The sequence below is a fragment of the Rhinolophus sinicus genome, linkage group LG01 (genome assembly GCF_036562045.2).
Source record: "Rhinolophus sinicus isolate RSC01 linkage group LG01, ASM3656204v1, whole genome shotgun sequence".
Lineage (NCBI taxonomy): Eukaryota > Metazoa > Chordata > Mammalia > Chiroptera > Rhinolophidae > Rhinolophus > Rhinolophus sinicus.
In genome coordinates this window covers 29,744,871-30,892,727 of record NC_133751.1, presented here as the reverse complement: position 1 = coordinate 30,892,727, position 1,147,857 = coordinate 29,744,871, and the positions used below count along the sequence as shown (strand labels likewise).

At 38.2% G+C, this 1,147,857-nt stretch overlaps 6 protein-coding genes, 9 long non-coding RNA genes, 2 other non-coding genes and 1 pseudogene across 46 annotated transcripts; 8 read left to right on the top strand and 10 right to left on the bottom strand.

The window, feature by feature from the left end:
• The first annotated feature begins 274,797 nt into the window (after positions 1–274,797).
• Positions 274,798–322,921, top strand: LOC141572192 (uncharacterized). Of its 2 annotated transcripts, none has more exons than XR_012497415.1 (3): positions 274,798–274,901; positions 302,218–302,288; positions 322,588–322,921. It is a non-coding gene; the product is annotated as an uncharacterized LOC141572192 (long non-coding RNA). The 2 variants fall into 2 exon arrangements; XR_012497412.1 differs by lacking the exons at positions 274,798–274,901; positions 302,218–302,288 and adding exons at positions 319,686–320,395; positions 321,537–321,657.
• A 42,666-nt stretch (positions 322,922–365,587) lies between these two features.
• Positions 365,588–386,522, bottom strand: OTOL1 (otolin 1). Its single transcript, XM_019710260.2, has 5 exons — positions 386,317–386,522; positions 373,429–373,803; positions 370,630–370,719; positions 367,786–367,857; positions 365,588–367,140 (listed from the first exon to the last, which is right to left on the bottom strand). Exons 2-5 carry the CDS (start codon positions 373,793–373,795, stop codon positions 366,242–366,244), a joined length of 1,428 nt encoding a protein of 475 aa, XP_019565819.2. The 5' UTR covers positions 373,796–373,803; positions 386,317–386,522; the 3' UTR covers positions 365,588–366,241.
• Positions 386,523–407,109: 20,587 nt separating this feature from the next.
• Positions 407,110–419,012, bottom strand: LOC141572176 (uncharacterized). Its single transcript, XR_012497385.1, has 6 exons — positions 418,942–419,012; positions 410,636–410,709; positions 410,301–410,540; positions 409,466–409,559; positions 408,691–408,824; positions 407,110–407,248 (listed from the first exon to the last, which is right to left on the bottom strand). It is a non-coding gene; the product is annotated as an uncharacterized LOC141572176 (long non-coding RNA).
• A 31,312-nt stretch (positions 419,013–450,324) lies between these two features.
• On the bottom strand, positions 450,325–503,089 carry LOC141570542 (uncharacterized). The gene is made up of 5 exons (XR_012494633.1): positions 501,154–503,089; positions 500,088–500,400; positions 498,946–499,004; positions 486,847–486,938; positions 450,325–450,671 (listed from the first exon to the last, which is right to left on the bottom strand). It is a non-coding gene; the product is annotated as an uncharacterized LOC141570542 (long non-coding RNA).
• SPTSSB (serine palmitoyltransferase small subunit B) lies at positions 463,019–492,085 on the top strand. Of its 5 annotated transcripts, XM_074327313.1 has the most exons (4): positions 463,019–463,970; positions 472,994–473,089; positions 480,160–480,291; positions 490,465–492,085. In XM_074327313.1, exons 3-4 carry the CDS (start codon positions 480,285–480,287, stop codon positions 490,725–490,727), a joined length of 270 nt encoding a protein of 89 aa, XP_074183414.1. In that variant the 5' UTR covers positions 463,019–463,970; positions 472,994–473,089; positions 480,160–480,284; the 3' UTR covers positions 490,728–492,085. The 5 variants fall into 5 exon arrangements, with proteins under 5 accessions (XP_074183414.1, XP_019587477.2, XP_074183430.1 ...); XM_019731918.2 differs by lacking the exon at positions 480,160–480,291 and having other exon boundaries at positions 490,470–492,085; XM_019731917.2 differs by lacking the exon at positions 480,160–480,291 and having other exon boundaries at positions 463,025–463,970.
• Positions 503,090–554,994: 51,905 nt separating the features above from the next.
• On the bottom strand, positions 554,995–582,705 carry NMD3 (NMD3 ribosome export adaptor). Of its 2 annotated transcripts, none has more exons than XM_019731931.2 (16): positions 582,558–582,705; positions 581,959–582,015; positions 580,933–581,067; positions 579,613–579,709; positions 575,346–575,426; positions 574,486–574,614; positions 574,118–574,208; positions 568,623–568,701; positions 567,860–567,956; positions 565,797–565,914; positions 565,063–565,208; positions 559,838–559,950; positions 558,968–559,040; positions 557,609–557,715; positions 556,813–556,883; positions 554,995–556,375 (listed from the first exon to the last, which is right to left on the bottom strand). In XM_019731931.2, exons 2-16 carry the CDS (start codon positions 582,000–582,002, stop codon positions 556,245–556,247), a joined length of 1,512 nt encoding a protein of 503 aa, XP_019587490.1. In that variant the 5' UTR covers positions 582,003–582,015; positions 582,558–582,705; the 3' UTR covers positions 554,995–556,244. The 2 variants fall into 2 exon arrangements, with proteins under 2 accessions (XP_019587490.1, XP_019587491.1); XM_019731932.2 differs by having other exon boundaries at positions 582,551–582,682.
• Positions 582,706–588,251: 5,546 nt separating this feature from the next.
• LOC109447516 (uncharacterized) lies at positions 588,252–654,216 on the bottom strand. Its single transcript, XR_012493812.1, has 5 exons — positions 654,138–654,216; positions 651,313–652,005; positions 650,531–650,782; positions 613,215–613,349; positions 588,252–589,881 (listed from the first exon to the last, which is right to left on the bottom strand). It is a non-coding gene; the product is annotated as an uncharacterized LOC109447516 (long non-coding RNA).
• LOC109447515 (large ribosomal subunit protein uL4) lies at positions 628,146–629,795 on the top strand (annotated as a pseudogene).
• Positions 651,431–668,678, top strand: B3GALNT1 (beta-1,3-N-acetylgalactosaminyltransferase 1 (Globoside blood group)). 8 transcript variants are annotated; one of them, XM_019731935.2, is made up of 6 exons: positions 651,431–651,570; positions 652,984–653,062; positions 655,184–655,270; positions 661,647–661,688; positions 663,722–663,813; positions 666,567–668,678. In XM_019731935.2, the coding sequence occupies exon 6, from the start codon at positions 666,601–666,603 to the stop codon at positions 667,594–667,596; it is 996 nt and encodes a 331-aa protein (XP_019587494.1). In that variant the 5' UTR covers positions 651,431–651,570; positions 652,984–653,062; positions 655,184–655,270; positions 661,647–661,688; positions 663,722–663,813; positions 666,567–666,600; the 3' UTR covers positions 667,597–668,678. The 8 variants fall into 8 exon arrangements, with proteins under 8 accessions (XP_019587494.1, XP_019587492.1, XP_019587498.1 ...); XM_019731933.2 differs by lacking the exon at positions 661,647–661,688; XM_019731934.2 differs by lacking the exons at positions 651,431–651,570; positions 661,647–661,688 and adding an exon at positions 651,692–651,828.
• A 7,736-nt stretch (positions 668,679–676,414) lies between these two features.
• PPM1L (protein phosphatase, Mg2+/Mn2+ dependent 1L) lies at positions 676,415–931,404 on the bottom strand. Of its 2 annotated transcripts, none has more exons than XM_019731941.2 (4): positions 930,207–931,404; positions 758,317–758,491; positions 689,345–689,506; positions 676,415–686,239 (listed from the first exon to the last, which is right to left on the bottom strand). In XM_019731941.2, the coding sequence occupies exons 1-4, from the start codon at positions 930,603–930,605 to the stop codon at positions 685,893–685,895; spliced, it is 1,083 nt and encodes a 360-aa protein (XP_019587500.1). In that variant the 5' UTR covers positions 930,606–931,404; the 3' UTR covers positions 676,415–685,892. The 2 variants fall into 2 exon arrangements, with proteins under 2 accessions (XP_019587500.1, XP_074183361.1); XM_074327260.1 differs by lacking the exon at positions 930,207–931,404 and adding an exon at positions 858,005–858,529.
• Positions 931,405–945,003: 13,599 nt separating this feature from the next.
• On the bottom strand, positions 945,004–982,204 carry LOC141570529 (uncharacterized). Its single transcript, XR_012494611.1, has 4 exons — positions 981,714–982,204; positions 971,509–971,597; positions 963,056–963,192; positions 945,004–950,326 (listed from the first exon to the last, which is right to left on the bottom strand). It is a non-coding gene; the product is annotated as an uncharacterized LOC141570529 (long non-coding RNA).
• A 6-nt stretch (positions 982,205–982,210) lies between these two features.
• LOC109447520 (uncharacterized) lies at positions 982,211–1,065,848 on the top strand. 4 transcript variants are annotated; one of them, XR_012494595.1, is made up of 7 exons: positions 982,211–982,708; positions 987,416–987,472; positions 1,048,781–1,049,484; positions 1,050,741–1,050,954; positions 1,051,179–1,051,318; positions 1,061,246–1,061,403; positions 1,065,731–1,065,848. It is a non-coding gene; the product is annotated as an uncharacterized LOC109447520 (long non-coding RNA). The 4 variants fall into 4 exon arrangements; XR_002137374.2 differs by adding an exon at positions 991,754–991,799 and having other exon boundaries at positions 1,048,781–1,050,954; XR_012494593.1 differs by having other exon boundaries at positions 1,048,781–1,050,954.
• On the top strand, positions 997,148–997,210 carry LOC141568059 (U7 small nuclear RNA). The gene has a single exon (XR_012491074.1). It is a non-coding gene; the product is annotated as a U7 small nuclear RNA (small nuclear RNA).
• Positions 1,009,154–1,026,156, bottom strand: LOC109447521 (uncharacterized). 10 transcript variants are annotated; one of them, XR_012494603.1, is made up of 7 exons: positions 1,026,022–1,026,156; positions 1,015,143–1,015,271; positions 1,014,922–1,015,010; positions 1,013,570–1,013,676; positions 1,012,683–1,012,731; positions 1,012,285–1,012,329; positions 1,009,154–1,009,511 (listed from the first exon to the last, which is right to left on the bottom strand). It is a non-coding gene; the product is annotated as an uncharacterized LOC109447521 (long non-coding RNA). The 10 variants fall into 10 exon arrangements; XR_012494599.1 differs by having other exon boundaries at positions 1,014,922–1,015,271; XR_012494601.1 differs by lacking the exon at positions 1,013,570–1,013,676.
• On the bottom strand, positions 1,040,017–1,048,831 carry LOC141570530 (uncharacterized). Of its 2 annotated transcripts, XR_012494613.1 has the most exons (3): positions 1,042,374–1,048,831; positions 1,040,970–1,041,050; positions 1,040,017–1,040,599 (listed from the first exon to the last, which is right to left on the bottom strand). It is a non-coding gene; the product is annotated as an uncharacterized LOC141570530 (long non-coding RNA). The 2 variants fall into 2 exon arrangements; XR_012494612.1 differs by lacking the exon at positions 1,042,374–1,048,831 and having other exon boundaries at positions 1,040,970–1,042,364.
• LOC141570526 (uncharacterized) lies at positions 1,063,395–1,068,243 on the bottom strand. The gene is made up of 2 exons (XR_012494596.1): positions 1,067,754–1,068,243; positions 1,063,395–1,066,589 (listed from the first exon to the last, which is right to left on the bottom strand). It is a non-coding gene; the product is annotated as an uncharacterized LOC141570526 (long non-coding RNA).
• Positions 1,068,244–1,068,427: 184 nt separating this feature from the next.
• KPNA4 (karyopherin subunit alpha 4) lies at positions 1,068,428–1,121,790 on the top strand. Of its 3 annotated transcripts, none has more exons than XM_074327200.1 (18): positions 1,068,432–1,068,785; positions 1,069,352–1,069,489; positions 1,092,551–1,092,595; positions 1,093,432–1,093,521; positions 1,093,632–1,093,661; positions 1,093,752–1,093,804; positions 1,096,912–1,097,007; positions 1,097,521–1,097,606; positions 1,099,440–1,099,526; positions 1,101,369–1,101,538; positions 1,101,641–1,101,685; positions 1,104,753–1,104,884; positions 1,108,949–1,109,077; positions 1,110,423–1,110,527; positions 1,113,934–1,114,005; positions 1,115,199–1,115,361; positions 1,117,765–1,117,859; positions 1,119,787–1,121,790. In XM_074327200.1, the coding sequence occupies exons 2-18, from the start codon at positions 1,069,406–1,069,408 to the stop codon at positions 1,119,883–1,119,885; spliced, it is 1,581 nt and encodes a 526-aa protein (XP_074183301.1). In that variant the 5' UTR covers positions 1,068,432–1,068,785; positions 1,069,352–1,069,405; the 3' UTR covers positions 1,119,886–1,121,790. The 3 variants fall into 3 exon arrangements, with proteins under 3 accessions (XP_019587501.1, XP_074183301.1, XP_074183305.1); XM_074327204.1 differs by having other exon boundaries at positions 1,068,436–1,068,785; positions 1,069,352–1,069,473; XM_019731942.2 differs by lacking the exon at positions 1,069,352–1,069,489 and having other exon boundaries at positions 1,068,428–1,068,785.
• Positions 1,109,298–1,109,638, top strand: LOC141568130 (small Cajal body-specific RNA 7). The gene has a single exon (XR_012491160.1).
• Positions 1,121,791–1,147,857: the final 26,067 nt, after the last annotated feature.

The window sequence follows — 1,147,857 nt, the reverse complement described above, 5'->3', positions numbered from 1 at the left end:
CTCCAGCCTGCTTGTCCTAAATTGTTAGTGTTTATGGTGGACACCTGCGAGATCTAAGCTGGCAAGAGGAAAGTGGCAGAGCTTACATAAATGTACAACAGACAAATATGTTGGTCTGCTCATGGTGCATAGAGAATATGAGCTTCATCCTGAACCGGAATGAATCATTCTCTTGTCCTAACCAGGCACATGCCTGAGCACGCCTCTCGTATTTTCAATCTGGAAATTTCTAAAATCGTCCAACTGGGGAAAACTTGCAGGACAGCTTAGATTGTTTGGAAGAATGAGGTAAAATAGGAAAAGCATAAGATTTGGAGTGAGAGTGAATCATGGGAATCATGGCTCTGCTACTTACCAGCAGGGTGACCTTGGGCAAGTTTTCTGACCTCAGTTTCCCTATCTGTAAAATGGAGGGAAATAATGCCTCTTTCATAGGGATGTTGGAGGAGTAAGAACTGTAAGGAATGAAATTCACTTAGAGCATGGCACACTGGAAAAATTCAGTGGGTGTTAGGGGGCATTATTATTTGATTTTGAATAATTGTTTTAATTCATTGTGGGGACAGAGCCAGGAGTGCAGTTTCCAGGCCCTCGGCCTCACATGGAAAGGTGCTGGCTCAGGTGGTAAATGGCCATCAACTGTGATTGGATGGCCATCAGCTGTGGCTAGTTGGCTGTCAGCTGTAACCAGTAAGCCATTGGCCACTAATATAACTGCTGTGGCTACGCTAGTAGAAAATGGGGGCTAGCAAGAAGATGGTGGCTGAGCCTGCAAGCGGCGCAATGAGCGTTGAGAATTGTGTGGCTCCTGTTTCCTGTTTCTCCAACCCAGCCGCCAGAGAGAATATAGCAGTATATATGACTCCCCTATCTATGGCTCTGTGGGTGTTTTTTTTTTGGCCTCACCACATCCTGCATTCTTATGTGGGGAGCGGGAGCTGACAACCCGTGTCGTGCGGGAGACCCTGATCGCTGCGCTATTTTTCAGGCGGGGCGGCCTGCGGGGTCTCTGCTCCCGCTCCCCACACAAGAACGCAGGATATGGTCAGGCCAAAAAGGAACACCCACGGAGCCATAGGTAGGGGAGTCATACCACTACAGTCTCACTGGAGGCCGGGTTCACTGGACGTGCGACCTGCTGTCCATTTTCTGCCAACCGACCGACTACTCTCCTCCACTCTCCTCCACTCTCCTCCACTCTCCTCGGCTCTCCTCGGCTCTCTTCCATAGCCACAGCAGTTATATTAGTGGCCAATGGCTCAATGGCCACAGCTGACGGCCATCTACTACCTGAGCCAGCACCCCTCCACGTGAGGCCGAGAGCCTGTAAACTACTTTCTGGGGCTCTGCCCCCACACCCCGTATGACACCCCACGTGACATTCATCTATTAAATATTTTCATTTGCCAAAATGTTCTGAGATTTATAGTCATAAAATAAAAATCCAGGCTGTTAGATCTACTTATAGCAATGTTTTCTAGAATTCTCTCTCCCCTCTCTTCTCTTTTAATGTTGATCAATTACATTAAATATTTACTCAGCTGTGAATAGATTTCAAGTCATAACTATGAGGCGTTAGGTGAGTATGTGACATTGAGCTCATACAGTCACATGAATGTAAGTTTCCCTCTTCCTTAAGTACCCCCCACCCACCCCCAGGGCCCTACCATGGCCAGTTGTGAATCTATCAGAATACAAATAAAATACATTATTGTCCAATCATGTTTTACTTCAATATTTCACTTCTGCTATTATAGTACACGTTAGTGGCTTTAGAGGGCAATTTAAAGTAATATTTTTTTTTTCCTAATTGAGCACCCAGGATGACCAAGGTACCTAATATTAGGTGCTGTAGTAGACACAGCCTTTTCCTTCCAGCAGAGTGCATTCTAGAAGGGTGAAATAACACCCAAATGGCTAACATATAAGGTGAAACAACACAAAGGCCATGTGAGAAAAATAAAACTCTAAGGAAATTTCATATACGAAGGGGACCAAGAAAAACTTCTACGAGATGGTATTGGCACAAGCCTTGATGTATGCTTAGAGTTCCTTTAAACTGGGGGTGGGGGGGAAGGATTGGGTTTAGGAAGCATAGGTACAAAAGAATGGACAACGATTCAGGCAGAGGAAAATTTATTTACAGGGAATAGTAGGTGTAGATCATAATGTAGAGGATCTGGAATGCTTAGGTAAGATTTTCCCCTTAAATTGTAAGCAATGGTTAAGCACTAAGTGTTTGAACAAGGAAATAATATGATTAAAAAACGTTGCCTTAAAAGGAGGAACCTAGTAGCAATGTGGAGGTAATATGGTAATGGGGAGAGATGAGATGTTGGGACGTCAGTAGAATCCTATTTCAGGAAATAATTAATGAGGGCCTGAACCATAAGCCTCCAGGCAGCACTACATAGTTCTCCTGGTAAAATAGCTATTACAGAACTTTGTTCAACTAGGTACTTAACAATTTTGAAGGGGATGGATGCATTCATATTAAATAATGAGGTCATCTCATCCTTTCATGCATGCCAGCATCTTAATAGATTCTCTTTCCCACATGTTCATGGAAAAGCTTACGAAGGCAACTCTGTCTTACCCTCAATGCAGCATTAGGAACAAGGCATGGTTTCCTCTGTTTTTCTACACTGTAGAGGAAATAGTAAACAGAGAGTAGGCCTGTAACTGACTCCATTCCCAGAGTGCTATTTTCTCAGATGCCATTACAGGCCATAGGCAGCCATGAAATACATCTCCTTTTCTCCGTTCCTGGGAAAATAACTGAATTTTTCTACTTTTATAAAGCATGTTTTCTTCAATGGACTCAAAATGTTCTTTTAATAATCCTTTCAATAGCCCTCAGAAGGAAAATTTTGTGCAAGAATTATCATTCTGTCCTTACAGATGGGGAAAACTGAGACGGGAATATTGAATGCCTTGCCTGAGGCCATGTTGCAAGTCAATTTTCAAGCCAGGAATAGTCATCTTCACTGCATCTCCAATGCCTTGGAACGAACGCTGTAGCATTGAGAGTATGCTCCTTATGAGCTGTGTGAGTGGCCGTAAGCATTGAAGCAATATACCAATATTATGAATGTCACAGAACACAACTATGCTCTCTAGAAAGAAGATCACTGGGCTGTACTCCCTTCACTCCCTCTTCCTCCTATATGCAATTTATTTATAAACTTCTAAGGTAATTGTCATGCAGGGTGTCATGCAGGGTCTCTGGTCCCACTCCCCACATAAGAGCGCAGGGTACGGTGAGGCCAAAAAGGAACCCCCATGGAGCCATAGATAGGGGAGTAATACCGCTATAGTCTCACTGGCGAATGGGTTGGAGACACAGGAAGCAGGAGCCACATGATCCGCAATCCACACTCCGCTTCTCTGCCAACCAACCAACCCCACTTGCTAACTGCAATCCACGCTTGCTAGCTCAGCCACCTTCATCTTGCTAACCACCTTCTTCTCCCCATTTTCTGCTAGCAGCTATGGCAATTAGTGGCCAATGGCACACTGGTTATAGCTGATGGCCAACTAGCCTCAGCTGACAGTCATCCAATCACAGTTGATGACCCTTTACTACCCGAATGAGCACCTTTTCATGTGAGGGTGAGAGCCTGGAAACTGCACTCCTGGCTCTGTCCCCACAGTAATTTATATTAACCTTTAAGTTTTAACTTACTTTATCCAGTTCCTCAACAAAGCTGAAATTACATAGTATAAGATTCTGCCCAAAGGGATAGCATGCTTCTCACAATCACATATATATATTCTACCTTTTGGTTCTCACAATAAAAAGTAAACAAAAATATTGTAAGCTCAGATATGTTATTTGATGAATTCACTACTTATATTCATTAAAGATGTTTTAGGCTAAAAGTAACAAGAGACTCAACTACAAAAGAGACTTCAACCATAAAGACAATTATTGTTTATTCAATAACAAGTCTAGAGATAGGTGGTCTCTGGATTAATTTAGCAACGTAATGATGACATCAATACTCAAGCTCCTATATTGCATACTTTCCGTAATGACTCTTCTTGTTACCTCATTGTGATAAGAGGTCTGCTGTAGATCAAACATCATTCAAGAAAGGAAGAAGCAGGAAGTGGCAGTACCAGCCAGCACCTATCAGTTGCCTTATCCCATTTATCAGGAAACAAGAATCTTTACCAGAAGCTATCTAGAAGATTTCTGTTTATATCTCATTGACTAGAAGCAACCTCTCGCTTAAAGAGAAGCTGGAAAGAGATTATCTTGTCTGTGTAAGAAAGAAGAAGAAAGGAAAATGGGGATAGGAACCAAGTGTCAGCCACAATGCTCACTTAGGTCAACCAATGAAATTTGTAAACATGTTCTTCCCTTAATTTGTAAAGCAACTCTTTGGATAAGGCAAAATAATAATTGCAAAGATATCAGAGATATGAAAGAAGTAAGGATAATGAATAAGTGTTGAAGGGAAATGATTTACAGAGAAAGAGAGCGAGAGACAGGGAATTTTGATATGATCAGATAAGCAAAAAGATGTCTTTTATAAGAAAAATCCCTATACACTTTTGAAATGTACTATGAGAATCACGCAGAGACATGGAACATGTAATTCAGCTTCTCTGAGCTCATATTTTGAGCTCTGAATTTTTTATTCCTCCTTCAACAATAATGTCATGGCTAAGATTGTTTTACATAGATTGTGTCACATGGCATTACTTTTAGTAAAACAACCCCTAATTTTCCAACTGTTCTGTAAAACATTGGAAATGAACATAGAAAAGCTCACTTAACTTTCTTACTTATTTCCAATATCTATTTCAAGTATACCTAAAGGATTCTTGATGTTTATGCATGATTGGGGCCACTGAAGATAATTGAGTTTTCTGCCTACAGACCCCAGGAGTCAGAAATTTCCCCCTTGGTGGCTCTAACCAGAGGAATAACCAATCCACCAGGATGCAACAAAACTCCAATTGACAAATATGCAAGGCATAGCAAGAACACATTTTAAATGGCACCTCAGAGCTGATAATGTAACAATTTCCTGTTGCTACTGCCACGGTACTGAATGCATTTTAAATATAGCGATTTTATTTTTCAGCCGTGCCCTGAGGCAAGTCCATGAAGAGTGGCACCAGGTTATAAAGTTAATAAATACAATAAATAATGTTGTCCATTGTGATATTTTAATGAAAAGCATATGAGAGGCTCTTTATCCTCATAATGCTAAGCTCCAGTAAGTGTTAACTGTCCTCTGTGGTAAAGAGAGAAATCGGGCTGAACTACTGGTCCTCTATACTGTTGGTTTCTCCTTCTCTGACAACACAACATAGCAGCAAACCTGCATGGAGCAATTATGTGTCAAGCCCTGTGCTAGGCATATTATGTGTCTTTCAATTTATTCCTCACTGTACTTGGTAACATAGACAACATTATCCCATTTTATGAAACAGAAAACTGAGGGTCAGAGATATGAAGTAACTTGTCTAGAATAACACATCTTAAGTCATTGGTCCAGTTATACAATCAGTCCATTTTTACTAAAGCTGCTTTGGTTCATACCAATAGTCTCTAAGAAAACTTTCTCTTTGCATTCTAGCATTTTAGGAATCTAGAAACCCCTCAACTCAAGAAATAAAGGCATTTCTAATGTAAGAGTATATTTCAGATAGTATAGGGCTTGCCATAGTACAGATTCTTAATAAGTGGCTATTAAATTGAAATGTACTCTATTGTTGCTGGGCATCTTTATTTTCCAAGGAGTATTGCTTTATCAAAATAAAAATGAATGCAACAGAATGGAGGGACAGGGGCAATTCAAGTTATTGCTACCAGGAAGCCTGTACATACCATCTGCTATGAGATGTACTCTCTAACAACGCAGACCCAGTGGATACAGGCAACCAAGCAGAGTCAAACAGTTCATAGCTTAATTGCCTTCTAAGTTTTTATAGCACCAAGAAAAGACTTGACCCTACCAAGCAAACTGGCAGGAAAATATGTCTTCTTAAAGCCTCTGACCTTGAAGCACTCATCTCAAAAAACTTCTTCTACCCATAGGCAGATACGTTTATCCATCATCCTGTGTGTGAGGGAAAATGAGTCTATAGAGACAAGTTTCACTAAAAGAATTGTAGATTAAAAAAAAAAAAAGCACTTGGGTTCATTTGCAGCCCATTTCTAAAGGAAACTCACAGGAAAAGCCCTGGAAAACGCCACAGTGATCGTATTTCCAGGACCTAACTCCCTAAATATCTATATGTTTAAGGGATATCTGGCTTCTAAAGAATATTAGAGTGCCAAACAACAACTAACATACATTTACAAAACAGTATAGAAGCTTTAACAAATTTTTGACTCAGCTTTACTGACATAATACTAATTTTTTAAAGTAACTATTTTTTATAGGACTTAGTATCTTCCTTCAACTTTAAAAAATACTTTTAAAAAATGCTATGCCCCTGAATACACATACACACACACACACACACACACACACACACACACACACATACACACACACACACACGTCTGTTGTACTTAAAAGAGCACTATTTTGGCAGTCTTAGCTATATGAATCCCAGTGAGATAATCTTTTGCCCGTCACCACTTACCAGATTTGATTCTGTGTCCTCTAGTGTAAAATTGAGGCAACAGTATCATCTATATTTAGTTGTCATTATTCATGGTAGCTATGTTCTATGAAGTTGCTGCTAGTACCGAATGAGCAAATACTGAACTATTGCTCCTGCTGAAAATACAGGGTTAGGTTCCTCCAAGTCTCTGGTCACATTTCTATCAACCTATGAGTACATAATCCTTTTATGTATGTTTCTGTTTAAAGACACCTCATTGAATATATACCAGTGATTCATTAATATTGAACTCACAGCCAACAGCACTAAAACTCATGCCTGAGTGAAGCTTTTCTAATACACGTTTCTTTCTCCATAAGGCACATCACAACCTTCTTGCAGATAGAAACATTAGACAGCACTTCAGCATGATATGTATGAACTATATTAAACAGCAAAATCACCAACAAAAAGTACAAAAGCATGAAAGACATGGCATTAAGTAGATCACGAAAGGAATATTCGTTTAGGTATGAGAGCTGAAACAAGAAGGCAGGGCACAGCTGTCTTTGACCTCAGCTGGAAGGTGAGCATAGGGCAACTCAAATTTTCCCTACTCTATACGTGTCTATAAAGGCCTTGAGAGTGCTGAGAGTATTGATTTGGGAGTTGCAAGTAAGTGTTAGCAAGTAGGTAAATGCATAAATACAGAATTTACTAATAATGAGGATTGACTGTACTTGGGAATATTAAAAACCAAATTGTGATTTTCTTAGATATAATTCTTTAGATTGCATAGAAGTCCTGAAAGTTATTTGCCATTAGCATTACCAAAGGTGTGTAGATTTTTAAATGACCCTCTATGAGAAAATAAAGAAAAAGCAGTGTTCCCACAAAGATTGATAAAGATGCTGATTTGCAAAGTTCTAAGGAGCCAAAGCCAGAAAGGAAATGCTGCTTCTGAATTATTTATGTCATGGTGGTTCCAAATGATATTCACTCATTCATTTATTCAGCAAACAACTTAATATTATAGGACTTTTGCCAGGCAGCAGGTATACATAGAAAAATGCAATACTGCCACTCCCTTTCAGGACTGTTTCCAGCTTCTTGGGGAATGTACACAGGCCAGACTTTTTAGCTTTGTCTGCTCATGCAGGAAATGGCAATGCAGGCTTGTGTTTGTTTCCATTTGTATCTTGTCAGGCTATCTGTACTCCTGGACAAATTACATTGGGACAGTGGGGTGAAGATTAAGGCAAAACAATGAACACTCCCCTTCCCGAAGGGTTACTGTAAGGATGAAATACACGTGAGAGCAAGATGCAAATTGTCAAAGAATATATACATGTTAAACTATTGTTATTATGAATGATGGGAACAAAGTTATAAGCCACCAGCTTCATCAAGCAGGGGTTTCTTTGAATGAACGACTATTTTGAGGAAGCAACACAGATTGAATTTTAGAAGGCTATGTTTTTGGACCTGCTGAAAATTGCTGGTATGTGACTTCTCCCCTTAGTTTAAGGGTTTTAGACCATCAATATAACTCTGTAACAAAGCATTTATCATGCCTCCGCTAACGGAATGTAAGTTGAAATTCAATGCTGGTACAAATAGTTCATATTTTTGGAATTGAATTTTTAATGTATAAAATTAAGAAACACCATCACAAGTTCATTTGTAGATGATCTGACTCTGAACCTGCTGCACTGAAAGTGATTCACTGAAAGTTGTCAATGGTGGTAGCCTCATTAATCATTCCAGGCAGTATGTGACAGAAAAGAGTTTTAAATCATATCTTAAAGTCAGTTTTTCATCATCCTTTTCTTAACCCTAACTTTTCAATTCTCAGGAGTTGGATATTATGCATGTTATATCCTCTTTTTACTGTACTCTATGTTAATAGGTTCTAGGATGATCATTGCAATCTATCATTAATTTCAGCTTTTCTTTTGGATTATATAAAAAAGTGAATTGGTCAGAGATGAAGTAATTGTCTTATTTTTTTTTTTTGCATATTAATAGAGTGCTAAAGTATTTCTAGGATCTTTGCAGACCTAAGGGAATAGCATTTCCCACTTCTGTAAATATTAAAATTCTGAGTGGAAGAGCTCAATATCAATAATCATGTGACTGTAACTGTATCATAGCATTACAATTAGCACATTTGTTCACCTACACATTTCTTACTAATTTACTCGTAATCATTCTGTATGATACCCAGTTGCTTCAACCACCCAGCAAATGCAGCTAAATAAGATGTGAATGAAATGAGAGTATCCAAGCCCCTTTTTTTATTTTTCTTTAGATCTCTTTCACACATTCTAATGAGCTGTTTTTCTTTATTACTTAGGGTGTTAGTCTCGATTCTTTCTGAATATGAAGTGAAGGAGAGATTACAAGGAAAAGAACCTACTTAAGGAAATATGATTCAGAAATAGAACCATGACCCAGAGCAGTAAATGACAGTCTGGGTTATCATCAATTTTTCTCAATTTTCATAAAACCAATGGGAAGGTATGGTGGAAGATGTGAACGTGACAAAAGATTGCCTAGAATGCTGTTACAGAAAAAAAAAAAAATGAGCTTCAAAACTCTAAATAATAAAAATTATCATATAGGCTATCTATGATAAATACCAAATTGTTGCATAAATCTGAAACGAATTCTTTAACTGGTCTATCTCAAAATATTATTGCAGTCTCTTCCTAACCCCTGAAGGTGGTTCCGGGTATTTACTTTTTAAAATTGACCTCTGGACAATATTTTTTTTTTTTTTAATAAACCTAACCATAGAAAGATATTTGAACAAGGTTGATGGTTTTTCTCCAGGATGTCTGTACTGAAATATAAGGTGATGTAGCATCTTGTGGATTTTGAGACTTGGGAATTGGTCATGTACAGTTATCAGATAGAAACGCTTAATCTTGAAACATGCTGCAAGGAAGGCAAGGCCAGTCATCCATTCAGTGTTTAAGGGCTTACTAAGGGTCTGCTACTTTCTAGGTACTTTGTTAAAATAATGTTGATATGGGAAAAACACTGGACATTGTTGAATTTGAATGCATAGTAGATGGGATACATCCTATGTCCAATGCTAATAATGCCACATATTATTCGCCTTTTAATGAAAGAATGGAAAAGAAAATCAGATTTTGAGTGCTTACTGTGTGTTTGTCACTATACCATAAGATTTTACAAGTGATCTCAATTAATCCTCATATTACCCTAAAAAGAAGGTCATTCAGTTTTTACAGAGGAAGAAGCTGAGTCTCAAGGAGGCCAAACACGTTTCACCAGTGACATGCAATTTGAAAGTGGTAGAGCTGGAAATAAACTCTAATGTAATCTAAACCCTGCTCCATACCACATAGCTCTTTGGTCTTTGGAGCTATGAAAACTTTTCTACCTTCAGGAAACCACTATACTAAAGCAGACACCCTTAAGGGGATTGTACACCATGTTTCTATCAGGGAGGGGAGGCCTTCATTTTTCAGTGAGTACTTCAGGATGAATCCACTGTCACCTGTATGCTAGAATAAAAGCCAAAATGGCATCATAACTGGCAGACAATCAAGGGCCTAGGGTAAAAGAAAGGGGGAAGAAAAGTTAGAGTTCTTATATTTCCAGTCTTACCAAGGACGAACCTTGCGTACATAATTCTTCTTCCTGGATATTTTGTCACAGTGGATTTATCAGAAATAGATACCTTCATGAGCTTCAGAAACCTACAAAATGCCTATGAAAAAATGAGTTTTCCCCTCTTCTGGGATACTGATATACTCAATTCCCAAAGTCCCTGGGAAATAATAGGTGATCTTTTTTCTCCCATGCTTACATTTCTTTTATTTCATTGATTACAAATGGCTTTGATTATAGACTCCACAATGTGTTCTCCAAGTGTTTTTCTTCTGTATAAAATATGAAATTGTCAAGCGTGGAGGACTATACAGTTCACTGAAGCCACCAGAAGTCATTGATTACTGCATTTATTTCTTCCAGACTTCAAATCTATTTTTTATGCTACTTGTCATATGGGGTTGACATGTGTCACAAGGTGCTGCTACATGCTGAAGTGATACATAACCATCAGACAAAATTTTCAAAGAATTATACATTTTAAATACTTCTCTATTTACTGTGATATGCTCAGACAATTGCCAAAAATCAACATTTATGGGAGTAATATAAGTACATTGAAGTTATTTCTCAATTAGATGCAGAAAAGCTAATAACAGAAATCAAAGAGAGAGGGTCTCCAGCTTCATTATTTTGCTGACTTTAAATGCATAGAATTAACAATTTGTTTTAAAATGTCATTCAAAGGTTAGTTGATACCTTTCAATTCCTTCTTGATAGCTCATAATCTTGGATTTCAGTCCCCTGGAATGCTCATTTAATTCTGGCTAATTTTCTCTGAGCAATGTCGATATCTGTTCATTCACTAAGGATCAATTTTTCTCATCTTTTAAATCTTACGTCTTCTCTGGAAATTATTATGAGCCAAAGGAAATGAGTAGCAGAAGAGGAAAGTCATTTTTATCTAGTAGCACATTTATTCAAGTATTCTTGTATAAGGTGAATATGTATACACACACATTACATTTATAGATGAAGCTATATTACTGAGCTATGTAACAACTCAGAATGTTATTATATGTTATTCATTATATGAATGTTATTCAACATTCATGTAATGTAAGTGGCAGGGTTTACCATAATCTGGAGACCCACAGTCTAGGCAGGGAATCTAGACAGATTACAGATCAAAAGAACTAAGTCGCCATATCTGCTTCACTGTGAAATGTATAAAGTAAAAATACAGAATCATCATGTCACATTGCCGTCCTTATCCTAACACACACAGATGCACACATATACTTTTATCTGGACTCATATCCCATGCAGAAGCAGAGATAAAATCCTAACACAATCTTCTCACTGCGAATATTTCTTTGTGTAAAGTGGGCACAGTGAAATAAGGCAAAGATTAGTTCAGTATTAATAAGGTGAAGAAAAAAGATAGCATCCCCTCTAACAATCTATTAGATGCTATTTTTCTATATGAATATAGTTTTACTGCTTGACTCCTAGCTTTGAGTTACTCAGAAAGAAAGCTGTAATTCATTCATTCTGCAGGGCTTACACGGCGTGTATTTGGCGACTTTTCATGTCTTCTGTCTCCACTCTTGCCACTTGTTCTCATTATTTCTGCGACACAATTACTAACCTGTTAGGTTGAGCTACATGAAATTGCCAGTATTGTACCGTTAAAACTATAAAAATGGCAAATTCATATTTCAACCCCTAAGTTTATCTCACCAGTCTCATCATAATACCTTGCTCTGGGCTCTACTCTTTGCCCAGTTAGCTCTGTTTTCCCATACCCAGCCCCTTCCTATATTTACTTGGTTAACTCTGACTCATCCTATAGGTCTCTGCTTTTATGCCTCTTTCTCTAACAAACTTTCACTGAAAAAAAAAAAAAAAAGGTTCTGTGCTCCTCCTAATCAGAAACAAGTATATAGATTTGAATCTTTGTTTTTCTCACATATAGTTATCTATAGCTTCTCCTATTTGGAACATAGTCCTGTTGAATCCCTCTGCCTACGTTCTTTATTATTCTATTTCTGACAACTTACCCCATGCTAAAAATACTTGCGTAGGTTGGGGATTTATTCATTCTTTGTGTTAATGAAAGCTTTTTTCAATAGTATTCACCTTCTTCAGTCAGATAAGCAATTGCGACTACCTGCTGCAAATATGTTAGTCTCTAAATTGGATAAATTCCCCAACCTTTACACTTTCTGCTCAAAACTAGTTTTATATACAAACCATTGTTTCTATTACAGTCAGAGGGAAAGCTATAGGTTTCACCTGATTAGACACCAGTACAATTCCGGATGCTGCCAGTCCCTAATCTGGCTCTAATCAATATGGATTGATATTTGTTCTGACATTAGGCTGCTTCAGTAAAATAGCTTCACAAGTGCTATTATAGATCCAGATATTATTCCTACTGGAGCCTGAGCTTGAATCTTTTGAAATGGATAAAACTTTTCTAACTCGGCAAAAATCCATTGCTGATTTTTAAGTGGGCATTTCTAATACATTCCTAGTAGGTCAACGACAGAATAGACGCAACATTTTTTTTTTTTCCCCAGGAAAAGCGATCATCACCAGAGTATAGCAATCATTGATATAAAAAAACAAGCTAAAAGTTTTTCCTCTAAGAAAAATATCTTGACATATCTTCTAAAGTAATTATTACCAGACTAGAGCTACGCCCTAAAGCAAAGAGAGATACAGGGCAATATTGAAATTTAGACAATAAAACAATTTGGATTATCAACCAGGTAATCACGTCAGGTTATTTAAAGTAATTTCTGAAGAATTTAATATTTAGGGCAAAAGAGCCACTAAATATATTATAGTTATTATAAACAAAGTTTAGTATGCCAATAAAAGTAAAAAAGTCTTACCTATATCAAAACACAAATCTCTCCTGAAATGTGTTCATAGACATACCAAAAATATAAAGAAATTCTCAGACTATGTTTCATATCAAAATCAACCTGTGAAACAATCTGCTGAGTAAAATGTATTCATTTATTTCATGTAACAACTATTTCTCAATATTTATGAAGTACCTAGCACTGTACTAGGCACTGAGAGGACAAAGTCAATAACAGAAGCTGAAAACATACAAACTTTCAGTCTATTCAAGAGTAAGAATAAACAAAGAAAAAGGAAAATGTAACTAACAAGTACCATGATTCACCACCCAACCTACTGTGACCCATGGCAAGAGTATAGAAAGACACATTTCTGTAGGACCTCAGCCGACCACACAAGTTTACAGCACAGTTTTAACAAATCTCCCATCATACTGAGTTGCTTCCACAACCAACATAGAGAGTTCAGGTTTTTGTTAGATGTTGTTGTTTAATGGGTTTCGATTCATTAGCCACAGAGATGCACCATGGTGAACAAATGTTACTGAGATTTATGCATATAATCATTTTTCCATGCCTGTACTCTCCAAAGGTTTGTGGCCATTTCTTTTCTGTCCAATCCCAAATCCTCCTCGACATACTCAGAGAGATTAAAATTAAAATGGTTTTCATGTAGTGGTGAGTAATAACAATAATGATCAAGATCATCTGGCTATCCAGAAGAGATAATTTAAAAGGAATATTGTACTATAACAAAATAAGCAACAGGCAGGGGAAAATGAATAGGAAACTTTAGGTATATATTTTAAACCAAAGACAAGATAGTTTTGCTTCGTGTTGTTTTTCTGGAACTAAAGCTTTTGATATAAACTTAATTCTTACCCAGAAAAACCCAGGTTAAGAAAGGGATTTCTTAAGTCCAAAGGGAAATTTTCTTTGCCAGGTGACCTTTGAACTTTTTTGGGCTGAACCTATCAATTCCATTCCACTTTCAAAGTAGATATGGATAGGTTTTCAATTTTAAATGAGCACTTACCTTAAAGACCAGGAGCCACAAATAACGTAGAATTGGATTTTCCCAAAGTATAAAAGGAGAAATTATAAATCTTATACGCTTCAAAAGTGAAAACCTACTTGTGTCAACTCCTGCATATTTTTAGGTGTGTCTTTGTATGTGTATCTCATCTTTTTCCCAAAAATAAACATACGCAAGGTCATTACTTGCAGTAGAGAAAATGCCTTTGCCAATGGTGCCAAAATAAAACAAAATTGCATATGTCAGATGATCCTCGCTAATGTATTAAGTTGTTTTATCTTGAAAATCCATGGCTTGGATTTCTTCTTCTGGCCAAAATGGAGTAATAGAAGCCACATTTACCTTCATGAATAAAACAAATTAAAACCTATAGTAAATATTTAAAATAATAGTTTTTTTAGACATTGGATATCAGGCAGTGCAGAATTACAATTCCTGAGAAAAGGAAACAAATGAAATGAGCTCTAAGCTTGCCCTGGCTTACTTCCCTGGAAAAAAAATTTTAAACTGTAGCACCTGGAGAGAGACCAGATAGCGTCTATTTCATTTAATTGAGGAGACAGAGCTGAGAGTCCATAGAGGACAAGGTGGCTCTAAAGAGACAAGGACTGAAAAGGAGAGGACCACACAAAGTGAAATCTCCAAAGATCTGCTGGGCTCCCAATCCAGTCTTAGCACTAATGACGAACCCCTAAGTGTGAGGAAACAACTTGCGGCCAGGGCAAGACACCCTTGAACAGATTAGGGGAACAATCCTCAGAGTTCACTCAGGCATGGAAATAACTTGTATTGCCACAAGCCAGTGTGACAAAGAGTCTAGTAATTCACAAAATATTAGGTAGAGTACTCAGAGTACACCACTCAGTACCTCATTACTGCAGAGAAAATCCAGACTAGACTAGATCTGGTCCCATCTAAGTAAATCTGAAAAATAAGACCCAAAAGCATCAAGGAACTTAACTGTGGTCCAAAACAAAGACCAACAATATTTATATAAATACAAAAACATCCAGCACCCTACAAGGTGAAATTTAATTTTGGTTGATGTCCAAGGGTATCTAATTAAAAATTACTAAGCATGAAAGCAAGCAGAAAACTACAACCCAAAATAAAGAGAAAAATAAATTGATAGAAACAGACACAGTAATTACACATACAACAGAATCTGCAGAAAAAAAGATTCAACAAGTTATTAAACAGGTATTCAAACTATATTACCTATGTTCCAGAAGATCGAGGGGAAGATTGAGCATGTGCACTAGAGACCTTCATCTAAATCAAACTCGTAACCATGAAAATTATAGTATCTAAGAGGAAAAACACATAGGTGGAATTAGCAGCAGATTAAACACTATAGAAGAAAAAATTAACCTAAGGGCATATCAATAGATACTATTTAAAATGAAATACAAACAGAAAAAAAAAAAGAGTATAAGAAAAAGAGGTATAAAGCATCAGTGAGCTGTGAGACAATTTCGGGCAGTCTACTATCCATGTAATGGAATCTCCAAAGGAGGAGAAAGAGAAGTGGAAGAGTAGAGTAGTATCCATAAAAGTAGTGAAAAAAAATCTACCATAGTAGAATTCGGTTCCCAAATTATTTTTTTTTAAATTAAAGAGAAATAATTACTTTTTTAGACATCAAAATGCTGAAAGAATTTATCACCTGGAGATGTTAAAGGAAATCCTTCAGATGGAAAGAAAATGATACCAAATTGAAATATGGATCTATGCAAAAGAATGAAGAACAAAAGGAGAGTAAACCCTTTAGATCATATAAAAGGATATTAAAAATTATGACACTGATACAATAGATAGATACTAAAGTGTTAGATGGATTCCCATGTGCAACATTTATAACGGAAATGGTCAAGAATTATTTTTGTGTCTCTTGCACCCTCAACCAGGTCAGATATAAAAAGTGGTTAGAGACAGAAAGGAGGATTTGCTGCAGACATTTTTGGGAGAAAATGTTGTCACATAGGCTCCCTCCACCTCCTTTGTTGGGGCATATGGAATACTTTCCACTTCACTTCGAGCCTGGGGAAAGGGACACTTCTGGGAACACTTGGAGAGTTTGTAGTTGAAGTCACAGAAGATTTGTCCCCAAATGAGAAAATTTAAGTCACCTAATGCTGCAGAATAGAAGTGAATACATAGTTTTTCCTGGATCCCAAGTGTCTAAGATGAAGGGACATGTAAATGTTGTCTAGGGTAAGCACTGACTAACAGGAGAGAGGGCCAGTATGACACGATCTTGGGTGCTGTTCTACGCAGCAACACAGAAGGGTGGTGAGGCCGCAGTGGCATATACATGTAAGTGAACACCAGATTCCAAAAAAAAGGTGTTACAAGCAATGATCTGGAATAGAGACGCATCTGCCCAGGTCAAGAGAATTAAAGAAAAGTAATCTGCACTGCGCAGTGAGAATTCATGGAAGTGCCCCAAGTGTCATCTTCAACCATCTGCTAAACTAAAACAATGCGGACAAGAATTGCCCTATCCTTTATCTCACTCACCAACTTTCTCCATCTGCTATCATTTGACCAGGGCACAAAACAATAGCTATCAAGTAGGGCAGGAGTTGTGTGGCGAGAGAAAGCAAAAACCAACCACGCTCTTTCCTGGGAGGCAGAAAGCCACTGGCTACAGGTCAAAACACAGGAATGGTAAGAAGATGTACTTTTGAATGAAAATTACGTTAAACTATCCAAATATCAACAGATACCCTGTTAAAAAAAAAAAAAAGTTAAGTTTACAGGGGAAAAATTCATGTTTCACATTACTTTGTAAAGGTTATTTTGAAATCAGTTGCATCTTAAAAGAAAACAAATATATACATATACCATTTTACAAGTATATAGATAATTTTACAGATACATACCAGGAAATGGGAAGTGGTTACTTTTGGAGAAAAAGACCTACAAAGCAATGAGTATAGAAAATAGTTCTATACTATTTGTAGCATATAAATACACTATTTACAGTGTATGATTTATACTGTCTGAACCTTTTTTCTTCCCCTACCATGTACCACCGTCTGTTACTACCCAATACCCATGCATCCTCCCTGACGGGAGAACCCTGGTTTTGTTCAGGACAGCAACGTACCCAGCCCCAAATGATCTACACTAGTCATGACAATCATGTTCCCTGATTTCCCAGCCCCCTTGAAACTGGGGGAAGCAAGTAATGCACTTGCTTAAAAAAAAAAAAAAAAAAAAAAAAAAATCAATAAATAGATTGCATAGCACTGCCTTTTTTCCCCTTTATTCTCTCCCTACAAAAAATGCAGACCCATGGCTGGATGTGAAGCAAACATTTCATGGCCTTGGGAAAGGACAAAAGAATCACAGAGACTTTGACCCTGACACTGTAGGACCTGTAAACCAAAGCCAGAACCTCCTGACCTCTTGTTACCTAAGATTGTAAGAATGCTTTTAGCAGCTTCAACATCATCACTTGATAGCTTGTTTGAAATACAATTGCTCAGGCCTCACCTTAAACCTACTAAATCTGAAACAGCATGTTCACAAGGTCCTCAGGTGATTCACACACAGACACATCAGAGTACAGTGGTACCTCAGTTCTCAAACGTAATCCCCGAGTTCTGAAACGTTCAAAAACAGCCGACAGCTAGGCCTCAGGATCTTGCACTCAGCGGAAGCCATGTGACATATTCGACTTCTGAGTCGTGTTCGAAAACCGAAGCATTTACTTCTGGTTTACAGCATTCATAAACCAAAATGTTTGTCAATGGAGACGTTCGAAAACCGACATACCCCTGTATTAGAATCACTGCTCTACAGAAAATAAACCCCTGCTTGATGAACTTGTCAGGTATTTTGTTAACTGGAGCTGAGATTATTTAAATCATACATGTATGCATTTCATTCTCAATTATAAAAATACAACTATTTAAAATATAAATGTATGGAATAATAATAAAAAATATTTACATAAACTTTTTAAAAATATTTAGGGACTGTGTGTTTATTTCCTTTTAGATAAGTATAGAAGAGCAAAAATTTAATAATGATAAATGAGGTTTTATTCCTTTGAAAATTAAAACATATTTTCAAATTAATTCCAAATGCCAGAGTTTTAATCTGTGAACCACCCTGCAAATAGCTGTGGTTTAATATTAAAAAGGCTCCAATAATGAGATGATGTAGAGACACAGAAATATATAGATGTAATCGATATTTTAAATTTTGCCAAATTGTTTTTGTTTATTCTAAATTTCAATTTTATCAAATATATGTTCTATAATAATTGTGTCAGTCAAACTAGACTCTGTGTGTACAGATGGATTTTGTTTTATTAGTTGGTATTTAAATCCTATACAATGACTAAAAAATCAGACTCAAATCACCTGTATTTGGTAAAAACAAGCTCCCAGCACTAACATTTTCCATGTCTGCTCGCTGCTCAATTGAACTGCTTATGTATCCTGGTTGTGCTGTAAAGAAATTTTGGGCTCGAATCCCAGGATTGATTTCACTGCAACAGATCTGGCAGCTAAAATTTCAGTAAATTTTCCTTCCTTCTACATTTATTTAACCGAAAGATTTGAAGTCTTGGTCACCAAAAGTTTTGCACTTAACAAAAATTTCACAGAATAACTAAGAGAAGCAGAAAGAGATGACTGAATCAATCCATTTTGTGCCCATATTCTGAATATATTTGTAGAAAAGCAAATCTACCTATTTGATAAAGCAAAAAGTTATACAGTGCATTCTGTAAATACATTTTGTAAATGTGCATGCAAGGTTGAAGTGGAACACAGCTCAGGGAAATAACTTATGCATGTATTCTCCATCGAATTGGTAACACATCACTGCCATTGAGATTTCACAACCACATTTCATATAAAGAACAGAGGAAAGGGATATTAAAATAACTATACCTTTCACATTTATACTGAAAATATCAGAATGATTAAAATTTCATAAAATCCCATCAAACTTTTTTCACTGAAATAGTGTGTTCCTTTTTATTTTAATGTATGACTACATACCTTCAGTACCCATCTTTAGTGGCTATTTCTCAATAGGCAAAGTCTGAAAGATACTGTTCATCTTACAACACTCTGTTTTTCTCTATTGTGTACATGACTATATCTGGGTCTCCTACTTAACTATGAGCCCATCCCTAGGATTTTGCCTGGCTCACAGTAAGTACTCTGCTTTTCTTGTTTGGTTTGTTTGTTTTTTATTTAGTTATATGTAGGCCTCACTCCATTTCTAGTGCTCATATAATAGAAATAGAGTTGCTCTACTATACTTGCGCTGTTCCATTTTATCCATGGATGCCCAAGAATTTTCTTGCTTGCTTCTGAGAGACTGGTTTTAAAGATGGAAATCAGGACTGAAATAATAAATTTGCCCTGGGGCTGAGTGAGATTAAAACACAGGGCCTTGGATGCCTGTCTGCCAATAATTAGCTGAAAGGTTTTAAATCATTCTCCTAACCTCTCTTGGCTTTGCGTTCTCAGTAAAGTGAGGGTTTTGCACTAAATTAGATGATTTCCAGGGTCTGCCCTGGAAATTTAACCTTCTGAGCTTTCTGCGTTTCCTCATTTTCCTACCCCATCCCCACCAGCCTTGGTTGCCATGCGCAGGACTGAGAAAAAGTTCAGGTAGCGCGCCTCAGAGTACATGTTTCCTGACATTCAAAATCCAACTGCAAAGGCCTTTTGAACATGACTATTTTTTTAAACTACAGGTAAGAGGTAGAAGCCCACGAACAACTTTTAATGAGTAGATACCAAATTGTCATCCTTTAAGCATTGCTCCAAATTCAGAAACAGCTTTCTCCTCCAAGATTAATTATCACTGTCTGACACAATTACCCATTGAAATGTTTTAGAAGCCCACAACACCAAGAGTTTCAAAAGTGTCACACACCAGCAATTCCTATTACTGCAAACATGAATATGACAACTGAATAAAATGTGAGGGGGAAGCTGCCCAGAGGCAGTTTTATCTGGCCCAGCTTGCACTTCTGCAGGGGATGATGAAAGCTGACACTGACCTTGGCAGGACTACCTGGGACATCGTTCTATTAGGTTAAGGTTTCTTTTAAAATGCTGTGGAATGTGGCAAATAAAGAATTCTGTTGTCAACAACCAAATGAGCTGCTCTCTGTCAACTTTTCTGTTTCCTGACACACATTTACATGGCAATTGCCAGAGAAAATCTCTTTTCCCTTCTAATTGGACTGAATTGCTCCTAGATCTTTCTTCTAGTCCCCAAAGCAATAATGAGGGGGTGGAATTCCTTAAGCTAAAAGGGAGAATTATTTCAAGCACTCACAAAGTGATTCTAATGCCAAAGTCGAAGTTTCCATTCTCTCTCTCCTTTCCTCCTCCTCTCCCTTCCTCTATTTTCTGTTTTTATGAGTTTCCTAGATTATATTTGTGTGCATAGACACCCTTTTTTTTTTTTTTTTCACTTCGTCTTTCGGTGTGTAACTCTGTACATATGTGCTGCTAAGTATAGGTCAGTAGGAGCCCCTACATTAGGAGAGCCTTGCTGTGTTTTTCTCTAAGAGTTCTAACCCAATTTCTTGGGCTACCACAAACCCTGGCTGTGGAGAAGACAAAGAAAGAAAACTACCTTGAGGCAAAATCTATTCTTGGCACATTTAGGAAGGCTTTCTCAGAGACCGCCATTTGCCTTTCTATACCTTTTCAACACTTTTTCTCACTCTCTCTTTCTCTTTTCCTCCAGGATTTTATCGTATGTTTCCTGTATGTGGGGAAAAGTATAGGCAAATATACATCCAGCATTCGCTTTTGTAATGCACTGTCTCTCCCAAAGATAGTAACACATATTTAAGCTACCTAAATAAATCAGTAATGGTAGAGCCTTAGATTCTGCTTTATCTGTATTTTTTTATGATTCTTGGAACCAGGATGCCTTTCTAGTCACTCTTCGATCACTCTACATAAGCAGCTATCTATTCTTCTGCCTTGCTTTGTCTAAAACTACTCAGGAGTGGTGGATGGTATGAGCCTCTATCCCATTTTCTTCAGTACCTCCTCATGGTATCCACATCCTTCATAGATACCGTAGGCATACGTATGAAGGGGAGCAGAGTTGACCACCCAAAACATGCCTTTTTGGGATATTGGTTATTTCAAACTGGTTATTTGTAAGGCCCAGAAGGCTCAGGAAGAGCCTTTGACCATCCTCCTAACTGCCAAAAGGAATTTAGATAGAGATCTGCTCCAGGAAGGGAGTTATCATATAAATAACTACAGTTTATTATGAACTAGATGTGATAGACAGAGAGGCATCTAGAAAGTCTCCTCTGGTCAGTCCTCTCTGTGTCCCATTGGTAAAGATGGCCCCACAAACATTTGTTTACCAAACATTTGCTTTTCCATCTCCACGTGAATTGCCTTCCTTAACTTTGAAATCCCTAACCACAACCCTCCTTTTTCCTTAGCTCAAAATGGCATATGAATCTTAACTGCCTGAGTTGTCCCAGGGCCCCATATTCTTATGAAACCTCCATATATACATGCATAATTAAATTTGGTTATTTTTCTCCTGTTAATCAGCCTTATGTGATTTTAATTATCCAACCACACAGAAGAACTAAGAGAAGAAGGGACATTTTCTCCTCCCCCACACTTCCATTTTCTATTTATTGACTAGTTGCTCATCATTCCTCTTACCTATGTTGGTTTTGGTTCCTCTGCCAGAGCAGGAGAGAAAAAAACAAAATAATGATACTTACAAGATTTCTTTCAAAGGACCACAGAATTCTGAATTGACAAACAGTACAGTAAAGATGTCATACCATCAGTATAATATTGCTCTTTGGTGACTTTGAAATCTTCTGTAGGTGGCATGAGTCATAAATGGTTGCATTACAGTACTTCAAACCCATGGCATCCATTTTTTTGCCACTTCATCTTTCGGTGTGTAACTCTGTACATATGTGGTGCTGAAGTATAGGTCAGTAGGAGCTCCCACATTAGGAGAGCCTTGCTGTATTTTTTCTAAGAGTTCTAACCCAATTTCCTGGGCTACCACAAACCCTGGGTGTGGAGAAGACAAAGAATGAAAACTACTTTGAGGCAAAATCTATTCTAATGGTATGAGATTATCCATCAATAAAAACAAATAAAAATAAACCTCCATGCTATGTGTTCTCTAAACCCTGTCTAAATAATGCTCTGCATGAAATCTCATAAAAGGATAAGAGGAAAATAAATAAATAAAAGAAAAGCAATTCTTCTAAAGTCTAGAGTATATTAAACCATGGTGGAGGAGGGGGGTCGATGATGGAACAATAAAATACCCCTGAATTAGAAGGGGTATTTTCTTCTACATTTAACAAATATTCATAAATTTCTACAGATAAAATGAGGCAGACAGTCCCTTCCCTCAGGGAGTCTTGTATCTGGTATCCCAAAAAGAAAGAAAACAATCACACAGATAATATGCTGTGGGAAACTGGGTAAGTGCACTGAAGGGAGATAACAAGGTACCATGAGAGCATACAAAAGAAGATTATGCCCTAGTTTACCAGGACAGGAAGATGAAAAAGAAAGATGTACGAGTAAACTGCGAGCTGAAGGATGAACAGCTTAACTAGGAGTCCGGGAGAACTCTCCCAGCAGACCTTGGTAAGGCTCTGAAGAGGAAAGACATCTGGACTATTTTAGGAAGAGAAAGAAGGTCAGAATGGCAACATTAAAGGAAGCAAGAGTGAAACAATGGGTTCTAGCTGTAAATCAAAGGAGAATGCCTTTTGCGCACACACACACACACACACACACACACACACACACACTCAGGTATGGAACATTTCAAGGGAATGTGAAGAAAATCATTGTGAATAGGGACCAGATTTTTACATTTTTTATATCTGTAATGACAAAACTGTACCATCCACAAAGTAGGAGTTCAATAAAGAAAGAAATAACAAATATAGAAGGCAACATTTCATTTAACCTAAATGTGTATCTTGTTCTCTATTTTAATAAAGAATTCTGGGGAAGAGTCTTGGGTAATATGAACTGGTATATCATCTCTAGTTAAGATAATTCATGGCTCTTTTAACTATGTGAAAGGATGTCAGGGAATAAATTAGAGGTAAAGTTGAGTTGCAAGGAAACTATTATTAATTTTAATATAGACCATGAATATATCTTATTTCCTCAGAGTAACAAAAATATGTCTCTGCCTTAGATCATTTATCAATTACTCATTTATCATAAAATATTACTGTTAGACACTTTTAAATAAAATCAAATTACTGTGTCCTTTAAGTTGAAGTTTGTATTTTAATATTCCACTAGAAATACTTTGCACTTTCACTCAAGACTGCTATTAGAGCAACAGGTAAGATAATGCCATTCCAGGGCAAGAAGACTGAATAGACTCTTTGAAAGAAATGTTGAACATAATTTTTTGAAAGGTAAAATGTGTTTACTTAGATTTTTTAAAATATTCTATTCATTCTTAAGAAGAAAAATTACTTTTTGAAAGAACACATTTCTTATCTTGGGTATACATATTTTCTGCATATTTTAATTGAAGTCCAAAATTAATATTATCCAGTGCCTACTGAAAATAAAATTAAAATACAAACATTTATGTGTAGGTCACATACGAGGTCTGGCAATTGTGTTCATGAACTCTCCACTGTGCAGTTACATTGGCAGAACTGTACAAACAGCTCAGTAAGGTTTCATAACCTTGGTATAGCCATGTCTCAAACTTTGTTCATGTCGACATGTGGCAGTGTCTTGCTCAGTGGAGTTCATTATTGTTGTTGCATGTTTTTGTGTGCCGCCGCAAGAATGTCTGAACTTGAATTAGAACAATGAATAAGTATTAAATTTCTTGTTAAATTTGACAAGAGTGGAACTGAAATCAGGGACATGTTAGTCCAAGTTCATCGGGATAATGCCATGAAGAAAATGGATTAAACATTTTTCTGAGGGAAGAGAATGTGTCACTAATGAAGAGAGGTCAGGGCAGCCAGTAATGAGCAGAACTGATGGAACAATTGCACAAATTCATCGAACTGTGCATCAAAATTGTTGGCTGACTATGAGAAGCATATCAGACCAAGTGAACATCGAAAGAGAAACAGGAAAATCTTAACCGAAAATCTGGCATGAGAAAGGTATGTGCAAAAATGGCCCCAAAGGAGCTCACCAATGGTCAAAACCAAAGGAGAATCGAAGTTTGCCAACACCTTTTGGAGAGTCAAGGCCATGTTTTGGGCCATGTTATCACTGGTGCTGAAATATGGGTGAATCAATATGACCCTGAAACAAAGCGTCAAAGTGCACAATGGAAGTCAGCCAATTCTCCACGACCAAAAATTCCATCAGTCCAAATCAAGAGTCAAAACAATGTTGCTAACCTTTTTCGATATCAGAGGGATTATTCATTATGAATTTGTACGAACTGGGCAGTTAACCAAGTTTACTATTTAGAAGTGCTGAAAACGTTGCATGAAAAAGTTAGACGACCTGAACTTTTCACCAACAATTCATGGCTCTTGCATCACAACAATGCACCAGCTCACACGGCACTGTCTGTGAGGGAGTTTTTAGCCAGTAAACAAATAACGGTATTGGAACACCCTCCCTACTCACCTGATCTGGCACCCAGTGACTTCTTTCTTTACCCAAAGATAAAGGAAATATTGAAAGGAAGATATTCAGGACATCAAGGGTAATATGACAACAGCTCTGATGGCCATTCCCGAAAAAGAGTTCCAAAATTGCTTTGAAGGATGGACTAGGTGCTAGGGTCGGTGCATAGCTTTCCAAGCGGAGTACTTTGAAGGTTATCGTAGTGATATTCAGCATTGAGGTATGTAGCACTTTTTCTGGGATGAGTTTGTGAACTTAATTGTCAAAACTCATATGCACACTGACACAGGGCAAGCTGCATAAAGTCAGACACTCTACTATCAACTACACCACCCTTTCTTCCTCTGGACTGCTCCCTGGACCACTGGCTAAGGCAAATTTGCTGCCGTTAACCATACTGCTGGGACAGAACTGGTAAATATCATCAACCAAAATTTCCGTTTTTATTTATAATCCTAAGGTCACTAATTCCATATATAACCAGCACTCAATTTTTTTTCCCCTTTCTTATTCCTTCTCCTATATTAGTTGTCCTCTCCCACTATATCCCAACCTCCTTTTTGTGTAAATTCTCTATCTCCTCTGCTTTATGAAGTTCTTAGGACAATATGTGTTCATAGTAGGTATTTGATAAATAATGCATTGTTTATCATGTATGTGTGTTTGTGTATGTTTCAATATGCACATAAGTTGAAGGTAAGTATCATATACTATATCAGGAAACTAGGACGGCAAACCTCAATATAGGGTTTCAATATCAGATTTAGAAGTTTACATTTGATGCAACATGGAGAAGGTAATGGTGTTTGGTATGAAATTCATTTTGTAAAAAAATATTTTCTTTCATGGACCATAGATGTAACTTACTTTAAAAAAATATTTTCAGAAAATCATGACAATTAAAGAGGTTTCCTCTAGTTATTTCCTTGTCCTAAGAATTAATCACCGCTCTAAAATCCTGAAAATATCAGTCTCAGGCCCAAAACTTTAACAAGAGATCACCCACAGCCAATAGATGTCGGAGCTGACTCTGTCTTAACTCCACCCATCACATTATGGCCCTCACCAAAGTTCCCATGAGACCAAGCAGAGCAAACCTACAGCCTGATTTCAGCATACTAGCTCAGCAACCTCAGTCCCCTCACCAAAAACAAATTCCCGTGGGATGCAAAATGACCAAGAAATGAGAAGTAGTAAAAGCAATCAAAGTTTGGAGGCGAAAATTCAAATGGAACTATTTGAGACAAGATTTTCTACTCTGGATTCTCGTTGCTTTTATTCATTACTTAGAAGAAAGTTTTAAGGAGAAAAGCAGCAGATGTATGCATTATATCATACCTAGAAAAAAAAGGTTTCCTTTTTATAATAACACACTTTTTTATATAAAAACTAATATATCAGAAAAGTAAGATGTTAGGAAGTATTGTACAATAAAGATTTTGTCTGGTTTTCATCCTTAGTTCCTAGAAGGGAGCATCTAAGTCTTTGGAATTTACATAGAAGTTTCACATTTGGGACTCCCTGAGACCTCACCATGTGTCTCTTCATTTGGCTGGTCCTGACTGGTACCCTTTATAATGAAACTGTAATGGAAGTATAGCACTTTCCTGAGTTTTATGAGCCCTGACTTTGTAGCCTGGGAACCCAGGAGCTCGTGGCTCCTGGGTTCCCAGGCTACAAATTCAAATGAGAGGAGAACCCAGGCTACAAAATGAAATGAGAGGAGAACCATGGAGGACTGTGACCTCACCCTATTCGGTCTGCACTAACTCTAAGCAACTAGTGCCAGAACCACATTACAAGCCAAATAGAAAATTGAGGGGGGAAAATATAGTAGGAGCTTAATTATTAATTCCCATTCATGAAGATTTATAGTAATCTCTTCAAAATCATCCTGCTAAAAAATTTTAACTGGAGCATTTAGTCCATTATCAGGTATCATGTCAAGATGTGTTATTCATACAGCTTTATAATCTAATTTTCTCCTGCATCCCCATAAAAATGGAATAAATAACTCAAACAATCTATAGTGATTTTGTGATAGGTATGTTGATAACTGTGATTGTGAGCACAGACCATTTATAATAATAATAATGATAATGGTGATGATGATGATAAATGTGAGTCTGACCTAAGCCACAGAAAAGAAAGAACAACTTTCTTTAACTCACAATTCTTGGTCTTCTCATTTCTCTGTTGAAAAAGAGCAAGCCACTGCTTGCTTGGAAAACCCTCTTCAATGCCCCATGATTATACTTAATTTACTCAGTAAACTCAGCCACCGTTATAAAGCTAAGTGAAACTAAGTTCTGCATAAGTACGCAAATGTCAGCATTTCCAGATTTTATTGAGGTCATTATGGGCATTATTTGTATCGTCTAAAATTGGGGTTAATGATACAATTTTCAAAATTCTCATTGACAGTTGAGTACAAGAATACAATTCCTTTCTCTATTGATTAATTATGATCTGAATTAACAATAACCTAAACTACAATTTCATTCTGTTTTCACTGTACGTAAACATTGTAACTTTTCATTTAATATTATATACCAATAATGACTAATCAACACATCACACAAATTTCTCCTGATAAATTTTGCTGTTTCTCTAAATATCATCTTTACTAAATTTTCTTCCTACAACAAATCTGTAACTTATAATTTTTCAAACTCACTAACTCTGTGCATATATATGTGTGTAAACACACACACACACACACACATGCCTGTGCACACATATGCCCATACCCATTCTTTTACACATTCTACAGCACTCAAATGTATGTGGGGGTTGAGGAGCTCAAAACAAATCTTCTGAGTTACTATTACGACAAAATCCCCCACACTTAATGCCAGGCCCCTATGGCAACACTGAAATAGATAGATAGATAGATAGATAGATGGCTATAAATAAATGTATTTTGCTGTCTTAATTCCCCAAATGCTGGGTATTGAAATGAAATAAACAAGTAATGCTAAAAAAATAAAAAATAAAAAATAATGCTGGATAAGAACACTGTCATCTAAGAAGTATTTCTGATGACCAACCTGATTAGCATTCCCTAGGTTGCCCTATTTCTCAGGGCAGTGGCCTTTAAAAGATAACTAATGCCTTCCTAAAAATTGTTCTCTAAACATTTTAGCTATATAGTATGTTCTTCACCAAATTACTCTATGGCTCTGATGTGCAAAGTTCTTTTGTTCCATCTCAATGGCAAGCAACGACTAGTTTATCTTAAAACTTTATGGGCACATACCATTATGGTACAGCAGAGCTATGAACACAGAGGCAAGGAAGACAGGGCGCGTGAGACCAGGGAGTGTGAGCCCACAGAGAAACAGGCCAGCTCCTGGAGAATCTGGTGGCAAGAGAGTTTAAGAAATTGTCAGTAACTGCAAAGCCACGGTGACAGACATCAAGTCCAGACAGCAGCATATTCTTTCCTTCAGCCTCACTTTAAAAATAATTTCAGTCAGTAATCAAGAGGAAAGAATAGGCACAAGCATATAAGAAACTGAAATGCTATTTTGACCTTTCTCCTTTTCACATGTTGGGATATGATTGGCCAACTCCCATTAAACGATGCACGGTACCATGTACATGAGGTAAGAGCCCTGTGTGACTAATTGCAAAGGTCTTAAAGTAAACTAGCATGCAAAGTTTTGGATATGTTCAGTTGTAGTCAGATAAACATTACACTAATTTGCAAAGAGAGGTAGCATCAAAAATTTTACCTTTATTACTATATAAAGCATCGTATACTTGTAATATGAAAATCCATAATATTGAGAAACTTCAGCAATTTGGACTGAATTATAGGCCATTTTGATTTAGGAAAAAGAATGAGATTATGAACCATCATTTTAAAGCTAGGTGGTGATAATAAACATTGGGGGGGAGGAAATGCTATCTCATCTAGATCCCTGAAAGGCCTGTGCTCAATAAATTTCCATCACAAAATTAGGGGGCAATCCCAAGACCACCCTCACTTCTGACACCAACTACAAATCTTGGTCCCCAAGACCACCCTCAGGTTTAATAATTTGCTAGAAGGACTCAAAGAAATCACTGAAAGCTATTATACTCATAGTTATGGCTTATGACAGTGAAGGGATATAGATTAGGATAAACCATGAAAAGAGACACGTAGGACAGAGCCCAGAAAAGCCACACGCAGAGCTTTCAGGTGTCCTCTTCCAGTGCAGTCATGTGCAATGCGAATTTCTCCCAGCAATGCTGGGTGACAATACACACGGAGTATTGCCAGCCAAGAAAGGTCACCTGAGCTTGGGTGTGCAGAGTTATTAGGGCTGCAGTACACAGACATGATTGACTACCCATGTGGCTGACATCTTTCACACAGTGTCTCCTGGTGACGCTGATACCATATGGCCCAAGCCCTCACCATAAATGACATCGTTAAGCTACCTGGTGTGGACCAAGGACCTCAGGTAAACAAAGGCACTCTTATTAGGCAGGACATTCTGAGGACTTAGTGATCACTCCCCAGGAGCTGAATGCAAAGACCAGACCTCTCTTTGGGTAAGGTTCATTCTTTACTACTCAACAGGAAATACATGTTTTCTGATCCAGATGTTCATCTTCCCTTTTAAATTTCAGGGGGAATTAAAATTACTGTTTACCTACATCTTAAAAAGCATCCTTCAATTGCATGTGCCTATTAATAAGAACATTTATTAAAATAAGGCATCGCCCCTGTCCCTTTCTTATTTTTCAAGTACTCTAAATTAGTGACATCAACATCAATTAAGTTTTGCTATGCTTTTAAAATAAGATTAGCATTTTTTACGTTTCGTATATAAGAAACTAATTCATATAAATCTACATTTACAATAACGGCATTAGATCAAAACAATTACATATTTTTGCTCATATACATACATATTTGATGTTTCAATATATATTCATTTTTAAAATATCCCTTTTCCAGAGAAGACTGCTATGTATATAAGAATTCCTAATACAACCCACCTAATGCTATGCAACTTCACCAAGAAAACTATTGTATGTTTATTTTCTTTTCTTTTTTATGACATGATCGGGTTTTATTTATTGCACAGCCCATTCCATTCGTTATCTTTTTACCAACTGTTATGGAAGTCTTTCTCCCCACACTAGAATATAAGCTCCTTGAGGACACATACTTGTTCATACTGTTCATTGTTGTCTCCCAGTCAGGCAGACAGAATACACATCAGGGGCTCGGGAAACACTCCTTGCATGAATCACTTAGCTCTATGCAAGTCCTCAGAGTCTTTTCCAGCTTGGTGCCACGATGATGTGTCGGCCTTACTCATCGCCATTTTAGAGCTTCTGTATGTTTATATATGCTAACAGAAAATTGACGAAATATAAAACGAAGAGCAATTCCAATCAAAAGAAATCAAGAACTAGAGACCTGAATCTACCAACTCCTTTGGCAGAATAACCCAGAGAGGAAGTATCATTATCATCGCAACACTGTGCTCTTCATACATATTTTACGAACTAAGTTTTTCACACACTTTAGAGGTTAGCAGTGCATTACTTTTTGTCTGCTGCTTGATTTACAGAATGAATTGCCCTAAAGGCATTTATTAAAGCCAGAGAAGGGAAAAACTGCAATTACTGTTAACCTCTGCCTGTAACTTTTAAAGGCTTTCATGAAACAAGTATGGAAGTGTACTCCAATCACACAGTGAAATATGAGCTGTTCTGTCACTTAACACTCACCGCTATTTAGCATTTGAACACTAGCATTAAATACGTAGGTCTGTGTCAGCTTAAACCATGGTGTCTATGCTGCACTTTCCAACTTCCAGAGCCCAAATACATTAAAAGTTTGCAACTACCAAAACGTGATGGTTTCTCTTTTAGCAGATACTGAATTGTGTGTTTTTTAACTGAACTTATGGAGCATTAGCTATAAGGTGCTGTGGAGTGGTGGCTCCCTAAGTATCACCAAAGCAACCTCTGTTAATAAGACAGTTCTGAGTTTTTTGTTCACTGTAATAAAGACTGACACAGATTTCTTGGTGTCTCAAAGGGAAAAAGGCAAAGTCGGAATTTACTAAGAATGTGAAGTTTGCTTTAGCTGGGTCTTTCAATGCAGGGGAATCAATTGTGTAAGGATTGTGTAATTATCACAGTTCATAACGGCTAGAAAGAGCAAGGTAAGGATTTCAAGGTCAGGGGTTTGAGGACTTTTAGGGCTTAAACTGTTGATGCTTTCCATTGAAGAATTGATGGGTCTTTCTGGAAGTTTCTCTTATCAAATGCCTCCTGGAATAGTACAGTTATGCTAATGAAGGCAATGGAATAGTAAAACCATGTTAAGTAGATGGTAAGCTGCATTGGGGGTAGGTGATTTGGGCTTCAGTGCCCTAATAGTTGTTGAAGAATGTAACAAAACTAATTATACTTACAAAGTCTATGTGTTCAAAGAAGTTTCTCTAAAATGGAATTAGAGCATAAAAAATTATAGCTGGGTATAACCAACTTAAACAGATATACAATATGAGAGCTACACAATAGGTAAATTAAGCAGGGTTTTCTAATTTTCATAATAAATGCCCATTTGCAAAAATGTTCGGAGTAGAATTACATTTAATTGCAAATGTCTTTGCGATTTTAAAAATAGAATCTGACTATATCACTTGGTTTCACACATATGATTAGGATTATATGAATTGCATAAAATGATGTTTGAAATACCCTGTTCTATAGAAGCAGTTGAGAAAGAGAAAGGAGAGTCAGGTAAAATTCACTGGCGATGTTTAATAAATCAATGTTAAGGATAGTTTTGAAAGTAAAGTGGGGAAGATAATGTCTTTAAAAGTACAGAGTAGCTCACGTATATGATGCAAAGGCTTCCTACTTGAAGGAAAAAGCAGGTGCCATGGTAGAGATAAATAATATATTTATATATGAGAGGGCAGCAATCAAGAAATTGATCTTTCAAAGTGGACATGGAGGAATTTTAACCTAGATAGTTATATGACTAGCAGTCATTAAAGAAGCTTAACAATATAAATGCTGTGATAAAAAGATAGCAGTCTTCTCAAACTCTACCCCCTCACCTTCTGAACAGGATTCTTTCTAAGAACCACATAGTTCCTCCGTGGTGCAGATAAAGGATGACTAAGAGAACAGAATAAGTGGGAAAATGACCCAGTTTGGGATTTATTTACATAAGAAAGGGAATGAAAATATGCACATAGGAAGAAAGAAAATACCCTGAATGCAGGAAAAAAAATATTGACAAAGACAGAGAAGGAGAGTGAAAAAGGGAAAAGGAGAAAGAGAAAAGAGAGAAGGAATGTGGAGCAGAGACGAACAGGCAAAAATAAAAGAGAAGGAGCTTGGAAACAGTGGAGTAAAAATTCAGAAGGGTTGTTAAAGATCCATGGTCATGGTTAGTGTGGTTTGGGGAGAGATGTCTAATAAGGATTTGGGGGCAACTCTGCTGTGTGATATGCAGTGCTCTTTTAACCCCAGGCATATACAATGCTCACACAGACCTTTCTCATAAGGAGAACAATTTCCATGCAACAGATCTTACAGGGCGTGGAAAATCCCAATCAACTATTATTGAAAGAAATATGGTTAAGGAAATAACTATTAAAGAAAATAACGTACCCACTAAAATAAAATACAACACTCTCCAAGGCTGGCAAAGAAGAGTTTCTGAAAAGGTATTTCTAGATGAGAAATTTGAGAGGTGAGGGGAAGAAAGTTCAGCTATTAAGAGCTATTAAGTGTACGCCACGTGCCAAACACTTAGTATCTTTTGTTCCTTTTTACTATTGTCACAGTTCCATGAAGTGAGTATTGTGGAGGTTCAGAATGAGTCACCCCACGATGTGCCTCAGTGGTATGCAGATTACTTTGAGCTAAAGGCAATTTTAGTCACAGGCTCAAGAGAAACTTCTGCCCTTCCCTTTAACTCCCTAGGGGAAGAAAGTTTGAATTAGGGGTCTCTTCCGTAAGAGATTATCAGAGACGGCTTCTATAGGGCACAGCTAATGTGTATTTACTAAACATCTGTTCTTCTTATCCCCAAGGTACATTACCTCATCTCTAGCTCAGGATGTCTTATATACCTCAGTGCTCTTTCTATCTCTGAACCTCTTGTGCATGTGGGGTCTCTGACTCTCTCTCATGTATGTGGAGTTCATATATATATATATATATATATATATATATATATATATATATATATATATATATATAAAATTTGGTTATTTTCTCTTGCTACTCTATCCCATGTCCATTGGCCTGTTAGACCAGCCAGCAGAACTCTGAGGGTAGAGGAGAGTTTGCTCTTCCCCCACAGTACTGATATTCCCATTTAGAGAAAAGTAAACTGAGACTCCTTGAGTGCTGCATTATGTTACCCCAACTTTTATCAGGATGATTAACTTCTCATAGAGACTAAACATTGCAATAAGACAGACAGAAGTGGCAGTCATTCTTCCTTTGAATCTTTAATTCACTACTCTAAACTTATGTCAATTTGTCATGAAGGGTTTCAGAACAAGCCTCCCCAAAATGTGTCCCTTTGGCACGTGGACCATTTTAAGCTGAAGGCAACCAATATCCAGCATATTAAAAAAATAAATTAAAAGACAAAAACAAAAAAAACACTTTTCCCTCTCCCTTAACTGCCTAAAAGAATTTAGATAGTGGGTCTGTTCTAAGAAGAGAGCTAGCACTAGAGATAACTACAAGTGGTTGGGTAGGTGTGGAAAGCTGGGGGAAGTTCAACAGGGCCTGTTTTTACAAAGTCCTTTCTGTGTCTCATTGTCCCTGCTTGGCATGGCAAACATTTGCTTACCAAATATTTGCCTTTCAAATCTTCCTGTGAATTGTCTTCCTTCCCTTTGAAGCCCCAGACGCCTACCTCCTCCTTCTCTTAGGATGGCATAAGTCTGAGCTTCCTGACCCCCTGGGGGTCTCGTAGTCTTATGGTGCTCCCATATATGTATGTCATTAAATTTGGTTTTTTTCTTCCTGTTAATCTGTTTTATGTTAATTTGATTATTAGAACAGGCAAAAAACCTAGAAGACTAGAAGAAAAAATTGTCTTCCCCAACAGTCAACTGCCTGAGTATAGCTGTCTTACCTTGCAGCAACTTCTGTCACTAAAAGCTACAAGTAGCAGATTAGAAGGAGGCAATCAACAGATTGAAGGAAATAAGTTTTCATTTGAAAGGGGGAAATTATTTCTGGTTTCTGTCTCCAAAGTTCTTTCAAACCCTTCCTCCTCCCCCATTTAAGCCTCCTAGTAGATGTTACACTCTGAGCTGGCAGAATACACTGCAAGGCAAGGTTCACCCAGGGCACTGATAACACATCAAAGCGAAAAAAAAGAAAAGCTCAAGAGGAAGAAAATATAGAAGTCGTGCTGAACCACAGTTTGAAGAAAGATTGTGCTGACAAGGAGTTCTAGGAAATGAAAAACTTCACTAGTGATCACAAATCAAAGGGTATTAGGATAACATAGAAAGAGCATTCAATTTTCACAATGTAATGCAGCCTTGGATAAATGTTACAGAATTCTATACATTAGTGGGATTTATAAATATACTCATTATGGAAAAAAAGTAAAGGTCATATTTTATTACATTTAGGCATAACCCAATTTATCATCTCTGTAAATAACACAAGTAAATACACAAATTAGATGCATGGCATTTTCTTAAAAAAAAAAAAATGTGCACTAGAATGATCACTAATTTCTTAAAAGTCAACTATACAGCACTGCTTCATGGTATCTTGTACTCCCTGAAGTAGGAAGAGCTGTGTGTATTTAAGGAAATGATAAGGAAAAAGAAAAAGGCACCATGGCTAAATCATAAGGAATAAAAGGAAAAATTACATTATTACTGAGGATGTAGGCAGGGATATTATGCAGGGTCTTTGGGGCCACCATAAAGATTTTGGGGCATGGTCATAAAAGCAACCGAAAAACACTGTAGAGCTTTAAGCAAAAGAGTAACAATATTAGGCTTGTATTTTCAAAGATATTTCTGAATGCTTTATGAATAATGAATTGGAAAGAGTAATAGTTTGGTCCTGTGGGAAGCATTAAGGGGACATTTGGAGAGGTGACACTGGACTGAACTAGAGATTGTTAGCAGAGATGAAGAGAAAATAAAACCTGAAAACAAAATCAATGAGAAGTTGGAATTCACTGACTATGGTGGTTTCCTGAATGTGTGGGGTTAAATGAGATGTTAAGAATAGATTTCAAACTTCTGGCATGAGCAACTGGATGGATGGTGCCACAACACACTAAGAAAATACTGGAAAAAGATCATTAGTCCAGTTTTGAGGATGAGGAGTTTGAGGTACTTGAAAGTCATCCAAGAACAGATGCAACTTATTTAAAGAAACAAGGCCCTGAATTCAGAGATAGGAACTTGGAAACCATCCTCATCTACACAGAAATTGAACTCAAGTAAATAGATGAGAAAACCCAGTAAGACAAAAAAGAATTTGAAAAAGAAAAAAAAAGAAAGAAAAAGAGAAAAAGACGCTAAGGATAAATCTGGGAAAATCAAACGTTCAGATTTCGGGTAGTGGAGATTTCAGCAAAGGTGATTATGAAAGAGGATCCAGAAGCATGAGAGAAAAACAGAAATCACTGAAACTACTGTGTGAATATATTCTGAGTACTTTTTATATGTTGATTCTTATCTTTGCATCAGCTGTAGGAGATTAAATGGAAAATGGATGAATGAATACTCAAACACATTCAGAGGAACATTTCCCTAGAGGAAAAAGAAGCCTGAGGGTCTTCTTATACGGTGGATTCACCTTTAACGTTATTCACATTATTTTAAGTTTCTCCAAAGCCCTATGACAGCATAACCCAGGAAGTTGGACTGGGCAATAGTACTAGTGATTAGTACACTTGTCGAACTATGGAACCAGTTTCTTTATTACTAAAAACATGAATTTTAATAGAGAAAATTAAATATACTAAAAATTAAACATACTGAAAAAAATACCTCAGGATAAAAGAATTTTTGCTTTTTCTTCTTTCTTTCTATTTTGACACTTCAGCTATCGAAGCTAAAGATAAACTGTTTTTTAATTAAAATTGTTGTATGTAAACATTTCAATTAATTTCCATTGATGGTTTTACTGATTTTCAAAATCTTGCTTTGAGGATGAGCATAGTGAAATCTATGAAAGCACAATAATGCAAAGAAAACAAAAAAAAAAAAAAATGCTACTGGAAGTAGGTGTTGTAAATCTCAGAGAGCAGAATGCTATCTCTGTATAATTAGAGAAGAGAGATCTTTACTTGAAGGTTTTGGACTGGATGGCAGGTAATAATAAGCCTTTATCTGAGCTCCTTACTCATAAATCAGATGTAATACCACCTACAAGATAGAGCTAGGAGGGTCAGTCAAAACAAATTATATTGGTAAAATTGCACAGTTAGTACCAGTCTCACAAAAAGTACTCAAAAATATTAATACCCTAAAAAGTAAAAACAGCAACAATAAAATTGATTCCATTGGCAAATAGAGGAAATAATAGATGAAGAGTACTTGGCCTTTTAAAATCCAAACAGTCTTCACTAGAGATTTTTGGGGAAACAATCTAATATAGTGGCTAACAGCCATAACACGGCACCACACTGCCAAGGTTCAAATTCCACCTCTGCCGTTTTAATCTGCATGAGACCTGGCTAAGAAAGTCAGCTTCTCCTTGCCTCAATTTTTGTATCCATAAATGTTAACAATAGTCTCTACTTCACTGGATTCTTTTGAAGATTAAATGAGTTAACATATGCGATGTAAATATGCAGAGTTAATAGATTTCTAGCATGAAAACAGTCCTGCACAGGGTAACAGTTCAAAGTGTGACCTTTTATTATCACCACGCATGAGCCAAAGATTCTGTGGCAGGATGTAAGATATGAATTTCTGTCTTGGTCTTGGTGTAGCAGAGAAAGTGTAACAAATCTTCTCCTTTACCTTTCTCTTAGAATAAGAACCAGGCCTTGTGTCCAAGGTCTAAGTTCCTTATTATCTATCCCTCTGAGGGAAGTTTTTAGCTGCCTCAAGTATCACAGGCATAATTGTAGGAAATAATCCACTGAGCTCTGATCCTAAAGTTAGGCATATAAAGCAAGAAAGCTAGACATCTCTAGAGCGCGACTGGGAAGTGTCTAGTGCTTAGATAGCTAGGAGATAGTGACATGACCCAATAAAGGCCGAGATTCTTAATGACCTGAGAAATAGGTAGATTCTACAAAAGCCATGATTTTTGTCTTAGATGCATGCAGCAGCCCATGTGGGGAGGGGTGCCTTGGAGATTGAACATGATAAGCCAGGTCAATAGCAGTTGTTTATGTCTAACCAAGCTTGTTGTATGTCCCACTGCTTAAGCCTACTATACGTGGATGGGTTTGATGTGAACATATCAATGCTCCACAAGTTTCAGAAGTCTGATGTTCAACTGTGGCAACGGTGATACAATAGTAATTAACACAGATGTTGCCATTTTGGAACACATAACCCCGGTGATATTCTTAAAAGCCAACAGAGATATAGAAAGAGCCAATATTGAGTAATATAGGATGTTTTATCAGCACTGCTCTGTGGGGACTTAGAACCAGCTTTAATTTGTTTTTAATTTAATGATCTTTATAATATCTGAATTTGGGGAACTCAATTCAAACAAATAAGAGTTCTGTTATACTGTTGAGTACCCTATGATATCGATCTAGTTGAGGTTGTTCTAACCTTGTTCTAAACTAATTGAACATCAACCATTTTACAATCCTTATGGAAATTGCACCTAAGGATATATTGGGTTTGATGAAAATGGTGCAATGTCATACACTTTCTGATAGGACATTTCTTTTTATCTAAGTAGGTGACATACAAAATAAGAGATAAGACATTTATTTTGTTAGTTATGTATTATGAATGGAATTTGGTATAAAAAGCAATTTACTAAGGAACAAGGCCAATATATACTCTGATGTGTATGTTGAGTTTTAAGAGATATATGGGCCTTTAAATACAAAATAAACAGATAAGCAATGATAGTGTGTGGAGAGTTTATCTTTAGGGAACAAATGCATGTATGGTCCTTATGTCAGATTTTTCCCTGTAGTAGATAGAGATGGATGTGTCAGACCAAATCAGATGATTGAACTAGTTGATAAACATATCCAAATCATTGCCCTGAATGATTCTGTTTGCAAATCAGTTTTTAATTATATTTTGCTTCCCAGGAAGATTGGTTTATATACAGTAAATATGCCAGGTTATGAATGCATCTATATTTTTGACAGTAATCTAATAAATTGAACAATCAGTGTGTGTGTGTGTGTGTGTGTGTGTGTACACTGTAAATAGGATCTCTCAAAAAGAGACCTTCACAAGAAACTAAAATTCTTTTTCTCTGATACTCAAATTCTTGGTTGTCATAATTGGTTCTTTTGGCCGTAGAAATGAAACATTCCAAAGATAGGAGTAAGACTACAGAATCATGTTTTGATTTAATATATACTTTTGCAAAAGAAGCCAATGGAAATTTCAGGTAGACATTGTTTATTCAGAGAAATCTGCAATTCTTCAATAAAAGTTAAATCTGTGCTTATGTGAGCTTCCAATGACAATGTTAAAATATGTTCAAGAAGAGAAGATGTCCAGGCAAGACGAAGAGTTTTAAGTCACTGGAGTGATACATATTAAAGCTGTATGACTACGAAACAGCAAAATTTAGTGGAAATTTTAAGAAAGACTGACTTCCATTCCCTGGAATCTTCTAAAACAGAGTGCGCTTTGCAACTTACTTAGATAGTTATACTTCAAATTTAAATGTGAAGGATACTTCAAAGTTAGAGAGCTAAAGCCAAGCATTTATTTTAATAAGCATGCATGGTTAATATTTTTAAACTGAATTTTATGCTGTATAACAGCAACAACAAAAAATTATTTACACAGAAAACTCTTTCTCAATCTCTTTAGTTATTTTTAAAGGCTTCAAGAGTTCATTAGACTGTACACTGACCTCATGCACAGTCTCAAAAGTGTTTGCTATTTTTATCCTGTTTTCATTCCCTTGGTATTACAATAATGCTAATATTTTATGTTAATTCTTCCTGAACGTCAATAATCCAAGTCTTATTTGAAAGATTAGAATACCTTCTGGAAATATTTAAATAGTTATAATCATTGACAACATTTACTCGATTTGCACTCATTATATGTCCATATGTTCATTTTAAGAGGAATATTAAGAAAAAAAAAAGGCTTGCCCAATAATTCCTCTACTCATCAAACTATTATACATAACACACATTTTTTTTTCCCCTGCTTGGAATCAAGAATTACATGGTCAGCTCCAAAATCCTACCTAAAATATTTTTCCTTCCTTTAAAGAATTTTTTAAAAAGCAAAATCCAGCAGCTTATCTCTGGCCAAGCAGAAAATAGAAAACGTTTTTAACTTGTTCTCACACTACTATCTCTGTACACTTTATCACTTAAATCACCAACTGTCACGTATGTATCTCTCAGGCTAAAATATAAAGCCATAGATTTTCTGATGTACCCCGAGCTCTGGAGGATTTCAATGGCAATCTGTGGTTGAAGAGCTCTCCACAGGATAAGACGTTCCAAATATATGCAACTTTCTTGTTGTCATTTGTATTAATGCAGCTAGTTTTAATGTAAAAGTAAAATGGTTTGGTTTCTGTGTCAAGACTATATATTTTGAAAGCTCTCTCTTCCTGTATAAACCCAGAAATGATAAATAATAAAAATGTCTTTAGATAATTTTAAATATTTTGCTGCTCTAGAAAAGAAAAAAGAAAAACCTCTGTAGTTTAAAAAGAGCAACTTCTTCCCTTAAAAAAAAAAAAAAAACAAGGAGAATGAATGGGAGGAAGGAAGGGAAAGGAAGAAAGGAACAAAGAGAAAGAATAAAAAATCAAGAGAGAAAAAGAGAAAAAAGAAAGAAGAAGAGAGAGATCCAAGAGGGCAGAGTAGATAAAGGCTGTGCTTGCCTCATCCCATGAAGACATCAAAATTACAACTAAATTATAGAACAACAAACCTGGAGAACCATCTGAAGTCTAGCTTAAGTCTAGTTTTATAACTAAGGATATAAAAAAGAGGCTACATCGAGACTGGAAGGAGGGGCGGAGACATGAAATGGGCTTGTCGCACACCCACATGGCTGTTGAAAATTGGGAAAGACATCTCAGCCACAGAGGGTCCCCATGGAGGAGCAAGGGACCCCAGCCCAGAGCACTGTTGCTGGGAAGAGGAACATCCACAACATCTGGCTATGAAAAATAGTGGGGATTCTGACCATCATGATGGGACCAAAGGCTGCAACAAAACCAGATGTCCTCTTTAAAGTGCCCACAAAGGCACTCACCCTGGACTCCAGTGGAGGGACAGTGACTTGGGGAGAGTCAGAGACATAGCAAGAGACTGAGTTGTATAACTTCGGGCAAGGACTGGAGGATAGTCACCATTTCCTTGTGAGGAGGTCTCCCTCCCATGCAGAAGGCAGGCAGGTGCCATCTTCCCTGTGTTGAGCCTGCTTTCACCACAGCCAAATCGGAATCTGACTGGTCTGGTGATCCCTGCTGCTCCACCCTGCTAACTCACTGGGACCCTGCCACACCCAACTCCATACTGCAGGAGGCTTTATTAGCAGCTGAACCTTAAGGGAGCAGGCAAGTGGCAGCAGAACTGGGAGTGTCCTGGCTTTTTGCGCAGCAACTCCAGGCCTGCTACTGGTGGTGGTTGTCCTCAGTTGCATGGCCTAGCCCATGTACCTCCAGGCCCAGCACAGGCAGCAACCAACCGTGGATCACTTTGTAGCTCCTATCAGGTAGTCACCTGCCAGTCACAGGTAGTATCTGACCTAGACCTGCACTAGAGCCCCTGCCAAGAATGAGATAGGCTTCAGACCACAGCAGAGCACCACCCAATTATCCCCATAAGTGGTACACACAACAGGTGGTCTCAACAGGTACCAGATCCCACGGCGGTGAATTCCGCTCCTTGGGGTAAGCCTTCTGCACAGCAGCCCATAAGCTGTAGACGTGGCCAAACCCCACAGCCCAACACCCTAAGGTTCAATCCCATCCACACTAATGTGCCCATAGCAATAAAGGCTCAACTGTAACAGGAGGGCACAACATCTCACACAGGGTATACTCCTGGAACACCCAGCTCAGGTGAACAGGAGATTGTACCACTGGGCGCCACAGAACACCTACTACATAAGGCCAACTAGCCAAGACTGGGAGACATAGAAAATCTACCTAATACATAGAAACAAACACAGAGAGGGAGCCAAAATAAGAAAACAAAGAAATATGTCCCAAATGAAAGAACAGGAGAAAACTCCAGAAAAAGAACTAAATGAAATGAAGGCAAGGAATCTACCAGAGAGAGAGTTTAAAATAATGGTTATAAGGATGCTCAAGAAACTTAGTGAGAACTTCAACAAAGAGAGAGCAAGCATAAAATAGGACATAGGAACCATAAAAAAGAACCAGTCAGAAGCGAAGAATACAATAATTGAAATGAAGAATGCACTAGAAGGAATCACCAGCAGACTAGATGAGGCAGAGGATTGAATCAGTGATGTGGAGGACAAGGTGGCAGAAAACACACAATTGGAACAGTAAAAGGTTTAAGAGAACTGTGGGACAACATCAAGCATAACAATATTCACATTATAGGGGTACCAGAGGAGAAGAGAGAAAGCCAGAGATTGAGAACCTATTTGAAGAAATAATGACTGAAAACTTCCCTAATCTGGCAAAGGAAATAGATAGCCAAGCCCAGGAAGTGCAGAGTCCCAAACAAGATTAATCCTGGCCCACACCAAGACACATTATAATTAGAATGGCGAAGGTTAAAGACAGAGAGAATCCTAAAAACAGCAAGGGAAAAGAAACTAGTAACTTATAGGGAGCTTCTGTAAGATTGTCAGCTGATTTCTCAACAGAAATTTTGCAAGCCAGAAGGGATTGACACAAAATATTCAAAGTGATGAAAAACAAGGACCTACAACCAAGATAATCTACGCAGCAAGGCTATTCTTTAAAATCGAAGGACAGATCAACAGTTTCCAGGACAAGAAAAAGCTAACGGAGTTTATCACCACCAAACCAGTATTACAAGGTTACAGGGGCTTCTTTAAAACGAGGGGGAAAAATCGAAAATATGAATAAATGGGTAATAACTACATATCTATCAACAATTACTTTCAATGTAAATGGATTAAATGCTCCAATTAAATTCTGGCTGAATGGAGAAGAAAACAAAACCTTTACCTATGCTGCCTACAAGAGACTCACTTCAGATTGAAAGTCACACACAGACTGAAAGTAAAGGAATGGAAAAAGGTATTCCATGAAATATAAACACACAAAAAAATTAAAAACCTGGAGTAGCAATACTTGTACCAGACAAAATAGACTTTAAGACAAGGGCTATAATCAGAGACAAAGAAGTACCCAGTAATTCCACTTCTGAATATTTATCTGAAGATCCCCAAAACGCTATTTTGAGGGGATGTGTGCATCCATATATTCATTGCAGTATTATTTACAGTGGCTAAGATGTGAAGCCGGCCTGGGTGTCTGTCGATGGAAGAATGGATAAAGAGAAGGTGGTACATATACAATGGAAGGGAATGGGTGCTTGCCATCTGAGGTGGCATGGATGGACCTGGAGGATATTGTGCTGAGTGGAGTGTGTCCAATAGAGAAAGACAGAAGCAATGTGATTTCGCTTATATGTGGAACCTAAAGACCAAAATAAACAAACAAAACAGAAACAAACTTATAGATAGAACATTTTGATGGTTGCTAGATGGGAGGGGGACTGAGGGGTGGTGAAAAAGGGAAAGGGATTAAGAAATACAAATTTGTTGTTACAAAGTAGTCATGGGGATGTAGGGCATAGCATAAGGAATATAGTCAATAATATTGTAATAACTATATATGGTGTCAGATGGGTACTAGATTTGTTGGGTGAGAGATGAGAGGGGGTTGGGTGTAGGCTGAAAAAGTTAAGGCAGTGAAGAAGTACAAACTGTTAGTTAAAAGATACTCGTGGTGATGCAAAATAACGCATAGGGAATATAGTCAATAATATGGTAATAACTGCGTATAGTGCCAGGTGAGTACTAGACTAGATAGGGGGACCACTCCTTATGCAAATGTCTAACCACTATGCTGTACACCTGAAATATAAGATAATATTGAATGTCAACTGTAATTGAAAAATTACAAAAGGGGGGGAAAGGTGAAGGGCAATAAGGAAAAATATATATATAGAGAGAGAAGAAAACCATAAGACCACTTCTCACAAAAATTGTCCCAACACAAAGCAACCAAAGGAGAAACCTTTTCTAGAAGTTGAGCTCATAAGCTATAATAACGAAGTTTATGAGAAACACCTGCACCAATGGAATTTTGTACCCAAAAATCTATAAATTAGAAAGATAAAATAAACCCATAAAGAGCTTTAAAGTATTTATCTTTGAAAAAGCCTCATAAACAAAGGTATAAACAGCAACCACAAAAAAGGGAAGTTGGAAGATATAAATAGACCATTATTAAGTAAGTACCATCAAATATTTAAAAGGCTAAATTAGAAAACTTAGGGAAAAATGCTTATTAATATTTTTAAAAGAAACTAAATATTAGAACTGACAAAACCGAAGAGGAAACTAGTAAATAGGAAAATAAAATTAATGGAATCTCAAAGAAGAGAGACCAGAATGGTAACAAACTAAAAAGCTTTAAAATTGAGAAAATGTAGGAATTGACTAATAAAACAAAATTTAAACATAATAGAATTTCAAAAGAAATGAATAAAGAGAATGGTGAGTTGAAACAGATGATGGCAGAGAATTTTTCAGAACTGAACAAAAGACATGTGTCCTTAAATTTTAAAAGCCCCCTGAGTATTGAGCAAAATAATAGAGATAAAATAAAATACACACACACACACACACACACCCCTTTAGAAAAATATTAGAGAAACTGAAAAACATTTAGGATAAAGAGAAAATCCTAAAAGTCACCAGAGAGAAAAGACAGGTTACCTACAAAGGAATAAGAATCTGATTGTTGGCAGATTTGTTATCATCAACAATATATTCAGAAAACAATGATATGATATTATCAAAAAGTTTGTGGAAAATAAATAAAAAATTAGAATCTTATACTCAGAATATAAAAGAATCAAAAACAATTATATTTTTCAAACATATGAGGTCTAAGAATGTTAATATCCATTACCCTTTTTAGAAGAACTGCTAAATACCATACTACACAAAAAGAAAACATGAACCCGGAAGGAAGTTGTGTAATGCAAGAATCAAGAAGCCCACATAGGATTTCTATTTAAGTTAACTCTTCAATACTCCATTAATATAAATCTTTTGTTGCCAATGAGAACAAAATTAGGTAGTCTGATTCACCTTGCTTTGCCACTGAGTGTTGTAAAATGCAGAATCATTTTACTTTAGAATATGGAGGTCAAATATTATTAATATTTGAAAATTTCTGATGAAGGATCCTAAGTCCAAGGACTGGCAGGCCTCCTCTTTGTTCTTATAACTTCTAACAGGATCTTATTTAGTAGTAGATATAACATGTGCTCAGTGAACAGTTCTCATTGCAATACATAGTTAATTCTGAGCAATGAGCTGTAAAAGCCCATCTCTGTTTTCTGAACCCTCTGCAAACATACGAGACTAACCCTCCTCTCAGTACAACATGCAAGGTGCTACTTGATAAAACAAGTGCTCTGAGAAGCTAGAAGCTAGAGATATCAACCTCCGTCTGGTCTGGGGACTGGCTGTGGGAGAAGTGTTGCCCTGTCATGTGGTGTCCAGTAAGTTATGCTGTGGCAGGTTCCACAACTTGTGAGATGTACAAAACTATCAGTTAGCTGGGTAAATGGAAATGTGGGAAATTGCAGGGTAATGTTTGAAATATAAGCATGATATAGAGGCTGACCAATCCTTCTACAGTGTATGTAGACTAGTATGAACATTCTGGTTATAACGGTTTTGTCGTTTATTATTTGTTGTTAATCTATAATTATTTATTTATTTCTGGTTTGCTAATTCATCATTATTTCTCAGTAAACCAATTGGAAAGCAATGAGCCAAAAGAAGTATATATTTATGAAAAACGTAAGTACCAAATTTCCATTTCTTAAGCAAGTTGATGACAAATGTATAACTTGCTTGAAATGTTTGTTTGCATTTGCCATCTACCATGAGAGTCACAAAGATATCATTTACCATGTGAAAATCAAAAGACACAATCTGCTGGAGAAATGTCAGTATCTACGTCAAAAGGTAATACTGATTTCAACAAGAGTATCTCCAAAAGCAATGATTTAACATAGGTAGCCACAGAGAGTGGACGTACATGTCACTCTGCAAAATATGACTTTTAATTTGCATCAAATGACAATTGTTTAGTGTTTATTTGGTTCATTTTTCATTCCAAGACTTTTATGAATATATAATGTGCTGTGAAAACTAAATATTTTGGTTCTCTTAGCAAAGTAGAAATTAGACAAGATTCAAAAACTGAATGACAATAAACATAAGTATCAAGATTTATAAGTTGCAACTAAAGCAGCACTTAAAGGGAAATTTATAAACTTGAATGCATATATTAGGAATTCAAAAGTGTTCAAAAATGTTAAAGTTTAAGCCAAATAAAGCAAAAGAAGAAATAATGAAGAGAGAAAATCAATAAACTAGAAAACAGACGAAAAAACAAATTCACTAGTAAAATAAACACTTCTGATAAAATTGATTAAACAAAAAGTGAGAAGGCATGCAAATAATATGTACATGTGAATATATATTCTAGATTTTAATCAATAATTTTAAGATGTTTTTATGAGTCTCTAGTTTATTTCCTGTTCCACATTTTTTTTATTAAATTTATTGGGGTGACATTGGTTAATAAAACTACATAGGTTTCAAGTGTACAATTATATAATACACTGTCTGTATATTGCATTGTGTATTCACCACCGAAAGCCAAATTTCCTTCCATCACCATATATTTGACACTTTACCCTTTCCTGCCTTCCCCTTCCCTTCTATCCTGCTGGTAACCACTAAACTGTTGTCTGTAAAATTTTGTCTTATTTGTTTGTTGCTGTCAGTTTTATATCCCACATATGAGAGAAATCATATGATTCTTGATTTTTGTTGTCTGAATTATTTCGCTTAACATAATAATCTCAAGATCCATCCATGTGGCAAATGTCAGTATTTCATCTTTTCTTATGGCTGAGTAAAATTCCATTGTGTATATATACACAACATCTTTATCCAATCATCTGTTGAAGGACATTTTGTTGTTTCCATGTCTTGGCCACTGGGGATAATGCTGTAATGAACACAGGGATACATATATCTCTACAGATAAATATTTTCAAACTTTTGGGATAGATATCCAGAAGAGCAATTGCTGGGTCATGTGGTTATTCTAATTTATTTTAGGAACCTCCATACTCTTTTCCATAGTGACTGTACCAGTTTATATTCTCACCAGCAGTGTATGAAGGTTCCTTTTTTTCTACCTCTACAACACTTGTTATTGTTTGTTTTGTTGATAATATGTAGGGAGCTGGAGCATTAAGGGTTAAGAAAATGTAACTTCAAGCAGAGTTTGGGAGGATCGCTAAGGGGAACTCCGATAAGCATAAAGAACAAACAGACACCTGCTACCCTGGGAATGGGAAAATATCTAAAGGTCTAAGAACAGTCAGGGCCAAACTTTGAGAAAACATAACTAATCTGTACTTGCTGCCTCAGCCGCTTTATGTAACCTTCTTGTTTCTGTGTGTATAAAAGAAAGCTGAAAAATAAAGTAGGCGCTGCAGTCTAATTAGAACTGCTCGCCCTCCCGATCCCATCTTTGTCTCTTGTCTATTTTTTTCTCAATCCTCACTCCCCACTTCAGGAACCGTTCGTCTCGTCGGCAGGCTCCGACAAGTGGCGCCCGAACAGGGACCTGAATACTGGGGAATCAGTGAAGGACACCGCTTGCAAATGAGACGCGTCGAATAAGGTTGGTGAAAGCGGTGAGATACCATAGTCGGGAGTAAAATAAAATGGGACAGGGGAACAGTAAAAGGCTGTTTACCCACATATTAAGGAGCATGCTAAAAACTAGAGGAATTAAAACCAGTGAAGCACAGTTGCTTCGATTCTTAGAGTTTGTAGTACAAATATGTCCCTGGTTCCCAGAAGAAGGGACTTTAAACTTAGAAACTTGGGAAAAGGTAAGAGAGCATTTGCAGGGATATTATGATGCTCATGGACCCTCTGAAGTACCAGTAGACACTTTTTCCTTATGGAATTTGGTTAGGGATGTGATCGATCCTAGACATAAAGGAATCAGATACTCTAAAAATGACCAACCCAAACTGGATCCCCCTTGGAAGCAGAGGTGCAAAGATTACAAGCTGCACTCACTTCCCTCTCTGTTCAAATGCAGTTAGTTCAGGCTCGACAGACTGGGCCTTTATTAGAAGCTCAATCAGAATAGAAGCCTAGGTTACAATGAAGCTCTCCTCCAAGTGTAGTTGCAGGGCTAGATCCACTGCCCGAGGCCCCTATCAACAGACTAGATAGGGGGACCACTCCTTATGCAAATGTCTAACCACTATGCTGTACACCTGAAATATAAGATAATATTGAATGTCAACTGTAATTGAAAAATTACAAAAGGGGGGGAAAGGTGAAGGGCAATAAGGAAAAATACATATATAGAGAGAAGAAAACCATAAGACCACTTCTCACAAAAATTGTCCCAACACAAAGCACCCAAAGGAGAAACCTTTTCTAGAAGTTGAGCTCATAAGCTATAATAACGAAGTTTATGAGAAACACCTGCACCAATGGAATTTTGTACCCAAAAATCTATAAATTAGAAAGATAAAATAAACCCATAAAGAGCTTTAAAGTATTTATCTTTGAAAAAGCCTCATAAACAAAGGTATAAACAGCAACCACAAAAAAGGGAAGTTGGAAGATATAAATAGACCATTATTAAGTAAGTACCATCAAATATTTAAAAGGCTAAATTAGAAAACTTAGGGAAAAATGCTTATTAATATTTTTAAAAGAAACTAAATATTAGAACTGACAAAACCGAAGAGGAAACTAGTAAATAGGAAAATAAAATTAATGGAATCTCAAAGAAGAGAGACCAGAATGGTAACAAACTAAAAAGCTTTAAAATTGAGAAAATGTAGGAATTGACTAATAAAACAAAATTTAAACATAATAGAATTTCAAAAGAAATGAATAAAGAGAATGGTGAGTTGAAACAGATGATGGCAGAGAATTTTTCAGAACTGAACAAAAGACATGTGTCCTTAAATTTTAAAAGCCCCCTGAGTATTGAGCAAAATAATAGAGATAAAATAAAATACACACACACACACACACACCCCTTTAGAAAAATATTAGAGAAACTGAAAAACATTTAGGATAAAGAGAAAATCCTAAAAGTCACCAGAGAGAAAAGACAGGTTACCTACAAAGGAATAAGAATCTGATTGTTGGCAGATTTGTTATCATCAACAATATATTCAGAAAACAATGATATGATATTATCAAAAAGTTTGTGGAAAATAAATAAAAAATTAGAATCTTATACTCAGAATATAAAAGAATCAAAAACAATTATATTTTTCAAACATATGAGGTCTAAGAATGTTAATATCCATTACCCTTTTAGAAGAACTGCTAAATACCATACTACACAAAAAGAAAACATGAACCCGGAAGGAAGTTGTGTAATGCAAGAATCAAGAAGCCCACATAGGATTTCTATTTAAGTTAACTCTTCAATACTCCATTAATATAAATCTTTTGTTGCCAATGAGAACAAAATTAGGTAGTCTGATTCACCTTGCTTTGCCACTGAGTGTTGTAAAATGCAGAATCATTTTACTTTAGAATATGGAGGTCAAATATTATTAATATTTGAAAATTTCTGATGAAGGATCCTAAGTCCAAGGACTGGCGGGCCTCCTCTTTGTTCTTATAACTTCTAACAGGATCTTATTTAGTAGTAGATATAACATGTGCTCAGTGAACAGTTCTCATTGCAATACATAGTTAATTCTGAGCAATGAGCTGTAAAAGCCCATCTCTGTTTTCTGAACCCTCTGCAAACATACGAGACTAACCCTCCTCTCAGTACAACATGCAAGGTGCTACTTGATAAAACAAGTGCTCTGAGAAGCTAGAAGCTAGAGATATCAACCTCCGTCTGGTCTGGGGACTGGCTGTGGGAGAAGTGTTGCCCTGTCATGTGGTGTCCAGTAAGTTATGCTGTGGCAGGTTCCACAACTTGTGAGATGTACAAAACTATCAGTTAGCTGGGTAAATGGAAATGTGGGAAATTGCAGGGTAATGTTTGAAATATAAGCATGATATAGAGGCTGACCAATCCTTCTACAGTGTATGTAGACTAGTATGAACATTCTGGTTATAGCGGTTTTGTCGTTTATTATTTGTTGTTAATCTATAATTATTTATTTATTTCTGGTTTGCTAATTCATCATTATTTCTCAGTAAACCAATTGGAAAGCAATGAGCCAAAAGAAGTACATATTTATGAAAAACGTAAGTACCAAATTTCCATTTCTTAAGCAAGTTGATGACAAATGTATAACTTGCTTGAAATGTTTGTTTGCATTTGCCATCTACCATGAGAGTCACAAAGATATCATTTACCATGTGAAAATCAAAAGACACAATCTGCTGGAGAAATGTCAGTATCTACGTCAAAAGGTAATACTGATTTCAACAAGAGTATCTCCAAAAGCAATGATTTAACATAGGTAGCCACAGAGAGTGGACGTACATGTCACTCTGCAAAATATGACTTTTAATTTGCATCAAATGACAATTGTTTAGTGTTTATTTGGTTCATTTTTCATTCCAAGACTTTTATGAATATATAATGTGCTGTGAAAACTAAATATTTTGGTTCTCTTAGCAAAGTAGAAATTAGACAAGATTCAAAAACTGAATGACAATAAACATAAGTATCAAGATTTATAAGTTGCAACTAAAGCAGCACTTAAAGGGAAATTTATAAACTTGAATGCATATATTAGGAATTCAAAAGTGTTCAAAAATGTTAAAGTTTAAGCCAAATAAAGCAAAAGAAGAAATAATGAAGAGAGAAAATCAATAAACTAGAAAACAGACGAAAAAACAAATTCACTAGTAAAATAAACACTTCTGATAAAATTGATTAAACAAAAAAGTGAGAAGGCATGCAAATAATATGTACATGTGAATATATATTCTAGATTTTAATCAATAATTTTAAGATGTTTTTATGAGTCTCTAGTTTATTTCCTGTTCCACATTTTTTTTATTAAATTTATTGGGGTGACATTGGTTAATAAAACTACATAGGTTTCAAGTGTACAATTATATAATACACTGTCTGTATATTGCATTGTGTATTCACCACCGAAAGCCAAATTTCCTTCCATCACCATATATTTGACACTTTACCCTTTCCTGCCTTCCCCTTCCCTTCTATCCTGCTGGTAACCACTAAACTGTTGTCTGTAAAATTTTGTCTTATTTGTTTGTTGCTGTCAGTTTTATATCCCACAAATGAGAGAAATCAGATGATTCTTGATTTTCTTTGCCTGAATTATTTCGCTTAACATGATAATCTCAAGATCCATCCATGTCGCAAATGGCAGTATTTCATCTTTTCTTATGGCTGAGTAAAATTCCATTGTGTATATATACACAACATCTTTATCCAATCATCTGTTGAAGGACATTTTGTTGTTTCCATGTCTTGGCCACTGGGGATAATGCTGTAATGAACACAGGGATACATATATCTCTACAGATAAATATTTTCAAACTTTTGGGATAGATATCCAGAAGAGCAATTGCTGGGTCATGTGGTTATTCTAATTTATTTTAGGAACCTCCATACTCTTTTCCATAGTGACTGTACCAGTTTATATTCTCACCAGCAGTGTATGAAGGTTCCTTTTTTTCTACCTCTACAACACTTGTTATTGTTTGTTTTGTTGATAATAGCCATTCCAACAGGTATGAAGTGGTATCTCATCACGGTTTTGTTTTGCATTTCCCTAATAGCTAGTGAAGTTGAGCATCTTTTCATATATCTGTTTGCCATTTCTATATCTTCTTGAAAGAAGTTCATCTGTCCATTTTTAAAATGGATTATTTGCTTTTTTGTTGTTGAGTTGTATGTGTTCTATATGTATTTTGGATATTAGCTCGTTATCAGAGATGCTGTTCGCAAATATCTTCTCCCACTCAGTCACTTGCCTCCTTGTATTGTTGATGGTTTCTTTTGCTATGCAGAAGTTCTTTCATTTGATATAGTCCCATTCATTTATTTTTGCTTTTAAGTTCCCTTGCCTTTGAGGTCAAATTCATAAAATCCTCTCTCAACCCAAGGTCCATAAGTTTAGTACCATGTTTTCTTCTAGGCAATTTATTGTTTCAGATCTTATATTCAGGTCTTTGATTAATTTTGAGTTAATTTTGATATATGATGACAGATAGCACCCTAGTTTCATCCTTTTGCAGGTGATTTTCCAATTTTCCAATATTTATATATAAATATAAAAATATTTATAAATGATATTATTGTGTTTCTTGAATTAACCCCCATCAACCATAACTGAATATATATTAATACTGTATGTATCATATTCTTATATATTCATAGCTGAAAGTGTGTTCATTCATATCATAATATAAATATCCATAATTGAATATATTTATAATTCATATCTTCATAATTGAATTATTCAATTATGATTAATCAGGATTAATCCAAGAAATACAATGATAATATAATTTACAAATATTTTAAACAAAGAAATTATATACATTATTTGTGGAGACATATGTATAGTAAATATAGACAAACTTACATGGGAATGATCCAGGACAATGTTAGGAAAGTGGTTAGCCCTCAGGTGAAAGAAAGGAATTGAGAGTAAAGAGATTAAGATGCTACTTTAGCAATATCTATTAATAATTTATTTTTCTTAAAGGGGATACTTTGAAACTAATACGGTGAAGCTAATATGGTCAATATTATAGCATCTTTTTTAAAACTTTGGTAATATTCATGGGTGTGTTATGCTATTTTCTCTGCTTTTCTATTTGCTTAAAATTTAAATGACAAATACACATTTATTTTTAATTTTTTTAAAAGCATACACTAAAAACTATTGGGACTGTTGAACTTCATTACTACGTGGTTAGTGAGAGAGTCCCTAATATTACTACCTGTGTATCTCTTTGAGAGGATTTATTTTTCCCAAACCTCCAGTCTTCTGCCTGGGGTATTTCTCCAGCTGCCAGTATCCTTGAAGCCAAACATCTGTTTGCAGTTCAGCACCTCAACCTCTCCTTTTGTGCCTTGTGTCCCAGAGTCCAGAGTATGATTGTTTCAGGAAATAAATAGCCAGTTTTCTTAAGGACGGGGCTGGGCTCATTTACTGTGTGGAATAGGAAAAGGTATCCACGGATTCTAATTAGTTCTTCAGTCCTTCCAAATACCCCTCCCAATTTTCATCTTATCCTTCGCCTCCATCCTTCTAGTGACCTCATGCCTTAAATTTCTGAGTTATTCTAGGATTTTGATAGATAAATCAACTGACACTGTTAACACCCCTCTGTATGTACTTAGATTTCAGCCTCTTCCCTTAGTCACTTCCCACCCAACTGTCCACTTTCTATCTTCAAAAAATGTGTTGCAATCCCACCAGCAATTACCCACTGTTACCTACTCCCCACCACCATTTCCTTGGTTCTGTTTGACATGTACTTTAAAAAATGTAATTACTCTTACTTTAAAGGGATTCACTAGGGAACAGAGATAAATATGTGTTTAACCATTTTTAAACAAAATTCACTTCTTTTTCAATTTAAAAATGGCATACAATAAATGCATCTTTCAGTTTTAATGTAATAGTTTCTCATATCATATTATTCAATGCACAGTTAAGGGAGTGTTCGGAAAGAAACCCAATAATAGGGTGTTACAGCTCCAAAGTTTAAAGCCCTTGGCTAAGAGCACACAATGCTTCTAAGTCATGAATGTACCAATTTTAAAGTAAAACAGTAATTAGCCATGGTAGGTAAATACTTAAGAAGAACTTCTTTCACACTCGAGAGATATCAGGGTGTCTTTTCAACCACTTGTTCAAACTGGTGGCTTATCCACCTAAGCAGTGGTTTGTTTAGCTTGTATGTTTAAAATAAAATTGAACATGTAATTAGGTGAAGCTGGTGTTGTCCTGTTCACATCAGATGCTATACTCCTTACTGCCTCAACCCTCTTTTTTATTTACATGTTGACATTACTTTCCTGGACCAAAAATGTCATTTGGATTTACAACCCCTGTATGATATTTCAGCAAACTGAAGGCAGAGCCTTTTAAATAAACCCAACCCTCAACAATAGAAAAATTGCTAAGCATCTTCATTACAAAGAAATCTGAAGTGATACCTTCCTTTCACAGACATAACAAAATATAAAACAAAAATATGGGATCAGGAAGTCACAACAGAGCTGCTTTTTATGAATACTTTGGACATTTTCCAAGAAACGCATAATCATTATTACCTCTATTCTTAATCCAGGTTAGTTAATGATCAGCTTTAAATATTCAGATATAAGAAAAACACTCTATTTAGTTTGAGGAAAAGCCTGAGAGTTTCAGTTAAATTGATGCTTTCACCTTGAAATGTCTGCCATCTCAACTTGCAGTAGCTGGGGGCCCAGTGCTTGGAGGAAAAGCCTGGCTAACTGAGCAAAGCCCGGCAAACACCCCATCTCAAGTTTTACGACTTCATAATGGCTTGAATCATTTGTAGGTGTTTTTAATACCTGCTGTCACTTTGGAAATGTTTCTCACTTGGCAACTGGATCAGGACAATAAACTTGTCAAGCAGGCAACTAACTATTCAATCTATTATTAAAAACATAAAATCCAAAGTAATGAAAAAGCTGTTTAGGTCTATAGCTTTTCTCACTAACACTTTTCAGCCATAATGTCTTTTTAAAGCACTTCCTGAATTTTATCTCCTTATTAAGAGAATTATCAGAGAATAAATTATCTGGTAATAACCTGGCGCTCTTTGTAAATAACAAAGAGGAGCAATAAATATGAGAAGATATTTGTATTATGTGCATTTATAACTGCTGTTAGTCAATAACACATTATTTTAATTAAGAAAAAGCTTAGCAGGAATCAGTTGTGAAAAGTAACTGCAGCTAACCCTTTGCTTTTAAAAAAAAAAAAAAAAAGCAAAGATAAATTTATATTTGTTTCGGAGGAAAAAAACTAAGTTCACTGAACATACATTTATTTCCAAACTCAGGTTTTATTTTTTTTTGTTTGCTCCTGAAATAAACTTACAACTCTCCTTTTACATATTAAAATATACATTTTCAAAATAATTGATATCCATTGAGTAATAAAATGGTAACTAGTAATGTTGTAAGAACTGTAATTATAAGACCCTCCTAGCATCATTCAGACATAGAGCTGTTTTATAAACATTAACACAGCAGAGCATATCTGTGGATATTAAATAAGACCTAAGGCTCCAAAAATCATTCGTAAGAAAATTTGCAATCTCTGGATTGTGAAAAATTTTATCAAAATCGCTCTTATGGGCATGTGGACTTAAATTTGATAAATTTAATTTTATCAAAATCACTCCTATAGGCATGTGGCTTACTTCAATATGAACAGCTTATTAATTTTGATCAGAAATCCATTCGTTATCATTTAGTTGTAACTGAGGGGTCACAATTCAGTGGATTATAAACATGAAATAATTTATTTCTTTTCCCATATCTGATCTGGAAGTTACACACGGGTAGCCTGTAGACATAAGCGGTGTTTTTGTTTTGCCTGTAATGTTTAAAATAAGTTTGAATTTGAAAATGGAAGGGAACCATGCACTGTGTTATCCTTCACAGACTCCATCCTCCCTGTGGTAAGAATGAAAATTTAAGATGGCCCCCAAATTCTCTCCCATTTGGGCACATCTTTACAAGACACCTTCCTCTTCATTGTGGCTAGGATCTATGAATATGATAGATATCATTCCCATGATTAAGTTGCAATGTATTGCAAAAGTGAAGGTAGCAGATTCAGTGAAGGCTTTCATCAGTTGCTTTAAGTTATTCAAAAGTACATTATCCTGGGTGGACTGACCTAATCAGCTGTGGTTTCAAAGGGGGTCTTTGCCATTCCTGAAGCAGCAGAGGCGCTTTCCTTGAGGAAGCAAACAGTCATGCTATGAACTGCCTATGGAGAGGCAGCTGAAGGCGTCAGTTCCACAACCATAAGCAGCCAACAACCTGACTGAGCTGGGAATAAGACCCTTGACCTCCAGATGAGAGCACAGCCTGGCTGACAGTTTTATGAGACCCTGAGCAGGGAATCCAGCTAAGTCATTCCTAGACTCCTCATCCCCCAGAAGCTGAGATTAAAAACATGTGCTTATTGTAAGTAATTACATTTGTGAAAATTTATTATTCAGCAATATACAAATAGTCTCCCCATGCCTCAACACCCATCTTGATTCACACATATCCCTTTTCCATCTTTTTACATCTTAAAGAGTTTCTATAATGTTCTCATCAGTTTTAGTGACTAAAATTTAATCCTATCCAGTTTATAATTTTAACTTCAAATCCATTTAAAGATCCTCCTCTCACCCTGTATAAGTTACAGCTGTGGCTGCTGAGAGAGGGGCCATTAGCCCTCCCTTAGCCTCCTACCAATGGACTGTACCCAAAATGCTTTCTTCAGGTTGGGACAATGACTCCTTGTAACTATACCTGTTTGGGAAGCCCAAGAGCTCCCATCCTTCCCCTAAGCTCCACACTCCCCCATGAGGGAGCCCTGGGTACTTAGAGAAAGCCCTGGGACCCATATCCGGCTTTCTCACAAAAATCAGGTTTGATCTATATATATTTTAGCTCAACATTCATCTACTGAGAGAAAAAAAATAGAATTTCCTTTTTTGGACCCAACTACTGTATATCATTGGTACCTTCCTCTATAATTTATAGTATAAGAGACTTTTATCTAATTTGAGCTTTAGCTAAACTTCCTGGACAGTAGGAAAAATCTCACAAAACATCTCATTGTATAGTGAATTTATTGAAAAACAGTAAAATCTGCTATTTGAGGAAAGCTTTAAAGGACAGCACAATCTATACTCTTTTTTTCCCTCCTCCCCATAAATAAAATATGCTTCCTCACCGTTCATAGATCAATCTGCTAAAAAATTTCCATCAGCTCTTCCCTTCAGCCAACTTTACCAGAAATAGAAGAAAATAGAAAAAACCTAGGCTCCAGGTTTGAGTTTCCATGCAGTGAATTCTTAACTAAAAACATCAACTGGGCTCAGGCCCATTCACAGAAAACAGAAGCTTACTTCAGGTAACTGTGGATATACCATCTTATTGATCTCAGGGTTCAGACCATCTTCTGTGATAACACCTAGAAAAGTCTCAGGTGCCCAAGGCATTTGCCCCAATCAGAAATTAAACAAACATCAAACCTGCAAAGCTGTGCATCCATTCAGGAAAGCATATATTTTCCATGCTAGCTCTTTTTTATAATTAATAGACTTGAGTTTTAAGAGAAATTTTAGGTTCACAGTCAAATTGAGCTTAAAGTTCCCATATACCTCCTGCCTCTACACACACAGAACCTCCAGCACTACCAATATCCCCCACTGCAGTGGTACATTTGTCACGATCAATGAAACAACACTGACACATCATTATTGCCCATAGTTCATAGTTTACCTTAGAGTTCACTCTTGGTGGTGTACATTCTGCAGATTTTATCAAATGTATAACAATATGTACATTTTAACAAATGTATAATGATATATATCCATTATAATATTAACCATAGAATAGTTTCACTGCCCTAAAAATCCTCTGTGCTCCATCTATTCATCTATCTCTTTCTGCTAACCCCTGGAAACCACTAATTTTTTACTGTCTGATAGCTGATAGTATGTAGTATGTAGCCTTTTCAGATTTGCTTCTTTCAATTAATAATCTGCATTTAAGTTTCCTCCACCTATTTTCATGGCTTGATGGCTCATTTCTTTTTAGCACTGAATACTATTCCATCGTCTGGGTATACCATGGTTTGTTTTTATCCACTCACTTACTCGAGGACATCTTGTTACATCCATGTTATGGCAATCAAAAACAAAGCTGTCATAGACAACTGTATGCAGGTTTTTATGTGGACATAAGTTTTCAATTCATTTGAGTAAATACCACAGAGTAGGATGACTGGATTGTATGGTGAGAGTATGTTCAGTTTTGTAAGAAACTGCTAAACTGTCTTCCAAAGTAGTTGTACTATTTTGCATCCCCCCCAACAATGAATGAGGGTTCCTGTTGCTTCATATCCTCTCCAGTATTTGGTGTTTGGGATTTTAGCCAATCGAAGAGGTGTGGCATCTCATAGTCATTTTAATTTGCATTTATCTGAAGAAATATGATGTGGAGCATCTTTTCATATGCTTAGTTGCCCTCTGTGTATCTTCTTTGGAGAGAAGTCTGACTTTTGCCCATGTTTTAATCAGGTTGTTTTCTTATTGTTGAGTTTTAATAGTTCTTTGTATATATTTGGATAATATCCTTTATAGATGTGTCTTTTGCAAATGTTTTCTCCCAGTATGTGGTGTTTCTTCTCATTCTCTTGACATTTATTTCACAGAGCAGATTTTAATTTTAATGAAGTCCAGGTTACAATTATTTCTTTAATTGTGTCTTTGGTGTCATATCAAAAGTCATCTCCATATCCAAGGTCATCTAGATTTTCTCTTATACTATTTTCTAGCAGTTTCATAGTTTTCCAGTTTGTCCTTAGGTCTATGATCCATTTTGAGTCAATTTGTGTGAGGGGTATAAGGTCTAGATTTATTTATTTTGTTTTATTCTTGCACATGTGGATGTTCAGTTTTTCCAGCACCATTTGTTGAAAACACTATCTTTGTTCCATTTTATTACCTTTGCTCTTTTGCCAAAGGTCAGTTGACTATTTTTACATGGATCTATTTCTTGGCTCTCTATTCTGTCCCACTGATCTCTTTTTCTATTCTTCCACCAATACCACACTGCCTTGATTACTATAGCTTTGTAGTAAGTCCTGAAATCAGGTAGCGTCAGTCATCCAATTTGTTCTTCTCCTTCAATATTGTGTTGGTTATTCTGCATCTTTTCTTCTCCATAAATCTTTAGAATTTATTTACTGAGATCCACAAAATAACTTTCTGGGACCTTCATTGAAATTGCATTAAATCTATGGATTAAATTGGGAAGAACTGAGATCTTGACAATATTGAGTCTTCATATTCATAAACATGGAATATATCTCCACTTCTTAAGTTCCTCTTTGATATCTTTCATCAGAACTTTACTCATATAGATATCACACATACTTTATTAGAATTATATCTAAGTATTTCATTTTGGGGGTAGTAATGTAAGCAATAATGTGTTTTTAATTTCAAATCCCACTGGATCATTGCTATATATATATAGGAAAGAAATGGACTTTTGTGTATTAACCTTGTATCCTACAACCTTGCTAATGAATATATATATTCATTCTTCAATGTTCTTCCTTTCTTTATGTAGATCCAAGTTTGTGATCTATAGCATTGTCTTTATTTATGAAGACCTTTTAGTGTTTCTTGCAAGACAGGTCTACTGGCAACAAATTCCCTCAATTTTTGTTTCTCTGAGAAAGTCTTTGTTTCTCTATCACTTCTGGACAGTTTTGCAGGATACAGAATTGCAGGTTGGTGAGTTTTATCTCTCAGCACTTTAAATATTTCATTCCATTCTGTTCTGGCTTGCAAGTTTTCTAAGGATAAATCAGGTATAATTCTTATCTCTTTTCCTCTAAATATAAGGTGCTTTTTTTCCTCTGACCATTTCAAAATTTTTAATTTTTGGTTCTCTGAAGTTTAAATAGGATATGCTTAGTTGTAGCAGGTTTTTTGTTTTTCGTTTTTCTCATTGGCATTCTCTGAGCTTCCTGGATCTCTATTTTGGTCCCTGACATTAATTTGGGGGAAAATTCTCAGTCATTATTATTTTAAATATTGCTTCTGTTCCTTTTTATCTTCCTTGTTCTGGTATTCCCATTAAGCATGTTGGTACACCTTTTGCAATTGTCACATAGTTTTTGAATATTCTGTTCTTTTTTTGTCTTTTTTCTCTGTACTTTTCAGTTTGGGGAGTTTCTATTGTCATATCCTCAATCCCACAGATTCCTCCCTCGGCTATATCCAGTCTAATAGGCCCATCAAAGGCAGTCTTCATTTTTGTTACCGTTTTTTCTTTTTTAATCTCTTGAATTTTTTTTGACTCTTTTTTATAATTTCCATGTTTCAGCTTACATTAACTATGTGTTTTTACATATTTTCTCCTTTTAACCATTAAAGCCCATTAGCATATTAATCATGGTTTTGTTGTTTACATTTTGGTCCATTCCAACATTCCTGCCATATCAGATGCTTGTTCAGTCTCTTAAAACTGTGTATTTTACCTTTTACTAGGCCTTGTTTTGTTGCTGTTGTTGTTGTTGTTGAAAGGTGGACACAATGCACTGGGTAAATAGAAAGCTGTAAACAGGCCTTCAATAATTAGGAGAGAAGAGTTCTATAGTCCTATAATTAATTCTCAGTCTTTTGCTGAACCTGTGCTCCTAGGCTGTGAACTTCACTAGATCTCCTCATCCCCTGCCACCCACCACCACCACCACCACCACCACCAGGGTTGGACAGCATGGCTGGAGGAGGCTGGAGCTGGGTATTTCCCCTCATCAAGGTAGGTTAGGCTCTGGTAAAATAGTTTTTCCTGAAGGCAGGCCTTGTTAAGAAGAACAGAATGTTCTGCTATGTTTCAGAATGGTTTCTTTTCCCCTCCACACACTGGCAGCATGCAAGAATTTTTCTCCAACATTCACAATAAGGACCTGGGAGAGATTCTTGGAGTAAAACTCACAAAAGTGTAGTGATTCCCTTACGACTGCCTCTGTCCCCCCCCCCCCCCCGAGTTTTTAACTCTCAGGCTTGTCCACTCTGAGCCTCCAGCAATTCAGGAATTCCTGTTCAGGTTTTCCTACCCCAGTGGCACTGGTTTCTGTGAAAGTTTTTGTTTATGAGTTTCTGCTCCAGTGAATTGTGACTCTCTGTATCCACCTGTCTTTCTCTCTAATTTTAGGGGCAGTGGGTTACCTTGTGACATCTCTTCTCTGATAGATCTAAGAAGAATTGTTGATTTTGCAGGGGTTTTTTCAGCTTTTAACTTATTATTAGGCTAAAGCAGTGATTTTAAGAATTTTACATCTGGCCTGCAAACCAGAAGTCCTTCTCCAGTCTTTTTTTATAAGCATTTAATATGTATGCATAATCTCAACACTGATGAAAATATCAGATCAAGATAAATCTATACTTTCCTTTCTCTAAATCTATGTATTTGTTCTTTTTTGTCTTTCATGTCCAGTTTGACACTAATTAACTCAGCTTTGAAACTTAATTGTGGTAGCCACCATCTTCATCCAGAAGTACATGAACTCTGAACTCTCTTCTGAGCTCTCTTTGCCTTTAGTCTCTCCTTGTTGCAATGTATCCTGTTACCAGATTTATCTCTTCAAAGCACAACTTGAATGCCATCTAAAGTTCAGTTTTCCACAATACGTAATTATTCTGTGCTTGATGTGCAGGACCCTGCACAACACTGCCCCAAACAATCTTACCAGTCATAACCTTTACAGTATCCCCAATGTCTTAAATTGTCATCTCAACGACCTAGTCATAGTTTTTCCAAATACATCTTATGTTCACTCAACTCTACCTAATCACTTATACACTCCCTAGACTTGTAAGGCTCAGCAAAACGTAATCCATTTAGCAAGGCCAATCTGAAGCCTTTCCCAATATTTCTATTCAGATGTACTTTCTCTCTCTTCTCCAGTACCCATAGGAGAATATTTGTAAGGGAGATGACACTTATTGACACCATAGTATAATCAAACATGTCCTAGTCTTATTTCCCAAATTTAATGGAAGCCTCACCAATGCATCCAATGTATTTTGATCATTTTTCCTCCCATGCACTACCTAGTACACTATCTGGCACACAGCAGGCACAAAACAAGTCTCTGCCTCATTGAAAAGTATATGAAAGAAAACTTTTACAAGAACTCTTCAAATAAAACTCTTACTTCTAAGGTTTAATAACCCAAATATGTGGTTGAATAGATACATACATATACCCCTTTAAGAAAACTGAAGTACAAAGTAACGCTTCAAACTGATGGTGACCAGCATTGACTGATTAAGTACTTCCACAATTAAGAAACAAGTCTACTATGTACACATTTACATACGTGGTGGTTAAAAAATTGAATTGCCATCAAATAATTCACTGTCACACTAGAACTCTTCTGTTTAATCTATTATCCATAATAGAAATAGCCATTATTTGAAATAAACGTACCAAAAGTAGACTTGATAATTGCAAGTATCTTTGTGAAGTATGCCTCTGATGTTGTGGTAAGAAAACTAATTCTGACTATAAAACAAATGTGATAATTTTGATAAAACATCTGAATATCTATTCTGAAAAGACTGACAACTTTTGGATCACTAACTATAGGAGATTTGAAACTCTTTAAAAGAGAAGGCCAAGTTTGAATCATTTTGGAAATCAATTTTGAACCAACCTTGAAGCCAAATAACAAAGTCAGTCATATCTTTTTTTATTTAAATACAAACAGCATTTATTATATCTGCCTCCACCCCCTTTTTAAATACATAACTCTGATTATTTTTTCCTGCTGATTTTCAAAACTTAAATTTATCCTCCAGAAATAAAAACATGCCCTTCTGACAGGTTTTCAAAAAAATGTGCATGTGCTGCAATCATGAGAGACCATTTCAAAGCAAAGTTCAAAAAATTTTCTAATTCTACTTGTTGGCCATAACTCACTCCAACGGTGACTGCTTTAAACATGCACCTTTAAACATGCGTAAATTTTGTTCAGCATATTGAAATATTAGTGATAATAGTGATGAGCCATAGTGAAATCATGTGTATTTTGTAGGAGGGTACTGTGTTGATATACTTATTGGTAGCAATGGGAAACAAATTGAATAAAAGATGGGGACACAATAAATGAATGAACTTTAACTCTATGCAAAGAGGAACTTATGGGAGGTCAAAATTCCCTGATAGTGTGAGTTCCCTCAATATTTCAATAACTCTATACACTTTATTATTCACATATGACATGCAGGGCTAGATAAAACCTGAAAATAATTTTGCACGTATTTGAGGAATATCAGCTTATTTCCACCAACTAAAAATAGTCAAAGAAATATCCAGTAAAATTGTTGTTTTCTAAAGAATAAGCTCTAAAAATGCCATAATTTAATATTATGGAAATACCTGTAGCATTTCTGATCTAACCTGTTTTTCTCACTCTCTAGAATGGATATTTAGAAAGTGATTCCCAAGTTTAACCAAGATTTGTGGCAATTATAACAATAACTTAATTTATAGGTATTTTCTTCTCAAAGCTCTTAAATCTCAGCAGTTCAATATATAAAACCATATTCAAGAGTTATTGCCATACCAAAGCAAAGACGGATAATACAAAGCCTGAATAGCTTAGAAGCCAAAGGCTTCCAAGAAAAACTTTTAAGTCTGTTATTCCTCTGTTGTCACTGATTTTAGCCTAGGTGGTTTTATGCACTGAAATAAAAGGTCTTTCTTCCTTCTATTGTTAACACTGGCATCTTCATGGTATTTTGTATCACACTGATTTTATTCTAAGTGTTTACTGTAACCTTTATACAAAGTCAGTCAACATTTTAAAAAGCTGTCTGGGATATCTGATTATTTGCTTTTACTCAAACAGTTAAGTGTGCTTTTGCCTCAGAGTCTTTCAACAGTCCACTTCCTTTGCTTGGAACAGTGTTCTCTCAAATATCCCCATACTCATTGCTGCCTTCAGGTCAAAGAAGGCTTCTCAAAGAGATCACCCTATTTGAAATAGCAGCCCCTCCCCAAGCCCTGGCACCCCCTAGTCTTCCCTATTATTAATTCTCCACAACTCTTACTATGTTCTGAAATATTCTGTTAATTATTTACTTATTTACTTATTACCTGTGCCCTCCCCACCCCCATTTCCACTAGATAATGAACTCTTTCAGGTATATTTTTTTCTTTTTTATAAAGACTTTATATTTTTACAGAAGATTTAAGTTCACAGCAAAATTTAGAGAAAGATACAAAGATTTCCCAAGTACTCCCTACCCCCACACATGCAGAACCTACCCTATTATCAAAATCCCCCACCAAAATGGTGTATTTGTTACAAGTGATAAATCTATGTTGATGCATCATAACCACACAAAGTTCATAGTTTACCTTCAGGTTCACTCTTGGTGTAATATTATACATTTGATGGATCTGGACAAATGTAGGACACATATCCTTCAGTCCCAGATTGGGGCCTTGGGGACAGTGCTCCCTGTCTGGTAAGCACTGGTGGTATAGCCCAGCAACAGTTGGCAGGGAGGGATCCACATGTGACCACAATGGGTGGAAGGCGAGCTTGGGGACACACACTGGTGAACTGTGTCCCCAGCCTCTCTGGTGGGGCTCTACTCCTGCCTATCTCCATACTGAGCTTGGTTCCACTCCTGTGTTTCCCAGCAGCAGTGTCAGGGACAGCAGCAGCACTTTCTCCAAACCAGACTCAAGGGGTGGTGTGGCTCAGCCCCTTGCCCTCTCCCACTCACTTGCCTGAAGTACCACCTTCTCCCACCACAAATAGTAACTGACGTAAAAGAGCAGGAACCAGAACTTGGAGAGTGACAGAGTGCAAATGCAAAGAAAGGCAGGAGGCAGACTTAGAGCCAGGCACCTGTGTACAATAGGTCATCAATTAGGGTTGCCCAAGAAGCTGAACTCAGCCGTACCAGATTTCCTCCTAAGAGGCCCCCGAACTAATATACCAGGTTGTGGGCTTCAGACCACAGAGAGCACCATCGGATTAGCATCACAAATGGCACACCCAAAGGGTCCTCACAGCAGGCACTAGAGCCAGCTGGGGAGAATCTCACTCTGTGAGGTGAACCCCTGCTGTGGTTGTGACCAGTCTTCACAGCCAGTCAACCTGAGGGTCAATTCCACATACTGACGTGTCAACAATAATCAAGGTTCAACTACAACAGGAGGGCACACACAATCCACACAAAGGATACTCCTGGAGCACCCAGCTCAGGTGACCAGAGAGATTGTACCACTGGACACCAAAGGACACCTACTACATAGGGCCACCTTGCCACAACTAGGAAACTAGCACATTTACCTAATACATAGGAATAAACACAGAAAAGCAGTCAAAATGAGGACACAAACAAACATGTCCCAAATGAAAGAATAAAATAAAACTGAAGAAAAATAACTAAATGAAATGGAGGCAAGCGATCTACCAGATGCAGCACTGAAAACACTGGTTATAAGGATGCTCAACAAACTTAGGGGAAGAATAGATCAACTCAGTAAGCACTTCAACAAAGAGATAGTAAACATAACAAACAAAATAGAAACCATAAAAAAGAACCAATGAGAAATGAAAAATATAATAAATGAAATAAAGAATACAATAGAAGGAATCAACAGCAGATTAGATGAAGCAGAGGCTCAAATCAGAGATTTGGAAGACAAGGTAGAAGAAAACACCCAATCAGACCAGCAGAAAGGAAAAGGAATTTTTGAAAAATGAGGACAGTTTATGGACTTCTGGGAGAACATCAAGAGTACCAACATGCAAAGGATTCAGAACCTATTTAAAGAAATAATGACAGAAACTTTGTCTAACCTGGCAAAAGGAATCGGCACACAAGTCCAGGAAGCACAGAGAGTCCCAAACAACTTGAATCCAGAGACCCACACAAAGGCACACCATAATTAAAATACCAAAGGTTAAAGACTAAGAGAGATTCTTAAAAGTAGCAAGAGAAAAGCAATTAGTTACCTACAAGGGAGCTCCCATGAGACTGTCAGCTGATTTCTCAACAGAAACTTTACAGGCCAGAAGGGATTGGCACAAAATATTCAAAGTGATGAAAAGAAAGAAGCTACAACCAACACTACTCTACCCAGCAAGGCTATCATTTAAAATTGAAGGACAGATAAAGAGTTTCCCAGACAAGAAAAGGGTAAGGAAGTTAATTGCCACAAACCTAGTATTACAAGAAATGTTAAAGGGACTCCACAGAGAAGAAAAGGGGTGGTGGGGGGGGAGAATATAAATATGAATAATACAACGGCAATAACTATATACCTATCAATAATCACTTTAAATGTAAATGGATTAAGTGCTCCAGTGAAAACACATACAGTGACTGAATGGATATGAAAACAAGACCCATAAACAGTTTATCTACAAGAGACCCATTTCAGATCGAATGACACATACAGACTAAAAGTAAAGGGATAGAAAAAGATATTTTATGCAAATGGAACAGAAAATAAAAACTGGGGTAGCAGTACTTACAGCAGACGAAATAGACTTTAAAAAAAACTTTAACAAGAGACAAAGAAGAACACTACATAAAGATAAAGGGATCAATCCAACAAGAGGATATAACCCTTGTAAATATTTATGCACCCAATGTAGGCACACCTAATTTTATAAAAAAAATATTGGTGAACATAAAGGGGAGATCAACAGTAATACAATAATTGTAGGGTACTTTGTCACTCCATTGACATCAATGTATAGATCATCCAACCAGAAAATCAACCAGGAAACAGTGGACTTAAATGACACATTAGATCAGATAGATTTGATTTATATTTTTATAGCATTTCACCCCAAAGCAGCATAATATACATTCTCTTCAAGCACACATGGAACATTTTCCAGGATAGAACACATGTTAAACCACAAAACAAGTCTCAATAAATTTAAGAAGATTGAAATCATATCAAGAATTTCCCCCTGACCACAATGGTATGAAACTATGAATCAATTACAAAAAAAACCCAAAACACAGCAAACAAAAAAACTGGGAAACACAGAAACACTTGGAAACTAAATAACATGCTACTGAATAATGAATGTGTCAAAAATGACATGAAGGAAAAAGTCAAATGACACATTGGGACAAATGATACTGAAAACACAATAACCCCAAATCTTCGGGATACAGCCATAGCAGTCCTAAGAGGGAAATTCATAGTAATACAGGTCTATGAAAACAAAAACAACAACACACAAAAAAAAAAACTCAGTCTAATCTTACACCTAAAGGAACTAGAAAAAGAAAAACAAAGCCCAAAGTGAGCAGAAGGAAGGAAATAATAAAGATCAGAGCAGAAATAAACAAAATAGTCTAAAAAAATCAATACAAAAGATCAATGAAACTGATAGCTGGAACTTTGAAAAGATAGACAAAACTGATAAACCTTTAACCAGATTCATCAAGAAAAAAAAGGGAAGGGCCGAAATAAATAAAATCATAAACGAAAGATGGGAAGTGAAAACCGACACCACAAAGGATTATAAGAAAAGACTATGAACAACTATATGCCAACAAATTGGATAATCTGGGGGAAATGGATTAATTCCTTGACACATGCAATCTTCTGAGCCTGAGTCAAGAAGATACAGAAAATCTGAACAGACTGTTAACTACTAATAAAACTAAATCAGTAATCAAAAAACACCCAAAAAACTAAAGTCCTAGACCACATGACTTCACAGGTGAATTTTACCAAACAGTTAAAAAAGAAATAATAACTGTCCTTTCTAACTATTCCAAGAAATTCAAGATGGGGGAAGATCCCCAAACTAATTTTACCATGCCAGCATTACCCTGATTCCAAAACCAGACAAAGACATTATAAAAAAAGAAAAACATAGTCAATATCCCTGATTAACATAGATGTAAAAACTCTCAACAAAATATTAGCAAACAAAATTAATACAATTAAAATACATTAAAAAGATCATACACCGCAATCAAGTGAGATTTATTCCTGGGGGTGCAAATTTGGTTCGAGATAGGCAAATCAATTAATATAATACATCACATAAACAAAATAAAGGATAAATATCATATGATCACATCAATGGATGCAGAAAAAGCATTTGACAAAATGCAGCTTCAATTTATGATAAAAACTCTCAGCAAAGTGGGAATAGAGGAAATATACCTCAATATAATAAAGGTTGTATATGACAAACCCACAGCTAGCACCATATTCAACTGTGAAAAGCTAACAGCATTTTCCTTAAGATCAAGAACAAGACAAAGAAGTCTACCTTCACCACCTTTATTGTATTCCAACATAGTATTTGAAGTCATAGCCTCAGCAATCAGACAAGAAAAAGGAATAAAATGCACCCAAATTCAAGAGAAAAAAGTAAAATTGTCATTATTTGCAGATGACATTCTATCTAGAGAGAACCCTAAAGATTCCACCAAAAAACTATTAGAACTGATAAATGAATTCAATAAAGTAGCAGGACACGAAAATAGTATTCAGAAATTGGTTGCATTTTTATACACCAATAATGAACTACTATAATAGAAAGAGAAATTAAGAAAACAATCCCATTTAAACTGCATCAGAAAAAACTAGAGATAAATTTAACCAAAGAGTAAAAGACCTGTACTCAGAAAATTATAAGACACTGAAGAAGATACAAGTAAATGGAGGCATATGCCATGCTCACAGATAGGAAGAATTAACATAGTCAAAATCTTCATACTACCTAAAGCAATCTATAGATTCAATGCAATCCCTAACAAAATATAAATGACACTTTTTACAAAACTAGAACAAATAATCTTAAAATTTATATTGAACTATGAAAGACCCCAAAGAGCCACGGCAATCTTGAGCAAGAAGAATAAAGTTGGATGTATCACGTTATCTGATATCAAGCTACACTTCAAGGCTAGAGTAATCAAAATAGCATAAAAACAAACACATATCAATGGAACAGAATGGAGAACCTAGAAACAAATCCATGACTATATGTTTAATTAATCTATGACAAAGAAGGGATGGATACATAATGGGGTAGAGACGGTCTATTCAATAAATTGTGTTGGGAAAATTGGATGCATGCAAAAAACAAAAACAAACCACTTTCTTACAATACATACAAGAATAAACTCAAAACGGATTAAAGACTTAAATGTAAGACCTGAAACCATAAAATTCCTAGAAGAAAACACTAGCAGTGATCCTCTGTGCTCTGCCTAAACCATTGTTGTTTTAATTTTCATTTCCTTGATGACATATGATGTGAAGGAAGCATCTTTTTATATGCTTACTTGTTTCTGGGCCTAGAGAAGGCTGCGGATGCCCCAAGATATCCCACAGTGGTGTATTGATTATTTTGAACTAAAATCATCTGAAAAGCAGCAAAAGCAGGGAGAGCTCTCTGACTCTCCTCTGTCCCCCTAAAAGGAGGAAATAAATCTCCGTGATAGGCACCCTCTCCACCCCTGAAGGACTGAGAGACAACCTTATCACAAGAATTATAAAATTCAGATTTGAAAAAAATTGTGCATAAACAAACCTTGTAACACCTTTACTAATTTACTACCCAAGCCCAGAGTTTGTTTAGATTCCCCACTAATGAATACCCGAACCTATTTAGATTCCTTTCTAATGAACACTAACTTTTCTTTTCCTGTCAATTTCTCCAAAATATATTATTTCTTTGTCTAAAAAAGTATAAAAATGTGCCTAGGTGGATCACTTTTTGAGCCTCATTTTATGATCTGAGCATCACATTGTGATTCTACCATGTATACTTAATATTTTTTTTCTCTTGTTAATCTAATCTTATGTCAGTTTTACTATTTTATAACTAGTCCAGTGGGAGAACTGAAGAAGGGTAGATTGGGGAATTCTCTCCCGCTCCCTAACACTTGCCATCTGTATATCTTTTTTGCTGGGGTATTTGTTAAGGTCTTTGGCCCACTTTTTAATCATGTTGTTTTCCTACTGTTGAGTTTTAAGATTGCTTTGTATATAGTTGGATAATATCCTATATTAGATGTATTTTGCAGATATTTTCTCCCAGTTTGTAGCGTGTGCTTTTATTCTTTCGACATTGTCTTTCACAGAGAAGTTTTTTATTTCAATGAAGTCTAGCTTATCAAGTCTGTTTTTCATGGATGGTGCTTTTGCTATTGTATCCAAAAATCATACCTCGAGGTCATCTAAGTTTTCTTCTATATTATCTTCTGGCAGTTTTATGGTTTTTACAGGTAGATTTGTTTGGCTTCATTTGTTGATTACTAAAATAGCATTTAGTACATAGTATGCACTCAATGGATTTTTACTGATTAGTATTTATTTACTTATTAATTTATTTAGAGTATTACTGTGTGGTGTAAAAAAGAATTTGTCTGTTTTTTGCCTTAGGTGTCTGACAAAGAGTTTCAAAATCTCTTAGAATTTCCTGATTAACAGAGTCTGTTATACTAATGAGGTGACTCATATGCATAACATAGATAACTTCAGATGAGGCTGGTCACCAGAAAGACCAAGCACATGATTATAGGGTTGGGACTTTCAGCACCCTCAACCTCCAGGGAGGAGAGGAAGGTTACGGCGGTTAGTAAAACTGTCAATGATTTACTCAATCATGCCTATGTAATGAAACTCAGGGGTACTTCCTGGTTGGTGAACACAGTGATGTGCTGGGAAGTGAAGCACCCCAACTCCACAGGTAAAGGGCATGGACACTCATTAGTCGGGCTCCTTCCAGACCTCCCCCTATGTGTATGCTGTATAATAAAACTCTAAGTACAGTGCTTTCCTGAGTTCTTTGTATTATTCCAGTGAATTATCAAACCTGTGGAGGAGGGTTGTGAGAACTCCATAATTGATGGCCAGTTGGTCAGAAATGTGATTAGGCTGGAGCCCCCCAGAACTGCGGCTGGCTTCTAAAGTAAAAGTGTCTTGTTGGGGACCATCCCCTTAAACCTGTAGAGTCTGACAATAACTCTGGTTTGTTAGCATCAGAACTGCATTGAATTGCAGTATCGCAAGTTAAGACTGAAACAGAATATGGTGGGGGAAAAAAATTTAATTGCATTTTCATAAGTGTGTACATTTTATGTGTCTGGCATCTACATCCAAGGTCCAGTCGCAATCTAATTGCAAACTCTCACAATCAATGCATAAAATAGTTCTTTAACTGTTCAATAAAATGACAAATAGGAATCCAATGAAAGCATTTCTTTCTTCCATTCTGCTGAATATTTATCCCTATTTACTTTTTAGTCAGTAACCTATGCATTTATCTGTTTCTCTGAGTAGTGTCATAGTAAATATTTATTAATATAAAAGTTGAATCAAGATGCCAGAAACTAAAACTTTGAAATGGGTTGTTTAAAGTAAATCAAGCCATTATTAACAGTTGCTGAAATATATTGTCACTGCATCAACACACAATGGGACACTCATTAATTTTACGTGTTCCATGAACAGTATTTTCTAATAGTTTCTAGGTTAGCAGATATAAGTAAAGTAAGCCAAACATAAGGCAGGCATGAGGAGAGCAGGTGCTTCCCATTATACTAGATTTTCACAAGTTAAGAATCTACAATAAAGGCAATCAATTAAAGAAAATTCAAATTCAAACTCAATAATTACCTTTCTTTGCACAGAGGGAATATCCAATAGCAGCTATTAGTAACTAGGGCAACTTCTAACCTGATACACATAGCAAAAATCACTTCAATTTCTATCTCCAACTATATTTTAGTGTTTCCCTTCCATCTTATTATTTTGAAAAAATTTCATTAGAGAGTCAACACTTTTCAGATCTAAAAGTCACCACAGAAATCATTATGAAAGAGAACATCTGTTGGAGACACCATATGAGGTTAAATTTGAATTCAAGTTTAAATATGTAATAAGGGTGACTGTGATATTACATTAATCCTTTTGCTTAATGAAAGCAAAGTGAATAATTATAGGTGTTGTGTTTCATTTGCAAGAACTCTAAGAATTTATGAGACTTTAGAAGTGTTGGGCAGATTTTACCTTTATATCATCATAATATAAACCAGATTTGTTAATAAATCAACAGTGCATAGGAAGAAAATGTTTCTTCTACTGAGGAGTAAAGGACAACCACCATTTGAATCATTACTTTAGCATCAGTGTTTGCATTCAAATAATGAACTGCTAATGACAAGTCCCGGCGATCTGTTTGTAAAAACAAGTTCTCAAAGATATATATAATCCATCTCATCCTTCCCAAATCCCATCAACACTATCTCTATGCCCTTGAATCTAACAAAACTTTGTCACATTTTTAAAAATAATCCATAAATTTTACTCTTTCTAAAGTTAGCTTACCCTCTCAGTGCAAATTAAGGAAGTTTTTTTCAGTGTTTGAAAAGAACTAACTAGCTGGAATTTCATCTTGGTTATTCTTTCAGTGGAAGAATTAATTTTACTTTCAGGAAACTGTTTTGAAAAAGATTTCAGAAATAAACCCAAAGTAATTCATTCCAGTCCTAATGTTATATTTTAAGTTCTACATCTTCTACCTTTTCAATAAAAGCCATTTAAAAAGAGTTTTGAAAATGAATATATGAAAAAACAAATGAATGAATAAATAAAAGAAATAAATGTGAGCAAATGCCAAAGATAGATGATATCTGCTAAACAGATTTTAAAATATTCTGTGTATAACACAACTTCTCAACCTCAGTACTACTGACATTTTGGGCTGGATAATTCTTTGCCATGGAGGCCTTCTTGTGCATTGCAGGATATTTAGCAACACTCCTGGCCTCTGCCCACATGCTAGTAGCACCCACCCTACCCCTTCACCCCAGTTGTGACAACCAAACTTGTCTGTAAACATTGCCAAATATCCCCTGGAGATGGGGACAAAATTGAGACCCACTGCACAGTTTGAGAGTCATTTGATACTTTGTTGAAAATACAGATTGCTGGAACCCATCCCCAGAAATTCAGCAAATCAGAAGGGATCTACATTCTTTACAAACATTCTGGCCTTTCCTTATAGGTAATCTGAAACCCATTTTGAGAAACACTACATATTTATTTGCAAGCAACTTTGATAGAAAGGGGAAAGACATTCACAAAAAAACAACTACGTATTCAGTAATCTGACCTCAAAGGTTCTTTCTGACTGCCCAAAACTAAGAGAGGCAGGAGAGCCACAAGTAGGCTCTTATTAATCAGAAAACCTTGTACCATTTTTTAGCCTCACAGTATACAAATTGTTTTCCTGGGCTCTGAATTCTCCCAATATTCCTCTGAGGGAGATAGGAAAGATATTTTACAAATAGACTTCCATAACCATTTTACCACATTAAGATTTATATTTCTAGTTTCTTAGATCATAAATAACAACACAACACAACAAAAGCTAATCAAGTCTTAGGACATCCCTAGAGGTAACAGGTTCAGGGTTGTCTTATTTAAAATTACACACCTAAAAGCATTCAGAATTCAAAGCTTAGGACTCTACACGTATAAAAGTTTTTTGTTGTTCTTTGTTTTCATGATCCACATACCCCTCTTCTTCATCAGGCATAACTAAATCAAACAGATCATTTCACTATACACAGGGCATTAAGGAGTTCTGTACTTTTACCTACACGTATCAGTAAAATTATATATGTAAACAAAGTTTAAATGAATTTTGAGATTTTTTTTCACCGAATAAATCACAAATAGAGTACTCACTTCAGTTAATGCCCCATCGTCTCTGCAGGTTGAATTATATGTCTTTGTTGTTGTTTTTTTAGCAGTCACATTACTCCTTATCTAACTTATGGTCAAATAAATTCTGCTTTTCCATGGTCTACTGTCAAACCTATCCTCACTGCACTGACGTTTATGAACTAAATACAAGAGTGTACAGTTATTCCTGTCAAATTTCTCTTCTTGGTTCAACTCAAATGTCCATTTTATATAAACCAAACAATCAAATTGGTGACAAGGCTAGATGTAAAACCCTGTACAAGCTTAATATAACTTTTATTTTTCCTTCTAATCATTTTCCCAGTCATTAAGAGATATTTATACTTGTGAGATCCTCTGCACAAGACAGAATTATAAGAACATGTCAGGTAAATGAAGCAGCATAAATAACTTCGTGGATCAAGCCAGAGTGGAGGCTTTCAACGGCCCACTAAATAATATCCAAGGTATTTCAGGTACCCCACTACCAGCTTCCAACCTTTCTTTCTAGACTCATCTCAGCTTGATCCTCATTCTCTACCCTATACTATGAGTCAACAGGACCATAGCCATTGATTAAATTTAACAGAATTTCCTACCTCAAGGCTTCCATTCACTCCTTTCATCCATTCACTTGTGAGATTCTATTTTGTCTGGTGAGAATATACTAATCCTTCAATGTCCAGCATAACCATCTCCTCCATAAAGCTTTACCTCCGTCATTAGCTCCTTCATTGCACATCCTTTTTGGAAGTAAATCTCTCTTTCTACTGAATTCCCATACTAGTATATGAATACATAACTCTTAAGGTATTCATCATTTGCTGATTCCCTATTTAATGGTCAACTCTATCCAATACCTAGCACAATGTTTCTCACTTGGGATTTTTTGTTGATTTAATTAGTGAATATTATACCTCAAACTGGAAACTTGGATGTGAAAACGAGAGAAAGGTAGCAGCTAGAGTTAGCACAAATTGAAGAATGAGCTCAACAATAAAAATAAGAGTAAATAAATAAGAAAACATTTCATAAACAATCCTATATTGGGAAAGAAAAGATATGAAAATGTGCATCTTCTAACCTAAGTCTTAAAAATAAGATTAATTAGTCTAATGGGCTTCCATAACCATTTCTAGCTCCTTAGGATTTACATTTCTAGTTTCTATGATCACAAATATCAACATAACAAAAGTTAATCAACTCTTTCAACTGTGGGCCATCACCAGAGGAAATAGTTTTCAGAAAGAGCATTTCAGAAATGATGCAAAGTCTTTAGTAGTTACAGGTGGAAAAGTAGGTTTAGGCCAAAACAGCAAATTGCTTAACCAGTCCTCAGGTCAACTAACTCATTTCAAAGCCATTTGACATAGAATAAGACTTGGGAGCCTACCTACCTACACTGAGATAAAAACTATTTAGAGGGATTAGGCAATTATTTCCCAAAGGTCTCCAATAAAAAACAATGAGTTAAGTGAGAAAAAGGAGAAAAAGAAGCTCAATTTGAGCCACAAATTATTTATACTTTTTAAAATCATGATTGCTGAAATACAATTTAAGTTGGGAAAAGCTTCCAATGAATATTTAGATTTTTCCTAGAGCCAATATAGTAAATTTACCTGAGTTCATCAGTTTAACCAAATAAAACAATACTAGCCAAATATATTTTAACAAACAATATTACTGAAAAAATACCTATGTAATAAAAATTTGCCTACATAACCTAAATAAATGCCCTCCTTAGTTTAAGCAATACTCAAATGGCAAAATTCCAGGTTGAACAACAGTTTTAAAAAATTTTCTGCATTCATTGCAATAAAATAATATTTATCAAAATCAACTGAGATAAATATGGCTTACAAAATTAATATCAAATATAAATATAGTAATAGTTCCATAGAAACATAATTCATTGCATGTATTTATATGTATGATACAATATAAAGGATACATGCTTGAAAGTTTAGAGATCTAGATTTTAAACTCATCATCTCTGACTCTAACTTATTCTATTCCTGTGGTCACTTTACCACTTTAGAATTCAGTTTCAGAGTAGAAAAGAGACACACTTGAACTACATGAATTTTGGATTACATGGGTTTCCAGAATTAATAATCTATGCCTTCATGATCTTAGATGATGATGATATATACAGCTGAGGTGATCTATACCTTAAGCACAAGGGTGTTAAATTTATTCTCCGTAGCACCAATTGTTTAATAAAATAAGGGGGGAAAATGTCCAAATACTAAGATAAAATAAGAAGACTTTCCCCCTTCCCGACCCCCTACCAGTTACCTCTGGTATTCTAGTATTTATTCTATTTCTTACCCTTCAAAGGCTTAGAAAATTAAACATTGTTGATTCATCCATTGAACACATCATTTTAGATCATCAGTTTTCTGCCAGGGACTGTTCCCAGGACTGTGTCAGGATTCAGTGATAAACAATACAGACAAGCTATCATAAATATTATGGATCTCATAACTAGTGGGGGAGACAGATAATAAGTAACAAGGTAAGATAGATATGGAGTATAGTAAGTGTGTGGAGGTGGCTATGATAAAGCAAGGGGATGAAAGAAGGCCTCTTTGAAGACTTGAGGCTTTGAGCTGAGATCTGATAATATGCCATGAGCCAACAATGGGGATGTGCATTTCTAGCAGAGGGACCAGCAGAGACCAAGGTACTGGGAGAGGAGAGGAATTGGTATATTGGTCACCAGGATCCATTTACTAAGCAAGAACATGTGAAAGCTGGTTTAAAACTTCTGTAAAGAAATGTTATGAAGTCATACCTTGGATATTACAACAACAACAAAAAATAGTCTAGGCTTTGAATAGTTCTTGGCTCTATCTGAATCCTATTGACCACATCCATTGATCACCAAGTCCTATTAATTTAAATCATGGTAACTAACATTTATCAAATGCTTAAAAGGAGCCAATTAGTTTTCTAAGAGTTTTATATTTATAAGTCATTTAATCTTCACAGCCTCCCTAGGTATTTGTAGGCACATTGCCACTATTATCTTTATTTTATATTTGACACAATGAGGGATCTACAGATTGAGTAACTTGCAAGGGGGTAAACACAGCAGTAAAGGGATAAAGGCAAGATTCTAAGCAACATGCCTTGGAAGCCATGCTTTCCTGTACCACGTTTCACCAACCCCTAAACACCTGTCAATTCTGTCTCTTCCTTACTATACCACTGCCTTCGCTTTATTTAGTTCAAGTGCTCAACTTCTCTTGACTGGACTCTTGCAAGGGTTCTAATCACTTTTGCTGCCTCCACCACCTTCCCTTTCCAGAACAATCCTTTTGTCTACACTGATGCCAGTGTGGCTCTGAACATGGAGCTGCTGAATACTTCAAATGTGTTTAGTCCAAATTGAGATGTGCTGTGATTATAACATACACACCAGATTTCAAAGACTTAATATGAAAAAAATAATGTAAAATATCTCATGAATAATTTTTCCCATTGACTACACGCTACTGTGCTACATCACCTGGGGCCCAAAAGAGCTAGCAGAATCTGTGAATTTTTCAATCTCTCTAAAGAAGATGATATTCAGCAGGATTTTGTGACACAGTCCATAAATAAAGAAGGTAGTAAGAAACTTAGGACCAAAGTGTCTAAGATTCAGTGTTTTGTTATTCTACCTGTCTTGCAATGCAAACGTCAGTGTAATTGCTCTGAAGAAATGCTGTGACCCTCGCGGCCAGGAGGGCTAGGTCTGAGGGGGATGAGTGGGAGATTAAGAGAAACACAGAGACAGGAAAGCTGGGATCAGGAGGTCCACTGTCCATGGATGGCAGAGCAGTGGCACAGTTTTTATTTCTCACACGGTTTTTATACAGTCTTAGAACAATTGTCTATACAAGCTAGTATTAGTAGAACAAGCAAGTATTAGAACATACTGTTCTGTGAATATGTAAGTTTGTATGCCTATGGCTGTAATTGTATTATCTTCTTCTTTCTGGGGGAAGATGTTAAGGCAAGGCCACCCTGGATGACCTTGCAGGCTGCAAGGACTTTATCAGCTTACATCCTGCTCTCCACATCTCCCCCTTCTCTTTTTGGTTTAAGCCACGGTTTATGAGTCTTGTATGTCATATCAGAAAATAGATTTAAACCAATCACCCTTGTCTGTTGAAAGTGTCATGAATGTAACAGTAATTGTATGTACCCTTTCAAGGGACAAAACCTTTATGTTGATAATTACCCACCTCTATCAACTCTGTAAGTATTTAGATGACCTCTGTGCAACTGTGCCTGTCTTAGGTTGTTCCTTCCTTGAGGAATCTTACCCGTCATTGACTAACCAGCCATCCTTTGGGGTCAAGTTCTCCAGATGGCCCCAATGTGGCTGTGCCTGTCTTAGGTTGTTCCTTCCTTGAGGAATCTTACCCGTCATTGACTAACCAGCCATCCTTTGGGGTCAAGTTCTCCAGATGGCCCCAATGTGGCTGTGCCTGTCTTAGGTTGTTCCTTCCTGGAGGAATCTTACCCGTCATTGACTAACCAGCCATCCTTTGGGGTCAAGTTCTCCAGATGGCCCCAATGTGGCTGTGCCTGTCTTAGGTTGTTCCTTCCTGGAGGAATCTTACCCGTCATTGACTAACCAGCCATCCTTTGGAGTTGAGTTCTCCAGATGGCCCCAATGCGGCTGTGCCTGTCTTAGGTTGTTCCTTCCTGGAGGAATCTTACCCGTCATTGACTAACCAGCCATTTTTGGGGGCCAAAGAGGGAGATATAAGGTGTAAGCACAAAGGTGAATTAAAGTCCCCAAAAGGATAAGTCTCACAGACTTTTAATTTACTTAGGAGGGCTAGGCACAAGATTCTCTGCACTGAGTATGTGTAAATATTTGTAAGGTTTTATGCCCTGTGGCTGTATTTGTGTTACCTTGTTCTTTCTGGGGGAAGATGCTGAGGCGGGTCCTCCCTGGATGACCTCGCAGGCTGCAAGGACCTTGTCAGATTACATCCTGCTCTCCACAAAGAAATAGCATACTAAGAAAAATAAGGAAGAAGCTGCAGAATATGCTAAATTTGTGGCCAAGAGAAGGAAGGCTAAAGAAAAACACTAGGAACAGATGCCAAGAAATAGGGTTGTGCTTTCTGAGAGCTTCTATCACTGAGTCAGAGTCCAGTCAAAAATGAGATTTCTAAAAGTAGAAAATAAAGTCAGATATATATATATATATATATATATATATATATATATATATATATGTATGTATATATATATATATATATATATATATATATATATATATATATATATATATATATATATATATATATATATATATATATATGTATATGTAAGCTTGGCAGCATGTGAAGAGATGGAATCCAAGAATCCAAAAATAATAATAAGCAAGGACAAGAGGGGTTGTTTTCTAGAGGAAAAAACATTTTAGAAAGGCTGCATTAAGGTGTTTCCTTGACCTTGCCACTTCCCTGGGTCTCGAATGCAGTACTAATGTGCACACGTAGGGAATGGTTTGCATGACCCCACTACCTCCTTTGACTGGCAGGAACCTTTGTCTACCCAGAGCTAACACATCTAGGGAAACACGTACATTGTTCACTCTGGCCTCTTCTGTGTCCTCTTTCACATGTGCTCTTACTAACCCAGCTAATACTCCCTCCTAGCAGCAAAATGCCTCATTGGTCCCCGTTTCCCAAAAACCAGCTCATGTGTCTGGGGAGAAAAGAAAGCTCCCTGGGTCCCCATTCCTAAAAAATTTTTACATTTTTAAATTATAATATTTTCAGTGCTCTAGTAGGTTAAATAAAATGTACTATTAAAATTGATTTTACCTGTGTGACAAGGAAGGAAGGGAAGAAGTGAGGGAGGGAAGTCTTGTTTCCTTAGGATAACTGGAACTGAGAAAGACCACTTAAAATGAATTCATAGACCACAAAATTGCATAACTATTTTTAATGCAGATTTTACATTGAACAAATGAAGCCTAAAATACTATGTTAATTTTTATCTTGTATTTAAAAATTGTATGTTAAAATTTAAACTAACCTGGATTCTTAAATGAATAAGAATGTACCAACAATAGGGTGGAGCGGATTATTTAAAAAATCATTAGCACCATAGAACTTCCCTTCGCTTTTAATTTTTATAACATAATCATAAATAACATCAGTTTCACACATATATTCAAGGGCTTCATTAATTTTCCCAAGGGCCTCTTTATAATCTTTTCAAAGTCAAATCATTCTCTTTTAAAATAATTACCTTGTTCTCATACTAACCAGTTTTTATCTTATTGTCTTCCGGTTTCACATCCACATCCTTACCTGCCAATAGCTTTGTTTTGATTTAAGTAATCTGCCAGTACCACCTTCACGTACTTTATCCTGTAACTCTTATAAAATTGTAATTTTACTTTTAAATTATTTAGTTTTCATTCACTGTTGTATTGCCCTAACTTGTAACAAGAGATTGATCCTCAAAGGTGTAGGAACAATGGGCCAGAGATGTTAGCATTGAAGCAAAGAGGAAAGCTTGAGTGAAGACTATTTTCATAAGTCATCAGTTCATACTAAATCATTTCTGGTTACAATAACCTTTGCCACTTTATAAAATGTAATTTCAAGGATGCAGAAAACAAAAACGTATTTTTTTTTTTACTAGGTAGAAGGGCAACATTAAGATTACAGCCAACACAGCATGCCATTGCATGGAAAATTATAAGAACTCAGGATGCAGAACCTTGTGTATTCGACAAAATTCTTCATTGAGTAATTAAGAAAATTATCTGTCAAACCTATGGAAAAAAAATGTCTTCTGAGAAGGAAGCCTCCAAGAAGAAGGGAAGAATGCCAGAGAGAACACTTTCATCCCTACATGAAATGAGAATTAACACTGTTGGGAAATAAAACAATAAGTTGTTCTATGCATTATCCTAGATTATTTAAGCAGTAGAGTCAAAACTGTCATTATTCCACAAAAGATTCAGAACTGCAAATCACGTATAAGGCCTGAAGCTGAGAAAAAAAAGAAAAAACAAGTTTCTATTTTAGAATTATAAAATATCCCGTGTGAGAAGGTATGTGAGGGACAACTAGGGACATGGTTCCCTGGTGTCCAGATGAACATCAAGCTCATTAATAATTTTTTTTCTCCTACAAAAGTTTCCCCTGTCACAGGCTGAGCAGACTGCTAGCCCAAGGTGACACTGAAGTGGATGGAGAAGCCAGCTATAATCAAAGAGCTGTCAAGGATTTGCTGCTGGAGTTGACATTGCCTCAATAACTAACCATCATTGTAAAGACTTGTTGATAACATTAAAAATCATACCTAAAAATTAAATTATATTTTTCTTCCAGGATACATAGTTCAACCGTATCTACTCATCATACACAAAAAGAAAAAAGAAAAAAAAAGAATTTAGGAAATACAGAGGGTGCCAAAAAAAATGTACACGCATTTTAATAAAGGAAAAAACTATATTAAAATTGTAATATGCTATATATACCAATAACAAAAGATGAATACAAGTGACGTGTATACATTTTTTTGGCACCCCTGGTATACACAAAGTATTAGCACTGAAGTATCTGAGAGTGAATCATCCCCATAAATGCGTCATATGTCCACTTCTATTTGGCAGGGTCCATCTTCATGCACATGGCAAATGCTAACTCTGAGCCTACAAAGTGTCAGAAACTGCTAAGATCTGGGCAGCATGGTGAAAAAAAGTTCTGAGTTTCCTTCATACAACTCATCAATTATAAACCCTTTTGAGCAGATTGTCTAGCTAGTAGAGCACGTAGTTTGATTATTGTCCTGTGGATTTGGGATTGGCCTTATATTGATTTGGCAGACAAATTCTGCAGCATGGTCTGCCTAGTCCCATATGCTCTATCTTTGTGTGTGCAGTCACTCAACCCCCACCTATGGACTAAACTGGGATAAATAAAGGGCTCAACTATGGGTTCTCTCAAATCCTCCATGCCATCAACTCTGCCTACCTTGGTGATTTACTGCCTCGTAAGTCTTGTTCTCCTGAGCTTCAGTTCCTTCACCCCTCCTTCAGCTCCCTATTCTGTGGTTCCCATCTCTGCACCATCACCCCCAGAATCGTTCACCCATTCCATGTCTGATAAAGTATGATTGATGAACACCCACATCAGAATTACCCGGTTGCTGGGCCCCAACCAGAGTGTGTTTTGGGGTGGAATATCAGAGTCTGAATTTTATGAAGTGCCTTCAAGGTGATTTTTACACTTTACAGTATCCAAATTCCCTTGGTTTATCTTATACCTCAACTGTTCCTTCTTTCTGCATCTTGTTTGGTGGTTCTTTCTTATCTGCTGACTGCTATGTCATTATAAATACCTTGCAAAAATATTTTCTAAAAATACTTTGTAAAAACACAGGACTCAATCCTTGGAATTATTCTCCCTTCTATCTATATTATTTTCCCAGCAGTCTCATGGTTTTAAATACCATCTGATCACTCCCAAATTTATAGCTCTCGCTTGGACATTTCCCTTGAAAGACAAATGCCTACTTGACATCTCCACTGAATGTCTACTAGGCATCCAACAAGTAACATCCAAAACTGAGTTACTGATCTTCATCCCTAAAACTATTTATCCTTTGATTGTTTCTTATCTCAGCAATGGCAACACCACAATCCAGTTTGTCAAGCCCAAATGTGGCATCATTTTTACATCTAACTTTGTCCCTCTCCTGTACTCCCTAGATCCTTTTCTGCTTTGCTTTCTCTATAGGCCTTATCAACTTACATTATACTATATAATTTACTTATTTTGCTACCTGTCTGCCACCCATAGCCCCATTAGAAGGACAAAGAATTGTCTAATTTTCTTTTCTCGCTGTTAGATCCTCAGTTCCCAGAGTAATGTTTGGTCCATAGTAGGCACTCAGGGAATATTTATTGAATAAACAGAATAGTGCCTAACACATAGGTAGGCACTGTAGACACTTGATAAATATGTCGTGTAAAAAAAAAAATTTTACCTGATAATTTAATTTTTTTTCAATCTCTCAAATTCCTGAGCAGTGCACCTACCCTGCATTTTCAGGATTACCTGCAGCCTATATTGTTTATTTTCCTTCCTATTTCCAGTTATGCTAAGTCTCAGTATGGAAGTCTATGAAAGTGAATGTGAACATGACCTCAGAGTCTACCTGCCAGGCAACAAGAGGAAGATGAACATTGTCAGCATCACCACCACCATCATTACCAAGGTATTGATAAGATAATATCTAGTTGGAAAATTTTTGTTATAACAAATCATGTGAGTATGACCCCACGGTAGAATATCTTATTAACTTCGAAAGAAGAGCTATTTGAAACAGGGGTTATTTAATCTAAGGAATAGGTTCAAAACTGGCAGACCCTAGACTGTATATATATATATTTGTTTGGTCTACACTGTCTATATTTTTTAATGCAATGCTAATATTTAAATATTAGCAGTTTGCATGTAAAAATCCAGATTTCCAGTTTATTCTGAGTGATAGATAGATCTGAAATTGCTAGGCCTGCATTTCTGCACAACAGTTATCAGCAAATCTATCCACTGCTCCCTCCTGATGGGTGATGCTCTCTCCAGGTTGCCGCAATTGCTATCCTGCTGGATTCACTAATTCACATTACTTCCCTGGTTTCTGTGGGCACTTGAGCAGGCAACTATGACTTGAGAGCCCAGTTTTTTGCAAAGAGAACTAGTACTTAAAACCCAGACTGCTTAGTGCTGTGAAACAAAGAAGGAAATATATAGGCTGAAATAGTACTCCTCCAGGGGAAGTCCTTGAGCGAAATGCTCTCTCAAGTTTGGGGCTTTTAAACCAAACCAAACAGAAACACTGTACAATATTCTAATGGTCTCTCATTGGTAACATTCTATGAGAAAAGAAACAAAATTACTTCTTTTGGTTTTAACCAAAACAATGAGTGAGGACTCAGAAGGTGGGAGAATGCATCCCACCACTTCCAAAGGAATTTGCAGTGAAAAATCCTGTTTCTCTTATATTCAGCACACAGCATGCATCTGGTGACAGATGGTCATTCCAAGGGCCGTGGTCTGTCTCAATATATAATGAAAAATATATAAACCTTCTGTTGCACAGCATAGGCGCGAGGCTTAAACACCTGTTTCAAATGACTCTGATACCATAAACATTCTTGGGAATTGGAAAGCCCTGTGTTTTAAGAAAGAGAGATGTCATGGCCAACTACACTAGATTGAGTAGGCTTGGGTCCAGTGAGTGGTAAAAAAAGAAAATTATGCCTGCAGCTACTGGCAAACAGCTGATGGTAATAATAATATCACTGAGTGGTAATGCAGTTAAAATCTATTGCTGCAGAAATCCTGTACATTCTCAAAGGTGTAGTTAAAGTAATGCTGTATATTTTATTCTTCATCTCTCTCTTCAATGTGTTACCTCTGGAATGCTCCTTGGGGAAAAATTTGTAAGGTGGTGATGTTTTGATGTTCTAACTAATAAAAAATGATTACTAACACTATTATTATTCCTTCCTATGTCCATCAAATGATTGATTACCAATATTAGACTGAAGAAACGGAACTGCTAACATTTCAGCTCACCGAGCAATTCCATCTGAAGAAGAGCTCTGAGTTCTTGTCAGTCTACAATAAAGTTGTCATCGCATTTGCCTGATTCCTTCAGGGAAACATCTGCCTACTTGAAGCCCTCATAATGAAGCACTGTCAAATTACTGAAGGGCTGCACAGCATCCAATAATTAACCTGGAAAGATCACTTGCCAATGGCATCGTGCCATGGCAAACAGATGTTGTCCCTGTTACCTATCTGCAAAAAGAGGTCAAATGTTCTGAAACAGACATATTCTGCCGTCCACCTTATGGGTGTACATTAATCATTTAATAAGCTTTTATTTTTGCACTGTATGAAAATCAAAGGTAGTTTTCAGTGTATTGATTGACTGATTAGAGCATTTTAAAAGCAGACTTATCTTTAGAGTAATTATGCAATTGCGTCTGACTTCAAGATTGGAGGGTTGCAAATAGCTTGTCGGAACGCACATCAACTGACATTTCCCTTTACATTCATGACAGTTAGTTATGTGAACACTGTAATCAGAGACCTGCCAAAATACACAAAAATAAATTCAGTATTAATAAGTGAGCATTTGAAACCCACTTTATTTCCCATCTGTGAATACTCAAGTTTGATTATCACCATGGATCACGTAGGACAAATTCTTTCAATCCTGTGCGACTGGGCAAATATTTGAAAAAAATGATGCTCGCTGGGGCAATGGCAATTTTAATGAATTAAAATAGTATTTACTAAACTCTATTAGGATTAAAACACAATACTTGATTCCTGATGGACCAAAAATACAATTTCTGCTCTTATAGACATTATTTCCAAGCACATTTAAGGATTATATTTATGAATTAAACCTGTTTAAGGCTTGTTAAAACTTCAACCCAGAGAATGAATAATTGTTTCAACATTAAAAAACAAAAACATAAAACAACAAAAAATCTTTCTCTTTTTCACTCATTTTGTTCTTTAAAAATATTTTGTGTGTGATTTTTAAAAACCAGACTATCCAAAAGATGTAAAATGAAATAACAGAGCCCCTCTCAACTCTACATTCACTCCTTAGAGACAAGCAGTGAACAGGCATTTGGTGCCTCTCTCTAGAAAGTTTCATGTCTATATTTTAAATGTTATTATATTCATTGTTGTATACTTTGCTATTTTTATTGAATATATATTTTGGACAGCTTTTCATATTATCATGTGAAGATGGATCTACTCGTTCTGTTTAATGTTTAATGATATATATATATATATATATATATATATATATATATATATATATATGTATTATTTCACTGAATGGATATACTATGTTTATCTAAACATTTTTCTACTGATGGTCATTTTGTTTATTCCCATTTTCAGCTGCTACAAAAATGCTACAATGAACAAGAGAATGATTTTCTAGTCACATTACTTTAAAATGAATGAGTTTTATTGAGAAATTGGGGAAATTATCCAAGCTTCTACAAATCAGCAGGACCAAAAGAACTTCCAGCTCCATGATTGCTTCAATTAACCTCACTCTTAACATCAAGACAGGTGCATAGAAATTAATCCCAAATGTTCATCTGTGCCTTTTCATTGAGGGTCTGATTCTAGGTGCATCTATAAAGTAGAGAATCCCATGGCTATTCAAGACTGAAATATATGAAGATTTTTATAAAGTTTCTCTTGTTGCATTTGTTTCTCTGCCTCAGTGTGTGTCTGTCTCTCTCTCGATTTTTTCACACGCTTTTGAAATAGATTTGTAGAATATTTTTATTATGACTGTACTGTATTTTTTTTTTTTTTTGTCCCCAAACCTCTTGAATGTCCCTTTGGTATTGGGAAAACCTAAAAGAAGACAAAGTAGTCTGGCTCGCAAATCTTGGGAGATGGTGAAATTCTAATGACATCAGGGACATGACAGCATGGATATACTCAGCTTAGCTACAAAATGAACATTTAAATAAAAATCAGAAAATACCTTTCTTCAATTTCCTAAGGCCCTTTCAAATTCCAAGCCTGCTTTTAACCAAAATTTTACGATGGTTATAGGAGAAATATTATAAGGCGATATTGGGGAAAACTAGCTGTTTTAATTAAGTGCTTTAATGACTTCCATCTTGAAAGGTTCTCTCTTCTCATCTCTGTATGATATTCAGGCATCTTATAACACTCAGCTTGTGCCTCTTTCCCAATTTCCAATATCAATCAATCAGACAAATTCACTGAGAGAAGGCATTCATCACTCCTGTGAGCTCTCCACCTATTAATCAAAATGCAACAGCACTGCTGCATTGTAGTAACCACCCTCTGAAGTCAATAGGTTACTATGAACCCCAGATTTAAGCTGCTTGCCAATGTGTAGATGACTTACTGAGTCATAGCTACTTTCCTTTCACAGATGCATTACGTCTAAAAGTCTTTAGGGAAAACTTATAAACTTTTTTATATGCCACTTTATTTCTATTTCTATAAAATCCATGCTGATGACTTCCTTAGACAAATACAAAATTTGGTTTATTTTTAGTAATCTCTTAAAGATGACTATGCATTCTTTTGGCTTCAGTTAATTTTCTTTATTCCCCAAGTCTCTGGTCTTGCTTCAGTATCTCCTTTCGTTATATCTGTTTAGGGGTTTTATATTTAAGAAGGCTATATAGCCTTTATTTTATCTTCCCCATGACATACTGCCTGCCCTACACATGAAATAGAGCAGATGTCTTGCGATCCTGTCAGTTCCCCCTCAACAAATACCAGGCCAATTATTTTACCCAGTGACCTTTGACCAGAGAGAAACTGAGGAGGAGATTTGGTAGAAGTTATGACTCTGCACAAGAAAAAAAATATCATGACCCTTTGGATACACAATTTTGAGATTAAAAAAAATAAAAAGAATAAGTACATCTTAGATGATAAGCAGGAGACTATAATCTTTGAGACTTCTGTTTATCAACCTGAGCTGCATTTTAGATTCATCTGGAGAGATTTTTAAAATTCTAATGTTTAGGATACATCTCAGACTGAAACTCCGTAGGTATAGCCACATTTGGGGTATAGCAAAGCATCCACCTGATATAAAAATCTCAGGTCTTTGGAGAGGAAGGTTGGATAGCCATGGTAATTAATCTGGACTTTTTAATAGGAAAGGTAGAATTTCATTAGCATTGGTTGAATGCCTGTAATGTGCCACAGTCTGAAGGTACATTGCTTCACTGGATCCTACATAAGTCCTTGAGGTAGACAGATCTCCATTTTATAGATGAAAAGGCTGAGGCTCTGATAACTTGCCCAAAACTGACAGATCTAAGATTATATGCCAGGACTACAACGCGCCGCAGTCTATGCTCTTTTCTGCTGCTTCCACTGCATTGCAAAGCAGAGGGCGAGCACCCATCACCACTGCAAATCTTATTTCATCTCAGACCTCCTAAGGATCCCTGTCATCGGGGTCTCATACCTGGCTCCTCAGAATTCCCTAAGAAGGGAAATGAAGGAGTGAAGGAGGGAAAGCATTCTAAACACACAGAGAATGCTATTTTACTCAGAAAAGCCATTCAATCAACCAGGCTCTGTGTCTCTGACATGCTGATAACAGAAAACAGTTCCTTTCTTGTGCAGGCTCCCTGGCACATCAGTACCAAGTTTCTCATGTCACGTCCACTTCAATTTCAATTTTACCCTAGGGCATATGCACCTCAGCATGGTCAGCTCAGGAGCATATCAATGATGGCAAAATTTAACAGCCTTTAAAAGAGAGCTGGATGAAAAGGATTCCTAAATGCTTTTCAGTGTATCCATGAATCACCTGCTTTCAATGGAGTGATATTTTAGAATCGCCCACTGAAGGTGACACTAATTCTGAATGGCGAGGTCTCACCCTTCTTATGAAGATAAGTTCCAGTGCCATTAGTCCCTTTAATGCAGGTTTAATACCAATGAAACTATTTCTGCTGCTGCCTGACATGGATGGATAGAAAAGTATTTTCCTTGGAAAATACTAAAAATCATTTTAAAGCTTTAACCCCAGTTAAACAAAGCCGAGTAAGCTATATACCTTGACTATATCACTCTGGCTTCTCACAGAACTGTCTTCCCAGATCTAAGACTTAAAATTGTTTTTCACTATTTAGTAATAGCTGAAGAAATCCTGCCTAGAATCCTTTATCCTTTTGTCTATACATTGTGGAGAGTACTAGTATGTACTTCGCTGATTTACTACGAAGATTAAATGAAGGGTGAGCGAAATTAAGGGTGACTCAGTAAATTATGTGACACTTAGTAAAATTCAATACATGTTAGCATTATTCCTTCAATTTGTTATAACTACTGAAGTTTCCATATTTAAAAAACCTAAGAGCAAATTTAGTTCAGGGAAAATATTTCAGCAAAATTTCCTCTCCTTGTAAATCAGATATTCACTCCTGCCAAACAATGAAAGCTACGCAATCCACTGTACTTCCCTTTTTATCCTAGCTACTAGGAATCGTAGTGTTGTTTGTGCTAAATTACTCTTTCTTGAATCAGATATAGGTTATTTTCTTTTTCCATTCATTTAAGTATGCCTACCCCTCTTTTCAAAGTAATATAAAGCAACATACTATAGAAGCATGAATGTAATCGAATGAAAATGAAAGAACCTCTATGAAATAAATGAATACAATTTATTAAGGGTAAAAAGCATTTCTTGTTCTTGAGCTCTGAGAGAATGAGGTGTTAATGTAAGAGACACTGAACCTTAACCAGTCTTTTATATAAAGGAAATGATGGATGGATTGATGATAGATGGATGGATGGATGGATGGATGGATGGATGGATGGATGGATTGATGATAGATAGATAGATAGATAGATAGATAGATAGATAGATAGATAGATAGAATGGATAGACAGAGAAACAGAGTTCCTTCTTCTTGCCTCTCCTTTTGCTACTCAGCTTCTGTCTTTCATTTGGTATTAAGGATATGACTTATAATATCAATAATTTTATTGTAAACTGCCTCAATCTTTTTGGAAATGGAACATACACACACACACACACACACACACACACACACACACAAAATGCTCCCATGTGCATTCTCTCTCTCTCTCTCTCTCTCCCTGATTTAATTTCAACATTACAGAATGAGAACACAACCCAATTCCTGCTGTTTTATCCTGGGCAGCAGGGTTAGTAGGGTTACAGTAGTGAAGAAAAAGTTCTCCTCAGGATGACGTTCTAGAGCACGTCTTTCCTTTCTAGTTGGGGTACACCAGTAAGCTAGAGTTGTGCCAGTGATTGATCCTCTCAGTCTTTTGGATGACTAAGGTGGAGTCAGGGGAAGTTGGGGCACTGAACTCTAGAATCATATATCCACTAGACAGTTCTATTTTTTTACTGTAATAGGCATACACACTACTAGTGCATTTATCTCCATATGCCATACAAACACAGTCAATTCTCATTATTCAGTAATTCTGTATTTGCAAATTTTCTTACTCACTAAGGTTTATTTGTAACACCAAAATCAGTACTCCTAGTTTTTTATGGCCATTCACAGACATGTGTGGAGAAGTAAAAATTTTGAGTTCCATGACATGAGCATTCCAGGCTAAGGTTTAACAAGGTGACAATCTGCTTTCTTATTTCAGCTCATCCTGTAAACAAATGTCCTTTCTATGATCTATTTAATGACACATCTTTCACACTTTTGTGCTTTTTATTGGTGATTTGATGTTTAATATAACCCCCAAGGACACTGTCAGTGTTGTCTAATGTTCCTAACTGCAGTGTGCTTTACAAAAGGAAAAAACAAAAAGAGATATTAGAAGAGCTTCATTCAGTCATGAGTTAAAGTGCTGTTGGCCATGAGTTCAATGTTATGAATCATCAACATACATCAAATAAGGTGACAAACAGAAACATAACTAAAACGAGGTTATGTATTGATGGGATGGGTGGATGAGAATGTTGTGACCTGAGGCTTGTAGGAACCTAACCCTGTATTTTCTGTAGGAGCAGTGGGTCAGTATTTGCTCATTCAGCATTCACGGTGACTTTATAGGACACAACTACCATGAATAACAAGAATCGACTGCACTATTTCTGCGATGTGCTATCATGTAAAAAAGTTTCTGAAGAATTGTTCTAGATGAGAAAAGGCAGACAACAAGCAAAGAACAGCATTAATAAACAGGGTGGTTTCAAATGTTAAATCGCATAAAGAAAATTAAATGCAGTAAAGAGAATGGTGACTGGGAGGAATAGGACCACTTAAGACTAAATGGTCAGAAAGGTCCTCTTGGATGAGGGATCATTTGTGATGAGCCCTGAATATGTAAAAGAAGCAGAGGATTCCAAGTAGAGATAGTAAGCACAACAACATTAAAGAATGATGAGGCCTATTCCAAGAAGAGCAAGCCCAATGTGGCTGAAGTATAGTTTGGGGGACAGTTGGGTGGCAGAAGGCAGAAGGCAGGAGACAGATTATGGAAGGACTTTTGGGCCATGGTAAGGAGTTCATATTTTAAGTATAAATGGAAACCAATTGAAAACTCTAAACAAGCAATGATATGATCTAATAACTATTTTTTAAAAGCTCCTTTTGGCAGTTGTAAGAATCAATTGTAGCCAGGCCAGGCAGAACACAGAGAGAGCTGGTAAAAGGCTTTGATGAGAGATGATGGTGGTGCAACTTGGACTACAGCACTAAGAATGAAGAGACAAGAGTGGATTCAGGATGCTGACAGCACTTGTGAGGGGTAAGCCAGAGAGAGGAATTAAGGTGACTCCTAGGTGGCTCAAGCCATTTGACAGAGAATGGTACTTAGGGAAAGAATAGTTCTGGATGAAAGAAATCATAAATTCTGCTGGAGATGTCTAGAATGCAGTTTGGGATATGACTCTATAGAGTTCAGTTATATCAGAGCTGGAAATACAAATTTGGGCATCACTGGCAAATAGGTCTCTTTTAAAGCTTTGGTACTGGATGCAATTACCTAGCAAGAGAAGCAGAGAAATAAACCACAAAATCCTGAATCAAACTAAATTAAGGGCAAGTATAGGAGAAAGAAAAGTCAGAGAGAAAAAAAGAATGACAAAACTCTAGATGAAGGAGGAATGGAATTAAGGCTTAAAAAATATTAATTCTCCCATAGGTATTGGAAGAGTCCTGGAATGATATAAATTTGTTTGGCTGTATTATGAAAGTTTTATTATAAAACAGAAGGACCACTACATTGGCATACTGTTATTCTTGTTAGCATTATCATTATTTGCTTAATCAATCACTACTTGTATTAAATATTTGTCTCCATTAATGTGATAAATTTACTCTTAGAATTTTAGACTTGGGCAATTTTCATAATTTTCTTAGGTCAACAAATATATAAAATAAATAAATGCTCTTTTGCAGCAAATTAGTCACTGCCATAAGTTCCTGGAGACCTTTACTCTGAGGCAGTAAAAGGAGCATAGCAACTCAGGTCAGTGTCCGGGATGCACAGTTATGGCCCATGTATTATGTTTTGTCTCCCTAAGCTTGACATTCTCAATTGTTTTTGGCAATTGAGGTCACCTATTTCTATATTAGCAATAAAATGGTGAACTATGGCCACAGTTTTGGCATATGTTTGGCACCTATTTTTTATATTTTTAAATTATCTTAATTATTCAACAATTCCTCAAGGATCGGCTTTTTGTGAAAGCTACTATTCCCAACTTGCCATCTCAGATAGGCAAGTACAACAAGCCCAATGGTAATTTTGTTTGTTTGTTATTCTTCTTATTATTATCATCTTACAACAGAATTTAGGGGATTTTTATTCATTTTGAATCATTTGTTACCATGAACAATGGAAAACTAGGCTTGCTGCCATCAACTGAAGGCATAGCTCAGAGCTTGATAAAGATTAATGTAATAGTTCACACAGCATCATTTTACTCCATGTTGAAATCAGCTCGAGCCTGGGATGACTACTTTTTGAAAAGAAAATGTCTCTTCCCCTCTGCCAGCACCCTGTGTGACCTCATTCTGCCACCCACCTCCACCCCACACAAACGAAGTTTCATATTCAGAAGCTTCACGTTTTCTATCTTCTCATTATTTTCATTTATATCAAGGTCTGTGTCTAATTTATCTCTCTATCCTCAGCATCCAGCAAAGTGGCCAGTAAATTGCAGATTCTCATAAAATGTTGAAATAAAATGGTACCTTCAATTTACAATGACCCTGCTGTCTAAAATCTTTTATGTTTTGATGCAGAACCTCTTACTCTTTCAGTTTAAGCAGTTAATTTATGATTTGTATCAGGGGGGAGGGAGGTTGCCTGTTTTGTTTCATTTTGTTTTTGCTTTCTAAAAAGGTCAGTGCGTATTTTGTAGCATCTACTGTAGATCAGACCCTAAATTTAGAATACTAGGTTTTACAAAAGAAACCTACCTTGAGGAATTGACCAGATAATTGTTTGTTAAATAATTAAGGTAATTTAAAAATATAAAAACTAGTGCCACCCATATAGAGTATATCAAAAATAGCAAAGCAGTATAAAGGAAAGCTCAATCAGCATGTAGGCAGTCATTGGAGAACATTTCTTCAAAAAGGCAAAATTTAAGCAAAATATCAAGGGCAGGACAGAAAAGAAGGACAGGGAGTATCTTCTTCAACAACAAATGTGAGCAAGGGTCCAGAACTGGGAATGCACCATAAATTTCAAGAACTAATGAGAACAATTTGTGGAAGTGAAAATCATTGTCCAAAAAAAAAAAAAAAAAAAGACAAGCTGGGCCCACATCCTAGAAGATAGAACTTTTCATGCTTAAGTTGAGAACTCTTGTAAAAGCAGCAGGAAGCAGATAAGAGTTGTTCTGTAATTATTAAGGAGGAGAAATACCAATTTGTAAGAAGGTTTTAAGATATTAAGGTAACTGGCAAGAAAGAAGATATTACTAAGGGCAGCAAATCCAATGAGAATACCGTTCATATAATATAGGAATTGGGAAGGGTGAAAACTAGTAGAATATATTGACTGATTAAATATGGCTGAAGCAGAGAGACATGGAAGACATCACTGGTTCAAGCTGGGGTAGCTAGAGCAATGAAGATTTATTGACAGATAAGGAAGTCAGGACAGATCAAAGAGAAGCTGTTTGGGGAAGAAAACAATTATGATTTAGACATTTTGACGCTGGGTGCTATTAAATCACCTCAACAAAGCTATTAAAAAAAGAGGGCCTGCCCAGTGGCTCAGGCAGTTAGAGCTCCATGCTCCTAACTCCGAAGGCTGCTGGTTCAATTCCCACATGGGCCAGTGGGCTGTCAACCACAAGGTTGCCAGTTCAATTTCTCGAGTCCCGCAAGGGATGGTGGGCTGCGCCCCCTGCAACTAGCAACAGCAACTGGACCTGGAGCTGAGCTGCGCCCTCCACAACTAAGATTGAAAGGACATCAACTTGACTTGAAAAAAAGTCCTGGAAGTACACACTGTTCTCCAATAAAGTCCTGTTCCCCTTCCCCAATAAAATCTTAAAAAAAAAAAAAAACACTTTGAAGAAAGATCTCCTACAAAGGTAGAGGTATAGGACTGGAGAACAGAACAGCCTCCCTGGAAGATGCAGGCAATCATTTTTACCAATATTATATGTGTGTGCTGAGTGAAGGCCTGCTTTTCAGCATGTAATACCTTTTCATAATATTTTGAACTAATCTGTAAGATGCATCCATATGGATCCCTTGGAATCAAAGAAAAATAGACAAGTTTCTTACCTCTAAAATACCATAAAGGGCAATTATTTCAATGAATGTTTACCCATAAGAAGTATTTAAAATGGCTACCAATACCGGGAGAATGTGGTTCCAGAGAGAACAGTAGACTAGAGAAGACCTGGGTGTTGCTATTGTACTAACCAGCCATGTGTTCTTGAATACAAGTAACTGTTAAGTTGCTGGGCCTCTGTTCCTCACCTATTAAATAGCTTCATTCAGTCCCGTGATGTAGAACATTCCTTCTAGTTCTAATCATTGTTTCTATCCAATTTCTTTGTACTAATGCAAAAGTATCAAAACTTATAAAGCAGGCTCTTCTTTTTGCACGTGGGTGGTCGGTTGGAGCCCCGGCCAGCTGTGTGTGTTCACACACTGCTGGGGTGGTCCCATTTCTTTTTCTTTCCCTGAATAAACAGCTCTTTCGGTGGGGAAAAAAAACAAAAAACACAAAAAACTATTTGTAATGAAAATTGTGTATAAAAGAACAAGAACACAGAGAAAAGACAGATGAGCGGCTCTTTAAGAGCTACTTGTCCATCAGGGAAAGCTGCCTACTTTGCGTTGCTTCAGGCTTGTTCAAAAAGCATTTTTTGTGTGTCTCTGATGACTAGTTAAGGTAATTAAAAGGCTGCTTAGACACGCAACAATATGGACAGAGTGAGAATTCTAATATAAATGGGTATTAACATTACATTTTAATGTGTGCATTTAATGAGTAAAAGTCCACACATGAATTTTTTTCCTTAATGTGACAGATTCTTCCAGGGAAAAGTCAATGAATTCCCTATTTTTACTGCAGTAATGAACGAATAACCAGAGGAAGGGAATCAATATCCATCCACTCTTACCATTTAATGTTTCTGGTGCCATATATGTATAGATACATATCCTCAAAACAGCCCTCTAAGATAAGTACCATTTTGCTATTAGATATTTTATACATAAAGACTCTAAGGCTAAAAAGTTCAAGTAACTTACTCAACTGTCACATGGTTAGTACATGCTAGAAGCAAGATTCAAATGCAGACTTTATTCCAAAAGCCCTTTCCTTCCTATACCTGGACCATTACCCATATTTAAAGAATCAACACTCTTCCACAAGAGGTACTATAAGGCCAACTCTGCCACCCAACTGCTTAGTATCAAATCTAAGCTGCATAACCTAGGGTAAATTACTCTACTTCACTATGCCTCCATTAAAATGGGGGTGATGATAATAATGTCTCCAGTATAATACTGTTTTGAGGGTTAAATATGTTAGTATAAGTAAAGAATTTACCTCCCTGTGCCTGGTTCACATAAACCCTAGCTATCATTATCCCAGGCATGCAGCAAGATGTTTTATATGCTTTCTTTTATCTAATATTTACAGCAACTTTATCAGATAGGCAGCATTACCATCCTCATTTTGCTGATGAGAAAATCAAACCTCAAAGAAACCAAAGAACTGGCCTAAGATCACACTGCAGTAAATGGCATAGCTTGGTCTTTATACTGTCTTAAGTCCAAAGTCTCCATTCCTTCTACTAAACCATATTTAAAAGAGGTTTACATGTCAGGGTAATTAATGGTAGGTGCCACAATAGAAAAACCCTAGAATTTCAGGGACTTAAGTAGACGCTTGTTGCCATTATATAGCCTAATGTCATAGAATAGGTGGCCCTCCTCCTCCAGCCCGGAGCACATGGACTCCAGAATCTCCATGGCAGGGGTCTAACTTCTAAATGACTCAGCCAAGAGTGACACAAACACATCTACATAAAACCCACTAGTTCAAATTAGTCACATGGGCCAATGCCTGCAAGGGAGGCTGGGAAATGCAGGGGAGCAAATGGATAATCGATGAGCTTTGTCTCTGCCAAAGTAAACTATTGCTTAAAGTAAATATTTGGATTCTTAAATGTCTTTGTTAAAGTGATGAGTTTTTATATTATCAAACACAGTATCAAAATTTTAATGGGAAATATATTATCATGGATACCTATTATTTGATCTGCACAAAAAACAAACAAGAAACAAAACAAAAACCTCCTTTCCTCCCCTGGAAATTTTTGCTAAAACATAGCAAGAAAATCAGACTCTTTTTAGTTTAATGTAGTCTCATTCATTCATTTTTGCTTTCACCTCCCTTGCCTTGGGGTCAGGTTCATGAACTCCTCTGTGAGATCAAGGTCCATAATTTTAGCACCTATGTTTTCTTTTATGTATTTTATCCTTTCAGGTTTTTTATTTAAAGAAAGCTTCTGCACAGCGAAAGAAACTATCAACAAAACAAAAAGGCAACCAACTAAGTGGGAGAAAGTATTTGCAAACAGTATCTGTGATAAGGGGCTAACATATAAAATACAGAGGTTGCCAAAACAATGTATACACATTTTAAGAAAGGAAAGACACTATTAAAATTGTAATACTTAATATATACTGATAACAAAAGATGAATACAAGTCACGTGTGACTTCTGCAATTACAAGAGGTGCTCAAAGTGGTTACCATCAGTTTCCAGACACTTTTGATTATGGTGAACCACTGCTTGAGCAACGCTGACCAAAGTGTCCACGTGTATACATTTTTTGGCACCCCAGGTATATAAAGAATTCATACAACTCAAGAACAACAAGAAACAAACAATCCAAATAAAAAATGGACAGAAGACCTGAAAGACACTTATCCCAGGAAGACATACAAATGGCCAACAGGTATATGAAAAGATGCTCAATTTCGCCAGCTATAAGGGAAATGCAAATTGAAACCACAATGAAATATCACCTCACATCTGTTAGAATGGTTATTATGAATAAGACAAGAAATAACAAGTGTTGAAGAGGCTGTGGAGAAAAATAAACACTCTCACACTGCTGGTGGGAATGTAAATTGGCACAGCCACTATGGAAAACAGTATGGAATTTCCTAAAAATAAATTAAGAATAGAGCTACCATATGACTGAGCAATTCCTCTTCTGGGTATTTACCTGAAAATTTTGAAAATGTTTATTCATAAAGATGTATGTATCCCATGTTCAATGCAGTATTATTCACATTAGCCAAGACATGGAAACAACCTAATTGTCCTTTGATGGATGACTGGATAAAGATGTCGTACATGTATGTGCAATGGAACACTACTCATCCATAAGAAAGGATGAAATACTGTATTTGTGACAACATGGATGGATCTTGAGAGTATCATGCTAAGTGAAATAAGTCAGACAGAAAAAGTTGAGAACCATATGATTTCACACATATCTGAGATATAAAACTGAAAGCAACAAATGAACAAAACAAATGAACTTATAAACACAGACAACTGTATGGTGGTGCTAGAGGGGAAGGCCAGTGGGAAAAGATAAAGAGAGGAAAGGGATTCAAGCATATGGTGACAAAAGGGGACGAGACTTTGGATGGTGTACACACAATGTGATATACAGATGATGTATTTGTAGAACTGCACACTTGAAACTTAGTGTAAGTTATTAACCAATGTTACCCCCAATAAATTTAGTTTCTGTATGTGAGCTTCTCAAGCTGTCAGTAGCTATAGGGATTAAACCAGTCTTCAGTGGGAAGGAAATAACGGGACAGAGACAAAAGAAGAGAGACAGAAACACTGTTATGAGTGTGTAAGTGTTACCAGTCATTTATAGCGCTTGGCTAATGAATATTCAATATAGCCTTATCAGGTGTTGATGGCTCAGTTCTAATCTGATTGAATCAGCCTCTATACTGATGAGTTAGTCTCTGTATTGTTCAGGTTCTTACTTATTTTTAATATTAACTCTGCTTGGGGACAAACTGCAGAATTCTTCTGTTTACTTGGTTGGATTCCTTGACCAAACTGCTTTTGCCTCTTAGTTTGAATTGGATTTATCTTATTTCCCACCAAAAATATCTGATTGTTCAATTCTAACCAAACACATATAAAGAGGTTACATTCTTTTTTTCTTAGGGGTTAATTACATAGGAAGAGTTACAAAATGTGCACTTTATTCAGTTATTCAACACTAAATTCTACTATTGAATCTCAAATACTGAGGAATAGGATGAAACCACTTTACACAGTCTAAACTGGTGGATTTATGACTATTTTCACAAAATCATGCTTTGCTATAAATTTCATAGCAGCAATCACATTTTATTTTGTGCACTACTCTACCCCATCCACCTAGAATACTGTCTAGTTCATTGTGAGTATTCAATAAATATTTATTAAACAATAATAGCCATGTATTGATTGAGTGAGACTAGGGCATGACACATAATACATATGTAATTCCTGAATGATAAAGTGAAAATGCAATAGTCCATAGTTCTCTAGAACACTGGCAGTAAAATATTTATAGTCCTTTTTAATAAGTAGCAAATATTATTGCAAATATTATTGCCAGCACTATGCTGAGGTCCCGGGGGTGGGGGGCTCAAAGAGGATCTCAGTCGTGAGCTCTTTCCTCCTGACTTTTTTTTTTTTTTAATAATGAAGCATTCAAATATTCTTTGTTTGGTCAAGATACTCAGGAATAAAGAAGCTTATAAAAAATAATTTAATAGTTTTTTCACAAGTAGAAACTTTTCTTGCATCCTTAACTGTGTATTTAATAACTACCTCATGTGTGTGCAAATATGAAGAAAGCCCCAGAAGACATGGAGATGCCAAAGCTTCCAGGTCAGCAATTGAAGGATATGTCAGTTCAATGAAAGACAAAATCATGTTTTGTCACATTTAAAATACACGTCAATATTGCTTCAAAATGTTATTTCTTTTATTATTTTCTAGAAAAATCCAAGTTTATTTTATGTTTAAGACAAAAAGCAATAGAGGATTTAAAAATAAAAGTATTTCTTGGTCAAAGTGTTTTATGCAAAATACATATTTAAATTACACAAGCCTTAATGAATAAGAAAAGATATGAATTCAATCGTTGTTAAATTATATGTCACTTCAAAAATTATAGTGATGGTGCTGGAAAAACATTTCTAAAAATAAACTATCCAATATTGACTGAATCCTGTTTATGGTTCATCTCTAGGATTAATGACAGGCCAAGATTTTTACCTTCTTTTCACTCAGCTCTAAAGGTTGAGTTTATAGTAAGATTTTTAGTTTTGTGCCAAAAGATTCACATTTACAGAATTTCTTTTCACCCTGCTGGAGCATCTTGTCTTAAACTGTCATTATACACCACTCATCACGATCAATGTCAGATTGCAAGAGCACCAGCTGCTCCTGCCTCAGAGAAAAATTCTCCAGCTTCAGAGTTTAGATGCTGACCATCCTATAATTTCTGTACTACTTACTAGGCTGTCAGTTTGAATGGCAATGAGAATATCCAGCTGGACTTAAGTAATAATATCCCTGTTATTTGATAAGTATGAGCCACAATGGCAGCTTCCTGAGTTCCTCAGCAGCTTTAATCCCTACCAGTTCTCGCTCCCTCACCCCTCAGGTAAAGCCTTCCTTCCCTTAGTCCAAAATGACTGTCAGAATTCCAGGTGTCATATCCCTATTCCAGGTCTCAGATGGCCTGCCTCCTTTCTTTTAGATTTTCCAAAAGTTACACACATTACTCTCACCTAAAACTTATGGGCAAAAACTTTGTCACAAAGCTGAGCCATGATTGCAAGGAAAAATGGGTTGTGTCCACTTTTTACTCATTGACAATATGCCCAGCTAAACCTAGTGGCTATTTCTAGAAGGAAAAAGAGAGTGGACAGTGGGAGGCAGGTAGGACATCGAACAGAGATCTGTACAAAAGTTTATGCTTTAAGAAAGTACACATTCATTATCACATGTAAAGATGAGAGAGCACATACTACTTGCATTTTATTGACAGAATTTGAACTGAGTCAGAGGAAAACTTGTGCAGTGCGGACCTGTTTGGAAAACAGGTTGGAAATCTGTGTGTACTGAATGAAATCTGGTCCACAGTCCAACAGGGAAAAAGAAAGGAGTCGAGATAAAAGAGGGGGTAACCTCACTTTTCCTTGAACTAATCTAGTGTGCTTGTGTTCTTAGTCACCGAAACAACTCTGAGTAGCGTAGGATATCAAGATCACAGTAACAGGAAGAAAGAGAGCTGCTGTCTTTTCAACACTTGCTTTGTAACAGACACAATGTCAGTAGGTTTATGCCTTAAACAATATGGACAGAGAGAGAGCATCTAATAAATCATTAATCTGCAAAGCAATGCATGTATGCAGGCAATCTAGCTCCAATGGCAATGAAACGACTTGTTTTTTCTTCATTTTGTTCTATATCAGCCCAATGAGGACAAAGCCACCTGACCCACACCAACTCCCACTAAGTATTTTGTTCTATGTAGATCAATAATGTTTGGGCTGTGTGGCAGAAGTGGTAATCTGCTCACTCAATACTTGTTTCCAACCAGTTTCTCTCTTGCAGTCCTCTCTTAGAGAGCCTGGAAAGCTAAACATTTAATTTCCCTTTCACTCAAGGGTAGTTACATGACAGTATTTGACAGCTTTCTAAGTGAATGTCTCTGGAAAGGGCTTTCCTTCCTTAAAAAAAGTAAGTCCTCTGGAGGACAGTGAGTTTGGCTTTTCGATATTCTACCTTTCCAGAACCTTAAAGCAGGATATACAGGTTCAGCAGTCATCTTGAAACCACAAGGGAAAAAGTTACCCACTAAGAATGTCTAGACAGAAAATACCTAGTTCCCTGGTGACATTTGGAACAGCTGTACCAAACTCTGACTGCCTGCTATGGAATTTTTATTAAGTGAAAGAATATTCAGCATTCAATTTACTCTTCGTCATTTTTTCTGGTGCTTGCAGCTAAATACTTTCTTAAATGAACAGGTGGGTGGCTTCAAAAACTCTTCTGGCTATTACGTTAAGCCAGGACCTACTAAAATCACTGTGTTCTATTCCAGAGGCTGCTTCTCCATGCCACCCCCTCCTTCTCAGGCTATCTTCATAGCTTCTTCTGCCTCCCCCATTGTGGCCCCCCACTGCAGTGACCACCAGCAGGGTTGCCATGGGCTCACCTGTTGTTCTGGCATCAGCAGGATTTTCACTAAGAAAAGCATTGCTCAAACAATGGTCTAGACATGTAAAAAGGAATATCTTTACTCTCCTGAAATTGTACAAATTATTGCTGCTTTTCTTTTCTGTATGGACTAAATACTATATAAAAACAGACACTTACCACAGTTTCTATGATTTCATCCATATGAGGGTCACCCTTTCCCTCCTCAGCGTTCCAAACTAGCTGCCACTCCTATGGAAATTCGCACACACACACACAACAAGATATATAGAGATGCCACTTACATCTTGATTTTGAGGTCATCTTTAAATTTATAATTGATAACTTAATCCCACAATAAACTTGTAGGTTTGAACTATTATTCTTACTCTGAAAAAAATTACATGCATAGATTCAAGCAACTGGTAATTGGAGAAAACAGGATTAAATGCTACATATGACCTAAAATGCTTTATTTCTGCAATCTACTTCATTTCCTCCACTGGTTAGCATACCTTTTCTGCTTCTAACTAAATTATAATTTAGAAGAGAAAAAAAAGGGCAGGAAAAGTTAAATGACTTTTAAAGCAGCAAATAAATGCCAAATGTGTGATACAGACAATAAGTTACTCTAGGAGCTCAGAGGAAAAATAAATGTCAAAAGGAACATTATTTCAATACTTAACAATCACCAATAAGATGAGTCATAATTACTTTCCTAAATGAGATTCAAACTGTCACAGCTCATGTTGTCTTTTGAGTAGTTCTCTAGCAAGTATTATAGTCACAGAATGAGCAAATTATTCAACCCTTTTCAGGCTTCTTGAGACTGATTTGCAGGAAAGATAATCCAAGCAGCAGAAACGCACTTGAAACAGGAAGCAGAGTTGTCGGACATGTTTGGACAATGCTCCTCAGTGACATTTTGCCTCTTGCTATTTGAGTATCATCCTTCCCAATGTGACCTGTAAAGAGCTTCTGTGGCAGCATGCTTCACAGAAGGAGTAATTGTTATTAAATAAAGGCCAATAATCAGAAATTAAATTTGCTCAGGAGAGAGTACATTGCAATGTGAAGGGTTGTGAACATGGTACTAGATTTGTTTCCTCATTCAATAAATATTAAGTGTCTTTTATATAAGACCCTTTGTTGAGATTTGGGCATTCAGAAACAATTGAGATCTTATCTTTAAAAAAAAAAGACTAAGAAAGAATAAAAGGAGTAGGGAGAGAAACAAAGGAGGAAGGGAGGCAAGGAGGAAGGAAGAAGGGAAAGAAGAAAGGAAAAGAGGGAAGAAATGCGAGAGAGTTAAATAAGAAAACATTTTATGTGGAACAAATATGAATGAATGGTCAATTCTCGCCAGATATTTTTAATGGTGGAGAGAATTGATTTGTTCATTTATTCAACATAAATTAAAAATCAGGGTGGAGGTACTATATATTTTTTTAAATGTTAAATAAGATTTCTGTCCTAGTAGAGTGTATGTTCTAGAAGCAGGAAAGTCAAAAAGGTAGTTGGTCCTTTCCTGTTATTTTCACGTTACCTTAAGTTCACGTAATTGTCTGGGCTTCAAGTTCTGATGTAAAAGAAGGAGCCCTTCCTGACTTTCCTAACTTGCCAGGTTTTTAAAACTATCAACAGAAATTGTTTTTTAATAATTTCCTCTTTTGAATTGCAAAACATTTCACAGACAGAAATGGAATTTTTTCTACTTAACCATTCTTCACCCAATGGAATTTAGTATTGAACAAGACTGTAAACTCACTGTTAACACTAAGAAAATCAGAGAGAATATGAAAATCAAGCTTTTCTAGCTTTTGGCTGGTGGCAGTTTATCTCAAAGCCCTTTCCATAAAATATCAAAACAATGCATGCCTATCATGACATCCACACAATAAACCATCTGCCCACCTGCCTATATATGACTACATAAAGATTTACCCTCAAACCTCCTAAAAACATGTCCCATTTGGCTTGAAATGTGGTAGCTGTGCCAAAGCGTCTAGAAAAGATGAGTAAATGGCACATTTCTTTGCTTAAACACACCAACTTTCTGGAAGATTTCCACCCAGACTAAAGACCATGATGTCCAGATAGAACACTATCTCCTGCAAAAAATCAACAGTATTTTCGAAATTTTGTTTTAAATTATCATTGTTTGTATCATGTAATTAATTTCTTTTTAGATTGCCTAAACTTTTGTGAGTAAAGCCTTTTTTCCTGAACTGGAGAGTTTACATTCCTGGAACATTGCCAAGAAGACATGTAGAAACTCTTATTTTGATCCGGATAATAAGACATTGACTCCTTGCCCTTGGCCTTCTTACCACACTTCTTCCCTAAGGTGGGAAGAATATGAGAAAGAAGTCAGGGTCAAGAGAATACAGGTAAGTGGGAAAAGCAGCCGTAGCAAGAAAAAGTAGAAACCTGTTTTGTAATGGTTAGTCTTCAATACACTTTTATTTATCCTCATTTTGATTATGTGCTTGGGTCTACTGTTAGATTACAAATACCCTTAAAGGCAATAGTTATATGTAGTCTTTACTATTCATTCACAAATGTTAAAAGACTATTATATTCATAGAATTGAAATAGGATCTGTTCCAAAAACACACAATAGACTGTCTTTTCCACCATGACTCTTAGACTCTAATGAGAGAGAAACTATTTATACTCAAATAACTTCAAACTAAGTTAGACTAAAAGAAAAACCAGAATGCTGTAAGAATTCAAAGGGATAGAGCGGTTATCCCAACTGAGATACTGAAATGCCGGATGGAGACAGAGCACCAGTTGAATCATAAAAGATGGGTAAGATTTCAAAAGGAGAAATGGAGAAGCTTTATATTTACACACACACACACACACACACACACACATATCTATATCTATATCTATATCTATATCTATATCTATATCTATATATATAAAAAATACACACACACGCAAAGGAATAGAAGTCAAAACCTCTAAGAGTCAATTTTTGGGAGTAATACAGAGGAAGTAAAACTTCTTAAAGAAGACATTGGCAGATGAGGCTGACAGTAAATGTACCTAATAAACTCCATTAAAATAAAAGGTCTGATTCTGATTAAGAAAATGAAGAGCTTAGCATAGGTCTAAATGTGAATTAGAGCAGATCAATTATTTAATTCCACTATAATTAGAACATTTCTGTAGAGTTTATTAAACACAAACCATGAAACGGGGCATTGAGCCAGATATTTAGAGAAACTACGTATTTCAATACAGAGGAACTTCACTGCTTGCAATAAATGATTTCACATACAAGCAAAAATTTCCCCATTCTTCAGTAATATTGCTGTTACGTTTCCAGGAGTACATTATAAATGTATCTATCACAATAAAGGGGTGCTGAAGATCTGATTTGCAAAACATGGATTGGCAACCGGTTCATTTCTCTCTGGTGTTCACACGCAGAAATTTTATAAGATGTGAACATCTAGCATTAAGTTCTTAGTCACTCAGTTTTGATGTTGCAACAAATTAAAAACTGTCATGTAAACTGGTTATGAAATGGATTTCACATAAAGATGGAATACAAAATGAAGTGTGATGGATATAGCATAAAGCAAGATGGTTTTGCAGGCAGCCTTTGGAAAGACAAAGGAAACTTAAGTCAGGTATGTCTTGGCTTCCTGTATTAGGTAAGGAAAGACATGAAAAGAGGGATGACAAAGCCAAAGGAGTCTGTTCTGCCATATTTGGATGGAATTATGAAGAACAAAGCTAAAATCAAACAACTTTGTTTTGTGGGAAGAAGCTTTGAGAGAACCTGTAGGATAAAACTGAAAAGCTTCTTTTCTAAACTGTACCAAAAGTGAAGATATATTTGCTAACATCCCTTCCAGATGCTATACTCAAATTCTGTCATTCTAAACATCAAGGCAAACCTATCGACTGTAAGAGGTTCTGCAGAAGAAGCCTTAGAAAATGAGGATAAAGTGGAGTCTGTCCATCTTCTGACGTGAGAATATGATTGCTCTCCAATATCTGGGTGATCCTCTAAAGAATCTGAAAATCTCAAATTATTCTTATTTTTGTGATAACTTTGTTTCCCCAAGTGACACATTCAACTACATTTGTATTTGAAAGTATTATAACGTATAAAGAACAAGGCAGAAAAATTACTCAAAAATTGCAAATAAGGTAGAATGAAGAGGATGATTTTTTTTAAAGTGGTAGAGTACTTTCTAATAATCCCACCTTACTAATTATTTTTACTCTTTTGAGGAAATGTAACTTTGTGTGATATACTATCCATAAGTGATTCAGGCCTAAGCAATTACCACCCTATAAAGGGGCTGGTTTATATAAAACTGATAAGGGGTGATGATAAGGGCAGAGAAAGTAACACCAAAGTTTATGGTTGCATGGTCCTTTGAACATAAACCTTATCTCATCATTCCTTTCCTCATAGCCTCTTACAATCAATTCTTGTCCTTCTGCTTGTTGCCTCATTAATGAGTTAAACAAAATCCATGCTGGTTATATCTATTTGTATGAGACTATGGTTTTAACAGTTTGAAAACTGTGCTTTCAGAAGTGGAATACTCCTAGAAAGAGTAACTTCTTCCTTTGAGGAAGCACTAACAAAGCCCCCATCTAGACCAGTTCTCTACATTTTTAAATCTCCACCTCCTTAAAACAAGTTTAACAGATGATACTGATCGCATCTCCATGCAATTTGGTTTCTCACTATTTACTTCTCTAGCTCAGAGCCTACCTATACATAAAAGCATTTTCATTTCTGTCAGAATTGGCTGTTCCTTCTCCCCTTAGCTTAAACTGGAACAAAGAGCAAATCCTGACAACTCACCCATTACAATGGTATCTCTTTTTATTTTTTGTTTAACAGAAAACAGCTTGTCTCCTTATAGTAAAGGATAAAGTGACAGAAGATAAATGAGTTTCTAAATTTAAAGCAAACATTTTGTTGCCAAAGCAACCAGAATCTACAATTATATAATGCAGATAATCTCCTATCATAAGAACACAACCAAATATATTCTAGAAACAAACTGATCTTGGAAATTATAATTATCAAAATGAAAAAATGACATTTTACAATTTAATGAAAAGTATAATAACATCTTAAAGTGATAATCTGTTCTTGTTATTTTTATCTTCATGAAAATGAAAACTTTTTTTTCTTTTTTTTTTTACAGCATGACTTTAGACATAGAGAAAATGAACATGGAAACAAAGGGGACCCCAGGAAGAAATCGCAAATACTTTTTTAAGATTAGCTACATCTATCACATGGCAAAAGTTGCTATGGTAATTCCCATATCCACTGCCAATAAAGGCGACCCTGGCTTTTATTTTATTTTAAAATTCAAACACATGAACTACAATAGCGATGATCAATTTGCTGGAAGTATGATCACGCGTGAACAAATACAATATCAAAACTGTAAAACTAATGACTCCCAATGAATTTTCAATTGAGATTGTCTAACGCTTATTAAAACTTATTTGTATAATGTGGGAGTTATTTTTATTGTCAGTTTGATTTTTAGTTACTTTTTTGTCAATATCTTTAACTCTTTTCAAGTCCTCTTATTTCCTTTCTAATTTTAATATTCAATCCAATGGACATTCTCAAGGTCACAGTTGTAGAATAACTAGGCTACGGGCTATACCTTCTGTTCTCTTATAATATTGTCAAATTATAAGGACCTAAGTGTATTACATTATTTGTTTTAACTACTTTGAAGTTTTTCTTCTTTTTTTTTCCTTTCTCAAATTTCCTTAGTACATTTGTTCGGATGGGTGGCTTGGCATTAGAACAGTTTAGAAATTGTCCAAGATCTAAAGCAAGGTTAAAGTACAAACATCTAGTTTGTACTTGATATCAATTGTGTAATATTTATACATCATGTTCAGTACAAAAGATGGTGCCTAACACTATGGAAGTCATTTTATTTAATTGGTTTCTTTCCAAATGGTTTGCTGACTATATTCAAAAGCACTAATTTCCAGCTACACAGTCAAAGGTTCCACTGCTTCATTTCTTGTAAATATTCTGAGGCTTCCACTTCACAAGTAGAACATACTAAGCATATGTAAAAAGAATAAAAACAGTGCAAATCTCTTTCTCTTCTTTCTCTTCCTTCTCTTCATGAATAATTTAAGACCAGGCCAACAGATGGGGCCAAGCAATGTAGGTCTCCACACCAGGGGGTGTAAAGGAGGGAGAGGCCACAGTGACTTGGAGTAGGGCTTAGAGCTCCAGGGTATGAGCAGGGATTTTACCTTGTCAGAGGCTAAGGGGACTTTCAGAGTCCAGAAAGGGCAAAGGAAGGCCATGCATAAGAGGGTGGCCTAACACTGGTTTTCCCAGACTAAGTAGGCTGGGGAGGGTATCCATACAAGGTGGTGTGAACCAACTTGAGATGACAGAGCCAAAACAGGCTGAGCAAGACATTCAAGTAACGTGGGCTGGGTGAACTGATGGTGAGTGTCAGAGTCAAAGCTGGTTGGGGAAGGCCTCCATAAAGAAGCACCCCTAGAGTCAGAGCTGGGTAGGGTGGGGTCCTGTCCACATGAGGGCATGGTGGTGGAAACAGGAGATGGGTTACATGCAAGGCTGATCAACTAAGTCAATATATTAAATATAGTGGAAGCAAGTTTCTCATTGCTGTAAAAGATAGTTACAAATAAGGAAAAGGAGAAACTCAGAATAAACCCAGCAGTGTTAAATTGGAATTAGATATATTGGTGGGAATTCATGGCCTTTAATATATAGTAATATATAGACAAATATAGATTTAAATGTGTGTGTGCATGTATATATTTGTATGTGTATGCATATGTATTCCCTGTTTCCCCAAAAATAAGACCTCATGGGACAATCAGCTCTAACGCATCTTTTTGAGCAAAAATAAATATAACACTGGGTCTTATAGTACAATAAAACTGGATCTTATATTAATTTTTGCTCCAAAAGACGCATTAGAGCTGATTGTCCAGCTAGGTCTTATTTTCGGGGAAACACGGTACATGTGTGTATATGTATGTGTGTGTCTTTATTTTTCCCTATATAGCTATGTGAGCAATGACACCCAAAAAGCAATAAACATCTTGGTATTTGCATACCATTTTCCACTGAAAGGAATCAGGGCTTATCAGGAAAAAAGACTGATTCCCAAGATTGGGTTATAGAAAGCACAAATTATGAGGACATGTCAATAGTATCCAAAAAAAGCCCAAAACAAAACAAAACTTAAAGGAGTTCCCACTGTCCAAATTGGGTCAATTTTTGTCTCCAAATAAATGATGATAACAGATTATAAACCACTGGATAAAATAAGAAATTATTTATTTATACTGTTACATATAAATAAATGAATAAACTGAGAATTTGATAAGAAGAGATATGGGTTTCAATGTACCTCACTACAAAATACATATGTAATTCTACAGATGAGAAGCCTGGCAGAAACCTGTGTAATCAAACGCTCAAAGTGAATATAATCAGTAATGGAACAAAATGAAATTTTGTACCTGATAGATGCAATGAAAAGAATACAGCATCAAGTCTAAAATGTTCCTGCCAAGTGTATAACCTGAATCTAATTACGAAGAAGTCAGACAAACCCAAATTTTAGGACACGACACAAAATAACTGGCTCTACACTTCAAAAGTATAAAGGTCATTAAAATCAAAGAAAGGCTGAGAGACTGTTCCAGAGATAAGGAGACAACTAAATGCAAAATTTGATTCTGGACTGCGTCATTTTGTTAAAAAAAAAAAGAAAAAAGGTATAGTTGGGAAGATTAGTGAAACTTGAACAGGATCTGAGAATTAGGTGGTATCATGTACCTATGGTATTATGCTGATATTGATGGTTTTATTGCAATATGTAGGAAAATGTTTGCAGGAAATGCACACATATGTGGAAAGGATAGGACATGTCAGCAACTTAGTCTCAAATAGTTGAGGAAAAAGAGGTTCTTGGTACAGTACTTCCAACTTTTCCAAAAGTTTCAAAGATTTTCAAAATATAAACAATGTATATTTAAAACTTCAAAATGAAAAAGAGCAATTACTCTCATCCTCCTTCCTTAAATCCTCTTCCATCTCCAAAATTATAACACTATAAAACTGTGATATCTTAGCTTCGTGATCAAAAGCATGTTTTAATTACCGTGGGGATGAGAGTGAAATTTAGAACCTTTAGTCAGTTTCCTTTATAACACCAAAAAATGAAAGGTAAACTATAATGTTATTTTCATATTGTCTCTTGAAGCTCTTAGTTTAAGAAAAATGGAAACCGTTGAAACAAAATATAGTACAGAGCTTCATGCTAGAAGATGTATAGCAATGGAATGTTATATTTTTATTGTCACAGAGAGAAATTTATCATAATTGACTTTCCCGCAATTTTTTGACAAGCCTACTTGAAAGAATAAATACTATGCTAGAACCAAAATGTTTTGAGCAGAGTTACTAGTTTCTATGGAATCAAGGCAACTATTCTGGCCATTTAGGCAAATATTGAAAGGGCTTGATTCATGCTTGTAAGGATAGATTTATAATGGTAAATTGGATTTTTTAAATAATCAAAGATAATTATAATTAAATGCCAATTCAAAAGTTACATCAATATTAATTTCTTAGAGTCAATTTAACATTAGGTTAATTAGACAATTTATTACATCAATCAGCATATGCTATATTATTTCTCACTAGAAAGTTGGTTTTTTTGTACCATGTAGTCTATATCCTGTTTTTGTGTCAATATTTCTATTTTTAACATTTAATAATTGAAAACTACTATACGTAATCTTTTAAGATGCAGGTTTCATTTAATAAATTAAGAATCTTTTTTTATACACTGGACTATGTGTTTTTAATTGTTTTAGTTTAGAGGAAAATGCTATGACATGTCAAATTTCAAATTTTATTATGAGAAATGTATATTTTCTCCATGTTTAGAAATAACACAGTTATTAAGCTCACTTCTATCAGTCAGCACAATGACAGGGTGAAAACTCCACAGAACACTGCGGTGGGTCAATTCAGTTCAATATGTGGGATTGAAAAATGTGCTCTGTCCACAGCCTTTACTTCTATTAAGGGGCACAAAACATACAAACAAAAATATAATGTATAAATAAATATTGTTGTATAAACAGGATAAGCGATGTTGTCACATATTCCAGAATTTCCTTTTGGTCTTAAGGCTGAATAGTATTCCATTGTATCTATATACCCCATTTTGGAAGAACTCTAAAGACATTACACTAAGTTAAATAAGTCAGTTACAGAAAGACAAAAACTGCAAGACTCCACTTATTGAGGTATCTGAAATAGTCAAATTTATAGCATCAAAGAGAAATGGGGTTTGCCAAGGGATGGGGGTGAGGGGAAGTAACTAATCAGCAAGCATAAAGTTTCCCAGTTACGCAAGATGAGTAAGCTCAAGAGATCTGATGTACAGCATTGTACCTATAGTCAAAAATAATCTATTGTATACTCAAAAATTTGTTAAGAGGGTAGATATCATGTTAATATTCTTATACAATGAAATAATTTTTTAAAAAGAGAGGATGAATAATGAGCACTGTGCTAATCCTATTGGTGTTTTTTCAAGCATAATATACTATTTGGTGTGAGAGTTTGTTATTCTTCCACTTAGATCATAAAAAAAATCAGATTTGTTTTAAACCATCTGAAGTTAGTATTCAGACGTGCGTGTGCGTGTGTGTGTGTGTGTATTTTAGGAGCCAAAGAGAAGGGTAATTTTTCAAACAGAGTATTTCTAAAGTTATTTTGTGTGTGAACATGTCAAGGCTTCATTTTTCTCCCTAGTGTAATCTGATACTTGATAATTCATTTGCCTATTCTGCTTTTTAAAGGGCAGTAACTGTTATCTGTTAAGAAGACAGTATCTCGACATGAGTTTGGGAGTAAAGAAGAAATTGCTGAAACCCAAAGTGTTTGTAAGTGCAGTATCACTGCACAAAAGCAGTTGTCTTCTCGGTGAGTTGAGATTAACACAAACATAAAAGAATGGACTCTTGCCAACTTTACTTGGAGAGTCCAGCCATCCGTGTGTGATGGAATAAATGTGAAAGTCCAGATGATGCAGGAAATACTTGGAAAGACAGGCCAGAGCAGTCAGTTAGCTTTCAAATTTATTTTTCACACATGAATGGCCCTTCAGTTTCAGTTTAAATGAAAGCAGAGAAGCACAGCTCATCTACAAATATATCCAGGAAATATTTGGTTGGTTTCAGAAAATATCATTTTTTTCCTTTGGCTCAACTGATTTGCCTGGCATGCTTTAACAGAAGTACTCAGTTATCTATATTTTACCGCAGCAGATCAGATATTAGATCATCTAACACTGAGTTCACATAGGACAGTACAACATCTGGATCTTAATGTTTAAATGGCAGTCATAGAAATACACACAAGGAAATAGCAAAAGAAACTACAGGTCAAATTATTCTTGAAGAGAATCCCCTTCATAAAGGGATGGTAATAAACTAAACTCTGTAGAAAATGTTTTCCTAAATCCAACTAATGGTAAAAGCTAGTCTTACATGTTGTGAAAATATATACCATAACTTCTAGACACTCCCTAGCACAACAGAGAATTCCTGTCTTTACTAAAATTTATTTGAGATTGATTTCCAGATGTGAGAAAACAAAAGAATCCAGCTTACTTAAAAAGAGCCCCCAAAACATGTTGCATTGAATAAGGATTGAAATAAAAGAGGTACAGAAAAAATATTATAGTCTCTTTGTTTAATTGGATCAATAAAGCAATCTACTAGGAATAATTCAAACCTGGGGAAAAAAACACATTTTCAAATGTGTCATTTGTTTCCTTGGTTGTTCATTTGTTGTCTATTAAAGTTTCATCCTCATGAATTGAAAAGAATAATTAAATTTTCTTTTTCCTCACCTTGATTAAAATATAGACCAGTATAAAGAAAAAACTGAAATAATTTTCAAGTGTAAAAAGAATATAGACAAAAATAATTACACAATAAAGAAAAACATCAAATAATAATGAAAACAAATACATCAATCTTCTTCTAATAACTTTAACAAAAACTCATTAATAGTATGTTATTTTGAAGTTATTTTTATATGCCTATGCTATTTAATTAAATGTACTATAGGGTACCAATTCCTTTAAGTCCTGCATCACTCAAGATTTTAAGCAAATTTTTATAACTTTATCACCAGCCTATTTAGTGACTACCTATTATTCAAGAGATGTATGTTTAATTGACCATATTCCTATCAATGGACACGTAAATTCAGGAATATATTTTAAATTATAGAAAGACTAGAGAATTTGGTTCCCCAAATAAATATTACACTGACAATTTTTAAATGTCCCACATAGGACCATATATCTAGCTAAGTGTAGTTTACATATGTAACAGGATTGATGTGAAAATATTTGACATTGATTTATTTTATAATGTTTCATTCAATCAACAAGTACTTTTTATCTGCTATACTCCATGGCATTTTTCTAATCTACGTATATCTTTGGAGTACTTAGAGAATTGACTGGACCTTACTTTCTAGGCATAAATAAGCACATGTCCATTGGATATGAAGGTGAGTTCATTATTATGAATCAAGTTCAAGATAAATAAGGTACCATCACACAAAATCACTGTGCAATGAGAACAATTAGACATAAAATACAGACATCCCTCACATTTTAATCATGTAGATTGAAGACTGAGCACTACATTAAAAATCAAGAGATCTAATATCTGCTCCCAAATTTCTACTTTTTAATGCTGTGACTATCCAGAAATCATTTGAGTTCTCTGAATCATAGCATTTGCTCCTCTAAAATAAAAACAATAATAGCTGTAAGCATAAAGAGAAACAAAATCCAAAATATATATGTGAAGCCATACAGTAATTTATTATCGTTGACTAATGAAAATATAAGTTCAACTATATTTTTCACACAGCCATATAAGATTTGTAAAAAGAATGCTTAGATTATTACATTGGACTTATGAAATTCTACTCAGAATCTAATTTTCTACAACTTTTTACATATGATCATAGCTCCAAGTTAGAAAATATGCAGATTTATCCTTCAGTTCTCTATGTTGGGACTTGGCACTTCTAATAGCTACTAATATCTCTTTTTAATCATCTCTGCTTTTAAAATCTCTCTGTCTAATTTTAATTTCACCATAGAAGTTGTGCTTTTAAAAGGTACAATTATAATCAAATGATTTTACTTTCACCCAACAAGAGCCTTCGCTTTATATTGAATATGCATGGATTATGTTTTATTTAACTATTTACCTCCTAACATTTAAGAGTACTGGGTAATTATGAATTAAATTAATAAATATTCTCTTTTCAGGTAGAGAGAATATCACATAAAAGAGCAGGAATGAATAAGCAAGTATGGCTGCTAGGTTTTACCATTAATTAGTATCTTTTGAAAACACTATCTCTTTGGCTGTAACAGTATATTATAGCTTATTTTGTGTCTCTTTCTGCTATTGATACCTTCACCTCTTACAAACCAGGTTGCTATGAAAAAAAAACACACCACTTTTAGTCCCCAATGCTTCCCTTAATAGTGACTGAAATTTTTCATTAAAATAAAAAAAAAATCAAAAGAGTAATAATAAAAATTCCACTCGTAATAGATTGCTTTATAGTGACTGTAAGATGGAAAATATGACTGACTGCCATCTCTGCTTACCCTTAAAATTATAAGCACCTTAGGTGCAGATTATTCTACTGCTAAAACAGATGTAGTTTTTGTACAACATGATCCCTAAATATAAATGATAGCTGTGAACCATTACATATTCAACAGATCATTTAAATATCTTCCTGGACAGATGGTAAGACTACATGTCCCATACTCCACTGCATGTAAGTAGGACCATGTGACTGAGTTCTGGATAATTCAATGTGAGTGGAAGGAATGAAGGCCAATTCCAAGCCTGACCCCTAAATCATCCCTTGGGCATTCTGTGCACTCTTTATTCTCCCATTCTGACAAGGGATGATGCCAGAGTGACCTAAAAGACACAAAATGGTGAGATAGTATGGCGACAAGATGAAAGCAACCTTAGTCACCTGAGTGACCACTTGAGATAGAGTCACCAGCCAACACTGGACTATAATGTAAGCAGAAAATAAACTTTTATTACATTAAGCCACTGAGATTTTAAGGTCATTTGTTATAGCCTATTCTAAGAAAAGAATAGTTAGATTTGTCTCTAACAAAAACATGGGTCAACTAAATAAACTGGAGCTCCCTGAAAGAAGCAACCAAATGTTTCAACATTGAAAGAAACTAAATCAACAGTACATTCCTTGCTATGGGATTTTAAAGGATAGCTTTTACTTTTTTCCTCACTAAACAAATTTAGAACCTAGTACTTGTGTAAGATTTGACTCCACTGTGCCAAAAGCAAGAAGATACAGGTTTTCACCTCTCCTCTGCCATGTGTGGTCTCCATTTCTCTGGGCCTCAGTTTCCTCATCTACTAAAATGAAAATGTTGTACAATCTGTAATGTTTATTCTAAGTCCATAATACAGAGCCTATAAATCTAAAATATATTATGATAATCTGCATTTTTTCTATAAGTAATAGGATATACAAAAACCAAATAAACCAAGAAATTTGCAGAAACTCATCAAGAAAAATAATCCAAGTTACAATTCATGTTTTAAAACAATTTTATGAAACTCTTAAAAATATGGAAATATGAATGTTATTAAAGATTTAAGAAAGCTTATACTACATACCAATTTTGAACAATGTATTTACTCTGGGAATAAATATAAGTTTTCTCCAAAAATAGACTGAGTATTAAAATTGGTTACACCCATTCACTATATTCTTCAATATAGTCTAAATCATAGAAATCATGTGAAATATGTTTCACAGCCAGGAAAAGGAAATAATTACATAATGGTTAAGGGGCTAGATTGTAGGCACAGACTGTCTGGGTTTGACTCTCTCAGCTCTATTCTAACCAGCGGTGTGATGTTGGCCAACGTACTTTATCACGCTGTGCCTCAGGGTCCACAACTGTAAACTGGGAAGAATAATATAACTGTTTAATAGGGTGATGATTACGTGCATTAAATAAGTGAACATATGTAACGTATTTGGAACAATGCCTGCAGATAGTTAGTGCAGTATAAATTTGCTATTATTATACACTGAATTTATATTAAAAGCAAATTCTTTCCAAATCCAATTCAAATAGTTTTGATATACAACAGTTATAAAATTTAGAAGATTTTTAAAAATTTGACTTAATGTTATTTTCTAGCGCTATCAAAAGCTGCAAATTATGCATTATGAAATACTAGTTTTAATATTTTTTACTGGCCCTTTGTAGATTTCTCTGAGTATATTAAGAACATTAGGCTAATTCAAATTAAGATTCTCTCTTTAAAACTGTTATACTTTGGCATAGAGCAAAAGAGTTACTAATATAAATATTTCTAAGAGAAAAAAAGGCAAAAACTTGAACTTATAGCTTAACACAATACAGCAATACTTTCAGGGAAGGACCAAGATATTTGTATAGTTCAAAATGTATATTTTATCAAATTATTAATTTTAAACAATTTTATGTCAAGGACTAACAACACACAACAGAAAGTCAAGAATTTTTTATACGAGATCAAACAACATATATAAATAAAAATACTGTCAAGGAATCTGGAGTTGAAAGAAAGTTGAATAAAATGAATTAAGGAGACATTAGTTAAGACTGCTTTAAAAAAAAAAAAAAAAGATGAGGCTCAAATAGAAGAAACGTAAGTCCCAGAGTCCCAGACTTAAGTAGAAGCTGCATACTGGAGTGATGTTGGCACTTAAGCATTTTGGGTGCCCTGAGAGTAAGGAAATGTTGGAGTTCTAATACTACAGAGAAAGAGAGATGACCAGATCTAAGACCTTTCAAAAGAAGGAAGTGAGGAATCAAAATGCTTACTTTATGTGCGGAACCCAGAGGGCTATATAGTCAATGAAATGGTGAAGAATAAATTTATCAACAAAGGACAAGAAAGAAGTTTATCTGTCAAGGTCAGTGTGCTCTGAGTGAAAAGGAAGGCAGAGAGAGAAAAATAGAAAGAAAAAAGAGAGGGAGAAGAAAAGAGAGAGGGGGAAGAAAAAAGAAAGGGAGAAAATAAAAAAGAGAGAGAAAGAAAAACAGGGAAGGAGGGAAAGAAAGAGACAGTGATACCATAGGGAATTAAAATTAGAGAAGTAACATCAAATAGGTTATGGTTCAAATCTGCATGACTAACCTTGTCCTAGAAACCACAAGCTGAGAAATTATCATTAAAATATTCCCCAAGAAAACATACAGATAACCAACAGCTACCTGGAGAATCCTCAAAAAATTAAAAATAGAACTACCATATGATCCAGAAATTCCACTTCAGGGTATTTATCTGCAGGAAATGAAAACAATAAGTTGAAAAAATATCTGCACTCCCATGTTCATTGCAGTACAAAAGCCAAGATATGAAAACAACCAAAGTGTCCATCAAGAAATGAATGGATAAGGTGCAGTATATATACAATGGAATATTATTCAGCCCTAAAAAGAAGGAAATCTTGCCATTTGCAACAACATGGATGGATCTTGAGGGCACTATGCTAAGTAAACTAAGCCAGAAAGAGAAAGACAAATACTGCATGATTTCACTTATGTGTGGAATCTAAAGAAACAAAACCGTAACTCACAGATACAGAGAACAAACAGACTGTGTTTGTCAGAGGTTGGGGATAGTGTGTGAGAAACATGGGTGAAGTTGATCAAAATGTACAAACTTTGTTATAAGTCCTGGGGATGTAATGTACAGTGTCGTAACTAGTTAATAATACTGTATGTGGTATATTTGGAAGTTGCTAGGTAAGAGAGTAGATCTTTCAAGTTTGCATCATAAGAAGACAATGTGATTATGTGTGGTGATGGATGTCAACTAGGCTTTACTGTGGTAACCATTTCACAGCACAAATATCAAATCATTATGTTGTACACTTGACCTAATATAATGCTATATGTCAGTTATATCTCAATAAAAGAACTCTGAAAAAAGTGTTTCCTGAATATGAACATTTTTCAGGTCCTAGAGAAAGCAAAAGCAAAATCTCTCTGGGAAATACAAAGCTAATTAAATATCAGAAACTTGATTAATATAATTCACGAAATTGACAACTTAAACAAAAACCAATATCTGATTTTCTCAACAGATGAGAAAATACATCTAATAAAAAGTCAACACTCATTCATGAAAACAAAAATCTTTCAAATTATAAATAGAAGGAAACTTTCTTAACCTGACAAAGGTTAACTTGGAAAAGGCAACTGCAAGTAGCATATTTACAATGAAGCTTTAGAAATATTTCCATTAAAGTCAGGAATAAGACATGTTTCCCTCTAAACTTTGCTTCTTCTATTCACATTGTATGAAAGGTCCTAGTCTGTACAACAAGAGAAGAAAAATGAATCAGTTTTAAGAATTAAGAGAAAAAAAATACCAATATAATTATCAATATCCCAAGAAAATCTACAAATAAATTGCAAACATGTTCCTACTCTACACAAATGTTAAAAAATAAAATTTTAAAAGGAACTGCAATTTAAAACATCAATAGTTGTAAGTTGTTTTGGAATAAATTCAACATAAAATATGGAAGTCTTAATAGAGAAAATTACAAAATCATCCACATTAAACACAAATAGAGAGATGTACTATGCTCACAGTTGTGAAGTTCTAATGTATAAAGCAGTTAATTTTCCCTAAAATTGTTATAGACTCAAAGCAAGTCTAGTGAATACCCCAAGAGGATTTTTTTATTAATTAAACTTAATAAAATTCTTCTAAAAGTTATAGGGGAAAAGCAAAGGACTAAGATGAGTAAAGACAATTATGAATAAAAATATGGTGCGGAGACTTACTATGCCTGGTAAAGAGAATAATGTTTCTAGAAATTGACCCATGTATATATGGAAACTAGGTAGCATTTTGTATCACCAAAGAAATAATAAACTGTTCAGTAAATTCTGCCGGAACAATTTATGATCTACACTGGAAAAAAAAAAAAAAAATGATTGAATCCCTACCTCACAAATATATAAAAATTAATTATTGGTTGATTAGAGATATAAATCAAATTTACAATGTTAAAAGAAAATTTGTATGACCCAATGACGGGGAATGATAAAATATTAGCTTGAAATAAAAATTAACTATATAATTCACTCCTGTGGTACAAAAACTTTACAGTACAAAACAGTAAAGTCTTGAATCAATGATTCTCAGACAAGTTACTTCCCTTTCCAAAAGCATGTAGTAAGTTGCTTTGTGTATTTTTCCACCAAGGTCATACACTTTCTTGTGTATCCTTTGAGCTTCTTTTATGTGTCCAAAGTCATGTTATCAGTTCTTGTGTACACAAACATAAACACACTATTCCTTTTGTCACATAAATTATAGCAGGATATATACATACTGTTCAGCATCTTACTCTGTTCACATATTTATTAGATAGTTTAATACTAAACATATAAAATAATTCATTTAAAAAAAAAACTGCACACTACTTCACCCAATAGCAAAAATATGGAAACATCCTAAGTCCATCAATGGATGAATGAATAAAGAAGAAAGATGTGTGAGTATGTGTACGTACACACACACACACACACACACACACACACACACCATTTCCCCGAAAATAATACCTAGCCGACAATCATCTCTAATGCATCTTTTGGAGCAAAAATTAATGTAAGACCCGGTATTATATTATATTATATTATATTATATTATATTATATTATATTATATTATATTATATTATATTATATTATACTATATTATATTAAAGACCTGGTCTTATATTATAGTAAAATAAGACCATGTCTTGTATTAATTTTTGCTCCAAAAGACGCAATACAGCTGATTGTCCGGCTAGGTCTTATTTTCGGGAAAACACGGTATATATGCATACTTACATACATACACACATAAATATACACAATGGAATTTCATTAAGCCATGAGAAAGAAGGAAACCTGCCTTTTGTGACAACATAGATGGACCTGGAGGACATTCTCCTAAGTGAAAAAAGTCAGAAAGACATCAATACTCCATGGTATCATGTAATATGTGGAATCTAAAAAAAAAAAATTTTTAAGTCAAACTCATATAAACAGAGAATAGAAAAGTGATCACCAGGAGCTGGGGAGTGCAGAAAATAAGCAGAGTTTGGTAAAATGATGCAAATTTTCAGCTATAAAATGAATACATTCTGAGGGCCTAATGTGAAACATAATGACTATAGTTGATAACACTATTATATAATTCAAATTGGCTAAGAGAGTATAATTTAAGTGATCTCAGCAAAGTTATACATACATATACATATGAGAGGGAAACAGTCATCAAATCATCACAATGTACACTTTAAATATCTTATAATTCTATTTGTCACTTCTACTTCAATAAAACTGAAAAAGATATATCTATATAATGGAGTAGTTTGTAGGGTTTATCAAAATTTAACCACTCTACTACTAATGGGATTCAGTCTGTTTCCAATCCTTTTGTACACATATGAGCATAGAAGTATAGTAATTTGTGATAATAATTTTAATAACTATTTCAAATTTCCTTTTAAACAGTCTGTATCAATTCATGCTTCCTTTAGCAAAATGTAATAGTGTTGGTTTTCCCACATTTCACCAACTGGATACTATCAAAATCTTTGATATATGCCAATGGTTCTCATTATTAATAAGGTTGAGCATCTTTTTCATTTGCTTCAGAACATTTTGTATTTTTCTTTTCTACAAAGTTTCCCTTTGTTCATTTTTCTATGGTGTTATTTTCTTATCAATGCACAGAGATTCTTTTTATTGGGAAAATTAGTATATTGTGGTGTTTATGAATTGCAAATTTTTTCCTGTTTATTCTTTGGTGTTGATTTATGGTAGATTTCTCATGCTGAATTTTCATATTTTATATTTATCACTCATATGCTTTTGGGGTTTTATGAGGTACTAGGAAAGGTATTTTCCACATATTTTTTGTTTTTGAGTCCAATGCTTTGGTCAAGTTTTAATGTAATTTTTTTTACCATTAATATTTAATTAGTATTGATTTAATTTGCTGTAAGATATGAGGTATGTTTCCAATTCTCACTTTTTGTCAAATAATCATCCAGTTGTCCCAAAACTGTACTGAATATGACATTATTCTTTCTACCCTTGTTGGTTTGAAATGGCACTTTAATTATGAAATAGTCATAGGTATTTTATTCTATTTCTGTCCTTTGTATTTGATTCCATTGGTATCTCTCTCTATTCATATGCCAATACTATATTAACAACTAGTAGAGTCAGTTCCCTCTATTGTTCTCCTTAATACCTTCTTGCAATTCTTAATTTAAAAAAAAAAAAATAACATCAGTATCAGTCTTCCTAGTTACAGTTTTGTTTTCCATTACCTTTAACTTACAGATTTCAATCTGTCTATCTTCTAATTAATTGATATTTGCCTACATAAAGAAATTTTGCATAAAAATTATGTACCCCACTATTTATTGATTTTGTTATTGCTGAAATAGTTTTCCTATTGATGTTCTTGAGCTTTCCAAACATAAAATCATACCATCTGTCAATATTACATATATCCCTTTAAATTTCATACCTTCACTTTACTTCACTTTTTTGTTATCTAGATCAATATTACATAACCATGATATTAGATAGCTTTCTTTTATTCCCAATAGATGGGAATGTCTCTAGTGATTCCTTATTTAGCATATCTATCTATAAATGTACATATTTAGTGTGTTTTCTATATATATTTAGTTATATCTATATATGTAGAGAGAGAACACTACATATAGTGCTAAAATATATATTTCAATGTAGAATTATATCTAGAAATATGTATCAGCACATATAGAATTTATAATATTGCTATTTTTTTACCATAACATTCACATTTGTATTAGTCTTAGATATATAGTAGGTAGATTTTTAATGATCCACATTAGTCTTTTCACCTCATTCTTTCATTTATCTTTTGGTTGAAGCAAGTCCTTTATCTAAATTCATCAAGAAGGACTTATAACAAGAATAGGACCTGTCTTCCTGTAAGTTCCTGAAAATATTTATCTGAACAAAATTTAATCAGAATAAATTCTGGGCTCATTCTTTCTATGGATATCTTATAGAAATTACTCCACTGTCTTCTAGAACTGAACACTGTTAAAGAAAAGTCTGAATTCAGCAAGATCTTTTTTTTCTCTAATAAGTTAATTTGACTTGCTGTCCAAATAATTCTTTATTTCTTCTTAAAGTTAAATATTTTTATTGGACTATGTCATTTTTTTTCTCAGGCATAAAAAGTCCTTTTATAATTTGTAAATCAATATCTTCATTTATTTCTGGAAACCTTTAGTAAACAGTTGTCTGTCCCAATATTTGTTTTCTTCTTTGAGAGCCAAATTGTGTGTTTCTTGGCTTTTCCTTTCTTGTCTTCAATGTCTATCATTTTCTCTTAATCCATTCTATTTCTATGATATTTTTCTTATTCTTTTATTCCTAACTTTTATGCTCTCTTCCAATTGCACTTCTTCGAATTTCTCTAATTCAGTCATTATTTAATTGCTTTCCCTTTACTTGAATTTTGCCAATTCATAGTTCATCTTTTGTTGTTTCATCATCATTTTCTTTAATATCTGCTTAAATTTTTCATTTCTAGACTCAGTTGTTCCATATAGAATTTTTTAATTCATAAAAAGTGACCACAATTTCTATCTACTCAATAGTAATATTTTTCTGCGGAATGATATTTATTTTCCATCCATCAAATGTTATTCTTTCTTTCCTGTCTTTGAATATAACTTATCCGATTCAATTTTGATTATACAACATTTTTGGAAATAAGTTTTTCCTATAAAGCTAGCTGATTTATGAAGCGGGCCAGATCCCAACTTCCTTTTCGTTGGAATTTTCATAGTGACCCAGTTTTGTATATGTTCTTTCAATCTTTACTTCTTCCTGGACTACAAAGTACCTTCTATTCCCCTTTCCATTGACAGATTATTTCCTAAAACTATAGCCAGTCTTTGTTAATTCTTCTTCGGCCACAATTAGGTATAGAGAAAGTCTCAAACACATTCTTTGCATCCAATTCCCCCCATTACACAGACAGCTTAGGATATTACATCTAGTAGGCTCCTCACTTTCTTTGCATCTTCTTTTTGAAACCACAGGTATTTTCTCTATATTTCTTTTCACACCTCCTGTTTGATAGTCACCATTCTTTGGTTCCATTTGATCTATATTTTGTTTTGTGTTTCAGTTTTGTTCTACTTTCACTGAAAGAAGCAGAGAAAGTATTTGCTTCTCTGTACCCTGCAAGTTTTTCAGGAGAAAGAGAAAAAACTAACTTATGCTCCTATCATTAAACCAGAAGTCTTGTAAATGAATTTCATAAGCTAACCATCTGGTTGAAATTTTTAAACTGGACATTAAGTACTATTTTTAAAAATAGTAAAAGGATATTCCATAGACCATGAGAAGATAGCTATAAGTCATATAGAGAGACACAAGATTAGAATACCCAAGTTTATAAAAGAAGTAAAATTTTGAAAATGATCTAAATATACATCTACAGAGGAATGAATAAATATTTACACTGTCTTCAACAATGAAATATTTTAAAACTTTAAAAATAAATTATATGTGTGTGTGTGTGTGTGTGTGTATATATATATATATTTTTTTCAAAGATAACACTGACCATAAAATTAAGCATAAAAGTATATACATAAAATGATAGTATTTAAAGTTTATGATGTATACTGTTATGCTATATATTATTTAGGATAGAATTCATTTGCATTAAAAATATTTAAAAAATCATGAGAATGGTAAGTACTAAATGTTGCATTTACCTCAGGACTCCTCATAAACTTTTGGAAAGGTGAACCAAATACCATGTTTCCCTGAAAATAAGACCTACCCCGAAAATAAGCCCCAGTTAATATCGTCAGACAGACAGACACATTTACTAGTATGTTATGATGATGTTCCAGAAGAAAATGACATGACTGTCTTTTAATAAATGTATATTGTTGCACATGAAAAAATAAGATACTCCCTGAAAATATGCCCTAATGTGTCTTTTGGAGCAAAAATTAATGTAAGACCCAGTCTTATTTTCTGGGAAAACCAGTAAAAGCTCAGATGTTATGCAATCAAGGATTCAAGCTATGATATTGAAAAGAAAATAGTAAGTCACAAGCTGATAGTATCTATGATATTTGATACTAACATACTACCCAGATTAGCCAGATAAAACTGCTCCCCTAAGAAATCCATCATTTGGATCACTCACAAACATTTCTGCCTTTTTTCTCTTTCATTTAACGCTACCAAAACAAATCATAATAAAATCTTGACCATCACATGGCACTGGTAAATATGTCTAAATATGGATAGACAGACACCTAAAGAGTATTAAAATAATTGAAAGAGCTTCCACCAGGGTGATTCCAGTTTTTAGAGGAGACGGTACAATGCAGCCATCACCATTGTCTCAGGCTGAGCGGCCACATTCGGGATTCTCAGTAAGAAGCTTCCATAGAATGACGGGTGACAGATTAATCTCTCTCCTGCAAAAATGAGGGCAGACCACACTGGATTTGGCATCACTCTTTTTCCTCTATATCTTTCTATCTTCTAAATTTCACTGTAAAGTTCCCAATTTAAGATATCAAATCAAGGATCTCAACTTTATAACCATTTATAAAAACCTCATAATCCTAGCCAATTATTTATCATTAAAATTAGTACTTGTTTCAATATAAAGAAAGAAAATCAAATTATAGATTGGTTTATTTATCTGCAGTGGAAATTTATTAAGCCTGTAGCTGCTCATCATCTTTTCATAGTAACAATGAACCTTGCCAACCTGCACAGCAATCAGAGGCAAATGATCACAAATCACATATGTTAGACTGTCTAGGGCAGCACTTTTTAAGTAAGACTCACAAAGACAGCAGTAGGAGAGCCATTGCTCCTCACCCTCTGGAGTAGTTTACTAGGATTTAGCAAGGACAGACATCAAACTTTCAAAGAAGGTTCTTAGTGCTAAAGCTATAAGCATTTAAGCTGCACCAGTAGGGAAACCAATCCAACTGCTAGAATAATGAAGGATGTAAGCCTTGTGTATACAACATTACCCAGGCCCCCAGACCCCACTCACCACCTCAGGGTTCTACCAAGGATGATTACCTTAAGCAATGAGCTTTCTTCAGTTTCCACAGAGCAATGTTTAGTTTCTAAATCATTTGCCAGGAAGGAGGTAAATTCCTTTTCTGGGAGACAAGCCTGCTGGAAATCAGCCTTAGACAATTTATCCCTACCTCTCATAACCAAAGTTAAAACCAGAACTCATTTCCCTGTACCCTTTATCGGTAGAATACTGCCATATAACTTTGGCTAGACCAATCAGATCCACATACTGAAAACTTCAATTTGGAAATGAGCAACATGAGGACACAGCCGTGATAAGAAATCCATCTTCTTCTTGGAATGCAGAGTGAATATTCAAGCTCTGGGAAGCAGCATGAACAGACCTCTGCTGTCTTATGCCTAATTGTCTACAGTGGAAGCTGCAACACTCTTCCAATGTCAGCAGCAGTTGTGTATGTGCTGAAGCAGTCTTCACAGTACTGTTTGTACCTTTTTTCTGGCCGTGCAGCTGGAAAGCCTACATCTCTAACCCTCCCAAAGATTATGTAATCTAATGAATATATTTTAACAAATTTCTTTTCTGTTTAAAAAGCTACGTAGCTTCTCGTTTCCAACCAGAATGCTGACAGATACTGAATTAGCTGTGGGCATGGCTATGGATACCACATCCTTAAGAGAACAGAAATCTGAGATTAGTTATATGGACAGATTGGGTTTGCAGATAGTAAGGATCCAGCCTCTGGCAGCCCATAAAATACAGTGATTGAACATTTAATTATCAAGTACAGTTACCTGACAGGAAGAACTAATTGAAGGTTGGTTACAGAGCACTAAGAAGCCACCGCCATAGAACAGTGTGACAGACATAAAGAATATAGAACCTGTAGGGTAAACTCTCTCCTTCTAATTATTTGAGAGAATCACACACACACACACACACACACACACACACACACACACACGATACAATAAAGCTCAAAGTAATAAATTCTCAGCTCAAAGTACAGTGGGAGAACCAGGAACTTTCTATGACTAGCCTAAGAGAATCTCTTATCTCATGTAGTCACAGGACTGAGGTAAGCAAATAAGTAAATTTTGTAAAATGACATCATCTGATTGCCATGTCTCTTAGGTAAAATTCAGACCACTGACTTTTTGAAAAAGTACAACCCTGCAATTGAAATGGGGTCACACTAGAAGATTCCAATGACTCTGAATTCCCAAACCTTACTGATGCTCCCTTACCAGTGGAAGCAGTTTATCTCCCACTTTTTGTAGACAGTGCTTCCCTACATAAACATCTGGCAATGCCCTGGACCAGAGGATCTCACTCTGGTCTTAGACCTACAGATAATGAGGGGTGGCGAAAGAAAGCCAGTTCTCATGTATCACCACCCCTCATTATCTGGAGGTCTAAGACCAAAGTGAGATCCTGCTTACTCTGTTTGGGTAGAGGTGACAGAGGGAAACATTCTATGTTCAATTCCAGGTGGAAAAACTACCCACAAAAAAAAAATTATATATATATACACACACACACACACACACACACACACACACATATACACGTATGTATATATATATATATTATAATTTTGCTAGTTTATATTAGTAAAATCTTGAAGAATATGTATGGAGGTGGATTCTTATGTTACCTTAAGATGGAAAGGAAATTATTTTAAAATAAGCAGAATTTTTCATTAGCAGCATCATTTTACACTCAGCAGAGATTTGCTATATGTACTTAAGCATCTGAAAATGGGTCGTTTGCCCTGTTGGCTGACTGAAACCTAAATTCCTAGTGGTAAATAAAGGGAAAAGAATTCTTGGTATAATGTAGAGTAAGGAACCCAACAATTTAAGGAGCTACTAATCAAAATGGATTTATCATGGGTAGCCTGTTATCCACTCTCCCGATATCTTCAGGAACCCCAAACCATGTCCCTTAGAGGGTCCAAAAGGAAAGACCTCCATGAAAGCACTGAGAGTGACATTGCCCTGGAGAGCACCAATGTATTAAAAAGGGCTACGATGACTATTCTGTGTTGGCTGGGAATATGCAACGATATATTGCTTTTGAAATGAGCTCTCTATTTCAAAAATAGTGGACACTTTGGGTGGCAAAGATAAAGCCATACTTTGTAAGCAGAAGAAGAGAGGTAGGCATGACTGTGTTAACAAACAACAGTCAGTATAGTTATCAGGGTAATCTGACCTGCAGGAATCTTTTGTGGATGTCTGGTCACTGGATTCTTAGGACCTAAGTAAATGAACAGTTCACTTGAGCCAGTTCACAGACCCAGGGTAGCTTTCTTAAGGAAAGATGTAAATTAGAGAATATCTTATGATAACATTAAAAGTATCTACCATAAAAGCTTCCCCAAAGGGACCCACAGCCGAAAATCAGGCTTACTGTGCACTGGGGAAAGGAACAAAACAAAATATTCCAGGGATTACTAAATACTAGCTTTTGGCTCAGAGTCCCAAAAAGCACAGAATATTGTCTTCTACTGGTGAGAGTGGGGCTTTTGAAAAAATAGAGTTGTGACCAGAGAATACCTCAGGTGGGTCTTATGGAACTCTCATCCCACTATTCCAATCACAAAGAATCCCAAAACTTAGTGGCTTACCACAATATTTGTATGCTCATAAATGTGCCTCTTGGGCTGGACTTGGCAATGAAAGCTCATCTCTGCTCTAATCAGCATCTGCTGGGGGCTAAAATCATCCATAGACTCCTTCATTCATATCTGGCAGTCAATGATGGCTGTTGGCAGGAACTTTAGCTGAAGCTGTTAGCCATAGTGTCTATAGGTGGCCACTGGATATAGTCTGACTTCCTTACAACACAGTGGTTGTGTTCCAACCACCACGAGCATCCCTAGAAAGAGAGCCAAGGGGAAGATGTATCTCCTTTCCTAAAATAGCCTTAGAAAAACAGCAGCATCATTTTTGCCACATTTTATTTATCGTACCGTATTTCCCCAAAAATAACACTGGGTCTTATACTAATTTTTGCTCCAAAAACCGCATTAGGGCTTATGTTCAGGGGATGTCATCCTGAAAAATCATGCTAGGGCTTCTTTTCCGGTTAGGTCTTATTTTCAGGGAAACACAGTAGAAGTCACAAAGATCTGACACAGTTCAAGGGGCAGGAATATAGACCTCTACCTCTTGATGGAGGAGTAACAGGGTTCTAGAAGAGCATGTGGAACCAGAAATATTGCAGGCATTTTGGAAAAACAATCTTTCATACCATCTTTTCATTATGTACCTGGTTCCAAAGTACATGGTTTGAATAGATATACTCAGTAACTGGAAAACATCTCACACTGGCTCCCAAATGACTGAATCTTTTAAAATAACAATTATCATACTTAACCAGGTGACTTCTCCCATTGTAGCCATTATCTGAAATTTGGACATCTGGGGAGCAAATAAACATTGTCCCTGCTTGCCTGCTGGTTCATAAATATTATTTATGACTTTCTTTTTGCAATCCCAATAAATAGAGAATATGACAAGCAATTTGTTATTCTAGGGTAGGCCAATAGTAAACCTTCACTGTCTTATCTCTGGGCTAAGTCAACTATCTGGCTATCTGTGATAATTTAGTGTAAAAAACCTTCATTTTACAATTTCACCGAGTATCATGTCATCCACTGTACTGATAACATCATATATCTAAGTCCTGATGAACAGAAAGAAGTCAATACTTTAAATGCCATGATAACATATGGTTGCTAGTGGCTGAAAACACAATCTCAGAAAATTTCAGGGGCCTGTTACCCCCATGAAATTTCATGAATATAGTAACCTGGGGGCAGTTAAAGAGTAGTTGCTTACCTTGCAACTCTAACCTCCAAGTAACAGACATACACTGACAGTTATTAAATTTTAAGGGGAAAAAAATCTTCATAAACCATGTTTTGTGCGTTGCTGGAAGCCATTTATTAAGTGATCAGGAGTATTAACTTGAGATGGGGCCATAGTTAGGGGTAGTTTTCCAGTTCGTCCAGACTTCAGTGCAAGCAGATCTTTCGCTTAGTCCCTATGACTCAACAGATCCCAGACTGCTTTGAGTGTCTACGGTAGCTCAGAGTGCTCTGTGGAAATTAACCCCAATAAGAAATTCATGACTCAGGTGTTAAAGAGAAATTATGCCCTCTTTGGCTAGAAATTAATCTCAATTGGCTTTGTATTAGTCTCCATTAGAGACTGAACACCTGACCGTAATACGCCAGGGCACACTACAGCCTGAGCTGCCTATTCCACACTAAGTATACACTAAGCATCTGAGTTATTAAGTTGGACATACCCTCCCACATTCTCTCAGCAAATATAGTTCCTGAGGTCCTGAGAACTTTACATGAATAGGTGGTTCAATTTCCACTGTGCTTATTCCTGTTGCAGTGTCATCATTTTCTCAACCCACTCCTATGGCCACATGAAAATTGTTTTTTTTTTGGTTTGTTTGTTTTTGTTTTTTGGTTTTGTTTTGTGATGACCTGATCACATAGGAAAATTTCTGATTCAAAAACAGTTCTTCCCCATATGTTGGTATTAGTTTAAATGGACTGTTGTGGCTTTACAACCCCACTTGGGGTTGCCCTGGGGGACAGAGGGAAGGATAATCCTCTCAGTGGGCAAAACTACCAGGGTACATATTGTAGCCCACTTGTCCTAGGAGGAGAGATGCAAGGACAATGACTAATGGTTTGACCAGATGGTCTGAGACAAAGAGGTTTGGATAAATCTCTCAGAATTAACTCAAAATTAAGAATATTTTTGTCCTATGTAAATGTTCAGCAGAAAGCTTCCAGTGAAGAGGAGCTTTCAATAATTAGGGGGACAAGTTGTTTTAACAAGTGGATGTCACTCAGTCTCTTTTCCCCAGTCCCAGTAGTGTTTCTTCAACAAGCTCATTTAAAAAGTGGCCATGGTAGCATAAGGAGATTTTTGAATGAGCTCAACATATGGACTTCCCCTTACCAGTGCTGACTTGGCTTTCATCATTATTGAGGGCCTAGTTTTCCAGCAGCAACAGTATCCCTGAACCCCTGATATGTTCTCATATCCTGAGGAGACCAGATAGACACTTGGCAGCAGGTTGGTTGTTTTGGACCCCTTCACCATAGTGGATGTTTCCTTATTGGAATAAACACTTATTCTGGAATTGAATTTGACTTCTCCGCTTGCCATGCTTCACCAGGTACACCATCTGTTGTCTTACTGATATCTAGTCATCAAGTTAAACCAAACACTATTACTTCTGACTAAGAAAACTCAATTTACAATGAAAGATGTAAAGCAGTTGGCTGACACTCATGGGATTCTCTAGTCTTTTGCACCAGAAACAATTGGCCTTATGGGATATTGGAATGGTTTTTTTGAAGATTCAGTAACAGTGTCAACTGAAAGACTATACATTGCTAGATTTAGATGCTATCGTACAATATACTGCCTAGTTTTTGATGTTGTTTTCTCAACCAGAATACAAGATCTGTGATCTAAGGGATAGAAATGGAAATGGTTCATTTAATCTAAGAATCTGATTAATACATTATCTATTTAAATTAAAGAGTTATACCTAAACTTTAGAATGCATTCATTGAGATCACTATATTTAATCTCATGATCATTGTTAGGAAAAGTTGTTCTCAAAACCAAAATGATTACAGTATTTTTAAATTGTTTATATTCTACCTTATGAAACTCAGACATACAAACATTTAAACATAAGATATTTACATAAGAGTAGGATTATTTTATTTACCAAGTAGTCACACAATACCTGCTACATAGTAGATTTTCAATAAATACACACTCATTCAGTGAATTTTCAATGTTCTCCATAAATAAAAATTCAGTTTGCACATAACTTAAGAACATATCCAGTATGTTAAAATACTATTACCCAACAGTTCCTGCTTTATTCCTTTTGTTGAAGTGATTTTTCTAGTCATTTCTACAACTAAGTCTCTAAATATCAACCAAAAATTGTATTACTATAAGCAATAGATTATTTTAGCCCATAGTTATTCTATAGAGGTAAAGTATATCTGATAAATATTTATTATTTCTTGTCATGACACATCTTTCTGTCTAAATCGAAACAAGTCAACTCCAACAAGAAAAATGTAATGACATGACAGAACTTCTTTGAAATGGAAAGAAATGCTATCCTAAGGAAATAAATGTATTTTATTGCCATTCTCATAGACAGTAACTTAAATGTGCTTACCCTCCTTAGAATTGTGAAAAATCTCTACCTTGTTCCTGGGTTTTATTTTTATTTTTATTTTCAATATAACCTACGAAGTAAACAAGGCTATCTTTTTTTCTTTTTGTTGTAGACATTTTTAGTCCAACTCCTATGGTAGTGAAACTGTGGGAATCTTAAACAGATATGGGCTTAGTTTTTTTAATGGGATTTTGATCTCATGAGATGAGATTTTTGATTTCCCACCTGGCTACCAGAGAGAAAAAGGGAAAAAATATTAAACAGTGGAACGAAACTCTGCATGTAAATTTATATCTACTCTTTAGAATCCATTAATTTCATGCAACAAAAATAACAGCTTGTGAATGAAATCAGTTCTTACCAGAAATGGAAATACATATTAAAATATTTGTTTTGAGATTCAAAGACCCATTTTTGAAATGGTTCAAAAAACTCCAAGTCACTGGAGTTTTACTACAAAAGTAACAAAGCAAAAGCCATGTAAAAGTTGTTAAATTACTTAAGAATGAAATATACTCTGATTTTATGTATTAGAGTAAAAATGGAAAAGACATGACACATACAACATGACCAGATATTCTAAACAAACTATTAGCTTCTTGATACAGTGTCTCAGTCATAACTCAGCAAAAATTCTATTATATTTCCATTAATAGTACAAAAAGAAAACCTCGAACTGAAGAGCCAGCCATCAAAAGCCTGCTTTCTCACTTTAAATCAGTATTTCTTTGTGATGCAAACATTCTGACATCTTCAGAATTCGTTATTCTGATGATGTGAATTAAATGTGTATATGGCGAAATTTCCAGATTTTTATCTCTCTTACTAGACAAGGATCATATTCATTTCACTCATTGTGTCTATATAATCAAAGCACTAAGAAGCACATTAAAAATGCAAATACTTCCTCAAGAAGTCTAGGAGAGTAGATGTGTAAATTACTAAGAATAATATAAGAAAAAAATGAAGTATGTCTTCAATCAAGTTACAAATCAAATGCTGTGGGAACTAATCAATATATTCTAATTTGAGTATTAAGGAATGTTCCAAACAGCTGGCAATTTTTAAATCTAAATTCTAAAGTTATTATACATTGCTATATGTCCCAAAATGGCTAATACAGTTTCATGCACATGATAATTACTCAATAAATGGTTATTGAATGTATTTTGGGGAGAAAAAATATTAATTATTGAAAACATTAATTATTGAAATAATTAATGAAAAAAAGAAATTTGGAGAATGTAAATAATGAACTTTCACAAACAAATTAGTCTGTTTGACATAGCTACTAACAATCATGGTTAATATGTGATGATAATTGATCCCACAATATTATAATTATGATGTGCAATGACTGAGAGCCTTTCCTCAAAGAAAACAAAACTTGACCCAAAATGCCAAATCACTCCAGAGCACAACAACTTAGCCTTAACATAGTGAACGGAACTGTCAAAATTGAATGTCTCCTAGTCTAAGTCCATAAGACATCTTTGCAAACATGTATTTCTATCTTATTGCTGCACCCGGAAATACTGCTTTCATATGTTTAAAAAAAATTAAAACAAGTCAAAGGAATCTACTCTGGCTTGCACCACAGGGTTTTAGCGGCTATTATAGTCTGGTAGTGTATCTCCTTCATGACAAAGACCTCTTGTCTTTAAACAAACATTTTTGTAAAAGTATGACTTAGAAATTTGGTCCAGGCAGAGACTAATGAGTAGGGCAGATAAAATATCTCTGCTTTCAAAAGCTAAATGGTCTCCACCAAGTGTATATTTTATCACCCCAGATTGTCAAAGCCTCCTCATTTGACCTTTCAAAATTTCAGAAACATGAGGGGACAAAGCTATCCCTAATAATCTACCAATCTCACTGCATCTACTGAAACATCTTGGTACCCACCATTAGTGAGATGGATGATGGAAGGTGAAAATCAGTAGCTCATCTGAGAAGGATCGTGTTCACTCCTCTGGTGATGGATGAAAGCTATTTCTTTGTTAGCAGCAATCCTCCTTTATTGTCATGCAAGTCCTGCAGTGGGAACCAACCATATTCTTTTTTCCAGTTTACCCAAGTAAAGTGACACATTCATTCCACTTGGAATAGATTGCTGCAGAAACTACTCTACGCCCCTAAAAATTGTATTTCTATGTGTGTTGTGTGTATCTCCCACATGCCACTTCTGGCTGAATTTAATGATTGACTCTCCTTGAAAATCTAGAAAGCATTTTAAATTCCTAAAGTAGGAGGTAGAAGAACTACATTCTAGTTGTGAGTTTCCAGCCAATTAGGTAGTTTTATAAAAAGTAATTTGGTCATGCTATGGTTTTGTTTCCCCATATATCTGCTTTAAGACTTTAAGAGATAAATATAAAATATATACCATATATACAGGTGTGGGAAGTAAAACAAAAATAAAAACAATTATTCAATTATGTATTAAAATAACTTTTATTTCAGCTTTTAAAAAGAAAAGACTATGTAAGCCAATTTTGGAAGATAGTCATCTGTGGCTGATATAAAACTATCAACATCAACAACTTCAAATGTGGAATGGACAATGCTCACAAACCAGATGATTTCTCAGCAGAGCTTTTGGATTTGCACTTGGCTTTATCTAATCCGTCTTTGACGTTAGATCACCCTAATATACTAAAAATGTAATTGTACCACTATGTTGTTAATAACACTCTACATAGAAAAAACTACAAAAATCTCAAAAAGAGGTGGATGTACAATCTAACCCCTACCCACTGACTATTGTTTTACACCTCCTCACTTTATCAACAAGTGACCCAACGACTGTCCCCAAGAAATCCATTCCTATCTAGAAGTTCACAAGAAATACACTTCTACTTCTCTAAGACCTACTGATAAAATCCAGATCAAGACAACACACTTTGTTCTCAGTGGCATGTGGCATTATCCCAAGTCTCAGGGACTTCTCTCTCCTCTGTAATGAATAATCTGCAGCTGGCCTGGGCACTAAAGAAATGGATACAAGAAAATGTATACATAATAAAGATAAAGGTCTTACAAATATCCTGAAACACTGTCCAAAGAGTAAAAGAACTAGAAGGCCCCCCTAATAAAGGTCCCTTAGAACTAGATATGGAAACCAAGATTTGATTAAGATTCATCATCATAAAGGGAAAGAAATATACATGGCTTTATCAACCAAGATATGAGTTTGAAATGAATAAAATCTTTTCCTCCTATAATTCTTCATTATTTACTCCTTCTCACAGTTTGCTTAACTTTTGCATGTCTGCAAAATAGAAGTAAAATAGAATATCTAAAAATATGAAGAAAAGTCTATGATGTGCCAAAAACTATGCATAGTGTAGGGGGAATACAGAATTATAAGGCATGATCTACACCAGAAGGTAATTTATAAACTAATTTTAATCCATTTAAGCAAGAAATGATCATAAATTAAATATTAAAATCAAAATGATGTGATATTGACTTCACATGTGGCTATTTCACCCACCTGCCAGGGCTCTATGCAGAAGATATGTGCAATGACTATAAAGAAGGAAGAGATTGACTGGTACCAAAGGGACAAAGAAGATAAGGAGAGGAGGATGAGAGGAAAGAGAACATTGCAAGTTCAGGAAGTCTGAAGAAAAGCCAAATCTAAATGGACGTGACATAACAGGTATGTGGAAGCTACAGCCCAAGTAGATGAGATTTCCATTTCATTTCATATCATATCCACAGGATAGGACTCCACCTAAAAGATGAGAGTTGGTCTTCTACTGGGCAAATTGCTTCTCTACTTTAATATCTTCATCTATAATTGGGGAAAATAGCATCTAGCTTTCAGATATCATGAAAATAGAAATAATGTGTTTATAGCACTAATCTCAGGGCTTTCTCATGATAGATGGCTATGAGCTTCAGAAATTATTTTCAGATCAATGGAAGCAAGAACTTTCCTACAACTTAGAGTTGTTCATCCTTACAGAACAGACCAATTCACTGACGAATTAACTCCCTATCACTGGACAAGTTTATATATAGCCTGGAAGAGTGATTCTTCCAAAATGAGTTCTGTGTACAAATGATCCATTGAGTAAGAAAGAAAATTATTTTTATGTTTATTTTTGTCTTACCCTTTTAAATTTCTACTTTTGAAAATAACGTACCTACTGCATTAGTACAGGTATGTTATTTTTAAATAAATGTACATAGGGTTCTCAAAACTTGCTTACCGAGAGGAGAAAGTGACCCCAAAATGGTTGATCTCTATCTATCAAGGATGTTAAAGAAGGAAGAGTAAACAAGGATGAGAGAGAGGGTAGAAATAAAGCTAGCTTGGTACAAAGAGTTCAGATTATGGAAGAATTTGAAAATCAAGCCAGCTGTCTACCTTGTGTGGCGTTACATATCTATAAGTTGAATCTTTATATGCCTTTCAGGATCATGCTTACAGAAATTGGTTACAAAGCATATTAATGGAAAAATGCCAGACATCTAGAGCAATTATTGAGAAACAAAAAGAAATTTCCATCTGAATCTGTATGGTCAAATATAAAAACAAGAAGATATAAAGTTACCAGATTTTTGAGACAAAAATTCCAGTTAATAATAGTAATGATAATAATAGCTAGTGTTTATTATCTTTATTTTGTTTCAGGCACCATTCTAAGTACTTTATATGAATTACCTCATTTTTTCTTGTAGGAAACTTGTGAGGTAGATCCTGATTAAGTCGCCCAAGGTCACACAGCTAGCAGGTAGGACAGTCAAAATTCAGACTCAGGAAGATTGGCTCCAGAGTCTAAATTCCTAATAACTACATGATATTGCCTCTCCTGGGAACTATAGAGAAATTGTTTGTTCCTTCCTTCTTGTCTAATATAGTGGTGTCTACTCTTTGTAGTCCTGTACTTCTGTCAAAGAATCTAATCTTTTAGCCCAAAGAAATATGTGAAAAGAGACGACTACTTCTCTAAAGATGAAAAGCTAGTGTAGCAGACTCACCACATATCTTCTCTCTATACTTCATGTCTATCTGTGCAGCTGTCTGTCTATCCCTTCCTTCTTAGTTCAAATTCATATTAGAGGAATGGAGGAGTGAGAAGCCACATGAGAAATAGAAATAAAACCTGAAGTGGGGAAACAGAGAAAATTGCAGAAAATATTCATTGAATCACTATTGTCTTAATACACCCAGTCTTTCACTTCTCAAAGCCTCTGGTCATAATGTTTCTTCTGTTAGAATTGTTTTTATCATTTACCTGACAAAACGGTACCCATAACTGCATGCAAGTTGATTATTAAACACATATCCCTCACATATTAAACTGCTTATAATCTGCAATCCCACTCAATCCTCCATGTGTATGCACATGCCTTCTGCAACTACTCCTTCACTTGCTGAATATCTATAAATATTTCAGAACCAAGCCAAGTGTAACTTCTTCTTCGGATCACTCCATAATCAATCACTTTCCTCTGTGGTAATTCTATACCTTTTATCATAGAAACTTCTATAAATTCAGCACTTTCTAGTTAATGGACTTACATATTTTTCTCTGTCATTGGATTCTGGGCCGCCTTGAGTGATCTATTTGATTCACCTACTACCAGAGCCTGGTATAGTGCTTAGCACATAATAGGCACTCAGTAAATATTTCTTAATTGATCCAGTGCTAGGCATGATACTCATAGGAGATAGATATAAAGACAAAAAAGACGTAATTGCACTATCCAGGAGGTCAGCATCCAGAGAACTAACTGAACAATGTACTATGGGCTACAATAAAGGAAAGCACTGATATACCAGGGAAGAATGCCAGGAAATGGAGCCCTGAGCAGCATCACAAGAGACTGGGAGAATTTCCAAGAGGCAGAATCATATCAAAAAGACTCATAAAATAATGTAAACTCTGGGAAAATATATGAAGCTCAAAATGGCCAGAGTAGTAGAAGCATAGCATACAGAAATAAGATTGGAAAACTAAGCAGAAGTAAATGATGGAGGGCCATCCGCAAGGAGATGGTCCATGAGGAGTCCACACCTTCCTTGAAGCAGGATCCTGTCACTTTATGTATCCCAGAGTCATATACACCTCGTCAATGTGATAATAAAGAGTATTTTACTGAGGATTGTGTGAGGAGACGGAGATGATTAAATATATCACTAACTATTTTGTAATTCTTTGAAAACACCTCTAGGTGGTAACCATATAATATGTCACCTGAATGAACATATGTGAATAATTTCCCTGGATCAATATGCATATGGCAGAACTGTCCAGGGAAACCAGGGGTGTAATCACCCTATGCCTTTAAGTACCATTCTTCCCTTAACTATCTCCCTGTCTTCTCTGTCCCCCAATCGCCCTATGACACATACCCCAAGTCCTCGTCTCTGTGAACTCTTCCTTCCACATCACCTTCCTTTCCTAACCATCTTCTCCCCTTCCTCCACCACCTGTCTCATATTTCATATCTCTCTTTGTTTTTTAAGGATGAGTCATTTAGCCCTTTATTAATTTCTCCTATTTATATCATTATACTCGACATCCTCTTAGCAAGGAAAGGGCCCTTCTTAGTATGTATTTTCCTCGGAAGATAATGAATACTAAAAAAAAGTGGAAGTGCCCTTAGATTCTTTCCCTGAAACCTATGCACAAGAAATGAAGAGGGAGCTCTCATTAGGACATATACAGATGAAAAAGAAACACATGAAAACATATTCAATGTGACTCATAATTTCAAAATGATACAAAAAAAAAAAATCAAAGTTGAAAACATTTGCTAAGGATAATATCTGGTGCTGAATAGGGCATGGAGAACCCAGCACTCAAACAGTGCTGGTGGAAGTGCAAACTAGGGAATACTTTCTACAGGATGATTTGGCAACACTTATTTTAAAATCTCAAAAGAAAAAAAGAAAAGGAATATGTAATTCAACCCAGGAATTCTACTTTTAGGAATGAAGTGAATAAGTAATTACGGATGAGTACAAATAGTACTCATAATGCTCACTGACAGTGTTTACCACAGCAATGTTTATAACAGAAAAAAGCAAGAAACTACCTAAATATTCACAATAGAGACTTGTTTTAATAATTTATGTTATAGCCACACACAGGATGCAGCTATTTAAAATGATGTTGCAGACCAGCATTTTCCTAAACCTTAGAGCAGTAAAAGCATTTTACAAAAAACACACCTATGCATAGCTGAAATATTAAAAAATGGATACAGGCAGAGCTACTCTGTTTGGAATGGGGCGAGGAGGCCAAGCAAATTGACCCCTACTCTTACGGCTTTTTGAGTCCTTGGTAAGTCTCCTTGCACATGTGAATATGATTAACATGGGAAGGTTTTCATGATAGAATCTAAGAAACAAAAGATAGCTACAAAATAAATTTGTGTACACAAATTTGCTCCAAAATGTCAGTGGGTGAAGGACAATATTGTCAGAATTCCCTGCCAGAAAAAGCACCACCCTTTTAGCAGTGGATTGGGGTCCAGAGGATGCTGCAGTGTAGTTCTTTACTTTCTCCACTAGACTGCCCTGCCGCCCAACTGGGTGGTGTTCCAGAACTCAGAATACCTTCATTCCTGGCTACAGCTAGCAGGGAAATTATTGCTCCATACAGTCCTGTTTATAGATTTTTGATTGAAAGAATCTTACTATTAGAAATGCCTTTCAAAAGAGAACTTGATGTTTTCTTAGCTAAAATAACCCCTTCTCCCACCACCCAACACACATTAGGGATAAGGATAGACTCAGTTCTGAGATTATATCTCAGCCACTTGATTCTATTTCCCCTCCAATTCTTGATACCCTTAGGCTATTCTTTCTAGAAGCCAGTATCAAAGTCACCCCCTTACATATTCCACTCCAACACTAAATCGGAACTTGTAGATGTGACCAACAGGTACAGCAGAAGTGTTGCTGGCATGCGACTTCTGAGGCTCGGGCATAGAAAGCATTGAAGCTCCACCTTGCTCTCTTGAATGGCTTGAGGGAAGCCCGTTGTCTTCCCCTGAAATCACTTGCTCATATAGAGAAGCCCACATGGAGAGGAAGAGAGGGTCCTGGACAACAGAAAGCACCAACTTGCCAGCTATGTGAGTGAGCCTCTTTGAAAGTGGATCCTCCAGCCCCAGTCAAGCCTTCAGATGACTGCAGCCGCAGCATCTATCTAACTGCAACAGCATGACTTATCTAAAGTAGGTAATGAACAGAGCCCTCACCAAATTCTGGCCCAAAGAAACTACATTCCATGGTGGCTGTTGTAACCACCAAGTTTTGTTGTGATTTTTTGTTGTGGAACAATAGATAATAAAACACTCTTCCAAATTAATCGGGACAGTGAGCACCTCCCTGAATCTCAGAGACTCCTTCAGTCTCTCAATAGTCTTGAACTTCACTGGCTTATTTGTACTCATCCATAATTTCATCCTTCCTGCCAGCACTTATTTGATACTCACCACCCTTGTCTGTTGCACAAAAAGAACGTCTGGTTCCAGTACAAAACTGAAAGATCTTTCTTTCTATGATAGATATTTAAGAGCTTAATTTTTAGTTCTTGGTCATGTCTGTTCTTCCAATTATATGAATCACCAATATTTAAAAGACATTCAAAGAAACAATTGATTTAGAAAAAAAAGGAAGCTATCATCTAGATATAGAAAAGGAACATTATTTGCTAAGCATGTTAAGTCCTGCTAAAAGGCAAAAATGAACAAATTACACTGATAGAATAGACACAGATTTATATTTTTTCATTGGACTGTAAGATTGGAAAACTCACATAGGTACTCCCTACTCAAGAAACTGGTTGTAGCTCCTCTCAGCAGGTTATCGTCTTCTGCTGCTCCTTTCCCAGTATCACATCAAAATCTACTTAAAATGTATGGCTAGATTTGGTGACCATTTTTTAATTAGGATATCAGTTCAATAGATTAAATAGAATGGCTCAAAATTAAAGTATTTTCAACAAGATAAATTATTTTTCTGTCACATAAAAGTCTGAGCTAACAAGGCTGCTCTCCTCTGCAAAGGTATAAGGATCCAGGCTCCTTCCTTTATGTTTCTGCCATCACTAGGATACTGTCCTTGTACATACAGTCCATGATAGGGCACGTGGGGTATGGGGGTGGGGGGAGGCGGAAGGGTGAGAGGGCGGGGAGAAACTGTCTATGGAATCTTTTCACACCCAATTGGCTGGAACATGGTCACATGTACATGAATACCATAAAAGGCCAGGAACTTCATCTCTCCCAGTATTTTATCTATCCCTCTGCAATATCTGTCACACCAATGTGTGAGACTCTCTAATGGCTATATACAAATTTTCAAAATCCCTCCTCATAATGTAGGACAAACTTCAATTCTTTTTGCTCTGTATCCCTTTTAATTAATATTAAAAATCTCAATCAGCCTTACTCTTCACCGCAATCAGGTACTGAGAATCACTGATTCAAGGCAACAGGTGGTACAATGCATTCCAACAACTGCTAGTACCTTTCAACAGTCAGAACTATAGATGGAATGTTGTTAGGTGATTTATTACACAAGAAGTGTTTTTTTTCTTTCCACACAAAAGCTTCATAAAATTATAATGACCATTTCATTGTCAAAGAACTTGAGTGATGATTTTCTCCATCTGTAAAATTTACATTAAACAACCTGAGTCATGTTATTTTTAACTTGCAAATGATGATGAAATGATCCAATTACCAATAGTGTAAGTCACTCATTATCTCATCTTTCTTGTTGGATCTGTAACTGTTCTTGTGATAAATACCCTTAGACATCAGTCTGTATGTATGTGTGTGTGTATATATATATATATATATATATATATATATATATATATATACATATACTACCAAACAAATTCAATGCAATAAATATGAACAGCACTTACCATGTGACAGGCACTGTGTTTGGTAGTTGGGGAATAAAATCCCCACCCTGAAGCATTTGAATGACAATTTGAATAAAGAGGATTTAACTAAGCAAATATAGACAATAAGGGCAATCTACCAAGGCAATCGTTCATCAAAGGACTAGGGGAAAGAAACTCACACATTCAAGTACACAAAGTATAGATCACAGAGAATGAAAGATGGGCAAGGCCTGAAAACAGTCACCATCTGTATCATACAGGGGCTTTGGGGATTTTATTCCAAGGTCAATTGGAAACCACTGAAGACTATCAGGTAGGAGACTGAAATAAGTAAATGTTCTGTGGAAGAAATCATTTTGTCTCACATGAGAAGAAAGCATACGGTGATAAAAACAAAAACTGGGCATGAGGACAGGCAGGACTGCACGTGAAGTAATTTACGAAGCAATTATAATCTAAGCAAGAGTTTAGAGATGGATAGCATTAGACTAGGGGTATGGAAGGAAAGACACAAAACATGAGTGGATCTGAAGATTGTTTAGCAGGTGGAATAGATATTACTTACATAGGAAAAACAAAAAGTAACTGAAAAAATATAGATGTTAATACAGTTATGTTGTGTAGTAGTATTACACGCAACTTCTGTTTTGATCCTTATTCTCAAAAATGTCTACGGTAAGCAATATTAATCAAGAAAACTGACCTAATTAGAATAAGCAATTTTGTTTATAACGCTTGATTAAAATAATGTAAATAATACAAGCAAACTATCCTTCAGGGCACACACAAAAATGATACAATGGTATGACAGAAACACTACTGTTTTTCCTTCTTCCTTTCTTTTTGGTGGAGTTTGCAAATATTCCATGATTTACCTTTCATTTATTCAATTGTTCATTCAACAAATATTTATTGATCACCGACATTATGCCAGTCACTCTGCTAGGCAATGGGGATATACTAGCAAAAACTCCTGACACCAACCCCCGCCTTCATGAAGTTCATATTCTGGTGTGTGTGTTGGGGAAGAGGGGGAAGATTACAAGACAATAAACAAGGTAAATAAAATATACAGTATACTAGATAGTTATAAAAGTGATAGGTGGGAATTCCTCTTTTTAATTGCCCAAATCAACTTTTTCAAACACAAATACGGAAGAAGTGGGGTAGGAATAGAACTAGTAGAAGTTCAAACAAAATGGACACATATGCCATCCCCTCATTTCTTCATGGTCTCCACCACCCAATAGTAAAACTTGCATCCCTACTCATTAACCTCAAAGCATTCTGCTTATACAGTTGTATATGACTTACCTGGCTAAATGTATTTGTGTCCTTCTTTTCAAGCCTAGAATTATGAAAGACAAAATTTGGAAATAATCCTTCTTATATTTTAGTAGTAAACAGATCACAAATGAAGCTGGTTTTGTGCATAAAGACTCTAGATGTGTGAGCAATATTGATTTATTATCAATTAGGAAATGTCCATTACAAACCCTATTTCTCAAATAATACATGCTTGTGAACAGAAAGTCCTATTTTGAAAATGTGCTCTCAAACATTATCTTTTGAATCTCATAAACCTAACAATACTCGCATCGGACTGGTTGCAAATTTTCTTTAGAAGTTATCTCTGGAATGGACAGAATTTATTTGTACACATAACCCACAAATAAGTCACCCTGCCACCTGTTGGCAACCAATCATATTGCAACCTCAGAGGCTGAGAAACGGTTGAAAATGCATTTGGGCTGTGAATAGTAACAACGGATGTCAGTGAAGATAATAATCACAGTCATGCTAAACTTTTTGAACGATTTGAGATTTTCAGGGGAATTATCTTGTGGTTAAGTAAAGGGAGCCATGCATATTCTCCGTCTTCTGTTTTACACTGTGAAGATGAAGCTTCTACCCTAACTACAAATTAATGTGCGTGCGTGTGTGTGCGTGCGTGTATGTGCGCGTGCATGTGTGTTTTAAAGGGTAGAACAAATGTGTTCACTTAATATTCATGACTCGTTTGGTAATGCATCTTCAAAATTAATAGCATACATACGTTGTGTTTTTAATGAAAGAAGTTGAACATTCTTATAATGTGCTACAACTGTTTATTTTGCATAATGAAAGTAATTCACCAAGTATAGTATGATTAGCTGTTAGTTGCAAAGTGTCCTCACAAATCCCTATGCTAGAGGAATTGTAATTTGGGGGTAAGCTATTTCAAACTTCAATACCTCTGTTCCCTTTGGGTTATAGTAGGAATATGGCTTATTGATTTTTCTCAAAACATCCTGTGCTTTTCAATGAGGCAAAAGTTTCAAGTATCTTCATGCAGTAATTTCAAAACTTCCCTCAAAGATTTTCTTTCATATATAGTGATTACGAAGCAACACGTATTATAATGAGGAGCAAGCTCTCTATGACAGCAACAAGGAAATGTAATTATAGATAAAAATCATCCAAAGTAATACCTTTTCCAAAGAAGCATGCTTCTACAGCACATGGTAGTTAACCCTTCCTTTCACAGAATATGCATATTTTAAACAACGTAAGCCCATACAACATTAAGGAAGATCAAAACAAATAGGATATACTTCCTTTAAGTCTAAAATCTTTACATAATAGCAATAATAATAATGACCTTATTAATTAAAATAAAAAATAAATTATGCCAAAATAGAAAATTTCTCAAGTATTTCTGAAACAAAACAGTGAATTATTTTTAAACTTCAAAGGAAATTAACTATTACACTGTTTTTGAGTATAGATTTTTTAAAAACTTCTTCAATTTAAAATAGGTAACTATTTTTAATAAGTCATCATATATAAATACTTTTTAGATATCCTGAAACATGTTCTTCTATAAACAGGGGTTAAGTGGAGAGTGAGGTTATGGGTGATTTGGTTTTGTTTTGTTATATATATATTTTTTTGGATACTGGATAGAAGTCATTTTTCTAAAAAGTATAATCCTTTAAGATACCAACATTATATCAACATTATTTAAATTATTTCTTTGCTGATCAAAATTTCTTTATAGAGGATGCAAACTCTCTCACCCACAACCAAATTATCATAAATTTCAAATTATTGGTATCCATTTTAATTTAATTGCATATTAATTGTCTTCCTTTATGCAAATATTACTTACAAATATAAAAATAATATTAATAAACTACCTTTTACCATGCATCTGTTTTGCCAGATAACATGCTAATTATTTTTAATCATCCCAGAAATCCTCTGAAGTAAGTATACTTATTTCACTTGTAAGAAAACTTGGACCCAGTTAAATCTTTTCCCTAGAGTTGCACAGTTCATAAATCATGATTTTAGTCCTTGTTTAGAAAACGCTAATCTGTTCTCTTTTAACTACACTACACTGCAAGGTAGAGAGCTGGACATCATAGGGATTTAAAATAAGTAGAAAACATATGTCATACCATGAGCAATTTTACCATCTAGTTATAGAGAAGATACAAGAATGCTAAATGATTGTTAAAAATAACTGATATTTATAATATTGCCGATCCATTTGTCATGCACTATGCGAAACACTTTGCATGGATTTTGTCCTTTACTCCCACAAGTGTCATCTGACAAGTTGCTGCATAAATGTCACATTCCCAGAAAAATGTTCTTTAGCACCCAACTCTACACTAGGTCTTCATGCTCTATGTCCATCATAAGCTATCCTCTTCCTTCATGGTCCTCCTTCCAGTTTTAGATTTTGTTGATTAGGTGAAAGGCTCGGCAGTGAAACTGGCTTCTCTTGCTCCCAATCCCCAACAAAGTGTTACCACATTTTAAAAAGTTACTGTATATACAAACGTACACACACACACACATATATGTATATGCATATGTATATATATGTATACATATATATACGTGTGTGTATATATATATGTATATTTATATATACACACACACATATACATAGTATATATCTTGCAAGTCAATCTAAAGAGTGTTAGTTTATCCTATGGATGGTGGTAGGACATTACAGGCTTCTGAGAAGTGTTGGGAAGTCAGCCATATTGTAACAAGCTTAAGAAGGCTGTACTTTGCAGAATGAATTGGAGGAAAGGGAAGGAATTTGAGGCTAGGGGCTCCATTTAGAAGGCCACTGTAAGAATATAAGAATGAGGTCCTTATTTTTGTGTGGAGGTAGTAATAATGGAAAGAAGTATATGGATAAAAATAGTGATTATAAAGGAAGGAAATTTAAAAGAACTGCTGGCTGATTGACTATCAGTGGTGAAGGAAAGAAAGAATCCAGGATGATTCCAGTTTCAAGCCTGACTTAATATAAGAATGGTACAAACTTAAAAGGAGTCTAGAATTATGATCTCCATCTAGCTTTGACTTTAGAAAATGAAGTTATTATACTTACTAAAATGTTTAAGTATAATTCAATATACTTATGCCTTGTTATAAATGCACTGCTGTGTTAATGCATTTTTATCAGTGCTATATCACTCGTTAGCAAAGTACATAATAACAAAGCAGTGCAGAAAACAATATATAGATGTATCCCAAGTAAATGAAGAAAGTAAGAATAAAAAACTAATAAAGCGTTTGTCCTTTTACCTGCAACTCTATTTAGTAAGAAGAGGAAAAACAGACTCTTACTGTTATTTATTAATCTTACCAGAGGTTTCGATCCAGTTACTATCCAGAGCACAATAAAATGTTATTACTGGGTACAATGTAATCACTGTCTTTAATACAGAGAGGAAATTTTATTCGCCCCAAGGAGGTACTGTATTTTGAAAGAAACTCTTAAAATGCCAGCTAACCTAAGCATATAGGCAAGACAAGCTCCATAGGAATTTGTCTTGTTTCAGCCCAATCTTAACTTATGTGGTGATATTTGTGAATAAAGAAATATTATGTGCAAAAATTTTATACACACCATTTAATACTGGTAGAAAGACAGGAAACCAAGGTGGAGGGGGAAAAGAGGGAGGAAGTTTTGAGATGAAACTCCCTCCTGATACCCAAGAGGACTCAATGAATTACCTGGCCACGTGAGAGGAAAAAGTACTAGATTTTCCCCATCTCCTCAACTCTGTTTTGCTTGATCGTCGAAAATGAAATATTTCATTTCTGGTAATGGATAGTACCTTCAAGACATCAGCAAAGATGTTGCATAAGTCAACATAATAAATCTGCTCAAAAAAAATCTCCTAGAGAAATAAAACAGATCCTGGAACATTAAGACCAGATTTGAACCCTGATTCAAGATATTATCTTAATAAAAAATGTGACAGTTAAGAGAGAGAGAAATGTCTATAATGGAAGAAAAAGATGAGTCAAAGAGGCCCATCTTTCATTGACCATGCAAGTGGCACTTCAAGAGCACTTAGAGTGCCTGACAGAGATGCATGCCTATGTGTGGGTGAAACTGCATGTGTCTATTAAAAGGTGCATCAATAAGACAATCAAAATCTAATAGTATTAAATATCCTGCTTATATAATATCCCTAGTTATAAACTTATGGTCATTAAGCACATTTTCAAAAATCTAACATTTGAAGGGAGAGACTAAACTGTAGTGACTTTATAATGGCCAACTTGGCTAGGCTAAACTACACTTCCCAGAATTCCCATCTCTGTATGTTACCTGTTTATTGCAGTCAATCTGATCTGAGATTCTTGTGGCAGATTTGGAGGGTGGACTTGAAGCAGCGTTTTGTTGCTCACATATATTTATCTTCTAACTCATGTTGTTGGCATGAGACCACAGCCAGGCCTGCAACTGTTCCACTTTCCCTGGTTCTCCTTCATCGTCACCCATTCCTGGCTCAGGTGTGTGTTTAACAACATGACAATGGACACCTTGATTTATGCAGGAGACCCATACCATCAATGTCAGAAGTAACAAGAACTGACACTTCAATCAGTCCTCAAGAACTCCAGTTTGTGTGTTCCAGCTTGCTCGCATTCATCTGCAATTGATACCTTCTATTCCAAACTGCTTGTCCTGTGGACTTCGCTCACATAGCAGATCAGATGGGAGGACAATGAGCTGTACAGAGACTACCTAACTAAATTCCAAAGTTGCATAAGATATATTGTGTGGTGTGGTGTGTGTGTGTGTACGTGTACGTGTGTGTGTGCGTATCCCAGCAACTCAGCTTCTCTGATTAAACCTTGACTGATCATATACTGTTCAAGTCAACTAACATGAGTCTCCAGTCTAAAAATTCATTCATTTAACCAAGAGTTAATTAGCACCTACCATGTGTCAAACACTTTTCTAAGCAGTAGATACACAGGGATATAGCAAGTCGTAAGACAGATGTCCCTTCCCTCATAGAGCTTCCATACTATTGCGAAGATGAAAATAAATTAGGATAGTAATAAGATAGCCTTAAAACTTTTTTAGATAATGTGTTAGTTTCCTATCGCCATTGTAACAAACATAGTGGCTTAAAACAATACAAATTTACAATCTTACGTTTCTGGAACCCACAATGAATCTTGGCTAAAGTCAAGGTATCAGTAGGGATTTTTTTTCTTCTGGAGAATCTATTTTCTTGTCTTTCCTAGCTTCTAGAAGCCACCTGCATTTTCTAGTTTGTGCCCCTTTCTTCATCTTCCAAGCACATCTCTCCAACCTCTGTTTCCATTGTCACATCTCCTCCTTCTGACTGAGTCCCCTGTTTCCCTCTAATAAATACCCTTGTGATGACATTGGACATTGTAATCCAGGATAATCTCCCCATGTCTAGATCCTTAACTTAACATCTGCAAAATCCCTTTTTACCATGTAAGGTACCATATTCACAGGTTTCTGGGTATTATTCAGTCTATCACAGATAATAATGTGTCTTTAGAATATGAATAAGGGAATAAAACATAATTTGTATAGTGTAGTCAGAGATATCCTTTCTTATATAATTTCCTTTGAGCGGAAACCTGAGTAATAATGAGAATAGTGCTCCAATTTAAACAGAAAGACTAGGAAGTAGTAAGACCCTGAGGTAGAAAAAGTTGGTTGTGTTCAAGGAAGAGAAAAACCACTTTGAAGAGAGCACACTGAGCAAGATGTGGTAGAAGCAACCTCAGAGAGATTTGAGGCCAGATCTTATGAGGCCTTGTGCTAAGCAACTTGAGTTTTATTCAAGGTATAATAGGAAGCCAAAGAGGTGGAGTGTTGTGAGGGGTTAGACAGGGAGATACATGATCGGATGTATTTTTTTAAAGAGATCACTCTGGCTCAGTAAAAAACAGACTAAAGGGGAGTGAAGAGCCATTATTCTCTAATCTCTGACCCTATTTCATGTTTCTCAGAGTTCAATCATTATCTGAATTGTTTATACTTGATATTAATCTTCTAGTGAGGTCCATTGACCAGCAGCACTTGTACTATCTGGGAGCTTGTTATAAATACAGAACCCCAGGCCATATCCATGGCTGACTAAACCATAATCTATATTGAATATCCCCAGGTGATTCACAAGTATAATTTTGTGATGCGCATTTTTAAGAAACATGAAGTAGTCCTAGAAAGAAAAGACAGTGGCTTGGTCAAGCATAAAGCAATATGAAAATTAATCATATTCAGGATATATTTTTTGGGTAGAGGCTGATGAGAATTGCTGTCAGATTGGCTGTAGTTGAGAAGACAAGGGAAAGGAACTCTACAGGAGAAACACAGAAATTTGGGGCCTGAGTAATTGCAGTTGATGGTCATGCTATTGACTGAGATGAAGAAGATTGAGAGAAGAATAGGTTTTGTTTTTTGGACATATTATGAGTTGTCTATTAGACATCTAGGTGGCATTTAAATCATTAGTTACCCACATTAATGTCACAAACACCTAGGGCATTTGGGAGCAAGGACAAATACTTTAAGTGACTTGGAACAGTTAACGATGAGCAATACATTTATGAGTACCTGTCAAGATAAATCTCGGAGTGACATCATCAAAATGGCAGCATGAGTGAGCCTCTGGAAATCACTCCTGGAATTTACAACAAATTGAAAAACTATAACTCCACAAAGTACTCCCTGCACAGCAGATAGGCAAGACAAAGAGTCTTACTACTAAATTCACCTAAAGGTGGGCAAATTGCGCGAGCAGGGGAGGAGGGAAAGGAGAAGTGAAGGGACAGGGCCGCGAGGGCGCAGGCCGCAGACCTAGCTCAGTGCTCTGAGCTTGCTGCATCCCAAAACTACTACAGCTGTGGGAGAGGGAAGAACTCGGACTGCTAGGACTCTGTTTATGGCCCACAGGGCTGAGGGGGCGGCATATAACACGGCTGAACCCAATGCTCACAGCAGAGACCTCAGAGCACAGACTGAGGGAAGAAGGCTGAAAACGGTGGTTTAAGCCCTCACCGCCACAGAGAACGGAAGCCTTAGGCACTGAGACTAGCCACCCCCTCCTTGCCTCCCAGAGCTCTCCCCACCCCCACCTGCCCAGTGCTAGAAGCAGAACAGTAGCAGTGTTGGATCAAAAGCACAGAATATTTGGTGTTCTGAGAACTGTAGACTGCAGACACAGATTCGCAGCCCAACTAGTTCCAGCAAAGGGGAGTTTGTTGTGGAAGCAGCAGTGGCTATGGTGGTTATTGGTGCCATTGCTCTGGGCCTATTCTCAAAACTCACCCCACTCCTGTCCCCACCTATCTGGGGGGATCCCTGCAGGAATAAACAGAACTGCTGAAACACTCGGACCCTGAATCTGGTGCAGGAAGAGCTTTGGAACTTCAAAAGCTCTCTGCATCCCCACAGGGATGCGATGCCCTATGACCCAGGCGAACTGTTAACAGAGGAGAAGCCTGCCTTCCAGGGAATACCGCCATTGTGTGAGAAGCTGGAATAGTGCAGAGGAAACACAACATTACAGTATGAGAGAGAAAAGAAGGCTGCAGTCAGAGAGAATATAAAACATTCACCAACACGTACTGGAAAACAAAAGAAAGACCTCTTCCTATCAACCTGTTGCAGAAGCCACTCCTGTAGATGTCTAAGAAGAGAAATAATAAATCAGTAATGGCCATGAATAACCAAGGCAACAAGACAGCTCAGAAAGAAAGTGAAAAGTTTCCAGAAAAGGAACTTAAAGATATGAAAATATGTGACTTTAATAATAGAGAATTCAATATTGCAGTTCTGAAAACACTCAATGAGATGCAAGAAAACACAGAAAGGCAGTTTAATGAACTCAGAAACACAATCAAAGAACAACATGAGCATTTTACGAAAGAGATTGAAATTTTAAAAAAGAACCAAATAGAATTTCTGGAGATTAAGAACTCAGTAGAAGAAATTAACAATGAAATAACCAGCTTAGGTAGTAGAGTTGACCAGATAGAGGAAAGAATCAGTGACATCGAAGATAGAAACCTGGAAATCACACAGATGGAAGAAGAAAGAGACTTGAGACTTAAAGAAATGAAACCACTCTAGAAGAACTTTCTGACTCCATCAGAAAGAGCAATATAAGAATAATGGGCATACCAGAAGGAGAAGAAACAGAGAGGGGAACAGAGAATATATTCAAACAAATTGTTGATGAGAACTTCCCAAACTTGTGGATAGAACTGGATCCTCGAATCCAAGAAGTAAATACAACACCTAATTACCTCAATCCCAACAAGCCTTCTCCAAGGTAGATTGTATTGAAGCTGTCTAAAATCAACGACAAAGAATCCTCAAGGCAGCCAGGGAACAGAAGACGGTAATCTACAAAGGAAAGCCCATTAGTTTATCATCAGATTTTTCAGCAGAAACTCTACAAGCCAGGAGGGAGTGGAACCAAATATTCAAACTATTGAAAGAGAGAAATTATGAGCAAAGAATAATATACCCAGCAAAGATATACTTTAGATAGGAAGGAGGAATAAAGACCTTTCCAGACATACAGAAGCTAAGGGAATTTTCTAACACATGACCTGCTGCACTACAAGAAATACTAAAGGAGGTTATTTGACCACTATCAACAGGGACAATTTGTGGCAACCAAAACATAAAAAGGGGGAGAGTAAAGGCCTGAACCAGAATATGGGAATGGAGAAAGTCAGCATGCTGAAGAAAATGGAATACTCTAAATATCAAACTTTCATTTACATAAACTTAAGGGTAACCACTCAAAAAAATCCAGAACTGAAATACATACTGTAATAAAAGAAGAAACAGAGGGAAACATCATAGAATGCCACCACACAGAAATAATAGACAACAACAAAAAGGCAAAGAAACAATGGAGACACAGTCTTACCAGAAAACTAAAGATAGAATGACAGGAAATCCTCACATATCAAAAATCACCCAAAATGTAAATGGACTGAACTCACCAATAAAAAGTCACAGGGTAGCAGATTAGATCAAAAAACTAAACCCAACCATATGTTGTCTCCAAGAGACACATCTCCGCTACAAGGACAAACATAGATTCAAAGTGAAAGGGTGGAAATTGACACTCCAAGCAAATGGTATCCAGAAAAAATCAGGTGTAGCCATAATGATATCAGATGAAACAGACTTCAGGGTCAAAATGGTAACAAGAGACAAAGATGGACATTCCATAATGGTAAAGGGAATTATACAACAAGAAGACATAACAGTCATCAGTATTTATGCCCCAAATCAGGGAGCACCGAAATATACCAAGCAACTACTAACAGAACTAAAGGGAGAAATTGACCAAAACACAAGTATACTAGGAGACCTAAATACATAATTAACAGCTATGGATAGATCATCCAAACAGCAAATAAATAATGAAATAGCAGCCCTAAATGACACATTAGATGACATAATTGACATTTATAGAGCACTTCATCCTAAATCAGACTATACATTTGTTTCTAGTGTACATGGGACATTTTCAAGGATAGACCACATACTGGGACATAAAACTAGCCTCAGCAAATTTAAGAAGACTGAAATCATACCAAGCATATGCTCTGATCAGAAGGCTTTGAAATTGGGTATCAACTGCAAAAAGAAAGCAGAAAAAACCACAAATACTTGGAGATTAAACCACATACTCTTAAAGAACGACCGGGTCAAAGAAGAAATTAAAGGAGAGATCAAAAGATACATAGAAACAAATGCAAATGAAAATACATACTACCAAACTTTTGGGGATGCAGCAAAAGCAGTTTTAAGAGGGAAATTTATATCATTACAGGCCTATCTCAAGAAACAAGAAAAATCCCAAATAAGTAACCTCATGTTACACCTTAAGGAACTAGAAAAAGAAGAACAAATGAAACCCAAGGACAGCAGAAGAATGGAAATAATAAAAATCAGAGCAGAACAGAATGAAATAGAGACAAAAAGACAATAGAAAAAATTAATGTGACAAAGAGCTGGTTCTTTGAAAAGATTAACAAAATTGACCAACCCTTGGCTAGACTCACTAAGATAAAAAGAGAAAAGACACTAATAAAATCAGAAATGAAAAAGGGGAAGTTATCACAGATGCCACAGAAATACGAAGGATCATCCAAGAATACTATGAAAGACTATATGCCACCAAATTCAATAACCTAGAAGAAATGGACCAGTTCTTAGAAACATATAGCTTTCCTAGGCTGAACCATGAAGAACTGGAAAATCTAAACAGACCGATCACCAGTAACAAAATTGAACCAGTCACCCAAAACCTTCCCAAAAGCAAAAGTCTGGGACCAGATGGCTTCACTAGTGAATTCTACCAAACCATAAAAGAGGATCGAATACCAATCCTGCTCAAAAATTGAAGAAGAGACAGTACTCCCTAACTCATTTTATGAGGCCAACATTACCCTGATACCAAAACATGGTAAAGACAACACAAAAAAAGAGAACTATAGACCAATATCTCTGATGAATACAGATGCAAAAATTCTGAACAAAATTCTAGCAAATCAAATGCAACAATGCATTAAAAAGATTATTCATCACGACCAAGTGGGGTTCATCCCAGGGGCACAAGGATGGTTCAATATATGCAAATCCATCAATGTGATACATCACGTAAACAAAATAACTGACAAAAACCACATGATTATATCAATTGATGAAGAAAAAGCATTTGACAAGATACAATATCCATTTGTGATTAAAACACTTAATAAAATATGTATAGAAGGAAAATACCTTAACATAATAACGACCATATATGATAGACCCTCAACTAATCTCATAATTAACGGTGACAAACTGAAGTCCTTTGCTCTACGTTCAGGAACATGACAGGGCTGTCCCCTATCACCTCTGCTTTTCAACATAGTGTTGGAAGTCCTGGCTAGAGCAATCAGGCAAGAGAAAGAAATAAAAGGCATCCAAATTGGGAATGAAGAAGTTAAACTGTCACTCTTTGCAGATGACATGATGCTATATATAGAAAACCCTAAAGACTCAACCAAAAAGCTATTAGAAACAATCAACGAATATAGTAAGTTGCCGGCTACAATATCAAAGTACAAAAGTCCATTGCTTTCCTACATACTAACAATGAAATCTCAGAAAAGGAAATACAAAAAACAATTCCTTTTGAAATTGCAGCAAAAAGAATAAAATACCTGGGAATAAATTTAACCAAGGATGTGAAAAACCTATATGCTGAAAACTATAAGACATTTTTAAAAGAAATTGAAGAAAACACAAAGAAATGGAAAGACATTCCATGCTCATGGATTGGAAGAATCAACATAGTTAACATGGTCATATTACCCAAAGAAATATACAGATTAAATGTGATCCCCATCAAAATTCCAATGACATTTTTTAAAGAAATAGAACAAGTAATCATCAGATTTGTTTGGAACCACAAAAGACCCCGAATAGCCAAAGCAATCTTAAGAAAAAAGGACAATGCTTGAGGTACCACAGTCCTTTACTGTAGCTTGTACTACAGGGCTACAATAATCACAACAGCCTGGTATTGGCAGAAAAACAGACATATAGACCAATGGAATAGAACTGAGAACTCAGAAATAAAACCACATAAATATGGACAGATAATTTTTGACAAAGAAGCAAAAAACATACAATGGAGAAAAGACAGCTTCTTCAATAAATGGTGCTGGGAGAATTGGAAAGCCACGTGCAAAAGAATGAAACTGGACTGCTATCTTTCACCATGTACCAAAATTAATTCAAAATGGCTCAAAGACTTAAGCATAAGACCTGAAACAATAAACTGCATAGAAGAAAACATGGGCACTAAACTTATGGACTCCGGGTTCAAAAAGCATTTTATGAATTTGACTCCAAAGGCAATGGAAGTAAAAGCTAAAATAAATGAATGGGACTATATGAAACTTAAAAGCTTCTGCACAGCAAAAGAAACCATCGACAAAATAAAGAGGCAACCAACTGAATGGGAGAAGATTTTTGCAAACAGTGCCTCTGATAAGGGGCTAATATCCAAAATATACAAGGAACTCACGCAACTCAACAACAAAAAAACAAATAACCCAGTTGAAAAATGGGCAGAGGACCTGAATAAACATTTCTCCAAAGAGGACATACAAATGGCAAATAGACATATGAAAAAATGTTAAATATCACTAATCATCAGAGAACTGCAAATCAAAACCACAATGAGATATCACCTCACCCCAATCAGAATGGCTATCATCAACAAGACAAATAGTAACAAATGTTGGAGAGGCTGTGGAGAAAAAGGAACCCTCATACACTGTTGGTGGGAATGCAGACTGGTGCAGCCGTTATGGAAGGCAGTGTGGAGGTTCCTCAAAAAATTACGAATAGAATTACCATATGACCCAGCAATCCCTCTGCTGGGTATCTACCCAAAAAATCTGAAAACATTTATCCATAAAGACACGTGTGCTCCAACGTCCACTGCAGCTTTGTTTACGGTGGCCAAGACATGGAAACAACCAAAATGTCCTTCGATAGATGAATGGATAAAGAAGTTGTGGTATATATAGACACAGTGGAATACTATTTGGCGGTAAGAAAAGATGAAATAGAACCATTTGTGACAACATGGATGGATCTTGAGAATATAATACTAAGCGAAATAAGTCAGACAGAAAAAGCAGAAAACCATGATTTCACTGATATGTGGTATATAAACCAAAAACAACAAAAGAACAAGACAAACAAATGAGAAACAAAAACTCATAGACACAGACAATAGTTTAGTGGTTACCAGAGGGTAAAGGGGGAGAGAGGTGATAGATGAGGGTAAAGGGGATCACATATATGGTGATGGAAGGAGAACTGACTCTGGGTGGTGAACACAATATGGGATTTATAGATGATGTAATACAGAATGGTACACCTGAAATCTATGTAACTTTACTAACAATTGTCACCTCAATAAACTTTAATTTAAAAAATAAAATAAATAAAAAGATAAATCTCAAGCAAGCAGAATACTTCCCAGGACTCTTGCCCTGTAGAGAACCAAAGTTATCAGAATCTGGAACGATCCAGTCCCATCGAGGGCAACTGGCTGGCTTAATTTAGATGTATTCAGAGGTTTCCATGTCCCATACAATATATGCCACACAAGTAAGGTAATGCTGGCTTGGTTGTGTGGGTCATTCATAATTATTTTGCTGTAGTCTGTGATATTTTAGCTCTACGAGCAATGCTGATTAATGTAATGTGTTCAAAAGAGGATGTTGGAACTGGGGATGTAAATTTGGAAGATATGAGGATATAAAGTCTTCAGTCTCCCTTTTAAAGTCATGAGAGGCTTGGAGGCCACCAAGCAGCACTCTGTAGGACAGATAACGATGGAGTAAGTTCTGAAGTGAGCTGATGAGACTAATGTTACACAAACAAGTGTCAGCTCTGTTTCATGTCTTTGAATCTTGGAAAAGATCTGCATGCATCATGAGTCACAAGAATAATACAACTATCTGCATTGCACACCATTTTCCTAAATACTTAGCAAGCTGAATCTCTGCAAGTAGCTCTTAAATGGAAGGAGCTGAGGGAAGGAATCTTGACTGAATTTCTGTTTATTTCAGCCGGGCTATTTATTGTTTAAAGAATAATGACCTTTTTACCTTCAAATGCAACTTGAAATGAGAATTGTTTTATGTAAATATATGATCCCCTTTCGGGAAGAAGACATGCTATTCGCAATGCTAAATCATTTTCTTTTCATGCTTTTCTACGCTATCTCATTCTAGTTGAGTGATAAAGGGGAGATTCTAACTGGAGCAGGCTGGATGAGGGGAAGTGGAGACAAGTATATGTTACTTCTTTGAGGAGTTTTGCTGGGAAAGGAAACAGAAATGGGGTGGTACCTGGAGGGGAATATAAGATCTGAGAGTTCTTATTAGGGTTAGGATGGGAGATATTATAGTATGCTTATTGATTATGGAAAAATAATAATGAAGGGAAACTTGTTGATGGAGAAGAAAGCAGAAAAATTGCAGAAGCCAAGTATTTGAAGTCAGTAAGAAGAAATAGGATACATGTACAAGTGAAGGCTTTGGCCTTGGATAAGAGCAAGGACAGTTAAATTGAAAATCATATTTCTCATTAACTAAAGGATTGACATTCTGTTTTTGTACCTTGGTCTCTTGTGAGTTTTGTTAGCAGAAAACAGCATCCTGAATCTGAATGCTTCAAGACACTGACAAGACTGAGTTTCTAAGTCTTTAACGCTGACAGCATTGTATGCCACTGTGGTAAATACACTAAGGAAAAGACCATCTTGTAGGGGAACTGTCTGGGAAGCCAGCTGACTTTTTCCTGATGACACACCTTCCCTCTCTGTGAGCTAAATTCATTACCTTTAGATTTCAATTCACACAAGCATATTTCTTAAATAAGTATACCTTTAGCAAATAATTATGTACAATTTTTAATTGATATACTGAACCAACTAGAATGAAAGCAGCTATTTTTCTCCACTCATATTTGTTGGGTGGGAATTCCATTAGTGTCAAGATTAACAAATTAAAACCAAATGGTAGAGAATGTGACAATCAAATGGTGTCCATGCTTCCATAGAACTGCATAGAAAGATAGTTCACTACCAAGCGTAAAGTTAGTGCTAATATATAAGACTTTTATTTGGTATTTCATTTTGTTACTGATTTCTGTGCTTAATTGGTAGTTGACATATTTTTCAAAAAGGAGTGACTAGATCTAGGCCAGCATATGTTAAGGAATTGCAAATCAAGGTTCTGTTTTAGTGGAAACTGGAAAAAAAAAAATTGTGGGTGGTATTGATGCCATTGGTTATGCAAATCAGAAAAGCACAAAAAGTGAGGGTTATATCATTTCCATAATGGATAGAAATGGGCTTAGGGTTGACAGGCAATCTAAAAATTACTATTACTTCTCATTATATCCTTCTGAGCATTTCTGTTTGTGCAGAATGGGATTTTAAACATCTTGATCAAGCAACAGGAATCTGCCTCATCTCCTGACACTGATAATCATCTAGCAGGGCAATAGTGTTGCTCTAACTGGCATCCTGATGCTGCTATGAAACTTCATGAGGCATTACCTAAGAAGTGGATTGTGACTGGAAATAGCCAGCAGGAATTTAAAGGTAACTATCATTTTGCCACTCATGAAATGATCAAAGGCTTCACACAGAGTTATGCCTATTACGGCTGGTATATGGTTTAAGATTCGCTCTGATATTCCCATCTCAAGATGTGAATTTGAATACTTTCAGCAATCTTACATTCAAAGAGGTGTAGGACTTCAGAAACTGTCTAATTTCAAATGTTCCTATAAGAAAGCAGAAGCCGACATTTGTAATACAACAGTCCCCCTATTACAAGAGGCTGGCTATGGAAATCAGTTGTCATTAGCCTAAGACCGTTGCTGTTTCTAGCTCATCATTTTAGGGCAAAACTATGAGAGGCAATTCTTTGATCAGCAAATTCAAACTCCTACAGTTTTTAAAATAATGTTGGAATAATTTATTTAAAACACTTAAGGCCTTCTGGCAATAAAATCATACCAATCACAAACTAGATCTGGGAAGAATGAGGGAGACAACAATTTTCTCAGCCTCTCCAATCTTCATTCCCCTCACCTATAAAATATGGAAAATAATGACTACCTCCCAGGTCTGGATATAAGGATTAATTGGATTATAATAGTCAGATGTTGAGTTCAGAGTTTGGCATACAGTGATCACTCAAAACACAGTGACTGTCATTGTCATCATTATTCTCTTTGTACAAAAACCAAAAGGACACATTTTATCATAGACTCAAAAGTCTGAAAGCAAGTTTTTAAAAACACCTATTCATCTCTCGTTTTATACACCGGGGTTCAAATTCTCCTTGTCTCAAATGATTCTAAGAAAGAAGAGAACAACACTTATTAGTGAATTATTATGACTATTGAGATAATGTTATTTAATTGTTATGATTATATATAATTGTTTTCCTCATAAGAGATTTCTGCAGTTCTAAACCACAGCAGCTGATAGCTTCTGGGGACAGTATTTTAATTAAAGATTATTGTGCATAAATCTTTTTTTTGACTAGGAAGCGGGAGAGAGGGTGTTGGGAGGCAGGCAGAAATGTATTAGAGATGTCCAAAGAGCAAAGGGCCTTTGTGATCTTAAGAGGTCTCCTCTTTGCCTAAGAAAGCTCTCTGATTAGACAGAAAACTGTCACAGGAACATAAAAGCCATTTTTAGCACTGCATAAAGCAGTCTCATTTTTTTGGTTAACTAGTGAAAAGAGAACGACATCTCTCCAGTTGCAGCTGCCAATTACTTAAAAAGAGGGAAAACTCAAGATGTCAGGAATAAGTCTCAAACATGAAATGATCACATTGCAATCAGAAGTGTGTATAGCTTATGGCTGATTTTATGGTTCTTCTTAAGACTAGGCTAGAAGCAGCCAGAAGAAAGTAAACTCCAACTTTACTTAGTTAGAAGTAGATGCCTCAATCTGGGTAAGATAGTTTTATTTAACTATTGCCAAGAATGCAGAAGTTAAAAGTCACTATCTCTCATACATATTAGGCATGGACAGCTTAATAAATGAAAGGTGGTGCTTTTTAAAGATAAATGAAGAATCAAACTCAGAAGACAAGAACTCCCAAAAGATCCTAAGCACAGATCAAAAAGAAATCATTTAACCAACAGATAAGACTCAAAAAGGAATCACATTCCTTGGACCACTGCTAATTAAATGGTACTACAGAATTATCCGAGAGCCCTTATCGGATTTAGGTTGTATGTTTATATTTGACATCTGGTCTAAATAGGTATAAGATACATTATTGGTATTATAAAAGCTAAAGTTTTTTCAATCAATGATATAACAAATATTTACGATATGCCCAGTGCAGGCCAGACACTGTACCAATCACCAGGGTTACAGAGGAGAGAAAAAGGTACACAATCCCTGCCTTTAAGGAAATTAAAACCCAGTGAAGGAAATGGACATGTGACAAGATACACAGCTTGTGCCATTACATACATGATGAAAGATTATGAGAAGGGAACATGGTTTTGACTGGAGAAGTAGTAGACTCTGAACTCCCACCTGAAAGACTAGTAACAAATAGCTAATGAAGAGTAGGAAAATAAACATTTGACACAAAGGGCCTGAGGTGGGAGAGAAGTTAGAACAGCTGAAGAACCAAAATAAGGCCAGCAAGGCTAGTGTTGATCAAGTCAAGAGAAGAGAAGACATATAGCTGGAGATGTAGCCAGTGACAAGATCCTACAGGCCATGGAAGGAATTTTTAATGGATCCTAAGTGCCATTGACAATACCACTGAATGGTTTTAGGCAGAGGAAAGGAAATTATTAGATTTACATTTTGGAAAGAATAACTTAGCACAGTTCTGTATAAAGCATAACAGCATATAACAGTATATGTAGTGAAAAGTTAGTAGGGAACTGCCATGAGGCATGATGGTGGCTTAGATTAAATGAGAGATGTGGAGAGAAGTGGATGCATTCAAGACCTATTCTGTAGGCCTGGTGATAGATTAGAGGTAGGATGAGTTTGAGAGTAAGGTGCTAGAATGTCTCTCTGGTTTCTGGTTAGAATTATGAAGTAGTGGATGGTAAATTTTACTGAGATGAAAAACACCATGTCACAAAGTTAGAAGAGAATGAGGGGAAGAAGAGTAAAAGTTCAGTTAGGAGCATGCTTCCTTGTAGACTAAAAAAGGGAAATAGGGAAGAATGGTTCCAGGGGAAATCAGAATCTTTGGGGTGAAAAACAGTTTGAAAAAGTATAACCAATTTTATAATTAAACATTATTGTATACAACACACAGACACACACGTGCATGCACACCTTGACCTTTTGTTTTGGTATACAAGCTACAAATTTCAGAAGTCTTTTTTGGCTAAAGGGAGCAGCATGTCCCCTGACAGGAGTAATTCTGAAATCCCAGTGACTGATGGTTATCAAAAGGGGACATAAAATTAAAAAGATTAAGAAATTCCAAGTAAGAAGGACCCTTAGAACCAAACAAATAGTCAAAAATACTTTTGAGGTTTAACAAGAAATAGAGGCAGTTAAAATTTGGACCATGTATTGAAGGAACACAGAGGCATCAAAGAAATAAATTAATAAAGATGGTAACTGAACCAGATATATAAACAGAAAGAGAACATTTTATGGTTATTAAGTCTTGAAACAAGAATATGACAACCATGCCCAGATTCATGCCAATCTGGGCATGGTTGTCATAATCACAAGGTGATGTGGGACACACTGAAGAGATGTTTATTAGACCCCCCAGGGCCAAGGCAGGACAACTGGGGTCTCCCTTGAGTACCCTGCAGATAAGGGTTTCCACCAGTCCCAGAGTGAGAAATCCTGAAAATTGTTTTTAGAAAGGACTGTTTGTCATTTTCTATTGAGGTCAAAACAAGGGAATTTATGGTAGAGACATTCAGATGAGAAGTCAGTGACATGATGCCAGGATCTCAGGAAAGGTCATCATGTGCTATCTGAATCTGGCCTTAAAATCAGTATATAAGCTACACCTGTGCACTCTTTGCAACCACCCAAATCACATACTTGAGGTTCTAAACCACCAAATACCACCTCACTCCTGCCAGGACACACACATCACCACCACCCTCTTTATGCTTGTCTAATTTCTGTAATTATAAGAATTCTCAGTTGGATGGGAGAGAGAACATCAGGAATAACTAGGGACTGGAACTTAACACGCAGAGGCCAAGGCTGAGTATACGCAGTGTAAACCAGAGAGGATTTGCCAATGGAGCGAGGAGAACCTAGCCTGATTTAAGAGCATCACTGTGGGGACAGAGCCAGGAATGCACTTTCCAGGCTCTCGCCCTCACATAGAAAGGTGCTGGCTCAGGTAGTAAATGGCCATCAACTGTGATTGGATGGCCATCAGCTGTGGCTAGTTGGCCATCAGCTGTCACCAGTGAGCCATTGGCCACTAATATAAGTGCTGTGGCTATGCTAGCAGCAAAATGGGGGCTAGCAAGAAGATGGTAGGTGAGCTAGCAAGAGCAGATTGCAGCTAGCAAGTGAAGTTTGTTGGCAGAGAAGCAGACGGTGGGTTGTGGATCATATGGTTCCTGTTTCCTGTGTCTCTAACCCAGCTGCCAGCAAAAAATATAGTGGTAGGGCTCCCCTATCTATGGCTCCTTTGGTGTTCCTTTTTGGCCTCACCATGTCCTGCATTCTTATGTGGGGAGGGGGGCCAGAGACCCCGCATGACACCTTGCATGACAATCACGCTGGAACCAAACTTCTGGGGCTGCATTCTGACTCCAACACTTGCCAGTTCTTTGACATTCGGTAAGTTACTTAGCCTCTTGGCCTCAGGCTCCTCATCTGTGAAACACGGCCAATGATGGTACACACACATTACAGAGTTAATGATCAAAAGGGTTAAATATTTGCAGATGTCGACTAGATCTGAAACGTAGTCATGCTATACATTTATATCCTTTGAACAATTTTAAAAGAAGTATTTGTTAACTTGATTAAAATAACTACCTTTGCTGTTACATCTTTGGAAGAAATCCCAGCTGACTGTCAATTCTCCAACAAACGTGTCGATTTTTGACCAACATACTAACCATGCCATTGACATCACGTCTACAGTTAATGTAAACCAATTCAATATGTAGACTAGGCAGTTGGGGAAAATAATAAGCATCTATGACAGAGAACAAATTATAATCTCCCTGGCCCATGTCCTATGAGTTAGCACTCCTGTCAACAAGAAACAGCATTCATTTAACCTGTACCTTCACTGAAGTCATTTAATTTTTACCAGAAACTAAAAGAAAAGTTGAATATTCATAATTATATGAAATTTCAAGTTTTCCACAGAATGCTATATTTTGTAGAGAAAACAGTCTCATTCTATTTTTACATATGAATGCTTATACGCAAGACACTTCTCACTCAAGACCATAAAAGGTTATTCTTCAAGTTAGTAGTATATACCAGAGCAGGTGTTCATAAATTGGCTATTGGTGCTCTTAGCTGAAGTTGGAATATTTATTTATAAACCTTAACAATTAAAGTTAAAATTTTATTTTTTATTTTATTTAAGTCATAGAAAAGTGAAAGAGACCAGACACAAAGAAGTGTATACTGTATAATTCCACTTATCTAAAGTTCTAGAAAAATGCAAATGAATCTATAATAATGAAAAGCAAGTCAGTGGTTGCCTGGAACTGGGGAAGGAGGGAAAGGGGACTACAAAAGGCAACAAGGAAACTTTGAGGTGATGGAAATGATCTGCGTCTTTATTGTGATGGTAGTTTCATAGTACACAACTGTCAAAATTGATTAAATTGTACAATTTAAATGGATAGAGTTTATTCATAATAAATTCTCTCAGTAAATTGACTTGAATAATAAATGTCACAGGAAAGTGTTTAGAACCACCCACAAAATATAAATGAAACCAATGAAGAAATGTTTCTAGTTCAAGATCAAGTACAGTTATATTCAACTACCCAAAATACAGAAATATGTTTTTTTACCAGCACAAATTAAATTAAAACTAGCATCTTGAAAAGGATTATAAAACTAGTATTTCATCTAAGAGAAGGTGAAAGTCTGTGTTTTTATAAACCTGACACTAAGCGGAATAAAACATGAAAATGAAGACAAGTTAGAGGTGCCTGTCTCTTTACAGAAATGAAATGGGCAATTACATGCAGAGTTGTCAGGAATATTATTGTTACTGATGGTTCAACCTGAAAATTTTATGGAATCAGATGTTGAAACTCTTCTCTAAACTGTTAATGGAACCAGCATACAGACACTTGCTGAGTATTTTCCTTGTACTTCATAAAATCCTCCATCCCACATCAAAATTTTAGAGTCCACATTATAATTAATTATGCCTGCAGAATGTTGCTACATGCAAGAGGTCATAGAGAAGCCTTTATGTCTCACATAAAACACCATCGCTGGATTACAACATACTACCTCACTCATTGCAATTTACCACAAGCCTGACAAAATAATCAAATCACTGGACTAAAACTAAATTATTTTCCTCATTTAACGAGTACAGCCAGCTTCACAATCTCAAAGTTCAATTATAGCTATATTTTTTTTACCCTCTTCCAATACATTACTCAGTCCATCATATACCAAATAGCTACAAGTCTAGTATTTTTCAGTTAAAGTTTCCTCCTGCTTCTAAATTATTCAAGGGGGAGGGGGGTTAGAGAAGTCTAGGAGAAGGTTAGAGGGTAAACAATCCAGAAAAGCATAGGGTATCCATTTGTCTGCCACCGCCATTGTTTCTTGCTACCACCCAGTGTCACTCCACAGTGCAACTGGCAACTGTGTTTTGCTTGTCCAGTTCATTTGTATACACACACTTACTTGTGGGTGGTCAACCTTTCTCAGGCTTGGGTTCTTTTTGGAGTCCACAATCTTTGCTCGGGCATTACTCCTTACAGCTCAAGCCTGTGCTTCAGTGACAGAGTCTGAGGGGGCTTTCAGCATTAGCCATGTTTTCTGTCAGAGGCTGCCTCCTTCATTCATTGCAAAACCCTTGTATGGAGTCCAAAGGCACCAACCTAGAATCTACCTAAGGCTAATTTTAGTCAAGACAGTTTTATTCCTGGAGCCTCAGTGTCCTTTGTCTCTGAGCCTTGACCAGAGCAAATTTAGTGCAGACTTAATAGGTCTTCCTAGCTTCATATCCTGGGAAACAGGTTGGGGTACTAATTCCTTCCTTTTCAGAAGGCCCAATCATGCAGAATAATCCATCTCCTCTTCAACATCTTTTCATACTGGAATTTCAAGGGAAGAATATCTTTGAAAAGAGTAAAAATATATTTTGCTAACCCCTCATTACAAAAATGGGTACCTACCATAGCAAATGCTGCTGGTGCCCTATTTATATCTCCTCGGTAGCCACCATATCTGCACACTTGCCTTCCTCCCAACTGCAGGCACTTTGCCTCATGGCTTTCTCTGGGCACTGACATGCACTCTGCCTGTACACTATGTAAGCCATAAGTCCTGGGGAGTTACCACACGCTCAACAAGTGCTAGATGGTGCTCCTTGAATGCATAATATAGCTCCCTTGCCCTACAAGTGGGATGCTCGAAGGACTGTTCTACACTGTTCCCAGAAGTCCCCCAAAAGATTGGGTTCCAGTTGTTTGCAGTGATAATTTTCTTGATAACTCACTTTTACTGGCTTCCCTCCTTTAGTCCCTTTCCATACTTCCCTACCCGTGTTTCCTGAGATTATGTCCCCATAAACTACTTGCACTCAGATCCTTCTTTCAGTGTAGACTTCTGAGAGGTCACAAACTAAGACACCCACTTATTAGTTCAGGCAAGAGAGCCAAGACTGGAGAGCACTCAGGAAAGCTGTCACACAATTTCAGAATAATCAGGTCACTCAGAGAAATAAGAACACAAAAACAAAAGCAGGGAAATCTGAAGGAAGGAAAGCCAGGCGGGTGGTCAATAAGCTCTGGTCATAATTGGAGGAGTTAAGAGAATGGCAGAGCACAGAGGCAGCATTGTGGAAAAAATTCATATATAAATGATATGGGCTGTTAGTACTATCCCCAGCTACTAGGCAAAAGGAAGCCCTAGGGAAGAAAGAGCACACAGAATCCTTAATCCTGAATTCATGCTTTTCAGAGCATCAGTAATGAGACACCTTCACAGCAGGAGGAAGTGCTGCAGCCTTGTATATCTGAACTGCTTCTTTATATTCAGTGTACTCTCTCATATTGTCCCCAGAGACCTTTGAAAATAAATCTTTCCGGTAAGATTATACACTTAAATACCTTCTTTGTACTAAGCATAGTCTGGGGTATTCAACAAAATTAAACCAGGCATATATATGGCTTGAATGTTTATGTGGATACCTGTGTATTAAAACAAACCTCAAATAACAGCAATTGTACTGCTTTGTCATTTACAGATGATTATATACGTTATTTAATCCTCAGAGCCATTTTGTGAGGTAGATAAGGAAAACTGTCTCTTCCATTTTTGGATGGATATATATATATATATATACATACACGGGCTTGTGCGGGGATGTTGAGTTACTCTGTACAAACTGGGCCACTCAGAATCACTGGAATCGCAGAAGTCTGGAAGTAAATTCCCACCTAAATTAGAAATGCTAATATTCTTTCCACTGATATTGACTTTCAGCAATCCCAACTTCTGGACTCTGAAATATATCTGCAGCTCAGAATAAAGGTAATATAAAGGTAAGCATATTTGGGAAACTTTAAAAGAGAACAATTTTCTCCTTTCACTCCCTCAGCTTTCACCTGAAAATAGAACTTACTTTTTCAAGGAGGAAAAAAAAAAAAAATGAGCAAGTTATTCTTTAGAAAAATTATTCTGTTGAGTTTATCTTTCTATTTTCAATCACTAGACATGTTTGGTGTGAATTTGTCACCAGCTAGGGACAAATTTGACATTTACACTGATAAGTATAAAAATCTGGTCATGACAGTTTCACAGGCACAAAAAATTTGAGACATCTGAAAACTGAGAAAAAGGTCAGATAGGCTGCTTAAATGGTAGTTAAACAATTGCTTTATTTCCTAATAGGTAATAGGAAGCAACAACTATCATCACAAATTTTCATCATCACTTTTAGCTTCTAACCCTGATTCTATTAAATTACTCTTGAATATCTGTTGATTATTCGCTATAAAAATAACTCAGCTATTTGTTTTATTTGGGGGTAAATGGAGGAAGGTATGAAAAATAAATATACGAAGTATCTGGCTTAGAGAAAAAGATTTGAGGCAGACAAAACATGAGCAATTCTGTCAAGTTATTTAACCTTTCTGTGATGGAATTACCTAGATAAAAATCAAGGTACAAATACCTAATAATACCTGTGTATTTTTAATGAGTTAAAAAAATGGTTCTTAAATGTTTAGCATTGGGCCTGACATAAGATGTGTTTACTAGTATTTAGAAAAAAAAAAAAGTTTTTTAATATAAAATAGTTAAAACACACAAATATAATCATCAAGTTTAAAAAGTGGAATTCTATAGGACTTTCCCCACACTCTACCTTTTAACTCAGTATTTGGACTCATACTTTATTGTCTTTTTTGATAAGGTCTTGGCCCTACCTCAAATCATTCCAGTCAGTCTTAGAGAATTTTTAAGTCCTCTGGTCACATTTAGTTATAAACTACTCTCATAACAGTACTAAAAAAATGTATTTATCATGTACTAGTCAAAATTCCAATCTTCATTTATAGTTAAACTCTTTGCCTCCTGCAGTTTGGGTTGACTCCAGCTGGAAGTCTGCAGGGGCAAACTGCTTAACTTGAGATTACTCTCCTACCCTAATCAACAATTTCTAGCCATGGTTTCTGAGCCTGTCTTTTGTCCAGAGGTAATCGAGTTAAAATGGGGTCATTAGGGTATGTCCTGATCCAATATGGCTGGTGTTTTTCAAAAAAGGGGAAATTTAGACCTAGACAGACACACACAGACAGACACACACACACACACACCAGGAAAATGCCACGTGAAGATGAAAGCAGAGCTAGAACGATGCTTCACAAGTGAAAGACAGCCAAAGACTGTCAGCAAAGCACCAGAAGCTATGGAGTGGTGCCTGCAACAGCTTCAGTCTCACAGCCCTCAGAAGGAATCAACCCTGCCGACACCTTGATCTCAAACTTCCAGCCTCCGGAACTGTGAGACGATAAACTTCTGTTGTTTTGAGTCACTCAGTTTGTGATATTTTGTAATGTCAGGTTATTATTCCAGACATTGCTGTATATACACACATTCATTTGCATATATAAGTGCATGAGTATATTCTACATATTTGTATTATATAGAGATTATGGATATAAAATGAAATGAAGAACTTTCAACCCTTTTTAAATATTTTTAAAATAGCCTAGAAATGTTTTATTTTTAACACAATATTACTAAAGTATTGTTTCATTCAATACTGTTAAATAGTTGTAAAGGAAAAGAATAAAATATTCTGGAGGAAATTTGTCATTTTCTATATTATCACTTTTTTGTGTTAAAGGTTTTAATTCATTTTCAAGATAAAAGTTATACTTTCAAATGTGAGTGGCAGATATTAAAGTATGATGACATAAAATGCTCTCTTTCATCTTGACTGTGTAATACCACCAAATGCTTATAAACGTATGTTTAAGAAACAATTCATAAAATTCATGAGTTAGAAATGCCGAAAATTTACTCCAGGAACCAGAGTTACCTGCTCCATATTAAAAGGAATAGAATTAATATTTAAAGAAATTAAACAATGGAATTACTAATTTCAAAAAGTAACTGAGTTGAATAATTTCTTACACTTTATGCAAGCATTTCCCATTAATGTAGTGAACATCTTCTAAATATAAGTATGGAAAAGAGCCAAATGAGGAAATATAGGGTCTGGGTAGCCCAGATGTCTATCTCCTCTTACCAAATCCTAATTTCAGATTAGGCATTCTGGAAGACAATTTACTAAAAGGCAGTTGTACTTATCTACTCTGACGTAACATCAGGCATTTATTTCTCCTAACTTGGCCCAAGAAAGACACACTAAGAATTAATTTCTTACTCATTAGATATCCACCCTAATTGTTTTGAACTTTCTTAACCAAATGGAGAAATCATTTTTCTAGTCTTAAAATAAAACAGTAGTTTTTCCTCCCAGGAGAAAATTAACTCATACTACAAAAGGCTTGCACTCTAGTTCAAGGGAATGTGTGATTAATTAGTGTGAGAAGAAAAGTCTTTTTTCTTAGTCTCATACCTTTTGTCTTGGTTCTTCCAAATGACTGCTTTTGTTCAGTGCTTAAAAGGAATGGGGTCTAGTTTCAGGCACATTTGCCACAGAGAAGGATAGCATTACATCTCAGAGGCATTTCTATATGTTTAATTTAATAACTTGCTCAAGATGTAAATCATCATTTGAATTTTCATCCAATCAAAACTCCATTTAAAACCTGTTCCAACCAATCAATAGTGGAACTTAACAGAAGTCCTTCAGGCTCTCCTGACAAGACCAATTCAACCTCATTAAAGCAATCAAGTCCCAGAGTTTCGTGTTTTCTTTTTAAAATGTATGGGCCCCCAGAAACAAAGAAACAAAGATACCACACAAAGAAATGATAAAGAAAGTAACAAAATTCAAGCAAGAAAATTTGGAATGCTATTTGAAATACTTCAGCAAATTCCCAATATAACATTAATTTCTAAATAATGCCTCAAATACACAGGACTCCTGAAAGGCTTTGATCTTCTGGAAGCTGCAGACAAAGTTTATATGTGGTAAAGCTAAGTAATTTCCATGGTAGGTCATTTCAGAGTACCTGAAAAATCAACTTTTGGGTATGGCACAAGAGTGGGGATTATTCTTACAGTACCTTGAAAGCTCCGGGAGGGCTCTGAACCAGGAGGAGTTACTGGTTCCTTCTTTACCGAGCACTTGCACACCCTCAAAGACCACTGCGTTTCTGTCCCTCTATCCATGTTACTTATAAGGCTTGACCCAGGATTATACCAATTCCAAGTGAGTCGGTGGGTGACTCAATCATTACTTACCTCAATCCCCCAAATTTCAGCTGCTCCTTAGTGGAGCCAGAATAATTGTATAGAAAATAATGTTATCCTAATAAACGTTAAGAAGCAGTTGGCTTTTTACAGCCAGTTATACATAACTGACCCTACATAAGGCAACAGAGTAGAATGGTAGCTCCCAACATTTGATGTATATTAGAATTACCTGGGGAGCTTTTTTTAAAACTCCCAATGCTCGGATCCCACTCCCACCAATCAAATTAGAATGTCTGAGAGTGGGAGCCAGGCATCAGGAATTTTTAAAGATCTCCCCAGGTGATTCCAATATGCAGCAAACTTTGGGAACAAATAAAGTCGAATTTTTAAGGAAATTAATGGCAGAAACACAGACAAGAACTAATGAAGAAAAAAGGACAAGATTACCCTATCTAGAAACCTTAGGCCCAAATATTGGGATGTGTTTCCTTTTGAAATGGAGTGTGAACATGCATTAATATGATGTACTCAGGTATGTCCTCACACCCCAATGACAGCTAAACGCCCTTTTATAATTCTACGGGAGTTGATTATAAATACACACTGCTTGGGCACATATTTGATAGTGTGTCAAAATGCTACAAGGAATAAAAAGGGATTGACTGGTAAGTCAATAAATGAATGACCAAGAATAAATGACCTTGTACTCTTTAAGTATTTAGTTCAAAATGTGGAAGCAGCCACTAAGAACAACTAACATTGTTTGCACCTGCTCTGCTCTCCCTGTGAGTAAAGCATCCTTTGAGACCTTGTACAAGAGCACAGCTATAATCAATAGATTAATTTCCAAATATAACCAGAGGTGATGCTAGTTTTCAGAGAATATTGGGGAGGAAACAGGAAGCGGAATTGTACACAGAGGAAATATGTTTGCCCTCTTTGGGAACTATTTTGAAAACCATCTCACTTCTCTACAAGGGAAGACAGGAAGCATTGTGTACACCAAGACCAAGTAAACCAAATAGACTAATCCACCATCTTATTTGAGAGTACAGAAGGAAAATAAATCTGACATATAATAAAGTCATGGAGAAGGAATAGAGCTGAAACAAAACTCATAAGCATAAACCTCACATAGTATGTCATCAACCTAGTTTTGCAAATTGGTTTATAGAGTCATCCGAATTAGAGATCTACCTAACGAATGCTGGCCTGCAGTAACACTGCCCCATGTTAGCATACTGTGGGGGCAGAGCCTCAGAAAGTAGTTTCCAGGCTCTCGGCCTCACATAGACAGGTGCTGGCTCAGGTAGTAAATGGCCAACTGTGATTGTATGGCCATCAGCTGTGGCTAGTTGGCCGTCAGCTGTAACCAGTGAGCCATTGGCCACTAATATAACTGCTGTGGCTGTGCTAGAAGAGAAGAGAAGAGAAGAGAGAGAGAATGGGGCTAGCGAGAAGACGGCAGCTGGGCTGGCAAGTGTGGATCCAGCCTCCAGTGAGAGTATAGTGCCGCCAGAGAGACCATAGCGGTATGACTCCCCTACCTATGGCTCCGTGGGTGTTCCTTTTTGGCCTCACCATATCCTGCGTTCTTGTATGGGGAGCGGGAGCAGAGACCCCGCCTGACGCCCTCCACGACAAATGGCGCAGCGAGCAGGGTCTCCCGCATGACACATACCTTGAAACATTTGCCTTCCTTCCTAGTCTCCAGTCATACAGACAAACAATACTGATGAACCTGTGCCATGTCCAATGGCGTGGTTGCTTTTGTTGCCTTTTGGATCATATGAACACTTGTTTACCTAGGAAAATATTTGACTGCTCTTAGGATCCTTTTGGGTCTCGTGGGGACCCAGGAAATTTCTCAGGACTTTCTGCCTACACCTAAATGAAATATTCTGTGGCAGAACTTCTTTATTTTTTTACACCCCGCAGCTAGATGCCATTCACTTCCTCATTAGAGGACACCGAGGCAGCCAAGTGTCTTACCAAAGGAGCCACAGAGAATAAGCGTGGGGCTGGTGCCATAGGCAAAACTGAGGCCGAGTCCTTCCCCTTGAGAGCCCCAGCTCTCTAACCCTGTATAATCATCTGCAAAATTTGCGTGTGTGTGTGGGGGGGGCGGGGGCAATACAAGGACCAGTCTCAAAGTGTTATTCTGAAAGTGGAAAGAGATCATTTGAGATACAAGCTTAGCATGGTGTCTGTCACAGAGTAAGTGCCCAGTTAATGTTTTCTGCCAGTCTCATGATCAGAACCCTGTGCTTGTGACACTTAAATTAGAGATGCGAGTCCAACGGTGAAAAGCCTCCTGAACTATCAAAGCCCTGGGCTTTTGATGCTCAACTATTTTATAAGTAGACGTCAAAAGTAGGAAAGCCTACAGAATATCATCAGAAGCTAGGAATTCTAATATTTAAGGTCAAACAGCAGGAAAGCATCCTGAAACTACCCAGTGAAGTTATGTCAACACAGGCATTCAGCAACCCCTCCCTAGAGCCTCAGAATGAAGATTCTGTGGCAGAACTTTCGACCTATCCGGCCCCAAAGAACAAGCAGGGAACAGGTCCCTTATACTCTTCCAATCCATTCTTTAATTCGGTTACCTAATTCTGTTTGCTCTTCTAGATTGTCTCACATGTTATAAGTGGAAGCATTGCTAAAGGCTCCCTTTGCCTCTGCTGCTCATTTGACAACCAGTCATTATGGTGATACTGAGTGCTAGAGAAATGGAATAGGTGAGCCCTGATGACTGGGCTGGTACGATTATTCCCAAATTCTCAGGCATATTTGAATTCACATCTTTGAATTCATACACTCAAAATCCCTTGTTTTTTAATTCCATTTTTAACCTTCCTTGAGGTCAGCTGTTTCATCCCCGGGTGATGTCATAATGCTGCTGCTACACAATTCAAGTTAATGTGTACATCCCTTTTCTTTTTTTACTTTTTTTTATGTGATGGAGAGTGATTTAGTGTCCTAAGCAACCACGACTGGCTCCTGTGCAATCCTTTGTCGATGACAATCATAATGCAGTTTATTTTTCCCATGTTATTATTTACGTAATATACTTCTGTGACCCAAAGTTTGGCAAAATATCAGCTATTTTATTTTTGTTGTGTCTTATTCTCATCAATTAGTATTAAATTGACCTAATTAATTTTTCATGTCCTTGTACTTCTCGATCTGTTTTTCAGGAGAGTCTGTTTCTCTTCAAATGGTAAAGTCAACTGGATTCTAAAATTTGATATGATTTTGATCATAGTGACATATTTTATGTCAAATTACTTATTTTAATCTCACCAGTTATTGAACAAATACGTATTGAACACCTTATGTTTACCAGGGGAAGTGTCTGTCTAGAGATAAGTTTAGAAATCACCAGCATACAAATGGTGATTCTTCCTTGGGACTAAAAGGTGTCACCTAAGGAAAGAGTGTTAAAAGAGAACAGAATTTCAAAGTCTAATCCCCAAGCCATTGTAATGATCACAGACCAGAAAAATGAGCAGACTCTACCAAAGGACATTGAGATAGAAGGATAACCAAGAGATAATAGTATCCTAGAGGCCAAATGAAAAAAATTTTTCAAGGAAGCTGGAGTAATCAACTGTGTAAAATGCTGCTGCTAAGTTGAATAAAAGGAGAACTGAGAATTGGCCGTTAGATTTGGCAATATGGTGTCACTGGTGACCTTATTAAGCACAATTTATATAAGGGAAGAGAAAGCATGATCTTTGTATGCCTTGGGCATACAGAAATAGTGCAGTAGTCTCTCTCCTATTCCCAATTACTCACTTCTAACCTGTGAGATACCTGATATTGAATGAAAGATACGGTGCCCAGCTCTAAGAAATAGTCGTGTTTATTAACTCAGAATGAGATGCCCCTGCTCTGTGCTGCAGACACTTGTATTACAGTTTCTTATCTGAATGGATTTATCTTTTCCAAATGAACAAAGACCACTTGTTATGCTTCTCTATCCTTCTTTTCCCAGCTCCTGGCAATGTTCTTGACACACGTGAACGTTGCACTTTAGAGAAAACTTCATGCTCAAGTAAAATGCAAAATGGGTATCTCTGTGTCCTACAGCCCCTCTGTCAACTTAGAGGCTGTAAGACCCCACTGTGCAAAGGCCACAGCACCAGAGAAGACAGGTGCTCTGCTTTTCCTCATCCAGACCATAAAGTCAGACACCAAAAAAGAGCTGAAAATTATTATGGCAGGCCATCTACCCTTGATGACAAGAGGAAATTGATCTAAACAGGCTTACTTCAGAATGTGAGAAATCACATATTTCCCTATTAATATAATTGGAAATTATTCCTCTGAATTGTTCACATTTTGTGATGCTCTAGAGCCACATTGTACAATGAGACACACCCTGTGTCACAGTCAGGAGCCAAGCTGCCTTTACCACTAAATTATAGAGTGATATTGAGCAGGTCACAGAATTGTCCTCTGACTTCATTTTTTTATCCATAAATAGATCTGTAATAATACTTCCCCTTCTTTCTTCACAGAATAATTAAGAGGATGAAAAGATAAAATTAAAGTGAAAGATTCTGTAAAAGTATATACTGCTATACAAATCCAAAATGGCATAGTAAGATTATGATTTGATCCAAATACATTAAATCTAGAGACAAAAGAATATAAAAAGTATTACAATCTATAAATTATCCCCTGTAAATCTACAAATCCTTCAAATTACAGCAGTGTAAAAATGAAGAAAATTCTCTAACACCAAATTTGTACATCTGTGGATTAAATACATTTGTTCTATTATAAGGTTTGACTAACTTCAAATGGTAAGGATGTATAATGAGTTTAATACTGTAAATAGGAAAACTCAAGAAAAACTCAAGATAAAAACAAAAATTTAAGATAATAGACAAGGCATCTATTAGAGATCGATTTTTTTGTTAAATAAAAACTTATGTTTGAGTGGTGAAGAAAGACTTGTACTATTGTTTCAACTAATATAACACGATATTCAATTTTTAATTTATGGATGAGTTCTGTATTATATGCATTTTTTTTATTACACAAAGCCTTGAGATGCTTGCATGAGAAGGTTTCCCATAAATTATGCTGTGTAACTTTATACAACATAGCCATTAATCACAAGCATTAAACTTTTTTTTCTTTCCTCTTGGCATTGAACAAAGAAATCTTAGAAACATAAAGGAAACAGGTCAGGATAAGCTGCCGTGATTATTTATTTCACTTTAAAGAGTTGCCTCAGAACAGGTAAAAAAAAAAAAAAAACGTGTAAGATTTATCATTCCCAACATTACTTAGTAACTGTCCTAAGTTTGGGCAAGCATTTTCTAAAACATTCTGCCTCCCACAAAAAATATATATATACATTTAGTTGCTGCATGAGATTTTCAGCATTCAACCTGAATAATTTTTTTTAATTGTTTCTAACTAAAGATTTTCACTCACCACTGTGCTCTCATGATGTCTTAGGACACAGAAAATTTCAATTCACATAAAAAGAACAGACACACAATGTTAATTTTTCATGGACCACAGTTTTAATTGAATACTTAAGGATATCTAAGCCTCTTAAAATCATACCACATCATTTATGCCTTATCCATATATGAAATGGAGTGCTATTCTATTTCCTCACTGGTAAGAAAAGAAATTAAATTTCTGATACCTAGCATGTTTCAAACAGATTACTTTTCGTGTTACTTTTTTGATAACCCCTGGAGAGAGTATTCCACATTGTAAATTCTTATTTAAGAATATATGTAGCAGAAAATAATAATTGCTAGTGAGAATGTGGAGAAAAGGAAACCCTTGTGCACTGTTGGTAGGAATGCAAAATGGTGTAACTGCTTCAGAAAACAACATAGTGGTTCCTCAAAAAATTAAAATATAATGATCATATGATCCAGCAATCCCACTTCTGGTTATATACTCAAAAGAATTGAAAACAGGTTCTTAAAGAAATATTTATGCATTTATGTTCATAACAACATTATTTTAAAAACCCAAGAAGTAAAAGCAACTCAAATGTCCATCAACAGATGAATAGATAAACAAAATGTGGTATATGCATACAATAAAATATTATTCAGAATTTAAAAGTAAATCCTGTCACATGTTACAACATTAGTGAACCTTGAGGACATTATGCTAAGTTAGATAAGCCAGTCACAAGAAATAAAAATACTGTATGATTTCCCTTACAGGAGGTATCTGAAGTAGTCAAATTCACAGAAACAGAAAATGGAATTGAAATTACTAGGGATCTGGGGAGGAAGAAATGGGAGTTGTTGTTTAATGAATACAGTGCTTCCATTTTGCAAGATGAAAAAGTTCTAAAGATCTGTTACACGATAATGTGAACACTTAACACTACTGATCTCTACATTTAAAAATGGTTAAGATAGCAAATTTGATGTTGTGTGTTTCTTACCACATTAAACAGAATAGATGTGGCAGCTATCACATAATCTATGTTTTGATACACTTTGCTATTTTAATCCCAAACATTATCTTGAATGAATCTCCTACATTCACAATAGAATCTGAAAATAAACAATAGATATAAACATTTTTTTAATTACCCAAGAAAAGCATAGGCTTGATGAGAAAGGAATAAAGCTGTGGAGGGGAGAAAAACTATTTGGGTAATGGATAATAACAAATGTATTATAATCACCAATGCCTTAGGCTTTTTAAGAATGGAACTATATATTAGTGGCTGTGCCAAGGACAGCAATCATGGGTTTTTAATATACAATTTTAATTGTTTGGTTGTGAAACCAAAATATTGTATGTAGAGGGTTGAGATGTTGTAGCTAAGATAGTATTTCAATGAAACTACAATTTCTTGATAGTGCGTTATCAAGAAACTATCGCATATATATGTGCTTATATGTAAGACAATAATTTCTTGATTGGTATTTGTTATATTATACATATATAAAATGATAAACATTTCAGGAAAAAACTTTTGATTATTTTGTGATATTTCTTTGGTTCTTTTATTGCTTGTTGTTTAGTAAATAAAACATTACCAAGAAAAAGAGAATAGCCCTCTTGCCCTAAGGAGCCAGGGCTTATTACCACATCAACCATAACTGCAGAGTATCCAGAGAGAATAAGAGAACTGTGACATAAAATTCCCTTTTTTGGGAGAGATATTTTAAGAAAAGGAGCAGATGGGAAGAAAGTTAATCTTCTCTTATGAGAGAAAGCACTGAAACAGGAAATTTATGTATTTTATACAGGGAATTCTACAGTAAACAAATAATTTAACAGGTGATATAAAGATGCAATACAGTATAAAATCTAAAGATGTTTAAAGGCCTAAAAAAACTTTTCAGAGAATAATAAGAATAGTAAGGGCAAAAATAAAAGAAATCCACTATATTTTTTAGAATGCTAAATTTGGAAAATACTAGGGGCGAGGCTAGAGTAGGAAGTAACAAGAAAGGAAGGCCAAAAACATGCAGCTCAGTCCTTCAAATTACAAAATCATAATGATGTTTACTCCATATAAAGATGAAAGATATTTTGTACTATAAATAAAGTAATCATATATAAAACAAAAGACATTCAAATGAGAAACAGAAACTCATAGACACAGACAATAGTTTAGTGGTTACCAGAGGGTAAGGGGGGTGAAGGGTGGGGGGTGGGAGATGAAGTTAAGGGGGATCAAATATATGGTGATGGAAGGAGAACTGACTCTGGGTGATGAACACACAGTGGGATTTATAGATGATGTAATACAGAATTGTACACCTGAAATCTATGTAATTTTACTAACAATTGTCACCACAATAAATTTAATAAATAAATAAATAAATAAATAAATAAATAAATAAATAAATAAATAAAAGACATTCAAGGGTGTGTGAAGATGGAAGTGTCAGTGTGTGGTTCCTGAGTTTCCCCACATCCAGTGCAAAGGCATCTCTGTGACTGGTAGGAGGTGCTATTCTCTGAGGAAAGCCTAACTGCTGATGGCGGTCCTTACCGTCTGGTCCACCACCAGCAACTCCAGCAAATATGCCCATCTGAGGTTCTCTTCAGCAAGTGACCATGTTGGTGGTTTTGGTGGCTCCATCTTCCACCATGTATCCCATTCCACCTTTACCACTGAAGAGCACAAAGCGTTCCCCAACATGTGGCTCACTTATGGATAATGCCACGACTTTGTTTCTTGATGCTAATCTTATTTCAAGCATATTAGTGAGATTTCAGAATACATACACATAGATACCTTCCATGGGTAGATATGATTACCCACAGCAATCGTGACATGTTAAACTCCAGATATAAATGAAACTCTGATACTCATTTTTCTCATTGTTTTTCAACTATTGGGAGTTACAGTGATTATGTCAGTGTAGGTACTATTTTCTCACTATTCTCATGATGTTTTCACTCCATTTGTTGAGATAGAAAATTAAGATAATTTCCTTACAATAGTTATGGGTTGGAAATCATTGGGTTGCATTATAAGTTCTTACTTTTATGATTTTCCAACACAACAGAACTATAATCAGGATCAAAACATGGACTTATCCCCTCAGTCTACCTCCTTCCTTAAAACATCCTAAGTAAATATAGGTCTATACCCAAATCTCTTGTTAGCCATGCCTCATTTCTTGCCACATCTGCAGTATTGCTATATTCTAGGATCTTATCGCATCACACTGTTCTAACAGGTTTCTATACCATCCCACATATAACCTGAATATCCTTGGAACTTCTCTTTCAATATCTGGCAAGTTCTACTAACCATACTTCGTCTACTCTAGCGTAACGGTTAAAGGAATAGACTTGGAAGACAAAAGGACTTTGGAATCCCAGTTCTGTCACTTAGCTTTGTCTTCTTAAAGTTTTAAATGAGCCCATTTTCTCCTGCATAATTAGATGAAGTAATGCCCATTTCAAGTATTTCTTTTATATATTAACTTATATATGTAAAATACTTAACAGGAATTCAATAGCAAATAATATCATTGTTTCTTTTATTAAAAATTTAAAAATAGCTATTATTCATAACGTTGCCATTGAAGCAAAGCAAGATCCTAAAGTGCCTTTTAAATTATTATGAAAAAATATAATCACTTTCAAATTTTAAATGCACTTTTAACACCTTTTCTCTTACTTTTTCTTCCTTTAAAATTTCACAATCCTGATGAATCATATAAGGTAATTGTCAGTAAGCCAAAATATCTGATAAATTGAAGTAAATAAATGTTTATCCACACAAGCAAATAGTTTACTAAATATCTTCCTCTGGTTATTCATGAATAATGTTTGTCATTTTTTTTTAATTATCAAAGCTCAACTCTTCTAATCATATTTTTCAAATGTAATGTTTCTAGATTTACATTCCCGGATATTAATAATTTTTAAAAAAAATTTTGTTAGCTTGTAGAAGGTAGATTAAGATCAGAAAAATTACGCAGAGAGATAGTGAAATTATATAGAATTTCAGAACTAAAAGGTACCATAAAGATTCTATTTTCCCCCATTAAATGTGGTATACTTTTATCTAACCAAAGGAGAGTTTATTGATGTTTTTTTTACCAAAAAAAAAAAAAAAAAATCATGACAAAAATCACGTGATTTGTTTTTAATTTCATGTAACTAATAACTTGCTAATAGATATTAGTAAAATTGTTATGAGCTGAATTGTATTCCCCTCCAAATTTATATGCTGTCATGCCCAACCCCCAATACCTTAGAATGTTACTGTATTTGGAGGCAGGGCCTTTAAAGAAGTAACTAAGTGAGGTTATTAAGGTGAGCCCTAGTTTAACATGACTAATGTCCCTATAAAAGGCAATTAGGACACAGACACACACAGAAGAAAGACCAGGTGAGGACGCAGGGAGAAGAAGGCAGACATCTACAAGCCAAGGAGAGAGGCCTCAGAAGAAACCAAGTCTGCTGACACCTTGATGTCTGACCTCTAGCCTCTAGAACTGTGAGAAAATAAATTTCTGTGGTTTAACCCACCCAGGTGGTATACACCCTAACAAAGTAATACAAAGACGCAACACTCAAACACTCTTAAATAAAATTAAATTGAATTAAATTAAACCTGTGGACTTTTATAAGATACTAACTTATATCAAATGTCGAGACACATACAAAAAAGTAAGACACAACTTTATGGAGTGCAGCTAACTTCAGGCATGTGTGAAATGAAAAGACTTACATGATGCAGTAGAGGTCAAGTAAAGACAAACTATTAAAGTGAAAAACCAGCTGGATAGAGATCTTTATGAGGTACTATCCTATAACAAAAAGGTTAAAATATATATGTAATTCTAGAGAGCAGTCATTCATAGCTGCAAAATGTCATATAAATTGTAAATCGTGCTTTAGGTATTGTTAACATATGCAAATAAAATATTGACCAAAATTAACTGAGATTAAGAGGTTGTTTCTAGACAAAGGACAAAATTTTTCACTCCAATTAGTATGGAATTATATATATTCTAAATACTTCATGAAATAACTTTAACTTCAAGCATTTACTTGTACACCAATTCTCATTTACACTTAAATTTTACCCAATTCTATTTTGATTAAATTTTACAAATGAATTTATCTTTCTAATAGATGTCACAATTAGAGTTCAAGGAACATCTATGATAATGTCTATGTTAGCTGTTGACATCCTACACAGCTAGTCAGAACTCACAGCAATGTGAATGACTATGCACATATGTCATACTAACTGTATGCGTCATATTACCAGTGTGCATCAGCTCTTTTTTTATAGATGTGCAAAAGCTGAATGCAGAAAGAAATGTTGACTTTGAAAGATCTTAATTTTACCCTTATGTCTAGTATGAATGTGAAAACATTTTTGAATTTTCTGTTATAACAATACTGGGGAATTTCACAAGCCCTTTGTCACACACATACACACACACACACACATTCACAAATACATACTCAAAAGTTTGGCATTAGCACACTCATTCTGAATTGGATAAGTAATTTGACCTTTATCAACAAGGGTACAAAATTGATTATTAGATTAAAAAAATATATGGGAGATGTCTTACAAAAGGCCCAGGTCTCGTGTTATTTAGATGACAGTTGCCATGCCTACTTTTGACACTAGTCACTACTACAATGATGGTGCTCATTCCAGATTTTTTAAATTAAATTTATATTCTCACTCTTTTGACTTTCCATGGTAATCGCGCTTCAGTTTTCAATCTTTATTCCCAAATACATGTAATTACTACTGTAAGAGCTCTAATTCTTAATGTTATAGAGGCAGCATACCTTAGGGCATATGTTTCGGACTAAGAATTATCTGAAGTCAAATTTAGTCCCACAATTTTGATGCAAGGTGGCAAAAAGAGCACATGGATGTACCTCTCTTACAGATGTAAGTCTATCTCCCTTAAATGCCTAAGCCTAATAAGAATTACATCCTTAGTAAGAATGGTGGAGAAGAAAAAAGTTTAAAAAGATGAATTGAGCATAGTGCTAAAAAACAAGAATCTAGAACTATATTTTGGAAGTACTATTAAGTTAGGAATAAAGTCTGAAGGCTGTCAATTGTTGAAGAAACGAGAACAGAGAGAGATATAATACACAGCACAAGAAAGAGTTAAGATGGTCTTCCCCAAAGGAACACCAAACACAGAGTCAAGGTATGGTTTACTCCAGGAATGAATGAGTTGTTCTAAATGAGAAAATCCATTAACATAATTCATTATCTTATAAATTAAAAGGAAAAAATCAAATTATTTTATTAACAGATGATAAAATGGCATTTGAGGAAATTAATCAGCTTATCAACTGTAAGCCAAATAGTAACAGAAATAAATTATTTAGAGGGGATTTACCTAAATACAATAGCAAACTTAATTCTAAAGGGTAAAACAGTTTATTATAAACACAAACAAACAGGATTGTCCTCTGTCACTATAATTATTCAATGCTGCTTTTGAGTTTTGCAAGTGCAATAAAAAAGAAAATTAAACAATCAGTATCAATATTAGAAAAATAGAATTATTTTTGCTGGTTATATAAGTGTATATGTGTAAAATCTCAAAAATTATAGTAAGAAAAACATCAGAATTGATAAAGAAATTTGGTTAGATGCCTGCTTCAATTTAAAGACATAATATACTTAGCTCTCCGCCTTCCCTGTATTAATATCTAGATGTGTAAATGAAAACAAAAAAATTTTATTCTTTACATTATCATGTAATGCCTAGGAATATATTTAATAATTAAAGGATAGAATTTATATTTAAAAAACTAGAAATTTAATTCAAAGCTATAAAACAAAATTTCAACAAATAGGAAACAAACATGCAAAATTTTTGAATGGTAAGATCTAAAATAAAAAGATTAATTCTCCTAAATTAATAAGTAAATGTAATATATGAGTAATTCCAAATATAATCCTGTGGATTATTACTGGAATTAGAGTCAATGATATTTAAATATGTGGAAGACTAAATGTCAGCATATAGACAAGAAAACTAGAAAAAGAAGACTAGTGGGGGTGGGGAATAGGCCAGGGGAAATGATATTTGCCATGTATTAAAATATATTCCAAAGCCATTGTATCAAAGCAGTATAATATTGGCATAGTAATAGCCAAATCATTCAGGAAAACGAAAGAGAGAGCCTCGGAATAAATGCCAAATACCAGTGTGTGTGTGTGTGTGTGTGTGTGTGTGTGTGTGTGTGTGGTGTGTGTGTGCATGTAGTGTGTGTGTATACATGTACATATCTACAAGAGACCCTTAAACAATGCAAGGGTTAATGGTGCTAATCCCCCACACAGTCTAAACTTTGTGTATAACTTTTGACTCCCCAAAAACATAGCTACTAATAGCCTACGGTTGACCAGAAGCCTTACCAATAACATAAATAGTCAATTAACATATTTTGTATATTATATGTATTATGTACTGTATTCTTACAGTAAAGTAAGCTAGAGAAAACAAAATGTTATTAAGAAAATCATAAGGAAGATAAAATACATTTACAGTATTTATGTATTTTTTTGAAAAATATCCTTGTGTAAGTGGACCTCCACAGTTCAAACCCATTGTTGTTCAAGGGTCAACTATATATACATATGTATTTAATATATGACAATATTAGCATTTCAATTCAGTAAGAAAATAGCTTGCAAAACATCATTATCATGTTTAATATAGCTAAAGAAATTATACCCTTATTATATGTAGAACTATTACCAATGACTATAAAAAGGCAAAACAAGTAAGAGAATAATGGGCAATAGACTTGAATATCAAAATCACAGAAGAGAAATCTCAAAAGGTAATATGGAAATTTCTCATTCTCTGTATTAATCAAGAAGGTATATTAAAGTATCAATAACATGTTACCTTATGAGCATATTGTCAAACTTTAAAACTAAAAGACAGGAATTGCTATTAACTGGACTGAGAAAAACTACAGAATGAAAAGGTTTGGCAAGAGGAGAATATCCTGAGCTATATCAGGAGCTCAGTGTGGACATGTTAGGTTTGAGGTGAACATTGGACCCCAAATGCAGAGTTGTTGAGTTGGATGCAATCACTTGTATAATAAACGTAGAGAAGAGATTCGAGGATTGAGCCATCCAGCATTCTGGAAGATGTGGTTTACAGAATCACAAAGCAAAATAGCAAAGGGTGAGCTTGGAGATGAGATTTAAGAGGTAAATTAGCAACACACAATGGAATAACACAGTTATTAAGAAGAATGAGTTGGCACTATAACATTTACTTTGGAGGGATTTCCAGGATATGGTGACGTGCAAAAAAATCAATGTTCAGAAAAGTTTAATATTATCCAATTTACATGAAATGAATTTTATCCCCTCCCCCAAAAAAGCTTTGTATGTGTATTCACACGTAAGTATGTGAGCAAGCAGCAGAAAGAAAAGGAATAAGTACTAGAGAGTTAATATTGGTCTCCAGGAGGAGGATCTAGAAGAGAATGGAGAGGGAAGCAAGCCAGAAATTGATATAATTTTAATTTAATAATTTTAGATAATTTTGGAATTTGCCCATGATTTTTAAAGTGATTTGTATGATACTGTGCTAGAGGCTGTGGTATAACACCAAGTCATGCATCTTTCCATTTGCCTGGAGTGATGACTTCTGACACCTTATGGCTAATTCTTTTCCCAAGAATTCCCTTAGCAGAAGGGACTTGCTTCACCCCAAGTGTGATACTGTGATATAATGGGAATTGTATATTTGGTCTTTGTCCCTGTTTCCTGGCACCAAGTTCCTAAAACCTTTTTAATTCCCTAAGTCATAGGAGTGCTAAGAGCATCTTTGGTTCTAGTATTTGGCCTTTGTCCCCTGTTCCTGATACAAAGTTCCTAAATCCCTTGAAATTTTCCGTGTGTCTTTTGTTTTAATGAGGTGACCTTTGGTGGACTCCTGGATAGTTTAGGATGGAGGCTTGTCACCAGAAAAACCAAGCCATGATTAGAAGCCTGAAACTTTCAGCCCTACTCTTCATCCTCCAAGTAGTGGAGAGGGGCTAGAGCTTGAGCTTCATATCCAATGGCCAATGATATAATCAATCATGCCTACATAATGGAATCTCCCTTGAGGTTGAAATGAAAACCCTAACCAAAGAGGTTTGGAGAGATTCTAGACTGGTGAACATATGGAGGCACTGGTAATGTTATGCGCCCCGAGAAGGCATGGAAGCTCCGTGACCCTTCCCTAGCCCTTGTCCTATACAGCTCTTCCATTTGGCTGTTCCTGAGTTGTCTCTTTTATAATAAATGGTTGATAGTAAGCAAAGTACTTTCCTAAATTCTGTGAGCCATTCTAAAAGATTATCCAACAAAAGAAGGTCATCCTGGGAAGCCCTGATTTATAGATGGTCTGTATGAGGGGCCCAGACTCACAATTGGCATCTGAAGTTGGGGGCTGGGCAGTCTTGTGGGATTGAGCCCTTAACCTGTAAATTCTGTGCCAAGTCCAGACGGTCAGTGTCAGAATGAGTTAAATTATAGGACACCCAGTCAATGTCCACCGATAATTGGAAAGTTGCTTGGTGTGAGAAAAACTCATGCACAATGTCAGAAGTAGGGAGAGTAGTAGGAAAAACAGTGTTTCCTTTTATAAGTCCATACTCCTTCCCTGAGGGAGATTAGTCTAGGACACAGGGACTAGTTGATAGAAGGGTACAAAGGCCTAGCCCTCCTTTTCAATAACGAGGACTCCCCACTGAATTGGTTGAGGTCTTTGTGGTGACTGTATCACAATTCAATGTCCCCCACTGTCCCATCCTGCTTTTCTTGCTTTTTCAGGCTGTGTCCAATTAATTTTCTGCACACAAAACCCCTTCTCATTGTCTGTTTCCTGGGAAATCCAACATGTGATCCTAATTATGTGAAAGTAAGCATACAGGTATTGTTTAATGTGAGTATGAGTATGTTAATGTATTGTCAAAGAATGACATCAAATATGGCCCCATATTTTAATGCAGAATCTGGCTATAAGGTGAGATTTCAGGTGACCTTTTCTTTTTCCCAATAACTTTCACCTGTTGTTTTTTCTTAATTTTGCAATGATGATATGTTATTTTTACAATCAGAAAATATATATTTATTATTAAAAGTTACAAAGCATCAAAAAATAGTTAATATCATATAGTTATAAATTGAGAGGAGAATGAGAAGAAAATAAGAAACTAATACCTGAACTTTTATAGCAGGGATTCATAAGATGCTGTGTAAAGATCATTAATCACACTTTGGGGATTAACATATTATGTTAAAGTTATTGAGATAACCTCTAGAAGAAGCAAAAGCTAAAATTATTAAAAATTATTACTTCTGGGATGTTAAGTTTGGGATATGGAGAGTGAGTAGGTATAGTGTCCTTTTTGTTTTTCATTTATGTTTTATTGTACTGTTTAAAATTTTTAAATCATTTATGTTATTACTCTGGTAATTATTTCTTAATTTCTTTGAGAAAAATAGCACACATTAAAAAAAAACAGAACTAAAATTTTTAAAACGATAATAGTGATATTAGAGATAGAATATAATTAGAGATAATAGAACTGTGGGTTACAAGTACTTATATCTTTACTGTAAAACTGCCGGTAATGTTATTTCCCATAATATAGATAAACACATAAAATTTAAAATCACCCTTTGCCACCTACTAATATGAATCTTGGAGAAGTTATTTAGCAATTATAAGCCATATTTCCTCACCTAAAATGTGGCTGTAATAATGACTACCTTATGTGAGAGTATGAATTAAATGAGTAATACATCTTAGCAGTGTTTCTACCACATAGAAGTGTTTGGTAAATGATAATTTAAACTAAGGGCTGATTTTTCACCTTCCTTACCAATTTCAGTTATCTATGTAGATTTATCCATAGGTGCCATATGTCCTAGTTAATATCTATTGTTCCAGAGTAATTATTAATAATACCACTTTTATTTTCTAACCTGGTTGATAAATTATACAGTTACTTTCCTTATCAATAATAACACTAAGATAAGAAAGAGAGAAAACACAGATATTATTTTCAAGTTCGTAAGATATTTCTCTCAGCATGCTACTTAGCTAATGTATGGTGAATGATGAGTGAAGATTGTCCAATTATATGCAGTATAGTATATTTCACATATAAGTCATTAAGAGGCTCAACTCAACAGCATCTTTGAACAATAAAAGATGACAACACCATTATTAAAGTTTTATAACAACACAAATAAATTATTTTGAATTTAAGTTTACTGTCAACAACTCTGGAAAAGGTTACATTGAAAATTTGTGACTATTTTTCCCATCAAAGAACATCCTAGGTCACCCTAAGTAGGAAAAAATAATCACTGGGGGGACATAGGATCGAATCCTCTTATTTCTGTATTTCTCGCCTTCACTAAACAGCTTCACTGTGATTTTTTAAATCACTTTTCAGGTTACTGAGATGCAAAATTATAAAAATTAACATTATTATGATGAAGTCGTAGGTGAACACTAGGACATTATGAATTGACTTTCTTCTCATTTTAAATAGACTATATCTTTTGAAAGATTTTATTATCAATTCCTTATTTTAAAAAATAAGGTACATTATATTAGAATTGCACTGATCGAACAGGAAAAAAAAGAGTTTACCTGTGCATTTTTAAATGACCTATCTGTGATATCTAATCACCTCAGACAAAGATATTATGTTCCAACAAAGTTGTGCATAGCGGTGCCTCTGCAATACTAGTCTTGGCAATTAGGACTCAATCTTCCAGCCATTATGCACACAACTACCAGTGACCCAGAAACTCCTGCTGACATTGGAGGAACATCATGAATGCATAACAGGCGATTTACAGTTTATCCCTTTTCAGAGTCTGTGTATCTCTCCTTCTCACAGACTCTCTTCTACCTAAATGAAAACATCAAATGCTGAAATACACGCAGCAGACCTAAGAGAATAAAATCATAAGTAGACAATAACTCTAAATGATCAATACTATTTAAAGGGGTCTAGAATAAGCCTTTTTAGCGTAAGTAGCATTAAAGGACCTCTGTTCTAGTCTAAAGTCCCTAATCATCTTTAATTTTTCTTAATCTCTAGAAGGAATCTGCTTTGCTCAAGCAAATGCTCTCATTGCCTCTCAAACAGGTCATAGCCATTTCTGCCCCTAACATTTACATCCAATGTTTCCACCCACAGAAATACATGTATCCACAATTCTATACTTTAACTCTGTACCTTCTGCTCATGCATACCACATTTGATGTCTTTCCTGATGTATATCATAATTAGTGTCTCTTGCCAGCCCTTTCCCCAGTCATATCACATGCTGAGTTCTTCCATCTCTATTTCTGGCACTATCGCCTACTGCCTGATACTGTCTCAGAGTTTCTGTTTACCGATGTGTCAACCCGTGTGCCTAAGACGACACAACTGTGGCAGAGACTGGCTAGCTTTTCATCAAATTCATTTCCTTTTCTACCTAGGCTTATATTTGCACCACATTGTCCAAGCTTCCTTGCAGCTTATTATGTCTGATTTGCAGCCAATTAAATGTGAATGGAAGTGAGTGTGCCATTTTGGCCTAACCCATAAAAAACTTCCCTGGTGCAATTCTCTATACTCTCTACCCACATTCTTCCAACTTGAGTCAGATGATCATAGCGATCTTGAAAGGCAGGTATTGAGGATAGTGGAGCCACAACATGGATTCACCTTGTGGAAAAAGGTGGTCCCTAACCAGGAATGCCTGTTTTGGACTATTACATGAGTCTAATATAAATTTGTATTGTGTTAATCCACTGGTATTTTGTAATTCTTACAGCAATAATTGGCATTACCCAAATTAATACAGAAATTGGAATCAGAAGTGGGGTTACCTAGTGGTCAGGCAGTAGATAACAAAGGAATTTATATTGGAGGCTTAGACTATAGCGATCTATGTTACACATTGGCAAAATAGCTAGTGAAACTGTCACCTGAAATAATCTGAAGTAAATGCAAATGGCATATCTATTGAGCCTGTATCTCAGGGAAAGTGGTTGCAAAAAGAGTGTGTATTACTTTTCCTTTCTGCTAGGTGCTATGGGCTGCATTTTTTGCAATGTGTTACATGTCAGTGTTCTTCCGAAATTCATATGTTGAAGCCCTATGCCGCAATGTGATGGTATGAGGAGATGTTGTCTTTGGGACATGGTTAAGCTTTGAGACATGAGGTTATGAGGGTGGAGACCTCATGATGAGACTGGTACCCTCATAAAAAAATAAGAGAACAGAACTCTCTCTCCACCACGTGATGACACAGCAAGAAGGTAGCCATCAGCAAGCCAGGAAGAGATCCCCCATCGGAAACCAACCATGCTGGCGCCCTGATTGTAGACTTCCTAGTCTCTGGAACTAGTATGAGAACTAAATTGTTGTTTAAGCCTCCCAGTCTATGACATTTTTGTTATAGCAGCCTAGACAGACTAAGACACACATATAACAGTTAAGAGAAGGAAAGAATTAGATGGTTTAAAGGAAAAAATGAAGAGGAATAGATAATACAGAAATGTATGGCTTTGAAAGTTTGAAACTCCTTTTATACTTCAACCACAAGAATAAAAGATTGAAAATGATTTTGAAGGACAAAACTCATTACGGTTGTTTTGTTGAACAAAGTGTCTCAGCCCTGAGAAAATCAGATTGAGAGCATTTTCTTTCAAGCCTATTGAGTTTCAGGAGCTCTAAATACAGTCCCATTAAATGCAGAAATAGAGGCAAGAGTTATTGAAGCCTTCTGTCAAACTCCACCAGGAAAACAGAACGATCAAGCTAAGATTAGTTTATTAAACTTATTGCAATAAGCAAGAACTCCACTTTGACTAAATCTTACTAATATTTCAAAAGCTGGAAATTGGGAAATGATAGGGAGGTTTTAGGGCCTGGGGTCAGTGAGTTTAAGGCAGGTATTGCAAGGCAGCGATTTGGTTCAGAATTGGCAGATTATGATACAGTAGTTTTGGATTTATGAGCACAGCGGAACAATGGCTTCGAAGTACCTTTGATAAACAAGCTGTTGTTCTTAATGAGCGTATTAGTTGATTTATAGTCTTATATTCCAGGAGAAGATATTTTGTGAAGCAAGTAACAGACTTGTGCTTTGTCTAAGTACTATTTAAATAAGGACAGGGATATATACTTAGTCTCTTCCTTGGTTAACTCAGAGTAAAGGAATTATGTTCAGAGGCAGAAGAAAGTCAGGATTAAGTACTTTTTAACAGAGACACAACAAATTATGTTGGTTTCAGTTATCAATTCCCATTTTTGGCCATTCTCTAGCCTATTCTAAAAAATACATCATCTATCATCTGGGGTCATGAGCAATTCAAATATGCATTACTATTTGATGAGTCACAATCATTCATTAGTTTCCTAGTTGGATGATAATTTATCGGATCATTTGACGTAAAAGTGGCTATATAGGATCATTTAAGACTCTGAAGGTAACATGTTTGAGCACTGCCACACAGGAAAATACTAACAAAAGAATTATGATCAGAATATACAATTCACTTATAAACCAAGAGTGAAGATTGCCCAAAATAAAGCAAAAGAATAGATCCAATTCCTAATGTAAAGAGGCTATAGTGCATAACTTAATTGCTCATTTGCCAGATATTTTAGAAATAATAAAGACTCCAGAAAAGTCTGTAAGGTCAAGGAGAATAATATAATATCTAGGTCTTCTCTGTTTTGAATCACCACGAACCTGGTCTCATGAATTTCTTAGGCAAGGAAATCTATGGCTTTAGTGGCATTGTCATGCTCTCCTGTCAATGAGAACTAGCACATGTAGGACATGCCCCCACTTTACAGACACATAGTAAAGCAAGAAATGAAGAGACTTTAGGGTAGAAGAAATAAACCTAAAATTCCCTCTTAGCTGTTAACCTTTTTGGTCTCAAATCAAGATCTAGTTTTTCTTCTTTATGAACTAACTTACCTAAAGATGTATTTTTGTTTTTCCCTTTGTTTTGATTTTTGAATGAGGAAAACTGGCATACGAAAATGGATCCCAGGTGATTTCAGGTACTTCCCTGAGTATAAGCATCAGATACTGAGATAAGACCCTTGTCCAGTTTTGCAGGTAGTAGCCAATAAACTTTTCATACACAAATCCAATACTGTTTGTGGAGTCACCCAATGTTCTTTTTTTATTTCCTTTTGAGCCAATATACCTCCACAGCTTGTCTAATTATTTTGTAAACTTTTAGTGCCACTCAGTAAAACTAGATTGGAGTCATATGGTGAGATTAAAATTAGGTAGGCCATCAGTTACATCTATAGTAAAACAGCATGAGGTTAAGCTTAAGAAATAAATCTTCTTTCAGGTCTGTGAAAATTAAGTGGTATCATAATCAGCTTGGGCTGCCATAACAAAATACCATAGATCGGGTGGCTTAAACAACAGAAATATATTTTTGCACAATTCTGGGGGCTGGAAAATCGATATCAGTGTGCCAGCCTGGTTGGGTTCTGATGGGAGCTTTCCTCCTGGATTTTACGTCCTCTCATGACAGAGAGAATGTGTGAGAGGGAACTCTTTTATGTCTGTTCTTATCATGGCATTAATCCAACTGTGGGGGCAGAGTCCCAGAAAGTAGTTTCCAGGCTCTCGGCCTCACATAGACAGGTGTTGGCTCAGGTAGTAAATGGCCATCAACTGTGATTGGATGGCCATCAGCTGTGGCTAGTTGGCTGTCAGCTGTAACCAGTGAGCCATTGGCCACTAATATAACTGCTGTGGCTACGCTAGAAGGAGATGGAGAGGAGAAAGAATGGGGCTAGCAAGGAGATGGCGGCTGGGCTGGCAAGTGTGGATGGCGGTTTGCGGACAGTGTGGATCCAGCCTCCAGTGAGAGTATAGTGCCGCCAGAGAGAATATAGTGGTATGACTCCCCCATCTATGGCTCCGTGGGTGTTCCTTTTTGGCCTCACCATATCCTGCGTTCTTGTATGGGGAGCGGGAGCAGAGACCCCGCAGGCCGCCCCGCATGACACCAACCATGAGGGCCCCCCTCATAACTTTATATAAACCTAATTATCTCCCAAAGGTGCTCATCTCCAAATAACATCATATGGAGTGGTAGGTCTTGAATAAATGAATTTAGCGTAAATATAACTCAGCACATAGCACTTCGCTTCCACTTGTTTACACTATATTTTCCTTAGTCTATTCCAAGCTCTATTTTTGGAAAAATTTTGTTAAAAACACCAACTACCATGACAAGTTCCTAGATGTTGTTTGAACAAACACAAAACCCTCTTATCCTAGATGTGATATCCAAGAGCTTTAGACTTTTAGCTATCTTCCTGTTGCACTGTTTGCAAACCAAGAAGTTGTTTACCATGTTTCCCTGAAAATAAGACCTAACCAGAAAGTAAGGCCTAGAGTGATTTTTCAGGATGACATCCCCTGAACATAAACCCTAATGCATCTTTTGGAGCAAAAATTAATGTAAGAACCTATTTTATTTTGGGGGAAACATGGTAGTAGCTGACTCAATCAACAAAGACACTGGCTAATTCATTGGAAAGAGCTGGCCTTAATAGTCAAAATTGGTTTGATTTATCTTCAGGCAAATTACAAGAAAATTATAGCTAAGCACTGGACATATTGCAAGAAGTTACTATGATGCAAAGAGCAGGATTAATGATAAGGGCATTATGGATAGCATATTAAAGGATAAAAAGTGAACATCAGCAAATCCAGAAACTTCAAGAAGCATAGACTATATAAAATAGCTGGAGAAAATAAAGAACAAGAGCATGAAGATTAAATCATGATAATCTGTGGCTCCAATCAGCTGGTTCTTATCCTGTGGGTCTGAGGTAGAAGCTGTCTACTTCATGCAGTTGTCAACTTGATCCAAATACCTAGAAGCTGTCTCTTCTCAAACATTATCTGCTTCTGGAGGATACCTAAGAATCACTAGCTTGAGGCTTTTGGGTAGAAGTTTTCCAATGAGCTGCAGATGGTTTATGTCTCTTAACTTGGTAGATATAAATCAAGGACCAACCCCTCAAAGTTTTACTATCACACTAATGACTAACAGTGGCTGACAATGTCTATTTCATAGGAATTCAAGGGTTGTCCATCTTTGATGTCTCCTCCAGAAAAGCAAATCTCCACATTCTAAGTTATGCAAAGATTGTTTCAGGGGATGTTGAGAAAAAGCTACCTATACCTGGTGATGAGACGACTGAATGCACTGCACAAATGCCATGCAGTATCTGGCCATGTATACTCACAATAGGACAGAGCCAAGGATTAAAGTAATGTGAATAAATTCATGAATCAGTCTGTTTCTAATCCATACCAAAAAAGTCGATGAATGTGAAAAGTCGATCTCATTATCATTAAGGTCATTGGAAGTACTTTAGACCACGGAAGTTCAAAGGACTCTGAGAGCTTTAGAATTCAATTTGTGCTTTCCCCCTTTCTCAAAGATCAAAGGTTTTAAGGGCAGCCAGATGGCTCAGTTGGTTAGAACACGAGCTCTTAACAACAAGGTTGCCAGTTCAATTCCCATATGGGATAGTGGGCTGCAACTAAGATTGAAAATGGCGACTGGACTTGGAGCTGAGCTGCGCCCTCCACAACTAGATTGAAGGACAATGACTTGGAGCCGATGGGCCCTGGAGAAACACACTGTTCCCCAATAAAAAATAAAAAAACAAATTAAAAAAAATAAAAAGACAGACGTTCAACATATATTAAAAGAAAGAAAAGATCAAGGATTTTAGAGACCATGGAGTGTCTCAGTAAGTAACAAGGCTGTGAAAATCTCTTAAATGAGAGCTCAACAAAATGGGTGCTTCATCACTGGAGAGACGGTGGACAAAAATCAAGTAGTTATTTCTCTATCATCACAGCTTAGCTCTCTAGCTGGAAAATGTCCAATCGATCCTGAGAATAAATATACAATGACCAAGATATATTTAAAATTTGTTTGCAATGTTTGCTAAATAAAACGTATTTTGAGATTTTTGATGCTGGGCACAACAAGGGAAGAGCCTTGATGAGGTAGCTGTAAAATGTGGCTGATTTAGTTGTCTCACAGTATGTCTCAGGAGCAAGAATGTCCTGGAGCAAAAAGCTAAGTCATTTTTGCTTGGTTTCAATATTGTTTAACATACAAACAGGAAAGTCAGCTTAGTCTCAGTGATAATATGTACTATAGAAACAAGAGATTATGTGTTTCCACTTCAAGAGCAAAGAAGTAAAAAAAAAACAACAACAAAAAAAAATAAAAACAGAGAACTATGTCTAGGGAAGAACTTTGGGAATGGTTCCTGGCATTAGAAACTACTAGAAACAAAAAGGTCAGAAGCCTACTATGTTCCTAAGATAAATACACTGCCAAAGAAATGTTGGGCTGGAGTTTTAAAATCCTTTGATTTCTTGAAGACTTAATGCACACCTGAGGCACAGTAAAACCACACCAGCACATAGTGATTTTAAAAGTTGTACAGCTCCCAAGGAGGACACACGCCCCAATTCCTACTTCTATTGTGGCCGTGGAGGATAATGGACAAGGAAGAATCTTTTATGTGATGGAACCAAGAGCTATAGAAAATATTATACAAGAGAACAGAGAACAGAATCAAAATCTAATAAATAAACTTTCTCCACAGGCCAGATGGAAGGTCTTCACTATGCCTGCCACAAGAAATCATTAATGTTGTAAACCAGAAACAACTGTGTCTTTCCCAATATTTCATTTTGATAATGGGAGTTTTTAGTGTGCTATTTCGACTCTGCTCTACCACTGTATGTGGGGCTTGTGCGGATCCATGAGTTTGCGGTGGCGAGGGTAAACAGTTTGTTAATTTTTCTTTTTAGTTCACAGACCACCAGAAAACATGGAAGCACATCTAGATCTGAAAAAGAGGATGCTGCATAACAAAGAGACCCTGAACCAGAAGCTAGACGACTCCTTGGGTGGTCTCCTTCAGGAGGTATAAAGGCACCATTTCTTGTCCCTGAATTATCCAATGCTGAGACCAGGCATATTTTCCTGTCCCTATGTTAAAAAGTATGGAAACCAAAGCTAAATTAATTCAACTACTTGCTCTGGGACATAGTTGTTTCTGAAAGTAAAGATTAGGAAGCAGCTATCACTTGGCATAGAGATATAGATATAGGTGTAGATACAAACATAGACACAGATATAGATGATTTATAACGAGAAGAGCAGAGTATGGCAGAGACTAGCCAGTTATTCACCGGATCCATCTCCTCTTCTTCCCAAGGTCACAGCCAGACTACATTTCCCATCTTCACTTGAGGTTTGGTGTGGCATTTCACTGAGCACTAGCCAATGAAATATAAACAGAATTAATATGTGCCTGGGCTGTTATACACTTCCTACATAGGATTCTCCATGCTTTCTTTCCCTGTGTAGCTTGAGGTAAACAACAGCAGTGATCTTGGAACTCATTTGGTGAAAATGATAAAATTACAAGATGTAAGAAGCCTCAGTGCCAGAATCACTACAGGGAGGAAAGCCACCTACTCACAAGAAATATGAATTGGATGGTTTTGCAAACTAGAAATAAACATGTATTCTGTTAATCCACTGAAAATGTGGAAAATGTTTGTCACAACAACTAGCATCATCCTAATTAATAAATACATTAACTGCCGCTTGGGGCAGATTTAGTCTCAGAGATACCTGGCTTGGTAACTAGAACAAAAGCAGGGTTTCCTCCCCACACACTTTTAAACGATGCCCCTTGTGGTAGGTACTCTGAACCGCTATACAGAGTGGTCCTCTACTGTCTTCTTCATTTGCCATCTACCTTCAAATAGACTGTTGGAGCCTACAGGGCAGGAATGTGTTTTAGATTTCTATTTATAGTATGCCCAGTAAATCACATGGGCACTCAATAATATCTGTTGAATTCAATTGAATTTCTCAGTGCTTACATTCAAACACAAACTGTTTAGTAGCTTTACGCCTCTCAAACTTCTTTCTGCCTCACTTAAAGTTCCTCTATGTTTGGGGAAAGCATGAATTCAAATAAATTTCTAGTGGGGAAGAAAGAAAACCCTATCAGGAAAACAAGGATTTCAAATGACAGGTCAGTACTAAGCTGTCAAAATCCACCAAGCAGTTCAGAAAAATCCTTAATTCTCATAAGTTCTGTAAATAGGTGTCAGTCTCAGGTCAGGATATTCTGTTCATGCTGCCCTGAAAGTGAATGTGCAGAAGGAATTTCTGTTTGTGACCATGGGAAATTCTGTGTACAAAATGAGTCAAAAAGGAATAAGTATAGTCATTTAAATATGGTTTTGTCCATAGAGCCTGGATTCAACATTTTAAACATATTTTCCATTACCTCATAAGTAGATAGTTTGTGAAAAATTGGCATATTAAGAGGTACCAAGCAGAATCCAAAATGGATACCAAGTTACTGCCTCTGAGCTAGTCCTAATAATATGAAAATCTAGCAGAATGCTTGTCTGTAATTAGCTAGCCATTTCTGTAAAAGCATTCTCCTTCTAGAGTCAGCTGGAATCAGCCAGAATGCTTTTCCTTTTTTATTTTTTATTTTTGTATTCTACTAGCAACCGAAGATCCAAGAAAGCAAGACTATTTTAGTCACAATAGTTCATCCTACTGAGTATCAACCAGAGAATCTAAGTAAGCCACGCCTTGTGTCAGCTTTCTGGGGAAAGCAACCAAGGGATATCAGACTTTCCATGCCTTTAACTTTAGCACATTAGCCAAGAATAATTAGCCATGGTCTGAAAGGAATTGGTTTTTTCCTTTTTTTTTTAAGGCAACAATTCACACTTCAGCATTCATGCAAATTTGGGTAATTTAAATGTATGAGATGATTAAGAAAGAATCTTCTCTTTAATTCCCCAAGAGTGTGCATGTTCTTTCCTCCTAATGTAAATTTCTAGGATAGTCTGTTCTTTGATTCTTTTCTTAGATCACCACACTGCTTAAAATAAAACATTGTAAATATACACAAAAGAATCAAAATCTTGCCTGTGGCTTCATGTGAGACTATATAAATCTTGGCAAGAGAGGTATTTTAACTATTTTTGAATTGCGACATGCTTATGCTTACATGGAAAAATAGTGATGGAGAAAAATATAAAGGTAAATATCTATGGAAAACCTTCAAGATAATTTATCAAGTCTGATAAACCTAGTGCCCTCACCTAAACTCTTAAGTGCCTTCCTGCTTTGTGCCCTTGCATCAATTAACATTTAATTTGACTTTTTAACAACCTCAGTTATCACTAGTTTTTTCAGGCCTGTGAGGCTAACAAATGTTAGCTTTTTAAAGCTGACAGTTTATGATTACTTCTAACCTACACAATTTCAGGGTAATGCACTAGGAGATTAATGGACCATTGGGATGATGCAGCCACAAGACTTGCTATAAAAGGAGAGATGAACAACAGTCCTGACGAATGCCTCTTTTAAATAAATATATTTGAAAACCATCTAAACCAATGTCAAGAGGGAAAACTTCAACCTAATTATACTAACGGTGTTTCTAATTGTATGCTTCGGAAATGATTTAAGGCCTGTGTTTATAAAAATTATTTCACTAAATAAAATATCTGGTATTGGAAGTGAAATAAAAACTGTGTCAAGGAAAAGTTTGATTAAACAACACGAAGAAAGAAATAACTTTAGACTCCAATTAACAAACGATGTCACTATTTTGCTATAGGAGAAAGCAATAGATTTGAAACTGTAGCCTTGGTGTTTAGAAAACATACTGAGGTATTAACTGCATTAAACTGAAAAAACAATTGCAGTCCCAAATTAGTTAATGCCTGAGAGGAGTCACTTAGCTGTATTTTCAAGGGTGCTCATAGCCCTCTACATTTATTTCCAAAGGAAATTCCTTGAATAGAACCAGTGTTAAAAAGAAAAAGATCCGTGTTGGTATTTAGATATCATATTTATAAATAAATAAATAAATAGCATTACTTCACAGGAAATCAATGAACTTGGTATCACCACATGTTCAAGTTCTTCTTATCCTTCAAGATATAGCCAATAAATATAGCTTTTCAGCTCCTTTTCAGTACCCCTCTGTCCAAAATTCCTAGAGCTTTTTACCTCTTCTCCCTTTGTACAATTTTAATGTATACCATAATTATTTGTGTAGAGGTTTCTTCTCCATTATTAGACTGTAAGCTCCTTTTTGCCAGGACCAACAACAGTAATTGTTTTATGCATAGCAACTGATAAATACATTTTTGTTAAATGAAAGGAGAAATATACATATAATAATATATATGAAATATCTATGATTGGATACTCAAATGGACGTATAACTGAACAAACAGCCTAATGAGAATGTTAAAGCTCAAAAATGCATATACTAAAAGAAAAGATTATTTAAAATTTCAAGAAACATGCTTTGATTTAATGGCCCAAATAGATTTGCTTTTACAGTATAAAACATGTATATGTTATATAAAACAGTGCACAGAGTCATTCAAAGGGATGAAGGAAACAAAGACAGTTGTTTTCAAATTAGACATGTGTTGAAGGTCTGTTATCAGCCCAGCACTGTGCTGAGTGCCAAAGGATCTAAAGACACATAAGACAAATGCCTCACCATCAAGAAGTATTTTTCAGTTAGAAAGGAAGACATGAATTTATATAATTAATCAAGTCTCCCTCCCAAAATGCCCTCCCCACACAAGTCAAACTGCAGCTCAAGAAAACTAGGATATATGTCATCCACAGATAAAAATAGTGTGCAACTTTTTTTTGGTTTTTTTTTTACCCTGTGCAACTTCTAAAAGCTATATTGTGAACACAGAAAAATATAAAGAAAGCAATAATCTTGAATAGGACGATAACTTGGTACAGTGGTTAAGGGCCCAAGTACTGGTATCGAATGATCTGGGTTCAAACCCTACCTCTACTACCCATCAACTGTTATCTTGAGCAAATTCCTTACCCTCTTTTTGTCTCCTATTTCCCATCTGTAAAATGGTGTTGTTATAATACTAACCAACTATTCAGCTAGGAAGCTAACAAAATTAACTGTAATAGTAAATACTTCCCAGAATAGTTCCCAAGCAAGTCCTTATATAGTGATAGGGATAATATTATCTATTAGTATTTTATTATCATAATTTATTTGGGGGAAAGAGTCTATTCCAAAAGAATAGATCTAACATTGCCCCGAAATCAAAGGAGTAGTGGCTTAGAGAAGGGAGTTGTGGAGACTGTGACAAATAGGTACACATGCCATGTCTAAAGCATACGCTGAGCTTAGTTCCATCCAAGTGTTTCCATTCAGCAATGCAGGCCTAGATTTGCTACAACTTCACATTTTCTAAGGAAAAAAAAAAATGAAATCTCTAATTTCATATGAAATTTCCCAATTTTTACAGCAGTAGGTAGTTTGTGATTTCTGCTCTGAAAAAATAATTGATTATGCTGTCATGAGGTTCAGGACACCCTTCCCCCGAAATATGGCATCTCGGCATTTTGAATATTCTAAGTTGAAGGAGTTTAAGAAAACAGCAAATGCAGGAAGTTCTCTCTGACCTTCCTCTGCCCTTTTCCCTTGAAGCAGGTCATAAGACCCTATGTGAGAGGCGCTCTCTCTACACCAGGAGGAAAGGAACATCCTTTTCTCCAAGATGGAGAAATACCAGGAAGAATCTGAAGTAACCGACCTGGATAAGTTTCCCCCAGTTTGCTACAATTAACTCAACTCTTTGTCCTATCGTATTTCTTCACAACTTCTCACACTTCATCAAACTCAGCATAAATTCACTCAGATTTAACTACTTGGGGGGGGGAGGGGTGTCTCATTTCCATATGAAAGATCCCACATCACATAAAACTCACATTAAATAATGTGCATGCTTTTCTCTTATTAATCTGTTTTTGTCAGTTTAACTTTCAGAAAACTTGTATTGAATGATTTGTATGTTTTTCTCTTGTTAATCCGTCTTTGTCAATTTAATTTTCTGACCCAGCCAGGGACTCTAAGAGGATCAGAAAAACTTTCCCTCCCCTACAGCAGCGAGAATTTCCCTGTCCCTCACATGCATCAAAATCTGCTTTCACTCCCAGAAGAATAGGAGTCTTGCTGGGGCTCTAGAAATATACACCAGCTACTGTTAGTAAACAAAATCTTCATCTGCATAAACAAACAACCAAGAATCACCAGACATGTAAGGAAAAGAGAGTACCAAACCCCACAAAGAAAAAAGGTAACTTCAGAGGAAACCATTATTTCAAAAAAACAAATAAATAATAGCAACACATTCAGTAAGTATAATAAATATATTCAGAGATTTGGGAGCATTACAAAGACTAATAAGAGGAGTAGCTAGGGGAGGAGGAGGTAAATAAGGAGAAGGAGAAGGATGTTGTGAAAAAGATGTAATGAGAATTCTTAGAAGTTATATCTTATTTCCAAAGTCAAGAGATCAATACATAGACTAGATATTAGAAAAACCTAAGCTAAAGATAAATTATTTCAGCTGAAAAAGCAAACACAGAGATAATATTCAAATATAATATAAAAGGACAAAAAGTTGGAAAAGTTTAAAGTAATATAATTATGTCTGGGAAGTCTGCAAAAGAACTAATAGGAGTCCTACGGAAAGAAGACAGAGAAAGGGAGGGGAAGAAACAGGCCATGAAAGAAAATTTCCCTGACCTAAAAATGATCAAAGACTTCATATGGAAAAGCCCTGTAAGTAATTAAGTGAAAGAAGTTTATGTAGATATCTGAGGGTAGCAGAGTATAACATCACAAAATATGTCTCTTTGGCATAAGGATTGTTTTGAGCTGATTATTTTGAGAAACAGCAGATGTAGGAGAAGCTCTGGAAACAGAGTAGAAATTCCCCTTTTATAAAGGAAATTTACATTTATAATAGAAATCTCCATTTCTAAGGTTGTTTCCCTCCCTATGTCAGGAATAGAAGGATGACTTCAAATCACAAAAGAATCTTATCAATGAAGACAGCACAAACTTATATCTATATACCAAACTTCATTCTTGTTTACCATGCTTTTCCTGGTCACCTGCCCATAACTAGCCTCCCCCACACTTTCATTCTTTTGCCTTTAGCTAAAGATGGTATTTTAGCCAGTGTTCTAAGCCACCATAAAGAGTTACTCCTTATTCTCTGATACCTCCCAGGTATACATGTCAATAAACTTCTGTTGGTTTTTCTCTTGTTAATCCTGTCTTTTATTATAAGTTTCTCAGCCAAAAACTCAGAAGGTAGAGGGAAATTATTTTTCCTCCCCTACACATTTGCTGGGGGAAATTTCTGAATTTGAAGGAGAAAGAGAAAATTCTAATACGATCCATAAAGACAAATAGGTTTTTCTAAAAATTCACACCATGTTTTTAAAGAATACTAAAAAGAAAATAGATGTCATCAAAACTCAAGTGTAAGAAAAATTTAAAGACATTTTTAGAGAGCTTATTGTGCATTAATTCTTCTGAAATAATTCCTTGACAATTTACTTAGTATTGGAATTCACCAAAATGATAACTAGATAGAGAAATGTAAGACCTAATTCAAGAATATAGAGATATAAAAATATTAATAATATAGTTCCAAACATGTTTTTTTAAACACATGGAATATGAAAGTTCAAATAGATTGCTAAAATTTTAAGATAAACCTCTGGGCAAAAAATACATGATAGGAGGAGAAAAAAGATGGGGAGAAGAAGAAGGTAAGAATTACAAAAAGCTAAAACAAACAAAAAAATGATAGGAATAAATTTAGAGTTATTTAAATTTATTTTACCTAATTATATAAATTATTTTATATTTAAATATATAAAGTATGACTAGATAACAGGCTACCATAAAAACATTGATTGTCACATTTGATTTAAAACTATTAATCCTGATGTAGATTGATAACAAGAGATGATAGTTAAAAGAAAATTACACAGATAGAATAAAGAGATGGGGGTAAAATATATATGTATATACATATATACATATATATGTATATATAAAACATAATAAAAAAAATATGTCCCCAGACAAATGCTTACACCCCCATCCCAAGAAAGAAAGCAGCTGTGGTTAAATAGAATTTATTGCCTAGAAATTATTAAAAATTATTGAGAAATATACAAAGCTACAGTAATTTGTCACTTAATGTTGTCAGTAGGTTCTGCGACTTTAAGTGAAAGGACAGACAACAAAATCAATTTTACCATAGGTTAATCAATATAAATAGGCAGTAAGTTTCTACAGCATCTCATCTACAAAATTTGATATTTCAAATGTTGTAATGAAACGACATTGAATGAAATGATGTTATTTCAGGGCCTGCTGTAATACATTTGTGTACCCCAAAAAAACTATCATCAAAATATAAGACAAAATTCTAGAACTGTAAGGACAAATTTACAAATTACTATTCATAGAAGCAAATTTAACATACACGTCTCCAAAATGGTTGGATTAAAGACACAAGAATTAGATGAAAGAGGATTGAAATAAGGTAACATTATAAGTATGACAGTAAGTAAAATAAAGAATTTTTTATCCATAAAATAGAAAATGCACATTTTTACACAGGAATAGAACTTCCAATGGTTGTTCACAAAACATCTAAAATTTCACAAAGTCCAAATCATAGAAAACTATAAATTTTTTACCAAATATAATAAAACTAAAAAGTAAAAACTAAAGGCTAGACTGATATATCTATGCATTTGTAAACTTTAAAACACTCCTCTTGTTTTTGATCATCTATCATTTACGTATTCAAATTACTGGAAATGCTTTGGATTTGAAAAATATATCTACTTTGACAGTGATTCTCAATACCTTGGGAAGTTTAAAAAAAATTAAAGCCCAGGTCCCAGTGCTTGAGCAGCAGTATTTTTAAAAGCTCCTCCAGGTGATTCTAAAATGTAGTGGGTTTTGAGAATCACTAGCCTATGCAATAGCCTGCACACTATTGGTTATGTGGAGTTGAGGCTTTGGGGAGAGGCCAACAAGAGATCACATATTTGGGAGTTGAAAATAGTTGTCAGATGCTAAGGACTGAATTCATCTGGCAGGCCCTTTTTTTGGTCCAGTATGGTGGGTTTTCCCCCTAAATATAACTTTAAATGTCTTTGGTTATTTCCAGTATGCCACAGATCCCATTATTTCCTATTGCTTGCAATGATACAATTCACATATTTAATTACGTGCTATTAGGGGTAGTTAAAATCATAAGAGTATGTAAGATCAGTCAGAATAAAAGAAGAAAGATGGAGAGTCCTGCATAGGCAGTGGAAGAGGACCCAGGAAAAGAAAATTACAAGTAACGGTAGGAGAAGCAAGAAGAGAAACCATAAAAGGGCCACAGCTCAGTGCATAAAATGAGTATGGATCAAAGTCTATACACGCAACTGAAAACTTAAATTACTTTAGTCCTCATTTTAGGGTACTTAGCGCCACCACTGGTTGGAAAGGCTGAAAGGGATACAGTTGATAAAATGGTACTGTATTGCATGCACAACAGGAAAAGTTTGCAAAGTCATGGATCGAGTCAATGGCGAAGCTTTGACTAAATAATCCATATCTAACAAGCAAGATCTGTAAGTTTCTGCCTGAAAATAAAGTGATTTAGCAAGGTGTAACTTTTATCACCAACTTCATCTCTGCCTCAACAGCAGCAACCACCTGCTGGATTCGCTTTTTCATGTCTAATAAATACTGGTTTGCTTAGAGATTGTTGCAAAGAGTGTCATGTCAGTAAGTATCACCAGCCAGCAACTGAATTTTCACAGTTTTAGACTACATGGAAAGTCAGACAAATTCTGGAATGCCATTTTTGTTTGATCAAACTCTCTTCAGCTTGTAATAATCACAAAAACAGTGACACATCTCTAAACACTTATAAATTTTCATACAATGATTCTAGGATGAAAACACAAGATGCAGGAAGGCTATGAACTCAAATATATGGCATAGCAGATACATACTATTTCTTTAATACTTCAATGTAAGCTCCTTAAGGCCAAGGACTGGTCATCTCTTATCTGTACTGCTTAGTGCCATCCCTACACATAACTGAAGATATTTATTGTGCTAAACTAAATGCTGGCCAAAAAGGACGAACAACTGCATACCCGATAACTTGGCAGTATTATAGAAATATTCTGTAGAGGAGGCAAATAGTCAGCACTCATCATTTCCCTTCCAACCTCCACCTATCCTCAACCACACGGAGGTGCAAGACCTTCATTTGCATGCATTCTTGCCTTTGACCACATGATTTCCACATGTTTAATTCACACCAATCACATCGACTGATTTCCACTTGCCAGGAATAGGTCTAAAGGAGGGCATGTAACTCAACTCTGGGAAATGAAACAAAAAGGAAAACTGTTGAGAATTTAAAGAAATATTTTCCTTCTTCATAAGACGAAGTGACTGAAAAAGTCTTTTTTCACTCTAATCATTCCTTACTGATGGTGAAGATGTCATGTGTAGAGATGATATTTGGAGCATCAGCAACCATGTGATCAGGAGGAGAGATACCACGGGCACTGTGGATGGCAGGACAGAAAGAGTGAATGTCCTCGGTAACAGTGCTGAGCTAGCCGCTGAAACCGTATGGAGACCGCTGAGCTCTAAACTTCTCATTAGGCTAACAAGAAATGCGCTTCTGGTTTAAGTCATTCTTGGTCAGATTTTGTTTCTTTTACCAGAACATTTCAATACAGTATTATACACTGAGGCAAAAAACTATTTGTTACCTATCAACAGACATTCTCCCATTGTCTCCTTTGCCAGAAAAAAGACAGTCACTGTGGGACTGAAAATGTCAGAGACCAGCTTATCCATCTTAACTGCTCCGTCATGAGCATATAATACCATCCTGGTCTGTCACTCCTGAGGGTATGTTGATGGGCTGTTTCTTGTAAAGATTTTCTCCTTCCCTTTTTACATTTTAACATACTGCGTGAATTTGTGAACTTGGAGCTATGGCAGGTATTTTGCAATCATGAGTGGAAATCTAACAGAACTAGAGAAAAGCCGACCCAATCCTTTGAGCAGCTGAACCAATATGGGACTCACCCATCTTACTCTGTACTTGTAGCTACGTGAGCAAAATAAAATCCTAAATTTAAGCCACTTTCAGTTGGGCCTTATTTTATTGTAGATGAAAGAATTCTAACTGAAACATTCATCTAATAAGGTTGTGAGAATTCAGTGAGAAAAATTCATGTAAAGTGTTTAGGACAGTCTCTGTTACAAAATGAGTACTAGAAAACTTTAGCTAATATAACTAGTTTTAGTAAGTATATATTATGTCTGTCCAGATCCTTCCCTTCTTCTAGCACCATCAGTGTACCATCAGTCTCCTTATTTTAAAGGGATTACTCCCTCTCTTTTCAACTTCTTTCACATAATCTGCTAACAAGATCCAAATTCACAGGTCACACTCCTGATTCCAGGAGTGGAAATTAGTATCCAGCTGAGTTAAGCACCAATGATCCATCACACTGGTTATATTCATGGGTCCAGTAATTGATATATGTGTATCCAGGATCTCCAGGCACTCATGATTTTAGGCTCATGGGAAAGCCTGCCTCAGAGAAAAACAGAGATAAGAAAAAATTAAAATAGTCTGTATTCAAGCCCCTGGTTTGAGTTTCTCAAGTTCCATTGCTGAATTGTGTCAAGCTCAATCCAGCTTCTGAATTTGTGTACTTTCTTTTTACCGCTCTCAGAAAGTTCTTCTCTCAAAATAAACATGGCTCATTCCCTGATTTCCTTCAAGTCTCTGAGTAAATATCACTTCATCAGTAAGGCCTGCCATGGCCACTCTCGTATTGAAAGTGGCAACAACCCCTTTGTCCCAGTCCTCTCTAGCTCTCTTAACTTGAAGAAAATGTGGAGAAGATATACATTAAAATAGTCTGCATTCAAGCCCCTGATTTGAGTTTCTCAAGTTCCATTGCTGAATTGAGTTCCGGTCACTTGATCTGTTAGAGTGCTGGTTAACAGATTGTTCTCTACCTTAAGAAGTTTCACTTTCCCTTTATCAAATGTCAACTGCCAATTCTACTCATTCAACAATATCTATTTAGTGTCTACAGCATTTTAGGTACTGTCATAAGCACTACAGAGACAAAGATGGCAGAAACATCCTCTTGCCCCTCAAGATGCTTAATCTTCAGAGACACGTGTGTCAAGATCACTACCAAACAGGATATTAAGTACTTGAAAGAGCTGTGGAAATGGAGTTAGAGAAGCAGGTCAGAAGGCTATTTACTCAAGCCTAGGAGGAAGATCCAGGGGCTAAGGAACAATTTCCCAACTGAGATGACAAATGAAAATCTGAAAAGACAAGAAGAATTCAGCCAGGGAGACTCCAGTCAGTTAAGTAACTGGATCAGCTATATGTTGAATCATCAAGCCTTAGTGACCAATAAACAGGAGGCTGAAATAAACTCGACTTTTGTAAGTTGGATTGACTTCTTGGCTCCATCACTAAGTTAGGAACCATAGAGAAAGAATAGAAGTAGCTTGCAGGAGAAAGGAAGATAAATTATGAACACAATGAGTTTCAAGTACCTTTAAGAAATTCAAATGAGGATGGTAAGAACTTTGATATATGAGCTGGAACTAAAATTTTTAAAAGTGGCTTCGCCTACAGATATATATTAAGCAGTTATCAGCATATAGATGACAATTGGAGCCATGAAAGTGAATGGCATTGTGAGAAGAAAATGTGGAGGAGAGAAGACGTACAAAAATAGAACCCTAGGGAACACATCATGCCTTGAAAACCGGTAGAGAATTTCAAGAAGAGCGTGGTCAATAATTCATACCCAGAGAAAGAGTAAAGTAAGATGAGTACTAAAATATGTCCTTTGATTTTAGCAACAACCTTGATGATAGCAGGTTTCGTTTTTGGAATATGATTATATGGATTGCATAATGAATACAAGGGGTGCAAGTGTGAACAAAACTGTAAATTACTGTTACTCTTTTGAAAGGCTTAGTTACCAAGGAGAGGACAAAGATCAGGTAGTACCCAAAGTTTTTGTTTTTGTGGTTTGCTTATTTAACATTGAACAGATGTTTGCACATGTTGATCTGCTTAGAGGATGATCCATTAAATAAAGTAAGAGAGGAGCCAAAGAATACTGAGGATGAAGATGATGTCAACAGGAATCAGAGTAACCTAGATGCAGCCATTCTTCTAACCTAAACCTTCCTCAGTCTACAAGACCCTCCATTACTTGGTCTTCAACTAGCTCCCCAACTGTACCTCTACTTGCAAACCCTCTGGCATTCACCCCCACTGCAGACACACTGGTCTCTTCTCTGTTCTCGGATATGTCAAGCACAATCCAGCCTCTGACTCTGTGTACTTTCTCTTTACTGCTCCCAGAAAGTTCTTCTCTCAAAATAAGCATGGCTCATTCCCTAGTCTCCTTCAAGTCTCTGAGCAAATACCACTTCATCAGTAAGGCCTGCCATGGCCACTCTCGGATGTGAAGTGGCAACAACCCCTTTGTCCCAGTCCTCTCTAGCTCTCTTAACTTGCTTTATATTTTTCCATAGCTCTTATCACATTCTGACATGTCATATATCTGCTTGTTTATTTGCTTATTGTCTCCTTTCTCCCCTGATATGTAAACTTAATAATGAAAGGTAAATTTATTTATTTCCAGTACCACATTTCCAGTGTCTAAACAGTGACTGGCACTTAATAGGTGCTCATATACATAGTGGTTAAACAAACTAGTGAATGATTGAAAAGGATGTTTCAGAGAGTATAAGCTAAATTAGAAGGAAGTAAAACCACAGGGAGAGTCAGATGAGGAGGAAAGGAAGGTGAAGAGAGACCAAAAAGGAGATCTCCAAGGAGCAAGAGATTTTAAGCCATGTAGAGATAAGGGGTGTGGTCAGAGCTTAGAGCACTCAGATTTAAGATCTCAGAATGCATACAGTTATGGGAGATGCCAACATCCAGACTGGGTCCTGGGGAGCGGGTGCCTGGGGTGTGGTGACGGAGAAGCTCTTTGGTTCTTTGGAGTTCAAGGAACTGGAAGGTTCTCATGCTAAGGCATTGGATGTGTCATGGTCATGGTAGCAGAAGTTTCCTGGGGTAATGGCAGGAAGTACCATTGAGAAGCAGACAAGGAATGAGTACCATTCTCTAGTGAAGTAAGGATGTCCAAGGAAAAGAGGTGACAGCAAGGGTGAGGTAGAGGATGGGGGCAGATAGTGTTGGGATGCAGCCACACAGGACAAATTTGAAGCAAGGTGAGAACAGTTGACCTAGATTTTCTAGAAAAACACAACCTGGTGATATAATCAGCTAGAGGGCTGATAAGACAAAATATTTGTGTTATTTGTTATTTTCCTTTCTTTTTTTTTTTTTTTTTTTTTTTTTTTTTTACCATAGACAGCTGTCTAAAACCTTTTCTTTCAATTTCAAATAAAAGAAAAAGGATGGAGCATTTTCTTGGTGCCCCTCTAAAATGGAATTCAGAGAGAGCTCAGTATAATAAGGAGTCTGACTACTTTTGATGTTTGACTGCTGACAGTTTTAACTTCCCTTCTGACCTTGTGCCTTTCATCTGGGCAAGCTGATCAAAAAGCCCCAGCGTCCTTCCTTTTGGCATCAGCAGGAGATTCAAACCAAGCAAGCCTCTGCTCAGGCCCAGCTGCCCTCAGTCCAGATCCATGCCCTAACCACAATGAAAATCCCATGCCAGTCTCTTCTCCTTGTTCTTAGAAGCCATTTTCTGACCAGCCTGGGAAAACTCCTCTGCTCTCTCCCAAAAGCCTCAGTATTTAAATAATAAACCTGTTCATAGCTTCTGTGTATGTGGGTAGCATCATCCGTCCTGACATCTGATCCAAATTTGGGGTGGGGTCCATCCTGTTTCTGCACTGTGCCCACAAAAACTCAGCTACCAAGGAGACTTTTCAGGGAAACCCTCACTGATCTCATCAGACAGAGTTAGTCACTCCTTACCTTATGCTCTCATTTATGTTTATTTATATCTTTACTGCTCACTACAGTCTAATATATATAATTGATTGTGCAGGTATCTATTACTCTCATTAAGATTCTTGAGGATAAAAATTATATCTTATAGTCCCTGGGACTTTATGTAAGAATGCGTAACAAATATTTGATTTATTGAAATTTTCAGCAGGTACAAGGGCAGAGTGGCATTTGCGTAGGGAATTGAAATTTCAGTTTTGATCCAAAGCTTTTCAAACACCCCCTGAATGTACTCCGTCTCTCCTGGGCTCTCATAGTTCATGATATAGTTCAAATCATGGTATAAAAAGAGCAAAGCACAATATAAAGACCACTTTAAAAAGATCAATTCCTTCCAAGCCATTTCCATTCCCCTTATGGAATTACCAAACAGAAGGCTTAGTTAAGATCCCAGAAAGTTCATTCATTCTCTGTAAGAGCTATGAGAATGCTCATAAAACCAGTTTTGAATAGGAACCCACCCATATGTTTTGTGCTGTTTTTCAGGCTGTTAGCCTAATTAAGCCTCCTAGGCAGGTTAGAGTCCCTCTGTGGAAACTAAATTGAGTTTAAATACAGAATTATCTCAAAATCTATGAGCTTTTGATTGATGCCCTGGTTAATTTTGACAATTGAAGTGGTTTCCTGCTTATAGTCACTTTAGGAAGATGAATAATTATGGAAATGACCTCATTAACTCTTTAATACCAGTCATTGGAAGTTATAGAAGCTATTATGCGTAAACTCGAGGCTTAGGAGAGAAAAATTGAAATCAGTCTATGAGGCATATTTGCTTCAATTTGTTTGTCTTGTTCTACTTCACTCTCATACCCACAGTCACTGCCAGAAATGTTAAATTGTATGTCCAGTGATGTAAGAGATTAAGAAAAAAAATCTCGTCACATGGACACAGCTCTGACCAATACTACATCTCAAGATTTTTTTTTTTTTGTCTCAGGTTGGAAAGAAATATCCTCTCTGCCCTCATATCATCTCAGTCTGGATGAGCAAGCATTCAATCACCATAATAGAATCTTTAAAGAAAGGGGTACTTTATGAAGCATCTAAAAGTAAAAACATAATAATCAATAAATGACATTTGGGGGATAAAAATTATTTCTTGGAGTTAACTTCAAATCGTCATAAGAAGAGATGATTAGACAAGGAACTTAATCTAAATGATGCAACTGAGGTTATATAACCGATGTCTGCTACGTAGGTTCATCAAGGCTAAATTGCTAAAAGTGCTCCATGTAATTTCATTTACCCTTAACCCCTTACAAATAAAAATTTCACTCATTTTTCCTTTTTGAGAAAGGAGACTATATTGAGAGTGAATTTGATTTAAACAAGAATTCTCTCATATCACATATGATTCTCAATTTTCTCATTTAGCAAATAATATCAATAATAATACTACCCCAGAGAGGTCCAGGGATGATCTCAGGTGATTTTAGTGAATGTGAAAGTACTTTTGAAATGGAAAAATTACTAAATTAATACTTGTTATGTAGAACAAACTCTAGGCAGATCTGTCCATTAAATACTTGAATCCCTGAATGTGCAACTAGGAATAAAAAAATTTTGAAGTAGGATTTAAAAGATTTAGATGCTTCTAAACTTCATTCAAAGAGCAAGTACTTACCCTCTCTGAGCCTCATCTCTGAAGAGAGGCCAGGGTTACGATTACTACGGTGGACTGCAAAAATGGTCCAAAAATTTCCCCATCCTGTATCCATGCTTTTTATCTCAGTAGTGCCTTGCCACTCCATCTCTGAGGGTTTTGGCTACAGGACTTGATTTGGTAAATAGAATTACACAGAATTAATGATGTGCTAACTATGAGCCTGGATCTCTAGAGGCCTTCCATGCTTCCATTTGCTCTCTGGCACCCCTCTCATCATTTTGAGAAAATATCCAGACTGGCCTGCTAGAGGATGAGAAATGTGGGGCGGAGCCGGGAAGCAGCTTGCCCCAGCCGTCCTAGCTCAGGCCACAGCCAGCCAACACCCAGTCATGTGAACAAGCCCAGCTAAAATCAGCAGAGCTGTCTAGTTCACTGCAGATTCGTGAGAAAGACATGGTTCTTGTTATTTGCCATTAAAATCGTGTGACTACTTGTTACATAGTATTATTACATAGTTACATGGACAACTGATACAGTCACCAGACTCCCAGGCAAAATTATGGCATTACTATGTATCAGAAATAAAATCATATAAGTAAAAATTGTTTTATAAATCATGAAACACTTTTTAAATGTACAATTAATAGAGTTATCTGAATGAATTATCATATTAAAAGTCTAAGTAAAAGTTTGCTGTAGTTCCCTCATATATATAAGGTATATATTTTATCAATATTTCATAGTATCGTTTATACAATTTATTCATTTATTTATTGATGTATGAAAAGTCCAGAAATATTTCAATCCCAGAATTCCAGTAAAAATATAATAAAATTACCCATAAAATTATTTTATGGGACTATTAGATAGTTTTTGGATTAGAAATAAAACACACTAATTCTAGAGAATGATTGCACCAATCTTACACATCTGTAAGCAAAAGTGCTTGTAAATCATTGCAAAGAGTTGTCTATCATTCTCTTTATAAATCATCTGGAAAGGAGTCTACATCTACCTGTTTATTATGTCAGGTTTTAACAATCCTTTCTCTCAGAAATATTACCAACATATAACTTATATTTCTTCTGAATTCATTTATGATACATTGCTTTTTTTCCATTTCAAATTAGAAACTAAGATGGCTAATTGAATTCTCACAATAATTCTTTAACATATACTTAAGGACAACTAGCCTTTTTGTCTTTAGGCTTACCAGTAACTGATTTTATTTTCATTATGAGAACATGTATTCTACATACATAATTATTAACCAAGAAAGACTATACTATTCTATCATATAATCTCACATTTGCAGTTCTAGAGGTTTTTTTGTTTTGTTTTGTTTTGTTTTTTATCTGTAAAATGGAGATACAAGACTTCCAAACTTGGAGGATTTCCCTCAGAGACATAGATATCCCAGTATGTCCCTAAGCATACAGAATCTTTCATGTTCAGTGAACTTTCTAAGCACAGCACCTGTTCTGACAATTATAATGAACGAGATTCTCCAAACCAAAATGGAGGGGGGTGGAATGCATACACCCATGAGGAATTTGCTGGAAATTTTGGAGCAGTACCGGTGGCCAAGGAACAAAACTCAAGCCCCCTCCCGAAGTTATGATTCATGGACCTTCCATCAATGCTCAAGGGCAGAGGGTGATGGTCTTCTCCCCACGCCCTGACACTTCCTGTGGATTTTCAGAGCTGTGTATTTGTTGTCCTACCCCAAGAACCACTTTTCTGGGAAATGATCTGATATTTTTAATGAGAGACTTTGCTTAAGGAACGCAGGAAGAGTTAAATAGACTATTTCTTCATTTTCAGTGCAGAGCATGGGATCAGATAGAGTTCTAACAACAAAAAAAAGCATGTTAAACAATGGTGTTGAACTGGAATTGTATTTAAAATTTTATTCAACTAGTTAAATGGCTTGCTTTATGTAAAACAGAGTAACTCTAAAAAATACAAGTGAGGATTGTGTTTCCACAAAAATATTTAAGTTGCTTTGGGCAACAGTGCAAGAATTCATAGAAGTAGTAGAATTATGCTTTAATGAACCATACAGAACATCAAAATTGCTTCATTGCATTAGAATTTCACTTAAGTAGAGAATTACAACTGCTGGTGTATAAAAAAGAATGTGTTTCTGGAGTTTGAATTGTTGTTTTTCCCTTTTTTATTTTTGGTAAAATACATAGGGTAAACTCTTCCCTACCCCATCTCTTCTTCCTAAGTACTTCAGGAAGTATTTTTAATGAAACACTGTTATGTGTCCTGTAATATCTGAAAAATAGCAATGTCAGTTTCTATAATATTTGTCACAGTTCAAGATTCAGATCCGCATCAATATTCCTTAATCTTCTTTTTAAGTTCCAAACCTATATTCTCAAATGTCTGACTGCCACTGACGAAATATGTGATTGTAGATAAGGACATTTACCTTCCTGGGCTTTAGTTTCCTCGTATGTAAAATAATGGCATTAAATGATGAAATAACCTTTATGATCCCACACAAGTTCAATAGCCTGTGATCCTATCACCACCTCAATGATGGGAAAGTTACATCATACCCAAATCAACCAAAAATATAGCTAGGCATTTTATAAACCTGATTGTTCTGTTATTTCCAATTTTGATAGTAACCAGAGATCTCAGTGTTAAAAACTCAGAGTGATGATTGATTTCCTATCCTTCTGTCCATTTGATGCCCACAGTGTCCCTAAAATGCCACTTTTCTCCTGTCTGTCTTCTTTGTAGAGCCATATCTTCATTACCTTTCCTGAATTAGTGAAATAGTCTCCTGACTGATCTACCTGCTAGCAGTTTTTCAGCTGCTAAACCATCTGTCACTTTAATATCAAAGTCACCTCCCTCAATCATAGGTTTAATGAAGCCCTTCTTACTACAAATGGTTTTTCATGTCCTTCAGAAATAAGTTCGCATTTCTTATCCTGGCATGAAAGGTGTTCCAAAATGTAAACCTAGTGACATTTTTATTTCTATTTACTCCCCACTTTACACAGTCACCATTCCTCAATCAGGGGGATGATGAAAGATGTCCTTTTCCATGTAATTGTGAAGATCAAATGAGACAATACATGTAATACAGGCTTAGAACAATACCTAGTGCTGAAACGGTACTGAGTTATTGCTAATTATTGTTACAGTTACTCTCACTATGCCCTAAACTTTGCACACCTACCTTTCCCATGACTCATTTGCTCTCCCAGAAGACCCCTCCTCTTCGACGTACCACCAAATGCAACCCTTTAAATCCAATTAAATTTATTCTTTAAAACCATTCAAACACCTCCTTCTTTGTGAAGTTTTCCTCAGGATATGTTAAAATTAATCACCCCTTGTACTGTGTCTCCCTAGCATCTCCTTAAAAAAAATCTATTGTATCAGTTTTCAGTATGTCCCATATTAAGGACAGTTCATCCATTCATTTATTCGTTCAGTGAATATATTTCAAGTGCCTACTATGAAGCCAGTGAAGGAAAGTAGAATATGTGACTCCAAAACTTGTCACTTTGGCATGTAGATTATTTTGAGCTGAAGGCAATCATGACCCAGAAAACTCAAGAAAAATTTTTAGTTCTCCCTTAACTGCCTAAAAGAATTTTGATAGAAAGCATACCTCAGAGAAAGAACTATTACCAGAGATAACTTTTATGTGAACAACCTATCTATATGGCAGAGCAAACACCTAATTGCCAGACATCTGCTCTTCTTTATTGTCCTGTGAATTACCCTCCTGCCCTTTGAAGCCCCCAAGCTCCATTCCGTTCCCTAGCTTAGGATGAAGTATGGAACTCAACTGCCCAACTTGCCCATGGGTTCCATATTTTTATGGGGATCCTGTACATATGAAATTATATCTGGTTTTCTCCTGTTACCCTGCTTTGTGTCCATTTAATTATTAGACCAAGCAAAGAATCTAGAAAGGTAGAAGGATTTTTTTTTCTTTGCCAACACCAGCACTGTTCAAGGTTTTAACTATAAGGGAGTAAACAACAAAAAATATACTTTCTGCTTCCATCAAGCTCACATTCTAATGGGAGAGATGGATAATGAAAAAAGTGAAGGTTAAATAGAATATTTAACAGGTGGAACAAAATGTCGAGGAAAGAAGCAGGACCAACTCTATATACTGAATCGCTTCTTCCACAATGGACGTTCCTTGTATCCTGAGATAATCTCATTCTCTTTTACTGCCTCTCATCACCTCTCAAACCTAACACTGTGTTTGGCATTGCATACAATGAATATGCATAGGATTGAACTTGAGTTTGTAGTGAAAACAATGTTTTTGGCAAAATGCCTAAACTTTCTGCTTCAGTTGCCTCTGAAGGGAACCAAAATTTTGCCACCCTGAAAGTGTCTTTTGGGATATTGATTTTAAGTTGTTTATTAGAAGTAAGACTCAGAAAGAACCTGTGGACTTCCCCTCTTTCTTGCCCAAGAGAGTCAGACATAAACCTGCATAAGGAAGGAAATCATAGGATGCTGCCTTAGCCTAATTTAAATTAAGTATTGTTAACAAATGAAAAAAAGAGAGGGTGCGTACATTAGGCAGGCATCTATTAGCTAGGGACCCACTGCGTCCCATGTTCCTGAGTTGCCCAGCAAGAATTTGCCTACCTCTTCCACAACTACCTGTAAGTCACCCATTCTCACTCCTGAAATCTAATACTCTATCCAACTTTTGTTACCATAGGCAGAAAGAATAGGGCTTCAGGGAGAGAGTGGGAGGAAGGGAAGGAGGAGGGAAGGAGAGACAAAGCAGGGAGGAGACAAGATGATCCTTAAGAAAAAATGCAGCTACCAGACCAGCCTAGATTTCAGGAGCCAAGAGCAGACCCAGGACGCAGTCCTGCCCCTTAAGGTGAACTAGAGCTAATTATAATGGATTATAATATTAGCATTGTGGTTAGGGAAAATCTCCACACCCTGTGTTGCCATGACAGTTCTGACAAGAGACAAATAGGAACAAAAATCGCTCCTTTTGAAGGGAGGGAAGGAGTGGCCAACGAGGAATGACTAATGCCACCCCTAAGTTTTGACTATCTTGTGCCTTCATTTTTAGTGACATAAATTCACAAGTCACATTGTTCTTTGGGGCAGCTGCTCTTTTCTGGGCTTGACTGCTCTCACCTTCTTGAGAGTGTACTATCCTTCTTCAATAAATCTGCTGCTTGCTTGTCTTATTCAGGGCACCCTTCAATTCTTTCCTGTGGTGTATACCAAGAACCCATTTCTGACACTCTCTCCTTTGTCCAAAATAGTCATAAATACCCAATGTTTCCTCACTGTCTTTGGAATTTTCATGCTTATGTGAATTCCCCATGCACATATATTAAAACATTTGATTTTCTCTTGTTAATCTGTCTCTGTTAATCTGTTTATTAACTCAGCTAGAAGAACTGGTAAAGTGGGAGGGAAAGTATTATTTATTTTATACCCCACACCTTTTATGAAAAAGAAATTAGAAATACTTATTTGCATGCTCTTGGGGAGAGGAAATGAGATATCTATAAAATACTGACATTTTATACTGACAATAAGCAGGCTTTATCAGGTGCCATTATTATTGTTTATGACAAATACTTCTAAAAGTCTTGTAATAGTTGACTCATAAAAAATATGACCTGGTGAAAACAATCATTTTAAACAGTATTTTTTAAAATTTTAATAGAATTCCGTAGAGTACCATATTGTGGGCCACCTGTGGAAATGTGGAAATGGTCTTGTTATATCAAACTAGACATTTTTATGCTGTTCATTAAAACCTGGTTCTACTCAAAAAAATATTTATACATTTCTAACAGATTTTAAGACCAAAAGGGATGAAAACGTACTTTTTGAATGAGCTATTTAAGAAAAATTATAACCAAGTTCAGGGATGGCTGGAGATATTAATGCACATAGTAATACATCAGCCAACTTCAAGGGCTATTTATGATGAAAGGAACCTTAAAAATCTTTTGATCTAACCTTTTATTTTACAAATGAGACCTATAGAGGAGAAGCGATTTGGCAAATGTATTACAAAGCATTGGCAGAGCAAGCACCAAGCTTCAACTTCTAGCAGTTCATTCAAAGACAAGGAAAAAAGCTCTGCTTTTTCCACCTTCTGACTAGAAGGGAGTCTGTTGCCTCACAAAGGAAAATTATTCCAGTCCACTGCATTCTAAGGCTTTTTCTGCAGTACATACATGTATAGTTCCATAGTTTCCTGTCTTCAGGTAAATATATGACATTAAAGGGTGACTTTTTATTATTACCCAAGTAAATCTGTTTGGGTATTTAAAGGTTTACTTGAACTTTATTCTTACATGGCAATCGTGGGGAACCATTTTTCTGACCAATCTTTTATACAGTGACCCAGCACATGTTAATCAACTCTAAATGTCCTTTGTTACGCAGCATTACTAGAGACGGCCTCCCCAAAATACCAGAAAATCAGCACTACAGGACACAGGCTTTTTTCTACATAATGAAGTCTTCAGGAGAAGCAGAGAAGCAAATGGAGTTTAATACAGCCACTGAATCACAGATGAAAGAATCCAATCAAATGCTGACAAAAGAAAAATATCTGAACAAGGTAGGTAAGCAGCAGCCTGTATAAAAACACCATAACCATCCTGACAATTGAGCTTTCACACCAACTCTGGGGAAATTCAACACCCCATCAGGGGGGCAGGAAGCAGAGGTCCTGCAGGAAAACTCTAGAGCTGGCTAAGACAAGTTGATGGAACAGTTTCAGAATCATCATTGGACACATGACACCAAAGACGTTTATGCTCCTTCCTCTTCTAAGTTGTTTGGGGATTTTATAACGAGGAATTATGAGAAATCACAAAAGTAATAAGCCTCATTCCCGTGAGCTGTGAGGAGACTAAACTAAGGCCACTTCATAAAATTTCTCTTTTATGATATTTACCTTTCTAAAATACCAAAGAACCTTTTCAAAAATATTATTTTGGGGAAAGGTTAACTTGCATGTGTGCTGCTCTGAGTGAAATGAGAGTTGTTTTATGCTAACAATATTAGAAATAGTCACAAGCTAACATAAATAATACTGGTAATAATAATATTTGCAATCATACTATCTCAACCACTTCGTCTCCACCACCCAATCCTGGCCACCATCTTTGCCTCATTTTCTGAAAGAGACTCCTGTCTGATCACCCTGGTTCCAACCTAGCCCTGCTAACAATGAAGCTTTTAAATGAAAATCAGATTATGGCTTTTCTGTTTACACGTGAAGGGGACCAGAATTTACCACCCCAAAATATGTCACTTTGGCAAGAGGATTATTTTGAGCTAGAAGAAATGAAAACCTAGCAGATTCATGAAAAGCTCTTTACTTCCCCACCAGCTCCCTAAATTGACATTGGTAAAGGGATCTCTACCAAGAAGAGAGCTACTGCCATTTTTAACCTAAGAAACTTATCTGCATAACAAGGCAACCTTTGTTTTCTCCTCCTCACCTTCCTATAACTAGCATTTCTCCCCTTTGTATCTCCAGGACCCCCACCACCACCACCACTACCTTACCTCAGGAGAGTATATAAACCCTCAATTACCAAGGCTTGGCAGCCCTTTGAGTCTCATATCTTTGGGGCTCATGTATGCACATAATTGATTTGTTTTTCTCCTATTAATCTGTCTTATGTCAGTTTAAATATTAGACACGCCAAAGAACCTAGAAGGGAAGAACATTTTTTTTCACCCCTATCCACTCTGTAATGGCTCCTTCTTCGTCTTAGAAGAAAATCCAACATTTTTTCCCTGAATAGCCACACCCTGACCGACCTGTCCCCTGCCTGTCTCTCTGATCTCCTTCCTTGCCCCATTGCTTACCACATGCCTGCCACATTGGGTATTTTACTGTTCTTCACACATGCAAGCTTTCTCCCATCTCAGAGCCTTTACCCTTGCTATTCCTTCTGCCTGGAACTCTTCCTCCAAGTGTTTTGCGCTTCTCTTGAATTCTTCTAATTCCAGTCTCTATATAAATGTCACTTCCTCATTAAAGCCATCCTCCTCACCCTATCCAAAATCATCTCAGCCTCCAATCACTCTCCATGCCTCACCTGGGTTTTACCAACATGCCAGGGCTTTTCACCTCATTGCACTCATCATGCTCGGGGATTAAATTCTGCAGGTATGAGTTAATTTATTTATCAAGTGCCGTTCCTCATCCTAAGGTAAGCAGCAACCACCAGGGACATGTCTTATTTACCACCATCTCTCCAAAGTCCAGAATAATGCCCGACACATAACAGGCAGTCTATAAATAGTTACAGAATGAATCAATGAACAATAATAACTTAGTAAGTATGTACTATGTGCTGACTGCTTTATTTATAGTATTTCTAATTCTAAACATACGCACACAAAACACCTGCCAAAGATCGTTCCCATCTTCTAACTGGGAGAAAAGAGTTCAGAGAGGTTGAATAAGTTTCTCAGAGTCATACAGATAATAAGTGCCTGAGCCAGGAATGAAATCCAGATCTTCCTGATTCAAAAGTCTATTTTCTATTACGCAACACAATGTTGACAATATCACTAAAGTTAATTATAATAATAGTAAATATTTATAAGGTATTTACCAAGTGCCAGACACATTACAAGTATTTTATATGTATCAGCTCAGTTAACGCTCAAAACAACCCACTGGTATTGGTGCTTTTATCTCATCTCATAGATAAGGAAGCTGAGGTTCAGAGAGGTTGCTATTTGCCCAGGATAACAAAGCCAGTCAGTGGGAGAATCGGGATCCAAGCCTAAGCCATCTGATCAAAATCTGTATTTGTAACTTCTATGCTACAAAGTGAGATCAGATATTTCCTTTGTGTTATTGTAAAGTGAAACAGGAGAGACACAAAGTGGTGTCAATATCTCTACAAATGTCACACTGCAACATTCCTGCAGCACCACTTCTGCCCCACTAACCAGAGCACACACAAGAGCTAGGAGAAGCCCATGGTCTACTATGCTGGAAGCCAAAACAATAGGAGTAATAAATAGTATTTTGGAAAGCATTTCAATTTATACTTTACAAAGCACTTTAGCATAAGCTTCCTGAACTAATTTTTAGAAGATACTCATTTTAGCTAAAATTGTCATACCAACCAACCTACTCTATAACAAATTGCTTTGAATTAAATTGCTTTGTGTCAAATCACTGGTAGCTAGGTTCCAAACCCATTTTTTTCAGAGGAGATAACTAAGGATCAGGAAAGTTAACAGACAAGTATCAAATATGCCTTCAGGATTCAAAACTAAACTAAATTGTTGATTTCAAAGCAACCCATAAATGAAGTAAGAAAGTTTGTAAGAAAGAGACAACACAACTGCCCTGAGACTGCTCTCTTTAGAAGATCTTGCTTTCAAGATTGGCCTTTGGCTGGCATCTGGGAACTCGGCTTCTAAAACATTTATTAAGTGGTGAGTTTTGACTGCTGTGTTAGCCTGTTTAGACATTGTTTATATAAGCAATGTTTTTTATGGTGAACACCCTATTTCTGTCTCAAAGTCTGGAATTTTGGTGGGCATGGGTGCCTCTGTGATCAGCTCACAGTGAAAACCCTGACCACAAACACCCTTTCCTGGTCAGACACTACACATATGTAGATGCATTTTTACTGCTAGAAGGAGAGTGTGCAGTGTATAACCCCTCACAGGAGGGAAAGGGCATAGGAAGCCTGCACGTGGATTTCTCCAGACTCTGTCTGATGTGCTTTTTCCCTTATTGATCTGCTGTGTATCCTTACTGTGCTGTTATAATAAATCTCAATTGTGAGTATGATGCTGAAAATCTGTGAATCCTTCTATCAAATCATGAGATGTGTGGGTGGTCTTGGAGGTCCACAAAATAGAAAGGCAATAGGAAAATCAAGGGAGCACTTTACAAAGGAATGGAGACAAAGGAGAGTGGAGGCCCCTTTGTGAATGGACCAGGAAGCCAAGAGATTCACTAGGGTTACACAGACTTTGTAATCTACACCCAAGGTAGGATGCCAGCACCCAGGGCTATGGCATTCACTGATACAAAGAGCAAGACAGTGCCTCTAATAAAGAAGTTAGTATTTACTTATTCATCATCAGTCAAAAGAAGCAGAGGAGGCTACCTGAGCGATTAAAGTATAAAACCCAACACTTTACAAGAGAGTTAAAATTATAGGAGAGAAATTAGCTTTCCTTGGCTGAAACTCTGCATACTGATTCGTAGCACAAAAAGGCAAATTTATTCAACTCTACCTCCCTCAAACAAACGTCATCTTTCCCAGGAAGTAAAATGGTATGGAACTATATATAGGGTACACCCTTTAAAATTCCTTTCTTCAGAAAAATTCCTCTACACACTTCTCGGAACCTGGATCACAACAGCTGAACCTCATTTCAAAAGTGATGGCTTAGAGAGTAAGGGGGTAGGGGGCATTGTACAAGAGGGTAAAGGGGGTCAAATATATGGTGATGGGAGGAGAACTGATTCTGGGTGGTGAACACACAATGGGATGTATAGATGATGTAGTATAGAAATGTACACTTCAAACCTATGTAATTTTACAAACCATTTTAACCCCAATAAATTTAACTTTTTAAAAAGAGATGGCTAACTGATTCCTTGGGTCTTATTCTGGTATCATGTTGTGCAATCTATGCATACACTATGCAATTTATGTTGTACAATCTCCTAATAGAGATCTATTTGATGGCAAATTCTTATATTACATTATACAGTCAAGCTCATTTCTAGTACAAGACATACCAGCTTTCTTTTAATACTTCTACTATGTTGAGCTTTTCAGAAAAAGAAACCTGACCTCCCCATACACTTACACATATTTACACAGAGGTACAAATCTCTTCTATCAGAAGAGATTTGGAATCAGAAAGCACTTAAAGCTGGCACCACCCATCCCAAATGACTAAGAGAGAGCCAATTAGAGCTAGAATCGTAAGTCTTGTAACATAAAAAAATAAAAAATAAAAGACCTAAGACCTAGGAGTCCAATATTCCCATCAAAATATTTACAGGGTTGTTTCACAAAGGGCAGGGCTAAAGTCATGTCAACAGGGAAAATATCTTTAGAGTAGACTTGTTTTTCTTGGGGGGAAAAAAAAAAAATATGCCCAGACTGAAAAAAAATGTGCTCCCTTCTTAAGTAGCAGGAAGAAAAAGTGAATATAATTAAGGTCACAACATCACCTTTATCCACAGAACTAAACCTGCCAGCACCCCCAGCCCACCTTTGGAGTCATCAAATTCTGTGCTATGGACTACATATGTCCCCCCAAACTCACATGTTGAACACCTAATCTCCAATGTGATGGTAGTAGGAAGTAGGGTTTCAGGGAGGTATGTAGGCCATGAGGGTAGAACGCTCATGAATAGGACTAGTGCCCTTATGAAAGTAGAGATAGAGTGTTTGCTTCCACTCTTTGCTCTCTGCCATGTAAGGATATGACAAAAAGCCTCCATCTGCAAGCCTGGGAGCAGGCCCTCAATACTGCACCTGCCAATGCCTTGGTGTTGGACTTCTTAGCCTCCAGAAACTTGCGAAAAAATATTTGCTGTTTAAGCCACCACTTGTGGTATTTTGTTACAGCAGACCATGCTGACTGAAACACCCTGATCATACATAAAAGGAGTATTATTAGTGTCTTGCATTCAAAGGTACTTGAATGTTCATAAAGAGACAGGACCTTCTCTTTTGGTGAGAAAATGTGAAACTTCCCGTGAGATGGCAGGGTACCAGGCATCACAGGTCTGGAAACAGGGCTGTAGAGAAAGAAGGGAGAAGTGAGAAGAGAGGGAAGTTAGAACTGAAAGTACATGGCTCACACTTTTGTAAAAGTTCTACCTTCAAAACTCCTCCTTCCCATTACCCATCTCAGTCAGTGCAGTGTGACTGGTTCTGAGCCAAATTAGTGAGTCAGGACAGGAATTGGAAAGGAAGGTTGAGAATTTCCCAATCATTTTATAAGGCTTTGTAGGTGAGAATTGGAAGGATATTTCCCCCCATGGGTATTAGTCAGGGCACCACTATAAAAGCATCGATCTCCAATAACAGCAAAGACCCCTCTTGGAACACAGACACAAGACAAGCCTGCAGGGATTGGAAGTTCGTAGAAGTCAGAAATCATGCTTATTCATTTTTAGGGTGCCATTTTCTATGCAAGGCAGGCATGCAACAGATGCTTAACGATTTGTTATTGAAGAATGAAAGAGAGTTGATTCCTATACCTAAAATACTGTCATCTCTAACTTTATTTCAGTCTGTTAAAAATGTATCCACTTGTAAATCCTTTGCAAAGTTTTCTCTAATTCTCCTGTCTAGATACAGCCTCTTTCTCCTTAGAATGTCCATTGCATGGGTGGTAAATAACTTAAGCGGGCTTGAAATAAACACCTCTGTTTGTTTTATTCTCATCGTATCCCCCACCCGACTCCATTTCCCGACCTTGTGTTATAAGCTCCCTGAATATCATGCACACCTTCCTGCCCATGAGCTCTTCTCTTACCTACAGGGAGTTCAGATTCTTAAAATTTGATTTTATATTCGTGCAATTTGGTTTGCAGGTTATTTTTTCCTGCTTCCGCTTCTCACATGACAGAGTTATCCTTAAAAAACATCACAATATTCATTCCCAATTCTATTTTATAAAACAAGTAATTTCTGTCATACTTACAATGCACTTTCCATAGTTGCATCATCACACATTTTTCTGTTCTTTCCCACTAACGAGTAAAATCTCTACATTTATGAACATTTTTACTGTTTGGAGGAAGATCTATTTCTTTCATCCTGTGCTGGATGGATATGCTCATTTTATCTCCTCACCTGATGTTGCACCTCAGGTCGAACTGAATATACTCTGCGAGAACCCAAGGATAAAGGTTGACTCACTCGATAACTTGTTAATCCACATCAGCCAAAGCACTTCTGACTTCTCATTCGTAATATGAGATTTTAAAACCTTCACCATTATTTATTAAGCATCCACGATACTCAGGGAACCTAATAAAAGACTACACTCAAAGAGCTTAAAAATAAGACCACCCCTTGCAGTAAGAGGACATGGTGAGAACTCACCTGGGATTATTCCATTTCAAGTGCTTTACATATTAATTGTGTATGGATCCAAGTGCACAATTTATAAGAAAGATAGCAAATCATTCCTAAGGGAGAGGTTGTAGCCTAGTGCTAGACAATTACCAGGATTAGAGAGTCCACAGCTGGAGCTGCCTAATAAGAGAGGGAGAAGGAGGACAGTATTAGAGGTTAGTTCAGAGCATTAGAAGTTTTGCAGGGAGAAGAAGGCCTTTTCCTTTGCAGAGATACAAACAAGTTATATACATCAAGACAGATACTCTAAACACTTTCTTGTGTCACCTATAAGAAGAATTGGTTTAGTTGATACTGTCACTGAGTGCAAATAACCATCAGTTTTTTATTCAGGTCACAAAATTCCACCCAACACAAATCATGACCAGATTTCTAAACAGGCATACATTTTTTAAAAATCCTAATTTGTCTACTCCAGACAACAAGGCAGATTCTTTCTACCTTTAGCTTCCTCGTATTGAATCAAGTAAAAGAGGGTCAGCTTTATTTACAAAACTGATTCATTGAAAAATCTCTCTTAGAACTGAGAATTCATTTTTATCTTTGGCCTTATTCCCTTTATTCCTTTCCATTTATCTGAGTGGGGCATTTTCAGTTTTCTCTTGCTGTAGAATGAATTAGTTAAACCTAAGGTAATTGTTTTCATGCAATCAACACAAAATAATTCACGCAAGCACCAAATAATTCGGTGAAGTCAAAGTTTTCCAATATACAACTCTTTTTATAGTTTCTTTTCCAACTGATAGCTTAAAGAAGATCAATTATTTGTGTTGTTTCTCCCCTATTGGTTTCATAGTCATAGAACTAGAGCTCAAGGGAACTATGGGGATTATATAATCCAATTCATTCATTTTACAGGTAAGATAAAGAAAGGCATTTAATAGCAGGTCTAGGTCCCGTGATCCCAAACCAGGTTTCTTATTTCTTTATTGCACCTCGTCCCTGCTCTGTAGTGCTCCCAAGGGGAAAATTTTAAGCTTTATTTCCAACTCCCATTTGGAATGCAGCTTTGAAGACAACTGTGACTAAAAGCCCCACGTAAATCATGTCTGAATCATTCGGAATGTGGCAGTGGAGCTTCACATAAAAGGTATACCTCTAAAGTTCGTACTCCATATTCAGTAGTTAGAGTTTCTTAGGCAAAAACATTCCTTACTGAGAAATTAATTAATCCTGATTATCAAAATCTATCTTTCAAGAACTTGAAATAACACTTATCCAAGAGATTTAATTTACGTAAATGATTTCCTGTTAATTACCCCTTAAATGCATCTACATGCATATAGCAAAAATATTACCATTTCAGTTAAAACTCCAGGAAAGCATATGCTGTTTACAAAATATAGCCTCTGATGAAATGTTATTTTCTTATTTTCTCAAATGTAATTTTTAGCTGTGTATAAACAAACTTTCTAATTGCTATAGAAAGTCTACATTTTTTTCATTTCTTTAAATAAAATTCATAGAGTATGAAGCAAACAGCTGAAAGAAGCTATATTTAAAAGATGCAAATTTCTGTTCTGTTTTTGTAATATTCTTCTCAAAATGAAGCATCTTACATCAAACTCAAGACGTAGCACTAACTTTAAAAGGCATTGTTTCACTATTGAATAGTGCAATAGTATTCCAGAAAGAAATAAAATCATCTGATAAGTATAACAAAAGTAAATCAGAGTTAACCTTAAAAACTGTAAAAAAAAATTTAATTCTATAAGTGATAGCAATGTTTTCTTGCTTATTTATGTTTCTGGTTTTTCATTTTTGAATTAAAATGAAAATAGTTTCTATTATTAAATGTCATATATATAAAAGACACACATTTATTTCAAAAATAATATTTCAGAATGACTACTTTTGTGGTTTACATTATCAGTATGTGTTAAATATAATGAAAGGTAGCACAATATGCCGCCCCGTATGCCACTTCAGCATAAGGATTATTTTGAGTTTAAGGCAATTAAAACGAAGCAGATTTAAAAAAAAAAAAAGAAAAAGAAAAAATTATCTGCTCTTTCTCTATTTCCTCTAAACGCTGGACATAAAATTTGTAAAGGTGTTCACCCTCCCCTTTCTACCAAGAGAACAGAAGTTAATCACCGGAGAAAACTTTAGATCCTTATCAGCCCAGTTATGTCACCAGAGGAACCTACATAATAAAGCTTACTAACTGGTCTTTATAACCCACTAGTTCACCCCCATATTTATCTTCCCAAAATTTGCCATCCTAGAAACTCAAGGGCCTTTCCCTTTGTCTTGTCACTTCTCTAAAAATGTATTTTCCTTTGTTAATGCTATATAAGCCCGAGTTTTAACCACTCCTTTGATTTACTTACTGAGTATTCCTGTGTGTATGTGCAATGCATGATGTTCATCAACTTCCATTTGTTTTTGTCTTGTTAATCTGTCTTTTGTCACTCTAATTTATTGGGCTCCAGCTGGAGAACCTAAGATGGGTAGAGGAAAAAGAAAAAATTTCCTCCTCTACAATAAATTCATAAATACTTACAAAAATAAATCTAAAAATGTAAAGAGTTTAAATCAAAGTCCAGGCCTGTCATGTTCATGGTAGTATTTCCAGGATCTGGGCCGGTATCTGACACATAGTAAGTGTTTAATAAAAACATCTCGATGAATGTAAAAGTATGCATACTTTTTGTATTAGTCAGTATCCTCAATGACTAACAAAAAACCACACAAGGCAAATTTAAGCAGAAATGAGACAGAATGACATTAGGTAACTTCCAGAACTCCCATGAGAACCAGAAGGTTAGGCTTCAAGGACGTGCAGCCAGAAACAACTCTCAACCCACACAGTGGGACTATTCAAGAGAAGAACCCTCTGCCACTTTCACTGGAAACAAACACTGTGGCTCGCACTGCTGATACTTGGTAGCACTGGTCCCTGAACTGTACACCAAAACTCTTTCTTGATATTCCTTGCTAATGCAATCGACAGCAACCAACATGCAGAGCTCACATTCACTTTCTAGCCTCTTCACCTAGTGTAGTAATCAGAGTACATCTGGATTGCTTCCTAGGTGAGACTTTTACCAAATATTTCCTTCCTGAATATGATACCTCACCATGCTTTCAGTTTGTGTTTTCTTATCACCAATCAATTGACCTTTAAACCAACACCACACAATTTAGGCTTTTGTTGTAGCAGTACCTCAATTCTGGTTACAATTTTAATACCAATCAGGATAGACTAGGTCAGGCTGCAATAACCCAAAAAAAAGCCAAAAAAAAACCATCAGCTAACACAACAAGAATTAATTTCTCATTTTTTCATCATATCCAACTTAAGTCAAATGAGACTATGCCCATTTTAATCACGCAGGGTGATCCAGGCTGACAAAAAGAAGCCCCTTTGTTTTGTGGGAGAGGAAAAATAATTTTCCTCCTAACCTTTAAAGTTTTTCTGGCTGGTCTAATAATCAAATTGACATGAGACAGATTAACAGGAGAAAATAACCACACTTATTATGTATGTACATACAGAGGTTCTGTAAGAATATGGGACCAGAAGAATCTAAGACAATGCTTTCCATGGCGAAAAAGCAAAAATAAGAGCAAATTTGCCTCTTATAGAAGGAGTCACGTTAGTAAAGGGTTACTGCTCAAGCTAAATTAAAACAAATCAGTGACATTTTCCTCTCCATTATGTGCACAAATTTCCCATAAAAATCAATGAAAGTCACATCTGTGTAACGGAGATCAGAATGCAGCTGATTCCAGCTCTCCCTTGCTATCCCTTCCAGGGCTCATAAACCCCACAATAGTTGCTCAGGAACAGGAGGACCATGTGATGAATACAACAGCTCCAGCCAAATTCTGGATGAAGTGTCCAGATCATTCTGTTCTCTGGTTTACTAGGCAGCTGAGAAATCTTAAGTTTCTGGACGCAATCATAACTGGAGCAGAACTCCAGGGAATTATCCCAAATCAAAGAAAGAGCCACTGCACTTATGAAAACAGTTTGCTTCTTCCAATTATCAAGTGGCCTATACTTACTGTAGAAAATACGAAAATACAGAACACTATAAATAAAAACATTACCTATGAATTCATCATCCAGAAGCAATCACTATTACCTCTTTGGCAGATCTCCCTTTGGGTGGAATTTGTCTATATAATTCATTTTCTCCTTATTGAAAAACTTACTTTACAAATAATTTTGTACCCTGGCTCTTTCAGTAAAGATTTTCCCATGTGATTAAGAAAATCTTTTAAGTATGATTTTGATGTGTACCCTAATAGTCATCAACTTTTATCATAATTTTTCCTTACCAATTGCTGTTTCTTGTTGGACATCTAGATTGCGTCTAATTTTTCACCATTCCATATAATGCAAGGACAGCTATCTTTGGGCAGATACATTTCTCCACATTTTGTATTATTTTCATAGTACATGATCTCCAAATTATAATTAAAGGATACGGTTTACAACATTTCAAGACTCATTTATATGTATAGCCAATTATTTTCTGAAAAACACTGTGTTAATTTACCTCCCCCCGAGTAGTATAGTCCCCCCTCACTTCATATCAACTCAGCAGATTTTTAACTCTATCAGTTATATTAGGCACTTTGATATTGATGTATTTCATATTCTCCATCTCAGATGGAGACGACAAAAGAAGAGATCCCAGTAGGTAAACTGTTAGGATTCATTTACCCTGGAGTTGATAATAATACATGATGTTCTGCTGTCAAATATCATGGTAGAAAACAAAGAATTCAAACAGCCTATAAAATACTGAACTAAAATTATGACAATCTTACCTTCTAAGGTAAAAGAAGTTTAGGGTGCATATGACTGAAAAAGATCCCCAAGTACACCCATCCCTTATATATAAAGTTAAATATAATAATTTTTTTAAAAAATAAACACAATCTTTATGTGTATGGAGATAGAAGGCAACCAATCACTCTTGCTGTTATGTTTTTCTGTACCTCAGCTGTAGTGAAATGATCCAACTTTAAATATGATTAGTGTGTGGAGTTCAGCTGTGTCAGTGAGTGTCAAAATGGAATCTGAGAACTCGGAAATGATCGAGTTAGAGAAATAAGCTCTCTCTGATGGCCTGAAGCTGAGTATTTTCACCTATGAAGAATTAATTCCAGAAAGAAAAATTATTTTGGCTACTGTTCTCTTTCACCCATTCTCCACATTTGATTGTGTTACACTAGCCCTGGGAAGTAGAAAATGGAAAGGAAACTAGGAATCAAAGAGCAAGATAGAAGAAGAAAAAAAAGTATCAGTGATATTAAGAAGAGAAAAAGCCTTTGAAGTAGCACTGGGAGCTAAAGATCAGGTTTGTCTTGACTAGTGTCGTATAATCTTAAATTTACCTTGTGATCCTTAGACCCATCTCAAGGGCAGGGGTCATATCTCAAACTTTATTTTAGCTCATTGGAAAAAATGTAATACTTCACCCATGATAGGTATTCATAATTTTTTTTTCTTTTGAGATAAAATTAATTTCTGCAGTAATTCACAAAACATTTGTTGAATACTTGCCATGTCTCTAGCACCAGTCTAAGCAGGCACTGGGAAAAGAGTTGAGAATAAAGCAAGATCTCTTCACTCATAGATCTCAGAGTCCAGTATGAGCTTAAAACTTTATTGACAAAAGCAGGGAGACTTTTGTTTGGGCCATTGTTTGCCAGTTTGGGCCATTGTTTGCCAGTTTGATTTTTTTAAGAGTGTATTATTTTTAATATTGACAGTGTATTAAAATATTATTTATTTTGATCACTGAGTTTTTTGGCACCCAATGCAAGTGCCTCCTTCACCGTGCCTTAGTCACAGCCCTCGTGAGCTGTATCTTTGAAAAGTTGACAAGACAGTGCCTCATTGTAGTTGCAAATTCCTTGGGGATGATGTGTCAAAGATCACAGCAGCAGCAGTAGCAGTTACTCATCATTAGACAACTTCTCAGGAAAATAAAACATATTCAACAACAAATATTCACTGACTGCTTACTCTGTGCCAGGCAGTATTCTGGAACTGACAATACTGCAGTGAGGCTATTGACAGAAGGCCTGCCAACACAATGATGATAGTCTAGTTAGAGTGAAGGACAGACAGTAAAAAATGACAACAAACTACAAGGTAATATCAGATACTCATAAGTGCTCTAATGAAAATAGAACAGCATAATGGGATAGCACGTGAGTCAGTAGGGGATATGGGTTATGGTTGAGGCATTCGTTGACTCAAAGGCAATAACTGAGATGAAACCTGAGTGATGGGAAACAGCTAGACATTGTAAACAATCTGAAGAAAAATCATTCTAGGCAGAGGGAATAGAAAATAGAAAGGCTTTGAGGTGTGAACAACTTCTGTTTTCTCAAAAACTAAAAAGACCTAGGTAGCTGGAGTCTAGGCGATGAGGGAGGAAAGAATGGTTCAAGTGAAGTTGAAGAGGTTGGAGAGCAAATAATGAAGGATCTTGTAGGACCTGTGATGAGCTTAGATTTCTTTTCGAGTTCCATGGAACTCACTGGAGTGTTTCAACTTGATTTGCATAAGAAAAGAGCATCGTAAAATGGTTTGAGTTGTAATAAGAATAAAAGCTTGTTGCAGTTGAGATAGTCCAGCAGAGAGAGGATGGTGAGTTAGACTACATCATTAGTAGTGAAATGGAGGTAAGTGGACAAATTCTGGTTAGACTTTGAAGGTGGAACCAACAGGCCTTTCTCCTGGACTGGATCTCAGCTCCACCACTCATTGAGCAAATTCACACAACTTCTTAGTATCTCGGTATTCTCATCTGTAAGATGGAGATAATAATTGTGCCTATTTTATAGAATTTAAGTCCTTAGAAGAGGGTCTGGCACATACTACAGCACTGAATAAGTGTTAGTTAGTCACTGTCTTCAGCATTTAAAAAATGGAGGAAGAGAGGAATGAAAAATGGCCCTTAGGTCTGCTCTGAGCACCTCGGTAGACAAGGGTTGTTTTTGAGATGGAAAAGATGCAAGTTTAGGAGAGAGGAAATCCACAGTTTTCTTTTGGACTTGGTCATTTGAGATGTCTGTGGGAAATCCAAATGGAGATATAAGTCTAGAATTCAAGAAAAGGTTATGCTGGAGATACAAATTTGGGAATCATCAGCCTAGAGATATATTTAAACCCAGAGAACTAGAACAGATCACCCAAGGAGATAGTATAGACAGAGAAGGAAAAAAAATGCCAAGAGCTGAGCTTCTGAGAATGCCAAATTTAGAGCTAAGGAAGAAAAAGGAGTCAGCAAAATAAACTTAGAGGAACAGTCAGGGAGATGGAAGTAAGCAAGGTGTGTGCGGTACTGTAAAAACCAGAGAATGTTCCTAGACTTTTAACCTATACACGTTATTTTATAATGAACGGTTATACTTTTCTAGTAAAATAAAAGGTAAAAGAACAGAACCAATTTCAACTTCTTATAACAATGTTCCATACCAATTTCAAAATGTGGCAATAAAAAAGTTGAGGAAACACCTTGTAATTTGGTTTGAGATATATACGCTTTCCTAGCTAAGGAAGAAAGCCTCAGAACAATTTCTCCAGAACTCTGTAAATCACTGGAGTAGACGATAATAGATGCAATAAATAGAAATTATCATGTAAATGCCAAGTCTTATTACTATATATATATAAAATAAATTTCCCATGTGGCTACAAAGATATGAAAAAAAATAATGCATAACTTTATCATCCCATTTAGAAAGATCAATACAAGAGATTGATAGCATTGTTATTGAAAATTAGATTCCATGTGATTGTTAGGTAATGGAAAGCATCTTTGGGGAACACACATTATAGAAAAAGTAAATAAATTCATGAACTCATACCTGACAAGTAATATACAAAGGAAAACAAATACAAATTCCATTGAGAGCAGGGACAATAGCCTTTACTTCTAGTCTAGCAGGACCTTCTACATGCAACAGACATAAATATTGTTAAATCAGTGATAAGAATCATAGACTGAGCAAGACCAAAATCTGTACTTTCCAAGTAATTTTATCATTGCGCTTCATGATTTTCAGTTTAAAGAAAAACACTTTTTATAATCACATCTTCTGTTTGTATTGTACAGCATCATTTTCCCAAGTCAAAGTATTCCGTGTTTATGTATACTTTGCTTTGTACAAATACACACAAAATGAGGTTGTTTAATATTGCATAACACAAAAAATAATAAATTAATTGAGAGTATAGGAGTCAAAGAAATTTAAGGGAAGAAAAAGCAATTTCACTAGTAAAACTGGAGCACAGATATATTAACTATTTTGTCTTGTATAGGCCTAACTAGGGCCACAGATTTGGGCTGACAATTCCAAGAGATCACAAGAAAGAGGAGACAAAATTATAAGATTCAGTCCTGATTAAAAACAAACAAACGAAAGATGAAAGAGAGTCATAGCTTTACCTGACATTAAGGCCTCAAACAAACTTTTACCATAAATCCTTAAATTTCACATGCATTATGTCCTTCATTCTCACAAAAATCTTTCCCAGGGAGTCTTTAATCTTAATTGACTATGTGTTTTTTAATCTGTGTCTAGATACTTTTAGCATTTTCATATCTTGGAGTAATCTTTCATTCCTCCCTCTACCTTATCCTCACACATCCTATCAATCTGAAATCCTATTGATTTTTCTTCCTAAATGTTCCTCAATTTTTAAAAATTTTTTCCCTCTCCATTGTCCCCACTAATTTTAAGTAAATATTCTCACATCTGGATTCCATGACGACCTTATAACTGATACATCATTGCCTACAGACATTCCTACTATCCATTTTACAATGTCACTCCATTCTTTAAAATCTCTTCAATTTTGTCCCATTATTTTAAGATAAAATCCAGTCCCCTTAACATAGTTTATAAGTACTTCATGAATGGGTCCTTTCTATTTTTCTAGAATCATCTCTCATTCTTTCCAACCTCCATTCTCTCTTCTCAACCATATTATAAATGTCGGGTTCTGTAATACACCAAGCTCTCCCCTACTCACATCTGACCTTTGTACACTGGTCCCTTTTCTTGAAATGAAAGCCCTACTACCTTCACCTGAATAACTCCTCTTCAGCATTTAAAACTCAGGTTATTTCTCCAGAAAGCTTACTTTGACTCACCTCTCTTCAGTCAAATGTCTCAATGTAGCAGTATACAATACACTGGACTTTCTCCTGTCATAGTCTTTTTTATTCTTGATTTAATCACTGTTATGGTCTGAATGCTTATGTCCTCCCTCCAAATTCACATGTTGAAAACCTAATGCCCAAGGTATTAGGGGGTGGGGCCTTTGGGTGGTAATTAGGTCATGAGGGTAGAGCCCACATGAATGCAAATATCTTTATAAAAGAGGTTCCAGAGTGTCCCCTTCACTCTTATACCATGTGAGTAGAATAAGAAGTCTGAAACCTGGAAGAGGGCCCTCACCCAACTATGTTGGTACTCTTTATCTCAGACCCCCAGCCTCCAAAACAGTAAGTAGTACATTTCTGTTGTTTATAAGCTACCCCATCTGTGGTATTTTGTGACAGTAGCCCGAACGGACTTACAGAAGCTCTTTACTTATTACTCAATTGTATGTCTGTATAACTACCCTGTACTAGTTTTATTTTTCCAAAATTTGGTTCTTAGATCACATCTGGGATGTTTGTTTAAAATTGCAGATTTCTGGTTCCAAATCCTAGACCTGAATCAGAATATCTGAGAATGGAATATAAAAACATGCTATTTTAACAAATACCCTAGACCAGCCCTGTCTAACTGAAGTATAATGTCAGCCACAAGTATAAGCACCCTATACAATCTTAAATTTTCTAGTAGCCACATTTAAAAAGGTTTTTAAAAAATAGGTGAAATTAACTTTGCTACTGTGTTTAACCCAATATATTGTGGGCACTAAAAAAATAATAATAATACTTTTCCTCCCACCTTCTAAGTTCTTATAGCTGGGGTTAATAATCAAATTAACAGAGACAGATTAACAGGAGAAAATCAAAAATTTAATACACGTACATGGAGGATTCACATAAGCATGAAAATTCCAGACAATGAGGCAACATTGTGTATGTATGACGTTTTTGGACAAAGGAGAAAGGTGGGGGGCAGGGTACTACATTTCAGAAGTGAAGAATGGATGATTTATAGGTAGTTGAGGAAGAGGGGAACATACATGGCAGGAAAATTCTTGCTGGGCAACTCAGAAACAGTGGGACACAGGGGATGTCTCTCTAACAGGCTTGGAGTGTCCCTGACTAATGCTGGGGTGAAGATTCTTCAGGTGATTAAGCCCAGGCTCTTTTCCAAAAGCAGATTTTTCAGTCCGAATCTCTTGGGCAAGAAAGAGGGAAGAGCCAAAATTTCTTTCTTTCTGAGTCTTATTTCTTAGTAAACAGCTTAAAGTCAAAATCCCAAAAAGTAGCCTCAGGGTGGCAAAATTTGGGTTCCCTTCAATATCCAAAATATTACTATTTGAACAGGTACTCTATATAAATTTTATTAATAGGTATTTTACATTTTTATACTAATTCTTCCAAACCCAATACCTCGTTTATGCTTATAGCACATCTCAATTCAGACTAGCCACATTTCAAGTGCTTATTAACCACATGTAGCATATGGCTGCCATTTGGGACAGGGTTACTCAGATGGTTGTGTTGCAGGAGACCAAACAACTGAACTCTGAGGAAAGAAACTATAACTGTCTTTCATATAATTTAAACTCTAATATGCATGCCAGACACACAGTAGACAATCAATAAACTCTTGTTTTGCTCTTGAATATTACACATTTTGGGGGAGAGAGAGAGAGAGAGAGAGAGAGAGAGAGAGAGAGAGAGAGAGAGAGAGAGAGATATTGAGGAAAAGATCCTGATTAAAAACAAAATAAGAATCAGCCATTGAGAGGATGGTTTGTGATATGGCAGGTAGCAACACCACAAAGCTAAAATAAAAATGTGTCAAATCCCACAGCCACTTCCATCCAGATTGCCATATTGCCTTATCATAATTATTCAGAACTCAAAGGTATAATGGCCACTTGAAAATATCGTGAGCTGAGAAAAGTTGGGATAAGAAAATGGGAAAAAGGAAGGAGAAACCTATAAAGTAATTATATTTGCCATCAAAGATCATAGCAAAACACACTGGTCCATGCATATATTTCAGCAGCATCCATCTCTGCAGCCTCTAACTCCCAGTCCACGAGCTCAGCCTCACCTTTCATAACAAGTTTCAGTGTCCAAGTTGATGATGTTTTTCCCAGAAAGAAAAGAAGCAAGGAATTATGATCTGAACACGGAGCTGTTAATTGTCAGAGTCTGTTAAATCTCATTCTAACCTGGTAAATTTCTGTTTTCTCACTTCCTGGGAGGGGAAAAAAAAAAAAGAAGCAGCACTGTACTGATATGATTTATAACAAAGGATCTCATTTTTTCCAAATGTCAGCAGACACTTTTCAACTCTTCCCTGAAAGAGTAACACGGCAACCTTGAGAAAGGGAAGGACTGAAGAATAGGAGCCCAGCGTGACCCCAGCACTGCTTATCGCCATTATTTTTAACGTGCAAAATAGCAGTAACAATAGATTTTTCTGCATCCTGTTGACTTCTGTGTAAGGAGGAGGAAAAACTTATGTTTCCATATGGTAATCCAATTCATGTGTTGTTTATGCTATTTAGGGAGGTGACACACTTAATATTAACATCTTCAAAAGTTCCATCAACATTTCTACATTCAAGAGGAGAGCAATGTATATAAAACTGACCTCTGCTGCTGCAAGGATCAAGAGAGAGGAGAAAGAAATCAGAAATCCTTCTCTCAAAGCAAACTTGAAAAACACTGTGAAATTCCAGCCTCTGCCTTTAGTTTCTGTTCTCACTCCCCTCTTGCTACACCTGCACCTTGGGGTGAGAGGGTAAGGGGTCTAAATCTCTTCTTTCTTTCTTGCAGGAAGCACAGAAAAAGCAAAATGAGCAATTTGCTGAAGAATCAAGGATCTCTTTATTACTGGCACCTATTCTTCTGCCTGCCTTCCCCAGACATTTCAGCTATAAGACTCTGTTTCCTAAATTTCTACCCAGACTTCTAAACTCCTTTCTGTGTCCTCCTGTTGCTCCTCTGCCTCATTCCAGGCATCGTTCACACCCTGCAGTGTCAGGCATACCTATTTCTGCCTCCTCCCTATGCTGTGCCCCCACCGCCAACAGTCCTGGCCCTGAGAAACATGACTGTGAAGAGTACCTGCAAGCTGTGGTTTCCTAGTGACAGTCCCAGCAACACTGTGAGGGGGACTGAGTGTTACCACCCCAAAATATGCCTTATTTGGGAATATTGATTCTTTTAAGCTGGTTACTTTTAAGGAAAAAAAGACCCAGGAAAAAACTTTGAACTTCCCCCCAACTACCTAAACAAATTTAGACAGAGGAGCTGCTCCCAGAAGACAGCTATCATCACAGATAACTATAGTTGGATTTGAACTGGAGTGTGATAGACAAGAAGGCACCTAGCAAGGTCCTTCTGATCAGTATCCCCCCCTGTGTCCCATTCGTAAAGATGTTTACCAAACATTTGCTTTTCCATCTCCATGTGAATTGCCTTGCTGCCTTTGAAGTTCCCCTGCCTGGTCTTAGCTCCAGATGGCATCTAAGCCTCCACTGCCCAGTTGGTCCTCAATTCCCATATTCTCATGGAATCCCCGTATACACATACATAATAAATTTGGCTATTTGCCCCTGTTAATCTGTCTCATGTCAATTTGATTATTAGACCAGCTAGAAGAACTTAGAAGGGTAAAAGGAAAATTGTATTTCCTCCCTTACAGCTACAAATGGAATTATCAGGGAAGCTGTGGAAAGAAAGGTGCTCTGAACAGAGCAAGAGCCTGTGCCAAAGGACAGCGCATGGCTGAGTACCTGTCAGACTGACCCAACGCTTCAACCTTGCCTCTGCCCCCTGCTCCCAACAAACACGACCTATGCAGGTACACAGAGCAAGGAGATGTGTGGCAGTGGGAGCCAGATGCTACTTCACTTCATTTCACAAAGATCTGAAACCATGCAGCAAGGATTTTACAGTAACTTAGGTTCAATCTGGGACTATAGATGAAGTTCAATGTTTGTCTCCTTTATTTCTCCAACTGAAATACATCAACTATTGTTCCTCCATTTCCTGTCACTTCAGTCCTTTTTTAAGGTTTACGAGAATTAAATAATCTCTCTCTAAAATGAGACTTACAAAAGAGGATATATATGCTTAGAGTTGACAATTGATTATACAGCTTTACTCTCTAAAACGTGGCTACAAATTGAGACCAAGGTAGAAGCCAAGAAGTGAGAAGGGTCCATTATAAAAGTGCTAGCAACTGGGGTGCCTTGGGAATGAAAGACAGACAGTCATACATTGAAGAGTGAGTAGAAAATGTGGAAGCCGACCCAGCAAGTGTTCGCTCTTTGGCAGGTTAGAAGTGGAGGAACTGCATATCCAGAAGAGGAGCCCAAAGTCCTGGAAGAGTTTTAAGAACATGGAGACATGGACACTATTATGAACTCAGTGGAAGGATCCAGTTAAGTAATAGGTCTGAAACTATAAAAAGCTTTTAAAAATCCATGAAACACATACAACAATTGGTTATGTATTTGTGCATGTTGGGGAGGGGAAAGCCCACACTTCCCCATTGATTTTCACAGCTGGTAAAATAATTAAAATGACATAAGGCAGACGTATACAAAGGGGGGGGGAGTTTTTCTATGGAAAGTAACCTCACAGGGTGATCTGATCATAAATTCCTAGCCGGGCAGGTCTTGGTGGGTAGTCACACCCCAGGCATATAACTTCTTTAGTAAAAGGTTTATACTTGCTTTAAGCAAGCCCTTTCCATTCTTTCTGAGCATCTAGGTTAACACATCTTTGAAATAAGGTAACCAACCCCAAGAGAGCACAGAGTCTTGTTAATTATCCTGGAATCCAATCCCTGCCTTGATTTCCCCACCTCCATGTAATCTTCCTTATGTTTCCCTCGTATCGCAAATGCATAAAAGACCCTGCAAAACTGTTATTTTCAGGAGCATTTGAGATCTTGCTCCATGGCATATGTGCTCAGTTTTGGCCAAATAAACTCTTATAAAAATTCTCTACAGGTTTGGACATTTTGTATGTGGCCACAGGAGAAAATCAAATTTAATGCATACACATGGAGAATTCAATAAGCATGAAAAATTCCAAAAACAGTAGGCACAGTGAGGTACATAAGGGTCTGGGACTGCAAAGGGAAGTAAGACAATTCACGTGGAAATGAAAACAGTTCATGTTTATTTAGTAAAAAAATATTTTTGGGGCCATTTAGAGACAATGGGTCACAGAGAGAATTTTGACCAAATAAGCCTTGCTGGGTTTCTCCCCTGTCTGCCACAACTAGTACAAATTGTACCGTGGTTACCTGTGGTAATAGAACTCCCCCAAATATGCCACCTATCTTAAATCCTTTTAAGCAGTTTAGGGGAGTTCAAAGTTTCTTCTTGAGTCTTTTGTTTTTTAAAATTAAAACAATTATCATGCCAGAGAGACACATTTTAGAATAGCATTTTTTTCTTTCATATACGCACAAACAAAATTTTAAACTCTAAAACATGAAAATTATGAAGGATGTGAAGGAGTGAAAAACTTTCCTCTACCCTTAAGGTTCTTTCAGCTGTTCCAATAATCAAATAGACATGAGACAGATTAACAACAGAAAATAACCAAAATTAATTACTTCCACATGTATGGAAACACTGTGCCGACATGAGAAATATCCAAACCTGCAGAGAATTTTTATGAGTTTATTTGAGCCAAACTGATGATATATGCTAAGAAGCAAGATCTCAAATGCTCCCGAGAATAATGGTTTTGCAGTTTCTTATATACATTTGAAATTAAGGAAGGAATGTAAGATTACAAGGAGATAGGGGAAAGCAAAGCAGGGATTGAATTACAGGACAGTTACAATTATGTTCTCTTTTGAGAGTGGCGTATAGTTTATTTCAAAGATGTGTTAACCTAGATGCGCAGAAACAGTGGACAGGGCTTGCTTAAGGCAAAAATAAACCTTTTACTAAAAAGTTATATGCCTGGGGCGTGACTATCCAGCATGACCTGCCCAGTTAGGAATTTGTGATCAGATCACCCTGTGAGGTTACTTTCCATTGAACCCCTCTTTTTTTCATCCATACATGCATACATAGCAAAGTCAGAGACCTCACATACATGAAATGTTGAGGGCTAGAAAGTTAAAATTAGATATTCTGACCTAAGGATGAGGTAAGATGCCTTGGGGATTCAAAGGGGTCATTGCAGGATGAGGAGAAGAGCATATGTTTAGTAATTAGAATTTTGCCCTGCCTTACAGATAAGTCAGACAAAGTTATTTCTTTTTTTTCTTCCCACCCACCCCACCCCCCAAGTCAAGTTGTTGTTCTTTCAATCTTAGTTGTGGAGGGCGCAGCTCAGCTCCAGGTCCAGTTGACGTTGCTAGTTGCAGGGGGCACTGCCCACCATCTCTTGCGGGAGTCGAGGAATTGAACTGGCAACTTTGTGGTTCAGAGCCCACTAGCCCATGTGGAAATCGAACCGGCAGCCTTCGGAGTTAGGAGCATGGAGCTGTAACCGCCTGAGCCACCGGGCCGGCCCCAGACAAAGTTATTTCTGATGATAACTCTTACCATGGATGGGCAAGGCCCCTAATTCAAATCCTTCTAGGCAGTTACTGGGGAGGGCAGAAATTTCTCTTGAGTTCACAGGGTCTTGTTTGCCTTTAGCTCAAAACGATCCGTATACCAGAGAGGTGCATCTTGGGGTACCGCCTTCTGAACCCGTACAAAAGCTATATATTCTGAGCAAAATATAAGATGCCCCCCAACAAATATCTATCTACTAGGAAATTATAAACCTCATTCTAAATGAAATTATAAACTTTTTAAATTGAATGGCAATGCAAGCACTACATATCAAAACCTGCGAGATGTACCTCAAATATTACCCAGAAAAAAACAGGTGGACTAAAATGAATTTAATAAAAAGTAAGGAAGCTAAGACAATAAATAAATAAATGCAGAAAGCAGAATTCAATTAGAGAAGCCAGATAAAAGAAAAATCAAATGAGCATAAATAAGGTAGAAGAAAATTAACTTAAAGAAAACATCACATTTAATGGTGAAATATTAAAAGAGGCTGTATTAAATTCAGAAACACCATTATTTAACATTATCCTGGAAATTATAGTTATTGCAGAACAAGACAGGAGAGATATGAGGCATAAACATTGAAAAGGAAGATAAAATTGTTATTAACCGAGGATGGTATTTTTGATATAAGACTGTCCAAACCTGCAGAGAATTTTTATAAGTTTATTTGAGCCAAAACTGAGGGTATATGCTGGGAAGCAAGATATGAACTGCTCCTGAGAATAGCAGTTCTGCAGCTTCTTCTATTCATTCAAGATGAATCAAAGGAGGGAATGTAAGGAAGATTACACGGAGGTGGGAGAAGCAAGGCAGGGATTGGATTACAGGTTAGTTAAGATGATGAGGGTTGCTAAGGCTTATTTGAGAAGTATGTTAACCTACATGTACAGGAAAAATGGATAGGGATTGCTTAAGGCAAATATAAACCTTTTACTAAAAAGTTATGTGCCTGGGGTGTGACTACCCACCATGACCTGCCCATTTAGGAATTTATGGTCAGATCACCCTGTGAGGTTACTTTTCATAGAAAGCCTTTATTCATGCACAGTATGATTGTCTTATCACAAATACAAGGAAGATAAAATTTTAAATATTAGTTTTGACTAGGAAACCATCTCTTTAGTTGACTCCTAGGGAAGGATGTAAGAATGTGGCTGCAGGAAATTGAGGCAATGCACCCAATTATACAGCATTTCTTCTGTGAATTAGATGAGCATCTCCTAAGAGAGAGGAAGTTGAGGGTTGAGTAGAGGACTGGAGAGTTGTGAAAATCTGGAATAATCACAAATGGCAATACTTGCTGACCAAATTTCAGGAACCAGGTGAACTTATACACCATAGATTCAGTGATACATACCTCAAACTCTATAGGATTGCTTGTATTTCTAGGATATTTGTAGTGAGTCTAGAAACTGGTGGAGTCCCAAAATATCTTGTTTTGGAGACAAAGGAGGTTTTGAAATGAGAGGAAAAAGAAAGAACTAATGAAAAACTATAACAAGTGCTAATACTCATTGATTTACTTTGTCAGTATCAATCTACATAACTGTCAAATTATCACAAGAAAGCAAAATATCCCATCGTTATCTTTTTCTTTTGTTCTTTTATTTCTGGTTAACCTGCAACATACATGATCTATTGAAAATTTACTGAGATTAATCCTATTGTGTAATGTATAATGTGACTCCTACACTGGGAGCAAAAGGGTGAATCTGCATTCTTTGAACTCTATATACATAAGTCTAAATAAATAAAAATTTGCTTTTTAATCAAACAAAGCAGTCCTCCTTTTAAATGTGTAAGTAGAATGTATAAACAAAATCTTTACTAGTTTCTGATCCTATTTTTATGAGGATCAGAGAATTTTTATAAATTATCTGCTATTATCCCAGATAGTTTAATTTTATGCACCTGTGTGTGTGTACACGTATACACATGTATGCACATACACACACACACACACACACACACACTCCCTCACATCTATATATGAAGGGCACTGATATGGCTACTCACTGTACAATTAAATACATTCACCTTCTCCATTTCATTGGGCCATTAAAATTATTTAAGCATGTCTACTATATTTTTTCTCCTCTTGCAGTACATTGCAATTCAATCCTGACTCCTGGTGAAAAGTGTGACAAGAGTAGTCATCATTTTCTATTAGATTTGAAGGTCGTGGGCATATGTTTGAACTCACTGGGGCAATAATTTCAAAATTTTGATGGAGGATTTATGTTCCTAAACTCTCATTTCTTTTAATAAGATTTGTGCATATAACTCTTTCTGAACTCTTTGGAATTTAGACATCAGGAGCTGTTTTGCATCAAGGTTAATAACAATGTACAGGTAGGTGTGAATTTCCCAGGGCCCCAAAAGCAGTGGGGATACAAGAGGAAGCAGCTTCATTGTAATGCATTTGTAATTCAGTCATTTCATGTGAAACAGTATGCTGTAAATTCGAAAGCATAATCTGTGCTAGGAATGCTCAAACTGTACTGTAAATTCAATCTCATGCTCTCTAATGGAAATTTATCCTGGAGATGAGTATAGTATCTGCTGCCTGGCTGTGTAATTGAATGGGGCAGGGTCCAACAGAAAAAAAAAAAAATCTGCATTTAGATAGCCCCACATATATAGGAAGTCAAGATAATATCGTACTTTTAGAGACAAAAAAATTTTGCATGTGCAGAGAAATGTTTAAATATTAATATTGCTCATGGTTCCATCTTAGGAAAACCAATTCCTCATCTTGTTTTTAAGGCAACAGGAGAACTAAAGTCAACCCTTGCCTTTCTTAAAAATTTGCAGCGTGTTAATCACCTGGCTTTTAAGAACTATAAAGGCTGCAGCTGTTAACATTATTTATACAATAATATATAGTTTATGAGACATAAATTTGTGTGACATACTGTATCAAGCTGATTGCTTAGAAATCTCAGTTCTCTTATTGACTGATTTTACCCATTATGATACAGCCTTGAAAGGAGTCACCACTTTTTGTGGTGGTTATTAATTTTACCACCTGGGAACAAAGCTGCAAGTCAGCTATTCTTCCTCCTAAGACTAGCAGGAGAGTGGTCTATATGCTATAGATCTAAGTTTCTCTGAAAATGTACAAAGTGACCAAACACAAACTGGTATCATTACATGGATTATAAAACCCAATGTCAGCTGGGGTCATCGTTGAGCTCTGAAAAAGATTAGCTCAGAGCCCCATTGCACATCCTGCAGAGCTGTGGCTACTCAAAGCACACCCTACAGACAACAGCATCAACAGCATCTGGGAGAAAAAGCAAAAACACAGGCCCCACACCAGCTCTGTTGAATCCACATCTACATTTAAACAAGCTCCCTAAGATTTGTCTATTCACTAAAGTTTGAGGAGAACTGCTGTGAAATCCTCCCTGACATTCCAGAGAATTCCCTGGGGGGTTAATGCTCATGGTCACTTCACTTTGATTTCTTCTTTACACTGTTATTTAACATTCTGAGTTTTGCAATTGTTCTTTTTATCTATTTTTAATTAAAACAAAGTGAAAATCAACTCCTTTCCTTGATTTACACAACACACACATGTGTGCACACACACGCATGCACATACACGGCAACGTCTGTAATTATTATGAAAAACAAAATGCACTGGGCAATTAAGATGATGTTATTCAGGCTATTGCAATAGGGGGAACATTAATTAAAGAAGACTGTCTCAAAGGAAAGGAAGGGGACCTGGAGTTTATGGTTTTATGGAGGTAGGTAAATGAGGGGATCATCCCCAAGTCATAGCAGAGTCAGGAGGTAAGTGGGCATTTCAGAAACACAAAAGGATTGGGAATTTCTTACCCATCACTGTTCCCCAGGAGCACAGAACTCAGGAAAGTTCAACTTTGTCAGTCGTCTCTTTCACCAACATGAACATCGTTTGTTGGTGAACAACCCAGAGGAGATCAAAAACGTCCTGACTGGGACAGAGCAGAGTCTAAGGAGTGGCCTCTGAAGGTCTCCTGTTGGCATTTCTCCTGTAAAGCAGGTTCAACTATTTGTTGAGAGGTGATGACAAAGATGAATTATTTTAGGGTTCTGGAGATCAGGCATCTTAAAAGAAGGATGCCAAAAAAAAGAAGATACATATTTATATGAAAGGTTGTATGAAAAAAAGAGAGTCAAGAGTTGAACCCTAACTGGGGGTAATTAATCCATTGGATTCCAAGAGGTCAGTGGAGGAAAATCTTTCAGTTACGCAGCAGCACTCCCTGAGTTATGCAGTCCCACACCCTGAGTTATGCAGTGCCACTCTCTGAGTTTCACAAAGCTCTCGGGGACAGTGATGCTCTGGTATGAGGAAGTTTTGGTTACCTCTCCTATAAAGGCCTGCCCGACCAGAGCATTTCATCAGACTTTCAAAGTGGTCCAGGCAATGACTTGTCACAGGAAAATTCTGGCCAATGCACGGTCTGCTCAAAAGTTGCAAATTATATCAAGTTATCAGGCTTTAGCTCCAAGGCTTCTTCAGATCCTAGGGACAAGGGACAGCTGCCAGGAAACCTAGCATCCCAATAGGGATCTGGGCAGTTACGTTTTAGTCCACCACGATGCCAAGACAGATAGGAGGGGGGAAAATTTGAAAACTTCAACATATTGTAGCCAGATTTGAAGGAAACTAGAAGAATTAAAAATTTAGTAATGATTGACAATTTGGGCAACTCAACAAAATCCAGTCCAATTTACAAGTAGATACCAAAGCTGTTTTTTCTATAGATGGAGATGAAATCAAAACTCTATAGACAAGAGAGAGTTTGCATATCATCATTTACCTACAATTTAAAAGAGGTGCATAATAATAGCTCAAGGACAATAGCTCAAGATTGTGTGCTATAGAGGATGCACAGCTCAGCTTTCCATTGAAACACAAAATTTCTATCCACAGCCACCCTTCTTTTGATATAAAATAACTTCAAAGAAAGTTTATTCTTTGAATAAGAATGGTCTTATTAGATTTAGTTTTATTATTTACATTGGTGCAATAAGAAAGGTAATATACCATATAAGCCTTCCTAAATTTTCTTTGCTGGACATTTTCATACAGAATCTCAATTTGGAATTTTAAAAGCCTCCTGAAGCTACCATGTTTCCTCCAAAATAAGATTGGGTCTTATATTAATTTTTGTTCCAAAAGACACATTAGGGCTTATGTTCAGGGGATGTCATCCTGAAAAATCATGCTGGGGCTTATTTTCCATTTAGGTCCTATTTTCGGGGAGACACAGTAGGAGCTAAGCCAAAAACTCTACCAGATTTCACCTGCAGTATTTATAAATGTGATAAAATTCCTTTCTTCTCTAGGTTTCCAAAATATCCAGTTTCCTGGGTGGTGTGGTGATCTCCAACGTCACCCTCAGGTTCAGTGATTCAATAGAAGGATTCATAGAATTCAGAGAAGCAATTGTGTTCACAGTTATGGTTCATTACAGTAAATGGATATAGACTAACAATAACAAAGGGAAGAGGTACATAGGGCAGGGTTCAGGAGACACAAGGTACAAGCTTCCTATTGTCCTCTCCCAGTGGGGTTCAATAGATAGCACTTAAATCTCCCCATAATGATGGATGGCAATAAATACTTATGAGTTACAGATAAATTGAAAGGAAAGGAAAGGGGATATTCATGTATCCAGAAAACAGAACATTAAAACATCAACAATATTCCAAACAAAATCCAGAGCGATCTTCAATTAGTTCATTTAATTCTATGTAATTAAGTTTTATTCTGCTTGATCTTGGGTTACCTGTCCCATAAACACATCAGCTTCTGGGATTGAGGCCTGGAAATCCTGACTCAGCAATTGGTGTCCAAGTTATTTAAATGATACTATCACAAGCCTGTACCCAAAAATACTGCGTATAGTCTTGTTCCATGAGCCTCTAAAACAGTTCTTCATTGAAAACAAAGTGCATTGGCCTGTAGCTGATTTCAAGTACATCAAGAAAAGTGTCAAAGTAAAACAAATGAAAAAACCATCTGTAGTTGACAAAAGATTGAAAAATAGCAGTGGGTAATATATTACTGATAGTTTTCAAAACATAAAGATCTGACAAGAGTTCATTACAATGATAATGCAACAGACAAGGAAATTTGGATGTTTCTTTGGCATCCAAACTAGATAAAACTCGATCTAAAAAGTTTTACACAACATATCTATATACATAAGAATGATCTCATTTTCAAAAAAGACTAAATGTTGTCACACAGCAGCCTACCCATCTGTCCTGTTGTACCTACCCCTAAAGAAAGGAGAGTCTTTGAGACTGATCCCTTCAGGGACTTTGCTTCACCTTTGTGCTTGCACCTTATGTCTCCATGTTTCGTCCCAAAGAATGACTGGTTAGTCAATGAAGGGTAAGATTCCTCAAAGAAGGAACAACCTAGGTCAGGTACAGTTGCATACGGGCCATCTGGAGAACTCACAAGGTTGATAGAGGTGGGCACAGACTCCCACCTTCCCCTGTCTAAGGAGAGCTTCTGCCTCTGTGGCTATATTCCTTCCCACAACCTGCTTGGGAAGTGATTCAATGATGTGATAACATCAGGTCACCTTCTATTCATATCGGTAAGTTTCAGCACAAAGGTTTTGTCCCTTGGGGAGGTACATACAACAATTACTAAGACATCCTGGGTCTTTCGGTTCTGGCGGCTTGCAGGCAAGGGTGATTGGTTTGAATCAGTTTCCTAGTATAATGTATGAAATTCACAGACAGTGGAGAAAACAATGTTACTTCCCTGTGTGTACATCAATAAAAGCCAAAACATGGCCCAATTCAGTGCTCTCAGTCCTTTGAGGCTGTGAGACACTTGGCCCCTAGTGCATAAATCTCTTGACTTCTGTTTGTTTCTTAATGCTTCACCACCCCTTCTCGTTCTCTCACTGCCCGTGTTGCGCTGGACGCGACATCTGGTGCCCAATGTGGGGCTCAAGTAGGGAAGGATGACTGCGAGTCGACATTAACTGGTGGAGCCACGGCAAGGCCACGGGCAATCGTCGCGCAACAACTACCTGATAAGGAGGTAGAGAAGGTCCCGGAGAATTTAACCAAGGAAAAGGGGAATTGGATAAAACCTTACTAAACACTTTTGTATGTGAGAGTGTGATTGTGTGGGTGATTGATCTTAGCTCCAAGGCCTCGGCTACGGAGTTTGTATGAGCTCTAATCTGTGGTTTTGTGGTAATGTCATAAGGAAAAAAGGTGATTTGGCACTTAGCCAACCAGGTTCAGGACTTATACGAGTACACCATACCCAAGACAGACCTTAAAGTCCCACGAGGGACGCGGCCAGAAGAGCATCAGAGTGAACTTGAAGTGAAAGTTCTTTTTTCTTTTACTAACATGGGCAATGCTAAGAGTAAATACAGGCCTTATATTTGCCTGCTTAAAGAAATTCTGAAGGAGGGAGAACATAAAACCTCAGAAAAGAAAGTAGAGGAACTTCTTAAGGTGATCGAAACTCATTGTTCCTGGTTTCCAGACCTTGGAACACTTGATTTAGATCAATGAGAGGAAGTCGGACAACACCTCTGTAAGTCACATTCCAATGGGGTCTCTTTGGCTGGTTCAATCTGGGAAACATGGGAACTAGTTCGTTCAGTTTTGGAACCTCTTCAGACAGACTTGGAGGAGGAGATGGAGGGAGAGATAGAAGACCAGATGGGGAAGGGGAGGATAGAGAAGATGAGGATAGAGTCAGAGACAGCACCAACAGTAGTCCAAAAATAATTATATCCAAACTTGGGAGACTGTTTAAAGGATAATCGTCCCCTCCCACACACTTCTCTCATTTACCTTCACCACCACCTTCCTTTAGGGAACAGACGTGGGGACTTCAAGACCAGTAGTGAAATACAACAATCCTTTTCTCTCCAAAAGTACCTCCCCCACGAGGAAGGGCATTCACTCTTCATTATCAGCCATAGAGTGTGACAAATGCCAGGCCAGGTTAGAAGGGGATCTTGATGCCTTGGCTTTCCCTGTAGTCATTAGGGAACGCGAGGCCCCTATTGAAGAACGCCCTGATGGGATTCATGAGACAGTTCATGAAGCTTTTTCTTTCAAATTACTCAAAGAATTAAAACAGGCAGTTTTGCAATTTGGACCTACTTCACCTTATACTATAGGCCTCCTTAGAAGTATTGCGGATGGCAATAGGCTGATTCCTATAGATGCAATGCATTAGCAAAAACCTGACTGACTCCTCAATTTTTACAATTTAAAACCTGGTGGATTGATGGTGCAGAGACTCAGGAAAGATATAATCAGACACGTTATCTTGATATCAATCAGGACCGATTATTAGGAAAAGGGGATTGGGTAGATACACAGGATCAATTGGGAATAGAAGACCAAGCCATTGATCAATTAAAATGGATTTACCTGATGGCATGAGAAAAGATGGAGATGGAAGCTAAAGCTCCATCTTGTTTCCAAAAGATTTTACAAGGTCCCCAGGAAACTTACTCAGATTTTATCGCTTACTTACAGGAAGCTATTAACAAACAGGTGACTAATTATCCAGCAAAAGATATAATTTTACAAATTGTGGCTTATGATAAGGCTAATGAGGATTGTAAAAGGGCTATTGGATCTCTGAAAGGAAAAACTGATGCCATGGGATACTTCGATTATGCCAAGGAGTAGGAACAGAAAAATTTAAGGCCACTATGTTGGCTCAGGCAATTACAGGATTTACAAAAGGAAAAAACAAATTCACAGGCACCTGGTATAATTGTGGGAAAATAGGACATACTAAAAGAGAGTGCCGTAAGAAAAGTAAAAACAGCTCTCAACCACAAAATTCCTCTGTTCCCCGGGGTCCTAAATAACCCGCGATTTGCCCTTGACATAAGAAAGGAAGTCATTGGTCATCAGAATGTAGATCAGCATATCATAAAGATGGAACCGTCTTTCAGGGAAACGGGAGACAGGGCCAGCCCCAGGCCCAGACAACAACTGGGGCATATATGAGCTAGGCAATGCCTCAAAATTACCAGGCTGTGCCTCCTTCCCAAAATTATCAGTACAACAATTAACTCCTGCCACTGAGAGAAGTGTTGCAGTAGATATCTGCACAATTCAAGATATTCTACTGCTTCAAGGGGAATCCCCCCTTCATGTGCCCACGGGAACATTTGGACCAATCCCTGCAAATACAGTTGGACTTCTCCTTTGTCATTCAAGCTTAAAATCAAAAGGAGTTACAGTCCACATTGGCATAATTGATCCAGACTATGAGGGAGAAATTCAAAATATAATGTCCTCTTCTGTTCCCTGGTCGGCTAAAAAGGGGGAATGCGTTGCTCAACTCCTTCTGATCCCCTGTACACCCCCAGAAAAACAGGGAACACAAAGAAAGAAAGAACCAGAGGATTTGGAAGTACTGGTCTGGCAGGTATTTTTCTAGCAGAAAAGATATCAGGAATCCATCCTGTTTGTCAAATTGAAATACAAGGTAAAAATTTTAAAGGTCTTTTAGACACAGGAGCTGATGTTTCTATCATTAGCTCTCAGGAATGGCCAGAGAACTGGCAAGTCCAGGAGCCCAACATTAATATCGTTGGGATGGGCCGAGCCTCAGATTTGCGTCAAAGTGTTTGCGTTCTTCCTTTCTTCGGACCTGAGGGACAAAAGGGAGTTTTACAACCTTATGTTGCTGACATTCCAGTGAATTTATGGGGTTGAGATCTGCTCACTCACTAGGAGGCAGAAACCTAGATACCCCCTGGACAATATAGTCCTCAAAGTCAAAATATGATGAGTCATATGGGCTATCAGTCAGGAAAAGGTTTAGGAAAATTTAATCAGGGAATCACTCAACCTATACAGCCCTCGTTTCAACAAGGACGTGAGGGACTAGGACTTAAATCAGAAAATCAGGAGCCTTTTATGTAGGGTCACTGTTGCAGAGCTACGGACTCCTATACTCTTTAATGGATTAATAACAAGCCTCTTTGGATAGAACAGTGGCCCCTCTCAAAAGAAAAATTGGAGGCTTGGACAGAATTAGTACAGACCCAATTAGAACAAAACCATAAGAGCCCTCCACTAGTCCGTGGATTTCGCCACTGTTTGTAATAAAGAAAAAATCAGGAAAATGGTGAATGCTCACTGATTTGCGAATCATTAATGATCTAATCGAACCTATGGGTCCTTTACAGCCTGGATTCCCACAACCGTCCATGATTCCTAAAAACTGGCCATGAGTAGTAATATACTTACAAGATTATTTTTATACTATCCCCTCAATTCCTCAAGACTGCCCTAGATTTGCATTTTCAATACCTTCTATAAATAACAAAAACCTATCAAAAGACATCAATGGAAAGTTCTTCCACAGGGAATATTTAATAGCCCCACAACTTGCCAGTTTTTTGTAGTTCGAGCTGTTTTCCCAGTTAGAGAAAAATTTCCAAATTGTTATATCATTCTCTGTGTTGCATCTTCTACAGGGATTTTAACTAATTGTTTTAAGTTACTCCAGGAACAGCACGAGTCAGCAGGTCTCTGTATTGCTCCCAATAAGATTCAAACTACCACCCCTATACAATATCTAGGAGTTACATAGGAGACAGACAGACCATCCAGCATCAAAAGGTACAAATTAGGACAGATCAATTCTCTACATTAAATGATTTACAAAAGCTATTAGGAGATATTAACTGGCTATGTCCTACTCTAGGTATTCCTACCTATGTGCTTAGTAACCCATTTGATCTTTTACATGGACCTCTAAAGCTTGATAGTCCTCGCAAATTAACTCCTCACGCTAATAAGGAATTAGAACATGTTGAACAAAAAATACAAGAGGTTCAAATTCAGCACAAAGATCCATCTCAACCTTTACAAATTTTAGTTTTTCCCACTCCACATTAGACTACGGCAGTCATTATTCAACAAAATGACCTGGTAGAATTGCTTTTTCTGCCTAACACTTTAAGTCACTCCCAAATTATGTGGAATTAATTTCAGAACTCATATCATGAGCCCGTACCAGGATCCTACGTCTAAATGGAAAAGAACCCAGTAAAATAGTAGTTCCTTTTAAGAAACAACAAATAATACATTTAAACATCATTCGGAAACTTGACAAACTGCTATTTATGAAATTTTTGGAGTAATTGACAATTATTATTCAAAAAACAAGTTATTCCAGTTTCGTCTAAAAACTAAATGGGTCTTACCTAGGAAGCTCAGACAAACCCCTATTCCACAGAGTGTCACAGTCTTCACTGACGGATCTAGTAATGGTAAGGCAGCAATTGTCAGTAAAACAGACCAACAGTTTGTACAAACTAACTGTACCTCTGCACAAAGAGCAGAATTAGTAGCTGTTCTAACTGCCTTAAAAAATTTTACTGAGCCTTTAAATATTGTCTCTGATTCTGCTTACGTTGTACATACAGTACAATACATTGAGACAGCGTCTTTATCTTATAATTCCAACCTGTCTCTCCAACTTCTTTTTAATAAGCTCCAGCTAGTTGTAAGAAACCATCAACATCCATTTTTTATTACACATATTGCACTCATACCCCTTTACTGGGACCATTGACGCACGACAATGCTATTGCTGATTTATTAATAACAAGTGCCAAGGTTACCGAGGCAATCCATTTTCATGCTCTGACTCATGTGAATGCTGGTGGTCTCCAGGCCTGCTTTCCTATTACTTGTAAACAGGCCCAACAGATTATTCAAACCTGCCCAATTTGTAAAGTTCTTAATGCCCCACAGGAGTGTCTGAAGGGGTCAATCCCCAGGGTTTAGTCCCCAATGCTGTCTGGCAGATGGATGAGACTCACGTCCCCTCTTTTGGGCGTTTGTCCTTGGTACATGTTACTGTCGATACTGCCTCTGGCTTTCTCGCTGCTACTGTGCAGTCCGGTGAGACCACCACACACTCCTGCCACCACTTACTTACCTGTTTTTCAATCATGGGGCTCCCTCAAGTGATCAAAATGGACCATGGCCCTTCTTATAACAGTACAAAGTTTGCAAAGCTCTGTGAACTGTGGAAAATTAATCACACCACAAAAATTCCTTATAATCCACAAGGCCAAGGCATTGTTGAACGTGCTAATTGTACTTTAAAAAAACAACTACAAAAACAAAGATAGGGAGACAACAAGGATCCACAACAAGTACAGCTAGCTAAAGCCATGTTTACTTTAAATTTTTTAAATTCTTCTCGCTCTAACACAGAGCTGCACCTTGGGATCACAGCTGCAGAAAGACATTTTAACAATCTCCATAGTCCGTAAGCCTTGGAGAATGTGTCCATCGGTGGAAAGATATTCAAACTAATCAATGGCAGCTAGGAACTTTGTTAACCTGGGGACGAGGTTATGCTTGTGTTTCTCCAGGACCAGAAGAACATCCTTTGTGGGTGGCCATTGGGTATATCAAACCATATCATGAACAACACACCGAAGACCAGCCTGACAGTCAACCACATGAAGAACCAAAAGATTTATTGGACTTTTAATTGCAGCTATTATGGGAATAATTGCTATAGCCACTATAGCTGCCATGTCTGCAGTGATCTACACCAAACGGTACAGACCACTGAATTTGTACAAAAATTGCATGAAAATGCTAGTAAATCTTGGAATCAACAAGATAGATCAAGAAATTAATGTTAGATTAGCTGACTTAGAAACTACTGTTGTATTTCTTGGTGATCAATTGGAAAATCTCCATACTATGATTACTTTAAAATGTGATTGGAATGTATCGACCTATTGTGTAACTCCTTTCTCTTATAATCAAACTCGTACCCCTTGGTCTGAAGTACGAGCCCATCTCCTGGGGCATACGCCCAATCTCACTGTGGACATTTTACAACTACAACAAGAAATCGATGAGATGTCTAATGCTTCAACTCCTCCCTGGAGAGGAGACACTTTCTGTGGCTGCACAAGGACTCTGCTTTAAACCCTGTCTGTTGCGTCCAGTGCAACATGGACAGTGAGAGAACAAGAAGGGGCGGCAAATTGTTAAGAAAGAAACAGAAGTCAAGAAATTTGTGCAATAGGGCCAAGGGTCTCACAGCCTCAAAGGACTCAGAGCCCCGAATAGGGCCACCGTGTGGCTTTTATTGACATACACACAAGGAAGTAGCATTGTTTTTTCCACAGTCTGTGAGTCTCATACATCATACCAGAAAACTGATTCAAACCAATCACCCTCGCCTGCAAACAGCCGGAACCGAAAGTCTTATGTTGTCTTAATAATTGTTAAATGTACCTCCCCAGGGACAAAACCTTTATGCTGAAACTTACTGATAAGAATAGATGGAGAACTGATGTTATCACATCATTGAATCACTTCCCAAGCAGGTTGTGGGAAGGAATATACCCACAGAGGCAGAAGCTCTCCTTAGACAGGGGAAGGTGGGAGTCTATGCCCACCTCTATCAACCCTGTGAGTTATCCAGATGGCCCGTATGTGACTGTGCCTGGCTTAGGTTGTTCCTCCCTTGAGGAATCTTACCCGTCATTGACTATCCAGCCATCTTTTGGGGCCAAACAGGGAGACATAAAGTGTAAGCACAAAGGTGAAGCAAAGTCCATGAAAGGATCAGTCTCATAGACTCTTCTTTCTTTAGGGGTAGGTACAAAGGGACAGATGGTTAGGCTGCCGCATGACAACATCCCCCCTCTTTTTGTTTTTGAAGCATGAGAAACACAGATCTCGCGGATTCTTTATTCATTGCCTGTCAGAGGGCTGTTTGCCCACTTTTGAGGACTAAACAAAATAAACATAAAACAATAAACAGAATAGCAATAGCACCTGCAAACCCTCCACCTAAAGTCTTTATCCAATTGACAGGTTTTAAAGTAGAGAGTCTTTCTGTAGCCACAGAAAGTGTCTCCTCTCCAGGGAGGAGTTGAAGCTTGGCGTTAGACATATCGATTTCTTGTTGTAGTTGTAAAATGTCCACAGTGAGATTAGGCATATGTCACAGAAGATGGGCTCGTACCTTAGACCAAGGGGTACAAGTTTGATTATAAGAGAAAGGAGTTACATAATAGGTAGATACATTCCAATCACATTTTAAAGTAATCACAGTATGGAAATTTTCCAATTGATCACCAAGAAATACAATAGTAATTTCTAAGTCAGCTAATCTAACATTAATTTCTTGATCTATCTTACCTGGTTGATTCCAAGATTTACTAGCATTTTCACACCATTTTTGTACAAATTCAATGGTCTGTACCGTTTGGTGTAGAGCTACTCCAGAAATGGCAGCTACAGTGGCTATAGCAATTATTCCCATAATAGCTGCAATTAAAAGTCCAATAAATCTTTTGGTTCTTCCCGTGGTTGACTGTCAGGCTGGTCTTTGGTGTGTTGTTCATGATATGGTTTAATACACCGAATGGCCACCCACAAAGGACGTTCTTCCGGTCCTGGAGAAACACAAACATAACCTCGTCCCCATGTTAACAAGGTTCCTAGCTGTCATTGATTAGTTTGAATATCTTTCCACTGATGGGCACATTCTCCAAGGCTTATGGACTATGGAGATTGTTAAAATGTCTTTCTGCAGCTGTACACCCAAGATGCAGCTCTGTGTTAGAGCGAGAAGAATTTAAAAAATTTAAAGTAAACATGGCTTTAACTAGCTGTACTTGTGGAGGATCCTTGGTGTCTCCCCCTTTTTGTTTTTGTAGTTGTTTCTTCAAAGTATAATTAGCACATTCAACAATGGCTTGGCCTTGTGGATTATAAGGAATTTTTGTGGTGTGATTAATTTTCCACAGTTCACAGAGCTTTGCAAACTTTGTACTGTTATAAGCAGGGCTATTGTCCATTTTGATCACTTGAGGGAGCCCCATAATTGAAAAACAGGTAAGTAAGTGGTGGCAGGAGTGTGTGGTGGTCTCACCGGACTGCACAGTAGCAGCGAGAAAGCCAGGGGCAGTATCGACAGTAACATGTACCAAGGACAAACGCCCAAAAGAGGGGACGTGAGTCTCATCCATCTGCCAGACAGCATTGGGGACTAAACCCTGGGGATTGACCCCTTCAGACACTCCTGTGGGGCATTAAGAATTTTACAAGTTGGGCAGGTTTGAGTAATCTGTCGAACCTGTTTACAAGGAATAGGAAAGCAGGCCCAGAGACCACCAGCATTCACATGAGTCAGAGAATGAAAATGGGTTGCCTCGATAACCAGGACACTTGCTACTAATGAATCAGCAATAGCATTGCCATGTGTCAATGGTCCCAGTAAAGGGATATGGGCACGAATGTGTGTAATGAAAAATGGATGTTGACAGTTTTTTACAACCTGTTGGAGCTCATGAAAAAGAAGTTGGAGAGATGGGTTGGAATTATAAGATAAAGACTCCATCTCAATGTTTTGTACCACATGTACAACATAGGCAGAATCAGAGACAATATTTAAAGGCTCAGTAAAAATTTTTAAGTTGGTTAGAACAGCTATTAATTCTGCTCTTTGTGCAGAGGTACAATTAGTTTGTATGAACTGGTGGCCTGTTTCACTGACAATTGCTGCCTTACCATTACTAAATCCATCAGTGAAGACTGTGACAGCCTGTGGAATAGGGGTTTGTCTGAGCTGCTTAAGTAAGATTCATTTAGTTTTTAGAAGAAACTAGAATAACTTGTTTTTTGGCTAATGATTGTCAATTACTCAAAAAATTTCACAAATAGCAGTTTGCCAAGACTCAGAATGAATGTTTAAATGTGTTATTTGTTGTTTCTTAAAAGGAGCCACTATCTGACTGGGTTCTTTTCCATTTAGATGTAAGATCTTGGTATGGGCTTGTGATATGAGTTCTGAAATTAATTCCACACAACTTGGGAGCGACTTAACAAAACTGTTAGGCAAAAAAAAAACACACACAAAAAAAACACTCTACCAGGCCATTTTGTTCAATAATGACTGCTGTAGGCAAATGTGGAGTGTGGAAAATTAAAATTTGTAAAGGTTGAGATGGATCTATGTGCTGAGTTTGAGCCTCTTGTATTTTTTGTTCAGCAAGTTTTATTTATTTATTAACCTGAGGAGTTAATTTGTGAGGACTATCAAGCTGTGGAGGTCCTTGTAAACGATCAAATAAGTTACTAAGCGCATAAGTAGGAATACCTAGAGTAGGATTTAGCCAATTAATATCTAATAACTTTCATAAATCATTTAATGTAGAGATTTGATCTGTCTATCTCCTATATAACTCCTAGGTATAGGGGATCAGAAGGAGTAGAGCAGCCCATTTTCTCTTTTTAGCCGACCAGGGAACAGAAGACGACATTATAATTTGAATTTCTCCTTCATCATCTGGATCAATTATACCAGTGTGCACTGTAACTCTTTTTGATGTTAAGCTTGAATAACCAATGAGAAGTCCAACTGTATTTGGAGGGATAGGTCCAAATATTCCCATGGGCACATGAAAGGGGTTTCCCTTGGAAGCAGTAGAATATCTTGAATTGTGTAGATATCTACTGGAGCACTTTCCTCGGTGCCAGGAGTTAATTCTTATACTGATAATTTTGGGGAGGAGATACAGCCTGGTAATTTTGAGGCATCACCTGGCTAATATATGCCCCGGTTGTTGTCTGGGCCTGGGGCTGGCCCTGTCTCCCGTTTCCCTGAAGGAGGGTTTTATCTTTATGATATGCTGATCTACATTTTGATGCTCAATTATTTTCTTTCTTGCATTGAGGGCAAATCCTGGGTTGCTTAGGACCCCGGGGAACAGAGGAATTCTGTGGTTGAGAGCCGTTTTTACTTTTCTTACGGCACTCTCTTTTAGTATGTCCTATTTTCCCACAATTATAACAGGTGCCTGTGAACTTGTTTTTTCCTTTTGTAAATCCTGTAATTGCCTGAGCCAACATAGTGGCCTTAAATTGTTCTGTTCCTACTCCTTGGCATAATCGAAGTATCCCATGGCATCAGTTTTTCCTTTCAGAGATCCAATAGCCTTTTTACAATCCTCATTAGCATTATCATAAGCCATACTTTGTAGAATCATGTCTGCTGCTGGAGAATTAGTCACCTGTTTGTTAATAGCTTCCTGTAAGTAAGCGATAAAATCTGAGTAAGTTTCCTGGGGACCTTGTAAAATCTTTTGGAAACAAGATGGAGCTTCAGCTTCCACCTCCATCTTTTCTCATGCCATCAGGCAAATCCATTTTAATTAATCAATAGCTTTGTCTTCTATTCCCAATTGATCCTGTGTATCTACCCAATCCCCTTTTCCTAATAATTGGTCCTGATTGATATCAAGATTACATGTATGATTATATCTTTCCTGAGTCTCTGTACCATAATCCACCAGGTTTTAAATTGTAAAAATTGAGGAGTCAGTCAGGTTTTTGCTAACGCATTCCATCTATAGGAATCAGCCTATTGCCATCTGCAATACTTCTAAGGAGGCCCATAGTATAAGGTGAGGTAGGTCCAAATTGCAAAACTGCCCGTTTTAATTCTTTGAGTAATTTGAAAGAAAAAGCTTCATGAACTGTCTCATGAATCCCATCAGGGTGTTCTTCAGTAGGGGCCTCGCGTTCCCTAATGACTACAGGGAAAGCCAAGGCATCGAGATCCCCTTCTAACCTGGCCTGGTATTTGTCACACTCTATGGCTGATAATGAAGAGTGAATGCCCTTCCTCGTGGGGAGGTACTTTTGGAGAGAAAAGGATTGTTGTTTTTCACTACTGGTCTTGAAGTCCCCACGTCTGTTCCCTAAAGGAAGGTGGTGGTGAAGGTAAATGAGAGAAGCGTGTGGGAGGGGACGATTATCCTTTAAACAGTCTCCCAAGTTTGGATATAATTATTTTTGGACTACTGTTGGTGCTGTCTCTGACTATCCTCATCTTCTCTATCCTCCCCTTCCCCCATCTGGTCTTCTATCTCTCCCTCCGTCTCCTCCTCCAAGTCTGTCTGAAGAGATTCCAAAACTGAACGAACTAGTTCCCATGTTTCCCAGATTGAACCAGCCAAAGAGACCCCATTGGAATGTGACTTACAGAGGTCTTGTCCGACTTCCTCTCATTGATCTAAATCAAGTGTTCCAAGGTCTGGAAACCAGGAACAATGAGTTTCGATCACCTTAAGAAGTTCCTCTACTTTCTTTCTTGAGGTTTTATGTTTTCCCTTTTTAAGAAGTTGTTTAAGCAGGCAAATACAAGGTCTATATTTTTTGTCAGCATTGCGCATGTTAGTAAAAAAGAAAAGAAAAGAGCTTCCACTTCAAAATCACTCTGATGCTCTTCTGGCCGCATCCTTCATGGGACTTTAAGGTCTGTCTTGGCTATGGTGTACTCGTATAAGTCCAGAACCTGGTTGGCTAAGCACCAAATCACCGTTTTGCCTTATAACGTGACCACAAAACCATAGATTAGAGCCCACACAAGCTCCATAGCCAAGGCTGTGGAGCTAAGATCAATCACCCACACAGTCACACTCTCACATACAAAAGTGTTTTTTAAGGTTTTATCCAATTCTCCTTTCCCTTGGTTAAATTCTGCGGGACCTTCCCTACCTCCTTATCAGGTAGTTGTCACATGACAGTTACCCATGGCCCTTGCATTGGCTCCACTGGTTAATGTCAATTCACAGTCACCCTTCCCTCCTTGACCCCCACCTTCGGCGCAAGAGGTCACATCCAGCCCAACACAGGCAGTGAGAGAATGAGAGAGGCAGCAAAGTGTTAAGAAACAAACAGAAGTCAAGAGATTTATGCACTAGGGCCAAGGGTCTCACAGCCTCAAAGGACTGGGAGCTCCAGATTGGGCCATCATGTGGCTTTTATTGCTGTACACACAAGGAAGTCGCATTCTTTTTTCCTTGGGTGTGAGTCTCATACATCATACCAGAAAACTGATTCAAACCAATCACTCTCGCCTGCAAACAGCCAGAACCGAAAGTCTTATGTTGTCTTAATAATTGTTAAATGTACCTCACCAGGGACAAAACCTTTATGCTGAAACTTACTGATAAGAATAGATGGAGAGCTGATGTTATCACATCATTGAATCACTTCCCAAGCAGGTTGTGGGAAGGAATATACCCACAGAGGCAGAAGCTCTCCTTAGACAGGGGAAGGTGGGAGTCTATGCCCACCTCTATCAACCCCGTGAGTTCCCAGATGGCCCATATGTGACTGTGCCTGGCTTAGGTTGTTCCTCCCTTGAGGAATCTTACCCGTCATTGACTATCCAGCCATCTTTTGGGGCAAAACAGGGAGATATAAGGTGTAAGCACAAATGTGAAGCAAAATCCTTGAAAGGATCAGTCTCACAGACTCTCCTTTCTTTAGGGGTAGGTACGAGGGGACAGACGGCAGGCTGCTGCATGACAACACCTGTCAATTGGATAAAGACTTTAGGTGGAAGGTTTTCTAGTGCTATTGATATTCTGTTTATTGTTTTATGTTTATTTTGTTTAGTACTCTGAAGTGGACAAACAGCCCTCTGACGGGCAATGAATGAAAAATCTGCAAGTCCTGTGCTTCTCATGTTTCAAAAACAATAAGGGGAAGATGATGTCATGCAGCAGCCTACCTGTCTGTTCTGTCGTACCTGCCCCTAAAGAAAGGGGAGTCTTTGGGACTGATCCTTTCAGGGACTTTGCTTCACCTTTGTACTTACACCTTATGTCTCCCTGTTTGGCCCCAAAGGATGGCTGGATAGTCTATGACGGGTAAGATTCCTCAAGGGAGGAACAACCTAAGCCAGGCACAGTCACATACGGGCCATGTGGAGGACTCACAGGGTTGATGGAGGTGGGCATAGACTCCCACCTTCCCCTGTCTAACGAGAGCTTCTGCCTCTGTGGGTATATTCCTTCCCACAACCTGTTTGGGAAGTGATTCAATGATGTGATAACATCAGTTCTCCATCTATTCATATCGGTAAGTTTCAGCACAAAGGTTTTGTCCCTTGGGGAGGTACATACAACAATTACTAAGACATCCTGGGACTTTTGGTTCTGGCCGCTTGCAGGCAAGGGTGATTGGTTTCAATCAGTTTCCTAGTATAATGTATGAAATTCATAGACCGTGGAGAAAACAATGTTATTTCCTTGTATGCACACCAATAAAAGCCACACGGTGGCCTGATTCGGGGCTCTGAGTCCTTTGAGGCTGTGAGACCCTGGGCCCCTAGTGCATAAATCTCTTGACTTCTGTTTCGTTCTTAACCCTTCACCGCCCCTCCTTGTTTTCTCACTGCCCGTGTTTCGCTGGCTGCAACAAGTAAACATTGCATCTAATTTATAAAAATAGATCATCTTTACCCCCAAAATATCTTGAGATATAACATGTACTGATCCTGAGACATAATTTACTATGAATGTCAAACATGTAGTTAGAATATGTCAAGAAAATATCAAGACTATCAAATAAAGAGATTGTCTAAGTCTAGAGTAGGCCCTATACAGCTACATATTAACAGAACTCCTTAGGTAAATAATGTAAATTTCCCACTGATAACCACTCGCAAAGGAGATGCTAGATTCAAATTAAAAAGTAAATTTAGATGTTTTAAAACATAAATGAAATTATGATGTGAAATAAATTTTAAAATAACTGAAATTATGATATGAACATATGATAACCCTATACTGTTGTCTGATATTAGGCCAAGCAGCACCAGGACTCTAATAGAAATATCTCATAGACACTAAGGGCATTAATAAATCTCTAGGACCTTCCCACACAGCATACAAATTCTGAAATATTTGTTTCAGAATTATTACCCATATGAATATAATAACCTAAGGAAAGTTAAATATATCCTCTGATTTGACCATGCTTCCTATGCAACTCATTGATAGTAACACATCCCCCAAAAGTAACTCTTTTTACAAGGTGAAAGAATAAATTTTTTGTGATTTTTCAGGTTCCCTTCTTGGAAGTCTTAGACAATTTCAGGTGAAAAGGTATCAGTCAATTTAGGCAAGGAAAAAATAAAAATTTATCTGGAGATTTAAACACTTACAATAGGAATTGGATCATGGGTGCCTGAAAGACAGTACTTTGTAACTGATTTCAAAGTAGCAACAAAATATTTTTAAATAAGCATAAAAGGTAACATGATTGTAGAATTTCAATGTGAGGAGTCTTTGTTTTATTAAAAAATTAAGGACATCATAAAGTCAACACAAACTATCTAAGATTATTCTGGTTAAGACATAAAAATCTTTGTTATGTTGGTAAACTATACAGAAGATGAAGAAGAACCATTTGCAAATTATTATTAAGAGCAGACCAATAATCCAAGAAAAATTTGTCATTTTGACAGAAAGAAAATCAAATTCCAGTTCTGCATCAGTATAATATTTGATACCAAAACTCTTTTTGAATACCTTATAAATAAATCCATCAAATTTCATCCAGCTTTGATCCCTACAAATAAAATTCCCTTTCTAGGAACTTTTACATTTTCCTATATCTATTCAATTTTGTCCTACACTTTCCATTTGTCATTCTGGAACAATCAGTTTCTTGTAGCAAAAACACATCCTGCATACCTTGCATACAAAGTTGCCCCTCTTTCTATCTGTTGCTCCTAGTAGAGTCTCATTCATATATATTGCGTATAATTTTCTACCACAGTAGCTTCTATTTCACAGAGAAAACTAGGAGGTTCATAATGTCTGTCACACACCAGCAAAGTGAATATGAATCTCACAACATCTTATAGTTCTTATAGGACAACTTCTCAAAATGGCAAAAGAGAACATACCTGACAGACCAAAATATATGTATAGAAACTGTCACATATAAAACAAGAGGCAAAAAACAATACAAACTTAAAATTATGCCTACTATTTAATGTTTCTGTATTCTACCTAATTTAGAAATAATATAGGCATCCAACGAATATTCATTAATTAATTCAATTGGTTTAAGTCCAAGGTTTTAAGTTACCAAATAATTTGGAAACTATCTTGAAACTTACATGCAACAAAACATGATTACTACTGAAATAAAGCTAGTCAGAATAATAACTCAATTTGTTTAAACACAATTTTACATTTTTTTCATAATAGCCATTAAATAGAAGTAATGCTAGCTTATTATATGAGTGAACTTATATAAGTTTAGGAAGAATATATCCAAGTAGAATAAAAACATACATTTGTGTTACACTTAATGCTGACAACTCAGAGAAGAGATATCTGTTTTCAATCAAACCATAATTTTAGTCTTGTTTGCCAAAAATTTACCAAAATTATGTGAACTTGAATTTCCAAAACATTTCTGAGTTAGTTTTCTATAAAAACACCTCTTTTTTCACATTAAAAATAGGTAGGCTTCAGTTCCCTAATTTCTGGAAATTTTAGGAGTACTCAATTTATATAAGTACTATTTTATCTGTAGGCCGGTCAAAATAAAACTCTTTTGAGACATTTTATAATCCAATTTAGTGATACCATTCAGAGATAGAAAAATATTACACACTCACATAATGAAAGGTAAAAGGACCGTCTAAATCACAAACCTAAAAACATACAAATACAGAGAGAGAAAGCTTACAACTTCAATTGTAAAATTTCAGCCACAGGTTAAGCATAAACAAAGAAATACAAAACTCACAGAAGAGCTGTTCTGATCCCAGTGGGTACAAATTCTTAATTAATTTGACCTCAAAATAGACTAAGAGAAAAGACTAGCAAAGCAGACTCTTTGTTATCTTTTATCCAATAGAAATAAGATCTGTTAGAACTATTAATTGTTTAGAAAGATAACCAAATATTTGAATGATAAAACCAAAAGAAACCAGGATGAGAAATCAAGAAAGTATTCAAAAAGAATCAAAATCAAATCCTTCTCATTTTTCCAGTGCACAACAGTCCAGAACATAGAACCAAAAGTTGGACTCACGATTTGGTCGCTGATAGCCAGTCAAGAAAGAGCACACAGGGCTCGCAGAGGATTCTTTACCTGGGTGGAATAAATGAGAATCTGCCTAGAGGGCCAATTCAATCCCAGTCATGGCACCAAAATGACTTTTTTTTGAAATACAAATACACACAGGACAGTTAGGACAATTAGTTACAAGTGTTACTTTTCTAGGTTTAGAATTCCCTAAAAACATTCAACTTTCCCTGGGTTATAGTTGTATAAAATATGATTTTATTCAGGCTATTGCAATAGGGAAAACATTCATTAATGGGAAACATCTCATAGAAAAGAAAGAGGGGCAGGAGTTTTATAGCGACGAGTTAATAAAGAGATACATGAATTTTATGGGAGTCATGAGGAAGGATGCAGAGGTGCTTCTCCTGGAATATGCAAGGGCAAGATTTTCTTTTGGGGTTAGCGATTTCTTGCAACACAAAAAAGTGGGGGATTTTTACATTTTTGCTGCAGTTTTTCTCTTAACTCAAGCAAAGAGCTCAGGTAAAGTGCAACATTAAAACAATCATTAAAAAGGTTTAAGAAGACAGGATGCATTCAAGGAGGGATGCAATCCTCTTAGAACAATTGCATTTCCCTCATATTGTCACATGTTCTGATCATCTCCATTTTCTTCCCAGTCAAGAAAAATGAAACTGATTGGACGTCCCTGCTCTTAAATTCTTTGGTCATTCTGCCATGCTGTTCAGTCATGTACCTATGTATTTCCTAACTCCATTTGACTACATTCTATTTTCTGCCAACATCCACCCAGGAGAAAAACTAATTTTAAACTTTCTTATGCAGAGAAATACAGCTAACCTTTTCCAGTGCAAAGAGCCAATTCAGCTCTGGGCCTCCCTCTGCTGAACCAAGATTTAGACAAAGCTCCAAAATCACTGTTTGCCAAATCCTCAATAAACTCTTACACAACACGACACCATCCACCACACCTTGTTCGGGGGGAATAAAAAGCTTTCATCCTTCTACTTAAAATTCAATAATCCCAGAAAGGAAAAATTATATGAAACATAGAATTCATATTGGTAATTGGAGTCAGCAAGTTACCATTGGAGCCCTCTATCCTCCTCTCTACGTATGTATGTATCTCTCTTTTGTATTCCTGTTACATTTCTCAATACACTTAGGTAAACTGCGCTTCCCATACTGTACCCCATATTCTGACCGTCTCAAATCCCACCCCATCAAAATGTACTGAAGCATGTTCTCTTGAGAACCATCAGCTGGAAAGCATTCTCATAAATTAATTCTGTCAAGCATTGTTCAAAGACAATCTTGGCAGCAGCTAGAAATGAGAGAGAACAACTGCAGAAATTCTTCCCATTCACATTGTCTGTGAGAGAACAATGGAACCATCACTCGGTTTTCGTTTGCTCCTGCCTTCATCCATAAACTAGGTGCTCCCTGGTTGCTGCTTATGCAAGGCTCTGCCTTCTAGAATTCTCGCTCTGTCACTCTCTCGTTCTCATTCTCTTTCTCTCGCTCTCTCCAATGCTGTGAGTAGCATTTGTTCTCTTCTTGGTTTCTGCCAATCCGACAGTAAACAGAGATGGAGACATACCAAGATGTAGAATCCTGCTAATGCCAGGAAAGACCTGTGGGTGGTCAAAGGTTTGGGATGGGGCAAAATATTTAATCAAAGGGTAGGAATGAGTGTGGAGCCCAATTTGGCCTTGGGGACATGCAGTGTTCTGTAGTTCAGCTTCACCGGTAATACTGATTCTCTCCTAAAGTTTGAGAACTCAGAATGGAAAAGGAGTGAATATTTCACATTCTTAAAACCCCTCATTGACTACTTCTGAACCCATTTTTTGCACCAGTCCTTACACATTTGTTTTAACCAGCTCCCTATATGAACCTTCCAAAACTTGGCCACCATGACTTGAATAGATGATCATTTTTTCGAAACACTTTTGTCATTTCGGCAATGTTTTCCTTGAATGCCTTTTGTCTCCAACCTTGTATTCATTATTTATTAAATCTTCAGCTGAATACTGACTCACAGACCCACCCCACAGTAACCAGTCATTATTCTGATCAATTTATACTTAAGTATTAATAGTTAAAATGACAGTATTTAGAATTTTATTACAGCAGAGGTGTAGTCAAGATTTTTTTTAAAATAACTCATTGAAAAACTAAGTCTATCCCTCTAAATGTTCACTTAATGTTATAGATGCATCTAAATTTATTGTAACCAATATTAATACCTTATTGAGCACTTATATGCCAGGAAGTATGTTATATTCCTTGTGTAGTAACTAATTTAGTACTTCTTGTGTGGAAAATGTATTATATTTAAAAATTGGGAGACAGAGAAGTTAAATAAATTCCCAAAGCCACATAGCGGGCACCACGACCATGCCTTCCATCCAGGTGTTTTCAACTCCAAAGCCTTTTATCTCCCCCTTCAATTAAGAGTCGTTCATCTAAATGGAATCATTTCCATATATATCTTTTCCTCAAGAGTGTTCATTTTTACCCAGGATCCAAACTCGCATTCTTCTTTTGGCAATAGCTGAAAATATTTGGAAATTGGAAGATGAAAGAACAAAAGTCAAGTAAAGGAGAAGAAAGAGCTGAAGGGTTTTACCAGAGAAAGCCTGGGAAGCATCCAAGACCCCATGCTCTGTCTGGTGTGAGTGGTCTGAGACCCACGCAGAAAAGAGATGGAAGGTCGTGTAGTTTAGTCTGAAATGATCATGAACAGAACTAAGAGCATGCTTTCATTAGAGGGTTTAGAAAATCCCCAACCAGCTATGCCTAATAAATTAAAACCTCTAGCCTATTTTTCCATCTCCAACATCTAAACAATTGGTCTCTGGATTCATGAAAGGACTCAGGAAGTTGGACTTAAAACTGAGTCATAAATTCAGAAATGGGACAATTGGGTGAGGCAAGACACATTACATACATTAAAATGCCTTTTAATACACACATTTTTCTACAACATGGAAACTCACATATCAATATCTCATTAAAATCATGGAGGAAGAAAATCCTATAAATTTCTATACCAAAATACGGTATAGAAAAGTGGACAGTTCCAGTTCTTACTGATTTAGCATGTTTAAATTGCCTACAATGCTCATTTCATTTATTTCATTGTCAGATTTATTTTAATAAATACAGCAAACATTAAGAGTTTTCAGTTATTTACTTGTCACCTTGGTCTTTCTGTCCTCCCTTCACCTCTGGGAATGTAAATGCCCAGTCTTTAATTTTTCTGTATAGAGTTTTGTTTAGGAACCTCTGCTTTGTGGTTGGGGAACGGTTTAATCTATTAGAAGACTAATAAAGATGGAGCTAAGATCAATTTGTTTTTCTTTCTATAAAGTAGAAAAAATATAAACAATAAATACTCACCAGATATATTTGTAAAAAGCAAGCTTTAATGTCACCTCCCTAAACCCTTGAGCACTTAATCCCTTAAACCCTTTCCACAGGGATCAAAAGGCGCGATCTCAATCCCAGAAAGCCCTAGGCAGAGTTTGGCACATACAAGTACAGATGCCAGAAGGTAAGCGTAAACATCATCTTAGCAGCCTCCGGAAAGAAACAGTGAATCTTCAGGTGGGTCCTGCCTCAAACAGGAGGAATGAGGGTCTTTCATACCAGGCTGTCCAAACAAAGGTAGAGTTTTAAGAGACCAGGGCCATGCATATGTAATCTACAAACCAAACCCCTGCCAAACTCCTCCAAAACCAGCCAAAGTCTTATTATTCAAACAGAGCAAATTTACATTTACATCTGCCTGTTTACAATCAAGAACCTAGACACTTGAACTCTCTGTAAGATATTATGCAGCAAAAGAAGAAACTAGAAATTCTCATTACAGCATAGCATTTGCCTAGAGGCCAGACATTACAGAAGGATCTTTTCCCCAGTACAAGGAACAGCACAGATGAGTGTCTAGTTGATGAACAGCTTGGCAGCCCAGTACCTTCCCTAGACCCGTGATCTCTAATTAAAAATCGGAAATTCATTTTTAGGTGCTTACAGATGAATCACAAGAGCTTTCATAATTTTACATAAAAAGTGTTTGGGCTACTTATTAGTAACCTATTAATTGCTAGAACCTTATAAAGTGAATTAATGGCTGGCTAGAGGATTTTTAACTTTCCACTTACTAACTTAAAGATATTAGGTTGTTTTAAGTATATTGTTCCATAAAATAAAATAGTGCTAAAGTTAAGAAGTGTTATATATATGTTAGTGTTAACAGGTTTACTGCTCTTTTTCTATTTCGTTTCTCTCTAGTTATTTGTTTTCATGAAGTTATCATCTCCTGGAAAGTAGTAGCTATAAGGTTAAGGGACCCAGGTCCCTTTGACATTCCCCAAAGGGCCATGGCTTTAAAAATTTGAGAAACATGACTCTTGAGTACAGCTAGCCATGAACTGCATTCTCTCTGCACATAGAGAGAAAATGACCAAAAGAAACAAAATATAATTGTTTTCCATTAAAACTCTTTTAAATTGGGATAAAATCTGTCACCTAAGGAATTCTTTTTACTTCCTGAGGGACTTCTCATCACTTTCTTGGCTCAAACCCTAAACCCAAACCTTGCCTCTCTCTGTTCAGAAAATGGTCAGAATGCCTAAAGGTGCTCCGTCCACACTTTCTCTGAAAAGGATGCTATCCAGTCCCTGGTTCTGGGTACCATCTATAGGCCAAACATTTCTAAATACAGATGCCCAGTCCTGGCCTTGCCACTGAGCTCCGGATTCTAATATTCAGCTGAATGCTTGATATTTCTCTTTAAACACTTAATATATTCCTCAAATGCAATATGCTCAGAAGAAAAATATTGACATACCCTAACCCACACACCCCACATCCAATCTTTTTCTAGTCTTTTACATTTTAGTAAGTGGCTCTACCCAATTTCTAATGTCAAAAACCTAGTAAAATTCCTGGATTTCAGTCTCATCCTGGCCCTCCCACATAATTTGTGGTCTTTCCATAAGTTCTTACAGTTCTAGGCTCCAAAAAATAACCCAGATCTGCTTGTTCTTTCCTCCTTACTAATGCCACCTTCTACTCTCGGCAGGACTCCTGCAACAGCTTCTAACTGACTTCAGTGTCTACTTTTGAGCACCCTCCCCTTACAACCCTGGCAAGTGTGCTCACACACGCGCGCACATGCACACACATGTACGTGCACACACACACACACGCCATTCTCTGTACAGCAACCAGGGACATCTTTTCAAAATGCAAATAAGATTATGTCTCTCCCCTGCTTAATATACTCCAATGGCTTAAATCTCCCGCATAAAAGACAAACATCTTACTTACAAAATTGATCACTGAGTTGATGAGGTTTAAGTGAGATTTTTTATTTGAGTTGATGCTATAATGAGTTGAGACTTTTAGGAACTTGGAATGGCTTCAACATACTTTTCAAGTGGGACAAACATGAATCTTTGAAAGCCAGAGGGCAGACCATGTTAGAGAGAATAATGGCCATCCAAAGATTCTCCAGAACTTGTGAATATGTTACCTTATATGGCAAAATGGACTGTGCTTATGGAATTAAGTTAAGGGTTTTGAGATAGCAAGATTATCTGGGTGAGTACAATGTACTCATGAATATCTTTATAGGGGGAAAGAGGGACGCAGGACAGAGTCAGAGAAGTTGATGTGACAATGGAAGCAAAGATCAGAAAGGGGGTGGGAGAGGAGGGAGATATGGTTGATTTGAAGATACTACTCTGCTGGCTTTGAAGTCTGAGGAAGGGGTCACTAGTGCAGGTGATCTCTAGACGCTGATAAAAGCAAGAAAATAGACTCTCCTCTAGAGCCTACAGAAGGAATGCAGACTGCCAATACCTTGATTTTTGCCCAGTGAGACTGATTTTGGACTTCTGAACTTCAGATTGTAAAACAATACATTTGTTTTTAAGATACCAAGTTTATGGCAATTTGTTACAGCAGCAATAGGAAACTAATATAAGCCCTTATAAAGAAGGTTATTTGGTGTGTGTGTGTGTGTGTGTGTGTGTGTGTGTGTCTGTGTGTATGTGTAAACAAAATTTGCTTTCATATCATAGTCTTACAAATTTGAGTTTTAGGTGGTTTCCTTATTCCATATATATCTGTTCTTAAGTATTTTGTTAGAAGAATATCTAATGGCCAAAGAGAATAATTATGCCTTCTCAACAGTCCCAAAGACAAAACTAGAATAAGCCCCACCATAATTCAAAAATATTTTGAACTATCTAATTTTAGCTTATGAATTTATATAAATAATTAGTTTTTACTATGTAATAAATTGATATTTGTTTAAATTAAAAAAGATTTTAAATTACCATCAGTAAAAATAACTCTTAATGTAATACAAAGTCATGTATATCAATTTTATAAAATTAATGAGTGGAACCACATAACAGATTTAGCATTTAACTTTTTTCTCCAACTTGATATCACTATATTTTAATAACTTATATTTACAAATATGAGAACAAGCATAAGCTTTTTTCAATCTTAAATGTCAACTAAATGACAAAGGAGAGAAGTTTAGAATTTGCCAGAGACTGTATGCAGTGGAATACTAGTAAATGCTTAACCACCCTCTATAAGAAAAGAGAGAAAAAAGTCCTACCAGCTTTTGTCAATTTCTATGGTATAAATATTCCCATTATGGCTGATTTCAAGCTACCAATGTGATGGCAACCAGCTTGCAAACATTTCTGAAAACTTCACAATGGATTCTTGCTAGCTGAAAGAAGCTATCTCCAACACACCACCGGTTGTATGTCACATAATTTTTCAGCTACCAGTAGGAAAAATTTTGAGATCTATATTTACGGGTCACTCAGGTCCACTGGATGTTCTTTTATCTCAGAAAAACACTCATTCAATGACACTTTTACTGAAGATAAATTATTGTCTTTTCCTTCACTAATGCTTTATTTTTAACATGCATAAAATGAACCACCTATCTTTTCTGAATGCCTGCTTTGTGCTGGGCATCTCGTTTTATATTCATTAACTCCATTAATTCTCACTACAGCTCTTGGATCTCAAATAACTCACAGTTCCCATAATTAACTGGATGCGTCTAACTCTCAAATCTCTTTTATTATTGCAGAAAAACAGCTCTTCACAACCATTGGTTGACTGTATTCAGCCACATTAAATGAAATAAATAGATTTACTCATTTTAGCTATCTACCCTTTAGACTTTGTCTTAATGTCTCTTTTTGCAGGAAGAAAAAAAATAAATGAACCTTTAACTTTGACAAGTTCCCTGCACAGTATGGTAGAGCAAGGCTTCCACATTACTTCTTTCATTATAAAGCTGTCCACAAAGTTCAGCATTTAAATAACTGTTTTCCCAAAATGTATATTTTGTTGTCCCACTCATCTCCCCTTCAACCCTGGTTTACAAAGAAAAGATCAGGAGGCAGACTGTTTGAGACTGGCTGTAAGTGATGGGGTGGCCATCGGTGTATTGTGGGTTCCTAAAGTATCTTTTCCTTTTATAGACGTGGCCCATCTGTGCACGTCTGGATAGTTTTTATCAAAATCCCCCTACTGAAAATGTATCTATCCATGAAGCACTTCACAAAATCACCTCTCTTCATAGACATTGTTATAAATACAGCAAACACAGCCACATTTTAAAAATAAGTCAAACTATTATTATCTATGCTTTTATCCAACCAAGTGAACCTCAGTCTTTTAATCAGTGTTGGAAGTATGCCTTTTCAACACATTAAAATAGGCAATGCTTCATAGGGAATATTTTTGTTAGCTTTGCTGCCTGGTTTTGATCCAAAATAGATTCAGCCATTTTTATCACAGAGTGATACCTATCACAGGAGAGCCACCTTTCAAGGTGAAAGTAAAAGCGACTATATAATTTGTCAAATACCTTCACTTTAGTTTTTGGTCTTTTTATTATATTCTTTCTAGCCAAGATATGTCTCCTTTTTGAATATTTCCTTCTATATTTCATGATTTGTAAATACTACTGCAAGAGTGATAAATTCATACATTTGCCACTAAAGAGGGTTTTTTATTTTTTGTTTTTTAATAAATAAGAGATACCAAAGTTCAGACTCACCTGTGCTTCTGTGATGATAAACCCATATTTAAATTTTAAAATATATTGTACTTTTATTTTTTTCAATCTGCCACTATTATTCAGTAGTTATGGTTGGCCTGGTGCTAATATGTTAATTATTCTCAAGCTTGTTGTGAGTTTTAGGCACAATGTCAGGTCTATTTCATCCTTGTTGAATTTTGCTGTGAATTTTCTTCTATTGTCTGTTTTATTTTTAATGGCTTTAACCTATACTTCAAAGTATTTCTTTTTCATCACCAAATGTCACTACTTGAAGATTTAATTTTAAACAATTATACTTTAAGAAGGCAAATGAAGAATAACTTTAAAACTACAGGATACATACTCACAAATACAGATTTGGGATATAATTATGTTAATCAGAAATAAACACAAGAAGAAAAGGACCTTCACGATACTAGTAGTATATATGTAGGCAAAATGTTTGGGTACCATTGCAGCTTGCCTTTCTCAGGCACCCAATCTTGCAGTTAACTCACTCAAGCTCTTGTGTCATTTTCTTTCTCTCTCAGCTATGAAAGCAACTAACAACCAGATTGGCCAATAAAGATTTTTGCGTTTTTGTTTTTTTCTTACCAAAAAAAAAAAAAAAAAAAAACATTTTTTACAATGTTTATACAAGTTTAATTATAAACTGTATCTAGATCATCTGCTACTATCCAGCACTATTCAGTGAAGAAACAGAATGGAAACAAAGTTTCATTTTAATCAGGGTCTCCCATTTCAAACCTTTAGAAAAGTTGCAAGAATAGTACAACACAGGATATGCTCTTCACTTAAAACAGTGTTTCTTAGCCTTTTTTTTAATAACACACTCCTAAAAAGACCTTAGATACTGATTCTCAATTGCCAACCCACACCCAATGAAATTTTAATACTACAGATACATTAGAGATCTGTTTATGTACTGCATGTATACTTATACTTTATATATAAAAGGACTACGTTTTTTGGCCTTCCAAGATTCCATCTCCACTCCCTTGGAAGTGCTATTGCTCTATTTGGGAACTAATTACCTAGATACCTTTCTTATTAACATTTCCACAATTGCATTCTTTCTATTATTTCTTTATATATATACACACACACACATATATATGCACATATACATAATTTTACATTAATTAAATTTACTAAGTATATTATTTTATAATTAATATATTTAGTTTTTTCAAGAAAAATTGAAACACCAGAAAGAAGTGCCGTACTCATCGTGAAGCATATGAGCCTGGAGACAAGCCCTGCCCAGTTAGACACCCACCATGTTCCATTAGACCCAACTGTAAATATAGTATCTAATTTTAAGTAAAGAATTTCCATGGTGAATCTTCCAGCACAAATTAATTGCAAATTGTATCGTTGAATGATCAGTCCTAATGTATAGGATATTGCCAAGTGTAGGCGATACTGCCATAAATGATTATTTTGGTTTTATGTTGGTTGATCTGAGCATATGATTTTTGACCTAAATTAATCAGCATAACCTACTGATCATCAGTAAGTTACCTCAGGTCTAAAAAGCTTGGGTATTTCTTATGGATAATTAAGGTGAGATAAACTGGTTTTCCAAATGTCAAATTGGATCTCAGGGTTCAATCCAGTCACTCACCAGCGTCTTGCCATTGTGAGGACGTCCTCATGGCTGGTTCTGGAAGCTGAGTCCCAGTCCTCCTACAAGAATTTACTGGAGCTTTTTAGAGGTTATAAAGAGTTTACGATATTCAACTTGTAAGTTGAAAATCCTAAGTTGTTTTTCCTAAAGTCCATTTTTAAAACAAATTTGTTTTACATATTTAGATATGTGCACAAGGTTTTTGTTTGAAAAGTACTTCCATGATTAAAATATATTTAAATTTACTGCCATATATTGAAAGCTATCCTCTCCCAATGACTGTGGATAGGTTAAAGTATAGGTTCCCAAAAGGAAGGTTATGTGTTTTATACAAGATAAAATTATGACAGGAAGTAAGAGATAACACTCCTCAGTTCTAAATCTTAGAAGCAGTTCCCTGCAAGTGACAAGAGATGAGAGTGGCCAACCCACCTAACTTCTAGCAAAGTGTGCATTTGTTTGTTAAAACCAGAGAGGAGAGAGAAAGGCTGGTAACAGGAAAAAAATATATATTTTTTTAAATAATAATAAATTAAGCAATATTAACTGTCCACAGAAAAGGAAATACAAATGGCTTATATAATACTAAAATGTACCAAACCTCAATCATTACAACATAAAAGTAAATTAAAACTACAATGAAATTCATTTCTTCTCTACCAGAAAGAAAATATCAAAAAGTTTGAGAACACTCTTTGTTGGCATGTGGATGTGGTAATAGGTGCTCTCAAACCTTGCTAGGCAGAGGTGTAAATTGGTACCTACTCTGTGGAGGTCAATTTGACTATGTTAATCAAAAATTTTAAAGCACATATATCCTTGAAGTGTGTAGTGTACTTTCAGGAAATTATCCTAGAGATATATTTGCACATATGCACAAAAACATATACATATATGCAACAAAAATTTAAAGAATTTTATAATAATAAAAACAGCCATAAACAAAATGTCCATTAATAAGGTGCTAAATAACTTATAATTAAAAGTATAATGAAGTACTATTAGTTACTAAAAATAAAAGGCAACCTCTACATGTATTGTTATGGAACAATCTCCAAGATATATAGTTAAAAAAACTTTTTAATCAAAATGCATAAAAGAATGTATATGTTGTTATCTGTAGAAAAAGTGTGATTATAATTAATTACGATTATATCGACATAGAATACTTCTAGGAAAACACAGCAAGAAACATGTAACAATGGGGCTCTTTAAGAAGGGAAACTGGAAGTCAAAGAGTAAAAGAAAGGCTGACTTTTCACTGTACACTCCTTTGTACCTATTGAATTTTACACCATATACATGCATCACCTATTCAAAAATAGAGAAATAAATACACATTTTAAATAGATAGATAAACAGAATTTAGAACATCAACAGTGTAATCTTTGGTGTCCTAGTGAACTACCCTCCAAAAAAGTACTGAATGAAGGGACTGGACAACTTCTTCTGTAGGTTCTGATAGTAAATGTTTTTGGCTTTGTGGGCCATAGGTCTCTGTCACAACTCTATCAACTCTTCCAAAGTAGAGCAAAAGCAAACACAGACAATACACAAACGAATGAGTATGGTGGATTCCAATACAAGTTGACAAAAACAGACAGTGGGCTGGATTGTGTCTGCAGGCCATAGTTGAGTGACCCCAGATCTAGTTCATTGTGGTCATTGTTAGGGATGAATTTTTTTTCCCCTGTACAAGTGCTGGTTAGGTAAGGTCTAAGAGAAAAGATTGGTTAAGATTTCACAAGCATCAACAAATATCCCCAAAGGCAAATTGTATATCACACGCAACTAGATTGTTATGAATAACAAAATCATATCCATTAGATATGGTGCGAATAAAGGTTTGTTTTTTTTCTTTAAGGAATTTGTCAATATTGTGTATTTGAATGTTGAATAAACTTAACAGAGAGAGTAGGCAGGAATAACAAACTCTTACATCTTTTAATTGCAGCACAAATAATAATTTAAAGACCCTGTTGAAAGCTAATTGGTCTAGGCTAATAAAAAATATTGCATTTCAAAATAGTAAATATTGACAAATAAAACCAGAAGAATTTATAAAACTATAAACTATGTCCACTCTTTCCACAAACCCTAATGCAGTATATTGAACAGATAATAAAAATTTTGAGTAGATAATAAAAGATAATGGTTTGGCTTTAGCAACTTGCAAGCTACAAGTACCTCAAGTGAGAATTGTTTTATTAGCACCAAACTCAAGTTCTTGCTTATTAGTAGGTTTTGCTTAGTCATGATTTCAGTGAGTCTTGTTTCCTTGTACACTAAAACCATTGTCAAGGATTTTTGTGCATCTCAATTGACAAGGGAAATAGTGTTTACTTTGATTTGCTTTCCTTGCAAGTTTGCAGTGTACATTTCAGCAAAGTTATCAACAGCCAAGGCTATCTGTAGGTCACATGAAAACACTTAAAACTTAACAGAAATTTAATAATGCCCTTGTTGGTGAAAATATGAAATGGCAAGCAGCAGGTGTTAAAGTTTTAATAGGAATGCAGGAATATATTAGTTTTACTGAGAATTTACTAGGTAGGTTGTCCAACAAAATTCCATACCGAAAGATATACCTGAAAAAAACTTTTTTTGAATAGCAATAAAGGGAAAAGTTTAATAAAGTGGTGTTAAGGTAACTTCAAATAACTAAAAGACATCATGTCAAATACTTTAACGCATAAAGTAATAGCAAGACACCACCAAGGTCATAAAGCAAATTCATCTGTTCAAAAGACAGTTTCTAAGAAATAGTCTATCATTACAGTGCTCTGAATGCTTTCATCTGCAGCATCTTCACTTCACCAATGAAAGATGACAGATAAAAAAGCTGTGGTCCAGATACACGCCATTTTACTCTGAATCAGACCTTCAGTGGGGTATTTCACTTTTAATCTCTTGCCCTGAAATTGGCAGTGAAGATCAAAGCATCTTTCTTTGACTCTGCTATTTGGGCATCACAGTACCATTTAATATTACCATAGTATTTCACCAGGAGGCAGCCAGATCATTGAGGCTGTCAACAAATCCACGTTTCCTTACAGTAAAGAGTTTTATAAACACTTTTGGAGTTAAGTGTTTAAAGAATCAGGACATGGTTTGTCTTGAATTCTGAAAAACAGACTTGTTAGTTTCTGTGATATTTGTCAAGTTACATTTGTCAAGGAATCCACCTCAGATCTCTACATAGCAGAACCTTGGATCTATAATTTGAAAACATGTGTGTTGTATTGTACTGTGTATCCTGTACAATACTATTGTACTGTACTGATAATAAAGGGATGAAAACCAAGTCTCCTCCTCAGGCTGAACTTAAAATTCCAGGAAGTTTGCACCTCCCAAACAGTAAAAAAACAAAAACAAAAACAAAAGTCTTTACCTAAACAGCAGAATAAACATTAATAATGCATCTTCTACAGTAAAAAGGGATAGAAAACAGAACACCAAATATTTAAAGAAAACACTTAAAATAGTTCAATTGCTTTGATCACATAAAAGAATGAATGCATGTCAAAAAAACAATACCACATAAGCTAGGGACATAGGATATATATACATACTGTGTTTCCCCAAAAATAAGACCTAGCTGGACAATCAGCTCTAATGCGTCTTTTGGAGCAAAAATTAATATAAGACCCGGTCTTATTTTGCTATAAGACTGGGTCTTATAATATAATATAATACCCGGTCTTACATTAATTTTTGCTCCAAAAGACACATTAGAGCTGATTGTCCGGCTAGGTCTTATTTTCGGGGAAATACGATATATATATATAATATATATATTATATATATATAGTCTGTTTATATATAATCTATTTATATATAAACAGACTATATGTATAAACAGATTATCTGTATATATATATATACACAATATTATCTGTTTATATATAAAACAGATCTATGTGATTGGTGCATTTTATAGAGGATGAGAGAATTTACATAACTTTTCCAAGTTAACTCAAATTCAGGTTTATCTAATCAAAAAGTTACTGGCTTGAACAAAGCAGGCTACAGAATAATGAGTCTAGTTAAATAAATAGGTATGTATTTATACACCCATCAGTCTATATACATCAAATTGTTAGGATTTTTAAAAACCTTTAAATTTCTGTCCTATACTTCTGAATTGTTTATTTTTTAAATGCACACACATTGCTTTTATAAACAACATTTCTGTGCTGCAATAATGTCAATTAAAATCATGAGATACCATTTTTGATCTATTGAATTTGTTTTCAAACTATGTAATAACTAGTTTGGGTGAAGGTTTAGAAAAATAGACATGTTCATAGTTATTTTGGCATTTTGTATGATTATGGATAATTTTAATATTTTTATTTCTAATTTTCTACTATAAACACTTATTTTTTATAGTTTATTTTTAAAATAAAGACATAGGATACAATATCAACTTAAAGCAAAATCAACAAAAAGATTCAAGAGCAAAATTAAGTACTCAGCTGGATTTATTTTTCATTTGTTTGTTTCGTTTTGTTTTTTGGTAAAAAAAAAAAAAAATTGCTCTTCTACTCCGGGTGGGGTTATGCTTTGTTTGATTTAGTCAGGATCTCATGCTATCTCAGGTCTGCGTGACACCCCTGACCTTCTTGCCCCCCTACGGAGCATCGCAGTGACACTCTGGCAGATCAGAAAATTTTCATTATTCGCCTTATCACACATCAGCACAGCAACCTATGCATTCCCAGCACTTCACTGCCCAGAACTAAATGTGAAGCTAGTCAGCTAAGACTATCTCCTGGTGCTAATGGTCCCACTTGGAGAATCCCTGTTCTAAAGTGACATTGAAGACTTATTTCTTTCTCACACTAGAGTGCTTCCTCATTTGACTCACGTGGCCCATGGACGTGGTCAATAAGCAGTACCTCTTTTTATTGTGGCAATCAGCTGCCCCTGTGGCTTTAGGTGACTTCACCCTCCAGAGTGATAAGCAACCAGTGGTCTACATACCTGCTACTCCAACTGTGGTCCCTGGATCAGGGACATCAGCACTATCTGCAAAGCTTGTTAGAAATGCAGGATTTTGACCCACCCCACTCTCCTGAAATAAAATCTGTACTTTAACCAGATCCCCAGGTTATATGTATGAGCATTAAATTATGAAAGGCACAGGCTAAAACACCCTTTCCACCTCAGGCCTGAGATCTTTAGCTTGAGTCAAGGAAATATTCTTTTACTGAGTACCCAACAGCACTTCTGATACAGAGGGGCTTTTTTTCATTTGGTTTTTGGTTTTGTTTTTGATTCATGTTAGGATCAAGGGGAAGGAGGAGTCAGCAAACTTTCTATGTAAAAGATCAGTGTGTAAATATTTCAGGATCTGTGGACCCAATAGTCTCAAAGTACTCAAACAGCCACAAAGCAGCCATGGGTGTGACTATATTTCAGTAAAGCTTTAGTTACAAAAACAGGCAGCAGGTGAACCAATTTGGTGAACCATCTCAGTCAAGAGGCAAGTCCTTTGTTATGCTGTGTATATAGTAGATAACTCCTGGATTTAGTGGTTTACATTTCAGCTAGGGATTAAAAGGTAATGAAATCCAGGCTGTTGATTCCCAGGCGGCAGCATGGTACAAAGCAGTGCATATGAACATTAGAACAAACAGTTCTGGCTTTTTAAAAATAATGACAACAGGTTTCACTCCAGAATTATTAAATCAGATTCTTAGGAAGGTAAGACCCAGGAATTTGTATTTTTTTTTTTTTTTAATTCTTTCTTGTGTTGTTTAATGTGCAGCCAGAACCATCCCATTTTGCCTTGGACTGAGGGGTTCTCGGGCATGTGGAACTTACTGGGATTGTCCTAAACTGGGCCAACTGGTCACCGTAGGGATTGAGAAGCACTGGTGAGTAGAAAAAAGTATGAAATTGTATAGCATATAAAGCTGGGTTCTTTCTTTTATGACCTGGAGAAAGTTTGTTAACAAGCCTTTGTTTTCTCACTTTTTTTAAATTAAATTTATTGGGGAGACATTGGTTAATAAAATTATATAGGTTTTAAGTGTACAATTCTATAATACATCATCTATATATTGCATTCTGTGTTCACCACTCAAAGTCAATTCTACTTTTATTACCATATATTTGACCCCTTTACCCTCTTCTACCACCCCCATCTCCCCTTACCTTCTGATAACTACTAGACTGTTCTCTATGTCAATGAGTTTTTGCTTGTTTGTTTGTCTTGTTCATTTGTTGACTTCAGTTTTATATATCACATATGAGTGAAATTATATGGTTCTCAACTTTTTCGGTCGGACTTATTTCACTTAGCATGATAATCTCAAGATCCATCCATGTTGTTGCAAATGGCAGTTATTTCTTCTTTTCTTATGGCTGAGTAATACTCCATTTTATTTACATATATATAATATGTGGTATATATATGTGTGTGTGTGTATATATATATATATATATATATATATATAAAATATGTGGTATATGTGTGTGTGTGTGTGTGTGTGTGTGTATATATATATATATATATATATATATATATATATCACATATTCTTTACCTAATGATCTATCAAAGAACACTTTGGTTTTTTCCATGTCTTACCCACCATGAATAATGCTGCAATAAACATAGGGGTACATACCGTATTTTGCCATGTATAACGCACTCCCGTGTATAATGTGCACCCACCTTTTGGGCCCAAACTTTCAGGGGAAAAAATCTTTTGTTTTAATTTTTTAATTCAAATTTGTATTTGTTTACATTTAGGTACTTGTTTTGGTATTATAAAGGAATTTTAGCGTTTATTTTTTAATATATTATGGTACAAGAAATTTTATGTACCAGTAACAAATTTATGGTATTTGTGTCATAGAGGGCCAAGAACTCTTCATTGTTGCAAGTTCATCATAAGTTCAATGAAACCGATTATTGTATTCCAAGCTATTATTTTGCATACAGATATCATTATTGATTTCTAGAGTTACAATGTTAACTCATAAGCATAAATAAAAGAATTAAAAACATTTATATAGATACGGAATTAGTACTACCCATGTATAATGGGCATCCTTATTTTTCCCTCAAATATTTGGGCAAAAAAGTGTGCATTATACTCTGCAAAATATGGTATATCTTTATAGATAAATATTTTCAGATTTGGGGGTATAGATACCCAGAAGAAGGATTGCTGGGTCATATGGTAATTCTATTCTTAAATTTTGAGGAACATACATACTGTTTTCCATAGTAGCTATACCAATTCACATTTCTACCAGCAGTGTATGAGGGTTCTCCACAGCCTCTCCAATGCTTGTTATTCCTTGTCTTGCTGATTAAAGCTATTCTATTTAAAAGTGAGGTGGTATCTCATTGTGGTTTTAATTTGCACTTCCCTAATAGCGAGTGAAGTTCAGCATCTTTTCATGTTTGCTCACTTTTTAAAGGGGGTAAAGCTACCTAACATACAAGGAAGGTTTAAGTGCATTTCACAAAACCTAAAATGTGATAGATGTTGAACAAAAACTCTTTTACTGCCCCTTCTCTGAGGGAAATCTTTTTAAACATAGCCCAAACAATTTAAACTTAACTTTTAATGATTTTTTAAAAAATGAATTAAACTGCCAGTGAAGGATTAAACATGATTTTTTAAAACAAAACAAAACAAAAAAAGTGTATGAACCCATGTGGACAATGCAAACAGAAGTGTAGGCAACAGCAGACAAGAATATTCAATGTAATGGAAGAGTAGTAACTGATTCAGTACAGCAGAAAAAGTGACAGCCTAAAGTACCTGCAGGAGGTACCTCTAAGAAGCAAACCAGTTTGCCTTAGAGAGTAGTGCTGTGACTCTGGGAACCAAAGAGGATTGAAGAGAGACCAAGAGCTAAAACACAGGATTGGTTGACAACTGTATGTGAAGCAGACAGACTCCAGTGTCCCTCTCCATCACATGGTGCTGGGTAATACCCCCATGAAGGATAACTTGCACACTCTAACTCACTTCAGACAGGAGCTTGCAGCTTTAGTCTCAGGAGAAAAAGAAAAGAAGGATTTCAGTGCTCAAGGACATCAGGTACAGTATAGGGCAAGATGAAGCACGAGATTGAAAAGAAGGTGCATATGAATCATGGGAGTCCTCAGGCCCCTCCCTACTTCCCCAAAATCCTGCAGCCAAACTAGTCCTCCCATGGAGAAAATTGAAGATTTTTTCTGGAGAAAAGAAATGGCCTTAGAGAAAATATACAAACATATCTTTCCACATTGACAATTAGGAGTCCCCCAGTAAAGCAAATTTGTTCCCTGAAGAGCATGCTGCCATAAAGGCACACCACTCAAATATTCAAGAGATAACATTCCACTCTGGAGTGTCTCACTCTTAAAAATGAATGGACAGCCAAGCAAGGATCACTAATAATTGAGGAAAGACACCAAAATGAAAGGGATAAGCAAAGTAGAAAAAAAAAAAAAAAAAAACAAACTGCATCCATGCAGACAAAATAGATAAGGAGAGAAGAGGGTAAACAGGGTCATATATATGGTGATGGAAGGAGAACTGACTCGGGGTGCTGCACACACAATGTGATATATAGATGACATATTACAGATTTGTACACTTGAAACCTATGTAATTTTACTAACCTTTGTCACCCCGATAAATTTTAATTAAAAAACTAATAGAGTATATCCTATATAGAAAAAAATAAGAAATGAATGTTTGAAAAAAGAAAAATGAGAAAAAGATGGAAAGAAAAGAAAATCAGAAAGAACTCTTGAACATTAAAACTGTGAGAGCAAAAACACATCCATAAACAAGGAATACAAAATTTAGGAAATTTCCGGAAATTCCCTAGAAACTAAATTGTCCAGAAATTCCCCAGAAAACAAAATAAGTTAAACACACACACACACACACACACACACACACACCACACACACACTATTTTTTTAAAGTAGGAAAATGATAAGTCATACAGAGTTTATCAAGAATGATAACATTGAATTAATACTTGTAGGAAAGAGGGAAAAAGAGATATTAAAAAAGCAAAAAATATAGAATACAAAATTTCCCAGAACTAAAGGTTCCTATTGTCTCTAGATGGAAAGGCTCAGAAATCCTTCTCACAAGAAGATAGACACCAATATCCATCACTATGAAATTCCCCCCCCCACTCATCAGAAATAAAGGCAAGATTCTAAAAGCTTCCAAAAGTACATTTAACAAGAATAATAATGTAATCAGATTTCTTAATAAACAGTACTAGATGCTAAAAAGACTAATTCTATTACTAGCAAAACTAACTCTCAAAATAGAATTCAAAATAATGACGTTTTCAGATATATAAGAACTGGAAGAATTCATTACAAACAGACCCATATTATAAAAAAAATAGTAAAGTAATTCCTTCAGGTAGAGGGAAATGGTACTAAATGGGAACATGGATCCATGTAAAAGAATGAAGAATACAGGAAAAGTTAAGTATATGAGTAAATATATAATAATTAATCTTATTACCTAAATCTTTTTTTAAAGATCATTAAACATTTAAACAAAAAGAAGAACAAGCATGGTGGAGTTTATAATAAACGTATAAGTAAAATGTATGACAGTAATAACACAAAGGTCAGAAGGGGAGAAATGATAGTATACTATTGTAAAGATCCTACACTGTACCATAAAGTGGTATACTATCATTTGACAGTAGACTGTGATATGCTATAAATCCTAAAGCAAGCACTAAAATAACAAAAATTTTAAAAGGAGTTATAACTAATAAGCCAATAAAGGGAGTAAAATAGAAAAATACTCAATTAATTCAAAAGAAGTAATAAAAAGAGGAAAAGGGTAACAAACAACAAGTGAGTCAATAGAAAACAAATTATAAGATAATAAGATTTAAATAAACCATATCAATATTCACATTAAAGATAAATATCACCAGTTAAAAGTTAGATTGCCACATTGGTTAAATAAGGCAAGACCCACTATACACTTTATAGGAAATGCACTTTAAAATCAATAAAATTCATAAATACCTAGCCAGAGTGATCGGAAAAAAAAGATAAGACACAAGTTGCCAATCATAGATAAGTGATATCCCTATGAATCATGCATATATTAAAAGAATAACAATGGAATATTATGAATAACTTTGTCAGTAAATTAAAAAACTTAAATAAAATGGAAAAATTCCTTGAATGATACAAAGTACCAAAGATCACCAAGAACTACATATTATTAATAGTCCCAAATCTATTAAGGAAATTTAATTTCTAATTTAAATTTTTCTGACAAAGACAACTCCAGGTCCAGATTGCTTCACTGATGAAATAATGAACTGAAACACATATTTAAGAAACATTTAAGAACAAAAATACCAATTCTGCACAAAATTTTCCAGAAAATTGAAGAGATGATCCTTTCCAATTAATTCTATGAGGTCAGAATTACCCTGATACTAAAACTTAAGAGAGATATTACAAGAAAAGAAAACTACAGACCAACATCCCTCATGAAAATAGATGCAAAAATTCTAAACCAAGGTTTAGAAGTTTAAATCAACAATATATTAAAAAGGATAATTTATCATTACCAAATGGAGTTTAGCTCAAGAGTACATTCGGTTGAACATTTTAAATCAATCAATGCAATTCATTATATTAAAGAATCAAGAAAGAAAAACTGCATTATAATTTCAACAGACATAGAGAAAGCATTCTGCAAAATCCAACATTCATTCCCCAAAATAACTCTAACAAAGTAGAAATAAAAGGAAACTCCCTCAATCTGATAAAAATGTCTATGAAAAACCTTACCACAAATAGGCTTGATGATGAAAGACTAAATGCTCTAGATCTAGGATTACAAACAACTCAAGGGTGTCCACTCTAACCACGTCTATATACTATCAGTTACAGACAGTGCAATAAGGTAAAGAACAGAAATAAAGGGCATCCAGATTGGAAATTCAAAAACTAAATGTCTCTTTACTCACAGACATGAGCATCTACCTATATGTAAACTTTAATGAAACCTACAAAAATGCTATTATAACTAATAAGTGAGTTTAGCAGATGTAAGATCAATATAGGAAACTCAACGGTATTTTTATAGATCAGCAGCAAACAATTAGAAATTAAAATTTTAAAACAATATCCTTTAAATAGCATTAGAGATAAATCTGTCAGAAGACATGTAACATCTTACAAAACAATACTGAGAGAAATTAAGAAACACATAATTAATGGAGAGGCATAACCATGTCCGGGCATTGGAAAGCTAAAGTTGTTAAGATGTCAGTGCTCCTCAAAGAGATCTATAGATTTAATGTAATCCTCCCCAAAATTCCAACTAGTTATTTTTTATAGGATTGACAAACTGATTTTAAAATGTATATGGAAATGCAATGGAAACTTGGGGGAAAAAAAAAACACTGATAAGTTTACAATACCACAATATATCACAACTCCTGAGTGAATGGTACTTCTTGGAATTATCCATGGCCCTATGGGAGATTTGATAAAACCTCTGAAAAATTAAAGATAACTATAGAGCAATAAATTAGATAATTGAAACTATAGGAAAAGAAACAAATTGAATAATGGTTAACTACAGGAAAAGCAAAAAGTTGTTTAAGAAAGGAAATATAATCAAAATATACTCCTTGGTTTTTCAGAGAGTAATATTAGCAGAATTACATTAATGTAAGTGATTATTGTTTCATTAGGACACAACCATTGGAAGGATAAGGGAAGAGATTTGAAAGAGTGATGCAGGAAGAGCTAAATGCTCATCTACTATAATAGGAAATCAATAAATAGACTCTAGAATTGATAAACCAAAAAACAACAATATAAGCATATTATTTTTAAAAGTAAATCAAATGCTAGAATAAAAACGGCTAAATGATCAAAGCAGTTATTGCTGGGGATTGAGACTTGGCAGAAGAATAGAAAGTGCAACAGAGGTTGCTGCTGTTGCTACTTTAAATATTATAAGCACTTTGGTACTTTAAAAATTTCTTTTAAACCTCTGCATGTATTATATTGTTACAAATTTAAAACAAAAGCAAGTTTACCAAAAAAAGAGTAAGACACACATCCTTAGCTTCTTCACAGCTTCAGGTACAATTCTAGCTGTTGTCTCCCCTCCTGATCCAAGAGCCTACTTCAGGAGCCCTATACAAACGATCAAGTGGCTGTACTATAGAAAATGAAATTTATCCTCGCACATGCTGCTCATTATCAAATTGGAGAACATATGGTGCACATTCCATTGTTTATTTTAAAACAAGGTGTAAGTTTATATAAATAAGTATTGACTGTGAAGCATGGCTTTGAGGAAGTCTGAAGAGCTTTGACAGGAATGAAAATCAGTAATTAATGTTTTCTACTGTATTAAAATTAGATTAAATTGCTTTTCCATGGGTAAGTACAGTGCTAACCTGACAACTTCCCTTATGAAAAAAAGAAAAAAGGAGGTGAGTTGAGGTAAAGAAGCAAACAAGAAATGAGGAAGGGAAAAAGAACAAACGAAATGCCATTGCTTCCCCTGATACTGAGATTCATAGAAGTAAAAAGACTGAAACAAAACAAGAGGTCATATCCCTCTTGCCCACTCACTACCATCTTGGACTAGTCACCTGGGAACATCTATCACTATCTGGAAAAGGAGACCCTGGCCACAAATCAAGACAAGATGGTACTTAAACAAGATGAGCCTCTTCTCAAACCTACCTGACTGCTTGCAGCCTTTGAAATGACATCAAATCTAATCACAAATTTAAGCTGGGAAATAATTACTAATTAAAAGTTGCTAAGTAAAAGTAGTTATTACAGCTAGCATTAATTAAGAGCACCATTTATTCATTTATTCCACAAATGTGCATTGAGTGCTTATTAGGCTTTGTTCTAAGTACCAGGGCTCTGGCCGTGAGCCAGACAGGTGAAAAGCTTGCCCTAGTGGAATTTTACATAAGAGCTAGAGGAATCCAATAATAAAAAATAAATCAATACAAAATATGCCAAGTGGTGAGAACTGCTATGAATTATAAAGCAGTCTGAGTGAATAGAAAGTTGGAATAGAGTTGCTCTATTTTATATAAGATTATCAAGGAAGGCCTTTCTGACAAGGAGACATTTAAATAGCAACTCATTCAATTCTGATTAATCCTTGCCCAGACACACTTACTTGCCTCATCTTAAAACGACCATGACTAACTCCAGCCCTTAAAGCTCTGTAAGTATCCTTGCCTATGTTCCCCTTTTGAGACGCCCCTGGGACTCTGTCAAGGTGAAACTGTCCCATATTCAGCAAGTTAAATAAACCAGCTTTGTGTGAGGTTTCCTGGTGGTGCTCTGACCATTGAGAGTTTTCAGCATATAGATGTATGTACTACAATAGGACTGGATGAGATCACCTAAAGATCAGAGCAGATCAAGATGCATTGCAGCCTGAGGAGGGAGTCCTCGGGCAGTCCTATGTTTAGAAGCCTGTCCCAAAATTGAGGAAGAACCAGCAAAGGAGATGGAAAAGAGCTGTCAGGGAGGTCAAATGAGAAAACAAAAGAGACTGTGTTCCATCAGCCAAAGGGGTTTTCAGTTGTGATTCTTAAAAAAGAATTGGCTCAAGGGGCAGCCAGGTGGCTCAGTTGGTTAGAGCGCGAGCTCTCAACAACAAGGTCTCCGGTTCAATTCCCCCATGGGATGGTGGGCTGTGCCCCTGCAACTAAAGATTGAAAACAGCGACTGGACTTGGAGCTGAGCTTCGCCCTCCACAACTAGGTTGAAGGACAACGACTTGAAGCTGATGGGCCCTGGAGAAACACACTGTTCTCCTATATAATTTAAAAAAAAAAAAAAAAAGGGAGTTGGCTCAACAATTTAATAAGAATAAATCTAAATACAAACAGATTAGTCGACTTGAGAGTAGACACATTTGTTTACAGAAGTCAATTAGAAGCATAAAAAAAAAGCAAAAGGAGAGTAATATGAACGAAATACCTTTGACCCATGGTCCTTGAAATGCAGAAATAGTCTTAGGAAATTTATCCAAATAGTCAATTCTAAATAAAGTGATAAAATATAAAAATATTTCCTAAATCAAAGGGCTTTTCAACTCTCTGGTTCTCAACCCTCTCCTACTCTCTTGATTAACTATTTTCTCAGCTTCTTCATATTTCCCTTATTCTTCTTCAGCCTTCTTTATCATTCTCTTTAATCAATCATTCCCTTCCTCAGCATGACCTATTTCCATTCACTTTATGAAGCTGCCAATGACAGAGTCAAATTTAAATAGGCCTGCACAAAGCAAAGAAACAAATGCAAAATGCAAAGGAAGCCCTTAAAAGATGAAAGCCTCGTGCAGAGAGGACCTCTTCATGGACAGAGTGGACTTCTTTCCAGCACAAACCTTTTAGCCACATGTAGACAATAGAGATGAAAATCGTATAATGTTGGAAAGGGAAGAGACCATCTACTTCAAAGACACCTGTGCCATTTTAGGAAATAAAGAAAGTAAATTGCAGATAGATTAACCTAAATTTGCCTAAAGTCTTTGAGCCATTTGGAGATTGATCTGTGTAATAAGCCTGACTCCCAATCTCATGTCTTTTTCTCTAAACTAAATAATATCAGAAGTATTAATTTCAAATAAAATAGGTAATAACATAGTTTTCCAGTTCTTGCAAGTAAAATTATTTTTCTTATGTGAAAAATGAATATTGCATTATTTCATCTGCTTAACGTTTTGCCATGAATGCTTTCACAGTCAAGGGTTAGATTCCTTTCCATCCTACGGACAGGGAGCATCTTCTGCTCATTTCAGTAGTTTCAGAATGTGAAAAGGACACTGAAGGATCATGCCAATTGTTCAAAAATCCAAGCAAAACAATTTAAGGAGCAGAACTATCAGATTAGTATCAACTTAGTACCAAGATGTTTGAATTCAATGGGTTATATTCCTTCATCGACTTTTGAGTCACAAAGACTTAGTTTTTTCCCAAGCCTGGAAAACTTTTCTAAGCATAACTCCAAGATAAAATAATATACAAATCAGAATGAATATCATCATAATGCCAGAATGAGTATTTTCTAAACAGTCTTTTATAATGGAATAAGATTTCTTCTTCCAACCACGTACTAATTTGTTAACATTGCTTTAATATTTTCTAATTTCTGAGTAACATTTCTTGGCTTTTCTTTGAGTCAATGAATTTTTCCTGAATTTTCAAACCTTGAGAATCTCCATAAAATATTTCCTTCATCTAACTTTTTATCAAATCCAGTTACTTTTATTTTATCTTTATAAAGCTATGAAAGGGGAAAATCAGGCTTAATTTAAACATGAGATTAATTCATATGATTATAATATGTACTTCATACTCTAAATAGTTCTTAAACAGGATGTAAGGTAACTTTTTAAATACCATCAAATTACATTAGCACTTTTAGAATTACTAGTAAACACACTAAGACAAAGAGAAAGATTTTATTTTTTTTAGTTTAAGGTAGAGTAAAAAATAAAGTTAATACACAAAGTACTGCATGTAATGAAATTAACGTGGTCACATGGATAGCTCTGAGCTTTCTAGATAGATTAGTCAATGAGTATGAGCATTTTTGTTCCCAGTACTCAGATCAGAGGGGTTATCTTGACAAGATTCTAAGTAACATGTGAACAATATCCTTAGCATTCTTATAATAAATAAAACCAAAATCTTAATAGGGTTGTTTGCTCTGATATCCCCTAGTACAAATTAATACTGTGTAGGCACTATGTAAAAGATAGAGATAGAGATAAGACACTTGAATTCTTCCCTCTCTAAACCTCACATAAATGAGCAGTCACAAAAATCTTACAAATGCATAAGTTATGAATATAATAATTCAAAATTCTAAGATTCAAAATCGTATAAATTCACTTTCATAATTTCTCTACCTGGCCGCTCTCCCAATTTCATCCTCATTATTTTTTACATGATTTATTTTGTAGCTTCCTAATTTTTCTCTCCACCTCTAATTCTCACTTTCCCAATCCATCTAAAATACAGGCCCCAGTTAAATCTTTCTGAAGCATTATTCTGGTTGTGTCACTCCTTTCTCAAAACCCATTTTCTACAGGAAAAAAAATAAGTTAAATTGACTAGCTTGTTCATACAAGACCCCTCATGATCTGGTCCTAACTTGATGGTGGTGATCTCCCACACCAACAGAGAGGCGGGGTACATAAATGAGTGAAGTGGTCCTGGGCTGGGACAGCTGATGGAGACCACGAGCCCCTTCTGAAGGGTGTTGCAGCTACTCAGCTCTAGCTGACCGCTACCAAGGAATAGTGTGGACCTGGTGAATCAAGAGAAGCCAGAAATATAAAATCTCTGGAGATTTTATATAAAATCTCCTGATTTTTTAATGTAGGAAATTACTTCAAAAAAAAGGCTAATATTCTTCAAGCCAGTGAAAATATGTCTTCAGATGGGATGAGGGCTAAGGAGTGTCAGTTTGGAATATGTGTCCTATTCCTCATTCTGCCCTTGGCACGCCAATAGCAGAACGACACCCTCCATCACCTGCCCTGCTTCCATGCCATCTGTCCTGCTCCTTCTGAACTCCCAGATTTGAAGATAGCCTCCAAGGCCCATTTCAAATACCAATTCCACTAAGCATTCCCTGAACAAGTTGATACCAACCGTTTGTCCTCTATAAAGTCCTACATTATTTGAACTCTACCCATTTAATGGCAGTAAACACTCTCTACCATGTTCGGCAATTATTTTCATGTACTATGCTTTTGGTCTCCAATTAAATGGCCATGAGCCTACAGGCCATGTGGGATTCAACTTTAAATACTCCATAGCAAACTATACAGTCTTTCATCAAATCAATTCTCAAATACCTTAAAATAAATTCTCTCAAGATTATTAACGAAAAAATTAAAATACTGAGCTATATCTATTATAGTTTAGACTTTTGTTTTCAATGCTTGGAAGTGATGCATTAGATGGATGGCTTGCTTTTCCCCTTCACAGCTTGTATACCTATTTTAGACAGGGAACTTTCTAGCATAACATCAATTTCCTTAGCACTGTGTTCTTTATTTTCCCATGAAATGAAGGTTTGCAGTCCCTCAAGCACATCCTTAAAATATTTTGATGCTGCATGCAATGTTTAGATTGTTTTATAAACCAATTTTAGGGCTGTGATATATTTGTGCCATTTGTCTACAAATATAATATTTTCAAATTGGTGCAAGTTGACCCGAGTATTTTCACAACCTGAGCAGTAACATCATTTCAGATTTTCTCAGTAACTATTTTACAGTCTTGGAAATTTTTCTAAATTAGGTTAGCTTATATTGAAATAGACTTTTCAAAAGATTCATTTGTTTTAATCCAGAGATTAAGAAAAGAGATTTTCTAAAAGCCACTCCGATAACCTGGCTTCCCCAGTAGCTCCACACAATGGTGATGCCAATCTTTATGCCCATTTATCAACGGTCCCTGACAAACACCCAACCTCCTGAGTGGTTGAGAATACACTACCCAGCTACAAGGGCACTTAACCATACTTCTAACGTTAGAAACAAAGACAGAAAAACTGGGAGAAAACAATGTAGTCTCCGAAATGATCCAGGCACCAGACTGCCCTATCCCTCAAGCTGAAAAGTAGGAAGGGCAGACTTCCCCCAACGTGACATAAAAAAAGCAGAGATTTGAGCAAAGATGAAATATCACAGGAGTTAAGGAGACTTTGGGTGATATTCGAATTTGAATAGCTGAAGTTCAACCTGGCATTTTCACAATTTAAGCTGCATATTTAAGAAGGAAAAAAGAAAAAAAGAAAAAAAAGCCAAGTGCTGAAAATTGAAATCCTCTTATGAACAGTCATTCTATTTGAAAAATTAGAGACTTGTCAAAGAACAGCCACAACATTTACAAAAATGTAAGGACAGAGCAAATTAAATGACAAAACCTGTGAGAAGTTGCTTTTTTTTTTTTTTTTTGGTCCTTCCTGCTAAGTGGAATAGACATACAAATGTGCTGTCATGCACTTTCGAGTTTAAGAGTTGATATAAAGAGCTATAACTCTAAATCCAAATCTCTGTATGGAGGAGCTAATAGGAACTCTGAAATACCAGGTTTGTACAGTTTTTGAAATAGATAACAACAATAAGATTTATAATCTGTTGATGACTATACATTTCACACCCTTTCTACCTGTATTTAAACTCTCAGGAGAACTCTGAGTACCTGGCAGTCTATGTCACAGGTAGTTAGCTGCCAGGTTATAAGACAATGGGGAGAGATTACAAATGACAGTTCATAATACATATATACATATATGTATTATGAACTGTCATTTGTAATCTCTCCCCATTGTCTATATATCTATACATAGATATATATAACATACATATATTTTACATATATGTATTATGTATGTTTATATCAGATAAACATACACCTATTCATTTTAAAGCTGACACTTAACCAAGAACACCAACAATGTAATTGTCTTTATGACCTCTGTCTCATAAATATCACATGAAACATCTGTACCTTTTAGAGGTTAAAATGATGTTGGTGTCAGAAAGTGAAGTAATCAAGTAGTGAATAAAAACAACTTTGTGATGAGTTCCTCCTATGAAGCAATAAAAAGCCTTTGCAATGGGAGGCTTGAACCTTGGAAAGAAAATGTCAAGTTGAGAAATGCTTTGACATAAAGATAATGCGCAAATAGAAGAAAAGAATACTTGGGGAGAGGAAACAATTGAAAGAAAAACAATTTATGTGTAATATAGAAGCTTCTATACACATTTAAGGTATAATGGAGCTGGTAACGATTTTAGAAAATGATAAAATATTTCATGGATTTCACAGAGGAAAAAAAAGAAAACCTCTCTGAAAAATCACCACTCAGAAAAGAATGCCAGATTCAAACCAGCTCCTGACTTTTATGCTACATCGAACTTTTTATGAAAATTTGAATCTGAAGGTAATTTCCTTCGAAAAGAAGCACAGTGTGGTAAGCAGAATAATGCCCCACCCAAAGATGTCAAGATGTCCTAATCCTCAGAACCAGAGAATATATTTCCTTATATGGCAAAAGAGATTTTGCAAAAGTGGTTAAATTAAGGACCTTAAGAGAGAGAGATTATTCTGGATCGTCTGAGTGTTGCTAATCACATAGGTGCTGAACAGCAGAGAACATTTACCAGCTGCGGTCAAAGGGACATGACTACAGACAAACGGTCAGAAAGATGAACCTTGCTGGTTTTGAAGGTGGAGGAAGAAAGCCAGGAGCCAGGGATTGTGGGTGGCCTCTAGAAGCTAGAAAAGGCAAAGAAACTAATGTCTCCTATAGCCCCCCATAAAGGAATGCAGTCCTGCTGATATCTTCATCTTTGCCCAGACTTCTGACCTAGAGAACTGCAAGAGAATAGTTTGTTATTTTAAGCTGCTACATTTGTGGGAATTAGTTACAGCAGGAATAGAAACTAATACAGTAAATTCCAGAACATGGACTTTAAAGCATAGAATTTTTTAAATGGATGTTAAAAGGCAAGCCAAAAGAATTAAGAAGTATCTTTCTCAGTTTTTCAGTAGAGTGGCCTATGATATCTTATATAAAATATGATATAAAAATAATTTTGTGCAAAGAAATAGCTAAAACTTACATATCTTTGCAAAAGCAGCCCAGGAGTCTACCCCCATGAGATGGAGAATCTAGTGAAAATGTTTAATTCTGAAAACACTGCTTGAATTTCATTTGATGTTTAAGGTGTTAAATTTCACGATGGCCATCCTTGCATATGTCCTCGCAGTGTCCCACTTTATGTGGAATTAAATGCAAATCCCATCCCATAGCTTATCAGGCCCTCCGTGATCTGGCCTCTTTGGTCACATTTTCTGTTCCTCTCCCACGTTTCACCAAGCCTCAGCCACACTGGCCTTTTTCCTGAACTTTAAACATGCGAATCTATTCCCACTCTACCCTAGAGCCTTTGCGCTGCTGACCCTTCTGCCTGAAATGTGTGGGAAAGCATTGCATAAGCATCAGAACTAGAGATACAGCACTCAGAGGAAGACCAAGATCCAGAAAGAGACCTGCATAACCTCAGAACCATCTGGGCATACTTGAAAGTACACAGATCCCAGATCTCCAACTTGACCTGCTGAATTAACTCTGTATGGGTCCCAGAATCATATTTTTAAATATGTCCAGGAAATACAGAGGGTAAGCATCACCGCGCTTTTGAGACAGAAGCGAAGTGGAACACATTCAGTCATGACTAGCAAAGACAGCCGCACTGTAGGATGATGTACTGCCCCCTATATACCTAACTCAGGTTGGTATATGTAATCTTGATTGTCAGATCTAATGATATCGTTGAGAAACCAAGAGTATGGTATACAGTAGATAGTTTATAATCCCAGCTCTGCCACTTACTGGCTGATACGCTTGGACAAACGACTAACCCCTTTGGGCCTTAATGTTCTCATCTGTAAACTGACAAGGGAATAATATAACAAAGCTACTTCAAAGAGCTGCAAGGATTAAGTTCTTTTATATACATAAAATACTTAGACCAGTGCTTGGCCAAGAGTAAGTGTGCACTAAATGTCACCCATGATTTGTAAAAAGCATCAATCAGGTCAGTCAACCATCCTGTCATTGCGACATGATCTACTTTTTAAATAGTTTTCCTAGTGTTTGCAAAATGCTTCCTTAATGGTGAAACATACCTAGTTTTTATCTTTCAAAACTGTTCCATGAAATACAGTGAAAAATTCTATGTTCTTCCCATTGTCTTCCAAACCGGTTAATCTACGTGTAGTGTTAATCGTGCAGGCCATAAAATCTTTACAATTGCACAAAATGGTTACTGTTTCTCTGCTGACATATACTGGATTATCCAAAGCCATAGGAAAACAGGAGTATAAAATGTTCATAAGAATTTGCTTTTTTATTCTGCTGACTTTTCCCCTCCTCTGGCGGCTAAACTAAAAGGGCACAGATTACTACAGAAACTGCTGTCTACATAAAATAATAATAATAGTTATTCCAAAAAATATCTAAATTCAAATAGGATTTTACCACTGGGTGTTAGGCCCTAAATCCATCAAAGGTGCAAATGAGTCACCACTAATCCTTTGCTTTTTACCAACTCAAGAGATAAATGGATGCCTCAGCCAGGAGAGTTGGGAGAAGGAAAGTGTTCGTCTTCACCCAGTAGAAGGTGGCATTTCATAGCCCAGCTACAAAATTTGGGAGACCTGAAGACCAACGATTTGAAAATCCCAGGGGCCTCCTTGGTCCCACAGGAGTTGGCTAAGGGCTAGAACCCACCCTTTGGTGCTGGGCACAAATGAAGTGGAATGACAGAGAAATGGCAGTGTGATACAACTAAACAGAAAGAGGTAAGAAAAGAAAGGGACTGGGAACTATCTAGGTCTGGTCTCTCTTTACATTCCCGATGTGGAAAGAATCCAGCAGTTTTTTGTGGCCAGAAAAATCGTCTTTAAATGGTAAGTTGAAGCATGAATAATGGAGGTACTCAGGCCCCCAAGAAAGTAAAAGACTCACACAAGCATTGTCAATGGCATGGATTCCCTAGAAGCGGAAGGAACAAGGCAGTAGGTATTCCACTATCACCTAAAATGCCCTATGCATAGAATAACCAAACATCACCTTCCAGGGCACTGGTGGTAAGATATGGTCTGTACCAAACACCAAGCCAAGATTTGGACAAGGACACCCAACCAAAACCTCCCCTGTAGGTGCCTTAGTGTACATATCATCGATGCTGTGGGAGAGTGAGGAAAGCGGAAAGGGGGCTCAGAGAGAGAGAGAGAGAGAGAGAGAGAGAGAGAGAGAGAGAGAGAGAGAGAGAGAGAGAGAGTAACCGAACAGTGACTGAGTCAGCTATACCCAAACTGGACTATAACAACATATTTGAATCTGACAGACCTAAGAACAACTAAGTTTTAAATCAGAAGTGATTGGAGTATGCAGAAATAAAAAAATTTCAATTTTCGGCTGATGAACAGTCATGAAGACTCAAAGAGAAAAATAAGTTACAAGGAAAAATAGTTCTATCTCTCACATATCTGACATAAAACTATTTAGTTTGAACATATGAAACCATTAAATTCTGAACTCTTATATTCCCATACTAAATTTTCATTTTCCAAACAATAGGCAAAAATTTGGGGAAAATTAACATAAATCATTTTCAGTCAGATCAAATATGATCATCAGTGTTTTTCCTCATGAAATAAGAACCTTGCCCCTTATAATCTTGGTGAAGTCATAGGTCCAGTCTTCTCATGTGTAAAATTAGGAAGATGGACCTAATGGTCTAAATTTTCTTGCAACTCAAATGTTTAATGTCAAGGTAGAAAGTACCTCTTAGGTTTTTGTTTAGAATCAAGTGCATAATTAAAGCACTTTAGAAATATAGGACTAGCTTAGTTTAACTATCCCAAGCTTCAGAAATATCCAAACTCTTTAATATTTCACTACAAGGTGTTTGTGGAATAATTATTCCATAAATTGATCTCCATTTACGCACCAATCTTTGTTTGACCCAGATTAACTCATACCGTGTTTCCCCGAAAATAAGACCTAACTAGAAAATAAGCCCTCACATAATTTTTCAGGATGACATCCCCTGAACATAAGCGCTAATGATTCTTTTGGAGCAAAAATTAATATAAGACCCAATCTTATTTTCGGGGAAACATGGTAAGTCAGACAAGGATAAATGAGCCCTTACCAAGGGGTCTCTTAAAAGAATTAAACTTCAGAATGTCATTAGCCAGCTTCTCCATTTCAATGGAACGTTAAAGCAACAGTTATACCTCACATAGCACTTTCCTCCTACAAGTTAAGGTTTCCCCTTGGAAAGATAAAAGGTGTTATTTATTTTGCTTAATAAAGACTTTCTAGAATAATAACATTTCTAATATTAGCAAATTTGAAAACTCTATAAATCCCCAGAGCTGCTCCCCTTTAAGTCTTTTAAATCAGGAGATTCTAAGTCTCTTTTAAATCTCACAGAATATGATTCCTGGTGATTTACTATAAATCCCAATGCAGCCAGGAAGTGTTAATGCATTTTGTTCGATAAGACTTTCTTATGAATGCACAGCTATCATGTTTTCCAATATATGATTCTGTTCACACCTGCTGTTCACATAGGGTTCAGAGGAGGCAGGCATTGGCAATATTGTAAAGTGTTCCTGAAGCAATAGAAAAGCAAAAAAAAGTCATAATTTTCTATGGGGATAATTTCTATGCCACACTGACACTTTTTAATGTTTTCAATAGTGTTGATTTATGAGAAAGCTTAGAAAGGTAGTGCTTAGAATCAGCTTTCTCCATAAAATCTCAGTGACAGAGAATAACTTTTACATCTTTCAAACTGTCCATTGTAAAAGATTTTTTCATTACGATGAAGGTGTTTAGAGGTTTTTGATTTAATGTAGAATGATAACTCCCTTGAGTCTCAGACTTCTGGAAAGAACAAACAATGAAACGTGCCCTTCCCCTGAGTGAGTTCAATAATGAAATAGGTTTGCCTGTACATGGAACAAAGCACTTCTCTGACTTGCTGGAGTTCTGTAATATGAATTTCTGATTCTCACAAATTAAAATTTATTTATAAATATATTATTTTCACCTTGTATTTTCAAAATAAGAGAAGCTATCACTCCTGTCTATTCACTGTATTGCAGTTAATTCAGGCAGTTTCCTACTTAATTAACTCTTGGAGTGAGCAAACACAAAGCAACCCTAGAAGCTTTACATTCTGTAAGGTATTTTAATACAGAAGTTGACTTTGTAGTGCTCAGCATGTTTTAAAAACATGAATGAACGTGAAAAGTTCCGAGAACACACCAGGGATGCCAGGATACCTTACAACAGACAGTTGTTTTAATAACTGATCTAATTTTTTCCAGTTTTTATAAATTGTGAGGGATTCACAAATACAATTAAAATAAGGTGTTTTTTCGGCTCTAAAAATACCACTTTATAATTATTTTTCTACCACTGTTATATCTACTTCTAAAAGAACCTTCCAGGCCCCCTTATCGCCTGCTCTCTGCATCTCAGTGCCTATCCTACATCCCCTATTAAGTAGGAAGTGAAGTAACCCTGGAATAGAGCGACCAACGGTCCTGGGTTGTCCTGGACTGAGGGGTTTCCAGGGTCCTCAGGGGTTTCCAGAGACTTCAATGTTCAGACCAGCAGGGAAAACCAGATGAGCTAGTTGTCCTACAGAGGTTTCCAAACTTCTATATCTCAAAATTACCTATAGGGCTTGTTAAAACTCAGATTTCTGAGCCCCACAGCCAGAATATTTTATGCAGAAGACCTGTGGTGTGATCCAAGAATTTGCATTTCTAACAAATTCCCAGGTGATGTTGATGCTGTTGGTCCAAGGGCTGCACTTTGAGAAGCCACTACCATAGGCCAGGACTCTGCTGAACATAAAGTTGATTAGCTTAAGGGTTCAGACGAAACATATGATCTTATTAGATTATCTCTCACCAGAATTTGACAGCAGAGTTCAAGGTCTTATATCAATTAACTTGGTCATGTAGAAAGTGTTCTACATTTGACACTAGGTACATAGAGAAAAGGGGTTATGTGGGGGATTCTCTTGGTACCTAACATATTTCCAGTTCCTGATTCTAGTCCTTCAATAGGGCTCAGCTATACTTATCGCCCCCTTGTTCCATTAGGTTTCCTCATTGCCTACGGACAAATTATTGGGGTATTTTTCCAGCTACTTTGAGTGCTTTACATTACATAAGCCAACATTGTTAAGATCAAATTTTCCAAATAATTGCACACAACAGAGAAAAAAAATCGAGCTAAATCCAATAAAATACTATATTGGCTCTGTACAACTTTAGTCTCTTCTATAACGTTTTAGACTGTCAGAAAAACTATTATAATCATTCATATAATGGCAGAGCTTGAAAATTTGATGATGCATTTCTTACATAAATATGGAATAGACTGTAAGGAGAGAAGTAAAAGGAAAAATACCAACTCAAGTTAATTAAGGATGTCCAAAGAGAAAGCTTAATCACAATGCCTGAGCCCATTGATATCTCATAAGACAAAATTTATGAGTGTGAGGTTTGATCAAATAATATGGTGAATGTTTAAATTAAATAAAAAAAAAGTAATTACAGTAAAAGACACCTTGCCATTAATCCCACTCAAAACGCTCCCCCTAGCTTCAAACACACTTATCTCATCGTTCTTGCCACTTTCTGAAGCAATTCTGGAAGTCCTCTTTTGTGAGTGTCTTTAGTTGCACTGTCGTGGCTGCCTGGATGTCCTGAATCAATTCAAAACGTTTTCCTTTCATGGTCATGGAAGTCGCATGGTGCCAGATCCTGTAAATAAAATGGATGAGGACACACTGTAATGTTATTTAACAGAAATTGCCATACCAGAAGCAACGTGTCACACAAGCCTTTCCATTGTGATCACAACATTTGGTGTATACTGTTGCTGAGTGCCACCCAATGGAAAGGCAGAGATCTTCAATATGGGAAGCCGTGCATAGAACCTTAGTGACTGTATGTGTGACAAGTTTCAACTTATTTGGCGCAGTCAGTTGAGTGTGAGCTACAGTTCAGGGAAGGTGTGTTTTAAAGCATGCCATAAATCATCTTCCATCCGACAATGTTCTGTGTCACATATTGCTTCTGGTATATGGCAATTTCTGTCAAATAAAAATATTACAGTCTGTCCTCATCCACTTTATTGACTGGACCTGGCACCATGTGACTTCTGGCTCTTCCCCAAAGTCAAAATGACCATGAAAATTAAACACTTTTAATCTATTCAGGACATTTAGACAACCACGGCAGTGTAATTAAAGATACTCACAAAAGAGGACTTCCAGAACTGCTTCAGAAAGTGGCAAGAACAATGGGATAAGTGTATTCAAAATGAGGGGAAGTATTTTAAGGGGGGTCAATGGCAATGTGTCTTTTACCATAATTTTTTTTTTTTAATTTAAACATTGACCACATTTTTTATCACACCACGTAAATGACGGATTAGACCGAGTGGATTTACATTCCATGGAATTTTACAGACCACTTCCACAAATTGAGACTGCTATCTTTTTTCCACCAAAAATGGAAACATGTTTTAAAGAAGAAGATTTTAGAAGAGAGAAACTGGATGATTACTCTACCTCTCTTTAATAAACAACAAAATTACCACCCTGGTTTTAAAGACCCTTAAAGAAGACGATTTCAAAATCTCCCTCAGTAAGTCTTTTCTAATAATTAACAGAATTTACTGCCAAGGAAATGTCTTTATGACGTTTCCAAATTTCTTATTCTCAAGTGGTAGTTTGTTTCTTTAAACCCAGGGAACAGCTGACCAGGAGCTCTGAGTGACAGAAGCATGATCATTGTTAATTTTGCCTTCTTTTATATTTTCTTTGACCCTGTACATTTGCAAGTCTCTGGAACTACTTCATGTACTGTATTTGTTATTCAAGCCAAACCTACCAGTTTCTGAATTTATTGATTTATTAAACAGCACTCAGTAATCTGTTCTCCTACATACAGTACTTTTTGTTATGTGTTCCTGGTTACTTTTAGTCACCTTTGCATATTCAATTATCTTTCTAAAATGCTTCTCTTTGAGTGTGACCACTGTGCTCATCTCTTTTAAAGTATTGTGCCTTATTGTAACCACATTTTCATGGCTTATACCATCTTCGGTTCATCTGAGTGATTTTGAATTTCAGTTCAGTCATTGCACAGGCTATCTACCATCTCCTCATCCCTATTCCTTGAGTCATCACAAACCCAACATATATGTAATTTTTGCCATTTTTCAGATAAATATATCACAATTTTTGAAAGTTCTGGACTTAGAATTGATACCTAAAATTTTATTTTTGACCCACACACAACTGAATATGTCAGTACTCACAGATAATAATATACAAACACAGTATTTGTTATCAGATGCACTTACAGTATAGAGAATGACTATACTGCTTTGTTATTTAAACTACACTCTCTACTTTAGCCCTAGATTTTTCTTTAAGTAGTATTTATCCAAATAATCCTCATCCAGTTTCAGTATATCCTCGTTGGTGTGTCTGTTATCTCCTCACTGCCAAATCAAGAGAAAAGGTTCTTTTTGTTTTATGATCCCTGTCGGCGAATGTCATTCTTGGCTGAACACATCAAGTGCCCATAAGGTTCTAATAGTTGAAGCGCTTAAAGCACCTGCTATCCATCAAGGTTTATGATGTGGTTACCATAGCTACCAAAACCCCATGCCTTCCTGATCATCTGGGATCTATTGTGTGAAAAACAGAGAGGGAATTCTCCACATGAATTCAGTTCCAATTACACAATTAAAATCAATCAAGAAATGATTCAAAACGTAAGTAAAACACAACAATAAACTCAGGGTCACTAAGATGAGCTGAGGCCAAATCAAGGCTATGTTGGCTTAGAATCACAGGACAAAAATGAGAACATATCACTTTTCCTTTATACTGCATCATATCAGCAGATGGCAAGGCGTACAATTTTCAAGACTTCCTTGGAGAGCGCCTTTAGAAAAAGTACTGGAGTACATAACTTTTAATCAAAAGTTACTATGGAAGCCTCTTTTTCTTTCCCCAAAGAAAGTTTGCTTTTAAATAACAATACTAGAGTTCTGTTTTATACCAAACCTTTCAACCAAGAAGCACATAATGCTCTATAAATGTATTAATCCTCACAACCTTCCTGTAAAGCACAGAGGTAGCAAACTCCCCAGATGTGCATACTGAATTTTGAAAAAGCAGTTTAAGTTGAATCAATAGAGTATTCAGGAAGGAAGGTTAAAAAGGTAGGCTTTGCACTGTCCTCATAATCAGTCCAGCAGGAATTCATTAGACTGACAGAAGGAAAAGAAAGAAAAAAAAAAAAGTAAGCTTCTATACATTGCCTTGTTGGCTTATATTGAATGCGACCTTCTGTACTTTCCATAGCATTGGAAGATGGAGAGTAATTTAGTATTAACTAACGTTAGCATGTTGCTATGTCTGTTTGTAAATAGAAACTAAATATTATCCAACCCAAAATTAACTCCTCAGTAGGAAATTAGAAAGAATCTATGATTTCACTATGCTGCTGTTTAAATTATCTATTAAAATTTGGATTGAACTGTTAAAATATCATTCTGATACATATTTGGACAATATATATCCAGAATTTTCAAAATGTTTATACTCTTTGTTCCAGTAACTCCCCTTCTGGGGATTACTTCTAGTCACAGGAGAGAATGCAAAATCCAAATAAAGATTTATGATATTGTTTACAGAATTATGTATAAGCATTAAATTGACAACATTTGAAATAAATAAATGAAAATATTTAAAAAGATTAAGTAACATGAGCCATTTGTTCATTCATTTACCACTTAGTACATTATCTTATATTCCAGGCACAAGAAATACACAGAAAATTAAGACTTGCTCTTATCAGCCTGATCCCTGCCTTATAGTGGGTTACAGTCTAATGCAGAGAAAGACATATAAATACAATATGATTGTAGGTTCCCTAAGAAAGAGTGTACACGGTATGGCAGACAATGAAAAAGGAAAGAGTGTTCAATTTTCCATTAGAAAGACTAAAGGCAGGAAAATGTTCATAGGGTTGACATTTAAGTCTTGAAATTCGAGTAGGTGTTTGGCAAACACATTGAAGATCGTTGGCATCAGGGACAGAGCAGGGGGAGCCAGCAGTACTCAAGCTGATAATGTCCTAGGACTGCGCTGAGGCAGTGGCTTTGGGAAGGGAGGAGGAGCAGACATGTTCTCGGCTAATATTTTATGACTTGCTGAATAGAGGACATGAGCTGGATGGGATCAAGGAGCAAAGAAGATTCCCAATATTTTGACTATGGAACTAGGAGGGAGAGAGAGGAAATTGAAGAGAAAATAAAGCAGAGGGAAGGGGAATAGTAGCATTTAAACATGAAGAATTGGAATTGTCTGAGGAGCATATAAGCGCTAATAGCCAATGGAAAGAAAGATGTGAAGTTTGTACTTGAGAGTAATGGACATATGGGTTGTGGTAGTAGTCACAGGAGAGGATGAGAGTGTTAAGACTAAAAGGTACTAAAACAGGGAGCAAGGATAGAGCTGTGGGGGATACCAGCACACTAAGGGGTAGACAGAAGAAGAAGAGTCGCCCTCCAAAAAATGTGACACAGAAGATTCTGAAGAAACCAATGAGTTGAGCAAGTCAGCTGTCATTCTCCAGAACAAGTTGTATAGACTGATGGGAGCAGAAGTCTGAATAGAATGGTATCAAAGGTGAATAAGAGATTTAATCCTAAAAGAAAGAGAAAGGTCAGTCGAGTGGGACATGGGATTACAACATGACATGTTTATGATGGGAGAGACTTGTGTATATTTTCTCAGATGACAGACATTGTACTGATTGAGAGAAAAGGATTAAAATTATAAAAGAGAAATGAGGGCACATACTGACATGATGCTGCCTTTTCTAAGCTTTAATAAATGACATATTGCTGTGGGGACTAATAATTTAAGTAACACTTTAAAGAGTTTTTATAAAAGTATAAAATACTTGACATAAGTAACATTTTGAAAGCTATAAAATTGGATGTATATTATGATTTGAATTTGTAAAACAAAATATTTGTCTAAAAAATTGAAGGGAAATTGTGAAAAGGTTAATGACGGATGACTTTGAGACTTTGATCTCATTCTTTTCCAATTTTATTAAATTTTCCAAAATAAGCATTAACTAATTGTATAATAATTTCTTAAAGTTGTCAAAAGTAAAGAAAGTTGAAAGGAGGGGGAGGGAAAGAAAAAAAGAAGGAATGAAACAGGAAAGAAGAAGGAAGGGACTATGGAAGGAAAGGTCCACCCAAACCAGAGTGGGGAATCATCAATCAGAGCGCATACACAGAACCGAGCACAGGACCCAGCCTACAGGAGATTATAGCAATTGAGATAACCTGTTTTCTACCATTTTACATATAAAAGTTGTACTTGTGTTTGATTTCCATAAATGTAAAAAGTGATTTTTTTTTAAATGACTAAACAAAAGATGTTGCAGCCTCACAAGTAATAATACTTGCTACCTCATGAACATTTATCTTTTTTCCAGGTTAATGTTATATGGTGGAATGAAAACTCCTCATTATGGGAAAGAAAAATCAAAACTTCTGTTGCTAGAAAAGAAAATTGTGGACAGTATTAACATTTGCAGGCTATGGATGCTATTAACCATAAACTTTATCTGAAATAAAATGTGATACTCATGAATAAAACAGATTTTAAAAAATTCTTGAATTAAGCCTTTGTTCTACTTAGAAGCTTTTTTTAAAATCTGCCAATACATTCATACAGTTGACATTTTACAAACCAAGAAAATTAGAAGTCATTGATCTAGCCATATCATTATATATTGATCGGTATATTCTAAACCAAAGGTTTCTTTCCTTTTTTTTTCTTTTCTTTTTAGATCCTTTGACAGAAACATGCCTACACTGAGTAGTCTTTTCCCAGAAGGCTTCGCTGTAGAGCCAGAAATACAGAAAGTATCCCCAGCAAAACGCATCTAAAACAAGTCTATTTTCCATGTGGCCGAGACAACTGCAGTTCTGTTACACTACTGGGTTATAAAGTAATTTTCATTTTTATTATTTAGCACTTCAGCATAATAGGAACTTGGAACTACAATCAGCATCATTTGATTTTCATTGAGAACACTTAAAGTTGGAATAGGAAAATCACATTCAACTTAATAGTTCACCATTTGTTTGGACAGTTTTCATGTTTCCTTTAGGGGAGAAAAAAAGAAAAGTTATATATTCAAATAATTGCAGCAATATCTTTACAAGTGAAATCGCCAAAACAAAGCTGTTTATTGTTCTGATCAACGTTTTAAGTCTATGTAGCTTTCTTTATATATAGGAGCATGTTTTTCTATTAAGTACAGAACTAGGATATACTTTTCTAATCAATTCTGCCATGTAGTGGTCCTAAGTGAGAAAATACTGAAGAAATATGCAAATGTTTACTGCATGACTACTATAGGTAGAGAAGAGCTGAGGTTGAAACTGAATTTCTTAGAATATATTTGGTTTAAAACGTAAGGCAAGATTAGAGAACATTTGTCTACAACAAAAATACTATTTAGATTTATCTTACTATTTTAAAAATGCTTTGCAAAGATTGCTCTGACCTGCTGCATTTTAGCATGTTATAGCACAAATGTATTAAAACATATAGAAGAAAACATAGGTATGGAACTTACAGGCCTCAGTCTTAGAGAGGATTTGTGAATTTGACCTCAAAAGGCAAGGGGAGTAAAAGCAAAAATAAATGAATGGGACTATATCAAACTGAAAATCTTTTATACAGCAAAAGAAACCTTCAACAAAATAGAGGCAACCAACAGAATGGGAGAAGGAAGATATTTGCAAACAACACTTCCATTAAGGGGCTAATATCTAAAATATATAAAGAACTTATACAACTCAATAACAAAAAAACAAATAACCCAATTAAAAAATAGGCAGAGGACCTGAATAGACACCTCCTACGCAGACATACAAATGGCCAACAGATATATGAAAAGATACTCAACTTCACTAGCTATTAACGAAATGCAAATCAAAACCACAATGAGATACTACCTCACACCTTTTAGAATGGCTAATATCAACCAAACAAGGAATAATAAGTGTTGGAGAGGTTGTGGAGAAAAAGGAACCCTCACACACTGCTGGTGGGAATGTAAATTGCTAGAGCCACTACAGAAAACAGTTTGGAGGTTCCTCAAAATTTAAGAATAGAATTACCATATACCCAGGAATCCCTCTTCTGGGTATCTACCCAACAAAATCTGAATACATTTTTCCGCAAAGATATATGTACCCCTATATTTATTATAGTATTATTCACAATGGCCAAGACATGGAAACAACCAAAATGTCCTTTGATAGATGTTTGGACAAAGAAGATGTGGTACATACAATGCAATGTTACTCATCCATAAGAAAAGATGAAATACTGCCATTTGTGACAACATGGATGGATCTTGAGAATGTCATACTAAGTGAAATAAATCAGAAGGAAAATTTTGAGAACCATATTTCACTCATATGTGAGACATAAAATTGATGCTCATATGTGGGACATAAAATTGATGACATAAAACAAATGAACAAACAAACAAATCTCATAGACACAGACAACAATATGTTGATTACCAGAGGGAAAAGGGGGTGAAGGACAGGTAGAAAGGGTAAAGGGGATCAAATATATGATGATGGAAGGAGATTTGACTTTGGCTGGAGAACACACAATGCAATATACCAATTATATATTATAGAATTGTACACTTGAAACCTATATAATTTCATTAACCAATGTCAGCCTCAATAAATTTAATATAATTTTAAAAATTTAAGCAATAAAACACATATGATAATTTATTTAAAATAAAATTTGCCTTATTTTTATTTTAAAGGAAACACATATTCATTGTAAGAGATTCAGGATTCTGTAATCTTTTGACAATGAGTAAACTACATTTTAAAAAAATTGTTTATTTTTCCAAACTTTTTTCTGTATATGCTTTTCATCTAACAATATTATACTTGTTTCCTTGTAATTTCTTTTTTCATTTGTTAATAGATCATGGATAAAAACATAGATGCATGCTACAGTACTCCATTGGACAAATATGTTATTTAGTTTATTCCCTTCCTGATGGATATGTAGGTTGCTTCCATTTGTTTGTTTGTTCGTTTGTTAATGTAGATTGTTTCTTATCTAGAAAAATAGTTCCTGTGGAAGTTTTTGCACTTATTTCCTTAGGATAAATTCCCAAAAGTAAGCATCAAATATAATAAAGTGTGCAAATGTACTTAGTGTATAGTAAGAACTCAATAAAAGTTGGCTGGAGTCATATAGCTGAAATTGCTGGATAGAAGCAACTGTATATTTTATTGTTTTAAATGACCACCTATAAAATTGAACCAATTTGTACACACCATCAGAATACAAAGAGCCAATTTCCTCACAATGCTGTCATTTAAAAAAAAAAAAAACTTGATAATTGTGGTAAATATTACTATTGCTTACCAATATTTCAAATTCTCCTCTCTTTCCAGGTACAGGAGAAGAATACACTCCACCTTTTTGAAGTTAATTATAGACATATGACTTGCTTTGGTCAATAAATGTGAATACAAAGGACTTCTGTCACTTCCAGATAGAAGCATTTAAGAGCTGGTACAAAAGTTTCCCTGCTCTTTCTTCCCCTGCCACATCATCTAAGGAGTCAAATTTTTAATACAGTGCTTCTACAAGATGGTGGATTCATTGAGTTGCAACATAGAGAACAAATGCCCCAAAGAGTCTTCTAGACCTGCAGAGGACTCCATCCTATGTAAAAAATCTTGTAGTAAGCTTCTAAAATTCAGGTGTTGTCTATTATCTCAATAAATCTAGCCTATGCTATCTAGCGGATGAAATAGAACTATCTAGCAGATGAAAAATTCTTACCATCTGATTCCTTTAGTTACTAATAGTCTTATACATACTTTCATATCATTTTTAAATTCTGAGGTGGTAGGGAACTGCCCCCCAGGAGAGTATTTGATTTTTAACCATTAACTTTCAACAATTCTATATTAACCCATCTCTCATCTTATCCTCAACATTCAGGAATTCTGTGACACTTGAGAGCAGACAAAATATCAGGCACCTCTGAGGCAGATATGATGTTGCTCAAATATAAAAGCACAAAATACTGCATTTTTCTCTTGAGACAATTATTTGAGTGGCACATAAGTATGTATGCATCAAAATATCTTGTATATTCTCCCCAGCATCTAACACATTGTTTGTTATCTAATGGGTACTCAACAATAATTCAAACAGAATTTTCATAAGTTGAAAACTAAAAGAGAACTTCAAGGTGTTTAAGTTCAATTACCTTATTTTTATAAGTGAGAACCCTGAGATGCCGATAGAGGAAATAGCATGACTCCCATGGGAGAGGGGGCCTTTATGAATCACCCCCATCACTGTAAAGGAAGTGTTCTGAAACCAGTGTCTAGTGTTAATATGAGCAAATACGTAATAAGTTCAAAATGCTGTATTTAATTGTTAGATCATCTTTGAATACTTAACTATCCTTATATAGTTTACTGATTTTTGAAAGGAAAGTTAGACTAAAGAACTAAATTTAATTTTGTTCTCTAGCCAGCTAGCCTTCCATGTGATTACAGAATACTGGGTAGACTACAGTGAAACATCGTATTTTAGAAGAGATGATTAATCACAAACAGCAAGAGTGAAGCCAATTAAGAGTATATTTTCCCTAAGGTGATTGGTGTTACCATACCTACCTATAAAATCCACCAGCTTCAGGCACATTTTATGAGGCCAGTTCTCATTTAGGTGTGACAGACTGAATCTTTGAATATCATCATTAAAATCAATGGGAGCTCTAACAGAGTCACAAGTGTGGAACTGGGTGCATGACTCTGAAACGGCTGATGTTCATTTAAACCTACTGCTCATTTTGCAAGCAAAAAGATTTATCCCATCTGAGCAATCCAAAGAATCTCTCCAGTCAGACTATTGGGTCCTAAGCTGAAAATTACAAAAAGCTGATAATTGCATGTTAAAATATATTTTCTTGCACTTGTCTGCTCCCTTCTAATGTTAGAGTCACTAGTCTTAACCATGTTAGAAAGAGGGATTCATTACCAAGAAATAACCCCAGTACGCCCTGAATATGAACCCCTACAGGAGAGAACAGGCACGCAGAAGGATTAGATTGTTCCAGTGAGTTACCAAGATACTACAGTCAATAAGAAATTTGCAAGTCACTAGCAGTCCTGGTCCTATGTATTCGGGGATCTCTAGACTAACCAAGACTAAGCAAGACTAACCAACAGGCTGATGAGGCACGTCCTTGGGGCCCAGAAAAAGAGAGAGCAGAATATTTAGGAAGATTTTAAGTTTTGTGAAATTTCAAAAAAAAAAAAAAGTGTTGTTTCCTTTTCAATTTTTTATTTTACATTGTGAATAAAATAGGGAAATAGCATAAAGTTTTTAGAGCTAGAGTCCTCTAAAGCAGTGAAGAAATAGTTTTGTTGTGTTTTTCTTTGTCAATCCATCACGGACTGATATAATAGTAAATTTCAATACAATTACTAGAAAGAAATTGAAAATAGAAACATAAAATACAAGCCAAACTCTCTTTCACTACTAGATTCAAGCTATATAAAATTGCTCAAATTGCTATGAAGGTTTCTAAACACTCATTCTCACTGCACACCAGCGCTGGTCTGCAGACCACAGTTGGAATAGGGCAACTCTAAAGACTTAACTGGGCTCTGGTCCAGAGTAATTACAGCAGTGAGTTGGTTTGGGGTTTTATTTTTTTAAATATTGTGTTAGTCTGATTTCACTACTGGTAGGATTCAAATCCCAAATCACCAAGTTCTATTTTTCCAAAAGTATACTCAAATAGTAAAGTCAATTTGTTAAACATGCTTGTTGCTTCCTTTATCTAATAGTTCTCCCCTTCAATCAACATCTAATGCACACAACTCTGTGCCAAGAATTGCTGGGGACATAGCAATAAATGGTACAGTTGCTGCCTTCAAGGAGACACCCCCCCCCCCCCATCTAGTCAAGTCAAAATATAGCTACTAACTGCTTTTTATTCTTTCTTTATGCCAGGAACTTTAAAACTCCAGGCTTAATCTGCACAAAATTGAAATTAGGTCATCATTGGCTGGTCCCATGTTAACTCCCTGTGTCTGTTTCCTTGGAGTCTTTTTTTTTTTTTTCAATTACAGTTGACATTCAATATTATTTTATATTAGTTTCAGTTGTATAGCATAGAGGTTAGACATTTATATACTTTATGAAGTGATCCCTCCAATAAGTCTAGTACTCACCTGGCACCATACATAGTTATTACAATATTATTGACTATATTCCCTACGCTGTACTTAACACTCCCATGACTGCTTTGCAATTACTAATTTGTACTTTTTAATCTCTTCACCTTTTTCACCTAGCCCCCCAGCTCCCCTCCCATCTGGCAACCTTAAGATTAGCAATAAGATAAGGATGTCCACTTTCACCACTTTTATTCAGCCTAGTATTGGAAGTCCTAGCCACAACAATCCAATGAACAAAAGAAATAAAAGGCATCCAAATTTGAAAGGAAAAAGTAAAACTGTCATTATTTGCAGATAATATCATTCTATGTATAGAAAACCCTAAAGACTCCACCCCCCACTAAAAAAAATTAGAACTGATAAATTAATTCAGTAAACTAGGACACAAAATTAATATTCAGAAATTGATTCCATTTTTATACAGCAATAATGAACTACTAGAAAGAGATTAAGAAAACAATCCCATTTACAACTATTGATAGATAAAAAGAAAAAAATACCAAGGAATAAATTTAACTAAGGAAGTAAAAGACCTGTACTCAGAAGATTATAAGACATTGAAGAAACTGAAGAAGATACAAATAAATGGAAGTATATACTGTGCTCATGATAGGGAGAATTAACATCATTAAAATGTCAATCTACCCCAAGCAATCTACAGATTTAATGCAATCCTTATCAAAATACTGATGTAATTTCTTCACAGAACTAGAACAAATAATTCTTGGAGACTTAGCTCACCTCACTCTAGTTCCCCCAACTCTATTTCTTCTACTCCCCAGTTGCACACTCCAGCTGTTAATTACTACTACTCCTGGTGGTATCTGCCCAAAGAGCTTATAGACACAATGAAATAATGAATATTAGTGCTTCAATCAGACTGTTAGTGGAGGGGCCAGACATCTGCTAATTCCATCAGCCATGGCCAACCACATTAAAAATCACTTTTATGAAACATACTCAAATAACTTTTTATGTAACTGGAGTTTTCTCTTTCTGTTTTTAACCTATAGAACGCAAAGTAGGATGTATCAAGAATCTTCAGTTCTTTATATTCTTTGAAGAAAAAACAGGCCTAATATTCTTTTCAGAATTAAGTGTAATTTGAGACATTATATAGCTGATGTGCTTACAAACCTTGTTTTTCAACATATTATCGTAAATGTGTTAAGTTTAATAATTAACATCTTCCTAGATCAAGTTATATCTTTAAATCTCTAGAAATTGAATCCTAAAAATAAAGGGTTAAAAAAAGGACGACTTCTAAACACACTATCATTTTAAAGTTTGGTTTTGCTACTGAACTAAATATAACACTACCCTCTATTTTTGAAGAACACTAATTGTCTAAAGTCTAAAATGCAAGCATTAACACCCTGATTTTTTGTACCTAATTAATATGAAAAGAAAATATAGAAGAAAAAGTTAAACTGTACTCCTCCATAACTACATCATTTTTCCAAATAATTTCATTTTTACCATAAATTTACCTTCAGCACAGATCATTGTTATATTTTTTTCTTTAAACTTTTAAATTAAAGCTAGTTATAACCTCCATTAAAATAGTTACACTGACTTCTTTCACCTCATGGATAAATTGAACCATAATCATCCTGATAATGCATTATTCCAAGAATGCCAATGACCTCATTCATGCCCCATTCATGCTTTGCCTTACTTAATTTAAGCAAACCCACAAATCTTTTTCTTTATTGAAGTTGCATAAATACAGCATATATTTCATCAAGTTTAGTCATAGGGAAGTCTAATGAGATGCATGGGATTTTTAAGAAATGAAACGTAAATTCAAAACCAAGGCAAATTTGCTACTTCTGTGCAGGTCCTTCCACCTTTCTAAGTGAACCTTAGCAGAACTGTAGTAAGTGAAAGCTTTACAGGCACATAGATACGGAATTTCAGAGTGTCCACTACAAAGGACTGTGGAAAGCTTATTCAAGCGTGCACAGGACACATAGACTTTACACATTTTTTTTCTTCAGACTGACACTTATATCTCTTAAATCGAAACCTCAGAACTTCCTTTGTATTCCACACTGCCATAAATTACAGCTGCCAAAATACATCCCTCCCCGATTTTTTTCATTACAAATTAAAAATTAAAATATAAATGAGATCATAACTTTCTCTCTTTCATATTCCCTTTCTGGCATTGTATTTCTATTTTTTATTTTTCTGCTATCTACGGGCTACAACATTCTGAATTCTTCCTACTGCTTTTCCAGATCTGATTAATCTACACCACTTTTTATGTATGGGTTTTTTATTAATTACACTTCCCCCAGAATCCTCTGTTGAGAAAACTTGACTTAGCTCAGGTCAAAATTAAAATTCAAGCTCTAGTACCACTCCTACTCAATCAAAACTGTATCTAATAGCAATGGGAGATATCTATTGGATATCAACCGAATGTATCAACAAAACTAAGCTTTTTTCCATTAGGAATATGTTTGTATATATAAGAATCCTATAGATAATCATTATGATTGCTTACATGTGACAGATATTTTTACAAGACAGTTTTGCTGTGAGATGGGACCCTTTCTTGTGTTTTACAAGACAGAACTGTTTTGCCTCTATCATTGCCTGTGTTATATTATCCTCTCCTTATGTCTCTTTGTGTGTGTGCATGTGCTAGCAGACATTGTTTAATTGTATACCTTATCATGAATTTGAGAAAAATAAGAACTTTTTTTAAATTAAAGTTTATTGGGGTGACAATTTTTAGTAAAGTTACATAGATTTCAGGTGTACAATTCTGTATTACATCATCTATAAATCCCATTGTGTGTTCACCACCCAGAGTCAGTTCTCCTTCCATCACCATATATTTGATCCCCCTTACCCTCATCTGCCACCCCCCACCCCCATTACCCTCTGGTAACCACTAAACTATTGTCTGTGTCTATGAGTTTTTGTTTCTCGTTTGTTTATCTTGTTCTTTAGTTGTTTGGGGTTTATATAACACATATCAGTGGAATCATATGGTTCTCTGCTTTTTCTGTCTGACTTATTTCGCTTAGCATTACACTCTCAAGATCCATCCATGTTGTCACAAATGTTCCTATGTCATCTTTTCTTACCACCGAATAGTATTCCATTGTCTATATATACCACAACTTCTTTATCCATTCATCTATCGAAGGACATTTTGGTTGTTTCCATGTCTTGGCCACCGTAAACAAAGCTGCAATGGATGTTGGAGCACACGTGTCTTTATGGATAAATGTTTTCAGATTTTTTGAGTAGATACCCAGGAGAGGGATTTCTGGGTCATATGGTAATTCTATTCATAATTTTTTGAGGAACCTCCACACTGCTTTCCACAGCGGCTGCACCAGTCTGCATTCCCACCAACAGTGTATGAGGCTTCCTTTTTCTCCACACCCTCTCCAATAATTGTTACTATTTGTCTTGTTGATGATAGCCATTCTAACTGGTGTAAGGTGATGTCTCATTGTGCTTTTTACTTGCAAAAGTCCATTGAATTCCTATATACTATGTAACAATGAAATCTCAGAAAAAGAAATTTAAAAAAAAAAATTCCTATTGCAATTGCAACATAAAGAATAAAATACCTAGAAATAAATTTAAGCAAGGATGTGAAAGACCTATATACTGAAAATTATAAGACATTTTTAAAAGAAATTGAAGAAGACACAAAGATATGGAAAGACATTCCGTGCTCGTGGATTGGAAGAATCAACATAGTTAAAGTGGCCACATTACCCAAAGTAGTATACAGATTTAATGCAATCCCCATCAAAATCACAATGCCATTTTTTAAAGAAATAGAAGAAAAAAATCATCAGATTTGAATGGAACCACAAAATACCCCACATAGCCAAAGGAATACTAAGAAAAAAGAACAATGCTGGAAGTATCACACTGCCTGGTTTCAGCTTGTACTACAGGGCAAAAACATTCAAAACAGTATGATACTGGCAGAAAAATAGACATACAGACCAATGGAATATAACTGAAAACCCAGAAATAAACCCACATAAATATGGAAAGATAATTTTCAACAAAGAAGCCAAAAACATATAATAGAGAAAAGACAGCCTCTTCAATAAATGGTGCTGGGAGAATTGGTAAGCCACATGCAAAAGAATGAAACTAGACTGCTATCTGTCACCATGTACCAAAATAAAAACACTTCTTATGGAAAAAACTAGATTTGCATTTTCCAGCCAGAAAGGCAGAGGCTCTCAGGACCCCATCAATTACAACTAAACTACAAAACAATCATCATTGAGAATCACCTGAAGTGTAGCTGAACCAAAACCCTACAACTACAGACATACAGAAGTCACCTTGAGACTGGTAGGAGGGGCAGAAACACGAATGGGCTGGTCCCACACCTGTGTGTGACCATTAAAAATTGGGAGGGTTATTTCAGGTAGGTCACTCCCCTGGAGGAGTGAGGGGTCCCAGCCCTATACCAGGCTCTGCAGCCCAGGGTTGCAATGCCAGGGAGAGAAGTCTCCATAATTTCTGATTGTGAACACCAGCACGATTGTGACTGAGTGAGATGAAGGGTGGCTAGAATCCCAGGCGCTCCTCTTAAAGGGACCACACATGGACTTACCCACTGATGGACTCATTTGCTCTGAGCTCCAGCACTGGGACAGCAGTTTGAAAGGTGCCAGGGACATACAGGGAGGAATTGACTTGTTGGGCTTAGGGCTTGAAGTAGAGTTTTCTCCTGGATGGAGGAGCTGGAAGAAGTCATTGTTTCTTTGTTGGGATCCCCCCTCCCACTGTGCAGACCCAGCAAGACACCATATCTGAGTCTCTGTTAAACTGATTATCACCTTTTGTCTGTCAGGCCCTAGTGACACCTGGAGACCCTGCCCCATCCAACTTTCAGGCACACCCAAGCTGCTTCCAATGGCTTTTCCATACAAACAATCTGTCTTAGCTCATTCTGTGGACTTTCATAAAATCTCTCAAAGGTTCACAAAACCCGAACAAGCAGCATCTGGCTTTGGTGTGTCCTGTACCTCTTGCTGAACAGTCCTAAGCCTGGAACTAGCAACAGCTGGTCTCTATTCACAGTTTAGCCTCTCAAGTCACCTCTAAGCCCAGTGCAGGCAGCAGGCAGTAGATTGCTTTGTGGCTCATACCAGGTGGCCCCAAGCAAAGCACAAGCTATGAAAAAATTTGGCCTGTGGCAGGTCTGTTCCCAGGGAGCTACATGACTGGCACACCTGGTGGCCAGCATCAAACCAAGTTGGAGCATCACCCAGCCATCTCCAAAGATGAAACACCCAAAGGGCATACTGGGCAGACACCAGAGCCCTGCTAAAGCAAACTGTGCTCTGCAGGGTCAGCCCTTGCACCACAGTTCCTCCACTGTAGTCAAAACCAGTCCTTACAGCCAATCAGTCCGAGGGTCAATCCCTCCCACTGATGTGCAAACAGCAACCAAGGCTCAACTACAACAGGAGGGCACACACAACACACACAAGGGACACACCTGGAGCACCCAGCTCTGGTGACCAGGGAAACTGCACTACTGGGTCCTATAGGATATCTACTACATAAGGCCACTCTTCTAAGACCAGGGGATATAGCAGTCCTACATAATATATAAAAACAAACACAGAGAGGCAGCCAAAATGGGGAGACAAAGAAACATGTCCCAAATGAAAGAACAGGACAAAGCTCCAGAAAAAGAAGTAAGCAAAATGGAAATAAGCAATTTATCAGACGCAGAGTTCCAAACACTGGTTATAAGAATGCTCAATGATCTCAGGAGAACTTCATCAAAGAGATAGAAAACATAAAAAGAACCAGTCAGAGATAAGGAATACAATAACTGAAATGAAGATTACATTAGAGGGAATCAACAGTTGATTAGATAAAGCAGAAGACCGAATCAACAATTTAGAAGACAAAGTTGCAGAGAACATCTAAACAGAACAGCAAAAATAAAAAAGAATCAAAAAAAAAAAAAAAAATGAGGACAATTCAAGGGGCCTCTGGGACAACATCAAGCGTGCCAATATTCACATTATAGCAGTATCAAAAGGAGAAGAGAGAGAGCAAGGAACTGAAAAGCTATTTGAAGAAATAATGACGAAAAACTTCCCTGAGTAAAGGAAATGGATATACAGGCCCAGGAAGCACAGAGAGTCTCACACAAGATGAACCTAAAGAGGCCCACATCAAGACACATCATAATTGAAATACAAAAGGTTAAAGACAAAGAGAGAAACTTAAAGCCAGCAAGAGAAAAGCAGTTAGTTACCTACAAGGAAACTCCCATAAGACTATCAGCTGATTTCTCCACAGAAACTTTGCAGGCCAGAAGGGATTGGCAAAAAATATTCAAAGTGATGAAAAACAAGGACCTACAACCAAGAGTACTCTACCCAGCAAGGCTGTCATTTAGAATAGAAGGACAGATAAAGAGCTTCCCAGACAAGAAAAAGCTAAAGGAGTTCATTACCACCAAAACGGTATTACAGGGAATCTTAGAGGGACTTCTGAAGAAGGAGGAGGAGGAGGAGGAGGAGGAGGAGGAGGAGGAGGAGGAGGAGGAGGAGGAGGAGGAGAAAAGTGAATAATAAAATGACAATAACTACATATCTATCAACAATTACTTTAAGTATAAATGGATTAAGTGCTTCAATCAAAAGATAGGCTGACTGAATGGATAAGAAAACAAGACCATTACATATGTTGCCTATAAGAGACTCATTTCAGATTGAAAGTCACACACAGTCTGAAAGTAAAGGGATGGGGAAAAGATATTTCATGAAAAGGAAAACAACAACAAACACACACATAAATTAGAAGTAGCAATACTTATACCAGACAAAATGGACTTTAAAACAAAGGCTATAACAAGAGACAAAGAAGGATCCAGTAATCCCACTTCTGGATATTTATCCAAAGATATCCAAAACGCTGCTTCAAGGGAACGTGTGTATCCATACATTCATTGCAGCATTGTTTACAATGGCCAAGATGTGGACGCAGCCTGGGTGTCTGTCGACAGATGAATGGATAAAGAGGAGGTGGTACATATATACACTGGAATATTGCTTGGCCATGGAAGGGAATGGGTTTTTGCCATCTGTGATGGCATGGATGGACCTGGAGTGTACTATGCTGAATGGAGTGTAAGACAGAGAAAGACAGATGCAATGTGATTTTGGTTATGTGTGGAGTCTAAAGAACAAACAAACAAACAAATAAAACAGAAACAAATTCACAGATAAAGAGAACATTTTGCTGGTTATCAGATGGGAGGAGTATTGGGGGTGAGTAAGAAAAAGAAAGGGATTAACAAGTACAAATTGGTTGTTACACAGTAGTCATGGGGCTGTAGGGTATAGCATAAGGAATATAGTCAATAATATTGTAATAACTGTGTCGTATCAGATGGGTACTAGGTTTATCATGGTGATAGACAGGAGGGTGTTTAAGGGACAGGGTACAAAAGATGAAGGGATTAAGAAGTACCAATTTGTAGTTACTAAATAATCATGGGGTTGTAAAACATAGAGAATATAGTCAATAATACGGTAATAACTATGCATAGTGCTAGGTGGATACTAGACTAGTCAGGGGATCACTTCTTAAATTATATAATGTCTAACCACTATGCTGTACACCTGAAATTAATGTAAAATAATATTGAATGTCTAAATAAATAAAGTACAAAACAACAACAACCATAACAAAACACTAGATTTGCTTTTATGGTTAACTTAGAGCAGATAGTTCCAAATGTTTTTATTCGTGTGATTCTTAACCAGTCTCATTAAACCATCATTGTCTCTCCAATGGGAAGTTCCTATTACGCCAAGGTACTAGAGAGTTTATAGAAGGTCTAGGTGAGTCATTTTTCCTCCTCTCTGTTGAAAACCTACACCAAATCAGTTTTTGTCTCATGAGTTACCCGACATCAGAGATGGCCCTGTGGCATTGTAAATAGCGTGGTCTCTACCATTACAGTTAAAGTGACCCTAGGCCCATTGCCTGTTTTGAAAAATAAACAAATAAATTTGATATTCCTCCAGAAGCCAACAAATACTTTGAAAACAGTTACATTTTGTTTATCTTGCTTATGAACTCAGAAAAACAACACCCATAAATGCATTCATCTTTCCATGATAAAGAAATACATACCCTTATCTGAATATTTAGCACTGCAAAGCCAAACTATCCAGGCTGCCAGCAATCAAAGATCTTTGCTTCATTGGATTATTATCTGTTGCAATCATGTTACCATGATTTTCATATTCGGGGGAGGTTCCCTTTACAATTTCATAAAAAGAAAAGTCTGACATTATATTTGTTCTTGTTTCTAGTTTTAGATGTAAAACTGCAAATCCTTCAGAGAAATAAAAGGCATTATTCTGGAATGTTGCAAAGTCTGACAAACTGGCCTCACCACCGTATCTCTGGCCCTGTTTTTGTGGTCTCAGTCTTTACCCCACAGTCCACAGTGCTTTTTCCACAGCTACCCTTCTACCTCCTTGAAGACATTCATCAGTGCATCACCAGTTCCATCTATCTGGACCCACAAAAGTCTTCCCAGTCTTCAGAGCAGGAATTACAGAGAAATATATTCAGGAGCCTGGAATTACTTTCTAAGCTTCACCAGTGCAATCACAGACTGAGAAAATACCAATTTCCCTCAGGCAAAATCCTAATCCTCTTCTTGAGGAAATCCTATTCATTTTTATATCAATCCTTAAATTGTCAGCTCTAAAACTTACTACTGTCATGTCCGAATATGCAACCCAGCAGTCGTTCAGATGTGAAAATTAGTCATGATGCAAATAAACAATTAAGAAGCAAATAAAACTAGAAATAAAAAGGGGAAATTAAGCCAAATATTATTTAATTAGTGATATACTTTTTAGGGTCATTGGTGTTCACTATTATTTTATGAACATTTAGAACATTAAGTAAAGATTATAATGTACAAGAAGGTATTTTATAAATTGCAAAAGCACTGCTTGGGGCTTTGTAAGTACCTGGCACTTCCTTGAACTAATAAACATGTGGTTTATAAAGGAAGGAAAAAAATAAAACTAATAGATTCTTTTTATCTTTTATGTATGCGTATAATAATTAGAAACCATAATGAGGCATCTACTCCTAGTCATTACAGAGCTTCACTTTCAAGTTAGTCCCCATTCTGTTTAAACACAAAGACATGAATGTCAGAAGTATTATTTTGACAATCCTACTTTGAGAAATAGGAGAAACCTCAGGCCAGCCTTAGGAGCCAGCCTAAGATTTTTCAGTTTTATGGTAGAGCTAACATAAATTTTTACCTGCCAAGTTTAATATTATTTTCTGAGCTCATTTCAGAAAAAAAAATGGTCAAAGGTTATGAGGTAGAAAAAAGAGCCACCAAAATTCAGCTATCATTCAGATGGGAAATGTTTTTATAGCAATAATCCCAGGCAACAACTTTGTTCTAGAAAGTATTTACATATTTTGAGACATTGCAAAGATATTCATCACATGATGTTCCCTTCTTTACAAGGTATTCATTACAAAGGTACATACCTAAAAAACATAGACATAGATTCTGCTAGTAAAGGAAGTACAAGTTTGCAAGGCAGGTCTTGAAAACTAGCTATAAGATAGTTTGTATATCACTAAAATATAGTAGAACCATTTTACAGAACTTTTTAGCAGGTGCAACTAATGTACTTTATTTGCCAACCATGATGATTTGTGGTATGCCAAAAGACACAATTGGATAGATAGAATACTAGAAGCCATGTCTGAATTAATGAGCCGTCTTTAGAATACAATTTTACTACTTTTACTCAATTATTTTATGGTTATCAGGTAAAAAATAGAAGTGAGCAGACCCCATTGGGCACACTCTCATTTTCTTTCACTGTAATTCTTACAAAGGCCAGCTTTATTTAATTACCGTTTCTAGTTATAATGTAGGCCCTGGGTTACCTCTATTATTTTCCCAATATCACCAAGAGTCAGTTTACAGTGTTTCGTGTTTTTTTTCCTCTTCTAAAAAGAAATTTACCTTTAAACTTTCACTTTAAACATTCATTTTTAAATTAAAGAATTAACATCCTGGAAACCGCTTTAAGACTGCATTTGTGGGAAATCATAGTCAAGCCACCTGTTTGTTTTATCCTGCTTCTGCTGTGTTGGGGGCCTCACTCAGTTTCCTCTTTGTCCTCGCCAATTAGCCAAATGCCAGTGCTCCAGCAGCCCACTTACCAGGTAAGGTACAAGGAAGTTACTGCAACACTGAGGATGGCTAAGATAACCAGGTCTTGAACAAATAAAATAATTGAAGGTGGATGAAGGTGCTAATTATATGCCTTATTGCCCAGTTTGTCATCTCTCAGGTGCTCTATCCAGGAAAGCAAAGCCAAGGCTGCAGTAAATCTTATAGGAAATACGTCAGCCACCTCTTACCCATGTATTTAAGGTCCCCATGGGGACAATTGTATTTGGTGACTACAACAACATGCAATTTAGAATTTCACAGAATTGGATTTAAATCCTACTTCTGAGATGAAACTTCTCTGACCCTCAATAAAATGTCACTAGTGTAATGCCTACTCAGAATGTCGTTGTGGGGATTAAATGAAATAAGGTATCTGAAAGCACTTACTACATGGTAAATGTGTGATCATAATTTATATTTCCAATGTGCAAAATACCCAGTTTACTCCCAGGGGGCTAGGGGAAGAGAAAGATGAACGGGAAGGCATAGCAGGACATAGGCACCTTACAAGAGAACTTGGCTTGCCCCACCTGCAAGAAAGAATTCTAGAAATCACAAAAGTCTAGACAACAGCATTGAAAGAAGGCAAAATCAACCAATTATTCCCCTTTGAAATAGACATCATGGTAAGTTCTACATGAATATCTGTTGTAAACATTTCAGCAAAAGACTCAAGACTTCCAGAATCTCTCAAAATCTCATAAAACATATTTCCCCGTAGGCCACAAATTCAGAAGCTATCTGCTGGCATCATAGGCTGATATGCCCTCTGGAAAGCTGATTCTACCTTATGTGCGCTGGTCTCATGGGGTAGCTACAAGGTCTTTGAAGTCGGTCCAAAATTTTCCCTTAAAGTCCAGACCTGTCACCTAGGAGCCATACATGGTTTCCAGGCACAAGGAGAGGAAAGCCTCAGTGTCCCTTCCCAGGTCAGCTGCCATTTCAGCTCTCCTCAGTAATTCCCAGGGAGACTCTTTTCTGAGACAGAGATGAAAGCAGTTGGAGCAGACTCCAAAATTCATGCTGCCTTTCTTGCCTACTCACCCTATAAGCCCGACATCAGGAAAACAGATGTGTGGGCAAGGCCAGCAGCTCACAGAGCCCAGCCCACTGTAGACCCTTAATCAGGGAGTACTGAACGAATGAGTATCACTTGGGATGAGTTCCAGCCAGTTGTGAATCATGCCCTGGCCCTTTACCTTGTTGGAATTCTATCAAAGGGAAACTCTAATCCAATTAGTGAATCAATATCCAGAAAATATCAAAGCTGTTTTAGCCATACTATTTTTGCTCAAGGTTATTATTCTGTGGCATTTTAATGCCTTCAAATGACATAAAAACAATAGTAATGAAATTAAGCAACCTAAAATTAATGAACAGATTGATGTACGTAGTACAGATACACAAAGAGGTTCAAAAAAATAACACCACAAAGTTAATTTGAAAAGTTGCTGGGTTTTTTGGATTTTTCTTTTTAAATCATAGACTAATGGAAAAGGGACCAAAAAGAAAAAAAACCTTTAGAAAGGACAACCAAATGTAATATAATTTTGAAAATCCTCTTTCTGGGACACATTTTTTTTAATAATAAGGTTAAAATTAAATATGCCACCACCAAAACAACTTGAAAAAGTAATATTCTGATTTGGGGGAAATCAAATTTGGTTATCTTGGACCTATGGGCTCCTTCTCTCACTGTACGAAGCAGAGAATGGAACATGCATGCCAAATCAATTGCCTTCGTCACCATCACAGGTCATTTGGACAGGAGTCTTGCTAAATAGCATCCAAAGGCCAAATAAGGTATGACATTGGGGGTTGTCCAATTCCATGACTTCCCTCATCCCAGTGTGATTTGGAGGACAATTGTTTGTTTTATAATCTCTAAAGGTGTAGCAAATGCCAGGGTGTATGGTAATATTCACAAACTTCTAGAATGTCAGAGCTAGAAATGACCTTGGAAGATCACTATTCCTGTTCCTTCATGCTCTAGACAAGAAAAGTATTCAATTATGTTTCCTCTCTGTGCACCTGTAACAAGAGATTTCTGTAGCAGCAATTATTGGCTGCTGCAGTATCTATACGTAATATGCACAGGGTAGACGATAGGTTTTCCTGCATGCAGTATATTATGTGTATCATCTACACATCTCTTCTCCCTCCATCCTCCTCACTTCTTATAAACACACACAATACGCACATACTTGTACACACACACCACACATACATACATCACACATGTACATAATACACACATACACACCACATACACACTGTACACACACATGCACACAAACACACACACTGATGACACGCCATTATTTGAAATATTTTGAAGGCAGTGATCGTGTTATTCACATAGGTGGTTCTCAGCCTGGAGGGAACTCAATAAAACTTGTGTGAATAAAATTACAGAAGGCTCAAGTGATTCTCATATTTTGAATTCATGACAGTCTCAGTGATGCTTTTGATCTTTCCTTGGACCCTTCATTCTGTCTCTGGCCAGGTTCTAATTTTTGTGGGGCAGCTCTTGCTGTGGAGCCGGGATTCAAAGTCTGGTGGGAATTCTCACTCTGGGTTCTGCACCAGTCCTGCCCAAACGGCATCTGCAGAGCCACACTGCCACCTGCTGGAAGCTTCTTTAAAGCAACTGAGGCAAAGCTGCCAGATACTGTGGGATGCCTTTGTTCTTCAACACACAAGGCAAACTGCAATTAATCAACATTTATTAAAATTAATCCTAACACGTTCATTAACTTTTAAGGGAATTACAAGGCACAGCATTATTGACTGTCTACATGGAGTGTTCTCGCCAGGAGAGAGAACAACAGTAATAGAATTGGAGGCACTGAATCGAGGGGCCTCAAATGCGGCAGCGCTAGGTGGCTTTCACAGGAGATTCTTAACGTGCCTTAGCTGCGTACTTAGAAGTCTTAGACTGAAAACGTGTGTGTTACCTGCCAAATGGGCTTAGCCTGTCACCGTCTGCAAATACATGTTACCCCATCTTTCCCAGGAATGACAGTCTCAATTTCCAAGGCTCACAACTTAAAAGATCTGAGATGTCATTTTAAGAATGTGTCCTCAGAGGGCAGGACCCCAGAGTATTGACGAGGCACGTCTTACGCCACCGTAACCTTAGCTATTGAAAAAAAAATGATAAATATATGTTTAAACTTCCTTTAGGTGTGAGTCCACAAAGTATTCTCAATGTATTTTTAAAACAAGAACCAAACTTAAGACTTTTTCCCTGTATAATGAATCGTATTTTTGTAGGCTCGCAGAGAGAATTTTATGTCTCTTGCTACTGGGAAGTAAAATATTCAAAGATTTGAACATAAAAGAATAAACCGTTAAGGGTGGACAGGGCAGGAATAAGAACCAGGTGGATTTTTCATTGCTTTGGGCTTTTTGATTTTGGAGTCTGCATGCCTCAGCAGTTATACAACAGCTCCACTCTAGGGCCTTCTGTGGAATAACAGGCCAGCCTTTCCCAGCCCAATTTTCTCCCTTGGTGTACCTCTTCTTTTGTACAAAGCAATTATGCAAAGGGTTAACCAGGCACAAAATGCATTTTAGTATTATTCTATTTCTTTTATTTTTTAAAGTACAAAGAGTTTAACAACAGTATGCTAAAATATTTAAAAATTACTATTTTATCACTCAAAAGGTGCTGACTAATCTTTCAGATGCCTTGAGTCAACCACGTGCTGTTGGACAAGCTCCACTAACGTCCCTGGGTCTCACTTTACCATCTGCAAAATGGAAAATCTACACCATCTAATACAGCAGTCAATAGTAATAAGGAACGATTTAAGATTAATTAAAAATGAGTACATAATAGTTTCTTGATTAGCCATATTTTAAATGTTCAATAGACACACATTGGTAGTGGCCACTGAACTGGATGGAACAGAAATAGAACATTTGCATCAGAGCAGAAAGTTCCAATGGACAGCGCTGGCATGGCTAATATGTATGCTTCCTTCCAAATAGAATGTACGTGCTTATAGCAAAAATGCAATTTGATGGAGATGAATCATAAAAACAACAACAATTTGAAAAGCAAAACAGAAAAGGAAGAGGAAGAGAGAAAGGAAAAGGAAATGAAAATGAGATCTGGGTTCTAGGCTTCCTGCCACATTCATTGCTGCAAGCTGACAAGCCACTCACGTTTTAATTCCAGTCTTCAAACCAACTCATCTGCAAAATGAGAAGAAACCAAGTGCCTACATCTGTAGTCAGCATTACAAACAAGGGAGGACCTAATGTGCAGCATAAATTTTCAATGGTGACAGCTCAGGAAAGAATTTGCTGACAATTCTGTGTTCACTTGTAGAGCGCAGCCCACACAGCAGACTGCCTGGTTGTCTTAAGGACAGTGAGGTGATTTTCTACCATTATACATTGAAGGCGTTTCCTAACAAACCAATTGTGCCCTGGGTATTAGAACAACTCTGGCATAACCTGGCCTGCCACACTGGACCCTGGCCACACTCCAGAGAGCGGTGTTCCTAGGAACCGACGGCATGAAGCAGACATCTTGCTGATGGTGCCTGCATATCCTGGGACTGGCGCACAGCAAGGCTCCTGGGCTGCATACAACAGCACCATAAAACCAGTCAGTTAGTTCTGAAGCCACACATAACACTTGGCTCCCGCCAGCACAGGCCTCATCCAGGGATTTGGCCAGAAATCAAATCTGCTGCAGTCAGCTTTCTCAAATGTTCCCTTTGGTGAGAGCAGGAGGTAAGGTGAGGGCAAAACATTAAAATCTGGGGCTTTTCCCTCATCCTTCAGTACCCTGAGGGAAACCTGATGCAGATGTTAGGATCATTCCCTGTTCTCTGTTGGGATATCATCAGGACCCCACAGCTCTGAGCATGGCAGTGGCCTCTTCAAAGGTTGAAGTGAAGTCAATAGTGTTACAATTTCTCCACCTGTTGTCAGACCATCATCTGCAAGATGAGAGAGAATGCACAGGAGGTCACCGAAGTTTGATTCCCCTCCTCAAATCCCTCCTCACCTTTCTGCAATGCAGCCACGCTAGATTTGGCTGGTGTGAAGGATGGTGCCCAGCAGGAAGGCTGGAAGCAGTCAGGTGAGGTGAGTGGAGCAGTCTTGGGTGGGGAGGGCAGAAGGCAGGCTTTAGAGACCCCTCAGGCACAACCTCAGTAACACTGGGTAGAACAACCTAGGCAGAGCATTCAGAGTGGGAGAGAGAGGCTCTTTCCAAGCAAAGGCAGCTGACAAGTTGCGTTGCGTTCACAAAGCAGAAGACAGACATGGCCGGGCTCTGTGCAGAGCAGCTGCCTTACTGACAGCCAGGCGCCGGGTTGGGTGTGCTCGTCACTCCCCTCAGACGCACAAACACAGCAAAGAGAGTTTGTTTATTCGCATCGTCTCATGCCCAAAAGACAACAGCAGCCATTCCGACCTTAAAATGCTTTCCTTGTGATTGGCACAGCTAGGAAAACACTGTTTAATATGACACCGACTTGTTCTGAGGTTGGGTGCTCATCACTTATTCACTTATGTTACCTGGATAGTCTAAACCCTCCACATGGAAGTAAAAATGACAAGGATGCTTTGTTGCCTGTAGAAGGGATGGAGAGAGCAGAGAATAGCAATGAAAAATATATATAAATGAACTTGGGCAGCTGTGAATGTGCACAGAGCTGGGGGAGGGCTGAATGTATTTGTTAAGGTCAGAGATCAAGTGCCTGGGAACTCTGTTCCAGCAAGCTCTGGGCTTTCTCTCTGGCCACAAAATGATCTGCGTTTTCCTGGCCTCACAATGAGGGCACTAGTCCATAGTACTAGGATAAACACAGCTGGGTAGCAGGTTTTTGAAGCAAAGCCTACCCAGAACATGTTTTATACCCAGTCATCAAGGACTCAGGGTATTTAGTTGAGAGAGAGAGAGAGAGAGAGAGAGAGAGAGAGAGAGAGAGAGAGAGAGAGGTGTGAGCTGGGAGAATGCAACACAGACAAACACAATCAAACCTGTGCATCCTTTTAATGACAGGAGTTATGCCCTGTCTCAGCTGCAATATGAGACAGGGATTAGGGCAGCAGAGCAAATCATGGCAAAGGATACAGAGATAAAGGCCTAATGACTCCATTGTCCCAGCTACAAGCAAATTCCCCTGTGGTGCCTCAGGTGATATATGCGGGCAAAGTAGAGATCATATGGCTGAAAGTTCATAAAAGTAGCCTCTATTCAGAGTTCTGTTTTCTAATTCAGTGAGGAGATAACACAGAGATGTTTCCAAAGGCTTCATCAATCGCTTACACACCTGGTTTTGACAGAAAAGTCTCCCGCCACTCACCAGATCATTGAACTCTGCGAGATTAAAACAGTACAGGTAAACACTGATTTTACATAGCCATTGCTCCCTTGCTTTTACTGTTCTTTCCTCAGCTCTCTTCCCCATTTCTTTTCAAAAACCCTAATTTACACTATAAAACACCCCTAATATTGTTCTCTTCAAGGAAAACACAAGTCACTTTTCCACCATTATGAAGCATCTGTTGGAACTAAAAGATTGGGTGGGACATAGTCTCCTGTTTCTGAGACCATCTCATCTGTCTCTCGGTGAAGGATCCACCTGGAATGAAACCCATCGTTAGGTAGTGATATTCAGCAACGTGGTGCCTGCCCTAAAGATCATTCAGCATTGGGTTAAGGGTGAGAAGATAGATGACGTGGGCAAGACAATTTAGAGCAGGAGGGACTCCAACCCAGAAAGCAGGCATCTCTCGACCTCTCTGGTCTAAATGGATCAAGAAGTGTGGGAAGGGGATCTCAAGCATAGAGAACGGTGTGGGGAAAACCAGTCATGATTTCTCAGACAAAACAGGGAGCCTGGGTTTGGGATGAAAGGCCACAAGGAGACAAGCCATTAGCCTCCAGTATTATTTGCACTGAATTCAGCTAAGAGAAGAAAGTTCTAAATAAAGACTCCTGACCTCTACCCCAGATTTCTGAATGAGATGCCTGCAAAGCTCCATTACAGAACCCTGCTCTAGATGTTCAAAAGTTAAAGGCATTTATCTTCCTCAAATAAATCTCTAGGCTTGTGACAGTGACAATCTGAAGTCATTACAATTCAAGTAAAGACCAGTTTGGCAAAATGCTATGTTTTTCTTCAAAATATATGTCGTTGCTAATCTGACATTTGTCTGCATGTCCTCTTTTTACGCTCTTCTTTATCCAAGTGTAACATACACTTCTTGACGTAGTCCTTTCAAGTCAATCTTCATCTCTCAGCTGTTTATCCCTTCATTTTCCTTAGGCAGATAATCAGAATACCTGTCAATCCACTAGGCGGGAAATCATTCAGAAGAAACATTGAAAATAGAGGTGTTGTCTGCTCTCCTGAGGGATGTGAAGAACAAAGGTTAAACAACGCCACCCCTGCCATCCAGGTGTCCTGTGCTCATCTGTCTCTGATGTGAGTACACTGGCTCTGAATGACATTTGTGGGGATTGAAATTGTGGAGCTGCACTGCCCCTGACATGGCAAATCCAGCCACCTTTACTCACCATGGGACATCTGTGCTCAGTCACACCTTAAAAGCTCTCCTCTTCTAAATACAGAGGAATACTTAGGATGGATTTAATCTTCTTCATTAGAATAAGTACCAGCAAAGAGATTCACACGTCTGTTTTGCACTACAGAGAATGCTACGTATGTGCATGTCCATTTATTTCTCCAGCTCATTTGTTTATGATTAAATGTGGTGGGCAGATCTGGAGGCGGGTGGTTGAAAGGGTAAAGAAAAGTGGGAAAAGTACTTAATGCAGTGTATTTCTTTCTGATTTGAGATGCCCACTGTGGAGTTAGAATTTGACTTTACATCTGCAGGGAGGATACAGGTGCATTAATTGTGCCTGTGCAAACTGCCGGAACTTGGTTTTTCCTCCTGCTGGAACTTCCCGAGGAGTGAAAACAGGGCAGCAGCCCGGTTGGAATAGTGCAAGTTCCCTCCATTGCAAGTTGCTGTTATACATTTGCCGTTTTCCCTCTCCTTCTGGGGGCCATGTAAAGACCAAGCCCCCCCTCACTGACAACTGTTTCATCTCACAATCTAGGACCACATATTCTGTGGGGGCCTAGCCATTTATCAGAGTGAATGTGCACAGAAGGCAGCTGTGCATTGTCTGTAGCTAAATAGAGAATCAGAATGGGAAAATGCAGTTGGGAGCTTGCTGTGAAACTGCCAAGAACTCTCTTGAGCTCATTATTTGGGAAAGAACCAGAGTGAAGTGAATAAGTACCCAGGAAAATATAGCCTGTGTCTTTATGATGCCTTCTCTGTTTCTTCTCCTCCATCCGTGGCTTGTTTTAAAAAAGTCAGAGCAGCAATACTGTTTTTCCTCTCTTTCTTTTAGAGTTAGATTACAAGAGATTTCATTGTTGGGCGTTTTTTTTTTCTTTTTTTTTCTTCTAAATACAGGTTGCTCAGAGGACTTACATTAAAACAATATTCTCCATACTTCTCCTTGAGTGTATTGTCCTCATTCTAATCCAAATTATTTTGTACAAATGTCAGGATGATTCAATGAAAATAAAGCCAGATCACCTTCTTTCCTTTTAACAGACTTGTTTCTTGCTTTTAAATATCAATATTTAGATAATCATGCAATTTATTGAGCACATCCTATAGGCCAAGCAATATACTAAACACCATAAATTTGTGACGCTTGATGTGCACGACAATTCTGTAAGACAAGAATGATCTCTGCAACTTCACAGATGAAGAAACAGTTCCTAAGGGTTAAATTAATTGCTTAAGTTCTCAGAGCTTAGAAGGTGAGTCTGGACATCGAGCCCAGGTCATCTGGTTCCCATGTACCATACAATTACACTAAAATAGAAAGAATAGACCCTTGGAAAGCATGATACACCCACCTAGATTTCCTTTCCTTCATCTCACAGAGATAGACAGAGCCAAAATAAATGACTAGCTGCTTCAAAGTTTTTTCACGCCAAAATTCAGAGAAGAGATAAATGCATCAATGTTTGCTAAGCAATATACCCTCTAGGTTATCATCAAGAAGTGTGTGTATGTGAGTGTGTGTCACATATTCACATGAAGATGTGAGCTGATTATATCTTCTCACTCTGTGTTTGGAAAAGAAGTGTCTAACCAAGAAACACCCAGGCTACTGTTATTTTCTGTTCCTTCCTTTAAATTCCACTGGAAGAGCAAAAACTTATTTCAAAGTGCCAGAAGTGAATAGATTGCACACAATTCAGCCCTAAGAGTCTGTCTAATCAATGTACTGGCCTGTATTTTTCACATTTTATGGGACAGCAGGGAAAATTGTTGAGAAGAGCCAATTTGCAGCTGTGTTCTTAATTACGCCTTCTATGTGAAAGGAGGAGAATTTTTCAGCAAGAGACTGCAGCTGCGTTCATAAGGCAGGAAGACCCAGTGTTTACAGCAGATAATTGAATGCCATAATGGTCCCAGATCCCAAGGTGGACCAAGCAGCCTCCTATCTGTGTGGCCCGGTCAAGCCACTTGACTCCTTTGTGCCTCAGTCAAGCCTGCTGCCAAAGTGTGTTCAAGCAGCAGGAACTGACTGCAAAACAGATGCTATGTGTGGGAAGAACTGCCCTGGATAATTACATTCCCCCAAGTCACTGTCACTTGCAAAACAGTGGAGTTCAAAAGTTCCTACCTGCATTGAATGTCTTTGAGCTGTTACACTGGTGAGTCAAAACTGTCCCTTTTACACATTGGGCTGTTTACTTTGCACCAACTTTGAAAGAAAAGTATAAAATCTGGTGTATCTATACTGATGAGTACCAGGTATAGAGGGAAAGAATGGCAGCCCACCAACTCAGCTGGGCAAGAAATATAACTTTATTTTTCTATTACTGAACTTAATTTCTACTAAAATCCCCATTCCCCCAAGGGAAGGGAGAGGGCAGTGCTGGGATTACCCCCCATTTTCCTTGTGATGGCATTTAATGATCAGGTTGTTTAAATTGCTTGCAATAAGGCATTGGGATGGCCACTGTGACTGAGTCACCATCTACACACGTTGGCATCCCCTAAGATAATGCCATCCATGTCATGAGTTACATGGTGGTCATTGCTGAGTTGTACCTTGTTCCTTAATGCATGACCCCTCTGAGGCATTAAGCTGATTCTGCTGTAATAGGCAGAATGAGGGTGTCTGAGGCATTTTGCCCGTCTTGGGCATCTTTTAGGAATGAGGGAGTCATGCTACCCTTCCACTGTCGCTAAGGCAGGAGGGAAAACTGGGGTCCCTCTGAGTAAGCAGGCTCAAGTCCCCCCTCTTCCCAGGTCCCCCAATCCTATATGAATTTCTGTCCTCTGCCCTACCTTAAGTCTGAGCAGGGATAGCAAAGGGCATAGGGCTCATCTTTCCAGAACACTCCTGAATCCAGTATCCTTTCCCTTCCCCTCTTAAGCTCCCTGTCTCTCTAATTCAGGAAAACTTCATCTGGCCTTAGAAAGGAGAAAACTCTGCTCAGGGTCTCATCCACACCCTGGGGCCCTTCAGAGCCTGGGATTTCTCTGCATCTGCTAGAACATTCCTGACAAAGGCAATGGATGCCTCCTAGTCAGATAGAAAGAAACAAGAACAACAGAAAATGCATGAGTTAATATCTCAAACATTCCCATTCTAACATTAAGTGTATTGGTTTTACCCTGAATGTAACTGAGTGAGGAATTTCCTTCCTTTCCCAAACACTTCCCAGTGAAAAGACTCAGGCAACTGGAGACCTGATTTCCATCCCCTAAGCGCTGGACTGATTGTTAAAATAATGAAACCATTTCATACTGGTTAGTAAATTGTGGCTGTTCAAAGCCACAAGAATTGCCACTGCTACTGTGTCAGGCCCAGCCTCTCCACCAGCAAGCCCTTGAACCTCCTAAGGAATAAAAGCCGCCACATCCGGGTAGCTCCAGCATCCTGGCTCCAGCACTACAGCCCGTGTCCGTTCTCATTTGTCAGTCCTCGTGCCTGACCAGTTGTTGCATGTTTTGAACTTCACTCCCGACTACTTCCTTGAGACTTACAGAGGGCAACTGGGTGATTTCTCCTGAGGTAATCCTGGCACTGGAAGGTAGATATCGATCCTTCAAGCAGCCTCGTCTGGACCTGTGAGGTACTACTGAGCAGCTGGAGGGGAACTAGTACTAATAAAACCAAAGAACCCTATTTGATATCGTGGGTAGTTTCTCATTTAAAGGGCACTGGCATTGATGTAAGAACAGCCTAAGTTTAGTTTGAGCTCCCACTGCTCAGAGGGTCTTATGATTTTTGAGCAAACACTTAATCCCTGCATGTCCTTATCTCTATAAGAGGTGGTAATGAGTCCTGTATCAAAAGAATGTAATGACTCTCTTTCCTTCCTAGATAATCCAAACCAAAAACAATTAGGTGGGGCACAGAAAGGTCTGATGGGGGCGGAGTGGAGTGGAGGTGGGCACTGCCCTGCTCAGAGTGGCAGAGCGTAAGCAGTGAGGTGGGCACTCGTGGCATGGCACAGGGTGGAAGAATGCTCCAGCCGGGGATGGCAGCAGGCCACTGAGGGTTGGAGCCTGAGTAAGGTGGCCAGGGGGTGGGGGTGGGGGGAGGGAGGGATTGATCGAATAAAAAATATATATTGAAGATAAAAGAAGCCAAGTTTTTCACTGTTGGACAAGGGAATTACAAATACCTCCCCACAAAATACACAATTATGAAGACAAAAGGAACAGCTCTACAGTGTATAACCTTGACAAGAACCACCTCAACAAAGTGAATACAGTTAGCATCGCCAGTAAAAGAACAAAGAGAAATTGTGCAACCTGACAGGATGCAATGGAAAGAACACAGAATCGTGTCTGTGATATTCTTACCAAAAATAACATAAACTTTTTTCATAAACGTCAGGCAAATCCAAACGAGGGATATTCTAACAAACAACACGCCTGTAATCTTAAAGTATCAAGGCCAAGGATAGAGCGAGGGTTCCAGATGAAAGTAGACTAAAGGAACATGACAATTAAATGCAGTGCATGACTCTGAACTAGATCCTTTTGTTATAAAGGACACTATTAGGACGACCAGTGAAACTTAAAGGGAGTCAGAGAATTAGATAGGGGAAATATATCAATGTCAATTTTCTGATTTTGATGATTGTATGGTGGTTATGTAGGAGAATGTCCTTTTTTGTAGGGAACACAAACTAAAGTATTTTAGAATGGTAAAGCATCATGTCAGCAACTGAAAAAGGTTCAAGTAAAAAGAGTTCTAGTTTTTCTGTAAGATTGAAATTCTTTTAAAATAAAAAAATTTAAAAGAGAAAAATAAGAACATAGTGTATATAAATAAAAGAAATTGCCTACGCATAGGAGAAAGAGAAAGAAATAGATCTGGCCTACAATTAACACAAAAAGTCAGATATTATATGATCTCACTTATATGTGGAATCTAAAATAGTCAAAATTAAAGAAGCAGAGAGTAGAATGGTGGTTGCCATGGGGCTGGGGGAGGGGGAGGGCATATAAGACAAAGGATACAGAGTTTCAGTTATGCAGGATAGATAAGTTTTGAAGATCTGCTATGCAGCATACAGTCTATAGCTAACAATACTGTATTACATACTTAAAATTTTCTAAGAGGGTAGATGTTATGTTAAGTGTTCTTATCACAAAAAAAATGACAATCATAGGGCAGAAGGAAACTTTAAGAAGTGATAGTTGTGTCTACATCTATTTGATGGTGGTTATGATTTCAAGGGTATATACATATCCCCAAACTCACCGAGTTGTATGCATTAAATATGCACAGCCTTTACATGTCAATCATACCTCAATAAAGTGGTTTAAGAAAAAAGAACTAGTACTGGCCCACAGTTGTTTCCAAGCGCATGCATGTGGTAAGTGATCTGTGCCATTGCTCTGTCATGATGGAAAGAGTCTCTTTAGCATGTTGCCTGACCCAACCACATATTAAAACAAGAAGAGAAAAAAAGAAAAGGAGAGAGAGAGAGAGAGAGAGAGATCTGGAGAACTAAAGACCAAAGAAAGTAACTGATTTATAACATTTACAGGATACAGCACTGTATTATTTTAAATAGCTCTAAGGGACTTATCCAGCCCCATGTATTAGAAATACAAAGCATGGAGATATATCTTTAGACCTAGAATATGAAAACACGCTCTAATAATGGCTCAAATCATCATCACTATTAGTTCTCAACCAGAAACAAAATCAATAAAAAATGATTTTAATATCTGTCATATTTAGCCAAATAAAAGCAGCAAAATTAGTCATAATGGAGTTACTTACTTTGCATCATAGTACAGACGTTGGCAATCTGACTTCTATTTACTTGGACAACCCCTATGTCTGAAAGATGCCTTAATTACACACGTAGCTCATGCAAGGCAAAACCCAGGCCACTTGTCACATCAATTACCACAGAAAGAACTTCAGATTACTTCCTATGGCTGAATAGTGAAACTGCCTGAAAACCGCTGACCCAAAACTTTTTCTTTCCTAATGGTAAAGAAATAAAGATCCAGTAGAGTTGTCAAGGACACAGAAAAGTAAATTAACAAAATATAATGTAGTGGTTAAGAGTACAAGCCAAGAGCTAGACTTCCCACCTACAAATCCTGGCTCTACCACTATAGAGCTGTGTGATCTTGGGAAAGTTACTTAACTTCTCTGTGCTTCAGGCTTATCCATAAAATGAGGATAATATTAATAGCATCTACTTTATAAAGCTATTATTGCAAGATTTAATGGATTGTTTTATACAAAGTACTTTAAATAGTAATTGGTGCATGATTAAGTGATCAATGAGTGTCAACCATTATTTAAATTGTTACTATGTATCAGTTTCTTAAATGGTAGAACAATTGCTCTCAAAACAGAGTCCTAAAAGTTATTCAGATTCTTCCACACTTCATACCCAAGTATCCCAATAGATACAGTAAGACCAAATTATACTCAAAGCTGGCCCATTTTATTGCCTTAACTGATTGGACTAACTAGTTGTGTCAAAGCAAAAACACCAAGTCGGGCTAGTGAAGAAAATACACAAATTGTTAGACCAAAATATTCAAATTGTGTTGTGTGCATCTAGCTAATCTGACTTGCATCTGACTAGTTAGATCAATAAAGCCATTAAAAACAGACTAGTCCATTTGTACATTACAAAAAGTAACAATAGTCTAGGTTTCCTAGAGCTACCGTGTTTCCCTGAAAATAAGACCAGGTCTTATATTAAGTTGTGCTCCAAAAGATGCATTAGAGCTTATGTTCAGGGGATGTCATCCTGAAAAATCTGTTAGGGCTTATTTTCCGGTTAGGTCTTATTTTCAGGGAAACACAGTACATGACCATTGATCTCAGGTACTGGTAGAGACAGTATTTTAAATTCAACATCAGATATCATCTTCCACAACCATAAAACCTGAATAGGACTTTGAGAGAGAGGGTAAAAATAAGGACAGAAGCTTTACTCTTCATAGTAACAGGAGGCTTCTCTGATAGCAATGCTGCCATTACTTTTTCCCCCTCAGGCCACATCCAAACCTACTTCATCAGGCACTGTGGGCGTAGGACTCAGTAATCAGTGTTTAAGAAGCCCTCCAGGTGATTCAAATGCACACTGAAGTTTAAGAATTGTTGTTCTCAAGTATTGTCATGAAACTGTTCTCCTGCAAGCCTCCTTGTAAAGTATTCTGTAATGGTCAGGTTTCTCCCCCTGGAATCCAAAGCCCTCAGACTCTCTGTATTCCCCTCCCCTGAAACAGGTACATGCTTAAGACTTTTGCACCTGCTCCCTCTGCCTTGAATGCTCTTCCCCGTGGCTTCTTCACATCCCTCAGGTGACCTCATTATGTAAAGTAGGGACCTCCTAATATTCGTTATCCCACACCTTAGTTTTTAACTAGGAATTATCCTTAAGGTAAATGAGTCTCTTTTCTATGTCAAAATAAAAATAAGAGAAAACCAAGAAGTCATTAAAAAAAGAAGTCATATGTAAAAATGAAAAAGACTATATAGCAATGAAAATAATTTTCTAGGGGAAAACCACCAAAAATAGTAATAAAAGAGGAGAACTAGAGAAAAAAAGTATTTGCAACCCATAGAACAGGTTAAGGGTCAACTATAAAGTACAACGAGTTCCTACCAATTTATAACAAAAAGATAATTTAGTTTTTTTAATGGACAAAATGTATGAATAGTCAAACAGCGGAAGTTCAAATGACACATAAACATGTGAAAAGATGCTCAGTATCAATAGACATGAAGGAAATGCAAATATAAGCTAAATTGGGTACTATTTTTCACCCATAAGACCAAAAAAGTTAATAGCAATGAACTTAAAAAAAATAAAATCAGCATGAGCTATTCATGCTGATGTAATACATCTCAGTAGAAGTGTGAATTGCTATGCCGATTTTGAAAAGTGATTTGGAAATATTGATTAAAATTATAAATATACATGTCCCTTGTTCCAAAAATGTCACCTCTATAGAAATAAAAACACTAGTGTATGTTTTTTCGTTTATAGTATTAGTGTGTATGTGTGTGTGTGTATATATATATATACATATATATATATATAATACATATGTTAATACTGTCAATACTATTATATATTATATATAGTAATATTTATATAGTATTAGTTTCCGATTGCTGTTACTAATTATCAAAATCTTAGTGGCTTAGAACACCACCAACTTATTAGAAAACAAATACAAGTCTGGAGGTCAGAAGTCCTAAATCAAGATGTTGGCAGGGCTATGTTCCTTCTGGAGGCTCTTTTCCAACTTCTGGAGGCTGTTTCCTTGCCTTTTCCAGCTTCTGAAAGTTACCTGTATTCCTTGGGTCCTGGTCTATTCCTGGCATCAATCTGACCTCTGTTTCTGTCATCACTTCTTTTCTGACTCTGATCTTCCTGCCTCGCTCATATAGAGATCCTTTGGTTACATCAGGATAATCCAGGATATTTTCCCCATTGAGCCTCAACTTAATGATGTCTGCAAAGTCCTTTTTGCCATGTAAGATAACGTATTTACAGGTGTCAGATGTTAGGACATGCATATCTTTGGAAATGTGGGGTGTCATTCTGCTTACTATATTAATATACACACACAAGCATACACACATTAGCTATTCAGAAATGATATTGGGGCAATCAGCTCTCTATAAAAAGAGAAATTAAAGTTAGATTCCTATCATACACCATAACCAAAAATAAATTCTGAAGAAATTGAACGCAGAAATGAAAAAATAAAATTCTAAATCTATTAAGAAAAAAAGGGGAATGTTTTAACAAAAATTTGTTTAGAGAAGTGATTCTTAAACCAGACAAAATCATCCAGCATTTTGCACTTCTGAAAATATATCCTAGGAGAATTTTGACACATGTACAAGGAGACATGTACCATTATCGTTATTATAGTAAGATTTGTAGTGGCCAAAAATTATAAACAACCTAAGAATCCATTAATAGGGTGATAGATGAATCAAATGTAATACATCATATGCTAAAATATTTTATAGTCATTAAAAGAAAAACACTGTACTATTGGTTGTTCAAAACAATGTTAAATGAAAAAATTATCTCGTTCTTTTGCACAATACCCAGAAATGGCTCTGTTTCATTCAAAATAGCTAAGGACTCTACAATGGCCAATAAAGCTGTGTGATTGTACTGCTGGCCATATTTACCACTGTTCTTCTGGCCATATTGACCACTGAGTCCAGTCCAGCCACACGGGCCTCCTGCTGCCCCCAGAAACACTCCCATCTTAGAGCTTTTGGATTGGCTGTTCTCTCTGCCTGGAATTCTCTTCCCCATATTTCCCTCATCTTCTTCAAATTTTGGTCAAATTCCTCCTAATCAACGAGATCTGTCTTAACTACTCAAATTAAAATGGTAGCTCAATGCACCCCAACTGCTGATACTCCCAAATACCTTCCTGTGTTCCACTTTTTCTTTTTCCACAGTACTTATCACTTTCTAACACACCCTACAATCCAATTTTTACTGTGTTTATTGTTCGCTGGTTGTCTTCCCTGGTTCTAATATGAGTTCCATGACAGCTGGGATTTTGTTTTGTCCACAGGCATTTCCTAAGAGCTAGAATATTACGTGACACATAGTAGATACTCAATGAATATCTGTAGAATAAATGATTACAAGTATATTTCTAGCAGCATTCTTGTAGTACAAAACAAAAGACAACAACAACAACAACAAAAACCCTGGAGAAACACTAAATGCCAACAATAGGGAAATAATAGAATAAATTCCTCACCATGGAATATCTTGAAGCTACTTTAAAAGCATAAGTTAGATCTATATCTGCTGATTTCAAAGAGGTTCATGATGGAGAATGGACAGAATGATATGTACCAGGGTTCCTACATTGGTTACCTTGAGGAAGAGAAGAGAAAAACATCTTTAAATAATAACAAAAGAATATTAAATTGGAAAAATGTTATGATGTTATTAAGTAAAAATACAGACTGCAAAGTTCTAGCTACATGGTTACTGCATTAGGTAAATTTTTTAAATGGATATAATCTGTGATTATAAAATAACTTGAACACAAAAATATTGACTAGGTTTCAACGGGCAATTTCTGTCTCAGGTTTTTTTATTTTACTAGAGTAACATTTTTTAGTTATTTTAATAAAGTAACATTTTTAGAAGAAAGAATATAAAGACATCTTGACTATTATATTTTCACAAAAAACATCTAAAAATAAGCATTTTCACTGAGTTTTGAAGTAGGAAAGACTCCCTGGTTAATGAATCTTTTTCCACATAAAAACACATTGAGTCCTGGAACGTAGCTCATTCAGTCTTTCTCTACCATTGTTAAAGAAATGAATATTTCCCAAAATAAACCTCTAATGTGCAGTATAAATCTGCCACTTAAACCTATTTAGCATTGGTAACAGTAAAAGTAAATTCACCGTTTTTCCTGTCAATAATATTATTATGCGTTTTTACACAAGCAGGATACTTTGTAATTACTTTTGAAATTGCTTTCATGTACTTTTTCTTACGATTCTTTCAGGAAAAAATCACAAGAAACTAGTGGAGCAGATATTCTTAGCCTGATCTCATAAATGAAAAGGAGAAAGTTTGAATGACTGCCCAAGGTCACTCAGCTAGTTAAGTAGGAACAGTGCCCAGTTACCCTGACTTTACTTCAATGTTTTCCATTTTTGTCAGTAAAAATCTGGCAGTCACATTCTTACAGTGGCTTTTAAAAGTACTCATGAAATACTTTATCAACACTTTCCTGTCTTCAGCTGAGGTGATCACTCAACAATTGCTTTTCCTTTGGGATAAAAGAAAAATTGGATTTTAGAACCACCAGCTCACAGTTGCCTCCTAAAAGTCCCCAGTGGAAATAAGGATCAGATTATTTAGAATGGCATCTATATCTCTGCTTATAATTCGTAACCACCAAGAGAAAGAAATCGACAGCAAACTTACAAAATTATAAGTTGATAACACAATATATGTTGTGAATAAGTGGGCCAAAATTAGTTCTTATGACAGTAAGGAAAAATTAAACCAATGTATGTTAAAGATGCCCAACTACTTTTTCATTTAGGTTTTCAGTTGACAGGAATCGATATAAATGCAAATTCTTTCTTTCTTTTTTTTTTTTTCCAGAGGAAACTTACAGAGACAAGTCACTGGGAAAGGCTAAGAATAAAAGGATAGTAAAACACAAAAGGGATGAACAAGTGTGATTAGAAAAAGTTTTACCCTCAGTGTTCTGTTGTCCTAATCCACCAAACCCAGTTCTTTGATTACTTTTCCCTTTAGATGTGATTGACCTGTGTTGATGCTTTATGTTCTCATTTTCCACAGGTGAAAAACAGCTGCATTCATAAGATGAATGACTTGTCACACAGTCACTCTCTGTGGCCATGTAAAGAATGAGGAAGCCTCCTCTTTCAGTGTTAAAACCTTTATTTCAATTGACTTCTCTACTACTGCATGCTCTTGTGCCCATAAACTAAAGAGAAGAGATGAGATTTTTTTTTTTAAATAGGCAAAGATGAGAAGAGAGCTTTGGAGTACAGAAGGGTGGATGCCAATGGTCTTATAGTCTTCTACTGAGACCAAATAGAAATGTAATGCATTTCCCAGAGTACATAGCTGATTTCTTATACTTCCGACAACTCTATCGTATGTCCTTGAGTTATCCACAGCACCCTGCCCTCTCCCAACCACCCCCCAATAAAAGAACTTTTTTGCCTGGGCAGTGAGGTTAGGGCAGTTTGTGCTAAACCTATGGAAAAAAGAAAAATACGTATGGAAACCAGAGGATTGAAGGCTCCAGAAAAATCAAGAATGATAAAAGAATCAAATTTTAGTCCCAAGAAAATGTCTTAAAAAGAACGCCTACCAATCTTAGACTTTGCCAGCTCCCTCTGAGCGCACATGTGCTGAAGAGTTAGAAACTGCATGTAGTGGTGGTAGTGACTGTTTTAGTGGGGTTGGTTTATTCTGGTTTTGCTCCCATTTTTATATCAATAGCTGGAAATTTGAAACCCCTTTAAGTTGCCCCTTACATTTTTACAAACAAGATATTTAAGTGGATATAATATAAATGTATTGCAAATATATGAAGTGGCCATGAAAAATAAAATTTATGGATTCTTGGGATATATTCTGACAGCAGTAATTGTTTTCACATCATCTGATTTTAATGGTATGGTAAAAAAAAAAAAATCTCCAAAAAGTAATTCACTGAATAAAATAGGATATCCTGCAAAGGTAGCCCATATTACAAATTGTTCTGATGATTACTATGAATAAAACCTTAATAAGATTAGGAAGATAAAGTTACTTCTCTCGAAAATGGCACACGTGAATCTACATGTGCTAAGATTGGGGAGACAGAGCCCAGCATCCCAGCTCACGGCCACCTCTGCCTGGCTCCAACCCAGACATTGGCCTATCTGAAGGTTGGGGTCTTCATTTGTACAATGACAAAGTAACCACATATAAAGTTGAAAATAAAATAGTTTGGTAAACAAGTGCTTAAAATTTTATAAATTTGTATGTCACTATTTAGTATTTATTAATATTAGTATAATTATCAAAGATAAAAACCATTCTTAAGACATGCAGGTTATTAAATACGGGGTGAGAAAATGAAACAAAGGAGCAAGGACTGTTATTAGAGGCTACATTTTTAACATATTACTATTTATTAGGTTGGTGCAAAGGTAATTGCGGTTTTTGCAATTATTTTTAACCTTTTAAATACAATTACTTTTGCACCAACCTAATATAAAAAAAAACTAAGACAAAGCACTCGGTTTAGTACACTAGAGTGATTCAGGAAACAGTGATAACAATAACAATAATAATAACCTTTGCATCTGTAGCTAATTTACAACTTAAAACCTCATTGGACCTTACCAAGGTGGATATTATTATTCCTGTTTTATTGTGGGGAGCCATGGTTGCAGTTAACTTTAAAGCCTTAACAGAATGGCTCGGTTTATACTTAACCTATTTCCTCCCCCTGAAGCAATTGTCTCTGCCTGCATCTGGAGAGTGCTTGCATGCTGCTCAGGAATGTGGTGGGAGTGGCCAGTTCCCAGAACAGAAGGCTGATGCCTATCAGGGCTATTGATAAGATAATTACATTTGGGAGTTTCAGTAAATTTTGTGTCTCCTGTGTTAAAGTTAAAGGTTTACTGTTAACTAGGAAATGCATTTTTGTGCTTGCTAAACTGCACGTCCACAGAAGGTATAAATTCTGGGGACAAAATAAACTCAGCGTCTCCAGGAACACTGGGGTCCGCGATCGCCATCATCAAAGTGTGAGTGCCTTCTTTCATTCCCACTCCCCTTGTCAGGAACCGTTCGACTCGTGGCGGCAGGCCCGCTACATTTTATAAAACATTAAGTGACCTGCCTAAACTAACCCAGCTCTAAACTGCAAAGCCAAGACTGAAATCCAATCTCCTGACTTGAACTCATATGCTTTTTTTCAAGAAGTGTTAATGAAGCTGTTATTAAATGACCAAATTCAAGTAAAATGTTCTTGAGAAAAAATAACTAGTGCTGGCAAGGATGTGGAGAAATAGGAACCCCTGTATATACAATGAGAATGTAATATGGTACCACCAACTGTGGAAGACAGTATAGAGTGCCCTCAAAAAATTAAACATTGAATTTCCATATGATCCAGCAATTCTACTTCTGGGTTGAAAATTCCACTTCTGACTTGAAAGCGAGGATGCAAATAGATACTTGCATACCCATATTCTTAGCGGCAATGTTCATAATAGTCAAAAGGTGGAAGCAACCTGTCTATCAACAGATGAGTAAACAAAATGTGGTACATACATAGAATAAAATATTATTCAGCCTTAAAAAGAAAGGAAATTCTGACACATGTTACAACCTGGGTGAACCTTGAAGACATTATGCTAAGTGAAATAAGCCAGTCACAAAAGGCCAAATGCTGTATGATTCCATTTATAGGAGCTGCCTTGAATATCACTTAAAGACAGAAAGCAGAATAATGGTTGCTAGATACTGAGGGGAGGAGAAATAGGGAGTTATTGTTTAATGGATACAGTTTCAGTTTTGCAAGATGAAAAGTGTTCTGGAGATAGATGATAATGACAGTTACACAGTAATGTGAACATAATGTCACTGAACTGTACACTTAACAATGGTTAAAATGATAAATTTTATGTTAGGTATATTTTCCACAGTTTAAAAATAAATATATATATATTTTTTTTATAATAAAAAAAAGTCAGTGAAAAGCACCTGAGGGTTAATTCATCCCTCAACTTGGGCAGACTACGGTGACCAGTTTTTTTGTCAAATAGTTGTCCAGATATTACTGTAAAGGTGCTTTTCAGATGTGATCAGCATTGAAAATCACTGGATTTTCAATAAGGCAGATTACCCGCCATAAGGTGGGTGGGTCTCATCCGATCATTTAAAGGCCTTAGGAACAAAAATGGAGGTTTCCCAAAGAACAGGGAATTCTGCCTCCACAGGGCAACATAGAAATTCTGCCTGAGTTTCCAGCCTTCAGACTCAAGACTACACATCAGCTCTTACCTGGATCTCCAGCCTGCAGCCTACCCTACAGATTTCATATTTCACACGTGCTGGCCCCCACATTTGCGTAGCCAATTCCTTAAAATAAACTAATACATTTCTCCCCACCTCCAAGTGTGTGTGTGTGTGTGTGTGTGTGTGTGTGTGTGTGTGTGTGAGATATCCTATTAGTTCCATTTCTCTGGAAATCCTTGATGAATAGAATATTTAAAAATCTTAAGGAAGAACTGTCTTGAAATAAAAACTAATGTATTCAACACTATTACCCAGTAAAGAAATGCAAATTAAAACCCGCAATGAGATGTCATTACAGACCTATCAAAATAGCTAACATAAAAAATAGTGGCAGTGCCAAATGCTGACAAGGATGCAGAAACACAATCACTCATACATGGCTGGTGAGAATGTAACATGGTACAACCACTCTGACAAATAGTTTGGCAGTTCCTTTCTAAACTAAAAATGAACTCGTTACATGATCCAGCAAGTGTATTCTTGATCATTTACCCCAGAGAAATAGGCATTTATTTTCACAGAGGAACTTATACACAAATGTTTGTAAGCACATTCATTCATATTAGCCAAAAACTAGAAACTACCCAGATGTCTTTCAAAAGATGAATGGTTCAACAAACTGTGGTACATCTATACCACAGAATACTATTCAGCAGAAAAGAGCAATGGACTGTATTGCATGCAATAACTTGAATAAACCTCAAAAAATTAGGCTGAGGGAAGGAAGTAAATCTCCAAAGGATTCATATTGCAAGATTCCATCTCCATAACAATTATGAAATGACATAATTATAGGAATGGAGAACAGATTAGCGGCTGCCAGGGAGTAGGAATAGGGGAGGAGATGAACATTCTATAAAGAGGGACCCAAACAATGTCCATTGTGATGGTACAGTTGAATATCTTGATTGTGGCAGTGGTTACACAGATTACACATGTGACAAAATTGCATAGAGCTACACAGACACACACACACACACACACACATGCACACACACACATAAGTAGTACCTGTATAACTGATGAAATATGAGTAATCTCTATGGATTGTTCCAACAGCATATTCTTGGTTGGGTATTGTTCTGTGGTTGTGTGGGATATTGGCTTGGAGGTTTAGGAAGGAATGCATGGGACTCCCTTGTGTATTTCTTTGTAACCTCATACACATCTATAATTATTTCACATTAAAACTTAAACTAATGAAGCACCTTTGCTTTTTAAATATTCATATAAACTTTTTCTCTATAGGAAATTAGATGCTGTTCGAAATTCTTCATTCTAGAATTTCTTTAATAAACACACATTTTCCCAATCTACTCTAAGACCAATTTTTATCCATTTAATTTGCCAAACAATACATACCTATGTAATGAAATAAAGTTATTAGGAGGAAAACTTACATCTACTGTTTACAGGTTTGTGAAATGTAGCTACACAAAACATATCAAGCCTAATTAACAAAAAAGTCATTCCATTCATACAAATAATGAGATTCTATTATTTTAACACTTTATGTCCCTCTTTAAGGGAAATAACCTTTGAGATTATGAATGCCACAGACCATTCACCACTAAATATTTTTTACTGAGTTGGTGCCCTTTTAACAGCAAATTGATGAGCAATCATGGCAGACAATCTTATTAAGCTAGTTTGCATATTTATGAAGACCCAATAGCTTAATAAACTGTTATGGGCAATGAAAGTTTATGGAGATCACTAGAAATGTCAGAATAATACTCCAAAGACACAATAAAACTTAGTAATTCTCATATAAACCCCAACCCACCTAATATAGAACCGGTAGTTTTTTTTTAATCATTATTATTATACCTGTCTCACTCATAACAAAGTCCAATTTTCTTATGTAATGTTCTGTTTATCTAATATTTAATTATATTGAAGTCTGCCATGAGACTAGGCTGTATAAAATAAACTTAAGGGATTTCAGTTTAATTTCATGAAAGTTGACTTCTACTCTCTTTATCTGTACGTATAAAAGATGATGAATAGTTAGAGAAAATAAAAGAGGGAATGATAGCTAAGATTATAAATAATACATCACACCAATAAAACTTCAACATTACTTCTAAACCTAAAATATTATACTATCACACTAGATGATATACCAGATTCTCTTGTGTTAAGCAGAGCATTTATCAATTTAGAGTTTATCTCTACAGTGATGACTATTACTGTTTAAATTGGAGTTATAGTTAAGATTTTATGCATTATATCAACTAAAAGTTGATAACCTTGTAATGATAATACCCTTTAAAAGCAGGATTCTGTAAGCTACTTGTTGGTCTCCAGGTACAGCCTGGACTTTTTTCCTACCAGTGGTAGTATCCATCAATCTTCCCCCACTCCTGACTCTGTTATTCTCCTTCCCCAGTGGAGCAATGAACAATGGAACAAGCAACCTAGACCCATTTTCGTGGCTGGCTGAGAAAAGATGGAAAAGATAAATATCCAAACCTGTACTATATAGAGAACACAGCCCATCACAGCATATAGGATTATTAAAATGATCTGCATAAATCAAAGAAGAAATGTTTCTAAAAATGTATTTGTTATAATTCTAAGTACCTCAATAACAGAGATTCCTCCTGGGAAAATCAAAATGGAATTAAAATCTGACTAAACAACAAGTTTAGATGGATGCTTTCTGGGGTATTTTTCTTTTTGTTTTAACTAAGCTCCTAAGTATTTTTTCATGGGGATTCTCTATATAAATCCAGCCAAAACTTTTTGTTTGTTTTTTTAAGATTTTTATTAAACTACAGCTAACATACAATATTATATTAGTTTCAGATGTACATCATAGTTATTTAGCATTTATATACCTAAAGAAGTGATCACCATGACAACTCGAGCAACCATCTGATCGTGTGTACCATACCACCCGATCACAATATTATTGATTATATATCTTATGCTGTATACACGTATTACATCCACAAGATTTATTTGGTTTATAACTGTAAATTAGAACTTCTTATTCCCCCCTTTCTAATTTTTCAATTAAATTTGACATTCAATATTTTATATTAATTTCAGGTATACAGCATAGTGGTTAGATATTAACATATTTTAAGAAGTGATGCCCCTGACTAGTCTAGTACCCACCTAGCACTACCCATAGATATTGACTATATTCCTTATACTTTACCTTACATCCCCATGACTATTTTGTAACTACCTATTTGTACTTCTTAATTCCATCGCGTTTTTCACCCTGCTCCCTAACCCCCTTCTCATCTATCACCCTGCTAAATCTGGTACTCATCTAACACCATACATAGATATTACAATATTACTGACTATATTCCTTATGCTATACCATGATGACTGTGTAACAACCAATTTGTACTTTTTAATCCCTTCCCCTTTTCACCTACCCTCAAACCTCCTCCCATTATGTTTTCTGTAACTATGAATTTGTTTCTATTTTGTTTGTTTATTTTGTTCTTTAGATTCCACTTATAAGTGAAATCATATGACATTTGTCTTTCTCTGTCTGACTTACTATACTCAGCACAATATCCTCTAGATCCATCATCGCGTCGCAGATAGCAAGATTTCATTCTTTTTTATGGCTGAGTAATATTCCATTGTATATATGGAACACCCAGGTTGCCTTCATTTCTTGGTTAATGTAAATAATGCCGCAATGAACATATGGACGCACATAGCCCTCAAAGTAGTCTTTTGGGTTTCTTCAGATACTCAGAAGTGGGATTACTAGTTCCTTCTTTGTCTCTTGTTTTCTTGGTTGTTTTAAAGTCTATTTTGTCTGGTATAAGTATTGCTACCCTAGATTTTTTTGTTGTTGTTTTTTCTTTGAAATATATTTTTCCATCTCTTTTTCAGTCTGTGTGTGTCTTTTGATCTGAAGTGAGTCTCTGGTAGGCAGCATATGTATGGGTCTTGTTTTCTTATCCACTCAGCCACCCTATGTCCTTTGACTGAAGCATTTAATCAACTTACATTTAAAGTAATTGTTGACAGATATGTAGCCATTGCCATTTTATTATTCTATTTATTTATTTATTTGTCTTAAAGAAGTCCTCCTAAGATTCCTTGTATTACTGGTTTGGTGGTGAATTATTTTAGCCTTTTCTTGTCTGGGAAGCTCTTTATCTGTCCTTTGATTCTAAATGATTGCTTCGCTGAGTAGAATAATCTTGGCTGTAGGTCCTTACTTTTCATCACATTGAGTATTTCCTTTGTTTGTATTTAACTTTTGACATTTTAATTATGTAGTTTCTTGGTGTGGGCCTGTTTGAGTTCATCTTGTTTGTGACTCTGCACTTCCTGGGCTTGAATATTGATTTCCTTCACCAGGTTAGGAAAGTTTTCCATCATTATTTCTTCAAATAGGTTTTCAATTCCTTGCTCTCTCTGTTCTCCTCTGGTACCACTATAAGGTGAATGTTGGTATGCTTGATATTGTCCCAGGGACTCCTTAAACTCTCATTTTTTCAAATTATTTTTTCTTTCTGCAGTTCTGTTTGGGTGTTTTCTGCTACCTTCTCTTCATAATCACTAATTCAATGCTTCATCTACTGTTAATTCCCTCTAATGTATTCTTCAGTTCAGTTATTGTATTCTTTATTTCTGACTGTTTCTTTTTTATGTTTTCTAACTCCATTTTTATGTTTTCTACCTCTTTGTGGAAGTTCTCCCGGAGATCACTGAGCATCCTTATAACTAGTGTTTTGAACTCTGCATCTGGTACACTGCTTGTCTCCATTCTGCTTAGTTCTTTTTCTTGAGCTTTGTGCTCTTCTTTTACATGGGACATGTATCTTTGTCTTCCCATTTTGGCTGCCTCCCTGTGTTTGTTTCTATGTATTCAGTAGGGCTGCTATGCCTCTCAGCCTTAGTAGAGTGCCCTTATGTTGTAGGTGTCCTGTGGGGCCCAGGGCAGTCTCCCTGGTCACCAGATGCAGATCCTCTAGGTGTGTCCTTCATTGAGTTGCGTGTGCCCTCCTGTTGTAGTTGAGCTATGGTTGCTGTTTGCACATTTGTGGGAGGGATTGACCCTCGGGCTCATTGTTTGTGAGGACTGGTTATAACTACAGTGGAGGAGTTATGATGCAGGGGTTGACCCTCTGGAGCAAAATTTGCTTTAGCAGGGCTCTGGTGCCTGCCCAGTTTGCCCTTTGGCTGTGTTGTCCTCGGAGGTGGCCAGGTGATGCTCTGGCTCAATCTGAAGCTTGCCACTAGGAGTGTCAGTCTCAGGGCTTCCTGGGAGGGGACCTGCTGCAGTCTAAGATCAGCCATAGCCTGTGCACTTCCTGGGGCAACCTGGTATGAGCCACAAAGCAATCCACAGATTGCAGCTGTCCATGTTGTGTTAGGAGGTGCCTCAAGAGACCAAGCTCTGAACCCAGGCTGGCTGTTGCTAGTGCCAGGCTTAGGACTGTTTAGTCAGAGGTATGGGACACACCAAAGCCAGATGCTGCTTGTTTGGGTTTTCTGAACCTTTGAGAGATTTTTGGAAAGTCTGCAGCATGAGCCAAGGCAAGCCATTTGTATGGAAAAGCCACTGGAAGTGGTTTGGGTGTGCCTGAAATTTGGGTCAGGCAGGGTCTCAGGGAATCAAAGGGCGAGTCTAGTGAATAGTGCTAGCCAGGTTGATGGAGACTCAAATATGGTGCCTGTCTGGGTCTGCACACTGGGATGAGGGAGGTCTCAACAAAGAAACAATGGCTTCTGCCAGTTCTTCTGAAGAGGAAGAGTAGCTTCCTCTTTAGCCCTCACTCTACAGCCAGACAATTCAGTTCCACCCCCATGTCTCTGGTGACTTTCTAGCTGCTGCCCCAGCACTGAAGCTCATAGCAAGTGAGCCCACCAGTGAGTAAGTCTATGCATGGGCACTTTAAGAGGAGCACCTGGAATTCCTGCTGCCCTGGTCTCACTCAGCCACAATCGCTGCTGGTTTTCACAGCCAGAAATTAGGAGGACTTCTCTCTCCTGCACTCAAAACCTGGCCTGTGGGGCTGGGACTTCTTGCTTCTCTGCTGGGGGGGAACTTCACAGCTGAAATATCCCTCCTGGTTTTTAAGTGTCATGTGGGTGTGGGACCAGCCAGTTCCATGTCTCTGCCTCTCCTACTAGTCTCGAGGTGGCTTCTTCTGTATGTCATGATTTGTAGGGCTAGACTTTAGGTTTTTCCCAATGATGGTAGTTCTGTAGTCTACTTATAATTTTGATGTAGTTGTGAGAGGAGGCAAGCAAAACATTTGTCTACTCCACCATCTGGAAATCTCCTGCCCAAACTCTTTATATTTATAAGCCAAACAGCCTCCATCAATGTCTTTTCCACATATTCATATCTACCAGTCAATGGATGATGTTTGAGATAGCTAAGAGTAGAACAAAAAAATCTAGATCTAAAACAAACCAGAGGTGAAATAGGAGCTAGATTTTGTATCATTTACTTTATACATAAATTAAATAATTTTTTGAGAAAACTCAGCTTACAGTTAATATTAGAGTGGAAGCTTTCTTCCTCCATATCAAGCTTTCTTCACCAAATCATGTCATCATGCCAAATTGGCCTTCCAGTACACTCACTACAAAGGATATTAATTCACTTAACTTTTTTGCTGATGTGTTTTTTAATTTAATAAATATATTTCCATTTCTTTCTACTTCAATCATTTTAGATCAAGTAGGTAAATCTAACACCTTATAAAGTTAAATACATTGTAAGAATGATACTTCTCATTTAAATTCTATTTAAACAAGTTGGGCCTTTTTGACTTTATTAAATACCAATAATTATTGTAACACCCTTATAAGTCACACAAGGCCAATATACCATTGTCTTCATTTTATAGATGAAGAAACTGAGCCTCATAGAAATTGATTTCCCAAAATCACACAACTAATTAGCAAAAGAATTAAAAATATAAGCTTAGTATACAGTTTCCTTCCATCTTCACTCTGCTTATTCAGAAATAGTCACAGTTCAGGGGTCGGGGGTTATCACTTTGTGAGGGGTGTAAATGTCTAACTTTTACTTAGCTTTGTACACCTGAAACTAATAAAAAATAAGGTCACAATTTATAAATATACTTTTAAATAAATTTTACTCTTACTATAAAAGTTTTTAATTAAAACACAGAAATCCATAGCACATATCATTTACGTCCCTTTTAAACTTCAGTTGGATAACCTCATATGCTGTTATTACTGTCAGTAACTGCAATATAATCTTAAATTTATCTTTAATTCAAAATAGGAAACTTTGAGCAGACACCTTTTTAATGACTTTAATTGATTCTGAAGCCAATTATGCCTTATTTTTTAGTCTCCTGCAGAGCCCAATTCTTAATGATCTTCCTTTTGTGCAACTTAGCCATTTGCATGAATCTTCTCTGACTTTTTAGAAACTAAGCATGTGTGCTCAGTGGAGAGAGTTTAAATACATAGCTACAGAGGACACCCCGTCTATGAAAGAACTATTCACATTCATAAATGGTAGAGTTGTGTATTTATCACAAAATATTTCTTAAAAATGGCATTCAAGTTGCTTGCTCTAACAAAATCATTATGACTTGATGATTTTCTAACAGATGGAAATAAAATGTATTGCAGCAGGAAGAGTTTCCATTTTTAGAAAGGTGTCTTAAGGGTTAGCAGTGGTCCTACAGAAATCAAACATCTATGGACAGAGGTTTTATGGGTGTTCCACAATATTTATGTGAAAATAACTGATATAATGCAAAAAAACAAACTTTGTTAAATATTTATTAATCCATTTAATATTCATTGCACATCTAAAATATACTAGTTCAGTGAATAGACCGCACACAATTGTATTACTCTATGAGGACAAAGTCGTAAACAATATGACATATATGGGAAAGGCTTGGGAGGGTGCGTTGACATATATTGTCTTTATTTTGCTCACTAGTTTTTGCTTTCCTTTAAAATGGGCTTTCAAGCACCATAGTTGCAGGTTGGTGGCATGCAAAAGTTAGAGGAGTGAATGTGAATTGAAAGAGTAGAGAGAATGAATGACAAGAATGGTTTAGAGGTAGATAAGGAGATATTCAGTCCGTTTTGGCTTGAAGAATACAAAAACATGCTTGTAGCCTCAATTGAAAGCTCTGGGGGGGGGGGAAATGGAGCAGGAGAAGACATGATAGGAAAACTGACGTACAAAGTCAGTGATGAGCGCAGGAGGATATGGGATGGCCCTCACAAGTGAAGGCTTCGCTAAAAGGAAAAGAGGCTACCTTTTTTCCTAAAACAGTGAGAAAGGGTGGGGTAGTTTTATGTGCTTTTAACTATAGAAGGGCAGAAAAGGGTAAAGCTGCTACTTGAAGGTCTCTATTTTCTTAAGCCCCGTGCGGCAAAATGAGGTACTCAGAGTGAAGAGAGGGAGGTGGGGAAGGAGCAAAAAGGGTTTGAAAGAAATAAGAAAGGTCTGTTAAGAGACTGAGTTTGGGGAACCCAAATGACTCTTGAATGGTGTTGACACATTATTACCTGTCTCAAAGAAGTTATGTTTAAGAATAATATTGAAAAGCACTTGGAAGTGACAGCGGAGAAAAACCTATAGAAAAATAATGCCTTCATTATTATCTTGATTTTCGGTATTTCTGAAAAGTTTCATTTTTAAAACTCCTTGTTAATTTATTTAAGGTTCAGCATACATTCAGCAAGACATGGAAGTTTAAGTATGAGATATAAAGAATTAAAATACAGAACAAAAATGCCCAGATAAGAAAAAAAAATTAAGTTATCTCCATGCACTCAATTTACAATTATAACTTTAATTAGAACATCTTAACTGCTTCATTACTTGATGTGGTTTTTTTTTTTTTTTTTTTCTAATTATATTTCTGCTGCCTTAATAGTTTCTACCCCAAACTGCATTAAAAGATTCTATAGTTGTAAATTCCTTAGTAGCCTTTTGGGAATAAAATAACAACAAAAATGGATCTAACCAGAAATATCTGTAGTAGCAATAATGATATTTTTGGTGAAAACATGATTTAACTCCCCTTCCCCCACTGCTATCATATTTTTCTTTTTTAAAGCATGCTGAAAGAAGCTGATATGTGACTTTAAACTGGTTTAACTTTGATAAGCAGGGAATTAAAAGTCTTAAGTTTTAAGGAAAGGAACAGAATGGGGTCTAAAGTTATGGACAGCCAGTTTCTTTGACTTCACCAAGTTAAAGCATAACAGCATAACTTGGTAGGCAGTGTGGTTACTTTTGTGCTCACATATGGCTGTATTTTCAGAAAAAGTTGCTTTATATAGACAAACTCAATACCATGTTATTCCCCAGTGGTTCCTAACCTGTTTGGGGATCATAACCGCCCCTCTGCCCCCCAATGTACATTTATGCATATACATTGAAATTTTGCACATCGTTCCAGGTTTACAGATCCCACAAAGCCCATCTAAGTGTCTTGTTAACTTCTTCTAGATCCTATTTTTGAAGGTTCAACTAGATCGACGAGTCCTAAGCCAAAGAAACTACTTTCGTCCTGTTCAGGGCTGCATCAGCCTCACCTACAGTGACAGCTGAGTACTACCAAAATGTCACCTGAGTCACCAAGATGCAAAAAAAGATATCAGATCAAAATGTAGAAATTACAGAGAAAATTATGAAAACTGGTTCCCAGACTCTTGGAAGTAAGCCATGTCAAGGATTTTTCAAAGGGGGGTCAAGGAAAAAATTTGGTCACAGGATTCCTTCAGACAAAACTATAGTGTCAGCTCCAACTACCCCCCTCCTAATTGCTCCCTCAACTCAAGCGTAGTAAGCAGGGATGGAGGGGCATCAGTGGAACACTCAGAGAGCAACACTCGGACAGCCTGGTACATGTGATTTATGTCCCCACTTCTAGGAGTTAAAGTGGACTGGGAGCTGAATTGGGAACTTGTAACCCTGGAAATCCAGAGGGGCAAAGAAGTGACTACTTTAGCAAGGAATTACTGATAAGAGGTGCTGAACTCTGGAACTGGCCTGTACTCCCAGAAATTATCAGAAGATAGAATATGAAGTGTTTCCGTGTATCTGAGCTGACTATATACAAGTAAGAACCAGTGTGAGGTTGTTGCAGAATATCGGTGTGGACCGAGAGACACAAACGGCACCCAGAGGGCAAGGAGAACTCAACTTTATTACACTAGTGGGCCCAGTGGGATATTTCCCAAAGAACTGAGCACTGACTGGGGTCAGGGGCTTTACTTTTATATGCTTAGGCCTCCGGGTTGAGGGGGGGGAAGTCTGGCCGGGGTGCCAGGGAGATCCGTCCCTAGCAGCTGTGATCCCTCAACTTTGTTTTGACAAGGAGGCCTCTAACTATGGTGCCTGTAGGAGTCATCTCTGATAAGGTATGGGAAGAGGAAGGGGCAGAGCTCTTAGGGGGAGCTTGCCAGGGACATCTCCAATAAGGGGGAAATTGAGCTCTTAGGGGGGCCTGCAGGAAAAACCTCAACAAGGTCAGCCTTAGTCCGGTCCAGTAGATAGGAAAAGACTCAGCAATGAAAAACTGAGGTGGGGTTCAAAAATCCTAGGGTTTGCAGACAGAGGCCCAAACATCCACTGACATTGATTTGCATCCCTTACCCCATCCTAAGGCAACTGCAGGTAGAAAATTCCTAATGATGGTAATTGTGGAGGGAGTGATGAAAGAACCCCAAAAGAGTAAACCTTAAGTATTCACCTGAGCCAGCTCTAACAGTACCATTTCAGGTAAAAATTTTATTTAGTCTTTTTCCCCTCACCTCATCTCCTTCTCTCCCCTCTTTTTCTCTCTGTCAGGAATAACAAGTGGTGGGTTGAGAGAAGAGGTAAGGAAGAGAGAAAAGAAGGACCATGACACTCTTCCACTGCAAGGGACCAGCTGAGGGAAAGGAGAAAATGGATGACAAATTATATGACATTTTGATTATTGTGGAGGACTGAAGACTCTAATTTCTAAACTGAGTCTGTTTGTGCCTTAAATCCATTGTCTGCCTGTCTTTTAGTTAAGAAAAATCCACTGAGGAGAGATCCAAGATTGTGGAGCAGATAAACACTGTGCCTGCTTCCTCCCATGAACACATTAAAATTACAACTAAATTATAAAACAATCAACCTGCAGAACCATCTGAAGTCTAGCTAAACAGAAGTTTTATAACTAAGGATGAAAAGAAACCATGTTAAGACTGATAGAAGGGGCGGAGATGCAAAATGGGCTGACCCCAAATCTCTGTGCGGCAGTTGAGAATAAGGAGAGATAGCTTGGTCATGGAGGTTTCTCCCAGAGGAATGAGGTGAGAACAGTCCCACACCAGGCTCCCCAGCCCAGAGTACTGGTGCTGGGAAGAGGAGTCCACAACAACATCTGGCTGTGGGATTCTGACCATCTAGGTGGGACAGAAGGCTGTGAGAAACCCAGACATCTTCTTAAAGGGCCAACACATAGACTCATTCACTAGCAGGCATGCACCCTGGGTTCCAGCAGAGGGACAGCGACTTGGGAACATCCAAGGAATACAGAGGGGGTTGGGGAGAGCAGACTGAGGTGTGTGGCTTTGGTGTGAGGGCTGGAGGACAGTTACCATTTCCCTGCATGGGGTCTTTCTCCTGTGAAGCCTGCGGGTGGGAGCCATCCTTCCTGTGTTGAACCCTCCGCCCATGCCTATGGCAAAATCTGAATCTAAATTGGTTCTGTGAGCTCCGCTAGGACCCTGCCCCAACCAACTCCCCCAATACCAGAGGCACTTTCTCCCGAACAGTCAGTCTGGCTCACAATGCACTCTTTCTTGAAAAACTATCAGAGTCCACAGGCCACAGAGAGACAGTGACTGGCCTCAATGTGCTCTAAGACTTTTGCTGAGTACCTCCAGGCTCACACTGGAACCAAACCAGAATCTACATTAACATGGTAAATACAACTCTTCCACTCTAGTGGCTCCCTGAGACCCTGCCTCACCCAATTTGTGTATTGCATGAGGCTTTATCAGTGGCTGAACCTTAAGGGAGCCAACAGGTAGCAGCAGGCCTTGGGGTGTCCTAGCTTTTTGTGGAGCTACGCCAGGCCTGGTACTGGTGGCAGATGTCCTAAGTTCACAGCGTGGCCTCTTTCATACATCTCCAGGTTTAATACAGGCAGCAAACAACAGTGGATCACTTTATAGCTCCTACCAGGTAGTCACTGGCTAGTCACAGGCAATGGGAGATCTGAGCCTGCACCAGAGCCCCTCCCAAAAGGCCCTAGAATGAACATACTTGGAGGTTGGCTTCAGACCACAGTGGAGCACTGCTCAATTAGTTCCACAAGTGGCACACACAAAGGACAGTCTTAACAGGCACCAGAGCCAGCTGACACAAATCCCACTCAGTGGGGTAAGTGCACCGCACAGCAGCCTGTAAGCTGTGGATGTGGCCAAACCCCATAGTCAATCAGCCTGAGGGTCAATTCCATCCACTGACATGCCAATAACAATCAAGGCTCAACTATAATAGGAAGGCACACATAACCTACACAGGGGACACTCCTGGACCACCCAGAGCAGGTGACCAGGGAGACTGTGCCAGGGCCCCATAGGACACCTACTACATAAGACCACCAACCAAGACTGGGAGACATAGCAGATCTACCTAATACATAAAAACAAACAGAGAGGCAGCCAAAATGAGGAAACAAAGAAATATGCCTCAAATAAAAAAACAGGGCAAAACTCCAGAAAAAGAACTAAACAAAATGCAAGCTAGCAAACTACCAGACACAGAGTTCAAAACAATGGTTATAAGGATGTTCAAGGAACTTAGTGAGAACTTCAACACAGAGATAAAAAAGGACATAGAAACCATAAAACGGAACCAGTCAGAAGTGAAGACTACAATAACGGAAATGAAGAATGCACTAGAAGGAATTACCAGCAGAGTAGATGAAGCAAAGGATCAAATTAGCAATGTAGAAGACAAGGTAGCCGAAAATACGCAATTGGAACAGCAAAAAGAAAAAATAATCCAAAAAAATGAGGACAGTATAAGAGGTCTCTGAACAAAATAAAGCATAACAACATTCACATCATAGGAATACCAGAAGAAGAGAGAGAGTAAGGGCTTCTGAACCAACTTGAAAAAATAATGACTGAAAAGTTTCCTAGCCTGGTGAAAGAAGTAGACATACAAGTCCAAGAGGCACAGATTCTCTCAAACAAGATAAACCCAAATAGGCCCACATCAAGACACATTATAATTAAAATGGCAAAGGTTAAAGACAAAGATAGAATCCTGAAAGCAGAAAGAGAAAGGCAACTAGTAAATTTATAAGGGAGCTCCCATAAGATTGTCAGTTGATTTCTCAACAGAAACTTTGCAGGCTAGATGGGATTGACATGAAATAGTCATAGTAATGAAAAGCAAAGACATACAACCAAGATTACTCTACCCAGCAAAGCTATCATTTACAATTGAAAGAGTTTCCCAGACAAGAAAAAGCTAAAGGAATTCATTACCACCAAGCCAGTATTACAAGGAATATTAGAGGGACTTCTTTAGGACACATACAAAAAAAAAAAAATCAACATTATGAATAATAATATGGCAATAGCTACATATCTATCAAAATTAACTTAGATGTAAATGGATTAAATGCTCCAATCAAAAGATATAGGAGGACTGAAAGGATAAAAATATCAAAACCCTTAAATATGCTGCCTACAAGAAACTCACTGCAGATTTTAAGACATACATAAATGGAAAGTAAAGCGATGGAAAAATATATTTCACGAAAAAGGAAACAAAAAAAAAAGAAAAAGAAAAGCACTTGGGTAGCCATACCAGACAAAGTAGACTTTAAAACAAAGGCTATAACAAGAGACAAAGAAGAACCCAATAATCCCACTTCTGGACATTTATCCAAAGAAACAGAAAACGCTACTTTGAGGAGACGTGTGTATCCATATGGCCATTGAAGCATCGTTTACAATGGCCAACATATGGAGGCAGCCTTGGTGTCTGTCAATTCATGAAATGGTAAAAAAGAGGTGGTACATATATACAATGGAATATTGCTTGATCATGGAAGGAAATGGGTTCTTACCATCTGTGGCTACATAGATGGACCTGGAGGGTATTGTGCTGAGTGGAGTATGTCAGACAGCGAAAGACAGATGCAATGTGATTTTGCTTATATGTGGAATCTAAAGAACAAAATAAACAAATAAAACAGAAACAAACTCATAGATACAGAGAACATTTTGATGGTTGCCACATGGGAGGGGTATTGGGGGTAAGAAAGAGGAAGAGATTGAGAAGTACAAATTGGTTGTTACTCAGTAGCCATGGGGATGTAGGGCATAGCATAAGGAATATATTCAGTAATATTGCAATAACTATGTATAGTGTAAGATGGGTACTAGATTTGTTGGGTGATAGATGGGGGGGTGAAAAAGGTGAAGGGATTAACAAGTACCAATTCAAAGTTACAAAATAATCATGGAGATGTAAAGAAAAGCATAGGGAATATAGTCAATGATATGGTAATAACTATGTACAGTGCCAGGTGGGTACTAGACTAGTCAGGGGGACCACTTCTTAAATTTTATAAATGTCTAACCACTATGCTGTACACCTGAAATTAATATAAAATGATACTGAATGTCAACTGTAACTAAAAATGGGGGGAAAGGTGAAGGGGAATAAGAGGTCCAAATTTCCAGGTAGAAAACAAATAAGCCATAGGGATGTAACATACAGCATAGGGAATATGGTCAATAATACTGTGATAGTGTGGTACGGTGTCAGATGGTTGCTGGACTTATGGTGATCACTTCTTTAGGTATATAAATGTTGAATAACTATGGTGTACACCTGAAATTAATATAATATTGTATGTTAGCTATATTTTTAATAAAAATCTTTTTTAAAAGAGTGAAAAATCCCCTGAACCTGCCCATACTTGCTAGTAGAAAAAAACTTTTCCACTAAATAAAATATTAGAGAGATCAGGGAAGACTAAAACAAAACTGCATTTTGATCATGTCTCTCAAATCATTTAATCAATCTATAGCATGAAAACTTAACAGCATTTCAGAGATTGCAAACTCTTGGCATGCATGTCTGACAAGGCTAGATGAGTCTGTTTAGCTGTCAAAGGATTTTTTTTTAATTTAATGTGAATACCTTGAGGTAAAACAGGCACTCTCCAGTTCAGTCTCTACATGTCTTACACCCCCTCCCACTTACCCTTCGGAGTCCCTCATTTATTGGTGAAGGCATTTGAGTTTGAGGTTGGAAGGCCTCCACCTTAAAGTAACAGAGATGGAATTTATTTGGATTTAAGCAACTCTAAGTCAAAATCCTGGCTTCGGTATGTATTGACTTAGTGACCATAGACAAGATATTTAATGTTTCTGGAAGGTCTTATTTATAAAGTATATTAAATGTCTATCTCACCAAGTTACTTAAAAGTTAAATAAGATACTGTGTGCAATGCAAGGCAGCTCACCAGAGTAACAGCTTAGTGAATATTAGCTTCCTTCCTCCCCTTTGTTTGCTATTCCTAAGTTTATTAGATGAGAAAATAGGGTTGTATAAATAACTGTTCATTGCATAACTATCTTTTTTAGCTGTTTTGAAGGCTTTAGCAAAATTACAGTAAGGGAAAATTTCATCTAATTATAAATAATAAGAAAAAATTGAGTTGGCCTCAATTAAAATAATTTCATCCAAGACTCTTCAAAACATTAAAGTTAAAATATGTGGCAACAGTATAATTAAAAAGTCAAAAGTCTTGTAATTGCCTTGTTTTTGCAGTGAATAAAGGTAAATGCATGAAATTTTTAAATGCTCTTCAAAGGACTGTGTTTACCTTTCACTTGGCCTCATCAATTTTTATTTGTTTTTTACTGTCATATTAAGGTCCTTTTCAATGACTGCTTCAATAACTGTAGCTTCAGGGTGATTAAGCTTTGTCTTTGAGTAGTTTTGACTGCTGGGTTTTCCAAGGAATTACACATTCTGACTGGCATTAACAACTCACCAAGTGAAGAGTTATAATGACTTATTGATAGATCAAATTCTAAATGAAGGCCGTATTTATGCTGACATAACTAAGAATTAGGACATAGTCAAAGCAGCTCAGAAGTAAGCATAATCCAAGCAATTACATAGTCCAACCGTGCATTGTGTGTGTGAACCTCTCAGTCACATCTCTGATAAATGATTGCTCCTATACCCGATTGGAAGTCTCCAGTAAAGCAACTCACCATGACTATGAGCATCTAATTAAATTTTAAGACAGGTGTAACTTGTAGAGAGTGTTTCTTTATACTGAACTAAAATCAACTGGCTCATTAGCAGAGATCCCTCCAGTCCCCGCCACCTACATATAGAGCCATCGCAATTTTACCTGCTCAGAGACCGCGACTGAATGTCATGTAAGATGAATGTTGCCCAGCTGGTAGTATGCTGTAGTTAAGCCCATTGATAATTGCTTCTAATGGCATCAAAATTGATCTTTTATAGGGTGTGTGTGTGTGTGTGTGTGTGTGTGTGTGTGTGTGTAACTTGTTTATGAATGAAATCTGGGGTAAGAAAAGTTCCTGATCAGTGTTACTGAGGGATGGTATCTAGTAAAAAGGGAGTCTTCAACTTGAGAGAAAATAAGAACCCTTTTTCTATGCCACCTGAATGTTCTTCAAAAGGAAGAACTTGCTGGAAAGGAAGTTGGGGACCCATGTGACCAGCAGTGTCTTTGGTGATGTTAGTGTCCCTATGTAATAGACTCTGTCCTTACTCTTATTTAAACCTCTCACAAGGTATGTACCATCATTATTGCCTTTAACAATGAAGAAACTGAGACAGAGAGAGATAAAGCAATTGTCCAAATTCACAAAACTCATTAGTGGAGAGGCAGGGTTTTTTACCCCATTGGTTGGATCCTGAAGCCCAGTTTCTTCACTGCTCTGCAATTAGTGGCTTTCTCAGCCTCTAGTTACCCAAACAATACAATGCAGGGTTCCTAGCCTATATTCTGTGTTTTCTTCTTCAGAGACTCCCTATGGAATCAGTAATCTACTCAAATTCTTCAGTCCTGTCGTTCATAAATTATGCAAATTTTACGTCTTGGTCAAGGGCGTGTGATATCTGGGAGAGTTAACTCAAGATGCTTCCCAGAAGTACAGGTGGTGCCTCGTCCAAGTAAATTGCAAATGTATCCCTTCTTCTCTCCACATAGAGAACACTCTTCACCTTACTCTCAAATAGAAGACAAGAGTAGTTCGAGTACTAGTCGGAGGTTGATCAGTTGTTGAGCTCTTAAACAATTTAGGCTATTAGATTCCTGAAGCCTCATGGAAACAATTCCAACCAATCCTCAGCTAACAAACCAGGCAAGCTTCTCTCAGATGACAAGATCAAGAGGAAGGAGAACCTCGCCCTCAGTACCTACATGCAAACACATGTATTCACATATGTGAATAAATAAATAAATAAATAAACATGCTAAATCTGAAATTACATCTATCATTTAGTCTATACTTTCCAACCCAGGCAATCTAAGAAATAGATTGGCCGCAGGATTATATCATAAGAGTGGGCTAAACTCATCAACTTTTCTTTTTTCAGACCAGTCTGTTAGTTATGCCAATGAGAAGAGCTATGCTTCTAATGGACACTGTTGGATTGCCTCACATCCTACTAGAACCCCCAACATGACCCAAGCTCTACTGATCCCAAAAGGCTCCTGTTCCAGGTGTGGGTCCTGGATAATCTTAAACAATCATTGTAATCTCATCCCTCTTGCCAGTCATTGGTTCAGCAACCTAGGTTTAAGCCAATTGACATACATATTAGCTTCCCTTGGAGACCATTTCTGGCCCAGGGATGAGTACATGACCTAAAGTGATTCAGAAAGCCCAAAGAATGGACTTTATTCCACTCTTCTATTGGCAAGGACATCAGTTCATAAAACTTACAAACACATGAGGCAAAGCCAATATTTCATAATTCATTAATCTAGCCAGTAAGGTATATCTCCTCTTAAAGCTCTTGGATGTCCCAGCTCCTTCTACCTTATTTATCTGCCCTTTTCTATACCAGACTTCCACCTCAAGGACTAAGCCACCAACAAACTCTCATTCCATTACGTATATATATGTATGGAAATTTATTGTAGAAATTGACTCACGTGATTATGAGAGCCACGAAGTCCCATGATCGACATCTGCAAGCCAGAGAACAAGGAAAGCCAAGGGTTTAATTCAGTGCTGAGTCCAAAGGCTTGAGAACCAGGGGGTTGATGACATAAGTTCCATTATGATTTCAAAAGCCAATAAAAGGTGTGGGGGCAGAGGCACAGTCATGTAAGTCCTGGTCCAAGGTTGAAGGCCTGAGATCCAGGAGCACTAATGTCCGAGGGCATCTGTCATGCAGGGTGTCATGCGGGGTCTCTGGTCCCGCTCCCCACATAAGAACGCAGGATATGGTGAGGCCAAAACGGAACATCCACGGAGCCATAGATAGGGGAGTCATACCACTATACTCTTGTTGGCGGCTGGGTTGGAGACACAGGAAGCAGGAGCCACACTATCCGCAACCTGCCATCCACTTCTCTCTGCTAACCAACCAACTCCACTTGCTAGCTGCAATCCACCATGCTAACTGCAATCTGCCTTGCTAGTTCAGCCACCATCTTCTTGCTAGCTCCCATTTGCTGCTAGCGTAGCCACGGTAGTTATATTAATGCGTAATGGTTCACTGGTTACAGCTGACAGCCAACTAGCCACAGCTGATAGCCATCCAATCACAGATGATGGCCATTTACTACCTGAGCCAGCACCTTTCCACGTGAAGGTGAGAGCCTGGAAACGGCTCTCCTGGCTCTGTCCCCACAGCATCCTAGCTCAGGCAGAAAGCAAATCTGCTCTTCCTCCTCCCTTTTGTTCTATTCAGGCCCTCAACAGATTGAATGATATCCACTTGCATTGGTGAGGCTGATCTGCTTCACTCCGTCTACTGATCCAAATGCTAATCTCAGAAATATCCTCACAGACACACCCAGTAATAGCATTTTACCAGATACCCAGGCATCCCTTAGCCTAGTCAAGTTGACATGTAAAATGAACCACCATGGTATAAAACAAGGAAGAATAGATATTGGGTAACAACTAAAGTGTCTGACACATGGACGCAGTTATTTTCTTCTGGACATGATCAAGGAAGCAGGTTTCCTTAGATGTTGTTGCCAACCATGTTGATATAACGAGAGAAGCCAGCCTGAGAATAAAGATGATGCAGAAAAAAGGAAAAAAACAACAACAACAGAACAGTAGAGATATAGAAAGAACGTCCTAGCCTCTTCAAGACTAGGGCCTACACTACCTCTTGACCACCTGTTACATGGGTAATAAATGTCTTCATTGGTTGAATTAAGCTTACCATTAACTGCAGCTGAAAAGAACCTAACTACTATAATACAATGGCCAAGAGACAAACAAAAGGTGGATGGAAGGAGACAAGCAACTGGACTCCAATCACCTCACAGTAATTTAATAAAGGCTTTAATGTATCTCTTTAGATGTAAGATAAACTTCTTTACTTGTTTTCACTCTATCTCCTCAACAAATTCTTAGTGGCTTCAAGAATACTGACTATTACTTTTCAGTAGGAAAGTTTTACATAATCTGTATTTAAAAACAGAACTAATTTCATGCAAACACAGGGATGGGCTGCCTTGTGCTGAATTGTGGCTCCTAAGTGTGGTACAAAGTAACACTTTTCAGTTAGGTTCACTGCGATCTCTAAGTCTATTGAAATTGCTCAGCGGCTCCCTGTTAAGTAGTGTTCACCACTGCAAAAGTATGAATGATAAACTAAAATCATCATCATTGCACACTAAGAACAATACCTAATATCAGCATACAACAACAAAGCTTAAGAAGAAATGGAAAACGTGTTTTCATAGTTTCATAAAACATCAAAAAAGATGTTCTTATAATGCTATGTAAATATCCTATAGTCACTTAAATACACACACAAAAATACACTGCTCTAAGCTCATCTAAGTTTTAATCCTTAATCCTATAACCAAATTTAATAAACTCATACCTCAGACAGAGCCCTATTGAAAATCCCACTGCAAGGACTGATTCATGCTTTTCCCACATGCAGAGAAAATGACTACTTCTGTCACTCGTTAGAGCAGAAATCATGGTAGTATACCACCTGGTTTTGCAAAGGAAAATCAGTTGTAAGGCAACTCGTTAACCAAACAAGATATAAAGACTGTATCAGTGATATAGCAATTATATGGAGCTTCATCTACATTCACTATCTCCCCTACTCCATCCCAACCTCCCCTAGAAAATGCGTTTCCCTGTTTGAAGACCCACAGGTCTCTCAAATCCTGCCTGAACGATTCATATTGTCATATTAGTTCTAAATGAATGAATAACTAGGAATCATTTCACAGTGCATTTGTATATTAAATCATCATGTTGTACACCTTAAAAGTCATGTTGTACAACCTAAAAATGTGCAATTTTTATTTGTAAACTAAACCTCAACGAAGCTGGAAAAAAAATAGTCCTAAAACCAGTGATCCAAGCTTTTTTTTCAATCATTTGTTGATAAATTTCTTTTTTCCTTGGTCCGACATTTCTTAAAGCTAACTGGACCAAATTCAAACAAAACTTTAAGAAATGACAGCATTATTGGATTTCTGAGATACCAAAAAATGCCTTTCATTGGTCATTCTTGTCCCCCAATCTCCCTCAAAAAAAATTCCCTATCAATTTCTGAATTTCCATCATTAGATATTCTATTGGTTGGCTTCATTTCCTTTTAAAAGATAAATACCTAGGGGCTAAAGTAACAAACAAAGGATTTTCAGCCACTTACATCTAAGCATTAATTTGCTATTTTGGAAGCAATTTTAGTCCTACAAAGGAGGAGAACCATCAGGGAAGCTTATGTTTGAGAGTTTTGGAAATGGAAGAGGAGAGAAAGAAAGGGAGGAAGTGGCACAGAAACAAATTGACCCACGTTTAGAAAAAGAGAAGTGGATTAAAACTAAAGAGTTTTGCAAGAAGACAGTCTAAAAAACTCTTATACATCAATACGAAAAGGACAAGCAATCCACTAAAATTTGGCGATGCAAACCCCCACAGAACTAAGTTAGCACTTCCCAAAAGAGCACATACAAATGGCTAGTCATCCTAAGAAAAGATGTTCAACATTTTAAGTACGAATAATACACACAATAGCACGGATAAACTTCCAGATAGATTGTTGAGAAAAAAAAGCCAGACACGAAAGACTACATACTGCATAACTCCATTGGTGTGATGTTCAGGAACATGCAAAATTAACCTACGGTAATAGAAATTAGAGTAGTGTTATGTTTGTGAGGTGGAGTGATTTGACTGGATGTGGGCATAAGGAAGCCTGCCTGGTACTGGAAATTTTCCGTACCGTGACATGGTACTGGTTTTATGGGTATAGCCCTCTGCTTAAGTCATCGAGCTGTACTTTTTTTCAACATTTGTGCACTTTTTTGCAGGTATATCATATCCCAATAATGTTGTTTTCTGTTTTAAATCAGAGCCTTGTGATTGGAATGTGAATGCTATGATCTGTAAGTCCTTGGGTCACCCATTTTGAGTTGCAGAATCCAGGCTTTGGACTCCCGTCTTTTAAGAAGCGCTAATGAGGTGATTATCGAGATCCTTTCCAGACTCAGGTGAAAGTCTCTGCCTCCTTTGGTCTTTGACTCAGCCAGGCCAACTTCTGATTTCCCCATAGAGTTCTTTAGTCCTCACATGCTTGTCAAACCAAGGTCTTAGAAACAAGATTTAGTGTGCCATAGTGTAACACCCAATAGTGAAAGTGTTGTTCTTGGATAGTTTGTTTATACTTTTCTCCTGCTGAGGCTGAACCTTTTCAAATCAATTGCTCACCTAGTACTCCATGGGGTAGATGAATAAGAACATCAACAACCAACTTGCTGGATTAAGTGTTTTCTCAATTTCCCCGATAATAGCCATGGCATTTATGTCCTTGGCCACCTGAGAACAAAAAGATGCAATAACCATTGTCTTCATTTAGTTACCTCTTTCATTTAACTGTCACTTCCTTGAAGACAAGAAATTATCTCATTCATCTTCATATCATTGACACTGAGCCCAGTGCCTGGGACATAGTAGGTGCTCATTAATTTTTCTTGAATTAAAATGAATAAATAAGACCTTCACAAAACCTTTTGCCAGAGGTAATTTTTTTTTTTTTCTTCTCTCTTTTTTTTTCCCCCATAGGTAATTTTAACTTGCATTCAACATCCAAGGAGAGTGGGTGTGCTGCTTTAGCAATAGCTCTGACATTTAATAATCTGGATGTTCCAGATTTTTTTGTTGCTCATTTATCCTCAGGGAAAAAAAAGAAAACAGAGAGAGAAGCAGGCGAGAATCGTGTGTGTGGGTCCTGCAGACAGATTTCAGACTCATCACCCTGCGTGACAGATCAGATGAGGCAGCAGTGAAACCAAGGCCACCTGCCTTGCTGCTGTCTTCTGACTGCTGATGTTGCCTTAATCACTGAGCTGATGGCAATTTCCTACCACTAACTCTCGCTATGGTCCACTGGGAGGTCTCATTTGTCACTGCCATTACCTTTCAGATCAGCAAAACTTCCATCTTTAGTGGGGCTCTCGTTCCGTGCCTTATTCAGGAAGCTCCTGGTCAGCATGGCAATCCAAGACTGTGTTCTGGGTGCCCGAACAGGAAGGTGAGTCCCTGTACTTTAGGATATTAACACTATTAATAGTGATTTTGAGGAAAGGGTGAACCTCAATCTCATTTCAAAGGAGTAACACTTTATTTTTAATGTGTCCTTTATAACACTATTTTTTGCATTTTTGAGAACTCATATTCTACAAAAAGGCCTGGATTAAATACATGGCTCCAATTCAACCAACACTCTCCCCTCTGATTCTACACTGAGCCTAAATCAGTCCTTATTTCACCTCCCTACTCACAAGCTTATCAGCTAAAACGTTAGTGCATACCTGACCCTTAACAAGAGTCTGACCCACCTATAAAATGCATCCTCTCTCACATTGGGCTCAAATAAAGCTGGTTGTCTTATTTAACAAACATCTGTTAAGCACTTACTATGTGCCAGACACAGTCCTGAGAGTTTTGCAAAGATAAACTCATTTATAACACCAAATTCTGATTGTATAGATGAGGAAACTGAAGCACAGATACACTCAGTGTCTTGCCAAAGGTCACATGGCAGGTAAATGAAATTCCAACGCACAGCACCCAGTACCTGAGTCCATGCAGTCAGAAAACAGAGGTTTTTTTGTATCTAAATATCAAGCCCAAAGCTACCAATAGTGTTCTGACAACGTTAGTTAATTAACTCATTAATTATTTTAGCCTTGACCCAGAACAAAGGAGCAGGGTGTGTGGGGGGGGGGGGAGAAAGGGGATAGGGGCTCCCACATACAAGTGCACAGTGAACAAGAGGTCCCCAAATTTTTACCCTCCACCACTCTTTCTCTCACACATTTTACATCTCGTGGTCACCAGTCGAGTCTCCAGGAGCAGACGTATAAAGACTGAGGTGCAAGATGTTTATGAGGGCTCAACTCCTATAGAGGGAAGGGAAAGAAGGCAGAATGGGCAGGAAAGAACTGAACTCCAGCAAAGCCTTGGCCAACCAGGGGAAGCTCAGGAGTGAGTATGCCCCATCCAGTGACCACGAAGGACTGAAGTGGCCTGGCCTTTATCCACCCACCTTGCTCAGTAACCAGACTTCGGCTGCGCTGGGAAGAGCATAACCTCCAAAGAGACAGGTCTGCAGCGGGGGCAGACCCTGAAGGAGCTGACAGGCAGGCTGTCTGCTGAGCACTGTCCCCTCAGTGGGGAGTCCAGTTTTTCCTTGCAAGGGAGCTGGGTGATGCATCTCTAAATCTACCAAATTGTCTACATTTTTACAATAGCCTAGAAGTTCCACACAATCTGTGAGCTTTCTGACCTCACGCCCCACTTCCTCTACTAGCCCACTGGCCTCCTTGCCAGGCAAGCTCCAGCATTAGCGATTTTGTTCTTAGGTTCCTCCGATGTCTCAGAGATCCACGTGACTTGCTCTTTGGCCGTCCTCACATCTTGGCTCAGAGGTTACATTCTGAGCGATGCCTTGTCTGACTTCTGTTTTAAATCGCTCTCACCCCTCCCCCATTCCACCCTGACACTCCCAATCCCCCTTCCTGCTTAATTTTTCTCCATAGTATTTATCACTGTCTGACACACTGTGTAACTAATCGCTTATAGATTTTTTTCTCTTCATAAACTGTATGAAGAAACAGGGTTTTTCTCCCTGTTGTGCTCACTGATTTACCCTCAATACCAAGAACAGTGCCTGGCACACAGTAACACTAAATAAATGAGTGACTACACAGCGAGTAAGAGAGTGAGGCTTCTGCCCCCTCAGCTCCTTCCACAAGCCCAGGACAAAAGAGACACCATCCCTGCATTTCCTACCTCGGAAGGAAGGACAGTAAATAAGCATGCCATCTTTATTAGATGCAATGTAAGTCTTATAATTCAAACAGTAAGTGTGCTATAATTCTAGTTCCTAGAACAATCAAGCACTCCTACTAAGTTTTCCCACTGAATTCACATGGGTTCTGCACTAGGCTGATGGGAGCGCCCAAATACAGTCTCTGTTATCAGCATTGGTTTCATGTGCATTTTTACATGAGGCCCACTCTTATACCCACTTCTGAGCTATCAGTGGATTCTTGTCCCCCTTTTTATTCCTTTCCCACTTGGGGTAATAGCTTTCCAATACTGGGCTACTACCATTCTTTTCCAATTATACCTGGTTTCACCAAGCTTTTTAGTAAATTCTGCCTTGCTTCCTTGGTTAAAGAGTGTGGGTCCATGGCTCCCCACCTGCCACACTGCTGTCTTTGGCACATGGCCTAACTGCTCTAAGCTTCAGTCTCCTCACGTGGTACATCTCACTTAAGGCACTTGTACATATAAAGCTCAATGCCTAGCACATTGTTAGGACATAAGCAATTGCAGCTATTAAGACTCCATGATTCCCACTGTCTCTCTCTCCTGCCTGCCCCCACTCATCTTTGTCACTGGCAACCTTGTTGCTCAAAATTTTCCCTTCTCCCTTCTCTCTACATTTGTATTTCTGCAGGTCCAGACTGAAAATTCATGATGGATCTAGATTTTATAATATTTTTAAGAGATGATGAAAATGACAATATAAGTGATCATAGTTTATATGATGAAATTTAAATATTTTGCAATATTGTTTACAATACTGACAATGTGTTGTATGCAGCCTCAATTACAATATTTGAACATGATATGTAAAAGTCATGGTTCATTTCCAAACCTTATTGTTGATTCAGCTGAACAGTTTCTCCAAATTGAAATTAATTTTTAAAAATTAATTTGAAAAGACAGTGATTCAATAAAAGTGGTCTCACTTGACAAAACTGCCAATGGGACATAAATTATGTGAAAATTTTGATTATGAAAACATATGTTGTTGCTGAAATTCACTTTTAAAAATAACATCTATAGGATAAATACATAAAGTAATGAAATAATGTCTTTCTCTTACTACTCATCCAAACATCACTTGTCTATTGATAGAACTCCCAGACGTGCACAATAGTAACTAATTCAGTCATCTTTGATATTTTGTTTACTGTTAGTTATATTAAAACTATAGTTTGTTTGTTTTTTACCTGTTCAGTATAAACGTATACATTAAAGTAGGAGGACAGATCATATTTTAAGCAACTATTTGTTAGCTTCATTCATAAATTTTAAAATTTTAAATATATGTTATGGTGGGCCCTATTTGTATTTTGACCCTAGACCCCTTGCATCTTAAGGAGATCACGTTTTGAGGTTATTGAAATAAATAATCTAGGCAATAAATGATGATGGCTTGACCAGGGTGATGGCAGCAGAAATCTGTGAAGTCATCAAATTCTGGAGACAGTCTGGAGAAAGAACCAAAAAGATTCTCTGACCGGTTGAATTTAAGTGTGAAAGGGAAGAATCAAATGATACAGGGTTTCTGGACTGAGCAACTCTAAAAGAAGCTGACATTTTGTAAGGTAAGGAAGCATCTGGGAGGAGCAGCTTGAGGGAAATTTCAGAAGCTTGGTTTTATATTAAGCTTGAGATGTTAAACTATTAACTCTCAGTAGTTTGATATTCAGTGCAGGCATTGAGGGGAGAGGTCTGTATATTTGGCAGTCATTAGGGTGGGAGTAGATAAGGGATGTATTCAAATCCTGAGGATGGGAGAGATCTACTCTTTATTTTTGTGCTTTTAACAAGATAGGAGACATGATGTATTTGACAGAAGGGGACACTGTTGGGCCACTTCTCCACCCTCATAGCAAAAGGTGGCATCTTAAAGAACCTAGAAGCCACCTCCCAAAGCCACCCCAAAGGCTAAGAACTTCCTTGGTATGGATACCCTGAGAAAGTTAATAATGAATCACCAATCCTGGGTCCTAACCCTGGGTCCTAACCCTAAGCCCTTAACTTCAGACAGACTTGCTATAAAACATTTACCACAAACACACATGTAAGACCCTGCTGGATTTCATAAATCCTCCATGTGAGTTGTTGCTCCCTTACTGGTCCACTGCCCAGCAGCTGTTTACATCACATCTTCTGATATGGTTTTCGCTTCCATCTTCCTGAATTAGTTGGCTCTTGGCCACCCCAAATCCTTCCAACACAATAATGGAGAAAGCATAAGAAAGGAAAAAACTGTATTAAAATTATGCTGATGGTAACCACTTTGAGCACCTCTTGTAATTGCAGAAGTCAAATGTGACTTGTATTCATCTTTTGTTGTCGGTATATATTGAGTATTATAATTTTAACACAGTTTTTTCTTTTCTTAAAATGTGTATACATTTTTTTTGGCAGGCTCTGTTTGTGTGTGTATATACCATGTTTCCCCAAAAATAAGACCTAGCCAGACCATCAGCTCTAATGCATTTTTTGGAGCAAAAATTAATGTGAGACCTGGTTTTACATATTAATTTTTGCTCCAAAAGATTCATTAGAGCTGAGCTGATGGTCTGGCTATGTCTTATTTTTGGGGAAATATGGTGTGTGTGTGTATGTGTATAGATATAGATAGATAGATAGATAGATAGATAGATAGATAGATAGATAGATAGGCTAAAAGAGGGGGGAAATGTCAAGAGTGAACTTACCCCAGCTGTTAGGTAGTCCTCAGATAAGAGATAATGCAATATTTCCAAAATTAGCATCCTACACAACACTGTTCCATGGGATGTCACTTGATGAGTTCTATACTCAAAATAAATACGGAACCATTGGATAAAACAAAAGTATATTTCCTTTCTGTGGGGATGTCAGAAACTACACTAACGTACTTTATGAATCTTCAAGAAGGAGATGTAGAATATTGCATTCCCAACATTCGTCTGACACAGAACCCACTCTTTCCCTGATAGCTCGTAATATCAACTTACAGGAATAGTTTTCCTCTAAACACAGTTTGGGGAATAGTATATCTATATCTGTATCTGTATCTATATCTACATCTGTATCTGTATCTATGAGGTAGAGGTAGAGGTAGAAAAATATAGAGATAGAGAGAGAGAGAGAGAGAGAGAGAGAGAGAGAGAGAGAGAGAGATGAGAATCTCGAAAGTGAATGATGTTTGTCAAAGTTTCATTTTCTGGCAGAGCAAGACCAGAAAGTTCCCCATCATCCACTCCCTGATTTGATTCACTAAGATTTGCAAATCCGCCTAAGTACATGCCTTCTTGAACCAAATTCAATTTGATTTCAATAACTTTGCTTCTCTAAAAATGAGGCTGCTGAATTATTATACATTCACAGTTATTAAATATTCACATTGCAAGCAAATTCCCAAATACCCCCCTGTTCCAGCAGTGTTATCACTGAATAACAGGAGTTAATTACTATAGAGATGATGATAAAGAAGCTAAAGAATTTATCCAAAGTAAATGTACTTCCATGAAGAAACAGCTAAATTTTTAGATCATAATGATCTAATTTTACTTTTGAATCTTTGGGGAACATTCAGTTTTTCTAAGCACCATAATTTGATAAATGGTTGGGTCCTTGCTGTGAATGAGCAATATCTTTATTAACTTTCTTTTTACCTTTTACCCAACACACAAGTCCATATGATACAGATATTTTTGTGATCAATCTTTACACACTGATTAATTTTAAAGATATTTTAGCCAATCTTTAACATTCTTTCTGTTTTTCTCCCTGAATTAAACTAATATGGAAATAGCTCCATTTTGTCGTAAGGCAAACTCCCAACAGAATTAAAAACTTTTAAGAAATACATGCCCATCATATGTCAACTGTTAGCCTCACATTCACACAGAAAATAGTTACACACATTTATATGACATAAAGATGATATTTAGTAAGAATATATTTATTAATTACAAATCTCAGTCATATTTTATATACATATATTATTAATTATTTAAACAGCATGAGAAATGCTATTGCAATGCTAAATGAAAAAGGCTATCTCTACTAAATTAATAGACATATGCTCTTAAGTATATAGATAATTATTTGTTAAAAAGGTGGTATCTTAAAATAGAAATAGTAATTGACTAGGTGTTAGAATTTTTTCTCATGTTTTTCTGTATTATTTTTATAATAATGGAAAAAATAATGAAAGCTATTGTTTTCGTTAATATTGTGCTATGATGGTACCTGACTTATTCCACCGACTAAACTACAGTGTTCAAGTTTACGGTGAAATTCCAGGAGTTTCTTCTGGGTACAAAAGGAACCCAGTAAAAATGCTGTCATCCTCTGCACTGACGTACACCCCATTCCAATCTTTTGAAACTTCTAGCCAGACTTGGTCCCCTACATTTAATTTCAGGATGATGAGGAGAGAGGCCTGGTCTATTTCATGACCATAGAGCGTTTCTCTGGACTTGAACTGCTTCTTATTCCAGGCCACCAGGCTGATCCGAGCAGGTCGGGCCCTCACCGTGACGTGGTAGGAAAAAACATATGCCCCAGGAATACTACAGTTAAACTTCCCCGTGACAGGGCTATAATTCCCTTGGTCATTATAGAAAACCTTGTCAAATTTGATAGGGGCATTGGGAGGAGGGAAAGGCTTCGATAAAGCAGCACTGAAAGCCGACTGTGGGACTCTGGCCACCTCCCCCTTGGAGCCTTTGAGTCCCCGAGAGCCCTTCTTCCCAATAGATCCTCGGACCCCTTTGCTCCCAAGCTCACCCTTTGGCCCCACAGGTCCCACCAGACCAGGAGGACCTAACTCTCCCTTTTCTCCCTTAGCTCCTGGATCCCCTTGGGCCCCAGGCAGGCCATCTGGGCCACTTTCGCCTTCCGTTCCAGTGTCTCCTTTGTTACCTTTCTCTCCTTTCATTCCCGCTTCCCCTTTCTCCCCTTTCTCCCCCCTCTCCACGGAATCTCTGCAGTAGCCCTTATCCCCCCGCTCCCCTTTCTCCCCCTTAGCCCCAGGTTCTCCATGCAAGCCTGGGGAGCCCAAAGCCCCTCGGTCTCCTTTATCTCCTTTGGTACCATTGACAAACGTGTCCCCCTTTGAGCCTTTTTGTCCTTTCACTCCCGCCAGTCCAATGTCTCCTCTATCCCCCTTAGGACCACGTCCACCTGGAATGGAAAATTAAAATAATGTTGAAGGACCACGTAAGCTATGAACAATATACTATTATCACAGAGCCCACAAAATAGAAATAAAACCTACTAACAAGGCCTGGAAATCTGGTTCTTGCCTCAGTAATGGCTGTGTGAGAGACTCTTACACTGAACCGTTCATATCATGCTACTGTCTCATAAGGGGAAGAGATAATGCCACTGAGAAGTGATAGCTTATTTTTAGATCTCGTATATATAGTTTGATTTTTTTTTAATTTTAGGATAATGAAGAGTATTAGAACTATAGTCACCCATTGTATTCCATTACACTTTGCATTTTGACCCAAACCATGCATTCTAAATCTCCAGATTATCCACCCAAACCTTACAAACAAAGAAACTGAAACCCATAAATAATCAGGGATTTTTTTCCCCAAGGACAACTAGGAAGAAAAACAGAGGTCAGATACTTTTACCTGGTCTCCAAATTGCCATCCCAGTGCTAGCTACACTCCAGCAAATCAGTACACTAAATTATTAGAAGAACGGCAACTCATATTTCCACCTTACCACTCTGATAACTTTAAATGCAAACAGGAAGAAAATCAGCGGCTATATTCCACACGTGACTGTACACAATAGATATAGTTTATGCTCTACCTGGTTCTCCAGGTTTTCCTGGGTATCCTGGAACTCCACTTGCTCCTTGGTCCCCACGCTCTCCCTTTAGTCCTAAAATGATACCAAGGTTAACTTTCTTCCAACTCTATTAGTTATGACATAACAAACATCCGTTTCACAACCATGTCACATTCTAATGCTTCCTTTACCAAGATGTGTAAAGATTAAATAATATGGAAAAATAAGTTATTGAGCATCACTAGGAATGTTTTATTTCAATTTTTGGTAAACCATTTAAAGGAGATTTGGGGTGAGTGTAAATCTCTTCAAACAGAGCTCAGCTTTTCCCTCAGCATTCCCTCAAGTCTCTCACAAAGCTCATGGCATTCTGCCTTGTGTTATATACGTACGTACAAGTATGTGTTTGTGTTTTTCTGATTATGAATTTTGAATGACAGTTAAAATGTCCTATCCTTTATATTCCCCACAATGCCTGAGATATAGTGCCATGTACTATGTAAGTTTACACCCAGAGCAGAACACCCTGGAGTCGGCTAAAACTGAGGATAACAAAACCCATCCAGGAAATAAATACACGTGTATATATAGTCCTTGACACAGAGTATCAAGGGAAAGCCAATTTTTATTCTGTTTGAAAAAATTTTTTATATACTCTTTGTACAAATTACAGAGCTGTGAGAATTTGTGTCAGAAAACAATTTTATACTGGACTTGGCTAAGGGCCCATCCTGTTACATCACTGCCACACTAGATTTATTTTAATTGCAAATAGCAACAATAATAGCAATAATAATAGCTAACTCTTATTGAGCACTACTTTGCACCAGGTAATGTTCCAAGCTCTTAATATGATTTTTAAAATTTAATCCAGCCTTTTTAATGTAATATTAATTTTTATTTGATATTAAATCTTATAGCAGGGAGGCTCATGTAACAGAGTACATTTCACCAATTAAGACATTTTTCATTTATAAATGTTTATAGCATCTCCCTTCAAGGAAGATATTTTGTCACTGCTTTTATCATGTAAGAAACTGAGATATGAAAAAGTTTAGAAATGTGTAGCCAAACATGACTGCATATTACTTGGTTGGCATCAATTTGCCAACCATATTATTTATGATATAACAAACATTTTTTGTTTCATTTTTGCCAGAAAAAAAGAAACCCTAAATCAAGTTAAAAGTCATGAGAAGAGACTCCCCCAAACTTCACAAGACCAACTACAGAAATCCCACCATAAGCCGCTCAGCACAGTTTTCTAAGCAGCTAGCTCCTCCATTACCATTCCACTTAAAATTTAACATTTGGAAATCAACCCATAGGCCATCAGGAAAATGTCTGTATGTGTTTGGAGAAAACCTAACCCTGAATGAAAGCAAAGGGCCAGTTCTTTTCCCAGTTCCTGTCAATATTCATACTGACCTTTATTGGAGAATTATTCTGGTTCTCAAGTTCACTTAAGGATTTTACCTGCTTACACTGAGTTTACTGAATCAGGTTGTGATTAGCCAGAATGTAGTCATTCCACTCATTTATTTTTTTAACCAAGAGTCTAAGCTAAGTCTGGAAGTAAAAGAAAAGTGGAGGTGCCACTTTATCGACTGGCTGAATGAATTTCTACTTTTGATCCTTCATCAAAGTATATCCTTAAGAACCTTATTTTATAATACTTCCCTGTTTTTTCTTCTACTTCCAGAAGTCTAGCTTCCAAAATGTATAAATCACTGGGGAGGTTCATCACTCATCTTTGTTTCACAGGGTTTTCTGCTAACATAATTCAGTCACAAAAGGATTAAATGTTTCCGCAAACGAAAATCGCATAACTGACAAGTGGGAAGTAGTTCTCGCTTTACCTTAGCATCTTTCTTGAATAATTACTTCACTGAATGTCCTACTAGAAATGAGTTAGGCAGTTCCTGAGCCATGTGCAGGGTGATGTATAGATGATATTAGATCTTTTGACATGTGACACTGAGGCTAAAACACTTAACTTGATGGATAGATAGTATATCTATAGGCTGGCGGTATTCACTGAGGAATTTCTCAGTGTCCCAGTGAATGTGTAACCTGCCCTCAATACCTCGAAGCACTTACAAAACCAGGGATTTCCCAGGCAGAATGCCCTCTTTACTGATACATCAATGGAATTATACAATTGCTGAGCTGGGAAAGACCTATGAAAGCACACAAAGCTATGAGTCTTCTTTGAAAAATAAACAAGATATAAACAAATATCTAGGTCATTCCCCTCAATTTCCAGGTGAGGTCACTGTTATGTGCTTGATTTCTTCCATTTGAATTTAGCTCTCTTTCCACCATTGACACGACCCCTGATTTGAGAGTGAACCAAAGGATACGTCATATTCTCCTTAGCAGGCAGGCTATCCACCTAAATGGAAGAGAATTGCCTGTTCTAGTTAGTTCTGTCTAGTATGAAATTAATTTGCATCATGAAGAAGAGCTCACATGGGAGTAAATAGGGAAGGACCCATCCCCAGAAATGATGCCCTGTGGGTCCCAGTCACTGAATCAGCTGGGAGGCCAGTAAGAAATAGAAAAGATGTGCGAGATCGTGTGTGTGTGTGTGTGTGTGTGTGTGTGTGTGAGAGAGAGAGAGAGAGAGAGAGAGAGAGAGAGAGAGAGAGAGAGATGTCATCAGCCAAGTTTAAAATTGCTCAATTGGCTATTTATAAAGTTAACATTTTTATGTCAAATATAACTCACAAATGCTTAACCAAGTTTTATATTTTTAAAATTGATGTACCTGCAAAAATCTGGCATTGACTTAGCAAATTGCTCTCTAAAAAATGATACAGAACATCTCGTCAGTTTTGACATGAAATGAATATAATTACCTACCCTTCTCTCCTTTCTGGCCTTTGGGACCTTGGGGTCCAGCAACTCCTGGTGGCCCTGAGATCCCCATATCACCAGCCTCTCCCTTAAGACCTGGAAATGAGATTTCAAAACTGTTGAGATAGAAAAATTCTCTTTTGAAATTCATCAGTTCAGAAAAAAAAAAAAAAGCAGCCATTTTATTGAGACCAATGACTGTCAGTCTCTTATTGATAAAATCTGGATGAGAATAAACTACTATAGAGTTCTGAGGACAATATTTTTGTTGGATTTGCAATTTTGTACTACCTGAATAGATAAATAGAGCACATTAGTACTTGTCACTGGATTCATGGCAGTAATCTAATGATTCAGGGAAGCAGTGCTGTATCAAACAAGAACAAAATGATTACCTGACTCTTAACCTCAAGTGGACCACACATTCAAGTTGTAAGTAAAACCACAATACCTAGCGCTTTTGGTTTTCCCACTCACTCACTTATGCATTCACTCAGGAACTCTTGCAGAAGCTTCCTATGAACCAGCACTAGTTCCCACTAGGTGTTAGGAATTAGCCATCAACCTTCCAGCAGTCCCTAGATCAAACTGGTGGTCACCAGAGGGGAGGGAGTGGAGGGATGGGTGGAAAAGGGGAAAGGAATTAAGAAGTACAAATTTTCAGTTATAAATAAGTCATGGGGATGTGATGTACAACATAAGGAATATAGTCAATAATATCGTAATAACTATGTATGACGATACATGGTTACTAGACCTATTGTGGTGATCACTTCGTAAGTGTGGGATCACTGTGTTGAAACTAACATAATATTATATGTCAACTATAATTTTTTTTTAAAGATTCATACAAAAACTTGAAAGAAAAAAAATTCCAGGTGTCTCTACCTTCATGGAGCTGAAAGTCCATGAAAGATAAACATTGAACAAATAACCACACAAATAAACAGAAATGGCCACAGTGTAGTTAGCGATGTAAAGAATCAGAGGAGACATCCCAAAGAAAATGGTATTAAGCTCAGACCCAATGAACAAATTAGGATTTGAGTCGGTTTATTTTTATTTTCAAGTCTGTTTAATGTTGTGGTTATACTAGATTTCTAATTTAAAAATAAAAGCTGTGTTTTTGAAAACATTGATAAAGCCAAAATAAATACCTCTTTATGAATCTCAAAAACAGGATCCTATCAGGATCAGAGTATTTGATGAAATAGGAAAACCCTGCTATGATAGCTGAGAAAATAAACACAGTTTATTGAGCACTTATTCTATTCCAGGCACCACACTGAGTCTTTATATGTATGAACTTACTCAGTTCTCTTGATGACTCTCTGAAGTTGATATTATTCTTATCCCATTTTATGATTGTGGAAACTGAGACTTAGAAAGGTAATGAAGTTTCCCCAAGGGAGGACCATGATACACTCAACATTCTGATCTCTTCAGCACTGTGCTCTATGCAGAGCCAGTCAGACTAAGACATATGGGCGCCCTGAGCAAGCTAGTGACTTGGCACACCTTCAAAGTACTTGTCGTATGTATTTAGAGGAAAGGCTGAGCTCTGAGAACAAACCAACTAAGTCCACCAATGGGTAAAACACAAGCTTTGATGTTACAGACCCACATCCTTAAAAGACAGTTTAGCAACCAGTTGTGTGTACTTGACCATGCCCTTGGGGGTTTTCACCCCCAAGCAGTTTGCCAGCCAGATATGATACTAAGAGAAATTCTGGTAAATACAGTTTTCTCAGTCTCATCACATTTCCAATAATGTTTTAGCAACCCTGAATTCTTGGTGTGCCGAACAACTGCCGGGCTCCTTTACCCTTTCATTTCAGCCCTGCATAAATATTGAGCACATTTCCCAAAAGTTTCCTACAATTAGATGAGATGAATCAAAACCTTAATGAGGATGTGTAATTCCTGATTTTATAACTTTAAATTCTTCAGGCAAGACACAACAAATATTTATATGTAATTGTTTTAGGGAATAGTGAATTTGCAATTGACATTCTGATCTCAATTTTACCTTGAATTCTCTGCCATATGACATGTAAAAGCCGAAATGTATTACAATAAAATGGAGATTGTATCCATAATGTATACTTGAAAGACATCTGAAATTTTGAAATATGTAACCATGACGTTCAACGGAGAACATTGCTGGGCAAGATACAGTGTTGACTCAGAATTTCAATGAGAAGCAAACGGAATCCTGGCTTTATTCTCCATCTCACAAGCATTCCATATCTAATCCTAACTACAAACAGCACTCCAAAAATCCATTAGTCAGCACACATTTTTACCAGATAAGAGAATTTTCATTTTCGCTTTTTTATATCAGCCATTAATGAAAACATTGTATTGGTAGTGGACACGGGTAACTTGAAGAGCTACACACTGGCATTGGGGGGTGGGGGGGTCGGCCTGGTCTCTGCTCTAACCAGCACTGTCCAATAAAAGTTTCTTCACTGATGGACATGCTATATATCTGTGCTGTCCTATAGGGTAGCCGTGGGCCACAGGTGACTATTGAGCACTTGAAATGTGGCGTGTGTGATTGAGGAACTAAATATTTAATCTTATTTAATTTTAATTTTTATATTTATTAATAGCTAAGCAGGAGGCTAGTAGCTACCACACTGGGCAACACAGTACCCCTTTGCATTTGTGATAATGTTATGCCTAGACCTATCACCATTTGCATGATAACGTAGAAACCCTTGGGGCAATTCTACCTCCAAGCCACCTCTCAACCTTAAGGATGTACAGGGGACAAATGTGGCTTCATCTATTTTCAAATACCTGGCTTTCCAGTCTTTCCGGGTTCTCCTTTTTGCCCTGGTATGGATGAACAACAATCACAGCAATTCAAAAAGAAATCAGCCGTGTCAAGAGTGAAGTTTTCAAAGGGGAAGAAAGTAGCAGTTCCAAAGGCAGAATCTAGGACGGAGGGGTCAGGAGTTGGTTCTGCCATTTCAGTCTCTTCTGTGAAGAGGGTTTCTTCTTCTTCTCCCAGAGGTAGGTCACTTGCTGGCTTTAGACCCTTCAGCATCTCTTTTCCCTCAGATTTCTTCGTAAATTTGGCATATGGTGTGGTCTTTGCCATTGTGTCCATGTCAGCAATAGCCAAAATAATTAAAAAGGCACAAAGCCAAGAAAACATCCACATAATTGAGGCTATAAGAAAGATATAATAGGAATATATAGATGTATTATATGAGACCCAAATGAAAAGACTAAGTGATATAAATACATATTTATATGAGAGAAATATATATATATATATATATATATATATATATATATATATATATTATGATCTAGAAGAAAGAACAGTATGTATAATATTGAATGATATTTTCATGTATTTTGATTCAAGCAAATGTGTGCTTGAATGACAACAGAATATTTTATTTACTTAAAGTATTTATTATAAGAAACGTTTTGCTTCAATTCTCTTTCTGGTTGTTTTCCTTGTATTACATGTTCTAAAATATTGTTCTCAGTCATTCAAATTATCTTGCCAAATAGCAAACATGATCTATAATAAATGCAACATGACTTAATAGCTCATATAGCCTGGGGAAAACAAATATGTATCATTTCCTGACTGACCTTACTCAGAGTTATAGGAATCAAATACATTTGTATTAGAAGGAGATGAGAAATATTGAGCTGAATAGCTTATTCCAACAACTTCAATTATTTCAAGAAAATAGTGAAATAATCCTTAAATCTACTAGCGATAATGGTCTTGTTGTGAGAGCAACCTTTTAGAATCCATTGTAATAAATGGAGAGAGAAAGAGAGAGTACATTAACAAATCATAAATGTTAATATATGCTATGTTCTTAGAGTCTTTACATGTCATTTAACTCGCCAGTTCCTTGCTATATAATTTGAGGACTTTTTTTCTAAAAACTCACATTTATCCTTGTATTATTTTAATGGGGCAAATAGTGGTTATTCTTATTAAGGCTTTTATCAATGCTCAAAGCGATAGGATACAAGGTTCCCAGTGAAATGACATTTTGATGGTTCATTGTATTCCATTCCCCAGCAACTCCCAGAGTCCAGTGAGAACAGAAGAGCTAGAGTTTAAAATGCATAGTTTTTGATTGGAAAAGGAAGGAGTAGTTAGGATAAACAGTAAGAGAGTAAAGAGAATGGTAACAAGGATAATAACAACACTTACTATCTGGAGAGAGTTCTTACTATGAGTCGGCGCCTGACATTCATCAAACCAATTGGTTTCAAAATAGCTCTGGCAGGTGGATGACACACTATCATTCACCCTCACAGATGAGGAAAGAGGCACCAAGAGAACACACCTTCCTCAATATCACACAACCAGTTAGTTATAAATTCAGAACTTAAATCCGGGTCTGTTTAATTTTCAAGCTTCAACCAACCTTTTGCCACAAATCACATGGCATTTATAAGGATGAGATTAAAGAACAATAAATCCAAGGGTAAAATCAATGGAAGAGCTATGGAAAACACAGATATAAATCAGACCAGATGAGAAAGGACAAAGATAAAATACTGCATTTCTAAAATCATATATAAATCCAAAAATGCTAACTTCCCTTCAACTAGTATTTACTGAATATTGTCAATGTCAGAAGCACTGAGGAATTATATGTGGTGACACTGAACATAAGCCAGAGTCTCTGTCCTTTAGGGAGTTTACAATCTAGTAAAGAAGATGAGAGACAATAAAGGCAAAAAGGAAAGTGTGAAGGGCAGATGGGCACACCGCACCCCTCCAAATACAGACCTTGTACCCCCCACTGCCCCCCCACAAGAGTGAGCTCATAAAACATGGTCGCTATGAATCAGTCAGACAAATTCAGCCCCAACAAAAATTAGACAACTAACTTTCATTAGTTCACATGATTGCATTAAATGAAAGATTCATTTGTTCAACAAACATTTATTTGAGCATCTAACAAGTGTCAGGTCCTATGTTGGGTCGTAAAATATAATGATAAACAAAATCTGGCCCCATTCCTAAGGATCTTGTCTGCAGTAAACAACCAAGCATAGGAAACATGCAATGTGCAACATATTCGAAGTGAAATATTGGTAACTTTTAATTATCTCACCACTTCACTATAAGAATTCGAGTCTGCAGAATGCTGAGTGTTAATGCTCTAAAACATTGCTTATGTTCCCTTAAACAAATAAGGTCATCTGGGAAATTAACCCCTTTTTCCTTACTAAAATGTACCTGTGCTATTCATTTCTGCATACAAAGTATTTTTGACCCTAAAAACATGTTGTGATAGCCTCTTTATAAACAAGTCCCGAGGTGGCAAATCAGAGCTAGCCTTTGGGATGATTAGCGGAAGGCAGCTCACATTGAGAAAACAGCAGGCATCATCCAGGCATTTTATAATTGTCATTGCAATGACATCACACATGAACCATGCAAGATAAGATTTGCTTTGCCCATATAATGGATTATAAAACTGAGGCACAGAGAGGTTAGAACCATATGATTTCACTTGTATGTGGGACATAACACTGAAAGCAACAAACAAAGAAACAAAAACTCACAGACATGGACAACAGTTTAGTGGTTACCAGAGGGTAAGCGGGTGGGGGGTGGTAGAAGAGAGTAAAAGGGGTCAAATAAATGGTGATGGAAGAAGAACTGACTCTGGGTGGTGAACATACAATGTGATATATAGATGATGTAATACAAAATTGTACACTTCCAACCTATATAGTTTTATTAACCAATCTTACCCCAATACATTTAGTAATAATAATAATAATAATAAACCTAGGTCTATTTGACTCCAAAGTCACCCCATGCACTTCTCACTGTGCCGTGCTGCCTGGGGAGTAAGGTGTGACCAGAGATGCTGCATAATGAACTGAGTAGGAGCCTTCATGGAGCTCAACTCTAGATCCTTTCGGAGAAGAAAGCGGTTTCCCACAGAGAGCAAACAGGAACATAATGGGAGATATAAAGAGCAGGAAAGATGAGAAATCTGGCTCTGACAGTGGAACATACTAGTGTAGAACAAGGTTACAGAAGGGAACATAGCACATCTGACAAGAGAACGAAGGACTACAGAAAGGAATGAGCAGAACCAACCAATATAAGGAAGGTATTCAGTGTCCCTATTCGGGGGCGTGCATTGTCCACATATACATTTTTCTTTGCATTGTGGTTTCCTGCTTCCTAATTTAAACATAGATGTTAAAGGATAATGTGGTCAGTACTTTAAGACCACGATGAGGCACCCCAAGAATTTGGAGATGAAGTCAAGGTGATGCCCTTTGAAAAAGAGTGGAGCCAATGTTGACAGCAACCTGCCCGACAATGAATACATGCCATTAAATTTTTACTGAAATTATTTCATGTTTGTGTAAAAACCTAACCAAATAAAACTTCTACAATGAGTCAAGCAAGTAGGGGCTTCTAACCAAATTGTAAGTCACAAAAACAGTAAAACCAACTCAAATGCTAAGTCTGAAGTTTAATGCACATATAAATCTTAATAGGGGGGTTAGAAGCAAAGAGCTAAAAGTAGATTGAGGTCGCCAACCAACCTAAATACAGTAAGCCCTTTTAGTCATCCTGAAGGTTGCCTAGACTGCAAGCATTTCAAAAGCGGAAAGCTAGGTCTCTTTTTGTTTTCTGCATTCCCAGTGACTAGCATAATATCTGCAAATAATATACCCCATAAATTTTTGCTGAACTGAAATGAAGTAAATGTAGTAGATTGCATTACTGTCTCCAATTCTCTACCCATCCCTGTACTCAGATTCTTTGATAGGTGGGTTTTGCACAGTCTCCCACAAAACAAATAGGTCTAAATACTCTAGTCCCTTGAGTGAGTTTAACTATATGACTTTGACCAAAAGAATGAGGTGGAAGTTACAGGGTGACATTTCTCAGTCTAGATCTCAGGAGCCCTTATGTGTTCCCACTTGCTGTCTTAGACTTTGGTCACTGCCATGATAAGGACATGCATGGTTGGGCTTCCTGGTCACAAAGGAGGAAAAGAGACACATGATGCAGAGCTGTCCCAGGTAAGCTGCCCTAGCCGCACACAGTCTCGATAAAAATCCCCAACTGACCCACAGACACATGAGCGAGCCTAGGTGAGACCAGCTGAGGCCAGTCTACATCAGACAACCTTCACCAATCCCGTGGACACATTCCAGTTATCTATTACTGTGTAACAATGTACCTCAAACTCGGTGAGTTAAAAATAACCATTTTATCATAGCTCACAATTTCATGGGTCAGGAGTTTGGGCCTGGATCAGTTAGGTGATTCTTCTGCTCCATGAGGCATCAACTAAGGTCACTCAGCAGTAATTCACCTGGTGCTTGGGCTAGTCTGGAAGGGCTTAAGTACAAATCCAGTGACTTAAAAGAAATGGGGAAAAAACTAGGCTCATCAGTCACATAGTCTCTCTAGCATGCCAGTCTCCAGATAGTCAATTTCTTCAATCTTGCCTCAGGACGCTCCAAGAGCATGTCACAAGAACACGGAAGCTGCCAATCTATTGCGGCGGCACCTGAGGACTGGCACAGCAACACTGTATTGGCTTCTATTAGTCACAGCAGTCACAAAGGCCAGCCCGACTCAAAGGGAGGGGGCATAGACTCCATTTTTCAAGGGAGGAGTGCCAAATAATCTCTGGCCATCTTAAATCTACCACAGACACTCAAGCTATAATTTGTAAACCATGGAATTTTGGCAAGATTAGGCAGCAAAAGCTAACTGATACCAAGAATTCCAGCCTCTTGCTTAACGCTGTCTTTGCTACCATTGAGACAATAGTGACTAAGCATCCATCAGGCAGCACCATCTTATGTTTACCCAGCAGCAGATAGCCTGCAAGGTCCTCCCCCTTGTCAATCAGCCCCCATAGTTCTGAAAGTTGCACCCATTGAAAGTTCTCAAGCAGAAGCTGGGCTGCCCCTAGTTGAGATGCTATTAGAAGGGAGCTTGTAGATTCTTCAACCTTGAATGTTCCTTCCAACCTTCAGATTCTATGATGTGGCTTTGCAACAGTAGACACTTTATCAATATATAAAAATTAGCTCATTACCAAAAAATCCCATTCTAAATACAGGAGATATCACATGTCTTCTAATAATATACTCTCCTCTCTCATGAAAAGAGTGTCCACACTTGGGAGGAGTTTCTTTGAAGATCTGTTAGTTCTTTTCCCAAGAGTAGTGAGCTATTTACACCAACTTAATAGTGTACACTTGTAAGACGACTGGCAAGTTTTATGTTAAAGCTAGGACCATAGATTATAAAGAAATTTAATAACGACTAGCAAGCAATATAAGGACTAAAAGCCATTGGCTTTGCAGCCAGTCAGTCCTGAGTACAAGGTTCAGATCTTCTACTTAGTACTTGTTTATTTGGAGCAAGTTACTGTATCTTTCTAAGTCTTGGTTCCTGGTATCTAAAATGGAGACAATAATAGTGGCTTTATCTTGCACGGTTGTGAAACTTAATGAGACAATGCATGAAAAGCTCTTAGCATAGTGCCTTAGTAACTGCTAGCTATTATTTTTAGTGAGGATTAGATCTAATGAAATTAACGTGTGCCAGTGGCATGTCGCACCATTTCCATCCACTCGTCTGTACTGTCCGATATCTCAGGAACGCAAAGCCTAAGAACTACTTTTCCCAAAATCTCTTGCCTTCAGGGTTCCAGTTAATTTCCACCAGTGAGAGACACTTGCATGGGATGTGGAAGACAGAAGGCAGACGCCATGATTCCTCTGCTGGCAGCAGTTAATAAGTGCATGGAGTTCGGCAGAATGGAAGTTTTACGGTGTCCTCTGGCACAGCAGCGTGATTTCCTGCCGTGGTTCTGCAGGTGGCTCTGACCATTGGCAGCAGAATCCTGCAGTTCCTACTCTGGGCATCAACAGCAGAGTCCTGGTTCTCTGAAGGCTACAGACAAACCTGACAGCTAGGGGCAACCTCCGTGCCCTCTGCTTCTTCCCGTCAATGACTGCATAAGTACCTACTTACCTGTATTAAATTCCTTTATGCGGGACCCACCTGCAGTAGCCGCAGACCGAATCCTGTTGTGCTCTTCTTCTCCTCCACTTACTTTTACCTCTGCTTCTCTGGTTATAAACTCTCAGCCTTCCTGCCTAATCCTGTTTTACATTAAATCCTACATTCTCTTTTTTCTTAGCCCAACCACTCCTTGTCCATCCACCACATCTTAATCTGTTAGAGACGAGCTAGATCCAATTATGTCCCAAAAAACTTTGTCAAAACATTCTCCCACATATTTCTGAGCCTGAAAATATATCATCCATCCCAGTGCTGCATTCCAGTTGCGTTCTTGAATGCTGATTCCGGTAAAAATATAAAGGCTTTGGAAATAATTTTAGGCACATGAATATACGTGGATATGTTTTTTGGGCTGCAACAGTGAGGATCTTTCCTGACCTTATGTAGAGCATTCTTCCCCTCTGATTTGTATAGTTACATAAAATTATAAGATGAACTTTAATATATATAGCATTCATTTCTTATGTGAATTATTACTTCTAATATTTCACATTTCACTATGACCAATATTCCAAGCTGTGTTCCTTTCTCACACCCGTGTTTCACATTCATTCATTTTTTTCTTTCTTTCATTCAGTCAACAAATGTTTATCAAACACCTACTCTGTGTCAGACATCATATTACATGCAGAAGTCATAGAACAAAATACCTACTCTCATAGAACTTACATTCCAATGGGAGTAACAAATACCAGATGGTTAAAAAAAAAAAATCAACATTTCAGACCGCAATAAGAGGAAATGAGTAGAGGTGTTCAATAAAGAATGACAAAGGACAGGTTGTTTCAGACAAGCGGCTAGAGAAAGCACATCTAAGGAAGTAGCAGTTAAGCTGATAGGAAGGACTGAGGAAACAGCAGTGACCAATCAGAAGCGGCCAGTTTCCGGAAGAGCTTTTTGAAGCAGCGGAAACCTGATGTGTCTTTTCTCAAGAGAGAGAAAGAAGGACGATCAGGAGGCCCTGAACATATGGAGTGACACAGAGAGAGACTGGCATGGCGCCTGGGATTTGGGGTTGCTGTAGCCCATCATAAGGAATTGGGGTTTTTCTCTACAAGCAAGGAGAAGTCACTGAAAGTTAAAGCAGGGGAGAGACCTGGGCTGTTGTATGGAGCATGGTTGCAGGTGGAACAAAACAATAAGCAATAAAAGCAAGTGGAAGCTGTTGGAGTCCAAGAGGTGAGGTCTACAACAGTTGGGGGACATTGTTTCACACGTTAGAAGATCAACCCATTCTGGAAAATAATCATTACTTCGTTTAATTTCCTTCTGAAATGTACATCTTCAACTTAGTTAAATCAGAATCTAGCTGTATATTTTGACTCCAGGAGGTTTCTTAGAATAGTGGTTTTCATATGTATTACTTTGAGAAAATAAGGATAAGAAGAAAGCAAAGTATGAGTCTATGTGTGGGGAAATTCTTGAAGAATATGATTAATAGTTACTTTTCTTTAGAAATCAGGGTGTTTAGTCAAGGTTTTAGCTTAACATATGCAATGAATCAGAGATATTTTCTCACTATGCAGCACAACCTAGACAGAAATGTTCTCACAGAAATGGTGCTTGTCAAATGTTCTCTCCCTAAAACCAAAGTAATTAACCCCTACCTTCTCTGATTCTAGGAGTCAAGTGAGATCTTAGCCCCAATTTATGATATAACATCTTGCGTGAGATGAACCAGGTTGGTCTGAGGGGTTTCCCTGTATGGAGGTCTTGAAGGAAAAGAGGAAGTGTTATAAGAGGCCTGAACCCCAGCCAAGATGGGATGACTTCAGGACGTGTTCCGAGGATGTTGGCAGCCCCGGTGACTTTCCATTTAAAGAAGTAACTAAAAGTGGAGCTAAGAGTTAGGAGCAGCAACCAAGAGGGATCATTAACATTTCAGGCATGTTCACCCTAAGCAAGAAGGGTCCACAACTAGAGCATGTTATACAAGGATGTCAGGAAAAGGAAACAGGAGGGACAGTTGCTGCCACAACTTCCTTCTCCTTCCTTAAGAGCTACATCCACCAGACAACCGTCTTCCTTCTTAAGGCGCTGTGTTGCGTTCTCAATGCTATGCAACCATGAAGGTAAGTTAGGAAGAATTTCTGATAAGCTGTTTTCTCCTGCCCCAATTCTTCCACAGAGCTCTCCCAAAAGAGCTCAGATTCTGAGTTCATTCGCAAATATCATGTCATCAACAGGAGGAAGAGAAATTTTGTAATTCCACATATCTATTTCCCACTTTATTTTTTTCCAGAGTGATTGTACTCAAGCTCTGATAAGCTTTGCTCATCCCTTTGTGCTGATAGATACAGCAAAAGCATCATAATTTCTATTATCCAGTGGGAAGCTATTTCTCCCAAAGTGTCTAAATAACTGAATCCATTACAATTTTATTAGGCACAACGAATATAACATTACATTCTACCAAGTTAAATGCTTCCTGTATTTAACAAGTGTGCAGTAAAATAAAAACATATTCTTTGCATTTTTTGTTAGATGAAAGGGATTGGCTTTGATTAAAAGTCTAACACCATAAAAAAAAAAAAAAAAAAAAAAGTCTGACAGCGAATGTGGATAACTTTCTTTTCCTCTATGCATGCCACCACTTTTTCAGGTTAGTTCTCTTCTGCTCCCACCCCGTCTTAAATCAAGATATTATGACAGTAAGCAGAATGTTCCAAGTGGCAGGTGAGGCCCATGGCACCAGATTGGGTGTGAAGGAACTGCACTCAGGAGAGCTGGGAGCAGTCAAGCTAGGGCAGGACAAAAACGATAACTCAGGCGACTGGTCGATGGAAAAATGAACTCACCCACATGGATGAATAGAGAGGTAAAAATGTCCATTAAATTTAGGCATGAAAATAAGTCCTGGTTCCATGTAGCCAAAATCTAAAAGACACCTTTAAGGATGGAATTGGGCAAAGACAAGAACAAAATTACTACTGCTCTGCTTCATCTGTTTTTTGTTTCCCTCACAGGGATACTCAGTGTGTCTGCTGTAGTGGTTTTCCCATTTGAAGGATAGGAGAGAGAGGAGGCGGGAAAAGCAACGGTGTGGACATGTGAGTGTGCAGCTAGACAAAGAGCCTGAGGTCAGTTTTGCAGGCTGATGTATCCCACTGATTGTAAGGAAAAGCAGTGGGGAACAGAGTGTGAGGAGTGGGGGAGACAGAGGTATATGGGAACTCTCCATACTTTGTGCTCAATTTTTCTGTAAACTTAAGACAACCCTAAAAAAATGAAAGTCCATTAAGTAAAAAAAGCAAAACAGCAACGGGGTCCAAACATGAATGATTCATTCTCTTATATGCATATTAGTTGGTCATTGTAGTAATTAATAATCTATCAAAGTTGTTGAAAAATTGAATTTAAAATTTACATATGCCCATAATACAGTTTTGTTACATTTTGGTTATGTTAATAAAAATCTATGATGGAGTCAAACTGGATTCTATGTTAGACACTTTCTCTCAGATCTCACTGAGACTTTGCTACTTCCTTGATATAAATTATTTATACACCCATTAAAATACATATAACCAAACCTAAGCAAACCACTTCACTGTTTTGGAGACCAAGCAGAATACCTGTGGTGCGGTGTTCCTCAATAGAGAATTATTATGGAAAACGGGTAGGGGTTCTGTCAGGTCCATCTGAAAATTAGCCAGAGGTTCCCTGGAGGACGTTCTAGGGAAGCTTCAGGATACAGAATCTAACAGATTGGAGGTTTTTAAAGAAAAGGAGTTTGTCTTAGAAGTAAAAGGCGTTTCTCAGATAACATGATAGATATGGAATTTTTATCACTAGCAGCTCACCTTTCCTTGATAGCCTTGCTTCTCAGTGTTGAAAGATCTGTGATGATCCTTTTATCAGCTTACTCATATGTTCATATGGGGGGAATTCAAACATGAAATAAAACTACTATAGCATGAAATAAATGCTCTGTTATAAAAAGTATTTCCGATTACCAAACTGCCATTTGTCTTTCAGTTCTGCCGTGTTTAAGATCTCACTTCTTTTTTTCTATTCCAGGGCTCTGAATGTCTTATAAACAAACATCAGGAAAGTCAGAAGCTTGAGGATGTCAACAGACCTTGCATATACCCCGAAGGATATCAGTCCCTACACTGCCCACTGGACTCTGAACTAGTTTCAGAGCTAGTTAGCGTCTTAGATCAAGGTTAGAGGAGGCCCCATAGAAACATTTTAATCAGAAGTTACCCAGAGAAATCAACATAGGCCTATCAGTATAGGAATTGGTTCTTACCCTGTCTCTAGTTCTCCAAAAGTTCTTGAAAAACCCTTAATTACTCCTCACCACTCAGAAGGCCATTAGCACTGACCAGTACCATCATCAAAAAAAGGTGGGGAACATGTGTGGATACAGACCATATTGTATTTTTCTGGGTTGTGGTGCTGTGCTGATCGTAGAACTTTCCTGCTTATGTAGCTCTAACTCTATAATTTGGCATTAACGTTCAAGATTTCATCAGTGATCTGGGTTCTATTAACTCCACCAAAGGGGTCCCTGAGCCTGTGTCACTAAAAGCTGTGTGAGACCAGGAGTGAGTCACTTTACCACTAGGGTTCAGAGTCCTTCTATTAAAAACAATGAGTTTGGACTAGATGAGACAGTGATAAACCTTTCTCTGATTCTAAAGTGTTAAGACTCTTTCCCCAACAAATCCTGGCTAATCATAGCCCTCAAGAATTAAATATTGTTATATCCTCATTTTTGTCACCTGGCCTGGGTCTTATACCAGGACTTTAGAGTCAGGTCGGAAAGCTCTGCCTGTGGCAGTGGCTGCGGAAGACCTTTTAGAGGTCAAAGGCTCTCCTAAGGAGAAGCTGAAAATCCCAGGATAACAGGTATCTCTGATAAGCATCAGGTTTGGTATCAGTCCACAGAAAGAACAGAAGGGAGTCTGTCCCTGAAAAAGCCACCAAGAGGTTAATGCTTCACATGAAAACCAGCAGTCACTTCCTCTTTCTGGACAGCCTTGCTATTTAATACCCCAAAAGACCAAGGACAAAGAATGGCATTGTCGAAGCACTGTAACTCAAGCAATTAGCCAGGTAATGGTCTGTGGGGTTCATTATAGCAGAATGTCAATTAAAACACTTGGAAGGAGATTATGCAAAGCCCTTAGATTTCAAATCTTATACCGCACTCAGTAAAACTAAATTATAGTAAATGTAATATAACTATAGCAGGTATCACATAAATGAAAATAAAGTTTCTTTTCTAATATGGACTCTTGCTTAATATCTCATAAACCCCAGAAATTGAAAAAGAGCAGCCAAGTATCTAGTCTTCATTCCACAATAAAGAAAATGGGATAAAGAATCTCATGTTTGAATTGAATATCTTCTTTCCTACTTTGGTCTAATTAAGTCATGTTTTGTATCTCTCTAGTTAATAGTTTTTTGAAGATTAAAAAAATATATAGCTATTAGGTTCCTTTTAGATTTCTGCCAATGGACTTAAGGAGAGAGGAGAGAAGAAGAATGCATAAAATGTGAATTCAGAAGGAAAATTATTTCTTAGAAAGATCTTTACATAAGATTTCTTCTGTTTGAATTGTATGCCTAAAACCTATGTAACCTTACTAACAATTGTCACTTCGATAAACTTTAATTTTAAAAATAAAAGGTCTCTTCTGTTTAATAATTTGCCTGACTTCATTCTCACAGAAGTATAGCATTTCTTCTTTTTTTTAGTGCAGATATGTTTTTTAAAAAATTGACTTCTTCAAAATAGAAAGTATATGACAAAGTTCTTTATGAAATTTCAAATATGCAAATATCATTTACCACACAAATAGATGGCCATAATGATTTATCCTGAACACTGGCAGAAAAGACAAAATATATAAAAATTAGTTTGTCCTAAAAACCCTCAAGTCAAGTTTAAGCCAGCAGTTAATTTTTATTCATGAATTATAAATCCTTTACAGAAGGGAATGAAAATAAAATGACCAATAGATCTAGAAATGTAATGTTCCACTAATTCTATCAGAGGAAACTAAATGCATATTAAATTTTTATTATTATTCATAATTGTTCTGTAAAATACCACAGGCACAACATATTTTTAAAAGCAAATATCTTTTCTCTTTACTAGATAATTGTTATGCTAGAAACCATATTTTTGATAGAACTACCTATATCATCACAACTGAAGATATATCGCACTACTATAATCTAAACGAAACCTAATTTTTAGGAACTTCATTGCCCATCATTTCTGAAAGGAGACTAAATATTGAATGGAACCAAATATATGTAGTTCTATCCCAGTAATGTCAATATATCATAATCTCTGTTTAGAATTTGGTTATTTTACTTATCTCGCAGATATTCACAAACTTAGTGACTCTAAAATTAAGAATGATTCTATACGACATACCACAACTTTCCACATTTCAAAAATCAATACAAAAAAAATAGACTTAATACCAGAGAGAAAAGATTGCCTTCTATCAATTGCATGCTTTTATCATTTCTATTCATATTCTTATTTCCTGGAGGCAAATTTTATCAACGAGACTTTTTAAAGCCCCAGATCTTATTGCAAAAGACCAGATGGAAGATAAAATAAATCAATGTTTGTAATCATCTCCTACCTTATGGATGTTTCCTTATCAGCAATTTCTCCTGGATGGCACATTGGAAAATTCAATCTCATTTACCATTAGACAGGGGTCTGTTTTATTTCTTTCAAGATTTGCCCCTACCCAATGAGAGGTGAGTGCCCTATGACGACGCAAGTGGTAACTTTTTCTGTCTCTGAAGAAACGCTCTGAAATCTGATGAAATGCAAATGCCTTGGGAATATTGAAGTCTTAGCTCGACACTGGCCTGACCTTGTCTGCCATTCCCCTTGGTTTACAGGATTATCTTTGATCCTAATACTTTAAGTCATGGCACCATAATGTCAAACACTTGCCTATTTTGTAGATACAATAGTGATCTTCAGATACAATAGTGATCCTCCCCAGAACCTGTTATTTGGGCAGCATTTGGGTATTCAGAGGCTCTGCTTCCATTATTGAGTAAGCCCTTACTACAAGGGAATAATCATGTGGGTGACATTTCTGAACACGCACACACACACTCACACACACACACACACACACACACACACACACACACACTCCACCCTCCCTTTTACTACATGAGCCTGCCACCCACTAAGAATTGACTAAGACTTTTAGATTCTTGGCCAGGTTCATTTCTAAGAAGATGTCTTTGTCATTATTTGGGGGCTATAATAAGATGTTTCCCAGAGCTTAGAAATTACAAAAGCACTATTGGAAGATAGATCATTCATTCATTCATTCATTCATTAGCAAGAAAGAATTCATGAGAACCGGCCAAGTGCCAGACCCTGTTCTAAAGGTTAGCCATAGAGCAGCAGAGATTGACAAGGTCCCTACGTTCATGAAGTAAATATCCTAATAGGAAAGACAACAAAAAATTAAAACACAAAGATGTAAATAGTAAATATCAGATACTAAGAAGCTAATAGACATTATACACAAACTAAAATAAAGCGAAGTGATGGAGAATGACAGAGTGGCTTCTTGAGACTGGGTGCTGACAGAAGGCCTTTCTAATAAACTGATATTTAAACTGTTGCGTCTGAATGACAAAAGAACCACTGTGGTGGAGGAAATCAAGAAGGGGGAAGAGCATCCCAAGTGCAGAGACTCTGAGATGGCAACAAACACTGGACCGGAAGAGCAACACAAAATGGATCAGAACCAAATGAAATCCTAGACCAGCACAATGGTATATGATTGAACACATTAACATATCTAAGACAGGACCTGTGCAAGAGGACTGATCAGCCATCAAAATGGAAAAAAGAGGTCGTGAGGCACAAACCAGAATTAGCACCCATCTAGACAGGCCCAAGGAGCCTGAGCCAATGGGTTGGAAATATTACAGTTCCAGTAACAATTTGATCTGCATGATGAGCTGGATGCAGCTGATTAGCTTAACCAGATGCCATGAAATACTGGATTAATGCAAATCCTCTCATTCTGATTCCATACTCACCAAGTGCTTCCTGATTCTGCCCTCAGAATGTGCTGATCGTAACGCTCTTAATAATTCGACATAGTGATTGTTCATGAACAAAGTGGGGTCTAATTACCATTTGGCTTTCCCTGTAGTTTGTTGGCTTAGAGAGAAGGCTGTGGTCAGGCTGATACAAGTACAGCAGCCGATATTGTTATATTTCTCATTGTAAATTAATGGGCATTCTGGAAGCTATCTGTCTCCGAATTTTAGTATTTCTGGGCCCGGATTACTGTTGGACATTGACAAATGCAAGCTTAATCAAGCCACTACCTAGAATATCCCAGCCCAGCCTGAGCTGGCCTTTCCTTAGCAGCAACTGCCTCTGGTTGCCGACAATACATACAGTAGTCCTCCCTTATTTGAGGGGGATATGTTCCAAGACCCTCAGGGGATACCCGAAACTGAATAGTACTGAACCTTATATATACTGTTTTTTCCTATACATATATGCCTATGATAAGGTTTAATTTATAAATTAGGCATAGTAAGAGATTAACAATAATAACTGATAATAAAATAGAACAAATAGAATAATATACTGTAATAAAAGTTATGTGAATATGTGCCCTCTCTCTCGCTCTCAAAATATCATATACTGTACTCACCCTTCTTTTGTGATGATGTGAGATGATATAATGCCTATGTGATAAGGGAAACTGAAGTACTCAGAACAGTGTGCAGTTTAAAAGTTATAAATTGTTTATATCTGGAATTTTCCATTTAATATTTTCGGACCACAGTTGACTGTGAGTAACTGAAACCACAGAAAGCAAAACGGCAACTAAGGAAGGACGACTGTATGTCTATGGCTACTGCATCTTCATCGAAAATGCCTGATGAGTTCAAGTGGGCGTGATGAAGAAAGCTACTACCCTGGAACCAGCAATCAGTACACTGAAGCCTACCATTTAGGAGATGAGGAAACTGACATTTGCGTGGCAAGTAAATATCAGTTTCCTCATCTCCTAAATGGAAGAGTTGGGCTAGGTCGTTTTGCATAGATTTTTAATTACACAAGTAATATATAAATATATTTGTCCTGTAAATGCATAAAACAATACAGGGAACAACATCCCAATTGGTGTCTCCCAATCCTGCTTCCCCAAAGCATTGGTGTCACATGAGAATCCTTCCAAACTTTTTAAAGCATTTATATCATATGTCTACATACATATGTCTACCTGTGAAAAATATTAGGTTGGTGCAAAAGTAATTACGATTTAAAAGGTTAAAAATAATTGCAAAAACCACAATTACTTTTGCACCAACCTAATAGATAGTATTGTTTGCTTTGTGTTCAGTAAATAGGTCCGCATTGTACATCTTGCTCTTAACTGGCTTTCCCTAAGTAATGTATCTTGGAGATGTTTCCACATCAGAACATACATCTCTACCTTAGTCTGTTTAATTGCTGCACAGCACTCCATTAAATAAATACACTACATTTTTTCACTGGTCATCAATTGAGAGCTATTTAGACATTTTCCATTTTTAACCTCTACAAATTGTTGCACTAAATATCCATATACCTTCTTTATTGTGCACATAATACAGAGTTTCTCAAGAATCGTTTCAGGAAGGAGAAGTACCAAATGATTGTATCTGAGTCTAGGGTCACGCTATAATAGTCCATAGACCACCTGAATCAGAAGAGTACAAATTAAAAAGAAAGAAAGAAATGCATAAGAAAAAAAGAGGAAGGTGGCTTTCTTGATCCTACCTCAGACCTTCTGAGCCAGAATCCATGGATGTGGGACCGGGAGCTACATTTTATACAAACACTTTAGGTGGTTTTCACAGTAAAATTGGAGAACTACTAAACTAGGTGGCTCTGAGGTACTGCCTGTCTCTGAAAATGTACTAAAATGTCCTGTTAAGAACCATTTGTGCGTGCAAGGCAGTGCATTAAAAGCTGTACACATGTGTCTTGTGGAACCTTAACTCTCATAGTCCAGGACCACAGCTTGGTTGCAATTAAATCTGGATCTCAATCCAGACTTCCATCTACTAAATACCTGAGGGGCCATGGACACTGGGCTTCATTCCCAAGTATGCTGCCACCCCCGAAAAGAGTCGCCTTCCCACACACACACACTCACACATCCCACCCCTGTAGTTGTCCTCCCATCCATCTTTGCTTCTGTCACTGCTCTCTCCAAGGTTGTGTTCTGACAAGTTCTTTTTCCCTAACAGTGCTGCTCCTGCTGGAGTGTGATTGACCTGCTGCTCTGACAGTCTGGTTTTCCTTATTTTTCCTATTTTTACCAAATCTGCCTGAACAGCCTTTCTGTTTAGAGAGCAGGAAAGAAAGAAAAGCTAAATGAGCAAAGACCCATGTCCATTGTGAACTAGAAAGTTACAAAGAAAACTGTAATAGTAACACCTTAAAATTGTATTTAATTATATTTTACTAGTAAATTTACTTGTGAGGTAGGTATTATTATCCTCATTTTATAGGTGAGAAAACCAAGCACAGAGAAGTTAAGCTATTTTCCCAAGATAGCCAGCCAGGGAGAGGTAGGCCCAACATTCAAACCCAAGTCTGTACGGTGTCAAAGCCCAGCTCATAAGCCTGATTTGCACTGTTTTCTGTCTCTAATCCACATGTATCTGTGATTGTTTTACCCTCCTTCCTTTCTGAGCATTTGTGTGGACTTTATTGCTGAAGTACAAGAAACAACCTTGAGCATGAAGCTTAAAGGAGTGTGGCTGACAGAAATCTTCATTAATTTATTTAAAAGCGTTCAGCAGGCATCACACATTCTGCTGAGTCACATTAGGAATTCATGCCAGCCTATAATTCTTTACACTCTCTGGCATGCTGGCACTGGATGGATTTATGTACCACTAAACTTAGCTAACTTAAAACACCTCATTGCCAAAGTAATGCTGATAAAATATATGTAACTGCACTTATAAATCATTATCTTTACTTAACATTTAATAAAACTGAAAAAAATGTTTTCCAAGAAGTTGTTGGACAGTTTTGACTCACTATGGACTGGCCGTGGATGTGTTTTATGCATATCTCTATAGTATTATGACCATTTATGTAGTTATTATGGGCTGAATTGTGCCCTTCCCCAAAAATCCATATGTTGAAGCCCTAACCCCAATGTGATGAAATTTGGAGGTGGGGACTTTGGGAGGGAATTAGGGTTAGATTGGGTCATGAGGGTGGGGTCTTTGTGATGGGATTAGTGCCCTTATGAGAAGAGACACCAAAGAGCACTCTCTTTCTCTCTGTCACATGAAGATGCAGCAAGAATACAGCTGTCTGAAAGCCAGAAAAAGAGCTCTCACCAGAACCCAGTGATGTTCTGGCATCCTGATCTTGAGCTTCCAGCCTCCAGAACTGTGAAAAAAATAAAATTTTTGTTTAAGCCACCCAATCTACGGTATTTTGCTATAGCAGCCCAAGCTGACTAAGACAATAGCATTAGATCACTTTGTTTGGATCATTTTCATACATTTCTTTTAAGATAAAACTAATAAAATTTTTAATCATGTATAACTTTATTCATATTTAGTTGAATGGGAGAAAGTTCTTATTCTTACAGTTATAAATTATTTAGCTTTAGTGAATCATCATGATGCCCACAACTTATTTTCAATATGCCCAAAATAATTACATATATATATATATATATATATATATATATATATATATATATATATATATAGAGAGAGAGAGAGAGAGAGAGAGAGAGAGAGAGAGAGAGAGCATAAAAATTACAAAATGTTAATAGATTTTGAATTTAAATGAAAAACATGCAGGTATTCATTCTACTTGCATTTTCTATAGATTTCAAATTTGGAAAATAAAAAGTTGGAAGTATATTAGTGATATTCTGCTATGATACTGTTATACAAAAAACATCCCTAAAATCTCAGTGGCTTACAACAAAAAGCATTCATTTATTTACACTCATGGGTTTATATGTTGGCTAGGAAGCTCTGCTTCAAGCCGTAGATCAGATTTACATATGTACGTATCCCTTATTCTGGGACCCGCAGCTACCCCACACATGACCATCTTGTAGGAGATGGCAGAGTCCAGAAGAGTAAGAGAAACACAATGTCTCTTCAGACTGGGATCAGTACAGTCATTTCTTCTCATATTCCACTAGCTAAAGCAAGACACATGATCAAGCCAACATCAATAAGTCTGGAAAGCATATTATGCCCACAGTGAACACAGCAAAGGTGGGAAAGAAAAGGAAAAACTGTTGAGTAGTAATACAATCTATCACATGGGAAATTTATTAAATAGTTCTTAAATATCAACATATTTCTTAAGTTTCTTGACTGCCAAAAGGGTGACTGTGGACAAACATCAAAGAAAGAGGACGACAGTATTTATACCCAACACAACATAAAGGTTTTTTAAAAATCAGTTTTAAAATGTCAAGTGAAGCTTCACTGGAGAAATTATGTTATGAAGCACAATCTGATGGAGGCATAAAAGTGTATAAACACTCTTTTTCACTTTGCTTGATGGTGGGGTGTATGTAGTGAGGTAAGTGGTTATAACCAGGAGGTGCTTCCTGGAATACCACTGATTTTCTGGCTATTTAAGAGCCCAGAGAACATGGGCCCAAGGCAGCTGCCCTAATTCACGATTCCTACAGTCAGATAATCATCAGAAACTCTGGATAAAATTCAAGTCTGAACTATGCCTCTGACTTCTGAAGTATTTCACAATAAACTGCATTTTCCCTGTGACTGATCATTTTAACCTGAAAATTGGCATTTTTACACTAATACATTCTCTAAATAATAACTTTTCTTTAATGGCCATCACAGTCACTTAAAGAAGTTTGTCTATGTATTAAATTTGGAAAAGAAAATGTGTTAAGGTGAAATTCAAATTATGAGCTGTAAAAAATCAAATATATGAACATATTTGTACAATATACTAGGGCTACCAAAATTTGTATTATATACACATGACTGTATTCACCTTACATTATCAATATATATACATACACTCTCTGTGTATGTATATATACATATACATATATGTGTTGCATAATAGTATATATTATATATATATATATATATACCAAATGGCTTCATAAAATATTTTGTGTTCTTCTTCAGGATAGCATTTGTACTCGAAATAATTTATTAGGTGGAAAACAATGATGGCCCAGAATAAAGCGCCTTTTATAGACAGCTACATCACCAAGCAGATTATATTTCTGACCCTGAACTGAAGGAGCTTGCAGGCTTTCTTTCTCTCCAAGTAAATCGGTCCTGTTGGGCTTCAGTCCAGAAAGTCTCTCTGCTTTAGCTCACTTTATCTTTCACTGACCTTTACTCCCCAGATGTGTATCTCATGTAACAGGTCTGTACACTTGACCCCGACTACTTTGATCAAACACAAAAAGGAAAGGAGTTAAAGGAGAAAGCTTCCCTTACTAAGTGTATAGCAGAAAATCTTCACATTTCAGTGTTTTGTTTTTACTAAAATAATTTTCCTTTAACCTATTTAAAAATTAAAATTTCATGGTTATCAAGGAACTTCTAAAGTTCCAGTTTGAAATTAGTCTTTAAAAGATTTTGATTGTTTTGAAATTTTGTTTCATCCACTCTATTATGGAAAAAAATTACTACAGAAATATTCATTTGTTTTCAGCTCTGGCAAAATTATAAACATTTTAGTAGAAAATGCTGGAGGGTCCTTGGGAATATCTCAGCCAAAGAACCCTGGGATAAAGATGGCAACTTTTGTGAATTGTAGGATGGAGTTTGGAATTAATTCCCAGTTACAACTATCTGAGCCTCCGCAGAGAGCGCAACAGCTGCTGCAATTTCTGTCAATGGCAGTCAGAGCTATCCAAACGAATGCCCTATTTGTTATTGCTATTGCAGTTTCCCTCTTGGTGCTGGGCCAGAGAAGTTCAAGCGTGAGCCACACTCTGTGCCCAGAACCAGCCTCTCACACAATTGTTCTAAGCCTGGCCAGACTGTGACCCCTTGACTTCCCAGAAACACGACTTAAAAGCAAGCTCTATGCTCCTGACAAACCTTCTCAAATTCTTAGTTATTCAATCCTTAACAAATCCAAATAGAGGACATTAATAGTCCAGATTGAATACCTATTAGGAAAACTATTTTTGTCCCCTCTTTTAGAAGTAAAATATGTACATCTAATTGACATTGCTAAAGAGAACATAAGACGTACATTCTCAAATTCAAGGTAACCTCATACCTTTATCCCAGAGCTATGGTGGTTATTTCCTTATCTTACCGACCTGGAATGAAAGAACCTATTTATTCCGAATGGTTTTCCTAACAAAAGTAGTCAGTTCCAAAAGTAAAGACATCTTTACCTCCGTAAAACCAAACTGCCAGCAATCCTGAAAAGAACAGTTTTCTTACTCAATCTTTTAAAGGTAAAGTCCCAGCTGCATAAACAGTTTTTTTTAATTTAAAAACAAATAATGCTTTGTTACCTAAAAATCATTTAAAAGCTTTTAAAATTAAACTTTATACATGTGTTATTTGAATAAGTGCTACTTGCAGATGACACAAAATTCAAACTATGCAAAGTAGAACTCTCTTCCACCCCAAATCAATAGCAGCGTAAGAATTTTTTGGAAGCTTCCTCTGTCAACTTAATTTTCAACTTTCCACATGTTAAGATTCTACTGTGTTTCAATTTCTGTATTTTCTTCTGGCCCCTATAGTTGCATTGGTCTGATACCTAATCATCAGGCAGGCTCGTTGATTTACGTTATTTTTTCCCCAATGCAAGATGGTGGCTATTTTGCCCCTTAATAGTTGCTTTGTTCTGTAGAATGCAGAGGTTGTACTTTGGGTTAGATTTTGCTTATTTATTTGTTTTCCTTATCCAATATAGTTGGCAACTTATTTCAATTTTTTAAGCTTTCCTGAGATTATGCACTTTAGTGCAAAAAGCACGTATATGTTGTCAAGAACTGTAAAGGGTCGGCAATTTTAACCTACTTACAAACTAACACTCAGTCTAATGGATGCTGGTAAAATACATGAGACTCTTGGGTCAGAGACAAAGGATAGTTTATTTCTCCCAGCAATAGCCAGCGTACCATCACTTATGCCAGTTCCCCAAGCCTCAAGTCCCACAGTGTGACATCAAGAAGACAAAATGATACCTGCATATGAAGTAAGGTGCACTATGGGACAGGAAACCTCAGCATAAATGTTTCATAATGAGAAGTAAACTTGTCTAACTTTTGCTCTAAAAGTTTTGCTCCATCTATGTTATACTGGACAGTAAGCAAACCTGCCCATTGCCCTGGAGCGGTTTGGTTACTACACAAACATCCTTGAAAAAATAGTTCATAACAAAAGTAGTCAGTTCCTCTGCTCACAAGATGTGCAGATGTGAGAGATTATGGAGAATTATCTCCAAATATCCACTATCCAGTGCCTACAATCCGCTAGACACTGGTAGGAATTTTAATCCCTTCATTTGGCAAGCTTTCATTGAGTGCTTACTTTGTTCCAGGGGCCATGACTGGTGTCCATGAAAGGAAATAATATATGAAGAAATTTTTAAACTGTGGGGAGAAAAATGTTAGCTATTTTTCCTATTAGTGTAGTTGATTTTTCTTTTTAGTATTTGCCAATAATAGGCATTATGTCCATTTCTGTTGCTGGTTATCTTTTCATGTCTGTATTAGTCTTTTACCTCCACAGCTGGGGTTTAGCTAAAGAGTTAGAGAACGAAAGCCTCTGCACAAAACAAACTGGATTCTCTGCTCATAGCCAGCTTTCCTGAGGCTTTCAATCTCCTCCTTTTATAAAGGGATAAAGGGAGAAACTGATTAGGCTGGAACTCAAAAATGTAAAAATTCTCATTTGTGAATTCTAACAAAACTTAAGCACATTTAAACATGTTAAGCCAAAGATTGTTCCTTTGGATTGCTTTCTAATTTGAGTTAATCCATTTTGCTTACCCAGAATTTGGCATATATTTAATTATGGCATGTTATATAATGTATAATGCATAAGAAAGTACTGGTAACTCTGAATATTTTTAACATATATTCATGTAAAAAAATTTTGAAGATGAAGAAATCAACTATTTTGTAAATTCATGTATAATATATAAACGGTTTATGTAATGCCAAACCAAACAATACTTTAGGTAAGACAATGCAAATTTTTTCTGGGGTTTTGTTGCATTTATGTTTGTTTATTATTTTCTCATTTTTTTTTACAATTTATTGAAATATAATTGATATGCATCAAACTGAATGTATTTAAAGTATACAATTTGAGTTTTATCATATGGATATACCCATAAAATTATCGCCACACTCAAGGTAATAAACATTTACTACCAAGGGTTTCCACATGGCCTTTTGTATGTCCTCCTTCCAAGAGTGAAGAGGCAGCATATGGAATGGGAGAAAATAGTCACAAACCATATATCTGCTAAGGGGTTAATATCTAAGAAGTTAATATCTGATAAGCGGTTCACTCCTAAAACTAAACAGCAAAAGATAAATAAATAACTCAATTAAAAAATGGCCAAAGGATTTGAATAGATATTTCTCCAAAGAAGACATACAAGTGAACAATAAGTATATGAAAAGATGCTCAAATTCACAAATCATTAGAGAAATGCAAATCAAAACCACAATGGGATGTGACCTCATATCTGTTAGGATAGCCATTACAAAAAAAAAAAAAAAAAGACAAAGAAAACAACAAATGATGCAGAGGATGTGGAGAAATTGCAACCCTGTACACTGTTGGTGGGAATGTGAAATGGAGTAACTACTATGGAAAACAGCATGTGGGTTCCTCAAAAAAATTATAAAATAGAACTACCATACGATCCAGCAATCCCACTTGTGTGTATTTATCCAAAAGAACTGAAATCAGAATTTTGAAGACATATTTAATCCCAATGTTCATGACAGCATTATTCACAATAACCAAGAAGTGGAAGCAACTTAAATGTGCTTGAATTGTTAATGAATAAGAAAATGTGGTATATACACAGAATGGAATATTATTCAACCATAAAAAAAAGAAAGAAATCCAGATACAGGCTACAACAAGAATGAACCTTGAGGACATAATTTCATTATGCTAAATGAAATAAGCCAGTCATCAAAGGACGTATTCTGTATGATTTCACTTATATGAGGTATCTGAAGTAGTCAAACTCATAAAAACAGAAGGTAGAATGGTGGTTGTCAGGAGCTGAAGGAGGAAGAAATGGGGAGTTGTTCAATGGGTGTAGAGTTCAGTCACACAAAGTGAAAAAGTTGTAGAGATATACCATACAACATTGTGCTTATAGTCAACAATACAGCATTATAGTTAACAATGCTGTATTATACACTTAAAAATAGTAAAGAAGAAAGATCTCATGTTATGGGATATTTTTACCACAATAAAAACAATTTAGTTGGGCAAGACAGACAATCATGAAATAAATATATAAAATGTCAGGATGAATGCTATGAGAAGAATAAAAATCAGGGTAAAAAAATACAAAGAAAAAAATCCCATTGTACATGTATGGGTGGATCTATTTCTGGACTCTCCATTCTGTTCCATTGATATCTATCATTATGCCAATATGACACTGTCCTTTTTAAAAATTATTTTATGGATTGACATAGAGAAATCGGTACACATTTCACTTTAGATATCTTACAATTTTATTTCTCAATTGTGCCTCAATAAAGCTAGGAAAAAACAATAATTGGAGAATTTAGTGGAAAATAAAAATAATGGTGTTGGGAAAAGAATCCTGTACAAATTTAATGTATATAACCTGAATTTGGCAATAAGTATATATCCATGAAACCATCACCACAGTCTACGCTACAAGCATATCTATCTATAAATTATGTTTTTTTAATATATTCATCACCTACAAAACAGTCCTCCAGCCCTCCTTATTATGCATGTGTGTGATAAGAACAATAAACATAAGACCTATCCTCTTAGCAAGTTTTTAAGTATACAATTTTGTTAACTATATGAGGAATTTAAAACAGTTAAACTCATAGAAGTAGAGACTAGATTGGTAGTTGCCAGGGCATGGGAGGAGGGGAAAACAAGAGGATTAATCCAAGTATACAAAGGTGCAGTCAAACAAGATGAGTAAATCCTAGAGATCCATCTACTGCCTAGTACAGTGCCTATAGTTAACAAGACTGTATTGGACACTGCCCGATTATAGTAGCCATATAGAAACTCTTAAAATCCCGTAGTGTGAAAAATCTTTATTCTTTTTCAATTGTTTTGGCTATCTACATCCATTGCATTTCCACATATATTTTAGAATCAGCTTATCAATTTCTAAAAATTTCTTAGGGGGTTTTGATTGGGATTGAGTTAAATATAAACTCAATTTGATATTGAGTTAAATATAGATTAATTAAATGTAAATTGATGTTATATAAATTGAGTTAGATATAAATAAATTTAAATATTAACTCAATTAATTATAATTAATTTATAAATAATTATATACATAAGAATTAACATCTTAACAATACCGACTCTTCCAATTTTCTCAACAATTTTGTAGTATTTAGTATACAGGTCTTGAATGTTTCATCAAACACATCACCAAATAATTCATGTTGATGTTAATGAAAAGAGTATTGTTTATTTACTTTAAATTTTTGCATTCTGTATATTGAATTAGTATCCTGCAACTTCATTAAACTCATTATTTCTAGTTGATTTTTATACTAATACATGGGATTTTCTACATAAATTATCATGTTTTCTTTGAATAAAGACAGTTTTACTTTTTCTTTCTGTAAGTCTGTATGGCTTTTATTTATTTTTGCTGTCTTACTGTGCTGGCTAGGACCTTTATTATAATGCTAAATAGAAGTGGTAAAAGTAAACACTCTTGCCTTTTTGCCAGTGTTAAAGGAAAATCATTCAGTCATTCATCATTAAACATGCTGTTAGCTGTAAGTTTTTCATAGATGCTCCTTACCAAGCTGGGGAAATGCCCTTGTATACCTAGTTTTCTGAGCGTTTTTATCAGGAAGCAATGTTGAATTTTGTCATACAACTTTTCTGTATCTTATAGGACAACGTATGTTTTTCTTTTTTCAGTTTGTTAATATTGTAAATTACATGATTGATTTTTAAAATGTTAAACCAATTTTATATTCCTGGGGTAATCACTAGTTTGGTCACAATGTACTACCCTCTTACTATATTGCTAGATTCAAATTGGTAATTTTTTAAAATGAATTTTGCATACATGTTCATGAGAGATATTGGTCTTTAATTTTCTCACCATGTCTTTGTCTACCTTCTACCTTTCGTATCAAGATTATGCTGCTGTCATAAAATGAGTTGAGAATTTTTCTTTCCTCGTCTATTTCCTTGGGGAAATGTAAAATTAGAATTTCTTTCTCAAATATGTGTAGAATTCACCATGAAATGTTCTAGACTTGAAGTTTTCTTTGTGGGAAGACTTTTAACTATAAATTCCATTTATTTAATAGATATAGGGCTACTCAGGTAATCTATTTCTTCTTATTTGAGCTTCATTGGTTTGTATCTTTTAAGGAATTGATCTATTCATCAAAGTTTTTTAAATTAAATAGCATGAAGTTGTTCAAAATATACTTACCTTACATATCCTTTTAATATTTGTAGGATTTGCTAATCCCTGGTCTAGGATTACAGTATACATATGTTATTACAGGCTGTGTTCAACTAATACTATGCCATTTCACATATAGTAATCTACTTCCATTTCCCTCATCTTGGACTACACGTGACAATACTGTATATCACCACATACGTTATAAACTCCAATACATTGTTACTATTTTTGCATGAAACAGTCGATTATCCTTTAAAGAGATTCTTTTTTAATAAGGAAGAAACCTTTTTATATTTACACAATTTTTTTATTCTTTTTTACTTCTAGTTGTCTTCATTTATTTGAGTAGATACAAATTTCCATCTGAAATCATTTTCCTTTTTCTTGAAGGACTTTCTGTGACAGTTTTAGTAGTACTGCTCTGCTGGTAATAAAGGCAGCTTTGGTGTGCTAAAAAACCTTTATTTCACCTTCCTTTTATAAATATATTTTACTTTGGTATAGAGTTCTAGAATAATGGGGTATTACATCTTGTGGTATTTTGAATTTGTTGTTCTACTACCTTCTGATTTGCATTTCTTCTTTGTCATACTTATATTTGTTCCTCTATATGTAATATGTCATTTTCCTTTGACTGACTTATTTTCTCTTTATTCCTGCTTTGAAGCAATTTTATTATCTACCTTGTGAACTTTTCTTCATGTGTCTGTCTTCTGATCGGGGTTTGTTGAGCTTCTTGTATCTGTGGGGTTTACAGTTTTTATCAAGTTGGTAATATTTCAGCCTGTATTTCCTCAGACATTTTTCTGCCTTCCTCCTATCTCTCTTCTCTCTTTCTGAGATGCTTATGGCATGTAGGTGAGGATACTTGAAGTTTTTCCAGTTTATGGTTGCTATGTTTATTTTTCTTTTTTCTCTCAGTGTTTCATTTATTATAGTTTCCATGACTATATCTTCAAATTCATTAATCTTTCACTCTATAGTGTCTAATCATCCATTATTTCATTTCAGGTTTTTTTGTTTGTTTTGTTTTGTTCTTTGTCTGTTCGTTTGTTTGTTTTTATGTAAAACGTCATGTTTCCCCTCTAGAGGTTTAGTTTAGGTCTTATTTATATCTTCCATTTCTCTCTTCATCATGGTCATGCTTTTCTCTCTACTATTTTCAAGATATGGAGTATATTTATGATAACTGACTGTTCTTTTCTACTAATTATCATCGATTTCATTTAGGTTTATAGTAATTGACATTTGTCTTCATTATGGCAGAGTCATATTTCACTGCCTCTTTGAATACCTACTTATTTTTTAGTAGATCCTAGACATTGTGCTTTTTACATTGTTGGATACTGGATGCTTTGTATTTCTTTAAATAGTTTTGAACATTGTTCAGGGATGCAGAAAATTTCTTGGAAAAGGATACTAGTTTTTTGTCTTTAAATATTTTAAAGCTCTAGGACGTTGTTAATTTACTTGGAAACAGAAAGTTTTGAGATTTGATTTTAAACTCTGTTCGGCAGGTTTAGAATAGCCTTTTACCTAGGGTAGTGCTCAGGAAATTTTTTTTTGTAAAGGATCACACAGTTAATATTTAGGCTTTGTGGGCCACATATACCTGTTGCATAACCTTCTTATTTTCTTTCAACACCCTTTAAAAATGTAAAAATAGAAACAGACTCATAGATACAGAGAACAAACTGATGGTTGCCAGAGGGGAGGAGAGTGGGAAGATGGATGAAAAGAAATGAAGGGGAATAAGAGATACAAAATTCCAGTTATAAAATAAATAAGTCATGGGGATGTAATGTACAGCATAAGGAACAGATTCTATAACATCATAACTTTGTATGGTGACAGGTGGTTACTAGACTTATCATGGTGATCACATTGCAAGATACATAAATGTTGAATCATTATGTTATACACCTGAAACTAATGTAATATTATATGTCAAATGTACTTTAATAAAAATAATTTTTAAAATGTAAAACTCATTCCTAGCTTGTGAGTTCTACAAAAAAAGGCCAAATTTGACTTCCATGCCATAGTTTTCTATCCTTTGTCCAGGACAATTTGACTCTCTGTCGATGCCCTTGGAATAAGAAGACCTGTCCACTCCAGCTGGTAGAAACTATTTCTGGCACTGCATGAGCTCCATGGACTACTCTGCCTGATTCTTTCTGAATAAACATTTGAGAGCCAGGTCTCCAGAACTCTCTTGTTGTGCAGCTCTCTCTGCTCTACCACTCTGCCCTTCCCATTTTAAGTTCCTTGGCCTCCATGAACTCTGCACTCTGTTTCCTCCACTAAGGGAGACTGCCAGGTCCAGTGTGGGCTCCTCTCCCTGCAGTGAAGCCCAGAAACTCTCTTCAACCTATAGCTTGAGGAGTCTTAGGGCTCACTTTACTTGTTCCCTTCTCTCACAGATCACTCTCCCATACTGCTTGTTGTCCAATACCTGAAAACCATTGTTTCACATATTTTTGTCTCATTACTTAGTTGTTTAAGATAAATCTTGCCCCTGTTAATCCATCATAAACAGAAATGGCAGTCAAGAATGTAATTTTAAAATATTATTTATACAAAATTAAATATTGATTTAAGTTCAAGCAAAAGCATCACAGTTTATTTTTCCCATAACTTATATAAATCAAATTATGCTTGTATATTACATGAGCCACAAGAAGAAAGTATTTTCTTAGGACAACATTTTTGGAAAAGAAATATCACATGTAAGTATAAATAAGCAAATGTCTATTATTACTGAGATGACAAATATTTAATTGTAACATTTCCTGAGAATATAAAAGTTGTTAAAAAGTATCATTAGCTAAAAAAAAAAAGAAGCTATAGGATATGCCTCTCCTAGACATTATTATTATTAGGACATATTTATATTTGTTTAAATTTTTTGAAATGTGGCTCTGACATTTTATTTGGTAAGTAAGTTTTAGATTCTGAACACTAATAAATATTTTTAGGGTTCTAACCAATTTGGTTTGTAGGGAAAAAAAAATGAGAATTTCACTTATTTAAAAACTAAGACATTAATTTTAGTGTCATACATTTAAAGCTTTTAAATATATAAAGTAAGTAAATTCAACTTATATGGGTCTTTTAAGAACCATTGGCTAATTGCTGTAACTACCTCTAATGGCTTCATTCAGCTTTGTTTAGATGCCAATTATTCCAAATGACATGTTCACTATAATTTTAAGTTTTCTTCTATTTTAAAACAATTTCAACTTGTGGTGATATTGCTTTCCAGCAATTAAGCTAAAAATGTACCTTAAATATTCAACATTAGAACCTAAATTACATAAGCAATAACATCTCATCCATGAATTTCCAAGAAAAAATTTCTTTTAGAATTTAACAATACTTCTTCCACTAACTGAAAAAATAATAAAATTCCTGATAACAGTTTTCCATTAAAATGCTACTTCTAACTTGGGGTAAATTCACAAAAGACAAGTCTACCTTCATTAGAAGATTTTAAGATCATTCTAGTGCTATAATCAAATAATACAATTCCATATTGTTATTTATCAATGAAGTATATCATTTTTACAGAAATTAACTTAGTTCATGCTAGAGACTATGGAAACCAAGGAATCCTAATATGCACATTTCCTGCCTTGATGGGACTGACAATCTGATTATAAGACAAAGTCTAAAAACATAGAAAATTAAATAATTCTGGAGATATAAGCAATTTGTGATATAGTAAAAAAGTCATTAACATGACATTTATTAAAAGTCTACAATGCAGCAATTTTACACATAGTAGGTCTAATCTTCTTAAAAATTCTTTTAGATGGGGATGTTAAACAGGACTCTGGTTTCAAATGACATCTCTTCCCTCCCATTTCTTCTCTCTCTCTCTCTCTCTCTCTCACACACACACACACACACACCTACACACACACACACACACACACACACACACACACACTTTTCCTTTTCCTTTCAGGTTGGCCTCATTCTCTAAAGATCAATGGCTACCCCAAACCTGAAAGTTCTGATCAGTGTCATCTCGGGGCTTACATCCTTATACTCTTATAAACCAGAAAGAAAAGAGAGCTTTCACTTTAAAGCTTTACTTTAAAAAAAAAAAAAAAAAAAAATCTAAGGGAAAATTTCTGATTGGTCTGCCTTAGATCAAATGTTCATGTCTTGAAAAGCTTATTGTCACCACAAGGATGAAGAACTATAATTGCTCCAAACAGAGGGGTCTTTTACCACCAGGAGGAGGGAAACTTAATAAAGTCACTGGAAGCCAGTGTGCACTTTCCAATACACCCAGGCATCTTTATTATTACTTGCTCAAGAAATATGCAGCCTGAGAAAAGAGAATATTTATGGGAAAAGTAGAATGTGAGCTTTTTCCATGCCATTAATTTTTTTGAAAAAGAAAAACAAGACATTTGTCTCATTTTCTGGTTTGGGCTGATTTAATATGTTTCTCTATCCACTAGGTTTCCTGTAAAATCTCAATAAAGAATTGGCACTATGTGGCTTGTGGGATAAATGTGACGTGATGTCTGCTCTGCAAATAGTGTTACAGGGACAAAGCCACGCCATTTGTTTATATATTGTTTATTTCTCCTTCAATGCTACAAGAGCAAAGTTGAGAAGTTGTGACACAGATTATATGGTCCATAAAACCTGAAATATTTACTGTCTGGCCCTTTACAGAAATAAGTTTACAAACTCCTGATCTAGATGTTTGATTATTTTCAAATTTAGTTGTTTAAACCAGAATATTTTATAGGTATGCTATGCAATTTTTTTGCATCACATTATGAGGCACGTAATACTTGATTGTCCTGCTTCTAGTGATAAGATGGAATCACCTCAAAAAGTTAAAGGTAAGTTCCTGAATGACCCATCAATTTCATTCCTAGGTATAACCAAGAGAACTGAAAACATGCCCACACAAAGATCTGTACACGAATACTCTTAGCAACATTAATTACAATAGCCCAAAATAGAAACAATCTAGTGACCATCAACCAATGACTGAATAAACAAAATGTGGTTTATCCATACAATATTTAGCCATTAAAAGGAACAAAGTATTGATATATGCCACAATATACACGACCATAAAAACATATGGTAAGTGAAAGAAAATGTATTATATGATTCTGCTAAATGAGGTGTTCAGAATAAGCAAATATATAGAGAGAAAAAGTGTATTCGTGGTTGCCAAACACTGGTGGGAAGGAAAAATGGGGAATTACTGCTAATAAGCATGAGGTTTCTTTTTGAAGTGATAAAAAATGTTCTAGAATTAGATAGTGGTGATCGTTGCACCACTCTGAATTTTACACTCTAAAAGGTGAATTTAAAAAAACAAAAGGATAAAATCAGAGGATTCAGGTTGTATCAGCCTGATCCCTCCATTATAAAATTCCCCCATCAACATTTACCTCATGTTTTTATCATTTATACATGAGTGTTGCCTAGAAACATTCCTTCGTTAGAAGTTGTAAAACTAATTTTCTAATTTACCATTCTTTCTGCAACTATTAGCTGTACTTCTATAAAGAAGAATTTCCTTCATCAACTAGTCAGTTACATAAATATACAATTCCTACAGGCAAGGCAGGATGAGCTTGGTTCTTTTCCTTTTTCAGTTTTTCAGAGAAATAACTGGTGCTCTGGCAACCTCCAGTGGTGAATAGTAAAATATTTTGTTTGTTTTGTTTTATGTTGCTGTCATTACAAACTAACTAGTTTCTATATATGCGTTATGTTGCAATTCAGTGCAGTCAGCCTTTTTGATACTCAAATTGTCCCATGCACTGGAAGTTCCTTTCCAGTGGGCGCTTATGCCATGTTGGCATGATTTCACTAGACTTATTTTTTAACAGTTTTATTAAAATATAATTCACATACTATACAATTCACCAATTTAAGGCATACACTTCAATTGTTTTTATTATGTTCACAGAACTGTGCAACCATCACCACAATGAATTCAGAACATTTTCATTCCCCTAAAAGGAAACCCCATATCTATCAGCAGTAACTCCCCGTTTCTCCCATTCCACCCCCTGTTCCTAGGCAACTACTAGTCAACTTTCTGTCTCTATAGATTTTCCTGTAAAAGACATTTCATATAAATGGAATCATACAATATACATACAGTCTTTTCTGTCTTCCTTCTTTCTCTTAGCATGGTTTCAAGGTTCATCTCTACGGTAGCATGTATCAATACTTTGTTCCTTTTAATGGCTGAATAATATTCCACTCTATGGATAGACCACACTGTAAAGTTTTTGTGTGGACGTACATTCTCAGTTCTGTTAGGTATAGCTCCGTTACCTCTTTCCCCTCTTTGTGCAACAATTGTTATACATATTATATCTACATTATGTTACAAACCCAACAATACATTTTTCTACTTAATTTTGTCTTTTAAAGAAGGAAGGAAAATAAGTATATATCTAGAGTTTCTTAAATTACTCTCCTTATTTACCATTTCTGCTTCTTTTTTTTTTTGTTCCTGTAGATTCAAGTTACCATCTCATGTCATTTCCTTACTTCAGTATAGCTTTGCTCCTACCCATCTCTTTTGTGCTGTTTTTATCAAATATATTGCATTTCTATGTGTTAAAAGACCAATAATTCCATTGTATACATAGTTTCATACAATTGCTTTTAAGTTCTATTTAAAAGAATATGTATTTATACTGTCTATCATAATTACATAATTACCTTTACCACTACTTTTTTGGTTCCCCGGTATGCAGCTGAATTAAGGGCTGGGCTCACTTGCTCTAGGCCGGAAGAACTTTAGTGTTTCAGATAAGGTGTATCTCCTAGCAGCAAATTGTCCCAGTTGTTGTGTATCTGTTGTTTATCTTTTTTTCAGCTTTCTTGTAGATTCTTAGTTGACAATTTTTTTCTTTCAGTTCTTTGAATGCCACTTCACTACCTTCGAGCCTACATTGTTTCTGAAGAGCAGACTTCTATTAATTTTACTGGAGTTCCCTTGCACAGGAGGAGTCACTCTTCACTTTCTCCTTTCAAGATTTTTTCTTTGTCTTTGTCTTTCACTATTTTTACTCTAATGTGCCTGGGTGTGGACCTCTTTGTGTTTAATATTACTTGGAGTAGATTAGTGGTTGTCTAGGGCACATTTACAAATCTGTCCTTGGATACAACCCACTGTAGCAGCTGAAATACTATGCTTTAGAGTTCCTTTAAATAATTCATTTATGTTATACAATTATGTTACCAAATTAATAGGCAGCTGGAATTGTTTCCACTGGTTTTAGGGTTCCTTTTCATCATTTCATTTTGTTTTTAAATATGTAAACCAAAGTACCAAAGTCAAAAAATATAACAAGGTATATTTCACAAAAGTCTCCCATCAGGCCTGTCGCCTCCTCCTTGGTCCTTGAATTCCCCTCTAAGTGACCATTTTTGTTTATTTTGGTTAATCAGTCCACCGTTTCTTTCTGAAACATAAGCATTGGTGTGTTTGTACCCATATTCCCTTTTCTTACACAAAAGGTACCACATGAAAACACCATTCCTCCCCAGATCTTCTTCATTATTTTTTACAACTACATAACAATACCCCATTGTGTGGGTGTACCACAGTCTATTCACAATCTGTCCCCTACGGATAGACACGTTGGTAGTATTTTATTTGTCAGTGTATTCGTTTTCTACTGCTGCATAACAAATTACCACAAACTTAGTAATTTAAAACAACAAAAATGCATTCTCTTACAGTTTCCATTGGTCAGGAGCCTGAACACAAGTGACCTGGGTCTTCTGCTCAGCATCCCACCAGGCTGAAATCAGTGCTGGCCGAGGCTGTGATCTCATGTCAAGAGTAGAGTCCTCTGCCAAGTTCACTGGTTGTTGAAAGAATTCAGTTACTGTGGTTGTAAAGTCCCCGTTTTCTTGCTGTCAGCTGGGGCCAGCCTCAGAACCTAGAAGCCTCCCTCAGGTCTTTAGCACAGAATCACATATGTATGGTAGTAGCTTCCTTCTCCAAAGCCATCAAGAGAATCTCTTTTTTAAAGACACACATGATTAGGTCAGACCCACTCAGCAAATCTTCCTTTTGATTAACTCAAAGTCAAGTGATTAGGGACCTTAAGTACATCTGAAAAATTCCTTTACTTTTGCCATATAATATAGTCTAACCCAGAGAGTGATATCCTATCATATTCACAGATTCTGTTTGCACGCAAAAGGAGGGGGTTATACAAGGCATGCATGGGGAAAAAGGAGGTTGAGAATATTGGGTCTACCTTTGAATTCTGCCTCCTGCATTTAGCATTATAAATAATGGCCCAATGAAAACCTCTGTGCGTATCTTGTATTTTTGCCAGTATACCTTTGAGATGGATTTCTAAAAGAAGGATTATGCATGTGTAAGTTTGCTACACATTGCCAAAGTTTCCTCCACAGGGGTCAGGCAATTTTGCAATGAGAGAAAAAGCTGGTTTTTCAACATCTTTACTAATAGACTGTATTGTCAAACTTTTAGGTTTTGCCAATCTGACATTTATTTGCCAATCTAACATTTATTTGCCAATAAATGTTATCTTACTGTAATTTAAACTTGTATTTTTCTTCTGAGAGAAGTTAAGCCTTGTTTCATATATTTAAGGGACATTTTGAGTGTGATGCATTCAAACTCTGTAGATGATAGAGGCTAGAAAGACAATTTGGCATTGGGAAAAGTATGAGACAACGTTGGCTTTTGGAAAAGTTCGTGAAACCTATGGATCTATTCCCAAAAAGTAATCTAAAAATACCCACATCCATTTTTATATACAATTTCTGTTATTGCTTTGAATATTTATTGCTTTCTCATAGGCGATATAGAAAAAGAAACACTTTTTATTAAAAAAAATAATAATTTCTCTCAATAGTGCATGTGATGATAACTTCTATTTTTCTTTTGACATCCTGGCATCATACGGCCATATTAACCCCATTCACTGCTCAAGCTTACTTTCCACCATGGGAGCCACAAAACCCAGATGCTTGTTCCCCAGCTCCCTTGACAGTTAGGGCATGGGCTGCGGGCACAGATTTCATCAGCTAAATGCAGCAGCCTGGCATTGCCAGTTTGGACAAAGAAGCAGGAACAGTAGAGAATCCATTATGGTGGTGGGGGCAACAGCAATTGGGCGCAATGTTCAGTGCCTTTGGCGGCAGTGGTGAACAGTGAGACATCCAGGGCTCCGTGAAGACAGCAGTGTGCCTGCCTGAGTTTGTTTCTGTGGTGCCATCTTGGCCATGTCTCTGACTGCACAGCCTGCCACTGCTCCTGCTGACTTACCGGGGTTGTTTGCCAGCCGTCCTGGAAACTCTTTGAGCAATCTCATATTCTTTCAATAAAATCCTTTTCTGCTTTATCAGCCCTGACTGGTACACTCCCTTTTTTTTTTCCTTGCAGAAATTTATGGCAACTTCCTGAAAATGTAAAATAAATCAAAACCATTCAAGCGAAATGAAAATTAGCTTAATGACTACTCAGAAATAGGAATTCTCAAGTTATTTGGCAAGAATCAGAAGTTAAAATTACAATGATCTTTGACATAACACACTTGTCCATTTTAATATCCAAACTTATTTCCATTTCTGGTTTTCAGTAAGCACTTAATCACAAAGATGTGAATTATTATAACCCTCAAGACAGCTGGAGGTCTCACTGCTCCTTTGATCTTTGGGTGAAATTTCTTTGTACTCAATAATTTCATAGCTCAGGAAATCCAAATCTGTGCCTTAAGGTTTCTGCTTACCCTGCAGCAATTAGCACTTGCCTGGCCTCACTTCTAAGTGCTGCTGTCCTTACATCCTGCCTTATCCCATCCAACATTTAGTCCATCTTAACCCCTTCTCACATACAAGTTTTGAGACATGGATAGATTTGATTGAATCTTTTTGGGGGGTAGGGGTGACAGAAGGGTCACAATCGAGCAATGCTGTGCAATGCTATACCATTTTGCTGGCTCCACATTTTTCTCTTTCTAATATACAAAGCAGCTTTGGCCATTCTTTGAAGCTTTGGGACCCACTGACGTCCAGACACCAAGGGCCTCCTCCCCTTTTACCTGGTGATAATCTTTGTACGTTGGTTTTTGTTCGTTCTTGTACCACTTTCTTATACTGATCGTCCCCAGTCTCTGCAAGAAGCAGCCACGTCACCTTGAAAATAATTAAAATTAAAAAGGCAGGCATAAAAAGCAGAAAACATAGTGCAGGGTTTTTGTTTTTTGTTAAATTTCTGGTTTTTTGTTCACTTTTTGATTTCTGTTTCACATCTACAATGGGCTGTTAAGTGGAAACAGGAAAGCCTTGAGGGAAACAGGCCATGGAATTTAATCATAATAATTTATTAGAAAGAAAATTGAAGGTGAAGCAGACAATTCCACCCTCAAATCTCCATGGGAACTAAATGAGGGTTATGTAGATAAGGAGGTGACAGGGAAGAGAGCACGTACTATGGAGAGGAAGTAAGAGGAAGCTCTGAATCACAAAGTGGAGAGCAAGTAAATGAGCAGAGTCACCACCGAAGGCAGCCGGATTTCTAAAGTTCCTTCTGCGGGGATCCTGATGAGAGCTGAGCCAGTGCCCACGCACCACCCACGGCCACTCCAGTGAGAGTCACAGACAACTCAGAAACTACACTGAAAGATTATGTCAGCTTTCATCCCATTGCTCATTGGGGGCATGGGGCATTATCACTCATGGGTCATCCACCAGCAGGACGTTTATCTGGACACTCCCACATCCAAAATATGTCATATAGACACTTCATTTTTCAAAAGCCCAGGACATGCAAAAGTACCCCAGAGAGGGGGTTGAAGGTACAGAGGGGCAAGTTACCAGGTCCAGCATTTGGGCAAAACTGGGCCGTGACAGAATCCATCCCAGTTATACATTTACCAGAGTATGATTCCCAGCAAAGACAGTTCTCTCTCAGAGGAGTCTGGGGTCCAGCTCTTAATGTCACAGCATTTTCTCTGAAGTAAATGGAATCAAAACCACCATCACTTGATTTGCCAGATTAAAGTAATCTTGTGTCAAGCACACCAGCATTCTCCAGGACTCCGAATGGACCATAAATTAAGTCAAGTCATCTCTTCTGTCCTCACATCGATGCTGGTCCCTGTATTAGTCAGGATTCTCCAGAGAAACAGAAGCAAAACAATATAGATACAGATAAAGAAATGGAGAAAGAGATATAAACATATCGAGATATAGATAAGAAATTGGCTCACATGGTTACGGAGGCTGGCAAGTCCCAGGATAGCCAATGGTGCAGTTCCATTCCAAAGGCCTGCAGGTTTGAGACCTAAGAAGTAACGATGTTTCAATTTGACTTCAAAGGCAGGAAAAAGGCAATACACCAGTTAGAAGGTGTGTTGGTAGGGTCAGCCTTTTTGTTCTATTTAGGCCTTCAGCTGATTGGATGAGGCCCACCCACATAGGGAGGGCAATCTATTATAATATTTTACTCAATCTGTCAATTTACATGTTAGTCTCAACCAAAAACATCCTCACAGAAACTCTCAGAATGATATTTGACCAAATATCTGGGCACACCATGATCCAATCAAGTTGACACATACAATTCACCATCACAGTATCGTTAACAAAGTCTGATTCATTGGTGCTGTCTTTGTCAGCAAGAAGTAATTTCAAATCAAACTCCTATTTTAAGGTTATCTGAGCAAAAGAAAATTGAAACAAACCTTACCGTACTGCCAGGAATCCCTACAATGCTACCTCCTCAGCACCTCCATTTCCAGGCTACAAAAGTACATCATCCAGCATCAGGAAATTCACCTCTTTGACATGTTTGACCATTTCCAGCAGCAGCTTGGTCAAAGGGTTTGTGATTTTCCAATGGCGCCCATAATTGTCACTTGAATCAAAAGATTGATTCAAATATGTGACAAAAAAATATTTGCCAGGTAAGTCAGGCCATAACTGAGCTACTCCCATGCCAAAACTGTTCTAAGAGTAGATTTACTTTCTTTTTCTCTCAAAAAAAGGGAAACTTACATCTGATATCTAACCACTTGTTTCAAGATTTGCTGTTGGGAAACCAGTAACTCACATAATAGAGAACAACTTTGTATCTGGCTCTAATTTCTTGAAAACCACCTCTTGAAAATATGCTAGTTATGAATTTGACACTTTTCATAGCAGGAAGCATGACTTCTTTTGGGATTTTGATGCCAACACATGCCCGTGTCAAGAACAGTGAGTCATTCTGACATGTCACCAGACAGTAAAGCCATGTGCAGTGCCAAGCATCCAGGGACCCCATCTGTACAAGGCATCATGCTTTTTCTTTCAGACAAAGTTTTGCTTGGCTAAGAAACACTGCACCATGTTGAAGCTGTTGACAACCTTTCCCATTTCCAAAAGAGGAATGGGACTTTTTTTTTTTTTTAGTGGCATCAGCATGCACACAACAGACAAAAAATGGGAGCTGGCTGCACTAGAAAACATCATTAATTTTGTTGCAGAAACTAGTCTGGTAGCTCCATGATCAGCTGTGAAATATCAGGAGAAATGTCAACAGTTACATAGTGAGTCGCATAATTTAGAAGAGACATTGCTTAATGATCTTCCCTTGCTCCAAGTTACTCCCAGCTTGACCATTCTCAGGGCATGTGGTTTCATCAAGACCTCTCTGGATGTACCTGACTTCTTGCCTTTCCTGGTGTAGCTAGTATTCTAGAAAGATTCAAGGTTTTTGTTTGGGGTCAAATACTAGTTTTTATAAAATCCTAATCTTTTCAAATCAATGCTTTTCCCTGAGACCCTCCCACCCCTATCCCAGTGAGTTTCAAAATGGTCAGACACGAAGTATCCCCTAGTTCTGTTTGGGTTTGGGATCTCATTGGCAAGGACTCAGCCTCAGGGAAAGCATACCAGCTTTTGCGTTGGTCATAAAAGGGAAAGCAAATGAAATCTACATCGCATGATTTTACCCATGTGAGTGTCTCAATTACAAAACAGGGGCCCATTTTCTTATTCTTGCTTGGCTGACAGAGTGAGTCAAATTTTCTGTTGTGGGCCACAGGGCTGCTTCCCCTGCCTCCTCAGCTTTCCACACCGCTCACAGAATGGCAGACATGTCCAGTCCCCCAGGCACTTTGGGAGCTTACATCCATTCCCTTCACTATAAAGAGGAGAGGACAACTTACGATTGATCACTGGCCCACATTTTATCAGCAGATGAGGCTGTTTTTCTCTTAAAAGGCTCTCAGTCATGTTCCGGAGCTTCTCATCCATTTTGTTTCTTTTATCTAATCAGTACACTTATGTGGCCCTGGTACTTTGGAGCAAGTCCACAACCTTTTCCGTGTTCCAGCAGCTCCCCCTGAGACTGGGAAGGTAAGTCTGGTCAAAATCTTCTCCTCAGACCTACCCGTCTTAGTTTTTAAAAAGCTTGTCGAAGCCTTCTGGCTTTGGTAGCTCTCCTGTCCTCCAGCTGAGCTTGCCAGAAGAGCCTTAAATGGGGGTATCAGTCAAGGGTTCGGTCAGAAAAATCGAAAGCCCTCTCCATAGTTAAAACAGAAAAGAAACGAATGCAGGGAATTAGGCCACTCCATCACTGGAAGGCCGAGAGGAAACCAGAAAGGAAGGAGGTGGTACTGGAGATCAGGATGGACAGGAGGCCACTGCCCTAGGCAGTGGAACTCACAGCTGCATGTCACCACTGCTGCTGGAGTCAGAGAGCTTCTCCTTACCGCCACCTTCTCATTGCATAGGAGTCTCTCCCATGAGAAACACCTCACTGGAAACCAGCTGTCAAGGGATGCTAAGAAACGTAGCTCCCAGGCTTTTGTCTCCCAGGCTGTGTGCTCTCATATAGGAAGACAGAAGTCTCGTGGGTCAAAGATAAAGGACTGTATTACGCACGGCACTGCAGTCAGCATGACAGTCATGTTCACATAGCTCTCCTTACCACCCCGCCTACAGCCTTATGCAACTAAATGTATAAACATACCAGATTTACGTTTGTTCATCAATTAACAATTTTTCTTTTCAGACCTTCCAAATCCTCAGCACTGTGCTAAGTACTAAACACAAAATTGAACAAGACAGACAAGATCCTCGCCTGGAATAGACAGAAGGGAAGCAAGAAAAGACATACCTAGATACAATAATTACAGATTTTGAGAAATGTTGTAAAGGAGATAAACAGGGCACTACAACAGAGGCAAAGGGATAGGCCGTCAGGAAATACGTTCTGAAGATATGCCATTTAAAAATCATCATAATGGATGAAAAGAAGGCAGTTCTGCCAAAAATTCTGCAAAAAGAGGAACAGTGTTCCCAACAGAACAAACAGCCCAAGCAAAGGCCTGGAGGCAGGAAAGTTCTGGGAACTGACAGAAAGCCTATGTGATTGCAGCCTAATTTGTGAGACGAGATTAACTTCAAGTTTAAATTTAAAAACACTTATTACCATTTCCTTTATTTTAAGAACCCTTTCTTTCCATTCATAAAATACTAACAGAGGTCGATCATTAGTAGCAGAATAAATTTGTGTCTTTCTAAAGATTTTAGGAAGACTATGGTTGTACACATTCATATTTTTTCTTTTCCATTGCCTCCCCATTTCTTCCTAAAGCCAGACAGAAGTTGGCACTGCCCCTTTGCTCCTCTAGATGTCACCAGGGCAAAGAGAAAGTTTGTTGTTACTGACATCTCCCATGGTCCTCTCCAGCATCATGGAAGGGTCTACTACTGCCTGTTGTGGCTTTGGGATGGGCTTTCCTTCGCTCTTTTAATTCCCCCACCCACCCCCACAAAACTCTGACACAATGCCCTTGAAAGGCTGCAGCCCTCTCTCCCTTGGAGGCTGGGAGGGGCTGGATGGACAGGCCTTCTTTCTCCCTTACCCAGGACTAGCTCACCAGGCAGTGTAGGCACATTCAGATACTTTTCAGAAAGGGATCACAACATGGGCTCTAGCTGGTATAGATGCTTCTTCAAGCCTCTTCATTCCAAATATCTTCCTTCCCACAGGAAGAATTTTCATCTCCTGGGTTCTTCTCCTGTCTCCCCTTCCAATATCCCAAGGCAGGGTTTCATGGTGTCAAGTATCTTCTACCTCATCCAAGGAGGTTACTCATCTCACTTCCCAAAATCTTAGAAGAGGATGAATTTCAGTCCTGCAGATAAATGAGCACCCATCTTCTAATTCAAAGTCCCTTTTTAAGTCTCACCAGTGAGAGTTGTGGTCCTGCTGGTTCCTTTCACAGTTGACCTATAAAGTAGACTTTCTGGCAAGACTGGTGTGTCAGGTGCCCTGAGATACTGCTCAGTCCATTTATCTAAATAACCCCTTATTGTAGCCTCACCTTCAGCATCCCAGGATACTCATGGGCTCCCACTGAAGAGTGTGGACTTTGGACTCCCAGGGACAACTTGGAACCTGGTAAAATAATGTTGTTACACTGCTTTATCGAAGAGGCCATAAAAGGGGTGAGTGGGGGTGGGGGGGGTGGGGGGTGGGATGGAAGACATGCTTAGCAAAATCCTTCTCAAAGTCCTTTGGATGAGTACATAATTCATTTCTATTCAAAAGAACAGACAGCATGCCTAGAAGGAAAATCATGTGGCTTGGTTATCTATCTTCTTGGAAAAAAGTCACTAAAAATTCTAAACAATTAATTACTAAATACACCCCATTCAGTACTTTTGTGGAATAAACCTGGGAATAAATGTGATTAATGAAGTGATAACACCTATCAATACAAAACAAACTTGAGCTAATCAATTCTTCTTTGGGAACTCCAGGGTGCCTTCTCTCCTGTAGAAACTGACGTCTCTCATTGAAATGATACTAGACATACACACTTTGACCCAGAAGGGTTCTCTGAGTTACTTTACCGAAAACCCATGTTTATGTTCAAATCTTCTGGTCACAGCTTTTACCATTAGTAGTAAGAAATTAAGAAATATTGCATAGAGTTAATTTAATTATTTTATCACAGTTTTAATTTTTATTGAAGTATACAATTTAATAATGATTACCTGCTTTAGTAAAAAAAAAAAAAAAAGTGGAAATAGGTAATGAATAATGACCATTTAAAGAGAAAAGCATCTTTAAAAAGAAAGAGAGAGAAAGAGAGAGAGGCATCTAGAAACTGGTTTTTTCCTGATTTCTTCATGTTTTCGGGCACAGTATGGCTTAGTGGTGTTTCTAAAACACAGATTCATAGCCCAGTGCAATGCTTTTGTTGGAACTATCCAGTTAAATCATTACAAAACAGATTTCTCCTGTTCTAGTTCATGTTTCTCTAACATGGCTCCAGTTTGTGGTGGTAAATTGTTTTAAAATGATTGGCTCTCAGAGACCAATAATGCATGAATCTTTCTCTTGAAGATTAATATTATTTTCCACTCCATCTACTATCTCACTGTGGAAAATGGTGGCAAAAGTGGAAGTTCCAGCAAGGTGGGAATGCTGGTGAAACCCAGCCATCTGCACCAGGATCGATTTCAGCTCTTATTTAAAGCGAGTCTGGATGAACAGAAGAGGTTTGTTTAAAATGCTTTGTTGTACTGCAAGACCAATAACTAGTTAGGCAGTGCCAAAAATAGGAACAGGGTTATAGGCCTCTAGATAGCTCATCAGAGAACTTGTATTAGTAAATCGGAAATCACACATCTGAAAAAAAAAAAGGCAGTAAATGCTATTGTAAAAGTGATTTAAAGAAACTCTCTACTCCCCAAAGAGAAGGCTTTAATGGCTTCTCATATTTAATGGCTTCTCATATGCTGTTATGTAACAGAAATAAAGAAAAAATTAATGCTTAGAAGTCATTTAGGGGCAAAAATACAAATCTCTCAAAATATGTGACAAAAGATTGTGAGTAAATATACCACTGTTATGGGGTGTTAAGATACCACAAATTTGCTAGACTTTAATTTAGGTAGAAGTGACAAAATTTTAAATGAAGTATCTATGTGTCTTGCTTTTTACTTTACTAACTACCCACAAATAAAGGAAAGGTGCCAATAGATTACAAAATTAAATTAGAAAATGTAACAGAAGATAAAAGCAAATGAGATTTCATTTTGTATTTAAAATAACAATGTTTTGCATTTAAATGAAATTCTACCTTAAAATAGAGCATATGTTAAAAGAAGAAAAGTAAATTTTATCTTGTGGTGGAGGGGTCAGATGTGCTCAGATGGAGAACTATTTATTGTATTCCTCAAAACATTCAGCATGTTTTAAAATTTATATAGCATTTTCTCATGGTCAAGAGTCATGTATGGATTCGATTAAACTATAAATTTTAACATTATATAAGAATTGTGTGGAAACTCTCGGATTTCAATTTGATTGCTATCATAAATTTTTTTTTTATATTTCAAGGAACCCAAAGATTCTATACAAATGAACAGAAAAGAAAATAATACTATTTCTTACCCAGGAACGTACAGTTGATTTGATAGATTGATTTCAGGTTATAAAATCACCAGATGTCAGTAAGGCTATCCTGAAATAGAACCTTCCCTCCACCCCAAAAATGATGAAAAATGGAATAAAGAATTTCAGCCACATTAGTCACATAGAAAACGCCAGTTTTATTAGGGCATTTCTCCCTGTTACTACAAGCTCAGACTACCACCATCTACTACTACTACTACTACTACTACTACTACTGCTACTACTACACACACACACACACACACACACAGAAAGAGAGAGAGAGAGAGAGAGAGAGATACTCACAGTCAACAGACCCTTGTTGAGGTTCTGCATACTGGATGACCATTCAACGTGTCCCCACTGCCATCTTTGCCCCTCCACATTTATCTGAAACAATGAGTAAATCCTCTGTACTTAAAAAAGGGTTGGAATAAGCATCTTGAAATTACAGTTGACCTTAAAGTCTAGCAGTTCTGAATCTGACAATGTCTGTCAAACAACCTGTGTCCAAATCTTGAACTCATGACTTATAGCCTGTGCTGCCTTAGGATTAGCATTTGCTCTTCTGAGACTCAGTTTCCTTGTCTGTAAAAATAGAGAATTATACCAACTTCGTGCACTGTTGGGAGAATTGTAGATACTCTAAGTGAAGCACCCAGCACCGGGGCTGTCACGTGTGGTCGTACCTGTTAAACTCATGATGCTTTGGGAACCATATTTTCACATTTTTGCTACTTGCACATAGTCTTCTTTAACCATTAAAAAAGTTACAAATTTTTAGAAAGAGGAAATGATTTGACCACTCTAGAGTGGTCTGCCTTCCCTTTTGCAGGTTTATTTTGCTGCTTAATTCCATTTGGATTGGAAGGTATAACCATTCGCTGGGGCTGTTGTAACAAAGTACCACAAACAAGTGGCTTGAACAACAGAAACTATGGTCTCACAGTTCTGGAGGCCAGATGTCCAAGATCAGGGTGTCGGGAGGAGTGGTTCCTCCTGAGGACTGTGAGGAAGAATCTGTGTCATGCCTCTCCCCCAGCTTCTGTGTTTTGCTGGCGTTGGTGTCCCGTGGTTTGCAGAACCATCACCCCAATCTCTGCACTTATCTTCACATGTTCTTCCTGTGTACCTGTCTGTGTCCAAGTTCCCCTTGTTATAAGGACACTGGTGGTACTGGATTAAAGCCACCCTACTCCAGTAAGACCTCATCTTAGCTAATAACATCTGCAAGGACACTTTTTCCAAATAAGGTCACATTCTGGCGGGGGGAGATTAGGACTTTAACACATGAAACGTGGAGAAGTGGGTGGCACAATTCATCCTATATAACAGAAGGTTATAATGCTCATCATTTCTAGGAGCTTTCTGGACTATAAAGGGAACAAGAAGGACCTAATTACAGTGCTGGTCATCAGCCTTTTTACATCGTAAGCCGTTTGGGCTGGAGCATGAATGTGTAACATTATGCACATACTAAGAGAAAAGATCTGACCTTCCTACACAGCAGCGGATCTTCCTAGGGTTTTATCTGATTTTTTTAAAGTAGAAACACTACAATTAATGTTTTAAATGTATTGTTTATTTTCATCTATTGTATTTACGAGTTCAGCTGAAAATCATTTCATTGACAAGGTGGGATTTCAGAAACCCTGCAAAGGGAAATAAAAAATCATGGCACTGCATGACCAAAAGCCTCACAATGAGCTTCAGCTAAATATGTGAACGTTCTGATATTGCTCAAAACAAGGGAGCCAAACTCTGAGGCCTGAAAGTATTTTTGTTATGACAAAAGAAAAAAATGTATTATGGTTTCTGTTTCTGTTATTTGAAGAAGTGATCCATATGCAGAATCTCTTTTGTAAATGGAGGAGCATAGGATGCACAAAAGATTTGCAGTAAAAATAAAGGAGGCCTCCCTCTGGGCCTCACAGCCACCCCGTTCCCTCCCTGGTGGCAACCACTGCCTCCAGGGTCTTTACTCTCCACAACTGAAAACACAAACACACTGTAAACTCACACCACAGATAGCACTGGTGGTTTTTTTCTCTTTTCTTTGTATCTTGAAGAAACTGCCCTATCTGTAGCTGTTTCAATTGTTGTAACAGCTGCACTTACCGTGTTCCAGATTCAGGATTCCACTTTGGTAGGAATTTTATCTATATCGGCAGTACTGCAATGCGTTTCTCCCCATCCCCACCTCTGCTGAGGACCGAGGAGGCAGGGTCATGCCTAAAACACAGTATCAAATGAAAAGATGGACAGACTTAATCAAGGCTTTCAATGGCACCATTGTACTGGATAAGTTCTGTTTGGTGACTTGCAGTTTTGGAAAAAAAAATTAAAATCAGGTCTCAGGAATTGCTACTTCTCTCCCTAGCCTCCCTTACTAGTTCTTTTGCTAATAAAATTTACCAGTGAAAGAAAAAGTACTTTTACCGTATGATTGCTAATCTCCATAGTGACTCCCTCCTAGAGCTGGAATGTGATTTATTTGAAACTCCTGTATTGTTAAAAATTTAGGTAGTTTGAACGTCCTTAAGCATTCAAAACAATTCTGAAATGCACATACCATGATTGTTTTGCACAAATTGTCAAATTGCCCCCCAGAAACAATTCAGACATTTGTTCTTAATATTTGGGAATACAAGCCCCTTTGAGGATCTGATGGCACTTCCACCTCTCCTCAGAAAAAAAGGCAAATACACACAAAAATTTTCATAAAATTTTAGGGACCCTTCTCCCAAAAAAGTACCCCAGGTTAAGAACTCAGTATCAACTTCTGCTCCTAACAACGATGTAAATGCGTGCTTTGCTTACACTTTCACTTTCTTTTCAAATTGTTTACTGATTTCATAGATGGAAGAAAACCACTCTTAATTCATATTTTTTGATTGCTTATGAATGTGAACACTTTTTAAAAGTTGATTGGTCATGTGTGTTTTTTGCACATTGCTGATTTAAGTCTTTTATGTAATTCAAATTCTAAATATTAAAATTTTTAACTCAATACTATAAAAGCAGATGATAAATTAGAGGCCTCACGCCCTACGCATGGAGGCTTTTATGAGTATCAGATTCCAATACTGCATGTCTCATGCTTCCCACTAGAGGGCAATATTAGCTCGCGTATTATTTGGCTTCCATAGCAAGTTGCTCAATTTACCTTCAAAGCAGTTTTCTGAAAAAATACTTGAAAATAGTAAAGCGTTATAAATACTTCATTATGTATATAACACATTATTATATAAAAACGACTAATTAAAATTTTCTATTTAATTTGTTTCAACACAAAACAATGTACAAATGGAATTTCAATAATTATTATCATAAACAGTGCTTCAGATGAAAACTATGCCTTTATTAGCATTCATTATTACATAAATTTACTGAAATTATCATTACTTATAGAATGGTGCTTCCAGTACGATTTATAATTGAAACTTCATAAACCATTAGTAAACTGAGGAAAGATCATTGATTCCTGAAAAGCATCTTGAAAGACAACCAGGTCAATTTTTGATTCCAAATATTTTATCCCATTAGTTGATCATGTACTACAAGATAAAGCATGATTTTTCTCATTCAGTAAATATTTACTGATCACCTGTATTTGCAGGGCATTGGTCCAGGGTCTGGAAATACAGTAATGAAGAAGACAGAAATCCCTCACCTTCCGGAGTTCACACACACCAGAGGGGTAGAGCAGGGAGGACATACAAACATATATGTCGTGTATACACACTAGAAGGTTACAGCTGCTGGGAGGAAAATAAAGCTGGAAAGGGAGAAAGAAGCCACTGGGGAAACGGAAGTGGCCTGAGGAGGCTTCTCACACGCTCGACATCTGAGCAGAGAGCTTAGGAAGTCCAAAAAACAGATCATTTTCCACAGAGAGGGAGCATCCAGTGCAAAGGTCTGGAAGCAGGAGTGGATCTGGCCTCTGTGCCTGTGTGCCTGAGAGAAGTAATCGAGGGGAGAGAGAGGAGGCCAGAGGGTGCAGAGCCTTGGCTGCCAGCATCGGGACGTAGGCTTTTACTGAGATGGAGAAAAGTGGGGGTTTTAAGGATAGGCAGGATATGATTTCCATGAATAAAAAAGAATCATTCTGTCTACTATTTTGAGAACAGATTGCGGAGGGACAAGGGTAGAAACAAGAGGACTAATTAGGAAGCCACTGCAATTACTTAGGTGAGAACCGAAAGGGATGTGGACCAGGGTGGTAGCAGCAGCGGAAAGATGACTTCTGAGGTGCCAGTGAGCTGTTGAATAGGTAGTTCCGTGTAGGAGGCAGGCATTCAAGGCAGACGTCCTGGCTGAAACGTACATTTGAGAGACATCAGTATAAAGAGGGAGTAGTATAGAGATCATAAAGAGAACAAGTGCTGAAAAAGAAGAAGAAAGATCTGAAAACCAAACCCTGGGACATCTGTTTAGAAGTCGGGGCAATAAAGAGACACCAGCAAAGGAGACTGAGAAAGCGTGTCAAGTGAGGTCGGAGAAAAACCAAGAATGAGATGTCCAGAAGCAACTGCTCCCAGGAGCAGAAAGTGATCTGTTGCCACAAGCTCAGGGCTGACGGACAGATCATCACAGCAGCGTCACAAGAACAGCGCTCCAGGGGTGGTGGGCCCGAAGCTGATCAGAGAGCACTGCAGAGAGAGAGTGTGATATAGGAGCCAGCAAGCATAACGGTTATTCCAAGGAATTTTGATAGGAAGGGGACCCAGAAGTGAAGTAATAGATGGAGAATGATATGAGGTCAAGAAGTGGTTGGCAAAAGATGCGAGAAATGATAGCCTGAGTTTATGCTATGAGCGGTAGGAAGGAAAAACTGGAGGTTGCAAGAAAGAGATGAGACCTTCCAAAGCAATGTCATTCAGTAAGCAAAGATGGGATCTCCATAGCCAAGTAAGTATATGGGTCCAGATGTCAGGAGGTAGGAGCATTTATGATTAAGAAAATAAGGTCACTATTCCCCCATGGCCCTTTATTCTGTATTTTAGTGGGAAATGTGCCTTATAGGAGCTGTTTATATGTTAAAGCTAGTAGCATATCCAACGGATTAAGTTAAACTGTACAGCAGCTTGATTACTGAACTCTGATGTTCCAAGAGCCGTACATTCCACAGCTGCCTACACCTGCATCTCATGGGGGAGGAACCCTGCGGGTTGGTGAAGGCTGCTTCAGAAACTAATGCCTCTCATTATCCAGTGAGGGCTTTTTCAGGAAGAACTCTGCACAAGAACAAGCAGGGTTTGCCTATAGTATCTTCTGCTGTGGCAGAGAAGCCCTGCCAGCCAGGGCTTTGTGCCTTCTGCTGATTCCATACAAAAAAAGACAATTAAAAATAATAGCCAGGGAGAGGCCAAAATAGGGTGTTACTAAAAATAAACTATTTTTATTTATCTTTTTTCTCCGTTCAAATTTTTTTTTAAGATTTTTATTAAAATATAGCTGACATACAATATTATCTTAGTTTCAGGTGTACAGCATAGTTATCCAACATTTATAAACCTAAAGAAGTGATCACCATGATAAGTCCAGCAACCATCTGACACCGTACTATGCTATCACAATATTATTGACTATATTCCCTATGCTGTACATTACAACCCCCTGAGTTATGTGATTTATAACTGGAAATTTGAACCTCTTATTCCCCTTCAACTCGTCCTTCCATTTTTTAAATTTTTCGATTACAGTTAACATTCAATATTATTTTATATTAGTTTCTGGTGTACAGCATAGTGGTTAGACGTTTATATAATTTATGAAGTGATCCCCCTGACTAGTCTAGTATGCACCCGGCACTATACCTAATTATTACCATATTATTGATTATATTCCCTATGCTTTGCTTTACATCCCCATGACTATTCCATAACTACCAATTTGTACTTCTTAATCCCTTTACATTTTTCACCTCGCCCCACAAGCACCCTCCCATCTGGCAACCATCACCTTGTTCCTTGTATCTACGAGTCTGTTTCTGTTTTGTTTTGTTTTGTTCTTGAGATTCGACATGCAAGTGAGATCATATCGTATTTGTCTTTCTCGTCTGATTATTATCACTTAGCACAATACCCTCTAGGCCCATCCATGTTGTTTCAAACGGTAAGATTTTATTCTTTTTTGTGGCCAAATAATATTCCATTGTATGTATGTACCACTGCTTCTTTATCCAATCATCTACTGATGGACACTTAGGTTGCTTCCACATATTGACTATTGTAAATAATGCTGCAGTGAACATAGGGGTGCATATATCTGTTTGAATTAGTGTTGTGGATTTCTTTAGATAAATACCCAGAAGTAGTCATACGGTAGTTGTATTTTTAATTTTTTGAGGAACATCCACAGAGTTTTCCATAGTGGCTGCACCAATTTGCAATCCCACCAACAGTAGGAAGGTTCCCTTTTCTCCACATCCTTGCCAATACTTATTATTTGTTGATTTATTGATGATGGTCATTCTGACAGGTGTGAGGTGATACCTCATTGTGGTTTTAATTTGCATTTTTCTGATGATTAGTGATGTTGATCATCTTTTCATATATGTATTGGCCAGGACATGTCCTCTTTGGAATGTCTATTCAAGTCCTCTGCCCATTTTTTAATTAGATGGTTAGCTTTTGTGGTGTTATATGAGTTCTTTATAAATTTTGGATATTAATTTCTTATTGGATGTATTATCTTCCATGGGGGAATATCTTCCCCATTCAGTAGGTTGTCTTTCCATTTTGTTGATGTTTTCCTTTGCAGTGCAAAAACTTTTTAGTTTGATGTAGTCTCATTTGTTTATTTTTCTTTTGTTTCCTTGCCTAGGGCAACATATCAGAAAAAAATATTACCAGGAACAATATCAGAGAGTTTACTGCCTATGTTTTCTTCTAGGAGTTTTATGGTTTGGGGTCTTACATTTAAGTCTTCAATCCATTTTGAATTTATTCTTGTATATGGTGTAAGAAGGTGGTCTACTTTCATTTTTCTGCATGTATCTGTCCAGTTTTCCCAACACCATTTATTAAATAGACTGCCTTTGCTCCATTATATATTCTTGGCACCTTTGTCATAGGTTAATTGACCATATAGGCGTCGGTTTATTTATGGACTCTCTATTCTGTTTCATTGATCTATGTCTGTTTTTTTGCCAGCGCCATGCTGTTTTGGTTACTGTAGCCTTGTAGTATAGTTTGATATCAGGTATGGTGATACTTCCAATTTGTTCTTCTCAAGATTGGTGTGGCTATTTGGGGTCTTTTATAAAGACCCCATATAAATTCTAGGATTATTTGTTCTAGTTCTGTAAAAAATGCCATTGGTATTTTGGTAGGGATTGCATTGAATCTATAGATTGCTTTGGGTAGTATGGATATTTTAACAATGTTAATTCTTCCTGTCCATATGCATGGTATATGTTCCATTTATTTGTATCTTCTACAGTTTCTTTCTTCAATGTCGTAAAATTTTCCTAGTACAAATCCTTTACTTCTTTGATTAAATCGATTCCCAGGTATTTTTTTATGCAATTATAAATTGGATTATTTTCTTAATTTCGCTTTCCGATAATTCATTATTGGTATACAGAAATGCAACCAATTTCTGAATATTAATTTTGTATCCTGCTACTTTACTGAATTCATTTGTCAGTTCTAATAGCTTTTTGGTGGAATCTTTGGGGTTCTCTGTACATAGTATAATGTCATCTGCAAATAATGATAGTTTTACTTCTTCCTTTCCAATTCAGGTGACTTTTATTTATTTTTCTTGTCTGATTGCTGCAGCCAATACTATGTTGAATAAAAGTGGTGAAAGTGTACATCCTTGTCTTGTTCCTGATCTTAAGAAAAATACGTTTTAGCTTTTCACTGTTAAGTACGATGTAAGCTGTGGATTTGTCATATATGTCCTTTATTATGTTGAGGTATGTTTCCTCTATTCCCAGTTTGCTGAGAGTTTTTATCATAAATGGATGCTGGGTTTTGTCAAATGCTTTTCTTCATGTGTTGATATAATCATATGATTTTTAGCCTTCATTTTGTTTATGTGGTGTGTGAAGTTAATTGATTTGCAGATGTTGAACCAACCTTGCATCCCAGGAATAAATCCAACTTGAGCATGGTGTCTGATCTTTTTAATGTATTGCTGAATCTGGTTTGCTAATATTTTGTTGAGGATATTTGTATCTATGTTCATTAGGGATATTGGCTACCCTTTTTGTTTTTTTTTGTAATGTCTTCATCTGGTTTTGGATCAGGGTAATGGTGGCCTTGTAAAATGAGGTTAGGAGACTTTCCTCTCTTGAGATTTTTGGAATAGCTTGAGAAGGAAAGGTGTTAATTCTTCTTTGAACACTTAGTAAAATTCACCTGTGAAGACATCTGGTCCTGGAATTTTGTTTATGAGGAGTTTTTTGATTACTGATTTGATTTTGTTAGTTGTAATTGGTCTGTTCAGGTTTTCTGTTTCTTCTTGATTCAGTCTTGGAAGATTGTATGTTTCTAGGAATTATCCATTTCTTCCAGATAGCCAAATTTGTTGGCATATAATTGTTCATAGTATTTTCTTATAATTTTTTGTATTTCTTGGTGTCAGATATCACTTCCAATTTTATTTATTTATTACTTTCATTTCTTTCTTTATTTATTTATCATTCTCATTTCAGATTTTATTTATTTGGGTCCTCTCTCTTTTTTTTCTTGATGAGTCTGGTTAAGGGTTTATCAACTTTTTAAAAAAATGAACAATGTTTAAATCTTTCTAAATTATATTATATTTCGGGTTTATATGCTCTACCCTCTAACTGGAGAGTTTTGCCCCAGATCTCTACATGATTCATATTTTCACATATCCTCTGATCAAATGTCACCATCTCAGAGATGTCATTCCTACTTAACCATATAATCTCTACCCCTCTTAGTGTTCACCATGCATTCATTCTATTTCCTTTGTTTTAGTTTGGTTTTCTTCATGCCCTCATCACTCCTGACACTCTGTAGGGTATTTCTCTATTTGTTTTACATCCCTTATCCATGAGGGCAACAAACAACGTTGGTTTTGTGCACTCTTCTCCCCAGTACCTAGAGAACAGCACACAGAGAAGCTGCTCAATAAATATGTGGGGAATGAATGAATTGATATTAATCAATTAGACCATAAAAGAATGAATGAAGTATTGGTGCTGGCAGGAACCATGTAATACTTGGGATATACTTATTACCACCACCATCCCCCCCAAAATGTGGTTATTTATCTGAAATTCAAACTTAGCTGGGTATCTTGTATTTCATTGGACAACTCTATCCCAAGACATGTTAATTGTTGGTAAAGCACACCAAACCATGATGCATCCAATGTAGTGCTAAATCAATGTAGTCAGGAGGTGGCATGGTATAATGAGAAAGAGATATAGTAGAATTAGAGTCAGTTAGGTAGCCCTGGGATCCTGCAGCTGTTGAATGTTGGTTTTCTGAAACTTACTTTCTTGTATGCTATAAAGAAGTAGGATTCAATTATTTGTTCAGTAAATACTATGTGCCAAGCACTAGTTTAGCACATAAGTTATTGCACAATAGGATAAACTTTCCTACATTCTTACTTTTTACTTTATTGATAATATCTTGCAAATTAATTAAATTCTCAAAAATTGTATCTACTCATTCTCGCCCAGAATCATAAAGTCAGTTCTTGCTATTTTCGCTGAAGGATAAATGATTCTATGGGCAGGAATTACATACAAAATGAGTCTTTCATTCTGATTGCACCTGAAGGATTTTCTCTGCCCTCTTTATAACTCCCTCGTACTAACTGAAGATCGTAGGCTCATGAACTTGTATTGTATCTATGCATCCTATTATCTTCATCAGTAAAATATGTTCTTATTAAAAATACATATATTCCCACTGCCATTAGCTCCCCTGGCAAACATTAGTGATTCTTTATCCCTTGAGTTTTAAAGGGGGCATCTTCAACATGGCTGCCTTTTCTTTCTTATGTAGATTTTTTTTCTATCTGTTCAATTAACAGCACTTAGTTAATATTGGGTTACTTCAGTCTCCAGAAACCACCTATTCCACACTGTGTGTCTTTCATGGGGGAAAAGAGAGGGTGTGATATTTGAGTAACATAAATTCATTAATAGTCTCCCACAAGATTAATGCAATTTGTAATCTCTCAGTGGAAGTCTACACTTTCAGTCTCATACTTGACGGTGAAGATGATAAGATTAGTTAAAAATTACTTAAAAGGAGGGAAAAGTAACGATTCCCTATAAAACAAGGAATGTTGCTCTCCCGTGCAACTGTGAAGAACAAATTGCAATGAACAAACCAAAATTGCTTGGTCAGATTTTGATTGTCATGTTGTTCTGACCCTTGGGGTAGGCATGATGGAAGAAATGTGCTCTCTTCACAGGAAATGACTTTGTGCTCTCTTCAGCGGTGGTTGCAGTCATTTGACTGTTAGAAGGTCCTTGTGCCTGAGAGGTCCTTATTCTGGGGTCACCAAGCCCAACCTGCCCATCTGGAAGTTCTGACAAGGGACAGAGAGCCCAGTGGTAACAAAATAAGAGAGGAAGAGTCAGTTTAGAGACAGGAAAAGAAAGACACACAGCAAGGACATGGACGCAGAGGAACAAGGAGCCAGAGTAGCCTTCCCAGACTCCACGTGGAAAACACTGAGCACCCCTAGCAGTTCCGCTAACCACAGCGAGTTGCATTCCCCAAGGTCACACAGTAGACCTTCTTACTGCTAAAAGTTCACACACTGCAACAATGCAATTATCATGGTCTTGTCTACCTCTATAAATTCACTACCTAGTTTTACAACTTAGAAATTATTGATCCTCTGAAAAAAAAGTCAAGTTATGTAAATTGCATTCACAGGCCTAGGGTATGAGGGCCAAACTTGGACAGCAGCCTTGCAAATTTGATCACCTTGCACGCAGTTGTGCTCAGAAACCCCTCTGCTCATTTATGTTCTATAATTTCTGGTATTCCTTCTGGGCTCCTACCCCACTAAGAGAGAAAATACAAATATAATCCAATTGATAAACTCCATCAAATAAATAGCCTCTTTAGGTAACTCAGGCTTTCTGAGGAGAAGGCTGAGCATGTTAAACTTCCACCATTTCCCCTGCTCTTCTCCAAGATGGCAGCTCAGTGAATGGTGTTGGGGCCCCAACACATACACACCATTCTCTGCCTTCCATCTCCTCTGCCTGGTCACTGGATCCCCCATCTGGCATCTATTATTCAAATATGGGCCTGAGGAACTGTCAGGTCTTTCTCGGATGGGTCTGATGAGATCTGATCTTCAATTCCCATTCTGTCACTAGCCCACATTGCTTAGAGTGACACTTTGTCCCAGCCACATTAATTCCCCTCCCATTAAGTTCACCCATCAGTGCCTTTATCTATCTAGATAGTTCATGGAAACCATTTATGGAAACTTCTGGTAAAGGGATATTCTGGGGAATCTGGCCCTCATTCCACCTATCTGACCCTGCAGTTGCCCACGTTGTTATGGGAAAAACCACTCTGTGAGCTTTCCTCCTTTCAAAAAGAAAGTGGTGCAAAAGCCACTTTCTTTCACTTCCGCCCTCACCCTACCTAAGCACTTTGGCTTACACAGGATCACTCAGATACCTTGTCGCACCATGTGCTTCCTCTGACTCTGTTACCTCCTTCCTCACACAAGGATGGGCTCCCCTCTTTCTCTTCTGTTCTGATAAAGATGTGCCTGGCAGAATATGAGTAGTGTACTCAGTCCAAACAGTGCCAGATGGGATCTACCCTCCCCTTCCCTGAAGCTTTTGTCACCATGGTTTAGGCTTGAAGGTAAAAGACTGGAAGAAAAACAAAAGATGATACGACAAAACAAAAATACAACTGTCAATTATTTTCCAAAACGTGATTCCTTTACATGTATTTTCTCAGAAGCAGAATTTCTGAACTCCTTTCACGAGTTTCATCACAGGCTTTTAGCTTCCTAATTTGCCAGTACACCTACAGCATTCCAAAGAGGCCTTTTTATTACCTCATTTAAAAACAACAGAAAACAAAATAAACCCACCTAACCAGTTCTCCCAGCTTTGATGTCAAGTCAAAAGCATCCAGCAGTGAGGGACTGGAGGCTGCAGAAAAGCCACGTGTAAGGGTGTAAGCACAGGATTCAATTCAGAGAATTTGGGGCAGATAAACATATGTTTGGAAAATTCCAATCCAAGGAATTTGGGGCAAATAAAAGGATGTTTGGAAAATTCAAGGCCAGCGTTATTAATGAAGTTGTGGATGAAAAAGGGCTACATACTAAACCTAACCAGCTCAGGGGAAGCCATCATGGCAGGCCCTACAAACTCAGAGACTGAAATTAACCACGTAGGATGATCTGAACATAAAAATCCCTGACTAAGAGCAGGTCGTGGCAGGTAGTCACATCCTTGGCCTGCAGCTTCCTTGACAAAGGTCAGTCTTTATCGTAAGTGCAACTGTCTATTGTCTTTTTGCATCTAAGATAACATACCCTTGGAATGTCAGAGTAATCCCTTTTTCCTTACCCCTCAGGGCACACCCCACTGCACCAGAGCACCAGACGACAGAACCCCTTATTCTTATCTTGTTCCCTGAATACCATCTCTGTGTGTTGTAAAATGTTAATTAACTATCCGGTACCAACCAATGTAAAAGAAATATGTGTCTCTCCTTTTTACTTTTTATCCAATCCCAAATATTTCCCCGTTTTGCTTCCTCCCAGCCCCTTATTTTACCAGCAATGGATTGCAAGTAACCCTCCTCACATCTCCTCCTTTGATTCTAATGTATAAAATAAGCTGCAAAACTGCCATTCTCCAGGGCATTTCTTAATCCATTGAGATTTTGCTTCCCTGTAATTGTCACCAGTTTGGCTCAAATAAACTCATTAACGTTCTCTACAGGTTTGGACCTTTGTTTTCTAAGGTGGTGAACACACACCCATGATGACTTGAATGGTCTTCAGCATCACATAGTAATGACACATCTGCCAGTTTCAAAAGCTGAGCACTGCCCTGTGAAACTTCTCAGATAAACCCAGTTGTGTCTGGCTTCTTTTACAAAGTAATCTTCCAATGTGGTTGCCTAAGTGAATAATGCTCTAGCATGACTCAATTTCATTTGAGTTTGTTTAGGAATTCAGTCCAAATACTGATATAATTTTGGCATAAATATTCATTTGCAAGGTCATGGGGTACGAGCAAAAAAACTAACTTTTTCATAACGTGTCATTTCCAGAGAGTGTATGTCCTTTTGAATATGGATTACATCTCAGGGAAAAGTTGGAAATCATTTCTAGAGCCTTATTATTAAAGTTTCAAATATAATAATTATATTCTGGGAAATGTGTCGTTAGGTGATTTAGTCATGAAAACACCATAGAGGGTATTTACACAAACTTAGATGGTATAGCCCACTACTGTAATTGTAAGTGCTATACTTTTATATAGTGCAGTAGGTTTGTTTACACCAGCACCACCACAAACGCGTGAGTAATTGTACTTATGCCCTGAAATTTGGCTTTTTCTTTTTGTAACACAAATGCCAACTTAAGCTTTGATTGCCTTGGCATCCATTTCAAAGAGGTCTCCCCTTCAATGAAGGGGCTGCCAGATGGCTCAGTTGGTTAGAATGCGAGCTCTCAACAAGGCTGCCGGTTCAATTCCCTCATGGGATGGTGGGCTGCGCCCCCTGCAACTAAAGATTGAAAATGGCAACTGGACTTGGAGCTGAGCTGCGCCCTCCATAACTAGATTGAAGGATGACTTGGAGCTGATGGGCCCTGGAGAAACACAGTGTTCCCCAATATTCCCCAATAAAATTTAAAAAAAAAAAGACTAGATAAAGAACCAACTGCCTCCCCATCACTGATGTTCCTTTGTTTTAGAGATCCTTGTTGATTTAGATATTTGATCATTTAGGCTACTTGTTTTTCTCTCTTCCTGTGCTTTAAATTTCCACTCTTATGTTTTAAATTCATCAATAAAGAGTGAGACCTCAAAACCCTCTAGGAAAAGAGTGAAGACAGGGAACATACAAAATGGAGCCGCTTTGACCAAGCTGCTAAATCATTAACATTATAAAGGTCGTGTCATGAGGAAATAATTCTATCTTTCTTTGTTTCTTTTCTTTTCTTTCTTTTTTTCTCTTTTTCTTCCTTTCCTTCCTTCCTTCCTTCCTTTCATCTTAACTAGCCTGGGAACTTAAACTTTTGAATTTTCCAGTCCTGCATCAATGCCCTGACATACATCAAACTGCAGGTAACCCTCTAACTATCCAATAAAGAAAGTAGGATGTGACCAGACCTCTTGGTACCATCCTCCTGACCACTTGGCATGCATCATCCATGCCATCTGACATCTGGCTGATAACAGTCCTGAACCAACCCTAGGACTAAGAATGCAGGACTGATTATTCTAAAGGAGGTGGCTTTTACAGTAAGAATTCAACTTTTCTTTCTTCTTCAAAACACTTCTTGGTTTTTTGCCTAGCTGTGTTGCCAGTTTGCAAACTTTAAGACCCTTGAATAAATTTTTGTGCTTTACTTCTAACCAAAGCCTCCTGACTCTTTTTGAGTACATTCAACACCCCTGCCCCTACCCTCAACCCCTGTAAAAGAAGAACCCAGACCTGCTAGCTCTCTCTCTTTCTCCATGACCTCACTGTGTGCCCTGTGGCATACTGTGTATGCTCCAGGGCCTGTAAATAATGAACTCTTTTTTTCTTCAGAGTTTTACTGAAGGTCTTGCAGTTGTAATGAGAATCACAAGGGTAGGTCTGGTCATGATATTGGTTTAGAAAGGAGAAATGTCTATAGGAAACTCACTGGGGCCAAGGTGAGTGCCCCAAAGCATTTCTAGCCAGTAACATTGCTATCAATAGACTGAGATGGCACAAAACAGTACTATGTTTCCCTATGACTTTAGGACGGCTATGACATCATTAACAAAGAGGAATTTTTTTAGCTCCATTATAATCTTATGAGACCACAGTTGTATCTGTGGTCTGTCATTAACCAAAACGTTATGTAGCTCATGTCTACAGATGTCAGATGAAGATATTTTCATGGTGACTATTACAGGCATTATTTTAAAAAGTCGTTCCTAAGCAACATAAATTGTATTCAATTAAATTGATAATATACCCATTACATACTGTTTTTACATTACAATTACAAGCAGATTGTCTTCAATGTTTACATAAGAGTTTCACTATCTTTCATGTATAACTTAGATCCACAATCAAGAAGAATAAGTCTCTTCTTTGGTACCACTATCTATATTTTTAAGGGGAAAAAAGAAAAAGTTATGCAGTAGTGATGTGTTGAAGAAATTCTTGGGAAAATAGGCATGAATAGGAGTAGTAAACTGAGAATGTTAGGTCTATTTAAGTTCTTTAATTAAACTTCTCTGAAATTTAATGTAATTGTTAACCAGTGATATAAAATATCACTGACAAAACCAGTTTTTAGGAACTGTAGCTTATTCAGTCCTTTTTTTAAATTTCAAAATCTACTTTTCTTTAACAAAATAATATGAATATTTCTCTATAAATTCCTACAGCTTTTTGTTGGTATATGTATTAATATACTTACCATGAACAAATGTCTGCATATGCTTATCCACTCCATCTCACACACACACACACACACACACACACACACACACACACACTACACAGACTACACACCACATACCAGATTATAAACTATGGCAAGGATTGGACCTTTATCTTCTTTAATCTTCCATAATTGTTATTCTAGTCCTTGTAAACAGGAGGTGCTTAGTAAATGCTGACCAAGTTGAACTGATGTTTGCTTTAATGGCTTAAAATCTTAGCTTGAGAGAGCATTTCTAAAGAAGATATCTAAAAGACTCTATAATTTTATGGTAAATTTATGGTAAAAAAAAGACAATTTTACTTTTTCATCAGTTCTGTTATTATACCTAGGTTCAGCAGAACTTTTGCTGATAAGTCAATATGGTAAATTTCCAGGGTTTTATATTGTCTATTTAAAACTAAAACTGTGTTGACAAAAGGTATATCAAAGAGACTGATTACACTGGCTTGTGATTAAATTAGTGCTGGATGAGCTTTATTGCCTGCTTTTTAATATCTCACCACTGAAGTCTCAATGCACAAAGGTTGAATTTAATTGCATTATATTAAGTTTCAGAGAAATATAGCTGTCCTTCTAGATTCTACCCACTTTTCCCGCTAGAATAATTTATTTTAATTAAAGAGATAAGTGTCTGCTCTGTGTGGGGTGTTTGTTTGTTTGTTTGTTTGTTTTAATCAAGAGAGGCTCAAAATTAAAGACCTAGAAAAAGCAATGCACATACAAGAGATTAAGACAAATGGATACAGCTTTGATGAAATTGAGTAACTAGAAGAGAAGGGGAGATGAAGGAAAGACAGCAAAGGAGTGAGTGAAAGATACTTCAATGAAAACGAAAAACAAAAATAGAGAAGTGAGTTTTTGTGAATTTAAAGATCAAGGCAGGGTCTGGACCACATGTCTTCTTGACTTGATTACCCTGAAGCTCTTATCACACTGCCTTGCCCTCTGTAGATCTCAGAAAACATTAGTTATGCCTCTCAAAATTGAGCACATATATAAATTACCTGGGGACCTTATGAAAATGCGGATTCTAACGCAGGGTGTCTGGAGTGGATCCTGACAGTGCATTTCTCACCAACTTCCAAGTGATGTTGATGTCATCTGGGGACCACACTGCATAGTAAGGTGTTAGTTGGCACACTAAGCAAGTAACATGTTTTCCTTGTCTGAAAATACAGAATAGGGTTTCCCAACCTTGGCAATCTTGACATTTTGGGCTGGATGATTTTTTTACTGTGGGGGACGCTCCCGCAAGTGTAGGATGTTTAGTAGCATCCCTCACCCCTACTTACTGGATGCCGGTAGCTAATCTCTTAATTATGACAATCAAAAATATTTCCAGATACTAAATTATCCATGGGAGGCAAAATCACCCGAGCTGAAAATCAATGAAATATGAAATGTGTTGGGGATCTTATATGGGAAAAGACTGCTAGATGAAATGTATACACCTTTGTAAAAGGAGCCCTATGTCTTTTAGTTCTGTGCCAGCTCTGACCCTTATCCAAACTTGGCCTTCCTTTAAAAATAACAGGGGAGAAAACAGTGGTGGAAGCCTTCATGCCAACACCTCAGATGAAAACATTACAATTTGGCCTGGTCCCCCTTTAGGGGAACTTCACATCCAAGAACCACCCCCTCCATGTGCTGCAGAGCTGCAAGATCTGAGACTATTCCTAGCATCTAGAAGAAATAAAATTATTTGTACATGCCATGTTTCCCCAAAAATAAGACCTAGCTGGACAATCAGCTCTAATGCATCTTTTGGAGCAAAAATTAATATAAGACCCGGTTTTATTTTACTATAATATAATACTGGGTCTTATATACTTAATATAATATAATATAATAAACATAATATAATACCAGGTCTTATATTAATTTTTGCTCCAAAAGACGCATTAGAGCTGATTGTCCGGCTAGGTCTTATTTTCGGGAAAACACGGTATTCCTAGGATTTAGATAAATGTTAAATTAGTAGACATTTTTACTATTTCAGCAATGTTAAGTCACACACACACACACAAACACACACACACACAAAAAAAATGTAGTTTTAATATCATCTATACTATGTCTCTCAGAGATTCCTTCCTTCCTTGTATATGTCAGGGAGAGGGAGAATCCCTCCCTTCTTTAGTTTTAATGGCTGGACTAATAATAAAAATTAAAATTGACAAAAAACTAGGTCAACAGGAGAAAAAAACAATTTAATACATGCAGATGGGAAAATCACAATATAATGCTCTCTCAGATCATAAAATGAGGCTCAAAGAAATGAGTAAACTAGGCACCTTTTTATACTTTTTAGACAGAGAAACAGTAAATTTGTGAAAAATTGACAGGACAAAGAAAGTTAGTGCTCATTAGAAAGTGATCTAAGCAAGGTTTGGGCTTGGGTAGTACATTAGTACAGGTGTTATAAGGTTTGTTTATACATGCTTTTTAGACTCCAGATTTTTTTCTAATTAAATTTATTGGGGGTAACATTGGTTAATAAAATCATATAGGTTTCAAGCGTATAATTCCATAATACATCATCTACATATTGCATTGTGTGTTCACCACCCAGAGTCGGTTCTACTTCCATCACCATATATTTGATCCCCTTTACCCTCTTCTACTATCCCTTCTCCACCCTGACCCTCTGTCTGTTAGCTTTTGCTTGTTTGTTTGTTGTGTTGTTTTAGTGCTTTCAGTTTTACATCCCACATATGAGTGAAATCATATGGTCCTCAACTTTTTCTGTGTGACTTATTTCACTTAGCATGATAATCTCAAGATACATCCATGTTGCTGCAAATGGTAGTATTTCATCTTTTCGTATGGCCTGGTAATATTCCATTGTACATATGTACCATATCTTCTTTATCCAGTCATCTATCAAAGGACACTTCAGTTGTTTCCATGTCTTGGCCATCGTGAATAAAGCTGCAATGAACATAGGGGTATATATGTCTTTATGGATAAACGTTTTCAGGTCTTATGGGTAGATACCCAGAAGAGGTATCGCTGGATCAAATGGTAATTCTATTCTTAACATTCTGAGGAACTTCTATACTGTTTTCCATAGTGGCTGTACCAATTTACATTCCCACCAGCAGTGTGTGAGGGTTCCTTTTTTCTCCAAAATTTCTCCAACTCTTATTACTTGTCTTATTGATAATAGCCATTCTAACAGGTGAGAGGTGGTATCTCACTTTGGTTTTGATTTGCATTTCCCTAATAGCAAGTGAAGTTGAGCATTTTTTCATATTTATATGTCTCCTTGGGAGAAGTGTCTGTTCAGGTCTTCTGCCCATTTTTTAATTGTGTTGTTTGTTTTTTAGTTGTTGAGGTGTATGAGTTCTTTATGTATTTTGGATATTAGCCCCTTATTGGAAGTATTGTTTGCAAATACCTTCTCCCATTTGGTTGGTTGCCTCTTTATTTTATTGATGCTTTCTTTTACTGTGCAGAAGCTTTATAGTTTGATATAGTTACATTCATTTATTTTTGCTTTTACTTCTCTTGCCTTTGAGGTCAAAGGATGGTTCAACATATGTAAATAGATTAATGTGATACACCACATATGGTATGATCATATCAATAGATGCAGAAAAGCATTTAACAAGATACAACATACATTTATGATTAAACCACGTAATAAAACGGGTATTGAAGGAAAGTACATCAGCATAATAAAGGCCATATACGACAAAGCCTCAGCTCAAAGAAACTAATTATCTAATTAGCTAAGGTAAGACTGACACAAATAAACCAACTAGTGAACAATACAAACAGTTCTAAGACTCTCTGATTCTTGAACTATGCTCAGTATATAAAATACTCCCAACTAATCCTTGTAGAGTGAGGGATGAACCTTAATGCTCCAGTTTTCAAATTCCATCAAAGTTGACAGATGGAGAGACCTATGTAGAGTACCTTGGTCAGAAAAAGCCTCATGGTGAGAACTGCAGAACGTCTAAACCTCTGCACTGAGATGACCAAACTCTAGCATGGCTTTTACCAGCATAAGGCTGTGACCCCAGGATGACCCCAACCCCCATAAAAACATCTGTCTGAGGAAGCTCACCTGCCAGAAAAATTACTGCTTCTCTAGCTAACACCTGAGGATAGGCCTCGACCTCACTTTCTTAGAGCATTTACTAAAAATGGCCTACAATTGTGAATCCTTCCCTTGTCCCTTTGAGATGGACGGGTATCTTCTACAACCAGGGAATGTCTTTCTCAAGGATCTGAGAGCTTTGGAATGTAACCACTAGGAAGGATGGGCCTCTTTCTCATCTCTGTGGGAGGACAGAACCCTAACTCATCACTGCCAGCTAGCTCCTGCAGCTGGCCTCGTCTCCGCTACACTGACCAAACCTTTGTCATTTTCCCCTTGAGCCCCCACTCTCTCCCCAGCCCTACTGGGACAACAAGGCAGAGTTTCCGTGTCATCAGTCCCTTCAGTCACTGTGCCTTCTTCCAGTCTATTTCTGAGATATTGATTAGTGCCCCATATTCCAATCTCTGCAACCACTGTCATTACCTATACTGTGTGCTCCCCTTTATCTGTTGAGTCTTTCCTAAACCAGTGACAGCATCGGGGAAGTGTGGTCCCAGGGAAGACTGGTTGTTCACCTCTGCAGAGGCTCTAGTATCTGAAGTAGCCCCCATTGCATCTAACTCCCCAAAGTACTCAGAAACTGTCTTTCTCCCACAGCAGGAGTCCCTACCAGCCGAGGGAGGAAAGAGTGAAGAAATAAAATGGGTCACTATAGTCAAGCTGCTAAAATACTAAAGTCAAGTATGCTGAGGCATGAGGAAACAATTCTACATTTGCTTTAACTAGTCTGGGAACTAACCTTTTAAATTCTCCAGTCATGCATGGATAATGGAATATATATATATATATATAGATAGATAGATAGATAGATAGATATAGATATAGATATAGATATAGATATATATATAGATATATATTTCAGACTTCCTGACATCCATTATCCAGACCACCAGACACCAGACATCTGGAAGGTTATCCTCTCAGACCCATCCAGAAGCTAAGAATGTAGGACTGAGTCTTCTCAAAATGTACTTTTTACTATAAGGACTCTTAGCTTTTCTTTCTTATTCTTAATACTCTGGGTATTGCCTAGCTGTGTTTCCATTTTGCAAACCCTAAGACCCAGAATAGACCTTTATCATTTATTTCTAGCCCAAACCTCCTGGTTCATTTACACTATGTCAACATGGCAAATTAACTGAAATTCCTGCTCCTCCCAGGCAAGATGGGGCGGGAAAGGCCTTCCCAGGTGGGAGGAGATGAAAACACTGCTCTTGATGCTCCTCCTCCCCCTTTTATCCTACATCCAGAGAACGAGAGATGTCAGAACCTGAGACGACCTTGGAGCTCCTTTAGGACAATGTCCTCATGTAACAACTGAGGAGAATAAGTACCAGGAGTCACTGCGCCGACTCCAGTCACCACTGCTGCCTTTACCTTTGCAGACTCTGCACCAGGAAATATTCGTATGTCAAATGCTTCATAAATGGCACTATTCTCCCCATTTTACAGAGGAAGACACTGACATTCAAAGAAGTTAAGAGACATACCTGAGGTTATTCATCCAATAAGGGGCAGAGCTGGAATTCAAACCTACTTAAAAAAAAAAAAGAAAGAAAAACTTAACCATATTTCCAAACATTTCACAAGTATGAAGCTTAAAATCCCCCAAGTTTAGAAAAATATTGAGAACACCAACTCCCTTTTGTTAGACACATTTTAAAAAACGTGCACAAAATGATTAGTCCTCAGGCAGTAGGTGAAAAGGGCTATAACGTATAGTTAGAAATTTGTACAAAGTTTTCTGTAGACTTACCCATAATCACATCTCCTTAAATTTGGCAAAATTTCAGGAACAATCAATTTATTATATAAAAATGATAACATATAATCCTGATAAAATCTAATACTTATAAATCTTGTTTTATTTATCTCAGTTGAATGAAAGACTTCTGGGGCCATCACATAGATGAGACATCATTTCCAAAAAAATGATTCTTCTCTTTAACCTCAAAATTTTCCAGAGCCCCAGCTTACTCCAAAAACAATATTTTCCATGAATTGATTTTAAGTGTTATTGCGAGGAATTCCAAGCTCTGTGAAACCTCCCAGGGACAATGAGAGCTAAATATCAGAATTAAGGAGTGTAAGAATGGAAGTTAGAGCCTGGGCAAGTCCCGTGCCCTCTTTGGGTCTCCGTGTTCCTATTTGTAAGTAGGGCTAATAACACATTCACTGCTCACTACAGAGGGCAGTTGTGAATTTCCAATGGAATGCTGTGCTTGCACATGTAAGATTGGATGAAACACACGATTAATTCAAATAGATTGTTGTATTACCTGTTTGGATCCAATATCCTCAATACAACATATGCCCAGAAGCATAAAATGAGAGATAACATCTTGCAGCATGAGACCCCAAAATCGTGATGCACAAGGAAATCGAGGCCTCAGGTAAAAATCCTTCCTCAACTGCATCTTTCCCCTGACAGGAAATAGGGGCCACGTGGAGACATTGCTCAAAGCCAGTGCAGCCTGAGCTCCATCAGGGATGGGGGAGTTTCTGGTGGGTCCCCACACTTAGGGCCAGTAACTGAGATACATCATAGATTAAAATCACACATTTAAAAATGCCTCCTGATGTAATAAACTTTTTCGAAGATTGTTTGACAGGCTTTTCTGAAAATTATGTTGTGCCGAGTGGGTTACCTAATGATTTATTTGCCTGCTCTTCACTTTAAAGATAGAAACTTTAGGTGTTGTTAAATCATTGTATTCTCTGACAATACTGGTTGATGTTAATGGTTCAACTATGAGTAACTTGCTTTGTTTTGTTCATATATAAGAACAACTGACTTTGCATATTGCCTTAAAGTTCATGATTTTATGTAAGTATTCTGCTTCACAGTTTGGGATTTCATGCACATATTTATCTCCAGAACTAATTCTAAAAGCGTTTTGAAATTCCATCATTCAAGGTTCTTTGCTTATAAGAGGGCAGAGTTTTCACCAGTCTCAAAATGAGAATACTAAAAATCAAATGACTAACACTAACATCTCAAAAAGAGAATACCAAAATTGCATTTGGAGATTCCCCCCAAATCCCTTAGCGACCCGATGTAGCTCACTAGCTCAGGTCACCAAGGAAGGGATGAGGTGAGACCAGATATTTAGCCTAAACCGTAAAATGCATTTTCAAAGGGGAACCCTGGGTCATAAAATCTGTTGAGCATTTTCCACAAGTGTTCTATATGCTGGAGACAGGGGTAGAAAGTGATCTCATTCTAGAAAATTCATCATTTGGGGAGGAAAAAATATGTAACCTTTAGAATCATAATAGGCCCAACCCTTGAGAAAAAAAAACAGACCATGTTCAACCTGGTTTCATCCATCTACTGAGTCAATATTTGCACATTCAAAATTTGCAGGTATCAAATGTACATATTTGCTTTGAAAAGAATGTTTAGAGCTGGAAAATATTCTATTCTTAGAAACAACCATTTGACATCTCCTGACTTGTTCTACCATATATGAAAATTTCTCAAGATAAATTTTAATTCTTACAACTTTAAGCGCTCTTACTATTGTGCTGGGGGGGGGGGGGGAACAAAACACATAGCCAGAAATAAAAGAATTCTTATCCCTCTGGGCTCTGGGTCCCATACTCTTCCAGAAAGCTTTACTTGGAATTTGATTCTGAGAGCTGACCTCCTGGCAAAGAGCAAAAACAAAGAAGTTTTCAAAAAGCAATGAGAGAAGGGAAAGTGGAAGAGGGAAAGAAGAAGAAAGCCAAGGGAAAATGTTCTGTTTGTATTCACAGAAAACTCCATGACAGAGTGTTGTGATGGAAGAAAGCTATGCCTAGGGCACCAGAAATAAAGGCATGGAGTATAATAAATATGAATGCTATTTTGGGAAGCGTTCACAGAATGTTTGTAATCAGAGCTGGCCTAGACTCAGGTTTTGGCTCTGGAGTTCATAGACTTTTTCACAAAGCAATTTGGTGCATGGCTACAGGAGGTCTTAGCATCATCTACAGCCCCCTTCTCTTAGGCTCCACCTAAATACACACACACCCACACACTCACACACACACACATACACACTCACACACACACACACACACACACACACACACACAACAATGGCCAAATTTCCTCAAACACTAGGGTATCAACGTAATGTGTACCTCAATTTTCAGACCAGTTATTGCATGTAGCTGACACCTTAGCCTCCTGCAATTCCTGCTAAGCCAGTCTTTGCCCTAAAAAGGCGTAGGTTCCCAGTCCGCAAAAGGAGGTCGGCAGGCTGGTTCAGGCCTCTCAGCTCTCAACGTAGTGACCTGTGTGCTAATTTTCATTTGGGTTTCTACCTACCTGAGTTCTGTCCCTGACATTAGTTTGAACCCTTCTCAGTATGTTTCTTTCTCATCACATGCCCATGTCGAAGCCTGCTGTCGTACCACGCCAGAGAACCTCGGGATGCCCAGTGACCCAGCACTTCCAGGAAGTGTTAACAGGTACAACACGCTTTCAGCACAAGCTCTCCCAACTTGCCCACCACTTTCAGCCTTTCACTTACTTTTCCACATGCTCCCCCCACCACATCTCCCAGCATCAGGGACAGCCCTCCACGTCCAAGTCCTGCATGCTGCCCTACTGCTGCCATGGAACCCCACAGAGAAACTGAAATTGGCACCCCTGGTGGATATCTCCACAGGGGTGTTTTCTGTGTTGAAGAATAAATTCAAAGATGTACAAGACACATCCCTTATCCTTGAGCTGATTACAATTAAGTGTCAAAGGTAACCTCATAATTTAGCAAACTGTTCTCATACCATTTCCTCAGGCATAAAGAAATGTTGTAAAACATCTAGATTGTCAAGAATATGTTTTATGTTCATAGCTTTGTAGATAAGCCCTGAAAAATAGGTTAGATGAGAGCAGGAAGCTTTTCAATACCAAGGAAAGAAGTTCAACTGGATTCAGTGAGTCATGGCCATCGATAAAGGTTTTGGAGCAGGGGTAACACACTATCCTATAGACAGCTTACCAGACTATTTGGAGGGGAAGAATCTGAAAGCAGAAAGACCAGCTGGAAGGATAGTGCAATTCTCCAGCAGGGAAACCGCCAGGCCCTGAGTCAGAAAAGGGCAGAGAGAAACATGCCCTTATAAATTAAGAAACATGAAAGAACTTGCAAAGGAAGAAGCCACAGGAACAGGACACAAAGTGAATAAATGCAGTAAAGGTGAGACTTCAACCCCTGGTTCCAGGGAGAGCAGAGGTGCCACGACCAGAAAGCGTCTTTGAGTTCATGTAAATCTGTTCCTAAGACATTGAGAACCTCTGATCCCCCCCATACAGAAATCACAGTGGCCTGAAATGTGAATCCTACTTTCCCCAGTTGTTCATTCAACAAGCGTTTATTTAGCACTTCCTATGTGCTAGGACATGAGGAAGTCAGAAATAATTAAATAAGGTACAGACTCCCCAGGAGTTCAGCAACCAGTTCCATGACTTACAGGTAATTATTTGGGTTTCCTCATCTCTAAAACACAGAACCGCCACTCCATTTTTGTTCATGATTCCCCCATAACCAATTATTATGCAACTATCATTATTTAACTGCCTGCTCTCCTTGAGCCATCACTAGCTACTGCTAAGATGTGAATAATTTATTACGCTCCCCTTCCTAGCTGCACTGTCAAAGAGAACACAGAGCTTGAAGAACATCATTTCAAATTCAATTTCACACATCACAGAGGACCAGAGGCCAAGGTCCTTCACAGCACTTAGCATAAAGTATCCTTCTCCACTATTTCTCAGATGAAACTCTGGGCACCGCGAAAAGCAGGGGTACAGTGTGCTGTCCTTGGAACCACAAGGCACAGGGCGCATTATTCGGGAACATCTGTTTTACTTGAAGATTTGGGGTAATTTAGTGATTTGACATAGCTTATATTAAAACCCTCCCACCCAAACATTATGCAGTAGGATATAAATTTTGCACAATTTTTTTCATTTGAACAGGGAACTAAAACATAAATTTTATGCTGGGCTGTTTGAGAACATGTAAAAGAGACTGGGGAGAAGGGAGAGAAAGGGAAGTACATTGACTCTTGGATGTACTCTAGGGAGCTTGACCTACTTAGTCTCCACCCAAGTGCAGGTGAATCTAGTCTCAGCCTGGAATCCCAGGCCCCAGCCCTCATGCCACCCTGCCCTGCCCCTGCAGATCCTGGTAGCCAATGGGGTGCTCAGCAGGCAAGGCTGGTCCTGAGCGGCCTGAGGCTCCTTCAGCTCCAGGAGAGGAGGGTCCATGGGTGGGAATCGCCAGCTAACTGTGGACACAGCTTAATTTATAGCTTGAAAATATTGAGATACATGGTATATGATCTGCTTTCATATTGCTGAATCTGATCGCGCTTTAATAATCAATTTACAAGAAATACCAAGTCAGGGAAACATGTTAAACCAAAGCCCAGTGATGCAATCTGCAAAAATCCAGAATATGGAAACCAATAAACAAATTGGACAGGGGGCTGCAGAAACCACAAATTACAAGAGACCTCAGAAACAATTCAACCAGCTACACTGAGCAGCCCTTGCTTGGAATGCAGTAAGGGGACCGTAGCAATCATTCATGAGACAGTTGGGGTAATTTGAACACTGACTGGATATTTGGAAAATCTAAGGAATTGCTATTTTTGTAACATGTGGTAATGATATTGAAGTTGCATTTTAAAAATAATCTTTACCTTTTAGCAATGTACAATGAAATACTAATGGATGACATGGTATGATGTCTAGGATTTGCTTCAGAGCAATCTAGTGGCAAGGAGAAGAAACAAGATTAGATGGAGATGAAACAAAATTGGCCAGGAATCGACCCCTGTTGAAGCTGGAACATGATACTATTCTCTCTAGTTTTATGTAGATCTTCCTTCCTTACTCCCTTCCTTCCTTCCTTCTTTCCTTCCTACTTTCTTTTCTTCCTTTTAGCCATATCTATACACTAGACTAGAAGAAAAACAGGAGAAGTTTATGCAAATAAATGCAATGCCTTTAGATATTTAAGGAACTTAATTTTTTCAGCTAAATGTTTCCCTCATGTTAAATAGGGATATTACTTATAGCAAAACATTTACTATATCAAGACAGTGTATGAGGGAAAGCAACTCTGAATCCAGAATGAGCTTTAATTTCAATCTCACTGTACCAGCTGGGCGACCTTGAGCAAATCATTAAACTTGCAGAACCTCACTGGCAGTTTTCTCACTTGTCAAACCCTAATAAAACCACTTTGTTTTGCTTTGTCTTGAAGATCGGCAAGAATGTTTGGAAGTGCCAGGAATAAAATAGGTCCTCAGTACACAGAAATTACAATTGATTATAGACACTCTTATTCCTATCATTTCTGCAAAGATTTAAATTCTTCAAGCAAAAATAGAAGATATAATCCTTGACTTTAAAACTTTCACATCTTACCACTTTATCAAATAAGATTTCGTTGCATTTACTTTTACAGAAAATTCCTTCCTTTAATCTGAGATAGCAGCCATAGAACACAGCAAGCAGTTCAAAGTTCAATTTTAAATGTAGGTCTGGTAATGAAATTGCCTTTGACTATTAAGTTTTATCTTATTTTTACACCAGCTTCAGACTGAAAATTTTCTGTGCATATATTTATCCGTAAGAATACGCTTGTATCAATTAGCATACGCAAAATCCATCAGCCTTCAAAAGTTTAATATGAACATAAAGGAGGAATGTGTAGCATCAGCACCACGTATGCTGCCTTCACACCAGAACGTGGAGAAGGGTCCATCTGCTATGGAAGCCCTGCTCCCCCACTGGAGCTCTCTGCCCCTCTTCCCTTCATTGTCCCCTCAAGGACATCACTCTAGCTAGTCTCCCCTCCTCACCTGCATCTCCAGTTTCTCCCTCACTACTAGATTATCCCCTTGAGCATAAAATATACCTTCATATCACCTATCAAAAAAAATCTCCCTTGACCCTAGGTCCCCATTCATCTTCTGCCCTATCCCTATGCTCCTCTTGACAGCAAAACTCTAAAGGATTGACTGATCCTTCCTTTCCACTCTCTCTCCAGCCACTCGAATCATCTTTCATCCCCCACATGCCCATGAAACAACTCTGCTCAAGGACCTTCAGCCACACCAAACCCAATGGTCATTTCTTTGTTCTCGTTCAACCTGACTTCTCACTGCATTTTGACCCAACTGTCCACATTCATCTTCCTGAATCAGTTTTCCTCTTAGCACCCATGGTTTCCCTAGTGTTCCTATTCCAATTCATTTTTTCTTCTTTTATACCCAGCTGCTATTTACAGAAGCCCAACAAGTCTTCAGCCCTCCTTCCTTCCAGCCCTGGCTCCGACCTCAGCCCCCACCCCCACCACAGATCTCCTCTAGGCCCAGGGTTTTAAATGCTATCTACTCACTCATGACGACCATATTTTTATCTCCAGCCCTGACTTCTCCCCTAAGCTCTGGCCCCATACATACGATTATTTAACCAACGTCCTCATTTGGGTGTCTAATTGATGCCTCAAAGCTAACATTTCCAAAGGGATTCCACATTTTCCTTTAATGATCTCCACCTCTTGATTATAGGCATGATGAGGAAAAAGATCTAAGGACACCAGCAGTTTTGCAAAAGTCACTTTAAAAATATTTAGGTTTTCTGTAAATCATTGAACAAACATTATATTGCAGACACCGAGGTGGGTGCTAAAGTTACCAAGAGGGAATAATAAGACTTCCACCGTTAGGAAGTCACTACAGCACAAAGCAGTAGCTACACACTCTGGCTTTAACATCTGCCACTTATCAATTGGCTAAAGTTGGAATTAAGTCTTGCCTTCAGTTTTCTCACTTGTACCATGGGGATAATCATAAAAATAATAATTATACTTTCCTCATATGATAGTTATGAGAATCACATAACGTAATATATAAAAAAGTGAGGATTTCAGTGCCTGGCACATAAACACTCAATAAATGTTAACTTTCAAATAAGTGGCTAAAACTGTATGTTCTATTGTCATCTAGAATTCAAAGTGTCTTTTTCCTTATGCCTGGAAGGCAGCCAGACGTATAAATAAATATGAAAATTATGCAATACACTTGAGAGTAATACATAAAATAATGTAAGTTCTGAAAGAAAATGTTCTCCAACAAAAAGCCCAAACCAAAGAACTGCCTCATAAGCACCCACTTCAAGGGATGCCTTTTCCTCTGTCCTCCAGTCACTCCTTTTACCTTACTCACCTTTGTGTTATGGTCATCTCTTCCCTCTTCATTAAAAAAGGCACCTTACGTTTCTAGGCATATTCATTCTTCCTCCCACATACAAAGGATCCGTTACAGTAATAAGCTGAGCCAGCAGAATGGGCCTGTTTAAAGTCTGGTTGTGGAAAGCCATCAAGGAAGCATATCGTTTAGTTTCCTGCATAAATACTTTGCGAGCACTCTGATTTCTGGACCACTCGGATTGCTTTTCCCCTCCAAGCACAAGCGCTGACTCTTTAGAAACATGTCCTTTCCTTAGGAATAGTGAGGAGAACATTAAAGGTAAATGCTATGAAGCAGGGCAGTTCTACAGAGTGGAAAGGACTCATTGAATCACTTGAGATCAGCTTTATTCGGTCTTGGTTCAAAAAGCTCAGTAATGTCATGAACTCTGAAATTTCCTTTAGATGCTCTTACTAACCAAGCTAATCATCCAACCCTAAGTTGTTCTAAACTCCTCCCAATTTTGCTATGACCCGAGTTTAATGTTCCTACTATTAAGTCATCTGCATATCAATCTTGTCATGGATTGTAAGGTTTTCTTGGACGCCTACTTAACCTCTAATTACACAGTATACACAGAAATATATTTTTTTAACCAAAATCTTTGCATCCACATAAATTACTGGACAACTGAACTCATCAAATTTCACATCAAATCCTGAGGTGTGTGATGAAGAGGGTTACAGGTGGAGAAACTGAGACCCAGAGACGTTACTAAATCCATAACAGGGTAGAAATAGGGTGATGGAAGCCTGACAGTCAAAAGCTTTCTCTTTTTGTTTTTCCTACAGGTCTTATTTAATCATGCCACCTAATCAGCATCCTGAACAGGGGGTATCCTCTTGAAGATGTTTGCATTTTTCTTGAGAAGGGACAAGAAAAGTGTCTTCAAAGGACACCTTTAGCTGTATTCATTTTCCCAGCTCTCTTACAGCAAACAAATCTCTCTGCACCCCTTCTGTTGCTTTATATCTGTGAGGACTTTACTGACAAGTAAACTTTTTTGTCTCTATTCAGTGTCTATAAATAATGAATTAGTGTCTTCAGAGATAAAGGAAGGATTAGCACTTCCATACAATGGAAATCCCACAACAAGGTCAATGGCACATTGTAATGCTCCCTTAAGCCCACCCTTAATAGAGCACAGAAGGGCAACTTCTGGGTCAGGAACTTTTTCGCCAGGACCTGGGAGGGAAGCACTCAGAGGCTGAGTTTCCCAAGCTCCCACAGCTAACATGTGGCAGAGCTAGATTTCAGCAGAGGCTTGTCCTATCTACTACATGTCCATCCTATTTCCCCTTTGCACCATGGAAGACACAGCTGCTCTCCTGGAGTGTCTTCAGAACATCTGGAGATTGTAATCGAACCCAATGTCATCCAGACCCCCTGCTCTGGTTCAACCCGAGGGCGACCCTCAGAAATACATTCACTCCACCTGAGAACTAAGGCTTTGCTAAGGTCTATCCCAGAGTAGGGCTGATTTCCTGAATTTTGATGTTCTGAGTCTTTCTGAATCAAAGGTGAGGCAGTCAGATTGAATCCTGGGGTCAACAGGACAGAACATCTAGTAAAGGCCAGACGTGAACCGGCCTTGGGAAATGGGAGGAAAGCAGAGGCTCGAAACAGACGACTCAATCCTCCTTCTGCATTCAGCATTTGCAAGGAGTGGGAATGGAGTTGCCTCAATTCTCTGAGCCCAAGCTTCCTAATGTGGAAATTAGAGGTAGTAGAACCTTCTGCCTACCCCACATCATTACACTGATGATCAAAAGAAGTAATGGAAACAGCCCAGGTGTCTCTCAACAGGAAAATAGATAAACAAACTGTGCTATATCCATACAATAAAATATTACTCAGCAACAAAAAGGAACAAATTACTCATACATGCAACAACACAGATGAGTCCCCAAAGCATTATACTAAGGAAAAAGCAAGACACAAAAGACTGCATGATTCAATTTATATAACCTTTTCTAGCAAGAAAAGCCAACCAATGACGATAGAAATCAGGCAGTATTTGCATGGGGCTGAGGTGGGACAAACTGACTAAGAAGGGAAATGAGGAAACTTTCTGAGGGATAGAAATGTTCTATACCTCGAGAGAAGCGTGTGCATTTGTCAGGAATAATGGAATGCACACTGAATGTCTACACCTTTCCCTATATGTAAATTGACAAGAGAAAAATTCTGATATGTCCTGAATTAAATTATAGCAGGCTAGCGGGTGGGAGGAAGAAACAAGGTAAATTAATCAGTTAACAGAGCCACCAGCCGAAACCAAAAAAAAGACTGCTCACATTCCTGAATGTATGTTGAAACTTTGAATCAACTTCCAGGCAGCTATTTCAGATGTTATCTTGAACGAATAGCCTACCACAAGATGCCACCGCATCTTGCTTATACATGAACTTTCTGGACTGTTGCCTACCCCACAAGCAATCCAGAATCATCAAATACTTCTTCCTTACAGATTATACACCTATCCCAGAGCTTTCTCTGCTTCATTTTTTCCTACCTCCCCCCTTATCTATAACCAATAAAAAGAATTTTTAAATTCTTTCAAAATAACTTACATTTTTCTTCCCCATACTCACTGTGTAAAAGAGCTCTGTCAACCCCAGGATAGCAGACCGGTTTGTCTTCTCCAAATAGCCCTGCTGCTGTGATTTAGACTGTATGCCCCAGGACCCGGTTCTCTTTCTGGCTAGCATATGGCTCAATAAACCCTTTCTTTCAAATCAACTTTCAGTGTTGAAGGTTTTTGTTTAGCAAAATTGTACCTCAATAAAAAGGGTAATACAATGTAGAAAAACTTTTATAAATAGAAGAGCTTTGTACAAATGGAAAATGCCACAGCTGCTTACCAAAAAGTTAGTCCTCTTTACGTCACTACTTGGTTGACAGCCTGACATGAGTGACTTGTGCTGGCTCCAAAAAAATGCACATAACTGAGGTTGTTTTCTTTTATTATCCAAAGTTTATGATTGGATCTGAACATAGGGATTTCTGAGAAAAACAAATAGCATACAAATAAAGCAACATTAAGTTTAGAAATAATGAGTCATATTCTAATAGCAAATCAGCATACGGCCCATTCCACAGCATATATAGATTTTCTCTAATTCAGAACCCTAGATTTCCAGAGAAAGGAAGCTGCTCTTTAAAATTTAGTTCAAGAAAAGCAAGCAACAATAAAAAGGATAATAGCCTTTGTATTGAGTATACCACCCTCCTCCAAAATGTTCTTGTTTCAGCTCACAGCAGCCCAACAAAGTTGATAGCATTATCCCCATTTCACAGATAAGAAAATCAAGGCTGAGGAGCAGCTAAATTACTTGCCATAAGATACATACCAAGAAATCAGACCTATGTATGTCTGACACCGTAGCTTCTTTACTCTATCCTGACAGATTATGTACATTTCCCATTCTTATTTATTGTTCCAATTAGTTATCTTCACAGTTTGAGTTAATTTTCTCATTACACAACAGTCATAATAGTAATACCTAACATTCACTGGGCGTTTATAAAGTGTCAGGAATTTAACATGTATTACCTCATTAAATGCTTAAAACTTAGTGAAAGGGAGACAGTATGACTAGCTCAATTTTACAAATAAAACAATTGACCAAGAGGAGTAGAAGAATTTTCCCAAGGTCACACACGTAGCACATGGCAGAGCCATCTCTGTGCCCACGTGAGTATCCCAACCGCTGCACTGTCTCCTCTCAATGCCAGTCAATGAGTGGCTTACCTTTGAGAAACCCAAAGTGCAAGGCATCATACAATAGGATTAAAACCTTTATTTCAGAAACGAGTAGAAATACTTTCAAGTTTCCTGGGCAAGGTCCATGACCAAAGGCTAGTCCAAGATTCTATTTCTGTCTAACTCATAAGAGAAATCGGGGCTACCAGTATATCTAGGGTAGATGCAAGGGCAATAGAATTTTACAAATATTTATTAACCAGTATCCTCCAAAGGTCCCAAGGTCGGGACATGACTCCATCATGAGTGACCATCTCAGGAAATTTCACTCATCTAGTCCCTTGGTTCACCTCAGTACCTCCAAAGAATGTGTCAGACTCGGAGTGATGGTTTGCTGCACAGTAACGAGAGGAGAAGCAGGCAGGTAGGAAAGAAAGCGTGAGCTTGAGAAAAGAAGAAACCTGTTTCTGATACTCTTCTTCCACTTCCTCCTCCTAAAGAATTACTCATCTAAGGCTCATATTCCTACAGGCCTCTCAAACGTCAGCATGCATCAGAACCACCTGGAGCAGGGGCAGTTCTAAAAAGTCCCCAGGTGAGGCTAACGCTGCTGCTGTAAAGATCACACCTTGAGCACCGCTGTCCTGTCACATTAGTCCCTACCAAACCTCTGCTTAAACATCTCCAACCACAAAGGACACTGAAGTGAAATTAACACTGTCCACTCAACAAAGCAGGAAGTTACAATTTTATTTATTGACAAGGAGGCGATACAACCAGACGTGAAGTAGAAAAAAACTTGGCAAAATAAATTCTAAAGATATTTACTTCTGAAATACAAACAACAAAAGTTGCTATATTTCGCTAAAACTAAAAGGGCACACTTTTTTTTATAAGTACCAGCAAGCGCAGTTCAAAACTGTCCATGGGCAACGTTTATGCCTGGTCAGAAAAAAACCCTGCAGACCCACAAGCTAATGTGCAGTCTACGTGTGAACGACGACAGCCAGAGTCTCAGTTGAGCTCATTTAGTTTAACAAGTCTCTCGTTCCGGTCACAGTGAGAAGCAGAGATCAATAAACGCTCCAAAATGCTTTTCTGTCAGTCTCCAGACTTTCTCTGCACAAAAAATGATAAAGGATGAGCAAAGGTCAATACTATAATAGACATAATCCATGCCTGCCTGCTCATTAGATCTCACTACCGAGGCACATGGTTTTTGTGTTTTCTCTGGGCTCGTTTTGGAGAGATTCCCGCCCCCCCCCCCACTTTGGTTTGCTACCAATTCACCAAATTCTAGATATGAAAGGGACCTTAGAAATCTTTTGGTTTAACTTGCCGTGAGCCTCTTTTGCAAGAATCTTTCCTACAATATTCTTAGGAGATGTAAATAATGACACTCTTCAAAAAGACAAGAGATCTTCAGGACTTCTCATTCTGAGTAACTTTACCTGGCTCCCCGACCTATTCTTCACATGAAGTGATTGTTGATTAAAACAAATCCTTCGCACTATGGTATCTAACACAGACTTGAAAGGGAATCAAGACTGCTCAACTAATTTACCCTAACAAAAATAAAAGCTCTGGAAACAGGGGAAGTCAGCCTGTGTTTATCACCACTGAATGCCAGAGTGGACACAGCTGAACACAGATGCTCAGTAAATGTTCATCGGGTAAATGAATGAGAACATCATAGGTATTCATAGCTGTAATAACATTTTGTAACTTTCCAGAATAATCTAAATGACTTGTTCTATTACTGAGGGTCCCCTAAGGCTGCAAAGACACGAGTTCTGGCTTCAGATCAGTAGGAACTATATTTTATACCTAAAATACTTGCTAGTGATACCAAAGGGACACTTCAAAGTAGTCAGAGGACACTTAAAGTATAGTCAGCCTTAGAGGCAAATATGAAACATTAAATTAAATATAAAGTAAAAATAGAACATCCATACAACCCAGCAGTTCCACTTCTCGGTATTTTCCTGAAGAAAACAAAAACACTAATTTGAAAAGATATATACACCCATATGTTCATGCAGCATTATTTACAATAGCCAAAATATGGAAGCAACCTATGTGTCCATCCATTGATGAATGGATAAAGAAGAGATGGTACATATATACAATAGAATATGACTCAGCAATTAAAAAAAAAAATGAAATCTTGCCATTTGTGACAACATGAATGAACCTAGAGAGTAATATGCGAAGTGAAGTAAGTCAGACAAAGAAGGACAAATACTGTATGATTTCACGTGCATGTAGAATATTAAAAACACAAATGAATAAACAAAACAAAACAGAAACAGACCCACAGATATAGAGAACAAGTTGATGGTTGCCAAAGGGGAAGAGGGTGGGCGAAGGGGGAAAATAGATTTAACTGAATAGAGAAGCAAGAAATCATTTTTTAAAAATGCTTTAATAAGTGTCTGTACACGTAGCAGACTGTGTCCACAGTTTGCTTTCACTATGTCCTGGCAGCGACAGTGGGGGACTAGATACCACTCAACCACCTCTAACTACGGTTTGCCATGTTTCATTCACCTGCCAAATAACTTACTTATCTGTGCTCAATAAGTCAGCTTAGGTCACACACACAGCAATTCTGAGGGAGGGAACAGGGCACTGGCATGTGCCAAGAGAAGCCAGAGGGTGTTCGGATTCTCCTAGGCCTGGAGGCAGCTTCCTGACCTGTCTTTTCCTTCAGCTGTGTGAATGGATTTTCCTCCCTCCCGCTCTCCCCTAGTGGCCGTGACGTAGAATTGAAGTCTTCAATTTTATAGTCCTAGATGGGAAAATTTTATAGTTCTCCCTTAAGAATGCCTCAGCTTTTTTTTAATGAGCTCCAGTCTTGTTTAAAGCTTAAGTTTGTAATAATTACTACTAAAATTGTCTTGAAATTTGGTGAGGTGAGAAACCTCGTTCTGAGCTTCCATGAAAGATAACTTTAAGATGGATTCGTGGAAAGCAGATTTTTGCAGACCCAGAGGAGTACACACTACAAGAGGGTATGTATCTAGGAATGTCTGACCACTTATAATGCCAATCACTGAATTAAAAAATAAACAAATGAAAGGCACAATGAAGGAAAAATCCCAGTATAGAAGATTTGGGGCAAATAAAACCTGCCATCACTGAGATATAGTGAACTCAAACTATTACATTGTTTCAGTATAAAGAATAAAACCCTAAAGTAGAAAAGGAAAAAAACACAGTGTCTTAAGACATTTTTCAAAAGTAAGGGAAAATTACGAGTACTCGTTTTGCTTCAGCTATTGATCTACTTCTTAATTGCTCCTTCCTTTGTTATTATTGATTTCAAAATCAAAAGGAGGGCTTACCACTTATTTATTTGTCCATCCTCAAATGCCTGCAGTGAGGTGGGGGTAGGGGGACACTGATGGGGAAAACGACAGTATCTTCTTGCCTCTGCAGTTTCTAAACTTAGAGACAGACTGAGAGCCAAACGCCTCAAAAGGGAGGGCACAAATGTTGATCTACCGCTGACTGAAACGACTTGTCCTGCTTATAAACATCAAAGAACAAAAATCTGTCCTCCAAGACTCTGCACAGCTTCAGAGCCACTCTCAGCTCCCGCCACAGATCCACGTTCAGTTCTGTTATTTGTTCCTTAACATCAGGTCCTGTGTTGCTAAATGCTCTCCTTGGACCTGACACATCTTCAGAAAGACTTAAGTTTGGATTTGCAGTTTCCAGAGACATCCCAAAGAAACTTCTGACTATGTTCTTCTCAAAACTGGGTTGTATCCCAAAGCCACCACAGTAAAAACAACGTCAGCCTTACTGGAACTGGAACTGATCATATATTGTTCACACAACATTTTGAGGAAAATACCTAGGTAACCTATTACTCAAAATTGTATCTCAACTTTCCTTAGCAACCACACTAATCTGATTATTTTCTTTTTAAGAAACTATGAGCCTACTTGAAACAAAGATGAAAAATTAAAGTCTTCCATTTTTTACTTAATTTTTTCCTGAATTAGGCTTGGATATTTACTACGGAAATTCAGCTTCCTGACAAAAGTCTTCGTCTTCCTACTATTTGTCCTCTGTAAGATACTCCTAAATAGAAATGTCGGACTGCTCTATCTCCTCCAAATAAACTCCATTATCTATGCTAATGGAAGACAAGGTTAGCATGAAATAAAACCCAAGTACTTCAAATATCTTACCGTAAATATTCATATTACCTACTATTTTTACCAGAGTTGCTAGCAAATTAAAACCAAAAACCAAAAGAAAACCAAACAACTTTTTAAAGATAATCTCTCATTCACTAGTTTGGTCACTTCCTAATAAGCAGCTTGCTCTCTCACACTAACCTGAAATCAGAAATCAAGCTTGTGGCTCAGCAAAATTACAAATATCATCGACCTCTAGAATGATTTGAATATAGTGGAATTACAAATGTTACACTCACATATGCCAAGGGTCCATTTCATGGCTTCCACTAAATGCTTATCTTTCCTTTATATTCATTGTTTTGACTCTCACACAATTGATAAAATAATAAATATGTGGCTAACAGCCGTTCAACTCAGACCTTCATTTGCAAGTTCTTTTGTGTTTCACTCCCATTTCAGAAGCTCCCCTGACCCTCTACTTTCATTTCCCGACACAGAGAAAATATTCTATTACCACAGATTTTAACCTGGTCTCCTAGGGAAATACTTCCAGAGTATTAGGTCATTTCTTTTTTAACCATTTATAAAGGAAGATTTCTTCACCGTGGGCCCAGGCAGCCATCATCATGCATCCAGTTCAAACCTGAAGGTCATCAGTCAATCACAGAGGTTCCGCCTAGGCCACAATGTGTGATACCCTACATAACAGGCGCTTATTTCTCTTCATGAACCTCCTGTTTTTCATCATCAGGAAATTCTCAGCAGTCCTCCTGTCCCCTTTCTAATGAAAGCGGTGTGCTCAATAACACCCGCCCCGGTCGAGCACTCTCCTCTTGTCCATAGGGCTGCCTCCCCTTGACAATGTCTTCTGGTTGGTCAGTGTTCTCAGTACAAGCTAGACACCCACTCCCTGCTCTCCTCTCCATCGCAGTAACTTAGCATCTGTTTCACCCCATCACAAGCTTCTCTATTGGACGCTCAACCAAATGCTTAACAAGATGCTCAATTCTAAAGCCTGAAGCAGAGACAAGAATCTAGGAGGTCAACTCTTAGAAAAGATCCTACCTTGGAAGCATAAGTAGAAAAGAGAGTTTAGAACGTTTGCTGCATCTTTAATTTCATTCCTGGGAGTCAGACCTTAACTTTCATTAAGTCGAAATTCTTGTATCCTCATATGAATGAGACACTGAAATGTGGCATGGAGATAACTCAAAGCCACTTTCCAAATTCTTGGCTAAATTAGTCAAGAAAGAAATACATCGACTGAGTGAAACCCTTCTTTTAGCTCTGAAGGAGCTGGATGATATGACAATATACATTTTCAATGTCATTCAATAAAACTCACATAGTGCCACCTCACCCCCCTTTTTTCCTCCTGATTTTCTCCATGTGCTTCTTGGTTTAAAGGCTTTTAGAATTAATACAATACTAGAAGGAAATGCTGAAATGTGCTCTAATTTTACATTTGACATGGACTGAGTATCTTTGGACATGCCAATTAACCTTCTTGACCTTAATATATTATCCATAAGTTAACTTTCTCATTGAATGGGGTTAATTCTTCTTCTGTTTTCCTAATGGGATGCTGTACTTAAAAGGAAATAATATCGTGAGCTTTCTATAGATGTAAAAGGTATTTTCTCAACTCACTTCAATAATCACAGGGATTGCCAACCACGATTCAAGGCACTAAGCCAGGTGGTAGGGATGCAGGGTTGATCAAGACACAGTTCCTAGGGCAGCCAGTTAGCTCAGTTGGTTAGAGTGTGGTGTTTTTAACAGCAAGGTTGCCGGTTCAATCCCCACATGGGCCACTGTGAGCCACGCCCTCCACAACTAGATTGAAACAACTACTACTTGACTTGGAACTGATGGGTACTGGAAAAACACACTTAAATAAATAAAAGTTAAATAAAAAAGACACAGTTCCTGGACATCACTAAGCTTCATTCCTATTTAGAGTTTAGAACAGGAGTTTAACTGAAAACTACAAAACACTGTTGAAAAAAAAATTAAAGAAGATCTAAATAAATGGAAATACATTCCATGTTCTTGGATCAGAAGACTTAATATTGTTAAGATGACATACTCCCCAAATTGATCTACAGATTCAATCTGCAGAAAGGGATAAAAATCCCTATCAAAATTTCAGCTGCCTTTTTCACAGAAATTGACAAGCTGGTTCTAAAATTCATATGAAAATGCAAAGGAGCCAGAATATTCAAAACACTCTTAAAAGAAAAGGACAAAATTGGAAAACCAACACGCCCGAATTTCAAACCTTATTACTACAAAACGTATTACTACTGTAAAGCTACAGTAATCAAAACAGTATGGTATGGCCTACGGATAGGTTTACTGATCAGTGGAATAGAATTGAATGTCCACATATAATCCCCTACATTTATGGTTGTCAGCTTGGGCTGCTATAACAAAATACCATATACCAGATGGCTTATAAGCAACAGAAACTTATTTCTCACAGTTCTGGAGGCTGAAAGGCCAAAATCAGGGTACCAGTATGGTCAGGTTCTGGTGAGAGCCCTCTTCCAGGTTGCAAACTGTGGACTTCCTGCATCCTCATATGATGAAAAGCTAGAGGTCTAGGTCTTGGCCTCTTCCTATAAGGGCATTAATTCCATTCATAAGGGCCCCACCCTCTTGACCTAATTACCTCCCGAAGGCCCCATTCCCAAATACCACTGGTATCCATCACAACAGGGACTAGATTGCACTGTATGAATTTTGGGGGGACAAAAACATTCAGTCCATAACAATGGTAAGTTGATGTTGGCAAGTATGCTAAGACAATTCAAAAGGGAAAAATTAGTCTTTTCAGCAAATGGTGCTGGGACAACATGATACTGACATGAAAAAGAATGAATTTGGATACCTACCTCATACTGCAAATAAAAATTAACGCAAAATAGATCATACACCTAAATATAAAACCTAAAAATCTTAGAATAAAATAGAAGAGTGACTCTTCATGACAATGGTTTCCTACATATAACAACAATAACACAAGAGACCAAAGAGAAAAGAGATAAGTTAGACTTGATCAAAATTTATTTAAAACTTTTATGTTTCAAAGAACTCCATCAATGAAGTGAAAAGACAACCCATAGGAATGGGAGAAAATGTTTACAAATGATTTCTGAGAAGGAACTTACATCCAGAATATATAAAGAACACTTACAACTCAACAATTAAAAAGATCTGCTTATGAGTAAATTACCCAATTAAAATATGGGCAAAGAAATTGAATAGACATTTCTTCAAGTATATACAAATAACCAACAAACACAGGAGAAAATGCTCAATATATTTATTCATTAGGAAAATGCAAATCAAAACCACAGTGAGATACCACTTCACATCCACCAGAATGGCTAAAATCACAAAGACAATCAATAACAAGTGTTGGCCAAGATATAAAGAAATTGGAACCCTTATACATTACTGGTGTGAATATAAAATAGTGCACCCACTTTGGAAAATAGTTTGGCAGTATTCAAGAAAGTTATAAAAAGAGTTATCATATGACCAGTCATTCCACTCCTGGATATGTACCCAAGAGAAATGTGAACATGTCCACACAAAAAGATGTACACAACTGTTTATAGCAGCATTATTTATAATAGTCCCAAAGTGGAAAAGACATGAATGACCATCAAATGATGAATGAAAAAATAAAATTTGGTATAGCCACACAATAAGATATTATTCAACAATTAAAACTAATGAATAACTGATATATAGTACATGAATAAACCTTGACAATGTTATGCTAAATAAACCAGTCACAAAGACCACATGACTCCATTTATATGAAATGTCCAGAATAGGCAAATCTATAGAGACAGAAAGCTGATAAGTGGTTGTCCAGGCCGAGAGGTGGGGGTGAAGGAATGGGAAGGGACTGCTTATGAATATGGGATTTCTTTTTGGGGTCATGAAAATATTCTGGAATTAGACAGTGAAGATATTTACACAACTCTGTGAACACACTAAAAATGACTGAACTATGTTTTATAAATGAGTGAATTGTATGGTATGTGAATTATATCTCAATAATGCTGTTTTAAAAATTAATAGGTAGGAAAGTATGACAGTCATTTAAAGAAATAAAAAGATAGAGATCAACATAAACTTTTGGTCACGATTTGTGGTGAGATTCTGTTTTAATTTACACAGGCAATGACATGTTGTGACTTGCCTGATTATTAAAATTCTGGTCCTACTGAGAAGAATGTCTTTGGTGATTATTACATGGTTTGTGACATGCTTCACCTATTTCCCCTGATGTTTCCCATAAAACTGTCATATCAATTTCAAATACAGGTCACTAGATCAGACATTAAAAACTGGGGCAGGCTCCCCAAAAAGGACCATGGCTTCATTTCTTGTTGCCATGTGTTTCCATGAGTTTCTTTTCCTGTTGTTTACTCTTGATGTCTGAATTTTCTTGTTGCCTTATTTTTTTATTACTTATTTTCACTCTGGGATTTTTATTTTTATCCTTAATAGCAACCCTGACCCAAAAGTTTAATTTGACAGTAATTAAAATAATACCTTTACAATGAATGCTGAATGCTCCACAGTAGAATGCCACAACACTAGAGCAACTATGGATTGTCATAGTACATAGGAGTGAAAGCTGTTTTGTTGAAGATGGGTGACACCTCACTCAGTGGGGAACAGGCAATAATGGGACCGAAGTCCTCCTTTTCTCATCATGCAGCTATTCATTATAGCTAAAGAGCTTTACTCCAACTAATTTAGAATAAGAATAGAAGTCAGAAGATTATGGCTAATCAAAAGCCTTAAAGGAAGCAATGAATCCCTTAGCAAAGACAAAGTAAGTTTGTTCTGGGCAGAGATGCAATTACATGTCATAATCCAAACTAAAATGGGTAATTCATTCAAAATATTTGGCCATGGTGATAATTTTATTTATCAGTTCAACTGGGCCACAGAGTACCCAGAAATTTGTTCAAACATTATTATGAGAGTGTCTGTGAGGGTGTTTCTGGATGAAATTAACATTAGAATCTATACACTGAGTAAAGCAGATTGCTCTCCCTAATGTGGGTGGGCCTTGCCCAATCAGTTGAAGACTTAAGTAGAACAGAAAGACTGAATAAGAAGTAACTCCTCCTGCACGACTGTTGACTTGGATGTCAGTCTTTTCCTGCCTTCAGACTACAACTCAAAAGTTAATTCTTTTTGAGTCTCAAGTCTGCCAGCTTTTGGACTGCAATTCACACCATCGCTCTCCTGAGTCTCCAGCTTGTCAACTATACATTTTTGAGTGAGCCAATTCTTTCTTCCCTTCTCCTTCTCTCTCTCTCTCTCTCTCTCTCTCTCTCTCCATATACAGAGAGTGCCCCACAAAATGTATACACATTTTAAGAAAGAAAAAAACTGTATTAAAATTGTAAAACAATAAATAACACTAGCATTCATTTGATTAATGCCAGCTTTTGAGCGAACGTCATACTACACTTTGCTACCGTAATTCAACTTTGAAAAGTAATACATAGATAACATCTCTTGAAATGTGTACTTTTCTTGGAACCTCCAGTGTGAGTGTGTGTGTGTGTGTGTGTGTGTGTGTGTGTGTGTGTGTAATTGGTTCTGTTTCTGGAGAACCCTGAATAATACAGCAACTTTAGACCAATCTGTATTTCAGATAACGAGAGTTCTGTCATTATTATCCAATAGTCAATTGGACGAATTGATTGACTCAATTAGTCAATCAATCTCTTAAAATTGGAAGATTTTATCTTTAAGCTAATTTCTACTTTCAAAACAGGAACATTTTTATTTTTTATCGACTATGATTTTATTAAAAGTCTTTAAATAGACGGGGGAAGTAAAGACTTCTGTCTCTGAATATGTGATACTGAATTAAAGTATGTTTTATATTGGTCTGTAATATTAGGCTAAACAATGGTCACCCTCAAAAAAAATGGTTCATAGAAAAACACAATTGAGTAAGTCATAGTTATTTGGCACGAAAAAAAAAGGGGGCGGGAGGAAGGGGGAAAGAAGGGAAGGATGGATGGAATGAAAGACTAATCATATTCATGAGAGACTAGTTAAAATTATATATGTTATAAAAATAAGACATTTAAAAAGTAAAATAGATGTACAAAGCATTTTCTAAGAGCCAGACGCTGAGCTAACTGCTGTGAACAATTATACAAATGCAGCCATTTCCAAACGGAGTTGGAGCCACCGTGCCAGAGGAACTGCCTTGCATATCTTCCTCCCTGAACCCTTGGAATGTTTAAACTGGGCAAAATAACCTTTGAACTGGACCAAACCAACACTGTATTCCAAACAACTGTTTGTAGAGCTAACAGGAAAGCAGACATCTCGACTACAAGGACTAGAAATTAAAGGCATTCTTTAGAATCAGTAAACAGCCATGTATAGCTAAAGCATAATTTAGCTTATTAGCACTAATGGAAATTATTTATTTTCTCATAAAACCCCTTTGCCTTCACTCCATCATCAGAATACTATTTGGGTTTTTGGCTGAATCAGTGCTCCCCAGAAGTGCAATTTGGATCTCAAATGAGTCCTTAATTTCCTCTTACTTTGGCTTTTTATTTTAAGATTAACACTGTTTTACATGTATTATAATCTCATTGAACTCTCAAAACAAAAGTAGCGAACACTTATGGGATATTTACTCAGTGCCAGGCACTCTTCTACATGCTTTTTGTATATTAACTTAAACAATTCAATATGGTTACTATCCTTTATAGCAGATGAGGAAACCAAGGCTTTAGAGAGGTTTAAGCAAGCTCTCCTTGCTCACCAGCTGAGTTCACAATTTAAGTGGTCAAGTCGGGATTTAAATGTGGAGGTTGGCTCCAATATCTGTTCTCTTAATGAGAAATATGACATATGAGAAGTCATGGAGAAATTGTTTAAAGTGAGTCAACAGAGTATAGGATAAAAAGACAGGTTTTGGTGTCCAACTCTTCAAGTTGTGTCACCTTAGAAAGAATTACATCCTCTCTGGTTTTTGGCTTACTGTCCATAAAAATGAGATAAAAGCTCCCACCTTGCAGAAAAGCTCTACTCATGGCAAGAAAAACAGATGATTTATGGAAACCTCTGGTGGCAGTAGTTTAGTAAATGACAGTCATTATCATCATTTTTGTCATCATTGTTATTATTTTGAAGCTTGACAGAGTTCAAAGATCCAAACCATACAACTTTCCTGGTTTGTTTGTTTGTTTTATTTTTAACTTGACAATTCTAATTAATGAAGAAAGTAAAATTCTACATTGATAGAGGGAAACTAAAACAAAAGAGTTTGTCTCCCTGAAGATGGAGGCTATCAGGTGTATCTTGACAATAACACAACGGGAACAGGAAAAATATTTTCCATTTTACAAAATTACCCACTTATTCTGAGAAAAACAGAATTACCCACTTAGTCTGAGAAAACAAGGTAAATAGAAGATTACTAACAGGCTTTCCTTGTACTAGCCTGAAGGAAGGTGAAATTGGTTCCTTTAGTTGATTAATGTATTCCAGTAATTTATTCAAGTACCTGGTTTAACCATGATATGGTTCTGAAGATGTTAGCTGGCTTAGCCGAAGTTACACAGGTAGTTGGTGACTCAGTAAAGACTGGAATATGTAAACTTCATTAACATATGATAATCCCTTCAAATACCTTTAGAATTCTACTGAGTAATATAAAGAGTTCTAATCTGGTAAAGTAATAATATTTTATGGGAGCATAAAAGTAAAGAATTTGCAATTTTTCATTTGTGCTTCTCTTTAATCTAGATTTAAATCATTTCCAATTGTACATTAATCAGGGGGAATTTTATCCTTATTGCATTTTGAGGGATGATGTGGTCTTCATGATTTCTGCCTTTTAAAATGTGTTGATCTTTATTTGGTGATGTAGTTAAGTTTTGAGAATGTTTTATGTTTGTATAGAAAAATTATCTATTCTCCATTTGCAGGTGCAAACATATACATAAATGTGTGTCTGTGTATGGTTATACTGCTTATGTGTCACTGAACATTATTTTTAATGGCCTGGATTCTTCTGCCACTTTTTTTCATCCTCCAGTTGGAGTAATTGCAAGGTCTCATATCGATTTCACAAACCTTTGGCAAGAAGTGAGCTCTGTTTCTATACTTGCCAAAATGTACAGTCACCTGGGGATGGGGGCCGCAGGTGTCACGATCCAGTGAGAAAACTAGATGATGAATAATGAGACCCACGAACTAACATAAATGGTATTGGCCATACAACAAAATGAGCTTCATTACCCTGGACTAGTCATTTTCCAGGTTTCCATCTCTTCATCTCTCCAAATGGGATAGTCATACTTGCTCTGCCAACATTACCAGGTGTGTCAGGAGAAGCCAGGACATGAGGAATGTAAACATCATAACGTGCTAAAGAAAAATTTTAAATACTAGCAGTGGTTGCTAATATTTACATACAGGAGAAGGAAAAGATAAGGATGCAAAACTGCCAACCCAGCCTCCAGGGCGCTCAGTTCTATTGTTTCTCTTCCCTGGCCCCAAACACCTTCAGTTTCCTTTGGGAAACACCCTCCTTTCCGCAAGAGAAACCTCAGTCCCCTAACGCGAGTCTCCCTCTATGGAGCACCAGCAATGTGGAACCTGCTTTTGAAGCACGTTGTGAAAATGTACAGAAACCTGCCCGCAGCCAAAATTCGTGCTCCAGCCCAGTCAGCCCTGGCCGAGCATGAGCAGTGCCTCCTCCTTAGGCAGTGGGGGCCCGACTGTCAGATGTTGCCCAAATGCTCATGAATCAAAAGACGGTTTCTCCTCTGGACACGCCTGGGTCTTGGGCAGAAAGAGTCTGGGCTACAGATATATTCAGGGTGGAAAGCCTCCAAAGGCCGCTGCGCTCTCAGCCAGCAGCCGCGGCGTTAAATCTAAGCACTCTTCCCTCGGTAGAAAGGGGATCAATAGTGTTCTGGAGGCGGGTTTCCAGGATAGATGGTCTTCACGGTCCGCACCTCCTCAGTAAGATAATTGAGCGCGAGCGCTGAGCACGCCCGCCCTGGAGCCGCGGGAGCCCGCGACACGCGTGTCTGCATCACCGAGCCACCTCCCAGCACTCTTTCCCCAATTTGCCTTCCTGCTGCAGTCCAGGCCCAAATTAATTCTCTTCACTTGTGAGTGAGCACACACAAGTTCCTGGGGCACGATCTTTCCATCTGTCTGCCTCACGGAGTCCAGCTTTTCAACGATTAACCTCCCAGCCAAGGGGCGGGGGGGTGGGGGGGGGAAGGTGCAGGATGGAGGGAGTAGAGCGGAGAGAGATGTTTTGCACGTTCAAAGGCACAAGAATGTACTGCCAACGCTAAAAAGGGTTTGCTTTCTTCGGTTTTTGAAAAACAAAGGGAGTCTGATACCTGCCCCGCCGACTGCTGCCCAGGCGGCAGACCTGGGCTCAGGGCACTGCTTGCTGCTGAGTTTCGCACCGCAGTCCTGCCGGAGTCTGCGGATGGACCAACGCCGGGCACAGGCTTTCCCTGGGCGGGTTAACGCTGGCTTAAGCTAAAGCCCCAGATCTTCCACCTTGTGCCTCCAGTTTATCTGCCCCGCCCCCACCTCCAGCAAAGGACAGGCCCCTGTGATAGTGTCCCGGCTCCGGCCTGAGGAAGGAGGAGGGCGCCTCCCTATCCCCTCCTCCCCGTCCCCGCCAAGGCTTGGGGTTTTACTGCAGCAGCCCGAGGTGACAGCGACGCCTTTAGCCTCCTCCGTTGCTCTCAGTGCCCTGGCTTCCCCCGCATCCGGAAAGCGCCCCCTCCTGAGAGGCTGATCCCCGGGAGAAGTGTTCAAGAGCCACAGAAAACCAAATTGAAAAATGTAGAAGTCGCTGGGCTGCTTTCCTCCGAGGATGAGCCTTATCTCCCAGGACTGAGTGGCAGCGTGTGGGAAGTTGGGACCGGGGAGCAAAGGGGGAGGGGAGTGGTGCAACCAGCATTCTCTTCTGGAAGGAGTCTCTGGGAGCAGTGCGGTTGGACACAAGTTTGCGTGGGAGTGTTTTCCTTTTGTCAATAATTAATCACCAGAATCAGTCTGGCACAACTGGAGTTTTGGCAATAGCGCAAACCGCGGGGCCGAACACCCAACTCTGGGAAGCTCTGAGGCGCCCAGCGCAGGGGGAAGCTCGCAACACTGGAGAGGAGCCAGGCACCGGCGCTCACTCAGGCCGCAGGGAGACACAGCCTACCTGGAGGTAAGCATCTTCCAGAATAACTGCTTGCCACGTCAAGCAGCAGTAGGACAGAATTTGTCTTTATAGGGGGAAAAATAATACTAAGTTTTAATGCAGTTTATCCGTTTATTATTTAACTACATTAAAATTTTAAGAATCGAATGGGTTTTTCCATTTGCCCCTATGTTGGAAACTAAGACATCTCGAATTTCTCCCAAGAAACCAAACTTTATTATTGAAACTTTCCAAGCCAAAAGAAGAGGACATTACTTTGCAAATTACTTTCAGTACTTATCTTTGTGAGTTCAGTGATAACTATTCAGGGAAATATTGGGAGGTGCATAGTTTCATGCTTAAATATTCATCTTTATCTGATTGCATGCTCTTATACAATAATTTTTGCCCATAAGCTACTTCAGGCAATAATACACACAAGTCAACCGCCACAAAAGATGAATTTCCAAGGAATACATTTTAACATTTTCTCATGATTATTAAGCAGTATGTGTTTTCTCAAAAATGATGAAGTGATCTTTTGTTTGTAAGTAACCAGGATTCTAAATCCAAGAAGAAAGATGCAGATAAGTCTGCTGTAGGAGGTGTGGGGAAATGGGTAGAGAAGGGTTTTAGGTATGAGCAGAGAGTCTACATCTATTTCAACTAAAGTGACATTCATCTGGTTGGCCATTCACATATGAGCTCTGCCCAGACTTCAAATAAGGAATTTGGAGAATTGTTAAATGTAAATCTTAGCCCTCAAACTACAAATAAATGCATCAGGGAAGTTGGGAAACTTGTTTTTCTAACAGACGTTGCGGCATGGTGATTCTTTTGAATTACACAAAAATTAAGAAGTACATGGTCATTTCTGCTTGTGAACTTTTTATATTCATAAAACTAATGAGGTTTTACTAACCTGATTTTCCCCTCTGAATTACTCCTATGCTTTTTAAAATAGGCATCATTTTGAATACTGTTTCAATAGTTGCGATGGCTTTGTACATAGATTACTAGAGCGACAGACAACAAACTCTCATATGAAATGCACTGTCGCCCTCATTATTCAACTATTTCTACACAATTATTGAATAACAATAAATTAAATGGTTTATCAAACCAAATGCATCGGCATTCTAGAATTTGACTAGATATGAAGTTGAAAGTCAACCAGCCCTCAACTTCAACCTATTTTCTTAACCCAATATTTATAAATTTGCAAATACTTTTGTACAAACTGTCCTTCCTAATTCTATATCTACTATGTCAACATAAACTTTTGCCACCAAGTATACAAGATACAAAATCTTCATTAAAAATTGTCCACATGGGATTCAACTTCCAGAGTGGTAGCGTGTAGAGCTCCTGGAAGCTACTCTTTAGTAACATAACAATAACTGCTGAAATTTATAAACAACCATTTAGTCTCTAAAAATTGTCCTGAGACAATACAACAAATTAAGAAACCTTTATTCAAGACAAGCTACTAAATTGCTGTAAGAACAGCAGGAGCCTGTGGCATTTGAGCCACGACTCACTTCCCTGCCGGTCCTGAGGGGTATGACGGTATTCCACTCCAGGTAGGTGCAACCAAGAGCAGAGGGCTGCATCCCAACCTCAATCCCAGGCTAGGGCGATGATACATTTCTGGGAAATGCAGGCTACCAGCATCTCACCCACCCCAGCTCTGTGTTGCAGAAGCTCTATTCTGGGCAAGAATGGGTCAGAGGTCTGAGCTCTCTTTCTCCAATTATCCCGTTCTTAAAGCTAAAGAAGAAAAACTCAACAACTGAAAGACAAATAACCCATTTTAAAAATGGGCAAGGGATTTTAGACATTGTTTTAGAAATAGAATTTTTCCCAAGAAAATGTACAGACGTCCAATCAACACATGAAAATGAGCTTACTACCATTAGTTTTCAGGGAAATGAAGATCAAAACCACAAGATACCACATCACACCAACCAAATGGCTATAATAATAATAAAAAAAAAACCATATAGTAACAATAATTGAAGAGGTAGAGAAATTAGAACCATCATATATGTCTGGTGGGAATGTAAAATGTTGAGTTGCTGTGGAAAATAATTTGGTAGTTCCCCAAAAAGTTGAATATAGAGTCACCATAAACTCCAGCCATTTTACTCCTAGGTATATATATCCAAGAGAACTGAGAACCTATGTCCATGTAAGAACTTGTACACAAATGTTCACAGCAGCATTACTCAGAACAGCCAAAAGGAAAACAATCCAAGTGTCCATTGACTGATGAATGGATAGATAAAATGTGATATGGAATGAAACAATGCAATATTATTCAACAGGAAAAAGGAATACGTATTGATACGGGCTACAACATGAACACTGAAAAGATTATGCTAAGTGAAAGAAGACCACATACTTTGTGTTCCATCTATATAGCACATCCACGATAGGCAAACCTACAAAGACAGAAAGTACAGTCGTGGTTGCACATGGCTGGAATAGGGGTGGAGGTGGGGAAGAAGGGGGAATAACTGGTAAAGGGTGCAAGGTGTCTTTTGGGGTTGACGGAAATAGTGTAAGATTGACTGGTGATAGTTGCATAACTGTGAGTACACTAAAACCCATTGAAATGTGCACTTTAAAAGGGTGAATTGTGTGGTGTGTAAATTATATCTCAATAAAGCTGTTTTTTATAAATTATCCAAGGTATTCAAAAAAAAGATGGGTTTAGAACTTGGAGTTCATGAATCCCCATATACCACTAGACCAATAGTTTACATTAAGCTTTTTCCCAAGGGTCGCATTGAAATATATGAAACAATTAACAGTGGCACAGGTGTTACACAGCTATGTGATTTGCATATATTTACATACTTGCCCAAACTTTCCGCTGTTTAGAAATAAATCAAATGCCATTAATGCAGTCCTATAGAGAAGTTGCTTGCAATGCCCTATCGTTTTGGACTCATGTTAATCCAAGCCCCGTGAGACCAATTGTTCCTCCTGCTTCTAGATAAGTCTAGTCCTTTATCAGTTCTTCAGGCCAGTTGTTGAGAGGCCACACTGGACGAGAGAGGGAGGTTATGTGACACTCAGAGTAGCCCGATTTCCCTTACATTAGATTGGCCCAGGGAAGTAGGCGTCTTGGGGGAAAGGAAGAGCGGGAGCAGCCACTGTGGTCCTCAGAGCACACTGACATGTCATTGCCAGGATGCATCTCCTGTAATTATAACAATCTCAACTACAAGAGAAGCTCCCCAACCATTAATATACGCCTCTGTTTGTCTTCTGTGTTTTGAGTTCCCATAAACCGCCTGATCCTGTACTAAGAACCATGGCACTGGGTGATAATCAGGAACACAAAATGCATGACTGAGTTTCACGAGGGTGGTAAGCCGCACCTGGACTTGTGGCCAGGAAGCGGCCCCAGTACACGGAGCCAAACCGTGCCCTCCGCCTCAGGGGATCGAGTCAGTCTGCCTGCATCAGGAGACCTCCACATTTTCCTTTCTCCCCAGCACAGGCTTGTCTTTCCGTGTATATGGTTAGAAGAACATATCATGCTGATGAAAATGGGCTCCGTGTGATTTTTGACCATCAATTCCGTTACAAAGTTCCCATGATGGTCATATTTTGTCCAATTAGAAGATTTCTATAAAATAATATTATGTGTCCAACGAGTTGTCTATACATTAAATATGTGTAGGAAAACGTTGATCCTAGTTATTACTATTGCTTCATTGGAATTAACAATTCATTTATTCAACTGTTATTTATTGTGCGTCTACACTGTACCAGGACAATTCTAGGTCCTGGATGAATAATAAACAAAACATGCAAAAATTCTTGTCCTTGTGAAGCTTCAATTTTCGAAGGGGTGTCAGAATAGAATAGAATAAAAATAGTAAGTGAATTATATAGCATATGAGAAGGAAATAAGGCTCTGGAGAAAAATTAAGCAGCGAAGGGAATGAGGTACAGTTTTAAACTGTGGCATCAGGCTAGGAAGTGATATAATTAGATCATGTAAAGATGGTGTACAAAACTGGCCGCATAACTGTGGGATGGGCCCTGAATTTATGTTAACTTCTCCCCAGAGGAGCTTTGGTTTCCCCTTCCCATCAGCATTATTTGGTGACCTTGGATTTGCTGCTGTTTCCCTAAGGAAAATATGACATTAGCCCCAACACATTCCAAGCAGGCACAAGGAAGACATAATGTAATACCTGTCTTACAGCTAAGAACTACAACCTAAATAAAACACTGCCTTATGATAACACAAGTTCTTGTTGAGGGAAATCATTAGCCTGGGCTTTCAGTTTTGTGTTGGTCTTTCTCACTCTGCCTTGGGTTCTTACAGTCTGCCAGACGATTGTGTGGTAAATAATTAAGAACCACTTTCCCCAAATTAACACCTGTTGAAGAGTGACAAGGTGGGGAAGAAGGTGAGGGGAAGAAAAATAGCCAAGTCATCCTGGAAAGGTGAAGGGAGAACAAATATTTGATAACTACAGAGCAGAACGTGGAATTCCACAGAGCAACTGGGGGAAAGGGGGGAAAACGAACCCATCTCCACTTTCCCAGACTGTCCCAGAATCTCTACTCAGGGAACACACCTGTTTTAAAAGGTACTTGCAGACACATTGTTCTAGTAAAATATAATGGGTATGGCAGCTTTCCTGGATCAGAGCTTTCAGAAAATGGGTTAAAAAGGAGCAGGGACTTGATTTTTTTTCTTTTTTTAAAGTCAAAAGGGAATAGTTATTTCAGGCTTAGAAGAGAAGCATTTAAAACTATTCAGAGTCAAGTTAGAAATAAGTTAAAAGACCCCTTGTTATAATGGATTTATTATGGAACATTAGTATTTTCATTTATTCAACAGATTTTAATTGAGCAGCCACTATGTGTCAGGCGCCAGGGGAACAACACAAGGGATGACCTTGTTTCAAAGACCTTTCTTCCTAGAGGTTACATTATATGCCTTTTGCTACAAAATAGTTGAAGCACATAGTGATGAGGACAAGAATTTGACCGGCCTGTCCTAACACCCCATTGGAGACTGGGGTAGAGCTTCCTTCTGAGCCCTAGCATGCCTTTCACTTCCCTGTCGCAGGTACGTGATAAGTAGGTGGTAAGTCATAGCCTTTATCACACTGTGTGGGCATGCTCGCATAAATGTCCCTCCTCCTCTCTAGAAAGCCGCTGGAGGAGAGTGACCACGTCAGTCTTACTCATAGTGTATATTCCTAGTAGATGCTGTTGACTATTTTTTGATTGGATGGATGGATGGATAGAGGGACGGACAGATGGATGGATTGCCAGGTTATGATCAGAGCCCTCTGCATAGAGAGGCAGTCTGGCAAAGTGGTTAAGAGTGTGTGTTCCACATTACCTTTGAGGTTATGGGTCAGTTTTTAAATTTCCCAATGCCTCAGTTTCTGCACTTGTAAAATAGGTGTAGAAATTGTGCCTCCATTATAATGTTAAATGAACTGCGTATGGTAATATATAGGAGATGGTTAGCGAAGTTCTGGGCGCTGCTCAATAAGTGTCTGCTACTGTTACCAATGTAGAGTGGCAGTTTCATGAGTGATGGTTTGCTATACAAATGTTGCATACCTGCCCTTTCAGCGCTGTTATGAAATCAAGGGATGTGCATTAGGAGTTTCAAGCCAAAGTTATCACTGTGAGTTCAAGATCTCTCAAAAGATTAAAAAGAGAATTTGGGAATGAATATAATAAGTGGGATATTGCACAAGAAAATTAAAAAGACTAGAAACAAGAAAGAAGGAAAAAAGCTCAAGATGGCCTGTCCAAAGCAACTTTTCTGGAGCAATATCATACCTCTACTCATACCTATATCCCCCCCCAGACAGCCAAAGTACCAGTTCATCTCTGTTCTGGAACATACTTGTTACGTCTCATAGAATGTCGTGCCCAATAAGCATAAATAAATGTTCACTGATGCAAAAGAAGAAAGAAAAGTGAAAACAAAGAATTCTTATCTAGACCTAAGAGTTGTTACCTTTGTTTCTTTGGAAAATCTAATAATCCTCTTTTAGTGTAAGACCTTTAGTCAGAATTATCATACTGCTTCCTTATATGTAGTTATCTATTACCTTCTAAATGAGATAAAATACCAACCTGTGACCAACCAATGGACACCCAGTAACTTGAATGCTTCCCTCTACTTCCAACAGAGAGAATTCACTTGGCCTCTTCCCCCGCCATGGGGGAAACCTCATGTTTTTAATCTTCTCCTAAGAATAGTAAACTGCTTTTTCCTTTATTACTTCGTCCACTGAAAAGTAATTCTTAAGGAAAATTAGCTTATTGTACCTTTTGATAGAAAAATTAGGCATAGAAAGAATATGTAACTGACCCTAATACTTCAGTTGCCAACTCTTTTTTTCCTTGAAGCTGCAGATACTTTATCTACTCCACAGGACAGCTTGGTCCTTACATTTTTAGTAGGATGTTTCATTGCCTAAAACTTTAAACAAAGAAAAAAAATCAATCAGATTGGCCTAGTTCTGGTTTTGACGGGCAGAAAAATCAGGTTATAATATAGGACAAAAAGCTATTCCGCAGGTTTCCTCCATTTAGGAGGGAACAAGCACTGATGCAAACACAAAACAGGTACATGACACCCGCATGACATTTGGGGTGAATTCTTTCTCCCAGACCAATGGGAGTCACCATTTACCCTCTTCCATCATACATCTCTGAAGGGCTCCACAGAGTCGCCTGAAAGGAATCTCTTAGAAGGAGAAGAAATAAAATGCATGTAGGAATAGAACAAATAAATAAAATGGAGTCACTGTGGTCAGGTTGCTAAATGGTTAAAATCAAGTAGGCTAAGGACTGAAAAACAGTTCTATTCTTGCTTTAACTAGCCTGGGAACTTAAAGCTTTGAACCTTCCAGTTGTGCCTGGAGATATACATATATAAAGCCTATAAGATAACTCTCTAATAGTCCCTGAAGGACTTAGGAAAAACACATTTACATGACCAGACCACCTGGCACCTATCCTGACCGCCTGACATTTGGCTGATAACCATCCTGGACCAATCCGAGGGCCAAAAATGCAGGACTGATTATTCTCAGGATGTGACTTTCACAATAAGAACTCTTTTCCGTTTTCTTTGAAACAGGTCTAGGTTTTGCCTCGCTGTGTTTCCAGGGTGCAAGCTCTAAGACCATTGAATATGTCTTTATCATTTATTTCTAGCCAAGCCTCCTGATTCAGTTAAGCTCGGTCAACATTAGGAAATGAGGGACACATAACAATGATGATAAGGCAACCCTCCGACGGTGTTGTCTAGTATCTGCTTGAACAGTTTTCCTAATGGAATTCTCACTATTTCAACTAGGCAACCTCTTCCACTTTAGATAGCTCTTAATGTTTAAAGTTTTTCGAGATGCATCTCTGAAAATAATAAAACAATTCCAAACCTTCCCCTCTACGAAAGCCCATAACCCTGTTTAAAACCATGTCTTGCATTTTATTTCCCACTGTCCAGACTTTCTCCATCTAGCTTCCTGTTGATGTGCTCAACTAGCTGAAGTGACTGTTTTTAATAGCTGGAAGAAGGATGCGGAACAAAGCCAAGAGCTGTAGCCCTCTCATGTGGCCCAGTACGTCTATAAATATATAAGAATACTGATGCTACGGCCTGAATGTGTCCCCCCCAAATTCATATGTTGAATCCTAACTCCCAAAGGTGGGGAGGTGGGGCCTTTGGGAGGTGCTTAGGTCCTGAGGAGGGAGTCTTCACACATGGGATTAGTGCTCTTATGGAGGAGGCTCCAGAGAGCCCTTGCCTCTTCCACCAGGTGAGGACCGGCACGAAGGTGCTGGCTACGGACCGGGAAGAGGGCCTTCACCAGAACGCAACCACGCTGGCGACTTGACCTTGGACTGCTTGGTTTCCAGAACTGGAAGAAACAAATTTTTGTTGTTTATAAGCTACCCAGTCTGTGATATTTTGTTATAAAAGCCAAAATGGACTAAGACAATTAGATCACTTTATTTGCCAACCATATCATAACACTATGGCCTCCTAATGAACTTGAAGTCGAAGAAAATTCCTTAGTCTTTTTTACTTAAACTGATAGTAAGCCACATTTCCCTCATCTTACAATTGACTTTTTGAACTGAAGAACAAGAGTTTCTATTTCCCCAAGAGTTTTACCCTCAGTCATTCTTGAATTCTGGAATCTGCTAAGTCTTTCCTAACTCCATCCCATAACTTGGGTTCATCTGCAAATTGGATCATCCGTACTTTCTGTGACTTAATTCAGATGGACAAAAATGGTCAGGACAAAATACATAGCCCTGGGGCTCACCACTAAAGACCCACTCCCCATCTTTATGATGCTTTACCAGTTACAAAACACTTTCAAAAACATTATTTCACTTAATTCTTAATAACTACCCTGTGAATAATATACTATCATCATTCTATATGTGAGGACAAAGATTCAGAATATCTGACTTGCCTCATACGACACAGCTAATAAATAACAAGAAAGGAAACAAGCCTTAGAGTTTCTGATTTTTTTTTCCAGTGCTTTTTCGAAGATAGATTTTTAAAACAGAGTGATTAACCTAATCTATTTTTTCCTTTTTTCCCCATGGATATCAAGAGAGACTAATTAAAATCAAGACGCATTTTCTACAAACAAAATATCAACCAGAAATGCAGTATATAAAACATTAAAAGCAGGCTGCTCTGACAGAAGCGAGGTGTAGGGCTCTTAGCCTCACCTCTTTGTTCTGCCTGGGGCCTCCTTCAACCCTGCCATACATGGTCACGTGACACCATGCAGTTCTTAGAGTACATTGGGAAGTCACTAGCCAATGGCATGTCCTCAAACTGTAATCATTTCTAAAAAATAATTTAAAAACAAGGCTAGCTGGTCATACCTTGTTTTTATAATACATTCTAAAATTTTGTAGGAGAATATCCATCTAAGAGGCTCAATAACCTTTTACATGGAACAGAATTGTTTTAAAATTTGAAGGCATCTTTGGCTTGATGAAAATATGTATTTCAGAGATGAAGAAACAGCACAGCCGAGAGAAGTAACCCATACAAGACCATTCCGTGGAGGAGCAAGGACAAGAATCCAAACCTGGACCCTCCTAGGCAGGTACATTCTTCTGATTGTATCATGGAGTCTCACTTTTAGAAACCTGACCCTTTCGATCACAACATGAAGCTTCTGGTTCTCACTTGAGCAACCAAGAAACATTTATTATATACTTGACATTGTAATGGCATTTAAAATGACACAAAGGAGTTAAATATGGCAATTAGTATAGTAATGAGGCCTTGAGTTGAGAGGCTGCTTTGAAGTATATTCAGAAAAGTGTTTATGTGCACATGTCAAGGAATTCATAGATTCTCTCCCCCCCTCCCCCCAAAGTTCTCGGCCTCCAGGTTAAGAACCTCCGGCCAATCCCAGTACAAGTGCCAATATCAAGATTGCATAGCACCAGCTACTATCTTATTTATGGGTCTGTTGGTTAAAGGCTGCTTCTGTTTCGGCATCCTTCATCTTTTATTTAAATGGAGCAGCATCTTATCCTGAAAGACCTGTGATGCAAGAGAGGAGTAAATGTTTTAATAAGTTACTTATTAGGCCGGTGGCACAAATTAAGAGAGAAATATGGTACAATGAAAACATTTTCTCTCAAAAATGTTAACCAAGAAAGTGAGGATGGTCAGTGTTCATAATAGGACATTCATTTTCTTTTTGTTTCTCTTATTCTTAAGAAAGAAAAGGAAATAGAATGAAGAAAACATTACTATATTACCGCTAGCTGCCAGCCCACTTTTACTACATCGATAGCAAATGGGAAAAAGAGTGGTGGGTGTGGACAAAAAGAAATAGATTTCACTTCTGAATGATTGTTTCTTAATCCTTCCCTTTTGCTATAATCTTTTAAGAGATTTATGGTTCTGAAATGGTTGGCAACAAATTCTTCATTTCAAAATAGTTTAGGCAGCTCCAGTATTACTCTAACGTTATTGGTGACAAGGCTTGATTCTACTTATTCAAAAAATACTTGTTGGGCAGCATTTTGAAAGCACTGCTGTAGGAGGCATTGTGGTGGGATAGGCCGCTCTGCGGTGAGAGAATCCAGGACACAATTCCAGTGTTATTTCCTCCTTGGCTTTGGACAATAAGCAAGGTACTAAAACTTAATAAGCCCCAGTTTCCTCATCTTTGACATGAGGTTATACATTTTTTATCTCCTTTATGACAGCCACACTGGAACTGAATAAAATATTCTGAAGAATAATCTCTCTCAAAGTGACTTCTAATTTGATAACTGATTCACAAGTTCACATGTTCTGCCTTAAAAATGATCTCATTCTCTTTTACTCTTTGCCTGGTATTCACAACCTTAGCAATAGTATATTAGTATAGTGTGTAGTACTTATGAGTTAACATTGATTTAGCCCTGCCTATGTTTTATTCTAAATACTTAACACTTTTTAATCTTCCCAGAAATCGTATGAAGTTCTATTGTCATTCCTGTTTTCCAGTTGAGGAAACTGAGTCCCGGTAGTTGAGGAACTTAGCCAGGGTCAAACCCAGACAGGATCCAGAGCCAGAGCTCGCAACTACTCACCGAGGTGCCTCTTGCCAGGATTCTCACCCAGCTCCCTGGGTGTCCACTGTGAGACTGTGGGCCTCTATTTCATCTTTAAAATAGGAATCACTTGATAGAAGAAAACATAGGCATTAAGGTTCTGGACATTGGTCTCAGAAGTAGATATTTTTGTGACTGACTCCAAAGGCTTTTTGTGACTTTGACTCCAAAAATAAATGAATGGAGCTACATCAAACTAAAAAGCTTCTGCCCACCAGCAGAAACCATCAACAAAAACAAAAAACAAACCAACCAAATGGGAGAAGATATTTGCAAATGATACCTCCAACAAGGGACAATTATCCAAAATATATGAACAACCCATACACCACCAAAAACAACAACAAAAATCTGATTTTAAAATGGGCAGAGGATCTGAATAGACATTTTCCCACAGAAGACATATAGATGGCCAATAGGCACATGAAAAGATGTTCAACAGTCACTAGTTACTAGGGAAATACAAATCAAAATCACAATAAAATATCACCTCGTACCTGTTAGAATGGCTATTATGAAAGAGACAAGAAATAACAAGTATTGGAGGGGTTGTGGAGAAAACGGAACCCTTATGCACTGTTGGTGGGAATGTGAATTAGTGCAGCCACTATGGAAAGCAGTATGGAGGTTCCACAGAAAATTAAGAATAGAATTACCACATGATCCAGCATTTCCTCTTCTGGGTCTTTACCCAAAAAATATGGAAACACTAATTCGTAAAGATATACAAGTATGTATCCCTATATTTACTGCAGCATTATTTACAATAGCTGAAATGTGGAAACAACTTAAGTGTCCATTGACAGATGAATAGATAAAGATGTTGTATATACAGAGGGTGTATATATATATGTGTGTGTGTGTGTGTGTGTGTATATATATATACACATATGAAATACTGTATGAAATACTTCCATTTGTGACAAATATGGATGGACTTTGAGAGTACTATGCTAAGTGAAATAATTCAGAAGGAAAAGGACAAAAACTATATGATTTCACTCATGTGTAATATAAAACAAAAATTAACAAACAAACTAACAAAACAAACAAAACAAACTCATAGAATTAGTTTGATGGTTACCAGAGGGGAAGGGAGTGGAGAGAGGGGGAATTGGGCAAAGGAGGTCAAATATATGGTGACAGATGGAAACTAAATTTTGATGGTGAGCATGCAATAGAGTATACAGATACCAAATTATAATGCTGTACACCTGAAATTTATATGTTATTAACCAATGTAACCTCAACAAATATAATTTAAAAATAGGAATCATTTAAGTTAAGCATCTAGTCAGTACCTGCCACAGGGGTACTTAATAAATGCTGTTTTGGCCTTTTGAGCCTTTTGAGTCACGCTTTTGCTCAGGCCCACTCCAATCCCTTTGGAGTATACTTTCTCTTCTAGTAATGGCCCTTGAGCCACTGCTTTCTGTTCGGGCACGCTTCTACCCCTTGAAGTGTACTTTTTCTTCTAATAAACTGCTCTTTCACTACTTTATAAATAAATAAATAAATAAATAAATAAATAAATAAATAAATAAATAAATAAATAAATGCTGTTTCTGTTCCCTAAAGTTCCACATTATAAGATTCTAGTGTTTTTAAGGAAGAGATCTGAATTTGTTTCCTAGGGTTGCTATAACAAAGCACCACTGCTTTGGCAGCTTAGAACAAGAAAAATGTATTGTGTCACAGTTTGGGAGGATAGAAATCTGAAATCAAGACGTCAGCAGGTGCGCTCCCTCCAAAGGCTCTAGGGGAAAATTCTCCAGTGCCTGTAACACTTCTGATGCTTCCAGGTGGTCCGTGGCTTATGGCTACATAACTCCAATCTCTACCTCTGTCTTTGCACGGCCTTTTCCTCTGTGTCTCTCTTCTGAAGACATTTGTCATTGGATTTAGGACTGACCTGGGTAATCCAGGATGATCTCTTGCTGAGATCCATAATTTAATTACATCTACAAAGACCTCTTTCCCAAATAAGATCACATTCACAGGTCCCAGGATGTGGACATATGTTTTTGGGGGCCACCATACAATATCTTAATCCAAATATTTTTATATCTTGGTATATTCCCTCTGGTATTCTTAACAAAGCCCACATTTATTCAAAGAGGGAAAAGAACATTGCATCTGACCCAGTTCAGGCCTGTAGTTAAATCCGTTACAAAATCTGTTGGTTGAATTATTTTTCTTATATGCCCTGTTGTCATTAGCCTTCTCCACATTTACTTGAGAATCAACAAAGTTCTTAGGAAGCAAACAATTGTCACTCACTTAAAATAACAAGTGTGGAGTTCAGCATTTCTCCACTTTTCACTACAGGCATACAGGTAGCCATGCACCGTGCACTTGGGAGAAGGTGAAAGAGAAGGAAGCCAACAATAAGTAATATGTCCACTGTTCTTCTCAGGAGAATGAGAAATATACTCAGCTAACTTGTCAGTATTTTTTTTTCTTTTAGTACATTGTATCATTTAAGTAACTCACTTTTAAGTACAGTATTACAAAATCTAATTAGAATGTAATATAATTGCCTAAAAGCAAATTTTGACATAACTCTATAAACTGCCTTTCCCTTCTTTCTTCTCCCTATCTCACCACCACCCAAATCGCAACTCCAGAAACTAGTTGACCAGGAATGCTAACCAACCAAGTAGGAAAATGTCCCTTGATCTGGAGGTTGGCAGACAGGACACTTCAACAATGCTATGTCTATCTCCATAACCCTTAGAATCAGCCTAGCTCTTCACTCATTTTCCTAAAAGCGGTAATAACTAAGAAACAGAAGGAGGAGGAAGAAGGGCAGAAAAACAAACAAAAACAAAAAAGTTTTATGAGCAAATGTATGCAATGTTAGGGAAAAAAAAAAAAGGCAAAGAAAACAGAAAATCAGTATTAGAAAATACTATTGGAAAAGTCTTGCTTGGCCAGCTGCCTATACAACCAGATTTCCTTTGGCAGAACTCTGGGCACAAGTGCTCAGCAGGTATGCTTTTGACAAATCAGTATTGCAGTAACTCACCTGCCTTGCCCTCAACTTGTGCCTTGGGTGGGGAGTCTTCTGTTTCTGAAGACACATCAACTATAATAATGAGAGGTAGGAATGAGATAAAGGCTTAATTTTTCATGGTCTGGATCCTAGATCCTAAGAAAATCAAGTCCTTAAAAACGAACAGTAAGCAAGTAGTTCTTTTACACAATTGTGGGTTTGATGGCTAAGAGCTGGAGATGAAAAGAGAAAGCAGAACTGTTGTGATATGCATGGAATACAGTTTTCAGGAAAGGGGTTTGTAATGACAGTAGAAGAGTAATTTCAGCCGTAATTTAGCCACTTTTTCACTCTTCTTTCCTTTTAAGTGCTCTGGATGTTGGGGGTCTAAAGTCCCTTATTTCATATCATTATCAAAAACAGATAAGCATATCATAGAATTTATAATTCCCACAAGTACTGTAGGAGATGAAACTACTAGGATTTCACTGATGCCAAGAATGAACCTAAACACGTCAATCCTCCTCTCAGAAGGTGGTTTTTTTGTTTGTTTGTTTTTTTGTAGTTTGGCAGTTCCTAATTTTCCTTATATCCTGAAAATCAAGCAGAAGGGAATCCCAATTAGGACCTCACAAATATTACTTGAAGATCTTTGGGGTTATTTGTTTACTCAGTTTCTTGTTTACTCAGTTTCAGATGGTATATCTATGCTATTTTGCTAGACTAGTAATGCCCCCACTACAAATGGAGAATCTCAATGACTTTCTAAAAATATTACTCAGATTATTTTAAAGTATATGTTTAAATTTTAGTCCTTATTTTAGAGTTCTTCATTGACATTTATTTTTTTTAATTCTAACAGTTTATTATCTTAACCAGTTTTAAACATACAGTTCAATATGTTAAGTATATTCACATGGTTGTGCAACCAGCCTTCAGGATGTTCTCTCTTGCAAAACTGAAACTCCATACCCATGGAACAACTCCCAATTTCCTCCTTCCTCCTGCCTCTGGTAACCACCTTCTACTTTGTTTCTCAGTTTGACTATTCTGCATATCTCATACAGCATTTATCTTTTCTGTGACTGGCTTATTTCATTTAGCATAATGTCCTCGAGCTTCCTCTATGTTGTAGCATATATCAGAATTCCCTTACTTTCTAAATGATGAATAATATCCCATTGCATGTATATACTGTACTTTGTTTATCTGTCCATCTGGGAATGACACTTGGATGGCTTCCCCTTTTTGGCTATTGTGAATCATGCTGCTTTAACATGTGTGTATATTTAATGACTTTTTAAAAATGATTTTTAATGCCTTTAAGACCACAGTGTTGTGGCTCTGTTTACTTTTTGCTGCTAAAAACAACTTGGCATCCCTTGCGAACAATATCTTCAGAAGGGAAAAGCCACCCGGAAGATATACTCTTTCCTAGCTCATAGGATAACCGGGTTTTGTTGGTTCTTTTTTTCCAAATAAAATAGTAATAAAGAGGCTCATCCTAAGAAATGATGTTATAGTTAAAAACTGGGCCCAGAAACCCTACTTGCCACTCAAATATTGGCAGAAATAAACAAGGATACTTGCCCTGTTTCTATATGAGTAAATGAAAGGACTCGAGGAACAAGACAAGCTATATCATCCCCCCATTATAAATTTCTCTTCCTATTCATAACATCTACTCAACATTGATGTACTTGATGCTCTTTTTATTTTCAAAATATACATCTTCTTTTTGATAACCACACAATGTTGAGATTGAGCTAATCTGCAGTTAGTATTTCTTAAATTACTATGAAATTTCCTATTAAAGTCCAAATTCCAAATTTTCTTTCCCAGCCAGAAATCCTTCATTCATAAATCCCTCTGGAGTCTGTCAGGAAATGCCAAACAACAAGAACTGCTTTGAAATTCCATTTACTCAACACATGCCATGTTGCCCAATGGCCTCAGCTAACAGTTGGACTGGAAATACATGTTTTCTATTGTTCTGCTTTTGTTAGTGTTGATAAAAATTAGAGGTAGTAAGGTTGGTTCAGGTAGCCACAAAAACACTCTGCTCTCATATATAACTCAAACTACCATGTTTCCCTGAAAATAAGACCTAGGTGGACAATCAACCTAATGCGTCTTTTGGAGCAAAACTTAATATAAGACTGGGTATTATGTTATATTATATTATATTATATTATATTATATTATATTATATTATATTATATTATACACGGTCTTGTAGTAAAATAAGACCAGGGAAACACGGTAACACTGTACCAACAACTGAGAAAAATTGTTGGTGAGACTTATTCCTTTCAGTACATTATATCAGTAACTCACTTCTAAGTACAAGATTGTAAAACTTAGAGTAACTTTGTTGCCTAAAAGCAGTAACATGCTTTGACTTACAATTGTTTGTTTCTTCTTCTCTGAGGAGTCTACGAAATTGTCCATCTATTTCATGAATGCATAAAGAAAGTTCTTTCATTGCCCTATGGTTGTTTGATTTTCTTCTTTGCTTTGATTCATTACAAAATTTTCAGTGGGTTTTCTCAACTCACTCTAAAGGCTTGGACTTCAAATCCACCACTTCTGGTCTGACTTCTCATATTCACCCTGGTACCGACACAAGGAATTACTTGCCAAAGGATGGCTGGAGAGGAGTCTAAGATGGAAAGGAAATTCCCAGGAAAATGTCAAGTAAGGATGGAACTTTCGGTGGTGCACAGAAAATAGGGGAGTCCACCAAAGAAAACTTAGAGCAAGATATCTGGGAACTGGGAAGCCCATAAACTAATACTGTACCTGATTCTTACATAGACACAATATGAGGTTTTGCCATTAACCACATGAACGGATTTACATTAAAGAAGCAGTTTGTGATTAGTTCCCCCAAGACAAGAACCATCACATACAATCATGCAGTGCACGGCCCACACATGGCATATGGTGGCCCTGCCCAAGACATATTTGAAAATTTGTTTAGAGATTTCAGTGCCTTTCAAGTAGTGGTTTGTGGTAATGGTTATACACATGCACTGGGTCAGTTTGTTTGTAATGTACTAGGCAATTCAATTAGCAAACAAAAATACGGGCTGAGTTGTTTTTTTTCCCCCTATAAAATATACAAAGCACTCCATTATTGAGGTAACAATTATATAATATTCCACAAAGATTTTTTACTTTATAATTTAGTACAATCTTGCAAATGGTTTAAATTTATACCAGTTCACAAGGAATAAACACTACTATTACTATGACTTCTAAAGAGCTCCAAACTTTTTCCTATACTCCTTACCACATCACTGAGACAGAGGTAATTATAAATTATCTTCATTTTACATAGAGAAGCTGTGACACAGAAAGATTTTGGAACTTGCCCAAAGATATAAAGTACAATAAATGAATGAATGAATGAAGAGAAAAGAGTAAAGATATAAGTAAGGAGAAGAAAAGAAAGAAAAGAAAAAGTAGCAATATAATCTCTAGATGTTCCCATCCTGGGATTTTGTTCCACTAGAACCACTTTTTTACCTACCAATCTTAAATTATTACTCACACAGAGTAAGCACTTGTAAAAGCCTTTTTAATGGAATTTAAAACCACTTCACAAGTGTTTTGTTTTTTTATTCCCCACTGAGTTCATGAACTTTTAACAGTGTGAGAAAGTAAAAAAGCATTTGCTATATTAAAAAAAGTATTTAGTACCAGTTTTCTTCCATCCTCCAAAAAGACAAATTATACTGGATTTGCAGGGGAAAAAAATCTGTCTAAAACTTATTGCCTGAAAACAAAGAGAATCTATAAGCACCTTTTATATGCCCCACATTATACTATGGAAATATTAAATAAGTACAAGTATGGTCCCTGCCCTGAACAAATTTATAATCCATTTGTTCATTCATTCATTCAGCCAGCCAACCAGCTCACCAGCAACCGTATAAGCACCCCACATTCCAGGCAATGGGGATAAAGAGATGAGTGCAGCATATTCCCAGTATTCATAGACCTCATAGTCTAGTGGAGAAACAGATTCTACATGTCTAATTATAATACAATATAAGTTCTGAAACGTTGTTACAGTGGTAACACATAAAAGAAAGCAATATATTTTTCTTGGGAAGGGTGGTCTCCTGAGAATACTTCTAGAAAGGAAAACATAGGAACTAGGTCTTGAAAGCAAGTAGGATTTTTATCAAGAAGAGAAAGGGACACAAAAACATCTCTAGAAGAGAGAATGAACTAAAACATGGAAGCTTCAGAGTGAATGGCATTTAGCAGGAAAGTTCAGAGATGATCCTGGAGAGGTGGAGAAATTAAACCGTGGAAGGTTAAATGAATGTTTCATTTCAGAGGAAATGGAGAGCCATTGAAGGGTTTCGAGCAGAGAAGTGAATCTATAATTTTAGAAAGTTAATTCCAGCAACAGCATGGAAGATGGTAAGGTGACCAGGAGACAAGTTGGCAGGCTATTTCATTAGTCCAAGCAAGAAAAGGAGAGAATGTTAACATGTTATGTTAACATTTTAACGTAAAATGTTAAATGCCCAATAACATTTTCTGCAATGATAGAAATAGTCTATATCCATTCTGTCTACTATGGTAGCCATAAGCCATATGTGGCTATTGAGCACTAAAAATTTTAATTGCCACATGTGGCTAGTGGTGCCCTATGGGACAGTGCAGAGATATCTTACATGGCATTTGAGTTAAGCCTTAAAATAGGGTTTTCCCGACAGCAAGTGGGTTAAGAAATCAATATGATAGCTCACAATTGTTTTTTTGTTTTTAATAAACAAAGAATAACATAGACTACAGTAGAATTGAATCAAATAGAACAGAATAAAGAAAATATCAGCAAGTACCTCACAGTATTATACAGAGGGTGCCGAAAAAATGTATACACATTTTAAGAAAGGAAAAAAACTGTATTAAAATTGTAATACTCAATATATACCGATAACAAAAGATGAATACACGTCATGTGTATACATTTTTTTGGTACCGCCAGTATTAAAAGATGCTTGTTTTTATTAGATGTCTGTGTACACTGGATGTTTGTACACTGGATCATAATGTAAAATGTACTTTTCCTCTCTATTATGTTTAAAAATGTTTGAAATCCAGGCCTTTATGGAAGGGTATTATTTAACTATGTTCAGAGTTTTTAGGAAGAGTTTTCCAGAAGGTCAGAATAGCATACGTAAAGTTCATTTGAGTTTGGAATAGGAATAACTCTACATCTTTCAAGACTTTCTTAACTTTTTTTTTTTGCCTTTAAAAATTTTTAATAGACTTTATTATTTAGAACAGTTTTAGATTTAGAGAAAAATTGAGGAGATAGTACAGAGAAACTGGATACTCTGCATCCATTTTCCCCTAAGATGTTAATCCTATATTAATATGACACATGCTATAATTAATGAGCCAATCCTGATACACTGTCATTAACTAGAGCCAATACTTTACTCAGATTTCCTTAGTTTTTACCGAATATCCTTTTCCTGTTCTAGGATTCCATTCAGGATAACACATCAAATACAGATGTCATATTTCCTTCGGTTCCTTTGGGCTGTGACAGATTTTCACACTTGGCTTGTTTCTGATGACCTTGAGAGTTTTAAGGAGCACTGGTCAGGTATTTTGTAGGATGCTCCTTTATTGGAAATTTGCCTGATGTCTTTTCTCATGATTAGACTGAGGTTGTGGGTGACTGGGAAGAAGACCACAAAGGTGCCATTTTCATGCCCTGAAATCATGGATACATACTATCAACATGATTTAACATTGCTGATATGGGCTTTGCTCAGCTGGCTGAGGTAGTGCTTTATCAGTCTTCGCTACTGTACATCGACTCTTCTTTTAACCCCCCACCCCCTTTCCATACTGTACTCTTTGGAAGGAAATTACTCTGCTCCTCTTAAAAATAAAATACTTAATTAAAGGGAGGTTTGAACTTCAGTCATACTGAGTTCTTTCCAAAGAACACACCTTCTGAGTACAGACACAGTCTTTTTTTAGATACAGTATCTCTTCCTGTAGCAGTAAGACGCGTTTTTCATTTCTCAGATTTTCAGGTTCCAAATAGGAAGCACAAAAACAGCTGAGTGACTGACACAGAATTCCAAAAATAAGTTGGGGAAGAGTTAGCCCAAAATCAATTGCGGGTCCTTCTGACCTTTCTCTTCAGCCCCAGATTCTGACATTTTAGAAGGAAATTTAACCCAAAATGTGTTAGGATTCTCCCCACTCGCCCTCCCCAGGAGAGAAGATTCATTTTAAACTAGAGTTTAGAAAGGGAAATCCCTTACTGAGAAAATCCAATAATTCGGAGTATGTTCTTTCAGGTGGAGGGGTCAGTAGGACCCAGTCTTCTGCAATATCCCTCAGGTAAATTCTACCCTACCCGAACACCCGCTACTCAGCTTTCACTGCAGATGCCTCCCTTTCTCCCACTCCTGTTCTTGTGGGCAGAAAACAGCAATGAAGAACTTCCTGAGCAAGCCCAGCCTCTACTTCTGTTACTTCCCTGCTTGTTCCCCTTACAGTGCTCTCATTTTGTGACTCATACACCTGGGTTCATGTGAACAACTGACTTTTTTTTTTATTGCTCTATTTAACTTTCTTCTCCATTGAGGCTAGAACAAGATCCTGCCCCTGAGTAATGTGGATCATAAGTCCTAGGTCCTCTCCCTCTCCTTCTAGGAGAGGAGATGAAATTGTATCTCCTTTCCCACTATGCACAAATCTAGTGAGAGGAAAATAAGTCACCACCTGCTGATAAAAAAGCAGTGACATTCAGAAATAAAAAATAGCCTCTCACTCTCCAATCAGTTATGAGATAACCTCTTAGGAGAACTCCGAGTCCTTATTGTCCCAATGTACATATCCGTTCACTGGATCCCCTTCAGGATTCAGTCTCTTCCTCTGGTCCCCAAGACTCTAATAATCCTTCTCGCTCTTCCTCCCCTCTATCTGGCAAAACTCTGTTTTAGGTCTTTTATCCATGCGAAGATGTACGTTACTAACAAGAACCTTAGCTTTGCCAATTGCCAGTAATATTTGCAATAACTAGGCATTCAGACCCTCATTTGGCTAGAGGAGAATCTCAACTGTGGGATTTCAGGAAAGAGTCTTGAGTAAGGGAAAAGTAGATTCTGGGGAAACTGAGGGAGGGTGGGGCTGAGGTCTTGCAGATAGTCTGCACACCTGATTCCATTGTCCTTGCTCAACTTTGAGTCTTCTAAGACCAGAAAACCGCCATTGGAACTTCTGCTTCTTTCATCCAGTGTCAATTCACAAAACACAGAGTATTCCTCGCCAGGTCCAGTCACTTCAATATGGTTTGACAAACCAATTTAATTAATGTCAACCAATTTAAGGTTAGCCCCCTAAGCTCCGTCCTCTTCTTTAAAGTGAATGATTTGGTCTAGCGGCTCTAGTCCATCCGGCCACTAACATTCTAGCATTACACTTTAGCTACTTAATACATATGGGAAATATTGTCTAAAATGTATATTGGTAGAAAATGTTCAGTGGAATTATAATCCTTGAGGGCACATGACTATCTCGGTCACATGGCATCTCCAGTTCCTAGTACAATTACCAGCAAGTTAACAATTTTTTTTTTGATAAATGAAAGGAAGGGAAGGAGGGAGGAAAGCCTTTCTCCAGTTGTATTCTTTCTTCCTACCTATGTATCTCCTCCATATGCAAATGCCTTGAATTGATGCTTTGCTTGCAATTCCGCTAATCTTCACAGCAACCCTAAACAGTAGGGATTATGATCTCCATTTTACTGATGAGGAAATTGAAGGCCAGAACAATTAAGTGACTGGACCAAGGTCACACAGCCAGTAAGTAGAGGAGTCAGGATGTGAGTTAACATCTATCTTTATTCCCAAACCCATATTCTGCATTATGCAAATGCAATAAGAGCACTTTGTAAACTACAAATAATCCTATGAAAATATAAATGGTTTTGTTTTTATTACTAGAGAAACTCTGACAAATCAAATCCACTAGGTATCTTAGAATGTGGCAGTATACTGGTCCTCCAGAAGAAGGAGACTTTATCATGTTTTTAAAACAATGGCGCAAAGATAGAAAAACCTGCTTAAAGGAAGGGAGCTATCACCATAGCATAATATGAACTCAGGGTGGCAGACAGGGAGGAATCTAGTAAGTCTGTTAGACTCCCCTCTGTGTCCCATTGTTTCTGGGTGCCTGGCAAGAATTTGTTTATCAAATGTTTGCTCTTTCTCATTTACCTGTAAATGACCTACTTTCCCTCTGAAGTCCCAGACCTCTGACCTCCTCTCCTCAGTCCAGAATGTCATATAAACTTCAAATGCCCGAAAGTCCTCATGGTCTTATGGAATCCCCGCATGTACATACATAATAAATTTGGTTATTTTCTCCTGCTAATCTGTCTCACATCACTCTGATTATTAGACCAGCCAGGAGAGTTTAGAAGGGTAGAAGGAAAATTATTTCCCTCCCCTACATTTTCATGGTCCAGTTTGCTGCTGCCTAGAAGAGAATTTTCTATCTGCAATGGGACAGATTCCTTCTGAAGCCATCACTACCGTACTCAGAAGAAACCACATAATAGTACTCTAAATGTATGTGTTCAATGAATTAATAAATTCTCCTACCCAAGTTACTCATTTTAAATAGTATAAAAGTTGTTTTTAAAATCTTTCCTATCATCCCATAGACTGAAAAATGGACTCAGTAGAAATACAGTACCTAAGCCAACCTAGAACATAAATATAGTGCATATTCTAATAACAGGTTGTAGCAGATGGTTTACCAATGATAACCAACTCTCTCTCTTCTCACTTTTTCATAATAAGAAACAATGAATAAACAACCTTTAAAATTGCTTTTCATCAATAAGGAAGAAAAGAATCAAAGCAAAGAGGAAATCAATGCTTTTTATTGACTGACTCTTAGACTACATGAGACTAAAGTGAGATGTGACAATACAAAGCCCTTTTTACATGTCAGAGCCGGCTACTGACAGGGCTGGGAAATGATACAGGAGACTGTAGATACTGGCAAGGAAAATACAATTTTTAAGTCTTAATTCTTTCCATTGTTAGCAGTATGTGACCAAGGTCATATCAGGTACCTACCTTTGGTACAATGCATGTAGGTAATGCTTTAGATCTGCCACTTCCTCAACTGATGGATAGATGGATGGATGGATTGATTTTTACAGCTTAAAACAATGAACACTGACTATCTCACCGTTTCCATGGCTCAGGAATCTGGGTACAATTTAGCTGAATGCCTCTGGCACAGGGTCTTTTGCAAGGCTACGATCAAGATGTCCACTGGGGCTGTTCAAGCAAGAAATTTCATTTTAGAATAGAAATCAATGGGCAGGCAAGTAATTGATGCATTTTTAAAAACTAAAATGTATAAAGTCAATAACATTTCTAAATGAGTAATTTATCTCATTTATAAAATATACTAAGAATATTTTTAACAGATTTTCAGTACATGGTTGATTCTGAATAAGTAACACCCATAGGAGAGCAGAGACACAGATTTTCTGAAACGATTGGTATTCAAAATCATTTCAACTTGGTTTCAGACTACAGTTTGTCCATAGGAGCTTAAAACACGTCCATAGGAGCTTAAAGCCTCATCCTCTCAAACCCATCACAGCATCCCCTGTGAAAACCTCTGAAGCCCCCTTCACTCGTAGGCTAAAGACCAAAATGCTCAGCCTATCCGACTAGGCTCTACAGCGCTTGGCCTCACGGACCACCATTCCCTCCTCTTCAGTTTTCTCATACTCTCAGCCTCCCTCACCAGATCGCTGTGCCCCATTCCCGCCCCTCCCCCCCCCCCACCTGTCAAGCTCCTTCCCATCTCTAATCTTTTCACAAACACAGGTTGATCCCTCTGTCTTGGCCATTCTCCCCACCTGACTACCCATTGATGTGTTTGACTTGCAATCATCCCTTGGATTTTATCTTAAATATCTCTTTCTCGGAGACATGCTCAGACTGGACCATAGCCCGATACACTGCTCTTTTCCTTTAGGGAATTATGTAGTTGATAATTACTTCTTTGTATATATTAATTGCTACCTGCTTCCTCAACTAGACCAAGCTTCCTAAGCAGAGTGTCTCTACCCGCCTGAGCCACGGTTCCCCCATCTGCACCCAGCACAGCCTGGAGCTTAACACCTCATGAATGTACTAGCACGCTCCTGAGCAGTTATCTGGTTTCACCCCAAAGTCTGTCTAGATAATGAAGAAGAAGCAAGTGTGGGTAGCCATGAATGAGATTTTTAAAAATTAAGTTTTGTTTGAAATATACAGCTGTCTAGTGGGACAGCCTAAAAGTTCAATTAGTGATAACTTCTAATTTTCAGTGGAAAATCTCTATTGTTTGTATAATTTCACTCACTGAAATGATCAGTCCTGTCACCCATTTCCTTTAAGACCTGGCACTATCGGTCAATACTCTTTCTCTACAACCAGAGCTAAGAATAAAAAAGAATTTTTTTAGGTGACTTTTCCTCATGGCCCACCTACCAAGATAAGGCATTTAAATTCAATTACCGCATTTTGCCATGTATAATGCACACCCACATTTTTGGCCCAAATTTTCAGGGGAAAGAATCTTTTGTTTTAATTCTTTAATTCAAATTTTTATTTGTTTACATTTAGGTACTTGTTTTTTGTATTATAAAGGAATTTTAGCATTTATTTTTTAACATATTATGGTACAAGAAATTTTATGTAACAAATAATTGCAAAACACAAGAACAGATACAAGGTACAAGAAATGTTATGTACCGGTAACAAATATACAATATTTGCACATCATAGAAGGCCAAGAACTCTTCATTGTTGCAATTTCATCTTAAGTTCAACAAAACTGGTTAGCTTATTCCAGGGTATTATTCTGCATACGGATATTGTTACTGATTTCTAGAGTTACACTTTTAAATCATAAGCATAAATAAAAGAATTGATAACATTTATATAGATGTACAATTAGTACTATTCATGTATAATGTGCAGCCTCATTTTTCCCTCACAAATTTGGGCCAAAAAAGTGTGCATTATACACAGCAAAATACAGTACTTAGTTCCCACTCTGGCTTCCAGAGAAGATGGGAGACTGACTTCTTTTTGTAAGAAAGTAAAACATCTTCAGTTGCTTATCTGCTTATTTGAATTATCCTGGCCATTATTATAGATAATTGTGACCTGGTAACACAAAGACTTTCCATTTTAAGTTTTTGTGGAAATTATCCTTATTAGAAAGTGTTACTTATTATCAAAGCCAAGCTGTTGAAAATCAACAATAGCAAACCAGACAGGCTTAGGTTGGGACTATGAGTGATCTATAATTATTATTTTTAAGTTGGTTACCCGACATGCATTCCTTTACTCATTACTCAGCAAGTACTCACTGATTACCATCTTTATGCCAGGCATTAGGATCATGAGAGTCTCCCAAAGCTTAAGGAGTCCATAGTCTTATGGAGCAAAAAATATCTTGCTTTATTTACTCCAAAGAGAATCAAAAAAGAAAAGAGAGACAGTTGGAGGTCAGAAGATAGAAATAATGTTCAAAAAAATGTAACTGTGATTTGAATAGTAAGAGTTATAAAAGTGGACTTGGATAATGTAGCACCATTATATTCTTAGAAGTAGGCAAAACAGGCACGAAGGTCAGCTTGTAGCCCTATAGACACCCATCCTGTCTGTGAAAGTCTGCAAAATCTTTCCACGAATCATTTTAAGAAAGGATAGATGCTCTTCTTTCTAGGAAAATTTACATGTGATTATAGCTGTCCTATCTGAGGGCCAATGAAACATTTTTATCTGGTTTTCATAAGTTCTGTACCCAGAACACACACAACCACCCAAAGGCACACTTTGGGCTTCCCCTTTGTTTCAGAGGTCCCCAAGACCAGCCACATGTTCAGTGAGTCACTAGGAAGACTCACAGGACTCAACATACATCTGCACTCACAGCTGTACTTCACCACAGTGAAAGGCTATACAACAGGGTCAGCAAGGAAGAAAGACACAGGTGGAGTCTGAAGAAATCCCTTTATGGGCTTCCTATGCTCTCACCTTCCCATGAGTGAACACACACAGTGCACTCCTTTCTCTACCGGCAAAAGGGCAGTCATACATGTGCAACGGTTCTGCCCAGGGAAGCTCATTAGAGACTCAGCACCAAGGTTTTCACTGGGACTGGTTATGTGGACACTCTTTGTCTGGTAATTACCAAAATTTCAGACTCCCAAAATAAAGCAGATGTTCACCATTAATTACAGTGTTTGTACAGTGTAGGCATAATGCGTCATCCTTATCTATTGGGAAATGGAGCGAACATTCCAAAACCCAAGATCCCAGATGCCAGACAAGGGCCGAACTTGCAAGCAAGCAGGTCTTTCTAAAGATAACAGCCTCAGGCTTGTTATGGTAACTCTTTTCTGAACACAATTCTTTAAATCTTCTTCCAGAATATGTGTTGTAGGAAATTTAGAAAATTCATGTTTATCTCTCTCTGTATACATGGCTAAAGAAAATGTGGTCAGCCTCAATTTTTAGGTATTATTATCATTAGAGTTGTTGCTAGGAATTAACATTTGTAGATGAATATTACTATTAATAATATTGTTGCTATTAAGTCTAGTAGTAGTTATTAGTCGTGGCGATATTATTAATATATTGCATATTATTTCTATATAACGGTCATATCAGTCCATTCAATGATGGTTAACATTCTTTGAAAGGTTTTACCAGGCTGAGATCATGAAAATCTAAGGAAATCCTGTGTTTGCTTCTGGGTTTTATTTTTCTTCTAATCTGTTGCCTTCTTTACCAGGACAGACTTTCCACAGCTTGAAGAAGCCAACCATGGATTTCAGGCGTGTAAAGGACTATTTCTCCTGGCTCTACTATCAATACCAGATCATAAGCTGCTGTGCCGTCCTGGAGCCCTGGGAGCAATCCATGTTCAACACCATCTTGCTAACCATTGTTGCTATGGTGGTGTATACGGCCTATGTTTTTATCCCAATCCACATCCGCCTCGCTTGGGAATTTTTCTCCAAAATGTGCGGCTATCACAGTACAATTTCTAATTGATCTTCTCTGCATTCTATGAATTGGCACCGCATATGTGTGTGTTGCTCCGTTTATTGTTGGAGGCACATACTGTGTCTTTTTTCACTATCTGACATAAAAAGGCCTCTCTTCTCTATGCACTCCGATATCCTGCCTGACATTTGAGATAGATGCCTCTTTAGGTTCTTGTGTACGTGTTACATTGTGCATAAGTACTACAATGACCTTACCTCGCATACCATAGTTTCTCAACTTAAATCTACGACTTTAAGGTTTTTTTGTTAATCAGGAAATTTCATATAAAATTTTTCTGGAAAGTAGGCTCATAAGAGACTCACCAGAATCATGTTTAAAATGTTCCCTTGATACCAATTCTATACTGAAGGATATATTTTTTAAAATTTGTTTCATAGGCTACCGTCAAAAGGACCATATCCTTGTTTATAATATACAAAGGGTGCCAAAAAAAATGTATTCACATTTTAAGAAAGGAAAAAATTGTCTTAAAACTGTAATACTCAATATATACCGATAACAAAAGATGAATACAAGTCATGTATATACATTTATTTTGGTACCCCAGGTATAAAAAGATGTGGATAAATTATATGCCCCTCCCCCTAAAGTCTTATTTTCTAGTAAACTGCTGATACCTAAAATTCTTTACTTCAAGTGCAAAAGAATAGGCTGGAGGTAATTCTCTCCTTTCAGACATGGTTTGTGAATTGTTTCAAATGCCTCTACAAGTCTGGCTTTATAACAGTTTAAAATCAACAATGTTGATTTTAGATAACCCAGTAAGTATTATAATACAAATTAATTTTAAGTATAAGAAACAAAGTATAATCAAAGTAAATTCAGATATTGTGACTTGTGATGTTGCCTTGCCTTGCATGATGCTGGGGGGGGCGGCAGGGGGGGCAGGGTAAGAGAAAAGAAATTGACTTCTTTCTGTTCTTTCATTCAGTGGAGGGGAGAAAAAAAGCATGTACTGGGCTACAGGAAGAAAAGCTGATAAATAGGCTGGAAGTAATATTCTACCAGCAGGAACTTGACAACTCCAGTTAAATGCTTTGATATAGTAGCTTCTTTGCAGAGCAAAAACAAGATTTATTAAATTTCCTTCAAAGTGTTTATCTTAAATACAATTACAAGTTTTTAATTATACTGTTGAATTAAATGTGACTGCCAAAGATCAAACCTTGCAGTTTTTCTTTCCTCTCAATAAATATTATTGTTAGTAATTCTGGAGGATAAAACTATAAATAGTTTTTAGGCAATATTTGCATCCTTGTGTTATGAAAAAATTTTTTTCCAAAGACAGCTAGAGAGAATGATGTTTGGCATGCCATATTAACTTGCATGTTGGTTAAAAACACGTGTTTTGAAGATAAATGAAATCTGAATATGTATTTGTTGATTTTTGCAAAATAAAATTAGGATTAATTTTATAAGTAAAATATCCACCTCAGATTTGCTTTTTCTATTGTACTATCTAGGTGCTTACATCCGTATTTCTCCCCCAAATTATTATTTCTTACTAATCCAGTGGATCAACTGATCTTACAATGGTAGGGTCAAACTAACATTTATCAAGGGTCTTATCCATGGTGGGCACGTTTTACATGTTGAAGTAGGTATTAAGGTCTCCCAGTTACAGGTAAGGAACCTGGGACTTGGAAAAGGTCCATTTCTTGTTCAAGGTTCTTTAGCTAATAGTGGCAAAGCAAGGAAGCAAATCCAGGTCAGGGCCACACTGGGCCCCAAAATATCTACCGCATGGAAACCCATGGGAGGACAACATGAGCCAATGAAAGTTGGTGGGAAAGCAAAATGTTGGAAAGCAGAACCCCATCAAATAACAGGGGTAAGAGATAGGAAGAGACAGCTGAGGTCAGAGAAACAATAAGCCAAGTCTCAGCTTCCGCCTTTGCTGCTTACCCAGGTACTATGTCCACCATTTCTATGCTGTCCAGGCCCATACGCCTATTTTGAAAGATTGCGTTCACTTTTAAATATTTAACAGAGGATGCTCAGTGAAAGCATGAACTTGGATGCATTCCCAGTTCACAATGATTCAACACCCTTATTACATGGACCCCTGCTAAGTACCCTTGGAATTCAATCACAAAGATACTGCACTGACCTTTTTAAAATCCTCCTTCTAAAAATAAGAACTAAAAGAAATGTGAATAGACCCAGCAAAGCTTAATAAAGGATATTGCAAGCCACTGCCCCAGGATGTCACTTTGAAGGTAAGCATTTCCTCTGAGAAATCAAAATAAAAACACAGTGAGCAAAATATAATCAAACACAATTTGAGAGAGAGAGAGAAAAAAAAAACCCTACGTGCGTGCAGAAGGGAAGAAAGCTCTGCCTGCCCTGCCCGCTCTGACCATTTTCTGGACTAGCAGTGATGCTCTCTATACCTCGACCATAGTGAGCCTAGATTAGAAACATGTTTTATACGTTTTTCTTTTGCATCTATTATTTATGTGTTTCAATGGTATATACAGATTGAAAAAACAAAACAAAACAAAACAAAAAAAGCCAAAAGTGTCATGGTTTAAGTGGGCTTGCGTTTGTCACTCACTAAAGTCGGAATCATAAAATGTTCCTTCACTGCTACTGGCCAAGTCAACAATTGCTTTTATCTACTTGTGCAACAAAAAAAACCCACAAAATGCCAAGAAATAAGGTAGTTTTAACAAGACAACACTGGTCAGTCTTTATTAATAAATTGTGTGAAGAAAAAAAAAGTCACTAGCCCACAGTTTCTACTTCTTTCTCCTTCCATCACTAATGTATTTAGTTCCTCTCACTAGTAGAGTGTGTGCCCCTAGAAGCCAGGAAATTTGTACTTATTTCTGAATCCCCCATATGTAGCCCAGGACCTGGTACAGAGCTTAGCAAGGTACACATCCTGGGGAATGTAACATAGTCCCCCATACCTTGTCCACACAGAAACAAGGAAGCTCAGTATTTGTATCGGGCCAACCTCAGGATGGACAGCTTCCAGCTATCGACCAAGAGTAACATTAATTCGTTCTTTCATTCATTCTTTCAGCAAATGTATTAAAAGTCCACCATGTATTTATAGAGAGATGGAGATATGGATAGCTATGTGATGAAAAAAAGTACAGTAAAAACTAGGTGGTGGTATTCAGCTGTTCATTGTAAAATTCTCTTTACTGTATATTGGAATTATTAGTATTTTATTAAAAAAACGCTGGGGAAAAACTCTACCATATGCTATTTGTTGAGTTTGCCAATAGGAAACAAAGATGAATGAGAAGGAAACAGAAAAATCCCTGGATTGATGAATCATACAATCCAGTAGGCAAGATGACACAAAAAATAAGCAAACAAAATATTTATGAATTGTCATAAGGTCTTACGAGACAAACAGCAGGGTCCTGGAGAGAAAGCAAGAGGGTTAGGGACGGTAGAGCACTTGTGGGGATGCATTAGAATAACATCCAAACCTCTCTAAACGCAGGACTTTACACAGGGGGCAGTGAGGGACGGCAGGGATGTCCTTTGCACGAAGATGATGACACTGGATGGTGTGAGAGCGGATGGGACAGGGCATGAGTGTGAGCAGGGAGACCCAATACAGACGAGAGCTGAACTAAGGTGGTAACATCAGAGACAGAAAGACACATGGTCTGATTTGACATATTTTGTAGCTGGAAAGTCAGTACATCTTCCTTACGAGTTGAATCAAAGTGGTAATTCCATTAAATACACAAAATCTTTTTCTTTAAATATCTAACCCCGAGCACCAAAGGAAACATCCTCCTCATTTTGGGAGTTATTTCTAGAGCTGATTTGCTGCCCGTAAGAAAGGATAGACCCTTTTCGAAAAGTTGAAAAAAACAAACTTTATACATTTTGACGTTTTCCAGCTTTTAAAGCTTCACCATATCTCATCAAGAGTCCTTATACTTCTGACTGGAAGAAAGGACTCCAATTTTTCATCACGAAACAGAATGTGATTCTCTAGGTACTTGGAATCATCAAAACTGACTAATCAAAATACCAGTAACATGGTTGTTCCTCAGGATTAAATTTTCCCAACACCCATTTTAGAGCTTGAAACGTCTTTGAGAGCAAACTTTAGAGTTTCGGTTCTTTTTTATTCATTCCTGAATTATCATGTTGACCATAATGAAAGCAACCACACTGAGAAGATTTAATGGTGGGGTTAGCAGGACAAAGCTGACCAATTTTTAATTTTAGTTACTTGCTTAGAAATTATAAGGAAATAAGAGGCAAAAGTTCCAAAATAAAATTATAGTGCCTTTACTATGACGACAGCCTATTTCTGTAGCTTTTTTGTAAACAATGATGACGTATTGCATTGACAATATTCACACCTCTAATCATTTCCATATGACACTCAAAATTCAGATTGCTCCTTTTTATTATCGTATTTTTGTTTCTCTCTAACAGAGACAGCACTTAATCCAGATTTCTGACTGTGGGGGATGGGGAGACCGCAAAACAGAGGAGCGCTCCCTATGTCCCAGCCTCCCAGCCTCTGCCGGGCACAGCCACACCCACACACATGGCAGGTAAATTCCCTGGATGGCATCATCCTGATCACCAGGGACACCGTGATTGAGGAAAGCCCCATGTCACTCAGCTTGGATTCCCACTCAGTGATGAGACAGGAGGAAGGAAGGAGGAGGAACGGGAGAGAGACTGGGGGAGAGTAGGGAAGAGGGAAAAAGGAAGAGGCCTTATCTTTTGTTTTCTAAGTTTGTGATGGAAAGGCCTCACTTCCAAGTAAATTGCAATACTGCTCTTCTGTCCTTATTCCTCAAAGAACTTCCCTGATCTCACGTATTTTTTCTTACCACTTTCCTACCATCAGTTTCTTTTGTTAAAATACTTCTCTTTTGCCCAAGGCTAAAACAAACCTTGTGAATAACCAGGCACCTGATCCTCTCTCCATTCTCCAGTGGCGCTCACGTCTTCCTTCCTCTATGACCTGGCTTGTCAGGGTCTCTCTGCCACACACCACCCCTAATATCACTCCATCCCTATTTTTTGAGGCTCAATAACCTCATTAGAAAATTAGGAAGTGGAATCACTCCAGAGATTCTTCCCATGAAAAAGTCTGTTGTGCATGAAACTCTAGTGACTCGCAGCATTTCGGCTTCCTGAAACTTAACTCTGGTGATTGATAGGAACCTGACCCTTCTCTGAAATGCTATGGCCTTTGTTACCCTCGCATTAACCATCATTGTGGAAGAAAGGCAATACAGTTCATAAATAAAAGCAAACGAATATACCAAATCCCCAAGCGCAATCAATCAGTCCTTTACCTGAGACGCAGGTGAGACAATCTAGTTCATTCTGTGGGTGGTGGGTTTACGGCAGAGGCCTCCCTCATTCGGCTTGCTTCATTGGCTTGCATTTCAGGGGCCATCCCCTCCAAAGCCCCTCCCTTCTTAGGCTTCCCCGTAGTCCCTCCGTCCTTTTAACCTCTTCTTGGCCCTCACCCTACCTACGCTTACATGCAGCCCCAGGAAGGGTTTACTGTCGTTCTCTGCAACCTCAATTTTTCACTGTGGGTTGGGAGGACCATGAGGGATTTGAGGGGAGGAGGAGCGGCTCTGAGTAGAATCGAAACAGGGAGCCCTTGGTGTCCTGGTCCAGCCAACGGGCAAAGGATCCAGAAGTCAGCTAACTGTCCACTGTAACCTTCCGGAAGCTTATCTCTCGTACTTTATCACACAAAGGAGATCCCATCCTCCCAGCCCTGAGTTTTATTTCCCTGAACCAGAGACAGTACCTGGCTCCAAAGAAGGAGAGGGAGGACGAAAGTGCGCTGCCCACACAGCCGTTTGCTTATTCTGTGCCTCTCCACTGCCAGTTCCCAGGAGTGGGTGCTGCTTCTGGAGAACACAGATCATGCTTTTTTGCCCCATGTATTTTTTTTTGTAAAAGCTCATTAAATGGATTGATGAATAAATTAAGTCCTTTTTTTTATTCCAGGTTAGGAGGCATAGAGTCATATTCCAGACACAATTTGTCATTAGAATTTATATTGAGTGACTCACCTATAAGGAGAGTTTTCAAACTCCGAATGAGTATGTGAAGGTTTTGAGAAATTACGGACCTTCTCTTGTGTCCTCCTACCTGTTGCTCCTTCTCTCCTGCTTGTGCATTTACTCTCACAGAAATCCCCACGAGAGCGTGGTTAAAAAGGAGGAGGGCCAAAGAAGGCTAACTGACGTATTGCTCCTCAAGTACTAAACCTTTTGTTCTCAGCTGTGGCTATCCATTAGAATCACCGGGGAGTTTTAAAAACCATCAATGCCTGGCCCCACTCACAAAAATTAAATCAAAATCCCTGGAGCCCTCAGCATGGTCATTTAAAAAGCTCCCTGGGTGATTCTAATATTCAGCCAAGACGAAGAAGCACTTTACCATGGTTTCAGTGGATGCTAATTAAGTCACTAAAATCCAGCTTAGAGCTGGACGCTCCACTTACTCTCTCCCACTTGCTGGGCTCCCTGAATATGTCTACAATGTGGTTAAGGCTCCACCGTTTCTCTAGAGCCAGGGTGTCAAAACTGCGGCCCACTGGCCAACTGCGGTCTGCAATCCATTGTTAATTGGCCCGCAGCAAATTCCAAAAATACATTTAGTTTACTTAAATAAACCATGTGAGGCAATACGTACTTCACCTCGAGTGAGTGGACCGGCTGTTTCTGTATTTTACCGCATATGGCCCTTGGTGAAAACCGTTGAAAAAAGTTTGGACACCCCTGCTCTAGAGAGAGGCTTAATTGCAACAAACACGCTTCCCTAGGGTTCCTCAGGAAAAGTATTCAACACCCCCGTAACAGCTTGAAGTACTAAGCAGTTAAGAATATCACACTCCCCTCTGGATTTTGTTCCATGTAATGATGTCTTCAATCATTTCATCGTGCATCATGTGAAAGCAGTAAGACATCACAATGTATGCTTATAGGCACGAAGCTTTAAGTACACTCCGTCTGCTGCTCATGAGCCTGGTGAAACTATTGCATTTGCAACCTGAGGACAAGATCATGTCACAATAATTTGGTTCAGCCAGATAGATAGTGCCATCAGTGTGGCTGCAGAGCATGGAAGGAGAAGTCATGTCACTGCTATGAGGCATCTCGTGGAACAAGGTACTTTGCTTTTTTGTTGTTTTTAATTATTTGCAGCTATACATCTTTAACGTAACATATGTATTACACATATATTATATATATATGATATCGTTAAAATAAAAAACAAATGAAGACCAGCCTTGAGAATTCCCCAAGCAGAAAAAAAATAGTTTAGTCATACAAGCAAAGCTTAATTTAGCTTACTTTGCAAGACAGGGTCATTTCTTGCGTATGCCTCTGGAAATCATAAGCAAAACTTAAACAGTTTCTCAAAATTGACATGAGGTACCACTAACCAATTCTCTGTCATTTAAGAAAATTCTCATATTACAACCAATCACTGTGAAGAATAAACAGCCACTGCCTTCCCACTACATCAATTGCCTTATAACAATCGACCCTGAGCCTCACTCCTTGTTTTGGTTTGACTGCTCCGGTTCACAAACTATCTTTTTGGTGTGTGTACAATAAACTTTATCAATTACTACTTTGGTGATTTATTAGTTTTACTTCTTTATAAACTTTTGACAATATATATACACACATACATACACACACACTCATATTATATATATATATGCATATATATATAAATATAGAAAGGGTACCCAAAAAAGTATACACATTTTAAGAAAGGAAAAAACTGTATTAAAATCACGCTGATGGTAACCACTTTGAGCACCTCTTGCAATTACAGAAGTCAAAGGTGACTTGTATTCATCTTTTGTTAATGATATATATTGAGTATTGCAATTTTAATACAGGTTTTTCCTTTCATAAAATGTGTATACATTTTTTTGGCACCCTCTGTATGTGTGTACACACACACACACACACACACACACACACCATCTAAAGCTACACCAACGTAATTGGAGGCAGAAGCAATTCCGATTAGAAACTAAGCTAACCAAATGATGTGTGTGCTAGATAAAGAAATGGCAGTCATGTGTGATGGAAAGATAAGTGTCAACCAGAGAGCGGTAAAGTTCTAGTTCTTGCTCGGGCTACCTGTGCGTCACCTTGGGCAAGTCATGTCACTTCTCTAGGCTCCAGGTTTCTCTGCTGTGAAATGAGGGACTCACCTGGGAATGGCATACGGGTTTTTATCTTTCTGGTTCCTCCCATCCGTGGCAAGGCTTTCCTTGAGGGCTACATTAAGGAGTATTCTGAGGTTGCATCTGTTCACTGGAAAGAATGCCATCAGCAACACATCAGTGTCTGTCATGAGGTCAGGACAAGAGAAGTGGAGCTTAAGTTCCACTGAGCCGAACACCAGAGAATTGCCTTCCCAACCCAATGTAACAGATGGAGACCAGTAGAAATAAAATGAAAGCAACATTTTACACCACCTTACCTGCTAATCTTTACAGCCATATAAAAATGTGTACACACATCCTGGCATGTATCTGTCTTTACCCACTCATGCTTATCCTTCAGCTCCAGTTCAAATTCTACCTCTTCTACCAGGTCAGCCACATCCATAATAATAAATGGTAATAGTTATGTAGCATGGATTGTGTCAGGCACTATTTTAAGCAATTTACAGATGCAAGTCATTTAATCTTCACAGCCACCCTGGTAGGTAGACACTATTATTATCCCCATTCTACAGATGAGGAAAGCCAAGTCACAGATTGTTTAAGTGACTTGCTTAAGGTTACACAGTCAGTAAGAGAGATGGAATTTGAACAAAGGCAGTCTGCTCCAGAGAAAATGTGTTGAACTACTGGATGAAATGGCACTTCTGAATATCCACGGCAGCCATGCCCTACACCTTAGTTTTTTGGGTTTTTGCATTCTATTGTTTACTGATTCTGTGTGAATAAAGGAGAGCAATGTGGCAAGCACTTTGGGATTTAGACAGAACTTTACAGAGGGTAACCATACGAGATCTGACAATTAAGGTCCCCAACTTATTGCAACAATGTTGCTAACTATTTTTATATCAGAGGCAGTGTTCATTATGAATTTGTACCAACTGGACAAATAGTTAACCAAGTTGACTATTTGGAAGTGCTGAAAAGGCTGCGTGAAAAAGTTAGATGAAAATGACCTGAACTTTTCGCCAATTCATGGCTCTTGCATCACGACAATGCACCAGCTCACATGGCACTGTCTGTGAGGGAGTTTTTAGCCAGTAAACAAATAACTGTATTGGAGCACCCTCCCTACTCACCTGACCTGGCCCCCAATGACTTCTTTTTTACCCAAAGATAAAAGATACATTGAAAGGAAGATATTTTGATGACATTCAGGACATCAAGGGTAATATGATGACAGCTCTGATGGCCATTCCAGAAAAAGAGTTCCAAAATTGCTTTGAAGGGTGGACCAGGCGCTGACATCAGTGCATAGCTTCCCAAGGGGAGTACTTCGAAGGTGACTGTATTGGTATTCAGCAATGTGATATGTAGCACTTTTTCTAGGATGAGTTCGCGAACTTAATTGTCCAACCTCGTACACCCTGGTTTGCCCACCCAGTGTCTCTGAGTAGGAGTAGGGGGTATTCAGAGAAGGCTTCCTACACGAAGTGATGCCTGAGTAAACATTAAAGGGTAAATAACAATTAATCACATTAAAATCAGCAATTAAAACCAGTTTGTTCTCTAATATAAACATTTTCTCTTGACAATTGCTTGGGCCCCAAAATACATCCTTTTGTAAACAAAATTGACCATCCCTCTCCAAAACTCAAATAAAACATTAAACGCCTGCAAGAATAAAGTTCAGTCCTATCATAATTGTGGTACCATTGCCTTACAAATAAAAGGCTTAAAATGTCACTTCCAGGTGATGGTCTTGGGTTGTCAGGGAGGGAGGGAAAAATGTAATAAAACTCTTGATTAGGAGAGGAAACAATACTTCAGGGCACCAGAGAATGAGGGGAAAGGTTCCCTCTTACAGTCGAGAGCTTCTGACTCTCCAATGAATCACAGACAATGAGCAGGTACCTCGATGAGGATTAAAGGAAAAGATGCCACATTTGGGTGAGTTCTATACAAAGACTGGTTCCACTTATTACACTCTGAGATCTATTTTAGGAACGATTGGACCAACAGGAAAGCACACTGATCAGAGAGAACATAAAAAGGGACCTAAAATCTTCAGCTCCTCTGTGACTCCTTCCATTTCCCTCATATTCATCACATTTTGAATGTTTCCTGTGATAATCTATGTCATATCCACTCTTCATTCCCACCATCAACATGCAAACCCAGCAAGGCCGCAAGTCCCATCTGGATTATTACAACAACCTCCCTATTCCCAAACATGCAAAGAGTCTTTATTACCTGTGATCAAATATCCTTGACTTGGTTTTCAGGACTTTCCATTATCCACCTTCCCTCGTCCCCTGCTGCTGGCTACTGATCCATCCTCAGGTCAACATCCACTGACCACTCCAGGCAGGCTGTTTCTGGCGTTGACCACTTGAGTGGTGGCTTGTTGTCTCCTAAGCTGGAATCCTTTCCTTCTCTATCATCTGTGGAATCCTGCCCACAGTTTGAGGCTGAGAGCAAGTAATTTCTTTTTGTTAACAGGTTTGAGATATCATTGACCTATTAAAAATGTATATATTTAAGGTGTACAACTTGATGTTTTGATATTCAAATAATTTCTTATGCAGGCAACTTACTGCGACCATTCAGGTCCCCTGCCCTAGCCTCTCCTTCCACAAGGCTGAAATTCTGCACCACAACCTCACTCGGGGTTTCATACAAAGGGTTGCCCTGATTTTCCATGTTCACCTTGTTTCTCCAGAGAGATTGTGAGCTTCTTGAGGACTGCAACTATGTTCAGAGTTCTCAGCAAGTGATAAGGAGACATTTGCTGGTTGATTAATTTATCAGATTTAGATACAATTGTGACATTTAAAAGATGAGCTACAGTCCCTAACGCAGACTACCACAGATAACTGGGGAAATCAAAACTCATTTTGTCTCCTTGTAAACTTGGAAATGAGTTTCCAATAGGAAAAATTGTGTGCTCAGAATCTTATAGAGATAACATTTAAAATACAACAGAATTTTCAAATCACACTTGTCAAGGAAAAAGCAAGATATTTTGGTGGAGAATGGGAAAGTAAGGACAAAATATAATCAATAAAATTCCTCACCCAAACTACAATATACAAATGTTTCAGATGCCTCAAAGATCTTTGTCAACTTGCCTGACTCGCTAAAAATGGTCCTAAAAATTTCAAATTTTTCTTCCCTTGTCAAGTGGAGAGTCTCTGTCCAGCTTTGGGTTTCTTTTTTATTTTTTTCTTTAACCTTTGTTTAACTTCTTATTATGAAATAATTTTAGACTTGCCAGAAAGTTACAAAAACAGTTCAGAGAGTTTCTATATACTCTCTTCACTCTCAGCTTCTTTTAATGTTAATAGGTTGTATAACCATAGCACAGTTACCCAAACCAGGAAGTTAATATGAGTACAATGCTATTGACTGAACTATAGATCTTATTTGAGTTTCTCTAGTTTTTCTGTTAATATTCTTTTGCTGTTCCAGAATCAATTCAGGGTCCCACATTGCATTTGGTTGTCTCCTTTGTCTCCTACAATCGGTGACAGTTCCTCAATCTTTCCTTGTCTTTCATGACCTTGACACTTTTAATGAGTATTGGGCGGTTATTTTGTGGAATGTCCCCCAGTTTGGGTTTATCTGATGTTTGCTCACGATTAAACAGAGGTTTTGAGCCTTTCTGGCAAGATCACTGCAAAAGTGATGTTGTGTCCTTCTTGGTACATCATTATCAGAGGCATGTACTAACTGATACGTCTCAATGCCAGTGATATTACCTTTGATGGCTTGGTTACTATGGCATCAGTTGGGTTTCTCCATTGTAAGTTACTATTGCAAGTTACTATTTTCCCTTTATAATTGATACGTTGGGGGAGATGCTTTGAGATTTTGCTAATATCCTGTTTCGACTCCAACTTTCATCCACGGATTTTATCCATCAGTGGATCTTGCCTGCAACAGTTACTATTGTGGTATTTGCCTAAGGGTGGCTTTATATTTCCCTCATTCCTTCTACATGTAATAACTGGAATTATGTAAGGCTGAGGTTTCTCAATATATTATTGATTCTTGCTTCTCAGGAGATGTCTAGTATGGAAAGCATGGTCCTGGGAGTCTTGGAGATCCTCGTCTAGTAAGAGCTCTGACCCAAAAGAGCTTTATCAACCGAGGAATATGTCTGTTTTATACTTCCAGGTCAGGGGAGGTTGCCTGAAGGATACCTTTCAGCAATAAAGCAGATGGAAGACGAGGAGGAGAAGGAGAAAGGAGAAGGGTAGAGAAGGAAAGGAGGGAGAGGGGGAAAAGAGGGGCAAAAAGGAAACATTAACCTTTGTGTCACTTCTTAACTATCAGTTACTTTGAAACAAGTAGTACTTTAAAGGGACACTGTCCTTTCAATGAGTTATACCCACATTGAATCTAGAAAGAAAACATATTTCTGGCACTCATGCCACCTGAGTGAGTTACACAGCAGGGTAATACACTTGTGAGGCCATTATATACCTTTATAGTGAGCAAGTGTATCTTGGAATAGGGAAACAAAGGCCTCAAGCCACAGTACAAACTAGCAGAGTGGTTGAAAGTTGAAAGGTTGACATCAATCTAACAGGGCCTAGACATCTACAGAAAGAATTTAGTCTAAGTGACTGCAGAAGGGAGAAATATCTCCTTGGCCAGAGGACTGGGGAGGTATAAACCCACACAGCCTACAGTATCCCATCCTTAACACCAACGTCCTAGCCAGCAGCAGATAGAAACTCTGTGAGAGTTTGGCTATGTCTGTTTTCTCTCTCCAACAGTTCTCTCTTCCCTGCCCTCGACGCTGATTGCCTTTGTATCCCACGCAGCAAAGCAGAACATAGTACACAGTGCTTCTCAAACTGGGAAATTCTCACACAGTGTTGGGGGGCAGGGGTATCAACAAATACCATGAGATTATCTTAATTCTTTTTTTTAATTATGTTTGATATCCGTGAAAAAATAACATCAGTCTGGATCCAGAACACCCACAAATAGCCATTAATTCCAGTGCCTACATTTCTGCATTACTGTTTGTAATCAGGTTATTATCAATGGATCATTTGAAGGGATAGCATTTAAATTCTATGTGCTAATAGGCATAACTGAATGCACTTAAGCTGGCACATCCTAATATACAAACAACAACATTCTCTGTCTGCTATTGTACTTAGGTGATTTATCGTAACCAATGATGAAGATAAATCTTGAGACTTGCAATGATACTCAAAATTGAAAGACAGTTTCATGGAGTAAAACTTTAGTTTCTTAAGTTACTTAATAAACTGGGATTTTGATATGACATCATGAAAATGATAGATTGTGCAATAATACACTCTAATGGAGCAGGCTAATAAGGAAACAATTGAGGCAGACCTAAAAAGGAAACGAACCGCCAAGGTCAGCTGGGGGCCAAATTACCTCATCTTATGCTATGCAAAAGCTTAACAATATTTTCAGGAGGAAAAAATTTGTTGGAGAATCGAATCATCTTATACATAGTAATTCAGGTAAGTGGTATAATCGTTAGTACCATTCAGGAAGGAAATGGATTCTTTCTATATATCTCCTTCTGTGTTACTCAGCTTGCAAAAGTCTATTACTAGAACATATCACTGTAGAGATGGAAAATATTTCTGTTAAATGGTCCTTTTTAAATTTCTCAGTATGTTTGAGTATAGTTACATTGATTGGTCATAGGATCAAAAGAGAGTGCATTGTTTACTGTTTAAAAGGAAAAACAACAATGATGATAACATAAATGATGGTCCATCGTGCTCAAGACCAAAAGGATCAAATCAAGTAAAAAATAAAACATCTTCCTATTATTAAACCCAACCATCTACAACTTTATTTCAATCATGTTAAATTGCATTAACATTGATCATTTAATTTTTTTATTTTGAAATATTGTTGGTCCTTAATTGATTTGGGTTTTATAGTTGTGTACCACCAAGCACATGGAAGTTTTATACTAAGTATATATCTGTATTTATATGCCACAGGATAATAAAATAATTGAAGTCACTATGGTAGGGAGGGGTCCAAAGTGGGGGGGGGGGGAGAGGAAAGGCTAGAATAAAAAGAAGTTAAAGAAAATTATTAACAAAATGTCCCTATCTATGTAAAATAGAAGAGCTATATATGTGCTTATATACATGTAACCTTGTAAACACATAGAAAATAAAGCAGTCTGGAAGGAAACTTACCTCACCATTAACAGTGATAACTTCTGAGGAGGGACCTGTTTTGAAAGACAGAGATGGAAAGGACTAAACTGAACTTTTGACTCTAAAATTTCTGTATTGTTTCCATTTTCATGTAAATATATTCACCTAAGTAGAAAATACTGTAAGTGAATGTATAAGTAAAAGGGATCGGTAAATGACTCAAGTGGTAAAAAGGGGCCTGGACTTCGGCTTCAGGAAACGTGGGACTAAACTGACAGCTTCTTATGAGCTATGGGACTTCAGGCAAGTCACTTAACTTCTCTAAGCCTCAGTTTCCCTAATCTGCAGGATAGTAGTGATACTAGCTAGAGGAATATTGTGAGGATTAAATGAAATAAAGTACACAAGGCGCTGAGCACAAAGCCTGGCCCCTAGGAAATGCCCAATAGATCAAAGTCACATTTTCACTATACCAATTATTACTATTAATACTAATTACAGCTGTTTTATGAGATCAGGTCGACTTCGGAAGCAGCCAAATGAACTGCCCAGCCCGTGCCGTGGTTCTGTGTTTCTGTTGCTCATCCATTATTTGGCCCGTGAGGTCCACATCCCCTCCTTCACCACCTGCTCTGTGCCTTGGGAAGGCCGACTGTTATGAGCTGCATCAATGGACTCCTGCTCCTTCCAGCTTCCAAACAGGTTCAGCCAGTGGGTGCACTGGCAAGAGATTAAACGGTGGGATAAGAGGCAAGTCTGCTATTCACTCTCACAACTCCAGCCTTATCAGGGAGTCATTGTCTGGAGGCCCCCTCTTCCAAAGTCCACAGCTTTTGTCCTTGGCCTTCCCTGGGTGCTGGGAGGCCCTCCCTGCCATTGCCTCTTCAGGCCTAATGTGGTCAGGTCTTCCCAAGGTTGCTGGTCTCAAGGTTCTGCCCTATCCTTTGTTGTTTTACCTAACTCTGTAAATGGTCCTTAAACTTTTCCAATTACGCAGTTGGAGTGTAGCATCTGTTTCTTCCCAGACTCTTACATATTCACTCTCCACAGTTTGGCTCCAGTGCGATAACCTAGCACAACACAGACAACTTCACTTCAGGAAATTTCCACTAGAAATTGCTGCAAATCTCAACAGACCAGCCTTACACATAGGCAACAGAGGGAGACTCTTACATTCAGTGGGATGGAAAAAAATCCCTTCCAGCTCTCTGAAATTCCATCACTATAACTACAGTTTTCTCACTGACTGACGGTTACAAAAGATGAAAATGATCTAATTACAAGCTATAATTTCAAACTCCCAATTCACAACTTGTCTGCAGAGGCTAAGGATAGAATCTTTGAAACGTAATTTTCTCATCCCCATTTCAAGTTTTTTCTCTACATGTGAGTTGCTCACCAGCATTTCCTATACAAGCAATGTGCCTTGGTCAGTAAGAATCAGCCTTCTGATAAAAACAGTACCCGTAGCTGGACCACTGGTCCTGCCTTTATTACATCCTCTCACCCTGCACCAAAAACACGACTTCCCTTTCAAAAACCTACAGAGGCTCCTCATTTTATTTAACAGTTACTGTTATAGAACTTCTTAAGTTGTGGGTACTAGCCTAAGCAATTTATAGGTATTAAGTCACTAATCTTCACAATCTCCCTATGCTAGCCATTTTTTTTAGCTAAGGAACCTGGGGCACAGATCTATTATTAGGTACATTACCCCCAGGTTACACAGCTAGTAAGAGCTAACATGTAGCATCAGCCATCAGACCCAAACAGTCCAGCTCCATAGTCCATGCTTTTAACCTCTCCTCCAGGAAGCTTCTTTGCCTAAGAAATTAGTGCAAACTTCTTACCAGACTTTTACATTTCTCCCCAATATGACCACAACTAGCTTTTCCAATATTATCTCACATCACCCACTCAGTAGCCCTTCATCCAACAAAAGTCTATTGAACCCTGCATGGAGATGAAGTCTAATGGAATGATAAATGTTAAAAAAGAATCCATCAACAGTGAAGCAGATACATTGTGGCAGGCTCGCACAATGGAATGATACACAGCAGTGAAAATGAACAAACTACAATCACAGGCAACAGCATGGCCCAGTTAAGACGAAGGCCGCCAACCCTGCTGCAGGAGCGGCAGTTTCTATTATACTAAAGGTAAACGTACTCAGAGAGGTGCTAGAGAATGCACCTGCGCAGAGAAGGTGCCACGTCGGATGAGTCCTAAACCACTCCAGCCCCAGGGAGCACACAGTGTCAGAGTGGCTTTCTTCACTGCCTTCTGCGGTAATCGCCAGTCCCAGTAGCCAATTGCACGCATCCATTTCTCCTGAATTAAAAACACATCAGAAGGATAGTATGATCCATCTCAGAAGAAAAGAAGGAAAAGCCTAGTAAATAAAATCAACATTGAAGTCCTGGGTCTTATTAAAGCAGCTTGTGGCACATGTTGGAGTTCAAAATCTAAACTGCACACATGCTAGCATTATGGTTCATGTAATAAACCTAATGAATTGACAGGAGATAACGCAGGTTCAACACTGCTAAAGAAGAAGGCGTACCAACAGTGCGGATCTAAGATCAAATGCTTCTGTATGCTGCAATATTTTCTCATTCTTTATGTATCCAAAATTCTTAGAAGGGTAGTCTGGTCTACGGCCATACCACCCTGAACGTACTCGATCTCATCTGATCTCGGAAGCTAAGCAGGGTCGGGCCTGGTTAGTACTTGGATGGGAGAAAGGTAGTCTGGATTATTGCTACTGGTTAAATAATTATTTTTCCCCAGTTTTATTGATATAATTGACATACACTACTGTGTAAGTTTAAGGTGAACAGTATAATGGTTTTATGTGCATATATTGTAAAATTAGTACTACAATAAATTTAGTTAACATCCATCATCTCATATAGATACAATTTTTTTTTTAAAATTCTTTGTGGTCCTCAATTTTTTTTTTTTACTTTTATTTATTTAAGTGTGTTTTTCCAGGACCCATCAGTTTCAAGACAAGTAGTTGTTTCAATCTAGTTGTGGAGGTCACAGCTCACAGTGGCCCATATGGGGATCGAACCGACAACCTTGTTGTTAAGAGCATTGCTCTCTAACCAACTGAGCTAACCAGCCGCCCCTATAGATATAATTTTTTTTTAAAAGAAAAGAAACATTTATTTTCCGTGTGATGAGAACTCTTAGTATTTACTCTCTTAACAACTTTCATATATCACACAGCAATGTTAACTATAGTCACCATGCCGTGTATTACATCCCTACTACTCATTTACCTTATAACTGGAAGTTTGTATGTTTTGACCACCTTCTTCCAATTTCCCTTCCCCACTCCCCACCTCAGATAACCACACATCTGATCTCTTTCTATGAGTCTATTTTTTGTTTAAGATTCCACATATAAGTGAAATCATGCAGTACTTGTCTTTCTCTGTCTGTCTGATGTCACTTAGCATAATGCCCTCAAGGTCCATCCAAGTTGTTGCAAATGTCAGGATTTCCTCATTTTTTATGGCTGAATAATATTCCATTTACATATGTACCACCACTTCTTGATCTATTCATCTATTGATGAACACTTAGGTTGTTTCCAAGTCTTGGTTATTGTAAATAATATTGCTATAAACATAGAGGTATAGATATCTTTTCAAGTTAGTGTGTGTGTGTTTTCTTTTGAGGAGCCTCCATACTGTTTTCCATAGTGGTTGGACTAGTTTACATTCCCACAAATGGTGCACAAGGGTTCCCTTTTTTCCACATCCTCACCAGCATTTGTTATCTCTTGTCTTTTTAATGATGACCATTCTGACAGACATGAAGTAATATCTCACTGTTGTTTTGATTTGCATTTCCCTAATAACTAGTGATATTGAGCATCTTTTCATGCACCTGTTGCTCACTTATATATCTTGTTTGGAAAAAATGTCTATTCAGGTATTTTGCCAATTTTTTATTATGTGTGGGGTGTTTTGCTATTCAATTGTATGAGTTCTTTATATGTTTTAGATATTAACCTCTTATCAGATATATGGTTTGCAAATATTTTTTTCCCATTCCAATTACTTCATTAATTGTTTCTTTTGCTGGGTAAATAATTATGGTTTGCTCATTTATTTTCTTGCTACACTGTTGTTTATATTTAATCATTTGTATAACAAACAATCATTTATGTAGGCATTAAGTCTCAATTAAGATTTACAAGAATATTTATTCTATGAAAAAGATCAACACTGATTTTAATTAATTGGTGAAATCTAAATTTTTAGAATAGATCCAAAACTATTTCTTTGAATATCAGTATTTTCAATACAATACATTTTTTAAAAATCCCCACACTGTTAATTACATCATTTTTTCAGGAGAAAATAAAAACAAAAAACCCAAGCACAAACACGTATATACCTTATGATTTTATTTATATAAAGTTCAAAAAGCAGGCAAAATTCTATTCTGTTAGAGGTCAAAATAATAAAAATAGCCCCTTCATTTTGAGAACTGACTAGAAGGAAGCTTGATGGGAACGTTAGGACCCTAGTCGTATTCTATTTCTTGATCTGGGGCTGCTTACGTGTGTGTTTCACTTATAAAAATTCACCAGGCTGTATACTTTTTGATTTGTGCTATTTCCTGTATACTTATATGTATTTCAATCAAAAGTTTGCTTAGAAACACAAATTTATAATTACTAATTTTATTGCTGATTATGTGCCAGTCATTCTATTTAGCTCTTTATTATTACCACAAAATTCTCTGAAGTAGGTCCTGTTATTAACAGAGTTTACACCCACCCGCCAGTTCCCAGGTTTCTCCCAATCAGATCACCATTATTTTCTTCGTAGCATTTAATGTACTAGGTAACAATTACATGTTTCCTTCTTTCTTTCTTTCTTTGTTTACTGTCTGTGCACCTATCCGAAGGTAAAGGCCTGGGGCTGGACATTTTTATTAACTAATATAGCTAGTAGGTGAGTCCAGTGCCTGGAATACAACAGATCTTCAATAAATACTAGCAACTGCTAAACAAATGAACATCTAAATTTTGTAAAGGCAAAGAATATAGTGCAAGAGAGAGAATAGCAGGTGGGGTCCACTTGAGTTTGGCTATTCAGAGGTGTCCTCCCTAAGGAAACAATATTCCCAGGATGGCCAGAAGACAGGCGAAGGGGGGACCCACAAGCAGGAGGAGAAGGCCGTGTGAGGACACAGAGCTGGGAGAGGGGCCAGTGGGCCTGGAGTGTGGGAGCAGGAGGCTGCAGAAGCCAGGCTCCCCAAGCTGCTCTGCACGTTTCTGCCTCCATGCCTTCCCTCTGCCAGTCCCTCTTCCTAGAAGGCAATTCTCTAAAATGTTATCCACCATTCAAGATTCATCTCAAATTCCAACTTCTCCAAGAAATCTCCAGATGACGCCAGTCAGAAACCAGGTGCAAGGTCACTTAGGTCAGCCCATTTTGAACACTCAGTAACAGCCTACATTTCACCCATGACATTGTCCTTATCCTATTTTGTGTTGCAATTATGCGTCCATGTGTCTAATTCTCCCTTGGAGATACCAAGCTACTTAAAGACAAAAAAAAACATGTCTTCCTCATCTTTGTAGGACCCTCATTCCAAGTGCTATCACCATGCCTTGAAAATATTGTCCAATGGGAACTGAACTGGGTGTTGGTAAAATTGGGCAGATGTGGGGAGTACAGAAACAATGGGAAGCATTGTACGTATATCAATAAAAAGGAGGGAAGAGGAACGTATTGATCAGGAATGCTTTTGTCTGCAAGTAACAGAAAAGCTGAACAACCATGACTTAAACAACAAAGGATTAATTTTTCTCGTATAACCAAATCTGGGAAGTTACTGGCAATTGGTTTAGCAACTCATCTGCACACAAGGGCCCAGACTCTTGCTTTCTTTCTGCTCAGTGCCCTTCACAAACTGGCTTTTGCCCCATGACTGTCTCCTCATGGGTACGAGATGGGTTTTGCATCTCCAGAGAACACTTGTCCACTTCAAAGCAGGAAGAAAGGGGGAATGGCCAAGGGTCATGCCAACTGCACCTGTCCCCATTGCAGGGAAATAAAAAATCCCCAGCTGATCAGCATATTCTGCCTACATCTCATTGGTCAGAACTGGGTTACATGGCTACCCATAAGGGAGGCCGAGAAATAGGAAATGTGATTAGAAACTTCAGCATAGACCCTTCTGTGGGCACTTTACCACCATAAAAACTTGGAGTTTTACTGAAAAGAAAGAAAAGGAGACTGTCATTTGGGATCGGAAACATATTACTTCCGCCTCCAGGATGATCTGTGCCCAAAGATGAGGTCACAGGTACAAAAGCTAAAAAAGCCATCTTAAACTCAGTCTACAAAAGGGAGGAAATGAGTAAGTAAAACAGGCAGGTGATTGTTGTACAGATCTAGCTCATATGCATGAATTCCTAGGATACTCTTCACTTGTATAAGAAAATAGGCTTTCTCCCTTTGTTCGTAATTCATGTGGTATCTTGGTCTCTATCACACTTTTAATACAGATTAGGTTATAGGACATATTCTAATATCCTATCAATTCCACCGTAAGACAAAGAACTGTGCGATCACATGGATGGATGGCAATTGACACTCAGCCTTCATGACTGAAGAAAAATCGAGGGTTGGGAAGGAGAGGGACAGAGGGGAGCCTTCCTACACAAAGGAGTAGCCGCTTATTCCATCCAACTCAGTGACAGTTGCTATGGGGGGACGCTATCCGATTTTTCTAAGAGAAATCAGAAATGCAGATTCTTATGTGAAAATGATGAAATGTTAATAATGACTATAAGAAGCATCAAATGTTGTAAGGGCTGAATGTTTTGTGCTCTCTGAGCGCTGCTGTCAAGAATGACAGCTCTCACTATAGGCCAAGCCCAGCCCCCTTGGAGCTTCCTCTCCCATTACAGATTCCAGCACTTTCCATAGGTATGTTCCTTTCCCACTTCCCAACATTTAGATATTCCGTCAACTTTGACAAACAAAAATATCTTGAAAATTTTAAAACAAAAACACTTTTCATTCTAAAACTGGAGTTCATTTATAAGAGCAAATCTCTTCTACTGTTAGGAAGGTCTTTCCTATTCTTTGTTTAACCTTTAGTAAAAATTTAAAAAATTTCACATTATCAGAATTAAAAACTAACACCAGATATATCTGGTCACCATAGAAAGCAAATATTGACTCACTTATTCATTGTTGACTCTCTATTTATTTGTTTTCATTCAGAAAGTGCTTTAAAAGTAAGATCAAAGGTGTGTTTTCAGCTCAAGAAAATGCTGATTCTTTACTTTCTCAAATTTTCCAAAGTAAAACTTTAATAAATAAAGCTTTGTCTTGTCAACAGCGTTTTGATTTTTCTTCTCTCTCCTGTTGTTTCCTGTTTTCCAATTTTACTCTTGACCTTAGGCCTCTTGGTAAGCCTGTAACAAAACCAAGAGTAATTTGACAAAGAACATCCTCCTCACTTCACAAAATAATATTCTTGTTGATTCGTGTCACTGTAACCATTCCCCCATCTAAGATCTAATACAGTTTTTCTCTCGTTGTGACAGAGGTACACTTTTCCAACTTGGCTGTCTGATATTGGTACCTGTATCTTATATCTGTCTTTCTCATAATTGGACCACGGTGCAGCTTTCTCACCAGGCTTATATTCCTTTTCCTCTGAGAAACCCTTTGGATTTTCTATGTTCTTTTCTCTTGCTCATATTTTTAAAAAAAAAAGAAAAAAGAAAAAAAAAAAAACCTATTCAACGACTGAAAGTTAAGATGAATTTTTCAACACAGGGTTCTTCTAACTACATAGTAATACCCCATCTGTGCCCAAGTCAACTTCAGCAACTCTCCCTTTGTAAACGTACCTATTTTTAGTTTATACATCAGCAGTCAAGTCTTTGAATGATTCCTATTTGCCTTTCCTATTTATAAACATAATACAGACCACCTCCCCACACTTATCTAATAGTTACTGCTCCTTGATTTTTCCTAATGTTATGATCGTAGTGGTTGGGTTCACTACGGTGAAAGACATTGATATTCCTTAAACATAAATCAGAGATGAACCAAAATTTGCCAAATATGTTAATTTATAATTTATATTCTTTGTAGCTCTAAAAAGCATTTGATATCACTTATAGTAAAAATATGAAGTCAGATTAATTTAAAGAAAGCTAAAAACAGAAGTCAAAAATCTTTTAGAATCAGGATAAGATAATTATTGTCACAAAGCATAAAATTTGACTTGCAGTTTTCTGACATGCAAGGGAATAAAACTCCAGAAAATGATGCAAAGAACCCATCATGTAATCAAAGTACATGAATAAATGATCCATTTAACAAATATTTGTGGAGGATTCACAGTGCCTTAGACACCATGTGTTGTTGGATACAAAGATGAAACATATAGAAACGACTTCAAGAGCCCAGCATACAGTGGGGTAGACAAATATATAATGATGATTATGGAATGAATTCAATTTAGCAACTGAAATATGTACAGGACGTTCTAGGGGCACTTACTAGACTCGGGAGTAGTTCCCTCTCCCGAAGGAGAAAGGGGTGACTGCCTTGGACTAAATTCACAGACATGGGTTTCCATGCACTAGATGTCCACACTAGAGGACAATACACACACATAAAGAATACTTGGGGTTTCGGGCGAGAAAAACCCATGTGCTTTGTATTAAATAAATAGAACCAATTTGTGCAAATTTTAATTGTTTCGTCTTTGGGGAGTGACACTATATTTGAGAGATTTCAAGTTTAAAATCCATTAAATTCGAATGGCTGGATATGCACCTAGAGAAAGAAAAACATATTCTGGGCTATATCAAACATAAAACATGGGCCGTGCTGCTTTATTCAAGAGCAGTTCACACAACCTGCAGTTTTAAGACTGTGCATCACTAATTTACATTTGGATCAATCCAAATCCAAGAGGGAATCTGGTCAATAAGAACTCATCAATGCTTAGCAGGGAACCTTCGTGATGGATGGTGACAAACCCATGTAGACACAGCCTCTCCCTCAGCGTCATGATTAATTTTATGTGTCAGTTTGATTGGCTGCCGTGGTGCCCAGATTAAACATTATTTCTGGGTGTATCTGTGAGGGTGTTTCCAGCTGAGATTAGCATTTGAATCAGTGCCCTCAGTCAAGTAGATAGACTTCCCCAATATAGGTTGGCATCATCTAATCCATTGAGGCCCTGAATAGAAGAACAAAAGGCAGAAGAAGGAAGAATTCACCCCTTTGTTTCCCTGCCTCATAACTTGAGCTGGATGCCTCACCTCTTTTCTACAGACCTCGAATTGGGATTTATCCTAATAGCTCCCTTGATGCTCAGGCATTTGGACTTGGACTGATTACACCACTGGTTTCCTGGGTTTCTAGCTCACAGACAACAGATGGTGACAGTCTTCGTAATCATATAAGCCAATGTCTCAAAAATCAATCAATCTCAATGAAGCTCACTCAGTCTCTCTCGATAGAGAGAGAGAGAGAGAGAGAGAGAGAGAGAGAGAGAGAGAGAAACTCTACTGATTATATCTATATAGATGGAGATAGCCTACTTACTGCTATGCTTCTTTGGCGAATCCTGACTAAGGTACTTAGGAACGGTGAATTGAACACACACAGAGGAAGCAGCAGTGGGAGCAGCACTGCCTGATTCTGGAGGGAAGACAAAAGGAGCAGGTGCATGGAGCTGCTATTGCCTCACAGTGGTCACGAGAGGTGCTGGGGTTTCCCGAAGGACTCGGCGCAGTCTTCTCACTGAGCGAGCCTGCGGAACATCCCAGGCTTGGAGGTGCTGGAGCTGGGGGATCCCCAGTTTGCCAGGTGCACTGTTGACCTTTGCGGCTGGCTGAAAAGCAGTCTCCCAAATTGTCCATATACTAACCCCCTGAACCTGTGAATATGTCACCTTACATGGCAAAAGGAACTTTGCTGATGTGATTAAATTAAGGATTCTGAGATGAGATTATCTTGGGTTATCCAGGTGGGTCCGGTATACTCACACAGGTCCTTGTAAGAGGGAGGCAGGAGGAATCAGAATCAGAGAGAAGGTGATATGATGTCAGAAACACAGATTGGAGAGATAAACAGTAAAGGTGAGGAAGGGGCCACAAGCCAAGGGATACAAGTGGCTATAGAAGCTGCAAGAGGCAAGAAAATGGATTCTCCCTGCAAAGCTGCCAGAAAGAACTTAGCCCTCCTGACACCTTGGCTTTAGCCCAGTGAAAGTGATGTGGGACTTCTGTCTGCCAGAACTGTAAAGAATAAAGTTGTGTTGTCTTAAGGCACTAAGTTTGTGGTGATGTGTTCCAACAGCAATGGAAAACTAATACCCAAACCTTTGTCTTCTCTCCCCATGTGACACGGTAGATGACCTTATGCTTTAGGCTCATTTAGGAACAGACAAGTCATTGTGATGGAGTTTCTGCACAGGCACACACGAGGAGGAGCAAGACATCCACTCAGCACCTGTGTTAATTGCTGAAGTGGGGATATAGCAAATGGAAAGTCACTGGTCCCCTGACTGGAGTGGCTGCTGAGAGCAGAAAGCTTAGTTTCCGGGGCCTGATTCACGAGCAGATGCGGAAAGCAGACAGCGAGTGAGTGTGGGCCATGAGTTCACACTGCTTGTTAGGCAAGGAAACCCAATTTGTCTGTCCATAAATTCTACAAGGAGTAAAGCATTAGATTCTTATATAAAAGGAAATTTGTAACATAACAGATAATGTGTTCAAGTAGCAGTTTTATAGAGATATTCTTAAAACCTCAAGAAAATGAGAGCATACTCTTCAATGACAGTCCAGGGAAAGCAGGTTTTCTAGGAGCAACAAAACTGAGTCAGAATATATTATTTGTGGAAATCTAACCCGATAAAAAATCTAGAGAGTTTGGAGCTCCTGAATGAATTATCAAAAGTGATCCAAGGAAAATAGCCTTTCACCTTAACAAAAGTTGGCCTTAAAAACCAATGCATTAGCAGTGACTTCTAATTTTTTTTAAACAGAGAAACTGGACAGGCTTCACCTGTGTGAACAGTACCTGCATCTGTTTATGCAACTACCTACAAAGTCTCCGGATTATAACAAGGAAGATAAATCTGAAAATCTTTTCCCAGTGTGTATAGCTGAGGGCACTGAGTCCAGGCAGTTCAATTCTAAGTGCGTATGGATTTACACTCTACTGAGATAGTAATCTGTGTTTCAGGAGGGAACCAAATAGTCTATTTGTACTGATTACAATAATTATATTGCATATTGTGCATTTATTTGTTTTCATGGAATGTTGACAGGCACACAGAGTATACCACGGCCATATAGAATTCTAGTAATTTATTCCTCTGAAAAATATGAGTGTATATTCTGGCTAGGTTTGGGTCTAAACATTAGGTTTCCATCTTCAGCAATCATGAAATCATACGTCCTTCTTTTCATAGGTACACTGTTCCGGTACGAGGCGGGAAATGTGGGCTAGAGATTTGGATTTTTAACTCCATTCACTGGCAGCTCACAGCTCTCTCTAATCCCACACTTTTCAAAATATACAGCTGGATCTTAGCCCACAAACTCAGGATTACAAAATATATTGATTCTTTCTGTTTTATGATCTTTATTCTTTTAACTCAGCTGAACTTCTGTCTTGGGCTTCCATCCTGCTGGACAGGGAGGAAATACAGACTCAGGTCAGGATCATGGTGGGGTCCCAGAATCTTGAGCAGTGGAAGGCAGTTAAGGGAAAGACTGACTCAGAAACCTCCATCATCTCAGGTGTGGGCCCCTATAACTTTCCACTGCTGCTCTAACCTGGGGCATGGGAGTCTCTGTGAAACTACCCCAAGCAGCTTTCTCAACTCTAGTGTTTCCACCCTCCCTCAGCCCTGCCTGGAAATTAAGCCAGCAGTTAAGAAAAATAAAGCCAACACGTCTGGGTTCGATATTCAGGTCTGACACTTGCTAGCTATGAGATCAGCAAATTATGTAACTCTCTCTGTCTCCATTTCTTCATTTGTAAACTGGGAATATAGTATCTAACTCAACTGGTTGTGAGAAGTATTATAAATACAGACCATCCACTTAGAATAGTGTCTGGCATATCAGAATCGCGTATGTTTTGATATTCACTCAAATGTAAGCTTTAAGAGGACAAGGATCTTTACATATTTGCTCACTGCCCTTAGAACAGTGTATAATGCAAACAGGAGTTGAATGAATCAATGTTGAAAAATTCAGAACATGTTTCTTTGTCCCAGGACTGCTGAGCTCTCTGTTTTCCTCACGTTGCCCCTTTGCAGCCCTGGGAAATCTCTCTCTAGTCTCAGAGAAATCTTCTTTCTTTTGGGTTTTTGGCTAGTTCATTGTTTCTGTGCTTTCTGACCCTCATACTTCTCACTTCTTCTGCTAAAGCAAGAAAGACATGCAGTCTATGCTGTCTTTTCTCCCAACCATACCCTCCATGGAAGCAAAGAACAGACATAAGAGAAAGGAAGAAATACGGAAGAAAAGCACGGATTTTTAAAAAATCTCAAAATAGTACCTTATCCCAAAGAGCTTTAACTTGTTGGTTTGTTTTTTTAAACTTTCAGTTTCACATGAATGAGTCCTAAGGTTGTGCAAAATTATAGGGCTTTTTCTTGTAATCATGATACGAAATGCAGCGCACGCCTGCTCTCACATCGGCGGCATCTACCCGGGTGTGATTCACGGCCTTGCTGGTCAGAACAGAGGTCCCTCCTGGCTCCCATGGCAGGATGGGGCCGGCTCTGGGGTGGCCACGCCCTCGCAGTCATATCAGCGAGCAATTTGCTTTCTCTGATAAAAGCTCTAGTCTAGTTGTTAGGTACACACACAGCCCACACCCAAGCCTACCACATACAATCTCTAAGCAGACATGAGGAAAGCACTGTAATGGCCGACTTTCCTGCCAAGTCAGACCTTAGAGTGATGCTCTCCGCGTCCACCCTCTCTGCCGCCTGGTTTATCATCTGCAGCGCTAGCAGCGCAGATGGTCACCAGCCTTCTATTTATCCTCCAGAGCAGTCTGGGTTTCTTTGCAAACGTCACATCTGGCAGGCTCATCTGCCCACATCCAGTGACACCAGCCCTCGATGCCAGCTGCAAGGCTTCTCCTCCTGCACTTTCATCAACAGCCCTAAAATCCGGACCCAAAGTTTACTGGGCTTCTTCTGGGACAGCAGCCCCAGAGCCTAAAAGTGTCCACTAACATTTATGATGAGCTTGTTCCAACAATGAATTTTCAAAACAGACTTGAAGTTGGTTTAGGGTTTTGTTTTAGGCCAGACGTACTGTCTGGTTCTTAGTGTATCCGGGTGTGACTTCAGCTGCATAGAGCTGAAGATGGTGAAGTGTCTTATTGGCAAGGACATCTGTCCCTCAGCCTAAATATTTTCCAGGGTTCACTATTTCACCGTAGTCACAGGGTAGATATTAGTAAGGATTGGAAATGACATACTATGGAGGGAAGAGAGCCCCGGAATAATGTTTAAATATCTGCATCCCAAATCATGGCCTTGTCACGATTGCCCTTGGGAAAGCCAGTGACCTTGTCTAGATGCAGTTTCCTATCTGTCTGTTAGGAGATATTCTTGAACTATGTTCATATCCTACCGTTATCTTTGCCTGTGCTAGCCCTCTCACTGACTCTGTAGCAGCCCTCGCTTTGGGACAGCAGACACCATCTAGAACAAAGGGTCAAAGTTGCTTCTTATCAAAATGCATAGTAATACAGAGTAATTCTAAAATCTCTAAATTCTTTCCATTTCCTTTACATAACAAAAGCAAACCCTGGAGTAGGGCGACCAACCCACCTCAATTTGCCTAGGATTTCCCCAGTTTTAGCACTGAAAGTCCCACATCCCAGGGACCCCCCTCAGCCCCAGGCAAATCAGGATAATTGGTCACTCTACTTACTTAAACGTCTGCACCTACAGTTTAATTGTGAGCCATAGTGTAGAGATGATTTAAGATAGAAGAGAAAGACTGACAGGCATGTGAGCTCCAGCAGGAGTGAGCACTCCAGTCTATTAATGAACGACCCAAAAGAGTGACTTACAACAAAAGCAATCATTTATTTTGCTCATTGAATGGGCTTAGCTAGGTGCGTCTTGCTCAAGGTGTCTCCTGAGGCTGCAGTGAGACAGTGGTTGTAACTGATACACCTTGAAGCCTTCACTTGCATCTTAGCACCTGGGCTGGGCACACTTGAACAACTAACAGCTCAAGCTCCTCAGCTCTCTCCCTCCTCCCTTCATGCCCCCCATCCCTCTCTCACCACCTACATCTCCCCACATGATCTCCCTGAATGATGGCCTCAGGGTAGCCGGACTTATCATATAGTGCCCAAAGTGTCCTAGAACAAGTTGCAAGAGAAACCGGCATAAGTGCCATAGGCTTTTCTAATCTAGTCTTAGGTCACACTGCGTCCCTTTTACCATATTCTTTTCATTAAGGAAGTCACAAGTGTCCACCCAGATTCAAAGGAAGTAACACAGACTCCCCCTCTTGATGGAAAGAGGATCAAAGAATTTGCAGATGCTTAAAACCACCATGAGGAAGAAGGACCCTATCACTTTCAGCTCAGAGAATTTGCTAGAAAGAAAAGAGAAACAGGAAAAGCAAGTTGTCAGAGGCATCTGTGTTATGGATCACCACCACATCCCCCCCAGACCATACGATCAGAGGGATTGGTGTTGGACAGGACAAGAAGAAAGCCAAGAGCAGAGACACTGCTACCACTTCCTGTTTACAACTCTGGGAAGGTGTCACCACCTAGCCATCAACAATGAATGTCTGCACCTCCCAGTTGGGTGGCAAGAACACTGAGTTACCCAGGGTCGTTCTCGGCTCTCATGGGACACAGAAGAGGCCTAGAGGTTCCCACCTGCCTTGTGAGGGAACGTGAGAGGAAGTGATGGTGTTGTTGGCAAAGATGCCACAGAGCAATGATGAGGTGACTTGAAGTCCTTAAGTGGGATTCACAGGAGCCTTCAGACCAACTGAGCCCAGACAAAAGACTAAGAGTTCTCCAGAGACAGTCAGCAAAGTGCTCCCAACCCCATCACCTGACTGGACAGACAAAGACAAGACTGTTGGCTTTGGCTGTTGCTGTCAAGATGGAGGCAGGAGAAGCCGGAGGGCAGTAGACAACTATGTGTGGACCCGAGGCCTCTCTCTCCCCTGCCATCTTGCAAATGCAAAGGAGTCATCTGAAAGCAACGAGTATACCATAAATTCACAGGTTTAAATTCCTGCTCCCTTCTTTTGATCTTAAGTCCTATTCAGGCTGTCAGCTGTGAGGAAAATCAGATCAGTTATAGCAGGAGAAAAAGGAATATTTCTTTTTGCTCATTTAAGTTACCATGTTAAACTTGTCCCTGAGCAATACAAAAAATAGAATCTACTCTTTTGATGGCCTCACTCCCTGCCTGGCAGCCACAATAGCTTCTTTTGCTTACCTCTGACTTGCCAAGCCATTTCCCCCTTTGCACTTTTGCACCTGTGGTTCCCTCTGTCTGGAATGTTCTCTCAGCTGGCTCTTTCAGATCTCACCTCAAATGCTAACTTCTGAGAGAGGCCTTCATTTGCTGCTCTACCAAAATGGATCTGCTCCTGTTTTTCCTGATCTCAATAACTGATAAATGCTTCCTCGCCTCACCCACACTCGCCCTAAGCAGCTCCTCTCCAGATTTCCCCTTTCCAGGAAATGGCACCCAACTGCTTAAGCCAAAAACCTCAGTCCTGATTCCTCTCATTTGGTTTCACACCCACATCCAATCTAACCACAGTCCTAACAGTTCTGTCTCCAAATCCATTCACATCCCTCATTTGCCTCTGCCACCATTCTATTCTAGGCCTGACCTTCTTCCTGGCCCTGCTTCTGCTCTTGCCTCTCTACCATTCCACATCACATGCAACAAAATTTTTTAAAAATATAAATGGGGTCCTACAACTCTTGTGTTTAATCCTTTAACGCCTCAAGTCTTCCCCTAGGCCCACCGGCCTTCAAGATCCCAGCCCTCGTGCTCTCCAGCTTGCAGCACGTTTCCCTCCCTAGGCACTGGTTTGCTTTTAATTCTTTGAACCTACCAGTCACCTTCCTGCCTCAGGGCCTGGGTACTTCCTTTCCCTGTGACAATCTCTCCCAGTGTTCTCATCATTCAGCTGCAGCTTAAATGTCATCTTCTCATAAAGGCCCTCTCTGAGCTCCTTTCACCCCCATCAGGGAGTTTCTTTACAGTGTTGAATACTGTGATACAACTGGCAGTTCATTGATTTACTTCTTACTCATCTACCCCTCACAAACATACCTATGTAAGCTCTCTGGAAGCAGAGGTCTGTATCTCTAATACCCTATCTGGCTCATAGGTGCTCAGAAGATTTTGAACAAACAAATGAATGAATGAGCGGTTTGAAAACCATTTATTCTCTGAAGAAGAAGAAGGAGCACGTTTTTCTGGTCTCTGTTTCCTCACCTGTGAAATGAGGCTGTTGGATAAGGTGACGTCCAGGGCAACTTGCAGCCAAATATTGGGTTCTTTCTGTGATTGCCTGTGTGCTCTAGTGGGTGGCTCTGCAAGAGCGTCTTTTTGCACCAGAGAGTTTAAAGGGCTCTCTCAGTCTTCTCCTCAAGTACGAACTCATGTCTGCCAAAAGAGAGTAAAACTTCACTAGGTAAACAATACAGTTAATACTCTCCAATAAAGTAAGGCAGAGCCAAATACAATGTAAGTCTCTCATTACAGTAAATGATGGAATGAATTGCCTGTGCTCCAGGTCCGTTTATATCTGGCACTTAGCTTTCCTCTGGAATTTGGCTTTTCTGGGCTGAGACCCAAATTTCAGTAAATGCAAGAAAATACAGAATTAAGACTCTATTAATTGCAAATCATTTGTTGTGTCACGACCCTACCAGAGGCAATATTCTTTACTGCCTGCAGTACTTGGTTTTCAATTCTGATTTCATTTTGCAAGTTTCTCCTGATTTAAAAAAAAGAAAAGAAAAGAAAACTACAAGAAGGAAAAAAATACGCTTTTATTTTGGCAGGGTTCCCAGCTACATGACTGCAGCTTGGTACCTCCCAGCAAATGGTAATAGAACCCAGAACTTCAAGTTCTCTCATAAAGTATTTCTCTTTGAAGAACTATAAAGTGACTCTAAACGCTCTTTGAACTTCAAAACAAGCACATTTCAAGCCAGTCCCCATGGTACATTTTTACCATATACAAACACATCTAGCTTCATAGGTTAAAGGTATGAAAGAATAAGTTTACGGGAAAAGTAGAAGCTTGATTAAGAAAATCCTAACCAAAAAAGCCTAAGTTGTACATAAAAATCTTCCTTAGTCTCTTCTGTACCTTCAGACTTAGCATCAGACTTATCCTACAAGGTTCACTTCAGAAATCACCTCCTCCAAGAAATGTTTCCTCAGTCTCCCGGGCCACTTTAAAATCTCATTCCCTGCCACACTTCACTTGGAATCACTCAATTTCTTTGACTCCAAGATTATGTGTTTGGTTCTATGCTCACTTCCCAGGAGACAGTGTGCCATTCACTCCACTTTTACTCACTGTTTAGTTTTTTTAAACTTTTTATTTTGACATATCTATAGTACCCATCATCCAGCTTCCCCCAATGGTGACATCTTAGATACACTATCAAAACAGAAAATCTACATTGGTACAATACTGTTAACTGAATTACAGACTGTGTTCAATTTTCACCGATTTTTACATGGCACTAACTTCTGTGTGTTTGTGTAGGTTTCTGTGCAATACATGCACATGCAATCCACGTGTATATTTATGATGCCACCACCACTATCAAGATACAGAACTGTTCCATCAGCACAAAGGAACCCTTTCCTACTCCCCATTTATAGTCACCTCCCCTCCCAACACTTGTTCCTGTCCCATTGCAACCATTAATCTGTTCTCCACCTCTATAGTTTTGTCATTTTGAGAATGTTGTATAAATAGAATTATAAAGCATGTAACCTTTTTGGGTGACATCAGAAGCATGGTGACATGAGAGGTCCCCCTGGTCTCTCCCCATGAAGTTACAACAAGTTGAACAGCTATAATTCAACAAAGGATTCCCTGCTCAACACACAAACACATCTGAGAGGCCATGCATCAAAGCATCTGAAGGTAGGTGAATTGGAGAGAACAGGGGAGGAGGGAAGGAAAGAGAGCAGAGACAGGTGTCACAAGCACAGCCCAGAGCTCAGTGCGGGTCACAGGAGAGGGAAGGAACCAGGTTACAACATGCACTCGCTGTAGCCACAAGCATTCCTGCCTGAGTGGTCAGCACATACTGCAGCTGAACCCAGTGACCAGGGAGGAGCACAGAGGTGTGGCACCTGTGGTCTAGCAGCTGCCTTTGCCAGGTGAAAAAGCCACAGAGCCTGGCTGCCTCCCCTCACCCTCCCAGAGCCAGCAGCAGACCCCAGAAGAAGGTGTGGCAGTGAGTGTCAGGTTACAGAGCACAATATATGCGGCCAGAGAACTGGAGAGAGCGTTCCTGAGCGGCAGACCCATGCTGCGGCTAATCCCAGTGACAGGGGTGGGGATACAGAGGCGAGGCAGCTGAGTTCTGGCGTCACCACTACTGGGAGGAGAACAAAACCACAAACCCACCAGCAGCCTCTCCCACCCCACTTCACCCCCACCCATCAAAGCTGATTCCAGAGGGAACACCTGGGACACCTGGGCCAGCAGCATCTGGCTGCAGGAGGCAGTACTAGGATTTCATGGCTCAGAACCCTATTGCCCACCACATTCCCACACAGGAATAATGCCCCTAGACCAGCAACTAGGACAGAGAGGAGACACCCACCTTCCCAGGGAATACAGGGCATTTTCCACCACCCACGAAGATCCAAGAAGCCTGAGAAGTGCAAGAGAGAATAAAACACTTTCACTCCAGTGCCATCTACTAGAAAACAAACAAACAAAATACCTCTTTTTATCAACCTAAATAGAGAAGTCACTCTTATAAAAAGCAGATTTCATTCCCATAAATGCCTAGGTAGAGAAATAATCCATAAAATACACTGAACAACCAAGGTAACAAGGCGGCTCAGAAAAAAAGATTTAAAAATCTCTAGAAAATAAACTTAAAGACATGGAAATATGTGATTTAAGTGACAGAGAATTCAAGATTGCAGTTCTGAAAAAACTGAATGAGATACAAGAAAAGTCAGACAGGCAGTTTAATGAACTGAGAAATAAAATCAATAAACAAAAGGAGTACTTCACCAAAAGAGATTGAAACTTTAAAAAGAAACCAAATAGAATAGAAATTCTGGAGCTGAAGAAGTCAATAAAAGAGATGAAGAATGAACTAGTGAGCTTAGGAAATAGAGCTGACCAGATGGAGGAAAGATAGTGATATTAAAGATAAAAGTTTAGAAATGACACAGATGGAAAAAGAAAGAGACTTGAGAGTTAAAAAAAAAAAAAGAAAGAACTCTATGAGAACTATCTGACTCCATCAGAGAGAGCAAAATAAGAATAATGGGTAACAACAAGTGCTTGTGAGGATGTGGAGAAAAGGGAACCCTCATGCACTGTTGGTGGGATTGCAAATTGATGCAGCCACTATGGAAAACAATATGGAGGTTCCTCAAAAAATTAAAAATAGAACTACCTTATGACTCAGCAATTCCACCCCTGGGTATTTAGTCAAAGAAATCCAAAACACTAATTCAAAAAATGCATGCACCCCTATGTTTACTGCAGCACTATTCACACTAGCCAAGATATGGATACAACAAAAATGCCCATCAATAGACAATTGAATAAAGAAACTGTGGTACATTTATACAATGGAGTATTACTCGGCCATAAAAAAGAATGAAACCTTATCATTTGCAACATGGATGGACCTAGAGAATGTCATGCTACGTGAAATAAGTCAGACTGAGAAAGACAAATACAATATGAGCTCACTTATATATGGAATCTAAAGAACAGAATAAATGAGCAAACAAAACAGAAATAGATTCAGAGATATAGAGGAAAACTGATGATTGCTAGATGGGAGTGGGGTGGGGATGTGGGAGAATGTGAAGGGATTGGAAAGTACAAATTGGTAGTCACAATATAGTCACAGGGATATGAAATACAGTATGGGGAATATAATCAACAATGTTGTAAAGATCATGTAGGGTGCCAGATGGGCACTGGACTTATCAGGGGGATCACTTCATAGACTGTGTAGATGCCTGACTACTGTGCTATAAGACTGAAGCTGAAGTAGAATAACACTGAACGTCAAATATATATATATATATATATATATATATATATATATATATATATAGCAATATTCACAGGATGTATACTACAGCATAGGGCATATAGGCAATGGTATTGTAACAGCTACATATGAGGTCTGAGGGGTAGTAGATTGGGGGGGTTATAACTTTGTGAGGGGTGTAAATGTCTAACATTGTTTTGTACAACTGAAACTAATTAAAAAAAAAGAATGGGTAAACGAGAAGGAGAAGAGATGGAGAAGGAAACAGAAAGCCTATTCAAGCAAATAGTCAATGAGAACTTCCCAAACTAAAAAGAGCTGGATCCTCAAATTCAAGAAGCAAACAGAACACCTAATTATCTCAATCGAAAAAGGCCTTCTTTAAGGTACATTACATTAAAACTGTCAAAAATTAATGACAAAGAAAGAATCCTCAAGGCAATCAGGGAAAAGATGGTAACCTTATAAAGGAAATCCCATTATCATAAGGTTTTTCAGCAGAAACCCTACAAGCCAGGAAGTAGTGGAAGCAAATACTCACACTACTGAAAGAGAAAAATTACCAGCCAAGAATAATATATCCAGCAAAGTTATCCTTTAGATGTGAAGGAGAAATAAAGACTTTTACAGACAGAAATTTAGGGAATTTACCAGCACCAGACCTACATTACAGGAAATACTGAAAGGGTTATTCTACCTGAAACAAAAAAACAAAAGGATACAAAACTTAACGTATGATGACTAACAGACAGACAGAAGCAGAAAATTGCAGCCTTTATTCAGAATAGGGTAATATACATTTAAATATAACAAAAAGGTTAAAGGAGGTAAAAAAAAAAAAACATTTTAAAAAAGAGAAGAAGACAATAACTACTACAAATTGGAAATGAACTCACAGCATGAATAGGGATAATTTGTGACAACAAAAACATAAAAAGGGAGGAGGTAAAGGTATGAATTTGCCAAGTGAATGGAAATCAAATGCATTCAGAAGAAAAAGGACTACTGCATGTATGAAACTTTCTTTTACATAAACTTAATGGTAACCATACACACAAAAAATCCAGAGTTGAGACACATAACATAAAAAAGAGGAAATAGAGGGGAAAAATCATAGAATACCACCAAACTAAAAACAACAGACAGAAACACAAGGGAAGGAAACAATGGAGACACAGAACCATCAGAAAACAAAAGATAAAATGGCTATAGGAAATCCTCACACATCAATAATCACCCTTAATGTAAATGGACTGAACTCACTAATAAAATGCACTGAGTAGTGCATTGAATCAAAAACCAAAACCCAACCATATGCTGCCTTCAAAAGACACTTCTCAACTGCAAGGACAAACATAGACTCAAAGTGAAGGGGTGAAAAAAATGATACTTGAAGCAAATGGCATCTAGGGAAAAGCTGTTCTTATATCTGAAAAAATTGATTTCAAAATAAAAAAAAAGTAACAAGGGACAAAAATGGACATTTTATAATAATAAAGGGGACAATACATCTAGAAGACATAACACATACCAATACATATGCACCCAATTAGGTAGCACCAAAATATATAAAGCAACTACTAACATAACTAAAGGGAAAAGCTGACAAAAACACAATTACAGCAGGGGACTTAAATACTTATTGATAGCTAAGGATAGATCATTCACACAGAAAATCAAAATGGAAATATTGGCCTTAAATGAGACATTAGACCAAATGGACATAATCAACAATAACAGAGCCTTTCATCCCAGAATACCAGATTATATATTCTTCTCTAGTGCCCATGGAACATTCTCAAGGAGAGACCATATGTTGGGACACAAAACTAGCCTTAACAAATTTAAGAAGATTGAAATCATACCAGGCACATTCTCTGACCACAATACTTTGACATTGGGCATCAACTGCCCAAAAAAAAAAAAAAAAAAAAAAAAAAGTGGCAAAACCACAAATATGTGAACATTAAACAACATGCTACTAAAGAACAACTGGATCAAAGAAGAAATAAAAGGAGACCTTAAAAGATACATAGAGACAAATGAGAATGACAATACGACATACCAAAACTTTTGGGATACACAAAAAGTAGTAATAAGAGGGTAGTCTATATCACTACAGGCCTATCTCAAAGAAAAACCTAACATTTTCTCTTAAAGAACTAGAAAAAGAAAAACAAATGAAGCCCAAAGTCAGCAGAAGACAGGAAATAATAAAAATTAGCGCAGAATCAAATGACATAGAGAACAAAACGACAATAGAAAAAAATTAATGCAACAAAGAGCTGGTTCTTTGAAAAGATTAATAAAATTGACAAACCTCTGCCTAGAATCACCAAGGAAAACCGAGAAAAGACTCAGATAAGCAAAATCAGAAATGAAAGAGAAGTTATGATGGATACCACAGAAATACAAAGGACCATACAAAAATACTATAAAATACTATGTGCCACCAAATTCAATAACCTAACCTAGAAGAAATGGACAAGTTCTTAGCAATAGATAACCTTCTTAGACTAAATCACAAAGCACTAGAAAATCTAAATAGAATGATTAACAGTAAGGAAATTGAAACAATCAGCAAAAACCTCCCAACAAGTTAAAGTCCAGATGGCTTCACTGGTGAATTCTACGGAATATTCAAAGATTTAATACCCATCCTTCTCAAATTGTTCCAAAAAATTGAAGAGGCAATACTTCCTAACTCATTTTATGAGGCCAACATTACCCTGATACCAAAACCTCACAATTATAAAGAATAACACACACACACACACTCACACACACACACACACAAAACCTACAGACCAATATCTCTGAGGAATACAGATGCAAAAATCCTAAACAAAATACTACCAATTGACTATAGTAACACATTAAAAAGATAATTTATCATGAACGGGTTCATTTCAGAAGCACAATATGGTTCAACATAACAAAAATCGATCAATACAATACACCACATTAACAAAATAAAGAATAAAAATTAGATGATCATATCAATAGGTGCAGGAAAATCATTGACAAGATACAGCATTAGTGATTAAAACACTCAATAAAATGGGTATAGAAGGAAAGAACCTCAATATAATAAAGGCCGTATATGACAAACCCTCAGCTAATATCATACTCAATAGCAAAAAAAAAAAAAACCTGAAAGCTTTTCCTGTAAGATCAGGAACAAGACAAGGATGTCCCTCTCACCACTATTATTCAACATAGTACTAGAAATCCTCGCCAGAGCAATCAGGCATGAAAAATAAATAAAAAGCATCCAAATTGGGAATGAAGAAATCAAATTGTCACCTTTTGCAGACGACATGATTCTTTATATGCAAAACCCTAAAGACTCCACAAAAAACTATTAGAAACAATAAACAAATAGAGTAAAGTTGCAAGATACAAAATCAATGTACAAAAATCCATTGTATTCCTATATACTAACAATGAAATTTCAGAAAATGAAATGAAAAAAAAAAAATTCCTTTTGCAATTGTAACAAAAAGAATAAAATACCTAGGAATAATCTTCACAAAGGATCTAAAGAACCTATATGCAAAAAACCCACAAAACATTATTTTTAAAAATTGAAGAAGACACAAAGAAATGGAAAGATATTTCATGTGCATGGACTGGAAAAATCAACATAGTTAAAATGGCCATGTTACTTAAAGCAATATACAAATTTAATGCCATCCCCATCAAACTCCCAATGGTATTTCTTTAAGAAATAGAACACAAAAACACATCAGATTTGTATGGAATCAAAAAATATCCCAAATAGCCAAAGCAATGCTGAGGGAAAAAAAATAAAATACTAAGCCAGAAGTATCATACTCCCTGACTTCAAATCATACTACAAAGCAACAGTAATCAAAACAGCATGGTATTGGCAGAAAAACAGACACACAGACCAATGGAACAGAATTGAGAACCCAAAAATAAACACACACACACACACACACACACACACACACACACACATATATGCAAATAATTTTTTGCAAAGGAGCCAAAAATACAATGGAAAAAAGAAAGCCTCTTCAATAAATGGTGCTGGGAAAATCAGAAAGCCACATGCAAAAGAATGAAACCAGACTGCTATTTGTCACCATACACAAAAATTAACTGAAAATGAATCAAAGACATAAATATAAAAACTGAAACAATAAAATACACAGAAGAAAACATAGGTACTAAACTTACAGATGTTGGTCTTAGAGAGGATTTTATCAATTTAACGTCAAAGGCAAGGGAAGTAAAACAGAAAATAAATGAATAGGACTATATCAAACTAAAAAGCTTCTGCACAGCGAAAGAAACCTCAAAGCAAGGAAAGTAAAAGAGAAAATAAATGAATAGGACTATGTCAAACTATAAAGCTTTGGCATAGCAAAAGAAACCATCAACAAAACAAAGAGGTAACCAGCTGAATAGGAGAAGATATTTGCAAGCAATACCTCCCTCCGATAAGAAGCTAATATCCAAAATACATAAAGAATTCATACAACTCAAAAAGAAAAAAAAAAAAGAAAAAAACACCCCAATTAAAAACTGAGCAGAGAACCTGAACAGACACTTCTCCAAGAAGACATACAAATGGCCAACAGATATACGAAAAGATGCTCAACTTCACTAGCTATTAGGAAAACGCAAATCAAAACCACAAAGAAATACCACCTTACACTTGTTAGAATGGCTATTATCAACAAGACAAGTAATAATAAGTGTTGGAGAGGCTATGGAGAAAAAAGGAACCCTTATATACTGTTGGTGGGAATGTAAATTGGTACAGCCACTAAGGAAAACAGTTTGGAGACTCCTCAAAAATTTAAGACTAGAATTACCATACGACCCAGCAATGACTCTTCTGGTATCCACCCAAAAAATTTGAAAACACTTATTAATAAAGATATATGTACCCCTATCTTCGTTGCAGCATTATTTCCCAGTGGCCAAGACATAACAACCAAAGTCTCCTTCAAGAGATGATTGGATAAAGAAGGTAGTATATATGTATACTGTGTAGTATATATGTATACACATACATACGCATGTAGCTATCATACATATCTTATATATGATATATATGTGTGTGTGTGTATATATATATATATATATAATATAATATAATTCTACTCAGCCATAAGAAAAGATGAAATAAAATACTGCCATTTGTGACAACATGGATAGATATTGAGAATATCATTCTAAGCGAAATAAGACAGATGGAAAAGGACAAAAACAGTATGATTTCACTCGTGTGGAATAGAAACAAAAAAGTAACAAAAGAACAAACAAACAAAAAAGCTCATAAAGACAACAGAATGATGGTTACCAGAGGGGAAGGGGGTGGGGGAAGGGAGAAAAAGGGGGTCAAATATATGATTATGAATGGAAACTAGAATTTGGGTGGTGAGCACACAATAGAATGTACAGATATGTAATTATAATATTGTACACCTGAAATTTATGTTATTAACCAATGTTACCTCAATTTACAAAAATTGTGTACATGATGAAGTGGAGAAAGGAGAGTTTTTAACCTTCTTGTTACTCTCCGGAGTTATTTAGAGTGTGAACTACTAGTTTATCAAGATATTTAGATTTTTACAGCTTTATTTAATTCCAGGTTTTACACTTCTGAGAAAGCTCCTGGCAGGCATTTCAAAGACACCTATAAACTGTCACCAAGAACTATCCTGGAGTTAGAACATCGCCACGGAGCCGGAGCCATGGTTCATTTCAGCCTCCCACTTAGGAAAACCTGGGCCTGAAATTGAGCCGGGTCCCAGGCGAATGGGTCGTACAGCCCCACCTTACGTCTATGCTTGACAAACTGAGAGCTCAGTTGTTGTGTCAAACCTACAATCTGCTGACTTTGTGGATCTGAGGATTGATTTATGCTGCTTTGCCCTTCCTCTCACATGCTTACAGCGCGATGATAAAGAGAATCAGCTTGTGTCAAATCCCTGTTTAAAATCTTCCACTCACCTGAGAATAAAGTCCGACATCCCAGCATGTCACCCAAGCTCCTCAGCTCTCCAGTTACCGCTGGCCCCTTCTCCTCCAACCCCTGTGCCAGTCTCAGATCAAACTATTTTCACTTCCAACACTTCACCATGTTCTCACTTGGCCCAGTGCCTTTGCATATGCCATCACCCTTCAAGTTTGGCTCAGGATAAACCTCACTGGAAGGGTCCCTGTGACCCTTCACAGTCAGGTGAGGGGTCTTTCCAGGTGTCCCCTTCCGGGGTACATTTCACCTGTGCTGCAATTCCCTGTGGACTGGTTTTTCTCCCTCATGAGACTAAAGACAGATTGTGCCAGGCATACAGTAGGTGCTCAACACATGCTTCTTAAATGAATACACTTAATTAATTCATTATCTTATAAAAGATATTTCTTAAACATCTATTGTATGCCAGACACCTCACAAGGCATGCAAAGTCCCTGCCTTCTTGGAGTTCGTGTTATAATAAGGAAAGGAGACAGACCATAGATAAAAAATGAGTAACTATATAATCAGGTTTCAGGTGGTATGAAAACAGGTGTATATTTTCATGTAAGGTGTATAAAAAAAGCAAAGCAGAGTTGAATGAATGAATGAAGAACTCAGAGCTAGAAATCAGCCCTTTGTTCTGCTATAAATGCAAACTTGAAATGACATGGATTTACTTCTTAACCTGTATACATCCTGTAAATATTCATGACTTGTATTCTGGATGCCAGCCATTGCTCTAGGTCTAGAATACACCAGGGAACAAAACAGATTTTATTAGGAATGTTTATTCCTGCCCTTGTGGAGTTTACATGGGCGTGTTAGCAAGTAAATATATATCAGAGGCTGATAAGTGCCTTGAGGAAAATAAAGCAAAAAAAAGGGAAAGAAATTCTTGAGTGTCTGGGTTTGGGGGCTAACTGGTACTTTAAATAACCAAGGAAGAGCCCACAAAGAAAGTGGCATCAGAGCAGAGAACTGAAGGAGGTGAGGGAGTGAGCAGAGTGGGTGCCTGTGGCATGAACAGTCCAGGTGGAGGGAATAGAAAGTGCAAAGCCGTGAGGCAGGGGTGAGGCCCCTGAAGGTGAAACCTGCTCCTGATGTGCAGTAGGAGTGCAAGTTATAGCTGAGGGGGAACTAGATGGACAGCCGGACAGACCTGGTATGAGAATGAAAGACCCCACTTACTGGTTGCATGACTTGAACCAAGTGTTTCATCTCCTCATGTATCCAATTCCTCATCTGTACAAGTAGCGCCCATCTAAAGGTGTGGTCACGCTACTCCAGCAGGATGACATACTCTGTACACTGTGCTCTATAAACTGTAAAACATTACCGATAGCGATTTTAACCATCTTCTCGTATACGTTGTCTTCTAAGTTTGACAGGAATGTAATTAGATAATTTAATGATCTAGTTATGATGAAGCAACAACTGTTACCTCTACATGCAACATGAAAGTATGGAATTTTCAGCTTCGTAGCAGATGTTTGCGTCACATAGCTGCTTATTTATATAATGTGACTTATTTAACATGTTTTCAAACTCAGCATTTCTTGAAAGAGCTGTCGTTTCTGATCACTCACAGTATCGAGATTGCCTATATCAATCAGGTTAAATATTTTTTAAGACTGGTATTTAGGTTTATGCTGCAGTATACACATACTTTTTGTCAAATTGACTTTGATTTTGGAATCTAGCCACTGATCAGATTACCCTTCTCATAACTTTATGATTTAAAATCGGATCCAGCTATTTATCCCTTAAGTGCTAGGTATGTGGGAAAGAGTCCCTGTCATTTTAATTTCGATAAACGTAGTACAGAGGAGGTTTAGGTTCAGGGAGGCTGGGATCTTAGCCTCCAGGTTGTCTGGGACGCCCTGACGGAGAAACCTGTTTTTCATTGGTGACTGGAACAGTGGGGAGGGTTTGATCTGATGGGACAGTTACCCAAAAGGGACTTAACTTTTCATTATGATTTCTTATTGGAGTTTTATACTATATATTAATATATCATGTGTATCACAATAGAGTTACTTATGCAAGGCTACATTTGTGTATGTTACGAGCAATAGAAAGGGTTTTTAAGTGTAATTTCATACTACATGAGCCCTTCAGAAAGCAACACAGGCATACATAAAAAGACAATTCGCAAGATAAGGCAGCATGTGATGAGAGACAAATGAGTGGCACAGACAATAGAAGGTGGACGGACTTCAGAAGAGGGAGGGTAGTTTAGTAAATTGAACAATCAGGAAAGGCTTTGCAGATGGGTTGGGACTTGAATTAAGAACCTATGATTCAGCGATGAAGAAGAGGAAAACATTTCCAGAAAAAGGTCCCGAGATAGTACCCATGGAGAATGTTTGAGATACTGAACAAAACAGTGTAGCTGGAACCAAGCGTAGGTCTGAAGCAGAAGCTTCATAGAGGAATATATTCAGAATAAAGGGTGGAAAGGAAAGTTGGTTAGAAGAAAATGTGGAAGGCCTTGAAAGATTTGCTCCCTGATACTCACATATATTGTCGGTGGCAGTAGTAAATTGATACAACTTTCTAGGGGTCAGTTCAGCAACATTTGCTGAATACACTCTTTAATTTAGCAATTCTACGTCTAGGAATTTATTTTTTAAATATAATCAGAGAAGATCTCAAAGATTTTTGTAAAAGTGTGTTTACAGTATATAATAGGAAAGTAAATCTAACTGTCCCACATACCAAATAAATAATATCATCTCCATATATGGATTCCAGTGAAACCATGAAAGCATATTTTTCAGGATTACTCAGGAGATGGAAAGATAATGTAAACATGAATGAAGAAAGCAAATCCCTAAAAGTCATTATACAATTAACAGGAGAAAAACAAATTTAATTTTGTACATACATAGGAGCCCCATAAAAAAATGTGAGACTCAAAGAAATGCCCTCAGCAGGCAGCTTTTATGAAAAGACAAAGAAAGGAGGAATTTGTGAAGCACTGACAAGATAAAGGAGTCTGGGCTTGGGGCAGGAAATTACTGAAGAGTTACCGAGCTTTGTTTATACAACCTCCTAAGTTCCCTCTCTGGTGACAGGGACACTTTCCACCCTCCTGGTACAGGGAAGGTACCTTTCATATGGGAGATGTATTTTTTGCTTTCAGGGGGACAAAAAAGGGTCAGAGTGTCTTTCTTGCACTGGCTGTTTCTTAAGTAACTTTAATTCAAAACAATCAATAAGCCCAAATGGCATATTTGGGGGTGGCATATTCTGGTCTCCTTCTCTTCCAATTTTTTAAAAGTTATATAAGACAGGCAAATAATACATGAAGATGTTAACTGTGGTGAATGGGTGATTTTTTTTTCCCTGAAACAATCGATACTCACCTGTCTTGTGCTCCACCCCCTCAGGGATAATCTAACAGTGATAATCTAACAGAGGACGGCTGCCTCTCCAATGGAAGACCCTTCTCTTACAATAGAGCCCTCCTGAAACCAATGCCTGAAGTCCCAGACACAGTGAAAAGCAAGCAGTGCACACCTTGTAAAGGGAGGTGAGCTGTCAGTTTCTCAGATCACACCCAGTAAGAACAGGAGTTTTAATTAGTGGTTACTTGGGTGCCAGGCATTGTGTTCATCATAGATGGTTTCTTTTGAACCCCCAACCATCCTGTGAGTTAGGTACCGGTATTATTCTTATTATATATATGGAGAAACCGAGGTACAGAGAGGTTAACTAAGTTCCTCCAGGGCACACAACAAACGATGGAGCCAGAATCCAAATGCAGACAAAGACACAGAGTCCACATTGACTATTACACTCTTCCATTCAATTTAATAGAAGACAGAAAAAACATGCATCCTCTACATCTCCTCATGCTAAGACCACCTGCTGCAATGTCCTTGGTGGAAAGTTAGGCAGCATATGATCCAATAGGAAAATACTGGGTGGGGCCTGTGAGGAGCCATCTATTACTGGGTCTGGCACTTACTATAACAGCTTTATAACTTTGGGCAAGTCATAACCCCTCCCAGCCTTGATGTTCTTATGCATAAAAGGGAAATAATATTACCTGACCTGCAGGCCTCCCAGGATGGCTGTAAAGATCAAAGGAGACAAAAACAAAAGTCCTGTGAAAACTGTCAAGTGCCATTAAGTAAAAGGTGTTATTAGTCATAATACTAGCATGGAACTCTCAGAGTGGTAAGATTGGACACCAGATTGCTCTGAGAAACTCCCCAAGAGACATTATCAAGGAGCATGTCATGTGATCCCACCGATATTTGCTCCAGCTGTGGCCTGACAATAGTGATGGACCATTTGGGACAAGGCACCTGATTTGCACCACAATGCAACGCACTAGGACGAAACACCTACCGGTGAGCAACGGACTCTGAAGAGAGCTAAACAACGGCATTCACACAACCCAAATTCTGGCCTGGAAAGCAATTCAGAGAACTTACTCTGATAGTCTAGCAGTAAGGTCATTTTGATTCATGAGGCAGAATGCAATAGGCAAATAATGACGGTGCCCACCCCACACAAGGCCCTGCCTATGCCAGGCCCCTCCCTCATAAGCATCTTCTCTAAGCCTCACGGGATACCTGTTATTATCCCCATTTCACAGTTAAAAAATTGAGGCTCAAAAAAAGGGGAAGTTAACACACTTGTCACACAACTAAGAGATAAAGAGAAAATTAAGGGATGATGATAAAATTTTGTTCTTCCATTTCTGTTCTGATGAAGTTATCTCATTGTTTTCTGGTTCAGTCCATCCACAATGAAGATAATTAATAAATCATATTACTTCCTGGGTTTCTATTGACATGTTAGATGAGTAAAACTGACATTGGTTCAAGGTATGTTATTATAATATATGTCATTATTTTGAGACCAATGTATTGGCTGCCAGACTTACGAAAATCATGTCAATTTAATAGGAAATAGACAAAGCTATTTCCTATTAAATCACCTCAGCCAGCTAACATCACATGGTGCAGAAACAAATTATTCCCAAATGGCAACACTGTAGGCAAATGAATGATTGCTGTTGGTTTAAGTGACTAGGTTTTAAGTTTTGAGAACATGTTACACAGCAATAGATATCTAAGATTAACCCAGTAATTTTACTTCTAGAAATTTATCCTCAGGCACTAATCAGGACTGCACACAAAGGCTTACAATCAAAAACATTTCTTGCAGGGCCGGCCTGATGGCTCAGGCGGTTAGAGCTCCATGCTCTTAACTCCGAAGGCTGCCGGTCCGATTCCCACGTGGGCCAGTGGGCTCTCAACCACAAGGTTGCCAGTTCAACTCCTCGAGTCCCGCAAGGGATGGTGGGCAGCGCCCCTGCAACTAAGATTGAACACGGCACCTTGAGCTCAGCTGCCTCGTGGATTGGAGCGCATCCTCTCAACCACCAGGTTGCCGGTCGAACACGCAAGGGATGGTAGGCTGCACCCCCTGCAACTAGCAATGGCAACTGGACCTGGAGCTGAGCTGTGCTTTCCACAACTAAGACTAAAAGGACAACAACTTGACTTGGAAAAAAAGTCCTGGAAGTACACACTGTTCCCCAATAAAGTCCTGTTCCCCTTCCCCAATAAAATCTTTAAAAAAACAAAAACAAAAACATTTCTTGCAGAAAAGCTTTGCAAGAGCTCAATTAGGAAAATCTATCTCAATCAGGAAAATGAATATGCAGATCACAGTGTATCCATTATGAAAGTAATTTAAATGTTAGCAATATGGAAAAGTACTTATCATACACTTTCAGGTGGATAAAGTCATATAACTAGTTCTTTAACTATGCATCTAAAAAGGAAATAAATGAGAAGTTAATAGTGGTTATTTCTGGACAATAAGATTATGAGTGGTTTTATTCTGATCTTCATATTTTTATAATTGCACAATCAGAAAAAATAAACCTTAAAAATCAGAAAACTATATACTTATAAAATGTGTCCAAGATAAACTTTAAAAAAAATAAAGCTTCATTTTAACTATAGTTTTAGACTTTCTCATAAAACCACTTTACCAAGGCCTTTACCAATATTGATATTGAATCATCTGGTATTTCTGATAACTGACAGACTGATAGTTACATTGCAATGTTAAAAGTCATCAGGAGACAGAGCTGTTAGCAAAGAGCTTTGATAACCATAAACTGGATGTGAAAATCCTGAATAATTAAGCAGTTCTAAGTATGTGGCAGAAAGCAAAATATTAAAGCGAAGGCTTCAGAAAATCAGACTAACATTGAAAGTCTGTTACCTGCGAGGCACTTTCCACAGGCATGTCACTTAATCCTTTCAGCAGTCTTGTGAGGTAGGTGTCATTCCCATTTTACAGATGAAGACCAAAGTTCCCACAGCCTGCAGCTGCACAGCCGAGAGCCGGGCCCACAGCCCATGTTCTTCCCACAGCACCACGACACTCCACAAACGTCAGGGTTTAGCATTCCTATTTGACAAGAAAAAAAAAAAAAAATTATCAAACATATGCACTGTCTGAAAAAGCCTTTCTTTTATTCTAACACAATTAATTAAAATATACTTAATTGGAGTTCTTAAGCCTCTTTAGCAGGATCATTTTCTTCTTGCAGAACTTGAAGCAATCCTAAAAATGTCAATGCCAATTTCGTGAGAAGCCTAGACTATTCTTGAGCAACTGAAAGAGGTTCAGGGGAGGGAGACGAGCTTACGAAGCAGAGGCTCTCACCACACAGCTCCTCTCCTCGGCGTCCTCTTTATGAAGATCTACCTACAGCATGACTGAGGCTCTTAGTAATTTGAAACCTGGCAGAGCTTTGTGGTTTTATTCACTAGTCGTATTTGTTTTGTTTTGTTTCCAATGGGCCTTATCCATTTGGGGAGCCAAGATGTGAGGGATCCATACCACGGAGGGGCCCCACCGGGCATTTGACAGGATAAAATGGACAGCCAGATACCAACCAAGCCCAGTGGTTTTTCTGTTTGTTCTAATTAAAGAAAAGTAACTAAATAATAACAGCTGAAGTTTCCATAGTGTTTCTATGTAACCAGCTGGGCTATGCTCTGTATGTGCGAACATGGTTCTAGTTACTGGGCAGCACTCCAGGGGTTAGGCCCTATGTTTGATCCTCATTTTACAGATGAAGGTGCTGAAAGACTTGGACCCCAGGTAGGTGATGGTCAGAGTAGGAAGTGTTTGTCTGAGCCCAGTCCATCCTGCTAACTGCTCCGTGGACTGCAGTAGTCAGAGCTGGGGTTTCAGGGAGAAGCCTGCTTCTTTTCTCTCCCATCAGCTCCAGAGGGAACCGTGAGTATAAGCAACAGGACAGGGGCCACGTCTGGGAGAACAGAGAAAAGGGAATCCCAGTTGTGCGAGGCCAAGCTGGACGGGTGGCTTTTCTCAGACCCAGGGCTGCCTGCTTCCCGGTTCCAAGCTGCTAAGGACCCTGAGACTTCTTTTAAAACGCATTTCTATTCATTCATCCTTCCCTACATCTAAAAGGATATAAGGTAGTTTATAATGATAGACAAAACATAACAACACGAAGTAAGAGAGACAAAGAAGTGAGAGTGGACCCTTAACTGTTCGGTGGCCAGGGTAAAACCATGATCGGCGATTAGCAGATGATGGCGTTCATTAGATTGAAAGAAACCAGCAGCCCAAGACACGCAGACTAATATCCATATTACGATCAGGAGACATCTTCTCCTGAGCAGAGCGGCACAGTGCAGTGCGACCCCACCAACAGAGTAGACACCAGGCAGCAGAGCAGAGCAGCTGAGCGCACAGGCTCTGCAGCCAGACCGCCTGGGTTCCCCCACTTTCCAGCCGAGTAATTGTGGGCGAGTCGTTTAATCTGTCTGTGCCTCAGTTTCTTTATCTATAAACAGGAACCGGGGAAACATGGAGGATGAGATGAAATGATGGATGTAAAGCCTTTAGAACAGTGTGTGGCACATAGGAACACAGCAGATGCTTCCTACTTCAGGGCCCCTGAGCCCACGGCTCCCTCTGCGTGGCCCATTCCTGCCCAGTTATACACGACTCACTTCCTGTCCGTCTAGCCTTTGCTTTAATGTTACTTTCTCAGCAAGGCCTTTCCAGACAACACTATTTGAAACAACAATGCTTTCCCGACTGTCTCCCCAAAACTAGCAGCCTACATCCTCTGCCCCAATTCATTTTTCTCCTCGTGAGCCCTTCTCATGCTCAGATATCCAGTTACTTTACTTCGCTTTTTGTCTGTCTCCTCCATTCGGAGAAGGCAGGCTTCTATTTTATTCACTGCTCTATTCCCAACACCTTGAACAGAGCAGGACAGAGAGTAGACACCCGATAAACGTGTGGAGGCCAATAAACTCATCACTATACTTGTGCAGCCAATTGCAGGGTCCCTTTGAAACACATGCCCTGTTGCCCCGAAAATAAGACCTAGGCGGACAATCAGCTCTAATACGTCTTTTGGAGCAAGAATTAATATAAGACCCGGTTTTGTTTTACTATAAGACTCGCTCTATATAATATAAGACTGGGTCTTATATTAATTTTTGCTCCAAAACACACATTAGAGATGATTGTCTGGCTAGGTCTTATTTTCGGGGAAACACGGTATAAGGGCAAGTCAGTAAGTCAAAAATGAACTTGTAAGTTGTCTGGACTTTTCAATATTCTGGTGATAATTCAAAAAAGACTTTGCAAGTCTTCAAAAATGTTGTGTGACAAAAGCAATTCCATTGAGATTTTAGGTGACATGTGCTGTTTTATACCCACGGAGTGAATTAAAAATCAGTGATGAAGAGTCACTGTCAGCAGGGGCACAGCTAGATAAATATCAAAGCGGAGTAAGAATAAAGCATTATTGGAACCAAATCATCACTCTGTCGGGTCTTTAATGGAGCCAGTGCAAATAAGTCACAGGTTTATTATCCAGTTCTCTCCTGACAGGAAAGCCAGTGATTGACGAGAACATCTTATTTCATGCTCCAAAGGAACTCAAACATTCCACACTCCCTAATACACAGGCAAGTGTTCAATGAGCAGAACTTGGGGAGGGACCCCAGGGACACGTGGGGCTCCCACTTAGCACTAAGAGTTAGCTACGTGTCTGCACAGGCCTCCGTGGTGAGTGGCCGTCTTTCCAAACCTCCCATGAGAAGCAATCTAGCAGAACAGAAAACGTGCCGCAGAAAGGGCAACAGAGGCCAACGAGGTGAGTCAAGCTCCAAGTGGAGCTGGGAAAGGCTCCCAGTCGCAAAGGCAGATAGACTGACGCACTCATGCACATGTGGCAAAACGCCAGCCTTGTAGCAGTGGCCATTTCTGTACCCCCCTTTGGCCAAACAAAAGGGCTTGGGGCGCTCTGGGCTTTCCCATGGCGAAAGCTCGAGAGCCAGGAACAGTTCCATGACAAATGAGGTTTCTTCATAAGGTATTCAGAAGAAGAATGCTGACCGAAGGCTGCATTCTGAGCATTCCGCTTCTTTACCTTCGTTCTTGTAAACTGGCCTGAGCACAGCCCTCACTGAGGTTCCCGACATGAGGGAGAAGTAACAGATGTCACAGGTTGCTGGCGGCTCCCAAGGGCCTCCTTGCCCTCAGCTCACACTGACCAACCGCTCTCCACTTGGGCCTTTACTCTCGCCCTCTAGCTCTTCATTAAATTCAGTCTCATCTTACACCATTTTTTTTTAAGTGTGTTTCTTCTCTCATCGTTAACCTACAGCGTCTTCAAGGGCCCAGGACTACATTTTAAGGTTCTTCTTTTGCACCCACCGAAGTGAGCACCATTGAATTAACATTTAACACTGTACAAGTTTAAGGTGTATAAGGTATTGATTTATTGCAAAGTCATTACCACAGTTGCGTTAGTTGGTGAACACCTCGGAAGTGCATCACTAATCTTTGCAAAAAACCTGCTCTTGGTTTCATTGATCTTTTCTATTGTTTTTCTCATCTCTATTTCACGTATTTCTGCTCTGATCTTTATTATTTCCTTCCTTCTTCTAACTTTGGGCTTAGCTTGTTCCTCTTTTTTCTAGTTCCAGAGGTGCAAAGTTAGTTTATTTCAGATCTTTCTGCTCTCACAGCCTCTTCTGTCCCGCAGTCGTGCAGCTATTGACTCCATGCTCCTGATGAGGTGAGAGAGAAACCAGCCTGCTGGCAGTGCTCCTGCCGCTGGGAAAGCCAGGGGCTCCCTCACACCCTCTCCTTTTCCCCCCTGGGGAAAATCACAGGCTGAGAAGATCTCTGTTGGTGCTAAGCCGTAGCACCCTGAGGGAGGTGTGATGAGGGAGAAGCCAAACTGTTCCTCTTTCCCACTCCAATGCATCCACACTCATATTTTTGTTGGTTTCGGTGGTCTGTTGGAACTTCCCCTTTGGAAACTTGTGCTTCCACAAAGGCTCCCTTGTTCATAGGTCATTGTCTAAGACAAGGTTTTTCAGGAACTCCTGGACGGCAGCCAAGAGGGGCTGCAGCCAGTTCCAGGGCCGTTGAGGGCCCCCAGCAGGGACCAGGGTTCATAGGACTGTTATCTGCTGCAGGGCGGGCGAGGCTCTCCCCGGATCCCTCGGCTGTGGTGCTGGATCACACAGCTCCCACAGGCAAACGTGCCCAACTGTTGTTTTAGGGGAGGGACACAAACGAGGGACACCTCATTCATCCATAAGCGTGACATCACTCCCCAAACAGCCCAGCCCTGTATCTTTCAGCAAATTGAGAAATTCAAGAACAGAAAATTCTGGACAACCCAGTTCTGTTTACCACAAACTCTTGGATCCATCAACCACTTAATTCTTAATCTCCAGCTCCATTCCTACAACTCCCAACTTCCTCCCTGTCCAATATTGCCTCTAAACTTGCAAATTTGTTACCCATTGTCCATCCCATTCTTGCCCTTTGGATCTGAAATGGACTTGGCTTCTCCGATTTGATCCCCTCCTTACTCCCTGGTTCTATCCATGCTGGCATTTACACCAGGAGATAAGCCTAGGTTCCCAGGACCCGACCTGTCATTAGCCAGCCACGCAAGACTGCCACTGAGCTCACCTAGTTCCCCTTGAGGAGAGATGGGCAACATTAAGTAATAATTGGACATGCTACAATGATGACAAGTACAGGCAGGAGAAGGGCACAGCTCTGCCATCCTGTCTGCTGCTTCTACCACCAGCAGCAAAACCTTTCCATATACTGGGTGAGCAAGAAAGAGGGGTCTGGCTTACCTCCCCACCACCAGCAGCAACAACCAATTTGTCAGGGGCAGCAGAAATGAATTGAGAGACTGAGACATGAAAGTGCAGAAGACTACAAACTCCCTGAGATAAGAACGAAGTGTGTCGTATTCATAAATGCCTCTTCAGAGCATGTCAGTATCTAACATATTAGCAGGTTCTCAATAAATTTGTTAAAATAATTAGGGAAAGAGTGGTATTGTCTTTGATCTCCATCTTACTATCCTTTAAAGAAATTTAAGTCATTAAACACGTCTTGCCCCAGTTATGGTGTGAGGCCTTGCAAATATATAAATAGATGAAATGAGTTCCACGTAGTTATTAGACTCAAGAAGTTTACAACTCCCTTCAAGCACAGACACACTTTAGATGCTTGTGTGTGAAGAGTTTCCCTAGAGGTATGGAAAAGTACTATGGGCACACAGATAGCACTTTATGTAGTCTGTTCGAGTTTGGATCCTAGATGGGGAAAGGGTGACATTTGAGCTGGGCTCTGAAATAGGAAGCAGTATTTCAAGGGAACTTACAATGATGAGAGTGAAAGTGCCCACACAGGACTCTGTGAGGAACGTCCCCAGCCTTAACGCAGAGTGAGGTTCAGGCCTGCTGCTGTCCCTGGCAGCAGACCTAATTGCTGAAAGCATCCATCACAGAGGGTCCAGGGCACCCTGGAGAGGTCCCAGGAGAATGTGCAGACGTATGTTGGGAGCAGAAGGCTATGACAACAGCAGTTCTCCCCCAAGGTAGGCCAATGGTCCACGAAGCTCAGCCAGGAAGATGCCGCAGCACACTGATTTGTTCTAAGGTTCCTTTAGGGCGTTTCTGGGCTGTTCTGAGCAGGCCCTGGGAATCTAAGTCTGCCTAAGTGGGTCAGAACCAAGATGGACAAGCATGGTGCCTCAGAGAAGGCTTGGAACCATCTGAGCCTTTAGGGAATGGCTGGCTCTCTGTGGTCACCCCAGGCACCTCCTGTGGCGTTTGCCCCAGCTCCTGAGGCCACTAGAGAGCAGAGGCTCCCTGGAGACCCAGGATGCTCCACACATATGGGTGCAGATATAAACGAGGGGACACCCCCTTACCTACAGCTACCTATACAACCTATGGATATAGGCTGGGACCCAGATATAGAAGTCCATGTGAAAACAAAGTCCGTGACCACTAAGGACGCTGTGGGGATGTATTACCATCAGAAATTTGTCTCTCTTGACTATTTAGAAAATAGCAAGTCCACTGAGCAAGAAGCTAGTTACATAAAAATCAAAGAGGAAGTGAAACCCCAAGTAGCACTGAATGCAGGTGAGCTGAAGGCCCCACAGAAGCACCTCAGACTATGAATGAGTCATGTCCTCTTGAACTTCATCAGGGCTCCAGCTGCAGCCGCCACTTGCTGTGTGTGGACAAATTCACAAGGTTTCTGTTCATTAAATAAGTATTATCAATAGCATACTATAATAACAGCAAAAATCCAACTGCTAAGGGAAAACGAGCCTTATTTAAATTATTCACATTATGAACTAGAACTAACGAGTAACGACAGTATTTTAAACTTTCCCATTCATCATTGTTTATGATGCACATAATTCCCGGTGAGGTAGGCGGGAAGACATTAACAGAGAGGGTAACTGCCCCTCCTCAGGCTTCACAGCAAAGCAGGAGTCAAGCCCCTTCTAGAAGGCTGATTCCCAAACCCATGGTTTCCGTACCCTGGTCCGATGTGGCCACTGGAAAACCACTGTGACCCATCCACTCATTTAATTAAGCCACTTCCAGATTTCATGTCAGGTGCTTTCCATCTGTGTATCTCTGGTGACAAATTCCTGTAGCTGGCTGTTCAGCATTCAAAGCTTCTTAACACCTACTACTAACTTTATGGAAATGTTTTCTGGTAGCAGTTGAAACAAATCATCCCAATATTTCTTTTCTTTATGATGCATGTAGTAAGAGGAATGTAAAAACACACTAACTTTGTACCAGGCTTGTACATGTCTAAATCACAATTTGGATAATTGTAGGTGAAGGGTAGATAAGAAATGCTGTTAAGGAGTTCTGAGGAACAATTCATCACAACTGAGACTTTAAAGAAATCCCATATCAAATATATGGTGATGGAAGGAGAACTGACTCTGAGTGATGAACACACAATGGGATTTATAGATGATATAATACAGAATTGTACACCTGAAATCTATGTAATTTTACTAACAATTGTCACCCAATAAATTTAATAAAATAAAAAAAAAGAAATCCCACATATTGCCTTATTCTAAAATCAGAAGTCAGGAACCAGGAAGGATGCCAGTGAGGTGCTCAACCTGTTTACCGTCGTACGGCAAGTGCCCAGTGCCCAACCCTGAGCAAGCAGGCACGCCCTTGGTACACGCCCGCCGGGCTCCGGCCCTTCCTGGGTGGCCCCACACCTCCTCACCTCTGGTCACCACCATCTCAGGACAGGATCTGCGTCCCCTTTCTCGCCCAGTGTTCCACCTGTAGCTTCGCCTTGTCCGAGTTCCAGCTCTGGTCTCTTATTAATTAGCACAAGCTTGAAGAGAAGCAATGGCCCACATGTTGGATGGGTAATAAATTTACACTAAAATCACAAAGAGACAAATGGCAAACCCAGCAAAAGAGCTTAATGAAACTTGGCAACAAGCATCCACTAAAAATGTCCTGCTCCTCTTTTTAAATCTATTTTTTATTGTTATTTGCTGCTATCACTTGGATTGCAGCTATAAGAAAAGCCAAAGAAGGGCAGAGGAAGGAATGGGGAAGGAAAGAAAGAAGTTAGCTGGCCAGGAGGCTCTCGCTTCACCTCTTTGGAGCTTCGCTCAAAACTACTAGGTCACTGATACTTGTGTGTCAATTAGTTAATACGTTTGTCTTTTAAGAATACTGTATCTTTCTAACAGTTGAGCCAGAGGAAAACTCAAAGGTCTGATACTTTATGGCTAGAATTCAAGAGACTATGAAACCTGAATGAAGAGACTTAAAGGAAGTTATTTCTAAGACCTCTTATACTAAGACACCTTGTAGATTTCAAAAAAACAAAGCTCCAACTTGGTTATGTCTTCAATAATTTTCTCACAACACTCATCCAAAAAGAAAACCACGAGACTCTGCTATCATGTTCTGAGTATACCCCAGTCTGTTCCTCTTTGGTAATCTATAGGCTTTTCTCTGATGCCAGACTTCCCAAGTTCAAATCTCAGTTCAGCCACTTACTAGGTGTAAGACCTGGGGCAAAGTACTGAACACTTCTCTACCGTTGACTAGCTGTGCAGCCTTTATTAAGCGATTTAACCCTCTTTGGCCTCAGTTCCCTCATCTGAATGGAAATAATACTATTACCCACCTCATTACGTTTTTTATAAATAAATATTACATGAGTTAATGTACGTACATAAGGCACTTAAAATGATGCCTGGTATGTACTAAGCACTATCAGCCATTATTATTTCCCTTTAAGAATAAAGACATCCTATAAGAGGCCTGTGATCTCAACTAGAATTGGTTATGCAAATACCAACTAAAGCCCCAGGAAGAACAGAAGATAATGGAAAACAAAGTAATACAAAGCAATGCTAAATCACAAATTCCACATTCTATCTGGTGGTTTTAACCAGTGAGCCGCAGTTTCACTTTCGCTCCCTTCCTATGACCACCGTTTTGATCTAGAGATACACGAAAGGTGATGACCTTGAAAGGCAAGCAGCAAGTAGGAATCGGGAAATAAGAACCTGGTGCGCTTCAGACTGGACTCAGCCTCTTACTGTAGAATGCTTCAGCTGTCTCAGTGCAGGGTTTGACCTCTTGTCTGCCTACTTCCCGGCTACAGAAGCATGGCGGAGCGGCCAGTAGTCTGCTAGGACTGGCAAACTTTCAGAGCCAGGAGATGTAGGAGAAAGGGAGTCAGGCCTCTCATCTGTGGCTCTGCCACAGACCTCTGAGTGACCTAGGAATGAGTCACCTGAATTCTTTCTGGTTCTGTTTCATCTACAGAACGCGAATACCTGTGCTATGTACCTCATAAAAAAATTAAGGCATGTGGAACATTTTGAGAAATGTAAAGTACCATATAAAGTTTCATTAATAACAAGGTTTGCATTAGTATAGCTTTCCCTAAAGTTAACAGATGTTACACAAAATTTTCTATTATCATATTAATTCAGGAAAGGCTGGGTTAAGAAAATTCTCCAGATTCTCTACTTTGGATAGTGGTTCCCAACCCTGTCACATACATTGTGCCCTTGTTGCAAACACATATCTCTGTAACACCTCCTTTACCCTCCTAAAACAAATTCAGATATGTCCTACACAAACACAATGTACAAAAAGACCAATGCCACCATAATAGGATTTTCGTATGTAAATGCTTGAGAATGACTAAACCAAAGACGTAAGTAGTCAGACGCTTGCATCTATATGGAGAATCATGGCGAATATGACAGCTTCAGTCTCCACAGTTGTGCTGTATCAGCAACTCAGATACAACCAATGGCATGTGCTCATGGCTTGCTTTTCTGAGAGTGAAAATTCTTTGCAAAGCTCTAAACAAAACAAAATACTACAATCTTCCCTTGATTTACATGGTCATTGTATTCCTAAGACAGTGTCTACGATTATAAAATCACTACTTTGTGTTTATATGTAAAACAGGTGAGGTCCGGAGCTTAATTATAAAGACTTTTCAGTTGTACTTTTCATGCATTGGTGCCATCTGGTGGACATTGTTAACTAAAGCTAAAATTATTGTTTAAAAAAATTGGGGGCTTTATCTTCTTTTTTTTTTAAAGTAGAAAATAGTATTTTTATTACTTTGCAACATACTTTATTGTATAGTTTCTGTAACTTGGGGACCAATGAATCAGTTCACTCCTACTAGGTTCTATCAACCTAACTCAGCTCACTTACCACATGGCCACACCTCATCTTCATCCAAATTTGTGAATGGGTTGTTCCATTACAGGTAGAATAAGCACTTGACAGTAGTGTTGCAAAGCAAATTCAGATGAAGTGGGCAACAAGAGAGCACAGCATTTGTCCGTATTTTTAAACCCAAATCAATTATCCAACCATTTTTAGAGAAGAGTTTTATTCATTTGAAAAATCTAAACTATAGATACCAGTGGTCCTGAGTGAACAAGATCCAAAGAACAAACTTAAGGGAGAAAGCGTTTATGGTTATAACTACATCAAAGTTAAATATTTTTGTTTGATGAAGGACATTATTTGGCAATTTAACGAGTAACAAAATGAGTGAAGATATTTGCAATGTCTGAAACCAACAAGGGCCTATATAAGACATTTCAAATCAATACTAGACAGAAAAAAAACAAGAAAGAGTAAAGAACATGAAGCAGCACTGACCAAAAAAGGATATGAAAGGATACCCAGCATGTCATCAAGTAATTCAAGTGAGGTATCACTTTACACCTGGCAGGTTGGTAAAACATTATTTAAAAAGTCTGATATTAGCAACTGCTAGTGACAGCATGGGGAAGCTAAGCCTTAAGTATTGCTGATAGGAAAGAAATCTAGCAGTACTTAGTTAAGTGTGGATGCAAATATCCTACAACCCAATAATCACGTTCTTGGGTGTGTTACCTATGGCTATGCAACAAATTATCCCAAGATTTGGAGACTTAAAATGACAAACATTTATTATCTCAAAGTTTGTGTCAGTTGAGAATCCAAATGTGGTTTAGCTGGGTGCCTATGAATCAGGGTCTCTGAGAAAACTGCAATCAAGGGTCAGCTGGGGTTGCAGTGACCTCAAGGCTAAATGGGAAAGCATCCCTGCCACGCTTACATAGCTGCTCGCAGGACTGAGGACCTGACTGGCTTTCGGTCAGAGAGCAAGTTCCCTGCCACATGGACCTCCATAGAGCAGTTCACAACACACCCCTTTGCTTCTGCCAGAAAAGAACAAGAAACAGCAAGTAAGACAGAAGCCACAAACCTTTGGTGAACTATCTCAGACGGGAGATCTCATCACATTTGCCACATTCTATTCATTAGAAGGGAATCAGTACGTCCAACCCACATTAAAGGGAGATTAAGCAAGGTAATGCAGATGGTAACTAGACTTACTGTGACCATTTTGCAATGTATACAAATGTGAATCATTATGTGTATACTTGAAACAAACATAATGTTGCATGTCAATTATACTTTTTTACAAAAGGACATGAATATCAGAAGGCAGGGGACACTGGGAGCCATTTTAGAGGCTGCCTACCACACTGGGTATATATCCTAGAAACTCTCAACAGATCAGTAAAACAGGGATGAGGATGTTCAGTGCAGTATTGTGTTGGCAGGGGTGACGATGGGAGGAAAGAACGGGCATGATGATTTGCATGGGCCACAAATCAATATGCCATGAAATCAATATAATCAATTCAATTTGGTAAATCTAAAGGCATTAAAAACAAGAAGTAAAACAGATGCCTCCCTCCACTGCTGTGCGCAAGCCCCTGTGAGTTCGCCTTCCTAGTCAGCCAGTTACTGAGTATAGAAGACACATGCATATGCAGGAAGGCTTTGCACAGTTACTTCCGCGTTTTCACCCCACCTGCTCTTCTATGTGCTTCTCTGAACATGTGGGGCTGGGAGACACCAACTATATTTAAGCTGTCTTGCCAGGTGGCTTCCTGTTAAGCACTAAAGGACACAGAGGAAGCTGAAGACCAGAAGGGCTCTGACTCCCTGCATGGGACAGTTGCTGCCAGAGGAATGGAGTGGCTCCAGATGAGCAGCTGGGGCAGGGGCAGCCCCCTCTGCTTAGGTGACATCTCCTCGGCAGACCCAGGCCTGCCGTTCAGCAGCACGTTGACTCAAGGGCTGTAGCATCTGCAGCCTCCGATCTTAGAGGTCACCCTTCACCTTCCTTTTTATCGCTCCGGTCCCATGTGTCTTCCTTTTTACACTTCTAGCTACTTTGTATCAATAGAAAATATAGACCATCTGAAAAATAACTGCTTTTCTATTAACCTCATACTAGGACCCCACAATTTTAAACAACCGAATTCCCATTTTACAGGTGAAATTGAGTCAGAGAAGTACTTGCCTGAGGGTCACAGCTGAGACTTGAACCCAGTACATCCGGCTCCTAAGCCTATGCACTTAACTATATTCTATACTTCCTTTCACAAGCACACGATATAGTAAAATTGTATTTCCACATGATGCCATATAAAAGAAATTTGACTGTATGGTAAACATAGCTAAATAATGCCTGTGGGCCTTTTAAGTAAACATTTATTTTGTATCTTCATGCTTTAGATATAGGAAAATATGAAAAACAATTATACTACAAAGGACATGACCGGCCTCCCTTCCTTCTTGGAAGATTCATTCACGTGCTTGGGCTAAAATTATATGCGGTTCCATACGTCATACTATATACAGCCTGATGCTAAGCTTCCCAAGGTTTAGTCAGCAGGGAGCACCAGATCAGATAAAGACATTATCAGACCTGTAACACATTAGATTGTTTTGCATCACAAACTATTTTTTTAAATAACTAAAAGAAGTATTACAAGGCGTATCACAATTTTAAAAATTCTCTTTAAAAAACACATTTCTATTATTCTAGCTTGCACTGGAAAATTCTCAAATCAGAATGAGGTGGGGAGTATAGTACACTGGCCACGTTATCATCACTGCATTAGGTCACAGTGCAAAGCTAGGGGCTGTTAGGTGATTCCATTCCCCAAACCAGTAAGCCTTCACCCAACTCCTGAGCTTCAGTTTACTCCCAAGTAACTGACAGCAAAGGAGCATAGTGAACATTCCCAGCTCTGAATACTCCTAATGGAAAAATCTGCTTTTAATTTCCTAACACAAGTCTCTCTGGACTGTCAGACTGAAAATTGCTAGTCCTCTGTTAGCTGCCTTCTCCCTAGTAATAACCTCGCATAAAATGAGGACCCCTCTTCTTTTTCCTTACCTAATATCCTCTTCCCTTTTGCTAGTATCAGCAATAACAGTTAAAAAAAAAAAGTTGACCCTTTTGTGGGGAGGGAGGGAGGGATGGAGGGATGAATGAAATCAATGCACAAACACACAACCCCGATGTGGTTATGGCAAAGGAGCACAAGAAACCAACCAAAAGCTTCAAATGGCCAAAGGTAGAACAATTCAAACAATAAAATAAAGTAGCATTAGATAATAACCCAAAGTATAAAGTATGCATGAGTCCATATTGCTATAAAAGGTTGAACAAATTAGTAAATGAGGCAAATCACCCATACAGAAGAATTCCAAGTAATTTATGTAAATATCCCACCCTCAAGTAGGGGCAGCATGATCACTACTTCTTAGGTGTGGGCTGTGACTTCCTTCCAGAGTACAGTATGGATGGGGGGGGGGGAGTAACCTTACAGTGGAGAAAACTGATAAACACTACCTCACACTCAGGTGATCAAAGCCAACGGTGATAAATCATGTTGACAGTATGTGCCCTTGATATGTCATGAAAACGGCACTTTGCCTGTGGTCTTCCTCCCAATAACCCATAACCCCAGTCTTATGAGAAAAACATCAAATTCCAATACTGGGACATCCTACAAAATACCTGACCAGTACACCTCAAAACTGTGATTATCAAAAACAAGGAAAGTTGGAGGAATTGCCACTGCCAAGAGGAGCCTAAGGAAACATGACAATTAATTGTAATGGGGTATCCTAGAAAAGAAAAAGAACATTAGATATGAACTAAGGAAATCTAAATACACTATGGACTTTAGTTAGTAATAATATATCAATATTGGCTCTTTAAGTATAACAAATATATCATACTGATGTAAAATGTTAGTAATACTGGAAGTTTGGTGTGGCATATGTGGGAACTCTACTATTAATATCTTTTCAATTTTTCTGAAGATCTAAACCTATTAAAAAATAAAGTCCATTAAAAAAGAAAAAATTCTAAAATGTTAACTGTTATAATCGCCCTAGAGTGAGAATATGGGTAATTCAGGATTCTGTCTTTACAGTTCTCTGTGCCATTCATTTTCTAGAAAAAGCTCTATGCTGCTCTAAGTGAATGCATACAAGATTTGTTTTTTCGCAACCTAAATACGAAACACTAAAACTGCTTATAAATTTTAAAAGCAGTATTATTTATTGAATAATTACAATTTGTATACTGACTGTGCTTGAGAATTTTACTAATACTCTGTGTAGTAAACAGTATGACTCCTTTTTAAAAGATGAGGAGAGAGGTTCAGAAAGTTTAAGTCACGTATCTAACAAGAGGCAGGTAAGGTGACTCAAAAATATGCTTTTATTTCTATATAGCACAACTTCCCTGAATTACACTACTGGTGCTAGTACATATATTATCTTAAAGTACTTCACAACAATGCTATGAAGTGGGTTATAAATATCCGTAACTTAGTGAAACTGTGTCAGAAGAAAACTGTGACACCACTGCAATGCTAACACCAATAAAACTAAACCTCCAGCAGATAAAACAATACATATACGCTTCTACAAAACAAAGCAGCTGCCAAACCTACTCTTAATAACTTTTATTAAATACTAGAGATCTTGTTTTACCAGATGGCATCCGGAATCATGCCTCTTCCCTAGGCAATAAGGCAGTTCTTTCAAAATGTATTCAGTCAAAGAAATAAAATGGAATATTCTCCTTACACTATTTTAAAGTTCAAAGAGATCTTCAGACTGATTTCTTGCCTTCATCAAGGCTCCCTGCTTCACTGCTCAAATTTCGACATGTGACAGACTGATAAACTGCGATGAATAGCCTACATATGTGTCTTTTATGATGCCATTTCATGACTCCTTAATTCACAGGATGAGTCAACTGAGGCTGGCCTATTTTTAAGTAAATTGGTCTATTTTAGGTAAACTGATCCCTATCATGAAAATAAGCCAAGAACAGACTGCACATGGGGCCTGAACCAGGGAAATCCAAACCCTGCCCAAAGAGTTACATTAAAATACCAGCATCCATGAACAAGACTGAATGTATGGACAAGCACTTATCAAAAGGACAGAGGAGCCAGACTGACAGGATAACCACCGACCAATTCTGGGACAATGTGAGATCAAAATAAAAAAGTAACTCAATAAGAAAACTACCTAATTTTAATAAGCAGACAAAAGACTTGGACAGCCGTTCTACTAATGAAGACATACAGATAACAAATAAGACATGCAGATGACATGAAAATATGCTCAACATAATCAGCCACTAGGAAAATACAAATTAAAACCACAAAAAGACAACAAAATACACTTATTAGGATGGCTTAAAAAAAGTGACATCGAATAGTAGTGAGGATGTAGAGTAACTAAAATGATCACACACTGCTGGTGAGAAGCAAAACGGCACAAACCACTTTGGAAAACAGTTTGGCAGATTCTTGTAAAGTTAAATGTGTATACATACACTTACTATAGGATTCAACAAGTAAAGTTTTTTATTTACACAAGTAAAAAATAAAAACCTATACAGAAATGTTCATAGCAGCTTTACTCCGAATCACCAAAACCTAGAAATTCAAATGTGCCTCAATGACGGGAATGGAAAAACTGTGGTACACCCCATACAATACAGTATTACTCAAAATAAAAAGAAACAAACTCTTGATATATACAGCACCTTGGATGAATCTCAAGTACACTGTGTTAAGTGAAAAAAAACAGACTCAAAGGCTACATACTATATGATTTAATATACATATTTTGGAAAAAGCAAATCATAAGATCAGAGAATAGATCAGAAGCTATCAGGGTTTAACGAGGCAGAAGGGTTTGTAAACAGGGATAGCAACATTTTCTAGGCTGTTGGAGGGACTAGCAGAATTGCTCTATATTTTGATTGTGGTGGTGATTACATGAATCTGTAAGTGTTAAAAAGTAGAAAACTGTAAACAAAAAGTAAATTTCACTGTCTGTAAGTTAAAAATGAATTTTTAAAAATTAAGTGAAAATAAGAATTGTAAAGGATTAAATCTTTTAATTCCTTAAAACAGAAAACCAATAAGGAAGTCTGCAAACATCTGGACTAAGTGATAGCACGTCTCCTCATACAACGCATTGACAACCTGGCATTACTTCTCAAGTAGTCCTGCTAAAAGGGACTACCCCATGAGAAATCATGAGGAAACAAAAATCCTAAAATCATTAGACAAATCCAAATTGAGGTCATTCTACAAAATAAATGATTTGGACTCTTCAAAAATGTCAATTACATAAAACATAAAAACTCAGAAACTGGTCCAAATAAAAGAAATCTAAAGAGATATGAGAACACAATGCAATGCACAATCTTAACATTTATTTTTTTCTATAAAGGACTTTATAAATGGGACAACTGACAAATCTCAATATGGTCCTCAATTAGGTAACAATATTGTGTCAGTGTTAATTTCCTGATTTTGATCAACGCACTGTGGTTATGTAATAATTCTTTGGGATGGGGGAGGAAACACTGAAATATTTAGGGTTACTCTTAAATGGTTCAGGAGAAAATAGAGAAAAAAAACGAACGAGGTAAGCTTTCACATTTGACAAATCTGAATAAAGGGTATCCAGCAATTCTTTCCAGTACTATTCTTGCAACTTTTCTTTGTCTGAAATTATGTCAAAATTAAAAATAATTTTAAAAAGTGAATGTCCCTTGGGCTAAAAATAACAGATGAAGTAATCTGAAGGATGAAATCAACACGAACACATTTACTAAAATTAAAGAGTCTAGAGCAAACTCTGGCACTGACTCAGTACTGACAGGTAGGTGTGTCCGGCACACAGCCTGAAGTTCTGGGCTCTACTGTGGAATTAGCTCGATGCTGTTAAACATCTCAATTACACAAGCAACTCTCTCCCTCAACTGTTTCCTTGCCCATCAGCTAACTTTTGCCTATAAAACAGCAGCTTCAAGTGCAGATCTCACTACAAAAGAAGATAATTGATCACAATGACTTAGAAATTACTCATATTTATAAAAGTTAGGCTATAATCAGCTTCTTGTGAATTTGATTAATACCAGCATTCCCAAATTGTACCAGTGATGGGGCATAACAAGAGTATTTTGGGACCCATACGCCTAAAAACTATACTCTAAAAACGGAAGATTCATCAAGGCTGTAGAACTCTGTGCAAGCCATGGCTAACGACTTTTCTGTTGGCTACATTCCTGTGCCTTGTCACAGCCTTATTTCAACCAATAGGTTTCATTACTCAGAAAGACATGACATCAAAGACGAGTTAAGACTGAATAATGTTAGTGGGAAACTATATTTTTCAGTGGGAAAAATCACATGACAAGTACTTAAATAACATAATTCCACTTTGAAAAACTGCATGAGATAGTCTGTCATTTAATTATGACACTGATGCAATCACTTCAATGACACACAAAATGGAGAAGAATATTTTTATTTTCATGCTTTTTCGTCTCAACAAAGAACAGGTAAACACAGACCACAAGTGAAACTTTAAATATGCAGACAGAAAGGAGCCATTATAGCAAGTTCTGGCCTTTATTCATACTTAAGAACTAAGGAGTCCAATCTTAAAAAAAGGAAAATGTCCCATTCAGCACTTACTCAATTTCCCTAATCAGTGGTATATCTAAAATTCTTAAGTTAGCTCTTAGTTAGCATACTTAGGAAGTATGATCTTGCTTATTGAAACAGGATCTTAATATTTCATTCTCAGAACACTTTAAAACACAAGCTAGTGTTTTTCTTTCAAGGATGTGGAAGGCATTCCTATTCAAATCTGATTCATGGTTTTATAAAGCATGAAGATCATTTTTATTATTTATCTATATGCTGGACTCTAATATTCTTTTTGATGGTGATGTGTTCAATAGAAACTTATATAGAGAAAACTCCTTCCTTTTCAATTTGTAAAGCAAAATTTTGAAAGCAAAATCCTTGAAGTGATAGCAAGACATTTTTATGACATAAGCAGCTATGGCCCTAAGCTGCTAGCACAGGCAAAAATAACTAAGGTACAAACTGTTATTTAGTCTTTAAATAATCAGTCTATGTTTGCTACAAATCCACAAATAAATATATTTTCTTCTGCAATAAAAATTAAGATAGCCTCCAATTCAACAACTTTTGAGGATGTTAATAAAAAGATTAGCTTTCCTCATGAATGTCCAGTGATAAACTGAATCCCAACTTCCCTACCCCAAGGACATAAAAATAATCTAAAGTGCGTAACAAGTTCATATTAAAAATGATTCTTCATATGCTTTTTTACAATACTAAAGCAATCAATATAAAAAGAATGTAAAAGCTTGTTTCATGTTTGAAGATTCAGGTAATCTGCAAGGAATCATAACTTTTAAACTTTTAAATCTAGCACTACTGTATGTGAAAATGCTTGTATCATAAAAAAGCAAACCAATAAAACTCCACATGAAAGATTGCCTAAATATCAGTAATAATACGCTCCATAATCTTTTGTTCTCTAATATTTCAAAGCCATCAATCTTTTTCAGCACTTTTGAGTGAGCAATCAAAATAGTCATTTCCTCACGTTTAAACCTAAATATTTCCTCTCTGAATATTGAGGCACAGATGGGATAGACAATAAGGGTTCTTTTGTCCAACATCCTGAGCCTTCAGATGCGGAAACCATCTACAACAAAATCTCATTATGTCATCATCGATTCACCTTCTTCACCAGTAGCACTTTGAGAAATATGAAGGTCTTCAAGCATCTCAGCCAGACTAATTCGAGGTGCTCCTTCATCATCCGTGTCACTTTCCACAGGAATGGTTGAATCTAAGAAAAAATACAAGGATTTCAAATAAATACAAATAAGGAAATATGCAAATACCTGCCCCCACCACCATTACTATTACTTAACCATATTACATCCACAGTTCTTGTATCATACCTACAGCAGGCATTTAAACATCCATTAAATGACTGAACTGCATAAATATATGAATAAATATCCACTAACGAACGGGTCAACAACTTGGGGGATCATACTAGGATGCAAATGATATCAAATGTGGCAGAGCAAACATTTTAATAAATTTTATTGTTCTGCAAGATTTGGGGTTTTTAAAAAAATAAATGTTTAACTAGAACAGTTGTAAACACACTCAATAAATGTCATTTATGGAATCAAAGTTTAAGATACCAAAACACTCATTCTGGGGGAATACATCAATACACAAAAGATATAATTTGAATACTCTTAAAACACCAACCTCTGTAAATGTTTACATTTTTTCTAATTGCCTCGTCTTCTTCAAGATCTTCAAGGAAATCTTGGTATTGCCTAAAGAAGAAACATTTAAACATTTCACCTTTACCTAGAAATTATGAAGTTATCTTTTCTTCATTTTCAGCACAAGATAAATGTGTTGCAAGTATTAAAATCTTTTAAAAATTTGCAGGTCAAATATGGATGATAAATACTCTGACAGATTTTTAAAAAATCTTTTCTTTCAAAATTACATGACAAAGAAATATACAATTAAATATAAGGTGATGTTAATTTAAATATAATGTGAACACCCCTTCCTATTTTACCCCTTCCCCAAAAAGTCGTATGGCTAAGTTGAAATACATATACTTTTAAGACATTTTTTTGAATCATTCAATACCCTTATCTAGAACACAGTATCTTCATTACTCTTTAAGTTGTTTGAAAAATAGCACATTTGGTATCAATGAACTGCTTTCTTTTTATCCCATCCTAAGTACTCATTTGATATTTGTGATATCCACAAGGTAATTACTCATTGTATTTTGACTTATCAAATGAATTGTTTACAATAACACTGCAACTGTCAAGTCAGAACCCAGGAAATAACTAAATCTGTGTTAAATGTCATTATATCCTCTTATACTGATTCTATTAACACGTTGGTAAGAATCCAAAATTAATATTGAGTGCAAGGAGCAACTGTGTGATGACTATTTCTTTATAATATAAAAACCACAAAGATTTATCATAAGGATTTCAGACACATATTAATTAGTTTTAAAGAAAAGTGGGACCTTTCATCATCTGTATCCATATTTTCTCTATCTTTTGCAAGCTCTTTTAGTTTCCAGTTTCTACGACGCCGACGTTTGGTACGGTCATAGCTCTTCTTGATTAATACCTAAAGTAACAAAACATTTGCAAAGTTACAAAAGTGAGAACTAGGTAACAAGGCCTCAAAACACAAAAAGTTGAAAAATGAAAGGTTATAAGAATGCCAGAAAGTCACCAAACTGATGACAGTGGTTCTTAGGGGAAAAAAAGTAGGGAGGGATCAAAAAGCAATGTCAAGAGAACTTACGAACATTTTTTTCCATGTACTTAATGTTTTATGAGAATGCATTAAGCAATTATTTGTACAACTGTTAAAATTTCCTAACAGAAACTTTCCACTGATTGAAAACTTTTTCTTTATACCAAAAACTTTAGGTTTGTGGTGATTTTTTACCACAAAATTCAGTTTTTACCAAAATTCAGTTTTTAGCTACCATTCACATAAATCATTCTGAAACATTCCAGACACTTTTTCTTCCCTTTTATTCCTAATAAGCATTTATATAACTATGTATCTCTCTCACAACTGTATGTCCTAGAACAGATTACTAAATTGTGGAATGAATAAATAATTTTATACAATACAAAATCCTGTAAGACCATCTTCATCTCCTCTTAGGACCTTGTTAGAAATACTTACTTAGACTTAACACTAAACCAGATTTCTATTTCCTAATTTATTAATTAATAAAAGCATAACTGGGTGGTGAGGAGTCCTTCATACACCATGACTTCATTTTTGCCCACAGAGATTAATGTTTATTTTAAAAGATTAAGCATGCAGAAGATAGGGTCTTTCACATTTCACATTCACTGTTGTACATGATTTCTAGAAACTCATTTAAAGTTTAACAGGTTTCTTTTCAAAAGTCAGATTCTTTCTCTAAGACTTGCTACTGTGAAAATCATTTTCAACCGCAATTATATTCAAACAGGAAAAATGGTTTAACTCTAAATGCCTTCTTACCTGAACAATACATGAAATAAGCTGAGCCTAAAAGAATGAACCTGAATAAATTCTAAAGATCATCAATTTTCACAGCAAATTTATTTTTTCTCTACAGATAGTATCAAGCATTTTGACAAAATATGAAAATCTGATTATAAGAGCAACAAAAAAACTAATAAAATTTTGGAGTTTCCCCACTAAGAAAAATGGTTTAAAATGAAGGCTTCTGCTATTATACCTTAACTGCAATTTCAGAAGAAACCTCTAAATTGATTTGATATTTTCAAAAATGTGAACTAGTGCATCTGACCCGTAATAGTTACATTAATCCTCTTAAACACAGGAAACAAGTGAACATCCAAAGCCTTACCACATCTGGGACTCTCTCTGAGTTCATTTTGTTGACGTGCTCATCATTTAAGTTACAGTTTGCCAAATCAAACCTGAAATAAAAACAATAAAACACTTAGTGGTAAAAACATTTCCTTTCCATGTAACTTTTTATTTTATGGATGATCACCTAAAAGTTCCTCCCAAGATCAAACATTTAATGTACTTTCACACTTTACAAGTTTCGCAGTTTTACTATACAGTGAACATGCTTCTACAGATTCTAGTAAAGATAATAAGGCGCTCTGTCTCTTGAGTTTCACAGATCCATTATTGTTCACCTTACCAGATACTTGGAAAGAAGCAAAATACACTTATTTATCAGTGTAACATTAGGATTCAGTGAGATGGTTCCATTTCATTTATAACAAAACGACCCAAAAAACCCTCATTCTCTAGTAAAAGGAACTGAAACCCTAAGAGCAAAAGTAATGTTTAAGACATGCTGACAAGCTCTGCATCGAATGGACTGTTCTAAGCCTGTAAAGACCCCTTACACGGCTGCCGTATTTTAAAAGAAAATGTTTCAGCAGCGACACATACATAATAAAATCTACCTACTTCCCCAAAAAGTTGTAAATATCATCTAACCATACAACGTCACGGTTCAATTACTTAAAATCTTGGAACGAATAACGCTTTAAGATGATGGCCAAAATACAGTATAACTAAGGGTTTCTGTCCAAACCACAGTTTTAGTTATCAATAATAAAATGAGCTATACAGCTCCTAAGAACTCTTAAATCCTTTTTGGAATACACAACTTCAGTATTTTAGATAGGTTTATTGGCTCCAGAAGAAAATGTGCAATGCTACTTGTAAGTTTAAAATACTATAGAATAATACAAACCCCAACACCAGGTCTCCAGGATTCAGCAGATGTCCCAAATGAGTGCGACAAAAATACTGTTTATCTGTATTCATTTCAGATGTTTTCTGTACCCAGACTTCCCCAAGGGTATGCTTAACAGGAAAGAAAATGCACTCTTCAACAATCTAAGTATAACTCAAAAAGCATTTCATAGAAAACTTAAATACAATTTTGATTTTGGTTTTTCTAATTTTCATTTTAAAGACAGGAATTGTTTTATTATTCAGATCTCTGAAACACTGTCAAAATTAACAAATTACTTCATTATGAATATAGGAAAAAAGATTCACAAGGAATTCATAAAATACTTTTAAGGTTTTATTCAAGCTTTTATAAAACATTAACAATGTCACCTAAAAACAGACATATGTAGAGTTTTCAGAAGAAATGTTTTCACAGGGAGACGGGCCTATAAAGACTAAGCAGAAAGAATAACTGAAACGTAGAGTCTTAAACCCTGAAACATCCTAAGCAACCCCTTGTGTTTTACACATTAGGTTCAAAAATCAGGGTTCAAACAAAACTAATAATCCCAGTGGCCCCACTACTACTAGAGAACCCTAATCTTTATTAAATGAATTTTTTGGATGTCTATCATTTTGAGGAGTAACACTTTTTTAAAACTATTTGTTGCAGAAATAACACCTCCCGTTTGAAATTTTAAAGAGTTATAGATAGAATTAAGGCATCTCAGAGATGAAAAGAAGAGGTAAAGGGAGTAACTGAAATAAAAGGTTTCAGATGTAGGAAAGAATTGGGGGGGGGGGGTGGCTTACCAGTAAGAGACTAAATCCTATGTAACAGGATCCACTTTCTAGCTATTATTTATAAGAGACTTATGAACCTGTTCTAGCTAAATGCGTATTTTGAAAACAAAGAAAATATAATATCTGGATATATATATGCCTAAGGGGAAGTGGTATTCTTCTACAGTTTTTATAAATGATAAGTTTGCTCTTAACTATATTATTAAACTTTTTATTTTAAATAAAAATGTGAAAAGGAATCTGTCTCCCATTTCCACCCATTTTCCCAAATTATTTTCCACCAATATTCCCAGAAGTTATTTTTGTCAAGTCACAATATTACCTCAACAGAAATAAGCACCATTGGTATACAGTATGGGGGTCTCCAAATACTAATTCACAATAAAAAAATATCGGACTTATCTCCTTGAAGAAATACCTGATTTCAGATATGGGTAAGAACTACACACTGTGATTCTGGAACACTTAAACACCGTGGTGGTGTGCCAAGAAGTCAGGATGCTTTCAAAGACCAGGAAAGTCATGTAAGAGGACACAGGAATAGACCTATAATTATTAATGAAATTAAATCAATAATTAATAGCCTTTCTAAAACAGAAAGCACCAGTCCCAGGTGGATTCACTGGTGAATTCTACCAAACATTTAAGGAAGAAATTATACCCATTCTCTACAATATCTTCCACAAGACAGAAGCAGAGAGAATACTTCCTAACACATTTAAAGGCCAACATTACTCTAATACCAAAACTAGACAAAGACATTACCAGGAAAGCAAACTAGACCAAATGTCCCTCATGAACAAGATGCAAAAATCCTCAACAAAATACAGAAGAATTCTACACCATGACCAAGTGGGATTTACCCCATGTATGCAAGGCTGGTTCAACATCTGAAAATCAATTAGTGTAAAAAAAAAGAAGAAAAAAGACAATTAATGTAATCCGTCAATCACACCAACAAGCTAAAAAAGATAAATCATATGATAGTATCAATAAATACAGAAAAAGCATTTAACAAAATAATCCAACACTCCATTCATGTTAAGAAATCTCAGTAAAGTAGGAATAGAGGGGAACTTCCTCAACTTGATAAGGAATACATACAAAAAACTTACAGCTATTATTATACTGAATGGTGAGAAACTTGAAACTCGCCCACTAAGATAAGGTACAAGGCAAGGATATCCCCTCTCACCACTACTTTTCAATATCATACTAGAAACTCTAGCTAATGCAAAAGAGAAAAAAGGAAATGAGAGATATATAGGTTGGGAAGGAAAAAATAAAATTCTCGTTTGCAGATTGTTGAAGCATAAAATCTGAATGGACAAATAAACTCTCAGAACTAATACAGCAAGATTACGAGATACAAGGATACGAGGTTAGAAACGAAAGTCAATCGCTTTCCTATATACTATCATGAACAAGCAGAATTTAAAATTAAAAACACAATACCATTTACATTAATACTCAAAATAATGAAATAGGTATAAATCTAACAAAAAATGTATAAGATATGAAAAATAAACTACAAAACTATGATGAACAAAATCAAAACAGAACTAAATAAAGGAAGAGAAATTCCATGTTCATGGATAGAAAGACTCAAGATGTTAAGTTCTGCCCAATTTGAACAACAGATTCAATGCAACCCCAATCAAAATCCCATTTATAGTTATCAACAAACTGATTTTAAAGTTTATATGGCGAGGCATAAGATACAGAATACCCAGTACAATTTTGAAGTTCAAGAACGAAATTGTAGGACTGACACTACTCCATGTCAAGACATAATGTAAAGTGAGAGTAATCAAGACAGTATGATGGTATTGATGAAAAAAACAAACAGATCAAAAGAACAGATCAGAGAGCCCAGAAATAGACCCATATAAACAGTCAACATATCTTTGACAAAGGAGTAAATGCAATACAATGGAGTGAAGATAGACTCTTTTCAGCTAATGGTGCTGGAACAACTGGACATCCACATGCAAAAAAAAAAAAAAAAAATCCACCTAGACACAAACCTTACACCCTTCACAAAAATTAACTCAAAATGGGTCATAAACCCAGGTGTAAAACATGTAACCATAAAATTTCTAGAAGATAACAAGAGAAAACCTAGCTAACACTGGGTGTGGCAATGACTTTTTAGTCATGATACAACACTGAAGTCACAATTCATGAAAGAAATAATTGATAAGCTGAACTTCATTAAAATTAAAACTTCTACTCTGCAAAAGACAATGTCAAGAGAATAAGAAGATAAACCACAGACTAGGAGAAAATATTTGCAAAAAAAAACACTGATAAAGGACTAGTATTCAAAATATACAAATAACTCTTAAAACAACAATAAGAAAACAAACAACCCGATAAAAAACTAAGCCAAAGACATTAACAGACACATCATCAAAGAAGATATACAGATGGCAAATAAGCATACAAAAAAGATGTTCCAAGTCATGTATTACCAGGGAGATGCAAATTAAAATGATAATGAGATACCACTACACACCTACTGGAATGTCCAATATCCTGAACACTGATGACACCAAAAATGCCGGTGAGGACGTGGAGCAACAGGAACTCTTATACGTTACTGGGAAGAATGCAAAATGGTACTGCCACTTTGGAAGACTGTTTGGTGGCTTCTTACAAAACTAAACATACTCTGACCAAATGATCCAACAAACATGCTCTTTGATATTTACCCAAAGGAGCTGAAAACTTATGTCCATACAAAATCCTGCACAAAGATTTTATAGCAACTTTATTCATAACGGCCAAAACTTACAAATAACCAAGATGTCCTTCAGTAGATGAATGGATAAACTGTGGTACATCCAGACATGAAATACTATTTGGCACAAAAAAAAAGAGAGAGAGCTATCAAGCTATGAAAAGACATGGAGGAAACTTAAATACGTATTACTAAGTGAAAGAAGCCAATCTGAAAAGACTATGATTCCTACTATATGACATTCTGGAAAACTCAAAACTATAGACAGTAAAGAGATTAGTGATTGCCAGATGTTAGGAGGTAGAAAGGAATGAACAGGCAGAGCACAGAGGAGTTTTAGGGCAGTGAAAATACCCTGTATGATACTGTAACAATAAATACACTTCATTATACATTGGTGAAAACCCATAGAATGTACAATATCAACAGTGAAATGTAATGTAAGCTACGGAATGGGTGGTTATAATTTGTCAATGCAGATTTACCAATAGTAACAAACGTACCACTCTGGGGGGGGGGGGAGTGGGGGGGGAGATAGCCATAAGGCAGGAGGCGATACATGTGTGAAGACAGGGGATAATCTCTTACTGCCTCTTAATTTTGCTATGAAACTAAAACTGCTCTGAAGAAGTAAAAGTCGCTAAAATAATTTTTTTAAAACGCATACAAACTATTATGAAGGAGTTTCCACTGGCTAAATTTGGGGCAACCTGGATGGAAGGAGAGAGGGAGCGAGTGAGGGAGGGGGAGAGGGGGAGAGGGGGAGGGGGAGGGGGAGGGGAGGGGGAGGGGGAAAGAGGCTAGCTACTAACAAAAGGAAAAAAATCGTATTACAATGGAGATCTGGCTATCAATGAACAGCCAAACATGACTTGTATCTTGATATACCATAAAAAGTACACAGCATCACCTCTCAAATGTTCTGGCCAAAAATAGTTAATCTAAATTTAAGCAAGCCTCAAGATCCACTTTCCAATTTAAAGGAACTACAAGAGATTAAGTAGCAAGTTAACTGACATCATGAGGTAACAATAAGATCCATCCACAAGATAAATGCCCTAGTTGCCTTGCAAAGTTGATCTCATGGGGGGAAAAAAAAAACAACGCAAGGAGGGGACTATTATTAAATAAAAGATATAATATTCACATTCAATGTATGGTTCCCAACTGGATGCTAGTCTGAACAACCCATAACAGGCACTTTGGGACAATAAGGAAATTTGAATACAAAGGATAATGTTTATATGTAGGATAACACTTTGATTATATAGAAAATGTTCCCATGTTTTAGAGATACATACTGATGTATTCAGTACTTAGTGATAATACAGCTTATAATTCAGAATGTTTGAAAAAATTTTTAAAGTCATAAAGGTTAACGTATCATTTTGTCGTCCTGTACAAAAGTAAAGCTAGAAAATGCTTTTTCATAATAAATATTTTTATAAATGCTTCCAACATTAAAGAGAAAAAATTAACTTACCAGATAGTGTATGTCTGCTAATTTTCACAATAACCACATTAAAAGCAAACAACATACAAACATGGAATGCATTTTCAACCTAATGTGGTGCTAGCTTTATTTGAAACCACATTTTGGAATTACCAACAAATTTAAAAAACAAAAATACAAGAAGGTGGGGACCAAAAAAATAAGTTGGGGGAGAACAAAAGGTGAGTAGGATGAAACTCACCTTTTTTGATATCATCCCAGCACCTGCACCACGTTTTAGATCTCGGACTATGCTGCAGTCCATCACAATAAACTCCTCTAGCTGTTTGGGATGGCACAAACTACTGAAAGGGTGACTCCAGAAAGTGCTCCCATCAATATCTGCAACTAAGAATAAACAGAGAACATTAAAGCACAAAAGAAATTAAGTAGTTTAAAATCCAACAAATGTTATAACTAGGAAGAAGTTGCTATATACGAACTGGGAAGCATTAGGTCAGCAGGAACCACAGGGGCAACTCACTCTCTGCACTTATAATTTATTCCTATAAATCAGCCCAAACGTCTCATAACACATGAGAATATCTGGTGTCAAATGTATCTTAAGCGGTTACTACAATCAGAACACCACAGAGCTAAGTGCCTTTAATATAAGGTCAGATCTAATCAGTTGTATAGTTGTTTCACATGCTGGCATTTTATTTTAGAAATATTATCAGTCATTGTAGTTGCTTAGTCGATGGGAAATAAAGTTCTACCTGACAGATGCTCATCCCCATATTGTAAAAAAGACCTTTGACTGATAAATTCTAATTGACAAAGATAATGAATGACTTTTTGGAAAATATCAAAATAAACTCAGGTTTTTTAAGAGAAAACTTACATTACAGGAAATAGAAAGAGAAAAAAATCAAGAAGTAGAAGATGCAAAAAGTACTGAGACATCTACCATTGATGTCTTCTTTAAATACTTACCTTGTAGGGTATTTGGATCTATGAGATGGATGGCGCTGGTTACGCGAATACACACACAAATCTGGTTCATATTTCCCAGGCTTTGTGCCAGTTTTGGAGACAGACAAACAACATTATCCTAGGCATAAGAACTAGCATTTAGAATGAAGCAAATCCTAAATAACAGTCTCCATAAACATTCATCAATGTAAACCTGATCCAAGTGCATTTGCCAAACCAAAATATTAAATTTTTAATTCTATGTGTCAACAGAGTCCTAAAGAATCGGACATTTAGAGAAACAGAAAATAAGCTATACCTTCTTAAGTTGGGGTTATTTGTCTTAACGAAAATGCTTTAAAATTTTTTTCCAGATCCTATTCACCAAGCTACGTATTAAGTTTATTTCAATTGTATTGAAGTGTGACTGCTTACCACTCTATGTTAATACAGTGTACATTCTAAGCAAAGCATTAAACATCAGGAGTGATTTTCCAAATCTACTTATGACTTCTTTCCATCTCCATAAAAAAAAAAAAAAAAAAAAAATTTTCAGAGGAGCCACATTTCTCTTTCATAGTAGTTACATATAACAATATATAATCAAAAATTTAATGCGCCAAAAAGCACAGATTTATGTGCACACTGAGAAATTAGACCAGCAATGTGGTTACCGTTTTTAAACTGCATTAAAATACAAAGAATTTGTGCTATATTTTAAGCTGTATCTATTCACAATTGTAGGCTCCTCCACTGAAGGAACATTCTGTGCATCCCTAATAGCACCTAGTCCAATCTTTTCTTTATAACTTAGTAAGAATCTCTAAAGATTAATGAAAACACTCCTTTACATTGTGTTTTCATGCAGTTACTTGTATGAATCACTGAAAGCATTTAATACACAAGGCCTTAAATATGCCTTCAAACCTAGATTTGTATTTCCCAGACTGTGTACCAGGAAAATGTTCACCATTTTAAACCAGGGGTTTGCAAAATATAGCCTTCAGGCCAAATTTGGCCCACAGCCCACTTTTGTAAATGAAGTTTTGCTGGAACATAGCTTCCGCCATTCATTTACTTATTATCTATGGCTACTATGTGCAACAGCCTCAGAGCCAAGTAGTTACAAAAGAGACCATATGCCCTGAAAGCAGAAAATATTTCCTACCTGGCCCTTTACAGAAAAAGTTTGCTGACCTTGTTTTAAGCCATCATTTCATCCCTGGTACTGTGCTACATCATAAAATAGTGATGACAGCTTTAAAGCTTAAGAGTCACAGACCTAGGCACAAATCCTAGCCTCGGTCATCTAACCTCCCCAAGCTTCAATTTCCTCATGTTCAAAATGACAGGATGATTTACCCTCATTATTATAAGACATAAAGAGGTGAAATATACTCAAGTACTTACATATTAACTTATACAGAATGCTCACAATAAATTATGGCACTTATCATTAGTGATTTAAATATCAACATACATGTGTTCCTCTATAGCAGAGACCTCCATCCCTGACACACAGCCTTCTCTAGAGCAGTTCCTCAATATCTATTTGTGAATTTTAATCCATTTACGTTTTTGAAGCAGGGTTTTACCTTAGTGTAATTAAATGAATTGATAACCTACATTTTAAGTGTTATTCAAATTATGTTTTTAAATCACAGAAATGACTCTATGGTCCCATTTCCACAATACTGTTTATTTTCATCATGCCAAAATCCAGTTTCATATTTCAAAGTGGTTCAATATTTATGTTTATGCTATTTCTTGTATTCAGTTTCACAGAATTGTCATGTGTCCACTAGAATTAAATTTTAAGAAATATGGACATTAAAAAAAAAATTGCAACAGGCCTTTTACACTAGTATAACAAAATAAAAAGGTATGCCAATTTATACCTTTAAGCGTGATTACTTTTTAACATAGTTTTAACATGGTTGAATGTGTTAAAATCATTTAAGAAGAAAGTTATTCTAAATTTTTAACCAACCTCAAAAGGAAACCAGGAACTATTAATTACATGTAAACCAGTTAATTATGTGCACTCTTTCATAGACAGAGATTAATTAAATAAGAAAAAGTACCTTGCATACTGGAACAATTTCCAAAGAAAATGTGCTTTTGTAGTTGTATGTGTTACTATGGATATCCTGAGAGATCAGTCTCTGTGAGGCTTTGTATCTATTAAAAGAAAAAGTTAATAATAATAAAAACACAAAGGCCTTACTTGTATAGTCTCGGAATATCAGTTTTCATCAAATCAAATCATCACTGAAGGTCTAAAACAGTTTCCTGATATCTGCTACGCTGAAGCCAAATTTCATCCATTTACATTTCAAAACCTTCACCAACCTGACTGCATCCTATTTTCAACTTTATCTACTAAAAACCTCCAAAACATGTTCTCGGCTCAGGCCAATCTAGTCTATATACGGTATTCATTAAAAGCTACACTAATACCCACAAGTCTGTTCATATTAATCTCATTTTCAGTACAATCTCTACCTTTATTTTCCCATTTTTAGAAGCATAAATCCTTTCTCCTCCAAGAAGCTTCTCCCCAGAGCCCTCTACCTCATCTTTTTTCTTATTTAAAAACAATTAATGGTTCAGCACTACAATGCTTATTATCGTGGAATGAGGTCTAGATCCGCAAAGCAAGTCTTACATGCTCTTTGGCTAATACTTTCCTTAAAATGGCTAATCCAATATGTTACTAACTGTAAATATTCTTACTCTAATTTTAAATATTTAACATAAGAGATGTTGTCTCAGCCTGAAGAACGGATGTGACCTACATCTATTCTCAGCACCTTGGACTCAATCCCATTTAGGTTTAGAACATACCTACAAGGAACTGTACACTGAAGAAATTCTACCATCTTCTGAGCATGCTGCTTTGAAGAATAATAGAAATCCAGACCATCTTTAAAAAAAAAAAAAGCCACATGAAAATAGTTCTGCAAAACAAGATTTTCCTTTACTAACATGACTTCCATAACAAATTAAATTTGTATTAAAAATCAAGTTAGTAAAAAATATACTGTAGCCACAACAATTACGGATATCATATCACTTGACACTTATATGACAAAAGGATAGACAAACTAGACAAATGCTAACAAAAGAAAACAAGATTCACAATTTTAATTTCATACAAAATAAAATTCAAGGTCAAGAGGGGAGAGAAAAACACTAAACAGAACACAGAAGATGTTTTATGTCATAAATGGAATCATCTACCAAGACAATAGTAATATACCCAATAACATAGCGCTGAGATGCAGCAAACTAAAACTATTAAAGAGAAGAAACTAACAAACGTTAACATATGCACAATCATTGTGGAGGACTAATATAAGATTATCAAAATCAAACTGACCAAAAAAGAAAGGATACAAAGAACTTTAATAACCAACTATCAACTCAATTTATCTTTTTTAAATATATTACATAGTGTGTTCACCACCTACAGTCAGTTAATCAAGGTTAATTTATTTGAGATTACGGAACAGTCTCAAAAAAGAATACATATTTTTAAAAATTCACAGAACATTCACAAAATAATCATGTATGAAGGTTTTTTAAAAAAACCAATAAATTCCAAATGGTAGAAAACAGACAGCATCTGATCGCAATGCAGTAGCAATAAAAACCAGCAACAAAGGGATAACTAAAAGCAAAACTACCTGCTAAGAAATGTTTAGCTATTCTTCCAAACCACAATTGGAAACTAAAATAACTTAGAATAGACAAAACAATTTGAAGATGAACAAAGTTGTTGGGAACATTACACTTCCCAACTTCAAAACTCGGTAATTTTAGTTTAAGTAATCAAGACAGTGTGGTGCTGGCATAAGGACAGATGTATAGATCTATGGAACAGACTTGAGAATCCAGAAATAAACCCTTCCATTTATAGATCTTTCACAGGCAATTCGTATAGATTCAAGGCAATTCATTTGGGAAAGGATAGTCTTTTCCCTGGGAAAGCAGGATATCCACATGTAAAAAGATGAATTTAGACCCTTCTTTCATACCATGCACAAAAATTAACTCAAAGGGTTATTAACTCAAAGCCTAAATTTACGAGTTAAAACTATAAAACATTTGAAAGAAACATAAAAGAAAATCTTCATTAGTCAAGAGTTCTTAAACATGACACCAAACGCACAGCAGATAAAACAAAATGGGCAAATTAGACTTCAAAATTTAAAACTTTCCCATTTCGAAATACACCCTTAAGTACAGGCATCACACTTCCTGATTTCAAAATATACTACAAAGCTACAGTAATCAAAACAGTATGTTACCGACATAAAGACAGTCCTACGGACCAATGGAACAGAATAGAGCCCAGAAAGCAATCCGCAGATATACCATCAACTGATCATAAAACACGGGAGCCAAGAATACACAGTGGCGAAAAGACAGTCTCTTCAACAAACAGTGTTGGGAAAACTGGCTATCCATACGCAAAAAGAGTAAAAAGGACCCTTGTCTTATTACACTATATACAATAATCAACTCAATTCACATTAAGACTTGAAACTATAAAACTCCTAGAAGAAAACATAGGGGAAAAGCTTCATAACATGAGTCTTGGCAATGACTTCATGGATACGACACCAAAAGCACAGGCAACGAAGACAAAAAATAAACAATTAGGACTACATCAAACTAAGAAACTCTTGCAGAGCAAAAGAAACAATCAACACACTGAAAAGGTAACCTACAGAATGAGAGAATATATGCAAACTATGTATCTGATAAAGTGTTAATTTCTAAAATGTATTAGTAACTCCTACTACTCAATAGCAAAAAAACTAGTAACACAATTAAAACATGAGCAGAGGAATGTATAGACATAAGACATAAAATGGCTAACAAGTATATAAAAAGTGCTCAACATTACTATCATGGAAATGCAAATCAAAACCATGAGATATTTAAAAAACAATGATATAAAACTATCATTGTTTACAGATAATCATTTACCTAGAAAATCAAGAGTATCAACTGTAAACTTTCAGATAGATCAATACATAAAATCAATAGCTTTCCAATATATTAGCAATAATCAATTAGAAAATGTAGTGAAAAAAACTGCCTGCTATCCACAATAACAAATAGTATTAGAACAGCCCAAAACACCAACAAGAAAATTCAAAATCTTTATGAGGAAAAGTAAAATGTCACTGATGTAAAGAACTGAGTAAACACGATTACGTGTTAAGCATGGTTCTAAATGCTTTACAAATTATTTAATTCTGACAATAATTCTATCAAGTAGATGTTATTATCCTCTCTATTTTATTGATGGAAAAATAGGCTCAGAGAAGTTAAATAACATGCCTAAGGTCACACAGCAAAAAACTGGTGGGACAGAGATTCAAACCCACAAAAGCTGTTTCCAGAATCCATGATCTTACTATCAACCAGATTTGCAAAAAAAATTAGTAAGAGGTACATATTATGAAGTATAACTGACATACTTTGGTAGAAGCAGTGAAGCGAAACAAACCAGAAGTGAGGTGAGCCATGTGTATAAAGGAAATTAGCATGTATAAGAATAAGGAGATTTTTCAAATCATTGGGGAAAGGATGGACTATTTGGAGGATAGGTATTGTGACAATGCAAGTTAACCTCCTGAAAAATTAACAGGTAAGATTAAAGATCAAAAGTAAAATATAAACTGTAATTTAATTTTTAAAAACTAATCTTGGGAGTATAGAAAACTTTCCTCTGTAAGACACCAAAGTCATAAGCCATAGGTATGTAAGTAAAGAATGAAAAATTAAAATTAAAATTGACAAAAGACGTGACATTGCAAGAAAAGTATCTGCTCTCTCAGGCTCATACTTAGGGTTTCCAGGCGGAATTCCCACCCATTCTCACGAATTTCTTTCGCTTTCCCAAATCCCGAGAAAAGTTGGTCTGGAAATCGGGAAAATTGGCTCCTTGAACCCAGGTGGTTAGTGGTATCAGCCGTCAATTTGTGGAAACAACTGATCGTGGAGAACAGAAAACAGTTTATATCTCGGGATTCGGGAACGGGAGAGAGAAAAAAATTCCTAAGAACGGGCCGCAATTCCCGCCTGGAAACCCTACTCATACTCAAACACAGGCTGACAAATGCATCCTCACTTTATGTATACATACACACACATAATGATATTGATATCCTGAATAACAGACAATAAATGAGAAAAAATAGATACATGGAGAACAGACAATTCACATTAGAGATCAACATAAATCGCTAATACACATATGAAAATGTTAATTCTCACTAGCAATTAAGAAAATGCAAATTAAAGCAAGATGACATTATTTTCTCCATTAGAACAGCAAAAATTAGAAAGGTCAATGCAATCTTATGCAGTGTTAGCAAGTGTTTGGAAAAATGGAAACTTTTACATGTGATGGTACTGTATGTAAACTAGCACTATTTTGGAAGACAATCTAGCAGCACATATAAAAATTTAACATTTGCATACCCTTATCTAGTAATTTCAATTATTGAACTCAATTCCACAGAAAAACTCAAATATGCACAAAAATAAGGATATTTATTTCACTACTGTTTGCTGCAGCAAAAAGTGAGACATCTTGTAAGCCAACTAATAGGAAGTAACAAATTAAATATACATTGATTAATGAATACACATAGTGGCTAAAAATAATGAAATAGGATTATATGCAATGACATGGAAAGGTTTTCAAATATATGACATACCATGTTAAGTCACAGAATATTGCAGAATGATCCCACATGAGGAAAACCAATGTTGTCACAATTTACATACAGAGTACATATTGTACTATACGTATCTTGTTTTGAGGGGCTACCTCCAGGAATAACAAGTGGATCAAAGGGACAGAGATGACCTTTATTCATATATACTTCTATGTTTGAATTTTTACCATTATTATGATTTCAAAAACAAAGTTACAAATACACAATCAAACAAAACATTCATTTAAATCAAACCAAGAACCACTATGGGCAAAAAACAAATTAATTCCTCTGGATTAATAAAAAGGGTTGTTAAACTTACAACCTTTTTGGTTTTAAAAGTGACTGCAAAAGCATGCCCCAGAATTTACCCAAGTCTTTTGGTACAAAAACAATTGTGTGTGAGGATATTTCTGTCATGGTGATGAACAATATGTGTTTTGCTTCCTTAGCTGGAATATTTGGATCTCCTTATTCCCAAAAGAGTTACTCAAAACAAAGTTACTCAGAACAAAGGTGTATTTTTTCCTGGTGGCTAGCCACAAATAGCAGGGCACTATGTTAAACAGGCAGCAAGGGACGTTACCCACAATAAGTACTCACTAAACTGTGTTTCACCAATTTAGACTGTTAACCTTATGTCTACTAGTAAAGCACTCAGGTCAGATACAAAACTTAAAAGATTTCCTTCAGGTGACATAACTGATACTCCTTTTCCCTCCATTTAAAGACCACACTTCTAAACACTTTTCTCCAGACATACAAGACAAATAACAAAAAGATCAGTAAGTAACAGTGGAACTCAGTTTTAAAATAAGGAGTGTAATATAAAAATTTGGTGATTCCTTCAAGAACAACTATTTCTAAATGTACATTTTAGAGACTAGGAAAATAATGTACATGTCCACCAGTCACAAGCACCATCTAAAAATATTAACTTTTACCAAGAGATTTAAGGGTTTGCTAAAGACTGTAATATTTATGTTTTCATTAATTAAAGAAACATTCATCCATCATCTAGTATGTATAAGTAGGCTACATCAACAGTAAGTGCTGAGATAGAACATGCTCTAAGAAACCATTATAAAATTATGCAAGTATTTATAAATTCTATCTTAAAGAAATATAATTCTATCATTTGTATATCAGTGCTTATTACTACTGAGTTTAGACTTCTGATTTAATGTATCCATCACAAAGCCTCTAGGCATATGAAAAACAAAAATATTACAAAAGAACTTACAGATCTCAAAAAGAATTTTCTTTCAATCAGAAACTTATCTCTGCATAAACAAGTTTTTGACAAATTTTCTATTACAGCACTTTATATTCTATTAATGTAGCTACTGGTTTACTCACCTGATAGCTACTTAATGTAAACTTAAATTAAAATAGAAAATAATTAAAAATTCAGTTTCAAATAGTCAAGACACATATGGCTAGTGGCCATCATACTGGACAGTGCAGATAAAGAACTAAAATTTTTTTTCTTCCTAACAGAAAATTCTTTTGGGTAGTACTATTATCAGTAAAGATAAAAGATTCCTTAGGTTAGTTGAAATAAAATTCTGACATTTCAAATGCTTTTAAATTTTAACTCACCATGAATCTCTTTGATACGAAGTGTATTCTGATGCATTCCATATTTCAAAATTAACTGTTCCAGATAGTAGAAAGTTTTTTTGTGTAAAGTCTAAACATAAATGTATTGTTAGGTTAATAGATGAAATGCAAAAAAAAAAAAGGCACTCTATAGATATAGAACACTGATTTTTAAAACGAAAACAATCTTTAAAGATTAAAATGTAATAATGATCTATTTCTAAAGATGAATGCTCCAGGGACCTAGGGCATCCCTGGTGCATGAAGATGAAGAATTTACAAAAAGGGGGGAAAGAAGGTTTTACTAGCTATGTATAACTGACAAAGATGAAATACAAAATGGAGGATTCACTCATCTTTCTCATTACCTTTTGCCTGACTTGAACCACAGCCTTCCAGAAATCCTTAGCTTCTACTCTGTGACAATCTCCACACATTTGGGGCTGAACAACATAATCCACCAAAAACACTTGCTGAAGGATAGCGCCATTCATCACCTGATAAAGGAAACAATCACACTCCTTCATTCTTTCCTTCTGTTTAATAATTAGAATGTTTCTTAAAAGAAGACACTTACATACGTAACTTAAAATCTTTTACCATGACTGCTTTGAGGACATGAACAATAAATCAGTTAAAATCATAAATTACACCATTTCGAGAAAAATATATTAGCTTGATTCAAGGATTTATTTCACATTTACCTTTAGTTGAAGTGGTTTGCAGAATTTTTATATCTATATATACTTCTGTGTTTGTATGTATAGAATTCATTCTTAGAAGAAAAAAATAAAACAAAGAAACTCTCAAAAAAGAAAATATTCCTTAATTTAATTGTTCCCAAACATAGCCAATCATCAGAAATCACCTGAGAAACTTTTTAAACATACTCATACATATTCCTGGGTCTCACATCCAGTTGAATCCAGTTTGATTCAATTACTGTGAATCATGATAATCAGCTAAGTTTGAGAAGCACTGCCTTAGCTCATGTTTTTACTTCTTTTTCCTAATAAAAAAAACTGAAAAGATTGTCTTAGCCCACTAATCATGAGCAATGGCTGTTCTTACTAGTGACCTGATCATCTGGGCAAAAGAAAACAAAGGGTTAAATTTAAGAGTGTATTCAAGTCCTTTTATGCTGTTTAAGTCATAAAATAACCTACCAATAGCCCATCATTTTCACTATCTACACTTAACCATGTTGAGAAAATTATACACAGCTTACCTCTTTCTGAATAGTCAGTTTAACTTTAAGTCTCTTAGAATGGGGCTCAGTCCAAACAAAGCCTGCATCTACAAGCCGTACCTTCAATAAAACAAACAAAAAGAAACATGAGTTCCCATATGAGAAAAAAGATGAAAGAACAATTCATTAATAATTTCGTAAGATGCTTAAGGAATCTGTGATTAGCATCACTACCCAACATAACCAGTAAAAAATAATTTATCATCAAAGGCATGGCAACAAAAACATCAAATGAAAGGATAATCTAATGTCCGTATTAATGTAACTGGTATAATTCAAGCAAAAATCAAAAGATTTGCATGGGAAAAAATCCTTTTCCGTAAAAAAATAAGTATGTCCATGGAAATTACACTTTTTATAAGAAAGCAAAGACATGATTTCTATTAGAAATCCTCGTGAACAAATGTTTCTACTTGGATTATTCTCTCTGTATTAGTATATGGCTTAAAAACAAAAATGAAGAACATTCATTAGAGAGCATCTCATGCACTGAATACTGACTCCACTGCTAAATCAGCAGATTCAGCAGAGGCCAAAAACAGTTTGCTGTACGTGAGCAATAGAATGTAGCTCAATATGGCTAAAATGGGTGTTTTGAGGAAGAAAGTAGGAGAAACAGAAGGCAGAATGTTTCAATATCTGGGGCAGGAGGTATAGGTGACCTGAACTGAGAGGTGCTAAAAATAACAGAAGCAGAAAGATCCAAGAGCTATTTAAGAGATAAAATGTACTGAACTTAATAACTGGTATAGGGAGGAAATGAACAGATTCTAGAATGATGTTCAAATATCTAGCTTGGGTATCTAAATAATACTATTTTTCTGACACAAAAACAAATTTGATACGGAGAAGATGATGCATTTGGATTCAGACATTTGAGTTTAAGAGGATTTATCTATGAGATATCCGAGTGAAGCTGTTCAGTGGATAATGAGATATCTACTTGGCCTGGAGCTCTATGGAGAAATCAGAGCTGTAACAGACGTGGAAGATGGCAGAGGGCAGATGATAATTTAATCAAGTCCTGTCTGGTGAGAGCTAGACTAGCTACTGTCGATGCAGCACTCCAGAGTAAAACTCTCCTCACACGACTGGCTCCCTGCTAAATCAAACCCTAGTAGTCAACAAGCCACACCAGCTACAGAGGGGGACAGGCAGCTTCTATTCCCTGTCTCCATCTGCAGGGTCAAGAGGAAGTCCCATGGGCACTGACTGCCTTTCCCCTGGCCTCCAACCTCCATCTGCAGGAATGGAAGAGGACCCTCAACATCTACTCCATTCCCTAACACGGCCTCACCACACTATCTGTCCTCAAACAACCAGGACTTATCAACTTTACTGGCCCTTTATCCTTCCTTACCACAGGCCCAGACACCTCAGTCACCCCTCATCTCCCTCCCTCCAAACTCCATGTGGTTCCACATATTACCTGTTCTGTCCCATCTAACACTCCTCCCCAAATCCTGAAACCCTTTTACTGTGCCCTCTGAACTTAACATTGACTAACAACAAAACCTCTGAAATCCTCAATCTCTTTGCTGAACATTCCCTTCACCATCTAGATCTCCTGAATATACACTGCTCCCCCTACAGCTAATTAAAGTAATGAATGCTATTTTTCTCATTTTCTTCCTCACAGCAACAGGAGCCAGACAGGTGTCCTCTTTGCTCTTAAATTGCTCATTCCAAACCATTCTGCCTGCCTCCTCCTTAAATATACCCAGCTTTGAATCTGAAGTCTTCAGACTACGCCATCCACCTCTCTTTTTCTTAGAGTCATCTGTGAATCCTTGGGTCACCTGCTCTCATTCCTCAAAGATCTTAGTCCTGGCTCACTGTCACTCTTTTCAACAATATTAATACTTAATGATTTCAATATCCTCATAAATGATCCTCAAAATATGCCAGCCTCTCCATTCTTTGAGTTCCTTACCCCCCCCAAGATCCTGTCCCCCTTTTATTACTAACTGAAACCCCTTCAAAATCTCAAATCTAAACACCCTACTCCCTCCCTATCACCTTTCTTTCCAGCTCATTCTCTCCAGTTCCTGAACACCAAAAACCCTTTAATCTACTGCAACCTACGATCTAATTCATCCTACCTTTTCATTATCCTTCATACCTACTCATCTACTCACCTCCATCCTAACCCTGCTTAATTTTAAGATCAGTATCACTCCCATGCACATACGCAATTCCCTTGGTCCCTCTCTCATGTCACCTTAGTCACTTGGCTAAATCAATCTTGGTTAAATCCAACGCTCTGCCTGCTCTATGCCTTACCTAGGCAGGTGACTGGGCTAGAGAAATATTAACTTTTACACCAACCTAATAAATACACACCGTGTTAGTCTTTAAGTTTACGACAGTAACTCTTAGGCACTGCCCAGCAACCATACATCATTCTGATACATTCTCCCACTCTCCTAGAGACCTATTTCATACCTTCCCCTTTCTCCTCAAACATCTAATAACAGTTCTATGAATTTATCAATGTGGAGATCCTTAATGACTTTTCCTCATAGCTACTGCCCAGGCTTCTGTTTTCTCAATTGAAAAAAGGAATCAGATTTTCCAGAAGCTCCCAAATACCAACACCTTCTCTTCTGTTACCACAGATGTACTGTTCATGCTCCTATCAAGACCAACCTCTAGAATGCCCCAATAGAGAACAGAGATCTTTGTTTTGTTCCATGAAATGTGCCAGGCTCCCAAAATGGGCGTGGTGAAGAGTAAGTGCCAAATGTTTATTGGATGAAAAAGTATTCTACTAGTATGCTATATCCTATCTTTTTTCCACTCCTTAAGGACACCCCCTAGCCAATTATTGTCTCTTTGCAGTTTTACATATTTTCCCCTCTGTACTTTATCATTTGTACAGCATACATATTTGTACCAGCTTACAAATAGTACTTTCATCTCATACACATACATTAGTGAATCCTACTGACTAGCTTCAAAATCGATCTAGACTCTGTCCACTTCACACCACCTCCACTATTGATCCAAATACCATCATTTCTCATGATTATTACAATTGCTTCCTTCCTAAAGGTCCCCACTTCCACCCCCCTCAAATCACAGCAGCCAGAGGGATCCTGATAAACTGTAAATCATTCATCTCATTACTCTGCCCTCTGCCCTCTACACGTATTACACTCAGAGCGAAAGTCCTTATAAGGCCTGACCTACTCTGACTTTCCATGACTTCTCTGGCTTCATCCCCAACTATTTTCCCCCCTCCCCACTCCACTCTAAACATACAGGTATGCTCCAGCCTCTGGCCTCTACACTTGTTTTCTCTATCCATGATGCTTATTTCCAAATTTGTACACATCTCTTCCCTTACTGCCTTTAATACTTACTCCAATGTCACCTTATTGGTGAGGCCTCCCCTAACCACTGTATTTTAAATCGCAACCCTTCCCTGTGAAGCTCTTATCACCCTTCCTTGTTTGTCCCACCACAAAATTTATACCTTTTAATATACCTACTTATTTTGTTCATTGCCTACCCCACACCCTCCCCTCCAACTAGAATAAAAATTCTCTAAGGCAGGGATTTTTGTCTCTCTCAGTCACTGCCATATCCCCAACACCAAAAGCAGGTTGGCAGAGTTGACACATAAACGTCTGCTGAATGACCTGATGAATTATTAAGGCTCACCAGACATTTGACAAAAGCAAAAAGACCAAGTTACACACAAAAAACTGACTCCAGACCAAAAAAAAAAGACAGACAGACAAATCAGGAAATAAAAGGGAAAAAAAACTTCAAGCTATTAACAAACCAGAAAAATTCAAGAACAGCCTGCATCAAGAACACCAAAGACTCTCAACTTAAAAATATTACAGACATTTATGCACTGACTTTAAGTAACAGGCAGAAATATTTCCTTTTCAGAGCAGTAATGAAAACATAAAAAAACTGAATACCATAGCCCTTATACCCTTCTAAATTAAGTTTAGCGATAGTTTTATATTTTCAAAAAAAATAACTGAACATAAGAGATTCTCAATAAATGACAAAAATAATCTCAATATTTTAAAGCAAAAAAAATTTTTCATTTTCACGAAAAAAGGAACATATATAACTTTAAAAATGAAAATAGCATTTGTAGTACAGTGCTTACCAACAGTAACATTTAATAGCTAATTTTTAAAAAATTATTCATACAAGGATTTTCCAAAAAGGGGAGATTAAAAAAAAATACACGTACAAAAGTAATTTTAGCTATTTGACCTACCTTACTCAGAGGAGCTTTGATTTTTTTCAAACACAAAGCAAGAAGTTCCCTGGATTCTAATGCACATTGTATCCAAGTTGCTGGTGGCTGGAAATATCTGAGAGAAAAGATAATATACTGAAACTCAGCAGCTCTCAAGGAGAAACAAAATTTTCCACCTTAATTTCCATGCAGATATAACACTGATTATTAACCAGATATAATAATTATCCACGGTTGACCTGAAGTACTCAACCCAAATATATTTTAATAATACTAGAAAACTTTTAACTAGACCAGTAGTTTTAGTTAAAAGGTAAAATTGTGGGTATCTGAGAAAGCCAAGCTGAAATAACCTATTAAAGAGATCTCCAAGCGCCAGCCAGAATTTCAATGAGGATGGCAAAATTACCTAAAGTTCCTTGAAACTATGCTCTGAAAAACAAGTAAAAAATCATCTCAAAATGGCATTAAAATGGTTTATAATGTACATCTATAATGCTCGAGAACTGTTTATTTCTCACACACAAAAAAAGATAAATTAGTACCTCATACTATGTATCAACAACAATAGTTCCGACTATTCATCTATTTCAAGTCTTTCCAAATTTTAATTGTAAAACGCAAGTTTTAAAATCTTACATAAAACCTAGTGACTAAATTAAAACTTAAATCCGTTGTGCACGTGCTTTAAGTTTTTTAGTCCAGGCAACCCAGGACTTAGAACATTGGCTAGCATATATAGTGTAAGTGCTCAATAAATGTTTGTTAAACACATACCGTGTTTCCCCGAAAATAAGACCTAGCTGGACAATCAGCTCTAATGCATCTTTTGGAGCAAAAATTAATATAAGATCCAGTCTTATTTTAGTATAAGACCGGGTCCAATATAATATAAGACCCAACCGGGTCTTATATTACATAAGACCTGGTATAATATAATGTAATATAATATAATATAATATAATATAATATAATATAATATAATATAATGTAATATAATACCGGGTCTTGTATTAATTTTTGCTCCAAAAGATGCATTAGAGCTGATTGGCTGGCTAGGTCTTATTTTTGGGGAAACAGGGTACTTCTTCTAAATGTGTTCCTTTATGTATCTAATAAAGCCCCTTTGCTTTGATGATAAAATTATGGCTTAGAGAGGTTAACTGGCCAAGAGTTTCAAAAAGCTAGTTTGTGAGGAACCCAAGACACCAACATACATAAAAATTAAATCTCAATTACACGCACTTTATTTATATATCCTGGTAATCTCAGCACATTCTGGTGCACTCCTACATGTAAATCTCAACTTTAAGTAGGATAAATAGTATCGCACCATACCTTTGGCATTGTTTGCAGAAAGATATAGAGACCTGCTTCGGAATGCCTTGGCTGATGTCTACTTTACTTCGCAAACAGGCCACACAAATATTGGCAGGATTCGGACTAATTGGGACACCACACTCACAGCACAAGCTTAAATAAATAAAACAAATTTTTCCATTAGATTTCATAAATGCACAGGTTAAATTTAAAAACTATCAAACAAACAAAAGCCTTCAAGTTGGACCATAATATCTGCCCTCTTTTAAAAACTGACTTAGAGCAATCTTCAAAGGTGCAGTAGATAAAGAACAGCCTTGGAACACTGAGGTAAAAAAAACAAGGATGGCCACAATTCCGAAAATCCTCAAAATATAGCTAATTTCTAAAGGGACTAGAAAGTCTAAATTATTTCTAACAGTAATCTTTAAACAGCTTTATAACCTAAAAGCAATTTTTTTAAATCCTCACTGGGACTAATAAAAAGGAAACATTTACCTAGAGCAAACAAAATTTTAAAGGACTGAACAAGTATCATGTAATGATTCAGCATAACTGATGGGAGTCTCATGATCCAAGGCACACTAGGGGCAGAAAATGTTTAAAAATCACTGATACTGCCCAAAAGAATGCTCTATAACATGTGATGTGCAATGTGGTAGCCACCATATTGCACATGTGATTATTGCAAACTTGAAATGCGGCCAGAACAACTAAGGAATTGAATATTTAATTTTATTTCACTTTTATTACCTTATAGGTAAATAGTTACATGTGCCTAACTGCTACTGTTCCTATTGGTCAGTGCCAATCTAGAAAAATGTATGCTGACTGTATTAACACTCACAGCAAACATGTACTACAACAAATTTTCCAAGTAAAAATGAATTTGATTTTTCTCAGGAAATAGACTTTTCTTTTTTCACTTCAGACAAAAAATTCCCCTCAAACAAAGTGTTCCCCAAAGTTAGACGGCAAGTTTCAAAGAATCACTTTAACATCTTTAAACGTAAGGAGATGGGGGAAAAGGGACGCGTGACTCACATGTGTCCAGGGGTGCGGTCGGTGGATTCTGTCATATACTCCATTGTTCTATAAACCCTGGTTTTAAAATGAGAATAGTGTGATTTAAGTTATTTGTCTATTTACCTCTTCATACAAGTCTTCCTTCTGCCTCTCTGAATAAGGCAGCTAAGCCTCATAAAGAAGCAAGAAAAACCAATTATATTTGGTAACTTTGGAAGAAGTAATTTCTTTAACAATCAAAACCAAGCACATTCCGGAGTTTTCTGCAAGACCCTCCGGCCATTAAACTCAGCCGCCGAGGTCAGGCGTCCCCGGCGGTCCCAGGGCAGAGTCACGCGGGCCCGGGTCGCTCCGGACACCCCCCACCCTCACCCCAGCGGCGGCCATGCCTCGGAATGTCGCTGCAGGAGTCCCCGGACGGTATCACCGCGCCCGTGGGCCACCCACCGGGACCTCGCTTCCCGCGAATGAGTCCTCACACGGGTTTCGGGCCGGCGGCGGACACGGAGCGCGCACGCGGCCACAGGCCGGCCTAAGCCCGGGGAGCCCACCCAACTCTCTTCAGCTACCCCGCGCGACAGCAGCCCGGGTCTCGGTCCCCAGAACCTACTTCGTACCTCTGGGCAGAGCCCAGGTTTCCTGAAACACTGCAACAAAACCAACCGTTGCCGCCGTCTGAGCGGCCACCACAGCCGGCTCTAATACGATGAATATCTCGCGAGAGAAGAGCTCCAAATCTCGCGGGCCGAGAGACGAGAGTTAAAGGGGCGGGAGGGGCGGAGAAAGGGGCGGGCACAGGCGAGCAGTGCCGGCGCCAGTCGGGGTGGGGCGAGAGGATTGACAGCTGGGAAGGAGCGTGGACAAAAGACCTGGGGTGCCCTCATCCCCTGTTGCCAGAGACTTACACATACTTTACAGCACCTCTGTTGGGTTTTGTTCCTTGCCGATTTTCCCTGACCAGAGTTCACTCCAACCCATCCTCTGAGGTTGGTATTCCGTGAAACTGTTTTATGATTAACAGGAGAATAAGGCCAGCTTCTCTCTCTCTCTGTCTCTGTCTCTGTCTCTGTCTCTGTCTCTGTCTCTCTCTGTCTCTGTCTCTCTCTGTCTCTCTGTCTCTCTCTCTCTCTCCCTCCCTCCCTCCCTCCCTCCCTCCCTCCCTCTCTCTCAAAATACACTTCTTCAATACCCTACTTGACTTGGCACCAAGTGCCATAATGCCAGGTTGACGCACTGAATATACAACAGTGAACAACACTGACATGGTCCCTGCCCTAATGGAGCTTAAACGATTTCACATGAGGCCGATATACCAAGTGATGAAGTTATTTGCTAAGAGCTCTGTAGCAAGAAAGTGGAAGAACTGGGACCTGAACTAAGTTTATCTAACTCTGTACCCATGACCTCACCACCATACCAGGCTGCCTGCCTTTCTGAGGCTCGGGCTGTCTGAAAGAATGTGTGTTTTTTTAAGAAACTTTATTTTCCAGCAACCTTATTTCCATTTTCTGTTTAAGAGTCTGTGGAAGAACTGCTTAAAATCACTCAGCGGTTGTTTCTATCCATTCAGTGACCTGAGCAGTGGGAGCTGCAGACCAGTTTTCAGTGGCAGCTAAGCATTCCAGTCTTTAGTAGACAGCTGCTGGATGGGCACAGAGGGCCCCTGCATGCATTGAGACGGCTCTGTCACCTCAGGTTGAGTAGCAGTCAATTCAGGACCTGGAGCCGTCCATTCACCCTGAAAATCCTCCTTAGTTATTGCCTTTTTTCACAGCGGCCCACTCTTTCCTTTTCAGTCTCCAGAATCTCTGTAGAAGTAAGAGATCAGGCCTGGCCTCCTACGGGTATTCATGGGAGATGGTGCCGCCCATGTTCAGCACTTCCCAGGCCAGCATCCGCCACGTCAGACCTACTGAGTGAGCCCCCTTCTGGTTGCATGGGATGGCAATGTCCACATAGTGCAGAGGAGAGTCTGTGTTACAGCGCAGTGGTCAGCAAGTTAACGTAAGTCGCCACTGTGAGATGCTAATGGTCAGCCCTGGGATCAGTAACCACCAGAAGACACTGCTCCATGAAGGCTGCTTGGATCTAGTTAGCAGCCAGCAACAGAAGTAGCCCTGGTGACAGCAGCAAACTACACAACTCTCTGGCCAGCATTCCTGGAGGATATGACACTGACATCAGCTGAGTTTTCAATGGCAAAAAGTGGGACGAGCTGCCAGCAGAAGCTTCTCCCAGGTTCTTTTCAGATTTACGAGATAATGTCATTACTTTGCCCTTTATAGATGTACTGTTCCATTTGGCAGTCAAGGTTGGTGCCACGTAACTGGGTGCTGGTGCAAGGAATTTGAGGACATCCTCCTCTTTCATTTGCAAGACATGAAGAACTCCAAACATCGTGAAAGTTTCCCTTTAAATTATAATGGGGAACCCAAACAACAAGGCCATATGGACCCCTCTGGTTAGCATGGAAAGGCCACAGGCTTTTGATAAAAGAAATACCTATGTGGCATACAGTACCTATATTTCTCCTCCTACCTCCCTCCTGTCAATACTAAGATCTCCATATGTCAGAGTTAAGCTTGGTGTCAAATATCTCTGCCACAAACCTAGGATGAGCTTGCTAGGATTGTTATCAGAGTGGGATAATTTTGGCAAATTACACCAGAGAGAAACTCATTTTGCACTTTTTATTTAATCCTCAAATCTCACCTTGGAAAAATGGGTTCGCTTGTCTCATAAGTCCTCACATTCAGGATATCTGTCTTTATTGAAATCTTAACTTTAGTGTGTTTTTACAAATTTAAATTCTGTGTGTGTTTTTTTGTTTTTTTTTTAAAGGATTTTTTTTTTTTTTTTTTGAACAGGACTTTATTGGGGAACAATGGTCAAATTGTTGTCCTTTCAATCTTAGTTGTGCGGGGTTCTGTTCAGCTTCAAGTTGTTGTTCTTTCAGTCTTAGTTGTGGAGGGCGCAGCTCAGCTCCAGGTCCAGTTGCTGTTGCTAGTTGCAGGGGGCACAGCCCACCATCCCTTGTGGGAGTCGAACCGGCAACCATGTGGTTGAGAGGACACGCTCCAACCAACTGAGCCATCCAGGAGCTCAGCGGCAGCTCAGCTCAAGGTGCCGTGTTCAATTTTAGTTGCAGGGGGCGCTGCCCACCATCCCTTGCGGGACTCGAGGAATTGAACTGGCAACCTTGTGGTTGAGAGCCTGCGCTCCGACCAACTGAGCCATCCGGGATGGCAGCTCAGCTCAAGGTGCCGTGCTCAATCTTAGTTGCAGGGGGCAGAGCCCACCATCCCTTGAGGGACTCGAGGAATTGAACTGGCAACCTTGTGGTTGAGAGCCCACTGGCCCATGTGGGAATCGAACCGGCAGCCTTCGGAGTTAGGAGCACGGAGCTCTAACCGCCAGAGCCACCGGGCCGGCCCTAAATTCTGTGTGTTTAACTTCAGTATTAAAATGGAATTCCTAAAGGGACTAGATGACTATGAACTCCTCGCAAGTTATAGGTTCATTTTTCCAGATTCATTATCCACAAACTCATCAAAAAAACATTTTTTAAATCAGAATCCATAAAATCTCTTTAAACCAATTAAGATAAACATAAATATTGATTTTTATCTCTTGTTTTAGATTACAGTATAACTTCTTGGAGATCGATTGAATGAGTGTTTTAAAAGAAGTACAGTTTTATTAATTTTAAGTATCTTCAATCAATGAAATTCTACATAAAACTTTCAAATGTGTAGTATGATTTTTTCACACTATCAAATGTGATGGCACACTTGGAATATCAAGATATCATTAATTGGAGATTAGTACAGGAGAGGCTTATTAGGGAGTACACTTAGAATCAACACCTGTGGAAAGGATGGAAAGGAATCACAACTGGGTAGAATGAGAGAAGTCATGCTGCTATGCAGTCTGATGGACCTCACATCTGTCAGAATGGCCATCATTAATAAATCAAAAACCAAGTGTTGGCAAGGATGTGGAGAAAAGGGAACCCTCGTGCACTGTTGGTGGGATTGCAAATTGGTGGAGCCACAATGGACAACAGTTTGGAGAGTCCTCAAAAAATTTTCAAAAAGAACTACCTTATGACCCAGCTATTCCACTCCTGGGTTTTTATCCAAAGAAATCCAAAACGCTAATTCGAAAAGATATATGCACCCCTATGTTCACTACAGTGCTATTTACAATCACCAAGATATGGAAACAACCGAAATGCCCATTAATAGATGACTGGATAAAGAAGAAGTGGTACATATACGTATATACAATGAAATATTACTCTGCCATAGAAAAGAATGAAATCTTCCCATTTGCAACAACATGGATGGACCTTAGAGGGTATTATGCTATGTGAAATAAGTCAGACTGAGAAAGACAAATGCCAGATGATCTCACTTATAGGTGGAATCTAAAAAACGAAATAAACAAACAAACAAAACGAAAACGGACTTATAGATACAGAAAACAAACTGATAGTTTCTAGATGGGAAGGGAGTTTAGAGGCTGGGTGAGAAAAGTGAAGAGATTAAGAAGTACTAATTGGTAGTTACAAAATAGTCATGGGGATGTAAAGTACAGTATGGGGAATATAATCAATAACATTGTAAAAACTATGAATAGTGTCAGATGGGTACTAGATTTATTGGGGGGATCACCTCATAAATTACATAAATGTGTAACCAATACACTGTATACCTGAAAGTAATATAAAATAATATTGAATGCCAACTATAAAAATAATAGTAATGGGATATAAAGTACAGCACAGGGAATACAGTCAATAATATTGTAATAACTATGTACAGTGTCAGGTGGGTAGTAGACTTATTGGGGTTGCCACTTTGCGAAGTATATAAATGTCTAATCACTATGCTGTTTTAGTACATCTGAAACTAATAAAAAAATCAATTGTATTTACAAACACTACCAATAAACATGAGACACTGAAATTAAAAATACAATACCATTTACAGTTGCTCAAAAAATGAAAAATTTAGGTAAGTCTAACAAAACATGTACAAAACTTATATGCTGAAAACTACAAAATGCTGATGAAAGAAATCAAAGATCTAAATACTCATAGGTGGAGAGACATGCCCTATTCACGGACTAAAAGACCAAACTAGTAAAGATGTCAATTCTCCTCAAATTAACATATACATTTAATTCAATTCCTGTCAAAATTCCAGTAAGATTTTTTTGTAGACATACACAATATTATCATCAAATTTATATAGAAAAGCAAAGAAAATGGAATAGCTAAAACAATTTGGAAATAAAAGTGAAGTGGGAGGAATCCTTCCACCTAATTTCAAGATTTATTATAGAGCTACAATATTCAAGATCATACGATACTGGTGGTGGAATAAACACATAGATCACTGGAACAGAATAAAAAAAAAAAAAAAAAAAAAAAAACAGAAATAGACCTCCCACAAATATACCCAATTGATTTTTGAAAACAAGTGCAAGAGAAATTCAAAGGAGGAAAGATGGCCTTTTCAACACATGGTGCTGGAGCAAGTGGATATCCATCCATATGCAAATAAATAAATAAATAAACCTTGACATAGGTCTCACACCTCCTATAAAAATTAACTCAAAATGGGTCACTGATGTAGAATGAAATGTAAAACAATAAAATTTTTACAAAAAAACTCAGAAGAAAATCTCTGGGATGGAGGACTAGTCAAATACATGGCTCCAAAAGCATGATTCATAAAAGGAAAAATTAGTAAGTTGAACATCATCAAAATTAAAAACTTGCCTTGTTGAAAGACCTTGTTAAGAGGATAAAAAAACAAGCCACAGAGAGGGAAAAAATATGTGTAAACTGTATCCAAGTAAGGACTAGTACCTTAAATATATAAATATATAAGAACTCTCAAAATTTAAACATGAAAAAAATCTAATTAGAAAATGGGCAAAAGACGTCAAGAGACATTTCACCGAAGAGGATATCCAGTAGTCAAATAAGCACATAAGAAGATGTTTAACGTCATTAGCCATTAGGGGTATGCAAATAAAAAGTACAATGAAATATCACTACCCATCTGTCAGAATGTGAGAATAGCTGAAATAAAAAGTAGTGATAACACCATGTGCTGGCAAGGATGTCAAGAAACTGGATCGCTCATACACTGTTGCTGGGAATGCAAAATAGTGTAGCCACTCTAGCAACAACTTGGAAGTTAAAAACAAAAACAAAAAAATATTAATACAACTACCATACTCCTAGGCATTTATCCTGATGAAATAATAACTTATGTTGATATGAAAACCTGTACATGAATGTTTATAGCAGCTTTATTTATAATAGCCCCAACAACCCAGATATCTTTCAAAGGGTGAATGATTAAACCAACTGTGTTACATCCACACCATGAAATACCATTCAGCAAAAGAGGAAATGAACTACAGTATTGTACAAACAACAACCTGGTGAATCTCCAGGGAATTCTGCTGAGTGAATAAAAGCCAATTCAAAAAGGTTAAATACCGTATGATTCCATCTATATAACATTCTTCAATTGACAAAAGTAAAGAGCTGGAGAACAGATTAGTGGTTGCCAGAAATTAAGAATGAGACAAAGGGCAGGAAGGAAATAGGTGTAGCTATAAAAGGACAACATGAAGGATCCTGTGGTGATGGAACTGTTCCGTATTTTGTCTGTATCCGTGTCACTATGCCAGTTGTGATCCTGTAGTCGAGTTTTGCAAGATGCTACCATTGCGGGGAACAGGTTAAAGGGTTCAGGGAATCCCAGTTTTTCTTACAAGCGCATGTAAATCTACAATTATCACAAAGTTTTTAAAAGTTTGATTTTTTAAAAATATAAGGTACATTTTTTTTGCTTAAGGAAAACAACTCCCTGGTGTTATCTCTTTTAATAATTTTTTTCACAAGGCTTCCACAGCTTTGTCTTCATTGTTGGATGGCTGACTAACCCCATACACATGCCCCTTCTCCCCAGTCTCCTTACCACTAGGAGCAACCATGAGATACAATTTTGGCCAGCAGGTTACAAGGGGGAATCTATTGGGCATCTTCCAGGACTGCAAAATTTGAGCTTTCTTAATAAAAGGCACAGACTCAGTGGGTAGGCCATTTTGCCCTCACTCTTTGTTCCTTTGTCCTTGTCTGCTTCCTGTCTGGAATGCAAATGTGATGCCTGGTGGTACAGCAGCCCTGTCCTGACCATAAGGCAACAAGCAATAGGGCAAATGCCATCATGCTAAGGATGGTGAGGCAGAGAGCTTTTCTAGCTCTGTGACTTGGCTGCCTCATTATGTGCTGGCACCAACCCTGGGCTGTCCACTTTAGAGTTCTTACTATTTAAGGGGGGTTGGGGAGAAGGCCACCATATTTGTTTAAGCCACTCTTGGCCAGATTTCTCACTCACAGGAGATTCTCAGCAGGGCTGATATACTTTGCCTATCTTATAAAGACTGTTATAAGGGTGAAAAGCATGGTAGCTACTTAATAATTCTCTATGTGTTCCAGAAACCAAATTGCTGATACAGTATTTTATGTTTCTTATTCTCCTGAGCTTGGCCTGAATTTGTATTATAATCAGACTCTTGCCAATTGTTCTTCTAATTGAATTGGGCTTTTCTTGTAACTCAGACAGCTCAGAGTTTTTAATGGTCTTCCTCAGCCATTCTAGCCCTGGGCAGTCTCCCTTCTTTGACCTCACAGTACTTAACTGTCTGCCCCTCCCATTTGCAAATTCATCATGCACTGCCCCAAGAGACTTCTCATACAGCTGTCACAGAAGAATCAATGTTTAGAGTTGGAATTGACATTAAAGGTCATATTCCCCAGCCACCTCAGCGCATGTGAATTGTGGCTTAACTCTTGGATTTTTCTTTACCTCTTCTTCAGTTTACAGCTTATCGTCCCAACTAGATCTCAAGCTCCTAGAGGAAAGATACAGAATAAATATTTCTTGTTAGCTGCTACAAACCAGACACCCGACACTCACTGTTTAATGTTCACAACAGTCCTGTGAAGTACGCACTAATCCCCACTTGACAGATTAAAAAAAAAAAAAAAAAGATGAAGCTCAGAGAGATTATTACTTAGCAAAGGTATGGTACCTAGAAAGAGGAGAAGCTCGGATTCTGACTCAGGTCTTAAGATATTAAGCATCTTTAACCTCCTTCTAGGCAGCTAAACCACTTGATTGGATTTTGCCTTTTGGAGTTCAGCCTTTAAACTTCAAGAAATTCTGCATTCTGTTCACAGGCTTTCCCTCTTTCAAGAGATTGACAATGTATCTGCGATACTGTAATTTATGATAAAATTGTATATTTGGTCTTGATCCCCTGACACATGGCTCCTAAAACCCTTGTATACTCCTAAGTGATAAGCGCACGAGGAGCAACTTCATTCTATTATGGTGACTCTGGCTGGGCTCCTGGATGACTCCTAGATGGGGGGGGGGGGGGGCTGGTCACCACAAAGACCAAGCCATGATCAGAAGCTTGGAATTTTCAGCCCCACCCCCTCATCTTCCAGGGAGCAGAGAGGGGCTGAAAACTGAGTTAATAATTGGTCAGGCCTACATGAGAAGCCTCTCATGTAAGTGAGGGGTTCAGAGAGCTTCCAGGTGGTGAACACGTCCATATACCAGGAGGAAGACACACCCCCGCTTCCTGGAGACAAGCTCCCAGATCTCACCTTATGTATTTCTTCATCTGGCTCCTTTACATCCTTTCATAAACTGGTAAATGTGTTTCCCTGAGTTTTGTGAGCCACTCTAGCAAATTAACATAACCTGAGGAGGGGCTTGTGGGAACCTCCGATGTGTAGCCAAGTCCAACAGGAATTGTGGGTAACCTGGGGACCTACTATGTGCAACTGTCTTCTGAAGGGGGAGGGGAGCAGTCTTGTAGAACTGAGTCCCTAACCTGTGAGATCTGACAGTTAAATTGTAGGACACCCAGCTGGTGTCCTGGAGAACTGCTTGGTGTGGGGAGAGATACACCCACACATTTGGTGACCAGAAGTGTTATGAGTATGGCAGGAGTGTGACACAGGAGAATGTAGGTTTTTCCAACTCAATACCTACCACCCAAATGAGATAATGGTTCTTTGTGTTTAGTGCTGATGTTTTTTAAATGCAGCGCTGATAGAAGAAAAATATTATACTGTTTTTTTGTTTTAGTGGGAAAATTGTTAAATATCTCTTGTGGTAATATTTTGGAGCAAAAATACGTATATTGGTAAGTTAATGAAGAACAGTTTTTGTTCTGTCTGAATAGCAGCAAACAGCAGGGATTTGTAGAGAACAACTTTAAGCTATTTGAGATCACTCATGCCACTAAGAAAAAATAATAGAAATATTTAGAGACATGAAATTTAGTACTTCCAAGATTCAGAGAAATGTTGACAACTTTTGATTCCATTCAACAAACCAATTGTATCTTTATTTTTCATCTGCAACAGTCCCTAATTTAATCTGGGCCTCGCCGATTGTTTATTTGGACTTTGAAGCCTTTCAGCTGCATTACCTTTTTGCAGAACTTCTCTAATGCTAGATTTGTGATTACAATGCAGGTATAAGTTTCTTTTAATACCATTGCTATTGTTTAGGTAACAATATCAGGTAATTGGCTTTGAAGAGTACAGTCCTGTAGCTGTCATCCATCTCTGATGTAAAAGACATTTGATTTTCAAGGTGTACAGCTAGTCTCCTTACTTCTTTAAAAAAGTATATTTTTCCATTTCTGCATCTTAAAAAGAGCCTGGTCATAATTTTAGATGCATGCTTTTAATTAATGTACTTGTACATGACACCTTTGGAAACATACCTTTGCCTGTATAATCTGAGTTTATTTATAACACTCTAAACAAATAATGCTTAAATCTATGAACTTAAGATACTGCACTGGATATCAATTTTTAAAATAACACCATAAGCTATGGTAATTGGTTTTACATGCTTGAATGTTAACCAAAAATAAATAACCTAGTAAATAAATAAATGTATCTAATAGGCTCCTGTGTATCATGAGGTCGCATAGGCCTCTAGTCATGCAAATGATCTTACCTATTAACCATAAGCCTCTGAGGACAAGAGCTATTCCTTGTATACCTTTGTATCCATTGGATCTAACACAGTAGAGTCTAATAAACATTTGAAAGATGAATGAATGAATGAATGAATGAGTTTCCTTTAAGTGTAGTCAGGTGACTCATACCTCTTTGAATTTTTCCAGATTTCCAGCACAATGTTTTGCCCAGAGTAGACACATTTACTGATTGCACGAGTGTTGAAAGAAAGAAAGGGAAAAGTCTCCTTATCTTTCTCACCAGGCTACACTATTGTTCTAGGTATTAGGAAATACGCATTCTCCAGCCAGCTTGTCACAGGCACCACAGCTTGTCACAGGCACCACAGCGTGTCAGGGCTTAGGCAAGCTAGGTGTGCCCTGTGCACCCCTGACCCTTGTCTTTTCTTTGAACCTGTAACAACTTGCTAAAGAGTTACTTTACAATTATTCCTCTGTTTAAAATACAGTTTTAAAAAGATAGGATGATGTGTTCCTTTGATAATAAGGAGAAAAAAATGAAGAAACCTAACTTGTATGGATTCTGTTCATATTTTCTCTTCTCCCACTTCATTTATAAAGGAGCTTATAATTTATCAGGGAGGTGTCGATCTGGTGTGCCACATACCAAATTCAATTTATGGAAATTTTTGACAGCCTAACATTGGCTTTTTAAAAATGGAATTAATTTCTCTAGCACTTAGTATTCTTAGTGACGAGCAAGAGAAACTAAGCAGAAAGGAATTTGTGAACAGATGCTCCTGGTTGGCCCCAGAATCCAGAGGAGGGTGGAGGACCAGACTCAGGGCGGTACAGCCAGGAACAGCACCCAAATCACACAGCAGAGCCGACTCATCCAGTCAAGGCCATTCTGGCAGGACACACGCTGTAGCCTGCACCTCAGACTCAGCTACTGCTGCTGGCACCGAAGTCCCTGTTCCCCTGAGAACGCGATGATTCGGCCACCAAGGGCTTCCCACAGTCCCTGCTTCTTTGGCATCATTGACTCCGAAGTTCAGGGGAGGCAGCTATAATCAGCAGAGCCTAGATTCGTGCGCGGATAGAGGAGACTGGACAGCCGCTAGAGACCAGAGAGAGGTGGGCCACACAGCCTGCTACCGTCCTATTCCTTTCGTGCTAATTTTCAAAAAACTCCCTCCTACTGCCCCACCTTTGCCCCTTCCATGTACAGAACCCCTAAACAAGCTTAGTAATTTGCACATTCATTGACAAAATTAACACAGTTGGAAGCACTAAATTAAGAAGTCTGACGATAGCTGGCTGTTCCTGGTAAATATTTATTAGACCATTTTTAGACAGTGGTAATGCATTCAATTAATATTTATGAATGTAAAATAGAAAGCTCTAAATGGTCTAATGTAGCCCTAAATGGTCTATTGGTTGTGACTGTACTCTTCCAGTAGTCCTTTAAAATTCAGAATTAGCTCCTAAATAGAGACCGTGAGTGCCTTCAGAAACCGATTAAAATCTTACTCCCTACATGGAGTGATTTTCCTTGTCTGCATTGTTGTCCAGGCTTACTGCTTCCCGGTCCATCAGCTGCACTGTCAACTATGGCCCTTCTCCAATAAATGCTAATCCATCTCACAGAGTGAGCAATCAAACAGATCACTGAAAATTTACTTGAGTTCAACAAATTCTTGGATACACTCGTTAATTTTCTCAAAAAGCTTCCAAGAGGGTAAGTGGAGGGCCAGAATGTGATATTTATTCATGAGTTGCTTGGCATGTAGTCATAGCTTTAGTTTCACATACAAGGAAATGCTTTTAGCTGCAAGCATTTTATCTTCTATTCAAAACACAGCAAAGTCATCCTCTAAAATCCGAGCAATTAATTTATTGCTGAGCTTTAGAGGGTTTTCAATAAAACCCATCCATGTCACTAAAAATTATAAACAATTTTATGAACAATTATAAACAATTGCACATGCTACATTCCACATGACAAAACTGCCAAATTTCAACTTAATTTATACTTATTAAGCATAGATCTCAGTGTTAAACTATTCTAGGCAAGGTTATAAACATTGTCTTAACTGTCACTGCAAACACACGAGGTAGATTTAATCCTACTTAACTGATGAGGAAAGCAAAGCTCAAGGTCTATGGGAGTTAACAGAGACCACAAAGTTAGAAGGTGGTAAAGCCAGGGTTTGAGCCTGGCTCCTGATCCAAACCAGCTCTCTGCCTCTGCAGAATGATCCAGGATGACTAAGCATTTCGACAGGAAAGAGCAGTCAAGGTAGACCAAGCTTTGGAGAGAGATGTATAACATTGAGCCATTCTTCTCTGATTAAAATATAAATTAAGCCAATGATGAACCCAAATTGCTGGGATTTCATTGAGACACTGCATCTTGGCATCCCATCATTTAAAATGGGGTTGGAAGGAAGGACGTGTCCAAAGCCAATGGATGTTTCACCCGATGAAAGGCTGCCCCAAAATGAGGAAGGATGGCTAGCTAGATACAAATCTCATTATCTCAGTGCATAGGCTTAGAAGGCAAAAACGAATAAACAAAATAAAACAAAACCACATATAAAATAATGATGTTGAAAAGTTGTCTTGCAATGTCTAGTGACGACGTATATAATTGGACAGTCTAGCTGGGGCAGATATTTTGCAGTCATTTTCTCCTTCTTTACTCTCAAGATTACTTGTCAACATACATAAGCCTGACATTGTAGATTAGGCCCAAGAACTGGTGCAAGGGCACCTTAGCATGACTCCCAGAGTCATCTGGGTACCACATCCTTGCTCTAGCACCACAGCACGGAATTCAGGATCATATCTGGCCCAAGCTGTTCTAGCTCAGAGAGGTTAAGTAATGAATGAGGAGTTTATTTAGGAGTATGGGTACTATGCCCTTTACTCCTGCAAACCTAATGTGTGTCATACGACTCTGAGACAGGTAAGGTACACCTGGCCAGGATGCAGGTGTCTCCAGCACGTCCTCGAGCACTTTAGCTCCCTGTAGGTAAGACTCGGTCTGAAGGGAACTTTGAAAGGTCTGACGTGAGCCTCACTCGCTCAGACCTACCATCCCCAACTGTATGTCTGTTGGTATGGCCCTTTTGAGGGATCCTCCGGTGGAAGCACTTCTCTGTTACTACGAAATGAGAGCGGATCTCTCGCCTGCATACTCCCCCAGCTCTGACTTCGTGCTGCACCTTCAAATATGTAAACGTTCTTTGATTTGCCCAAGTGGTATCTTCGTGTGGTTGTTTAGTCGATCTGAGCCCATTATTCACATTTATCAAGTTGGTGTGTGTGCAGAGCCAAATGTCTACAATAGCACCAAGATCTCCGACTGCTTTTCAAAGGAATTGGGTAGGTTTATTGCAAAGCTGATGCTCAGTGATGGTTCTCATCCTTGACCAAAGTATAAGGCTCACAGCGACCTTCCAGAACGGATCTCTTTCTATCACATCCATCTAACATGATTCTTCTTTTACATATATCACAGGTTCTTAAACTAAGTTCTGCTAAGTAACTCACATAGAAAGTAAAGTTTAGGGCAAAACAGGCATACACATTTATGCAATGTGAAATGTGCAGTAGCAGTAAACCTTCTAAAAGCAGAGTCTTAGTGTAGCAAGAGTCTTTTTGTGTGTAATATTTTGATATGCTATATGGAAGAAGAAAACCTTCAAAAGTAATTTGATACTAACTCGAAGGTTTAGGTATATAATTCTATAGGCATTAATAATCTCTGGAAAATATTTTTATCTGCAACATATAATGTAAAATTAGCTTCTACTCAGCAGAAAGCTGTTCCTTGCCTCCGACTGATCTTATGGCTGATGGAGCTCTCACTCCATTTCCAGCCTTCCTTTAACTATTTACTGTATCTTTTACCAAGAACCATCCTTTCCTTTTCATTTTTACTACCAGTAACTTGCAGCTGTTTTCCCTCTGTGGATCCAGGTCAAAAGGGAAAAAGTGAACAAGGTTATTATGCCCTTGAAAACTTTTTAAAAGGCTATTTCACTCATCATTAAAGTCATACGTTTAAGAACCACGTAGAATTTTTTCAGATACATTACTCTGATATAATTTAGCTTCATAAAGGGTCAAGCATTTTCAAGGTTAATACAGACATTTGGTAAGCTTTTTCTTTCATTTTCTGGGTTGTGTAATACCGCTGTTCTGTAGTGGAAAGGATAGAGTCACAAGGGAATAACAGTCCTTTCACAGTGTCTCCTAGTGAGATAATGGGATTCCATTACTTAACCTTCTGGTTTCTACTCCCCTACTCCTTCAGATATAATTAAATTAGCCAATTTACTTTGACCTTGGAATTATCAGTTAGGTCAGTTTTAATTTTGTTTAATGTAGAGTGGGTTTTAAAAAAATGTTTTAAAGTAAACTCTTCATTGAAATGCAACATCTATGGAAAAGCACACAGATTTTAAGTTGTACAGTTTAATGAATTTTCACAAACTGAACACACCTGTGTAAACAGTGCCAGATCAGAAAAAGAACATAAAAACCCCAGATGCACCCTGACTCCAAGCGGTAGCCACTCTTCTGTAGATTACTTTTGCTTATTTTCGAACTTTGTATAAATGGAAACGTGCAGCATGTCTGTGAGTCTGGCTTCTTTCACTCAACAGTACATTTATGAGATTCATCCATGTTAGTACATGTAATAATTTGTTTATTTTCATTAAATACACTGTAGTTTATCTATTCCATTACTGATGGATTTTGGGGTTGCTTTTAGTTCAAGGCTATTCTAGTGTTACTATAGTGACCATTCTTGCACATGTCTTTGCTGAATGTATGTGTGCATTTCTATCGGGGATACATCTAGGAATTGAGTTTCCAGGTCATAGGGCTTCACGTGGTATTGGCTCTTTTCATTATGGTAGGTTCAGTAGTGTGCCGCAGTTGACACAATTAAATATTCAGTAACTGAGAGCTGGTTGTTAAACACGACCATTATTAAAGATTAAATTTTATAAACTTACATAAATTATATTAAAACAATGGTAATAAGTTCAAATTCATCACCTCCTAGTTATTTTATTACACTTGACTATCATCTGTGCTATGAAGGACATTTACATCAATTGTATCTGTGTGGAGGAAATACTATATAATAAGCTGCTGTGCAAGCTTTTCAGCAATATCCTGTGGGTGGTTTGAAATTGACCACAATGGAGTATTTACACTGTGGAGACTGGAAAATGCTACTAATCAGGGCTTGATTGATTGTTGTGTTGATTTACATAGACTTAAGAAAGTGATGGGGAAAATGTTAACAATGCAGATTAAACTCAATGTCATGTTTGTAGGTAATATGTTGTGAAAAGCTAAAAATAATTATCAAAGCATGGGTGAATTACAACCTTAGATATGGATACAAGAGTTCAACAAAAATTAACAAAAGCCTTCTATAAGAATCAATTGGCTATAAAGAATTTATAACAAAAAGTATATATTATACTGTATATTTTATTATTATCTGTCAATTTGTGATGCATGAACATAACACCTTTATCCCCCTCCGGAAAGCCAGTTGTCAAACATTTACCAGCACACCTCTGGTTATAGTGCTGTCACATTGTGATTTGAGTTTACTTGCCCCAATGACTAGGGATGTTGAATGTACTTTCATAAGTTTATTGGTCAATAGAGTATCTTTTTTTTTTGTAAAGTCCCTATTAAGTCTTTAGTCCATTTTTCTCCTGTGTTCTTTTTCTTACTGATTTGTAGGACTTCTTTATATATTCTTGGTAAGTCCTTTATTGAATACATGTATTGCAAATGTCTTCTCCCAGTGAGTGATTTGTCTTTTCACTCTTGTAATGGTGCTTTTTATGTAGAGAAGTTCTTAATTTTCATTTAGTACAATTTATCAACCTTCTCCTTTGTGATTAATGTTGTGTGTGTACACTTTGAGAAACATTTGCTGTCTTTGAGGTGCCTAAGTTTTCTTCAAGAAGCTTTGCTGTTTTACCTGTCACACTTAGATCTGCAATCCACTTGGAATCGATTTTCCTTTATGCTGTGAGGTGGAAGCTAAGATTCATTTTTTTGTCCAGATGGATATCCAATTGGCCCAGTAATTTGTTAAAAGACTATCTATTCACCTTTGTACTTCAGTATTCTTTTTGTCATAACCAAAACTGTATGTGTGAGTCCTACAGGACAGTTTAAAATCAATGAAACAATGGACTTTTGCATTTTACAGATATTCCATCATTTCAATCATTTTAATAATTCATCCAAGAGAGAAGAGATTTTATTTCATATGGTTAGGGAATAACTTCTCTCACCTCAAATCAATAATGTTTATTGATTTCCGTTATGAGCAAGACTCTAGGCTAGCCTCTGAGAATATACGCCACACAGACACATTAAAAAAAAAATCTACACACTCAATCCCTTTATCCTTTTTTTTCTTTTCTAAGCACAATGACACTGAAAGTCATAAAGTAAGCATTTTTGTCAATGTCTTTCTTTTCTAGATATTTATCATTAAATCTTTTGATAATTTTCAAACCATTTTCTTTCATAATATTAATTTCTTTCATAAAATTAAAGCAAATTCTGAAGATAGATTAGCTATTAAACAAGTCAATATTTACCTGTATAAACTTAAGAGAAAGAGTAGATTTACTTGTCAATAAAGAATGATTGATTTTTTTTTTCAAAAAGAAAAACAAGAGATTTTGTTTATCATGACAATTTGGTTTTTCCTATTTATAGGATAACGCACTGTAGAAATAATTAAAATAAATAAAATCCATTCAAGAAGAATATATGAATGGGAAAATAATTTCTCATATAAGAAAATTAATTTTTTTATTCTGTTATTGATCCTGTTGTTCAGAAAGATAGCAAAAGCCCCACATTGTAACTGCATATGTGGAGCATTTTATAAAACAGTGCATCAGAGATTTTCTCTTCAATTTGATTGTACGAAAGATCTAATCTTCCACTAGAGGGCATCTTTACCCCATTTTGTCTTTTGTAAAAATAAATAACAGCAATTAATCTTTTGCTTAATGTTGGTATATTACCTTTCAACTACACCAGACCCCAAGGAGAAAGTTGTGAATGATTCTGATGCTAAAAGGGCTCTTAGAAACACACATACAATCTTTTTCATTAAAAGTTCCAGTATTAATAACTGTTACTCTTATGAAATTATCTATGGAACTAATTGTCATTCTTCCTTATCTCCTCTCTCTTCCACCAAAAACAACAACTACAAAAAAAAAAGCCCCTTTTAATATGGGCAGCATGACTACAATCAACACTATTTATTATATAATTTATTATGTAATCTATAAAATAGACTTTCCAAGTATTATCTTGATGAAAAAAAATAACAATGGAAAAGATGGATACATTTGACTCAATATAAAAATTAAATATTTGAATCTAAGGTAAAAGTATAAACAAAATTGAAATGCAAATGACAGACTAGAAAAATAATTGTCACAAATGTGAAAATGGGTTAACAGCATTAATATATGTATAAACACCTATGCAGATACATAAAACACTAAGCTCCTGATAAAGGTAGACATAATCAAAGATTATTTAATGAACACAGTTAAAAAAATAATAAACCTTTTTAATAAGTTTCCCTCTACCATTCTAGAAAACAAAAAAATATAATTTATAATGTATAAATTTAGAAAGATAATAAATGTTAATGAGGGTGGAGAGAGAAGCACAATTTCATGCACTACAGGTATAAGAAAGTTCTTACTTATAAATGTGAAAAGAATGCTTGAATTGGAAAAGTCTTTATTTTTTCATTCAAAACAGTATACACTGGCTCAGGCAAAAGTCATCAATAAATGCTAAATCTAAAAAAAAAATTTTGATCAATAGAATATTTTCATGGTCTTATGGTGTCTCCCCACTGTAGGAGAAGAAAAATAATTTTCCCTCTAACCTTCTAGGTTCTGTTAGAAGACAGATTAACAACAGGAAAACAAACAGGAGTTCATTAACATATGTGCCTCATTTATACATAGGAGATACCTAAGAAAACTGAGTAAAACTCCCCCAAATGGTCCAAGCCACCAACTTAAATACCATCTTTATCTAATGACAAAAGACAGATGTTAGGGAATGGGGAGGCCAGTTATAGGAGGTTATCAGTAAACGGGGTAAGATTGTTATGCAGATTTAAGTCAATACCGTCTCCATTGGTAAGAGTTTGTTGTTATTTAGAATCATCCTTGTCTTCCTGGTACAGAGAGGGAAACACACTTACCAATAGAGATTTCCATTACAAAAGGTTAAATTCAACTCTGTTTTAGAGCTTCTATTATATCTGCTTTTTCTTAAGAAATAATCTCCAAGAAGTTTCAGTCCATGAGTTCAGTTGGTAGATTCCTCCATCTCATTGAACCAATCTCTTAGTCCTGAGAATAGGTTAGTTCAGTTAAGAGTTCTATCTATTTCAGGAGGCGGTGCAGGGGAGGAAAAATAATTTCCTCTACGCTTCTAGGTTCTAGGCTGACCCTCCCTTCCACCCCGTAATAAAAAGACAAATCAAGTGATGTAGCGATCTGGACACATGTGTGTTGCCAGGACTGTGCAACAACTGCAAGAAACAACATTTCACAGACAAGCATTCAAGATCCAGGTTCCTGACTTCAGGTTCAAGATGGCAAAGTAGGAAGATACTGAGCTCACTGCCTCTCACTGAACAGCTATCTCTAAGAATGACCTGAAGACTAGCAGAACAGATTTTCTACAACCAAGGATACAAAGAAAACTGCATCGAGATGGGAAGAGGGGCAGAGACTCAATCTAGTCAGGACATACCCTGCCCCCCATCCCCTGTGTGGTGACCCACAAGCAGGAGGGATATCACAACCTCAGAGGTCCCCCAGGAAAAGCGACAGGTTCGAACCCCAGCCCAGGGGACCTGCACTGGGAAGAGGAACCCCATAACATCTGGCTTTGAAACCCAGCAGGGTTCACATCTGGGAAAGCCAAAGGGCTATAGGAAACCAAGGTCACACTCTTTCCAAGTCCCAGTGCAGAGGCAGTATTTTCAAAGGCACCAGGGTTATAAGTGAAGGTGATACATTAACTAATCTTAGCATGTGTGCTGGAGGGGCAGGGATCTGTTCAAACTTTCTCCAGGGACAGAAGTACTGGTGGGTGCCTTATTTTTTTCCTTTTCCTTTCTTTACTCTCCTTCCACCGATCTGGTCTGACACTGGCAGGCACCATTTCTGACCTTGCTAACACTGTTCACCCCATGGTGGCATTTCCCTGAGGACCCACCCCAGCTGGCACCCCTTCAAAGTTGTTCCTGCTCTGCCAACCTCAGCCGTCACTGGTATCCCCTCAAAGTGGCCCCTGCCTCGCCATACCTGGTGGGCAGCCTTAGACGGCACCAGTGCACACAGTGTGTCTGCAACAACTGAAGTTGGGCCTTGTAGCCAGCCACACCAGAGGCTCATCCTACACACCCGCATGCCAGCAGCAGCTGCAGTCAAACCCACCAGCCAGCTGTACCGGGGGAAGGGCAGAGGGCTGCTCTATACACCAGTGTACCCACAACAGTTGTGGTCAGGCCTCACAGTCAGACACCAGCCTCGCCGACCAGTGCATCTGTAGCAGTTGTGGCCCAGCTACAACAGGAGACCACACTAGTCCACACCGGGAACACCTCTGGAGAAGCTGCTTCTGGTGACTAGGAGGTGAATGCACAACTGGGCCTCACAGGACACCTTCTATAGAAGGCCACTTTTTCAAAACCAGGAGACATAGCCGATCTACCTGATACATAAAAACAAACAGGTAAAACGAGGAGACAAAAGAATATGTTCCAACCAAAAAACAAGACAAAACCCCAGAAAAAGAACTAAACAAAATGGCGGTAAGCTGTCTACTAGATAAAGAATTCAAAGTAACAGTCATTAAGATGCTCATCAAACTCTGCAGAATAGTGGGTCAATGCAATAACTTCAACAAAGAGATAAATCATGTAAAAATGAAACAATCACAAGTAAAGAATATAACTGAAGTGAAAAAACCACACTAGAGGGAATCAACAGCAGATCAGATAATGCAAAGGAAATATGTCAGCTGTCAGGAAGACAGGATAGTGAAAGTTATGCAATTGGAAGAGCAAAATGAAAAAAGAATGCAAAAGAATGAGGATAGCATAAGGAACTCTGGGGCAACATCAAGCACACTAACGTTAGCATCACAGGAATCCCAGAAGAAGAAGAAGAGAGCGAAAGGGACAGAAAAACTATTTGAAGAAATAATGGCTGAAAACTCTCCTAACCTGGTGATAGAAATAGACATCCAAGTCCAGGAAGGTGAGTCCCAAACAAGATGAACCCAAAGAGACCCACACCAAAGCACATAATAATTAAAATGTCAAAAGTTAATGATAAAAAGAATCTTTTTAGAAGCAGCAAGAGAAAAACAACTAGTTACATACAAGGGAACCCCTATAAGACTATCAGCTGATTTTTCAGCAGAAACTTTGCAGGCCACAAGGGAGTGGCATGATATATTCAATGCCATGAAAGGAAAAAAACCTATAACCAAGAATATTCTACCCAGTAAGGTTATCATTCAGAATTGAGGGAGAGATAGTTTCCCAAACAAAAGCTAAAAGAGTTCATCACCACTAAGCCGACATTACAAGAAATGTTAAAGGGAATTCTTTAAGCAGAAATAAAAAGGCCATATCTAGAAATAAGAAAATATATGAAAGAAAAAAACTATCTAAAAAAAAAAGAAAGAAAAAAACAATCTCACTAGTAAAAATATATAGTAAAGATAGACCAACCATTTGTAAAGCCAGTGTGAAAAGAAAATGACAGTAAGTACATATGTATCAACAATTACTTTAAATGTAAATGGACTGAGAGCTCCATTCAAAAGACATAGGATGGCTGAACGAATAAAACAAACAAACAAACAAACAAACAAAACAAAACAAGACCCACACATATGCAGCCTACAAGAGACTCATATCAGATTTAAAGACACAACTGAAAGTGAAGAGATGGAAAAAGATAGTCTATGCAAACAGAAATGAAAAGAAAGATGGGGTAGCAATACGTAGACAAAACAGACTTTAAAACCAGACTATAACAAGAAACAAGGGTAAGACATAATGATAAAGGGATCAATCCAACAAGAGGAGATAACTCTTGTAAACATCTGTGCACCCAACGAAGGAGCATCCAAATACATACAGTAAATATTAACAGACATAAGTGGACAGATTGACAGTAGTACAATAATAGTAGGGGACTTAAAAACCCCACTTACATCAATGGCTCTAGACAAAATCAACAAGGGAACATTGGCCATAAGCGACATATTAGACTAGATAGACTTAACAGATATATACAGAACATTCTATGCAAAAACAGTAGAATACATATTCTTTTCAAGTGCACATGAACATTCTCCAGGAAGCACCACATGTTAGGCCACAAAACAAGTCTCAATAAATTTAAGAAGACTGAAATCATATCAAGCATCTCTTTTGAACATGAATAGCATGAAACTAGAAATCAATTATAAGAGGAAAACTGGAAAAAAAAAAAACACATGGGAGGCTCAACAACATGCTACTAAACAACTAACGGGTCGGTGAAGAAATCAAAGGAAATCAAAAAATACCTTGAAAAAAATGAAAATGGAAACGTTACAAAATCTATGAGACTCAGCAAAGCCTTTCTAAGGGGGAAGTTTATAGCAATAGAGGCCTACCTTAAGAAACAAACAAACAAACAAATCTCAAACAATCTAACCTTATACCTAAAGGAACTAGAAAAGAAGAACAAACAAAGCCTAAAGTTAGGAGAAGGAAGGAAATAATAAAGACCAGAGCTGAAGTAAAGGAAATCGAAGTTGGAGACCTCACTCTGCCGGATTTCAAACTATACTGCAATGCTTTAATAATCAAAACAATATGGTGCCGGCACAAAAACACACATAGATCAATGGAACAGAATAGAGAGTCCAGAAATAAACTCATGCTTATATAAGCAATTAAATTTACAACAAAAGAGGCAAAAGTATACGATGGGGAAAAGTCTTCAATAAATGGTGTTAGAAAAATCTGGACCACTTTCTTACACCACATACAAAAATAAACTCAAAAATGGATTAAAGACTTGTATGTAAGAGACCTGAAACCATAAAACTAGAAGAAAACATAGGCAGTAAATTCTTTGACATCAGTGTTAGAAATATATTTTTCGATGTGTCTCCTCTGGCAAGGGCAACAAAATAAAAAACAAAATGGGACTATGTTAGGCCAGAAAGGTTTTGCATAGCAAAGGAAACCATCAACAAAATGAAAAGGCCACTGAATGGGGGAAGATATTTGCAGATGATATATCTGATAATGGATTAATATTCAAAAAATATAAAGAATTTATACAATTCAACATCAAAAAACCAAACAATCCAATTCAAAAATGGGCAAAAGACCTCAAAAGACATTTCTCCAAAAAAGACATGCAGATAGCAAATAGTCACATCAAAACGTGCTCAACTTCACTAATCATCAGGGAAACGCAGGTAAAAACCCCAACAATATCACCTCACACCTGTCAGAATGGCTGTCATCAGAAAGACAAACGACAAGTGTTGGCGAGGATGTGGAGAAAAGGGAACCCTCGGGCACTGTTGGTGGATTGTAAATTGGTGCAACCACTATGGAAAACACTATGGAGGTTCTTCAAAAAATTAAAAGTAAAACTACCAAACAATTCAGCAATTTCCGTTCTGGGCATTTATCCAAAGAAAACAAAAAAACTAATTCAAAAAGATATATGCACCCTTATGTTCACTGCAGTATTATTTACAATCGCCGTGATATGAAAGCAACATCAAACATCAATGTCCACTGATAGACGAATGGATAAATAAGATATATATATACCTTCTCTCTCTCTCTCTCTCTCTCTCTCTCACACACACACACACACACACACACACACACACAGGTCTGACAATTAAGTTCGTGAACTCATCCTGCTGAATATCACTATGGTCACCTTCCCCTTGGGAAGCTATGCACTGACGCCAGTGCCTAGTCTACCCTTCAAAGCTATTTTGGAACTCTTTTTCTGGAATGGCCATCAGAGCTGTCGTTGTATTACCCTAGATGTCCTGAACGTCATCAAATGTCTTCCATTCAATATTTCCTTTATCTTCAGGTAAAGAAAGAAATCATTGAGGGCCAGATCAAGTGAGTAGGGAGGGTGTTCCAATACAGTTATTTATTTACTGGCTAAAAACTCCCTCACAGACAGTGCCCTGTGAGCTGGTGCACTGCCGTCACACAAGAGCCATGAATTGTTGATAAAAAGTTCAGGTCATCTAACTTTTCACACAGTCTTTTCAGCACTTCCAAATAGTAAACTTGGTTCACTGTTTAGCTAGTTGGTACAAATTCATAATGAATAATCCCTCTGATATCAAAAAAGGTTAGCAACATCATTACAACAAGTTCGCAGAAGGTGCTAAAAAAACATATACACATTTTAGGAAAGGAAAAAACTATTGAAATTACACTGATGGTAACCACTTTGAGCACCTCTTGTAATTTCAGAAGTCAAATGTAACTTGTATTTATCTTTTGTTATTGGTGTATACTGCGTATTACAATTTTAATACAGTTTTTCCTTTCTTAAAATGTGTATACATTTTTTTTGTCATCCTACGGTATGTACACAAAGAAAGAAAGAGAGAGAGAGAACGAGATTTAAAGAAATAAAGAAATCTAATCTGAACTTCCCTTATTTGACTAAAGCAGAAACCCCTGATAATAGCTGCCATGAACCCCACTTCAAGAGAGTTTCCTGTTTGGGAGGAAACAGACTCTGAGTCCCAGGAGATAAGAATTCAGTTGCCATAAATTCCCCTGTAGGGCAATTTCCAGGTAGGAAAGAGACTGCCTATTTGCATCAGGATGAGAAAGCCCAGTAAAATCTTCCATACTTTCCCAAAGAAGCCCTTAACCACTACCCTCCAACTTTTTCCCCTATTAAACTGCTATGTAAACTGTTATGAGTACTCCCGCTGCTGTATAAACTGTTATGTGTTCTCTTGTGAATCTGGACATTGTCAGTTAACTCCCAGGTTCACATCACCCCACTCTGACCTAAATTGGTAAAGAAAATGTCCATCCCTCCCACCCCCCAACCCACAACAAAGAGAATGATAAATTAATCTAGGCAGAGGCTATATGAGTGTTTTTTGGTACTATTCTGGCAAATTATCTGTAAATTTGAAATTATTGATAAATAAAAAGTTATATAAGAAAATAGAGCTACTCATTGAAATATCTGTAATAGCAAAAAAAGAAGATAATTACTAAACAAATTTTTCTGTATCCATTCAGTGTTATCATAGTCATCAAAACTGATATTTGAAAAAATGTTCCATAACATGGAAAAATGATACATCAATGTTCCTTTTTTTAAAAAAAAAAAGTAGAAATCAATAATCCATACAGGATGATCCCAATTAGGCCAATCATTAAATAGCTTATGTGTTTGTCCCAGGTGTCAATTTATGTAAGAAGATCCTAATACAATTGATTCCAACTTCATAACTGGAAAACCAGAGTCACTTTGAACAGCTCTAGGAGTTAAGATGTGTCTCTGTTTGGGGGTGGGGGCATGGAGAAGGGGCTATTACATTTCTCCTTGTCTTCTCTGGCTCCAAACATTTGCTTGTCATAAATTATTTCACACAATTAGTTAAGTAAAGCAGAAGAAAGAATAATGAAACTCCTTTTATCTCCTTGAGAGACAAGAGACAAATAGTCAAGATACCCTGCTATGTTAACTCCAGAGTTGTGTACAGACATTTCAAGGGAGTATGAAGCATGGAGCTTGCAGACATCCCTGCATAGGGGAAACAGGAGATGGGGCTTATCTCACCCTGGAAAGATTTATCTACCCAAAAAGTTCCAATAGAAACTCAAGGCCCATTCTGTTTCTAAAGAGATCCTTGCAAAAGGAAAGACAGAGAGAACATTCTTCTTTCCTTTTACAGGCAGAGAAAAATTGTTTTTATTTATTCTCGCATGTATGTAGCAGCTTGTAGGACTTTTGGAATGATGTGTATGAAGGATGGAACGACATAATAGTGGCACCTGACAAACCACTGAAAGATGAACTTTAGATATCTTTGTTATTTAAGTCTTCTGGTCATCCCAAGTGGAATTTTGCCTAGAGCACCTCTATCTCAGCAGGCTCTGTCCTCCTGCCATGTTTCCTTATTCCCTTTCTGACTCCACACTGCCTGCTTCTCTCCTTTGGACACATTTCCCCCTAGACTTCCCCCAAGAAACTCCATTTCCCTTGGATTATCATGCATAGCAATTGCGTTTTCCGTCCACTACTCGGCTCTGGAACCTCAATGACCTTTCCGCACCCCCAAATGCTCTAATGCTGCTCTTCAATAGCTGTGGGCGTCAACTCCAGATCCTGCCCTTTATCTGCAGAGAGAAATGGGCAGAAGCTTCGCAATTTCAGTCTTTTCCCATCAGTCTCTGAGGAGAAGGAAGAGAAAGGCAGAGATGTATTACTCAATTGCTGATATGAATTATGCCATCCTGCCCCTCCATACTCCTTTCGGAAGGCAGAAACAGCTGTACTCGGGTTTGGTTTTAAATTATTATTTTTCTCGGATTTTTCATATTTATTTGTCCTCAGATACCTATTTTTATTCACGTCTCATGTAAAAATTGAGATGCCATGAAGGGATGAAATACCACTTTTATGAGTGAAATTAGCAAAATTTTTGGTTTTGTAAGACCAGAGAAGCTAAAAATACAGTCAGTAACTAGCCGAGTAGGATGCCGGCATTGATAACCATATTCAAGGTTAAATTTTAACCTACGTTCGGAGCCCCAATTTTCTGAAATTGTCTTCAAACACTGCACACCCAAAGTGCACCGAGACAGCTGCAAACGTGTTCACTATGTGAAGTAAATATTAGCAACTAAGGAAGCACCACATATAAATTAAGCTGTCTTTCTCATTGTCACTAATACAAATGCAAAATGACTGCCTGTCACATGCCAGGAAATGCTGCCAAAAGGCTGGAGAAACAATCAGAGTGTTTGGAATATATCACAGACTTTTCAAGGCTACGGGAGGTTGACGTGACTCATCTGTGTTCATGACGGACTCTGACTAAGATATTGACCATCAATCTGTCAAACGTCTCATGATGACATTTAGGAGAAGCTATTTAACTTCCTTCAAAAAAGAACTCAATTCACCTAAAGAGTTTAACCAAATAGATAACACAGTCAAAACACTGGAATTCCTTGATAAGCCTCAAAAGAAAACTGTCTGCAATTGTCTACCTGCAGGTTGGGGAAGAAATCACAATCGGGAGTACATGTTCTCAACACGACCATGTCTCCGGGAAGGTGAGCAGGGGACCTTCATATTCAAAAAACAGGCAAGTCCTGGACTGGGATGTCCATTTCAATACTAAAGAGAAAAGAGGTAACTATGTAGGTGCATTGTATTTGTCTACTCGAGCTGCCATAACAAAAAAACAGACTGTGGCTTAAACAACAGAAATTCCCTTCAGTTTTGGAGGCTGCCGGTCCAAGATCAAGGGGTTAGCAGATCTGATTTCTCCAAGGCCTGTCTCCTTGGTTTGGGGACTGCCACCTTCTTGCTGTGTCCTTACATGGCCTTTCCTCCCTATGTGCTCACCTCTGGTGTTCTCTGTATGTCCAAACGTCCTCTTCTTATAAGGACACCAGTCGTATTGGATTAGGGCCCCACCCTAATAAACCCATTTTAATTTAATCTCCTCTTCAAAGGCCCCATCTCCAACAGGTAACCGAATTCTGAGGTACCGGGAATTAAGGCTTCAACATCTGAATCTGGGGAGGACAGAGTTCAATCCATAAACACATATGTATGAAAGTTAGTGGGAGCAATGTAATCAACTACTAAATGTACATAATAAACTATGTCCTTCACCCCATTTCCCTCGAGTTTTACATAAACTGCTTTTTCTAAAGTCTAAGATGTCATCAAATGTAAAATTTCACTTCCTGTGATTGCTTGAAGTTAATTATAGAAACTTCAGAAAATAGAGAAAAAAATTAAAGCAGAAAACACCATCTCCATTTCCTCTAAACTTTTTTCTATTTTGCTAAAATTCCTATAGTGCACATGTATTGATTTTATAATAAAAAAATTTTTTTAAATAAATAAAATGAAATCTACTTACAATCTATTCCATCTGAAAACAGGTAGCTAAAAGACAACCGGCCCTCTTTTCTTTCATTTATCCCATTCCCAACGGCATTACAATTTGGAGAGAAATCATACTATTCCAGAGCTGCGAAGACTGAAAGCAGCCATGCAATACTATAGGATGGAGAACTAAGAATGTCTTCATCATTATGATTTTCCTATGTGACTGTCTGTAAAAAATGACTTTACTATCTTAAGAAACTCTTGCTCAGGAAAATAAAATTGTAAATAACTTTATTGTTTCTTTTAGGAATTTCCTGAAAGAACTAAACTAATAACAATAGTTAGCTCAACTCAGTTTATCAACTCTGAGACTTGCTTTGAAACCCTCCCCTCACTGTATCTACCAATGGCAAACTATTATGTCCCAACTTTGCCAATTCTAATCAAGTCCTCCCTCCACCCCTGCAAACCCCAGACCCTCTCCTTCATCCGTCTCACCATGCATCTCAACGCTCACCTTAAACCACATCCTAAAAGAGCTTCATAAACATCCTTCCTCTGCTCTCCCCACTCTGAAACACTGCCAAGACTGTGCAAGGTAGTCTTCTCCTTTATCATTGTAAGCAATAAACTCAGCTTTGTTTTATCAACAGGTTATCTTGGTAGTTTTTCCAGGGAGCCAGTGTTCACCATTTAGAAGACTCTTGAGAAGTTACCCAGTCCTACTATCTATCATGCTTGAGTCTCTCACATACTATCCTTCACAAGTGATATTCTGGTTTCTACTAGGACACTTGTCGGGCCTGGGATCTCACTACCTTCCAAGTCATTGTCATTTAAACAGTGACATCATTGGGGCTGTCCAGATGTTTAACAGGAGGTAATAATATGATGGTGATAAATAATATCATTTGAGTGAGTGAAAAGATGAATGGTACATTTCAGGTTTAATTGCTACTCTTTCCAGTCAGCTAAGAAAACCATGATTAACAATTTTACGTACCTCCTTTCAATTTCTTTGCTGTTTCTGAGTTTTATTTCTTCCCTGCTCATCTTTGTAAATATGTATATGATTTTTTTGTTTGTTTGTGACTAATATATTCTCTGTATAGAACATTTTTGGAAACACCAAAAAGAAGTGAAAAGAAAAATAATCTTTTGAATATGAAAAACAAAAAGCTTTCTGAATTAATAAAATAATTAATAATTAAAGCTTTCTGAAAAAGCTTTCTGAAAAAGATTTCTGAATTAATAAAACTAGATTGTGAAAAAAGAAAAGGGAACGACATCTATTATCCTAACATCTAATATCCTAATATCTATTAATTAGGAAAAATACAAATGTCTGACACATCAACAATCAGAATAATAATAGCATTGCTGACTATCATTTTGATGGCAGAAGTCAGACACACTGGCAAAAAGTTCCTGCCAGTAAACCAAATGAAAATCTTTCTGCATTTCTACTTACCCATGAAAACTACTTAATATTCTAATTTCAAGGAGGGGAAATGTAAGACTAAGTCTGAATTAATAAGATGTTAGTCATGAGCATATAGAAAAAGGATGTGTGTGCGTGTCTGGGGTGTTTGCCAAGACCAACAATCAGTTCCCTGATTCTCTGGACACCAGCTGGAGGCCTACAATCCAATTTTGATAGTAAGTACTTGGAACTAGCACAGACCCCACATGTTAAGGACTCAGTCCTCTGAAAGACCCCCCATTTCAGACACCAATCCCAAACCTGGGCGACCCATACTTCTGACCAACCATAAATGGGATCCCATGATCCCCCTCTTAAGGTTTGATAACTCACTAGAATTGCTCACAGAACTCAGCGAAACCTTGACTTACATTTACCAGTTTATGATAAAGGATACAACTCAGGAACAGTAAGATGGAAGTGATGCACAGGGCCTGGTGGGGTGTGGAGGCAGGAAGGAGCTTCTACGCCTTCTCTTGGCTTGCCACTCTCCCAGCACTTCAGTTGTTCACCATCCCGGGAGCTCATCAAATCTGGTCTTTCAAGGGTTTTTATAGTTTTAATCTCCAGTCTCTGCTTCCCTCCCTGGAGGTCAGTGGGTGGGACTAATCACTTGGCCTTTCTGGTGACCAGCCACCTGTAAGACCAGCTAGGGGTCCCAACCTAAGTCACCTCATTAGTATAAATCCAGTAGTATTCAAGGGGGCTCATTATGAATAACAGCCATTCCTACAGTCAGGAAATTCCAAGAATTTTAGAAGTTCTGCCCTCCACCTCTGCCTCTACTGCTATGGTGTGCCTAAGACCTACTCCTCCGGTTCATTTTCTCCAGAAAATAAGCCTGTGAATGTCTGCCTGGAGGTAGTCACTGGATGCCTAGGAGGGGAATGCATAGGAGGGGCTAACCTTTCTGAATACTGACTTCAGGAGATCACTCAGTTTCCAATACCACATCTTAACACGTGGTATCTCTGATATGTGAGTCGTTCAGGGATTCTGTAGGACAGACAGGTTCATTGCTTGACTCTCAGCTCGTCTTTAGCTTGCTTCCACCAACAGAATATGGTAGACCTGATGCTGTGTGACTTCTGAGCCTCAACCTCAAGTGACGTTGCAGCTTCTGTTCTCATCCGACCTACTGGAGAAGGAGAGGCCACATGGGGGAGAACTGAGGCCCCAGTCAACTGCCAGACATGTGAATGAGGCCACTGAGAACCAACTACTCCTGAGCCAACCTGCCAACTAATCACAAATGTATCACTGAGCCCAGACAAATCCTCACAGAGCAGAGAAAAAAATCACCATAGCTAAGCCCTATTCAAAGTACCAACCCACAGAATCATAAACAAATAAATGGTTATTTTAAAACACGAGGTGATTTATTTTATAGAAAAGTTAACTGATAACAATGGTAAAGTATAATGATGTCTGCAACTTACTTTCAAATGTTATAGAAAAAAGAACTCTATATATAGTATATAGTATATATACAGACACATATGTAGTCTCTCAAATATAAACATATACATATACACATATATACATATATATGTGTGTGTATATATATATATATATAGTTGAGAGAGGTAAAGCAAATATGTCAAAATATTAGTAATTAGTAAGTCTAGGTATATGGGTATTCACTATACTGTTCTTTCCATTTTTAAGTACATTAGAAATTATTCAAATTAGAAGTTAAGGGGAAATAAAATTTCAAATACAGAAGAAACAATATTGGCAAAACGGTGATAACTGCTGAAGGCCAGTAATGAGTATGCAGGGGTCAGAATACCAGTTTGTGTTTATGAGTGACATTTCACAACAAAAAGCTTTAAAGTATACAACAGGGATCCCTACCAGACAGTGAGTAAAAATTTGGTTCCTAGTCCAATTCAACAGACATGCTTCTGTTGCCCCAACCAGGCTCTATCATTTTGCCCGGAGTTACAGACTTTCTAGGTGATCTCCCTACTCTCCCACCCTCTTCTTCCTTTCTGGCAGTCTGCTTCCCACCAGAGACTGAAAATGGTAAACTCTCACCATCCTAACTCAATGGCACTTAGGACAGGCGCATGTCATCCCATTCTGGTTTCATTCTCCCGAAAAGTACTGTTTGTTTATAGTTATTGTTTCAGCAGGAAGTTTACTTGGGTGGAGCCAAACTCTGAACCTTGTCTTCTCTGCAGTGGGTGGACATCAGTTTCTTTATCCTTAGCTGGGCAGCGTAGAGCCTTCCCCACGCATGCGTGGCTCAGGGCCCAACCAGAGATTTGGGTAGAGCTTACACGCAGAATTTGGGGTTCCCTCTCTCTGGGTCTCTCCTTCCAGGATGTTCCCCTTTATTTTCCCGCTGCTGTGCTCCCTCTGAACTCTGTCTTCTGGTTTTTCAAGACAGTAAAATTGTGGATTTCTGTGCATAGGAGTTTTAGCTAAGCCTCCCAGGGCTTGTCCTCACGCTAAAAGTCTTTAAAAATGGGAAAACTCACCCAATGCAATTCTCCTCTTCCAACTATAGACCCAGTTTTTAGCTGCTTTTTGTCTCCAATGCCTTCAGGTAATTGTTGACTTTTGCCCAGAGTTGATAGTTGTCATATTGGAGATAGACGTTACTTCACAATTTTCTTTCAAAACACAAAAAAATATGACAATTTTCAGGTATTCAACCTCACTGAATATATAATATGAAGAGGACTAAAATCTGTATAAAAATTACTTATTCTTGTTTTTTATAAAAATATCCTAATTGTTTTCTTGAAGAATTGCTAATATTAAAAGTGTTCATTTTTATTAACAGGATAATGAAAAATGTCCATTGTCTTAATATACCTAAAACAGATAAAACTGTTAATTTTTCTTATATATAAAGGGAAATATTGTCAGTGATGAGTTGTCTTCCACTTGGATGGACTTGACTAATTTAGGGTTTTGCTCAACATTTTGTCATCAGCAGTAGTCTGGGAAAATACAGCCACTTGGTAAGGTTTTACAAAAACTTTATACAATTAGTAATGTACACAATTAATGGAAACATTCTCTTTGCTATTTTAATAGGGGAAGTATGTTTTCCAGGGCAAAAATTAGGGTGTAATAAATCCTACCCAACAGACCTATCAGAAAAACAAAGTATCCTGTATTATTATTTTTTTCAACAGCCAGAAATTAATAGGACCCAAAATAGCTGTAAGAAGAACAATACATATGGTAGAAATAGCAGAACGTGAACCAATCTGGGAGAGGCTAAACATCTCATCTTCTCTTATTTTCCAACAATTCAAAATGCATCTCCTGCTATGTAATTATGCGTTTATAATATTCCTGAGATTAGGATTAAAGGACCATAGACTCACATTTTACATGAGCAATCATGCTGAGTAAAGTAATAAACACTGTGAAAGTGGAAAGCATAAAGGTTACAGTAGAGCTTATTTATTTTGGACCCTGCAAAGTGCTGACATAGCTGAGGCGGGGGTGACAGAACCCCAGCTTTCTTGGCTCTTATGGTTATGAATCAGTGCTAGCCAGCTGACAGATGACCCTTTCTACACTGGCTTCCGTTTACTGTTTTTGCAGCTGATTAAACAACACTGTTGTAATGCAGGCCACTGTGCATCCACACAAAAGTGGTTACAGGTACGGGGAAATGTCTTGGAAATTTTAACTAGTCTGTCTGTATGAATGAGAATCCTTGATAAGAAGACTCCATTAAACACTACCTTTGTCTCAGGCTGCAGAGTGGGTGCTAGCCTCTACAGAAATCATGCATGGGTTATACGACCCCCAGAAATGCACAAAACATGAACTTCTGAGACTTCCAGTAGATACAGGCTTTGTCCACAAAATAATTACTATTCAGGCCATACACTCTGCTTCTCTCTCACCTCTTGGTACCGGAGAAATGGTTCTAGTCAACAGAGATTTTATTTGATTTGTGTTTTCTAAAATATGGAGAGTTTCCTCTCAAAAAATTTTTTTTTAAGTTATAGAAACCCCCCAGATGTCCATCTTTTCTTGAAACTTGAAGAATCTGCAACCTGGCATTCAAATTTGTGCATGTGGACACTGGACTGAGCTGAGTATCTGCAGCTCCAAAAGGACCTGTGCTCGTGTCCAGCTCACTCCATCTGTTCTCCTGACCTGCTCAGCCCCTAAAGGAATTGAGTTTGAGATCTAGGCCTTATGTGATTAAACTACTGTCTTGTAAGCATTATCCACACATATATGTAAAGATGAAGTTGTTACTGAAAAGGCCCATGATCTTTGAGAATCAGCCCCAAATACAGGAGATTACAGGAGTAAGCACGCTTTAATTACACCCCTACAGAGACCATCTAGGCTTTGCTAAAGTAATTTTTCAGCATATAAGCCAAAAATTATTTGGTCTCTATTCATATATACATACATACATACATACGTACGTACGTACGTACATACATACATATATACATATATATATATACACACACATATGTAGGTTTCCAGAGAGTAGTTGAATACTTTTTCAATATAATTTATTTTTGTGTATTATAAGATCTAGGGATTCACTATTTTTGCCAATCACATTCCCAATATGAAATGAAAGTAGTAACTTACATATAGTGACAGGAGAATTTGGTGAAACTGAAAACTACAAGTAAAAGTTATCAGAACATGAAAAAAATTGAACTTATCAACAGAATAGTGTAGTCTATATAAAAGAAGTAACTTTCTGACCAAAGTTCTGGTAGACCAAACTCATAATGATAAAATGCATTGTTTCACTTGATCTCATTTAGTCATCAAGATAACTTACGATGCAGATTATATTCATTATCTATTACTGCATAAAAAAAATTCCTCCAAAACTTACAGGCTTAAAACAATAAACATTTATTGTTTGATTAACCCTAAATAAGATTTAGGAAAATCTATACAATTACAAAACTAAAATGCTTATATGTACATTCCCTTCCATTTATCCACGTGGTGGCTTGTACAAAAATCTTCCTCAATATACACACAGGCATAAAAAATATATATGCAAATTCTATTCATAAGTTTTTGAATAGTAATATGCAAATTCTATTCATAAGTTTTTGAATAGTAACGGTATACTAGAAATAGGAATGTTTTCCAGGTGAACAGCTTCCCACACCCACCACCACCTGTTCTCACATCACAGTGGCTGTGGATCCCATGCAAGCTGAGAGCTTTATTGTTCAGCTTGCTTCTCTTCCTTCCCCTTGCTTTACTTTTTTTTCCTTTCTCTATTTCCCTCCTTCCCCCTTCAAACAAAACTAATTTTAAAATATTACTTGAATTTTATGAGCCCAATTTTGCTCTTGGGATCTTCTCCATGAATTAGAAAATAAAATGTATCCTATTTTTATAACAACATTTTGGAGGAAATTAAAACCACACTATAACAACAACAACAACAAATGACAAATTGCCATTATAGGCTGTTCCATAATGCAAATTATATAGTTGACTGCAGTATTCATAGAACATCTGCTAACCCAAATTAAAATGAATGAGAAACTAAATTAGAATTGCTTTTTCCTTCTAATCATATAGAAGTCTAAACGTATTATAAGCCAAATATTCTCAGTGTTTTAAGGCATTGCCTATTAGTGAGCTTAGCACAGTAAAGTGAAGCAATAACCAAGCATATCCTGGGGACCTGAAGGAGTTAATGACTGTGGCGGCCTAAGTGCTTAATTAACAGCTGGGTAGAGCCACCGGGTGGCGATTCCAACTCAGTAATAACAAAAGGTACAGATTTGTTCTAAATCCTCAGCTAATACTGGCCATAGTCCTTTTTTCTGAGTTGAACTATTTTATTCTTTCTTGCGTTAATTACCCATCATCAAACTTATTATCCAACATGCACATTATCAGGGTGATCTCAAACTCATTTTTGAATTCTGAATACTAGACTCTGGATTACTCCCTATAAAACAGAAGAAAACAATTTTTTAAAACATCTTATAGTCAAATATTTGAAAAGGGTAATCTGAAAGCCTGGCAGAAAAAGAAAAAATATAGTGCCCATCTCTCTAAGGAGAGCAGCCTATTGCCAGCCTGTCTTTCTCCCTTTCTGTGGTTCTCTCCCTTGACTCATATAATTATCACTGAGGATGACAAGATTTGTTTGATCTTGGTGACCTGACTTTTAAATCATTGTAAAATCCTTGCTTTTAAATCTTTTTTTCACCATTAAAGAAAAAGAAATATCCTGCTCCCTGCAGTAGCACATATATCAAAATTGGATTAGATAACTCCAACTCAAAATGACATGGAAAAAAACCCCAAAGCACTCCACATTTGTACACTGCTAAAAATTAAATGCATGGTCTGCATCAGCAGAAATTATTTTCAATTGCATGTAACAGGAAATTTAACTAAATAATTATTTAAATAGTGATAGTTTTTCTTGATTCTTCAAAGGAACCATCTCAGATCGTGTTAGCTCTCTGCTCTGGCATTTCTACCAAGTGGCTTTTGTCCTTGTGAACACCTCATAATACCAACATAGCTCTTCTCCTTCTGCCTTACATCTATATTCCATGGTAGACTTACAGCTCCTTAGCCAGAACTGTATTGTATGTCATATGTCCACTCCTAGCTTCAACGAAGCCCATTAAATCAAGTTTTGCATCAAGTATATATGTAAAACATATATAAAACATATATATAAAATATATGTGAGTGTGTGTGTATCAAAAACAAAGTGGGGTTCTGTTAGTAAGGAAGAAGAAACTTACATCAGGTAGGCACCTACCATCATCCGCTAGATGGCATGAAAGAAAGACGACAATATCATAATGAATGCAGAGGAGAAAGGTAAAGAAATTAAAGTAATTTCAGAGAACATGATAAAATGAAGAATAGATAACAATGACCTGTCCAATAATTGATGTCCCTGAGTCAAAAGTATTATTTAAAAATAGTATTAAAAGTATTAAAGAATAAAATACAGTACAATTTCACTGAAATATAAGAACTGAATCTATAGTTAGGATACATTGTATATTTGAAAAACAATGATCTAGATCAAGATGCAATGTAGTTGAATTAAAAATATTAATTTTTTTAAATTAAAATATTAGTCAGGTTTTCAGGCAAAACAAGTCATTTACAAGAGAAAAAGAAACACAGCTGGTCTCAGACTTTGGTATGGCAAACTTCAGTGCCCGAAAAAAAAGGACTATCTTCCAAGAGGTGAAAGAAAGGGGAACCCAAGAATATTATATCCAGCCAAGAATATCACTCAGTCATAGCAAAGCAATAGACATTTTCAAAGACCGAAGCACTCAGAGAACACAGCTCCTATGAACTCCTTGTAAAAAAATCTGCTTGGTTATGAAACCCAGCCAACCAAGAAACAAATCAAGATAAGAAAAAAATCCAAAACAAAAAAAGTCAGGATTGGACAAGCCATGGTAAAAGAACTGGTGGTAATCATCACATCTATTTCAGTATAAAATGAAGGCTCCGCAACTGAGGAAGCAAAGGAATAACATAAGGAACACAATCTAGAAAAGGGGGTGAGGCCGCAGCCATGGCCGAGCGTATCTGCTTAGTGCTTCCTACCTTACAGGTATGACTGCAGGTGCTCTCCACGTAGTCACTCATTTAATTTTCACAAGAACTCTTTAGGGTAGATATTCATTGTTTTATCACTATTATACAGAGGAGAAAACAGAAGCACCAAAATAAGTCATTTGCCCATGATAAGCAGGTAGTCAGTTGAAGAGCCAAGTCTGAGACGTATGTGTTAAAACCTATAGTCTTGGCATCTCTGCCACAATGCCTTCCACTCGGGTGACCAATGATACCGATTTTAGCACTGGGGGTCCCTAGTTCCCGAGTACCCCTCAGTCCCAAGGAAACCAGGATGGATGGTCACTCTATTTTCCCAGTGTTAATCCTGTTCTCTTTCACGGCAGAAAAACATTCAATGCTAAAATTAAAACATAATTTTAAAAAAACATAATGACTACAAATCCTTAATGGTTTTCATAGTTTCGTCTTAACCTTAGGGAATATAAGACACAATACGTTGCAAAGGTGAAGAAGCATTTATCCAAAGATTCGTTACATGCCACTTCAGTTTTTTTTTTCCCTTGCATAAATGTAAGTTTCTTTATGATCAGAGAAAAGGCAATTTAGAGAGAACTTTGGTTTTAAAAATTAATGATCCATTTATTAATTCACAGATTCTAATTTAATTCCTCCTTAAACATTTAAGTTCGGCTTACAAATCTCATTATTTCATTATAAGCCTAGCAGATTTCAACAGACACTTTTAATGGCCTTCAATTAATATTTGGTTACATTTTCTAACTTAGATAATAAACTCTTTTAAACGTTTTAGACTGGATATATAACTTTAATACAGGTAGGCTGTCGGAGCACCTCTAGGCTCTGGGCTCTTTCTCGCTCCGGTGCCACTCTTCTTTGAGTGTGTTTTCCATACTCCCAGTCACAAGATTATTACTCCAGGCACTGCTTCCAAACTCTAGTCAGGAAGAAGAAGAAAAGATAAAGAGAAAAAGATGTGCACCAGATGAATTCACCTCTTTTCCTCAGGGGGAAAAAAATAGTTTTCCCATAAGTGTTTCCCAATGGACTTAAACTTACATCTCATTGGCCAGAACTGTCACGCAGCCACAGACAGCTGCAAGGAAGCCTGGGAAACCGAGCTTTTCAGTTGGCACATTGATACCCCAAACATAATCATAAGTTTTTTTATATTAAACGAGAAAAATATTTTCTATATTTACTTCTGTATTGTTTCCATTTTTATAAATATGTACTTACGTAGTGTGTGTGTGTTTAATTTAGAAAGAATTCATATTTATGCAATGTGTGAGGGGAGGGCATTCCAGGTAGAGAAAATAGTCAGATTGATCTAAATATCTCAATGTGTAGAAAATAATTCTAAAATAATTGTATTAATATTTATATGTATATAATTTTTACTAACAAGATTAATTGCTAAAATGATCTAGACTATTACAATAAATTTCCTATGCGACATTATTCATTGCGTTCAAGATAGTGTTCAGACTAAGCTAAGCGCTGGAACGCAGACAATTCTTCATGCAGGGAAGAAACTGGGTTAATTGTTATTAGGGCATTCACTCACATCCAGGTAGATAAGAAACGAGCTGAAAAGAATCCTGCATCAGTGCAAGAGAAAAAAAAAAAAAATCCAGATTTGTACTTTATATTCAAAGTACTTTAAAAAAACGCTTATTTGTAAATTCAAAATAGTAACATTAGAGCAACACTTGAGAACAGCAAAAACTTACCCTCAATCACTCCACAACTGTTTTTAATTTTAAAAGATTCCAGTCCTTATCCTGCATATATGTTTTACCTATTTGTAATCTCAAATGACTTTCTACTTTGTAAACTGGAAACCAACTATTACAAAAATAAATTAATGCAAACATTTTTCTTATTTGCATAAATGAATAAACAGATGAGATACAAAGCAATGAGGTATGAGAGAAAAAAATAGTGCCATACGTTATCTTCTCAGCATGCTTTTTTTCCACCCAAAAAATTCTATGTTTGAGAGTAAGGTGACAGGGGTTTTTTGTGCATTTTTTAAAAAACATTGTCTTTTTGTTGAAGAGTCCTTCCCATGCATTGGAAGTGGAGGTTTTGGAAGGCAAAGTTCCCAAAAAAGGATTGTTGGCTCTGGTTAGAAAGAAGCAGCTGCCTGAGGCAAAGAAACAGCAGCAGCTCATGGTGCGGGAGCCTCAGCGCCCCAGGGAAGGGCCAGAGCCCAGAGCTGACAGGATGAAGAGGCACTGAGGGTACGCAGAAACCTGGGCTGGGTGAAATGTCAGATGACGTGGGGATAAGGCACGCTCCTCATGTCAACAACTGAGTTCCAGAGAGAAGTACTTTTCCCTTCGTATGTTTGGGGGAAAGTAATCAATTCCAGAGTACGGCACAAAGGAAGGAAGGAGATTGGACAGAGAAAAAGTCCACCTGAAATTTCTCGGATTTGCCAGAGGAAAAAGCCCTCCGAGTTGCAATGATTTTAAAGTTCTACAGGTTCAAACAAAATCAAATTAAAATACCATTTACAAAGCCTCTTGCAATGCACCTTGAATACATGTTGGCCCTTCTGCCCACTGGCTTCGTGGGCCCCCCTGGTGCCTGTTCAGTGACTTGCATGTGTTAAGTCCTCACTGAGAACATACTCCATGACTGAGGATACAGCCGACAAGGCTAGCACAGCCTGACCACCCTTGGAGGACGTACAAGACCACTTCCAGCTTGATCAGCCTAGCGTTCTCTGTACCATCATCCTCTCGCAGCATCCCGTGTCCAATTTCTCTATCTTTATCATCTTCCCGAGAACTGGGACTCCGTTGTTTTACGGAACACTCCAACCTGTGGCCTTTGGGACCTCATTCCTTGTCAGCATTTTAACCCAAGATTCCAGATTTCTCTCTGCTGCATTGGTGCCTGTACTGCACCTCTTTCCCTCACACCACTCCACGACTCCCTGCGCTGTTCCTTACACCACTGAGACACCAGCTATGGCACCCACCACACCCGGCGTGGACCAAGCGGGCTCCGTCCATCCTGTGCAGCAGTCCACCAGGGCTGGCAAAAAGCATGTTCTCAAACACTAAAAACAATCAACTTAATACTTCTCCATGTTCATATTCGCCCTCTTTCTGGCCCTTAAAAATTAACTATTTAAAAATCACATCAGATTTTACCGGGAATATTTACTATTTTGCCAGCATTTCAAACTCCGGTTGTTATGCATACATTCCACAGCAAAGTTCCACCATCATTGTTAAATATACTGATTATTCATGAGCACTGTCTTCCATGGCGTTTCTCCTTATTCAGACCATTCATACACCTCACGCAGACTCACTGGTCTGCCAGCTCCTGGAGGAGGACAGGTGCCCAACACTTCCACCATATCCAGTTTGTCTATGTCCTAAGGCATCCTCAGGAAACAGATTTGATCATGTGATTCTCCTGATCAAAACCCTCTGACGATTTCCCATTGCAGAAGAATAAACACCAGCTGCCTCTCAAGTCGCGCCTACACCCCCAAAACGACACCCCCTGGGTTTCACTCCCCACTCCTGATCTGCAGACTGTCCTCCAAGGTGCTCCTGAGGCACCGATTGTCCACCCACAGGAGAAGGTTTCCTGCTCCCTTGTTGTCCCAATGTGCCCTCCTCCATCCTCCAGGGGCTTTCTATACTCTTACCACAATCTGTCCTGTGCTAAAATGATACGCGAATTGGCCTCTTCCGTAAAATTGAAACCTAGGGACCAGAATTAGTGTTTCCTTCATCCTCTCACTTTTTCTTGGATAATTTACCTGTGCAGTCCACAGTATAAAAGGAGCATAGCTAATTAAACACATACCTGACCTTTGAACACTCCTTCCTGTGGCAACAGCTTATTGGAGCAGGAGTGGATATTTGACTTAGGCTAGGCCAATCAGATTCTCTTCTTTCAAATTTGGAAATAGCACACACACACACACACACACACACACACACACTCATGAAAACACACCAAATCTACTTGGAAGATCATATAGACTTAGGATCTGATGCTATCATTTGGGGGTATCCCTGATGTGTCATGTACAAATAGGTGAGAGCAGGCAAGACGCTTACAGAAAGCAGAATAAAGCAGAAAAAGGGCAGAGTCAGAATATCATGCAGTCAAAGAGAAAAGGGAAATGGGTGTGTGAGTCACAGGAAGAAAAGGAAGAAGACGTTTGGCAGCTTTCCAGTTCCGGTGAGGCCTAGCACAGGTTTTATGAGACTTCTCGGCACCCTGACCCTTTACGTCAAGCAAACCCAGGTTAGAACTGCCTTTCCTTACAACCAAGGGGTCCCTTTTAACAACCTGGCATCGTGCTTTCCTCATTAAATGTTTATTAAATTGAAGTGTTGTACAACATTCCATTGACTAGAAGTTCTTCGAGTTGAACTGGGACTGGGTGGCCTCAAGAATATAATACATGGGTAGACCAATGTGGCTGCCACTTGTTTCCACTGAGCTGCTCCTCCAACATGGAGGAGGGAACGCAGAACTTTCTCCACTGCTCCAAATTGTCTCATAAATTTTACGTTAAAAAGTCGAGTCATTTCTCCAGAGCAATACACATTTATTACCTATACTATTAAAAATGAGTGATTTAATATTTTATATTTTATCCCAGATTTTCAGTAATCTTAGGGTTAATTTGATATTGATTGATAGAATGAGCACTATTACTGGAAGCTACATATAAAATATTTATAAGCACAGTCCTATGGACTGAATTAGTCACAGGAGATTTGATTAAGATGTATAGAATTCCATTATTGCTGACCTTAAGAAGTGGACCAAAGTACAGCTCCTTTATAATTGGACCCTGCATACTGGATCAGAATTGACCTACAGGAAAATCTGACCATAATTTAGACATTTTCATTTTGGAACCCATTCCTGAATGGGTATAGATAAAGTATATACTAGTCAGTGCTAAAACATGAAATACTTTAAACATGAAATTTAGCTTGCATACAACATAGAGGCTGTTACCAGAAACAAAGTTTAAGAACAGATTTTACAGTTGTTGTTACCTTGTAACTATTATTTTTTCATGTATGTGCAGTTAAATACACATATGACCAGAAATGTAACATAATGACCATGAAACAATGTATGCTTTTTAACACAATGAGAAATAGAGACAAACTTGTTGCTTCATCAAATAAAAGGAAAGACGGTGTTTTGTACGTTCCTACTCTTTCCTCGTTCAATTTTATGTTTTTTAAATGCACATTTGTGGAGCTAGTTATGCAGAGTTGAGTGAAATGCAAGATCCAGCTCATTTGGGCCCAAGAAATGGAGAATGTTAACTGTTTTCTCCACTTGGTTTCACCTCCTGCAAGGAAAAGGAGTCAGCTCAAGAAATTTGATGCAAATGGGGACTAAAGGAGATGCTGTTGAGTAAGAAATGAAGAAATGCTACTCACATTAAAACTGCGCACGCGCGCACACACACACACACACACTCACACACACATTTCTCCTTATGAAATCATTTATGAAAATCAATTTGTGTAGATTGTATGTGCTCTAAAATAAAAAAGAAAATAACGCTCCAGCATTCTTCAGCTTTTTCAAATCCCTTCTATGAGCTTGTTAGTCTGAAAGGTTGTAAGAGGTTATAGCACAGAAATGGCCAGTTTTGCACAACCAAAGCACAGCAGATATCCAGTCTACTAATTCACAAGGTTTCATGTCCACGAATTAGTGAACAACCCTGCGTGGTGTGAGCTGGGAATACACACTGCCCACATTTACCAGTTAACTCTCCCCTGCCTGATGATCTGATTTTGTCAAAATTGGTCAGATGAACGAGTTCTGCATTGCTGAGGCATGTGACACTTCACTTTTAGATCTTATTGGGTACTTTAGACCAATTGTTCAACTTGCTTCGTTATAAACCAAGATAGAGTTCAGGGGAAGGATCTGTCTCGGGTAAGAAATAATTAAAATTATCTAGTCCTTCTTATGTATGTTTCACCATAGATACATTTTTGACTTTCTCTTCTTCTTTAAGGAATATGATACAGCATTAAAAGATCAGTTAAGTAAACTCTGGGGTATTATGAAATAGAATATTAATGGAATAATATATGCTCATTTAAATTATATATATAGAGATAAAGGGAAGTTCTTTGATACAATAAATAAGAAATAAAAACCCTACATACATAATATGATTTTGGCTACATAAATGTACTCATAGAAAAAACAATGGAACATATTTTATAAAAATATTTATAGTGATTGTGTTTGGGTACCAGTAAGTCATATTTTTCCTCTATTTTCAAACTTTGCAAATTCTTCTCAATGAACACACATTATTTGTTAAAGGTAAAATAAGCTTAACGATGTGGTCACAAATTTACTCATTTTACGATCAGATGTCCAGTGAAAATATGACCTTCAAAAATTTCTCCATAACTGATATGATCTTTTTAATAAGCCCTCAACCCAATGGATAAGAAGAAAAAGCTAAATTTTATTCCAATCTGGTCAATATAATCCAACTAATTAAATTTTTCTATGTAACTCAGTCTCTGCCTGAATGACCCAAGTAAATGCTGTTTTCCAGACCTTTTCCCAGATTTTCTCCAAGGCGGGCTGTGGGTCCACCAGTGAGGAGTGTGGCTGCATGAGGTCATGGCCAGGAGGTGCAGACAGGTCCTGGAAAATATGTAATGTCCCCTACATTCTCCATGGTCTAAGACAGAGTGGCAGGACCCTACTGCTTCCTAGACTGGTTCCCAGGGAGGCACCATGGGTGCCCTGCTGCTGTCAGCCACCCAAGTCGGCAGCTGGTGTCACTGTGTTCTCTCTGTTCTCCTGGGTTCTCCTAGTGTCTCTCAAAGACTCAGCAATTACTGATACAGCGCAGCCCACCTGAAGCTAGCTAGCCCTACCTCCAGATTTTCCAGTTACTGTTCAGAAACCATTAACTTCTCTTTATTGTTTAACCTGGTTTAGGTTTACATGCCTTGAAACATAAAGACGGATAATTGATTTTAATTTCTATGTTTTGTTCAACTTAGCACTGCTATGACAAGTCAGCATGTTTTAAAATGTTTTGCGAACTATTATAAAAGAAGAAAAGAGGAAATGATCGTGCAGGAAACCAAAAAGGCATGAAATATCAAGATCTTGCTTCCAAAGATTTTTTTCTTCTCTCCTGTGGGGCCCAAAAGAGATGGATAGCAGATCCCTCACAGAGAACATAATACAAAACTGGTCATGTGTCCCCCAGAATGCCCCAGATGCAGAATTTGGCTGGTTATTTCCTTATGGCATCATTTAATTTGTTTTTGTAGTTTTCATACATCCTAGACACTGGTAGTTTGATCCAAAGCAGCACTGTTCAATGTCACTTTCTACAAGGGATAAACATTTTCTGTCTGTACTGTCCAATAGAATAGCTATGAGCCACATGTGACAAGTGAGCACTTGAAATAACTGAGGAACTGAATCTTCCAGCCTCCCTTGCAGCTGTGAACTAAGGTTTAATGGCTAGGAAGTAGAAGGAAGTGATGGACTCAACCTTTGGATCGTGCCTCTAAATGGAAGGGAGTTAGCTTTCACTCTCCCTTCTTTAGACACTCCTCCTGGCATGTGAATGTAGTGGGAGTCTTTTCCACCATAAGCGTGCAGCATGGAATGTTCCAGAGATGACAGAGCAACAAGATAGAATGAACCTGGATCCCTGATACCATATTAGCCCCAGACTGCTTATGTTTAAACTATTATGGGAGAGTTAAACTTCTATCTTACTTAAGCCACTGTTAATTTTGATTTTATTACATAGCAAACAGATTCACTAACTAATCCGTATCCTATTTAACCCATCACACAATTCTACAAAGGAAAAAAGGACTCTTACCATACAGGAGAACCAGTTCCCTGAATGTCACGCATCCTTCCTCCTCAACCTGTTGGCTGTGTCTTCAACTACCTAATGAACAAAATACCAACAGTTGCTGACAGGCATTGCACATGGATGAGCTCAGGAAGGGATTCGCCGTCACAAGGCCAGCGCTGCCACTGTCGAGCACCTATTTTGCAGCAAGGTAGCAAACCCTAGCACCAGGACAGTACCCTACCTCGAGGGTACTGACGGCCAGCTGCCTATATGCAGGCTGATTTTACCTGACCCCTTTCATCATGTAGACTGTAGAATAGGTATTTAATTCTGCATTTGAATAGGCTTACCCTACTCCTCATTCTCTGCCAGCACTAACGTCTGTGTACTTACTGAACATCCTAGACTCCACCATTCTTTCTTAGTCAGTATTGCCTCCAAAGAGGAATTTATTTAATGGCAAAAGAAAAAGCAAAAAACGGAAGCAGTGGTGTAGTGCCCGTACTGTTCTCATCACGTACTCTGGCTGCAGAACCAAAGAATTACAAACCACTTGACTTGCAAAGGAATTTTTACACCCAATTATCAGTTATTTTCTTATTTCTGGAAAATACACCTAAAAAGCTTAACCAACACTTATCAAGTGACTATTAATTACACCTATTTTGTTTAGAAATACCTTATTTTTCAAGCTAAAATTGGACACAACTCCATAAAATTGGAAATTTCACATTATGATTTTTACTATTGACTACAGACAATATTGACACCAAATTTCAATATTTCATAGTCTCAGAGGACCTTCAAACACTAACAGATGGACAAACAGATGGATACTAATATGGCATGATATGTGTGGATACTAGATATGTACGTAGATTATCTGTATAAAATATATATATTTTACTATATATATGTATATCTGTGTGTATATACATGTACATGTATATACCATGTTTCCCCGAAAATAAGACCTAGCCAGACCATCAGCTCTAATGTGTCTTTTGGTGCAAAAATTAATTAAGAACCAGTCTTATTTTAATATAAGACCGGGTCTTATATAATATAAGACCGGGTTCAATATAATATAATACTGGGTCTTTTATTAATTTTTGCTCCAAAAGACACATTAGAGCTGATGGTTCAACTTGGTCTTATTTTTGGGGAAACACGTGTGTGTGTGTATATATATATATATATATATATATATATATGCACATATATATATATATGCAATTTCATTTGATGGCTGAAAAATGGTGAAGTTTGTAATTATGCATTTGACAGAATTAGAACAGTAAATTACCATCTGCAAAAGAACTAATCTTAGTTGAATAAAATTTTTAATTTGGGGCATTATTATGATTGCATTTGGGTAACACTTATCATAATTATAGTTTCTAAGAGTACAGTTTAGTCTATTTTGTGCAAATTAACACCAAAAAAAAAGGTGTTGGATTTCTAGTAAAGCAGATCTAAAGAAAGTATTTCAGTGATTGCTGTTAAATGCATTACTTCTATAAAATTCAAAACATATTTCTGTTAGTTAATATAGTTCTAATTGGTATATTTTAGGAAAAAAATAAATAATCACAGAATTGTTTAATGACAGCCAGCAGTAGACTTTGTTGCAAGTAAAAATAAATATGGAGGGTGGCTGGTTAGCCCAGTTGGTTAGAGAGTGGTGCTGATAACACCAAGGTTGCCAGTTCTATCCCCGCATAGGCCACTGTGAACTGCACCCTCCTTAAAAAAAAAATTGTATACATATATACATTTATATATATATATATATATATATATATATATATATATATATATATATATATGATAGATAGATAGATAGATAGATAGATAGATAGATAGATAGATAGATAGATAGATAGATTTGGAGTAAGCGACACTCTTGTGAAAAGTTAATGAAAATGGCCTTTTCCTGTGGGAGCTGCCGGGTTGAGGAGTGTGGCCTTCTCTCCCTGCCATGATGTGTGCTCACCCACGGATATTACTGTACTCTAAAAAGAGGGAATCATTTGGCAAAAATGCCACTTTACCTGCTGTGGGGACAGAGCCCCAATGAGCAGTTTCCAGGCTCTCAGCCTCACATAGAAAGGTGCTGGCTCAGATAGTAAATGGCCATCAACTGTGATTGCATGGCCATCAGCTGTGGCTAGTTGGCCGTCAGCTGTAACCAGTGAGCCATTGGCCACTAATATAACTGCTGTGGCTACGCTAGCAAAAAATGGGGGCTAGCAAGAAGATGGTGGCTGAACTAACAAGAGCGGATTGCAGAGAGGCAGATGCCGCCAGAGAGAATATAGTGATACGACTCCCCTACTTATGGCTCCGTGGGTGTTCCTTTTTGGCCTCACCATGTCCTGCGTTCTTATGTGGGGAGCGGGAGCAGAGACCCCGCCAGACGCCCCCAACGACACCTGCTGTTTTCAAAGCTCCCATTCGACCAGATATTGTGAACTTTGTTCACACTGACTTACGCAAAAACAACAGACAGCCCTGTACTGTCAGTGAATTAGCAGGTGGTCAAACCAGTGCTGAGTCATGGGGTCCTGGCAGAGTGTGGCTGGAATTCCCAGAGTTCAACGTGGTGGGACTCACGGTCTGGCACCTAGGGTGCTTTTTGGAACTATGTGTGCTGGAGGCCACATGTTTGCACCAACCAAAACCTGTCCCCGTTGGCACCGCAGAATGAACCCAACACAGACGCCATATGCCACCTGCTTTGTCCTGGCTGCCTTGGCCTTACCAGCGCTGGTCATGTCTAAAGGTCATCGTATTGAGGAAGTTCCTGAACTTCCTTTGAAAATAAAGCTGAAGGCTACAAGAAGATCAAGGAGGCTGTTTTGCTTCTTAAGAAGCTTAAGGCCTGGAATGATAGAATAAAGGTCTACGCCTCTCAGTGAGTGAGAACTGGCAAGGGCAAAATGGGAAACCGTCGTCATATCCAGTGCAGGGAACCTCGCATCATCTATAATGAGGACAACTGTACCATCAAAGCCTTCGGAATTACTTTCATCCCTGGAATTACTCTGCTTTATGCAAGCAAACTGAACGTTTTGAAACTTGCTCCTGGTGGGCATGTGGGCCGTTTCTGCCCCTGGACTGAAAGTGCTTTTCCCAAGTTAGATGATCTGTATGGCAGTTGGCATAAAGCTGCCTCCCTCACGAGTAACTACAACCTTCCCACACACGAGATGCTCAGCACAGACCTTAGCAGAACCTTGAAAAGCCCAGAGATGCAAAGAGCCCTCCAAGCACCACGCAAGAAGATTTATCACAGCGTTCTGAAGAAGAATCCACTGAAAAACCTCGTAATTACATTGAAGCTAAACCCACATCAAAAACCGTGCACCAGAACACAATTCTTCACCAGGCCAAGAAGCAGAAGTTCTGGGTGGATAAAGCAGCAGCAGTGCTAGAAGCCAAAGCAGTTGAGAAGGGGATTCCAGGCAAGAAGCCAGCGGTAGGGAAGAAAGGAAAGAAGGCTGTTGGCGTTACGAAGCAGAAGAAGCCTTTGGTGGGAAAAAAGGCTACAGGTACCAAGAAACCAGCAGCTGAGACGAAGCCCACAGAATAGAAACCCACCACAGAAGAAAAGAAGCCTGCAGCATAAACTTTAATTAGTTTATTCCGTAAAGGTCAAATCACTTTGGACAGCTACGTTTGAATAAAAACCTGATCCAAGAGGCAGTGAGGAAAAACAAGTTAACGTACCTGATTCTTCTACCCGTCTAAACAAATGGTCAACAAAAAATAAAACACTAACTCACCCTCAATATACATTTCTTTTTTATGAAGATATAATAGATGTTTTTTCTTAGAAGTAAAAATAAAATTTTTAGCTTCCTCTTGTAATTCTGAAAAACATGAAACTGAGACATACAGCGAGATACAAGTACGGGAAAGTAACCACCAAGCTGAGAGAGGTAGAAACGAGAGAGAGCTGACTTCTAAGCAAATGGTATGTCTCAATTTGGTCACATCACATCTTGAGTACCCAAGGTTGACAGGGCACAGAGCTTTGTCATGGGCTTGCTACCTGGGTGAGATAAGGTGCCAGAGCCCCCATTTCCTGCCCATGGTCTTCTCTTTGATTTCAAAGGACCCTCCCACAGAAGGAATACTTCTTTTACAAGAGCCAGGGGATGAAAGAGACTAAGCCATGGAAGGAAAATTGTCATTTCTCCTGCTGTGCCACTTCATGATACATCTGAATTCAGAATAACCTGTTTCTAACAATAATATTATGCTTCACTCTCAATTGAAAAACACGTTAGATAGCAAAAGACACAAAGCTTTCCTTAAGGCTCCTTAATTAAAGAAAGATTCTCCAACACCAATGGCCTAAAATAGTTTGTTGTTTCCTCCTTCTGGGGTTTTACCCCTTGGTAAATGCACCATGTGAGATCCATGAAGGGGAAATGGTATACTTGTAAAGTAAGTCTATTATAAAAGAGGAGATGGGAAGGCAGAGAGAGGCAAGAGTCCTCTAACTCACACACGTCTCAGGCAGATTAATTAGAAGAAAGACTTCATACTGAAGCTGAGGAACTGGACATTGATTCCCTCAAAATTTTCCATGTGGGAGTATCCTTTGGAATGTTTTATGTACCTCTACGTGTACTTGTACCCCAGTTTGAAAATCACTGTTATTTCAGATGTGTTAGTGATGATTACATTTTCCAGTTACTTCATGGGTTGTAGAACACGTAAAGGATATTCTGGCAGAAGTGGAGGAGTAAGCATGGTCTAGGAAATCCTCGGCTAACAGCTGTATGATCCTATAACATTGCCTCCTGATCAATACGGGAACTCCATTTGTATCATCTCCTATTGGGCAGGGGTGGCTGCAATTCTGTGTGGGAGAGATGCACCACACAGATAGGAAAGCTTCAGCTGTATGAGATGGGGGGGCGGGCATTGTGCAGTAGACAGTTTCTGGAGTACTGTTCAGTTCACAACCCTTTATGCTTCTTTGGAAACTTCCATTGATACACAGAGTTGGCATCCAGCAGTCATGTCTGTAATAAACCTGTCCCCCCAAGAAGAGATCATTGATTCTGGGACTGACACCCAGCCTAAGCTGAGCCAGTCAGATCTTCCAAGGAATTTGAAATTTCGGACTAAAAGTCACCCAGACCATGAATTGTTAGAGCTGAATCACCTTAATGGCAGCATTCTCGAAAGATCTCCTGTTCCTTGAAGCTTCCTGATTTCTGACACTCCACAGGCTTAGGTTTTCAGCAGTTCCTTGTATTTCATGCACTAATACGGCATCCTTATAGTACCATCTTTAAATTTAGTAGTGCCACATAAATAAGTAGATCAATGAAACAGAACGGATTCCAGAAATAGACCCAAATACATATGAAAATTTAATATATGATATTGGTAATACATATTTCAAAACTTAGTAAAGAATAGTTCAACAGATGAAGTTGAGACCTCATTCCTTTTACAAAAATAAATTTAGAGAGCAAACATCTCAATGAAAAATATTCCATAAATTATGCCAGGAGGATTTTCCTGGTCTGTCTTCTTCCAAGATTTGACTCAAGGTGTGATCTGGGAGGATGTCCTTCCTGGAGATATACGACGTTTGCAGCTGACTTCACACTGGGTGCAGATTAAGGGCCTTCCCAGGCCCCTTATTTTAAGGGTTGACGTTCATAAGCTGTTGCTTTGAAGAACTGAGACATTTTTTGGCAATGCGATTACCCCAGAAGTTACACAACTTCAGGTGTACTGTGGGAACCACAGGCAAATACTTCACTCAGACGTAATTTTTAATGTATACGCTTGTCACTTACTTACTGGCTTCTCCATCTGTCTCTCTCTTCAAGAGGCACTCTTACTCTGATCTTTGCTGTTGAGTTTGCTCTTAATTTCTAGTTGGAGATTCTGAGAAGGACGTACTACAAAAAAGGTTAGGACACAGTCTTTTGTAAGGCTACTGCTTTACAGCCACCAATATTTAAAATAGCTTTCGTCTGGAACATACGCATAGAAGCAGTTGGCTTTTTCAAGCTCTAATATAGAGTGCCAGAACTTGGACTGCCGGCTGCAACAGAAAGCACCTTCCTGCATCTCCAGGGTGAGTCACATTCAGGTCTGATTATTAATTTGGAGGGTGAGGGGAGGAGATACTACTTTATAGATGGTGTTGTGTTCGTCCAGGCACAGATACCTGTTTACCTGTCTTTTTGTGATGCTAGCAGCCACTGATGTTCAATGCTTAGATTCAATAATTCATTGGGGACTGTCAAAAACGTTGATATTCAGTTCTACTCTTTCTTCTTCGGTCATTTGATGGACTACTTCCGTAAAGAGAAGCTTCACATCATCTACTCTTTGCTTATCTAGTGTTACAGTTTATATAAGAAAGGCAGGATACATGTCTGTTTTCTTTTATTTACCAGTTTTCAAAACAAAGCGTTGGTTCCCTAGCATCCTCCAGTGACGACCAATTTTTGTATTGGGATGAAATTACGGATTTCAATATATTTGACAAGTTCTGATCCACTGCAGTTATTCCCCTTAGAGATACTCATCGTTAGTCAGTAGGAGCCAATAACAACGCCACCAACGTGATCACTGGAAAATGTTACACATTATTTTGCATATGCCCTCCCATTCTTGCCCCACTTTTTTGCAACTGAACTATGAGGTCAGACAATTAAGTTCACGAACTCATCCTAGAAAAAGTGCTATACACCCCATGGCTGAATATCACTACAGTCACCTTCGAAGTACTCCCCTTGGGAAGCCATGCACTGACGCCAGTGCCTAGTCCACCCTTCAAAGCAATTTTGGAACTCTTTTTCTGGAATGACTATCAGAAGCATTTTGCCCTTTGACCTAAGATCTCTAAGCCAGCAGAGCATAAGGTTATGGGAATAAGAAGTAAAAGTTTTGCTAGTGGGTGACTAGGGGTAATAGTGAGTAGGGCCACACGCATTTCCACCCCTACACTCATGAATCCTAGCTTTGGGAGAAACAGCAACACATGCTGGATGCTGATTTAGAGCATACACAGCCTTCTGGAAAAATGTGGCTCAGTCCTGCAAGGCACTGCCACCTAGTTGATGCTGTAACTGAGTCTTCAAAAGGCCATCCCACCATCCCACCAAGCCAGCTGCTTCAGGATGGTGGGGAACACAGAAAGCCAGTGAATTCCACAAACATGGGCCCATTGCCACACTTCTTTGGCTGTGAGGTTAGTTCCTTGGTCAGAAACAATGCTGCGTAGAATACCCCGCAGGTAAGTAAATAAGGCACTCTGTAAGTCCACAGACGGTAGTTTTGGCAGAAGCACTGCGTGCATGGAAGGCATATCTGTACCCAGGGAAAGGATCTATTCCAGTGAGAACAAAATGCTGCCCTTTCCATGACGGAAGCTGCAGTGAACGTAATGAGCTTGCTAACAGGGAGCTGACTGACCATCCTGGGGAAGAGGGTCCTATTTAGGTCCAGTGTGGGTCTCCTCCGCTGGCAGGTTGGGTACTCAGCGGTGGCCATAGCCAAGTCAGCCTCGAAGAGCAGAAGTTTATGTTGTTGAGCCCATGCATCTTCCATCCATGCCACCAGGGCCACTGTGTTCAAGAGCCCACTGGGTGATGACAGGGCTGGCTGGGAGAGAGGCTGACTGGTATCCCCAGAAAGGGTCATCCTATTTACTTGATTATCAAAATCCTCTTCTACTGAGGTCACCCTTTGGTGAGCATTCACATGGGATTCAAATGTCTTCATGTTTTTTGCCTACTCAGAGAAATCTATCTGCATACCTCTTCCCCAAATTTCCTTGTCACCAATGTTCCAATCATGTCCTTCCTAAATCTCTGACGATTGAGCAAAACCATGGGCCGCAGACCATGAATCAGTATATAATCACAGGTGTGGCCATTTCTTTTTCCAACGAAAGTGAACAACTGGGTGCAATGCTGAAGTTCTGCCCACAGGGAGGGTTTCCCTTAACCTGCAGGGATGTCCCAGAAAGGGGCTGCAGCACTGCTGCTGTCAACTCTCAGGTGGTGCCTGCATATTGTGCAGCACCATCTGTAAACCAGTCCCAAATCTACTCTTCCTCTGCCAGCTGACCGACTGTAGGGAACTCCCCGGGAGGTCACAGGTGCAGGCTGGAAGAAAGAAGGTAGCATAGCAGACGTGGGGAGCATGGGTGTTTGGGCCATTTCTTCCTGTAACTTGTGCCTTCAGGGCTCACTTGGGTCGGATCACATGTTTACCACTTCCTTTTGATGATGGAGTGCTGCTGTGCACACAGAACTTGACCGCTTCGTGGGTCAGATAACACCCCAGCTCACGATGGGCTGCTCAGATCACATGGTAACTTGGGAGCTCAAGTCAAGCATTCAGACCATACTAAGGCCCAGTGGCAGGCCAAGAGCTTTCCTCTCAAAAGGAGAGCCATCACCTACAGAGGATGGCAGGGTTTTGCTCCCAAATCCTAAACGCCTACGCTGTGGTACACCTCTAGGGGCCTTGCCAAAGTCTCCAAATAGCACCCTACCGGCCACTTCCAATACCATTGGATCTGCTGGATCAATGGCCCAAGCAGCAAAGCAGCTTGCACAGGAATCTGGACCTATTGCAGAGTCTTCTCTTTTCTGGGTCCCACTCAAAACTAGCAGCTTTTCACGTAAGCAAATAAATGGGCCAGAGGAACAAACCTAAATGAGGAATATGTTGCCTCTGAAATCCAAAGAGACCCACCAGGCATTGCAACTCTGTTGGTTTTAGGATGGGCCAAAGGCAACAACCTAACCTTTATATTAGAAGGAATACCTTGACATGCCCCATACTACTAGACCCCCACAAACGTCACTGACTTTAGAAGCCCCTGTATTGTTGTCAGATTTATTTCCCAATTAATCTCTGCTAAGTGAGCCCGTATCGATAAATTTGGCCGGATCCAACTTTGTTTCTTCCACCATTACCCCTCACCTCAATACCCACTCCTACCCACGTCCTCTAGATCTCTGTCTGTAGCAATGCGAAAACTCAATTAGTTCTTTTGGAGTGTAGCATACCTCCCTGTGGGTCACACACTTCGCACCACACTTCCAGGAGCCTGCTGGGACTGGAGTCTAATTATAGGTCTAGAAGCAGAGAGGGGTAGAGGGGATGACAACCAGCATTCTCGCATGGCAACAGCCTCAGGGGAGGCCAGCAGTTTTCTGACAAGACAGGGTTAATCCCCTCAGATAGGGGTAGAGAACCACTTTACTGGGGATCAGGAGACTGCTTCCATTGCGGTGTGGAGGCTTCTTCCACTGGCAAAGACGACTCATCAGAATTTAGGGGCTCAATGTCTCCAGCTTCGTCAGGGTCTTCACATATGTTCCCATTACAGTTTACAAGATCCCCTTCTTTCCCAATCAACACCCTCACTTTAACAATAGACACCCTGCTGTGGCTGGGACTTTAACTTGTGTTATGATTCAGCCACTCACAGGATGACATTCTGCATTTGATTTTCAGCCTCTCAGCCCAGCAGCTACAGGGGATTAGGGTTCTTCAGGCACATATAGAAGTTTGTGGATTCCTTATGTGGTGCCTGTGCTGGGAATCTGAATCCCTGAGCTCCAAGTTTCCTTCACTATTTTGTCCAGCAACATTAGGAGCAACCAGCCAACCTCATTATATTTGTCAGATTTCCAAAAATGTTGAAAAGGATCATATACAGTCACCCAGCTCCTTGCTTCTTCTAACTGGTTGACTGGGCGTGTCCAGTGCAGACAATGTGTGTATCATGCCAGGACTCTCAGTGCTCTCTCCACTACTGAAATACAGTTAGTAGTGTCTTTTAATCTAATCGGATTAGAAAGGCAATTCCAGAAACCCCAGAACTAATTCAGAAAACTCACCCTTCACACTCTGTTCCTCTAGAATCACTCTCAATACCAAAGTCTCTACTAGCCTGGGTTCTCCAGTGGAATAGAACCAATGGGTACATCACGGCCCAGTCAAATGGACACATAAAACTAACCCCCATATCTACTGCTGCTTAACAAATTATTCCAAAACTTAGCAGCTAAAACAGCAAACATTTATCCTGCTGTGGGTCAGGAATCAGGTATAGCTGAGAGTCTCTTAGGAAGCAGCAATTAAAGCTACAATTATCCCAGGGCTTGAGAGGGGATGGAGGTGCTCCCAGCTCACTCATGTAGCTGTTTTCAAGTCTCAGGTCCTAAGTGGCTGTTGACCAGAGATCACATTCTTTCCCATGGCATCTCCATAGGGCTACTCACAATGTGGCTGCTTGCACCCCCAAGAGCAGGGCTTAGAGAGAAAGAGAACAAGAGAGAATCCAGTTTTTTGTACCCCAATTTTGGAAGTAACATGACATCACTTTTACCCTATTCTATTGATGAGAAGGAAGTCTTTAAAATCTAGCCCACACTCATTTACATACATGTAGAAATCCGGTTGTAGCTCTCAAATAGCTTGGGGGCAGGAGGGCAGAAGAGGACTTGGAAAGCCACGTAGCAGGCGACAGTATAGTTTTCTCCTAGAAGGGCAGTGGAATTTTAATGTGGGTGGAGGCAAGGTGGAGCAGAGATGCAGGGGAAGGAATGGTGGTGATAAGAAGGGCTTTTCACGCTTTCATTTTATTTGTATTGTTTGAATTTTACCAGAATGAATTAAAGTATTATATGTGTAATTGAAAAAAATACGAATCCAGAAAAATCCTCACTGGAGTCCATAAAACATACTCATGTGTTGTACCAGAAAAAAAAATTTTTTTAAAGAATGAAAATGGCCTATCACGGAAATGTTCTTTTATTGAAAGAAAATTCTTAAGAATATCTATCGCGTATATTAGGGGCTACATGAGAAGGTAAAAAAAGTCAGTGACCTTCTCAGTTAGAATTGATTCTTCTAGGTTTAATGGGGCTCTAGTAGTGGCTTTTAATGTTTTCTTTATTAGATAACGGCTGGAAGTACCTACTCAGGCTGTCAGTGGGAACTAGGGGGCAAAGGGCAGGAGTTAAATGGAGAACCTCCTTTATATGCTAATTTTTGAGAAAAAAAGTTTTTTGCATACTCCCGAAATGAACTATAATTTTTCACTGAGAGACCAGGAGGCTCTTGGGAAATAAAATTTGGTAACAATAATAAAGCCATGTAACACCTTTTGAATAGGCAATGTGCCAGGCTCTGTGCTAAATACTTTACACGCATTATCTCATTTAGTCCTGACACCCCAATGCAAAAGGCACTGTAATAGCCCCATTTTTCAGAGTAGGAGAGGTGAGGTAAATGGCTCAAGGTCACACAGCAGTAAGTGGTTCCACCCTGATTCAAACAGAGGTCTGAGGCTAGGTCCTTTCTGTCCCTAGTGCCCATGAGAAAGGAGTCCTGCCAGCAGGAAGCCACTCTCTGACCTCTAGAACAGGAGCAGACTGTTCAGGATAGAAAGTGACGAGGAAACGCAATGCCCTCCATCTCCATCTGTCACTCTTCAAAGCACTTACCTGCCCAGGATTTGATCTCCAGGTCTGGCGCCTGCCTGCCTTCCTGCCACATCCCAAGTTGAAGGATTTGGTCTTACTCAGGTTCTAAGTCAGCACCCAAGAGGGCCGGCGCTGGAGTACAGGCACACTCAGAGAGAGCGCGGGTTTGGTCGCAGACCATGGCAATCAAGCGAGTCATAATCTTTTTGCTGGTGGAGGGTTTTGCCTTCAATTTGTTAAAAAAAAATCCAACATCTGTGAAGTGCAACAACGTGAAGTACAATAAAATGAGGTATGCCTGTACATACTTAATACTATTACAGTGAGAGATTCCTCAGGCACCAAATAAGGAAATGAATGTTTTCTTCTATCAAGGTCCCCCCAACCAAGACCAACAGGAAAAAAGGGGGGCCTCACACGAATAAATCAAACATGTTTTATCCACTAGAGGGGGGTGCCTATTAAGCAGGATAAAAAGTATATTGAATACATTTACAGTATAATTGCCTCGTTTTACAACTGAGAAATCCAAGAGCCAGAAAGGAAAGTGATGCATTTGTGGACTTTCTACCGAGGGTGTAGCTGGGAGTAGAGAGGCCACATCTCCTGGCTCCTCACTTAGTTCTCTTTTTCATCAAGTGTCAGAAGAAGGCCTTAGGTCTTTCTGGCTGAGATAAGTGGTAGAATTAACAAAAGTGCCAGCTCCAGGGCAAAAAAAAACTACAGGTGAGCAGGCTGGGGTTGGAAACACAAAGAAAAACAGGAAATCATTTAGGAGCTGGAGGATCAGAACAAAGGCACCTCATCAAAGCCAGAAACACAAAAGAGGATCATTCATTGTAACCAGGTCATACCCTGCCTGCCAGGGCCAGGGCACAGTGCGAAAGAATGAAAGTATTACCAGCTGACACAGGCTGAAAAGCTACAGGGCAGTTAGAAAGAAATGCACTCACTAGGAAGGGCTTAAATGAAGAGAGCCAAGTCTTGGAGATTTCCCAGGCCTGGGGAAAGGAACAGACGAGGAGTGAGTCAAGGGAGGAGCAAGCCTCTTATGGAAACATGTCTAGGGCTCTGTCCAGGGCCAAGGTCAACTTAAGGTCATTGCTGGGTCAGAGCTACAGCTAGGATGGTAACCCATATGGGGTTTCCAGGGACTCTGAGGGAAAAGCTTTGGCGGGGGATACAGCAGGGATTAAAAACGAAAAGGCCTACAGTAGCTAGAGGGATAATACAAGTAAATGAAGTGAGCTTTCCATCCCTTTCCATCCCTCTCCAAAATAGTAATAATAATAACTACTGACTTGAAGAAAGATGGATTTCTAGGTTGCCACTAATTCGAGCCTCATATCATAGTTGATAGCATACTTGGGAGTGGTGGAAACTGGCAGAAAGCAGCTGCTGCTCAGTTTCGGCAAAAGTCTAAGCTGCCAGAATGCAGACTCAATATTGCTAGCTTTCCAATTTCCCAAGAGACCCTAGAAATTTAGACTTTTGTGTGTAACCTCCTGAGTTGTAACTGTTGGCAACACATTCAAGTATTTTAAACCTGTGTGGACCAGGCAAGACGTGTGGCCACGTGGAGCACCACAGTCTGCAGGTTCTAGCTTAGAGCAACGGCGTGTGCATGGGGTGGGGGTTACATTTATTTCCAAGAATCACAGGAAACAGGCTCTGCTTCCCTAAGAGCCCTGAGGCAGATCTCCTCCAGCTTGGATGAAAGTTAATGCAGGTACAATTCTCTTATCTCCATTGAAATCCTTATCCTCTGTCACCAGGCAGCTTTTGGAATTCAAGGTTTTCAGATTTTTCCTTTTCAGAACTATGGGGCCCAGGCCATGCAGCACGTCTAGAGAACTCGGAGGCAGTGCCCTATTAACAAACATCAATTATTTTCTGCAGCAAATCATATAAATATTCAGAAATTAAGTGAGATAAATAATATAAATAATCTCACATAAATTCTAGTCAAGTTTTGCCACCAAATAAGATCATAGTTGTAGTTGTAAACTTATGAAAGAATTTTATTTTAAAAATTGTTGGGATTTCAGTACTGACAGGAGATTGTGGACCTATTACAATGGGGAGGTACAACGAATGAGTAATGGGTACATACTCCATTAATTTATCAACTTCTATAGAATTTATGCCTGATTATAGCCTTCAGAAAATGCTTTTGTATCTGGGCTAACTTGGGACATGCCTGCTATCTCAACTTTGCCCTCAGGGGAGAGGCAGTGCTTTACCCTTTACTAAGACCTGGGACAGGTCCTTCCCTTAATCCCCCCAGCATAGCTGCCAAGGGCAGGTAGGGATGGTTCACATACATAGGTAGTCACTTCCAACTGCTCTTAGAAGTGGCATCTGAGAGATGCCACCCTCCAGGGGGACCCTGCCTTGACTGCCTCCCTGCTCAGCTCCCAACTATCTTGATGCCTCAAGGTTCACGCCTAATTCTCAATGAGGACCCAAACCAGGAAAAAGTTCTTCTTTCTAGTTCCAGCCCCTTCTCCTTCCTCAGGTTTTGCAACTCAGTAATTTATAACTACTATTCCGATGGATTATTGCCAGTGGAATTATGTTTCCCTTCGAAAGAATCCTGACCCTAACCCGAGGGCTATGGTTACCCTGAGCTCTACCCGCTCCCAACCTTTAGGACGATTATAACATAAGAGCAGCCAATATCAGCACATTCCAGGGATGGAATCTTAATGGCTGTATGTATCCACAATCCACTCTGTCCAAAACGGACCACGTCCAGGTCATTTCTTCAAAGTCCTAGAGAAAGATCAGGTGTGTGTATCTCTCCTGCACCTTCAGGGTTCTGCTCCTGAGTCTCTGTGTGCTACTTCACAAAGAACAACATACACACATCCCCAGTGATAAGAACAAAACAGAGCACAATCTAAATTCAAATATGGAAAATAATCCCTTGTCCTGTGGAAGACACAATTCGGCAGGGTCTTGGCTTTGCTAAATACCACTCTGTGGCAAGACACACCATATCACAAAATAAAGCACATGGATTAGCTTCTCAACCCAACCCTCTCTACTCTGGTAGCCGCAATTTCCCTCAGGAACAATACTCTTATGTCTCTAGAGATAGGTGCGTTCAAAACATCATACCCAAAGGCAGATGGAAGTCTCTCCTCCCGATGAAGGTTACTGTTGAAGATCTCCTGTTTCTGGACTACTGAAGGTTTACTCTCAACACATTGTGTGTGTGTGTGTGTGTGTGTGTGTGTGTGTGTACTATATTGTAATTCATAAATAATTTGTTGGGTGATAATGTGTGAATATCCTATTGCCCAATAATCCTCAAACAATCTTTCATATAATTTTAGCATCCATTGATGACCCTTGCCTAAATTATTACAATGGTGGTTGGAAAATGGTGATTTTTCTAATTCTGTAATTGTTTTCTATATTTAATAACTGGCAGGCTTTGAAAGAAGAAACCTCACCTCTATCACCACCTTTATTTTGAGTGTCGCTATGGACTCATGGGTTCTTTCCTGACTCAAGATAATGTAATCCATTACCATCATTATTCTCTTTGATGTTCAACTTATCACAGATTTGGCTAGCGGGAACAACGAAGCTAGCTCCTATATCCTTTCACATGTCCCCATTAACTTTGAGCACTTCCACACTTTTGTGCACAAGTGTTTCCAACTGACAGTGTGCTTCCCATATCCCAGACTTGGAATCAGCCATTTCTCCAAAGAACCTGGGTTCCTTTCAGGGGAGAATAGTATTTAGAAATTAGCATCTGCATACTAGGTATGCCCAATGTTACTGGAATGTTATTGTTTCTAGGCTTTTGCAGGAGACAGAGCTAGAAAATAAAAATTTTAAAGAACTATGAGTTGATACCACTATCTCCAATTCAAATCAAACCAAATTCTTAAAATCATGGTTCCTTCCTAAACTTCTCCTATTCCAACTGGTATCGCCGTTCTCCCACAGGGAGAGAAAAACCTCCTGGTTTCCAATAATTTTCTCTAACCTATAATACTTGCAAAATAATTTCAGAACTTCTTCACTGATATCATTAAAAAACCTACTAAGAAAATATCAGTATTTCTTTGCAATTCATTTTGTATTTAAAATGCATTCTAGTAAGGGAGTACTATGTTCCAAAGTTAGTTGAATTAGTTATTTTTTCTGTGTAGTTATGATAGCAATATAATAGTTTCATTAATTAGGTTAATTTGTGGCTATTTGTGTTCAATATTAGGGTTTGCTTTTTACATTTTTGTTGGTTTAATATGCAAAACATTTTCATGGTTCAAAAATCAAACTATATAAAGAGGTAAGCTCAGAGAAGTGGCACTCATTCATTTTCAACATTGTCATTAGTTTCTGATTTATCCTCCTTATATGTTTTTGTTTTTTTAAACAGTAAGCAAATGTATATCTAGCCTTAATTTCCCCTTTTCCATACAAAAACGTTTATAATATACTCTTTTATACCTTGCTCTTTTTCATCTACCATTCCTTGAAAACACTCCGTATCAGTTCGTAGAGATCTTTGCTGCATGGTATTCCATCGTTTGTACATACCATCATTTATTCAACTAGTTTTAGTTACATGGGAATTTAGGTTTTTCTCTATTTCTTCCATGAAAATTGATTTGTTTAAACTTTTATCCCTACTAGGGACAATTTCAAAAACTTTTATTTTCCGAGGAAATTATTTCAACTAGGTTTCTAAACGTATTTGCATTAAGTTATGCAACGTCATCTCCTAAATGTTTCAATTTTCCTTTTGTTTCAATACTTATATCTTCCTTGTCATTTCCTGTTTTGTATAGTTTCTCTTTTTTCTTTTCTTGATTAGATTAGCTGGTAATTTGTCTATTTTTTCCCCCCAAAGAACTATTTAGTTTACTTTTTCCAAAGATTCATTTACTAGTTCATTTATTTTTCCTTTTCCAACCATTAATTTCTGCTTTTTCAATCTTAATTAGTTATACCTCATTTTATTGTGCTTCACAATATTGCTCTTTACAGATACTGCATTTCTTTCAAATTGAAGGCTGTAGTGACTTTGTGTTGAGCAATCATTTTTCCAACAGTATTTGCTCTGCTCCTGTCTCTGTCTCATTTTGGTTATTCTTGTGATATTTCAAACTTTTCATTATTATATTTGCTGTGGTGATCTATGATCAGTGATCTTTGATGTTACTTTTCTCATTGTTTTGTGGTGCTGCCTTGAACCACGCCCATATAAGACTTGTGTGTGTTCTGACTGCTCCACAGACTGACCGTTCCCCTATCTCTCTCCCTCTCCTTGGGCCTCCCTATTCCCTGAGATACAACAATATTGAAATTAGGCCAATTAATAACCCTACAGTGTCCTCTAAGTGTTCAAGAGAAAGGAAGAGTCTCACGTTTCTTACCTTAAATCAAAAGCTAGAAATGATTAAGCTTAGTGAGGAAGACATGTTAAAAGCCAAGACAGGCTAAAAGCTAGGCCTTTTTCATCAAACAAATAGCCACGCTGTGAGTGCAAAGGAAAAGTTCTTGACCGAAATTAAAAGTGCTACTCCAGTGAACATACAAATAATAAAAAAGCAAAACAGCCTTTTTGCTGATAGGGAGAAAGTTTTAGTGATCTAGACAGAAGGTTAAACCAGCCAGAACATTCCCTTAAGCCGAAGCCTAACCCACAGCAAGGCCCTAACTTTTCTTCAATTCTATGAGGCTGAGAGAAGTAAGAAAGCTGCAGAAGACAGGTCTGAAGCTAGCAGAGGGTGGTTCCTGAGGTTTAAGGAAAGAAGCCATCTCTATAACATAAAAATGCAAAGTGAAGCAGCAAGTGATACAGAAGCTGCAGCAAGTTATCTAGAAGATCTGGATAATTAATGAAGGCCGCTACACCAAATAACAGATTTTCAATGTAGCAGGAAAAGCCTTATATTGAAAGAAGATGCCATCTAGGACTTTCATGGCTAGACAGAAGTCAATACCTGGCTTCAAAGCTTCAAAGGACAGGCTGACTCTCTTGTTAGGGGCTAATGCAGCTGGTGAAACAATGTTCATTTACCATTCTGAAAATCCTAGGGCTCCTAAGAATCACGCTAATACCACTCTGCCTGTGTCCTACAAATAGAACAACAAAGCCTAGAAGATAGCACAGCTGCTTACAACATGGTTTATTGGATATTTTAAACCCACTGTTGAGACCTACTGCTCAGAAAGAAAGATGACTTTAAAAATATCACTGCTCATTGACAATGCCCTTGGTCACCCAAGAGCTCTGATGGAGATGTACAATGAGATTAATGTTGCTTCCATGCCTGCTAACAACATCTATTCTATAGCACATGGATCAAGGAGTAATGTTGACTTCCAATTTTTATTATTTAACAAATACATTTCAAGTTCAGGTCATCTAACTTTTCCATGCAGCCTTTTCAACACTTCTAAATAGTAAACTTGGTTAACGGTTTGTTCAGTTGGTACAAATTCATAATGAATAATCCCTCTGATATCAAAAAAGGTTAGCAACATCATTGCAACAAGTTCGTGAACTGAATTGTCAGACCTTGTATGTTAATATACCAAAGAAAGGAAGGCTGAGGAGACTGTCCATTCATTACAAGTTGAACTGTGCCCTGCCCCCCCATTCATACTTGAGTCCTGACCCCCAGTATCTCCAAATGTGACTCTTCTTGGAGACAGGGAACTTTAAAGAGGTAATTAAGGTAAAATGAGGTTATTAGGGTGGGCCCTAATCCAATGTGGCTGGTGTCCTTTAAAAAAGAAGAGATTAGGACACAGACACACACAGAGGAAAGACCATGTAAGGACACAGGGAGAAGGCAGCCATCTATAAGCCAAGGAGAGAGGCCTCAGAAGGAACCGATCCTGCCAACACCTTTACCTTGAACTCCAACCTCTGAAACTGAGAGAGATACATTCAGTTGTTTAAGCTGCCCAGTGTGTGGCATTCTCTCACAGCAGCCCTAGAAAACTAATAAACCATCCAAACCAGTTAGACTATTTTTCTTGACTATTACTAAACTATGTCAAATATTTAAAAACTGTTTTGTAAAATACACGCTGAAATGTTTCAGCATTGTTTCCTCCTTTGCACATGTATGCATAAGTGAATTACTAGTCAATGTATTCATAGATTTAAGCATATGGTATAAGCAAGCATATGGTATTTAAGCATATGGTTTATTTATATGTGTTTAGTTTTGTCTGGCTGAATGCTCTCGTTATTTATATTAAATTTCAAAAATACTTCTTCATGTAATGATAAGAAGAGATTATTAAATAATTCTATCAGATAAACAATTAAATCAAATGGAGCCAACCGAAATTGAAAGTCAAAAAAAAAAAAAAATAGATTTCATATGGCTACAGCTGCCATAGACAGTGATTCCTTTGATGGATCTGGGCAAAGTAAATTGACAACCTTCTAGAAAGGATTCACCGTTCTGGAGGACATTAAGAACATTTGTGATTCATGGGAATAGATCAACATATCAATGTCACCAGGAATTTGGAAGAAGTTGATTTCAACCCTGAGGATGTGACTTAATTCTGTAATCTCACAGTAAAACTTTAATGGATAAGCAGTTGCTTCTTACAAATGAGGAAAATGGTTTATTTCGATGGAATTTACCCCTGGTGAAGATGCTGTGAAAACTGCTGAAGTGACAACAAAGGACTTAGAATGTTCTTAACCCTGCCACTGCTTTATCAACTAAGTTTATTTAACATTATGTATCTCACTGTAGCTTTAATTTGCATTTCCCTGACTCCTATGAAAATGTGCATCTTTTGAGGTATCTATTGACCATGCAGATTTCTTCTTCTGTAAATTACCTATTCATATACTTTGTCAATTTTTCTACCAATGCTGTTGCTGTCTTGAAATTCTTCATAATTTTTTAACAAGTGCCCCTGAATTTTCATTTTGCACCAGGCTCCACAAATTATGTCCCTAGTCCTGAGGACTGAGTTTTGAAGGATGGGAAGGGATATATAGAGATCTGCATTGTTCAACATGGTGGCCACTTAGCCATACGTGGCTACTTTAATTTGAATTAAGTAAAATTAAAAATTCAGGTCCTCAATCTCATTAGCTACTTTTCAACTGCTCAGTAGCTGCAAGTGATTAGTGCCTATGGTGTTGGAAAATTGAGAGCATTTTTCCCATCACATAAAGTTCTATTAGTGCAGTTCTGGACTCCTGCTGCTCAAAGCATGGTCTACCAGCTGGCAGTATCCCATCACCAGTCCATTTGTCAAAGTTCAAAATCACATGCCTCATCCAAGACCTACTGAATCAGAATCTGCTTTTAACAAGAAAGTTCTGGCACAAACCCAGGGAAGGGATGAGGCTTTCTGAGGAGCAGAGGAAGAATCAGAAGGTCAAGGGTCTTAGAGAGGGAGGGAGGAAGGAAGGGAGGCAGAGAGGAAGAGGAAGAGAGAGAGAGACCAACCACAGGATGTTAGTGACTGACTGGACGTGTGAAGTAAGAGAAGAGGAAGAATTGAGGGTCAAACTTGGGTAACTGATAAATGGGGCTGCTTTAACCAAATCAGGAATCCAAGAGAATAAACAGATTTTATGGGAAGCTACTGAGGTTGACACGCACAAATTAAATTTGAGGTATTCTGGGACATTTGTTCGTCAGTTTCCCCACCTGCCAAATGGAGGTCGTCCCACAGGACTTATGTATTAAAAACCAACCAATAGAGCATACGCGAGTACACTTCAAGCTTGAGTGCCACATACATGTTACTTCGCAGGAGTCCTGCATGCACCTGCAGTCTGATGGAAAAAAGAAGAGGAGAGATGGAAATACTGTCTGCATTTGCACAAAAGCATCACCATCTATCTCATTCAGCAAAACAGGAGACACTGGAGGAAAATACTGAAAAGAATGAAAAATGTGGGTAGTCAAGTAAGAAACATAACAAATCATCAATTAGAAATGCACCCCAGCTGCTACTAAACAAATAAATTATCAAAGCTTTCTGTCAAGCGGAAGAAGACAGACTTACAATGAGATTTGGGAGAAAACATATTAAAAAATTCAACTGAGCAATTAGTAGCAGCATTTACTGTAGATTAGAAACCCCTCCAGAATCACTTCTACTTTGGAACACACACAGTATATATTACAAACTGTTGTTATATTTTGATTTTCATCTGCTGACAAATCTAGAGTTTAAATGTTATAGTCTTTTAAAGACAGTTACTAGTTTAAACTTACTAAGTATACTGCTTCCTAACTCTTGGTTATATGTTTGGAAAATTGCTAAGAAGTTTGATCATCTGATTAGACAGTATTTGAATGTGAGATGTAACTCTTTGATGCGCATTGTTCTTTTGGGATTTGTAGGTAGTGCTAGATTCTGAAATTAGTTTTGCTTTTGTGAAGTAAGCAAATAACCTGACTTCAAACCTCAGTAAGGCTGGTCAATGAAATTGGGTACATGTCTATTGAAGATATTAATATATGCCAGCAAGGTAGAGTGGTAGGGCGTGGTCTCTTCTCTTAGGGAGCCGATGATCTCATGGCAGAGATACTTATAATCAAGTACTGAGGGAAATGAGGGAGTGTTCACAGAATTAGAAGCAGGCTAGGGTGCTATGGGCAAAGGAGAGTAAGAACAATAGCTGTCATCGGAGATTATAAATTCCATTTTATGACTCCATTTGAAGTTACCTGAAGACGGTGTTGAGAGCCAATCTAATGTCAAAGTCAGCACCAGCCCTTGATCTCCCTTGGTGGTGCACAGAGGAGAAATCTGCCACTTAGCTCAGCGAGCTGCGGCCATAACATCTGCAGCTCCTCCCGTTGAGAGGGAGTCAATTGGCCCTTGAATCTGGGTTAGCCTCATGGTTTCCTCTAATCCACAAAATGTGGCACAGTGATCTTGTTTGACTCCCCAGGCTACGTCCTAACAAGTCTGACAGCTGCCGCCTCCACTCTCTTGGATGCTCTCCACAGACTGACAATGCACCTGTGGAGGGTGAGAAGCCTACTCTCCTCTCCGGGAGGGCACTCCAGGAGAACTGTGGCCTTCAGTGAACAGCACCACGACCTGCCAGACATGTGAGTGAGGCCACCTTGGACCTTCAGCTCAGTTGACTCTACAGGTCAGGAGTTGGCATACCCCAGTCTGCGGGCCAAATCTGGCCCTCAGCCTGTTTTTATGTAGGCCCTTGAGCTAAAAATAGCTTTTGCTTTTTACAGGTTTGTAAAATAAACAGATAACAAAAAAGAATATGCGACAAAGTCTAAAATATGCATTATCTGGCCCTTTACAGATATTTTTGCCAACCCCTGCTACAGCTGAATATAACTGTGTAAGCCCAGACAAAACCACGCCCAACCAATGCTCAGAATTGTGAGAAATAGTAAATTGATATTTTCAACATATGGGATGGTTTGCCCTGCAGCAGTACATAACTGAATCACAAGCTAGTAATAAATGCTACACAAAGAACAAGGAGACCGCCCTGAAGGAAATAATCTCTTAAAGGTTCTGGACCTTCTCTTCTTACTCATTTCATTTGGGATGATTTGTTACCCCCAAACTGTTGTCCATAGCTCTGTTTTGCATTCTAGGGAGGTTTTTGGCAGGTATGAACACACATACCCACTAGTTATTCATGGGACATTAAAAACATTTTAAAAGCAGGTATTGGACGATAACCTTTTTAAAATAAAAATATGGAATTTGTAAAATGTAATATCAACGTCCTACAGCATCCTTCCACATACAGAGGTCTATTTTTTCCATATATTAATAGATTCGCAATGGAGCCTGCCTCGTTTAGTTATCAGTGGGTTTCCTTTACTTAGTGAGATGAACTGTCAGCCAAGATGGGGTGAAGAATGGCTATGATAAAGGCATCGGCAGGCAGCAATCACTTTACCCTTTGCAAAGGGCACCGCTACCTGCCAGAACTGGAATCAGGAAAAGAATCACGATCATTATTTAGATTTGAATACTGATACAGTGCCAACTAAGTCCAGCGTGTGGACTTATACTGCTACTATCTAAGCACAGTTCTGTTGTACACCCATTTTAGCTCCTATATTCAACTCTGTTTCAGAGAACTTTTAAATTACCATAAATTATTTTTAAATGTATATTTCACTCCCCTATTCTATTTTCTTCTGCAGAAAAAGGAAGGAAGAAATCACTGAATCAAGGAATCTGTAAACAAAAAGAAATGGTGGTCTGTATAAATCGTCAGTGTGAATGTGTGGGTCGTTATAACTGGGGATGGGTGATAATGGCTTGAAGTTAAGCAGATGACCCGGACCCACGTGATTTTGAGCAAAGGTCAGTATGATCAATACTACACATCGGAGTTTGCATTTGGCCTGGTTAGCTCCATTCCAAATATGTCCCCCGTCCGCACCAGTGAGCGTCCTCTCCTGGCAGTCACTCCCTTGCCAGATCCCCTCCTCTTGAAACTTGAATGGTCCTATGCTCGCTTTTGACCAATAGAATGTGGCAAAATGATGCTACAAAACTTTGGAGGTTAGCTTTTCTGCCTTGCAGCTTCTGTTTTGGACTCTTAGCATGCTGACTGATGAAATTCAGATCAGCTGGCAAGGCCAACAGCAAAAAATTTGCTGATGCAACCAAATCCACTGATACCACCCACTGACTTGGACTGTCTTACTAAAAATTATCGTCTTTTGAGAAGTTGGGTTACAGACTTTCTGTTTAGAACACTACATTTGTCTGTGGAATGGACAGATGATGATCTTTGAGAGTTCTCTTCTGGGAGTTGAGGTGGTCATATAGAGTAAACTTCTATAGAGTAACCTTGACATGATTCTGGCCCAGCAAAGTTTATGAGCTTAAACGGATGAGCTCATACCCATAGATATATCTATGCTATAAGCCAGAGACCAGCTGACCACAGGCAAAGATTACACACAATATTACATAATTCTTGATTTGTTTCTGTTTTTAGAATGGAGTTGGGAATTTAGATCAGGTATGCCCAGCTAAATACAGGAAACTCCTCCTGGATTTTATCAAATCTTAAAACATTTATCACAAGAATGTGTAGAATGCATCACTGCTTTTACCAGAATTATCTACAGGAACTCTAAAGTGGCCCAAACTCCACCAAGACCAGAATTTTACTGTTCTTTGAATGAACTAGTATTTAACTAAATGAAGCATCTATCTACCACTGGATGATCTGAAGCCGTAGGTACCAGAATGATCCAGATGATAATTCTACCCACCTAGGAAAACGGATTTGTAACCTGTGTTCTCTTTGCAGGGATCTAAGACTTTCTCCTCCAAAAGTTCCAACGTCACCACCCCACAGAATACCTATTAACCTCAAAAGGGAAATTGGGCTTTATAACAAAGAAATCTGAAAGACACTTCAGATTTCGGTGATCATTGATACTGGGACAACCTAACATGCATTTATGAATCAAAATTATGTGTTTAATATGTTCTTCCTGATGGCAAAAAATATGAAGCGCACCTTGTAAAGTAAGAAGGATTCTTGCCATCTAATCAAACATTTCAACTTTCCTTCTAGTTTACAGGAAATTAGGGTGCCAGAGAAAAAGTTAAATGATATCAGGAGGGGAAAAAGGTCAGGCAAATCGAGAAAGTAGAACCCTCTGTGATAACTGGCCTAACCTCTTTAAAAAGTTAATGCCATGAAACAAAAAAGATGGAGGATTGTTCAGCATTAAAAGAGACAAACATAACAACAAACGCAATGCATGAATCTTCACTGGACTATTTTTCTACAGTGCCAACATACGACTTTTTTTGACAAGTGGATAAATTTGTATACAGTATATATTAGGGGATATCAAATTATTAAACTTCTTAGACATGATTTTCTTACCTGGTTGCATAGAAGAATGTCTTTGTCTTTATTCTTAGGAGATGAAGGCTGAAGTATTTAGGAGAGTGCCAAAGAAGGCAGTTACAGCAAAATGTTGTTATGCACTCTTGGAGGAATACATATAAGTGTTCACGCATACGAACTATTCTTTCAACTTTTCACACAATGATGCTGGATCCAAGCTGTTCCACAGTCCCACAGCCAAGTGGCCAGAATGGGGAGCTGTTTGCAGATGGCACTCTTCCAGGGGTACTAAGAAAGAAGAAAAAATATTTCTGGATTAATTCAAGCACTTCCACCCAAAGACTAGAATGACCACAACCCATTTGGCTAACACCCAGGGCCCACACCTGAAAGCTTCTCCACTCCTCTTAGGTTAGTAGTTGGTGACAACTAGGGGTGGGGCAGACCTTTGAATTTTCCAGACCAAAGGAAAATTTCGAGAGGCATTTCCTGAGATCACACAATTCCCCAGGACTCCACTTTCTAGGCCAGACCACTGTAACCCCGCTGTATTCCCACCCTTCATTCTCCATGGATTCTAGAAAGTGAACGCGCATTTCTTCTGAAAGAACAAAAAACTCTCCACGGTTTCTTCTTGCCTTCATAGCTCCATGAGGATTTTAGTACCAAGTGAATCCGTATATGACTGCCTCGAAGGCGTACATTTACTCAACTTGGAAACAGCGGCAGCAAGCAAAGAGGATGGATCTTAAACAGAAATCTGCGGGAGGTCTCCACTAAACCGCCTAACCTCTGCCCCTCAAGTGTAAACTGCATACCTAATACCACGGTGCTTGTACTGCTAGGTGACCGCGAGGGTCGAGAGAGCGCGCCCCGGGGAGTGTGTAGGGCTGCGGGCCGCCGGCCACGTGAGGCCGCACTCGTTGGGGCGCAGGACCCGCGCGTGCGTGCGAGCGAGCGAGGGGCCCTGGTGCGTGGTCTGCGCGCGCCCGGCCGTGGAGAGGGTGCGTGTGCGCGCGGAACGGGAGAATCGGGCACCGCCCGCATTCGAGCTGGCTGCGCGCCGCGCGCGGAAGGTGAGTGAGAGGCAGGGGCAGTGGGGCGGCCCGGAGGCTTTGGAGACCACGGGGCCGGGTGGAGGGCGTGGTCCTGGGTCCCGCTTCTCGGGGGACGCTCCCTCCTCCCGGACACCGAGACCCGGGCGGCGAGGCAGGGCCGCTGGCGGGGCGGCTCCGCCCACTCCCTCGGCCCTCTCCCGGAGCGCGGCCCGGGTTGCGCCGCAAGCAGCCGCGCCTTGGGCTGGGGCCTCCGAGATGAACCTCTGCTTGACCCCGGTGAGCGCGGGAGAAGGGGCCCAGCGGGGCCGTGGGTGATGCGGAGGAGCGCCGGGGCGCATGGTGGACCCAGGCCGCGGTTGCGAGGAGCACATTGTCCGCGCTTCTGTGCTCCGGGGCGCAGCCCCCACCTTCCTGTCGATAGCACGGGGCCTCTCACATAGCGATCTCGGGGAGCTGCGGGGGAGGGCGGGGGTGGAGAGGGCGGGGGCGTTGGCCGCGGGATGGGGAGAAGACCGAGATTGTTTTGGTGTTAGTGGGTTCCCCGAAAGGCCCGAGGCGAACGCATTCCCTTGCGCAAGGGAAGGGCCCAAGAACCAAATCGTGTGGCAGGGTTCAATTGTGGGAGGAATGTTGACCTAAAGAGAAGAATGGGCAAATTGGGCAGAGAGGGAAGGAAACCCCTAGTGGTTACACGGTTTGTAAGAGGCGAAATTAACGAGTACATATATACAAGGCATTTTTAAAAACTCTTAAAGGTGCACTGGAGTCTCACTTTCCCAAACAGTAAGGAATGGTGCTAGCAGCAAGCAACGGTTTGCATTCCGTATTCCTTCTCTTCCACTCCTCTCTGCTGGACTAGGAGGGATATTGGCAGGGCAGACATGGTTTTCTTTCCTCTGTGTTTTGCACATAGTGCCAGCGTTTAGGAGGTAGCTGCTTTGTCAAAAAGAGCTACTACCAATGAACAAATTATTATTATTTCTGTTTTCAGAGGTAAAAGATTTGAGTTCACAGTCTTCAACTGGCAACAAGTTTGTATTTGAGCTTTCCCCAGGCGGCTGGGACAGGCAGGGTGCTGACTTTTTGCTCTCTGAATGTGTTGATGCCTGGTAAAGCGCAAATTGACAGTGGATCAGTCTAAAGAAAGGAACTACTTCAAATTAAGAGATGAGTTTATGACGCTTAGTTTTTTCCCCCTTCTACACTAGAAGGTTCATTCAAATGAATAGCCAAATATAATTCCAGAGTAGATGCATGAGGTGATTTGAGAACAGGAAAAAGATCAAGGCTTTTCCAAAAATGAAGAGTATCGATATATAATAATTTGCTCCTATAACTGCTTGTTAGGTATAGAACATTGATTATACATGTTATAGTGCCCATTGTTCTTACAATTCAGGCATATTCTTTTTCTGTTCTTCTGTTCAATAGTTCCCAGCAAATCTGTTTTAATTAAAGCATGGAATACAGAAAACAACAAAGAACTTCAGCTAGTGCTGAGATCCTACACGTAAGTTCATCTTCTTTTAATTTAGAAATTATCCTAATTGGTCAAAATTGACCACAGTAGTCTGGTTTACAAAATTTTAACGGTCATTTACACAGCTGAAATTTTGTTGTATGTTGTAGTATAGTTCTTTCCCCATAGGATTTGATGAGGTACAAGAGTTAATTAAGGTCTTCTAAATTACTGAAAAGTATATATTTGTTTAAAAAGTGAATTATTATTAATATACCATGGTACCTCAGGGAAACTTAACTATATAAACTTATTGGGGGTCATAATCAACTTCAAGTTCAGATTCAACTCTCTTCATCCCTACGAAAAGATTACAGTGGGTATTTATTTTCTCTTTTCCTTCTCCTTCAAATGATTTGCCTTCTCTGTGCCCAGTCTCCAGCTCTGTTCTGTCCACCATTGAATGATACAGTTAAAATCCCGTTTTAGGAAATGCCTTTACTCTTTCACAGCTGTGTAATGTCCAGGCCAGATACGCTCTTCTCTTGTAGCTCTAAAAGCTGTCATTGCTCATCCCTGCTCACTGTGTGGTAGATAACCATACTGTATAAAACCATACCTTCATGAAAGAAGTCAAATGTGTGGGATCACAGGGTGCGCTTAAATGACCTTGCACAACAGATGCATTCCAAAGTTGCAGTTCGTTTAACAGCTGGCAAATAGCTCGTTTGGGATAATGAACAATGGTTTTAATAAAAAGTTGGATATTATAAATATTGTTTGTGTTTGACACCAGAGCTTTTGGCACATTGTGAATTAGAGGAGAGGGTGAGATGAGGGGTGGAGATTTGTAGGACGCACATCTAGATGAGTTAAGATGAAGCCATAGAACATTTGTAGGGTAGGACCCTGAGAGGCTACAGATGAAAGATTTGGCTACGGAGATATCTTGTGCCTCTTGAAGCTCTGATAAATTAAGGAATAAAAATCAGAAAGCTGAGAGTAGATGATCAGAGTTTCCCATTCTGTGTGTGACCCAGAATACAGGTAGTTAACCAGAAAGCCGAGGCCTTTTGGTGTCCTCTTGATAGCATCCACAGCCCAGGTTAATAATTATCAGCCCTACCTGTCCTCCGGGAACCATTTCGTGTAGGAAAGAAATTATCCGCACTAGGACACAAAGTTATCCGCACTAGGACACCCATTTTAGTAGCATGGCCCATTGGCATCATGAGGAAACAGAAGAGAGACCTGGGGAGATTTTATTGCTGTTCTAAGGTATGCCATTTCATATGGTTAGAACAAACACTTCAGACCAGCAGCCTGTTTTGTAAATAAAGTTTTATTGGAGCACAGCCATACCTATATATTTAATATTGTCTGGCTCTGTTTTTACTACAAAGGTGAAATGGAGTAACTGGGATAAAGACCATATGGCCCACAAAGAAAATATTTGCTATCTGATTTTTTATTTAAAAAAAAAAAAAAAAGTCCCACTCCTGGGCTAGAACACAGAATTCAGCTGAACTCCCAAGCTGTGCTTGGACAGGCTCTTTTAATTTAGAATAAAGAAGTACTGCTCTTGTTAAAACATTTCACAGGTCTGCGGCCACCTACCGCCCATGTGACAGGGCTCAAACCATGTCTCTTATCTGTTACTATTTTGGTAACAGATTTCGTTTTCAAAGGTTGAGTTACCCACTTACTTTAGAGAAAGAAGTATAATTGACTCTTATTCTTAGTATTAAATAGTTCCATTCTCTAAACTGATACAAGTTCTGTAATTTGCACTTTAATTGAGCACCCACACTTTCTGAGAGTGCAAACTCAGCTCTCTACCGTAGAGGCTGGCTGATCACTCTATTTGGAGACATTTGAGCAGTGAGGTCTCCCCTTCATCTTCTCCAGGTGAGCTTTCCTCATTGCATTTAGTCTGAAACTTGAAGTCGTGAACCTTCCTCTTTCTCTGATGGAGTGTCAGCAACTTGAGGGCAGGGCTCGTCATCTTCCCCATTGCAGCCCCAGCCTCTGACACAGATCCAGCATACCAAAGGAAGGAAGGAGTGAAATGTACCAAATGGTAAAGCTGTTTGTAACAGAGTCAGGCACTCCAACTTTCAAGTCAGCCTTCTGCCATTCTGCCTGATCTGAGTGATCTTTGCCCTGCCCCAGTTTTCCTAGCTTACACGGACCAGCCATCCTGCTGCCTCTTCCCACACGCTGCTCTGTCATGGCCCTCTCTCAGGCCTGAACGCAGAGGTGAGTCCACTTTTTCTCTCCTCTTTGCTCCCTGCCCAGGAATCTCAAAGGGCTGTGGGATCGGGTGTCACGCTGGGCTCTTCTGCGGGCGGGTACTGTGCTCTGAAGAAGGAGCACAGCGTTTAGAGGTGGGCTTGAGTTTGGGTTCCAGGTTTGCCTATACTTGGGCTGCACAGGTCTCTGAAAAAATGGGATGATAACTTTATCTGTGCTTTGTAAATTGCTATAGAAGTGATACAGCCCCAAAGACCGCTTACCTTAAAAAAAAAAACACACGTTTTTTTGTTGGCTACTGATGCAGCTAGGGCAAAAGCAAAACAAAAATTGCGGCTGCATTTTCCTTCTCAGGTCCTGCTACTTTTGGCTGCTCCTCATTTTCCTTAGCCCAAAGACTACACACCACACCACCAGAAATGTATAATTTCTATGTGTTGTTATTCCTGCAAGAAAGTAAGAATTTTGTTTGCAAACAGTTTGTCATTTTAAAACATGTTTTAAAAAACCCAGGTGTCTTCTACTTCAACACACAGAGACAGGAAGCTTTTACTTTATAAGGTTTGAATGAAAGCCTTCTCCCAGACATCTTGGAATACACCTGCCAGTGGGAGTGCTGTGCCCAGCGGGGTTGGGAAATGGTAATGGAGGGTTAAGTATTTATACTCACTGTCGATTAATACTTATCATGTTTCCCCAAAAATAAGACCTAGCTGGACAGTCAGCTCTAATGCATCTTTTGGAGTATAATAGTATAGTATAACATAAGACCCAGTCTTATATTAAAGTAAAATAAGACCGGGTCTTATATTAATTTTTGCTCCAAAAGACGCATTAGAGCTGATTGTCCGGCTAGGTCTTATTTTTGGGGAAACAGGGTAAAACTGGAACGACCGTGAAGAGTTGTGCTTAATGTGGGGTTTTTCTCTTGAACTCAGTGAATACCTAAGATTTATTCTTAAAAATTGAACAATTTTTAAAAATTGCATAAAAATGAAACCTTTCTACGTACTGCATTTTAAACATTGTGAATAACAAAGTCATGAAATCTTAGAGTTGGAAGCGACCTTAGAAGTTACCTAAAATAACTTAAAATTCAATGAGGAATTAATTTCCATGACGTTCCTGCCTGCCACTTGAAGATTTCCATTGGTGAGGAGCAGCCCATTCTAAAAATTTGTATTGGACCCTCTCACTAATTTTTATCTTTGGGTTTCCATTTTCTTTCTGGAGTTAATACTGACATATTGTTCACAATGTTTGAAAGCATCTACGACAGCCCTTCTGAGCTTTTGTTCTCCCCAGAACAGAACATTCCCCAGTTTCTTCAGCCACTACTTCATCTAGTCCTCGTGGGAGGTGATACTCAAAACATAAACTGGGTTACCCTCCTCTGAATTATATGTCACTTGTCCTTGTAAAATGGAACATACATGTAGCTATGGGGTGAGGACCCCTTTTGCTCAAATGTTTTTCCTATTTTTTGTACCCGAGAGTATATTAGGGCTAATGGTGTGCATGTGTGTGTGTGTGTGTGTGTGGTGGGGGCACGCTATAGTATTCACTTGCAGAAGTTCTGTTAGCACTGTCATTCACTCATCAGTACCTGGAGAATGCATTCCGTGTGCCCACACTGTGCCAGATGCCGGGGACACACGGCGGTGTGCAGAAATGACATCATCTGCACTGGTGATACTGGGCGGGGCCTGAGAGGCGTCCTAGCCCAATCCCCTGGAGTTCTGATGAAAAACGCAATTCTCCAAATTCAGTGACTTGTCACCCGCCTCCCCAGCTGTTAGAACCAAAATTCTTGTCTCCTCACTCTCCACCTATTCCTTTACATCAGCACCTTTCTTCCTATTGAATTCCTAGGCAACTGAAACCTTAGGTCTTTTTCACTTAGGCTGCTGTTAAAATGACCCCCCATCCTGCCCTGGTGCAGTTGGTTTTTTGAACTTGGATAGCAGACAGTAAATTTGTTCCAACCTGTTGAAACCTTTTTAGATTACATCTTGTAATGAATTTACTGGGGTATTTTTCCTGCGTTTTCTTGTCCACGAAATTGAATAAGTCTGTATATGTTTGTTGTTAATAAGAAATGTTAAACAGGAAAAGGCTAATGATAGGCCTGTAATCAAACCCTAGAGAGTTTCTCTCAGGTTGACAAAGATGCTCTAACAACCTTAGAACATAAGCGGAGGGCACGTCTGGGGCTGTGTTGGTCAACACTATATTCTCACAGTCCAGCACGAGCCCAGGAAATGTGTGGTGAACAAATGACTGCATGAAAAGTACACAGGCTATGATGGATGAGCCAGTTTTGAAACCATCTAGGCACTGTCATTGGACTCACGTTTTTCCATTTTGTTCAGAAGGACCTTGCAGTGTCCTGTCCTCTTCAGTGTAGTTTAATTCTTGTGTATTATCTAAGGCTTCCCCGGATCTGGTCCAGGAACTCGACTGAAAATGGAGACGAGGTTAGTCAGATGAAAAGATCTTAGTGAGTCCTGTTGGCTCATGGTGGTCATTGCTTTTGTGCCTAAATGTCCACTGATGTTTGCAGAAGCTCAGCCACTTATGCAGGGTTATTCTGAATATAAATTCATTAACAATCTCCAGCAATTCCTTCATTTCTGAAAAGTGTACTTGGAAGGGGAGACTAGTTAAAAACCGTCTGGGTGAGAATTAGGAGCTGAGCATGATCTGTTCGGAGATTTAACCATGTTTGCCTTTAGCATTTCCCCTTTTAAAGCTTCTCATTGGTCTCTGACAAGTCTTCATCCCTGAGGAAGATCAGAGGTGCTGCCCTACGTGGAGGAGAGGATGAGAATGCCAGGCCAGCAGGACAGAAACAAGTAGGAAGTGTGTGTTGCAGTGCGGTGGTCGCCTCCACCTAGGGGCTGAGGACCTGGGTTCCCAGCCCTGCTCGCTGTGACCCTAACGAGCAGGTCTCCAAATCTCAGTCTCCTTAGCTGACAGATAAATGTCGTAATAATGGGGCTACGTCGGAAGGTGGTTTTTATCATGAAACAAATGGAAGTATGAAAAGTGCTTACTACAGTACCAGGACCAAGCCAGGGTTATTGCCAAAATACGGAGAGGGGAATGTGATGAAATGAAGTAGAAAGCAAGTTCTTTTTAGTGCAAACCTTTGTTTGCCCTGACAGGTTAAAGCATATTTTATTTTTAATCATTATTAGGCAAATTAGGCAAATATAGCAGTTCCAGTTCACTCAATAAATAAAATTTGATTCTCTATTATACATCCAGCTGCGTGCTTCAAAGTAAGAAGAAATATGTAAGCCTTATCAAGTATACATAGTCCTTAAAGTAGCTTGATGCCACTTGGATGTCTCACACCTCAGTTTGAAAAGGGTAATGTGTTTTGTAGCCTTCCTCCAGTGGCTCGAAGTACCTGTTGTAGGACTTTGGACGTTGCAAATCATGCCCAGAACAATAATGTGATTTATGGGAAGACTATGGGGCAGGAGGGGAGCGTGTATGTGGAGGAGAAACCCGAAAAGTCCCCATTTGGTGCTGGGCACGACTAATGGTAGTTCCTGTGGGCTTATATGATCAGGGGAGCACAGCATTAGGGATTTTAAGATCCCGGAGGAAATGGAATCCTTGGACTCTAAAAGAAGGCGGGATTTGGAGGGAGAAGGTGGAGCAACGAAGGTTTATTTATTTGCCTGCATGAGTGGGTTATAGAGCATATGCTGCCATGTAAAAGAGATTAGGGGCTGGCAGTGAGGTTTGTAAGTGGAATGAATGTGGGCAAATAAAAGTTGGATGGAGCGTATAGTGTGGACTTGAATAATAATAGCAGAACCATCTACTTAGCTCTTACTGGGTGCCACCCACAGCCTAACTGTTTAATACGTTATTTCATAAAATGTTATTTCATAATATGTTATTGTTTCATAATATGTTATTTCATGACATGTTATTTCAAAAACTTCAGGCCTGGGCTGGGCCTGAGGTTCTGCTTTGCTAACACGCTCCCAGTGTGCCTTGCAGTGCACATGGAGGGTCCGGAGCAGCATGTTGGAGTCACCAAGGAAGCTTCACAAATACTGCTCCCTGGGCCTCACCACCCTCTGAAACTCGGACTCAGGTGGTCCTATGTGTGTCTTTGTGTCCAGAGGTCTTTTTCAAGTTCTTCAGGAGATTCTAGTACGCAGCAAAGCTTGAGAACCACTGGGATGGAAGCAATAGGAAGCGGGAAGCGAGAAGTTGTGGTTAAACGTCACTGTTTGTGTTTATTTCTAATATCAGAGGGATCCGAATGGTAGTTTTGTATTGCTTTATGAATTAATGTGCTCAGTTTGAGAGTACTACTAGGGAAATTTTCCTCAAGAAAGAGTATTGCTATGTGGTCCCCGCCTTTACAAGGAATAGCACATGATTAATGTGTGTAATTATGATTTGTGTCAAACTCAGTACACGTAGGACCATTTTTAGTCATTTAGAATTTCCACTCCTTTTTCAGTATTGTCTTTTATGTAGAAGAAAAGCTGGAATGTCGAACACTTGCCAGTAGTTTAGTAATTATCTTTAATAACACATGTTCTCCTTGGATGACCCTGAATCTAGCATGCTTGATTTTCATTGAAGTTTAATTTTTGTTTTCTTCCTTTTAAAATGCACATGGTCATAATCAGTTAGGCCTGTAAGGATAGGGCTTTGTAGTCAAAGATGGCTGAAGAAAAGTAAGCATGATCTAACAGAAGTTCGGGAGTTTACTTTGGATTCAATTTCTTGGGAATATTTTTTCAATATAATAAGTGGATAGAATTACCTGACCATTTGCAGAGTATTCAAATGTCCAGCAAGCACTTACTGTGTGCTGGGCACCGGGGATATGGCAGTGAACAAGGTGGGCAAGGTTTTCCCCCTCACGAACCTCACATTCTTGTGAAGGGAACAGACCATAAACAGACAGAAAATTCCAGGTCAGGTGAAATGCTGTGGAAAGAATAATGAGCAATGTGATAGGAAAGAAGGGCTGGTGAACGACTTGAGATAAGAAGAGGTCAGGGAAGGACTCTCCTAAATGCTGTTTTGCTGAGACCTGCAGCATGAGAAAGAGCCAGACTTTTCAAGAACCAGCTTCTTAGTTAGCAGGAGAGCACCTGCTGCCTCCCCAAGGGCGGGAAAGAGTTTGACGTATTCAGGGAGCTGAAAGGAAGCCATTGTGGCGGGAATAGGAATGGGAGGAAGCCGTGCTGGCAGATGAGCTGGGGCCTGTGTCCTCCTATGGAGTGACAGACCTGATAGACCTTCGTTAAAAATGTTAACAGTTACCTTTATGCTTTGTCTTTGTGCTTTTTTTTTTGCATTCACAAAATTTTCTCTAATGAACATACACATTACATTTGCAACTAGAAAACTTTTCACAGAATTTTAAAATAATTAAATTAGCTTTCTCTTTGCAGAAAATAACATTTTTGCATCCCAGGAAATATTTTCAGGTTATTTTTGCTTTAAAAAATGGTACCATTGCATTAACTCTTTGTTTCTCTGGAGTCCTTGCAGTTTTACTGATTCCTGCATGTTGCCTCTCCTAAACTCCCAAAACATTTATTTCCTAGTGCCCAGCATGTTTTTGATGCAAAAATAAAAAGGTCTATATCTGCATGAATGATTAGTTCTTAGCTATTACTGTTGTTAATACTTCAAAGTTCAGGTTTTAAGAGCAGTAATGTTCAGTCTTTCTGTTTAAAGACAGTAAAGCTGTGATGCTTTTACTGTTCTTATCAAGGTTCAATGATTGCAGGAAGTTAGAGCCCACCCAGAGCAGGTCAAGAGGCTTGCAGCAGACTCCCTCGGATAGGAAGGTCATGGCCAGGAATGTGAGTTTTAGAGTCCTGTTTGATTTTTGTCTCCCCCACTTACGAACCTGCAACTTTGGGCTAGCCATGGACTGTCCCTAAGCCTTGCTTTTCTTACCTGTCAAATGAAAACAGTAACTGTTTTAAAAGTGCCTTGATTTGTGGGCTTTCTTGAAGATTACATGAGTCAGTGTCTGGCAGCGCCTGTTGTGCTCTCATCACGACTGGGGCACCCAAGGGCTGGCATGTCATGTGGACACCTGCCAACACTGACTGCACACAGTAACCAGATATGCAGAATGACTCATTGCATTGCCAATCTTTTGTAATGTTTCTGTGATACTATAACAAACAAAAAGTACACAAGTTAGAAGATGAAATAGAACATGGCCAGAAAGTCCCCACCAGCCTCTCCCAATTATATTCCCTCCCCCTCCCAAGGTTACCGATGTCCTCGATTCCAACACCATAGGTTCCTTTTGCCTGCATTTCAGCTTTGTGTGAAATGGAATCATAATGTTTCTTCTTTATATGCCCGGTCTCTTCAGCTCAACGTTCTGTTTGAGAGATTCTCCATGACGTCATGCGAGGTTTGTTTTCATTTTGTATAGTGTGCCGTTCTATAAGTTTATTTCTCTCTTCCACTGTGGGTTGTTTCCAGGTTGGGGCTGTCATAAATAGTGTGCCATTATGAACCTTTTTGAACACTTTTTGGTGTCTTTATGTAAATACACATTGTTGAGTGTGCTAGGAGCTGAGTTGCTACATCGTAGACTATGTATCTGTTCAGCCTTAGTGAATAACACGGAAAAGTTTTCCAAAGTAATCAAACCAGTTGGTTCAAAAAACTTCTTTTACTCCAAACTGGTGTTAAATTTTTATTTATTAATTCACACAAACTAGTTTCTCAATTCAATGAGTGCAAGATGTTCTAAGACAGGATTTCCCAAAGTGTAGAACTCTAGTCCTGCCAGAGACTCTGAAAATTAAAATAGGTCCTTTATTCAGGTAAATTGGAGAAACATTGGATACATAATATATCCTCTTCTGAGAAAATGTACATGAACATTAAAAACTCTGAGTAGCTCTCTATTAAAAGATAATTGTTTGAATGAATGATTTCCAATTTTTCTGGTCCACAGAGCCCTTGTAAGGCTAAAACACCTGTAGATAAGACATTAGATACAGCCTGTGACTGGCCTGTGCAGTGTCTCTTGAGGACAGTGGTTTCCTTTGATTGTTGAAGGATTGGCCATTTCATAATCTGGAAGCTGACAAGTTCCATCTCTGGAGGTTTCGTGGGCTTTTGTGTGATTTGAGATGTTTCCTCATCTGTTGTGGATCAACCACCAGCTCAGCGGTGGCCTGCTGTGTACCCAGCCTTGCACAGGCTTGTGGGTGAGAGAAGATTGTTTGCGTAACATACATGGCATAGAATCCAGGTGGTGAATACATGTATAGTTATATCATCCCAAATTTATCTTTTATAAAATGGACATTATTTTTAAATTATAATTTATTTCTTGCTAGTGATATGTGACTTATTTAAGAAGTCAGTCTTAAAAGAATGGTCTACTTCCCTGTTGGGCCTTTTTATATTCTTCCAGTCATCAGTGTTTTAGGATCTTCTTTCTGTCCCTCCCGTTGCACATGGGATTTAAAACAAGGTCAGGTTCACAGAACCCACTGCTCAGCCGTCCTCAGCAGGCCCCTCTAGGCTGAGAGACGCGCTGCCCTGTGCCCCCCAGTCAGAGCGTGAGCCAGTGCCAGAGAGGAGGCCAGGCCACTGATTCCTGTGATATTGGAGTGTGTGCATTGGTCCGCGTGCCTGTGTGTCACTGAACTTGAGAAACTACTGAGGGCTTTCTGAGCTGCCTGGTTAAATGTTCTCCCCATAAACCTGTAAGGAATTGAATTGGTACTGTGATGCTTAATTTATAGTTGAAAAAAGAAACTTGTATGAAGTTAAATTACTTCCCCAAGGTCACACAACCATTAAGTCTTGCAGCCGAGATCTAGGGTAGGCCGTCTAACTCTAATAGCCAAGCATTTTTATTATGCTTTTTCTCTCTTTTTGTTTTGTTTTTTTATCAATTCAAAATACAAAGAAAACTATAAATATAAGAGAATGCCTCTATTTCCATCACCTTGAATTAACAACTAATATCTCACAGTACTTGTGGCTCATCTGTTTCCTCTTCTCACCACACGCCTCCTTTCTTTCACACCAACACCCACGCTGTTGAGTGTGGAAGGATTTCCTGCAGGCCCTTTAAAAAATAGCTATTGAAACAGGATTAAAGAGAGGATAGCAGCACAGTGTCTCTTAGAAGCTTTGTGTTTCACTTGGTATAGTGACCCCTGGTTCCTTATGGGGTAGTGGAACTGCCATGGAGTAACAAGGCACCCGCTGACGTGAGCACTTAGACGTAGGTTTTAAGTCTTGAATACCAAGCGCCCTGCTTCCAGGACGAAGCCAGGAACTCTGAATCCTGTGGGCCAGCGGTATTTTTTTTTTTAATTTTTATTTCAACGCATGTTCCTAGTTCAGAGGGGAATGGGGGATCCTTTCCCCTCTTTGTCCCATATGTAAATGCTGTTATGTTTGTTATATACATTACAGAGATTTCAAGCATTATTTTTGACTGCTCCTTAACCACTGAATGTTCAGTTGGTGAAACTGAAGGCCTTTCACTCCGAAAAAATAAAAAGAAGGTAAGAACTAGAAATGTATTCATGGTTTTGAAACCTACTTTTCAAGTAGTAAGAATTTATCCAGATTATTTCTTTAGAATAATCCCTTTTGATAATAAAAATCAGTTTGGAGACACAAACAGGAGAGAAAAGATGCCCAGGGTAGAGCACAGCTGGTGATGACAGCCTCTGATTGTCGAGTAGCAAACACCAGCCAGATGCTTCGCACACATTATCACTAATTCGCGCAGTATTAACGTCTTCAGTGTAGGCTTGAGGAAACTGAGGCCCCAACATGATAAACAGCAAACCCATTCACCCTGGTTGGTAAAGGAAAGAGCTGGGTGTAGACTCTGGTCTCTGCCCTTAGAGCCACCTGTGTTTTGCACAACCGAAAGTCTGTTTTGGCCAATCCTTAAAAGGCCTTTCCCTCCTTTTGGACTAGATAGTTCCTCTTCGTTTTACTGTTGCTTTATTTTCCTTGTGGGTCTGTAAGCAGTAGACATTATAACCACAGTCACATTTGCCCACGTGGAAACCGTGGCTTGTAGAGTGCATAAAAGATAACTTTTATAATGCGATTTGCTGTTTTGCATTTTTCCCGTTATTGAAGTGTAACAGCTTCTATTGTCTTTATGCAATTATAAATGACTCCCCTACTCAAGACACTTTATCCTTCTGTTCATCCAAAATTTGTTATAACGTGCTGATTTGTTAGGATGAGACATAAAACTGCCGTCTGACAACTCTAGTAATAAATGTACAAGTTGTGATGGCTGAGGTGTAAATGCAGCCCTATAGGGTTGTGCAGTGTCTAGTAGCCAGGTGAGGAGAAAATGTAAGACGATGTTAATTAGTTCCGTAATTCTCATCCCAGGGCTGTTCTGTTGCTGGTTTTTCCAGGAGCTGGCTACGTAAGGCTAGTAATGGGGGGTAGGAGGATAGGGCGTGGGGTACACAGACCTACATTTTATCCCTCTACAAGCGGAAATAGCATAGCAAACAATTCAGTGTTCATTGCACTCCTGCTATAGGCTGCGCTCTCTCTTGCACTTTGACTATTGTGAAAAAAATGTTCTTTGTCCACGAGGTCATAGAACCTAAGCGGAGTGGCAAGACACATACACATGAAACTAAACTGGAGAGGTTTGTGAAAACATTGCATTGCATTGTGTGATTTAAAGTTCAGAAAGCATTAGAAATAAGAAAGATTATTGTGGCCAGACATACCGTATTTTGCAGTGTATAATGCACACTTTTTTGCCCAAATTTGTGAGGGAAAAATAAGGGTGTGCATTATACATGCATAGTACTAATTCTGTATCTATGTAAATGTTTTCAATTCTTTTATTTATGCTTATGAGTTAAAAGTGTAACTCTGGAAATCAATAACGATATCCGTATGCAAAATAATACCCTGGAATACAATAATCGGTTTTGTTGAACTTACAACAAACTTGCAAGGACGAAGAGTTCTTCGCCTTCTAGGATGCTTAAATATCGTAAATTTGTTACCGGTACATAAAATTTCTTGTACCTTGTATCTGTTCTTGTGTTTTGTAATTATTTGTTACATAAAATTTCTTGTACCATAATATGTTAAAAAATAAATGCCAAAATTCCTTTATAATACAAAAAACAAGTACCTAAATGTAAACAAATAAAAATTTGAATTAAAAAATTAAAATGAAAGATTTGTTTTCTCTGAGAGTTTGGGCCAAAAACGTGGGTGCAGATTATACACGGCAAAATACGTTAATCCTGGCAGGTAAGATATGACCAGAGGAAAGGACAAGGAGCCTCGAGATCTTGTCATTTTAATACGTATTAAGAGGCAAAAGAGCAGTGTGTCCAAAGATCTAAGATTAACCCAAAATGGAACCCTTGCTAGACCAGGCTTCCCATATGATGACCTTAATGTACGTCCTCCATAGCAAATTCTGGGTTCCCAGGAACCTTCTCCCCGGATGATTGTGGGTAAAAGGGCACCGTCAGAAGTCTCCTCAGCCTGCCCCTCATGTTGATCTGTCCCTTATTCTGAAGTCCCTTACCCTTTAATATAAGCCCCTGCTATCCAGACAGCATTGAGTTCAGCCAGTGAGGTGTAAAAGACGGGCTGGGGTGTATTTTCGGCAACTACAGGCTATTTCATAGTCTGAGAATTGAAAAATTCCAGACTCATCTGTTTGTGTCTACTGGACTTACGTCTACTAAAGAGTCTCTACCTTTATCTCACCTCACATCAGCAAGTCACCACAAATAATTATAGCTACTGAGTTTTTCTTACTCCAGATTTGTTAGAATCCCTATCCGATCACGCAGTTGAGAAACACCCTTGGTTTATTTGGACATGTTGCTGGTACTAGCTCCTTGTATTAAATCCTTTACTTTTTCCTACTGGTAAAGAGGAGAAATAGTCTTTTTGTTTTTTTATTGTAGATTTGTGTTTTAAACCTGCCCCTCTATTCATCTCTTTCTGTCCCTCTGGACATTCAGGACAAAATTATATTTCAACAGTTATTTATGTCAATCAAGAGGTACTAATTTTCCAAAATACTCAACGATATGTTTTTAACCTTGATCTAAAAAGTTAAAATACGTTTTTGGTTGTCGGTAGCCATTTGCTTACAGGTAAATAAAGTTAATAAGATTCAGGTCAGGATCTGGGGTTTTGTTCGGAGCTTTGTTCTACTCTTTCTCTTTAAGTGGATAATTGGATGTCATTTGAAAATGCCTTGGGGGGTGGACTAACCGGTCTTTGCTAAATCTTGCAGAACCTGAGCGACACGTGCCCCCGAGCTGCCGTGGATGGCCCTAGCTCTCCTGAGCGCCCTCCCCAGTAGGATGTCGCTGAGATCCCTCAAATGGAGCCTCCTGCTGCTGTCAGTCCTGAGCTTCCTGGTGATGTGGTACCTCAGCCTGCCCCACTACAACGTGATAGAGCGCGTGAACTGGATGTACTTCTACGAGTATGAGCCCATTTACAGACAAGACTTTCGCTTCACACTTCGAGAGCATTCAAACTGCTCTCATCAGAACCCATTTCTTGTCATCCTGGTGACCTCACACCCCTCGGATGTGAAAGCCCGACAGGCCATTAGAGTGACTTGGGGTGAAAAAAAGTCTTGGTGGGGATATGAGGTTCTTACATTTTTCTTACTAGGCCAACAAGGGGAAAGGGAAGACGAAGTGTTAGCATTGTCCTTAGAGGATGAACACCTTCTCTATGGTGACATAATACGACAAGATTTCTTAGACACATATAACAACCTGACCTTGAAAACAATTATGGCGTTCAGGTGGGTAACTGAGTTTTGCCCCAATGCTAAGTACATCATGAAGACAGACACTGATGTTTTCATCAATACTGGCAATTTAGTGAAGTATCTTTTAAATTTAAACCACTCAGAGAAGTTTTTCACAGGTTATCCTCTCATTGATAATTATTCTTATAGAGGATTTTATCAGAAAACCCATATTTCATACCAGGAGTATCCCTTCAAAGTGTTTCCTCCCTACTGCAGTGGGTTGGGTTATATAATGTCCAGAGATTTGGTGCCAAAAATCTATGAAATGATGAGTCACGTAAAACCCATCAAGTTTGAAGATGTTTATGTCGGGATCTGTTTGAATTTATTAAAAGTAGACATTCATATCCCAGAAGACACAAACCTTTTCTTTTTATATAGGATCCATTTGGATGTCTGTCAACTCAGACGTGTGATTGCAGCCCATGGTTTTTCTTCCAAGGAAATTATCACATTTTGGCAGGTTATGCTAAGGAACACCACATGCCATTATTAATTGGACATTCTGCTAAAAACCTAGAGGAGGACAGGGTTCTTTGTGGAAAGCGTGGTACTGTAAAATCTCCGATGGAAAACTCACAGGAAGGTCACTGTGCTGGCTTACGTGGGACTAAAACTCACAAAGAACCCATAGGCTCAAGACTGCAGGGTTATACTTGTGATATATTTTCACAGAAATCAATCAGGCCCTTTAAAGATGATATTCAAAGGTATTAAACATAAAGGAATGTGAAGGGTTTTGTTAATATGAGGACCAAACAATTTGAACATGTCATAGCTATAGACTAGAACTTCTTAAAAGGGTTTCATTGAACTATAAGCTCATTAGTCCATAACAACAAAGCAGTGTGGATCTCTATTTAATGAACAGTCTAGTCAGCTAAGGATTTTGTGTATCTCTTAAAATGGGTTACCAATTTTGGGAAATAAGTAGTTCTGTGTTAAAAAAAAAAACTAGAGTTACGCCAAACAAAATTTCATCTGGTTTTGGTCATTCAGGAGGTACCTCAAGATGTTGCAGTATGTTTATTATTTAATATTATTTAATATTGCTTAGAACTTTCTGGGTATTTGAATGTTGTGATTGTTTCAATACTGTAAACAGAATAGTGAATAGCCCTTTATATTTGAATGTTTTTCCAGTTACTTCACTGATGAGTTTATTATTGATAGCTCCATTAAGGTAAAGTATTTGGTCATTATTGTGTATCAGTAATCTCTTTGACTTTGATAAATATTTTACCATGGTAATACAGAGAAGAATTAAAGAAAGAAGATCTGAATTATTGTCTTGTTTTTAAAAATATAATCCCTAATGTTTTTAGGTGTCACTTCACTTGTCTCATTTTCCACCTGGGAATTAGGAATAATAGAGAATGCCAGGCAGTAGGTTTCCTTTTGGAAAGGACTCTAAAGGCAGAAAAGACAGAACCTGATGGCCTGAATATACTGAAGAGTATCGTCTTCCAGTCCCTGAGTTGGAAAGAGAAGACCAAGGATTCGAGTTATGGGATTAATCTGCTCCATGTGTTTTCTCATTAACAATCAATTTGAGAATAAAGAGGAAAAAAAACTGCTGCTCTGTTCTTATTAGTTTCAGATCCAGAGGAAAACCCTAATGTGTGGTCTAAAATCAAATCTGGTTTGTCCTGTCTTGTGGGAGCACATTTATTTATTCGTAGGAGTGGCGATGTGTCTTGTTGGATCTGCTACTGTAGGTCAGAGAGCAACATCTCTTGCCTTGTATTCTTGGGATTGTGCCATTTTCTATTATGGCTGATACGGGACAACTGATTCCTTTTTTTCTGGATTACATGATGGCAAATGATTAAGCCCTTTGGCAGAAAATACACTTGAAAGTATGTAATCAGCTCTTGTCATACACAAATATTAATAATACTCGAAGAAAAATGTTCAATTAGAACTATTGTAGTGTGTGAGTCTCTGTAACAAGGCTGTTTTGGTTTCCCCAGCCTCAGACCTGATCCCATTACAGTAAAATCAGTGAAATATTTTATGGAATCATTAGCCGTTGCTAATCCCTGTTCATATAGGAGTCACTTTCTTCCAGACAGATGGTTATTTTTGTGGTATGATTAGGTTTGATCAATTTTGTAGAAGTTTATATTGATCGATGTTTAGGAAGCTAACTCAAATTTTTGAGAGAACTTTTAAAAAATTCCCTTCAAGACAAAAACACACACGTAAAATGTGAATAATTGCCAAATTTCAGAAGATTATTCCTTCTCAACTAGAGACTGGTGGTTAAAAAGGTTGGGTCATTTTTTGTTTTTAACTACATGTGTCTTAGTAGTTGAGCTTCCAGATAGAAAATATTAGTGTAATAATGGGACTCAGCTCCCAGCAGGTGAACGCAGGATGTGGTGAGGCCGAAAAGGAACAACGGAGCCACAGATAGGGGGTTCATGCCACTGTATTCTCGGTGGCAGCTGGTCGAGACACAAGAAGCAAACATCCGCCAGTACCCCAACAAGGGGTTTTCCTGCACCCGTCTCGCTGGCAGCGGGTGAGACACAGGAAGTATCCCCACATGACCCGCACCATCTGCAATCCGCGCTTGCTAACGTAGCCACGGCAGTTGTGTACAAAACAATAGTAGCTAATGACCAACTGGTTACAGCTGACGGCCAACTAATAACGGAGCCAGCACCTTTTCAGGTGAGGCCGAGACTGGAAACTGCTCTCCTGGGACTCCATCCCAACACTCCAACCCTCCAGGCTCTCGCCTCACAACCTACGCAAGCGTTTTCCACAAGGGGCCCTGTGCTAGGAACCTGACGGTGGATGCTTCTGGGCATTGCCAGGCTCACAGACAATGGGTGGTCCCAGTGTGCCAAATCCTGGGCTACAAGCCCATGGCAAACATCCCCAGATCCACCACATAGTGGTACATTCCCAAGCAAACAGTCAAGCGGTCCATCATGTCGGGTGGAAGGCACTGCAGCGTGCACAGGTGGCATCACCTTATTGAATTCCCTATAGTCCACAGTCATTCGCCAGGGCTGTGCGTTGGCCTCACAATATGTGCCTTCTCCAGTTCTAATATCCTACAGCCGTCTCCTCCTGCCCCATCCCCATCCCCCCACAGGTGGAACTTACACTATAACCACACGCCAGGGCCGGGACAACACAAGGTGGGTGGTGCACATGCCCGTGTCTCACCGCCTTGACCACGCGGACCCAAGGCAGAACTAACGGACAGTTCCATGCCGATCCGACAAGATGACCGTTGGGCCAGACCAGTAAAAGTGTGGGCCCAATCCACCAGGGCCAGGCGGGATGCCTTTACCTGGCTGCACTGCCCACCATAGTCCACAGCAGCTGGCAGCCCTGGAAAGCACTCGGGCTTCCCGTGCAGGAGGGAACACTCCACACCTGCTCCAATAACAGCAGCTAGTGGCCCCGAAAAGTGCTCAGGGTTCCCGTGCAGAAAGGAACACTCCACACCTGCTCCAACAACAGCAGCTAGTGGCCCCAAAAAGCGCTCAGGGTTCCCGTGCAGAAAGGAACACTCCACACCTGCATCCACAAGGGCAAAGACTTGCCACACACTTCTGCACAATGGGCCGAACCTGGGGGTGAGGGACGACTTCAACCTCACCCACGTCTTCCGCCACGGATTCCGGAGTGGCCTCTGCCTCAGACGCTCTGCCATGGAGCCCCTCCTCGAGCTGGCGGACCAAGCCTGCAGTGATTCCTGCTGGGACAGCAAGTCCCGCATGCGGGCTGCTTCAGCAAGCACTTCCCAGCCCACGTGGCTGCAACGACCTTCGCTTTCTCCAGCCTATGCTGGTCGGAAAACCATCCACGTCCCCCCACCCCTCCACTGGGGCCAGCTCATGGGAACAGTGGCCACACAGGCACCACATGCTGTGGGGGGGGCCACATGTCCTCCAGCCCAAGGGTAGACGACTCCGTTACCTGACTGGGATCCTGCTCACAGCTCCAGGTGTCCGAGTGGGTGGTGGCCCTGGTGTAAAGTGTCCGAGACTCTGGGAGCCCAAGGGAGCAGCGGACCACCAAAAAGCAGGCGACACCTGCTATGGCCAATAGTGTGGTGTGCCATCCAGAGGCTCACCAATTCACCGGGGAGTCATGTTTCTCCCAGGCAGATCGCATTTCCTGCTCACACCGGAGCTCCTCATGGGCTTCCTGAGACTGTGTTCACGCGCACAAGCTGCTCCACCGCCCTGCGGAGAGCTTTGGCCGGCACCGTACCCTGCTCGCTGCGCCAAGTATAATGCAGGGTCTCAGCTCTCGGCAGGTGAACACAGGAGATGTTGAGGCCAAAAAGGAACAACGGAGCCACAGATCGGGAGTTCATATCACTATATTATATTCTCGATGGCGGCTGGTCGAGACACAAGAAGCAAACATCTGCCCGCACCCCAACAAGGGGTCTTCCTGCACCCCAGTCTTGATGGCAACAGGTCAAGACACAGCAAGTAGGAGCCACAAGCTCTGCACCATCTGCGCTTGCTAACATAGCCACGGCAGTTATATACAAAACAATAGTGGCTAATGGCCAACTGGTTACAGCTGATGGCCAACTAATAACCGAGCCAACACCTTTCCATGTGAGGGCGAGAGCCTGGAAACTGCTCTCCTGGGACTCCGTCCCAACAATTAGTCAGTGGTGTTATTAAAATCTTGGCCTCTGATGTTTAACCACATAAACGGCCTTTTTTATTTTCATTCATAACAAAAATTCATACTGGAGCTTAACCTTAGGCTAATTCTCTTCCGTCTGCCACAGCCCTGCCATCCCCTGGTCTTACCCAGTCTTTCTGCCTCGCTCCGTTACTTTGTGTGCACATAAGCATTGAGTTTGTGACCCATGGCACAAGCTTTTGCCAGATTATGCTGCGAGAACAACTGCTGTGTTTTCTTTCTATCCACGTTGCACACACTGGTTGCCATCACTGGCTACGACCCTGTTACATGTATCTTTGCATCTCGGGACCCAGGCTGAACGGCAGCCCCTGCCTTGAACATGCTGTTGTTGTAGAGGGAAGGAAGGAAGAGCTGGTGGAAACACATTGGTGTATGCGTCCATTGACCAAAGCAAATTTCATACCAGACCCAGTCGGTATATATTCTCACAGGAAATAGTGCAAGTCACGTGGCAGGCCAGAATGTACTGTTCTACAGGGTGGGGAATGGATAGTTGGGTACAGTAATAAAATCGGGCCCCCTTCGGGTATGAAAGATGTGCACTTCTGAGGCTGGCTCGAGTGCACTTGGAGCTGGTGCTTTGGGCCCTACCCTGAGAGGGCTGCCCCCTCACTCTCCTTTATCTTTCCCTGGCTCTACCCTGCATGGTCTTAGCATTATCATGTTCCATCAACGCACGAGATGCAGAGTGGCCAGAGCTGAGCTATTTATAACAACAGCATTTCTGAGCACGAGGTTGGGGATAAAGCCCTTTTCTCTTGGGGTCTGGTAGGCAGTTATTGCAGGATGGAGGGAGAAAGGGATTGGAAGGGGGCCAGCTTTGAGAGGGAGAAACGGTGAATCTGAGAAATGTGGCAGGCCCATCCTCCTGTCTTTGGGGTTCTTATACCCTTTAATCCACCGGGAATTCATCTTTATATACACAGAAGCCAACTCCTGGGTCTTGTGTGAGCAGAAGACTTAACTCACAGAGACCACCTCTCTTTCCATCAGCTTCTTGATTATCCCACGTGTGGTTAACGTGGGAACAAACCTTCAAGGAGTCTATCAAAATAGGTGTCATGTGCCATTGGGAGAGGCACAAAACCTGTGTTTGGATAGTCTTTGCGTTCTGAGTGTGGACAACACAGCCAGGGGTGGTGAAACAGAGATTAGAGCTGGGAGAGAGTTGGGAATTATCTCACCATGGTTTCCAGGCTTCTCTGCGATAGGGAAGGCGGTAAAGGAACTCATGTACAATGTTCAATATTCCAAACGCTGAGAGGAGTCCATACAGTCACCTACGGTAAGGTTGCTCAAGCTGAGGAAAACGTTTCTCTTGGCTAGAATTTAATCAACTGAGACCGTAGCCATGGTCAGCTGATGCTAAACAAGCTTTATTGGGGTTGTTTTTGACTAATAAAATGGAGACACTGAATTATACTTTAGTAAGTGCAGAGCCATGGATGGTGGTTTGTTGAGAGGGAAGAACAATAGAAGGGCTGTTTGCCCAGAAAAGGCTTGGGGACCTGTTCTATGAGAGGTTCAGTAGTGCCATGTAACTTCTCCAAGGTCATTGGTCAAGCCAGGACTAGAATGTTCCAGGTCCAGATCCATTGCTGTTCCCTTACTGCCCCTGAGTTAGGTTGGAGGGCCTCAGGACAAACTCCCTCACTGGAATTGTGGATATTTCCAGAAAGCATTACCCCTGACTCAGAACTGAGAGTAACTGTGAGGAGCCAGGCTGTAGTTGCCAAAGGCTTTAAAGGTGTGGCTGCTGGACACCTTGGGGGAGTCACAGGGACACACTATAGGGCAAGATGCCAGTGGGCAGCAGCAAATTGAGAAAAATAGGTAGTGACTCCTCCCTTGTGGGCAAGTGCTGTCCCCAGCAGCAGGTTCCCTGTATGACACGTCCCTGTAGCCAGGCCCCAGCCGAGAGCACTGGGGTCTATGATGACATCATACAGTTTGCTGCAGCTACATTTCAAAACAAAAGTGTGTCCTCAATACATGGCTGGGGGGCTTGCCTGTGGAAATGCCTTGGGCAGTGTAGGAGACAGGGATTCTGGAAGGGGACGAGGGCCATGACCAGTGAGTGCAACAGCTCCAAATAGAAGCTGGGGTCTTTGTACTACAGGCCTCCATTTGTTTCCTACAATTTCAGTGAAAGGGTATCAATTACGCAAAAGAAAAGAACTCAATAAAATGACATTATTGCAACCCTCAAGCGACTGGTAGTCGGGGAATATATTTACTTGCCATTTCAGATCCCAATGCCAGAAACACCAAGATGGGCTCTTGTTCTTCAGGAAGCCTACGCGGGCTGCCTGGGTTTGAACCAAGGCCCCTCTGCGTACTAGCTCTGGGACCTTGGGCAAGTCACTTTACCTTTTTTGTGCCTCAGTTTTTTGCCTACAAAAAAGTGGAAAATGACGCCTACCTCATAGGGTTGTTGGCACATAGTAAATGCTATGTAACTGTTGTTATTGTTTTTGTTATTGATGAAAAGCTGCTTCTGGACTTCTAACATAGTATTTCAGAATCTGTCGCAGAGAATCCACACTTTGTACCAGCTGGAGAAGTCATTTTAAGGCATGTTGTAAGCTGAGGTTCTCGGGGGCCCCCCAGCCCCGCTGCAGCCCTGTCCACCCAAGTTTAACGCAGATGCAACTCTCCCAGCGTTCTGGGCTTGATGTCCGTCTCCATTCACTGCTCTCCTGTTCCTCTGTCACGTCCCTTACGTCCCACAGCCCCAAGCCTGAACTCAGCACCAGGGCTGGGAGAATGGAGAGAAGGGAAGAAAGGCAGGTCAGCCGTCTCTGGGCCTCTGAGACAGTCTCTGCCAGCCAAGAGGTGGAGGAGTAGGATCCAGGCTGATTGCACAAGTTTCTTTTCTGGCATCTGTGCAGTGATAAGTGGCCTGTCTCCTTCCTAGATGAGGCCACCAGGTCCATCCCATGAGAAGGAAGTCCAGTTAGCAGATGGGTCTTTCAGTCTCCAGCTCCAGTGCCCTGGTGACTGCCAGTTTCAGAATAGGGAATCCCTCCTTTTGTGACCAAAGAGAACCCACTCCATCCCCCACTCTCCCATTTCCCATGGTGTGGGAAGACTCCTGTACCCCAGCCAGGTTAGGAAAGACTCTGTGAGTCCTTGGCTGATGGCTCCGAGTTTCAGACCCAGTCATAATGCTTCATGGGAGAGGGAAGTTCTCTAGTGAAATGGTGAGTCAGGTGGTGTGTGCCCTGGGGAAGGACATGGTCACAATGGGCATGGCAAAAACAGAACAAAAGGAGAAGGGAATGATAGTGGATTTATGGGCCTCAACTTGAGGTGAGAGAGCATTTTCTACACTGCAAGTGGTGTGTAAATTATCAGATGTTTCTGAGTCAATTTGGCAGTTTGCCTTTCCAATATTCATGCTCTTTGTCTCAGAAATTTTGCTAGGACACTTTCCTAAGGAATTGATCAGAGATGTTCATTGCCATGTTCTTTATTTTTTTTTTAAGAAATTAAAAATCTTTCAGTGTTCAACATTAAGAGAACATTGATTCAATTTCAGTGTTGTCCAAAGTTCGAATGTAATACAGCCATTAAAAATGTTTGTCAAAACTTTTTTTGTCACGAGCCTAACTTTATTTAAAATTCCAAAGTTTGAGATGCAAATGTGTGCGTGTAATGTGTTCTGCCCAGATCCTTCCAAATTCTCAAGCCTTCCTCTCCCATCAATATCCAAACAGAATATTTGCGTCTCCGTGTAATATACTGTGAATCCCCATGAGATCACAAAAAAGTCCCCATGAAACAACCTTCAAAAGAAGCCTTGCAGCTTCCACCTCAGCCTTTCAGAATACATGCTTCTGGAAGAGGTCCAACTACCCTGAGCCAGATACCCTGAGAGGAAGGCCGAGCTAGCCGTGTGGAACAAGAGAGAGATGCCCCGCCAGCTCTCCACCAACCAGCTCCTGCCAACTAGCTGAGGCACCAGGCATGTGAATGAAGAACTCATTTTGGAGTTGAGTTGAGCCTTCAGACAACTCCAGCCCCAACTGCATCAGCCCCCAGTTGCAAACCTCCTAACTGAACCTCATCAACCCACAAGACCATGAGAAATTCTAAATTTCGCTTTGAGCGACCAAGTTTGGGGGTGGTTTGTTATGCATAATTAAACGTTTCTCATCAAGGACATTTTCCACAGTTTGTGGCCCTCTGTAATGGATTGAATGCTTATGTTCCACCAAAATGCGTATGTTGAAATCTAATGGCCAATGCGATGATTTTTGGAGGTGGGGCCTTTGAGAGGTAATTAGATCATGAGGGTTAGAGCCCTCAAGAATGAGGTTAGTGACTTATTAGGAGGTCAGAGAGCTGGTCTCTCTTTTTACCACCATGAGGATGCAACAAGTCCACAGTGCACCCCGGAAGAGAGCCCTCACCAGAACCTGGCTATGCTTGGCACATGTTATGCTTTGGTCTTATCCTCCGCCCATGAATTGTTTCTTTGCTTCCTATGTGAACTCCAAACGCAACAGCTACTCTAACTCAAAAGCATTAAGAAATTATTAAGTTCCAGAGCAGACATTAGAATGGAAAATGAGTTTTCACCAAATAAAAACAAACAAAACAGCAGCAGTCCCATGTATAGTCCAATCATTTTAATGTGTTTATTTTTGCTTTAGTCTTCTTGTTAAGGGTGAGTTTTTAGCTGTTCATTTTGTATACAAGAGAGAATCAGTGATTGCATGAACACATCAGTCTCTACAAGGCTAAATCTACCCCTAGCACACATCAAAGGGACCTGAGTGACACACATGCATCTTGAGTGACCGTGCACTGCCATATACTCTGGGCTCTACACCAAATCGACATTTAACTTTGTTTCAAATGTCTCTTAGAGACAAATACAGAATAGTAGGTACAGAATCTCAGAAGAGTAGCAAGAGTAATGAAGTTTCGCCAAGGTGCTGTTGTATTTATTATAGATAGTTTTCAGAGACTAACTTAACAGAAAGCCTGATTGATTTGAGTAGTCATTTTGACCTGTGATTTAATTATTAAATATAACTAGCAGATTCCTAAAAGAAAGCATTGTCTGATAAATTATGGATCCTGGTATTCTTTTTTTCACAAACAAACAGCTCTTTTGATTTTTAAAATAGCAAGAAAATGCTGATGCAAAATTTTATGGTGTTGAAATAGGTATAGTAAAAGCTTATACAAAGTTACTTTTTCAAAATTCAGCAGGGAAAGAGATCAGAACTTTTGAGATATACCATTCATGAAAAACACTACTCATTTATGTGGGCTTTTTTTTTCTCGTACTCTCTTCAACCTCCTTTCTTTCCTTAAAAATTGGGCTCCACCTATGGTTTTAATCTTACCAAATCAGAATCGTCTTGACTGAATCTGAATTTCCTTTTATATGCTCTCATGCTTAAAAACAAAACAACAAAAATTCCACTTCTGATCACGAGATATTCCCAATCTCTTCTCATTCACTCTCTATTATCCTAATTCAAAAGGAACCTAATGTAATTTGGCAATAACAAATACTACTTGGATAAAGAAGCAGTTGGCATAAATAGAAAGAGATGTCTAGGGAAAATGACTAGGCAAAGAATTTAGAAGGAAGTGATGACTTTTGTGATTAAAAATAAAAGTCTGGTATTTAGTTTTGCTTTGCCATGAAGAAAACAGATGTTGCTATTCTTATTTCAAATATAAAACTTAAATTCCATGCCTAGGTTCTGGAATGTCTAAAGAACTACGGGTACTAAATTTATGATTTAAAAAAATCGAGCATTTAGTCTTCTGTTCATATTTCAAGTTGAGAAATAATTGTATTTCTGAAATATGTTAATTTTCTATATAACAAATTCACTAATTTATGTGCTCAGGAACACGGATGATAAACACTCTCGGTTCTGGGTTTTCTTTTAGGGTGTGAGGTTGTGACACTAATAGCCTCTTGGGAACAAAAATAAAAATAAGCCATGGAAAGATGTTCTCATTGTTCCCTGTTCTCCTTTTCTATAATTCTCTCATTCCTCCAGAAGGATCCTGGAGGGAGCGACACCCTGACTTTGACCATATATACCTGAGCCCTGGTATGGCTGCTGTCCACCTTGGGTGGAGGCTTCCAGTGGTGGCCTGCCACTGGGACTCGCCTATCCTTGCCCTGGTCCCCATGGCTTCCTGTCTCACCTCCCCACTCCATCCTGGGAAACTCAGGTGACAACCTGGAGTAATTATCTGATGCAGCTCGCTTGGATATGAGCAAGCTATTCCCAATCTTACCATTGACTCTCTAGTATGTGCAGGAAAGAATTACTGTAATTCTGCCTGTCCTCACAAATAGAAGCCTATTGGAGAAAATCATGAAAGATGCCAATTTTCACCCCATTCAGCCAATACTGAGTGTTAATATCTGTGAAGCCTCCACTGGGCTCTAAGGAGGCAGGGATGGTGCCTGATTGCTCACTCCACTCAATTAGTGCACTCGGTTAGATACGCGTACACTCAATTAGACTATCTCTGCTTGGCACATGGGGGTGCGCAGAAAAAAATTAACAAAGGAAAGAATAAAATATGTAAGCATATTTACTGATAGTAAAAATACTGGCTTTCTCAATTCAATCTGTTCCTAAGGTAAATCAATCTGTTATAAACGCGATGATGCTTATATTAACAAGAAATACATCTTGTACATTTGGCACGTAGTTCACATTGGAATGTTTGGGAATTAATTGTTTCATTAGTATTTTCCAGGCTTGTCAGAATAATCCTTCTTCTGAACTCACTACAATTTCTTCTTTTGTTTTTGTTTTCTTTTTACTGGCTAAGCATGGGAACGCTGAGGCATTGCAAAATAGATTTCAACTCTGTAATCTGAAATGAAGTTATGGAAGCACTATAAGCCAGAACCATTTGCTTTAGGAATCTAAACTGCAGACAATGCTGTCGGTGTGCATGTTCCAATGTGAACATGTATTTCGGAGAAATTACAAAGGGCAAACACTGCCGTCTAAAATAGAAACAAAGGTTATGGGTTTTCTCCATTTTTATATTTATCTTTCCATTTTCTGAATGTATGCCTGAGGTAAAAGAGCAATCAAGATGAAACACATAAAGACTGTTTGGTTGTGGTCTTGGAGCCGAAATAGAGGAGTCTTCTTGCTTATGGGCCCATGGTTCCAGTTTTCTCCCCCATAGCAGGCTTCATACCTTTTCCTTACTAAACTAAGCAGTCACTGTCTGTCCTTACAGTTTGTGAGACAGATGGGAATTTCAAAATTGCACAAGAGATATCGTTCTCTTAGGTTAGAGATGTCTACTACATCATTTCTACAGGATGTTTTTTAAAAATTTAATAAGCAAAATGACCCTTTGCTTTATATGGATTAGAAACTTTCTAATAAGCAAGAACACTAAATTACCCTGTAGCTTGTTTTTGTGAAATTGTCTATTTTAAATTGAATACTCACTGGTACTCACGTTGGCATGTGGAAAATTTCCAGTATGTTAAAACTCACTCTTGGTTGTAGCTGTGACTGTTTATCTTACCTCAGTTTTATTTGCCCACTCTAAAATGGGCAAAAAATCTGTCAGTTAGTCTATGGCATTATTTTTTAAAATTTGAAATGGGTATTTCCTCCTCAAAAATGCACAAATTCTTATGATTCAGGGTAAAACCATGTCTAGAATTTGGAAAATAAACAGAACCTAGGACGGTAAAGGTAGTTTAGGACAGCGATCTATAAGAGCGCATCTATCCACATTCCTTGGGAATCAATGAAATAGGGACTGTAACTTTAGTAACTTTACAAATCAGTCAATGTTCATTTTATTTCAGTGTGATCTCCTTAATTTCAGAAAGAGCACAAATATCAGAAAGCATGATTCATAATGTAATAAAATATGTCTCCTTTTCTTAACTTAAAATATTTCCTTTTAGAATATTCTCCTTTGATTTTGTTTTTTATATTTTCTTTAAAAGGTTTTCTTTACATTTTGACTTTGACTACACTGGAAATTTATTTTGCATTTTCTTTTAATTAAAAATGTTCCAAACTATTTTTCTTAAATGTGATTCCACCTGTGTCATCAGTCCTATAAAAAGGAGCTTTAGAATTCAGCCTTCATTAGCATGTAAGCAAAGCGCTAACCAAAACTGTAAGTGGGCAGCCATGCGTTTGGACAGGTGAAAAGTGGGAACAACTGCCTTCGACTGATCTGTGCTGATGCCCAAAACCGCGATTAAACACAACGTGTGCGTGGTAAAAGTCTGAGAATCCGAATTTTAGATAACCTACTGTTTACATTTTTAACGTCTGGGTATCAAAAGGTTTTTTTTCTGCAATCCCTTGACTATGGGTTCTACCTTTGCTTCTGCATGAACACATTTTAAATTATGCATTGTCTAATCTAGAAATGTGTTGAGATAATGCCTGATATCACATTTAACCTCTGGATTTCCTCATGACAAAAGGTGATGAGTGTGGCTGACACATGGTCCCTCCCCTGCAGATGTAGCCAGTGACCCAGCAAGGCTGTCCTGCCCCCTCGCCCGCCCCCACCACAATCTGCCACCTGAGCCTTCACAGTAAAGCTGCTTTGCTCAGAGTGAGGGACTCTGGGCCCTGGAGGTTTTTGAGATTAATTTGGATTTGGCAAATGTCAGAGCGGATTTTGTGGTTAAATAATGCCAGATTATAGGACATCTAAAATAAATGTAATCACACCTCTAAATATAACCTACATCTTTGCTGCTTGCTTGCTTTGTGGTCAAGTTTTGAATTGTGAAAATGCCTATGTTTGTTAAAATGAACAGTTAAGTTACTACACTCTTGCTTCAAAGTCCTTAACTTGGATTTATTAAAGTGATTGCACAAATGATGGTGTGGTTATCACTAAACACATAAAAACTATCACAATCAACCCTTGGTTAAACAGTTTGCCCCTTAACAATGGTAAAAACAAAAAAAACGGACAAAGCATCAACATTATGAAGAATTAGCAACAATGTACTTATTAGAAAACATGTTTAGAAGCACATATCTAATGGAAGCATTATGGTGTCAACTGTCATCTGCCCTCTGTAACCTGCCACCTAATCTAAGAGATTTTACTTTCAGTTTTTTACTATTTTGGATAACGTACAGTGGATGGGTGAGTTCCTAAACATTGGATGTAATTTTAAGCTAATGACTTTACCCTAAATTCACTTTGTACCATGTTTTCACCTAGATTTGTCTCATCCATTCTTTGGGGATTATCTCTCAGAGTTTCCCAAACCCACTGTCCAGGTTGAGACTAACGATTATGTAGCTAGAGTCAAGCCTGACATTTTAGACAAGAGCTAACTTGCCAAACTTCACACACAATGTGAAAAGGTGTCACAGCAAGGGACAGGGGTTTTAGAACAAATGAGCTTTGATTGATTTCAGATTATTTCATTGAATCTGGGGAAAAAAGAGGAAAGAAAAAAACAAAGCAAGTGTTAATAGTTTACATTTGTGTTATACAATGGATACATGAATTTTAAAATCTAGTTAAAAATTTTTACAATGAATTAAAACCAAATATAACTTTCTCCCCATTTTCTACTATGTTAAGTATTTCTTTTACTGTCACATAATGATGAAATGGAAAAACATTTATTTTGCTTCAATCTGGACGGCCAAGATAAATTCAAAAAAGCAACTGAGAGCTCTTGGAATGAATTTGAGAAATCCCTAGTTATGGCGAGTTCTCTTGCTTATTATTCACATAAACTAAGGGAAACAGCGGTTCCCTTGGGCTTCACGTAGGCTAGTCGAGCTTCTGCTATCAATGCGAGGCTGCTGATGGTCATATTAAATCATACTATTTCTTAACACGGCTCTCATTAACAGATCAGCTTCTTCCTCGAATGGATTAGGGCTTCTAAATTGCAAATTGTGCTGCTACTACAAAGAGTCATAGTGAGTGAGAAAACAGTAATATTTCCACATACCAGAATTTCCCCACGTGGCTCCTGTGGAACATGTGCTCCTTGGAATGTTACTAGGTGTTACTCAAAAAAGTGTCTGTGGTCCAATTCATCTGCAAAACACCAAGCTAACTGCAGTTAATCTGTGATGTGCTTCTTCTCCCCTGCAGGGCATTTAAATTAGAAGCTTCCATGTACTTATCACACTAACTTTCTAAGACAGTATGTTTTCCAAAGTCATTTGACCCTGAAACTCTGTATTTGCAGGATCTTTGGAACTTGCGTTCTGTAAAACAGACGGTGGGGAACACTGGGATTCCATTCCTCCTGCAGGGTGCAGCTAACTAGCTCAAAAGTCTAAATCTCGATGGTTTAATCCAGAGGCAGTTACATAGGCCCCAGCGTGGTATGTAACAGTCAGGTCATTGCTGGGTCAGGAATGCTGGTGTGACGAGCTAAGGCAATTTGGGGGGAAGATCAGTCTCATGGTGGGTCAAAAGGAGGAAAAATCTTTCTGAAATCATTGGAAAATAACACTTTATCCAGAGTATGTATTCCTATACTTTCAAATGTACAATGAAATGTTGCCCTTTTTAAACCTTCTCTGTTAACACAGTTTCAAGAGAGTTCGATCTGGCAACAAATTAGGGAGGAAAAACGAGGACAATCGAGGCAAAGAAAGAAATGAACACTGACTTTGTGAATCCCTCATGCATTGCCAGATATCCCAGTGATCCAATTCAATAGTGTATTCAATTTCCTCGCATTACTTTAGAAAGGATTGAGATGATGGTGTCATCACCCTCACACAATCCTGTTCGCACAAAATGTACCTGGGTTGAAATCATTCAAGTTGTATAAAATAAAGCCTGTTTTCAGTTATCCAGATTGCATATGCTCCTTCGCTCTATAAAACTCTCTGTAATACTCTTATTGTGCAGACACGATTCAAGAAGCCAATACCTTCAATCTAAGGCAGGAATAGACCATAACCACTGGTGACCAGTAACGAGTACATACGCGTATCAGAACAGCAACTTCAGAGTTAAGTGCCTTGGGCTAATAGGTCACATGAAATAAATGCAGGTCTTGGGAACTAGCTCTGGAATTTTCTATGTAGGTATTGTTTATTTCTTTGATTAGAGGATTGCAAATACAATGAATTATAAAAACAATGTCCCTGCCTTCCCCCACACGCCAGCCACACCCCCTCGGAAGCGTACAGATTGCCAGTCCAGCAGCGGCAGCAGAGCTGGCACCAACCAGGCCCTGGGCGTGGCATCTTGCTGGGGGCTCAGACACGTGGTGACTCGCTCATTCCCAGCTTCGTTTCTAAAAGACTGTAAAACCACCGCAAATTTGGCACCATGGGGGCTATTGGCACCATGGGAGCTATTGGCAATGCGAACTCGGGCTAGGGAGTCTGGGCAGCCTCCGGTGACAATTCCAAAGCTTTGGCAGTGCTGTTTAGGGAAGCTTCACATGCAAACTTCTCAAATCAATTTTCCTAATAGCTAGATTCAACTTTCCCTGTCCCTAGAAAAAACAGGAGCAGCTGTGTCCCGGGGCTGATGTCTGCAGACCCCCAACAGCTGCAGGAGGGTCAGGGAGAGAGAGATCAGGTCGGGGGAAGCAAAGCACTCAGATTTTAGACACAGGTATTAATCAAACTGCTATTTTGCTTAGAACATCTATCTTTAAAAATCTACAAGCCAAAGTGGGAGGAAAGAGGCAGAAAGGGAACAGAAAATACACACACTACTTGGCTAAAGTCAGAAAGGAAATCAATTCTACAGAGCAAATTTTAGGAGATGTCTTGTGAACCTCAATTAGAGAGAAAGTCATGCATTCTTCCAGTCAGAACCGTCTATTATTTTGTAGGGCAAATAAACATTAATGTACTAATTTAATAGATTTTCTTTTTCATCTTCAGCAAAACATCACTTATTTTCACTTTAGACAAAAACAATGATCATGGAATTTTAAAATGTCTTTTCCTTGTTATTATGAATTTTGGGGTTAAGTTAAAAGAAAAAAGAAAAATTGACTGTGTACCGTAAAATGCTGAAATCGCTTATTCCTGAACACCAGTTGGATGGTGGGCTGCGGTAACTCTTGAGTCAGAATGTCCTACATCTCCACGCACACTCAGGCCACCTGGCCTGACTGTCCCATCACTGACCACAGCCAGTAGGCTTCCCACTTTCCCCTCCCGACCCCCACTCTCAACCCCCAAATACACACATCTAAATATTCAGTGCCACTCAACAGGCAAATACTTCAGTCTAAAATGGTGGTAGATATTTTGTACTAGAACATTCTATGGCTAAAAAAAATAAATAACCAAGGTTCTAATTCTAATGTTGGAAATTCTATGTTACAGTTTACAAAAGTAAGCAAATCCTTGGGACATCATTATTAATTCTTATTGCGGTCAAAGAAAGGTTAAGTGCGCCAAGGAACTGAAACAGACTGCAGTCCTTGGTAGCCAGAGGGGAGTCTTTTCATCCACCCGATTCTCTCCTAGAACCTGCTTCAGGGAAGCTCCAAGCTGAAGAAAGGCAGGGCAGGAGGTGGCTGATGAATGGGGCTTCCTAGAAGCTGTTAACAAGAAACGCCCACTCAGAAAGAGCATAACCAGGTGGACACCCTGGCATTTCAGATACAGAGGACCAGGAACACGACAAAAATCTTGCTTGGCTGTTTGAGCCACTTCAGTCAGGCAAACAGGATGACCTAGTAGTTCCTGTCAATTAACTTGTAAAATACTGAGATTGAAAACATGACTTTGGTGATAGAAAATGGAGAGCAGCAAGCCTGGCCACCAAATAACTCTGGGCCGCTTAACAATACAGGTCTGAGCTGAAATTCCCAAACAACCTGCTCCGTTGCCCCTGAATGGTTTGCCCGGGGAAAGCTACCCACTGTGGATGGTGATTTGCAACCAAATGTTAAAGGCGGCAGTTTTTCCACTGGGATGTCATGTCCATGCCAGCAGTTGGCCACCAAATTCCAAAATGTGGCTGAGAACTCTGTACTCAGCTTCAAGGAACACACATGCAGTTCCAGGCTGCTGCTTCTCAGAACACTGCTTGAAAGACACTTGAAAGCTACTAGTATAGGAGAGGGAAACACACACACACACACACACACACACACACACACATGCACACTCACACACGTACACGCACACTGGCAGCTGGAGCTCAGTGCAGGGCGGTAACCTCACCAGCTTTCTCTCTCACCGCAAACAACACACTTCCCAAGGGACACTGGACTTGTCAGTCATTATTTTCCTCTATCTACCCTGAAAGATGGAAGGAATTATGATATTGTGATTTGCATTTTTTTCACTTCTGCTAATAGGTTTCTTGGTAATGAAAGACAAAAAGTTGTGCCTGGTAGTGACGTTTAACAGCTGCCTAGTACCTAAGGTACGGTGTAAGCGAAAGGTAAAGGGCATGCACGATTAGGATAAACACACACAGACTGGTCAGGTGACACACAAAGTCTATTTAACTAATAGAGGGAGCGAGAGAAAACGGTTATTTCTGGGGTGCAGGCAGCTCCCATCCGCTGGGCTTCCCTCAGTCTCCAGGAGCAGCCTCGGAGTAACAGATGGTTCCGAATCTGTTTCTGGGCTGCTACCGAGGAGAAAACCTGGGCTCAGGAGGACAGAGCATTCTCGGGACAGCTGTGCCCTCAGCAAAGGGCCCTGACTCACAGGGGATGCCGTGGCCTGTCTCCTGCAGCTCCTGGAGGCCTGTCTTGCTCATTGCTCCAGAGAGAGCACACGAAGTCTGATGCCTGAAGGACCCTGGGAGGGATCCTGAAAAGAGTCTTAAAAGGGAGAATAGATGGCACATATGCCATTCACTTCATACATGTGAATCTACAACTACATATCTATAGGTTTTGAACACTGGACGAAAGAGTTGGGAAACATGAAGAAACCATTTTCCAGCCTCTCAACTGTCTCGACCAAGAGCGCCCTCTGTGCGTCATGACTGGAGACCTACGCCCAGCAGAGAGGGACATCCCACATCTGGGACGGATGACCCTAACTGTACCTTCCCCACGTTTCACTACCTTAAGAGACCAGTGTGGTGAAAGTCCTGTAGTCTAAGGCAGCTACGACCCGCAAGGGCTCACTGCTCTTCTGTTTTGCTGCTATTCCTGAACTTCACCACCATCACGGTTATGTTGTCAGGGCAGCCTCTGTAAAATGACTGCAAAACTATGCTCTTAGCCCCAAAGTGAGGTTCATCCAAGCGCTCCTTGATGAATCGAACAGCTTCTTCGTTGCTGAAAGCATCCCAGAGGCCATCGGATGCCAAGATCATGAACTCGGGCTGGAGCTTGTCCAGGTCAAAGGTCAGGATGTCGGGGTCTGGGATGACCACGTTGAGGTTTTTCAGCGGATAATCCCCCAGGGATCGAGACATGGCCAGGATTCCCTGGACCCTCCAGGAGCCATTGAAACTGATGAAACCACCTGGAAAGAGAACGAGCCCGTTAGCTCAACCAACTGGTATCTCACAGAGCTGGTACAGTCTGGGCAGGCGCCCAAAAGGCCGACCTAGTACATGTGACATACTGCATGTGCTCCCATCACCCTACCCGGGAACTGCCAGGAAGGACCAGCACGCCTGCTGCCTGGTTGGAGGTTTGACACTCTACCAGTAGATCTCATGCTTGGTATCTTAAACGACTTCAAGAAAATATCAATAAGAATATTGAGGGTAGGAGATACGTGTGGATGAGGCCATCGGTTTTAACCTAACAACACCATGACAGCTCAGTGATTGACAGCGGGGAGCACTAGTGTGGAGATTCAAGGAGAGCGGCAAAAGGGAGCTGAAAGGCAGCGAGATGGCTCCCAGAGACAAGCAGGGGGATCCACCATTTAGCTTGAGGCTGCCCTTGCATGGACTATACAGCTCTCAAAACAGCACCCCAAACAGGACCAGCATTAGCCAGTGTTTCACGGCTCAGGGTCTCGGGTTAGACTGCTTGGATTTAAGTCCTACTTCTGTTACTTCTAGCTATGTGTGACTTTGCACGAGAAACCCTACCTCTCTGATCCCCAGTCTCCTTGGCTGCAGAATGGGGACAATAAGAGTACCTATTCCACTGAGTTGTTGTGAGAAATAGAGGAGTTATTCCATATAAATCACCAGCACGGTGTCCGAATATAACATGCACTCAATGGTATCTATTGTCCTTTTTCTCTAAAGTCGTTAGAACTTTGTTCATTCACATAGTGCTTGTCAGACAGTTATTAAATATATACTCCATGCAAGGGGACTTGCGGGCTGTAAAGTTATACAAGGTTCAGACCTTTCACTAAAGAAGTGGACGGTCTGGCAAGAAAGAAAAGCCATATGTATAAAAAACTAGAAACACAAAGCAGTATTCTTCCAAGGACAGCCTAGTACCTGCTAAATGCTGCAGACCGATGGAGGAAGGCGGGATGGTTTCCGGTTGTGATGAGCAGGGAGGAGTGAGCATTAAAGCTGGGCTGTAAATGACGGGTAGGACTTGTGTGGGCAGGGACATATGAGAACTTGCCAGGAAGTGTGGTCGAATGGCAAGAGCATGGGCTCTGGGGCGACAGAGACCTGCGTCTCAGTTCTGATCTCTCGCTAGCTTTGTGACCTCAGGCACACTGCCTCGTGGAGGCTGTAAAACGAGAATAACGTTATGACCTCAAAGGTGGGGAAAGAGAAAGTGTAAGTCGCAGGCTTGGCTCCCAGTACAGAGTGAGCACGTGACGCTGGTATTACTGTTGCTCTTGGAAACGTATCGACAGTGGAGACAGAAAGACCAACATGTATTTGGCCAGGACTGGTTGCAGTGAGTTACCACACAAAGCAGGAGGGGGGACAGATGTCCGGAAAGGCAGGCTGAGGTCAGAGAAAATACATGTAAAGATAATCAAACCGCTCATTGTCCCTTAAGCCTTGTTACAAAATACCCCCTGGACACAGCAGGTTGGGTTCAGCTCCTCTGAGATGGCGTCTGAATATACTTCTACGAATGGTGGGTTTGGCACAAAAGAGGAAGGAGGATCAAATGGGAGTTACGTTTCAGAAGAGAGCGCTGGAGGCTAAGATGACATTTCCAGGTGTATCGTATACACACCCTTGCCTGTGCTCACACAAGAGTAGGCTAACTGTATCTTAAGTTCAGGGTCACAGCCGACTCATGGGGAGATGGTATCATCTCGTAAGTAAGGAAGCCCGAGTATTACACTCACACTGCCTGCCGTTCATCGGAGCTTGATAGATGCTCCTGAAACATTGTTTGGTCCATCCCATTGACAGGAAACGTGATCAAAGTTTTCATTTAAATTATTCCGCATCTCAAGCAGTCACTGAAGTGGGACAGTATAATAAAATTCAACACTTTTGGACTCGACAGTACAGCTTCCTACTGTGCAAACTCAAACGTTGATTAGGTTCTGAGCAGAAGCTGACCTGTAGAGACTGAGTCTACCTGCAGATTGCCGCAGGCAGCAGGGGCCATCCTGGTCAGAGAGCCAGGGCATATGAGCTCCCCTCCTGAAGCGGGACCTGCCACCTGGCAGGTTGTACAGGGCCTACATGCTGCAGTTGTCAGTCTGGAGAGGGAAGGGAAGGGCTCCTCACTTCCACAGACACGAAAGGATCGCCCCAAAATCAAATTATAAAAATGCAACCATCGATTGATAATCTTCCTACAATTCTTTGCTCCAGTGATACCTCAGTGGGGTCTTCACAGACCACCCCTAACACTCCCCATTCCCTCACTCACTTTTTGTCTCTCCACAGCAGCTATCACCTTGCAATATACTAGATTTTTTACTTATTTATTTGTTAACGTCTGTCTGTCTACTACATTCCCACTCCCATTCCAATTCTAAAATGTAAGTTTATATTCCCAGTCCTCAGTTGTTGAAAAATATGAAACAAAAAGGGATTCTCCACCCCCCCACCCCCCAAATATTTACTTATACCAGGCATTGAAGTAGGTGCTCGGAGTCTAGAAATGAGCAGACCAAGTTCCTGCCTCAAAGAGCTCACAGTTGGGAAGGCAAGACAGATAAGGGAGCCAGGGAAGTGCATACACCGTGACAGGTGACACAAGAGGTCCACATAGGACGCTGGGGAAAGACCGAAGGGGTACTTAACCCAGACTGGGGAGCCTGTGGCACAGTGAGACAGGAAAGGCTTCCAAGTGGACACCCTCAGACTGAGTCTTATAGGACAACTGTTACCCACTAGACAGGGGGGCAGCACTTTGCAAAGGCACAGAGGTATCAGAAACATGGCTGCGGAGAAGCGGGGTATGGCGAGCAGGGGCCCACAGAGCTCATTAGCCTGAAACTAGTAAAGGCCTTTTGGGGCCCTTTTGGAATCCTTGGCCATGAAGAAGGGCCAATTCAGTGGCCGTTTATTTGGTAGGAAATGTTACAAAGTCCAGCCTCAGCTCCCTCAGCGGCAGCCTCCGTGCTGATCTACTAGTGACAGTAACCGGACATCGTGCTGCAGGGGCTAAGCAAGCCCCCTCGTCCACCAAAGGAGACGGCAGACAGTGCTCGGAGCGCTCACAAGCTCACCAGCTCTCTTTATCCTCTTTCTCTCCTTCAGTTGGTAAGGCTTGTGATCATGAGACAAAGGAATGGCGTTCCCGTCCTTGTCACACAGGACCCCACGTGAGTCACCCACGTTGGCCACGGTGAGGTCTTTGTCTGACAGTAGAGCAATCAGACACGTGGTACCTGAAACACAGAAGAGACAGGCAATGGATTCTTCAGTCATTAAAACCGCTCCTGCTGGGTGAGCATTTGACTTCAGCCACGCCAGGAATGATGGCTGCTCACGTCAACACCACTGATCAAATCTGACAGTCAATTTTCTTAACCTTGTCAGAGTGTCACTGAACCAGGCTAGGATAACATTATCATTTTCCCAATAATTTTTGTCTCTGCTACTCTTAATTTAAACACACATCACATTTAAAGGGATTAGGAGGGAATCGAATAATCAGTTTGAAGCTCAGACAATTGATACATATTTTCTGCTTCTTGTTGGTGCTGAGTTTCTGTGAAGTCTCAGTTGAAAGTGCGGAGGAGTGGGGAAAGGTGGGCTCCTCAGCGGGAGGCCCTGGAACAGGCAGTAAATGACAGATGTCAGCAGCCAGATCCTATGGAGCCATCGGGAGACGTCTAGAGCCATGAGGAAGCCACCTGTACAAACTTTCCTATACAGTCTGACAGCAAAGACTGGAGGTCAGAAACAGCTCTGCTGCAGGGTGTGACGGGGGCAGGCTATAAAGACAGAAGCAGAAAAACCTACTGCCATGACAGAAACGAGGCCTTGGAAGGCAGGCAGTGGTCAGAGGCAGACGGGAAGTGACACTGCAGACTTGCTTGCCTGGAGCCCACACAAGACACAAAAGGAGAAGTCCTCAAACCCTGGTTGGCATGAGAATGGATAAAAGCAGATAGAGTTAGACAGTCTGCTCTGGTTGGAGGCTGCCCTCATTACCTGCCTGGTGCCCTCTGTCCAGCTCCTCTTCTTTCTCCTCCCTCCCTCTGACAGTGTCACTGAGTATTAGGGTTTCCAGGCAGGAATTCCCACCCGTTTTCAGGAATCTTTTTTGCTTTCCCGTTCCCAAATCCCGAGATATAAACTGTTTTCTGTTCTCCACGATGAATCATTTCCACAAAGTGACGGCCGATACTACCAACCACCTGGGTTCAAGGAGCCGATTTTCCCGATTTCCTGACCAATTTTCGTGCATTTTGGTCTTCAACCATCTCAATGTCCTCAAGCATCTGATTGGGTTTGCTTGTTGAACCCAATCAGAGCACAAATTCTCCTACAAGGCATGCTCTTAGCGTTTGAAAGGTGAGATGGAAACATTATGTTACTGAATGGTACACGGCTTGGGGGCATTACGTCCGTGTAACTCCTGGAGCTGCCTCTCTCAGGCCCTCTTCCCTCTCACTCTGCACACTTTGAGAAAGTGTGTTCTGACCTTCGCTTCCACTGCCATCTAAGTCTGTGCTGCTAGCCTGGCTGACCCTCCCGAAGTCCGTATCAACTGCTCGTACGTGTTGCCATTTGCCTGGACAACAGAGGATCCAGGGAAAGGCTGTGGGGTCTCCATGCGAGGGCAGCAGAGGGCTCCACCTGAATGAGCTATGGGCCCCTCCCCGGCTCCCTGTCGGCCACAGCCGCTCTCCACCCATTGTCCGCTGCATTAAGCTACCATGTAGGATTTTTTTTTTTTTTAAAGAGGGGAGAGGTCATTCTTATAGCTGGAAAAAAATTGAAATTTAATCATATATGTTAATAAGAACCACTGAAGGGTTTTAAGAAGGATAGTGACATAAGATTTGTGTTTTAAAGATTGTTTCAATGGCATTGTAGAAGATAAACTGGAAGCAGGGAGAACAGGTGGAGTTACTGAGGATGAGTTAACATAGGAAACACAGGGACAGGGGGTAGGGGACAGGCTATTTAAACCAGAATGGATAGGTCATAGAGAACGAAGGAAAGATCTAGGGTAATGTCCTGGGGTCCAGATGGGGGAACTGGGTGCTCCATGGACGAGGACTTAGGGGCCGTCTGCTTGGGGCTTCTGGGAAGGGCTTTCTCTCTCACTAAGAAACACGATGCAGAAACCGCCATGCTTCTTTGGCCAGGTGTTGGCTCATGAGTTTCCCAGAACTGTGGCACCCAGAATCTTATAATTATGAGGGGATTGCCTGAGGGTCAAGGTACTGTGCCCAGGAGGAGGCAGAGGGGTAAAGAGTCTGAATCTCTGAGACATCGCAAAACTGCTGAACCAGCGTGGACCAGCCCTCTTCTTGTTCTGAGACATTAAAGGCCTTTACTGCTTAAGGTTTCTTAGGTTGGATTTTTTTGTTCCTTGTAGGCTGCTGATTCAGGGGCTTGTCATCCAATAAGGGGCTCGTTGAGGAGAGATTTAGAGTGTGGCAGTTCTGCTTTACTCACACTTTGGATACACTTGAGATTTGAGGCCTGCCAATTCCTTTGTCAAGAACACAATCCCATGTTTCTATAGGTAAATAAGATCTACCTCAGGATTTGGATTCCAGGACTGTACTGCTTTAAGAAAGTGGGACTAACAGAATCGTAGACCTGGCCCAAACGGTGAGCCCCAGATGATGGAATTAGAGTTGCGGGTATGTCACCATTTTCTTCTAGGGAAACCTGCCTGCATCCTGGCTGGAGGCCCAGGCATGTTATAAAGCAAACCAGAGTGCTTTACTGTAAGCAATTTATTGTCTGGGCTCTGCAGTCTGAGCTTGGGATTGGAAGAAACTGTTTATAATCTAATTTTACTTCACAGAACAAACTATCTTGTTGCTGAGAAACTCCAGGAAAACACTGCGCCCATGAGGAAATGGACACAATTACTTTCTTTTGCATGAATCAGGGGAAAAACACGCCCAAGATTCTGTCTTCTAGTTTTGAGATAAAAGATTTACTCCATCATAGTACTATTTATCAAAAATACCAGGGTCTAACGACATTACGTAATTCTGAACCTCAAGATATTTCTATATGAACAACTGAACTGAGATGGGAACTTCATTGCAAATCTGGAAGATATCTTGGAAATCTATTTAACCTAATAACCTCATGTCACAGAACCCTCCAAAAAAAGTTTAAAAATTGAGTTCACACAGACTAGATTTCAATGTCCTCAATGAGTGAGCTCGGGCATTTAACGTTTAAGCCTCAGGAAATGGCGCCCACAATCCACTCAGGTGTTCAAGTTCGGAGGCATCCTTGGTTTTCCTATTTTCCTCACTCCTGATATTCAATCCATCATTAAGTTCTGTCACTCTGACCTCTAAATTACAGCTTAAGCCCTTCCAGTTCTTTTGTTCTCATTGTGTTGACTCTAGTCCAAGCCACTGTCACGTCAGCCAGCAGGCGACTTCAGCAGTCCGGGTGAGAAACAACGGTGGCCAAATCCTATGTGGTCTGGTCCCCATCTAAACTGCCCAAAGTCCTGTCACATCATTCTCTCCTGCTCAAGGTCTCCCTTCTGTTGCCCCAATATGCCAAGCCTTTTGTCGTCTGTGGGCCTCTGTCCTTGCTGTTCCCTCTGCCTGGTACATTTCCGTGTCCTTGACATTGCCTGATGAATGCATATGGTGATGTCTTAGTTTATGTGTGACATCTTCAGACATGCCTCTCTAACTGAAGGATCTTATCTCCTCTTTATTGCTTTTATTGCCCTCCCGACACACAATTATGTAAAGATCCTGTTTGTTTATGTAAACAGTGTATTGAATGTCAATCTTCCCAAGGAGAGGGATATTATCTACTTGTTTCCCCAACTATCATGCTGATGTCTAGAACATCGCAGGCATTCAATATCTGCTAATTAAATGAATTAATAGCTGAAGGAATAAACAGTCACACACTGTGTCTTTGGTCCTGATCTGACACTGCACTAAGCTCCGGCTGTTTTGCTCTGAGCACGTCAACCCAGTTCAGTACCACACTATACACCCCTTTCCAGATATTACCACAGCGGGGAGAGACTCAACTACAGCAAAAAACACTTCACACACTGATGAAAACATGACGGCCCTCCTGTATCTGTATGACACATGCTCACAGGCACACGGCCAGTAAGGGGAGAGGACTTTTAGCCCAGGCCTGTTCAGAGGTTTTTCCTCTAGTCCAGGTCCCTGGTCCAATGCAAATGAAACCCGCGTGGGCAGGGCTCCCACCCTCACCATAGCTTCCAAAGCTGGGGCTCCTGGTGAAGCCACAAAGGTGCATCACGGTGGTCATTACACGGGCAATCTGTGTCTGTTTCGGACCTCAACTTATACTTCAGCAAAACAGGCACATTTGTGTGTTGTCCTATAATTCTTGTTTTCCTTAGGGAAAACATACAGATGCAAACTATTCATCAGTCTGTTCTTCTAAACTAGCATTCTCTCCTCTGATTTAATTTCTGGGAGGCAGACAGACTAAAGGTCCACAAGTTAATCTATTCTGGACTTATCCAAATAATCTGGTTGGAAAATATTAGACCTTTAAATCATTTGAGGAGTTGAGCTTGAGAAAAATGTAAATCTTAATGAAGGTTAAGTAACTTAGGGTATCTCAGGCACCTTTTGAAACCCTAGTTATAAATACTTTAAAAGCTCAGTTTAATTAATGACAAAGTATTAATAACAATTTGTTCAGTACTATAAATACCACTAGTGGCTCGCATACACACTTGCGGTTGATTTCCTAACAGCTTAGTGTAGGGGAGGGACAGGCATTATTCTTCCCTTTGAGCAGATGAGGCAAAACTGGACTCAGAGACTTCAAGTGTATTAACCACAGCTACATCACTCACTGCATATGTACTGAATGACTAAATGACTAAAACACCTGGGAATCCAGAATCATTACTCCCGTAAGAATAACAATGATAACCTTACTGCTTAAGCATTTTATTATAATGCTCAATAAACATTTTATTTACTTTATATAACTTAATCTGTACTACCTACCCTATGAGATAGGTCTAGCCCCATTTTACAGATTGGGAAACTAGGTCTCAGAAAGGATAACAACCTGCCAGGTCACAAAGCTGGCCTGTCTGACTCCACTAGGCCACACCTTTAATCACCAGCACTTCTTTCTGGTCTAAGCTGTTTTCCCTGTACCCCCAGGAGGAATGATTTCTTTGACTAATTTTTACATTTCTATGTTTTGAATTGTTCCCAACCACTCAACTCCTTTTGCAGTACACATTGGTGCATATCACAGAAAAGTTCGTAAGTCAGGAAAAAATTTGACCCCTGTGACATGAATTTCTTTAATGCAATTGTGACTCTTAAAGCTGGTACATTTAAACTTCTCAATAATGATCAATCAGAAGGCATCTGAACCTCTCTGAACTCAAAAACAAGCTGTTCAGATAAATTGACCTGCAGGCCCTTTTCAGTTTGAATATTTGGCTGCTCTTGAATTAGAATTGTAAACTCCAGTGCCTTCAGGGAAGCAGGGCAGGCATAAGAAAACTCTCGTGGCCCTCTTAGACTAGCTACACCCCCCTCCTCCTACTTATAATAGAAACATGGGTTCTGGAAATATTTTTCTACTCTAAGCAAGTTCCAGCAGACATCAGGTTTCAGTGTTGGGTCCACAGGAGGCAGTGGTGGGACTTGCGGCAAACTGGGGACCACATACTGAGGACAGCACTTCCTCAGCAATGGCGACAGTTGCCATGTGGGAATGGAGGCCCATTGTGAAGAGCTAGTTCTTCAGCTATTTCAAGGGAAGCCATTTTTATGTGAACTCTCCTGATTTTTAATTGTTGGCAACTTTTATTTTAGAAAGCAGTGCTGGCCAAACAAAGGTCAACAGTCGGTCCAATAACTCTTTACCCATTAGATTACCAGCCTCTTCCTTAGGGCCAGGGGGACGACTTATTCATCGCTCTTTTCTTTTTTAACTATTTTTATTACAAAGTGATTTTTATAACTCATTGCTGTATTCTTACGAGAGTGTTTCGTACATGGTACAGACTCCTAACGCAGGGGTGGATGCTACGGATTGGGGTGGTGGTGCTTTTCAATTTACCAGTTGTACTAATTGTAGTATTTGTACAATTCAAACCTTTGTTTTATGTTAATATATATACTCTAACCACATAAATATACACTCTTATTTTAAAAAGTATTAACAGGATTATCTTGGTGATAGGATTTTAGACTGTTTTGTTTTCTTCTTTATATCTTTCTGTATTAAAATGTATTTACTATGTTATTTAAAACCACAATTTATTCACAGCTCTTTAGGAGTATATTCACTCTATAAAGCAGAGCATACAAAATAGAAACCAGAAGAAACAGAACTGACAATCTTGCTACAGAGTGCAGAGTGGTACAGGTAGAAAAAGGCCCAGAGGACTCGCAGGGACCGCGATGGCAGCAGCACCGCTGACAGACAGTTCAAGCTCAGCTTTGACCGCCAGTGACGACCCATCAGTGGCTTGGTGACAGACAGGTGAGCCTCAGCTGCCTTTTGCTCCCCCTGCACAGCCTCCCCTCATCTAAGAGCAGTGCTATCCACTCAGAGCAGAATGCCCTGCCCTGGGTACCAACCAAAACACACTACCTTCTGTCCCTTGCACTCCTGCCTCTCTTTCCGTATGCACACAGATATGATTTAAAAATTGGAGTCACGAGAATTCTTATTTTCTGATAGTTCACCTTACTGCAACATTTTCTTATGTGAGTGGCTCTACAGTTTCACTTTTTCATAGGGTGCGGGTAGGAAGCTGGGCGAAGTGGAGAAAGCGGGGTGGAACTGTCATGCCTGAGGAGCCTGGCTTCCAAACGCACGTGGACTCTCTGTACAATGCCACAGGGCTCAGCTCACAGTGACTCTCGTCTGTGACACACAGTCTTTTGTGAGAGAATAAGGCAAACTACCACTTTTTTCTTTAGGAATAAGAGGAAGAAATCAGGGGTGGAGTGTAGAAGGGGTGACAAAAAGTAAGGAAAAGAAAGTGGAGAAGGGGACACACAAAAACGTGAAGGGTAGGGGGAAGAGAGAAATAGAGAGAGTGAGAGAGATAGAGACGGAGAGAGAGAGGGAGAATGGATTTCAGTGAAGGTGTTACAACAGCCTAAAGGTCATTCATTATATACAGCATAGGACAATCGACACCCTTATAGAAAGAGAAGTAGGTTTATCTTGTAAAGGTTTAACAATGAGTATTAGCTCTGTAACACAATTTTAGAGCCTAGACGACATCAGGTAACCCACAGGAATGACGTTGGTGGGCAACCCATTGGAAAAAGTGGGTGGAGCCAGTCATTAACAGACCCATCACAGGAAAGGTAAGATCACGGACAGGAGGGGATTCCGCCACAGCTTCCCACAGCTGACACTGCGATGAGCCATGAAACAGCGTGCCAAGCAGCTCAGAGAGAAGACTTCCCGCCCCCCACCCCCTGTCTGCATCCGCGTTAAGTCTGCCAAAGTTTGACCTGCTTCGAGTTTGTTCACCGGTCTTTCTTGTAATAAACAATGTCATGGCAGCGACACACCTGTCGGGGACAATCCCATGTCTGGAAAACTAAAGAGTGAGCTCTCACCTTTCCTTCTTTATTCCTTTTTTTCTCAGCTATTGCCTGAGTCATGGCACCCCTGCTCTAAGTTCTCTGGGAGGCAGACCCTCTTTAGGGGTTACATTAATGTGTATGGCTGTGCTGAGAGAATTACCTGATACATTAGTCTAACTGTGGGAGGCCACTGAATTAATACTAATTAACAATTCATACCATAAATCAATAGCACCACTGTAATCAGTCTTGTGGTAATGAGTTTGAAAGTTATTTTATGCTATGAAAGCCTTGAATGCAAAATGATTGGAAAGAGATCTATGTGTGCAGAGACACATCCAGGCCAAATCATGAGAATTACCATATACTGACCATTCACTATATGTTAGGCTCCGTGCTCAGTCCTTGGCACACGTCATTTCTTTAATCCCCCGAACCTATGAGGTACTATTATTCTCATTTTACAAATGATAAAACTGGGATCCAGGGGTTAGTCCAAGATTACACGGCTGCTGAGACGCAGGACTCACCCAGTATGTTGTCAGAGTGTCGCTTTCAACCTTGAGGCAGGCTGTTGCTAGCCCCTACTTAATGTTTTTGTGCAAACCAGGAAAAGGTATCTCTTCCTTAAGACCCTTTACTACCATCTCCATAAATGGCCATAATCCACATCCAAATTGACAACGGTCACAGTATGCATGGTGCGTCCTAGAGCTGGACAGGCAAACCTGCACAACGCAAAGGGCGACCCTGCTTCTAGGCCATATCCTGCCCCCACCCACCCCCAAGAAGAAAGCTACCACCAGAGCGGTCGCTCAGTGAGGCATTTCAGCAGAACAGCACGGTGCAGGGTTTCTCCCTCACTCAGGGACTGGTAGCAGCCTAAAGCCCGACCTGAAAGATGGGGACATTGGCAGGAATACATCTGAGCACTACTGAGAATGCACTAAGGCCTTTTTCATCAAGACCTGAAGTATCAGGATGCTAAACTCTCTGTGGGCTTCCACGTAGAGGAAGCAGTGATGGGACACATCCATATATGCAGGGAAGCTTATGTGAGTCACCAGACGGAGCAGGGACAGAAACCCCCACCCCCCACCCAAATGGCTCCTTTTCTGGCCTCAACTTCCTCTCATCACATTCTGGAAGGTAGAGTGGCAAGAATAACGTTTTGTGAGAAAAAGGTCTATTATAAATTAGAATTGTCACTTATTCCATGAGATTTTTGCATAGGCAAAATGATCAATCATTGAGTTTGACACTGGCTAAATGTGAGGCAGTCAAGTTGATGTCAAATTCTATTCTTTTAAACCCTAGTGCTATGTAATTTAATTCTATATTTAGGTATGCTTGAGTTCTTCCTTGGCAAACATACATAATTAATAAAATAACTAGAAGAAATTAGAAACAGTGCACGAGTGCCAGAAAGGTCTTTTCTACAAATGAGGTGTGCCACGCTAACTATGAAAAGCAATCTATTTAATGGGGTGGCGGGGGGAGGCAGCACTCATAATTCAAGTTTTTAGAATCTAACGGAACATTCATTTAAGTTTCACACTTCACCAGAGTTAAACTATAGATGTGTCACCAGACGCTCTTGAACACCATTTGAAATTGAAATATTCTTCAACTTCACCTTTCAACTGCTATAATAATAATGTTTATTTCACACTTGAGCATAGCCTGTGGGTACACTTCCTTTTCAGTTCAATATGAACATGTTAAAGAGAGTCGCTTCCTATTAAACTGGAGCACATGCACTGGGGAGGCTTAGCAAACAGCAGCGGGTCCTCTTGTTACGGGAAGCTCCAGCTCCGCTCTCTGGGCACAGCTTGGTGACAGACAGGTGAGCCTCAGCTGCCGTACTGAGGTGCCAGGAAGCAGACAAGCCTTTGTGATGCTCATTAACATACTTCTCATAACTATTGCTCACATTTAGTCCAGAGGAGAGCATGCTATTGAAATTAATTTATAATTACATAATCACATCCTGGACTCTGATATCTTTTCACAGTAAATAAAATTAATTTCATGGTTCTTTGATTCTTTCGACATAGGCCAGAGAAGCGCTGGCTCTATTTTTTCGTGTCTTCATGTTATTTGATGATTCTTCAGTGAGATACCTCACGTTTCTTCAGGTTCCCAGCAAATTATAAGCACTGTTTCTGCTCCTTTAAGAATCTATGCGAGTGGGATATAACAGGAACTTGTGAAAGTGAGCTTTCTTAGAAGTGGTGTTCATTTTTTAATAAAAGGCAGAGAGGAGAAAGGAAGAGAAAGGAGAAGGCTGGAAATGAGAGGTGCAGCCTGATTCATCTGGTGTGTAACAGAGAATTACACTTTCTGTGACTTTTTTCTCTTAGCATAGAATCAACCCTCAGCCCTATGGTTTTAGTTAAAAACAAACCTGGCCTTATAGGTTATTAAGTTATCTTTATTTAAATTACCACACAGCTATAAATTGATTACCTACATCTGTGTTGGAGGGTGACATTTGGAGATGTTAATAAGTCCCTGTCCCACTGCATGTACGCGACCCTCCTTCATTCAGTCGGAGGCACTCCCTGGCCCAGCGAAGGTCAGGATTGCTATGGCTCAAGTGCAAAGAGAAAGCAATAGTCATGCTGAGCTTTTGAAATTCCTGGTGACTATGGAAACTCACGGAGAGACAATATTCTCAAAAGAAACATTTTCTTTCGCCCAGGTTCTGGTCTAAACCACAGACATGAGAAGATGGAGCAAGTAGCGCGTCTTCCTGCCCAGGAGTCCTCTCTTCCTGCTCCCCCTGACCACGAAGGCTGGCCTGGCAGGAGGGCGGCGGTGGTGCTGGTGGTGGGGCAAGAGGTGGAGGGGAGAGAAAGAGAAACACAAGAGTCTTTGATGCGTGCACCTCCAAGAATTATGTGCAGCTCCCAGCACAGTAAGTAGCCTGGACTTGGCTTTCCAGGGCACAACCCAAAAAATCACAAACTTCTGCCCCAGAATGGAGAGGCAGTGGCTGAATGAGAAGCTCTTTTAGACAGCCTAGTGTGGATCGGAGAACAGCGGAGAACTGCTGGTTCTCCCGAGGGAGGAATGGCAACTCTCAGGAGCTTCCAAGCTGGGATGAGTGGACCTTCCAACCACAGGCCTTCCCACCCAGGTCATCTCAGCAGATGCCAGCACAGCAACAATATAATGATCCTTAGATTACCCCTGGGGAAACGGGGTGAAACCCTGAACTCAACTTGGTATTTACACAAAAGAATTTGAGAAAAATCAGTGATTTATGGAATATACCTGGAAGTGAAGAGAGTAAGATTTTAGTATCAGGTCCAATGCTGACTCAAATGTAAGTTATAGTCAGTTCTACAGAGATAAATTAACTTGCATTTTTAGGCGTGTTTATTTTGTATAATGTGTGTGGATGGATGGATAGATATTAGATGTCCACTGCACATTACATATCTTAAATTTTACCCTGGTCTACAAATTATGAAATTCAATTTTTAAAATGCTATAGCCAGCACCAACGTTAGCTAACCAAAGCTGACTTGGTCCCTGTGAACCGCCATCAGCCAGTTCTGCAGTTATGTCCATGTAAATTATTTCCAGACAATCTTTTCCATCCAAAGAGAACACAGTCATTTATACTCCCCTCCCCATTTAAAAGAATAAAATAAAGGTTGTATAATTATGTTCATTTAGGGTAAATAAATAAAACCATATCAGATTTGGGGCCAATTTGATCCAGTAATTAGCTCTCTAGCTTGCTTTGAGCTCAGTGGACGACAAAACTGACTGTAACACTATGTCTCCCAGAAGGCTGCGACCCCAAAGAGCTGATAAAATCCTGACTTTAACGCCATCTGGCCCGTCTGGACACGTAGCGAAAAGTGAAATCCCACCTACACATCAACAACTGAGAACATACAACCATGTTACTTCATGAAAATGGCCCTCTTTCTCTCTCATAGCTCTATCTCCTGTACCTAATAATAACGTAAAATTGGATGCATGTGTGAGTGTGTGTGTGTGTGTGTGTGTGTGTGTGTGTGTGTGTGCGCTAAATCATTTTATATTCCTTGTACCCTCATTCAGTGCCTTCTGCATGCAAATTACTAGGCTTCATGCTGGAATAATCAAGTGAGCAACACAGAGTCCTTCACCTCAAACCATTTACTACCTAATGGGGAGATGGAACCAGAAACTTATAACCCAGTCTGGTAAAGGCTACGATAGAGCCATGAGAGCCTGGATGTGTGGATGGGGCTGATGGCATAGAGGGGGCTCAATCTGGGCAGATGGTGGGTGGTGGGGAGAACTGGCTGGGAGGAAGCGAGACTTTAACTCTCTCTTGAAGATGCAACATGGTAAGGAATTCACATAGCCTGATATGGTTCTTGGCACAAAGAAAGAGGAAATTTAAAAAAAGAATCTGTAGAATAAAAGTAAAGGAAAGAAGCAGCTTTTAAAAGGGGATTGCTTTATATTTCACTTTTAAAACAAAGAACAGAACAAACACTAATTTATACTCTTTGACTCAATAATGCCAATTCTTGAATTTTATCCTAAGGAAATAATGAGAGGTGTGAACAGAACTTCATGTACAAAAAATGACCTCACAGAATTATTTAAAACAGCAAGACAACAGAAATAATAAAAATGACTATAAAATATCCAAATAATAAAGCATTGTATGGGCATTAAATATAGTCTTTCTGAAGAATATATATTGTCATGGTAAAGTGCTCATAAGTGAAAAATGAAATAAAAATGTACATCGAATTTCTTTAAATATATTACATTAGCACTTTTCCTTGAAAAAACTGTATATAAAATATTATTCCAATTTCATTTACTTCAATAAATACATGTCTATAAATGTATGCAGAAAAATTAGAAAGAGAACATTGGTTATTAAAGTTGATTTAAAATTTTTAAAAGACTTTTCTGAGTTTTTCCAAATTTTCTAAATTAATATGGCTCATATATAGGAATTATTTCAGTTTTACCAAATCCAGCACTTTTCACTTTCATGTTCCTTGATGTGAGGCTTTTTTCCCCCTTCTTACTGAGAGTCTTCTGCTAAGTTCTACAATGACTTGACTGGATTTTTTGTTTAGTGGTCTGATTTTCCTCACTGAACTGACCTGCCATTTCAGAAACAAGACTGCAGCTATGCAATTAAAATGTTGATAAAATTATTGCTTCCGGTTTCCATTTGGGCCAGTATAATTCCCGGGAAAGAAAGAACAGTTCAAGGCAGGCCCAGACTCATCACCACACTTCTGTGACATCACCATGCAACATGATTAGATGCTGCTGCCCAAAAAGGGACAAGGGATGACCATGAGGGTGGAGGGCAGCAGGCACAGCCTAATTATGACACACTTGCTGTATAGGAAGCCTTGTCCGGGGAAAGCCAGGAAATGAGACTGATGTCGGGTTGGGGGAGGGAACAGGAGACAAAAGAAAGGGATTTACAAGATGTCACAATCTCAAGTCACAAAGGAAAACATCATTAAATGAGCTACAATGGGCCAGGCACTCCACTTGCTGCTCACACACACCTGACCTCATTGAGTTCCACAAAAATCTTGCAAGGTATATGCTATTATCATCATTGTACAAATACGGACCCAGAAGCTCACCAAGGTCACATCGCTTTTGAGTGGAAGAGCTGGAATTTGAACCCACGTCTGACACACTCCATCAGACTTTTAAAATTTTCTCTAAGATGCGTAACCTTAACAGGAGTGTCGCATGGAAGCAGTCAGTTAGGGCAGCAAATAGCTTTATTTGAGGATTTTTTAAAGTTTATATTTGCTTCCACTAAAGAACAACACAGGGCAATATACAAACTAGATATTCAAAGAAACCTTTCTGATTCAATACACAAATGATGAATAAAATATTTTTTAAAATTGTTTTTTAATTTATGGCTAACTGGAAAATAGGTATGTGATTTTCTTGGAGGCCAGAAACAACAAGAAAGTGAAAAGCCCAAGGAGTAAGTGAGGGAGTTTGGAAACACCACCAGACACACACCTCCCTGCTCCCCGAGATGAAGCCAACTTGGAAGGGCTCTGATGCACTTGGAATGGAATGTTTCCAGTGCATCAGAGAGAGGGTTGCATAGCCTGCTGAGTGTGCGAAGTGATATCAAATACTTCTTGCAATGACCCTGAGTGATACTGTTAATTCCCATTTATTAAATGAGGCAACAGGCTCAGGCTTAGACTGCTTTGCAACAGGCCAGAACTTACACGGCATTTAAGCTGCTATGTCTAGTACTCTGGACCCCTCCCCACAACTGGGGCATGTTCCAGGCTGCTAGCTTGAGCTTCTGATGAATAAAACCTAAAGGCTCATAGTTTCCAAGTGTGAAAAGAAAGTCTCAGCAGGTACAGGCTCAAGAGTTTAATCGACACTTAAGGCATGAGCTCCATGAATATAACTAATAAAGGAGCTGGCCAGGTCAGTTAAAAAATGAGGAGATTCTATAGTTAGCAGGGAACACTGGTCTCTAAGTCTAAATCCCCTCTTGACCACCAACTGTTTAATATGCAAACTGCAGGAGACATTTTTAGAACTGAAAAATAAGAACACTTCAAGGAGCACAGCCTCCATTTAGCTAAAGGCTCCTTCCAGGATCCCTGGAAAGTCATGCACCTGGTTCACAGCTGAGCAGTGAAGCTTCTCACAGCCCCGCTGTCCTTTTGGATCCACCCTAAGGGGAATGGGCTTGTGAAGGTAGTTTTCTCACTTGTCACCAGATATTTGCAAGGCAAATGTAATTAAGTCAACCTCTGATTTGACGAGAAAACAGGGTTTTTAAACATTAAGCAGGATTCACATATTTGAATTTTGTTTAGGGTTCCACCAAAGGAATGTTTCTCTCTACCTATTCTACTTCTCAGAGTTCCTGAAGCAAAAAGTTTGTAGGAGCCTCACTCACCCTTGAGTGGGTCCCAGCCCAAAGACAGCGCAGAACTGCTAAGTAGCGGGGATCTGGGATGGGGGCACCGTATTCCTGCTGGTCTGGCCTCATACAGCCTCGAAAGGAGCTTCTAAACCCTCGGGTGGCATGTCCCTGACTTGCTGGGCTCCTGCCACTCTGGCTACAACATGAGTCTGGCTGAGCTTGTAAATGATGCTTACATAGCCTCTGAACTCATCTGCAAGCTAACCTGGAGGCTCCGGCTATTCATTCATTTAGCAGGCTTTCCATAAGCACTTTCTGCTATGCCAGCCATTCTGCTAGGAGCTGGGGCCTGTGAAGAAGTCACAGGAGAATGGGGTGCCAGAGAGGACAGAGTGGAAAAGCAATTCTAATGTCACTGAACTTGAGAGAGCAGCCTGCGGTGGTACGAGGAGGAGAGAAGTTTCAACATGCACAGGAAGTAGCCAAACAAAGTTGGTGGGGAGGAATCCCTGGCTCGGATAGTGTGTGTGTGTGTGTGTGTGTGTGTGTGTGTGTGTGTGTGTGGAGTTAAATAAATAAATGAATAACAAAGCTTGTTTTTCCTTTTCCATACTTGAGAAACATTTTTAAAATATTCTTTTAATATGATGATGATTAGGACACCTGATTTAACATTTCTCCAAATATATTTCAAATCTCAATATGGAAATGACTGCTATTAAGAAATGTCAAAGCTCTTAAACATTCCTGAGTTGCAAGGATGAATATAAACCCACAGGCTGTTTAAGAAAATTGTATTTAGAAAGAAAACATAAAAAAGAAGCAAATTCCCAACCTGACTTTAGAATGTTCATAAATCACCCATATAGGATTTTCTGTGATTACTTAATTAATAGTGTAAAGGCTTTGACCATATGCTATAGTGCCCAACTTCCACATTGTAGATAGCAAATTGCCGTACCTGATTTCTCTTCCTCTGTTTTCAGTGCATTATGTTTAACATTATAGAGAGTTAGGGAACATGTTTGTCTTGCTTGCTTGCAAATTGAAACTAATGTGCAATGGAAAATTCCCAGCCTTGAGGGTCTTAAATTAAGAACACATGTGTTATGATGGCTGAATGACATCAGCTGATGAGTTTTAAAACAGGAGGGGAAGAGTCTTAGCAATTCTTAAGAATTAAATCTCTAAGGCTATAATTTAGAAATGATTATAAAACTATGTATTGTACTTTAAAATTTTGATTAAAAAATGCTGAACTAGCACTCCTGGAAAGAAATATCTTAATGTAAAGACAAAAGTAAAGGGTTATCCAGAGATAAAAGAATGCATTTCACTAAGCACAAAGCAATTGGCCAGCTAATACTTTCTAAAGTCTGATCATGAGCTCTGGAAAATTCCTGTGGCCTTAAGAGGGTACACAAATGGAATAACCCATTTAAGACTCAATTCTAGTAAATTTATACCCAGCTTCCCAAAGGGAGTATATGTTGCCTGAGCTCCAGGACCACCTGTCTGGAAGTCAACTTTTAAAGATTGGAAGGCTTGCAGAAATGAGATTTTAGCATTTATATTAGAGAAGTTTATTTAATTCAGGCTCCAACCTAATCAACAGATGGGAAGCAGATTTGTTCAATGCTTTCTACCTAAATTTGCAAATGGCTGAAGTTATGTATAATAATTTAAAATATGATGAGGTATGAGCTTCATACAATTACAAAAGAAATTGAACCTTGGAAGTTCTAATGCTAGAAGAGCTTCAGATGAAAACAAAACAAAACAAAACCAAAACTACATGCTTCCTCCTTACTGCTTCCCCATTCAGTCACCCTGCTCTAACAGGGCAGAGCACCAAGAAAACCGATCATTTTTCCAGGAGAGTTCTCAGGGCTGTCTTTTCCTTAATTGGTGAGAAGCAGGACTACTGAAGAAAATGGAAGCATTTTCCTTTGATTTTCAGAGTAATTACTGAATAGGAAAGAGTGGGTTATACAATGCACACCAAGGAGATGTGCTTACAATAAAGAATTAAAAAGGTGTCAGGGTGGAGTCGATTTTGTTTTTCCAAAGAAAAAGTTTTAGCCTGTACCTCTCCTATTCGTGGCATTTTAATCTTGCATCTCCTATTCTTGTTATTCATTTTTCCCACAAGTATTTCTATATCAACAACAAAGAGCTGCTGTAAGTATCTTGCCTTCAAACGATGAGACACAGTCCTCAGCACTTCTGAAGACAGTCAAGTCACTTTCTAGAGACTTAAAAGCAATGGTTACTTCTTTCACAATTAGCTCTTTCCTCTTTGGCCAAGGGGTCCTGTACCACATAAACATGAAAATGCTACGTTCTACATCTGATTTGAGAGCTTCCTGCATTGCCCGCCATTTCCTTTTGCTTAGGCTACTTATCTATTCAATAAGCAGAACCAGGGCAAAACTGTGCGATAGCCCCATTTTGTACCAAAAGATCTCATATACTCTCTTCCCCAGGTGGGGGTGGGGGGACCCCACCTCTAACACTCAATACTTGAAGGCTTTTCTGCTACTGATACACTCTCCTTGTGTCTATTTTTCACAAGCAATGTTCCAAGTGTCCAAAATCTTCCAGTTCTACCCCTCCCTCGCCACCCCTACCCCTTCATTCAGATTTCTATTACCTTGGTTTGAGGAGCCCAGGTGTTAGGTGAACAATGAATAACAACAACTGGACCTACCAGCACAAGATCAGGAATCTGCAATGGTAGAATTTCAGGGAATGTCATATGCTAGCAGGAGGTAGATATTTGAGGAAAAAAGATTTTCTTGTGCTTTTTCAAAGCATATCAAGTAGGTGATGACTAACCCCATTTATCTATAAGGATAGCCCTTGTAATAAATTTTGAGTATCCCTTTGGGTGTTTGCAAATTACTCAGGGGTGAACTGCTGAGTGATGGAGCAATGAATGAAGGTGCGGGTAGGACTCTCTTTGAAATGCTGGAATATTGAACCATAACAAAATAAAATGAAGACAATTTCACTGCTGCCATTATAGGGAAAGGAAGTGGCTCCACTTTAACCATTTGGTTAAGTGTACTGATAGTAGTACAATGAAGTATTTTAAAATTTGTCCTCTTGTGTTCAAGCCCTAAAATAAAGTGGGCTGGGGGACAATGGGAGGTGGGGGGGGAGACAAAAAAGGGGGGGAGACAAAAAAGGAACTCCGTTAGACTGTCCTTTCTCTTTCCCATTTTTCCCCCCTGAAGCAGAGGAAGCTGCTGCTGATGTGCTCTGGTTGCTCTGCTTCACACTCTGTGGGCCCCTACAGACAAGCTTTTGGAATCCCAGCATCATGAGCAGGTGGGCTAAACCAGCTGAGCCCTCATCACACTGCTGCTGGTGCTGCTTCAGGATGCAGAACACATGGCTGCCATCCATATGGGCAGGGAAGAGCTGTTCTTCCAGATGGTTTGATGGAAAGAACATGAACTTCAGATCAGACAACCTAGCTTAACAGTCTAGCTAAATGCCCTCAGGCAGATGATCTAAGATTTATTGGTTTCGGCAATATATAGCAAGGCCTAAGAAATTATCTGGCACATAATTGTTGCTCAATGATTGTTCCCTGAGATTCTTTCTAGATCACTACAAAGCCACCATATCCCTCCCACCAGCTTGCACCTGCGGTATGTTCCTGAGCTTTCTGCCCTAACTGTCCCTGACCTTTTGCCTGCTCAGACAGATAAAGGACATACAATTCTTCCTTGGTACTTCTCCAAAACACAACCTTCTGACCTGTCTGAATTTCTGGGGGAAGGTACACTAATGGTCATCTAGTCTGATGGAAACTTATAAAGATAATGAAACAGAATGGGGTAATCATTTTGGGTCCCCATTTCAGGAGGGATGGTGGGGAGCAGTCTTTAGGGTCAAGCTTACTTGCCTAAGATTTATTGCTCCTTTTGTGCTCGTACTTAGAAGTCTTTTCTGACATCCATCCCTTTGCTCTAACGGATTACACAAAAGGAAATGTGCAAAATTTCATTTTTAGCTCAGGAAAGGTTGTTGCTATGACCTGTGTTGTGATTAGAATATAATAGGTACATTGAGGACCTCCTTTCTCTTATTTCATGTAACTTAAGATTTTGATATATGGATGATGTACAGGGGAAGGTCATATACAGCTTTGGAAAACACAGTTGGAAGCAAAAATATTGGGAGCTTGACCCGTCTAGATGTGTGACTCTAACTGGTGGTCCTCTAAATGACAAAATACCTGAATTCCCACTTGTATATCTCTGGATAATAGATGTGACTGTCATGGTGATAGGAGGAGATTGCTGACTGGGAAATGATGGAGAGGGTGTTGTAATATGAAAAATAGAAGAGAGTCTGCAAGATTTTGTTTGAGACAGGCATGAGACAGTCCACAGTCTGCTCCATGGTAGTGGAAGGCGTAAGGTCAAGAAACTTTCCCAAGCTTCCATGGGTCAGCTTCGGTCCAGCGTTTTCTCTATGGCTGCCCAGGATTTCAGGGAAGCCATAGGGTGGGAGTGTGTGTGTGTGTGTGTGTGTGTGTGGGGGGTCTTGATACAAGGAATATAGTCAAGTCATATCCTTTTATAAAATAGCAGAGAGGTTAAAGGCTCAGTCTCTTTTTGTTCCTCTTGCCACTACTGCTCTATATCTCAGTAGAATAGCAAGACAGGGAGAAATGCTACGAGCTATGTATTAAGGGTGATAGTAGAGAGGAAGACGGTTCTCACCAACTAGTATGTATAAGAATGAGCTCCTGAAGGTGATAAACAGCAAGGCCAAGAGAAAATGGTAATATACTAAGATTCTCTTTTGAAGGGCTAACGAGAATGTACTTTTAGAGATTATGTTGAAGTGTGTTTTATATTTTCAGATACTACTGCTGGTCTTAATAGTAGAAATTAAAAATATCCTGCCTGCATATAGCTTTCTTCTCGAAGTTGAAAAGGGCTTTCATTTAGCTTATTTATTTGATTTTATGATACAGTCATAAAGTGAGCAGTCTGATTTAATATTGATTCCATTTTGGCAACGTTAATGGAAATAATATAAGCTTTGGGAGGAAGATGGACAGGGCTTTCTAATCTGAACTCCTTACTTACTGTATATGACTCTGGTAATTTATTAGCATTCTGAAACTCAACTTCCTCATTTGTTCATAAGTCAAGCTGTTCCCCATAACTATCTCAGAGGGTGATAGAGAGGATAAAATCAGGTAACTTACATAAAATGTTGGCCACAATGAACACTCAGTAAATGCTATTTCCCTGTGTCTGAGACTTCCAATCCACATCTGCCCTTTCACATACGAGCTGCCACTAGACTATATAGTTAGGGTTTGATTGCTTCTTTGTTTGTTTGCATATGTGCTGGCTCTGACACTAGAATTGAGGTGAGAAAACAATAAGCATTATGACTAATCACTGTAAGTACATGATGGCACTGTGAGCGTAATATAAAACTAGAAGTCCATTGACTATGATGAATTAGATTTCTTTTAGTACAGATGACCTCCCTGAATCTACACCTACCAGAGTTCATCCAGATTACTGCTATTACATGGAGGTACATGTTCAAGACTACAGTATGAGCAATTAAAATTGTATAGGGCTTGCACACTGGCATTCTGTCAGCCAGACAAAACTTCCTGATAAGCTTTTATTAATGATTGCCTCAGGCCGATAGCATCCTCTCCTAATATTCCGCCATCTGGGATGGCCTCTTAGTCTTCGGTGTGATGTATCCCTGTTTATTCTTGTGGTAGGGATGGGAGGAGAAGGGGTGGTTATCAGATTCTGCCTCGCAGAATGGCTGGGACTCTCAGCTGATCTAGACCCTCTTTGCACTGATTCTTGAGTTGATTTTCTCTTGGATTCCTGGCCCCTCCACTTTCCCATTTCTCCTTTATGTCTGCTCAGTGTCTTGTTATAGTGTACTTTGCAGAAGCTTCTTCCTCCACCTGTTCCTCAGGGTTCTGTTCTTGGTTCCCTTTCTTGTCTCCTCCTGTACTTGCCTAGGATTGTCTCACTCATAGCCACATCTTCAGCCACACCCACCTGTATTCTTACGTCTGCCATACTTGTATGTCCAGCCTGAGTGTCCAACCTACTGGGCCTCTACATTCTGTTTCCTATAGGGCTCTCTCTCTCGATAGATAGATAGATAGATAGATAGATAGATAGATAGATAGATACAATTTCCTTTGCCTTAAACTTGCTTCTTCATTCATGTAGCTGGGATCAGAGAATGGACCAACAGTAATCCAAATCCAGAGACCTGGGAGTTAACATTAACACTTCCTTCTATGCCTATAGCTTCTATACCTATACATATGGAGGGCTCCCCTTAGCCCAGGTACCAAACATTTACTACTATAAACAACAAATCAGATATTATCCCCATTTTACAGATAAGAAACCAAAGCTTAGAAAGGCTAAGGCCCTTGTTTATACCATAGAGCTAGCAAGTTGTAACCCTAGGAATTAGACCTAATAGATTGAAAGTAAACCTAACCCAAAAAAGCAAACTAATCCAAATGAAGAAAGGAAATAATAAAGATTAGAACAAAAATAGGGAATAGAAAACCAATAGAGAAAATTCAACAAAAACTAAAGTTGGTTGTTTGAAAAAAATCATCAAAATAGAAAAACTTTAACTAGATCAATGAAGGAAAAAATGAGAAAAGACTCAAATTATACAATCAGGAATGGAAGAAGGGACATCATTAACAACCTTAAAGAAATAAAAAGAATTATAAGGTAATACTATGAACAATTGTATGCCAACAAATTAGATAACCTAGATGAAATTAACAAATTCCTATAGACACGAAGTACCTAAACTGACTCAAGAAGAAATAGAAAATCTGCATAGACCTATAAATAAAAAGATTAAATTAGTAATTAAAAAACTTCTCACAAATAAAAGCCCAGGTCCAGATGGATTCATTGGTGAATTCTACCAAACATGCAAAGAAGAATTGATACCAATCCTTCACAAACTCTCCTAGAAAACATAAGAGGGGGGAGAACACTTCCAATTCACTCTATGAAGCTAGCATTACCAATAACAAAACCAGAGAAGACATCACAAAAAGAGAAAGCTACAGACCAGAATCTCTCATGAAAATAGTGCAAAAACCCTCAACAAAATACTGGCAATCAAGATCTACCAACATATAAAAATGATTATATACTATGTTCAAGAGTAATTCATCCTAGGAATGCAAGGTTGGTTCAACATGTGAAAATCAATCAATATAATACACCATATTAAGAGAATAAAAGATAAAACCCACATGATCTTCTCAATACACTCAGAAAAACCACTAGAGAAAATCCAGCATGCTTTCATATAAAGATACTCAACAAACTAGGACTAGAAGAGAATTTGTTCAACCAGATAAAAAACATAACAAAAAACATAAAGCTAATACCACATTTAATGGTGAAAGACTAAATGCTTCCTCTCTAATATGAGGAGACAGACTAGGGTATCTGCTCTTGTCACTTCTATTCAACATTGTACTGGAGCCCAGGCAAATAGGCAAGAAAATAAAAATAAAAGGCATCCAGAGTGGAACAGCAACTAATGACATGACTTGCATACTGACAATCCAAAGGAATCCACTAATAAATGAGTTGAACAAGTTGTAGGATCCAACATCAATATACTATTTCTAGATATTAGCAATAAACAACTTAAAATGAAATTAAAAATATAATTCCATTTATAATAGCATAAAAAGCTAAAATACTTAAGAATATATTTGACAAAAGAAGTGTAAGACTTGTACATTGAAAACTACATAACACTTAAAGAAATTTTTAAAAATGTAAATAAATGGAAAAACATTCCATGTTCATGGATTACAAGACTTTATATTGATAAGATGGCAATATTCCCAGAATTGACCTACAAATTCAATTCAATCATTGTCAAAATCACAGCTTTTTTTTTTTGTTTGTTTTTGAGGTGTTTGGGGGCAGAAATTGACAAGCTGTTCCTAAAATTCACATGGTAATGCAAGGGACTCAGAATAGTCAATACCGTCTTAAAAACTGAATACGATGGAGGACTCAGACTTCCCAAGTTCAAAACTTACTACAAGGCTACAGTAATCAGAACAGCGTGATACTGACATTAAGATGAAACTACAAATCAACGGAATAAATTGAGAGTCAAAAATAAACCATGGCATTTATGACCAATTGATTTTTGACAAGACAATTCAAAGGGGGAAGAACAATCTATTCAACAAATGGTGGTGGGGCCACATTATAACCACATGCAAAAGGGATGGATCTACATGGATCCCTGCCTCACACTATATACAAAAATTAACTTAAAATGGATCATAAACCTAAATGTAAGAACTAAAACTATGAAACTCTTAGAAGAAAATATAGGGGTTAACCTTTGTGACCTTATATTAGGCAACAGTTTCTTAGACATAAAACCAGGAGCACAAGTGCTAGATAAATTGGACTTCATCAAATTTAAAAACATTTGTGCTTCAAAGGACATCTTCCAAAAAGGAAAAGACACACACAGAATGGGAGACTATATTTGCAAATCACAGATCTAGTAAGGGAGTTGTATCTAAAAATACAGAACTCTTACAACTCAACAATAAAAAATTGAAACACCCAATTAAAAAATAGGCAAAGGATTTAAGTAGACATTTCTCCAAAGACGATGTAAAAATGGCCAACAAACATATAGGAAGATGTGCACTATCATTTGTTGAAGGAAGGAGGTAATCGAGAAGATGTGACAGCCAGTTAACCTGTGAGCTGGACCTGGGCAATCAGAGGCTCTTTGCCCCCTCCTCTGTCCTTGCAATGTATTTTTCCCACTGTTCCCACACTGGGAGATGTTCCAAGGATATAGCCTTGAGAGAGAAGGTGTTGTTGAGAACCTCTGGATTGTACATGAGATTGAACCCAGTTAAGGCCTCTATATAAACTTTTAACATTTGCTGAGTGGGTGTGGAGATTTACTTGTCTTGCAACTGTCCAAGACAAGCCTCGTAAGTAAGTTCCCTTGCTTATTAAACCTGCTACCTACCAATCTGGAGTGGTCTGCTTCTGTCTTTGGTTTCTCCTTGCCATCTGTGTACAGGGGCGAATTTGTGAACCAATAATCATTAATCATTAGGGAAATGCAAATCCACAATGAGATACCGCTTTGCACCCAGTATGATAGCTAAAATTAAATAGACAGTAACATCTGTTGGCAAAGATATGGAGAATTTAGAACACTCATACATTATTAGTGGGAATGTGAAATGATATAGCCACTTTGGGAAACAGTTTACCAGTTCCTCAAAAAGTTATCATAAGACCCAGCAATAGTAATCCTACCACATTTCCCCGAAAATAAGACATAACCGGAAAATAAGCTGTATCATGATTTTTCAGGATGCTCGTAATATAACATAAGCCCTAATGCGTTTTTTTTTTTAGCAAAAATTAATATAAGACCTGGTCTTATTTTTGGGGAAATATGGTAGAGCTTATTTTATACCATGTTTCCCCAAACATAAGACCTAGCCAGACCATCAGCTCTAATGCGTCTTTTGGAGCAAAAAGTAATACAAGACCCGGTATTATATTATATTAATTATATTATATTACATTACATTACATTATATTATATTATATTATATTATATAAGACCGGGTCTTATATTAAAATAAGACCCGGTCTTATATTAATTTTTGCTCCAGAAGACGCATTAGAGCTGATAATCCAGCTAGGTCTTATTTTGGGGGAAACACGGTGGGGCTTATTTTATATTACGAGCATCCTGAGAAATCATGCTAGGGCTTATTTTCCAGTTAGGTCTTATTTTCGGGGAAACACAGTAGGTATATACACAAGAGAAATGTAAACATATGTCCACAAAAAAATTTGTATGTACTTTATATATTATATATTAGTCACAATACCCCCAAAGTGGAAACAACCTAATGTCCATCAGTTGATGAAGGATAAACAATATCTGATATATCCGTATCTTGGAATATTATTCAGCTATAAGAAGGAATGGAGTACTGATATATAGGATGACATGGATGAACCTTGAAAACATTATGCTAAACGAAAGAAACCAGTCACATATAGTATGATTCTACTTATATGAAATGTTCAGAATAGGCAAATCTATAAAGATAGAAAGTAGTTTAGTGGTTGCCTAGGACTGGATGGTACAGAGATAGAGTGGCAGGGAGTGATTGCTAAAAGACATGGTGTTTCTTTTGGGGGTGATGAAAACGTTCTAGAATTAAATAGTGGTAATAGTTGCACAACTCGATAAATATACTAAAAAAACACTGAATTGTACACTTCAAAGGCATGAATTTTATGGTCTGTAAATTTTATATTAATAAAACTGTTAAACGTACAGTTTACCCTTGAACAACACGAATTTGAACCGCACAGGTCCATTTACATGTGGATTTTTTTCAATAAATAACGTAAATGTATTTTTTTCTTTATGATTTTCTTAATTTCCTTTTCTTTGGCTTAGTTTATCATAAGAATACAGTATATAATACACATAACATACAAAATATGTTCTATTGACTGTTTATGTTATTAGTAAGGTTTTGATCAACCGTGCGAATTAGTAGTTAAGTTTGGGGGGGGGCCTCAACATTATATGTGGATTTTCAATTGCGCAGGGGATTGGCATCCCTAACCCCCACATTGTTCAAGGGTCAACTGTATATAAAAACAAGTACAAATACTTCAAATTGGCATCCCTGGGACTCTGAATAATCCTTGCTAAGAAACAAAAGTCAGGCATCCACATTTGTTCCTTCAGGAAACTAAATCCAGAAGTAATCATTGTAAAGTAGATGCTAAACACCCCAGCTAGGAGTCTGTGATGAGTTCCCTTTCATTACCTCATCCTTTCTGGGATGCTTCCTGTGACCTTTTGGAGGGTCCTGGTTAATCTGGTCTGTCCCTCTTACGCAGAGGCCTCCCCCTCCTTCTAGTCTGCGGGTACAGTAGCGCATGGCCACCCATATCCAATTTAAGTCAAATGGAGAAGGAGAATGCAAAGGATTGCAACATCAGTAACAGTGTAATTAAAGCTTGCGTAGCAAAATGATCACTGTGAAATGAAATGAAAGGCTCAACATAAGTGCACTTTTATATGAAGTTACGGAGCGCAGTCGGGAAAGCCAATTCCTAAATAACAGAATGCCTTTGGGGGCCTCTTCATTTTCTGAATGTTCACCCCACAGAGGCATCAAGCAATTTATTTCTGAACATTAGTAAAAGGACAGCAATAAAAACCAGTCCCTGAGCCAAAGGCAGAGATTAAGTTCTCTTCTACAATTGTTTTTATATTAAATTTGGGGGGGGGTGGGTATTTATTTATTTTTTGGTTTTAGAAATGCCACCTGCAAGTAATTGGACATAGGTTTAGGATTTAGAAGAATAGAAGATGAAATGTTTAGGTTTGCTTAGTTCTGTGCTTGCTTTCCTCAACTGTGACCCTGGGATTTTGATAGGCCCCTGTTTTTACTTGAAAATCTAAGCACTGTCAACAAATTCCTTTCGATGGCAGCATTTTCATCATACTTAGCTAATTTATCTCCGGTTAAAACTGCCCAGGTATGCTGCAGCTAGCTAGAGAACCTGTTATAAGAGCAGATTAGCAACACCCTATTTTTAAGTTGGCCATTTCTAGATATGAGAGGTGGTGCCAGAGTAAAATGCTCTAATTATAAAACTCCGGAAACATCAGTCATGGAAACAGCTGCAGGCATTAGTGACAAATAGTTGTTTTGTATTCCTGTCATTTTTAATGTTTCAGGATGGTGTTTCTGAAATCATCTTCAACTGACTATTAGGACAAACTCCACACTTAGGAAATAAAGCATAAAAGACATCATCAATGTCCTTACTCAAACTTACAGGCAAATGCAGGCCTAAAAACCAAATCAGCTTCCTCCATTACCTGTTTCTTTCTATGTAATGATTCACAAATCAGTTTCAAAAGACCTCATTATCTCTGAGCAGCAATTTAGTGATTTAAACAAAAATCAACCTCTACTAAAACCTAAGATTTTATTTATATAGGATCCTAATGAGTGTGTATGAGAGAATGGAGAGGGTGGGTGTGTAACAACAGGAAAAGGAAGAGATTCCAGCATAATTAAGGTTTCTCTCCCACTCTTTAGCTGCTCCTCCAAGAGCAGAGAAATTACCATGTGGTAATTTGTCTCCACCATTTAAATAATGAGCTCCTTAAAAAAAAAGGCCTTTTAAAAAAAAATTTCTGCAAGCATGAGACATAGCACCAGCTGCTACTCAAAAAATGTTTGTGTAGGGTGCAGCCTGTTAGCTCAGTTGGTTAGAGCGCAGTGCCCTTAACACCAAGGTTGCCAGTTCGATACCCAGTCTCGATCCCTGTATGGGCCACTGCGAACTGCACCCTCCTTAAAAAAAAAAAAAGTTTGTGAAAGGAAGGAAGAAAGGAAAGAGAGAAAGGAGGGGAGGAATATAGAAAAAAGGGAAGGGAGGGAAAAAGGGAAGAAAAGAAGGAAGGAGGGAGAAAGGAGGGAGGGAGGAAGGGAAGGAGGGAGGGGAAGCTTGACGTGTCTTATCTAGTGACCTGTGTTACAGTCTTGGCAGCCAGTCCCTGACAAATGACAAATCTCTTGGGAAAAGGGGGAGGGAGAACTGTCTGGAGCCCAGGTTTTAAACGGTGGCAGTGTTCGTTCTTTTTCATGATGAAAGAGGATATCAACTCTGGATTGGACCCAGAAACTGATAACTCTGGAAATGTGAGGAAAGGAAAGAAAGGAGGGGTCCAAACGGGTTGGCAGCCCAGGCTGTTTGGCAGTTAGATACGATAACAGGGGTGTATTCACTTCCTATTGCTGTGTAACAACTTACTATAAATTCAGCAGCTTAGAACAACACAAATATATTATCCCATAATTTCTTTGGGTCCCAGGAGTCTGGATTCAGCTTTACTGGGTCTCTACACAGAATCTCCCGGGAGGTAATCAGGGTGTTAGCAGAACTATGGTTCTTATCTGGAACTTGGTATCCACTTCCAAGCTCACTCAGGTTGTTGGCACAATTCAGTTCCTTAAGGTTGTAGGACTGACTGACGTCCTTATTTTCTTGCTGGCTGTTGGCAGGGAATCCCTCTCGGGTCCTGAAGGTTGCCCTTCGTTTCGAGTCACATGGCCTTCCTACAACAGGGCGGCTTCAGAGCCAGCAGGAGGAGCGATCTTATATAATGTAGCACCGTCGTGGAATGACTGCACCATCATCTTATTTACGGAACATAACCTAATCAAGGCAGCCACTAGCCTGGCCTCAGCTTCCCCCCACACTCAAGGGGAGGGATTTACACAGGCTGTGCACAGTAGGGGGCTGGGCTCTGGGGGACCATCTTAGCTTCTGACTACAGCAGGACGTCCTGGTGGGTGCCCAGAGCTGACTCACTCATCACTTTAATGGAAAGGTATAGATTTTTTCCTTGTGGTTCTTCCCTATAGTTATTATTAGTTATTAAAAGAGGGTTTTTCTGATTGTGGGTCAGGAATCCACAAACTTATTTATAGAAGAACTCCAGATAAATGAGAAATTAGAGCGATGGGTCTCCAGGAAGTTGCCTAAAGGTTGTGGGGGCATAAAACTCCTCTCTCCACACCAAGAAAATTCTTGTTTTCCGTCCCTATCAAGGATATGAAGATGGAACAAAAACATCAATTAAGCACCACAACAGCAAAAGAAAACCTAAATACCCTGGAAGCCGGCTAAAGCAGCCAGAATGACCAGAAGCCTTTAGGACGCCCTGCTCCCACCTCACCCTGCTCCCTCCCACCCTAAGTCAGTGTGCATCATTCCCTTGCTTTTCTTTGTAGTTTCATTACACACAGATGGCTCTCTAAGCAATATATTGTTTTGTTTTATAATGTTTGAATTTTACAAAGACAGAATCATTGTTTTTATACTTGATTTTCAACTTGATTTTCCCATCTAATATTCTTGAGATTTATTCATGTTGATATATGTAGCTGTAATTCATTTTCACTAATGTATATAGTATTCCATTCCTTATATATACCATACTTTATCCATTTTCCTGGTGATAAATATTTTTGTTTCCACTTGTTTTTTCTAATTATAAGCAAGCACCTACTATCTTGTACATGATTTCTCATAAAAATATATACCTTTCTCTAAGAAATATAACTAGGAATGGGTCCGTTGAGTCATGGCATAGATACAGTTTCTACTTTACTAGATAATGTCAAATTCTTTTCCAAAGTAATTCTACCAAATCTCATGCTCAACCGCAGAACTCTTGTGGCTCTCATATCGCTGACTTTTTAATTTTTGCTGATCTGATGTGGATAAAAATGGTAACTCATGTTGATTTTAATTTGCATTTGCCTGATTAGTAACGAGGTTGAGCATCTTTGTAAGGGATATTCCTATTTCCTTTTGTCTGAAATGCCTGCTGTTATTAAAGTCAGGTTCCTCAATCAGCTTTATCCAAATAAAGCTTGTATTTCAATTGCTACTTAACTGTCTCCTGTGTCTTATTTCTCAATTGCTTATAAACTTTAAAGGTAAAAAGGGGTATTATTTCAGATGCTCCACTGAAGAAATAATGAACAAATTTGACTGCATAAGAGCAGTACATCTTCAAATATTTTGATATGCCAGAATATATTGGAGGATAAAATTGAGTTACGAGCTGGCTTGTTTTTTCCTAGGCTTACCACAACATCTCCCAGTTAGCTTGGCTTAAGATTTTAGCTTAGATGACATATAAGCTGAATGACTTGCTATAAGCTTATATGACATATCATCTCGTTAATATGCTACTGTGATCCCAGTGGACATACATCCCATAATAGATGCTGGGCAAATATAAACAGACTTACTGATAAAGCAGTGGCAGATAACACAAACCTACTCAAATTTATTTACTTATAAATTTGTTCTATACACAAAACTCTTACCGATAAATGGTGCTTTGATTCTATTTTACCCCTGAATGCATTTCCATATGTTGTAGTATTTAAAAACCAGCTACTGGCCTCACCAAAAAGTATCTAGAACTTAATAGTTAAAAACAAGAATCATAATTAGCCAGAATGTCTAAATTTGAAATGAGATTTTGAGCATCATATATAGTATTATGTAAAATTGATATCAATTGACCAAATTCATCAAACAATCTTATCGTCTACTTCAGTGTTTCCCAAAGTGGTTCCATGAAGTACCAACTTAGCTGATGTAAATAGGGGTTATTCAGTAAAAGGGTTCATGCTTTTCGTAAGTTTGATAACACAAGTTATCAAACGTAAACCATTGGTGTTTATAGTGCCTTTAATGTATTGGCAAATGGTAGATCCCAAGAGGGGCCTGGCATGCAACATACCCTAAACATTTTCTTCCCCAGAATTCCTGGGTCCCAAGGAACAAACACTGGAAAATGTGCAGCTCTGCTTTGATTCTCATCACAAGCTTCCTACAGTAATAAGATTCTTTTTTTTCTTAAATTTTTCTCTGACTATTAAGTTTTATTTTTAAGAAATATCACTCTTGGATTTAAATTTTATATCAGGTTTTTGGTAATTAGACTGTGGAATAAATATTTACACTACAAGAAAAAATATTCACAATCCTGAAACTCTACAAAGTTCCTTTTTAAAAATACATGATTCAAATTCATTAAAATGCTAATTAAATCTAATCCTAAACTAATTAATGTTCTTTGTCACCAATTGCAGTTTGACATTTCACATTATGTGATATCTTAAATCCAAATTTTTGAAAAGGCCAAAGCAATAATATCAGAATTTCATTTATAAAAATATCTATGCTACCTTTTATGTTCATAGAAAAAAGAGAGACGATATGAAAACTACTTGATATTATTACTCTTGAATAAACAAAATACATTTAAAGATTTCTACTTGAAAAATTCTTGTTTAAAGCCAATTTATTTGTAAAATGAAAAGCATGCCTTTTAAAATTGATTCATCTTGGTCTTTTATGTGTAAATGTAAATCTTGTATTTATGATCTGCCATGGGCTGTTGTTCTATAAAGATGGCCCTTCCTGACAAACTATTGCAGAGAATGGGGTTGCCAGCACTTAATACATGAGAAAGAAAACACATTCACACACATTCTGTATGCAAATTTAATGTGGTTTATAATCTGCCCAGTTGCTTTTAAGATTGATAGCTGAATAAAGTAATGCCAGGTTGTATATCCCATTTATTCTTATAAAGACAGGCTGGCACATTCGCACAGAATGGGACATGGAAAAGGATTTAAATGAGCTAATTACCCTCTGTTTGACCACTGAAATGCTTTCAACCACCCACAACAATTCTGAGTTTAGTAAAATTGTAACACAGTAGGTATAATGGCCATTTACTTCTGAAGTTGGCATTTACTTATGGAGATGGAACCCAATGGACCCTCAATAAAACACCAAAACGTCGGCAATTCATTAAGCTATGTGCTAAAACCTTGAAGGTCTTTGGAGAACAGCAAAATTGGCGAAGAAACGAAAATGCTTTTGAAGAGCCAACCAGCAAATCACTTGGGTCAAGATGCTCAGACTCCATAATTCTAATCTCCCTCAAATTCCTTAAAGTTCTGACAATTTGCTATTTATTGTGTTCTGTGACATTCCCTTTCCCCTTTAATTTTCACTATGGCATGGATTCAAAAATATTCTTTAACTTGGGGTCATCTGGGGAACAATTTCACCATGTTCCTTATGATAAATGGAGACATACCCTCATCTCCCTCTTTTTAAGAAGGCACATGCAAAAATGAAGGCTATGAATCACCTCTATTCACAGTTCTTTAAAAATAACAACATAGTCCATAAATCCATTCATTTCTAGCTAGAAATACTAGTTGAAAATTTTTAAACTGGCTCTTTCATGATCTGGCAAGACAAGCATTAACACAAAGCAAAGAAAAAAGCGGGGGGAGAATTATATTTGGTTCAGACAACATTCCAAATACTATCATCTTCTAAGAAACTGGAAGACAATCTGATCCTCCAAGTGAATACCCAACCCATGAGCGTGTGCTGTTTCCTTAAAGACCCGCTCACTGGTTAACCTCTCAGAAATTTTCCAAATAACAGACATACTGTGATAAGCAGGGACTTCTCTACACAAAGCTGAGAATTAGTGAAGCTGCTCTTGACAAACTTACTCTTCCCTTCACCTGGTGTCCCATCACTCTGACTTCCACTCTCAACCTTTTATTTCTCTCGCTCTCCAACCAAAACCTATTTGTACTATGCCTTACTTTTCTGGCAGTGACATGATGAAAGAATAGACTCCTGCAAGAAGCAGTTCCTCGTCTGTCTCCTAAGCCGAAGTTAGACCTGCCCACTAGACACAACTACCTGGGTGGCCTGTGAGCCCCAGAAACCCAAATGAGCAGCTCTCCCTCTCCTTCCACCTCTCCCTTCTATAATTTGGTTGGAGTGTCATCATCCACCCAGTCACCTCATTCAGAGGTCTGAGAGACATTGCAGCAGAATTATTTGTTCACACAGCTGTTTCATCCATAAAACTGTGAGTTCCTTAGGGGGATATGATGCATCTTTCCCAGAATACAGACCACACAGTACTGCAGAGGTGAATCAATGTTTAATGTTGGTGGAGGTCACAGTGTAACGCAGTTAACTATCTGACACAATATTTGTGTGTGGTTTTTTATTAGCTGCCCAGAGTGCCTCCAGTCAAAGGAATTGTAGTGTTGAGAAACCTTCCATAATTGGCTATCCACTTTGCATGAGCTTTTGAGGAAGTGAGTATAAATAGCTAATTCCAAAGTATCTCCAGAGGCCAAATGTCATATGTGATATAACCACGTCTCTTGGCGACCTGGCTAACCACAAAGTTGACAAACAGCAGGAGTGTTCTGAGAAATCCTCAGGCCACCTTTCTCCTTTCCACAGGATTCCTCAATGACTGGGAATTCTGGGCACTTTTCCTCTCAAGTGGGGAAATCCTTTCACAAGGCTATGCCATGAAAAAGCAAACACTGGGGTCACATCGGCCATGGGCAACTCACAATGCCCATCTGTTCTAACAAATAAAACTGGCACTCAAGTTCTGTGCGGGGTAGTATTTGGCTCGGAGGTGACCTGCACACACTGAGCAGGCTTTAATTAGCCAGTCCAAACAGCAGCTAACTTGGTAAACTGATTCTTGCTGAAGAAATAAAGCAAACCAACAAGCGAATGATGAATCCAGTTGGACAAAAAGAAATCAGTGCTAAAATATTTACTCTGACAAGAAACAGGCCTGGCTCAGCTGTGTGCCACAAGAAAGCCTTTGTCTGGAGAAGGGTCCCAGGTGGTAGCCGCCCGAGACAACTCAGGGGATTTAATCAGTGAATGCAGTGGAAGGATATAAATAATGACCAGTTTAGAGATGCTGTTTGCATCTTCGGATCAACCCAGTCAGTGCCAGCATTAATAGAACACATCTGTTGGAAAATCCCCTTTAGGATTTCAGATCATATTTGACAAACTGTTTTTACGACAACAGCATTGCTTCCAGGCCCCGGCAGTAAGGGTTTAGGAAGATCTTGCATGTATCAATGGCCCAACCATATTTCAGTCTACTGTTAATGTCACTGAGGTACGCTGTAAATGACCACTTAGCTCCCCAGCTGGTTTGGAAGCACTGACGTGAAAGGATCACCAGCGTCATCTCACAAATGAGGCGGGGTCTGCAATGGGATGCTAGGGTCAACTGTCAAAACCTGGAAAGTAGAACCCAATGCAGTGCATGGTTATTAATTAAAAATAGAACATCTCCAAACAAAACATACATCATGATGCTTTCGGTGTGTGTGTGGTGGGAGGGTTAGGGAATTAACAATTTTCCCCATCGAAACTGCCCTTTTGTTCCTGTCCCTACCAACTGCCCTCCACACACACCTGGACTTACCATTGCTCTTTGATTTACAACTGCGACCTTGACCCAGTAGCAGCTCTCGTCTTTGCTATCTCCTCAGGTATGGAAATAGGGTTGCTGGCACACAGCACCAGGGAAATTCAGGCATACTCATTTTGCTCCACGAGTGGTAAAATTCAACTGCTTGCAAGTAATAAAATATAATTCCCCAAACATCCCAAACCAAAAGATGAAAGCAAGGGCTCATCCTTGTCTCAAGTTAATGCGTGCCCTGCTTTCTCCTACTATTAACATTCTTGACTTGAGAAAAGAAAGTGATATTGTTCAGCTATATGAGCCAGTAGCTCAATTTATTGTTGCCTAAATTAGAGAATAGAGCCATAAAAACAACCTGGATAGTTTACTTTTTGGGGTTGATGTTAGAAACAATTACTTCTGCAAAGTGACATGCTGAATTTGAATATCTTCTATAATATACATTTAGGAAAAGATAAATCCTGGCCAGCTTTGCTTCCTGTGCTTAACTGATAGGGTACAGTAAGCTAAATGTTGGCTGTTCAACTACAAAGGATTTCATCTGGAAGACACATAGCTTGCAGCTGGTTTTGAGCTTCGCTTTTGTCACCTTCTAGTTTATTACTTTTTTTTAAAGGCTTTTTGGAAAGAATAGAAAAGGACAGTCTAGATATAGTCTTTTTATCTCACCAACTTCTCTGACTCAGACTAATTTGTGGCCAGAGACAAGAGGGAGGTGGAAGAACAAGTAAAATCAATACGGTTACATTGCATTTTAAGAGGCTGCGGACAGGCTGCATTAACTGCACAAGGGAGGAGAAGGGAGCATAGCGAACAAATCTAGTCAGACTGGGATTTCAAAACATTATATTCATTAAGACAATGTAGAAAGTCGATTTGCATCCTATTAATCAAACAAACACTGCATCTCTAAGTGAAATGGTAGGGGTAATATGTGGTCACGTTATTTTTTTTAAACTTCTGAATAAACTTATCTTTACTTTTCATATATAAGCTTACGTAATAGTAAATGTTTCAGTCTGAGTAGGGAAAAAAAAAAAAAGGAAGCCACCTATGCGGAAAACGCTGTGGGAAGCTATCCAGTAACTGGTCTTCCTATTTAAGAATAATCCAAGATCAATGCCATCCAGGTAACTGGGAGTAGAGATTATACCGGCAACTGATAAAACACTGCAGAAAATGTATTAGCAGTGACTGTTGAGTCACCAGCAAAGGGATATTTTCTGTCTCAGTCTCCCACCTCACTCACTGGCTGCTCCTCAGCCTCTGCAGCTTGTTCCTTGTTTTCCCCACCTTGAAGTGGGGCACGCCAGGGCTCAGTCCACACAGCTCTTCCTGAATTACACTTACTCCCGAGCTGGTCTCATCCAGTCTAATGGCTGTAAGTATCATGCGTTGATAATTCCCAAACTTTCATTTCCAGCCCTGATCTTTCCATTGAGCTTCAGACTCACACATTCAATTACCAACTTGACCTAATTTAGCATCTGAGACTTAACACGTCCCAAACGAGCCTCTCAGCAAGTGCTCGTCTGGTAGCAGGCCCTGCCTCAGTGCACAGCAACTCCGTCCCCACAGCAGCTTGCGTCCAATCACTTGGACTCACCTTTGAGTCACTCTTGGACTCACTCTTCTTTCTCTCACACTTCACACCCAATCCATTACAGTCCCCGCTGGCTCTACCTTCACCATGTGCCCAGAACCTGGCACTTCTCACACCTCTGTCGCTACCATTTGGTCTCAGCTACTGTCATTTCTCTCATGACTTGCCTCCTGCTTCCTTCCTTCTTCTTCCTCCTACAGTCTGTTCTCCACCAGCTACCAGAGAGGGCATCTAAATAGTGTTGGATCATCACTAATGTTAGATCATCTAAATCATGTCAGATCATCCTCCGCCCGGCATCCTCCCGTGGCTTCCACCTCACAGGAAAAAACAGACTATACAATGGCCCACAAAGTCAGTGCCCTGCGCCAACCGCTTCTCTGACCTAACCTCCTATTCCTCTCCCCCTTGCTCGCTCTCAAGCCACACTGGTCTCCTTGCTCTTCCCCAAACCCATCAAGCTGTTCCTAGCTCTGGTCCTTTGCCCTCGATGGTCCCTCTCCATGGAACGTCTTCTCCCACATACCCACCGTCCACCTTTCTTCATTTCCTTCAGATATATCTGCTCAAATGTCAACTTCTGCATGAAGCTTCCCTTGATTATACTGCGAGGAACAGCATTTCTCTTATGCCCTGGTATTCCTTCCCCTCTTCCCTCTAATTTTTCTCTAGAGCCTGTAACACCATCTGACACACTGTATATTTACTTGTTGTCTATTATCTGTCTCCCCCCCCATTAAAATATAAACCTATGGCTGTAAGGATTTTGTTCTGTTCACTTCTACATCCCTGTCTAAACAATACCTAGCATGTATTATGTGCTCAATAAATATTAAGTGAATGAATGACTAGGATGGTAAGAGGAGTAATTAGAAGTGGCACATTTTCTTAATGCAAAATGGAAGGAGTCACATTGGATAGGGTAGGAATTCAGAAGGTATTCTATGGCATAAAAGCTTCAAATACCAGAGTGAAGGGAAAAGGAATAGGATTTTTTAGAAAAACCAATTATTAAAAATAAATTTTCCCACCTCACCTTCAGCATTATTCAGTTTATTTAAAATTTTTAAAATTTTAATTGTCGTAAAAAATATAAAATTTACCCTCTTTATCATTTTTAAGTGTACATTTCAGTAGTGTTAATTATATTCATATTGTTGTATGACAGGTCTCTGGAACTTTTTCATCTTGCAAAACTGAAACTCTATACCTATCAATCAACTCCCCATTTCCTCTCTCTAGCCACTTGCAACCACCATTCTACTATCCTTTTCTATGAATTATCTCTCTCTCCTGTAAGTGGAATCATACAGTATTTGTCCTTTTGCAACTGGCTTATTTCACTCAGAATAATGTCCTTGAGGTTCATCCATATTGTAGCGTGTAATAGGATTTCCTTCTTTTCAAAGGCTGAAAAATATTCCACTGTGTGGATATACCAAACTTTCTTTATCCACTCATCTATTCATGGATGTCTGGGTTGCTGCCACCGCCCGGCTATTGTGAATAATGTCCGCAATAAACATGACTGTGCAAATACTTCTTTAAGATCCCGCTGTCAATTGCTTTGGGTAGACACCCAGAGATGGGATTGTTGAGTCACATGGTAATTCTATTTTCAGTTTTTTGTGGAGCCTTCATACTGTTTCCATAGTGGCTACGCCATTTTACATTCCCACCAGCAGGTCACAAGAGGTCCAATTTCTCCATCCTCATCCACACTTTTTATTCTCTGTTTTTTGTTTGTTTGTTAGTTTTTTTTATCGTGGCCATCCTAATGGGTAAAGGTGGTATCTCATTGTGGTTTTGATTTACACTTCTCTAATATTAGTGATGTTGAGAAGCTTTTCATACGTCTGTTGACCATTTATACTATATCTTCTTTGGAGAAATGTCTATTCAGGTTATTTGCACGTTGTGTAATCTGGTTTTGTTGTTATTGAGTTGAAGAAATTCTTTGTATATTCTGGATATTAATCCCTGGTTAGATATATGATTTGCAATTGTTTTCTCCCATTCTTCAGATTGCCTTTTCATTCCATTGATTGTTTCCTTTGATGTGCAGAGGTTTCTAAGTTTGATATAGTACCATTTTTTCTATTTTTGCTTTTGTCTGTGCTTTGGGTGTTATATCCAGGAAATTATGGCCAAATCCAATGTCAAATTAAACCAAAAAGCTTTCCCCGTATGTTTTCTTCTAGGAGTTTCATAATTTTATACTCAAAGTTTACTTTTTAATAATAATCACATCTGCAGTTAGTTAATATTTAAGTTTATCTTTGTTGGTATTTATTCAATTCTGCAAAATTTTAGCGTTTTTTTTAGTATTTTTTATGCACATTTAATTTTAATGGTAAATTTATCAACCCTTTCATTTACAGTTCCTGGATCAAAAGTCATACCTGGGAAGGCCTTCTCTACCCTGCGATTATAAGCAAAAATTATTGAGATGTTTTTATATGGTTTAATTTTTTACATTTTAATCTTTGCTCCTTCTAAAGCTTATTTCATTCTGACTCATTTTTGCATGTCTAAATCCTATTTATACTATCTTTCAAGGTTCAGTCTAAAGAATAATAGCTAACTTTTCTGGAGGACATACCTTGCGTTCTAAGTGCTTTACATGTCATAACTCATTTAATACTCAAAGGGATTCATAAAGTACATTTCATAGTACTTACATTTTACATTTCATAGATGAGAAAACTGAGTCACAGACAGCTTACTGAGTAACTTGCCCAAGGTCATTCAGTAAGTGACAGCCAGGATTTAAACCCACACACGGCTAGTTTCAAATCCCCTTTTTTAATCATGAAAACGACCCTCTCAACTATCTCTCTTTTCATAGCACTTTCACTCTCTGAGCTTGAGATGGCCCTCTCCTTTCCGGAAACTCTAGAAAACCTGTACTCTTCATAAAAAAAAAAAAAAAAATCTGATTAAATTGCATATATTTCATGTTACTTTATGAAGATGTAAAGTAGATATAAAGTAGCTTTTATATCTAATTCACGTTACAGTTCTCACAGAAACTAGTATTACGAAGAAAGCTCAATAAGTATTTATCAGTGAATAAATACATAAATTAGAAAAATGCTTAAAATGTAAATACCTTGGGAGGGTTCACATTAAATCCACATTCAGTTATGAATGGTTGATAGTAGATCCTTTTCCAATCCTAAATTCTAATAGAAGGGAGAGGAAAGAGAGCTTGAGGGCACTGATAGGTAGCGATGTTTTGATAGGAGGAAAAAAGAAGACCTGGGGGCATATATTTAAGACATAATTTTTTTATGGCTGGGCATGATATGTAAATATACAGCACAGAGTTTCGTACACTTTCCTACCATTGGGGAAAGCTGGTTTAGTTTGCTTTAAAACTATAGGCTTTTAGTTCCTGGGGTGTTTTACTGCAATCTAGCCTGTCAGGATGCTCTGAGCATTCGCCAAATAATTGATCTGTGATTCTTAGAAGAATAACAACTGAGAGGAAGAAACAACTATTGTTATCAGACTTAATCAGAAATTATAATTATTTATAGAAGATCTGAAATCTTAAGAGTTTGAAGTAGAGTCCAGCCATGTTCCCGAAATTAATTTCCTCAGAACAGTTTAAAATACATCCTGAACTTTAGGAAGTAAAATGAGTTCTTCAGTGATCTACTGTTCTTATCATTCCCGCATAGAAAGAAAGCACCCAGCATGGCCTTTAACGGGGTCATTGATGGATTAGTGGGGTTTTACTCAGATGTATCCTTGAGCTGCGTAAAGTGTTTAAAAAGACACACACACAAAGCAGACGGCCTGTTAAAGAACATACTCTCTACATAGTAGGACTGGGGAGAAATTTCCAGTAATTCCAGTGAACCTGGGATCAACCCAAATGACTATTTCTAATTGGTACATTTCTCCAGTAGACCTTATAAAAATGACAAAAGGCTACATATTCCTAACAAAACAATAGTGGTTTTTTTTTAAACAGAAATCAGTACAATCAATAGACATAAGTCAGAAATATGAAAAACAAACGACTGCACTAGACATGTACTTTTGAAGGCCTCTGATAACGTTTTTGTTGTGGCCAAATTCATTGGCCTTCTCTCCCTCATTTTTCTTGACTTGCCGTGTATATCAGACCCTGCTTACTGGCCATGTGTGTCATTCTGCATTTTCACTGGTCACTTTTTGAAACTCAGTTCTTCCTTAGCTTCTGATCCATGCATGGTCTTGAATTGCTTCCAAGGTCTCTGAATACTACCTCACTAGCTCCTTTGCTAGATTCTCCCACACCTTGTGTGTGCGCCTCAAGCTTCATGCTTTGCTTCCTGACGCTTTACAGCTTTTCTTTAAGACTTACCTTGGATTACAGCTTCAACCTTGAATTCTTTATTGGAAATCTGAATGTCTGTATGTGCAGTTCTGACCTCTTATCCGACTTCTGGCCTCTAATCTCTAATTACTCAAAGCACACGTGTATTGAATGTTTCAGGATCAACTTGCTGTGCCAAAGAGCTGTTCCTTTCTAGGACCTGTTTCTTCCATTATCTGTTCACATAGCACACATTTACTAAATGCCTATCATGTGCGCGATTCTGTGGATTCAAAGGTGAAAAGAACAGATCCTGCTCTGGAGGGCCTCAGAGCCTCGGGAAGGAAAAATACCTGGAAATCGATACCTGGAATATAAATGCACAAAAGATTTTGAAGCCATAAAACTGCCATTTTCTGAGTTGCAATTAGAATTGGGCTGCGCAGACTCTCTTAGTTCTGGGAAGGGCACTTAATGAGCCAAAGGTGAGAACCTTTGCTTTGTTCTTGGTGATACTGAACAGAGCAAAATGGCCCAAATTATAGAAGCTTCTGATTGAGACACTGGCATTTCAACTGGGTGTTTGAGCAGGACTTTGAAAGTCGCTAGGTGATCTCAATTAGACTCTGAGGAGTTTCAGGTGGCTGTGTCCTTCCTGAGGTCAGATTGGGGGAATAAGGTGGTGGCGTCCCCAAAACGATCATGCCTGCCCCAGCGGCAATCTCGGAAGAGTATAGCTGAAACTGCAGCAGCAAAGTGAGAGGGTGGGAAAGAAAACACTGAGCACGTGTGAAGCGCTCCCCTGGGAAGCAGTGTCCTGGGATCAGTGGCTGAGGTTGAGAAGGTCTTATTTCCCTCAGACCAGTCGGGGCTATGGTACAATAATCTGGATCAAAATGTGTATGATGAGTCATAGACGGATTAGGGCAGTGATATGTGGCTTCCTAAGTGCGGCACAATATGCCATAAAGCTTCTTTAGACTATAAGCTCTGGAATCAGACTGTCTGCAGTAGAAACCCAACTCAGCCATTTGTAAGTAATGTGGTCTTGAGCAAGTTACTTACCTTTCTGTGCCTCAGTCTCTTCATTTATAAAAATGGACATATTAGTTATTCTTCCTTCATAGGGTGGTTGTGAGGATTTAATCAGTTACTGCATCTAAAATGCGTAAAAGAGTGCAGGTACATAGAATGCCCTTAAAAAAACAGAAAAACAAACTAAGCCTTTATTAGTTGTGTCAAATTGTGTTTGTTTTGCCAGGAAGTAGCAACCATGTCATAGTTTGAGTGGCTTTACTCAGAGAACATGGCTCCTTTCAGACTGAAACTCATTCTCTTACAGGTCAAGCTCTTCACTAAAAAGCCATGAACTTTGGAACTCATTATTAATAAATGCAATTATGAAATAACTTTCAGGGCAACCCTGCTAGTTCTGGGTTTACCAGGTTCAGATTAGTTTCCACCCACAGTGCTTTACAAATAATCCCTGTGTTATAGCGGTAAATTTAACAGTCAACATTTATTCTTCTTTCATAAAAATTTACACTAAAGAAAAGACTTTTAACAATCTGGCCAATACTACCAATACTAAATTTAGTCTTTCTTGCTCAGTTTCCTAAAATGTCGTCCGGAGCCCAGAGTCTCCCCAGACATCACCTTAAAGATACCTGTCAAAAATCTCCCTCAACAAAATCCTGTTTGAGTTTTGTACCTCTAACGAAGGTGGTGACAAAGTCACATTTATGATTTGCTGTCAAAGAAAAAAAGGGGAAGGGAGAGTGAGGTACAAAAATAACAACAAAAATTATATCAGATTAAATAATATTTTATGCGTTTCTTTCCTGTTATATCCATTTGTACATACGTTTAGCTATTTGGCAAATAAATGCATGCGCTAGCAGGGGTGATAATAAAAACATTACCACCCAGTAAAGCACAGATGCTAAACAATTAAAACAGATGCTGGCTGTAAACAACTGGAACAGTGAGTCCCAAATGAAAATCAATCCTATTATGCCAAGTATGGTGTTTGGGGTCATTTCAGCAAAATTTGGGGCATTTTCATTATGTTGTTTTTAATGTGGAAACGGGAATGTAGAAAAGTCTTCCAACAGAGAGAAGTTTTTCCAGTAGTGTTATTTGTCTTGAATGCAAAAGCTACTTGTATATTCAAAGTAATTTCTATAATTATAGCTTTTAAAGCAACATATTAGTTTCCCTCTATCATATTTTCCCAAAAGGCTCTGTGATACAACCTTCTGAAGTTTTTCATCAATCTATTTCCTTGTGTATGGGAGTAGGGTTCTGCTTTCTGTGATTCTCAGCTGTTCTGAGTCCTAATAGGTTCTTAGGAACATGTATAATTTTACTTTGAGATTGTTAGCAATAGGTTGCCCTTATTTAATCAAGAAGAGAAGCAATTTGTAATACTTGAAAAACAAAACTACAGAAATATATCTGCTACATATATCTGCTTCATTGCTTCCTGCTTGTCCTAGTGACTTTTGTTTTTTAACCCCATCAAGACAATTTTAGAGCCAGAATGAGACCAGCTGCCAAGACCTGGAGTTCCTCAGCCTGGTTGCTACTTCCTGTGTTTGTTTTCAAACAGTTTGAGGGCAATGTGGGTAAAATGTAAAAACACTAATAATGGCTTAGTTTTTTTTTTAAAGCGCATTCTATGTACCTGCACTCTTTTACGCATTCTAGATGTAGTAACTGATTAAATCCTCACAACCAATCTATGAAGGAGGAACAACTAATATGTCCATTTTTATAAATGAAGAGACTGAGGCACAGAAAGGTAAGTAACTTGCTCAAGACCACATTACTTACAAATGGCTGAGTTGGGTTTCTACTGCAGACAGTCTGATTCCAGAGCTTATAGTCTAAAGAAGCTTTATGGCATATTGTGCCGCACTTAGGAAGCCACATATCACTGCCCTAATCCGTCTATGACTCATCGTACACATTTTGATCCAGATTATTGTACCATAGCCCCGACTGGTCTGAGGGAAATAAGACCTTCTCAACCTCAGCCACTGATCCCAGGACACTGCTTCCCAGGGGAGCGCTTCACACGTGCTCAGTGTTTTCTTTCCCACCCTCTCACTTTGCTGCTGCAGTTTCAGCTATACTCTTCCGAGATTGCTGCTGGGGCAGGCATGATCATTTTGGGGATGCCACCACCTTATTCCCCCAATCTGACCTCAGGAAGGACACAGCCGCCTGAAACTCCTCAGAGTCTAATTGAGATCACCTAGCGACTTTCAAAGTCCTGCTCAAACGCCCAGTTGAAATGCCAGTGTCTCAATCAGAAGCTTCTATAATTTGGGCCATTTTGCTCTGTTCAGTATCACCAAGAACAAAGCAAAGGCTCTCACCTTTGGCTCATTAAGTGCCCTTCCCAGAACTAAGAGAGTCTGTGCAGCCCAATTCCAATTGCAACTCAGAAAATGACAGTTTTATGGCTTCAAAATCTTTTGTGCATTTATATTCCAGGTATCGATTTCCAGGTATTTTTCCTTCCCGAGGCTCTGAGGCCCTCCAGAGCAGGATCTGTTCTTTTCACCTTTGAATCCACAGAATCGCGCACATGATAGGCATTTAGTAAATGTGTGCTATGTGAACAGATGACGGAAGAAACAGGTCCTAGAAAGGAACAGCTCTTTGGCACAGCAAGTTGATCCTGAAACATTCAATACACGCATGCTTTGAGTAATTAGAGATTAGAGGCCAGAAGTCGGATAAGAGGTCAGAACTGCACATACAGACGTTCAGATTTCCAATAAAGAATTCAAGGTTGAAGCTGTAATCCAAGGTAAGTCTTAAAGAGAAAAGCTGTAAAGCGTCGGGAAGCAAAGCATGAAGCTTGAGGCGCACACACAAGGTGCGGGAGACTCTAGCAAAGGAGCTAGTGAGGGAGTATTCAGAGACCCTGGAAGCAATTCAAGACCATGCGTGGATCAGAAGCTAAGGAACAACTGAGTTTCAAAAAGTGACCAGTGAAAATACAGAATGACACACATGGCCAGTAAGCAGGGTCTGATATACACGGCAAGTCAAGAAACATGAGGGAGAGAAGGCCAATGAATTTGGCCACAACAAAAACGTTATCAGAGGCCTTCAAAAGTACGTGTCTAGCGCAGTCGTTTGTTTTTCATATTTCTGACTTATGTCTATTGATTGTACTGATTTCTCTTTAAAAAAAAACACACTATTGTTTTGTTAGGAATATGTAGCCTTTTGTCATTTTTATAAGGTCTACTGGAGAAATGTACCAATTAGAAATAGTCATTTGGGTTGATCCCAGGTTCACTGGAATTACTGGAAATTTCTCCCCAGTCCTACTATGTAGAGAGTATGTTCTTTAACAGGCCGTCTGCTTTGTGTGTGTGTGTGTGTGTTTAAACACTTTACGCAGCTCAAGGATACATCTGAGTAAAACCCCACTAATCCATCAATGACCCCGTTAAAGGCCATGCTGGGTGCTTTCTTTCTATGCGGGAATGATAAGAACAGTAGATCACTGAAGAACTCATTTTACTTCCTAAAGTTCAGGATGTATTTTAAACTGTTCTGAGGAAATTAATTTCGGGAACATGGCTGGACTCTACTTCAAACTCTTAAGATTTCAGATCTTCTATAAATAATTATAATTTCTGATTAAGTCTGATAACAATAGTTGTTTCTTCCTCTCAGTTGTTATTCTTCTAAGAATCACAGATCAATTATTTGGCGAATTCTCAGAGCATCCTGACAGGCTAGATTGCAGTAAAACACCCCAGGAACTAAAAGCCTATAGTTTTAAAGCAAACTAAACCAGCTTTCCCCAATGGTAGGAAAGTGTACGAAACTCTGTGCTGTATATTTACATATCATGCCCAGCCATAAAAAAATTATGTCTTAAATATATGCCCCCAGGTCTTCTTTTTTCCTCCTATCAAAACATCGCTACCTATCAGTGCCCTCAAGCTCTCTTTCCTCTCCCTTCTATTAGAATTTAGGATTGGAAAAGGATCTACTAGCAACCATTCGTAACTGAATGTGGATTTAATGTGAACCCTCCCAAGGTATTTACATTTTAAGCATTTTTCTAATTTATGTATTTATTCACTGATAAATACTTATTGAGCTTTCTTCGTAATACTAGTTTCTGTGAGAACTATAACGTGAATTAGATATAAAAGCTACTTTATATCTACTTTACATCTTCATAAAGTAACATGAAATATATGCAATTTAATCAGATTTTTTTTTTTTTTTTTAATGAGGAATAAAGGTTTTCTAGACTTTCTGGAAAGGAGAGGGCCATCTCAAGCTCAGAGAGTGAAAGTGCTATGAAAAGAGAGATAGTTGAGAGGGTAGTTTTCATGATTAAAAAAGGGGATTTGAAACTAGCCATGAGTGGGTTTAAATCCTGGCTTCACTTACTGAATGACCTTGGGCAAGTTACTCAGTAAGCTGTCTGTGACTCAGTTTCCTCATCTATGAAATGCAAGTAGTATTTACTTTATGAATCTCTTGAGTATTAAATGAGTTATGACATGTAAAGCATTTAGAACTCAAGGTAAGTCCTCCAGAAAGTTAGCTATTATTCTTTAGACTGAACCTTGAAAGATAGGGTAAATAGGAGTTAGACATGCAAAAATGAGTCAGAATGAAATAAGCTTTAGAAAGAGCAAAGATTAAAATGTAAAAAATTAAACCATAGAAGAAATCTCAATAATTTTTACTCATAATCTCGGGGTAAGGAAGGCCTTCCCAGGTATGACTTCAGATCCGGGAGCTGTAAATGAAAGGGTGTCCTTAAGATGACAAGTTAGTCACTAAACCAGCCCATGTGGCGTCTAACAATGTGACTGCTTGGAACTGCCCAGATTTCCTAGGACATATGGAAATAGCCATAACTGACACATGTGAAAGACTATCACAAATAATTTCCCAATCTGGTTTCCCCCATCAACATCCAAAGTTCTGCCAACAGCATTACCCTTCTTTCTTTCACTCAAGGTCAAATAATGAAACGTCATCTCCAGTGGACACTTCAGGTAATCGGGGATATCCACATACTTTAGTAACTGATAGAAGAAAGATGACACCTCCTGCTACAGAAACTGAAAACCCGGGATACTTATTTTTGCAGCCTCCCTTGCCAGCCAGGATACTGCCCACAAGCAAGGTCTGGCCGATCCGGTCACCTGGCCTGAGACTCTGATCTGAGCTAAGCAGGAACAATTGCGGGGATGGGGGTGCATTCTCTCAGGCAGTAGCAGTATCCACCAGTCCAGGAGAAACAATGGCAGCAATAGAGTGCAGCACCCAGTGTTTGTGATGTAAGCTACGGAAGCAGCGTCCTTCCTGGGTTAGATCAATGGTGATATTTCAGCTGTTGTTCTGATACGCAGCCTCCTCTTCCTGAATATTTGTCAATCCTGGTTCCCCAGCCTCCCTAGCAAATTTGTAATCTACCCAACTGCCTTCCAATAAATTCCTTTGTGCTGAAATTAGCTAGAGACTTTACTTTAGCTTAGAACAACAAAAACAAAAGCCCAGTCTAATGCATCATCTGTGACTCTTTTCCTCCAATGTGTGTTACATTCTGCTGAGTTGGCTCTGATACCCGGTGACCTAAGAAAGAGTGATGTCACAGTGTCCTGTCCTCACAGCCCTGCTCAGCTCCTGGAGACTCCTGCCTTTGGCTTCTTATATGGAGTCAGTCCATCTCAGATTTGGATTTCCTCTTTTCCTGCTGCCTTCTATTTTTCCCAGTATTACTGTCTTTTCCAAAGAATCCCACCTTCTCATGATGTGCTCGAAGTAAGACAGCTTCTGTTTTGTCATTTTTGACTCCAGGGATGTTTCAGGCTTAATTTGCTCCCCAACCCACCTGTTTATCTTTCCGGCAGCCCAGGGTATACTTAGAGCTCTCCTCCAACACCGGGTTTCAAATGACTTAATTTTTTTCGTATCAGCCTTCTTCTTCCCTGTCCAACTTTTGCATCCATACTTAGTAATTGGAGATAGAAGGTGTGGATGAGCTTAGCCTTGGTCTCTAATGACACAGCTTTGCTCTTGGTGATCTTTCCTAATTCTCCATTGCCGCCCTTCTGAGTCTCAGCCTTCTCTTCAGTTCTTGTAGTCTCCATCTGAATTGATGGACTGAATTTGAATTGATGAATTGAATTGTCTCTCATACATCACATTCTAAGTACAACAGAAACTCCCTTAGCCAGTACATTTGAAACTAGTAGTTTGCCTGATACCCAAGTTCAAGATTGTCTTTTTGCAAAAACCATACCCATCCGGTATTGTCTTGGGCAGTTAATTCTAAAATGTGGACCCTAGAACCAGCCGCATCAGTATCACCTGGAAACTTGACAGAAATACCCCAAGGCAAGGCCCTGCCCTCCAGGGTTTCTGACACTTGCTAAAGTTTGAGAGCCACTGATCGTGGATGTCCAGTTTGTGTTTTTACTATGACATCTGCTCCTCTATAAATTACAGAGGCTGATTATTGCAGTTCTCATGTCTAACTGCACATCAGACTTACCCTGGGAATCTGGGACCCTCCCCATTTATCAAATCCGCCTCCAGGCTTGAGGCCTGTGAGCTAAGTCACCCAATGTGGACAGATTGCTGCTGATGGTTTAGAATCATTACCAGAACAATCTCTTCCAACTGACAGATAAGGGTCAAATTTTTACCACCTTGTGACCATTTCTACTCTTGTTTCAGTCTATTTCTTCCCTTTGACATAACAAGTGAGTAATAACATTCACTTTATTCAATACACTCAGTTTTATATCAACTAGCTCTGTTTTTATCTTTTCTACAAAAGAATCATGACTTCTCCCTTTCCATAGCAAATATTTTTTCTAGTAAAAGTTCCGATTACTCTTAAAATATGCTGCTAAAGAGAGCCACAGGACTAGTTTATGAAATCGCAGACATTCCCTGTCCTCTTCTCAAGCATAATGACTCGAACACAGACATCTTCAGCGAACTGCATTCCCACTATACATTCTGTCTGAACAGAGAAAGCAGATTAGTGGAGCATACGTGGCAGCTCTCAGGAAAGCTCTGGTAGTTAAAGACGGGCTGGTCTATTCTACTAAGTTGTTCTGAGACCCTGTGAAAATCACTAATCGCCCCATGAATTAGTTCTCCTCAGCAGAGAGGAGGATTAGAAAACATTCTATTTCTTTTTTAGTGCCAACTCTGGTAGCACACACACCCAAATTGGAACCTTATTTTCCCTTTGCTTAGTACCCCAGGATGTTCAGCCAAGCTAAGGGGATCAGTTAAGCAGCTTGAGAATCTCAGAGGAAAGATGTTTCATTCCTTGTTATTAATTATTGACTGGGACCGACAGACTAGAGGCCAAGAAAATCTGATATTGAACATCTGCTTCTAAAAGCTGGAAACCTATTGCAGCTGTGGAGTGGGTCTATCGGTGTTGTTTTTGTTTTTTATTTTGCTCAAGGTTAAATCTGTTCTCATTTCAAGAACAAGATTGATTTTCTCATATCATTCACTTACTGCTTAACCTGAATGCTTCCAGACCGCACTTTCGTGTGGATGTCATATAAACATAAATAACTCAAATGTCAGAACCTGTGCCTCACAAGGCTTTCAGTCACCCCATGGCATCCTTCTGTCTTGCCCAGGTTCCCTCCAGTCACCAGACTGCCGATGGAAGGCAGTAATATAGTTGCTACTCTTGGCAGTGTCTACACTAGAGATCCCCTTATTTCCTCCTCATTCATGAATTCTTCTTAGAGAACCTACTGCTTCCAGAGCCAGGGAAGGGACGTTCTACTAAATACATAAGCCTGCCCCTTTCACCACAGCTGACAGGAACAGAGGAACTGATCCATATAATGAGCTGAGCCAATCAGATCCCCTAGTTCAAGAATTTAAACCAAGAAACAACGTGAAGCTCGTTGCCCAGTGTAACCATTTGTTTAAATGACCACAAATGCCTTGACACTCCTCCCATGAGGAAGTGGAGTCTCTGTTCCCTCCTCTTTAATCTGGGTGGGACTTTGACTGTTTTGACCAATAGAATTTGGCAGAGGTGACTCCCAGTCCAGGTACCAAAGGCACGCGACTTCTATCTGGGTCTTTGGAATGATCACGTCTTGGACATTCCCTCTTAGGACGCTCCCTCTCAAAACACTGCATTGCCAAAAAAAAGGTATCTTTCGGCCCCCATGTTAATGAGCCCATGTGCAGGCACTGTGGACAACGTTTTAGCCATTCCTACCAAGGTGCTAGAAATTTGAATGAAGAATCCATCTTGGAAGTGGCCCCTCCAGCCCGAGGTCCCAGCCATTTGAGTCTTCCCAGCGGAGCCCCCACACGTCAAGGAGAAAGGCCAGCCATTCCCCTGATGCCTTGACCCCTAGAATCCATGAACATAATAAAATGATTGTTATTTTTTTGCCACAGAAGTTGGGGTGGTTTGTTATACAGCAATAGTAAGTATAACGCTCAATCACACGAATGAGACTGCCCAGGATGAAGAACCATACAATTCTATGAGAGTTTCTAGAGCTGTCTGATTATACCCTTCTCTAGTTCTGGCTGTTTAGCTCTTCCTTAAATTCCAAAAGATTCTGTTTTCCTAGTACTCCTCTATTTCTCTTGAGATATTTGAACAGGTTTCTTTCTTATACTGCACATACTGCAGGGAACGCCCACCGGGAGGTTCTCCATGATGAAAGTGCTATGTCCCGAGGCAACCACAGCTGCCAATTTTTGAGGAGCCTAATGGATGTCAGGACAGTCCCATGCAGTGGTGTGACACTGGTCCTCTACTACCCCTTGACCCCTTGGTCCTAAAGCAGCACTAACTATGCCCAGACTCTCCAACAAGAGAGAGACTTTAAATTCCTTTAGATTCCTTGTCCAAATCCCTTTTCTCACGGGGGCTCAAATCTAGCCTAGGAGTTAAGCAGACACCACATGATATCTGTGATGGAAGAGCAGCACTGCCTACAAGGGACCCTGAGGGCTCACTGTGATTACCTGGATGAGGAGCTAGTTAGGATTCGGGATTCTCCCAACAAGAGGGGTTGACCCAAGCTCAGCTTCCCATGGAATCTGGAGGAGGCTTCAGCCTGAGGGGTTACAACTTCCCATGGCCCCAGCTCTCTAGGGGCGGGGAAGCTAGTATTCCCAGCTAACAACTGTGAAAAGCTGGCACCTAAATCTGCATTGTTTGAGAAGTTTCTGTGTCCTGTCACTGAGAAGGATGCTGTGAGACTTGCTTATAGAAAAATGAAAATAATGTGTGTATGAAGATGTGGTTTCTCTGCATAATAGACAGCATGGCATGTCCAGTAGGGCGTCCTGGCCATGGGCACGTCTCTCTGTGGTGTGCTGCAGTGCGGGGAACCCAGACTTTCTTTGGCTAATCGTGGCCTGGTAAGTTCTCGCTGTCCCTAATAAAGCCTACCTATCACTCCACGCTTTGTAATGTTGAGAAACTTGTCTTGAATTCTGGGATATGCCATCCCCGGCATGCCATCATCACATCCTCTCCGTTGTCCTCAGGTGCATGTCCATCCCATATATTAGGAACCCATTTTAAAAACAGATCTACTCTTTCTTCCCTTAGCAATAATAAATAAATAAATAAATAAATAAATAAATAAATAAATATTCCCATTCATGGAACCCCTGGAACCCCTGGGCACTGCTTCACGTGTATTATGTCATTTAACCTTAACAGCAACCCTATATTGTAGGTACCATTCTTACTTATTTTTCAGATGCGGAAACTATTAATTGGAGATGCTACATAATTATTACATAGCTGATAACTGGTTGGGCCAGGATTTAAAAGCCAATTTGGGTTCAACTAGTCTTTTTCCAATAGTCTAACTAGACTTTGAAATATTATCCCACAGATTATGATGTGAGAGTTTAGTTACCACTATCAGATTTGCATAAATTTTTCCCCATATTGAAAAATGTATCAAAACAAATTTGTCTAGGTAGTGTTCCTCTAGATGCTTGTGACTTTGATAGTCAGTCAGGTAAAAAACTATTGTTTTAGAGTAGCTTTCTTTAACTTTACCCCTAGGGATACACAAAAACACAAGGACACACAATTTTAATGAAAGCAATTTTCAGATCTCATTTCCCAGAACTTTCTTTTGTAACTTAGGTCAGCTTGAGACGATACCTTTTCCCGTTCTCCTTTCCCATCTTCCCTTCATAATTGCCTCCTCCCATATAACAGAACAGTATCTCTCACATGCATCAAGAATCTTACTGCAGAACATCGCCTAGGGTGTAAAAACTTACTGGAGGTCAAACAAAGGAAGATTTAGAAAGTGTATTCTTTCATCCAGCTAACATACTTATGGCAAGGTGTCACTTAGATGCTGATCTAGCCATCCATCTTCATCCCTCGCGCCCTCCCTCCTTCCTTCCTTCTATCCATTCCACCCATTCATCCATCATCTAGCTATCTATCTTAAAATTAGAACTCAGACATAAGATGATTGTTATAGGGAATTGTTTTAATATCTTTATGAGTTGAAAAATGAAGATAGGCATTTTCTGATAAACAAAAAAGCCAAATTAGACTTACTGTCTAATAGTAAAGATTCACTTTGACAACTAGGCTACATAATAGCCATTTCCCCAAATTTAATTATCTAAATTTGTAGCTCAAGATTTTGATTTCAATATTTAAAGCTCATGTCATATGCCAGAAATGATATCCTTTGTAACTGGCTAAACTTATGATGAAAGGTTTTATATGTCAGTTTATAAATGTGCAAGAAGAATCTTAGTTCTCGAAATCTTTTTTTTTGAAAGCCACTAATCAGTCGCTTGCCCTAGCTTCTGCTTCCCACAGCTGACGAGGCCACCGGGCGAGACAGGCTCATCCCTGAGTGATTCAGGACTAAGTATTGCCACCCAGATTCCTGGTTGCTAGGGGCCTCCTTCTCCTACAACTCTGCTGCTTCTAAAACTCTCCAGGTCACCTTCTGCTGAAATTATGATACATGTCTTGCACCCTTTAGACTTTTGCCTGTTATCAACTCACATTTGGATGGGAGTGGGTGGCTGACCATGGTGAGTGGCACTAGATCCTGAAAAGTCATCCTGTTTAAGTCTTGAAATCAGACATTTACATTCTTTGTTGGGTTTTATGACCGAGTCTAAAATGTAATTGAAATTTATTTTTCCTACATTACTGTGAGACATGATAGTAACTGCCTAATAACTATAATAAAAATAATTTGTTTAATTCTGAAGCCATATAGGAGAGGAAGACTAATCCCTGACCAGAGGAAAATTAACTTAAAGTTAATGAAGCTAAAGCTTGAGGGCCTCTCCCTTGCGTAAAACCTTTCCAAGGCCTGGGTCATGTTTTTCAAAAATTTAGAAAAGTAAGAAGTAATCGAGTAAGACCACTGTCTCTTTTCACTCTGCTCTCCCCTTGGTCATATTTCCCCTTGTACAGAGTGACGTTAGACTGGCCTCGGGTTGGGATCCAGCTAAGGGAGACTTGAGTTCAGAGCACAGTGAAATGTATTTATGTAGTTGGCAGTTACTTTCACGTATGGTTAAGTTCTTTCTAGAAAGGTTTCACAGGCCTGTTGCGAGAAGAGCTAGGATTCAAACGAGAATTTGGTTGGCTTGAAGGCCAATGTTAACATCACACCACGCTGCCCTTCGCATGCCTGCTGGTCTACCAATGGTCTTGGACTTCTTAAATTGAAGGTACAACAGACAGTCTATCCTGAGCCACTTACCAACTTTTACACTCTGTCCCACTTGCCTACCTGGCCCACTTTCCTAGTCCTGTTGCCCTTTGCTACCCTACTTTACACTCTGTTCTAGCCAAACTGGACACCATGCTTTTGCCAGATCACACTGGTGTTCTCCTTGACCTGAAATGGCCTTGCTCTGTTACATGCTAACATTCTTGTTGATAATCTGACATTCAGTGAAGATAAACAAACCTCACAATGTATCATTCCAACAAAGACAATACCAACAAATCAGTTAATGAATGTTATAAATTTAAGGAGTATTTAGGATTAGTCAGTACATCAGAAAACTTCAAATGACCTCAAATCTCTTATCTCATATAGGCTAGAAACTGTGATTGAGGTTTTGCCAAGCTTGGCAGCAATCCTAAAAATGTACATGACATTACCAATAACTAGTTGAAAAGCTGAAGAGAGTTTCTAAAGTATCAGTTAAAACAAAGAAACAAAACAGAATCCCACAAATTCTGTTCAATCATGCTAAAGGAGAGACTGAATTACCTTTCTAGTCCCTCTATAGGAAATTTACAAACTCGTTGTTATATGAAGAAGTAACCAGCGAGGATGCTGTGAAAAGATGTGGGAAACACTAAGCATATGTCAGACTACAGTATATGACAGGCAATTAATTAATCAAAATATTGTTCTTTTTCTAGTTTTTGTGATATTTGGGTATTTTCTAGCTCTTTAACTTTGCAATTTGTTATAATTTCTTTTCTCTTTCTAAATAAATCCTCCTTTCGTACTCAATTTCTATCCTTTTTTTCCTAAAGAGGGTTCTCCAAATTGCGTAAGCCTCAGGCCCCCATGCCGGCCCGTCCCTGCCGTGCCTGCAGAACCTGCGCGGCTCGGGCTCTGCCTCACCACACTTCCTTCCTGGTGCCCGTTCCTCCGCTGCCTCGCCAGCATCTACTCACAGGCTTGAGGGGCACAGGCAGCAGAGCAGGCTAATGGCCCCAATATCACATGGCTTTCTCTGAGTTACCCCACTCTCTACTTCTTCAAAGAAGCTCAATTTTTCCAGAGTTCAACAACCTGATCTCCTCTAAGCCTTTGAGACAAAAGTGGAAAAAGACAATTTTATTGTTTTGTTTACTCGGCAGGTGTGCTGGTTTTGATAAATGAAATGGTTTTTACAATACATCACGAAGAACTGTTCAATCTACCCTGACTGTCAACAGCTTTGAGATGCATTTATGGTTTGGGGGATTCCCTGAGACCCTGTGTTATCAACACAGGCATGAAAATAAAACAAAAATTTATACATTAATAAAACTTGGACAATATTTACTTGTTTAGAGCTCAGAGTGACTGTCCATGTATTTTAAGATTTAATTTTTGGTGAGAGAAAATAGTTAAGAAAGGGGTGAAAGGGCAAAAGTTTGAATAAAATATTGTTAGAGAGGATACTTTAGCTCCTTTGCACAGCACATCAATTCAGGTAGATTCAAGTGATGAGACTTGTTCATTAAGTAATAAAGATAAATGAGAAACCTTCTAGGAGAACAAATCACAAATGCTCCAACACCCCAAATGTTATCTGAGAGAGCTTTACTGACTAAAGCTACCAGTAAATACTTGTTATCTCCTTACTAGAAGAAGAAAGAATGTATTTTATTACATAGAAAGAACCAGGTGTAAACAAACTTCCAATAAGGCAATGAGACAACCAGTTTCTCAAGTTTTAAGCACCGGCTCTAGCGAATATAAAAAGTTATTAAAAATTCATTTGAACCTCACTCTAATACTATCATGGGACATTGTCCAATACGTAGAACCACATTTTAATGAGGTCTTTTCAGGTACTTTGTAAGGAAACTGTCTGGGATGACGCCTAAGCTAGTCTTGCCCTCTGAAAACGTTTGCTCTAAAGGAGCGGTTCTCAAACGTGGCTGTGTGTTGGAATTACCTGGGGTCAGTTTAGAACCCTGAGGCCTGGATGCTACTGCTCAGAGAGTCCGATTGACTTGCTCTGGGCACAGTTGGGACATAACCCCCTGCCCCCCCAGGTGATTCTAACACGCTACAAAGGCTGAGAACTATTGATCTAAAGCAGTTTCTCAACGTTGGCACTACCATTTTGGGCCAGATAAATCTTTGCTGGGAGGGGCTGCCTGTGTATCACAGCATGTGCAGCAGCATTCGTGGCTTCTACCCACTAGATACCATTTTCCCTCCCTGCCACTCCCCTTCCTCAGTGCGACAACCAAGATGCCTCCAGACATTGCCAAATGTCAAGGTGGATGGGTGGGCAGGTTGCAAATTTTCCCCGGGTTGAGAATCACTGCTGTAAAGAGTATTATAATAAACCAATTTTATTATTTTGGGCCGTTAGAAAACAATATTTGACAAACAAAAGCAGAGCAAAACAGAACCTCATTTGAGACTCTAGCGAGAAGGACCCAGTGGGCACTGATGGCCAAAGCACAGAAAGCAACCTTGCAAATGATCAGAGATATAAAAATGCTAAGAATGTCATAAAAGCAGTAAAACTTCAAAATATCCATTTAAAAACTGGCACAACTGCAGCTAGTCAGGGATTTACAGATTGGAAGTGGATCTGGCCACATCTGTCATATTTGACCTCATTCTATTTGTAAAGCTTTCATATTACAAAATAAATAAATAAGTACAATTTTAAAATCTGCTAAAATCTTGTCAACAGGCAACTATTTTTTAGACAAGCTCGTTTTCTGTGGCGGCGCTGGAATACTGATTTCCCCTACAGAGAAAGGTTTACAAGGCAGTATAGTCAACCAAAAAGGCTTGAAGGTACTGACATTACAGCAAAAAGGAAAAATTAACACAGCTAATTGTACTCTGAGCACTAGACCTTCCTGTGTTTTATTTATAAATGCAATTACACCAGGCCCACAACACTGAAAGGTCTGATTTTAAAACACACAGACCTGCCGACAAGTAGGCAAATTCAGCTGAATTTCTTTCTATTTATGTGGGCCAATACTTTTCACAAGGTGAATCTTGACTGCAAAAATCAAATGCAGCTCTAATTCCGTGAGGGCATTTTCATTTTCCCTCGCTCTTTAAATGCTTAATCTCAGATTGAATTTCCTATAGATCGGAAAGCAATCTGAAAGGAGTGGTAGGTTTAAAATATATGAGTTCTCTCAAAAATAATGTTTTCCTCAAAACATTTTTTGAAAATCTAGCCACAAAGAAACAGTCCCTAGGAAAAGGGGCGAAAGTTACTTGTTAGTTCTAGCCACATTCTTCTTCCACTAATGCAGACGCAATAACTCACTTGTTTACTGCTGTTTTCTTTAGAAACAAAGCATCTGAGATGTGGATTTGGTAGAAAAGCAGAGGAGCACAAGTAAGGGAAATTATGGCCTTGTAAAAAGTGGAAGAGACGGACAAGACAGTCGTGGCTTCCTCATTTTTGCTTGTTTACTTTTTCTCTACACAACAGAAGAGGCAGCCAAGAAGCAATAAAGAAAGGAGAGGAAGCTTTTTTTTCACTCAAGGCAACTTCTGGGTCAAATATAAAAACAATTTATCTAGTTATTCTACTGATCCATTTTAAAAATTAAAACATCACAGGCAGGTCATCAAATTATTTAATAAAAATTTAAAAAATTAAATGTGTTAAATTTTAGAACATAACCAGTTAAAGGAAAGAAACAAAGAGAGAAAAGTAAAGTCAGGGGTAGTGAAGGAAGTGAAGGAATGATGACAGAAAAGAGAGAGAGAGACAGGGAAGAAGATGGAGAGAGGAATAGTACCATCTACTGTGTTCCCCGAAAATAAGACCTCACCGGACAATCAGCTCTAATCGTCTTTTTGAGCAAAAATTAATATAAAAAGTTAATATAATATTAATTTTTGCTCCAAAAGACGCATCAGAGCTGATTGTCCGGCGAGGTCTTATTTTCGGGGAACACGGTGGAAAGTAATGCCTTAATCTTGAGGCATTTAGGATACTGATGTAAAAACTAAACTGCAATTTCACAACTGTAGAGGTACTTGGAAGCTATGGTCTGAATGTTTGCATCCACCCCAAATTCTCATGTTGAAATCCTAAAGCCCAATAGAATGGGATTAGGAGGTGGAACCTTTGGGTGGTGATTAAGGCACAAGGATGGAGCCCTCACATACGGGATCAGTGCCTTTACAGAAGAGCCCGGGAGAGCTCCCTCTCCCCTTCCACCATGTGAGGACACAAGAAGTCAGAAATCTCTGACCAGCACTCACCTGACCGTGATGGCACCCTCATCTCGGACTTTCAGCCTTTAGAACCATGAGAAATAAATGTCTGTTGTTCATATGCCGGTGGTATAAATCTGTGGTATTTTGTTATAGCACCCCAAACACACTAAGATATTGGGCATTGTGTTAAGAAGCTCTAGAAAGAAATATCTTCATGGATACAGGAGTCAGATGTGATAATCACAATATTTAATAAGTGATACATTGAGGGCATTGCCACTGGTCAAATGAAACATAAACTGCAATTATGGGAAAGGATGCTGCATCTAAACAATCCTAAGGCCATCCTGGTACTGGTTTGAGGGCTGAACACACCAGCTTTGCACTTAAGGGAAGTGGGAGGTAGATAGTGATTAGAAAATGAGAGGGAAAGGTGATGAAATAGAGGGGAGACAGAGGAGCTGGCAAATCCAGAGTAGATATTTGCACAACACAGCCTGTAGTGGCCAGCCTCCCAGAGGACCACGATGACCTCACCTCCTGGCATTCAGCCCTTATGTAGTCCCCTCCCACACTGAATTAGGGTTGGTCTGTGTGACCAATAGCATGTGGCAGAAACTATGGTATGTCACTTTCAATGTTAGGTTATAAAAGACTGCAGCTTCTGTTGTGGGTACTCCCTTGCTTTCCCTCTTAGATCGCGTACACTGAGGGAAGCCAGGTAGCAAACAGCCTTGTGGAGAGGCCTAGGTGGAAAGCAATGAAAGCTTCCTGCCAAGAGCCACATGAGTAAGCTTGGAAGTAGCACCTCCAGCCCAGGTCTTCAGCAACTACTACCCTGGTAACAACTTGACTGCAAACTCACGAAAGAACCAGCCAGGATTCTGGACACTCAGATGTGTGAGATAATAAACATTTATTGTTTTAAACCATTAAGTTTTGGAGTAATCTGTTATGCAGCAAGAGATAAGTAATATACAGCATTAGAGAAAAGTAAAAACAAACAAACATATCAAAACATAGTGCCAATATACTTTACTTGAGGAACTACTTTTCCACCCAGGACAGGGTGAGGAAGGAAGAAGAGATGAACAGAACCAGTGTTTTGCTGGTTTTTCTTGTTTTGTATGTAGAAAGTTAATTTATGCAAAGTGCAAACTAGTTCATCCTCTCTACCATGAAGAGGATTAGAAAAATACTCCTGTATACCAAGCTAAGCACATGCCAAGCAGAGTAACAGCAACCATAATAACAGAGAGGCCATCATGTAGAGTGTCTACCGTATGTCCATCATTTTCCATACTTTGTCTTTAATCTTCAGAAAAAGCCCCATAAGATATGAATGATGTCCTAAGGAATTATCAGGAAGCCACATTGGCTTCAAAGCCTTGGTTCTTTCCAACACTACACTTCCTTGCAAGAAAATCAGTAGAAGTTTGGCTGTAGTTCAGGAAAGAGAATCTGACCGAAAGGCCAAGTACAGCAGCAAGTCAGTAACTTCTCAGACACGGGAAGATCAAGCTTGGGATGAAGCAGAGGCAATGAACAGGAAGTGAGATCAGCAACTGCTGAAGCCCCAATAGCTCACCATTCGTGAATCCCGTTCTCTTTCAGGTGAATTAATTAAATAATCAATCAATCAAATTTAATTTTTGCAATAAGGCCAGCCTTCTCTGGACTCGGGGACAAGTTCTGGCTCAGGGCACGAAGGCTGCCAAGAACCCTCTGACAGGGATCCTGGAGCCCAGGTGCTCATTGGCACAATACTGGTGAGCTGGGCTCACTGCTGACTTTCTCTGACCTTGACACTGCAGGTCCAAGATGGCTGCTCTTGCCACTCAGTTCCTTTCTTGACTTATTCCAGGTATATGCATGACTTGGTGAAAAGCTCTACTGAAAATAAAGAGAATGATTTTCTGCCTTATTATATTCCATTTCCAGCACTGAAGATAAGGGTAAATGTACTAGGAAGATTTTTGTTTAGTTTTATTCACTTTTTTGTAAATTTTTAAAAATAGAGGACACATGGACAAAGTTAAAAATTCAAACAATACAATAAGAGGATTCAGTAAAAAAGGAAGTCTCCTACCCTAGCTTCTCCTCTCCAGAATAACCACTGTTGTGAGTTATCTATGGAAGGTAATTATTTTTTACTCATATGAAAATACACAATCCAGTTTGAAAGCTGAATGTCACTGTGCCACTCAGGTTGAAGGGCCCAGGGACTTCAATTCATTCATAATAATGGATTAGTCAGTTATTCTGGTTTGAGCTGGGAAGCTGCCAACTGTTACAACAAATGAAACACCCTCTCCTTTTGTCTTCTGCTATATGTAAGATTTTTCTATAAATGCAATGGAATATTCTCTGCATTGGACATAGCCACATAACCTCCTGCTTAAACAGGAGCTTTGAAAAACATGAATAATGCTATCCTCAGCTTTTATAGATGATTGTTACGCAAGAAAGAACCATAAGATGAATTCCCATATATTTCCTGGAAAGTTGTTTTAAGATTTCGTTTGTGTACTCGTGTTGGACATCTCCTGTTACCATTTTATACTCTCTTGGTGCCACCTCTTAACCCAGCCACTGGCACAGGGACCAGTTCAGCCCAGATGCAGCCTGGGCCTGAACCATTTATCACTTGCTCTTTCCTTAGCTTCCCTGACGCCAAAGTGTGAGATGCTTGTAGAACCTACTCAGCACTCAGGCGTCAAAAAACCGGAAGGAACTATGAGGGAGCTAATTAATGCCTGTGGAGCTACCCTTGACAAATGAGGGGAGAACACTGGTGGTTAAGTGGTTCCCTCCTTCACCTCCTGGTGGAGGGTTCTGGGGTGCTAGTCCTAAGCTTCCTTACTTAGTAGCTTAAGCAGCAGTCGCCCTCGAGGGAGGCCAACTCCGTCATGTGTCCTCATATTAGCTTTCCCTTGTTTCCTGTGTCCCGCCCAATGCCCCTCACTCCAGCTCCTTGGGATTGCATTCCTAAATTAACTGCTTTCGGGGAACTCAGGCTGAGATAATGTTCAATGTGCCGCATACAAGGTACCTTGTGAAAAAGTCTCCATAAACTTTAATACCAGGAGAGAAGTTGTCTCCAGTGAGAAACTGTTTTATTTTGTCCATTCTTCATGGTTCATTTGCTGCCTTCTCTTTTTGTGGCTTTGGTTCTCTATTTTTATTGTAAAATCAAACATTCAGGAAGCAACTAGGATATAAATAACAAAAATGTAATTTGTGTTACCTCCTTGAATAAGAAGGACTGAGATCAGAGGAAGGGAAAGCCCTGACTGAGGAAAGGAAGAAGCCTGTTAAGTTAGAGTGTGATTCTGCAGCCTGTCTTAGAAGACGGATTTATAGAGCCAACAGCCAAGATTAGCAATAAATTCAAAGGCAGAAGCCTTCTGACTCGACTGTCTTTCCCCATTTCTTAGAGCTCAACACCCAGCCAGGGCCTGGTACACAGGAAATATTTGTGTGAACGACCAGAGTTTGTCCTGGTGACTTCTGCGTAGTGATTGACAGTTCCCGTGGATTGGTTACAGAACTGCAAGAGCACTTTCAGGTGCTTCCTGGGACACAAATGACAGAAACTATTCCTCAAACCAGCCTCATCAGAGATGGCTTAAGCCACACAGTCTTGAGACAGGGAGGACATTAACCACAGAAAGAAACAAAGAGAATCTCTCTGGGCCCTAGAAGGTGGCTTGAAAACAGTGCCTTTTAGGAGGCAATTTATCAGAGGAATCAGAGTGCCTAGTAGCTCCCAAAGATGAAACTTAACATTCTTACACTATGACAGGAAACAGCAGCTCAGCTGCCTATGATCACAGATCTTGGAGTCGGAAAGTCAGCCAGAGGATGCATTCCGCTTCTGTCTCGCTCATACAAATGGAGAGTCACAGCACATTAGACATTCTGGCACTTTAAAAACTACCCTGTTTTTCCCTACAGACTCAAGGTCTTACCATTAACTTGGATCTCATGAAAATGTATTACAAGCACACTCCAACAAGCTCTGCAGAATCCTGGTTACGAAATTCCAACAGCACAGAGATGAAGCGCTACAGGTAGTGTCGGCATCCTGCCTCTGGCCGACCAGCGCAGCCTGAGCTGGACCACCTGGAACAATTATTTTCTTTGACGTGCACGCTTTTTCTCCAGCCCTTATAATGAAATGCTCCTTTAGAGCAGGGAGAAACAGCACTTCCCTCGTGGCTAACAACAGACAACTTGATTGAAAACATAAAGAGCTCCAGTCAATGTGCTAACCACCAAGGTGGCACTGCCTCATTCTAAATCTCAGTGTTAGCTTGTGGTTTCCAGTATTTTCAGCAAGGTTCTTTACAATTTTACTTTGCCCACTGCAAAACTTGGATCAATGTATTTTTCCCATTATATCACTTTTACAAAATTCAGTCGGAATTGTCTTTTAAAAAAATTTTGGTGATCTTGTAAGAAAATAGGCAACGCTGATAGCACATTAATACACGCTAATTAATGTAAACTAATTAATATTATTTGGAGAGTGACAGAATGTGGAAGGTGATGCTATAGCAGAGGGCAAGAACAGGTCTGTATAAGGCACTGGTACAAAACCACAGTTACAGAAGCAAAGAAGTAAAAAAGCACGACGCTTAAGAAGCCTGCTTTAAAAATACAAGTGACACGAAAGTTGAAGAGGATCAGCTCAAGAGACTCACAGGCTCTCTTACGATTTTCTGATTTATTTAAAGAGCTCTTTCTCAATCCCAAACCTAATCCGTTCCTTCTCTGCGTGTCCACTGTCCTCTAAATACAGCACCGATTCCACTGGACTCTACTGACCTGTTTCTGCCACCATCTCCCTGGACTCCCACCACCATGCATACGTGTACACACAAGTACGCACATGTGCATGCACACACACACCTGGTGCGAAAGGCCATGTGGTCACCTAGGACCCAGAGGCAGGCACAGCGCCTGGCTCATTGGTGTGCAGTCAACGTTTACAAAGTGAGTAAAGGAATGAGCCAATGAATGCCAAGTGACCTGGACACAGAGTCACCCATTGTTCAAGCTGGAAGAGACCTAAGAAAACATCTAATCCAATGTCCTTATTTTACAGTTGAAGACACCACGCAGAGAGCTGCAATGTCTCTCCACATACACAGAAACTGGCCCTGGCCGGTGAATCACAGGTTTGGGTGCTTTCAAACTGTCATGGCAGACCGTTTTCTAGTTTGTAAACGGAAGGACACTTCGTTTAGTTACTAATCCCTTATCTTTTGGCTCTTGAAATCCATGATGTAAAAGGAGATATTTAAGAAATATAACTGAAATTCGAATCAGCTTGGTTATAAACATTGATATTACTGGCCAGAAAGAATTTCTCTGTTTATAACTGGATTTTCACTACCTATTTTAATCTTCTGCTCCCACTGCTATATGACTAATAACTGGCTGCATTACAAAAGTCTTCATTATGTTTTTGTTAATCAAACTACCATTCTCATCTTTTCACAAATAAGAAACAGAGCTCCAAATTCAGGGATTTTATATTGTGACGAGACTTGAAACACGGATAAAAGAGAGGGACCATGTTGAAAATACTAAAAGGTTACAGGAATGGTGGCATAGCCACTTAATGGGCTACTGTGCAGCCATTACAAATTACTTCAATGAGTAGTTTATAAGAGCATAGAGAAATATGGTTATATTTCAATGTTAAATTAAAAAAAGATATAAAACAGGGTATAAGTAATTAAAGCCTAGCAAAGAAAAATGACTGAAAGTAAATATACTAAATATATTTAATGGTTGTGTTTAAGTGGTAGAATTAGAGATTATCTTTTCATCTTCTGTATTTTCTATATTTTAAAAATGTTTTAAATGTATTTATATTACTCTTATAATGGAAAAACAAAACAGATTTAATTTTTTTTTACAGAAATTCAGAAGCTGGTGTCAGAGGTTGCACAATCAATATTAAATTTCCCTTTTAAAATTTCTTTTGGGTCCCTGTTTTTCTCTTCCTTGCAAATCCTACTGGCAAGCCTCTGGCAAGAATATCTTTTGAGCCCAGAAACGGTGTCCTGATTGAAGACAAAAAGTAAGGAAACCTTAGAGTCACCCCTTCCCTTAGGATCTGTTTGAGAAACATACCAAGAAATTCACTCTATTTGTTAGAGTGAAGAACTTCCTGCAAATGTCTTTTATTGCATTTTTTATGTTCTTAGAAAACCTGAAAGGGCCCTAACTAATTCACAGTCCTTTTCCAGGGTTTGGTTTGTCGATGTGCGTTACATTTTTTCCCCATGACAGTAAATGGCTTTCCTTTTGAGATAACTGATTACTCTGACACTAATGGCTCAATTAAATCATACAAGTAACTTTTAGGTACCACATATTTTAAGAATAAAACAAGCTCAATAGGAGGTAACCCTCCACAGCTACTTCCTAAATTGCTTAGAACATACCCACCCCCCACCCCCTTTAAAAGCTATTTCTCCAAAAAGCAAAAAGTACATTCCAGTACTTGGTGTTTCTTCACAGCAGGTAGCTTTGTCCGAGCTCAGCATTCAGGAATATCTAATATAGAATTGCATCAGGGAATCAGAAAGCGGAGGCTGAAAAATGAATGGTCTCTTCTTTCCCACCTCCTCTGGGAAGCTGTATGTGACTGCCTGACACTAGTAAATGGATCTGTAGCTCCCCAGCTTTAGCTGATGCCCAAATGAACACCAGGAACTGCCCGCTGAGTTCTCTCCTCCCCTCATCTGCACTGTCTGCTTCACTTTCTACTTGTAAGCACTCTTTCTATGTGGTTGAAACATGTGCTCCTTGGAAAGCTATGCGGGTTTTTAGTAAGAACAGAAAGGAAACCCTTACTGCTCCTGGGATAACTCTGAGAAGGCGATCTAAGCAAAAACTGAGGCATCCTCTGGCCTGTCTACGACCACAGGCACTCTCAGCTTTCCCAGACTCCCATTTCCCATGCTGTAGGGTGTTTGAGGGGCGACAGAAAGTATCACTCTCAAATAAATGAACCTACTCTTCTACAATTCCCTCAAACACAGGCCATTACAAGCCATAATACTTTAGCCTTAACAAGGGAATATGTAGATTATTCATGCCCAAACTTAAAAAAAAAAAAAAAATTGAAACAATTTAAGATTACTGAAAGAAACATGAATCATATATCAGCACAAAAATAAATAATGCGAGGAAAGATTCCCTCTCTGGCTATTTCAACCCTTCAACTTTTGCCCACCATAACAAATAATGAATATGTAAGTTATTGATGTTCTCTGAGACAGGGTGAAATATTGTATCTGATCCCTTCTTCTCAAGTCATGCCATTGCTTTCCTTGGAAATGTCTCCGTATTAAGCCCAATCTATTGAAATGTGTATAAACTTGTACTTCAAATTGAAATATCAATAGATCAAATGCAAACCAGATCCTACTTCTTTACTCTGGATTTTGCTTAGCATTAATAAATGCTAATAAAAATACCTAATCTGTCTTAACGAGGGTCCATGAATGATAGCTCAGAAGTTCTCCTTCCAAAATCTAGCTTCACCTGACTCATTCAGTCTCACTCCCCATCCCCCCACCCAAAGTATGTTGGGCATAGTCATACCTCAGATGTCACAAAGGCTCAGTGATGGTCTTCTTTTAGCCTGATATTATGTACAAATTACATGGGCTGTGTGAGGAGAGAGGAGAAACGTAGCCGAGCAAGCAGGAAGGTCAATAAGAAGCCACATGCTACGTTGCAGAAACTATGGCTACCTGAGTTTTCCACTGTCAAGACACCAGAATTATAGTCTTAGAAGTGGAAGACATCTATGCAATTCTGTTCATGCCTTCAGTTCACAGGAAAACGGGCAGTAGGGAGGTTTGGTGACTTACTCCAGGTCACATAACATGGTTGGCAATAAGGCTAGACTAGAATCTGGATCTTTTGGTTCCAAGACCTCTTTGAGCTATACCACAAAACACATTTATTCCTGTAATAGTCAAAAGTTAAAAATAAACCATTTATATGGAAATCTTTCTAACCTGGTTTGCACAATTCCTATTTTTATATACAGAGTATAATTAACATTATTGAATCTTTTCTCTGTGAATCAAGATCACCATTATGAATATTAATGATGTCAACTCTATAATACAGAGTCTGGGAATGCGGATTTGATTTAGAGTGTAGTACAATGTTGGGAATATGATAGCTGCTTTTATGGATTTCTATGGATTTACTCTTGCTGCTCTCAGAGTCTCTGCTCCAAGTATCATCCCCTGCCCCTACCTTCCAATTCTAAAATCATGTTTTCTAAAGTCTGTTCTCTAGTGTAATATGAAATACAGACAAATGTACATCATATTCATTGCAGCATTATTCATGATAACAACAAAAAAACCCATAAATGTCCAACAAAGGAGAATGCTTAGTGAGTAGCACTTTCAAAGAACAGAATATTATGTAGTCATTCAAATTATCTTCACATGAAGAGCTTTTAATAAAATGAAGAAGTACTTAAGTAATAATGCTCAGTGAAAAACGCAGGACATAAAATTTTTAGGTATCAATCATGTTTCAAAAATGCTTAGAGTGAGGAAAATATACCAAAATGTTTATAATGGTAAGATTATTAGTAATTATTACTCCATTCTACATAATTATACCATTCTACATATTTCTATTTATTTCTGCAATAAAAGTGTAATACTCAAAGTCAGAAAAACATTTTTTTTAAATATCACATTGGAAAATATAACCTAACTGGTCAGAACTTTATAAAACAAAAATGTATAGATTCTAGATGGTAATCTAAAACCAAACACGGTATGGTTGCATGTGGCTTTTCCTTCCTTCCCATTTCCTTGCTGAATTTCAGGTACATCAGGTTGCTGGATAGTTGAATTGTGGAAGAGTAAAGCACTAAGATATGTATATATTTAGAGGAGAAGTGAGCATACTGACGGAGAAAGACAGAGAAGGGAGGGAGAAAAGGTTCTGAGCCAATACTTTTAGACAAGTGTCTAAGGATTTTTCATTAATTGGTTTTTAGAAGTTTAGAAGCCACAGAAAACAGAAACTGTCATTAAGTCACTCAGGCTGATTTTATCAATGGATAAGCGTTAAAGACAAATTAACCTCTCTAGAGACCATAATATTTTCTAATTAACAACTGCTTCCTAAAACTGGGAAAGTTGAATTAAGAATGTGAGAAAGCGAAAACTGGGATAGCATGATAAGAAGCTAAGCAGCTGAAGCAGATGAGTGTCTTAGTCTAGGATGTTTACATCTGAAAGTATTAGATACTATTACCACGTTTCAATTCTATTTCCTGATTCCTTTGTATTATGATGAAGTTTTTTTCTGTTAAATAGCAATAACTTTTCCTATTTTCTCCTCTGTCTTTGAATGAAATCACTGATATATGGATAGTGGAGGAGAAGGCAGTAGACACACTTTTGACTACAACGAACAGTGACATTCACTTATTCATATATGCACAGAGCCCCCATCAAATGTGTCACCTCATACAGGAATGACCAAGGACAAACTGAGCCTGGACTGCATGATTTAACAATAGATGTTGCTTGACTTCTCAAAGCTTCTGGAGATCATTTTTAAAAATTTGCATCTAGGGGCTGGCCCGGTGGCTCAGGCGGTTAGAGCTCCGTGCTCCTAACTCCGAAGGCTGCCGGTTCGATTCCCACATGGGCCAGTGGGCTCTCAACCACAAGGTTGCCAGTTCAATTCCTCGAGTCCAGCAAGGAATGGTGGGCAGCGCCCCCTGCAACTAAGATTGAACACGGCACCTTGAGCTGAGCTGCCTCCCGGATGGCGGCATATCAACCACAAGGTTGCCGGTTGCACTCCCGTAAGGGATGGTGGGCTGTGCCCCCTGCAACTAGCAATGGCAACTGGACCTGGAGCTGAGCTGCGTCCTCCACAACTAAGACTGAAAGGACAACAACTTGACTTGGAAAAAAGTCCTGGAAGTACACACTGTTCTCCAATAAAGTCCTGTTCCCCTTCCCCAATAAAATCTTAAAAAAAAAAAAAAAAAATTTGCATCTACCTCCACAAATACTACATGTCAAGAAAATCTCTACGACCACCTTAAACTGGTCTGAGGGCTAGATAGGATCCAAATCTATTCTCATTCTGCATTAGCGGCATTTGTAACATGATTTCTAAGTACTTCTTCAAATATGATATATTTTGTCATCATAACCCTGTGAGACATTAGCCCAACTCTACAGATGAAGAAACGGAAGCTCTGAGACGTTGATTTGCTAACAACTACACCAGTACTAAGCTAGAGGAAAGGCCTGGAATTTAGGTCCTCTAACTCCCAGTCCTGTAGTGATTTCCACTGCTTCACTCTGCAGAGTTTACTGATACATTAATTCTGCGCCACAGCATTCGGCCCTAAAGGCCGTGTACAAGTGTGCTCTGCGGTTAGTAGCTGCTCAACCACAGGGCAGTGAGTGGAAAATTATCCCCAAAGAGGAAAGGTCTGAGTAGTGGGAGGTCGTGGCTGATGTTCACTCCCACCTTGGTGTCCACTCGGCCCCTTCATTACACAGACGGCATCTCTCTTCTCCTCACAAGCCCGCACTCGTCATTTGTCCAGGGTTTAAACTAATGTCCTCCCCTAAAGAATTCCGTAGAAAACTTGCGCCATTTTCACTATTCCTTTACTCCACATCCCCTCAGCTTAACTTTAATGCTGTGGATGTTACTGAGTGTACTTATTCCCAAACCACTCAGGAATTTTTCTCCAGAAGCCACACCTGTGAGTTTTAGCTCCCGAGCTAGACTAAGCAAGGTCTTTGTTTTCTACATCTCAGATTCTCCCTACCTCGTCAATATTCTTCCCTCTTCCCTCCAACTTCCTAGTATATCACTGCGCATTCAACAACCGCCTAATGAGTGAATGAGAACCTGCCTTAGTGCGGTGAAGGCCCAGCTTGATCAGTACTTAGGAGGCTGCAGTCCCAGCTCTTCAACTAAGTACCTGTATCATCGTAAGTCTGTGGATCTCAGTCTTCTCATCATAAAATGGTTATGGGGGCAGGAAATAATTAGAGTATATGAGTTCCATGAATTCTGAGATGTTGTAAATATTTACCCTGTTTGACTGAAAATAAGACCTAGCCGGATAATCAGCTTTAATGCATCTTTTGGAGCAAATATTAATATAACACCTGGTATCATATTTATTATATTATATTTTTATATTATATTATATTTTATTAATTATATTATTATAATATAATATTATATTAATTAGACCCAGTCTTATAGTAAAATAAGACCAGGTCTTATATTAATTTTTGCTCCAAAAGGTGCATTAGAGCTAACTGTCTGGCCAGGTCTTATTTTCGGGGAAACACAGTAAGTATTACTTTGGTTGGGCTGATTGTAGCCTTCCTTTACTCCACTGAGGATGAAAGAGGAGATGAATGAGAATTCCACAGAAAAGAATGTTAAAAACAAGATAAATACACAAATCAAATAACTAACCACCCAGCAGACAGAGGAAAGCCAACATGTCTGGAAAATAAATAAAGTAAAGGAGAATCAGAGATGGTAGAGATGTACTGGGCAAGGCTAGAATGTGGATCCCCCCCGAGAGGGATGCACAGAGGTTAGAGGGTGGGATGTAAATGGGGACAGCTTAATAACTAGAAAAATTACGTTAGTAGTTAGGCATACGTAACATAACGTTCGGGGTTTTTTGGGGTTTTTTGTTTTTGTTATTTTAACTTGCTCTTCTGTTTGCTATTCAACCTTGAAATCAAATGTTAAGAATGTCAGCACTGAGACCACTTAGATCAGGAGGAAGACAGTAAGATGCACACTAAAAACTTCCTTGTGGCAATAAAAACAGAAGTTCCTGGTATTAAAATAGGGGTTAATACTACTAACATTTGACCATTAGAAACTTATTTTCCTCCATTTTTTTTGGAGGGGGTGTGACAATTTTAATCAGAGTATTTTTCCTAAGTTCAATTTTATTAAAGATTTCAATAATTCCAAGTAACATGGCACTAGTTTCATTGAAATTGGGTTTTAGACCACAGAATAGATAAAAATGGTATTATAAAGTGGTCTGTTCACGTCTTCAACAATACGCTCCCTTGGATGGGATGAACTTATGGCAGGCAGTGAACTGAAGTGTCCAGTGTGATATTAGGGGCTAGGATTCATCTGAGGAGCTAAAGGAAAAGAAAATGAAGTTCAAATTGAAACTTTAAGGAAAAAAATGGCACCTCTTTAGAAAAGAAAATCTCTGATATTAAAAAATAATACTTGAAGCAAATAACAATTCTTGGATTTTCAGATATAAAAGTTTTCAGCTGGTATCCAAAACTGAAGTGACACTTTAAAAGAGTAAATCAATAAGAAGACATGATTGATAAAAATCCATTTAAAAAAGAGCAAAAATCCAAAAGGGATTAATATTTAAGAGCTACTTTTAGGAGCCTCCTGATGAAATTTTTGATACTAAAACTGCAGAGAAGAAACTTATTATTAATCCATGCTATATAACTGGATCCAGTTTGCCCTTCATCTTCTACTTGAGAAAAGGGCCTACATTTAACCAAAATCTATAAAGAAATTTCTGCAAGAAGAAAAATTGTGTGAATGTGTGTGAATTAAAGACAAACATACCTGCTTCATCATAGGATACAGTCAATTTTTCTAGCATTTCTCGGTCAATTGACAGAATCTGCTGTTCAAGGATGGTCTGGTAAGACAACACACTATTTTCTTTGTCTTTCTCGTAGTCCTGAAGATGCTGTTTAAGGGCCTCAGGGAGTCGAGATTTGACATATTCAGCTGCAGTCTGCAAACAAAACAGGTAGAGAACCCCATTAGTATTTCTTATCTTAGGCTTTTCACTTCACTTCAGGTGGTGCAGTGAGAACTCAAAGCACCGTGGAACCAACCCTACAGACAAGCATATCCCTGTCATTGTCATTTTAGTCTCCACTGTACCAAGTAAGGTGGATCCTAAAATATGCAGAATCACAGACCTCTGAGAGTTTTCTACCAGGTTTAAAGGAATAAAAGATGATGTTTTTGGTTTGTCATTAATGGAGTTAATACTCAGAGTTCCAACTTCTGTTCCATGAACTCTGAAGGCCCCGTGATAGTAATTTTACTGGATATAAATATGACTTGCCCTTGTCTACAATGCAGAAGCTAGTCACTCATCTCAGTGATGAGCCCACTTATGCTATGGCATCCATCTCTCTACTTTGTTTTCTTGTTCTCTGCTCATTAATGCTCATGCAGGAACTCTTGTGAAGTGAATAGAAAGGCGAGCCCTTTGCTAAGGCTGATAATGGAATAACGAGGTAAACGGAAAATGAAAAAAATCTAAGACAATGACATCCCTTAACCGGAAAAAAGAACTGTTTGCCACTTAAATGTCTTGGCCCTTGTGTATGTATGTATGTATATATAAAATCCTTAACTTTTTTTTCCCCATACTCTTTTTCTCCCTTCCAGTTGAGAATCACAGTTAAAGCTAAACAGAATTTTAAGGGAGAAATTAAGTGATACAGTTTCATGTATGAATCAGGGAAATTGAACTTCTTAAAACACACGGCTTGAGACTGCGAAGAGTTTGGCATCTCCTTGCAGTACCGTCCTACATCAAGAAGTAAAATTGTCATTATTTGCAGATGACATGAAACTATATACAGAGAACCCCAAAGATTCCACCAAAAAAACTAGTAGAACTGATAAATGAATTCAGTAAAGTAGCAGGATATAAAATTAATATCCACACGTTGGTTGCATTTTTATACACCAATAACAAACTATCAGAAAGACAAATTAAGAGAACAGTCCCATTTACAATTTGCAAAAAACAACAACAAAAAAACCTAGAAATAAATTTAACCAAGGAGGTAAAAGATCTGTACTCAGAAAATTATAAGACACTGAAAAAAAAAAACACTGAAAAAGATGCAAATAAATGGAAACATATACCATGATCATGGATGTAAAGAATTAATATTAATATGTCCATTCTACCCAAATGCAATCCCTATCAAAATACCAACGGCATTTTCACAGAACTAGAACAAACAATCCTAAAATTTATATGGAACCATAAAAGACCTCAAATAGCCACAGCAGTCTTGAGAAAGAAGAATAAAGTTGGAGGTAACACCATACCTGATTATCAAACTATACTACAAGGCTACAGTAATCAAAACAGAATGGTACTGGCATAAAAACAGACATATAGATCAATGGAACAGAAAAGAGAACCCAGAAATAAAACCATGCCCATATGGTCACTTAATCTATGACAAAGCAGGCAAGAATATGCAATAGGGTAATGACAGTCTATTCAATAAATGGTGTTGGGAAAATTGGACAGACACATGCAAAAGAAAGGAAAGAAAGAAAGAAAGAAAGAAAGAAAGAAAGAAAGAAAGAAAGAAAGAAAGAAAGAAAGAAAGAAACTGGATCACCTTCTTACACCATACACAAGAATAAACTCAAAATGGATAAAAGACTTAAAAGTAACACTTGAAACCATAAAACTAGAAGAAAACATAAGCAGTAAACTCTCTGACACTTCTCTTAGTAATATTTTTTCTGATATACCTCTTTGGGCAAGGGAAACAAAAGAAAAAATAAACTAATGGGACTACATCAAACTAAAAAGGTTTTGTATAGCAAAGGAAACCCATCAACAAAGCGAAAAGACAACTTACTGAGTGGGAGAAGATATTAACCCTGTTACATCGGATAAGGGGTTAATATCCAAAATTTATAAAGAACTCATACAACTCAACACCAGAAAAAACAGGCAATCCAATTAAAAAATGGGCTGATGACCCAAATAGACATTTCTCCAAAGAGGATATACACATGACCAAACAGACATATGAAAAAATGCTCAACACATTAATCGTCAGAGAAATGCAAATTAAAACCACAATGAGATATCACCTCACGCCTGTCAGAATGGCCATCAGCAGTAAATCCAAAAACAACAAATGTTGTCGAGAATGTAGCAAAAAGGAGAACCTTTATGTATTATTGGTGGGATTGCAAATTGGTACAGCCACTATGGACAACAGTTTGGAGGTACCTCAAAAAATTAAAAATAGAGCTACCTTATGACCCAGCAATTCTACTTCTGGATATTTACCCAAAGATACCCAAAACACTAATACAAAAAAATTATATACACCCTTATGTTCCCTACAGCACTATTTACAATAGCCAAGATATGGAAGCAACCTAAGTGCCCACCAATAGATGACTGGATAAAGAAGATGTGGTACATATATACAATGGGCTATTACTCAGCCATTAAAAAATTAAACTTTACCATTTGTGACAATATGAATGGACCTAGAGGGTATTACACTAAGTAAAATAAGTCAGACAGAGGAAGACAAATACCATATGATCTCACTTATATGTGGAATTTAAGAACGGGAGGGGGTTGGGGGTGCTGGGTGAAAAAGGTGAAGGGATTAAGAAGTACAAATAGGTAGTTACAAAACAGTCATTGTAAAATACAGCATAGGGAATATAGTCAATAATATTGTAATAACTGTGAATAGCACCAGGTGGGTACTAAACTAATTGGGGAGAATCACTTCATAAATTATATAAATGTCTAACCACTATGCTATACACCAGAAACGAATATAAAATAACATTGAATGTCAACTGTAATTGAAAAAAAAAAATAATGGTGTACAATCCATAATAAAATGATATATAATCCATAAAAAGTTCAGTAAAATAGAATTAATGCATTATACACTTATATTAAATTTGCAAACCCGAGCAGACAAAATGGTAGCAAAGACGGTGAAACAACTGGAAGTCTCACGCATTCCTGGTGGAAATATAAAACTGGACAACCACTTAGGAAAACTGTTGGCAATTTGTTAGAAAGTTAAATATTCTCCTTCCCTATTAATCAAAAGAAAGAGATTATTATAAACAACGTAAATACCCATTTATCTATCCATAGGATACTGGTTGAATGAATCAAGTTAAGTGGAAAAAATGGAGAACTGCATAGCCATCAACAAAACGTTATGTATCTGTACGTATGTGATTTGAACAATGTTCTTAGTGGCTTTCATAATAGCCAAAAAATTGGAAACAATACAAATCATCAACAGAAAATCAGACAGAAAGACTATCATATTCATAAAATGAAATACTATACAGCAATAAAAAGGACAAATTATTAATACATGCAGCAACATGGATAAATCTCACAAATAACATGTTGCACAAAAGAAGCCAGACACAAAATAGAACATATTACATGATTGCATTTATATGACGTTTAAACACAGTAAGTAATTGTGGTTTAAAAGGTTAAAAATAATTGCAAAAACCGCAATTACTTTTGCACCAACCTAATACTTCTGGGGGAGGGAGGTATGGAATTTGAGTAGAAATGGGCACAAGAGAGCTTTCTATAATGATGGAAACATTTTATTTTTTGATTGAGATATGGGTTACATGGGTGTATACACTTATCAAAAGGGAGCAAAATGAACACTTTAGATCTGTGCATTTTACTGTATATAAAAGTATGCCTTAGCAAATAAATTTAAATATGCAAAATACATACAAATAAAACAATATAAAACTATAGAAATGTCTCTGGGGTATGGGCCTAGAATAAGGCAAAGACACATTTATATAGTTTAATTATTTTAATTACTGTAATTTTTAAAAGTTATCTTTAAAATGAGTTTTGTGCAAACTTCATAGTTTTCCTTTTAAATATTTGTGCAATTTAGGATGAAAAGAAATTTGCCAGAACAATGACAAGTGACTTCCCAGGAAAAGCCCACTGGAAAGTGGTGGGGAAAGTTATATTTCAGTCCTTAGAGCAGCCAAATATGGCACACAACACTTTTTATTTCCAGATTTATATTTATATCCCCTAAGTCAGTTGCTGATGAAATTATAACTTTAAAATATCACCAAACATTATTCAGTTTATCTGGCAGCCACCTAGTACAGAACAAATAAAATTATGCCATAAAATGTAAATGGACTTAGCACACAGCACAACATATTTAATTCTAGAGTTTAATAACAATTTTCTTCTGACACTGAAGAATGAAGAGACACAGGGCAGAATAACTATTTTTAAACTCATACTCGCATTACCTTGCTATTCAGTGTAACATCTGTCTTTAATTTTTTTCCTTGGAAATATTTGTGAGGCACAGGAAATAATTCTATAATGCACATTTTATAAATACTGGCAGACTGTATATTACTGAAAGCATACCACATATTTCCTTCCAATTGTGTCCACTAATCTACTTTTCTAAAATCATGACATAGGTCTTTAAAACAGGACCTATATTTTTTACTATATTGGAGTTATATTTTGACATTTCATTTCTAAAACTTTATGTATACAGTTCTTTCTATTCGGAAAGATTCTTAAGAGAAGAAGAAAGAAGCAATTCTAGCAAAATACTAGACTGTCAAGATATTTCAAGAAATCTCCTGTATACTGAGGCGATACTCTAAATGTAATATTCAAATAGCAGTTAAAACCTTATGTTCAAACATGAATCTGTGCTTAAAACCAGTGTCATACAAATACCATATGATATCTCACTTATATGTGGAATCTAAAAAACAGAAACAACAAACCTCCAAAACAAAAACTGAACTCATAGATATGGGGAACATATTGGTGGTTTCCAGGGTTGGGGAGGGGGGAAATGGGTGAAGGTGATCAAAGTTATAAAGTAAGTAAGTTATAAAGTAAATAAGTCCTGAAGATATAATGTATAGCATGGTGACCATAGTTAATAATACTGTATTGTATAGTCAAACGTTGCTAAAAGAGTAGATCTTAAAAATTCTCATCACACACACAAAAATTATAACTATTTGTGGTGAGAAATGTTAACTAGACTTATTGTGGTGATCATTTCACAATGTATACAAATATCAGTTCATTATGTTGTACACCTGAAACTAATATAATGTCAATGATATCTCAGTTTAAAAAAAAGGCTGTCACATTAACTGAGATTGGAATTATGGCACAAGTAATACATAATACAAAGAGCAATTTAAATTTTAAAATTTCACTGGAATTTTTAAATGAACACAAAACAAAATTAAAATATAGGATTACTTATCTACTCCTTAATCAATGATAAATGCTACTGGGCATTTAATTCTGAAATTGCATATTCTTATTACCTGACTATTCCAGAAACATTAATATTGTTATCATTATCGGTATCTTGCATTTGTGTGGTACTTTATACTTTTCTGAGCAATTCATGCTATTATCATTCTGTATCTTCACAATAACTTGAAGTGAAAGTATCCATTATTGGTTTTGGCCAATCCTTTCCATCCTTCAAAGCTTGGCTCAAATGCTATAAACCCTGTTAGTGAACACATTTAATAGCAGCCAACAAACTGGCGAGTATTTATACAGGTATTTGTATAAGTATAGGTATTTCACCTCCCGGTTTGGCTGAAATAAGGACAGTATCTCACATATCCTTGTGTGTACCCAGCATCAGGTTCAGTGCTTTACACCACAGCAGCTTAGTATCTTGACTGCTCGTATACCCCAGAACCAGGGACTAGAAGACAGCCTTTGGAGAAGACTTTCTGACAGTTCATCATTCTTTGTCTGCAATCAGAACCTCCTTTGATGATTCCCGATAGAACACAAGAGTCTGGTTTTCTACTGGCAAATGGAATTGCACTTGGTCTTTCATTATCACTGATGCCATTATTTTAGGAAAGTCAAGAGCAGAAACACAGGAAATTTACATGCCCAAATGGTAAATTATGTAGTACTGTACATAGAAAGCTGTATATGGAGCTTTATTTAACGACTTCCTCTCCGTAACTGTTTGATCTTCTCCATTCCTGCCTTTATTTCTTCATTTGGCTCAATTCTCCCAGGGACCCTCTGAAGGGTCCTGTAGAGCACCTTAGAATGGAGCCCCTGAGTTATGGGTTGCCTTGGGGGGGTGTTAACTCCTCCAGGATGTTTAGGTTTGTGCTCATCTGAACCACTGAGTAGGTCCCAAATGAACCCCACGTGGTGGCAGTGAAGCCTCAGGGCAGAAAGTGGGAGCCATCCAGTTCACGGGTTCCTCTGGTTACACCTGAGAAGACGGTTAACAGCTGGAATAAAAAGATGAGCTAAATGCTTAGGTAAGGTACAAAAGGTGTCCACTGCACCTTCTTACAGAAATTGCATACGTATATATTATCCATGCCAACTTCAGTCTGGAAGACAGTAAAGATAGAGTAAACCCTGTAAAAAGTATTCAATGGATGAAAAGAATAAGAGAAAAAAAGCAGAATGACTAAGGATCTAAATTCTGGAAACCTAGTAGGTATAATGTTGACGCTGGTCATTATGCTACAAAAACTATTTACGTTAGAGTGGCCTGTTCTTTAAGAAATAACCAGCGTATATGAAAGAATTTGGCAGGCTACAGTGCAAAGTGTAATTTAAAAGCTACTAAATGCTTCACAATTCATCTTAAAAAAGAAAACCTGTCAGCCATCCAATTCCAATTTATTGAGTGTCTGCTGAGTAAAACACATTAGACTCGACACTGTTGGGAGAACAAACCTCTGCCACAAAGGAACCTGCGATTTTAATGTGCAAACAAAACACACACATGAAACACTGGGGGAAAAAGCATTTTACAAAGCAATACGAAAACAGACAGGAATCTTGAGAGGAATTCACATACTTACATAATACATGAACTATGCTAAGTGCTGACCGGCCTCTAGGGAGAGAAATTAGGGAGAGGGGACAAAAAAAAGAATCAGGAAATCATTGGAGGGGAGCTTCAAAATCAGTTTTGAGATAAGAAGCACTTACTGGAGGAAAGAAACACAACCTAGAACATAGTGAATGTGAGTTCAACGGAAGAAATAACAAGAAATGAAGTTGATAAGAGAAGGAGTAGGAGAGAGCTGCCAGTTGGAGAAATCTTAACTCCCTGACAGGCAAGGAGTTTTGACTGGTACGTAGTAGTTAGTAACAGGAAAGAAATAACTGAAACATCTTAAAGAGTGAAATAAATTATCAAATCTTATTTGAGGAAGAATGTGCTTGGAGCTGCGTTTAAAACACACCGAAATAAGATGAGATGAAAGCAAGGAGACGAGTAAAAAGTCTGAAGGGAAGGAAAATTGGCCTTCTACACTGTGATTGGACTATAAATCAGACAATTGCTCCGGGCAGAAAATGAAAAAATGGGACGAAAACTTTAAAATAGTTTACACGTTTTACCTAGCAACTGTCTTTCTAGGAATTTATTTTAAGAAAAAGTTAAAGATGAGCATAAAGACATGTGAGCAAACATACTTATCAAAGTATTATTCATGGTAATGAAAATTTGTCTGGCAACTGGTTGATTGTGGGATGTGCATGCAGTGGAAAACAATGCAGCTATTAAAAATCATGTTACGGTATGCCAACTGTAATATTAAAATAAATTTTGGGGGCCAGCCCGGTGGCTCAGGCGGTTAGAGCTCTGTGCTCCTAACTCCGAAGGCTGCCGGTTCGATTCCCACATGGGCCAGTGGGCTCTCAACCACAAGGTTGCGGGTTCAATTCCTCGAGTCCGGCAAGGGATGGTGGGCAGCGCCCCCTGCAACTAAGATTGAACATGGCACCTTGCGCTGAGCTGCTGCTGAGCTCCCAGATGGCTCAGTTGGTTGGAGCGCGTCCTCTCAACCACAAGGTTGCTGGTTTGACTCCCGCAAGGGATGGTGGGCTGTGCTCCCTGCAACTAGAAACAGCAACTGGACCTGGAGCTGAGCTGCACCCTCCACAACTAAGATTGAAAGGGCAACAACTTGACTTGGAAAAAAGGCCTGGAAGTACACACTGTTCCACAATAAAGTCCTGTTCCCCTTCCCCAATAAAATCGTAAAAAAAAAAAAAGAAAGGGATAAAATATGAACTCTCTCACCTTTGGGAAAAAAAAAAAATAAATTTTAAAAAATTCATCAGGAAAAAATCATGTTATGAAACAGTACTAAATTACATGCGGAAATGTTCATAATGATACACAGACTACAAAACAATTCATATATTATATATACAAGAAAAATTGGCTAAATTATATTAATATGTATCATTAGTTAAGAGTAGTAAGAGTTTGGGTGATACTAATTTTTTCTCTATGTAGTTTTCTGCACATTCCAAATTTTCTAAAATAAAAATAACAAAACAACAATTGACCACTTTCTATGTGCCAGGCATGGTACTTAATGCTTTACATGTATTGGCTTATTTAATCCACATGACCACCCTCTCTAAGTGTTTACAGAAGAAGAAACAGACTCACAGAGGTTAAACGACTTATCCTTGGTTATGCAGTGAGTAGTGGGGCAGGAAACACCAGAGCTTTTGAACCACAAAAGAAAAATAAATAAATTTTTAAAAAGAAGGTGATTCCTTTGTAAGGTAAAGCAGCCCCAGGCTATGATAAAGTGCTTGAGAAGAGAACAGTGGAGCACAAGAGCAAAAGTTGGTGACAGATGGGAAAGAAAAATATGTAAAATGGCTTCAATATTGTAAAACTGGAAGCTAAAGAGATGGAGCGTAATGGGAAAACTGAGTAAAGTATAACATATTAAATGTACTTTTGAACAATTAACTGTAAGCCTGAAAACTATCCACTTCTTTGTATGTTATGGAATATCTATCGTCTCCCTCAAAAAAGAATCACCAATTCCGAGGAAAAGATATTAGACTTATTTTCTAGAACTCCAAAGAAAAATACCAGACTAATGATTTTGGTTATAAGTTCCAGAGAGGCAAAAGCTGTTTTCAAGAAGATATTCAGTGATATTAAATTAAACTGTAACAGGGCCTGCATTAGAGAAACATCACGAGTACATTAGACCTATGTTCAAATCACTTTTAGTATGTATTTTTCTCTGGGAATTTGCAAAGGTCAAGTTATTGTTCATTTTCAACTTTAATAGACTTAAAATAAGGACAGGCTTCTGATGTCCTTAACTATGAAAATATGCCTTACAACTTTTATTTCAGACTGCATGTTTCATAGCACTGGGAGTTTTTATTTTTTGTCCCCTCCTTTTTAATCAAATGTTCTATTTTATTACCAATTCTAAGACTTAGTCTATAGTATGCAATTTTGTATTTTAAATTTTTAGGTATGTCATCCAAAAGAAAGCAAGCTACCCCTATACTCATAATAAATTCTTACTTAGAAGGTATTTTTAAAACCAAGCATTGAAGTTTATCACTAAGTTTGTAACGTTTTGTGCTATAAATGTTGGTTCTGCTGTAAATAGCCCATTTCAAAGCAACTTTGAAAAACCAACAGATGAAATTCTAAGATTACAAAACCTGGGAAATGCATTTTAAGAAGAAATATCCACTTTTGCCTCAAGTGTGGCCTGCCAAGTGTGCTTTGCCAAGATTTAAAAAAAAAGGTTTCAGAATTTTAATCTTCCAAATTCTATGATTTTATGATTACCCTTCCCCCTTCATTTTATTTAATGTGTGCATAGGTGCGTGCGCGCACACACACACACACACACACACACACACACACACTTACAATTTGGCAGAGAGAAAGCCTCAAGCTCCGTTGAAATGAATGCGACAAATAATAGATGACAGTACCTGTTGGGTGTTTTTACCTCACGTAGCTGCCAGACTGGGACACAGTGCAATTGCTTCCTACACGAGCACTGATGGTGAATAGTCGCAGCCTTCTAAAACTGGATCAAAAGGAGACTAAAGTAAAGGGGCTGATCTGTGACCCACGTGAAGGGTCAAGTTAACGCTAATCTCACACACGGTACGATACTGATTCTGGCTGGACAGGCATCTCATCAACGACCCTCTGGGTGAGAAGCAGACTTTGGCACCGAGGTAGACATACAAGAGAAGGAAGGTGGGAAATCAATTCTGCGAATACTGAGTAAGAATAGAGCTGAATTATGGGAAATGGTAATTCAGGCATGACTGCTAGGTATTCATGAGATAAAGGAGAGATCACAAGGGAAGGAGCTCCTTCAAAATTCATGCCACAGGAGGACAGAGGAGAGAAGGAAGTAACACTTTTCATGCAGACAGGGTTTGCCTGCCCTGGAAGGGAAGTGAATGCATGTGCTGAGTTGGCAGCAGCCAGCGCACAGACCACCAAGTTAATTTACTCAGGTCTACCTTGGAATCCAACAGTCTTATGGCAACATAACATCAACTTTTGACAACTGCTCTCTGGCTCCAAGCACTTTAAAACAAAGTCCAAGTGAGCCCACCAGGAAGAGGACAACTGCAAGGGAGTTGTTCTTGTCACCCTGGCAACAGCACCATTTCTTGCCACTGCTAACATGGAGGGGTTATTTAAGTAAGAAAAGCATCCGTGAAGGGACCATCTCGCACTCCCAAATTCATAATTCTGCTCCAAGAAGGCAAATTTGATTCCTTCAAGAGAGATGGCATCAGGAAAAAGTCCCAGGCTTAAAACTGAGGCATATCAATGAAATCTGATGCTTAGTGTGGAGACTGGAGACTGTGCTGGACAGCTGAAGCTGTTGGTCAACCGTGTGGCAAAACGGCGTATGTGAGACACTTGAAATCCTATAACCTACTTCACATGAAGATGGAAGTTTTTATTTCATTTACACATTAAGGTGATGACTGTAAAGTTATAGGTTATTCAGGACAATTCCTCTGGAATTTCTCAAGTGACAAACCTTTAACAACTTTATCAGTCATCTCATCCATACTTAACCAGAGGCCGTTTTCACGGGTTACGTACTACCAAGCATGCCATGGTGTGAAAATACAACTCAAACTCCATTTCCTAAATGATGGCTTCCCTGACTACAAAACGATTGTTTTTATATATATAAAAACTTAAATTACCTCCCTTTTCTAGACCCCTACTCTTTAATCGCAGTAAGGCATCAAATACTATTTAGACACATGGTCCATTTTCCTAATCTTATTATTTTGGTCAAATCTACATTCAAACTTTAAGGGATTTTTTTAAAAATGTGTCTGTGTATAGTCTGAAGAAAAGTTAAGATTACTTCTCTATTACTAGAGTGATGACTAGTGCATTCTTTGCCCCTCAGGTACCATTCACATTACAGAGAGTCAGGGGAAACAGGCTATACTAGTTTCATGGTACTTCATTTAATATTTTAAAGCACACACACCTAAGATTTCCGGAGAGATGGCAACATAAAAACAGCCTACCAGCAGACTTTTTCATAAATCTGTTGAGAAAAGGAGCAGCATTCAGCCAAAGCAGTCTTGTTAAATTCTTGATAGGTGAGTTCCTATTTTTCAGCAGTTATAGAAAGACGTAAGAAATTGTTTCCCATTCTGTACATCTAGTATCTATAGAAGAAAAATGCAAGGTAACATTTGTTTGCAAAGAGAAAAATGTTTCTTTCCTATTCCAAAGAAAATTATGATTAATTATTGATAAAATTCCTTTCCATTTCTGAATTTTGGGCTATAAAACATGAGGAAAAATTAACTTCTGTGAGTGCTATCCAAATATGTTCTAGAAAGTTCCATGCAGAATGCTAACTGGAAATGCCCTTAGGGATTCAGAAAGCCAGTGGGTGGGACCAACTATTATAAATGAATTATAAAACACTCATGAGTTATTAATTAAAAAGAACTCTGTGGCAGTCCCTTTGGAAGTCAGACAACATAGTCAGACAAACATAGTCAGACAAAATGTTCCTTGGGGGGCAGCTGGGCCACAGCACTACCCTTGGGCCTCACTTGACTCCTGCCCCACAGCTACAAAATTCAGGGCTTGAACTTGATCTGTGTTGCTCAAGGATGGTACTCCAGCCAGCTGCTCTTGAATCCATGAGATGGGAAGGAGATGTCTTCTGAAAGATGCAAGATATTTGTCCCGCTCCATTTTTACTAAACTGAGATATTTCCAGTGTGACACTAGAATCTGCTTTTTAAACTTGTGCTGTATTTTAACAAGCTCACTAGCTCACTAAACCCGCCAGTTTCTACCCCTTAGAGTTCTGAGGTTATAAGGTCTCAGCACGTGTATTTTTACAAAGCTATATAATGAATTCTGATCTATATCCAAAACTGTACCAGACCCTGCACAGTAATAGCCCTTCTACATCCCCCAGGACTCAGTTTGGCAAGTAAATATTTCTAATTCTTGTAAAAACCTTGACTGTATACAGTGACAGTCCCACATGGCCTGTCCACCCTAACTGCCACGGGCTTGTTTTATCTTTTATTGTATAAAATTGCCAATCTGTTCAGTCTCTGAAAGGCTGAGCCCTCCCTAAGCAAGCTAACTGACCTTGAGTTCTTCTGATGCCAAGAGCACCTGGAACCCTTTTCCAACAGCTTGTGGGCAATGAAGCAAGTCTCAGCAAGCTGTGTGAAACAGACCCCCAAACGACCTGTGGCAAAGCACCTTGAAAACACAGTCAATTCCTCACGACCGTGCCCAGACATGCTCAGAGCACTGACCTGACCTCTGCTGGGCAGTACCAGTGGAATTCTGAAGAACGGAAATTTTGTACGCAGCAAAATGTACCAGAAAGAAAAGCAAATCAGCACCACCTGCAGTGTTGTATAACTCTGCGTACAGAATTTGAAAGGGTACCTTATTTTAGCAAGAGGAAAATGGGATACCTAATTGCATGGAAAAGCTATAATTTCGGCAGTGAATGCACCTGCCTGTGTAAATATAAAATGACACGTTTTAAAATTTGAATAGGTAAATAGTTCATGGACCTTACAGAGAAAAATACATCCTTTCCCAATCCTGTTTCAACTCCGAAAGACAACCGCTGGATAAGCGGGCATACAGTCATGGGCAAGAACTACATCCCCCACGTGCCAGGCAGGCACTGGCTGGCTGCTAGCAACACAGGAAGGCAAAAGTAGACATGTCTGTGCTCTCCTGGTGCTATGGTCCGTGGGGAAGCAACAATTAACCAAATCACCACTTCAATGTAGAAATATAAGCAGAGTGCTCCAGCAAAGGAGCAAGGTTCTTTGAAGGAACGTAACAAAAGAATCTAAAAAGCCTGATGGCGGGTCGGGGAGGGAGGCCACCCTGAGAGAGTGATGCTTGAGCTAAAATCTAAAACACGATCGGGAGGTTCACAGGTAAAGAAGGAAGGAGGAAGAAGAGGTCAATACAGGCAATAAAGAGAGCATATGTTATTGACATGAATTTTCAAAAACGTGGATAAATGAGAGCCATGAGTTAATAAAAGTCGCAATATACAGGCGGGAAGGCATCGAGATGGACTTGTGTTGTGAGGTGTTGTCATAGATACCAGCCACTGGGTCTGTTGAGAAACATAAGGAAGGGAGCGTGTGCACTATGCTTACCCAAATAAAACCAATAATAACTTTCTGCTGTGGTGGGGCATGGGGGTGGGGGATTCTTTTTATGAATGTGGGTTTATTATAAAGAATCCAAGATAAGAACAATGTTAGGTCCCAACAAGCCTTGTCGGCCCAGTCAATGCCTCGTGCACTTCCTTTCTCTTTCCCACCAGTCCTCACACGGTTGCCTATCTTTGTTTTGGACAGGCAACTGGTAGAACCTTAGCTCTCCTTCCACATTATTCTCAAGTGTTAAATTTACACCGAGTTTTTGCCTTTTTGCTATAACACACATACATTCATAACACATCTGGGTATCTTACACTATTCATTTTTCTTAAGTCAGAAAAGATGTTTGTTTATGAAGGGAATTATGAGCTAAAATAGCATCAACTGATAAACATCAACTAGCTTGAAATCATTTGTCCCAATTTGTAAAATTCATGCCCCAAAGGTCAGAGGAATAAAACTAAAATGAGCTTTTCTCTTTTCAGAAATGTATGGAGGTTGCCTCACACCGAATCCCATGCCATTATCCTCTCCTGTGTGGATCTGTGGTCCTATTCCACGCAGAAAGAGCCCACAAACAGAAGAGTGAGAAAAAGTACTCAGCAGCATAGTGTAACTTGCAATTCCCACTGGGAGAGACTTAATTCAGAAAGCATGACATCTGGGTGATCGAGAGAGCATTCACCTCTCCAGGGGTTTTCCCATCTACCTGGGAGGAGGGCTAGAGAAATCATAAATAATGTAATTTACCTTTCTAGGTGGGCTGACCCAGCTCTTTAGAAGGCATATATTTCTCAGCTATTAATATTACTTATTGAGTACTTACTCTGTGCCAGGTACTTGGTACTTTACATAAATTACTACATTTAATCCTCATAACAACCCTACAAGGTAGGTATGATTATCAGTGCTTCACACATGCACCTCTGCACACCTCTGATAGTCCTTTGCTCTTGAACAAAATCTATAGTTTCATAAATAGCTTGTGTAGGCAAGTTCTAGGAATTGGGGCTAAGAAAAGTAAGATAGTAAAATTGAGATGAAACCAGGGATAAAGTTGAGACACAAAATACATGCCTTGAGATTCTTTTTATTTGTTAGAGATGAATGAAAAACTGACTGAGTTCTTTAGCACCCAAAGTAAAGAATAAAGGGAACCGTCTGCACAGGTCACAGTGTTCTTAAAATAAAGTAGAGGGAGGATCAAAATAATGCCCATGGCAGACGTTATTAATCAGCCAAAGACTTGTTTGCATTAAGCCCACAGCCACCCTGAGAACCCCTCTCAATACTGTATTCCAAGCAGCCACCAACCAATTAAAGTTAGCACACAAGATGAAACCTGTTTATGAAACTTGGTCTAAAAACTTTCTAAATAACATTTTATGGGAACACAGACCCACCCGCTTGTTTACATATTGTCTATGGCTGCTTCTGAACTTCAGTGGCAGAGCTGAGCCGGTGAGACATAGTACGTCTGATACACAAACCTTAAAATATTTACTGTATAGCTCTTTCCAAAAAACGTTTGCCAAACCCTGGTAAAGTTGAATGGCTGAACTAAAGCAAAATCTGTGTGTGTGTGTGTGTGTGTGTGTGTGTGTGTGTGTGTGTGTGTTATGGGTATTGTTTAGCTCACACGTATTACTTATTTGCCTTCATGTATTGAGCACTGTGTTAGGTTCCGGGTGTATAAAAATAAGCTATACAGAGTTGTCACCTTGAAATAGCTCACAACCTGGCTACAGAAATGACTGAAGAGATCATCACAAAAGATTATTTCAAAAACATAAGTACATACAATTTATTATGAGAGTCCAAAAAAATCAGCTAAAAATTCTAACGCCCTAGAGAGTTTTCTTAAACATTCTATTGCTTTCCATTTGACCATACAACCTAAAAAGTCAGAGGGAGCCTGGGTATTGCAGTCCTGTAGTAATCCTCAGAGGCAATGAGTGGATAAAAACACAGCCAGGCATTCTAAAGAGTGGCTGCTTTAACCTAATGTAACCTTAAAAATGAAAAGTCAGTAGACATTCTAAAAACAACAGGCAACTGCCAATGCCCCATAAAAACTAACTTAAGCAACTTTGGATTCTCAAAACTGTCATTTGTCCAGAACAACAGAATCACAAGAAAATTTAAAGGTTCCAAAGAGATATATAAAGTTCAAATTAGGATTCATAGTAGATTGGTAGGGACATAATAAATTCATAATTGTACTAATCCACAGCTGCTTCAACCTTAGAAAATAACAAATTGCTTAGTGAGGGCTGGTGTTTCTGAAATAGCAAGCAAACCCCATCTGCTACGGAGCACTGCGCTATCTTTATGTCCTATACCCAGCCAGTCCACATCCAAGGGAGATCCACCTAAAGATTTACTGCTGCAACAAGCAATTTCCAAATATCATAAATCAATATGGAAATAGTCAGACTAGAAAAAGTACAAACTTTGCCATCTACAATACTCAATGATTAATTTTCTTTTATTCCCCAAGATGGTACCTATGATTCTTCTTCAAAACGCACTGTGCTGATCTAAGTGCCCTAGGATAAAGAAGTCATTAAACAAATCAACATGACATATGAGACACACTCAACAAACCACGCTTTCTTTTCTAACACAAATCATATGTCTACATTCAGACAATTAAATAGTGAAGGTTAATAAAACTTAAGACAGGTGGCTGGCCATTTTTGCTTTGAATAGTTATTTATAAATTAAATGAGTTGCCAGCTCTGTTTAAAATCTCTCCTTCAAGAGCCGTACAAAACAAAATTTGACATACAACACAGTTCAATGTAATACTTTACTGATATCCTTCCCAAGAACGAGGTAAATTCTCAGGTTCCTTTCCAGTTCTTCAGCTAAAGAGAAAATTAAGTTCAGATATATATGTGTGTGTCCTATGTAATTTTTCAAATGCAAGTTCTATAAATGATAGCTCAATTTTGTAATACCTCATTTAACAAATGCCATCAGGGAATGAAGAGTTCCACATAAGTGAATGTCCCATTTAACTCAACTTTACTAGTTTGAATAATGAAAAATTATTTTAACCTCTTTTAATAGAAATGTTTCTAAAGGGAAACACATACTTCCACAGTTTTTCAAAGAGAATGTACAGAAGAAAATCTAGTTTTTTGTTTGTTTGTTTTCTTTTTGATGAATTAAGGCCATCTTCAGAACATAAAGGGAGGGTGGTAACATACACGTCTCCTGCATATGAAGCTGGTTCCCACACCAAATCACCCTGATTGCTGTGAAAGGCTCTCGGGCCTCCCTCCGGAGGCAGATAATCCTGCTCCTCAGCGGTTACTTTATGCACAGACATGTAGCCTAAAGACTTGGAAAATGTTGAACCTTCTTACTGGAGAAAGGTGCACAGGGCTTTGTGGTTGTTACTTTCCCATTAGTCCTTCTTTTGTTTCCTTTCTGGTCCATTATAGTGCCCGAGATCATCAAAAGAAAAAGAAAAAAAGGCTAACCTTCAGATAAGTGAGTGTAAGAAGTCAGAAATGTAAATATTGAAAGCATATCTACTTTTTTTTATTAGAAATTAGAATTTCCCTTTAGATTCATATAGTCAAAAAAATCCATCAAAATGGAATGACTGAAAGCGGTAACTTTGTATCTATGATATTTATAATGCACATGGATGGGTCAACAAACATAAGGAACGCTTACAAAAATGTAAATGGAATTGGTATGATTTGTCCTATGCAAATTTGTGTAGTTTTATATTCTTATCTAAATATTTTGGGGCCATAATTGAAACTATGGCTTTCATTTCTGGTTCTTTAGCACTTTGTACAATATCAGGCACTAGATTAGGTAGATGCTCAATGAATGCTTGGTGAACAAATGAATCAAAAGACAGTGTCACAGAAACATTTTAAAAATTCAATATCCAAATTTTAAATAATCGGTTTACCTTAAATCATTTAGGTTACTACACCATATTTTTCTCCATTTTATAAGGAAAAAGTGCACATGCAAGCTAAGAAGTTAGAGTTGTACACATAAGATGGACCATTTGCTCTAGGATGTCTGTCACTGGTTTTCACTAGTCTCTATATAAGCTAAAGTTCTTGGGGTCTGAAAAGTTCCTAAAGTCATAGGGTTTAAATATTTTTATAAACAAGCATTATCAAGCTTTCCAGTTTTATTCTATCACATACTGGAACAGGTCAATAATATTGTTACATATGAGGTCAGACAATTAAGTGCGCGAACTCATCCTAGAAAAAGTGCTACATCCCCCATTCCTGAGTATCACTATGGTCACCTTTGAAGTACTCCCCTTGGGAAGCTATGCACCGACGCCAGCACCTAGTTCACCCTTCAAAGCAATTTTGGAGCTCTTTTTCTAGAATGGCCATCAGAGCTGTCGTCGTATTACCCTTGATGTCCTAAATGTCATCAAAATGTCTTCCTTTCAATATTTCCTTTATCCCCAGGTAAAGAAAGAAGTCACTGGGGGCCAGGTCAGGTGAGTAGGGAGGGTGTTCCAATACAGTTATTTGTTTACTGGCTAAAAACTCCCTCACTGATAGTGCCATGTGAGCTGGTGCATTGTCGTGATGCAAGAGCCATGAATTGTTGGCAAAAAGTTCAGGTAGTTTTCATCTAACTTTTTCCCGCAGCCTTTTCAGCAGTTCCAAATAGTAAACTTGGTTAACTGTTGGTCCAGTTGGTACAAATTCATAATGAATAATCCCTCCGATATCAAAAAAGTTTAGGAACAGCGTTGCAACAAGTTCGCGAACTTGTCACACCTCGTACATCTTATTAGCCAAAGTAGTGTTTTCAAACTTTATTCATGATTGACCAACTTCTTAAAATATTAAAAACCAAATGTACAAGAACAATTACTGGGAGTTTTTCCTAACTATGCTTCTGGAAACTACCATGAAGCAGTGGAAACTTCCATATTAATGGACCGTAATCATCTTAACATCCGCGTGGTTTGGGTTAAGTATGCACCTGTAGTTACGTTTTTCTCCACGAGATGGCATCCATGAATCAAGAGAAATGCCTACCTTCAAGAGGGAAACAATAAACGTTGTTAGGGGATGGTTGTCCTCTTGTCTACTACACGAACAAATGTCAAAATTCAGTGATGAAAAGCAGATAGCTGCCTGCACTGGGTTACAAAGCAAGCCTAGTAATTCATTCAACTATTCTCTCTTTCAACATGTATTGACTGTTACCGACGCTCCTGGCATTATGCTGACCACATACATAGAGCAAAAACAGTCCTTGCCCTCAAAACGCTTCTGATTTAAGGAAGCAGATGAGTGGTAAAGAGACAACTGCAAACTTCTCTAGTAGAGAAGCTTTGGAAACACCAAGTCAGAAGGGATCTGTGAGCTGAGTCTCGAGGGATGTAAGATGAGCAGAACAATGGGCTGGGGAGCAACCCCAGGCAGAGGACACGACCCCCACACAGAGGCACGAAAAAGCCTGGTGTGTGTGAAGCTACAGTTGGGTTTTAGGACTGGAGTGAGGAGTGTATGTATGTTTCAAGAAAACGGGAAAGTTGGAGGAAATAGCAGAAGATGAAGAACTAACGGCAGGCTGGAATCATGTATGCATACTTGGGAATTTTAATTCGATGATAATAAACAGCAATAGTTAATATTTATTGAAACTTGTCTATATGCTGGATGCAAGGCTAAGCACTCAAATGCATTGTCTTATTTACTCCTCATTATAACTCAAAAATCTGTATTATTTTTATTCCCATTTTTCAGAGAAAGCCCAAAAAGGTTAGTTAACTTGCCAAGCTTAGTAAACGGTAGAGCTGGGATTTCAACCCAAGTCAATACCTAAGACCACATTAATAAATCCATAGCTTGTAAAGAACCTTCCTGTAGAGTCTACAGTACAACCAAATTCCTAAAGTGTTTTAAACAAACAAACAGACAGACAAAATAGACCACCAAGTTTGTGATTTAAAACAGAAAGTGGGGCAGCAGTACGAAGCATGCACTGAGCACTGATAGGGAAAAGTCTGGCAGAAGCGAGATCTGAAGTAGATAATATAAAGTCCATCATATTAAATAAGATGGAAACAGGTAACTTATTTTCAAACACACCTGCCTCCGGGAGCCTTAGGCTGGCTTTATCATACTGCGATTAAAAGCTTTAAAAAAAAAACAAAACAAAACAAAAAAAAACAATTGCAGGCTACATCGTCATTTATGCTTTGGGGCCCCATAAACTAAATATTTCCCAAAGAAATTTCAAGGTATGATTGAGTCAAGTTTCAGTTCTTTTTTCAGTTTTACTGAGTATGTATAATAGACATAAAATTTTAAGACATTTAAAGTGTCCATCTCGGTTATTTGATATAGGTATACATTATAAATGGATACCCCCATCTAGTTAATTAACACATCCATCATTTCATATTTATCTTTTTTGGGGGGTAGAATGGGAACATGCAAGTTCACTCTCTTAGCAAATTTCAATTATACAATTTAATTGTTCTTTAAGCGGCAATAATCATGGAAGGGATGATTTAAAATGACCTAGATAGTAACTCACTTTTCTAAAGTACTTGGTGGAAGAAGAAATATAACACTCTTGTGGAGCTATTTCATGGACTTGTGAATTAAATGTGATGGATAGAAGTTTGAGAATGCATGGAGAAATGCAGTTATGGTTCTGTCTGTGACTTTAAAAGAATAGTGGGACCACTTCATAGATGTTATTTTAAAAAATACATTTCTCATCGAATTCCCTCAACTCATTCTGAACAATACTTTGGAGCAGGGCTGTTAACAGGTCCGTCCTTGGGGTCCCGCTGTGGACCTACAGTAATAACATGCTCTCCCCAGCACCTGCATACCTTAAAAACCTTTAGACGTGGGCGAGGCATGTTTTTCTTGGGCAGTTCATTCTATCCCATAGTAAACTGTGGGACAATAAAGTTTCCCATTGTTTTCATTTCTTCCTGAAGGAATGCTGAACAACAGTAAGAAACCTGGGTTCTAGGTCACACAGCAATTGGCCAGCCCTGTGGCTGTGTGCTGTTGAACAAATTCCTTAACCTCTCTGGTCTTCAGTCTCCTCATGCAAGACAGGGAAGTGGGCTGAAGGGAAAATACAGGGTTGGAGGATCTTCCAAATCCCTTTCTGTGTTAAATTTTATTCTATGAATTTTTAAAATGTATTTCCGTTTGCTTGTTTGTTTTTTCCCCTTTATCAAACCATCCTACTTTGGAGGTGCTACTGAGTAATGTAAGGCAGAATACAAAGAATCTGTAAAACCTATATAACCTGGAAAGCTTGAAAATTAACTATAATTCGATAGACTAACAGCAGAGGAGGGAATGGCTCACAGTTTCCTAAGACCCGTTTTGCAAACTTTCTGTTTTGCAGCTATCATATTAAGTAGTAATCTCTCAAAGTTAAATTGTATAAGCCTAACTAATAGAAAGCATATTGACTACCCAGATGGTTAAAAAGATGCTCATATTTTCATGTATCATTGGAATAGAAGTTTCTCCAAAACCCCTATGTGAGCTTCTGTGACTTAGCAGCCATCCGCTGGCAGTATGAAGCCGTTGCTGAATTAACAGAACCAGCTAAGAAATCAAATGGCTTCAAATTCCTGCTGTTACATTAACGACAATGAAGTAATCCAGTTTTTAAATAACAGCAATTCTCTTGCTGAGTCTTAACTAAGGCAGCAAAAATGAGAAGTAGTGGGACTGATTTTCAACATTACAAGCATGTGGTGTTACTGAGCAGCCTTAATATAAGAATGAAGCAGAAAAAATACTTGTAAAAATTCTAAAACACACCTTAGATCAAGCACTTTTGATGTCAGTCTTTTAAAAAGACTGACATATCATCAAACTTAAACCATACACTCTTAATTTTACGTAGATCTATACCTGCAAAAACTAATATTGAACAGTAATTTAAATATTGAAATATACACACTTAGAAGGTATCCTGAACTTGTGGTAACACTTTCTACCATTTAATGACTCTTTATGCTAATTCATTACACTTTAGGGCATAAAACATTTGTGACCTAGATGAATACAGAATTTTAAAAATGGTAAAGAATGTTGAAATGTTTTAACCAGACAACAGGCATTATATTCCTGTTGTGTCAAAGATTTCCCTTATGTGGTTGTGCATTCTTTTATCATTAAATGAAATGGGTGATAAATGAGAAGAGTTTTAATTCAGAGACAACTATGAAATGAATTTAAATTATTTTACTAGCTCTTGGGAAACACATTTTATTAAAATTTATTCAGAGTTTACTTTCCTTTTAAGTCTGTAAGACCATGTAAATACCGCAGATTTAATTATTTCAAACAAAACATACAAAGTGCTACTAGAAGTGAAAAATGAACTGAAATATTTTGGTGAATATAATGAAAATGTTCACAAGTGCCAACACTTACTGAGCATTTACTACATGGGCCAGGCACTGAGCCAAGAATCATACATGTATTATTGCAATGAAAGTAAACTAAAATTGAGAGGGGAAAAAAATTCACTTGGCCAGCACAGAAATCATACTAGATTGGCTTTCTCAAGTGAAATTCATTCCACTGCTAAGTCATTCTACCAAACACTGCATAATTATTAATATATATGGGGCTCCACCTATGTGACATGATGGAAAATAAAATAGTTTTTGAGGGAAGATTTAAATATTTACTTTATTAACACACTGTTTAGCAGAAGTTACTAAAAGTAGTTCTACAAGTCCTATGTATAAGTCAATTTAACTGGGAAATTATAAACTAAATCAGGATTTCATTTTTTCAGTTGAACAAAGTGATTTAAAAGGTCATGATCAATAAAATAATTATGGTGACAAATGAATTACTCTCTCCTAAAAAAGAAATATAATGATAATAAGCGATATTAAGTCTGTTTAAGAAACCTAAATCCTGCAACTAATTCCACTGCTTCAGATTTTAGGGTGTTTTGCATAATGTTTCTGCATTAGTTAACTCATATAATTACACAAGCAAAATACCTAATATGTCAAAAAACAATTTCGTTGATGCTGAAACCATGTTTCAAAAATACGAAACAAAACACACTCTTGGGAACACTAAACATCTGAGACGTTTCTAGCTGGTTAAGAGAAAATGTGGCCTAAATTCTTCATGTAATGTTAGACTGATACCCAGGATTGAATGAATCTTGAGCCATTAAGATAATGTCAAGAAATTAAATGAAAACTTCTCCCCCAACTCCCCACACATGACAGTCGTTATAGATAAGAGAAACAGATAAACGAAACACCTAGGTCATGGGTCCTTTCAAATCCCTAATACAAATTTGAGTCGGGTTATTTCTAAATCTTCGAGGATGTTCCTTCTGCAGGGCCTTGCCTGCAGTCAGAGCAGGCCTGGGGGAGCAGTGATGGTGGAGGACACAGCAGCCGGCACCTCCAGCTTCCTAGGCTGGCAAAAGGTTTTCCTGATCTTTCCACAGCACAATAAAACGTGACCCGTTGAAAGGGAAACTGCCTTGTTGAGGAGACTGTACAAGGGCCTGCTTCCAGCAGTGCAGCAGCTAGTAATTAAATATCAAGGAGTTAATAACCTGGATGACTCAATGAGCTTTGATTTGGTGCAATTAGAACTCCTTCACTGGGCTCATTCTCTCGGGTTCCTGAGGTGCACAGCTCCAGGTGCCAGGACTGTCCGCGGGGAAAACAAACCGGTGCGGCAGCGTCCGCTGTTTGTGCATCGCGACTTCAGCGCTGCCTAAGCAGGTGCTGTCTTCACCTTTTCCAAGGCCTCTGCTGCAGTGCAGCATCTCTGGCCCGGCAAACTGGCACTGATGGAAGGGAGATTCAGGGCAGGTGACGCCTCGGGGCACCTTTGCTGGCTTTGAAGATGGAGGGGCTGCACACAGGACGGGAGAGGAGCGTGTGGACCGTGGGAGTTGAAAGCAACCCTCGGCCAACAGCCCGCAAGGAAACAAGGTCTTCAGTCCTGTCACCACATGGAACTGAATTCTACCCACGACCTCAGTGACTTTGGAAGCAGATTCTTCCCCAGACAAGACACCAGCCAGACAAACCTTTCCCTTGGACCCTGTGCTGAGAACCCGTTCCAGCCCACCTGGCTCTGACCTACAGAACTGTGAGCTAAGAAATGCGTGTTGTTTTCAGTTCCCTAAAAAACAAAAACAAAAAAACTCCTGTAACTGATGGATCACTACTCTTCTGACTACACCAAACCAAACACACGGAAGAGGCGCTGCCGTGTGTGCCCAGATGTAGGCACCCAGTGACCCCCTGACCCTCGGGCCAGCTGGAAAGGCTCCCCCGGCTGTTGCAAATCACAGTTCTTTGTGTGATTAGATTAATAGATCAGAATCTAAACTACATCCTGCAGGATGAGAGAATTAAATGATTGCCAATGTAAAGTTCACAGGAGTCATTATTTATAATTAAAAGGAGTTGAACTACACGTTCAGTCCCTGCAGAACTACACGTTCTCATGGCTTTAAAGAAAAAGAAAACTGTATATAAATCATCTTGTCCACCTTGAACAATGACAGCTGAGAAAGCCTCTCCCAGGGCTTTTCATGGCCACCAAGGACGCGAGGCGCCAGGCATGAGAAAGCAGAGGTGCACTGTCCAGACCCCTTCAAAGTCCCACGCGTTCTCCGGACCAGCCCAGCAGCAGGGGCTCAGCAAGCAGCGCCCAGGTCCTCTCAGTGCCTGGGTCAGGCGGATTGCAACTTACTTTCGGGGCTTGGGGCGTGAAGACTTCTGTCTTCAGATAAATATGGTTGGTCCCTATCTAGACACGTTTATATGACAGACAGAACACCATATGGAGCCATCAAAAATGATGATGTAAAAGAAATTGTAACAATGTGAAATAGTTACAGTACACGGCTAACTGGGGGGAAAAAAATTCACCAAGCTGTGCTATGGCAAGAACTCACACACACATAAAATAAGCACATGTATCGCTCACAGACCCACCATCAATAGTATTGGGTTGGTGAGAAAGAAATTGCGGTTTTTGCAATTATTCTTAACCTTTTAAACCGCAATTACTTTTGCACCAACCTAATAGTTCTCTCTGGGTGGAGAAATTGCATGCGATTTTTTTTCTTCTTTAAGCTTTTTGTATTTTTTTAGGATGTCTGTAATGAATACATATCTCTTTTGTAATAAAATAATCTTGGGTGAAAAGGATGCAAAGAAGGGAAGGAAGGAAAAACAACACATCGTAGTAACATCTCTTTCTCCCAGAGAAGAGTGAGCAGGAGACACTCTGTACTCTCTTCAATTTACCTCTTAAATGTTAACCTTCCCTCCTTTGCAATCATTTGATGTTGGTCGCAGGAGGAAACTTCCCAAAAAAGTATTTGGGGTGGGGAAGAGCAGAGCAGGCGCAGATGTAACCCACAGAAAACCAAAGCCTAAAAATAGAAGAGGCCGCGAGAAACTATCTTACACTCACACCAGCACAGAAGAAGGACGCCATGAGGCCTTCTTTTAAATTTTAAGCAATTTAGTAGTTTCTACTTTTTAAGAAATGGATCATCTAGATTCCTTGTATTTCATACCCTCAACTTGTCAACTTAACATTTAAAATAAATAATACGCTCAAGTTGAAAACATTTGCTCTTGTTACCCTCTAGCTTTCAAAGAAAAAACAAAAGGATTCCTTGTAGGAATAGGATTAATGACATATGGTAATCACACCATTAGGCTGAAATAGCCATAACAGCACAAACTTCCATTAAACACATTCCTCAAGAGGCACTGTTATTAAAGCGAAATCCAGTCATTTTAAATTCATACACAGAAAGCTATGTATCAAAATCCTTTTGTTCTGTAATGAGGTTGCCTGAAGTCATTTATTCCACCATTCCTGGCCCAGAAATAATTCAGAGAAAGAGAGAAAGTTAGGTTATAGCCCAGGCAAGAGACAACATACCTACCAATGCAATATTGGAAGCTCTCAATTCAGGAAAAATTGTCAAGGCAACAAAAAGAATGTACAATTTCTATTTGTGTGATGCGAATTCTTGGTCAGCTGTGGCTCATTTCACACGAAGCTCCCAAGCTCCCATATCTCCCATTCCTGCAAATAATGAGAGCAGGGCAGGGAGGGAGGTGGTGGTGGTGGGGGGCCATGTCAATGGAAATGGATGAGGGACCAGCAAGAAATGCAACAAACAAGAGCTCTTGCTCTCCTTTTCCCCTGGAGGTATTTCGTGCCTCTAGATTGTCCTGCCCTTCTGCTTTGCTTAATTTTGTTCATTTTTAACTGCTTTGCTTTCTATTGAGCTTAATTTTATAAACAGTTTTAAAAACTTTTTGGAAAATAGGTAGGCTATGAATCCCACATAAATAACAAAAATCATTTATTCAAGTTGTAACATTTCAAATTGTAATAAAATAAAAACGAATTGCTTTCTATAATATTTCTATCAAAAAACAGCTGTACTTAGTCAGTTCACCATAAATAATAAGTATACAAGACCAAAATGTTTTAAAATATAATCTTATTAGAAAACAAGTGCAGATGTGCCTCACTTTCTCAGCTGCAGCCAAATTGGATTAGAATCTAAATCTGTTCATCATAACCCCTGACGGATCATTTTATTTTTTAAAAAAAATCTGTTTTGCAAATACTGGGCTCCATACTGTTTGCTGTAAAGGGGAAGGGCACTGGCACTTATTAGAAGCCCTCATAACACTTGGCAGTGCGTTAAACACTTCCGTAATTTTTCTCATTTTATCCTCAAAGTCATTTCCCAGATGAGGAAACTGAAGCACTGAAAGAATAAAGCCCCGTAGGGCCATTTAGCAACAAATGACGGAGCCGAAATGCAAACCCAGTCTTTCCTGCTTCAAAAGACACATTTTTCTAATATACACAACCATGGGGACACCTATATGGGTACCGTGCTTCCCCCAAAATCAGACCTAGCCAATCAGCTCTAACGCGTCTTTTGAAGCAAAAATCAATATAAGACCCGGTCTTATAGTAAGATAAGACCGGGTCAATATAATATAATATAATGTAATGTAATGTAATGTAATATAATGTAATATAAATAATATAATATAAATAACATATAACACAGGGTCTTATATCAATTTTTGCTCCAAAAGACACATTAGAGCTGACTGATTGTCCCGCTAGGTCTTATTTTCGGGGAAACACAGTAGCAGCCACGTCATAAAACTACTACCCAAGCAGGTACATAGGCAAGATGTCATGAATCTTGGCCTCGGGATAAGTGAACCTGGGGAGGATGGTTCTATGGGCTGAGATCAGTCACGGACAAAAACTCAAAAACAAACAAATAGCAACAATAATAACTTATTAATGTGAAGGTTTTTATTATCAGAAAACATCTTACGGTTCCTTCACTTATGCCCAATAATCCCGAGTGGCAGTGAGGCAGGTGTCACCCCCAGCCTCTCACCTTGCAGCTAGGGAAACGGAGGTACAGGGCACCAAGTGACTTACCCAGGATGACCAATTCTCAGTGGCAAAACAGAAGCCAGAAAACAAGGTCCTTAAGGTACTGTACTGCGCTTCTCCTATGTCACCCAGCATTCAGGAATAATTTGTATCAAAATTAAACTGACAACTGAGAGCTTGAACAGGTGCCAAGCATTCTCTGTGGTCCACACTTTAAGTAGATATTATATCACAAGGAAAATACAGGCCTTTTCTCAATTCACAGTCTAGCCAAATTGTTCTACATTCACAATGTACTCACAACAATATTTACTTGCTTGCTTTCTTGAAGAAAACCGTAGGTACTTTGTTTTGGAGAAAACATTCTTATTAATAAAATGATCATAGGCAAAAAAAAAGAAAGAAAGATTTCCTCGCTCATCCTTCTGATTCCCTCCACTTCCCAGGGATTCCTGCTTTGAAATAGAATTTTTAAACCAGAGGGATTAACCACAGAGAATGAGAAGGCAGAAAACAAAAGAAGGACTCCTCTGTGGGAGCTCTTCAGGTTTCAGATAGCAAGAAGCTCTGAGAGGACAGAACTGACCACTTAGAGAAAATATTATACACAAACTTCTATCCCAATAAACAGCAAGGATTCCCAAAGTGGTCTTTTTAAACAACTTCCAAACTCTACTTAGGAAAAGAGTATGAAGAACACAACATTTTGGAAGAACAGGCTTGAGTTATTTCCATGGAAAATAGTATGTCCTAATCAAATGTAATAGTTCACTTAGAATTACTGACTACTGCTATTTAATTAGGAATACATGTGAACTGCAAACTTGGAAAAACAGCAAGACGCACCATTTCTATTCTCAGCCAGGGAGTCTTCTTCCCACCCCCTAAATAAGGCAGGAGATCCCTGCCCTCCCCCATCCTGTCATTTTTTTCTTGCCACTTAGCACAATTTGCAATGGTGCATTTAAATGTTTGATGTTTGTTTCCCCCATCAGATTGCAAGTTCTATTTACTTGACCACTGTAGACCTTGTGGCTGGTCTAAGAGCCTGGGAAAAACAGTGGGTGCTCAGTAAATAACTGCTGAATGAACAAAGTGGGTGATTCCAAGTCATGACTGCAGCTTCCCATGGAATCTCTGCCTCTCGCTGACAATGCTTCCAAACCCCAAGTGAAGAAAGTGCTTCTCTGTGTGGAGAATACGACGGATGATCAGTTCGTGCCCTTGGCGAAGTACCACAACCACGAAAACCTACACTGAGTCTACAGCATAGTGTGTATTTGCACCAGCTGCCTAATCCCAAAGGGAGAGAAATGCTGGCTTCCTGGGCGACTCTCATTTTTCATTTCAAATGTTTGTCCCCTACTATCTTGATTACTGCAATGTATACATTTAGTTAGGGGAGCGGCACAAATTGGAAGCTGTGTGCTATTAACAATTCCACCTTAACTAAGTAATAAAGTATGTATTACTAGACACAAAACAAAGTCACCCAGACTCAGCTACATAAATCTCTTGGAAATGTTTCCTTCTTCAAGAAGTACAGTCACATTTCATTCTCTGTTCTGTCTCCTTCAGTTTTTTAGGGCAAAGGGAGTTAACTCCCTACATTTGTGGAGCACTGCAGAAATGTAAGCACTTTTGGGGAAAGGTTTTTCAAGCTGAAAGTTAAAACTGAGATACCTAGAGATAATAGTCATGCAAGTTCCAGGCCCACATGCAAATTTGTAAAAAAAAAAAAATACTTAACAACCCACTTTGTGATTCTAAAAAGCCCTAACCCACATTTAAAATGAAGGGTCAAGAGAAGGTAAAGGGTTTCTCGAGAAGGTTTCTTGGGAGAGTGCCGCTTTGTGTGCCCCTTTTCACACATAACAAGGAGGGAAGGGTGAGGTGGTGAGGTGCGTCTCCCTTCACTTCATGTCGAGAGGGACTTCAAAAGGACCGTACTGGAAGGCGGGCCTGTGTTCCTACACTAAACGGGGGTGTACGTCTGACTGGAAAAGCTGAAAGAACAAGAGTTGCAGGAGAGGTGGGAGGGCGGAGGGACTAAGACCGCACAGCCTGCGGTCCCAGCCCAAGTCTGACCCAGGCCCTCGCGTCCTTGTACTTCCCATGGACAGCTTTGGGCCACAAGGGGGAGAGGGCTGGTTGAAGCCGTTTAGATCCTGCCTAAGAGGCCTACCTAGAGGGGTGAAAGGCCTCCACGATGAGTCTGCGTGGAATGGATTGTTGAAAACCAGGAGGTAAGGAAAATGCACTGCTTATATTACAAGTTAAATGTAGGGCGCCGGGCAGTGGCTGAACAACTCACAGAGGGACCAGGAGAGAAAGCGTCTGCATTGCTGAGTCCCTGCGGCACCTGACATCACGCAGTCAGTCATTCTGCGTCACTCTCAGTCAGTAAGTACTGCCCTGCCCCTCTCTTTTCCTTTCCTTTTTTCCTTTCTTTTCCAGCTGAGACCCTTGCAGGATCAGAAATGATGGCTATCAAGTGGAAACTTAAAGGAGGCTTCTCAATTGCCAAAGGTCTTAGATGGGGGAGGAAAGCAAGGAGAAGATTTAAGTTCAAATCGAGTTTGAAGTTTTCATTACCTCATTGAACTGGCCACTCAGTCTCTGGTCTGAAACTGTATTTGTAACTTTAAAAAAGTCACTGTAATCAAGTGTGTTCTCTAAAAATTATCAGAAAAATAACAAGGCTGCCCGAAGTTTCATCCTGGGGTAGGGAAAGAACTTCCTCTGCTGAATACATTCTAATTAGACAGTGGGAAACAAAAATAAAGATGTTTTCTGATTCTATCCTATGGTTCTGATTTGTTCAATTTATGGTGACTAGATGAACTAAAACTCTTTCCGTAGTAAGTCATAGAAACCCAACAAAATACCATCTGTGCTCAGTTGTATCCCCCCAAATGTATATGTTAAAATCCTAACCCTCAATCCCTCAGAATGTGGCTTTATTTGGGGATAGAGTCAGTCTTTCAAGGGGTATTTAAGTTAACATGAGGTCATTAAGGTGGGCCCTCTTCTAATACGACTGATGTCATTATCAGAGGTTGTCAGGATATAGACACGCACAGAGGGATGACTGTGTGAAGACACAGGGTGATGGCGGCCGTCTGCAAGCCAAGGAGAGAGGCTTCAGAACAAACCACTCCTGTCAACACCTCGATTTAGACTTTCTAGTCTCTAGAATAATGAAAAAATAAATTTTTGTTGTTTAAGCAACCCAGACTGTGGTACTTTGCTATAGCAGCCTTAGCAAACGAATATACTACCTTAAAACCTTAAATGGGAATTTTCAGGTTATAAACAAGGAAAACTACTCTAAGCGTAAGAGTCAGGTTTGCTGTGGGTCCAAGGAGCCTAAGCCCTATCTGCCCTATATCTCTACTGTTCTCTGTCATCTTATTTTCTCCAACAGTGGTCCAAGTTCAAATCCTTACAGCAATACTATACTAGAAGAAAAGGCCTTGTGAGGTTTCGTTTGAAGAATCCCACAGAAAGACTGTAATGGGTCCTGCTCCAATCAAGGTTTCTACCTTCCAGACCAATCGCTTTTCAGAGGGGATGAGGCACCTGGCCATGTGCCTTGTGGTCGAGAGGAGTGTGTCATCTGTGGATGGTAGTGAAGAAGGGCACCCGGCAGATTAAGTATACGGACCCCACAATTTACATCCACTGCCTCAGTGTATCTTACTTTAGAAGGGGAAAAACTGAGTAACATGTCCAAGGTCATACAAAAAAGCAGACGATTAGCCGGCTGTGGAAGCCAGATTATCTAATTATGTAAATCTAGTATCTTTCCCAATACTTCAAATGTCTCTTTTAAAAGATTTTCTAGAGCAAACAGCTAATTCATTTGATATTTCCTAGTAGGGAACTAGATAAGTGACCTCTAATGTCACTTTTAACTGTAACATTCTATGATTCTAAAGTAGGTCAATCAGTTTATTCCAGGTTTGTGGTTTGCTCTTGACACTCATTCCTCTATTTATTTAATTCATCCGATGCACATATATTGAGTACCTACTACCTACTATATGCGAGGCACTCTTTTCTTACTGCACATCTAGGAGCCCAAATACCAAAACAAACCTTTGAACAACATACCAACTACCTGACAAAACTGGAAAAATTTGTATAATAAATTCACATACTCACAATTAAAACTATTAGTGGCAAGTTTCATTTGACCAGCCACAGGAGACAGAAGCAAATAGATTTTCTTATAGACATGTCAATCACTGCCACACACACACAGAAAAATGAGAAACTTAGTGGTAAGTTTATAAAAATAACATAGTATGTAACAATTTCACCACGAGCATGTATGTCTCCAAAAGAAAAGTCATCAGCATTAGAATACAGACTCCGCTACAAAGTAAAAGAGGAAAACAATTTTATGTAGGTGATTTTTTAGGCCTGAAATTTAAGTTGTTCAAACAGTTCTTCTATGTATCACTTTATAATTTCTCCTTTTTAAGAATATCCACAGCATGTATTAAGCACCCATGATTATCACACCAGACAACTTCAAAGATACAACTAAAAATTATTTTGCTTTTCCAACTGTACTTTCCTGAGAGCTTCTGGTTAGAAGAGATAAGGCAGCCCGCTTTGATTCTGGGCTGTTGCTGTTGCTGATGTATTAAAGGGACACAAGTGAGGGGTTTCTGCCTTTACACACGGGCATGGGATGTTGCTTGTAGGTACACACATCTGGCAAAGGTAAAGATGCAGAAAAAGGCCTCCTGCCCATCATCCTTTGGAGCATCTAATTTGCACAGTATCAACCCATTTGCCTAAGGTAGAAACCTACCAGCTCTGGCTTTCTTGATTCATCTGCAAACCAGAAATGTTTGCTGTGAGGTATCCTGGGAGGATCAATGATTATTTATGGGGCTGTAACAAGCTCCTTGGAATATACTTGATATAAAACAAGCACAAGTGCCTTGCCTCTTAAAGAAGTTCCCCTATCAGTTCATGCTCTACACATCCAGTATTCCAAACAAATACCGAGGGCTCGGGGCATGGTGTCACGAGGACCATCTATTTGGTGCAGTTCTGTGACATTAGCACTTGTCTCTGTACCCATCACCCACTGCCAAAGCACATCCGTAGCAGAGCCAGAAAAGAGATTTCTTTACTTGAGACAAACATCCCCCTACTTGGCTGGAGGGGGCCACAGACAGCACAGCTAACAGTGTTCTTTTGGTTTATCAAACCCGAATTCTAAATGGTTTTTCAATTCAGTACACACTTCCAGGACCCTAGAATGTACTCAGCACTGGGTAGCTGTCATGGGGAGATCAAATAGCCCTTGTCCTCAAAGAGCTTAAATTCTTGGTGTGGAGACTGGCTTATCGAAATGAAACAACACTGAGCAATCAGGTAGTGGAAAGAGAGCTGAACTAGAAGGTCTGTTTCCAGGCTTATTTATTAGCTGTTTCATCTCAAAAATTGCAGTCTCATCACTCCACTCCTTTGAACAAAGGACCTGGCTATGTGATCTGCAAACTTCAGTTCCCAAATTCTAGCATTCTAATCAAGTACCAAAATGCATGGTACAATATACCGAGGGTGCCAACAATATGTATACACATGACTTGTATTCATCTTTTGTTATCGGTATATATTATTACAATTTTAATAGAGTTCTTTTTTTCCTTTCTTAAAATGTGTATACATTTTTTTGGTCCCCTCTGTATTAAGTTCCAAAATCATAAAGGGAGGGATTCATTTGAGTTACATGAAATGGCAGAGAAAAAGAAAGCAGAGGAAAGGGGCAGGGGGCAGGTAGGTACAGAGCCTGCCTTTCTGCTACATGTACATTAGGTCCCTGACGGAGCCTTGCCTCAGAATTCCCAGTTACAGACCACCTCTCTCATCCTGCTTCCCTCACCTCTGCCTCCACTCTTGCTATCAGCAGTACTCCCTGCTGCTAGATTTTCAAATCCTGAGATTCGTGGCTGTGAAATTAGCTTACCTTACAGCCAGAGTAGGTTTAATCATCTATCCTCATCAACCCTTTCAAGACCCAATGCTACATGGCTCCCTGGGAGACTGGAATGAGCAGAGGTAGAAGGTGGGTCCTCCGTCCTCTGTCTGGGCCTGCCTTAACGAACTCTTCATCCCTGGACCACTTACCTGCCTAGGCTTCACCTTCTCCCTTCAAAATATCTGCTTCAGTTATATTATCAATCTCATCTCAGGAAGCTACATGAGATAATCAGTGCAACTAAACCTTAAGGTTCTTTAAAAACATAAAGTAGTTATTTCTATCTGATTATTAATCACTTAGATATAAAAACTTATTGAGATGATGAATTAAGAATCTGGTATTCTACTTCCAGTAATGGTGGGCTAGTTTACGGGAGGGGCGGTGGGGGGGGAGCTTCCTGAGAACATAAGGACTCACTTATTAAAACAATTTACAACTGCTGTAAAAATTTAAGACCATAAATTTTAATAACGACCAATTAGAATAAGTCAAACTCAACTAAGTTGTTGTTTGATCACCAAATGGCTAGCTTCAAGTAAAACTATATTGTCTTTCCATCTATGTATTCTATAACATACAGATACTAAATAAAACTTTTAAAACCCTCTCAAAAATTTCATGATTCCTACTTCCAAAACTCACTGGCTACATGAATTGGATTGAGAAGTTCAATTTTATGCATGCCAATGTGACACTTATAAATAGGGGTGTTGGTAAACTAGTAAATCAGATTTGCAGAACAGCGGCTGTTGTACATGAGTGATTCTCGATTAAAAATAACATGTCGTTTCCACATTTAGAATTCTAGGAGATGATTTCGATGATTAGAAACAGCTTCCCGATTTTCTGATTTTTACAAGTTGAGTTTTTTTGTTTTTGTTTTTTTATTAGATAGATGCAGTTTATTCTTAAGGGAATATAAAACAAACAGGAGAGAATAGTCATTTTTGTGCTGACCTAGGTAAAAATGAACTCCAGCACTTCTACAATGAAGTTTTATGTCAGTAAAGAACTGACAGAAGGATACATATCTGAAAAGAAATCTAAATGTGAATTATTTCTTATCATCAGCCTTAAGTGAGCATTTAGCTTATAATTTTAGGTTCACTTTGCAAAAATATCATAAGTGACCTATTGCGGTCCCACATGGAGAAGTAAGCCTCACTATGACACAACAGCTCCCTCTGCTCTAGAGAGTTTTCTCTGTGAGATGCCAGGAGATGCTATTAATTCAGATGCAGGAGGGCATATGCCAGCACCTCTATCACACCTTGAAATAGCAAACGTTCCCCAGGCACCACCTGGCCTGAGGACGTGGCCCTCTCCTAATGCTTCGGCTTCATGGCGATTGAACTATTTTATGTTGCCCTAGAGAACCATGGGTAGGTAGGTGCTGACTCCACATCTGGAAGGTGCCCCCGTCACTATCAGATTTACCTAGCTAGACTTGATTTTCTCGCCCCCTATAACAGAACCTGTCACAACGAGGGATGACTTTTCTCTCTGGGCTACATCATTTTTTTATTCTGAAAGTTTCAGAATATAAAGAGGCAGAGAACAGCCAAAAGTTTTTAATGTCTCCCTGAAATACAATATTTAGCTATTACCTACACTGCTTCTAATACTCTGCAAAAGACTGGATTCTTCAGTGTACCTAAAATTTCTAGGCTTCAAGCTGATACGGCAGGTTTTTGCTCATAGCCCACAGGTAACTGCTGTGGAAGCAACCAATTGAATATTCCAAAGAGGATAATTATATTTCCTAAGACAGTAATTATTGCTCCATGGTGATATCTAATCACATCTTCTTTCATCATTTGGGAGAGAGGGTAAACCTCACCCTCTGTCCTAAACAAACAGAAACAAGTAAATAAAATTTCTAAAGAGAGATTTTTAGCAGGACATTTGCAGAAAAATTTATAACTTTTTTGTTAAAGTCATTCATCCTCTGGCATAGCGTGCCTAAGAATAGCAGACAATAGAGTCAGTTAATTCCATCTGCTTCCCCTGAGAAGAAAAAAATCATCCTGTGAATATGTCAGGAGTCCCAGAGCCCAAGAAGGTTGTCCTGAGACTTTGTCGTTCTCAACGGTTCAAAATGCATGCGCACATACTTTGCTGGAAAAAAACTATTTTCCCAAGCAGAGAATCATTCTTGGGTCATATCAAACACAGGTAGCATCATACTGTCTGAATTTCCAATTCAACCTCAACACTAATTTAAAAGTGAGAATGACTGAAGAGGAAACTGGTATTTTTTTATGGCTAATTACTTTTCTATTTAGTGTATTAGCACCCATTTCAATATTTTTTTATGTGATATAATTTGGGATCAGTGATGAGAGAACAAAGCTCTTTCCAAGTGTTACTATGAGTTGAACTCACTAAACCAGTTGCATATACAATTCAATGACTTAAACTTGCTGAAATAGGACCACATTTTCTTTGTTTTTCTTTTTCATTAAATTTATTAGAGGGTGACATTGGTTAATACAATTGCATAGGTTTCAGGTGTACAATTCTGTAATACATCATCTATATATTGCATTGTGTATTCACTACCCAGAGTCAGTTCTCCTTCCATCACCATATATTTAACCCCCTTTACCCTCTTCTACTTCCCTGCCTTTCTCCTTACCCTCTGGTAATTATTAAACTGTTTCCTGTGTCTATGAGTTTTTACTTGTTTGTTTGTCTTGTTTGTTTGTTGCTTTCAGTTTTATATCACACATAGGAGTGAAATCATATGGTTTCCAACTTTTTCCATCTGACTTATTTCACTTAGCACGATAATCTCAAGATCTATCCACGTAGCTGCAAATGGCAGTATTCCATCTTATGGCTGAGTAATATTCCATTATATATATGTACCACATCTTCTTTATCCAAAGTGTCATCTATTGAAGGCCACTTCAGTTGTCTCCATGTCTTGGCCACCATGAATAATGCTGCAATGAACATAGATGTATGTATATCTTTAAGAACAAATGTTTTCTGATTTTTTTGGGTAGATACCCAGAAGTGGGATTGCTGGGTCATACAATAATTTTATTTTTAATTTTTTGAGGAAACTCCATACTGTTTTCCATAGCAGCTGTACCAATTTACATTCCCACCAGGAGTGTAGGAGGGTTCCTTTTTCTCCACAATCTCTCCAGTACTTGTTATTACTTGTCTTGTTGATGATAGCCATTCTAACAGATGTGAGGTGGTATTTCATTGCGTTTTGATTTGCATTTCCCTGATAGCTAGTGAAGTTGAACATCTTTTCATATATATATATATATCTGTTGGCCATTTGCATGTCTTGGGAGAAATGTCTATTCAGGACCTCTGCCCATTTTTCAATTGGGTTGTTTTGTTGTTGTTGTTGTTGAGTTTTATGAGTTCTTTATATATTTTGGATATTAACCCCTTATTAGAAGTGTTGTTTGCAAATATCTTCTCCCATTTGGTTGGTTGCCTTTTTGTTTTGTTGATGGTTTCTTTTGCTGTGCAAAAACTTTTTAGTTTGATATGTCCCATTCATTTATTTTTGTTTTTACTTCCCTTGCCTTTGAGATCAAATTCATAAAGTCATCTCTATGACCCATAATATGGGAAATCCTAGCCAGAGCAATCAGGCAAGAGAAAGAAATAAAGGGCATTCAAACTGGAAATGAAGAAGACACTTTCTGCAGACAACATGATTCTTTATATAAAAAATCTAAAGACTCCACCCCAAAAAAGAAAAAACTATTAGAAACAATAAACAAATACAGTATAGTTGTAGGATACAAAATCGATGTACTAAAATACATTATGTTCCTATATACTAACAATAAATTTTATAAAAAGAAGTTTTAAAAAAATTTCTGTTACAACTGCAACAAAAAGAATAAAATACCTGGGAATAAATTTAACAAAGGATGTGATGGAACTCTACACTATAAACTACAAGACATCATTAAAATAAATTGAAGAAGACATAAAGAAATGGAAAGATATTCTGTGTTCCTGGATGAGAAGAATCAACATAGTTAAATAGGCCATATTACCCAAAGCAATATACAGGTTTAATGCAATCCCTATCAAAATCCCAATGGCATTTTTTTTAAAGAAATAGAACAAAAAAATCATCAGATTTGTATGGAATCACAAAAGACCCAATAGCCAAAGCAATCCTAAGAAAAAAAGAGCAAGGCTGGAGGTATCACACTTCCTCATTTCAAATTATACTGCAAAGTGACAATAATCAAAACAGTATGGTGTTGGCAGAAAAACAGACACATAGACCAATGGAACAGAATTGAAAACCCAGAAATAAATCCACAAAATTATGGGCAAATAATTTTTAACAAAGCAAAAAACATACAATGGTGAAAAGAAAGCCTCTTCAATAATAGGTGCTGAGAAAATTGGTAAGCCACATACAAAACAATGAAACTAGAATGCTATTTGTCACCATACAGAAAAATTAACTCAAAATGGATCAAAGACCTAAATACAATACCTGAATAATAAAATGCATGGAAGAAAACACAGAAACTAAACTTATGGGCATGAGTGTTACACAGGAGTAAGACCACATTTTCTAAGTCATCTTGACTGATTAGAAAAACTTATAAACCCTTTCTTTGAGAATCAGGAAATAAAACATGGTTTTTATGAAGCTCTTTCAGAATGATAAAATGCTCATTCAAAAAACATTTTCAAGTGAAAACAAGGCAGGAATCAGCCTAATTGGTTTCTGTAATGTGTGACTCACTCCAATTTCCTGACTGGCTTCAAGGGAAGCTGCCCAAAGTCTTTATGATCAAGCTTTATTGTGGTATCTATAGTGAGATCTTAAAAGGCAGAGTAGCTTCATTTAAAAATAAAGCTCATCAGTGAATAGGGAATAAACAGACTGCTGTTAGAAGTGAACTCTTTTCTTTGTTGTATGAGGTTACTTTTGATGTAACCAGACACAAATTCTAGCTCTTTTGCTAGTAATAATCTCCAAGTTAATTTTATAGCCATTCAAACTGAAAGGGCATTAGTTACACTCCAGAGGAGGGGAAAATTAGGATCTTTAGTAGTTTATTCATCGGCAGAAATCAAACCCGATATATAAATACCTGCCCTTATATTTCCAAAATTTCACCATCAGGATCTGATCAATCTTACTTCATCATATGCTTTATGAGGAGAGAATCCATGCCTGTCTTAACTATGATTGCGTCCCTTTTGCCGACAACAGTGTCTGACATACAGATGATTCTTAAAAAGGAACTAAAGTTATTACATGTTTGCTTATCTGCAAATACCAAAAATGCTTAAATCTTTTCACTTCTTACTGCTGTGGGAACCATGACTTTCTAAGAGGGGACATCAGGGTAGATAATAACATATCCAAATTCCATCTGTATCATTTTAAGTTGGAGTTGTATGGTTGTTAAGAATATAAAAGAATGTAAGATTCCATCCACCTCAAAACTCTTTAGACTTAAATGGAAGTCACTTATATTAACTTAGGAACCAGAAGGATGCAAGCGATGAGCCTGGCGTATGACAGACGTCTTCTGTGAGTAATCAGACGACCTTGGTAATGCGCGTATCATCTAAACCCAAGGACATAAGGACATACAAGATGAAATGCCTGTTTTGAAGTCCATGAGAGAGCAGCTATAAAATAATTCCTAAGCATCTCATCCAGGTTGATTGGAATCTAATCAGTTGGACTCTAATTAGTGTCCAGACAGAAATCCCTCGTCATTAGTAACCTCAACACACGGAGAAATAGCTCTCGGTTACTTGGTATTTGGTGCTTTCCTTAGCTGGTGATGAGAAGTGCTCTGGGTCTCTAGAACTCTAGGACTTGTACTGATTGAAATCTCTGGTAGTAAGTCATATTAGTTAACTGAGAGGTTAACTGCCTTCCTTAAATGGAGTTGTGCCTTTTATGCCCCAGAAGTTTCAAAACTTAAATGTAAGTATGTAAAAGATTTTAAAAAATTAAATAATTTCCTGTTCAGGAATTTACACATTTTTTTGGAATTTTATGTATTTAGGACATTTAAGAAAACTTGAGGATCACTCTACTTATACGTTTGATGATTAGGACGTATTATTTACCATCCACAGATATTTTGTTTAACTCAATTTAAATACTTAAAAAGAAAATAAATGAATATGTTAAAATTGTAAGCACCATTTAAATATTTAATTAACCAATTTTGTAAATGGGACCAAACATTATCCGAAGGCTCCTTAAAATTATTACTAAGTGTAATCTGACTTATACATAAAAAAGAGCGCTCTTCTGAGAGCTCCCCACTCCCGAGCAATGAAGTGCCATTTCAGCTTTAGCAAAGTGAACAGAAGGAGCCCGGTGGCCATGACTACGGCTCAGGAAAAGGCCTCTCTGGTGTTCCCAGGACCATTTACACCCTGGGAGGCCAGGACAATACAGAGTGTGTGTGTGTGTGTGTGTGTGACGTAAAACAGGCAAAAGCAGGTATATGACATTTTGATACAGCTATTTCTCACAGGAGGATGTTCTTCAGTCTAAAAGCAAACTATTAAACTTTTAGTTTTGTATAACAAATAATACAATATATACGACAGACGTCCTCTCCCTTTCCAAGAGCCTGCCTCCATCCCTGTGCCCATGCGGGTACCGACCGTCAGTGGCGTGAGGATGGGGCCTGGACGTACCTATTGTACACTGATTTCTTTTTCAGCGTGCCTTTTTATCTTCAAGGCCTTAAATCTTATGTCAAAATGACCACAACCAAATATCCTATTTTGGAAGAAAGCCCAGTTCTTAAGTGGCCCAATTATGATCTCAGATAAATGAAAAAGCAGAAGCACACAGTTGACACAGGCCAGATGGAGGGGGAAAGGCACAAGGACAGAGAATCCTGCCCTCAGAAAAGGCTTCTTCTAGGGCAGTCAGTCTGCTGAAGCAGAGGACTCACAGAGCTGGCCCTAAACTCATCCAGTTTAACCCGGCTTTTCTTGTATTTAATGGATTCCACTAATCTTATTGTAAAACTAAATAGTACTAATGGTTATGATTCTCAATCATACAAACAAAAGGAATTTCAAAGCCATTATCCTAGTCTGAGAAGATTTCACAATCTTTTTCATTCATGCCTACTCAATGTCCAGGATTTAATAATCCTTCTTTTTAATCTCTGTTTTATTTCTGGTACTGTACTTTAAACCTGGTCTTCTTTTCATGTGTATGTATCATTTTGCTTCCAAATCTAATGCTTGAACATGGCATTTTGAAATTTAATGCTATCCCCTAATGCTATCCACCACCATCTAATTTTTGATTGTTAGCAAACGTGTCAGTAATAATCTGTTTATCTTTTCTGTTTTCTAATTATTCCAGACAACAGTATTTTATTAATTACTAGATCCATGAAATGCTGTTCTCTATCAGCCAAGGCATTGATGAACAGTTCTTAAAGTATCACTTTCCAAAATAACTTTTAAATTATACGAATATAGTCTATCCAATTTTGCAATTTGATGTGGGTATTTTATTATCAATCTAGAACTCTTAAGGGAAGATACATTTAACCCATAACTTCTCTATTATGTTAGAATATTTATGCATACTACCACTTTTGAGATTTAGTTTTGTTTTTCACATCTGATTTCTACTCTGCACTCTTATCCACTGTTATGTTTTGTAACAGAAATTTCCAAACACATTAGAGCACAAATTTTCAAAAGGTGTGAGCATGCTCCTTTTCCAAAGTACTGTACATACCAATCTTGACCACCCAGAAGTTATTCTGGATTCATTCACATTTATTCAGCCACTTATTAATCAAGAGCTATTTATTAAGCATCTATTATGTACCAGGTACTACTGCGCTGAGTGCGAGAGATATGAGCAAATACACATGTGATTACCACACGGGCCTGTGAATGTCGTGACAGCACAAGCAAAAAGCATTCAAACAAGGGGCAGCTAAACCATTTTCTCTGAGGGGAAAGGCCCTTAGCTGGGGAATCCTGGCTGACAAGGGTTTGTGTGCATGTGCAGGGAGCAGAGGGAGGGCACAGAGGCATCAGGAAGTCTTCCTACCGCCAAGGCCTTAAATCTTGATGCATAGCATCTTTTACATAATCATTTTAGTTTGAAAGCTACCTAGAATTTTATTACAAACAAAGAACCAAAGGAACACTGATGATAATTTAATATTTCTTTATAACTCAGGGCCATCACATTGTTGGTACGCCCTGAGAGGGGTCCCCTGGGATTTGCTACCTAGACTAAATGGTCCCAAATTAGCTGTGGCTTTGAAATAAGTCCTTTTGTCTTCTTCTTTTCATACACACACACACACACACACGGTGGTCTCTGGTCTCTGCTATCAATGTTTCACATATAGGAGATCCTCTCTCTCCACCTGCCTTTTTGCTTCTGATAGCTATGGACCGGAAAATCAGATAACCAGGCTTATGAAAGTCATGTCTAATATAAGAATGCATATGCTCTGAGAGAGGCTAGAGGAATTCTGCTATGCCTAAGTATATGAGATAGGAAGAAAGGACCTTATAGTATCTATTTTAGGCATCCAGAGATCACTTCGCTTACTGTCCATTGACTAGTTATACTCAAAGTAATCAAGCCCAGAATTGCAAGTTCTAGAAAAGTTAACAATTTCTGAAAGTAGAAACACTTTTACTGACCTGTCACTCCATACTTTACATAACAATGTAAGTTCAGATGAATCGAGCTAGAACAGGCTATTTATAACGCAAATAGATTGGGAGATTTCTTTAATACCTTTAAGCATTAGTGAGATTGTGAGACCAAATTTGTCCCACTAATGCTTTTGCAGAATGCCTACTCAGTGTCACTGAACCAAATACCATCATGAGGGCCTCTAATCCAATGAGAACAGATGACGCTATGGTGTTACAGAAGAACAGAAACCAGTGGTATGAGACGTGTTTGAGAATCCTCTCCTGTCCTCAGCACCTGTTCTCTGAGCTCCTGAGAGTGGCGTCTCTCGTCTGCCACCATAAAGACAAGCTTAGAACTAGGCACAGAGATGGCACAAGAAATAGCTAACGAGCAAGTGTTCCCACAGCTTAAAATTTAAACTCACTGGCGGGAAAGGGTTTAGTGCTCAAAGTTTCTAAATCGCTTTTTAAAAAAGTGAGTGGTGGTCAAGTTCCCTTTTCCCTCCTATTTGGAGGGCCCGACTGCATCAATGTACCCCACAATCTTAAATCACGCACATATTCAGCCCAACTGTGTTTCTGATATCTAGAAATGGAACAAGAAACATATGGAGCAAAAAGCAGTAGCTGAAGTTGAAAGCATATGTTTCTCAATGGCATTGCCAGGAAAAAAAAACAAACTGGAATATGAAACTAGCACTGAACTGGCAGCTGTCTAAAATATATATATACTTTTTTAAGTGGATTTCAGAGTTTACTGAAAAGGAAAATATGTAGGCAGGAATTTTGGTTGAAATCTGAGATCATGAAAGTTGGAGATGACAAAAAGGGTATTTTTAATCTATATTTTTCAACTATACTCAAGGGAGCTACATCACAGCAGATGTGTTATATTTTAGCATCTAGACCATTATTTTTATTTCGATTGGTGCATTGAAATTACTACTGTAGCAAGATTTTCAGTAATTTCCAGTGGTCATAAATTAGTTTCAATATGCACAGCACATACATCTGTGCTGGATATAAATATCTGATAAAGAATTCATATCTGCAATATGTAAAGAACTCTTACAACTCAATAATAAGGCACATAACACAATAAAACAAAATGACCAAAGACTTGAACAGACACTTCACAAAAGAAGACATATGAGTGGCCAGCAAGAACATCATTAGTCATCAGGGAAATGGAAATTAAAACCACAAGGATATATCATTACACACCTACTAGAAAGGCTAAAATTAGAAAGAATGACCACACCAAGTGTTGGCAAAGATGTGGAGGAACTTGAATTCTCTCTCGTTATAAAATACCTTAATGTTGAAATAGTTTATAGAGTACGGTAAGTTCAAATTTCAGTTCCCAAATCCCTGAGTTCAAGAAATATCTTTGAAACAGGCACATGAAAAGATGATCAATATCACTAGTCATCAGGGTGACGCAATCAAAACCACAATGAGCTATCACCTCACACCTGTTAAAACGGCCATCATCAACATGACAAGAAATAAGTATTGGCAGGGATGTGGAGAAACAGGAACCCTTGTGCGTTGCTGGTAGGAATGTAAATTGGTGCAGTCGCTATGGAAAACAGTATAGAGGTTCCTCAAAAATGTAAAAGCTATCATATGATCCACTTCTGGGTATTTGTCCAAAGAAAATGAAAACACTAACTCAAAAGATATATGCACCCCCTGTTCACTGCAGTATTATTTACAACAGCGCACGAGCTCTCTCTCTCTCTCTGTCTGGAATATTCAGCCATAACAAAGAATGAAATTTTGCCAACACAGGTGGACCTTTAAGGCATTATGCAAAGTGAAATAAGTCAAACAGAAAAAGATAAATACCATATGATCTCACTTATACGTGAATTCTAAAAAATAAAACAAAACAAAAAGAAAACAAAACCAAGCTCATAGATAAGACAGAACAGACTAGTGGTTGCCAGAGATGGGGGATTTGGGGTTGGGCAAAATGGGTGAAGGGAGTCAAAGGTACAAATTTCCAGTTATGAAAGAAGTAAGTCTGGGATATGTGCTGTACAGCATGCTATAGTTAATACTGTATTGCACATTTGAAAGTTACTAAGAGAGTACATCTTAAAAGTTGTCACCACAAGAAAAATACTTCTCTAACTATTTATGGTGACGGTTTCCTCCCAGCCAGACTGCAGGCGGGCAGTGGCGGTGATTCCTGCTCCTATTAAACAGCCCCTCTCTCATATGCCAGTTGGTTCCTAGAAACATGACACCCCTTCCCCTTGAGGCTTAAGGACAGTAACAGATTCCAGTTGTTGCTAGGCGGGGGTCCTTCACCATCAGTCACCGTTTTTGATTTTCCCTAACTCTACCACACTTTTGTAAATAGTCTTTGCATTAACCATAATGACAATACTTGGAAAGGAATTTGGCAAGATAATTTATGATGAAGAAAATAACTGAATCTCAGCAATAAATAAAGTAAAACAAATAGAATATAATATGCATATACCAAAGAGGGAAAACATTGCCAATTAAGAAAAATAAAGACGAGTAGAGCAAATAAAAACTAGAAACTTGAGAGTAAAAGACAAAAGCATAGATACATTATTTTTAAAATTTATAACTTCCTAAACATAAATTGCTTAATCTTAGTTTGCGATGTGATCTTTTTCTAAGTAGACTAGAATTAATGTTGATAAGAAAGTTTTCTTTAATGTTCATCCTAAACTACTTTTTTCTCATTATCTGTATTTTTACAAAGCCCCGCTACTGCTCTACTATTGTAACCCAAGGTATTATCAAACTTGTACTTTTACTGCATGTTTCACGGAAGCTATGCTTTTGCCGCATCCAAGTATGTATTATGTTCCTAACACACATATAGTGGTATGTAGACCCTAAGATTGTCCCCAGTAATCCCTGACTCTGGGCATGTATGCCCTTGTGTAATCCCTCCCCTGAACGTGGGCTGGACCAAATGACTTACTTCAAAGAAATAGAATATGGCAAAAGTGACGATTCTGGATTTACAAAAAGACGAGGGCTTCCACCTTGGGTGCTCTGTCCTGCTCTCTCGGAGAGATGCCAGCTGCCACATTGTAAACTGCCCGTGAAGGACCATATGGCAAGGAGCTGTGGGCGGCCTCCAGGCACCTGACAGGGAGAAACAGAGGCCCTCGGACCAACAGCCCACAAGGAATTAAATTCTGCCAACAGCCACGTAAGTAAGCCGGAAGTGGAACTCTCCCTGTCAATCCTTCAGGTGAACCTTCAGCCCCAGCCAGCATCTGACTATAACCTCATGAGAGGTCTGGAGTCAGAAGCACCCAGGTAAGCTGTGGATTTCTAATCCACCAAAACCATGAGAAAGTAAATGGTGGTTGTTTTAAACTGTAAACTTTTCAGGTAATTTGTTGTACAGCAATAAATATCTAACACAGATACATCCCCAGCCATCTTAGTCAGGTCTTTTTTTCAATTGATATATTCCTATTGAAATACAATCTGCAGAAACTAATAGCACTAAAACATCAGAAGATGTGGTCTTTCCTTTAAAAAATGTAAGGAAGGGGTAGGAAATAGAAGTCTAGCTAAAATTAGGAATTATTCAATGAATAGAAGCCCAAAAGGAAACAAGAGAAATGAGAGGCTAAAGCTGATTAATAAGGAAAAACTAGAACTAAGATTTTCAAAGGCCTAAATGAGAAATTAAAATGTATAGCACCCAAATAAAAAAAACACCTCTTATAATGTGATTTTTTTTAATGTTTTAAAATATTTTCTCTCTAGCTCTACTTTTCCCCCTCAAAAAGTAAATGGAAATAGAGTTAACCAATACTAGAATTTCAAGAACAGAAAACTGCTCTTAAGGGGAGCAAGGACTAAAGAAGGGAGGGAATTAATGAATGATGATATGAAAAACTACACAGATTTTAATCTATAGATTTGATGAGTTGCTGTTAGGATACTAAAGAAACTGCGTGAGTCTCTTGCTGAGCACTTGTGATAATTGTTTAAAGCAAAGTGTCTGTAATATATAGAAATTATAAATATATTATGATTTTGATTATGACTATTAAAAGAAGGTAGACCTCAAAGTTACTGCTTTATAATCTTAACTTCAATGATGGAGGGAGGGGAAGAAATCACCAAAAATCTAGTTAAATAAAATACAGTCCTCAGAATTATCCAAGTGATTGAGAGGTCAATATTCCACACTTGTCAATAAATCAGTGTCAACCTGTAAAAACGTTATAACGGTCCAAGGTGAACAGGATTCAGCTGGGGTGTAATGAGACTGACAGAACATGCTCTTTATAATTGGAGAATGGTAGGGCCACCATGGGAAGAACCGTTGTTCAGAAAGACATTGATATATATTAGAACTGGTAGGAAAAATACCAAAAGAAATGCCATAGAGTAACCTTATATGAGGTTAGCTTAGCAAATCACACAGTCAAAATGACGCTTAAGACCCCTTAGAAAGGGTCATGGAAATACAGATGGTGCATCTCTCAGTGGGTCCAAGCCAGCCAGTCCTTCCTCCAACAATGGAACCAGATAAAGAAGTTGGAGTATGTTGTACAAGTCACATATCTTTCAACACCAAACCACACTCCGCGTAGCAAGAGGCTCACAGCACAAGGCACGAGGGCACCAAGATGCACAGCGTGTACATGCACATCTCACATCCTAGGCTCGCTGTCAGGAAAGATGTTACTTTCCCTCTCTCCGTCTCTCTCCACTCCCATAATGTGCATATGACAATAATCCACTGAAGCTGAACATGGTGGAAAGATCTAGTTATAACGGCAGCGGACAGCAATGTACACCAATATATTTAAAAGACAAGGTCCGTAAGAACTTAGCTCATTGACTTAAGCTCACCTTCCGAACCCTCACCCTCTTCTACACTGGATTCCACTAACACTCCTGTACAATGGAAGACAGACACACGCAGAGGGGCGGGAACAGCACTGCTCTGAAAGTCAAGAGACCTGGCATCGACCCTGTACTAGGGCGTGTGAACATGAACTTGTCCCATGACTTGTCTAGGCCTCAGCTTTCTCTTTCTAAAAATATAAGCCTGTTATCCTAGACAGTGATCTCTCTAAAGTAATTTTCAACTCTGCATTATGTGTCTATCTCCTACTATATCATGTTTTGAAATCTTTTTTTTTTCTGGTACCATAATGAATCTCTTGCGACATGTTAGAGCCTAATGATTAAGAATTTGGGCTCTGATGTCTAATGAATATGGGTTCATATCCCAGTGCTGTCCCTTTCTGTGACATGGGACAGTTGCTAACCTCTCTGAGCTTGTTTTCCCTTCTAAAATAATATCCTTTTGTAACAGGATTGCTATGAAGACAGATCAGATAACATGTGTAAGTCACCTAGCGTGGTGTCTAGCACATTGTAAGCTCCAAATAAACGGTGTTATTGTTGGTGATGATGATGATGTTGTTACTGGAATAAAACTGTAGCAAATGTCTGACTCGGGTGAAGCCCGGGCCTTCCCTACAGAAGAACGGGAAGCAAATGGTTCCTGGGCCGTCTCACCAATGCCGTTGCCTCACTAGCTCCTTGTACTAAACCACAAACTCTCCACATCAAATCCTGTCCAAGGCATCATGTCAATTCTAGACTCACAGCCTCCGCGTGCTTCCAAAGTACGGACAGTGGTCTGGGCTTACACAGAAAGAGAAACCTGTTTAAAAGTGAGGTGATTTGCTTATAAGAGAAAAAGTCAAAGAAGGTTATCTGGGATTTTATTCTGGTATAAAAATCACACATACCCTTCTTATAATTTTTTTCTTAAGTTTAAAAGTTAGATTTTAAAAAGGAGAGGAAAAGAGGTGAAAATTCCTAGAATCAAAATTCTGCTAATAGAAAGGTTAAGGACAAGAACATTTATGTCACACAAGAGAGTTCATTAAAAACAAATTATTTGAAAAGTATTACGATATGAAAAAACATAATTAGCATGTTTATGTTAGTTAGCTTCTGTCCATCAAAGAGCAATTTAATTCCAAAACACAGAACCAGTTCAAATTTAGAAAATATAATTTAATGACATTGAAAAGTGTATTTTTTTAAAGCCTGTTCTTCCAATAGATAGAAAAATCTTGCTCTTACATGGTATATACTATATACCCACTTTGTGCAAGAAAATGGATTCATATGGCTGATAAAGTGCTTTAACTGGTGAGTTTTCTATTCATATCAGCTTCTAGAACACTCTAAGTTTCCACTGGTCTATCTTACTGTTTGCTGTAAGTGGAATGTATTTCAGAATATTTTATCCATAGGCTGTACTGCCCTAAGTCTCAACTGATTTTTGTCCTCAAATACCATGGTCTTGATTTTTTTGTTGGCTTTCACTTCACCACAGCTACTGGAAAATAAATATATTTCAAAAGAAAATAAAGATGATATCAAATAAATGCCTCAAAGCACTGATCTTGATTTATCTTACTTTTGAAGGAAAGACAGCGTTCAGTAAAAAGTAGACACAGAGGGCCTTGGTTCCCTAGACTCACTCCAAGATCCAAACACATTTTCTTTGCCAATACAGAGTACCTAGAACCTTAAGAATAAACAGCAATGGGGTGTGACAATACAAACAGCAAAACAACAGCAAAGCAATTTTTAACTAATTAACAATTTTTAATTATCATCAACTTTTGGATAATAAAAAGAAAAACAGAACAAAAACATCAACAAAAGTCTTCCATAATTAAATTTTACCATTTGTCAGTTTGTTGACAGGAAAAATCTAAGCATGCATTGTTCCTGTGGAGAGAGTTCTGAATCTAGAATTTAAAGACCTGATTATAGAACCTGAATTTAAAGATCTGACACTGCCTCCATAGCCTTTGAATATTTAAGTTCTATGCCTCTGATTCCTTTGCAACTTCACTCAGATGTTGCAAAGATCAATCAGAATAAAAAGATATGAAGTATCCCTTCTATTATATATACATATATGTGTATATATATAATTTGAAAGTTATACATATATATATGTATAACTTTCAAATAGAGCAAAGAACAAAGAGGAAGAGTCTAGATATTAAAGTTCAAGTTAAGCACCCCTTCCTATAGAGTAGGGTGTATCAGAATCACTTGGAGAACTTCATAAATGCAGGAGACTCCGTCCCTGAGTAGAATTTCGCCTTCTAACGAGTTCCCTGGTGGTGCTGATGTTGCTGATGACCTGACTGGTCAGAGGACCACACTTTGAAAACATTGTTTCAGAATGTGGACCGTTAGCCACATTCACTATCCACGTTGGCTCCACACCCAGAAAGGCTGGGGCAGATGACCAATAATCAAATTCTTGTATAATATGTCCATCTGCACAAGACTCAGATCTACCTCTCTCTTTCACTCATTCATTAGAAAACAATGTTGTAACATCCTAGAGATCTCTTCATTCTAAAGTGAAACATGGATCCTTTCCTGATTCACCTTTCCTACAAACCACATGCAGCGAAGTTCTTAATAAAGTTGATTAGCTTTTGGTAGGCAGCCTCTTTCATTCATTACTCTCGATTAAAATAACTCACAAACGTTTATATTCACATGGTGCCTATTTTTCCTTTTCTGAATTTAGTAACGTCAAATACTACAGTACTTAAATACCAAGACATAGCTTTCACATTTTTTTATGCAAACTTGTGTTTTCTGCTTAAGCATATAATCTATCAAAGAAACTTAATTGCGCCCCTTTAATTACAGATTCTTTTTCTGATATAAAAGTAATACAGTAGAAGAAGATTCTGGGTAGATGGCAGAGTAGGAAGTACCAGGAATCTCTCTACCCACCTAAACAATAATTGCATGGCAGAATCTGTCTGATGTAACTATTTTGCAATTCTGGGCTCTACTGAAAATTTGCAACTTGCAGGAAGAGAATTAAGAGTCTATCTAAGCTCTTAACACAGTAGCACCTGCCCACCGCTCCCCCCCAGCCATGTGGCACACAGCTGTGTACTTGTTCTTGGAGCACCTTGTATATAACTTGCAGGAGCTAGGGTGGGCAAAAAGGACTCTGTCCTCCAAACATTGGGAATCTGTGGACTGGTTGCTGATTGCTGGTTTAGATCACAGACGTGCAAACAAAAGGTGGACAGCCATTGTTCTTGCACCTCCCCACATCATGTAGGCCCTCCCCCTCTAGCTGAAGTGACTTTCAGAGGATTTAAAGGGCTAGTGCCCCTTTCCTCTCTTCATTTTTGACCTTTTTTCTCTTTCAGAAGCCAGACATTAAAGACTAGGGCATTCAAAAACAACTGCATACAGAGAAAATTAGAAAGTGACTGCACATTCAAAAGTGACTGCCCAGGGAAAGACTCAGAAAAGACCTGAGAAGATACTAAGTTTACACCTCAGTTTGACCCTCAGCACAGCCACAACCTACAACAATCTAAAAATGAATAGATCAAAAAAAAAATAACAATGAAAAAAGAAAAAGAAAAAAGGAGTAAACCCAGGGGAAAGGGGAGAATCTAATGTCTAGAGTTACTACATTATTAGATTCAAATGTCCAGTGTTCAACAACAGGAACTTTCAAGCTCTCTTGTCAACCATTTCTCTATAGACTTCAGAAAATGAAGGAAAATCTTATCGTTATAACATCTCTGAAGAGCTGCCTAACCTTTACTTCTCCTGCACCTGTGTTCCTTACCCTGAATTTTCTAAGATAGTACCAGGGAATGACCTAAAATAGTTTTTGAATATGCAACAAGACGATTGGGTTTCTCTAAATGAAAATCATCTTTAGAAATACCATCTAACACCCTTGTTTCCACCGTTCGTAGCAACTATGATTCTGCTCTGTATTCAGAGCAGTGGTTTCCAAAATTCCAGGGCTGTGAAGTTTTTGCAAAAGGTTCTGGAAATCTATACACACCACTGAGCATTGTCATTAGACTTAGCAAATTAAAACAAGCACATGCACTCTGAGAAGTGTTTAATTTTTCAAATGGGTAGATATGGTTGTAATTGACTAAATCCAAACACACTTTTATGTATTTTTGTTTTAACACGTTGCGTACGGCGGGGGTTAAATCCCTCGTGAAGATTCTCGTGACCCATACGCAACGTGTTAAAAATTCAGAATGGAGCCTACACATTTACCTCTGTTCATTCTAAAAAAATAAAAATCCTATAATGAAAATAAGATAAACAATAATTATAAGAAGAAATGTAGCACAGAAAAATCAGGAAGCCATAAATAAATCAGATTTTTAAAGAATTTTTTTGAAAAACGAATGAGATCAATCTTTTCCAAAATAAGCATAGGTGAGATTCCTTGCACCTCATGAACTAAGGTGGACAGTTTTCCCCAAAAGATAGTTAAAAATTGGTCTGATCAGAATTCGAAGAAAAAAGGATTAGCAAATAACATTTTACACGCAGAGTTGATTACAAAAACAAAATATTTTTCAACTGTATGCGCAGACAGCAACAAATATGTATGAAGGAACTACAACACATGAGGCACACTGCAAGCACAGGAGATAGGTGAACCTTGAGAAGAGACCTGAAGTGAAGGAGGGAGCCATGTTGAAATCTGAGGGAAAGCGTTCAGGCAGAAGGAACAGCAAATACAAGGAAATAAACGGCTTGCTGTGAACAAGAAAGAGAACAATGTGGCTAGAGAAGAGTGAGTGAGGAAGAAAGTTTTAAAGGAAAATAAGTTCAGAGTGGGGTTGGGAGGGGGGCGGGGTACAGACCTTGTAGGCCATTATAAGAACGTGGACTTTTACTCCTAATGAAATGGGTGCTGGCTGGTTCCTCTGTGTAGATGGGCTGTTGAGGCCAAAGGTGGGGAAGTAGAAAAATCTGCTAGGAAGCTTTGTTGTCAAGATTAGAAACTGAGAATATAAAACACTTACTAGGAAGCTTGGCACACAGTAACGGCTCATAAATCATAGATCTGTTGTCACTCCCACATTGCTTCAATTATAGGTCTTCAAGAATGTCTGAATTGAATGAGAACTTTACTGTCAGATCTCACTGGGGTTGGCTTGGTTCCCTACTAACCGAACAAGGATCAGAAATGAGAGCAAGTTATCAATTTAGTGAGGTAAGTCCTCAAGAGGCCCCAATATGTGACGGGTTCAGGGGTCAGAATAACTCAGGCCTCACAATTAAAAAGCAATCTCATAAGAGGTTGTCTTGCTGAATAATTTGTTAGGAATCCTTTTCATAAAGTTACATCATTAAAATTGACACCAGAACAATCACTGAGAGAGCCTCAGGCAGATCTCACTCCTCATTAATATAAATTAAATTCCTCAGGAGATGTGAGTCTCCCCACCTGACAAACAGTGTTGACATTTACTGGATTTCCCTCTGACCTTTCCGGACTTGAGAAATACTTCCAAATATTAGTTAAAAATAAGCTATTGTTTGGGGTTTTACTTCAGAACTATCCTTGAGAGTAAAGCAATTTTTTGGTCTACTTTATTTTCCAGAATGACTCTTCATTTAATGTGTCACCTCCCATTATGCTTAAGAATACATGACGTTAAGCATGCCAAAAGAGAAGCCAGTGTGACGATTCTGGGGCATTATTCTTTATTGGAGAGCTCTCTTCATCCATTAAATAAAGATGGGTGATTTTTTTTTTCTTCCTTAAAAGTCAAATCTAAATATCTTTCATTTGGCTTCTCAAATACTAGGAACAATACTAAAGGTATATTAAAATATCACTGTTACTCCATTTTGTTGGTACTAATAGATTTCATTAAATCACACAGTTGTAAAATATTAAGGGGGAGAAACTCTCTTGCTAAGTGAGTGATTGGGTAGAGGTGGAAGGCTGAGAATATTATTATTAAAATATGGAAACATGAATGTTCACCAAAAGATAGGTAGACTGGAGCTTTTGGCTCTGCCATTTCCCTAAACCCAGCTGTCAGTCTATCTAACTATCACAGTGGCATTTTGGCAGATGGATTTTGATGAATTATAGAATCTTAGCGTCAGCGGCATTTTGAGATCACCTAATACAACCTACATATTACACTTCAGGAAAATAAGGTCTAGAGAGAAGTCATTTGCTGAAAGATTTAAGTCTCATTAGCTGTCAGAGCCAATGCTGGTCTTGATCGCTCTTGGTCTCTCTGCCCCATTTGTATCAGGATTCAGGGTAAGGACCACCTCCACTAAAGAGGTGCATGCAGGGGTTATAGCAGAAGACAAAAAAAGGAAAGAGGGACGATCTAGTCAGAGACTTCAGCAGCATCATCTGATAATGAATCTTTACAAAAGTCAGTAATAGTGGAAATGCCAGCAAACTACTGTGTCTAGACTAGTAATCACTCTAACTATTAGAGGTGTTAACAGTCAAAGAAAGGGTGCACGCTAAAGTTACACTTAGTGGGGGCATCAAAGATCAAAACACACAAAATAAAGCATTATTTCTATTTGCTTTATTTTGGTCATGGAACTATCTGATTGTCTAAAATTTCTAAATGATCTTCTAATAAGGTCGGGCAAGATCAAAATGAAGTGATTCCCATCAATGTCAACTTGAGTTATGATTCTGTCAAAACTTCCATCATAATTCCAGACAAAGCTATCAGAAACACAAGGCTCTCAGCCAATAAATATTTTTTCTTTTCTACCATAATATTGCAAAGAATGATTTTTATCACTTTAAAAACACTCTAGTAGTGGAAAATGAATTGTGAAGCATCGTTGCTCACAATGGCTCCTGTACTTACTTTGTAAAGGGGGCAGGAAGGCTCTGGTTTACCGTCTTGAACATGTCATCAATCTTTAAGACAAACTACTGTTATCCTAAAAAATCAATGTGCAATGCATAAATACAAACTTCCTTTTAAAAACTAAATATGATCACTAGAGAAAAAAGAAAAATAGGATTTAAAAATTAAGCTTTTAAAAAAGATGTGCATCTGAATTGATTTATAGTGGTCCCCCCTTATCTACAGGGGATACTGTTCCTAGACCCCCAGTGGATGCCTGAAACCTCAGATAGTACTGAACCCCATATATACTATGTTTTTTCCTGTATATACATACCTACGATAAAGTTTAATGTATAAATTGGGCACAGTAAGAAATCAACAACAATAACTAAAAATAGAACAATTATAACAATATACCATAATAAAAGTTATGTGGATGTCTTCTCTCTCTCTCTCTCTCTCTCTCTCTCTCAACATTTTATTACACTGTGCTTGCCCTCCTTCTTGTGATGACGTGAGATGATACAAAGCCTGTGTGATGAGATGCAGCGAGGTGAATGACGGAGGCACTGAGACACAGCGCTAGGCTACGATATGGGTACCATGAACACAAGCACTGCGATACCTTAGCAGTCCATCTGATAACCAAGAGGGCGAGTAAGTGACTAACGGGCAGGGAGCATATACAGCGTGGATACGCCAGACAAAGGGATGATTCTCATCCCGTGGGGGACAGAGCAGGACAGCACGAGATTCTATCATGCTACTCAGAATAGTGAGCAATTCAAAACTTATGCATTGTTTATTTCTGGAATTTTCCATTTAATATTTTCAGACCACAATTGATTGTGGGTAACTAAAACTGTGGGAAGTGAAAACACAGATAAGGGGGACTACAGTATAAACTATAAAATACCACTTTTTTAACCTCTAAAATTCTGGTCAATAAAAGGAGATATACTGAAAGGCATTTGAAGTTAAAGATTTTTTTCCCCCTCCACATTATTGTTTCAACCCTAGGTAAATAATTCAATGTAAAATTAGAATGAATTGAAAAACAATACTAAAAAATGTATTTTCCCCCAAAATCAGTTTAACAAATACTACTGAGCAACTATAATGTGTGAACCCTTCTAAATGCTTCATGAGGGCAGTCCCTGAAGAAGTTTTAATTCTAGACTAAGTAAAAAATAACAGTAATAACAACTATAATACCAACCTAATGTGGGAAGGGAGAGGGGAATCAGAGAAGTTTAAAACAGAAGCAGCATTTGAGAGGGGGACTTGAGGGAAGGGTAAGATTTTAAAAGAGAAGAGAAGAGACCAAATAGCAGAATGAAGCAATTTCTTGGTCCTAAGATAGCAATTTGGGGAGTGGAGTTAGAATACAGTTTTCAACTTATAAAAGGAGGAGTTCTCCTCCCCCTCCTCTCTTCTTCATTTACAGATATTGGGGGTTTGGTGGTGACACCTTTGACGTCCTTAATTAGACAACATACACAAAGGATCAAGGGCCCCAAACAAAATGAAGCGCTCTTTTATAAATGTCTCAGCAATGCTAGGTGTCACATTCTAAGATACTGAGTGGACAACTATTATTCCCACTGCTGTCTGTCATGAAACAGGTTCAGAGGGGATAGCGATGACCCAAATGAAAACAGTGAGTGAAAAGCATCCCTGCAGGAACTCAGCCAGGTCTTCCAATGGCAAGTTGAGAGCATTTTCCCCCAGCTCACCAATGTGAGGATGAAATTTAGTCACGCTGTACGTACCACAGCAAAGTCCCAAATTACATCTAACCCTGTTCTTAAGCAATAATGTGACTGTAACATCAGGTACAAGCTACGAAAACTTCCTTTTCTTCCCCAAGGCCCTGTACCATAAAAGGCATAGGAGGAAAAGGTGGGAGACACATGGTTGAGCAAAAAGCAATAAAAACAGATAACACTAAATTAACAAGTCCTATGAAATGAATTAAAATATCATAGGAATCTAGCATTTCAGGATCATTTGACCCACACTCCTAAAATGATCATGATGCCTAAGTATGGGAAAATCAAATCTGCTGAATGCATATTTATTATCGAGTATATTTTTTATGCAAAAAAAAAGAAAAAAGGAAACGTATACTGACAAGATGGGCAAAGCCAACAAACTTTGTGGTTATCGATGTTGTTGCTACATAGGAGTCCACATGTGCTGAACTGAAGAATGAAGAATAACCCAGGGCTCCGGGGATCAGAATGTTCCTATCTCAACTCTGTCACTTTGTGATCTTGGATAAGGTCTCTCACCTCTTTAGGCCTTGGTTTCTGATCTGAAAATGAAGCGACTCGACTTGGTAGTATTTATGGGTCCTTCTTTGCTAAAACTGAGTCTATTAATTCCCAAGCTTTTGGATATATGAGAAATAATTCAAAAGACTACACAAGCCAGTTCCCCCTAAAAGAATATAATAAAACTTACACATTTGAAAACCTAAAATACAAACAAAACAGATAAGTCAAATATAATACCCCATACGTACATAGCACGTTGGCATTTCACAGCACATTTTCACGTTTCCTCCACACCTTGAAGCTACGCTCATATTATAAATAATTGCAACACAAACAGAAACCAATGGTCTCAATCTTTCTTGCAATGCTGGAGATATTAAAAGAGCAACCAGAGTTTCAGTGTAGTGTGTGTAAAGATCCTAGAAGTATTTGTCACAATGGTTATCCAAGGCCTATCATAATTTTACTCTGGCAAAATGATAAATTATATAACTCGGCTAAAATGGCCTCCAAGTATAGTACATTGTTTTAAACTACAGTGAAGACTAAAGATGATTTAGAAACTTCCAGGGTCAAGCCTAGGATCATTGACCAATCTATTGAGCCCCTGGGCGGTGGGTGGGGGTGGGGGGCGGGCAGGAGATAATCTTGGTATCTTGGTCTGTTGGTTTGATTTAGGGAGCTCTGTAAATGAAAACAATTTCATTCACTTTCACCTTCATATTTTGACATCTGGAGGCTAGTTTGTGGAATCAGGAAAATGATAAATGAGACTGAACTGGAAATGCTATTTAGTTCATGTCCCAGGGATATTATTTAACAAAAGTGCTGAGTGAGCTATTTCAAAAGCTCAGCTGGAAGGAAGGCATTCACTATATGCTATTTATGATGCTTTTAGAGAGATCTCAGAAGGTATATATTTTGGCAACTTATACATATTCCTTTAGGCATTTCCCTTTATTGGTTCCCTGCCTTCTATACAGAGAAAAATTTTATGCATCATAGAAGAAAGGAGGGATGTTATAATTTCCAACAGGAAGTACATGCATTTTGATGATGAGAGGAAAAGCAAGTTTAATATATTTTGAGGTACTCAGGAAGTGACGACATTTTGCTTAAGAATTATGGAAGACAGGCTTCTTTGGTCTACTACATGATACACTTAACAGGCAATGACATATAAAATCGTTATATTATTAAAATTACCATGGGGATCTTTGTCAAATAACCAACACTTAGATTAAAAAAAGAAATACAGCTATACAGCCAAAAGAATATTTCTACTAAAATAATTGATACGTATTAGCAATAAATCCCAGGAATTTCATCAGTAATTGTAATCTCCCCCATCTTCAGAGAGGATAACACGCAATAAAAGTTTGAATTCTTTTTCTTCTCTTAAAGAACTGCTAATAATGAAGAAACAAAAGAAACATGCAAAGAGAAGTATCAGTCGCAAAGTAGTTCCTTGGTAATTCTGAGCCAAATTGTGTTTGTTTATTTAAATTTCAAAATACCAAACCCCAATCTGTAGCAGAAAGTTTTCTACACCTTGTAGTATTTGGTTTGAAGATACATTAATGTGGATTTGAACATACATTAATGAGGGTTTAAAATGTTAATGTAACATATAAAATATCAAAGTAAATTAGGCTTAAAAATAAAGTTGTAAATGCTAAAATGTATTTCCTTTGCATGATAAAAATAGTCCAGGCCTGTTTCAATCTATCCCAGTGGTCTCCTGCTCTCCTAGATGATGGCTAACCTACTTCCCCTTCGCTTACGCTTGCATTTATATTTTTCTTCACAACTTTTTAGCAACGTTTTTCTTGCAAGTTTAGCAAATAGGGATTAGGAGAGTGGGCCTTGACTGTTGGCGTAACTGCCAATGATTTATAATTCCTCAGGTCCATTCAGAGAAGGGGTGGAGTTAGGCAGTGGGAGGTTGGAGGGTGGACAGGAAATAGCAGACCTGACAGGGAGTCTGCACTGCTCCCGACCTGAGAACTTGTGACAAAGCTCCGTAAGTAAAAAGAACACTGACCCTGATGACTGGAAGAGAACATCTTTGGGGAGATGTTAATATGAACTCAAGAAACAAAAGGTTCTGAGGGCCAGTGAATCCGGGAAATGCCACACACTCCATCTGCCTCCACAGGACTCACACCGCATGTTAACACAGTAAACTTTCCAAGTTGAGGAGGAAAGAAAACTGGTTTACTTTATGTAATGTGTTAAAATCTTATTCATCTCTTAAGCTTTCCCTCGACACTAATTTGGGAAGATAATTTAGAAATCCTGAAATATTTACAAAAATTGCACTAGTCCGTCGTTGGGGGGCTCTGTGTCAGATTACATCATGTGTACAGGCACCTTCGTACAGCGACCACATCCACAAGAAGTTACATTTTATTCAAGTACAAGGTTATTTACTTGGTAATGGTGTCGTGGTGATTATTAAACACGTTAGTCTACTCAAAGCTACCACTGGCACTGCTACAACGACCTGTAGCCGTGCGTCCCTTAAGGCACAGGGCCCACAAAGTTCAACTGGTTGCACCATCTCTACTGCCTCGGGAAAAACAGGGCCACTTGCTATTCCTTTTCTTGCTACTGTCTTTTCTGTCCTATCTCTATACCTTTGCTCTTGCTTTGCACTCTGACTGGAATGTGCTCCCCACGGTTAGCTTTCCAAGCATCAGTCTTCCTAACTCCTGTCAACCCACCTACCTAAATGCCAGATCCTCCATGAAGCCTTTCCAATTGTCCACACTAGGCTAGCTTCCACCTCCTTTAAACCCCCCAACCACCGTGTATATAATCATATTCTTGTTACATAACCATAGTTCTAATCTCATCCTCCAGTGAGATGGTAAATCCAACCCCTGGCCAACCGCACTACGTCTTACAAAGCAAGCCAATGGTTTCTACGGCAACAAAAACAACCTAAGTCACATCCTACTAGAGACGGCCAGCATAAAAGTTCTACCTTTCTGCTCTCATTGCCTGGCTTCTGACTCAATGTTTTAACTCTACCTTCTGCTGTTAGATATTCATTTCTCCAAGTGTATTCTGGGGAACAACAGTAATGAGAGATGTAATTGGTTTTTAAAAAGAGCCTTATGGGAAACTGTAGGCTAAACAAAGTTTAACATATCGGTTGCTTACTGCAGGACTTCACAGATCATTTCATATGTTATTATGCAGCATTAGTTATTGTATACATATTTCATACTTTTAGAAGGCAACAAGGTATTAACACATATTTGGTTATGTATCATTGGACAAAACTGTCTTTCATAAATTTCCTCTAATTCAATATAGCAGTGCCGCCTAACATAGGTTCATTTTAACAGCATCATTTTCACAATATGATACATACATAGCAACAATTTCATTTCTAACCCATTTAAAAACACGGTCCCAAATAAGAAATATAACAACAAAATCCTATAGGATTTAATGCTACTAGGATTTAAAACTAGCAACAATCTCCTTTCTGCCAGCAAGTGTGTGACTGCTACCCACACAATGTCTGATACTTAATGAAGGAGTCACACGGATGTAGAATATGGTTCACTCAATGATTAATACAGTTTCACTATATTTAGTTTGTACTTGAACATTTCACCTTTCTTCCCCGTCCCTGAACCCAGCTGAGGACAATGGGATAAATCTGATGACTGAAAATTCAGGAAGCGTTGATGAATAAAATAGATGAGAAGAACACTTACTCTTCTAGGAGAAATTAAGACTTTCCCCCAATTAAGTCATTTTCAGACGAGTTGCAGTTCATTAAATTCAACTAAAACAACATCGGTAACCTCTGAGGAGGGCAACTGCGTGACCTAGAAACAGCAATGAAACATTTCACTTATACACTTTGATATCTGTAGTGGGTATAATTGTATTCCCAAAAAGAGATATATTCAAATCTTAACACCATCACCCTTATCTGTGAATGTGACTTTATTTGGAAATTGGGTCTTTGTAGATATAATCAAGTTAAGAAGAGATCACAGAGGAATAGAGTGGACCCTAATATACTGACTCATGTCCTTAAAAGAGAGAGAAAATTGGATACAAAGACGGGGGCGCACAAGAAGAACCCCATGTGATGACAGAGGCAGAGGCTAGAGTGACGTGGTCCCAAGCCAAGGAAAACCAAGGGCTTCCCCTCGCCGGAGCTAGAAGAGACGAGGAAGGATTTTTTCCTAGAACCTTCAGACAGGCCATGGCTCTACCAACACCTTGATTTCAGACTTACAGCCTGCAGAACTGTGAGAGAATACATTTCTGTTATTTAGAGCCACCTAGAGTTTGTGGTACTTAGTTATGGCAGCCCTAGGAAACTAACACAATACCTTTGAAATAGTACAGTGTGACTATACCACGTATTCAAAACTAATCAAATTAAAATAAGGTAAGCTCGAGAGAATGAAAACATAAGCCACTGGGAGACTATATTAGCAATAGACATATCTGACAAGGACTGTTATCTAAAATATAAAAAGAACTCTTAAAACCTCAACAATAAGGAAATAGACAACCCAATTAAAAAGGGGCTAGAGACCTTAACAGGCAAATTATAACCATAATAATATTATATAGAGTACTTTCACTGCCCTAAAAATCCTGTGTTCTGCCTATGTATCCCTTTTCTACCCTAACCATTGGCAACCACTCATCTTTTTACTGTGTTCATAGTTTCGCCACTAAAGAAGATATATGGATGGCAAATAAGTATATGAAAAACATGTTCCACATCAGGTACCAGCAGGGATATGCAAACACAAACAACAATGAGATACCCCCACACATATTAGAATGGCCACATCTGCAACGCTGACGATACCAATAAACCCCGGTGAGCATGTGCAGTAATCTGAAATTCTTACTGCTGCTGCTGGGGATGCAAAGTCACACAGCCACTTTGGAAGACCGTTTGACAGTTTCTTACAAAACTAAACGTACTTCTACCACACAGTCCAGCAATCACGCTCCTTGATATTTACCCAAAGGAGTTGGAAACTAGGTCCACACAGAACCTTACATGTGGATGTCATAGCAGCTTTATTCATAACGGCTGAAACTTAGAAGCAACCGGATGTCCTTCAGTGGGTGAATGAATAGGTAAACTGTGGTCCATCCAGACAACGGAATATTATTCATTGCCAAATAAATGAGCTATCAAGCTATGAAAACCTTAAATGCATATTACTAAGGGAAGGAAGCCAATCTGAAAAGGTTGTATACTGTATGATTCCAATTATATGACATTCTGGAAAAGCCAAAACTATGAAGGCAGTACAAAAATCAGTGCCTAATTTATAAATTAGGCACTGTAAGAGAATAACAACCATAACAAAATAGAACAATTATAGTAATATACTGTAATAAAAGTTATATGAATGTGGTCTTGTCTCTCTCTCTCTCTCTCTCTCTCTCTCTCTCTCTCTCTCTCTCCAGTAATTTTTATGTTTTTCAGTCCAAATCTAATCCTGAATCTGTATAACCATCCCTTACTTGCAGTGAATGGCTTGGTGTCACTCGTTTCAGGGGATCCCTCACTGAAGTCTTGCTATAGGATCAATGCTTTCAGGTGCAACATGTCTTCCACCCACACATTTAACGCCTTTTCCATTTTAACTTAGCACTTACCACTCACTAGGCCATAACTTTTACAGTGTGAGGTATGACATCAAAACTAACACAAATTTCTTTTTTCTTCTTCACAGTTTCACAAATAGAAAACTCACTCTTGCTGTAGATCCTACCAACCTCAGCACACGATTTTTCTTAAGTCGAGCACTTTCATATTTTCACTTAAAGAAGCACTTTACAACTTCTCTTTGGCATATCCAAATTGCCAGGACCACTACTGGTGTTGGGGCCATTAGTGCATTGGGGCCATTAGTAAGTAAAATAAGGCTGATTTGAACACAAGCACTGCGATACCACAACAGCGAATCTGGTAACTGAGATTGCAACTAAGTGACTGTACAGTGTAGACACAAAGGACAAAGGGTGATTCCTGTCCTGGATGAGACAGTACAGGATGGCATGAGATTTCATCATGTTACTCAGAACAGCATGCAATTTAAAACTTATTTCTGGAAGTTTCCATTTAATATTTTCTGCCCTCAGTTGACTGCAGGTAATTGAAACTGAGGAAAGCGAAATCATAGATAAGGGGGAGGGATCACTGTACATTTGTCCAAACTCACAGAATAAACAACATCAAGAGTGAACCCTAATGTAAACTATGGATTTGGGGTGATAATGAGGTATCAGTGTAGGTTCATCAGTGGTAAGAAATGTGCCAGTCTGGTGAGGGATTTGTTGACAAGTGGGGACGCCATACATGTATACAGGCAGGGGTCGATGGGAACTCTGTTCCTTTTTCTCAATTTGCTGTGAAGCTAAAACTGCTCTCAAAAATAAAGTCTAAGAAAAACTTTCTTAAATCATAAGGTAAGCCAAAACTTTTGCCCTTTTTAATATTATAATTTAGTAACCATTTTGAACCCATGACTAAAACATGCACAAATTCCTTGCTTTAACAACAAGAACAGAAACCTGCAGAACGCTATTTCCCCAGTAATACAAGTAGTAGGAACGTATTTGGGAGTAGAATCGTTTGGATTGCTACTCACTTCATTGCAATGAAACATCCCACTTCACTGCAGTAAAACATTATGACAAAACCCATTTAGAGGATGGGGAAATGTTATTGCATTTCTTCTCCAGAAATGTATATACTCAATCAGCAAGTGTTCTTCTCAAAAGCACCAAATAATCCCTTCTGAGGAAGCTTATTGTCTGAACTCTTCACCCTACATTATTTCTGAACGTTTCTCCACTCCATTTTCCTAATTTTAACTTTAATGATTTGTGAATACAAAAACAGGTGTTTCCTATCCGCATTTGGCTACAGAAAAAAAATTCTTAATACATATTAGGGAATGTAGAGATGAATGCTGGAAGCAGGAGAATGGTAAAAAGATGTAATAATAACAGTCAAAGCAAAAACAAGAATATTGTTTCTCTGTTGTTGCCAAGAAGACTGTATAAATTTCTCTCCTTGTGGAGAACTACCTAATTATAGGCAAGAGCAGGCTCTCTTTTTATGATATCAAAAATGGATATTTTAAGGAGTGCTTGCTACAAGCTGCCTTCGTAAAATGGGGCCCCCAAAAGAGAAGCGTGAGTACCTTGCAGCACAGGAAAGATAACAGGAAGCAACATTTCAGGACAAGGCAATCAGACCTTTGCCATCACCTCTCCATCCTGGGATCCTAGAGCAGCAGTTTGCAAATTGTAGTCTCCAGGTCAGAAGCATCAACACCAGCTGGGAACGTACTAGAGATCCAAATTTTCAGGCCCCACCTTAGATCTACAGAATCAGAAAGTCTAGATGCAAGACACAGGAATCTGTTTCCACAAGCCTCCCATGGGATTCTGATTGGATAAGCCATGTCCTACAGAACTTACTACCTGCCAATTCATTGTGACTTTTAATCTTATGCCATCAGAATTGTTACTAAACATTTTCTTGTGTATATACTCTCCAGCTAATTTATAAGATCCCTGGGGCAAAAATTCTCTTTTCCCTTGTCCGCTTCCCTTTCCCTCACCCGCCAGTGCCTTACATAGAACGAATAAGCAAAAGGAAACATAATGAACATTCATGACAGGAACAAGGGAGGGGAATCTTGGGGAGAGTTCTCCCTTTTGGAATATGACATTGCCATTACCGGAGATCTTCCGCGTTTCCCCGAAAATAAGACCTAGCTGGACCATCAGCTTTAATGAGTCTTTTGGAGCAAAAATTAATATAAGACCCGGTCTTATTTTACTATAATATAAGACCGGGTCTTACATAACATAACATAACATAACATAACATAACATAACATAACATAATATATATAATATAATACAATGTAACATAACTTAACGTAATACTGAGTCTTATATGAACTTTTGCTCCTAAAGACTCATTAGAGCTGATTGTCTACCTAGGTCTTATTTTCGGGGAAACACAAAATCTACTTATCTTAATCATGATCTAGGAAAAAAGGCCCTAGCTCTCCAATTTATAGTCTAGAGAGGATTCACTCACCCTTGGGATGGAACTGCTCAGCTTCATAATTTGGGTAATCCGACTTAAAACAAATTAAAATTTGCATAAAATATTTCCCCCAAAGGCTTGGCAATCTTGAATAGAGAGGGGAGGAAGAAAAGGCAGCATTTCTTTCTCAGAAGCGCACAGTAGGGGTCATCTATATACGGGATTGTTCATTAGTTATCCCTGTGGCACGATACAACCTTCCAAACTCTTTTAATATGAGAATGCTTTCTTGTTTGCCTTCTCTTTCTGTGCCACTCAAAACATAAAAGGCCAATACTTCCCCTCACACACAGGGTGTCCTCACTGTCCTTGAGCAAAGTGGAACTAGTTGCTCAGAGTTTACTAAATGTTGGGAGCTTAATGACGGTTCCTGGGGAGGATCTAACCGCAGGAGAATTCCCCCAGTGGCATAAATAAATGAAATCTGTTCAGGTGTGTTCTGTTAGCACTGAGCCTGTATCCTATTAAAACGAATGTGCAGAGAGAGTGCACATTGTGATGGAAAGGCTCACCTGTGCCTCCCCTGTCCTGGAGCTGGTAGTTTTACAAAGTGTATGCACACTTAAGAGTGAGGTGTCTTCTAGGTTCTTCCATTTCTCCAGTTAATACATCTGTAGGTTCTTTAAGCCGATCTGAAAAGGGGCCCTGTTTTGGACAAAATGTTTCTGTACCCCAAAATGTATATTTGAAAGGCGAACCCTGACAGTATTTGGAGATGGAGCCTTCGGGAGGTAATTAGGTTATGACGAGGTCATGAGGATGAGGCCCTCGTGATGGGATTAGTGCCCTCGTAAGACATCAGAGAGCTTCTCTCTGCCATGTGGGGAGAAAGCAAGAAGGCGGCTGTACATAAGCCGGGAAGAGGGCTGTCACCAGCAGCCAAATCTGCCAGCACATTGCCCTTGAACTGCCCAGAACTATGAAAAACAAATTTTTTGTTTAAGCCACCCAGCCTATCCTAGTTTGTTATAGCAATCTGAGCAGACCAGAACTTGTCTTTCCTGGCTTCTCACTAGGCCTCTGACCTCAACGCCTTAGTAAAGATAAGGAAGCCTTTTGTTTGCAAATGCCAACACACATATGAGCTGAATTATCTGCATGCAGTCCAAATGGGGCAGCATAAGTGGTGACCAGTGGAGAGGAGATGGCAGGTATCAGGGGCCCAGCCTGAACAAGTGAAATGATTTCTATGAGCCAGGCATAATCAGAAACAACAGAAAGCTGCAGACCTGAAGAGAATGAGCACACGAGGCAAGATGCCTCTCAGCAGAAATGACTGCCATCCCAGCTTCCCATGCGCTTATGAGGTGGGAAGGACTCTAATGATAACAAAGGTCAAATTCCTCTCCAGCCTGGTGGGAATGGGGAAGGTCCTCTGCTGAAAATGAAACTACCCTCCCCAAATTTTTAATTGTGAATATATCTTACCAATCTGAGTTTGAAGACAGATTTATACCTATGACACACATAGCTCATAATAAATAGCCCTGAGAGGAGTATTCAAGTTAAATCTAGGTCTCTGCAGTGAAATACCAGAGCAAATATTAGGCTTCAAAAATGCAAAGCTTTGTCCTTGGCTGGATTCTTGCAAACCTACGGGAGATGCTCTAGAATTTGGCAATGTCCCTTTCTTTCTCTGTGGATAATTAGCAAAACTTTACTTTACCCCTCTGGTTGAGGGTCCTCAGCCTATGATTGGTTGCCTAGGTGCAGACATCATTCTCAAAGGATATAAAAACAGAAAAGGCTTTCTGCCACATGCTAAGCTCAGGTTGCTGTGTGTAAGATCTAAAGCAACAGGAAATCTTTGTTCCTTCCCTTCTGTATCATTAGGAAAAATGGGACATGCCTGGCTCCCAACAAAGCATTTCAACCATTGTGGTTTTGTCCTCCAGGAGCCTCTGCATTAAAAGGACTCCTGGAAATTTGATGCAGAGTATATGGGAGTGCCGAGTTTCCAGGGACTTGTTGTTTGCTAGGAAATCAATTCCTCTAAATCGAAAATGCAATGGTGCTGGCATATGGTAATAGCACAGGGTCTGCATTAAGGTACAGGAGCGCTTTCAGGGAGGAGACGTGGGCTTTGGTGAGGAGCACAGAGGTCAATTTCTTCTAACATCTTGTTTGCCAGTTTTTCTCCTATAAATCATCTATGCTGACGAAGCTCATCATGATGTACATATAAAAAAACACTACAGAATCCAGATCTCATTCAACATCAATTTAATTTTCCTTGTTCCCCTTCAACTCTAGGTCAGCAGTTTGCCATCATTCCATGCTAACAACTGCAGCAATGAGAATATACACACACACACACACACACACACACACACACACACACACACACACAATAGTCTCCAAGCTCTTCTTTCAGGAGCCCTCAAACCCTTGAATTACTATCACCAGTCACTCAAATTTGAAGTATTAGACATAGGAATCTTCTACTTTAAACACTTAACATTTAGTGTCATCATGAAAGACAAATTATTTCACATCACTTGTACACAATTTGTACACTTCCTACAAAAAGTAAATGTGGGGGCAGAGCCCCAGACAGCAGTTTCCAGGCTCTCAGCCTCACATAGAAAGGTGCTGGCTCAGGTAGTAAATGGCCATCAACTGTGATTGGATGGCCATCAGCTGTGGCTAGTTGGCCGTCAGCTGTAACCAGTGAGCCATTGGCCACTAATATAACATATAACTGCTGTGGCTATGCTAGCAAAAAAATGCGGGCTAGCAAGAAGATGGTGGCTGGCAAGCGCAGACTGCAGTTAGCACGGCAGAGTGAAGGCTGCAAATTGCAGAGAAGTGGACAGCAGGTTACAGATTGTGTGGCTTCTGCTTCCTGTGTCTCCAACCCAGCCGCCAGCAAGACTATAGTGGTATGACTCCCTTATCTATGGCTCCGTGGGGTGTTCCTTTTTGGCCTCACCATGTCCTGTGTTTTTATGTGGGGAGTGGGACCAGAGACCCTGCCTGACACCCTGCATGACAATCCCCTTGTTAAGTAGGACATCCAATCCAAAAGAAAAGTAGGATTTTCATCTTGCTTCTTGAAAGATGCATTCAAGTCTTAATAGAAGGAATGAATTTACAGTTAGAGACACATTTATAAGGGAACTGCCAAGCAACATTTTATCATGGCCTCAGGGTCAGATGTAAAGGTGCTATAAATACCCAGAAAACTATTATTTTTAACATCTCAATATTGAATATAGCCTTGATATTTTGTATTTTCAACAAAAATAAAGTTCTGTAATGTTATTCTAGTCAAGTAATTCTACAATGGACCAAACAAGTACCACTCTCTTAATCTGTAAAACGGGGGAACCTAGATCAATAAGTCCATTCCACATCAATTATCATGTCTTTTAAGAATCTTGAAGGCATGATTCTCTGCTAGGAGTTGCAATTGAGGTGTGCCAGTTTGAATATTTATAATAGCCATAGTTTGGGATATATAATGCTATATAATAAAACCCACCCAGCTTCAAACAATAGCAATGTTTATTTTGTCATAAACCTGCAGTCTGGATGGGGCTCGTCTACTCCGGTTCCAATCAGCATCGCTGGGCCAGCTCAAGGCTGGGGCTGAAATCACCTGAAAGCGGACTCGCTCGGAAGTCTGTGTGTTATCTACACTGGGAGAAAACTCCATCAGCTGGAAACTAGAACAGCTGGGGCTCCTCTGGCATTTCCTGCTCTAATTCGATGTTATCTTCCCATGTGCTGTCTCCAAAACGGCAGACTCAGGGTTCCTGGACTTGGGGCTCACAAGGCACAAGCACAAGAAAGAAAGAGAACCAGGAGGAACCTGTTGCCTTTTATGACCTCTCCTTGGAAGGCCCCCATCATCAGTTCCACCACATTCTGTTGATCCACCCAGGCTTACGGGTGGGAACGCAGACTGCCCCTTCTCCCAGGAGGACTGAAACCACACTTTAAGAAGGGCACAGAGGATGGGATATATATATATATATATATGACCATTTTTTTGAAATATAATCAGCCACAATTCGCTTTCACACAATGAATCAGTCAGGGTTCTTGGTTACACGCAACAGAAACCAACTTTAGCAGACTTGAAGAAGAAAAATGAGTTTCTCTGAAGGACGTTGAGAGCTCTGAGACTCAAAAGGAAAAGCTGGAAGCCTGGCCTGGAAATGAGTCAGAATCAAGGGAGGCAGGGAAACAGGAGTCTCGGCCACAGAAGAATCAGGCCGATGCCCCTTTCTCACCACCATGCAGTGGCTATCATGTCGCCAGACTCTCTACACCCCACTGCTAACAAGAATAAACTGTCTGTTTCTCTGAGCCCTGCCTTCAAGACTCACAGTTCTGAGTGATTCAGAATCTTGACTGTTTCCCTTAGCCTACGTCACATGCCTGATACCTAGCACCGAAGAACAAGAAGATGGAGCATCTGGTCCCTGCTGGAGGAGGTCCATACAGCAAAGGATTCACCCCAAATGAGAACAGAAGTTCAAATGCTGGATCGCCAAAATCCCAGCAAGGGTCTGATACACACAGAAAACTAACAGGCCTCTACCACTTTGAAATGAAAAGTCATACCATTTTCTGGCAGCAACGAGGAAGAGCACAGCCTGGTTAATAACCAGGTTTTAACCTGGAATGAAGGTCAAATCCTTAATCCATGATGAAATTCAGGAGGAGAAGAAAATTCCTCACAATGAAGTGTATTACGTTAATTAAGATCGTAATTCTGCTGGAGCAAAGTTAAATTCTAACACGATGGCCATCTCACAGATAGAAATGTTCTAGTTCTTGCCACAGAGACAGGCTTGCATATACCCAGCACAAGGGTAGGTAATATTCCAAAGTCCTCCTATAGATCAGCTATGCTAAATTTAAAACACCATTTTCCAAATAATGATTAACTTGCCTGGATGGCACATAAGCTTCTAATTAGTCTGAAAATGCATGTAGCTGACTATAGCCAGTAACATTCTCTACAGAATATCCACAGTATTTAGAATTTGGCTTCTGATGGGGAGGGATGCCCATGGCTCATTAGAACCTTGAACGCTCTTCCTTAGCCTTCTTGGCAAAAGAAAGACTCTCCTTTGCCTCGTCTTCATTGGCAGCAGGAGAGGAGGTGCCCTGTGACGGTGGGAAGAAAAGACTTTCCATGCTAAGGTGATTGTTCATTTGGAGGGAAATTTTGCACATTAATTTTTTTTTTTTAAACCTAGACACTACCTAAATATTAGGATAAAGGATCTAACTAAATCCTTCGCAACATTTTGAACGCAAATGTTGGCAGACGAGTAACTGATTCTCCCCAAATCCTAAACAGTAGAGCTAATATGTTTATGTAAATTTTAAAGGTATAAAACTAGTCGTATATTTAGTGTTTCTTTAATACTGCTTTAACAATAAATTAAAATACAGTTGAAATATTATCTATGTGCCACATCTGAGGCACTAATTCCAATTTGTTCCTTGTGATACAAGTGAGCACAAAAAAATGGAGAACGGTCACCTCCATGAGAGCAGAGGCCTGACCTGACCTGTCCGTCCTGCTCACTGCTGTATCCCCAGTTCCTAGAATGGGGAATATAGCAGGTGCTCAATAAATATTAGTTGTTGCTGACACTTTAAAGAGATGGACGAGAGGGAATAAGAAAATAGCAAAAAGAAGAAAAAACATAATGGATTATTTTAGAAAAGATATTTGGGCCAATGATATCTTCTGTAAGGACTGTTCATTTCCTCTAGAATGCTGGATGCAGTAAATACCTCCTAAACCATTATCCTCATCTCTTTGCCCCCCGCCCCCCAAAATGACAGAAAATGGCCAACACACACTTTTTAACCACTGAGTGATTGCCAGCTGGTAATGTCAGTGCACCCTAAAAGCCCCGTATCCCCTTCCAACTCTACAGGAGTGTCTCGCTTTGGGCAAAGACTTCTTTCTTTGGAAATGACTTTTCTGAGTAAGATGGAGAAAAGATCTGTGTTGCATGTAACATAACTTTAGGGTTCAGGGGCTGCTTGAAAAAATAAATAATAGATTAAAGGGATGCTTTAATTAGAACACAAAAGTGGACATAGTCTGCTCAATAAAAATATTCTGATTATGCTATCTGAATATAACAAGAAACACAGTAAAAAGGAAGACTTTAAAATGATTTTTAAAAAATGATACATAAATGTAAAATGCTGTTCAATATTATACAAAATAAGAAAAGGAGGGAGAGGAGGGAAGAAAGGAGGGAGGGAAATAAGTACACACTTTAGCTACAAAGCCTGCTGAAATCATTCATTCAATCTTTGGGTTGGAAATCATCTTGAGACATACCTAACCACCCCGTGTCCGTTTAAAACCCATTCAGGGAACATTCAAGATTCTATACTAATCAAACTAATAAAGTAGAATTATTGTCATACTTAGTCTTGTTTAGATGGTTGAGGTACTTAGTTTAACAAACAAGTATTTCTAAATGATTCCTTCTCTAACCTTAACCTCTTCGTGTTTCAGTCATAAAACCATTTCCTTTCATTTTGCCCTTAGCAGAGATGAAAACGGCTAATCCCCGAGTCTAAAATCGAACCCTTCATGTACATGAAAACCTTTCTAATCTATCACCTTTCTGCTCTTGCTCCTCTGGGATGAATCAGATCTATCCCTTACCTGATTTTGTCTTGCTTTTTGGATCCCCAATGTTGTACACTTCTCGATTCTTCCAAACCATCTTCTCTTCCCACTCAAGTTCAAATTCTATTCCAGAAAGGATGTGAACAGTGCCAATTATAAGAAAATCGTTCAGAGAAGTATAACAGCAGACTTTGGAACAGAAGCCTTGATATTTATTTACATTTACAGCTGGGGGAAAAAGGGGGAAAAAATTCTAAAGCATCCCAGAATCAACACTGAATTTCAAGCCAATTAGTCTAAAGTTACCCATTTAAATTTCCAGCTTTGAATTCAATCAAAGGGTCATACTATTTAATTTCTGAAAAATTACAAAAGTGTGCTCAATAGACAAGTGCACAACTCCCACTTGCCTACCGAGATTTAAAAATAACCGCTCTTCCCCACAGCTGCCTTTACTCTATTTTATTATTATTATTATTATTATTATTGTTATTTCAGGATTTGCCAAGAGTTAAAACCATGCTACAACATTTGTCTAAATGAAATATTACTGAAGACACAGTTAAATAATTCTCTAGTAATTATTCTGTTTTTATAAATTGTGTGTAAAGACCTGTCTTATGTGGGAAGATCTAAATAAGCCTAATTATCAGCTTCGGGCAATGAATTACAAATTTTAAGGCTTTAAGATTCAGTGCTGTCAAAGCCACCATCACCTGCCAAAACATGGCAATGACAAAGAACTGTCGCGGTCCCTGAATTACCGCAGAGATGCAGCCATAGCAGCGATGGTCCGCCCAGCGCCCGTCATCCCGTCTGTGTCGTGGGTCTTGGCCATTGTGACACCATCAGCTAGTGACTCGCTGGTAATTCCCATGCTGGCACCAGAGCAAGTGGCTCTTAATTATTACAGCAGCATGATTTTTCAAATGCAGAATAAATTTAAAGTCCTAATTGAACTACTTAGATACTTCTGGTATCTTGACTCCTAAAGAAACAATCTTTTACGACATTCTTACAGTCCCGGGTTACTTTGGGAGGTGCTTCTTGGCCTTAGACCAACCTTAAGTCCTTTTGCGAAGAGGAGGGCAGGACAACTTCCTTACAGTGCTGAAGGGGTAGGGGCAGCACCGCCCTGAGAGCCCTGACCTGCTATTTTGGGGCTTCTTCTTTGTGCCCTGCTCTACAGGCTTTGTCATCCTCCCCCCCCCCCGCCCCCCTACCCCCCAGCACCGCCCCCATCCTGATATAGTTAGGATCTGGAAGGAAAAGTGGCAGGTGCCGGCATGAAATACTAAGCCTGTCCTCAGGGCAAATGCTGAATTGTTGCTACTAGAGATAGAGATCAGGAGGGACCAAGTTACAGGGACAGGCGGGTCAGGGCAGCACGTGATTCTGGCGACACCTGACAAGCCCAGACTTAAAGCTTCCCATAGCAAGACCTGAAGTACATGCCAGGGCTTCTGAGCTCTATGCCACTACATTCTTTCTAGAATTTTCTTGGCCAGAGAGGACATTCCCATACCCAATTATGTCTGCAATATCTGAAAATAAGCCCAACTTATATACATGCAAACATTTGTACACACACACAACACCTAAGGCAGGAACTATAAAAGAAAAGATTAATATTTATTTTATTTCATTGACCCAAGACTTTGTTTCTTCACGTTTTGACATCTCTAAAATCAATGTGTCATTCAATCGATGGTACTTACATTCAAAGAAAAACAACAGATCTCACGACATGAAAACAAAACTTAAAATTTCTATAAGGCTGAAAACACAGTGTATACTGGTAAAAGATAAAACAGAAAAAATGTTCACAACATGTCTGACATAAGGTTATGTCCTTAATAGCCAGGAGCTTTTACAAATCAAACCAAGGCAGAGAAAACAATAGGGAAATGGGCAGAGGATATGAACAGGAAATTCACCAAAAAAAGAGGCAGAAAACTTTTATATCTAAAGAGTAACATAACTTTATTATGATAATGATAATTTTAAATACCTACCTCTCCCCAAATGCTCCTAAACATCCAGTTATTAATGTATGCTGAAGAAAAGGGACAGAAGAAAGAACCTTCTCTGTTCCGGGCACTGTACTGCTAGATTTCACACCCAGGAGCTCATTAAAACCTCGTAACACTCTGGTGAGCTTCATAGCGTTGTACAGACAAGGAAATCAAGCACTGGAGAAACTGAGTGATTTAAGCCAGTTCTCTGAGCAGGTATGGCAAAGCCCAGATTTCAAGTTCAGAGCTCTGATACGGCTTCTGATCATAGTACCATTTTAGAAACTCTATTCAGATCAAAGATTCCCCCAGAACAAGGGCAGGGCTTCAGAGTTTTAAACCCAAAGCAGAAACTTAAGGCCAGAGGCATCATGTTTCCTAAATCTGAAATGTTTGTACCCAGCAGCATAGGAGATTTCTCAAAGTTCTGTCTGCAATTTTCTCCCTTTGGGGAAGCAAAAGTTAAGTGTCATATTAAATATGTTTAGATTCAAAGATCAAGTGTATTTTATTTAAAATAGAAATAGCTTTTTACAAATAGTGAAACCATGACTTGGAAAAAGAAACTTAATTCTTAAATGTCACTCAGCTCGATCCATCTTAGTAAAATAAAGCTGTTGCATCAAGAATAACTAGATCCCTAATCCTCAGTTTTAGGTGGAAATGACCCAATGAAAAAACAGAAAAACACACTTTTACTGAAACATGTCCAAGGAAGAGGGGCAGTGACAAGCAGGCCAGGAGTGCTGATTAAATGGCCTGCCGCGTGCCAGGCCTGGGGAGTTAACGCTATGCACACATTGTACAGGTGAAGCCCTGAAACTCGACCCTAATCCTCCAGCTGCCCCAACATTGAAGCCTTGGCAGGGCGCCCTGAAGACAAGCCACAGTCCCAGGGGTCACCAATGTGGCATCTGCTGGCAGCCACCTATGTTGCCCAGTGAAAATGAGGACCCTCCTTTCCTGAGACCAGGGTTGGGAGAATTGAGGAGACAGGCAATAGAAGTCACTTTTAAATTTGTCCACTGTACAGAAGAACAGGTCTCTTACCCTTTTTAAAAATATCAGGTATTTAGAGTGCTCAGTTTGACGCATGTGGCCGGTTTCCAAAGGATTAAAACAGGATGCCTCCAATTCCTCGGTCTTAGAAGCCATTCTACAATATCAGCCTAAGGCTCGTGTGATACCTCTCAATTTCCATCAAAGACGCTCTTTCTTCATAGCCTTTTCGCAAACCAGCCTGCTCTTTTAAAAACTAACTTTATTTTTTCTTGACGACTAAAATGTAATCCAGGGGGAAATCAAGCTGTTTGAGGTTATTTAGCCTGAATTCTAATTGTTTTTGAGAATATGTTAATTATGCTACAGTGTCACAGACATTTTGCCCTGGACCTCAACTTCCAAAAAAGTTTCTGATTAAAAAAACTAAAACCAAAAGGACTCTTTCCAGCACAGCTGTTTAACCTTTAGAATGACAGCATGCCGCCAAATGTACTATGTCAGCTGCATTCCACCAGCCATTCATCAAAACATTATCTCTATCGTTTAACCATAATAACAAAGGAGAAAATTAATCTGATTTCAAATATTTCATCAACAAAGATGAGGTTGACAATTGTCTGTTTTCAATATCAACTTAAAAAATTTTATTCAGGACAAAAATTTCTTCTAGATTTAAGCATCTAAAGAAAAAAGAGGGGAGGAAAGGAGGCTAGGAAATGTGAAGTATCAAGGAAAGTTACCTATAATTAATATAATTTTAATGACATAACAGTACAAAGTGTGTGTTGGGAGGAAGAGAGGAAGAGGAAGACAGAGAACCTAGATTAACACATGTGTCCTTAATATTGGCAATAAAAGGACAGAAATACAAACAAGTTAACTAGCCCTTTTTCCCTGCTGTAAGAAATAGAATATGTAACTAACTTGAGGCCAAAATAGTAAATAGGAAGCTGATTTTAAGATTCCTGCTAAATCAGTTAGGGCTTCAGGTACTTTTAAGAGTTCATTAAAGGGGGTGGCCAGTTAGCTCAGCTGGTTAGAGCAAGGTGCTAATAACACTAAGGTTGCAGGTTCGATCCCCCATATGGGCCACTGTGAGCTGCACCCTCCTTAAAAAAAAAAAAAAATTTCTTCCTTAAAAAAAAAAAATTTTTTTTGAAGAGTTCATTAAAAATTCAAAAACAGTCCTTTAATTTCCAGTAACTACATTTTATTTCCTGATCATCTTTACTCTAAATTCTTTTAGAAGTTGTAAAATAAACTGATTCTAAGAGTATAAAAAGGCAATGACAAATGATAAAAAGATTTTGTTTGAATCTAAAAATTAGCCTGGGAGATTATGAATTAGAAAAAGAGAGGTAACCAGATGTCATATTAGTTGATCAAAATACTTTGGGAATAAAGATAAAACACCTAAAAAATAAAGGAGAATGAGTTCTTTGCTTTGGGACAGATGGCTTACCATTATGACCTTTGTACAGTACCATGGATATCACATTCAGCTTTCAAGAGCCAGCTATTAAGGTGGGTTTCAGCTGAAAAATCTTCAAATTCAAAGACACTCAATGTTTATACAGTTGACCCTTGAACAATGCAGGGGTTAAACGTGCCAACCCATATGCAGTCAAAAATCCACATAAAACTTTTGACTCTTCACAAACTTAGTTGTCCCTTCATATCCATGGGGGTTGATTCCAGGACCCCCACACATACCCAAACCCGCGGATGCTCAAATCCCCTATGTAAATGTCAGAGATCAATGCATACAGTTGGCCTCCTGCATCTGCAAACACCACAGATAGAAAACAATACAGGTATTTGTTGAAAAAAATCAACATAAATGGACTTGTGCAGTTCAATCCTGTGTTATTCAAGGGTCAGCTGTATTATGTGGTGATACATACCATTATTTCAGTATTACTGTTCTCATCACGGATATATCATCATTTAAAGTAGCAGGAACTAAGTACTAAATGTTCAGTATTTCTAAAGGAAATGTAAGTCATGAAATGTACATGAGACCTGGATCTTTCCAAGAAAGCAAAATATAATTGTTAAAGGTTTAGCGTCTTCCCATGGACCAAGGCCTCACCAGTTTGAACCTGTGGTAAAACTGAGCAAACAGCTCCACTGGCCTTTATAATTCAGAAAACTAATAAAGTGAAACCATCTGAATAATATTAAAATCTCAAAGAGTGTATCTACATGACCATTCTGCATAATACTAAGTACAAAGCAGATACTTTGTAAGAAGGAGGCTTACACTCTCCGTATTCAGAAGGGGGTTAGCAGAGTGACTTCCTGGGGCATGGAGAGGAGAAAATTTCCCTATGTTTCTTGGGGAATGGTGGGGGAGGGGCGAAGGGTGGAACCACAGCAGCTGTTAATAGTACAGGATAACACAAGAGATGCCTTATACAATAAGATCAATTGTCAACTTGGTATTTGGTCTCTGACAGAAATATCAAACACATTGAGAAAAAAATACATTTGCTCTCCATGGCAAGTACTAATGCTAAGAAATACACATTCAACATTATCCATTTATTTAGTGGCCCACTATGAATCCACCATCCACTATCAGTATTAATTTAATAAGTTTATATCACTCACTGAAGTAAAGAATTTCCTACTTGTATTTGAAAAATCTGCTAAAAGACCTATTTGCCTTATAACAAAATTCAGAAAAAGGCAGAACAATTTTAAAGCTAATCCAAGGCAGGGGCTGATTACTATAATAGCAAAAGGTATTTATCTTAAAGTGGCTTCATATTAGGCAATCCTACAGCTTAGACCTTAAGGTCAGCAATAAAGGACAATCTCCATGACCATCCACTTACCCTAAAATTACTTTTTCAAAGCTTTAAAATATGTCCAGAATTTGATGCACATGTTCAGATTCGCCTAGTCACACATTCATGATTTCAACAACCTGGATCATGTGTCCTCTGGGTCCTCGTCTTTCTGGAAAGTCAGGCTTCCTGGTTAGTCATTATTCTGAAACCACTTTAGAGCCTCAATTATTGACTTTTCCAGAACACCTCAGCTCTCTGCTTTCTGATATTTGGCATCAGAACTGGACACAGTAGAAACCAATTATGTTCACCATGAAGATACTAGATTTTTTTTAAATTTGTTTTTCAAAAACCCTTCTTGTGTCTGGTTTTTACTGACCTGTATAAGCTGCTACGGTAGGTTGTCTTCATCTGCAGACAACACTTGGTACATTAAAGTCCATCTTTTACAAATATCATTGGATTTTTGTGTGATATGCATTTCTTTAAACTTGCAATTCTGAATTCATGGCCAACTTTTCTACCCACTCATAAGATATAAACTCCCTAAACAATCGTGGTGAATACTTTATCCAGACATTTCTACAACCTTCTATCCTTTAATTCATGTTGTGCATAAACCACTGTATTTCCCCAATGAACACTGAGTCTTAGACCTTTCCCTGGAGATCGGATGGATCTCTTGTGGAAAGGGCTCCATGTCAGGAGTGGAGGTTATGCCTGTGGACAAGATGCGTATCTGGTTTATCCATTTATGCCCAGCAACTGGCAAACAGTAGCTGCTCAAAAAAATATTTGCTAAAAGAATTGATCAAGATTTGAAAGCAACTAAGACTAAATGGAGGTAAATGGACTACTCAAGAATTCTAATTTTCATTATTATATATCCTTTCACACCTTCTTTCTGGGGCAGTAACAGAGAGTGGTCAAGAAAGACAAGGGAGAATGAGGTTCTAAGATCTTGGGACATGATTTTTTCAAAAGATTCCGTGGGACCCCTCTAGTTCAATATAGGGTGGGAGCAAATCAGAATTCTGCGTGAGGGTGGCAGAGAGTCTGAGACGGTCTGTCAAGAGACAGTCAGGCCCTGCTGAACAGCTTCTTTACCTGCCCAGGGTTCCTTCCTCTACCCACCCTCCATCCATCCAGCTGCTTTTTCCAACTCAACTATTTCAATTAGATCAGTTAACTTCATAAAATGAACATTCGCACCCTGAGTTCTCCATATGGGCTTGGAGGGGACTATGAAATCCCTAAAATTGCACACTTGACACCTGGAAGAGAAAAGTATTCAAGGGAACAGTGGGACATGAGGGTTTCAGGCAGAAGGAGCAGCTTCCTTGGAGAATGAGGCTTGTTTGTGTGACCAAGGAGCCCACTATTGATTATAAATTGTTAAGGTTCAAACCGCAACACGCCTGATAGCTATCCACTCTATACAGCGGCCCCTCACCGTCTAATCATTTCAAAGGCACCCTTGATGCAGGTTCGGAACACTTTTCACAACAGCACGTGACTTAAATCAGGGCTAAAACCATGGGTTGGAGCTTCAATCAGAAATGTCAGCCTATTTCTCCACAGGGTGATGAGAACAAAGCTTTCTCCAGAGAGCAATTGTGATGGATGAAGTTAAATTTCTGTAGGAAATAATAACTTTATCACAAAAGACATTTAGTGGGGTAAAGGGGAATATACAAGTGCTAAGCAGAAAACAGTGAATTGAGCTGGCTGGTAGACAGCATTGGGTGTTCCAGGAGCTGAGAAAGAAGGCTAGAAAACCAAACAGGACCAGGTAACTGGTAGCCTCTAGTTTGCTACAAATAGTTTTAAATGTGGTCTGCAAATCTGCTTTTCTAAATTCTACAGACATTAGTTTAAAATTACAATTTTAATCTGTGGTATTTCATTTGAAGTAAAAAAGAAAAAAAATCTAGTTTATACGTGTCATAAATTGACAAAAACACCCTATATGTGAAAATGTATTAGTGAAAATGTTTGGAAAAATAAAAGCCACTGTCATGCGGGGGAGACCCTGCTCGCTGCGCCATTTGTCGGGCGGGGCGGCCTGCGGGGTCTCTGCTCCCGCTCCCCATACAAGAACGCAGGATATGGTGAGGCCAAAAAGGAACACCCACGGAGCCATAGGTAGGGGAGTCATACCACTATATTCTCTCTGGCGGCACTATACTCTCACTGGAGGCTGGATCCACACTGTCCGCAAACCGCCATCCACGCTTGCCAGCCCAGCCACCATCTTCTTGCTAGCCCCCATTCTTCTCTCTTTCCTCTAGCGTAGCCACAGCAGTTATATTAGTGGCCAATGGCTCACTGGTTACAGCTGATGGCCAACTAGCCACAGCTGATGGCCATCCAATCACAGTTGATGGCCATTTACTACCTGAGCCAGCACCTGTCTATGTGAGGCCGAGAGCCTGGAAACTACTTTCTGGGGCTCTGTCCCCACAGCCACACAGGTACTGTGTTTGAGAAATGCTAGTAAATGAAACACTGAGTGGTTGTCAAAACTAGTGGAATACCCTCCTGCTGTGTAACAATTTGCCCGAGTTGTATATTTTTTTTTAAAAATGAAAGACTGTTCTTTAGTTTTCTACTCAGCAGACCTATAATTTATAATAAATTAGAAGTGAAATTAAAGAAAGAGGCATTCTTTACGCTGGTGTTTTTTAAAAGCTGATCATTTCATTCTACTGCCACTTCACTCAAGCTTTTTTTTTCTTACTTTCCTAAATATGGCCTCTTCACTTTCATCCATAGTTTTCCCTGAAAACTAAGGCTCATTCGGCAATTTGACAGTATTATGGTTTCAGGTGTGCGTGTGTGTGTGTGTGTGTGTGTGTGTGTTTATAGGATCAGAGATGGAGACTAAAATTTTCTGTGCATTTTCTGTGTAAGACCGTCCCCTCACCAGGACCTGGGCCAAAAAGATTATTTAATATTTTAAACATGAATACTGACCCTCTCTATAACCAATTCCTTTGTCTCACTCTAAATCAAAACCTCTGCTCTGTTTCACATCTCCTTACTGCCTCACTCAATATTCCTAATGGTCACTTGTACTAGACTGGTAGCTGGTTTCTTTCCAGAAAACACAATTGCATTTTGCTCGCCTTTCAATGCCTGAACCAAAAGAATGACTAATGTAAATGTAAAACATTCCAGGGGTTTCCAGGCAGCCCTGTAACGAAAGCCATTTTCAGCTGCAAGGAAGGAGCTTTTATCAGATCAGAAATTCAATCCCCTTATTAGGCCAGCCTTGCTCTTCTTATATGTTTGGGGCTAGAAGAGCTTATTTTCTTTGACAAAATACTATGAGTAATTTGAGGAGCAAGTGAAATAACCGTAAGAGCTACTATTCCTCCTCATCTTCATTGCGATCAGCAGTGTGGGAGGCAGAACACTGATCCTGCAAAGGTGTCTACATCCTCATCCCTGACACCTGCGAATACCTTCCCTTACACGTCAGACGGCACCTGCAAATACAATGACGTAAAGGATTTTAAAATTAGAAGATTATCCTGGATTATGTGAGTGGGCCCAACGTACTCACATGCGTCCTTAAAAGGCGGAGGAGGAATCATCAGCGTCAAGAGGAAATGTGACAACGGAAGCAGAAGTCAGTGTGATACCATTGCAGGGAGGGAGCCATGAACCCAGGAATGTGGGCCGTCAGTCTCTAGAAACTAGAAAAGGCAAGGAGCGAATTCTCTCTCAGAGCCTCCAGGAGGAACACAGGCTTGCTGACACCTTGACTAGGCCCCTAAAACCCACTTTGAGAAGTCTGACCCTCACAACTGTAATCATAAACGTGTGTTGTCGTAAGTCATTATATTTGTGGTAATTCATAACAGCTGCAGCAGGAAGCTGACATAATCATCAATACGTACAGCTACCTTCTGAGGTAGTTGTTATTATCTCCACTTTATAGATTAGAAAACTGAAGCCCAAAGGCTTAAGGCTTCTCAGGCAGCAAGTAACAGAGCCAGGAATCAAATGCAGGATTGTTTGGCATCGACCCACATTCTAAATAAACAATTACACTATAATACCTATAAGATGAGTTGGCGTGAGACTGAGAATGATTTAAAATTTCTTTATATTGATTGTTAAGCACTTGATAAGCCAGCTGTTCCCTGTCATTCACCCTGTCCGAATGGTCCAACATCTGGGCTGTTTCATATCAAAGATCTTCCGAGTTGTACCTAGCCAATAACAGGAAATCACAGTCCACAGTATATTCTGCTGAGTACATATTTGATCCTCATTATATTCCTTACTCTGCCCTTCCCGCTTCCATTGCAATCTTTGGGTGGATGTCACAGGGAGGCCACGCAGTGGAAAAGAACATTGGCTTTGGAGTTAGCAAAGGAAGATCAAAGGCCGAGCGGTGCTGCTAATATACTATGTGACCTTCCACTTTAATTCAACCTGCTATACGAAAAAAACAAAAGTCAAATGATGTCTTAAGAACCTACTATGGACTAAGTATTTGCGTCTTCCTAAAATGCATACGTTGAAGCCCTAATCCCCAATGTGATGGTAGGTGGAGGTAGGCCCTTTGGGAGGTAATTAGTTCTGAAGGTGGAGTCCTCGTGAATGGGATTATAACCATCATTAGAGTCACAAGAGAGCTTGCTTCTTCTCTCTTTCTTTCCACAATGTGAGTGTAAAGCAAGAAGACAGCCGTCTGCAAGCCAGGAAGAGGGCCCTCACCAGACGCTGAATCTGCTATGGCCTGATCTTGGACTTCCCAGCCTTCAGAATTGTAAGAAATAAACGGTTACTACCTAAGCCACCCGGTCTGTGGTATTTTGTTAATAGCAGCCCAAACTGACTAACACAGGACCCTCTGGGATACGAAGTTCAACGACTTTATAACTTCCAAATCTATACAGGGACTCCACTCCCTCCACTTCCTAACTATTATTCCTAATCCTGCAACTTCCTATGCAATGATTCTAGCTGGGTGTCTTAGCACCTCGTAATGGGACCCTTACCAACTGGCCCCTTCTGTTAATAATACCACCATCATCCCCGTCTCTCAGATACATTTTTATTCAGTCATACCTTTCATTCTCTATATTCTATCAGTCAGCACATCCAGGCTTCATCGTGTCATTAGGATATATTGATGTTGGATACGGAATAGACTGGCATCCACAGGTGAGTTAGGAGTTTCCTTCTTGTTGCAAGAACCAAAAGAAAGAAACAAAGTTTAAGAAATGACCTGGAAGAAGGGGCCTGGAAGTGGTAGCTAACGTTCACTTACCCAAACAAGTTTAAATCCCTCAGGCTGGAATTCAAAATCTGAAAACATTTCCAGTCTGACCTTACCTCCCAATATTTCCCAATCTGTTGCTTCTGCCACAAATTCATAAATGAAACTCACTGAATGAGCTAGGCTCATTCATTCCTAAGTGGTTTCAGCCACCACCAGGTTTTATATGTAAACTGCTTTCCCACATATTATCCTATATCCTCCCCATAAAAACCCAAACATTTGAAAGATGCGGCAAGTTGACAAGACTTTATCAAGGTTACAGCTAAACAAGGGGTGGAGCCAGGACTCCACTGAGGCCTCCTCAGCCGCGTTACTTCCCTACCACGTACCAAGGACCAGTTACTGCCTCAGGAACCTCCTCACAAATACCTTACACTTTTATCAGGCATCCTGCAGCTGCTTTCCTTTTTTACCATTCTCATGTAATAGTCTTAAAAAATTATCATCACAAAATGCACATATTAACCCAGGGGTGGAAAGGTTCAGAAAGGGATCCTTTATGTATGTGATTCTGAAAGAGATCGTTTTTTTTTTTTTTTTTCTTATCATTTCTAATACCAAGCAGAGTTTTGCTTTCCATTTTGTTTTAAAGACCCTAGTAGGAATGGATACAACTAAACCAAAGGTAGCTAAAAGTCATGGAAGGTGAAATATAGTATAAAATAAAGATAAATGAGATCAAAAGGTAGAACAACTCTTGACCCTTCCACTACTATTTCTCAGATGGAGAACTTCCTCTTCCTGAGAACATTCACTTATTATTTGTCTAACCTCATTCAATCAAAGAAATCTACCTTGCATGAGATAGAGGAAGGTAGAGAATCACAGAATGTGGAAAAGAGAAAAGCCTAGGAGGTTCTCTAACCCAACTAAAGTAGGCTGGACCCTGCCGTTTGCATGTGACAAAAGAAAGGACAACTCAAACCAGCGTAAGACAAACAACAACAGAAATATCCGAGAAGATCATAGTAGATGGAGTAACCTACTGCTCTCCTCCGTACAGGCCCCATCTCGAGTTCTCCCCATGTGGAAGTTCCCTACAATTAATTCCAGCTTTCCATCCCACTTAGCTTAGGAACCTTATTGGAAAGTATTGTTCCAGACAAAGCCCAGAAGTCAACTTCTGATTCATCCAGCCAGAGTCGCCTGCTGACCCTAACCAACCACTGTGGCCGGGGAGGTAGCGATTAACTGACCGGGGCTGGGTCACATCTCTGGATAAAAAGGACTGGGTCGGACTCACATGACCAATGAGGACCAAATGTGGCAAAGCAGCTTCCTTCCCAAGAATAGAGAGGAATGGAAGCTGAGCCGACCAAACAAATGTCTACCATACCAAGCCCTTATTACAGAGGGGGAAACAAGTTCAAGAGTTAGGACTATATCTCAAGCTTTCAGTAATTCATTATGAATTTAAACAGACAAATTAATGCCACCTACATAGACAACGTTTATTTACCTGTGCTTCATCATATAGTAAATTCGCCCTTAAGCACTGCATTTGTATTCAAGATATAATTGATATGAAATAAAGAAAGAAATTTCCCTTTTTAAGGGTAAGATATTCCCTTTCATTATAAAAACAAATGTAACAATAAGGAGATAAGACTCTACTGTGATTCATTGCACTCGAAGCTGCTTTGAAAGTGATTTGTCCTAAAATGGAGGCACTGGTTTACCTTTTGCATATATATATATATATATACACACACACGCACACACACACACACACACACACACACACACACACACCTGGTTTCTTCTTCTATAAATAATTCACATTATGTAATATGGATAATTTTCCTTTTAGGACATTAGGTTCTGCCACTTTTCATATCAACTGTAACACCCTAAATGCTTCACTAATAATGAGACATATTATTTTTCTCTCTGTTAGAATTTAAAGGCAAAGATGGAATATTGGAGAGGGCTACCAAGAGAGTCAGGAAAGGGAGCAGACATAGGGAAAGGCTTTAAAGCCTAAAACAGGGAAACCTGGAAGCAGAAAAGAGTGAGCCGGCAATACGTATACATGGCTATCTGAAAAAGAGGTTGAGGAACAAGGAGAAGAGATCCACAGAAGAAAATAATGAGCCACAATACCCACAGGAGAGGTGGGTAGAGAATTTAAGCCACAAGCAGGACTTTGTCTTACGACTATAATGGCATTTATTATTTTAGGCTGCAATTATTTGTTTATATGCCTTTCTCTCCCACAAGCCTATAACCTCTTTGAGGGCAGGGATCACGCCTTGTATTTCTGTATTCAGGGGACTGGCACCAAATACACACTCAGTAGGAGAGAACGAATAAACAGTAGAATATAAACTAGAATATGAATGAATGGAGTCCATACAAAACAGGACTATCACACATATATGAAGTTCAGGAAACGATATGGTCCCAGTTGCAAGACAAAAGACACGAGGTGACTGGTTTTTCCGCATAATATTTTTAAGGCAACCGTCTTAATTACGCCACTTAATCAGAATCTAACCTTGATGATCCAACCAGAAACCCAAGCAAGACAATTTCAGTTGTATAGCAAAGCAGGAGTTTTGGGGGTTTTTTAAAATTCTAAACCCACGGATTTTAGGAATAATGGTTTAAGTCCTAAGGATTGTTGGGGCTAAACATAAAATGTGTTGAATTTTATTAAAAGTACATTTAAGAATTATGGTAGTATACTTTTTCGAGGCCCAGGCTGTCCAAATTTTAAAGAATATAATTAGAAAGAAGAAACCATGATCTTTAGCAGCAAAATTACCATATTTTCTCTGAAAACAAAAGGCATTTTTTAAAAAGAAGTGTAACATCAAGAATATAACCTGTTTCTTTTTCTTAAAATGATAGCAACATAAATTCAAAATCCAGGTGTTTTTGTTTGTTACTTTTGGCAATTAAAGCATAGGAAATTTAGGGGGAAAAAACAAAATACGCTTTTAGAAGGAAGTTTCAAAAGTTTGCTTAAAATTATAGGCAGAAAACATACTACGAATCAACTCCAAAAAATAATCTAAGTAAATCCATTGCCATGTAAGATGACATAAATAGGGGGAAAGAGCTTACATGAGAGTGAGAAGATCAGAGAAAGAAGAATATCCAAATTTCTAGGCCTGGCTTTGATTAGGCCTTCCATGATTAGGATTTGACAAATGGTCACACACTTATCTTCCACTGTTCCCTACATATGCCCTCGGTGACCCCCAGACAGGTATGTCCTAAAAACACATGACCTTACACATTCCACCCCTGTAGCCCTGCACAGAAGTACTGGGAAAACACAACCCAGCTGAGGACAAGCACGTGGCCAGGCCCCAGACATACAGCAACCAGCTCTGGCGCCTTCAACATGAGCTGCCTGAATTTCAGGTAGACGTGGGCAACAAGGGTAACTCTTCCCTAGGACCCAGTCTCCTCTGTTAAACTAACTGAACCACAAAATGGGGTCAAGACATCTACCTGGCTGATACATTTCTGAAGTCTAAAAGAGAGATCTCTCTAAGTAACGTGACACTGCCTGCCTAGCATGCCAAGACCACCTGAAAATTCAATAAACCTTACCAGCTGGGTACTCATTAACTTCACACTGCTGTCAGTAACTGATGACTGCAGATTTATCATTATAACATAAATACATGTTTGTGTATAGCCCGAGTAACGTTAATTAAAGTTTGACATCACATGTGTTCTTTTTTCTGAATACCCTGAAAAGGAGAAACATTTTGTTGGCATCTATCAAAATGAATTAAATTGGAAACAAATCTAGTACAAACTACCCTTAGTTTCACAAACATTTTGTATCAAAGTACTCTCGCTACTTGCTCATAATGTATATACCTTATGGACTATTTCATTAACAAAATTTCAACCCCAAATAAATCATTTTCAATTTTCACTCAGCATAACCCAAATGTACCCCTTATCACTCAATACTTTCCAGGTATATAAATGATGTTAAAAAATGATTTAATATTCTAATAATTTTAATATTTGTTCATAGTTGACCAAGGTCAAATAGAAATGATACTGAAATTATCTTACCTTTCATGTTCTGTATTTTTTATTTCACTAGGGCAGTCTATAGCATGTATAATTAAATCTAACTTGATTATTGGGAAAAGCAAATGTTCATATTTTCAACTCAGAATTTTAGAAAGAAAATGATGAAATATTCTTAATGCAGGCAGAATAGGTAGATTGAACATTCTAAATCTTACAGACCTATAAGAAAGGACAAAGTACTTGTAGTGGACTGACTGATTCCCTCCAACCCCCGAATAAAAAAAGATATGTCTATGTCCTAATCCAGGGAACCTGTGAATATCACCTCATACGGCAAAAGATGTAATTAAATTAAGGATCTTGAGAAGAGGGGCTTAGTTGGCCCTGAGTGCAATCAGAGGGCGTTTTCAGAGGAGGAGGCAACATGACCCCAGGGGCAGAGATTGGAGTGATGTGGCCACAAGCCAAGGAATGCCTGGCTCCACCAGATGCGGGAAGAGGCGAGGAACGGACCGTCTCCTAGAGCCTTTGTAGGGAGCACAGCACCGCGAACACCTTGATTTCAGACATCTGGTCTCCAGAACTGTCAGATAATAAATTTCTATTGTTTTAACTCGCCAACATTATGGTAACTTGTAACAGTAGCCACAGGAAACTAAATACAGTATCTGTTTTCAGTTAATTGGGGGAATGACACTGCTTTTGGTGAAGCCCAAAGAAAATAAAATATAGTTACCATTGTATTACAAACATAAATTCTACAATAAACCACCTGAAGTACCTTTAGAGATGACTATTATCCACAGGGTACAATTGGAAAAGCACAATATTAAAAGCACAGCTGCTGACTGACACCCAGTGAAAGGTTGGGACCCTTCCATACAGTTTGTTTAAATGGGATGAGCTGGATTTTGCAGCACAAGTTTCTGACTTCCTGCATTTGGGTCATATGCTTCTTTGGATGAATGAGGTCAAGATAAAATCACCAGCCTGCTGTATCCTGAATCGGGGGATTATTCAACTATAAAGATTTTATCTGAGGGGGAAAATAATAAGACAAGAATGGGGGGAGCTGTCTCACTGGTATCCCTTTTCATGGAACTATCTCTGTCAGGAATTAACATCCTTCATTAAAATAAGGATTTAAGGATTTAAAGAGTAAATATGTTCCTTCATCGCTTTGGGGGGAGGGAACTATGCAAATATGCAATAAAACCCACTTGCCCCTGTTGCCCTGATTGTCCTGGATGCTCAGCTGCCCCAGCTTCTTCAGCTTCTGATGTGGCCATAAATCTTACTTCTCAAAATGGTTTCTTATCAACTGTTTCCTTCTGAGGAGGACAAATAGCCAGCATCTTCCCTTAGGAAACACTTGTCATGAACATTAAACTCAGAGTTTAATACATCCTAACTAATCTTCATTTGCTCTGAAGATTAAAGCTGGATTTCACTTGATGGTTCAGAAAATGATTATCTATAAAACAGATCAGAGGACCTATTCTTCATCAGAGAGCTCTAATTATCCAGCCCTTGGGGGCGGGGGGGAATCGACATGATGTCACAAACAACAGAGAACTCATTTTCTGTAAAGAGCAAAAGCAGGACTCACACTTGAAAGACAATGGAAGATTTGGGCTCAGAGCAAACAGGCTCCAGCAAGGCTCCCTCTAAGGAACAAAGACAGAAGCGTCCTCCCCGCCTTCCCCCATCCTTCCCGTTTCCTGGCTCGCCTCTCTCCAGTCCCCGAGCATGTGCTCTTTAACAAATGTTCCTCCTTACTAAGCACTTTACCAAAGGCCTCCTCTTGATAAAGTCTGATTCCCAAAAATGTCTCTCTTTTCTTTCCCCATCAAAGCTTTCATGTTAGATGTGCAACAAATGCTTTCAATATTTTAATAAGCTATTCTTGTCAAAGATGAAGTATTTACTTCTTCCAGGAAGATCGAACTTCTTAAAAGGAATAATTTACCTCCAGTTGGAAAGTACTGTACTGAAGTAAATTACCCCTGAAAGCAGCCATGGAATTCTCCTTTCGGCAGAAGTCATTGACTTCTAAGAAAAACATTGGCATTTGAATTGCTTATTTTCACATAGTTTGGCCTTAAGTTTGGACATAACCCTCAGTTTTTCAAAGAAAAGAATACACTCACTGCTTTGATATCTTTTTTTAACCCTAGGTGATAGACAATCAAAAATATACCTACTAAAATCAAAAATATACCTACCTATTACTAAAGTAAATAGAGACTAATCAGAAACAGACACTGTCTTTAATTTTTCATCCTCTCTCATGGCAGGCGCTGTTCTCTGGTTTTCTGAGCGAGACCCCATCATACCACTTCCATGTTTAAAACAAAAGTCCTGCCTACAAGGTAAGTGAAATTTAGTATCTGTCAAGTCTTGCAGCTGTGGAACAGTTAAAGTCCTTTGTGATGGGAGGAGGAGAATAACAATAAATGTGTAAAAGGACAATATTTACAAGGATGCTTTTCAGAGCAGGATGGGCACTGGGGGCCTGAAGACACACAGAAAGCCCTGCAGTGCAGAAATGATGGGGAAAGAAATTACTCTGACGCATATGGGAAAGGACAGAGGGGGAAAATAATGACAAAAGAGAACATTCCTTAAGATGCACGCCTTCCTCCCGTGGAATAGTGGTGGGGCAGTGACAGGGAATCACCTACTGACAGCCGGCTAAGCCCCCTGTTCCCCGCCCAGAAAACACTGAAACTGCCCCCAATTCCAGCCCAAGCTCGGGGACAACCAAGAGAACACAGGGCTCCTGAACACAATGGAGGTCTCTGCCTACAGGGTACACTGAATGTGACAGGTCGGAGAACATTCCTTAACGGAGATGCCAGGTGGCTCTGTGAAAGACTCAAGTCTTTCTAGGTCTAGGGCAGTCCAGAGAATTCTAGAGCAGTTCAGACCAGCAGAGAAATCAAGAAATAGTACGTGTGTGGGTGAGGAGAAAAAAGAGTGATCCCAGAAATGTCATGAACAGAAAACAACACAAACATTTCATGTCTGATATATGCCTATATAACGGATAAGTCTTGAATTACCAGGCTGAGGTTCAAAATGAAGTCACTGCACTGGACAGTGTTAATTTCTCCACTCCCTACATGTACTGGAGAGAGAAGGCAGTAGCTTTTGAATAACGAAATTAATTTGCAAAATACCGGAGAATGAAATTGAGAGGTCTTCTTGGTTAATTTGAAGGAGGTAAGTGAGGAAGAAGGAGCCCGCAGAATTGCTAGGTTTCTAAATTCAGTAACTGAATAGATAGTACTTTAACCAAATAAAAGACAGAGAGGGAATATACTGGAGACAAATTAATTCTGCAGGAAAGAAGTGGGATTACATTTTAGACATGCAAAGTGTGTAAAGCGTTGGACTCTCCTGGTAACAACGCCAAAGAGACAGCCCCCGAGATGAGAAGGACGCTCACTCAGGAGGACTCCCTGAGGACCCCAATCTGGAATTATGGTCGGAGAACAGAAACAGGGAGAGTGACGGAGACGCCCCAGGGTAGTATAAAGAAGGATGGGAGCTGAAGACACAACCTGGGGACACCAACAAAAATGTAAGACGCAGTCACAGCAAGAGAAGCCTGTGGAGTTATGAGGGCGGCCATGAGGATACGTGGGCCAAGGCACTGCTCCAGAAATAGGGGAGTAAAGAGCTTTAAAAGTGGAGAAGTAATAATAGTATAGATTGCAGCAGAGAGCTCCAGAAAGACAGCAAGAGGGCAGCCGGGGCAGGGGGGGGGGGGGGAAGGGTTGGTACATTGGATTTGAAAACTGGGGCACTGTTGATCTAGCAAGAGTAGTTTTAGTACTCTGGTGGGTGCTAGAAGCCTAACCACAGGGCAATGAAGAGGAAATAAATACACACACACCTCAATTTATCCTGAAATTAAAAAAAAAATATATATATATATATATATATATATATATATATATATATATATATATATATCTACCAGGTCTCTAAAAGCAGAATTATGTGCACTACTATACAATTTACTGGCATCCAGAATTCATTCATTAATTCAAGAAAACATTTATTAAATATCCACCATGTGTCAGAACTGCTATGATGCACCGTGATAAAAAGATGAATAAAAGACGAGCCCTTATGTGGGATATACAACAGAAAGCAACAAACGAACAAAAACTCATAGACACAGACAACAGTATCGTGGTTACCAGAGTGTAAGGGGATGAGAGGGAGGTAGAAGATGGTAACAGGGGTCAAATTATATGGGGACAGAAGGAGCTGTGACTTGGGGTAATGAACACGTGGTACAATATACAGATGACGTGTTACAGAACTGTACACGTGAAACAATAAATTTAATTTAAAAAAAGACAGAGAACTACAAACAAAAAAACAAATAAAAATGAAAGATGAGCCTTGCCTTTGAGAAGTCTACAGTTATTGAGAAACATGCATCCATTACCACCTTTGTCTCCACTTAACCAGATTGCCCTCGATTCCAAAATACAACAACAGAGGCAGGAAGAAATAACCTGGGAAGCACAGCAATAGGGACACCTGCACATAAGTTACACCAGCTGAGAATGGAGGAAGGGAAGGGGGAATCTGACAGGATGGGGCAGATGGGGTGACAGTGAGGCCATTCCAGGAAGAAAGAATCTGAAAAGAGCTGGCTTTTAGCCCAGATCTGTGAGGAGTTTAGTATATTGTGAAGGGACTTCACACCAATCTAAGGATTTGACGGTAGGGTTTTAGAGTTTGTTGGATTGTTTTGTTTGTGTGTTTGTTTAGTTTGGTATGCCAGAACTTCACAGTTGTTTCCAAAGCAGAACCACTAGTGGCAGAAAGAACGTGTACTTGGAAGGATGAAAGGGTTCCTGGGATCATACTCTTATCAGCTGAGATCAAGCACAACATTTACAGGTATAGCTCAGAGATATTGTGGGTTCGATTCCAGACCACTGCAATAGAGCAAATATTGCAATAAGAGCAAGTCACAATTTTTTGGTTTCCCAGTATATATATGTTTACACTATACTGTAGCCCATTATATGTGTAAGAATTATGTATGGAAAAAAAATGTACATACCTTAATTTAAAAATACTTTATTGCTAAAAAATGCTAACCATCATCTGAGCCATCAGCGAGTCATAACCTTTGTGCTGGTGGCGGGTCTTTCCTCGGTGTTGATGGCTGCGGAACAATTAGTGTGGTGGCTGCTGATGGCTGTGGCAACTTCTTAAAATAAGAGAACAATGAAGGTTGACGCATTTATTGACTCTTCCTTTCACAAACGATTTCTCTGAACCATGCAAAAGCTATTTGATAGCATTTTAGCCACTGTAGAACTTCTTTCAAAATTGGAATCAATCCTCTCAAAGCCTGCCACTGCTTTATGAACTAAGCTTATGTAACATTCTAAATTCTTCATTGCCATTTCAACAATCTTCACAGCATCTTCACTAGGAGCAAGGTCCATCTCAAGAGACCACTTCCTTTGCTCATCCACAAGAAGCAATTCTTCATCCATTAAAGTTTTATCATGAAATTGCAGGAATTCAGCCACTTTTAATTCTAGTTCTCTTGCTATTTCCACCATATCTGCAGTTACTTCCTCCACTGAAGTCTTGCATCCCTTAAGGTTATCCATGAGGGTTGGAATCAATTTCTTCCAAACTCATATTAATCTTGATATTTGACCTGTTCCTGTGAACCACGGATGTTCTTAATGGCATTTAGAATGGTGAAGACTTTCCAGAAGGTTTTCAATTTACTTTGCCCAGATCCATCAGAGGAATTAATACTTACGGCACCTATAGCCTTATGAAATGTATTCTTTAAATAATAACACATAAAAATCAAAATTACTCCATGATCCCTGGGCTGCAGGATGGGTATTGTGTTAGCAGGCATGGAAACAACATTAATTTCATGAGTACATCTCTATCAGAGCTCTTGAGTGACCAGGTACATTGTCAACCAGCAGTGACATCTTCAAAGGAATCCTTTTATCATATAATTCTCAGTTATTCTGCTATTCTAGATAACAGGAGATGGCTGTACTTTTAAAGGCTTATCTTATACGCGATAATGATTTTTTAAAATATATCTTTCAAACTGAGCGACCTAATGACACAAAATTTTAAAGGAACACAATCAGGTATATGAAGTATCTAATGCATGACTGCAAACCTTAAGAGAAGGGTGTTTTAAAACAAATATAAAGTATCTGCAGAGATTTCCTAAGACAGAAAGGCCAACGTTTCATAAAACAGAAGTTTGTCTTAAAGCAAAAAAGCTGCAAAGAAAAAGGCAACAAAACTTCATGGAAAATTTATATTCTGTAATGAGGTATAACTTTGCCATATGTGCAACCACTATTCACAAATAACCTAATAAAAACCATGGATGAACAAAGTTCCAGACAATAAGACCTAAAATATGAAAATCCAAGTCTTTTTTACTGTGATGCATTATTTTAGCTTGAAGACTTTAGAACTTTTAAATGATACATCTGTTATCGTCTTTAAGGACAACTTTCTTTGTATTTCTTCATTGGGAGGTAATCTTATCAAACACTATTCCATTTCTAATTCTGTTAGGTGACATTATAAAGTACCATTTTAACAAGAAATTGGTATTTCTTATTTTAATCCTCATATTTATTTTGGCAAGAAGTATTATCTTCCTTTTTCAGGTAGAAAAACTGAGGTGGTACACCTACTTGTTAGATTCTTGATACCTCTAGTTCCTATTTACTTTTCTTCTTTAAAGGCTAGTAAGTGTAAGATTCCATCTCAGATACACTTCCTTCTCACAAGTAAAGCCAGCTTAAAGTTTGAAAGCATATCAGAGTTAAATTTTAACCTAAAAATTTGATTTGAGTTCAAAAAATGATACTGTCATAATTGAACACATCTTTTACAAAAATAACTCAAATGGATCACAGACTTAAATGTAAAATGTAAAGTTATAAAATTTTTAGAAAAAAAGCATAAGAAATACAATGAACAAGTTCTGAGGATCTCATGGACAGCATGGTGAATACAGATAAAGATACGGTTATTACTTGAAAATTACTAACAATGTAGATCTTAAATGTTATTACTACAAAAAAAGGTAATTACAAGGTCTGACAATTAAGTTCGCGAACTCATTGTAGAAAACGTGCTACTTACCTCATTGCTGAGTATGACTACGGTCACCTTCGAAGTACTCCCCTTGGGAAGCTATGCACCAATGCCAGCGCCTAGTCCACCCTTCAAAGCAATTTTGGAACCTTTTCTAGAATGACCATCAGAGCTGTCATCATATTACCCTTGATGTTCTGAATGCCATCAAAATGTCTTCCTTTCAATATTTCCTTTATCTTTGGGTAAAGAAAGAAATCATTGGGGGCCAGATCAGGTGAGTAGGGAGGGTGTTCCAATACAGTTATTTGTTTACCAGCTAAAAACTCCCTCACAGACAGTGCTGTGAGAATCGGTGCATTGTCATGATGCACAAGCTCCTTCAGGACCATTTTTGCACACACCATTCTCAAGCCAAGATTTTCAGTTAAGATTTTCCTAACTTTCTATCTATGTTTACTTGGTCTGCTATGCTTCTCACAGTCAGCTGACGATTTTGATCTACAATTTGACAAATTTTTGCAATGTTTTCGTCAGTTCTGCTCATTACTGACTGCCCTGACCTCTCTTCATCAGTGAAGCATTCTCTCCCTCAGAACAACGTTTAATCCATTTGTACACTGCCGTTTCCTTCATGGCATTATCCCCATAAACTTGGACTTACATGTCCCTGATTTCACTTCTGTTCTTGCCAAGTTTAACAAGAAATGTAATGTTTGTTCATTGCTCTAATTCAAGCTCAGACATTCTCGCAACGGCACACAAAAACACACAACAACAATAATGAATGCCACTGAGGAAGACACAGCCACATGTCAACAGGAACACAGCTGTGAGACACTGATATACCAAGGCTATGAAACCTTACCCAGCTGTTTGTACAGTGCTGCCAATGTAAGTGCATAGCAGCAAGTTTACAAACTTAATTGTCAGACTCATATGTGAGGTGATAGAGGTGTTAACTAACCTCATTGTGGTAATCATTTCACAACGTATATGTGTATCAAATCATCATATTGCACACCTCGAACTTCCACAGTGTTATATGTTTACATTTCAATAAACCTGAAAATAAATTTAAAGCATAAGCAATATTTACACCATCCACAAAAGTTAATCCAAATGGGCCACAAACCTAAATGTTATAACCATAGAGTTATAACCATAAAACCCTTAAAAGAAAACACTGAAGTAAATTTGTGAGCTTCCAGCAGGCAATGGATTCTTAGATACAACATTAAAAATAAATAAGAGAGCAGGAAAAAAAAGTTGACTTTATTGGAATTCAAAAACCTTTGTGTTGCAAATGATAATATCAAGAAAGTGAAGACAACCCAAAGAATGGTAGAAAATATTTGCAAATCATAATATGTAAGTCTTTGCTAAGAAATTTATATCCAGAATATATAAGGAACTCTGACAAGTCAACAATAAAAAGATAAATCACTCAACTTTAAAATGGGCTAAGAATTCAAAAAGATATTTCTCCAAAAAAGATATGCCATATTCTCTTCATGTGCATACTGGATATATATTTCCATTAGGGAAATTCTAATTAAAATCACAATGAGATATCACTATACACTTATCAAATAGCTAAAGTAAAAAAAAGATAGTGATACCACTAATTCTGGAGAGGACTCAACGAACGCAGAGAAACTGGATCACTCATACTTTGTAGAAATGTAAAATGCTACAACCACTGTGGAAAAGAGCCTGGTAGTTTCTTATTAAACTAAACATGAGTTTCACATATGACCTAGCACACTCTTGGGCATTTATCCTACAGAAAAGAAAACTTATGTTCACACAAAAAGCTGTATACAAATGTTCAAAGCAGCTTTATATGTATTAGCCAAAAACTGAAAACAATCCAAATGTCCTTCTGAGGGGTGAATGGTTAAACAAACCATAGTGTGTCCGTCACGTGGAATATTATTCTACATAAGAAGGCATAAGAAGGAATGAACTACTGATACACACAACCACTTGGATATATTTTGTGCTGAGTTATAAAAGGCAATCTCAAAAGCTTACACACATGATTATCTTAAAATCTACAATAAATTTTTAAAAAATCATACATATGAGATTTATGTATTTCCATAAACATATCTGTGAAGTAGGGAAGGTATCTAAAGCCCAGGGGATTAGCTGTTCTTTGCCCTTCTCCCTGTGATAAATGACTAAGATTTAAACAGTGGTTCTTAGGCCCTGCATGTTTACCTCCCAAAAAAAGGCAACATACTCCATGATTCCTATTCTTGAAATGACCGAGAGAGAACAATTAGTGGTTCCCAGGATTGGGGAGCAGGGGAGGGAGCTCAAAAGGGTAACACACAGGAGTCTTGTGTTGATGGAACTGGTCTACACATGTGATAAAATTGAACAGAACTACACACACATACACACACACGCTCACAAATGAGTGCATGTAAAACTGGCGAACTCTGAATAAGCACTGTGGATTGCAGTAGTGCTACTGTAGTATAGTTATGCAAGATGCTACTATTGGGAAAAAATTGGTAAAGGGTATGTGGGATACCTCTGCATTAGTTCTTAAATATTTCTTAAATCTACAATTATCTCCAAATTTTAAGAAATTTTAAATACAGTTTAAAGACCCAAATAGATGATGAAAAACAGACGAGTTTTACAATAACAGTTTTGGGTACACAAAAAATATTTTCAGATATGCAATCATTGTTTTTTTATATTTGTTGTAACTGTGATCGTGGTGTATATTTTACTGAGTGGGACCCTCAGAATTTAGAGATGATGACCAATACAGCTACCTGTGACTGCAAAGCAATAACTGGCACAAAGTATATGTCAGTTGAGGCTGTGAGGTGAGACTATTGACAAGATCAGATTCCAAATTTTAAGACCTCACTACTATAAAAAGGAATAATGTAATACTAGACAGAATGCAAACACATTTATAGAATATTTAAGATGGTTATCTGTCCATGAGAAAAACACCCTAATTGGTTTTGTTTCCATGGGGACACTAGCCTAAGTCACAGGAGCATACTGAATGCCTTGGCAGACACTGTTTATTATTCATCAAAATCTGAGCTTCATCTCTTCCATAGTAATGGCCACCCAGTGAGGAAACTACATTTCCCAGCCTCCACTGCAGCAAGGTATGGCCATATGACTAAGTTTTAGCCAATGGGATGGAAGTGTAAGGTTCACATGGTAGTTTCTTATCACCTTAAAGGACTAATTACTCTGATCCCCAAGGGATTTTGTTTGTTTTTTCCTTTCTCCCAGCTCAAGATCCTAGGCTTGGAACACATCCACATCCTCTAGGTTAGTAGGAAAGTAAAGAAAACAAAGGGAAAAGAATGACAGAGCTGGAAAAAAAATAATTAAATTAAATTAAACACAGCCAAATTCCACTACCAACAATAATAACAGCTACTCTTTTACTGTGTGCTTAGTATGGGCCTAGCATTGTGCTAAATTATCTATTTTTGTCTTCATCACAATCCTGTATGGTTAAGTATTAGTCTCCATTTTAACAACGAAGAAGGTGAGGTTCAGAGAAGATAAGGGTCTGGAATCTGTGAAGACATACCCTTAACCCTCCTTTTTGCCAAGAGTCTCTCTCCACTTCCCCTACTCTGTATCTCAGCAGGTCTCACAAAGTCTCAAAGCTGAGACACCCTGAAAGGTCTATTTGTGTCTATTTGTGTCTATTTTTATCCATACTCTGTCATTGTGCATCTTGGAATAAATTCCACTTATATAGACAGAAACGAACCTGCTGTAAATTCTACCCATGGAACTCGAAAAATAACACAGTCACAGTAATACACTCAGAGGGAGGATCTGAAATCAGGTTTTTCTGGCTCCAGAACTTATACTATAATCTACGCCCTATGCTCCTGCTGCTAATATTGACACTGTGATTTAGATCTAGATCTAAAATTAAACATTAATTTTAGATGCTTAAAAGTCTTCTATCAATGACTCACACCTTGAAAAAATTAAATTCCATTTAAATAATTTCTGAAATACGGAAGAAGAGGGTCAAGAATGAAAAAAAGGTAAGAATTACTTATATTACCTAATATTTGGAGAAATTCCTTTATAACTTTTTAAGCACAATAGAAGCCGAAAACTACTCTGGAAAAAAAGGAGTAAAGAAGCAGCTAAATATTCTTGGCTTGAAGTTATATGCCTTTTAAGTCTGAAAAGGCCAGACAAATATTTAGGCAGAGAAGTAAAACACATATACTTTTAGTTAAATGGTGAGTTAAAAGTAGGCCACATCTCATTTTTCTGTCCCAAAGTGCTTAATTTAGAATTGGATTTTAAAAACAATCCTCCACAGGCCAGGTTTGGCCCTTCCAGTTGGCACCTGGACATCAAACTCTTGTGACAATCTGGAACAACTGAAAATAGCTTTGGGTATCCAAACCATCATGCAGTAAGGAAGGTCAAATTTGAATTAATGTATTTTAAGACTGAAAAACAGGTTTTATACAAGCCTTAAAAGAGAAGTGGGAACATGAAGGGAAGAATGAAAATGAAGCAGCTAACCCAGCCCACAGCCTATCAGAAGTGCAGACAGCTTGCTCACAGATCTACTCACCAGTCTTGCCCCATAAGGCACCAAAGTTCAGAGCCATGTGCCACTTCTGCTCTAACCACAAAGCCATTTCTTGCATTTTCTACTTATTTTTGTCCAAGAAGCTTCACTGTTTATCCATTGTTCTGCAGAATAAAGTCCAAATTCCTTTGCCTTGCATTCAAAGCCCTTTCCGATTTGAATTTGACCTACCTCTCCAGGTTTATTTCCCATTGTTCTCCTTCATGAGTTCTCTACTAGAGCCAAACAGGTCTATTCACTGCTGAAAGGCAGGCACATTCCAACCAGCCACCTTTGGTAATGCCACAAGCATCCCTCCTAACCTTCTCCACATAGCTAAATCCTTCCCATCTCCAGGTACCAGCTCAAGTTCCAGACCCCCAACTACCTCAGGTTACATAAAAAATCTCTACCCCTCTGAAATCCTATACCAGTTATCTAATATTCTAAACAGTTTATTGGAGACTCATCATAAATAGTTATTTATCTTATTTCTCTGTCTCAGCCCCTCAAAGAGATCTTAAGTTCCTTGAAGGAAAGGACTACATTATTCCCTATACTTTACATAACATCTAACCAGGAACAAACTAACGTTACATGAACTTCAGCTAATAGGATTTTAAAGCACTCATGCAAGGATGCTAAGCAAATTGCTATTTATAAGCCAAAGGGAGGTATACATATCATCAGAAAATTTCAATATTTCATTGTTTCCACATTTCATAATATAAGACAATAGCTTCTTTAATCCCTTTAATCAAAATAAAACTAAAGAATTCCTGATGTGTCATCAAGCCAGGAAAGTGTAACTACTGCAGACAAAGCTATTTGCACCTGCTGAAAGAAGCAGCAATAAGTTTAATCGCAGCAAGTAGGTCTCTCTGCTTGATTCCATATAAAATATGACTGTGCTGCACCCTGCAGTCTATGGAAGAAAAGAATTATAAAAAAAAGGCTCTTCAAAGACTAATCAATGTTTGGACAGGAAATAATTTTCCTGCTGTTTGAAAAATACTAATCAATTTTCCTCTCAATGTCGTCCCTATACACTAAGAATACACAATTGAGTTGTACCTGAAATCACCATTTTGTATTTGGAATTGAGTTCTGCATTCATTTTCCTTATCCTAGAATCAAAAACGATGTCTATAAAACCATATTACTCTGTAATCTGATCTCTGATCCTCTGAAAATAATCCCCATAAAGATAATTAACCACTGTGCTCACTGAGTCCTACCTGTGAGAATACGGCTGAGTTCTGGGATAGGTCTTAATAAGCAATCTCCCAAGTTCCCTTTTAGGAAGTGAGCTACCAGGAGAAAAACAGATAAAGTCTTGGACTTTGAGAATTCCAGGGTAACCTACAATACGTAGATCCAAATTTCCAAGACCAGATTGCCAAATTCCATTTCTGCCCGGGTCCATGCTGGGAAAATTCCAGATTCAAATATTTAGTACACAAATGGTCATACCAGGTTTTCCTGTAGGTTCCAGGACTCTTGGTTAGATCTTAGGCAACCCAATGCAAACTGGGATTCAACAAAAATTGCCCAAACTGACATACAACTCTCTCCCAGGAAAATTCTAGAAATACCTCAATTTCAGTGCATTCTTAAGCCCATGTTTTGCAAGTATTGCATGGTGTTTTCCAAAGGCATCGCCAAAAGAAATATTTAAAGGTACTATTAGCAAATGAAGTTGGAAAGCACTACTTAACCATGTTTTCCTACTGGAAATCACTCATTAAAAGATGAAATATTCTGGGAAAAAGTCCTCTTAAGAAGAAATTAATCAATTTCCAGTCGAGATGGCAGAGTAGATAAATGCTGTGCTTGCCTCCTCTAACATCAAAATTACAATTAAACTACAGAACAACCATTATTCTGAATCACCTGAACGCATACAACTAAGGACACACAGAAGAAGTGACTTCAAGTCTGGTAAAAGGGGCGGAGACATGGAACAGGCTGGTCCCACACTCACACGTGGCATGTAAAGATCAGGAGGGATATCTCAGCTGAAGAGGCCCCCCAGTGGAGCAAGGGGTCCCAGTCCCACACCAGGCTCCCCAGCCTAGGGTTCCAGTGCCAAGAAGAGAAGTCTCCACAACTTCTGGCTGTGAAAACCAGTGGAGATTGTGGCTGAGTGAGACAGAGGTCTGCTGGAATCCCAGGCAATTCTCTTAAAGAGCCCGCACACAGACTTACTTGATGACAGATTCACTTGTTCTGAACTCCCACACTTTGGGCAGCAGCTCCAAAAGCGCCAGTGACATACAGTGAGGACTGAATTGTCTGGCTTAAGGTGAGGGCTGGAGGGACAGCTTTCTCCCAGACAGAAGTGCTGGCAGAATCCATTATTTCTTCGTTAGCCCTCTCTGATCTCTACATGCAGACATACACGGCCACCATCTCTGAGTCTCCATCAACCTGGCCTAACACTCTTCATCCCGCCCTGGTAATTCCCTGAGACCGTGCCCCACCCAACTTTTGGACCCACCCAAGCCACTTCCCCTGGCTTTTCCATACAAATGGCATGTCTTGGCTCATTTTGCAGACTTCCTAACATTTCTCAAAGGTTCACGAAACCCAAAAGCAGTATCTGGCCCTCAACATGCCCAAAAGCAGATCTGCTCAACATCTGGCCAACAATTGCTAAGCAGCCCCAAGCCCAGCACTAGCAACACCCAGCTTTGGTTTGCAGCTTGGCCTCTCCCAGGCACCTCCAAGCTCGGTGTGGGTGGCTGCTATCTGCAGATTGCTTTGTGGCTCATACAAAGTGGACTGGGAAGGGCACAGGCTGCAGCTAAACTTGGCCTGTGGTGGGGCCCCAGGCACATGGCCAGCTTCAGACCAAGCCAGAGCACCACCCAGCTCCCTCCCCAGGTGACACACACAAAGGGCAGCCTGGGCAGGCACCAGAGCCCTGCTCAAGTGAATCCTACTCTGTAGGGTCAGCCCCTGCATAACAGCCCCTCCACTGTAGTCACAGCCAGTCCTCTCAGCCCAAGGGTCAATCCTTCCCTGTGCAAACAGCAACCAAGGCTCAACAAAAGGAGGGCACACACAACCTAAACAAGGGACACACCTGGAGCACCCAGCTCAGGTGACCAGAGAGACTGTGTCACTGGGCCCCACAGCACACCTACTATATAAGGCCACTCTACTAAGACCAGGAGGCATAGCAGCCCTACCTAATACATAGAAACAAACAAGGGAAGGCAGCTAAAATGGAGAGACAAAGAAACATGTCCCAAATGAAAGAACAGAACAAAGCTCCAAAAAAAGAACTAAAGAAAATGGAGACAAGCAATCTACCAAATACAGAGTTCAAAACACTGGTTTTAAAGATGCTCAATGATCTCAGTGAGAATTTCAACAAAGAGATAGGAAACATAAAAGTGGAGATAGAAAATATTAAAAAGAATCAGTCAGAAATGAAGAAAACAATGACTGAAATGAAGAATACATTAGAGGGAATCAACAGTGGATTAGCTGAAGCAGAGGATCGAATCAGCAATTTGGAAGAGAATGTAGTAGAGAATACCTAATAGGAACAGCAAAAAGAAAAAAGAATCAAAAAATTTAAAAAATGAGGAGAGTTTAAGGAGCCTCTGGGACAAAATCAAGCATACCAACATTCAGATCATAGGGGTACCAGAAGGAGAAGCGAGAAAGCAAGGAATTGAAAACCTATTTGAATAATGACAGAAAACTTCCCTAACCTCGTAAAGGAAATAGATATACAAGCCCAAGAAATACAGAGAGTCTCCCAAACAGGCCCACACCAAGACTCATCACAATTAAAATGCCAAAGGTTAAAGACAAACAGATAATCTTAAAAGTGGCAAGAAAAAAAGCTGTTATAATAGTTACCTATAAGCGAGCTCCCATAACATTGTCAGCTGATTTCTCAAAAGAAACTTTGCAGGCCAAAGGCACTGGCAGGAAATATTCAGTGATGAAAAGCAAGGACCTACAACTAAGAGTACTCTAGCCAGCAAAGCTATCATTTAGAACTGAAGAACAGATAAGGAGCTTCCCAGACTAGAAAAAACTAAAGGAGTTCATCAACACCATCGCAGTATTATAAGAAATGTTAGAGAGACTTCTTTAAAAAGAAGAAGAAAAAAAGGTCAAAAATATGAATAATAAGAGGGCAATAACTACATATCTATGGACAATTGCTTTAAATGTAAATGGATTAAATGCTTCAATCAAAAGATAGGGTGGCTGAATAGATAAGAAAACAAGACCCTTACATATGCTGCTTACAAGGGACTTACTTCAGATCAAAAGACATACATAGGTGGAAAGTGAAGGGATGGAAAAAGATAGCTCATGAAAACGGAAATGAAAAAAAAAAAAAAGCTGGGGTAGCAGTTCTTACACCAGACAAAATAGAATTTATAACAAAGGCTATAACAAGAGACAAAGAAGGACCCAGTAATCCCACTTCTGGGTCTTTATCCAAAGAAACGCAAAACTATACTTTAAGGGAACGTGTGCATCCATATGTGCATTGCAGCATTGTTTACAATGGCCAAGATGTGGAGGCAGCCTGGGTGTCTGTGGATGCATGAATGGATAAAGAGGAGGTGGTACATATATACACTGGAATATTGCTGGGCCATGGAAGAGAATGGGTTCTCGCCATCTGAGGTGGCATGGATGGACCTGGAGGGTGTTGCGCTGAGTGGAGTGTCAGACAGAGAGAGACAGATGCAATGTGATTTCGCTTATATGTGGAATCTAAGAACAAAATTAACAAACAAAACAGAAACAAACTCATAGATACAGAGAACATTTTGATGGTTGCCCCCTGGGAGGGGGTTTGGGGGTGAGTGAAAAAGGGGAAAGGATTAAGAAGAGCAAATGGGTAGTTACAAAACAGTCATGGGGATGTAAAGTACAGCACAAGGAATATAGTCAACAACATTGTAATAACTATGTGTGGTGTCAGATGGGTGCTAGATTTATCAGGGTGATCACTTTTTAAGTTATATAAATGTCTAATCACTGTGTTGTACACCTGAAACTAATATAATATTGTATGTCAACTGTAATTGAACAATAAAACAATTATTAAAAAATAAAAAAGAAATTAATTTACCTTCACTTAAGGCCAGCATTTCCCAAGCTTATCTGAAGTCCCATTGATACCTCCATGGGGCTATCCCTCTACACCCCGTGTTTTTTATGCACTATATATCTCATCTCTATTACTAAAGAAATTCAAATAGGAAAGATGCATACATTCAAGGGATATTTTTGATGTCACTTAGGGAAAGGCCTCCCGAAGGGCCTCCCAACATGACAGTCATTAATTTGGCAAATTTGCCATAGTATAGGTCTGGCCCTGAGGTGTGCAGGTTCAAAGCTGAGTTTGTCAGCACACCAAAGAGATTCCAAATTTCACTGGCAGAGTCCCAGTGACCAGTCATAAGTGCACAAGAATGTCAATTTGTTAAATTATAATTAGCAGTAAGTAGTCACGGAAACACATATATTCTAACCTGCAGAACCTACCCAGTCCCTCCATCTGGTAGATCCACTTGGGAAGTCAAGTCATATTCAGAAGGTGATCACACAATCAGGGGAAAAGATAATTAAGCAAATTGCATTTTTAATGGCATCAGACTAAGGAAGCCTGATATGACCATCTCACAATATCTTCTTTGAACGATAATCCGTAACAGGAGTGAACAAAAGACTGGTCCAGAGGTATAAGAAGCTCTTACTCTTCCTGAATCTCTAGCAGCCCTAAAAGTCCTCTGTTCATTCCTGGAGATGGGTAGTTGCTGTCTTTTCAATTTTATCTGAAGTAGAGGAAAAAAAGGATTATAAAGCTGGGTAATTTTTTGATCTACGTCATACAATCTAAGTAAAAACAGTGAGTTCACTATGCAAACACAGCTCCAAAACAGGTCCCCCAAAACCAATCTCCCTGTTAGCCCCTAAGCCCCCCAATATAGAAAATCTGGAGCTCCTTCTGTATCCCTAACATCCACTGGCCGCCCTTGCCTAACTCCATCTCCTTATAGGGACGGCCTCAGCAAACATATTAAAATGAGGTCCATTGCTATGGCTCCCTCCTCCAAAATACTAACGTGGTGACTTCCCATGTTTACCTTTAGGCAGTATTTAAAAAAAAAAAAATCTTCTTAAGGACTAAAATGCATTCAATTAGACAGGTTTTATTTAGTCCGCACAGTAACTTTTGTTTTAATTGGAAAATGTCACCGTCAAAAAATCCAGATCTCCAGCTCCTAAAAAAGCCTGGAGGGTTTAGCCACACTGGACAGTGACACAGCTGAACATAACACGGCAATAACAGGCTGACACAGAATCCAGTTTCTCCTTTACACAGGCCATGCTTCCCCTGGTACCCACCCCACTGCCCGCCTCTCCCTGCTGTCTTAAGGCCAGTCTTGGTGGGTATTACATTTGCCAGCCCCTGCTCTACCCACCATGGGTTGCTTTTACCATTTAATTAAGAAAATAATCTTATTGCATAATTTTTTCAAGTTCTTAAGAGTGAGTTCATTACATCACCCAAGTTTTCCTTGTATAATTTGCCGTTCCCTCTACTCCCTTATAACCATGAAAGGAAGGCAGGAAGGCAGCCCCCCATTTTAGGAGTTTTAAGGTGAAAGGAATCCTCGAATCCAGTGCTGGCGTCCTTCTCCTATGAGCTACAGTCTATCGGCGGGGACTCAGCAAATCGTACCTGAAACCTCCTTTGCACAAATCATTTCCAGTTTTTACTCTTCCGTTTCTATTCTATGAAGCTAAACTATGAAGCTTTCTATAAACACCTCCCTACCTCACCCAAAGAGCTGGCTACATTTGCAGAGTGCAGTGCAAAATGAAAATGCAGGGCCCCCTTTTCAAAAATTATTACGAACTTCAAGAGAATGACAGCAGAGCATTAAACCAAGTACAGGCCCTTGTACATGTGGGCACCTACGCAGCCACACAGGTCCCATGACCGTGAAGCCAGCCCTACCCACCCCTTCCCTTTGAACCAAGCTCTCCAACCTGTTTTGCTGGCAAAGGGTCCTGCCCCATGGCGTGGCAATCTGAACCTGATCTCATTTGCTTCCAAGTTTGTTTTGCCTTCCAGAAACAAGGACAAGCACTCCTTTCTCTGGCACAAAGACCAGCCTTCTTGACAAGATGTACAGCATAGATTTATATCCCTGTGGTCTTATGACCCCAGTGCTACCCAATGAAGCAAAATAAAAAAAAATTATAAAAAGAAAGGGCAAACATTTAAGGCCCAAAATAGAATGTCATTCTGTCAGACTTCCTTCTTTACATGCACGACTTTACCTTGACAGTAACAGAGGCCTGATGTCAAGGGAACTCATTTGTTTGTCTTTTATAAACTCATGTTTCCACTCTCATTTATCACCCATATAACTTACATACTTTCAATAGTATCATTTTTATTTGTCTTTTTTGTTCCTCTCTTCTTCCCCCATTCAACCACTAGACACAGATGGTCTTAAGTAAGGTTTTCCAAAGCACAGTACATACATACAAGAAGATTTTAGATGGTACAAGGATGACTTTTTTAATATAGTTAATTACCTTAAAGTGAATTGGAAACAATATAATGAAACAAATATATAACGAACATGTACAATATATAATGAACATATATAATGAACAAATAAAATGACTGATATAATGAAATCAACTTGTGAGTTCACAGTTATTAAATTTTTTAAATGTATTTAAGTAAAATGAAGTAACTCAATTTAATGAAACTGTTAAGAATATAACAGTAGGGGTGACACTCAGAAAGGAAAAAATGTCAAGGCAGAATTCAAATAATTTAACATATTAGAAAATACTGCTTTAGATTGTAGGGCAAGACAACTCTGATTCTTAAGATGAAATAAGCTTTTGTGTCTTCCTCCTCCAGTGGAGCTAATGTCTCTTTAAGAACAGTAGTGGAATACCAGTTTGGATTTAGAGAACATTATTTAGGGCTTCCATAATCCGTAACAAATGAAACTTATAAAACTCCACTGTGAGGTCAAAAGGAAACCAACCAGTCAAAGGAATCTAAAAATGCTTGGACTGTACATAGTAATAACCAAGAGGGCTCGGTTAACTAAAGCTTGGCTGACTAAAGGAATTCATTCAGAAAGCACAGAAGGTGTCCAACCTCCATCAGCTCATCTATTACGCACGTACAAAGCAGGTGCTATGCTACAGGGCCCGAGATAAGGGAGGAGAGTGGAATGCAACGATGACACTAGAGTGCCGTGCTGACCCTGCCACAGGGAATCATGTGACTTTAAGTGCTATGGACTGGGTGTTTGTGTCCCCACCAAATTCATATGTTGAAGCCCTAATCGCCAATATGATGGCATTTGTGAAGAGTTTGGGAGGTAATTCATTTTAGAAGAAGTCGTGAGGGTGGAGCCCCTATGATAGAATTAGTATCCTTAAAAGAAGAGGGGACCAGAGCTTTCTCTTTCTCTCTGTTATATGAGGCTATAGCAAGAAGGTGGCCTTGTGAAAACCAGGAACAGAGCCCTCACCAGACACCAAATCTGCTGACCCCCGATCTTGGACTTCCTGCCTCCAGAACTAAATATCTGTTGTGTAAGCCGCCCAATCTGTAGTATCTTATTACAGCAGCCCAAACTGACTAAGACATTAAGCAACTCACTCAGCTTATCTGCATGTGGATCACACACACCAAAATTCTAGTTGAAAACAACTCAGTGTGGCCCCCGTATTTTACAAAGTATGAAAATGAGGTTAAATGACTTGCTCAAAGGCCTACACCTCTTTACTAGAGAGCGTGGAGATCAGTACAAGAGCAGAAAACTCCTGAGTCCCCAGGCCAGAACCCCAGGTCCTCCTAGGCCATCTCCTCTGCTTAAAGTGCCCTTCCACCCCACCCTTCTCTCTCTCTCTGAACACCATCATATCTCGGCCACTTTAGTGACATCTCTGAGAAGCCCTGCCTGGCCTGCGCTCCCCCACCCCACCAGGCAGAGTTCTGACTGTTCTCCACAGTGGTGTATCCATTCAGAGAGGAAACTATGTCATCACATTGCACTCTGGTTAGTTAACTTTGCATCCCTTTTCCTCAATACACTGAGAATTGTTTGAATAAAATTAAGCCTTATTCATCTTTAGGTCTCTAATCTTCCACAAAGCCTGCTGCATAGAAGGTATTCAGTAAATATATGTAGAGTAATTTACACCTGATTTATAATGGAAATATTATATTCCAAACTGCAATCAACATAAGAACTAGTTACTGTCATTCGCTGCACGCACAAATATACCTGTAGAACAATACAACGTGCCTGTCCTAGCACCATTTCCCCGCTGGGGATCCCTAGGGTTGAGGAGAGCCTGCCAACATTGGCCTGGAATGTCTCAGGCATTGTGCTAGGTACTTTGGATTTAATCTTCACAACAACCTATAAGTACTATTAGATCCATTTTACTGATGAGAAAACCAATCCTCCGAGAGCTTAAGCCTCGTTTTGATATGCCACAGGTGGTAACCAGGAGGGAGCTGGGACTCAAATCTAGATTTCTTATACCTCTGCTCATGGCTTCACCCAGATCCTGAGCTTCTCACAAACAGCCTGTCTGACCGTGGAAGGCGGCCTAACAGATGATTAGCAGACAAAAAACAAACCACCACAACAGTTCTCATGAACCAGCAATGCCACCTGCCCCTCATCCGTTCTGTGCCAGCTTTTGTGCAGCAGGGGTCATCATGCTAGCTGGCTTAAACTAACTAAAAATAGTATTTAAAACTAAATGTTTTAATTCTATAATTTTCAGGTGTTTAAGATTAATTCCACTCAAATTAGATCATGATATGGGGGAATCATGAAGGATTGCTGACAAAAGGAAAATACATATGAACAAACTTTTACTGCCATCACCTCATATTCGAACCACACCTAATCCTCCCTGGCCCACAATTCATCACTGGTTTTTATTAAAAAGTTAATTCAGACCATATGTAGGTTGGTTTTTAATCACGTGGCCACAAATAAAAACCTGGGTTCTTCCCTGACAACATATGAAACGTGTTTAAACAAATGCATTCCAGTGCATCCAATATTAAATCCTCTTGGTTGCTGTCCAAGGTAGGCGCCGGCCGTAGCGGGGCCTGCTCACCTGAATTCCCCTGATACCTACCACAGTCCTGGCATGCAACAGGAATTTGGAAAGTGTTTTGTTGATTTATAATCTCTGCTAAAGTGGGCAATTAGAAAGCTCCTTTAAATAGTTCTGAAATATTCTTAGGTCTACTACTGCTGTAATCTTGTGAATGCTTACAAGTAGCCAACATCAGGCTATTTTTAACTATTTAAAATAGTTTTGAAATTGTATGAGAAAATATAACATCAAGATTCACCAGAAAAAAAACAGATCTGAGTACAATGTTTAGGTCTTAATTTTCCCAGTGCAGAATGTATAAACTGTAGACAGGATAGAACCCGACCTGTTAATCTCAAGTGGATCTTGAGATAAAAAATTCAGCAATACATGGAAAGGCCTTAGAGTCTAATTTTCAGAGCAACAAAGTGTAATTATAATTTGACTTTTTTCTCTTCTATGTGAATTCAAGCTTCCCTAATCCATTTAGAAAACTAAATACCAAACTTTTAGGGTTGAGCGATATGAAATACTCTCATTCCCAGGAAAAAAAGTTTATAAATGACTTCTCTTCATGGCTTTACCCTACTTCAAACTTATGCCTCTGTAGGAAAACTTATATGGTTTTCCTTTCTGATCTAGATGAGATTATGGTTTGAAACTCAGGGTCGATCCTTCCTTGGGAAGGTTGCTAGGGGATTAAATGAGCTAATCCACGTGAAGCATAACGAGCACGCTGGCTCCGAGCTGATATTCACTACAGAGCAGCTATGCCAAGGCCCTAAAGGACAATAAGGATGAGAACAATGATGATAACAGAAGAAAATCCTTAAGTTTTGCTTTAAATTGAGACAACAACCATTGTACCCAAAGAAATGCCTAAACAGAGAGCCAGGTCAGCTCATAAAACCAAGATTCATCATGCCAGGCTTTCTTTCTTGCCTTCTTGCTTTCTCAGCTGCCCTGAGGACTTCAGACCTGTTTGTATGACAGGCCAATCCGCTTGAGTTTCCCAGGGCTGTGAAGCAGCTGCCAGGCTGCACCTGTGCGGGTTGAGGTAGCGCACGTGTGAAGGCCACCCTAGCGTGTTAGGAAACAGGCCGGGAAAGCCAGGCCGAGGAGACCAAAGGTTGAGATTTTTGCTCACTTTAATGAACTGGAAAATATCTGTGTGTTCTTCCCGAACCTCCTACCTCCTGGTAAACTAAAGCAGCTGCTCCCTTAATAACTCTATTTCCCAAACCCTCTTTTTTTTTTTAATTAAAGTGTATTGGGGTGACAATTGTTAGTAAAGTTACATAGATTTCAGGTGTACAATTCTGTATTACATCATCTATAAATCCCATTGTGTGTTCATCACCCAGAGTCAGTTCTCCTTCCATCACCATATATTTGATCCCCTTACTCTCATCGCCCACCCCGCGCCCCCCTTACCCTCTGGTAACCACTAAATTATTGTCTGTGTCTACGAGTTTTTGTTTCTCATTTGTTTGTCTTGTTCTTTTGTTGTTTTTGGTTTATATACCACATATCAGTGAAATCATGGTTCTCTGCTTTTTCTGTCTGACTTATTTCACTTAGGGTTAGTCTCCCAAACCCTCTTAATACTCAAACATATATATCTCTCCAGCTGACAAGTAGAGCTGACAGACTACAAATAAAATCCTTTTCCAGCCTACCTACCTACCTGCAGGATGTGAAAGGAGTTAGTGAGGCAAGAAAGGAACAAAAGGCCCCTGATAAGGGACAATCAACTATTTTTCTTAAAGATAGATGGGAAAAGAGTAAGCTGTATCTGACGTCCACTTAGAGACATGAAACCTCCCTCTCTCTGGTAGTTTGTTTGTTTGTTTGTTTGTTTGTCTGTCCTGTCTATAAGAGAAGCACTTTATTTTTCTAATGTATTATTTATTGAAGTATAATTGACATACAATATTATATTAGTTTCAGGTGTACAACAAAGTGATTTGGCATTTACCTGTTATGATGTGGTCACCACAATAAGTCTAGTAACCATCGGTCACTATACAAAGTTATATTGTTGACTATTCTCCTTATGTTGTACATTACATCCCTGTGACTTATTTATTTTATAACTGGAAGTTTGTACCTCTATTCCCCTTCACCTTTTCCATCCATCACCACATCCCGCCTTCCCTCTGGCAACCAATGTTTACCTTTCATGGTCATTTTGACTTTGGGGAAGAGCCAGAAGTCGCATGATGCCAGATCCAGTGAATAAGATGGATGAGGACACACCGTAATGATTTTATTTGACAGAAATTGCTGTACCAGAAGTGATGCGTGACACAGAGCCTTCCCATTGTGATAAAAAAATTATGGTGAATGCTGCTGCCCAGCGCCATTCAACGGAAAGGCAGGGTTCTTTAATACAGGAAGGAGCACATCAAACCTTAGTAACAGTGTGTGTGACAAGTTTCAACTTGTTTGGTGCCGTCAGTTGAGTGTGAGCTACAGTTGAGGACAGGTATATTTTAAAGTGTGTCATAAAACATCCTCCATCATGACAAGATTCCGTGTCACACATTGCTTCTGGTATATGGCAATTTCAGTCACATAAAAGCATTACAGTGTGTCCTCATCTACCTTATTCACCGGGTCTGGCACAGTGTGACTTCTGGCTCTTCCCCAAAGTCAAAATGATTCAGGACATTGAGGCAGGCACGACAGAGTAACTGAAGACACTCACAAAAGAGGACTTCCAGAATTGCTTCAAAAAGTGGCAAGAATGATAGAATAAATGTTCGAAACGAGGGGGAGCATTTTGAGGGGGATTAATGGCAATGTGTCTCTCACTGTAATAAATTTTTTATTTAAACATTCACCGTATATTTTCATCACACCTCGTATGTATATATGATGGACACCAAGGTTGCCACCATATATTAGCTATTGTAAATAATGCTCCAATGAACCTAGGGGTGCATATCTCTTTTCAAATTAGTGTTTTTGTTTTCTTTGGCTAAATATCCAGAAGTAGAACTGCTGGGTTGTATGGTAGTTCTATTTTTTAATATTTTGAGGAACGTCCATACTGTTTTCCATAGTCGCTGCATCAATTTACAGTTCCACCAACATTCATAAGGTTCTCTTTCTTTCCACATCCTCATCAACATTTATTTATTGACTTTTTGAAAATAACCATTCTAACAGGTGTGAGGTGATATCTCATTGTAGTTTTGAATTGCATGTCCCTGATGATTAATGATGTTGAGTATCTTTTCATATGTATGTCTTTCCATCTTGCCATAATATGTCCTCTTTGGAGAAATGTCTATCAGGTCTTCTGCACATTTTTAAATCAGATTGTTTGACTTTGATGCTGAGTTACATGAATTCTTTTGGATATTAGCCCCTTACCAAATATGTCATTTGCAAATATCTTCTCCCATTCAATAGGTTGTCTTTTAATTTTATTGCTAGTTTCCTGCCTGTGCAAAAGCTTTTTGGTTTGATGTAGTCCCGTTTGTTTATTTTTGCTTTCGCTGCCCTTGCTTAAGGAGATAATCCATATATATATCCAGATAGACATAAATGTATATTGCTAAGAACAATGTCAAAGAGTTTACTGTCTATGTTTTCTTCTAGTTTTATGGTTTCAGTTCTTACATTTAAGTCTTTAATCCACTTTGAGTCTATTTTTGTTTATGGTGTAAGAAAATGTTTCAGCTTCATTTCTTTGCATATCCAGTTCTCCAGCTTTCCAGTTTTCCCAACACCATATATTGAAGATCCTGTCTTTTCCCCTTTGTATATTCCTGCCTCTTTTGCCTTCCTCTCTGGTAGTTGGGTGAGTTGTCTGGCAGCCTCCTCAACCATAGTTTTGCTTTGTTTTAATTAGAGAAACGTGAAAGGAAGGACAGTCTAAGACAAGTCAGAGATGGGGCAAAGCCTGGAAACACTGCTTCTAATAGCTATTTGTAGACAGAAAAGTGAGGTAGGTAATTGCCAATTCTGTTCCCCTCTTTCGTCCCACTCAATCATTCATGTATTACACATTCATTGGCCATTTACTGGTGCCAGATATCCCAGACGCTGTTAAAGATACAGAGATAAAGAGCTGAGTCCCTATCCTCCAGGAGACGAGTGGAGTTTTCATAAACAAAATCAAGGAGGGCGGGCATTCCAGGTTAAAGAAATTCACTTAACTGGAAGGGAAAACAACATATGCAGAGGGAGGGGGCAAGTACAGGGTATATTCTGGAACACTGAGGAGACCAGAGTCTTCTACTGCTTACTCTTCCTTGGGTCAGTAAATGACAACATGTATCCTGTTCTCACTGTGTAATATTCCTGCCCTGGAATTATTGCTTCCTTCTAATCACTGGTCTCCTTAATTAAGCTAAGAATGGCGATCCTACTGGAGGTACAAAGATGCAGATTCAAATGTTTGAATGAAGAGTAGATTTTTTTAATTAGGCATCTCTCTCCAGGTATTTGCATATTTGTTATTTATTTGCATTAGCTGATTTTGCTATAAATATAAGGTATTTGGGGCATTGTGCTTTGGTTTAGTTTTTAGTGCTTCTACCTGCTTCCATATGCTGAAAGTCTCTTTTCTCAAATTCAGAGCAGGTTATGGAATCTAAGGAAATCATGCAGGACATACAAGGGCTGTGGTTGGGCAGAGTACATGGGTGGTACCATGACCATGTGCCCCAGATATAAATATGGCTCACTCCCTACCAAAACTTGCAATCCTTACACACTGCAGCAATACCTGCCCGCCTTTCTATATGCTTGGTTTTCTCCCTAGTACCCATCACTATCTACACTACCCTACCTTGTTTTTCACTTATTTGCCTATTTATTGTCTGTCTCCCCCTCTGGAGGATGAAGGATTTTTCTTATTTTATCACCTCTGCATCTCTAGCACTCATAATAATGCCTGGCATATGGTAGGCATTCAGTAAGTATTGTTGAATGCATTCTGAATGTAGGACTTCTACGGGATAGTTTCAATTATACATACTTTGTCACTCTATCCCCAGAAACATACCCCTACCTACATCAGGTGTCATGATTTAGGGTTTGGCAAATATGGTCAAGCCAGGCATAGAATGCATACATGTGCAGGGAAAGTAGCTTACCACCTGCTCTTCACAGTGCAAAGTATCTGATTACTTATCATATGTAGAGATACTTAAGCACCATACTTACATAGCACCAAGGAGAACTGAGCCTGGGTGGTGAACACACAATGCGATACATAGATGATGTGTGACAGAAATGTACACTTGAGACCTATGTAATTTTACTAACCATTGGCACCCCCACAAATTTTAATTTAAAAAAAAGAAGTACTAACCCACTAATCCATATGGTGTCTATACACATTAATCTACACTAATGACATTAAGTCATTAGTTAATTGGATGGAGTACAAAGACGTGTGAAAACATGGTCTAATAGCCATCCCTTTGTCAGGCATTATAATTTGGTCACATACTTTTATACTTTCTGTTCTACCACTCCAAATGCCTTCTTTAAAAGAAGTTTCTCTGAATACTAGAGTATGCACATAGCTTCCCCAGTTCTGCCACTCCTGCCTTTGGAATTTAAAATGCATTCACACACACACACTTTATAGCAAAACTCTCTCCCAGGAGGCATTTTGTATACGGAGGCATGAATACCCCTAAAAAGGGAGAAAGAGTAACAAGAAGGAATATTACTGATCTATCGAAAGAAGCCTCTTTAAACATTAATATATTTTTAAAAATCAGCCAGTGGTACAAGTATCTTAGAGTATAATAGGATTTCTGCTGGATGTCAGTCTTTCCAAAGGCCGACCACGTAGGCAGATGCAAAATTCCATTACTTCCCCCAACAACCTCAGCAACATTACTTTCTGGTGAAAGGACTGGCAGGGAGGGGGCCTGTCCTCCTTCTAAATGGGGAAGGAAAGCAGCCAAGCTAAAAGAGCTGGAGAAAGAACAATGGGCTCCTAGTGAGAAAGTGTGTTAAGTAGGTCGGTATTGGAACCGCATTTTGTTGCAAACAAATCCATCATTGTTCCCTTACATTATCTTTTCCTTTTCTTTCCCCCTTCTTTTTTCTCCTCTGTCCTATTCACTATTACTGTCATCTCACGTGCGTTTTTTTAAACCATAATATATTTGTTCAATTATCTGTAGACCTACAGCCTCTTCATCAAATTAGCTGATCTCTATTTATAGCTAATAATTCTGGAGGGGGGAATCTAATGAAAATTCCTGCAAGTGATAAAACTAAGTCAAATTTTGCATTGCTGTTTTTGACCCAAGGATTGTTGCCATTATCCTATAAATTTGTTTCAATGAGTGTTGTAATTATACATTTTATTTTAAAGATAGTACTTTTCAATAAGAAAAACTAGGCTGAGTAGTATCAGGAGATAACACTTCCACAATTTTCTTCACTTCCTACTCCAAGATCACATTACCTTAAAAAATGAACTTTAAGAGACAAAAAGATGAAATAAATCTAAATAGACTTTGAATAATGATTCTATCAGGGAGGAAATTCATCTGTACCGGGTAAGAATAATCACATAAAATGTGCTGATATATTCTTAGCAGTTAATAAGTAAAACTGCCAAAGAAACACATCTATAATACTCAAGTGTGCCTTTTTTTTTGCTATTAATAGATCTCCATATTCATTAATTTCATAAAATATTTTATTTCATTTACTACACGATTTACCAATTGTCCCAATGGCCTCTAATGATACTGAAGAGTATAATAAATTTGAAAAAATTAAAACAAATAGCATCAGTAAGCTAGGGTCTAACAAAGACTCCAAACCATATTCTGAGCCATGATCAAAATGCATGTGAAAGCCCAAACTGCAATTCATCATATTCTTTCGGCAATAAAAGTTAAAATACCTAAATTCCAATATAGTCCTATCATAAGACTCATCTCAGAGGCAAGATTATCTTTCCCTACAGGGAGGCCATTTCCGAAAACAATGGAATCCTTGCGGGATAAGTCAAAGCCGGGTAGCCAGGCCAACCAGGAGGGTTAAGACTTATCAGCCACGGCTCCCAGCACAGGAAAGCCCGCCTACGCCAGGACACAGAACGTTACAAACGGCTGGGGGGACACAAGATCTTTCTGCTACATAGTTTAACCATGTGAGCTATTACTATGCTTCTGACACTGTCCTAGCAGAGAAATTCCAAACTAAGGAAAGGGAAATTAAAATATGGGGATTTAGAGACCCCAAAAAGAAGAATTTGAAAAATAAGGTTGGGTCCAATGAAAATAAAATGAGGCCCAAAGCAGAACGAGTATAAACATATGAGAATAAAAATATACATATGCTCAAGTAAATAATAATCATTACGTATATTATACATACACATACAGATTTTATCTCACAAGGTCCTTCAGTGACAGAGCTTTGGTTGTGGCCATCATCCTAGCGATGGTGGTGCAGGGACCCACCCCCATCCTCACATCCGGGGACCCGCATCCAAATGCCCATTTTTGTCATGTGGGAGCGAGGGTTGAAAGGGCACTTTGACCACAGAATGAGCAGGCTGACACCCCCAGAATTGCAGCCAGTGACCTTGCCCTCCTAAGGGCATTTCCTGCCCTACTCACACACCAACGGCGCTGACACTTGCATTCAAAATACCATCAACTTTAAGACTCAGCACTTGAACAAGCTCTTATAAATAACCCTTTATGGAGTTCAATGAGACCTTTAGATATGAACTGCAAAAATAAAAGCAAGGGTTCTTCTGGTCCCTGGATATTATGCCCACAATGATTCAAACAAACCAACTTTTGAGTCAATCAGACCTGGTCGTCTGTACTGAACAGCCTTGTTGCCAAGACCTCTGACGTCACACTGCCAGGATTTAAATCTCAGGCTTGGTAGCTATGAGCACTTACGTTATTTAACTTCTCTGTGCCTCACTTTCATTAGCTGTGAATGGGGGGTACTACCTCATAGGGTTCTTATGAGCATTAAGAGAGTTAATATGTGAAAAGTACTTAGCAGGGTACCTGGCACATAGTAAAGGTTGAAGACATGGTAGCAGTATTACTGTTATACTAATTAACTATAGTCATATCTATACCAACAATGATGTTATAAATATAGAAAATGTGTCACAAACATTATAAAGAGGACTATTTATATATGAAGATAAAAAGTATAATCATTTGTACATGCGCACAACAGATTGAGTTTTAACATTATTTTATACTGATATAGCACATATCAACTATTTTTTAAAACTCCCTAACTACTCTAGCCATCTGTAATCAAGAAGAACATTAAGAAAAATCAAACAACTAGATAAAGAAGAGAAAACAACATTAACTGGTTTCCTGTATATTAGAAGGCCCCTGAACTTTGGGGACTCTCACCAAAAGCTAGATACCGACAACCTTCCCAGCAGCCAGTGCCTGCGTAAACTATGCACACTAATCCTCCTAAATCAGGTTGTTTTCCCTTTGGACATAACTGAAGACAGTTCCATTTTATTGTTATGAGTAGTGACTTTCTTTTACTTCCTTTGTCTTCTAAGAGTCACTTTTCATATCCTTTTGTCTTGTAGTTTTTGTGTATTTTCCCCTTTTGATCTCATGTCATCTTAAACATAGTCCTGTTTGGAAAATTCTTCCTTTTAGACATTCTAATTCAACTTTGCTTAACTTAGCATTCAGTTTTATGCAACAGGGCCTGGGATAGTGCCTCAAACACAACAGACACTTCAGCTATTTGTTCAATAATTGTAGCAAAGTCTCTGTGGTCAGCTCAGCCATGCCATGTTCTGAGATCCACTAGTTTTCATTACTACAAATACATTTTCACCATCGTGGGACTAAGTAAATTATCATTGGCAATAGGGTAATTTCTATATGACAACATTTAAAATGTAAATATGCCTTCCAATCTATATTGCTGATGGATAACTCCTATCTGATGCTCATTAAAATCAGGCAGAAAGTTTATTTATGGAGAACAAAGAGGCTTTTTTTAAAAAAAGACACAGACTTCTAAAGAACCTAAAGTCGACTCCTTGTTCAGGACCAAAATCCTGGGATGACTTCATATTTTCATTAAAAAACTATAATTTCTTCATACAGAGAATATATAATTCGATGATTTGCCAAGGAGTCACCTTTTAGAAAGAGGAGCTAAAAGGCAAAGATTTCAAAAGAATGACAATTCTATGGGGTGACTTCTAATGACAATTGTGTTGAGTGATTTCTCTTTAATCTTAAATAACTTACAATTAACACTATTACAAAAAAGCACAAAAAATAAGCACATACACCTGGTATTATAAATGTTTTTCAAATTATAAAAAGAAGCCAAGAGTCTGTGTGGTATTCAGGAAAGAATACAGGCTTTATAGCCCAAAGACCTCAGTTCTGATTTCATCTTTGCCTCTTCACTCCTCGAACTATCAAGGGAGCTAAATAAAATTACAGAAAATTGCAAATATAATGAAAACAGGAGAGAAGACAAGAACAACAAAATTTTGGAAAACGATGAGTCATAACTAACCTAGCACAGCTGACTGGCTGAATCCTAGGTCTTTTCCAGAACTCTTAGCTGCACTGTTTTAAACTAAAATTTACCAGAGAAACCTAATTACTTATTGTAGTTTTATTATATTAAAACATTCCTGTCTTTAAAATGCTAACTAAGCAAATAATTTTTATGATTACGTATGAAAACTGCAATCCATTGCTTCAGACAGTATATGGGAACACTGGAGACAAGGATTCTAACACATTTAAATTTTGTAAACTGCAGAAATAAAGAAAAAACAAATGATTAGGATTGGGCAGAATAACCAACAAAAAGAAGAAATGAAAATGAGGGGTTACAGGAGCTTTAGGGATGGTAATAAGCCATTAAATCGATTAGCCACTAAGTTGACAGCTCTCAAAGAGCATAAGGCTCTCCAAATAAGACTTTTTATCATTAAACTTCCAATTCCCAGTACCAACAACACATACACACCAAGAGGTCAAAACCTAGAGAGAAATATAGGGAGGAAAAGGTGTGTGCTTTGGGAGGTGATTCTTATACGTGTATCACATACTACCTTGCCCTGTCAAGTAGCGCTAGTCGACAAAACACAGAGGATGCCAAATATATATATATACACTTTTTTTTTAACTTTTATTTATTTTAAGTTTGTTTTTCCAGGATCCATCAACTCCAAGTCAAGTAGTTGTTTCAATCTAGTTGTGGAGGGCGCAGCTCACAGTGGCCCATGTGGGGATCGAACCGGCAACCTTATTGTTAAGAGCACCGCGCTCTAACCAACTGAGCTAACCCGCCACCCCATATACACATTTTAAGAAAGGAAAAAACTGTATTAAAATTGTAATACTCAATATATACCGATAACAAAAGATGAATACAAGTCATGTGTATACGTTTTTTTTGGCACCCCTGGTATAGGCTCTCCTCCTCAACTGTAAGTTCAAGAACACACTCCACAATGCACTCCTGATGGGAGTGTAAATTGGTGCAATCAATCTGGGGAACAATTTATTAATAGTACTATCTAGTAAAGGTTATGGTGTGCATATCTTATCACCTAGTAATTCCACTCCTACAAAAATATCCTAAAAAAAAGTCTTGCACATGTTACACAAGGAAGTATGTACAAAAATATTTAAAGCAACATTGTGTATAATACCAAAACATGGAAAACACTGAAATGTCCATTAACAGGAAAAGAGATCACTGGATCAGGGTATATTCACACAATGGACGGCAGTGAAAATGAATGCTACATGCATCGATATGAATGAATCTCATAATACATACAGTTTAATACCATTCATATAAAGTTTAAGAACATATAAAACAATACTATAAATTCATTAGAGATACATACATATGTAACAAAAGTTTGTTTGTTTGTTTGTTTGTTTAAAGGGAATGATAAATAGCCAATTTAAATAATGTAGTTACTACTGAGGCTGATGAGAAAGAAATAAAACCAAGGAACAGAATACAAGGGGCCAATATATTTAATTTCTTATATTAGGTAGTGTGAATATGGGGGGGGGGGGCCAATGCATTCAATTTTATATCCTTTTGCATATTTTTGTCTTAAATAATTTACAATAAAAATTTAAATCTCAAATAAAACTTTTGAGATTCTCTAGCTTCGTAGCACCAACTGCTGAAAGCACGAAAGCAAATAAACCAAGGATGATTTCATCACCATGTACCTTACGTCAACACATGTGTAGAGTTGGTGAATAACTGTGGCACGATGACAACGCACAATGCATTCCGTCTTAAATCCACCCCCACCCAGCTCTTCATTCCACTGTCCCTGCTAAGGTTCTGCCTCATCATCTCTCGCCTCTCACTGGCCTCCTCACCCAAGTTTCTGCCCACCCCCTATCTGAATTCCACATTGCCCCCACTGCCTGCGTCAAAAAAATCACTTCAAAATAAGGCATGAATAGAACTTACCTAGTAGGTGCAAATTACTGTCAGGGCTCTAGTTCTCAGCATCAATCAATGATGGGCTCACAGATTTTCCTCACATTGTTAGTACATAAACAAACTGACAATGAAATGACCAAAGATGCAGTTTGTCATGAAGCCACCATGATGATTAATCTAATTCCATCTACCTAAGGGCTATTTTTAAAAATAACGATGACGAGGATGCCAACCTAGCTCCCCAAGCTACTCTCACTTCCCTCATGGATCTTACATGCGAGTGGATGGATAAAAGACAACTAACAAATAAATACATAAAATACACAGCATGTTAGACAGTGAAACGTTTACTTTGTTTACTGACCAATTACTATCTCTAGAATATAAGCTCTAAGAAGTAAGAATGTTTTCAGTGCTGTATCCCCAGCATGAGAATGCCGCCTGACACGTAGCAAGCAATCGATAAACAGGTGTTGAGTGAATGAACAATATATGGGAAAATAAGTGTTCAATAAATGTCCATTGCTATTGCCATTATCATTGTATCTACAGTGCGGCCTGCCCTACTACACATACGATGGTAACGAATGGGAAATCATTTTTGGAAAGGTAAACATCTTGCCTTCAACAATGCTAGAATCCAAATGAACACTTAATTCTACCGTCTAGACCTCCACCAAGTGATTCTTCTGACTCGAATTACTCAGCTTCTTATGCTGGATTACATGACACTAGGTAATGTCACTAAACCACCCATCTCAGCATACCTGACAAAGTTCAATTTTTTTAAACTTTTGTTATAACTTAATAGAAGAAATTAAGACCAACTGAGATTAAGCAATTTGCCTGAATTCAAGACGGGTTTCGAGTTCTTGGGCTCAGAATATCACGTTAGACTCAGGGCCACCATCTTCCATAATTCTGATACTCAGTTTATACTATTATTGCATTTCTTTTCATCTGCTGTTCATCTTTGTCACCAATGTAGTTAAACAGCAATATTATCTACCAATTTTGACCAAATTCTAAATATCAAGGCAAGACTTCTGGCTCACCAAAAGAGATGGGGCAATAAAAGTTAGAACTGTATACAGTTGAAACAAAGGAAGGCTTGTGTTTGCTTGTCCCAAAATATATCAGAAGATACCATAAAATGATAGCAGATACAAAACAGTCTAACAAGACCAGTGGAAGTTGAAAGACAAGGAGAATCAGATTTTTAATCGTACAACTGTTGCATTTTTCTGTGGGCTCTATTAATTTTCAGAGTTTAAAAAATGATCAATTAATTATTTTAGTCAATATTTTGATGTACTAGGAATGTTACTAAGTGGGGTAAGGAATTTAAAATGTAGGGCAGCTCAGTAACTCAGTTGGACATCAGATCAAAGGCGTTCTGGTTTACTAGAACTATGTCATAAATACTTAAGTGTTTTCAAACAAATAAATCTGCGTGAGACACTACTTTCATGTGGAACATGCCCTGGACTTTTCTTCTTAAGTTTACACTGGTTTCAACTTCACCACCAGCCTTTCTTACGCTGCAGTTTTGTCATTGCTCCATAACCTTTGTGTTTGATTTTGCTCTTGAAAATTTCCAAACTTCTTGCCGAATGCAGTGTGCATAAGTTCACTTCGCTCTCCTTGCAGCTTCTGTCAATGTTAAGCCTTTTCTTCAAACTCTTTCCTCCTTGAGCTTCCCAGACTTGCACATTTCTGGTTTTCTCATACTACATTCCATCTCTCTTTAAATCCTCATTTTCCTTTCATCTGCTAATTACCCCTTGATGAACAGACTGCATTCCATGGTTTTAACTAACACCTTTGCATAGGTGATTCTCCGATCTTGAGCTCCAATCCCTACCTCTACTATCCATTCCAGGCTACAGCCAATAACAGACACTTATCTGGACAATTGTCTCTTCAATCTGAAAATGTCCAAAACTGAACTCACCCTCTTCCAAACAGTCCGCCTCTCGCAATTAAACCAACTTCCTTTCTCAACCTCCCTGTCTTCGCCGGAGGCACCAATGCTCTGTCAGTTACTAAGAAACAGATATTCAGAGTCACCTTTGCCTCTAAATCTCCTTCAGTCCATGAAGGTACTGAAATCTTTACTTAGAGAGCCAAAATTAGGATATAATCTACAAAAATAAAATAAATACGTAAAAAGTGCCACCTCAAAAATAAAGCAATTAAAGAAAAATAGTTTGAATACTAAAATACTGAGATGTCCAAAATATTACTAGTTTGAGGACAGAATATTTGAAGTACACGCTATGTAAAAATCCAGGTGTACAGTTATCATCCACATCTAATTCCCGCCACTCCCATTACGCACGTCTTGTCTTCCCAGCCAGCCCTTCCTCTCTGCTCCCTAATACCAGGCTCTGGTTCTGGCGTTTGTCACTCACATCTCAGCAGGTGCTACCCCTCTTCCAATCCATTTTCAGTCAGTGCTTGAAAGGTATTATGCCGTTCATTTACCCAAAGACTTTCAACGACTCCTCAAATTCCTGGCATATAATCTTCCATTCCATTCTTGGCATCGGGGCTGGGCACCCCTTCCACGTCAGATATATCCTCACAGCTCACAGACTGAACGTACCCATCCATATCTGAGATCAAGAACTAACTAGCAGATTCAACTCACATCTACGACTTCCTTTTTATTCTCTTTATTTCCTATTTTTCTCTTCATAACTTTTTTTCTTTTCTACAACGTTCTTAATTTCTTTTTCACCTTCTCTATGGCACCAACAGGAATTTCTAATCCTTAGTATTCTAAGAACTAAAAAGTTTATTGATCACTCTTCTAATCAACAGTTACTAATAAGAAAGACTCAGATATAACCGGAAGTGGTAGGAAGGAGATCTCAGCACTGGAGTAACTGCGTATCCAAGGTTCTTACTGCAATTCTAAAATAAGGTCAGGAGTGAGGCCATACAAGCTCTCAGATCCCACAACGGTGGCCTCATTGAGGATAAAGAGTATATGCCTTGCTGCCTATTTATTCAGGAACCCAGAAGTAGCGTGGACATAATTTCTCTCATTAAAGTTTTCTAGATTTTTCACTCTATCTCACCAGAAGCTAGATATGACCCTGGGTTTTCATCCATCATAGATAAATATCAGATGGAGAATTCAATATAAAATTACAGACTCTTGGGAAATTGTTAATGATATCTCCCACCCCCACCCCATCAAACTAAAAATACGCAAGGGTCCCCAGATTTGACCGCATGACCGTCAATGAACAGCTATTTGCTGCTCTGCAAAACGGTCTGGGAAAAGTTCTGCCCGGAGAATTCAGAGCAGGCAGAGAGAACCTGTGTCGGAGGAGACGTGTAATCGCCTCGTAGAGGACACCGGAGCCTGGTCCTGGAGGATGAGTAAGATGTGACTGTGCAGCAACGGGGAGGTGCCACGTGTGGGGAAGTCCTGGGCGGCGCCCCTCAAATCGCTCTTTTTGGGTCATCCGCCTACTTGGGCTGACGCTGGTCTGCCCGGCCCTGTGCTCCAGGCCAAACCTTCTCTGCAAAGAATCTATGCTCAGACCCCACGGGCCCCAGATGCCCCGACAGGCATGAAGACCGGGCTGTAAAGAGGACGGGGAGGCAAAGAGGCGTTAGATGCGAGAAGAGAGGCAGCTTCTGGGAGGTGGAAGGCTGTGAGCTGACTTCTCATCCCTCCCCCTCCTTCCAACGGTTCCTTATTTTAACTCTCTTTTGGTCTAAGCAAGTTAATGTATCTTGCCACTTGTGGTTTTTAAAAGACAAAATCCTTGAGAATAAAAAATCTTTACTTTTCTATGTATCTATAAACAAGGTTTCTTAAATGTGTAAACTGTACTATTGCCTTTGTATTCAGATGTATAGAGCTGTATGTCAAGTTGTCAGACGTCACTGCGTTTAGAATAAAACAGACGTAAAGTACGTGCAGGTTGTTCCATTGACTCAAACTCGTTCCTTCCCTTCTAAATCTCGAAAGCAAGGGATATTACAGAAGGCTATTTTTGAATTTGAAAATTAAAATGTACGGCTTAAATACATGCATGAAGGAAAACCAATGAGCTAAATTATCTAGAAAGTGTGAGGGGGTTAGGAAGTACTGTTAGTGTTTGTAGAACAGAACTTAAAAAAAGAAATTATATTTTATCTGATAATAAAGATAATGCATAGTTACTGTTTAAAAATACTTGAAAATGTAAAAAAATCCAAAAAAGACAATTAAAGCTACCACAAATAGATGCCATTTAATCACTTCTTTAAAACTGAATTTTGATAATCTACAATAGAGTTTTTTAAATTGAGGTACCATGCACATAACATGAAATTTACTCTCTTAACTATTTTTAAGTCTACGGTTCAGTGGCATTAAATACATAAAATAGATTCTGACCTCCAGAAAACTTGGGTTTCTCAAGCCAGTTCAGGAAAAAAAAAATGCCATTTGGTCATTAAACAACAAAAAAACATTATTTACTAATACTATATAAGAGGACAAAAGGAATATCCTTACAGAATATTTAAGTAATATCTTAATAAAGCCATTTTGCCCTGGAAGGAAAATGGCTACATAAACAAAAGGCATTGTAAGTATCATTTACTTTCTTATCAGGTTGGCAGGGACTTGCTCAAGTTTGGGGTTCTTCACTTCCTGCTATGTGCAGCCATAGCCAGGGGTACAGAGCTCTAATTAGCATTTGCTACCTGGAATCAGTGTCAGAAATCCTGGCCAGCAGCCCCATCGCTGAGGTCACACGCCATGCTCTCCTCTCAGTCAGACCTGCCACGCAGGCCCGCCCTTCCAGGAAAGGAGAACAGCCTGACCCTTGCACACGCTCTGGGTTTTCCCTCTCACAATCTCACCGGTTGAGTGCAGGGCTCCAAAGGAATAACTGTATCGAACTTTTCCTTGGAAAAATCAAGTAGTACGTAGCTACACAACCAGAGCACTTGTCAGCCCTAATCACTTCAAAACAGACATCAAGACTTTATCTGAAAACCACATCCTCAGCGACTGCAAGGTACCCGGGGAACACTCATCCCAGAATGCAATGCTTTTGAGTCCTCCTGGGATAAAGCAGAGCTATTGTCTATTTCATTTGATGACGAAAAAGAGCCCACAGTTTAAATTCCTTGCCTGAAGTTACTTGGAAATCACAGTGACAACTTAAGAAAGGGACAGTTAAGAAGGATCAAGTTCTTTTTGACCCAATTAATACATTGTCTTCAAGGAATAGGGGGAGGAGAGAACGGGAGGGAAGAACAGCTCTTGGCAGCAAACCACCACCAAAGGCCCAAATGTTCACATATACCGTATTTGGATAAGTGCCCGGTGCTTACACTCAAAGACATGAACATCTTCAGGCAGCTGAAGGACACAGAAGGCACCAAAACAGTGACGGAGAGGAGCGTGCCCTCGTGAGGTCTGCAGCAGGGGCCGCATGGAAGAACCACACACAACAGCACCGTTTGCAGGGAACCTGCTCTGGGGCTGAAGTGACGAGATGGCACCTGCTCAGTGCCACACCAAGTAGCCAGCGTGTCCCCTGCCCGTTTGCAGACAAGCTTGGTGCAGTCTTTTTACAGCTCTTCCTGGGCTTTTCAGACGGTCAAGAAGTATCCCTTGCTATGATCCTCACTGCAAGGCCTGGAGTTACAACAGCCCTGAGGAGGCTGAGGCTTAGAGGAGGAAGCAACTCTCCCGCGCTCTCAGGGAGAAAGTCACACAGCCAGGACTCAGAACAGGTCTGTCCAGCTCTGCAGCGCATTCCTTTCCACTCTGCCACTGTTCTGCCTCGCAGCGAGCACAGGGAAGAATGTCCAATTTAAGTTCATAAAGAGAAAGAGCTTATTCATAATATATTAAAAAAAGGAGTTGGCAAACTTTTGCTTGTAAAGGGCCAGTGAATATTTTAGGCTTTGCAAACCATGTAGGGTTTCTGTCAAACATCATGTTTGTTTTCTCACACCCCTTTAAAAGCATAGAACCCATTCTTAGCTCATAAGGCTATACAAAAGCTGGCTGCAGGCCAGTTTGCCAACCCCTGGACACATAATCCAAGCAAGGCTCGGTGATTCTGACATGAGAACGGCATCACTGCTGCAAGGTCCTGACTTACCGGGGCACTTTCACGTCAGGATGGGGAGAAAAGAGACTAGAAGACGATCAGTACTCAGTCTAGTCACCTCAGACATATTCCACTGTCAAGTAAAGTGTAAAGCATAGCGGCCCCTTGCTTACAGACGCCTTCATTAGAGTAGTTTTAGAAGCTATCGGCAATTACTTCATTTATTTCTGAATTCTATTTCCATGTCTTTGCATATTCCAACCTAGGCATTAATCTGTCACTGAAAATCAATGTTTTGCAGTCTAATTAAATCTGACTATTTCAGAGGGCCGTAACATAATGAACAGGAACCTAGGGAGATTTGAACTGACCTTCCTCTTTCAATACGATCAAAGGCCTCTGGGGATCTGTTACTTGCAATTATAGAAAATGTTTTCCATTCACTTCATGGCACTTGTACACCAGGCTTTGGTCGGTGCACCACCTGCAACGTGCACTAACCACCAAGTCAACCTGACGTGTTGCAGGCTGGACCCAGCTCATCCGCACTAGGGCACCTGAGAAGCATTTGCAATGACATTCGGATTTTGCAATGCAAGGCAAAATCACCTATTATACAGTTTATGAGCTTCTTAATTTTCTCTTTAGATACTGAACTTGAATCCAGGATTTGCTCTTAGACCATCCAGAAGTACAGACTAGCCACACGCTGTATCAGTTGTTGGCTGGTGACCTCTGCCTTGGTCTGGGCAATACAACGTTAGTGCCACGTCCAAGTGTCTCTGGTTGAAATATTTTCAACTCTGCTGATTCATGACCGCTGCCTGGTAGCTACAGAGTAGAAACAGAAGACGGCCATTAGGGACCAATTTAATAGCAACAAATGTTATTTCCACTGCTGAGCTAAACAAGTTGGAAACCAGAAGACTCCAGATTCTAAAGGCTGGTACCTTATTTCATACCATGAAATAAGTATGTGGAACCACACAGCGCAGCCTACAGGTAAATATGTACCGGAACAGAGGAACAGCGAGCAAATCGGAACTGGAGTTGGAGCAATCAAAGCAGCTCTTCTTGGATCTTGCCCCTTTTATTTAGTTGCATAATCCCCTAGAAAAAGACCTGCCAAGACATACTAACACGGATTAAACAAAGTGACCAACTGAAAAAGCCAATTACAAGATACAGTCAAGCAAGGAAAGGGCTTCCTTGGGTCCAAAGGGCATGGCAACCTCAGTCATGAAGACACCAAGCAGAGGAAGGAAAGGAATTGCATGTTCTTCTTACGGGCTTGGAAGTGTGCTAGGCATTTTACATATAGTATATCCTGTAATCATCATTAATTTGTAAGATGGGAACTAGCACCCCCATTTCAGATGAAGAATTGAGGCTTGCAGAGAAACTCACCCAAGATCACACAAGTAAGTGCCGGGTATTTGAACAAGGTCTGCCTGGGATTACACCTGCCCTTTCATTCCATCAGGCTTCATCTCCCACAGGGGGAAAAAATACACTAAAACAGAGCATGGAGTAGACAACATTCCAGGGTAAGATAGGCAAGTGGTATTGGAGGAGGGCTCCACACTCAGGCGAGGACTCTACCATCCCGTGGGAGAGATGGCACGGGCATGCAAGTGCCACAGCTGCATGTGACATCATACTTGACACCAATGATCTTCCCAAAGCCAGTTTCAAAGGTCCAGCGCTGTCAACATGAAGCTAGAAACCAGAGCACCAAGTCGGGAGGGAGGAGAGCGGAGACTCAGATGGCACCATGGGAGTCCAGTGGGGTAACCTGTCTGGAAAGGGAACCTGGACGCCACCAACTGAGAGGCTGAAGCTGTTGAAATGCTGTCTGTCTTGGCTCCAGATTTCCAGGAACTAAAGCTGAGCCTTCAGGTGAGAAACTCAATGTGCGGAAGAAGAGGGAGTAGGGCAGGGGTTTACTGCAGGGCCCTGGCAAATACAACTTTCCTTTACATTTTTTCATGTTGATGACATTCACAGAAGGCCAAATCTCCACAATCAAAGGAACAGAGGGAATCAGGATAATAAACTAAGCAAACTAAAGGGAAAAAAAGTATTTTGCCAGATTGAGATCAGAATTTTATATTTCCAAACAGGAGCCTCGTGCTGGCAGAGCTGGGCCTCAGGAGCATATTCTGGGAGAACACCAGTGCCAGGCATGCCACCATTAGCAGCTGGCACCTCTCCCCTGCTCTCGCTGCCAGCACTCTCTCCCTTCTGCGGGCCACTGCTACCATTTCTTTACCCAAGTCATCCGAGCAAACAAATGAAACACCCGAGCCAGTTCTGGATTGTGTGAGGCGGAAGGGCAGGAAGCTAGCAGCAGGAACATGAGCAGAAGGACGGTGAGAAAACCAGGAAGGTAAAATGCACCGCTGGCAACCTTCCTCTCCTCTCCGAAAAGAAGCGGCTGCTCTACAAATATGGGAGGGAGGCTGGGCGGCAGGATTTCAAAATTCAACCCCTTATTCTCTCGGCTACGACTGGAGAAAGAGATCCAGCTGAGTGCGCTAGGCTGACTAGATGATTAATCAGGCCCTTTCTCTGCTCTTTGACGGGAGCCCCTTGTCAAAGCACGTAATTACATGCCGGGTGTCCTCAGGTACCTGAAGGTGACAGCCAAGCTGGGCAGAGCTTCAGGTCTGGCCCTTTTGGGCTGGCTGCCTCTCCCTCCAGGTCAAGCGATGCCCCTGCTCCTGGCCTGGGAATGAGCCAGGCCTGGCCAAGGAACGGAGTCCAAAGCTCCCGGCCAGAGCTCCTCAGGCAGCCACTAACCTGACCTACCAGGTTCATGAATTCCTGCATCCCTCCAGAAGCCCAGCGTCCTCCCTCTCTCCCTCCGCCAGGCGCAGGGTCCCTGTGAAGGGAGGTCGGCATAACCAGATCACTCCCTTCTAGCCTCAGCCCAAAGGGGAAATGGAGTTGAATAAGCAGGAAATATTTAGAAAATGTACAGTACTACTCCAATAAAGTACCATTGCTAGATTCAATCTAGATAACAGCTTTCTCAGTGAGCTAACCAGGCAGTTTGAAAAAGATCATTTGCTGCAGATACAAAAGATTAACTGGAAGAGATTTTTCGATCCAGAGATAAATGAAATCTCAAAAAGTTATCTGGTCAGATAGACAATAGTCAATCTTCTTCATAAAACTCTCCTAGAAAAGAGATCACACAGTTAATACTACTATCTGACAGTCTGTATAAACAAGATTCTTCAGACGTAAATCTCTGAAATTCCCTTAATTTTAAAGCAAATACCTACTACCTCATTCTCAGCGGAAACAAAAGTTACCATCCCCAAATGTGTCCATACAGAAATTTTTTCACCTCTGTTTTCCTCCAAAATAAAAATAATCCCAATTCATACATTTTTCCTCAATTCTTTCACAATTTTCATTTTTCTTTCTTTTTTATTTTTCCTGAACCCTCTGCAAACTAATCAGTCACGAGCTCAGAATTGATCTTCAATTACTAGATAATGCAGCTGGTGATAGCTTTCACCAAGTTAAAATGGCTTTTATCCCAAGTCTGTTTTCCACATGACCCCAGTTAATGTTTTGTTTTTGTCTATTTTCCAACTAGCAGTCCCAATATAAAACAGGGAAGAATATGCAGGAAAGAGAAGCAGTTGGTGTTGGAAACGCCACAAACGCCTAAGCTAATTTATAGAGTGGCTGAAAAATAATCCACTTGAATTTTAAATCAAAATGCAGCAAAGTGGAAAATGATGCATGGCTACACAACAGAAACTATCAAAATTATAAAAAGCTATTGATGTGCTGCAGTGACATCGCTGATTGGCTATTTGTCACCATTGTAAATTGCAGAATTATTTGACTATTGTAGGAGAAACTGATTTCTTGAATAAGGGTTCCTACTTGTTTGTGCTTCAAAGTTAAAAAGTGTTCATCCGGGGTGGACTTTCTTAAAATCATCACCATTGTTCTCATCCTAAAACTAAAATCAGGGCCAATTGCTTGTCTTTAGATTGTCCTCCTCAAATACCATAGACTAGTGGCTCTCGACCTTGGCTACACATTGGAACCACCTGAGGAGTTTTAAGACCTACAAATGCCTGGACCCCACCCTCAGAGATTCTGATGCAATTGGTCTGGAGTGAAGCCTGGATATTGGGGGGTTTTTAGAGCTATCCAGATAATTCTAATATGCAGCCAAGATAGAGAACTGCTGCCTTAGACAACAAACGTATCAATTAAAAATAATGTATTGCAAGCTCACTATGTGCCGAGACTTGTGAGTTACTGAGAAAAAGGAAAAGTGAAGGACAGACTTTGCCCTCAAGGCCCGCAATCTAAGGGGGAGAAAGACATGTAACTCAGCAGTTGCCACACAATGTGCCACGTGCTATGACCGAGGTGCAGACAGCAGTGGAGGGGCATCTAACCAGGCAGAGGCGGAGAGGTGTCAGGGCCAGCTTCTCACATACGGTGACCACGCTTAGTCTTGAAGGCTCAGAGTCTGCCAGAAGGAGAAAGTGGGGAAAGGCATCTCAAGAAGAGGAACTGGAGCATACAAAGGCCCAGACGCTGGAGAGCACAGCCCCTTCCCGGGAGCTCTGCAAGTTGTTCTTTACAAGTAAAACAGAGGGTGGATGTAAATGCAAGAGGGAAATGAGGATGGAGGGGTTTCCCAGGGTGCCTAGAGGGCCCAGATCGGTGATGTAAATGACAAGATAGTCTGCGTGCAAGGCAACAACGGGTGTGGCAGACGCACAACCCAAGGGTGCCGAGGTGTTGGCTGTGCTACTGCTTCTTGGCTCCAGCCAATGTGAAAATAAAGGCTCAATATTAACACATCTTCCAGATTTTCAAGGGAGGCTGAGCATCTAGTCCTTATGTGAAATGTACAGGTTTTTAAATGCTGAGCAGGACAAATAAGTCTGCAGGGCAGATACTGCCTATGGACTGTAGGTATGGTCTACACCTTTTCACTACATTATGAAAAATTACTGAAGGATTAAGGGGGAGAGGATTAAAGGATTAAAGGATAGTGTCCAATTTAGATTCAAGTGCACGTTTAAACTGAACTGCAGTGTTGCCGACAACAGTCTGACAAATCCAATAGTACAAAGCTTTCCGCCTATGGGAATGCTGGTCAAAGTACCACTGTTTGGAAATTAGGCCCTTACTTTTTCATTTCTCACACTCAATACAGGACCTTCTTATTTGTAACTGTAGGGAGGAAAAAACAATTTGACAAATATTAAGATGCTGGTAAAGACTACACTCACTAGGCTTCAAGGTGATGGAAATTACAGTCAGATTTGAATTACATACGCCGCTGGAGTACAGAGGTGGTAATCAAAAATCGCAGACGACCTGCCAAACTGGGCTAGAGCTCCAGGCCCTGGGCCATGAGCCTCTGTAAGGTGGGAATGGAGCCAGCTGCCAAGCAGGGCAGCCAGACTGGAGTGGGTGAAAACCCAGATGCCAGGAGAAGGTCACCCAGTCCCCAGAGAGGACTTTGATTGCTCCATTTGGGTCCTCACTCAATCTCTTCCCCCAGGTCAATTTCTCAAATGTAAGGGAGAAGGCAGATCCCTCATACATAATGATCAGTTGTCAAATACTGTAAAAGTCAACTGCAAATGTGAATTCTCCACACCTTCCCTAAGATATTATTATCTGGTTAGTCACAAGGCAAAGCCCCATGCATGGCAAGCAGAGCACTTAGAGAAGATTCTCCCCAAAAAATCTATAAAAAGGCACTTTGCTTAAATGTGGCAAAGGTATATTTCACATAGCTGTCTATAAACAAAATTAGGAAATGAGAGCATTTGTATGACCTCATAGATTTGATCAGGGGAAAAAAATATCCAAAATCAAAAATTGGGTAATGATAAGAAACACATCAGAGATATATGGCTACAGTTGATTCTCAAGTCAAATCAATGGACAGAAGTACTATCCAAAGAAAGATGTACGGTTTATTTAGTAAAGAGCTAACTGCTTGGTGTTTTTCCCTCAGGTTTTAACAAAAAAAGAGAAAACATATCATTACCATGTCTGGTAAAATGCCTGTACTTTCTGCATGTCATTTCTAATTTTAGATATGGAAATGGGATTCGCTCTGGCATTCTGACTTTCAGAGAGGGGTCACTGAATTGCGAGATATTAGAATCTCTGAAAGCTTGAAATTATACAGTAACATTTATAATTCAGCAAAAACAATTGTCCTTTCTTTCCCAAGAAAGAAGCTATTTAAAGTTAAATTGCTTTTAGCAATCTCTATGCTAAAAGTCTCTCAAATATTTTTTTAAAGATTAAATATTACATAAACTCAAAATAGATCTCTTAAGGCAGAGAAGGGGAAACATCTTTGAATATGAAGGCACAAAGCTTAATTTGAAAAATTGTTCTCCATCAATTGTCATGCATAATTAAATAGCTAAGTAAAGAAATAACAGCAGTAAAATCATTAGGTGTTTTTTTAGCAAGAAAATACAGTCACCTTCATGAACCCAGAAAGCATGTATTAGAATGTATTATATATTAGACTGCACCAATAACATGAATATTTTTTGCTAGGTCTTATCTAAACTTGTCCACCATACTATTTTAATTTTTTCTCGATAAGGAAATTAATATTTGTGTAAAAATTAAGTAGTTTCTTTAGAATTTGGCACGAGTCCTTAATTTTTGAAGTTCTTATTCAAAGAGAATGTCACTCTGATTAAACAAATCATCAGATGCTGGAATAGGGATGGTTCTGCCAAGAAGAGAGGCAGATGAATGACACCACATAAGAAGAAGCAAAACAAACTGTATGAGTATGCGACTGCCTATTGGGGAAAACAGGCACACACACCTCTTTCTAACACTCCTGGATTCGCTTTTGAGAAGCACCCTAAATTTCCCTTATGCATATTTTACGGGGAGTGTTGAGTTAAGCCCAGGGTTCACTTGAGTGCTGCAGCCAGACCTGCTGGCCAGCACTGTTTGTTCCATTTTCACCTGTTTTGGTGAAACATTTCCCTGGAAAATCTAGGAATCTTGCATTAATGCATGAAGGGAATTTTGCCTTTCTCTTTTTCTCAGTAGAGTCCATGTTCTAGCTCCAAAGAGCCTGTACAATCACACCAGTGATGTGAGTGGTGAGGTGTGTTTTTCTAATTATATATTTTTTTAAACCAAAACTCTTCTTTGATTCTTTTAAAAATTAATTTTTAAAAAGTACATTGGAGGACTGTTTATTTTGCTGAGATAAAAGAGATTTAAACTCGGGCATCTAGGACTTCCCAAAGCCCACACCGTATCACACTATCTTCTCGTGGGATTTTATTTAGGCCCATCTGGAATTTACAGTACAAATAATGTGTGTACATGTTTGCATCCACATGCGTGTTTTCCTAAATGCGTCTGCCCCTCACTTGCTCCTCAGGAATGCCGTGAGGGCTGAAGGGGAACAGGACTCAATAAATATTAGTGCTTTTCCTAAGACCCTGTTGCCTACCTTTTAAGTCCCGTTGACAGCCTTTGAAAAATGAAAGAATTCTGACTCGGCGTGGATTGCTCACTTGGATAGGGTCACATGGCATCTTTACACCTCAGTTCTGGACTCTGGCTTGTAGCTTTCTCAGCACTTGCTTAGATGACCCACTACTGCCCAGCCACATGGTGACCACATCCTTCTAATTACTGTCACAGCTCAGAGAACGCCTGGGGTGAGGGCAGCGACCCAAGGTAAGAGAAAGTCAGGCAAAAGCATGAAGGCACAGGTGCGAGAAAACTACCTCTGTGGAACCAAAACATTGTGGAACCAAAAACACAAAAGATGAGCCTTCCAAGGTAAGGAAATCAGTTCAGGAAGGAGGAGTTTTGCACAATTAATTCCTAGAACAAGACCTCCATGTAGGGGGCGCCAGGCAGGACCCAGGGTTTAGCCCGCCTTCTGTGAAGTTACAAGGAAAGCACTTCCGAAGCTAAGGGTCGGAGGGGGCACGGTGGAGCCTGCTTTCCCAGTGACAGAGGCAGCAGACAGAAATAGCTCCAGCCCAGATTAGAAACTTGCTGAATTAAGGAGAAACTGGAAGGAGAGCTGGAAATGACTATATAAGTTCAAACTATGTGTGACACTGAGCCAACCACGATTCAGCAATATGAATCCATATAACATCTTAATCTGTAGGCAACGTAAGTCCCAAAATTCTCATACACTATAGAGAGTTAAATGATCTCAGGCTTAACCCTGTGGGAAAGGAAAAATACTAAAAGAGAAATGCACTGCTGGCAGGGACACAGCTTGGAAAGGAAAAAAAAACTGCTGATGTCCCCTGAGTGAAGTCAAGAGAGTACCAGTTACCTTGGCACAAAGAGCCAGGCACTGGTCTGCTGGGGGACGGTAGGATGCCAAGTTTCATCACATCAACACAAGATCCTTGGCACATAGGAACAAACATAGTTTGAATCATTTGCTGATGGACATAAAACTTAGAAAATGTAGATGACCGTGCCTTAAAAACTCCTCATCTGGTGAATGCCCGTGGACTGACGGCCTTAAATAGGACAGCGTTCTCCCTCCCAGGTTGCCAGAAATAAAATACTACTATTTCTCCAGCCCTGCAAGATATAAAATCCACTTTCTTAACAAATTTTGCTTTGCCCCAAGTACAAAATGTCCTTCAAAGCAAAGGTTTCATGTTCATATTCAGAAAAGGCTGTTTGGCCTTAAGATGGATAAACATCCTAGATAAAAATCACCAGTGTCTGGGATAGTCTAGGTAAGTACAGTAAACAACGTGGTAAGTATTTTTGCCTTTTCTTTTATCATTACTAAAAGGACAAAGAAGGTTCCTTATGAATATTTGTAAACGTTTAGTAAATCTCATCATTCTCAAATTTAAAAATTTATTTATAGGTCCATGTTTTCTCAAATAAATTGTGAAAGCTGACCTATAACAAAGTACAACACTTTCTAAACAGGCTTTATACACAGTAATAAATAGAAGATAAAAACTATATGTAGTCTTACTAAAAAAAAAAAAAAAAAAACAGAACTTGTGAAATAGCTCATTAAAAAAAAAAATCTATCTTATCAAAGTTTGTTTCAAAAATTATTTGAACTGTTAATCATTGTTCCCTACCTGAAATAAAAATACAGAAAGTATGTGAAAGCCACAGAATTATAAGAATACCAGATATTTCTGTTCTTAGAGTATTTTATTAATCCAAAGGAGTCTAGGTGGAGAATCAGAGGTGAAGTACCACACAGAACAGAAATAAAACAGCATCTTAGGTGAGAGTTTTAAAGACACAGGGTAATTCACCTGGCTGACAAGTGTAATTATCATCAGAATTATTAAAATAAAAAACAATTGTGGTTGTTTAAATACTGCATGGTGTTCTTTCAGGGAAAAAGGAAAAAAAAGAAAATTTTAAGAAACAATTCAGCAGGGTTTTCCACACAGTGACCAACTGGTTTTTGGCCATAAAACATCTCTGGGTATCATTTTAGGTTACTGAGAAAATCTACCTCAATATATCATGTATTTTCAACTTCTCCAGAAAAAGAAAAAAAGTACAATCAGCTAGAGGTCACAAAAAATTGATATAAGTAGAACATAGGTCTCTCCCTGTTTTCCCAATCCACCACACAACAGTGACCTACAGACAGGAATGTTAATGATACAATTAAAAGTTCTCTAAAATTAAAACTGTATGAAGGAAGAAAAGCCTCAGAAGAAATCATATATTATTATAAAACAGTGAAGGCTAAAAATAGTCACCTCTAAATTGAATAGTATTTTGAGGCAATAACAATGAGTCAATTTAAATATTTTAACTATTTTTTTTTAACTAATACACACTTTTTTCTTAAAACTCAGGGAAAATGTAGCATGAATAAAGAATAATAGTCATGTATTCATACATTCAAGAAGCATTTCCTGAGTACCAAATACAGGCCAAGTACCATCCTAAGCACTGAGCACACCGCACTTCATGAAGAGAGTCCCTGTCCTTCTGAGGCTTACATTCTCGTGGGGGAAGGCAGACCATACAAAAACAAAACATGCCATTAGATGCTAAGTGGCATGGAAAAAAAAAAGCAGCGTAAGGGCGTTGGGAAGTATTGGGAAATAGAGGGCAAGTCCCATTTCCTACACGGTGGTCAGAGAAGGCTTTTCTGATAGGTAACAGATGCAGAGACCCGAAGGCAGTGAAGAAGTGGGCTGCGTGGTATCTGGGAAGCATGTTCTAGGCACAGGGAATGGCAAATGCAAAGGCCCTGGGGCATGAACATACCTCGGGTGTTGAAGATTAGAAAGGGTAGGCAGAATAAGCATGGGGGAGGTGGTAGGAGATGGGAGCCTTTTGTTTACTCTGGATTATTCAAAGTATTCGGAATTCACTGGCTTTAGTAGGTGAAAAGTAAGGAAAGAATGGAATGTGAAAAGACAGGACCTACATTTCATTCAGCTCCTACTAAGTGTCCGATAAAGGACATTATTTCATTTAACCCACACTCCTCTGATAGGTGTTATTACACCTGCTTTACAGATGAGGCATAAATAAGTTAGGAGACAGAGCAAGGAAGGGGCAGAACCAAATCGAAATGCAGGTCCTTCCAACTCCAGAGTTGAAGCCCTTAATCATGAAGCTCCTCTGCTCCCCTTAGACAGCCGATGGCATTAGCTCAAGTAACTGAGGTCCCGCAAAGGGAAAAGTAAAGTTACAGAGCTGATACCCACACAAGACTTTGTGTACATTCTTCTCAGGGTTTCTTTTTTTTTTTTTTTTTCAGGTCATCCCTCCAAAAAGCACTTAATCTGCTAATTGATGTAAAAGACACCTTCAAAATTGAGGATGAAGGGGGAATTAGGAAGCTAGGTAGCAGAGATGAAGCCCCAAAATACCTGTCACAGAGTGTAGGCAGCTCATGGCACCCCTTTCCCAGGTCTCACCCCTACCTCCAGCCTCTGTAAATACATATATACCAATAGCAACCTCCCAGAAAGAGAGGTATAAATACAGAAATCCAAAAGGAAAAGATGATAGACGCAAGAGATGTGGTTTTTCCTTTGTTTTATTACATTTTTACATAAGGGCATCCAAGCAAACATCATGTACCTTTATCTACAATGAGCATAAGATGCTCAAAGAACAGAGGTAGAGATTTGTTCCTTTAAGTATTTCCAGCCCAGTGTTTTCCTAGGCTCCCAACTTTGAATTGGGAGGAGATTGCTGGTTGGTTCCCTGACTGAAAAGAAAGTATCCCCTTCTCTGCTTTGAGTTCAGGTTTAGGGAAAAGTAGTAAGAAACTTCCGAGATGGACTCCATCCAGCCTTTCTCTAGAGAAATAACTAGTTGAAATAATTAGCAAAGCCACTCTAACATCAAAAGCTGCAGACAAAAACTGCTGGGGAAGCCCTGTGAGGCTTTGCAAATAGGTAAGTGGATGAAAGTCTGCAATTTTCCTAAAAGTAAAAAGACAACAAAAATACAATTAAGAAGTAACTGAAGATAGTTTAAATTTACCTGGAGGAAATGTACTTAACTTGTAAATAGGATTTGGATTACTTTAAAATTGTCAACACTGTGTCAAGATAAATTTGCTATACAAAGTTATTCATTGGCATTTTAGCTTCTAAACCAAATCCAGACACACCATGAACAGGCACAAATAATGTTCTCCAATTTACAGCTGGAGAAAAGGAGGCTGGTGGTGACGCGTGGCGCTGCCAAGTTACACGTCACAGTCAAAGCTGGGGTCTGAAGGTCGTTTTGCTAACCTTAGAGCAGTGGTTCTGACCTAGGGGCATTTGGCCCCCCAAAGGTTATTTGGTAATGTCTGGAAACAGTTTTGCTTGTCACAATTTGGGGAAGGGGGGTTGAGCAGGAGCACAGGACAGCCTCCAATGCACAGGTCAGCTTCCATACCAATAAAGAATTATCTCGCCCAAAATGCCAACCATGTCCAGGTTGAGAAACCTTCGCCTAAAGGTAATTAGAAAAGGAGCATGTCTGTTGTTTAAAAATAAATAAATAAATAAATAAATAAATAAATAAATAATCAAGTTGTAAAAATTATTGGGAAAAAATACTGATGGATCAGAATTTTGAAACAGAAAAGGTATAGCAATACCTTTTGCCAAAAAGATTGATACACATTTTAAGAAAAGAAAAAACTGTACTAAAATTGTAATACTCAATACATATATACCAATAACAAAAGACAAGTACAAGTCCTGTGTGGACACGCTTTTGGCGGCCCCGGTGTATTACAGTCTGCTCTCTAGGTGGCGCTTTCCCATTTTCCCCTCCATAAGTAACATTTCTCCCTAGAAGTGTTATTCCCGGCGAGGGGGGGGGGGGCGGGCGTGGGGCGGGCGGGGGGGAGGGGAGGTTCACCAGCTAAAGCAGAAGCAGCAGCTTCGCTTCTTCAGTAGACATGGACCCAGCCAAGACAACCAAGGCTAACCTTCTCCCAGGCTCTGCCCCTGCCTCACATCAGATCATTTCACCGTAATCATACATCAATATGCCGGGAAGGTGATGAGCCCTGAGGTCATGGAAACTTCCCATGTGGGGCCCTCCAGACCTCAATCTATGCATTCTTTCCTCGGCTGGTCCTGATTTATGCCCTTTATAATAAAACTGAAATGATAAGTATAGCGCTTTGCTTGGTTTTGAGTCATTCCAGCAAATTACTGAAGCTAAAGGGTAGTGGAAACCCCTGAATTTGTAGCTAGTTGGTCAGAAACACAGGTGGTCTGGGAACCCCAGAGCTTGAGGCTGGTGTGGGGAATGAGAAGAGTAGAGACTGTGACCCCAACCTATGAGGTCTGCACGAACTCCAAGGAGTCAGTATCAGAATTGATTTGCAACTAGGGACGTTAGTTAATAAAAACATGTCAATATGGGTTCCTCCATGTTGAAATGTACAATACTAATAATGCAAGGTGCCAATAACAGCGGAAATTCAGTATTGAATATGTCTACTATCTTTGCCACTTTTCTGCAAACCTAAAACTATTCTAAAAAAGTTAATTTTTAAAATTAGACTTTTAATTCTAAGCTACCATCAAATATGAGTGAAGTTCGGTACAAATTTGTTACCTAAGTAGTCCTAACTTTTCCCAATATCCCAAGAAGAATTACCATAAGTGGCACTAAGAAAAATAATTAAAAGTTAATTATATGAGCATATTACTTTAATCACCTCTCATTAGCTAACAAAAAATTAGTTATGTGTATTAGGCCTCACTTTGATTTTTAATCCAGTTACTTCACTACATTAAGATAAGGCTCTCATTCTCATTCTCCCCAAAGGATGATATTATGTATATTATTCAGTGCATGCTGAGACTTGACTATTACCACAATCGTTCAGCCATGAAAATTAACACACACCCAAAGATCTTAGGCCTATGAGAAGCTCCAAACTCCCCTCACACCATCCTCCAGATGCGAGCCTGTGATGTCCCTGGAGAGCTGGCCCTTGTCTGAACAGCTCCATCCTTCTCTTCCCGAAGCATGACAAGTTCACTGCCACCTTTGCACTAGCTAGTCCCTGTGCCTTGAATGTTCTTCGTCCAGATCTTAACACAGCTGGCTCCTCCTGGTTATTCGGGACTCAGTGACATGTCACATTATCCAAGAGGTTTTTCCTGTCCATCCAACCTAAAGCACTTCTGACACTCGATTTCTACTTCTCCTTGTTTAAATTTTTTATCACATTGCAAATCACCACATTATCTAGTTGTTGTTGTTTTTTAATCTCTTTCCACCTGTGCACTAGAATGTAAATTTCCTAAGAACTGGGTCTTTGCCACTTGGGTGACTGCTCCAAGTCCAGCCCCCACAGCAGCGTCTGACACAGAGCAAGTGCCCAATGAATGCTTTTTGAATGATGGATACATTACATGAAGCTGGAATTAAAGACAATCATTCAATACGATTAAATCATAAGCTACTAAGAGGAATTAATTTATTAAGAAATGTATTAAATGTTAGCATCTAATTATGCTCCAGGTTCTTCAGGTATATTATTTCATTAAATCTTCACAAAACTCTACAAAGTACACATTATTATTCCTGTTTACTATTTACAGAAGTCTAATAAGCAAGTCAATGGTGAAAGGGACATGACTTCACATCTAATTGACTCTAAGCCTGTGTTCTCTTCACTCCTTCTGTAACGTATAAACCTAATTCTTCATTTTATGACCCTCTCTAAAGAGTGGTCTCATGACCACTGGGAGTCTCGTAGAATGCTGACTGAAGACACTGTCGTTAGGACCAGAGCCGATGAAACTAGCAAGTGAGACCAGAAAGCAGAGGGGCACTAACTGACCTGGGCACAGTGAATGAAAATACCGTGAGCTGGTGAGATGTCTACAAGTCCATGACCTTCGGACTCTCTCTCTCTGACCAAAACACTTAGTTCACATTCAACTGAGTGGTGACTTGAAACCTCCTAGAGCCCAGGACCCTCCATGAACTCTACTGATCAACTGAACCCTGACTCACATAGTTCTTAACCATTTCCTTCCCAAGTCAAACATACACACTGTGACTAACATGGGCGACAAAATAGGAAAGTTGTTACAGATATAAATTGAAATACCAACCCTTAAGGGAACCAGAAGTGGATGGGCATGCATGGCAGGCTCTGCCATCCCTCAGTGATTTCACTGCAGCTTGACTTTGCTGCTCTGCCCCATCTCCAAAGAGAAGACCCAACTGCACAGAGCATCCTCAAGTAATGGGACCCTCAGGAGGATTTCGTGGCGGTGATACAGCTTCCCGTCAGAGCACTTCCACCATATCAGAGGCTCTCCTCAGGTACCTCTGCTTTCCACAGTCCGTGTGTCCCAAACACCGTGACCCTCTTCACGAGGCAGAACTCTGTCTCCCCGGATTCACTGCTTCTCAGCCAAGTCAGTGTGCCTTCTCCCACCTACTGCATCTTGGTATATATTTACATACAATATAATACATTTGCCAAGAAGTGTAGTACATTTTTATCCTGAAAAATTCTTTTACACATTATACCGTGTTTCCCTAAAATAAGACCTAGCCGGACAATCAGCTCTAATGCGTCTTTTGGAGCAAAACTTAATATAAGACCAGGTCTTATTTTACTATAATATAAAACCAGGTCTTATATAATATAATGTAATATAATATAATACTGGGTATAATATAATACCAGGAATATAATATAATATAATATAATATAATATAATATAATATAATATAATATATAATATAAATAATATAATATCGGGTCTTATATTAATTTTTGCTCCAAAAGACGCATTAGAGCTAACTGTCCAGCTAGGTGCTATTTTCGGGGAAACATGGTAAAGAAGCCTGCCTAATTGCTGAGGTGCTACAGAGGAATGAGAGGAATATTAGTAAAACCTAAGTGTTAAAAATGATAATTGAACTCTCACAAATAAATATCAAATACACAAACATCATGGCATTAATTACTGTTAGATTTCATTAAATAAGTTAATAACAGTTCATGTAACTAAGACACATAGCAAAGCCCTACCTCACAAAGCACAGATGAATTCTACCAAATCTTCAAAGGAATGGATAATTCCAATGAGACTTAAATGTTTGCGAGTAAAAGGTAAAGAGATTTAAAATTCTTTGTATAATACCAGAATAACACTGATACACATACCTTTTTGAAAATATAAAACCCATCGGGTCATCTCGCTTATATGTATCATGATTTGTACTGATATTCATGTAAATATCAATGCAGAAATCCTGATGAAATATTCGTAAACAGCATTCATCGATATTTTAAAAGAATAATACATGCATGATTATACGAGGTTCATAGTAGTAAGACAAAGATGGTTCAATATTAGATCTAGCCGTGTAGTTCTCACCTCATTAGCAAGTCAAAGAAGAAAAAAATGATGTTTATAAATTTAAAGACAGGTTTGATAAAATTCAACATAAATTCCTAATTTTAATAATTCCTAATGAAACAAAAAACTATATATTGTTCCTTAACATGATATATAACATGATTATATGATATACAAGGTCTGACAATTAAATTCGTAGTCATCCTAGAAAAAGTGCTACGAACCTCATTGCTGATTATCACTACGGTGATACTCCCCTTGGGAAGCTATGCACCGATGCCAGCACCTAGCACCCTTCAAAGCAATTTTGGAATTCTTTTTCTGGAATGGCCATCAGAGCTGTCATCGTATTACCCTTGATGTCCTGAATGTCATCAAAATGTCTTCCTTTCAACATTTCCTTTTACTTTGGGTAAAGAAAGAAGTCATTGGCGGCCAGATCAGGTGAGTAGGGAGGGTGTTCCAATACAGTTATTTGTTTACTGGCTAAAAACTCCTTCACAAACAGCGCTGTGTGAGCTGGTGCATTGTCGAGATGCAAAAGCCATGAATTGTTGGCTAAAAGTTCAGGTCATTTTTGTCTAACTTTTTCACACAGCCTTTTCAGCATTTCCAAATAGTAAACCTGGTTAACTGTTTGTCCAATTGGTACAAATTCATAATGAATAATCCCTCTGATATCAAAAAAGGTTACCAACATTGTTTTGACTCTTGATTTGGACTGACAGAACTTTTTTGGTCTTGGAGAATTGGTTGACTTCCACTGTGCACTCTGACGTTTTCTTTCAGGGTTGTACTAATGCACCCATCTTTCATCACCTGTGAGAACACGGCCCAAAACATCATCTTGCCTCTCCTAAAGGTCTTCGCAAACTTCGACTTTCCTTTGATTTTGTTCACTGGTGAGCTTTTTTGAGACCATTTTTGCACACACTTTTCTCATGCCAAGATTTTCAGTTAAGATTTTTCTAACTCTTTCTCTATCGATGTTTACTTGGTCTGCTATACTTCTCAGTCACCCAATGATTCTGACGCACTATTCGATGAATTTTTGCAGTGTTTTTGTCAGTTTTGCTCATTACTGGCTACCCTGACCTCTCTTCAATCAGTGACCCGTTGTTCCCCGTCAGAAAAACGTTTAATGCATTTGTACACTGCCATTTTCTTCATGGCATTATCCCCATAAACTTGGACATGTCCCTGATTTCACTTTCACTCTTGCTAAGTTTAATAAGAAATGTAATGTTTGTTCGTTCCTCTCATTCTCGCGACGGCACAGAAAAACATGCAACAACAATTAATGGCACTCAGCAAGACACCGCCACATGTCAACTTGAACACAGCTGTGAGACTCTGAGATACCAAGGTTATGAAACCTTACCGAGCTATTTGTACAGTGCTGCCAATGTAAGGACACAGTGGCACGTTCACGAACTTGTCAGACCTCGTATATATGTATGTATGTGTTCATGCAGACATACATAAATATAACTGAAATCTAAAGCCGGTATCATGTATGATTAATAATGAAATTCTAGAAACTATCCTACTAAACTACGGAACAAAACACAGATACACAGTATCACCACTATTATTTAATATTATTCTAGACGTATAAGTCAATGGAATTAAAAGAGAGAAAAAAATAAGAGGGATATAAACAGCAAAGAAGCAAAATTGTCAGCATTTACAGCTAATATAATGGGATAACAAGACCACCTACGAGAATCAACTGGAAAAACTATTAAGTATAGAATTCAGTATGGAGACTTTCCTGTGTATATACATACATAAATATATTAATAATATATTTATATATATAATATTAATATATAATATACATATTGAAAAACAGAAAACATTATGCCATAAAAGATCTCATGTATAAGAGCAATAACTAAAAAATTACTAAGAATAAGTTTAACAACAAATGTAAAAGATCTATATGAAAAACTTTAAGAAAACCACAATAGAAGTCTTAAATAAAGAAATATCCTATTCCTGGATATTGTAAAATCACTGATTTATCTCAATTAAATTATCAAGAAATGCAATCTCAATAAAAAAAAAACAAAAGAATTTTTGTCGTTGTTGTTTGTGACCAGATAAGCTGATTCTAAAAGTAAGATAGTAAAATAAAATATGCTAGAATAGCCAAATCTTTTTTAAAAACATTATGAAGCTGTAGTAATTAAAAGTTTTACGGGGTACATGAAAAGCAATGAAATAGAAAAAAGTTCAGCAATAGACCCAATATAGACATGAATTTAGTATGCAATAAAACTGTACCTCAAAAGGTGGAAAAAAGATGGATTATTAGCAGGCTGAAAGAAAAAACTAAATTTCTATCTACCTCACTTCTCATAACATAATAATTTCTGATTGATCAAAGATAAGAATAAATAATACCAGAAGAAATACTCTCTAGAAGAAAACTAATACTAGAAGAAATAATACTCTTCAAAAAAATACTAGAAGAAAACAACAGATAATCTTTATCACCTCTAAATGTGAAAGTGCTCCCTAAGAGAAACACAAAATCCCAAAATTATAAAAGAGCTAAATTTGACAACATAAGAATGTTTTTAATCTGCAAAGAACAAAAATGCTGTAAGTCATAACACAAACAACAAACTGCAAATATATTGGCAGCACATATGACAAAGGGCAGATTTTCTTATATAGAGAGAACAGAACTCTTACAAATTGATGAGAAAAAGACCAATATTACCATTGAAAAATGGCAAAGGACATGAACCTTAAGTTTACAAAATATAAATACTAACAAATGCCTTTTAATCCATGAGATATTCAATTTTAATCACAGTTAAAGGATGAAAATTAAAATTAAAATGAGATACTACTTTCACCTGTCCAACAGGCAGATCAAAAATACAGCGTTCCAGTAAGAATATGCAAATTCAGGAAACTCTCACCTAGCACAAATGGAAGTATAAATTGGTCTACCCCATGAAGCTCCTTTTGACAGCATCTGTCAAAATTAGAACTATATACTCTTTAACACAGCAATTCTACTTCTGAGAATTTATCCTAAAAATATACACATGGAAAGACATTTAAAAAAAACAACCAGTAGTACTGTCCATTAGTGCCAAAACCTGGGCAAAACTTAAAGGTCCATTGGCAAGGAATGGTTAAATAATAAATGGTTCACCCATACAATGGAATACTGAGCAGCCAGTAAAAAAGAATGCAGTAGATCTGAAAAAGTACAAGGAGAAAAAGAGTTTACATAATATACTCCTATTTGCATGAATAGGGGACTAGAATCACGTATGTTTGTACACTGATGAGACAAGTAAAGAGTTAACGGGGCAAGCTTGTGAGCTACCATGTTACCCCAAAAATAAGCCCCAGTTAAGATCGTTAGCCTGATGGATGCATTTAGTACGCTATGACGATGTTCCAGAAGAAGATAACATGACTGTATTTGAATAAATGTAGATTGTTGTACATGAAAAAAATAAGACATTCCCTGAAAATAAGCCCTAATGCATCTTTTGGAGCAAAAATTAATACAAGACCCATTCTTATTTTGGGGGAAATACGGTATAAGACCCAGTCTTATTTTCGGGGAAACACGGTAGCGGGATGAGACAGGCAGAGTTAACATGAGCAAGCTTGTGAGCTAGCAGGAACGAGCTTAAAAATTCACCCTTGGCTCTGAATCCCCTGGCTAGCACTGCACCTGCAAGCTGCCAAGCACCTTACATCCATCTAGATGGGAACAGAACAGCTCCCACAGGAGGCCAACTGCAAGGACAACCCCCTGCAAGCTAACTCGTCATAGATGGGAACAGAATAGTTCCCGGAAGAAGCCCCCTGCAAGCTGACAAGCAACCTGCATCCATCATGGATGGGAATGGGACGGTTCCCATAAGAAGCCAATTATAACAGCAGCACTTGCAAGCTGACAAGCACCCTACATCCTGCATAGAAAAATACAAAGCCACAGCTAAACAGAAACCCAGCTGTCTACTAAACTGCAGCTGTCTACTCTAGACTCTGCCCCCGGCACCTCGTGTGCCGGGGCTTCTCTCTGACTTCTGCCCCTCTGTCTGGGGACAGCGTCTTCGCTAGATACTGCTCCAGGCACCCGCACTGCCTGAATTCCGATAAACCTTACCTTGTTTGCCTACTTCTCTGAGTCTCGTGAATTCTTTCACGTTCTCTGAACGACCAGAGGTACCAAAAGGAAAAAGAAAAAAGCACAAAACAATGCATACATGCTTAAAATACTACTGAAAAGATGCAACAAGAAGCTGATAATGATAGTTGCTTCTGGGGAGGGAGTCGAGACATCTGGAGTAGAAGGAAATTTATTTTTATTGAACATGTTTTTATACTGTTTGAATTTTTTAGTTTGGGGATTTTTGAGTTATAAAAAGTATAATATGTCTTTCATTTTACTTTCAGACTGATGGTACTACAAGTCACCAATATTTCTTTTAAGTTTATAGCTAGTTTCCTTTTCAATAAATAAAATAATCATTTCCTATTTCTCATACAAAGCGTAAAATTGTATAGAACATTCAAAATGTTCCAGGAAGTAAACTTTTAAAATTCTTTCCTTTAATAATATGGATACATAGACCCTTAAGCACAGTTCTAATGATTTAACTGGTTTTGAATAACTAGCACACTGGTTAACAGAGAGTAAGCAAACACGTTATAAACGCTTGTTGGATGAGACAAAGAAAACGTGAACTGGGTGAAACAAAACGTATTACCCAACAGTAATCCTCCAACAGGAGAAATAACTTCCTGCTTGTGTCAAAGGCGTAGAAAGTTTTCAGTCACCCTCAGAACGACCACAGAGCCAAATAAGTATATTTGGTCAGAGTGGTTTCTTGATAATATACCTTCCCCAAACGATCACCATCTTTGTCTTTCCAATCCTAGCTTGTTGATCAGCATAGCTTTTCTTCAACCTCCCAATTCCTCCCTTAGGTAAGGTTTATCTGGACATACAGAAGTGCTCTCCTTTCAACTAACCCAACTGACCATTGATCTATTATCCTAAATTCAGTGCTTCCTACATGGTAGGAGCATAATAAGGATTTGTTGAGATAAATTAATGCTTGACAGGGTGATTATACAAGGAAATGATTTGCCTTTCAGTGAGAGAGCAGGTAGGGAGAAAACCAAAAACAATTTTTTAAAATACTATTTAATAAGAATTAAGTCCAACCTTTTGTGGACTGTTGAACACACAAGGTAAGCTTCAGAGCCAACAAATTCTTCTCTGTTTTACTGAGAAAACAGTATGTGTAACCTGACCTCATTTTACACTGTGTGGCATTTTTTTTCCATTTTCTCTTTCAACATTGAGTGCTATCTAATATCCATTAAAGCACCCGAGTTTCTGCAAAACACTTATTTCTGATTAACTATTCATATAGTAAAAGACGGTTTGTTTGGCTCTTTACAACTTTTCCAGTCCATTATCAGTATCAAGTCATATTCCAACAGCCACATAACTTCAGTAAATGATACTATATATGAATAAAACAGTGTGGCAGATAAGAACAGCATTAAGCCATTTTTAAAATACAGTGAACACAAAGATATATGTATTAAGTATCCTAAAATTAATTTGCTAAAAGCTACCCTAGTAGAATGAAAACACTATTGCACATTCAAAACTGCTAAACCCATTATCAGGTAGTTGCTCGGGCAATAGCTGATTCCAACTTGTTTATTTTAAGTAGTAGTTCACATACATTATATAGTTGTCCTAGATATTTCTGACCTAAAATAAAGTTAGGATTCTTTTCCACATTGCTCTTTTGGTACTTCAAAAAGCTTACTGCTAGTGCCATCTCCTCTACCTGGAAGGTATTTCTTCGGTCCGATACCTGCTTCCCAAGAACAGAGTTCTAACATCAAGCATCTCTGCCTAATTACAAAACACCTTTGGAAACCCCAGGAGACAACGCAAAACACTAGGATTCAAGAGTGACAAAGGAGAGACATTTCATACACAGAGAAGGGGGGCTTTTTCTAGTGAATCCAGTCCAACACAGAATTTTGATGCCTCCACTATTCAGTTTGTATACATAGTACATGATAAATGCCATTCTCTTCCTGAGAAGTACTAAAAAGAGTGCATGTACAATTGCATCACCGTAATGAAACGCTTGTCCCTGAAAAGATGCAGATGAGAATTTGGAAGTCATTTTGGTCCTGAAGGCTTTGGATAAAAGCTGCTCTGAGGGAGGAGGCCACTTTAGGAGCTCTGGACTCATGCGGCCTCTTTTGATAATAAACAGACTCAGCTCTGGAAGTGTGTACATTTCCATTGTTGCTCAGAACAGGCCAAAGTAATTCTTAAGAAAGATGACTAAGAGTTTTGTTTTGTTTTGTTTTGTTTTTACCAATCACCACTTTGGGGGAAAAAAAAGTTTAAAACCTTCCAGAAGCTTTAAACAGTGTTAAATTATGGAACAATACAATTCAACAAACAAGCACTTCCATAGTATATTTTAAAATTAAGTTCAAATTAAGCAAATTATATGATTAGACATAAAAATACTTTAAGTATAAACTCTATAAAGTAAGAGGTAGAATGACAACTCTGTTTATTTAGCAACTATTCTAACTCTTAATAACTCTTCTACACATTTAATTTTTCAACTAGCATGTATTATTTTTGAAATAATAAAAATACAAATTCAAAACATTTTTAATCTAAATAATATTTTTAGTAGGTTAATCACATTAATGTAGATACAACTCCAGAAATCAGAAATCAACTAAGTGTAAATACATTTTTTTCAAAAACTAGTTAATTAAGAAACAAATACACCTAATCCTTTCTACAATAAAGAAATTTTTTTCTCAATCATTTGAACTTTAAAACACAGGGCAACTTTGGGGGATAATCAGAAATCCTCACCATGCTCAGTTAGTTCTGTGGGAACTACACTGTTGTTCATTGCACTGAAATTTTCGTGCTTGTGACTAACATACTGTCATTTCATGTCCTATAACAGTTTCAGTCAACACAGTGTTGGTGGTAGTGCTGAAAAATGCACCCCCAAATCAACTTTGGAACAGACGTTGGACGGAGCAAACCTCTATGTGAAAGATCACACAACCGTCATGACACTCTACAGAAAAACACTTCTATGAAAGAAAAATACTAATGACAACATTTATTTGGCAAAACTAAATAAGTAGGATGAAGAGAGTGACTGCTAACGGGCACGAAGTGTCTCCTTGGGGTGAAGAAAACCCTGGAATTAGACAGTGGTGATGGTTTTACAACATTATGAATATACTAAAAACCACTGAACTGTACACTTTAAAGGGGTCGATTTTATGCTGTGCGGATTATATCTCTGTTTTAAAAGATAAATAAATAAGTAAATCTCAAGAAATAAAACAACAGTCAAAAATGAGCGATGACAGTCTGAAACGCAGGCACCATATTTCAGCAGAGCCATTCAGGTCGCTGGGCCCTGGAAGTTAACTGCGACACAGAAGGTAAGGCCAGTGTCCTGGGGGCTTCAGAGTTAACATGTTCTGTACTTTGATTTCAAAAAGACACATAAAGGGCTTCAAACCCCACCCTGAATTTTTATTCTTCTGAGAAGCTGCTTTCTGAAAAATTACCATTGGTTTTCTAAATGCATCCAGACAAAAGCCGGGTAAACACACTGCAGTCCATTACTTTTGGAAGTTGCCAGTCCTTCAGCCTCGTCACCTCACTGGATGGCAAGAGATGAAGGCCCCCAAGTGCACCATGCAGCCTGCATCCACGCGGGATTTCTTTCAGCTGCCTTGAGCTCTTTTGAATGTGGAATGCTTTTAGAGAGAACATCTAAGAGGTCTGTGCGGCTGAGCCATTTTCCTTTTCTTTTAATAAAACAGATAACTTTTTTGGTTTCAATGAACCAATTTCTATAGGATGAACAAATAAAAGCAAAGAACACATCACCTATTTGCAGAGGAAAACCTGTGAGATCACTCAGCCTCTCCATGTCCAAAGCTAACAACCTGCAGGGCTGAAACCCCTTTCCAGATGTGCTTTTTAAAGCAAAAGAAAATAAATGCATATAACAAGGCCAATCCCTAAGGCTGTAACTGTCAGCCATAGCTATTAAAAGTTTACATAAAGCCATGAATGGCTTTGAATGTCACTAAAGAGAAAACAAATTTTTCTCAAAACTAAAAGATAATTGCCAGAAGGGAACATGAGTGGGGTTTCTGGAGTACTGGTAATATTCTGTTTCTTGAATTAGGTGTTGATTGCATGAGTGTGTTCAGTTTGTAACAATTCATCAAGATATAGAATTATAATGTTCACTTTTTTGAACGTGTGCATGTCCATAAAAAGTGAAAATAAAAAATAAAATAAATAAAAGGGGAATAGAGGCGCTGAATGAATAGGAAAGACTTTGTTTCATAACTAAACGAAAACATAAAGTTTAAAAGTAATGATGACGATGATGACGATGATGATGACAACGATGACGACGACGACGACATTGGCGACGACAATGATGAGGACGACGGCGATGTTGACAACGACCACAACATCGGTGACCACCACAGCTAACTCTTAATAATAAAGCATTACAGTGCCAGGCACTGGGCTGAACTTTACACACACTTTATCTTACAATGAGATAATATATTCTTGCATTTCAAGAAAGGGCTGGACGATGTGTGCCCAATAAACATGTCTGTCTGCAACTCAATATCTGCAGGAACTGGTACAACCCAGTATTTGGTTCCACCGTCAATTACTTTGGAGTCTAAATCCCTTATACTGTCAAGAAGGCAAGGACCGCTTCACCCACCCTAATACACACCCACACTCCACGGTTGAACATGGAGTTTGAAAAGAAAGAAACTTCCTGCTGTTTCCCCACTTCCTCTCCTCGGAAAGCTGGGCCAGAAAAACAACCATTTGCAGTCCGAAGCTCCTTCACCATTCCATGCACGCAGGTGGCTGTTCCAGTGGCCTCTTCTAATTCCACAGAAGTTTGGCTCGGCCTGCAATCCTTTAAACACATTTTGGACCAAGGGTCCAAAGGAGGCTTTGCCACATATTCGAACAAGTAGGAAGCAAAAGAATGATTAGTTTCTTTTTTGCATCCTGAAGACTTTTTAAGATCAAATCCCCATTAATTTAACTTCAGGGGCTAATGAACTTTTGTTATAGTGGCATTATATTATAATAAACTGTCTGCCACTAAAATTTAATTTTTTTAAAACTATTTGCTAGACACTACAGGGTTCTTTACATCCTTCATCTCAAATTAATCCCCAAAATAGCTAACATTGATTGACTGCCTCCTATGTGCTGGGCACCAGTTTAAGCGCTTTACATGTATTAATTCATTTAATGTCATAACAGCCCTATAAGATAAATACTATTATAATTATCCTCATTTTTCAAATTAAGAAATTGAGGCCTGGAAAGGTTGAGAAACTTACCAAAGGGCAGACAACTAGAAGCAGCAGAGTAAAGATCTGACGTCAGGCAATTCAGATTCAGTGTGCGAGGCCACAGTCTTACCTGGTGCTCCCCACTGCCCCCCTTACCCCCCACACACACACACACACAAGACGAAGCAGATATTATCCCCCTAGCGGAATAGACAATACTGAGTTCAGAGTATATCACTGACTTATCCGAAGTCAGACAGCTAGTAATGGACGGGCCTGGATTCAAATCCAGATCTACAGAATGTCAAAGTCCACGCCATTTCTACTCACCTCCCAGCCGACTGGAGTTAGGCTGGAGTTAGCGATACAACAGAGCTGACACCTAGCTTCTCCGCAGTGAACTGAGCGAAGAAAGAAAACCCTCTAAGGCACATTCCCCAACACTACCGCTTTCTTCTTCTAAGCTTCAAGATCTTTTGTATAGAAATATTTACTTTTTTTCACAGTTTACATAGTTGTTTTGTGTGTGTTTTTTCACAGTAGAAAGTGGCAAAGAAAAGAGAATGCAGTAACAGGAATATGTTAGCTGTAAGTGACTGCAATACAAAACAAAACCAGGGAAAGCATGTTTTGACTTTATCACCGAAAATGTAGAGTAAGCAGAGCAGCTGAGCCTTCTTACTGTGGGTTATGCACAAAAAAGAGAAGAAAATACTTTCTCATATCTTATTTTACCAAGCATAGTCTTCACTGTGTGATCCAAGTGCTTTGGATGTGTTTGAGCTTCTGGGCCCAAAGCCTAATGTTCTCAAGACAAGTTTTCCTCAAAGTCTGGAGGACAGGGCAGGGATTCTCCCCTTTGGCATGACTGCCATTGGATCATTCTTTGTCATGTGGGATTGTGCTGTGTGGGAATAGAGGACATTCAGCAGCATCCCTGGTCTCTACCCACCAGACACCAGCAGTACCAACATGTCTCCAAAAATTGCCAAAAATCCCCTGGAGGACAAAATCATGCCATGTTGAGAACCCCTGGGACAGGTCTCCAGTTCTAATAACTCAAGTTATTTTTACTTTTGGCCCCTCTCACTTTTATTCTTACATGTATTGTTTCATCTGCTTTATAAACTTTCTTATTTGTTTTCCATATTCAGACAGGGACCACACTTATACTTTTAAATCTCCCACAGCCACAAGTAATTCATTCTGTTTAGAAGGCTAAACAAAATGTCAAAAAACCCAGCTGCTCCTTAAAAAAACAAAAGAGTGACTTTGAATAAAAGGTATATGGAAGTTCCTTGTACTAGTCTTGTGACTTCTATATAAGTTTGAAATTATATCAACATAAAAAGTTACAAAAGTATTATTTGAAATGTGGGAAATGTCTAACCACTATGCTGTACACCTGAAGCCAATATAAAATAATACTGAATGTCTACTGTAATTGCTAAATAAAAAATGAAATACAATCCTCAACAATAAATTAATATCTAAAAAAAGAAATATGGAAGAAAATATTTGCAAATGTGTCTGATAAGCAGTTAACATCTAGAATATAAAGAACTACTAAAACTCAACAACAAAAAACAAATAACCTGGTTAAAAAATGGACAAAAGATTTGAGTAGTTATTTCTCTAAAGATAATATGCAAATGGCCAATCAGTATATGAAAAGATATTCAACATTATTAACCATTAGATAAATGCAAATCAAAACCACAAGATATGACCTCATACCCATTAGGATAGCTATTATCAAAAAAAAAAAAAGAAAGAACAAATGTTGGTGAAGTGTGGAGGCGCTGGAAGCCTTGTGCACTGTTGGTGGAAGTATGAAATGCTGCAGCCGCTATGGAAAATAGTATGGAAGTTCCTCAAAAAATTAAAAATAGAACTACTGTGTGACCCAGCCATCTCCCTTCTAGGTATGTACCCAAAAGAAGTGAAAGCAGGATCTCAAAGAGATATTTACACTCCCATGTTCACAGCAGCGTTATTCACAATAGCCAAGAGGTGGAAGCACCTAAATATCCATTGACAAACGAATGGATGAACAGTCTGTGGTATGTATGTGCAATAAACTCTTCAGTCTTAAAAGCCATGGAAATCTTATCACATTCTATAACATAAATGCTCTCGAGGACATTTTGATACGTAAAATAAGCCAGTCACAAAAAGACACATACTGAATTATACCACTTCTATGAGGTATCTAAAATAGTCATTCATAGAAACAAAGTCAAATGGTGGTTACAAGAGGATGGGAGTAAGTGGAAATGGGAGTTGTTGTTTTAATAGATACAGAGTTTCAATTTTCCAAGATGAAAAAGTGGAGATCTGTTGCATGAGCATGTGAATACAGTAGCCCCCGCTTATCCACAGGGGATACGTGGATACCTGAACCTGGGGATAGTACTGAAACTTACATACCTATGTTTTCTCCTGTACATACATAACTAGGATAAAATTTCAGTTATAAATTAGGCACAGAAAGACATTAACAACAATAGCTAATAAAAAAATAAAACAATCACAATTACTGTAATAAAAGTTATGTGAATGTGCTCTCTCCCTCTCAATATATCTTATTGTTCTGTACCTTTCACTTACAGGAAGCACTTCATGGCTTCCCTTTGGCAGATCTGAATTGGCAGCATCACAACCCCTGCACTTTGGGGCCACCATTAAGTCACATCAGGGTGACTTGAACACAAGCACTGCAATACGTGAAAGTCCATCTGATAACCAGGAGGGCGAGTAAGGGACTAACCTGTGGGAGCACATACAGCGTGGATCCGCTGGACAAGGGGATGAGTCATGTCCAGGAGAGATGGACCTGGACACGCAAGATTTCATCACACTCCTCAGAAGGGCGTGCAATTTAAAACTTATGAATTGTTTATTTCTGGAATTTAATATTTTCAGACAATGGTTTACCATGGTAACTGCAAATGTAGATAACTGAAATCTTGGCTAAAAGAGGACTATTGTGTACCTAACACTACTGAACTGTATATTTAAAAATGGTTAAGATCGTAAATGTTGTTATATGATTTTTACTACAATTAAGAATTTTGTAAAGAAAAAATATTTTGGAAAGTATATAGACTAAATCCTCATTCTAAAAGAAATAGAAAAGACCTTCATAGGGCTACTCTTCTGTGATTCCATGATGAGGTTAATTTGACAAACATTGATGGGGTACCCATTCTGTATTAGGCACCAAGGTAGTACAGTATCTCTGAAAGTAGACATACAATAATTAAATAATAAAAACAGGCGTAAGGCTAACCTAAACATTCATAGCCATAATTTCTACCCAATTTCAGAGAGGTGAAAATGTTTTTCAACACAGATTCAACATTGCCAAAGGAAAATTTAATCTAATGCTTGAAGAAATACGTTTTCATCCTGAGACCTCACCTTTCTCTAGAATGGTGATTAGTGATAATTGCATAGGTGTAAAGGGAAAAAAAACCCACAAAGCAACTTCTGTTTCCCACAGTTGGAGGAGCTGAGAAAGAGGTAGCCAATGGTGACACCTGTTAAGAATTGAGTTACTTGGTCTTCAATATGATTCACGAAGCTTCCCAAAGTAGAAAAATGTCTATTTTGTACCTAAGAATTCTAGAAACTCATGTTGGACGTTTTCTAAAGTGCCATTCCTTTAACTCAAATAATTAGGGTAGAGGAAACAAATATATTTTGATGACATTAGATAAAATAAGATAAAGTTGATCATTTCTATTCCTTTCCAAGTATTCCCACATATCAATAAGCTGTTTTCTGTTCTGTTGCACAACTTATCTGATGTCTCTATTCTTTGACTGAGTACAAACCAAACATGTTTGAATTCCAAATCTCATGTCTACGAATCACTGTTTCTACCCCCAGGCAGCTGAAATTGTTCATTTACAGTTCCCCACTCTTTGATACTTACTAAATACTACGTATAATTTTATTTTGCATGATGATTTTGGCAGGGAAGTTATAGATTGATTTTTTTTTCCAGTTGATCTCTGGGACATGTTCTTTTGTACTTAATATCTGAAAATTGAGGCATGTTTAATGTCCTATAATCCATAACATCCTTAACGAAATAACTGAACCACCTTTTGAGGGGCAGACTGAGTTAAATCTGAGGATGCTGACTTGCTTCCTCTGAAAAGCCAGCCTCGATTCTCAGGATTCCTGCCTTACAACCAGAAATAGAGTTACCTGTCAAACTGATGAAAACCACTTGCGTAAGCTAACTTTCCAAATTTACATACTTAATTTACATTTTCCTTGGTTATTATTTAAAGGGTTTCTGGATGGACTACACATTGCACAAGCCTTAAGAATTGAGGAGAAAAACAAAGAGAATAAATAAATACAAGTAAATGGTATAAATAAATTACTTTATCTCTTCAATTTGATTCCATTTCCATGTACGTGAAACATTTATTACAGATAATCTAAAGTGTTAGAAACAGTGCTAACAGTAATTCAGAAACGACCCCCATAAGAATGCCTTGCCAAACCAAGCCTGCAAAAGACAGTGTGGCAGGGAGGAAAAGGGGGGCTTTGGACTCAGGCAGGCCTGAGACAGAGTCATGCCAGCACTGCCACTTAGCAGGTGAGTAACTAACCCTGGGCACACAGTAGTCTGAGCTTCAGCTTCTCCAGCTGTAAAATGGGGGTAAACAGCTGCCTCAGAAGACCGTGCGGACTCAGTGAGAGAGGATCAACGAAAGCACTGGACACGTTGCAGGAGCTCAGCAATCAGAACGAGCGCAGCCCTTTGTTTCCCACAGATAGAAGTGGTAACAAATGCAGTCATACAACTTGGTGTTTCCTTTTTATTTGTTAAGCATCAGTGTTTCTAGAATTATTGCAAGGCATTGTTATTTTCAGAACACAAGCTTCGGGAACAGCGCACACGCAGTAGGGCTTTAACAAAGGCAGGCAACTCAAGGAAGCTGAACTCCAGTTGAGACGGAAAGTACCTTAAACATGAACGCTAACACCAATGGTTCAATTGCCTGCCACAGACCGTAAGTTCAAACAAGGGAATAATTTAAAGCTGGCACGACCAAGCAAGAATTCATGGAAGAGCTGGAAATAAGGACATGATATAGCTCTGGGGAAGAGGAATGAGAAATCTCTCCGAGAATGGAATAGAGTTAACAAAATGGCAGCAGTGGGCATTTGTATCCATCAGGCATTCAGGGAATGATAGAGACCAATTTTGTTGTGATGTAGAGTTTTGGGTCGGGGGGTGACAGAAGATAAGGCTGAATATGGTAAAGTAGTCAGGGATGCTACCAGGAGAACCCAAAAAAAGCAAATTTCAGAGAAATACGTCATGGTTGGTAGAAATTATAAACCTTTTAAAAAGAAACAACGTACAACCCAGCGAGTTTAGAGGACTCTATCAGAGACATCAGTGAGTGGATTAGAATGGAGAGGGACCAGAAACAAGCGACTAATTAGGAAGCCACTGTCGCAATCTTAGTAGGAGGTAATGAGAGCCTGAATTAGCATGATGGCGGTATGACTATCATGATGGAGACAGAGATGAGAGGCATTATACAAAGTCTCACAGACTTCAGTGAAGAGGGAAGAAACAAAGGTGACATGGTAGTTTCGAGAATGGCAGACTGAGACAACAACAGCACCATGAGAGGAAGAGACAACTCTGGAGAAGAAATTAATCTAGGGGCACAGGAGGCAAATTTGGTTTCAGACAGGTTGCTAAGGAAGTGACACCCAGAAAGAAAAGATGAAGTCAACACATAACAATGTGGGCTGTGCGTGGGAAGGAGAGCACTCTGCTTAGAAAGGATGGCTGAATCCACGGAAGCTGCAAAAATTCTGTGCAAAGAAACAAAACGGGACCAGCACACTGAATACGGCCCTCTTCAAAACATAGGTTCATGGAAGAAGCGAAACCCTGAAAGAACTCAAAAAAGGACAAAAAAATATATAGATGGTGTCACTAAGACCAAGGAGAGGAGGCTCAAGAAAACGGAGGTGGTCAGGAAAGCCAGAGCCTACAGAAAAATCTAAGAGGATGAGGGCTGAAAACAAGCCATTGCACATGGCAAGTGTGAGACCCCCAGAAACCTTCAAAAAACCAGGTCTGAAAAAGTGTCAGACGAGAAGAGGAAATGAGTAAACAGGAAGAAATCAGAAGCAGCGTCTACAGTCTGTGCTTTCATAGGCACAGACTGTACTAAGACAAATCTCTTTCAGATTTTTAATTGGATATAAGAACATGTGGTTTTAAGAAAAATCAAAGAATCTGATCATACAAACTGTCTTTAGTGGTCACAGGCCCTAATCTTTCTCTTCTGCTCTCCTTGGTGCATCCGATTTCTGGGCTAACTTGTGCGACCTGTCAACACCTCTTACTTTTCGGCTATGCTTCTCAGCCTCTCTCAGTAAGACAAGATCATGTCTAATCACTCCTGTCCCTTCCACCTCTCTTTGCTTTTTTTTTTTTTTTTCTTCACTCACACCATAGAGGCAAGGACAAAGGTCAGATTTTACAAGAAAACCAAGATTTAAAAACCATTCCTCTTCCATTTTTTCAAAGTAGGCCATCTTCCAAAAAAGATACTGAACACCATTAGTCATTAGGAAAATACAAACTAAAACCACATTGAGAAACCTCCCCACAACTACTAGAATGGCTAAAAGACTGGCAAGGATTTGGAGCAACTAGAACTCTCATACACCACTGACAGAAACGTAAAATAGCACAACCACTTTGGAAACTAGTTCAGCTTTTTTTTTTTTTTTAAAGCTAACAAACACTTACCATATGATCAGCCAATCTACTCTTAGGTGTTTACTAAAGAGAAATAAAACCACATGACCATACAAAGCTTTGTACGTGAATGTTCACAGGCAAAAACTGGAAGCAACTCAAATGTCCAACAACACGTAAATGGATGTCTCAATTGGGGTATATGCACACAATAGAATACAAAGCGATAAAAATGAATGAACTATTGGTTGCTGCAGCAACACAGATGAATTTCAAAATGATAATGCTAATTGGGGGTTGTGGGAAGCCAGAAAAATAGGGAGTACCTACTGTCAGTTTCCATTTATATAACATTTAAATGGAAATTGACAGTAGGTACTCCCTAAAGTGAAAATTAAATCTATCGTGACAGAAAGCAGACGAATGGTTTCGTAGGAATGGAAGGGGCATTGAAGAAGGACAGAAGAGAAGTACTACAAAGGGGCATGAAGGAACTTGAGGGTGACGGATATGTTCATTACCTTGATGATAGTGATGATTTCACAGGTATATACAAAACTGATCAAACTGTACCCATTAAATATGTGTCGCTTATTGTATGCCTATCATACCGCAGTAAAGCTGTTTTTAAAAAGAACAGTTGGGTCAATTGGCAAAATTTGAATAGGGACTGTGTATCAAAAAAATCCTGTTCTATCACTGTTAAATGTTTGAAGGTGAAGAAAGTGTCTGTCCTAATCTCTAGAACATGAAGTCACCATACAGGCTGCGGATGAAGGCGTCGCTCCGGCAAAGTGGGAACACCAGGTGGGCACCCCCACTATCATTCTATTTTTGAGGGGGGAAAAATTGGCTGTCCTTGTCATCAAACAATTCCCTCTTGGGCAGTATTTCCAAAGTACGTGCTTGCCTGGACTCTTTCATGTCTAAAACTGTTTACAGTCCCTCATCCTTGGGGGATAAACAATTTCCATCTCTGTGTGGCTCCATCACCAGAGCGGGGCTGTGGCTGTAACAGGAAGGTATACAGAGGTACAGAGCTGCTCTGGCCACTGTCCTGGCACTTACCAGTGTGATTTCTTCATTAGCAGCCATTTGGATCTCATAGATATTAAAAATATAAAGTTCCTTTCCAAGAATTCTTTGCTGCTCAAAGAGTCTCATTCTTCAACTAACCCAGGACCAGACACTTACCATAACAGTTTAGGCCGGAAGGTACCATATCAGATGCCCAGGAGTGTGCCAGGAAAACTGGAAAGGTCAGAATTCCTCATTGGTCTCTCTTCTGAAATCACTGGATAATTAAATTGCCCAGGTTCTCAAGCCATAGTCAAGAAAGAAACAGCAAGTGCAAACCTTTTCTATGTGTTTAGGAGTATAAATTACCATGCTGACAGCCCATCTCTATATTCCCATCTGGTGTCAAAGATATGGCTGGCACTTAGATTAAAAATAAAGTATTCAATATGGCACTCTAAGTAATTTTCTAAAAATGACTTTTAAAATAATCTGAATATATTACTCTTATTCCTAACTTCCAAAAGTCACATTTTTTGTGTGCTTTGCATCTTTAAACTTTTAAGAAATTAAATTTTCTCAAAGTGATCACACAGAGAAATGTACAATATGCACTCTTTAAAAGTTCCTCTCACCACCTGAAAATAAAAATATTCTTCAGTTTCTTATTCTATTATCTTACAGAAGGTACAGTGAAATGGTACCATTCACAAATGTACACAAAGTAGAGACACATTTATATATCATTTAAAACATATAAAGCTATATTTTATATGCATATACTTTACTCTGTACTATAAATTACTTTGGCTATTATACATTTATAACTACATACTCTACAGAATAAGAGGTGCAAAATCACATGCACTGTTCTTTATAGGCAATTTGAGAGAACTTTTGGCCATATGTGATTTTGTCTGTACACCAACTTAGGCCCTAACCCCACTCCATCTGAGACTCTTCCATACGCAGCTGCAGTTCCCTTATGAGACAGGTAGTAGAAATTAGAGCAAGGATTTTCTACAAAGGAACCCCCAGAGCAGGGAAGGACCACCTTCTCCAAATCCGAGAGACGTGCCAGGACGAGACGGCTCCGACCTCCCCGCGCTCCGGAACCAGGGCAGGAATCCCTACGTGCAGCTCATGGGTCCTCCACGATCTGCAGAATCAGTATCCTGTGCAGTCAGATATTGTGCGCCTATAGTCAACACGTCCTAGGACATTCCCATGAGAGGGATCGAGGGATGACAATTTTCCCTCAAAGAAGGAAACACAGTGTTTGTTCTTCTCTTCATGTAATCAACGCCCTTTGGTTTTCAGCATCACGTCTACACTAAGTTATAGTCCATTCTTGTGACGGTTCTCTTTCTGTATTACTATGCTTTGAATATCCTTTTCTGTTTGGCTCTTACCTTACTACCGGTTTTCATCTTTCATTATATCAGTAAAGAAACTTTTGCCCTTTTATTATCCATAAACTGAAGCCATTTCACATTCCCCTCATCTCAAACTTTTAAAATAATCTCAAACACAGGAACATGGTAACACCCACTATCACGATAATTACCGAACATTGTTCTATCCTAGCTAATGCAATGAGGCAAGAAACAAAAACAAAGAGCAAAACTATTTAGAAAGTAGGAAACACAATTACATTATTTGTAAACAATACGATTGCAAATCTTTTTTTAAAAGTAGAGAAAGAATGAATCACTAGAAAAGCTACTACTGAAACTCAATGGGAAGTTTCATCATAAGCACTTCCATAGACTGGCAATAATCAGTCAGGAAAACATGATGAAAAGGTGCCCTGATAATCAACGTATAGCACAGCGCATCCTCACGCACAGAATTTACTGCAGTGCATTCACCTGGCCTCCAGGAAAATCTGAAGACGTTAGCCCCTCCCCTCTACCGGAATCCTACCTCGACCACTGTCAGGTTGGCCCCGTCCAAAATGTGTACAAAAATTCTGAACCTCCCAGGAATCTCTTCTCTTCGGCTTAAGGTAGAGTCGAATATCTTAAAACAAAATAATAAAACTTATGACATCTACTAATTAAGGAACAAAAATCCTACTTGATTTAACCAATGAATTCATTGTTTAAAGTAAATAGTAAACTAGAAATGGATAGCCAACAAACGAACTTTGTGATACGTTCACATTCATCAGTAGCATTAACTGTACTGAACACTGTCGTATATTAGAGAAAAGGAAATCACCTTGTCGTTTTCCAAGCACTCAGGCCCCTCCATGTTGCTAGTTTACAAAGAACAAAGAGAAAACCTGAGTTAGAAAAGTATCTGCTAATGGTTTCTTAAGACTTGTTGGCACCCTAAAATACCAAATTTAAATCTCAGCTCCCAGGTAGTCATCCCTAAGCCAACCCAAAAATAAGATGGTTCACCCTTTTTTAAAGTCTTCTAAAGCTAACTTTTCCCCATGTCAGTGTTATATGCTTTTATAGCAACACTGTCCAATATGGTTGCGAATGTGCAGACAAGAAATGTTCCGGGCCACTGTGTCTGAGCCCCATTCCCACCTGTGTGGCTCATCCAACAACCATTCCCACTTCCCTTTCTTCCGAGCTAACAAAACTCTAGTTTTGTTCACCTTCCTAGACTGTCATGAATTCCAGGGGAGGCTGAGTTCCTCCCCACACCCAGGGTGAACTATGTTGGTGAGAGTATTTTCACGGCCAACTCACTGATTTAGGCACGGACACAATTCTGGCCTGGAAGATGTGAGGGATAGTTTCTAGGAAGGTTTTCCTCAGGCTTTAAGGACAGTTTCTTTCTCGTGTCTTTGCATGTAGTTCCATAAAGACTTGAGGTCATTAAGCTGCCAGATGTACCGGCCTTGGAAACACCCACTTCTAGGGCCTTTATGTGAGATAATAAATGTCACTAGTGTGGAAGCTGCTTCCATGTGAGTTTTCTGTTCCTTGCAACCAAACACTTCCAATTAATGCACCACCTAAGTGTCCAGCTAGAATTTACTCCACCAATTCTGGAAGAAGACATTTCCTTTATTGCCAAAAATAGCTCTTTACAAAGAGGAGCTATCATTCATCATCTGAAAACTATTCTCTCTTTGGTAGAAATTGCCTTGAATCTCCTTGTTTTGAGACGAGTGCATCGCCCATAAATTTGATGTACTTATGTAATATGAAGAGTGTAGGGAGGAGATTTTTGATTACCGTAATCCTCCTGATTTACAACTGGCAACAACCTAATCCTAGATAGAGTATGTCTGCTGAGGCCAGATTAAGAGAAATAAGCTTTAAACCAAAGGGACCTAGTTCACATATAAAGATGAATTTCCTGAAAGAAATGATTATAGAGAAAAGAATTCTCCAAGGACAATGTGGAATCTCCTTGATGAAAGTCTTTAAAAATAGATTATTCATGTAGCTGTGACCCATTAGGCACTATATTTGGATTATATGACAATTCAAGATCCCTGCCGGGCCTACATAAAGAGAAAATTAATCTTCTTTCTAAACAGAAATTTAGAAAAACATCTAAGTGTTAAAAGAGAAGTAAAAACTTCTTAATCCCACACTCTGGGACAGTCATATTTGTCACAAACCAGTTGTTATAGCAAACTCATCCAATTATTCGAGGGTGGAAAAATGTAAACAGTATGACCAAAAATCCTACTATAGCTCAGTTTCCATAAAATCCTGACTGTGTCAGTAAGAGACTTATTTGGCCAGAAAATGTCCAGTGACTAATCTAACTGTAAGTTAATTTATTTGATTAAAAAGAGAAATGAAAGCACTCACTAGATTTTTTAAAAATAGTATATATTTATCAGAATAAAACAGTTTCTGCCCTACGGCAATTCTATAACTAAGAGAATGAATTTTAAGTGGTTTTAAATTAAAAACTTTACCGTCCAAGAGCAGTGCCGAATATAGACTATCTTATTAAAAATACAATTTGATATATTTAAGATTTATTACTACAGGGCATTAAATCCCAACTCACATTTATAATGTTCAAAACCTGGAATGTTAACGTGGAAAAGCAAATGCAAATAAGTGTTCACTTCTCCAGGGACGTCGTGAGGTTGGCTGACATGGTGCGCAGTGGATAATCGGTCTGTGGTGTCGCAACCAGGACACATAGATTATCTGTCAGCGGCTCACACGGAGCAGAACAAGGAGGGCAACAGCGATCGATGGCACGGTAAGGAATGTGTCTCAGAAATAAAGTCTATTGCTATGGAACCTTTCACTTGAGCACAATTAGAGAAAGGCGCACTTTCAAGTGATTACAGACCCGGCTTGGGGAGCCGTTCTCCCGCACACACGTGAATGTGGTGTCTCTCTCTGGTATCGTACAACGCACATCCTGCACCGTTACATGCAGTGGCCTCAAACTAACCTCAGGAACCCTGTGCCCAGAGCAGACAGGAACTCCCTGGTCTTCCAGGAATGGAGGAAAGTAAGTCTCATTCTTACCAGACTGAACTACCAAAGGCCTCCCTCACTCTAGAAAAGTTGGAGGCAGCTAAGGCTCCATTATGTTGCGACCTATTCTCACTAAACAAAGAAAGGGGGGAAATTCTCCAGAGAGATCAAGTAATCAAAATCTACAGATTTGTTTCTTAGATGTACAGTATTATGTCTTCACTTTTTAAGCACAGTTTTTCATAGCACAGACTTCAACTTTATTGAAAGGATATCAATTTATCAGTATGCATGATTTTTCTCTACATGAATGTTTACTTAAAATGCTCTGTATTTGTCAAGGAAGGGCGTAAAACTATATAAGAAAGCTATAAATGGTAGTATAGTGCTATTAAGTATTTTTAAATGATGGCTTCCTTTGTTTATTTAAACTTTGCTTTTGAATATTTATATTGAAAACAGAGTATAACTAGCCATCACCAAAGCTTGGGCTTGACTTAAGAGAATAATATATTAAGTAGTCTTCTGGAATGGAAACACAAGATTAGCATCTACTCAACTAAACATACCAACTCCAGTATTATAAACAAACGAGAAAATAATGTGTTGCTATTTAAAAATATCAATCATTTTAGTATTAAAACAGTATTTGGTAATCCAAAAAAAGGAAAAACAGTGCTTCGGTATAAAAAGAAATTACGCAAACACATATGCACCCCTACATACTTATCCTAAAGTCAAGCTCCTGGTACTTTAAAGTAAAATAAAACATAAATCATTATTGTTTATTATGAATGGTTATGTTAGTGCCACTGCAACTTCTATGCAAGCCTTTCATGATCCAACAGGCAAAAATGTTAGAGATTCTCTGTAGTGCAGTAGAAAGTCTGCCAGCAAAGAAGGGGTTTGAATGTGAGTCACCACCTGCTCTGCCTTCTGACCCCAATTTTTTTTTGTTAACTGCAGGACTTTCTTAGGTAATTAAAATATCTTCCTACCAAGGTTTCCAGCCCAGTTTTCCAGAACAGCACCACGTGTCACAGGGATACAACCCAAGTCCTACCGAGCAACATGAGAAGACCAGGCTGTGTTCACCAGTGCTCTCCATACGTCATTGACCAAATTATGAGGTTTGTAGAGCTTCAAGCAGAAACAGACAGCACAGGCTTTGCAGACGGACACCTCCAGGTCTGGATCCTGGTTTCAAATCCTAGTTTCACCACCTATGAGCCATGACAGACCTTGGATAAACTACTTAACCTCTTACTGCCTTAATTTCTACATATATAAAATGGAGATACTATAGGATCACCTCAAAACCTGTTGTGATAACTAAAATTTGATAATATATATAAAGTGTTTTGAACACTGTCTGGCATATTATTCATATTCAATAAATGTCAGCCATTATTATCATTATTATCATGATCAATAATGGTGGTTTCTTTATTTCTTGTCTGATCGAGAAATCCTGCTTCTGGAAATCCACCCTAGAGAAATAATCCAAATTACAATAGAAGCACAAAAATACTCATTACAATGTTATTTACAATGGTGAAAAGTTAGAGGAACAGAAATGTATACCAAAGAAAGCAATCAAGTAACTTATCAAATATCCATTCAGTAAACTATTACTCCACCACTAAAAACACATTAGAAATACAATAAAGAATTATGCAACAAAGTGACTATGTGTTTATAGGATTATACAAAGTGAAAAAGCCAAGATTTAAAACCATATGCACTTCATTATAATGATATAAAATTACTTAAAATGCATGTAAAAAGAGATGAGCAAGTAATACCCCAAATCGTAATAGAAGATGTGACAGGATAATGAGATTTGGAGTGTTTTGTTTTTTCTTTTCTATATTATCTATCAAGTAGTCATATTACTTTTATAATTTTAAAATTAATTTATTTTTAAATATTTTAATTTGCTGCATATTTAATATTCATTAAATAGAATTATTAAAATGGTAATAAAAGTTAAACCAGAAAAATATATTACTGAAGTGGTTAAAGATCAAAATAGAAATGAGGAATAAAACAAATGCTTCAACTATGAAAACTCAAACTGAGTCTCTAATAAATTATGTTCCTCTCTTTAAACTGGACAGAGCCCAGGGACCACTTAGATCTGAAACTGAATGATATATATATATATATATATTTTATTTTAAAATCAGTGTCAGGGAAATCATTTATGAGAAATGAAGACATTGTGCTGTTTTTCAGTCTTGGAAACACTATACCTTGTAACAATCCCTAAATTACTCCTGGTAACAAAGTAAAATAGTAATAAATGCCTTTCCACTTGGATAAATCAAACATTACATACAATGTATATTTGTATTGTTTTAAAATGTGTCCATTTAGATAAAGTATGACAGAAATAATACTTTACAAATTGGGGAACCAAAGGGTCAACAAACATTTTATGAATCCCAGGAAATGTCTAAATATGAAGGAGAAAGGAAACACATGCATAGCCAAACTCACTCTTGTCCAAATTTGCTTTTCCATTCACCTGCTTTGGTTCAGGTTGCTGCTGCCACCCTGGGAAGCCTGGCAGCGGTCTTACCACTTCAGAGGGTCTCCGATTCATCCTTTCCTCTCTTTCAGCCGTGGCCCATACCCTCGGGTTTCATCTTCACTGCTTTGGCCCAGGCTCCCAATTGACCTCTCCCCGTTTCTATCTTGTTCATTCACATCAATCCTCCATGTAGATTAGAGGAACGGGATTACTAAAGCATGGATCTTATGCTCAAAAACACAGTTATCCTCCACTTCCCACGGCACACGGCCCAGGCTCCCAGTGTGGCTTCCAACGTCAGGGCTCACAACGCTCCAGAAGCATCTCTCGCTCCTCACCTGGCTGTTTGGGAAACTCCAGGCCAAGGCTCCTCGCCTGTGGGTCCCAGCACACTGCTGTATCTTGTCATTGTAAGTATGGCACAATTTGTGACCAGCAATGGCTCAAATATCAAAATGTGTGAATTATTTACTTTTTAAATTAAGCTAGAAAGGACTCGGGTTTATTCCTACAACATCTTCTCATTTACCGGCATCAGAAGTGGGGATGGGGTTTCTGTTAGAACATTATGAAGTGCCCACAACTCTGGGTTCCCTGTGGAGGTGTGTCACACTGTCACGTGAGGCACAGTGGGAAGCCATCCCCAACCAGACTTCCTCAAGGAGTGGCATTACCACAGGTATCTTCCACCTGCAAAGGGAGCATGCGACCTGCCTCGCTTCAAGTTATGGCCAACAAGAACACTTTAAAAGCCCCATTTTTTTTGCTCATAAAAAGCAAGGGGAGGGAGACCGAGGGATTCTAGAGGCAACCAGAGACTAGGAGAGGAAGGTTTTAAGAATCACTCTCCTCCATGCAGACGGACACAACTTCTAGTAAGTTGGAGGCCCAGAATTCACTGTACGCATTTTCCATAGCAGTGAAATAAAGTTCCTTTTTAAAATAAATATACTTAACTTTTTAAAAAAAAAAAAAAGTCAATCTAAAAAGCAATATTAAGTATATAAAAACACAAAGGGTACTCACATACAGAAAAAACAGTGAGTGGGTTTCTAGAATGACAACAGCTGGGGAAAGTCACCTCTAAACAAAGGGGGCTGCCAGCCTTTCTTCCAACTGTATCTGCATTTTACTTCCTCTGTGCCGTTTTCCACTTTTCTTCCACCTGTAATGTCATCTTTTCATCCTCCCTCCACCCAATCTCTGTCTACTGAAATGCTAGGATATATTCAAATGTCAGTTCCTCTTCAATATTATCCAACGTTCCCCAAGCTCCCTTAGTCAGACCATCAACTTCCTGTAGGTGGTCCAACTGCTTCTGGTAGCTCTGCTGTATTTTTAAAAAGCTCATCTCTCCCAGTAGATGGAATGCTCCCTGCGAGCAGAGAATGCACTGATTCGTCTTTGGGTGTCAGAGAGAGCATGACACTGTTTTCCACCTGTGGGGAATGGGAGGGGATTCCCATTCCCTATACAGAAAACGTTGGTTTAATTTAACTGAATTTCTGAAAAAATCTGTTAAGAAGATGCACCAAGGTCAAAAGCCAGAATCCTACATTCATCTACAAAAAGGTTCCTAAACACAGGATAGGGGGACTTATTAAGGGAAAAGTGTTCCTCCTTTTTTGTCAGAAATGTTAATATGCCATTTTAAACCAAAATAATGTGAGTTTTCTCTTAAACCATAGGTATTTGTCCACACTAAACCCACAGGCCTCTTGTACGTCAGTAATATGGGAGCCCAACATTTACTAAGAGCAGCTGTAATGTCTGAAAAGCAGATCATCCATGTGCCGTTCATAATTTATCTGCTCAGAACTATATCTTATTTCAGAAAGGATCCAATGAAACTTACACAAATACATATACCACGGCAAGATAAAATGACATATGTAAGAGGAGAACGAGAGAAAAGGGACAAAGCAACACTACATGTAGGATAGATAAGCTGTCCTAGAAGTGAAGTCCATGTGCCCAATTAATGTGTTCTGTAAAATTATGCACATTTGTTAGAGGTAGGTCAGAGGTTTGATTTCTAACACTTCCAGCAGCCAACACAGGATGATTGAATCAGTTACATGATTCAGCATCCTTAAGATAAAAACAAAAAGCTATCATAAGAGAACGCTCTTGGTCCTCATAAAGAGAATATATAACCTAACAAAGTCCTCGATGACATCCTTGCAGTCAATTTGCCAAGAGAACTTTGGAAGACTATCCTGCATAACAACCGTCACAAATGACAGCACATAACTCAATACATGCAAATGATGGAGAGCAAGGTGATTGGGCCACATACGCAAACCCCTGAGGATCTAAATTTATCTGAAACAGATTTTATTCTATCTAGACTAACTTAGAAGGTTCATACATCCACTTATCTTTGAAATTATAAACAAAACTTGATTCTCCTGTCCCTTTTTCTGAGGGATACGTCTGTAGTTTCACAACATCCTCGAACAGAAGCATTACTCAAGAAAAGTACAGAACCACTTACTGATCTAAAGACCTGACCATATAGATCCTTCAGGCAATCCATGCAGTTTCTCTTCTGAGCTTCTGAAAATTGCTGAGCCTCAAAACTGTAGCCCCTGACAAGCATCTGAAGTATAGCTGCTCTCTGATGTGAAGTGTGGAACTCTAAGCTCAACCACTGGTCAAGCCATGTCAATTGTGTGATACAATAATGTATGACCTTTAATACAGTCATGTCCAAAAGCATATGGAGCACATACCAATCTGTTCTTCCAGATAGGTTTCAGCCGTGAACACTGACAAAATTGTTTCAAAGGATTGGTGGTATTTCTTCTAGATAATATAAAAAATGAAATAAAAAACACTTTTGCTTATGGATAAAAATTACACATAAGCGCCCCCCCCAAAAAAACAACATTTTCCTACATAAACATTATGTTTCAATTTTTAAAATAATCTTTCCACGTCAGTGGATACAATCTGAATTTTTTTTAACCTTTTTGTTTTTTTTAATCTTTTGTTGTACAGCAAAACAATCACTGTCATAGCTTGAGAGAGAGAGAGAGAGAGAGAGAGAGAGAGAGAGAGGTCTACCCATAGTATTGGGGTTAGAATATCCCAGGGCCCGAGGGCATCAGTGCGGAAGCTGGCCTGTGGGACCACTGAAGCAAGGCTCTTTAAGATCCTGTCCATGTCACAGCCATCCAGAATCTGGTCCTTGGCACAAGTCCAAAGACAACTTTGTCAAAAATATACAGTTGAACAGACTCAAGAGAATTAACTCATGCTAACCTAACTCCTAAGAGGCTGACGTGAAAATTAGAAACCAATTTATTACTTAATCACGGAGAGTATTCCTTCTCACTAATCAAAAAATTTGTACCTGAAGCCAGGATGCTGCTTTCCTTACGCTAGGATACCTGGAATCCTGATTTAATAATCAGTTCACCAGAAGTTAGAACAAAGAGAGGTAGAGAGTTTGGGGATACCTAACGAATCCCCCAGATTCAACATATACCTTTCTAGTGATCAAAGCGTCACATGTAGCATCTCTCTCAGATATTGTTGCCCTAATACTGCAGACTTCTTGGCCTCTAAACTTTCTTCTTCCACATCCTTCTCTCTAAGTGTTTCTCTAGATCAGGTATAATACAGCTGATGAGGGTGCAGCTTACATGCACTATTATTACTGTTATTCCTATTTTTCAGTTTAAAAACTCCCACGTAAAGTTGCTTAAGCAACTTGCCCAAGGTCACAGTTAGCATAAGGCAGAGAGAACAGAGATTCAAAGTCAGATCTCAAGCCAAAGCCTATGCTTTAACCTTGCAGTAAATGAAAGCTTCCAGGGGTCTTTCTCAGGTCTCCCACCTCCCAGTCTGATTTAAATACCCCTCCTCAGCGTTTCCATATCACCCTAAGCACACCATGACTGTAATTTTCGGCGTGCAGGTCCATCTCTCACACTACACTGAAACTTTTTGAGTATGGGAATCATGTCTCATTCTCCTTTGCATTCCTAGTGTGTTATCTATCTAGGTAAATACGCAAGCTAATTTATCCAGTGATTTAATAGAAAGACCACCAAACTGAAGGCCTTGAACTAGCCATGTATTCTTAAGAAGGCCACAACTTCTCCAGCTATCAGTAAACATCTCATGTAAAAAAATGGGATAAAATGGATACACAAGGTGGCTTAGGTCCCTTCTGAATCTAAAAAGCACTACCACTGTAGATGGGCCCTGGTTTTTTTAATAAACTACCTTCAGAGTTTGAATTATTAGAAATAAAAGTCAACTCTTTATTTATCTTCTGTAGCATCCTACAAACAGCATATATATAAATAATAGAGAATCTTTTAAAAAGCTTCCTCTTTTCTGAAAAACAGAACTATCATCTCTACCAAAAGCAAACACTGGCACCCTCCTCTGGTGAAGTTAAAGGAGTTAAACAACACAGAAGACAAGAATTAGATGTGGTGGGATTTTCTTTGAATGAAAGAAAAACAAGTGAAAAATTACCTAATATTATGTTATTATAGCATTCTCAATAGCAGCTAAATAACTCCTTCTTATAATTCCTTATTTTGCCCTAAAACAAAGCCAAAATTATGAACTAACTACATACGTTATGAGGTAACAGACAGAAAAATGATTCTATTTTTAAGGGCACAGACAATATTATTTTGCTAACAACAGGCTTTTTAATGATAGGCACAACGAAAAGCATTTCATAGTTTCGCTAACAATGATCATCTTTTCTATTGTTTAAAAATTTAATGAAAAGCCCTACACATGTAAAATGCTTCTAGTTCAATAAAAGTATTTATCCTGTCTCTTTTCTGAATAGAATATTTACCAGAAGACAGTACTAGAAATTTTTCAACCTGAAATCTATTTGGGTCTGCAACTTTCAGGTTTTACAATATCAACTTCAAAGAAAATTTAAAATACCCATGCAGAATTAAAACGTGCCAATACAGCACACCCAGACAAGCATAAGCCAAAGTTTCACAACGTTAACATTACATCCAGATGTTTAAATTAGAAATAAAACTGTGCTTTCTAACACCAGGAGCAGATTATCACCTGCCAACAACTTTAATATAAAAATATATCAGCTTTATTAAATGACTTATAACAATCTAGGAACATAAGATGAAAATATAAACATTCTGACTCAAGCCAAAAAAACAAATCAGTCCTTACGTTGGCAACCTTATAATTCAGGTATATATTTAGCCAAGCACACAGCATCTCTTCCGTTAATTAATTTCACATCTTTCACCTACCCTGTGACCAAGGAGAAAGGAATCCACAAAACACAAGAGGCTACAAATTTACAACCAGTGAAAACTTCATTTTGAAAGACAGAGCAGAGAAAGGGCTGGAGTGAATGGCAAATAGCAAAAACTGATTTCAGTGCTACCAAATAAATTTTCCAACTAAGTGTGTCATTCCTGGCAAAGTTGGTTCTACAAGGCAGGTGGATACAGTGTCTTAGGAAGAGTAGCAAAGTGGTAGGTGAAGTGACTTTGTATAAAAGACAGAATGCAGATAACCAGTGTAAAGCTTTCTCAATATTCATTCACCCCAAACAAATGCCAAAAAGCAAGGAAAGCTTGAAAGAGAATGGCATCCCCACCCAGAGACCAGAAGGGCCAAGAAGAGAGTTGGGGGAAAAGTTGCGGGGGGAACACCGGGCTGTGGGGGAAGGCGGGCAGGGGGAATATAAGTAAGAAAGTATGGGGGGTGGGGGAGGAGTATGCAGCAATGAAACTGCAACCCGCCAAAATGAGAGAGATGAAGTTGCTGGCTTTGTGCTCTTTGGAGCTCGGCGCTGGAGCCACATTTGCCACTCACTTGGCCTAGGCGGATGCCCAAGGACCAGAGCCAATCCTCGCCCGGACCTCCAGGAAATCGGAGCACCGGTGCGCAACCGGAGTGCCGCAACCGGTCTTCTAATCTCACCTCTTGCTCCCACAAGAACCTCAAATGAAGGAGTTTAGAAGCCGGGAGACGTCTGCGCCCCACGCCGACCAGGGCGCAGGGGCAAGATCTGGGCACCGCGGCTCTGCAGGCATCGCCCCCTCTGCAAAGGCCAGCGCCATCTCCGGCCCCGCGCCGCGGTCCAGCTCAAAGCAGGCGGCCAGCGAGGCACTGCTGTCCACTGGAACGACTGCGCTTGCAAAGTTAGTGGAGTTGGGAAGACGCGCGGGGCGGCCCCTCGGGTTCCCCCTCGGGGCCAAGGGGACGGGAAGGAGTCGCAGCTTCCTTCATCCTCACTAAGCCCTCAATGACTCGGCGCTGCATTTTGTGTCTCTTTTCCTTAATGAGAATCAAAGGTAGTTTCTTCCGTCTTTGTGCCTAGCTCGGTCTCAAACCCTAAAACCGGCGCTGGGACGCCGGGCCAAAGTTCACTTTAGAAACTATTCACTCTCCCGGCAAAACTAGCACAGTCGTTTGCTGGGTTCTGGCCTTGGGAAACCTCATCAATTATGAGGCACGAAATAAGCGATGGATGACCCTGTCTCCCACAGAACGGACCCTCCGTCCCAAGAGGTCTGGATCCAGCACTGTTTATGGCAACTTGGAAGTCGTGGCTTTGTCCAGCCGGGCACAGGTCATCACCACGCCCCTCGCACCCAGTCCTACCCCGGCGCGCACACAAGGTCCTGTTGTTTACACCCCCCCCCACACACACACACACACACACAGCCCTGGAGAATTCCTACCTCGCCCCCGTGCCCGTCGAAGATCCCGAAGATGGACGGGTGAGTCTTGTTGGGCAGGTCCGTAAGAACTTGGAATCGGTCCTCCATGTGGTCTCTCCGGCCCTGGATGGAATACACCGCCACGTTGTGGCTCTTGAACTCCCACGTCTTGGAAAACTCGGCCTCCAGAACGTCAAGCCCCCCGAGCCGATCGTTCTGCATGATCTCAGCGACCTTGCCCTTCACCATCTTCACGGCGTCCCGGCTGGACTTGACGATGGTCTTCACCTCGTCCGTGTGGAAGAAGTAACTCCACAGCGCCAAGCTGATGCACAGCAGGAAGAGCGTCTCGGGTCTCAGCAAGAAGTAGCGCATGATGCGACCCAGCAGAGACAGCAAAGTCATTGTATCCTCTATCATTTATTATCGCTGGAGCCCGAACACCAGCAGCGACGCGCGCCCCGAAGGCTTGCGGGGTCCCGGAGCACTGCAGGGACGGCGCGCAGAGAGGAAGGCAGAGCAGCAGCCGAGCTGGGGGGAGGAGGCTCGCGGAGCCGGGCAGGAGGCGGTGGAGCAGTCTGCGAACAGAGGCAGTTTCCCTTTTGTCTCCGGGCCTCGGCGACCTAGAGGCCCGCGCCCTGCGCACCCGCGCCGGTGCCCGCCGCCTCCGCTCCCTGCGCCCCTTTGTGAGGCGGCGGCGGCGGCGGCCGAGACGGCGGCGGTAAGCAGCAGCAGCGGCAGCGGCAGCTGGTGCCTCGGCTGGGCGACAGGAATCTAGTTAAAGTTGCCGGGTGGGTCTGCGGCGGTGAGGGGAAGAGTTCGAGGGCGCTGGCGCCCACGCGGCCTCTCCGCGGGTGTCCCCTCGCGGCTCCGAGGAGCGATCAGCAGGTGAGGAGGCGCCGGGCGCGACAGCCCGGCGGGCAAGGGATGCAGGTCCTTCGGTCGCCGCTGCTGCAGGGGAGCGCACAGCCGGCCGAGTGTTCTGATTCCTTCAGACACCCAGGGGGAAGGGCCCAAGAGAATAAAGTTTTGCGGGAGCTTGAGCAGGGGTGGGGGTAAGCGGAGCCCAGCGACGCAGCACAGTCGGCGCCGAGCCGCAGGCAGCCGGCCGGGCTCTGCCTGCCTCTCCCTAGCACCTCCCGGCTCAGCTCGTCTCGGCTCGGCTCGCGCGCTCCCTCCGAGCTTCCAGACTCGCGCTCACCCCGCCCCGCCCCGCGCGCGCTCGCCCCGCCCCGCCCCGCCCCGCCCCTTGAGCCGAGACTCCAGGCCGCGAGGTGCTCAGGTCGAGCTGTCAAAGGCTGAGGCAGCTCGGCAGCCGCTGGCGCGCTTGCAGCCCCGGGTGGTGCAGGCGAGGCAAAGGGGAGGAAAGGGGCGCGTCCGCTGCCTAGCTCCAGTGGATGGTCGTTCCTCCTCCTGTGCGCACTCCCAGGACAAAGTAATCTTGACCTGATGGTCTGAACGTTGGTTTCCCGGGAGCTACTGCTGCCAGCTGGAAAACAGAGAGCGGCACGTGAGCGTCAGCTCCCCCCCACCCCTCGGCAGTTGTCACAATAGTGCGGTCCCCGCCTCGCCCGGCATAAGGCAAGCGAGAAGGGACGCACTTCTCCCGGCTCGCAAAGCGAGGCGGCGGGGATCGGACTCCTGGTGTAATGTTCTGTACGGAGGCCTACCCGGCTCTCCCGAGAGGCGAAGAGCGATCCTGGGGAGTTCTCGCGACGAGAAAAGACCCTCCGGAGAACGGCGGGATTTGAGGAATTGGAGCCACATGGGAATGCGTTCTGATGATGATAACCTCGGGAGGGGCGAGGATAGGCTGGCCTCTCTGCCAGCGGCCGGCGTCCTTGGAGCAGGGGACTTACCTAATCGCAACCGTTGGTCACATGTAGAGACGCCTAGTGGAGCCCCGGGGGGCGAGGGCTCCGACTCCGCTGTTCAGGTTTGAAAGTCGGTTTGAAATCTCTGAACTAGCGGCCTGCTGCTACTTCCTCCTCATCGCAGAAGGTGAAGTGGGAGCGGGAGGCTTGCGATAGACAGATGTGAACGGCCGCAGGGGAGAGTATGGGCTTCCAGAAGCCATCAAGGATAACGTGTTGAAATCTGGGCAGGTGTCAGTGACCTCGAAGATTTTGGAGAAAGAAGAGAACAACGCACAAATAAGCTTAGAATACGGAAACAAGGGAGCTTTAAAGGAAAATAGTCACTCTCGCTACCCCTGTCCAGGAAGAAGAGTGCTGATCTGCACCTTCCAGTCCGCTAGACTAGAGGGTAGAGGCTGCCCAAGCACTGCTGCCTCGGTATGATCCCGACTGTGTTTCTTAAAAATAATGATAATAATAAAGTAAAATACTGGAAGGAAATACACCAAAATTCTCGTAGTGGTTAACTACGTACGGTAGTAAATTATATGTGGTTTTCATTTTCCGCTTTGGACTTTTGTCTGTTTTCTACAACTTTTTCAAAGTTTTTGCAAAAGGCATAGAAACTTGGAAACCATCACAACCAGAAAAAAAATGAAAACTTGGACATTTAAATAGCATATACAATATGACTCAATTATATAAACATGCATAGAAAAGACAGGAAGGAAATATAAAGAACTGTTAACAGTATCTTATTTTGACAACTGAGATAGGGTCTCCTGTTCTGCTTTGCACTTTTCTGTAATTTCCACCTGGTAGAGAAACCATTTAGAAATAAATGAGGTCATTCTGTTCAAAAGTCATGAATCATATGAGATAATGAGTTCAAAAGCCTTTAGGCACTATACAGCAGAGGTAATAATGCATTAGTGTTATGAAGATGAGTTTACAATACGTATACTGTAAGTTAGCAAATTGGGTGCATTATCAGCCTCTCTGTGCATGAATCTGTTTCTCTATGACAAAGGCAACTTACAAATAACCTGACCAAGATTCCAGACCTACAAGTCAAACTAGGCCCTGGAATAGAAGTGCAATTCCAAACCTAACGGTCCACCCAGCAACATTACTGTATTGATGATAGCAGCAGATATCATGAGAGGCATGACTTCCCTGTTTCCACCATACCTAAATAAAGAGAAAAACCACACTGGTCTCTCTGGAGGTTGAATAGCAAAAGGAGGGCTTGCCTTGATTAATAAATCTAGATAGCTTGAGGATTCTGTGGAGATAGGCTTTGACATTTACATCTAAGTAGTTCATTTGTGTGAAAATCAATAAAATGATTTTTCAAGCAGACCCTGTAGGCATTTTCTTATTTCTCTTAAGAAATTCATGTAGTTTACGTAGTAATTTTAAAGACCTAAATGAGCTTTTTGATATAGTTTACTGTGAATTTTAATATAGTTGGGAAATAAAAAAGACAAACTAAATGTTAGACAAACATTTGCATATTAAGATTATAAAGATTTTTCATGTATATCAACTTATTCCCATTCTTAAACAGTCCTCTGAGGAAGAGTAGCTATTATCTCTGTTTATAAACATAAGGAAAAATGGGACACAAACATAGTAAATGAATTCAGCAAATAAGAAGTTGGGAACTCAAACTCGGTTCTTCTGGTCAGAAGAACCCTAATATCCACTGATTGCTCAGTGATACTGAGATGATTAGTCTAATTTTTATACTTCTCTGGTAACAATTCAATAGCTCTCTGTTACAGAAATCTCAAAAAGAATACACAGACTCTTCTTCCCCAATTCTGACTTTGGCCTTTGGGACAAGCCCTATGAGTATTTACCTCACCCATTGAGAATATTTCTGGACAGAAGACAACTGTAAGTTAAGTCCTTCATCTCTACATGAAAGCCTAAAAGATTTGTTGGTAAAGTAAAATACTATCTGAATTTCACAAGAGAGAAAACAGTACCATAGAATGTATATTATACAAATACGTTACCTTACAAGTGACATGGTAATGAACAGAGAGTTAATTGCAATCCTAGGTTTTTATGAGATACGGTAATTGTGATAAATAGTTACTAAGTAATTACCATTTCAACTATGCAATTAACTCATGCCAGCTTTACAAGTATATAAAGAATAAAATATAGCTTTTAAAAATAATAGATTCTCAGAAGTTGTAGCTTTTAGGCTTAAGAAACCTGTAAAACAGAGTTTGATAACAAATGTATTTTCCTGTATAATGTTATTCCATGACTTCCTCCTTTCTTTTTGGTTTAACCACTTAACTACAAAGGTAAAGTGACTTATCAGCTGAGCCTCTGAATGATGAATGTAATAAAAAATCCGGCAGGGCCAGCCCAGTGGCTCAGGCGGTTAGAGCTCCGTGCTCCTAACTCCGAAGGTTGCCTGTTAGATTCCCACATGGGCCAGTGGGCTCTCAACCACGAGGTTGCCAGTTCAATTCCTCAAGTCCCGCAAGGGATGGTGGGCAGCGCCCCCTGCAACTAAAGATTGAACACGGCACCTTGAGCTGAGATGCTGCTGAGCTCCCAGATGGCTCATTTGGTTGGAGCGCGTCCTCTCTGCAAGGCTAACTGGACCTGGAGCTGAGCTGCTCCCTCCACAACTAAGACTGAAAGGACAACTTGAAGTTGAATGGCACCCTCCACAACTAAGATTGAAAGGACAACAACTTGACTTGGAAAAAAAAAAAAGAAAAGACCTGGAAGTTCACACTGTGTCCCCCAATAAAGTCCTGTACCCCTTCCCCAATCAAATCTTAAAAAAAAAAAAAATCCGGCACCACCCCACCCCACCGGCCCCGTATGCGATGTCAGAGGGGTAGTAGGTAGGGGGAGGGAGGTTGTCACTGTGTGAAGGATATAAATGGTAAATGTTTAACTATTACATTGTTTTGTACACCTGAAACTAATTAAAAAAATGTTTAAAAAAGATCCCCTGGAATAAATTTTAAAAGAGCCTTTTATACTTATAGAGAAAGCCTCTACACATTTTTAAATTTCACAATTATGAGTTTGATTTGTATTCTTAAATTGTTCCTGCCATCTGCATACAAATATGTACTGAGTATTAAGTATGACTTTTTTACTAATATTTTACAGATATACACCTGTGTGTATATAACCTTTTAAACTATCCAGACTAAAGAGTGCATGAAAGTATTGTTAGGAAGCACAGCAACCATGAGTATAACACTTATGAACCCACCACCTGACCTAACAACTGGACTGGGACCCATCTTCGTACCCATCCTACCTCCCGGCCTGTTCTCCAGAAGTAGCCACTGCCATGAATTTTGTGTTTTATCTTCCAGTCTTTTAAAGAAATGACATCATATGTCTACATCACTAAGTCTTATATTTTTTAGTTTTGAGCTTTATAAAAAGGATGTCTTAGTGCATATAGTCCTCTGGTACTTGTTTTTTCACTCAGTATTCTATTGAGTGAAATATTTCCAGATCCTTCCATGTTGCAAATAATTCAATCATTTTCACTGTTATACAATATTCCACTGTGTCACTATTCTATAATTTATGTATTCATCTTCCTTCTATGGATTTTTGAGTTTCCAGTTTTTCGGTGTTATGATCAATGATTTCATTAATTATTTTTGTACTATCTCTTGGTGCATATACACAAAAGTTTCTCTAGACTCTATATCTAGGAGTGAAATTACTGGATAAAAATGTTCAGCTTTACAATTAAGGGCCAAATGGTTTTTGAAAATACATTTTTCCCATTTATACTCCCACAAACAGTGTGATCAAAACTCCTTAATATAAGGGACAATTATAAATTTTATCTTAAAAGTGACTTTCAATATTGATCCTTTTGATAAATGGTTAATTTTGAGCATAACTATTAAACCACATTAAGTTTTCAGTGTTTCTCATAAAAACTTTCTAGATACAAAATTTAATAATAAATCTTCTGCTTTAAATGCCCTTTAAGTGAAAATGAATCTTTTAATAGTACAACTAAGAAAATTAACGCATCATTTTATATAAGTACAATAGTATATCTGGACTTATAATTTTAATATCTCAGATGTTCTGTCAAATGGAGAAGTATCTGTGACAAATATCAATCATGCTATAGTGTAATATATGATTTTATTTCACTGGACTCCAAAAGCACAAGGTCCTTTTCTAACAACCTAAGTTTTGATATTAATTACACAGATATATCAAGAATACTTGTTTTCTAAATAAAATTAGTGTACCATTGCACCAACTCTGTTTATATAAACCATACCTATCCTAAAAATCTTCATCTAATTGCCTTAGGCTTCTCTCTGATAATCTTCAGACAAGCTTCCTATATTATAATGTTAATCTAAAACATTACCTAAATTTCTTTATCCTAATTAACATACATCAACATTCTAGCTAATTTGCAATACAAAGCATCGTGAATAGTTGAGTAATCATCTTGTAATGGATCTGATGCTGACAAGAAACAGCTTGGGTGGGAAGATAAAATTTTCTTTCTCTCCCTGTAAGAGGTAGGGATTATTTTTTCTTTAGAGCAATTCAAAAAGAACAAAAAATAACTGTCAGCATCAAAAACACAACTATCTCTGGTAGTCTGGCAGAACAGTAAGAACAGGGTCCTTGAGAATTGTTGGCGTTAATCCATACTTGATGTTCATTTGTATTATACCAAGTTTTCTAACGGTAACATCCCATTCTATCTAAATTCTTCTGGTGACTTCTCTGAGCAGCCTGAGAATACTACTTTGTTTGGATTTACTTCAGTTTTCTTGTGTTCCCCAAATTGTTTCTGTTGAAAACATTTGTTTTATGCTGGGGGCACTGATAGAAAGATTAAATTGTGTATTCTGAGTAATTTGAATATAAGATTATTCACAAAACCTTTCTGTTTTTATCTTGGTGGGATGCTTGATGGGCCTACCAGAAAATCTTTTAGTCACACAGCGTATAACTTGGGGGTTGCTTCCTATATATCATACGATATTTCAAGTAAAGATTGTTATGACAAAATAATCACATGATCTGAGATTATACAGAGGTAAAGACACGACACGACACATGTCCCATTTGTATGGCACTTGGAGTTCCTCTTTCCTCTTTCAATATTGCTTCCTACAACATGCATTCATTGTTACATGAGCCCAAGTTGCCTATAACTTCTTACACTGTGGCCATAACCCTTAGTTCACTATTGCATTGTTTGTAAAGTAGCTGTTCAATCCCTTGTCTCCAGCCATAGCTGCGCTGGTGAGGGACTCGTTAAAAGGCTTCCCACTTCTCTCCAGCAACTCAAACACACATCCCTCCCTCCCACACTGTTTACTTCCACAAATATTTCTCAAATGATACCCTAATTTTAAAGGGTTTCCATCATCACAGACCCCTATACCCATTGTAGAGCTGGAGAAGACTTTGGACCCTGTGGCCCTAGAAATCCCAGAGGTTAACCAGATGACTTAAATACTGAAATTGAATACTATAATCTCTAAGATTACAACTGACAGATACCAACCAAAGTCAGGTACAACAAATATTTCTTTGAATTCAAATTACACAACTCTTCTAATACTTTTAACCAGTGATGTGCCAGTAAATGTTTAACCACTTGTTGGGGGGTGGGGGAGGGTTGTGAGCCAGATCGGCCTGATTTGTAGTGTTTGCCAATTTCTTGGTATAAATACTCCCATCATGGCTGATTTCAAGCTATATCAATGAATGTGAACTTGGAGTTGATCATAGCACAATATTATATAGTATTTCTATCATGCAGATTCAATGAATGTGAATAAATTCAAGAGCATAAATAATATTAAAATGTAGTAAAATAATTAGGAAGTGATGAGTTTTGAATATTTATCACCTTTGTTTTTAATATAGTTTATTAATTATAAGTTTATATAATTAATTTTAATAATGCCTGTGTTTAACAACAGGCTGGCAAAACTCTTTTTTGCTGAAGGAATATATGTATTCTAGATATTGTCTGTTGGACCTCAACTGCCATCACTACCACCTTCTAAATATTCTCCCAATCATGGGAAATGGAAGAATAAAAGCTACCTTTCCCAGAATTCTTTGCAGCTGGAATTTTGGATATAATTTAGGTTCCACTGATGAGATGAACTTGTGTGACATTTTGAAGGCAGAAGGGAGGCAGAAAGCATTCTTCCTATCAATGCTGTATCCAGTGGTCAAGCTCTGGTAAACTGAATGTTTGAATGTCTAATTTCAGGTTCTCCTTCCTAATCTCTAGCTTTGTGAAAGTGGGGCAGCTGCCTAATGACATCCCCTTAACTTCAGCTATTTAGAGATTTAGAATGCTTTTGTGTTACCTAATTCCCTGTATTAAATAATTCTACTTGAAGTACCTAGAGTGTTTTTTTTCCTTCCTCCACCGAACCCTGATATAACATGTATCCTTGCCTGCTGCTTGTTTCCTTCATGTGACATTAAAAGGAAACCTCAAAATAATCACTCGCATTGGTCTAATTAGTCTGTTGGCCTATATGGTTTCTCACTCTAAATTTTCTCTAGTGGTACTTTGCATTTCATTCACATCCAAAGATTATGCCATGGCATTAAACAAATACTACTCATTATAATTTTTTTTCAGACAATCTACTAGAAAGAACTGAGGAAATGAATGCTCAGTTAAATGATGAGAGAAAGAGAATAATTGTTTATTATTATTACTATTTTTTATAACATCAGAGCCCTAATGGTGAAGAATGACTAGTCATTTTCTATTTGTTTTTAATTTATATCTCCTCAAGTCTATCAGAATGGAGCCATATTTCAGGAAAAGTGAAAACAAGATTGTTTTTTTCTTTTAAGAATACCTAAAGAAAGAAATTCTGGACTTTCTTTTGTGAGCCTATTACAGTGTTTAACAAATTTTTTATCAGATAATATTCCTTACAACTAATCTAAATCTCTCTTTCTGCATTTTTTGTTTTTACTTTGTCCATGAGATTGGGGAGAGAAGGGAATTAAGTAATAACAAGCATATCACTTTGAGATTGAATCTAGTTTTTATTTTTTTCCTATTTATATCTTTTTTTTTCTCATCCTCAGGACTTTATCCTCATTTTCCGGTCTCTCTTGCAATCTTATTTTTGTTTTGTTTTGTTTTTCCAGTTCTATCCAGCAACCTCTTAGCATATCTCCTTGCCAAATTTTTCCTAACCACAGAACAGTTTCTGCTCCTGAAGGAAATCTTCTGTTTAAAAAAAAATCATGTAATTATCTTATGGACAAACATCTTTAGATATTCTTCCAGATATTCCCTTGGTCTTCCGATCTCATTTCCTTCTGCTCCCTTTGTACCTGATAATGCATTTGTTCAATTATTATCATCTATACCATGTAATGATAGACACTGTGAAGGCTCATTATGTTTTAATGTTTCTCACAATCTTTATTTAGAGACTAGCAAAATCTCTGAAGCAACACAATATGTAAAGAATTCTGTGGATGGGCAATTAAATGTTCTATTTCCTTGCTCACCTTGCAGATTAATGTACTGAATTGTTTTATTTTGACCAATGGAACCAACCAAAGCAAATAAATTAGAACTAAAGAAAATTTACTAAACTATTTGAAATAACCCAAAAACAAATAGTCTCATTTTTAAGTAGTTTACCTCAGGGATAAGATACATGATAGAGGGTAGATGTAAGATTATAGAAATAAGAGCAAATCAGATTTTTATTTTTAGTAAAATGAGCTTAACTATTAAAAAATGAACACAATTTTAATTTTAGAGTAAAAAATTTTTAAAGGAAATATAAGAAGTAAGGAGGAAGAAAGCATACCCTAGTAACTGTTAAATTTTCTCAAGATTTGGTTGAAGGACCTTTTCTCTAACTTCATCTTGTCACCCTAGAAGTTTCCAAACCTGCCCAATACATCTATTGCCATCCGTTATGGACTGAATGTTTGTATCCCTCCCCACCCGCACCAGATGCACATGTTGAAGCCCAAACGTTCAGTGTGGTTGCATTTGGAGACGGAGCCTTTAAGGAAGTTAGTTAGGTTAAATGAAGTCATAGAATGGGATCCAATAGGATTAGTGTCCTTATAAGAAGAGACATCAGAGAATGCACTCTCTTGTGTGTGTGTTCTCTTTCTCTACACACACACACACACACACACAACCACACACACAACCACACACACCAAGGAAAGGCCATATGAGGACATAGCAAGAAGGCAGCCATCTGCAAACTAGAAAGAGAACACTCACCAGAAACTGAATCAGCCAACCTCAATCTTGATCCTTCATCTTGAACTTCCAGCCTCCAAAATGGTGAAAAAATCAATTTCTGTTGTTTGAGCCACCCAGTCTATGGTATTTTATTTATTTTTTATTTTTCAATTACAGTTGACATACAATATTATATTAGTTTCAGGTGTACAACATAGTGATTAGACATTTATGTAATTTACAAAGTGATCACCCTGGTAAGTCTAGTACCAATCTAACCCCATATATAGCAATCTCTGGCAGCCAGAGCAGACTAATACAAATTTTAGTACCATGAACGGGTGTTCCTATAACAAATACCTAAAAATGTGAAAGTGGCTTTGGAACTGGGTGATGAGTAGAGGCCAGAAGAGTTTTCAGGTGCATACTAGAAAAAGCCTAGATTTCCTTAAAGGGACCGTTGGTTGAAATATGGATATTAAAGGTGATTCTGGTGAGAGCTCAGAAAGGAAAGAAGAGAGACTTCATTATTTTAGAGAACACATACGCACATATCATCACGAACAGAATGTTGATAGTAATATAAATGTTGTGAATTAACAGGGGGCCCCATACTAAACCTGATGAGCTCAGCAGAGGCCTACAGGGCAGGACTTACAAATTCAAAGACTGAAAGTAACAAGACAGGATGGTCTGAACATACAAATTCCCAACTAAACTTGGGTCATGACATCCTGGGGTTATAGTGTCCTTGACAAGGGTCAATCTTCACCTTAAGTGAGCTTCTCTAGTGTCTTTTTGCATCTGAAATAACATTTCTTTGAAATGTCAGAGTAATCTTTCCCAGACCCTTCAAGACATAAACTGCTGGCACCAGAGCATGAGACCACAGAACCCCTCATGTTGATCTTGTTCCCTGAATACCGTCTCTATGTGCTGTAAATGTTAACTGTCCTGTACCCACCAATGTAAAGCAAGTAAGTGTCTCTCTGTTTTACTTTTTATCCAATCCCAGAGGTTTCCCCATTTTGTTTTCTCTTGCCCCCTTAATCTACCACCAATGGATTTCATGTAACTCTCCTTACGTCTCCTCCTTTTATTTTAATGTATAAAATAAACTGCAAAACAGCCATTTCTTTGGAGCATTTTCTCAATTCATTGAGATTTTGCTTCCTGGCAAGTATAGTCAGTTTGGTTCAAATAAACTCATAAAGATTCTCCAGGTTTGGACATATCTTAACAAAGTTAAGGGCCATTCTGATGAGGTCTCAAATGGAAATGAGGTAAATGTTACTGAAAATCAGAGGAAAGGTGATCCTTGTTATAAGTGGCAAAGAACTTGGCTGAATTTTGATAGTGTTCTAGTGTTTTGTGGAAGGTAGAACTTGCAAGCAATGAAATTGAATGTTTAGCTGAGGAGACTTATAAGCAAAGTATTAAAGGAGTGGCTTGATTTCTCTGAATCACTTATAGTAAAATGCAAAAGGAAAGAAATAAATTGAAAGAAATGTTAAACAAAAAGGAAGCAGAACTTGAAGATTTGGAAAATTCTCAGTCAATCCATATTGCAAAAAGTGAGAAAGCTTGTTCTGAAGAGAACACTAAGGGTGTAGATGAGGTGTGAACCTCTAATTTAATCAGCCACTTCAGCAGGTGCCCAACTGAGAGATGGGATTATGCCAGGAGAAACACTGCCAGCTGAGATTAAAGGGGACAGAAAAAACATGACAGAATGAAAGAAGGCTATTATTGGACTTCTGGGATTCTACAGGACAAGACAATACAGCCATCTGACTGTGAACTTGCATTTTCTATTATCAAAGAAAATAGAAAAATGACCCTGAAGGCAATCCCGAGATCAAGGGGGCTGCCACTCCCACCACAACCCCAGGCAGCAGGGCTGGTTCCTCCTCAATTTTAAAGGGCAGGGCCTCTTTGATCGTGGGGTGGGGATGCTCAGGATATCACAGCCCAGTGTCACAAGAGTGGGACTGCCCCCCACCCCAGAGCCACGGGAGTGCTGCTGCCACTAGAATGCTCACCTGTCCTAAGCCCACTCTCCCACCCACACACTTCCTAGTTAACTATTATCCCCTAGGTCTCAGCTCATACATCATTCTCTCAAGAGCCCTTCCTAACTCTGTCATCTAAGTGAAGTTCCCTTTGCCCCCTTTCATGGCAAGTTGTACTTCAGAGTGCTCATGAAAGTTGTAAATATACATTTTTTGTGATTTTTAAGAATTACTGTTTTTTACCCCCCACTCTATCTATATATACTTTATGTGCTCCATGAGGGCAGGAGCTGTCTCTGCTTTGCTTTTCATTGCAACTCCAGCACCTAACAAAATGCCTAGCACACAGTAGGCATACTGTAAATATTTGTTCATGAATGAATGAAGATAGTTATTCTAAAATCATTACTTCAGCCCCACTCAAATTCTTTTTCTTATTGCAGGTAATAAGTGAAACTAATCAATGTGTCTTTGAATCTTGGAAAGCAATAAAAAGAAAAGTCAAAGAATAACCCACCCATTGAAAGTTGAAAATTGACTTTACTAACAGATAGACAGCATTAAAGGCCATTCAGAAATTTTTTTTATTGTGCATGATTGTTCACCTTGTCTTAAGACCATGCTTTCATTACAGACACAGGGAAATTCTCTGCAACAACAAGTATCTTTACAAAGTCAGTGTCCTTTGTCCATATTTCTACTAGGATATTTGTCTTTTTTCTTCTGAAATATAAAATTTTTTTTATTATTAAGGCTGTTATTCAAGTTGTAAATATTTTATTAACCTTTGCTATTAACCTTTCCATTGTTTATGATGCTTAATTTAAGAAGCTTTGTTTTATTTTGTGCTTTGTTATTTATATTTTATTTTTATAAAGCTAATTCTACGTTTTCCTTTGTAATTTGTGCCTTTACATCATGGCTAGAATGGGCAAGTAAGCTTTTTATTCTTCTATGCATACCAGAATCTGCAGTACACCCAGAGTACATTTTTCAACTATTTTTACCACTATCCTCAAAGCACTATAGAATATAACTCATTCATTTATTCATTCATCTCTTTATAAATTTATCATTTATTCAGCACCTCTCATGTATGAGACACTGTACTAGAAATCATGCAAAATTAATACAATCCCCATCTTCATGGAGTTTGTAGTGAAAAAGGCAGTTCTTTAACATACAATCACTCATAAATATACTACAGATTGACAAATGTTGTTGACAAAAACGTAAGCATGCAAGATATACTTCCTGCTGAACTTGCCCATTGTAAAGTCAGGCAAAAGGGGCTGGCAGCCCTTCCATAATGGAAGAAATCGTTGTTCTTCATTTGGCTCTCCTTATGCCAGGGTTCACTACTGCCATGTTGATTTCTTGACACTTCTACCCCCAAATCACGCACCCATCTTTACCACCCAAAACACATTGTGCGACTTGCAAGTTATTTAACCTCTTTGTACCTCAATTTTCTCATCAGTAAAATAGACATAACTATCATACCACTGTGTGGGTCATTTTAAGGATTATAGAAGCTAATACGCGTATACAGGAAGTGCTTAAAACAGTGCCTGGCACATAGTGAGCACCCAATGAAAATGAATTGGCTGAATAGATACAATAAGTTTATAGGCAACTCTTATAAATGTAGGGCGGAGTATAAGACCCTAACTAACACAAGGCATTATGGGGATTTTTTAGGAGAAAGAAGTTATATCCGATTGGAGAGGTCAGGAAGACTTCATGATGCAGGAGATGGAAGGATTTGGGATGGAAGGATTTGGACACACAGAAAGAGCGGGGTAAGGTAGGGGGTGTAGACTTCCAGAAAGAAGAAGTGGCACCATTCTGTTTGCTCACAGTGTTTCAAAAAGAGGAAAGCTTAAAGAGCTAGCAGGAAATAAAGCAGGATGGGTCACTTGTCACTGTATTTTGAAGAACTTGAACAATAAGTTTATATTATGTCATCGCTATACAGAGAGGCTGGCAGTTGCAAAAGAGGAACAAGATCAGAAGTATGGTTAAGACAATATGATTAAATCCAGTCAAATCCATCATCATAATAGGAAAGGATGCCTCAAAACTTATAATTTATATTTATACACCCATGTTTATAGCAGCACTGTTCACAATAGCCAAGGTAGAAGCAACCCAAATGACAGATGAATGGATAAATAAAATGTGGTATATACATACACTGGAATATTATTTAGCTTTAAAATGGAAGGAAATCCTGTCACACAAGCTACAATATGGGTGAATCTTGAGGACATTGTGCTAAATAAAATTAGCCAGTCACAAAAATACAAATACTCTATGATTCCACTTATATGAGTTATCTAGAACAGTCAAATTCATAGAAACAAAGTAGAATGGTGGATGCCAGAGGTTGTAGGGAGGGGGTAATGGGAAGTTGTTCTTAATGGGTATAGAGTCTCAGTTTTGCTAAATGAAAAAGTTCAATGTGAACATACCTAACCTACTGAGCTTTATACTTAAAAATGGTCAAGATGGTAAATTTTATGTTATGCGTTTTTTACTACAATTAAAAAAAAATCAGAACTTGCTGTTGGTGACTTCACTATTTCTCACTAATAAACTAATGTGGAGTTGTTGTTTTTTATTTACTTTTATTTATTTTTTTTTTTGCAGGACATATGTCTTTTTTTTTTTTTTTCCATTGGGGAATATTGAGTGTGTTTCTCCAGGGCCCATCAGTTCCAAGTCATTGTCCTTCAATCTAGTTGTGGAGGGCGCAGCACAGCTCCAAGTCTAGTCGCCGTCCTCAATCTTTAGTTGCAGGGGGCACAGCCCACCATCCCATGTGGGAATTGACCCGGCAACCTTGTTGAGAGCTCGTGCTCTAACCAACTGAGCCATCCAGCCGCCCCTCCAGAGGCTCAGCGGCAGCTCGTTGTCTTCAGTCTAGTTGTGAGTGGACATAACATATGAAATATCATTCCATTGTGATTGTAAACACTTACAAGTCAGTGAAAATGTCTCCATGCTTCCTGGATGAGACCCAGTTAGAAGTCAAAGAGAAGGCCTGATTGCTGTGATTATATGTTTGGATCTAATTTTAAAATATCTGTAAACTTTCAACAAAAATATCCTGTGGTTTGGGAGGAGAGTACATTCTTATTTATGATTCATCCTAAAGATTAACAGTTACTGAACAACAAAGCCTCATCTTCACACAGATAATTCTTGTTGGGAATAGGGAAGAAGAGGAGAGAAAAACAGCATAATAAGAATTGGATGAGAGGAAGAGGGAGATGTGGTTTGACAAAGCATATTTTTAAAGCCTCCTTTTTTTATTTTAATTGTTGTAATGTTTTGCTCTTGTAGTCTTAGAAGAAAAACAAAGTGAAGAAATAATTTTCCTCTTCCTCTCTGTGAGGAAGAAACGTTGGACCTTGGGCTCCCTGGAGGGAGACAGCAGTTTATTCAAGGGTATTTTGTTTGGGAAGTCTGTGCCTATGAGAGAGAAAAGCCTGGAACTAGGGATGGAACAAAATGTTTCCAGAGAGGAGGGGCCACAAGGTGGAGGTGCTGTGTGAACTCCTGAGGACTGAGGACCAAGGTCATGACATTGGGAGCCCAGGCCAGACCCAGAAACCCAAGCTTATGACAGCGGCAATCAATGCTACCATCAGAGGATATCCGCTGCCTCAGGGTACAGATGGGTAGTACAAGGTGGCCTGGGCACAAAGCCAGGCAAGCAAGTCCTGCTTTAGAGGGGCAAGGCCACTGGTGGCCTCAGGGAGGGCTTCTTTTCCAGTCAAGATTCCCTAAAACCCTAGTCAACATGGCTGCTTTAAAGTTGTTATAATCTTCCCCCGCCCCCCAATTTTTTTGTTTTTATAATTTTGATTCTGAGATTATTTTTCTATGCCTAACTCATTTCATTTATATTTGGCTCTAATTTCTGAGGAAAATATTGTGCATATTGTAAAACAATTTTTGAACTGTTTCAAATGTCACTGGGTTAATACTAAATTTAACTATTAAAAGATATGCAACAATAGAACATTGTGTAAAAATTAATTAAGCCTCCATTAATTTTAAATTGGCTAGTTTTTATTAAACAAGTGAACTTCATTAACCTTCAGGTTTTAAACATTGTCATAGGCCCCTGAAAATCTCGCAGGTCCTAGCACTCTGACTCTAGGATCGAATGGATAAAATATTCCTGGATGTATCCCAGAAAAAGGGAAGGGGCTAGAAGGATCACCAACATTTCATATGTTACCAACCATGTGGAGGAGAAAGCTCAAATCAGCTTTAATTTGGGATATTAAAGAAATGCAACATTCCTTGTCTCTAGGTGTCATGGAGGTATACATGCGAAGACACACACTGAGGAGGGTGGGGATAGGGGTGATGGGCTTTAAAGGTTTGAGAAGCCCTGATCTACTCAATTCTTGTTCCAAGGGTTTCGAGGCAGCATCAAAGGTGTTAACTGGGGCAGGGGCGGGGAGAGGCTCTCGCTGACAGCTAACAGGAGGTGCCCACACACCAAATGGGGGCTACTGGCTCCAAAAATGTTTTGAATAATTGCACAAGTCAAATTTTGAAGTGGTTATCCTCCAAAAGTAAATATTTTCAGGACAAAATTCATTTAGTTAAATGCTTGTTAGTGTGCTTTACTTTATTTGATTGTGTTATGCTTATTGCTTGTTCACTTGTGGTACACAGAGGTTCAAAGGCTGGATTACAATAGGATTTTTTAAATTAGCACAGTGGCTGTGCTGCAAAGTTTTAATTTTGTTTACAAAATGCAAATTTGCACACCACATAAAATGAAGTGGTGGCTTTGTCTAATGGCAAGGAAGTGAACTATGCAGCCTTATTGGCCCAAATCTATTTATTATGTCTTGATACCATATTATGTTAGGCACCAACATTCCTCCACTTCGCCCCCGAGTGTGTGCTAGTCCTTGCTCTCAACAGGTTATGTTCTTTTTGTAAGGAAAGTGATGTACTGTGTTATCCTACTTCCCCTAGAGCCTCAGGCAAAAGTAATACACACACTTTACGGTTGGAGTTGGGGTGCAATACCAAGAAGCAAGAGCAAGGGGCAAGGGAATCTAGAAAAGAGGGGAAGCAAATACAAAGTGGTCCATTCCCACCTGGCCACATCTATACCACAAAACACAGCTGGGTGCTCAGTCATAAACTTCACCTCTCAAGCACCTGTATGGAGACACTGCATCTCAGAACAGTTCATGGGAGGAAGGGGAGGGAGAAGAGACAAATATTTGTTCGCCTGCTTCACATCTATGCTTTCTAATTGGAAAAGTTCCCCCCAAGGGGCACTAACTCCCCCATACCTGCCAGTGTGACCTGGCCCTCTGGGCAGCTGCTGGACATGCCAAAGCCTAGTATGTCAGCAGAGGGGGCGTCCTCTGAGGGAGGGAGCTATAGCTCAAGAGAGAGGCGGCAGGAACCAGGGCAAGAAGCAGAAACACTCCCGCCTGCCTACCTGCAGTCTCATGGCTTGCGTGGTCACACCAGTGCCTGTGACAGATGCTAAGAAGCTCCTGCAGCATCATGCCTCAGTCGTGACAATGATGCCCCAGGGAAGCAGACGAAAGGAGTGTGGGTGTGGTGCTACTGAGTTGTGCTATGAGCACAGGGGTCAGGGAGCCCTGCTGCCAAACTGGTGAAAACACAACTTCCAAGGTGAGCTTGTTGAGAGCCTCCCTCCAAGAGTAGTCAAAATCTCCTCTCCACAGCCTACAAGATTCTGGTTCATGCAGGCAGTTTTCCCAGAGGGTCATCACTGAGCAGAAAGCCTGAGACGTCTGAGAAAATCTGGGAAGGTTCATAAACGAAGTCTAGTACGTACTCCGCTAGAAAACAAGGAGAGGTCAATGCAAGGCAGTACAGGTATATTCCATAGACATCTTCCCAGTCAACAGTTTCCTGGTAGGATGCCTCTTGCTTTCAGTGGTTTCTAGCATATTTACAAGGTTGTGCAACCATCACCATTAACTAATTCCAGAATATTTTTGTCACCCCAAAAGGAACGCTGTACACATTAGCAATCACTCATTTGCCCCTCCTCCAGCTCTTGTCAACCACTAATCTATTTTCTGTTTCTTTATTCTGAGTATTCCATATAAAGGCGGTCATACAATATGTCTATGCCTTTTTGTTCTATTCAGGCCCTCATTGGATTGGATGATGCCCACCCACATTGGTGAGGGTGGATCTCTTTAGTCAGTCCACTGAATCAAATGATAAACTCTTCCAAAAACACCCTCACAGACACACGCAGAAGCAGATGTCTGGGCATCTCTTAGGCCTGTGAAGTTGACACATAAAATGAACTAGCACAGCTACATAGGACATGCAAACTGCACATGACTGCGTACAAAGCAATCACTAGTTAATAATGGCATTAATTTTTGGAGTAATTAGAATGCGATGGTTTGAGCAATTTACATCCGAACACAAGACATTTTGTTTATTATGTTTAGACTTTGTACTGTGTAAAGTGACATTTCAGGAAATGCGTCAGCATTGACCAATAGCCATTACAGTTTTTCCCATTTAAAATAATGGCCAATAGAACCCACTTAGCGTTTGTTGCATATAACATCTGAAATGCAGGACTGGGGCACTCATATTCAGAGGAGATGCTTATAATCCAACGTTCTACTCTAGGTCAGATCCCTAGTAGAAAAAGAGAGCCTCGAGCACTGAAGTAGGTGGGAAGCGCTTCACGGAAACAGTGTGAGAGGAGAGTGTTCGGTGAGGAGGAGGAGCAGAAAGTGAGGGGGGTCACTGAGGTGTGTGTGGGAGGGATGGAGGGCTCAAACCCCCTGCCATGCAGCTCGCCACAGCGTAATCTTCTGGAGCTACCCTACACCAGCAGGCACTCGAACTTGTCTTTTGCTGAAATGATCTTGGGACTACAGAAAATGGGCTCCGACCATATATGACTATGACTACTGTTCATTAAATAACTTTGTCTTCTGAAGTTTTAGAAGAAGTCAGAGATACAGACATAGCAATTTATCAGCCAAGTCACAAATCCTTAGTAAGCCATTTATAAAAAATCAATCCCAACAATGCAGTCCTAAAACAACCATCAAAACAGAAGATATTTTTCTATTTCCCAGGGTCTCAACCCCTTTCACCCCCTCAGAACATGCGAGGGATGTGACACACCCCCTCCAGCTTCTGGCTGCCTGGGCAGTGCTTCTCCCCTGGGCAGCAGGCTCCCAGGGCTGCTAATGACGCCTTGAGTTGGAATGGAGGGGCTGGAGTTAGAATTTGTGGAAAACGCAGAGAGACAGCTCCTGGGTGATTCAGAGACCTATTCTGTGGCATGTGACTGCACCTCTCCAGCAGCAGCTACAGCGTAATTGACTAAGGGCCCCAACATGGCAACCCTGAGTTTGGGCTGAGGCCAGGCTTTCAGCAGAATGTTCCCAGTGAACAACTGAGTGCTGCAGGGACACTAAGTACCAAGACAGGCTCGGTCCTGGGAGACATGGGTTTCACTGGCCCATGGCTTTGGCTCGAGGACTCCCTGACAGCTTTGCTGGACCTACTTGAGGCGGTAGGTGGTCTAGGACATTTCCACCAAAACTTCCTGTCTGTCTCCTTCCTTGATTCTGACTTGCATCACAGTTTGGTGGCTCTCCTAGTTTATTCTGCTCCCTCCTCATTTTCTCTCACGCAAATGTTTCCCTTAATAAAATCCTTTCACATCTAATCCCATCAAGGATGCTTCTCAGGGGACCCAAATAACACACTTTCTTACTTTATAATCACTAATTTAGATTCTCCTTACCCAGAATTTCTGGCACTGCCTCAGAGGTAGAAAACTTATAATCATACTCAGTTGTACATGTTCTTCAGAATATTCCTCTAGCCAGGGGGCTGCTTTTCTATGAAGATATCTGCTACTCTTTACAATGTGTCTTCAAAATAAGCTCTTCCAAATTTAAGTCTTCAGCTTTCAGTTAATTAGTAATTATTCTCTACATGGTGACATATCCACAAAACCTAAAAAAAAAAAAAAAAAGCAATTAGTTTCTTCTACTCTTCCCTTTTCAAAGTAAGACCATCAGAAACACGTTTATTGGGCTGGCCTGGTGTCTCAGGCAGTTAGAGCTCCATGCTCCTAACTCCGAAGGCTGCTGGTTCGATTCCCACATGGGCCAGTGGGCTCTCAACCACAAGGTTGCCAGTTCAATTCCTCGAGTCCCGCAAGGGATGGTGGGCTCTGTCCCCTGCAACTAAGATTGAACACGGCACCTTGAGCTGAGCTGCATCCCAGATGGGTCAGTTGTTTGGAACGCGGGCTCTCAACCACAAGGTCGCCGGTTCGACTCCTGCAAGAGATGGTGCTGCGCCCCCTGCAACTAGCAACGGCAACTGGACCCACAGCTGAGCTGCGCCCTCCACAACTAAGACTGAAAGGACAACAACTTGACTTGGAAAAAAGTCCTGGAAGTATACACTGTTCCCCAATAAAGTCCTGTACCCCTTCCCCAATAAAAAAATATTTTAAAAAAAAACACGTTTATTTTTCAGTTACATTTTTGCTCATTTGAGATGTTTTTTAAAAACAAAAATATTTCTAGGTTCTAAAACACTGTTTGCTGATGTGGGGAATCTTAACTTTGATTGGGTCCAGAGACTCTTCACGGACCAGCACTTACCCCAGAGAAAGACATAGGCACGCAAAGTTTTACACAAAAATCCTAGACTCGGGGTATTTCTAGGCAAAGGAGAATTTCAGAATGTCCCAGTTGCCGCTCTTAGTTAAATATTTTTTGCTTCCTAGTCTCAGCGGCTTTTGAAAAGGAAAAGTCAAATTTGATTTGGAAACCATGTGTAAGTCAACAGAACAACAAATGTTAAGTCTACATAACTTATATTTAACTGTGACGATGATTTTTTTCACATACTCTTCCTGTATGAAGCAGTTGATGGGGGAGTGCAGAAGATAATGTAGGAATATGGAAAGCAGGCTCTGGAGACAAACTCCTTGAGTTTAAATTCCACACTGTCATTCCTTTAATATGCCAAGCATTCTCCCACCTCAGGGCCTTGACACTTGTACCCTCTTCCTGAACATTCCTTCTCCCAAATATTTGCGTGGCTCATTCCCTCATTTCTTTAGCTCATTTCTCAAATGTGACCTTATCAGAGAGGCGTTCCCTGCAGGAGCCTACTCTCTACCCTGACTTTGCTTTATGTTTCTTCATAGAACTTATCACCACCTGCCATATAGTGTTTACTTACTGTCAGTGTCCTCCTGAAAGGATATAAGCTCCATGTAAGCAACAATTTTGTGCACACACACACACACACACATTAACCCCAGGCTTGAACAGTGCCTTACACATGGCAGGTACTCAATAAATATTTGTTAAATAAATTGTAGAACCCACAAATAGTATACATTTTGGAATGTTTGTACAGAACAAAGACTACTCCTGATAAAATATCCTAAATTACTTCTAACTAAGAGTATGCTATTCATCTTTTAATAAGACAGTTAAGTGACTTTTCAAAGCAAATACTCTTGTCTGCAAACATATAGTATGGAAGTACATGTTGATTTAGCTATCTTGGGATTCCAACTAAACTTCTAATACAAAAATGTATCTGAAAGTTCACAAATAATTACAGCTGATGCTTAAATAGTGCTGACTGCTTTAAATGCCCTCCATGTACTAATTCACTAAATCCTCTAACAGTCCATGCCTCTAACACAGGCAGCTATTATCCCCATTTTACAGATAAGGAAGTCTAGGCACGGAAAGTTTGCCATCTATCGGACAGCACCAGTTAGCAAAGGCACAACCACGGGTCAGGCTGTGGTCTAGATCCAAGCTCTTCACCACTACCCTGTACAGCCTTTTTAGTGCATGAAAGAGGAAAGCTGGAGGGTGGGGAAATATGATGTTTTCCATTACTTGTATTTTCTACTTGCACTGTGAATATAACACTGCTGTGGTTATTTATAGTACCCCAATTGAAGAAAAAAATTAAAAGATTAATTGCTTAAACCACAGACAATCTCAAAGCATTAGTAAATAATTCTTACTGGCTTCCTCTTTTCTCCACCTCCTAAGATATATATATATATAAAATTCACCACAGTGAATTTTCAAAATACCCTTAAAGTTCAGTCCAGATATACACTTTTCATAATAAAAGCAATTCGCTTGTAGAATTGTTTTCTGAGAGAAAGTAGCAAAGTCATTATAGCTTTGGGCATGGATAGCCCCACCTGCCTAGGATAGTTTCTGAGGGGAGAATGGAAAACTCTGGGAAAACCAATCTTGGGACCACAGCTTCTCCATTCCTAGTTTGTGCTTCTCTGGTCAAAAGGATAAGGACTTCTGAGGACATCATCAGGTTCCTTTCTGAAGTAGATTTCACATTTTTTTACATATTACAGATGTCCAGTGAATTTGAGAAGTGGATTTACTCTGATCATTAACTTTGTACAATATGCTGTAATTTTTGCCATATCCATCTGGCAAAACAAGTTGATAGTATTTCCATGTTTCAAACCAGGTGTGAAATAAATTTAAGGTTTATAGGGTGATGAGTATCTAAGCCAGGCTCTTGGATGACCATGGTTTGCAACTGCATATCACATGCCAGGAATCCACGCAAACATGTGGATTTCAAGTGCCTTAGCAGATAGCTCGTTGTGTATTCTGCCAACTTTGCTTCATTTTCTGCTGCAAATGAACGGTGTGCCAGTAAGTGTCTGTGAATTTGCCTGAATTGCACTGCATTCTTTATTTATACTAGTAATTTTGGATTTCAGAAGAGTGAAGGTGTTGAAAAGAGTTCACAGATTTTTAAATTTTCTATTACCATTTTTAAAGAGCAAAAAAATTTGACATTTCTCCTGAAGCAGCTGCTTTAAATCACTATTGATTGTCTTGACATCTAGTTCTAGAAGTAAACAAAAGTCTTATCCTCCTACAGATGTTCAAACCAGAACTTAGTAGAGATTTTCAGACAGCCAGATCTATTCTTAGTTTCCAAAAAGCTCAACAAATCTTTTGCTTTACTTGTAATCCACGAGCCTAACGTCATTGGTCATCTCCATCTCACTTTCTTTTGAAAGTAAGTAGAGTATAAATAAATTTCAAACACATTTTTTTTAAGTGCCTTTACATTATAATTCTCAGTCCATGGACTAGACAGTATGATTGGGCCCTCAGCATTTCATTTGTCCATTCAAACCCCCAGTTTCCATTTAGGGATCCATGAGCTTCCAGAAAATCTGATTCTATTCTCCGTGTTTGAGATTGAGCCTGGGACTTAGGCTAAGCCAATCAGAACATTTCAATCTCCTGGCCAATCAGATTCCTTAATCATAGTTCGAAGGGTGGAATGTGGAAATACGAAGCCTGAAACTACGGCAAATGTTTTGCTACCGTGAAGAAAGCCAACCTGAAAAAGAAGCGTGTAACACTTGTGGAGGACAGAATTGAGAGTATCAGGCAAGGAAAAAAGCCAGATTACTGATGACATCAAGAACTTCTAGCTCAAACCCCCTGAGGCCTAACCTACTTCTGGACTTCTCATTTGCATGAGCCAATGAACTCCTTGTAATGTTTAGATTTGAGTTTTGATTTTTGTTACTTATAATTCAAAACTTTTAGAAATTCTTTTGCAAGGTATAAACCGTACACAGAGGCAGTTCCTTAATATTAGAACCTTACCTGCCTCACTTTATGAAGTAGGATGCTTTTGGCTGCAACCATAGACTATCTATCAAGCAGTAGCTTAAACGATAAGATTCTTCGGGACCATCCTGTTGTACGACGTGAATAGTTCTCCCTGGAGTGCCTCTGATAAGGCTATTTATATCACATACCAAGAAGTTCAGAGGTAGGCCTGGTTCATGCACTATCAGTTAATTTGGTAAGCTTAACAAGATCATTAAAAACCTAGATTTCTTCTGCATCCTCAGTGGGTTGGCTTGGTTTCTTGTAGTCCCAAGATGGCTGACAAGGAGGAAAATTTTTTCTCAGATGTGCCCTGCAGAATTTGCCTCATATCTCATTGATCAGAAATGGGTCACCCACATAAAAGTAAAAATGAATGGAATTGAGCAAATTATAATTTATATTTTGGGGTTAAGGAGGACCCCCCTTCCCTGTGCATATTGCCACATGATAATCTGAAAAAATTCAGGAGCTCTTAACAGGGCTTTATTGCCAACTAAGACTATTTGTCAAGGGTATCATCAAAATGTGTTACAAATTGTTCACATTCTACTTTCACAAAAATATTCAAAGCAGAATCATAGAGTGAAAAGAAAAATGTGACATTCAAATTCAAGTTTTTATGTTCATTTTATTGTATGCCAATTATACCTCAATAAAGCTGTTAAAATACTCAAGTTATTAGTAGTGGTATTGTAATTGTCATGCCTGATCTGTGTTTTAATATCAAAACACAAAGTCCCTGGACCTCGGTGAATTCAACATCAAAGATATTAAACAGAAGAGGATGCTCAATTGACCTGTTGGGCAAGCAAGGTGTATCAGATGTGGAAGTTAATATCCTCTTAATATCTTCTTTCGAGGAAAATAAGTTGGGAGCCAGACAGTAACTAAAATATCTGTTTCATATACTTGTGATTCAAAACCTAGTTATGTTTTTGAGACCAGAAGCAAAGTTTAACCCACAATAACTTAAGATATGACATATAAAAGAAACAGAAAAAAATTAGACAGGGATAGAAAAGGAAATTGAACTAAAGAAAAGGGGAAATAGACAAAGGAGAGCAATAAAAAATAATTATTTTTCAAAAATTTTCTTTGCCTAGCTACCATAAAAAAACTCACCCCAATATAAGTGATATATGTTTTCAGATATTGCTATTTATATACTTCTTTTGAGTTTTTTAATATCAGTCTCTAACTATAGACATTACATTTGCCATAACTTATTTATTCTGCATTAAATTTCTTTAGCAATAATCAAAGACATACTGTGGGTTTCTGTGAATGTTCTGATGTGTGGCTTTCCTTCAGTTCTATTATTTTGAATGGTATGGTAGTTTTTCTGCTCCCCCAGAATGGATTCTAGTAATGGAAAATTTGGCTTTGGCTAATATTTAATACCTTTACTTTTCTAATAACATGCTCTTAGGCCCCATTTATTTCAACACAGCTCTCCTGCCTTTTTACTGCTTTGTTGTTTATAATACCAGTTGCAAACTCTGGTGGGAAAAATAGGTCAGTATAGAGAAATTCTGTCTGTAATTATCGTGGCATATAGTAATAACAATTGTGCTATGATTTCTCTTTGATATAATTCCGTTTATATTTGTTAATCAAAAGTTTATTAACAACATGTTGCAAATTGTCACTCCTGGGATGCATCATTTTCTAGTGTCACATCCTCTACATTCATCTCTTTGATGGGGGTTACATTGACACGTATTTCTTTTGGTCCACATGTGCTGGCTGGATTCCAAAACTGTGGCTGCAGTAATTTCAGGTGAATTTTGTCAATGGCATTTTGAATTGATGCTTTAACTGGGAAAAATCTCAGACGGTGGCTGTGATAGGCAGCCTCTAAAATCGCCCCCAACTATCCCCTCCTCCTGGTATTCATGAACTTGTACAGTCCCTTCCCCTTGAGTGTGGGCTGGACCCAGTGACTCACCTCTAATGAATAAAATATGGGAAAAGTGATGGGATGTCACTTCTGAGATTAGGTTACAAAAAGACTGTGGCTTCCATGTTGGGCTCTCCCTCTCATACTGTCCATCCCTCTGAAGGAAGTCAGCTGCCATGAGTACCCAGTGGACAGGACCACATGGCAAAGAGATAAGAGAGGCCTCCAGGCCAGCAAGCAACCGAGGCACCTCAATCCAACAACCCATGAGAAACTGAATATTGCCGACAACCACTTGAGTGAGCAAGGAAGTGGATCATCCCCAGTCAAGCCTTCAGATGCCACCCTGACTGCAACTTGAGCCAGACGCACCCTGTTAAATAGCATCTAGATAGCTTACCCAGAAAAACAGTGAGATAATAAATGTTTTATGTTTCAGCCTCTAAATTCTGAGATAACTTGTTAAGCAGGACTAGATAACTATAATATAGCAGCTGATTCAGTCCTTTTCCCCCCAAAGATTGGATTGAGAATATTGTAAAATGGACTGTCAGCTCTTAAAAAAGGAGGGTAGTTCAAGATTATTAACTTACTTTTTGAAGTAGCCCTACTCCCTTTATTTTAATGGCAATGGGGGTGGGGTGGAAGGACAACTCTCTGACTCCCCCACCACCATGTGTCTGTCCATTATCAGCATTTGTTAAATGCATTAGAGTCCATTGTCATTGCCTCTTTTTCAAAACAAGTTTGAGATGGTTTATATTAAACAACATTAAATGCAATAAAATTAATATTGAAATAGAAAAGCAAGGCCATGAAAAGGAGATTGCATTGCGTTTATGGAGTGTGATGGTAGCAGGCCACATAATGGCCTGTCCCAGATACCCAAATCCTAATCCCTAGGATATGTGAATGTGTTATGATACATGGCAATGGGGAATTAAGGTTGTAGATGGAATTAGATTGCTAATCAGCCGAGGAAATTATCCGGGATTATCTGGGTGGGCCCAGTGTAACCACAGGCGGCCTTAAATGAGAAACAGGAAGACAGAAGAGTCAGAGCCAGAGACTGCCATCAGCAGAAAGAATTGACCAGCCACTGCTGGCTTTGAAAACAGAAGGGAACACAAGCAAGGAATTTTCTTTTTCTGAGATTTTGGACTCTTCTCATTTTTTCTGACCATCTGACAAAATTTTAGGAGCAAACGGGCAGCAAGGCAAACTAATAATTTCAAACTACCTTAATCCTCTGTTTTTTCAGTATTGACTCACCATTTATTTTGAGAGGCTGAGAGATGTGTGAAGTGCGGGAAGGACCCAGAAGGATGGTGCCTGTTGGCGGTGCCTGGCATGGCTTCTCTGCTTTGAGAAGTTCAGCTCAGGCTCCAAATCTGCATGCCCCACCCACGCAGCGAAACAAAAGCCCCATTCGGAGAGCAAACTACACAGACCTTCACATCTTAGAAGAAATTTCAGCAATGATTTGTTCTGTGGGAGCAAACCTCCTTGGAGTTCTCATACCCACCCCACCAGCTTATAAAAGTGTTCTGCCCATTTCCTTCCCGTCTTCTTCCACTCCAGCCACACTGGCCTGTTCCTCCAGCTACCTGCAAGTTCCAGCCTTTGCGTTTCTGTTTCCTCTTTCTGGTATGTTCTTCCCCATTGCTGGCTCACCCTTTGTAGCTCTTTGCTCAAAGTCATCTGAACAGAAAAGCCTTCCCTCTCCACCCTGTGTAAAATGTTCCTTCCCATTACTCTGCTTTACTCTTCTTCATAGCCTTTGTCACTTCCGGACATTTTCTATAGTTATTCTATTCGGTCTGTACCCCCCACTAGAACGCAGTCTCCACAAGAGCTGGAGCTCTGGGTTTTTGCCCAGCATCCAGGGTGATGTGAGGCATACAGACAGCACACAGCCAATATTTAATGAATAAATGAATGAATGATTTCCAACGACCTACAGTCATGTCCCCCAGAGAAGTTTGTGTAAATAGGCTTTCTCCATCTGTCACATTTTTCACTGAGGGATATACAATCCAATGATTCTTAGAGTTCTCTGGTACCTGGGAGCTCCTTGCTGGCCCTCTTCTTGACTGGACTTGGAGTAGCCACGAATATGACCTGTGTGTGCGTGTCAGAGAGTCGGTGGCACCTGTTCCACTCACCTAGACTTTTACTTCTCCTCATCTAGTTCTCTAATAAATAATAGGGTTCAGTGCTGTTGTTTTCATTCTGACTTTGGCCCCAATCCCTTTGTTCCAAGGATAAGCAAGTCCAAAATGTAAAACTAAATAAAGCAGCTATGCTCCATCCCTGCTCCACACTCACCTCTCCACTGCCTAAAACTCCCAAGGGGGCTCCACAAACTCCTTACTCTTCTGAGATCATACAATGTGAAGATGTCTGTCTGCAGACTTATATTATTCCTGTTGATCTCTCAATTTGGGGTCAATAACACTAAAGACTCCTGAGCACAGTATACTCTGAGCATTTATTACCAATTTACTACTATCAGAGTCAAGGGAATATGTCTAAGGGTAAGAATTTACAGAGTTCCACTGTCCCTTCTTTTGGCAGAAATGTCCCGTGGCTCTAAGTAATCCAGGGTCTGCTAGTCCTTTCTCAGATACCCCAACTTCTGCCAAAAGGCTTAAGATGTTTGAATCCAGGCAATGTTAATGAGACAATATCGTCCATGAAATGGAAGGAATGTCCTACATATTCTCTGTCACAAAAGTTATACATGCTCATTGTAAAATTGTTTTTTAATCAAACACTACAGAAATGAATGAAACAGATACAACTCACCTCACCGATTAAGCTACAGTAACAGCTCCTTCATTTTCCCTTTACCCTCCCGGATAATCAGGAAGGATTATCTCCTTCTTGAGGCTTCCTCTTCTCATTTGGCCAAGAACCCTGGACTTACTCTGGCAGAAATATCAGGCCTGCTGCTTTCAAACAGGACAGTGTCACCCGTGAACAGCTGACCTCTTTTTTGGCTGATTTTCTCGTGTTGCTGCCACTCAGGGTTGCTGTGAAGTGGTCTCTATTGCCCTCACTGAGTCACACTCCTGACACCAGGTCCACAGCAACGTGCATATTCACCTTACAGACATGTGGCCATTCAGGAGGGGAGGAAAGACAACAGGAGCTACTCCATAGAAAAGTTCCTGATCTGGGGTCCACACCCCCAGTATTTCACACCCCCAATATTTCATCACAATTGATTTTCTTTAAAATTGTACACATTACATTTTGTGCTCTTACAAGTGTTATTCTGAGAAAGTACTCATAGGTATTACCAGACTGTCTAAAGGATCCATGGCACAAAAATGGTTATGAGCTCCTTCAAGAATGACAATTCTCTTGCTTAAAAAAAAAAAAAAAAAAAAAAAATTCAGTATCTCCAGACATCCATCACATATAATATATAAAAAATAAATATCTCTTATAATTCTGCTCCTCGTTGTCTCCCCCAAGCCATGTTTTCCTCTAGGATTTCCTATTAAATCTGGGGGTCCTTCCTTGACCCCTCAAATGCAAAGTCCTGTGGACTATACCTCTTAAATATTTCTTGAATCTGTCTACTTCTCTAACTCTCCACAGCCACCACCATAGGCCACCATTCATCCCTTCCCAGGAGTATGGCCGTGGCCTCCCAGAAAATCCACTGTTCCCTTATTACTGCCCATTCCTGCCCTTGAACTCTTGACATTTAAGCAAAGACCTGGTGGAGGTGAGGAGGCAAGTTAAGCAGACGGTGGAAAATCTGGTAGGGGAATCCTGTCCAGGCACAGAGAATAGCAGGGGCAAGGATCTGAGAAGGGAGTAGACACAGAGATTGGAGAAATGGCAGGGAAGCCAATATGAAGGGAGAAGAATGAATAGAAGGGGTGGGGTAAATAGTAAGAAGATAGGGGAGGGTGGACAGATCATTTAGGGCATTATAAGCCACTGTAAGAACTTCAGCTTTTACTCAGAATAAGATGGAAGCCATTGGAAGGCTCTGAGCAAGAAAGTATATGATTCGACCTCTGGTTTTTCTGTTGAGAATAAACTGCCGATGGGCAAGCGTGCAATCAAGAAGAGCAGTTAAGCGGTTTGGATTGCAATAATCCTGTAACTCAGGGTGGTAACAGAAGTGGTCAGATTTCGTATATAGTATATTCTGAAGCTAGAACCTACAGGATGTGCTGATGGATTAAATGCAGAGTGAGACAGAAAAGAATCAAGTATGATTCCTGATTTTTGGCCTGTGTAACTGGTTAAATGGAGTTGCCAGTTACTGAGATATTAAGCATTATTAACAATGATGTCTATCTTTCTAGATTTGTTTTCCAAGGCACAGAAAAACATATGTTTAATTTACAAAAATAGAATCACACTTGCTTTCAAAAATTCCACTATGAAAGTGACACAACCTCCACATAGAAATTCAAATAGGAGAAACAGTCATACATTAAAAAGTAAAAGTATTCCCCAACCTCACATTTCCACTCACCAGAGGCAATCACTTTTAAGATTATCTTTTGTATCATTTCAGAAAAAAAAATTTGCGTATACTTATGTTTAGGTATATGTGCTTTTTCACATTAATAGGATCACACTATTTGGAACTTATTTTTTATACTCATCTTTAATATTTTTCATTAATATCATCTATAGATCTAACCTGTTTATTCCTAAGGTCTGCATAATATATCATTATATGTATGTACAATTATCCCCTACAGAGATATTTAGGTTAACTCTAGTGTTTTACAACCTTTTTGAAACAATGCCTCCACTACTCAGCCAGGTCATCAAGGTCAACATCCACGATGATAAATCATGTTGATAATATGTATACTTGATGTGATATGTTCAAAATGACATTTTACCTCTATGGTCTTCCTCAAAATACCCATAACTCAAGTCTAATCATGAGAAAAACATTAGACAAATTCCAATAGAGCAGGATACTACAAAATACTTGATCAGTACTCCTCAAAACTGTCAAGATAATAAAAAACAAGGAAAGTCTGAGAAGATGTCACAATCAGAAAGAGCCTCAGGAGACATGACAAGTACATGTAATGTGGTATCCTGGATGGGATTCTAGAACAAAAAAAAAAAAAATAAGACATTGGGTAAAAACTAAGGAAATCTGGATACACTGTGGGCTTTAGTTACTAATAATGTATCGATATTGGTTTATGAATTATAACAAGTGTACCACACTAACGTAAGATGTTCATAATAGGGAAACCTGGGGGCAGGGGTTTGTGGGAAAATAGTACAATTTTTTCAACTTATCTGTAAGTCTAAAACTGTTCTAAAATACAAAGTCTAAAAAAAAAGTAATGCTTCAAAGAGAAGGCTTGTATATATCTGTTAAAAAATAAAATTCAAGTGAGTAAATATTAAAGATCTTACTGGCTTTATTCACTGATAATATGCCCACAAATCAGGCAGCATACAATCTAGCAGATCAAAAGGAGCTCCAATGAGTTGTACAAAATGAAAGGCTTTTATAAGCAGAAAGGAGTGGGAACGAGGCAAAAAGCAGATGGGTTATGGCAAAGTCACTTTCCTTTAGGGAATCGCAGGGGTCTGATCAGGCACATTACCTACCTTGTGCTGAGCAGGTAATTCCTGATTGAGGGGTTTAAGACTCCATTTCTGGGAGAGGCTGAGACAGGAATTAAGTTTCAGTTTGTTGGCATGGGACTTAGCATAAGTCACTGCATTTTGGGCCTGTTGTCTTCTTTTTAACATAATTTTATATATATTTTTAAAAGTGGAATGTCTGAGTTAATTTCTCCATTTAAATTTTTGATAGGTATTGCCAAACTGCCCTACTAGCAAGATACCGTGTTTCCCCAAAAATAAGACCTAGCCGGACCATCAGCTCTAATGCGTCTTTTGGAGCAAAAATTAATATAAGACCGGTATTATATTATATTATATTATACCCAGTTTATAGTAAAATAAAACCAGGTCTTTTATTAATTTTTGCTCCAAAAGACGCATTAGAGCTGATGGTCCAGCTAGGGCCTATTTTGGGGGAAACACGGTATATGTGCAATTTACTCTTTTTCTCTTCACAATGTGTAGTAGCCATGTTTTCATAGATCTACACTGTTATTTTTGGCTCCATATTCTCTTCTATGGATATATCTTAGTTCATTTAACCAATTCCCTATTATGAAATTTAGGCTGTTTCTGATATTGCAATATACATTTTGTCCATCTTTATACATGATACTTACTTAGGATTAACTACTGTAAGTGGAATTGCTGAATTCAAGGCCTTACACATTAAGAACGTTCAATATATTGCCTAATTAACGTCCAGAAAAGCTATACCAATTTACATGGCCACCAATGAAGTCTGTATCCTCACACTCTCTCATCAACATGACTTTTTCATCTTTGCCAGTCTAACAGGAAAACAAGTCATCTCACCTAATTTGCATTCCTGTGATTGTTCCTAAGTCTAAGGTCTTTTTAAAATGCTTATTGGTCATTTGCATATCTTCTTTGATTACCTCTTCACGTCCTTTACTAATTTATCTATCAAGTTGGTTACCTTTTTCATAATTTACTTGCAAAAGCTCTTTATGCATTAAGAATATTAACTTTTTTCTGCCATATACGCTTAACTATTTTCTCCAAATTTTCATTTTACCTGTTTTTGGTGTCTTTTGATACACTCAATCCTTTCTTTATGATTTCTGGTTTTGGTACATGCTAACAAAACTTCTTCCTTCAAAGATTATTTTTTCTGATATGTTTTCCTATTACTTCAGTGTTTTCATTTTTATTTATAAACATTTCATATTCCTAATCTTAGGATCCTTCCAGAAGCTCTACTCAGTTTTTGGTCCTTTGATTGCCTCTTCTAGAATTAGCAGACGTCCCTAGCAAAAAGCAGCCCCAAATGAGCTGACATTTCTCTCTATGCTTCCATCTTCTCCAAAGAGAGACACAAAAAGAGAGAAAGAGAGATAGATAGATAGGTAAATAGATAGATAGATAAATAGATCATCTTATTCTCAGGAGGAAGTTAATATCAAGGTTATACTCTTTATCACCTAGTTCATCATAACTGTTGATTCCTTGTTTTAAATATGTACTTACATTCCCTCTCATTTCTCCTGTCTTCCTTTTAGAGTTTCTTCTTCTTCTTCTTCTTCCTCTTCTTCTTCCTCTTCCTCTTCCTCTTCCTCTTCCTCTTCTTCTTCTTCCTCTTCCTCTTCCTCTTCCTCTACTGGTTACTGTTATTGAGAAATAAAGTTTCAATAAAAAGCCATATATTTATTCATGCCACTCATTTTTGCCCTTCACTAGAAGGATGAGCTTTAGATTTCATTTTTATCCTGATTGTATTAACCTTTAAATGTTAAAAAGGAAAAAAGGTCCAGGGTTAAAGTTTCTATGTTTTTCCACCAAGAAAATAAAAATTGTATAATGCTTTCACTTGCCCCTTTTCTACTACACTTCTTCCCACTACTATAATGTGCCATTTCTTTTCTTTTTAAAAATCTGGATCGAAAATTACAGGTTCTTATTTTTAAGATTTATATTTTCATTTTCTATTTCAAAAATCCTTTTTAATCACTAAATTCTACAACCACAATTCAATTACTTAGATTTAATTATAATTTTTACTGGTTTTATTGCTCACCACTATTTCTTGGAGACCACAGTTGTTTTCTCTCTTTTATTTTTTTTTTCTTGAATTACTTTTCTGACTCACAGTATTTTGACTGAAATAATTTCCTCAAATACATTTTCCTTACAGGAAATATAAGTTCTTGCATATTTAAAGTTCCCTTTTCTTCCCCCAATATGTGAATGATGGTTTAGCTAGATATAGAATTCCAGGGATACAACTATTCCCCTCATAAGCCTGTAAAAACATTGATCCATTGCTTTCCAGTACATAATGTTACAGATTAGAAATTGAATACCTATCAGATTCACTTTATTTTGCATGGCCCTTTCCCCCCCCCCCCAAATTAACATAACTCCTGCCTTCTCTTTCTTCAAGTCTTTGTTCAAATTTAACCTGCTCAGGGGGAACTTCTCAGCCCAACTCTTGAAAGTGCAATTTTCACATAACCTCCGTCCCACTTCTTTATTTTCTTCTGTAATACTTAACATCCAAACATACTATACATTTGTTTTGTTTATTGTATGTCTATATCTTCCTCCACCAGCATATAAGCTTCAAAAGGGTGGAGAGTTTTTTCTTCCCTTTAGCTTTATCCTTCTCAGGAGAACGAAACTGGCACTAAGGCTCAGCATTGGGAGACTGGTGTTTTAATTGTTAGGGAAGCCTCTGACTACTCAGCTAGTCCTAAAACTTTCCAACGGGTATGTAAATAGGGGAAATGTAAAGAGAATCATTTTCCAGATCCTTAACTTCCAGAGATATTCTTTCCCAATACTGATGTGCCTGAGTATGCCTGTGTTCATATCAGCCTTTCTCCCACTTTTTAAATAAAGGCACATCTCTCACCTATTCCAAGTCTTATCAGTGGAGCATTTCTTTGGGTGTAAAAACTTCCATGGGGCTAAAGGAAGAAGTAGAATCCTTTAATGATTAATCAGAACGTAGTAAACCCTTAGAGTTTCTTGTCTTTCCCAGCCATTCTGTTAAGAGAAAGCATTATGTTAAAAACAGAGTATTTTGGCCTGGGGATTCTGCTATGTGGTAGCAGGGTTGTGGGAACAATGAAAATTCCCACATAAGGACTTGGTCTCTTCCATTTTCTGTCTACTGACAAAAAATAAATAAAAATAAAAAAGCATTCTTCTGGAAAAATTCAGATACAACAAAAAGCACAGAATCAATGAGGTATACTGAATACTTAAAAATAAAAGGCTTCATTCACCCCATATTTAAAAATTCTTTTCAGCTATTCTAATATTCTTTTCTAAGATTTGTAATTATTTCTAAAGAAAAGCACCTAAAACTTGCCAAAGCTGAGTAGATTAGTATATCAGTTATCTTTTGATGCACAAAAAGTTACCAAAACCTTAGCAGCTTAAAACGACACACATTTATTATTTCATGTTTCTGTAGGTCAGAAATCTAGCTAGTTTAGCTGAGTCTTCTACTTAGGTTTTCTCACAGTTGCAATAAAGTGTTAGTGGGACTACATTCTCATCTGGAGAGTTGACTGCAGAAGCATCTACTTCCAATCTCACTCAGGTTATTGGCAGAATTCATTTCCTTGTGGTTGTAGGACTGAGGGCCTTTACTTCTTGCTAGCTGTCTGCTGGCCCAGTCCTCCGCTCCTTCAGAATCTTATCAATTCTTCAAGGCCACCCACACTTCCTCGCCACATGAGCTTCCTCAGCATGGCCAGTTACTTCATCAAACCAGCAAGGAGAGGCTCTACAGTCATTATCAGCAAGAGTCTTATATCACATCACATAGTCACAGAATCACTTCCCATCACTTCTGCCATACTCTGTTGGTTAGAACCAAGAGGAAAGGATTACATAAAGAATGGGAACTCCAAGTGGTAGGGTCATGGGGAAATCCCCTTAGACATAGTCTACCACAGTGACTCTTAATGTAACTAAAATGTAACTAAGCTTTCTTAAACTGCCAAGAATTTAAAGACTCAGTGGGTAAAAACTTATACATAAAACTTTACAAAGCTTTTTAGAATTGGTATATATTATTCAATATGGAGTTATAATCTATTTTTATCAATCAGATAAGGAAATATTTACTTCAATTAAAATCCGTCCTGATCTTATTTCATCTTAAAATGTTTGGTATTTTCTATTTCTTTTTTTTAAATAAATGCTGGTTGCTCAACTGATTATTTTTAACAGTATTATTTACATTTCTTTTTCTTTAAATACATAGGAAGGCTTGATCATGATGTCTAACAAAATTAATGGAATTAATTCTAACTTCATATATGGCTTTTATTTAGTTAATTCCAAAAGCTGAACACCAGCAGCTGAGCCTACTTTTTATCATGCCCGCTACCTCATAAATAAGTAATATTTTAAGCTACAAATTACACTACATTATTATAAATTAAGTAATGAGAAATAGCAGTTTGATTTATTACCTTTTTGTAACTTTTTATAGCATTGATAAATTAACTATGTTAGATCTGTATCATTTGAACCTTACTGCTTTTAGTAATCTATCTTATAAAATGTGTTCCATCACCCTTTTCCAGTGTGTTTTATACTTTTTTTAAAATTAAAGTTTATAGGGGTGACAATTGTTAGTTAAGTTACACAGGTTTCAATTCTGTAATACATCATCTATACCGTGTTTCCCCGAAAATAAGACCTAACCGGAAAATAAGCACTAGCATGATTTTTCAGGATGCTTGTAATATAACATAAGCCCCAGTGCGTCTTTTGGAGCAAAAATTAATATAAGACCTGAGCTTATTTTTGGGGAAGTACGGTAGGGCATATTTTATATTATGAGCATCCTGAAAATTCATGCTAGGGCTTATTTTCCGGTTAGGTCTTATTTTCAAGGAAATACGGTATATCACATTATGTGTTCACCACCCAGAGTCAGTTCTCCTACCATCACCATATATTTGATCCTTTTTACCCTCATCTACCACCCCACTCCTCCCTTGCCTTCTGGTAACCACTAAACTATTGTCTGTGTCTATGAGTTTTTGTTTCTTCATTTGTTTCTCTTGTTCCTTTGCTGCTTTCAGTTTTATATACCATATATCAGTGAAATCATGTGGTTCTCTACTTTTTCTGTCTTACTTATTTCACTTAGCATAATAATCTCAAGATCTACCCATGTTGTCGCGACAATAAAAAAACAAACAACCTAATTTAAAAATGGGCAGAGGACCTGAAGAGACATTTCTCCAAAGATGACATACAATTGGCCAATAGACATATGAAAAAATGCTCAACATCATTAATTATCAGAGAAATGCAAATAAAAACCACAATGAGATATCACCTCACCCCAGTCAGAATGGCTATCATCAACAAGATGATAACAAGTGTTGGAGAGGCTGTGGAGAAAAAGGAACCCTCATACACTGTTGGTGGGAATGCAGATTGGTGCAGCCGCTATGGAAGGCAGTGTGGAGGTTCCTCAAAAAATTACAAATAGAATTGCCATATGACCTAGCAATCCTTCTCCTGGGTATCTACCAAAAAAATCTGAAAACATTTATCCATAAAGATATACCGTGTTTCCCCAAAAATAAGACCAGGTCTTATATTAATTTTTGCTCCATTAGGGGTTATTTTCAGGGGATGTCTTATTTTTTCATGTACAGCAATCTACATTTATTCAAATACAGTCATATCATCTTCTTCTGGAACATTGTCATAACGTACTAAATGCGTCCACCTGGCCGAGATCTTAACTGGGCCTTATTTACAGGGTAAGTCTTATTTTCGGAGAAACACAGTATGTGCTCCTGAGGTGTCTGGATGGCTCAGTTGGTTAAGGCGCAAACTTTTAACAAGGTTGCCGGTTCGACTCCCACATGAGCCAGTGAACTGCGCCCTCCACAACTAGATTGTAAACAACTTGACTTGGAGCTGAGCTGCGCCCCCCACAACTAGATTGAAAAAACTACTTGAGATCCTAGAAAAACACACTGTTCCCCAATATTCCCCAATAAAAAAATTTTTAAAAGATGTGCTTCTATGTTCATTGCAGCTTTATTTACAGTGGCCAAGACGTGGAAACAACCGAAGTGTCCTTCGACAGATGATTGGACGAAGAAGATATGGGATATATACACAATGGAATACTATTCTGCCATAAGAAAAGATGACATAATGCCATTTTTCATATTACTTTTGAAATGCATAACATATTTAAATTGAAACATGAGGTCAGACTTTATCTGATAGACAGGAAGTCTGACTGATGGGACTATGGCTGTTCGGACTAACAAAGGTGACTGGTTTGCCAATTAGACCCCTCCACTATCTAAATGAAGAAAATTTTCAGGTTCAAGATTTAGGTGAAAATATGTTTAAATAATGTGATAAGATAAAAGCATTTTGTAAAACATATTGTATTGGCAAAGACATACGAAATAAACTATTTTTCAATTTTCCCAGTCTTCTCTGGGTATATCAAGTTAATCAAGGTACATATCTCAAAGTGGAAGAGTAATAAATATAATTAATAATCATTTGGTAAGTCTTGATAAAGCCTTTTTGATATATTTCCCAGAAATTTGAGAAACTGTATGCCTCTGATGACTGGGCAACAAATCATTTTGCAAGTCATGTAGGTTCTAATTCATTTTTTTCACCAATTTCAAAGAGGATCTAATTAAATTGTCAGGTAATAGATGAGTTTAAATAATTATTTATTATTATTTTGGCACATAATTCATTATTACATAACTCCTTCCATTTTTGCTACATATTTATATGAATAGTATTTCTTAGCACATTTAGCTACAAAAATGAAAAAGTAATAGAGTTAGTACAAGATGCTGTCTCATTCTAGCAATAAGCAATAATCATTCATAGATACATGAACTAAGCGGAAGGAAAATCCCAGTTATTTCCCTAGGAAATGAATTTCTAATAAAATTTTATATTTTATATTTACTAATTATTTATCAAAATGTATTACCTTCATGTTTTTTGGTTATAATAACTCTACCCAAAAGGAAAAATTTAACTCTCAGAACCTTATGGTGTTTGTCAAGAAGACAATTTTAAAATTTGATTTTTATTTTCAGAGAAGTAGGACAGAGTAAACAATAAAAGACTTTCATGCTTAAAAATGTATTATATGAGGGGTAAATTCTGTGGAAGAATTACAAATGGAAATGTGAACTCAAGGAGGAAAAAAGAAACATGCGAAAAGTGCAACCATTTTGAAAGAACTTATTCATGAATATGTAAAGACAAGGTAGTGGATATCAAATCATTATAGTATTTAGATTCCACTGGATACTTTTAACAGGGTGATGGAACAGTTTTATTTTTAAATGTTAATATATTACGAAATGCCCAAAATTACGTCTTTTGCAATTATTTAAACTAATAGTGAAAATTTTTAGATGCTAACTTAAAAATGCGTCAAAGGGTTTATAGTTTTTCAAAACTAATTTGGGGGGCGACTGGTTAGCTCAGTTGGTTAGAGCGTGGTGCTGGTAGCACCAAGGTTGCCGGTTCGATCCCCACATGGGCCACTGTGAGCTGGGCCCTGCTTTAAAAAAAAAAACAGAACAAGAGATATACTATCAAAACAAGGTTACTTGATGCAAAATAGTTATGATAAGTGCCTGGGCTCCTGAAATTCCACCCGGCTAAAAACAGGATTTTTCCCCCAGCACCTGGAGAAGCAGAAAGCCTGCAGACAATGCTGAGAGATCCTCCCCTGACGAAATGAGCTAAAGCAATTCACACCCAAGACCTTCTGCCTGCAAAGCCTCCCACAACTGGGTGAATTGTGATCACCACAAAGATATGTTCAAGTTTCAACTGATGGTACTGTGAATATGATCTTGTTTGGAAACAGTCTTTGCAGATTTAATTAAGATATAAATTAAGATGAGGTCATACTTTATTAGGATGGGCCCTTAATCCAATTACTGGTGTCCTAAAGAGATACAGATACAGACATAGAGAACATTAACAATCTTTCTAAAATTCTTTCCTGATGTGCTACATAAATCCCTCTTCCTTAAATGCTCTTGGAAACCAACTTTGCCATGTTACTAGTTCCTTCATTCATTAATGAGTTTAATACCTTTTGACACGTTCATTCTATTTTTGTATGAAAATCATGGTTTTAACTTTTGAAAATTGTGCTTTGACATAGAGCTGTTGTAAAGCTTAAATTATATAATATAAACAAGATTAATATGGTTCCTGGGAGATGATAGATGTTGAATGAGTGTGAGCTCTCTCCCTGGGCCAGTGTACAGCAAAGCAATTGTGTTATGTGATTATTCTTTTCTTTATTCTCTTCCTACCTCTTTATCCTTCTTATTCTTGTCTGTTACTAAGGCAGACATATCTTTTGAACATAACTTTATTTAAAGTTACAGGGTAAAATGTATGCTAACTCCAGAACTGGTAAATTTGAACACAAGTCTTGGCAATCTTTGCTGCACTGCAAAAGTAGTAAAATCCAAGCAAGATTTCTGTAAGTTTAAAAATTTGGGTTGTTTTGTGTTATTTTTTTTTTTTAATTGGGCAATATTGAGGAACAGTGTGTTTCTCCAGGGCCCCATCAGTTTCAAGTCATTGTCCTTTGATCTTAGGGCGCAGCTCAGCTCCAAGTCCAGTTGCCGTTTTCCGTTTTCAATCTTTAGTTGCAGGGAGTACAGCCCACCATCCCATGCGGGAATTGAACCGGCAATCTTAATGCTGAGATCTCATGCTCTAACTAACTGAGCCATCCGGCCGCCCCTAAAATTTTGTTTTTTTAACGCAGGAACAATGCTCTTGATTTCTAACACACTCAGGAACTATAATACTTTCAAGAAAACTAAATAAGTTATCCTCAATCTCATTGGGACACCATCATCTCTGAGCTTGTAAAGAACACTTTGATTTTATAAAAATGGTGCCCTTTACCAGAAGTTAATATGACCTGAAACAGGTATGAGTTCAAGCATTCATAGTCCAGTACAAGAAGCACACTGTATGGTTTCTGCACAGATTGGAATGGCTGGATAGAAGAAGAGAAAGAATCAAACCACCTGGGAAATTGGAGCTTGTGGAACTTTTTAGCTTTGAGAAAAGAAACAGAGGCAGGTGTATGGGAAGAGCCCTGCAGAGTGATTCCACATGAGCAGATAGCACAACTATGCACCACGCAAGGCAGAGATCGTTCATTGGTTTATCTAACATTTACACAGGGGCAAATTTTATTTCTTTCAGAAATTTAGTAACACGTTTTCCAAATGGTTTTTAAAGTAAAATTTACAGTGCTATATCTAATAATATTCGTGATAATAAATAGTTTTATTTTTCTCTTCCTTACCATCAGCGTATTATTCTGTCCTTGATATGATTTTGAAAATAGATTTATTCTATTCATAAGACAGTCGATAACAACATGTGCCCAAGTTCCACACCTAGGAAAATTGGACCATGGTGATTGCTGCCATCTTGTGGGAGAATGAAAGAAATTCAAGATACCATTATCTTCCTAAACTCCTTACCACCCTCTCCGATTAAGCATCCATGCATTCATTCATCCTTTCCGTCAGGCTCTGTCTAGACTACAGGGACATAAGACAAGTCAAATACAGCCTGTGTCCTCAAAGCATGTAGAATGCTGTTAAAATATTGTCGCAGGAGAGAGAACCTTTCTTGAGTGGTAGTGGCAGAGGGAATCAAAAGACCTTCCTAAGGAGGCATAATCCAAAGATTCATAGGTAGCCAGGCTGATTCCATTCTATGTGGCTTCCTGTTATGAAAATAATTTTCTAGACAGGATTTTTCTGCCCATTCCTGTTGGTTTTTTCTTAGTTGTAGAAAAAGAGACAAGGGGGAGATACAGTGCTGACGAGCCACCGAGCCTCAGAGAGTATGTGGAATATCCTTCCTTTGTCACTCCAGATACATTCTCCACTCACCTTCCCCTTGCTCTGTTCCCCAGAAGGCTGACCAGTGTGGACTGCTTCTATTCCGGCTCTTGCATGATGAGGAGGCATTGGCAGGAGATCTGCACAAGGAGAATAAGATCATGGTATTTATGCCCAGACTCTACCACCCCCCATCCAGGGAGAGATCCCTCAGTGAAAGGTTGCAGCTTCTGCCCCCTCTTGCCCTTTCAGACCAGAGGTGGTAAACAGTACCCAGCTGTTGCCAGCCCCAGTGTGCTGCACTAATCCTTATGGTTTTCCCACACTCTGCTCACACCTCTGTAAATAACCCCAACTTGAATGTGCCATTGGTTTCCTCTTCCCTGACTGATATAGTAGACATTAACAAATTATTGAATATACGAATTCTATATAAATGAATGATTGAGTTCAATAATCGAATGAATGAAGGCATGAATGAGTGAATGAGTGCTAGGATGCATCCATGAGAACTGAGTGCAGACATGTAGAATATATTAATATTTCACGCAGGAATAAGTGCATAATGACTAAGTAAATGAGTCATGTTTCACCCAGGTAAAAACATGAATGGAAGCATAAATAAAGAATGAATTCATAAAAGCATGAACTGATACCATTTTTAACCAAACTGCATACCTGACTTTACCACTTCTCAAGCTCCCATCTACTAGAACACGTGCAAAGAAAAGGAATGACAAGCTTCTCCCTAAAACAGGGCTGCTATATGAAAACATAGTTTTGAGAGAGGCACTCAGAGGTTAGATTACGGAAAAAAATCAAGAAAATAAAAAGTTAACTTTAAAGGAAGAGTGCAGAGAATAAAAGTAGAGATTTCCTTAGAGGGGCAGAAAAAAAGATGGAATAGAGTAGGAGGAAACAAGCTCCCTTTCTCTAGAGGGAAATCAACAATGGTTCATAGTCTCAGACAAGGAGCCATGGGACAGAGACCCGGCCAGCAAACATTGCCATGAGGATCAATTAAGCCATGGATGGGAGAAGTCAGAAGCAATCTAATTGCCACATCTGGATGCCAAGGTTGGGATGACCAATGAAATATTTATCTTGAGACTCAGATATCACCCATTAAACTACTGGGTCATGTTGCAAAAATCACTTTCCAAAGGATCATGGTCATTAGCACAAGGTCACGGATCTAACTCCGTGTTCTGAACATGAGACCATGGTCAAGATTCAGTGCCACTGCAGTCATGCTAAAACATGCAGGGGACGGAATTAGAAGCAATTTAAAAGTCACCCAACACCAAATGGTAATCTAAGCCCATGTTGTATAATTTCCCTCTTCCCCAAGTTCAAATTCTTATTTAATAATAAAAAAGAGATAATAGGACACATCCGTATTTACAAGTGTAGCCCATATCTGCTTGCTTTGTCTACCGCCAGGAATCTGGGTGCTATAAGGAGAGGAAAAATCCCCCTCGGGGAAAAAAGCAGACCTGGCTGCACCATTTCTGCTCAGAGACTCTACTTCTCTCTTTGGCAGGAGCTGGGAGGCTGACTGGATGTCCCTTTGTCTTCATTCTTGGATCGTTAGCACCACAATTTCCCTCCAGAGGATTAATACTGCGGGTGCTATACTTTTTGCCACATGACACGGCTCTCAGGGTGCACAAAGTTAGAGCCGTGGGCTGGTTCCCCTGGACTTTGGGGTGTGGACTTTCAGTACTCAATAGTGGACATGCAGGGTGAGTCCTGGAAGACGGATCGCAGGGGGCGTGTTACAGAGAAATCTACCACTGTCTTTTCTTCGTGACTCAGGGCAAAATTCAGGGAGCTCCTGAGAGAGAGATAAGCATGAAATAATTAAAAGGATGGTAGTGATAATAGCTAACATTGATTAGTTAATATCATTAACTAATAATATAATATATATGTAATAATATTATTAGCTAATGTTATTATTTAATAGTTTATAGTATTAACTGAGTGGGCACTGTTTTAAGTATTAACTCAAATAAGACTGACACAAAGTGATGTGTGGAAAGGCCTTCGTTAGAACTGACCCTATGTTCTCAGAGGAGGTTGGAGTGGGAGAGGTCGTTTCAGGCTGGACCTCCTGCAGAGGTACATTAAGGGCCTGGGATTCCAGCTGGGCCTTAAAGGATGGACAGGGTTTGGAAACCACCTGGAACAGGAGCCCCTCTTTGCCAATACAGCAGAAGCTCCTCAAAGACAAGGTCTGCATCTCCTCCTTCCCTCTTCCCTGCCACTCTGTACTGTAAACTGCTCTTCCAGAATGCAGAAAATGTCCTCATCCTTCTTTACAGCCTCACACAGTGCCCAGCAAATGGGTGCTGGACTAAAGGAGCTGCATGCAGGGGTCCCTTGATTGGGTTATGTAAGCACGACCGGTTTAGGTTAAAACCAGACCAGCTATGGTCAAATTCATCAGGGCTGTGCTTTAGTGTTTCCCTCGCACAAGCCTGCGACTTCGCCTTCTCCCAGGCCCAATTCAGGAAGGACACTTAGATATGGAGGGCAAAGGCCAAACGTCCTCCTGAAGAAGCCTCTGCCGGAGACATTCCCAGGGTACAGTGAGGGGCAGGGGCACACTGGGAGACCCCGGGCTTTGCAGCAGACACTACTGTGGCTCCTTATGCTCTGTAGGACCCGGCACCCTCAAATGTTGGCTAGGCTCCTAATTAGCTGCTTATACTGTTCAAGCCCCAATTTCTAATAATAGCTGCCTGCCCTAAATGGTTGTTTGAAAGATTGGAGACCATAACTATAGATATATTGCAGTACATAATAAAGTATTAACTAATAAATGTTACTATGGTTAATTCTGTCTAGAAACGAAATGACTGTTAGAAGCACAGTGCTATGCCCAGCAATTAACACAACAGCGAAAAAAAAATCATTTAGGGCCAGAGGTACTTCTGGCACCCACAGCTTTCATTCGGGGTTGGGGGGATCGTAGCCAGGGCCTGTCAGGGTAGCCCAGGAGGTGGGGATAGTCCCTGCTCTCACTAAATTCACACACTTGGTGCTAGAAGCCTGCTGCCACCGATGCCAGATCATAGGTCTGTCCCCACAGCACCACCACCCCCACTCATGCCCCAGTAGCCTGTTCAAATTGGAGCTCAGAACCTTTGCATACCGTTTCCCTCTATCCCTGGGACAGCTCTTAGAAGGCTCATGTTAGGGGAGCTGGGGGTTTGGGGCATGGAGAGGGCAGAGGAAGTGTTGCTGTGTGGCCTTAAAGGGGCATCACCCGGGAGCCTGTTAAAGATTTTCTTGGGCGAACTATGAGGGTAGGCCCGGAGCTGGGGAAAGTCCCTGCTCTCGCTGGTTCGATTCCTACATGGGCCAGTGAGCTGCACCCTCCACAACTAGATTGAAAACAATGACTTGACATGGAGCTGATGGGTCCTGGAAAAACAGTTCCCCAATAAAAAAATTAAAAACTTAAAAAAAGATTTCCTCAGAATTCAGAGAGATCCACACACCTGCCCTACCAGATGCCCCAATGGTTGTTCCTCTTCTTCCAGATCCTCGCTTCCTACAGGATCCAGTCCAGAACCACCCACCAGCCAAATCTCTGCTTCCCATCTGTGCTCTTCTTGAAATACTTACTCCTCACATTACCACTCTCTAGAGTCCCTACACACAGTTAAGGCATTGATAGGGTTCAGGAACACGACCCCAAAATATGGCACCTTGTCATACTAAATATTTTAGGCTGAAGGAATTTTAAAAGATGGCAGAAGCAAGAGGTTCACTCTGACCTCCCACCCTTGCCCTTCTTCCCTGAAACAGGTGATAAAACTGCCGTGTGAAAGGTATTCTCCTTGTACCAGAAGGAAAGCCACTCTCATTAAGAGACGGGGAATTTGAGCCAAGAAATCTATACAAACGAACCTTGTTAAACTAACCCTTCCTACTTACTTCTTCACCACTTACTACCCCGAGCCTAATCTCCTTTGTCTTGTCAATTCTTCACAAACTTATTGTTTCCTTGTCTAAAACGTATGAAACCTTCCTGCTATCGTCACTTCTTCGGGTCTTTATTCTCTTGTGAAGGCTCCTATGTACATGTAAAAATTCAATAAAATGTGTATGCTTTTCTCCTGTTAATCCTTGTCAGTTTAATTTTCAGACACAGCCACAGATCCTAGGAGAGTCAAGGAAAACGTTTTCCTCCCTCATAGCATCAAAGAGACAGAACTCATGGGAAGAGAATGCATTTGAAGAGGCAATATCTGGCAGGGGTTAAAACAGAACAGAAATACCATCTTGGTAACTAGGGGAAGGTGCTGAAGGCTTTTCTTCCCCAGTTCTTTCCTTCTTTCCCAAGGATTGGTCCTCATACTGGGGAAGAATTGCTTCAGATTAAAGCTGTCGATTGGTCCATGGTACTAGAGGCATTGTCCATCTATCTCCAGGGATTTAGCTCAGGGTTAGTTTTTATTTTGCTAAAGAAAATACTATCATTCTCTTTCTCTTGCTCTTCCCTCACCCTTTCTTCCAGTTACTTTGCTAACTTTTCCTATGACAAACAATGCCTCAAATTTTATCTTTTTGGTCATTACAGTTATTTCCCTTCAGCAAGAAATATTACCAAAAGTATATGTAAAGAAATAACTTGCTTAGGAATTGCTAAAAGAAAATTTTTTTATTTAAAAAAAAGCCTTCTGAGATGATTGAGAATATGTCTTAGCACTAACTGATCAAATATCAGTGAACTGATTTATCTTTCAAAATGTATTGCTAAAGGATATTTTCTAAAGGTAAAAACCATGATTCTCATACAAATATAAAATGAATAGGTGTCAAAGGTTTTATATTTGATTTGTTAATCGGTGAAGGAACCAGTAAGATTATAACAAGTTCAAAGAATTCCAAGTGATAGTAGCTAGCTAGCTAGATAAGGAATGCTAAAACGAGTTGGTAAACAGATGCAAAACTGGCTTTTTACACAAGGTGGAGAGAGAAATCAATTGTCCCTCCACTGGACAGAATTCATTTACACATTTATGGACAAGTCATTTGTAATGCTCTCACTTACCTACCATTTAGAGTTGTAAATAGTGCAAAGAAAATCAACGGAGATAATCCAGAAGGATGCACAAGACAGAATACTCAGTAATCTTTTTTTGCCATTTCAAAATCTTGCACAAATTTTCCTCAATGTTGTCAGAATAGTTCATTTTTTTTCCATAGCATATAGTTTATATTTATTAAAAAATAATCTGATACCTCTGATATGGCTTTTTATTACGTATTTTTCAAAACTATGAGGAGAGGAGTTCTAGTTTTATATTGGTTTATATCATTATCTATAAAATTCATGTTTGACAGAGAAAAAATTACCACCATAAAAAATTATTTTTTACCACCTAATCAAAGTGAATCCAGATTATTACTCTGTAAATTCACAGCAGTAAAATAATATAAATTTTTATTGAACATATTAACAACCTATGGTCTGAAAATGTGGGTTTTTATTTGGCACATTTAAATAAAATGTTTCTAATTAGTAAAAAAATTTTTTTTTGCTAATTTGAATATGTTTATATGAAGATATGTTACTGAGGAATATGACTGTTGGATACATTAATGTTAGGATTGTCAAATAAAATACAGGATTTCCAGTTAAATTTGTTTCAACTGAATAATTTTTTTTTAGTATGTGTCAAGTATTGTAAAAAATGAGAAAAAATAGCTGTTAGATAGGCAACTACAGTTTCTACCTCACTAGGCTAGGGTTTACTTTGATTTTTTATCATTGCAAAGCGATGGTAGTTTCAGGACATAGAATAAGCTGAAAGTTGTTTATTTGTTTTTTTAATTTTTATTACTATTATAGGGGAGGAAAAAGTTTTCCTCAGTCCTCCTAGGATCCCTGGAGGGGTCTGAAATTTAAACTGACAAAGACAGATTAACAAGAGAAAAGCATACAAAATTTATTTAATGTAAATTTTATGTGACATGGGAGCCTTCACAGGAAATGTAGACGTAAAGAAAGGGTTAATCAGGAGTATTTTTATGCTAGGTTGATGAAGAACAGACAGTGTGGAGAAACATGACAGGACAAAGAGTATGAGGTAAGAAACTTAGCGAAACTTGTTTGTTTGGATTCTTCTCCGTGTCCCTTTGTCTCTAGAGATAAGGAAGCTCCTTTCCAGCTACAGGGAGGGCCCCTGGAACATGAGGGTTTTACAACCTGTTTCAGGGAAGAAGGCCAGGGGAAGTCAAAGTGACCTTCCTGCTTCTGCTGTTTTCTCAGACTTCCTCGGCTTAAAATATTCAATATGCCACGGTGCCCTATTTGGGGGTAGCATGTCCTGAACCATGTCACTATCCCAGACAATGATAAGCACGAGTTATCACTTGCATTTATGTATGAACGCCACCAGGCCCAAATGCCCAGAAAGGGCATGATCTGACCATGTTATAACTTTTCCTGAGGCAGGAATGGTGAGCCTGTGGTGACATCCCGTCATACCTGTTTACATCACTTGAGGCAGATTCAGTTACGATAACCAATCACCACTTCTAGCTCATTCAGGACACTGAAGGACACATGCCTCCTCTTTCCTAATAAAAACTAAATAGCTAAGCAAGCATAACTCCTGGATATAGAAGGACACCTCACAGGAATTAGACAAAGTGACATATTTTCTTCCCTATTGCATTATGCATCATTTATCTTTTTGGGGCAAGGTCACATATATCTTGGTTTGCTCAACAGTCCCTTTGATAATTCTACCTACCCTGCAAAGCCAAGGGAAAAGCCATAATGTGGTGAAGGAAGAGTGTTTCCCCTAACATCAAGCTAGGCCACGACAGTGTGAATAAATGTACCTGTATGTGAACTTCATTTCTTTAGCGTGCATTCTGCTTTAAGCCAAGTGATCTTTGTTCAGCCCCATAAAACTAGGACTCACTTGCATTCTTTCCCCCAGACCCTCCTACCTGTACAGATACTGTATGCCCACTCCTTTTAATCATTAAGCCCATAAGACTTTAGATTCTGGTCAACGTCAAACTCACTTAAGACTAAAGCTTCAAGTCTATCAACCATGACCAAGATACAATAACAAAAGCTCAAACTAGAATAAGACTTTAGTCAAACAAAGATAGAGCCTTGGCGTCAGTTGTGTTTCCGCTCCACTCATGAAAGCAGAACTGCCCCACAGACGGCAGGCATCCCCTGTACAGCGGAACAAACAAGGCCACGACTGACACCAGGACCTGAAGCCATGATCAATTGCTCCCTGCCTGAGCCCCGACCAATCGGCAGAGCCCATGATGCCAACGCCCATGGCAGCCATGATTAATGACGTTTCCCTTCTATAATCTAGACACTAGAGGCCATCTGGGAGTCAGGTTTTTGAGGGTATTGGCTCACCTGTGTCTCCCAGCTTAGCACCAGTTCCTAAATACATCTTTACTTTCTTTGCTGCAAACTCCTGCTCGTGTCTCTTTTTGGCTTGGATGCACACAGGCAAGCGAACCCTTTGAGTCTATGGTAACATAAAGAAGAGGGTAAAATTCTAGAAAAGTTTCAGAAGTAGAGTCCATAGTTTGATGTGTGATTAAATAGGAGAAATAAATCGAGGCAGGAACTGAAACCGATGCCCAGGCTTCTGGGTTTTGTAGCGGAATGAATGGTGGGGCCATCAATCACTAAGATGGAAAACAGGGGAGGAGAGCAGGTTACGATTTTACGTAAAAGAGAGTGTAGAGGTGGGATATGAATTGTATTACTTTTCTCTCCTGAATATTCCCCTTGACTTCATAGGCTTTTTCACATTCTGAATAATTTTAGCTAGCAAGCTAAATTTTGGTTCATTTTCTCTTTTAAAAAAAACAGATACCTATATCATCCTATCAAAGTTTCTGATCAGCCTGAGGTTATCAGTGTTCCCATAATGAGTCCCTATAAATTCCAACCCAAAGCAAAGGAATGTGAAATTTTAATCACCGTCCTCAGCCTTGTTGAGGTGAAATTTCACAATTTCCTGTTAGATCTTCTGACATACTTAGGAGAGCCTGAGGTGCCCTCATGTGCCTGCCTCATGACTGGTGCCTTATGAATAATTGCTAAAAAACCTTTTTAAATATCTCATTTAGCTCTAATGTATAATTCTAAGATCTACTAGAAACTCCTTTCACTCATAATCACCTACTAGTACCTGATTTTTCTTAAGTATAACATGTAAGGTTTATTTTAGTATACTTACACAGCTAATGTTGCCCAATTAGTTACAACCTTATCTATTACAACACTAAATATAGAGGACGTCACAACTCAGTTTAAAATCTGTGCTGGCTTCCCACATGGGATAAGATCCAAACTCTTCAATTTTATGGCCCTTGCCTACCCTTATTATTGGGCTCCTGCCTACCCTTCCAGGTATATTCTGTCTCCAAAACATAACCTGAATTTACACCTGTGCCAGTCTCTTTTCTTTTCACCTACTCAGTCTCACTCTACTCATATTGAAAAACCAAACGCAAATGTCACTTTCACCAGATTTTATTTGGAATCCTCCAGCATCGAACACAGAGCTTGCCCAAAGACACAAGCAAAAACTGTCTGCTAAAGGAAGTTTTTAATGTTTCATTCCAAGGACCTTAGATTGGAATATCAAACCAGTTATTTTTCTAGATTACAACTGATCTAGGCAATTTAAAAAAAAAGACTGTTGGCATCCTTGAAAATAAATCTGTCATAATATCTTTTGGAAATCAAGCAGAGAAAACATTTTTTACACCATTTTTCCTTAATCCAAAGTATTTTTCAAATAAAATAACCAGATATATTTTGTAAGCACATCTCGTGAAACACTTGTTTTAAATGATTAGACCTTCTGTTATGACAATTAATCACTTAATTTAAATAAAAAAGCTCCAAGTGGGAAATGAAATGTACTGAACTCATTTAGTGTTCTACCAGCTGAGAATAAGGGGTAAACAGTATAGAGCCAAACTAAAATTGAGTCACTTATGTCAAGAAAAAAAAACGGAGACACAGCACAAAGGGAACTTAATCTAACCTTACTGTAGTTCACAGCTCTTCTCAGAAATCAGCAGAAGACACCAGCCAATCCCCAAACACCAAGTCTGTTCATGCCATCTCTGGACTTCCTTCTTCCTCTGATTCAGCCTCTCTGATCTAGATTGAGAGGAAACTACTGGGCAACCAATCCAATGAAAAAGCCAAATAACTTCTTTACATATCCCATAAAAATCTCTCAGTCTGTGAGCAACTTGGAACTTACTACTCTTGTAGCCTTGAGTTAGCCATCTTGCAAGTAGAAAGCCTTGCAATAAACCCATCTTTCTGCTTTATTTAGTATGTAGAGTGTGGTTTTTGACAACAGCATAGATAAGAGTTTTGCATCGAATTTACCTACTTTCATTTTAATTAGGTCTGGGAGATGAACAATAAACAAATAAGTCATGTATCAAAGTGATCATGGCTCTAAAGAGATTTAAAATTTTAATAGGATGACTGAGTAGCCACTTTAGAAGATCTGGGAAGGCCTCTCTGAGTGGGCAATACAAATCAAGCTGAGATCTGAAGACGAAAAAGAGGCAACAATGCAAAATTCAGGGAAATGAATTTTCCAAGCAGTGGGGAGACAGGAAGCGAGAAATGAATTAGGTGAAGACACACAGTAGATCATGTAGTTCTTTGTGAGCAAGTGTAAGGAGTGCAGGGGATTTAATTCTCCTAGCAAAGGAGAAACTACTGGTTGATTTTAAAAAAGAGAGCAACATAAATACAATTGAAAAAAACAAAAATTAAAAAAATGGGAGCAACATAATCTAGATTATACTTTTTGTCATTTTGTTGTTGTTGTTGTTTTCTTTTCTGATTGCTTTGGAAGTTGTGTAGAGAACAGATTTGAGAGGTGAGGCCATTTGGGGGTGAGGCCAATTGGGAAGCAGTAGTGTGTCCCATAGATAATTTCTGCTCAGGTTGAGATGGTGTTTGTGAAGAGATAAATCCAACTTTGGAAATCGAGTCAAAATAATTTGCTGATCCATTGGATGGAGGAGAAGTAGGGGAAGGAGATGTGTAAATTCATTTCAGAATACCTTACAAACTATATGTTCGTTAGGATTCTTTGTAACATCTTACAGGTTCCTCATTAATGAATTAAACTCTGACACGTTCATTTTTTATTTGTACATTTGCATACGAATATATTTGTGATTTTACCTTTTTTAAAATAACTAACCTTTAACAGATGGAACGGGTTGAAGAATGAATGGAAAATGGGTAGAGGAAATACGTGTATGCAACTCTTGAAAGAATTTTGAATTAGCGGTCATGTTCTTCCATTAATTCTCCAGAGAGACAGCACTACATTGCTCTGGGGAGTTACCCATCCCAACGGCAGGCAGTCGCGGTGCAACCATCAGACGAGGCGCCCTCTTGTTTCAGATGCATCCCTTTAAGGAGCCCAAAGCCGTCGGTCACTACACACTGATGTCACAATTACTCCACGCTAGACCCACCGCTCTCGACACTGGCTCGCCCCTCTCACATTCGCGCTCCGGAGACCCGGGTCTGGAAGCAAGGTCGCCCGCGGAGTGACGTCAGCGCGCAGCGGAGGCCGGGAGTGGCGTGACGTCAGTGCGTCGCGCCAGTGGTGGGTCGGGTCTCGTCTTTTTTCCGCTTCGGGGCGGCTCCGGATGTGTCAAGGGTGAGCGTGATGTCATCTCTTTGCGCGGCTAAGGGCGGGACGAAGTCCCCCCTCCATCCCCCTCCAACCCCCCGTTCCCTTCTCTGGTTATTGGTCCCCAGCAAAGTGCGAAGGGAGGTCTGAGCAGTGTGTGGTGCGCGCCGTACCTGTGCGTCTTACGACTCTGACCCTTCCGCCAGCCCCGAGTCCTCACAACACTCCTAGGAAGTATTCACCTTTTACAACTGAAAGACCGAAGGCTCAGAGAAGTGAAGTGATTTGCACAAGATTACATAGCAGCGCTGGATTTCAGATCGTCAATTATCTTTACTATAAAAGGAACATAACTATATCTTAGGAAATGTTTTGAAGTGATTCATGTAAAGCACCGTACATCCTTCTTACCTGTGTGTGTTTGTCCATCCACCCTAGAGCAGCGACCAATTCTCATTTGGAGCTGAGTCCGCAGCACCTGACACAGAGGAGAAACAGTGTGCATCCTGAGCAAAAGGCCTGAAGCGGAGATTGCACATCTTACCCAGCAAAAGGTGAGGTCAAAATGTAGGTGTCTCAGCTGCACTCTGCTAATCACACGTAGGCACACATCCAAATGTGCACCTGTCGTGCAGGGAGGCCTGCGGGGTCTCTGCTCCCGCTCCCCATACAAGAACACAGGATATGGTGAGGCCAAAAAGGAACACCCACGGAGCCATAGGTAGGGGAGTCATACCACTACGGTCTCACTGGAGGCTGGGTTCATTGGACGTGCGACCTGCTGTCCGTTTTGTCTGCAACCGACCGACGACTCTCTTTTCACTCTCCTCGGCTCTCCTTCGTAGCCACAGCAGTTATATTAGTGGCTAATGGCTCAATGGCTACAGCTGACGGCCAGCCAGCCCCAGCTGATGGCCATCTTACTACCCGAGCCAGCACCCCTCCACATGAGGCCGAGAGCCTGTAAACTACTTTCTGAGGCTCTACCCCCACAGCACCTAATCTCTTTTTTTTTTTCAATTGGCATCACCCTTCCTACACTAATCCAGACTGAAAATCTAGTAGTCAAACCGCTTTTTCACACCCTGCCCATCTAATTAGTCGCTGACCATCTGTCTCCTTTTCCTCCTGTTCACTGTTTCCATTAGATAAAACCTCTTACTCCTTCGAATTGATTCATTTGTTGAATTAGTATTGATGCTAAGCATCATTAATCATCACCAAATGTTGCCAATTTCACCCCCTTTCAGCACGTACCGTGTTTCCCCGAAAATAAGACCGAACTAGAAAAATAAGCGCTAGCATGATTTTTCAGGAGGACAGTCCCTGAACCTAAGCTCTAATGCGTCTTTTGGAGCACAACTTAATATAAGACCCGGTCTTATTTTCTGGGAAACGCGGTAACGGGATTATACTTCCTGACCCTGGGTCAATGAGGTATAAGTGGATGTGACAGGTTATTTTCAGATACAGCATTTAATTGCCACTTTTTGGTCCTCCAGAGCTCTTTTCCCTCTTTCGCTTGCCCAGCAACAGGCAACTTTCCAATGTCAAAGGTTCAGAAATAGCCAAAGTAAAACCAATGAATTACTGGCAAAAAATTATTGTGCACACACTAAAAAGACAGTTTGCAAAACTAGATCATTCAAACCAGGACGTGGAATGGGACTCAGGAGTATGCTGGTACAAAGCAGCTTACATAAGTGAAAAAGCAGTGTCTTAACAGTGATTGGTAATTAAGCTAATTTAATGACTACACTTTTTTATCTGCTCAGAGAACCTTCAAGGCTGGTCTCTGTTTGCGTTTAATTTTAACGCCACACGGTGATAGCTTCCTCAGCCTGCATCCCTGGTGAAGACCAGCAGAGCCCCCATGGTGACCCATGATGAACATGTTGCATGTGAAAGAGAAACTTTTCTCTTGAGATACAGACTTTTGGGGTTGTTGGTTACCACAGCGTAAGCTACCCTCTTTTGATTGAAGTACCTTTAGTAGTGAGCAAAAACAAATTTGGTCTCTGTCCTAGTGGAGCTTTGTCGTGCGGGAGACCCTGCTCGCTGCGCCATTTGTCATGCCGGGCGACCTGCGGGGTGTCTGCTCCCGCTCCCCACATAACGCAGGATATGGTGAGGCCAAAAAGGAACACCCACGGAGCCATAGGTAGGGGAGTCATACCACTATATTCTCTCTGGCGGCACTATACTCTCACTGGAGGCTGGATCCACACTGTCCGCAAACCGCCATCCACACTTGCCAGCCCAGCCACCATCTTGCTAGCCCCCATTCTTTCTGCTAGCCTAGCCACAGCAGTTATATTAGTGGCCAATGGCTCACTGGTTACAGCTGACGGCCAACTAGCCACAGCTGATGGCCATGCAATCACAGGTGATGGCCATTTACTACCTGAGCCAGCACCTGTCTATGTGAGGCCAAGAGCCTGGAAACTGCTTTCTGGGGCTCTGTCCCCACAACTTGTCAAGGAGTTTGTGGGGACAGAGCCAGGAGTGCAGTTTCCAGGCTCTCGGCCTCACGTGGAAAGGTGCTGGCTCAGGTAGTAAACGGCCATCACCTGTGATTGCATGGCCATCAGCTGTTGGCTAGTTGGCCATCAGCTGTAACCAGTGAGCCATTGGCCACTAATATAACTGCTGAGGCTATGCTAGCAGAAAATGGGGGCTAGCAAGAAGATGGTGGCTGAGCTAGCAAGCGGCGGAGTGTGGATTGCAGATTGCAGAGAAGCGGATTGCTAGCAAGTGAGATTGCTTGGCAGAGACAAGTAGATGGCGGGTTGCGGATCCTGTGGCTCCTGCCTCCTGTGTCTCCAGCCCAGCCCCCAGCGAGACTATAGTGGTATGACTCCCCTACCTACGGCTCCGTGGGTGTTCCTTTTTGGCGTCACCTTATCCTGCGTTATGTGGGGAGCCGGAGCAGAGACCCCCAAGGCCGCCCTGCACGACAAATGGCGCAGCGAGCAGGGTCTCCCGCACGACACATGTCCATCTTATTCTCCACTGGCTCAGGGATATATAAGGACTTAAATATTTGTTAAATGAGCGGATGGCTTGTTAGCCCCCTCAAGGCTTGTTAGAACTGCTGTCAATTCCATATATTAGTTTTCTGTTGCTGCTGTAACAAATTACCACACAATGGCTCAAAGCAACGCAGATTTAGTATCTTACAGTTCTGTAGGTATTGGCAGGGCTGTATTCTTTCCTGGAGGCTCTAGGGGAGAATCTGTTTCCTTGCTTTTTTGAGCCACTCTAGGCTGCCCACATTCCTTGCCTTACGAGCCCCTTATTTCATCTTCAACGCCAGCAGTGTTGCATCTTTCTGAGCATTCTTCCACAGTCACTTCTCTCTCTAACTGTGAACTCAGCCAGGAAAGTTTCTCCAATGTTAAGGATCTGCGTAACTAGGTTGGGCTCACCTGGACAATCCAGGAACCTTCCCATCTCAGCACACTTAATTATACAATGTTTCCTTTTTGCCATGTCAGGTAACACATCTATAGTTCTAGAGATTAAAACAAGGAAATTTGTGGGGGGAACCATTTCTGCCACATTTCAGTCTTGCTCCTCTCTCGAGCTTGGCATTTACCCTTCAACATCAGCCAAATGAAGTCTTCCCTGAAAAGTATGAGGGGTCTCATGCTTTTAAAAGTAGGGAAACCATGTATGGTCCAAACTTAGACACTTTTGAGAGTGAAAGGGAGTACTCTTAACAGTTACACTGAGCCAACAGTTGTACTGGCCAACAGATAATAGCAGGATGAAATGGGTGGGTGACCTGTGGAGACCCTACCCTGAGTTGGAGCAGCGTTATTATGGGCTTCTGCCCTCTATCTTTCTCTCTTAGAGATCAAGGAAATGTTGAGAGGCTTTACTTTCCTCCCAAAATGCATGCTTTAGGCTGGAGATGGGACACTTTATCTGGCTCAACAGGCTAAACAGGATCTTTTTCTCCACTGCTTTAACATAAAAATAACAATATGCCCTGTTTCCCCAAAAATAAGACCTAGCCAGACAATCAGCTGTAACCCGTTTTTTGGAGCAAAAATTAATATAAGACCAGGTATTATATTATACTCAGTCTTATAGTAAAATAAGACTGAGTCTTATATTAATTTTTGCTCCAAAAGATGCATTAGAGCTGATTGTCTGGCTACGTCTTATTTTCAGGGAAACACGGTAATATTTATATTAGGGACATCATACTTTTATCTATGATATATATTACAAATATTAAGTCACAATTTGACATTTGTCTTCAATTTTGTTTATGCTGAAGCCTCCTTTAGCAGGTAGTTCCAATGTATCTTGTAGCCTTGTGACAAAAGATGAAAAGAATTCAAGGTCAAGAGCTGGGGATCTGCTCACATTGGACTTGTAAATTGTGATTTTCAGCTTTGGGGAGAAAGGAAAAAACATACTAAAGTAAGGATCCCATAGTTTTTCCCTTATCCGATCAAGGCTTTCCATTTCAAAGTCTGTTAATCCTAGATCATAGATAGAGCCAGAAGATAGTTCAGGAAATCATTTTGTGATCTTATACAAATAACATGTGTTTACCCAAGGTTAGTTATTACTTTGCAGTTGCAAAATAGTGACTTTGCAATTCTATCAAACCCTCTACATTTTTCTGTATAAAAGAGCTGTCCTTTTCCCCACCTTACACCTTTTCTTTCCTTTTTATTTTCTTATGTTTTTAATGGCATGTACTAAATTGACTTACAGTTTTTGTTTTTATTTATTCAGTGTGTTATAACCCATGACTATCTGGTTGGTTTTGTGGGGGGGGGGGGTTAATGCTTAAATTTTCTCAGATTTGGTCAGTAGAAGTCCCCTTACTATAAACTTTTGACCTATCTCCATCAGCCTTTGTGTTCTTTCTAGCTCTCTGGCACAAGATACTTCAAGCTCACCTTGTACTTTGAACTTGTAGGTCACTTTGTAGTGAACTGCCATTACCCCAGGTAACTCTGGTTCCTTTCAGTGAGGTATGATATTTAGAAACCAAAATCATCTGGGCTTTAGGTGTACTTGTTGCTACTGGGGTGCCATTGCCTCTTGGCCCTTTTAGTTTCTCTTTGGCGTGTCCCCCTTTTCATTCTTTTGTTTGGCTGAGTAGTATTTCCCTCTGGGAATATAGCTTTTTTTCTTTTTTAAACCAGTCTTCTATGGAAGAACATTTAGGTTGTTTCTAATATTTTGCTATTACAAATAATGCCACAATGATTAACATTACACGTATGTTGTTTCAGATATGGGTTGTGCATCTTCAGGGAGAATTCCTACAAGAGAGATTATCCGATTAAAAGGTAAATGCAAATGTGTCTTCGTTAGATATTGTCCAATTCTCCACAGAAGTCATACCATTTGTATTTCCACCAGTGTTGAATGAGAGCGTTTTCCCACAGCCTCACCAACAGAATAATAAAATGTGTTGTCAAACTCGCACACCTTTGCAAACTAGATAGGTGAAAAATGATATCTAGCTGTAGTATTAATTTGCATTTCTCTAATAGTGAAGCTGAAGATTTTTTTTCACTTGTTTAAGGATCATTTGAATGTCACTTATTGTTAACCATGTGTATGTCTTTTGTACATTTTTCTATAGGGTTTTGGTTATTTTTTTCTTCATTTTTAAATGTTCTTTTTCATTAGAAACACAAGATCTTCATGATATACAGTTGCTCCTCAGTATCTGAGGAGGACTGATTCCAGGACCCTCAGAGGATACCAAAATCCAAAGAGGCTTGAGTCCCTTAAGTAAAATGGCATAGTATTTGCATATAACCTACATGTCCTCCTGTATACTTTAAATTATCTGATTACATATAATACCTAATACAATGTATGTGCTAAGTAGATAGTTGTTATACTGTATAGTTTAGAAAATAGTCACAAAAAAGTCTATACATGTTCAGTACAGAGACAACCATTGGAGGCCTACTACATAGTACATGTCAGCAACAATGTAATTTTTTTCTGCATATTTTCGATTTGTTGGTTGAATCTGCGAATGCAGAACCAGTGAATACAGAGAGCTGACTGTATTTTGCAAATATTAACTGCCAGTTTGATATTTGTCTTTTGACTTTCTTTATAATGTTTGCTACAATTTTTACTTTCATGTAGGCAAATTTATCACCATTTTCTTTTATTGTGTCTGGATTTTGAGTTATAGCTAGGCAAAAACTACTATAAATTTTTTTCATTATTTTTTTCCTATCAGAAGTGATTTGAAATCGACAAATATGTATACCTATTTTGAGGTTTCAATACATACTGGCGTAGTCATCAGTAATCTAATAACTAAAAGTTTTTACATCGTTTTTTTTCCTTTTTAAAGAATTCTTTTAGAATAATCTGATGTTGACCTTCTAAAAAACATTTTCACGATATATATTGAGACATAAAACTTTTCAACCTTGAAATGCTATCCTAGGGGAAAATATCTTAAACCCAACTCCTAATCCAGTGTCTGGAATTCATTAGGTGTTCTGTCAATATTTGATAAATGAAGGGATAAATATGGGGGAGGACAAATACAGGCATGAAGATGCTTGTTGCTGAATTATTAGATGAAAAATTGGTTGCAACATAAAAAGCCAGCAGCAGAGAAATGGTTAAATAAGCTATGGTATATCTACATCACTGAAAATGATGTAACACTGAAAAATGATGGATCTGAAAGATATATAATAATATGGCTGTGATGATAGATGAAAACAGCAAATGACCATATTATCAAAAAAGATCTATTGAAGAAAAATAAAGACTAGAAGAAAATGTAGCAAAGTGCAAACAGAGACTTGTATATCCCTATTTTTCAAACTTTCTGTTTCTGATGAAAAACTAATTTTGTTAAATATCCGTTCTCTGCTCCTTAAGTGTTTTTAGACTCTGAGTGCAATGAGCGGAAGATCATTTGAATGTGAAGTAAGCTATGGGGTAAGAGAGAATTTTTGCACAGAGGTGCATTTAGAATTCTCACCAAACAACTGACAGTAGGAGCTTGATTATATACAAAGACCAGAGTAAGTGCTTTTCTCAGTTTTAGGTGGCCGTGTGGCTTTGAGTCTCAGATCTCTTCTCAGTAGATGAGGATAATAATGTTCTACCCCATATAGTTAATGAGAGGATTAAATGACATAATACATGTAAATGCTAGAACAGAACCTGGCCTGTAGTGAGTGTGTTAGCTGTTTTGTTTTCTTTGGTTTGTGAGGGTTTTTGTCTTAAATTATACAAACTTGGTTACAATGTCCTCCAACATTGCAATATTTCTGGTTTTTTAAAGGATTTCTTATTACTTTTGATCAGTGCAGTTGAAATGACAGTTCTAACACTATGCATTATCTACTCGTGTTTTATATAGGCTCTGAAAATTAAACAGCTCTTTTTAGAAAATTGTTTATTTATTTTTCAGTTACAGTTGACTTAACAGCTCTTTAGAAATAATATTTTTCCTCTAAATATAAAAATAACATGCACTCACTATATAAAATTTGGAAAGTACTAAGAATTAGCAGGAATTCTAGCCATCTGTAATGTAACCACCCAAACATTTTGGTGAGTTTTATATTTTCTATGTAAGTTTTTATGTGTGTGTATATAGATATATGAGTTTTATTTTTACAAAGTAAGGTCAGTGTATTTTTTACTGAAGATTACATTATAGAATAAATGTAATGTGTATCATTTGCTTTAAAACAAGAGCAGAAAGGTAACTATGTACATAATGGGGGTTATCCCTTGGTAACCAGAGGATGATATCTTGTTACCACAATCTCATGTTTCCCACTAATAGGCAACTACAGTAGGTACATTGAACTCCGGTGGAAAATGCTTTAAAATTAAAGAAAATTCAACCTGATTTAGAAATAAAATGCCACTTTATGTATAACTTGAGAGAGAGGAATGAAAATCAGTTTGTTGTACAAAGGAGGATGTCTTCTTTAATATAATAATGAGTATTGTTGACATAAGAAATGTCCAAACCTGTAGAGAATTTTTATAAGAGTTTATTTTAGCCCAAACTGACAATGCTGCCAGGAAGCAAGATCTCAAATGCTTCAGAGAGTGACAGTTTTGCAGTTTCTTTTATGTATTTGGAATTAGGGAGGGAAGGAGGATTATGCGAAGGTAGGAGAAAGCAAGGGGGCATTGGATTATAGGGTAATTAACAAGGTTAGGTGCTCTCTTAAAGCAGTTACCCTTCTTTCAGTGGTGTGTTAACCTAGATGCACAAAAACAATGGACAGAGTTTGCTTAAGGCAAAGATAAACCTTTCACTAATGTTATATGCCTGGGGCGTGACTACCCACCATGACCTGCCCAGTTAGGAATTTATGGGCAGATCACCCTGTGAGGTTACTTTCCGTAGAACCCTTTTCATCCACAATATGGTAGCAAATCTTCATTTTAAAATTATTTATTCTGTGTATATAAAATGTAGCCCTTTAAGAAATAGGGGAAAACAAGAATATAATTATATGTATTTGTTTTTTGGGGTTTTTTTAGTTTTGTTTTGTTTTGCTATGAGAAAACGAAAGATAAACATGAAGCTAATGAAAATGGTTACAGGTTGTGGATAGGTAGGAATGGCTAGAATGTGAGCAAGACTTCTCTGAATATACTTTTGTATGTAATTTTAACTTTTAAGGCATGTAAATACTCTGTGAATTCAAAACTTAATATTAATTCAAAAAGATAGAGTCAAGTCATAAAACTGAACACAGATAGCAAAAATCAACCTGAAATCAGTATAACCACAGAAGAAGTCAAATTACTTTGAACATAGCACTCTGAATAAGAACAGAAAGAACTGAAAAGAAATAATGAACTTTCCTGAGTGGCTTAATTAGAGGTGGTGATATTGGTATTGTGATTCTGAAAATATTGTGTTGTGTTGCAACATAGGACAAATGAGTAAATATTATCGACACAAGAAATGTCCAAACCTGTAGAGAATTTTTATAAAAATTTATTTGAGGGGCCGGCCCCGTGGCTCAGGCGGTTGGAGCTCTGTGCTCCTAACTCCAAAGGCTGCTAGTTCGATTCCCACATGGGCCAGTGGGCTCTACCACAAGGTTGTCGGTTCAACTCCTTGAGTCCCACAAGGGATGGTGGGCTCTGCCCCCTGCAACTAAGGTTGAACACGGCACCTTGAGCTGAGCTGCCGCTGAGCTCCAGGATGGGTCAGTTGGTTGGAGCGCGTCCTCTCAACCACAAGGTTGCCGGTTCAACTCCTGCAAGGGATGATGGGCTGTGCCCCTGCAACTAACAACGGCAACTGGACCTGCAGCTGAGCTGTGCCCTCCACAACTAAGACTGAAAGGACTCCTGGAAAAACACGCTGTTCCACAATAAACTCCTGTAAAAAAAAAAAAAAAAAAAATTATTTGAGCCAAACAGAGAAGCCTAGAAGCAAGATCTCAACAGACAGATAATTGCTTCCAAGAAATGACAGCTTGCAGCTTCTTTTATACATTTGACATTAACAAGGGAATGTAAGGAATATTACAGGGATGTGGGAGAAAGCAAGGCAGAGGTCAGATTCTAAGATAGTTAACAAGATTCTGTGCTCTCTTTAGGGGTTCACACTTGAGAAGGAGGGGTCTGAAAAGAAGATTTCGAGAGGTATGTTTACATACATGAACAGAAACAATGGACAGGGCTACCGTGTTTCTCCGAAAATAAGACCTAGCTGGACAATCAGCTCTGATGTGTCTTTTGGAGCAAAAATTAATATAAGACCCGGTATCCTGTTTTACAGGAAAGCTTATTTCCTGTTTTACTAAACATTTATCTTACGTTTTACTGTAAGACCGGGTTTTATATAATATAACATAAGACCATGTCTTATATTAATTTTTGCTCCAAAAGACGCATTAGAGCTGATTGTCCAGCTAGGTCTTATTTTTGGGGAAACAGGGTAGCTTAAGGCAAAGATAAGCCTTTTACTAAAATTATGTGCCTGAGGTCTGACTGCCTACCATGACCTGCCCAGTTAGGAATTTATGAGCAGATCACCCTGTGAAATTACTTTCCATAGAACCCCTTTTTTGTCCACAATATATTGACACTTTGTAGGAGAAGAGGGATACAAATCAGGAATGAGGATAGCAGAAAATCCTATGGTGTGGATTCAATTTGGAGGTATCAGTATTTAAAAAATATGTATTTCCTTGCTGTTTCTACTGAATGGGCCTGTAAACAGGGACATACCAGTAACAAAGAGAGCAGCTAGCATCCCTATTTGATTTCTAAATACCATTCCCCAATGAAAGGGGCCAGGGCTCCTTGGAGAAGTGGTTAACTACAGGTCTGACACAGCCAAGTAGGGAAAGTATAAGATGATTGTCCCCTCACACAAGGAAGTTCTCAAAGACTAATAGGACATATCAACCAAATACAGTGCTGGGCCTGAAGGGGCTTCTCCTAGGCAAGTTTGGGACAGTTTGAGCATCGAATGAATAATGTCAGTAATAACACAGATGCCAGGAATTTCCCCCACCCCTCCAGCCCCAAGATATAGTATTCTGATGAATAGGTCGGGGTGGTGTTTGAAAATTTACATTGTTAAGCAGTGCAGGCGATGCGGACATTGCTGATCCATGGATCTGTTTGAATACTGGATTATAAAACTTTGAACTTAAAAAGTATCAATGAGGAGAGAGAGAGCGAGAATGGAGAAGAGAGGTAAAAGAGAAAGCACTTCTTTACAGAAGAATGCCAGCTCATAAATGTACAAGGAAAGAGAGATTTAGAAAAATCACCATTTTGCAGTCCCCAGTGTAATAACTGATTCAGGAAAACAATCATCCAGGGATGCTAAAAGCATTAAGAGAAAGGCTTTTGGGGGACAGAATATTAACACAGTCTCAAAATATCATATTTATCAAATTACTTATTAAGAACAGAGGGGAAAGTTATATTTTTCCCTTGGGGAAATCTAGTGGACACTATCATAAAGGAATTGGTCGAATTTAATATCATCGGGGCCGGCCTGGTGGCTCAGGAGGTTGGAGCTCCATGCTCCTAACTCCAAAGGCTGTCGGTTCGATTCCCACATGGGCCAGTGGGCTCTCAACCACAAGGTTGCCTGTTCAGCTCCTCAAGTCCCGCAAGGGATGGTGGGCTCCGCCCCCTGCAACTAAGATTGAACACGGCACCTTGAGATGAGCTGCCTCCCGGATGGCTCGGTTGGTTGGAGCGCGTCCTCTCAACCACAAGGTTGCCAATTCGACTCCCACAAGGGATGGTGGGCTGCGCCCCCTGCAACTAGGAATGGCAACTGGACCTGGAGCTGAGCTGCGCCCTCCACAACTAAGATTGAAAGGACAACAACTTGACTTGGAAAAAAGTCCTGGAAGTACACACTGTTCCCCAATAAAGTCCTGTTCCCCTTGCCCAATAAAATCTTAAAAAAAAAAAAAAGAAAGAAAGAAACATTGGTACTATTGGTACTATTTACAATACTATTAAAAAAAAATTAACATCACCAATAACGGAATAAACTGACACTAAATGCCCCTTAATGGATGTAGTGGGAAGTACGACATCACCTGTGGAATATTCTGGCCAAAAATGTTTAACCTGAATTTAACTATGAAGAAACAGACAAATCCAGACTATGAGACATTCTTCAAATTATCTGACCTGGACTCTTCAAAATTTCTAGGTCATGAAAAAGGAAAAGGCAGGAAAAATATTCTAAATTAAAAGTGACATAACCAAATGTAATAGATCTTAGATCAAATAAATTCTATAAATAAATTCTGTTTTAGGGGTAATTTGATTATGGACTATTAGATGATATTTAATTAATGCTTAAATTTTTATGTGTAATAATGGTACTGTGATACGTAAGAGAATGTCCATTCTAAGGAAATGGATGATAAAGTATTTAGTTGTGAAGTATCAGATTGATTGCAGTTGTGTGTGTGTGTGTGTGTGTGTGTGTGTGTGTGTAGAGAGAGAGAGAGAGACGAGACACAGTGTGTGTGGGAAATATTGCAAAATTGTTATAATTGGTGAATTTAAGTGAAAAGCACACCAGTATTAATTTTACTATTCTTTCAAGTTTTCTGTATGTTTGAAAATTTTCAAAATACAAATTTGAGGAAAAGTTAATTTTTTTCCCCTACTGTTCTGGGATGAGTCAAAGGAGGATCCTAGAATGGGTGTAGGGAGATGGGGAAGAAGGGATTTGTGAGGCAAAGAAGACTGGGAAAAGGAGGGTTTTAGGACACAATGGAAGAGCAAGGAGCGTGATCCTTGTTTGTCAGGGTAATTAACAGTGGTGGCTGGAACAACCTCCAAATCTCCACAGTTTAACACAATAAAAGTTTATTTCCTATTCTAGTAGAGAAAACTAAGATTCATATAGGTGAAGTAACCTGCCTAAAAGCCAAAACAAGTGACAAACCAGAATTCCCACCCAGTTCGCTCCCCAAAGCCTTGTTCCTCTCAGTCCAGCACACTGCTCCTGAGGGAGGACTCGCTGATGGGATCCGGAGGTTGGAATGAGACTGTCCTAGGTCCAAATCTGCCATTGTTTTTACTCCCTGTTATTGGATCCATACTCCATCCTGAGAGGCAGCCTGGGGCCCTGACAAGCGCTCACTTTAGGGTGCAGACCATTCATTCATTTGTTCTACAAATGTCCTTTAAATACCTTTTACATCCTCAGCACTATTCTAGGATTTAGCGATTTAGCGGTGAACAAAGTCCTGGTTTCCAAGGAGCTCACTTACCTTCGAGGGAGGGGAAAAAGCAATGAGTAAATAGTAAACTCTGAGGCCATGATAAATGCTATGAAAAATAATAAAGTGGGGTATGAGGCGCTGAGTGGCAGGGATGCAGAAGTTTATTTAGATAAGGATTCAAGGAACACCTCTGCATATTTGGTTGGAGCCCTGAAGGATGTGAAACTGGGAACCATTTGAAAGCCTGAGGAAAGTATTTGCTAAACTGAGAAAACAGCATGTTTAAGGGTGCAGAGGTTGTAACAAATTAGGAATGATACAGGGACAGTAAGGCAAGAGGGCTGGAGGGGGAGAGATGGGAGACATAGGAGGCAGGTACTGGTTAGGTGAGAAGGGCACAGAGGTTCTCAGGCAGGGCAGTAATGTGATCTGATTCTCATTTTTAGACCTCTTCCTGCAGAATTCTGTGCAGAGAACGCAGCCATCCAGATGAGAATTCACGGTGGCCTGCTAGTAGTGGTGGGGATTGAGAAGTGGCCAGAAGGCAGATGTATTTTGAAGGGAGAGCTGACAGGATTTGCTGATAGATGTGAGATACGGAGGAAATGGGAGATGGAGCCTAAGTTTTTGACCCAAGAAATACTCTCACCTGTCCCATCTGGTTTACAGAAACGCATTTAATGATAAAATCTGTATTGCCACATCAATCTTAAATTCACTGTATGATAATTACATTTTTGTTAATCTTGGAAATCAGAGGACTCAATAACTGCTTAATTACTTCCTCATATTGTTGTAATAGTTTTGATAACACTTGTTATGTCGCCCCAGGAGATTTGGTGAGAACAAAACAAGGGACTTGTGAAAACACTACTCATCTGGTTAAGTCATCTAATGATCAACTTAATATTTGTGTGGCACTTTCAAGGTATAATGTGCTTCTCGTGCTTGAAATAATTCAATGTGCTAACAGTTAACACAATGCTGCAAATCTTGTGAACTGAAGCCCCCATGACACTATAGCCCAAATTATGTGAAATAATCATTAACACCACTGAAGAAGTCTCTGTCTTCTTTCTATTTCTCGGCCTCTCTGTAAAGACAGAGCTCATGCAAACAAGAGCAGGCAAGCCCCGGGGTCTGCAGAAGCCCCTCCAGATGCTGTCCTCAGCTGTTCATCCACACATTTAACACACTGCAGCCTCTGTGGATTGTCCCTCCACGCCACCTACAAGGGATCAGGACTTCAGGACTCTCTACCTGAAATTCCCCGTCGTCCTTGGTTTGGTAGAACTCATGTTATTCATCATCGGAAAACACCCGCTTTTTAAACTGACAAATTAATTTTAACATCTATCAGCCACTGCTGCTGCTTTATTTGCCATTCTTTATTCTTATGCCCTGTAGGGATTTTTTTTTCACCTAGGAACACTTAGAAAAACACATAGAAATATTTAACTGATATTTACCTTTCAGACTCTTTAAATCTTTAACCAAAGTACGTTTCAGAAGTGTTCTGCTTTTGGTTGCTACAGATCCATGGCAATATGCTATTTTGATAAATTAAAAGTTTTATTTTATTATCTATAGATAACAGAATAAAATGTATGACAATAATAAATATCAAGGCATGAATATTCACAGCCCGTTTTCTCTCACATATTAAGGAATATTTTGCTGTTATCCGCCTAACCTTTTACCCTTCCCTCACTTTTGGTCTTCGTTAGTAGAATGAAGAAGCGTGCACAAGTAAGTGTGTGTGTGTGTGTGTGTGTGTGTATACGCGCACATAAAGGAACGTGCTAGGGGGAGTAGGAGGGAAATGCCAAAGAAAGATTGGTAAAACTTCATTGAAAAGGAAAGAAGTGACTGACGGATGGAAGAAAATAGATTGGATCCCAGGGAAGAAAGGGGAAGAAAAAGGGAGAGTGTTCAAGTTTTTGAAAGAATATTGGTAGAGATGTTGAAGAATAGCTGTTGTGTGGGGGAGGAATGTTGACATGACAGGAAAAAGCTACTTTGTAAGTTTTGCTCTGCACTGAGTGTATCTACCCACTGCAACCACTGCACACACCCAGAGCTTTCTGAAGTGAAGATTTTAATTGCTTTCAATATTTTTAGGCACTGTTTTCTCTGAATTTTACATTATGCTAAGACTGGGCCACAAAGGGCTTGACTTAATTCAAACTACCAAAATGCTAAGAATAATGATATATTCTGTTTAGACATTTTCCATAGATATAAGTTAGTGACTCATAATTTTAAGATTAGGAAAATTAGTGCTTACAGCTTTTTAAAAATTTGTCTAGTAGGTCTTTCAGTTTTCACCAGAAGCCCCCCCAAAAAGAAAAAAAAAAGATTAGGAAGATTAAAAAAATACATAGGGAAAATAGTAAGGGATGAAGCATTTTATTTTTAAAGATGAATATTGGAGGTTTTAATCATTTTGTGAAATTTCGGAAAAATTCTTATATGAACCACTTAATATTGCCACTCCCCTGAGGTCTTCCTGAAATCTGTAACTCTTTTTACCACAGTCTTTCAGCAATTTTCTTATATCTCCGTTATTACACTCAGTTTATTTTGCCTAGCTTGTTTTTACAAAGAACCTTCTTATTATAAAAGTTATGTATGTTGGCCTGGATTTATTCTTAGTTGTATGCTGTAAGCTCATTGAAGACAGAAACCATATCTTATTTATAAAACAATATCATGGCAATTAACAGCACTAGTCTTAAAATCAGGCACATGTAAGTTTGAATCTTGGCTCTGCCACTCCTCAGCTGAAAGACCAGGTCGTGTGTGTGTGTGTGTGGTTGTTATTATTGTTTAACCTTATTTAGTCTCAGTACTCTTCATCTATAAAATTGAGAAAATAAAGCCTATTCCTCTCAAGGCACTTAGGAACTTTAAATGAGAAGATGTATGAAAGTGTTTAGTATACCTGGCACACACAAGTATTCAACCAATGGTAATTATTATTATGTGTATATCTACTTTATTATAATATGTGAATCTCTGTCCTGTAGCACAGAAGTAGCTGCTCAGATCTTTGCTGAACAAATCATGTCTAAGATGAGAGGAGAGAACCAGCGGCTGGCACCCCTGGTTTATTATACCTTTATTTTCCTCTGTGAGTCTCAGGGGCTGCTGTTGAGGCTTGAAACCTGCTTCTAGCTCCAATGAGCCTTGTTGGAGGTCGTGTAGGAGGAAAGAGTTAGTACCAGGGCCTCCCTGGAGTTCTGAGCCTCTCAGGGGAATTCCGATTCAATCTCTACTTCCTTCTCTCCTCCTGCCCTCCCCCACAGCGTGTCAGAGAGCCGGTAGTGATGGGAACTTCCAGTAACTAACCCATAGCTTCATGAGACATGTGAGGATCCTCTTAAACACCATCTCCTGCGTAAAGCACCTCCTGTCTTTCCAGGTCGGAAAGAGGCTCTCCTGTTGTAGCACACAGCACTTACTGCCCTATTCTAACTACTAGCTTCATGTTTCCCTCAGTAAACAGCAAGAGCAAAGTCTAGCTCTGGTTCCTGTTTGATCAGTACCGTGAGCCATACATAGTTCCCAAGCAATGACTGTTACATTGAATTTTAGTAAAGCTGGTCTTGGGGCTGTGGCCTCAAGCTGAGCCATAATCCCAGACCTTACCCTAAACTCTAAGGTGCTACTCTGATCCCCAGAGTCTTAAGATACAAACTTCTCTCCCTGTGGAAAAACACAGCCTCTGGGCAACTAACAGCCTGGAGTTCATTGTTTGATTTGTAGGAAGTTCCCAGCAATAGATTTCAAAAAGCTGGCAGGAATCCGGAAGAGAAACTTTACGTAGGGGATAAATAGGGGTTTACAAAATGGTCACATCCAACTTTTTCCTCTCCATAATTTAAAGTTCATTTTTTTTACCACTCAGCTGTTACATATGAGTGTAGTGGAAATTGCATACCTGTGACAGCCGAAAACAATCTGAAAGGATTGTGACTCGGTTAGCAGACAGTTTACTTAAAATGTTCTAGTAGTCATATAAAAATAATAAAGCAATAATTTATTTGGTCCCAAATGTGATTATTCTGAACCATCCAACATGCACAAAATATTACATTTTTAATTCTCAATCATCATTACCATGTAGTTTGCTATAGTGTCTGGCCAAAAATAGTATTTTATTGATATTGTTTTGAGTTCTTTGAATGTGGGTGACATAACATCTCAGGAAAAGATTTTCAAATCTCAGCAACTTTCTCACCAGGCACGGAAAATAATTACCCTTTCAACTCCATCAATGTCTCTTTCACTGCACAGCCCTCAGATCTGCTTAAAGAGTTCTAAAGTGTCTCTTGATTTCATGTGGCTTTTCACATATTCTGCGACTTTCCTGAACCCCTCAGTCAGCCAATCCTGAGGAATCTGTGGTGTGAGTAACCAGCCAATGTTATAGTGGCTCAAAGAGTAAATTCTTTGTGAGTGAGTGGGACTTGGGAGGGGCCTGAGTGATGCTGCAGCTTCTTTTCTCTCCCAGATGTTGGAAATCCAGGGTAACTGAACATTCAGACATGCACAAGAGTGCAGTTTAGTAGCAGACTAAAAACTTAAATGGTTTGTAGAACTCTTCTTGTTGTTTGACCATTTACCTCATCCCAGTTGTAAATAAGTAACCAGACTTCTAAAGTCATAAAGAGTGTATCTCACACTTCCCTAAGCAATATCTTTAGTACTTTCCTGTTGTCTAGATTACTCAGTAGGAAACTCGAAACCACCCAAGGTTGTCTGCACCTTACTCCCATAGTCACATGGAGAGAATCACTTCTTGAATCTTATAGGCAGAAAATGTACACTATTCACAAGAGCAAATTTACAGAGGGGAAGTTTGTAACACACACACTTTTAAAATTAAGCAGTCTGATTAAAGATGGCAAATTGATTTTTTGGAATCGATATTTTGGAAAATAGTTCCACGTTTATATTTATCTCCTCTCTATCTCAAGAGTCTACCAAAATGATGGTAAAGGAACAACTACACCATATAAACCCATTACAAGAAGATGGGGAGGCCCTCAGAGGGTGAGAGATTTTAACAAAATTCTGGCAGATGGACATAGATGGAAGATGAGTGGTAATGGATGGAGCAGGATAAAGCTGAGGCTTGGCGTGCTGATGCACAGGATATAGAGGGAAGGGGTGAAATAAGGGACTGAAAACAGAGGGAGTCAACTGTCAGTCTGAATGAGGAACAGAAGACACACAGGCGCACACACACACACACACACACACACACACACACACCCTCTGCTGGGTGATATTTCAGCAATCAGAAGGGGTATACCCCAGGCAAAAAACTGGAAGGTTCGTTTTTAAAGAAATTGAATGACGTCAGAAAAAAGATCTCCATGTTTTGGCCATTGGAAGTTTACACATCATAATAACTAACTCAACATTTAATTAGCATATAGCCCACTTGATAGTTGGCAGACACTGCTCAGGTACACAGAGTTCCCAATCAGCTTTTCAGCATACAGAGAGGTTTCTATACTTAAAATGCCTTTACTATGAATGAGTGAAAGACCCAAGATAAAAATAAGTAGACTTTAAGAAAGTTTAAACAGAGGTAGTGCAGGAAACAGAAGAAAATTTCAGTAAGTTTTAATTAGTATTTCCATAGAGATTTGAAAAGACATTGCATCCATAAAGCAAGAAATGGATGCCATTAAAAAGGCCACTCAAAAAACAAAAATCCTTTTCTAAAAAGGACATACAGATGGCAGACATATGAAAAAGTGTTCAACCTCACTATCCATCAGAGAAATGCAAATAAAAACCACAATGAGATACCACCTCACCCCAGTCAAAATGGCTATCATCAATAAATCAACAAACAACAAGTGCTGGCAAGGATGTGGAGCAAAGGGAACCCTTGTGCACTGTTGGTGGGATTGCAGATTGGTGCAGCCACTATGGAAAACAGTATGGAGGTATCTCAAAAATCTGAAAATGGAACTACTTTATAATCCAGCAATTCCACTCCTAGGTATCTATCTGGAGAAATCCAAAACTCTAATTCAAAAATCTTTATGCACTCCTATGTTTATTGCAGCACTATACACAATAGCCAAGAGATGGAAACAACTGAAATGCCCATCGGTAGATGACTGGATTAAGAAACTGTGGTACACTTATACAATGGAGTATTATGCAGCCATAAAGAAGAAAGAAATCTGACCATTTGCAACAACATGGATGGACCTAGAGAACATTATGTTAAGTGAAATAAGTCAGACAGAGAAAGACAAATACCATATGATCTCACTTATATGTGGCATCTAAAGAAGAGAATAAGTGAATGAACTAATCAGAAACAGTTTCGGAGACATAGAGGAAAAACTGAGGGTTGCTAGATGGGGGGGGCGATAAGGGGGAAGGTGAGGGGATTAGAAAACAGTCAGTAACCACAAGATTGCCACGGGGTTATGAAAGTTAATTTGGGGAATGTCATCAATAATGTTGTAGCAATTTTGTAGGGTATCCGATGGACACTTGTCTCATTAGGGAGACCACCTCAGGGATGATGTAGATGCCTGATCACTGCACTGTACACCTGAAGCTGAAGCTGAACAATAATGAATGTCAACTACAATTATATATATATATATGTATGTGTGTATATATATATATATATATATATACATATATATATATATATATATATATATATGTATGTATATACTTACAAGAAGCGGAGTACAGCATTAAGAATAGAGACAGTGGAAATGGCTGTGTGCAATGTCAAAGGGCTAGTGGATGGGGGGGGGGTTGACACAGTGTGAGGGATATAAATGATAAACGTCTAAGTGTTACTTTGTTTTGTGCACCTGAAACTAATAAAAAAAAGGTAATAAATAAATAGAAATAAAACAGTAAAAAAAAAAAGGTAGTTAATATTTACTATTTTATGGGAAAATGAACAGCATATCTGAATAGTTATACCTCAGGGATTTACAGAAGCTCGTATTTCAGTCTAAACAAATCGATCTATTAAAAGGATGATTTCTCCTTGAAAGTCCATCCTCCCACAATACGTAGATGCTTTATTGCTTTACCCCCTTACTGTATTGTATAAGTAGTTCACAGGAAGTCTTCACTACAGTAGTGTCTCCTTATCTGCACTTTTGCTTTCCTTGGTTTTAGTTACCTGTGATCAACCCCACTCCAAAAACATATTAAATGGAAAATTACAGAGATTTAAAAAAAATCTTGAAAATTAAAAACATGATTTCCAAAATTTAATAAGATCAATAAATAGGTTGGAAGGAAATCTTTCAGAAAGTAGAAGATAGAAAATATGAAAGAAAATGTAATGGATGTAGAGGATCAGTTTATTCCAGATGGAACACAAAACACACAAAAGACGAAATTATCAGAAAAATAATATAAGACTTTTCCAAAGCTAATGAACAAACTGTTCGGATTGAACGTCTTCCATCAATGCTTAGCAAGTTAATTTTTAAAACAGCTATACCAAGGCATATAATAAACATTTTATTTTTATTAAAACTAAAATTTTTTTTTTTAATTTAGACTATTTTGGGTGCAGAAAGTACACTTATAAAGAAATTTTTCAAACCTTTTAAAGAAACATTACATTTTTAAGCAACTCACTGTATCTCAGAAACCAGAGATAACATTTTCAATCATTTATTCATCCATCTATTCATTCATTCAATAAATATATATGTTGATTGCCTACTTTGTGAAACATTATGTGCTAGATTCCAGGGAGGTCAAAGATAAATTAGGCCTGCACTTAGGACACTTTCATTGGAGAGAAGCTAAAAAAAATACATGAACAAGAAAAAATAATAATACAAAGTAAAAAAAGAAAATGTAAATGCTGTAAGGAAAGAAAAGCTAAAGTATTCTGATAGTCAAAAATTATTTCAGGATGGAGGGCATTAGGGAAATCACCTCGGGAAGGTTAAATACTTAACTGGGCCTTATAGAGAGGCAGTGGGGGAAGGGCATTAATTAAAGAGATGGTCTGTGTGAGTGAAGTCTCAGAAATGGGAAAATATAGGTTGTAATGGAAAAACAGCAGGAATGTACAGTATGCATGTGTATTTTTTTCCACAAACATTTTTAATTATCATGAGAAAACCATCACACGAATCTAGATTGTAGGACATACTACAAGACACAGACCTGAACTTTTCAAAGTATGTCCATGTCATGAAAGACAGAAAAAAAAAAAAAGTGGGGAGCAGGAGGAAGAACCTTCTATATTAAAAGATACATGATTTCCTAAATGCATTGTGTGATCTTTGATTGGATCCTCTGTCCAAAAATAATTGATTAAAGAAATTATGATGGTTGGGGACAGCTGATTATGAACTATATATTAGATGGTGTTTTTATCAATGCTAAATGTCATTTGTTTTGTTTTTTGAACTTTGACCCATTTGCTTTATTTTTAGATCATTTTTTAATTTTTCAATTACAATTGACATGCAATATTATATTAGTTTCAGGTTTACAACATAGTGATTTGACATATACAGAGGGTGCAAAAAAATGTATACACATTTTAAGAAAAGAAAACTGTATTAAAATTGTAATACTCAATATATAATGATAAAAGATGAATACAAGTCACGTTTGACTTCTGCAATTACAAGAGGTGTTCAAAGTGGTTACCATCAGTGTCTGGACACTTCTGATTACAGCGAACCACTGCTTGAGCAATATTGACCAAAGTGTCCATTTGTATTCGTACATTTTTTTGGCACCACTGGTATGTGACTTGAGATTTGCTTACTGTCTTAAGTACAATGATGGTATTGTGGTTATGTAGGAGGATGTCCTTGTTCTAAAGAGATGCGTGCTAAAGTATTCAGAGGTGATATCAGCCAGTTAATATCAATTGATTTAGCAAACACACACACAGCACACAGAAATATGGCAAAAGTTAACAATTGATGGAGTTAGGTGAGGCCTATTGGGTGTTCATTGTACTATTTTTTTAAAGATTTTTTATTAAAACATAGCTAACATACAATATTATATTAGTTTCAGGGGGCACACCATAGTTATTCAGCATTTCTATACCTAAAGAAGTGATCACCATGATAAGTCCAGCAACCATCTGACACAGTACAACATTATCACGATATTATTGACTATATTCCCTATGCTGTACATTACATCCCCCTGACTTATTTTTTTTTATACCTGTAAATTTGAACTTCTTTTTCCCCTTCCCCTTCTCCCCCCTTTTTAAAATTTTTCAACTGCAGTTGACATTCAATATTATATTAATTTCAGGTGTGCAACATAGTGGTATTGTACTATTTTTTTTAACTCTCCCGTAGGTTTGAAATTTTTCAAATTAGCATGTTGAAATAAAGAATATAATTGAAATAAGCTAATCAAATTAGGCTGCTGTGTATAGTAATGTAGAGAAATAATTCAGCTTACACATATGGTAAGACCACTTCCAAAGATGAATTTAGGAACTCTAACTACACTACCACTTGAGTTCTTCGCCAACTCCATATTTTCAATATATTAATTTTTAAAAAGGTGTAACATTTATTTCACATTAAAACTGATACATTCTTTATGAAATCTACTGTCAGTATTGGGGTAGTACTCTAATTTGGCTACAATGAGGATTATCGTATATATGTGCCTTCACTGTTTCCCATTTGACAAATTGTACCTTGTTTTCAGGACAGCCAAGCAAATGATGGGTTAAATTCTGGGTGAATATTATAACCAAATGAAAAGATGATGCTTCTGTGACAGGGAGTAAAATAACTACTTTTTCTCTGATGACTTTCATGAAAAAGTCTACAAATGTTTCACCACCCTTTCCTATTATCCCACAACATTTATAGATTCATTTGTCCCAGTCAAACCTGAAGCAAGATATTTGTTTTCTGTAAATCATTCTGAGACTTACCAAAAAAGAAAAATGTAGGATTGTGAGAGATTTATTGGCAGGCTCCGAGTATCACAGGAAATTTGTTTTAAAATACAGGAATGAAAGAAACATTTTAATTTCTTACCATGGAGGTAAGAGGCAAAAAACCCTAAATTATTAGGTTGGTGCAAAAGTAACTGCAGTTTAAAAGGTTAAAAATAATTGCAAAAAGCGTAATTACTTTTGCACCAACCTAATAGAAACTCAACCATGCACTGACCAAGTAAAGGTATAGAAACTTATCTCTTGGAAGAAAGTGGTAACTTCTTCATTAGCTTTATTTTTCACAGATCAAGAAGAAAGAATCAGGATGAGGTTGTGTGGCTTACTTAGCTTATTTAAACTTAGAACATATCCTATTTTTCCCACAACAACTTTTTCATCAGTCTTTTAAAAAACAAACTTTTGGAAAATTAAAGTATCACATACATACAGAAAAATGCAAAAATCTTAAATGTACAGCTCAATGAGTTATCACAAATTGAAAACACCCGTATAATCACCACTGAGACTAGGCTTGATTTTTAATTTTTAATTTTTGTTGCAAGTAACAATTCCAGACTTCAAGTATTTCTACACTAGTTGTCAGAGATATATTATATTCTCAAACATGTAATGTGAACAACAGGCATTCATTGTCCTTGTTGAGATTCTTTGATGCTGTCTGTGAAGAATGATATATTCCAACCTACGAATAGGCACTTTTCCCAGTGCCATTTTTCCAGGACAGAACCATCACTTTTATCCACATCACCAAAGGTGGAGAGCTTTTTTGTCACATGAGTAGACCACTAGACCTGAATTCAGATCTAGCCTCCGGCACTTACTAAGTGTTGAATGATGATAAAATCAAGGATATTGTGATTACTTATATTACTTAAAATAAATCTGAAAGAACATATCACAGAACCTGGTACATGACTAATGAGAATTTTCTTCCTCTCCTCTTACAAGTTTTGTATATTAGCTAACATTTAAAAATACCTATGATTCTTAACCTTTTCCAGACAAAGAACCATCAGAGTACTCCTTGGCCAAATAAATGACTGTGTGCTGGACCTCCTTCCAAACACCTCAACATTTTTATTCTCCCTCCCCCAAATAAGATTACAATGAGCAGGGAGATAATAGAACAGCAAAGGGGCAGTCTGAGGGTTGTCTGGAACTTTGGAGGGGCAGTCACTCTTTTGCCTTGGTGAAGATGGGGATTTATAATTTATATATAATATCCTCTGAGTGTCTGCCCAGCCAGCAACAAGGGGGCTCCAAAGAACTGGGTGGTGCAACCTGGTCACCCTTAGCCTAATGGGTTCCCTTTTCACTTAAGTGAAATAATGATCCAAATCATAGGTTTGCATAGGTCTCTATTCTTTATAGCTTCTCATTTCTCTTCTAACTCATGACAAATGCGTGATTCTTCATTCAACCCTTACTGAGTACATACTAAGTGGCAAGCACTATCTGCTGTGTTCAGAATAACTGAGAGTTCACCCTTCAAGAAGTAACTGAGGGTTGAACCATTTTTTAAAAATCTCTCAAAAATATGCTATACACAACCTTGCTATTTAAAAAAATATTTCACTTAGAAAAATTTTTTAAAAACTGTAAGTCATCTGAAACATTAAAAATCTAATGTGATTATGAATTTCAGTTTTATCTACTTTCTTCCTATCTTCGTTTATGTATATATGTAATTTTGACATGCTTCATTTATGCCTTCATCAAACTTGTACTTAGCATGTAATATGTCTGGATATAATGGAGACACTAGTGCAAAGGATGTAATCAAAACAGTCTCCATTTTCAAGGAACTAATAGTCAAATAAGGAGACAGACACCACATGGCATCAATATTGCTGTAAATAAAGTAACAGACCTTAAGGAAGCGCGAAAGTCATCAAAAAGAAGGGTGAAATAGCAAGTTGTGTCCAGGGAGCCAGAAGCAGTTTCCTGACTCTGAAGTTGAGAAGTGTGATGGCGGAGGAATAAGAAAGGAGGCCGCAGGTGGGTGTCGAGTGACATGGCTCTTGCCTGGGGTGTTCATGTCATATATCGTCCAAACTTGGAGTTTTGAAAGTGGAATGGGAGCTTATAAGGAGTACGTAGGTAAAAAAGGACTGTCCCAGGAAAACCAGGCTACGAGTGCACGTGTGTGGTCACCCTAATATCGACCACAGAAGACTTGCGTGGCTTCATGAGAGGAAGCTCAAGCCGGTTTCAGGATGAGAGATTAGAGTGCTAGGTCTACACATTTTCTTCTCAAGTATGTCCTGTCACTTGCTGACATTCTCCTTTTTAGACTTTCTGGAGGATGAACTAAGAAATCAAAGTTGTAAGAGAACATGATGGGATAATAATATCTACCTGATGTGATTGTCATCGCTTCATGCTGCCTCCAAGGAAAAAGAGCAGCGGGGAAGGGTGGGATGGCTGAGGGTAAGGGCCTTTCCTTTCTCCGTTTTCACCCTCCTACCTCCTTCTACCTCCCTGTTCTCTCCTTTTTCCTTTACGATTTCCATTGATTTCTTTCTCTTCTTTACTATCTGGTTAGTTAGGTCAGTGAAATGCTAGAGTAGTGGCCAGGAACAATTACTATTATTTTAAAAAGTATTGAACTATTGTAATATATTGCAGCCTGGGTAAACAAGTTTCTCACATCACAAATTGGGTTTTGTTTGTGTTTCACATTATTATTTTATATAACCTCATCCAGCAACCTCAGTCCTTTCTTGAGGGCAATCACATTCCCTTCCCATGAGCCCCTATTGTCCCTGTCCCAGCTCCAAACCACAAGGTTGTGGAGGGAAAGAGTGTCGACATTCCCTGGATGTTTACACTAACTTTTGTACAAAAATTCTGCCCAAATTTATAATATGGCTACAGAGCATCAAGAAATAAGTTGAGATCAATCTGAGTTTCAAATTTTTATTTTGAAATAAAATGGTCTCTAATATAGTCATAATAGAAAAGCTCATCTTGTGCTTTTTTTTTTTTTTTTTAAGATTTTATTGGGGAAGGGGAACAGGACTTTATTGGGGAACAGTGTGTACTTCCAGGATTTTTTCCAAGTCAAGTTGTTGTCCTTTCGATCATAGTTGTGGAGGGCGCAGCTCAGCTCCAGGTCAGTTGCCGTTGTTAGTTGCAGGGGGCACAGCCCACCATCCCTTGCGGGAGTCGAACTGGCAATCTCGTGGTTGAGAGCCCACTGGCCCACGTGGGAATCGAACTGGCAGCCTTCAGCGTTAGGAGCACAGAGCTCCAACCGCCAGAGCCACCGGGCCAGTCCCATCTGTGCTATTTTTAATGTATGCTTATTAAATGTTTTAGAAGTATGTAAGTAAAATAATTATGTCTGAGTGAAAGCTAAAACTCATAAGCAAAAAACTTTATTATTGCTTTACTCTTTTCTTTCTTATATTTGAAAACATAATTTCTTCCTATGATAAACATGAACGTAAAAACGATGACCTTACTTAGGGGTGGCTGGTTAGCTCAATTGGTTAGAGTGTGGTGCTGATAACACCAAGGTTGCAGGTTCAATCCCCGCATGGACCACTATGAGCAGCGCCCTCCTTAAAAAAAAAAATTTTCACTTTCATAAAGGATGTGACGAAATATATGACCAAGTCAAATACTGGTGTAAATAATGATCCATGTACTAATATATCCAGATAACAATTTTTTATAAGAAATTCCAAAGGGAAATTTTGACTAAGAGGAGATAAAAGGAATGGTAGAGTAAGAGAAAAAATAAAATGTTATCACATGTAAAATGACAAGTGACATAAGTCAGGCCAAGAGATAGGGTAGCCTCTGAGGGTTCCCCAGGCCCTGTCCCATTGCTACAGGTTCTCAGGGTTGGCTTTCCAGAAATGCCAATCAAGGGTCAGATGAGACAAAATTATTTTCATCCAAGATTGTGCCCTTGTACTTTTGTATTCTCCATTGGTAGCCCTATTACCTCAAATAGTGCAACTTGGGGCACACAGTTGGTTCAAGTGCATAGCTAAATTAATTCCAGTATGAGAAATTGCAGGGTATAGGTTAAATACTCTAGAAGTAAATCAGAGTGTTTAGCTTGGTACAGGCTTGAAGCATTAAGCTGTCCAAGTTAACTTAGTCAAGTACAGACTGCAGCCAGACAGATCTGGCTTTCAATCACAACTGGATCTTTCTTTATTTTTTCTGTATAAACCTGAGCAAGTTACCTCTGACCTTAAGTTCTTCATTTGTAAATTGAGAAATAATATTATCTACCTCTCAGGGGTATCGTAAGGAATAAATGAGGTATAACACAGCCTGGTACATGACACATGGCACACACTCAGTAAACGGTAGCTGTTATTATTGGTTGTAGGGACAGCAGGTGGATTTATATTTTCTGGCTAAAGGAGATTTACTTCTGATTAGCAGCTTTTTTGAGAGGGAGCATAACGTTGTGTCTCGGCTTCATGAGAACGAGCACTGTGGTCCATTAACAACGTCTGTGTGGTGATTAATGTTATGTGTCAACTTGACTGAACTAAGGGATGCCCCGAGAGATGGCAAAACATGACTTCTGGGTATGTTTGCGAGAGTCTGTCTGGAAGAGATTAGCATTTGAATCAGTGAAATGAGTCAAGAAGATGATCCTCCCCAATGCAGGTGGGCATCATCCAACTCCCTGTGGGCCTGGTGGAAGAAAAAGGTAAAGGAAGGGTGAATTCGCTCTCTGCTTAAGCTGACACATCCATCTTCTCCTGCCCTTGGACGTCGGTGCTCCTTGTTCTTGGGCCTTCGGGTTCAGGCCGAGTCTTATACCACTGGCTCCCTTGGTTCTCAGGCCTTTGGGTTTGGACTGAAGCTACACCACCAGATTTCCTGAGCCTCCAGCTTGCAGACAGCAGGTTGTGGGACTGCTCGGCCTCCATAATTGCCTGAGTCAATCCCTCATAGTAAATCTCTTTCTACATGTCTACATCTATATCGGTTCTATTTCTCTGGAGAAACCTAATACAGCCTATTATGAGTGAGGAGGGACATAGTACCACATTGGCCATTCTCAATTGCTGGTATCAGAATCCTTCCACCCCATAGTGGAGGCCACTTGATCCTATTTTGGAAGTTAACTGTAGTCTCAATTAACTGATCTGAGACACCAAGTTTTTAAGCAGCTCCAAGTCTCCTTACTTCAACTCAGTACAGAGTCATCCTAACCATTAACCTAACAATAAGTGTCCAAATTTTAACAACTAGGCAACTGCCTTTTAAAACTAACGTCTATTTTTTATTTTTTGCCTTTTTTTTAGTAAGTCCCCATCCTGACTGTGACACCCAAGTCTGGTAACTAGGTTTCTTGCACTCCAATCCCTTCCTAAAATAGGTAGCCGACTCACCTTTGTCATACTGTTTCTAAAACAAGCATCCCTAACCCTTGGAATCTAACTTTCAGGACAAAGCCTTTTTGAACCATTGAAAACTTCTTGGTTGTTGAGTATGGGCTTCTCATTACTGCCCACTCTGCATGCTCTGTCAATTTTCTATCCAGCTATGTATTGGGACATCTTGCTCCACTAATTTTTTACTGGATACTTGCCAAGTCTAAAATACACACATAAGCTTGCATGAAAATATTTACAGAAATCTCAGTATGAAATGTAACTCTTCAGAAGTAAGGAACATCTAAAGTTCACAGAAAGATTATAGATTGTGGCTTTCTCTTGAATTCAGTATGGAAGTTTTTTATTTTTTTAAATTTCATGAGTTGACAGAACTCAGATGTATTCATTCAGAAAATATCTTTATGCCAGCAATTAGATAGATACTTATTAATTGCCATGTGCCAAGCACTGTGTCAGGTAATGGGCGCAGAGGCTACTGAGAAGCCTAGTGGAAGAATCTGTGACTGTCTTAGATCAGCCTTCCCAGGGAGGCAGTGTGGTGTAAGCCCCAGTGAGTCATGCTGATTAATGGCACAGGCCACCAGTTATGCTCCAGGAAGAATTGGACCTTTCTTGAAGAGTATAGATTGTGGGTGCCTTTCATGGAAACCATAATTTTCTCTTCCATCAAAATATTCCTCCTCAAGGGTGCTACTTCTCTAGGGGTTTGGGCAGAAAGATGCCTGAACAGACTCTTGATACCCTCTCTGTGTCATCTATCCACCCGAGCTCCCATTTGTGGTTTGAAGAGTGTCTCCATTCCCTCAGGTCACGTTTATGCACTAGCTGGCCAATGTCAGCCAGTGTGATAACCTGACCAAGTTTGTCCCCAGCTCATCCCCAGATGTTTACTAATGATTTTCTCTCCCACATGTGAATGGTCTTCAGAACCCTATCGTGACCGGCTCATCATAACCCCCTATCTAACGTAACCCACTGGAATAACAGACATAATTTTCATTAAGGAAAGAGGAGGGACTTATTCTCTCAGCTGTGATCCAGAATATCAAATAAGTAAATTTGTAGTATAGTAAATATTTCCACAAATAAATTTATAGAAATATTAATTCAAATAACATTTAGGGAGCCCCAAAATATAAGACAGTCACCAAGAGTCCCAAGACAGAAGGAAAGGCAAGAAAATTTGCAGATGGCATGATTGTTTATCCAGAAAACCCCGAGAGCTGGATGACGAATCAAGACTTCCTGTGTGGTCAGACACAAGATCCACACTCAGAGATAAGTAGCCTTCCTCTTAGCCTGTGATAACTGAGAAAGATTCCATTCTCAGCAGCAATAAGAGCTGTAAAGTATCTGGAGATAAACTCAACAACATATGTGCAAGGTAAGTGTGAAGAAAACAGTAATTCCTTACTGCTAATTTTTTTAAAATAATCAAGTAAGGAAGAGAGATAGTATTGTAAAAATCCCAATTCAGTCCCAATTTAATCGGTAAGTTAAATTCAGCCCCAATCAAAATCAATCAGTAACAAATAATTATGGAACATTTGATTATGACTCAGTTACTGTTTTAAACATTGGAAGTATGGTGTTGAATGCCACAGAGTCCTGCTATTAAGTTTTCATTGAAATGCAAGGGGGCGGGGAGGGAGATATATATATATATAAACAAACAAGATGCAGTTTCTTTTCTCATTCTGGGGCCCGGCTAGTGGAGCAGCCACTACCAGGAATACTGCTGGTCACCGTGGTGTAGAGGAAAGAGAGCTCTAAAGGCTCTTTTTTTTAAAAAATTCGGTTTTATTGGGATGACAATTGTTAGTAAAGTTACACAGATTTCAGGTGTACAATTCTGTATTACATCATCTATAAATCACATTGTGTGTTCACCACCCAGAGTCAGATCTCCTTCCATCACCATATATGTGATCCCCTTTACCCTCATCTACCACTCATAGACACAGACAATAGTTTAGTGGTTACCAGAGGGTAAGGGGGAGGGAGGTGGTAGATGAGGGCTCTTACATAGTCAATTCAGTGCTCTGGGCCGGAAGTGCACTTACCACTTCTGCTCACAACTCATTGGCCAGAATCAGCTTCATGACCCCCTGTAACCACAAGGAGGCAAGAAGTACAGTTCCACTCTGTGCCCAGAAAGGAAGCAAACCAGGTCTATTTGACAAATAGTATGAATAACTACTTCATCCTATGGATGGTCTGATGTTTTTATTCTGCTTTTTAGGTGTAGAGCTTAAATCTGTCTGAAATTTCTTTATGAACAATGTATCTGCTCCCAAATGTATAGTACATTTTCCCAATACTATTGATTTAAAAGCCCCCTATTTGTTAAGAATTGTTTTTGGTTTCAAGCAATAGACACCAAAACACACCCAGTGGGTTAAATAAATTAGAGGTTTTATTTTGCTCACACCTGAAGAATCTACAGGAAGGCAGTCCCTACCTGGGGCATCTGACGTCATCAAGCACCCAACCTTTTCCTGGCTGCTGCTCTGCAAAGAGGGGTGGGATATATAGGCAGATTTTTTAAAATGAGGTCATATCGCCATTACCAGCAAATACATTTGTGTGTATGATCAGATTCAAGTTATAATTTAAAGGCAGCAGCCACCAGACGTACTCATGGATTAGATTAGATGTGAGTGCGAGAGAGAGAGCCCAAGATAACTCTTAGGTTTTTTGACTAAACAACTGGGAGGATAGTGATGCCATTTACTGAGCAGAGGGAGAAGAGGGCTTTAAGGAGAAAAACCAGAGTTAAAATGTGAGTTCTTCATGAAACGTAACAAGCTAATTGAAATTCGACATAGAAGAGAAAATGGGCAAAAAGAGCCAAAAATCATGAATAAAAAACAATTTTTAAAATGGAGCAGATTAGGAAGTACAGAAACACATGTGTACACACACACACACACACACACACAATGCAGGGCTTTCAGTCAACTCACAATGGACAGGTAGCATGAGCATGAAAATAAACAGTTCTTTACATAAACTACCAAGATTCTGCCTGTTGCTGTTGCACAGCCTAGCTTATTCTGGTTGATACAAAGAGACAGGGTAAATAAAGAATGTCCCCAAACCATGTAATACTGTGCAGCACACACACACCAAAATAATAATAATGAAATAGGTGTCCATTTATAGGGAAAGCTTACTAATAGGTATTATTAAGGGAAAAAAACAAACTCAAAAATAGTACAGTTAGTATAATATCACTTACATTAACCCCCGCCCCCATGTGACTAATGTCTGTGATACTGGACAGTGTAGTGCTAGATCATTCTAGAAGCTAAAGAGAATGGAGTTCGTATAAACAGAGTGACTTACGATTTGGCCCAGTCCCCAGGGGTGGGGGACAGAGGAGGAGCCACAGTAGCTGGTAGAATCCTCAGGTAGATTTGGGGATCTGAGAGCTGAGGTACCTGTGCTCACCTCTCAGGTGGGGCCAGGGAAACAGGAAAGGGTAGAAGTGGCAGCCAGATGTGGCTGAGACAGCCGCCAAGTCCCCACATCCCTAGTGTCCAGAGTGGCACAAGGACAGCAGTTTCCCGGTCCCTGAGGGGGTGAGGGGTAGCTCAGGGAGAATCACCATGGTCCTCCGATAAGGTTGCTGCAGGTGCCGGACGGGTGACTAGTGACCAAGGGGATGTGGACAGAAGCAGCAAGTGCCAGCCTGGAGGGTGTTGGTGGCCAGGAACCCAACATTTTACCCCCCTCCACCCCTCCCACCCACCCCACCATCCACCCGCCCACCCTCCCCACCATCCCCTAGAACTCAGGTGCCACTCTGGGGAGATCCAGGGGAGGGGGAAATTCTGAATTCATGGACTTTAGCAGAAATTATGGAAAAACCCAGAAGTAAGCTTATCTATGATCTACTGACTATATTTCTGCTATCAGGCAGCATGGAAGCTTGAACTAGAAATTTAAGTGCAGTTATAGATTTTGAAGTTCAGTTTTGTGAAGTGAAAACGGGTCTGGCGGCCCTCTACTCTGTGCAAAGGGGAGCATTGACTACCAAAAGGGTGAAAGGGTTTCTCAAAGCGCAGCTAGGGCTTTAAGGCCATCTGGCAGGGAGGTGCCCGTCAGGCGCCCACACCCAGCCCAGCAGAGGGAGTGTTAACTTGGAAGGAGCCGTGACGTACAGAATTCATTCTGACCTTTCTTTCTTCTCCACCACCTCCCCCCATACACCTTATTTCTTCTCCACTATCTCCATAGTGACCCCTAAAATTAATTATCCCTTCCTCTTTGTGGTGCTCTTGAGAGAGCAGGAAATTAGTGGGGGGCCATCAGGGTTGTGAAACTACTGGAATTTAGTGCCCTGAGGTCAGAGACAGTACACAACCTAAAACAAAGAAGTGTCTCGCTCTTGGTTTGATTTGATTAGCTTCTTCACTCACACTGCCAGCTTGGAGATTCCCAGGATCGTGGCTGGTGATTTTTCTCCCTGGCACAGGTTTGTTAAGACTTTTTCCCAGGGCTGGGCTCCTGGGGTACCAAATTCCAGGGGGCACTCGCTCTCAGGCTGCCCCTGAGAAAGGATGCCTCTTTAAATGTTGCAAGCCAGGTGCCTCACTGCCTCGCCCCAGCCCAGGGCCCGGGCTTTCTCCCACATGGAAATCAAACTTCTTCCTGCCTCGGCCCCTCCCGTGTTCTGTCTCTGTGGGCAGCCTTACTGTTTGCTCCCAGGTCTCTCCTCAACACCTGCATCCTCATGGGACAGTGAAGAAACGGGAGGCAGCAGCAGGGCAGCCTCCGTGCCATCCTGGGTGGGGTAAGGAGAAACTGCTGGGAGAGTGGTTTTTTTGGTGTGTTTCCCTCCCCCTCCCCATTAAATTGCAGAATTACAGCATTTTGGTCCTATAAGAGACTTTAATGATCAGATAATTTTATGTACCTGCTAATATTCAGGATTTTGAGGCCTTATGTTTGTTCCTTTGGAGATTCTGAGAAGGGCTGCGGTATTAACAAAGGTATTTCTGTAGCAGGTGGTTTAGAGAGGAAAAGTCATTCCCAGGATTGTCGCCTGTTGGGAAGACAGTAAAATCCACATAACCAAGTCAGTTAAAAACTGGAGCACCCAACAATCAGTGACACAATAACCAGAGCATTGGTCATAAAAGAGTCATAGCAAGACCAATGTGTAGTGGAACCACTTACATTTCTGTGATTGGGTCCAAGCAAATACCTCCCTGCCCTTAAGGACTGGATGGGAGTAGAAGTAATATTAAAATAAATAATTTGAAGTTAAAATCATGACCTCTCCATAGGACCAGTTTGAAAGACACCACAATAAGTAAAGTCAAATAGAGGGTGTAATTCTATATCCACGCCACATTAGACACTGGCATGCTACTGCTCGGTGAATCTAACATAGCAGTTTTCCTCCGAATGCCAGCAACTGGACTCTATATTTAGCTAAGTAAGTTTCCCAATGCTAGGAAATTCATTCAAGCATAACAGTAATGAGTTAGCAGTTTTTAAAATATCTGTCTACTCTGTATATTATGATCTAATAACAGTCAGGACTTGTCACCTTCAAAGTATTTTATGGGTACTTGACAAAACATTCTTCACCATCCACTTGAGTCTAAAAAAAGGCATTATAGCATTTAATGGGTGAGGCCCCAATACCAGACATTAGTGATTCATTGTCAACAGAGCCAGATTTCGACCCAATCATTCTGGGTCCCAGGCCAGTAACTATCTCATGTAGACAGTTCACTCCCTTTGTCAAGAAATGAGTCACTTAACTAATAGGGTAGCAGAAACACCATTGTACTAATTCTATTTATTTCCCAATTAATTCAATAAAATTCATCACAGAAATACTTGAATTGATGTTTATGTATATTTCAAATATATATGTTAAGTTTCCCAACTGCCTAAATTTATTTCCACTTATTCTGTATTTCCCAAGAGACCTGACTTTACATAAATATTTTTAAAGAGGTAAATTATTCAGAAGATTAAATAAGACTGGTTAAAATATCATCATAATTAATTTTAAGAAAACATCCTTAAAGGGCAGTTCAGAGAAAAATCAATTGCGAAAGAGGCTGCCAGTATTTGTCAAGTAATGATATTATCCTTCTTCTAAAATTTCTAAGTTATACTTCAGAGAAATTAATAAATACCTATCTGTAAAATTACCAATAAATCGAGCTAAAGATTATTGTTCAGAGTTTACCTAATAAAACATACTAATGCTTCTGTTATTAGGGTTTTATTTTTCTGATTCTAAATTTACAGGATGACAGTTTCTCAAATAAATTCTGCTGGTGTTTCATTTCCCTTGTAGCTATCAAAATTATTGTCAAATTGTCATATGACCTAACATAAAATTTTAAATAAAGTTGGCATTTCATTTATAATGTGATGCTAGAGAGTCTGCTTATTAACTACAAATTCAAAGCATCATGAAATCAAATATAAAATACCACAGTCTTATTTATTAGCCATACAGCAAAGATTTACTGCCTTCTCTTAACTGTATGAATTTTTCATCTAAACCAAAGACACATTCAACTTAGTCATCAGAAAGGTTAAAAGACAAAAGCTCCTCTTGCCAAGAGTGAGCAGTAAAATGAATTAGAAAATATTGATTTAACAACAGGGACCTATGTTCAGGTGGATCTGGCTGGAAGTCAAATACAGGAGGACTTCTGTTTATGGGGAGAACAGCAACTTCTCTCTCACACTTCTCATTTTCGCCTTACGTTAATACCGGAATTTAAAAGAGCAGGCCGAAATGGTGGTTAGGAAGTCTACAGTGCATAAAATGGCATTGTGTCTCTCATTTTGAAAACAAGGCAAAAATTAAAGATAACAATGAAGTAAAGTAAAGCAGCTTTTTATCAATTAAGTCAAGGGCTAATAGTTGAAAGGTAACTGGAAAATAAGCTAAATCAATTTGAGGCAGTAGTAAATTGAGAACTCCAGATTTTTTTTAAGGTACCTCTATCACTGATTCATTTGCAAAGTGAGATGGGCTTTCTGCAATCATAGGATCAATGCAACTGTTAAATGTTATTTAAGGAGCAGAATTTCTGGCCTAATAATGGAAGACTGCTTCAGCTTTCCCTTGGCTGTATCCATGGAAAGTCATGTGTCACTCTGACCAAGTAAATTAACATATCTACATCTCATTTTGCTTTTCTGTAAAATATTGGTCTCCCCAGAAGCTGTTGGAAGCATTTATTAGACAATAATTGTAAAAGGCTTTGCAAGCCTGATAGTGTAGTTACATGCTAAGTACTAATGATTGCAAATGAGGAATCCTTCAAATGAAACTACTCTGAGGTTTATCTGTGAATGACTGAGACTCAGAAACTTTGACTCGAATGTCCTTGAGGTATGGGTTAAGGGGGGAAGGTCTTCTTTACATCATGTGAAAGACAATATAAAGGAAATTATTTATGCCCTAAATAATGATGCTTTCTACTAACGCCAGTGTGTGTGTGTGTGTGTGTGTGTGTGTGTGTGTGTGTGTGTTTAAATAAGACTAGATTTTAATTAAGACTATATTTTAAACTTTATTTGGAAAATTTGCTGGTTTTGACCACATCAGGATGTGAGAAATTAATTCAAATAAGATATGATTATTATCATAAGGGGAATATCAGTATTAAGTCCAGTGAGAGAGGTCTACAAAATAAGTTGGGATGGAAAGAGCATGGACTTTGGAGTCAGACAGACCTGGGTTGGAAAACTGGCTCTGTCCCTTGCTGGCTGGATGGCTCTGGACACATTACTTAACCTCCCAAATCTCAGCCTTCTTGTCTGTAAGACGAATAACAATGTCACCCTCATAGGGCTGCCGTGAGGATTAAATGAGATTTCATTTGAAAAGTACCTTATTCATTGGCTGGCCTTCCATTAGGCACTTAAAAATAGTAACTATCCTCTTTTGCCTAAATCCTGTACCTAAGTGATCTTTTTTGAGAGAATCTTGACTAGCGGTTCATTAGCACTTTCACAGAATTGGAGCAGATCAAGACTTCTGCCAGCGCTATAGATGACTCTTAAGGAGTAATTGCTCTTTTCACAATAGATTTTAAGGTTACATTAGTAGTTCATGCATTTTATACAGGATACCCATTTTATAAGTTTTCTCAAAGCAAGTACCATGTGGACATACACTCGTATATGTATGTGTGTATATAAATATAAACATATGACATATATATGTATTATTCTTGTTTTGATAGAGAACCACTGGAATCCTGTGGAGTATTTCATCTATTTTTAGGATGTTAGCAATGAGAAATCTGAGCTCTCACCCAGTCTAAAAACTTCTCTTTACAGATAAGGAAACTGAGGCCTACAGAATTTGGATAACTTGTGTGTGTGCTAAAAAATAATTAATACTTTTCCTCCCATCTTTGAAGTTCTTCTAATTGAGCTAATTAACAAAGACAGGTGAACAGGAGAAAATAAAAATTTTTATACATGCCTATGGGGTCACATAAGCATGAAAATTCCAAAGACAATGAGGCAACGTTGGGTGTATATGACATTTTTGGACAAAGGAGAAAAGGTGAGGGGACAGGGTATTAGATTTCAGAAGTGAGAATGGGCAACTTACAGGTAGTTGAGGAAGAGAGGAACACACATGGCAGATAAATTCTTGTTAGGCAACTCAGAAACAGTGGGACACTGGTATCTAACTAACAGGCCCCTGCCTGAAGGGCTCTTATTTATCATATTTAATTCAAATTAGGCTACGGCCAACCTCCTAAGATTTCCTTCCTGATGCAGGCTTTTCTAGCTGAATCTCTCTGGCAGGAAAGGGGGAAGGCACAATGGTGCTTTCTGAGTTTTGTTTCTTAATAAATGGCTTAATAACACTAACCCAAAAAGGTAACTTCAGGGTGGCAAAATTTTGGTTCTCTTCACTTGTCAAAAATCACAGTGCTTTTGATTATTAGTCCAATGTTCTTTTAGCGCCTTTAAATAAAAGTTAAAAGGCAATACACAAAGATATGGTGATGGAAGGAGAACTGACTCTGGGTGGTGAACACACAATGTGATTTATAGATGACGTATTACAGAATTGTACACCTGAAACCTATGTAACTTTACTGACACTTGTCACCCCAATAAACTTTAATTTAAAAAAAAAAAAAAGGCAATACAACATAGTGCTGCTTTGGAAAAAAAGTTCCTGATCAGAGATTTGAAACCTCTCCTTAGCAAAGGAGTCAAATGTTATACACCATTGTGTTGTTCACACAGGGCCCAGCAGAATTCTTTGGAAGAGTGAGGGCTCAATATATAAGTATTGATAGATTTTCCTTAAGGTTATAGGGTGTGTAGTTTTTTCTTTTGGGGGCAGGTATATAGTTCAACAAAATTTGATTTTGCTGTATATAATAGTTAAAAACTACATTACATTTATGATGACACAAGCAAATGAATAATGGAACAGTTTTCTGGAATTTTAAAAAATGACCTGGCATTATGTAAAGCAAGACTAACGGTCGGCATGGATGATACCTACTAAAAGTCTGTTTTTTAAAGAGTGAAGGTTATGTTTTTGTACTTAAATGAAACAATTGCCTGAAATTTTCACATTTCTTTCCCTATCTACACTGAGTCTTGGACTGTGTCTCTATGAGGTCACACATCTTGATGAAAACTGGAAAATAAGGTATTGATGTAACTGGAAAATCAAGATGTTGATGTAATTGCAGCACAAATGAAAGAATCAGTTTACAATTGTAATCAGAAGTGATACGTATTGACTTGCATCACAATGTTATATTTACATAGTAAATTTACACAGTAAAGCCATTCCAACTGTTGCAATATTGCACAGCCATTAAAATTCATGATCGTAAAGATAATGTGGCAACATGAGGGGAAATGTTTGTGTTCTAATATTTCACTAGGAGATCAGTGTTCATTGTCACATAATTTTATACAGGAGAATTCTGCACAGAAAAAGAGCAAAAAGGAAATATACCAAAATAACAACAGTAGCTGTGTTAAGGTGGTGGCAATACTAGTGCTTCTTTCTTATCTCTAGTTATATTACTTCTGTAACAGAAAAAAAATTGCAAGTACAAAGAAAATGAGTGTTAGAAAAGAAAATATAGTAAACATCTGTTATTCATGGCATCCCAAATCTCTTGGAAAAAACCACCCCACAAGTTCCCCACAGTGTGAATTTTGTCTTCCAGAATTCTAAAATGTAATATTTCCTAGTCTCCCTACCCTCTGCCTGAGTCTATAGGGTGAGATCCTATAATTCAGTTTCTGGCTCTCCATTGCACCTGTCAGAAATACCTGAAGAACAGACATTGTTCAGATACCCATTCTGCTAGCACAGGTGGCTTCAATGTCATGGTTCTGAGGACTTCAGGGGGACCAGTAGCTTCCCCATTGCAACGAAGACAGTTTGGTCTGGGCTTGGTGGTAACTCACCCTAGAACCTGTTCCTCCAGCCTTTCCAATGACTACCTGGACTTGCTAATCTCCCTTAGTAAGTCCCTTCTCATTTTCATGACCTAGAGTTGATCTGTCTGTCTACCTCTCAGAATGCCAACAGGAAAGGCTAACAAAACTGGAATTCACCTACGAAAAGATGAATGAGGGGTGACATTGAGACAGGTGAGTTAGCATGTTGTTAGGTAAACAGAGAGGTCCCTAGTAAAATAAACAAAAGACAGTCTTATCGTGAAACTTCAGGTTTTGAAAATAATTCCTTCACTCCAGGACAAAATGTAACAGCATCTTGATGTTAATAAATTATCTCATAAATCCCTTTTGGCTGGATAAACGGAACAGATCTGATAGGTAGGGATGGGTTATTTTGCTAATCCCTTCAGGTTGGGCAAACAGAACAAACCTAATAGACAAATTCCATTAGAAGGTGCCAGGTCCCCTTCCCCAAACAGACAAGGCAAGGTATAAAAGTAAGAGCTTTTGCCTCAGTCAGGGGGCATCCCATCCGGGAACCCCCTCCCGCTCTGGAGCTCTGACCCTTTGCTTTTAATAAACTCTCCTTTTGTACAACTCCTCACCTCTCCGTTGGTCTGTGCTTCCATACTTCAGTTTCACGAGACATGATCCCAGCACTCACAGAAATTCCCCACATCATTTGGGGACTCACTGAAATATTCCTACATCATTTGGGGGCTCATCTCCTATATCAACATAACTAAAAATAAGACCATTCTAAACTTCAGAAGAACACCGTGATCAAATAAAAGACCTTTTATCAGGTGAATGTCCTGAATGCCATTTCTGGGCAAAGCATTGAAGAGTTGCTGTGTGACCCTGCAGTTCTGCTGCAGCAGCCTTGGGGGTCCTCGAGTTCCAGACAATGCAGCTACAAGATGCCAGCTTCCCCATCAGCCCAGGTACTTGAGAGACTCTGGAAGAGAGCTCCTCAGTGATCCAAATAGGACATGTACTGTGAGCAGGAAATAAGTCTCTGTTATGTTAGGCCACTGAGATTGGGGAGTTAATTTGTTACCATGGCACAGCCTAATGTAGCCTGATTGCTACACAGTGGTATCTAAAATAGGATGTGTTTAATGATCAAAATACAAAAATATATCCATTTAAAAGCCTTGTATGATTGAGAACATTTTGTCTCGTAAAAGCAAATCAAAAAAGAATGGATTAAGAATTTGCTGTTGGGCCAGCCCGGTGGCTCAGGCGGTTAGAGCTCCATGATCCTAACTCCGAAGGCTGCCAGTTCGATTCCCACATGGGTCAGTGGGCTGTCAACCACAAGGTTGCCAGTTCAACTCCTCAAGTCCCGCAAGGGATGGTGGGCTGTGCCCCCTGCAACTAAGATTGAACACGGCACCTTGAGCTGAGCTGCCTCCCGGATGGCTCAGTTGGTTGGAGCACATCCTCAACCACAAGGTTGCCGGTTCGACTCCCACAAGGGATGGTGGGCTGTGCCCCCTGCAACTAGCAATTGGCAACTGGACCTGGAGCTGAGCTGCACCCTCCACAACTAAGACTGAAAGGACAACAACTTGAAGCTGAACGGCACCCTCCACAGCTAAGATTGAAAGGACAACAACTTGACTTGGCCAAAAGACCTGGAAGTACATACTGTTCCCCAATAAAGTCCTGTTCCCCTTCTCCCCCCCCACCAAAAAAAAAAAAAAAAGAATTTGCTGTCATTTTGCACCAAGTAAAGATAACTATCTGGGTTTACCTGAAAGTCAAAACAACAACAAAAATGTAACACATTATGAAAAACCTTAAATAGTTAATGATCTTAAACACAACAAATAGGTTATGCTTCTCACACTATAAAAAAATAGAATTTGTGATGTATATTCATTTCTTTAAAATAATCCCCCCAAAAGTGGTATGCAATAACAAAAAAAGAAAATATTTATTTATTATGAAATTCTTGATTGTCTGCAGAGAGAAGTGTGAGGAAATTGCTAACAGGATTTGTGGGAATTGCTTCTGGCAAAACTAAAGATGTGAATGCAAGACTCGTTTGAAGAGATTCATCAGTGTCTGCTTGCTTTTGCAGTTCTTTTCCTTTTCAAATCTCTATTTTAGCTTGTACAACAGTGGTGTTTTTTTCTGCTCAGTAGTAAATGACGTTTATTTCATAATCTGTGTGATGACCTTTCGCCTGAAATCGTCACTGACAAGGTTATTTTCTATTTGTCCATTATAATGTGCACCACCTGGTCTGCGCTGAGTGACCCGGGCCACTGGGCCAACACTGGCAGGGAGAACCGTCATTCTGTTGTTCGAATGTTTCCAATGTTCAAGTGCCCTAATAAATGATCCTCTGCTATGTCTTAAAGATTGTAAAGGGTTTTTGAAAGAGTTAGGGTTTTTTGCTTTGTTCTGTCCATAGCACAGAATATCAAATAAGAGAAAATGGGATTAACATTGGAGAGATTTCTATCGGACATAAGGGAAAACTTCCAGACTGCCAGAATAAAACATACTGGAATGGATTATTGAGGGAGAATGCCTGGTCTTCTGTCAGGCACACCATTAAGAAAGACTAACTTTGCTAAGGGCAGAAGACCAGGTCAGATACTCACTCTTTCATAGTTCTTTCCAGTTCTGTGGTTTTATGATCAGAAGACTAACATCGCATCAGAATTCTCTTGGCTTGTTTTCATTTATGTCCTTCAATGTCTCTCATATCTGCCATTGACTGGTATCCTTGGCTGAACGAACACACACACACACACTTAGAAGGGGGGGGTGTTAAATAATTCTTAACTGAAGCATTCCTGCGGACAGATTCCACACTGAGTCCAGCAGAGGAAAAGTTGACCAGTGCCCTTGTTGAACTGATTCATCTCTGAGCTGGTCCGTGAGCACAGGCCTGACTGACCAGACCGTGAAGGTATTCCCCCACAGGTTTCCTTGGCCGTGGAAAGTCTTCTCATAGACCCCTCGTCTCTCATCGCACCACCCTCTCCTCTTCTACCCTCACTGGGCTTCCACGTCTTTTCTTCCTCCATGTGGTCCCCACCTTCCATCTCCAGCAGCGACCTTTCCCCAACATTCGCAAGCCTTTGTCTTACTGCTGTGTACTGGAAATTCTCTCATTTCCTTTCCACAGCGTACGAGTCACAGCCTTTCTTGTTTCAACCTGTTCCTGCTGCTGGGTGGGAGAAGATGGAAGGTTTATATCTTGAGGGTGGAGATGTGGTGAGAGGGACATGGGCTGCAGTGATTTGGTTGTTTGTTTCTTTCCTTTTTCTTTTTTTTTAATCTTCTCTGCTTTGGCCATCCAATTAAAAATTCAGACATGTTGCATCAGATTGTTAATCTCCTGCCAATAGCCCTGAACAGGTCCATATATGAGCCTCATACTCCCCTTGCTACTATAATTTAGGACCTTATCAATCAAATCAGCCCCACTTTCCTCCCAGCCTTGTGCAACATTGCACGGTCCTCTTTTTTAACTAGTCTTGGGATGAGCCAATGCCACCTACTAAGAGTTGATACATGTAAAAGATTATGTAAATTGCAGAGGTCGGCAAACCTTGGCCGTGGCCTGTGAGCCCGATCCAGCCCACCCTCTGTTTCCTACGCGGTGTTACTGGGCCTAGCCATGCTCATCATTGTCTGTGGCTCCTTTTGCTCAGCAGCAGCAAAGCTGAGTAGTTACAGCAGTGACCACATGGTCCACAAAGCTTAAAATATTTACTCTCTGGCTCCTACTAGAAAAAACTTTGCTAACCCCCGATACAGTGCATCATGTCTAAAAAGACCACTGTAACCAAAAGGATTAATCTTAGCTGCTGCTTTTAAGGGTTTTGGATCATTTTTTCTTTTTTTTTTATTTGAATAGGAGACTCAGGATCTGGAGAAGTTAATCCTTCCATTGTTCTCTCCCTATGCCCTGCGTGCCTTTACTGTGGCTAAAAGAATTGTCCTATTTAAAATGGCAGAATCTATAAAAATTAACATATTTTTGTCACTACCAAATATTTAACTTAGATGGGCAAGTTCATAAACGTGAAACCTTGGAGTTGCTGTAGTCTCCTCTACCCAACTAGTCACCAAATTCTATTTCTTCTACTCCTAAATGTCTCCTGATTAATTCCCCTTTCTCTATTCCCAGGACCATACTTGAGGTCCTTATCTCTTAACTGTACTAAATCCGAACTACATTAATGGCCTCCTACTCTCCTGGCCTTCAAGCCATCCCTCCCCTACTACCGTGTTTCCCCAAAAGCAAGACCTGGCCGGACCATCAGCTGGAATGCGTCTTTTGGAGCAAAAATTAATATAAGACCCAGTCTTATTTTAATGTAATGTAACACCGGGTCTTATATTAATTTTTGCTCCAAAAGACACATTAGAGCTGATGGTCTAGCCAGGTCTTATTTTCGGAGAAACACGGTAAGTCCTTCTCACTATATGTGTAGTGCCTGCCCGCCCTCCACCACATCATGTACAGCCTCCCGCAACACACTAGTCATGTATGCATCACCACATGTATATTTCTGGTCTCAGAATCAGGGCTTCTAAGCCATTAAGTAGCACCACTATTTACCTAGTCACTCAAGCCAGAAACCTAGGAATCATCTTTGATTTGTCATTTTCCTTCATACCCCACACCTAATTAATCAGCAAGCCCTGTCAGCTCTACTTCCAAAATTTATTGTCATTCTAACAGTCAGAGTTAAATTGACACTTCTGTTCCCAGGCCAATTTAAGAAACAACTGAAAGGTAGATTCAGAAGTCACACAAGCAGAGATCAAAATATCACCTTTATTAGTAGTAGAGCCATGTCGTGTGGGGAGTCACGTAGGGCCTCTGGTCCTGCTCCCCACATAAGAACACAGGATATGGTGAGGCCAAAAAGGAACACCCACGGAGCCATAGATGGGGGAGTCATACCACTATATTCTCGCTGGCGGCATCCGCCTCTCTCCAATCTGCTCTTGCTAGCTCAGCCACCATCTTCTTGCTAGCCCCCATTTTTCTGCTAGGGTAGCCACAGCAGTTATATTAGTGGCCAATGGCTCACTAATTACAGCTAACGGCCAACTAGCCACAGCTGATGGCCATCCAATCACAGTTGATGGCCATTTACTACCTGAGCCAGCACCTTTCCACGTGAGGCTGAGAGCCTGGAAACTGCACTCCTGGCCCTGTCCCCACAAGCTAATACTGACAGCTTGTTCTACCTGCAAGTGAACGGATCCTAATATTATAAACCCACAGCTAGACAGGCTTCCTACCACTCCCAGGCTGTGGGGGCCACTGCAGACCTCCCTGTGCAGGGTGCAGTGCCTGCCCCTGTAATACTTACAGCATGGAGGGAGGAACAGGCAGAATCCATAAGTGCAGCAGGCAGGCAGATCTCCAACAGGAAGAAGAGGGTAAAGGGTGGAGGAGCCTGCTGGCATCATCCAGCACTGCCTAACAAGCTCTGGGAAGAGTGAGTGATGATGAGGAAAGACCAGGAAGGTTACCAAGAAGTCACCGGAAAGAAGATTCCCCTCCTCCAACATTCCCCAGATTCTTGTTCTTTTACCCCATTAAGATTAACCATTAACTAGTGGTGTGGCTGCCCTCCTTGGGAGGCAAGGTTAAAAATCTACCTGGGCAATTCTGGTCCCACTGTCAAAAGATTATTCTCCCAACACCAACCATGGCTTTCCTGGGATACTGGTGGGCAGTGTTTTATTTTTAACTCCAGGAGGTCCTAAAGTGGGTCAGAATAACACATTAATTAAACTAATTCTAAAGCCTGCATCCGAGGCTAGAAGGCCTTCCTCTGTTACCCTTTTTAAACCATGTCCAGCCACATTGTTCAACATAGCTCATCAAAGGTTTGGCAATGAGATAAAATAACAACATAAACATATTCCAATCATAAAAATGCCATCCATACAGAGTCACAAATTTGAATATTAACTGCTTTTTTAATGGATTTTTCCTGGGAGGAAATTAGAGTTAAAAATTAAATTCCATGCAAATTAGTCCAAAGATCTTAGAGGTCAAAAGAATTAAAGTTCAAAATCATATTCTCTTGCACTGGTGAATTAAAGATCCAAAAATTAAAGTCCAAACTTTATCTTCTTCAATTTCTTATTTCTGTCCCCTCTCAGCTAGAAGGGTCTTTGCTACCAGGTAGAACTCAGGTGTCTTTAGTGGAAGACCTACATCTTCTATGGAATGGATATAGGTCCTTCAGGGTGCATTCTGAATGCTTCTCCAGCATGTCCCGTGTATAGGGGCTCCAAGGCTTACCAGAATGCAAAGGACCATCACAGCACTGGCACCCAACCCACCAAATCTGGAAAACAACTCAATCTTGTTATCACAAGTACAATCATGTGTCCAGAGACTAGAGTTAGTGTCACCAAAGACCCTACTAGAGATTCAGGGGTATTGGATGAAAGGAGGTGTGGGGACAGAGCCAGGAGTGCAGTTTCCAGGCTCTCGGCCTCATGTGGAAAGGTGCTGGCTCAGGTAGTAAATGGCCATCAACTGTGATTGGATGGCCATCAGCTGTGGCTAGTTGGCCGTCAGCTGTAACCAGTGAGCCATTGGCCACTAATATAACTGCTGTGGCTACGCTAGCAGAAAATAGGGGCTAGCAAGAGGATGGTGGCTGAGCTAGGAAGCACGGATTGCAGTTAGCACGGCGGATTGCAGCTAGCAAGGGAGGTTGGTTGGTTGGCAGAGAAGCGGACAGCAGGTTGCGGTTAGTGTGGATCCTGCTTCCTGTGTCTCCAACCCAGCCGGCAGCGAGAATATAGTGGTATGACTCCCCTATCTATGGCTCCGTGGGTGTTCCTTTTTGGCCTCACCATATCCTGCGTTCTTATGTGGGGAGCGGGAGCTGAGACACCCCTGACGCCCGGCATGACAGGAGGTAAGACCAACAAAACACCTTCTTTTAACCTCTTCATGTGCCAGTGAGACCAGGCTAGTTATTTGAAGCCCACAGTCTCTGAATTTACACTGAATCAGGATCAATCTCCCATCTAGTAGTTAATTTTGACACCATGTGTCTACATATGGTGGGGTGGTGGCGGGGAGCGTTTGGTACTGGGGATGTGCCCATAGCCTTCTTTCTAAGACAGCATTTGAGACATTATAATCTTGTAAAGTTAGAATTTGTGTTGGTGGCAACCCAGATAACCAGGCTTTACCTGATGTGCTCCTGCCTTTCTATTTATTTACATCTCTAATTTTCCATTTTCTCTTTGAGCGCCATGTTTCGGGCATCCCGTGCTGCACTGAGTGTGGGCCTCATCCACCCACAAGAGGCCTCTTTGGCCCTGGGCCACACAGGGGACTTCCGTTGCCGCTTGCTAGGAAATTGCCTAGAACTATAAATTCTGCCTAGGAGAGAGATTTTCCCCTAGTTGTCATATTTGATTCAGATGAAGAATTGCTCTTAGATTCCTGAACAGAGTTACTATGGATGCTTCAGGGCTTGTGTTTCTCATGGTCTGTGCGAATCTATTGCTCTCCAATGGGCTCCTTGAGCCCCTGTCTTTCCCCCACTTTTGAATATTCCAGTTCTTGAATAGCATGTATTTCTGGAACATCTTTAACTGAAGTACTGTGCCTCTGATGTTTCATTCCCCTCTGCTGTTCCCCTGCTCCTTCCACAATGACTCAGTTGAATTTCTAAAAGTTTAACCTACTTAAATTGATTACTTTCCTTTTCCAACAGACATACAGCTGGAATTGAGGGCCTTCCTTTTATTTTCTCTTTGCCTTCTAACCCAGAAAATAGATTATCTACGTAGTATCTTCCTCTAGGTGTTTGATGTGTAGAGGTCCACGTTAGTGAGATACATGAAATCAATAAATTCTAAGGCTACTAAAAGCTACACTGGTCAAATCAGTGCTGGCCACTTTCTTCTCCTCATGTTGGATAGTCCCACCTGGAAGATATTATCGCGCCAAACCAACATCCAATCTGGGCCTAGACTCAGTTGATTATTGTTCTGTCTGGCTCTCCGTTCTCATTTCCCATCTCTGCTGTGCCTTCCCTCAGAGTGCCAATTCCATTCATTTCTCCGGCACGTGCCCTCAAGGCACAGGCAAAACCTGCTTGCCACCTGCAATAACTGTCTCTGAATCTAACCCAGATAACAATTACTTGAGTATTTTGTGCTTTTCTTCCTGGTTTTCCCCTCTCGGGTCTGTCCAGCTTCTTTGTGGCCACTTGGTATAACTACCCCAGTCTTCAAAAGATTGTTCCCCAATTGCTCTTACTGTGGATTCTTCATCTACTCCTTTCAGAAGAGGCTCTCAGTTTGCTCCTGGATCTGGCTTCTTGCAGGCAGGCAGGGTGACGTCAGTCAGAGGTCTTAACATCTTTTCACTGTTTTTTTAATGGGCCCAGTTACTTACGCCTGCACTAGTAATAGCCAAAATGTCTTTACCTTTTCTAGTACCCTCTTGATGAACAATTAGGCCTGTGTCATGCGGGGCGGCCTGCGGGGTCTCAGCTCCTGCTCCCCACATAAGAACGCAGGATATGGTGAGGCCAAAAAGGAACACCCACGGAACCATAGGTAGGGGAGTCATACCGCTATAGTCTCGGTGGCAGCTGGGTTGGAGACACAGGAAGCAGGAGCCACACGATCCTCAACCTGCCATCCACTTCTGTGCCGACCAACCAACCCCACTTGCTAACTGCAATCCATACTTGCTAGCTCAGACACCATCTTCTTGCTAGCCCCCATTTTCTGCTAGCGTAGCCACGGCAGTTATATTAGTGGCCAATGGCTCACTGGTTACAGCTGACGGCCAACTAGCCACAGCTGATGGCCATCTAATCACAGTTGATGGCCATTTACTACCTGAGCCAGCACCTTTCCACGTGAGGCTGAGAGCCTGGAAACTGCACTCCTGGCTCTGTCCCCACAGCCTGAGTACACTTCCTGTTCCACTCTGGTCTCTAAGATCTCCCTATAGGTCTAGTCTCTCCACTAAGCACTCATTCTATTTCTACTACGGACAGAATGTCTGTGCCCTTCCCAAATTCATGTTAAATCCTAACCCCCAATGAGATGGTATTTGGAGATAGGGTCTGTGGGGGTTGATTAGGTCATGAGGGTGGAGCCCTCATAAATGGGATTAGTCCTTTTATAAAGAGACTCCACAGAGCTCCCTGTCACTTCCACCACATGAGGTTACAGTGAGAAGACAGCTGTCTATGAACCAGGAAGTGGGCTCTCACCAGACACTGAATCTGCCTGCGTGTTAATATGGGACTTCCCAGCTTCCAGAACAGTGAGAAATAAATTTCTGTTGTTTATAAGCCACCTAGTCTATGGTATTTTATTATAACAGCCTGAATGGACTTAGAGAGTTTCCTAAGAGAAGTTTACTGTCCCACCAGCAAATCATCTTGTCTTCCTTTTTTCCTTTTTTTTTTTCCAATTTTTTAATTTCATTATTCCACTTCCTTTACTCATACAATCAGGCTGACACATAACTTTTACATTACTCCAATTCCTCCTTGATTTGCTGAGGAAACTTTATTGCTGGGGATGGAGAGTCTAGGAACAGGCCTTTGAGTTGTTTTTCTACCTCAACCTAAGAAAATGGTTTCTTTTCTTAAGAGTTCTATTCCTGTGTATGAGTTTATTAATAAATTTTACCATCTTTTTGTGGGAGATTTGCAATTTGGGTGTCCAAAATCTAAAACCATGGTTAGAACTTGTATAACAAATCCAGAGCCATTTGAAGTCACATAGTAGGGCTGGTTCTTGACTCTGTAAACAAGTCATATAAATGGTACTTTTATCACAATTTTCTCCCTTGGGCTCAAAACAATATAAAGTGGAACAAAATTTCAGACAGCCGATCTAACACTACCTGCTTAGCGCTGGCAATAATAATTTAAAGCCAGACCCTTGTTTACCACTCAAGCCATAATCATCTCTTGCCTGAATCACTACAATAGTTCCTAACTCATCTCTCGGCCACCATTCTTATCCCCACCAACAGTCCCTCTGCCATATAGCTGCCAGAATGAGCTTCTAAAAACTTACTTAAGGTAAAAGAACACTATCAAGAAAGTGAAAAGATAACTCATAGACTGGGAGGAAGTTTTTGCAAATTGTATGTCTGATAAAGGCCAGGTATCCTGACTATGTGAAGAACTTTTCCCACTCAACAATAAGATCAACACCCAAGTAAAAAAGGTACAAAGGACTTGGACAGACATTTCTCCAACGCAGATACACAAATAAGCATATGAAATGATTCTCAACATTATTAGTCATTAGGGAAATGCAAGTCAAAATCACAATAAGATACTTCACACCTACTAGGGAGGCTATAATCACAAAAACAGAAAATAACAAGTGTTGAAAGGATGTAGAGAAAGTGGAATCCTCATACATTGCTGGCGGGAATATAAAATGTTGTAGCCACTTTGGAAATAAATTTGGCAGTTCTTCAAAAGTTAAACCTAGAGTTAACCGTGTGACTTAGCAACTCTACTCGTAGATATATGCCCGAGAGAAACTTAAGCTTATATTCATATAAGAACTTATACACAAATGAATAACAGCATTATTCATAAAAGTCAAAAAGTGAAACAGCCCAAATGTTCATTAACAGATGAATGGATAAGCAAAATGTAGTATATGCATACAATGGGATATTATTTTGCCATGAAAGGAATGAAGTAGTGTTACATGCTACAAATACAAATGACTTTGAAAACATTATGCTAAATGGCAGAAGCAAGATACAATAGGCTGTATGATTCCATTTATGTGAAATGTCCAGAATAGGCAAATCCATAGGGACCAAAAACAGATTATTTTTTACCAAGGACTGAGGAAAGGAGCAAGGGAAGTAACTGCTCACAGATTCGGGGTTTATTTTTGGAGTGATAGAAATGTTCTGGAATTAGTGGCAATGGTTGCACTCATTATGAGCTAAAAACCAATGAATTGTGTATTTTAAAATGGTGACATTCATGTTATATGAATTACCTCTTAATTTTCAAAAACATCAATAAGAAAACAAAAAATTACATCGCATCGTAATCTTCCACTGGTTAAACTCTGCGTTGGCTTCCTATAGCACTCAGATAAAACCCAGGCCTCCCAGGCTCATGACTGTCATGACCCCTGCCTGCCTCTTATCTCATCCCCCATCACTCCCTTCTCTCCCCTCCCTCATTTATGGTAAACTCCAGGCTCACTCGCCCCTCCACTTTCAATATAGGTTTTACCCTTACTCTTCTTCCTCCTCCATAGGGTGTTCTTTTCCTAGGGTTTTCATAGCTGCCTCTTTCTTGTCATAGGGGCCTCAGCTCAGTGTCACCTCTGCAGCTGGACGCCTCCTTCACCATCTCCACCACTGTCTCTGTCGTATTGTATTGTTTTCCTCACTGCACATATCACTGTCTGAAATTACTTGTTTATACATGCATTCATTGAGATTAGAGATTTTGTCTGACTTTGCTCACTGCTACTGATAATAATGTACTGATAATAATGCCTGGGACAGAGTAGATGCTCAAAAAATATATTTTGAATGAATTAATGGGATCTAGTTCGTATACATTGGAAATTTAGACATTTTGATAGAATTTGGGTGCTGAGAGCTACAGCTGGTTTTAAACAAGAACCTCAGAGACTCCATTTCTGGATGCATTGAGGCCATGTATATAGCATCTAAAGAGGGGGGTAAGAAACAGGAGGAATGGGAAAGTATACTGACTCTCCCACCTTTCCTGCCCAAGAGATTCAGATGGAAAAGCCTGCTGCAAGAAGGCAATCTTAAGATGTGCGCCTTAGCCTGATTTGAATGAAGTGTGGTAAATAGCAGAGCTGCAGGCAGGGGCCTGTTAGCTAGATACCCCTGTTCCCCATTGTTTCTGAGTTGCCCAGCAAGAATTTTCCTGCCATGTATGTTCCCCTCTTCCTCAACTACCTGTAAATCACCCATTCTCCCTTCTGAAATCTAATACCCTGTCCCCCCACCTTTCTCCTTTGTCCAAAAATGTCATATACACCCAATGTTGCCTCATTGTCTTTGGAATTTTCATGCTTATGTGAATTCCCCAAGTACATTTATTAAAATTTGATTTCTGCCTGTTAATCTGTCTCTGTTAATTTGATTATTAGCCCAGCTAGAAGAACTTCAAAGGTGGAAGGAAAAGTATTAATTATTTTTTTAGCCTCCACAACACCTCACCATCATTTCCAAATTACCCAAAGACAACATTTTATAGTTGTGGAAACCATGATGAAAGTGCCCAAAGTTTATGAGATCAGCGATATAAATCTTGCAATAAATTCATGATTCTGTTTGTTCTCTAAGAGGAGAGTTGAGGCGCACATGCCTGACGGCAGTCCGTTGGAGGAGATCAAAGCAGGATGGCACGGAGGCAGTACAGTGAGGTCCCTGTGACTACAGCTCAGCCCCGCTTCTGGGCTGGCGCTTTGTTCCTGAAAAGGGGCAGTAATAAAGACCAGAGCCCCTGAAAACCACAGAACAAAGAGCACATCTGCCTTGGGGCCCAGGAAGAGGGTGAGCAGGGAGAGAAAGGTGGCCTGAGAGCCATTAAGAATGGAATTAAGGAGCAAGCCTGAACATGTCTGTGTTGGGAGTGAGGGGGGTGTGCAGGGAATTAAACCACCCGGCTGACAGCAGGAGGGCAAATGAGGATGCTGGGAGCCAGAGGACGCCCCCGGAAGCAGACACCCTAAGGCTTCTGTGAAGGATCTGAGGCCTGGTGCTCCACATTTTGCTGGTGAAGACTGGGGAACACGGGCTATTTCATCTCTATGAACTAGGGACATGTGGCTTACGTGTATCATAGGGGACAGTGCTCGTATTCTCTTATTCAAACAAAGAAAATATCCTATTTTTATTCTGAGATGATCTATGAATCACATATGACATAAGTGGAGGCAACATTAGGGGAAAAAATCTGTCACTGTATATTTTAGTGAGTTGGATCATCAGGCAAAAGAAAACGATTACCTCTAAGCTAAGCCAGGTGGGGAAAGAATGTAAAGATAATTTAGGTTTAGATTATCAAATGAGGAGAAAAGATTATTGAGGTAGGAAAGAAAAAACGTAGAGGGATGAGAGTGAGGTCATACAAAGAGATTAAAGGCTAATTTGAAAACAACCGACATTGTGAAGTGGGAAGAGTAGAGTTTACAGCTTCAAAAGATAAAGGTTAATTTAAAATCAGTTTGCACAGTTACATGCAAGTATTGAAAGTAAATAAAAGTGATTTTTTAGGAAGTTTACATCAAGAAAGTGAGCAGAACACGACGTGGCCCAACTCGCCACACACTGAGGTGTCTCAGATCTCGGGACATCTTAGATCCTGAAGTAGACGTATTTCGGGTAATAAGGAGTCTAGTGCTGGCTTATACAGATTTGAATTTCCAGAACAACCTGCTGGGTGACCTCCACTGTCAAGCCATCCTGTACACTCCATCACCTAACTACTCGGCCTGAAGCAGGGCTTTACTCGCTGTCAAACTTGCAACAGCTGCACAGCTCTTACTACCTCCACTTGGAACTCAGCCTGGCCACCTCGCCCCACCCAATCTATTTACTCTTCTTCCTTAGTTCTCTCCAGCACACACCTCTCTCTCAAGCCCGTCTCTTTCCTAGTGCTGCCTCTGGGCTTTTGCCCGAGATGCGGCCTTGGTCTGCAATGTTTGCTGTCTCCTGTCTGCCTTGCCAAATGCCACCCTTCTGTCAAGGTCAAGCTTACATTTCAATGCCACCACTTCTTTTCTTACCCCTTTCTTTGAACTCCTAAAATACAATTGCGCAATTATATATTGCCATATATCATTCCCTATTCTTTTTACATGTATTAGCACCAGCAAGTAAAGAGAAAAGGGAAATTAATAACAGAGAAGAGTGAAATCCTCATTTTAGTTTCCAATTTGGAGATGGGTGTTGTGAGAGGATGGAGGAAGTAGAGTTATCATAGAAACCTTCGGTGCAGGAAAGGATGTAAGGCTGGTTGTACTGAGCAGCCTGCTTTCCATGTCACTTGGCAATAACTTAATCTTACGTTTTAAGTTCATTATCATGAGCAATGAGATATGTACCTGGATGTTCCAGATAACGGAAGCTTACCATGCAAATTCTTGGGGTCCATTCCAGACCTATTGAATCAGAATCTCTGAGGGTGGGGCCCAGCAATCTGTGTTTTAATAGCATTCTCGGCAATTCTGGTACATAGTAATGTTAGAAACATACTGCTTTAGAGCATAAAAACTTAAAAGTTACTTGTTATATGAAACTATTTCTATAATACATATGTACTTCCTTGCCTTTTGGGACATAACAGACTAAACATACAGTGCTCCTTTCCTGTGGGACCAAAATCACCATGATGGACCTTACTTCCTGCCTGTTGCCACTGGGATGGGCTACACACATGGTCAAGACCCTCAGGCACCAACCACACTGCCGGGGCCACGGTCCACCTGGTCACCTCATACCTGCAACTGACTGCAGCTATCATTCGGGTCCACCCAGCCCTGATCTGTATCTATAACAATACTGGAGGGGTTCTTTAGCTTGGGGCTTTATAAAAACAATACAAAGATTAATTGAAACTGACTGAATCACAGTGTAAAAGAAAACGCATGCAGTTCACTAATTATACCCACCCCTGACACTATACAGATCAAATACTGTGCAGGGGCATTCTGTGTCATCTTTCAACGACTCCACTAAAGAAATGGTGGAAATTCTTAGGCAACTCTCAGGACACATTTCTGTTCTCAACTGGATCTCACTCCTTATATTATCCAGGCTTTACGGATCCTCCTCCGAATAACACACTCTGTTCTTGCTGCACAGCAGTTTGCCCAGGAACAACTCCTGGCCTTACAAATGAGTTAAACGAATTCTCAAAATCTGCATTTGCTATTGCTTACAGTTCAGATTTTGCTAAGACATCTCCCCAGACCATGGCTACGGGACCTTAGCTTTCCTCAAGACCACTATGCTGAACCTGCCCCCAGCTTCTCACTGCCTGGGAGCGGCACCTTCTGTACTCTCACAGCTTTGTGTCTGTCTCCAGCCAGCATCTCTGTGCTCTGCCCATACTGAGGTTTTCAGTGAGATTTATCGGTTCAGTTCCTTTGGAGAAGAAGTAATTTCTAGATTGAGTCCAAACTGAACAGGATTCCCTTGGATCTCAGGGTAGATGCATATGAAAATTTAGCAAATACTGCCAAAATGCCTCTCAGAGGGATTTACCCTCATTCACCAGAAATGTAGAGGGTGCTCGTTTCCCCATAGCTCCTTTGGCAGAGACAGAAATTCCTTTTCCTGTGGATATCTTAGTGGCCAATGACATCTTCCCGCAACGGTCACCAATGAAGAACTGCAGTCATCTCTCTCCAGCTGCTGACCCTTCCTCTTGGATGCAGTTTTCTTTTCTGATTTAATTCAAAAAATTGAATTGAGATCTTACTTTCAAACTAGTTCTTGCAAGTAGGAAAGTCACACAACTTAGAATCTTACTATTACATTTGCAATGGCCTCTATTCTTTTTCTCTTTGATGATGAGTCAAGAGTTTTAAAATCAGAAGGAAAAGAAATATTTAGATAATCCAGCCCCTATTTGTAGAAAGCGTTTGGAGTCTCATGGTATCTATCTCCATATTCCAAGACATCTCTGTTTTTTCCATTTGTAGAAAGGCACTATTATTTATTGGAAGTCAAAGGTCTCCCTCACCACACAGCTCTGCCCTCGTCTTCATCTGTAAGACACCGGAAGTCCAAAGGTTAATCACTAAGGCAGATGATAATGATAGGAGATGAGGGGTGGGGCAGAAATATGTCAGATCTTTCTGTATTGTCCACTAAATTTTTCTGTAAACCTAAAACTGCTTAAAAATAAAGTTTATTAATTTTTAAAGGTAACAAACAGAATGGGTTATGTAACAACATGCTATTTTTATAATTGAAAAATACATGCACACAAAACACATTTTACAAAAGCACATACAAAGATAAGGTACTCATTGTCCACTTCATGGACAGTGTAGATGCCTGACCATTGCGCTGTACACCTGAAGCTGAATAATAATGAGTCAATTATAATTTAATATATACAGTCACAGGACACTGTGGGGACAGAGCCCCAAAGAGCAGTTTCCAGGCCCTCGGCCTCACATAGAAAGGTGCTGGCTCAGGTAGTTAATGGCCATCAACTGTGATTGGATGGCCATCAGCTGTGGCTGGTTGGCCGTCAGCTGTAACCAGTGAGCCATTGGCCACTAATATAACTGCTGTGGCTAGGCTAGCAGAAAAAATGGGGGCTAGCAAGAAGATGGTGGCTGAGCTAACAAGAGCGGATTGCAGAGAGGAGGATGCCACCAGCGAGAATATAGTGGTATGACTCCCCTACTTATGGCTCCGTGGGTGTTCCTTTTTGGCCTCACCATGTCCTGCGTTCTTATGTGGGGAGCGGGAGCTGAGACCCTGCCAGACGCCCCGCATGACAACATGTAGTACAGCACAGGGAATAGAGTCAGTGGAATTCTAACAGCTATATATGATGTCAGAAGGGTAGTAAATTGGGGGACGAAGGTTATAACTTTGTGAGGGGTGTAAATATCTAACTATTACATTGTTTTGTACACCTGCAATGAATAAAAATTTAAAAAATGAAAAGATAAGGTACTCACTTAATACATTAGAATAGTGATGTTTAGGGGCAGTGAAAATGGACACGGAGTGTGATGACAAAATGGAATTAACAAAATGAGAGTGGGACGTGGCATGGACTAACAGTGATAACATGCCATGAACTGAGTATGATCAGATTTGTCCTATGAACTTGAGACCCAAAAAGAAAGAAGAAAAAAAAAGTAGGGGTTCTTAAACTGGGCAGGAGGGTAGAGTTTAGAGAAATTTAAAAAGAACACACATGCTTCAGCTCCATTTCAGACCAACTGCATCAGAAACTCTACTATTGGAGCCCAAGCTTGTGCATTTTATAAAAGTTCCTATATTAGCTTCATCACCTATAACTATCCAGAAGTCCCTATTGATAGAAATGACTGGAAAAAATGAACAAGGGAAAGAGAAAAATCTTCCTTCTATTAGAATTCTAAATAATTTTGTAGATACTCTCTCTCCAGAATGTAGAGCTTAATCCCTCTTTCCCCCATTGATTGTGGTCTGAGTTTAGTCATTTGCTTCTAAACACTAGAGTGTGGCGAACACTACCTAAGCTAAGGGATCAAGGTTAAAATAACCATTGATACGTCATGTTGCTAGCAGGTATCCCTGACACCATGTGATGAGAACGGTACTTCACTTCTGTGGTCATCCTCCCCCAAACTCATAACCCCAGTCTAACCAGAGATAAAAATCTAATTGAGCTACATTGTACAAAAGGCCTAGTACTCCTCAAAACTGTCAACATCATGAAAAGTGAGGAAAGCCTAAAGTTATCACAAACCAGAGAAGGCTAAGGAGACATGATGACTGAATGTAATATGGGATCCTGGATGGGATCCTGGAACAGAAAAAAAGACATTAGTAGAAAAACTAGTTAAAGCTGAGTAAAGTCTAGAATTTAGTTTCACACGAATAGCAATGTACCAATGTCGGTTTCTTTTTTCTTTCTTTTTTTTTAGTTTCAGGTGTACAAAACAATGTAATAGTTAGACATTTATACCCCTCATGGTGATACCTCCCTCTTCCCCAATGCTGGTTTCTTAGTCATGACAATGTAGCTGGTAAGATGCTAACAACAGGGGTCACTGGGTGAAGGAAGGGCAGGCGGGAACTCTGTACTACCTTTGCAACTTGCTTGTAAATCTAACGCTATTCTAAACTTCAAAGTGAAACAAAACGAAAAGGTTCTAACTTAGCAGGTACTTATAATGTAATTAAAAAACAGGACCCAGAAAGGAAAACGTTGCATACAGATTCAGCAGGAGAGGAGAAAAAATAGAATGCCTATTTTTCGCGTGAATTATTGTGCATTTTTCTTTTAAGAACAGTTCTATGATGGTGTTACTGAAATACTATAAATGAAGACAGAAAGTAGAGGTAAAGGAAAGTAAGAGGCAGGTCAGAGATGAGGGTGAAGGATAAGGAAGCCCGAGTGAGCGGTCAGAGGCTGCCCCGCAGGCCCCGAGCCCCCCGCCGGGCTGAGCCAGCCCACGTGGCCTCGCTCGCCCCTGTCAACGCCTGCTTTGCTGGATAGAGACTGACCCAGCTGGGCCTGAGCTCAGTAATGCGGAAGGAGACAGTGTGATGTGTGAGGGAAGTCATTACAGTCTGGAAGTCTCCATATTCCCAGATTATCCTGAAGTGTCTGGGTCAAAATCTGAACATTGGTGAGGAGAAGCTGAGCGCCTGAGGGAGGAACTCCAGTGAGACTATTTGCTCTTTCCCCTGCAGGAGCTCACCATGGTGCTGTCCAAATTTCTCAGACTGAAGGTGGTTAGGAATATACAAACGGCAGCATCCCTTTCCCTTTTGTGGATGGTAGTGCGGATTCGTATCCAAAAACTACTTAGAAAACATAATTACTCCCCCCAATAACACTGATTTTAAAAGATTTCTGTAGCTTAACTGTATTAATGTAGCTGCTCTACAGGAAAATATTAAACAACAATTCAAAACAACTTGTATTTACTTCCATATCATAAACTGATCATCAGATAAAAATTATAATTTAAAAAACCTCAGCTGGTTTTTATCATTATCAATCCAGTGATAGAATAGGTATTATTTCTACCTTATAAATGAAAAAACACGAGGATCTGAACAATTAGGTGACTGGTTGAAGGGCGTGCAACTAGTAAGCAGCTGAGTGAGATTTAGATGGTTAGAACCCAAGTTACCTGGCGTCAGTTCTTGACCTGATGCTGGTCACACCATACTCTCAGCCTGACTGGCGCGGGTCCCTTTGTAAGCCGACCAGGTCCCTTTATAAGCAGTTTCCAGCGTGAATGGGGTGCAGGTAGATTCTGGTCCATTCTGGGGATAGTTTGTGCCTCTCACACTGGCAGGTGAGCTTAACCGTGCAGTTCACGCTGTCTTCATTATGTATCATCAAAAAATGGGAATCGGTCTTTTCTACGGCCACAGTTTCACAAAAGCACTGAGTTCCAGGGAAGGTGGAGAAGGTTTCTTACATGGCATTTAAAATGTCTCCAGTGAAATGACATGATGTTTGAGATTTTGAGATTTGCTTTAAAATAATCCAGGAGGAAGCATAGGGGGAAAGCGTACCAATGGCATAGGAATGACCATAAATATGTAGGAAATGGCACATACGCACAGAAGATAAGAATGGCTTTATAAATGAATGTTGAAGTTTAATGACGAGTACATAAGGGTTCATTATATGATTTCCTCTGCTTTTGTATGTTTGGAATTTTATAGAATAAAAAGTTAATAAGTCAACAAACAAATACAGAAATAAATAACATTAAGACTCGGCCCTGGGGGAAATTTTAAGTATCTAAATTTTGAAGAACATAACTAACTAGGGCATAATCTCAGAATATGCCCTACTCTCATATTTCACTTGTTTTAATACATAGACCTTAAAAGGTAATCACTCAAACGCGATAGATGCTTATTTCTCTCTAACGAAATAGTTCGTCTGGAGGGACAGAGGCCCTGCTTCCTAAAGTCATCGAGGTAACTCAGCCAGACTTTCTGTCATCTTCAACATTTGGCTTCCAAGGCCACTCTGCTTGTCACCATCCTGGCCCATGAGAAGGAAGAAAGGACCACGACAACCATTCTCTTGAAAGCACAGTCCAGAAGGACACGTATTAGTTCTGCTGCATTTCATTAACAAGAGCTTAGCTGCATAGGGGACTGGCGTTGTGTCTCATAGCTGGAAAGGCATGACCACGTTCCAGCTTCTGTGTGAGAAAGAAAGAACAAATTTTCATTCAAAGCTACCTGTCTCTGCCACAACAATCTAGTAGACAGCATTTAACAACTTATCATAAAGCTTATGAAACTCAAAATTCTAGGCCTCTCACTTGCCTGGGCCTCTGCCAAGGTCCTGTGAGGGTTCTGTATTAGTTACCAGTTTCTATATAACAAATTACTCCAAAACTTACCAGCTTAAAACAATAACCTTATCATCTCAGTTTCTGAGTCTGAAATCTGGGATGGCTTCTCTGTGTGGTTCTGCCTCAGAATATCTCATGACATTGTAGCCAAGACTGCAAGTATTTAAAGGCTTGACCAGAGCTGGAGGATCCATTTCCAAAATGGCTCACTTACATGGCTGTGGGCTGGAGGCCTCAGTTTCTCACCACATGGGCTTCTCCACAGGACTGTCTGAGGATTTTCACAACATGGTAGCTGGGTTCCCCAGAGTGAATGATCCAAGAGAGAACGAGGTAAAAATCATATGTCTTTTATAACCTAACCTCCGAAGTGACATCACCCCTTTGTTATATTCTATTGGTCTCACAGACCAATCCCAATGCAATGTGGAAGAGGACTTACACAAGGGCAAAAATGCCAGGAGACAGGGATAATTGGGGGAAATCTGCATAATGGGAGGCTGGCCACCATCAGGCTCCAGCAATATGTTCCCACGTTTTTATAGCATTGGCAAAAGTAAGACATTTTTATATTCTTTTTTTTTAATGACCCCCCCTCCCACAATTATATAAGCTTTTGGCTTATATAATGTGAATCCTTTTCTTATATGACCTTGCTTGACAGTTTTAAAAATGTTTTAGAACTTGGTAAAACTATTCCACAAACCAAAGTCATAACTAAATTCTGAAGGGAATGAAGTACTGTTTCAAAATGTGTTTATTTTGATTACTGTTAGTTTTATCTAATTTGTGCACTGCTGATTTATTGTCAGTGCTAGGTGAGAAGTTAGGAGATCTGCATTCCAATCCAGATTCTACTTCTAACAAACTGGGTGACCTTCCTTTCATAAGACACAGCCTGCTTTCTGGCCTGGCTTCTTTGTCAATATAGTGAGGGATTGCATTAGCTAATCTATACAGGTTTTCCATCCAGTTCTTTAAAAGTCTGTGATTTCATGGGATATCTCTCTACGCCACAAATTTCTCATCCCTAAAATGGGGATAACAGTATCGACTTCGTAGAGCTTTAGATGATTAAATGAGGCAGCCTGCACAGTGCCTAGCATGTGCCTGCGAGCCGTGCTTGCCCCGTAAACATCGGCCATTCTTGGTAGTTTATGCCTGAAAACCAACAAACCTCAAAAAGCCTACTTTGAATGCTTTTATATAATCCCATGACAGTAATTTCAGTTGTCATCTTAGACGATTGTATACGTTTTTTATAAATTGGTAAAAGATACTATGAAGTCACATCAAGGATGTGGAACAACTGGACTGCTCCAACATTTATTGATGGGAGTATGAACTGGTATAATGACTTTGGTAAAAACATTTAATAATATAGCCACTTAAGCAAAACTTATGCATATCCTATCATAAACATATCCTCTTCTGGCTAGATACCCCACACTAATTAAGACTTATGTCCACCAAAAGACACAGATAAGAATATTTGTAATAGCTTCATCATAATAGTCCAAACTTGAAACAACCCAAATGTCTTTTGACAGTAGAATCGATAAAGTACAACATAGTCACACAATGGAATGAATATAGCAAAAAAAAGAACAAAACTCACCAACATAATGTTGAGTCAAAGAAGCCACTTCATTATGTGGAGTTCAAAATGAGGCAAAATAGTCTGGTGATAAGAGGTCAGAGCTGATTACCTTGAGAGGATACTGATTGGAAGAGGGGTGAGGGAGCCTTCTGGGGTGCGGGATGTGTTCCACATGCTGAGCTGAGCAGTGGTAACAGTGGTGACACAGGTAAACGCGTATGTAAAAATCAGGCAACCTTTAGATTTAAGATTTCTCCATTTTATTATAAGTTGTACTTCAATAAAATATTTTTTATGTTGGTAATGGTATAGAGAAACACACTGCCTGTATCATTGCTGTAGGGCAAGAGCCTTGACCATGAATTAGATTCCTGCAACTCTGTTCCATTTTAGCTAAAGCTTTGACAGTTATGGTCACTAGGCAGTAATTAGTGAACAATTAATTATTACTCCTTTATCATATACTACTTTACTAATTGTGTCAACTGTTAATCCATTTCATAAATATTAAAGTGCCAAGTACTCTGCTGGGTGATGGGGCTATTACCAATGAACAAAATAGACATAGCTTCTGCCTCCCCAGAGTTAGGTGTATCAGGGCAAGACAGAATAGTAAATCAGGAGTTATAATTGCATGTCACAAATGCATTACGTGGAAGTGGAAGGTACTTTCCTGCTATTGGAGAACAAGGCAGAGGCAACAACCCAGAAGGGAAAGACCTGCTGAAGAAAATTGTATCTAAGTTGAAATAAGTTCCTTTAGAACAGGAATAGCATGCTGTTCCACAAGCCGAAGACCTCAGAATATGCCCTACTCTCATGTTTCATACAGCTAGACATAAAGTATGCTGGAGAGGAAGCCAGCAATGCAATAAATGGAGCTAGAGAAGCCAACCCATGGAAGACCCTGCGAACCCTGTGGGTTAAGATGTTATTCTATGGACAGGGAAACGACATGCATTGGCATGTGTTCTGGATGCATGGGCCTGTCTTCAACGTGAAGAATGAACCTAGGAGGCAAGATTGGAGGAAGAAACTGGTTAGGAGGCTGTGGCAATAAATAGGCTGGAGATGATGGTATCTAAAACCGAGGCAGTCGAGGTGAATGGAGAGATACTTGAGAAGTGGAAATGGTAGTACTTGAAAACTGGTTGGCTAAGCAAAGGACAGTGAAGACTGAAGGTTGACATTCAGTTTTCTGGCTTGAGCAATCCTGTTGATGGCAGTGTCATTTACCAGGATAAGGAACAAAATGAGTAATTTGCTAGTCTGAGGGATGTTGATGAGGGGAGAGGAGGATGCTAATGAGGTCTGTCCTGTCAATCTCGCCTTTAAGTGTTTATGGGCCACTGAAGCAGCGGTATTCAGAATGCAGTTGATGCTTAGGAGAGGTAACTGCCCTGAATAAATACATTTGGAAGTCAGCATTACACAGAAATTAAAGCCATAGGAGTAGAAAAATCTAAAATCACCCCCTGATTAATATGTAGTTAGGAAAGAAGCAGATTTGGTATAGAACGCTGAGGAATAGTCATCTTTAAATGATCAGCAGCAGAGAAAGAAGATCCCTCAATGGATACTGAGGAACAGCAGGAAAAGAAGGAAACCAGAAGATAAAGGAAGTGAGAGGTTTTGATAAGTGTTAGGTGGCCATCGGGGTCAAATGCTGCCAAAAGGTTCCATTGAGGAAGTCGTGGTGATTCTTAACAAAAACAGTAGCAGACGAGGTAAATGCCCAATTTCCGTGGTTAAGGACTAAAATAGGAGGGGAGGGAGTTATTGTGTCTGATTCTCAAACATCCACCCCCCCCCCCGAAATTGGGGACTCCTATTCCCCTTGCAATTGACTTGTTCAGAAACATGGATTAGCGCACTAATTTTAGACAACAGAGTACATTCTCACTAGTTTAAGCAGAAAGGGATTTCTTACAGGGTATTGGTTAGTTTACAGGATGTTTGGGAAGGCCAAGGAACCATGCTTGGTTATTGCATAGTCATTGACAACATGGCCCGGAGAAAGGCCCAACCACCTCCTAGGAACTTGCAACAATTCTATCCTGCTGCCATCGTCTGCTGCTTCATACCCATGAATCCAGGATCTGGTCACTAGAACCTCTACAACAGCTGCAGGAGAAAAACCAAAAGCCTCTACAGCTGTGCTTGCCAGAGAACCATGTGGCCTCTGCCTTACGACGCTCACTTCTGCCTGTCAAGTCTGCCTGTCAAAAAACATGAGTACCCCTTGCTATACTTTAAGCAAGTCTTGGAAATATAGTCCTTAGCTTTCCAGTTTCTAAAGCCCAGACATGCTACAGTGGATTGAAAAGGTATGGAATGAACCAATCAGTAATATTTTCACTGTCCATCCCTTTGGCTATTCAGCATCCATTCATCCTTCTCCCCACACTTAAAATTCCAAACCACAAATTGCAACATGTCCCCCCCGCCTCTCATAATGCAATTATTTCTTGGTAAAAGTTACATTCATTCTTCCTCTCCGAGACACAGAATCTCATCAATAACTTCATTTACCTTTAGTTAATAATTTTTCCTCCTCTGGTTAAATCACAACTCAGTATTAATATCTTGAAATCTGTGGATTAAGTTGTGAAGTTAACTACAAAAAGAAAGAGCAAGGGGAAAAAGAACAGAGCAAGGAAGAAAATAAGGATAGCTATTATAGGCCATGAGGCTCCGTGTGTGTGTGTGTGTGTGTGAGAGTGTGTGATGGAATATTACTCAGCAATAAAAAAGAATGAAATTTTGCCATTTGCGATAACATGGGTGAATCTGGAAGGTATTATGCTTAGTGAAATAAGTCAGAGAAAGACAAATACCTTATGATTCCAATTATACAAGTATGTAGAATCTAAAAGAACAAAACAAATACAGATTCATAGAAAGAGAGGTCAAACTGATGGTTGTCAGAGGGGATGAGGGTGGGGGAGATGGATGAAAAGGTGGAGAGGAATATACACAATAATATTGTGATAACTTTGCACAGTGACAAACGGTTACTAGACTTAATATGGTGAGCACATCGTAAGGTAGATAAATGTCAAATCTCTATGTTGTACACCAAAAACTAATATAATATTGTATGCCAACTATACTTAAATAAAAATAAAGTAGCCACACATGAGAGAGAGCTGATTTGGAAAATAAGATATGATTTGGGGATAATTGTGAAGATGTCAAATTATATGATTATGTGATTTTTCTCCAGAAGTCCTACTGTAAGCCACTAAGAAGCAAAAACCACCACAATGGACAAATACAGCATGTTCACTGCAACCTGTGTTTTAAAAGAATTGCTAGTTCACAAAATCAGTTTACTGGTAACACTACCTAAATGAGTGTTATTATTTAGATATTAGATTTTTTTAACTTTTTATTTATTTTTTAAGTGTGTTTTTCCAGGACCCATCAGCTCCAAGTCAAATAATTATTTCAATCTAATTGTGGAGGGCACAGCTCGCCGTGGCCCATGTGGGGATTGAACCGGCAACCTTGTTGTTAAGAGCACCGCACTCTAACCCACTGAGCTAACCAGCCATCCCCTTAGATATTGGATATTTTTAATAGCAGCTTTTGACTAAGGTATAAGAGTAATGTATAAAATTATTTTTTCAAATAACTATTATTTGGAATCTGTAAAATCTGTAAAATCAATTGATAACAATGGTTACCTCTGGAAAACGGAACTTGGTGGCTGAAAAAGAAAAGTGGAGGGAGATTTACTTTTTGTCACATATTCTTTTGTAGATTTGAATTTATAGCCATATCTAAAAATACCTGTACAGTCCTTGATGTGTCTAGACTTACCTGATAAAAGTACACTTCTCTGAGAGGACAGGAATCTGTGCAATGTGGCCTTTTGTCCATTAGGTCCACTCTTTAGCAGGTAGCACCTATGGGTGATTTTCTAACCCATGTCTCAACATCAGCTAACTAGAGGGATATTTTCCAAAATCTATGTGGTAGGAATATATGGATATCTCTGTGGTAAGAATATGAATTACTTATTTTTTCCTGTATTTTCCAAACTTTCTATAATGCACATAGTCAGGAAATGTACATCATAAATATTTTGTCATATATTTATTCATTTATACATGTATTCAACCAATTTTTATTGAATAGTCGTGTGTGTATATGTTTTCTAAAAACCCCTATGTGATGTGTTCTAGGAAATACAGAGCTAAAAAGAGGAAGCTTCTAGTAGCCTCAATCTTTTTTAAGTGGAAAAGAGTATAAATAAGGAATGATCCCTGCTTTCCAGGTATTTACAGACAGATATGTAGAAAAGTAGCCAATAAAACAGAACAATGTAAAACCAATCTGTAACAAGCATTGTGCTATAATAGTGAAGAAGAAACAATCCTGGGCATATCAGGAAAGCTTTCCCTGAAAAAATACATTGAAGCTAAGTTTTGAAAGCTGATTAGAATTTTAGAGAAGAAAAAGAGATAGAAAGCACCTTTCAGGTTGAGGAAAACAGCATGAGCAAAGGCCTGAAAACATGAATATACATTGCAAGTTTGGAAAAATGGTCACCAGTCAGTGAGATAAGAACATAGTGTGTATAAATATGCTTATGGGAGCAGGGTAACAAAAGGAATGGGCAGATCACGTTGCCTGAGGTATTCACAGGGAAGCCGCTGAAAGCATGTGATCAGGAAGAAACAAGTTCCATTCGTGTTTTAGGAAGATGTCATGTTCAGGTAGTATGATAACAAAAAGATCACAAGCTTTAAGGTTTAGCAGACCTAAATTTGAATCTTGTCTTCTACTCACCAGCAGTGTCCTTTGGGGCAAGTCATTTAACTTCTCTGTTTCTTGTTTTCATCATGTCACACAAGAGTTGGCAAATGAAAGCACTCAGAACTTGCATGTCATTTACTAGAGACTAAATAAATTATAGTTATTATTCTTTTTATGGTAATGGCGAGGGTGTGTTAACAAATTAGGATATTGGATACATAAGCCAGTTCAGGGACTGATGTAGAGTCTGGGTGAGAAGTAATGGGGACCCAAAATAAGTAATGACTGTTGGAATATTAATGACAGAACATGAGATATTGATATCTAGTGGGTAGAGAATCCTATAATGTGCACAACAGCTCTCAACAACAAAGAATTATCAGCCCAAAAGGTCAGTAGGGCCAAGGGTTGAGAAACTTGTATTAATGGGAAGAGATCAAAGACCTTTCTTCAATCATTTTTAAATTATGAAATATTTAAAACATACTTAATCTATAATATACATTCACAAACTTACTACCAAAATTTAAGAGAAATTCATACTATGGCTCCTCTGCATCAAAGAAAGAGGTGGATGACCCACAGGTCTGGATGATCCTTGAGAAACACTCTAGCTCTCTGCGACTGAGAATCAGTTGTACCTGATGGAAGAGTACTTAAATATCTTCAGATAAAAGTTCTTCATTCCTCCTTCACAGAACTTTAAAATGGAAAGTTTCCAAAAGAAACAATTAATTAAGAGGGAGAATTTTCTCTTTGGCTCATTAAGCAATATTAACAAATAATATTAGGATAGCATAATAGTATACAGAAAAGAAAAATTGCAACATGCTATCATGAAACCTTTCAATAAATGGGGCATAACGTTTCATGGAGACTTTGCCTAAATGGAGTCAAACAGGAGGATCCAACCTAGTCTTATAAACTCCTCACAGTTCCATCAAAACCTGACATTGGTGAAAGACTCAGTCTTCGTATGGGCATGACCTCATGTCTGCATATTCCACTACACATGTGATTTCTCCCAAAAAATGCCACAAATATAAATGATAAAAGTTAAGTGACTCCTTCAGGATTTTAGTTAACATTAATGTTTCTAAGCTAAGTCGAGAAATACAGACACAGAGAGGTCAGACACCAGCTAAGGGACTGCTCCTGTACTCAGGTTGATTCAAATTCACACCACAGCCAATTTATAAGAATCACTCTTGGGCACATAGTAGTACAAATGTAAAATCTGCACGTGTCAAGGATCCATTGTACATCTACTAAATCAGAATACCTACCATGACTCCCTTCTTTAATCCATGCCTCAGATCTTATTGTATTTATATGCATTCATAAAACATGCCTTTTTAAACCAGAAGGATTTGGCCACCTCAAGCAGAATTTTATGTGGATTACTTTATGTCTGTAGTTTAACATGACCATGTAAATATCTAAAGCTGTACTGTCCAATACACTAGCCAGTAGGCACATATGGTTACCGAGCACGTGAGTGTCTTTAGTTGCACTGTCGTGGCTGGTTTGATGTCCTGAATCGATTCAAAACATTTATCTTTCATGGTCATTTTGACTTTGGGGAAGAGCCAGAAGTCATCTGGTGCCAGATTCAGTGAATAAGGTGGATGAAGACACACCGTAATGTTTTTATTTGACAGAAATTGCTGTACCAGAGTGATGTGTGACATAGAGCGTTGTCATGATGGAGGATGAAGTAAAAACACTCATGAAAGAAGACTTCCAGAACTGCTTCAGAAAGTGGCAAGAATGATGGGATAATTGTGTTCAAAGCGATGGGGAGTATTCTAAGGGGATTAATGGCAATGTGTCTTTTACTGTAATATTTTTAAATTTAAACATTCACCGTATTTTTTTGTTCACACCTTGTGTGTGATCCCTGGAGGCAGAAGGAAAAATTATACAGATTCTTAAAGCAAAAGTCACACTTGATTAGACAGTTTTGGCAGGTAAATAATTACATGTGGGAAGAGGAACCTATAATGTATTTTCTCAAAAAGTTTTGACCAAATTACATGCTGAAAGGCAGTAGTAAATGGTTGGGAAAAGAGTGGGTCAGAAATCCATTTTACTCAAGGATAGATGTATGTGTTATCTATTACTGTGTAACAATATTACTATAAACTTAGTGACTTAAACCAATACACACTTGTCTCATTGTTTGTGAGTTACGTGTTCGGGTGCAGCTTAGCTGGGTCCTCTGCAAGACTGCAATCAAAATGTTCACCAGAGCTGGATTTCCATCTGAGACTCAACTGGGAAGGATCTGCTCCTATATTCACTCTCAGACTGAGATCCTCCGTCTCTTGCTAGCTGTTGGCTGGAGGCTGCCCTCAGTTCCTTGGTACATGGTCTTCTTAGGGAGCTCACAACACAGAAGCTTGTTCTTTAAAGCCAGTAAGAGAAAATATCTCAGCAAGACAGATGTTATGTTATCATCTTAGTAAGTTATATCCATGTAACCAAGTACATACCATCATCTTTGCTGGGTTCTTCTGAATAGAAGAAAATCGCAGGTCCCACCCACACTCAAGGACAGGGGACTGCAGAAGGACATAAATACCAGGACGTAGAGATTGTGGGCCCACCTTAACGTCTGTCCTACACAATAGGGAACTGGCTTAGGGATAAAAACCAGGGGGAGATGTCACAATGTTGTCCCCAAAAATCTGTGTTAGGACCATTTTAGTTAATATTTTTCATATGATCTAGAAGAAAGGAAAAACAAAATTTCTCAGCTTTCCAATAGAAATAAAGTTCTAGATAGTAAGATGGCATGATGTTGCAAACAAGTCAAGACTGGCCAGTGGAAATCACACACAGCAACAGCACCAACATCATTGGCAGGCAACAGGTGACTTGCACCTGAGAACCAGGACGCAGGAGCAGTAACTGGAACAGTCCTGGTGGACTCTAAGGGCAAGACAAGGTGTCTCCCTGCAGGAGCATCAGATAGCGCTGCCCAAAGAGGTCAGCCACAGCAGAGGAAAGCGTACTGGCCAGCCCCACGGCAAGAGAGCAGTGCGTGCTGAGGGCTCTCTTCTCAGAGAGTCAAGGAACCTTCAAGTGAAAGGCCAGACAAGACACATAGGCTCTGTGATTGCTTTAAAAAGAGAGAGAAAGAGAGAAAAGCATTTGTGTTTGACTCAACAATTCAGGGGTATCTAATGTGTATAAAACTGACTAGGCCATAGTATATGGTTATCAAAGCTCAGGACAGATAACTAATGGATTAATTTCTTACAGATTGAGTTGATAAAAGATGTACTTTAATACCAAATATCCCATAAACTAAAGCTAAAGTACAGTGTGTTTTAGTGAGTATCTGTCCTAATTTGTTTTCAGTAAATATTTATTGAGCAGTAATAATATATTTATATTCTATATAAATATAAGAAATATTTATTGTGCTAGGAAATGCTCTAGGTGCTTGGAAAACAATGTGAAGAAAAAAAACAGGTAAGGTCTCTGCTCTCATGGAGCTTATAATAGTGGGAAGGATGGACATTGAATGAATAATTATACAAATAACCATATAATTATTACCAGTGACAAAAATAGAGTGCTTTGAGAAAAATACAACACGGAAATCCAATGTAGCCTGCAGGGTCAAGATTGAAGAAAAAGTGACATTCAAGCTGAGATCTAAAGGATGAGTTTCCCCAGCAAGAGGTGGAGAAAGTCCAGGGAGCAGAGGAAACAACACATAAGAAGGTCCTGAGATGGGAAGGAGTTGGAAGAACACTGAGGGAGGAGGAATCCCAAAATGGCAGAAGAATGGTGACCAAGAGCTCAAAATGACAGTAGCAATCAGGTAGGACCTGATAGACCATATTAAGGATTTTAAAATTTTACCTTAAGAGCAATGAGAAGCCACTGAAAGATTTTAAGCAGAGAAATTACTGCTATGGTCTGAATGTTTATGCTCCCCACCCCCAAATATCATCATCTTTGAATCCTAAGCCACAAAGATGATGACATTAAGAGATAGGGTTTTGGGAGGTGACTTGATCATGAGGCTCCATCTTCTTATAACAGAGGCTCCAGAGAGATCCCTAGCTCTTCAACCCTGTGAGGAGGACACAGCAAGAAGGCCCCACTATGAACCAGGAAGAGGGCTTTCACCAGCCCCTGAATCTGCCGACGCCTTGATCTTGGACCTCCCAGCCTCCAGAGCTGTGAGCAATACCTTTTTGTTGTTTATAAGCGACTCAGTCTGTGCTATATATTTTGTTATAGCAATCCAGACTTTTGAGGATTGGATTGGAGAAGTGGCAAGTGTGGGTATGGAGTGGCCAGTGATAAAGTTTTCACAGTTGTCCAGAGAGATATAATAGTGGCTTGGACCAATGATGATGGAGATGGAAACAAGTGGACAAATTCAACAAATATTTTGAAGGTAGAAAGGTCACTTCTTGGCCATGAAGTACCCTTCACAGGAAGATGGAATTCTCAAGCATGACAACTAGGTTTCCGGCGTGAGCAATTGGGTGGACAGAGTCACCATTTACTGATAAAAGGAACAACTACATGGGAATAGATTTGGGGAGCAGTTCCAGAGGCTTCATTTAAAAGATGTGAGATGCTCCTTCTCTTGCTTGGTGACGATGGTGATGATGATGGTGACGATGATAGAGTGTAGTGATTAGGTAACAATTGAAGCACATGATTTTTGCTTTTCAATATAAAGTTGCCTTAAGAGTTAGGAGGTAGAAGCAGACTGCATTGTTCAAGAGCAAGCTGTGAACTTTTTCGACAAATTATTTCTGAATAGGAATGCTGATGACACCATCTTAGTTTAGCAATAGCCCCCTTAATCAACTCGAGCATGTCAGTACTGGGTGAACCGAGCACCCCCACGTGACTAATCTTAACTGTACTTATAGTAGCTACCAGAAAGTAAAACCTTTGGAACTAGAACCAAACAACTTTTTCAGAGTTCATAGGACATACATTAAAATCATGAATGATCAAACATTTCTCTTCTGAATAGAACAAAAGCACATTTCTGAGCTCTTGTCCAATTACCAGAGGGTAGCAGGCAACTTTTTCTCTAACTTATTCTTCCAACATTATCATGTTTCATCCCCAAGATGATGTCCAGATTGTGAATGTATCTTTTGAATTAACATTTCCTAAAATTTATTTGATCAGGTGTGTGTTGCTTTTCCCCATGTTGGCTGACCTCCCTCAAGTAAAACATTGTGAGGCTGCTAGAAATGGCACTGTATCTTATCCAAATTTGAACCATAGTGGATATTCAATGAATGTTTGTTGGATAAAAAAAAAAGAGTGTTTATTGTTTGGATTGTAAAATGCTGTTAAGATCAATAACGGCTCTTTAAAAGTGCAGAAACATGGCAGGTGAATTCATTATAGATAAGTGTTAAGATAAATGCACTGGAAAAAAAAAGTCAGATCACACTAATGAAATATTGGGCTCTGAGCTATGAAAATACAAGCCAAAAAAATCTAGAATGTAAATAACTTGTTTACAAAAAGTATCTATTCTATGTTCTCTTTAGAATAGTAGCTTTAATGCAATGAACTGTAAAGGGAGAATATATTCACCACGAGTTTAGAAATGAGTATTCAGATAGCACAGACAAGCAAGTATTGACCATGAAAAGACAAGGAATTTCTTACATGGGAAAAAAAAATCAAATAGCAGTGAATAATACAAAGATGAAACATTTACTACTAGGTTTATAAAAATAGAAAATGGATTTATCTTGAAAACATCTATCTCTTTGGAAATTCCTATTCTACCAAAGGTAACAATTACTTTAAACAGTCATTCAAATTTTGTGACATTGAGGGAGGAAAAGTATTCCATGAACTATAAATTAAAATTAAATTGTTTCAAATCTCTGATGAATGTTTCACTTATTGTCATTTGTTTCCATAGTTTGGTTTCTTTAGCATTGTTAAATTGTAACCTGAGGGGTACCTATTCAGTGATCCACAACAGGGCATTCTAATTTTTATTGTGCAATCATTTATAAACCTTGGATCGTGTCCACTTTACATGTAAGCAACACCAATGATGACTCTTAGGAAACCAAAGCTGTGTAGCTCTTTCCAACAGTGTTGAGGCTTATAGCCCAACATGTTGTTTTTTTAAGTCTTTAAAGACAAAGATTGAGTTGCAAAGGATTAATTCACTGCCTGCTCATCAACGTCAGCTTCAGAAATTATTGTCTTTTTAAGAGGGAAACTTGAAGATTGCGGAACAGATCTGGGAGATTTGGTTTTTACAGGATAAGATCCTGCGGTTTGATTTTTCTGTAGGTATTTTTACCACCGGCATGTATTATCTTACAATAAACAACAGCAATGTTAAAAACAAAGAAAGTTAGCTACATTTTTAAAAAACTAAGTAAGTGTGGTGTTTTTTTTTGTATCTATCTTAAAGATAGTGCTTTCCCCAAAGTTCCTTGGAACTTACTGACATTCTTACTATAAAATTATCTATTATGTTATGTAAAAACAAAGCTAAATCTCTATATAGTCAATAGGAACGAGTTAATTCTCTGTATTGTCAGACTTATGATACCACAAATAAACTGGACTCTTCAAAATTCAAATCCCTTTTTAATCAAATATTTTTATCCCACCCCAACAACTTTTTCTTAAAACTGTTTAGAAGAAATCAAATGGGCTGAGTTGAATTGAGTTAAACTGTCTCTGATTTCTTAACCTTCAAGTTCCAATGAATGTGTTATGTGCAGTGAAATTGCATTCTGGACAAGTCATGAAAGGATTCAGTAAGTGGGTATGAAAGGGCTGGCTACATAAGGCATCGAGGTTAAGGTGCTAGGAAACAAAGCAGGCAGAATTCACCTGGGGTCGGTCCAGGGTCCAAAGGCACCCTGGAAATGAGCCCCAGATAATTGGCTAATGTCATCTGTGGCTCAGTTGTATTAGTAAATTAACTTATTAATGAACCGTGGGCAAAGAGATCTGGGTCACTTCCATTTCCATTCTTGCTGAGGTAGGCCCATGTAGGGCTCCATAGTCCAGCTCCAAAATTGTTTCAGAGAAATCCAAATCAGACCCTGGGACTTCCATATTCCTCAAAATCTGGTTTAAAAAACGTTCTTTTCCTTCGGCTCTATGTTGGTTCATAGAAATGGAAACAGTTATGGAGAACTTAAAAACAACTTGTTGACAAAGCCATCTTTTTTCCTTCAAGACTCTACAACATTTATTTAACTTGATTTTTTTGTGCAAAAAATGTTAGGGGTAGGAAAGTTTTCCAGGATGAGCTATACTAGAATACACAACCTCTGTATATAGTCTAAATATCTCTTCAATTCGCCTTAATATTTCATGTTTGTAGTTTTCAAACAGGGCAGGATGGGCTTGAGCTGTGTCCTACAGTTTGGAAAATCTACCACAGTGATTTGAATATATCTAGTCTGCATCTACTCACCTCCAGTGTACACACACACACACACACACACACACACACACACACGCACACACACACACCAGGATCTATGACACTATATATCAGATTTTATTCTATTCCATTATAGTGTTTTCTCAGGGTGAAACAACTTTTCTAAGACCAACTGAACAGATTTTATCAAGCTTAATTTTTCTTGAGTTGTATTAGGAGAACAATAGTCACATTCAATACACATTTTAAAATTACACGTGTTCTCCCACCCTGAGAATCATTGTTCTAAGTTTGCCATTCAATTCTGCTAATAGCATTCTTTTCTTACACATATTCCTCACACCTTTATGATGGCAAAATTCTAATTTATAATAATGCAATGTGACATTCCAAAAGATTGCTCTAATAAATTTTGGGTGAGTTTCTATATAAGTATAATGTCTCCATAATATCTTGTGACATTTACTTACACTTATTAAATTCACTTTTATCATTGTGGCTTCTAAAAAAAGTTTTACTTAACTTTTCACAGAGTCACATTTAATGTAGTAAGTCACCACAGTTTTTGGATTGAAATATAGGACCTGATATTTAAATTATACTTCTCTACTGAAGCAGTCACAAAATTATAAAATAAAAATTTCATATTTTTATTTTAATAAAATAATCATTTTACTAAAATCATTCAACAACATGTACTATTTGAAAATATTTTAAAGCCATTTTTAAAAGTAAAGACATTCAGCTTCTTTATGAATGAACCTGCAGGCAGCTGCCACGGCAGGACTATCGTGTGGTACTCAGCATACAATACGAACCCTGTAGTCAGGTTCTAGACTGGGAACCTAAACTCCACTACTTTATTTACCAGTTCTTCCTTGAGTTCTGTCATTTCCTTTTTGAATTCTAATTTATTTTGCTCTTTCATTTCTTATATAATCTTCTTACTGTATTTTACCTCATTTTGAAATGATATAATGCTTCAAATCTGCTTTTTGAGTGCACCTTTTTGGTATGCTTTTATTGTTATTTTACTTCCTATTTTTCTCTATAATAACTTGCACGGAATCCGACCTTGATATTGTTCTGTTGCTCATTTTTATGTGAATTTAGTTTTCCTGGACTTTAAGAAGGAAGCTTGGTTCAGGTAGCTTTTATAACTTTGTTGAAAATATGGCAGCTTGCTTTCAGAGGTTTTCTGACTGTTACCCTCTCCTGGATCTTCTGTTTTCTTCTTCACTGCCTCTGTCCTGCGGAATTTTGCTTGTACTCCCAACCATTTCTCCTAAGTGAGGCCCCAGCCTCAAAGTTAGTTTTGAGAGTTCATGGGATTAAACCACTCTGGCACCAGTAGGCCTTCCCTTGAGATCCTCAGTTTCCTAGCCACCTAAGCTGTGTCACCTTGGACAAATTGCTCTGCCTCTCTGTGCCTCATTTGCCCATTTATAAAATTACAAAATGTAATAGGATAATGAGTTTTCATTCAAGGTGGTTAAAACATTGTTTGACCCTCAGTGATCACTTTTTGAATGTTTGTTTAATAAGTAAAATATCCCTCTGCACTTTGTTTATGAACTCATCCTTAAATTGTAGGAGCTCTCAGGTCAACTTATCACACTACCCCAAACCTTCAGTGTGTCAGGAAGTCTATTTAAGTGTTAACTGTAGTTAAAGCTTTTATTTACCCAATCAACATACCTCACACTATTTTGGGTATTAACAGAAGATTCAAGAGAAAGGAAAGCTGTTCATTGTTATCCTAAGAACACAAATGCCCTTGTCTCTGGTGCTGAGTCATTTCTCATCACATCTGTTTCATTTTTTTTCCCTCCGTGGGCTCTCTAAGAACTTAGAGGTAACTTTATTTGCATATAATCAAATAGGACTTCTCAACACCTGTTACCATTAGCAAAGGTGGCAAAAAATCTTTTTAGAAAAACCCTGGAAAAACTTTTTTTTTAAGTCCAGAGCATTTTTAGAGGTTTTTGAATTTTGCATTTTTTTATAACTTATGATTTACTGCTGTAAATTTCTATTATCTAAGAGTATGCCCCATCTTTAACCTGTTGGATCTTAGTTTTTTCCTTTTTAAGTAACTTTTCTTTAAAATACATGAATACCCAAAAAAGCTAACCAACCAGATTTTTGGAATTCAGGTTGCCAAAAAGTATTTTTCTGCATCAACCTCCAATTTATGTAGAAAAATATGACCAAAAAAGAAAAAAAAAAAAGTATGTCGGGGAAACTCATTACAACTAACTGTAATGTGTGATCTTGGTTTGAATCCTGGACCAGAAAATTTTTTCTTCTTTTTCTATAAAGGAAGTGGTTGGGAATATTGATGAAATTTAAATAATGTTTATAAATAACAATTTTTTATTAATTTTCCTGATTTAATAATTATACTGTGACTATATAAGGGAATGAACTTAAAATATCTATGGTAAAGAGGCATCATGCCTACAACTTACTTTCAAAGAAAGAGTCCAGAGAAAGAGAGGATGTGAGAGCAAATGTGGTAAAATGGTAACATTGGGACTGTGCGTGAAGGAATTTTTTGTACTATTCTCTTAGTAAAAGCCTGATATTGTTTCACAATAAAAATGTTTTTTAAAAGTTGCGGGTTAAGAACAGAAAGATAGCAAGATTAATGTCCCCGAGGGTCTCTGAGCACTTAACAGCATTGCTGAACGCTACACGTGAAAAGCAAAAACCTTATTTTAAAAGAAAAGTCGAGGGCTTAAAATGCCTCAAATATTCGGCTAGGGAGGCCAGTACACAACTGCTCCCTAGAAGATACTCACTCTGACAGGTACACTGATGTTTGATTCAAGCTGCCGTCCCGTATTAGCAGAATCAATGCTATCCTCGTGAGCAAATAACTCAGGCTAAGGCCATTAGAAATAGCAGGCACAGACCGGCAAAGATGAATTGAATTATTATGCTCAGTTAGCACGTGGGGCAATCATGGTGCTTGTCATCTGTTGGTGGGATTTAGGTTGGTATAATCTAGTCTAATCTTTTTGAGGAGCAAGTCAAATAGGATGTATCATGTTTTAAATGTTTATACACTTTGACTCAGTAATTCTACTTCTAGAAATTTAACCTAAGGAAATATTGGGGCACGTGAACAAAGATGTTTATTCAAGGACATTTACTCTGTCACAGCAAAGAATGGGAGATATACGTCCACCAGTAGAGATTATAACTAATGGTTTATCCATACAAGAGAATGTTCGTCAGCCATCAAAAAGTATGAGGTAGGGGCAGCCGGATGGCTCCATTGGTTAGAGCGCGAGCTCTCAACAACAAGGTTGCCGGATCAATTCCCGCATGGGATGGTGGGCTGCTTCCCCTGTAACTAATGATTGAAAACAGCAACTGGACTTAGAGCTGAGCTGTGCCCTCCACAACTACATTGAAGGACAACGACTTGGAGCTGATGGGCCCTGGAGAAACATACTGTTCCCCAATGTTCCCCAATAAAATTTATTTAAAAAAAAAAGTATGAGATAAATGACAGAGAGCAGTATACCTAATACAGTGAATGAAAAATCTAGTATGTCAGACTACTATGTATAGTATGATCCTATGTACGAGTATATTTACATTACTTATTTACATTTAAAATAGAAATATGACACAGGTGATTTTTTTTTTTTTTCATTGGGGAATATGGGGGAACAGTGTGTTTCTCCAGGGCCCATCAGCTCCATTCGTTGTCCTTCAATCTAGTTGTGGAGGGTGCAGCTCAGCTCCAAGTCCAGTTGTTGTTTTCAATCTTTAGTTGCAGGGGGCGCAGCCCACCATTTCATGCGGGTATTGAACCAGCAACCTTGTTGTTGAGAGCTGGCGCTCTAACCAACTGATCCATCCGGCCGCCCCTCCAGAGGCTCAGCGGCAGCTCTTTGTCTTCAATCTAGTTGTGGAGGGCGCAGCTCACTGGCCCATGTGGGAATCGAACCAGCAACCCTGTGGTTCAGGGCCCGTGCTCTAACAAACTGAGACACCCAGCTGCCCCACAGGTGATTTTCTCAAATATTGAAGGAACATATGCCAAAAAAGAAGAGTTGTCTGTAGATGGTGACAATTAAGTTCACAAACTTGTAACAACGATGTTGCTGTTTTTGATATCAGAGGGATTATTCACTATGAATCTGTACCAACTGGACAAACAGTTAACCAGGTTTACTATTTGGAAGTGCTGAAAAGGCTGCTGAAAAAGTTAGACAAAAACAACCTGAACTTTTCGCCAACAGTTCATGGCTCTTGCATCACGACAATGCACCAGCTCACACCACTGTCTGTAAGGGAGTTTTTAGCCAGTAAGCACATAACTGTATTGAAACACCCTCCCTACTCACCTCCCAATGACTTCTTTCTTTACCTGAAGATAAAGGAAATATTGAAAGGAAGACATTTTGATGACATTCAGGACATCAAGGGTAATACGACTACAACTCTGATGGCCATTCCAGAAAGAGTTCCAAAATTGCTTTGAAGGGTGGACTAGGCACTGGCGTCAATGCAGAGCTTCCCAAGGGGAGCACTTCAAAGGTGACCGTAGTGATATTCAGAAATGAGGTATGTAGCACTTTTTCTAGGATGAGTTCGTGAACTTAATTGTCCATACATTGCATTATCCATGGCAGACTACGTAATTTGCAAGGCCCAGTACAAAATGAAAATATGCAGCCCCTCTTAAAAATTAAGAATTTGAAGATGATGACAGCAGAGTGGGAAACCAAGTGTAGGGCCCTTCTAAGTGCAGGGCCCTGTGCAACCATATAGGTTGCATGTCCATGAAGCTGGGTGTGTCTATACACTATACACTGAGATGTGTGCTACACTATCCTGTACGTTACACAACCAAGTAAATGCTAGGATATACACTACACTAAGTGGGAGGGTATGGATAGGTAGATGGAAATATACATGTTGTCTATCCCCCCCCCACACACACACACACACAGTCTGTTATTTGGGGTATTATAAGTGAAATACTTTGTGATAATTGCAACCCAAAGTGTGTTTAAAGTATTCCTAAAAGGACCAAGCGCATTAAGAATGCTAAGATTCGAGATGTGCCAGTGTAACCTTTGGATCACTTCGCATGCCACAAGAGTGCCTCCAAGAGGACTGACAGATTCAGTGAGGATGCAGACATGTGCCGCTCTCAACAGAGATTTCTGGGCAAATTTTAATTGCTTTAAAAGATGTTTCATGATAATGACTATCGGGACAGATAAATGATAGGTAATTTTTTCCCTCCTTTTATGTGGCAAGTAGAAGTATATAAGAAGAAAATAAGAATAAAAATTATAAACAGAAATTTCCTCTCTCTAGAACTTGAATAGCTGTTCTAGGCCACCTAAGCATCAATAAGTATTTTTCTACTGTTCTTAAATGGTACTATGATAGCCTTGAATATCCGAATATTACCAGTCATTACTTGACTTGATCTGTCTGTCTACAAGTTAAATGTTTCCTTGGTTGCTTCTATTTATAAGTAGAACTAAAAACCTGGGAAGTCTAATTTGGGATCTGCATGGTAGCTTATGTTCTGCCATGTAGAACGTCAAGGTTTGATTAGGCAGATCTTAGGGTTGTAGCCAAAAGGCAAGAGAACAAGACATTCTAACATCCCATGGACTCTAAATAAGATAGTCTTAACACTTATCAGGCTCTGATTCTTATTAGTTATGAGGACAGCAACTTTTAACAGGACCTAATGAGTGTTGGGATAAGCACGTAGGATTTTCAGCATTCAAATAAGGAAGAAATGAGAAAAACATTAAAAGATTTGTTGTTATTCTTTTGAAGTTCATCATAGGGTAATCAGTGGTGACTAAGTCTAAATGACACACCAGGAGCTATAGACCTTTGACTTCATAGGCATCTGGAAAATCTGTTAAAACTATTTGAGAAGTTCTCCAAGAGACTTCAGGGTTTTGTATAACATAGTGGCTGAACTATAAATAGAAAGCTGATAAATCCTACGAGGTGTTGTGTATTTCAAGACTACTTTCTATGCTTTAAAAGTGTTCAGTCTTGTACGTTTTTAAAATTCATTTTTCAGAATTATATATGTATACGTCATACCATATGTCACATATAATCTATTCTCAGTAATAGGGACAAACAACTAATAAATACATCAGAGTTTTACTTATATGTGATTATCCAAGGAAGTCATCTGTCTTAGGACATCAGTTCTGTCTTCATTAAAATTATTAAAATCACTCATATTCATCAGATTTAATTTTCACCAGTCTCATTAGCTCTACTATTCTCACATTTCAAAACAGGACCCATAATCCAGGTGTAAAATATTACTGAAGGGAAGCACCTATCATTTCCACAAGTGAAAAAAAAAAAAAAAAGAGCTCTATTTAATGCATTTGTCTTTTGTTATCTCCATAGATACTTAATTGCTTCTACCTTAAATATTACAATGACTTTTTCTTTTAAAAGATATTATATGCACACATATGTTTGACATGAAGAACTTTCTAATGATATCCTCTAAAGACTGAATGGGCTATTATTCAAGAAATACTGAGTTCCTCAATAATGAATGTGTTATAGTTGATGAGAATTGTTCAAGTGCGAATTCAAGCCCAAAATAGGTGGTGGAACTAGGTAACATTTGTGCTCTTTTCCAACTGAGACATCAGGGAATATGAAACATTTTTTACAGGTCTTGATTGGAGCAGAGGAGAATGGAAAGGAGGCAAATGAGAGTGACACCATGAAGATATCCTATTTATTCCATACAATATGCCATTGACTGAACATGGAACACAGCAGAAAAGGATGAAGAATCAAAAACACAAAATTTTCAGCTCAAGAAATGAGGTAGAGTAGCACCATTAATAGCAATGTGAAAGAATTAGGAGTTAACGGGTTTTTCTTGTTTCATTGTTTTGATTGTGAAGGCATCCCCTCTGAACAGGATCACGAAAAATAGAGACGTTAACTCTGCATTTCTGTTTTGTTTTTCGATGTCAGAGATGGTTCCAGGAGATCAGCCCCAATGGGGCAGGAGACCCCCCTCCCGGTTGCATCTGTGAAGGCATGGCCCAGAGGGAGAGGCTGGTAGAGGGAAACCAGAATGCCTGGCAAATGGGCTGGAGTTCAGGAGCACAGGGAAAACAGTTAATGGAGACATGTTCTGCCTCTTTGGGAATTGACTCAAGAACTGGGACAGGGCTGAGCTTTCAAGGAGCTAGGGAAGGCAGTGGCAGAGGATATGAGCTTTAAGCTAACAACACAGAACTCAGAACAGACTTCACAGAATGGAGCCAGTCTTTTAGGAGAATGTCATTAAGAAAATGGTACTTAAAAAAACTCAAGAAAATACTAGAGGCAGAAAGGGACCCAGGAAAATATTGCAAAAATAAATCTATTCAGAAAGTAAAATGGAATTGGATATTACTGACCTGCAAATTCTGTCCTTGAAGTATATATTATTTGGTACATTTTTTTTTGAGTAAGAGCTATATAAGCATTATTTTAATTTGCAGTACTTTGAAATTTTGCATGACATATCACCGTGTATCACTGTGATGCCTAATTATCTTTATTTTAGCTCTGTCCTTACCTTAGGCTGCAACCATCTTCTAAGAGATCAGATCTAGTAGTTCTTAATGTTGCAGGAACCAGTACCATCAACATCAAGTGAGCATTTGTTAGAAATTCAAATCTTCAGATGATATCCCAGACTTACTAAATCAGAAATTTGGGGAATGGAGCCCACCAGTTTGGGTAGTTCAGTCTTGCAGGCGGTTCTAATGCACTCTTAAGTTGAGAACTACTGCCTCAGGCATTGCAGAACTGCACGTCTTTAGAGCCTGTTTAGGAAGGAAGAAATACTCTTCTGTTTTCTGTCTGTTCACAGCACTACTCTCACTTCTGATCACCAGGTGTGTACTGTAGTTTTTTCCCCACACCAAACAATTCTGCACCCACCAACTAGCTGTCCTACAATTTAACTCAGCTTTGATACTACAGGAGAGAGCGTCCGATCCCACAGGTTGAGGGCTCCTCACCCCACTTCAGACATCAATCACAAGTTCAGGTTGTCACCTGTGCTTTTGACTGACCAACTGTAAATTGGAGGTTCAATTCCTTGGGTTCAATTAATCTGCTCAACCAGCTCACAGAACTTGGGAAAAGTTTACTCACTGGATTACGGGTTTATTATGAAAGGATAATAACCCAGAAATAGCCAGATAGAAGAGATGCATGGGGCAAGGTAATGGAGAAAGGGGGCATTGAAGTCCCATGTCCTACTCAGGCTCACCACACTCAGCACCTCCACGTGTCCACTAAATGGAAGCTCTCCAAACCTGTCCTTTTTGGGTTTTTATGGAGGCTTCATTATGAAGGCATGATTGATTAAATCATTGGCCATTGATTCAACCTCCAATTCTTTTCCCTTCCCCAGATGTCAGAGTGGGGGTAGGGCTGAAAGTTCTAACCCTCTAATTACATAGTTACTTCCCTGGCAACCAGCCCCCCTATCCTTAGGGACTTTCCAAAAGTCATCACATTAACATAAACTCAGATGTAGTTGAAAGGGGTTTATTATGAATAACAAAGGACACCCAATTTCATTCTGGAACTATTTCAGAAGGTGAAAAAGAAAGATGCCCTTATAACTCAGGAAATTACAAAGGCTTTTAGGGGTACCAGAAACAGTGGAGGAAGACCAAATGTCTATTTCTTTATATAAATCACAGTATCACTGAGGTTCAGCTGTTGTCTAGGCCAGGGAGACAACACGAGTGTTTTGTCTGTTCAGGCTGCTATAACAAAATACCATTAAAAAAATACCATAAACTGGGTAGCTTATAAACAACAGAAATTTATTTCTCATAGTTCTACAGGCTGGGAAGTTTAAGATCAAAGCTGATTTAGTGCCTGGAAGCACTCACTTCCTCATAGACTGCCATTTTCTCACTGTAACTTCATTTGGAAAAAGGATGAGGGAGCTCTCTGGGGTCTCTTTTGTAAGGGTACAGATCCCATTCATGAGGGTTCCACCTTCATGACCTAATTACCTCCCAAAGGCCCCACCTCCAAACACCATCATATTGGGTGTGAGGTTTCAACATATGAATTTGGGGTGGGGGGACACAAACAATGGGGCCCATAGCAATGGTCAACTAGAAATGGTGGAGGTTTGGCAGCTAGTCAGATCTGGAATCAAATTGGGGCTCCAGCACATATTGTGTAAGGTTTTGAGCAAGTTGCTTTTTCTCTTTGAACCTCAGGTTCCTCACATAGAAAATGGAAATCATAATAACTACCTTGAAAGGTTACTATGAAAACTGAAGTTTATGTACCTACAAGGTAATCAGGAGTACTGGCTCCGGTGTCAGGCCCAGTTCAAACACCAGCTCTGTTTACTGTGTGATTTTGGGCAATTTACTAAATCTCTCTGTGCTTCAAATTTCTCATCTGTTAAGTCAGTAATAATATAATTGTTGTGAGGATTCAATGAGTTAATATATATCAATTGCTTAGAAGATTGCCTATCACATAATTGCTCAATAATTATTATCTGTTTATAATAGGTAAAGTATGAACTGGCCATGGAATTCTAAGTGTAAGGAACAATGTAATCTTTGTAACTTCATCACCTAACACAATTCCTGGTTATCTGCTACATACTAGAAATACAAATAGTAACAAAGACAATGGATGTGCTCCTCCTGACCAAAGTTGTAAATCCAAATATTTTCCTCATAGAAATATTGCCACATATTGTAACTAGGTTCTATGACATTCTTCTAAGTACCTTATAGATTAAATAAGGTCTAACGTGAAACATCTAGCCACTAGTTATGACCAAGTTCTTGTGCACATATTTCAAAGAACTAACCTGTAAACAAACTTTTTGGTTGATGCCATTAACACAGAATTTAATTGAGGTAGCATAGTGATCTTTCCAGGCTCACTGATTTCAAGGTTCCAAATAGTGTTCTATTATACTTAACAGTCTCAAAGTTCCCACTACTTCCCCACCCCCCAGTTCCTCAAATTGTTAGACCAAGGAAACTTTTTTTTTTAAGGAACACTTATTAACATCTAGTTCTGGGGGAACTCTCTGTTTGAGTACACTGCTCTAAGTCATATGATCAGTCTCCTTGACTACTTGGCCTCTTAAGTTGCTCCTTCTGTGGTATTTATATTTTAAAAATTAAAAACGAAGAGTACATATTCTTTCATTTTCCAATAGTTTAGGCCCAAATAAAAAGCAAGTGAAAAAAGCTTTAGGAAATCTATGCATGTTTGCCTCACAGCAATATAAATAGATATCAACCAATAATCAGTGATGTATACACATGAATTATAAGTTTTTCTCCAATTAATTAGTTAAAACTAAGCTTAAAAAAACTACATTAAAGAAAAACCAAGTGGCTCATTTCTCTCCATCAAATTCATATTAACAGCTAGCCTTTTAAATCATCATCTTTTGCCATTCAGGGACTTCAGTCAAAATAGTTTTTTCCAGGCTCCTCAAGTTGTAAGTCAGAAACGTTTTCTCAATAAAGAGGAATAAATGAAATCCCCCAATACCTGATCAACTATAATTTCCTAAGAAAATTAAGGTTCACTGTAGTACTAAAGGTGCAATGTTTTTCTCTTTAAAAAAAAAGAACCAGTTATAAAAAACACAAATTACATTTTAGTTAGGATTTAGCAACATGTAAAATTGCTTGTTTCAGCAAATAATACCTAGAGTTTTGCTCAAGAAATCACACAGAATTCCCCAAACAGTAACAGAAACTGTATGATTCATAGTTTAAAGAGAGATTCCACAATCTTCGATTTAATGTATCATGAGAATACTCTAAACTGCTTAAATGAAATAATTATCAATTATAATTCTTTTTGAAATTACATTTGATCAACTAAAACCCCGTGTAAAGCTTCACAAATCCTCACAAATCTCTCTTGCAGAACACAGCAAGTTTCTTTATTCAGAAAGTGACTCTAAGAGAATTTCATGACACATTGAAAGCAATTATCTCCATAATACTTTAGACTTTTTCTATACTGAAGTACTAACAAGGCAGGATATTAAGTTACCTGACATTGAATATCCTCTTTGAAAACAGGTCTCATATATAAGCATACCTCCTTTTATCGCGTTTCACTTTATTTTGCTTCATAGGTGTTGCATTTTTTACAAATTGAAGGCAAGACACTCTACCAGAAAAAAGATTACGACTTTCTTTATTGCGATTGGCTTCACTACAGTGGTCTGGAACCAAGTCCACAATATCTCCGAGGTATGCCTGTATAGGTTTTATAGTGTTTGGTTATAACTATATTTTATAACTATATTTCAACACAAAAAAAATTTGTTAAATAGTCTATGTTAAAATAGACTATTGATGGTATTGATGTCTGCATTTTACTACTTTCTTAGTTCAGCAAGTTAAATTTATTAAATCTCCTAATTACAGCTAGAGCTACCATATATTGCCAATTAGATTACCAATCTGCATTTAGAGCTATTACCAACTGCTTTTCCCCTCTGATAAATTATTTATCTCCTATCTGGGAACAACTGGGAGCACAGATACTAAACATGTAAACTGGATGGCGATGGACAGTGATCATTTCAAATGAAACATTTAGGCCAGCAAACAGACTGCCTACACATTATAATTAAGGAAATTGTTCATTTTAGCAAGTGTGTTCCAACTACTTTTAAACATGTAGGGGGGTTTGCCCTGAAACCTATGTCTGATCTATTCCCTGAATCTTAATCCTGGAATGAACATGATACCAAATTAAGAATTTTTAGAAGGAGCCCAATGTAAATTAGAAACAATAACTCAATCCACATTTTTAATCAAGAAGTGTTAGCTTGTTTTTAAACTTATGGAATATGCACCCAAAGTAGCTTGGATTCAGGTCCTGTATTTGTCAAATAGTCACTGAGAGCTGATAACGTTCCAGGTACTACTTGCTGGGTATGTAGAGAATGAAAGAAACATGGTCCTTGACTTCAGAGAGCTTATTGTCTAGAAAGGAAGACAGACAGACATTAAACAAATAAAGACAAGACTGAAATTACAAGCTGTGGTTATTTCCTGTTTGTATTGCATCTTTCTCAATGGGTAACTGTGATCACCCCCTTCTTTTAGGAGTATTCTGCAGAGAACCTCCAGTTGTTTAAGCAGCAGAGACAATCAGTTGTAGCTGGGAGACATGAAGACATACAATGGTAGATAATTTCATAACCTTTATCAAGAGAGCTACCACGGAATTTATTCCAAAAAGTACAAAATATTCATCTATACGTGCATTATAGGGTGGAAATTCACCAGTAATTTGTTGTCTTGAATTCTGCTCATGACAAAAATCCATGTTGACGGAAAAACAAATGTATTCCAGATTTTCAACTGAATTTTCTTATCCTAAACACATTTGGAAAAAAATCAGTGCACTAGTGTGCAATGTTATTTCAATTAAATGATTCTTTGGGTTATAAAGATTTATAATGAACATCATTTAAATTTAAAATCGACACTGAATTTACATTTAAGTTAACCTTCAGCATGTATTATTTCCAGGTACAGCTTTGGTTTGCCTAGGCAGCTCAAAGTATACAAAATATTGAGGACTTTAAAGGTATTATTCCCATTTTAAACGTTTTATCTCTGCATATTGTTCTAGTCAAAAATATACCAGTAAGGAAGTGGGAGGGAAGGAGAGGAGTAAAAGTTCCCAAAGGAGTTTGAATCAGGGACTTCTTCCCCTACCTCACCAAATTTAAACACATCCAAAGCTTCTACACACACACACACACACACACACACACACACACTTTCTTTCAGACCTCAGTTGCTGCTGACTACTTCATGTTTTCCCTGCACATTTGAGGTGCTATTAAATATACTTTTAAACAATTTCCTTCTCCCTTTTTCTGAAATATCTGAATACGTTCTTTTGTAGCTGGTCTTATTTCTGCCTCTGGCAATAGTATTTCTGGTAAAGATGTTTATCCTTGGAATTCATTTCCATTCTCAACAGAGTTACAAAACGACTACTTTACTGTCAGGTGCCACGGTCCCCGCCTTACAGAACTTAGGACTTTGTGGCCAAGCAGCTTCTTTAACTTTCTAGGACGAAACACCTAGGAGGTGCTATCTTCACAAGATCCTCAGCGCTTCCCAAGTTCCTACCTGTTGCGGGGACTTGGTCAGAAGGGTTGAATCAGATTTGTCTAATGCGTCCTTTTCCTTTTCCACCCACGGTTCCCTCCCGCTTTCCGCTGCGCCTCCGGAACGCGTCACCCCAGACAGTCCAGGCCCCAGGGCCCGGCCGTCGGACGGCAGGGACTCTCCGCCGTGGAAACAGAGCTAGGTGGGCAAAAGGGGGTGTCCCGACCCGGGATGGAGCCGAGGCGCAGCTCCCACTTCCTTTAGCAAAGACAGCGGAGCGCCCAAGTAATGCCCTGGGGGGAGAGGGCGCACTTGAGAAGAAAAGAACGCAGTTTAGGCTTCCATCCACGACCCCAGATGTCTGGGGCGGGCCCTACAACTGGAGTAAACCAAGTCGTTCCCTGCCTTCTCTTTCCCCTTCCCACCTCCCCTCAAATCTAATTCTCTTTCGCTTCCTCCCCCTAGCTCCGGAGGCACGTGGTCCCTCCCGGCCCTGCTCCGTCTCCGCCGCGGCCCACCCCTCCCAGCCTTCCGGGTCTCTAACCCCTTCCTCCCCGCGTAGCTTGCTTTCCCTTTTCGTTCGCTCTTCCGCCCCCGCTCTCCATCATCCTTTTTGATTGGTTGAGCTTGGTTGGCCAATCGGCGAGCTGGGCTGGCGGCGGTGGGCGTGGCCACGGCGCCGGGGCCCTCAGACCGAGGCTGCCTCCCCCTCTTAGCCGGCAGCACATTCCGCCGCTGTTGCCGCCGCCCGGCCCCGCGGTTGTCTTTGCTGGAGCTGCCGTCGCGCTCGGGTTAGGGCGGGGGGTGGGACGGGCGGGGAGAGGAGAAGGCTGCGGCAGAGGCAGGTGAGAGGAGGCAGGAAGCGGCGGCGCGGCGAGCACAGCAGCTCAGGCGGCGGCCCGGTTCCTGGGAGTGTCGGTGCGGCGTGGTGGTTGGGGCGGATCCCGCGGGGCCCGGGCGGGGGAAGGAATCACCGGCCCGGCCATGGCGGACAACGAGAAACTGGACAACCAACGGCTCAAGAATTTCAAGAACAAAGGCCGCGACTTGGAGGTAAACTCGCGGGCGCTGGAGGGCCGGGGGACCGTGAACCTCGGGCGGATCTCCGCCGGGACTTCGAGTGTGGGGAGTAGGGGCGGGAGCCGCCGCCGGGCCGCGGGGGAATGGCGCTGGGGGCCGGCCCGTCCGTGACGCCTCAGCTAATGCTCGGGGAAGTTTGTGTCGGGCCTGGTCCGCCTCCGCCGGAGAGCGAGGTTCCGGGGTACGGCCAGCGCGGCCTAGGCCTGCTCTGCGGAGCCGGTCCGGCGCGGGTGCGAGGGGCTGGGCCGCGCGGCGGAGAGGCCGGGCGCGGCGAGTGCGGAGGAAGCGTGTGTCTGCGGCGCTGCCCGGCCTCGCTGCGGCCCCTACCCCGGCCGCGGCGGCGGTGCCGGCCGTCGCTCCGGCACCGGCGTCTGGCGCCGCGGGGAGTGCGGTGGGAGGTGGGGAGGGGCGAGCGTGCGGCGACCGAGTGGGGCTCGGAACTTCCTTAGCGAGGCCCCAGGCGTCTCTACTTAAAGGCATTTTTTCTGGTCTTCCCGACTCCCACTTTACCCTGCCTCCCCCCAATATCCAAACTACAGGAGTCAACTTCTCCGTTGAAAAAAACACCCCCGGCGTGAGAGGCCATCCTGGTGATGCTAACAGTGCCTTCCTGCGGCCTGTGTTTTACTGTGGATATAGCTGATTCAAGATGTGGCTCACGGTGTGCCCTCTTCCAGGCAAAGGATGCCCCTTATTTCAGCTTGTTCACAAATCTCTTTACCCCCTTCTGAGAGACCACCAGCTGCATTCTTACATATAAAGTCCAAAGGGTTATACAAAGCTGTCATCCTCTAGTCTACAGTATCCTTTCCCTCCACCTGCTGGTGGTGGTAGTGGGGGATGGGGTGGGCTATGGAATGGCACCATCGCGTTTTGTTTTAAACGGGTGGAAAAAACCTTCATTACCTTATATACAGCTGCTCCGGAGGTGCTTAGGATACATAAGGTGTGTGGGTAAACACACACACACTCCACAGATTTTTTGATGGAAGACTTCTTCCCTTCACTTTTAAGAGTGTAGGTAAATAGGGTTGTTTTTAATCTATTTTGCATCTGAATCAAGAGTTTAGCTTTTAAGAGAAAGTGGTCAAGTCGTATTTTTTATGTTCTGTGCTTTTTTATACTGAGATCTTCAAATTCCCATCACCTGTTTCTGAACTTTGAGCATTTGCTTGACTGAGATAGTAATATTTTAGGGGCAGCCCACAAAGCCATTTAATCTCTAAGGTAGTTGGTACTGTCTTAGTGGGTTTCATAGTTTTGAGAGACTATTAAGTGACTGGGACTGGGCTGTTAACTCTCAGACTGTTTTAAGGTTAATATGAGGCATTAACCTTGTGATACCCTCTTTTTTTAATGAAAAAAATTTAACATCTTTGTTGAGATAACTCACATGCCTTAGAAATCACCATTTAAATGTACAATTTATGATTTTCTGTAAATTTACCTAGTTGTGTAATGATGTGACAAAAAAATTTTTACTAATATGAATATTTAAAATGAGGAAAAAATCACAAATGATGAAACTTAAAAGCATAAGTACCACAAAGTTACAACATCCAGAAAAGTAGCAACTAGGTGCTTGACAAATCCTTCCAATCCTTTACCTCCTCCATTTCTAGCTACATTTTTTAAAATAGCTTCATTAAGATGTAATTTTCATACCATATAATTCAGCCGCTTAAAATGGCTTTTGATATTTTCACACAGTTGTGCAGCCATCAGTACAGTCAATCTTAGAACATTTGCATTATCCTGAAAAGAAACCCAAACTCATTAGCAGTCACTCTCCATTTCCTAAACACTCTTTGTTTAGATTTGCCCATTGTGGACATTTCATATAACTGGAGTTATACAATATGTGACCTTTCATGACTGATTTCTTTTAGGTAGCATCATGTTTTTTAAGGTTCACACATGTAAGAAGATTGGATTAGGCCTCCATTCCTTTTTATGGCTGAATAATAATCCACTGTATGGCTGTCCCACATTTTGTTTATCCATTCATCAGTTGATAAATATTTGCATCGTTTCCGCCTTTTAGCTATTTTGCACAGTGCTGTGAGGAACATTCATATACACATTTTTGCATGTATCTATGTTTTCATTTCTCTTTGGTTGTATACCTAAGAGTGGAATTACTGGGTCACGTGGTAACTTTATGTGTATCCATTTGTGGGATTGCCAAACTGTTTTCTAAAGTGATCCTTATTTTTTAAATTGAATGTTCCTCTTTCCTGTGTATCTCTTACTTTAGTCAAAATAAGATTAAGTGCTGACTTTATATTAGAACAATATTATGATATGTGATTTTAAAGAATAAGTATAAATATACATTAGGCAGGTGTTGTTGTTTTTTTGGGTTTTTTTTGAGAAGTTCATAGAGCCTTATGAGCATTCTCGGCCCACTTTGATAATCCTTTGTGTACATTAGGAATAAAAATATTTTCACTTTTCCACAGAAGCAAATGACAGGTGACGCTAATGGAAAGTCATACTTTCTCCTGACTTGTGACTTACTCAAAGTCTCACATGCCTGTAATGAGATGGAAACATCTTTTATTATCCTTAGAGAACACTAAAATAACCTATTTTGGTATTAATTGCATATATATCTATGTCCCTCAAGACACTTATTATGCCCATTCTCCCCCCTACTCCCAAATATGGTTACTATGTTGTACTACAACAAATTCTAAGAAAATACTGCTTTTTTATTTGGTTGTGATGACATCTGTTTGATTTGGAGGTCTTTGGAAAGATGTATGGACTGGTGCTTTCTAATGAATTTTAGCTAATCCATTATTTCCAAAATTGCAACATGTAATCAATGTAAAAAATTAATGTAATGTTTTATATTCTTTTCATACTATGTCTTAAAAATCTGGTTTGCATATTTCAATTCGGACTAGCTACATTTCATGTACTTAATAACTACAGGTGACTAGTGGCTACTTACTAGACAGCACAGATACAGAGGATAGCATATAGAGGGAGCATTTTTTCATTTGATCTAACATTATTTGATTCGAAATTATGAAGAGTACAAAGTCCTAGAATTTAATTTAATATGATCTCTAACTTGGTGACCTTGGGAGAATCAGATTTACGCCTTTTTCCTCTGTTAAAACTAGAGGTACTTGACATCTGCTTCATGAGTGTTGTGTAGATTAATAGGTTAATGTTAGGAAGCTGCCTAGCAATTCTCTGAGTGTTTTATCACCATCCACTTTTCTGCTTGGGGGAGGAAAGAGATTTAATAGGATTCAGTGTAACTTTTTCTTTTACTCCTGTTTGCAATTGGCTGTTTGTTTTTCTTTGTTCGTATGTAACTTAAATTGAACTTACAATTTAATGGGGAAATTTTTTTTTAATGGGGAAAGTTTTTAATGTAGTGATATATCATTGCTCATTGAAGGGCAGTTTAGGCACAGGGAATTATTGATCCTTCTGAAGTCATAATTTCTAACTGCTAAAACTGATTCATGGCTTCCAATCTTATATTAATTCCTATCTTTCATTCTACCATTCTGGCTATTCCAAAATGTGGTCATGCTAACTTCTTGAAAGACAAAAGCATCAAAGAAGGCATATGTTGGTATCCATTTAAAATAATTTACAGGAAGTATCAGATGATACTTAGTGCTTGGTCTTTCATGCAGTGTGGTAGAGGATCATCATTATTAGTCTGAAAATAGTAACCGTAAAGAGGGTGCACACAATGCAGCACAGGAAAAGGAAGTGACCAAACTTCAAATAAAACAATTTGTCAGAATAAAGCAAATAAAGCTCATCTAGTTTATGTTTTAAAAGTAGAGGGGAAATTTTTTAGTAGGCTTTGTAATAAACCTGCATAATATTTATAAAAGTTCTGAGAGTATCCAGGTTTGAATAGAACGTAAGTTATGTTAGACGAGTAATTAGATCTTATATAAACACATCTTTTAAGCAAAAAAAAACTTACCCTGAAAATAAAAGAATATTAAAATACTACATAAATGGAAACTTGTTATTGTCCACACAACACAAAATATCAACTCAGCTTGAACTTTAGAAAAAAAAAAGTTGCTTTGTTGGCAAGAGTTAAATTGATCAGCTGTTAAAAGTGATCAGCTTTTTTGTTGCTTAGAAATGGCTTTGGTGGTTTGTTAAACTGTACAGAGTAAAAAGCATTGTTAAGCTATTAAGTCTTGTTAACTTTTAGAGACTGACCTCTCTCATCACAAATCTTGGAACATATTTACTATACTTAAAATAACTGCTGTCTAATTTTTCATATAATAGTCCAAGCATGTGACCATATGAAATATCTGATAGAAATATAGTTGGGAATTAACAGTTTTTGTGCTTCTGGCCAGTTTTCCTGGTTTACAAGATAACCAAATTCAGAATTGCTTCTTTGGTAATTTTCTTAGAGATATCAAGATGTCTTTGTTTTCCATAGTCAAATGAATATATAAGATTGGGAAGAGTTGTAGGAGTGATTTAGCTTTAAAAGAATGAAACTACTTTAGAAGAAATGTGTAGGTGGTTTTTAAACATCGATCCCTAATACCTGATAGTGGTTGTGGGTCCTTAAAATATTTTTAAATGTTTACTGGAGCAGCATTCGTCTACGGAAGGCCTATAATCAATGAGAGCTTGTTGTCAAATCTAATCTCAAATGATGATTTTGGTACTCACTGGTTTAATTTTGGAACAGAGGAGAAGTAGGGTTGAAGGGAACTAACTTTTTGAGTACCTCCTGTATGTGCTTTTAATTGTATTCTCATTTTCTTCTTACAGAAGAAAAACTCCCGAGTTAAGGGACTTAATAGCATAACATTCAAGGGAATGATTTTAACTCAGGTGTGTCAAAGTAAAGTCTGTACTGTATATATTGTTTCATACTACTTTCCTTTAACTTCTCTCAGCCTTAATACAGATCTCAAAGTCGACTAAAAGGTTATATGTAAAAGCACCTAGCACAGTCCATAGGGTAATGGGTACTCAGTGTTTCCGTTTTCTTTTTCCTTTCCTTAGATTTTTTAGAAATTTTCATTTGTGGGCTTTAAACTCCATGTACTATACTTTCCACTTAGGTTTACTGAAAGACAGGGCTGGGGAAGACTCCCCTTTTCTACAGTTAATATGAGAATATTTATATTGCACCTACAAAATAAGGACAACACTATATACATGCTTGTATTGGCCTTAACTCAGAAGTTTTCAAAGCTTTGGGACTCAAGGCCTGTTGATGCTGTTAAAAATTAAGGACCCTCAAAGAGCGTGGTTTGTGGGTTTCTACCGATATTTACCATTTCAGAAATTTAAAACTAAGACTTTTTAAAATATTAACTCATTAAAATAACAATAAAGCTATTTTATATAAACATAAATTTCTAATGAAAAATGACTTATTTTCTAAAACCAAAAATACTTGGGGAGAAAAATGGCCATGTTTACCTTTTTTTTTTTCAGGTCTTTTTAATATTTGGCTCCAGTAAAGAGGGCTGGATTCTTATCTATTCTGAATTCAATCTTTTTTGATATGCTGTTTTGGTTGAAGTATATGAAGACTATCCAACTTCACACGTAGGCAGTTGAAAAGGGGAGGAATGTTTTAATAGCCTTTTCAGATAATTGTAGAAATTATTCTTTGATACTATAACTCCACAGATAGTTGTTTCTTAAAGATTAGTGACAAAGTGGGATCTGAAGCTGCATCAGTGGACTTGGAAATACTCTGGTACATTGAAATTCATTGGTCTGTGTGTACCGTACTTGAAATGTATCTTTTACCCATGCCTGATTTTGTAACATCATATATTGGTCATTTGGAAAATATTAGCTCACTGAGTTATGTAGATCTTCCAAATGCTGACACATTTTAACATACAGTGAAAATTCACAATTAGTGTCACCACATAGTTCATGAGAAAAATCTTAAATATTGGGAAACTGTCAAGCTCACAATGGTGGGTACAAGTTTTCTGAAATTCTTATTTTCACTTGAAAGCTCAAATTTTATCATTAGCAGGAAATACTGTGTTTTTTTCCTTGAAGCCATAAACTCACTTTGCTCATTTTTGTGAAAACATCTGCCAGACACTTCCGAATACCATGATTTGTCTCTCAGTCATTCTTTCAAGTAAAAATGATGTTCCATGAAAAAAGTGGCTAGTGCAGTTCACAACTCACACAAACACACAAATATTATACTTTTTCCTTGAGACAGTAATCCTACTGCAGAAGTGGGTATGCTGCAAAAGTGGTTTATGTGTAATTCCTATTTTATGACAAAGTTTTAGGAAGAAAAGGCCGGTTTTTCATCAAGGACCTTCTTTAAGTGACTTGCTTTTTTTTTTTTTAATTGAAACACAATGTCTCCTAATGCAGCTTAGTGACAGTGCCTTGATTCATGCTAAAGCACCAGTTTTGCTCACTACGTTGTATTGCGATGAAAATGTTACCACAGTAAGAAAGTATTAGTAGTAATATTATGGAAATGGTTTTGACCTTGTCGACCCTCTCTGAAAGGGTCTCAGTGTCCCCACGGGGCCCACTGACCACTCTTTGAGAGCCACTGTCTTTGTTTAGTATTGTTGCTTCTGTTAAAAGTGACTGTCACTTTTAATTAATAAAGGCTCTTAAAAGGCTTTATACTACCACAGTACTACGGACTCACATTTTGAATTTGAACCCTGGTTCGTCCATCTAATACTTGTGGAAGTTAGTTAACCTAATCTCTGAACCATTTAAATGCTTAACAGTTCCTGGCATATAGCACATACAGAATGAAAGGAGACTCTTATTTCTACCAACTTGCTTTATCATACATTCCATCCAGGTAACCACCTGTGCTCCCTGTCAGAATAACGTTTTTTGACAATTCCTTTTGTACCAATGTGCACCATAATCAAACCACATCCCATGAATTGGGGAAGGCTGCCTTTTCCCTTCATTAGCACTCATGTGAAAGCCTACTTTCTCCTGTGTGCTTCAGCCAGATTGTTTCAAAATTACTAATTTCTGACTTCATTTTTCTAATCCTGTGTTTTAAGTAGGTTAGTAAATATTTTATGTAGACTTTATAACTGTTTTGCCACAAGATTGTAGATTTAACTAGAAAATAGCTCTAATTCATGCTATTTAGTACCCATAATGAAAATAACTTAAGGTCATAGACATTTGCTGGCAATACAAGATTAGCTTGATTATTTCAAATGCTAAACTTTTTTCTATTACTGCTTATTTACTATTAGAACAAAATTTGATAAGCTGTCACTTTTACCCTAAATTTAATTTACATTCAACTGAAAAATTGCATTTTCAATAATGGTTGCATTTTGGCAAGCCTGGAATTTCATTAAGATTTTATGAACAAAAGTCTTAAGATAATGTGGTGTTTCATAATTTGGTGATAGAATATGATTTGCTTTCTAATATTAAAATATGTCTATCTCAATTTCATGTTCTTCAGTGTAAACTTTAGTTGCCCAGTATCTACTCTTAATACTGTTTTAGTTTTTATAGCATGTCTGTGGTTCCTTAAAGTAGGTGTTACATAAATTTGTTTAGTTATGGGAGTTGTATCCTGAAAGCCCTACAAGTAGTCTCTAATTGGTGCATTAAATGATCCGATCATGTTTACCACTCATCCTGCCTACTTACCCTTCACCTCGTTAGCCACTTTCCCCAGCTGTTGCCAGCCCAGAAACACAAGCAAAGATTTGTATTTAAGATTTTCAAATAATTGTTATATCATTCTTGGTTCTTTAGTAAGTATGAACCCAGTATTTTCTGGCTTTCTTTAGAATAGTGGCTTTAAGAATACCATAAACTCTTTTTCCCGAATGTTGATATGGAGAGTTAGGTCTGATAGCTTTAAGCTGAAAGAGCTCTTTATATATATATATATATATATATATATATATATATATGGGGTTACGTTTTAGAGAACAGAACTGCCAGCTTGAATTAGTTTAAATATACTGGGAGAATCTGGCTCTTATAACCTGCTCAGTCCAGGACCACAGCTGGCATTAATTATGAGAGGACTACTGAAAGCCTAGGGAGGAGTCTGATTGATCAAGATTTGATCGCATGCTTATTTATACCTGAATTAATCACTGTGGGCAGAGGAATCTGGTTCTGTCATTGGCTAGCACGAGGTTATGTGCTGTGTGTCTGGCTGTCTGTGTGTGCACACACACGTGTTGTAGATTGGGAGGGGTGTGGTACCTCCACTTAAACCAAGTTTGCCAAAAGAATGAGGAGTCCCTTAGAGTAAGAAGAAAGGAAGAAAAAGCCTTTTGAAGGCAAAATTATAAAGCACCACCATCCAGTACAGATGTAGAATGGTTCCTTATTTCGCCTCTTAATATTATATGGAGATGTCCATTGTATTACAGATCGATGTATCTGTAGAATTGAGTTCATTGTTGATCAGCTTTTTTTCTCAAACAGTTTATTTCACAGTATTCATATTTTTCCTCTTAATGTCATAATTTTTCCCTTTTCTCCAGCTTTAAAACAGTATTGTCTTTAAGTGATGAAAAAGCTTACTTAGGACTAATAAACAAATAAAAATATGATCAACATCATTAATCATTGGGTAGCTCAATGTAGCTCAAAACCATGAGGTACCACTTCATACCTGCCAGCATATCTGTAAACCAAGAGACGCAGTAAAAGTGTTGGTGAGGATATGGAGAGAGTAGAATCCTCATAATGACCTATGGGAATGTCAAATGGTGCAGCCACTTTGGAATACACTTTGACATAAACACAAAAAGTTTAACAGTGAACATGTGACCCAGCAGTTCAACTCCTACATACAGAATTGAAAAGAGAGTTGAAAATTTCTGCACAAAACTTGCACATGAATGTTCATAGTAGCCTTATCCATAACAGCCAAAACATGGAAACAACCCAAATGGCCAGCAACTGATGAATGGATATACAAATTGTAGTACATCTACGTAATGGAATGTTGTTCTGCCATAAAAAAGAATGAAGTACTGCCACTTGCTACAACATGGATGAATCTTGAAAACATTGTGCTACCCTAAAGGAGCCACTTACAAAAGATCACGTGTTCTTATAATTCCATTTATATGTAATGTCCAGGATAGGCAAATCCAGAGATGGAAAGTACGTGAATGGTTGCCAGGCCTAGGACAAGGGGGGAAATGGAGAATGACTGTTAATGGGTATGGGGCTTTGTGTGATGAAGAAAGTCATCTGGAATTAGATAGTGGTGATTGACGCACAACTTTTTGAATGTACTAAAAAACGACAGAACTGTACATTTTAAATGGGTGAATTATATGGTGTGTGAATTATATCTCAATAACTGTATGTTTAAAAAAGAAACCTGCAAAGCTTAATTAAGTGAAATAAGTAGGGACTGTGACAACTTTCCACTACCAAAGGGTCCTGGCAGCTCTTTTTTACTGACTTCTCTGTCTACCCTTCCCTTTATTGAATTCATTTGTTCAGCTTCTGTATCCGAGATTCTGTTGTAAGCAATGAATAACATAGGCTAAATTCCTGTTCTCATGGGGTTTACATTCTGACAGGTCAGTTTCTCAGATCCCTTCTCTGAACTAACCCTGTGGAAATATTCAACCACTGTGAGCTAGTGGAGTGGGTCCCTTTCTTTCCTAAACTCAAATTTACAATACAAAATATACCTCAAATTTGAAGGGAAAGGACATCCTAAATGTTTGGTGTCCATAACTCTTCCCTTGAGATTTGTGGGAAAACTTGGTTTTTTGAAGACCTAGAATTGCATCTGATTAGCTGTGTGCCATTAGGAAAGCTTAATAATTATATTGGCTTCAATTTCTGTAAAATTAAAATCTCACCATAGTGGGTACTTGCTTTGATGAAGTTTTTAAGAATGCAAGGAACACCCTTACTCAGACTAGATCAAATGAGGGTGGGGTGTTAAGAAAATTAAGGAACCAATTAAGGAACATTATACAAGATACTTCAGGTAGGAGTGTGTCCTCATGGTTGGAATTCATGGATCTTCACTGTACTGCTCTGTCAGTTACTAGCTACTGTTTTATTTTTCTAAATACTGTCTTAGTCTATGTGTTAAATTACTGAGAGAATTTGATTGAGCTAATACAGTCAGCCCAAACTGGAATATGATAGATTGTTTTTACTGTGGGCCTTTTTCTGGATTGGGTTTCCCCTTCAACCTCACCACCAGTCAGCTGTGGTTTGGGGGGGTAGGGGTCACATGATAAGGAACATCCTTTGCCTACCTCTGCAGCAGCATCCCTAGAAAGAGAAGTTTCTCTTTGACAAAGTTGTATTACATTATTTAGTTACTGTCACTCCATTCTTTTCTGTTAACTTTTTTACTCACTGTTAATTGGAGGAATCATTATTACCTCATTATCTCATCTGCATAGTGGTTGCCTGATTTCTGATATTGCTCTTTTCTAATTCATAAAATAACCAGCATGGTTCTTTTTTTGAAAAGAAAGTAAATTAAATCACCCTTCTCTGCTTCAGTAGCTTCCCGCCATATTTAGCTTTCAAACTCCTTACTGAGACCTTCAGGGGGCTTTGCCAAATCTGGTTCCTGTCTATTAATCCTACCTCTCTCTAAATTTATTATCTCCTTTAGTTACTATACTTTCCCGCATCCTCTTTTAATCACTCTAACTCTAATACATCGATAGCCCTCTCCTCTTCAGGTCCTTCGTACATGCTGCTCTGACTGTCAGAATGCCCTCCCTCCCTCCTTTACTTTCATCTTTCTTTCATCTGTCTGGTTATTTTCTCATCTTTTGAATCCTCAGTATCATTTACTTAAGCCATCCCTGAACAAGCTAATTGAAACCCCCTGTTGTTTTCCTTAAGAACACTGATCATAGTTTGTTAGTGTATTTACTTGATGTTAATTTCTCCCATCAGACTAAGTTCCCTGAGACTGGACCTTGTTTATTTTGTGTATGTTAGTGGCACTGAAGTAAATACTTGAGGGAGTTAAATGAAACTTTAAAAAAAAGAAATCAGAGTGTACCCTGATTACAATTAGTGAGTAAATCAAATTTTCTAAGTTAATTTTTTTCTTTTGAAATGGTAATGGTATGGTGATTGTAGAAATTTTTTAGAAAAATGGAAAAAGTAAAATAATATGCCATAATCTTACTGCTTTTAATCTTTTGGAATGTTTCCTTTTCCTTTTTATGTTTTTTCTAATGTTTGAACTTAATTTGGGTTCTCATGAGAATAGCTCATAGTCAATTATAGCAGTTTCTCAGCCATGGCACTATTGACATTTTGGACCAGATAATTCTTTGGGAAGCTGTACTGTACGTTGCAGGATATTTAGTAGCATTCCTTGCCTCTGCCTATTAGATGCCAATAGCACTCCCCCCTCCCCACACACACATACACACACCCAGTTGTAACAACCAAAATTGTCTCCAGAAATTGCCAAGTGTCCCCTGAGTGGGAAAATCACCCCAGGTGAGAACCACTAAGGTGCAAAAGAAATACTTCATTGCTAAAAAAAAAAATGCTAAACATCACCTGAGCCTTCAACAAGTTGTACTCTTGCTGGTGAAGGGTTTTGCCTTGATGTTGATGAAAATGCAGTGTCTGTGAAGTGCAGTAATATGGGCTATGCCGCTACCTGACAAGATTGATTCTTACCTTTTTAGTTTATAATTCCCCCATCTGTATCACTTCGCCTTAGATTCTTCTCCCACTTCAAGCAAGTGAACCCACCTCACCTTTACCATTCAGTTCTGCTTTTCTATCTTTGCTTTTATTGGGCCCCTACTAGAAAAACTTTCTAGCCTTCCCTTTACCTTGCCATTTCTTATTTCCAGCTTGAACTTAAACATCCACGCTTCCGTTAGGTTTTCCTTCATCACACCAACTCATAATTGATTATTCCTTTCATTGAACTTTAATTAAGAGTGTTTTTGTACTCGCATTTTGACATTTTTTCATGAAAGATAATATTTTTACTTGTGTTTTATAGAGAAAAGAGTATTGCAAAAAGATATGTATGATTTATACACTAACAAATCACATAATCTAGACGAAATGGATAAACTCCTAGAACACATAACCTACCAAGACTGAATCATGAAGACATGGAAAATCTGAACAGCTCTCTAATTAGTAAGGAGATTGAATCAATGATCAACAATCTCCCAACAAAGAAAAACCCAGGACCAGATAGATGCCTTCACTGCTGAATTCTACCAAACATTTAGAGTTAACACCAATCCCCCTCACAATCTTCAAAAAAACTGAAGACAAGGGAACACTTCCACACTCATCCTATGAGGCCAGCATTACCCTGGTACTAAAGCCAGACAAAGACACTACACGAGAAAACTGCAGACCAATATCCCTGATGAATAGTGTTGTAAAAATGCTCAAGAAAATACTAGCAGACTGAATTTAACAGCATAGTAAAAGGATTATACACCATGACCAAGTGGGATTTATTTCTAGAATGCTAGGGTGGTTCAACATGTGAAAATTAATTAATGTAATGTACCACAATAACAACAAAGGACAAAACCACCTGATCTCAATTAATACAGAAAAAGCATTTGACAAAATTCACCCTTTAATGATAAAAACACTCAACAAACTAAGAATAGAAGGAAACTACCTCAACATAATAAAAACCAAATATGAAAAGCCCCAGCAGACATCAGACTCAGGAGTGAAAGACTGAAAGCTTTTCAGGTTAGATCAGGAACAATACAAGGCTGCCTGCTTTCACCAGTTCTGTTCAACTAAAAGTCCTCACCAGAGCAGTTAGGCAAGAAAAAGAAATAAAAGGCATCCAATTGGGAAAAAAAGAAGTAAAATTATCTCTGTTTGCAAGTGGCATGATCTTATATGTGGAAAACCCTAAAGATCCCCCCCTCCCCGACACACACACACAAAAACTGTTAGAAGTAGTAAATGATTCAGCAAAGTTGCAGGACATCAAGTCAACATGCACTAACAAAGAACTTGAAAAGGAAATTGAGGAACAAATCAGTTTACAATAGTATCAAAGGAATAAAATACTTTGGAGTAAACCTAAGCAACAAAGTGAAAGACTTTTACGCTGAAAACTGAAAAGAAAACAAATTTTAAGACATCCTGTGTTAATGGATTAGAGACTTACTGTTAAATGTTAGTGCTACCCAAAGTGATCTACAGATTTAATACAATACCCATCAAAATCCCTACGACAATTATTTGCAGAAATAGAAAAATCCATCCTAAAATTCATACGGAATTTCAAGGGACCTTGAATAGTTAAAACAGTCTTGAAAAAGAAGAAAGTTGGAGGTCTCACACTTCCCGATTTTAAAACTTTCTACAAAGGTACAGTAATCAAAACAGTGTGGTACTGGCATAAAGTCAGACATACAGACCAATGGAATAGAATAAGGGGCCCAGAAATAAACCCTTGCATATATGGTCAAATGATTTTTAACAACGGTTAAATGTTGCTGGGAAAATTTGTTACCTACAAGCAAAAGAATGAAGTTGGACCCTTACCTAACACCATGTATAATAATTAACTCAAAATAGATCAAGGATCTAAATGTAAGACAAAAAATAAATAAATTCCTAGAAGAAAACAGGACAAAAGTTTCATGACATTGGATTTGACAGTGATTTCTTAGATATGACACCAAAGGCATAGGTAACAAAAATTAAATTTGGATTACATCAAACTTTAAAACTACGTTAAAGGATCCAGTCAACATAGTGAAAAGGCAACCACTGGAATGGGAGAAAATATTTGCAAATCTGCTATGTAGTTAATATCCAGAATATATAAAGAACACCTACAACTCAACAACAAAACAAACAGCCCTATTTAAAAATGGGCAAAGGATTAGAATAAACATTTCTCCAAAGAAAATATACAGATAGCCAACAAGCATATGAGAAGATGCTTAACATCATGAATCATTAAGGAATTGCAGATCAAAACCACAGTAAGATACCACCTCCTACCCATTAGGCTAACTACTAAAGAAAAATAAGGTGAAATAACAAGTATTGTTGAAGAGGTGGAGAAATTGATACACTTGTGTACTGTTGGTGAGAATGTAAAATGGTGCAGCCACTATGGAAAACAGTATGGTGGTTCCTCAAAAAGTTAAAAATAGCATTACTATATGATCCACTTCTGGGTATATATCCAAAAGAATTAAAAGGGACTCAGAGATATATGTACACTTATGTTCATACCAGCATTATTTACAACAGGCAAAAAATGGAAGCAACCCAAGTGTCCTTTGATGGGTGAATGGACAGAATGTGGTATATACATAAAATGGAATGTTGTTCTTCTGACTTAAGTAGGAAGGAAATTCTGGTACATGTTACAACATGGATTAGCATTAAGGACATTATGCTAAGCCAAAGAAAGCAAATAGTGTATGAGTCTGCTTAAATTAGGTACGTAGAATAGTGAAATTCTTAGAAACAGAAAGTAGCTTGATGATTGCTGGGGCAAAGGGGATAATATGGGGTTGTTTAATGCATGTAGATAGAGCTTCAGTTTTTCAAGATTTTTGAAGATTGGATGCAACACATCTATAATAGTTTTATACATTTAAGATTTTTACATGAATAATATGCCGTACATATCCTTTTCTAAAAGAAACGATTTTTAGAGCAGATTTAAGTTCACAGCAAAACTGTGAACTTAGTTTACATTCAGAATATATCCGGCCGCCCCTCCTTGCTTTTCTTTTATGTCTGGGCTCTTTTTACTTGCTAATCCCTCTACCTGGAATACTTTCTGCCAGATATCCACATGGCTTGCTTGCCATCTTCTTAAAGGTGGTCTTAAATATTCCCTTTCTTGACTTTATATTTTTCTCTCTAGTATTTATCATTATCATACTATGTATTTTAGTTTTATTCATTGTCTCTACGCTAAAATGTAGGTTTCACGAAGGCAGTGATTTTGTCCTTTTGTTTCCTGCTGTATCCTTAGCATTGAGAACAGTTTATGGCACATATTAGGTGGACAGTAAACATTTGTTGGGTAAAAGATGTACACCTATTTAGAAGAAAGCATAGCTAGAGTTAGGCTTTTTAAATGGTGCTTTAGTAAAGCAATTCAGTAATTTGCCTTTTAATGAAGATTTTTCTATTCCCAATGTTGAAGTCTTTGAATATAACTTCACCAAAAAAAATAATGTTCTGAAAATAAATAAAAAGAAGGAAAAGTAGATTATCTGAAGAGATATATAACAGTGGACCTAAGATGAAAAAGTAGTGTATTGTGGTATAAAGAACATTGGACTGGGGCTGGATAAGCTGAGCCTTGCTATTGAGGAAGTCACTAGGCCTCAGTTCCTTTCTTTATAAAAGAGATGGTTTAAATGATTGCTGTTCTTTCTAGTTGAAAATCTTATGCTATTTGTATAGTTTTTCTGTAACAAAAGCGTGAATTTGAATTATGTTCGTATAACATATAAGAAAAACATTCCTTAATCTCTCTTTTCCTATTTCATTTTAATCTTACTGTTTTTATAAATGGAAAAAATAATTTTTCTCATCTGAGAATGCATAAAATAAGCAGAGAAATCATTTCTTTAGCAGTGGTGTAAAGCTTGGATTCTGTTGACTTTCTTAATTGGTTGAATCTCATTTTGTTTCTTATCCTCTGATTTTTCCCAATGTCTTTCCCTTGTGTTGAGTTTTCTTCAACGTGTCCTTCAGTCATTTCCTGAAATTTTATTCTGTGAAGTACTTAAAATCTTTGAAGAGAAATGATTATTCTTGCCAGCATTTGAGCAATTCCATATAATTCAATCATGCTAAAAGGGAAGGAAGTACCTTCCCTTTTGCTCATATAAAACTTAAATATGTGTTTGTTTAGTATGGCAGATTTCTCTGTGTGTTGTCCTTAATCGCTCTCTGTAAGTGATTCTGAAAGTTTACCTTGGCAGCATTTCCCATCTCTAAGAAGGTTATATGTGTCTCACCAAACCTATGGTCATTACTTAACCATTTTTCTTTCCCTACCAGACACCTCATCACCAACAACAAACACGTAACACATGCACACACACACACACACACACACACACACAATTTAAAGCAAAAAGTTCAAAATGTAAAAACACTAAGCTACTGTACCAGAGCCACAAAATAGCTCTTCATTGTTTACAATTTTGAGCTATGATTTTTCTAGGATTCTTATGCCATGCATAGTAACTTGTACAAATGGCAATTAAATATTTCTTTGACATTGGTTTTTGAAGTTAATAAAATTGATGCAGTTTTTTTGAGGCATAAAAGATCTGTTGAAAACCCCTTACTTTACAGATGAGGGAATTAATGCCCCCAAACATGATAATTTGCTTAAGATTGTGGTAATTAAAGGTACAGTGGGAACTGGGAGCCATATGCTAGTAAAGTGATATAGCCGTATAGTAGTAACGCATCTTGGGAGGAGATTTATGTATGTATGCGTGTGTTTTCTCCACTATCTACACATACACACAGCACACATCTTATACAAAACAGGTGAATATAGAAAATGCCAGAAAGTCTACTTTTTCTTCAGACATTTTGTGACTTTTCCAAATATGTAGATATGTCTAACTTTTGAATTTAATAAATTTCCATATTGTTTGAATATTGAGTAGATGGTGAAACTAGTGTAATCTTATTCTTTGGAGTTAATAACTGTTAAACAGTTGCTTAACTTTTTTTGTGATTTTTAAATTATATTTTTGTACTAATAATTTAAGTTTCAATGCTTATAATTTAGAAGTGGGTCATTTTAAAGTATGGTACTTATAGACTAGAATTACTTCTTAAAACTGCTCCAATAGCCTTGCCAAGGTTAAATCTGACCTCCTGCTCTGAATTTACTTTCAAACTCTTCTTAATCATCAATAGTGTTTACTTGTTGTAGATAAGAACTTGATTCTGCTCATGAAGACTTTTGTCCATCACTAGTAGTGCTAATTACAACTTTTCTCTATTACTATGAGCAAATACTATTCGCTGAGAAATAAATCTACAGTTTAAGTAAGCATTTGACAATAAACATTTAAAATTTGTTTTATTGTCATATATGTAAAGTTGGGATTTATTTGCTAATCACGTGCAATTTGACAACATATATAGTATTTGGCAAAGGCATAAATAAGCACCATAATGCGGGCTGCTGAAGAGATCAAGAGGAAATGAAAGGAGGGAGAAATAGGAAAGGAATTGGAAAATAGACTTGCATATTTTTAGCATTTGGTTTACCATATTTATTGGATTGAACAGCTGTTGTACTTACCAAATATGTTTAGGATGTGATGACCATTTCGGTTGAAAACACCAGTAACTCACTTTTCTCTGAAAATGTGTGGGTTAGCTTTTCCAGACATTGATTTGGCTTCTTGCCTACCTTTCCATTCCTGGATTCTGACATTCTTCAACAGATCCTGCATGTACCATCTTTTATAATTGTCTCTTTTTGTATGTGCTCTATTTTCTACCTGGAATGCCTGTCTCTAAATTAATTTCCATTCAGTCTTAAAGATTCAGCTCATATTTCATCTTTATTACTTAGTTTCTCTGCCGTCAAGAGCAGTGTGAACATTATAATTCATTTATTAAATGAGTAAAATCAAATAACATGTTTAGAATGGTGTTTGGCACTCTTGTTTTCTAAATGTTAAGGCTTTATTACTATTTTATTATTTTTTTGTGTCATAAAAGTATTATCTCCTTAAGGCTATGGATATGCTATGCCTGGTTCATGTTTGTACTTTTTAGTGGATGGCAAATAGGTGATTAATAAATATTTGAATGATTGAGTGAATGCTTTCCAGAAGGCTCTAAATAGTAATACAGTAGTAATCCATTTTGGGGGAGGTGTGTGTGTGTGTGTGTGTGTGTGTGTGTGTGTGTAACTTTTAAAAATTGCTTTATCGAGATGTAATTTATCTTGCATTAAACTTACATATTTCAAGCATAGAATTCAATGATTTTTAATCAAGTTTCAGAGTCGTGCAAACATTACCACAATCCAGTTTTAGAATATATCCCATCACCCCACAAAAGATCTTGTGTCTGATTAATTTTTTAAATTTTTATTTTCTTTTGTTTTTTGTGCTATTACCTAAGTATTAACGTTCCTAGGGTATGATGGGATCAGGCTGGATGAAATAAAATCAAAGCATTATATTCCTTATCCTTTGTATGACTAACTTTAGAAAGAATTTTCTTTAAATACTTTTCTCTAGTTAGATTGAGTCCTTACTGATCTAAACTCAAACTTTTTACTCAGAAAATTTTAAAACATTCATATTGTTCGGTTTATTATTGCATCATGTCTTAATAGTTTTTAGAATTTTAAAGAAAAACTATACATTAGTAAAAAGTGACTTAGAAATTAAGTAGCCACTAATTGGAAAAAAAGTACTAGACCCTTGAGAGCAGAAAAAGTGTTTAATCCCTAGACCCTAGCATAGTGGTGGACACACAGTAATTATTCGTTAAATTTAAAAACTGCATTTTTTAAAAGATAGAAGTAGCCCTCTGTGCTCCGTAAGATTCACTTGTTTGAATATTTTGACAATGTCACCTACCCTTTTGCCTGAATTTAGAATTTTGTAAATGTATTACAAGCAAAGATATATACAAATTCTGGGTGATCTGTCTGAACTCTACTCTTTACCCAGTCCCTTTCTCTGCCTCCCCCTTCCACCTCAACCCCCCATATACAGCTTTGTCCTTTAGACAGTGCTTTGGCCTATAAATAAGCCTTTGGCCAGTTTGGCAGCCTTTTGGAATTCGAATTGACAGCTCACTGCATCAGTGTAGGTCATGTGAATTCACAACTATCATATTCACATGTAGTATATAAAAACCCTGTTCTTTAAGATAAGAAAAGATTTAGAAAAAGAAGCCCCCTTTCATGGGACTCCAGAGAAATAAAAGTCCTTCTTGATTTGAGATGGAGTTGTGAGTTGAAAATGTCTAAATATCTAATACCACTTTAAAGGCATTTGTTTTTTGCAATAAAAAACATGGGTAAATGCTGCCAGGCTGGTGCATAGGGTGTCTCTCTACTGTGTCATTCAGTCTTCTCTTTACCTTGAGACAATAGCTTTTCCCCAAGAGAAGAAAACTTGCTCTCTTGCTCTATATAATAAAGAGATTGTTACATCTCTTATTTTGCAAGTAAATTTCTGTAAGTCGTCGTAGCCTGAGGCTTATGTCACAACTACAGTGTTAAATTGGTTTGATAAATCCTTGTTCGTTCCAAGTTATCAGAAACTTCAAATTTAATAAATAAGATGCACTGTAATGGGAAGAAAAAAAATTGGTGTAAATAAAATATTTGTATGCAGTAAATAAGCAGTTGTTTTGGATTTAATAATTTGCTTTATTAAAAAGAAGTTAAAGCCCACATACCTTAATCCTACTTCTTTAGATGGAGTAGTTACTAATAAAAACTTTAATTCTTAGACTGAAAATATTTGTCCCTCAGAAGTCTACCTTTTATTGAACAATCTTTTAAATAGTATATTTTACACATTTTATTTTCTGTGTGAGATATAGAACATAGTTTTTTTGTTGTTATTTACTAGAGTTATTTATTGTTTTTGTATTGTGATGCAATTCAAAGCCCATTGTCTGGATAATGGTACTTTTGCTTAAGTATGAACCGTAGGCTCTAAAATTGGCTTGAACTCTTTGACTTGAAGACTTCTGGGATACAGTATTGCTTAGTGGTTGATTGGCTTTGTATGAGACTGAATTCTAATCCTGGCTATCATCCCACTTCTATCTCTGTGGCCTTGGCCAAGGAATTTAACTTCTCAACCTCAGTTTCCTTATTTGTAAAAAAGAAACTGTTTCTTTTTACCTCTTAAGGCTATGATGGTTAAACTATAATGAATGTTGAAACTCTTGTAATACGTACTTTGACTAGTTTTCATTCATTTTGCAGCCTGATTAATATTTTTTAAAAATTGAGTCTTCGTATTTTTAAAATCCCTCTCCATACCAAACCTCAAAATGATCACCAAAGTGTTACTTAGTGATATAATTAATTGGTTTGGTCCAAAATTGAAGTAAAGATTTCCGCACATATAAGATTAACCAGTACATTTTGAGAGGAATAATACTTATGTTATTCCTTGTATAGAGAACTTATATTCTGGTGGGGTGTGTGGGGAATAATCAAATAAAGTCACATATAGTACATTAGAATGTGATAAATGGTATGGAGAAACCAGGCAGAGAAGGCATTTGAAAGACTTGAAGATGAGAGAGTAAGTACTGCAGATAGTAAGGGAAGAGCATTGCCACCTGAGGAAATAGTGGCAGTAATAGTAATAGCTAACACATATACTGCTATATACTAGGAACTATTTAAGCACTTTACATATATATTAACTTATTTAATCCTTACGGTAATCCTATGAAATAGGTATTTTTTCTATCCTCATTCTATAGATGAAACTGATGCATGGAGAGCTAGTAAGTAATGTGGCTAAAGATTGAACCCAGTTTGGCTCTGGAGTCCATCTTAGGAGTTGCTGTATAATGAAGGCCTTGAAGAGAGAGCATTTCCAGTGTGTTAAAGGGATAGCAAAGTTAGTGAGAAAACAGCAGAATGAGTGGAGGGCTGAGAGGCAGTGACTGGGGAGGGTAAAGAATTCTTATTTTACTTGAGTCAAAATTGATGACAATTGCCAGGAAGCAAGACCTCAAAAGCTCCAGATAGTAACTTTGCAGTTTCTTTTATGCATTTGGAATAAGGGGTGGGGGGGGCTAAGGAAGGTTATGTGAGGGTGGGAGAAAGCAAGGCAGGATTGTATTACAGGATAGTTAAGATTGTGTGCTTTCTTGAGGATGTTTGTGCCTTCAAGGGGTATTATTATTCCTGGCACTTAAAGGGTATGTTAACCTAAATGCACAGAAACAGTTTTTGCGTTAGGCAAAGAAAAACATTTTACTAAAAAAGTTATGTGCCTCAGGCCTGGCTACCCACCCTGACCTGCCCAGTTAGGAATTTAGGATGAGATCCTCCTGTGAGGTTACTTTCCATAGAAAACCCCTTTTTTGTCCATACTTAATGATGTAGATGATAAGCTTCAGTAGTTATTAAAGTTACCTGTGACCTGTTGCCATCAATAAAAATCACGGTATTGTTGCAAGATATCCTGAAATACCATTTTTTGGTCATCATTACTCTGAAATTATAGTCGTTATTAGACCCACTGCTGCATTCATTTAATGTGATAATGAAGCACATATATTATAATTTGTTTTCATATTTATATATTTCTGACAACTATATACCAATATAATTGGTTTTCTTTGTAATCTTACATATTTCTTTTCTGTTTTTAAAAACACTGTCTGAGAAGATATCCATTGATTTTACTAGGCTCCCAAAGGAGTCCATGGTACCCAAAAATTGAGATTCCCTGTAAGGATTACTTTGGTTGCCATGCTAAGAATAGACTGGGGAAGAAGATGGAGAGCAAGAGTAGAAGGGGGATGCAAATTAGGAGTCTTCTGCAATAATCTAAGAGAGGGATAAGGTGAGTTGGACCAGTGTTGTCGCAGAGGAGGTAGTGATACGTAGTTGGACTTTCAGAGAAGCTTTGAAAGTTGGACCAATAGGATTTGCTAACATTGGAATGTGTAATATGAGAGAAAAAGAATCAAGGACAGTTCCAAGATTTTTGGTCTGTGCAACTGGAAGGATGGAGTTGCCATTTGCTGAAATTCTCTTTGAAATTACTAGTAGACCTATAATATTGTATGTATCATAAATTTTTTGAACAGTAGCATGCTTATAAAATACAAAGGTACAAAGAACCCATATTACTCCCCATATAAACCATATGAGATGGCATAGAGTATATATGCTTGTTAATAAGCGGGCATTTTCCCGTCAAATCGCGTCGTAACGCGGGGCTTTTTTGACATTTTCTCGCCAAAATTAGACTTTCCGTAAAATATTCATATCTTTCGATCTATTTGATATTTTTCTATGAAACTTTCAGTGTTTTAGTTTAAAAAGAGGTCTCTATTTATTTACTTTGCAAAATTTTTGCCAGTTCCAACTAGAGGCGATATGACGAGTTTACTCGTTTCCCGCAAAAAATGTGTTAAAGATCAGAAGTTTGGTTTTGGACATAAATTTGAAATAGCTATTAGACTCCTAAGTATTATTTTGTGACTTGCCCTTGCCACTTAATCTGTCTTGGCATATGCAGTCATTAGAAAGAATGAGGTGAACCCATATATAGAAAGAAATGGTTACAGTACATGATAGAATAATTATGTGGTTGTTAGAACGAATGAAATATGAGGTGTGATCAAACAATATGGTGAATGTTTAAAGAAAAATGTATTACAGTAAAAAACACATTGTCATTAACCCCCCTAAAAATTCTCTCCCTTGCTTTGAACGCATCCCATCATTCTTGTCACTTTTTGAAGCAGTGCTGGAAGTCCTCTTTCATGAGTGTCTTTAGTTGTGCTGTTGTGGCTGCCGCGATGTCCTGAACTATTTTGATTTGGGGGAAGAGCCAGAAGTTGCACAGCACCAAACCCGATATTAAGGTGGATGAGGACACACCATGATGTTTTTACTTGACAGAAATTGCCGGATACCAGAAGCGATGTCTGACACGGAGCTTTACCATTGATCAAAAACTATGGAGAATGCTGCTGCCGAGTGCCATCCAATGAAAAGGCAGGGATCTTCAAGACAGGAAGTGGCGCGTAGCACCTTAGTAACAATGTTTGACAAGTTTCAACTTGTTAGTTACAGTCAGTCAGGTGTGAGCTACGGTTGAGAGAAGGTGTGTTTTAAAGTGTGCCACAAATCATCTTCCATCATGACAACACTCCCTGTCACACATCGCTTCTGGTATATGGCAATTTCTGTCAAATAAAAACATTGCGGTGTGTCCAGATCTTGCACTGTGCGACTTCTGGCTCTTCTCCAAAATCTGAATGATTCATAACATCAAGGCAGCCACAACAGCGCAACTAAATAAAGACACTCATGGAAGAGGACTTCCAGACTGCTTCAGAAAGTGGCAGGGATAATGGGATAAGTGTGTTCGAAGCGAGGGGGAATATTTTGGGGGGGATTAATAGCAATGTGTCTTTTACTGTAATAAATTTTTTAAAATTTAAACATTCATCGTATTTTTTTTATCACACCTCGTATGTCTGCGTATACCACCATGGGAAATCTCTGAAATCTATAAATAAAGTAAAAATAAGGTGAAGAACTGAATTAATAGGTAAGTGTGTTAGAATCACAGTAAATCTACCAGTGTTTACTTTTAGAGAAAGACTGAATGTGCAGGAGGCTCCCCATCTTTTTTTCTAAAGCAGTTGAGTTTACTAACCTTGTACATGTATTTTTAACTTGTTATGGTTCATATGGGGTTGAGATTATGGGTTCTTTTATTCTTTGTAGCTTTATAATTTTATATTAGTTTTTAAAACGTATATATCCAGTATTATAGATCTATTAATTTCAAAGAAATTTTTAATATTTGAGAATGTGAATGTGAAATGAAGATAGAAAATCTTCTATATAATATAATATGATCTTTATTATGAGTAAAATATGACCTTATATAGATACATAACTAACGAAAAGATTAGGAGATGTACATCAAAATGTTAAAATGGTTTTCTCTGGGTGATGGAATTTGTAGTTTTTAAAAATGTTTTTCTTTAATTTCTTGTAGACTATGAGAAGACAACGAAATGAAGTTGTGGTTGAATTAAGGAAGGTAAGTCTGATTAATATTGGGTACTTCTAAGCATTCTAACAACATTACAGCAAATACAGAAGATACCAAATGTATATTAATCTCAAGTGTTTAGCATTTCTTTTTCTTTTGAAAACCAAAAGACCAAATTTGACATGCTATTGAAGTTGGCAAGATACAACTTGACCACTGTCCAAAAACAGAGATACAGTTTCAAATGCTTTTCTCTTCTGTAATTTTTGGTGGTTTATATAAAGTATAAGTCATAGGTATACTCCTATTTACAGTAGTAGTTATGCCCTGAAAGGAACTTGTTACTTAGAAATTTCATCAACTTTTCAGTATTAAAGTAGTTGAGAATATGTCCCAAACATTTAAGTGAACATTTAAATTTTTCCAAAACATTTTAAGTGAAATTAAAGTGACCCTTGATTTTTGTAAGGCAATGTTGATTTTTGTCTGATTTTAAACTGCCCGACTTTTACTTAGACTTTGTTTTTAGGTGATAAAGAGAAGCTCCCAGATGATGTATAAAATGATTTAGTACTTTTCAATGAATATGTGCTTGGTTCTGGCTTAAACTGTACACTGTCTTTTTTAATCAAAATTTTTTGTTCTTTAGTTTGTACATAGGTCATGGTTCATTAAAAATGTAGTATTTGGGGTTTGGGGCTCAAATTAGTGTTGATTAGGTGTTCACAATTTGGTTTAATTTTCTGCATTTGCATTTTAGTCTCAAAAGGCACTTCATATTTCACTTTGTAGGCACAGGGTTGCCTAACCTTTGTATGAAAGTATTTGTCTTTTTTTTATTTAACTAGAGTTCTTTTTTTCCTTTGCCTTTTTTTTTTTTTAAGAATAAAAGAGACGAACATCTCTTAAAGAGAAGGAATGTACCACATGAAGATATCTGTGAAGACTCTGATATAGATGGCGATTATAGAGTGGTAAGCTACTGTAATTCTGGTCATTTAAAACTGCCATTGAACGATGTTACGTAAACAGAGAACTTTAAGGTGACTTTTTAACTTAGTTTTCTCTTTAACGTTTTTCTTAGCAAAATACCTCTCTAGAAGCTATTGTTCAAGTAAGTTGAGTTATTTTTCCTCTTTTTATTATATTTCTTGGATTTAGTTAAATTATTGTGTATCTACATTGAAACTTTTATTTTTTATAGAATGCTTCAAGTGATAACCAAGGAATTCAATTAAGTGCAGTTCAAGCTGCTAGGTAAGTTAAATTTTGAGGACATATAAAATTTTATAACTTACACAGGAGTTCTGTTGCGTGTTTTCACTACATGGTCATGTCACTCATACTTAACTTTGAAGACAAACAATAAGAACAGTCATAGACCAACTGAATCTACTTTTAAAATTACTCTCTGAGAGTATTGAAATTTTGTAGCAATTTTCTAAACTCAAATACACTGAAGCTTTAGTATACATGATATGTACAGCTGCTTAGGGAAAAGTTGATTTAACAGGTTATTGCTATAGACTAATAGGAAGACATTATTTATAAAGCTTTACTTTTTACTGATTAATAGGTTTAATTTAATAAAATCTCAGATTGTTCTGATCCTGCCCAGAGGTAGCTATTTCTTCTCACAATATGAGGATATTGATCAAACAGTAGAGTTATAAGCTTACATATAGCAGTATATAGGCAAGTGGACGTTAAGGTTTAGGGCTACAAAGACTCCGATTCTCTTTCCAGGTAGAAATACTGTTATTTTGTATATTTCTGTTATAAAACCTATGCTCTCCTATTTTTAAGGGAAGAACCAGAAAAACTTATTGCTGAGACCTTTGTATTAAATAGTTGGGGAAGACATGGTTGTATCATAGTACACAATATAGTGGTCACATTGTATATTTTTAAATATAAGAATAATTCTGTGTTGTGATTAGCAGTAGGAAAGACAGTTAAGCAAGAAATTGATCATAGTTATAGAATGTCAAAAGTGGAAAAAGATTTCACAGGTCCATCCAATATTTTATCCAGTGCATGCATCCCTTTGTGTTTATAGAGTTTTCCTACTTTTGTGTATTCACTTCAAATAATCTAGAACAGATAAGAAACTTACAGAATTACAGTGCTGCCCACTACAGGTAAAAGAACTTAGAACTGTGTTTTGTATTAAGAAAATCACAGAAGTTTTCATGCCTCAAAATGGCAAAATAATGTTTATAGGAGGAATGATCAAGAAATTGATACATGTGCTCACCATTGTCAGAGGTGAGCAGCTCCTCTTAATATGAGTTCTGCAAGATAATTAAAGCCCTAAGGCAGGAATTCTCAAAATTTCCCTAGGAGATCCAGAGAAAGCTTCAGGGGGTTATACAAGATCAAACCTATTTTCACAATGATTCCAAGACTTTGCCTTTTTTCACTGTGTTAAAATTTACATTGATGTTACAGAAGCAGCTGTGAGTAAAACTGCTGGCACCTTAGCACAAATCAAGACTAGGACACAAAAGTTGATTTTATATTTTGTAGATATTGTTTACACCATTATGCATTCAAAGGAAAAAGGCAGTTTCTCTTTTAAGAATGTCCAGTGGAGTAATAAAAAATTTTTCTTTTATTAACTCTGGTACCTTAAGAAATACTGGGCTATTTCCTACTTTGGGCTTAGAATTGTGCTGTGTGTTACGGAAAATACTTCGAAAAAGCATATGGTATAATTCTTGCTCTAAGAAGCTTAGAACCTAATTAGGAAGGCAAAACTGTAAAAATAGTGATACTCCACAGCAAATGTAGGCGTATGCTGTGTAAATATTTTTTCAGTAATTCAGAGAATTTAGAATTCAGAGAGGGTGTTACAAAAACATAGAAATTGAAATGGACTTTGAATAGGTGGAGTTTGAATAGACGGAAAAGAGGGCATTCCAAGTACAGAGAATAGGATGTGAAGGGCCTGGAAATGAGATTGAAATGGCAGGACTGACAACTGACCTATTATTGAATAACAGAGAATAAGATTTATGAGGTAAAATGGAGCCAACTTGTGGAGTGGTTTGAAGCCAGGTCAAGGAGTTTACATTGATAGGGGAGTGAATAAGTAGCCATCATTTGGTTTATATAGAGGAACAATCTTATGCTTCCTTAAACATTGTCTTTATACAAAGGGTGCCAAAAAAAAATGTATACACATTTTAAGAAAGGGAAAAACTATATTAAAATTGTAATATTCAATATATACTGATACCAAAGATGAATACAAGTCATGTGTATACATTTTTTTGGCACCTCCAGTATAGTAGAGCAGGAGATTCAAATGGGTGAAGATGTGGATTAACCCACATTGAGGGCTCATCAGCTAACCCTGCAATCTCCCACATGTGTACATGGGTACTAAGTACCACGAGAGCAAAGATGTGTCTGTCCTGTTCACCTTCATATCTCCGCTGCCTCTCTGGATATTTCCCTATGTATTGCTATGCTTATTCCAGTTCACTTTAGTTACTGAGATGAGAATGTTGTTGAGCTTTTATGACCTTTGATTCTGTATGTGCAGTAGGATGAAGTATCAGCAGAACCACTAGCATCAGCTATAAACCTGTACCAGCAGCCTACCTGCTCTTGCCCTTTGATTCTGTAGGACCTGTTATGAATAATTTGGGATATTTTGGTGACCTCTTAATCCCTTTCTTAGCAAGGTAAATGACATGTTCAAGGAGTCTGCCCACTTTTTTTCTCTAACCTCAAAATTAAGCCCAAAGGTAACACACATAAAACATGTAGTTGTCTTTTTATAAGTCACATTTGGAACTTTATTGAGAGAATAAAGTTATTACTGTACTAATAAAAAAATGATAAAGTGGTTTGTGTCTACATTTTTTCCTAATTAATCTCTATAAATTTATAAATTTATATTTTTATAATAGAGAAAAGGTTGCTTTATATACATTTAAAAATAACTTTGAGCAAGAGTGTGCCAAATATTCAGATTTTGTTGTAATTTCTATCAAATACGAATTTGAATTTACTGTATTTTGCCATGTATAATGCACACCCATGTTTTCAGCCCAAACTTTCAGGGGGGAAAAAATCTTTCGTTTAATTTTTTGATTCAAATTTTTATTTGTTTATATTTAGGTACTTGTCTTTTGTATTGTAAAGGAATTTTAGCATTTATTTATTACACTTCTGACTAATAAGCATAAATAAAAGAATATATGTTTTTAGATATGGAATTAGTACTACCCATGTATAATGTGCATCCTTACGTTTCCTCACTAATATAGGCAAAAAAGTATGCATTATACATGGAAAAAATATGGTAATTATATGTGATTAAGTCTCACAAAGTATGTGTGTATTTCTTGTAGGAAACTTTTGTCCAGCGATCGAAATCCACCAATTGATGACTTAATAAAATCTGGAATATTGCCTATTTTAGTCCATTGTCTTGAAAGAGATGACAAGTAAGTACATTATTTTAAGAAATAATTTAGGATCTATCCTTTACAGAAGGTAAGATTTTCTAGTAGTTAGTGTGATCTTTAGATAAAAAAGAAAAGGGCTACAAGATGAAGTTGAAAAGCCAAAGTGAAAAACAATGCGAGGTGTGTTTACACCAAGAGATGAAGGTAAAGGTCAAAAAGGAACTTGAGAATGATACATGTAACCTTTGAGCTCTGAAAATTAACAAGCAATAGTTTGGCCAGGTAGGTACTTGAGAAAACTGTTTGAGTAGTAATGTGCAGGTATCTTAAAGATTTCTTACTAAAAATTAGGACACCTGAGGAGGTTGTATGTTTTTTATGCAAGAGATATTTTAAATAGCCATTGGAGGTTTAGAAGAAGTGCTGGATGCATAGATACCTTTTGAAACAAAATATTCAATAATTTTGAAATGCTCTAGAGGGGAGGAATGGTTGGTAGATAGTTGGGCAAGTGTAAAAATCCCTACTGTTTAAAAGTATTTGTTTTTGTAGTCCTTCTTTACAGTTTGAAGCTGCATGGGCTTTGACAAACATTGCATCTGGAACCTCTGAACAAACTCAAGCAGTAGTTCAGTCCAGTAAGTTGGTTATTAAAGATAAAATTGTGATTTTTTTTTTTAAGTAAAAAAGTGATTCTACAAAAAGAGTAGAGCTATTAATATAAAATAATAGCTATTTAATAACGTATAAGGTAGCTGAAAGAGGCCAACTTAAGTATATTACTTTGATCATCTTTACCAGTGACTGACATTTTCTATTTCTAAAAATTAATTTGCTTCTAAATCTGACACTTCCTAATTATACTGTTTCCCCGAAAATAAGACCTACCACGAAAATAAGCCCCAGTTAAGATCGTCAGCCAGATGGACGCATTTAGTACGTCATGACGATGAGTTTCATAAGAAGATGACATGACTGTATTTGAATAAATGTAGATTGTTGTACATGAAAAAATAAGACATCCCTTGAAAATGTGCCCTAATACATCTTTTGGAGCAAAAATTAATATAAGACCTGGTCTTATTTTCGGAGAAACACGGTAGTAGCAGATTACATTGTTGTAGTTACTCTTTATTTATAGGACATCATTAAAATAAAGGTGTTTTACCCATGCTATACTGCCTCTGGGCCTCTTAATGAGATTTCTATCATACATTTTAGAAAAATCTTTTGTAAAGTGATCTTATTGAAAGAATGGCTTCAAATATTTTTTCATTGTTATTATAATAGTTCCTAGAAATGTAAGTAGGAAATTATTATTGGAAGTAATAACCTGAGTGTATTGTTTTCATGAATACTATTTGATTTTTCTACCAAAGAAATTAATAATTTTAAAGAAGGCACTTCTAAAATCCTCTTCAAGTGTGTAAGCCGTACATTTATCTAAACTTCTTAAAATCTTAGGCACTAACTTCTACATGATTTTGAAGGGGAACAAAAATGTTGTGTGAGTAAGCAGTTTATTATGTAGATACTTGTGTTGTGACATTATGTAGAAGAGAATGAAGTACCGTAAGTCTTAATAAAACTGGTTTAGTTGTAGGTTCAGGTGGTTTTATTTTTGTTCTTTTGGGGATTTTTTGGTTTTGTTTTGTAAGGTTGACTGTTTAGTAAATTTTATAATCTCAAGACAATGTCTTAATCCCTTACTTGCTCTCTTTCTTTTCTGTTTATGTGCTCTTTAAAGATTAGAAAAGACACCTAGAATTTGTTATAACACCGTTAGTCTTTCTTAGTATCCCAAAAATAATGGATACATTAATTACTTTGTATTATAAATAAGCATGATTGAGCTACATCTATTTAAATAGCATTTTTCAGACTGATATTAGAAGGAAGAAAGTTCAGTACAGTATTTTGTTAAGATACAAACCTTTTTCTGTGTTTCCCATCCTTGTTGTTGAGCAACAGAATCACTTTCTGATTCAGAAGATCTCCTTTGACACAGGAATCCCTGGTCTGTCTAAAGACCCATGTGATGCTATTTTAAATTTCTGTATTCACAAGTTACTTTACGAATTGGACTCTTTATTTTTTTAACTCAAAAATAGACTTAATACATAAGGAATTAATCTTAAAATTGGAATTAAATCGAGGTTTATTTGTGAATGAAATTTGCTAGTTTAACTTGATATTTGTTTATATACTAAAAATGCCATTTTGATGCTAAATAAGTAGTCTGCTAGTCAAAAATTTTCCACTACTATTACCCTAATGAAAATCATGTAACGAAGATATATTTCAAATATATTTTTGATAGTTGTGTTTTTTCTTGAGGTTTCAGCAAAAAATACAAGATTGAATTTTGGTTTAGATTATGTAGTATCTTTAACCTTTTCCCCCCCAATTTTATTGAGAGAGAATTGCTGTATAACTATGTTTAGACTTAAATGATCTTATGTTTTCTTCAGATGCTGTGCCACTTTTCCTGAGGCTTCTCCATTCACCCCATCAAAATGTCTGTGAGCAAGCAGTGTGGGCATTGGGAAATATCATAGGTTTGTCATAAACTTGTAGTACTGGTCCAACAATTGTTTTCATATACTATGTAATAAAAATGACTACTAGTGGTCAAAAAGAAAAAACAGTTTGTCTTTTTCAGTACTAGTTTTTGTGAACTCATTTACAGAAATTATAGCTGTTTAAGTTTAAACCCCTAGTAAACACAATGAACATTTTTGTTGCTTATGATAACCATAATACCTTTTTGTATATAGTCAGTATTATTTGAATAATTATGAAATATGTATATAATTTAAATCTTCTATTCCTCTTTTACTATGTTGGGATCCATTTTATTCCTTGGCTCTCTCCACTATCATAGAAAATATATTAATAAAATAAAAGGAGGGGGCAAAACTTAAACCAAAATTTTTCTCCATAGTGGCAGTTCTGAGAAGAGTCTGAGTTAAAATTTTCTATCTCTTAGGGATTTTAGTACATTAAAATATAATGTCATCCAGTATCATCATGAGGTCATCATGCAGAGGGTGTCTGTAACTTGCCAACAGCCTTCTTAAATGTTGAACATCATGATTACCATACTTTTAGGTTTTATCTGATAAATAATTGTAGGAAGCACATTTAAGACAATTCTAATATTTCAAGGATTTGTTTTTTTAACTAGAGCCTATACTTTACCCGATCTCAAAAACTCAAAAAACTGTAGTGGAGAATGGAAAAAATCTGAGGTCTGAACTGTATCCCTTGATGTTAAAGATTATTTTTGCCACAGATTCATTATTGTTCTTCCATGGAAGTAATCAGAATTGCTTTGATATGCCTCCTTTTTATTAGCCTTTCGGGGGCCAGTGTGGAAGGCCAAGGGATGGTTAGCATCCCATGATTATGAGTTTCAAAAGGGAATTTTTCTGTGAACTGTTCTTGGAATACAGTATATTGCTCTTAGGAATGCTATCATTTGTGTATCCAAGGTCCCTCTCTCCTTTGCTTTTATACTAAATTTTAGATTTAGAACTATTACCGCGGCATCTTGATCTTTGGTTTTTAGTTCCAGTGACATTGTAGAGTTAATTAGAATACACAGATGGAAAACGAACAAAGCATTTTATCTCCAAGAATTGTAGTGCAAGAAAAAGTGTTTTCACTTATGGAATGTAATACTTCAACATGGATCTCATACTAGAAATTACGGTGGCAGTCTAGATACAGAAATTAAATTTGGCAGTTGTCTAGGCCAGTGATTTTCAAACTTTAGCGTGTTATCAGAATCATATGTGAATCAGGTGAAGGGCTTGTTAAAACTCACAATCCTGGACCTTCAGAGTTTCTGTTTCAGTAGATTTGGGATAGAGCCCAGTAGAATATTGGTTCTTTGTCCTCCCTTATTTTGACTTAGTTATCTAAGTGTATAGAGTAATTTATAGTTAATCCTTTTGATGCTGTGATATTGGGTCATCAGTATAAATTCTGTGAATATTTTCTAATAGTATTTTGACACATCTTTTTTTTATTACATGATAGTTTGTTAAACTGAGAGTACCATTGAGAGAGAAGACAAAAGCAATGGTTCTCTACTCACAGTGTATTTTAAAGAACCCTTACTTAGGCTTCTAGTGTCATAGATGGCATAAATCATAAGTGAGCAGCTTATAAACCTGAACATGTGAATAATGTCCAAAAAAACCTTATAGTTGCTTCTCTTAGCTCAGAGACCTAAAATGTGAACTTGGTTATTATTGTCTAAAACTTTTATATAAAGCCAAATAATGTACGTGGTTAAAATATAGGAAGCAACATATTGAACCCAGTGCTTTATGTTTTCTGAATTGTTTATTGTCATCATATTTTATTAAATTAATAAATCCTTATTCCTACAGGTGATGGGCCACAGTGTAGAGATTATGTCATAAGTCTTGGAGTTGTGAAACCTTTACTTTCCTTCATAAGTCCATCTATTCCAATAACATTCTTGAGAAATGTTACTTGGGTTATGGTCAACTTATGTCGGCACAAAGACCCACCCCCCCCAATGGAAACCATTCAAGAGGTAAACAAGTGGTTTTTTCTGTGTTTATTTTTAAACCAAAGTAGATACTATTATCTGTATGTTTTTATCTGTATGTTTTAAACTGTATATTTCTTTCTTCAGATTCTTCCAGCTCTTTGTGTTTTAATTCATCACACAGACGTAAATGTGAGTAAATTCTTCCCTTCATATATTTGTGTGTGTGTGTGTGTGTGTGTGTGTGTGTGTGTGTGTGTGTGTGTCTAGAGCTCCCCCTGTACATAGGGGAGAAAATGTCACACTGGATGTTATCTGAGTGTACTCTTTCAGATGTTTCAAGAGCTGTAATACATAGTTTGGTATTTTTATATTTACTCTGTGTTTACCTATAATCACTAAATGTAATTTCAGTAAAGAAATTGAGCCTATTATTTGGGCTGGGCAATAAGGTATGTGCATATACTTGTAATAGTGTTGTAAAAACTCGTATTAGAAGTTCTTTCATTGTTCATGACCTTTTTATGGAAGCTCATTTGATAGCCTGGCCAGGACAGAACACATACACCCAGTGGTAGTTTTGGGTTTTGAAAGATAAAGCAGAAATATTTTTGCCTGTATGCATGACCTTGTATACATACACCAAACCATGGACATCATTTGCTCTTTAATTTCATTTTTATTCTATTTCTTCATTTATAGTGACTTTGGTAGTGGTTTCACTTGATAACTTTTGAATGTCCAGACAATAGTAAAAAATCAGTGCAGATTACGTTTTCAAACATGAATATATCTTACTCATTCTTACTAACACAGATGGCAAAGGTAAAAGCGACTCGGGAAGTATGAATGAGGTGGAACATTGCCCTGACTGCTTATAGGGCCATCAGTGTGTCAAAAAGCTAGGCATATACATAATGGGTAAAGAAAGTCACATGGTTAAAATGTATGGCAATAATCAGGAACTTGGGTGGTTCTTTAAAAACACAGTTCAGTATGATGACCAGTGTTTGATAAACTGCTTCATTTCTTTACAGTATCCCCAGTAATACCTTTTTGCCAGGATATCTCTAATGTAGGGGTGTCCAAACTTTTTTCAATGTTTTTTACCAAGGGCCATACATGGTAAAATACATAAACAGCCGGGCCACTCACTTGAGGTGAAGTATGTATTGCCTCACCTGGTTTATTTAAGTAAACTAAATATATTTTTGGAATTTGCTGTGGGCCAATTAATAATGGATTGTGGGCCGCAGTTGGCCCGCGGGCCGCAGTTTGGACACCGCTGCTCTAAAGCATATGGAACAAATTCAAGTTAGTTATGCTATATCGAGCAGTGACATAATGTACCACATTCATTACATGACTTGATCTCTTTTCTAATAATTTTTTTTTTAGCTCCAGGTAGTCTAGAATCCTTAAAAAAATGTAAGCAATTTTTAGTTTTGACTCCTTACCACCAAAGTCTTTGATTAAATTATAAATTTTAATATACTACTTTCACAAGATTTCTAAGAAAGATTAATCTCAAAGTTTATACCGGTACTGGAAGCAGACATCTTGGTTGACTATATTGAGAAATATATTGTGTTCTTTCCTCCTGTTTGTACCAATCCAGTTGAGGTTGTAACTCTGTTTTTCTTGCTTTTGATGTATCTTTAATTTCTCAAGCCATTTTGCATTGCTCTTTTTTAGTAGCATGTTTACTAAGTAATGATGTTTATAAGAGTAAAATCTTAGGTAAACATTGGCAGCAAGTTCTTAAATCGGGCCTCAGAGAAGTGAGGAAAAAAAATGAAAACAAAACTTTCCACAAGCCATAAATGAAGCATTAAAATTACACTGTAGTTGTAGTTAGTAAATTTATCATAGAATATTAACTTTGTCTCATATAGAAAGTACATATGAGGTCGAGTCTGATTTAAATTGTGATTTTGATGTGAGCATATTAATGACATGTTTAGTATTGGGCCTTTTTAAAAAATATGTGGATTGTACGTACAGTCTTTTCACAAGTAACTTGAAACTTTTTGCCCATATCAGCACATTTTGGCATATATTGGTACTCCAGAAAAAAAACAGTTACATTTGTAAGTTGAAATTTAGTTGTTTCACATATTTTGATGCCACTTTATGTATGTGAATTTTCTTACTTGGTATCTTCTTTTTACATTAAAAATACCCATAGAGCTTTCTTAAATTCCTGAAAGGAATGGTGGCAAGGTGCTTTAAACCTTTAAACATAATAATGGTTTAGAATTTAAAAGGTTTCAAAGTTTTTGGCTTGTCTTTTGACACAGGGATCCATATTCTAGAAAGGTTTTGGAAGTAAAGTTCTATGCATAATTATTATTCCTGTATCTTTGTCAATAATTGTATTATTGTTGTAGCAGTTCAGCAGTTTGTTGTACATCCTTTGGCCATAATGTCCAATTAGGACTTAACCTGCAAAGAAAGGTGAAACACAGTGGCCTGGTGTACTTCAAAATATAATCATTAAAAATTTCAGGCTGTTTTTTAGTATAAGCTATAGAGGCTTCCTTTTTTTATTTTATTTTTTTGTAAATAGTTTTGGCAGCTGTTATAAATAACGTTTTTTTGTGTGTTTTTTTTTAACCTAGAATGTGGTTCTTGATTATAGATCTCACAGGTTGCTTTTGATATCTTGATCTGCAGCTGTGGGAGACTTCCCCTGTTTGGGAAATTGCCACCAGTTTTATAGCAATGTGTTGAAAAAGATGAAACTACTGTAATCCTAATACTAGAGTATTGGGTTTAGACGTACCTACATGGTACTGATGATACTAGAGAACACCTTGATATATTCACATAGCCTACATGTTTTTGAACCACTGTGTATGTTGGATACATTTATGCTTTGCAACTATATACATTTACCACAATGTCCTTGGACCTGTTAGCCCTCAGCCTGAGCATTTGGGAAAGAATGTCTTATTCTCCTATTTCATGTGCTGTGTAGTGTGTTTGTATCGTAGTGAATTAAGAGTGGATGCTAGTCTTGATCGGGATCATAATTATAATTAACCTAAACATTCTGAATTTGGTTTAAAGATGTATTATACATATTTGATGCAGACATTCATAGGTGATTATAATATAATGAAGATTAAGATTCCAGTGAATTGAGGTGAGAGAAAAAGAAAGGTAGTAGAACAATCATAGATTAGTCTGTATGGTTAAGAATTATTAAAATGAGAAAATATTCAAAGACTATTTGAATTTTCATTTTATTCATTAGATATTGGTAGATACAGTGTGGGCCCTCTCTTACCTTACTGATGCTGGCAATGAACAGATACAGATGGTAATAGACTCTGGAATAGTCCCTCATTTGGTTCCTCTGCTCAGCCACCAGGAAGTTAAAGTTCAGGTAAGTTTGTTGTTGATAAAAAGGCAAGTTTTTCTTACCATTAATGGCATTAAGTATGACGTTCAAAGATGGACAATTTCAATTGTTTAAAGTATATTTTTAGCCTAATAACAATGACAATATGTCTATGATGGAAAGAGTGAGTTATATCCCCATTTTAAAGATGGAGAAAATGAGATAAAATTACTACAGTTCAACAAGAACCTCCCTCTTTTCCCACCCCACCCCCCAATTAAAAAAAAAAGCAAGTTAGCTCCTTTGTGAGTTACTGATTACTAATATAGACAAGGGCAATTCATACAGCAATTTGGGTGGCATCTGAAACAAGTATTGGTACTTTTATTTTTTTCTGCTCTTCCTCTTTTCTCATTTTCTTCCACTCTCCTACTCCTGTTTTTTTCCCTCCCGGCTGTCCTTTTTTACTCTCCTCCACTGCACCTGACAAGTTTAGTTAATACTTAGTTTTAGTGGCACTGTGATAAAAGCTTTGTACTTAAATATGCTGCTTAGGGGCTTCTTAAATTATTTCCAGTCAATTATTTAAAATATTTTTGTTTAATTTTGTTTTGTTCTTTTGTTTTTTAAATCCTTCCACATATCCAAAAGATATTTTTGGTTCTTTGGTTTATTCCAAAGAACCTGCATCTAGGAAGAGCCAAAAAAGAGAGGGTGAGAAGTTTACTAAAATATTATAAGCAGTAACTGTCAAACTACAGTGATAAAGGAGATGCAGTGCAGCAAGTTCTCCCTACCCTTCTGAGGTAAATAGTATGCTTTAATCTTATAATGACTGCGAGTTTATAACATACAGTAATGGCATAAGGAGAACTGGAAGCCTGATCATCTATTTCTCAACCTTGCCTGGACATTAAAATCAGCCATGACATTTAAAGAAAAAAAGAATTTTATATTTCCCTTGCTCAACCCCTAGAGATTCTGTTTTAGTAAATGTGATATTTCCTAGAAGCCTGGGCTGTAAAAAGCTCTTCGTGTGATATTCATGTACAGTAAGATTGGAGACCCCACTGCCTTAAAATTTAAAGCACTTTAAAGAAAGAGGTATACTTAGTTAAATTCAGAAACAATGATTTATAGAGTAGTTTATCATTTAGGGGTATTTGTGGCTTATTTTAAGTATTCATACTAGATATTTATCATTAAGTTTGCATTTCTTAATTGTGATGCCTATTTGTTGATACAGGTTTTTGGTTTGTATTTTGTTTTTTTCAGAGTATATCTTCAGTTTTAATACTGGACTTCATTGAGAAAATAGGGCTTGGAATTATTCTTTAGCCAGCTCCCAAGGAAAGTTACTGTTCTATACTTTACCTGGTAACTAATAGAGATTTTAAAAAACGTTTTCAACTTTTATGCTGCCGTAATTAAGGAAATAGAAAGAATAGTGTAATGAACCTCCACCTGGGTTTCCTCTCTACTCACTCCCCGCCAAATTATTTTGACACAAGTCCCAGATATCATATCATTTTATCCAGCTTGCATCTCTAAAAGTAAGGGGGTTTTTTGTGTGTGTTTTTTTTAACATAACTACAATACCATTAGAGCACTTTTAAAAATCTTAATATTAAAATGCAGTCAGTATCCAGATTTTACTGATTAAGTTTTCACAGTTAACCAAATCAATATCCAAACTAAGTCAACACATTGCATTTGGCAGCAATGTTTTTATGTTTCTATTACTCTACAACTTTTTTTTTTCTTTCCCCTTTTAAATTTATTCGTTAAAGACGCTGGGTCTGTACCAAATATTTTTGAAAGAAATTAAAGAAGACCTAAATAAGTGGAAAGACATCTGTGTTCATGGTTTGGAAGACTTAGTATTGTTAGAATGGCAATGCTCCCCAAATTTATCGACAAATTGAATGCAATTTTTATTAAAATCCTAGGTGCCTTTTGGCAGAAACTTACAAGCTAATTGTAAAATCCTATAGAAATACAAGGCGCCCAGAAATACCCAAAACAGTCTTGAAAAAGAACAAAGTTTGGGAATGTCTCATTTTCAAAACTTAACTACAAAGCTAAACAAGACTTTGGGGTTCTGGCATAAAGGTAGGCATATAAATGAATCAAGAGTCCAAAAAATAAGCCCATACATTTATGATCAATTGATTTTCAACAAGGGTACCAAGAAAATTCAATGAGCAGAGAAAAGTCTTTTCAATAAATTGTGATACAACAAATGGTGCTGAGACTGCTGGATATCCACATGTAAAAGAAGGAAGTTGGACCTTTACTTCACATGATATTTTAAAAAATAGCTTAAAATGGACCAAACATCCATAAGAGCTAAAAGTACAAACTTCTTAGAAGAAAATATAGGAGTAAATCTTTATGACCTTGGATTAAGCAGTAGTTTCGTAGATACGACACAGCAAGCAACGAAGGAAAAAAATAGGTAAATTGGACTTCACCAAAATTTAAAACTTGTGCTTCTAAAGACTTATCAAGAAATTGAAAAGACGTGCTTCAGAATAGGAGAGAATATTTGCAAATCATACACTCGTATATCTGAAAAGGGACTTGTATCCAAAATACATTGTATTCACCTCAACAATAAGACAAATCACCCAATTTAGAAATGGACAAAAGATTTAAATAGTTTTCCAAAGAAAACATACAAATGGTCAGTCAGCACATAAGAAGGTGCTCCACATCATTAGTCATTAAGGATGTGCAAATCAAAACCTCATTGAGACACCACTTCATACCCACCAGGATGGCTGTAATCAAAAGGACAGTAACAGCTGTTGGCAAGGATGTAGGGAAAGTGAAATCCTCAAACACTGCTATTGGGAATGTAAAATGGTACAGGCTCTTTGGAATATAGTTTGACAATACCTCAAAAAGTTAGACATAAGCATAGGGAATATAGTCAGTGGTACTGTAATTGTTATGTATGATGTCAGAGGGGTAGTAGCCTTGGTGGGGATTTCACTCTGTGAGGGGCGTAAATGTCTAATCACTGTGTTGTATGCCTGAAACTAATGATTTAAAAAAGGATATATGACCCAGCGATTTCACTCTCATGTATATACCCAAGAGAACAAAATATATGTTCATAAAACAACTGGCATACAAATGTTTAAGGCAGTATTATGCTTAATAGCCAAAAAGTGGAAACAATCCAGATGTTCATCAACTAATGAATGGTTAAATAAAATGAGGTCTGTTCATACAATGGAATATTATTTGGCCACAAGAAGGAGTGAAGTACTAATATGTGGCTACAATGCAGATGGACCTTGAAAGCATTATGTTAGTGAAAGAAGTGAAACACAAAAAGGCACCTGCTGTGTTTTATTCCAATTATATGAAATATCCAGAATAGGCAAATCCACAGGGACAGGCATAATGGTTGCCAGCAACCTGGGGGTGAGGGCGATGGGAGTTACTGCTAGTGGGTAGAGATATGCTTTCTTGGGCTGATGAAAATGTTCTGGAATTACATACTAGTTATGGTTGCACAACTTTGAATATTACTAAGAACCTCTGAATTGTGCACTTTGAAAAGATGAATTTTATGTTACTTGAATTATATCTCAATTAAAAAATAAAACCCTGGGTTTGTCTTGGAGAAGGAAAAGTTAGCCAAAAAACAAAAATCTTTAACTTAACAGAAAATAATCTAATACAACTAAAGAAAAATAATTCAAATTCATATGATAGTAAAAACTTATATATAAAGCAGGGTCCTGCTGTCCTACAAAAAGCCACTGTGTTTTTGTTGTTAACTTACTGAAACGCAATCTAAAATTGAAATACTACCTTATTTTCTTTATGGCCATAATTAGGATATAAAATTATCCTTCTTATTTGTTTATTGACTGACTTCTGCAATAATGTATGCTTCATAAGAGCTGGAATTTGTGTCTGTCCTGTTGACTCTTCTGTTCGTAAATCAATGTCTGACACAACTTGTTCAAAAAGGTTAGGTTGGCATAAGTGAATGAATGTATCGTTCATAACCTGCCTAACATACCTCTGTGATAAGAAGGAATATTTCACATAGAACAACAAACATCTCATTAAATCTTTTTATGCTTCAGACTGCTGCACTTCGAGCTGTGGGCAACATTGTTACTGGAACCGATGAGCAAACGCAAGTAGTTTTGAACTGTGATGCTCTGTCACATTTCCCAGCACTTCTGACACATCCCAAAGAGAAAATTAATAAAGTAAGTATTTTTAAATACTATTTAATGAATAGCATATAAAATAGCAGCAGTTTTCATTTTTAAAGTTAGGGACTCAACTGTCTATAATATTGATTATTAATATAAACTGTCATTAGACATGAGAAGATAAAATATTTTACTCTTTGTAACATGGGTAGGTAGTATAGTATATGATTTTCCATAAATAAAACAATTATAAACAGTGCAATTTTGGCTCTCTTGGAAATGATGAAATAGAGATAATTGGGTGTTGAATGTAAGATTGGAAATTTTTAATATGTAAGTTAAATAATCTAGGTTTAATATTTTATAGCTACTTAATAGAGAGAGTGTGTGTCGGGGGTGGGGGGGGTGTGCGTGTGCATGCTCATGGAGGCTACGGAAAGGGGGCCCTGAATGGTGATGCTGATATTGGAGTGCATCTGAGGCTGTTGTAGAAATACATGGGTTGGTGATTACAACACTGCCGATGATTATAACCCAAGAACAGCTCACCTAAGTAGCCTAGCACCCTAAAATCTCTAACGGGTTCATTAAACATGGTCCCGTGGTCTGATCCAAAAGAGCCTACTGCACACTAATACTAAGTTTTTGGAGTAAAACTTGTTTACTAGTTTCTTAAAATAGAAAAAAAATGTTTCCCTTTAGTAAATAGATAAGTTTTTACATTTGATAAATTACAGTAGTGTCCTACATAGGATATTAAATAGAGATTTTGCCTGTTTCATGCTAACGGTAGTTTCAGTGTGCATTTATTATCTATGAAACTTGTAAAAAACTTGTAAACATCTTGGCAAAAGTAGCACCATTGTAGTGAAAAAGGTACCATAAAAAGATCATTAAGCTAGACCAGGGAATAACTATTACAAATAAGTGGATTAAAACAACCCACTATTTCATTTTTCATGTCTCAGTTATCTTAGAAAATTGAGATTTGTCTACTTTGGCTATGACTCTTGATCAGAATAGAATAGAGAATAAAGCACATTAATGTGAGGGGGATGCTAAATTTTATTTACAGTAGTTTTAGAATTTGTATTTGTATTACAGCTCATTGATTCCTTAGTATTGTTTAGCCAAGCTTCTTTTGAGTCTTAGTGTTTGGGAAATTGCTTTCAAGAATTTTCTAGAAGGGTTCATTCATTATGACTTGGATTAGGGCCATTAGCAATTTGTCCAAAGAAAATATGAAAAGGGAATAGAGGAGTTGAGATTCTTAAAATTTTTATTATGGAACTCATTCCATAATAAAATCATTTGGACATTGTAGTGAATGTATTTTTTCTTAGTTCATATGCAGCTTTTATTTTTTAATGAGAAATATTGAAGGGGTCTTGTTCTACAGGAAGCAGTGTGGTTCCTATCTAACATCACTGCAGGAAATCAGCAGCAGGTTCAGGCAGTAATTGATGCCAATCTTGTCCCAATGATAATACACCTTTTGGATAAGGTAAGAAAATTATCTTGTATTTATCTGAGTAAGAGTGCAGGGATTTAAAATTAACAAATTATGTGAATGTATACTTTTCTGTTTACTTAATTAGAACCTATGCAGTTCGCATGAACACTGCAGCAAAATGGTATTGATATTAAAACTTTCAAAGCAGTATTTATATACAAGAAACATTTGTTTTTAGGAACTCCTGGCCCTTCTTCTCTATCATTTCTTTTACCACAATTACCATTATCCTGGGATTTATTAAACATTCATATTATTACTACTGATTATACATGCTTAAATATTGTTCTAAGCACTTTAAATATATTACCTCATTTAATACTGTAATTCTGTGAAGTTAAGAATTATCCCCATTTGACAGATGAAGAAAACCATAGTATAGACAAATAAATTGCCCAAGATCAAACAGCAAGTAAGTGTGCTATTTAATCTTATGCCACGTCATATCTCATGTTTACGTTAACATTTGGGAAAGAGACAATTTAAAATGTCACAATCACAGCATGAGGGTCTTTTCTGAACATTAATTGTAATTAAAGAGATGGTATCTCTCTTATCTCCTTGTTTTCTACAAACTGGTAGTAGGAGAAGCTACTTTTCCTGTAAACTGGTAGATCAGGCTTAGTTTTTTAGGCAAGAATACTTAAGCACTGCTTTGTACTTCCTAATGATTCAAATCAGGAGACGCGAACTACCTGTTTGTCCTGCATCTAGTGATACTAAGATTGATGAGTGAACTCAGGTGTTCTCAGCCTCCTCTAGCTGATTATTATAAAATTACCCATTAATCCTTCACCTAAGGGTTTTTAGGCAGTCAGTGATGATCATTGCCTGGATCCCCTATTTTAACTAGGAACTGTGACCTTCTAATTCTGTCATTCTTTATGTATCAGCCATTATTCTTCAATAAAGAGCTTTTCCTTATCTGTTACTGGCTTGTACAGAAACGTGTTTCATATAGGAAAGGCAAGATGAATGCTTGATTCTTGCTCATTATCATACAATTTTTAGAATGACGTGGTTCCTTAACCTCAAAAGGAGACTAGGGTGGAGTTTTTAGTGTCATTGTTATATTTTTTGTGAAATTTAGTCCCCTTGTAGTTCTTTCTGACACTCAGGTTGTTCCCTGACCAATGGGAACTTCTTTTTTTGAAGACTGTGTTCATATCAATCTTAGTTTTTGAGAGCTTCCTGCCTTTTGGATATGACATGATTGCCAGTCTTATCTTGTATTGTGTCTGACCTAGACCTTGAATGAACTATTTCTCCCGGGTGTCCTGGTTCCTTTTTGTAGCGAATGGTATTTCAGGATCATAGTTCAAGTACTAAGGATGATCTTTGCTACAAAGTTGTCGTTGTTTCTAGGCCTGAGTGAAGAAAATAGGTGATAATGTATTTTTTTTTTTAGAAAGTGAAAAATATATTGTAATGTGAACATGAGAATTCACTATAAACAAATCATGACTAAAAGGAAGCTATCAGATATTATGAGCTATTTAAGATAACAATGTTTTTATTTTCACTTCTTTGATTTTATATTTTCATCGCTTTTCTCTTAATACTGGAAATCTTCCTAGAAAAATTGAGTCTATATTGAGATATGTAAAATCTATCAAAATAACAATACCACATTGCCAGTAACATTACTACTCCATTTTTGAGATTTCCTTAAGGGTTTTTGTCTTTAGAATATGTTCCATCAATGATGTACTTAAAAATAATGTATCACTTGAAATAATTCCTGTATGTGTGGTTAAGTCACCAATTTGATATGCAGTTAGGTTATTTGTTTCTGTTTGTTCTTTTATTTTGTGAAATTACTTTAGCTTTTTTTTTTTTTTTTTAATTTTGTTTCTGCTTATATAAAGCATTTGTATGGTTACCAAGTAAAAAAATTATGTACCTTGTTTTAGCTATATACACAAAGGTCTAACTTACATTTCTATTTCTCCCTATTCTCGCCTTTCCTTTACAGATAATCATTTGTATTCGTTTTTGGTTTATTTTTCCAGTGTTTCTTTTTTAAATATAAGCAAATGCCTATGTAATGTACATACCTATTCCCATCCTTCCTTACACTAAAGGTAGCCTACCATATATTCTTCTTGCACTGCTTTTTTAAAAAATACTTTAAAAAAATACATCCTGGAGATCATGCCCATAACGTTATATAGAGAGTTTTCTTATTCCTGTTATAGCTACATACTGCTTCACTCTATGGGTGTGTGTACTATAATATATTCAATCAATTATTTTATGATATTTGAGTTGCTTCTTGTGTTTTGCTGTTAAATAGTCCTTCAAAGAATAGTTTGTAAGTTTTTTCCATGTTTTTTGCCAGATTATATTTGGTAGTCACATATATAAATTTTGCTGTATGATACCCTCTATAAGAGTTGTGCCATTTTGTACTCCTGCCAGTCTTACTGACAGATACTTGGATTTGATCAATCGGATACATAAGAGTAGATATTATTTATCTGCAGTTTTAATTTTCATTCCCCTTATTTACATGTTTTTTTCTTAATACATCATCAGCATTTTTTCAGGTTGTTAGCCTTCTTAATATTTAATAACTGGTTGTTTCATTCAGTAAATTTACTGTAATTAGTTATACCTCTGTTGAGAATTTTAGTTGCTTTTACTTTTTAACTACTATGTGCTGCTAAGACATAGATAGATAAATAATATTACTTTGTTTTAAATTATTTTTTTGGTAAATTCTCCCAGGTGAGATTATTAAATCACACATAAGACTTTTTAAATGATTTTTAAATATATTTTTCAATTTGTATTTGAAAGGCAGTATGTGAGGATACTGTTTTTATCATACTCTTATTAATGGTGGTCATTATCATTTTAAAAACTTACATGTTTAAAAGGATACTTTATTTTTTTCTTTTTCCTTTTTTTTTTTAATTTATTGGGGTGACAATTGTTAGTAAAATTACATAGATTTCAGGTGTACAATTCTGTATTACATCATCTATAAATCCCATTGTGTGTTCACCACCCAGAGTCAGTTCTCCTTCCATCACCATATATTTGATAGGATGCTTTATTTTAACTTGACATTTCTTTGATTAAAATAGTGGAATTGTACATGTTCCCATATTTTTTGACTTAATCTTTGACTTCATTTAATCTAATATTAGATTAATATATATCAAGTCAGTAATACATATCAAGTAAGTTTGTTGCCAGCATAGTTTACAAAAATAAGTCTCCATTTGTTTAGGGTAAATTGGGTCCAAAGGCTTAGCTTAATAAATAAAAATCATGTGTGTATATAGAAAGGCTAGAAGTAAACCAGGGGAAATAAGCAGTTGAAAAATCATTTCAGAAAACATTTTTACAGTTTATATTGCAGTTGGTATCCTTTGCTTTGCTTTTACAGGGGGATTTTGGCACTCAGAAAGAAGCTGCTTGGGCCATAAGTAACTTAACAATTAGTGGAAGGAAAGATCAAGTAAGTTCAGCTCTTATTTATTTCTCAAAACTGATAAAATAACAGTACAGATAATTTAAGGTTTAGATTTCAGTAAATCATTTAAAATAATAGCAAGATAACAGACATTCTGTGATTTTTTTTTTTTTTCCCATATAAAAGTGTCACCTTAACTTCCTTTTGTTATATTTCATAAATGGTAAATGTTCTCTTTTCAACTTGGACTTTAAAATTTTTCTAATCTATCATAAGATCGAAGCACTTATAGTTAGGGTTGTTTTTTTGGTTTTTAACAGTATTTAAAAAAAAAAAAAAAAACAGACTTTTTAGGTGAATTGTGCAGAATAAAGCTGCCTCACAGATTCTCCTAACAAGTGAACAACAAAAATTTACCAGCCGCTTGGTAGGAACTTAAATTCAACTGAAAGGCTGGGAGTAGGAACTAGAGTGAAGAGTATGAGGTGCGTAGTACATAAAATTTAAAGAGGCACTCACTCTCAGAGTTGTGCAGGTGACAGAGCTTAACATTGTGCCAATTGGCAAAAGAAAATGAGTTTTAGAGGTCCAAAATATGTTTCATAGGTAGTTAAAAAGGGCAAATTTGGAGCTGATAAACAATAAAGTGATAATTGTTACAAATAAGCTATAGACTGATGGTGAGCATTGATCTACTTACAGAGGAATACAGAGCAGAATATAATATAATACATGAAAAATAATAACCTAGAAAATAGAAAAATAATAGAAAAATATTATGAAAATATTACAGAACCAACAGAATAGTGAATTGAAGGTAGCCAGGTGTAGGAGAGTGCTAAATGTTACAGTAAAGAGTCAGTTGAATGCTCTCACTTTGAACAGTTACATAATTAAAAAAATATATGTATGCAGCCTTTTAACTGACTTTTTAATTTATTAATAATAAAAGGGAAAGGATTTTTTGGAAAAAGTGCTCCTATGGCAAAGAAATGTTTCATATGAATTTGAGTGATCCCTTCATTTTCACTTTATTTTTTATTCTGAGTTGAAGAAAAATAAACTTACTATATGAAAAGGAAATGAAGGTTAGATTAATGTAGTCTAACGTAACATATGAGAAATGAGGTCATGTTTCCATGCTCAAAATTTTAAAGTCATAATTATTCTAGTGAGATAATATGGTACACAAAGTTCACTTAATGTTTATTATGTATCATGGTGTTTTTATTTTTCAGGTGGCCTACCTAATCCAACAAAATGTTATTCCACCTTTTTGCAACTTGCTGACTGTAAAAGATGCACAAGTTGTACAAGTAGTACTTGATGGACTAAGTAATATATTAAAAATGGCTGAAGATGAGGCAGAAACCATAGCCAATCTTATAGAAGAATGTGGAGGTAAGTTTATCATAAGATATTATTAAACATTTTAATATTCTTTTTGAAACTACTTTTATTTTCTGACTAATATAGCACTCTATTTTTCTGTCTTAGATAATCGAGTAACAGAATAAAGTAAATACTGTGTTGTATAATTACAGTCCTGCTCTGTTTCTTGGCATATGCTTAGGTAACTGAAATGCTGCCATATATTGAACAGGCACTGTACTAAGGTTCTTGGATGACATGGTGAACAAGACACACTTCTTGCCCTCAAGGCATGTAGTCTAGTCATGGACATAAATATGAACTGATTTAATGTGCTAATTACCCTGCTAGAAATATACAACAAAATGAAATACCTAATCTATCCTGGAAGAAGCAGGAAGTGACACCTGAGCTGGATTTTGAGAGATGAATAAGGACTAATAAAGTAAAAAGGGATGAAAGGTGTTCCAGGCAGAGATAACACCATGAGCAAAGTCTGAGGAGAGAAATAGCATTCAGCAAATTATAAGTTAGTTCAGTGTTGCTGAATCACAAAGTATGGGGTAGAAACTGCCAAAAGATGAGGCTTGAAATATAGCCAATAAGCAGGCCCCTGCAGTCTTACAAGCTTGGTAGCACAGCAGATATTTTACAGGGCAGTAGGTCCCAAATCTGGCTGTGAACCAGAGCCACCTGGAATGTAAACAGCATTACCTTTCAAACTTAGCTTCCAGCTCTTAGAATTAACAAGTACACATAACATGGAAGTCTCAAATGTGGCTGTGGAACAAAATGTAAATGTTATTAACTTGGATAAGCATAAAATTAAAGGTATTTCTGACAGAAGTTGAGAAATAAATGAAAGGAGAGGTAACGATAAGAGTAGAACTACATCTTCAACTTACTTAGTGGAGGAGTTTGGAGGCTTGAAAATGAATTAGAAATAAGTATTTTTAAAGTTATTAAATGTCAAATAGAATAACAAAAAAATAATTCATAACTATTAAGTTAGGAACAGAAGATGGGGAATAGTATTAGGGAACTAATTAGGAAGTGAGTACCAGAAAAATTAAGCATACTTAAAAATATTTTACTACCTTTTTTTACCATGTGAACATTTCATTATTAAAATTTTATGTATTAAAATTAAAATATAGATCTTGAGCATTGCCTACCTCACTAGAAGTGAGGCCCAGAAATCAGTATTTCATAGGCTCCCCAATGTATTCTGCCATAGGGTATGACAATCCACTGGAAGATTTTACATGGTAAGCCATTAGTATGTTTAGATGGAGCATGGATATCAGAGGAATGGGACACTAGAGACAGGAAGCAGGAAACTAGTTAGAAAAGTATGTAGTGGTTGGGTCATAATAAATAAAGGCAGTGATAATAGAGACAAAGGGGAGATCTTAAGCTTCAAGAAATGGATAGACTTAGAGATTTTTGAGATTTGATGGTAGAGTATCAAGGGAAAGGGGAACTTAGGCTTTCTCTCAGATTTCAAGCTGTTGTTATTACCAAAGAAGCATATAGCAGAACAAACAGTTTAAATGAGTAAAGACAAATAACACATTGTGTTTTAGACAGTTCAAATTTTAAGTACCTGTGAAACGTTCTCGGGAAGTAACATGCAGGCATTTAAATTGATGCATCTGAAGCTCAAAAAAGAACTGAAGCTGTAAATGTGCAAGTCCTCAGTCTATATTAGTAGCTAATTTTTTAATGGAGGAGCCCCGTAAGGAGAATGTATAGAGTGAGAAATGAACCCCAAATAACCTTCGCCATATAAGGGATAGAGGAACACTCATGAAAGGGCAATTTCACTTTATTTCAGAGACCTTAAAATTATTCTTCCTAAAAAGCAAAACAATATCTAATTTGCATAGCAACAAGTTAAGTTTATATATTTTTAGTATTTCTGCCTATGATTAATAAACTCATTAATATTTACGGGGAAAAGTCCATTTTCCCCTGAAATTCTGTGATCTTGATCGTTTTACATTGTACGTAACGGATGTCTTAATATTTATTAATCACCAGTAGTTAAAAAAATTTTTATACATGCTTACTAGAAAAATTTGGCAGATGCTAGAAAGTAGAAAGAATCTGCTTTTAACAAAGAAGAGCAATTTTATATGTTACTGCTTCTTATAGACATTGGTTATATAGTATTCTGCTGAATAGATCAATGTCCCATTGCTTAATCATTTTTATGCATTTAAACACTCAGGTTGTTAATTTTTAAGATAAATATGCTATGTCTTTGTGCATAAAATCTTTTTATTTTTAAGATTCACCTTTAAAATAGATTCCAAAAACTTGTAGATTTGCAATCCAAAAATTGTATTATGTGGTCCCAAGATTATTGTAACTTTTTTGTCACAGCTTTTTAAATATTACCATTGTTTTACTTCATAAAATCTCTTGCAGGACTGGAGAAAATTGAACAACTTCAAAATCATGAAAACGAAGACATCTACAAATTGGCCTATGAGATCATTGATCAGTTCTTCTCTTCAGATGATGTATTTAATACCTTTGTAGTTTTCTTAGTTTTATGTATAAACATAAGTCTGGATAAAATAATATAGTAAGCTAGGACATGTATATATATATATTTTTTTGGGGGGGGAATGGAATTAAATAGGTATATGACAATAATGTCACTTATTTCAGAAACACAATTATTTCAATATTTTGAAGTTCCTCAGGGCATGAAAAAGTAGTACTATAATCGCAAAAAAGTTAAGGATATTTTTTTAACACTGGATAAGTCAGGCTTTATTTTTCACTTGATGTCTTTATAGTTCTCATATTTTATACTGTTAATAGCAAAACGTGTTTATAAACAAAATAGTGATACTAGTATATCCTATAATAAATCCTTTATGACAATTAGTTAATCCATATCTGATTATATTCTCACTGTTGTTTTTAGCTGGTGACCAGAAACAGACATGAAGCTAGGTAGATGAAACGAAAATAATAAATCATGAAGAACGATAAGTTACTATGTAATGTAAAGTGTAGTATACAAAAATATCTACAGATTGTCAGTATGTGGTAGTTGAAATTAAAGTATTAACTTATTTTTAGTATTGTCTCTTTGGAAAGATAAATCTAAAAGCAGTTGTTCCTTAGAAAATGATAATGATTAGATAGAGTCACCCATGACTTTCCTGAATGTTTTACTCAACTTTTTAAAGAATAAGACTTATACCACAAACTTTGCCACATTATCAGAAAAGAATGGAATATTATTAAACATTTTGTTAAACATCTGTTGTTCGAACATTAACCTGACAAAGACAGTATCAGTCACACACCACAGAATGACCTTTCAGTCTACAATGGACCGCATATACAACACTGGTCCCCTAAGATTATAATGGTGGAGCTGAAAATTTCCTGTTCCCTAGTGACAACAAAGCCCTCCTAACATCGTGCCTCAGTGCATTACTCATATGTTTGTCGTAATGCTGGTATAAACAAACCTAAGGCACTTCATCATATAAAAGTATAGCCCATACAATTACAATAGTAGGCTATACGTCTAGGTTTGTGAAAGTGCACTCTGATGTTCGCACAACAATGAAGTCACCAAGCAACAGATTTCTCAACATACCCCAGTTGTTACAGGGCACACGACTATACTAGAAAAGAAAATTATACACTCTTGACTTACAGATGATCAAGCTATTTAGATGTCAAGTCCTTTAGATCAAGTCCTATTTAGAATATAATGCCAGGTAAATAAATAAAATCCAGGAAAAGCATATTCTTTTAAGGTTAGCTTTTATCACGTGTCTTTAAAGTTGGATTTTTGGAAGTGTTAATTTGCAATTGTAGATATACGCTGGGCCTTATGATTTCTAACACCTCAGTACGCAGTTCTTTGTTACTCTCTTACATTGTAAAAAGAATAACTCAGATGATGTGCATATTTATAGGAACTACATTATAGGCTTATAATTTTGTGGTATTTCAGAAAAGAACCTTTAGATATAAAAGACATAGAATATTATTTATGCATTATTAGCAGAGCTATTATTTTACTATTTTAAGCCCAAATATCATTTGTCTCTAATAGCTATTTAGAAATTAATCAAAGATTTCACTTTAAAAGTTGTGTCGTTAATTTTTCAATGTCATCAACTTTATCTGTTTGCCTAGGTACAAGGGAAATAATGAGTATTCTCTCAGTTTGAGATATAGGTCCATCTCCAATTTAATACTTCTAGTTCTTTTGGAAGATACCCATATTATCTTAAGTTTCCTCTCATTTTGCCATCCTTAAGAAAAAGCCTGTACAAAATGTTTTAGCTTTCTAAAGCGATGGTAGGACAATGTTGACACTCGTCATCTCTCATACTTTTCTTAGGGAAAATGGGAGTATTGCTATAATGCTATTTATTTATAATTTAAAACTAATCATCTCTTTTCCCCCCTTAGATTGATGAAGATCCTAGCCTTGTTCCAGAGGCAATACAAGGTGGAACATTTGGTTTCAATTCATCTGCCAATGTACCAACAGAAGGGTTCCAGTTTTAGAAAGATGTTGTGGAAGTTAGGTACAATGCAGCACTGAGATATATATATATATATACATATATATAAAAAGGTTTGATCCATCAAGCTTGGCTCATGGGATCTGCTGCTGCATTAAATCGGGAAAGAAAATGTGAAGATTTCATTTGGAATCACAGAAAATGCCCAAATGAGGTCAAGATGGCGAGTGGGTGCGAGTGAGAATGAGTGGCAAAATGTAATGAAAACCTTACATGAATGCTTATTTAGGTTGTTCAAAGTAAAAAGGGCTACAGGTCACAGATCTTCAGTGCCTGAGAAGACACATTGACTTTATGTTAATTGAGGGGAAAATGCAGTACCATCATCTTCAAGCCTTGTAAGCATAAAAGAGAATAGGATGCCCATATAAGTCAAAGGAAAATGAGCCCAGGCCTTGCTATGAAGCAGTGTGTGAATGGACAGTGTTGAATGAATGTCTGGCTCAGTGATAGAGAGCCAGGTTCATCTTTCAAATCTAGGGCTCTTCACTCATGAAGCAGACTCCTAGCACTGGAGTGACTGTGTACGAGAGGTATGGTTGTGGTGCTGTATGTGAACGCATGCAAGCTTGATTCGCCTTCAGGGGGCTGATAACAAACCTAATAAATCATCAAAACGAGATCATAAGTGTTAATGTACACTGGACATGAAAACAAAGACCGGTTTAGCAGCAGACATTGGTTTACTCTGCAGCCTGTGTTTTCTATTCCTCTTTCCCTTCTTCCACCCCCCCCCTTCTTTTTTCTCTTTTCAGTTTTTTGTTTTTGTTTTGTTCTTTTTTTTTTAACTTTACCTAGAATGGCTTTTTAGTTGCTTCTCAAGTCAGAAAATTTCAGGAAGGTTTCCCTGTGCATTTGCACCAGATGAATGTTTGATGCTATGAAAAGCTTTCCATATCATCAAAACTAATTTGTGTAGATTTTTGCATGGAAAAAAAAATCATAAATTTCCCTCAGAATAGACTGTGTTGCAGTACACAAGTTGCCATAATAGTATAAAACAGTAAAATGTACTTTAAAAAGCCATCCTTTTCATTTTCAGAGATAACATAAAGATCTTTGCATGAGGTAAATCTGCAGCATAGTTCATTTTTAGATTTTGTTGAGTCCTGTAAAGAAGAAGAAGAAAAAAGTTTCAGTTGTGGTAGAATACCGTGCTGTGCTTAAATGTTATTTGTTTTCAAACTTTGTTTTCTATGAAAATGATATGGAAACTTCTAAAATGGAATTTGGTGCATATGTACTGCTGAATAAAGACCGATGAAGAGGTTTGAATAGATGTACAAATCAAGTAATGGTTTGAACACCTTTAATAATATGCCTAATCTGTTCAATTGTTTTAGAATCTTTTTATCTTAGATGTAGGCAGCCATGAACAATCTATTTTGAGCCACTTTAGGGAGAAAAGTTTGTATTTTTAAAACTTGCATAAAAGTTATGCAAGTGGTTTTTATAAATTGGAATAATGCCTCAGTTTTGAGGTTATGCACACTAAATTAAATGTGACATAAATTAATTTGTACAAAAAGAACTCTTTATAAGGTGGCTCATTGTAGGAAATCCTGTGCCTTCCCCTTTGAGCACAAGTGTTGCATGAACAACAGTTTGCTATAAGAAACATACCAGATTAGCCACCATTAGCATCTATATCTACTTTGTGTTTAAAATCAACTGGTAATTCTGAAACACTGTAGAATGGATAAAAATTATTTTGTGATCATAACTCTTTGTTGAACTAGAGTATTTTTGCAGCATTCCTTGTCATCAGAAACATGGTTAAAGTTTAAAACTAGAAGCAGCAGAAAACTAGCTTGTAAAATTTATTCAAGTAGAGTGCAGGCTAGGCTGTCTTGGGGAAATAAACATTAAAACTTAAAGAAACATTTTACATGGGATGTGTGTGCGTGCTGTGTGGATTTTTATATATATAAATGTAGAATATAATTCAATGGATTATATTAGCTTGTCTCAAGCTTTTGACCTAGAACCAACATAACAGAAGAAGATATTTCTTAAATTCTATAATTTCAGTATGGATATAGTAATATTTTAACCCATTGAATTTGTTCAGGTGGCACCATCTATGCTTCTGCTCTCTCCTTGTCCAAACCAAGGTTTTGGCTGTTCATTCTTCCAGCAAAGTGGACTGGGAGAGATAAATTGAGCCATATCTTAAGTATTACTATAACTTCAAGATGGCTCCAAGTGATAGATTGCACAAAAGGACAGTTTTTATTGAAGGCTTAGGTTAACCACAAGATGAACGGAACAATACTTTGTGTGATTCATGTTTCTTAGTAAACAAAAACTTGGTTCAAAGTAACCTAATGCGGTTATTGGAGGCCAAATGATTTTATAGAGTAGTTATCCTTATATACATACTAGTTGTAGATGATTTTAACATCTCTGAGTACAAGTTACTTGATACTCTAAATATTTCATTTCTACCCATGGCCTCTTACAGGATACTAATATTCTAATAGAATTCTAGGACTTTTCTGTGTCTGAGGGTTGTTTCAGCACAATTAACAGTTCACCACAGGTGATTTGAACACAACTCTTGTTTTATTCTCCAGTGATCTAGGAAACTGATTCATTTTTAACATAGAGCATTATTTGTGATGAGGGGGAAAATCGAATAATAAGCCTTTAGTAAGCTTAATGTTCATGGCTTCCCATGTCTTGAACTGCCTTTTGGAGCACTGAGTCCTTCCCAAGTGCTACAAAAATAATGTTACATTACAGGTGTATGAGGAGCTTTAGTCTAAAAGATACCTTTAAAGTTTATTTCCTTTCTATTGTGTGTCATGATGGATTTGGTACTTTCTGCATTACTCTGAATCAAACCCAGAGCATTCCTATAATTGAAGCTATTGATAATCATTAAAAATACATATGGAAGATTTTTTTTAACATTTGATTTAGGCTTACTTCAAGACTGCAATTCATAGATTTTTGTTTGTTTCTTTGCAAAATGACTGGGTTTATTGTAACATTACTGTAATTTGTGGAGCACCCTATTTGGATTCTCCATTGCCTCAGTTCCTTCAAAAAAAAAAAGAAATTAAGCTTTGACTTTAAAGACATAATGTGTTTTTCTGTTGCTGTTCAACAAATTACCACAAAGTTATGGCTTAAAATAACAAATTTAGTTCATAGTTTCTGTGGGTCAGGAGTCCAAGCGCAGCTTAGCTAGGTCCCGTGCTCAGGGTCTCATCAGACTGCAGTCAGGCTTTCAGCCAGAGCCAGAGCCTTGTCTGAAGCCAAGGTCCACTTCATGCGCCCATGGCAGAAGCCTTTTCCTTACAGCTGGAGAACTCATGGCATCTTGTGTCTTCGTGGCCTGCTGGAGAATCTGATCTCAGAGACCACAGTAAGCCCTCCTTCAAAGGGCCCACCTGATTAAGTCAGGCCCACCAGGGATAAGCTCCTTTTTGATTAACTCAAAGCCAAACTGATTAGCACTTTAATTACACCTGCAAAAGCCCTTTTTCTTTGCCCAGGACTGTAGCCTCATCCCAGGATGATACACGTTATATTCAGAAATCCTGCTCCCACTTGAGGGAAGGGGTTTGTAAAGGGTATGTATAGCAGGGAATCTTGGGAGTCCTCTTACAGTTCCCCTTATCAGAAGGGAATATCAGTGTTTATAGATCGGAGCAGTTTGCAAAATGATCACCTAATGTGTTGCAAATTTATTTTTGGATCAAAAATAACCTATGAGAGTCTAATGAAAACTCTGGACCAGCTTCTCTCAAAATGCATATACATACAGTTGTAGGGGATCTACAGGAGCCCGGGAATTTCAGAGCATGATCTGTACTAACCCTCCTCTTCAGATGATAGAGTCAAGAGGTAACTTGCCCAAGGTCACAGCTACTAAGGGCCAGATTAGACCCAGATCTCAGCTTCCATACAATGGGAAGCTGTGCTTCCAGTTGCTGTTCTAAAACTAAACTCATTTAAATTCGGGAACCAATGCAAAAAAAGTTGACACGGCTTTTCTTACCTAAATTTTGAAGAATGACTAACACTGTTACAGAAACTTGTCTAAGATTTAATATTACAGGCATACGTTAGAGATTGCAGGGTTTTTTCCCAGACCACCGCAATAAATCAAATATACAGTGAGTCACTAATTTTTTTGTTTCAGATTGCATATCAAAGTTTTATACTGTAGCCTATTAAGTATGCAATAGCCTTGTGTCTAAAAAATGTACATATCTTAATTTAAGAATATTTTCTTGCTAGGAAATGCAAACCATCTGAGCCTTCAGCAAGTAGTAATCTTTGCTGGTGGAGGGTCTTACCTTCAGTTTGTTAAAAAAATGCAACATCTGCAATGTGCAATAAAGCGAAGCGCAATAAAATGAGACATGCTTGTATTTGATACCTTTCTGAGTTTTCCAAATTGAATCATGCATTGTGGATACTAAGAAGGTGAACAATAAACAGTCCAATTTAGCTTGCATCAAAAGCAGTTGCCAATTGCTAACTTCCCAGAGTTTGGTGGATTATTCACCTCATAAGTATGAAAACAATTAGAATCCATATTTTAAAGGCTAGAGTATCTGATAAATTTTTATATCTTTTTAGGTTAATTATTTTACTCTGGCAAAATTCATAAGATGCCAGCCAGTAATTTAGTATAATAGAGAAAATTTTGCCCAGACATTTGTTTCAGTATTCCCAAACACTATATTAGCAAAAATCCATGCCTTAACAACTTGACATTTTGAACATTTAAAGGAGAAAATAATTTTCTTTTTAATCGCATTGATAAGAGTATATTGTTTTTTAAATGTAACAAGTTATGCATATAGATGCCTTCAAATAAAATCAAGTGCACATTGATAGTTTTATTGTAATTGTAATCTGTAATTGAATTCATTCCTAAATTGGAGATGAAAAAGGGAAAATTTATAAAATTTATATTCCAGTGTGATCAGAAGCAGCTGTGGACTCTTTATGTCACATTGCATATTAACTGGTACATCAATGTACAGGAAAGGTAAATTTAATATTTTTTCCTTAAGATAATATTTTTTCCTAGTAGTTGCATTAGTTTTGAGTGTTCTTTTAAATTGAGGCGCTTTAGGTGAGAAATTTGGTTCAGGATGTCCATTTCAAGCTGTACTGTTTATAAAATTGACTCATTAGCTGCTACTTTGTGTGTAAAGCAGCTGAGTGTGAAGAAAAATAAATACTGCCCTACACATTCTGATTGCCTCTTACCATAGGACTGCATTATTCCTGTACCACTTACATTTTTGCCCCAATTTCTGCCTCTTCACAAATTTTGTATCTTTTGCAGCTCAAAATATGCTGCTTACTCTAGATTACATAGCTTTTCCAGACTACCAATTCCAGTCTTATTCTTTGTGAAGAAATTTTTTATAACCTTTTCCATTCATATTTTCTTTGTTTTTCTTCAAACATGAATCCTCCTTTCCCTGACCATATCTTACTTCTGGTTTGTATAGCTAGTGTATTCCATTGTTCTCTAACTGTACCCAAGATTTCCTCATCTATTTTTATTCGAACAACTGTACATGCCTAATGATGCGCTTAAATCTACATGTTCTTTGTGATGCTGTCAGTCTCCAGTTTCCTGCCTGTCAGGTAATTCAGTGTCTTGTTCCCTCCATTTCTCTGATTTTTGAGCCTTGTGAGCTGCTTTTCCCCCATCCTTTGTACATAGTTACCTTTTTACTCTTTTGCGATATCAGTGCTAATATCTAACTCGTGGCTTCAGCTGAGGAGAATATTTCTCTAAAACAAATACTTCCATATTTTAGTTCATAATTGGGCGGAGTCAACCTAGCCTTTTCACCTGCAATAGTATCATGCTTCTCTTTTTTTCTTAGGGGTTATCCCCCTGTTCAACTCATTAATGTAAAACGTTATCTATCATGTATTGTGGATATTTTCTATCTCCAATCATTTCCCTTTGTACTTGCCAATGTGCTCCCTCCATAAAGTTACATTCAGCCTCGAGTCAGGTAGTTCGAGGCTGACAGTGGTCTTCCAGCTGCCCCACCTATGTAAATGCATAATTGGTGCAGAGAAACTGGTTTTTTACTTTTTTTTTCCTTTGAACCTGTTTAGTGTGGTTATATGATTGCTGTTAAGGTACCTAAATGGTATCATAACTTTGTTCTAGTCTGAGTCAAATGATCAGAGGTGCTAAGAAGTACTGGAAAGTTTGTTTCCCTGTTACCTCTATCCCTGTATTCCTCGTTTTGCAGTTTGCTCCACCTGCAGAGTAAGGAAAGATGGAAGAAGCAGATAAGAAGTGTCTTGTTTGTATCCTGGTTTTCTCAGCTCCACTCTGGCCCTTGAATTTTCCAAATTCTGTCTCCTTCAGGAAGCCGAATATATCCAGTGCTGTCTACTACCCTTGCCTTCCCCATTCACACTCATTTTGCAGTAGGTGTTTTCCGTTTATGATAAAATCTTTGCTCTATCACATCTGCAGTTCTCCATCTTTTCTCTCAATTGTAAGCTCCTTAAGGGCAAGGTCAGCCTACTAGCAAAGCTCTGTAAATCCCACGAAAGTGCTGTGAGTTCTGTGGCACTCAGTAAAGGTTTGCAATAATAGTGGTGCAACTTCTCAGATAAACTGATTGTACTGACTTTCTACAAAGTTCCTTTGATTCGCAATTTTTAAATTTGCCTCATTGCATCTGTGGTTTAGATTGTTTTCTATAGGAAGGGAAGACACTTCATCCCTTGCCAGATGAATATTCATTTCTTTATTTCCTTTTCTTCACTTATATTTTACCCAGTATCAGATCTGGCTGTCTGTCTGACACCCTTAAGACATTAAAGTTGATCATGTTTTTCAAATGTCAATTTTATATACTGGGAAGCAGAGGTAACCTAATACTATTAATGCAATTAAATTTTAAAACGTCATTTATTGAAATAACTGCATCACAATAGTTTTATAAAGAAAGTATCCAAACCTTAAAGGTAAGTGATTGTTCTTTTAGTCAGCCTATCTGTGGTATGACATTATTAGAATAATTTTTTAGTTATTGATTTTGTAGTCAGTGTTTATTGGTTAAAATAATTACATAAGTTTTCTTCTGCCTAAATGGCAATTACACAGATTTTTAGTTAGAAGGAATTAGGAACGAGCACAAGGTCCTCAGTTTCATGTAGTCCCAGTCTAAACAGTTCTGACCATCACCATGGTATTTACCCATTCTTTCTCTATTGCGGAGGCCAGCAAGGTGTTTATCCATTCTTTTGCTCTTCCAGAGACATTGGGTACAAATTCATACAGTGGCCTTTTGATAGATTATCAGGCTTCAAATTCTATCTCTCCCACTTTACTGTGGGACCTTGTGAAGTTATTTGATCTCTGCTTCTGTTTCTTTACCTGGAAAATAATCTACCTCCGTGGGTTATTTTATACCTTAAATTACATAAAGTTATATAAAGCACTTAGGCTAATCCTAGGTAAATAAGCACAAGTTATATAAAGCACTTAGGCTAATCCTAGGTAAATAAGCACAGCAGCTAAGGGGAATTCCCTTTAACTTTTGCTGCAAATAAAGGCAGAAGTTTTATTCCGTAGACAGTTGACAAATATCTGCGAACCCACATTGGGGTAGGCACTAAATCTGGAGCTAGGGTTATGAAGCCAATTAAAATGTAGCACTTGCTCTCCACTAGTTTACTGGGAGAGACGGTCACGAATGGATAAAAAGTAAGTACGGTGATAGATGTACGTGATGGCTTTGCAGTTCCAGTGTTTGGGGACTGCATCAGAGCGTTGGATGGAGCACACAAAAAATTTAGACGTAACTGTCTCTAAATTCACTACCTCCAAATTCAGACTTTGTTCAGCTATTCAGACTTCAATTTTTTTCAAGCCCCCCAGCTCCCTGCTTCCCCTTCATTCTTAGTAGAGTCCAGTTTCAATGGGGGGAGGTGGGAAAGAGAAACTGTATAAGAGGAACTCCCTCAGCTCACTTCCAACTTGGAAATCCACTTGCATTACTCATCCACTTCTTCCTCCACTAGAGGTGGTGCCTTTCCTCAGAGAAGACAGTCCCATTGTCGTCATCTGAGGAGTGTCACACTCTGAATGAAGGCTTTTCTCCTTTATATGCAACTGTTCCTCCTCAGTGTGATCTTCCCATTGACACTGAAACATGCTCAAGTATTTCCCATCCTAAAAACAAGTGCAACACTCACCTTCCAGCTACCACCCCATCCTCCCCTTAAACCACAGCCAAAGTTCTTAAAAGTGTGCCCCCTCCGACTGCTCAAGCCTCATTCACTTCTCAACACAGTAGACTCTCATTGCCCCCATTCCTCCGCTAAACCATTGAAAAATTAATGTCTGTACGAGTTCTGACAAGTTTGCAAACTTGTTGCAACGATGTTAACATTTTTTTTAATATCAGAGGGATAATTCATTATGAATTTGTACCAACTGGACAGTTAACCAGGTTTACTATTTGGAAGTGCTGAAAAGGCTGCATGAAAAAGTTAAAAGACCTGAACTTTTCGCCAACAATTCATGGCTCTTGCGTCTCGACAGTGCACCAGCTCACACGGCACTGTCTGTGAGGGAGTTTTTAGCCAGTAAACAAATAACTGTATTGGAACACCCTCCCTACTCACCTGATCTGGCCCCCAGTGCCTTCTCTCTTTACCTGAAGATAAAGGAAATATTGCAAGGAAGACATTTTGATGACACTCAGGACATCAAGGGTAATACAATGATAGCTCTGATGGCCATTCCAGAAAAAGAGTTCCAAAATTGCTTTGAAGGGTGGACTAGGTGCTGGCATCGGTGCATAGCTTCCCAAGGGGAGTACATTGAAGGTGACCGTAGTGATATTCAGCAATGTGGTGTGTAGCACTTTTTCTAGGATGAGTTCGCGAACTTAATTTTCAGAGCTTGTATGTCACTAAATGGACAATTTTTGTCTCTAGACTCTCAGAAACATGAGACACTTGGCCACTCCCTTCTAGATTTTCGTAACAACACATTGTTTTTCTTCTTTTCTGACCATTGCTACCTCCTTTGCCCCGCCCCCACCTACCCATCATTTTATCTCCTTTGTAGCACATCCTTGTCCCTGGTCGTTAAATGTCTAAGGGGTGTAAGTCTGAACCCAGGGTTCTCACATCAAACTCCCTTTAATCGATGCAAAGATAATGATGGTCACACTTCAGTAACCAGCTATTGCATGGCACTGGTCCCCAATTTAGTATCAGCTTTATCTAGAATCTCCATGCTGCCTCCTTGAAATTTCCACTAGATGTCTGAAAGGCGACCACAACTCAGCTTGTCTAAGACTAAACCCATGATCTTCCTCTCCTTCCTCCAAACACGTCCTCTTGATTGATCACCATCTCAGTGAATGTCAGCTCCCGTCACCCTTAAAGTTGTCCGAAATGGTTCTTGCATCCTTTTGCTATTTCCATTTCTACTCTTTAGTCCAACCATCATCTCTTTTCTTGAACCATTGAAAAATTCTATTAAAATGGTATCCCTCAGCCACTCTGTCCCCTTCCAACCTGATGTCTGCATCTGAAGCCAGAACGAGCTTTCTAAAAATCAAATCTGTGCCAACACTGTTACTTGGAACATTTCATATCTTCTCACTGTTCTTAGAATAAAAACCAACATCCTTTTTTCTCTTGATTTAGTTACTGGAAATTTCAAGCATGTGTAAAATTAGAATAAAATAATCCTAATATATCAATCTCCCATTTTCAGCCATCAACACATGGTCAATCTTGTTTCATCTCTGGCCCACTTTTCCCATCTCTCTCGGATTATTTGGAAGCAAATCCTAGAGATTTCATTATGTATCTCTAAAAACTTAACTTTTTCAGCATAACTGCAGTACCATTACTCTTAAAAATTAACTCCTTGATAGCAAGTGTCTAGTTCACATTCAGACATCCTTGATTTAAGCCAAAATCATTAATATAGCCATGACCTTTCATTTTTCTGGCCCATGCCTACTTCTCTAGCTGTTTTTCTCACACACTCCAACTCTTCTCTGCACGGGTTCCACTGCACTGGCTTTTCAGTTCCTCTTTTGATGAGGCCTTTAACTTTGTTCTCTCTGTTACAATCTCCCCTTCCCTCTTTCTTCATTCATTCCTCAGCTTAAGCATAATTTTTTAAGGGAACCCTGCACTTACTGCTAAATCAAATCCCTTTATTAAAAGCTCTCAGAACTCTTATTTTTTATATCACATTCAAGTTCACAATTAAGATTCATATGTAACTAGACTATAGCAGAAACCATATATCACATTGCCTGGAACATGGAGAAATGTTCTTTACATGAGCAAATAAATAGATTCATGGAGCAGAGAGGATGATTATGTAATCCAGATGTGGGGACAGGAGCTGCTGGGGAAGGCTTCTTGGAGGAAGTCAGGCCTGACTGACTCAGGAGTTAGTCAAATGAAGTAGAGGCAAGAGCCTTCCTCTATAAGCAGTGTCAGACAGGGCATTTTAAAAAAAAAATCATTTTTAATCTAAAATTTCACATCGGGGTGGTGAGATGGGACCAGAACAAGCAATACATAATATGCTTTATTTCAGAGGAGAAACTTCGAGATTTTAAGTGGGAAAGTGTCATTGTCAAATTTGGACTTTTAAAATAGATCACTCTGTCAACGAGGGTAACACCACCAGACTGCTGTGGCAGGAAGACACCTCTGGATGCCAGTTGTCCATTTTTATTCCCCACTAGAGCCCAGTGACCCTCAGGGGCCAGTTCTTGCTGTGCCTTCAGACCATGCTCTCACAACACAGCTGCTGCTTCAGAGCAGCTTCAACAGTCCACTTCCATAGCAGTGTATGTATGTGTATCATCTAGTAGATAACGGGGCAAATAATTTGCAGTAGAAATTTATCCAAATAATAAATTTTAAAAGAAATGTGTCCGAATAAAGTACAGAAAACTTTAAATGCTACTGCAAGACATCAGTGTAATCTCAAAAAAAACTCTCAAAACTAGGTGAGAAAACAACCCAGTTTAAAATGAGCAAAAACTTGCACAGAAACTTCATGAACGATGATATGTGGACAGCAAATAAACACATGCAATGATGTTCAACATCACTAATCATAAGAGAAATGTAAATAAAAACTACAAGATAGCCACTACACACCTATATTAGAATGGCTGAAATTTAAAAAATAATAATGAGGGGCCGGCCTGGTGGCTCAGGTGGTTGGAGCACGGTGCTCCAAATGCCAAGGTCGCTGGCTTGATTCCCACATGGGCCAGTGAGCTGCGCCCTCTACAGCTAAGATTGTGAACAACGGCTCTCCCTGGAGCTGGGCTGCCGTGAGCAGCCGGAGGTTGGCGTGTGCTGCCATGGGCTACCATGTGCTGCCATGAGTGGCCGGTGGCCAGCGTGAGTGGCCGGTGGCCAGCGTGAGTGGCCGGCGGCCATCATGAGCAGCTGGCAACCTGCAGAAGCTGCTGTGAGTGACCAACCGATGACCGGCGACCGACTGCCTCAACCGGGAGGAGCGCAAGGCTCATAATACCAGCATGGGCCAGGGAGCTGCGTCCTACACGACTAGACTGAGAAACAACAGCTTGAACTGGAGTGGGGGAGGGGGTGGAGGGAAAAGAAGGGGAAAAAAGAAAACAAAAATGAGAATACCAAATACAAGGATGTAAAGCAACAGACACTCTCATACATTCCTGGTCAGAAGGCAAAATGGTCCAGTCATTTTGGAAAACACTTGGCAGTTTCTTATAAACATGCGTACATTTCCCCTACAACCAGCAATCTCACTCCTAGGCATTTACTCAAGTGAAATGAAACTTCATTCAGAGAAAAACCTGTATGTGGATACTTATGGCTGCATTAATCAAATCGCCCAATACTAGAAACAACCCCAAAGTTCCTTCAACTGGTGAGTGCATGAAGAGGTACATCCATATAATGGATTATGAGTCATCAATGAAAAGAAACTGATACACACAACGTGAATGAACTTCAAATGCACTATGCCTAGTGAAAGGCAGATTCAAATGCTTTATACTATCTGATTCCAATTATATGACAATCTGGAATAGGCAAAACCTTAAGGATAAAACACTGGCCAATGGTTGCCCAAGACTAGGGAGAGGAGAGATTGACTATGAAGGGGCACGAGAAAAATTTCAAGAGTGGTGGAGAAATGCTATATCTTGATTGTAGTGGTGGTTACATAGGACTGTAGGATTGTATTCATTTGAACTTTCCACAAACACGGATGAAATTATATGTAAAAATACCTCAAAAAATTTTTAAATGCTGCTATTGAACATGAGGATATTTCAATTAAGTCATGTATATTTTCTAAATAAGATACCACAATATGTCAATTCTCCCAAGTTGACCTTTGAAAAGAAAAAAAAATGTAAACAGGAATATTTATGGAAATTCTGAAAGGAGTACTAGCTCTGCCAGATTTTAAAATATAAATTCTCAAAACAATATAGAACAGACTCATTAATAATAGTTCACTGGAGCCAGTTTTTTTGAAAATCCAGAAATAGACTTAAATATAGGAACATAGTATATATTAAAAGCAATATCTCAAATAACTACAGAAAGATTTGTTCAATAAAGTAATGAAAAACTGAGTAGCCATCCAGAAAGTTGGCTTCATACTTCATACCTCATACCAGGAAAAAATCCAAATGAACAAAAGCAAAAAAAAAAAAACAAAACAAAAAACTAAAAACAAACAAAAAAATTAAAGTGAGGAAGATCTTTCTGGGTTCAATACAAAAACTCAGAAGCACCATAAACAAGAAATTGATTTTTTTACATAAAAGGTAAAAATTACCTGTTCAGGAAAATCTTTATATAAAGGAAAACTTCAAAAGACAAACAGAAAAATAAAGAACCAATTTTTCTAACATATGAAAAGGTCCTTCAAATAATTTTTAAGGGCTCAATAGAAAAATAGATAAAATATACGAGCATGACAGTTTAAGAAAATACAATTGGCTCTGTTATGAATTGAAGTGTGTCTTCCTGAAATTCATATGTTAAAATCCCAACTATTAGTACCTCAGAATGTCACCTTACTTGGAGATAGGGTCTTTAGAGAGGTAATCAAATTAAAATGAGGCCATTAAGTTGGGCCCTAATCCGGTACTAGTGTCCTTATTAAAAGGGAAAAATATGGACACAGACATGCACAGAAGGAGAACACCATGTGAAAATGAAGACAGCGATAAGCTCCTCCAAGCCAAGCAACACCAAGGATTGCCAGTAACCCACCAGAAGCTAGAGGAGAGGCTTGCTTTACATGCTTCCTCACAACCTCAGAAGAAACCAGCCCTACTGACTCCTTGATCTCAGATTTCTAGCCTCCAGAACTGTGAGACGATCAAGTTTTGTTGTTTAAGCCACCCACTCTGTGTACTTAGTTGCAGCAAACTAATACAGGCTCTTCAACATATGAAAATATATTCAGCTTCCCCCATAATAAGTGAAATTAAAATTAAAACTGCAAGAAACAATTTGTTATCTAGACTATTAAAGATCAGAAGAGTCTGGATTACACATAATGTGTTGTGATTGATGTAGGAAAACAGTACCCTTACGTCTTGCTGTTTGGAGTATAACTTAGTACAAACTCAGGGGAGGGGAATTCCATAAAATCTCTCAAAATTATAAATACAGGTACCCTTCCCAAAATGTGAGAAATGGCATACATACAAATTTATTCATTGCAGCATCATTTGAAAAATCGAAAGACTGGAATTAATCGTCAGTGAAGCGCTGGTTAAATGAATCAACGTTCATATAATGGAATATTTTATAACTACTAATCAAATTAAGGAAGACTATTTGTGTATTGATATAGAAAAATATCCAAAATATTAAAATACTGAAAAAGCAAAAGTAAAATATATAACTATGTATTGTATTCTATTATTTGTGTTAATCTCTCTCTCCCTCTCTCTCCATATATATATATATATATATATATATATATATATATATATATGCATTTGCTTAAATATGATTAAAATATTTCTGGAAGAATATACACAAGAAACTGTTATCATTGGGTGTTCTATGGAGAGGAACTGGGTTTCTGAAGAGCAGGGTTGGAGATACACTTTTTATCACATGCTGTTTTAAATTTTTTTTTTTGAATTTTGAGCCACGTGAGTTATATAAATACAGAGGGTGCCAAAAAAATGTATGCACTTTTTAAGAAAGGAAAAAACTGTATTAAAATTGCAATATTCAATATATACCGATAACAAAAGATGAATATGTCATGTGTATACACATTTTTTTGGCACCCCTGGTATATAATTTCTACATAAATAAATAAAGTTTCCTTTATCTGCCACAAGGTGGCGGTGTTAAAGGTTTTATGGAAGAATTCAGTCTTGAAATTGGACTCATGACAGAAATTTTAATTTGACCTGTAATTTTCAAGGATCCATTCGGGAATCGAAAATATGTAAAATGTATTTTCATACAAGATAGAATATTTTGAGACTCGTGAATATTTTTCCTTTATTTTCCAATTGTATAATCAATCTTTTTTTTCTTTGCTTTTTACTTTAATGCAATACAGGACCATGGTAACACAAAACAAAACAACAGATAGTACAAAAGGACTGTTAGTGAAACAACATAGTCTTCCTTTCCATCCCACTTTCATTACTCAGAGGCAGCTACCTTTTATTATAACTGAGGTTACACCCAAAACTTTAAATAACACGCGTATATCTCAAGTTTTTATTTTACCGACTTTAGATGGTAGATGCTACCTGTAAAATGAAAAACAAAGACTTACGTCATTAATATTACTTCCCACTTCTATTCTTCTCCTCTTCGCAATTTATGATAAATTATTTTTTAATTCTTTATCAGTTACCTTTATTCTTTAAACTGTTCATTTAAACCTCCATTTCTTATTTTGTCAATTTTCAACGTTATCTCTTAACCCCCTGATATATAAGATAAGGGTTATCACTTGAAATCTTCTTTTTGCCTCCCTGTCCCTCTTCCACCTCCCAACCTTTGTTAGCTTTACTTAAAAAAAAACAAAAAAAAACAACAAAAAAAACTTGATTGGGATATAATTTACATACCTTATAGTTCACCCATTTAAAGTGTCCAATTCAATGTTTTTTAGTATATTTACAGAGTTTTGCAGCCATGACCATAATCTATAACTTTAGAACATTTTTATTATCCCCAAAAGAAACCCCATATCCGTCATCAGTCACTCCCCCTTTCCCCACAACTCCTCCAGCCCTACACAACCACTAATCTGCTCTGTCTTTATAGATTTATCTATTCTAGACACTTCATATAAATGGAACCATACAATATATGATCTTTCAGGACTAACTTCTTTCACTTAGCATAATGTTTTGAGGTTCATCCATGTTTTGGTGTGTATTAGTATTTCGTTCCTTTTTATTGCCAAATATCCCATTGTATGGATAAACAATATTTTGTTTCTCCATCTCAGCTAATAACACATTTTGGTTTCCACGTTTTTTTGCTATTAGGAATAATGTTGCTATAAACTGTTAGATTTATTTTTCCTTTTATTCTGTAACCATAATTGTCTTGACTGTGGTTTGATTCTAAAAATGAAAAAATAATGATTTAATTAGAAGATTACATTATTGTGTACATATTGCTCACTACTACAGAGCCAAATAGTGTGGTAGGATTATATTTACTTTTCTACAAAACTAATATCACGATCTCCTTCTTTCCCCTGAGGTATCTCTTCCAGAGCCTTCCCCTCTGCTACAACGTGAACTCATTGCAAGAGGTAATCCATGGATTGATAATTCCTTTGTGGATTCCATGTCTTTCTCTTTTTTACTTATTCCTTTTGTTTTATAGACATTTATCCTCAAGTAACTTCCTCAGAAATGGTTTGTTGAGGGAAATTTTTGAAGTCTTTGTCTGAAAATGTCTTTATTTTATAGTCACATTAGTTTAGCCAAGTATAGAATTCTATGTTTAAATCTAGAATTCTCAGTCTTGAAGAAATTATTTTATTGTCTTCTGGCACCTAATATTACTGAAGATAATTCTTATGACAATTGGATTCTCATTCCCTTATTGGTGGTCTGTTTATCCCCCTTTCCCTGTGAATCTTTTAATCTCTTTATACCTGGTGTTTGAAACTTCATGATGATAAATGTAGCATGGATCTTGCTTCCTTTATTGTATCTGACAGACTCATGATCCAAGATCCAAGACCTTTCTTCAGATCTTGGAAATGTTTCATAATTTTTTTTCACAATTTCTTCTCCGTTTCCTCTCTTCTCTCTTTCTGGAACTTAGATGGTGATCCTTGGATGCTACTTTTCATTCCTTTGTCTTTTTTGGCTTAACATTCTGGGAGGTGTTTTTTTTGTTGGCTTTATCTACCAGTCTTCTACTCATTTCTTTTTTACTTGGCCAATCACTGTTTGTTTGTTTTTTCATATTCAGGAGCTTCATTTGTATCCTTCTTCGTTTGCATTCTATTCTTGTTTTATGAGTTACTGGCCTCATAAATCTCACTAAAATCTCACTAAATATTAATTAGAAGGTCATTTCCCCTTGTATTCCAAGAATTATATTTGTTTTTTCTGTGATCAGGTAAGTTTTGCTTATCTCGATCCTTATGTTTCTTGCCACTGGTCTTCATGTATTCGGTGAAACTTGGTTTTCAGGTCATCTTTAAGAATTAAGGACCAGGCCTCTAGGTGACCCCAGCTCGCCAATGCAGGGTTCAGGTAGGCCACAGGATTCTCTTCAGAATTCTTGTCCTTTTTTTTTTTTTTTTAACAGCGAATGGTATTTACCTGTGATAAAATGCGAAAAGTAACTCCAGACTGCTTCCTCTCCAGTGTCACCTTCATTTCCAGCCCTTGAAGGGAACCAAAGTTTTGCTATCTTGAAGCCTTTTGGGGATATTGATTTCAAGCTGTTTATTAATAAACAAGACTCGAAAGAAACTTTGGTCCTCCACCATTCCTGCCCAAGAGATTCAGATGGAAGGGCCTATTCCAGGAAGAGAATCTTAGGATGTACGCTTTAGCCTAATTTGAATGAAGTGTGGTAAATAGCAGGGCTTCAGGCAGGGGCCTGTTAGCTAGATACCCGTGTCCCACTGTTTCTGAGTTGCCTAACAAGAATTTACCTGCTATGTGTGTGCCCCTCTTCCTCAACTACCTGTAAATCACCCATTCTCCCTTCTGAAATCTAATCTGTCCCCTCACCTTTTCTCCTTTGTCCAAAATGTCATATACACCCAGTGTTGCCTCATTGTCTTCTAAATTTTCATTCCTATGAATTCTCCATATGCATATATTAAAATTTTTATTTTTTCCTGATAATCTGTCTCTGTTAATTTGATTATTAGTCCCACCTGTAAGAACTTAGAAGGTGGGAGGAAAGGTATTATTATTTTTTTAGCCCCCCCCCCACATCCTACACTAAGGTTTGTCACAGTTTTAATGATTCAAATAGGTTGTTTATAATGCAACAGGCAACCTGAGACCTTAAAAGAACTCTCTAAATACCCAAAGATGGCCTATCACACAAACCAAAGGATGTTTAAAGCCTATACATCTTCCCCGTCCCAATTTGCCAAACACATCAGGGCCTGCCCTATGTAAAAGGGTGTGGTCAGCCACCTCAAACCAGAACAGCACTTGTATCCACTCAGTCCATTGCTGCCAATGTGTCTCACTGGCATTCAGTGTCATTCTTCGAGGCTGGCCCTCCATTCTAATGGACAATTACTGTTGTCCGCTGAGTGATTGTGCCCCACACCCCCAGATGGGCACAGACTTGAGTGACCCTCTCAATTAGGACACTCCTTCCCTTGCATGAGGCTTAGCCAAGGAAGGCGTCACGCTATCTCAGGGTGCCAGCCTGCATGCTCATCTCTGTGAGACCCATGCCCCGCTTGGAAGCCCCATGTCATGGCTGGTTCTGGCACTCACCTGTGGTCACTGTCACTGTGCCCTTTCGGGTTGGTCAGTTTCTCGTTTCTAACCCTGAAAACCCAGGGCACCAATTACCTCACTTCCTGGGAATTAGAGCTCTGGGCCCGTCCTCCTACAGGCAGCCACCCTCCCAAGGCAGGTTTATCTCAGTAACCCTGGATCTGTCCCTCTGAAGCTAGCTAGCATCAAGGTCATTTTACCTCCAGGGTCACATATTGCAAAATGTTAAGCTGTGGAAGCAGGAACTCATTGTAACCTTCACGCCTCTTCCTCATCTCCTCTTCTCCTTTATCACTCCTCACTCCCCCAAACTGTCATGTTTCTAAAGTTTCTCAGCCCATCAAATCTCAATACCTGTCTACTATTCTATTGGATGTATTAGAAAATTCGTTAAACAGCAAACGTGAGTAAAGGTAAAATAAGAAATATATACCTGAAAGTAAAAGAACTATAGAAATAAAAATCATGATTAGTGTATCTGTCCCTGGAGGCTCACGGAGATGTCCAAAAGAGGACTCAACCGGAGCCACTCTGACTGGGTCCTCGTCTCCACATAAGAAGAATTCAAGAGCAAGACAGATGCAAGGAAGTGAAAGTGATTTAATGCAAATGAAAGTACACACTTGAGAGGAAAGTGCTGCAAACTCAGAGAAGACAATGAGTTGCACCCAGGAAGTCATGATCAGGGGTTTTTATTCCTCCCAGGGTGGGAATTGCTGATGTCCCATAGACACGATTCATTTGTCTCCTCCCCCTGGGCGGGACCCTCTGTTTCCCGATTTTACTTCCTTATTTGGTTTCTCCTGAACTGTCATGGGGTCAGATGCAAGATGGGAATCGTAGTAACCGCAATGTAAATGAGATTATAATGACATTATAATTAGCTAAAGGTCAGGTCCCGGTCATAGGGGTCAGCCTAGCTGGATGAAACTGGTTCTTGTTTTTCTCCAGCTGCAGGTGCTGGATAAAGTCACTTGTCACTTGTGTAACCAGTGGGGCACCTCACTTTGTACCCTAGAGGGGGTTTGCCAATTTCCTACACTACCTATCCTGCCTCATATAGACTTAGAATATATACCAGAAGGGCTAGTGATGTGTGTGTGTGTGTGTGTGTATACATGTATGTGGTTATTACAGCAATAATTTCTCTCAAACTAAAGAACAAGTATATAAAAGAACAAGAATACTATAGTATAAGCTTCAATTTGTTCACAATGAATACAATAACTCAATGATTTAACATTTCATGGCCAGCATTATTATGATTAGCAGTTATTAGCAAGGCTTTTGAACTGTAAATTTACTACTTGGCAAAAACCCTAAGAGAAGCAATGACTGATTTGAGACTTGGTTTCAGTCCTAAGCAAACCAACATAATTTCAGGATGAAAGGCCCTGAACAGTGGCTGAGTTCCTTAGGTTCTTTCTCATGCGAGGATTGACATTTCCTCTTTCTTCTTGAGTTGGGTCATTTATTAGCGTCATTTTCATTTAGAGTCACTACCCAACATAAAGTGTAGCATTAAATGTAACCCATTTTCCTCATGATGACTAATGACTTTTGTTTGGTGACTGTGGTCTGGGAAGATCAGTGTAATCTTGAAAGGATTTACCAGAAGAGCCTGCCTCTTATGTTACCTCCCCCTCTACCTCTTTCACTTGAACCTTATTTCATAGTCAGCCTTGAAACAATGTATCTGTTCTTTCCTGGAACCAAATGAATTGGGTGGAAGAGGGACCAGAAGGGAATGAAGGCAGGAAGGAGGAGGCACAGGAACTCTGGAACCTTCCCTCCTCCACCTTTGCATGCCTTAGTGCATCATTCCAAATATTAAACACCAAAGAGTAGGGGTAGGGGAGTTGGGAGAATCCAGGTTTGCTGCCTTCACCAAATTTGGGATTTTAAAAAAAGTATTATTAAAATTTTTTCAACAGTATTATATTCAGTTACTTTCCTACTTGCACTAGTATAGAAATTTGTATTAATTGTTACAAATTTAAACCTTCATTTGTTTGCAAAGGTGAAGAATTGCATAGCTGTGAAGAACTACTGGGATCCAAAGAGCCCTAGGGAGCCAGGGCCTTTGGATATGGAAGGGAATCCAGAGATTAACTCCCTCATTTGATGGATGAGAAGCCAGAGGCCCAGACAGGAATATCTGGAGTAGTTTAGCAGAGTAGCGACACAGAAGGGCCAAAGTATTCCCTCCCTGGTTTTGTGCTCTATCACAAAAGCCGACTCATTCATTCACTCATTCTTCAAGATATGTTTGGTATCCTACTATGTACCAGGCCCAGGTCTAGGCATAGTCCCTGCCCTTGGTTAGTTTATATGTTGGACGGTAGTGAGTGCCAGCCTTAGGGAAGGTGCATGATGCTCTTGGAGGGGCAAGGAAGTCACAGGCTTCCCCAGGAAATGATGGTAAGTCATTTTGGTGTGATTGGAACATGAAGAAAGGGATGAGAGAGAAGGCAAGAGGAAGTGAGGAGGCTACAGAAGGAGGCAGGGTCCGTTCCTGAATTGCTGTAGGGAGCCACAGAAGGATTCTGAGCAGGGCAGTGACCTAGTAAGGTCTGTGGTTTAGAACACCCACTCTGGCTTCAGAAGAGCAAAGAAATTAGTCCAGAGCTTCACAGCGTGGCATGCATGGCTTTGAAGTAAGCCAAGACTATGAACCCTTTAGCCTCTCAGACAATAGGCAGAACCTAGTAGCTTCTTCCAGCAGCCTCAAGTGGTTATCCCAGTGTTCTGGGCAAAAGCTGTCATTTTCTGTGTATACTCTGAGGAGAAACAGATTGGAAAGCACTGCCTTGGAGGAAAGCAAAACCCTAGGCTGGGAGCCCCATCAGATAGAATGGGCTATCCAAGAGGAATCATATTGACCTGAACCAAGAAGTCAGGACCTGAATCTAGACTTTGTAATTTACCGCTTGTAGAGAATGAAGGTGAGATAGGAACAAGAGACCCAGTCTTGGGCAATTAGAAGGGTGATGGTACCATTCACTGAGATGGGGAGCACAGGCAAAGAGCTACTTTGTGGGGCAGGACTGTGACTAAGGGTGTGCTAATGATAAGGGACCTGGAAGACAGCCAAAAAGAGATGTCCAATGAGCAGGAAAGTATGTGGCTGTAGAGGAGAGACGGAGGTCTAGGCCAAAGCCGTAACTCTAGGAATCCTCAACATATCTGTGGTAACTGAAGCTAGGACAGTGCATAAGTTTGGCCAAGAGAAATGTGTGGAGTGAAAGGAAAATGGGGCCCAAGAAAGAGCATGTAGGCTTAGGCATAGAAAACAGCCTTCAAAAGAGAAGACAATGGCCAGAGAGAAGGAGAAAGATCAAAGAATGCAAAGACCAAAACGGAGAGCCTTTCTAAAAGATAGAGGTGGCTAAGGATATAAAATGCTCCCGAAGTTTGTTGTGTGGGGCTGTCTATAATCCCCAACCCCTAGGATCCATCTGTATTCTCAGCTTGCATGGATAGTGTTAACTCTTGTTTGTCTGAAAGAGGAAAAAGACAAGGAAAAAGTACTATGCAAGGTGATATATGTGTCAACTAGCATTGTGGTGATAATCATTTCAATCATTTCACAGTATATATATACATCCAATCATTGTGCTGTACACCTTAAATTTACAAAATGTTATTCGTCAATTATATCAATAAAACTGGAGGCAGGGACAAAATATTTGAATATTTCCTGCCAATCCCTCCTGGCCTGCAAAGCTTCTGTTGAGAAATCAGCTGACAATCTTGAGGGAGCTCCCGTATTAGTTACTAGTTACCTCTCTCCTGCTTCTTTTAGGATTCTCTGTTTGTCTTTAACCTTTGCCATTTTAATTATAATGTGTCTTGGTGTGGGCCTGTTTGGGTTCATCCTGTTAGGGACTCTCTATGCTTCCTGGACTTGTATGTTTATTTCCTTCACCAAGTCAGGTGGTACCCCTATGTTGCTAATGTTGTCCCAGAGATCGCTTATCTTTTGAATATGGGAAATACTAACATAGTTCTAAAAGTCAAAACTATACAAAAATGTGTACTCAGAGAAATGTTGCTGTATTCAGATTTCCCATCCCTCCATTCTTTTCATCCCATTCCCACCCATGCCCTGTGGATAACCAATCAGTTATTACTTTTTGGATTATGCTTTCTGTGTTACTTTTTTGTTACAGATGAAAAGATACATTTATAGTCTGAGATTCTATTCTTTCTTACATGAAAAGTGGCATACTATAGGTACTCTTTTGCCCTTTGCTTTTTTCACTTAGCATTATATCCTGGAAATCACTCTCTATCAGTTCATAAAGATCTTCCTCATTCTTTTTTCAGCTGAACAGTACTCCATTGTATGGATATACCATAATGTATTCAAAAGCTCTTCTGTGAATAGGCATTTAGATTGTTTCTAGTACTTTGCAAATACAAACAATGCTGCAACAAGTAGCCTTGTGCATATGTATTTTTATATTGTTGGAGGTGTATCTTCACGTTAAATTCCTAGGTTTACTGGATCAAAAGATAAGTATATAGTTTGGTTCGATATTTCCATATTCTGCCTCCAAATTGTTTTCATTCCCATCAGCAATGTATGAGACTCCTGAGAGCCTTACTACAGAATGTCTCATAATTTTTAATTTTCAATTTTAACCAATATTATAGGCGAGAAATGATATCTAAGGTGATGTTTTAATTTGCATTTCTCTGAGTATGAGTGGTTTTGTATATTTTTTTATATGTTTAAGTGCCATTTTTATATTTTTTTGTGAATTATTTGTGTTTTTGCTCCCATTTTTCTATCAGATTTATGGTTATTTGTCCCTCAATTATTAAGATATTTATAGATATATAGATAATATTAGCTCTTTGTGATACATGTTACAAATATTTTCTCAGGGTTTTAGTTGTCTTTTGTGTTTTTTATATTTTTGCCAATTCTTTTTCAATTTTATGTAGTAAAATTTCTTTTCTTTTCTTTTCTTTATTTTAAATAAAAGAAAATTTATTTTCTTTTGTTTTATTTATTGCCTGCAGATTTTGAATCATAATTACAAATCCTTTTCCTATACAGAATATTGAGAGATATTCACCCATTTTTAAAAAATACTTATATAGTTTAATTTTTATTTTATTTGGAATCTTAACCCATTTGGAATTTATTCTTGTGTATAGTGTGAAAAGTATGGATATAATTTTTTCTTTTCCCAAATGGCTAATTAATTGTCCTAGAATCATTCATTTAAAAATCTATCTTTGCCTCAGTAATTTGAGTTGCTAAGTTTATCACACACTAATTTTTATATGCACGTGAATTTATTTAAGAACCCTCTAGTCCAGGAGTCAGCAAACTTTTCCATAAAGGACCATATAGTAAATATTTAGGCTTGCAGGTTATAAAGTTTCTGCTGTCATAGGGTGAAAACAGCCATAGACATAGCGTTGTCTATGCAAAAACAGTCATAGCTTGCTGAACCCTGATCTAGTTTATCCCACTGGTCTATTTGTTTATTTTTGTACTGGTAACTCATAGTTTTAAACACAGGGGCTTTTCAGTATATTTTAATGTCTGGTAGGGCTAGTTTCCCTTCTTATAATCTGTTTAATTCTTTTTTAATAGCAAAGGTGAGATAGACCAATGAAATAATGTGACTGTTTCTATTTTGTTTTTTGGTCTGGTTTATAGACTAAAGATAACTTCTGAATAAAGTTTCCAGAAACGATTTGAGCAATGTTAGCATAATCATCTAGTGTAGTCTCCCGATGTGTTAACAATTTAGAGGCATGGCCCTATTCTGAACCTATCTATTGTGTATTGTTATGACATTAAATCATACAATTTACCTTATGGTTACAACTTTTACATGCATATTTTAAAAACTGAAGTGAAAAAAATTTTTGCTGAGAAAATATTTTGAAACATTACAACCTTTGAGAAAATTTGAATCTGGTATATTACAGTCAGAGCTAGAAATGGTTTCAGTAGGTAATTTTCTTTTATGGTAACTATCTTGTCACTTGCAAATGATATGTAATTCTTTATCATCTAAGATCATTAGAGTTGTAAAAATAATCCTGTCAATCATCTTTGACTTATTTAGCAGAACATTCTTTAGCTGAATAGTTTTAAATAGCAGAAAGCTTCCCGGTTTTATGAAGTCTAGACCCTTGGCCTGTTGGAAATGTCGTCAATTTATCGTCAGTAACCTGGCCACTAATCTGGCTCTACCCACTTTTGTTAATGCGATAGCTGGGTTAAGTAGACTTTAAGAACAGGAATTCAGAAGTTGTAAGTGAATGCGACGCTTGTAACTCCGTAATAACCACTAGGACTCAGAAGCATTGAACTGTGTAGTCAAGTAAAGTCTTACCATACATGTGAGTTTCATGGTTTTTGACAGGTATGTAATTTTTACTGACAAGGGATGATTATCTCTATAAATGCACAACTTAGTTTTGGTTCCTATCAAGGGGGTGTAGGATGAAAAACATAATGTCTCTTCAGTTGATCGCAGAATTGCTATTAGAGAATGAACGTTTTATCATTTGTTTTAGGAAAAATAACTTGAACCTGGGAGTATGGAAGTCAGAAGCTTATATAATAAGAAATGGTTAAGCTACTCTATATGGAAAAGTGAATATATAGCAAAAGTGTGATTTGCTCCTGAGAGAAGACAATCAGAAGGGGTCCAGTGCAATGTGGGAGGCAATGGCAGTGTGTGCTAAATAGCGGCGGTCTGCTGAAGCCATCACAAGCTGGGACCCATCTCTGCCAACATTGTGCCACTGTAACAAACAGCTTTTTGTTTAAGGATGATAGATCTCCAATTGTTCATTGACAGGTGGTGGAGATTGTGACTTTTGTTTTCAGCACAATGTAACTGGTAATGTGAACAAGAACATATCAACTACATGGAAACTTTAGTTTTGTTCTTGGCGGTCACTTTAAAATGAACATCCAATGACACTGGATGAAAATGTCAGCAGGCCTGACCTTTCTGCTCACTCTTTGGTGACACAAAGTCCTGAGGTCTCTTAAAATTGCAAAACACAGTCTCATGTCAGAAATTAGCCCCCTATCTAAGCTTCCATTGATAACTTCATTTGAAACTATAGCCACTCCCTCTCCCACAGGTAAGGCCTGTTTCAAGAGGGTTGCTGACTCTTGGGGAAGGTACAAGGTTGGCTTCTTTCTAAATTCCCTCCTCTCCATCTGCCCCCATCCCTAACTACCTTTCTCATCCTTCCTGTGTTGGGCAGAGATTGGAGAACAGGGAAAGTTCTCACCTGACCCAGGCTGTGGGAGCCCAGCTCTAGGGCTCCGGACCTGGGTAATGTGTGAAATATACTCTTTTCTCATGTGGGCTCTTTTGCAGTTCCTTGGAAATTTGGAGTTCTTCCATGTGTTCCTCAGAGTCTATCCCTGGGATTTCTCACAGTTTATCCTGGGCCCCTCAGGCTCCTTGTTTGCTCCTTCTGCAGCCTCTAGGAGTGATTGGATACTTGCAGAATTTCTCTGCTGAGGTCTGTTTGCCCCTCCTGCTGGCATGTTGGGCGGGACCTTAGGCAACCCTACAACGGCTCCTCTGATCCTTGGGGATACTCATGCTTCCTCAGCACCCATCAACTCTGGGAATGCAGGTGAGTCCCAATGCAGCAGCAGTTCTCCTCCATTCTGGCTGTCACATCTTAGGTTTCCCCAGGATTCAGTAAATGCCAGTCCACACAGTCCCTCCAATGCAGGGTAGACAGCTGAGCCCTCTCACTAGGCATACGGTGAGGAGCAGACCCTGGGGAAGAAGCAGGACTGAAAGCATTCCTGCAAGCCTTTACAGAAGGGGTCCTCCTCACAAATCCTCTCCCCAAGCCTTCCACACTCTCCCCGAAGATGAGAGATGAAAACTCCCCTCACCAGTTCTCAAAGCCCCTATATTCTATAAATTCCTCACAGCGGTCTGCCTCACAGTTCATTTGGTATCTTGTATTTTGAAGCTGTAACTCAAATTTCTAATACAAAAACCATCTGAGGAAAAGTAATTTATTTGGCCTGGAGAGGAAGAAATCAATCAGAGTCTAAAATTTGGAACTTAGCAGTTGGCTACAAATACTGGTAGATATAATTATATACATAGCTTTCATAGCTATGTGAAGCTTAGTTTAGTCCTAAAAATTTTTTTCTTGGGACTGAAATCTGAGAGAAATTTGTCACAGAGACGTACTGATATTTGTTTTTATCATGATTCTTTGACAGATGAAAAGCAATATGAGATGGAAAACATTTTAATCACCTAACTGATCATGTGAAAGGGTCACACGCCTTTGAATAGGGCATCAAGATGTTTAAGTGTGGCCTTAAATCTGCTATGAACTTGCTGTGTTACAATGAGCAAGGCATGTCTCTCCTTTGGGCCTAAGTATATTCTGCTGAAAATGAGATGATCTCTGGGATTTACTCTCTATCTAGTTTTCTGGGAGTCTGTTAAGCCCTTAACATTGTGTACTCACATGTGACAACTCTAACCCTCAGAGATCTTATTAGGAAAGTAGAGTGAGTTAAAGGTGGTCCTCCAAAGCATATATCCACGTCTTAGCCCCCAGAACCTGTGAGTGTGACCTTATTTGGATTAAAGATGTTTGCAGAAGTAATTAAGAATCTTGAGGTGAGTTTACCTTGGGTTACCCTAGCTTGGCCCTGCATCCAATGACAGGTGTCCTTATATAAGACAGAAAAGGAGAAGACAGACACACAGAGGAGGAGGCCATGTGAAGGCTGAGATTGGAATGACAGCCACAAGCAAAGGAACGCCAGGAGCCACCAGAAGCGGAAAGAGGCAAGGACAGAGTCCTCTAGTTTTCAGAGGGGGCACAGCCCTGCTAGCACCTTTGATTTGGGACTTTGGCCTCTAAAACTGTGAGAAGATAAATTTCTACTGTTTCAAGTCACCAATTTTATGGCAATTTGTTATGGCAACCCTAGGAAACAGAAAGTGAAGAGGAAAATGAAAGCACACAGCACCTGCTTTGGAATTAGAGAACCACACTGGGTAGCTTTGAGGGAGTTCTTTAGCCTTGCTGGAGTTGAGTTCCCTCCTTCTAAAATATAGGTAAAAATAAAAATAGAGACATTGTTTTTTATACTTCATTTAAAAGCTTAAAAAATAGTAACTGTTTTATAAGGTGGTTGTGAGGATGAAGTGAGATAATGAATGATAGCACAGTGCCTGGTTCATAGTAAGTGCTCAATAAATGTTAATCATTGTAATTAAGGCATTACATGTGTGAGATGGCAGTCTCTTCCTGTTTTGAATGCTGTCTCTAAAATTGATTTGGTGTTTACTCATGTATTGGTAGGATAATCTCAAAAATAGGAGACAAGACAAATCACACCATATGCTTTTGTGTCCAGATCTGCCTAAACTTTTTAACAGGTGAATTCTGGTTATTATGAACATAAAGGGCATCATGAAAGGGACAAAAAGGAACAGTATGTTATCATCCACATGAACTCTTTCAAGGCTGTAGCACACATATATATTTGGCATTTGCCGTTCTGAATATACAGGATGACATTTGTATACTGCCGTGTGCCGAATAAGAAACCTTTGTAACTAGGGAAGTCCTAATCCTTCTCCTTTAAAAGAGCATAGGGCAGTGTCTCAACAGAGGATTTGAAAAATGGAAGAGTTTTATTCTCCTGTCTCCAAAACTTAAAAGATGAATGTTTCTTGATTTTTTCCAGCTGTGATGCCAGACAGAGTTGGGAAGGCATTAGCCAATCCCAGAGTTGTCTTGCTTGCCGCAAAGCCAACCATTCTGAGTATAGGAGACAGAGCCCACAACCTGAAAAGGTATGTAGGAATATGAGGACTAGAGATCCAATTGTGAGGTGGGCAGCCACTCTGATTTGTATCTACTATAGAAACCCTTTGATTGACCTCAGAACAGGTGAATGTCACCTATGTGCAGCT

Excerpts from the sequence above, each read along its gene's own strand:
- OTOL1 (XM_019710260.2), bottom strand. The coding sequence starts at position 373,795 with ATGTGGATGTTTTCTTGGCTTTGTGCCTTTTTAATTATTTTGGCTATT. Across the intron at positions 370,720-373,428 it reads CGGAAAGACTGGAAAGCCAG|GTCTTAAGGGAGAGGCTGGT; the intron begins GTATTTGAAAAT and ends TCTCATTTCCAG. Across the intron at positions 367,858-370,629 it reads AGGCCAGAAAGGAGAGAAGG|GACTAAAGGGAGAGCGTGGG; the intron begins GTAGGTAATTAT and ends GTATCATTTTAG.
- KPNA4 (XM_074327200.1), top strand. The coding sequence starts at position 1,069,406 with ATGCTAACAGTGCCTTCCTGCGGCCTGTGTTTTACTGTGGATATAGCT. Across the intron at positions 1,093,805-1,096,911 it reads AGTGCAGTTCAAGCTGCTAG|GAAACTTTTGTCCAGCGATC; the intron begins GTAAGTTAAATT and ends TATTTCTTGTAG. Across the intron at positions 1,104,885-1,108,948 it reads ACCAGGAAGTTAAAGTTCAG|ACTGCTGCACTTCGAGCTGT; the intron begins GTAAGTTTGTTG and ends TTTATGCTTCAG.
- NMD3 (XM_019731931.2), bottom strand. The coding sequence starts at position 582,002 with ATGGAGTATATGACAGAATCCACCGACCGCACCCCTGGACACAT. Across the intron at positions 574,209-574,485 it reads TGGTTCAAGTCAGGCAAAAG|ACTTTACACAAAAAAACTTT; the intron begins GTAATGAGAAAG and ends ATTTATGTTTAG. Across the intron at positions 565,915-567,859 it reads AAATTGTTCCAGTATGCAAG|GATAATGTTGTTTGTCTGTC; the intron begins GTACTTTTTCTT and ends TCTTATGCCTAG.
- B3GALNT1 (XM_074327302.1), top strand. The coding sequence starts at position 666,601 with ATGGCCCTAGCTCTCCTGAGCGCCCTCCCCAGTAGGATGTCGCTGAGA.
- PPM1L (XM_019731941.2), bottom strand. The coding sequence starts at position 930,605 with ATGATAGAGGATACAATGACTTTGCTGTCTCTGCTGGGTCGCATCATG. Across the intron at positions 758,492-930,206 it reads TCGACGGGCACGGGGGCGAG|ACTGCAGCTGAATATGTCAA; the intron begins GTAGGAATTCTC and ends TTTTGTTTGCAG. Across the intron at positions 686,240-689,344 it reads AAAGAGGATAAAGAGAGCTG|GTGGTTTCATCAGTTTCAAT; the intron begins GTGAGCTTGTGA and ends TTCTCTTTCCAG.